Below are 1,052,608 nucleotides of genomic sequence, written 5' to 3' on the forward strand. Positions count from 1 at the left end.
AACGAAGGATATTGTTTGGGAGCCACGACGCAATTGTCAGTTAAAGCAACGCAGTGCCGAATCGCAAAAAGTGCTCTGGTCTTTGGCCAGCCAAATGGTCCGGGGCTGAAGTGGTTAAAATTATGGACAGTCTCAGGGCACCCTTTAAAATTAAGAACAGTCTCAAGGCACCCTTTAAAATTATGGAAAGTCACAAGGCACCCCATTCTAAAATGTAAAAAATGATTCTAATAGTTTTACATAATGCGGCAGCATTGACTCACGTAGGACACCCAAAGTTAGAGATGATTTATTCTTCCAAAGCAAATACACTTTTGCACACTAGTACCGACTAGTATTCCAGTGTTTGCCCACTCCCTTAGTTTCTCTTCATCACTAAGTGCTGACGGGGAGAGGCAAACAAGGATGCTGTGCAGACAATCAACACCCTTCTTATCAACACTGATGACATCACTGGTTGTTAGAATGCCAGTGGCTGTAAGGTTGAAATGGTGCACAATAAAAACTTGTGGCTTTGTGTAACTAAAAGGCATGCTTGATCCACCAGCTGGCTTGTATACAGTTTTGAAGAAACCTCAAAGCACCCCAGGGTACCTGAGCACCCTGGTTAAAAAAGGCTGGTCTAATGGAACATACAAATAACAAAGACCTTTGAGGGTCTTGTTCTTTTAGATAAATGTTGATGTAATGGGATAAAGTTTCTTCTTTTTTAGAAAGCCTTAGGTGTCCTGTTCATACCACAATGCTGGTGTGATGTTCGGTGCGGTGCAGAAAAATGCAGCATGTCTGCATTTTTCTGCACCGCACTAGATGGCACCACATGTCACAGCACAGTAGCGCAACACACTGTGCTGCGGTGCAGTGACATTTATGAAGTGCTACTATGCGATACTACAAATAAAGTTGGGAAAAAAAGAAAAAAAACAGTGAGATGCGCTAAAAGACACATTGCGCAGCTCTGAGCCATGGCCTAAATGACACTAGACTCCACGGTAACATGCAGCGTTTCACCGCGGACGCTAGTGTGAACTTAGCTATATGCTGTACATCTACAAAAGTGTTAAACCGAACAAGTAGAATGGAGAAACACATGTGATGGAACAATATTATTCTGTACAGTGTGTAATCTGGGCATACAGTCACTAAATAGGGATAAGTCCTGTTTAAATTTGAATTAAAACAAACAGAAAATTCATGGTATAAGTACATATATGTGAACTGTTTTTACCTAGTGAAGGATCCTCAATTCTGTTTAGCCAGTCTTGTGATCCAAACAGCCCTGCCAGACATCCAAACCAGGCCTGGACCCCTCTACGAACTACACTGCAATTAAGGAAAACTGTACTGGAAATATGAAAGTAGCCATTGCTGACTGCTCTCAAAATTGCTAGCTGTCTGGCTGTTATGATGATACAATGCCTATAGTGATTTTAGAGGAAATGTATGTAACGGGTATGCAGATGAGGATTTTTTATTTTACTCTTTCACTGCTTGCATTATGCTTTTTCTCAAAGTACTGAAGCCACAGACAGTCAGGGATCTAACATTTCAACGGGAGGTTGGATATGGTAAAAACAAGAGGACAGGGGAAAGAAGCAGAAAAGTGCCAGGCCACTCCTAGTGCAGCATCGCTTTAATAAAAAGTAGCAACATTAAAAACAATGTAAAATGCACTCACATAGTGCTCAATAGGTGAGGGCTTATCAGGTACAGCAGTTGAGGAAGCCACCAATGGATCCTTCATTGTTAGCCACGAGTGCCGTGTGTCAGCAGGAGCTGTAGCCTCGAGGATACTCTGGAAGATGCCAGCAGGGTCTCTCGGCGTGGAGGTGCTCCGGAGCTGTCAATCTGGGTGCCGCCTACCACTGTGTTGTCCAATCAGAACGCGTTTCGGAGGCAAGGCCACACCTCCTTCATCAGCAGTTGGCAATGGTAGACTGCCTGGGTATCCCTCTCAGTATAGATTTCCTTTGAAGCTGATGTTTAGGTATGGCAGTTTTTACATAGTTACACTGGTAACCGCATACTTGCAGGATTCTGGTGGAAGCTGGAAATCACTGTAGTAGGCAGGACTACTACACTAATTACTGCTAGCTTTTGAAGTCTGGTGCTTATGTAAAAATTGCCATATCTAAACTCTAGCTTTAAGCAATACAACTTGGTTCTGGCACCACTCCTGCCTGTAAGTAGACAATAAAGGAGCAGAAGCACACTGATGAGGTCCTGTTCTCACACCGGTAACAGCATCAGTTCTTTCAAAAGCAATTGAGCCCTTTTTGGTTCAGTATGCTGCACCTTCCTCTCATCCTCTAACTACTGCTCTTCGGGAAATTACATAAAGCTAATATAAAGTTAGATTCAAGCCCTTATGTTAGTTCTATATTAGTGTATTTAATAATTTTGTATAGATAAAAGGATTAAATATTTTTTATACCTGAATTTCAGTTTTAAAGAAAATCTGTGTCCAGACTATGCACACATTTACATATAAGCATCTTGGAGAAATTTATCTTCAAAGTTTACAACAGAGGCACTAAAATCACATCTCTTTTCCTACGGCTTCATCCAATGCTGAGCAGAGTGATTTTCAGATGCTTTCCATTGTATTTTTTGAGTGTTTTCACTCGGTTTTACTCAAGTATATAAGCATTTCGGAAGTGTTTTTTTAAATGTGTATTCAAGCTTCATATCTTTTTGTTTTAGCCTATGAAAAGCATTAAAAATGCACACAAATGCTCAATTTGTCATTTTTTAGAAATTTCCATTCAAGTCTGTGGGGCCAAAAATGCCCATTTCTCCCTCAAAAATAGCTCATGTAGCTTTCGGAGCATCAGATGCCTGAGCTCTCATAAGCTCTCATATGTGTGACCAGCCACCATAGAAATATAAGGGATTTTGGATGTTAACCAATTGACCACTGGGCACTTAAACACCCTTCCTAACCAGACCAATTTTCGGCTTTCAGTGCTCTCACACTTTGAATGACAATTACTCAGTCATGCAACACTGTACCCATATGACATTTTTGTCCCTTTTTCACACAAGTAGAGCTTTCTTTTGGTGGTATGTATTTACCGCTGAGTTTTTTATTTTTTGCGTTATAAATGAAAAAAGACAAATTCTGTAAAAAAAATAAATTTTTCTTTGTTTCTGTTATAAAATTTTGCAAATTAGTATTTTTTCTTCATAAATTTTGGCCAAAATTTATACTGCTACATATAATTGTTAAAATAATCCAAATTGGTGTATATTATTTGGTCTGTGTGAAAGTTATAGAGTCCACAAGTTATGGTGCCAATCTGCCAATATACTGAAAATTAATTACACTTGAAGTACTAGCTCATTTCTTGAGACCCTAACAAGCCAGGACAGTACAAATACCCCCCAAATAACCCCTTTTTGGAAAGGAGACATTCCAAGGTATTTGGAAGGAGGCATGGTGAGGTTTTTGAAGTTGTAATTTTTTCTCACACTTCTTTGCAAAATCAAGATTTTTTTTTAACAAAATTGTCATATTATCAGGTTATTTCTCACACACAGCATATGCATACCACAAATTACACCCAAAAATACATTCTGCTACTTCTGAGTATGGCAATACCACATGTGTGAGACTTTTACACAGCATGGCCACATACAGAGGCCCAACATGCAGGGAGCACCTTCAGGCGTTAATTACACATCTAATTTATTGACTACCTCTTGCACTTTTGAAGGCCCTGGAGCACCATGACAATGGAAACGCCCAAAACATTTGAAAAGAACACACCCCAATGTATAATCTATGAGGCATAATGAGTCTTTTGAACATGTCATTTTTTTCTACAAGTTTTTGGAAAATGTGGAAAGAAAATGAAAACACATTTTTTTTTTTTACACAAAGTTGTCTATTTTTACAACATTTCTAACACATAGCATGTACATAGCAAAGATTACACCCCAAAACATTGTCTGCTACTCCTCCTGAGTATGGTGATACCACATGTGTGAGACTTTTACACAGCCTGGCCACATACAGAGGCTCAACATGCAGGGAGCACCATCAGATGTTCTAGGGGCATACATTTCAAATCTAATTTGACTACCTATTGCAATTTGAGGAACTGTAGTGGCACTGATGGGCACTATAGTGGCATGGATGCGAACTGATGTGGCATGGATGAGCCGTGGATGGGGATGGCTAAGCATAGTTGAGCCATGAATGTGAATGGCTGAGTATGGCTGAATATGGCTGGGTATGATTGAGTATGGCTGAGTATGGATGGGATGGCTGAGTATGGCTGGATGGGTATTGCTGAGTATGGCTGGGTGGGTATGGCTGAGTGTGGATGGGATGGCTGGGTATGGATGAGTATGGCTGGGTATGGCTGAGTATGGCTGGGTGGGTATGACTGGATATGGTTGAGTGTGGAAGGGATGGGTGGGTATAGCTGAGTGTGGATGGGATTGCTGAGTATGGCTGAGTATGGATGGATGGGTGAGTATTGCTGAGCATGGATGGATGGATAAGTATTGCTGTGTATGAATGGCTGAGCATGGATGGATGGGTAAGTATTGCTGAATATGGATGGATGGATGAGTATTGCGTATAGTCACGGATATTCCCGGGTGTGTGCCCCAGGGGGTGTGCAGGAGCAAGATTCTGGGAGGACGTCCATGGACGCTGCAGCCGTCTTTTGGCTATGGCCCGGAGCTTTCTTTTGGTGGTATTTGATCACCTCTGCGTCTTTTATTTTTTGCGCTTTAAACAAAATAAGAGCAACAATTTTGAAAAAAGACACAATATTTTTTATATTTTGCTATAATAAATATCCCAAATTTAAAAAAAAAAACAAATTTTTTCCTGTTTAGGCCGATATGTATTCTTCTACATATTTTTGGTAAAAAAAAATAAGCGTATATTGATTGGTTTGAGCAAAAGTTTTAGCACCTACAAAATAGGGGATAGATTTATGGCATTTTTATTATAATTTTTATTTTTACTAGTAATGGCGGTGATCTGCGATTTTTATCATGACTGCAACACTGCGGTGGACACATCAGACACTTTTGACACTATTTTGGGACCAGTGACACTTATACAGCGATAAGTGCTATAAATATGCACTGATTACTGTATAAATGTCACTGGCAAGGAAGGAGTTAACACTAGGGGGCGATCAAGGGGTTAACTGTGTTACCTAGGGAGTGATTCTAACTGTGGGGGGAGGGGACTGACAAAGGGAGGAGACCGATTGGTGTTCCTATATACTAGGAACACACGATCTGCCTCCTCCCCCCTGACAGGATGTGGATCTGTGTGTTTGCTTTGTTTGTTCCTGTTCTGTCACCAGCAATTGCAGGTGCCCGGTGGACATCGTGGCCGCCGGGCAAGCGCATCGGCTCCAGAGTGACGCGGCGGGTGAAGCGCGCACACCCCCTATACCGCCGGGAAGCCAAGGACGTTGTGTGACGCTCGCCCGGAGGGACAGAGTGTTCCTGCGGACGCCATATGCCAATGGGCGGGTAGGGAAGTGGTTAAAGGGGTTCTATGGTCACAGCATACACTTTCATTTTATAACATCAGCATTGTAATAGAAATACAAACTAGTTATTTTGACAATACAGTATACATTTACTCCTTTCATGCTGCGAGTGCTGCCTGTCATTTGGCCATCTTTTTCCACAACTTCTTGGATTCCCTGCATTCTTTGCAGCTTATCCTCTGCTTTTTGCTTTCAATTTTCAATGACTACATATCCTATGGAACCTTGCTGCCTGCAAGAAGTGATTCCTGTACTGACTTTTTCCTAAAACTCTTCTTCTTGGCACCTCTGTAGTTCAGTAGGCAGACTCCGTAAACTTCAAGTTAATTCAGAGTAATAGGAGTAGGCTGGAAATAATTAAAATAAAATTTGGAAATAAATATATGATTTTACATTTTGACCAGATACACTTTAAAGCTGACCTGCAGGCACAAATACTTTCAGTTACATACATTTATACCTCAAAAGCTAATAAAGATATAACGTTATAACGATATAACTTTATGTGCACCAAATGCCTTTTGAAACCCAGATATTATCTTTAAAATAGCAGTGACATCATCATTGTGCTGTACATAGCTTGTGCTGAAAGCAGAGCTGTTGGAGAAGACCCAGCCCCTGAACAGACTCTGGTGTCCAAAACCTACAATTCTACTATATTATTTACCAAACGTTGCAGTACTTTTTATTTCATTTTAGTATAATGATATCTTTAGAGTGCATTCATCACAAAACGACATAATGCTGAAAATTGCAACGTTTAGATTTGAAATTACATACAATATACCTTAGCATTTAGAAATTGACTGCAAATAAATTGCTCGATCTACACCTGAAATCCATCAACTTCCATTACTGCTTTGAATAGATTTGTTTATTAACAATATCCCTAGATTAATTATCACCTTCATTAGATGATTGCTACTGAGAGCCAGACGATTAAGCTGTTAAGCAGTGCCCTGTTAGTTTTCATGTCATTGATTAGTGCTAAAGGAATCAGGGATTTGGGTAAAGGGGAAATCAGGATAAAGTCACCAGAATCCCTGTATAACGTAAGGATGTGGGATTGAGTGTAGCACCACCTAATTTTAAGCACCTTCCTTGGCTTAGAAGAACGTAGACTGGTTACTAGTGAAACCCATGGATGTAGGATGCTAGCTGAGCCGGGTTTCATTCCCTGCTACCATACCAAAACCTCATGGACATTATTTCTCTCTCTTATTGGATACATACATACATACAGTAACACAAAGCTCTTCACTTTACTACTTTAATTGCGGATAAAACTACGCACCAGGTACTGCACCTTTAAAAGTGTGCTGGCAATGGTTCAACATAAAGAACCCTGCCCCATGCCATGCACAGCCTTTTTTCGAAAAAAGGCTGTGTTGAGTTGAAGCCCCATGCATTCCTTTGGGTATCTGTAGTATGGTGCATTACAGCTCACCCATAGTAAAAAAGAGGAGCCAGCAGGGACATTTCTGGGAGAAAGACTGTGCAGCGCCAGGAATGCCACACAGTGAAAATCACTGAAATGTGGAAGAAGGTAGGTATTTAACATGGCACTCAGGGGTGTGGGGGAAATTATTAAAGCCCTCTGCACTGCTGTAAAATTCCTGTGCAGTAAACCAGCTCCCCCTTCCCGTGCTTTCACCGGGTTAAACATCCGATTTGACTTAGATTGATGAATAAGGCAAATGTATTTACCTTTTACATTGATCCTGCAGACTTTCTCAGGACTGGTCCCCAAAGCCATTTCTCTTCATCATTCAATCAATTACAGGCATTTCAACATCCTCACTTACAATGCAGGACCAGCAGTCCTGCGCTGTATATGAAAGTGTCAATGGCCTGTCCTTTTCCTGAGAGCATCGGAGGGAGGAGAAGAGTGCTGGCTTTTACGGGGAAAGAGAATCAAGGTGAGTAATTCAACCATATTCATCATCCCCTATCCAAAATGAGCATTTAACCCATTCAGTGCCGGGGGGGCACAATATGTATAAGGAAAAAGGGGAGGTAAAATGGAGCTGCCTAAATCTAATAAGTGGCTGTGTTAAAAAAGTTGGAAAAATAAAATAAACCGTCTCATAACGTGTCCTATCTCTTCAAATCACACAAACATTATTAGTGTTAAACCGTATGAGTGCTCAATATAACATTTGCAATCCTGGATGGCTCATAAAAAGTTCCATAAACCAATAAATACGCATATAAATTGTTCAGTGTGCTTATTGTGCAAAAAGGGTCAATACAAAATATTTGTCCATAAAAACTGGATTATACTCAGTATACAAATATATATATGCAAGAATCCACTGGTGTAAACTCAAAAAAATCACAGTTCAAAAAATAAAATTAACTTCCAAAGTGACTTGTTCCGGGGTAAACAATATCTCTTGGTGAAAAATTAAGTGAATTCCACACGTGGTCCCCTCTCGGTTCCACACTCACCAGAAAGCTGTACCCCTGCAAGGGTAAAGCGCATTAAAGCAGGGTCATCTCTGGTCTCTTGTCTGGTGGTACTTTCTCCTCCACAGTGGGTCTGGGCATTGGGTACACTTACCTATGGGTGGATGGAAAGAAATGCTCCTCATAGCGTGCATCCATAAAAATGAATTTTATTCAAATCAAAGTTTTAAAATCGCACTTTCAATAGTGTTGCAGGGTCAGAGACAGGAAGTAACGTGATGGCACTCCAAGCTCTGACTTACATGTTTCGTCATACAGACATCATAAGAAGCGGCCTTTTTTGAGGACTTTATATGTGTATTTTTTGTTTTTTTAGAACTTTTTATTAGCCATCCAGGATTGCAAATGTTATATTGAGCACGCATACGATTTAATACTAATAATGTTTGTGTGATTTGAAGAGATACACATTATTAGACGATTTATTTTTCCAACTTTTTTAACACAACCACTTATTAAATTTAGGCAGCGACATTTTACCTCCCCTTTCCTTATGTCTTTCTTACCAACTTTGGGGGTAGGCAGCAGCCACACCTGTTTTACCATAGCGCAGAAAATAACAACTTATTTCAGCCTATATTGTACAATAGCCAAAAGTTCAGTATTAAAGCACAAGTTCTCTAAAATTAAGCTTGTCCTTTTAACACTGCAGAAATAGTAAGAGATAGCCTGGCTGCCACACACCTCTCCCAGCCTGAGTGGTTAGCAGGTAAAAGCAGCCTTGGGTCGATTCATCCAGGCCATGTCCCTAACAAGTTTCGCCCCACCCCTGGGGCTTAATCATGGGGGCGGGGCGAAACATGTTGGGGACATGGCCTGGATGAATCGAGCTGAGGCTGCTTTTATCTCCTAACCAGGTCCAGGCCTGGCGAGGTGTATGGCGGCCAGGCTATCACTTCCTATTTCTGCTGTGTGCTTTGGGTCTGGATGGACCTCTTCTCAGCCTGCACCTTCACTAGTCAGCAACATCCAACTCATCAGACTTTGACAGCCTGAGCGGAGCCCCTTAAAGCTGAACTCCAACTTTTGTTACACTTCACATAGTTCCTTAGGGCTAAGCTGGCCTCACTGTGTGCTGTATAAATTGTAAGTAGCTGAAGCTATCTACAGTATACAGCACTGTGTTCCGAGTGTGAGCCGAGACCTTCCTGTCTCATACTCAGAATACAATTGAGTCTGTCTGAGCAATGTTTAGCCATTTATAGAAAGTGATGTATTCTAGCAATGAATACAAAGCTTCCTCCGAGTCAGAAAGGAGGGCTGATGAAGTCACAACCTCTTACTCAGCCAATCAGAGGAAGCTTTGTAGAATACATTGCTTTTGTATGAAAACACACTGTAAAGTGTAACAAAAGCTGGAGTTCATCTTTAAGCATTTATCGTTGTCCTTTTAACACATTTTTAAATGAAAGAACAAGGTACTGTAGTACTAAGGTTTATCAAAAGAAAAAAAAAAACAATTGTTGTTCCCCAAACACAAAGAGATGTGGCAATATATATATATATATATATATATATACAGTCGTGGCCAAAAGTTTCAAGAATGACATAAATATTAATTTTCGCAAATTCTGCTGCCTCAGTTTTTATGATGACAATTTGCATATATTCCAGAATGTTAGGAAGAGTGATCAGATCAATTGCAATTAATTGCAAAGTCCCTCTTTGCCATGAAAATGAACTTAATCCCATAAAAAACATTTTCACTGCATTTGTGAAGAAGGCTTCAGGGCACCCAAGAAAGTCAAGCAAGCACTAGGACCGTCTCCTACAGTTGATTCAGCTGCGGGGCACCACCAGTGCAGAGCTTGCTCTTGAATGGCAGCAGGCAGGTGTGAGTGCATCTGCACACACTGTGAGGAATAGACGTTTGGAGGATGGCATGGTGTCAAGAAGGGCAGTGAAGAAGCCACTTCTCTCCAGGAAAAACCTCAACGACAGACTGATATGCTGCAAAAGGTACAGTGTTTGGACTGCTGAGGACTGGGGTAATTTCATTTTCTCTGATGAATCCCCTTTCCGATTGTTTGGGGCATCCGGAAAAAACCTTGTCCAGAGAAGAAAAGGTGAGCGCTACCACCAGCCCTGTGTCATGCCAACAGTAAAGAATCCTGAGACCATTCATGTGTGGGGTTGCTTCTCAGCCAAATGAGTGGGCTCACTCCCAATATTGCCCAAAAAACAAAGCCATGAATAAAGAATGGTACAAAAACATCCTCCGAGAGCAACTTCTCCCAACCATCCAAGAACAGTTTGGTGACAATCAATGCCTTTTCCAGCCTGGTGGAGCACCTTGCCATAAGGCAAAAATGATAACTAAGTGGCCTGGGGAACAAAACATCAACATTTTTGGTCCATGGCCAGGAAACTCCCCAGACCTTAATCCAATTGAGAACTTGTGGTCAATCCTCAAGAGACGGGTGAACAGAAAACCCCCCACAAATTCTGACAAACTCCAAGCATTCATTATGCAAGAATGGGCTGCTATCCACCGTGATGTGGCCCAGTACTTGATTGCCAGCATGCCAGGGCGAATTTCAGATGTCAACACTGCAAATATTGACTCTTTGCATAAACTTAATGTATTTGTCAATAAAAGCCTTTGACACTTATGAAATGATAACAAAAAGATCTAAAAACATTGAAGCTGCAGACTTTCCGAAAATTAATATTTGTGTCATTCTCAAAACCTTTGGCTATATATATATATATATATATATTTATAGTGCTAATGTTATTTTAATCAAAATCATGAAATGTGATAAACAGATTGACTTACAATACACATACCAAAAACTTACAATACACATACTGAAAAAAAAAAAAAAACCACTGTCTTCTGTCCTGGACTCTGTATCTCAAATCCTGACCCTGAGATCTGTCCCCTGGTACCTGTTTCCAGTCCCCCTTTATCTGTTATTCCTGTTTGTTCCTTGCATTTGTGTATACTTACTTAGGTGTATTTAGGGGTTCCATGTTCTTGTGCTTTTGCACGTGTTTGTTGATGGTTTATTGATGTTGGTTGTTTAGTGTGTCTTTATCCTTAATAAATACATTTATTTCACTTATCCATCTGTTTCCTGATTCCTTTATGGTGCAGTCTGCTGATCTGATTACAAAGCAAGGAGAAAGAGGCGCCTCTGGGTGCAGACGTTTTAAAACAATTTATTATAAAATTACAGCAACAGCTGGTAATGCACTCACATTTTGGAAGAAGATTATAGGCAAAAAGAATGTCCCAAAGCAATCAAGGGGATCCGTGGGGTCATCTTCTCTCGGCTGATGGATGGTGGAAGCTCTGGGCAGTCTGTAGACGCTGGATGTTTTCCGGCCGAACAGCGGAGACAGGCTCCAGAGAGAGGCTTGGATTGCAGCCGATCAGGCGAGGGATGATGACGTCACTCTATATGCGACACGTTTCCTAAGCTGGCTCGCCGTGAGTGGTATGACAGCGGCGCTCCTTTGTCAAGCTGATTGGCTGGGAGCTGAAGAGGAAGTATAAATGGAGAGCGCTGATGGGAAAGGGGGCGGAATAAGGGATGGGCCTGAAACCTAGTGTATGGAAGGGTCAGCAGAGGAGGGAATCGAGGAAAAGCAACTAAGAGAAGGGATATATTGTGCTAATGGGAAAAAAACTGTTGGCTACGATGGGAAGGAAAGGGAACAAATGTGAAAAAGGGAAGGATAATATCATGATATACACAGATGTGATGAATAGGATAGGCGGGGGCAGAGGGCTGTAATGCAGTTAATGGGAAAAAAACTGGAAAAGAAAAATATATATATAAAAAAGTCATATATGTAAAAAAATATAAGTAAAAGCTGTAAGTCTTGTGATCGACACAGGGTGAGGACTGTAAAGAAACCAAACAAAAAAAAAAAAAAAAAAAAAAAAGAAAAAAGGAGATATCTATATGGGGGAATGAATGATGACCATATGTGTCATATATTAGACATAAGACAAGTATATTGGCAAGCATATGTGTGCGCATATATATGCGCAACAACAATATGATATATGCTGCATATAGATCAGTGGATTCAAACTCATATAAATAATAAAAAATAGTATTAAAGGAAAATAAACAGTCGCTACATGAAATGGGTGACATATAGAGGTATGTATATGTAATACATGCATGCAATATTGTGCATCCATATATAATATTGGTATTGATATATACGTATATATCTGTGGGGAGGGAGGAAGGGGGGGGAGGGAGGGGAAAAGAAAGATATGGGGAGGGGGGGGAATGAAAAAAAGGGGGGGGGAGAAGGGAAGGGGAAAATGACACCTATGCATGTTGTAACATACAAATTCTGAATAAAAATGGAACAAGGGTTGCATATCTACATTTTAACAACATATACATTACAAAATGCAACTAGATAAAAATCAAGTTAAGATTCAAAATCAATAAAACTATGAGTAAAAAAGTATTAAACTCAATGGGATGATGAAAATGAGTAAACATAAGAATATGGGTACCATATTGGCTTATATTCATGTCCGCCTTACAAGATAGTTGAGGTTTCGATGCATTCATTGATTCCTCCGGGCGAAAGGACATCTAAACGGTAGATCCAATAGGTCTCCCTCGCACACAATTTTTTAACCTTTCGGCAGGCGAGAGAGACCTAGGGATCTGTTCTATGACCCAGACTGAGAGTCCAAGGGTGGAGCCCTTGTGCGCTACAGCGAAATGTTTCGGTACACTATGGGGGTCTGTACCACCCTCAATGTATCTCCTGTGTTCCCCAAAACATTGTCTCAGGGGCCGAATAGTGCGGCCGACATAGATGAGGCCACATGGACAAGTCAAGCCATACACTACGTAGTCGGATGAACAGTTGTAGAAGTCTTTGAGGATGTATGTCTGGCCTGGTACAAAAGGATTTTTGGCCATGTTGGACAAAGCGGCAGGTCTTACATAGTTTTTTCCGACATTGGAACATCCCTACTAGAGGGATGAGTGGGGTAATAGGCGCGAAGGTCGGGGTGGTCTTAAGTTTACTGGGGGCAATTTTGTTTTTGAGGTTGGGAGCCCTTCGATAGGTAACCTGTGGGTGTGTGGGGAGAATGGATCTGAGGTAGGGGTCTTGTTGAAGGATATCCCAATGTTTTCGGAGCATCTTTTCCATTTTGTTATGTTGGGAATGAAAGGTAGTGATGAACCGGATGGGGCAATTCGTCGGGGGCGTATTACTGCGTGGAGGTTTTCCATAGAGATATAATTCATAAGCAGTCTCCACTAAGTCTTTCGGATATCCTTTCTCAGAAAACTTTTGTTTAAGATGGATACTGGCATCTATATAGTAAGCTTTTTTAGTACAATTCTGTCTCAAACGACAAAATTGGCCTTTGGGGATATTTTTTATCCATGGGGGATAATGGCAACTTTTGAAGTGAAGATACGAATTGCCACTAGTAGGTTTGGTATAATTCTCCTGATTGTCGTGTCTTAATTCTAGATCAAAAAAGGCTAAAGAAGTCTGATTACTATCATGTGTAAAAGATAATCCGTACTTGTTATTGTTACAGTGTGTAGTGAATAATGGAATGAGATCTAGAGGTCCATCCCAGATAATTATGATATCGTCGATATATCTTCCAAAAATGACGATATTAGCCGAGAAGGGGTTATTGTGATAAATGTACTGTTGTTCCCAAAACCCCATGGCCAAGTTCGCGTACGAGGGGGCAAAGTTCGCCCCCATCGCCGTCCCTTGTAACTGTAGGTAGAAGTCACCGTTGAATGTAAAGTAGTTGTGTGTTAAACAGAACTTGGTGGCTTCTATGATAAAGGTGGCCTGGCGGGGATTGATGAGTGGGTCTGTGGAGAGAAAGTACTCAAGGGCCATAATGCCAAAATCGTGGGGAATGGAAGTGTACAGGGAACTTACGTCTAAAGATAACCAAGAGTACGTAGGTTCCCAACTATATGGTGAAAGTTGTTCCACAAGGTGTGTCCCATCCCGTATATAGGACTGAAGTTGGTGGACTAGAGGTTGTAAGTATCTATCAACATATAGGCTGAAGCCTGAAGTAATGCTGTCCATGGAGGCCACGATAGGCCTACCTGGGGGATTCTGTTGGTTCTTGTGGATTTTGGGTAGATGGTAAAAATAAGGGATGGAATAAAATGGTTTGTGGAAAAAAAGACACTCCACCTTGGAGATGATATTATCACTGAGGGCAGTGGAAATCAGAAGCTCAGCTTCTGATGTGAAATCGTTGGTGGGATCTTTAGAAAGTTTCATGTAGGTGGTATGATCTGACAGGAGCCCTTCGGCCTCTGCAATGTAATCAGCTTTGTTTTGGAGAATGATACCGCCTCCTTTATCAGCAGGCTTGATAATGATATCTTCTGCCTGAATAAATTGTTGCAGGGATCTGGTTTCAGATGATGAGAGATTGTGTGATGTGGAGGTGGATGTGGTATTACAGAGTTTAGTCATGTCAGAGAAGACCACTCTGTAAAAACTCTCTATATAGGGCCCTTTCGAGTGTGTGGGAAAAAAGATGGATTTGGGCTTTAAACCGGAGTGTATGATGGGTGGGGATGTGGCAAGATGTTGTGTAAGTAGCCTAGATAGGTCCTCTTCTGTATATGGATGATTGTCCGTGGTGTATGAAATGTCTGAGCAATCATAGTCAAAGATGTCCGAGACATTGTCGACATCTACTGGTGGGGGTGAAGATGGAACGATATTAGTCTGTGAGATGGGGGTTTGTAGATCTTTCGCTTTTTGAATATTGAAATGTCTTTGGAGGGTTAGGTTCCTGATATAGCAATTCAGGTCTTTGAACAGCAAGAAAGGGTTTGGCTTATTGATAGGGGCGAAGTTCAAGCCTCGACTGAGAAGTGCCGTGTCGGAGGAGGACAGCATGTAGTTGGATAAATTGAAGATTTTTACCGTTTTTTTGGGTTCTGGGTGTAGCATTGCTCGTCTAGTTCGTCCCCCTCGACGGCCTCTTCTGTGAGTTTTCTTTTTCTGGATATAGTTGCCGGAGGGGGACTGGGAACTAAAAAAGTATCCTGGGAAGAGGCAATGAGGGGACCGACAGAGGTATGGCCTCCTATGGTATGTAAGACTGGGGTGGACGAGTCAGTCTGACAATTGGCCGTGTCTGCTATTGCGGTTTCTGAATGGGAGTGTATGGTGTCCGCATGCACAGTGAGTGAGTGTATAGGGCCACTGGCTTCATTATGAGTATCCACATTCGTGGTCTGGCTGGATGAAACTGTAGGAGTGTGACTTTGCCTATTGTAAAATAGGGTTAGAGAAGTGATTGATTCTCTATTTTTTTGTATGTACTTTCTAGGATATTTTTGGTTTGAATCATATCGTTGGTTGTTATTCTTCCGTGTAGGTGTGGGATGGTGGGTACCTGAAGGATGTGAACCATGTATGTGGGGAGGAGGTTGGGCTTTTTGGGATATAGGGAACGTTTTGGATCTCTGAGGTATATGGAGTTGTATACTCATAAGGGGGGGTGGATAAGGAGTGGGGACAGGTGATGGTAGACTCATAAGAGGTGGAGGGGCTGAAACAGAGGAATATGAGGAAGGAGGTACCATCTTTCTTGGGGCCTGGGTAGATGATATATTGGCGGAACTGGGTAGAGGTTTTTTATTCCACGTGAAAATTCTGTCAGAATTGTAATCATCTAAGTCTCTTTTGAATTTTCCCATTTTGGAACTGACAAGAGAATCTTCATCTCTTTTGGTGTTGCTCTGAAGTATATCAGACCATATTTGGGGAATGATGGTAGATGTAGTTTTTATATCATTTATAATAGAGAGTATTTGATCCTGCAGCTTGTCAAATCTATTTTTCCTATGTGATATTAAAATTCCCATCCATTTAGCCGTACAGAACTCGGCTAAACTGGCCCATTCTTTGGTGTGCTCAGCACTCAGAAAGGCAGGGCTTTCTTTCAGAACTCTGAGGCCTCTGGGTGAGATCCGAGTTTTGGTATACTGTTCAAGGAAGAATTGATCCCACCACTGTTGGTTGGCAGAATGTATCAATCTTTCCAATTGTTTGAACTTGCCACAAAGATGTGATCGAGTTTTACCTGTGAGTGTGGCCTCCTGGGAAAAAGTGACCTGAAGTAGACTGGAAAAGATTTGGTCTAGGAACTTATATCTATGGTCATCTATAATGGCTGGAAGATCCATGATTATTGGTTTAGATGAAATTACAAAAGGATGTACATGAAAAGATGAAGCTGGAATAAGAAAGGGGAGGGGGCGGGGGGGTTGTTATTACGAAAAAAAAAAAAAAAAAAAATGGGATAGCAAACGCACAATATTATATGTATTAGTGCGTATATGTGTGATAAGATTACAAGAAGTACACGTTTATGTGTGTATGGGAAAGAGGTGAATCTGGGATGGGGGGGAGGGAGCGGGGGGGGGTTCTTTGTACAAAAAATAGGTAATTAAAAAAAAAAAAAATGGATAATAAAATAAAATGGAATTACAAACACATAATATTTGTATTTATATGCGTATATCTATGCGTGTGTATAAGCTCACACGCACACATACATATGCACACATATAAGGATAATAGTCAGTATGCAGCACGAAAGGCATTCAAAGGCATCAATACAGCAAGTAGTCGGCGCAAAAAAAAGACAAACAGATCCTAGTTATACAATAATGTGCATAAACAATAGGGAAAAGGAAATTCCATGAAAAAGGTTAGTCCGTGTTGTAACACTGCAGATGAAGGAGGCAGGAATAGAGTGTAAAATCCACATTCAGGGCAGCCTTCCAATGGGAGTGAAAGCCATATCCCAGTAGCACTATAAAGCAAGGAGAAAGAGGCACCTCTGGGTGCAGACGTTTTAAAATAATTTATTATAAAATTACAGCAACAGCTGGTAATGCACTCACATTTTGGAAGAAGATTATAGGCAAAAAGAATGTCCCAAAGCAATCAAGGGGATCCGTGGGGTCATCTTCTCTCGGCTGATGGATGGTGGAAGCTCTGGGCAGTCTGTAGACGCTGGATGTTTTCCGGCCGAACAGCGGGGACAGGCTCCAGAGAGAGGCTTGGATTGCAGCCGATCAGGCGAGGGATGATGACGTCACTCGATATGCGACGCGTTTCCTAAGCTGGCTCGCCGTGAGTGGTATGACGGCGGCGCTCCTTTGTCAATGTGGATTTTACACTCTATTCCTGCCTCCTTCATCTGCAGTGTTACAACACGGACTAACCTTTTTCATGGAATTTCCTTTTCCCTATTGTTTATGGACATTATTGTATAACTAGGATCTGTTTGTCTTTTTTTGCGCCGACTACTTGCTGTATTGCTGATCTGATTACCGTGCTGATGCCTGTATATGGCATCCCTGACAGAATTCTGAAGCCATACAATCAGATCGGCTGCACCTAGGACTTAGGTCTGAGCACTTGCTCAATTACTGCAAGATGCATCTGGAAGAGATTTTGTATTTTTCACTCTTGGCAACAGATGACAGAGATTTTTGCTATCAGACTTTGACTGAGCACACTAGAGAGCAGTTGTTGGAATGTATCCGTCTGGCTCACGATTCCGTTGATCAGGGCAGTTTTCTGTTTGAGGATGTTCAGCCACTCATTCAGGTTTGTGCAGAGTTGGCCCTGTCTAATGCCTCTAGTGGAGGTGATGATTATATGCCCCCTTTTAGTGCAGTTCAGGTGAAATCTTTGGTTTGGCTATTGGAGGATGACTCAGCCTATTTCTTTGCGCAATACTCAGCTTGTCCTCAACAGGTGCTTGCAGAGTGTATTGATTCAGTGCAGTCTCTGGTCAGACAAGCAGTGTGCAAATCAGATTTTGTGCAATTATTATTACAGGCCTGGTCAAGTTTGTTGTACTCAACCTCTTTCAGCTCCCAACCACCCATTTCTGTGGCTAGATACAAGCTTACTCAAATGTCTTCCTCTCCTTCACCCACAGCAACCACAGTTGCCACCCAATATACCCTACTACCAGCTTAATACCAGTACCCTGTTTCCTCCTGCTGCACCTATCCTGCCTTTAACCCTTCTACTTCTTCTCTGCCTCCTGCAACAGTTCCACGAAATCTCTCCTCAACAATTGTTCCCTCTGTTTTACCACCCCTCTTTGCTTCCATCAGCTGCACCCACTACCTACAGCCCTGTATCCACATACAAGACTTCAGTGGCTCAACCCAATAAGAAACTGAAGTTTTTCATGACCCATACAATCCTGCCATTATCCAATCCTGCCTCCACACCAGCCAATCTGCTCCAGTCTGATTTTCCAGTGCCCGCTGTCCAGTCTGATGTTCCAGTGCCCGCTGTCCAGTCTGATGTTCCAGTGCCCGCTGTTCAGTCTGATGTTTCAGTGCCTGCTGTCCAGTCTGATGTTCCAGTGCCCTCTGTCCAGCCTGCTGTTCCAGTGCCTCTGCCTGCTGTAAAGCCTGATGGTTTGGTGCCCGCTGTCCAGTCTGATGTTACGGTGCCCGTTATCCAGCCTGCTTTTCCAGTGCCTCTGCCTGCTGTAAAGCCTGATGGTTTGGTGCCCGCTGTCCAGTCTGATGTTCCGGTGCCCGCTGTCCAGTCTGATGTTCCGTGTTTCAATGTTAATAAAACACCAACCCATACAATTAAGCCCTGCTGGCATCGTTCATACATGTTGTGTGGACAGCTGGAGGAGCATAGAGTGTGGATTTGTAAGGGACAGTTTTGTGTCTTTTAAAGTGATGTACTCCAATAAAGCCTCTGAGCAGTGCTTGGGTAACTTAAAGTGGTGTTCCGGCCGAAATTATACTTTTTAAATAAAAATACCCCTATAATACACAAGCTTAATGTATTCTAGTAAAGTTAGTCTGTAAACTAAGGTCTGTTTTGTTAGTTTATAGCAGTAGTTTGTTATTTTATAAACCTACAGCAGGCCGTGGCCATCTTAAGTGTGGGCATCTGAAGCCAGACTGTATTTCTTCCTGGATCTCATCCTTGAAGATCTCGCACATGCTCAGTGCAGCACAAGCAGTGTAATAGGTTTCAGGTCAGGTTTCCATAGCAACGGCAGTGTCAGAGGAAGTTGCCACCCCTTCCCAGAAGGCATTGCAAACAGGAAATGATGCGATGGGCCACGGCCAGGGAGGAGGAAGTGAAAAATGAATACAGCAGATATACAGTAGGTGCTGAGAAAAAAAATGTAAAAATATCCATTTCGTTTACAGTGCACAGTATATTTAAGGATGCTGAAGAGTTGTAAAAGTGGGTGGAACTCCACTTTAAAAACAGTATAGAGGAATCTAAAAGAAGATACTTTTGTTTCTTACATAATCTTTATTTCATATAGAATCAAGGAAAACAGTTAAACGGTAACTCCACTTTTGTTGAGAAAAAAACATCCCCCTCTGGTTGATCCATGTACATTACAAGGATTTTAACAATCTTTGTTACAGATTCCTACCTTTTGTTATTCTGAAGATATAGCTGTTTGTTTGTGTGTGTCCATGTGCATAGTTAATCTGTATGGGAGAGGTTTTGTAATTATCAATCAGCTGTTGCACCTGCAAATGCTATTTTTTTGTGGCAGAGGATGCTCAAAATTGAATTTGTATCTTGGTGCAGACTTCTGGGAAAATCATTGAGCCACAAGCAGGCAATGACATTTCTTGGGGGGGTTCTGTCCACCATCTTTGTACAGAGAGCCTCTAGGTAGCCATATTGCAATGAATTTTTTCAGAAAATTACAGCGCTGCAGATTGAAAAGGAAAGGTAATTTTTAATACCATTCAATTACAATATGACTTTTGTTGCAATTGCATGCACTATGGGGTTTATTTACTAAAGGCAAATAGACGGTGCACTTTGAAAAGTGTAGTTGCTCCAGAACTACAAATTAGGGAAATCTTCACTTTGTAAAGAGTACCCAATCACATGCAAGGAAAATAATAAAAAAACAGCATTGCTTGCACATGATTGGATGATTAAAGTCATCAGAGCGTCTACTATTTTACTAAGCTCTGGAGCAGCTGCTCTTGCAGAGTGCAACAGCATTTTTCAAAGTGCACTGTGTATTTGCCTTTAGTAAATCAACCCCTATATGTTTTTTATTTTATTTTTTTTGCCAATTTTTTTCCCACGAAAGTAAAGTTACCCTTTAATCTCTTTCTGTTGTACAGTAAATCAATATATTTAGAAATGTCATTTAGTACAAATTTTAATTGAAGTTTAGGCACAATATGTTCTTTGGGATAAAACTTTCAAAACCTTAACCTGCTGGCCTTGCCATAGATTATAGAAATACACTTTATTAAATGAATTGTCGTAAAAAATAACCTTTAAGATTCCTTAATGACCCTCTCTCTACATTGCATTTAAAGACTATTTCTATTCCCAGTTTCTTGTATGCATTGGCCTGTGACACATCTGCTGAACAGAATACTAGTCTTGAGGAGTCATTCAAAGTCTGAAAATCCCCAAATTTTAGACAACAAATTCTTCAGTCATTTTTTTTTCTGCAATGACTTCTAGTATAAAATATAGCAAAATGTTAAGAGTGAACAATTCCTCTATACAGGCTTCATGTACCGGTGACAATAATGAAAATCAGAGTTTCTCTCTAGAGATCTCTCAGATCATTTTTATTCTTGTGGAGAATGCGCTGTCAGAGACATTTCTCAGGTGTAATAGAAGAAGAAAAAGAATTTTCATGCACTGTTAACTTTAAACTTGAAGCAGGTGTACTGTGGGGGATACCACTGTATAGGCTAACCCATCTTGTTGCTGCCAAGTGCTTGCATTAATTCTGTTGACATGTCCTGGAGCATGTGGGGGGTGGCGTTCTGCATGTATTAACTTATATTACACTTCATTCCCTAGCGTAAGATCACTTCTGTTTGATAAAGGATACCTTACAATATTTTGTTGATTTAACATTTACAATAATTTTCTGTATGCTTGGAATTTAGACAAAATGTAGAAACTGAACTTACACAGGAGACTTGTAGCAAAATCAAGTCTATCAGATAAGGGAGTCTATGTTAGGCTATTCAAACATCTGTAGTATGTACTCTCTGACAACTTTATTAGTAACAGAAAATAAACCAACTGATTTTACTAACTAATAAACAAAAAAAGCCGCGCTAAAAAAATTTTATGTTGATAATCAATGAAATATTAGTGAAAAGGTATAGTCTTTGTGATAAATGTCCAACACCAATATATTGATTAAATAAATGGTGAAAAAATGGTGGTTGTTAATGATCAATAGCTAATCTCCAGGTATCACATTTCCTGTAGGATGGAATGCTTACCAGATAGCAAGCCAAATATGACAGGTGGCTATAAACCCAGCCTGGGCCTTTAAGGAACCTTTCCGGATACGTCCTGGACAGAAAACACTCACAAACCAGATCGGATCCACGAAGGTTAAACCCAGAAAAAATGTTTAAAATAACATAGCGTAATACTGACATGGATAGGTATTAATAAAAAATAAAATTCAAAAAAAGTAAAAATAAAAACTGACACTCCACCAGTGATAAATCATATAACTCATACAATATTTAGTGCCATAAGCCCAAAAAAGGGACAATGGGGTGAGTGACATCAAGTGGAAAAACTTTGTGTAAAAGGGCTAGTGCAAAAACATCCAAAAGAGCCTCTTACCAGAGATAACACCCAAAAGGAAAGAAGAAAAAAGAGAGCGCACCAGCCTAGTGCATTATCCTTGACAGATTTATTTGATTAAAAACAAGATAAAAACTACTCACAAAAGTTGAAGAAAAAATCGCATAGTGATCGCACAGAGGCAATTATTCCAGTGGTAGCAGTTTTCCAGGTCCCAGGAAGGAGGCATACGGACTACTGCTGGCTAACGCGTTTCGAAGGTTACCCTTCTTCATCAGAGCCTTAGTAGTGTTGGTCTCATGCTGGCTTTTTATACACATGCCAAACTAAACCAGACTGATCGGGTTGGTTCTAGGGCTCCTCCCTTAATTGATGGGCGGTCCTCTAGGGAGGGTGGGTCTTGGCTCGGTTAACATTATTAAAGGGCCATAGTATATTGATTAAATTATTTATTTAATTGATTGGCTTCCATTTTCATTATTATTATTATTGTTGATGAATTTTATCCAACCCATAACAAATAGGCTGAAAGGGTCATGCCAATGGTTATCTATAGACAAGCCAAGGCATCCCAGAGAATCTGCTCATCTCCCCTCTCATCAATAAATCACACAGATGACAGAGAGCGATGGACAATGTTCAGGGGTTTAAAAGTTTAAAATTAGGGATGTACCTTATTGTATGTGGATCAGATGGCATCTCCTCTGCTCGAGTGCGTTGTCTCTGTAGGGGCTGTGACTGTGTGGGCTAGCATTGCTGACAAGTCCTGGCTATTAGCACGTTCCTATGCCCTGTAGGACCGGGTGGAACGCACGCCGCTACGTTACTTCCGGGTTGCGGTCCACAGGGCGGAAGTGCGGTCATGATGTCATATCCCGTGCGCCCTTCGGCGCACGAGATTGACTCAATATGGTAAACAGAGGCCTCCATTTTGCCGTGGGCGCAGATAGAGGCCAAAGTCAGACAGAAAACGTCTGACTTTGGGCTAGAAGGAGATGGGCTGATTGAAATAAGTACATGTATACAATACATGAAAATAATATGTAATAATGATAGGGGAATTTTGAAGGGGACCAGGGGAGGAGAGGATAGACTAGATGGCCCAATGCTTAACAGGATAGTCTAGAAAGGGACTAAACATATGTGTTTAGAAGCCAGCAGGAGATACACTAAAATTGATAATAAAAAGTAGTAATATAAAATACATACAATATACATTCTATACAAATATATCTATACATATATAGAAAGAGAAAACCTTATACACATCCATCGCATATACATATATGTGCATACAGTGATTATTTAAAAAACGATATTGTTAAAATTAAATCCGTATAAAAGTACAAAGATCTGTGTACTTTGCCAGTATGATATAAAAAGAGAGGGGGGGGGGGGGGGGTTTGTTGTAACCTCACATATACATTAATATAGTGGTTTTGTACATTATTTCAGGTAGCCCAGAGGTTATTTGATAGACATCGGCGAACGAGATATTACAAAAAATATATATATATATGAAAATAAAGCATATGTTATTATATAGAAATAAGAATAAAAACAAAAACAAAAATACAAAAATTATAAAATAAAAAAAAAAAAAAAAAAAAATTATAATACAAAATGAAAGTACTAATGAAGATTGTATTTAAGATGTATAATATAGAATATTAGTGAGAAATGGAGATAACCTACACTTAGAAGGATAAAGGGTCGGTCGATAAGAATAATATAGTATATATTAGATAGAGTCACTGCCTGTAGACCACATACACATACAGCCCATAATTATACGTGTATGTACACATAAGTGTACACATATATAACACCCCATGGAGGACCTATATATGCTGTGATCTAGTCATAGGTTAAATGTATATTTTTACTTTCATTCTTATTCACATTTATATTTCTGTTTTCATTGCCATCTCCATTGTCACTTGTATTTGGAATATAAGATCTAAAAGAATATGTCTTGGACAATGAAAGTGTAATAATGGTACCTTAAAATCTCTACGAAAAAAGTGATATATAGGGCCAGGTAGTATATGACTGTCATAGGTTTACTCAATTGGATACACATAGAATAGAATAAATATTAATTAATTAATTAGTAAATATTAAAAATTAATTAAATAATTAAAAGATTAACCCTCCACAGTGGCTTGATGCCAGCATTATACTATTTTATGTACTTCTGGGTCCTCATTTAGGCCTCCTGGAGCGAGACTACCAAGGGTAAAGATCCAGAAGGCTTCTCTTTTGCAAAGCCTCTGGTATCTTCTTCCTGTATCCAGCTCCCTTCCAATCGACTCAATCCCAAATACTTTCATGCCTGCGGGGTCCCCTTGATGGGCTTCTACAAAGTGTCGAGGGACTGGGTATTTGTCTCTTAAGTTTATGATACCGCATTTATGCTCACCAATTCTAACTCGCATTGGGCGTTGTGTACGGCCTACGTATAGACGCCCACATGGACATACTATACCGTAGATCACATACTCTGTCCCACAGTTGATAAATTGCTTAATTGGGTGAATTCTCCCGTCTCTCCCTACTACCGTTTTTTTCCTATGCCACATGTACATGCATGTGCCACAGTCCTTGATACCGCATTTGTAGCAACCTTTTTGGTCAAAAATTGTTGCCCAGCTATTAGTTGGTTTGCTGGTTTCTCTTTCTATATATGTATAGATATATTTGTATAGAATGTATATTGTATGTATTTTATATTACTACTTTTTATTATCAATTTTAGTGTATCTCCTGCTGGCTTCTAAACACATATGTTTAGTCCCTTTCTAGACTATCCTGTTAAGCATTGGGCCATCTAGTCTATCCTCTCCTCCCCTGGTCCCCTTCAAAATTCCCCTATCATTATTACATATTATTTTCATGTATTGTATACATGTACTTATTTCAATCAGCCCATCTCCTTCTAGCCCAAAGTCAGACGTTTTCTGTCTGACTTTGGCCTCTATCTGCGCCCACGGCAAAATGGAGGCCTCTGTTTACCATATTGAGTCAATCTCGTGCGCCGAAGGGCGCACGGGATATGACATCATGACCGCACTTCCGCCCTGTGGACCGCAACCCGGAAGTAACGTAGCGGCGTGCGTTCCACCCGGTCCTAAAGGGCATAGGAACGTGCTAATAGCCAGGACTTGTCAGCAATGCTAGCCCACACAGTCACAGCCCCTACAGAGACAACGCACTCGAGCAGAGGAGATGCCATCTGATCCACATACAATAAGGTTCATCCCTAATTTTAAACTTTTAAACCCCTGAACATTGTCCATCGCTCTCTGTCATCTGTGTGATTTATTGATGAGAGGGGAGATGAGCAGATTCTCTGGGATGCCTTGGCTTGTCTATAGATAACCATTGGCATGACCCTTTCAGCCTATTTGTTATGGGTTGGATAAAATTCATCAACAATAATAATAATAATGAAAATGGAAGCCAATCAATTAAATAAATAATTTAATCAATATACTATGGCCCTTTAATAATGTTAACCGAGCCAAGACCCACCCTCCCTAGAGGACCGCCCATCAATTAAGGGAGGAGCCCTAGAACCAACCCGATCAGTCTGGTTTAGTTTGGCATGTGTATAAAAAGCCAGCATGAGACCAACACTACTAAGGCTCTGATGAAGAAGGGTAACCTTCGAAACGCGTTAGCCAGCAGTAGTCCGTATGCCTCCTTCCTGGGACCTGGAAAACTGCTACCACTGGAATAATTGCCTCTGTGCGATCACTATGCGATTTTTTCTTCAACTTTTGTGAGTAGTTTTTATCTTGTTTTTAATCAAATAAATCTGTCAAGGATAATGCACTAGGCTGGTGCGCTCTCTTTTTTCTTCTTTTCTTTTAACACTAGGACAATCCCATCCTTTGAGAGCAGCAAAGCCGAAATCCATAGTCCTTCTTGAACCCTTGGGACTTTTTGGCCAACACACTTGTGCGCAAGAGTATATTTTTTGCTTTGTCTTTTTAACACCCAAAAGGGCATGTGATAGAACACCAGATGATAGATGAAAAGGGATATGAAGCCATGTGCGCATGCGCGGGAGTTCAAATATGGCTGCTTGAGCCAGGAGCTCCGCTCCACCCCGGACCGCAGAGCCGCACTACAGCAGCCACAGCCATCAGCGCTGCTCACCGCTAACCCACCCGTGCCAGGGACCCTCGGGGGAGCCAGCGGAGATTAGGCATGTGCATTTCGTTTCGTTCCGAATCAAAATTCGGACGAATTTTTAATTATTCGGAAATTCGGATGCATCCGAATTTCCGAATGACAAAAGTAAAGAATTTAAACGAATCCGAAAAAAAACGAACGAATTCGAATCGAATTCGAATCAAATTCGAAAACATATTCGAATCGAATTCGAAAACATATTCGAATCGAATTCGAAAACATATTCGAAAACATATTCGAATCGAATTCGAAAACATAATCAAATTAAAAAAAAATAGAAAACGTTTTTCTAAAAAAAACAATAAGGTGGAATATAAAATAATAAAGCAATAAAATATGTATATATATATATATATATATATATATATATATATATATATATATATATATATATATATATATATATATACATATTCTATTGCTAAAAATATATATATTTTTTATGCTTTTCTTTTCTATTATTTTATATTCTATAAAAGTATTTTCAATTCAAATTCAAATTCATTCTATACGAAATTCGAATTTCGGAACATGGCTTCTGAAGTTTGAATTTCGTATAGAATGAATTCGAATTTGAACAGAAAAGATTAGAACAGAAAATAATAGAAAAGTATAGACTAGAAAAACAATAGAACAGAATAGAAGAAAATATAATATATATATTATATTTTCTTCTATTCTGTTCTATTGTTTTTCTAGTCTATTCTTTTCTATTATTTTCTATTCTATTCTAATCTTTTACATTCAAATTTGATTTCGGTCTATATGAAATTCGAATTTTGGAAGATGTTATATATATATATATATATATATATATATAATTTTCTATTCTGTTTCATTGTTTTTCTATGCTATTCTTTTCTATTCTATTCTAAACTTTTCTAATCGAATTTGAATTCATTCTATATGAAATTCTAATTTCGGAAGATGGCTTCTGAAAGTGGAATTTCGTATAGAATGAATTCGAATTTGAATAGAAAAGATTAGAATAGAAAATAATAGACTAGACAAACAATAGAACAGAACAGAATAAAATATATATATAATTTATTCTATTCTGTTCTATTGTTTTTCTAGTCTTTTCTCTTCTACTCTATTCTAATCTTTTCTATTCAAATTCGAATTCATATTATAAGAAATTCAAATTTCGGAAGATGGTTTTATATATATATATATATATATATATATATATATATATATATATATATATATATATATATATATATATATATATATATATATATATATATATGTGTGTGTATATGTATAATATATATATATATATATATATATATATATATATGTGTGTGTGTGTATGTGTATAATATATATATATATATATATATATATATATATATATATATATATATATATATATATATATATATATATAAAACCATCTTCCGAAATTTGAATTTCTTATAAAATGAATTCGAATTTGAATAGAAAAGATTAGAACAGAGTAGAAGAGAAAAGACTAGAAAAACAATAGAACAGAATACAAAAAATTATATATATTATATTTTATTCTGTTCTATTGTTTGTCTAGTCTATTATTTTCTATTCTAATCTTTTCTATTCAAATTCAAATTCATTCTATATGAAATTCCACTTTCAGAAGCCATCTTCCGAAATTCGAATTTCGTATAGAATGAATTCAAATTCGAATAGAAAAGTTTAGAATAGAATAGAAAAGAATAGCATAGAAAAACAATGAAACAGAATAGAAAATTTTATATATATATATATATATATATATATATATATATATATATATATATATATAAAACATCTTCCAAAATTCGAATTTCATATAGAATAGAAAATAATAGAAAAGAATAGACTAGAAAAACAATAGAACAGAATAGAAGAAAATATAATATATAATATATATATATATATTATATTTTCTTCTATTCTGTTCTATTGTTTTTCTAGTCTATTACTTTCTGTTCTAATTCGAATTCATTCTATAAGAAATTCAAACTTCAGAAGCCATGTTCCGAAATTTGAATTTCGTATAGAATGAATTTGAATTGAAAAGACTATTATAGAATATAAAATAATAGAAAAGAAAAGCATAAAAAAACAATAGAAGAGAATAATACAAAAAAATTACCGTATTTATCGGCGTATAACACGCACTGGCATATAACACGCACCCCAAGTTTAGGAGGGAATTTTAAGGAAAAAAAAACTTTTAGGAGGGAAGTTTAAGGGAAAAAAATTTACATTTAAATGCCCATCATTGCAGTCTTCTCAGTGCAGCCTTGCCCCAGTGCAGCCATGTCAGTGCAGCCTTGTCAGTGCAGCCTTGTCAGTGCAGCCTTCCCAGTGTCCATTGCAGCCTTATCCCAGTGCAGCCTTGCCCAGTGCAGCCTTGCCCCAGTGCAGCCTTGCAGCTCGCAGTTTGAAAATCCTGTGATCCCCTGCGATCCTGAGCTTCAAAATCGCCGACCGCGATTTGAAAATGGTGCCGCCGGAGCCAAAATACACAGAGCCGGTCCTCGTCTCTTCTCGGCGGCTCTCGTTCACTTTCGGCTCCACTCGTAGTCCTGCCCGGGATGGGCGTGACTGTGAGCGGAGCTATCCGAACCTAGCCGAGTACACGGCTAGGTTCGGGCGGCACTCGAGTGAAGCCGAAAGTGGCCGAGAAGAGCCGAGGACCGGCTCTGTGTATTTCGGCGCCATTTTCAAATCGCGGTCGGCGATTTTGAAGATCTGTCAGCTCAGGATCGCAAGGGATCGGCGTATAACACGCACCCATGATTTTCCCCTGTTTTTAAGGGGAAAAAAGTGCGTGTTATATGCCGATAAATACGGTATATATATTTATATATTTTTTTTTTATTTTTATTTTTTTTCTATGCTGGTCTATTGTTTTTCTATTCTTTTCTATTTTATTCTAATCTTTTCTATTTGAATGCGAAATCATTCTATACGAAATTTGAATTTCCGAAAATGGTTATACAGAAACAGAATGAAATAGAATGAAATCGAATTCTAATAGAAAAGACTAGAACAGAAAAACAATAGAACAGAATAGAAAAAAAAAAAAAAATATATATATATATATATATATATATATATATATATATATATATACACACACATCTTCCGAAATTGGAATTTGGTACAGAATGAATTCAAATAGAAAAGATTAGAATAGAACAGAAAATAATATAAAAGAATAGCATAGAAAAACAATAGAACAGAATAGAAAAAAATATAAAATATTCTATTCTAATCTTTTCTATTCGAATTCATTCTGTACCAAATTCCAATTTCGGAAGATGGTTTTATTTATTTTTATATATATATAAAATATTTCTTTCTATTCTGTTCTATTGTTTTTCTATTCTATTCTTTTCTATTAGAATTTGATTTCATTCTATTTCTATATAACTATTTTCTGAAATTCGAATTTTGTATAGAATGAATTTGAATTCAAATAGAAAAGATCAGAATATAATAGAAAATAATAGAAAAACAATAGAACAGAATAGAAAAAATATTTTATATATATATATATATATATATATATATATATATATATATATATATATATATAAAACCATCTTCCAAAATTCGAATTTCGTATAAAATTGATTTGAATAGAAAAGATTAAAATAGAGTAGAAAGAATAGACTAGAAAAACAATAGAACAGAATAGAATAAGATATAATATATATATTATATTTTATTCTGTTCTGTTCTATTGTTTTTCTAGTCTATTCTTTTCTATTCAAATTCATTCTATACGAAATTCGAATTTCAGAAGCCATCTTCCGAAATTCGAATTTCGTATAGAATGAATTCAAATTCGAACAGAAATGTTTAGAATAGAATAAAAAAGAATAGCATAGAAAAACAATGAAACAGAATAGAAAAAAATATATATATTATATTTTATTCTCTTCTGTTCTATTGTTTTTCTAGTCTATTCTATTTCTATTCTAATCTTTTCTATTCAAATTCGAATTCATTCTATACGAAATTCTAATTTTAGAAGCCATCTTCCGAAATTCGAATTTCGCATAGAATTAATTCAAATTCGAATAGAAAAGTTTAGAATAGAATAGAAAAGAATAGCATAGAAAAACAATGGAACAGAATAGAAAAAAAATATAATATATATATTTAACCATCTTCCAAAATTGGAATTTGGTACAGAATGAATTCAAATTCAAATAGAAAAGCTTAGAATACAATATATTATGTTTTTTTCTATTCTGATCTATTGTTTTTCTATGCTATTCTTTTATACTTTCTATTCTATCCTAATCTTTTCTATTGGAATTCGATTTCATTCTATACGAATTTCAAATTTCGCAAAATGGTTATATATAGTTTACTTTTTCAAATTCAGTTATTGTTTTTTTCGAATTTTATAGTTTTTTTCGAATGTGGTAGAAATTTTTCGAATTTGACAGTTTTTTTCGAATGTGGTCGAATTTTTTCGAATTTGACAGTTTTTTTCGAATGTGGTAGAATTTTTTCGAATTTGATAGTTTTTTTCGAATGTGGTAGAATTTTTTCGAATTTGACAGTTTTTTTCGAATGTGGTAGAATTTTTTCGAATTTGATAGTTTTTTTCGAATGTGGTAGAATTTTTTCGAATGCGGTCGAATTTTTTCGAATTCGAATACGAAACGAAACGGATTCCGAAAACGAATGTAATGAATGCAACGAATTTAACTAAACGAATTAAGTTAAATAACGAATCGAAACGAAACTAAACGAAACAAATTTTTTCATCCTGCACATGTCTAGCGGAGATGTCCGGTCCCCCGGTGAGGAGAGATCTCGGCCCGCTATTTGATACGGCGGGAGCGGACAGGAGTCCCAAGATGGCCACCAGCACGGACCTCTCACAGCCACATGCAGCCCAGCATTCCAAGGCTCCTGAACACAGGCCGGTATTAACCCCCCCGACACTCACTTATGCCCAGGCAGCACAGGGGCCCCCAGTCCTTCATCAGAACCCCCATCAAGGCTCCCAGAAGCCCCAGGCCTCTGCTAATGCCTCCACAGGCTCCTCAAGCCTGACACACCAGGAGATGTCTCCCCAGGCCCTATCGATACAGGCCCAGCTCCCAGGGGCAGCAAACCTATCCTCAGGCTTCTCAATCACTGACTTTACACAAATGCAAGAAGACATGTTTATCAAATTCTCCTCATTACTGGAGAAAGGTCTGGCCAGCACAGCACAACAGATCACCAATACGATCAAAGCTGACCTATCGAGTATAGGCTCAAGAATAGAAGCAATAGAGGAAAAAGTTGAGAACACGGTCTCTAGAACAAACCAAAATGCAGCCCACCTCCAGACTATTCAAGAACAACTCGATGTGGCCCTTTCCAGGATAGACGAACTCGAGAACAGGTCCAGGAGGTATAATTTCAGAATTAGAGGCCTCCCAGAAACCTTCACGGATATCCCCTCCACGGTACAGGACATTATCTCTGAACTCATACCTAATATCCCCGCCCAACGCCTCGAATTAGATAGGGCACACAGAGCTCTTGGACCCCCCAGACAAGACGGTTCACCCAGAGACATAATAGTGAAACCGCACTTTTTTGCGATCAAGGAGGAGGTCATGCGACAATCTCGTCAGAACCCCAAACTGCAACACAGGGGACATCAGATCCAGATTTTTGCGGATTTAGCTCCCTCCACTATTCAAAGACGCAGAACCCTAAAACCACTTCTCTCGGTCCTATCACAAAGTGACATTAAATACCGCTGGTCCTTTCCTTTTGCAGTAAAATTCACATCTCAGGGCAAAACCCACTCTTTCTCCAGTCTCCCAGAAGGTGAAAGACTGCTACTGTCTCTTAAATTTATTTCTCAGGAAGCACCAATGAACTTCTCTGCATCCTCATCAGGCTCGACCAAACGTCCTCCTCCGGGCAGCCCTGTGTCCCCCCTGTGGAATAAGAGCACTTCCAAGAGGAGCAAGGATGGAAGACTTCCATAAGATCCGGCTGGTTTCTTAACTTTTTTCTGTCCCCTCAGGGACTCTTTTTTGGGGCGGTGGTCCCAACAGTTGTCGGAGCTGGAGCTCCATACCCCCTTATGGTTCAAAGGCTGGTTAAGCCCATTACCCGAATTTCACCTCCCAACGCACCTTGTAGCTACAGTTCTCCCCAACGAAAAACCCCTCCATAGGGGGAGGGAAGCAACCCACATGGCCAGAACACCATCATCCCTCCCTATAGCGGAACTGTTCAACGGTCTCAGATGCCCTCCAGCAGTCGTTCGGTTCCTCACGAGAATAGTCCTCTCCGACTGTGAAAGTTTTTTCTTTTTTTTTTTTTTCTCTTCCCTCTCTTATTTAGGAGGTCTGAACTTGATCCAGACTTACTGGGACTTCGGTATCTAGCCCCACTCTAGTATAGGGCGAATTCTCCTGTAGGTCTAGCTACCAATGACCAAATGTATTCAAGATATGCTTAGATGGTAGGGGTATCTACACCGTTACAGTGTAGAGCCCGGATCGTTTAGGAAGCAACCAAGTCAGATTTGGGGTGGGGGGGGGGAGGGGGTGCTACAGCGGGTGGGGAGTTTTCGTTATTGTTTTCAGCATAACGGTGTCTAATTAGTTAACCTGGCACGCAGTGCCGTGAGTAAAGGGCTGTTTGAACCTTACTGTAATTTTTCTCTTACGTTAGTGTGTAAGTGTTAATGTTTTACCATGACATAAAAAGGGTCCGGGGTGGATCCCTTGTGCCTCCTCTTATTTCCAAAGAACCCTTAGTGTCCTTTGGATTTGGGACTTCAGTCGGCCTCCCAGGTGGACTGAAGGTTAAATTTGGGAATATTGCGGAAAATTCTCCACAATATCCCAAGGGTCACATTATGAGACCCATGTCGCTACTTTTGTTCCTGTATGTTTGTTTGTCCTTTTCTACTTTTTGTACCCGCTCATCTCTTTTCTTTTTTCCAGCCGTCCTGCGGGCAGGAGCTTCGCACCTCTCGGAGATAAACTTAGAAGACGCCCATTACTTTTCGTGCCAGGCAAGCTGCGGAAGACTTCAATTGGTGAGTGACTGCTTGGTCATGGTTCTCCCTCCCCTCTGCTCACATGACTGACACAAATATACTAGGAAACGATCTCAAGGTGGCCTCTCACAACGTTCAGGGCCTGAATTCCCCTAGAAAAAGGAGACTAGCCTTGGACCACTACAAATCTTTAAAACTTGATGTAGTGCTCCTTCAGGAGACTCACTTTCCCATCCGGTACACCCCCAAGTTCCTTCACTCTTATTACCCATCCTTCTTCTTAGCGAATGCCCCTAACAAGACTAAGGGGGTGGCAATTCTATTTTCCAAAAACAGCAAATTCTCCTATATTTCTGACTATAAAGATCCGGAGGGAAGATTTGTTGTGGTGAAGGGTACCCTGGAAGGAGTTTTATACATGATTACCTCATATTATGCCCCGAATAAGGGTCAAGCATCCTTTTTCCAGGGACTCCTCAGTACAATAGAACCCCTATTAGAAGGGAAGGTCATTATGGGAGGAGATTCAAACGTGGCGTTTGACCAGGGCTTGGACAAAACTAGGCCCCCCAAGGACCAGCTCACACGCCCCACGAAATTAAGCACCAGAATAGCTAAGCTTCTACATACCCATGGACTTATAGACATCTGGAGGGAACTAAACCCCAAAAGTAGGGACTACACACACTTCTCCTCCCCCCACCAATCTTACGCTAGGATTGACCACATACTTATTCCATCTTCACTTATACCCCTCACCAAAAAAGCTACAATATTGGATACAGCCTGGTCAGACCATTCACTGGTCCTCCTCACCCTGAGAAATGTCCTCTCGGGGCGAGGAGGTTCCTACTGGCGCCTTAATGAATCCCTGCTTTCTGACCCTTGCTATTGTAAGGAGATAGCAAACTCCATTAAAGAATACTTTACCCTGAATGACATTGATAATATCTCCCCAGAGACCCTTTGGGCCGCCCACAAGGCAACCATTAGAGGCATTCTAATCAGGGTCGGGACTCAGTATAAAAAGGAGCGCTTGATAGATATTCAACGCCTTGAAAAAACATTCCTCTCCTTAAAAGCTGAACACAAAAAACACCCGGATAGGACCATTTCAGAAAGGTTAGACGCGACTAGACTTGAGCTGAATCTTGCCTTAACGGCCAAAGCAGAGAAAAACATCAGGTGGAATGGAGCCAAATTTTACTGCCAGAAAGATAGATTCGGCTCAATGTTAGCCTCCAAACTCACCCCGAGGTTTCGATCCTCCTCCTTCCCTAAACTAAGGATCGCAGGACAACCCCCAGCAGCTAACCCGAACAACATAATGTCCGCCTTTCATGAATTTTATGAAAATCTCTACAAACCCCCCCAAACAGAGAAGGGCCCTGCAACCACTACCTTTCTGCACAATCTGCAGATCCCTTTGATCTCCAAAGACTGCAGGGATCCAATGGAAGGAGCCTTTTCAGCGGAGGAGGTCAGGGAGGTCATAAAAGGTTTGAAGCCTGGATCAGCCCCAGGGCCAGACGGCCTCTCGGTCCCCTACTACAAACAATTTGGAGAAATTTTAGCTCCTTACTTGGCTAAATTTTTTAATTCCATTAAATCTGGCACCCCCCTGGATTCACAACTGAATACTGCATTTATCTCTGTCATCCCCAAACCCAACAAAAATCACGAGGAAGTGGAAAATTACAGGCCGATCTCCCTGATCAATAATGACCTCAAAATTCTTACCAAAATCCTTGCCAATCGTCTGGCATCATTTATTAATCTTTACATACACAAGGACCAGGTTGGTTTTATACCAGGGAGACAAGGTCCGGACCAAATTAGGAGAGCAATAGACATTGTCTCCATTCTCCAATCAAATTGGGAAGGGGGCCCGAAACAGGAAGGATTTCTCCTCTCGTTGGACCTCCATAAGTCCTTCGATTCTATCGAATGGCCTTATCTTTTCTCCTTACTGGAGAAATGGGGTTTCGGACCTAGTTTTCTAGGGACCCTTAAATCCTTATACTCCACTCCAAAAGCAGTAATTCGCTTACAAGGTCATTACTCCAAACCTCTCTCTATTGCGAGAGGCACTAGACAGGGATGTCCTCTATCCCCTTTAATTTTTGCTATTGCGATCGAAACCCTAGCAATCGCAGTCAGATCGGACCCCAATATACTAGGAGTGAAATGCGGCGACCAAGTCCACAAATGCGGGCTATTTGCCGATGATATGCTCTTATTCATCACATCCCCAATCACTTCCCTCCCAAATCTGTGTAAACTCCTAAAGGAATTCTCACGGATCTCTGGTTTAAAGGTAAACTACTCAAAATCGTCGGCCTTGAACATTTCCCTCAAATCACATGTGGTCTCTTCCCTCCAGAATGCCTTTGAGTTTAGATGGAGCGATTCTTTTATTGACTATTTGGTAACCAAGCTCACTGCAAAAACGGAGCTACTTTATTCGGCCAACTTCCCTCACACATACCGCAAACTCGAGACAGACCTAGGCAACTGGGCAAAGGGTGGGATCTCTTGGTTAGGTAGAATTCATGCAGTCAAGATGACGTTGCTACCTAGACTCCTTTACCTTTTCAGGGCCCTCCCAATAAATATTGTAAAAGATCATCTATCTGCTTTCCAAAGAAAAGTCATCAAGTTTATCTGGGGGGGTAAGGGACACAGACTCCAGCAAAACACCTTATTCTTATCCAGATCACAGGGGGGCTTAGGTCTCCCTCAGCTCTTCTGGTACTATCAAGCTACCAGACTCGCCCAGTTATCGGTAGTGTATGTGAAGACAGAAAAGCCAGATTGGATCCAAATTGAGAGACAGGCTGTACCATCCCACACCCTAGATTTCCTATTGTGGGTCCCTCCTAGAAAGCGCCCCCCGATTCTCTCACCAACTCTCTCTCAATCCTTTAAATTATGGGACTCACTAAGAAACAATCGGGCCTTAATTTCAAATTGCCACCCACTTGCTCACATTTTCAATAACCCGGACTTTGTTCCGGGTCTACACATCAAAGCATTTCGATGGTGGCTGGATAAGGGGATGTACCGGATCGGACACTTCTATACGAATTTAGGCCCTATTACCCTGGCCTTTTGTGTGAGCCACTTGGAGATGCCTACCTCGTAGCGATTCGGATTTCAACAAATTCGTCATTTCCTCGCCCACATTGGGGAGGCAAAATCTACCCCCCACACATTCACGCCATACGAACTCTGGTGTGGGCGGTCTTCAGAGCAGAGGGGGGGCATCACCGTCATCTATCAGTCACTCGCCAATCAGTCAACCAAGACTCCTTACATGCTCGCATGGGAGTCGGACCTATCCATACAGTGGGACCTAGATAAATGGAGGATTACCTTTCTTAGGGCCTACAGGGGCATTAAGAATATCTCCATGATAGAGTCTAGTCTTAAGGTTATTACTAGGTGGTATCTATCTCCTGACAGATTAGCCAAAATGTTCCCCTCGGCTGACCCAAGGTGTTATAGAGGTTGTTTACTTAGGGGATCGCTCTCCCATATATTCTGGGAATGCCCAAGATTGAGGACATTCTGGAATAAGATTTTCCTCTTGATCAGGAAAATTACCAAGATCCATATCCCGAAAACCCCAGCTACGGCGCTCCTAAATGACAACTTGCCCAGGGTTCTGAAGCTTGCCCGCAAACTAATTCACTTTATCTTTCTGGGCGCTAAGCTCACCATCGCCAAGGCCTGGAAGAAACCCAAAGTGTCCCTTAAGGCGGCGATCCGGAAAATCTACTGGATTATGGCCCAGGAGAAGCTCGCTAGCATTCTCAACAACACAAAAGACCAATTTGAGGCTATATGGGAGCCCTGGGCAAGTTTCATTGGTATTTCCTTGATTCCGGGTATACAACCATAACTCAGCTGGATGTTGCGGGGGTGCGGGGTTTCTTCCCGCGGGATGGCTCTCTTCTCTCTCCTCTCTCTCCTTTCTCCCCCCCCTCTCCATTTCACATTCTTTTCTTTCTCTTTATATACTTTATGTCTTGAACTGCAGACAGTTCGATGGTTTTAGTGACACTTATGATCCCAGATGGTTACTATCCTAAGGGATTAATATACTCTGATAAGGTTTCCCTACTAGGATTATCTACATTTCAGCTATGATTGCTGGGGGGCTGGGGGGAGCTGATGGAGATTTTGCCGGTCACAGTGTGTTCCCTTTTGGGGTGCAGGCGGAATCCCTCAGGTCTCCTCCACCTACCCCTAGGCTAGTCTAGGGATTTACTTTTCTTTTTTTTTGTGTGTTTTCTTTAGGCCGATAGTATTGTTCTCTGGGATTATCTGTTATTACCATAGGCCGGGACCTAATCCCTAACATTTGTTCTTTTTTTTTAACTGCCTTACCCCATTGGGGTCTATCTGTATTTGATATGACTTATCTGCCGTTATGATTCATTTCTTGTACAACTTGTTTGTTGAAAAAAACAATAAATATTTTGAAAGTGAAAAGGGATATGAAGCCGCTTACCAGATTGAATTAAAAATAGAGCATATAACTATTGAGCAAAAGAAGTGAAGGGATGCCAAGGTGCAGATCTAAGGCCGCTTACCAGATACAATATAGATTGGAGCATATAATTGGTCAACAAAAACCAATTTTGTTGACCAATTATATGCTCCAATCTATATTGTATCTGGTAAGCGGCCTCAGATCTGCACCTTGGCATCCCTTCACTTCTTTTGCTCAATAGTTATATGCTCTATTTTTAATTCAATCTGGTAAGCGGCTTCATATCCCTTTTCATCTATCATCTGGTGTTCTATCACATGCCCTTTTGGGTGTTATCTCTGGTAAGAGGCTCTTTTGGATGTTTTTGCACTAGCCCTTTTACACAAAGTTTTTCCACTTGATGTCACTCACCCCATTGTCCCTTTTTTGGGCTTATGGCACTAAATATTGTATGAGTTATATGATTTATCACTGGTGGAGTGTCAGTTTTTATTTTTACTTTTTTTTAATTTTATTTTTTATTAATACCTATCCATGTCAGTATTACGCTATGTTATTTTAAAAAAAATTTCTGGGTTTAACCTTCGTGAATCCGATCTGGTTTGTGAGTGTTTTCTGTCCAGGACGTATCCGGAAAGGTTCCTTAAAGGCCCAGGCTGGGTTTATAGCCACCTGTCATATTTGGCTTGCTATCTGGTAAGCATTCCATCCTACAGGAAGTGTGGTACCTGGAGATTAGCTATTGATCATTAACAACCACCATTTTTTCACCATTTATTTATTCAATATATTGGTGTTGGACATTTATCACAAAGACTATACCTTTTCACTAATATTTTATTGATTATCAACATAAAATTTTTTTAGCGCAGCTTTTTTTGTTTATTTGCTTTATATGTGTAGTTCACTTATAGCTGCAGCTTCACGTTTAGACTTCTAGCGCAGTTTTTTCTTTCCAATTTGATTTTACTAACTAGATAGAAAAGAAAAAAAGGGACATTTTATTAGGCAGTCAATCTGCAGCTTGCTTATATTTTCCTACCTGCATTAAGTACATGCTCACGTGCAGGGCCGGGACAAGGGGTGGGCAGGAGGGGAAGGAGGGGCGGCTGCCCTGGGCACTGTGGTATCATGTGAGGTGGGGGAGGCCCCAGAAGGAGATGGGAGGGAGGGGATATGTGTTGGGAGGGGGAATTTGGGGGGCAAGAGCTGTTCTAGGAGGGAAAATTTTGGGGGGTGGGGGTGCTAGGAGTGGTGATTTAGGCAGATTTGGGTTGGAATTGGGGGGAGGTGATATGCTAGAGGGGGGAGAGGAATTGTTTTAAGAGGGGCATTTTTTTTTTTCGGGGGGGGTTCAACCTAGGAGGGAGCTGGGGGGATATGTGCTGGGAGGAGGGTTTTGGAGTGGGGGGAGAGGATAAGTATGCAAATTAGTGTGTATTTTTTTGGTCGTGGGGGTTTGCTGACACATAATACTCATAAATTTTGGGGAAGCACCCGATTTGGCATGTTCGCCCTTGGCTCTAGAAGACCTTGTCCTAGCACTGTTCGCGTGAATGTTGTTTCTGGCCTGTATTACATTTGTAGCAGGCACTAGTTGATGTAAAGTGAAAGAAAAGTTCAACTACATAAATTACCTCCATTGTTTTGAACAGTCTGTTGATAAAAATTATCCAAATTTTATGTCTTTTTTTTTTTTTTTTTGACAAGCCCCAATATTGATTAAAACCATTGGATTCTATTTCTCTTTGTAATGCTTCCTCAGAGTTCCATAAGTTCAATGCCTATCAGCTCCAGATACTTACTTCAGCCTCAACCCTATCAAATTATTTAAGGTCCAAACATGGGAAGGCAGACACCCCTACGATGGCCCAGACTCTGGAGGTGCTTGTATTTTTCCAAGCCTCACTCACAGCTGTTTTTTTTTTAATTCTATATTCCAGGAGATTAAACTAAACAATGGAGTATCACGGTTTGCGTGGAGGCAAATATGTAGTCAGAAATCACAGCATGGTTTAGGCAGGTGGAGATCAAACAAAGTCAAGGTTAAAGCTGAAATTTAAGCAGAAAAATAGGACACAAATTATTGCATCTCCATAATTATTAATACATGACTAATTTTTTTTTTTAATGCAAGCATTGTAAGTACCTGAATTTGGCCTGGTATTACTGCCCTACAGTCCCTGTAGAACAGGACTGGTGTGTGAGAAGAAGACGCATGGTACAAGTGGCCAATCAGTTCATGTGCTGACAAAAAGCATACTGACAGGAGGAGAGAGCAGAGTGACAGAGAGATGATTTCATTGCTGTGCTGCTTTTCATTTCACTTCAAAGTAACAGGCTCAGGTGGGTCCAGGACGACCTGGGCCCAGAGGAAGTGGGTAAATGATGCTGGCCATCATCTAGTGAGTTCACCTAGTGAGAGAAAAAAGTACTGGGTAGGAAACCTCTGGTTTAAAAGTGAATATTGTATCAAAAGCTGGTTTTGATATTTTATCTTTAAGACCCCTTTCACACTGGGGCGGGGGGGTTAGCGGTAAAGCACCGCTAGTTTTAGTGGTGCTTTACCGCTGTTATGGTGGCGCTATTTGGACGCTAGCAGGGCGCTTTTAACCCCTACAAGTGGCCGAGGAAAGAGTTAATAGTTCCTGAAAAGCACCACTGCCAAAATGCTTTGCAGGTGCTTCAGCAGCGATGCCCATTAATTCCGCTCCCCCACCCCCCTAAAAATGCTGCTTGCAGGGCTTTTTTTCCTGTCCTACAAGCACACCGCCCCAGTGTGGAAGCACTTGGGCTTTCACACTGGGGTTGCAGAAGAGGCAGTTTACAGGCAGTTTTCAGGTGCTATTTTTAGCGCAAAAACACCTGTAAAACGCCTCAGTGTGAAAGGGGTCCAAAGGGCTCTTCAAGGGGTGTCAAACTTGATGCCCAAGGGCCACATGCGGCCCCAGACAGCTATTGATGCAGCACTACACAGAATCGTAAACTTATGCCCCGTACACACGATCGGAAATTTCACCAGCAAAAGTCCGATGTGAGATTTTGGTCGGAAATTCCGACTGTGTGTATGCTCCATCGAACTTTTGCTGGCGGAATTTCCGCCAGCAAAAGATTGAGAGCAGGTTCCCTATTTTTCCATCGGAAAAAGTTCCTATTGGAAATTCCGTTTGTCTGTATGCAAGTCTGACGCGCAAAAAAACACGCATGCTCAGAATTAAGTACGAGACGGAAGCACTCGGTCTGGATTAGCAGAAGGAGCCCAAAGGGTGGCATGCTTCGTATGGAACTTCCCTTTTCTAGTGCCGTTGTAGTGTTGTACGTTACCGCGTTCTTGACGGTCGAAAGTTTAGAGAACTTTTGTGTGACCATGTGTATGCAAGCCAAGCTTGAGCGGAATTCCGTCGGAAAAACCATCCAAGGTTTTTCCGGCGGAAATTCCGATCGTGTGTACAGGGCATTACTTAAAAAGGTTGATTTTTTTGGAATTTTTTGTAAAAATGCGTTTACGCTTAGCAAAAACTTCTTGCCTAAGAAAAAGTTTGACAACGTCACACTAGTTTTATGTTTCCCTCTTTTACTTTTATAATAAAAAATATTAAAAAAATGAAGTTTTATTACTGAGATACTATAGGTACATTATCTATATCAGTGATTAACTTGTGATCTGCCTGATTTAAAAAAAACAAAAACAAATCTTTACATGTGCTTTAAGAACAAACCTACAGACCCTATCTTGTTTGTCACCTGGGGACCGCCTATATATATTATGTGTGACCAAGACAATTCCTCTTCTTCCAATTTGGCCCAGGAAGGTCAAAAGGTTGGACACCGGACTATTCTTTTTTATTTTGTTATTTTTGGCTGGAGTTCTGCTTTAACATAAGATAAACAGAGAGAGCTGTATACAGGAACTAGCAAAGTCTTTTATGTGGAACACGTTGCCCTCAAAACGGAGTTCCAGCCTGAATTTTTTTTTTTTACATTTTCCCAGTCCTTGATCAATAATGACAAACATTTGGAGTGAAAACATTTTTTTTACTTACCCGAAGTGCCCTGTTGCTAGGTGGTGGCTCCTAATCTGCCACTTTCAGGTATGCAGAGATCCGCATCACTTCCTCCCTCGCCTATGCTCCTGGGAAATGTGAGTCATCCTTTCCCAGGAGTCAGTGGGCAGGAGTGTGGCAAAAAATCGCGTTATTTCCCAACAGGAAATGGCGCGATTTAAGGCGGATCTATCTAGGTTGCCATAACAACAGGACGGGACCTTCCTCCGCCCGTTGTTATGGCAAATTGATAAACAATCGGCGCTAAGGCCGCGCATGCGCGTCATCTAGAGGTGCATGCTGGTTACCCAGCATGCACCTCTCATTATGTTATCCAGGAAGAGGTTGTGAGTGGGCTTCATATGCCCGCACTCATCATGGCAACGGCCAGAAGAGGATCAGATAAATCGTAAGTAAAAAAAAAAAAAAAAAATAGGATTACTATCCACTAACATATACACATATAGTTTATGTGTATTATTACCCCAGTGGGAGGGGATGCCTGTTAAAACAGAAAAAACTTCAGTGACCGGAACTCCGCTTTAAAAGCGAGCCAGATCAATAAAGACACAAACCTCTATTCACTAACATGCACATACTACACAATGCCCCATTAGGTAGACAGAGCCCCTGAGGGCATTATGGATAAGCAGATGTACACACCTGGAAACTGGGGGTAAATATGGATGTAGGAAGGACCCAACAAGAGGTAGTCAAAGACAACAGTAAAGAAGGAGCAGAGAAAGGATGTGGCAGGACCACATACTAGTGTATGGCAAGCTTTAGCTACAGTTGTAGATAGGGCTGGTTTACAGATTTAGGTTTCCTTCTTTAGAGAGGAGTTCGGTCCCCCCAGGAAAAAAATTAAAAGTCAGCAGCTGCACATACTGTAGCTGCTTACTTTTAATATTAGGACACTTACTTGCCCTGGAATCCAGTGATGTGGGCACCCCAGCCAATGTTTCCATCAGCTCTCAAGTGCTGCCGCCGCCATTTGTGGTTGCGGTTCTCTCAGCCGTATACTCTATTGCACATGCGGGAATCGCTTTCTGAATGGCCCGGCAGCGGGGGAAGGAGGAGGGGCGCCGAACTTCTGAGTAATCACGCCGTGTCGCGATCTCCCAGAAGTGGGGACAGGTACCTGTCAAAAACAGGTACCCGCTCCCCCCCCCGAAAGGTGCTAAATGTGGCACTGGAGGGGGTGAGGAGTCAGATAAGTGGAGCTTCCACTTTTGGGTGAAACTCCGCTTTAACTGTTTTCTCACAAACTTTCACATATCTTGTTATACAGTATTTGTCTTAAATTGCGTGAGAGTCTTCAGGTGTTACAAATCTTTATGAAGTGTAATATTGTTTCAATAGTAAACAAGGTGCTACGCTAATTAAAGATAATCCTGGATTAATTTTTTAGTGTGAATAAAGCAGGTAACAAAGACGGATTAGCTGCTAAGAATCAGCCAATGAATGCTACAGTTAAATGTAATTCCTTAGCATTGACAATATGTTTGTGTTTGTGATTTTTTTTATTTGCTATTTTTACCTTGCCTTATATGGAATTGAAAGTGGCAACCTATAAGCTCCTTCGAGGATTAGGGCATGCCTTACATGATAGGCAGCAAATATAAAGAATAATGATATACTCTAAGTTGTTGTCACATCAATATTAAACTACAAAATAAGGGGAGAAAGACATGAAACACTAAATGTATACATTAGCGGCTTCTATGGCAGCTGAGTTTACGAAATATGATTTCTGAACACATGACTTCTCCACGACTGATAAAATGTTGTCAATGTTTCACAGATGTAGTAAAATACTTTAGATGAGGATATTGAAAATGCTAGAAGAGCCTTCATATGTGACCCACCCAACAGAGCTTTTACTGTATGGAATTCAACAAGAACCATTGTAGGCAGCATGGAAAGTCTGGGTAAGTGAAAATACGATAGAGGTCAATGTAGCAAAATGCCCATTGATTACTTATTTTGTTAAATGTCCTTAAAGTGGTTGTAAACCCTCATATACTGTATACCCAGTGAAGCGAATAGCCTCAGACGATACACAGAGATGAAATAAATCCTCCTGGGTAGGTTTTACTTGTTTATCTGCAGTCTTTTCTTTCCTACACCCCCTTCAAAAGGGCAAAATTGTGTTAAAATCCTTCTTCATCTGTTAGTATCACAGAGGAGGGGGCGGAGAGGCTGCAGTTACAGTGTGTGAGAGCTGATTGGAGGAAAAGAACACGCCCCCTCCACACAGCAGAAGAACTTGTTGTGAATAGACAAGCTGTGCTGAGCTCCCTCCCCGACACAAATTTTATCTCATGTTTTGGGAAAACTTCTCAGAAGTGACTCATGCTGATAACAGAGGAATAAAGCACCAAAGAGAAACAACACTTAGGGCCAGTTCACACCACATGCAGGCCAGTGCATTTTTTTCTGCATCAAAAACGCTTGGAAAGTTCCAGGGCTTTGCAGTTCCAAAAGTAGAACATGCTGCATTTTTCCTGCAGTGGATTGTACTTGAAAGCAATAAAATGCACCGGAATGCACAACAAATGTATCAAAAACACACTGGACCCTAGAACAGTGAAAAAAAAAAAACAGGAAAAGAGAAAAAAAAAGCATCTGGAATGCATCTGAAAATGCATCAAAAACACGGAACGAGCCAAACATGCATTAAAAACACGCATGCAAAAACGCATCCAGAACGGATCTGGAGTGCGTTTCTGTGGTGGGAACCTTAGAGCTTTGGTGAAAAACAAGTAAACTCTACAGATATATGTGCTTTGCTCAGATTTCATGACTGAGGTTTACAACCACTTTAACCACTTCAATATCAGGCACTTTCACCCCTTCTTGCCCAGGACAATTTCAGCTTTTAGCGCTGTCGCACTTTGAATGACAATTGCGCGGTCATGCAACACTGTACCCAAACTAAATTTTTATCATTTTCTTCTTACAAATAGAGCTTTCTTTTGGTGGTATTTGATCACCACTGGGATTTTTATTTTTTGCTAAACAAACTAAAAAACAGCTAAATTTTTGAAAAAAAAAGTTTTTCTTTGTTTTTGGTTATAATTTTGTTTTCTCATTCACTGACGGGCACTGATGAGACGGAACTGATGGGCACTGATGAGGCGGCACTGATGGGTACTGATGAGTTGGCACCGATATGTAGAATTAATGGGCACTGATACGTGGCACTGATGGGCACTGATATATGATTGCGCAATCGACCTTCAACCTGGTGCCATACCCCCTCATGGCTGGGTTTACCCTTTGTCGGTCTCGGAGGATAAGGCAATGGAGGAGTATGTTGCAGACCCACTTTCTCGAGGATTTATCCGCAAGTCTTCGTCCACTGCTGGTGCTGGTTTCTTCCTTGTGAAGAGTAGTGAACTGAGACCTTGTATTGATTTGGATTTTTATTTGTAACTGTAACTGTTGCGGTTCCGGTCTCTCAAAATGCAATGGCATCTTTGGAGACACTGTGAAAGTGTGTCCTAGTCTGTGCAGTGCTGTACCCTATGCTAATACTCCACTAGTGTGTGGTAGCATTCAAAACATTCACCAATGCAAAGACCAGGTTGGTCAGGACAGGAGGGACAATAATAGCGGGTGTCACGCCTATATCAGTGCTTGCTACAGACACAACATCTTCTTTGGGGTGATCATTGGGTAGGGGTACCAGGGAGGACATACAAAAATGCCTCCCATGCAGCCGGCTTGCTGCATTTGCTTTGGGAAGTTGAGACACAGCACCGTCTGGAAACAGAAGGGCTATGACGATCTCTTCCTGGAATTTAAGGAAGGATCCAGTTTGTCCTGAAGCTTTGTATAGCACATAAGCGTTCAGCAGAGCTAATAATACAGATACTTTTTTATACCAGCGTCTGGCCTTACGGGCAATTAAGTACAGCGCCATCAACTGGTCGCTGAGGTCCATCCCTCCTATATTAAGGTTGTATTCTTGGACACAGAGTGGTTTGTCCACAACACCAGTCGACGTTTGAATTTGAACCGTTGTGTCTGCGTGAAGGGAGAACAGAACAAAAACATTCTGTGAATCCCTCTACTTCACTGCAAGCAAATTATTACTTCTCAAGCAGGCTCTCTCCCCCAGCCTATGACGGCAATCTACAAGCCGCTGGGGTAAGCCCTGGAGATTAGATCGCACGGTGCCACATGTGCCAATTCCATGATCAAACAAGTGACTAAAAAGTGGCACGCTTGTGTAATAATTGTCTACATACAAATGGTACCCCTTTCTGAATAAGGGTGACACCAAGTCCCACACAATCTTACCAGCGCTCCCTATGTAGTTTAGGCAGTTCTCCGGCTCCATGTGACTATCTTTTACCTCGTAAACCATAAAACTATATGTATAGCTTGTTGCCCTGTCACAGAGCTTATAGATCATGAGCCCATATCTGGCATGCTTGCTGGGAAGATACTGTTTGAAATGACAAACAGCCAGAAAACTTAATCAGGGACTCATAAATGCAGACAACTTGATCGGGAGTAAACAAGGCTGAAAACTGTTGGTTGAAGTGGTTTATGAGGGGCCGAATTTTGTGGAGCTGATCGTATCCAGGGTCACCACGAGGACAACAGAGTTCATTGTCGTTGAAGTGCATAAATCGCAAGATCTGCTTATATCTAGCCCTGGTCATGGGGGCAGAGAACACGGGCATATGGTAAACTGGGTCAGTGGACCAATATGACTGCAACTCACTTTTTTAGTTGTGCCCATGAGGAGGGATAGGCCCAGAAAGGTCCTAAATTCAGAGACCGTGATTGGTCTCCAATCTCTGGCAAGGGCCAACTGGGGATTAGCGGCGATGAAATGACCAGCATACAAATTGCTTTGGTCCACAATAGAGCTATAGAGATCTTCCGTGAAAAACAGCGAATAAAATTCAAGTGACGTAAAATCAAGTGTTTCTACCTGAATTCCGGGTTGGCCAGTGAATGGGGGAAGTACGAATGCTGCAGAAGTGGTGGGCTCCCAATTCTGTTTGGCAAATGCAGCAGGAAGGGCACCATGGGCTTGATGGGCCTGTTTTTGTCTTCTTGGTGGCTGCGGGACACTAGTTGTGCTAGCCACCTCACCAGCTTGAACTGCACTTATGGGACTCGCCACATCACCAAGTGATACTGCAGTGCTGGTTTGACTACCACCAGGGTGTAATAGGCCGCTGGTGCTTGCCAGTTCACCAGAAGGATGAGCAGCACTAGTACTGGCTCTCTGCTCCATACGAGAGCCCTGCAGTTCTTGCACCTCAACAACAGCAGAAGAAGGGGGTCGGGTACGCCTGACCTTGGCAGGGACCACTACTCCGTCGTCAGAGCTATCTGCCAGGGTGCCGCTGCTGTCTACAGGATCGTATTCTGAGCCTGAATCTGACAGATGGGTGACTTCCTCTTCACTCTCATCTGTCATGCTCAGAAACGTGTAGGCCTCTTCACTAGTGTATCTTCAGATGGACATTGGCCTCTAAATTTACTGGTACAACTAGTGAAACTCACAGGAAAAAAGAGCATCTGACTGTCAGCGACTGCTTCAAACGCTACCAAAAAAACTGTTAACGTTCGCTGGGATCAGGCCTGTCTCTGCGACTGCTGCAGTTATGTGTTTTGTGTTTTGTAAGTGACAGTAATTGATTGATACTGCACTTGGGTGGGCTGGGCTAACTAACTGGCTAACTAGCGTCACCCGTCACCCATGACACTAATACGGTGATCAGAAAAAAGATCTATTAGTGACACGGAGACAGGGGGTGAAAGGGTTAACTGGGGGGGGATCAAGGGGTAAAACCTTTATTAGGGGGGTTTGGGGGGTATCCCAGACCTAACGGGGCCTACTACTAATTGCCCTAACACTGATTAGAGTCACAAGTGACACCAATGCAGTGATCAGTGAAAAATCAGAAAACTGCAATTGGTGACACAGTGACAGGGAATGAAGGGGTTAACTGGGGGGGGGGTGATCGGGGGTGACAAGTGTATCTACGTGTACTGGTGTTAGTGTAGTGTTGTGCAATTGATGGTAAGATGTTCTCTCTCCTCTCTCTGGAATGGAAAAGAGTTCCACGAGGGGAGATGGCATCACTTCCCCCGTCTGTATTTACACTTACAGACAAGAGAAGTATTTTCATTCGCCAGAACCATACAGCAGGTCCAGGCCAGAAATGATTGGCCTGGACCTGAAGACTGATCAGTTCTGCTACGAATCCGATCACCGCAGGCATGGCTGGGGCACACACCTGCCCCCCGGACCGCGAGCGACATACTGGTACGTGATTATGCGCACCCGTGCAACTTTGCCAAGGTATATCGGCGTGAGCTGGGCGGCAAGTGGTTAAACTGTAAGCTCTGACAACTAGGGGCCCTCTGAACCCGCTTGTATTGAATTGTATTGTAGCTGTACTGTCTCCCCTTAATGTTGAAAAACACTGTGCTGTTCGTACTGTATAAATCCCGTATAATAATAGTGTCTTCAGTCCATGATAAAAACCTGTCATTTGCTATCAAAAAATGACTAACGCTCTAAACTATCATACAGTACATCTCCATCAGACACACATTTAATTGTTTTAGATGCATTTAGGGGTAAAGGATTCATTTTTGCTTTGTACAAGCTTACAAAATAAAGCTTCACCTAAAATATAGACTAATTATCATTGTATGTTCCTTCTATTAATGTAAAACAGGGTAGTAAATAAGCAGATTTGTAATAATATACTGACTGGTGAACATGTATTTTCCTGCATAGACTGTATTCATTTAAAGATTCAGATACAACTATATTAATCAAATTCTTTGATCAATTTGTTTATTCTTTAATGTGTTATACTTTTAATAGAAACATAGAAACATAGAAAAGTGACGGCAGAAAAAGACTGAGTAGTCCATCGAGTCTGCCCAGTAACTATTCCAAATAGGCTTTATATATCTGAATGAGAACTTGTTCTGTCGCTCGACCAAATATGATATCATGACAGTACATTTTGGTACAGTTTATTCGCCCACAATATGTAAAAGTATTTGCACTCATTGCATCTTTTTGTTCTAAAAAAACCTAAAAAGTGACAAAAGAAAAAAAAACATAGGCTATGGTATAACGATATAACGAAATGGTTGCCTAGATGCTGCTTTAAAAAAACAAAACACAACTGTTATTGTTTGGTTACATATGTTCACTGAACCAGGGTAGTGGTTGTCACATCCTTCATGTTTTTGCATTAACTCGTTGGTCGCCAAGTACTGGGTCACATGGAATGCCTACCCCGGGGTTCTTTTGGGCTATGTTAGGAACCTTGTGACAACATCTCTGTACTACACACACATGGGATACTTTTGCTTTGTTCCATCTTTATCAATGCCTTGGGGCCAGGCCGAGGCTGGCGTGGGGGCATACTGAATGAACATGAACCATGTCTACTTGCACTGCAACTGTAGTCCAGTTAACTCTTGGTTCCCCATGATAATGTACACCTCTGTAATGTGCATTTAGGAGGGACACTCTAAGCCAATGTCCACATCCACCTGTCCAGCGTTTTCCACTACTAATCCCCAGTAGCGGAGTAAGCCCCTCTGTGCACTCTACGCAGGGCACCAATTGTGTACTTAACTTGACTCTTGAACCTCCATGCCTCTGTACAGGATGGGAACCTCTGCGGTGCAATCCGCTCCCGTTGTCATGGAAGACAGACCACTGAAGGAAGGAGTGCCAACAACATCTCCCTCGCTGCTGTAGGCTGTGCCCCCTATAACAGGTACACGCTTGTTACACACCTGTTACTCTTGGCAACTACATATGTCTTTGCATTACTCTATTCCACAAGAATACCTTCATACCCCAATGTGTAAAGACCCACTTGTTACCTGTATATCTGTTGGTTACTTGCGATTAGGGATGGGCCGAACGACCCCCTGTTCGGTTTGCACCAGAACTTTTGAACATCGCGAAAGTTCAGAACCGAATAACAAACCCAAGCCTAAGGGACCGGAATGTGAAAAATCAAAACTGCCCATTTTTAAGGCTTATATGCAAGTAATTGGGTATACAATGGTTATGGGGGTCTGGGTACTGCCCTGGGAGACATGTATCAATGAAAAAAAGTTTGTAAAAAACATCATTTTTAAATGAGCAGTGATTTATTGATGCTTAAAGTGAAAGCATAAAAATTAAAAATTAATTGCAATATAGTGCTTGGGGGGTCCCCTTAGTCCACCTGTAAAGTGGCACATCTGTACTGTGTATAGAAAGCTGCTTTAGCAATAATTGCATTTATAAAGGCCAAAAAATGACATTTTCCCTGCAAGCTTTCTTTATTTTGTAAGCAACGGCTTGGGGAGCCAGTCTGTATGATGAAGCCACAATGTAGTGCACTGGGAACAAGATTAGAGATTTTTTTGGATAAATTCTGGTGTCTCTACCACAGACTTTGGATAGAAGTAACAGGTGCAGAAAAAATTGGTCTTTGGGTGTCGGTGGCGCCTTCACACCATAACCCTATAGAGGTACTCTTGATGAAAGCAAGAATTGGCCTTGCAGGCACAAATTGCAATAATATGCACCTGTCAAACAGGAGCGGAAAAATTTGTCTTTGGGTGTCGGTGGCGCCTTCACACCGTAAGCCTATAGAGGCACTCTTGATGAAAGCAAGAATTGGCTTTGCTATCAAAAATTGCAATGATATGCACCTGTCAAACAGGTGCGGAAAATTTGGTCTTTGGTGCCCATGAAACCTACACCAAAAACATTCTTTCAGATTAAATCAACACCCACAACACTAGGCAGCATAGAAGTCCTGCAGAGATTCCACATCCCCAAAACACTTAATCGGTGACATTGGCATCAGGGGATTTTCCGCAGACAAAACCTTGGACTTTTGTCTGAAGGCGTGTGCCTGGATTTTGTCTTGCATACAAACGGCAAGAAATTGTCAGCCAACAAACATGAACGTAGTGATGTGCTGCATGGTTTTTCAGCTCTTTAGCGCCACCCTTTGGGCTCCTTCTGCTAATTTTGTGTTATTAGAAGTTTGGCGAGTGTTGATTCGTGCTTTTCATTTCACACTTTTCATTTCGTACTTTTAATTTCGTGCTTTTCAGTTTGTTTATGAATGGCCATTCGTCAACCAGACATGTTGCGGAATCGGTGGAGATAACGTGTTATTTGTTATTGGCCTTGGAGTTATTGCTTTGAATTTCTTGGACCAAAAATTGGTTGCTTTATTAATTGTGACCAATTATGTCATATGCCTTTGCTGCGGGAGCTCCAGGAGAATAATCCGGATGATTTTCAGAATTATCTCCGGATGACGGACCCCTGCTTTCACCAACTCTTGGCATTGTTGACCCCCTATATTAAGAAGTAGGACACATGCATGAGGCTTTTATTTTATTTTTTGGTTAAATAATGATTTGATTTGGTATATTTTCTATATTTTTGGATGCATAGAATGCACTTTTTAGTTAATTTCTATTGGCACATAGCATGTCTAATTTTATTTGTTTCCTTTTTTAATGCACAATAAAAAAAATGTGGAGAATAATGTCCCGTACATACGGTCGGACTTTGTTCGGACATCCCGACAACAAAATCCTAGGATTTTTTCCGACGGATGTTGGCTCAAACTTGTCTTGCATACACATGGTCACACAAAGTTGTCGGAAAATCCGATCGTTCTGAACGCGGTGACGTAAAACACGTTGGGACTATAAACGGGGCAGTGGCCAATAGCTTTCATCTCTTTATTTATTCTGAGCATGCGTGGTACTTTGTCTGTCGGATTTGTGTACACACGATAGGAATTTCCGACAACGGATTTTGCATGTAACACACTGAAATATACAGCGTTAAACTTGCAGTAACGCACAGAACTATAAGACGTTAAACTTGCAGTAACACACAGAACTATATGGTGTCAAACTGGCAGTAACGCAATGAAATATATGGCGTTAAACTTGCAGTAATACAATGAAATATACAGTGTTAAACTTGCAGTAACGCACAGAACTATATGGCGTTAAAGTGATTGTAAAGGATCGCTAATTTTTATCCCCCGGCAGCTCTCGCAGCTCCTCCCTGCATCAGATAACCCCCTAGGAAAAGCACTCTCCCGAGGGGGTTACCTTGCGGGCGTGCTCCCGAGTCCAGCATTTGCGTCCACAGACACGAATGCTGGACTCTGCCCCGGGGGCCTGCATCATTGGATTTGATTAACAGCAGTGGGAGCCAGTGATAGCTGCGCTGCTATCAATCTAGCCAATCAGGACATGAGACACTAGCTAGAGCTGGTGTGCTCGTCCCCAGTGCGAGAAAAAGAAGCTTCAGGTAAGTAAAACGGGGGCACTGGGGGGCTGCTGCACTGCAAGAGGTTTTTCACCTCGATGCATAGAATGCATCGAGGTGAAAAACCATGAAAGTTTACAACCCCCTTAAACTTGCGGTAACGCAATGAAATATACAGTATTAAACTTGCAGTAACGCAATGAAATATATGGCGTTAATCTTGCAGTAACGCAATGAAATATACAGTGTTAAACTTGCAGTAACGCACAGAACTATATGGCGTTAAATTTGCAGTAACGCAATGAAACATACGGCATTAAACTTGCAGTAACACACAGAACTAGAAGACATTAAACTTGCAGTGCACTTTTATCGGCGATGGGAGAGGGCCCCATCCTCTCAGTGGCTGTGCATGGAGACAAGTGAGGGGAAGATGGCCCCCACCTGTCTCCATGACATTGCAGGGCGGAAGCTATGTCAAAACGTCACTTCTGCCCATAGCTCTTGAAGAGCCATTTTTTTAAAATAATTTTTTTAAATTACATTTTTTTTATTGCATTTTAGTGTACATATGAGATCTGAGGTATTTTTTATGTCCTGTCACGCTTTTTTTTCTATTACAAGGGATGTTTACATTCCTTGTAATAGGAATAAAAGTGACACAATTTTTTTTGTTTAAAACAGTGTAAAAATAAAAGGTAAAATAAATATGAAAAAAAAAAATAAACATTTAAATGCGCCCGTCCTGCCGAGCTCACATGCAGAAGCAAGCGCATACGTGAGTAGCACCCGCATAGGAAAACAGTGTTCAAAGCACACATTTGAGGTATCGCCGCGATCAGTAGAGCAAGAGCAATAATTCTAGCCCTAGAACTCCTCTGTAACTCAAAACATGCAACCTGTAGAATTTTTTAAACGTCGCCTATGGAGATTTTTAAGGGTAAAAGTTTGTCGCCATTCCACAAGCTGGCGCAATTTTGAAGCATGACATGTTGGGTATCAATTTACTTGGCGTAACATTATCTTTCACAATATAAAAAAAAATTGGGCTAAATTTACTGTTATTTTTTAATTAAAAAAAGTGTATTTTTTCCAAAAAAAAATGCGCTTGTAAGACCGCTACGCAAATACGGTGTGACAGAAAGTATTGCAACGACCGCCATTTTATTTTCTAGGGTGTTAAAAAAATGTATAATGTTTGGGGTTCTAAGTAATTTTCTAGCAAAAAAAAACAGTTTTTATCTTGTAAACAACACATCTAAAAAAGAGGCCCAGTCCTTAAGTGGCTAAGCGTGCAGTATAGCCCAGAAATGTACAGCGTTAAATGACATGTAACGCACTGAACTGTGCGGCATTAAACTTGCAGTAACACAATAAAATATACTGTGTTAAACGGTCACCACACTCACACTAACTGAACTATTCCTACATTCACACTAATGTAAAGATGAATGGTCACACTGAACTATACCTAGATGCACACTAAACTGATAATACTAAATACTATATAAATATAAATACTAAACTGATTCTACACTGACAATAGAATCAGAATAGAATACTATAGCACACTAAATAGGAAAGAATATCTCCGTGCTACCAGGACAACAATAAACAACGGAACACTAGCTGCAGCAGATACTGAATTGGTCAACCCCCACCAACAATAAGTAAATAAAAATCAATATATGGTGTTGCGCTCTAGTGAAAAAATTAGTACCATAAATAAAGTGCTAAATTAGTTAAAGTGCTATATAAAGTGACATCACATGTGCAAAATTGCATAGATAGTGACAACTTATGTGCAAATTTGCATAGAAACGCATAAAATTGCTAAATAATCACATAACCTACAAGTTGCAAAAAACCCATATAAAGTGACATTGCATGTGCAAAATTGCATAGAAGCGCATAGAATTGCTACATAACCTTCAAATTGCATAGGATAAAAAGGTGCTAATGCAGACAAAATCTGAGGTAGAGTCCAACAGTGCACATGAATAGAGAAAATTAAAAAATAAAATTGAAACGCATAAAATTGCTACATAATCCCATAACCTTCATATTGCATAGAATAAAAAGGTGCTAATACTGACAAAATATGAGGTAGAATCCAACAGTGCACATGGATAGAAAAAATGAGAAAATAAAATGAAAATAAGATGCGGTGAAGTGCTGTGCTCCAAGTGACAGTCAGTGAAAATACAGTCTTTCAGAGCATAGGTGATGTGAATCCTCTTCAGTGTATGAACACCTCAGGTTTGCAGTGGCTACCTTACCTTTCCGCTGTAAGATGACAGTTATGTTATAACAAATGGTGGTGGTCAGTAAATCCTCCAATGGCTCGCGTCCGATGTTCCTCTTGTGTGGTAGTGGCCAGAGGAAGCGTCAATGCTGATGTATAGCCTTCATATATAATGATAGGTTATCTCTATATGCCTCAGTGACAGTGGACAGCCTCCCAGGTCCGTGAACATAGAGTAAAAAGGAGAGGGGGGACCCAAAATCGTGAAGTATGTAATCACAGATATTTATTTGAGTTTAATCTTAAAAAAGTTCCAAAAAACATAAATTCTTGCTGTGAGAAGAAAAAAGCGTGCTTGCTCCACCACCGTGAAATCAGACTGGCCGCTTACCAGAAACTCATGATCCCCCGTTACAGAGGATCAGAGAAAGCTGTTTGTTAATACTGCTTCGAACCACGACCAATGGATCAGAGACCTTATACCGAGATGGGACATCAAGGACTGCAGGGTCAGGCTAAAGATGTTCACACTGACAGGTACTCAGACATCAGCCCACAGCATTGCAGATACGGTCATAGAAGGAAAAAAAGGCTCCATATAGTGTAAAATCATTGACTTTATTGGATAAGTAAAAAGTTAAACTCACATGTTAGTAGACAATAGTAGGCATGTAGTGTAGTCTGGAGCGCCAGCTGGAAGCTCACAGACAGCCCATCCTACTGGAAACAACAGCAGCAATGGGGGGTGACGAGAACACGTTGCTCTGCCCTACGCGGCGTTTCGTGATAGAGTCACATCATCCAGGGTGATTGGGTGATTTATTTTTATACATGGACTTTTTATTATCACTTTGAACATTTTATTTTTGGATTGATTATTCATTTGACATGTGTTTTGTAACTCTTCACTTAGTTCTAAATATTTGGTTTGGTGATGATGTGTATGATCACCAATCTGTTTTAGCGCAATTCAACCCTCCTTTTTTTCTTATTTAATTTCACTGTGTTTGTGTTACATAGATGAATCGCGGCTATAATTGTTATTGTTTATGTATTTCACTGTAGCACAGTTATTCCCCTCATTTTTCTTATTTATTTGAGTTTGCAGGTTTAAAAGTACTCACATAATGAAACAGGTAAAAACTGAAATAAAAACGGGCAGCGTTTCTATGCAAATTTGCACATACGTTGTCACTATATATGCAATTTTGCACATGCGATATCACTTTATATAGCACTTTAACTAATTTAGCACTTTATTTGTGGTACTAATTTTTTCACTAGAGCGCGACACCATATATTGATTTTTATTTACTATAGCACACTAACTGTCTAATAGCACTGAACAGAGCCCTGTTCTATCTCTCTCCACACCGCTATCACACTACAAATGGCCGCTATGGAAAGAATACTTTTATAGTGTGGGGCGGGATTTAGAGCAATGAGCCATGATTGGATACAGTCATCATGACAGTGTCCAATCATTGCTCTGACAGTACTCTGTGCCCTGATTGGGGGAAGCTTTCATTGCTTCAGCCAATAAGGGCTTTCAATGCACTGTGCGGCGGCGCAGTGCATTGTGGTCGTTCGGCGGGCCGAACAAATGGCGGAACAACCCGATAATTTGGTTGTTCGGCGAATGGCCAAACAGCCAGAGTTCGGCCCGGACTCATGCTTGGGCCAAACTGTTCGCCCATCCCTACTTGCAATACACCTCTTTAGGAACTTCAGACCAGGCAAGGACAATGTTTCAATACTTTACTTAAGAAAGGGCAAATTAAACATTCCTAAGTCCAACATGTAAGTGCAAGGTTATTTCTACATCCCTACTCCTGAGTCCTAATTACAGGCTTATGCTGCCCGGCATACCTGCTAAGGTGTAGTCCAGCAATCATAGTCCTTCAGAGGCACTCTCATGCAGATGCAAATCCTTTAAAGGTATACTCCAGTGCTGGTGTCTTCAGGATGAACCCCAAGTTAAATGTCTCTACATGTGAGCAGTGATGCCAGACATCCTTCTGCTGCTCTGGGTCTCATTCTCCGTCTTAATCCCTTATGGGTCTCGCAACCCACAGCTGTGCTAAAACTCTCTCCCAGTGCTCTGCTAGAGGGAAAAGACTGTCTGAGTCAGACCACTGACCCAATTCACGTATATGTCATAGGACAAGTGGGCTGGACCCAGACAAGAACCAGCCAAAAAAATGAAGAAACTGCGCATGGCATTAACTCCTACCATCCGGGCCAGGACAGCACCTAACTAACTGTTTCAACCTGCCCATAAGTGATAAGGATTAAATCATGTTTGAAAGATGAAAAAAAACAGAAAACCTGAAAAAATGACCTGTTGGGTGGAACAATTTTCAGAGATTTTATACATTGTATTGTGTTGATATAAATGTTGGATGAGTCAAATACAACATAAACCTTTGGATCTACATTGCCCTGTCCCTTATAATCCAAATACTGGCTTTTTTAAATTAACGGTATACACTAAATTAATAGCACACCAAATACTTGCCAGTCCCTTGCCTTCTTGCGGGTTTAAGACCATGCTAAAGCATCCCTTTATCTTCTAATTAGACCTACAGGATTTCCTGCTAATGCACAGTCTGACTGTACTTTCATAGTCAGCTTAGGTGATACTCCCCCTCTCAGCTTGACTGACAGCAGGAACTGGCTGGGTGCCTCCTTTCTAACCATGCCTCCTGCCATGTAAAAGAAGGATCTTAATGAAGCTGTTGCGGTCATGTGGCTGCTGTATAAAATTTATTTTTAAGCTAATTGACAGCATTTTACACTTTAAAGAGACTTGTTTTCCATATGCAGAGGTGCATATAAATTTAATAGCCTGCTTGGTAATTACGGACTGCACATAAGCTTTAACAATCAACATGTAACCTAGGATAGAAAATGTCCATTCTTTTCATACATTATTAGCTGTTCTATGTGCCATTCACGGTTATAAGTATGTTAAAGTGCCTGAAGCCTTGCGCTCTTCCCATCTGTATTTGTAACACTCAATAGGGTTGAGTAAAAAATGTGTACCTGGCCAATGAAGCTGTGTTCCCTATGAATGCCCAGTCATGTGCAGGGGAATATAACAAAATGGATTTTGCCTTGCGCATGATTCGATGTTACAAGCGAACACAACTCCACTTTGCCAAATGAACATTGTCTGTTCTTTTAGTAAATTAGCCCCGTTGCATTTTTTATTCTTGTTAAAATGCACATGACAAAGCACACAGTCTTCTTCCATGTAAGTGACATCAACGAGTAGTGTTCATTTGTATGGTGTGCAGAGGAGTGTGTACATGGCAAGAAATGTCAATGAAACTGCATAGTACAGTATTATTGATGGAAAGTGGCAGGCACACTTTTTGTCTTTTGGCTTGAAGGTGACTCACACGTCCTAGTTTTATACAGAACTTTGTGTAATACAGGTAATTGGGTGTAATTTTATCCACTGCGAAAGTATAAGGCAGGTGGCATGCCGCAGCTTGATATGACACAGCACACTGAGCAGGAAATGGAATCATAGATCAACAATTAGAATTGTAATCGGTACACACAGACAACAAAAAAAGAACAGGTTGCTTATGGGAAATCATGCTGATATTTAAAGTGGTTCTATGGTGCGTGATCTTGAAATTTGGTACTGATGCTAGAGTCTCATCAAAGCTGTATTACATTATATCATGACTATTTTCACTCATGGGAAATAAGTAAAATTCCACCCCTCCTTTTATTTCCAGCAGATGGGATTGCAGCTTTAAAAATATGGGTGGCAAACAAGACTACTAGAAATCAAAGCAGGTCTATGGGTTCCTCCAGAGGTTGCTAGGGGTTCCTCAATGGGCAATTTCTGCCTCTCATATAAGCTCCCACTGACACCATTGATCTTTTCAGCTATCTGTAAGGGGGTAATTCTTCCTAATGACGTATAAGGAGCATATCATGAGTTGTAGAGATAGTCATTTTTAGCAGGGGTTTCCCCTTGGACTGGGAGGTTATTTCAAGGGTTCCTCTGTGTTGAAAAGGTTGAGAAAGTCTGTTCTGAATGGTTAATTTTCAATTCATTAACCCAGAGCAACTAAAAAATAAAATCTTCAGAGTGAATTTTGTATTAAGAATAGGGAGAAGGATTATCAAAGTTTCAATTTATTTGCCTAACTATAACCTAGTGGTAAATAAAACAAAAAACCTGCGCTGGCAACTCACCATAAAAAATACCATATTTATCGGCGTATAACACGCACCGGTGTATAACACGCACCCCAATTTAGGAGGGAATTTTAAGGAAAAAAAACTTTTAAGAGGGAAGTTGAAGGGAAAAAAACTTACATTTAAATGCCCTTCATTGCAGCCTTGTCAGTGCAGCCTTGTCAGTGCAGCCTTGTCAGTGCAGCCTTCCCCAGTGCAGCCTTCCCCAGTGCAGCCTTCCCCAGTGCAGCCTTGTCAGTGCAGTCTTGTCAGTGCAGCCTTCCCCAGTGCAGCCTTGTCAGTGCAGCCTTGTCAGTGCAGCCTTCCCCAGTGCAGCCTTCCCCAGTGCAGCCTTGTCAGTGCAGCCTTCCCCAGTGCAGCCTTGTCAGTGCAGCCTTCCCCAGTGCAGCCTTGTCAGTGCAGCCTTCCCCAGTGCAGCCTTGCCAGTGCAGCCTTCCCCAGTGCAGCCTTGCCCCAGTGCAGCCTGGGATCCCCTGTCCCTGCTTCCAGGGCTTCAAAATCGCGGTCCGCGATTTGAAAATGGCGCCGCCGGCGCCGAAGTACACAGAGCCGGTCCTCGGCTCTTTCCGGCGGCTCTCGTTTACTTTCGGCTCCACTCGTAGTCCCGAGCGGAGCTATCCGAACCTACTCGGATAGCTCCGCTCGGGACTACGAGTGGAGCCGAAAGTAAACGAGAGCCGCCGGAAAGAGCCGAGGACCGGCTCTGTGTACTTCGGCGCCGGCGGCGCCATTTTCAAATCGCGGTCCGCGATTTTGAAAATGTGACAGCTCGGGATCGGCGGGGATCGGCGTATAACACGCACCTGCGACTTTCCCCTGATTTTAAGGGGAAAAAAGTGCGTGTTATACGCCGATAAATACGGTATATGTTAAATAAATATATATAATTCATGAAATGTGCACAAATGATGTGGACTGTGTAGGATTGGAGGAAGAGCCACTTAAGAGCTATGCGACTAGAAGAAAATTCAATGTTGCTACACTGGTGCAATTAAAAAATGTGACATATAGATTGACATTCGTGACCACAATTACGGGTGTAAGAACCTCTTATGAGATAGATGCCAAATGATATGTAAAGAAATAAATGAAAACATAAATTTCTATTAACGGAGAGTCCTTTACATCAAGGTGTTTCTTCACAAAAACATTCAACAGACTTCAAGCTTTTCCATCCACACACTAGGTCTGGGCATGAAGGTAGGCTAGTGCTGGTAGTGGTTATGAAGAGACTTTGGGAACCACAAATCTCACGTTCCACCAAAAAAAGAGGAGAAAGCATATAGTGTAAAAACCTATGACACCGTGAGATCACCTGCGCATATAAGCGCTACTCACAGAATCGATGTGCAGAGCAGGCATTCAGATATTCCGTCGGTGTTCGCTGCTGAACAGCGTGCGTTCCACCAACTCCAGGAAGTGATGTCACTGGTTCTCGGATTCACAGGCGTAAGCAGGATGTTGCGTCGACGCGTTTCGCCCCTCCCCCAGGGCGTTATCAAAGACTTAACATCCAGCTTACACAAGGTTTTACTTATACTACGCTCGGTGAGTGACAGCCATTTACGGCCAATGGGTAAGCATTACCCATTTCTTCCTAAAATCATCATATCCTGTTGCAATTGGAAACTTTAATCAGTGACCAGAGACACAACATCTCCTATCACCACAATAAGCAAATGTGTATACAAGACATCAAATTTAAGCGCTCATTGTTTTAAACCAAAAAAAAAGTGTATTACAACAGGATGTCTAAACAGATAAAATATTCATATATAATATATACTGAATGTCCTATTTTAATTAATATACTTATTTAAAAAATACTATTCTTTAATAGAAAAATAAAAATAGAAATAAAAAATATATATAAATAATTAGAATATATGAATAAAAATAAATAAAATAGAAAAATAGAAAAAATATAAAAATAAAAATAAAATTCCTTGTTGCTTGATGTATCTTGCAACAAGGAAAAATTATACGTATATATTTATATGCATGTATAAGATAAAACCTATTAGCATCCAAAAAGAAAATTTATATATCGATAAACTTTTATCCCTATATGTTCAACCCTCAAAGATATACAGTACGATTAATTGCAAAAGGAGGGGAAAATATTATATATTATATATACTACATATATTGATTATGTCTAACGAAGCCATAAAAGTATCTAGCTTATGGATTTAACAAAAATTAAACTAAAAATTACTTTTTAATAACAGTAAACGATAACAGTAAAAACTCATGGTTAAAAATTAATTGTTGAAGGTAGAGCTACCAATTGGATAAAAAACAATTCAGGTCAAGCTCAATAGTCAGACCCAAGGGATTCAACGTACGTAATCTGTGTATCCACTGGGTTTCATTCTGTGATATATCTTTCCTAAGATTGGAACCTCGCCAGTGTTCCTCAACCCTATCGATCCCACAGAAGGTGAGTACGCTCGGGTCTTTATTGTGGAACAACCTGAAATGGTTGGAAAGGCCATGATACCTATATCCCTTTTTGATCCTATTCACATGTTCTCTAAGCCTTACACCCAGTTGCCTGGTGGTTCTTCCTACGTACTGGAGATTGCAGGGACAAGACAAGAGGTAAGTGACATGTGTAGTGCTACATGTTATGAATTTTTTAATCTCATAGGATCTACCATCTACCAAAGAACTAAAGTGAGTAGTTTTCCGTCTACGAAATTTGGATGTCTTACACATCACACACCTGCCACAGCTGAAAAATCCAACACTATCCAAAAAGGTGCATACCTTTTTTGGAGGGTTGATGACATTATGTGCCAGCTGAAGCCTTAAAGTGGGTGGTTTGGTGGAAATAAATTTAGGCTGTGTTGGCAACAACTTTTTCAGATCATTGTCCTGAAGAAGAAGGGGCCAATGCCTCTTGACATTTTTCTCGAAGTCACAATATTGTCTGTTAAATCCAGTCATAAAGGCCAAGTTGAAATTTTGTTCCTTTTTCTCTCTCGATTTAAACAGATCTTCCCTATCCATCTCCCCAACCGTTTGTTTTATTCTCCCTAAATTTTCCAGACTATAGCCTTTTTCTTGAAACCGTTTTAAAATAACGTTGGCTTGTACGTTGTAATCCTCTAAGTTGCTACAGTTCCTTCTAATCCTGAGCAACTGGCTTTTTGGGATACCTGCTAGCCATCTAGGATCAGGGGGATGTAGCCATTTCTATCGACATCTTTAAAGAAGGTACAAGTGAGTAATTTATTTCCCTCTTTAAATAATGTCAGATCTAGAAAATTGATTTGATGGTAACTGAAACATTCAGAAAAAGAGATACCGAACCGATCGGTCCCTATTCTGGCTAGAGGCCAAGGCTTGTTTAACTCTTGCATGGCTTTTTGTATTTTTAGCTTTATTGTCCCATTTACTCTCTCCACTGATCCTGAACTCTGTGGGTGGTAAGGGGTGTGAAAACTTTGTTGAACCCCTAACATGGTCATTACATTCTGCATGATTTCTCCTGTAAAGTGTGTCCCCCTATCTGATTCCCCCTCTGACAACTCGCGGTCAGGGAAAGGACTCTGGGGAAAAACTGACTAGAACTTATTCATGAGGACCCAGGGGGAGGGAGAGGATGATGTCAAAGGGGGAAATTGATAGGGTTGAAAAAATGACTTAGAGTTCCACTTTAATTGTTTCTGCTTTTTCTTACCTGTGTACGTATCAATTGTTCTATTTAAATTATTTGTGCTTTTTCTCTTCTGTGTACGTATCAATTGTTCTATTTAAATTGTTTGTGCTTTTCTCTTCTGTGTACGTATCAATCTGTATCTAGATGGAATTTGGAACTGCTGAATAATCATTAAATGTTCGCTGATAAGAAACTCTTTGTACCTTAACCTCATTTGGTAATGCCGATAAGATTACTGCTTGTAGAGCTGCCTATAAAAGGCCTTTGAAAGAAGTAAAGGGAGCAGTTCTCTCTTGCTCCGGACTGTGACACAGACTAATCTGACTCTGTGTCATTATTCTTATAGAAGCAATAATTTGACAAAGCAATATAAACTTAAAGCAACTTATTTAAGAGTTGCCCCTAACACACCCGACCAGCTGCACCCAAAGGAGGAAGAAGGGTGAAGGATGGATGGATGACCCCCCTCCCTTCCCCCGGTATAATCACTGGGAGAAGCAGGCGGGCCGCACGTGATTGCTGCAGAGAAAGGAGGGTGAAGGATGGATGGACGGCTCCCCCTCTCTTCCCCCGACATAATCGCCGGGAGAAGCGGGCGGGCCGCACCTGATTGCTGCAGCCGAGGGGAAGGAGGGTGCGAGGAGGGTGGATAGATGGCTGTACGGCCCCCCTCCCTCCCCCCGACATAATCGCTGGGAGAAGCGGGCGGGCGCCCCCCCATGATGGCGGCTCCCCCCTGGAGCAAGCAGGTAAGGGGAGAGAGTAGTTAGCCAGCGAGTGGCTCCCTTGTGGAGCTGTATGACAGGGAGAAGAGACGGGGCGGGCGGGCGGGCGGCCGAGCACCCCCCTCAGTGAAACAACCGGAAGAAGCAGGGACCGTAATGTGGGTGCCAAGGGGAGACCAGATGGGTGGACCGGCGAACTCCCCAGTGAAGCACCGCCACCATGTTGCAGCCGACCCGGAAGTGCCCTGTAAGCCCCACCCCCTATTGAACCCAGAGACGCGGACGAGCCCTGGCCTGATGGAGGAGGAGGCTTAAGTAGCCCTCTCAGCCTGGATTCAGTAGCACTGCAAGAAACTACTGTGCAGCCTGCCAAATCTGTCTCCTGAATAACCCAGGACAGAAAGTGAAAACCCCACGAAAACACCAGGTCCGGGCCCAATACCCCTACCAGAGACTGCAAATTGATTACATACAAATGCCTAAGAGCGGCCCCTTTGAATTTGTCCTCGTGTGTATCGATTTATTCTCAGGTTGGCCCGAAAGTTATCCAGTAAAATCAGCTACAGCTAAAGCCACAGCTAAGAAACTGATCACTGAGTTAATACCTAGGTTTGGTCTTCCTGAAACCATAGAATCAGATAGGGGGACACACTTTACAGGAGAAATCATGCAGAATGTAATGACCATGTTAGGGGTTCAACAAAGTTTTCACACCCCTTACCACCCACAGAGTTCAGGATTAGTGGAGAGAGTAAATGGGACAATAAAGCTAAAAATACAAAAAGCCATGCAAGAGTTAAACAAGCCTTGGCCAGAATGCCTGCCTCTGGCTTTACTCTCTATAAGGTACACTCCAACAGGAAAAACAGGATTATCCCCATATGAAATACTTTTTGGGAATGCACCTAGATTAGGTTTATACTTTCCACAGAGTATGCAATTGCAATGTGATAGTTTGACTGCATATGTGATACAATTACAACAACGTCTAACTAAGATCCACAAAAGTGTGTATTCTTCTCTTCCAGACCCTAATTCAATAACAGGTACACATACGCTGCTACCAGGGGATTATGTATATGTAAAGAAACACACCAGAAAGACATTGGAACCCAGGTTTGAAGGTCCTTATCAAGTACTCTTGACCACGGCCACTTCAGTAAAGCTGGAAGGAAAACCTACCTGGATACACGCATCACATTGCAAGAAACAACCCGAGAAAACAACATGATGAAATATCTACTTACATATTTTTTGTTGAAGATTGTTGTTTTACAAATATATGCATGGACTCCTGGTATTAATGTACTTGAAGTAGAGGAAACAACAACTTTCGAATGGGCTATAGATGATCCTAAAGTAGCAAATGATTATTGACAAAGGTAGACTAGTACATCTTTCCTCACAGATACAACAGGATACTGCACCACATTGGTGGGATATATTTAGTGGAATGTCTTCTACAGCAACCAATACCTTTCACTGGTTGTTAAGTCCAATGGTAATTATTATTCTAATATTAATATCACTTACAATCACAAATATATGTGTATACAGGAAAATAAATAGGAAAATTAGGAGAATAGACAGGGCATACCGATAAATGTGTATTGACATCACCCTACTCCTATAAAAACTCCTCTTCTTGAATTTTAAGATGTTGGTAATACTTAGGGGGATGGGTTCTACCCCTCTGACAGAGGTTTTGTAAGCGGGGCGTCGGCTAAAATGCCATCATATCCAGTTATTAGTAAAGTGTCAGGTGATTTTTGGCCAGGGAGTAGTTCAGAGTCAGAAAGTAACGAGCGTGAAGCTCCTGTATCGACTAAACAAGAGATTTTCTTATTACCAACCGTTATATTTGTCTTAAGCATTGTTGTTTTGGATTTTTCTAAAACCGGGGCGAGTCATGCTCGTGGACCATCTCCCTGCTGCCTGATATGACTATTTTTGTTGTCCCTGGGCTGGTTCCTTCTCTGATTAACTGGAGAATCAACACCTTCCTCTCCTTCATCCCTTATTCTTTTCCTACAGTTGCGTCTGATGTGACCAATCTTGTTACAGTAGTGACAGGTAAGGGGTTTGCGAAAGGAACCTCTACCTTGCTCTTGGGAACCCCCGAGTGCGTTGATAGCATGAGATTTCCTCCCTTTGGTTTCTGCTAAGTCCGCCTCTATGCCTTGCGCTTTTTGTAACAACGTTCCTCTATCTCTAGTTGCCCTCCACTCTGGTGTGCAGGCTTTCAGTCTCTCACTTATCTGTGGAATTAATCCCTCCATAAATTGTCTATTGAAGGCTCGGATTGTGACTGGCAGGGCCAAGTCCAATTCCTCATCTGCCATCATACTTTCCATAGATAAGTAAAATTCCGATACAGTCTGTCCTGGCATTTGCTTCATGGGTGATATGGACCCCCTCTCCTGTTGTTTTGCTTGACAAAAAGCTTCTAATCTAGCAATAAAAGGGGCCCTTGAGTCTATATGTCTGACATGTCCTGCCTCCAGGTTGCCATCCCCATCAACTTGTCCTGCAGGTCTGTGTGAACCTATTTCTGTCATAAACTGGTTAAACAGGGTCAGAGTCATTTTGTGTCTGCATAGATCCTCCCCATCCTGCCAGGTCGCTTCATGTGTATTCATTAACTGTGTCACAAATCTACAGAAAGCAGCTGGCTTTGCTACCGGGTCTGGGGCGCTCTGTATTAATGCCATAAGGGTGTCTGCCGACCATGGTGCCCAAGTCCTTATTTGCATTCTACGAGTGACAGTAGGCGGGGCATTTGGATGGGCTGCTTGTCCAAATTCTGGATTGTTTACCTGAACAATGCGTGTATCAGTGCGTACGGGAGCTACAGTTTCTGGATGAGGTTTTTGTGCCCCACAATGCACACATTCTACTGCCCATTCTGGGTTTTGTGCTCCACAAACCTGACAAACCCATCCTCTCCCCTCAAGTACAGGATATATCTTGTGTGGTTTGCGTTCTACGTCAGTGTATGGGGGTGGGATGGCTGAGCTGGGAGCCTCAACATTTTTTGTTCTTCTATCTTTCATATCCCAACCATCACAATCTTGATTATATTTCCACCCCTCTTCTTTCGCTCTATTTGAGACCTTAATTAAGCATTGAACCTGACGCATCCATTGCTTCTCTAACACCTCTCCTTGTCTGTCCCTTTTTATTTCACTCCATACATCCGGGTCTAAGCCCGCTGCTCCTTTCACCTTAAATTTACGAAGGACATCCTTTAAGTCCTGTGCTTCGGTTTTCCCATAAATGTTCTTAATTATCTGTGGCACCGTATAGTGCGCCACAATTCCCTGACGGGGTTTTGTGTTCCTCTGGCCCATTCTAACAGTCCTGCCTAGGTAGCGTGTGGGACACTTAGTGTACAATATAAAACACTTAGCTAAGTTACACTAGTTCCTCGTTGCCTTCCTCCTAGGGTGCTAGAATACTAAAAACCTCTCCGGAATGAGATTTCTGAAATCGAATTACTTTATATGCTAGCCCAATAACAAATAATTACTTTATATGCTAGCCCAATAACAAACCAGAATGCGGCTACAACATATACAAGAATGCGGCTACAACATATACAAGCATTCCTTTAAGTGACCAGGTATCCGACTAGATCTCCGGACTTTATGGAGACCTTATTCCCTCCCCGTATCTGGGATCCCTCTCATGCACTCTTATCCCTGCTTTATGGAGCAGACAGGGCTTATACTCTCAACCCGTCTATGGTTTATGAACTAAATTGAATATTAAACTTAAGCGTCAGACCCCCCGGAAGGGCGCATTCCATTGCTCATTGGGATGATATTCTTTCAATTCATACCAACCTTGGCAAGGCTCATTCACTTTCTCAACAAGACAGACAGACAAACAAACAAATAATTCCAGCAATATAAACCAAAATATGCAGTAATTCTAGACTCACCACTACAGAGGCTGGTGTTTTAAAACCAGGAGAACCGTAACTGACAGAACGGATAGGCACAAATCAGGGGAGCACAGAATATAAGAAAAATAAAGCTTTTTCTTACCTGGCCAGGTTTTTGATCTGTGGTTCCTGGAATGCCTGTCCTTTCGTTCCGTCAGCGTAGCTCAGCCACCTCTTGTAGTATCATCGGTGGGTCCCTCGTTCGGGCGCCAAAATGTTAGGGGCAACTCTTAAATAAGTTGCTTTAAGTTTATATTGCTTTGTCAAATTATTGCTTCTATAAGAATAATGACACGGAGTCAGATTAGTCTGTGTCACAGTCCGGAGCAAGAGAGAACTGCTCCCTTTACTTCTTTCAAAGGCCTTTTATAGGCAGCTCTACAAGCAGTAATCTTATCGCCATTATCAAATGAGGTTAAGGTACAAAGAGTTTCTTATCAGCGAACATGTAATGATTATTCAGCAGTTCCAAATTCCATCTAGATACAGATTGATACGTACACAGAAGAGAAAAGCACAAACAATTTAAATAGAACAATTGATACGTACACAGAAGAGAAAAAGCACAAATAATTTAAATAGAACAATTGATACGTACACAGGTAAGAAAAAGCAGAAACAATTAAAGTGGAACTCTAAGTCATTATTTCAACCCTATCAGGTGCTGCCCACCCCACTTCTCCCGGTGCTCGTGGGGGGGGCGGGGGCGTCCGTCCATCAACGTAGCTGCCGCCCGCTTCTCCCTGTCATACAGGTGCCTGCCAGAGCTGTGGGTGCCGCCCGCTTCTCCCGGGGGGGGGCGTTCAGCCATCATCCACGGCTCCATCTGGTCAGCATGCTGCTTGCCCGCCGGCTTCTCCCGGCTCCCATGGGGGGGTCCATCCATCCGGGCACAATCACGCATAGTCGGGGGGGCCACCGCCCGCTTCTTCCTTCCATTCCTCTGTTCCGACAGCCCGCCCGCTTCTCCCGGCACTCACACCGCGGGGAGGGGGGGTTGGGCCTTCTGTCCGGTCATCCATCCTTCAACCACCCACTTTCCCCACAGCCCCATCTGTCCGGGGTGTTGCCCGCCCACTTTTCCCGGCTCTCATGCCGGGGGGAGGGGGGGCGCGTCTGTCCATTCTCCACCCACCCACCCACTTGCCACTCGCCTACCAATTCACCTCCCTGGTACCACGCCGCGCATCGTGGAGGGGACGCCCGCACGTCTCCCAGTTTTTCATGGCCCCCGCTCACCTCCCGGTATTCATGTGGGGGGGCACCCTCGCACGCCTCCCGGGCATCCACCGCTTCAGTCACAAGTGTTCATAGCGTGGCATTTCGGCCCCAGGATTTCTGTTATAGTGTTTCGGCACAGGCTTTTTGTCATAGCGTTTCTGTTTAGGCGTTTAGTCGCAGCACTTGTTTTTCCGTCATGGCGTTTTTCTGTCATTAACATTTCCTGCCTTAGCATTTCTGGCGTAACGTTCAGCATTTCTGTCTTAAACGTTCTGCCCAGCATTTTTGTCGTAGTGTTTCAGCATTTCTGTCGTAGCATTTCAGCATTTCTTTCGTAGCGCTTGGCATTTCTGTCGTAGCGTTTCAGCATTTCTGTTGTAGGGTTCAGCATTTCTGTCGTAGGGTTCAGCATTTCTGTCGTAGTGTCCAGCATTTCTGTCGTAGCGTCCAGCCCTTCTGTCGTAGCGTCCAGCATTTCTGTCGTAGCGTCCAGCATTTCTGTCGTAGCGTCCAGCATTTCTGTCACAACGTTCTGCCCAGCAAGTATTTAGCATTTCTGTCATAGCGGTCTGCCCAGCATTTACTGTCATAGCATTCAGCATTTCTGTCATAGCGTTCAGCATTTCTGGCTTACCGTCCTGCCCAGCATTTCTGTCATAGCATTCAGCATTTCCGTTGTCGCGTGTTGCCCGAGCATTCACGTCACAGCGTTTTGCACTAGCATTTCCATCTCAACGTTCTGCCCTAGCTTATCTGTCAGTGCATTCTGCCCTGGCATTTCTGTCTCGGCGTGCAGTCTCGGCATTTCTGTCATACCGGTTCTGCCCCAGGATTTCTGTATAGCATTCTGGCTCAGGATTTCTGTCATGGCATTTTTTCTTATTCGGTCATGGTGTTTTCTGTCCTAGTGTTCTGCCCCAGCATTTCTGGATCAGCGTTCAGGCTCAATTTCTTCTGTCTCGGCATTTCCGTCATAGCGTTTCTGCCCCAGGATTCTGTCCTTGCATTTCTGTCATCAGTATTTCAGTCTCAGCGTTTCTGTCATTGCGTTTCAGTCATGGCATTTCTGCCTCGGCGTTTCTGCCCCAGGATTTCTGTCATCGCGTTTCTGCCTCTGCGTTCTGTCAGAACGTTTTCTACCCCAGCTTTTTCTGTCGTTTCATTTCTGCCCCAGGGTTTCTGTCGTTTCATTTCTGCCCCAGGGTTTCGTCGTTTCATTTCTGCCCCAGGGTTTCTGTCATTTCATTTCTGCCCCAGGGTTTCTGTCGTTTCATTTCTGCCCCAGGGTTTCTGTCGTTTCATTTCTGCCCCAGGGTTTCTGTCGTTTCATTTCTGCCCCAGGGTTTCTGTTGTTTCATTTCTGCCCCAGGGTTTCTGTCGTTACATTTCTGCCCCAGGGTTTCTGTCGTTACATTTCTGCCCCAGGTTTTTTCTGTCATCACGTTTCTGTCTCAGCATTTGGTTCAGCATTTCTGTCAGAGCTTTTCTGTCATAGCGTTGTTGTCCTTGTGTTTCTGCCCCAAAGTTTCTGCTTCAGTGTTCAGCCTCAGCATTTCTCAGAGGGGCATTTGTTGTTCAGTCACGGCATATACTCTGGTAGCTGTTTCATCTTCGTTGTTTGTCATGTCTCATCGTTTTGTTCATGATTGTACCTGCGTCAGGTAGCTAGGGCTCACATGTCAGGATCTGTCACGTCTACAGATCCATATGGGCTGAGGTTTCGTTTGTTAATGATTGTTGACCACAATCTTCTCGCCCGTATAACATACGTCATACGATGCACGTTCATTCACCACACCTGTACGATTACCCACCACGGTCTGTGGGTACACCACCCCTGAGTTTTCAGTCCATTACCTCTCTCTGCGCGGCAGGTTACTCGGGCTCACTCTTTAATCACACAAGGGGGGGGTGTCTATCATCAGGTTCATTCACGCGCAGTGGTCTTGGCATTTCTGCTCATGTTCTCATACTTAGGTAGGCACAGAGGGGGGTTGTGGTTCTCATGTCTTGTCTGTCATTTCTCTTGTGCATGTTCTCAGGTTGGGCTGTATTGGCATTCGTCATCCCCTTGTTGGTCCTTAAGTGGTAGGTTTGGGCAAACGTCGTCATGATTCTGGGTTCCACGCTCGGCTCGGATCTCGTTTAGGATGTGGCCTGGAAGACTGCTCAGGGACATCAGTCCAGTCATCTTTTCCGTTCTCCAGCCGGTTCCAGGTAGGGGGGTTTCAGTCACTTTGGGGATAACTGTTTTCATGCCATGGGACGTATTTCCCTGGGGTGGAGTCTGGCCCTCCTTCCTTGGTTCTGTTTTAGACTCGGTTGTCGGGTCACAGGCTGAAGCAGGACCCGATCGCATCAGGTGGGACCAGTATTCTGTGTCTGGCATGGTTTCTCCATGTTGTCAATACTTATTGCCATAGTGCATGGGCCTCATCCACCTTCTCCATCACATCCTTCAGGTATTTAGCATTTTGAACTCCTACCAGTTGTTCTTTGGCACTCACCCTCGCACTTCCCCATACCAGTATGGCCAGGCCAGGGCTTGGGAGGGGTTTCACTGAGCACTTCTCTGGTGTCCGTTTGAAGTTTCGATCTTCTCGGCCATTCATTTTGCAGGGACTCCTCAGGGAAGCTATTGCTCCCCTTCCCCCACGCATCCTCATTCACAAGCAGTTCATTCTCATTTCTGGGTCATCTTGGACTTCAGGCTCTGTCCAATCGTTCACGGGATGTTTAGTTGGGTTCTGGGTAGCTTCGCAGGTCTGTAGGGGATTCTGTCTCATCACCAAGTCGGGGGGGTGTTTTCTCCGGTCAAAAGGGGACACTTTTCGGATATATACTGTTGCCATCCGGGCGCACGCTACTACTCTCAATGGATTGTTACCTTCCCTTCTTCACCTAAATTTGTGTCTTTTTGCCCTCTTTTCAGGCATACTGACCAGTCAGGCCAAGGCACACCTCAGGCCTTGATGCTTAGGAGTATCACTTTCTCACTCAAAGACTCTGATTACAAGTGTAAAGGCTAGCTGGAGGCTGGCCTGTATTTGTGGGAGGAGGCTGAGAGGGCTACTTAAGCCTCCTCCTCCATCAGGCCAGGGCTCGTCGGCGTCTCTGGGTTCCCACCCACCCGTTTCCCCCAATCTTCATACATACTCATATTACTTTTCTCACATTCAGGGTATGCCCTCTTTTCAGGCATACTGACCAGTCGGGCCAAGGCACACCTCAGGCCTTGATGCTTAGGAGTATCACTTTCTCACTCGAAGACTCTGACTACAAATAACATAACTCACATCCATTTGATTTTTTTTTTAATCTCCTCATCAGAGCTCCCTTTTCAGTTTTCCCCTGGCTGAGCTGGTATATTGCTGTTCCCTCTGTGTCTCCAGGGCTGCCAGGACTTATAGGGTCCCATGTGAGTCCCTGCAACATGTGTGCAATTACTTTCGCTCTTTCCTTGTGCAGGGTGGCTGGTGTTGTATCTGCCCCCTCCTGTAGTTTTTTTTTGCAGGCAGCCTGTAGTGGGTGGAGCTTTCTGGGTCCCTCCCAAAGCTCTGCTTTCTAGACAGGCTATGATGTCACTGCAACTTTTCAGTGGTGATATCTGGATTTGCAAAGGTGTTTGGTGCACACAAAGTGGTTTTGTATCTTTTGTGGCTATTAAAAATACTTTTAAATTCAGTTGTTTGTGCCTGGAGGGTCAGCTTTAAAGATAATGAGATGTAGTTTATATCTTCTAAAAAACTAGAATGTAGTGTATAAAATGTATTTTAAAACCCTGCAACTCCTTATTTAACCCGCAATACATTCAGCTGAACTTATAAGGGTTTTTTTTCTAGTGCGCATTGAGGGAACAATACTGACTAAATTCTTTTTTTAATAAAAAAAGATTCCTATCTAATGCCTTACAGAATGCAATCCCATAGCTGTAACAGCTGTACACGGCTCCTGCAATGTGACCTGGAAAACATCTCATTACGAATTGATTTTCCTTCTTTTCAAATGTTTCTATTTCTGTGCAAACCTGTAGTGATATTGGTTCACATATGTGTGCTAACCCCTCAAGTAAAAGTACCAGCTCTTTCCTGCTAAGGTTCAGTAGCAGAATTGCTAATGCCTTGTTTACACTTGTGACCATGTACTTCCCCTCTGAAAAACAATTGGGGGGATCAATTTTCAGAGGCATTTGACAGGCGGATTGGAGGCAATATGTTGCCTCCTGGATGCCTGTTTTAACCCTTGCAATGTCCAACTCCCGACACTGTAACTACATACATTACATGCACTTGCAGTGTGCCCCATTCATTTAAACAAGTCAAGTCTGCCAGTAGTACTGCCTGGCACACATGACCTGTGGTATAAATTTTCCCATGACACAACAAGTAACGTGAAGATTAGAATATTGTATTATGATATTAAAAGCTTATAGTGCCTTGAAAAAGTATTCATGTTACAGCCAAAAACATAAATGTATTTTATTGAGATTGTATGTGATAGACCAACACAAAGTGGTACATAATTGTGAAGTAGAAGGAAAACATTTTTTACAAATAAATATCTGAAAAGTGTGGCATGCATTTGTATTCAGCCCCCTTTATTCTGATACCCCTAACTAAAATCTAGTGGAACCAATCGCCTTCAGAAGTCACCTAATTAGTAAATAAAGTCCACCTGTGTGTAATTTAATCTTAGTATAAATACAGCTGTTCTGTGAAGCCCTCAGAGGTTTGTTAGAGAACCTTAGTGAACAAACAGCAACATAAAGGCCAAGGAAAAAAACATGCAGGTCAGGGATAAAGTTGTGGAGAAGTTTAAAGCAGGGTTAAGTTATAAAAAAATATCCCAAGCTTTGAACATCTCACCGAACACTATTCAATCCATCATCTGAAAATGGAAAGAGTATGGTACAACTGCAAACCTACCAAGAACATGGCCTTCCACCAAAACTAACAGAACAGAAGATTACAGTGCACACACATGCAAAAATTACATTTAAATCCTGCAATGCTATTTAAAACACCTGAACATACTCGGAACATGCAAACAAGCAAAAATAGTGGGATTTGGTCATGCCATATGGTGCTTAAGCCCACTACCGCGTCAAAGTACCCCATTATCAGTGGGTCCTACATTATTAATAGAATGAAAGATTCTGCTTCTCAACCATGGGAGAAATACACTCTTCTTTATGGGAGAACTAAGAGAACTCATTCTATAACACAGGTGGACACTAATTATGGGTAATGGTGGGGGGGGGGGGGTGCTCCAGCCCGAGGGATCTGGTCAGGACCCATACAATAAACAAATAAACAAAACAATAAACAAAGACTTGGGGGGCACACCCTAAAAATGCATTACATTAAAGATGGTGCAGCTATAAGACCATGCAAACAGAACAGAAGATTACAGCGCACACATACAAAAGTGACATTTAAATCCTGCAAGGCTATTTAAGATACCTGAACATATTCAATAAACAAGCAAAAATATGGGGATTTGGTCACGCCATATGGTGCTTAAGCCCACTACTGCTTCAAAGTACCCCATTATACACCCATTATACACCCATCACCATCACCCTACACCCTCTGATAGTAGTCGTAATCTAAGCAATTTTGTCTCCATTCCTCTTCTTCCCAACGCCAGCCTCCCTCTCTCCTGCGCCCTCTGGAACGCCCACTCTGTCTGCAACAAACTCACTGCTGTTCATGACCTCTTTGTCACTAATTCCTTTAATCTACTTGCTCTCACCGAACCCTGGCTCCATGAACATGACACCCCTTCTCCTGCTTCCCTATCCCAGGGTGGCCTTCACTGGACTCACTCCCCTAGGCCTAATGGACACAAGGGAGGTGGAGTGGGATTCCTCCTATCCCCCCAGAGCACCTTCCAGGTTATTCACTTTCCCCCCTCTTTTTCCCCTCTCATCATTTGAAGCCCACTGTATACGTCTATTCTCTCCTACTTCCCTAAGAATTGCTGTGATCTACCGGCCCCCTGGACCATTATTGATTTTCATTGATGAGTTTTCTGCCTGGCTACCCTACTTTCTCTCTTCGGAAATTCCCACAATCCTTCTCAGTGATTTCAACATCCCTGCTAATACAAACACACCTGCTACTTCTAAACTTCTTAGTCTAACCTCTTCATTTGACCTGAAGCAATGGGTACAGGCTTCTACTCACTCTGATGGCAACACCCTTGACCTTGTATTCTCCTACCTATGCACTCCATGCAACTTCTCAAACAATCCTTTTCCTCTCTCCGACCATCACCTTATTAGTTTCTTGCTCCCCCTGTCTTCCACCACCTTTCCCTCCAATCGCCTAACCATCACCCGTAGAAACTTTCGCAACTTCAACTCCTCTCTCCTCTATTCTGCTACTGACCACCTCTATGACAAAATCTCTCCCCTGTCCTGCCCCAACCAAGCCACGTCCATCTACAATAAATCCCTGTCCTCCACCCTGGACAAGCTCGCTCCCCTCACTACACGCAGAATCAGGCCTCGACCCCTACAACCCTGGCAAACAAATGACACTAAAATTCTCAAAAAACATAGTCGCGCTCTTGAGCGCCTGTGGCACAAGACTAAGTCTCTCAAAGACTTCAACCAATACAAATCTGTCCTCCAAAAATACTATTCTTTCCTCCACACTGCCAAGCAAACCTATTTTACAACTCTTATTAACACCTTCTCATCCAGTCCCCGTAAACTCTTCTCTACCTTCAACTCTCTACTTTCTCCTCCACCGCCTCCACCCACTGACTTAATCACTGCCCATGAGATTGCTAATCACTTCAAAAACAAGACTGATACAATCCGTGATGAAATCTCCACTCTACAGGTATCTCCCCTAGCTAAGACCCCATGTCAACAGGTACAACTGATACTCCCCCTATTCAAATCTGCTACTACAGATGAAGTTGCTAAACTCCTTTCTATCGCCCACCTAACCACCTGTCCCCTGGACCCTATTCCCTCTCAAATGCTACGGTCGACCTCTGACTCCATCCTACACTCTCTAACCCACATCTTCAATCTCTCCCTCACCTCTGGCATCTTCCCCAATGCTCTAAAAGATGCACTGGTCACTTCCATACTTAAAAAGCCATCCTTGGACCCTACCAATCTTAACAACCTACGCCCTATCTCCTTGCTCCCCTTTTCCTCTAAACTACTTGAGCGCCTGGTTTACAACCAACTGAGTGACCACTTCATTAAAAACAACCTTCTTGATCCCCTTCAATCTGGATTTCGCCCTGAACACTCCACAGAAACTGTTCTTTTAAAACTCACAAATGACCTACTAACTGCAAAAACCAACGGACACTATTCTGTACTCCTACTTCTGGACCTTTCAGCTGCCTTTGATACGGCTGACCACCCCCTCCTCCTCAAAAAACTTTACTCCCTCGGTCTCCGTGACTGTGCTCTTCAGTGGCTCTCATCCTACCTATCCCAACGCACCTTCGGCGTCACTTACAATTCTACTTCCTCCACTCCTCTTCCCTTCTCTGTCGGGGTCCCCCAAGGTTCTGTTCTTGGACCTCTTTTATTTTCAATCTACACCTCTTCCCTGGGTCAGCTGATAGCCTCTCACGGCTTTCAATACCATTTCTATGCTGACGAAACACAAATCTATCTCTCCATCCCTCACTCCATCAGTCTCCTCACCCATCACTAACTTACTAACCGACATATCTGTATGGATGTCACACCACTTCCTCAAACTCAACTTGTCCAAAACCGAGCTTATAATATTCCCTCCCCCACGTGCCTCTTCCCCTGACTTCTCTGTCAAGAGCAATGGCAAAATCATCCACCCGTCCCCACATGTCAGGGTGCTAGGTGTTATCCTGGACTCTGAACTCTCCTTTCGGCCCCACATCCAATCACTTTCCAAAGCTTGCCGCCTCAACCTCTGCAACATCTCTAAACTACGTCCCTTTCTAAGCAATGAAACCACAAAGCTCCTGATTCACTCCCTGGTTATCTCTCGCCTCGACTACTGCAACTCCCTCCTCATTGGCTTACCTTTAAATAGACTATCCCCCCTTCAGTCCATCATGAATGCTGCTGCCAGACTCATCCAGCTTACAAGCCGCTCAGTGTCTGCTACCCCTCTCTGCCAATCCCTCCATTGGCTACCACTCAGCCAACAAATTAAATTCAAAATACTAACAATAAGGTAGAAAGCCATCCACAACTCTGCCCCCAGCTACATCACTGACCTAGTCTCAAAATACCAACCTAATCGCCATCTCCGTTCCTCCCAAGACTTCCTGCTCTCTAGCTCCCTCATCACCTCCTCCCAGATTCGCCTCCAGGACTTCTCCCGAGCCTCGGCCATCCTCTGGAATTCCCTACCCCAATCCGTCAGACTGTCTCCAAATGTATCCACCTTTAGGCGATCCCTGAAAACTTTCCTCTTCAGAGAAGCCTATCCTGCTTCCATCTAACAACTGCACTATTTTCTCCATTAGCTCATCCCCACAGCTATTACCCTTTTGTATAACTTGACCCTCCCTCCTAGATTGTAAGCTCTAACGAGCAGGACCCTCTGATTCCTCCTGTATTGAATTGTATTGTACTTGTACTGTCTGCCCTAATGTTGTAAAGCGCTGCGTAAACTGTCGGCGCTATATAAATCCTGTATAATAATAATAATAATTATCCCCTAAACTGACAGGTTGGGCAAGGAGAGCATTAATCAGAGAAGCAGCCAAGAGATCCAAGGTAACCCTGGAGAAGCTGCTAAGATCCACAGCTCAGGTGGGAGAATCTGTCCACAGGACAACTATTAGTTATACACTCCACAAATCTGGCCTTTATGGAAGAGTGGCAAGAAGAATGCCACTGTTGAAAGACAGCCATAAGAAGTCCCATTTGCAGTTTGCGAGAAGCCATGTGAGGGACCCAGCAAACATGTGGAAGAAGGTGCTCTGGTCAGATGAGACCAAAATTTAACTTTTTGGCCTAAAAGCAAAACGATATATGTGGCAGAAAACTAACACTGCATATCACCCTAAACACACCATCCCCACAGTGAAACATTGTGGTGGCATTATCATGTTATGGGGATGCTTTCCTTCAGCAGGGACAGGGAAGCTGGTCAAAGTTGATGGGAAGATGCATGGAGCCAAACACAGGGCAAACTTAGAGAAGAAAACCTGTTAGTCTGCGAAAGACTTGAGACTGGGGCGGAGGTTCACCTTCCAGCAGGACAACGGCCCTAAACATACAGCCAGAGATAAAATGGAATGGTTTAGATGAAAGCATATTCATGTGTTAGAATGGCTCAGTCAAAGTCCAGACCTAAATCCAATTGGGAATCTGTGGCAAGACGTAAAAATTGTTGTTCACAGACACTCTCCATCCAATCTGACTGGGCAAAAATGTCACTCTAGATGTGCAAAGCTGGTAGAGACATACCCAAAAAAGTCTTGCAGCTGTAATTACAGTGAAAGGTGGTTCTACAAAGTATTGACTCAGAGGGGCTGAATACAAATGCACGCCAAATTAATACAAATGCACGCCCCACTTTTCACATATTTATTTGTAAAAAAAAATGAAAACCATTTATTATTTTCCTTCCACTTCACAATTATGTGCCACTTGGTGTTGGTCTATCACATAAAATCCCCCCCCCCCCAAAAAAATGTAAGTTTTTGGTTGTAACATGACAAAATGTGAAAAGTATGAATACTTTTTCAAGGCACTGTGTATATGAACATAGGGGATGTGCCAGTATAGTCAGAGCTGGCAAAGGTGAGGGGCTTCACTGGATTCAGTTGCCTAACTCATACTCTACTCTAATGTAGCTTAAAGTGCACTTGTGCTCAGACTATGGACAGTAAACTATTTGCATATTCTTATGTCTAGTACGCACAAAGAGAAAATCGGATGAAAAATATTAATTTCAGAGCGATCATCGAATAATCTGATCATTAGTATACAGCTTTTGAGAGCCGATCACGACAGTTCATGTGAAATTATCATGCGAAGGGACAAGCAGGATACCAGAACAAATGATTTTCATGTAATTAGTATAGTATTTGTACGAAAAAATTTTGTGTGACTAAGACCACGCATGCTCAGAAATGAAAGAATACATTACTATACGATACAATACAATAAATGACATCACTTAGGAAGCTCTATTTTGTCGTATGAGAATTTTCATAACTTTAGTAACTTATTTCTTTTCGATATGGGACTAAAAAGAAAAGAAAAAAGAAAGAAAAAAAAAGGACGATCATTCATCTGATACTCTTATCGTGTGTACTAGTCATTAACAAACAGCAAAAGAGCTTTGAAAAAAAGACCCTACTTGCCTCTCTGTCTAGGGCATGCACACTGGGTTCTGACAGGCATTTTAAAGTGGTATTGAACTGGCCAAAAAAAATAAATTGATGTTGCTGAACTGGCAAAGAAAATGTAGACTTCTAATCTTCTAAAAACATAGCTGCAACATGCCAACAATGCCAACTTTTCTCTATGGTGTTTATTCTTGTGAGGGGAAAAGACATTGGCCTATTGGTTGGCACTTCTGCCCTGCGACACTAGGATCATCAGTTTAAATCCCAACCAGGGCACTTCCTGGCTGTATATTATACAGCCAGGAAGCTGCGCTTTAGGCACCCACTGGGTAAGGTAGAGGTCAGTAATACTTTCCTAGACCGGAGGGACCCAAGGGGCCCAGTGCCTCCTATGTTGAGCGTTGCCACCCTGAGGGCTGGGAAGTCAAAGAACCTGCAGTGTTAAGAGCCTCCTAGGAGTGGTGAACTTGGGGGCTCTTGGTATCACTATGGGTTTGGAATGCCACTGTTAGAATAGGCACTAGGCCACAGCACCACTTGTTTTTTTTTCTGCACATCACCTCGTGGGCTAGGCCTTTTGGTCGAGACCACTACCAGGCTGCAAGGACAACAAAAGTTATAAACTGGAACTTTTTATGTTTCTTCATGTTTATCACTGCACTTCACATGTGTGTCTTTTTTCACTCGGTAAGGATGGTAGGATGTGGAGCTGGATGGAACGATGTGTGGCCCTTAAGTTTCTTCCTCCATTGTCTTGGCATCTGTCTTCAGGAGAGTCCAAACCTAGTACTTAGTGGTCAGCTTTGATTAGGCACAAGGAGAGGGATCTGCCAGGCTTTTTGGCAAAGTGGACAAGAGTGTCTTGCCCCATTATGAGTCTTGCACCTCAAGGGGTCAGGAAAGTCCTTCCTCTTCGGGAGCGGATCATTAATGCACCCTGTGCACTTTTTTGTTTGTGTTCAGATGCATTTTTTCGGTTGAATGGTGATTTGTTTTTGTGCACTGCACCACAGGCTTAACAAATGAGTGTACATATATACATGTGAGGGACAGATTTTAAGCTCCTTGAAGGCAGGTACTGATATGAATATACAATAAACATGGAAAGTGATCTAAATTATCACAGCTTTATAAATAAATCATTTTGTTAGACATCATACATGACAAATCTTAGGCTTAGAATGATATATTGCAAGCACTGTAATACGTTTATTGTTTTGTGTAACTTTTTAATACAGTAGTTTGTGTATTTTATGACAGGTCCACTTTAAATCAGGGTAATTCAAGGTTTACTGCAATATTTAACTGAGGAAATAACATTGCCTTTATGGATGTGGTGTGAATATGAAGCTTGAGTTTTTTTGTGAAAGCTGTTTTATGATGACAGGCTGCAATTATAGCTGAATGTGTCTGTTAGGAGGAAAACGATTAAATTGCACCAATTTAGATGCTTTTTTTTTTTTTTTTTTTTTGATAGAGATGTCTATTTCTCTTTATTATAGACTTTGAAAGTAGAACTTTATGTAGCCTTAAAATGTTTTATACATACTTAAAGATTACTAATACAAATGTTAAAAAAATAGGAAGAGTCTGCAGCTATTGTCTCACCATTGCAAAGTTGTCTCTTGTGCCAGGCAAACTTGGAATAAAAACAAGGTTTCTAGGTGGATCCACAGGTAGAAGTGAAGAAAACTGTTAATTAATGTGGTTAGTTATATTTAAAGTGGTGGTAAACCCTTAAATATACCTAGTTTAGTGACTGGCCTCAGGTGATACACAGAAATGAAACAAAATTATCCTAAATAAGTTGTACCTATTTATCTGCAGTCTTCATCTATGTTTGTTCAAAGTGCTGAATTTCTAAGCTTATCTAAGCGAGCGTTAGCGTTAAAGCGCCACTCTTTTTAGCAATGCTTTAGCGCTGTTTAAGTGGCGCTTTTTGGCCCTTAGCGGGGCGCTATTAACCCCCACTAGCGGCCTCAGAAGTAGTTAAAAGTGCCCATTTTGCGGTGCTTCGGAATCGCTTTTCAGGTGCTTCGGAAGCGCTGCCCATTTATTTCAATGAGCAGGGCGTTTTGGGAGCGCTCCCAGGGTGTATACAGCGCTCCCAAACTACTCCAAAGATGCAGGATTTTTCTAACGTCCCGCAAGCGCACCGCCCCAGTGTGAAAGCACTCGGGCTTTCACATTCGAGGCAGCGTGGGAGGCAGTTTTGAGGCGCTTTACAGGCGCTATTTCTAGTGCTAAAACGCCTGAAAACTGCTTCAGTGTGAAAGGTGTCTAAAGCCTCGTACACACGATGAGATTTTCTGACTGGAAATGTGTGATGACAGGCTGTTGGTGGAAAATCCGACCGTTTGTACGCTCCATCGGACAATTGTTGTCGGATTTTCTGTGGACAAATGTTGGATGGCAGGCTTTAAAATTTTCCGCGGACAAATGTCTGTTGTCAGATTTTCCGAGCGTGTGTACACAAGTCCGTTGGACAACAGTACAAACATGCATGCTCGGAAGCAAGGACGAGCTGGAAGCGGTCGGTCTTGTAATCTAGCGTTCATAATGGAGAATTAACATTCGTGACGTGGCAAATTATGAAATCTCGAAATGCATTCTCTTCTCCTTTAATGGGATAAAAATGAAGCTGCTTTGCTGGTGATATTCATGGAGTTAAGGCAAGAATGGCATACATTTTCAAAGGCTTTTTTTTTCTAGTGATATCAAGAATAATATTATTATGCTTGTTTTTTTTTTTGTTTTTGTTTTTTTTTTGGTGCAAGTTACCACAACACCATTATCCCATAGTTTTTAAGATCAAAGATACAACTATGTAGGTGTTCCTTGTTAATTAACAATTGTATTTATTACATTGTAATACAATTACAATGTATTTTTTAAAATCTAACTGTCTACTCCCAAACTGTCATTTGAAGTAAAACACATAGCCAAGTATTATTATACACAGTTTTTTTTTGTGCATTAAAAAAAAGAAAACAAATACAATTAGACATGCTATTTGCCAATAGAACTTAACCAAAAAGTGCATTATATGCATCCAAAAATATAGAAAATATACCAAATCAAATCATTATTCAACCAAAAAATAAAATAAAAGCCTCATGCATGTGTCCTGCTTCTTAATATAGGGGGTCAACAATGCCAAGAGTTGGTGAAAGCAGGGGTCCGTCATCCAGAGATAATTCTGAAAATCATCTAGATTATTCTCCTGGAGCTCCCACAGCAAAGGCATATGACATAATTGGTCACGATTAATAAAGCAAACAATTTTTGGTCCAAGAAATATTCCTCCTCCTGTTCCTGGACTGGACTTGGGTCAAAGCAATAACTCCAAGGCCAGTAATAAATAACACGTTGTCTCCTCCGATTCCGCAACATGGCTGGTTGACGAACGGCCGTTCAGAAACCAACTGAAAAGTGCGAAATGAAAAGTGTGAATCAACACTCACCAAACTTCTACTAACACGAAATTAGCAGAAGGAGCCCAAAGGGTGGCGCTAAAGAGCTGAAAAACCAGGTAGTACGTCACTACCTTCGTGTTTGTTGGCCGTCAATTCCTTGCCGTTTGCATGCAAGACAAGTTCCTGGCCCACGCCAGTCTGAGGTTTTATCTGCAGAAAAAACGATCGTGTGTACGAGGCTTTTGAGTTCTGAAAAGAAACGGAAGGAGATCTGAAGTTACATTTTGCAGAGCTCAGTGAGGAGGTGATTGGAGGGAAGAGATACACCTCAATCCACAAAGCACACAGGAACAGATCTGAGGCTGTCAATCTGCTGGAGATCCCTCCCCTGTCAGAAGTGCTTCGTGTTGATAGCAGAGGAACAAAGCAGCAGACAGAAAACATTTAGTGCTCTTAACTGAGACAAGTACACACTATAGAGGGATATGCTTTGTTCATATTTCATTGCCGAGGTTTATAACTACTTTAAAGAGTATTGGTACAGTATTTCCTTAAAGCTGAATTGCAAAAATATAGTAAAAAAACTTGCTGTTGGTATGTATATTTTAAACAATGTATTTTCACATTGAACTACCCAGTACTTAAAAGTTTACTAAACCCAGGAGCCTGCATTCACTATATCTGGTCTCCCACAGTACACAGAACATGGAAATGCAATTATTTTAGTAAATATAAACTGCTAAATACCTTTTCTCATCAGCAGTTAGATACGTCTTGTTACTTCTATCAGTGTCTGGTTAAAGCTTGTAGGAGGAGTTTTCATTCTCCACTGATTGTTCTTTGAGGCTGCATGAGCCCTGACCCTCTGCTGATTGGCCCTCTGCTGATCACATGCATTCTACCAAGAATAAAAAACTCTCTCTCGCAATACACACCAAACTGAGCATGTACAGCTTGCCCCAAGGCTTTGTCTATCAGGAGATGGATTGGGGACTGTGGAGGTGCAGGAGCCAGCATCTTCACTAAGAGAAACCGGCAGTGAAGCCTTGTGGCTTCACAGCCGGTTTTCTACTGCGCATGCGCAAGCCTCGCTGTGCTTTCTGAATGGTCTCGCCATCTTCTGGGACCCGTGTGTGTCCTAGAAGGCAGCGGGCAGAAGGGGGAGGAGCCAGAAATAATTGGAGATTGCCACAGCGATCTTACCCGAAAGTGGGAGGGAGAAGGTACCTGTCAAACCTAGGGAACCCGCCCCTCCTCAAAAGTGCCAAATGTGGCAGTAGAGGGAGGGAGGATGCAAACAAGCTAAGCTTCCCCTTTTGGGTGGAGCTCTGCTTTAAAGTGGTTGTAAACTCAGACATTAATAATGAACAAAGTATATCCCTCTATAGTGTGTGCTTTGTTCTTCTGCTATCAGCATGTGTAATTTCTGACACTTTTTCCTGACACCAAGAGAAATAAGTTAACAGGGGAGGGACCTCCAGCAGATTGACAGCCTCAGGACTGTTCCAGTATGCCATGTGATGAGGGGTGTGTCCCTTCCCTCCAGTCAGCTCTCAGAGCTCTCCTCACTGAGCTCTGCAGAGTGTAACTTCATCTCTCTGCCCCCTTTTTTTCTGAACTATCACACAAGCTAATAAAGTCAGCACTTTGAACAAACATAGAGAAGGCTGCGGATAGACAGGTACAACTTATGTAGGAGGGTTTGTTACATCTCTGTGTATCATCTGAGACCAGTCACTTCACTGGGTATTTAAAAGGGTTTACAACCACTTTAAAGGACTCTGGATGCAGATTACAGTTCAGGTTTTGTGCACAGCAACTGAGATCCTATGCAATATTCTTTACAAAGAAGAATAAAACAACATTCACTCAGACACTGTACATAAATAATCCGATTCGCAAAACCAGGGAGAACCTCTAAAACACTATTGATTGCCTTAAAGAAGAATTTCCCCTGAAAAGGGATGTTCTGTTTTATAACAGAACCTAGGCAATTCAGGATAAAGTTCGGCATCCTCGCTCCCCCCTCTGCCGGCAACCTCCTGGGACACGTCATAGGTGATCACAGTGATCACATAACTGGGTAGCCCATGTAATGCTTCTGCCATCCCCTGCCAGCTAAAAAGGGTTAAAGTATTGTTTAATATATCAAATACCATTCTTTATACTGTATATATTTCAGTCGCAGTTTTTTACACATTCTCAAACTTTTTTTATTGTGCGTTTTAGTTGAAAATTGGGAATTACAGAAAACTACCCTTAGAGCCCATTCACACAGGGGCAACACGACTTCCAGCACGACTTTGGGAGGCAACTTGGACACGACTTGAGTATGAATCACAGCGCAACTTACAACACAACTTGAAGTCGCCTCCAGGACAGGGAACTTTACAAGTGGCCAATCAGAGCTTATCAGCTGTGTGTGAGAAGGAGGGGGCTGACTGTTTAGTGGAGTAAATTACTTTCTGTTTCCTTTCTGCTTCCTGTAAAGTTGCCTCAGTATGAACAGTGATCAGACTTGGAGGCAACTTCCATTGAAATCAATGGGTACAAGTTGCCTTCAAGTCGGATTGAAGTAGTACAGGAACCTTTTCTGAAGTCGGAGCGACTGCAGTAGTGTGCATTAAGACAGATCCATTCACTTACATTGATTTTTTAATGTAGCGCGACTTGAGGCGACTAGGGGCGACTTGGGGCGACTTGAAGTCGGATCCAAAGTTGCCCCTGTGTGAATGGGCTCTTAAAGCGGAGTTCCAGTCATTTTTGTTACATAGTTACATAGTAGGCGAGGTTGAAAAAAGACACAAGTCCATCAAGTCCAACCTATGTGTTTGATTATATGTCAGTATTACATTATATATCCCTGTATGTTGTGGTCGTTCGGGTGCTTATCTAATAGTTTTTTGAATGTATCGATGATGCCTGCTGAAACCACTGCCTGTGGAAGAGAATTCCCCATCCTTTCCGCTCTTACAGTAAAGAACCCTCTACGTAGTTTAAGGTTAAACCGCTTTTCTTCTAATTTTAGTGAATGGCCGCATGTCATATTAAATTCCCTTTTGCGGAAAAGTTTTATCCCTATTGTGGGGTCACCAGTACGGTATTTGTAAATTGAAATCATATCCCCTCTCAAGCTTCTGTTCTCTAGAGAGAATAAGTTCAGTGCTCGCAACCTTTCCTCATAACTAAGATCCTTTAGTCCCTTTATTAGTTTTGTTGCGCTTCGCTGGACTCTCCTCAGTTCCAGTACATCCTTCCTGAGGACTGGAGCCCAGAACTGGACAGCATACTCTAGGTGCGGCCTGACCAGAGCCTTGTAGATTGGGAGAATTATTGTTTTATCTCTGGAGTTAAACTCCTTTATAATGCATGCCAATATTCTGTTTGCTTTGCTTGCAGCAGCTTGGCATTGCGTGCTATTGCTGAGACTATCATCTACTAGGACCCCCAGGTCCTTTTCCATCCTAGATTCTCCCAGAGGTTCTCCCCCCAGTGTATAGATTGCATTCATATTTTTGACACCCAAATGCATTATTTTACATTTTTCCACATTAAACCTCATTTGCCATGTAGTTGCCCACTCCATTAGTTTGTTCAGATCTTCTTGCAAGGTTTCCACATCCTGCGGAGAAGTTATTGCCCTGCATAGCTTAGTATCATCCGCAAATACAGAGATTAAGCTGTTTATTCCATCCTCCAGGTCGTTTATGAATGAATTAAATAGGATTGGTCCCAGCACAGAACCCTGTGGGACCCCACTACCCACCCCTGACCATTCCGAGTACTCCCCATTTATCACCACCCTCTGAACTCGCCCTTGTAGCCAGTTTTCACTCCATGTACACCCCCTATGGTCCATGCCAATGGATCTTACTTTGGCACAGTAAACGTTTATGGGGAACTGTACCAAATGCTTTTGCAAAATCCAGATACACCATGTCTACGAGCCTTCCTTTATCTAGAAGGTTTATCTCATAGAAGGTTAATAGATTGGTTTGGCAAGAACGATTCTTCATGAATCCATGCTGATTACTGCTAATGATACCGTTGTCATCACTAAAATCTTGTATATAGTCACTTATCATCCCCTCCAAGAGCTTGCATACTATTGATGTTAGGCTAACTGGTCTGTAATTCCCAGGAATGTATCTTGGCCCTTTTTTAAATATTGGTGCTACATTGGCTTTTCTCCAATCAGCTGGTACCATTCCAGTCAGTAGACTGTTCGCAAAAATTAGGAACAATGGTCTGGCAATTACTTGACTGAGTTCCTTAATGACCCTTGGGTTCAAGCCATCTGTTTGCACCTCCTCAATCGCTATGCAATCTTCTGGGATGTGTTACATGTCCCAGAAGATTGCAGGGAGGAAGGGGGAGAGGAGAACTTTCGCTCGAGTTGCCTAGACTGCCCGAGCAGAAGTGGGAGCAAGTACCTGTCAAAACTAGGTACCTGCTCCCCCCCTAAAAAATTACATCCCAAATGTGGCATAGAAGGGGGTGAGAAATGCTTAAAATGGAACTTCCACTTTTGGGTGGAACTCCGCTTTAAATGTTCATTAAATCTAAGGGTAGAGGAATAAGATGTAATATTTACCATATTTTTTGCTCCAGCAGGCATTGGTGCCTCTTCGCCTCACCGTGCGTGTAATGACATCAGCGTGTGACCATTCGCAAGAGCACCTTGGAAAACGACTTCAAGGGATCGATCGCACAGATGATGAGAGCCTTCCGGAGTGAGGAATAAATCATGTATTACACCTTATTCTTTTACCCCATAAGCATTTAACTCTTGCAGTGCAGGGGAGATGGGGCATTGTAAAGGTAGTTTTTGTGTAATTACTGGAGTTATGCTTTAAGCCACACTGAATTAACTTATTTAATGACACCGCATTCTAATTTCTTGAAACCCTGTAACATTTTTTCCCAGGTTAATATTTCTAAAGAACAGTACTGCATACACACAATTGTGGACAAGGAATAGATAGCAGATTCAGAAACTCCAGGATTTTTTAAATTTTTTATTGTTATATACACAGCTGTAGCTACTGAACCCCCTAGTGACCACTTTAAAATGGTTGTAAATCCTCACCTGTACCCAGTGCAGTGACTAGCCTCAGGTGATACACAGAGGTGACCCAAATCCTCCTACATAAGTTGTACCTGTTTATTTGCAGCAAATTGTCATTGTAAAACTCAGATGAAAATGATTTTTCACAGACTTACAAAGCAGAGGGTGGAGAGCTGCAGTTACAAACTGTACAAGAGCTCTGAGAGCTGTATGCAGGAACAGCACACAGGAACAGAGTGGAGGCTGTCAATCACAAGTTGTGTGCTAGAGATCCCTACCCTCACCTTTTTAGTTCTTAGTGTCAGGATAACTTGTCAGAGGTGACTCATGCTGATAACAGAGAACCTAGACAGTAGAGAGAAATGCCACTTTGTGCTCTGGAGAGAGGCAAGTAAACACTAAAGAAATTTGTGCGTTGTTCATGCCTGAGGTTTACAACCAATTTAAATAGAAAATATCTTGGCACCACAAAAATGTCTGTCTAAAATTAGAAGGAACAATTGGTGCTAAGCAGTGACACTGAAGAGGTTAAAAGGGAAAGCAAGAACTCAAGTCATCTTCTGTCACCGATACTTCTCTTTTTCCAATTAAAATAATTAAGTGGTTTTCTTTGTAATTAGATTACGGCAAGCATTGTCAAGCAGAAAAGAAAGGTTAACTCATGTGGAGCTCAAGGGACTTGCAGCGTTAGCAGAGAATGCTGGGTACTTAATATAGATAGTAGCAACTTTTTGAATTAATGGAGTACATCCAGGATAAAAACACTGAATTTTCTCCCCGAGGATGTTTGTTGCAAAAAGGTTAAAATGTATTAACTCTACATCATTATATATTGTAATGCATGCTGGTACCAGTGCTAATAATCACTCTATGTTTGAAAAGATTGGTTAATGATCCATTTTGCCTACCTACTGAAATGTCACCCACCAGTAAAAGGTTTAGAAGAGGTTCCGTGGTTTTTCTTAATTCAGGTTCCATTGTTGTCCATAATTCAGGTTCTGTCTGCAAGTTATTGTAAACCTATAATTATTTTATTTATTTTTTTAATCTAGAAGAAAAACATGTAAAATATTACAAAAAAATACTATAAATGTACCTTTATGTTAAATGGAATGTACAAGGACATGGTGGTAGATATCTTATATAGTATATAATGTATATGATGAGTGTCCATATTGTATTTGGATGCATTTTATCGACTTAGAAAACTAACTCATGTCTGGTTTTGGTTATTTTTAACTTAATTTAAATGTTACCAATTTTATATTGAGCCTTAAAGTCGTTGTAAAATCAGTGCTCACAACTACTGCAAGCCCCTCTGTTATAACACAATAATAACAATAATAACAATGCTAGGGTATTTAGCAGGAGAATTAAAAAAAAAAAACACATACACTGTGTCGTATATTGTGTTATAACAGAGGGACTTGCAGTAGTTGTGAGTAATAATTTTATAGTCAGTTGGAATAGCGGCAGGAGGGGAGGGGAGGGCAGAGGCGGATTTTGAGATGGGCTTACACACAGGAGCTGACAGGCAGGGAGGGAGGTGGAGAGGGGAGAGGGAGAACAGCGGGATGACGGAGGCATGTAAACTGATCACAGTTTCTTGGCCTTTTTTTAGGGTTACAACCTCTTTTACCCCGGATGATATCTTAGTGGACGAAAGGTTTGGACATATTGTGCTGGCTCCATGTTTTTGCGGTTCCTATTATCTTTCTTTGTGATCACATATATACAGTGTCTGTATCCATCTACATTGATATAAGTGTATTACTTTTTCAATAAACATATTTGGTTAAGGAATTTATGCTATATTGGCGTTTTTCCTTCCTCAATCTCTATATGCCTGGTTGAGCCTTGGATTTTTTGGACTCTAAGTTGGAGTGGCTGCATTCCCTTTGTGCTGGTTCCATGTATGCTGGTTCCTGTGGAGTCCAATCTCCTTTGGTTTCTCTGCGCATTTGTATTCTTGCTGATGGCAAGTAGCCCATTGCATCTGGTAAGAGTACCCGATCATTTTGTCTGGTGGTGTCTGCACATTCAATGTTAATTTCCACTCCTGGTGGTCCTTCACAAAAGCACATCGAACTTCTCCCCAGAAGCAGAAGTTTGAATTTGTATTGAACTGTTTTTTCACTCCAGTCACCTACTTCCTCTCCTGGAATCCATGTGTTTCCTCACATGCATTTTTATATGGACATTATGATGTATTGATGTTTATATTTTTTATATATTTATCAGTATTGTGTTTGGATGTTTTACACTTTTATCAGTTATTGTGTTAGTTATTTGTTTCAATTTTTGCACTCTCATTTGTTTACATCCCTTAGCGCTGCACTTCAAATTACAATCTCTTTTAAGGGTCTTGTGAATTTCGTTTAGCTTTAGAAGAACTTTTTTTTATCAAGTTACATATGAATGACTTTTAGTGCTTTTAAATCAATTTTCTGTTGCTTTTTTATGTAGTTCTAGTCTTGTGGAAATTGAGTTTTTCAATGTTATAGTTATAGGTGTTCCATTGTTAAAATAACAGGTGTTCATCAGACCTTTTCTTCTCTAAATATCCATAAAATGTATTCAAAATCAGGCTAATTGTGGACATATGTACTTAAAATTGTTTCTTCTATTTCTTTGTGGCTAATGTGCAAATCCAAATCCTGCATATAACACAAGCACAGTAAACTATTTAAACCCATGTCAACACTTGCATACAACTTTTTCTTGCTATTTAGTTTTACTGAGAGAAAAGTGCAAGACAATGGGGTTGATTTACTAAAACTGGAGAGTGCAATATCTGGTGCAACTGTGCATAGTAGCCAACCAGCTTCTAACTTCAACTTGTTCAATTAGGCTTTCATAAAACCATGGAAGTTGATTGGTTTCTATACAGAGCTACACCAGAGTTTGCACTTTCCGGTTTTAGTAAATCAACCCCGATGTTTTTACTGTTCTACTTCAGCCTTGTATACCTAGTAAAAGCCACTGGTTGTGCATGACTAATAACTAGATCTTTTCACAGTCAAATTGGTGCTAAAAAACAGGGAAGATAGTGCTGCAACTACAAGGCAGCTGGAAATTTCCACTATTGTCCATTTTGGGTATAGGATCTATCTATCTATTGATATTACAAGCTGTGGAACATAAAGGGCATGCAATGAAATTTACCTTGATCTATTCAGAGATGGTGTCGGTGCCCATACAATTAAAGAAGTGATCAGAACATTCTTTTCAATGAAGAAGGCATTCTCAGCTGAGGTGTAGGGGAAGGGACTGTTGGTCTACTCCAAGTACATTCACTGCATACACCTTATACTACCATACATTAAATAGATGGGATGCGCCTGTAGGGATCTGCTGCCCTCTACTGTCTGTAAGTGCCTGCAATGCTAACTGTTCACAGAGATTGCTTATGTACATCACCTCCTGCCTCTGTGGGTCTAAATAAAAAAAACACAGAAGAAGGAAGTGAAGAGAGAGATGAGGGAGAGAGCGATAGATATATAGAGAAAGAGAGACAGAGAGCTGAGCCACATGGCCTTATGCACACAGGGGCTGCTACTGCTGCTGTATTTTCACTCAGATCAGAAGCAGAGACTGCTATGCACGTATTCCTGTGTAATGAGCCCCTGCTCTCTCAATTCCACTCTCCCGACACTCCTCGGCTGCTATAGAATCAGATTGCAGATCGCAACATCTGATGGTTCGGTCATCCAATGCTCCGGGATTCGAACTACAGCTATGTGCCGATCGAATCCAGTTATGATAGCTCAGAACAAACACCAGGCAGGCTGTATGTAAGTTCAAACAGGAATCGCTTTTATTGAATGGAATACAGGCTCTTTTATACAGTAAAAGAGGAGGTGCATACCTCCTGCTCATATTACTCTGAACATACACCTGTGACCAGAAACTTAATTAACATGGGCTAATCAACTAATCCCTTTAGACAGCCTAGATGACTCAGTCACGACCTTTAGGCCAGACTGGCCGTCTTGTAGCTCAGAAAACCCAATCAACATTATCACAAATCAACACAGAACTCTTCTTCACACAATAGCAGAGTTTATTAACACAAACAACAATGGGGGTCTAATGACTCTTAGATCCCATACTAGACTTATTTACAATAAACACATTCTAGCAGGCAACAGACAGACAGGTGGCTGGAATTGACATCAGCATCCCCTAACAGTATTTGTCCCAGCATTATGAATCAGCCACTATTTCTAATATGGCAAATCCAGGGTCCCCAGAGTCTGTGTGTCCTGGGGGACCAGGACCCGAATCCACAGTAATACCACCTCAAGGGTCCCCAGGCATACAGCTCACAAAGAGCACCGTTCCCCCAAATGCCAGGGCCCATAATCGGTCGGCAAGAGGCTTGCATTCAGTCCCCTCCAAAAGCCTCTATCCCGGGTGAGTCTGTCACATCCTGTATTCTAATAGTTTAACTGCAACTGCCCATAGCTAATTGAGTGTGTATCTAAATCCTTGTGATGGACTTATCTTCTCTTGTTATTATTTCACATGCACAGTGCCAGATAGCTGTGAAGTGGTCACCTTGCTTTATGTTGGTCAATGAACCTGTTTACCGCAATAGAGTTATATTTTAGTTATCCCTGTCCCTTCTGGTCTGGGATTCTAAAGGTCCTTTTAGCTTAGGGCTCAATAATAAGCATAGACTAGAGCAAGGTTAGGCATCTGATGGCCACCTTTTGTAGTTAGAGGACCAGTTGCATGTTAGATTAGAAACTACTAGGGAGGGACTAAAGCGCTGAGTAGATGACTCTGAGTTCCAATGCCACATTATAGTTTTTGCATGTGAGAAGCTGCTTTCCAGGCTGGTTGGACAACAGTTGGAGGATCTCTCCATCGCTCCTGATCTTGTCTTCAGGTTTCTGACACAAAGACAGACACTACGTCATGATCATTCTCAGGGGCCCCCGCAGCTGCAACATTCTTCTACAGGTATCTCTATTATTAATTATATATACCCGGGTATATGTGCACAATTCTGTCAGGACTCTTGTAGGGTCCTTTGCTGATAATACCTGTTTGTATATTGGATGTATGTACTATTATTAACCACTTCAGTCCCGGAAGGATTTACCCCCTTAATGACCAGAGCATTCTTTACAATTTGGCACTTCATGCAATACTGTACCCAAACAAAATTTGCATCCTTTTTTTCCCACAATTAGAGCTTTCTTTTGGTGGTATTTGATCACCTCTGAGGTTTTTATTTTTTGCGATATAAACGAAAAAAGACCGAACATTTTGAAAAAAAAAAAATGATATTTCTACTTTTTGTTATTAAAAAATTCCAATAAACTCAATTTTAGTCATACATTTGGGCCAAAATGTATTCAGTCACATGTCTTGGGTAAAAAAAATTTCAATAAGCGTATATTTATTGGTTTGTGCAAAAGTTATAGAGTCTACAATTTACGGGAATTTACGCAGCTTTTAGTTTATGACTATCTATCTCATTTCTTGAGGTGCTAAAATGGCAGGGCAGTACAAAACCCCTCCAAATTACCCATTTTTGGAAATTAGACACCCCAGGAAATTTGCTAAGAGGCATGTTGAGCCCATTGAATATTTTATTTTTTGTCACAAGTGATTGAAAGAAGACAAAAAATAGATAAAAATTATATATTGCTCACACATGCCATGGGTATATGCGGAATTACACTCCAAAATACATTCTGCTGCTTCTCCTGAGTATACCACATGTGTGAGACTTTTTGGGAGCCTAGCCACGTACAGGACCCGGAAAATAAATCACCGCCTTCAGGATTTCTAAGGGCGTAAATTTTTTATTTCATTTTTGATTTTTCCTCACTACCTATCACAGTTTCGGAGGCCATGAAATGCCAAGATAGCACAATCCCCCCAAATAACCCCATTTTGGAAAGTAGACACCCCAAGCTATTTGCTGAGAGGCATGTTGAGTCCATAGAATATTTTTTATTTTGCCACAAGTTACCAGCGTATAAATTGCTTTGGTCCACAATCGATCCATACAGATCTTCCGTGACATACAGCTCAGAAAATTCTAGGGGCGTTATATCTGCTGTTTCCACCTGAATTCCGGTTGGCTAGTGAATGGGGGAAGTACGGGTGCTGCAGAATCTGTGGGCTGCCAATCAGGACTTGCAAGCGCAGTGGGAAGTGTACTATGGGCATTACCGGCCTGTGTTCAAACTCTTAGTGGCTGCGGGGCACTACTTGTGCTAGCCACCGCACCAGCTTGGACTGCACTTATGGGACTCGCCACATCACCAAGTGATACTGCAGTGCTGATTTGTCTACGACCATGGTGTACTAGGCTGCGGGTGCTTTCCAGTTCACCAGAAGGTTGAGCGGCACTAGTACTCACACTCTGCTGCATACGAGTAACATGCGGTTGTTGCACCTCAGCAACAGAAGAACGGGGTACACCTGACCTTAGCAGGGACCCATTCTCCCTCGTCAGAGCTATCTGTCGGGGTGCCGCTCGCTACAGGTTCAAATACTGAGAGTGAGGACACTCATCTGTCATGCTCAGCATCCTGTAGGCCTCTTCACTTGTGTACCTTTTGTTTGACATTTTGGCCAATAAATTTATAGGTAACTAGTGCGACTCACAGGTAAAAGAGCATCTGGTTGTCAGAGGACTATTTGTACCGCTACAAAAAATGTACTGTTAGTGCTAGCAGGGATCAGGCCTGACTCTGCTAACGTTGCAGTTTTGTGTGCTGTGTTTTGTAAGTGACAGTGATTTACTGATCCTGCACTTGGGTGGGCTGGGTGAAGGGGCTAAACGGTGGTCTGGGCTGATCCTGCTAACGCTGTGTTTTTGGGAACACTATACTCCTGGGGACGCTAGTATAGATCTGATCAGATCAAAGATATTGATCCATCCAGACACTATTCTAGTAAGGGAGGTGTATGCGTGTGTGTGTGTTTGTGATACTGGCAATCAAAGGGTTAAAATCTGACGCTGTCTGGGATTGTCGTTAACAAACGCTAACACCTAAACTGACGTTGACACTAACTGACACTAACTAGCTAACTATCGTCACACGTGACACTAATACAGTGATCAGAAAAAAAATCTGTACACTATACTAATGCCACTGTGACAGGGAGTGAAAGGGTTAACTGGGGGATGATCAAGGGGTTAAACCTTTATTAGGGGATATATTGGGGTACCTTAAACCACATGAGCCTACCACTAACTGCCCTAACGCTGATTCGTGTCACAAGTGACACCAGTAAAATGATCAATAAAAAAAGTGAAAACTGTACTTGGTGACACTGTGACAGAGAGTGACAGGGAGTGAAAGGGTTAACTGGGGGCGCGGCAATTAGGGAGTGAAAATATGTGCCTAAGTTTCGTGTTGTGTACTCACAGTAAGATGCTTCTCTCCCGCATGCTGAAACCGAGAGGGCTCCAGGACGGGAGATTGCATAACTTCCTCTGTCTGTGTTTACATCACAGAGGACGTTTGTCCATTGGTCAGAACCGATCAGCAGGTCCAGGCCATAAATCATTGGCCTGGACCTGTTAAGTGATCGTTTCTGAACCGAATCTGATCGCCGTGGTGACGGTGGGTGCGCACACACCCACGACCCGATGGCGCGAGTGACTTACATGACTTTGCGCATCTGGGCCGCCCTGCTGCAGTATATGTATGTGGTGCATCCCGTTTGGCTGAAAAAAAAAAAACAGTTTTTGCCCTTTCATTATTCTTTGTGGTACCTCAGTTTTTCTTATCTCAGATATCAGCATTCATTTTTTAAACTCTCCCTTAGTGAGGGGGCGGGACAGCGTGAGGGGTGGGAAGATCCCTTATGGGCAACATTTTTAAACCGGCTCATATGTGTGCTGCTTTTACTACCCAGGCTACACCATATAAATATCCATCTGTCTGCATCAGTTCTAGGTATGAGCTCTTCTTTTCAAATGGATTTGGGAAACGTGTTTTAACCTTGTGGGACTTCTATATATTAACAGCACTTCGATGCTTTAGGATCTTTCCTTGTCTGATGTCTCTGCTCTTTCACACATATCCTGGGGGGTCAGTTTGGATTTTACCACATATGAACTTTCTATCTATTATAAGATCATACTGTGGGGATCAGTGGTGGCTGGTGGTTTCTTTTTCTTTTGGGTGGGCCGGCAAACAACCCCCCCGGTCAGCGGCAACCTCCCCACATCAAAGCCCTGCGCTTGCCCCATCTAGGAAGTGGACGGGTGGGTATCGTGTCCAGTAAACGGCAGCTTTCTTTCTTCCTCCTCCTGTGCATTACGGCGGCTTCTGCCATGCATCTCCCTCCTCCTAGTCATCCAATGGGATCGCCTGTCCTTTCAGCCAAACGGGAAACAGGTATCAGACCAGTGCTTGATTGGCGGAGAGGCGATTCAGTCTTAGAATAGAGAATATTCATTCACTATTCTAACACACCTGGGTGGGCTCTGAGCACAATGCTCTGCGACCGGAGCCCACCCTATTTTGAAGCCTATTAGAGCCTCTGGCTCTAATCAGGTGCTTCAAGAAAACACCCGGCCGCTGTAATTCATGCACCCAGTGTCCTGAAAGGGGCCAGATGCATAAATAAAACTCGCTCATACATGTCTTTATGGACCTTGCTTTGTACACTGGTCCAAATAATTTGATGGAGGGGGATTATAGTGTGGGGTTGTTTTTCAGGGGTTGGGCTTGGCCCCTTAGTTCCAATTAATGGAATTCTTAAGGCGTCAGCATACCAAGACATTTTGGACAATTTCATGCTTTGTGGGAACAGTTTGGGGATGGCCCTTTCCTGTTAACATGACTGCGCACCAGTGCACAAAGCAAGGTCCATAAAGACATGGATGAGCGAGTTTTGAGGGGTTTCCTATCACTTCCTGTTTTTGAACAGAAAGTGAAGAGAAATCTCCCCAATGGGACATGCAGTATATGGCAAACATAAAACCGATAGGGATTATAACCCTACCTTACTCAAAATGAAAAAAGTTTTTCCTTTAGCTCTACTTTTGTCTGTTCTGTAATAAAAAGCCTTGCCGTTAGCAATTATTTTAGGGAGGGTTCCACTTTAAGGAAAAAGGGGTAGTGAATTAGGGTATAATACAGGGGATGTGTTTCCAAAAAAGGGACAGTTGGGAGCTGTGCACTAAAAGCTAAAGAAGCAAACACTTACCTCAGGTTTGGCTGAATATGACAACATTGTTAAAAAGCCTCTAGTATGCTTACAGAATTTTCTTGAATAAAGTGAATTATAGATTGCAGCCATTTTGGCTATGTAAGCAGAAATACTATGACCTAAATGTACATATTTCAGAGTGCTTCTTACAGACTACAAAATAAATAAAATAATGTTATATTTTTAAAACTTAATTCTGTGCCATTTCTTAAGGCTTGAGATAACAAAACCGTCCTTTGTTAGAAAGAGTTGCATTCCAGCATGAATATTGCCATGCTGGGAAGTAATTTGATTTAACAGCATCAGGATGATGATAATAAAAGTTATCTTTCTAAGCACACAATTCCTAGGTTTAGAAACTGCTGATTTGTCCTAAAGGATTGTGCTGTAAAATTGGGGAGTACATAGGACAGAACTCTGGCAAAAGTTATAACGACTCTCTAGTTTCTAATACTATTGTATATATAGTATACTTTCCAGTTCTATACAATACTTTGCAACTTGGGTTGGAAACTCTCAATTATTAATTATGCACATTTTCTCAGTAAAATCTGGTTGTTCCATTCCCCCAGTAATAAAAACAAAAAAAAAACACGGTTTTCCTTCTTGTTACTAATGTAAAAAGCATTCCTAACACTAAAGCAACCCCTAAAACCTAACCCTCCCCAGCCTAAACACTTTACCGAACACAGCTAGGGATTCAGACTTTAAAGGCAATTTAGACCACATACATTTTATAAAAATATATATTTTATTTGTACATGCATATTAACTTGCAAAAGCAAAACACAGAAGCTAAAAACAGGTAATCATATATGCATAGAATTTGGGTCACACCGGGCAAGTTTTCTGTAAGATGTTTGTTACACTGTATCAGATGAGTGAGCCCCTGTGTGTCAAAGCGTTTCACTGGTTCACTTCATCAGGACAAACAAAGCGATGATGTAAATAAAGACAGGTCTCACTTGCCTGAATGTGAATACACATGCATACAAAGTGGATCTCCCTGGGCGAGCGACAGGATAAGTCAGATGGTGTAAAACCTTATGTAGTTTAATATGAGCATAAAGTTGGTATTCCAAAAAAAAAAAAATATATATATATATATATATATATATATATATATATATATATATATATAATGTTTTGAGAAGTATGTGTGTATGTCTTTGTGGGGTTCTAAGTTATATGCCATCTGGATAGGTGGTGGAAGATTCTGCTTATATATAGAATTTTGGAATGCCAACTGTATCCTCATATTAAAATTCATGGGTTTTTAGACCATCTGGATTATCCTGTTTCTCTGGTGCCCGCCCAGGGAGATCTATTTTGTATTCACATTCAGGCAAGTGAGACCTGTCTTTACTTACATCATCTCTTCGTGTGGGTTCTAAAGAAAGCGAACCAGCGAAACGCGTTGACGCACAGGGGCTCACTCATCTGATATGGTGTAACAAGCATCTTACAGAATACTTGGCAGTTGTGGCCCAAATTCTATGCATATGTGATTACATGTTTTTAGCTGCTGTGTTTTGCTTTTGCAAGCTTTTATGTATGTATAAATAAAATATATATTTTTATAAAATGTATGTGGTCCAAATTGCCTTTTAAGTCCAAATCCCTAGTTGTTTTCTTTCTTCCCTCAAAATTACGGATGTGGCAATGGAGTGATTTCAATATTTATGACTTTACCGAACACCTAGCATAATGTCTAAACGCGGAACTCCAGGAAAACAGCTAAATGCACAAATGGAATGCACATTAGGAAATGGTTTTACCTGCCAAAAGATTAGTATTTATATCAGTCCTAAGCTTTAAATGGCTCTGCCACACAACACTGGTCTGTGTGGCAGAGGAGATTTCCCATTGTTTTCTGTTGCAAAAAAAAAAAAAAGCCTTAAAAAGTACAATAAAAATACCAGTCCCTTCATCAGGTAGAGAAATCTCCAGCTGCTGAAGACTACTAGAATGTATAGCTCTGCAAGATAATGATTATTTCTTTCATTGTACATTTAGGGGCTACCTTTTTTCGTTTGTCTATCAAAAGGGGGCTGTTTATTGAATGGGTTGAATATGGAAGTTTGGGTCAGATGCAATGGCAGTGAGTGCAAGAGTGCACATCAGGTTCAGTAGCCGTTATTGCAAGTGTGCATGTTACATGAAGGGTGGCAAGTTCCAGAGTGTGTCAGGTTCAGTGACGGCAAATAAAAGAGTGCGCATTGGATGCAGTGGTGGCTAGTGCAAGGGTGTACATCAGAAGCAAACAGTGCTATTGCAAGCATTTACATATGGTGTGGAGGTGGCTAGTGCACATTGCAGTGATAGCCAGTGCAAGAGTGCTCATGATGAGCAGCATGTCATACCTATACCACAGCGCTGTCATGAAATCCAACCAAATATAATCAAGTATTATTCAGTGCAGTGAATGTCTAAACTAAACAGTCCTAAATAATCAAAAGTCCATCACAAACTATATTCTTCCATTATAAAGTGCTTCATTGTGCAATTAAAGTGCTCTGTGCCCATATGGACTTCTTAGTGCTCCACAAAGTGCTCCATGCAAATGCTGTGTTTCCATACACTCACCAGATCAAATTGACTTTATGCTTGTTCAGCACCAAAGTCATAGCATGCTTATGGGGAGCAACCCTCCTGGGTATTCTGGCAGCAAGGTTCAAGGTTCAGCCTGTCCTTAATTCTCCTCTCCCGATGTTCTCATGTTCCTCCTTAGTACTTGTGTCCCAGGCATATCTGATCTAGGCATCTCCTGGCCTCCCTGCTCTGCTTCTGTTGCTTGAAGAAAAGCGGCATAATATTTGGCACCTCGATCCTTGCCTAGACAAAGTGCTTGCCTAGACAAAGTGCTGGGGGGGGGGCACAGGGACTCTCAGGGGCCCCTCACTTTGCTCCTTCTTCAACTTCAACTTCCTTCTTCAAGCTGAAGTTGGAAGATGATTTTCTACCATGCACAGGTGCACTAGATTTTGCACTCGTCAGTTTTAGTAAATCAACCCCACTGTCTTGGAACAAGAATTTAAGATGTAATTTCAGATTTGCTAGGTATCATCAGCTGAAAGTTTGTTCCAGGTTAAAGACAGCAGAACCAGTTCCCATATTTTATCCTCATTATAGAGAAAAACAAATTATTGAGTCACACAGATATTGATGTTAAGATTTGGGGTGTACAGCAAAAAAAACAAATATTGGCAGGCTTCTTTAAAGAAAAACTGTCAAGAGAGAAATATGGGGCTGCCAGACTTGATTTAAGATACTGGTGGCCCCAAAGCTAATATCTCATGGGTAGCCTTTTTTCATTCTTCCAATACAAAAAATATGCTATAATACCAAATACAAATCCTGGATGACAGCTGTGCTTTAAAGTAAACCTGTCACGAGAAAAAAATGACTCACTTGCCTACCATCTTCTGATCATTCAAAATTTCTCACCTCAACACTGACCCACTATCTTCAATACTTTCTGGTTGAAAGCAGAATTTCTACTGTTGAATGAAAATATAAGTGTACAACTACTCTAGGGGGTTCTCTGGGTAAAATCCAAAACATACAGACCAAATGGAGTTTATCCTGCTGTCAACTGTCAGACCTTCATGTTAACATTTATTTTTAATTTTAATATTTACCTGACCCCTTCTTCAGTCTCAGAGCATGGAAAGATGTCAGCCCCCTCAAGCCCTACTCTCTTTCCTGTATCTGCTAGCCCAGCAGAAGCACTGCCAATTCAACAGATACACAGGCAGCATTAAAACTGGGCAGAGATTCTAACCCTTTCCTAATCTATCCATTGGCAATAAGAAAAAAAAAAACATTTTGGCTGGAAGTCGACTGAAGAACCCCTAGTGATCAACCACTGTTACTATTTCTAGACACTGGCCAGTTCTGCAAAAAAAATGATTTTCATAGGAAGAAACCTGGTATTCCATTTATCTTAGTGATGAGATGAGTTATTTACATTTTACTTTAACCTTTACCTTCAGATTATCAGTTAAACTGGAATTATTATTTTTTCTTTGGATAGAATGGGGAGGGTTGTGTGTCATATTTAATTTCTGTCTGTGTACCCATTCTTGAGCTCAACAACCATGGAGGATGGATAATTTATTTTTAAATTAAATCAATCAGCTACATGTTGGAACAATTTAGTGCAGCTATTTTCAGAAAAATGTAATCTTTACAGGAAACAGTTTTAATATATCCTGGTTGTAATGCTACATATATGTTCATCATAAGGCAGCACAGCCCAATGAAGATATGCAGTAACCCCTAACAAAAATCAATTGTACCTTTGGTAAATTCATGAAACTTGCAGTTTTAAAAAATAAACTTAAAGCGGAGTTCGGACAAAAAAAAAAAATTAAGTCAGCAGCTACAAATACTGCAGTTGGTGACTTTTAATAACTGGACACTTACCTGTCCCAGGCCAGGGTCCTGCGATGCGGGGGAATGAAGCCCGCTCATCTCCCCCTCCTCTCTGTGACGGCAGCATTGTCACTGTGGTCACTGTGAAGCCACAGCCGTGAACTCACTGCGCATGCGCGAGCCTCGCTGCGTGCTGTGACTGGCTGGGCAATCATCTGGGACCTGTGACGTGTCCCAGATGATTGCCGAGAGGGAGGCGAGGTGAACTTACTTCCGGCGGGCGCCACGGTGCCCCGGGAGGAAGTGGGAGCTGGAACCCTCTAAAAAAAGGGTTTCCGCTCCCCCCCAAAAAAATGACATGCCAAATGTGGCATGTCAGGCGGTCACCTTTCCTTAAAGCGGAAGTTCCATTTTTGGGTGGAACTCCACTTTAATACTGGGAACTTGTTGATTGGTCTGTTGGTCCTAACGAAAATTCAAGCAAACGAAAGTGTCCATGGTGCTGAACCATATCCTGTGGGGTACAAATAAAAGGGGAGGAATAAAGGTGGGACTTTATATGAGGCGTGTATCCACTGATGAATACGGTACATACAGTATCTCACAAAAGTGAGTACACCCCTCACATTTTTGTAAATATTTTATTATATCTTTTCATGTGACGACACTGAAGAAATTAAACTTTGCTACAATGTAAAGTAGTGAGCGTACAGCTTGTATAACAGTGTAAATTTGCTGTCCCCTGAAAATAACTCAACACACAGCCATTAATGTCTAACCACTGGCAACAAAAGGGAGTACACCCCTAAGTGAAAATGTCAAAATTGGGCCCAAAGTGTCAATATTTGTGTGGCCACCAATATTTTCCAGCACTGCCTTAACCCTCTTGGGCATGGAGTTGACCAGAGCTTCACAGGTTGCCACTGGAGTTCTCTTCCACTCCTCCATGATGACATCGCAGAGCTGGTGGATGTTAGAGACCTTGCGTTCCTCCACCTTCCATTTGAGGATGCCCCGCAGATGCCCCGCAGATGCTCAATAGGGTTTAGGTCTGGAGACATACTTGGCCAGTCCATCACCTTTACCCTCAGCTTCTTTAACAAGGCAGTGGTCATCTTGGAGGTGTGTTTGGGGTCGTTATCATGTTGGAATACTGCCTTGCGGCCCAGTCTCTGAAGGGAGGGGATCATGCTGTGCTTCAGTATGTCACAGTACATGTTAGCATTCATGGTTCCCTCAATGAACTTTAGCTCCCCAGTGCCGGCAGCACTCATGCAGCCCCAGACCATGGCTTTCCCACCATCATGCTTGACTGTAGACAAAAAAAAAACTTGTCTTTGGTTGCTGCCACACACGCTTGACACCATCTGAACCAACTAAGTTTATCTTGGTCTCATCAGACCACAGGACATGGTTCCAGTAATCCATGTCCTTCCTTAGTCTGCTTGTCTTCAGAAAACTGTTTGCGGGCTTTCTTGTGCATCATCTTTAGAAGAGGGTTCCTTCTGGGACGACAGCCATGCAGACCAATATGATGCAGTGTGCAGCATATGATCTGAGCACTGATAGGCTGACCCCCACCCCTTCAACCTCTGCAGCAATGCTGTCAGCACTTATACATTTATTTCCCAAAGACAACCATTGGATATGACGCTGAGCACGTGCACTCAACTCAACTCAACCATGGCGAGGCCTGTTCTGAGTGGAACCTGTCCTGTTAAACCGCTGTATGGTCTTGGCCACTGTGCTGTAGCTCAGTTTCAAGGTCTTGGCAATCTTCTTATAGCCTAGGCCATCTTTACATAGAGCAACAATTCTTTTTTTCAGATCCTCAGAGAGTTCTTTGACATGAGGTGCCATGTTGAACTTCCAGTGACCAGTATGATAGAGTGAGAGCGATAACACCAAATTTAACATACCTGCTCCCCATTCACACCTGAAACCTTGTAATACTAATGGGTCACATAACACTGGAGAGGGACAATTAATAATTGGGCCCAATTTGGACATTTTCACTTAGGGTTGTACTCACTTATGTTTCCAGCAGTTTAGACATTAATGGCTGTGTGTTGAGTTTTTTTGAGGGGACAGCAAATTTACACTGTTATAGAAGCTGTACTCTCACTACTTTACATTGTAGCAAAGTGTAATTTCTTCAGTGTTGTCACGTGAAAAGATATAATAAAATATTTACAAAAATGTGAGGGGTGTACTCACTTTTGTGAGATACTGTATATATCTTTTGTGTAAGCCATAAATATATCCATTGGTAAGTATAGCACATATGTATCATGGGTATAACCATAAATAAGAAAAAGTATATAAGAAAGAACAAATGTTTATTTTAATAGTACATTCCAGCCAAAAATGGTACAGTATTAAAAACATAGGTCAAAAAATTGCACACAGCAGCATCACATGGGAATCAGACACAAAAATATGCAGACACAAAATACCAAAATAGGGGTAACTGTTAAACATATTAGAATTGATGACCAGTAATGGTTGGAAGTTGGATAATTCCATAAAAAAAAAGGTCAGGATTGCATCCTAATGCTCTACACGTTACGTTCCTCAGGAGCGGGTGCTTCGCCGATCAGGTGTTGATGCACCCCCCCCAGGGAACACCTGTGTGATGTTGGGTCAGGCTGAAAGGGTAGGTATGCATACAGACCTCCCCTCATCAGCATGGGAATTTGCGAGTCTCCTGATGGTTTTTCATATTACAGTCTATGATTACTGCCAAGTACACAAGATAAACCTATCAGTAATTTGATCTTTGCACCTTGTTTTTACCATACTTCATGCACCTGTTCACCCTTATAATTGCTATGTTATATTTTTAATTCATTCCATATTCCCAATGGTTGTTTTGGTTTCTTTGATTTTTCTCTTTTCTCTAGACCAGTGGTTCTCAACCTTCTAGTGCCGTTACCCCTTGATAAAATTTCCCAAGTTATGGGGACCCCTAACAGTAAAATTATTTTCATAGCGTGGGTTTTCAGCACCCAAGGTAAGACAAGTAACTTGCGCCCGTAACCCACAGACATTTAGCGCTCCCTGAGTCCCTTCCACTCGTACAGTATTAAAACCCCTTATGGTACATTTTAAGATGTACCACTCTTTCTCTTTGTGCTCCTTTCTTTCCCTTTTATCTCTATTCTAATTTCTTGTTTTTTTATTTTTTACCATCCCTCTCTCTAGCCCTCTTTCTTGTTCTTTCTCTTATTCTTTCTTTCTCTCTTTCTTTGTTCCTCCCTCTCTTTTCCTCTCCCTTCCATGTATTTTCTATTGTTATTCCTTCTCTTACTCTTACTCCTTGGTGGGGGCCTGGGGTGAATGGGATGAGTGGCAGTACTGGTGAGGGGTGGGATCAGTGGCAGTGCTGGGGGGAGTTCTGATGAGCCAACTTAGGTGCTCTTGATAAAGGTCATCTGCTGATCTGAGAACTGCAGTGGGGACTTTTAATGGCAACTCTAATGGCAGGTAGTGTTACTCACTGTATCTCAGGCTTCACTGTGTCTCCAGCTCTGTGGTGTCTCGCAGCACTGACCCCTATGCCAAAATCCGGAGATAGGGTCTCCACAAGCCCCTCCCACTTCATATTCCTCACCAGTCAACTGACCTCTATTCTCTGCCCCCACCAATGCCGTAAACTGAATGGGCGGCTGCGAAGAGGCTGAGTGGGCGGCTGTGGGCTCCAGGAACAGCCCAGCTAGGCAGCAACAGGCTCCAGGGACAGCCCCACTGGGTGACCATGAAAAGGCTGGGAGAACGGTGCAGGGTTTAGGAACAGCCCAAGATTCGGTGACCCCTGGCAAATCGTTATTTGACCCCCATGTTGAGAACCACTGTTCTAGACTTTTCTCCTTACCCTGCTATGAGGAATTCATATTCCCACTTTATCCCAGCATCGATTACACTTTCAGTGTTTATTTTTATGGTCTTGGGACTGATTGGTAGTCTGTCTGCATAAATATCACTTTATTTTCCATCATACTTGGATCAAGCTTTGCTGATCAGGTGTTGACGCACCCCCCCTATAATGAACACCTGCGTGATGTTATTATTATTATACAGGATTTATAGAGTGCCGACAGTTTATGCAGCACTTTACAACATTAGGACAGACAGTACAATTACAATACAATTCAATACAGGGGGAATCAGCCTTGCTCGTTAGAGCTTACAATCTAGGAGGGAGGGTCAAGTTATACAAAAGGGTAATAGCTGTGGGGAATGAGCTAATGGAGAAAATAGTGTAGTTGTTAGATGGAGGCAGGATAGGCTTCTCTGAATAGGAAAAGTGGGTAAATTGGAGACAGTCTGACAGATTGGGGTAGAGAATTCCAGAGGATGGGAGAGGCTCAGGAGAAGTCCTGGAGGCGGATATGGGAGGAGGTGATGAGGGAGCTAGAGAGCAGGAGGTCTTGGGAGGAATGAAGAGGGCGATTAGGTTGGTATTTTGAGACTAGGCTAGTGATGTAGCTGGGGGCAGAGTTGTGGATGGCTTTGTAACTTATTGTTAGTATTTTGAATTTAATTTGTTGGGCAAGTGGCAGCCAATGGGTGATGTTAGGGGTTATTCATTGGTCAAACTGAATGGGGTGGGTGTATATATAGACGTTCCCTCATCAGCATGTGAACATGTTAATCTTCTGACCACTGCTTATACTACAGACTATGATTACTGCCGAGTATATACTAAAGACTATGATTACTGCCGAGGTAAACCTATCAATAATTTGACCTCTGCACCTTATTCTTTCTACCATTCGCCTTCCTTCTTACCCTGTCCTAAGGAATTTATATTCCCACTTCATCCCATATATTCACTGCACCTTTAGTGTTTTTCTCTTGTAGTCTTGGGATTGACTGGTAGTCTGTCTGCACATATTTCACTTTATTTTACATCTTACTTGGATTAAGTTAATAGATACAATATTATTTACACTTTTAGAACCTTCCAAGGGCCATCTAGGACCCCCCCATTGGAGACTCACACTCCCATTGCAGCCTGCTGCATACCATCTGATCCATATGGATACAGCCCCCTCAGTTCCCAGGCGGGATGTTCATAGTCCATCCCTGGCTATTCACACTATTTGTGTACAGTTTTAACTGATCAGTTAACATTTTAAGGTTATCGTTTTTTTTTTTTTCTGTTTGTTTTTTAAGCAATATATAATTGTATTGATAACTGGTGACCATAATATTTTAATATTATATATTATATATAGTTATATATACCAGTGGACACTATTCTGTACTACTTCTTCTGGATCTCTCTGTTGCCTTTGACACAGTGGACCACCCACTCCTCCTCAATAAACTTCACTTCTTTGGTCTCCGTGACTGTACTCTTCGCTGGTTGTCATCCTACCTATCCCACCGCTCCTTCAGTGTCACTTACAACTCTACTTCCTCCTCTCCTCTTCATTTCTCCGTTGGGGTCCCCCAAGGTTCTGTTCTTGGACCTCTCCTTTTCTCAATCTACACCACCTCCCTGGGTCAGTTGATTGCCTCCCACGGCTTTAAATATCATCTCTAAGCTGATGACACCCAAATCTATCTCTCCACCCCCCAGCTCTCTCCATCTGTCTCCTCACGCATTACCAACTTACTAGCAGACATATCAGCCTGGATGTCACATCACTTCTTCAAACTCAACCTATCCAAAACCGAGCTCATGATATTTCCTCCCTCAGGTGCCGCTTCCCCTGACTTCTCTGTCAATATCAACGGCTCAACTATCAACTTGTCTCCCCACACCAAGGTCCTAGGTGTAATCCTGGACTCTGAACTAACCTTTCGGCCCCACATCCTATCGCTATCCAAAATTTGCCGCCTCAACCTCCGCAACATCTCCAAGATGCGCCCCTTCCTAACCAATGACACCACAAAGCTTCTAATCCACTCCCTGGTCATCTCCCTCCTCGATTACTGCAACTCCCTCCTCATTGGCTTACCTCTAAATAGGCTATCTCCACTTCAGACCATCATGAACACTGTTGCCAGTCTCATCCAACTCACAAACCGCTCAGCGTTTGCTATATCCCTCTGCCAATCCCTCCATTGGCTGCCACTCAGCCACCAAATTAAATTCAAGATACTAACTATAACTTACAAAGCCATCCACAACCTGCCCCCAGGTACATCACTAACCTAGTCTCAAAATACCAACCAAATCGTTCTCTTTGCTCCTCCCAAGACCTCCTGCTCTCAAACTCCCTTGTCACCTCATACCATGCTCACCTTCAGGACTTCTCCAGAGCCTCTTCCATCCTCTGGAATGCTCTACCCCAATCTGTCCGATTTTCTCCTACTTTATTCACTTTCAGACGATCCCTGAAAACTTATCTCTTCAGAGAAGAATATCTGGCCCCCACCTAACAACTGTACATTTATCTTCTCAATCAGCACATCGCCAACAGTTATTACCTCTTGTATCTCTTGACTTTCCCTCTTAGATTGTAAGCTCTAAGGAGCAGGGCCCTCTGATTCCTACTGTATTAAAGTGTATTGTATTTGTACTGTCTACCTTCAAGTTGTAAAGTGCTACGTAAATTGTTGGCGCTGTATAAATCCTGTATAATAATATATCTTACAGATATACGGATTGCACCCGCTCCTGAGGAAGTGAATTTTTTACCAAGTGAGTTCACATTTTTGTCAACGCACCACAGTTTCCCATGAAGAAGCCTACCTTGCACTGACTGCTAAATTCTTTAGGGTGCCGTAGTGATGAGGAGATTGCTATGCAACACATTAGTAGATATGAGTACATTGTGTGTTAGGGGGTTGAATGAACTAAGTTTCAATATGTTGCTAGGAAACATAAGCTCCAGAGGGGGATTGTGAGGTTAATTACTAACAGTAATCATAAGCATTTTCCAAGGATGTAAAAAAACAGTAGAAGTTCTGAGAAATAAGCTGCCCAGTAGCAATCAAGGCTTGGAAGTGCAGTGCTGATATACAACCAGCCTAGAGAACCTGTGCCATCGAGTGGCTTCTTCAACATGGGTAGCCTTGATCCTTCATACTTATCCTATGCAGAGGGGTAGAGGAGGAGTTTTATGAAGGGGAAGAGAAGTCAGGACTATATTAGGTTTTTGTGACTTTAGTGACCCTGAAAATCATAAATGAGTAGTGACAGCAACTCACAGCGTAATCTGCAGAACTGAGCTGTTAGTGTCTGTGTGACAGCTCAGTACTGAACAGTGCAGGAGACTGCTGGGGTGATGCACCCCCACCCCAAGCACAGCACCCATGGTGTGTGCCTCTTTTGCCTCTTTCAACCTTGATAGCAAAATTACCAACTGGATAGACCTTACTAGTTGGTGAAACAGTATTATCCCAATTTTCCAAAACCTGTTGTTGCAGAATAAAGGAAAATATCAATCATGCACGCAGTTGCTGCAGATTTGTCAGCTGCACATCCAGGATGTGGATCTCCCGTTCCATTACATCCCAACGGTGCTCTATTGGATTGAGATCTGGTGACTCTGGAGGCCATTGGAGTACAGTGAACTCATTGTCATGTTCAAGAAACCAGTTTGAGATGATTTGAGTTTTGTGACATGGCTCATTATCCTGCTGGAAAGAGCCATCAGAAGATAAGTACACTGTAGTCATAAAGGGATAGGCATGGTCAGCAACCATACTCAGGTAGACTGTGGCATTTAAACAATAGTTAATTGGTACTAAGGGGCCAAAAGTGTGCCAAGAAAGTATCCCCCACACCATTACACCACCAGCCTGAACCGTTGATACAAGGCAGGATGGATCCATGCTTTCATGTTGTTTACGCCAAATTCTGACCCACTCATCTGAATGTCGTAGCTGAAATCAGACCAGGCAACATTTTCCCAATCTTCTATTGTCCAATTTTGTGCGAATTGTAACCTCAGTTTTCTGGTCTTAGCTGACAGGAGTGGCACCCGGTGTGGTATTCTGCTTCTGTAGCCCATCTGCTTCAAGGTTCGATGTGTTATGTGTGCATACCTTGGTTGTAACGAGTGGATATTTGAGTTACTGTTGCCTTTCTATAATCTCAAACCAGTCTGCCCATTCTCCTCTGACCTCTGACATCAGTAAGGTATTTTCTCTTTTTCGGACCATAATCTTTAACCACTTCCATACAGGGCATTTTCACCCCCTTCCTGCTCAAGCCAATTTTCAGCTTTCAGCGCTGTCGCACTTTGAATAACATTTGCGCGGTCATACAACACTGTACCCAAATGAAATTTTTTCCCCACTAATAGAGCTTTCTTTTGGTGGTATTTGATCACCTCTGCGGTTTTTATTTCTTGTGCTATAAACAAAACAAGAGTGACAAGTTTGAAAAAAACACAATATTTTTTACTTTTTGGTATAATAAATATCCAAAATTTTTTTTTTTTTAAACAAATTTTTTCCTCAGTTTAGGCCGCTATATATTCTTCTACATATTTTTGGTAAAAAATATTGCAATAAGCATATATTTATTGGTTTGCGCAAAAGTTATAGCGTCTACAAAAAAAGGGGATAGATTTATAGCATTTTTATTATTATTTTTTTTTTTTATTAGTAATGGCGGCGATCTGCGATTTTTATCGTGACTGCGATATTGCGGCGGACATATCGGAAAATTTTGACACATTTTTGGGACCATTCACATTTATACAGCGATCCGTGCTATAAAAATGCATGATTACTGTATAAATGTGACTGGCAATGAAGGGGTTAATCAGGAGGGGCGCTGTAGGGTTAAATATGTTGCTAGGGAGTGATTCTAACTGTAGGGGGGAGGGGACTCACAAGGGGAGGAGACCGATCGGTGTTCCTCTGTACAAGGAACACACCATCGGTCTCCACCCATCTGACAGGACGTGGATCTGTGTGTTTACACTCACGGATCCACGGTCCTGCTCGGTTACCGGGCAATCGCGGGTGCCCCGCGGACATCGCGGCCGCGGGGCACGCGCACTGGGACCCGAGCGATGCGGTGGGCGCGCGTGCCCCCTGGGCTGCCTGGAAGGCTGCGCCGTCATATAACGGCGGCCCAGAACAACAGCTGCATCCTCCCGCTGTCATATGACGGCGGGCGGGCAGCAAGTGGTTAAACCCTAGAGATGGTTGTGCGTAAAAATCCCAGTAGATCAGCAGTTTTTGAAATACTCAGACCAGCCCGTCTGGCACCAACAACCATGCCATGTTCAAGGTGACTTAAACCCCTTTCTTCCCCATTCTGATGCTCAGTCATGTACTCCCATATACCAGGAAATAACAGGTATTGTCTTCTCTCCTGACAGTGACTGGAGAGGCAGAGGGATAGAGAAAGTGGGTATCTGGGAAGCTGTTTGAACTTTTTGTTTTCCCCTGCATAAGTAAAGAACAGGTACATGTTAACCACTTCTATACCAGGCCAATTCTGACACTTCTCACATACATGTAAAAATATACTTTTTGTGCTAGAAAATTACTTATAACCCCTAAACATTATATATGCAAATATAAGCAAATATGCATATAAGCAAAGGCCCTAGAGAATAAAATGGTGTCACACAGTATTTCAAACGCAATTTTTTTTTAGATAAAATACACATTAAAGAATTTTAGTGAACACAAAATTCCACTTTTTTTGTAAAATATAAAAGATGATGTTACACCGAGTAAATAGATACCAAATATATCACGCTTTAAAATTGCGAACGCTCAAGGAATGGCGATGGACTATGGTACTTTAAATTATTCATAGGTGTTGCTTTAAAAGCCTTTGCAGGTAACCAGTTTAGATTTACACAGGAGGTCTGGTGCTAGAATTATTGCTCTTGCTCTGATGTTCACGGTAATACCTCATATGTGTGGTGCAATCAGTGTTTACATGATGTGTGCAGGACTGACGTGTGGGTTCCCCACTGCGTGTGAGAACAGGGTGATGGGGGCGGTTACATTTTTTTTTTTATGATTTATGATTATTTATTTTATTCTTTTTCTATTTTTTAAAGAAAACATTCCTTTTGACAGTAATAGCACAATGACAGGTATTTTTTGTGGAGAGATGGGGGGTGTATTACACCCCCATCTCTCCTTTGGGCTCCAATGCAGCTGATCAGACACAGATCGGACTGACCAGCTGCTTTACGCGGCCAGTAAACAAAGAGCCGGAAGGGGAAGTAACGAAATAGTCATAGCTTCCTGGTTCTGACATCACAGCTTCAGTTCCTGTCAATGTAAGGCTGGACCTGGATGCCACTGGCCGCATCATTACCGGACTTCCTGATCGCTCGGAAGAGCCCAGTAACAGTGGTGGCGGCGCCACCTGTAAATGTATTTGAGTGGCTGCCCAGCCACTTGGGGATACTTTTACATGAAAGAGATTCGCTGGCCCTAAAAAAGTACACCGGGATCATGGTTGTAGCCTCAACCATGATCCTGTTACAACCGCTTCCCTACCGCGATGTATATATACTGTGGCCGGTAGTGATTGTAAATGATTTTTTTTTAAATAACAAATATGTTATACTTACCTGCTTTGTGTAATTCGATTGCACAGAGTGGCCCTGAACCTCCTTTTCTCAGGTCCCTCAATGGCACTCCTAGCTCCTCTTCTCAGTGTGCCGCCATAGGAAGCTGCTTCTAATCGTGGCACACCTATAGGCTCGATCTGGAGCCACACTACCTGAGTCCATAGACACAGACAGAGACGCTCGACCCCGATCCCTGCTCCCTTGTCACAGGATTTGACTGACAGAAGCGGCAGCCATGAGTTCAGTCTCTCTAGCAGCAGATAGTAAATTCCCACAGCAGCTGCCTGTTTCCATGTTGGAGGAATGCCATTTTTTGCCACAAATCTTCCATGAAGACCACTTCTGGACAGACTTCTCCGGACAGTAGATGGGTGTACCTGTGTCTTTCATCTGCTGCATTAAGTTTCCTTGGCCGACCACTGTGTCTATGGTCCTCAACTTTGCTTATTTCTCTCTGCTTCTACAAAAGATGCAGTATAACTACCTTGTGTCATGTGAATGAATGAATGAACGAATGATTTGTATAACGCTGCAAATGCGAACTGGATCACCTCAAAGCGCTAGATCCATTCTGTGTTGTCCAGCTTCTTAGAAGAGGTAGGTCTTGAGTTTTTTTCTGAAGGCCTGATGGTTTTTTTCCCACGCGGATGTAAGTCAGTAGAGATTTCCATAGCCGTGGTCCTTGGACTGCGAATCTTCGTTCTCCCTTTGTTTTGTAGCAGGGTTTGGGAATAAGGAGGAGGTTTTGGTTAGAAGATCGAAGACTGCAAATGTGTGTGTAGCATTTTATTTTCTCGCATAGGTATTGAGGAGCATTTCCTTGTATGCAGTTGTGGGTGAGGCAGAGGGTCTTGAAAGTGATTTGATTCTTTACGGTTAGCCAATGTAGGCTCCTCAGGGAAGAGGAGATGGATTCCCAGGGTTTTTTTTCCTGTTAACTGTCTTGCTGCCGTGTTTTAGATGAGTTGTAAGCGCGCAAGCTGATACTGGGGTAGTCCTATGTAGAGGGAATTTGCGTAGTCGAGTCTGGAATTAATGATTGTTCCAACTACTGCTGCTTTGTCCTCTCCTGGAACGAAGGGGATGTGTCTACGTAGCAGGCGGAGGAGATGGTGAGATCCACTGACTACTGATCATATTTGTGCATCCATTGACATTTCTGAGTCAAAAATGACTCTTGGCTTTGGTGCTTGGAGAGATGCTGTCCAAAGATGGTGGGAGGTGTCCATGGGGTCTTAGTTTTGGAATTTTGGTTTGCGTGTAGGAGAAGAAGCTCTGTTTTTGATCCGTTGAGTTTGAGGGAGCTAGTGGTCATCCAGTCGTCTATCAAAGTGAGGCATTTTTATAGTCGCTGATGATGGTCTTTTTGTCCGGTGATGCGAAAGTAGAGTTGAGTGTCATCAGCGTATGAGTGGAAGCAGAGGTCCGATTTTCTGATGATTTTGAGGAGTGGGCAGATATAGATGTTGAAGAGCACTGGTGACAAGGGTGAACCTTGAGGGACTCCACAAGAGATTGCATGGGTTTCAGAGGTGAATGCTCATAGTTTCACTGTCTGAGAACGATTTCCTAAGAATGAGGCGAACCATTGTAGATCTGAATCTGTGACTCCTGCTACTTCTGTGAGGCGGATGAGTAGAGTATTGTGGTCCACTGTATCGAACGCTGCACTGAGGTCCAACAGTACATCATCATCATCAGCTGCTTCGGGGGCGTCGTCCCATATTTTGAGAAGTGCCGTTTCTGTGCCATGGCCTGGGCGGAAGCCTGATTGCAGAGGGTCCAAGAGTTTGTGTGTGTCCAGGTGGTGTTGTAGCTGTTGTACTACTGCTTTCTCCATAATCTTGGAGATGGTGTTAAGGCTTGTTATCAGTCTGCGGTAGTTAGGGTCCTTAGGGTCGAGGTTGGGTTTCTTTAGCAGGGGTTTGATGATGCCATGCTTGAGGGTGATCGGAACAGTCCCTTCTTTGAACGACTAGTTTATGAGGTGTGTTATAGTAGGAGCCAGGATGTCGGAACATTCTTTCAGGAGTTTTGTGGGAATGATGTTGTTTGGTAATGTGCTGTCTCTGAGGCTTCTGATGATGTTTTTGGTGGTGTCAGTGGTGATTGGGATCAGCGAAAAATTTGGTGATTGTGTGACGTTCGAATTGATTTTTTCTTTTTGCTTTAGTTGAATGAGGTTGGTTGTTTTTTCTGTTGAATTGTTTTCCGGATGTTGTCGATTTTGTCGATAAAAAAATCTGATAACTCATTGTAGAATTCTTGGGTTTTGTTTCCTGGGGGCTCTAGGCAGGCAGGGTTCATAGTCTTGGCGACTATTTTGAAGAGTTCCTGAGTTACTGTACTCAGTCTTGCCATAGTGTATGACCTGTGAAATGAAACTGTCTTCCATAACCTCATCTTAGTAGCAGAATATAGCTCCCAACTGTCCCTGATTTGAAACAATATCTCTCTGTCCCTCATTCCTCCTCATTTGTCCCTCATTTTAGTCTGATCCATATATTGTATATAAAATGCACTATTTATCTTTCAAAAAGTGTTCCCCAGTGCTAAACCTTTCATCCAATTTCTAAATTGCTGTATTTGTAAATACCAAAAGCCAATATAAAGACTAGTACTGGTAAAAATCATTTGTGGGTTTAACCAATCGTTTTTTTTGTACAATTCTCCTTTAAGAGTGGCGTGGCAGCGGGTGTGTCCTATGCCTACATATTTTTGCTAATAGGTGTCCCTCATTTTAATTTCAAAAACTTGGGAGGTATGGAATTTGGCTAAGGAAAAGTAAAAAATCGCGCTACCCTTAAAAAATAGAAAATATAATATCGTGAAAATCTATATATAAACCCACGTGATAGTAATAACATTCAAGTGGTGAATTAAATTGGATAAGATGATATAAAGCGTGAACCATAAACAATGTCCATTGATCAAAAATCATCAAATTAACAAACGATCAGTAATCAATGAACATATAATGTGGTGAACACCAATTAAAATAACATAAATCAGTGACAACAATAACAAATGTCCAGTGATCGGTACACGATAATGGTAACCGATCAGTGATCCATAAACAATATAGTGTAGTGAGCACCAGTGAAAATAAATAAAGTCCAACTCAATAACATAAATCTGTGAATCGGTTCCTGTTTCCCAATAATGAGTGAGATCCACCACCACAGGTCAGCGAGAATGCGCCCTTACCGGAATACCGTGATCCCCCATCACAGAGGATCAGGGCAGGCATGTGTTGTACTAGATCCCGGCTCCATGGGACGGCAAACAAACACCAAATGGCAGGAAGTCGCCTAAGGTAGCTCGAACCAGCAAAGCAAGGTCGTGCTACATAGGAGAGAATAGATGCTCCAATAGTGTAAAACCAACTATATTTTATTATAAAAAAGAGATTATTGCACTTACAAGAAATTGGATGTAAAAAGCGAACGTCTGCTGCACCGGCCGGAGCACAGACAGACAGCCCGTTCCAACTGGATATACGAATACACGGATGGAGTGCGAGGTGACGTCAGCGCATCGCTCTGCCCTACGCATTTCATAATAACTTACGTCGTCCAGGGGCATGGGCGGCGCGCTGCGTCACCTCTAATATGTAAACAGAAAGCGTGCCAAGCCTTGTTCCGAGCCGTCACGCAAATACACGCATGTGCATCAGCGCAATAACAGTATTTCCCACGTGAGTGAAGTTAAACTTTCAGGTAAAGCAGAAGGCATCAACCGGAACGTACACATAGGACCAGTTGGTGAACACAATCCAAATGTGCATAATCAAATGTAAAATATATTAAAAAATGTGAGGGAGGGGCAAGTACATTATCAAATAATGCCCCCACCTGCCGGAACTAATTCCAGTGTGTCTAGAGGTGTCACATCCACAATTAACTTGGACAACCTCACACGACCTCTAGTGGTCAATTTAAAATTCAATAAATGCAATAAAAAAAAAAAAGGACTATAGGTAATTAAAAGAGCCCAGATTCATGAAAAAAAGGGGGAAAAAAGGGGGGCGATAATCTAAGTTACCTTAATATAAAAAGCTACAAAAACCCTGGTAAGAAGCACATCGATCAGATTGTATCATCCGAATTGGTCTCTGGTAATTTGGTAAGGCCACCCCAAATCGGTTCCCACTCATGGGGGCTCGCAACGAGGGTCGACAGCCAAACATATACATTAAAGGGCAAGTTCATAGTAGCCATAACCATCAATACAAACAACAACATACATAAAATTCAAATGAAAAATTATTGAAAAGTATTAATAAGTGCATATAAGTAATGACACAAACCAACAATTTAGGAGTTATTAATAAAAGCATTGACATCAACGCCTACGTTCAAGCCATAGGGTGCAAAGGTTTTTAAGCGATATACCCAAGACATTTCTAATTTAGAAATTTCCCTGACCAGTGAGCTGCCCCTCCAATGGGGTGTGTATTTGTCTATCCCCATATACAATGTCTTGGAGGGGTCCCTATGGTGCACCTCATCGTAATGCCGGGACTGAATGGTTCTTGAAACCCCTTCTGATGTTACCTATATGCTCATTCAGTCTAACCTGGAGGGCCCTTTTTGCCCTCCCCACATATTGTAGCCCGCAAGGGCATTGGATGAGGTACATGACTCCCTCAGAGGAGCAAGTAATAAATGGTTTAACTTGAAAGGACCGTGAAGTGCTGGTGGACACAAATTGACAAATCTTTCTGTCCCTGCAACTGTTGAGAGAGCAAACTTGGCATTTCTTACACCGGTAATGCTGGGAGCAATCCTGTTACCAAGAGAGGAGGTACCCTTGAACACCACCTGTGGTTTGTCTGGCAATAAGCCCTTCAAAACCTGGTCGTTGCCAAGTAGGTGCCAGTGTTTCTGGATTAATCTTTTAATTGTGTGTGATTGTACTGAATATGTGGTAATAAAGGGTAAAGAAACTTTGTTATCCATACACTGCTGTGGTTTGTCCACCAGAAGTGATGGCCTATCCATCCCTGTCACCCTATCTACCGTCTGGGCCAATATAACAGGATCATAGCCCTTTTCCACAAATCGGCTTGACAGAACAGCTGCCTGTCTGTCAAAAGCAGCAACTTCAGTAAAGTTGCGTCTTAGTCTTGTAAATTGCCCAAACAGAAGAGCTCTGAGCCAAGGCTCATAGTGGCAACTGTCTGAGGATATGTAAGAATTCCGATCTGTCGACTTAAAAAAAGTCGAGGTGCTGAAATTCCCCCCTTCACAGCAATTGTTAAATCCAGAAAATTAATCTCCTCCAGGCTTGCTTCAAAATTAAATCTAATGCCCCTATCATTGTTATTGAGGAGTGTCATGAACTCCTACAGGTCTGACTCAGTGCCATCCCAAAGGAGGAGGACGTCATCGATATACCTGGCCCACAAGACCACCTCCGGTCTATTCTGGGCCTCGATGACGTCCTCCTCCCACTTGGCCATAAATAAATTGGCCAAGCTGGGGGCATATTTAGCCCCCATGGCCACACCCCTATCCTGTCTGAAAAACTGTTGTTCAAACAAAAAATAATTATGCGTGGCAGCAAAGCTCAATAGCTCCATAATAAAATCAATCTGTGTAGGAACAAGATTCGAATCCCTCTCCAAGTATAACTTAACAGCCTCCAAACCTAAATGGTGAGGGATGATGGTGTAAAGCAACGTCATGTCAGCTGTTACTAACCATAATCCCTCCTTAGGAGTGATCCCTGACAACATGTTGATGACCTGTTTCGAGTCTCTGATGTAAGACGGGATCTTCTTCACCAGGGGCTGTAGATAGTAATCAATGTACTTGCCCACCCGGGACATGAATCAATTGAATCAATGCCACTCACTATAGGGCGCCCCGGGGGGCAAGACTGGCTTTTATGAATCTTGGGGAGGTAGTAAATAACAGGAGTACGCGGGGCACTAAGTACAAGGAATAGTTTCTCTTTTCTAGTAATAATACCATTGGGAAAACCTCTTTTGACAATGACCTCTAATTCCCTCTTATATTTGGATACAGGGTCCATATTGAGAGGGGTATAGGTTTCAATGTCTCCCAAGATACGGTGCATTTCTTTGGGATAGTCACAGCGATCTAGGATCAGAATCCCACCCCCCTTGTCGGCTGGGCGAATGACCAATGATTTATTTTGACATAATGAATTCAAACCCACCTCCAGATCTTTCTGCATCTTACCTTTTCTGACCTTGATATCATCTAGATCACGTAAGACTACATCCCTGAACACTCGAATAGAGGGTGCCATACCCCCAGGGGGGTTGAAAAGGGAGGCGTTTGAAAGACCAGAGTGTTGGAACTGGTAACTAACACCAGGATCATTTCTAACGGGGTTGGACACTAAGTAACGCTTGATATTTAATTTGCGTACAAACTTATGAATGTCCATATAGGTCTGGAATTTGCTCAAACTCCTAGGTGGAGCAAACTTCAGACCTTTGTCGAGCAGTTTTTTTCTCAGGGTCTGTTAATGTTTGCTTACTTAGATTAAAAATCCCTGCCCCTATGTTCTCTTTCTCTTTTGTTGACCGGAGGCGCCTCCCCCCTCTAGTCCCACTTTTTGTTCTATGGGCCTTTTGCGGCCCTGATTGTCTCTGGGAAAACCCCAGTTCTGATTGTGCTGGTTCCCAGGAGCTCTGGGGTGCTGACTGGTACTTGGCTGATTTCTAGATGGTTCAAATTGATAACCAGGACCTAAATGGTCATATCTTTGTCTTAAATCTGCCCCTCACCAAGTTTTAAAGTGGATGTAAACCCTCTCCTATACCCAGTGAAGTGAACAGCCCCAGATGGTACACAGAGATTAAACAAATCCTCCTACAGAATTTTTACATGTATATCTGCCGTCTTAAACTTTGTATACTGTTTAGAAAGTGCACATCGTGTTAGAATTTTCTCTTCCTGATTCACCTGTGGGTGTGGATTCTTGTCATAGACTGTGAGACAGCTGATTGGAGGAAAGGCACACACCCCCCCTTTCCACATGTGACTTGCAGAGCTGTGCTGTGAATAGACCAGCTCTCTGCTAATCTATTCATAGCAGCCACCCTGACACAAAATTCAGCCTGGTTTTATCTCAGTTGAGGGAGAACTTGTCAGAAGTTGTCATACTGATAACAGAAGAACGGGGCAAGAGAAAGCCACAAGACTTAGAGCTTTGAAGAGAGATAAGAAAACACTGCAGATATATGTGCCCAGCTCAAATTTCATGAATGGGTTTACATCCACTTTAATGCGGAGTTCCACCCAAAAGTGGAACTTCCACTTTAAGAACTCCTGACACCTTGACATGCCACATTTGGCATGTCATTTTTTGGGGGGGCTCCCACTTCCGCTCAGCCGCCTAGGTGACTCAAGTGGAAGCTCTCCTCTCCCCCTCCCTCCCTGCAATCTTCTGGGACACGTCACAGGTCTCAGAAGATTGCCCAGCCATTCAGGTAGCGCAGCGTGACTCGTTCATGCTCAGTGTGCACCCGGCTGTGAAGCCACAAGCTGTTACAACTTAGTGCCCACACTAGTGATGCTGGTGCCAGGAGAGGCGGGGGAGAGAATCAAAGCTTCAGGCGGCGGCATCGCTGGACCGAACAGGTGAGTGTGTGTTTATTAAAAGTCAGCAGCTACACTTTTTGTAGCTGCTGACTTTTAATAAACACAGAAACGGCTGGAACTCCACTTTAAGCATCCTACCAGCTGTTTCTGTTCCAGTTAATGACTGTGTTTCAACCTACATATAAAATCGGTGATCATTAGCACCTGCTTTTAAAAATTGGTTAATAATACACCTGACTCTAATTCTACAAAATCCCTGAATTTGTGCAAGTATACGAAAGTGTTCAAGTGTAAAGCTGTAAAGCTGGGTACACACTATTCGAATATCAGTTGGTTCAGCAGGAACTGGCCAACATTCGGACAGTGTGTAGAGCTGTCTGTCTGACAGACGCTGGTCTCACAATTGGCTTCTATTGTACAGTCTTGCTAGAAAACCAGCATTCGACCAGCAGCCAATCAGCGCTGGCAGCCAATGGCGGGGGGGGGGGGGGGGGCACATTGACAGGGAGGCACACAGGGGGAATCAGAAGCAGGCAGAACAGGGGGGGGTCGGAGAAAGTAATTACAGGAGCGATGCCCTGTGTCTCTCCCTGCAGCAGCTGAAAGCTGGCGGGAGGGAAACAAGCTTTCAGCTGCTACAGAGAGGCACACAGGGCATCCTTCTGTAATTGTCCCTCCCCCGCCTCACCAATTCCCTCTGCTGTTTGGACCCCACTGTGTGCCCCGGCCCCCTACAGGGGGACAGATGTTCTCCCCTTTCGGCAGCCCTGATATACTTACTAGCTAGATCACTAGGTGAAAATAAATATAAAAAAATCCTCAGAAATTAATGCAGCCACAATATTTTAAGAACTGGTAATGTGCAATATATTACATTTTTGTTTTGGGATTTAGTATTGCATTAGGCTTTACTGCAATGAACTTAGAATGCAAATTCTTCCGAAATTACTCATCAATCACATGTACCAACCCTTTTAAATAATTGGTTCTGTGGTTAATAGGGCCACTTCAACTGGTCTCACCTGACAGTCCTCAGCTTATTTTAAAGTTGGATGCAGATGTGTGTGTATCATCATAGGAAATCTGGATAAATAACTAAGTGGTTGAAGAGACTTTCAGTATTCAGCTACATAATTATCCATCCTGATAATCCATTATTCTCTACCTGCTTTTTCTGAATGCCACTTTTTTTTAAGAGATGGTGTCAAATAACACATTTCATCTGCTATAATAAGTTTGTGATGTAAGTCCACCCCCTGTTATTGAAAAGCTTCTATTGTTTTAGGACAGGTAAGCTTTGATCACAAAGGAAAACAGATGGCTTTGCAGCTATTACCATATCTTAGCGGTAGCAAAGCCTGGAATAAAAGAGCCTGTGTGAGATCAAACTTCATAATGCATAGGGCATGAGAATAGCTGTCCTCAATTTTTTACATTTTATATTTAAAGGACCAGGAGACCATTTCTGAGAAAAGCTACTAATAATATTTAGGCAAAGGTACTGTATATACATGCATGGCTAATGAGATTTCACGTTAAACTGGACCTCTCAGTAATTTTACCTGTCTGCATGAAAACAGTTATGATGCAAAATGTCACAAAAGTGAGTACACCCCTCACATTTTTGTAAATATTTTATTATATCTTTTCATATGACAACACTGAAGAAATGACACTTTGTTACAATGTAAAGTAGTGAGTGTACAGCTTGTATAACAGTGTAAATTTGCAGCACCCTCAAAATAACTCAGCACACAGCCATTAATGTGTAAACCGCTGGCATCAAAAGTGAGTACACCTCTAAGTGAAAATGTCCAAGTTGTTCCCAATTAGCCATCTTCCCACCACGGTGTCATGTGACTCGTTAGTGTTACAAGGTCTCAGGTGTGAATGGGGAGCAGGTGTGTTAAATTTGGTGTTATGACTCTCACTCTCTCATACTGGTCACTGGAAGTTCAACATGGCACCTCATGGCAAAGAACTCTCTGAGCATCTGAAAAAAAAGAATTGTTGCTCTACATTAAGATGGCCTAGACCCTGTAACTGAGCTGCATTATGGTATCCAAGACCATACAGCGGTTTAACAGGACAGGTTCTACTCAGAACAGACTTTGTCATGGTCGACCAAAGAAGGTTCTACTGATGAAGGCCAATGAGATGTCAACACGCATTTAGAGGGGAGGAGCCGAATCTGTCATGCATTGTGAGTGTAGATTTGCGGTGAATGAAGTGATGATTTGAGACATGTTGTTTTAAAGTTTTTATCTTGTAAGTGGATTTGTTTTGGGGGCTTTTAATAAACATGCAAACAGAGTACACTATGGCACTTTTGTTTGTTGTTTCATGTCTATAACCTATGGATGTAATAGCGTGATTGAGCACTTATGAGAAAGTGAAGGAAGGTTTGTTTGACGGCAATACAAATGCTGATTACCCACACAGAGGAGCAGTCTGGAGACTGTAGGCAGAGGCGGCTCTCTAATTAGGCAAATTAGGCGATGGCCTAAGGCCTCGCCCTCTCAGAGCCTAGTTTGCATAAAGAGCCGCCTCTGCTATCCTCCAGCATTAATCTAGTACAGTCAGTGCAGCGGAGCTTCGTGCCCGCCTCGTTCAGTTTACAAACAGTCCTCCTCCTCTCTGCTCTGTAACACCACGCCCCATCAGATCACTGCCCAGTCTCCACTTCTGTCAATAAAAGTCCATCGGAACAGCCGGCAGAGACACACACAGAGACCGACAACTGACCCGCCCCTCACCGCCCCACCAGCAAATGCTGTCCGTCCCTTGAGCCGATATCTTGTGCAAGGGCTGGGCACAGCTAGCACCTCAGTAGGATCGCGAGTCCACCCTCCTTCCAGGGCGGGGCTTCTGTGGTGGAGGCGGAGTCAATGCCAGTTCACTCGCTGTAGCCTGTCTGTGTGCAGCCGACTGACTGCTGAGCTGAGCTGTGAGGGGACAGAGACACTATGTGTGAGGTCAGGGACGTCTTTAATATTGATTGGACCCTGGGCAAAAATTTTCTTGGGGTCCTCCCCATGCAGTTTTGCTCTCCACCTGCTCTGAGACATACAATAAATAGCAGCTAGACTCAAAATTAGTTTACTGAATCAGATCAGACAGTGATTGCGATTGGTTGCCAGAGGTTACAGTGTATCATTACCGCTCACTGACTGGTTGCTAGAGGTTACAGCACACATTTTGGCTCACTGATCAGTTGCTAGAGGTTACAGCACATGATTTCTGCTTGATGATTGGTTGCTAGAGATTACTGTACATCAATACTGCTCACTGATTGGTTACTGCACATCATTACTGCTTACTCATTGGTTGCTAGAGGTTACAGCACATCATCTCCTCACTGGCTGCACACCATGGACTGGACCTTGCTCACCTGTGCACCCCAAACTGTAATTCCTTCTCTGCCTACCTCTGCACACCACACACTACCCTCCCCCCACTAATTTGCTTACCTTTGCACAACAGGCTGATGGTAGGCTTAATGACCACAGTTGTATGCAGGACTTTCAAGCATGCCCCTTTATCTCCCCAGTGGGTAGCATTCAGTATAGGTGATGGTGGATATGACCTCAAGGGGGCATGATATACATATGAATACCACCTCTGTTTACATAGAATGCTGCCAGTCTGCCACTATTTACATATGAATGCTGCTGCTATTTACATATCAATGCTGGTATTTACATGTAAACACAGGGTCTGCAAGTGAGTCATCTGTACACAACAAGACAGAGCTGGGCAGCATTAATAACAGAACTTCACACTGAGATATTAGGACACAGCATGAGACTAAAACCTCAAGGGACGAGGGAATTTAAACTGGGAATGTTGGCATGTATGAGGCAGCTGCTTTGGGCCCCACAACAATGACAGGGCCCAGGGCAGCTGCCCCTTTTGCCCCGCCTTAAAGACGGCCCTGTGTGAGGTACATGTGACTGGGGGTGTGTGTGCATGTCACTAGGGGGTTGAACATGTGATTAGGGGGTTGAACATGTGATTAGGGGGGTGTGCATGTCACTAGGGGGGTATGCATGTGATTAGGGGGGTGAACATGTGATTGGGGGGTGTGCATGTCACTGGGGGGGTGTGCATGTCACTAGGGGGGTGAACATGTGATTAGGGGGAGTGAACATGTGATTGGGGGGTGTGCATGTCACTAGGGGAAGTGAACACGTGATTGGGGGGTGTGCATGTTACTGGGGGGTGTGTGCATGTGACTGGTGGGGTACATGCGACTGGGGGGGTGTATGTGACTGGGGGGGTACATGCGACTGGGGGGTGTGTGCATGTGACGGGGGGTGTGCATGTGACTGGGGGGTACATGCGAGTAGGGAGGTACATGCGACTGGGGGGTGTGCATGTGACTGGGGGGTGTGGGCATGTGACTAGGGGGTACATGCGACTGAGGGGGTGTGTGCATGTGACTGGGGGGTGTGTTCATGTCACCAGGGGGGGTGTGCATGTCACCAGGGGGGGCGTGAATGTGACTGGGGGTGTGTGTATGTGACTGGGGGGGTGTGCATGTGACTGGGGGAGTGTGCATGTGACTGGGGGTGTGTGAGCATGTGACTGGGGGGGGGTACATGCGACTGGGGGTGTGTGTGCATGACACCGGGGGGTGTGTGCATGACTGGGGGGATGTGTGCATGTGACTGGGGGTGTGTGTGCATGTGACTGGGGGGGTGTGCATGTCACCGGGGGGTGTGTGAATGTGATTAGGGGTGTGTGCATGTGACTAGGGGGGTGTGTGCATGTGACTAGGGGGGTGTGTGCGTGTGACTAGGGGGGTGTGCATGCGATGGGGGGTGTGTATGTGACTGGGGGTGTGTGTGCATGTGACTGGGGGGGTGTGCATGTCACCGGGGGGTATGTGAATGTGACTGGGGGGGTGTGCATGTGACTAGGGGGGTGTGTGCATGTGACTAGGGGGGGTGTGCATGCGATGGGGGGTGCGTATGGGACTGGGGGGGTACATGCGGCTGGTGGTGTGTGCATGTGACTGAGGGTGTGTGCGTATGTAACGGGGGGTGTGCATGTGACGGGGGGTGTGTGCATGTTACTGGGGGACTGGGGGTGTGTGTGCATGTGACTGGGGGGCTGTGTGCATGTGACTAGGGGGGTGTGTGCATGTGACTAGGGGGGTGTGTGCATGTGACTAGGGTGGTGTGTGCATGTGACTAGGGTGGTGTGTGCATGTGACTAGGGGGGTGTGCATGCGATGGGGGGTGCATGCGATGGGGGGTGCGTATGTGACTGGGGGGGTACATGAGACTGGGGGTGTGTGCATGTGACTGAGGGTGTGTGTGCATGTGACGGGGTGTGTGTGCATGTGACTGGGGGTGTGTGTGCATGTGACTGAGGGGTGTGTGTGCATGTGACTGAGGGGGGTGTGTGCATGTGACTGAGGGGGGTGTGTGCATGTGACTGGGGGGGTGTGCATGTCACTGGGGGTGTGTGAATGTGACTAGGGGGGGTGTGCATGTGACTAGGGGGGTGTGCATGCGATGGGGGGTGCATATGTGACTGGGGGTGTGTGCATGTGACTGGGGGGTGTGCATGTCACCGGGGGGTGTGTGAATGTGACTGGGGGGTGTGTATGTGACTAGGGGGGTGTGTGCATGTGACTAGGGGGTGTGCATGTGATGGGAGGTGCGTATGTGACTGGGGGGGTACATGCGGCTGGTGGTGTGTGCATGTGACTGAGGGTGTGTGCGTATGTAACGGGGGTATGTGCATGTGACGGGGGGTGTGTGCATGTGACTGGGGGTGTGTGTGCATGTGACTGGGGGGGTGTGTGCATGTGACTAGGGTGGTGTGTGCATGTGACTAGGGGGGTGTGCATGCGATGGGGGGTGCGTATGTGACTGGGGGGGTACATGAGACTGGGGGTGTGTGCATGTGACTGAGGGTGTGTGTGCATGTGACGGGGGTGTGTGTGCATGTGACTGGGGGTGTGTGTGCATGTGACTGAGGGGTGTGTGTGCATGTGACTGAGGGGGGTGTGTGCATGTGACTGGGGGTGTGTGTGCATGTGACTGGGGGGTGTGCATGTGACTAGGGGGGTGTGTGCATGTGACTAGGGGGTGTGCATGCGATGGGGGGTGCATGCGATGGGGGGTGCGTATGTGACTGGGGGGGTACATGCGACTGGTGGTGTGTGCATGTGACTGAGGGTGTGTGCGTATGTAACGGGGGTGTATGTGCATGTGACTGGGGGTGTGTGTGCATGTGACTGGGGGTGTGTGTGCATGTGACTGGGGGGGTGTGTGCATGTGACTAGGGGGGGTGTGCATGTGACTAGGGTGGTGTGTGCATGTGACTAGGGGGGTGTGCATGCGATGGGGGGGTGCATGCGATGGGGGGTGCGTGTGTGACTGGGGGGTGCGTGTGTGACTGGGGGTGTGTGCATGTGACTGAGGGTGTGTGTGCATGTGACGGGGGTATGTGCATGTGACTGAGGGGGGTGTGTGCATGTGACTGAGGGGGGTGTGTGCATGTGACTGGGGGTGTGTGTGCATGTGACTGGGGGGGGTACATGCGACTGGGGGGGTGCATGTGACAGGGGTGTGCATATGCAACGGGGGGTTGAGCATGCAACGGGGGTGTGAATGTGACTGGGGGGTGTGTGTGCATGTGACTAGAGGGGTGTGCATGCGACAGGGGGGTGCGAATGTGACTGGGGAGTACATGTGACTGGGGTGTACATGTGACTGGGGTTTACAGTCAGGTCTGCTCAGCCCTCTGCCAGTGTCCCAGTGTGCCTGCCTGTGATTGACAACCTGGGTCCCCCTGACCTGACTCCACCCCACCCTCATCCCCAGCCACCCAGGGCTCCACTGCGGTGGTCGGGAGGTCCCAGCTCAGTCCAGTGCCGATCCTCAGCCATGGTGGGCAAGGTGCTCTTCATTCTGTGCTGGCACTGCTCATGATCGGCTATCTCCCACCAGGAGCTCTTCCACTATGAGGAGTCCGAGGGAACCTACTGCTGCCCAACAGGCAGAGGCGGCTCTCTAATTAGGCAAATTAGGCGGTCGTCTAAGGCCTCGCACTCACAGGGGCCTCGCGGCCGCCTAATTTGCCTGTTCTCAATCACTGAAGTTGACGCCGGCGGCTCCGTCTACCCCCACTGGGACTCTGTGGCTTAGGAGCTGACGGACACAACAGATACTGCCCGCAGCCTGAGGAATAGTGGCCTCATCACGAAGTGTTCCAGTCCGTGGGGCCTCATGTGTAAGTTTTGCCTAAGGCCTCACAAAGCCTAGAGCCGCCTCTGCCAACAGGGATGATGAGACCTCCGAGGTGGTGAAATTTTCGCACAGCCCCTCCACTTCTATGAGGCAGAGTTCAAGAAGCTCTATGTGAGTACAGCACAGAGAGAGACAGAGCACTGACACCAGCACTGAGAGAGACAGAGCACTGACACCAGCACTGAGAGAGACAGAGCACTGACACCAGCACCGAGAGAGACAGAGCACTGACACCAGCACCGAGAGAGACAGAGCACTGACACCAGCACCGAGAGAGACAGAGCACTGACACCAGCACCGAGAGAGACAGAGCACTGACACCAGCACCGAGATAGACAGAGCACTGACATCAGCGCTGAGATAGAGCACACTGCACTGAGATGGAGTGCCCCGACACCAGTACTGAGAGCATGCCAGCACTGACACCAGTACTCTTAATGCAATTCAATTGTATTGCTTGAATTATTTTTTTCCTTATGGACGTGAGTGGGGCCTCATGTCTAAGTTATGCCTAAGGCCTCACAAAGCCTAGAGCCGCCTCTGACTGTAGGATTACATTGGAGAGTGAAATTTGATCCATTGTGGTGGACACGAGAAGTGATTTTTCTATGCTTTTACATTCATCTTTGAGGTGAGCAGGCATTTTAGCTGGTGGAGGTTTGCACTGGAAAATGGTCCTTTTGAGGGCGAACACACACACAGCGGTGATTGTTTTGGAATCATTGACACAGATTAACTGTTTTTTTCTAATTTTTTTGTCATTTTCATTTTTTAATTTAAAATATTTTTTTCATCATGAAATGTTTAATATAAATTTTGTATGCACATTATTTAATGAGACACAGCGCTGCACTATTTAGAAAACAATATTGAATTTGGTGTGGTATATCACTGTAAGTGTTCAGCAGCTGTGCAGTCACATATATTGGTGATTTCACACATTTACCCTGTTATAGGAGGAAGTGATTTATTTTGGTGCTGATTGTTTTTTTTTCACAATGTACTGTAACATACTGAAGCAGAGCATGATCCCCTAGCCTATACATGGGGTACCTTTTGTTGAATTAAGCAATCACATTCAAACTAATGTTAAATAGGAGTCAATACACACCTGCCATCATTTAAAGTGCATCTGATTGACCCCAAATAAAGTTCAGCTGTTCTAGTAGGTCTTTCCTGACATTTTCCTCTAAAGTAGCGCATCTTTTCCATGTTTATAACAGTACCTCAAGCAAAGTTACATTTCTAAAGGAAAAAATGTAATTTAAAACTGCTCGCGGCTGTAAAGTATTGTCGGATCCCGGCAACATAGATAAAAATCATTGAAAAAGATGTTGTAGCCCCCCCCCTCCCCCCGCGGGTCTGGTATGAATACTAAGGGAACGCCACACCAAAAATACCAAAAAAATATGGTGTGGACGTCCCCCCAAAATCCATACCAGGCACTTCAGGAAGTGTACACACTGTATTAGATACTGTGTACACCACCAGAAAAGTAGTAGAAACTGTATATGCTGTATTAGATACTGTGTACACCACCTGCACTGCATTAGAAACAGTACAACGGCTGCACTGTATTGTATACTGTGTACACCTCCAGAAGTGTATTAGAAACTGTACACACTGACCTGGACATTTTATAGATAGGCAACTCCTATCCTCATATTGATTAGTGGTTCCAAATTAATAATAACTACTGCAGTAGGGAACAGACACAAAAGATACACTCCACATCTTTCCAAATAACTGTTCTGCTTTATTATGATGCAATTGAAGATTTTTATGCACATGATTACGTAGGTATCAAATTAATATTACAATTGTACGTTTATGGTAACAAGGGGCGTAACATAGGCAGACTAATTCTAATCAGGACTCGAAAGAATGCAAACATGTAATGAAAACATTATTAGTGCCATGTGCACAATGAGGGCAGTGTGCAATACATACACAATAGAATACAATTATATACAGAACTTACAAATTTCCTTTACAGTCTCCTATCTTTTGATCAGTATTTTGATCACTAACCATACCTGCTATCACCTTTAACCAGTAACCTCCACACGCTTAGGTGGAGGTAGTCCTGGCCAAAGAGGCAAAACTTAATTGTGGAGAATATAATAGCTGAGCTGAGAAACGTCTTTTCATTGTGAAAAACAAATGATTGATATATATATAATATATATATCTATCTATATCTATAGATAGATATATATATCTATATATCTATAGATAGATATATTTATCTATCTATAGATATATATATATATATCTATCTATATATATATCTAGATATATTTATATATCTATATATATCTATATAGATATATCTAGATATATAAGACGTATTTACAGAGTACTGGCTGTACAGTCCTGTGGCCAGAATGACCTTCTAGCTTAATCATTGACATGCTGACTTATCAGCATATGTAAACACACACAATTCTAAATAAAGATGTACAAAAGACAAATATGACTTCAACATGGCTAAACTACTTTTCAAATCACATTATACAGTAGGTGACCGCGATATTGTGTCAATCTCGCCGCTGTTATCGGTGAGATTTGACACCTGCAAGCCCCGTCGCGGGAGCCAGTGCCGAGCTGGCTCGCTCATCGGGAAAGGAAATATGTGTTTTTTCCTTTCCCGATGAGCGACACGCATTGCTGACAGGTGTCTGGTATGAATCATGAGGAGGAACGCCGCGCCAAATTTTAAATAAAAAACCGGCATGGGTTTCCCTCCAGGAGCATACCAGGCTCTTCGGTCTGGTATAGATTTTAAAAATCGTCGTGGGGGTCCCCCCAAAATCCATACCAGACCCTTATCCAAGCACGTAGCCCGGCCGGTCAGGAAAGGGGGTGGGGATGAGCGAGCGCCCCCCCTCCTGAACTTTACCAGACCGCATGCCGTCAACATAGGGGGTGGGTGCTTTGGGGGAAGGGGGGCGCCCTGCAGCCCCCCCACCCCAAAGCACCTTGTCCCCATGTTGATCTGCGGGCACGGAGCTTATCGGGATCCGGGACCCCACCCTATGTGAATGAGTATGGGGTACATCGTACCCCTTTACCTAGGGAAAAAAGTATCAATAAATAAAACACACTACACAGGTTTATTAAGCAGCTCTGGAGGTCTTCTTCTGACTTTGGGGGTCTTCTTCCGACTTCTCCGCTCTCTCTGGCCTCTTCTCCTGGTGTCCGCTTCTTCTCCCAGTGTTCGGCCTCTTCTCCAGGTGTCCGGTTCTTCTCCCGGTGTTCGGCCTCTTCTCCCGATGTCCGGTTCTTCTGCCGGGCTCCTCCGCTATCTTATGCCGCTCTTTTGCTAGCGGTGCCCCGGTCTTCTGTGCCGTCTTCTCCCCTCTTCTCTTGTTAACACGACACTCTCTCCTGCTGTAATGCTGTGTGAGCGCTCCGCAATGACTTATATGGTATGGATTTTGGGGGGACCCCCACGCCGATTTTTTGGCGTAGGGGGTTCCCCTTAAAATCCATACCAGACCGAAGGGCCTGGTATGCTCCTGGAGGGGAACCCATGCCGATTTTTTATTTAAAATGTAGCGTGGCGTTCCCCCTCATGATTCATACCAGACACCTGTCAGCAATGCGTGTCGCTCATCGGGAAAGGAAAAAACAAATTTTTCCTTTCCCGCTGGATCGCGCTGGAAACAGAATCTCACGGTCAGGTACTATATATATATATATATATATATATATATATATATATATATATATATATCCCATACAATTAAAGTAGTTGAATCAAACAATACCTTAGACTGGGATCACAAGAGGGAAACAAATCAAACACAGAGATTTCTTTAATGAAGTCATTTTTGCAGTGTCTGGTATGGATCCACGTGACTTTTCCTTCAAGTTTTGCACAACTGTACATGAAATAGATGCTGTATTGAGTCTCTAAACATTTCCTTATATATAAATGTCTCTTAACAATCCACAAGTCACCTGGCTTTTGTTTTAGATCCTTCCAAACTTTTAGGATCTGGAATTGGGGAGAAAACACATAAATGAGTTTGTTAAAAACCTTAAAAGATCAGCCAACATTCTCTGTGAGATCCAAATGGAGGACTTCAGCTGCTGAGACAAAATATAAGCAAGTGAGTAACACACTCCCAAACCAAACCCCATAGGGAGTCCAAAATCCCCTTAGGGGCTTGATAGAATATAAGAAAACATTCAGGCAAAAGTTTTCTAGTTTCTTACTCTACTTTTCGCTACATTGTAGACAGTAGGGAGTGTAAAAATAAAACCTCAAAACGTCTAGTAAGGACTCTCCTATAAAAATTATTTCCTCTGTTACTCTCTGTAGATTCTGCACTCTACTTACAAACTACTTCTGATAACACCTTTTACTGTGGCCTTTGCAGTAGCATTTGCCACTGCACATCCAGAAAACATGTCCATACAGACAAAATGCATACTCGTAAGATCCTGACTTGGGCATCTGGATATATCTTTTTGTAATCTCTGGAAGGGATGTTCAGCTTTTGGTAACACCTTTGGTAACAGGTAAAACAAGAAGTGGTATGTTATGAAAACAACTGTGGGGAACCCTGGCTCTATCCTACGCTCATTTACTAAGGCAGCCATAACTGCTTGTGACTGATGACACAGTCCATATGTCAAGCTGGAGGGAAAAGTGGCTGGCAGACATAGATGAATCTGTGAGTTGCACAGACCCAGCAAATGTCCGGGGCTGTAATGCAGCATCCTTAGTCCCCTGGTCTGCTTCCATATATATGAACCAAAGGTGCGGTTCCACCTATACCGAGCCCCTAGATTAATGGTTAAAGTGAACAGGGATCCACAATCCACTGGGTTACCACCAAAGTCCACAGGGACTAAGAATCATGCAGAGAAAACAGCTAGAGAAACAGCTATCTATGTGAGCAGGATGGATCAAGGGTGACAATTAACACTAGACAGAGTCATTGGATCCTTTTCCCCCAGCTCAAGAAGCAGAGCTCCATGTTTTAGCAAAGCATGTGAGCTATAAAAAGAGTGTATATATTCATATAGATAGTAGAGAATTAGAGAGCTTTGGTTCAATTTGAATGGCCAAAAGTTTGTTTTTACTTCGGCAGGTAAACCAATCAAGCATGCTAAGTTAATTTAATTGGCTATTTTCAGCCTTGCAGGTTCTTGCTGAGGTAGCCATACTAACATTAAAAATTCACACATGGAAGCAGACAAGGTGAATAAGGATGCTGCATTACAGCCCCAGACACTTACTGGGTCTGTGCAACTCACAGAATCCACCCTAGTTCTGACCCAGTATAGCTGGGATTAATAATTCAACTTTAAGGACCCCAGAATGAGAACAACAAGTGGTCCACAGGGGGCAACTTCTTATGAAACAGGAATTTGGAAAAGGTGATCATTTATGTCTGCCACCCACTCTTTTCCCTCCAGCTTGACACACATACACGAATATCTCTCTAAAATCGCTCACATTTTTCCCATTTGTACACAACACATGCATATCATTCTCTCACTTTCTTTTAACTCTCTTTAATATTACCCTGCTTAAATTCTGCTTTCCTTATTTTGTTCTGATATCCTTTGCATCCCATGTATTGTAATCCCATACTTCACATACTCTAGCTTCTAAGATTCTATGATCAGACGGGCAGCCATAGTACTCATCCCATCTTCCCTCTCTGACAACATATAAAGTATTCTGTCATTTCTCTGTTTTGACTTTACTAGTTGTAGTGCCTGACCCCAAATTCAACCCACAACGTAACATCAAAATGTCCCTTTCTGTATAGTGTTAATTGTCACCCTTGATCCATCCTGCTCACTAGGGATGAACTTTCTGTTCAAGTCAAACATGAGTTACAAAGAAAAGGCCTACAAAGAAAAGAACACAGTACCTACAGTGAAATATGGTGGAGGTTCAATGATGTTTTGGGGTTATTTTGCTGCCTCTGGCACTGGGTGCCTTGAATGTGTGCAAGGCATCATGAAATCTCAGGATTACCAAAGGATTTTGGGTCGCACTGTAGAGCCCAGTGTCAGAAAGCTGGGTTTGGGTCCGAGATCTTGGGTCTTCCAGCAGGACAATGACCCCAAACATACATCAAAAAGGACCCAGAAATGGATGGTAACAAAGCACTGGAGAGTTCTAAAGTGGCCAGCAATGAGTCCAGATCTAAATCCCATTGAACACCTGTGGAGAGATCTTAAAATTGCTGTTGGGAAAAGGCGCCCTTCCAATAAGAGAGACCTGGAGCAGTTTGCAAAGGAAGAGTGGACCAAAATTCCAGGTGAGAGGTGTAAGAAGCTTGATGGTTATAGGAAGCGACTGATTTCAGTTATTTTTTCCAAAGGGTGTGCAACCAAATATTAAGTTACGGGTGCCAAGAATTTTGACCAGCCCATTTTTGGAGTTTTGTGTGACATCATGTCCAATTTGCTTTTTTTCCTCCCTTTTTTTGTTTTGTTCCAATACACACAAAAGGAATAAACGTGTATAGCAAAACATGCAGATAGACAGTATATAAGACATACATATGATATTATAGATAGTCATATACTAAAACAGCGCTATGTTGAACATAAAACAGAAGTGTGGCCAACTACACACAAAAAAAGTCCATTAGACTAGTGCAATATCAGTTGTGATTCAGAGAGTGTTCAAGTAGATCCTAGAGCATGTCACAGCGTGCACCTTCCACCGATCATTCCAACTCCACCATATGTGAACACACTCCCCTTCGGGGGTCAAACTCACCAGAGCTTTAAAAAATCAAAGCATCCAATTAAGAGATATTCTGGACCACCTCAATACAGCACTTCTCTGGGCAATAGGGAGATGCAGGGGCTCCAAATCATTCAAAAAACGAGATAAGGCATATATAGCGTAATTCCGTTTTATTAATGAAAAGCACCCATAACATAAACACTTCCCCAATGTTAGCAACGTACCAGATTATAATAAAAACATAGCAGATTAAATTAATATCACCATGCACCGCACCGTGGCCGTTTGGAACCGGTCTCCGCAATAGACAAAGCGGTGATGACTTCCTCGTTCCGGGTCCGACCTCGATGGAGCGCAAGCGTCACTTCCTGCGTCGTGTAAGCCACGCTCTGACGCGTTTCGTCATATCCTGACCCCCGAAGGGGAGTGTGTTCACATATGGTGGAGTTGGAATGATCGGTGGAAGGTGCACACTGTGACATGCTCTAGGATCTACTTGAACACTCTCTGAATCACAACTGATATTGCACTAGTCTAATGGACGTTTTATGTGTGTAGTTGGCCACACTTCTGTTTTATGTTCAACATAGCGCTGTTTTAGTATATGACTATCTATAATATCATATGTATGTCTTATATACTGTCTATTTACATCTATTTGCTTTTTTAAACAGCTGCTTTTCTTTTGCTCCTTACCCTTGGTTTTTATATTTTTATTTCAGAGGGTCTGGTAGATAGCCTTTGTATGTCCTTTTATCTACTGAAGGATCTGGATGAATGTGGTTAGAGGTTCTGTGGCGCTGAGTGGTGTACTATAGGCCGAATTTTACACTGTTCTGTTATAGCAAAACATGCGTTACTGCAATACTTTTCTGTGAGAAATACTTGATTTTCTGGAAAAATTTCTGGGGTGCCAGCAATTTCGGCCATGAGTACATATATATATATATATATATATATATATATATATATATATATATATATATATATATATATACCGTATTTATCGGCGTATAACATGCACTTTTTTCCCCTTAAAATCAGGGGAAAATCGTGGGTGTGTGTTATACCCCGATCCTCGCCGATCTCCGCTGATTGTGAGCGGAGCGGAGTGATCGCCGCTGATACACATAGCCGAGTGTACTCGGCTCTTCTCGGCTCCGCTCACAGTCATGCCCAGTCCGGCCATTGGACCTGTGTTACACTCGGCTATATGTATTTCGGCTCTGCCCAGTCCCTGCGATCCCCGCGGTGCTCGCTCCACTCCGCCCAGTCCCTGAGATCTCGGCGGCAATTTTAAATCCATCCAAGGCTGCACTGGACACTGGGGGCAAGTGTGCACTGGACACTGGGGGCAAGGCTGCACTGGGGCAAGGCTGCACTGACAAGGCTGCACTGACAAGGCTGCAATGACAAGGCTGCAATGACAAAGCTGCAATGACGCTGATAAGGCTGCATTGATGGGCATTTAAATGTAAGTCTTTTTTCCTTAAACTTCCCTCCTAAAAGTTTTTTTCCTTAAAATTCCCTCCTAAACCTGGGGTGCATGTTATACGCCGTCGCATGTTATACGCCAATAAATACGGTATATATTAATACACTGCCTGCACTGACTGAATATCGAGTAAACACTGAATATATAGTCTATGCTAAATGCAGAATATATACAGTATCTCACAAAAGTGAGTACACCCCTCACATTTTTGTAAATATTTTATTATATCTTTGCATGTGACAACACTGAAGAAATTACAAGTTGCTACAATGTAAAGTAGTGAATGTACAGCTTGTATAACAGTGGAAATTTGCTGTCCCTTCAAAATAACTCAACATAAAGCCATTAATGTCTAAACTGCTGGCAACAAAAGTGAGTACACCCCTAAGTGAAAATGTTCAAATTGGGCCCAATTAGCCATTTTCCCTCCCCAGTGTCAAGTGACTCATTAGTGTTACAAGGTTTCAGGTGTGAATGGGGTGTGGGTGTTTTAAATTTGGTGTTATCGCTCTCAGTCTCTCATACTGGTCACAGGAAGTTCAACATGGCACCTCATGGCAAAGAACTCTCTGAGGATCTGAAAAAAAGAATTGTTGCTCTACATAAAGATGGCCTAGGCTATAAGAAGATTGCCAAGACCCTGAAACTGAGCTGCAGCATGGTGGCCAAGACCATACAGCGGTTTAACAGGACAGGTTCTACTCAGAACAGGCCTCGCCATGATCGACCAAAGAAGTTGAGTGCACGTGCTCAGCGTCATATCTAGAGGTTGTCTTTGGGAAATAGACATATGAGTGCTGCCAGCATTGCTGCAGAGGTTGAAGGGCTGGGGGGTCAGCCTGTCAGTGCTCAGACCATACACTGCACGCTGCATCAAATTGGTCTGCATGGCTGCTGTCCCACAAGAAAGCTTCTTCTAAAGATGATGCACAAGAAAGCCCGCAAACAGTTTGCTGAAGGCAAGCAGATTAAGGACATGGATTAATGGAATCATGTCCTGTGGTCTGGTTCAGAAGGTGTCAAGCTTGCGTGGAGGCAACCAGGTGAGAAGTACAAAGACAAGTGTGCCTTGCTTACAGTCAAGCATGGTGGTGGGAGTGTCATGGTCTGGGGCTGCATGAGTGCTGCCAGCACTATGGAGCTACAGTTCATTGAGGGAACCATGAATGCCAACGTGTACTGTGACATACTTAAGCAGAGCATGAACCCCCCCCTTCGGAGACTGGGCTGCAGGGCAGTATTCCAACATGATAACAACCCCAAACACAGCTGCAAGATGACCACTGCCTTGCTAAAGAAGCTGAGGGTAAAGGTGGTGGACTGGCCAAGCATGTCTCCAGACCTAAACCCTATTGAGCATCTGTGGGGCATCCTCAAATGGAAGGTGGAGGAGCGCAAGGTCTCTAACATCCACCAGCTCTGTGATGTCATCATGGAGGCGTGGAAGAGGACTCCAGTGGCAACCTGTGAAGCTCTGGTAAACTCCATGCCCAAGAGGGTTAAGGCAGTGCTGGAAAAGAATGGTGGCACAGAAAATATTGACACTTTGGGCTCAAATTGGACATTTTCACTTAGGGGTGTACTCACTTTTGTTGCCAGCGGTTTAGACATTATTGCCTGTATGTTGAGTTATTTTAAGGGGACAGAAAATTTACACTGTTATACAAGCTGTACACTCACTACTTTAAATTGTAGCAAAGTGTCATTTCTTCAGTGTTGTCACATAATCTAACTCATGCTAACTCTCTGTCCACGCCAACAACACTACACACGGCTGCTATGTAAGCAGCCTTATATAGTGTGGGGCATGAACTTAATCCCCCTGAGCCATGATTGGCCAAAGGCACCCTGCCTTTGGCCATTTATGGCTCTCTCACCAGAGCGCGCTGTGATTGACCAAACCATGCAGGTCAGGTGCATGCTTTGGCCAATCATCATACAGCAATGCACTGCGATCTCGCAGTGCAATATGGGGCACTCCGCAGTGCTCCAATTTCCCACGAATGCCCCATAATGTTCGCTGTTCTGCGAATGGGCGAACACTCGATGTTCAAGTCGAACTTATGTCCCGATGTTCGAGTCGAACTTATGTTTGACCCGAATATTGAGCTTATCCCTACTCACAGCTCTGAGGTCCTACACATCAAACAAGTTGTGAGGGTTGGCAAAACTCCAGACTACATCACCTCCCCTCATGGTGTAAATAATCATAGAGTCACACATTGCTTCTTTCTCCATATGTAAAACTTGATTGACAAGGCAGCAACACAGACATAGTATAGACATAGACCCAGTCCATGGTACCTGCCTGGCTACCATGACAATAGTACAATTTGTCCTGTCTGCCTTGCTATTATGGCTATACAGTAGTGCTATTTATCTTGGAACTCAATCCTTTCCTTACCATCCTCTATAGCAGGGGTCTCAAACTGGCGGCCCTCCAGCTGTTGCAAAACTACAAGTCCCATGAGGCATTGCAAGGCTGACAGTTACAAGCATGACTCCCAAAGGCAGAGGAATGATGGGACTTGTAGTTCCGCAACAGCTGGATGGCCACCAGTTTGAGATCCCTGCTCTATGGGCTTTGAGGAAATCTTTCAGGCACCATTAATTGTAGCTCCATTAACCTTTCAACTCTGCTGCTCTACATCACTGAAATGTCAGGAGAACCACAACCAGATTGATTCTTCAAGGAACCTTATTTAAAAAATTAACAGTTCTTTCCAGCTGCGTTCATTTTGAGTCCGATCAGATTTTGAAAATAACAGTCACATGTAGCACCCCCTCACCCCTGGAGGCATGGTGGTACCCCCAGAGACATTACCACTTTAAGACACTGATTAAATAAAAACTCATATTTCATTCAGAGTGGTCTAAAACGTGATCATTTGGTTATATAAAATATAGTAGCCACCTAAAGCCAAATATGAGCATCTAAGAAAGGCAAATACAATATCACAGAGATAATGAATTTGCAGTTTGCCCACATGTCCCACACCCTTCAGCATCATACACTTAGATGGCTTTCACACCGAGCCACCCCAGGCATCGGCGGTAAAGTGCTGCTATTTTTAGTGCCGCTTTACTGTCGTTTTAGCGGCGCTATTCGGCTGCTTGTTTTAACCCCCGCTAGTGGCCGAAAAAGGGTTAAAACCACCCGCAAAACACCGCCGGAGTGGAGTTTTTCCGGCGGTATTGCATCACTGCCCCATTTCAGTGGGGAGCAGCGGTGGAGGAGCAGTGAGTTCCCTGCTCCAAAGAAGCTGCTGGCAGGACATTTTGTGACGCCCTGCCAGCGCACCGCTCCAGTGTGAAAGGAGATGCTTTTTTCAGGTGCTACAGCGCTAGAAATAGTGCCTGTATAGCACCTGAAAAAAAGCTGGCAGTGTGAAAGGGGTCTTATGGTCCTACTTTGCATAAAATGTATAACTTATTATCTTGTGTGCTGGTCAAGTCATATTTCTGCGGTTCATAAACTCACTTCCTCAGGTTCTGTGAAACAGTAAAGGAAACTCCAACAGCTTCTCATCTAAATTTTAAAGAGATGTCAGCTGGGTAGGCCTTGTGGCATCTTATGCTGCGTACACATGGTTGGACTTTCTGGCAGGAAAGGTCAGACGGAATCTTTTCAGCGGACATTCCAATCGAGTGTGGGCCTCATCTGACTTTTTCTTTCAAAAATTCTGACGGACCTAGAAATAGAACATGTTTCAAATCTTTCTGAAGGAATCAGTTCCTATTGGGAAAACCGCTCGTCTGTATGCTGTTCCGACGGACCAAAAACGACGCATGCTCTGAAGCAAGTACGAGACGGCAGCTATTGGCTACTCGCTATTGAACTTCCTTTTTCTAGTCCCGCCATACGTGTTGTATGTCACAGCGTTCTAGACGGTCTGACTTTGGTGTGATCGTGTGTACGCATGACAGTTGACAGTCAGTGGAACTCCGTCAGGACTCCATCAGAAAAACCTTCAGAGTTCATTCCGACGGAAAAAACAGTCGTGTGTACACGGTATTAGAGACCAGACTGAGTGGAGATCCCCAGCAGACTGAGGTGCTCATGCCTTGGGATTTAGGGGGTCTGGTTTGAGAACATTGTGGATCTCAAAGAGAGTACAACTTCTGAGTTTGGTTTAAATGTTCTACTGAAAATAGAGCAAGCAGCATTTTTTTTTTTAAAGAGGAGGGAGCCGTTCATCCATCAGAAGGTTTATACTAGTGGAGATCCCACATAGGGGAGCAAACAGCACCTATCCCCACTGACTGGACCAAACAACCCCACGAAACAAAAGCATGTAAGATTGTGAAATTAAGTTTGCTAAAATCACTGTAATGGTATATAACTGACCAGGAGAGGGTATTTTTTTTTAACAAAGATGCTTTGCTCCAGGTAAACAATTGGTATTTTTTTATGGTATTACTGGAGGGGAAGGTAATGTTATTCATATACTGTATATGATCCCCTACTTTCCTTAAAGCGGAGTTCCAACCACATATATGATTTTTTTAAAAATCCATCTGTCACTATCATATTATGCTAATGTCTCATTTGTGAGACTGGTAACTAGTGCCGCTTTTGTTAGTATTTTATTAAAAAGCGTACCTTATATTCCCCCTGCTCGGGCATTCCCATCTTGCTTGTGGGCAAGCAAAGCCCACAAGCATAAACTTCCGGGTTTACGGGGCCGCTGAATAACCAGCATGCACCGCCCGTACTCGCGCATATGCAGTAAGCATACATCGCATCAATGAGAGCCCTCAGAACTGCCCACTGACTCCTGGGAAAGAATGACACACATCTCCCAGGAGCCCTAGCGAGCACAGGCGCCGAGGGAAATGACATAAATCACCACTGGAGAGGCAGAATATAGGAGACCCCATAGCAACAGTGAAGAAGGGGTGAGTAAAAAAAAAAAAAAATTCCAATTATTGTTGCTGAAGGATTATAATGTTTATTTCTGTAAAGTAAATTTTATGGGTGGAACTCCGCTTTAATAAAAAATAAATTCAGTACTAGCAATGTCACAAAGTGTGCACGTATTTATACATGAATGCTATTAAAAACTGTTTTCCACAAGCTAACTTTAAATTTATGTGGCCCTTTAACTACAAAACATTACTGAACTGGCTGAGTGGAAAAGAGGAGGCAGCTTGTTCAGATAGCATAATGCTGAGTCCTTTGAAGCAGTGCAGGCCCTGGCAGCTGGAAAACTTTGATAAACACATAGGATTTTTCCTTTTTCCATTTCACCTACAGCCACACAATGTCATTTGCATCACAGCAGGTAACACATTATCAGAAAAATGAGAGGGTGAGCAGACAACAAATGGGGGTTTTCTTTCCTTCAATTTACATTTTAATTCTTATAGTAATGTTAGAGGAAGCAAAGAGATCCTCAAAATTTTCATTTAAAAGGAACTTTCATATTTCTTCTTAAAATATTTAACCACTTAAAGTGGTTGTAATCCTAGTTACACCACTTGTACCTACAAATAAGCCTATAATAAGGCTTATCTGTAGGTACTGTAAATATCTCCTAAACCTCCGTGGTTTAGAAGATATTTACCACATACGCTTGCACCGATGTCATTGGCGCATGCGCTGTGAAGAAACGGCCCTCCGTGCTCTTTCTTCACTAGCAAGTGCCATGACTGACTGCTGAAACAAAGCTCAAACAAGCTCAAACTCCCTGATGGGTCCAATCAGAGCCTCCTGGATAGTTCAAGCACATATAACATCTCCTTTCGTAACCAGGGATGGGCCGAACGCACCAGAACTTTCGAACACCGCGAAAGTTTGGACCCGAATAACAAACCTCATTAAAGTCAATGGAACCTGAATGTCAAAAATCAAAAGTGCCTATTTTGAAGGCTTATATGCAAGTAATTGGGCATACAATGGTTATAGGGGTCCGGGTCCTGCCCTGGGGGACATGTATTAATAAAAAAAAGTTTGTGAAAAACATAATTTTTAAATGAGCAGTGATTTTTTGATTTTTAAAGTGAAAGCATAAAAATGAAAAATTCCTTCCAATATAGTGCCTGGGGGGTCCGCTTAGTCTACCTGTAAAGTGGAAGATCTGTACCATGTCTAGAATCTGCTGAAGCAATAATTGCATTTATAAAGCCCAAAAAAATGACATTTCCCTGCAAGCTGCCTTTATTTTGCTCAGCAGCAGCTAGGGAGCCAGTGTGTATGATGAAGCCACAATGTACAGTAGTGCACTGGGAACAAGATTAGAGATTTTTTGGAGATATTCTGGTGTCACTTTGACTTTGGATAGAAGTAACGGGTGCGTAAAAATTGGTCTTTGGGTGTTGTGGCGCCCTCCTACCGCAACCCTATAGAGGTAATCTCGATGCTGTAAAAAATTGCAATAATATGCACCTGTCAAACAGGTGCTGAAAAATTGGTCTTTGGGTGTTAATTTGTGCTCATGAAACCTATACCAAAAACATTCTTCCAGATGAAATGATTGAACACCCTCAAAGGTAGGCAGCCGCAAAGTCCTGCAGAGATTCCACACCCCAAAAAGACTTAATCAGTGACATCGGCATCAGGGACTTCATAGCTGGTAATCCGGGACTGATTAATTTTTTATAAAAGTCAAACGGTTCACAGAGTCTGTGGACAGACGCGTTCTATGATCAGTAACTAAACCTCCTGCAGCATTGAATGCCCGTTCTGAAAGCACGCTGCATGCAGGGCAGCCCAACAACTCAATAGTATACTGGGCAAGTTATGGCCAGTGGTCTATTCTCATGACACAGTAAGTTAATGGATTGTCAGCTGGAAAGCACTCCATCTCTGATTTGGCCACGAGATAATCATCCACCATGTGATGCAGACACTGCTGATGGGATGTGGAAGCCCTGGGCAGCGAGGACTAAAAAAATTCCGAAATGCCTCACTTAGACGGACGCATTCTCCAACGCTCCTCTCTTGACCAACAGAAGACTCAAAACAACGTTTTCCACGACACTGTAAGCTACTGGAGTCAGGAAAAAGGTTCATTAAAATTCTCTTTAACGTGTCCTCAAGAGATTTTATCTTCTGCACTCTCTGTGGGCACGTGATGAGTTCTGAGACCTTCCCCTTATAACGGTGGTCAAGGAGGGTTGCCAACCAGTAATCATCCTTCTCCTTTATGCCATATATTCTTGGGTCCTTTTGCAGGTTTTGAAGCATGAGGTTGCCCATGCGCCTCAAATTTTCCGAGGCTTGAAAAGCAGACTCCTCTGGGTCACTCAGGATGACAGCATCTGGAACTTCCTCCTTCCAGCCACGTACTACTCCCAAGGGTCCTAGGGTTTGAAAGCCATCGCTCACAGATTGACGAATGTCTTCCTCTTCTTCGAAGCCTATGAAAGTGCCAGAATCTTCATCCTCCTCCCCTCTCTCCTCCTGTGCGTTCTGTGACATAAGAATGATGGTGTCTGGATAAAGTGGGCCTTGAGAGGAAAAGAAGTCCCCCTCTTCCTCCGGCTGCTCTGCCTCCAGTGCCCTGTCCATAATACGACGCAGAATCTGCTCCAGCAGGAACACAACAGGGATTGCGTCACTGATGCATGCATTGTCACTGCTCACCATCCTTGTGGCCTCCTCAAATGGTGACAGTACAGTGCATGCATCCCTAATGATCAGCTATTGGTGTGGGGAAAAAAGCAGAGGCCGCTGCAGCATTCCCACAGTTGAGTTCCACCTGGTGGGCATATCACAAATCAGGCGGTTTACGGGCAGATGGAATTCCCGCTGAATTTCAACCAACCGAGCACTGGCTCTGTATGACTGCCTGAAATAGCTACAGACTCTTCTGGCCTGCTTTAGTACATCTTGCAACCCTGGGTACGTACTTAGGAAACGCTGCACCACCAAATTGAGGAAATGTGCCAGGCATGGCACGTGTCAACTTTTCCTGGCATGGTGTGGACCACCTCTGGGCCTGTCCCTGCAGAGCTGCAAGAATCTCTGCTCCGATGTGGTTCCTGTCCCCTAAACACACCAGCTGAAGCACTGTATGGCACCTTTTAGCCTGACTCTGGGAATAGCCCTTTGAACGCTTAGGGGGTACCTGATGTTCATAGGACAATTCTGCAGAGGAGGGCATGGAGGTGGCGGAGGAGGAGGGGGTAGAACTCAAAGATTTGGCATCATCACCACCAGCTGTATGCAGACATGGGGGCGCAACAAGTTGCAGCACCGAGCCCTGTCCTGCATCCTTTTAAGTTGCAAGCAGCATTACCCAGTGTGCTGTGAACAAAATATATTATCCCTGCCCATGCTTGCTGGACCACGTGTCAGCAGTAAGGTGGATTTTATGGCTGACTGCCTTGCCCAACGATGCCCGAACATTCCCTTCCACGTGATGGTAAAGAGATGGAACGGCCTTACGTCAAAAGTAGTAGCGACTGGGAATCTGCCATTGTGGTACAGCACATTGTGCAAATTCACAGAAGGAGGCAGAATCCACCAATCTGAAAGGCAGAAGTTGGAGAGCCAACAGCTTTGACAAGCTTGCATTCATGCTCTGGGCATGTGGGTGGCAGGGACTGTATTTCTTTTTCCCCTGTAGCAGATGGGGCAGAGAAATTTGCAGGCTACAGTCTACAGCTGGTGGTGTGCTGCTGGCAAATGTGCTGCTAGGACCTGGGACACCCTGTGCTATACCATCTTCCCTGCCAGTGGAGGCTGCTGAGAGGTGATGACTCGGTATTGCAGGGGCAGACTAAAGTGGGTAAAGAGGAGGAGGGACAGATTTGTGCCCCTTTTGTGTGGCTTTTAGGTGCTCTTGCCAACAGGCTGAGTGGTTGGACGTTAAATGCCTTGTTAAGCATGTGGTATCCAAATGGTTGGTGTTTTTGTCACGTTTGATGTGCCTGAGACACAGTTTGCAGATAGCAACAGTGTGATCTGCTGAAGATGTGCTGAAAAAGGCCCAGACAGCTGAGCTTTGGGGAGTGGGCCGGGAGATAACAGCTGCAGAATGTGATGGAATAGGGTGTCTGCTCTCTACTCTTTCTTGATGTTGGCCTCCTTGGGGTTTTGCCACCTCACCTTCCGTTTCCTCCTTTGCTCTATCTGGCACCCAAGTCGCATCAGTGACCTCATCATCATCATCATCATCTCCATCTCCTCCATCATCATCATTACCACTGGAGACAACTTGGCAATATGCTGGGGCTTGGAGAACATGAATGCCAATTTGTCTACCAGTGTAACTCCCTCTCTCTAGGCTCATGTTCCTGTCATCCTCAACCTCAGAACCAACATCTGAATCCAATAATGGCTGGGCATCATGAAGGAGCAAGTGGCTGACGTTGTGGTCAAATAACTCAGCTGACTCCTCAATGGCTGATGTTGGGGCTATGGCAGGAATAGATGTGGACAAGGAGGCAGGTTTATCCACTGGCAACTGCACACTTGTCTCTGCTTGCGTGACAGAGGATGAGGAGGATGAGGAAGGTTTAGTAAGCCAGTCCACCACCTCCTCTGCATGCTGTGGCTGGATAGCACAGGCAAACTCACTAAACAGAGGAAATGATGCCCTGCCTGAGGACTGACCACCACGTTCACCTTTGCCTGTGAACACATTTGTTGCTGGCTCCCTTACAGTGCCACGGAAAGATCTGCCTCTCCTTGCTGTCCTCCCAGACATTATTGGGAGGGAGGGGGTGGTGCTTATAAGCAAATGTAAAGAAGAAGTTGAAATCTGTAAGTAGATGCAATTTAATCAATGTAAATAGGTGTTTGGTGCACTCGCACTACACAGACACACTCCACGGATACACTATAATATACTGCAATATAATATGCCAAACGTACAGTGATGCAAAGAACTATATGGTATTAAACTGGCAGTAACACATGCAAAACAATATGGCGTTAAACTGGCAGTAATTCACACAAAATGATATGGCATTAAACTGACAGCAACACACACAGAATCATATGGCGTTAAACTGGTAGTAATGTACACAGAAGTAAATGGCGTTAAACTGGCAGTAACGCACACAGAACTATATGGTGTTAAACTGGCAGTAACGCAGGCAAAACTATATGGCGTGAAACTTGCAGTAATGCACACAGAACTATATGGCGTTAAACTGTCAGTAACGCAGGCAAAACTATATGGCGTTAAACTGGCAGTAACGCACACAAAATGATATGGCGTTAAACTGGCAGAAACACACTCAGAACTATATGGCGTTAAACTGGCAGTAACTCACACAAAACTATATGGCGTTAAACTGGCAGTAACGCACACAAAACGATATGGCGTTAAACTGGCAGTGACGCACGCAAAACAATATGGCGTTAAACTGGCAGTAATGCACACAAAACGATATGGCATTAAACTGGCAGTAACGCACACAGAACTATATGGCGTTAAACTGGCAGTAATGCAGGCAAAACTATATGGCGTGAAACTTGCAGTAATGCACACAGAACTATATAGCGTTAAACTGTCAGTAACGCAGGCAAAACTATATGGCGTTAAACTGGCAGTAACGCACACAAAATGATATGGCGTTAAACTGGCAGAAACACACACAGAACTATATGGCATTAAACTGGCAGTAACGCACACAGAAGTAAATGGCGTTAAACGGGCAGTAACGCACACAAAACGATATGGCGTTAAACTGGCAGTAATGCACACAGAACTATATGGGAGTAAACTGGCAGTAACACACGCAAAACTATATGGTGTTAAACTGGCAGTAATGCACACAGAACTATATGGCGTTAAAATGACAGTAACAAACGCAAAACTATATGGCATTAAACTGGCAGTAACACACACAGAAGTAAATGGTGTTAAACTGGCAGTAACGCACGCAAAACTATATGGTGTTAAACTGGCAGTAATGTATATATACAGTAGGTTACAAAAGTGAGTACACCCCTCACATTTTTGTAAATATTTTATTATATCTTTTCATGTGACAACACTGAAGAAATTACACTTTGCTACAATGTAAAGTAGTGATTGTACAGCTTGTATAACAGTGGAAATTTGCTGTCCCTCAAAATGACTCAACACACAGCCATTAATGTCTAAACCGCTGGCAACAAAAGTGAGTACACCCTTAAGTGAAAATGTCCAAATTGGGCCAAATTAGCCACTTTCCCTGTCATGTGACTCGTTAGTGTTACAAGGTCTCAGGTGTGGATGGAAAGCAGGTGTTTTAAATTTGGTGTTATCGCTCTCAGTCTCTCATACTGGTCACTGGAAGTTCAACATGGCACCTCATAGCAATGAACCCTCTGAGGATCTGAAAAAAAGAATTGTTGCTTTACATAAAGATGGTCTAGGCTATAAGAAGATTGCCAAGACCCTGAAACTGAGCTGCAGCACGGTGGCTAAGACCATAACAGGACAGGTTTCATTCAGAACAGGCCTCGCCATGGTCGACCAAAGAAGTTGTGTGCATATGCTCAGCATCATATCCAGAGGTTGTCCTTGGAAAATAGACGTATGAGTGCTGCCAGCATTGCTGCAGAGGTTGAAGGGGTGGGGGGTCAGCCTGTCAGTGCTCAGATCATTCGCCACACACTGCTTTAATTTGGTCTCATGGCTGTTGTCCCAGAAGAAAGCCTCTTCTAAAGATTATGCACAAGTAAGTCCACAAACAGTTTGCTGAAGACAAGCAGACTAAGGACATGGATTACTGGAACCATGTTCTGTAGTCTGATGAGACCAAGATAAACTTATTTGGTTCAGATGGTGTCAAGCGTGTGTGGCGACAACCAGGTGAGGATACAAAGACAAGTGTGTCTTGCCTACAGTCAAAAATGGTGGTGGGAGTGTCATGGTCTAGGGCTGCATGAGTGCTGCTGACACTGGGGAACTACCGTTAATTGAGGGAACCATGAATGCCAACATGTACTGTGACATACTGAAGCAGAGCATGATCCCCTCCCTTCAGAGACTGGGCCGCAGGGCAGTATTCCAACATGATAACAATGCCAAACACACCTCCAAGATGACCATTGCCTTGCTAAAGAAGCTGAGGGTAAAGGTGATGGACTGGCCAAGCATGTCTGCAGACCTAAACCCTATTGAGCATCTGTGGGGCATCCTCAAATGGAAGGTGGAGGAGTGCAAGGTCTCTAATATCCACCAGCTCCGTGATGTCATCATGGAGGAGTGCAAGAGGACTCAAGTGGCAATCTGTGAAGCTCTGGTGAACTTCATGCCCAAGAGGGTTAAGGCAGTACTGGAAAATAATGGTGACCACACAAAATATTGACACTTTGGGCCCAATTTGGATACTGTAACTCTGCTAATCAAAATAATATATAAAAAACAAAAGGGATACAGCGCTAAAAATATATGAGTGAACCCCAGAGAAATATCCGTGGATAAAAACCAAACTGTAGGGTGCTGTGTAAAGTGCTAAATACATATACAATCAAATAGTGAACTGAAAATAAAACAATAATGTTGTGAAACATTCAAAATATTATGACACTGTGCTATGTGCTGTGTTAAATACATATACGTTCAAGGGGTGATCCTGACTTCCGTCCATGCCTGTTTGACCCCACCTCTGGTGTGTGTGTCCACAGCTTAAGGTAAGAGTACTCATCCCTTTCCACTGGTGTTGGAGGCACATTCCCGGGTGTCATGTGCGCATATCACCCTGCTTGATCCAGCTTTATTATTACTTCCCACAAATTTTTAATACCCTGCGATCATGTTTAGAGGATTGAACATGACATTTTGAATTTTATTATACTCAAGTGACTTTCGTGTTGCTATTTATTTATTTTTTCAGAATAAGTTTTTTGAACATAGCAGGTCATCATATACGAAAATTTTCTGGCTAGGTCAGCATATCTTGTTTGGGTATCACACCATTCAGAATTGTTTATTTTATTACCAGGATCACCCCTTGAACGTATATGCATTTAACACGACACATAGCACAGTGTCATAATATTTTGAATGTTTCACAACATTATTGTTTTACTTTCAGTTCCCACTTTGATTGTATATGTATTTAGCACTTTACACAGCACCCTACAGTCTGATTTTTATCCCCAGATATTTCTCTGGGGTTCACTCATATATTTTTATCCCATTTGTTTTTTATATCTTATTGCAATTAGTCTTATTGCTGATGCTGGCAGCTGTTTGTTACTAGTAGCGCAAATTTCTTTCTTTCAATGATCAAAATAATATGACATTAGTGTGACTCTTATTTAAGGTAGCTGAAATGAACGAATGAGTTTTGCTCTTGGAGAGATTTATTCCCCTTTCTACACTGTGATTCATAAATTATTATCATTACCATAAGATACAATCAAGTTGGCCTGGTGAGGGCACACGTTAGCATGACAACTTCTTTTTCATAGGTTTGCGATTGCTAATAAATCCAAATGAATTTGTGTTCACTGACGTTAGCTTTTGACAGTAGATGCAAATGTTATCCAGATCATCCATAATCTTTATGGGGCATGGTCCTTTATCTGGGAAGATCATTTTCGCTGTGTGTATGTGTGTGTGTGTTTGTATGTATGTATATATATATATATATATATATATATATATATATATATATATATAAAATCACATACATACTTTTTTTATCTTTTCTTGCTCATTGGGGATCAGGATCTGGTCACGGGAGACCTCATACAGATACTCAAAGCAGCTGTGCAGCAACACAGGTCACTACTGCTGAAATCAACCAGCAATATATCACTATAGCAGCTAGGAATCTATTGTTGCATAGAGATGCCGCACAGAACCACACCAGCTTCTGTACTCAGATGAAGTGTAAAAATGCTGTAACATCACTTGTGATGTCACTGCATCCACACTGTAAACACAATACAGAAGCATTGTGTTTACCTTAATCTGCTTCAAGCACTCCTGTGGAGCACTGTGGAGCAGTATCAGAAGCCAAAGAACTAATTGTTTCAGCTGTTGAGCTTAGTGCTGGATGTTGGTTGTCACTAAACGAAACCACTAAAGTGCTACTAACCACCAATGATTGTGGGATTGTTTTGGGTGGGAAGTAGTGATGGGCTAGATGTTCAACTTAAACATCAGCTGGTCGTTTGTTAGTAGAACAAACAAACATATGGGGCGTTTTCAGGAAGTTTGCCAGCCGCGGAGCGCTCCATAATGCACTACGAGATTGCAGTGCATTGAAGGCTGCTGACTGGCCAAAGTATGCACCTGACCTGTATGCTTTGGCCAATCACAGTGTGAAGTGCTGTGAGAGCCATGATTGGCCAAAGGCAGGGTGGCTGAGGGGCTGAGTCCACGCCCCACACTATATAAGGCTGCTTACCTGCCGGCCGTGTATAGTGTGAGAATTAAGAGAGAAATTAGGCAGGTTATTTAGTGGATTGAGCATGCAGTCAGTGTAGTATAAATAATACAGTGCAGAGTATATAGTGCAGTTAGTGTAATATATATAATACAGTGCAGAGTATATAGTGCAGTAAGTGTAGTGTATATATGTATATATAATACAGTGCAGAGTATATAGTGCAGTTAGTGTAATATATATAATACAGTGCAGAGTATATAGTGCAGTAAGTGTAGTATATATAATACAGTGCAGAGTATATAGTGCAGTCAGTGTAGTGTATATAATACAGTGCCGAGTATATAGTGCAGTCAGTGTAGTGTATATGATAAAGTGCAGAGTATATAGTACAGTCAGTCTAGTATATATAATACAGTGCAGAGTATATAGTGCAGTTAGTGTAGCATATATTATACAGTGCAGAGTATATAGTGTAGTCCATGTAGTGTATATAACGCAGTGCAGAGTATATAGTGCAGTGCAGAGTATATAATACAGTGTATTGAAGTGGTTAAGTAGAACCCTATGACAGAATTAAGAAAAAAAATGGCGTGGGGTCCCCCCAAAATCCATACCAGACCCTTTGGGTCTGGTATAGATTTTAAGGGGAATGCCATGCCAAAATTTACAGAAAAAACGGCGTGGGCCCCCCACCCCAAATTCATACCAGGCCCTTTGGGTCTGGCATAGATGTTAAGGGAAACTCCATGCCAAAATAAAAAAAATGAAATTAAAAAAAAATGGCGTTGGGTCCCACCCAAAATCCATACCAGACCCTCATCCGAGCATGCAGCCTGACAGGCCAGGAGGGGGGGGGGGGGCGAGCCTATATAAGAGCTGTTAAAGCAAAGAGACAGCAGTCGGCGGGAGGCCTCCCATGGAGGCGGAGCATTTTGCATTTTTTTCTATTTTTTTGGGTCCGTCGGGCGGCATGATTGACGGTGGATTTACATTGCGGGACATTTTCTTTTTTTATTAAAGTGGGAAGATTAGTATACTGCTGTTGTCCACCCTGCCTCTTTAATCAGGGCCACTTGATGCTAGGAACCCCAAATTGGGATATGTTGTAGTGCTAGTTCCACTGTGTTTGCACATCAAATTTGGGGTTCCTAGCACCAAGTGGCCCCGAGATATGGGGCCCCAAATTCGGGTCATAAAATGTTCCTTTAAAAACACTTATAAACGCAAACGCGGCTAAATGCGGTAACTGCGTTTAGCCGCGTTTAGCGTCTGAAACGTGGAAAACTTTTGCGTCTGAACCCATTTTTTGGCTTCTGGAAAAACTAGGTTAAACGCAACTGCCTAAAAACGCCAAAAAACGAGACTGTGTACATGGACACATAGGATAACATTGAATGGGTTCAGGGGCAGTTGAAAAAAGTGTCCAACTGCCTCTGAACGCGCGTTTAACAGCGTCTTGTGTGCATGAGGCCTTAAACTAAAAAAAGGTATTTATAATAATATATATATATATGTATATATATATATATATATATATATATATATATATATATATATATATATATAGTATCTCACAAAAGTGAGTACACCCCTCACATTTTTGTAAATATTTTATTAAATCTTTTCATGTGACAACACTTAAGAAAAGACACTTTTCTGCAATGTAAAGTAGTGAGTGTACAGCTTGTATAACAGTGTCAATTTGCTGTCCCCTCAAAATAACTCAACATGCAGCCATTAATGTCTAAACCACTGGCAACAAAAGTGAGAACACCCCTAAGTGAAAATGTCCAAATTAGACCTAATTAGCCTTTTTCCCTCCCCAGTGTAACGTGACTCATTAGTGTTACAAGGTCTCAGGTGTGAATAGAAAGCAGGTGTGTTAAATTTGGTGTTATTGCTCTCTCTCAAACTGGTCACTGGAAGTTCAACATGACACCTCATGGCAAATAACTCTCTGAAGATCTGAGAAAAAAATTGTTGCTCTACACAAAGATGGCCTAGGCTATAAGAAGATTGCCAAGACTCTGAAACTGAGCTGCGGCACGGTGGCCAAGACCATACAGCGGTTTAACAGAATAGATTCCACTCAGAAAAGGCCTCGCCATGGTCGACCAAAGAAGTTGAGTGCACGTGCTCAGGGTCATATCCAGAGGTTGTCTTTGGGAAATAGACATATGAGTGCTGCCAGGCTGACACTCTCCCATGAGCAATGAGACACTTTGGTTCTTCCCCACATAGTTGAGATGGATAATAACACAATCTATGAGGAATAAAGATGTTACTTGCCACCTTCCCACGGAGCCAGACGAAATCCCGGTGTAGTTGCAGTCCATTGCTAGGGACGACCACTGCAGGAACAACACCTTTGCCCCACATTGGGCACCAAATGTAGTGACATCTTAGACCTCCAAAGGCTTAATGGTGACCTCCAGGGTCAGGGAGAGCTGACATCCTTCCTTATAGTGTGGGTTATTAGGCATGGTGGGTGTATTGCAAGTTGAAAACATGGGCGCCAGTCACTTTTTGGAATGCAAGAAAAAGACATTTAACAGAACTGGGGGAGAGAGGGTTAGGACCAGGACACACTTAGGCAGATACAATATTAATTGGCAGACTTTGAGACAAAAATAATAGGCAGACAACAATACAGGTAGAGGGCCTTTAAGCTGGATGCAGCAACTGTATTTGTAGAACTGCTGTCTTCTATGGCAACTGAACTTTGAACAGTCAATAGAGATATATACATGGAACTCACAATAACCCATTATAGATCTTCTCTCACATCTATCCTATTGTAGATCTTCACCCACTGAGCTCCCGTTCTCTCACTAGACTTCAAGATCCCAGACATCACTGGATACCTTGAGCTCTTCCACAGCTAACCCGCTGTATTCTCCTCAAGCTTCACCCCTACTAATCCACTGGGTCCCTGGCTTGGCACTCTGCTGAAACTTTCTCACTTGTTCACCTTCCCCGACTAGTGAATAAGGCTGCTCTGGTACTTCTTCAGTCTTCCATAACTGGCCTCTGATAATAGGAGTGGTTGTCCCTAATGGAAACTGTGTCTCCTTTATCTCTGACCTTGATCCTTACTTGCCTCTGGTAACAGGAGTGGTCATCCCATGTGGCAACTGCTTCTCCCTCACCACTGTCAATGATGCGGTTCCCCGTCCGGTTGAACTTCTGCAACTTGGTTGGGGTTCCCCGTCCGGTGGAACTTCTGCAACTTGGTTGGGCTACCGGCTGAAAGCCCCAACCCCACACTGCTTCTCTCAAACCTGGATAGGCCTCAGACAGCCTAATAGCCAGGTACTCCTGGGATAGGCCTCAGGTTTCTGGCCTAGCAATCCGGAGCCTTGTAACACACGTCCACCCAGACAGCCATCCAAGTGCTACAGAACCCTGATCACCTGACTCCTCTCGAATAAATAAGCTCTCCCAGTAGGCCAAGGGACTAAAGAAACCCCTGCGAATTGGCTGAGACAACCCATCCACTCCTAGTCTGAATTCACTATGCCCTGGTCATTCTAATGCCATGGGCAACAATACCACTTAGTGACAGAAGAGAGATGTACATCAGATCCAGAGTTAGGGAAAAGCCAGTGAATCCCTTATCAATCAGCCAGGCTAATTACCACCTAGCAAGCTAAATTTGTTAGCAACCCTGCCTACTACCAGGGTGCAACATCAAAGAACCTGAGGGTAAAGGTGATGGACTGACCAAGCATGTCTCCACACCTAAACCCTATTGAGCATCTGTGGGGCATCCTCAAACGAAAGGTGAAGGAGCGCAAGGTCTCTAACATCCACCAGCTCTGTGTTGTCGTCATGGAGGAGTATAAGAGGAGACCAGTGACAACCTGTGAAGCTCTGGTGAGCTCCATGCCCAAGAGGATTAAGGCAGTGTTGGAAAATAATGGTGGCCACACAAAATATTGACACTTTGGGCCTAATTTGGACATTTTCACTTAGGGGTGTACTCACTTCTGTTGCCAGTGGTTTAGACATTAATGGCTGTGTGTTGAGTTATTTTGAGGGGACAGCAAATTTACACTGTTATACAAGCTGTACACTCACTACTTTACATTGTAGCAAAGTGTCGTTTCTTCAGTGTTGTCACATGAAAAGATATCATAAAATATTTACAAAAATGTGAGGGGTGTACTTACTTTGGTAAGATACTGTGTGTGTGTATATATATATATATATATATATATATATATATATATATATATATATAATGTTTTGTCTTTAAAGCGGAGCGCCGCCGAAAAAAATTTTTTTAAAAGTCAGCAGCTACAAATACTGTAGCTGCTGACTTTTAAAACATGGACACTTACCTGTTCAGGGCGCCCGCGATGTCGGCACCCGAGGCCGAAGCGTCTCTCCGTCCTCGGGTGCTGCCGCCTCCATCTTCGGTAAGGGAATCAGGAAGTGAAGCCGTGCGGCTTCACTTCCCGGTTCCCTACTGCGCATGCACGAGTCGCGCCGCGCAATACGAATGCTCCCTGCTGCCTCTGGGACCCGTGTGTTTCCCAGCAGGCAGCGGGGAGGGAGCAGGAAGTGGCGTAAGTAACCGCAGATTCTGCGGCTATCTACGCCGGAAGTGGGTACAGATACCTGTAATATACATGTATCTGTACCCCCCTCCCCCCTGAAAGGTGCCAACTGTGTCACCGGAGGGGGGGAGGAATCTGATGAGTGGAAGTTCCACTTTTGGGTGGAACTCCACTTTAATTTATATGTTAAACTGAATTTGTTGTTTTACAAGGTAAGGGTTCACACAGGGCCGTTTTTAAGGCAGGGCAAAAGGGGCAGCTGCCCTGGGTCCTGTCATTGTTGTGAGGCCCAAAGCAGCTGCCCCATACTTGCCAACTATCCTGGTTTAAATTCCCTCGTCCCTTGAGGTTTTAGTCCCATACTGTGTCCCAATATCTCAGTGTGAAGTGCTGATACTAATGCTGCCCAGCTCTGCCCTATTGTTGTGTACAGATGACTCACCTGCAGACCCTGTGTTTACATGTAAATTACCAGCATTCATATGTAAATAGCGGCGGCCAGTGGCATTGATATGTATATCATGCCCCCCTGAGGTCATATCCACAGTAATCTCTAGCAATAGCTGCCTGATCTGATTCAGTAAACTGATTTTGAGTCTAGCTGCTACATATTTATTGTATGTCTCAGAGCAGGTGGAGAGCGAAAATGCATGGGGGGCCCAAAGAAAAGTTTTGCCCAGGGTCCAATCAATATTAAAGACGGCCCTGGGTTCACATATACTTTAATCAGTAATCTTCGGGAGCAGAAGAACTACTGCAACCAGCATATAATATTGACCATAAGTATATAGATGTACACCATTATATAAAAAATACAAACTGTATTTTAAACTGTATTTCATTTTAGGTGGACATCACAGCAGCAGCATAGATGCATAGTTTACCAGAACAACATTGAAAGCAGTCAGTTAGTACAGTTAGTATTCATCTTTAGATTTGAAACAGCAGCAGCATAGATGCATAGTTTACCATAAAGACATTGAAAGCAGTCAGTCAGTATTCAATTTTAGGTGGATGTGAAGCAACAGCAGCATAGATGTATAGTTTACCAGTGCCAAGTTTCTGTTCTTGGACCTCTCCTATTCTCGATCTATACCTCCTACCTGGGTCTCCCAGGGCTTTTAATATCATTTCTACATTGATGACGCACAAATATATCTCTCTACCCCTCGACTCACGCTATAGCTAATTTACTGACTGACATATCAGTCTGGATATCACACTAATTCCTCAAACTCAATCTATCCAAAACCAAGCTCATAATATTTTCTCCCCCACGTGCCCCTTCCACTGACTTCTCTGTCAAGATCAATGGAACAATCATCAACCGGTCCCCCCATGCCAAGGTGCTATGTGTAGTCCTGGACTCTGAACTCTCATTTATAGGTAAAGTTGATCCAGGGAATATCCTATTGCCTCTTGAAGGATCAGGAAGGAATTCTTTCCCCTGCTGGAGCAAATTGAATCATGCTTTGCTGTTTTTTTTTTTGTCTTTCTCTGGATCAACTGTGGGTATAGGATTGTGTATTTAACCGCTTCAGCCCCGGAAGATTTTACCCCCTTCCTGACTAGAGCACTTTTTGCGATTCGGCACTGCGTCGCTTTAACTGACAATTGCACGGTTGTGCAACGTGGCTCCCAAACAAAATTGACGTCCTTTTTTACCCACAAATAGAGCTTTCTTTTGGTGATATTTGATCACCTCTGCGATTTTTTATTTTTTGCGCTATAAACAAAATAAGAGCGACAATTTTGAAAAAAACGCATTATTTTTTATATTTTTGCTATAATAAATATCCCCCAAAAATATATAAAAAAAAATTTTTTTTCCTCAGTTTAGGCCGATCCGGATCCTTCTACATATTTTTGGTAAAAAAAAATCGCAATAAGCGTTTATTGATTGGTTTGCACAAAAGTTATATTGTTTACAAAATAAGGGATAGTTTTATGGCATTTTTATTAATAATTTTTTTTACTAGAAATGGCGGTGAACAGCGATTTTTTATCATGACTGTGACATTATGGCGGACACATCGGACATTTTTGGGACCATTGTCATTTATACAGCAATCAATGCTATAAAAATGCAATGATTCCTGTGTAAAGGACACTGGCAGTGAAGGGGTTAACCACTAGGGGGCGGGGAGGGGTTAAGTCAGTACTAGGGAGTGTTTCTAACTGTAGGGGGATGGGCTAGCTGTGACGTCACTGATCTCTGCTCCTGATGACAAGGAGCAGAGATCAGTGACACTGTCACTAGGCAGAACGGGGAGATGCTGTTTCCATCAGCATCTCCCTGTTCGTCCTCTCCGTGAGGCGATCGTGGGTATCCCCGCGACGATTGAGTCCGCGGGACCCTCGACCCGACTCACGGAGCTCCCAACCGGCGCGCACACGCCGTGCCATTCTGCCAACGTACATTGGCGTGCGCCGGTCGGGAAGTGGTTAAGATTGTATGTTTTTTTTTCCTTTTGTTGTTTGAACTAGATGGACTTGTGTCTTTTTTAATCCAGACTAACTAATGTAACTATGTCTCCCTTCGTCCCAACATCCAATCACTGTCCAAAGCTTCCTTCCTCAACCCCCACAACATCTTCAAAATACACTCCTTCCTAACCAATAACTCCACAGAGCTTCTTATTCACTTATCTTGTCATATCTTGGCTTGACTGTGGCAACTCCCTTCTCATTGGCTTACCCTTACATAGACTATCCCCCTTCAGTTCATCACGAATGTTGCTGCCAGGCTCATTTACCTTACTAACCGTTCAATGTCTGCTACCCTTCTCTGCCAATCCTTCCATTGGCTGCCACTCACCCAACTAATTAAATTCAAAATACTAACACTAACTTAAAAAGCCATCCACAACTTGGCCCCCAGCTACATCCCTAACTTTGTCTCAAAATACCAACCAAATTATTCTCTTTGTTTATCCCAAGACCCCCTGCTCTTTAGCCCTTGTCACCTCCTTCCATGCTCGCTTCCAGGACTTTTCTCGAGCCTCTCCCATCCTATAGAATGCGCTACCCCAATTTGTCTGGCTTTCTCCTTCTCTGTCAACTTTTAGGCAATACCTCAAAATTCTTCTCTTTAGAGAAGCCTATCCTGTCTCCACCTAACAACTGTATTTCCACATTCTCCATCAGCCTATCCCACACAGATTTTACCTTTTGTATCATTTGACCCTCCCTTTTATATTTTGAAAGCTGTAACGAGCAGGGCCTTTTTATCCCTCCTGTATTGAATAGTATTGTAACTGTACTGTCTGCCCCCATGTTGTAAAGCGCTGTGCAAACTGTTGGCACTATATAAACCCTGTTTAATAATAAAATTAAAAATAGTGTTTGTATAACACCACACATTCCCCAAATGTCAGTTTTTGAGCCACATTCAAATATATTTGTGGAAAGATAATTTGTATATTTTTAATTTATAATTTGTAAATTTTTGAAAATGTTTCAAACTGCTTTTGTTTGTTTGCTTCTAATTTTGAGCTTATGGAAACATGTACTATCAAATTGTGCAACAGACATTATTCATGTGTGCAGTTTAAAATAAGTTAATTAAATGATCATACAATTCCTTATAGGCCTGCGCTTATAATGCCTAGACAAAACAACGTGCAAAACACATTGTTTTCTATTTCCACCAACCATAATAATGTTGAATATGCTTATAGTAGAATAACAGAAATTCCACAGCTCAGTGTTTTTCATAGATAAATTGCCCCCGGCTGAATTGATATTCTAATCTGACATTTAATTTGAATCCCTTTCTAATCTAAATAACTCTCCGGTTTCTCTTTATCTGGCAGATTAAATTGTTGGCTTGCATTCAGAACAAATGTAATGTTCTAAGCCAACATGATCAATCCCATTCTGACTTAATAACAGTCACGTACTACTGCACTTAACAAAACGTTCAATTTTGTGCAGTGCTCAAAAATTCATGATAATAAAAATTCATATACAGTATCTCACAAAAGTTAGTACACCCCTCACATTTTTGTAGATATTTTATTATATCTTTTCATGTGACAACACTGAAGAAATTACACTTTGCTACATCGTGGAACACTTTTTTTTTTTCTTTTTTAATAAAGTGGGAAGATTAGTATACTACAGCTTGTCCACCCCGCCTCTTTAAGCCCCTATTGCAGCTGACAACAGAGGTTATACGATCATTTAAACTAAAAAAGGTATTTATAATGTTATATATATATATACAGTATCTCACAAAAGTGAGTACACCCCTCACATTTTTGTAAATATTTTATTAAATCTTTTTCATGTGACAACACTGAAGAAATTACACTTTGCTACATGTAAAGTAATGATTGTACAGCTTGTATAACAGTGTAAATTTACTGTCCCCTCAAAATGACTCAACACACAGCCATTAATGTCTAAACCGCTGGCAACAAAAGTGAGTACACCCCTAAGTAAAAATGTCCAAATTGGGCCCAATTAGCCACTTTCCCTCCATGGTGTCATGTGACTCTGTAGTGTTACATGGTCTCAGGTGTGGATGGGGAGCAGGTTTTTTTTTTTAAATTTGGTGTTATCGCTCTCAGTCTCTCGTACTGGTCACTGGAAGTTCAACATGGCAAAGAACTCTTTGAGTATCTGAAAAAAATAATTGTTGCTCTACATAAAGATGGCCTAGTCTATAAGAAGATTGCCAAGACCCTGAAACTGAGCTGCAGCATGGTGGCCAAGACCATGCAGTGGTTTACCAGGACAGGTTCCACTCAGAACAGGCCTCGCCATGGGCAGGCATGTACTGGCCATCGGGACTACCAGGAGTTTCCCGGTGGGCCAATGGCAGTCCTGGAGCCACTCCTCACTGACAGTGAGTGATCACGATTTCACTCCTGTCACCAAGGAGCAGCTGCCGACACTTGCTGAAAGGAGGATTAGGCTTTCTGCTCCCTCCAGCCTGCAGCGGGAGATAGACAGCTGGCAGACTTTCCTTCCTCTCTCCCCTTATCACTTGTCACTTATCACATGACATGAGAGAGGAATGAGAAGCTGCCTTCAGAACCGTGAGTACACGTGGGAGGGGGAGGAGAGGGGGACCACTTCGATGTAAAGGGTGCTGATGGGGAACACTCTGATGTAAGGGGGCTGCTGATGGGGACACTCTGATGGAAGGGGGCTGCTGATAGGGACACTCTGATGGAAGGGGGCTGCTGATGGGGACACTCTGATGGAAGGGGGCTGCTGATGGGGACACTCTGAAGGAAGGGGGCTGCTGATGAAGACACTCTGATGGAAGGGGGCTGCTGATGGGCACACTCTGATGTAAGGGGGTGCTTATGGGGACACTCTGATGTAAGGGTGTGCTGATGGGGACACTCTGATGTAAGGGGGTGCGGATGGGAACACTAAGATTAAAGTGGACCGGTCTGGATGAGGTCCAGGGCCAAATTTTTGTCCCAGTCCAACCCTGGCCATGGTTGACCAAAGAAGTTGAGTGCACATGCTCAGCATCAAATCCAGAGGTTGTCTTTGGGAAATAGAGGTATGAGGATGCTGCCAGCATTCCTGCAGAGTTTGAAGCGGCGGGGGTCAGCCTGTCAGTGACCCCGCCCTCCTCTGACACCATGGGGAAAGCCATAGGGAAGTCCCTGTGCATCAGAGGGGGGCGGGGTCACTGGGTGGCCACGCCCTCCGTTATATAAGAGTTGTCACTAGGACAGAAGCGCCACACAGCGGGAGACTCCCATTGAGGCGGATCGTCTAGAGGATGAAGCAGAGAAGAAGAAGCCGTAGGAAGATGAAGCCGGAGGAAGATGCTGGACGAGAAGACCAGAGGAAAAAGCGGAGGAAGATAGAGAAAGAAGTGGGGAAAGAACAAGATGGAGGAAGAAGAAGAACACCAAAGGAAGACCAGAAGAAGGTGGAAGAAGAAGCGGGGAAAGAAGAAGACTTTAACAAAGGAATTGTCAAAAACCGTCTATTGTCTTTTTTAACATTTTTGACACTTTTTTTGAGAAATGGTAGGGGTACATTCTTACCCCATTACCAATTCACATGGGGGGGCGGGATCTGGGGGTCCCCTTGTTAAAGGGGGCTTCCAGATTCCGATAAGCCCCCCACCCACAAACCCACACAACCACCGGGCAAGGGTTGTGGGGATAAGGCCCTTCTCCCCATCAACATGAGGACAAGGTGCTTTGGGGGGCTACCCCAAAGCACCCTCCCAATGTTGAGGGCATGTGGTCTGGTACGGTTCAGGAGGGTCTGTTGAGGGGCGCTCTCTCGTCCCCCCTCCTTTCCTGCGTCCTGCAAGGTTGCGTGCACGGATAAGGATCTGGTATGGATTTTTGGGGGGACCCTATGCCATTTTTTTTTACATTTTAGCGTGGGGATTCCCCTTAAAATCCATACCAGACCTGAAGGGTCTGGTATGGATTTTGAGGGGGACCTCACGCAATTTTTTTTTTTTTATTTTGGCGCGGGGGTTTCCCTTAATATCCATACCAGACCTGAAGGGCCTGGTATTTAATTTGGGTGGACCCCCACGCATTTTTTTTTTAAAATTTTGGTTCTGGGTTCCCTTATGGGGGAATACCATGGCGTTTTTATCAATAAACTTTTATGTGTATTGCCAGACCGACAATTCATTATAGCCGCGAGTAGTTTTAAATGACTTTTTTTCCTTTAGAAATGTCATTTTGCTGTCAGACTGTTCTAAACACGGGAAACATGTGCCACTTTACAGGCATACTATAGACATCCCCCAGGTACGAAAGTTAAAGGAATATTACACTTTTATTGTTTCACTTTAAGCATTATTAAAATCACTGCTCCCGAAAAAACGGCCGTTTTTAAAACTTTTTTTTGCATTGATACATGTCCCCTGGGGCAGGACCCAGGTCCCCAAAAACTTTTTAAGACAATACCATGCATATAAGCCTTTAAAATTAGCACTTTTGATTTGTCATGTTCGTGTCCCATAGACTTTGATGGTGTTCATGTGTTCGAACAAATTTTTTGCCTGTTCGCAGGTTCTGGTGCGAACCGAACTGGGGGGTGTTCGGCCCATCCCTACTCTTGACCAATTGGACTGTTATCCATCTTGATCTGGAGCCCAGACATGGAGGTCCCATACTTTTGTGTTACACCATATGCCTTGTTGACTCACTGAGCATATGCCCATTTGAGTCCTCTTACTTCTGTAAGCCTCCTCACTAACCGGTGGTGGTTCTATTGTCTGTGTCTTCACGTCAATACCAATTTCACGTGGAATCCCACTTCTGGTTACATAATCTGTTTTCACCATTTATCCAAGGACTGTTATATTTATGGTTTAAAAATCTTTATATGATGGCACATGGACTTTAGTTTGGGTATGAATTTCACATCACTTTTCACTGTTTTTTTGTGGTCATTGCACAGTGTATATTAGTTTGTATATATATGAATTTGTATCATCATGAATTTTTGAGCGCTGCAAAAAATTATACCTTTCACATATCCCTTGATTTACTGTTGTGCTGGCTGCTATTTGATATACATTTGGATGTCAGCGTGAAATACACCAATTTTTCTATTAACAAAACGTATAAAGAAAAAAAATGTAGAAAAACAATAATGCAAGCATTAAATGGATTGTTTTCTCTCTAGGGATCATGGTGAAACGTCATCCTCATTCACCATATAATCCAGAGACAGTATAAAGCTTAAGAGCAATATGTAACAATTACAATGACATGAAACAGATCATTACACCTACCCTAAGTCAATGGCAGTTGGTCTTAATAGAAGACACTTCTTGGAAGAAACACAGGCCTAGCATAGCTTGCCAGTATCCAAACCTGCTCCCATGCTGTCACTGTGATATTTCAAGACATTAGTCCCAGCTGGCAGATCCATCTATCATGATGTATAGCAATGGGTGCTTTTCACAGATCTATGGATTCTGATTTTCTACATCATCATTCCCTGTACAAATATGTAAGCACAAGAACAATGTCATCGTTAATGCATATAGAAAAGGACGAGACTTACCAGTGGAGAACAGGAAAAACATTTTTTTTACCAATTTTACATGGGAGGTTTGCATGACATACTGTATATACCACTTATTAGCAGTGTGACAAATAATTCCATTAATATAGCACCTATAATTTCCATATTGCCTAAAAAAAATAAAAGAAGGGCACAGGAAAATAATTAAAGTGCATCTAAGGCTTTAGTTTTTAGTGACAGCATAGTCAGTTTTTTTTATGGCTGTCTGTGTCCCTGTTAGGTTTGCCACAGGGACTGAAGATTAGCAAAAAGCTAAAACATTGATATATCACCAGAACAGAAACAGAGGGGACATCTTACAATGGGGGCCGTTACTGTCAGGTACTGACACAGAAGAGGGACGCTCCACATAGGATCTTCATATCCACAGGGCATATGAAACCAGGGACCTTTGGATATCTTCCGCTCACTAAGCAGCTACATTTGAAGCTCTAGCGACACCCTGTCCCGATTACCCTTCATACGCATGACTGTCTATGGGTGGAGTCCTTTCGCTACCAAGCACACATACTACCATACATATTTTGGAAACGCATTGTATTTCAAGCTTCCAGGTCTGGCGCCCATCTGTACCTGGTCTGGCGCCCATCTGTACTTTCATTTGAACAGTTGCCTCTTCTGCTTTTTGAACATGAAGTCATTCCAATTGACCTAAAATATATTTGATTATATTCCACTCTCTACCCCTGATGAAGGTGTAAAAAACTGGAAACGCGTCGGGTATCAGGGTATACTACCTATTGGAGAGCACTTATGTCACTTTGTATTTCATGATTTTTTCGGTGTTTTGTTTTTTTGCTTGATGCATGTATGTACTGTATAGACATTATACGTCTTTTTATCCATGATCATATTGTCTAGATTTACATTTAATAAATTAAAGATATTTATTCTTACATCAGAGTTGGTGGTCTTTCAAAGTCCCATTTAGGGGGTATTTCTCTTTGTTCCTTTTTTGCAAGCAAAGCTCAAGAAAAATGCAGTCTGCAGTCTCTAACCATCTCTTTTATCATGTCCTCAGTCTCTAACCATCTCTTGTATCATGTCCACAGTCTCTAACCATCTCTAGTATCATAATAATCAAAAAATCTTGCTAGCAACTAATAATAGTTTAAATGGTCTAATATCTTAGCCAGCAACTGGTAGCACACTCCCAATAAAAATGTGACAAATATTTAATAAATGAATAAATGAACATTTGTGCTAATTAATGCAATCCATGTGTAAAATCAAAATATAAAAACAGTGATAACAACATAATTGAAATTCATCCTTGAACCGTTAATCCAATGTGTAAAGTGAACTATATAAGCGCTAAATAGAGCTGATGAATATGAAAAATCAAGGCATTAATCAAATGCATTCATAAATCTCTAATTCATTGTATAATATGTGAATAATTGTGTATTAAAAATCAAAGTCCAATATATCTTCTGTGCAAAAAAATATTGTGACAATCTTCTCATTCATATAAATAATCAAACTTGTTCCCCAGTGCTCTCCCCTCGGGTATTGTGCTCACCTCAATTGATGTAACCTCACAACAAAGTTGTGGTCAATTTAGACCAGGGATATGCAATTAGGGACCTCCAGCTGTTGCAGAACTACAAATCCCATGAGGCATAGCAAGACTCTGACAGCCACAAGCATGACACCCAGAACCAGAGGCATGATGGGACTTGTAGTTTTGCAACAGCTGGAGGTCCGCTAATTGCATATCCTTGATTTAGACTATTTAGTCTCCCTGGACTAATAAGTTGTCTTTCCTCCTTTTGATTTATTTTATGTGTGTCTCCAAATGGCAGTAATTACCCAGTGCATGCAAGAGATAAAAAGCGCCACATAGTGCTTACACTGTTTTAAAACTAGTGGCTTTATTAAGATAAAATATTGCACTCATATGCATAAGGTGTTCCAGTGCACCAACTATGTACAGCGTTGTTTTAAAATCCACAGCTCTGTGACAACAGCTCCATGCTTAATCAATTGATATCTCAGAGTCTTGTTCCACCATGTGCCCCTCCCCTACACGTTATGCCACAAGGTCACGTGACTTCCTCAGGGGGATTATTTATATGAATGAGAAGATAAAAAAGAAGATTATTACAATATTTTTTTACACAGAAGATATATTGGACTTTAATTTTTAATACACGATTATTTACATATTATACAATGAATTAGAGGTTTATGAATGAATTTGATTTATGCTTTAAATTTTTCATACTCATCAGCGCTATTTAGCGCTTATAAAGTTCACTTTACACATTAGATTAATGGTTCAAGAATGAATTTCAATGATGTTATCACTGTTTTTATATTTTGATTTTACACATGGACTGCGTTAATTAGCACAACTGTTCATTTATTCATCTCATATTGTATTCATATTGTATCTTGTCCACAGTCTATAACCATCTGTTGTACCATGTCCTCAGTCTTTAACCATCTCTTGTATCATGCCCACAGTCTCTAACCATCTCTTGTATCATATCCTCAGTCTCTAACCATCTCTTGTATCATGTCCACAGTCTCTAACCATCTCTTGTATCATGTCCTCAGTCTCAAACCATCTCTTGTATCATGTCTGCAATCTCTTACTTAAGCTTAAACGCACTGCTAATAGTATTAGCAAAATTTCCATTTGGTGCACCTCTAGCAGACATGATACAGGAGATGGCCAGAGACTGCAGACATGATACAAGAGATCAATGCAGCCTCACCAGTGTCCATCAAATGCAGCCTACCAGTGCATTTCAGATGCAGCCTCCCAGTGCATGTCAGATGCAACCTGCCTGTGCCTGTCAGATGCAGCCTTGCCAGTGCCTGTCAGATGCAGCCTTGCTAGTGCCTGTCAGATGCAGCCTGCCAGTGCCTGTCATATGCAGCCTTGCCACTGCCTGTCAGATGCAGCCTGCCAGTGCCTGTCAGATGCAGCCTACCAGTGCCTGTCAGATACAGCCTACCAGTGCCTGTCAGATACAGCCTGGCAGTGCTTGTCAAATGCAGCCTCACCAGTGTCCGGATCCGAGTGGCGATCTCCCACTGTGTCACAGAGCTTAATTTAAATTTCCCGGCTGCAGTAACAATGTCCCACCTCCGATGATCACGTCACTCTGATTCAATATCCCCACATTGAATCAGTGTGCCATCTATAATAGGAGGTGGGACATTGTTACTATGGCCACCCGGACAATTCAGCTCTCTGACACAGGGAGATCGTCGCTCTGCGAGAAGAGGAGGAGAGAGGGGAGGACAAGACCTTGAGCCGCCAGGATGACACCCCACAATGGGCGGCACCCGGCGGGGCAGGCCACGCCCCCTATTATTAGCACTTTTTTTTCTTTTGGCCATATGCCGAAAACACCCTTTATCAGCCGTAATGTTTCGGCGGCTGAAATTTCGGTGAACCACTAGTTTCATTCATTAATTTTCTAATGAATTCCAACTTTTCAGAATGATTAGAATTCGGATCGGTCAAAAAACGATTGACTGATTTGAATTCTGCGCAAAGAAATAGCTGGTTGTTAAGCAGCAGGTTGGGAAGCCAGTGTTCTATCGAGAAGTAGCCGCTATCGAGAAGTGCCCGGGATGAACAGCGCATGCACCATGCATGTGCCGTACGGAACAGCACAACAGCTGAGTTTTCGATCAGCTGTTGTGTCGGAGAGATGGTGCCTGCGCACGATAGCCGACAGAAGAAATTTTTCTGTCAGATTGTGTCTTGTGCTGACAAGGAGTGTTCACGTCGGTGAGGGGCAGATTAGTACATGATGGGGGTGGATTTCTTCCATTGGCTAATGTGCGCTGGCGCCGTCTCGCCGACACAACAGCTGATCATAAACTCAGCTGTTGTGCTGTTCCATACGGCGCATGCTCAGTAAGTCCTGGGCACTTGATAGCGGACACTATCCGACAGAACACCGGCCGCCCACGTCCCTAACAACCATAAGTCATGATCTGTCAGCAGGTTTCCTCACTGAGGCCGGGTTCACACTAGTGCGACAAACGCTCCGACATTGGGAGCTCATGTCGCATGACGTGTGAAAATCAATGTTTCCCTATGAGAGCCGTCCTAACTGGTCCGACACAAGTTGGTCCGACTTTGAAAATGCTCCCTGTACTACTTTGGTCCGACTTTGATCCTACTTCAGCCCATTGACTATCATTGAAGTCAGATCAAAGTCGGATCGCCGTCTTGCATGATCCGACATTGGCATGCGACTTGTGCTCAGATGATCTTGAGAGGGGAACTCCGCGCCAAATTTTAATGTGACATTGGAGGGGGAACCCTCATGTCACATGATGTCATGTGACTTCAGAAGGGGGCGGTGCCACTGGGTGATGTAACCGGGTGGCCCCACCCCTTGCTTATATAAGAATTGTCAAAGCGTTTGCAATTTTTCTATTTTTCGGGTCGGCAGGCGTCGTGATGGACAAAGCATTTACATCGAGGGGCACTATTTTTTTCTTTTTTAACCGCCCCACGTACATAAACTGCAGCAGGGTGGCCCTTTAGTGCAAAATCATGTAACTGTACGTGATCTCTTCCATCGGCTCTAGGGGGGCGCGCTGCTGGAGCCGCACTACCACTGTGATTGGACACAGAGGGAGCCACTCAGCGGGTCCGGCTTCTGCTCTGTCAGGGAGAGAGAGATGTGTGATTTCTGCTAATCAGGAACACAAATGTGTCTCTCCCTCGAGTCAGTCCATCAGCCCACACAGTAAGAAAACACACCCAGGCAGGCAAATTTCTTTCCTTTGACCTATGACTGAAGAAAAGAAAATTGCATAATCTATGGCCAGCCTAAGAACATTTGGCCTAGGGGCAAACACAACTAACTAGCCCTTTTAATGGTAGGAACAGATTTCTGTGGAAGAAAGTATAGCTAACAAAGTATGCCAAGTTGATACATTGATTGAAGGCCATGGTGAAAAGTAGGTGTTCCTAAAGAACATGGTTATTGGGACACACTTTTTTACATCTTCCATCATCACCTTTCTTAGCAGCTCTCTGTATTTGATCACATGACATCTTGTATACTCAAAAGAAGTTGGTGCTGGAAGACTTTTGTCTGACAGATGCTGTGACTGTAGGTCTAAATGGGGAGCAGTCAGATCTGACTGTAGGTTTCACTCTGATTGATGTCTGCTTGATGAAGTACCTCCACTCAGAGGCACCAATCTATAAATCTATTATAGCTTGTTAGTACTGGCCTGGGGGTAAATGCACCAACCCCCCAAACCAGTCCTATTTAGAAATTAAGGTATATAGTTATTTTTTAATGTGAATTCTTATATTTTGCTTTAAGAGAATCTAACTCTAGTGTCACATACTGAAAATCAGGAATACTTAAACTCATTTCACGAGGGAATGAATAAACGGAAGCAGCAATTATTACCATAGAGACCTGGCAGTATGACAGGGAAATTAAAGAAGGAAGAACATTAATATTGTATTATTCACACTGTAGCTGGCAGTACAATGGTATAATTTACTGAAAAAGGGTTGTTTAAGAAGATAAGTCACTGCCGTTTTGGTATCCAGTTTGAAGCTCCTTTTTTCCCTTTGTGGGTTAAAAAATATGTTGCTTTCTAAATAGTCTGTGGCATGTAGGGCTTGTAAACTTAGGGGTTGATTTACTAAAATACAGGGTCAGTGACGGCTGGTGGTTTCCGTCGGTTGGCCGGCAGCAACCCCCCCGCTGTCAGTCAGTCGGTCGGGTCACCCGCAAACCTGCTCACCACCCCGGTCGGTCATCCAGCGCCGCACTTAACCCATCTAGGTTGCGCCGAGCAATGCTTCTACGGGCAACTGGCGGCAGGCAGCAGCTTCTATCGCGTCTCCTCTCCTCTGCATCATGGTGGCTTCGTAGATGTCCAAAAGGATCGCCTATCCTTTCAGCCAATCGGGTGTCAGGTCTCAGGACCCGCTTCCTGGCCAGAAGGAGGATCGGTGTGGCAATAGCCAATATTCATTGGCTATTGTCACACAACTGGATGGGCTCAGAGCACAGTGCTCTGCACCCCGAGCACACCCTTTTTTTTTGAGCCTATTAGATTACTCTAATCATGTGCTTAAAAAAACCCACCTCCCCCCATTGGAATCCATGGTCCACACCCTGCATATAGATCAGGGGGGTGGACGCATGGATGGGGGGGCAGCGCCCATGCACCCCTATTGGACAGACTACCACTGAACAGGGTGTTCAATTTATTAACTAGTGAACAAGGTGAAGCTCTGTTGACTTACATCATCCAATGATGTGCAAGTAAAATTAAAACATTTTTTTCTTTCCTTAAACCGGAGTTTCTGCCCGGGTAAAAAAAAATTAACAGTCAGTAGCGAAAAATGGGTGTGGTTTAATCTATGCTAAATATTGGGCGTGGCTTAAAGGGTGTGGTTATATAGAGTCTGAGGAGCAAGGAAAGAAAGGAATAAAGAAAGAAAGGAAAGAAAGATAGAGGTAGGGAGAGAGAATGAAAGAAAGGGAGAAAGAGGGATGAAGGGAGAGAAAGAAAGAAAAAAAAAAAGATAGGGAAGGAAGGAGAGAGAAGTAAGGAAAAAAAAAGGAAAGAAAGAGGGATGGAGGGACAGCAGGTCCAGATCACCACAACAGCAATATGTGTGTTCCAGAACATTTAACAATCCGCAGTTAAAGATACTCCAAACACCATCCCACCAGACAGATCCCATCAAACAGATACAGGTGATGGTCAGAAAGTGTGCAGACATGACACAAGAGACTGCTCCAATGACACATGAGAGTGATCACATGACACAAGAGACTGCTCCAATGACACATGAGAGTGATCACATGACACAAGAGACTGCTCCAATGACACATGAGAGTGATCACATGACACAAGAGACTGCTCCCATGACACAAGAGACTGCTCCCATGACACAAGAGACTGATCCCATGATACAAGAGACCAGTGGCGGCTGGTGCTCAAAATTTTTTGGAGGGCACAAACAAACTGAAAAATACTGAACCTCCCCATCAATTGCAGCCTTAAAGTGCCCATCAAATGCAGCCATTGTGCCCATCAAATGCAGCCATTGTGCCCAATGCCCATCATACGCAACCACCTGTGCCAATCAAATACAGCCACTTGTGTCCATCATATGCAGCCACTTGTGCCAATCAAATGCAGCCACTTGTGCCTGTCAAATGCAGCAACTTGTGCCCGCCAAATGCAGCCACTTGTGCCCGTCAAATGCAGCCAACTGTGCCCATCATATGCAGCCACCTGTCCCCATCAAATGCAGCCACCTGTGCCCATCTAATGCAGCCACCTAAGTCCATTTAAATGCAGCAACCTGTGCCCATTCAAATGCAGCCACCTGTGCGCATCTAATGCAGCCACCTGTGTCCATCTAATGCAGCCACTTGTGCCAATCAAATTCAGCTACTTGTGCCAATCATATGCAGCCACTTGTGCCCATCAAATGCAGCCACTTGTGCCAATTCAAATGCAGCCACTTGTGCCCATCATTTGCAGCCAACTGTGCCCATCATATGCAGCCACCTGTGCCCATTCAAATGCAGCCACCTATGTCCATCTAATGCAGCCACTTGTGCCCCATCAAATGCAGCAACCTGCGCCCATTCAAATTCAGCCACCTGTGCCCATCTAATGCAGCCACCTGTGCCCATCTAATGCAGCCACTTGTGCCCCATCAAATGCAGCCACCTGTGCCCATCTAATGCAGCCACTTGTGCCCCATCAAATTCAGCCACCTGTGCCCATCTAATGCAGCCACCTGTGCCCATTTAAATGCAGCCACCTGTGCCCATTCAAATGCAGCCACCTGTGCCCATCAAATGCAGCCACCTGTGCCCATTCAAATGCAGCCACTTGTGCCCATTCAAATGCAGCCACCTGTGCCCATCAAATGCACCCACTTGTGCCCATTCAAATGCAGCCACCTGTGTCCATCAAATGCAGCCACCTGTTCCCATTCAAATAAAGCCACCTGTGCCCATCTAATGCAGCCACCTGTGCCCATCTAATGCAGCCACTTGTGCCCCATCAAATGCAGCCACCTGTGCCCATCTAATGCAGCCACTTGTGCCCCATCAAATTCAGCCACCTGTGCCCATCTAATGCAGCCACCTGTGCCCATTCAAATGCAGCCACCTGTGCCCATCAAATGCAGCCACCTGTGTCCATCTAATGCAGCCACCTGTGCACATCTAACGCAGCCGCCTGTGTCCATCTAATGCAGCCACCTGTGCCCATTCAAATGCAGCCACCTATGTCCATTCAAATGCAGCCACCTGTGCCCATCTAATGCAGCCACCTGTGCCCATCTAATGCAGCCACCTGTGCCCATCAAATGCTGCCACTTGTCACTTCCCTAACCCACCCTGACCCCCCCCGGCACTTACCACCCCCTCCTGGAGTGATCGGGCTCTCCTCCTCTTCCTCTGTGGCTCCTCTCCTCGGCAGCTCTCTTGCTTGGCGGCTCTCCTCGGCGGGAAGTGGCGGCTGCGGCTCCTATGTCCGCTCATCTTCTCTTCCGCCAAAGTGTTAGGCATCCAGTAGGATTGCCTAATGCTTTGGCCAATCGGGAGACAGGTCTCACTGATCTGCCTGCTGATTGACAAGAAGGAACCTCAGTGTGAAAATAGCGAAAATTAATGAAAGTGCTCTGCTCCCCCGAGCCCACCCTGCTTTGAAGCCTATTAGAGCCTCTGGCTCTAATCACGTGCTTCAAAATACACCCCCCCTGCCATAGGAATTCATGTGTCAAGGGTCCTGAAAGGGACCAGGCACATGAATAGGGAGGGCGGCAGAGGTGTCGGGGGGGGCGGCGCCCCTGCACCCACAACTCACGGGCTGCCACTGCCAGGGGGGAAAATGGCTAATTGGGCCCAATTTGGACATTTTCACTTAGGGATTTATTCACTTTTGTTGAGAGTGGTTTAGACATTAATGGCTGTGTGTTGAGTTATTTTAGGGGACAGCAAATTTACACTGTTATACAAGCTGTACACTCACTACTTTACATTGTAGCAAAGTGTAATTTCTTCAGTATCTTCAATATCTTTCTTCAAAAGATATAATAAAATATTTACAAATATGTGAGGGGTGTACTCACTTTTTGTGAGATATTGCATAAAATTATACAATGCTGTGAAAAAGTATTTGCCCCCTTTCTGATTTTTTTTTTTTTTGCATATTTGTCACACTTAAATTACTCAGATCATCAAACAAATTTTATTATTACACAAAGATAACCAGAGAAAATACAAAATGCAGTTTATAAATGATGGTTTCATGTATTAAGGCAAAAAAGCTGTCCAAACTGGCCAGGCTTTATGTGAAAACGTAATTTCCCCCTAAACCTAATAACTGGTTGTGCCAATAACTGCAATAAAGCGTTTGCGATAACTGGCAATGAGTCTTTCACATTGGTGTGGAGCAATTTTGGCCCACTCTTCTTTGCAGAATTGTTTTAATTCAGCCATATTGGAGGGTTTTCCAGCATGAACAGCCTGTGTAAGGTCATAATACAGCATCTCAATTGGATTTAAGTCCGGGCTTTGACTAGGCCACTCCAAAACCTAAATTTTGCTTTGTTTGAACGATTTGGAGGTGAACTTGCTGTTGTGTTTCGGATCATTGTCCTGCTGCATAACCCAAGTGCACTTGAGCTTGAGGTCACAAACTGATGGCCGGACATTCTCCTTTAGGATTTTCTTGTAGCGCTCAGAATTCATGGTTCCATCAATTACTGTATGGTAAGTCGGACAGGTTCTGAAGCTGCAAAGCAGCCCCAGACCATTATGCTACCACCACCATGTCTGACTGTTGGTATGATATTCTTGTTATGAAGTGCTGTATTAGTTTTATGCCAGATCTAATGGGACACACACCTTCCAAAAAGATACATTTTTGTCTCATCAGTCCACAGAATATTTGCCTAAAAGTCTTGAGGATAATCAAGATGTTTTTTGGTAAATGTGAGATGAGCCTTTGTGTTCTTTTTGGTCAGCAGTGCCTTTTGGCCTTGGAACTCTCCTATGGATGCCATTTTTGCCCAGTCTCTTTCTTATTGTTGAATCATGAATACTGATCTTACCTGAGGCAAGTGAGGCCTGCAGTTCTTTAGATGTTGTTCTGGGTTCTTTTATGACCTCCTGGATGAGTCGTCGTTGTGCTCTTAGAGTCATTTTGGTTGACCGGCCACTCCTGGTAAGGTTCACCACTGTTCCAAGTTTTTCCCATTTGTGGATAATGACTTTTACCGTGGTTCGCTGGTGTCCCAAAGCCTTAGAAATGGCTTTGTAATCCTTTCCAGACTGATACATGTCAATGACTTTGTTTCTCATCTGTTCTTGAATTTCTTTAGACCACGGCATAATGCATTGCTTTTTGACAGCTTCTATTTAAGTGATTTTTTTGAATTAACAGGTCTGGCAGTAATCAGGCCTGGGTGTGGCAAGTGAAATTTAACTCAGCTTTCCAAAACATTGTGGTTAATCACAGTTCATTCATGATTCAAGAGGCAGGTTTGAACAGATTTTTCCCTTAATAAATGAAATAATAATTTAAAAACTGCATCTTGGATTTACTCTCGTTATCTTTGTGTAATTTAAAATTAGTTTGATGATCTAAACCATTTACTGTAAGTGAGAGAAATATGCAAAAAAATAAAAAATCAGGAAGGGGCAAATACTTTTTCACGGCACTGTATATACATTGTCCCCCTTTGTAGGTGATCAAATGACCCCTGTTCTCAGCTGAAAAAGGAGCTCAGAGAGCTGGATGGAGGGGAGACCACAGCACACTGGTCTTCCCAGTGAATAGCTGTGGGGGGGAGGGCGGGGTCAGTACAAGTATGATCATTGGAAGAGAGAAAGCTAAGTTCCCAGCACAGCTGGAAAAGTGACTAAGCTGTGCTCTCATGCCTAACATGGTCAGTCGTTAATAGGAGAGTAGAGGGACTGGCAGGAACACCAGGGATTTCACACAAAGGAAGCAATACAATGAGAACAGGAGACCTTTTCATACAAGTACATGGTACAACAGGTACATATCATGAATATGAAATGTTGGTTTTACATATTCTTTAAAAATTATAACTCTTAAGTGAATAGGGCCATAGCCCATGGTACTCAGTCCAGTGCCATGGCGGACTGACATTTGGGGTCTTGGAGAGTATTTAAAACTTGACACCTTATAATAAAAAAAATTAACATGTCTATTCTAGATAATAACCACATTACAATGGTGCTTCCACTGGTGTCATGAGAGGGAATATCACAAGCATTCTTCATTCACAGCTAGAGCTAAGTCCCGTAGGATCATGCTCCCTGTAGCAGATACATGCTGGACTGAAAATTTGTCCAACAAAAATAACATTAAGCTAGATCTAATGAAGACTGACAATACATACAGTAAATACAGTAGGACATTGAAGCAATTGATCATTGTGTTCCAAGGTAGCTAATAAACTGTATCTGAATGCTACAGGGAAATGGGAAAAACAGGAGGGAAAAAACATAGAACCAATCATTATAAATATTTACACATGTAGCCATGACTATGATTACCAAATTGCCTAGACAATTAACCAAGATTTTGACAAACTGAAGGCAACAATTGCAATTGTTTTTAAGCACTAATAGCTTTCCTCAGTAGAATACAGTACGTTAGAGGTTTGGCTATGATCATACTATCAGCCAAGTCACTCATGTGTTACTTTTCATTACTTGAGGCAATAGTATGTTATTATAAACCTGTCTAGTAGCGCCCCAGGTTACTGAGGTTCTGAATGCTCCATTGTCAATACTTGCATTCTGTTTGTGCAGTTTATTTGAAAAAAAAGCAAAGATATGGAGGTAAATAAATATTGGACATTACTCTGCATCAACAAATTATGTATCTTTGGCGCCTTTCATACTGAAAGAATAAAAGCATTTCTTAGATGGGATGATAACTCTTGTAGCTAGGCGAGACCGATTTACATGTATTACCCTCTTGAGCATAGTAAAGTCAGATATTCTAGCATAATAAACCGAATTTTAATGAAAATACCCTTCAGTGAAAAAGCCTTGAAGTTCTGTAACTTGAAAAGAGTAAGGCCAATTTTAGGGGCCTCTAAAAATGTGAGTGAAAGTTCACAAAGAGTGTATAATATTCTTGGGAATAACGCTGTTTAGGTTCTGGATCAATCACAATTTAGGAGGGCTTAAAACAGTCTTGTGATCTTACCAGGGTGATGCCCATTACGCAGGAAAAGCATCAGATCATTATTTACAATGGCAGCAGAGCTAGATACTGGTAACACTAGGCCAGTTTGAAATACTTTAAAGTTGACTTCTGCTGAGACATACTGTTCACATGGGTAGTCATTGTGGACCTCCTATCCAAAATGCTAATCTGTCTTTTGCTTTAATACATTAGGTCCTGATTTTGGAACAAAAATGCAGTAAATGAAGTCAGAACTCCTTTTTTGCATGGGCGTAGCATAAGGGGTTGCAGGGGTCACAATCGCAACCCCGCCCCTAGCTCCAGGGGGCCCCTGCAGCCTCCCTGTCATATTATCATATCCTCCACAAAATCCAGCTCCGATCTGCCCTAGGACCCCACAGCCACGCTCCAGTACTGGGCTTCTACTTTGCCTTCTACAGTCCACACCCCTCTGTTCCCTTTGGCTGGGGAGAAGCTATGAGCCATTTCCTGAATGGAGAGGAGCATGGGGTGAGAACAGCACAAGATGGGGAAGTGTCTGTGCTGTGTGCTGGCAACATGGAATGGTAACCAAGCTCAGCGAGGCAAGAGGAGGAGTGTGCCGTCCAGTAGCCACGATGGGACCGATGTCACTGGTGAGGTATGACACTGCTCAGTGTCTCCTATTCACCAGCTGGGATTCTCTGTACCCCCCCACCCGGAGACGTCTGCTTACCACACTTTCCTGACAACTGGGGAAAAGACACACACCTCCGGTAGGTGACCTTACTCCAACACCTGCCAACACTGACAGAGAAACCTTCAGAAATTGCTAAAACAAATCCCTTAACACCTCCTTGGGGGGCCCCTGAAGAGCTGCAGGCTCCAGATTTTGTGTCACATGGCTTTGCCCTCCCAGATCTAAGTTGCCCCCTCCCCAAAGCCCCCTGACCACCCCCTCCACCCTGCATGCTATGCCCGCCTGCTGAGCTCCTTTCCCATTACAGCACGCTATACTGTTCCTCCACCACAGGGCTGAAATCACATTCCTTTAGAACACAGCTAGTTAGCCACGATCTGCACAGGGTGTATCTGCCTACTGCAACTACACTGCCGTTCTGACCAGAGAATTTCACAGGTCAGAAGGGCAACATAAAAGCCAGATACACCCTGTGAAGGCTGATAGACTGTGTGTAAAGAAATGTGATTTCAGCCCTGTGTAGTGTGTGGGGAGGGAGGGAGCTGTATACAGTGCTGGGATGGGAAAGGAGCTCTGCCAAGTGACCTGCCAGGGGTCCCTGTCCTCCGATTCTCCAGTGGTGATCCCTGTCCTCTGATTCTCCAGCGGTGATCCCTGTCCTCTAATGTAAGGGGGAACTCTGGGAACTCAAAACTCTTAAGCCACTTTGAGTATCTTGGTGTGCGTTGGGTGTATCTGCAACCACATTGGAAGTAGTGGAGCGGGTCCAGGTCTACTTTGCATCTGGGCCCACAAGCTTCAAGCTACGCCTCTGCATATTTACATACAAGATCAGTGACTCCAGACACTACTGGGCATCAAGCTTTTTTAAATGGAGGCCAAAAATAGTAGTTCCTATAGTTCTGTCATGACAGGGTCACTTTAAAAGAACCCACCCTTCACACTGTCACTATTACCTGTTCAACAGGACAATACTTTTAATATTTCAGTACAAATGCATTTGTACTGAATGCATCTTCTGTCTGGTGACAAAATCAGAAGAATTGTAACACCCCTATATCACTGTGTACGTAAATACATAATAAATAGTTAAAAAAAAATAAAAATACAACACAAGCCTAGAAACTCAATACAATTCAGCTTTTCCTAGCATCAATGTGGAGAAATGTATTACCAGTTTATAATCACCTAACAAATAATTGCTGAACAGGGAAACATTCACAGTTAGAATTAGCAAATACACCAAGCATTAATTGGCAAATTGTTCAACATTAGAACAGATGTTTGTTGGGTAGACAGTGAGACTTGTTGCGGTCTTCAGTTTTTTCTGCAAAATTCTGTATTCCTAAGTGTCCCAAATTACAGTAAATTAGGTTTGTTATAGTTGACCAAAGTTCATTGGAGTGTAGTGCTTACCCCACCTCTGTGTGCAGGGAATCCTGGGTATTAAATTTCAAACCGCATAGCCTTTATTGTGCAGTGCTTCTAAGGGAACTATATATCCCATGGTCCTTTGCACAGTAGCATCATCAGGTCTCTTTTCCCTGTAAATATCATTGCCAACAGTTCCAAGTGGGTGGGGGAGATTTTACACAGCCTTCTCTGCTACCTGGCCACAGCCGCGGTGTCCATGGGCAGCGGCAGGAATGGGGGAAGAGCAGGCACAGAAACACAGCAGGAAGGGAAGTCTGACGCTCCTCACACACAGCTGCCAGCACACCCTGCTGGGGGGGGGGGAGCACCTGCCTACAGAAGCCTAGATACCCAGGCCAAATTTAGCAGCATCAACATCCATTGGTTAACTTGACTGTAACTCTATGACAAATTTGTCTACCTAAATAATTTTAATTTTAAGAAAATATAAGAAATTTAAAAATGTATAATGCTTTTGTTTGCTAAACAGCTTTATTGCAAACCCTGCTATGCTTTTATTATAGGTTGACAAATGCACAAAAATGTAAAATTGGAATTTTCTCAATATTGTAATTGTATTATAGGCTGACAAATGCACAAACATTTATTATTTGGATTTTTTTAATACTGTAATTGTACCTGATAATTACAGTATTAAACGGAGGCACCCTTAGATTGCAGGTGCATCTGCAGGCTGAAGGCTTATTTTGTAAATGAACCTCCAGCCTTCATGCAATCACAATATCATACCTGACATAGCGATTACATGATCATATACCACACTGAGTGATAGCTCGATCTGACAGGCCGCAGCCACACACAGTGTTGGCTGCTGCCAGTCAAAGGGAGGATGTAGGATACAAAATGATTGACCGCACTCAAAGGATAAGGAAAATTGCTTTATTGGTATGAAAACATCCAACATGAAAAACCATCAAGGTTACAGCATCATGACAGCACAGAGGGGAGCATGGTTGACACTTTTCACTAATTTCTTCGCTAAGTCCTAACCCATAAGCACTCGCAGTCACAAGTGATACTAATGGTTCCTTTTTTTTTTTTTCAATAACAAACATGTCATACTTACCTCCACTGTACAGCTCATTTTGCACAGAATGGCTCTGAACCTGGTCTTCTGGGGTCTCTCGGCGGCTCTCACGGTTCCCCCCTGCATTAGATAACCCCCTGGGAGCAGCGCTCTCCCGGGGGGTTACCTTGCAGACGCGCTCCTGAGTCCAGCATTCGGCATCCATAGACGCCGAATGCAGGACTTGGCCCTGCCCCCTGTCGGCCACGTCACTGGATTTGATTGACAGCAGTGGGAGCCAATGGCTGCGCTGCTATCAGTTTATCCAATCAACAGCCGAGAACCCCCTAGTTCAAGGGTTCAGGTAAGTAAAACGGGGGGGGGGGGCTGGGGGCCGGTCACTGCCAGGTGTTTTTTCACCTTAATGCATAGGATGCATTAAGGTGAAAAAACACTTACCTTTACAACCCCTTTAAGGACCGAGCCTCTTTCTGAGATTTGGTGTTTACAAGTTAAAAACAGGTTTTTTTTTGCTTGAAAACTACTTAGAACCCCCAAACATTATATATTTTTTTCTAACACCCTAGAGAATAAAATGGCGGTCGTGCAATACTTTCTGTCAAACCGTATTTGCGCAGCGGTCTTACAAGCACACTTTTTTTGGAAAAAAATCACTTTTTTAAATTAAAAAATAAGACAACAGTAAAGTTAGCCAATTTTTAAAAAATATTGTGAAAAATAATGTTACGCTGAGTAAATTGATACCCAACATGCCACATTTCAAAATTGCGCCTGCTTGTGGAATGGCGACAAACTTTTACCCTTAAAAGTCTCCATAGGCGATGTTTAAAAAATTCTACAGGTTGCATGTTTTGAGTTACAGAGAAGGTCTAGGGCTAGAATTATTGCTCTCACGCTAAAAATCACAGTGATACCTCACATGTGTGGTTTGAACACCGTTTATTAAGCGGGCGCTGCTCACGTATGCGTTCGCTTCTGCACGAGAGCTTGGCGGGGCTGGGCGCATTTTGTTCTTATTACTTTTACCTTTTATTTTTTATTTTTACACTGTTCTTTAAAAAAAAAAAAAGTGTCACTTTTATTCCTATTACAAGGACTGGACCTCTTGAATATGAGATCTGGGGTCAAAAAAGACCTCCGATCTCATATTTACTAAAATGCAATTAAAAAAAAAAGTCTCTTTAAGAGCTATGGGTGGAGGTAACGTTTTGACGTTGCTTTTGCCCTGCAATGGTATGGAGACGGGTGGGGGCCAGCTTCCCCCCACTCATCTCCATAGCTTACAGGCCACAGGACCCAATCACCTCCGCCGCTGCTGGGGGTCCGGTAAGCGGCGGAGGGCACCGGAGAGCGTTGGGGGCCCCCTCCCGCTGCTGATAAAAGTGATCTTGCGGCGAATCCACCGCAGAGACTACTTTTATCTGAAAGCGGACAGCCTGCTGAAGAAGAGGATACCAGGGTTATGGTAGCTAGCTGCTGCCATAACAATGATATCCCTCTTCAAAATACCGACGTATAACGATGACGCTCGGTCCGGTCCGTAAGTGGTTAAATAGTAATGACACAGCTGAATGACATGAAAACACAACACAAGTAAAATCAAAAAGTGAACAAATGTGTATATATATGTATATATATATATATATATATATATATATATATATATATATATATATAAAAAATAAAAAAAAGAATATAATGAAAAAAGTGCATATCTGGGGTGTTTATCATGAAATCGTGTTGTATCCGTTCCCGGTTCCACTTGAGGTATATATGTGTTTCTGCAGCGGATGTAGTATGGATAATAAATAGACCAAACACATCCACCTAAAATAGAAAATTGCCTCAAGGGACATGTAGAAAGCAGATAAAGCGACAAAGTAACATGAAAAGATGAAAAGATACATAATATATTTTATCAAATATATCTAATAGACCATTAGTTTCTGGCAATGGGTCCCTCAGCGAGCGGTTGGGAAAATGGATGGATGGACAACTCCAGCCATTGGTCCATGGTTTACCTAGCTATCTGAGGGACACCAATCATTTACTTTCAGTTATGGATACATTTGTTTGGTGTGAGGACTTTATATGGATTACGTGTGACGTGTTATTCTTCCATACCACATAGATTGGCACACATTTTGTTTTTCCTGCAACAATGCACTGATTTGTCAATAGAACTTCGTGCCTTAATTTTAGAGGCTCTAGATTTTTTATTGGGGTTACGATGGACGCAAAATTTTCGCCCTCACTTGCCAACCTATTCATGGGTTTGTGGGAGCGGTCCCACATCTTTAGAGACGGGAACCCCTTCAGGAGTTCTATTGTTTTGTATTTTTTTCGTTACATAGACAATCTCATCTTTGTTTGCAAGAGGGATGTGGATTTTACATCCTTCTTGCTATATTTGAATGGTAATCAGTACAATTTACAGTTTACAGGTATCAGTGATCCCAGGACTGTCCCCTTTTTGGATGTGCTTTTGAGTGGTGACATGCACAAAGTCACCACTCAACTGTACAGGAAACCATTAGCAGGAAACAGTCTCTTGTTGGCAGGATCTAGTCATCCCCATCACACCATGAAGGGCATTCCAGTGGGCCAATTTCTTAGACTACAGAGAATTTGTAGCACCCAATCAGATTTTGAAAAGGAGCCCTCTTTGATGTATGATAGGTTTTTGGTAAGGGGATACCCCAAGTGGTCCCTAGATGTCTCCGTTCCCAGTGGAAGCCTGTTTAGGGGAAACGCGTCGGGTGGAGCTAGAGGCTGGGACGCCATCACGTTGTTCTGTTTTTTCCCCATGCAGCTAGCCGGTTTGCTTCCGCTCTGCATGTATGCTGAATTTTAGCAGTTTTTATCTGGTTCCCGTTTTTATTTGGTTCCCGTTTGGTGTATACTTGGGAGTTTTTTGATCTGTGGTTCCCGATTTGCTATGTATGGAGCCCCTTCCGCTTTGTTCCCACTGAGGTGTCCTTTCTCTATGGATGAATAAAAGAGCTAATATCTTGAAATCGGACACACTGTACCGGTGAGGGTAGATCTGTTAAAGTGGATTGGAGCGAGGTGGATGAGGAAACCTCCCAGGAACGACACCCAGGTGGTAATCCAAGGAGCCGGCAGGCTAATGCAACATGTACATCTGATCTCACTAACCTGGGATCCATCTGATCCGGTAAGCGGCTTTTTCTACTATACCTGTGAGAAGGAGGATTATAGGTGTGTTTCTTCCCAAAAGAAGATTTGTGTTAACATCAACCTAATATATTTCTACAAAGGACTGATTACTATTCCTATATATAAGATATCCAGGGAGGATAAGCTTTCACTGATAATTCTTTTTTAGCACAAAGTGGTTGCTACATTGTTGCGGATTGAAATTTCTTAAGCAACATTGTGGCGAGTAGCACAATTTTTAGTAAAAAATTTTTTCACATGAGTTTGTTTCACAATAGAACACTTTAGTGTGTGGCTATAATAATAATTTTTACCATATAAATTTTATTACACTAATAGGAGGTATAATTTCACTATAAGTCATTTCCACTGAATTTTTTCAAAATGATTTTTGAGTAATTTCTCAAGTGGGTTTGTTTCACATCAGAATGTTTTTGAGTGTGTGGTCATGATTAATTTGTTATACTAATAGAAGCCAGATCTATTAGGATCACCTATGTTATATAATACACACTAATTTATGATGCACGCTTGTTACACTATATGCTAGGTCTCTAGATAGGGCTTATTCTATTGCTCTCAACAAAAATAGACATGCGTTATTACACAATAAGAAAATATATAAAAAGAGCAGCAGAGTGACCCCTAAAATACCTTCATTGGTACTTTCCTTCAACCTGGAGTTGCAACAAATTAAGCACATAATACAGAAATATTCACTGGTGCTATCCAATGATCTGGTATGTGCCCGAATACTAGATCAGGGCATTGACTTCGTAGCCAGAAAGGCAAAATCCTTGGGCAATTATTTGGCCCATAGTCTATTTCGATCCAGCAGTGCACAAACCCAATCATTTACCTGGTTGCACTTCAAAGGGAACTTCAGATGTGGTTCTTCAGAATGTCTCTGTTGTTCTCACATGCAATCAGGCCAATATGTTGTTTCAATGCAGCAATGGCAGAATTTTTTTAATTAATACATTTTTTAACTGTAACACTTCATATGTAGTATGTCATTACATGTGCTGCTTGCTGTAAACAATATGTGGGAAGGGCGATTGGAAGACTGTGGGATAGATTTATAGAACATCTGGGAGATATTAGGTTGAATAAATCTACAAATGTTGCAAGACACTTTAATAGTCTACATAATGGAGATTTGTCCCTAGTTAAGGTCCAGATTATAGAGAAAGTAACAATACCATTAAGGGGAGGAGATATTTTCCACCTCTTATGTAAATGAGAAGTATTCTGGATATTTAAATTACAAACTAGAATACCTAATGGATCAAATTATGAATGGGATGTGACTCACTATTATGATTAGTTTACATTATTTTGGATGAATTCTTTCCTGCATTTTGATTACGATAGTCATGTCTGTGTATATATATATATTTTTTTTCACATATATTCATATTTACATTTATATTCATATTCGATGAGATGTAATTTTGTTTTTTGTTTTTGTGAATAATATATAAATGCAATTTTTTTATCAGTGCTTTGTCTATACAGGGATTATTGTGTGCTATATATACCTCTGTAATATATATCATTCCCTCATCTTTCTTCCCCTGTTTTTTGATAAAATTTATTATGTATCTTTTCATGCGACTTTGTCGCTTTATCTGCTTTCTACATGTCCCTTGAGGCAATTTTCTATTTTAGGTGGATGTGTTTGGTCTATTTATTATCCATACTACATCAGCTGCAGAAACACATATATATACCTCAAGTGGAACCGGGAAAGGATACAATGCGATTTTATGATAAACACACAAGATATGCACTTTTTTCATTATATTCTCTTTTTTTATTTTATATATATATATATATATATATATATATATATATATATATATATATATATATATATATATATATACACATTTGTTCACTTTTTGATTTTACTTGTGTTGTGATTTTCTGTGATGTTTGGAGCAGAGCCAATTAAGCATTTCATGTCATTCAGCTGTGTCATTACTATTTAAAGCATGTGACTGCTTGTGCTTATGGGTTATGACTAAGCAAAGAAATTTGTGAAACGCGTCGACAATGCTCCCCTCTGTGCTGTCATGATGCTGTAACCTCAATGGTTTTTCATGTTGGATATTTTTATACCAATAAAGTAATTTTCTTTATCCTTGGAGTGTGGTCAATCACTTTGTCTCCTGCATCAGTTACCCAGATCACGGACTGGACCTGCACCTGATCATTAAGGAAGGTATTACCATCACCTGGAGCAGTGTTACTCCCTGTTTGTTGTTTGCTGCTCAAAGAGAGGATGTAGATTACCATATAAATTTTTGTGGTGATCCTGCCACTAACAAACTTTCTTTCTTAGGGTGACAGCGCTCACTCACAGTACTTTATCTAGGATAAAGAGCATTGCCACTCTGGAATAGTACTACAATAACCTCCCACCTCTTCCTCTTGGTGGGGCTTTGAAGACCTCTGTAGAGGTAGCTGGGAACATTGTAACTGATATGAATGCAGCACAATGAGAGAGCACAGGAAGTTATAAGCTGGCAAGTTTACATAAAGGATCAATCAATATTTTGGCACTGCAAATTGATATTACAAATGGCTTTCACTGGTAATTTATAAGAGACCAAAGGGGAGCAAATAAGAGAAGTTCCTTGTTAGGGTTTAAATAGCATTTAATTATTCTGGTCTATAGAAACCACTGATCCATCTACTGTACGTATGATGGTAATAGGGTGATGCAAGTTGCAATGATTATGTTTACCACTTCAGCCCCGGAAGGATTTACCCCCTTCCTGACCAAGCCCATTTTTGAGATACGGCACTGTGTCGCTTTAACTGACAATTGCATGGACGTTGTACCCAAACAAAATTGACGGCGTTTTTTTCACACAAATAGAGCTTTCTTTTGATGGTATTTGATCACCTCTGTGGTTTTTTTTTGCGCTATAAACAAAAAAAGAGTGACAATTTTGAAAAAAAAAGCAATATTTTTTACTTTTTGCTATAATAAATATCCCCCAAAAAATATTTAAAAAAATTTCTTCCACAGTTTAGGCCAATATGTATTTTTCTACTTATTTCTGGTAAAAAAATTGCAATAAGCGTATATTGATTGGTTTGCGCAAAAGTTATCGCGTCTACAAAATAAGGGATAGATTTACGGCATTTTTATTAATAATATTTTTTTATTAGTAATGGCGGCGATCTGTGATTTTTATCACGACTGCAACATTGCGGCGGACAGATCGGACACTTTTGACACAATTTTGGGACCATTGGCATTTTTACAGTGATCAGTGCTATAAAAATGCATTGATTACTGTGTAAATGTCACTGGCAAGGAAGGAGTTAAACACTAGGGGGCCATCAAGGGGTTAACCGTGTTCCCTCAGCATGTTCTAACTGTAGGAGGGATGAGATCACTGCTCCTGATCACTGGGAGCAGTAGATCCCTGTCATGTTGCTAGGCAGAACAGGGAAATGCCTTGTATACATAGGCATCTCCCCGTTCTGCCTCCCCATGCCACAATTACGTGCCATCGGTGAACATCGAGTCCGCGGGACCCGCGTGCATGCTTCCGCGGTGGGTGCGCGCCCGCTAGCCGCAGATGACGCAGCAACCTACGGGTACGTTGTTTTGCGCACCCGTGCCACTTTCCTGATGTATATTGGTGTGAGCCGGTCGGCAAGTGGCTAGAGTGCAGTAACCTGGTAGCCCATAAAAACCAGAAATCACTTAGATAAGTGAAAGATGAATTCTGAATGTCATCTATAGGAAATGTCCCTTTGAATATTGCTCTCTTTTCCCAACATGTGTATTTTCTTTTATCTCACAGTATAAAAACCCTGGTTGTTTAATTATTGGCTGACCTAGTTGGCCCTGCTTTACTTATCTGTGTAGCAGTTGCAGGAAAATTAAACTATAATCTTTACTGGAACAGTGACTTGGGTACATACATAAAATCTATAATTGCAGTGCTCTTCTGAATATGTTGGTGTCATCAGGGCCAGTTTTCAATTATGTGTCTCCCAAGGCCACTGTTATTGTGCTGCTCCTTAAGACCGTAAAACTTTAAAGTCACAAAATTCTTGAAATCAGAGTATTCCACATGCTTTTAAATATTACGTTTCTATTGAAAATCTCTGAATGATTAACCCAGTGTTTCTCAACTCCAGTCCTCAAGACGCCCCAACAGGTCATGTTTTCAGATTTCCCTCAGAGGTAACAGCTGTGGTAATTACTAAGGCAGTGAAACTGATCAAATCACCTGTGCAAAATAATGGTAAGCCTGAAAACATGACCTGTTGGGGCACCTTGAGGACTGGAGTTGAGAAACACTGGATTAACCTATTAGTTGGGTTTATCAACTATTCCAAGCATAAATTATAAATGTAAAAGATAATTATACCTAGTTTTATTTCTTGCTGATCTGTTACAAATTGAAGCATATACAGTTTCTGCAAGTGGTTTCATTATAGATTACGTGCTGGCATAGAGATTACATCCCAAAGCACTGCAGTGATGGCTGGAGTCTCTGAAGAAAGTTCTGATAGGGTGGGGTAGAGCCATTACAGGAACCTTATATGCCCTATTTAAAGGAACCTGTCAAAACAGCAATGTAAAATATATTTTTTTGTAAGGTCTATACTACTGTCAGATGTTTATACTAAAATATTAACAGTATTATATTTATGGAATTATGCAAAAATCTATCCATATACAAACTTGGTAATTTAACCAAGACTCATTTTTAAATAAAAATAAATTTAGAATGAATTTTTTTTCAAACACATATCACGACAAAACCATTGTACAGACTTTGGTATTAGCTTTTGGAGAGACATACAAAAATGTGTATTTCTCTTAATATTTGGAATATAATTATTTCATGCTGCAGGTAGAAATAACACAACTCCAATTGCTATGCCATATATTTAAATGTTTTTTTTTTTTTGTATATGCTAAAACAATTCAATTACCAAAAGGTAAAAATAAAAGATACCAGATATACTCAAGTATAAGCTGAGTTTTTCAGCACATTCTTTAGGCTGAAACCCCCCCACACGGCTTATACTCGAGTGAGGGTGGCCGTCCATTTTAACAAAGCCCTCCTCGTCCGTAATATACGGAACACTGATGCCCATCTGCTGTATCGGTGTTCTGTCTATCACGGACGAGGAGGAGGCAGGGCTTTGTTACAATGGACGGCCGTCAAACAGACTGCATGACACAGCGGGAGACACCCAGTGTTTTAGTTATCAAAGGTACAGCTGCAGATGGGCATGGCACAGCGGGAGACACCCGCTGTTTTAGTTATCACAGGTACAGCTGCAGATGAGCACAGTGAGGCTGTGGATGGGAACAATGAGGCTGCAAATGTGCACAGTGAGGCTGCAAATGGGCGCAGTGAGGCTGCAGATGGGCACAGTGAGGCAGCAGATGGGCACAGTGAGGCTGCAGTTGGGCACAGTGAGGCTGCAGTTGGGCACAGTGAGGCTGCAGATGGGCACAGTAAGGCTGCAAATGGGCACAGTGAGGCTGCAGATGGGCACAGTGAGGCTGCAGATGGGCACAATGAGGCTGCAGATGGGCACAGTGAGGCTGCAGATGGGCAAAAGGCAGCGCACAAACAAAATCGACACACATAAGCACACTTATGTTTGGAATTATCAGGAAGCTTCCTTTTCATCTAAACCATTACATAAACTAGATTAACATTAGCAGTTGTAAGTCTAACATGTAAGATTTAGAAGTAATTAGAACAAAATAAAGGTCTGCTAAGGCTCACAAACAATGAACACATGGTCATACTGGACAATGACACAATTTGGAAACCATGTCCACAAAAACACACTTTTGGGGTGTGCGATTCTGGGAGGACATCATAGTACACCCTCCCAGGGTTATCCAAGATTCAACTATGGCATGGTCAGGAACTGGTTAATGCAAAACCCCCCGCTGGCGGCCGAAGAAGGGTTAAAACCCCTCGTATAGCGCGGCTATAGCCGCGCTGTCCCATTGATTTCAATGGGCAGGAGCGGTTTAGGAGCGGTGAATACACCGCTCCTTCACCGCTCCAAAGAAGCGGCTGACAGGAGATTTTTTCTTCTCCTGCCAGCGCACCGCTTCAGTGTGAAAGCCCTCGGGCTTTCACACTGAACAAACAGCGGAGGCTGTTTAGGGGCGGTTTGCAGGCGCTATTTTTAGCGCAATAACGCCTGCAAACCGCCCCAGTGTGAAAGGGGTCTTAGGGCTGGTGGGGAATTCTTAAGGCTGATTATTGTCCTTGAAAAACATATGGCATGATTTGCAATGATGGTGGAACCCTCCTACACATAAATACTACATTTATGCATAATTTGTGTAAGGACATGAGTCAGGAGTAATGTTTAACAACATAGGGAGAACAGACCATGTCTCTTCGTGAAGTGCCATGTTTGGAATTTGAACCAACAACCCCAGCACTGCTAAGCAGAAGTGCTATCCCATTAGCCACTGTGTTGGAATTCGGATGGAGGCTGCATCTCTATAGTGTTAAATAGTGCTAAGTCCCGAGGGTGCAATAAGTTAATCAATGCAGATGTACTGTGGAAGGCAGGAGAGCAATTGAACAACCTGTTTCTGGCATATGCCATCTGTTTTGAAGGCTGCGTATGGCTGATTATTGTCAGCATGCTGCTAGACAACCATCTCTAATTTTGTTGCTTTTTGCTTGGTAAGAGGCTGCAATTAGTGCTGGTGGGGAATTCTTAAGGCTGATTATTGTCCTTGCTCATGGTAAACATATGGCATGTTTTGCAATGGTGGTGGAACCCTCCTACACTAAATACACATAAATACTGCATTTCATGGACATATACCTATAGGTGGTGGAATGACATTAGTCAGGAGTTATGCTTCTTCATTTATTCTGTGATATTTGGTGGTTCTTGGTGTGTGAGTGTAGAATAGTGGTGTTATCTTCTGAATTTTGGGAATGACATTTTGATTTCAGATGTTGGTAAACATATCACATTTTTTGGGGTCAAATTATGATCATTTGAAAATACTAAACAATGCACAAAACTGTGACTCATTTCAAAATTTGCATCAGCAATGGTATTGTTTGTGAAGACACTTGTGGGAGTTTCGGATTAGATTTTTGTGAGATGGAGAGCAGCAAGTGAGAGAGACAGAGAAAAATATATTTGACCAAAACATGGAAACATTACACATACTAGCATTCTTAAAAAAAATAAAAATATGAAGAACAAGCAACATAAAAACCCAGCAAGGACAACTTATTTTAGAAAAATAAACAGTTCATCTCAAAATTAAAATAATTTTTTTGTGAAAGTAACAATTGTACAATTATAATCAATGGCTGAAACTTGCATCTGGCTATATAACGCACATTTTCACGTTCACAAATGCTTTTTAGCCACATGCAAATTTGTGAATTTACTACAGCGCTCTTTAAAAAATGAATGGGAGTTAAATTGTGACTATTTTGCATGTCTGAGCATGCACAGTTGTGCTGGTATATGGTTGTAGAAAGAGGGGGAATTTATCTCTTCTTATGCCCCGTACACACGGTCGGATTTTCCAATGGAAAATGTCCGATCGGAGCGTGTTGTCGGAAATTCCGACCGTGTGTGGGCTCCATCGGACATTTTCCATCGGATTTTCCGACACACAAAGTTGGAGAGCAGGAGATAAAATTTTCCGACAACAAAATCCGATCGCGTCAATTCTGACCGTGTGTGGCCTGTTCCGACGCATGCTCAGAAGAAATTCCAAGACGGAACAGCTCGGTCTGGTAAACTTAGCGTTCGCAATGGATACAGCACTTTCGTCACGCTGCAATGTTAAAAATGGTTTAATACAGCGCACTCTCTTCTTCTTTATAATGTGACAAGAATTAAGTAGTTTTGCTGCTCATATTCACACACACTTCTCACAAAGTTTTATTTTTGTTTTTTTATTGGGAATCCCTGAATATATTGTTATTAGTTGTCACATCTGACAGTATTTTTATTTTTTATTTTTTATTTTTTTTGGGATTTTAAGCCTTTTTTTGGATTTAATGTTTGTATTTTTTCAAAGGCTGATCTTTGTTCAATGTTATTTTTATTTTTCCTCCAGAATATTTTTGTGTGTGTTTTGCGTGTCAAGTTACCCCAACACCATTGATATCTTTTATTATTTAATCTCAAGGAGATTGTTTGTTGTTGGTGTCCCTTGTTCATTTCACATTGTATATTTGAAATGTACCTGAATCCTCACAAAAAAACTGTCCTTTTTGAAGTAAAACACATAGGAGAGTATAATTCAAAGCAAAAATCCTTTATTAAGGGATCAGAACCAAACAAAGAGGAAGGCAACACTGGCTCAACATGAGAAATTAGCAAAGCCTGGGACCCCCACAGCAGACATCAATTCTTGAACATCAAAATTGGTGGCCTGAGGAGTCCTTATGTAAGGGAGGGCAGTCTGGTCCAGAATTCGCAGAGATCCGGATAGCAGCAGATTACATCTGTGTCCCCAGGCTGTGGTACCACAAGAGGCTGCATCTTTTGGCCGACCAGACTGGATCCAGGGTCCTCACTTTCTGGTCTTCCTTTCACGCTTCATTCCCGGCTGTGGCTGTGCAGTTGGAGATGTGGCAGGAGGAGGAGTAGGACCGTGAGGAGGACTGGAAGGACCTGGAGGAGAGGGAGGACAAGGAGGAGGACCTGCAGGAGGAGGAGGAGGACCATCACAAAGGTGTGTCTGAGCTGTCATTTGGCCCCTCATACCTTTGTTAAGAGCCTCCCAATATGAGCGCCTCACACATGACTTGTTGGCCCTCCTCCATCCTCTGCATTTTATAGGCAATGACTGCAGCAATGTCCTCCTCCACGGTCTGTCATGCTCCCAGGACCTCTGTAGCCCTCCAAAAGAGTCCTCTAGGGCACTCCTCCTACTGCCACTTTCTCTTTTCAGGGGGGGTGGAGGGACCTGCAGATCAGCCAGCCGGCTCAGCCCTGCCACCTCCTGGCTGAGACTTCAATGTGTATGAAAAAGGGACATGGTTGTAATGTTTTGCTTCATCAATCACAATCCTAAACTAACATCTAGTTAACATCATTGATTGGACAGGCAGAAATATTTCGAGGAATGCTATACCTGGCTTAATCTGGGCTCCTCCACATGTTGCCTGGAAGGCCCAGGTTGGGCATCAGAAGCCTCAGCCGGGGGGGAAGGAAGCGTGGAAGGAAGACTGGAGAGGGATGACCTGGGTTCAGTCTGGCCTGCCAGAAAATGCAGCCTGTCGTAGTACAACATCCTGGGGACATAGATGTCATCAGCAGCTCCTGATCTCTGTAAATCCAGGACTTTCTTGCGCTCCCTTACATATGTGCTCCTCAGGCCACCAATGAAGATCTTTAAATAGGTGATGTCTGCCATGGGGATCACCTGCTTCACAATTTCACACAATTGCACCAGTGCTGCCTTCCTCTTTGTTTGGTTCTTGAAATGGGGGTGGTTAATCTCCCACAGACAGGGCAGCTCCCTTAAGATATCTATGAATACTGACATGAAGTCATTGTCTTTCACTAAGATATCCATGTTCACTGCAAGACACAACACAAGACAAAGCCTAATGTCAGACAAAACTCTCCTAATCTTGTTACAATATAGGCTTCAATGTAGAAGCAGTATAGGCACAAGTTTGTCTCTTACCTTCATTCTTACGATCGGCGCATCCAATGCTCCTTCCTCCGCTCACAGATCGTACGTAATACGCACGCGTGTTACGCTTTATACACACTGCGCATGCGTGTAACTCCGCCCGCCCCTGACGTTCTTTCTAGTCTATCCCCCGCCCCTTTTCGTTCGGCGCAGTGGGTGAAGAGCACATGGCAGAGTTAGAGCAGGTGTGTGCTAATTAAAGCAACGAGGAGGAGGAGGAGGAAATCCAGAAGGAGACGTTTTAAGGCCACAAATATGTCCTTTGGGGAGATGTTGGAGATGGTGGACATCATGAAGAAGTCCGACTATGACGGAAAGTATGGGCCTTACCCCAACCCCAACACCAGAAAGGCAAAGATCATGGCGAAAGTGGTCAAAAGCCTTCACAAGAATTTCGGGGTACGAAGATCGAAAGATCAGCTCAGGAAGCGGTGGTCGGACCTGAAGTTAAGAGAGCCAGAGCAGTACCGAAAGATCCGGAGAGTGCTGCAAAAAAGTAAGTAGTTGTGCTGTGTTCCTATTCTTTCTGTCTTTATTGCATTCGTGCTGCTCCATATGCTTTTCTTAATTGTACAGTTTAAAAGGGCAACTTTAATGTTCATGGGCCCATTATTCGTTCGTATCAAACATTTTTCTTTCGGCCTCTAAAACACCATTGTTTAGGCCATATGCATTTTCCCACATTTTTTTTGGGCCTACTTGGATGCCAAATATTTGTTTGTGTAGATGGGTTTGTTACTAGAATGAAATGCCAACTAGATTCTGTGTAAGGAGAGGACACTGAGCAGCTGTTTTCACATCTGGACACTAGAGCACTAGTGTGGGACACCAGAACACCATTTTTATTAGGGGGCCACACAGGTGCTCCAGTGTATACTATGGGGGGGCTACATCTGTGAAGCTTGTACTAAACAGGTAAAGTATTGCAGCTTGACAAAGGCCAATAAAAAAAATACATCTTGGAACTCGGCTAAAATAGACAATTGTACCCCACTTCCAAGCAATGTTTCCTATTTCTAGTTCTGCCATCAAATATCTGTGTGCTAATTATACCATTTTTGTTTTACATAGGGGAGAAAAGACTCGGAGGACACCCCTCATCCGAGGAGACCAGAGACCCCCCACCTCTGGAAGAAGGTGAAATACCACCAACCCAAGCTGAGCAGGAGGAAGAAGAAGATGTGGTGGAGATTGGCACCACAACAGGTGAGTGTCTGCGACCACAGGCTCGGGTAAACGAGATGGATGGTGGCAGATTTTTGAAACCTGTTTTTGTTTTGTTTCTCTCTTTTTAGGTGATCGTGATCCGGATCCTTTCACATCAGAAAGTGCCCAGATCCTGATCGGGGAGATCATGGGGTGTAATGTCGAACTGCAAAACATACAACAAAAAATCAATGATGTTATTAAAAAAAATAATAACATCATTGATGTTTTGGGGCGAATTTAAAACCCCACAAAATCACTTTTTGGATTGTGGTCCAATCTTTTAAATTTTTTTGCAATGTTTTGAAAAGCCAAATTTGGAGGATGCACACAGTGTGCCAACATGTGCTATCTGCCATCACGGGAGATCAATGGACGCGTTTTGGGGGTGCAACCCCTTCCTCAATTATAAAGTAGCGTTGAGGAAGGGCTTGCTCCCCCAAAACACGTCCCTTGATCCCCCCTGATGGCAGCTAACACATGTTGACATTCGTAAATTGGTGTGCATCTTCCAAATTTGGCTTTTCCAGGGGTGATTTCCCCCCATCTGAACGCTATATCAAACACAGTTCCTAAATACTGATGTCTGATATAGCCTTCAGGTTTTACCTAATGTGAACTTTGTAAGTTCAAGTTTTTTGGCTTTCTTGTTGGTTTTACACAGGCCTGTTTTATCTGAAATGGACATTTCGATTTTTGATAATGTTACTGCAAAAATTGTTATACAACAAACATGTTGGTTTGTTTTAAAAACCTTTGGTAAATGCACATGTGATTGTGCAGGTATAAAAAAGTTGCTTACTCAAGAATGTGTGGATTATTGTCTCAACACTACAATACAACACTTTTGGGGTGATGTAATTGCTGTTTTCTGCAAAAATGGGTGTTATTTCCTAAGGGCAAATCCTCTTGGCACTACAAGTGCAGTTTCAGTGCAGTTGCAAGTGCACTTGTAGTGAAATGTGTTTTTGCATTTAGGAAATAGGAAACAGCCAACAGTGCTTTGTATAAGGTTACACAATCACGACATTTTCTGGACTCAACACATTTCTGTCAGGGTCAGCTAAAACAAACACAAGCAGTAAATGTCCACCAAGAATTTCTTTTTTTTTTTTATAATAAAAAAAAAGGCTTCACAGATTTGCTAGCATATTGATAGCCCCCCTACCCGCAAAGAACTCCAGGTAGCGTAACCGGACATCACGGGCACTCAGGGAGGGCAAGCCAGGAAGGCCACTTTCAAGCGCCGTCAGTGTGGTTTGATGTAGGATTCCGGCCTCAGGCCCAACTGAGCCAGCATAATTGGCCGAATGTTTCCTTAAAAAGTTATGGAGAACACAGCACGCCAGTATAATATGGTTCAATTTATACTCTGCCATATGGATGGGTGTCAGAAATAATCGGAACCGGCTGGCCAGGATTCCAAATGTGTTCTCCACCACTCTTCGGGCTCTGGCCAGCCGGTAATTAAAAACCCTCTGTTCCGGGGTGAGGGTCCTCATTGGGAATGGCCGCATCAGGTGGTCCCCCAGCGCAAACGCTTCATCAGCAACAAACACAAATGGGAGTCCTTCCACATTGTCCTCTGGAGCTGGCAAGTCCAAGCTGCCATTTTGGAGATGCCTGTAGAACTCTGTCTGGGCAATGACTCCACCATCGGACATCCGGCCATTCTTCCCCACGTCCACATACAAGAAGTCGTAATTAGCCGACACCACCGCCAACATCACTATACTATTAAACCCCTTGTAATTATAATAGTACGACCCCGAGTTGGGTGGTGGGACGATGTGGACGTGTTTCCCATCAATTGCCCCTCCGCAGTTAGGAAAGTCCCACCGCTCGGCAAAGTGGGAGGCCACAGTCTGCCATTCCTGTGGCGTGGAAGGAAACTGTTGATGAAAAAACAAAAACATTACTATTTTTACTCTGAAACATGGCAAGCAGATTATACACATACATTATGGGGCAACCTCCAGATAACATTTACTAAGGGGAATTTAACAACACCAAAGTATAAGGTACACCTATCATATCCCCCCCCCCTCCCATGGGCCATTTCTAACATTATAGGGGGTGTGTGTAAATCTTGGACAGGTAACTCTCTTCACTTCATTGAGAGCTGAATGCCTAAATAATGGGTATTACTTTGAACAGCCCCTCCTTAGTTACACTATTGGCAGACCACTGGACAGGTAAGAAGTGTCTAAATACAAAGATATAAATACACACTGTACACATTTGAGGACATTTGGACATTCTGCTATTACCTATCAAGATAATAATAGGATACAAAAACTTTAAACAGTACCATTGGAAAGTATACAGGCAGGCCCTTGCACTACATGCTTTGGGGAATTCATCCATAAATCTGACCACAAAAGAGATGGGTATAGTGTGTATGGGTTTGGCAAAGTCAGCAGATAGATGATTGAGGATACATAGAGAATTGGGATCAGCTGATTTAGCAGTTGGGGGAGGGAGGGTTACTAAAAATTATTTGGGGACACCACAAAAAAAAGCCTCTGGCACTCTGCCTGAATTTAAATCAAAAATAACATTTCCAAACATTTTAGGGGGTGTTTGGGGTAAAGCACTACTATGGAGCTGATAAAATACATTGTTAAGTGACTACATGAGGTGAATATAGGGCAGGAGACACCATGCTGGGGAGGTTAGTGAAGGGCAAATATGTATGAAGGACCTAAAATAATAATTACATAAAAATCCAGCATGCATGAGGACAAAGGGGACATTCACAGCATATTACAAGCATGGTAATTAGGGAATGAGGAAAGAAATACAAGATATTAGCAAACATTCAATACAATAAAATGTGATATAAAAGGCTAAAAATCTTACCTTCATATACTCCTTCTGCAGGACCTGGATGATGGCAGAACAGGTCTCTGGGATGATGATACCCAGAGCCTGGGGGGAGATGCCTGTCGAGAACTTCAAGTCCTGCAGGCTTCTCCCTGTCGCCAAATACCACAGGGTAGCGACCAACCTCTGCTCCGGAGTGATGGCTTGCCTCATGCAGGTATCCTGCCTGCTAATATAGGGGGTCAGCAAAGCCAACAAACGGTGAAACACGGGGTCCGTCATACTGAGATAGTTCCTGAAATCATCAGGATTATTCTCACGGATCTCACGGAGCAAAGGCATATGAGAGAACTGGTCACACTGAAGCAACCAATTCTTGGTCCATGAACTCCTCCCCACCCTGTTCATGGACTGGACTTGTGTCAAGGTCAGGACCCCAACACCAAGCCCCCGCACAGCACGAACTCTACGAGGAGTACGCATACGAAACATGGCTAGAAAACGGTCGGCTGCTCTGAACGAAGTAACAGAACGCACTGAAGAACAGCAAGGCCTGTGAAGAGCGCCCTGAAAAACAGCAACAAGCGGGCAAGATCACACAGAAAACTCCGATACGAACTGACTGCACGCACTCAAGAGCAGATACAAACCCACAAGCACAAACTGAACGGCAGAAAACGATCTGAAAGCCACGAGTCTGAAAAAGCGCGAATCGTCTCTCACCAAACTTTTACTAACACGAGATTAGCAAAAGGAGCCCAAAGGGTGCCGCGCTTGGTTCTGAACCGGCCTTTTCTAGTCTCGTTGTACGTGGTGTACGTGACCGCGTGGTTGGCGATCGGAAATTCCGACAACTTTGTGCGACCGTGTGTAGACAAAAAAAGTTTGAGCCAACATCCGTCGGAAAAAATCCTAGGATTTTGTTGTCGGAATGCCTGAACAAAGTTCGACCGTGTGTACGCCCTATTAGACTTTCAATGATATTTCAGTTCATACATACATTTTTTCAGCAGTTAAAAAGCAGATTATCTTTAAACAATATACCACATATTTAAGAACCACATCATGCTCTAAACATTATTAGGACCGTAAGCCACACCCGCCCACCAACTTATTCCCCAGATACAACCATGTAACAAAAACACTCACCACACCACATTTTGGCAGAATGACTGCAGCACTTTATTGGTTTACAATTCACATAAGAATCATTATATAGAATCAAATAATAACATAAACATCAAACAGGCTTTGCCCTATTGTCAGAACTCGAGCAGCTTAATCTTTATTCAACAAAGAATACACCCAACAACCCAAAATGCCTGTGATGGGATGGGAGGGAGGGAGCTCTTCTCTCTGTAGTACTGACCGCTTCAAAGGAAGACACAAACCCTCCGCAGTCCTTATATAACATCCCAAGGGAACACCAGAACTTTCCAGGAATTCCCATTGGACAATACCTGGGGTCCTTCCTTTGCATATTTAAAGGGACAGTGCCCCCACTCACTTATTACATAACATACAAAATACATAGCTATCATTATAATTAAATAACAGGGCCGGATGGCCACGGTCCCAAGAAAATGGGCCCAAATAGTGTGCCCCAGTTTGTACATGGGACCGTAGGCCACACGCGTCCACAAACTTATTCCCCAGATACAACCATGTAACAAAAACACTCACCACGTTTTGTCAGAAATGGCCATGGCACTTTATTGGTTTACAATTCACATAACAGCCATTATATAGAATCTAATACTTGTATAAGATAAACATCAAACAGGCTTTGCCCAGTTCAAAAACTTTGCACAGAGCAGGTAAGTATATGTGTGTTATTTAACCACTTGGCGTCCGCGCTATAGCCAAATGACGGCCACAGCGCGGACCTGAATTTCCGGGAGGCCGTCATATGATGTCCTCCCCTTTGCACGCTCCTGCGCGCCCTGCAGGGCCCGCGCGGCCCACGCTGTGATCACCGAGTCACTGAGACTCGGGTGATCACAGATCCGAGTAAGGGGCCGATTCCGGCCCCTTACCACGTGATCAGCTGTCAGCCAATGACAGCTGCTCACATGATGTAAACAAAAGCTTCGGTCCCGAAGAGGAAGGAGGCACGTCTGCCTCATGTGTGCCCACAATCACCGCCTGTCAGTGGCACCTATCAATGCCCATGAGTGCCACCTATCAATGCCCACAAGTGCCACTTATCAATGCCCACCAGTGGTGCCAATCAGTGCCTCATCAGTGCCACCTAGCAGTGCTGCCTATCAGTGTAAGCTACTAGTGTCGAACAGTGCCCATTATTGCCACCCATCCGTGCCCATCACTGCCACCTATCAGTGCCCATCACTGCCAGCTATCAGTGCCACCTATTAGTGCCACTTCTCAGTGCCCACCAGTGCCACCTATCATTGCCCTTCAGTGCCACCCATCAGTGCCACCTCTCAGTGCACACCAGTGCCTCCTATCAGTGCCCACCAGTACCACCTATCAGTGCCCACCAGTGCCGCCTTATCGGTGCCCATCAATTCAGCCCATCGGTGTCCATCAGTGTAGCCCATCAGTACCCATCAGTGCAGCCTATCGGTGCCCATCAGTGCAGCCTCATCAGCGTACATCAATGAAGGAGAAAAATTACCTGTTTGCAAAATTCTATAACAAAATATAAAAATATATAATTTTTTTTTTTTTTATTTGGTCTTTTTCAACAAAAAATAAAAACCACAGAGGTGATCAAATACCACCAAAAGAAAGCTCTATTTGTGGGGAAAAAAATTATAAAAATTTCATTTGGGTACAGTGTTGTTGCGCAATTGTCATTCAAAGTGCATCAGTGCTGAAAGCTGAAAATTGGTCTAGACAGGAGGGGGGTTTAAGTACCCAGTAAGCAAGTGGTTAAGTAAATAATTACGTTTACAATCACTTTATGGAGGGGGTGGGTGATCAACACTTGTTTAAAAGGGAAAACAGGGATAAAGGTAATTGTAACGCAAAGTGACATAGAAAAATATCAGGACCAGAAGGATGAGAAGGTGTCCTTCCTACCACCATCTATTGGGTATATACAGTATAGTACAATACAGTGATATGATATAGATGCACAAAACATCTCATTGTCATATTACCATCATAGAGCCATGTGCCGCCAATTATATGCTGTGAACTTAAACCATAGCACTCTGCGGAATGTAAGATCTCTTAAATTAATAATTGGGTCCACTGCACCTAATGGTCCTCCAGGAATGAGGAAGCTGTACTAAGTTTGAACTTTAGCAAGGCATGTATAGATATTACAGAGAAGTATTTTGTGGGCGGGACTTTGAGTGAAGCACACGGATGCAGTAAAGAAATTAATTAAAGAATGGTTTATTTAATGAGTCATTTTTTTAGAACATAGATTGGGAATTCATTGTGTATAATGATACATTTGTATTCAAAAATAAATCATCACATATAGACACATTGTCCAACCAGATTATAAAACAGTATTATACAGATACACAGGTCACGTAATAACATGGTCAATTGTATTGTAGGAATACTCATAAAAGTAGCTTGCGCATTAAAGCGTCAATGAAAATTTAGTAGAGATAAGATAAGTAGGAAAAATGATATTAAAAACAAGCATCTTGACTCTCATAGAAAATGTAAGGCAGTATTTTACAGTTGCACGGGTCACATAAGGGCGTGATTAATTGCAGTGTAGGTAATACTGAAACCAGTAAAAGGATGCATTAAAGCATCACATTGGGAAAAAAAGAAAAAGTACTTGGTGGGAAAGAACGGCCGTGATGGATTCATGAATGGGTGGTAGTAACGGCAGTTGTTAGCTCTACGCGTTTCGGGACCTTTAAGTCACTCGTCAGGAGCAAGACCGTAATAGTTCATCTAAAAAATGAAAAATATAATAAGGGAGTTGTGTTAATCTGGAAGAAGGGTTGGCAAATGCAGGGAGTGTGAAAAGCCCCCTCACACCCATACATTTGTCCAAAGTACTTACATGCATGTGGTAACGCAGAGGGGAAAGCACAACCGTGCGAATCAACCCGGCCAGAAATGCCTGTCCCGGAGCTGAGGGGACCTGTCCAGGCGGCACAAACCCCACAGCGGCAGCATCCCTAATTGGTGAAAGTGGAGAAATGAGGGAAAAGTGTGGATGAGGGGGAAGAGAGGGGAGAAGGTCCCATAGGGGGACTGGCTGAATGGAAAGGGGCTAGTGAAAGTGGTGCATGGGCAATAGTCCCGCCCACAAAATACTTCTCTGTTATAACTAACGGGATGGAGGATGGGATCTATACGGCCCCCCATTCTCATATAAAGTCCCACCCTTTCCACTCCTTTTTGCAACCTATAGGGATGGAAGCACACGGCTGCACTAATAGTATACATTTTAAACATTTGCTGTGGCTGCTCCTCAGCCGCTCAAAGTATTCCCCCATTCATTTCCTATTTTCTCTGTGCAGTGGGAGTGATCCCTTGCACATATCATGTGTACTGCCAACTTTATAGTTACACTACTCTGTCAATCCCTCCCTACTTGCATTTTAAATTATGTAGCCTTATGTTTGCACTGTGATTGCGCACAGGGGTCACCGGCCGCTGCAACTATCTTCCTGTGCCACCTCTGTCATGTCCTGGAGCTGTGACGAGCACTGTGGGCTTCCCCCCGCCCCCTCCTGCATTGGGTGGGCGGGGTTTCCCCAACTGCTCGTCAGCGTCATGTCTTGCATGTCAGCTGTCTGGCGCCTCTCAGACACCTATAAATCAGCTGGCGGCTTTACAATCACAGCTGTGGGGTCATTTGGTTGGCGCCTAGGGCTGGTGACGCTGGGGTTGGCGGCCAGACTCCCTGTGTGTCCCCCGCTCCCCGCCCTGTCACTGCATGACGTTGGGGGCTAGCCTAGGACGGTTCTCCCTGCTGGGGCTTCCCCCCCTATTTGTGATCAGCACCTGCCTTTCCGCCACTCCTTTCCTCACCACATCACCTTCCCTTTGGCTCTCTTGTCCAACCGAACCCACACCAGGTAACACTTATTTCACCTCCATGCTCTATCACTGTCCCCCCTATTTCTCACCCCCCCTTCTTCTTTTTTCCCTCTGCTTTTCTTCCCTTTTCTACCTTTTCCTTTCATGCCTCCCTTCAGCACTTTACCCTTTTCACTTCACTCTGCATCTCACCCCCTCATTTTGTGTCATCATATCATTTCATCACTTACCATACCCCCTCCTATTGCCCATGCACCACTTTCACTAGCCCCTTTCCATTCTGTGGGGTTTGTGCCGCCTGGACAGGTCCCCTCAGCTCCGGGACAGGCATTTCTGGCCGGGTCGATTCGCACGGTTGTGCTTTCCCCTCTGCGTTACCACATGCATGTAAGTACTTTGGACAAATGTATGGGTGTGAGGGGGCTTTTCACACTCCCTGCATTTGCCAACCCTTCTTCCAGATTAACACAACTCCCTTATTATATTTTTCATTTTTTAGATGAACTATTATGGTCTTGCTCCTGACGAGTGACTTAAAGGTCCCGAAACGCGTAGAGCTAACAACTGCCGTTACTACCACCCATTCATGAATCCATCACGGCCGTTCTTTCCCACCAAATACTTTTTCTTTTTTTCCCAATGTGATGCTTTAGTGCATCCTTTTACTGGTTTCAGTATTACCTACACTGCAATTAATCACGCCCTTATGTGACCCGTGCAACTGTAAAATACTGCCTTACATTTTCTATGAGAGTCAAGATGCTTGTTTTTAATATAATTTTCCTACTTATCTTATCTCTACTAAATTTTCATTGACGCTTTAATGCGCAAGCTACTTTTATGAGTATTCCTACAATACAATTAATCATGTTATTACGTGACCTGTATATCTGTATAATACTGTTTTATAATCTGGTTGGACAATGTGTCTATATGTGATGATTTATTTTTGAATACAAATGTATCATTATACACAATGAATTCCCAATCTATGTTCTAAAAAAATGACTCATTAAATAAACCATTCTTTAATTCATTTCTTTACTGCATCCGTGTGCTTCACTCAAAGTCCCGCCCACAAAATACTTCTCTGTTATAACTAACGGGATGGAGGATGGGATCTATACGGCCCCCTATTCTCATATAAAGTCCCACCCATTCTACTCCTTTTTGCATGTATAGATATTGTTTTATTTTGCATAAGGTCAAATGAGATGGCATATGTAATATTGGTCTCCATTCCGAAAGCGGTATCTTACCGCATCTGAGTATGTAGTAAGATACCACATAGCGTTTTTTCAAATTTTATGAAGTCATGCAGTATTTTAGTAGTGAAAGCTTGCAGTACCACAGGCTGTTACTAGCTGGTTGTAAAGGAGTGGCCATCTGCCAGTGTCCTTAACAACCAGTAACTATCATGGTTGTTAAGGAGCAGATGGTCGCCACATCCTTAACAACTGATGAGTCATCAGCTGTCAGCGGGCTTCCCCGCTGACAGCTGAATGTAAGAAAAAAAAATTCCGGCAATAAAAATTAATAAAAAAACAAAACTAAAAAAAAAAACAACGCTGTGGGGTCCCCCCCCCAATCCATGCCAGGCCCTTTGGGTCTGGTATGCTGGTATGGATTTTTAGGGGAACTCCACAGCAACATTTTTAAAAATCTACATATTTCATTTACAACATCTATATGTGTTTCAGGGGTGTGGTAGGCACACTGCAACCTGCCTAACCAGAACTAAATGTATGATTCTAGGAAAATCATCCAACCTATCCCTGTAAAGAGCAGAATCATTTACCAAAGAGTGAGCTTCCCAATCCTAATATTGGCACAATGACTATTCACCTGATAGAGAATAGGAAGGAATCTACATTTGTAAGAAGAATAAAAATGTCGCTAAACTGTACTAATTGTGAGGTATCTCTCGATGCTTCAGCCTGACTGGTTTTATTCACTATGAGAGTCCTCAGAGACTAGGTTACACCAGAGGCTGTGCCATTGCTCAGGATCAGGAGATCACTCTGCAACTAACTAACACAGTACACAGAGGACTGGACAGCACCACAATGTAGAGCTCGGTGCCTCTGGTCAGCAAGCCAGGAAAACGACACAGTTATCCCTGCCATGCACAACAATCGCACATCCAGTCTAAAATAGTCACATTTAGGACAAAGATGTCCCTGTGCAGATTGTAACCTTACTAGCTACAAGAGTCCATATGCAACTTGGACATACAGGTCCAATATAGGTCCCTACCACTGAGCTTGCTCAAAACAATTGAAGAAGATAGAAGACAGTAGGAAGTTGCAGAGGAAAATCAGAGGGCCCTGGCTGAAGGAATCAGGTGAGTGTCAGGCAAGCTCAGCTTTCAAAAGTCCTCAGATAAAGGAGTCAGTCAAGTGGCAGGCTAGCTCAGCTTTTAGAGGGCCCCAGAAGAAACTGCCAGGTGGATAATAGTCCACCTCAGTTCCTTTCAGCTAGTTTCCCATAAAATGTGATGCAAGAGAGAAGGGAAGGCCTGAACCTTCAAGATCCTCACCTGATACTACAAAGAGACAATTGAAAGAGGCCTGCTGCTGTATTGAGTCATGCTGTTCAAGTGAGAGATGTCCACTAAAATTCAAAACATGTTTTGCATGCTGTAGAAGAAGGGTAGGAATCCAGTCGGTAGGCCTGCTACTCCAAGTACTTCTACCAAAATTACTGTCAAATCTGTGCCAATGCAAGAAGGAATCCAAATGTCCACAGTCTACCAAGGAATAATGACTTAATGAGAAGATTACTAGTTCCTCTTGCCTTCAGTTGTGATTCTTCACCAGGGAGTGTGCACCCCATTCTGCAGTCAGTGTACAAGTGTCTGGCTTCAAGAGAGAAGAAGATTCCAGCAGACAAAATGTCTCAGCCAAAAGAAGTACTCTGCTGTAGACATGTGCACACTGAAATACTTTGTTTCGGAATTTTGTTTTTCGTCCGAAAAATGAATTTATTTAGTTACTCCCAAAAATCGTTTTTATTCAATTAGTTTTTCGTTAAAAATTGCATTAGTCCGAAAATCCAAATTAATTAAGGGCGAATCTGTCATTGAAGGCTTATGGTGTCTGTCGAATGTTCAAAGAAGATTCGACGGAGCAGCTAAACTGTACGACGCCGCAATCGTACATTTCCGGTCGAATTTTCCACCTACAAGCTAGCTGTAGTAGAATTCTAATGTTGTATGAATAGTAATAATTATATTTGTAAATTATTCTACTAGTCAACCAACATTAGAATTTTTCTATAGCTTATGGGTGGATGTATTTGACCGGAAATGTACAATTGCAGCGTCGTACAGTTTAGCTGCTCCGTCGAATCTTCTTAGGATTTTCGACAGACACCATAAGCCAAAGATTCAACGTTTGTATGTTTTTTGTTGCTTTGTCGAATCTTCGTCCTTCATGTTGAATGGTCTACTCTACCCCAACAGTCAGCAAACTTTCACATTAGTTTCTCAATCTCCAAGTGCAATGGCGGGCGCGGCATCCGACGTTGTGTCAGATATTGATATGGCATTATAATATAGAATCTATAATAATAAATCCCCCCCCACAACACGGGCAGTCTCTGAGGCTTTCACAACACTAGCAACACTAGTATCACTATCAAGTTCACAACACTAACACAATAGCAGCAGATTATTATGAAAAAGTTAAGTTGAACTGTAGCTTGCTTCACTATTGTTCTGCTGCTGTGCTTATGCTTAATTGCTAAATAATTCAGGTTCTCTGACAAACGGACCAGCTAAGATTGACTGTCTTCTGAAATGATTCAGTGTGTGTGTGTCTCTCTCTGCTAGCAAATCGTAAGTGAAAGTAAGTTGGCTGTACGTGTGTACTTAGTTATAGCTATTTTACTGCCCTTCCTCTTTGGTTACAAACGACCAATAACATTTATTATCATCATTATTTTACTTCCCCCACCCAATTCCAGCAGCAATCTTTTCTCTCTATGTCGAATCTTTTCTCTCCATGTCGAATCTTTTCTCTCTATGTAGAATAATCTTGGACTAATAGAGTTAAGGTTAAGTACATTCAACCACAGGTTCAATAGACACAGATTGTTATTGTCAGCGGCATGTCGAATCTCCTATCTATATCAAACTGTTGTCGCAATGAAAATGAAAATAAAGCATTTGTTTATGTCGGATCTTTCGTTTTTTGTATTCTGTGCTTTCGTTATCCTTTGTTAACAAGTTTTTTTTTGTTTCTGTTATGAAATTTTGTAAATAAGTAAGTTTTCTCCTTCACTGATGGGCACTGATGAGGCTGCACTGAAGGGCACTGATAAGGCGGCACTGATGAGGTGGCACCTATGAGGTGGCACTGATGAGGTGGCCCTGATGGGCACTGATAATGGGCACTACTATGTGGCACTTACGGGCACTGATAGGCGGCACTGATGGGCACTCATAGGTGGCACTGATATACAGCACTGATGGGCACTGATAGGCGGCACAGATGGGCACTGATAGGTGGCACTGATGGACACTGATGGGTGACACTGATAGATGGCACTGATATGGAGGCACTGGCAGGCATTGCTGATGGGCAATGATTGGCATGATATGTGGGCACTAATTGGCATCCCTAGTGGCCATGGGTGGCATACCTGGTGGTCATCAGTGGTGGGCATCCCTGGTGATCCTGGTGGCATCCCTTTTGGTCCTGGGTGGGCATCCTTGGGGGGGTTGCGCTGATAATCAATCAGCGCAGACCCCTGTTAGGAGAGCCTCCAATTGGCTCTCCTCTACTCACGTCTGTCAGAGGCTCTTTACCGAGATCAGTGTTGCGGTGTGTCAGACTGACACACAGCAGCACCACCGATCGCGCCGCCCTGCATGCCCCCGCATGCCCCCGCAGGCGCTCTCCAGCTTGTTATCCTGATTACGTCATATGACGTCCGGTCAGGATAACACAACACATTTGAGCATGCCATATTGCTATATGGCGGGCGGGAAGTGGTTAAACCCCATAGAGAATCTGTAGGATATTGTCAAGAGGAAGATGAGAGACACCAGACCCAACAATGCAGACAAGCTGAAGGCCACTATCAAAGTAACCTGGGCTTCCATAACACCTCAGCAGTGCCACAGGCTGATCACCTCCATGTCACGCCACATTGATGCAGTAATTCATCCAAAAGGAGCCGCCACCAAGTATTGTGTGCATACTATACTGTACATGGACATTTCAGTAAGACAACAGTTCTGTATTTTTATTGGTCTTATGTAATATTCAAATTTTCTGAGATACTGAATTTTGGGGTTTCACAAGCTGTAAGCCATAATCCTCAAAATGAAAATTAAAAAATGCTTGAAATATATAACTCTGTGTGTAATGAATAGTTTGTATATAATATATAAATAAATTAACTTTTTGATGATATTCTAATTTTTTGAGATGCACCTGTAATTGGAGTTATTATTTAGGTTTGCTTGCCCCTGCCTTGAATATAATAGGTTAACTTTAATAGCAAACTGCTAACTCAGCCTTTACAGCACTGAAAAAAATATTGTACTTACCGGATCTCTTACCCAGAGACCTTAGATTGATTTTTTTAAGCCTCAGGCACAAAATGATGGGATGGCTTTCCAAAGTTCCCATGACGATGAAAACTGCATATAAACTGTGGATTTGCCGGAGCTTCCTACAAATCTAACCCCGATGCTCATTTTATTATTACTTTTTTATTACCTGAACAAAGGCGTTCCAGATCTCTAACTATTCTTCTCATTACTGCAGGAACCCCCATGGACTGCAAGATATGCATTTTTCATGTCAGCACAGTAAATGTCTCCAGCAAATCGTCTTTTGGGTAAAGCACCCAAGCCTGGAAATTATATGTATTGCAAGCACTGGTGCATTCCTTTGTCATTGTTAGTGAATGGCACGATGACGAGAATCTTACAAATGGCCAGCTCTACTCCCAGCAGAGCAAGTACCAGAAATGGAACATCTGCTGAAAAGAAATATAGCGATTAAACTTATAAGTCGGTGAATTCTACCATGTCAATTACAAAGCAGAAGCAAGTGCATGTAAATAAGTAATCAGGTTGCAAATATTCTGTGAGTTTTACGGATTACTAATAAATGTAGAAAGTTTGCATAAAACTTTTATTTCTCTATTATAATAGAAATTGAGCTAGAGATTCTTCCACAGCTGTACATCTTCAAAGGCATATTTTAGATGACAGTTATGAAAGTTTCAAATGAATCTGTCACATTTGAAATAAGATCGTGATGTTTGGAGCAGTATAAAAGAGTTTTGCAACCGATGTTAGATCCCAGTTTAAACTGAAAACTAAAATATATGTCTGGGTAAAAGATAAAAATAAAAACAAATATTCAAAGGCACTGATTAATCAGGAAAAACCCAAAAATCTGGTTGTGCATTAGTAGACAGACTTGTGTACAACCATTCTGTCCATACTGTACATAGATCTAAATCCAGTTACTGCTGAACCGGCCGAATTTCGAACCATGTATGGCTGCCTTAAGTGAGTTGTGTCACCCTAGGAAGGAAGTATTTGGGAAAGTGCAGCATGATGTGGCGGCAGAAAACACACAGAGTCCAGGTGCAGAAACAGGAATATAGCAGAAGACCAGCAATCAGACTGGAAATTGTAATGGCAAAGCATTAGTAGAGTGCTGAACCAGAGGTGCAGCAAGCATCTTTCTTGAGGAGCAGAATGCGGCCTGGCCAGTCTGCACCTAAATGGGAAGGCTTCCAGGAAGAACAGCGTGTTCCTGCACTTTCACTACTCCTCCAGAACTAAACACTGTATCTGACAGACAGGTGACCTGTCCCTACTCTAGCCACTCACCAAACCTGGAAGCCAGGGTCTTAAGTAGTCTCTGCCTGTCTGTAACTGAGAAAAACCATAGAGGAACTAGGTTACTCTAGACTTCCTCCTCCAACAGGAACAGTCAAGATAGTGACCCTGTAGCTTGCCTTTAATCGGATGGTGTCAATATTTAAATACCTGAAAATAAAAATTCTACTGGAGCACCAAAACTTGCATGGGCTAAATTATCTTACATTGAATATGTTATTTTTAGGAAATGCACGCTATTATAAATAGCTATATATAGGGTTATACAGTCTCTAGGATTAAAAGGAAAATATTACAGGGAAAAGACAAGAGCAGTTTGCAAAGAGCAGTGGATCAGGCCTGCCTTAAAAGTACAAAACAGTGGGGCAGTATAGAACAAGAATATACACATGTATATACTGAACATGTGGGAAGAGGAGTATATTTACGATCGAAAAATCCCTCAAATTAAGATGTATAGGCGCTACATTGATGACTTGATCATCCTATGGGATGGAACACCGGATACCTTCGAGCAATTTCTTGGACAACTGAATGATAACAAATATGGAATTACGTTCACAGGGAAATGGGACCCCCCAGAAGATAGAGTATCTAGATTTAGAAATCTTCAAGTCCGGGGCATCCCTCTGCACCCGCACCTTTTTTAAGGATACAGACCGTAACGGGTATATACCCACTTCCAGCTGCCACCATCCAAGGTGGAAGGGGAATATCCCAAAGGGCCAACTAATGCGTCTCCGCAGGAATTGTGACCTAAAGGCGGATTTTGAAAAACAAGCAGATGTGCTTATCCAGAGGTTCCGAGAAAAAGGGTATGCAGCTAACACCTTGGAAAAACTAAAACTGGAGATAATGAAAGTGGACAGAAAGACTCTATTTAACAACAGCAAAAAGAGAAAGAATGAACAAGGAGAGATTCTGTTCATCACAGGGTATAACAACCAATATAAAGACGTTGAACGTATTATCAACAGGTACTAGCCAATTCTACAAGAGGATAGAGTACTATCAAAAATCTTACCCAGAAGACCAAAATTTGTGTACAGGAGAGCACCTAGCCTCCGAAATTACCTAGTACACAATGTCATAGACCCTCCGAAACAAGTGAAAATCAGTACTAGTTTGAAGGGATTCTATAAATGTCGTAGATGCCTACCATGTAGGGTCAGTAAACCACAACCTAGGAAGAAAGAAACATTCAAATCCACAGTAGACCACAAACAATATAAAATAAAAAAATTAATTACATGTCAGAGCACGCATGTTACGTACATTATAGAATGCCCTTGCCACCTCCAATATGTGGGGAGAACCACCCGGCCTCTAGCTGTCAGAATAAGGGAACACATCAATAACATTAGGAAAGGGTTCCCCAAACACCACCTATCCAGACACTTTGACGAGGTACATCAGAGGGACCCCACAGGGCTCGTGTTCTATGGCATAGATCATGTTGAAGATCACTGGAGAGGGAATAACAAACTTACACTCATCTCCCAAAACGAAACGGAGTGGATTTATCGTTTACAATCCTTAGCCCCAAAAGGGTTAAATCTGGATATAGACTTAAACTGTTTTATAGCCAACCCTTAGGCATGGGTCAGGGTGCCCACTTACCTAAACCTGTGGGAGTTTGTAGCTGGCCAGTGGGGTAATTACATGGAGGGCTTTGAGGACAGGGCCCCCTCCATCTGTTTCCCCCCCTAAGTGTTGGTAAGGGGTGGAATTTAAAAGGACAAGAAACAAGGGACTCTCTTCCTATACAAAATATTAGAAAGGGGGATCTTTCTTAGGTGGAATAAATAGGGGTCCCAATATATATCCTCTCCCTCGGTTAGGTGGTTTCTCTCCTGTGATCTGGATTATATTTTATATATTTTATATAGCACTTTATTTAAAATATCTGTATACCCACTTCCCCTTCTCGGAAGATATGTATATGGTCCCCCACCTGCTATGAACCCGGTAAGGGTGCATGGGGGATACTATATATATATACATGTTTATGATGGTCTCATTCCATTGAGGTTTACTTCCTCAAAATATAAAGGTTCCCTATATATATGAATGGTGATATATGGTGATACCAATTCCTTAGCCCAGTATGTATGTAGTCCATTTTTTGAGCTGGGGCATGGTAAAATTATGAGGTTGGAGTGCAAGGGTATATCTATTAATATTATTACCTTGCAATCATATATATACATCTATACAAACCATGTTAATGAAATAACAGTATTAAAAAGGATATGGAGCAGTAATACATAAATTTCACCCATAGGGGTCCTACCCTATGTTCTTTTATCGGTCCCCCCTATGTTTCTGTAATCCAAGTCTATGGACTGAAGAAATGGTATCTCCTAATTAATAGTTTAGATTGGTTAATAGAACAACACTGGATGGTTTAATTTTATTAATTTTATTATTCTTGTGTAAGAGCGGATTGCATAATAGATATGTCTGCCCCTTATGATGGCAAGCGGGGATATAAGGTTTCATATTAATACACATTGCTTGGAACAACCCTTTAGTTCACAATGATTCAATCCGATGGAAAAGGATGTTTAATATATGCAACAAGTATCCGCCCATGGGAGGAGCAATGCAGGAACTCAGTATGCCCGCTTGCCTACAAATAGTAGAGTATGAAGTACGCTAGCTACGCCTTTGACAACGTCGATGACAAAACGCGTAAGGCGGAGCTACGCAATTACATCACACGCGGAAGTCGGAGAGAGTGTGGAACGCAGCTGAGGCGCACGCCGCTCAGCTGATGGTCTGGGATCCACGAGCTCTCTCCGTGCATGCCACTTTACGCAGTGTGAACTTCTGGCTTCCTTTCTATAAGGAGCCTGGTCTTTTTAGTTATTCCTATTTTATTTAGCCTGATGTTTTGGGTTAATTAATTTTTAATAAAGTAATTTTAAACGTAATACACTACGGGAGCCCTGTTTCTTTCCTATGTTGATGACCAATCACGGACGAGTTATTACATCTGCAGCGGGAGCACCCAGGGACAGCGCTATTGGAATTTAGGACGCTACTCCACGACCTGGTACTACATGCCTATTACCCCTGTAGGGGTGTAGGGAGCTGGTGAGTGGGGATCCTTGAGGGGGAGCACCGCAAGTCACTGGATATCAGCTGTGGTTTTTTCACGAAAGTCACTAATCATAAGAACTTTGCTGGAACATTATACAACAATTTTTTGCTGGAACTATATGTTTTATATTTTTATATTTTTTTATATGTGTGTTTTCAGATTTTTTTCACATTTTTTCACATTTTTCTGATTTTTATTTATTTACATTTTTTGTCTATAACATATGATGAACTAATTTAAGATCTATAACACCTCTCATCATCTCTTTCTGGATTTTGGATGGGAGAGGGGTTCAATATGTGTTCTGGATCTATATGAGTTATCACCTTGCACGTATTGATCAATAATAATTTTTGTCACCACACCCCTTGCAGGGGGGATTTCTACTGGTTAGATTCCTTCTCATTCAATATGTGGGGGTGTGTGTTATATATTTGATTTTATTATACATTGCACTGGTTGGGAAGGTAACAATACCTCAGTTATCTATAAGCATTCTTTGTGGTTTATACACAATAGCACGGTTCATTTATTTTAGGAGCACAGTCACTAACTAAAGGTTTCCCTGCTGAGTGGTTTTTATTTTTTTGCACATACTAGCACAGAACAATAAATTCAATTAGGTACCCCAATACAGGAAGCGCCACTTACCCCTATCCTTAATCTTTCTAAGAATATACTGTAGCTTGACACGATTAGATACCCTAATCTGGTATGTCAAAAAACCTAGTAAACTTGGTCCGGCGCCACCTCACCCCCTGGTCTCAACGATCATTTGAGTTTTAGACCCTTTCTAGAAGGTTTCTCCTCTGGGGTTTGCGAGAAAGATCTATAAAATACTGAGACTGTCATGTCTATCCTTATTGCCCTCATGTATGTTTTTCCTTTTTTGAATTTTGTTCAATTTTGTTATTGTTTTTATTTTATTTCCTTCCCCCCTCTCCCTTTCCCCCCCCCTCTTTCCTTTGTCACGCACAGGCATGCCATGATTTGAGACACACTGTCGATCACTTTTGGGCTACATCTGTCAGCCGCAGCTCTGGCCCCCTCTTGTCCCGCCCGGCGCACGTGGGCCCCCCTGGAACCTTATGTCCTTCGGGGGCCTACTTATGGGTACCCGGAACATACTCGTGGTACGCCTGGCAGTTCTTTTTCTGCCAGACCATGCCCGCTATTTATGGTTCCCTTTTCTGCGTCGGTGGACGGTCTCTGCATGACCCCCCCCCACGGCCCCACGTTGGGGGGGGTGCCGTGCAGTCCCCGCCCAGGGTCCCTCTGCCCCTGCGATGTCCATGTGACGACCTTGGCGAACATTCCCCATTATATCTTTTTGTCTATACACCAACTACACACCTCCCCTTCAGGGGTGGTTTGTATTGTGTTGCCAGGCACACATTTATGCAGGTGCATCGGTGAAGTGGCTGGTTACCCTTGTTCGGGCCCCCCCCCCATTTTTGAAATTAGAGATGTCCTGTGTTTCTGTGCATCTCTCCGCTCCAGCGTTTTTGCTGGAGTGGTACTGCTTTCTGTACAGCCCCCTTTGGATAGCAGCGGGGAATGATGTGATCCTGAGTTGTGTCTGCTTATTGCCATGGTTTCCCTTTCTCAGCGTCTGTTGACGCTGTGGGAATCCCCTGGCATCTACAATTGATCGGAGTTGCGGTATGATTGGCCGAATCCCACGCCAATCATTGCCGCAGCCACTCCCCTTTCCTCCTCCTACACTACGTCACCACGGGTTCTCCCTTTCAGCGTCTGTCGACGCTGTAGGATTCCCCTGGCACCTGTGAATAATAGGAGCGGCATTATGGTTGGCGGGATCCCACGCCAATCATCGCCGCACCCACTTCCTCCTTCTCCTCTTATACCCCACCCCCTTACGCCCGTGCCGGTGTCATTGTCTGACACGGCGGCGGCGATGTAAGGCGGCCAGTAACCACCATACTTAGGTAAGGCTTCTCCTGCACTAGCCTCCAGGATCACCTTCATTTTATCTTACTCTCGTTACACGAATACGCCCTTCTATGTGCCTGCCATGAGACACCATGACTACACACACTGGCCTGCATTATACTCAACCACCACTTTCTCCACTCCTTTTCAGATTTCCCTAGATGAGGTCTTTACTCACCATTGCAACTGTAGCTGAGTTAGCGCTTTTAGTACACTGGCTTCTCTTACTTGCTACTGGATATATTTTCTACATACCAATATTGGGGTAAGTTATGTATGCTGAGATTATTTTCTGAACTGCTTTTTGTGAATATCCGCATACCGTGCAATTTGCATGCTTCTTAAAATATATGGTCATATTGCTGCTCCGACGCATGTCATTATGCGTCTTCTGCAGATATACATCCAATTACCTTATAAGCCCCCTTTTCTTAACATCTCAGCACATAAGGCCTCCTCTCCTCTCTTTTTTTGTATTTTCAGATAATCCCCTCTTCTCCCTCCTCTCTCTTCCTGATCCCCTGGTCGCTGGGACCTTTGAGGTAGCGTTGTCCCCCTTTTGTGGTGATACATTGGGACCAGTGTGGAGAAGGTGGGGCCAGAGACACGCCTGTTTCCCTATTTGGTTTTCTGGCGTTTGATGCATAGCTGCCCCTGAGAGTGTCTCCGACGGTTGGTCTCCTCTCCTGTTCATGCTTGGGTGTGTAGTTTTTTTTTTTTTTTTTTTTTCCCCTTCCTGGAATGATGTTAAGTGCAGTAAACATGTTCAATACAATTGTACCTAATTATGATATTTCATGTTTTACTAGTGTAAAGTCTGCTTACCATTTTGCCCCTGATGAAGGGACTCCAACAGTCCCGAAACGCGTAGGCCCAGGTAGAAGACTATATGAATACACCGTTTGTTCATTCACCAGCAGAACATTGTTTTTACTGTCAAATTGATTTACATGTTTGTATTTGGATTAACTCTTGTCAATATGTATAATTTTATATAATTGTAATAATAAAACCCGTTTTTTATTTATATTCTTATTTCCGTTGCCTTCAAAGTCCCACCACTCTTTGAGGGGTCTTTTTCTTTTCTCGTATGCTAGGGATGGTGGCAACTCTTGTGACACTGTTGGATGGTACCCTTTTTCTCTTGCTGATTCTAGAATCCGGGTAGCAAATACCCATACCCCTCTTTTCCATCCAGCTCTGCCACAAACTCTCTCTTTACCTAATCTAAATTATTATTACTGGCTAGTTACTTTGTGTTTTACATGTTATTCTTGTCATTTTTCATCTAGGAATTTCCTATTGTATATGTAAGTACTTCCTCCCATCGTTTTCAATCTTTAGTGCTCTCCCTTTATTCCACTCCAAGAGACGATATCAATATGTTTCAGGGTTCAAGTTGGACGGCCCTTATGGCAGATTATTCTAAAAACCATGAGGAAGGAGAAGCAGTTCAATCAGAATTGTCTTCCCTTTGCAACCAATTAAGCAAATATGTGGAGAAAAAAGCTGCATTTTTCTGGCACATTGACAATTTTGAAAGATATATCAGAGAGGATATCAATCCTTATGGATTGCGCATTCAAATCTTCCCCCTGATCGACAATATTAGCCCCGATTTTAAAAAACAGTGGGAGGATAACCTACAGGCGTGCACACGCAAGATGATGAGGATGCTTATAGAGGAATATAAGACCCGCAGTCTGGCCCTTGATAAAGAGATTGATAACATATACGTAAAGTTACAATCCTTTAAAAGTCTCCCCTCATTAAAGGAACATGAGGAAAGAATTAAGATTCATTTGGATCAAATTACCACCGAAACTCTCCGCAAAAAAGATAAAAAGTTCTGGCGCGACAAATTGTCCTTCCAGGAAGGGAGAGCATACAAGTGGACCCAAAATAACTACACCTCCAATTCCAAAAACAGAGGCCTAGCTAAATCCACTGTGGAATGCGGATCTGACTCCTCTATCAATTCCTCTGCTTCTGCCTCCTCCTTTTCTCGTAATCGGAACAGGAACAGGCACAATAAACCTAAACGCCCCTTGTCTGGGGAAGGGGGGAATGCACATAAGAAATATATTCCCGACCATCCTGTCGATAATGCTTCATCCACTTCACAAATACCAAGTAATAGCGGTGCATGCATTGAGGACCCCCACCCACCTACAGGAACCCCTAACAGCAACATCGCCCCCTCTGCACACACGACTGGTCAGCTCTCGCAATCTAGTGCGAGCGCAATATCCAGGAGGGAGGTGGGACAAAGTCGATTTTTTCCCCAGGGCGCTATTCCCAAACCAAAAACCTAACAAGGACTAAATCTAACATCATAGATGTCGATGATAGAAACATCATCAACCTTTCTGACTATACGCTATCTGATGATGAGAAATCTTTACTGTCCAGGGGTCTAAGTTTTTGCCCCAGCTCTAACCTTGATACTTTTGAAGTTATCAAAGACCTTAACTTGTTCGCTCGCAAATTGTTATTAAAGAGCATGTATTCTAAGGCTAAAACCAAACCCGAAACCATCAAGGAACAACACGACAGAGACTTAGATGTCCTTTTGTCGTTGTTGGAGGATGAGGACCCCCCTGATTTGATCGACACTATTGACTTAGATTCCCTCCTTGCCGATATACCTATGGAATCAACCATTCCATCTCTTGCCAACATAAAATTCAAGAACAAATCGGATAAATTCCCTCCCCTGAGCTCTAACCCCAATTTGTCGTCTTTCGTTACTATGGTTACATCTGAAATTCAAAAACTTAAAATACACAAAAGGATCGGGAACATATCCCCTTCCGAAATGCTCGCTCTAAATACTCTGAAAAAATGTCACTCCTTGGTCATTAAGCCCTCCGACAAGGGGGGCAATATTGTGATCATGACCAACGAGCAATACAAAAACATGTGCCAGAAAGTGTTGTCTAATCGGGACTGGTACAAACCTATACCCAGATCCAACATCACGAAATTTGAGACCCAATTTTATGCCCTGGTTGATGGTGCCTTTTCACAGGGCATCATCAATCAGGACACTTGGGAATTTTTACGAATAAAGTTTCCCAAAATTCCAACGTTCTATTGTCTACCCAAAGTTCATAAAAACTGTACAACTCCACCAGGTAGACCCATAGTCTCCGGTAACGGAGCTATTACTGAACACTTGAGTCTCTTTGTAGACTCTTACCTCAAACCTTTCGTGGAAAACTTGCCCTCTTACGTACGTGATACTATCCACCTGTTACAATCCCTGGAAGGCCTACATGTCTCAGCACAGTCACTACTGGTAGCCATCGACGTTGAGGCCCTTTATAGCTCAATTCCCCACCATTTAGGGCTGACTGTGGTCAGACATTTCATCACTCAAACTCACAGAGATGACAAAAAACTCTGTGAGTTTGTCATTATGGCCCTGGAGTTCATCCTTTATCATAACGTTTTTTCTTTTGATGGCTCCCACTTCCTCCAGGTACAGGGCGTGGCAATGGGGACCTCCTGTGCCCCATCCTACGCCAACCTGTACCTGGGGGAGTGGGAGCAGTCCTTTCTTTCTGATGAGGCCTTCAGATCGCACACTCAACACATAGTCGCATGGTATCGTTATATAGACGACATTTTGGTGTTATGGGAGGGTTCCGAAAACCAACTTAATGAATGCATCCATATGATGCAGTTCAACAATTTCAATTTAAAGTTTACCGTGACCCATAGTGCACACAATATTACATTCTTGGACACAACCATCAGCAAGAACCCTGATGGAACGCTCTCCAGCAGCCTTTTCCGAAAACCTACCGCTGGCAACACCATCTTACACGCCTCTAGTTCCCACCCCCAACCACTTATCCGAGCGATTCCCTACAGCCAATATTTGCGGCTGAGACGGAATTGCTCTGATCAACAATCTTATCTAAGTGAAGCTGCCGCTCTCAGAGAGAGACTACTTCTGAGGGGCTATTCATCTACACTCCTGAAAAAAGCGTTTAAACGTGCTAATAGACACACTGGGTGGGAACTCCTTTCTGGCTCTCAGAAGAAGGCCAATATGGACCCCACTACTAGGATCATCATGCGGTTCACAAACCAACATGAATCTATTAAATCCATCCTCAACAAACACTGGCATCTTTTGCACTCTGATAATAATCTACGCCCATACTTACCTGCCCGACCGGCAATCACCTACCGGCGTACCAGTTCCCTGCGTGACCATTTGGTCCGCAGTGAGTTTACTGGTGAAACACACGGGGACCCCTGTAAGAGGTTTGGGACTTTCACATGTGGAGGATGCTCCACATGTAGATTCATGAACACACAACAACATGTGACCCTCCCCAATGGACATCCATATAGACCACGCCATTTTGCTAACTGCAAAACAGAGGGCGTGATATATCTTTTAGTTTGCCAGTGCCTCCAATTCTATGTAGGTAAGACTAAACAAAAATTTTCATTGCGAGCCTCACGGCATATTTCTGCCATGAGGAAAGCGAATCCTGAACTCCCACTGGGGAGACATGTGGCGAATGTGCACCATGGTACCTTTCCCAACATCTATTTTCTAATCCTGGACAGAGTGCATCCGAGTCCGAGGGGTGGTGATTGGAACAAGGCCTTGCTGCAACGGGAGGCTCGTTGGATCGCAGACCTTGCCGCCACCTCACCCCCTGGTCTCAACGATCATTTGAGTTTTAGACCCTTTCTAGAAGGTTTCTCCTCTGGGGTTTGCGAGAAAGATCTATAAAATACTGAGACTGTCATGTCTATCCTTATTGCCCTCATGTATGTTTTTCCTTTTTTGAATTTTGTTCAATTTTGTTATTGTTTTTATTTTATTTCCTTCCCCCCTCTCCCTTTCCCCCCCCCCCTCTTTCCTTTGTCACGCACAGGCATGCCATGATTTGAGACACACTGTCGATCACTTTTGGGCTACATCTGTCAGCCGCAGCTCTGGCCCCCTCTTGTCCCGCCCGGCGCACGTGGGCCCCCCTGGAACCTTATGTCCTTCGGGGGGCCTACTTATGGGTACCCGGAACATACTCGTGGTACGCCTGGCAGTTCTTTTTCTGCCAGACCATGCCCGCTATTTATGGTTCCCTTTTCTGCGTCGGTGGACGGTCTCTGCATGACCCCCCCCCACGGCCCCACGTTGGGGGGGTTGCCGTGCAGTCCCCGCCCAGGGTCCCTCTGCCCCTGCGATGTCCATGTGACGACCTTGGCGAACATTCCCCATTATATCTTTTTGTCTATACACCAACTACACACCTCCCCTTCAGGGGTGGTTTGTATTGTGTTGCCAGGCACACATTTATGCAGGTGCATCGGTGAAGTGGCTGGTTACCCTTGTTCGGGCCCCCCCCCCATTTTTGAAATTAGAGATGTCCTGTGTTTCTGTGCATCTCTCCGCTCCAGCGTTTTTGCTGGAGTGGTACTGCTTTCTGTACAGCCCCCTTTGGATAGCAGCGGGGAATGATGTGATCCTGAGTTGTGTCTGCTTATTGCCATGGTTTCCCTTTCTCAGCGTCTGTTGACGCTGTGGGAATCCCCTGGCATCTACAATTGATCGGAGTTGCGGTATGATTGGCCGAATCCCACGCCAATCATTGCCGCAGCCACTCCCCTTTCCTCCTCCTACACTACGTCACCACGGGTTCTCCCTTTCAGCATCTGTCGACGCTGTAGGATTCCCCTGGCACCTGTGAATAATAGGAGCGGCATTATGGTTGGCGGGATCCCACGCCAATCATCGCCGCACCCACTTCCTCCTTCTCCTCTTATACCCCACCCCCTTACGCCCGTGCCGGTGTCATTGTCTGACACGGCGGCGGCGATGTAAGGCGGCCAGTAACCACCATACTTAGGTAAGGCTTCTCCTGCACTAGCCTCCAGGATCACCTTCATTTTATCTTACTCTCGTTACACGAATACGCCCTTCTATGTGCCTGCCATGAGACACCATGACTACACACACTGGCCTGCATTATACTCAACCACCACTTTCTCCACTCCTTTTCAGATTTCCCTAGATGAGGTCTTTACTCACCATTGCAACTGTAGCTGAGTTAGCGCTTTTAGTACACTGGCTTCTCTTACTTGCTACTGGATATATTTTCTACATACCAATATTGGGGTAAGTTATGTATGCTGAGATTATTTTCTGAACTGCTTTTTGTGAATATCCGCATACCGTGCAATTTGCATGCTTCTTAAAATATATGGTCATATTGCTGCTCCGACGCATGTCATTATGCGTCTTCTGCAGATATACATCCAATTACCTTATAAGCCCCCTTTTCTTAACATCTCAGCACATAAGGCCTCCTCTCCTCTCTTTTTTTGTATTTTCAGATAATCCCCTCTTCTCCCTCCTCTCTCTTCCTGATCCCCTGGTCGCTGGGACCTTTGAGGTAGCGTTGTCCCCCTTTTGTGGTGATACATTGGGACCAGTGTGGAGAAGGTGGGGCCAGAGACACGCCTGTTTCCCTATTTGGTTTTCTGGCGTTTGATGCGTAGCTGCCCCTGAGAGTGTCTCCGACGGTTGGTCTCCTCTCCTGTTCATGCTTGGGTGTGTAGTTTTTTTTTTTTTTTTCCCCTTCCTGGAATGATGTTAAGTGCAGTAAACATGTTCAATACAATTGTACCTAATTATGATATTTCATGTTTTACTAGTGTAAAGTCTGCTTACCATTTTGCCCCTGATGAAGGGACTCCAACAGTCCCGAAACGCGTAGGCCCAGGTAGAAGACTATATGAATACACCGTTTGTTCATTCACCAGCAGAACATTGTTTTTACTGTCAAATTGATTTACATGTTTGTATTTGGATTAACTCTTGTCAATATGTATAATTTTATATAATTGTAATAATAAAACCCGTTTTTTATTTATATTCTTATTTCCGTTGCCTTCAAAGTCCCACCACTCTTTGAGGGGTCTTTTTCTTTTCTCGTATGCTAGGGATGGTGGCAACTCTTGTGACACTGTTGGATGGTACCCTTTTTCTCTTGCTGATAATAGTAGAGTATGAAGTACGCTAGCTACGCCTTTGACAACGTCGATGACAAAACGCGTAAGGCGGAGCTACGCAATTACATCACACGCGGAAGTCGGAGAGAGTGTGGAACGCAGCTGAGGCGCACGCCGCTCAGCTGATGGTCTGGGATCCACGAGCTCTCTCCGTGCATGCCACTTTACGCAGTGTAAACTTCTGGCTTCCTTTCTATAAGGAGCCTGGTCTTTTTAGTTATTCCTATTTTATTTAGCCTGATGTTTTGGGTTAATTAATTTTTAATAAAGTAATTTTAAACGTAATACACTACGGGAGCCCTGTTTCTTTCCTATGTTGATGACCAATCACGGACGAGTTATTACATCTGCAGCGGGAGCACCCAGGGACAGCGCTATTGGAATTTAGGACGCTACTCCACGACCTGGTACTACATGCCTATTACCCCTGTAGGGGTGTAGGGAGCTGGTGAGTGGGGATCCTTGAGGGGGAGCACCGCAAGTCACTGGATATCAGCTGTGGTTTTTTCACGAAAGTCACTAATCATAAGAACTTTGCTGGAACATTATACAACAATTTTTTGCTGGAACTATATGTTTTATATTTTTATATTTTTTTATATGTGTGTTTTCAGATTTTTTTCACATTTTTTCACATTTTTCTGATTTTTATTTATTTACATTTTTTGTCTATAACATATGATGAACTAATTTAAGATCTATAACACCTCTCATCATCTCTTTCTGGATTTTGGATGGGAGAGGGGTTCAATATGTGTTCTGGATCTATATGAGTTATCACCTTGCACGTATTGATCAATAATAATTTTTGTCACCACACCCCTTGCAGGGGGGATTTCTACTGGTTAGATTCCTTCTCATTCAATATGTGGGGGTGTGTGTTATATATTTGATTTTATTATACATTGCACTGGTTGGGAAGGTAACAATACCTCAGTTATCTATAAGCATTCTTTGTGGTTTATACACAATAGCACGGTTCATTTATTTTAGGAGCACAGTCACTAACTAAAGGTTTCCCTGCTGAGTGGTTTTTATTTTTTTGCACATACTAGCACAGAACAATAAATTCAATTAGGTACCCCAATACAGGAAGCGCCACTTACCCCTATCCTTAATCTTTCTAAGAATATACTGTAGCTTGACACGATTAGATACCCTAATCTGGTATGTCAAAAAACCTAGTAAACTTGGTCCGGCGGACCAGACTCCGTCGTACAATTCGATCGTGTGTGGGCTCCAGCGGACTTTTTTTCCCCAAAAGTCCGACGGACCTAGAAATAAAACATGTTTCAAATCTTTCCGATGGCCTTGAGTCCTCGAGTCCGGTCCGACAGACTAAAACTGACGCTAGGGCAGCTATTGGCTACTGGCTATCAATTTCCTTATTTTAGTCCAGTCGTACGTCATCACATACGAATCTGTCGGACTTTGGTGTGATCGTGTGTAGGCAAGTCCGTTCCTTTGAAAGTCCGGCGGACCTACACTGCAAAGTCCGTCGGAAAGACTTTCGGACCTAGTCCGTCGAAAAGTCTGCTCGTGTATATGCGGCATTAGTCTTTCACCGTATCCCAATTTTAAATTCACTACAATTTTTATGAGTAGATGAGACTGAATAGGTTTATTTCCCCCTTGCTATCTTACTGCTATCATGTATGAATAATCCTGACTTTTTTCCAGAGTTCATATCTTTAAATGTTGGAAGCTTGAAAAAGACTAGTATCGCACAGGCTTTTCAACTACCTGACTTAGGAATTTGTATAACATTTACTGGTTTTCAGAAGACATATGGGTTGAATGAGACAGATTCCTGTGGATTCCTATAGTTGAGAAATTACTTTCATGGTCTCCCTAGTAGAGCTTTGAGATTTAACACCAATTGAACAAATATCTTCAAATGAGACTCCTGCAAAAGGCACCATCTCAAAAATATACAAATTGTAAATGACCCTTAAATGAATTATCAAGGTTTTGCTAGGAGTGGGATGATGAACTGAGCAGAATCAAGATATTTTTACTCATAAAACTTCTACTTCAGATAAATAAATGGAAAGTTATTTTAAAATAACATCACAATGATATTATACACCTCAAAAATGTAAAAAACAAATATTACCAAGGATAATCCCTCAAGTGCTAGAAATGTAAGGAAGCCATTGAATTGCTGACAGATACCGTAATTTCCAGTGTAAAGGGTGACCAGGCGTATAAGACAACAACCTAATTTTACTGTTTTTCTAGAGTTTTTGCCTGTACTCACTGTATAAGATGACCCCCCTTCCGAGGCTTTATATTTCCTGTATTTCCTTCTTGCTAGATCTGGAGCCATACCATGCTGAGCCAATCACGGCGAGAAATGTATTCTATTAATGAATACAAAACCTGCTCAGATTGGCAGAGGCTGTAACATCAGCAGCCTCCGCCTCTCTGACTCTCAAAGCCAATCCAAGCAGGCTACTGTATGTAGCCTGCTTGGATTGGTAAAGGTTGTTACTACAATATGAGCAGGCTCTGTATGCATTAATAGAATACATTGCTTGTCGGGATTTGCTCAGCGGTGTATACTGTATGTAGCCAAAGCTACATACATATTACCATACATCCGGCACACTGCCATACAGCGGGCTGCATTTTATACCCGGCGTATAAGACGACCCCCGCTTTTTGGATGTTTTTTCTTAAGTGTAAAAGGTCATCTTATACGCTGGAAAATACGGTACTATGTGGTCATGCCCTAAGTAACAACAATTTTGGACATTTATTGCAAGCACATTGTTGGAACTTTGGGGAAGTAATGTACCATTAGATGGAGCTACCTTGCTTCTCCATTTGAATAAGAGAAATGTGAAAATATTCCATTTCTAGGCTTAGCATACATGATCAATGCGACTCCAATAATGATCCATAGGCACTGGAAATGGAGTATCCCCCCTTCAGTTAGAGCAGACTGAATTGAATGAAATTGTGAAATGGAGGATCTTGCATTTTCATAGCATACTCGATTAATGTCTACATGAGATTATTGGATTTCAGGAAGCTAGAATATAATTATGAAGATCTTAAGGAATAGGAACATCAATGTAATACCCCATAAGGCACTGATCACGTTGGTAACAGCTACAAATTGAAGATGGAGTTTGCGATTATTGATAGCAAGATGTGGATAGGGTACAAGGATATGGAGGAATGGACAGGGTACAAGGATATGGAGGAATAGAGAAAATGATTTACCTTCCCCCTTTCCTTTTCCCTTTTTTCCTCTTTTATTGACATTGCTGTGAGTATTTTTTTTCTAGGGCTAAAAGAGAAGCAGATAGATATTAGTTAGCCCTAAAATATATATATTAGAGAGAGGACATTTTTTTTATTCTTAAAAGTTCACCTTATATGCTTTATTTCATCTTTTTCCATTAATTTTTGTAAAAATATTGAAAAAATATTTATTGAATAAAGAGCGGATGTATATAAAATAGACATGTGCACACTGAAATATTTAGTTTCGGAATTTCGTTTTTGCCTGAAGAATAAATTTATTTAGTTACTCCCGAAATTAGTTTTTATTTATTTTGTTTCGTTAAAAAATGCATTCATCCGAAAATCCAAAATAATTAAGGTTGAATCTGTCATTGAAGGCTTATGGTGTCTGTCGAATGTTCTAAGAAGATTCGACGGAGCAGCTAAATTGTACGACGCCGCAATCGTACATTTCCGGTCCAATGTCCGGCCTACAAGCTATAGTAGAATTCTAATGTTGTATGACACTAGTAATAATTATATTTATTAATTATTACTAGTCAACCAACATTTGAATTCTTCTATAGCCTATGGGCAGAGCATTTGACCATAAATGTCCGCTTGCGGTGACTGCTTCGTCGAATATTCATGTAGAATCTTTTCTCTCTATGTCGAATAATCTTGGAATAATAGAGTTAGATTAGGCACATTCGACCTTTTTTTGCTATTGTCTCTATAATGTTGAATCTTTTCTCTCTATGTAGAATAATCTTGGACTAATAGAGCTAAGGTTAGGCACATTCGACCACAGGTTTGATGGACACAGATCGCTATTGTCAGCGTCATGTCGAATCTCCTATCTATATCGAACTGTTGTCGCAACGAAAATGAAAATAAAGAATTTGTTTATGTTGGATCTTTCAGTTTTCAGATTCTGCACGTTCGTTATCGTTTGTTAAAACGATAACGAAAATACCCCGAAATTCGGACGAAAATGCATTCGGACGAAAACGAATGCACATGTCTAATATAAAATAACACCAAAAAGCAGAGAAAATGGCCCACTAGTTTTGTTTTCTTACTTATTTTTTTATGCACATTTTTGTAGCCTTAATTTCTGTTTCAAATATTTTTATTGAAAATGTTTCAAGAATGGGTCCACAACGCAGGTGAAGCATATCAAAACATTAAAAATAGGTATAAAAGGGGAATCAATTATTATACCACCAGTTATTTCCGACACAAAGGGATGCCATATAAAGTAAAAATTCAACATAAAGAAAAAAGATTCTTAGAGAGCAAACAGCAATCCCACTCAGAGAACCCCCCCGCTAGGGGAAATATAAGAACACATACCTTGCTTCCATCTGCCGGAGCGCCCGCATGGTCAGTGAGTATATATAATGTGCAACCACAAGTGGAAGCAACTAAACAAAAGAAGAGAAGGAGAGGAAGAAGAATAAAACAAAACAAAAGGAGAAAAAATGACTGTCCGAACGCCTGCCTCCACCGCCCACACTCCTCAGTCAGCTGGAAGCTGGAGATACTTACATAGTTACATAGTAGGCGAGGTTGAAAAAAAGATACAAGTCTATCAAGTCCAACCTATGTGTGTGATTTTATGTCAGTATTACATTGTATATCCCTGTATGTTGTGGTCATTCAGGTTCTTATCTAATAGTTTTTTTAAATTATCGATGCTCCCCGCTGAAGCCACTGCCTATGGAAGGGAATTCCACATCCTAACCACTCTTACAGTAAAGAACCATCTATGCAGTTTAAGGTTAAACTGCTTTTCTTCTAATTTTAGTGAATGGCCACATGTCTTATTAAATTCCCCTACGCGGAAAAGTTTTATCCCTACTGTGGTGTCACCACTACGGTATTTGTACATTGAAATCATATCCCCTCTCAAGCATCTCTTCTCCAGAGAGAACAAGTTCAGTGCTCGTAACCTTTCCTCATAACTAATGTCCTCCAGACCCTTTGTTCATTTTATTGACCTTCTCTAGACTCTCTCCAGTTCCAGCACATCCTTCCCGACGACTGGTGCCCAGAACTAGACAGCATACTCCAGGAGCGGCCGGACATACAGTACTTAATCCAAGGATTCCAAAACATGGTCAAACTTAGCAGTCTTATCGTTCAAGATACTGACCAGCTTTTTGTTGAGCATGATCCATGTCAGTTTATTTTTCATAATGGCTGGATCTACCACTGGTTTCTTCCAATCGGTTGCTATAGCGATTTTTGCTGCGAGAAACATAAAGTGGTTTAAAGTTTGAACATGCTTTTGAGCATAGACGACAGGCTCGTTAAGAAGAGCCACCTTAGGGTTTTTAACTATATTCATCATTGTCAAAGAATAGATCAGGGAGTAAACTCTAATCCAAAACTGGCGAACCTTGGCACAGGCCCACCATATGTGGAACATCTTACCAAGTTGACCACATTCCCAAAAACACAGAGAGGAAGCCCCCTGGTACATTTTCGAGAGGCGGTCTGGCACCGGGCACCAACTAGAAAGCACCTTATATCCTCCCTTCACCAGGGCTGTGTTCATGATACCCTTATATGTACAAGGAGACCACTTCCACCAGTCATTCAAATCGATCTCCTCCCCTAAGTCCCGCTCTACACCAGCATATAAAGCAATTTTGCAGACGGGTAAGCAAACAATTTGTACAGTATCAAGATGCCCCCCACCCTGGGCCTCCCCCGGAAACATCTAGACTCAAAAGCAGTGCGCGTAGTAATATCAGTTGTAGATCTCTGCAATGAGAGAAAAAAGTGCAGGATCTGCTGCAAACGGAAATGCTCAGATGGAGACACCTTCATTGCACAAAATAGGAGACTGGACAAATTCCTTTATGGTCAGGCCTTTATCAATCGACCACTGAAAATCCTGTCAATATAGATCTGGTGGAAACGCCAGATTGTGGAACAGAGGGGCCACCGGAGTGTGTGGGGACCGAAGAGGCACAGCCCTACAGGACGAATCCCGGACCTGCATAGAATGATACAAGGGCACAGGATCGACGGACACTGCCGAAATGGGATCCACATCAAAAGGTCAATGGGAAGAGGATGATATATTATTTTGGTGTAATGCCGCGTACACACGGTCGGACTTTTCGTCTACAAAAGTCCGACAGCCTGTCCGACAGACTTCCGACGTACCTTCGGCGGACTTGCGGCAGACTTTCTTACGAACGGACTTGCGCACACACGACCACACAAAAGTACGACAGCCTAGTACGCAGTGACGTACACCAAGTCCGACGAGACTATAAAACGGAAGTTCAATAGCCCGTACGACACCCTTTGGGCTCCTTCTGCTAATCTCGTGTTTATCTCGTGTTAGTAGAAGTTTGGTGAGAGACGATTCGCGCTTGTGAGACTCGTATTTTTCAGTTCGTTTTAACTGTTGTTCAGTCTGTGCTTGTGAGGTTTGTATCTGCTTTTCAGTGCGTTTGGTCAGTTGGCATTGAGAAATCTTTGTTTTATTGGCCGCTCGTTCCTGATTTTCAGGTCGTTCTTCACAGGCCTTGCTGTTCTTCAGTGCGTTCTGTTTAGTGCGTTCTGACCAGCCGACCGTTTTGAAGCCATGTTACCTGTACGTACTCGTCGTAGAGCTCGTGCATTGTATGTGCTTGGTGCTGTAGTTTATTCTTCAGCCCAAGACCAGTCCATGAACAGGGCGAGGAGGAGTTCATGGACCAAGAATTGGTTGCTTCAGCGTGACCAGTTCTGTCACATGCCTTTGCTCCGTGAGATCCGTGAGAATAATCCTGAGGATTTCAGGAACTTTCTCCGGATGACGGACCCCGTTTTTGACCGTTTGTTGGCTTTGCTGACCCCCTATATCAGCAGGCAGGATACCTGCATGAGGCAAGCCATCACTCCGGAGCAGAGGCTGGTCGCTACCTTGCGGTATTTGGCCACAGGGAGAAGCCTGCAGGACCTTAAGTTCTCGACAGGCATCTCCCCCCAGGCTCTGGGGATCATTATCCCAGAGACCTGTTCTGCCATCATACAGGTCCTGCAGAAGGACTATATTAAGGTAAGATATTTTTCTTTTATTAGTATCACATGTTCTTTTATGTAATCTTTGATAATGTGATGTATTTCTTGCTTCAAACACTACTTACCATCATTGCAATATAGTGTGAATGTCCCCTTTTTATCCTCACACATGCTGGAATTTTTTACTGTTATTTTTTGTCATGCATGTATATTTTCCTTCAATAACCTTCCCAGCATGAAGTGATGGGAACATATCCACCTAGTCTACTCATTTGGAATGTATTTTGTTTGAGTGTATTTAGTGTGCTGCTAATGAGCAATTATCTAGATTTCACAACCCCCCCCCCCCCCCCCACCACCTAAACTCACTCCAAATAGTGTGCTGCTAATGAGCAATTATCTAGATTTCACAACCCCCCCCCCCCCACCTAAACTCACTCCAAATAGTGTGCTGCTAATGAGCAATTATCTAGATTTCACAACCCCCCACCCCCCCACCTAAACTCACTCCAAATAGTGTGCTGCTAATGAGCAATTATCTAGATTTCACAACCCCCCCACCCCCCCCCCCCACCTAAACTCACTCCAAATAGTGTGCTGCTAATGAGCAATTATCTAGATTTCACAACCCCCCCACCCCCCCCCCACCTAAACTCACTCCAAATAGTGTGCTGCTAATGAGCAATTATCTAGATTTCACAACCCCCCCACCCCCCCCCCCCACCTAAACTCACTCCAAATAGTGTGCTGCTAATGAGCAATTATCTAGATTTCACAACCCCCCCACCCCCACCCTCCTTAAAATTTGCTGGAATGTTCTGTGGTGTTGATTTGTCTAAAGCAAATATATGTTGCACTTTGCAAAATGCATGTGCACTCTACAAGTGCATTTGTTCCAGTGCTTTAGTAAATGAGCAGAAGCTCTGCTGATTTCCATCATCAAATCATATGCAAGCCTCAAAGTGTTTTCATTAATTGCCCTTGCATGTGATTGTGTACTCCTTGCAACATGAATGCCTTTTTACATTACCTCATTTACTGTAAGCTGGTTAGCAACTGCACCTGCAGAGTGCGACAACTGCAGTCTTGTAGCCTTTTTAGTCCCTAAATTCCTGCGTGTCCTAAAAGTAATTTTTTTTAGGGATTTCACAACCCCCTAAAATGTAATCAATGTTCCATCAGAGGGGGTGAGCAATCTGATAAGTGTGCCTTTCCATATTAGTTATTCCAGAACAATTAAATTATTGAATGTTATACTGATGCTGGGGAATAATGTTTTTAATTGTCTAATTTTCTTGCAATGTTAGCTTCAAAATTAATTGATTTTGGTTTTCTTGTTTGATTTCCCAGTTTCCTTCAACGCCACAGGAATGGCAGACTGTGGCATCCCATTTTGCCAGCCGTTGGGACTTTCCCAATTGTGGAGGGGCTATAGATGGGAAACATGTCCACATTGTGCCACCACCCCATTCGGGGTCATATTATTTTAATTATAAGGGGTTCCACAGTATTGTTTTAATGGCGGTGGTGTCGGCACACTATGATTTTTTATATGTGGACGTGGGGAAGAATGGCCGGATGTCGGATGGAGGAGTATTTGCCCAGACGGAGTTCTGCCAGCGTCTCCAGAGTGGTGGCCTGGGATTGCCACCTGATGAGGATAACGTGGAAGGACTCCCCTTTGTCTTCATTGCCGATGAAGCCTTCGCTCTCAGCAAGCACCTCATGAGGCCATTCCCCCAAAGAACCCTCACCCCGGAGAGGAGGGTTTTTAATTACCGGCTGGCCAGAGCTAGAAGAGTGGTTGAGAATGCGTTTGGAATTCTGGCCAGCCGGTTCCGCCTGTTTCAAACAGCCATTAATTTGGCGGAATACAAACTTAATTTTATCGTTTTATCGTGCTGCATTCTGCACAACTTTTTAAATAAGCATTCTCCAAATTATATAGGCACAGTTGGGCCTGAGGCCGGACAAATAGAAGCCAACCTTACAGGCCTGGATACTGTCCGTACTGGCTTGGCCCCCCAAAGTGCCCGTCAAGTTAGACAGCAATATGTTAATTATTTTATGGGTAGGGGGGCCATTGCAATGGGCCAGGATATATAATTTTTGACAATAAAAAAATTATTGATGAAATCTTGCATTATATTTATTGCTTGCCTTTCTTTTGGGCTGTCTCCTAGGTTATGGTCGAGCAGTTGTAGTGCCAACTGTATTGTAATTTTAAATGTCTAAATAAGCTCCATTGCCACTGTAAACAACTTTTTTACAATTATAACTAAAATGATACTGAGCCTTGAAATAACAAACCACACATTTATTTAATTCCTATAAGGAGATGTTTTTATTAATGGTTGTTATGCATTCCGTTCTGCATTTAGTATAAAATGTTCATAGACAAAAATAGAATGATATCTTAATAATGTAGCAAAATATAATTATATCTAAATATTTATACCTAATCCACAAAAAAATATTTTTGGCTTTTTGATTTTCACAAACAGGCTTTTTTTTTTGTTTTGGGAAAATCAAGTTTTGTTTTTGTTTTTTTTTTTTTTTTTAAAGCAATTTTTTTGTTTATGTTTTTTTTTTTATCAAGTTATTTTTGTTTTTATTATTTTTTTTAATAAAGTTTGTATATTAATTTTTTTTTGTTTTTTAAAATCAAGTTTTTTATTTTTTTTGTTTTTTTAAAATCAAGTTTTTTATTTTTTTTGGTTTTTTAAAATCAAGTTTTTTATTTTTTTTGTTTTTGTAAAATCAAGTTTTTTATTTTTTTTGGTTTTTTAAAATCAAGTTTTTTATTTTTTTTGTTTTTTTAAAATCAAGTTTTTTATTTTTTTTGTTTTTGTAAAATCAAGTTTTTTATTTTTTTTGTTTTTGTAAAATCAAGTTTTTTATTTTTTTTGTTTTTTTAAAATCAAGTTTTTTATTTTTTTTGTTTTTGTAAAATCAAGTTTTTTATTTTTTTTGGTTTTTTAAAATCAAGTTTTTTTTTTTTTTTTTTTTTTTAAAATCAAGTTTTTTATTTTTTTTGTTTTTTTAAAATCAAGTTTTTTATTTTTTTTGGTTTTTTAAAATCAAGTTTTTTATTTTTTTTTTTTTGTGTTTTTTTGAAAATCAAGTTTTATTTTTTTGTGGATTTTTGAGGTATTTACGAGAAACAGCCCTCCTTTTTTACATTAGGTTAAACAGCCATTTATGTTCTGCCAAAAAAAAAAAAGAGAAGGCCCAGAATGGGGTCAGCAAAACAGGAAATGAAGGACATGATTGATGTTTTGGGGTTTAAAAAAGGGCATTTAGATTCGACCCAAAACATCAATCATGTCCTTCATTTCCTGCTGCATACGATCCAGCCGATTCCGCATTTGATCGATCTCCCCATTCCAGGCCATGATTTGAGCAATTAGCCGTTGGGCACTGTCTGTGGTGAAATAGTCACTTGGACCTAAAGTGGAATGAAAAAAAAAATATGTTTAGAAATATGCACACATAAGTTTACCTTACCATAAAGCTGGTGTCTCAAACACTGACCTGGTGGGGTGCCCATGTCGCATACTTCATGAACATCCTCGGGGGTGGCGCTGTTGCTTGACTCAAGCACAACCAGATCACCTAAAATAGAGTAGAAAAATTACATAAAATAAAAGGCAGCCATGCATAGATTACCGTAAGCTGGTGTGTCAGACACTCACCTGGTGGGGTGCCCATGTCGCCCACCTCTCCTTCCTCCACATCCTCAATGGGACTTGGGCTTATTTCCCAATCATGTTTTGCTTGGGGTGGACTGTCTTCTGGTTGTTGGCTGAGTGATTTTTCCCCTATGTGAAACAAAAAATTAATAATCTAATTAGCACACAGATATTTTAGTACATAGTAATTTTCCAACATTTGTAATGAAGTGGTTTGTGTAGAGTTCCTATTTTACCTCAATATTTAAAATTAGAAAGACATATCGGATAGATAGATATCAATATCTCAAAATATAGTTAATAATCTTTTGATCTCTCTCTATATCTGGAACAAAATCTCTAAATATCTAACTAAATGTAAAGCCAAAAAATTAAGATAACTTCAAATCTTCAAAAAGAATGTTTTACATTTCTATATCTATCTATCTACCTATCTCTATATTTCTCTCTCTCTCTATATATTTCTCTCTCTCTCTCTCTCTCTCTCTCTATATCTCTATATCTATATCTATATCTATCTCTCAATATATATATATATATATATATATATATATATATATGTATATATATATATATATATATATATCTCTCTCTATAGTTATATATATATATATATATATATAGTTATATATATATATATATATATATATATATATAGTTATATATATATATATATAGTTATATATATATATATAGTTATATATATATATATATAGTTATATATATATATATATAGTTATATATATATATATATATAGTTATATATATATATATATATAGTTATATATATATATAGTTATATATATATATAGTTATATATATATATATATATATCTAGTTATATATATATCTAGTTATATATATATCTAGTTATATATATATCTAGTTATATATATAACTAGATATATATATATAACTATATATATATGTGTATATATGTGTATATATGTGTATGTATATGTATATATATATGTATATATATATATATGTATATGTATATATATATGTATATATAGATATATATCTATAGATATGTAACGAGGTTTCTTAAAAGATCGTTTAAAACGATGAACAAAAAATCGGATAGGAAGGAAAAGCACATGGAGCAGTATACAAGGTAATAAACACAAGAGAAAAACACGACAAGTACTTACTTTTTTTAAGAACTTTCCGGATACGTCGGTATTGATCCGGCTCCCTGAGTTTCAGGTCAGACCATCTTTTTCGCAGTTGATCTTTGGAGCGCTGGACCCCAAAAGATGCCTGCAAAGTCTCCACGACCTTCGCCATTATTTTGGCCTTGCGCAAATTTGGCCGTGCGTACGGCCCATAATTGCCATCATAGTCGTCTTTGTGAAGAATGGCCACCATCTCCACCATCTCTTTAAAACTCATATTAGAGGCCTTAAATCTAGGCCTCATAGATTTCGCTGACGTTCCAGCCTCCGGGCTGTCTCCACTACCTGAGGTCGTCAACATTTCAGGTGTCTCCGCCATTCTTTAACTCCACTACGCGCCGTAACAAAAAATGGGCGGAGAACATGAGTTAAAATCGAACGTCAGGGGCGGGCGACGCAGGCGGAGTTTCACACATGCGTAGTGTATAAAGAGGGGCCTTGCGCACGTGTCGTACGTACGTTCTGTGCGTCGAATTAGGGGGCGGAGAACATGAGTTAATTTCGAACGTCAGGGGCGGGCGACGCAGGCGGAGTTGCACACATGCGTAGTGTATAAAGAGGGGCCTTGCGCACGTGTCGTACGTACGTTCTGTGCGTCGAATTAGGGGGCGGAGAACATGAGTTAATTTCGAACGTCAGGGGCGGGCGACGCAGGCGGAGTTTCACACATGCGTAGTGTATAAAGAGGGGCCTTGCGCACGTGTCGTACGTACGTTCTGTGCGTAGGTGATAGTGGACCAGGACGTTACAAAACGAAGGTAATTTTAAATATATTTTTTATGGGTTTTATGGTCATGACTTTGTAGCAAGCGGCCTATATGGCTTGATAGATTGATGAGTGTTTTAAAAGTGTTTTTTGTCTTGTGACTTCATCTTTTCCAGATATAATGAATCCCCTATTTAAGGATCCAGAGTTCCTTACATCTTTTATTTCCAAATATCGAGAGATGAGGAATTTGTGGGAGGTGAAACACCCTCAGTATTATGCTAAGCATGTGAGGAAGTCAACGCTGGAGAGACTTCTGGCCTTTGTCCAGGCGACCATCCCGGAAGCAACAATGGAGACATTGCTCAAGAAAATTGGGGTCTTGAGGAACATGTATAAGAGGGAGCATAAGAAGATCCAGGAATCAAGGAGATCAGGAGCATCAGCAGATGATGTTTATGTACCCAGGCTGTGGTACTATAATCAACTCCGTTTTCTGGATGACCAGAATGAAGCCAGGCCATCACTTTCAACCCTTCCCTCCACCCTTCCCTCCACCCCAGCAGAGGCTGATGAGGAGCAAGCTGGGTCTTCCATCCTGGATGAACCAGATATGACCATCTGGAGTCAGGTAAATTATTTTAACAAATATTTACTGTACTAATATTAATGATGTTAACTGGATGTTATAATTGTCTAAAATAATTTGGCACTCAAAATTGTGTATACATATCAATTGACAGTAGTGGCTAAATATGTTTGGCACCTGCTTGAAATAATTAGGGTGTCTGATTAGACTCTTTTATTAAAGAGAAGTATTCACATTGAATTTGCTATTCATGAGAAGCAAACTGTGTGTCATTGATGAACCCAAAAAAATATACTCAAACTATTGTCCTTTTTTTATACACAGGATGAGTCCATCCAGGAGGAATGTGGGGAAAGTGGCAGGCAGGAGGAGACCAGGCCCATGGACAGCCTGGAGGAGGCCGGATTCACCATCATCCTGGAGGAGGCTGGGCCCAGTGTCAGGCAGGAGGTGGCTGCTCCCAGTGAGGTGGCTGCTCCCAGTGAGGTGGCTGGGCCAAGTGAGGTGGCTGGGCCAAGTGAGGTGGCTGGGCCAAGTGAGGTGGCTGGGCCCAGTAGGAGCCTGACCGAATCCCAAGTGCCTCCCCTCCACCTTCCCAAAAAAAGGGCCAGGAAGGGGATGGTCACACAGGACGCATCCCTGCGCCTCATGCAAGAGGCCACCCGTTTTTTAAGGAGCCCCCCCGAAGCGGAAGAATCCTATGGCTGCTACTTAGCCAGCAGGCTTCTTCAGATGAATAGGGAGCAGCGCCTCATTTGTGAGCGCCTATTTGGGGAAACAATCCATAAGGGGCTGCAGGGCACGCTAACACAAAACACCCAACTACATGAGGCAGCCCCCCCTCCTCCTCCTCCTCCTCCTCCTCCTCCTCCTCCTGCCACAACTGAAACACCAGAGCCACAGCCTCAAAAGAAGGCTACAGGGAAGGCTGCAGGGCAGCGTGGAGGAAAGGCTGCAGGGAAGAGAAGAAAATGATGACCTGGGTTCAGTCTGGTCTGACAGAAGACGCAGGCTGTTGTAGGACCACAGTCTGGGGACATCTAGATCATCTGCTGGTGCTGTTGATCTCTGGGATTCTTGGACCAGATTGTGCTCCCTCTTATATGGACTCCGCAAGATCCCAATTTTCTGGTACACCGACTTTTTCCAGCGTTGACTTCCTCTTTATTTTATTTTGACCATGAATAAATGGATCATTTTTTGAGTTTAGCAAAAGACTTTTTATGTTTTTTCTTTGAAATCATTGATTTTACACACAATGTTAAATTAACAAGGGACAACAATCTCATTGAGTTAGAAAAAAAACACACCAAAAATACATTACTAATGTTAATAATGTTCAAGTGGTAAGTCTTGAAAATCCAAAAATTTACGTAACCAAAAACGGTGCTTTGGGTTAACTTTATCTAAAAACTAAAAAATAATCACTATAAAAAAAAAAAAAAAGAATAATGGGTTCTTTGTGGTAACTTTACAAACCTAAAAAAAAAAAGGGGAAAAAGTATTATTAGTATGGAAACATTGTTTTTAAAATGCATACTATATCATTCATGAGATCAAAGAGAAAAAGAATCCAGAAATCAGTTTGGGAGAACTCTGATTATGAACAGCAAAACACCTTCGTTCTTTATAGAGCCTTCGTAAAGAAGAAATAAAATGCGCTGCATTCAACGATCACAGATTTTGCAGCGTGATGAATGTGCTACCTACAATACGAACACTAGTTTTACTAGACCGAGTGCTTCCGTTTAGTTTTTGCTTATGAGCATGCGTCGTTTTTTTGTCCGTCGGACTAGCATACAGACGAGCGGACTTCGGGGTCCGTCGTACTTACGACGTAAAGATTTGAAGCATGCTTCAAATCTAAAGTCCGTCGGATTTGAGGCTAAAAAAGTCCGTTGAAAGTCCGGAGAAGCCCACACACGATCGGATTACCAGCCAGCTTTAGTCCGTCAGCGTCCGTTGGACTTTTGTAGACGAAAAGTCCGACCGTGTGTACGCGGCATAAGAGAAGAAGTGTGAGTCTAAAGCCACGTACTAAATGTATATGGTTGCATGTAATGATATTTGTTTTAATAATATATATTACATTGTATAGCTGGGATCCTGAATTTCAGTTCCACCAGGAATACTGTCTACTATATTTTCCCTGTGTTTACACAAGTTTCCCCCCAAAAATATACTAGTAGATTACAACCAAATATGCCCTTGTGTGTGTTGTAGGATATTGGATTGGTCTTCAGGGAAGGAACTAATGGTAATGGCTCAGTGTTCTCTGTAAAATGCTGCTGAATAAGGTAATTATGAATAAATGAGTACATAAAAAAATGTCAATAAGTATACATCTGGACCAACAAAGAGATTCATTATCCTTATTTTTATGTTAGATGGATATATTCATGTATGAATATGAAGATCTCAGAAATAAAACGGTAACTGCTAATGAGGCTGGCAATGAGCTGTGAACTGGCATATTGCCCCACAGCACATGCCATGAATTGCTCTGCAGGAAACGGTCCAGCGTGGCAGTTAATGTTAATGAGGGAACTTGTGGGTCAGAGGATTATTCTAGCCCCACATTGTATTTTCACATCTCTTTCTAGTTTATCCTGACACAGATGGATAACTGGAGGTGATTATCATCTATGGCCCAATTCACAATGTTTACAGATAGCCTATAGGCAGTAAGTGCTGTTTGGTTTCTGCCAACAGCATGATTTTAGGTGCTGGCAATCAGATCTGAGTACACACCAAGGAAACACAGTACAGCCATTGTTTTATAAGGGACAATTTAAAGCAAACCTTTTATAAACCTGGGTAATTCCAACTAGGAGGATAATGAAATGAAATAAACAAAGGTTACCTTTAGTGTACATCACAGTAAAATGCTCACAGATACAGGCAATATAAATTTTGTGCATATGCTGACATCATCTGGGAAAGTCTTGCTTGCTGTCCTATATACCTGAAATATCCCTAAATTCTCTGTTCATCAGTGAGTACCAGAAGTGTAATTATGCTGTCATTATAAAAGGGACACATTATAGGATAAAATACATACCTTGTTTTAATCTACAATAACACAGTTTTTTTTAAACTAACACTAATCAAATTAGAAAAAAGTGAATTTTTCCAATTTTAAAAGAATTGTGTCTATACATTGCATAGAAAATAAAACTATTTTAGCAAGACAATATGCCTAAAGGAAAGCCTTGCTTGTGCCAAAAATAATGTATTATATGAATGTAAAACAAATTGCTCTGGTCCATAAGGGGTATACTTAGCTGCAGTGATTAAAGATTCCCCTCACCCCCCCCCCCCCCCAATCAACGAGTGAGACCACCTAGTGTTACACTTACCTATGCTCACTTTCCAGTGATCTTCACTGTATGGTTCTGCCCGGAGCCTCACAGACTATCTCTAGAAACTATTCCTGCCTGGTCCTGGGCATTCATGAGTACGTACACAAGAGGAGAGAGAGGTACACCCACATGTGTACACTGGCAGCATTAATGTGAAAGTCAACATTATGGCGGTACCCCAGCTTAGAGATGAGCCCTACACCGTGTACAGTAGTGTGATATACAGAGTATCTCTGTGAAGTGTCTTGTCCCACGTCACTACACACCTTGCTTGATGAATAGGGACAATGTTGAGCCTATGCCTTCTCAAACAGTCTAGCGTACCTCTGCCACCTCACTCCCAGGGACAGAATGTGGTCCCGCATGCACCTAGCAAGGACCTCATGTGTGCACTCACTTAACTCTTTCAGTTCTCCTGCACAATGCAGCTAGGTATATTTGGTCTCCGTACCACTGGTTCAGTCCCCTGATGGCTTTTCAGGAACCAACCGCTAGGGAGGGAGCCAGAACACCGACCCCCTTTGCTACCGGAGGACCTGTAACCTTTGCCGGGTACCACACTTATGAATGGCTGCTATTCAGTTCCCACCAGTTCTTGATTACCCTCTCCTGCTCCAACTCTTCTGCTGAGTTAACCCTTTGTAGTGGCTTTCCTCCTGTACTCCATGTGTACTTTTCAGGCTCTGTTCTTCTCATACGCCATGTACCACCATGCACCCCATGCACTGACTTAAGACCAGGCTTGGAACGGTTAATAAAGCTTTACTAAGATGCTTTGGAACATTACAGGGTAACTTGCAACACAGTCCTCCTGACTATATACGCTTGTTAGGCACACACTTAACTCCTTCATTACCCCAAGATGTTAACCTCTTGCCAGCTAGTGTTATTAGTACAGTAACATTGTATAGTATTATCACTGATCACTGTATTAATGTCACTGGTGATGTCAGTGTCAGTTAGTCAGCTCCCCCCAGCATCAGTTATTGTCAGATTGCCTGCCGCACTATTACAGTCCCACTATATGTCGCTGATCACCGCCAAGTATTACAAATGAATTAAAATTCTAGTATTTACTGTATACCATAGTTTGTAGATGCTATAACTTCCCCACAAACCAATCAATATACACTTATTGGCATTTTTAACCAAAGACACGTAATAGAATAAATTTTGGCCTAAATTTATGAAGAAATTAAATTTTTTCATCTTTTTATTAAAAATACTCAGTCCTTTTTCGTGTATATAATAAAAAATAAGAAATCCAGTGGTGATCAAATACCACCAAAAGAAAGCTCTATTTGGGTGGAAAAACAAAATCTATTTTATTTGCATACAGCGTTGCATTGCTGCGCAATTACCAGTTAAAGTACCGCAGTGCTAAATAGCAAAAAAATGGCCTGGTCATAAGGGGGTAAAACCTTCCAAAGCTCAAGTGGTTAATGATAGTTTTAGATTTAAAAAGACAGAAAATTACATAGTTACATAGTAGGTGAGGTTGAAAAAAGACACAAGTCCATCAAGTCCAACCTATGTGTGTGATTATGTGTCAGTATTACATTACATATCCCTGTATATTGCGGTCATTCAGGTGATTATCTAATAGTTTCTTGAAGCTATCAATGCTCCCCGCTGAGACCACCGCCTGTGGAAGGGAATTCCACATCCTTGCCGCTCTTACAGTAAAGAACCCTCTACGTAGTTTAAGGTTAAACCTCTTTTCCTCTAATTGCAATGAGTGGCCACGAGTCTTATTAAACTCTCTTCTGCGAAAAAGTTTTATCCCTATTGTGTGGTCACCAGTACAGTATTTGTAAATTGAAATCATATCCCCTCTCAAGCGTCTCTTCTCCAGAGAGAATAAGTTCAGTGCTCGCAACCTTTCCTCATAACTAAGATCCTCCAGACCCTTTATTAGCTTTGTTGCCCTTCTTTGTACTCGCTCCATTTCCAGTACGTCCCTCCTGAGGACTGGTGCCCAGAACTGGACAGCATACTCCAGGTGCGGGCGGACCAGAGTCTTGTAGAGCGGGAGAATTATCGTTTTATCTCTGCAGTTGATCCCCCTTTTAATGCATGCCAATATTCTGTTTGCTTTATTAGCAGCAGCTTGGCATTGCATGCCGTTGCTGAGCCTATCATCCACTAGGACCCCCAAGTCCTTTTCCATCCTAGATTCCCCCAGAGGTTCTCCCCCCAGTGTATAGATTGCATTCATATTTTTGCCACCCAAATGCATTATTTTACATTTTTCTACATTGAACCTCATTTGCCATGTAGTCGCCCACCCCATTAATTTGTTCAGGTCTTTTTGCAAGATTTCCACATCCTGCGGAGAAGTTATTGCCCTGCTTAGCTTAGTATCGTCTGCAAATACAGAGATGGAACTGTTTATCCCATCCTCCAGGTCATTTATGAACAAATTAAATAGGATTGGTCCCAGCACAGAACCCTGGGGGACCCCACTACCCACCCCTGACCATTCTGAGTACTCCCCATTTATCACCACCCTCTGAACACGCCCTTGTAGCCAGTTTTCAATCCATGTACTCACCCTATGGTCCATGCCAACGCACCTTATTTTGTACAGTAAACGTTTATGGGGAACTGTGTCAAATGCTTTTGCAAAATCCAGATACACCACGTCTACGGGCCTTCCTTTATCTAGATGGCAACTCACCTCCTCATAGAAGGTTAATAGATTGGTTTGGCAAGAACGATTCTTCCTGAATCCATGCTGATTACTGCTAATGATATCATTCTTATTACTAAAATCTTGTATATAGTCCCTTATCATCCCCTCCAAGAGTTTACATACTATTGATGTTAGGCTAACTGGTCTGTAATTCCCAGGGATGTTTTTTGGGCCCTTTTTAAATATTGGTGCTACATTGGCTTTTCTCCAATCAGCTGGCACCATTCCAGTCAATAGACTGTCTGTAAAAATTAGGAACAACGGTCTGGCAATCACCTGACTGAGTTCCCTAAGTACCCTCGGATGCAAGCCATCTGGTCCCGGTGATTTATTAATGTTAAGTTTCTCAAGTCTAATTTTAATTCCGTCCTCTGTTAACCATGTAGGTGCTTCCTGTGTTGTGTCATGAGGATAAACACTGCAGTTTTGGTTACTGAAGCCCCCCGATTCACTCGTGAATACTGAGGAGAAGAATAAATTCAATACCTCTGCCATCTCCCCATCCTTTGTAACCAGATGTCCTTCCTCATTCTTTATGGGGCCAATATGGTCTGTCCTCCCTTTTTTACTGTTTACATACTTAAAGAATTTCTTGGGATTTTTTTTGCTCTCCTCCGCTATGTGTCTTTCATGTTCTATCTTAGCCATCCTAATTGCACCCTTACATTTCTTATTGCATTCTTTATAAATTCTGAATGCTGTGGATGATCCCTCAACCTTGTATTTTTTGAAGGCCTTCTCCTTTGCTTTTATATGCATTTTTACATTGGAGTTAAGCCATCCAGGATGTTTGTTCGCTCTTTTAAATTTATTACCCAATGGGATACATTGGCTAATGCCCTTATTTAATATGCTCTTAAAGCAAACCCATCTCTCCTCTGTATTCTTTGTTCCTAATATTTTATCCCAATTTATGCCTTTTAGCAAGGTTTGTAGTTTAGGGAAGTTGGCTCTTTTGAAATTCAGTGTCTTTGTGTTCCCTTCATGTCTCCTATTTGTGTGATTTATACTGAAACTAATTGACCTGTGATCGCTGTTACCTAAATTGCCCCGTATTTCCACATCTGTTATCAGGTCTGTATTGTTGGTAATCAGTAGATCTAGCAATGTTTTATTTCTAGTTGGTGCGTCTACCATCTGACCCATAAAATTGTCCTGCAAGACATTAAGGAACTGGCGAGCCTTAAATGAATGCGCGGTTCCCTCCGCCCAGTCTATGTCTGGATAATTAAAATCCCCCATTATGATAACACTTCCCATCCTTGCTGCTAATCCAATTTGTGATAGGAGATCCGTCTCCACTTCCTCCCTCAGGTTAGGGGGCCTATAGCATACTCCCAGTATTATTTTCCCCTTAGCTTCATCCCTTTGGAGCTCTACCCATAAAGATTCCACCTCCTCCCTAGCCCCCTCAGTGATGTCATCTCTCACATTCACTTGTACATTATTCTTGATATATAGGCATACCCCTCCCCCTTTTTTACCCTCTCTATCCTTGCGGTATAGGGTATACCCTTGAATGTTTGCCAGCCAATCATGAGAGCTGTTGAACCAGGTCTCTGAAATTCCCACAAAATCCAAATCCTCCTTGTACAACAGTATCTCTAGTTCACCCATCTTGTCCGCCAGGCTCCTGGCATTGGTGAACATGCCACATAGTTTAGACCGGTCGCATATTGTCCTCGTATTGGGTGTTTCAAGATTGCAACTTGGACTTGCTACTATACTCACCTTGTGTTTTTGTGCTTTGGTTAACCTACCACTAATGCCCCCAATACTACCCTCTGGAATATCTTCCGCGCTGGCTATCACTGTCTCTGGACCCTCCCCCCCATCGCCTAGTTTAAAAACCCCTCTAACTTTTTGGCCATCTTCATTCCCAGCAGATCTGCACCCTCCTCATTTAGGTGCAGTCCATCCCTTCTATAGTACCGGTTACCGACTGAGAAGTCGGCCCAGTCCTCCAGGAACCCAAACCCCTCCTTACTACACCAGCTCTTCAGCCACTTGTTTACTTCCCTTATCTCCTTCTGCCTCTCTGGTGTGGCTCGATGTACCGGTAGTATTCCTGAGAACACTACCTTGGAGGTCCTTTTCCTCAATTTAGCTCCTAAGTCCCTAAAATCGTTCTTTAGGACACTCCATCTGCCTCTGACTTTGTCATTGGTGCCAACGTGCACCATGACAGCCGGGTCTTCCCCAGCCCCTGCCAGTAATCTGTCCACAAGATCCGTGATGTGCCGAACCTGAGCGCCCGGTAGACAACATACTGTTCGGCGCTTCAGGTCTTGGTTACAGATTGCCCTCTCTGTCCTTCTAAGAATTGAGTCCCCTACCACCAGAATCTGTCTTTCCTTTCCCTTTGCTGCCCCCCCACTCTCACTGGAGGAGTTCTTCCCCTGGCAGCTAGGAGAGTCCCTCAACTCCAGCAGTGCTGGTCCCTGACTGGTTACACCAATGTCACTCAATGGAGCGTACTTATTGGGATGCTCCAGTCCTGGATCGGCCTCCCTGGCACTTCCCCCTCTACCCCTCCTGACTGTCACCCATCTACTCTTTGCTAGTGCCTGCACCTCTTTGTCTCCACCCGCCTCTGTGCTGGCCCCTGCCGGCACCTGCCGTGTACGTTCCTGGCTCACCTTTAGTATGGAGGGACTTCTCAGTGCTGACAGTTGCTTCCCCAGATTCAGAATCTGGGCTTCCAGGGAAACAATGTGCTTACATTTTGCACAGCAGTATTCGCCCTCGATCGGATGATCAAGGAACGCATACATGCGGCAAGATGTACAAAGAGTCGCCTCTCCACACCCGCCAGGCATCGTACCTATTAAATTTAGTGAGGATTTGGGGATTTTACCCTGTCCAAATTACCTAACAACTAGCTTCCTGGCACTAATACTCAAGACAATACACAGGTACACAATACACAAGTACTAACGATCCACACACATTACTCAGACAACACTCAGATACTCACACTACACAGGTACTATGACCCCTGTTATAACCTCCTGTTTTAAACTCTTGTTTATAACTCCCACTTAAAAAAGCTCCACTTACACCAAGCTCCACAGCTTCAAACTGAGCACGCTCAACTGAGTCCTACAACAAGTTAAATAGTCACCTGGGAGCAATTAACCACACCCTTAATTGATAGACTGATGAAACAAAAAAAAAAAAAAAAAAAAAAGAAAAGCTATTTAAAAAGTGACAGCAAAAGGCAAGATAAAAACTAAAAGGAAAAGTCCCCAAAATGCAACCCAGCAAACACCAACAGACAGCAGCAATACACACACCAACAGACAGCAGCAATACACACACCAACAGACAGCAGCAATACACACACCAACAGACAGCAGCAATACACACACCAACAGACAGCAGCAATACACACACCAACTGACAGCAAGACTTGTATACTCTAACTCTTGTTTATAACTCCCACTTAAAAAAGCTCCACTTACACCAAGCTCCACAGCTTCAAACTGAGCACGCTCAACTGAGTCCTACAACAAGTTAAATAGTCACCTGGGAGCAATTAACCACACCCTTAATTGATAGACTGATGAAACAAAAAAAAAAAAAAGAAAAGCTATTTAAAAAGTGACAGCAAAAGGCAAGATAAAAACTAAAAGGAAAAGTCCCCAAAATGCAACCCAGCAAACACCAACAGACAGCAGCAATACACACACCAACAGACAGCAGCAATACACACACCAACAGACAGCAGCAATACACACACCAACAGACAGCAGCAATACACACACCAACAGACAGCAGCAATACACACACCAACAGACAGCAGCAATACACACACCAGCAGACAGCAGCAATACACACACCAACAGACAGCAAGACTTGTATACTCTAACTCTTGTTTATAACTCCCACTTAAAAAAGCTCCACTTACACCAAGCTCCACAGCTTCAAACTGAGCACGCTCAACTGAGTCCTACAACAAGTTAAATAGTCACCTGGGAGCAATTAACCACACCCTTAATTGATAGACTGATGAAACAAAAAAAAAAAAAAAAAGAAAAGCTATTTAAAAAGTGACAGCAAAAGGCAAGATAAAAACTAAAAGGAAAAGTCCCCAAAATGCAACCCAGCAAACACCAACAGACAGCAGCAATACACACACCAGCAGACAGCAGCAATACACACACCAACAGACAGCAAGACTTGTATACTCTAACTCTTGTTTATAACTCCCACTTAAAAAAGCTCCACTTACACCAAGCTCCACAGCTTCAAACTGAGCACGCTCAACTGAGTCCTACAACAAGTTAAATAGTCACCTGGGAGCAATTAACCACACCCTTAATTGATAGACTGATGAAACAAAAAAAAAAAAAAAAGAAAAGCTATTTAAAAAGTGACAGCAAAAGGCAAGATAAAAACTAAAAGGAAAAGTCCCCAAAATGCAACCCAGCAAACACCAACAGACAGCAGCAATACACACACCAACAGACAGCAGCAATACACACACCAACAGACAGCAGCAATACACACACCAACAGACAGCAGCAATACACACACCAACAGACAGCAGCAATACACACACCAACAGACAGCAGCAATACACACACCAGCAGACAGCAGCAATACACACACCAGCAGACAGCAGCAATACACACACCAACAGACAGCAAGACTTGTATACTCTAACTCTTGTTTATAACTCCCACTTAAAAAAGCTCCACTTACACCAAGCTCCACAGCTTCAAACTGAGCACGCTCAACTGAGTCCTACAACAAGTTAAATAGTCACCTGGGAGCAATTAACCACACCCTTAATTGATAGACTGATGAAACAAAAAAAAAAAAAAAAAAAAAGAAAAGCTATTTAAAAAGTGACAGCAAAAGGCAAGATAAAAACTAAAAGGAAAAGTCCCCAAAATGCAACCCAGCAAACACCAACAGACAGCAGCAATACACACACCAACAGACAGCAGCAATACACACACCAACAGACAGCAGCAATACACACACCAACAGACAGCAGCAATACACACACCAACAGACAGCAGCAATACACACACCAACAGACAGCAGCAATACACACACCAACAGACAGCAGCAATACACACACCAACAGACAGCAGCAATACACACACCAGCAGACAGCAGCAATACACACACCAACAGACAGCAAGACTTGTATACTCTAACTCTTGTTTATAACTCCCACTTAAAAAAGCTCCACTTACACCAAGCTCCACAGCTTAAAACTGAGCACGCTCAACTGAGTCCTACAACAAGTTAAATAGTCACCTGGGAGCAATTAACCACACCCTTAATTGATAGACTGATGAAACAAAAAAAAAAAAAAAAAAAAAGAAAAGCTATTTAAAAAGTGACAGCAAAAGGCAAGATAAAAACTAAAAGGAAAAGTCCCCAAAATGCAACCCAGCAAACACCAACAGACAGCAGCAATACACACACCAGCAGACAGCAGCAATACACACACCAACAGACAGCAAGACTTGTATACTCTAACTCTTGTTTATAACTCCCACTTAAAAAAGCTCCACTTACACCAAGCTCCACAGCTTCAAACTGAGCACGCTCAACTGAGTCCTACAACAAGTTAAATAGTCACCTGGGAGCAATTAACCACACCCTTAATTGATAGACTGATGAAACAAAAAAAAAAAAAAAAAAAAAAGAAAAGCTATTTAAAAAGTGACAGTAAAAGGCAAGATAAAAACTAAAAGGAAAAGTCCCCAAAATGCAACCCAGCAAACACCAACAGACAGCAGCAATACACACACCAACAGACAGCAGCAATACACACACCAACAGACAGCAGCAATACACACACCAACAGACAGCAGCAATACACACACCAACAGACAGCAGCAATACACACACCAACAGACAGCAGCAATACACACACCAGCAGACAGCAGCAATACACACACCAACAGACAGCAAGACTTGTATACTCTAACTCTTGTTTATAACTCCCACTTAAAAAAGCTCCACTTACACCAAGCTCCACAGCTTCAAACTGAGCACGCTCAACTGAGTCCTACAACAAGTTAAATAGTCACCTGGGAGCAATTAACCACACCCTTAATTGATAGACTGATGAAACAAAAAAAAAAATGACTTCTTAAATAACCTTAACATGATAAATATTGTATGAAATTTTAGTGATTATGTTACATCAGCTGTAATGATGCTGTCATGAAAAGACAATGCTGAAAAACATCAGTGCTTCTAATTCTTTTTGCCAGTTTCCATATTGACGAGTGACACAACGCAATTTGTACATTAAAGGACTAATTGAATTTTCCACCTTTGACACCAATCTTGACCTGCAGTTCACTATATGCTCTCCTGAAATCCAAAGAAAGACTTGTATGGTTGTCAATTATAAATAAATAGTGAATTGATGTTTCCTACTATAATGAGAACTATGTAAAGAAAAAAATATTGTTTTATAGCATTTTCTCGTAATCATTAGTGTAAAATGTTTGTTAACTCAAGGGGGAATTCATGTAGCTATTGTAATAAGCCTGCATTTCACACTTCACAAGTAGGGATGAGCCGAACACCCCCCGGTTTGGTTCGCACCAGAACCTGCGAACGAACCGAAAGTTTGCGGGAACTTTAGAACCCCAATAAAGTCTATGGGACTCGAACGTTTAAAATCAAAAGTGCTAATTTTAAAGACTAATATGCAAGTTATTGTCCTAAAAAGGGATTGGGGACCTGGGTCCTGCCCCAGGGGACATGTATCAATACAAAAAAAAGTTTGAAAAAGGGACGTTTTTTCAGGAGCAGTGATTTTAATGATGCTTAAAATGAAAAAAAAGTGAAATATTCCTTTAAATATCGTACCTGGGGGGTGTCTATAGTATGCCTGTAAAGTGGCGCATGTTTCGCGTGCTTAGAACAGTCCCTGCACAAAATGACATTTTTAAAGGAATAAAAGTCATTTAAAGTTGCTTGTGGCTTTAATGTAATGTCGGGTCTCGGCAATATAGATGAAAATCAGTGAGACAAACGGCATGGGTACCCCTTGTCTTGTGTGGATATTAAGGGGAACCCCACACCTAAATTAAAAAAAGGAAAGGGCCCCCAGGCCCTATATACTCTGAACAGCAGTATACAGGCGGTGCAAATAATGCCTCGTACACACGAGCGGACTTTCCAGCAGACTTGGTCCGACGGTCTTTCCGGCAGACTACCTGAACGGACGGACTTGCCTACACACGACCGGACACGACCGGACTTTCGCCCGTCTTTCCGACGGACTTTCGCCGGAGTTACGGCAGACTTTCAGAATGAACGGACTTGCCCACACACATCCTTTGCACATGCTCAGATTGTAATTGAATTTTAGATGAAAACGAGGCTTGAGTGTGAGGAAGTATTATAAATGGCGATGGTACACTGCGTCGCCCGTGCCCCTTTGAAGACGTGAACACCACCAATTTTCTTCAGGTAGCTTTAGGTGCACACTGTGCAGAGGACACAGTACACTAACTGTAAATACTGTAGCTGGCTGCCTGTGGTACTAATAGGATCAGAAGAACACCACCAATTTTCTTCAGGTAGCTTTAGGTGCACACTGTGCAGAGGACACAGTACACTAACTGTAAATACTGTAGCTGCCTGCCTGTGGTACTATTAGGATCAGAAGAACACCACCAATTTACTTCAGGTAGCTTTAGGCGCGCACTGTGCAGAGGACACAGTACACTAACTGTAAATACTGCAGCTGCTTGCCTGTGGTACTAATAGGATCAGAAGAACACCACCAATTTTCTTCAGGTAGCTTTAGGTGCACACTGTGCAGAGAACACAGTACACTAACTGTAAATACTGTAGCTGCCTGCCTGTGGTACTAATAGGATCAGAAGAACACCAAAAATTTTCTTCAGGTAGCTTTAGGTGCACACTATGCAGAGGACACAGTACACTAACTGTAAATACTGTAGCTGCCTGCCTGTGGTATTAATAGGATCAGAACAACAGTGATTGTCTTCAGGTAGCTTTAGATGCACACTGTGCAGAGGACACAGTACACTAACTGTAAATACTGCAGCTGCCTGCCTGTGGTTCTAATAGGATCAGAAGAACACCACCAATTTTCTTCAGGTAGCTTTAGGTGCACACTGTGCAGAGGACACAGTACACTAACTGTAAATACTGTAGTTGTCTGCCTGTGGTACTAATAGGATCAGAAGAACACCAGCAATTTTCTTCAGGTAGCTTTAGGTGCACACTGTGCAAAGGACACAGTACACTAACTGTAAATACTGTAAATACACCTGCCTGCCTGTCAGTAGGAAGAGATTAACAGGAACGGATCTAGCTAAACTGAATACAGTGTATGTATATATATATATATATATATATATATATATATATATATATATATATACACACAACACCTAGGATGCATATATATATATATATATATATATATATATATATATATATATATATATATATATATATATATATATATGTATATATATACACAGTACACTGTAAGTGCAGCTAACTGACTTGCCTGCCTAATCTATCTAACTTAAATCAAATGACACTGTCTCTCTGTCTATCTCTCTCCGCCGCAACACACTACACAAGGCCACCATGCAGGCGGCCTTATATAGTGTGGGGCGTGCACTAAACCCCCTGAGCCATAATTGACCAAAGCCACCATGGCTTTGGCCAATTATGGCTCTCTGTACAGACGGCGCTGTGATTGGCCAAGCATGCGGGTCATAGTGCATGCTTGGCCAATCATCAGCCAGCAATGCACTGTGATGCCACAGTGAATTACGGCTGTGATGCGCCATTCAAATTTGGAGCGAACGGCCCATAATGTTCGCAATTCAACGAACGGTCGAACATGCGATGTTCGAGTCGAACATGGGTTCGACTCGAACTCGAAGCTCATCCCTATTCACAAGCATATAGCTATTTAAAATATCCGGTGACCCTAGTATTACATAGTCTGTAAACATCTATGAAGGGAATAATACCCATTTTTATTTTAAGGGGAACCTGTCTGGGTAGAATTTTGAGAGCTCCCGGGGCTGACCTCTGACCTCTTATCCTTGCTTGACTTACTAGTGAGTCTATGACCTAGGCCAAGCAAGTGCGGTATTGGGACACTTGATCTGCACATGTTTATTCTAGATCTAAGGAGTACACCTAGGATAGAATAGAAAATGTCATTCTGCCCTGTTTCGATTCGTGCAGTACATCCACAACAGTGTGGTCGGACAGCTCAACCCCCCATCCCCCCACCCTCCTCTGCACCTGCTGGCAATCATGTTCCTAGCAGGAAAACAAATACTTAATGATGTGTGATTGGCAGCACTTGTCTCTAGCAACAGCTGTGATCTGGAAAAAAGCAGGGGGTCATGTCAGAGTTAAATGATTTGTCCCAAATCCTCTAACTGCCACTTTTGTAGTACAGCTTGGCCTGTTACTGGAATTAGAAAATCAACAAATCTACTGGCAGGATCTACAGGTTATAAGTTTATGTTACAGGTAGGACTTACAAAAACAATAACAGCTGTCTTAAACTGTTACTAAACCCAGGACCCTGCATTTCACTATATTTGCACAGTACACAGTACATGGAAATGCAATTATTTTTGTAAATATAAACTGCTAAGTACGTTTTCTCATCAGCGGTATATAGCAGTCTTATGATTTCTATGAGTGTTTGGTTAAAGCTTGTAGAAGGAGCTTTTATTCTCCTCTGACTGTCCTATGAGGCTGCAGGACCCCTGACCCTCTGTCTGGACAGTACTGATTGGCCCTGTGATGATCACATCCACCCTCCCAAGAAAAAAACTCTCTAGCAATACACACCAAACTGAGCATGTGCAGAGTACCCCCAAGTCTCTGTGCTATCAGGAGTTGGATTTGGGACAGTGGAAGAAGGGGAGTATCAGAGAACTCTGGATCAAACAGCCTTTTTACACAATTAACCCCTTTGGTTCCATAGTGAGTATAACAAGCATACGTTACTGCATATGCAGACTGATTTTACTGTTGTGGGTTTAGTAACACTTTAACGCAAATGATAGACTGCAGCATATACTCTATGTACTTTTTGAACTGGGCTGTAGATTTTTCTAAAAAGTGAGAGTTATTTTAACTGAGCACAATGGCATTTACAAATTAGGATTAAATGGCTAAAATACTAACTCTTATCCTTGCATTAAAGCTTTATGAATTTAGACTATTGCAGGAACAAATTTTACATGCAGACCAATAACAGGAAATTATGAATCAGAATTTATTATACTGTTACTCTAGCTTGTTGCAAACTGTGATGTCTGATTGGTAACTATGGGTCACTCTTAATTAGTGGTTTTTGCACATGTTTACAGATAAAAAAGACTACATTATATGAATACACATGAAAGCAAAGACACATTCAGGCTTTTATTTCATACAGCATGCTAAATGTTGTTACTTCCTTGAGAACATAAATTGTACATACAAGCATATGTAAATCCTATTTCACTGAAATGTAAGAGAAAGCAAGCATTTTCATTATTACATTTACAAGAAACAATTGAGAAAAATGTCATCACAGAAATGTAACATTAACCCGAGAAATTGGGTTTGCAGACTTGGGATTATTGAAAATTAATTTTAATGTGCAATAAAGCTTTCATCTGTCACATACAGCAGAAAACACATTGATTTCCCAAAAGGAAGTCACTTTTAAAAGGGCACTCCACCCAAATATGACATTTCACATTATGGGAGGGAATAGGTGTGTTTAATGTTTACATTTGATTATTGAATCTCATGGAACTCCAGTGAGATAATCTGCCTAACAGAGCTTTCATTGTGTGTGGGGGGCTGTCATTAAATTTGTATGTGATGTTAATGATTTCTTTGGCTTTGTAACCCCTTAGATGTTAACTCTCACTCGGCGAACCCTGATGAAGGATTCTCTGAAACGCGTTGGTTCAGTGAGACTTACCATACTTTGACCCTTGGTCTTCTTTCCATTGTCATGCAATCTGTATCCATAACCACATGTACTTTGCTCTTAATGTATCCTTCTGTACATATTTTTTGTATTTGATTTGTATATATTTTGTCATTTTTTTGTTCTTTTCTGACGATGTAATAAAAGTATATTTTTATCTATACCCTATTGTTGTTTATGGTAGTGCCTCCAAAATCCCGCTACAGGGGAATCTTTGGTTTCTTTTAGATTTATGGGATGTGGCACACCCTCTTAATCTACTCTCTGTCAGACTCTCTTTTTTTGTCTAACAGAGCTTGGTTCTAAATCCATAACACCATGAAGCTTTACTCTTTAGTAGTAAAGATTACAGTATGTTTGCTGCCTTCTGCTTAGTGAACCATGAATTGGCTGCAGCCAGCAAGGTGCATAACCAAATACTCAGGTGAGAAAATTCCTTTACCAGCGACCATTAATCCTCCAACTCAGGTTTTCTTTTTCAGTATATTTCTTTCTATGTATTTCTAGAAATAGGTAAAATAGCCTTATTACAACTTTTTTGACATATCATGGACTCCTTGGGAGCTCTGTCGTCTGATCTAAACCAGGATCCTCCCTTCCTGAACTTCTCTTGATCAAGTAATTGCGGCAGTTTTTCTGTCTCTTCTGTCTTCCATTGAGCACTGCCTTCCTGTGCAACGGAATTGATAAATGCCCCTCATTATGTTTTCTGGAAGCATGTGCTCCTACTGGCTTCTAGTTCCTGGCTGCAAATTGATTTTTGAAGCACTATCCTAGATAGGTGCTTAATAGTAAGTAGATTTAGTTCTGGATCACTGTATTTAATGGAGCTGTATTTTTGTTGTTAGGTAAATTTAGCTTGTCTCACTGTAATCAGTGTGGCTGCAATTGCTGTGTTAGGTAAATTTAGTTGAACTTAGGCTTGCCATACATTATACAATGTTCTTATTCAATTTTCTTTAGATTTACCTTTCACTTTGTAGTGCAAGGACATGCCTGATTGAATACATATTGAAAGTGTTTAGGATTGACTTCATATTATATGGTTTTGGTAAATCTAAGGGAAAATTGTACAATAAAATTATATAATTTGTATGACCAGCCTTACTGTAATCAGTGCAGCTGCATTTGATTAGTTACAGTATCTCACAAAAGGGAGTACACCCCTCACATTTTTGTAAATATTTTATTATACCTTTTCATGAGACAACACTGAAGAAATGACACTTTGCTACAATGTAAAGTAGTGAGTGTACAGCTTGTATAACAGTGTAAATTTGCTGTCCCCTCAAAATAACTCAACACACAGCCATTAATGCCTAAACCACCGGCAACAAAAGTGAGTACACCCCTAAGTGAAAATGTCCAAATTGGGCCCAAAGTGTCAATATTTTGTGTCGCCACCATTATTTTCCAGCACTGCCTTAACCCTCTTGGGCATGGAGTTCACCAGAGCTTCACAGGTTGCCACTGGAGTCCTCTTCCACTCCTCCATGACGACATCACGGAGCTGGTGGATGTTAGAGACCTTGCGCTCCTCCACCTTCTCTGTTTTGCCGCCCACACTCTGGGCAGACCCGCCCACACTCCGGGCAGACCCGCCCACACTCCTGGCAGCCCGTGTGCTGTCTGTGAAGAGGATGTGTGGGGCGGGAAAGTTAAAATTGAGCAGTCGGCTGGAATCCACTGAGCGTCCATGTAAGTGAGCTCCTCCTCCCTCCCTGCTCTCTCTCCCAAATCCCTCTCCCTCCCCATCTGCAGCTAAAGAGTTTTCTTTCTAGCAGCCTGTGACAGTACCTTGCCCTCCTCGGTGGTATGAAGAGGTTCACACTGACACAGTGTATGCTGCAAAGCTGGTAGTCTTCCTGCATGGTGCCCCTAGTCCCATAGACTTCTTTTAGGTTGCATATTTTTACTGCATGTTCTGAAAGTGCACAAAAAAAGTCTTGCATGCTGCATCATTGGTGAGCTTTTAGAAAATGCAGCAAAAATGTGCAACCAAAAAGAAGTCTCGGGGACTGCCACTAAAGAAATCGGTACACCAACACTGCAGCCAAACACAGCACACCAGTGTGAGCCCAAAAGCTATTTACTTGTCGCAGGTACTACCACTCCACTGAAAAGCGATCCATGCTCGGGTCTCTTTCCTGGGGCATTTGACAGGCAGTGAGGAGGTATCATCACATTTCCTCCCTGCCTATTTTAACCTTTTAAATGCCAATCACTGCAGGGAATGGCATGGTTCACTTTGAACGCACCTTATTTTCATTACTCTCTGTATCTTACCTTATTGTTTGCACATCTTATACCTAAAGAGAATTCTGTATATAAGGTGTAATTCAAAGTTAATTTCTACACCTAAGTGGAGCACTCCTTTCAGAAGATTTGAGGATATTATTAAACCCAGAGACTGGTGGACTTAGGCCATCATAGACAGACTGAAATATTTGCTGAACAGCAGAATTTCAATCTATCTATGAGCAGACTGGTTGTACAGAATTCGATCTATCAATTGACTCCAGTACTACCAGCGTGTCATCTTTTTTTTTTCTTTATGTCAATCACTACTGGCTGCTATAGCTGCCAGCAGTGATCACTGTAGTCTGATGGCTGGGAAACTTTCACCTCACAGCATATACCCCCACACGGCTCTTACGGAAGCTTGGTAAATCAAATGCCAGGCCCCCTAGCATTACACCTGTGTGGCTGCGACCAAGTCTGGGCACAAGCCAGCACAGGCTCCTGGAAACACAGGTGGGTGGCCAGTAAGAGGGGAGCTGAGATATGGCGTTACTTACGCCATATCCCTGCCACTCCCAAACTTGCAGCACCAGGCCCACGATGCCCTTAATCTGGCCCTGGTGCTGCATATCATATTAGCACTGCCTCATTTTTTGCCCATCAGTGCTGCCTATCAGTGTAGTATCATCAGTGAAGAAGATAAATTACTTATGTGCAAAATGTTATAACAAACTAAGAAAAACATTTTTTTAGAAATGTCAGTATTTTTTTACGTTTAGCAAAAAAATAAAAAACTCAGTGGTGTTTAAATACCACCAAAAGAAAGTTTTATTTTTGTGAAAAAAATTAAATAAATGTCATATGGGTACACTGTTGAATGACCGCGCAATTGCCGTTCACAGTGTGACAGTGCTGAAAACTGTCTGGGCATTCCCATAAAAAGGCCCACCGAAATTCTCAGCACCAGGCCCATGATGCTCCTAATCCGGCCCTGGCAATGTAAAGCGGTCTCTCTCGCTCTCTTTCTCTCTCTCTCTCTGTGCAGGCAGTGTGAAGCGGTCTCTCTCTCTCTCTCTCTCTCTCTCTCTCTGTGCAGGCAGTGTGAAGCGGTCTCTCTCTCTCTGTGCAGGCAGTGTGAAGCGGTCTCTCTCTCTCTCTCTGTGCAGGCAGTGTGAAGCAGTCTCTCTCTCTTTGTGCAGGTAGTGTGAAGCGGTCTCTCTCTCTCTCTGTGCAGGCAGTGTGAAGTGGCCTCTCTCTATCTCTCTCTCTGTGCAGGCAGTGTGAAGCGGTCTCTCTCTCTGAGCAGGCAGTGTGAAGTGGTCTCTCTCTCTCTCTCTCTCTCTCTCTCTCTCTGGGCAGGCAGTGTGAAGCGGTCTCTCTCTCTCTCTCTCTGGGCAGGCAGTGTGAAGCGGCCTCTCTCTAGCTCTCTCTCTGTGCAGGCAGTGTGAAGCGGTCTCTCTCTCTCTCTCTGAGCAGGCAGTGTGAAGTGGTCTCTCTCTCTCTGTGCAGGCAGTGTGAAGCGGTCTCTCTCTCTCTCTGTGCAGGCAGTGTGAAGCGGTCTCTCTCTATCTCTCTGAGCAGGCAGTGTGAAGTGGTCTCTCTCTCTCTCTCTCTCTCTCTGTGCAGGCAGTGTGAAGCGGTCTCTCTCTCTCTGTGCAGGCAGTGTGAAGCGGTCTCTCTCTCTTTCTGTGCAGGCAGTGTGAAGCGGTCTCTCTCTCTCTCTCTCTCTCTCTGGGCAGGCAGTGTGAAGCGGTCTCTCTCTCTCTGTGCAGGCAGTGTGAAGCGGTCTCTCTCTCTCTCTCTGTGCAGGCAGTGTGAAGCAGTCTCTCTCTCTTTGTGCAGGTAGTGTGAAGCGGTCTCTCTCTCTCTCTGTGCAGGCAGTGTGAAGTGGCCTCTCTCTATCTCTCTCTCTGTGCAGGCAGTGTGAAGCGGTCTCTCTCTCTGAGCAGGCAGTGTGAAGTGGTCTCTCTCTCTCTCTCTCTCTCTCTCTCTCTCTCTCTCTGGGCAGGCAGTGTGAAGCGGTCTCTCTCTCTCTCTCTCTCTCTGGGCAGGCAGTGTGAAGCGGCCTCTCTCTAGCTCTCTCTCTGTGCAGGCAGTGTGAAGCGGTCTCTCTCTCTCTCTCTGAGCAGGCAGTGTGAAGTGGTCTCTCTCTCTCTGTGCAGGCAGTGTGAAGCGGTCTCTCTCTCTCTCTGTGCAGGCAGTGTGAAGAGGTCTCTCTCTATCTCTCTGTGCAGGCAGTGTGAAGTGGTCTCTCTCTCTCTCTCTCTCTGTGCAGGCAGTGTGAAGCGGTCTCTCTCTCTCTGTGCAGGCAGTGTGAAGCGGTCTCTCTCTCTTTCTGTGCAGGCAGTGTGAAGCGGTCTCTCTCTCTCTCTCTCTCTCTCTGGGCAGGCAGTGTGAAGCGGTCTCTCTCTCTCTCTGTGCAGGCAGTGTGAAGCGGTCTCTCTCTCTCTCTGTGCAGGCAGTGTGAAGCGGTCTCTCTCTATCTCTCTCTCTCTGGGCAGGCAGTGTGAAGCGGTCTCTCTCTCTGCAGGCAGTGTGAAGTGGTCTCTCTCTCTCTGTGCAGGCAGTGTGAAGCGGTCTCTCTCTCTCTGTGCAGGCAGTGTGAAGCAGTCTCTCTTTCTCTGTGCAGGCAGTGTGAAGCAGTCTCTCTCTCTCTCTGTGCAGGCAGTGTGAAGCGGTCTCTCTCTCTCTCTCTGTGCAGGCAGCATGAAGCGGTCTCTCTGTCTCTCTGTGCAGGCAGTGTGAAGCGCTCTCTCTCTCTGTGCAGGCAGTGTGAAGTGGTCTCTCTCTCTGTGCAGGCAGTGTGAAGCGGTCTCTCTCTCTCTGTGCAGGCAGTGTGAAGTGGTCTTTCTCTCTCTCTCTGTGCAGGCAGTGTGAAGAGGTCTCTCTCTACCTGTACAGGCAGTGTGAAGTGGTCTCTCTCTCTCTGTGCAGGCAGTGTGAAGCGGTCTCTCTCTCTCTCTGTGCAGGCAGTGTGAAGCTGTCTCTCTCTCTCTGTGCAGGCAGTGTGAAGCGGTCTCTCTCTCTCTGTGCAGGCACTGTGAAGTGGTCTCTCTCTCTCTGTGCAGGCACTGTGAGGCGGTCTCTCTCTCTTTCTGTGCAGGCAGTGTGAAGCGGTCCCTCTCTCTCTCTGTGCAGGCAGTGTGAAGCGGTCTCTCTCTTTCTGTTCAGGCAGTGTGAAGCGGTCTCTCTCTCTCTGTGCAGGCAGTGTGAAGTGGTCTCTCTCTGTGCAGGCAGTGTGAAGCGGTCTCTCTCTCTCTGTGCAGGCAGTGTGAAGCGTTCTCTCTCTCTCTCTTTCTGTGCAGGCAGTGTGAAGCGGTCCCTCTCTCTCTCTGTGCAGGCAGTGTGAAGCGGTCTCTCTCTCTCTCTCTTTCTGTTCAGGCAGTGTGAAGCGGTCTCTCTCTCTCTGTGCAGGCAGTGTGAAGTGGTCTCTCTCTGTGCAGGCAGTGTGAAGCAGTCTCTCTTTCTCTGTGCAGGCAGTGTGAAGCAGTCTCTCTCTCTCTCTGTGCAGGCAGTGTGAAGCGGTCTCTCTCTCTCTCTCTGTGCAGGCAGCATGAAGCGGCCTCTCTGTCTCTCTGTGCAGGCAGTGTGAAGTGCTCTCTCTCTCTGTGCAGGCAGTGTGAAGTGGTCTCTCTCTCTCTTTCTGTGCACGCAGTGTGAAGCGGTCTCCCTCTCTCTCTGTGCAGGCAGTGTGAAGAGGTCTCTCTCTACCTGTACAGGCAGTGTGAAGTGGTCTCTCTCTCTCTGTGCAGGCAGTGTGAAGCGGTCTCTCTCTCTCTCTGTGGAGGCAGTGTGAAGCTGTCTCTCTCTCTCTGTGCAGGCAGTGTGAAGCGGTCTCTCTCTCTCTGTGCAGGCACTGTGAAGTGGTCTCTCTCTCTCTGTGCAGGCACTGTGAGGCGGTCTCTCTCTCTCTTTCTGTGCAGGCAGTGTGAAGCGGTCCCTCTCTCTCTCTGTGCAGGCAGTGTGAAGCGGTCTCTCTCTCTCTTTCTGTTCAGGCAGTGTGAAGCGGTCTCTCTCTCTCTGTGCAGGCAGTGTGAAGTGGTCTCTCTCTGTGCAGGCAGTGTGAAGCGGTCTCTCTCTCTCTGTGCAGGCAGTGTGAAGCGGTCTCTCTCTATCTCTATGTGCAGGCAGTGTGAAGCGGTCTCTCTCTCTCTCTCTGTTCAGGCAGTGTGAAGCGGTCTCTCTCTCTCTCTCTGTTCAGGCAGTGTGAAGCGGTCTTTCTCTCTGTGCAGGCAGTGTGAAGTGGTCTCTCTCTGTGCAGGCAGTGTGAAGCGGTCTCTCTCTCTCTCTCTCTGTGCAGGCAGTGAGAAGCGGTCTCTCTCTCTGTGCAGGCAGTGTGAAGTGGTCTCTCTCTCTCTCTCTGTGCAGGCAGTGTGAAGCGGTCTCTCTCTATCTGTACAGGCAGTGTGAAGCGGTCTCTCTATCTGTACAGGCAGTGTGAAGCGGTCTCTCTATCTGTACAGGCAGTGTGAAGCGGTCTCTCTCCATCTGTGCAGGCAGTGTGAAGCGGTCTCTCTCTCTGTGCAGGCAGTGTGAAGTGGTCTCTCTCTCTCTCTGTGCAGGCAGTGTGAAGTGGTCTCTCTCTCTCTGTGCAGGCAGTGTGAAGCGGTCTCTCTCTCTCTCTCTCTCTCTGTGCAGGCAGTGTGAAGCGGTCTCTCTCTCTCTCTCTGTGCAGGCAGTGTGAAACGGTCTCTCTCTCTCTGTGCAGGCAGTGTGAAGCGGTCTCTCTCTCTCTCTTTCTGTTCAGGCAAGTGTGAAGCGGTCTCTCTCTCCTCTGTGCAGGCAGTGTGAAGCGGTCTCTCTCTCTCTGTGCAGGCAGTGTGAAGTGGTCTCTCTCTCTCTGTGCAGGCAGTGTGAAGCGGTCTCTCTCTCTCTGTGCATGCAGTGTGAAGCGGTCTCTCTCTCTCTCTCTGTGCAGGTAGTGTGAAGCGGTCTCTCTCTCTGTTCAGGCAGTGTGAAGCGGTTTCTCTCTCTGTGCAGGCAGTGTGAAGTGGTCTCTCTCTGTGCAGGCAGTGTGAAGCGGTCTCTCTCTCTCTGTGCAGGCAGTGAGGAGCGGTCTCTCTCTCTGTGCAGGCAGTGTGAAGTGGTCTCTCTCTCTCTCTGTGCAGGCAGTGTGAAGCGGTCTCTCTCTCTCTCTTTCTGTTCAGGCAGTGTGAAGCGGTCTCTCTCTCTCTGTGCAGGCAGTGTGAAGTGGTCTCTCTCTGTGCAGGCAGTGTGAAGCGGTCTCTCTCTCTCTGTGCAGGCAGTGTGAAGTGGTCTCTCTCTCTCTGTGCAGGCAGTGTGAAGCGGTCTCTCTCTCTCTGTGCAGGCAGTGTGAAGCGGTCTCTCTCTCTCTCTCTGTGCAGGCAGTGTGAAGCGGTCTCTCTCTCTGTTCAGGCAGTGTGAAGCGGTTTCTCTCTCTGTGCAGGCAGTGTGAAGTGGTCTCTCTCTGTGCAGGCAGTGTGAAGCGGTCTCTCTCTCTCTGTGCAGGCAGTGAGGAGCGGTCTCTCTCTCTGTGCAGGCAGTGTGAAGTGGTCTCTCTCTCTCTCTGTGCAGGCAGTGTGAAGCGGTCTCTCTATCTGTACAGGCAGTGTGAAGCGGTCCTTTCTCTCTGTACAGGCAGTGTGAAGCGGTCTCTCTCTATCTGTACAGGCAGTGTGTAGCGGTCTCTCTCTATCTGTACAGGCAGTGTGAAGTGGTCTCTCTCTCTCTGTGCAGGCAGTGTGAAGCGGTCTCTCTCTATCTGTACAGGCAGTGTGAAGCGGTCTCTCTCAAAATGGCCACTCCCAAACTTGCAGCACCAGGCCCACGATGCCCTTAATCTGGCCCTGGTGCTGCATATCATATTAGCACTGCCTCATTTTTTGCCCATCAGTGCTGCCTATCAGTGTAGTATCATCAGTGAAGAAGATAAATTACTTATGTGCAAAATGTTATAACAAACTAAGAAAAACATTTTTTTAGAAATGTCAGTATTTTTTTACGTTTAGCAAAAAAATAAAAAACTCAGTGGTGTTTAAATACCACCAAAAGAAAGTTTTATTTTTGTGAAAAAAATTAAATAAATGTCATATGGGTACACTGTTGAATGACCGCGCAATTGCCGTTCACAGTGTGACAGTGCTGAAAACTGTCTGGGCATTTCCATAAAAAGGCCCACCGAAATTCTCAGCACCAGGCCCATGATGCTCCTAATCCGGCCCTGGCAATGTAAAGCGGTCTCTCTCGCTCTCTTTCTCTCTCTCTCTCTGTGCAGGCAGTGTGAAGCGGTCTCTCTCTCTCTCTCTCTCTCTCTCTATGCAGGCAGTGTGAAGCGGTCTCTCTCTCTCTCTCTGTGCAGGCAGTGTGAAGTGGTCTCTCTCTCTCTGTGCAGGCAGTGTGAAGCAGTCTCTCTCTCTTTGTGCAGGTAGTGTGAAGCGGTCTCTCTCTCTCTCTGTGCAGGCAGTGTGAAGTGGCCTCTCTCTATCTCTCTCTCTGAGCAGGCAGTGTGAAGTGGTCTCTCTCTCTCTCTCTCTCTCTCTCTCTCTCTGGGCAGGCAGTGTGAAGCGGTCTCTCTCTCTCTCTCTCTGGGCAGGCAGTGTGAAGCGGCCTCTCTCTGTGCAGGCAGTGTGAAGCGGTCTCTCTCTCTCTCTCTGAGCAGGCAGTGTGAAGTGGTCTCTCTCTCTCTGTGCAGGCAGTGTGAAGCGGTCTCTCTCTCTCTCTGTGCAGGCAGTGTGAAGCGGTCTCTCTCTATCTCTCTGTGCAGGCAGTGTGAAGTGGTCTCTCTCTCTCTCTCTGTGCAGGCAGTGTGAAGCGGTCTCTCTCTCTCTCTCTCTGTGCAGGCAGTGTGAAGCGGTCTCTCTCTCTTTCTGTGCAGGCAGTGTGAAGCGGTCTCTCTCTCTCTCTGGGCAGGCAGTGTGAAGCGGTCTCTCTCTCTCTCTGTGCAGGCAGTGTGAAGCGGTCTCTCTCTCTCTGTGCAGGCAGTGTGAAGCGGTCTCTCTCTATCTCTCTCTCTCTGGGCAGGCAGTGTGAAGCGGTCTCTCTCTCTGCAGGCAGTGTGAAGTGGTCTCTCTCTCTCTGTGCAGGCAGTGTGAAGCGGTCTCTCTCTCTCTGTGCAGGCAGTGTGAAGCAGTCTCTCTTTCTCTGTGCAGGCAGTGTGAAGCAGTCTCTCTCTCTCTCTGTGCAGGCAGTGTGAAGCAGTCTCTCTCTCTCTCTCTGTGCAGGCAGCATGAAGCGGTCTCTCTGTCTCTCTGTGCAGGCAGTGTGAAGCGCTCTCTCTCTCTGTGCAGGCAGTGTGAAGTGGTCTCTCTCTCTGTGCAGGCAGTGTGAAGCGGTCTCTCTCTGTGCAGGCAGTGTGAAGTGGTCTCTCTCTCTCTTTCTGTGCAGGCAGTGTGAAGCGGTCTCTCTCTCTCTCTGTGCAGGCAGTGTGAAGAGGTCTCTCTCTACCTGTACAGGCAGTGTGAAGTGGTCTCTCTCTCTCTGTGCAGGCAGTGTGAAGCGGTCTCTCTCTCTCTCTGTGCAGGCAGTGTGAAGCTGTCTCTCTCTCTCTGTGCAGGCAGTGTGAAGCGGTCTCTCTCTCTCTGTGCAGGCACTGTGAAGTGGTCTCTCTCTCTCTGTGCAGGCACTGTGAGGCGGTCTCTCTCTCTCTCTTTCTGTGCAGGCAGTGTGAAGCGGTCCCCTCTCTCTCTCTGTGCAGGCAGTGTGAAGCGGTCTCTCTCTCTTTCTGTTCAGGCAGTGTGAAGCGGTCTCTCTCTCTCTGTGCAGGCAGTGTGAAGTGGTCTCTCTCTGTGCAGGCAGTGTGAAGCGGTCTCTCTCTCTCTGTGCAGGCAGTGTGAAGCGGTCTCTCTCTCTCTCTCTCTTTCTGTGCAGGCAGTGTGAAGCGGTCCCTCTCTCTCTCTGTGCAGGCAGTGTGAAGCGGTCTCTCTCTCTCTCTCTTTCTGTTCAGGCAGTGTGAAGCGGTCTCTCTCTCTCTGTGCAGGCAGTGTGAAGTGGTCTCTCTCTGTGCAGGCAGTGTGAAGCAGTCTCTCTTTCTCTGTGCAGGCAGTGTGAAGCAGTCTCTCTCTCTCTCTGTGCAGGCAGGGTGAAGCGGTCTCTCTCTCTCTCTCTCTGTGCAGGCAGCATGAAGCGGTCTCTCTGTCTCTCTGTGCAGGCAGTGTGAAGTGCTCTCTCTCTCTCTGTGCAGGCAGTGTGAAGTGGTCTCTCTCTCTGTGCAGGCAGTGTGAAGCGGTCTCTCTCTCTCTGTGCAGGCAGTGTGAAGTGGTCTCTCTCTTTCTGTGCAGGCAGTGTGAAGCGGTCTCTCTCTCTCTCTCTGTGCAGGCAGTGTGAAGAGGTCTCTCTCTACCTGTACAGGCAGTGTGAAGTGGTCTCTCTCTCTCTCTGTGCAGGCAGTGTGAAGCGGTCTCTCTCTCTCTCTGTGCAGGCAGTGTGAAGCTGTCTCTCTCTCTCTGTGCAGGCAGTGTGAAGCGGTCTCTCTCTCTCTGTGCAGGCACTGTGAAGTGGTCTCTCTCTCTCTGTGCAGGCACTGTGAGGCGGTCTCTTTCTCTCTTTCTGTGCAGGCAGTGTGAAGCGGTCCCTCTCTCTCTCTGTGCAGGCAGTGTGAAGCGGTCTCTCTCTCTCTCTTTCTGTTCAGGCAGTGTGAAGCGGTCTCTCTCTCTCTGTGCAGGCAGTGTGAAGTGGTCTCTCTCTGTGCAGGCAGTGTGAAGCGGTCTCTCTCTCTCTGTGCAGGCAGTGTGAAGCAGTCTCTCTCTCTCTCTCTCTCTCTCTATGTGCAGGCAGTGTGAAGCGGTCTCTCTCTCTCTCTCTCTGTTCAGGCAGTGTGAAGCGGTCTCTCTCTCTGTGCAGGCAGTGTGAAGTGGTCTCTCTCTGTTCAGGCAGTGTGAAGCGGTCTCTCTCTCTCTCTGTGCAGGCAGTGAGAAGCGGTCTCTCTCTCTGTGCAGGCAGTGTGAAGTGGTCTCTCTCTCTCTGTGCAGGCAGTGTGAAGCGGTCTCTCTCTGTCTGTACAGGCAGTGTGAAGCGGTCTCTCTATCTGTACAGGCAGTGTGAAGTGGTCTCTCTATCTGTACAGGCAGTGTGAAGCGGTCTCTCTCCATCTGTGCAGGCAGTGTGAAGCGGTCTCTCTCTCTGTGCAGGCAGTGTGAAGTGGTCTCTCTCTCTCTGTGCAGGCAGTGTGAAGTGGTCTCTCTCTCTCTGTGCAGGCAGTGTGAAGCGGTCTCTCTCTCTCTCTCTCTCTCTCTGTGCAGGCAGTGTGAAGCGGTCTCTCTCTCTCTCTGTGCAGGCAGTGTGAAACGGTCTCTCTCTCTCTGTGCAGGCAGTGTGAAGCGGTCTCTCTCTCTCTCTTTCTGTTCAGGCAGTGTGAAGCGGTCTCTCTCTCTCTGTGCAGGCAGTGTGAAGTGGTCTCTCTCTGTGCAGGCAGTGTGAAGCGGTCTCTCTCTCTCTGTGCAGGCAGTGTGAAGTGGTCTCTCTCTCTCTGTGCAGGCAGTGTGAAGCGGTCTCTCTCTCTGTGCAGGCAGTGTGAAGCGGTCTCTCTCTCTCTCTCTGTGCAGACAGTGTGAAGGTGTCTCTCTCTCTGTTCAGGCAGTGTGAAGCGGTTTCTCTCTCTGTGCAGGCAGTGTGAAGTGGTCTCTCTCTGTGCAGGCAGTGTGAAGCGGTCTCTCTCTCTCTGTGCAGGCAGTGAGGAGCGGTCTCTCTCTCTGTGCAGGCAGTGTGAAGTGGTCTCTCTCTCTATCTGTACAGGCAGTGTGAAGCGGTCTCTCTCTATCTGTACAGGCAGTGTGAAGCGGTCTCTCTATCTGTACAGGCAGTGTGTAGCGGTCTCTCTCTATCTGTACAGGCAGTGTGAAGTGGTCTCTCTCTCTCTGTGCAGGCAGTGTGAAGCGGTCTCTCTCTATCTGTACAGGCAGTGTGAAGCGGTCTCTCTATCTGTGCAGGCAGTGTGAAGCGGTCTCTCTCTATCTCTCTCTCTGTGCAGGCAGTGTGAAGCGGTCTCTCTCTCTCTCTCTCTGAGCAGGCAGTGTGAAGCGTTCTCTCTCTATCTGTACAGGCAGTGTGAAGCGGTCTCTCTCTCTGTGCAGGCAGTGTGAAGCGGTCTCTCTCTCTCTCCTTGCAGGCAGTGTGAAGTGGTCTCTCTCTCTCTCTCTGTGCAGGCAGTGTGAAGCGGTCAGTATGGTCTTGGCCACCGTGCTGCAGCTCAGTTTCAGGGTCTTGGCAATCTTCTTATAGCCTAGGCCATCTTTATGTAGAGCAACAATTATTTTTTTGAGATCCTCAGAGAGTTCTTTGCCATGAGGTGCCATGTTGAACTTCCAGTGACCTGCATATAACACCAAATCTAACACACCTGCTCCCCATTCAAACCTGAGACCTTGTAACACTAACGAGTCACATGACACCGGGGAGGGAAAATGGCTAATTGGGCCCAATTTGGACATTTTCACTTAGGGGTGTACTCACTTTTGTTGCCAGCGGTAAGCTGGTACAGCGGTCTCTTTCTCTCTCTCTCTCTCTGTGCAGGCAGTGTGAAGTGGTCTTTCTCTGTGCAGGCAGTGTGATGTGGTCTTTCTGTGTACACTCACTACTTTACATTGTAGCAAAGTGTAATTTCTTCAGTGTTGTCACATAAAAAGATATAATAAAATATTTACAAAAATGTGAGGGGTGTACTCACTTTTGTGAGATACTGTAGGTGTGTTCAGTGCAAGGACCGATCCAGAGTCTAGTCTCGGGAGGGGCACTGCCCAAAAATTAGGTGTTGTTTACAGAACTGAATTTAAAATATCATATAGTGTACAGAGGTCAATAGGATGTAGGGCAGTGTACAGAAGTCAGTAGTATGTTGGGCAGTGTACAGAGGTCAGTAGGATGTAGGGCAGTGTACAGAAGTCAGTAGTATGTTGGGCAGTGTACAGAGGTCAGTAGGATGTAGGGGAGTGTACAGAGGTCAGTAGGATGTAGGGCAGTGTACAGAGGTCAGTAGTATGTAGAGCAGTGCACAGCTGTTAGTAGTATGTAGGGCAGTGTACAGAGGTCAGTTGTATGTAGGGCAGTGTACAGAGGTCAGTATTATGTAGAGCAGTGTACAGAGGTCAGTATTATGTAGAGCAGTGTACAGAGGTCAGTTGTATGTAGGGCAGTGTACAGAGGTCAGTAGTATATAGAGCAGTGTACAGAGGTCAGTAGTATGTAGAGCAGTGTACAGAGGTCAGTAGGATGTAGGGCAGTGTACAGAGGTCAGTAGTATGTAGAGCAGTGTACAGCTGTTAGTAGTATGTAGGGCAGTGTACAGAGGTCAGTTGTATGTAGGGCAGTGTACAGAGGTCAGTATTATGTAGGGCAGTGTACAGAGGTCAGTATTATGTAGAGCAGTGTACAGAGGTCAGTAGTGTGTAGAGCAGTGTACCGAGGTCAGTAGTATATTGGGCAGTGTACAAAGGTCAGTAGTATGTAGGGCAGTGTACAGAGGTCAGTAGTAGGTAGAGCAGTGTACAGAGGTCAGTAGTTTGCAGGGCAGTGTACAGAGGTCAGTAGGATGTAGGGCAGTGTACAGAGGTCAGTAGGATGTAGGGCAGTGTACAGTGGTCAGTAGGATGGTGTACAAAGGTCTGAGGATAAGGGGTATATAGGGTGGAGGACATGTCGCAACAGGACAATGTACAGGGGTCAGTGGAATGAAGATCAGTGTACAGAGATCATTAGAATGTAGGACAGTTTACAGGGATCAGTAGAGCAAAGGACTAGATGTCACCAGGGGGGTCAGAATGGCACACACTGGGGGGGTCAGAAGGGCACAAACCAGGGGGCTGGGAGGGCACACACCGGGGGGGGGGGGTCAGAAGGACACACTTCTGGGGATCAGGAGGGCACACTAGGGAGGGTCAGGAGGGCGCGCACACCTAGTGCATTAGCAAAGATAATTTAATAATAAAAATGTTTTATATAAAAGTGGGTACTCACAAAATGCAACTGACAAAAGGGCCATAAAAACAATGCATGGACACGCATATGACACGATATACAACTAACGTGTTTAGGGAGCGCACCCCCTACCTCAGAGCTGTGCCTAGCTCTGAGGAAGGGGGTGTGCCCACGAAACGCGTTAGATATACCCCGTGTTCTGTGCATGTCCTCATGCATTGTATTTATGGCCTTTTGTGAGTACCCCACTTTTACATAAAACATTTTTATTATTAAATTATCTTTGGTAATACGCTAGGTGCCTTCCATTTCTGTTTTTCTTGTAGTTCCTTTTGGATTACCCACCATCATTTTATCTGACATCTGTTACTCCACACCTTGGAAGACCTATTAGCGCTGGAAGTGATTGTGTTTTTTGTATCTCTAGGGTCAGGAGGGCATACACTGGGGGAATTGGGAGGGCACGCACAGGAGGCTGGGAGAACATGCACCAGGGGGCTGGGGAGGCACGCACCAGGGGCTAGGAGGACAGGAGGACACACCAGGAGAGAGTCAAGGAGGGCATACACTGGGGGGATAGCAAGGACACACACCAGGGGGCTGGAGGACACACATCAAGGGGGCTGGGAGGGCACACATCAGGGGGGCTGGGAGGGCACACATCAGGGGGCTGGGAGGGCAGGAGGACACACCAGGGGAGGTTCAGTAGGACACACATCAGGGGGCCAGGAGGGCATACACTGGGGGATTGGGAGGGCCACACACCAGGGGGCTGGGAGGGCACACACTGGGCAGCTGGAGGCCAGAAGGACACACCAGGGGAGGGTCAGTAGGGCACACATCAGCGGGTCAGGGCATACACTGGGGTATCAGGAGGGCACATACCAGGAGACTGGGAGGGCACACACCAGGGGGCTGGGAGGGCAGGGAGACACACCAGGGGAGGGTCAGGAGGGCACACACTGCGGGGGCACGCACACCTAGGAGGGGCGCGCACACCTAGTGCATTAGCAAAAATAATTTAATAATAAAAATATTTTATACCCGTGTTCTGTGCATGTCCATGCATTGTATTTATGGCTTTTTGTCAGTTGCATTTTGTGAGTACCCACTTTATATAAAACATTTTTATTATTAAATTATCTTTGGTAATACGCTAGGTGTGCACGCCTTCCATTTCTGTTTTTCTTGTAGTTCCTTTCGGATTACCCACCATCATTTTATCTGACATCTGTTACTCCACACCTTGGAAGACCTATTAGCGCTGGAAGTGATTGTGTTTTTTGTATCTCTAGGGTCAGGAGGGCATACACTGGGGGAATTGGGAGGGCACGCACAGGAGGCTGGGAGAACATGCACCAGGGGGCTGGGGAGGCACGCACCAGGGGGCTAGGAGGACAGGAGGACACACCAGGAGAGAGTCAGGAGGGCATACACTGGGGGGGATAGCAAGGGCACACATCAGGGGGGCTGGGAGGGCACACATCAGGGGGGCTGGGAGGGCACACATCAGGGGGCTGGGAGGGCAGGAGGACACACCAGGGAGGTTCAGAAGGACACACATCAGGGGGCCAGGAGGGCATACACTGGGGGGATTGGGAGGGCACACACCAGGGGGCTGGGAGGGCACACACTGGGCAGCTGGGAGGGCAGAAGGACACACCAGGGGAGGGTCAGGAGGGCACACATCAGCGGGTCAGGGCATACACTGGGGGTATCAGGAGGGCACATACCAGGAGACTGGGAGGGCACACACCAGGGGGCTGGGAGGGCAGGAGGACACACCAGGGGAGGGTCAGGAGGGCACACACTGGGGGGGCACGCACACCTAGGAGGGGCGCGCACACCTAGTGCATTAGCAAAGATAATTTAATAATAAAAATATTTTATACCCCGTGTTCTGTGCGTGTCCATGCATTGTATTTATGGCTTTTTGTCAGTTGCATTTTGTGAGTACCCACTTTTATATAAAACATTTTTATTATTAAATTATCTTTGGTAATACGCTAGGTGTGCACGCCTTCCATTTCTGTTTTTCTTGTAGTTCCTTCGGATTACCCACCATCATTTTATCTGACATCTGTTACTCACACCTTGGAAGACCTATTAGCGCTGGAAGTGATTGTGTTTTTTGTATCTCTAGGGTCAGGAGGGCATACACTGGGGGAATTGGGAGGGCACGCACAGGAGGCTGGGAGAACATGCACCAGGGGCTGGGGAGGCACGCACCAGGGGTTAGGAGGACAGGAGGACACACCAGGAGAGAGTCAGGAGGGCACACACCAGGGGGCTGGGAGGGCACACATCAGGGGGGCTGGGAGGGCACACATCAGGGGGGCTGGGAGGGCACACATCAGGGGGCTGGGAGGGCAGGAGGTCACACAGGGAGGGTCAGGAGGGCATACACTGGGAGATCGGGGGGAATGCACCAGGGGGCTGGAGGGCACACACCAGGGGGCTGGGAGGCACACACCGGGGGAGTCAGAAGGACACACTTCAGGAGATTGGGAGGGCACACTTCAGGGGGCTGGAGGGCACACACCAGGGGCTGGGAGGGCACACACCAGGGGGCTGGGAGGACAGGAGGACACATCAGGGGAGGGTCAGGAGGTCATACACTGGGGGAATCAGGAGGGCATATACCAGGGGGATGGGAGGGCACACACCAGGGGGCTGGGAGGGCATACACTGGGGGGGATCGGGAGGGCACACACCAGGGGACTGGGAGGGCACACACCGGGGGCTGGCAGTGCACACATTGGGGGGCTGGGAGGGCACACACCAGGGGGGTCAGAAGGACACACTTCAGGGGATCGGGGCACACACCAGGGGGCTGGGAGGGCACACACCAGTGGGCTGGGAGGGGCAGGAGGACACACCAGGGAGGGTCAGGAGGGCATACACTGGGGGGATCGGGAGGGCGTGCCCTAGGGGGCTGGGAGGGCACACACCAGAGGGCTGGGATGGCAAACACCAGGGGGCTGGGAGGGCATACACTGGGGGGATTGGGAGGGCACACACCAGGGGACTGGGAGGCACACACCAGGGGGCTGGCAGTGCACACATCGGGGGCTGGGAGGGCACACACCAGGGGGGTCAGAAGGACACACTTCAGGGGATCGGGGGCACACACCAGGGGGCTGGGAGGGCAGGAGGACACACCAGGGAGGGTCAGGAGGGCATACACTGAGGGGATCGGGAGGGCATGCCCTAGGGGGCTGGGAGGGCACACACCAGAGGGCTGTGATGGCACACACAGGGGGCTGGGAGGGCAGCAGGACACACCAGGGGAGGGTCAGGAGGGCATATGTCAGGGATCAGGACGGCACACACCAGGGGGCTGGGAGGGCACACATCAGAGTGCTGGGAGGGCAGGAGGACACACCAGGGGAGGGTCAGGAGAGGACACATCAGGGGGTCAGGAGGGCATACACTGGGGGAATCAGGAGGGCACACACCAGAGGGCTGGGAGGGCACACATCAGGGGGCTGGGATGGCACACATCAGGGGGCTGGAAGGGCAGGAGGACACACCAGGGAGGGTCAGGAGGGCATACACTGGGGGGATTGGGAGGGCACACACCAGGGGGTAGTCACAATGCTTTAATGAGCCCAATTTCTCACTGTGCTAGGAGATGCAATCACATTTGTCAGCTAACAGCACCTATATGCTAAGCTGCAGTATCTCTCTGCCGACTTAGCATAGAGGTGCCTGTAAACGAATCCACAATATACTGCTAGATGATTTTTACCTTCAGGCAGGCACATTCGCTCAATCCCTCTGCTCAGCTGCTCACACCTCCCTCTTCCAGGCAGGCACGATCTCGGGAGTCCAAGCACATCCCCATCCTGCCCACTCAAGCAGCAGAAACCAGGAGGATCACGCCCACTCAAGCAGCAGTTTGCAGGAGAGATGCTGGAAAACTGGTTGGGGGAGGTACAGGGGGCGGGAGAATCCAGTGCCAATTTGTAATGGCTGTGAGTTGTCCCCGATCGGTCTCTGTCATTTCCCGCGGCGTGCTCGGCCTCGGAGACAGAGGTAATGTTTTCTCGGGGGGAGCAATTACCCCATTGCCCCCCCTGGATCCGCCCCTGGTTTAGTGTTTTAGCTGCTGCTGATTTGATTGCTTTCCTCTGCTTTCCAGAAACCTGTAGAACTGCCTGGAACATTGGCGTGGAAGCAATGGAAATAGCAGCATGAATATTTTTTTACAGCCCTGGCCAATCCCAAGGAGGGTGGCCCTGAAGACTCATGGGAGTCTGTATGAATACTCTGAAGCACAGAGCTGTTGTATCTTTTCCTAGAGAGGGAAAGTCCAGCCTGTAGGGCTCATTGCCCTTTGGCAGTGCTCCCATTTGCTTGCTTTTTTGAAGTCCTCAGCTGGGCTAGCTGAGGGGCCTGGATGTTAAAGTTATAGAGAGCTGACTGGGGGGCTGTCATCTGAAGATCTAATCTGGTATCACAGGTGAAAAGGTGTCACATGGATGTTGAAAGGAGGCAACCAACTTTCCAAGGACATTTGTGAATACAGACTGCTGTGAGAGATCTTAGGGACTTTTGGGCTGCTGCCACCCCTCTGGTGCTAGAGCGTCAGCTGTGTGTTTGTGTGAAGGGGACATCCGCTGGTGTCCTGAGGAGCTCAGGCTATCTAGTTCTTTGTGAAGAGACTCTACTCTGATTGCTTTAAAGAAAGAAACTTCTGTGCTTTTAGCTGCTTCTACTATAAGGCTGTCACCAAAAAGCTGTATCCCACTCAATTCCCCCATCTTTATCCAAGTTACCTCAGGAATAAAAACACCAAAAAGAACACCCCTTGATTTGTTATTGAGCTGAAGAGTGACTGTAATTGTGTGCCTGGCTGTGAGGCAATAACTAGGAAAATGAATCCAGGCAATTTCCAGTGGACCCATCGGGGGCAGCGCTACACCTTGAACTTTCTTACTTTTTTTGGACAAAAGGAATAACTTAGGCTCACAAACTGGAACTGTCACTAAACACAAACCTTAATTTGGCATTCCTATCAATTGTCGGTTCAGCAGGGGAGCAGAGTATACTGAAATGTCTTCAGACTTCTAAACATGTGGTTATGTTAGTAGCAGGGGACACCCAACATTACTTCCCAGATTGTAAAAGGGCTTAACGATATCATGATGTAAAAAGGGTTTGCTGTCTCTCAGGGTTCTCATCCATCCAGGTTAAGGGGCATGACGTGTATCTCATTAGGAGAAAACTGGCATTTCATTTTTTTCCCAGAATCAGTAAATTCCGGTATGGGTCCTGGAGCCTGGAGACTTTGTAGAATATTGGGTGGCATTAAGCTTCCAAATCTGGATCCTGATGATTGTGCAGGTGTGCAAGGGCTTTATGGTAAGGGAACTGAGTAGAAATCAGGGCTCCACCCTCCTGAGGTGACCACTGTGCTGCCTAAGAGCAACAGGTGGACAGACAATAGGCATATGTGTCTGTCTGCATTTACCAGGCCAACACCTGGAAATACAGTTGCTGCGTTGGCAGCATGTGAACATTGTCATGTTCTTGTCTAATAGGTTGCATTCTAATAGGCTGAGAGTCCGTGTACCACAAGTTGAAATGCTTTATAGCCAAGAGGTGGTAGTTTAGCATTGGGGACTGTGTGATGCTGCAACCACTGTGTGGGAGATCCATGTGTAAGGAAGTTTACTTTTTCATAAAAGTGGGCAAAGAAAGCCCTTGAATGTTGGCAGGTAGATTGTGTCTTTAAAAGTCCCTGATGTTAATCTACCCAAGATATACAGCTTTGAAAACTCCTTATGTTCAACAGATCAACCATCGGGTAAACTACTTTCAAGGCCCATTCACATCTCACTGCACAATACTACAACACTTAGTAATGCATGAACCATGCATCCACCAATGTAAGGTATGCTGAAAAGTGGAAGGTCCATTCCACATACAGCCCTTCCCTCCCTAGTACAAATGGCTTAAAAAACATTAAAAATATGGTTATACCATGAATTATAAAAAATCTGAAGCACTAAATCTCACTATCCCATAAAACGTGCATGTAGTATGTACTGTATGTATGTAATATTAAAATCAAATTTTAACTTTAAATGGCCTTCATTCCACATAATCTAGGTATATTACTACCTAAGAACATATCTTTGTTATACACACCTATTTTTTCTCTACTGCTATCTAAATTTTCCTGGATGGGCAAGTGTAATATTTTGAAACAGAATGTCCTTCCCAGGATTCTTTACCTCTCTCAAAGGAGTCTGACAAATATACCTGATGGCTTTTTTAAATCATTGCAATTTATATTCAACAAATTCATTTGGGCTTTCAAACCAGTCTTGATTAAACATACTATTCTTCGCAGACCGAAAACCCAAGGAGGCCTGGGACTCCCTAATATTAAACTCTATTATTTGGCAGTTCATCTCATTAGGGCAATAGATGGTGTTGACATTCTGATATTAAACAATTGCTTTCGATGGAACATTCTTTTTCTCCCCTACCTAGTTTCTTTTGGAGTCAAAAGCTTCCACATTCGACCCCACGGATTCATCTTACTATAGCAACTACTAGGAAACACTGTAAATACGCTTTTAATAAATGTAGGATCTCTTCCCTCACCTAAATTTGCAGAGGAGATAAAACTTTTCACACACTGATAGCTAAAGATAAATATTTTATGTTCTAATATATACAAAAATTGACTACCCATCAAATTTCATCTGGCCTCTCTTTTTCTTCAATTGGAGCATTACAGATGCTTTTATATTTCAGATTTTCTGAATTCCTTGTCAAGTGCTGATTAATTTGGACACTCACTTAATACATTTGAACATGTTTTTACGACCACGGGACCTTTTCATCATGCACTTTCATTCTCCTATAAGCTCTTGCTTTCATATACAATACAACCAGCCCCAGGATTTATAGATAAATGGGAATAAGATCTAGACACTAAATTTACAGATCAGGCTAGATCTAAAATATTCACATTATCTATTCGCTCATCTATAAGTAATCAATATCAAGAATCTGGATATAAATTACTTTCTCAATATTATTATACTTCTAAATTGTTACACTCAATTTACTCACATACTTGAGATTCTTGTTGGCGATGTGACAACCCACAGGCAAACCTATTACATATTTTCTGGACTTGTCCCCACCTTCACTATTTTTGGAATCAGGTTCATATCATTACTCAAAAATTCACTGATCATCCTATTCCTAAAGACCCATGTTTCTTCGTCCTACACCACAATGATATTCCTCTGAAAACGTACAAAAATGTGATTATTATCCACTTACCGACCGCCGCACGACGATGTACGTCCAAACTTTGAACGGGGATATCGTTGTTATGGCAGCAGGTAGCTGCCATAACCCCGGTATCCCCGTTGTCGCGCGGCGGCCGGCTTTCAGATAAAAGTGGTCCCTGTGCCGGATTCACCGCGAGATCACTTTTATCTGTTTGGGGGTTCTAAGTAATTTTCTAGCAAAAAAACCTGTTTTAAACATATAAACACCTAAAATCCAAAATGAGGCTGGTCCTTAAGTGGTTATCTATCTAGTTAATGAAGCCAAATCCTGCGTCATAGCTCTATGGAAGTCCTCTTCACCTCCCACTATATGACAGTGGTTTTGTAGATTTTATGATACAGAACATATGGAAAACCTTACCCGTTTTCTCAAAGGAACAAATAATACAATTCACGACATATGGTCCCACTGAAAGGACTTCTCCTGTTCTAAATAATATGTCCTTATCCTGGCTAACTCCTCCAACACGCCTTCGGGGAACCCTTAGCGTAGACTTAGGTTATGGCGATCAACAGCTATATAATTTGTTTTTATATATACAGTGCCTTGAAAAAGTATTCATACCCCTTGAAATTTTCCACATTTTGTCATTTTACAACCAAAAACGTAAATGGGTTTTATTGAGATTTTATGTAATAGACCAACACAAAGTGGCACAAAATTGTGAAGTAGAGGGAAAATGATAAATGGTTTTCAAAATGTTTTACAAATAAATATGTGAAAAGTGTGGCATGCATTTGTATTCAGCCCCCCTGAGTCAATACTTTGTAGAACCACCTTTCACTGCAATTACAGCTGCAAGTCTTTTTGTGTATGTCTCTGCCAGCTTTGCACATCTAGAGAGTGATATGTTTGCCCATTCTTCTTTATAAAATAGCTCAAGCTCTGGCAAATTGGATGGAGAGCATCTGTGAACAGCAATTTTCAAGTCTTGCAAACAGATTGTCAATTGGATTTAGGACTGGACTTTGACTGGGCCATTCTAACACATGAATATGCTTTGATCTAAACCATTCCATTGTAGCTCTGGCTGTATGTTTAAGGTTGTTGTCTTGCTGGAAGGTGAACCTCCACCCCAGTCTCAAGTCTTTTGCAGACTCTAACAGGTTTTCTTCTAAGATTGCACTGTATTTGGCTCCATCCAGCTTCCCATCAACTCTGACCAGCTTCCCCATCTCTGCTGAAGAAAAGCATCCCCACAACATGATGCTGCCACCACTATGTTTCACGGTGGGGATGGTGTGTTCAGGGTGATGTGCAGTGCTAGTTTTCCTCCACACATGGCATTTTGCTTTTAGGCCAAAAAGTTCAATTTTGGTCTCAAACAACCAGAGCACCTTCTTCTGCATGTTTGCTGTGTCCCCAACATGGCTTCTCGCAAACTGCAAATGAGACTTCTTATAGCTTTCTTTCAACAATGGCTTTCTTCTTGCCACTCTTCCATAAAGGCCAGATTTGTGGAGTGTACGACTAATAGTTGTCCTGTGGACAGATTCTCCCACCTGAGCTGTGGATATCTGAAGCTCCTCCAGAGTTACGATGGGCCTCTTGGCTGCTTCTCTGATTAATGCTTTCCTTGCCCGGCCTGTCAGTTTAGGTGGACGGCCATGTCTTGGTACGTTTGCAGTTGTGCCATACTCTTACCATTTTCGGATGATGGATTGAACAGTACTCCGTGAGGTGTTAAAAGCTTGGTATATATTTTTATAAGCAAGCCCTGCTTTAAACTTCTCCAAAACTTTATCCCGGACCTGTCTGGTGTGTTCCTTGGCTTTCTTGATGCTGTCTGTTCACTAGGGTTCTCTAACAAGATTTAATTACACACAGGTGGAATCTATTTACTAATTATGTGACTTCTTAAGGCAATTGGTTCCACTAATTTAAGGTTAGGAGGTTAGGGGGCTGAATACAAATGCACGCCACACTTTTCAGATATTTATTTGTACAAAATGTTGAAAAACATTTATCATTTTCCTTCCACTTAACAATTATGTGCCACTTTGTGTTGGTTCATCACATAAAATCCTAATAAAATACATTTACATTTTTGGTTGTAACATGACAAAATGTGGATAATTTCAAGGGGTAGGAAAACTTTTTCAAGGCACTGTATGGACCAATTTTCCTTCCGAGTTGGATCAGAGGGCACTTTTTTCCCTCCCCCCTCCTTTTATTCCTACTCCTCCCTTTATCAACCTCTCCCTCTCACTCTTATTTTTTTTTGGACTTATATTACATTTTATAAATATTTAAACATTATCACTATCCTACTTAAATGTTCCTTTCCTCGGTTATACATTTTATTACCTTACATTTTATTACCTTATCATTTTATTACCTTATCATTTGTGTAACCAGTTAAAAAAACATTACGTTATCTTTACGTAACATTACTTTATCTTTACATTATCATTAGATTATCTTATCTTCTTGTCCATACCATGTAACATTCTTATTTTTTTTATTGCTCAAATATTAGTTTATATATTCCTGTTATTAGTTGTAAGTGCTTTTTATATATGTTTTCCTCGTATTGTAATATTTCATAATTCTAAAAATAAAATAATACAATAAAATAAATACTTAACTTAGCCCCGCTTTCAGCACCTCCATGCGGCATGGGTGAGATCAATGTGCCTCACCACTGCCTCCCAGGAAAACGGGTCATTTACAGTCTCATGAAAATGTTCTTCAACTTTGCAAGATTGCAACCTTTTGGGATTTCAAGCACATAGTTGTTCCAGAAGGCTCGGTAATGTCACCCAGTTCTCCTAGAATCATCAGAACCCAGGCTGAGGTGTTTTTTTTTTGCTTTAGTTTTCATGTAGCTTTTTAAAGCCATTTGTATTTAGTGGGTGGGGGGCTGTAAGTAAGCCAACCTTCCAATTTGCATTGAAAGTCCACCTTAAGGTACACTGCCAACCCATGCAAAATAATGGTGCTTCAAGGCCTTTTTATTAGCATTGAGTGGCCATATCTGTGGGCCGTTCTTGAAGAATCTGGTCTTGCATCTGTCTTTGGTCTATGGGTCCGATTGTTGTACAAAGCTCCTAAAGCATCAGTTAGGGTTAATGGCCTCCAATCTTCCTCTTTCAAACTCAGTCGGGGCACTAGGCAGGGGTGCCCATTGTCTCCCCTGCTGTTTGCTATTGATATAAAGCCTTTGGCCTGTCTTCTGCAGACCTCTTCAGACATTACTGGTCTGGTTAGTGGTGCCGTAAAGGAAAAAATAGCGCTATACTCAGACAAAGTCCTTTTGTTCCTCTAATATCCGTTCATCTCTCCCAGCAGCAATGAAATACGTCGATAAATTTGGCAGGTTTTCAGGGCTTGGTATAAACTTGGAGAAATCTATGCTATTGCCTCTGGATCCTCTGCCAGACTCTTTACCACCTATTATGTCTCATCTTAGGGTAGTGTCCTCTCCCACTCAGAGCCTATTCTGTTCAGTGGTTGGCCACCACTGTATGTATTGGAGGGAGCTGCGGGGGGGTGTTTCAGTTACTGTCATGCCTACTCTGGTGTTAATGTGTAAAGTATGGGACGCTGTTAAGAAAATGACGGGTTTTTTTTATACTACTAGATATACCCCCACATGGGGTGATGATAGATTCCCTGAGCACTTTAGACCAGGCATGTACTGACCGGGAGTTTCCTGGTGGGCCGATGGCTCAGTCGGTTGGTTTCAGTGACAGCCAGTGGCGTCGCTAGGGTTGGCTTTTGGGGATATAGTCCCGAACCTGGGGCCCATAGCCCCGAGTCCCTAACCACAGGGCCGCTGCCCACTACTGGGCCATGGCCTCTCTGCAGCCATGTGATGGGCAGCACGAGAGAGCCGGAGAGCGGGCAGGCAGCATGGGAGAGCCGGGTGGGCTAGAGAGCAGAGAGATGACATCATCTCTCACCACCCTCCCTGCATCACCGCTGTTCCACCCTCACTGTGCAGCCACGGCAGCAGAGAGATTACATCATCTCCAACTGCCCCCCCTCTCTCTGGTGACCCTGTTGTAAGGAGTGGCTCTCTGGGGACTCTGAGGTAAGGAGGGGCTCTCTGGGGACCCTGATATAAGGGGGGCTCTCTGGGGACTCTGATGTAAGGGGGTGTTCTCTGCGGACCCTGATGTAAGGGGGAGGCTCTCTGAAGACCCTGATGTAAGGGGGAGGCTCTCTGGAGACCCTAATGTAAGGGGGGCTCTCTGGGGACTCTGACATAAGGGGGAGGCTCTCTAGGGACCCTGGTGTAAAGGGGAGGCTCTCTGGGGACCCTGATGCAAGACTGCAGGTTTTTTCAGTTTCTTCAACTGCACCATGCTCTACAAGCTCAATTTTCTCCAGCTGAAGTGTTTTTTCCCTGTTTTGGACAGAAGATTACAAGCAAGGTCAACTAAGGGACTTACCTCCGTGACATATAGGACGCTGCTAGACAGATTCTTATTAACCACTTATGGACTTATGGACCACCCACTGTCATTATACGGTGGTACCATAACCCCGGTATCCTCTTCTTCAGCGGGTGGTCTGCTTTCAGATAAAACTTGTCTCATCGGCGGATTCGCTCCGGTGCCCTCCACAGCTTACTGGAGCCATCGGCAGAGGCGGAGGCGATCAGATCCTGTGTCCTCTGTGGTATGGGGCTGAGTGAGGGGAAGATGGCCCCCACCCGGCTCCATACCAATGCAGGGCAGAAGCGACGTCAAAACGTCACTTCCGCCCATAGCTATTAAAGCAACATTTTTTTATTTTTCTTTCAAACAACATTTTTTTTTTTTTTTTTTGCATTTTAGTGTAAATATGAGATCTGAAGTCTTTTTGACCCCAGATCTCATATTTAAGAGGTCCTGTCATGCTTTTTTTCTATTACAAGGGATGTTTACATTCCTTGTAATAGGAATAAAAGTGACACAATTTTTTTTTAAAGAAATAAAAGGTAAAACAAATAAGAAATATAAGATAAGATAATAATAAGAACGGTCGAGGATGAGAGGATGTCCGTGATAGGCTGAACACTGACTGCTGGGAAATTGAGTGTTCTGCCTATCACAGACGAGGAGGAGGTGCGGCTTTTGAACACTGGAATGGCTGCCATATATTTTTATAACACGCTGGCCGCCGTCTGTCTGCATAACATGCTGATCAGGTAGGCAGATGGCGGTGACTCGAGTATAAGCCGAGGGGGCACTTTAAGCCTAAAAAAAAGGGCTGAAAATCTCGGCTTATACTTGAGTATATATGTTACACATTTCTAATCAAATGGATTATTTTTTCTTTATTATGTTATCTGCAAAATTAAGAGTTAATTTTTCAAAACTTGGTTAAATTCTCTTCTTTCTCCATATCAAATAAGACTTCAGGTACTCTTTAATGTCTACAGAGCCTACATTTGGGACGGTATTGATGGGAACCATATGTGTTCTTTTTTGTCCGACCTAGTGCTGGTGTGACAGTACTATGTTTTATACGCAAAATGTTTATTTTTGGATTCTAAATGACTTCAGTATAATGATCCAATTGGCTAGATGAGTATAAGTTTTGCAACTATCTATAATGAAAACATTAGAAATCAGACAGAGGTAATAGAGGTACATGTGACACTAGTACTGCTCTGTTTAATGCAATTTCATTGGTCACATGAATATTCAGGTTTAAAACCAGATGAATAGAGGTAAGGAGGGCTAAAATACATTTAGGGGTATTTTAGCAGAGGATGTAAAATGTTTAATAAATTTATCATCTGAGGATCAGCTCCTTCTGGGAGCAAGCTACACTAATACCTGCTCCTATTCACTTTATCAAAAAATTGCTGAAACTAGCAAGCCTAGGAATCTGCAAGCATCATTTACACCCCTCATCTTATATAGAATACTGTAGTCTATTCCACAATAAGGGTAACAGAAATGTAACCCATAAAAATGATCATAACTCTAACTATAAATCTTCCATTAGTCTTATTGCTGTAATAGTATCAACAGACCCCGCTAAGTTAATAAATATAAGAATATAAAGGAGCTTGACAAAAAATAGTGTGATACCAATTCCTGTTGTAAACATATACCAAAGCATCACTTTAAATCCGACAAATAATGTGTAGAAAGTGCAATTTGAAACAGCAAACAATTAAGCATGCATATTGGAATAAATCCTCACAAATAAAATAAAACAGCTGTGATGGTAGCAACCTAATAAAGGTGCAAAAAAGATAAAGCGCAGATATAAGTATCCATGTATCATATATAAAATTAAAAAAGCAGGTGTATAGTTCATTGTAAAAAGAAAACCATTAACATATGATCTTCCAACTCAAGTGCAAAGAAATCCACCACCAACTAGTAATTATCATCACGCCTCTTAACTGAGCAGGTCAGTCAAAGATTATAATGGCCAAAAACGTATGAGATGTTACCACAGGCTGGACAATCAGCGGGGGAGAAGATGGACGTCACTTCACAATCAGTATCAATGTAGTACCAAGAAAGAAATACAAATATCCATCGTGAAGTCCATAATAGATGTCAATGTTTATTGAAAGCTTACAGAATTCACTGACAAGCTTGTATTCACAGCAGGGTGGATCAGCAGGCTGATAGTTCCAAAGCAGAGAACACTGACAGTGCTCAATGACTATTGCAGACGGATGCTATTGTTGTAAATTGCAGATAATTTTTGCCCTTTGCGCTTGATTATTAAAGTGGCTCAGACAAGCAGCTAATAGAAAATATGTATCGCTACCTCGGTCCCAACATGAAACAATATTAATTAATACGTCCAAAGCAAAAATAGTAAAAAGGCTCCGTACAAGAGGGTGTGCATGTAAAGTGCAAAGTAAAGTACAAAAAAGTAATTCAATCTCACACCCAATATGATGGAGAATCCAACCTCACGTGGCAAAGTGTACCAAATAAATCATAAATAGTGTTTCCAAAATCGTCCAATCAATATTGTGCACATTGCACTTTGTTAAATTGTGTAAAATTGCATTTTTATTACATTTGTGAATCGCACACGTGTGAACCTGGATGCCATCATCATTATTTACTAGTATTTGGTTGTTTTTATGCTCAATATTGATTGGACAATTTTGGAAACACTATTTATGATTTATTTAGTACACTTTGCCACGTGAAGTTGGATTCTCCATATTGGGTGTGTGATTGAATTACTTTTTTGTACGTTACTTTGCACTTTACATGCACACACTGTTGTACGGAGCCTTTTTACTATTTTTGCTTTGGACGTATTCATTAATATTGTTTCATGTTGGGACCGAGGTAGCGCTACATATTTTCTATTATATGTTTAGTAAGGTTATGTGAGTATACCATTTATGTTGGCGGCTCCTTGTCTATTTTGTCCTATTGTGGTTTTTGCGCATTAGTTATTATCTCAATATACACAGACAAGCAGCTGTTTGTCCCATTTTAAAATGTCACACAGACTTATCGGCTCCTGTAAGTCCTGGCAGCTTCTAACACTTTAACTGCCAGCTGTCAGTGACAGCCAGGGTCCAGCAAAAAACACAGGAGCTGCAAGAATCAGCTCCCTGGCTTCCAATACTTTGATAGATATACACAATTGAAAAGCAGTGTTAGAAATTCTGTATATAGTCCTACATTACAGACATTGCACAGTCCACGTGTGCTTTGCTGCATAACTGCAGACAGGAAACAGGAAACTCAATTACAGAGATAAGACATAGAGCATACCATAGATGCAGCTACAAACTTATAAATACTGCCATCTAGAATATACAGTACCTCTACTAAATGTACAGTAGTTCCACAAAATACAATTCTGTATTCCAACACCCCACTCAACAACTACTCTTTATATTAATCCCATTCTATAAATCTGCTTCTTGTAAGTGGTTTTGTCAAAACATCTAATCCACTTTTGCTTCTCATGAGTTGAAAGTCCCATGAATCTGACTCTGGTTTTAATGCTATGCAAGCAACATAGGACAGACGTTTGGCTGAGATGCCTGTATTGCTTCTGGTGGATTTCCTTTTACGGCACTTAGATTGTCTGTGTTAATTTCTGTTTCTGTGCTAATTTATTGCCTATTTTCATGTGACACTGGAGTAGAATTTCGAACACACTGAAGTTTTATTGACAATTACACTTCTACTAATGGTTACCTTGGTTGTGTCTTGGTGTAGAATTTGGCACCCCTTTTGAGATTCACTGTACCCTACAAATACATCTTCCTTTGCACAAGCATCCCACGTTGTACATTTTTCCTTGTGCCTTATGCACATATGTTTTGCTTGCAAACATGTTTAGATGGTTCAAATTCGAGGCTTTGTCATTCCACAGTTCATATGGAGTTTTCTCAGTTGATTTTCCTGGTAGTAGATTTTTGTAAATAGTATGCGGTCATAACTGCCTTCCCCCAGTATGTGGTTGGCATATCTGCATATCTGCATCAAACAGCATGGTTCTTCCACTCTCACATAGAGTACGGTACATTATTTCTGTGACCCTGTTTTGTTATGGGTTGTATGGTCCAGTAGTTTGAAATATTATGCCATTCTTTCTGAGAATTGCCTGTGTGTTATCACTTGTATATTCAGTTCCATTGTCTGTGCGCTATACACTCAGCATTTTACCAAATTTGTTGCTTACTCGAGCCAAATACTGTTCAAGTTTCTCTGGTACTTCACTTTTATTGTGTAACAGATATAGGGGCTGATTTACTAAGAAGAATGCGTTGCGCCAGTTCATACCTTAATTGGTGCGCTGAAAAAGTCATTAATCGAACGTGCGAACCGGCGCATTTTGAAGCGCAAAACATGGATCATCCATAGAGAGACCACCACTATTAACATTTTGGGATCAATGGATTTTGTCCATCAACCCACTAAATGCACTACCACAATATCCAGGCATTTTGATATTAAACCAGTTGAAACCTCTTAAAACCCAATTGGACTATATAAAGGAAAAAAATTACTCTATGTACTGCTAAAGATTCAGATGTACAAATATTAGTCAAAAAAAGATAAACAAATCAATACATTTTTTTTAAAATCTTTCAGATTATTCAATACCCCTAGTAGTTGGGTGGGTACACCCTAATATGAAAAAATAGGTTTTGGGTAGTGAAAAACCAAAGACAGGCACCACATCCCTAGAAATAGAGAATTTCAAGGATACAGGAAGTGGGATTTTTAAGGTGCCAATTAAATAAGCATTTTTTTTAATAAAAATATACATTTTATAGAAACAACAATTTGTTTAAAAGAATATATTCAATGATCAATTTTATAAATTTCATACACCATTGCAGCCACTTCTACTCAACATGTTTCGCTCTAAAGGAGCTTCTTCAGGAATTTTATAGTGCTGCATGAAGTTTAATACTGCAAATAGAATACATAATATTAACATCAATGATAACAATAAAATATTATTGCAATATGGTTATAGTAATTATTTTACATTTTAAAACATCACATAGAAATTATTATCAGGCCGAGAGGAAAACCTACCAATCAATCAATCTAAAATCAATTCTTGAGACAATCAAATAAATCTTCCAAAATCTTGGTTAAGATCAAATGTGGCAACCATAGGGAGAGAAGGCTTCTTTAAAACAATATAAAAATAATTATTTTGAATACCGTTAGGTATAATATCACTATTATCTAATATAAACATATCCGATTCGTCCAAATGTAAGAAATTACCTTAGTCATCTGGATATTTAAATCTGACCAATGAATGTTCTCATTTCAAAAGAAAGGAAGTCAATGGATGCTGGAATTCATGAGAGCCAATCAGCAGTTGGATTTTTCCTGAAATTCAGGAAGCTGCCCGCAATAAGAGGGAAAAGTATCCAGCAGTGAAAAATCTCACTGTTGTATACATTTAAAGGCTCAGAGATGTCCTTCCAGCGAATCAGTCCTACTTACAAAGGAAGAGCAAAAAAGGGGTTGTATATAATATGTATATTATATAAATAGTTCCTAAGGCACAAGTAAACCACGGATTATTCAGCAAGAAGGGCCAAACACACCCCCTGCACACATGCATCCTCCTCCAGGAGCAACAAAGAACCTGTCCCCTCAAACTGACAACAGTGACTCACTTGTCCATAATTTAGTTCCTATAGCTAAGCAGTCAATTGTTCTGTACTTGCAAGTCCAAGAAAGCCCCAAGAAATAATCAGGAGGGAGAGAGGAGGCTAACAACCTCTCTCTCACATAACCTCCATCAGAAATGATTGTGAAATGCCATATGTTTTACCTCTCCCCGTCTTGCCAGCGCCTGACTTCATTGATGGGGCGCGGACGTATTGGCGGTGTCACTGTGCAAGCATGGATCCAAGACGGCGGATGTGACGTTGTACGCTCGTTGCGAAGACGCACATCACCATCTTGTAGAATCCTCTGTCCTTATGACACAGTGGGGGACAGACCGAAAGAACTCCAGCCCGCCCCTCAGTGTCACAAAGCAGGAAGGGAAAAGAAAAAATACGGAGAGTAAAATACAATCCGATCATCAAGATTGTGGCATGTCCCCATAGGCAAGCGCCAGATGACAACTAGGGCTCAGGTTTTGACAAAAGTGATTGGTCAAACACCCTGCAAACAAGTGCCCGGGGCGTCCGTATGGTTGCTAAAGTCAGAACCCTATAATGTGAACTCTTTTTGCATGTCATTTTTATATAGTTAGATGGGACTCCATACAGGGTCCAATCCCAGATTTATTAAAGGAAGGAATTTTCGTCTCGGTCTGAAATGTACAAAAAATGAAATTAAAGCCAGTACAGGAGTCAGTATATTTAAAGCACTACTTAAAATAGCACCAATTTTTTGATAGCTATGTTAGCCTAGATAGATAAAAATCTATCTATTGGAATGGATTTGAGCAAAGCGAACTAAGTGGAGACAAAAAGCTAAGCTATTTATAAAATTGGCTTATAACTAAAGGCGTCATTTAATCCTGGGGGTTTCAAAGCTGACAGGTTGTGAATCCAGCGAGCTTCCCGCTGGAGCAACAACCTGTCGTTATCCCCTCCTCTTTCATTTAGTGGTAAATATTCCAACATAAAAAAATGCATTTTAGACAAATTAAATTTATGGAATAAACCCATGTGTCTACTGATGGGTGTTTCCATCTTTGACTTAGAAACTAAGGAAACATGGTCACGTTTAGGATGGAAAAATGGCCTTTTCGTCTTTCCCAAATAAAATGCTCCACAGTCACATAGCATAATGTACACCACTTCTATTTGCCATCTCTCATTGACCTTGATTTTCTAAAGGTTATCTCGGGGAAGCTTTTTTAGATGTTTTGATACTGTCTCATCTCATTGGTTTATGTTGACCTGAAAAGCGGGTAATCTGAAGGAATGAACATGGCGATGCCACTCCGGTGCTGGAGATACTTGTCCCATATGTGTAAATGGAATAAAGCTGCAGAATCTAGTTTGATCCGAGAATCAGAGTCGGGGCTATGGGTAACAGTGCCAACAACCTAGAAATTAAGGGCCTGCCTGGGGGAATTATCCTCATGGCAAAGTTGAGCATACCTAGCAGTGGTTGCAGTTCCTTCCTGAAACAGGCTTGGGAGATCGTAAACGCATGGATACGATCTCTAATTCTCACTAATTTGTCTGCAGGCAGACTAGCTTGCATGGATTGGGTGTCTAACGTGATCCCCAGCAAGGTGAGTGCTGTAGCCGGGCCTTCAACTTTCTTCACTGCCACTGGGATGTTAAGTGCAGAAAAATCTGCCATGAGTTTCTGTAGATCATCAGGGGCTTGTTTAGGACTTTCGATAAGGAGGTAATTGTCTAGATAGTGGATGACTTTCTGACAGAGTTCTCTATGCATGAGAGTTCAATTTAGTGCCTGCATGAAAGTATCAAACAGTATACTTTTGGACCCAAAGGTAAGTTTAGTAGCAAAATAATACAGACCTCTCCACTTGATACCATGCCACTGCCAGAAAGAAGGCAGTATGGGGAGAAGCTTGAATACATCGGAAATGTCGGCCTTGGACAGCCAAGCATGCTGATGATGTGCTGTATCACCTGATCAACTGACGCATATTTGAGTGAAAATTCCTCAGATGGAACCAAGGAATTTAGACTCGGTACATGAGAAAAATTAGGTGACGACAAGTCGTAAATAACATGTAATTTTTTGAAAACTTTCCCTTAACCAGACCAAGGGGGTTAACTCTCTAGTTTTGGAAAGGCGGTATCGAGAACAGCCCTATAATAAAACCCTTCTCTAGTTTGATCCGGAGCAGAAAATCCACCGCCTCCTTGTCTGTGTCTGTCGACAGTAATTTTTTTCAATCAAAAGGGCATTGCAGTAGTAAAATAAACCCCGTGTGGAACCCTCGTGTGAAACCCTCTACCAAAAATTACTTAATGTGGGGGAACGATGAGTAGCCAAGCAGGCCTGCAAGTATAGGACATTGATGTGGCTTAGTCATGTGGTCTTCGCAAGTCTCAGCATGCAGACAGACTTGGGGTGAGCCCTGTAACAACTGGCACAAACATGCAGAAGGCAGCACTGGCTATAATTGCACGTGGCATGATTGAAATTATTGCAAATCGGCGTTTTACCTAAAAACTGAATTGTGCGGCCTAGCTTGTCTAATAGTGCCGTGTGAGCTGGGGTCGGGAGTAAACTTGTGGATGCCCTGGACGTACATGGTAGAATGGGGGGGGGTTACGCATTGGGGCACCAGAAGGTAGTGTGTGTGGATGACTGGCACATAGCACAAACTGGCAACCTTAGCCCAGCAAAATGGCGGCAAAATAGTTCTGTGTCTATGTTGCTCCAGTCTGTTACTACCTGGTGTTGAGCAAAAATAGCTGCGGCCTTGGCGGAAAAGGAGCGATGATAATCATAAAAAGCCGACCCCTGTATTTCTGACCAAACTCCACTATCGCGTAAAGGTAGAGATCAAGCTCCTTCCTCCTATGTGGGCTCACAGAGCAAATTACATCCCTGAATATACTGAACGCAAGGACAAAATCCAGGATGGAGAGTTTATGGTTAAGCTTGTGGTCCCTGGTCTCGACTACCACGGAGACATCACCACAAGCATATGATTTGTTGTCAGCTATATCATGGGCAGCTTTTAAAAGGGAAGCCAAATTGACATCTTTGCCATCTAAAATTTCTTTCTTAATATTCACTGGTATGAAATGTGCCGGGGTGACAGAGAGGGTACTTGCGCCCCTTACCTGAGGCTACAGGTTGAAACCGAGGGGGTCCTTGGAATTGCTGATGTCTGGGGAATGGTGGGTGCCCCAGGGGCTGGGGCTGGGTGGTTTTCCAAGACCTCGACTTTGGTTCGCAACTCATGACAGGAGATGACCAATAAGCTCAGGGTGGAGTGAATTTGTGAGAGGGATGTAGCGACCGTGCGTAGGGTGACCTTCTCAGCATTTGTGCCTGGTGCAATGGGGAATAAAAGTCTGAAAAGTTCAGCTTTGTGGGCCGAAGCTATATACGAGATACCCCTGCGCTGCAGTTCAGCTATGAGTTTGGGGGTCTCAGGGAGGGCGTGCTACCATGTTCTGAACCCATGGCAGGAGAAGGAGGGATGGAGGCAAATTCTTCAATATCCCCAGCCTGTGACATGACCTATGTAACTAAGAACAAATCTGTTGTGAGTATATATTATTTACAAAATATATATATTATTATTATTATTTTTATGGTGAACAAGTGAGTGAGTTTATGTGGTGCAATGAGGGGACTCACTATGGTAATAGTGGGTCAATTCAACCAAATTCATGTTGTACGGAACTGAAAACGTGTCAGTCCTTGAATGTGATAAGGCCGAGTTACCTGAGACGTAGCAGGCATATTAAAAACGTACACTCAGGCCGTGGGTGATTGAAAACGTGTCAGGCAAGAGATATGAGAGTTACGATATGTCATAACGTATGACGTATATGTAACGGATGAGGGGACTTGCCACCAAACGAGCCAATTACTGAACGATCATCCCAATCCGTTAGTACCCATAAACCTGATCGGTAACAACTGTAGCGGTGTAACGTCGTGAGAGACAGAATAAGTGATGTATTTACAACAAAAATTGACATGTATGTGATAACAAAACAAAATTGGTGACAAAATTATACCAACCTGTATTAACTGCACCGAAATTGAGCCATGTAAGTTGTGTTGATATGTAGCAACCAGAACTTTAGAAAAATAAGAAAACAAGAAGCTACCACCCGGTCAATGTTACGTGCACCCTGGGTAAGTAAGGAGACTTGCCCACAGTGTAACTTTAACAATCAGAAGTAAATGTAAAAGTAATGGTTATTGCTGATTTAACCAGAGTAATGTAACTGCTGGCTAGCATGTTTCTTATGCCACCAGATGCTATGGTTGAACTGAACAGCAACAACTAGATGAAACTGTAATAAAACATATCACCCTACCCTTGTATATATCTGTACCTCAATGTGACCTGTAACTAATGGAAACTACCTAAAACATGTGTGAACAATCTAATCAAGCTTATTGACATCATACATGAAAGATGTAACCTGAATTCATTTGAAAAACTATCCAACAAAAAAAAACCCCAATTAAGCCATTACAGTCGCAAAAGACATAAGTATAACATGAGAAATTATGTGAGTGTCCTGTATTCTGATACCTAAAACCACTTATATCACCAAATGTAAACATATGAACTGTGACACATATCGAATAGAACAAATGCGGCTACGAGTATACGACAACGTAAAGGATAAGTAAGCTGTAGATGCGAAATGTACGAATCATAAGCAATTAGAGAAATTAAATTGTACGAATATATCAATGTAGTGGCAAGGCTGAAACAGTATTTACGTGTAGACACCGATTCGTGTCGACTCATTCTAGTCATTCCGTCTCATACAATTCCATGCTCCACAGTCCGGTTAGTTGTCAGTCGCAATCGCGGCACACCGATTCGTGCCACTGTCATGGAAAACATTTAATACGTTACATTTCACATACCCTTCACCTCGTTTCAAATTCAGTCGCACCTGCGATGCACTAATTCACGTTGACTCGTGTTAGCCATCATTATTTCCTGTTCCATAGACAGGTTCGCTGTCAGTCGCTATCGCGACACACCAATTCATGCCTCTGTCATGGCAATCATTTCACTCATTTCATTTCATATACCCCACACGCCGATCCGAGTCCAGTCACTTTAGTAGCACTCCGATTCGTGTAGGCTTCATTTCGCTCATTTCATATACCCCACACGCCGATCCAAGTCCAGTCACTTTAGCAGCACTCCGTTTCGTGTTGGCTTCATTTCGCTCATTTCATTTCACCCTCGTTTCATCCCATATTCCACAGTTCGTTTCACTGTCAGTCACAGTTACGGCACCTCGATTCGTGTCACCATCAATTCAATCGTTCAATGGTATTATTTCATATGTTGTCTGTCATGTTCTCCTTAGGTTCAGCAGTCGCTTCGTGTCGGGTCATTCGTGCATTTTTCGTTTCTTTTATCCCATCATAGATCTACTGTCCTTCAATGTCAGTCGCTTCAGCGAGGCAATGGTTCACTTTTAAATTCAGATCACTGTTTGATCGCAACAAGCCACATAGCTCCAGAACGACTGTTCTCAAAGCAGTTTTCCTTCAAAGTCCATTTGTGGTTTCAATTCGTTTGTTTAACCATCGTTCGCCCCTGATAAGGCTCCCCTTGCAGTTACTATAAACGCATCTCAAAGTCACAGGACCCGGCCACTCATTCACCTCTTAATCGCATGTAATTAAGCCACTCACCATTGTCTGTTTGTCATTCCTCCTCTAGGTCAGTCGAGTTCAGCTAGTTCCATCCTGCACCAGGTTTGACGTGATTCCCCGAGGTAAAAAAAATTAAAAAAAATACATAGACAAGACACAAAAAAAAATGGACTTTCATATCACCCTCACTACAGGTTCCGGTCGACTGAGCTTTCGACCTCAAAGACCAGGACTTCGCAACTAGGGCACAAGTTAGCCAGAGCCATCTCACAGGCCGGCAGCGAAGACCTCACATCTGCCTCTCTGTCACCCTCTCCGGTTTCAGAGAGTGGCAGCATGCAGTTCCTCAGGGGATGGACCATCCCCAAGTTAACAGCGGAGCTAAGGTGCAGGGGTGTGCCCTTACACGCTACAGCCAGGAAAGCCAAGCTCTTCAGTCTCCTCTTCCCACCGCCAGTGACAGATGGGCCCAGCACCCAGCAGGCGTCTCTTCAGTCCATATCCTCGGTCATTTCTCAGCTTCACATCATGGTGTCATCATTGTCCACCGCAGTAACTGACGTTCATGCCAGAGTGACAGTCTTGGAGGGCTGCGCATCCTCGGCCATCCCTGACTCTGTCGCAGTCCTGGTCCCGACACCTCCTCCTACAGGTGCGACAGGGAAGAGTTCTACTATCTTCCCAGCCCACTTGGCCCCAGCCAGCATCAGGAAGGACATTGTGGACGGCAAGGACGCCAACCTTGTTTCCCTCCTCATTTCTGTTCACGATCTATCTAAATCTTATGCCTGGGGGACGTATCAGTGGTCCTCAAGGCCAAAGACCCCAGGCTCAACCGCAAATTAACTATTGCAGAGTTTGCATTGATCTTTGGGATGGTGAAGGATGTCCTGTGTTCAGCCAGCCCCAGCAGGAGGGAAGAGCTGGACTTATATCTCCACACTGTGGTGGACCTGGGCTATAAATATGGGGGGTTCTCATTTTATGATTACCATCACTCATTCTCGGCCAAAGCAGCAGCCAGGCTCACACAGTTCCAAGCAGGCACGGATTGGAGCCTCATGGACACAGAGTTGTTCTGCCGCCACTTTGCCAGTCCACACTCACCACTCTGTGCTATCTGCCAGTCCTCCACCCACACCGCTACCTGGTGCGCCAACATAGCAGTTAGACGCCCTCTTGATCTTCCCTCCGATACAGCTCAGGGCTTGTCGGCCCTAGTTCAGACGCTCCAGATGGACAAGTTTAGACGCCCCATTCTGTCAGTAGGGGGAGCATCCATCTGTAATAACTTTAATTTTGGATCATGCAACTACAGCCAAAGCCGGCTGCTCCATATCTGTACCATATGTCATAGAGAGCATCCTAAAGCCCTAAGCCAGATCAAGCAGCAGAAAACGTCCTGACTAGGCCAAGTAGACGTCCTATGGCTGAGGTTTTACCTCACCTCACACCCCACTCCCCCACTAGCCACCTTCCTTATCCAAGGATTTACAGCAGGATTCCATACCAGCCTCATCACATAGCCCCACATAACTCACGAGTGCAGGAACCTCCGCTCAGCAGCCACCCACAAACAGGCCATAAACCAGCTGTTACAGGCCGAACTTGACCGAGGCTTCAACATCGGCCCCTTCGCTCAGCTCCCTTTCAATATCTATTGGGCTTGTCAAGGGCAAGTTTTTGAATAAAATTTGTTTGGTGTACGACCTGTCTGTGCCTCATTCTTCCCACATCCCGAGTTTGAATTCCTTAATTCCTTCAGAGGAATTCTCCCTGAAATATGCTTCAGTTGACATGGCGATTCAGGCCATTATCAAAGTAGGCACATGCTCCTGGCTCTCTAAAGCCGACATATCAGACGCATTTAGGCTTCTACCCATCTAACCGTCCCTCTGGTGCTGACACGGCATTAAATAGAAAGAGTCATATTGCTTCGCCGCCAAACTGACCTTTGGCTCTAAAAGTAGCCCGTGGCTCTTTGACACTTTCGCACAGTCACTCACCTCGATCCTGTCGCACCAAGCCCAGTGCCAGAGGGTCATTCATTACCTGGATGACTTTCTGCTAATCGAACAGCCCGGCATGCCCCCAGTAGACCTAGATAGGTTAAGAGTGGATGGACTGGCCATCGGGACTACTGGGAGATTCCCGGTGGGCCGATGGCTCAGAGTGGGCCGGTTTCAGCTGCATCTGTTGTGCTCGGCGAGCTACCCGTCAACCGCCAACAGCTGGCGCCTGATGGGTAGATCGAGATTTAGCCAGTATTCAGAGTAGCGCAGTAGCGCAGGAAGCGTCTGTCTGTAGTAAGTTCTCTCTCATGTCACACAGCGCTGCTTGCTCCCCAGCGGCCCCTCCTCTCTTCTCGTCTGTCCCCATTGGCTTGTGACATCATCTGGGATAGACGAGAAGAGAGGAGGGGCCGCCGGGGAGTGAGCAGCGCTCTCTCTCTCATGAGAGAGAACTTACTACAGACAGACACTACCTGCACTACTGCGCTACTCTGCATACTGGCTAGTAAGATCCCGTGATGTGCCCCCTCATGTGCCTCCTGATGTGCCCTATAATGTGCCCCCTGATGTGCCCTATAATGTACCCCATCATGTGCCCTGATGTGCTATGTGTACCAATGTGCTCCATAATGTGCCCTGATGTGCTATGTGCACCAATGTGCCCCATTATGTGCCCCAATGTGCCCCATAATGTGCCCTGATGTGCTATGTGCTCCATAATGTGCCCTGATGTGCCCCATAATGTGCCATGTGCCCTGATGTGCCATGTGCCATAATGTGCCCTGATGTGCCCCGAGCCCTGATGTGCCCCGATGTGCCATGTGCCTTGTGCCCTGATGTGCCCCGTGCCCTGATGTGCTATGTGCCATGTGCCCCGATGTGCCCCATGCCCTGATGTGCCATGTGGCCTGATGTGCCCCATGCCCTGATGGGCCCCGTGCCCTGATGTGCTATGTGACCTGATGTGCTATGTCCCACAATGTGCCCCATAATGTGCCCTGATGTGCCCCATAATGTGCCATGTGCCCTGATGTGCCATAATGTGCCCTGATGTGCCCCGAGCCCTGATGTGCCCCGATGTGCCATGTGCCCCATGCCCTGATGTGCCCCGTGCCCTAATGTGCTATGTGCCATGTGCCCATGTCCTGATGTGCTATGTGCCCTGTGCCCTGATGTGCCATGTGGCCGCATGTGCCCCGTGCCCTGATGTGCCCTGTGCCTTGATGTGCCCCAATGTCCTTTGCCCTGATGTGCCCCGTGACCTGATGTGCTGTTCCCCGATGTCCTATGCCCTGATGTTCCCCGTGACCTGATGTGCCTTGTGCCCTGATGTGCCCCGTGCCCTGATGTGCCCCGTGCCCTGATGTGCCCCGTGCCCTGATGTGCCCCGATGTCCTGTGCAATGATGTCCTGTACCCTGATGTACTGTGCCCTGACGTGCCCTGATGTATTGTGCCCTGATATACTGTGACCTGTGCCCTGATGTCCTGTACCCTGATGTCCTGTACCCTGATGTGCTGGGCTCTGTACCCTGATGTCCTGTACCCTGATGTGCTGGGCTCTGTACCCTGATGTCCTATACCCTGATGTGTTGTGCCCTGATGTGCCCTGTACGCTGATGTGCTGGGCTCTGTACCCTGATGTGCTGTGCCCTGTACCCTGATGTGGCCTGATGTGTTGTACCCTGATGTGTTGCACCTTTATGTGCCTTGTGCCCTGTTGTGCTGGGCTCTGTACCCTGTTGTGCCTTGTGCCCTGATGTGCTGGGCTCTGTACCCTGATGTGCTGTGCCCTGATGTACCGTACCCTGATGTGTTGTGCCCTGGGCCGGTCTGGATGAAGTCCAGGGCCAAATTTTTGTCTCAGTCCAACCCTGCCCAACACACTCTAACACATTCCTCGGGGTCAACCTGGACACTCACTCCATACAGGCCAGCCCTCCCCCCGACAAACTGACCCACATCATTTGGGTTCTTCATGACTTTACCTGTGCACAGGGGTGTACTAAGAAGCAGCTTCAATCCCTCTTAGGGATGTTCAACTTTGCAATGAGAATCATTCCCCAGGGATGATCTTTTATTTCATGCCTCTTGGTCTTCCTCTCTCAGACACAGGACCTCGATCAAATCCTTAGATTAGATACAGCAGTGGTAGCGGATTTGTCTATGTGGGATGAGTTCCTTACTAGTTGGAATGGCATATCCATGTTCATGCCGTCAGTATCGCCTCTATCACCGCAGGTAGTAACGGATGCCGCAGCCTCCACAGGTTTCGCTGCAATTTTTGGCCATCATTGGTTGGCAGGACCATAACCTCCAGATATACTCCTAATCCCCGGATTCATCCAGTCTTCCTCATTGTTCGAGCTATACCCGACCGTGGTAGCCACTCAGGTCTGGGGCCATACTTGGACCGGACAAATTGTGGCCTTCGCCACCGACAACCAATCCATGGCCGATATCATTAATAAGGGCAGGTCCAAGTCACTCCCTATTATGTCCTTCCTACGCAGGTTGGTACAGTTATCCCTGCAGCATCAGTTCAATGTCCACTGCACATTCATTCTGGGCAAGTGCAACGTTGCAGCAGACGCACTGTCCCGTTTTAACTTCATTTAATTTTTCCAGCAGAAATCCGGAGCCGACCCAACATCATCTCTTATCCCACCTTGGTCTCAGCTGACATTGGATTAAAGCAGCACCTTCACAGCTCGACCCAGCTCATCAATCAATCCTTATCCCGCAACACACTCAAGGTCCACCACACAGCTTGGAACGCCTTCTGCAAGTTTCTGGCATCCTGCCCCATGGCAACGTCAACAGACACTAAGCACATACTAGCTTTCATTTCATATTGCCACACTCAATTGGCTCTATCACACAGCACCATCAGACTATACTTAGCCGGGATCCAACACTTCCTGGCCTTACAGGATCCCGCAAAGCCTCCTTGTTCGCAATCCATGCGATCCCAGCCATCCTGCCCGGCATTCAGAAGCAACAGCCCATAGCCAATTCCAAACGCTTGCCTATCACGGATACCATCTTCAGAGACATGTCGACCATCCTCTCTAGTTCCCCATTTGGCTTTCTTCCCAGCTTGATCATTCAAGCGGCCATCTACCTGGCCTACTACGTTTTTTGTGGCCTATCGAGTTTACCTGTAATAGCACTGCCGGACAGATACTGTGTAGACGCCACCTGGCTCGTTTCCAAGATCATTTCGTTCTCCACCTTGCAGTATCCAAAACCCAGCAATCTGGCTCCGGGGTCGACATCCATCTTTTCAAGACAAACATCTGGTGCCCAGTAGTGATAATCGACCGCCTACTGCCGTTCCTACCCAGCCAATCAAACTCTAGTCCCTTACTACCTTTCCTGACCAACCCCTTGAGTAGCTGCCAGTTCATCAAGCACGTCAGTATCCTCCTGCACAACCTAGGCCTCGACCCCAGTCGGTACTCTGGACACTCCTTTCCGAACTGGAGCAGTCTCGGCCGCATCCCAGCAGGGGGTTCCAGACCATATCATCAAGAGATTAGGCAGGTGGAAATCTGCCTGCTTTGCCCGGTACATCCCAAATCCTCAGGTAGAAATGTCACAAACATTTACCAAACTTGCTCAGTGAATAACACTAAACCAATAAAGAGCTTTCACCCCTACCTGAATGTTTTTGCCCCCTTTTTTGCTATACCGACCAGCAGACCAGGGCACACTTCAGGTACATTTTATGTTGTAAGTCTTATGGCGTGTTTATGTGTTTATGTGGTTCACATCCATCCCGGTTGAAGGGCTTCAACCATAAATATATATATATATATATATATATATATATATATATATATACAGTGGGGCAAAAAAGTATTTAGTCAGCCACCATCAACAAGGGCATTGAAGATGAAAACGTGACTGGGTCTTTCAGCATGACAATGATCCCAAACACACCACCCGGGCAACAAAGGAGTGGCTTCGTAAGAAGCATTTCAAGGTCCTGTAGTGGCCTAGCCAGTCTCCAGATCTCAACCCCATAGAAAACCTTTGGAGGGAGTTGAAAGTCCGTGTTGCCCAGCGACAGCCCCAAAACATCACTGCTCTAGTGGAGATCTGCATGGAGGAATGGGCCAACATACCAGCAACAGTGTGTGACAACCTTGTGAAGACTTACAGAAAACGTTTGACCTCTGTCATTGCCAACAAAGGATATATAACAAAGTATTGAGGTGAACTTTTGATATTGACCAAATACTTATTTTCCACCATAATTAGCTAATAAATTCTTTCAAAAATCAGACAATGTGATTGTCTGGATTTGTTTCCACATTTTGTCTCTCATAGTTGAGGTATAGCTATGATGACAATTACAGGCCTCTCTCATCTTTTTAAGTGGGAGAACTTGCACAATTGGTGGCTGACTAAATACTTTTTTGCCCCATTGTATATATATGTATACGCATGTGTGTTTGAGCTTTGGGGTGCACACCCTAATGCAATAGGCTGGCCATGCCTATGCAGCCAGGTAAAAGGGATTTAGAGAAGTCAATAACCTAAATACTTCTCTGTGAAAGGTTTCATCACATTTTGAAAATGAGTACTCCTTTGCAACAGGACCAGGATTGACCTCTCCACTTCTGTACCATGAGATTTCTCCCAAGCATCAGGAAATGCTGCATTGGTACTTTTTTTATAAATAAAATATATTAGAAAACATGTTGGAGAGCGACACTGTAACCAATGTTAAAAATGAGAAATAAGTTAAAAAAAAGTAGCAAGTGCTCACCTATAATACACTATATTGTCAAAAGTATCGGGACACCTACCTTTACATGCACGTGAACTTTAATGGCATCCCAGTCTTAAACTTCATACACGCGGTTCGATTTTTGTCAAAAGCGCATGTGCAGGATTTTGTCTAGCATACTAACTCTCTCATTGTCGTTCAATGAACACGAACGCAGTGACATACTACAGTATAAGAATATAAAGAGGAAGTTAATTTCTCAAGCGCCACCCTTTGGGCCTCTTCTGCTAATTTCATGTTAGTAGAAGTTTGAGCGTTGATTCACACTTTTTTGTTATGTTATTTTTATTTGGATGGCAGATAGCATCTCTAATTTAATTTCTGTTTTTATTTCTACACAATAAAAAAAATGTGTAGAAGAATAATTGTTTTTCTTCAAATGACAGTTTTGGGAGTAGGCAGTTACATTAAAAACAACACAATGGAAAATTAACAAGGGACACCAACATAGTTGTATCTTTGACCTTAAAAACTCAGGGATAATGGTGTTGTGGTAACTTCCCCAAAAAATCAAACAACAACCATAATATTAATATTATTTATATCACTACAAAACAAATTCCTTTTAACCACTTGCTTACTGGGCAATTAAACCCCTTTCCTGCCCAGACCAATTTTCAGCTTTCATGGCTGTCACTCTTTGAATGACAATTGCGCGGTCATGCTACAGTTTACCCAGATTAATTTATTATCATTTTTTTTAACACAGGTAGAGCTTTCTTTTGGTGGTATTTAATTGCTGCTTGATTTTTTATTTTTTGCTAAATAAAACAAAAAGGGACGGAACTTTTGAAAAAAAACAAAACTGTTTCATAGTTTGTTATAAAATTTTGAAAACAGGTAATTTTTCTCCTTCACTGATGGGCAGGCTGTGTTGATGGGCAGGGCACTGATAGGCGGCACTGGTGGGCACTGATAGGTGGCACTGATGGGCACTGATAAGGCGGCACTAAGGGGCACTACTAAGGGGCACTGATAAGCACTGATGAGGCGGCACTGATGGTTGGCACGGATGGGCACTGATGGTTGGCACTGATGGGTGGCACTGAAAGGCACTGATAGGTGGCACTGAAGGGCACTGATAGGTGGCACTGATAAGCGGCACTGATAGGTGGCACTGATGACCACTGATGGGTGGCACTGGTAGGCACTGGTAGGTGACACTGATAGGCAGCACTGATCTGTGGTACTGATTATTAGACAATGATGGGCATTGATTGACAGCACTGGTGGGCATTGAAGGCTGGCACTGTGGGCACTGGTAGATGGCACTGTGGGCACTGGTAGGTAGCACTGGTGGGTACTGATAGGTGGCGCTGATAGGTGGTACAGCAGGCACTGACAGGTAACACTGGTGGGCACAGCTGCGGCTTTCTGAGTGAGGGACCGATGTCCCTCTGACAGAAGCCGGTGATCGGCTTTTTTTCCCCCTCGCGCGCGAGGAACAGAAAAAATACCGATTACTGAGCTTCTGTTTACATCACATGATCAGCCATCATTGGCTGACAGCTGATCACATGGTAAGGGGCCAGGATCAACACCTTACTCGGATCTGTGATCAGCCGAGTCTCATAGATTCGGTGATCACAGAGCGCGCCGCGTGCAACCCGCAGTTAAAATACTTTTGGCATAACTGCATCAGCATCACCAGCAAAGCAGCTTCATTATCCCATTAAAGAAGATGAGAATGTGCGCTGCATTTTGACATTTCATCAATTGCCGCATCACGAATGTTAATTCTAGATATGAACGGTGGATTACAAAAATGTTAGAGTCTGCACATCCAGCTTTTGTCTGACGAAAAAGTGAAATTGGCTGTCGAAAGCACCGTACTAACGATCTGAAAATCCGCAGACAGCTCATCTTACGAATTCTCCCATATGATTTTCGTATCATGTGTATGAGGCCTTTAGTCTGTAGGGTTCAATATTGAGTTGGCCCATCCTTTGCAGCTATATCAGCTTTAACTCTTCTGGGAAAGCTGTCTACAGGGTTTAGGAGTGTGTCTGTGGGAATATTTGACCATTTTTCCAGAAGCGCATTTGTGAGGTCAGGCACTGATGTTGGACGAGAAGGCCTGGCTCATAGTCTCCGCTCTAATTCATCCCAAAGGTGTTCTATGGGGTTGAGGTCAGAACTCTGTGCAGGCCAGGCAAGTTCCTCCACCCCAAAATCATTCATGTCTTTATGGACCTTGCTTTGTGCACCGGTTCAAATCATTTGGTGGAGGGGGGATTATGGTGTGGAGTTGTTTTTCAGGGAGTTTGGGCTTGGCCCCTTAATTCAAGTGAATGGAACTCTTAAGGTGTCAGCATACCAAGACATTTTGGACAATTTCATGCTCCCAAACATTCATGTATACAATGTTAGTAAAAATAATATATTATTTTAGTTAAGATGGACTATTTTATTTATTTTTTATAATATACTGTAAAAAATAACAATTATTTTTCAAACTTTGTGGACTGTATATGTGTGGTACCCAAAAGTCTTAGGACTTGCTATGTATTAGAAGGTGTGATAGCATATGAATACTATCATGTACACTATAGATGACTCTTTCTAGTGCAGAAATGATTGATCAGTGCATCCTACCACCTGAATCTGTTTTCTCAGTTCAGATAGAAATGGTTAGGGGTCCATTCCAAAGCTGGTTGAAAATGATTAAAGCTGACTCACAATTTCTATTTGTATAGCTAGCATAAGGACCATGTCACAGGAGAATTTTTTTTTTATGTGTAAATGCAACAGACCTGCACACTTTTGGTGGCCATACATGCTTTGATAAATTATCAATTTATTTTCTAATTGTTCTCTCCTGAAAGGAATAATTAATCTGTAGCCAAGCACCCATTCAATCGATAAAAGAGGAAGTGGATTTTGATACATAGTTAAAAGATACAATCTTAAATTTACATCGTTGTTTTCACCATCCAATCTCATAATCTGATCAATCAAATTAATGACCAAAGCATCTTGGTGCTACTGAGCAATGCAAAAGAATTGTTGATTTTCCACCATGGCCAATTGACTTTGCTAAATTGTCTAAATTGATTGGAAGGGAAGTTATGCCAATTGGAACATTTTCATTGAACTGCACATTGATCAACTGTGAAGTGTATGGCAATGTTGTTGCTATAAAAAAAATGCAGTCAATGAAAGGTATATGTCACAGTTATTCCAGTCATTGACACTCTGCGGTGTTTGGATCTGGATAGTGAATGACCAGCTTCAGCTGTCACCCAATGCTGCATAGATCTGTATGAAGGACACCTACAGCTGCTATTTTATTGCCAAATAGTCATAGGAATTCATTTGTAGATGCAATAAAACTCCTGATGTGACATGATCCTAAGATATTATGTATTATATATATATATATATATATATATATATATATATATATATATATATATATATATGTATATATATATATATTGTATTTTTTGTTATGTTAACCTTGTTCAAGCGTGTGCATTACAATGCAAGTGAATATTTTGTCGGATAGTCTATAATATTAGCGCACCTGCTGCTCCTCGCCTCCCTGGGCACTCTGTTGTAGAAATGGGCTTTCTTGTCTCTGTCCCTCTATTTATTTCTCACTCTTCTTCCTTTCCTATTGTGTGATTGCCTCCTCTGCTGTCATCTCTCCGGTATCAGTGCTGATCCCCTCCTCTCCTCTTCTCCTCTCCCCTCCTCTCAAGTGATGTGAGTCGCGGTGCTCCCCTCTGCAGACACATACACAGCGTGCCAGGATCAGCAGGTTACACACCGGGACTCCGCTACTCACTACAGCACCATCCAAGGATACGGACAGGACACAGCCTCCCGATCATCAGGGACCACGGTGGACCCAGGGGACTAACAGCGGCACCGGGAGCTTCCCCCGGGATCTTCAGCAAGTCAAAGCGGAGGCGTACCTGTGCAGACATGTCCCAATCAGCGACACGGAGACTGCAGAGAGGAACTCCTATCCATCTCCATCCAGGTACAGGACTGCGCTCTTCTCCTCTGCTGCTGCCGCCTGCACATTGCACCATTCACTGACCTGATCCCACATTGTGGCCATCACAGACCTGATCCCACATAGTACCCATCACTGACCTGATCCCACATTGTACCCATCATTGACCTGATCCCACATTGTACCCATCACTGACCTGATCCCACATTGTACCCATCATTGACCTGATCCCACATTGTACCCATCGCTGACCTGATCCCACATTGTACCCATCGCTGACCTGATCCCACGTTGTACCCATCGCTGACCTGATCCCACATTGTACCCATCGCTGACCTGATCCCACATTGTACCCATCACTGACCTGATCCCACAATGTACCCATCACTGACCTGATCCCACACTGTACCCATCACTGACCTGATCCCACACTGTACCCATCACTGACCTGATCCCACACTGTACCCATCACTGACCTGATCCCACACTACCCGTTACTGACCTGAACCCACACTGTACCCTCACTGACCTGAACCCACACTGTACCCATCACTGACCTGACCCCACACTGTACCCGTCACTGACCTGATCCCACACTGTACCCGTCACTGACCTGAACCCACACTGTACCCATCACTGACCTGAACCCACACTGTACCCATCACTGACCCGAACCCACACTGTACCCATCACTGACCCGAGCCCACATTGTACCCATCACTGACCCGATCCCACATTGTACCCATCACTGACCTGATCCCACACTGTACCCATCACTGACCTGATCCCACACTGTACCCATCACTGACCTGATCCCCCACTGTACCCATCACTGACCTGATCCAACATTGTACCCATCACTGACCTGATCCCACATTGTACCCATCACTGACCTGATCCCACATTGTACCCATCACTGACCTGATCCCACACTGTACCCATCACTGACCTGAGCCCACAATGTACCCATCACTGACCTGATCCCACACTGTACCCATCACTGACCTGAGCCCACAATGTACCCATCACTGACCCGAGCCCACATTGTACCCATCACTGACCCGATCCCACATTGTACCCATCACTGACCTGATCCCACACTGTACCCATTACTGACCTGAACCCACACTGTACCCATCACTGACCTGAACCCACATTGTACCCTTCACTGACCTGATCCCACACTATACCCGTCACTGACCTGATCCCACATTGTACCCATCACTGACCTGATCCCACACTGTACCCATCACTGACTTGAACCCACACTGTACCCCTCACTGACCTGAACCCACACTGTACCCATCACTGACCTGAACCCACACTGTACCCATCACTGACCCAAGCCCACATTGTACCCATCACTGACAGAAGCGCACATTGTACCCATCACTGACCTGAACCCACATTGTACCCATCACTGACCTGATCCCACATTGTACCCATCACTGACCTGATCCCACATTGTACCCATCACTGACCTGATCCCACACTGTACCCATCACTGACCTGAGCCCACAATGCACCCATCACTGACCTGATCCCACACTGTACCCATCACTGACCCGATCCCACACTGTACCATCACTGACCTGAACCCACACTGTACCCATCACTGACCTGAACCCACATTGTACCCTTCATTGACCTGATCCCACACTGTACCCGTCACTGACCTGATCCCACATTGTACCCATCACTGACCTGATCCCACACTGTACCCATCACTGACCTGAACCCACACTGTACCCCTCACTGACCTGAACCCACACTGTACCCATCACTGACCTGAACCCACACTGTACCCATCACTGACCCAAGCCCACATTGTACCCATCACTGACAGAAGTGCACATTGTACCCATCACTGACCTGAACCCACATTGTACCCATCACTGACCTGAACCCACGTTGTACCCATCACTGCACTGAGCCCACATTGTACCCATCGCTGACCTGAGCCCATAGTGTACCCATCACTGACCTGAACCCACATTGTACCCATCACTGACCTGAACTCACATTGTACCCATCACTGACCTGAACCCATGCTGTACCCATCACTGACCTGATCCCACATTTTAATTAAGACTGTCCTGAACCCACATTGTACCTAACACTGACGTGAATCCACATAGTACCCATCACTGACCTGATCCCGCATTGTACCTAACACTGACCTGATCCCACATTTTACCCATCACTGACCTGATCCCACATTGTACCCATCATTGACCTGAGCCTACATTGTACCCATTACTGATCAGAGCCCACATTATACCCATCACTGACTTGAACCACGTTGTACCCATGACTAACCTGAGCCAACATTATACCCTTTACTAACCTGAGCCCACATTGTACCCGTCACTGCACTGAGCCAACATTGCACCCATCAATACATTGAGCCTACATTATACCCAACACTAACCTGAGCTCACATTGTACCCGTCACTGCATTGAGCCCACATTGTACCCATTAATGCCCTGAAGCAACATTTTATCCATCATTGCACTGAGCCCACGTTGTACCCGTTGCGACACAGAGCCCACATTGTATCCATCACTGCACTAAGCCCACATTGTATGAGTCACTGACCTGATCCCACGTTGTATCCATCACAGACCTGAGCCCACATTGTACGAGTCACTGACCTGAATCCACATTGTACCCATAACTGACCTGAACCCACATTGTACCCATCACTGCACTGAGCCCATATTGTACCCATAACTGCACTGAGCCCACATTGCACCAGTCACTGCACTGAGCCCACATTACCCCCATCACTGCACTGAGCCCACATTACTCTCATCACTGCACTGAGCCCACATTGTACTCATCACTACACTGAACCCATATTGACCCCGTCACTGGACTGACTTCACATTGCCCCGTCACTGGACTGATTCAGCATTGCTACTGTCATTGAACCTACATTGCCCCCATCACCGGATTGACCCCCACATTACCCCCATTACTGCACTGCTTCCACATTGCCTCCATCATTGGATTAACCTCACATTGCAACAATTACTGGACCAGCTTTACATTATCCCATCACTTGAGTCTACATTACCCCATCACAGGACTGACTCCACATTGCCCATGATGCTGGCTTGACCCCATGTTGCAACCATCACTAGACTGATTACATATTGTCCCCAACATTGAACCACCAAGTCCAAATTGACCTATCACTGGACTGACCTTATAATTTGCCGATCATTGAAGCAACTTCTCATTGTTTGGATCACAGGACTGACTCCGCACTGCTACCATAAGAAAACTGTTTTCACATTGCTCCATTACTGAATTGACTACTCATTACAACTCTAATGCCCTATACACACGATCAGAAATTCTGTCAGAAAAAACTTGAATGTTTTTTCCGATGGAATTCCGCTCAAGCTTGCCTTGCATACACATGGTCACACAAAAGTTCTCTGAACTTTCGACCATCAAGAACGCGGTGACGTACAACACTACGACGAGCCAAGAAAGTGAAGTTCAATGCTTCCGAGCATGCGTCGAATTGTTTCCGAGCATGCGTGATTTTTTGCGCTTCTGAATTGCATACAGACGAACGCATTCGGATAGGAACTTTTTCCGACCAAAAAATAGAGAACCTGCTCTCAATCTTTTGCTGGCTGGAATTCTGCCAGCAAAAGTCCGATGGAGCATACACACAGTCGGAATTTCTGACCAAAAGCTCACATCCGACTTTGGCGGAATTTGTGATCGTATGTACGGGGCATTAGCCTGCACTCAGCTTTTGGCTATAGCTTCTGGTACTGCATTCAACTTGTGTTCAGCTGGGTGCACTGCAAAGTGATTTAAAGGCAGAATCATTCATTAACCTGTAGCTGTCACTAATGTGCAATATGCATAGGAAATCAATTTATCACTCTGTCTAAACGACTAATACTTATGGGTGATTGGTTATGAGAGAAGATCAAATCGTTTAAATCAAAGACATATGTGTTTGTGTGTGTGTTTGTGTGTATGTGTATATATATATGTGTGTGTGTGTTAAAGACTGAAAAGGATACAAAAATGATTTGCTTATGTGATGTATTAGATTATGTGTATATGTCCATTGTGGTGAAATAACTATAAGAATATTAGTGCAAATAAAAAATATGCTACAACATGTATTATCTATAGAGATGAGAACTTTTCTTCTTTGGACTAAGCTTGTAGTCCATGTAGACCACGACTGACTGAACCTTAGTTCTCCATAAAAAGATCAGCACTATGCTAATACACAAATGGACCTATTTAATTAAATATTGCAAAGCGCAGTAAGTGCAACTGATCAAAAATAATTTCCTAAATGTACAGACTGAACCGAAGCCTGAATTTTATGGGTTACTGTACTTTGCATGGTAGTGCTTTAAAGAGCAGGACTGGACATCTTCTTGTAGAAGAATGTACATAAACATGGGAAACCATTAATACATCAGGACTTGCTATGCCCCTGTCCAGCTTGGTAGTGATGCAGGCAGTACGTCTGCAATGATACAAACAAGTGGCACCATTATTGTGTACTGACAATCTACAAATGCAAAGAGCAGTATGGCGCCAAATTGTTTTTGCATGGCATTCCTGGAATAGATGGGTTTAACTGTAAGAAACTGAGCCTCTATGACATTCTTAAGAATAGAAGCTTTTTCCATAGTTATATAAGCCTGTCTTCACAACTAATAAAACACAATAATATTTACAAATATTTAATAGAAAGGCTTTAAATGTTAAACACTGTAATTATAACAAAGTCAGCATTTCCCAGATACGCTAGAAAGCAGAATCATGTCTTTGATGCGATGTATTGTCTGGCCAAGTTCTTTATGCATGGTATGCTAGAGTGACTCGAACGTTGTCATAGCTGATTAAATGAGTGAACAGACTTGATAAATTTAGATACAGGAAAGAGTACCATGATACCATGCTGCTGATTAATAGAGATCTTAGAGTATGGGAATCCAAAGTGCTGTACTAGGCATACAATGCACTTTGCTAAAAGGACAGACCAAGAGCTTGGTCAAAAAAAAAAATCATTGTGAGTTTTGTTCTAATTATTCTTTTGCAAAATCAAAATGAAAATATACTGAGCATCAATGCCCACTGTTACCAAGATGTATTAGACATCACTCTGTACTGAATTCCAAAGCATGTTATATAACTAGATCACATTTACCAATTCAATTGTCATTTCAGCAAGGATATTCTGCGCAGTGCTATTTCAGACTCTTTTTATTATGTTGCAGATATGCTGCAGTTCTGTCCTAAAAAAGATCTAATGGCTGTAAAAAAAAATATGCTTATGGGAAGGGCATTGTTTAAAGTGTGATAAATCAAAGCACTCAATCCACACCCATATTTCATTATTCTTACAGCTGTAATCCAAAAAAGGTGGATTTTGGTTTACTTCAGTTTATTCCACACCTTTCCTATTTCTAGTACCTTTTAGAATAAGCCTACAGGTGATGGGGGCTTTAAACCGAATTTTCATAATAAAGTTTTTTGCTCCCTAAATTTTTACCTATAACATTTACTAAATTACTTTCTATTGGTGGAACATAATTATAGTCCCATACAGATATTACTCTGATAGGTAGGGCTCTGTTCTATACAGGGGCGTAGATAAGGGGGGAGTCAGGGGTGTTCAAACCCCCCCAGAGCATTCTGTCAAAATGCCCAGACAGTGCCCCTGCTGTTTAGCCTCAGCATAGTAGAAGCAATCAGAGTTTCGGAGTGCAGCAGCCAGCCTCCCCTGCAGTGCCCCATCCCCTCAGTTTAATAAGGGGTCCCCCTGAAAAGGATGAAGTTACTGCGAGGTCTCAGATGCCGGCAATTGACAGTGCACGGTTGAGGGAACTCCTCCTCAAGGTATCATATGGCACAGCCAAAGGGAGACTGGGGATGCAGAAGTTTTCCTACTTCTGTGTCGTGCTGAATCTGAGGTCTGGTAAGTGGGGAGGCATAAATTCTCTGTTTTGGGAAGGAGGAACTGAGAATTACAGCCTGGGGGAGTTTCTTTTGGTGGGGAGGGTTAAGGAAAGGGGGGTGGGTTTGCTTTTGGAGGAGGGGGGAGTTTCTTGTAGAGAAGTTTACAGAAGCTGGTTAATGGCAGGGCTTTGCTTCTAGGAGGGAGTTTGATTGGATGAAAGGAGATTTTCTTCATAATTAGGAATCTTTGCTGGGGGAGAGGGTGTTGACTGAGGGAGATATTTTTGCTTTGGGGGGTCCATTTAGAGACGGGGGGTTTAATTTTGGGGCAAAATTTGAGGGAGAGAGATATTTTACAGTGGGGAGAGAGGGTTCTTAGGAGGGAGAGGGGGATTTTTTTTTCGTTTAAAAGCGATTATTTTTTTTTTTCTATTATACTTACCTAGGTGGATGGAGCATTGATCCAATGTTGCATCTGTCCCCAGCTGCTTCTAAGACCAACAAGAGAGCGATTAAAGACCGCTGATCACTCAGTTCTCTGCCGTAGCTCACTGGAATGCCAGGCTGTGGAGGGGGCAGGAGCGGCTGGCTCAGGGTCTCTGCAGCTCACTGAAAGGCTGAGCGAGCTACTGGTCCAGGCATCTGGGTGCATACTGACTTTAAAGTTAGGATCTTTTCACAGCCTAGACCTGCTGAGCGATGTCAGCTGACAGCGGGCTATAGCTGGCTGTCGGCTAAAAATGGGTCACAAAAGTGCAGAACAAACTGCACTCCGCCCTAGGAGAAATACAACGAATCGGTATGCCGTCCCTTCAGAGTGCATACACCGGTGACATCACCGGATTCTTTCCATATGAATATCTCCTAAACACCACATGTTTAGGAGAAATTCACTGTACCTACAGGTAAGTGTTATTATAGGCTTACTTGTAGGTACAAGTTCAAAAGCTGGGTTTACTACATTAAGACTGAATAAAAGCCAACCATATTGACCAGGTGCACCATCCTGTGGTAGACAGTGCACAATATTTTTTTTTTCCATCTCTTAAAACATTTCATAACATTTCTTAGGACACAGTTTTTTATATAAATCACTGAATTTACTGCCTACCACAATATGTTGCCCCTTGCACTTGCTCAACTTGCATAGTAAGGTTAGCTAAAATCCAGTTTTGGGTCTCATTCATACATTCTACATGACCATGGTGCAGCAAGTATACTGCAAATACCTGCAGCCGGGATCAAATGTTCTAATCTCTGCTCAACCTGTACACCTGAGTGATGGGCTGAAAAGAGCCAAGGCTGTCTGCTGCTGTAAACATGTATCCACCTGTATCTGCACATCCAGTGGTTACCTGCAGGTAGGGATACATTTTTGCCCTTAGATAAAATTTCTCTGCATCCAGGGTCAGAAATTTGTCCCTAACAGCAGGTAACCACTGTGACCCACGGTTTGCTAGTGTGTCGCTCAGGCTCAGTCGATGTGGGGAGAAATGTAGATGATACCGAATGTGCTGCAGGAGTGCCGGTGTTCTGCCGAGAAAGTTCCCCTTGGCGGATAAGGACCCCTCCTGTACTGCGCAGTACGAGCCGCCGGAAATAGCCGAAGCTTAATAGTTGTAAATCAGCTGTACACGGTGCCTGTAACAGGGCCCCTCGCCACGCTTCGGACACGGCCTCGCTACGCTCGACACGCTTCGGGCATGGCCTCGCTACGCTCGCCATGCTTCGGGCACGGCCTCGCTTCGCTCGGCACTTTTTTATTCTACCTCTATGTCCACTTGGATGGTGGGGCTTGAACCTGGACTCAGGGCGCAGGCGCCGTGTACAGCTGACTCAAGATTTTCAGCTTCGGCTATTTTCGGCGTCTCCGTAGTCCTTCGTACTGCGCAAGCTCTGCGCCAGCGCAGTACAGGGGAGTCCTTATCCGCCAGGGGAACTTTCTCGGCAAGACACCGGCAAGGGATGGAGCTCATCCCAGCTCCTGTAGTCACTAAAGGGAAGAGGGAAAAAAAATCCCTGGTGCCGCACATCCACGGAGTCTTATGGTAATGTAGTAGTGATGGGAGAGACCTCAGCCTGGGTTCCCGCCAGGTCACACCCCAGCATGTTTTGCTTTGTCCCCCGGAGCATGGGGACCACTAGATGTGCAGATACATGTTAACAGCAGTGGCTCTTTTCAGCCTATCACTTAGGTGAACAGGCTGAGCAGCTGACAAAAATTGGAACATCTGGGATCCTGGCTGTAGGTATTCATGGTATATTTGCCATTCCATGGCCATTTAGAACATATGAATGAGATCTAAAGCCTGGTTCACACGGTAAGTTTTTTTTAGTTCAACCCAGTGGGCTGAAGGAAAAGAAAAACTAGGGAGCTTAGGAGGAGCTCGCTGTACTAATGAGTACACTACCGCACCACAACTGCGTGCTTTGCGCTCTATTCAGTTAAATGGGGATAATTTTTCCTGCACTGCATTGCAAAGCCTCATGGTCCTATTCTGCTGTCACATGTTTTTACCATACCTCCCCCAACATAAAAGTGTAAATGATGTCTTTATGTTTGAAAAACCTGAACCCCCCCCCCCCCCCCGGAAAAGAAATGATCTATGGCCCTGGTTCTATATACACTCACCGGCCAATTTATTAGGTATATCTTGCTATTACCTGGTTGCAACCCCTTTTGCCTTCAGAACTGTCTTAAAGGAGAAGTATAGCCAAAGCTTGTTTGGCTGTACTTCTCCTATGGATCACAGGAGGGCAAGTAGTTTTGGACTCCTGTGACCCGTTTTCTGAAGTCCACTCTCTGCTGACGTCACAGAAGTCAGTCCAGGCACCGCGTCATCCCGACAAAAAAATCTGGATCTGCCAGATGCCTGGACTGACACCCGGCTCAGGCTCTCAGCGAGTTACTGAGAGCCTGAGACGGCAGCCCCCTCCACAGCCCAGCGCTCCAGTGAGTGAGGAGGGAGCAGAGCAGAGAGCTGTGACTCCCAGGCACCAGCTCTCTGCTCAGGGAGCTGTCAGAACCGAACGATCAGCAGTGTTCGATCACTCGATTCTCAGTGCAGAGGCGCCGGGGGACAGATGCAGCGTTGGACCCATGCTGCATCCACCTAGGTAAGTATTAATATAAAAAAAAGCCCAAATTCATACTTCTCTTTTAATTCTCCATGGCATAGATTCAACAAGGTGTTGTAAACATTCCTCAGAGATTTTGGTCCATATTGACATGACATGATAGCATCACGCAGTTGCTGCAGATTTGCCGGCTGCACATCCATGTTGTGAATCTCCTGTTCCGCCACATCCCAAAGGTCCTCTATTGGATTGAGGTCTGGTGACTGTGGAGACCATTGGAGTGCAGTGACCTCATTGTCATGTTCAAGAAACCAGTGGTGAGATGATTTGAGCTTTGTCATTATCCTGCTGGAAGTAGCCATCAGAAGATGGGGACACTGTAGTCATAAAGGGATGGACATGGTCAGCAACAATACTCAGGTAGGCCATGGCATTTAAATGATGCTCAAATGTTACTATGGGACCCAAAGTGTGCCAAGAAAGTATCCCCCAACCATTACACCACCACCAGCCTGAACCGTTGATACAAGGCAGGATGGATCCATGCTTTCATGTTGTTTATGCTAAATTCTGAATATCGCAGCTGAAATAGAGACTCATCAGACCAGGCAATGTTTTTCCAATCTTCTATTGTCCAATTTTGATGAGCCTGTGCACATTTTAGCCTCAGTTTCCTGTTCTTAGCTGACAGGAGTGGCACCCGGGGTGGTCTTCTGCTGCTGTAGCCCATCTGTTTCAAGGTTCGATGCGTTGTGCATTCAGAGATGGTATTCTGCATACCTTGGTTGTAACGAGTGGTTATTTGAGTTACTATTGCCTTTCTATCATCTCAAACCAGTCTGCCCATTCTCCTCTGACCTCTGACATCAACAAGCCATTTTCCTCCTCACAACTGCCGCTCACTGGATATTTAAAAATGGAGCGACTGGGTCAATTGGAAGAATTGTAATACTTTCTAAAGGCATTTTAAAAGCATCTGGTGTAAGAAACTTTTTCTTGATTCAGTCCTAAGCCTGCCTACTTGAACATTTATTTCCCTTTTTTCTAGCTGATTCTGATCATTCCTGCAACATCAGTTTTTTTTCTGCATTGTTATGAATTAAAAAAAAACATAGAAAAGCATGTGTGGCCAGTTGGAGAAAGGAATCCTGCATCTGACTATCTCATGGGAACTCTGTAAAATCCAATAAAAAAAAAATCAATGCATGTATGGCTAGCATAATACAATAACACACAGTATAAAGAGCAGTAAATAGATCGACTATTATAGATGAAGAGTGCATATCTTTGAAACCAGACAGTTTTATTCAGTAAAGCAGTGGGATGAGCATTAATGATGTATAAAGTTCGGTAACCTGTAGGGATCAAGCATAATTACATTTACTGAAGATAGTTCAATGAAAAATTTAATTTGTTTGAATTAAGATTTTTGGTTCCTATGATTACTATACTTTTTTCTTACTGTACAAAGATAACATTGACATGAGATTAGAGTCCCACACTATGACTGTTTTCCTTTGGATCAGGTGGCAATCCCATGTCTGTAGGTACCCACGAACATCAATGACTGGTCCTTATGGGAAACGAATGATCTGATAAAGAAAAAAAACTTGTTCCACCAAATATTGTTAGACCTCCCCTTCCCTTTTATTCAGCATGGACAGCATACTCCCAGTACAGAGTATACAAAGCCAAGTGTTCATGATTACAGAGTGCTCAGAACGCAATTTAGCCTGAGGGTGGATGGATCATGCCTGGTTGTCCAAGTACCCGCTAAAGTCTATGGTCAGAATATGTTGCTGTTTTCCCAAAAGAAAGCACTGGCATTGCAGAATGACATAAATGAAAAATCACCTTGCTGGAGGCACTGACCTAAACAAGTTGTCATTGCTAACTAATTAATGAATGACTGGCATTTGTACTATTTGCATGACCAGCTTAATACTGTAAAACCCACAGCCTGCACCTGCCAATAAAAGGGGTCACGGAGTAATGGATTCCTTTACTTACAGCTGATCCCCGAGACAGATATAAGGATAAACATCTGAGCTGAACTGTCTACTCTGAAGCTCTGGTTGTGTTTTCTCCTGCAGATGACAGCAAGCATAGGCTGAGATTCCTCCACATACAATGCTTATGAATGATTAGACATGGCACAGAAAATGGAACCAAACTCCAAAATACTTTTGATCTTATAAATCCTGAAAGGTGCCTTTTTTGGTCTGGCAAGCTAGTCGCAGATAGTAGACTTCAGTCATATTACAAAACAATAGATTTTTTTCCCCTCAAATACTCATACTTGCAACACTCACGTCTTACAAATATGTACAGTATCTGACAAAAGTAAGTACACCCCTCATATTTTTTTATTATATATCTTTTCATGTGACAGCACTGAAGAAATGACACTTTGCTACAATGTAAAGTAGTGAGTGTACAGCTTGTATAACAGTGTAAATTTGCTGTCCCCTCAAAATAACTCAACACACAGCCATTAATGTCTTAACCGCTGGCAACAAAAGTGAGTACATCCCTAAGTGAAAATGTCCAAATTGGGCCCAAAGTGTCAATATTTTGTGTGGTCACCATTATTTTCCAGCATTGCCTTAACCCTCTTGGGCATGGAGTTCACCAGAGCTTCACAGGTTGCCATTGGAGTCCTCTTCCACTCCTTCATGACGACATCACAGAGCTGGTGCATGTTAGAGACCTTGAGCTCCTCCACTTTCCATTTGAGGATACACCACAGATGCTCAATAGTGTTTAGGTCTGGAGACATGCTTGGCCAGTCCATCACCTTTACCCTCAGCTTCTTTAGCAAGGCAGTGGTCATCTTTGATGTGTGTTTGGGATCATTATCATGTTGGATTACTGCCCTGCAGCCTGGTCTCCGAAGGGAGGGGATCATGCTCTGCTTCAGTATGTCACAGTACATGTTGGCATTCATGGTTCCCTCAGTGAACTGTAGCTCCCCTGTGTGGCAGTACTCATGCAGCCCCAGACCATGACACTCCCACCACCATGTTTGACTGTAGGCAAAACACACTTGTCTTTGTACTCCTCACCTGGTTGCCGCCACACATGCTTGACATCATCCGAACCAAATAAGTTTATCTAGGTCTCATCAGACCAAAAGGCATGGTTCCAGTAATCCATGTCCTTAGTCTGCTTGTCTTCAGCAAACTGTTTGTGTGCTTTCTTTTGCATCATCTCTAGAAGAAACTTCCTTCTGGGACGACGGTCATGCAGACCATTTTGATTGTTTGATGCAATGTGTGGCGTATGGTCTGAGCACTGACAGGCTGACCCCCCACCCCTTCAACCTCTGCAGCAATGCTGGCAGCACTCATACATCTATTTCCCAAAGACAACCTCTGAATATGACGTGAGCACACATACTCAACTTCTTTGGTCGACCATGGTGAGGCCTGTTCTGAGTGGAATCTGTCTTGTTAAACCGTTGTATGGTCTTGACCACCGTGCTGCAGCTCACTTTCAGAGTCTTGGCAATCTTCTTATAGCCTAGGCCATCTTTATGTAGAGCAACAATTCTTTTTTCAGATCCTCAGAAAGTTCTTTGCCATGAGGCGCCATGTTGAATCTCCAGTGACCAGCATGAGAGAGTGAGAGCGATAACACCAAATTTAACAAACCTGCTCCCCATTCATACCTGAAACCTTGTAACACTAATGAGTCACATGACCTCGGGTAGGGAAAATGGCTAATTGGGCCCAATTTGGACATTTTCACTTAGGGGTGTACTCAATTTTGTTGCCAGCAATTTAGACATTAATGGTTGTGTGTTGAGTTATTTTGAGGGGACAGCAAATTTACACTGTTATACAAGCTGTACACTCACTACTTTACATTGTAGCAAAGTGTAATTTCTTTAGTGTTGTCACAATAAACCATATAATAAAATATTTACAAAAATGTGAGGGATGTACTCACTTTTGTGAGATGCTGTATGCCTATGTAGATAATTTTAGTTATGATTTGGAGGAACAGTGAGCTATCAGAGGTATAGCAGTGTGAGGGTGTCTGCTGAGTTGTACAGCTCCATGCACAATCTCATCTTTAGTTGATCAGATTAAAAATATTGGTGCAGGGCAGTTTTGCATGTAATAGTTTTGTACCTTGCGCTGTTCTGTTTTTTCTTTTTTTGGAGAACAGGAAGACGACTTATTCATCCACCTGTGCACAACAGTAAAGGCTTTTGATTATATTTGTAAACCATACATACTGTATATACATACAACCATACATATTTGTAGACCATACATACGTACAACCATACATAGCCTCACTGTCTTATTTTGTTTCTGTTAAAAAAACGGATCGGATGAAAAACGGATGTAAACGGACAAACGGCATGAAAAAATGGCTCTAGGACTCAAGTGGTTAAGAAATTTAGCTGGAGGATGTAAAAAACTGATATAAAAACTGATTAAAAACTGATGTAAGGTTCATCCATTTTTTCTTTGAAATACCTTGCCTGAACTGTTGGAACGAACGGTCCGTATGTGTGAAAGGGGCCTTAAGGTCTAACTACAGCCAATAAAAATAATCCTCCAGCTCATGATGAATGTACTTTCTTTTCACCTTGGCTATGTAAATCTCCAAACTTTCTAAACAAAGGGCCAGTTTATTATCCTTCAGACTTTAGGGGGGCCGGTCTGTGGCCAGTAGGAGAAGAAATGTCCTGATGTTGGATAGAGGAAAGAAGAGTGCCCTTTCATTGGTGTCAGTGAGAGAAATAGTGCCCCATTATTGGTGTCAGTGGAAGGAATAGTGCCCTATCGTTGGTGTCCATGAGAGGAGTAGCGCCCCATCATTGGTGTCAGTAGGAGGAATAGTGCCCCATCGTTGGTGTCAGTGGGAGGAATAGTGCCCCATCACTGGTGTCAGTGGTTGGAATAGTGCTCCATCACTGATGTCAGTGGGAGGAATACTGTCCCATCATTGCTGTTAGGGGGAGGAATGGTGCGCCATCATTGCTGTCAGTGGGAGGAATAGTGTCCCATCATTGTTGTCAGTAGGAGGCCAGTAGGAGGAATAGTGTCTCATCATTGGTGTCAGTGGGAGGAATAGTGTCCCATCATTGGTGTCAGTGGCATGAATTATGCCTCATTGTAAATGTCAGTGGGAGGAATAAAGCCTAAGGGATGGATAAAGGCAAGCAAAGGGCCCCCGGGTCGCTGTTTGGAGACCACTGCTCTATATGTTCATATTGTTAGTTATAAAAGTGCTTAGGAACCTTTGCAATTTCCCTGAAATTGTGATGAAAATAGGAAGATTTTGATGTGTTTTACCATTGGGTGAAATGCTTTGGGCCTAAAGCAGTAACCCAAAAGGCAAACATTTTATTATATTGCAGCTTACCAATTCTTAGTTAAGATGGCTGCATTAGTTTCCCTTTTTAGGCTTTCTTTCTTGTATTTTCATCTGGTGAACCAAGCAGTAAGTCTGTAGTTCAATTGAACAAGCTCTCTTGCAGTTACAGGAATAAAACAAACCATTTATCATTGACAGGAGTGCTTAAAATGATCAGCTTTTATTTATTTATGTAAACCTTTACCCCAAAATGACAATGCTGCTGTCCAAATCTGCCCCCTTATACTTGTTCATCCAGAGTGGTGTCTGTTTAATACAGAAGGTGTATTAATGGCCAAATCACCAAGGGAAAACTAATGCAGGGACCACATTGGTAAGTTGCAATATATTAATTTTTTGGTTTTGAGATTAATACCACTTTAAAGAGGAAAATAAAATGAAAAATTTTTTTTAAGGTTGCAGTGGGTTTTAAATGGTTCCTTCCAACTACCCTTGACCTGTTCTTGTGCCAAAATTGGCTTCTCAATAGCTTTATTATTATTTATTTTTTTAACAGACAGTGAAACAGTGATAAACTAAAAAATATTAAAGCACAGCACTCAAATAATGACAAAATTCCCAAGTAGAAGAGAAAAATACAGATACAAAAGACACCAAGTTGAATAATCCTAACTACCCTAAATACCCCCCCCCCCCCCCCAAAAAAAAAACCCTTCTTCTGTAAATCAGCTTTTCTCAAATTGTTTAACATGGATAAATCATTGAAATAACATTATGGATGTATTAGGTAACCCCTGCTAATATTTATTGTATCTACAGCTCTTTGACACATTAGTGTGAACAGTAAGTTGTATATATACAAAGAAATAAAAGAGTAAGGAATGTGGCATAATTGCCATGTTTGTCACCCAGGGCTACTCTAAACAACAACATTATTTTCAGCAAATGAAACAAAAAACAATAATAGCCATAAAATAACCTCAGACAGTAAAAATTGTAGTACATCCTCACATTGATGGTCAGTGGAGAAGGTCCTCCTTACACTGCTAATCAGTGAAGGGCCCTAATACACTGGTTGTCAGTGGAAACAATACTCCTTCATTGGGGTCAATGGGAAGAATGCCCCCATAACAGCTAACTAAGTTCTAACTTATCTGAGAGGAAGTAATCGTTTATTGGTCAAGAAACCCTGATCAACCTCTGGCAAACCTTGGCACCCCAGATGTTTTGGAACTACATTTCCCATGATGCTCATGCACTCTGCAATGTAGTTGAACATCATGGGAAATGTAGTTCCAAAACATCTGGGGTGCCAAAATCCGCCATCACTGCTCTAGTGGAACCCTAACTGAGAAAAGCTGCTCTAAATAAATATTGAAAAGAATAGTCATTTTTTTAAAGCAAATTTCTCCCAAGCCACAAATTCCATGATATCCTCTGTGTTGCAAAAAGAGATTATGTATTCAGAAGGTATATGAAGGACAGTCTTCAATATGCAATCACATTGTTTATTTTATCATCTCACAGACACAGTTATTGCATCATTGGGTAAAAACATTAGAAAACTGTTTTGTATGGGGATCGCAACAGATGTGACTAGCTTTAGTGTTATTAAAATTAAATTAAAATAATGCCCATGCTGCCTAGAATAGAGCATATTTGCATCTGCTGTTTTTAGAAACTGAAGCAGACATTGAAGGATAAAGTCCCTTTTCAAGACTACAGTCTGAAAATAAAAGAGTTTACTACTGCACATTCAACTTCAAAGCACATCATTGAAGAGCTTTAGATCACTGCCACCTTGGAAATGTTTTTTTTTTTGACAAGTCTAGTTTTTAATGGCACTTTTTTTTCTGTCTACTGAGAGATCAATAATTACAGTCATACGTTGTCATTGGTTCTCAAAAATGTCATGTCACTTCAGGTGAGGAATCCAGAAGGTTTCAGATTTACAGACATCCCAAATCCATTATGGAAGTGCATTTGCAGATATGTGAGGTATACTGAGATAAATCACGAATCAAAAAACAAAAACTGATTAACAATTTTAGGTAAGGAAACTCTATAACCTCAGTGCTTCACACAATAATATACAAAAACAGAGAAATAATCGAATAACACCCAGTGTCCACACGTGATGTATGATAATTTATAATTTCCAAAACACTCTTCGCACCTCCAAACCTTCTCCATACGCCAACACCATAGGCATGCGTTCGGGGTACTTTGTGTGCTGGCAAGGAGATGGGAAATCTCTCCCTCTGACCGGCTCTGCCATAAGACTCCTTTCTCACTGCCAGCGGGCCACATTAGCCGTCGTTTTAGCAGCGTTTTTTCGGCTGATAGCCGAAGAAAGGATTAAATGCGCGTGAAATGCACCGCTGCCGAAGCGCTTTGCAGGTTCTTCGGCAGCGGTGCCCATTAATTTCAATGGGCAGGGGTGGTGGAGCAGCGGTGTATACACCGCTCCTAAACTGCTACAAAGATGCTGCTTGCAGGACTTTTTCTAACATCCTGCAAGCGCACCACTCCAGTGTGAAAGCACTCGGGCTTTCACACTGGGGCTGCAGGGGAGGCGTTTTTCAGGCGCTTTACAGGCGTTATTTGTAGCCCTTTAGCCTGAAAAATGCCTCAGTGTGAAAGGGGTCTAAGAGAAGTGCTTCCACACTGTGCCAGCAGGGAGATCAATGTGCTGGTACCTTAAATATACATAAATATATATATATATATGTGTGTGTATATATATAGATATATATTTCTATATTCAGTGCCTTGAAAAAGTATTCATACTCCTTGACATTTTCCACATTTTGTCATCTTACAACCAAAAATGTAAATGTATTTTATTGGGATTTTATGTGATAGGCCAACACAAAGTGGCACATAGTTGAGAAGTGGAAGGAAAATGATAAACAGTTTTCAAAAAGTTTTTACAAATAAATATGTGAACGTGTAGCGTGCATTTGTATTCAGTCCCCCTGGGTCAATACCACCTTTTGCTGCAATTACAGCTACAAATCTTTTTGGGGATGTCTCTAGCAGCTTTGCACATCTAGAGAGTGAAATTTTTGCTAATTTTTCTTTGCAAAATAGCTCAAGCTCTGTCAGATTGGATGGAGAGTGTCTGCGAACAGCAATTTTCAAGTCTTGCCACAGATTCTCAATTGCATTTAGGTCTGGACTTTGACTGGGCCATTCTAATGCCCCGTACACACGGTCGGACTTTGTTTGGACATTCCGACAACAAAATCCATGGATTTTTTCTGACGGATGTTGGCTCAAACTTGTCTTGCATACACACGGTCACACAAAGTTGTCGGAAAATCCAATCGTTCTAAACGCGATGACGTAAAACACGTACATCGGGACTATAAACGAGGCAGTGGCCAATAGCTTTCATCTCTTTATTTATTCTGAGCATGCGTGGCACTTTGTCCGTCGTATTTGTGTACACACGTTTGGAATTTCCGACAACGGATTTTGTTGTCGGAAAATTTTATATCCTGCTCTCAAACTTTGTGTGTCGGAAAATCCGATGGAAAATGTGTGATGGAGCCTACACACGGTCGGAATTTCCGACAACAAGGTCCTATCACACATTTTCCATCGGAAAATCCGACCGTGTGTACGGGGCATAACACATGAATATGCTTTGATCTAAACCATTCCATTGTAGCTCTGGCTGTATGTTTGGGGTCGTTGTCCTGCTGGAAGGTGAACCTCCGCCCCAGTCTCAAGTCTTTTGCAGACTCTTATAGCGCGTACACACGGTCAGAATTTCCGACGGGAAATGTTCTATGTGAGCTTGTTGTCGGAAAGTCTGATCGTGTGTACAGGGCATTACAGGTTTTCTTCTAAGATTGCCCTGTATTTGGCTCCATCCATCTTCCCATTAACTCTGACCAGCTTCCCTGTCCCTGCTGACGGTGGGAATGGTGTGTTCAGACTGATGTGCAGTGTTAGTTTTCCGCCACATGTTTGCTGTGTCCCCCACATGACTTCTCGCAAACTGAAAACAAGACTTCTTATGGCTTCCCTTTAACAATGGCTTTCTTCTTGCCACTTTAATAATAAAGGCCAGATTTGTGGAGAGCACGACTAATAGTTGTCCTGTGGACAGATTCTCCCACCTGAGCTGTGGATCTCTTCAGCTCCTCCTGAGTTACCATGGGCCTCTTGGTTGCTTCTCTGATTATTGCTCTCCTTGCCCGGCCTGTCAGTTTAGGTGGACGGCCATGTCTTGGTAGGTTTGCAGTTGTGCCATACTCTTTCCATTTTTGGATGGTGGATTGAACAGTGCTCCGTGAGATGTTCAAAGTTTGGGATATTTTTTTATAACCTAACCGTGCTTTAGGCTCAGTTCACACTGGAACCGGCTGCAGATCACACAGGAACGCTGTGCGTCCCCATTCTCCGGTTCAGGGACGAATCAGGAACGAATCTTTGCCTGAAATCGGCCCTGAAACTAAGCTAAAGACGCACAGCGTTTCTGTGCAGTGCACTCTGCAGCCACCCCGGAGATATGTGAACCGGCTCCATAGAGAGCCGGCCACATTCTCCTGCTATATGAATTGGATGCAGAGAAACCAGCATCCAATTCGCATAGGTGTGAACACAGCCTTAAACTTCTCCACAACTTTATCCCTGACCTGTCTGGTGTGGATCTCCATAGCTCCTTCAGAGTTACCATGGGCCTCTTGGCTGCTAATCTGATTAATGCTCTCCTTGCCCGATCTGTCAGTTCAGGTGGACGGCCATGTCTTGATAGGTTTGGAGTTGTGCCATACTCTCTCCTTTTTTGGATGATGGATTGAACAGTGCTCCGTGAGATGTTTAAAGCTTGGAATTTTTTTTAAAACCTAACCCTACTTTAAACTTCTCCACAACTTTATCCCTGACCTGTCTAGTGTGTTCCTTGGCCTTCATGATGCTGTTTGTTCACTAAGGTTCTCTAACAAACCTCTGAGGGCTTCACAGAACAGCTGCATTTAAATTACACACAGGTGAATTCTACTAATTAGGTGAATTCTGAAGGCAATTGGTACCACTAGATTTTAGTTAGGGCTACCAGAGTAAAGGGGGCTGAATACAAATGCATGCCACAATTTTCAGATATTTATTTAAAAATAAAATGTAAAAAAACAATTTATCATTTTCCTTCCACTTCACAATTATGTGCCACTTTGTGTTGGTCTATCACATAAAATTACAGTAAAATACATTTATGTTTTTAGTTGTAACATTTTAAAAAATCTGAAAAATTTCAAGGGGTATGAATACTTTTTCAAGCTACTGTGTATATATAGATATCTACATATCTATATCTTTGTAAGTATAAATGTTGTTTTTTTGTCATGCCCTATACAAATAAATGTATACACAAATTGCTGCCTTTTTCATTTCACTCCATTTATTTTTTATTTTGAGGATTTAGAGAAAAAATACCTTGCTACCAATGATCTTAGCAATATCATCCAGCATGGACCTGTCTAGACCTACTTTTGGCTTTCAAGTAGTAACAAACCCAAAAACAAAAAAACATGGTTACATTAGTTTTCTATTTTTAAGCTTTTTTCATCTTTTATTTTGCTGTCCATCCAGCCAGTAAGTCTGTTATTTTTCAACTTCATGATTTAGGCTGGGTTCATACTATTGCGAATTGGATACAGGATTCCCACATCCAATTTGCAATGGCAGGTGATTTTGAATGGCTCTTTATGGAGCTGGTTCACATACCTCCGTTGCGGCTCCCATGCAAATTTGCAGAGGAGCCCTGTGCGTCTTTTGGTCCATTTCAGGTGCGAATTCAGCCAAAAATTCGGGCTGAAATCGGACCTGAAACACTGAACGTGGACGCACCGGATCCCTGCTGTGAGCCGCATGCGAAGATAGTGTGAACCCAGCCTGAACAGAAAAAGCTGTCCATCAAAAATGGCATCTAGAGGGTTGAGACAAACCATTCACCACAGATAGTGGTGATCACAGTGGTCAGCTTCTATTCATTTATGTAAAAACTTTATCCCAAAAGGAGAAAAAAATAAAAGCTGTTGCTGTAACTGCTTAAAAAGTGTTATCTGGAGTTCTGCATTAATTTGTTAGTCAAGTCCTTCTAAATCTGCTAGTATATGTAACACTGCAGTGTCCCCAGATTGATAATATAATATTGCTGTCTATGGTGCTTCCATTGCTCCTCCAACCAGTTGGAGACACCCTAGAAAAGGAAGAGCCGCAAGATGGCCAGGTGAAAATAAAGAGAAAAAAAAAATATAAAATAAAATTAATGCAGCAACCACACTAAGGATTGATAAGCTGCACAATATAACATTTTTGTATTTGGGTTTATTATGTTGCGGTTGTTCAGGTGCTTATCTAACAGTTTTTTCAGACTATCGATGCCTCCCGCTGAGACCACCGCCTGTGGAAGGGAATTCCACATCCTTGCCGCTCTTACAGTAAAGAACCTTCTACGTAGTTTAAGGTTAAACCTCTTTTCTTCTAATTTTAATGAGTGGCCACATGTCTTGTTAGGGATAAAAGTTTTATCCCTATTGTGGGGTCACCAGTATGGTATTTGTAAATTGAAATCATATCTCAAGCGTCTCTTCTCCAGAGAGAAAAAGTTCAGTGCTCGCAATCTTTCTTCATAACTGTCCTCCAGACCATTTATTAGCTTTGTTGCCCTTCTTTGTACTCGCTCCATTTCCAGTACATCCTTCCTGAGGACTGGTGCCCAGAACTGAACAGCATACTCCAGGTGAGGCCGGACCAGAATTTTGTAGAGTGGGAGAATTATCACTTTATCCCTGGAGTTGATCCCTTTTTTAATGCATGCCAATATTCTGTTTGCTTTGTTAGCAGCAGCTTGGTATTGCATGCCATTGCTGAGCCTATAATCTACTAGGACCCCCAGGTCCTTTTCCATCCTAGATTCCCCCAGAGGTTCTCCCCCTAGTGTATAGATTGCTTTCATATTTTTGTCACCCAAATGCATTATTTTACATTTTTCTACATTAAACCTCATTTTCCATGTAGTCGCCCACCCCATTAATTTGTTCAGATCTTCTTGCAAGGTTTCCACTTCCTGCGGAGAATTATTGCCCTGCTTAGCTTAGTATCCTCCGCAAATACAGAGATTGAACTGTTTACCCCATCCTCCAGGTCGTTTATGAACAAATTAAATAGGATTGGTCCCAGCACAGAACTCTGTGGGACCCCACTACCCACCCCTGACCAATCTGAGTACTCCCTATTTATCACCACGCTCTGAACTCGCCCTTGTAGCCAGTTTTCAATCCATGTACTCACCCTATTTATGGGGAACTGTGTCAAATGCTTTTGCAAAATCCAGATACACCATGTCTACAGGCCTTCCTTTATGTAGATGGCAAACCTCGGGTGCAAGCCATCCGTTCCCGGCGATTTATTAATTTTAAGTTTTCCAGGTCTAATTCTAATTCTGTCCTCTGTTAACCATGGAGGTGCTTCCTGTGTTGTGTCATGAGGATAAACACTGTAGTTTTGGTTACTGAAGCCCCCGATTCACTCGTGAAGACTGAGGAGAAGAATAAATTCAATACCTTCGCCATCTCCCCATCCTTTGTAACCAGATGTCCTTCCTCATTCTTTATGGGGCCAATATGGTCTGTCCTCCCTTTTTTTACTGTTTACATACTTAAAGAATTTCTTGGGATTTTTCTTCTCTCCTCCGCTGTGTCTTTTGTGTTCTATCTTAGCCGCCCTAATTGCACCCTTACATTTCTTGTTGCATTCTTTATAAAGTTTGAATGCTGATGATGATCCCTCAACCTTGTATTTTTTAATTTTTATATGCATTTTTACATTGGAATTAAGCCATCCAGGACTTTTGTTTCCTCTTTTAAATGTATTACCCAATGGGATGCACTGGCTAATGCCCTTATTTAATATGCTCTTAAAGCGAACCCATCTCTCCACCGTGTTCTTTGTTCCTAAGATTTTTATGCCAATTTATATCTTCAAGCAAGGTTCGTAGTTTAGGGAAAGTTGGCTCTTTTGAAATTCAATGTCTTTGTATTTCCCTTATGTTTCCTATTTGTGTGATTTATACTGAAGCCAATTGACCTGTGATCACTGTTTCCTAAATTTCCCCATATTTCCACATCCGTGGAACAAGTATGATAATAATGGATAATGATCTTTTCACTGGCTTAAATTGCTAGTTTTGCCAACTGTCAGCTCACATCGTAATCTACCGAAGCAAAGCTGTTTCTTCAATTGTGAGGATTTAGAGTAAAGATTCCAAGTGCAGGTGATACAGAATTAGGTTTGTTCTGATGTTGGGTTAATTGAGGAGTAATGCTAGTCTTCGACACAGGAGCTAGGGGTTAAAGCCAAACACCAGCCTCAGCTTTTTTTCTTTCACATTTGGTGGACAACTGTGCTGTATTTTATTTGTTTCCCCAGCCTAGTGTGACTCTGCATTTCATTGAAGGACATTGCAGCAAACAAACGTCCTCTCGGCAGATGTCCAACATCCAACAAGACCTATAGACCATCTCCTTGAGTTACAGGGTGTGTCAATCCTTGCTGCTGTCTATCATGTGGTTCTTACAACTTCCACTGAGCCAGTTTCAACTGGTTTTGAAAGAGTTAGCTGCACTGCCCATCCCTTTTCTGTGCACACTGTATCTGGATTTTGCAAAAGCATTTGACACAGTTCCTCATAAACGTTTTCTGCACAAAATAAGTTCCCTTGGCATGGACCATAGGGTGAGTACATGGATTGAAAACTGGCTACAAGGGCGAGTTCAGAGGGTGGTGATAAATGGGGAGTACTTGGAATGGTCAGGGGTGGGTAGTGGGGTTCCCCAGGGTTCTGTGCTGGGACCAATCCTATTTAATTTGTTCATAAACGATCTGGAGGATGGGATAAACAGTTCAATCTCTGTGTTTGTGGACGATACTAAGCTAAGCAGGGCAATAACTTCTCCGCAGGATGTGGAAACCTTGCAAAAAGACCTGAACAAATTAATGGGGTGGGCGACTACATGGCAGATGAGGTTCAATGTAGAAAATGTAAAATAATGCATTTGGGTGGCAAAAATATGAATGCAATCTATACACTGGGGGGAGAACCTCTGGGGGAATCTAGGATGGAAAAGGACCTGGGGGTCCTAGTAGATGCTAGGCTCAGCAATGGCATGCAGTGCCAAACTGCTGCTAACAAAGCAAACAGAATATTGGCATGCATTAAAAAGGGGATCAACTCCAGAGATAAAATGATAATTCTTCCACTCTACAAGACTCTGGTCCGGCTGCACCTGGAGTATGCTGTCCAGTTCTGGGCACCAGTCCTCACGAAGGATGTACTGGAAATGGAGCGAGTACAAAGAAGGGCAACAAAGCTAATAAAGGGTCTGGAGGATCTTAGTTATGAGGAAAGGTTGCGAGCACTGAACTTATTCTCTCTGGAGAAGAGACGCTTGAGAGGGGATATGATTTCAATATACAAATACCGTACTGGTGACCCCACAATAAGGATAAAACTTTTTTGCAGAAGAGAGTTTGACAAGACTCGTGGCCACTCATTAAAATTAGAAGAAAAGAGGTTTAACCTTAAACTACGTAGAGGGTTCTTTACTGTAAGAGCGGCAAGGATGTGGAATTCCCTTCCACAGGCAGTGGTCTCAGCGAGGAGCATTGATAGCTTCAAGAAACTATTAGATAAGCACCTGAATGACCGCAACATACAGGGATATACAATGTAATACTGACATATAATCACACACATAGGTTGGACTTGATGGATTTGTGTCTTTTTTCAACCTCACCTACTATGTAACTATGTAATTATGTAACTATGTAAAAGACTCAGAGAATCCTCTGCAGCCAACAGACTCAGACTAGTCTGAGTGTGATCTTGCTGTTGTATTAAGGGCTGTTGCATGGGCACCCCTGGACATTGCCTAGGGGCCCCAGGTGCAGGGGGGGCCCCTGCGACCCCCCCCCCCCCAACCAGGGGAAATTGCATGTGGACACTAAATAGCATGGGCGATCCATGCGTCGGTGAGGGAAATGACTGGAACCAATCTTTTGTGTCTCTCCCTGCAGCAGCTGAAATTCAGAATCTCCTCCTCCCTTTGCTGGCTTTCAGTTACTGCAGGGAGAGCCACAAAAGATCAGTTCCAGTTATTTCTCCCACCCGCTGCACTGATCCCCCGTTCTTTCCACTATCGGATTCCCCCCTGTCTGGACCCCCCTGTGTACCCCCTGCAGAGCTGCTGGCCTGTCCTCCTCTCCCACCGACAGCTACCAGGATCTTTAGGGTGGAGAGTGGGGCCAGTAAATATGTCATTTATTCGCCCCTTCCTTTTCTGAATGAACACAGTAAGTGATCGCCACCAATCACTCACTGTGTTCTTTCGTAACTGAAGCATAGTAAAAATTTTTTAAAATGTGACTAAAAATTGTCATTTTTTACTGGCTGCCAGTAAAAATACTGATGTTGGCAACACTGATGGCACTGGTTGTATCAGGTAATATTGTGTGCCCTGTTGTCTACTTAAACAGGAGCAGTGAGGATATAGAAGAGTCTCTCAGACTGGTGTCTTATGCTTTGCTTTATAATCTGGAATGAAATGCTAAACTTCTGATTTGCTGCTTTTTACTGTTCACATTTAGGTAAAGCTGGGTATATTAGCTCACATGAGCATGATAACTGCAAGATGTCAGTCACTATTGCAGTGGATGCTACTGCAGGGATGTGCTACTTTACCTGATTCCTCCGACTGACCAGTGCAAAGCAAGATGAAAAGACTCCTAGTACACACGATCAGAAAATCGGGCGAAATATACTGTGTTTGAAGCAATCATACATTAATCTGATCATTAGTACACAGCTTTAGAAAGCACAACAGTTCATCAGATATTACCTGAAGGGACAAACATGAAAATGTTTCTCATACGATACCAGCCAGTTCACACCACATGCAGTCCAGTGTGTTTTTTTTTTGCATCAAAAACACATGGAAAGTAGACTATATGGTTTTCAATGGCATAGTTCACACCAGTGCGGTCAGTTCCAGGGCGTTCCAGTTCCAGAAAAAAAATTAGAACATGCTGCACATTTCCTGCACTGGACTGTACTGGAACACAGTAAAACGCATCAAAAACACACTCTCCTCATTTCCTTTTCATCTCCATAACTCTCCCTTGTGCACAAGTAAAGAACACAGAAAAAGAACACAGAAAGGTATTCGCTCCCATGATTTCTGGAAAAAATCAGCATTTTATTTTTTTTTTGCATTTTTATCGAACAGCTATAACACTTTCAATGGTATATTTAGCATACCAAAACAGAACAAATAAGAGAAGTCCATTGTTAAAAGAGAAGTTTGGGATTTTTTTTTTTTTTTTAAGAATCATACTTACCTAGGTGAATGCTGCATCTGTCCTCCGCTGGCTCTAAGACTGAGAACCGAGCGATCAAACACCACTGATCACTCAGTTCTCAGAGCACCGTGAGCAGAGAGCTGGTGATTATCAAGTGCACTACAAGTGCAAATTACAAGTGCAAAGTGCACTTGAAATTGCACTGAAAGTGCACTTGGAAGTGCATTCGCTGTAAATCTGAGGGGTAGATCTGAAATGAGGGGAAGCTCTGCTGAATTAATCATCCAATCATTTGCAAGCCAAAATGCTGTTTTTTATTTTCCTTGCATGTCCCCCTCGGATCTACAGCGACTGCATTTCCAAGTACACTTTCAGTGTAGTTTCAAGTGCACTTTGCACTTGTAGTGCAAAGTGGATTTGCCTTTAGTAAATAACCCCCCATGACTCAAAAACATATTTTTTCTGAATGACTGTGCATTTGAGAACTGGGAACACACTCAGTTGCACATTCCCAAATCTCTGTTGCAAGGTCAATTAACGTTCTCACAGTATCAGGGTCATTTTACATTTACAACATAAAGTTGAATTGTGCAGTTCTGCACTGCTAAATATTTAACACTTATCTGAACCTAACAAAAAAAATGCCTGAAATTAAAACTGTAGCCATGCTTACTTAATCCTAACAAGCAGTATATAAGCTTTAAAACAAGCCCTTTGTAGCATTGGGCACTGTCATGAAAATAACGCTATGGCTGTGTTCACACCTATGCGAATTGGATGCGGCTCACACAGCATCTAATTTGCTGAACATTTTAAAGTCTATTACTTTCAATCAGTCTGGTTCAAATATGTGCGTTGCATTCGCACTCCACGTTGCCCAAAAAACTTGTGCATTTTCTAGGCAGTGTGGTGCGAATTGCAGGCACATATTCTTCTATAGGAACACATCTGATTCGTAGATGCATTCCGTTGTGAACAGGCATTCTCTCCCCCTCCTCACTACACCTCCCCCTCTCCCTGCTCAGCTGATCCGCAGCTACAACGGAGAGGAAACGCTGAACTGCTGCTTTTTCTCTTCGCACAGAGAACAGAGCTGGAATTCGCACCGGACTGGTGTGAATCCAGCCTTAAAGTTTACCGAAAAAGGTTTTGAGTTTAGCTTTCACTATCAGCAGATCAGCTCCTCTTCCCAGGAGGGAGTTAGCAGCCTTTGGTAACACATAGCAGGCACACAGAAAGAGGAGAAAAAGCAGAGAGCCGGGACCCAATTTGAATGACTTCATTGCTTCTCTTTTGAACTTTGAGCATTAATTGCTCCACAGTGTCTGTAGTTACAGATGTAAGTTAGGGGTTATTATGAAGGGTTCTTTTTTTGTTGCTCCTTAAGTATATCAATATGTAAATGTCCATAGCTTGGCCACAGTGATACTTTAACTCCTAGCCTTCCTTACCGCTTAACATTTAAACTGACCCTAATGTTTAACCTTACCCCAAAAATGAACCTGTATGCTTAACCCTTTCATGACTACCCTGGTCAGTATTAGTAAATTAGAAGGTTTCAGTTAACTTGATGGCTAATTTGCATACCTAAATATTTTTTTATAAATCTTTTTAGTGGTTCTAAAGACAAAAGGTTTTTTTTACTTTAAAGAGGAACTGCAGTCTGCTCACATAATTTGTAATAAAAACATATTTCCCATTCTGAATCTTCCCTCCAACCACTTTGCATATTATTTTATATATACTGTGATTCTGTACTTGACAAATATGCTGCAGAAATCTCCCTCCACTTAGTCTGGCTGCAACCATTTTAACTGTGGGCAGCTGAAGTTGCTGCCTGTTCACTTCCTGGATTTACAAAGACACACATAGGCACACCTCCAGCTCTGGAGCTCTCACTTGCCCTCTTATGACTCACCCCCTCCCTTCCTGGCAAACTCTCAGGAGAGTGAGAGAGAGAGCTGTGCACGATGTCATAAGCCTAGGCTTTTTTACCAGACAAGTAACAGGAAGTGGGTTATATAAGGTATTTACTGGCAGAAAAAAAAAGTTTTACTATCCAAAGTTAAAACAACAAGGGGAGAAGATTTAATGGATCGAAAGTTGAAAAAATGACTGGAGGTCCGCTTTAATACCTTAATACTTTCCTGAGCCCCATCTCGATCCAGCGATGTTGCACAAGGGACTCTCCCTCCTCATTGGCTGAGACAGCAGCAGGCGCCATTGTCTCCTGCAGCTGTCAATCAAAGTCAGTAAACCAATGAGGAGAGAGAGGTGGCGGGGCCGAGCTGCAGCTCCATGTCGGAATGAATACACAGAGCAGCAGCTTGCGAGCAAGCCTGCTTGATTGCCCTCATATCAAGCTGCTTGCTGTGGGGGCACTTAGCAAGAGGGGGGTGGGCCAGGAGCATCAGCGAGGGAACAGAGAAGAGGAGAATCTGAGCTGCCCTGTGCAAAACCACTGCACAGAGCAGGTAAGTATAACATGTTTGTTTTTTATTTTTTTTTAAACAAAGACTTTAATATCACTTTAAACGAGAAGTATGTTTTTTTTTTTTTTTTTTTTTTAGATTCATACTTACCTAGGTGGTTGCAGTAGACAACCACCTATCCTGCTCTGTTCCTCCACGCTCACTGGAGCACTGAGCTGTGGAGGGACGGGGAGTGGCTATCTCAGAAGACGGGTAGACACGGTGCCTTGACTGATTGCAGTGATGTCAGCGGAGAGTGGACTTCAGACTGCTCTCCGCTGAAAATGGGTCACAGGAGTGCAAAACGAATTGCACTCCTGTGACTCAAAGGAAAAGCCCAGCCTAAAAAGCTCAGGCTGGGCTTCTCCTTTAAGTATAGACAAGGCTTTTATTGGGTACACTGTTTTAAAAACAAAAAACAAACAAAAACAAAACATTTTTTACAATAGGCAAATGCGTAAAATGTTTTACATTTTCTATTTCCTAATTTAATATTATTTTTTAATACTGTATTTGTATCTGACAATTACAACTATTAAACATAGTGCATTATAGACAGCTTGAAGGTGATAGTGTTTATTTGCTGGCTGAAAATTTTTATTTTCCAAATGAAGATTCCAGCCTGAATGTAATCACAATATCATAGATGACATAATGATTGCATAATCGGAAATCACTCTAATTGGTCCCCTATCATCAGTAAGGACTAAAGCTGTCAGTACCGCTAGCTGTGAAAAGTGTCAACTGGTGGCTCTCAACGGGGACATTTAAAAACATATTCCCAACACAGGACATCATGCTGGGGAGCATTTATATACATATTTGGTGCTAGAAAGGGTAAAGATCTTCCAGCACTTTACACTCATTTCCTAAATCCTAGCCATAAACTTGACCCTAATGCCCTGTACACACGGTTGGACATTGATCGGACATTCCGACAACAAAATCCTAGGATTTTTTCCGACGGATGTTGGCTCAAACTTGCCTTGCATACACATGGTCACACAAAGTTGTCGGAAAATCGGATCATTCTGAACGCGGTGACGTAAAACACGTACGTCGGGATTATAAACGGGGCAGTAGCCAATAGCTTTCATCTCTTTATTTATTCTGAGCATGCGTGGTACTTTGTCCATCGGATTTGTGTACACACGATTGGAAATTCCGACAACGGATTTTGTTGTCGGAAAATTTTATAGCCTGCTCTCAAACTTTGTGTGTCGGAAAATCCGATGGAAAATGTGTGATGGAGCCCACACACGGTCGGAATTTCCCACAACAAGGTCCTATCACACATTTTCCGTCGGAAAATCCGACCGTGTGTACAGGGCATTACAGTTAAAATACACCCCATAACGCTAACCTAGCCTAACTCTTAGGCCTCATGCACACTGAGTATTAAAAACGCTGCTTTTATGGGTGTCTGCCGGGTTTTTATCTGCCTCTAAATGGCCCTCCATGTTAGTATATTTGCCAATGCACACATAGGTGTTTAGAGTAGTTTAAGGGCAGAAAAAAACCCAAATGCCCCTAAAAGAGGCATTTCTAACACATGCCAGCGGTTCCAGGAGCAGCAGCATTTTTGCAGAAAAGATGCTTGATGCATGTATACGTGTCTAAATGCATCTAGGTGCGTCAAGTGCTTGAGCGTGAATTCATTTCAATGGCCAAAGTAAGTTATTTTGGCCACGAAACAAATTAATGTCCAAGCATTTGACACGCTTCAATTATTTTTTTCTGTCAAAACGCTGCTGCCAGGAGGAAAGGAATTTAGGAGAGTTGGGCAAATGCCCTGTCTGCAGGAGAAATATCACTGACACTAAAATAATACATTCTGTATAATAGATATCTTATCCTGTACTGAGAGCTAGTGTGTTGAACCCTCATAATACTTCACTGAACAATACCAGTACCAGTTTCCTGGCAATGAAAATTACTGATGTAAAATAGGTTGTACTAAAACCAGAATGTACTGTACTCATCAATTTTCCCTAATAAAGAAGCGAGTGAAAAATTAAAGGGTCTTTCAGCCTTAAAATCATTACTATACGTGTATGAGCTATTAAACAGTTTGTAAACCTTAAGAAAGAACCAGATTTGTTACAATGTACTTTAACCACTTCAATACCAGGCACTTAGACACCTTCCCGCCCAGGCCAATTTTGAGCTTTCAGCGCTGTCGCAATTTGAATGACAATTGCGCGGTCATCCATCACTGTACCCAAACAAATTGTTTATCATTTTGTTCCCACAAATAGAGCTTTCTTTTGGTGGTATTTGATCACCTCTGCGGTTTTTATTTTTTGCGCAACAAATAAAAAAAGACCAAAAATTTTCAAAAAAAACAAGTTTTTCTTTGTTTCTGTTAAATTTTTTTGTAAATAAGTACGTTTTCTCCTTCAGTGATGGGCACTGATATGGCTGCACTGACGGGCACTGATACAGCGGCACTGATGAGCAACGATGAGGTGGCACCAATGAGGTGGCACTGACGGGCACTTATGGGCGGCACTGATGGGCACTGATGGGCACTGATAGGTGGCACTGGTATGTGGCACTGATGGGCAGTCATAGGTGGCACCGATGGGCACTCATAGGCGGCACTGATGGGCACTCGTAGGCGGCACTGATGGGCACACATAGGTGGCATTGATTGGTACATATTGGTGGCACTGATGGGTACTTATGGGTGGCACTGATGTGTGGCACTGATGGGCACTGATAGGTGGGCACAGATGGGCACTGATGGGCAAAGATGGGCACTGACAGGTGGCACCGATGGGCAATGACAGGTGGCACCGATGGGCAATGACAGGTGGCACTGATAAAACATTGGGAGCATTGCTTGGCAGATCTTGGACATAATGGTGCCAATCAGTGCCCATTTGTGGGCACTGATTGGCACAGATTGGGCACATTGGACACATGTGGATGGCCATGGGGGACATACCTGGCCATCCACATGTTGCCCCTCTCCCTGGTGGTCCTAGTGGCGATCCCTGGTGGTCCAGTGTGGTGATCTGAGGGGGGGCTGCACTGATAAACAATCAGCGCAGACCCCCCCCGCCAGGAGAACCGCCATACGGCTCTCCTCTACTCGCGTCTGTCAGACGCGAGTGAGGAAGAGCCGATCAACGGCTCTTCCCATTGACAGCGTGATCAGCCGTGATTGGACACGGCTGATCACGTGGTAAAGAGCCTCCGCCAGAGGCTCTTTACCAAGATCGGTGGAGCGGTGTGTCAGGCTGACACACCGCTCCACCGATCGCTGCGATGCACGCCCCCGGGGGCGCGCGGCAACATGTTATCCTGCTGGACGTCATATGACGCCCAGTCAGGATAACAGAACCACTTCCCGGACATCAATCCGCTATGGGGCGGGCGGGAAGTGGTTAAAGGAATTCAGTAGGATTCCTTTACAGAATTATTGATGTAGCACCCTTGAGTTTAGGCAGGGATGCTCCTCACAAATTTACTTGCCAGCAGTAGTTATCCTGGTTGATTGTTAGAGATCAATTGATTCCTCCCTAAGTTTGGCCTTGTTGCACTTTTCTCTTCTACTAGGTGGCCGGGTACTTGATATCACTAGATATGAGAAGGGCAGCCCAAGGTCAGGTTATGGGTACTGTATTTATTGGCATATAACACTCACTTTTTCACCATGAAAATTGGGTGCAAATAATGTGTGCGTGTTATACGCCAATTTTAGCTGCCTCGGAGGGGACAGGGAGGGGGGCGGGACGAGCACCATCAAACTACATACAGTGAGAATCGCCTGTTTACTTGGCAGCCTCTGTAATAGAAAGTCCCGTCTCCTGGGCCGCCATTGGACCACTGTTCTGTCTATCATAGGAGAGTCTCACTGTATGTAATCTGCTGGCGCTCGTCTCGCCCCCCTCCCTGTCCCCTCTAGGCTGCAGATGGGCATCGATCAGGCTGCACTGATGGCAATGGTGAGGCTGCTGCATTGATGGCAATGGTAAGGCTGCTGCATTGATGGCAATGGTGAGGCTGCTGCATTGATGGCAATGGTGAGGCTGATGCATTGATGGCAATGGTGAGGCTGATGCATTGATGGCACTGGTGAGGCTGCTGCATTGATGGCACTGGTGAGGCTGCTGCATTGATGGCACTGGTGAGGCTGCTGCATTTATGTGGACTGGTGAGGCTGCTGCATTGATGTGGACTGGTGAGGCTGCTGCATTGATGTGGACTGGTGAGGCTGCTGCATTGATGTGGACTGGTGAGGCTGCTGCATTGATGTGGACTGGTGAGGCTGCCGCATTGATGTGGACTGGTGAGGCTGCTGCATTGATGGCACTTGTGAGGCTGCAGATGGGCATTGATCAGGCTGCAGATGGACACTGACCCTTATTTTGCTTCAAAGTTCCTTATTTAAAATTTTTTTTTTTTCCCTGAAACTTCCCTCTTAAAATGAATGTGCGTGTTATACGCCGATAAATACGGGGTATCTCAGCCAATGGGCAGGGGTTTTCTTGGATTCCTTGGCCCGCTGGGAGAACCTAAACTTTCAAGTGGAGTCAGGTGATCTGTGTTCAGTGCCACTTGGACGGCTGTCTGGGTGGACATGTGTCATGTGCCCCAGGCTGCTAGGCCGAATATTGGGCCTATCCCGAGGGTGTCTGGCTGCTAGGCTGTCTGAGGGCCTATCCAAAAGCAAGAGAGAAAGCAGTGCAGGGTTGGGATTGCGGCTTGCAGTCCAACCAAAAGTGACGGTTCTGCCAGCTGGAGAACCTGTCAGTGGTCAGAGGTAGAAGGGAAGCTATCGCCACTAAGGGACCAACCACCTTATTACCACGGACCACGGTGAGTAACTGAAGCAAGTACCGTAGTAGTATTCTCACTGAATGGGCACAGTGGAGAATTGGGAAACTTCAGGCGGTGATCAAGTCAGGGACCCAGCCATCGGAGGTGACGCTTGCAGAGCAGCCTTGTGTGTGAAGTCAGGGACCGAGCAGGCCAGTGGAGTGAAGCTTGAGAAGTATCGGGAGTGCCAAGCTAGGGACCCAGCAGAGAGGCGGGGGTGACGCTTGAGGAAGATACCACCGTGAAAATTAGAGGAGCTCAAGAGATTCAGTGGCAGTGAATCAGTGGGTCTAGTGAGAGACCAGGAGCTCAGCGGGCTGAAGAACTAAAAGGAGAAGTTGTAGTGAATGTGAAAGAACTGTTACGCTTTGTGTTAGGAACTGTTAAAGACTGTTGCCATAGGAGACAGCATTCCTGCACGTGCAGATGTTGCTTCTCGCTGGAGGCCTTTACCTGCAAAGCTATCCTCCAATTGAAGTCTTGGAGTCTACTAATTGAATTTGCAACTACTCAAGGGTGTCCTGGCCCTAATCTTCTTTCCCCCCAAAAAAAGATTGTTACGAGAAATAAACTTTCTTTTGCATTCAAGAAGTGTCTGGCACCCAATAACTTAACTACTCTGCACCCACCATGGCTCACAACCCACCACATACAGAAGGATGTCAGCTATCCCTGGCCCTAGAGGTTCTCATCGGACCAAAAGTTGGCCTGGAACCTTGCTACATTAACAAGAGGTTTTTATATGGCTCAGGAACTACAGAAATAAGAACTTAACCACATCATTGATGCCCTTTCCTATGAAGTCTTCCCCCTCTTGCTATCTTCCCAGTTATGTAAAATAAATGACAAGCCCAGCAGGGAGAGTGAGAGCCCCTTATAATAACAAGGACAAGTGAGCAGCCTTCAAATTCAGATGTAGAGATCCTTCAAGAGATGGAAAATACATTCAAGGATTCCTCTAGCCAACGCTGTATCCTGGCCTAGGCCAACAAGGCCCAGGCCTAGGGCAGCACTTTGCAGGGGGGCAGCACGGAAAGAGTCCACTGTTAGTGTAGCACCAGTCTTATGGGGCGGAATGGGCTGAGAGGCAAAATAGTCTAGTACCCCCATAAAGCGGCCTCACTGCTTTCGGTATGCGGGCGGCTGGCATTCCTCAACTGTGTGTTTGGGGGGGGGCACCACTTCTAATTTTGACTGTCCTCTCATCCTGGACCACAAACCTTCATCACTGTGCTATATGTTTTCTGCTGCACCATTGGCATGGTTATATCTTCTTAGTCCTCTCCATAAAATTATCAGAAATGTGTGCTTAAAGTAGAACTATAGGCAATACTTTTTTTTTCATTTTGGACAGAGTAAGGGAGGGTTATAACCCCTGTCAGTTTATTTTTTACCATCCCTGTCCCATTTCAGAGATTTCTCTTCGCTTCCTGCCCCATAGCCAAACAGGAAGTGAGAGGAAATCTATGCAAATTAAGGGAATCCATTAAACCGAACCCCCCCCGCCCTCAGAACTATTGTCCCCACTTGAAAATTTCAGGGCGGGTCTTGAACGGCAAGGGGTGTGGCCTTGACAGGAAGGGATGGGTCATATTTAAATTAGGGGGTGCAACTGCAAGGGTTTAGTCTTCCCTGCTGCTGCATACACACAGCCATAGTCAACAAAGAGTTTTTATTTACTAGACACAAGGATGATCATTCACTAAGAAGAGGGCACTGCACCAGTTCATACATTAATTGGTGCCCTGGAAAAGTCAATAATCGAACATACGAACCGGCGCACATTGAAGCGCAAATAGTGATAATAAATACCCGCATATGTAAACTGCAACTAGCGCTAGGGTAACTGCGGTTTTCTCATTGATAATAGCGCACGCCCAATACAAGTGGTTAATTTCATCTCATTGGATGTGTCTTGTTAGGCAATTAGTAGGTGTTCTCAGTTAATTAACCCCTTTGATGCTAATCTCATTCCTATCAATTCTAATATGTTTTTGAAATGTGTTTTTTCTTTTTTTACCCAAATCTTTCAATACATTACAAAGAACAGAGAAGAGTTTCTAAACCCAATAAAATAATATTTTCAGATCTTGATCTTTAAAGGTGACCATACACTGCAATCAGTTAGATCTTAAATAAATTAGATTTAGTGCAAGAGTTTGTTTGATTTCCTATAATTTGGATTAATTGTTCAAGTGAGTCTTCCTATTACCTATTTTGCCGAAATATCGAGTTGTACAGAGATTGGCCAATCGGATTGCATAGTGCATGACCATCTTAAGTGCTAAATTTGAAACGTAGATGTGCCATGACCCACTTGTATTTTCCAAATGATATTTCTTGGGCATTATACAAGGCACAGAAACCACCTTTTTTCAAGACAGGCTAGAGTGATCTAGCACAGGGGTCTTCAAACTACGGCTCTCCAGCTGTTGCGGAACTACACATCCCATGAGGCATTGTAAAACTCTGACATTCGCAGACATGACTAGGCATGATGGGAATTGTAGTTCCTGAACAACTGGAGGGCCGTAGTTTGAAGACCCCTGTGCTAGACCATTATTATGTCTCCAGAATTGGGAGTGTGGCATCTACCTAACTTCTCTCTGCTGGTGGAAACAAGAACCTACATCTATAGATATATATACAGTATCTCACAAAAGTGAGTACACCTCTCACATGGTCTTGACCACCGTGCTGCAGCCCAGTTTCAGAGTCTTGGTAATCTTCTTATAGCTGAATACATCTTTATGTAGAGCAACAATTCTTTTTTTCAGATCCTCAGAGAGTTCTTTGCCATGAGGTACCATGTTGAACTTTCAGTGACCAGTATGAGAGAGTGAGAGCGATAACACAAAATTTAACACACCTACTCCCCATTCACACTAGAGACCTTGTACCACTAACAAGTCACATGACATCGGGGAAGGAAAATGGCTAAATGGGCCAATTTGAACATTTTCACTTCAGTGTTGTCACATGAAGAGATATAATAAAATATTTACAAAAATGTGAGAGGTATACTCACTTTTGTGAGATACTGTATATAGATATATCTATATATACACACATACTAAAGCAGGAAGCAATATACATTGGCCCGGAAGTGAATCTGTACACAGGAAGTAGGTATGTGTTTTGAGGCCAAATCATTTAGGCATACACACATAACCCACACAAACACCACCCCATGTAAAAATAACTAAAAAATTATCCGAATTTGCAAATAGGGATCATCTCTTCCTCAGAGAACAGTGATCGGGGCATGGTGGTGGGAAGAAATTCACAGCAGGACAAGCAGCTTCGTGGAGGGGCGTGATGTCATTCTTCCGCTTCCGGAACCAGATATGTGTCACAGGTACATACCTCCGCGCACAGGGAAATATATCCCCCCCCCCAAAAAAAATAAAAATAAACAAAAGTAAAAAATACTTGCTCTAAAACACATCTGTTTTGCAAAAGACATAACAAACAAAATACATGTGTTATAAACTCTATAAGGACACCCACATGTACTCTCTTGACACAGACACACACAAAATCAAGCAATCTGGCCTCTTTTCAGGGCAAGGGAAAGAATGCTGTTTGCAAGCTTTATATAACATAGGTTTGTGTGCTAATGAGGCAATTGAAAACACATGCACAGTCAATGAAACACACAAAATGCAAATTCACCCAGTGTAGAGACAATACTTCATAGTGGGTACACCTGTTAAGGATGTCCTTAAATTACTAACCCAAGAAACACACTCTCTTAGCATTCCCAGAAAAATCTGTTCACACACAAAAAGCACAAAAAACCCCAAAGTCCCTGAGCATGCCCAGACCAACCCAAATGCAGCTAGCACAAAATAAGCCACCCCCCCTGTCCAAAATTATGCACTTCATCCAGCATGCTACAAAATTACAGATGGGACAAACACTCCCTGGTCCAGGGGGGCAAACAAAGAGCCTAACATGGGCAAAAGTTATACAACAAATCCCATTGCAGTCTATGGGAACTGACTTGTTAATTTTGCTAGTCCCCACTTAGCTGGCTTATATTCTAGTTATTGGCCTTAAAATGGGTATGGGGGCCCAAGTCCCACCCTGAGGGACATATATCAATGTCACCAATTTGGACAACTCCAAAAATGAAACAAGGAGAAATGCCTTTAAAATTGCAAAATTGCTTAAAAAATAGTAACTTGGGCGGGGGGGCTTACTCTGCCTGTAAAGTGGTGCATCTGTAGCATGTGTCCAAAATGCTGCTTCAAAGATGTACGGCTTTAGAGAAAACTTACAAATCTACATTGCAGCTGCAAGATTATAACCCCCCCCAAAAAATAGCCCCCCCCCCAATACATACAAGGCCATTTGGGTCTGTTAAGGCTTAAAATGAGAACCCCCCCACGTGAAAAATACCACCCCAAACTAAAAAAAATTGTGCCCCTCCCACGCACTAACAAACCCTTAGCCAAACACACAGCCAGCCCATGAAAGGGGGGTGGATGCTTGGGGGCAGGAGGGGCTCAGGCACTCCAAAAGTCAACCACCTTGTTCCCATATTCAGGGGGACAAGGGCCTCTTCCACACAACCCTAGGCTGGGGTTGTGGGGGGCTGCAGACAGGGGGCTTTACGGAATGTGGAAAGCCCCTTTAAAATAGTGGGTACAAGGTGCTTTGTGGTTGGTATTGGGCTGAGCCCAACTTGCCCCAAAGGCAGCCAGCTATGTTGCGTGCATGTGACCTTGTATGGTTCAGGAGGGGGTTGGGCGATTGCTCTTCTCACCCCTTTCCTAGCTGGCCCTGTTGTATGCTCTGAAAAAGGATGTGGTTTGGATTGGTGAAGACAGCTCACAGCCTTTTGAGAATGGAGTGCAGTGCGGAGTTCCCCTTTAAAAGCAAACGTTAGCCCATGGAAATCCAAGGGATTAGAGAGGGGAGACAAGAGTGATGGAGAATGGAGTGTGGAGTTCCCCTTTACATGCAAAGGCTAGCCCAAGGAAATCATATGCATTAGAGGGGGAAGGTTAAATGCCCTTTTAGGAGGAGCTAGAGGAGCGAGAGTCTTTTTACCGCCGGAGGCTTTTTACCGAGATCGGTGTAGCGATGTGTCAGAATGACACATCTGATCACCGCAATGCGCGCCCCCATGGGCTCGCGGCGGCTGTTATCCTGCAGGACGTCATACAACGCCCAGTCAGGATAACTGGACCACCGCCCGGCTGTCATTCTGCTATAGGCTGGACAGGAAGTGGTTAACATTTACTAAGATTTTGGCCGTACAGTGAACAAACTCATGTGAACGAGCGCGAGAGCCGTTTGCGCATGTGCACTGCTTACATTGATTGAAAAGTTATTTTCTCATTATATTTTGGGCATGTTTGTTACTTGGGCAGTTGTTAATAAACCTCCTCACATCACCCCATAATATTGGCACCTCCATCTTCTGTTAATATTGAATTGGAGATGCCGTGCACCATGTCCATAGTGGCGCACAGATTGCATTCTCCGTGCGCTGAGATCGCTATAGTAAATGAGGGATTCAAGCTCTGTTACCGGCGCAGCATGTCGTAAATATTGAAATGTGCATTGTGCTTTGCCGTGCGCCTCTACTGATGGCATACGGCTTTAGTAAATCACCCCATCTGTGTCTCTGTTTTGGCATACTCGTTGAAGGACAGCTGTACTTTTGTTCACAGTTCTTCACTGTGGGGCCCTATTTGTACTATGTCCCTTTTGTTTTGGTGGGAAAGCCGTACTCATGGCAGCCTTAAGACCCCTTTCACACTGAGGCAGTTTTCAGGCTTTTTAGCGCTAAAAATAATGCCTGAAAAGCACCTCTCAAGCCACCCCAGTGTGAAAGTCTGAGTGCTTTTTACACTGGGGCAGTGCGCTTGCAGGACAGGAAAAAAAAGTCCTGCAAGCAGCATCTTTGGGACGGTGCAAAGTGGTGTATACACCGCTCCTCCACTGCCCCTGCCCATTGGAATGAATGGGTAGTGCTGCCGAAGCACCTGCAAAGTGCTTCGGCAGCGCTGCAAAACGGGCGCTATTAACCCTTTCCTCAGCCGCTAGCGGGGGTTAAAAGCACCCCGCCAATGGCCGAAAAGCAACGCTAAAACTAGTGGTACCTTCCCTCCCCAGTGTGAAAGGGGTCTTAGTGATCACTGGGACTATGGCATAGAAATGAGTGGAGGCTCCATTGCTGCTCAATAACTGCTGCCAAGTTGTTACTTATGTGGAGAGTTGAATACAGGTTCTAACATAGATCTGGGAAGTCACTGTTTTTATATGACTATTTTACCAACAATTACATTTATCTTGGACTATCTCATCCAGTTTTGGTCTGGCACTCCTTTCTGTATTTCTATGATTTGCGGGAGAGGGCCCACACAGTGAAGATCACTGGTTTGAAGCTGAGGGTAACTACAATGCCGCATACACACGGTCGGATTTTCCGACGGGAAATGTTGAATGTGACCTTGTTGTGGGAAAGTCCGACTGTGTGTATGGGGCATTAAACTTTGCTTGATATTTCAATGCGGTATAGGCAGATCACTGCAGGAATTTAGGAGCTCACTGAATTTCTAGCATGATTAATAGGTATTTTCCTGGATCTTGCAAACTTTCAAGGCCAGAGCATGTGGCTCATTAGAAATAGCTTTGTGACTCTGGAGCAGCAACAGCTGTATAAGAAATATGGTTAGTCCCCATGAAGCCTTACTATAAACCTATAAACATTATATATATATATATATATATATATATATATATATATATATACAGTATCTCACAAAAGTGAGTACACCCCTCACATTTTTGTAAATATTTTATTATATCTTTTCATGTGACAATACTGCGAAAATGACACTTTGCTATAATGTAAAGTAGTGAGTGTACAGCTTGTATAACAGTGTAAGTTTGCTGTCCCCTCAAAATAACTCAACACACAGCCATTAATGTCTAAACTGCTGGCAACAAAAGTGAGTACACCTCTAAGTTAAAATGTCCAAATTGGGCCCAAAGTGTCAATATTTTGTGTGGCCACCATTATTTTCCAGCACTGCCTTAACCCTCTTGGGCACGGAGTTTACCAGAGCTTCACAGGTTGCCACTGGAGTCCTCTTCCATTCCTCCATGACGACATTACGGAGCTAATGGATGTTAGAGACCTTGCGCTCCTCCACCTTCCGTTACAGATGCTCAATAGGGCTTAGGTATGAAGACATGCTTGGCCAGTCCATCACCTTTACCCTCGGCTTCCTTAGCTAGGCAGTGGTCATCTTGGAGGTGTGTTTGGGGTCATTATCATGTTGGAATACTGCCCTGGGGTCCAGTCTCCGAAGGGAGGGGATGATTCTCTGCTTCAATATGTCACAGTACATGTTGGCATTCATTGTTTCCTCAATGAACTGTAGCTCCCCAGTGTCGGCAGCTCTCATGCAGCCCCAGACCATGACACTCCCACCACCATGCTTAATTGTAGGCAAGACACACTTGTCTTTGTATTCCTCACCTGGTTGCTGCCACACACGCTTGACACCATCTGAACCAAATACGTTTATCTTGGTCTCATCAGACCACAGGACATGGTTCCAGTAATCCATGTCCTAAGTTTGCTTGTCTTCAGCAAACTGCGGACTTTCTTGCATCATCTTTAGAAGAGGCATCCTTCTGGGAAGACAGCCATGCAGACCAATTTGATGCGGTGTGAGGCGTATGGTCTAAGCACTGACAGGCTGACCCCCCACCCCTTCAACCTCTGCAGCAATGCTGGCAGCACTCATACGTCTATTTCCCAAAGACAACCTCTGGATATGACGCTGAGCACGTGCACTCAACTTCTTTGGTCGACCATGGCGAGGCCTGTTCTGAGTGGAACCTGTCCTGTTAAACCACTGTATGGTCTTGGCCACCGTGCTGCAGCTCAGTTTCAGGGTCATCTTTATATAGAGCAACAATTCTTTTTTTCAGATCCTCAGAGAGTTCTTTGCCATGAGATGCCATGTTGAACTTCCAGTGACCAGTATGAGAGAGTCAGAGCGATAACAGCAAATTTAACACACCTTCTCCCCATTCACACCTGAGACCTTGTAACACTAACGAGTCACATGACACCGGGGAGGAAAAATAACTACTTGGACCCAATTTTCACTTAAGGTTGTACTCACTTTTGTTGACAGCAGTTTAGACATTAATGGCTGTGTGTTGAGTTAATTTGAGGGGACAGCAAATTTCCACTGTTATACAAGCTGTACAATCACTACTTTACATTGTAGCAAAGTGTCATTTCTTCAGAGTTGTCACATGAAAAGGTATAATAAAATATTTACAAAAATGTGAGGGGTGTAAAAACAGGGGGCCAGTTCACTGTCCCTTAGACTGTTGGGGGGCCGGATCAATGCTGCCTCACCAGTGCCCATCAGCACAGCCCAGCAAAGCAGCCTCACCAGTGCCCAGCAATGCAGCCAGCCTCCCCAGTGCCCAGACATAAAGCCTCATTAGTGGCCTGCAATGCAGTCTGACCAGTGCCCAGCAAGGCAGCCTCACCAATGCCAAGCAATGCAGCCTGACCAGTGCCCAGCAGCACAGCCAGCCTCTCCAGTGCCCAGAAATAAAGCCTCATTAGTGGCTTGCAATGCAGCCTGACCAGTGCCCAGCAATGTAGCCTCACCAGTGCCCAGCAACGCAGCCTCACCAGTGCCCAGCAATGCAGCCTCACCAGTGCCCAGCAATGCAGCCTCACCAGTGCCCAGCCAGCCTCACCAGTGCCCAGAAATGCAGCCTGACCAGTGCCCAGCAGCACAGCCAGCCTCTTCAGTGCCCAGCAATGCAGCTTCACTAGTGCCCAGCAATGCAGCCTGATCAGTACCCAGCAATGCAGCCTGACCAGTGCCCAGCAATGCAGCCTGACCAGTGCCCAGCAATGCAGCCTGATCAGTGCCCAGCAATGCAGTCTGACCGGTGCCCAGCAAAGCAGCATGATCCTGTGTCCAGCAAAGCAGCCTGACCTGTGCCCAGCAATGCAGCCTGACGTGTGCCCAGCAATGCAGCCTGACCTGTGCCCAACAATGCAGCCTGACCAGTGTCCAGCAATGCAGCCTGACCAGTGTCCAGCAATGCAGCCTTACCAGTGCCCATCCATGCAGCCTGACCAGTGCCCAGCAATGCAGCCTTACCAGTGCCCATCTATGCAGCCTGATCAGTGCCCATTTGTGCAGCTTGATCAGTGCTCAGCAATGCAGCCTCACCAGTGCCCATCTATGCTATATTATACATTATATCAATTAAATGTTGAAATGTCAGGTTTCTGCGATGTAATAAAATGAAACAAAGATAAATCATTTCAGATTTTTTTCCACCTTTAATGTGACCTATAAACTGTACAACTCAGTTGAACAACAAACTGAAATCTTTTAGGTGGAGGGAAGTAAAAATAAAAAAATAAAATAATATGGTTGCATAAGTGTTCACACAGTTACACTAATACTTTGTTAAAGCACCTTTTGATTTTATTGCAGCACTCAGTTTTTTTGGGTATGAGTCTATCAGCATGGCATATCTTGACTTGGCAATATTTGCCCACTTTTCTTTGCAAAAACACTCCAAATCTGTCAGATTGCGAGGGCATCTCCTGTTCACAGCCCTCTTCAGATCAGCCCACAGATTTTCAATCGGATTCAGGTCTGGGCTCTGGCTGGGCCATTCAAAACTTGAATATTCTTCTGGTGAAGCCATGCCTTTGTTGATTTGGATGTATGTTTTGGGTCATTCTAATGCTGAAAGGTGAAGTTCCCCTTCATGTTCAACTTTCTAGCAGAAGCCTAAAGGTTTTTTGCCAATATTGACTGGTATTTGAAACTGGTCATAATTCCCTCTACCTTGACTAAGGCCCCTGTTCCAGCTGAAGAAAAACAGTCCCAAAGCATGATGCTGCCACCACCATGCTGCACTGTGGGTATGGTGATGTGCAGTGTTGTTTTTGCTCCAATCCTGTCTTTTGGAATTATAGCCAAAAAAGTTCAACCTTGGTTTCATCAGACCATAACATATTTTCCCACATGCTTTTAGGAGACTTCATCCTGGCTTGGACGTTTTTCTTTGTAAGAAAAGGCTTCCGCCTTGCCATTCTACCCCATAGCCCATACATATGAAGAATACAGGAGATTGTTGTCACATGTACCACACAGCAAATACTTGCCAGATATTCCTGCAGCTCCTTTAATGTTTCTGTAGGCCTCTTGGCAGCCTCCCTGACCAGTTTTCTTATCATCTTTTTATCAATTTTGGAGGGACGTCCAGTTCTTTGTAATGTCATTGTTGTGCCATATTTTCTCAACATGATGATGACTGTCTTCACTGTGTTCAATGGTAAATCTAATGCCTTGGAAATTATTTTGTACCCTTCTCCTGACTGATACCTTTTAACAAAGAGATCCCTCTGATGCATTGGAAGCTCTCTGCAGACCATGGCTTTTGCTGTAGGATGTTACTAGGAAAAAGTTAGGAAAGTCCTACTATAAGGCCCCCTTCACACGGGACGGATCCGTGTTGATCCGACCCGTGAACATCCGCTGCTCAGCAGGGATCGCTCCGTTTTTCCCAGCTGAGTCGGCGGATGACAGGGCGGGACCCGCACATTGTGCAGGGACCGCCCTGTCAGATCTCCGCTCTCCCCTATGGGGGATCAGATGAACACGAACCGTCTGTCCATGTTCATCTGATCTGCTCTGCAGACGGATAGAAAAATAGGATTTTCCTCCGTCTGCAGAAGCGGACGAGGGCGGGGACGGATGATATCTGGTGTCAGCGGATATTCATCCGCTGACACCAGCTATCCCATAGGGATGCATGTATGTCCGTATTTCATCCGAAAACGGATGGATAAAATACGGACATATGGTCTGCACGTGTGAAAGGGGCCTAACTGTTGAACTTTATTTGGGGTTAATCAGAGGCAGTCAAAACAATGGCAGGTGTGTACTGACTCTGATTTAACATCAGTTTGAATGTGATTGCTTAATTCTGAACACAGCTATAACCCCAGTTATAAGAGGGTGTGCACACTTATGCAACCACATTATTTTTTTTTTACTTCCCCTCCCTAAAAGATTTAAGTTTGTTTTTCAATTGAGTTGTACAATTTATAGGTCACATTAAAAGGTGGAAATAGTTCTGAAATGATATATCCTTGTCTCAATTTTTTTACATCACAGAAATCTGACATTTTAACAGGGGTGTGTAGACTTTTTATATTCACTGCATCAATGACCCACTAATGTGTTTGTAAATAGTACTAGTAGTAGTAGTTAGATGGAGGACAAAACAATAATGAACCTATCCCACGTTTTGACAGTGCTTACTCTGAGGAAGCCTTTCTGTATATGGAGGTTAAATCTCTTTTTCTCCAGATTTAAAGAGTGCCCCCTAGTTCTCTGTAATGACCATAAAGTGAATAACTCTATACCAAGTTCACTATATGGACCACCTATGTATTTATACATGTTGATCATATCAAGAGAGCATAAATTTAGTTCAGTTAATCTATCCTCATAGCTAAGCTCCTCCATGCCTCTTATCAGTTTCTTTGCACTTTCTCCAGTTCTCCTCTATCCTTTTTATGAACTGGTGCCCAAACTGAATTGCATATTCCAGACGAGGTCTTTCTAATGAAGTGTACAAGAGCAAAATGATGTTTCTCTCTGAAGTCTATACCTCTTATACAAGAAAGTATTTTGCTTATAAACTGCAGCTTGGCATTATGTGCTGTTATTAAGTTTGTGATCTACCAGAACACTCAGATCCTTCTCGACCTCAGTTGTATTCCTCCTAGGATGTATGATGCATGCATGTTTTTCCCTCCCAGGTGCATAACTTTACATTTAAAACAATAAACCTAATTTGCCACATAGTCGCCCAATTAAATAATGCGTTAAGGTCTGCATGTAAGTTGGAGACATCCTGGGACGTTATTCCACTGCACAGCTTGGTGCCATCTGCAAACACAGAAATTGTATTTTTAATCCCAAATGCTATCCTGTATAATTAAAAAATGTTAAAAAATAGGGGTCCCAACCACTGAAACTTGGGGTACACAACTAGTAACCTTAGACTGTAAGAATCATTATTCACTATATTCTGAGTATGGTCTTTTAGCCAACTTTCTATCCATTTACAAAGTGAATTTTCTAAGCCTGTAGACTAACTTACACATGCAAAGTCCAAGTATACTATGTCCACAGCCACTCCTTTGTCTAAGTTTTTGCTTACCTCCTCATAAAGAGAGCAGATTTCTTCTTGTTTGACAACTTCAGTCTTTCATACAACCATGTTGTCAATTGCTCAAAATATTGTTTCCTAGGAAAAAATGTTCTGTGTGGTCTTTTATCAAAAACTCTTCCCACGTATAGAAGTTAAACTAACTGGTATGTAGTTACTTGGTAAAGACTTTGCTCCTTTTATAAATATATGCATCACATCAGCCTTGTGCCAATCTTTTGAGGAAGTAATTAAAGAGGCTCAAAACATTTGTAACAATGGCTTTATAATACCAAAACTTAGCTCTTTGAGGCCACTAGGGTGTAAGCCATCTGGTCCAGGTGCTTTATTTACTTTTTCTGGACCATATCAATTTTGACCCATTGTGATTCTGTTGGGGCTATGGTAATATTATCCGCATTATGAACTTAAGCTCCTCCATTTTGCTTAGTATACACAGAGCTGTAGATATTTTCTAATTATCCCCTGTCACCAACCCCAAATGATCTTGTAAAGCAGTGGTTCTCAACTCCTGTCCTCAGGACCCACTAACAGGCCATATTTTAAAGTGTTTGTTAACCCAAAATTTTAAATCACTGCCAGCCCCTCTATTATAGCCAGGCAGAGCACACTGTATATGTGTTATATTAAAACAAGGCATGTAAATACCTTTTTTAGAGCTATCTTCAGGCCAGTCACGTGACTCGCGGCCGCTTTACATTTCCGATACATGGCTACTGCAGGAGGGGTCCAGATCTCCCTCTGACGTCAGCCAGGGAGGTCACATGGCTACTCAGCCCCTCCCGCAGTAGCCCTGGATTGGAGATGTAAAGCGGCAGCCTGAAGATAGCTCTAAAAAAGGTATTTACATGCCTTATTTTAATATAACATACATACAGTGTGCTATGCCTAGCTATAATGGAGGGGCTGGAGAGTGAAAATCTCTAAATGTTATTTTTTACTAATAGCAGCAGGGGGTGGAGACAGAGACATAGACACATAGCTGACAGGCAGGGAGGAGGGGGAGAGAGGAGAGAAGAGAGGAAAGAAACTGACCATGGTGGTCAGAGCTCAGCAGCTCTGATTATCGTGGTCAGCACAGAGAGTGGGACACAGGAAGTGGCAGGTTCAGGCAGGTTTTTTACAGTTTAGAGAGCGTCAGATTAGACAGCACAAGCACTGTGCTATATAACATGCTTTAGGTAGTAGTTGGCTACCGCTGAATGTCCAACCTGTCAGTGCCCATGAATTAATTCACGGGCACCCGACCCGCAAAAGAGGACAGCGGTGAGCAGCCAGTATCAAAGGGCTGGATGGGGGCAGGAACTGCTGAAGTTAAATTTTTACATTAAACAGCAGGTGATTGGTTGGCGAGCCTTGCAAGCAATCACCAGCCTTTTAATGTGAAAAGTTGACTTCCGCAGTTTCCGCCCCCATCCAGCCCTGTGATGCCGATCTCTGCCGCTCTGCTTGCTGTACACCTGTGTAAGGTAGGAGAGTTCTACCTACACAGTGTGTGTTTATGGGGTGGGGTGCAGGTGACAGAGGACACTTTGGGGGTACAGAGGACACTGCAGTGAGGGGGTTGCAGGGGACAGAGGACACTACAGTGGGGGGTGCAGGGGACAGAGGACACTACAGCAGGGGGGTGCAGGGGGGCAGAGGGCACTATGGAGGTAAAGAGGACACTACAGTAGGGGGGTGCAGGGGACAGAAGACACAACAGTGGGGGGGTGCAGGGGAGGCAGAGGGCACTATGGGAGTGCAGAGGATACTACAGGGGGGGTGCAGGGGACAGAGGACACTTCAGTGGGGGGGGTGCAAGGGATAGGGGACACTGCTTTGGGGGACATAGGAAACTTGCTATGACGGAGGGGGGCAAAGGACACTATGGGAGTGATGTGAAGGGGCACAGAGGACACTGCTTTAGGGGTACAGAGGACACTGCAATATGGGGGACCATATTAGTGACCCCATCACCCCTTGGTACAAGGACCCCTTCTCACCTGGGGACACGGACCCCCTCTCACCTGGGGACAGGGACCCCATCTCCCCTGGGGACAGGGACCCTTCTCCCCTGGGGACAGGGACCCCATCTCCCCTGTGGACAGGGACCCCATCAACTCTGGGGACAGGGACCCCTTCTCCCCTGGGGACAGGGACCCCTTCTCACTTGGGGACAGGGACCCCTTCTCCCCTGGGGACGGGTCCCCCATCCTCCCTAGGGATTTTCTGTAGTGCAAATCTGCAAAATGCAAAAAGCACTAAAAAGGCATAGGTGTGAACCAGGCCTAAAGTGAGGTAAACCTGTGCTGTTATTATTACTATGTTAGGATTATTATTGTCGTGATTTATTATTAGGTGAATGTGGCCCTTCATGCATTCACATACATTAAATCTGGCCTTTAAGTACAAAAAGGTTGCTGACCCCTGCTTTAAGGAAACAGGATCTCTATTTTTTTTTTTTTTTAGGTTAACAAACACTTTAAGACCCCTTTCACGCTAAAGCACCGGTCATTTTTGCGGTGCTTTAGCAGCACTTTTGCAGCACTTTTCAGGCGCTAGCGGGGCATTTTTTTTAACCTTAAAGAGAATCCAAACAACACCTGTTTTGCAGCGCTTTCGAAGCACTGCCCGTTCATTTCAATGGGTAGAGGCATTTTTGAAACGCTTTTTACAGCGCTCCAAACCCGCCCTAAAGCTGCCGCTTGCAGGAATTTTTCTAACGTCCCGCAAAAATGCACCGTCCGAGTGTGAAAGTACTCATGCAAATGAATGGGAGGCAGTTTTCAGGCGCTTTTCAGAGGCTATTTCTAGCCTCAGTGTGAAACGGGTCTTAGTATTACCTTGGGGAGATGCAGAGATGCAGACTTAATTTCTATATTTATTATGAACCTTTCTTTATAGCTTTTTTTTTACTTTGAACATGAACCACATAGGTTTTGTTTTTAGCTTTTTAAACTTATTGCCCATGGAAATATATTTTGCAGAGTGTTTGCATACTGTTGATTTGAAACATTCCCATTTCTATTCTGTGTTTTTTTATGACAATAATCCTTCCCAGTCTAGAAGAGCAGCCCTCAACCTTGGAAAATGTATTGTCTCAAAATTAAGTGTATTTATCTTTCCAATATGTGTTTAAATGAAATGAAATCACGTTATGGTCACTGCTATGAAGTCAAGATTCAGCAAAACCAATCAAAGCAGAACTATACTTACCTTTAGTCCAGCGTTGTGGAGCTCTTTGTCGTCTGCTGACATCTTTGATCGGCCGGCTGCAAGTTATTGATCGCCGCCAGTTTCCATTGCCTGGGCCAGGCATGCATTTGCATGAGTTCAGTCAGCTTTGGCATTGCCAGATTTCACCGTACAGGAATGGATAGGCAAGGAGGTAACTTTGAAGCAAAAGAGACAATGCGTGTCTCTTCTGCATTAAAAATCCTGCCTGCTCACCCAGTTGCTGCTTTCCTGGCTGTTAGGGGTAGCAGTGACATCTAGGGCTGCCACCTGCACATCTTTACATAACTTGCCAAATTTTATGGGTGCTCAAACACAAGCGTGTGAGCGCCTACCGCCCCTTCTAACTACATTAACCCATCTTCCTATTTGATCATCCTGGCTTACCCCTCAACATCAACCCAATTAGATACCTGCTCAGTGAGCAGAAGACTCCTTTCAAAGTTGTTCAATCCTCCAAATCTCTAATGTGAACTTCCAGATGGGCAACCTGCTCACATCTGTCTCAGTGGTATTCATCCTGGAGCTGTTGCTCCATTTAGGTATACATATGACACACTGCGCACTTAGCAAAACTTTCAACCTTGCTAGCACACATTCTCACAGTTACAATATTAATATTACTTACAGGAAATTTTAAAATTGAATTGCAGGTTAGAAGGCTCCCTTTTTTTTAACTATTATTGTTTTTAATTTTGTTTTTGGTAAAATTCTATTATGTTCACAATGCCAAATGTGAGCAAGCTCAACGTGAGTTAAAGGAGTAGTTATATATCACCTATAAACAGGTAACTACTCCCATTAATTAGCACACTGATACATATTAAGCTGGGTGACAGAGTTCTAAATAGTTCCAGTTAAAGAAATTTTGGGTTTAAAAAAATGTATATATGTCAGTTATTTTACTCAAAGCGGTAGTAAACTGTATTTTTTTCTTTTAAACCTGCAAGGCAGGTGAAACTTACCTTAAAATGAAGCCCTCCAGTGGCGTGCTGTCACCGCTGACAGGTCTTTCATCTTCACCCGGTCTTCCTTTTGGGTTGGTGGGCTCCTGTCCTTAGATTGGACAAACCACTGTTTATGGTACAGGATTCTGAAAGAACGGCATCCCCAGCATGCCGTTCCTTCAGAGCGCATGCACCGGTGACATCACCGGCAGCTTCGCAAGTAAATATCTCCTAAATGGTGCAAGTTTAGGAGATATTTACTGGTAAGCCTTTATATAGGCTTATCTATAGGTAAATATCAAGCAATGGAGTTTACTTCCACTTTAAAATAGTTCAGATGAGCATAGTTATTTATTCCATGGGATTGTTTTTTTGCAGACCTTTATTTTTTTTACAATTTTTTAATGAGCTGTAATGGGCAAAATACACTTTTCCACTGCAGTGCGTTCTGTTACTGCAATGCACGTTAACACATGGTACGTGCGTTGGTGTGTTGCAGTGCCATTCATTTTAAATGGCACTCCAATGCACTAAGGCAATGCAGCTTCAATGCACTGGTGTTACGGCGCACCCCAATGAAGGGTAATGTATCGCATGTTACATGTGTTGGTACATTGTAGTGCCATTCATTTTGAATGAAGATCCAGCACACATGCATTGCAGTACTGTGCATTGTGGAGCACTGTGTTGCCTAAAATGGTGCATGCCCATTTTTTGGATGCTTGTGCATGTTACCAGCCTATACATTTAAATAGGCTGCCTTAATGCAATGCACGATAAAGGGTGAAAAAAAAAAAAAAAAAAAAAACACGTGTTAAAGCACATTTGTTAACACAGCACACCAGGATGCCAATGTCTGAATGAGTGCTAAGAGCTTTGCATTGATCAGCATGCAGTCTTGTATGTTTCTGGCAATTTTATAATTCCTCAATAGAATACAAATGCAAAGTATATTAGATGCCCTTCTCTTAAATGGTTGGACGTGTGTTTTCAGGCTGTTGCTTAGCAACCCATTGAAAGCCACATTGTTATCTGTGATTTAGAGACCTATATATACATACACATCGTGTACCTACACGTCATTTACCTTGTGTGCGCTGTGCAAATTATAAAAAACAAAACGCACAATTTTACGCAAATAATGTTATTGTCTGTTATACATACCAGTGTAGGTTATTAAGTGAATATCCTTCTTATATAACACATACCCATGATGTCAGTTGTGGACAACACAGTTTATTCTCTCTGTGGAGTGCAGTGGTCTTGGTGCAATGCAGGTTTATAGCGATCATCGTATTATCTGTTCTTATATGACATGTCACATTGCCATGACAGATGCACGGGGCACCCCTGAGGTTGGCGGCTCTGGTTGAAAAATCATATACAGATCCTGTTGCGAAGATGACTTATAGAGAGGTGGGAATAATCTGTGCACAATCAGTTAACCTGTTAGAGTCACTGGGGGAGGTTCTCGCTCAGCTTAGAGGTATAACACACTCTGTCTCTCGCTCACTTACACGCGTACAGATCCCTCTGCAGAAGGGGCAGGCGTCCTGCTTCATGCCATTGCCGCTGTTATTAGTCCCCCCCTCCCGCTGCCCACATTTAGACATAACGGCGCAAGGAGAATGGACTGATTTCCCTGAAGGACACAGGGACGACCACAGAAAATGTGAGAGGAAAGATAATTTACATGAACCCCTTCCTTGCTGGCACAGTCCTGACAGTTAGAGACTGATCCTGCTCCCTATGGTATGTTGTGTGTTGCCTGTAGTGTATTGTACATCCCTCTGTACCACTGAGGTGCCTATAGAAAGTATGCATCATTTCTGAGGCATGATTCTGCCTCCTCGTGTCCGTCAAATGTGTTTAATATCAGTTAAATGGAAGCACGGCCTCAGCTGAACAGATACTGTACGCAGACCATTACAGATAAAATCAATACTGTCATAGCTGAAGGGCTTGTCAGATTGGAGAATTGTTTAACCTCACAGTGTCCATTGAAGTTTCTTCCAGACCTGATCGATGTCATAAACGTTTGTCGTCTCACCAACATGTTTTTTTTTTCTTTTTTTTTTTTTTTACAGGCATAATGGAGGCCCCCAGTGTAGACAAAGATCTGCTGGAGGCATGCACGTCTCCCTTCGAGCTAAAATCGGCTCCCAGCAAGAAGATGTGGGTCAAACTACGAGCTCTGTGAGTAACCGGTGTATGAAGGGTTAAGGGACTTCCCCTCCCCACATGCGCAGACCACCCATAGGAATCCCATCTTTGCCGAGAGACCGTGATTTCCATTACGCCTGCAAAACAAAAGCGTTCAACGACAACAAAGCACTCATCACACTACAAAACAAAAAGGTTTACCCAGATATCCACAGGAGGTTCTCACCTGTAATGTTCCAGCAGTCTGCTGCGCTTAGCCAAATTTGTTTTTTGTGCCTTAGGAGGAAAGGGAACGCAGCAATGGCAGTGCATTAATGCTAACATTACCATGGCAACCTCCTGTGTGAGATTCTGATTAACCCCTACATTCAAATATGCAGCGTTCTCTCAGCAAACAATTATATGTCCATCCAAAACAATCAGTCTATCTATATATATATATATATATATATATATATATATATATATATATATATATATATATATATGTTACAGAGTATGTGTGCGTATATATATATGTATATATATATATATATATATATATATATATATATATTTGTGTGTATACTGTATTTATTACATTGTCTCTTAATTATTAGTTGATTAACATTAAAGTGTGTCTTTTTATTAGAGTGTTGAAGAGGGAGGGGAGTTGTTTAAATCTTTTTTGCACCAGGGACTGCTTCCATGGCAGCCAATTTACCAAGGGAGCGGGGGGGGGGGGGAGGTGTATTTGGTGGACGGGTTGGTGGATGGGATATTCACAGAGTCTGTCCTCGGCCCCCCTTCACACCACAACCACCCTTTACTGCACAGTCCCCCCTTTATATCAGTGTCCTCAGTTCCCCTTCACATCACAGCTCACCTTTACATTCCAGTTCCCTCTTTACAGAGCAGTCCCCTTTACATCACCCCCCCCCCCTTTACATTGCAGTGCAGTCCCCTTTACATCACAGTGCCTCGTTACATTAATGCAACGGGACTGCTCTGTAACTCTGTAAAAGGGGGCACTGTGATGTAAAGGGGACCGCTCTATAAAGGGAGAGCAAAAGAATGTCACCAGCACACGAAGGATTTTCAAAATGGGTCCTAAGCTTTAATCAGCGATCACATTGTTACAGCAGATTGCAACATTTCGGACCACGCGGGCCCCCTTCATCAGGCATGTGACCAAAAAAAAAAAAGTTATAGATAGTGCATTGGATGCTCTCTAAAGAGGAGCTGTGATGTAAAAGGGTCACTGTGGGGGACTGCATTATAATGATTACAGTGCCCCCTTTACAGTGCAGTCCCCTTTACATTACAGTGCCCCTGCAGTCTGTCCCCCCTTGCTCTCTCCCCATTGGAATCTCTGCCTCCCTTATTTAAGACTCCTACCATTGGCATGGCAGAGGCTGTTCTCAGTCCGTGTGTCCTCTCCCATCTCCCCCACTGGCCTGAAGATGTCATCCTATCAGCAGGGCAGGGGGCTGGAGGTACTCTCCATTCCAATCTGCAGCTCCTCCTACCCCGTTGCCCTGCTAATAGGATGACATCGTTGGCCGGGCGGGCAGAGGAGTCAGAGGAGGACACATGGACATGGTCACACAGCAGCTGGTGAGCAGGGACCACGGTCCGTGATAGCCTTGTGCAGACCGCAGTTACTGCTCACCCCTCACTGTGCAGCCCAGTCATCAACAGGGGACCCTTGGTTTAAAGGACAAGTTAATGATTTTAAAAAAAAACCTGCAGCCCAGCTAATAGAAATCTAGTTCTTGGCCACCTGCACACACATACTATAGACTTGAATAGAGCATACCCATATTGCAGGAGCAAGATTCTATGCAGGAGTATAGCAGGAGTATATGGAATTTAGTGCTAAAGTGTTTGCAGCTCAGGCTAAATTTCAAACCAGGGATGACCCTACTGGAACCACCTGGCTAAACAAAAGTCGATTTCAAAATCGACTGAATTGGGTGGAAATTATTAGCTAAACAGTGACAGTATCCTGCCAGATACAGTTACTCAAAGGCAGTGCTACTGTATTCAAGCAGTCGCGTGTACATTGATACAATAGTTAACAGTGGAGATTCCTCCACCCATGCTGTTTAGTATGCATTACTAACTGGGCTGCAGACAACGTGGGAGGCGAGTAAGGACCCATGGGGAGGTGGAGGATGTTACAGTTTATTCTATTATTAGGGCAACGGAAGGGGGTGGATGGTTTTTAAAAAAGTGAACTTGTTCTTCAAAACCCATTGCTCTGACAGTCCATACAGAGTTAGGTCTCATGCACACTGCTTGCATTCCTCCCTGGGCGCATACTGCCCTAAACTTGGTGCACCGTCCAGACACAGCAGCTTTCAGCCTCCGATAGAGTTTTATTGGCTGCCATCCATGTCTGCTCAGTTTCTGCAGATTGGACAAGTACAGAGCCTGCACTGCTCTATGGGCAGACTCCACTGTTTACATCAGACTACCCTCCAAACCGATCTGCCTTAAATGGGAGAGGACAGATCCCCTTCTGTTTTTTTTGTATTCTTTAGCAGACTAGTTCAGACCCAGAGGCAGGTGGGTGTAAAGGGGATACAAGTCCATGCACACCTGCCTGTTCATAGGAATGCATGGACCTTCTGATCAGGTACACCTATTAGTTTTTACAGCTGATGTCATCACCCATGTGAAAGGGACTTTGGAGGCATCACAGATCATCAGAGCACTGAGTACATTTACTTTCTCTGTTTTGCAACATTTGTTTCTAACTGCCAAAGAAAAACATTAGCACCAATAGACACTAATGTATCCATTTACAACACAGTAATATTAATGTTATTGGAATTTACACTTTGTATTCATTGTATTCTCCTGCTCATTTAATCTGTAATGAGAGTAAATGTTCTTTATATTCTTAAAGCCTAAGTGTATTCAAAATAAAAAACACAAAAATCAGCACAAGGGACACAACTTAATATTAATGTGCTGTGTCCCTTATGCTGCTGGATCCAGATTTTCTTGACATTTTCCATCAATCCCCCCCCACCCTCACGAAGGTGAGGGAGCTGTCATGTGGGCTCATCAGGAGGGTCTGACTATGCCCAGCATTTCGACCAGGTTCCAGTACTACAGCTTTTATGAAGGAAACAAGATTTATTGTTGAAGGGGGAAGACCTTTCAATCATTTGATCATCCTTCATTCATAGATCCTGTTTCATTCATAGAAATTGTAGTACAGCTTCTATAAATGGCAGAGCTGAGTTTAAAGAGAGTTCATAGTTGGGCACTCAAATGTCAGGGAAACCAGGAGCCAGCAGCATAAGAAACACACATTAATAGCATGGCATGTCCCTTTTGCTGATATTTGTGTTTTTTTAACCACACTCACATTTTGAAAACATTTATCCAGAAAAGACAATACCCTACAATTATTTGATCTTGCCTGATTCTCACAACAGCTGGTTAATTCACACAGGATCAATGTACATGCAGTTTTGGATTTCCCATCACTTTCTTTCCCAGTCACCTGGACAAAAAGGGTGTATAATTGCCTCCAGGCAGACCACAATATAAAAAAATGAACAGGTGTTCTAAGCCTCCCACCCCCCCTTTATCTAACAGTATACATATACCTTAAAGTGCACAGTGCACCTGGAAAGTATTCACAGCGCTTCACTTTTTTTCACATTTTGTAATGTTACAGCCTTCAAACAAAATGGATTAAATTAATTATTTTCCTCATAATTCTACAAACAATAGCGCATAATGACAACATGAAAGAAGTTTGTTTGAAATCTCTGCAAATTTACTAAAAAGAAAAAACGAAAAAAATCACAAGTATTCACAGCCTTTGCTCAAAGCACCTTTAGCACCAATTACAGCTTCAAGTCTTTTTAAATATGATGCTACGAGCTTGGCACACCTATGTGCAGTTTCTACCATTTTTCTTTGAGGGACCTCTCAAGCTCCATAAGGTTGGATGGGGAGCGTCGGTGCACAGCCATTTTCAGATCTCTCCAGAGATGTTCAATCGGGTTCAAGTCAGGGCTCTGGCTGGGCCACTCAAGAACATTCACAGAGTTGTCCCGTAGCCACTCCTTTTTTATCCTGGCTGTGCGCTTAGGGTCGTTGTCCTGTTGGAAGATGAACTTTCGCCCCAGTCTGAGGTCCAGAGTGCTCTGGAGCAGGTCCCTGCATTCATCTTTCCCTCAATCCAGACTAGTCTCCCAGTTCCTGATGCTGAAAAACATCCCCACAGCATGATGCTGCCACCACCATGCTTCACTGTAGAGATGGTATTGGCCAGGTGATAAGCGTTGCCTGGTTTCCTCCAGACATGACATTTGCCTTTCAGGCCAAAGAATCTTTGTTTCATCTGACGAGAGAATTTTGTTTCTCATGGTCTGAGAGTCCTTCAGGTGCCTTTTGCAAATTCCAGGTGGGCTGTCATGTGCCTTTTACTGGGGAGTGGCTTCCATCTGGCCACTCTAGCATACCGATTGCTCAGTTTGGCCGGGCGACCTGCTCTAGGAAGAGTCCTGGTGGTTCCAAGTTCCTTCCATTTTTACGGTGCTCATTGAGACCTTCAATGCTGCAGACGTTTTTCTGTACACTTCCCCAGATCTGTGCCTGTCTCTGAGGTCTACAGACAATTCCTTGGACTCCATGGCTTGGTTTGTGCTCTGACATGCACTGTTCACTGTGGAATCTTATATAGACAGGTTTGTGCCTTTCCAAATCATGTCCAGTCAACTGAATTTACCACAGGTGGACTCCAATCAAATTGTAGAAACATCTCACGGATGATCCAGGAAGCGGGATGCACCTAAGCTCAGTTTCGAGTGTCATGGCAAAGGCCGTGAATACTTATGTAGATGTGATATTTTTTTTTGTTTTTTATTTTTAATAAATTTGCAAAGATTTCAAACAGACTTCTTTCACGTTGTCAATATGGGGTGTTGTTTGTAGAATTTTAGGGGAAAATAATGAATTTAATCAATTTTTGGAATAAGGCTGTAACATAACAAAATGTAGAAAAAGTGCAGCGCTGTGAATACTTTCCAGATGCACTGTATCTAAAGTTAGGAACAAAAATGTAACATATTGCAGCTTACCAGTTTTCTTTTTTCAAGCATTTTCTGCAAGTATGGGAAATATCTCCTGATCTTACCAGAAATGCACAGTATTTGTACTTCCCTGTGAGATAAAATTAAATCTGAAACAATGTTATCTTCCTTTTATGTTATTTTCTGTAGTCTACAAATCCTTCTGCCCCCATGTAAGGGAGATGGAGAGGAGGATGTGTTTGTAGTCCAAATCAGGGGAGCAGCCTAGGGTGACAATACTGCTCCTTTATAGATAAAATGGAGTAAGTGAGCATTGCCACCCTAGAACATAAAGCCATCCATACATGGATCAACATTTGGCTGGTTCAGCAGGGACTGGCTGAATATCGATTCATGTATGGGCAGGCTGGTCAGGTTTTTTCTGAATGATCAGTGCTGCCAGCTATAGACGGCAAGCTTGATCATTGTATACTGACAGCAAAGAAGGCTCTTTGCTCTCAGAATAAAATACCACAGGGGGAAGGATTGCCCCATCCACATTAATTGTGTGGATGGGGTACTCAGATCATTTTTTTTGTTCAACTCTCTGGTTGAAAAAAAAAAATCAATGTATGGGCCCCCTAAGGGCTCATTCACATAGACAACATGCTCTACTACCCCTCTGAAAAGCAATCCATGGTGGTCTCTCTTTTTTAGAGGTGGTTTGGAGACAGTTACAGGCATTCAGGAGACAATACTATCATCTCCAAGCTGCCAGACTTTAATAAAAATCCCAGTGGAAATTTTACATTGACCCCATCCCTCCACCACCATAGCCGCATTTGGCACATCATTGCAGTGTGCTCCCATTGACTTCAGTGGGCGAGTATGACAGGCCCGTCAGACTCAAAATGCTGAGTTCAAATTGCCATATCGAGTAGCATCATAGCTGCAGTAACGGAACCTGAGCGGTCGTCATGGTTTGTTGGTAAAACATGGATCAACCACCTGTATTTTACCCCCCTCGGCTACTCATGTGAACCTAGGTGTGTTTCTGGCAGAGTCACCAGGTAAAAAGGAAAAAGACAAAAAAGAAAAGAAAACAATTCAGCCACCACATCTGAGAACTGGTATGCTACCTTATTAAAAATGTGTTTTTTTTTCAGGCTTAGATAGACTGTACGTTTGCTGCATACTGGCATATATAGTCACTGTTAGGTAGAAATTCCTTTACCATGTCTTTGAAAAATCCAATAAATCAGGATAATGCAGGTGGCAATGCTGACCTATGACTAAAGAAAGGGAAACATATGGCCATTATATCCAGCTTCCCTATCATGCTGGATATTAGATAGCTTTGCGAAACTGATTAAATATTGACCGACAGCATTGTATTTATAAACCACATACTCTGACTGAATATAAGAAGGTTGAATCCAAAATGGTTTAATGAATGACTGTAATGATCTGCAGTATATGTGTGCTGTTATGTGTAGCTTTGTAGGTGTATGCCTCCATGATCTGAATAATTATCCTATTTTTCCTACCTTTTTGCAAGGACCATAGTGTATTTATTTACTTACTTGCATTATAAAACTGTAATGCACCATTGTTTACTTTTAAAGCTCCTTTAATAGGTGAAATTTGTTTTCATTACTGGGGAATAACACTTTAGAAAAGTAATTTTCTCATAGTAATATGCTTTGTGATCTGTGCTGAAGGATACTGTATATTAAAGTAAATGCATTCAGGCATCTCTAAGGCAATGCAGAGTATGGTAACAGTGAAAAGCGAAGTTACCTATTATATCAATCAGAAATCAAACTGAAATCTAATTACTTTCCATATGTTATTATACTTTGCAAATATAGACTGCAGCTCTAAAAACTGTATTCCGAATGACCTAAAGCCTATTTTGAACTCAACATGTACTCAGTGGTTGCTGATGCTCAAAAGTTTTTTTTTGGGGGGGAGGGGGGTGCAAACGAACTGAAAAAATTCTGAAACAAAAACATAAACTGCAGCACTGTGCCATCGAATGCAGCCAGTGTGCCCATTATATGCAGCCACTGTGCTCATCATATGCAGCCAACTGTGCCCAGCAAATGCAGCTACTCTGCCCATCATATGCAGCCAGTCTGCCCATCGTATGCAGCCACTCTGCCTATCATATGCAGCCACTGCACCCATCATATGCAGCCACTCTGCCCATTATATGCAGCCTCTGTACCCAGCAAATGCAGCCAACTCTGCCCATCATATGCAGCCACTGTGCCCATCATATGCAGCCAGCTGTGCCCATCATATGCAGCCACTGTGTCCGTCACATGCAGCCTCTGTGCCCATCAAATGCAGCCAACGGTGCCCTATCAATTGCAGCCTCTGTGCCCATAATATGCAGCCACTTTGCCCAGCAAATGCAGCCAACTGTGCCCCATCAATGGCAGCCTCTGTGCCCATAATATGCAGCCACTGTGCCCAGCAAATGCAGCCAACTATACCCTATCAATTGCAGCCTCTGTGCCCATAATAGGCAGCCACTGTGCCCATCAATTGCAGCCTCCGTGCCCATAATATGCAGTCACTATGCCCAGCAAATGCAGCCAACTGTGCCCCATCAATTGCCGCCTCTGTGACAATAATATGCAGCCACTGTGTCCTCTCCCGCCCGCTCGCCCTCCCGCTGTCTGCCCGGCACTTACCCCATCGTGGTGGCGGGTCAAGGCGGCAAGCTGTGGGATGGGTAGCGCGTCGATGGCTCCTGTGTCCTTTGTGCGCATCTTCTTCCTGTTCTGCTAGGCGGTCAATAGGATCGCCTCTGCCTTCAGCCAATCAGGTGACTGGTATTACATCCACGCCTCCTGATTGGCTGAGAAGCAGTTCTGTGTTAGCAAAGCAAATATTCATTTGCTTTGCTAACACACCTGGGTGGACTGCGAGCGCAATGGTTTGTGCTCGCAGTTCACCTTTTTTGAAGCCTATTAGAGCCTATGGCTCTAATCAGGTGCTTCAAAATCACCCCACCGCTGCTGTAATTCAGGTGCCTGAATAAAAGGTGGCCACAGCCCCCATGAATAGATTCATGCAGTGCATAAATCTATCCATACTACACAGAGGGGGTGGCTGGAGAGAGGGGACCTTAATGGACGCACTGCCACTGCATGTACCATATTTTATCCCTTGTTGTTATATGTATTTAAACTCAAAACCAAAACATTTTTTTATATATTGCAGTTTATTAGTCCTTGGAGTGGTGGATGCATTTGTTTTCTTTTTTCAGTTTTTCCCCTTTATTTTGACCCAGTAATTCCACAGATAACACACTTCTAGTCCCTGGGTGGCCAGGTCACTCCTCTACTGTATCTATGGAGGGAGCCATTGTTGTCAACCTAGGATGCTCTCCTGATGTAAACTACAAACATGTCTGCATCTCTTGATCTCCATTACATGTGGGATTGGCAGTTTACTGAAGGTAACTAGGAAGGAAGATATTCTTCAGTGCAGCTCACAGGAAGTGACAAGGACACAGTATTTCAGGCAACATCAATAGGTATTTTCTGTGTTTGCTAAAAATATCCTTTGTGTAAAAAAAAAAAAAAAAAAGGAAACAAATGCAGCCACCACTGTAAGCTGCAGTATTTAGCTTTTTTGTTCTTAGGTTTAGTTATCCTTTAAAGGGTTAGTTCACCATTACCCAAAAACTGCTTATGCAGGTAAGGGGTGCCTGTAGTTAAAAACAAACTGTGCAGCTATGACTAAAATTGGACTAACATTATTAAATAGATAAGGGCTGTCCTCAAATGGTGGTACTGTCCCATAGGTTATCAAAAACAACCAACAAAAGAAAAAGGAATGGACTTTGTAGGCATGGTTAAAACACATTTGTGTACAAACTTTATTCTAGCAAAAGGTATTGACATAGACAAAATTAAAAACACATACATCAATAGTTGTGAGCTAAAATTATCACTGACCAGCAAGTGGTCTATAATCCTCTGAGACTAAACGAACATGTCTGTTTAGAGCCATAACATCCCTAGATTGGTAAGTGCCCCAATATGGTTACACAATAGGTGACCTGAACAGGTACAAAAGTAATAAGGGGTCAACAAAAGCCAACTCAGGGTATGTCAGTTCTGCTCGGTATTCGTTCAATCTGTGCTTGACTACTTTCGCTCACTGATGCACTTCTTCTGGAGCTAATCACATCTAATAAAAATGAAAAAAAAAAAAAAAAACACAAAATGACACATGTACATACAAAAATATGTGCAACAATATGATACATCCAGATAAACAGATGTAAGTGATGATACGCAGTTCATTAGGGATTATAGACCACTTGCTGGTCAGTGATCATTTTAGCTCACAGCCATTGATGTATGTGTTTTATACTTGTTTATGTCAATATCTTTTTCTATAATAAAGTTTGTACACAAAATGTTTTTTTATCATGCCTACAAAGTCCATTCCTTCTTCTTTTGTTGATTAAAGTTGGACTAAAGTTGTATAATGTTGCTATGGGCATAGTATGCTATGGGCATAGGCCATTCACATATCTCCCAAAACCTGACTGAAAAACTCCCAGAGATGACACCATCCTATTCTGCCTCATTGTTAGGATGTGGCTAAGACACTGCCAGCCATTATTGCTCATCCTCACCATCACCAGAGCCAAACTCTCAAACCCCCGCAGGGATGTAGAATACTGTGTCCTCAGAGCTACTGTGACAGGGGAGAGAGAGCACATGCAAAGGAGTTTTAATCGGCTGGGGGTGTCTTAGCAACTTTCTAGTAACAAGGCAGGATAAGAAGATGCCATATCCAGGAGTATTTCAGTCAGGCTTTGGGATGTACAAAAATGGCCTACACCTTTCAAGGGTATATCCAACTTTGATCAAACCTGCACAATTTGTTTCTATCTACAGACACCCATTAGCTGTATAGACATTTTTTATTTTTTTTTTTTGTAAAGGTGAACTATGCCTTTTAAGCTTGCTTGGACCTCGTTACTAGATGGCTACTTAGTGATTGTGGAACTGTGCATGCCACGTCTGTGGAGAACTTTATATAAAACTTGGATTGTTTATGAATGCATCATTCCTTTGAACACACTGTTGCTTTTCATCATATCTACAGCATATATTTCCTATTTATCATTTGTTGCTTGAAGAATGAACACAGCCAGGCTGTTTCTCTGCATCATTATCATGCTGTGCTTGACCAACCAGTTACAGCTTTCTATGGACCTTTGGTATCACATGTCCACTTATTGATTGTGCAAGATTTCATAACTTACTACCAGAAATATATCTCACCACGAATATGGTGGTACTGTGCGCTCTCTTTTCTACAGTTTGACTAATGCTCTTTCTGGGTCCACACCTGATTTGAGAAGAGATCTGTTTTCAACAGTACTATAGTTCATCTGGAGTTCTTATGCTGTTTGCTATTCTATGATTGCTGAATCACATAAAGTTTTTTTGCATCGTTTTCAGTTGCACTTACTGTATATAAAATAGCATGATATTGGTGGCTTGGAGGCTTGTAGATGCTTTAAGACTATTTGCTGACATTTGATATATTTTTTACTACGTCTTACTTATTGTTAAATGTGCTAAGGGCTCAGTGTGTTTGCTAAAATAATGTGCACAATTGCTTGATTTTAAGAGATTTATTAAAGGTGATAGTTTATTCTATTTCTATTCCCAGATCTCAGTTATTCATATCTTTGTTATTTAGTGTATTGAGCGCGTACATAGAAATGTATTCTTTGTGACCAGTCAGTAATAAATTTAAACTGTGTCAATTTATTCTCTTGTGAGAAGAAGAGATTAAGAAAGGATATGATTAACATGTATAAACACATAAGTGGTCTAGATAGTGAACTTGGTGTTGAGTTATTCACTTTAAGGTCATCACATAGGACAAGGGGGCACTCTCTACGTCTGGAGGAAAAGAGATTTCACCTCCAAATATGGAAAGGTTTCTTCACAGTAAGAGCTCTGAAAATGTGGACTAGCCTCCCTCATGAGCTAGTACTGTGACTGTCCAGCTCAGTAAATTGTTTTAAGAAAGGTCTAGATTATTTTCGTAAATACACATAATCTAACTGGGTACCAACATTTATAGTTGATTCAGGGAATATCCAATTGCCTCTTGGAGGATCAGGAAGGAATTTTTTCCCCTGCTGAAGCAAATTGGATCATGTTTTGCTGGTTTTTTTTTGCCTTCCTCTGGATCAACTGTGGGTATAGGATTGTGTATATAGGATTGTATTTTTTTTTTTTCATGTTATTGGTTGAACTAGTTGGAATTGTGTCTTTTTTTCAGCCAGACTAACTATGTAACTATGTGACTAGTACTTTTAGAAGTTGCATTTAAAAATACATTGAATGAGTTTCTGATAAATACAGATCATCCCTAGTTTTTGTCTTTATATCTACCTAGAATTTAGCAACTAAAGACCACTTAGGCCTCGTGCACACTGGGTGTTTTTTCTGCTGCTCCTAGGGATGTTTTGCTTTTTTATCTGCCTCTAGATGCCCCTGCGTGTTAGCCTATATGTCCATACACACATAGGTGTTTAGAGGAGTTTAGAGGCAGAGGGAGAAAAAAAAAACACTGCCAGTCAGTCCAAGAGCAGCTGCATTTTGGCAGAAAAAGTGCTTGACGTGTTTAAATGTGCAAAATCGCTAGGCATGTTTAGCGCTTAAGTGTTAATTCATTTCAGTGGCCAGAATAAATTATTATTCTGGGAGATGAAATGAACACCCAAGCGCTTACATGAGTTTACACGCATCAAGCATTTTTTTCTGCCAAAAATCTGCTGCCAGGGGGAAGGGAGTCTAGAACATCCAGTGTCCATGAGGCCAAAGTGAACCTGAACTCAAAAAGTGAAGATTTACTGTTTTTTTTCCAATAATTTTTATTGGTTTATCAAAAATTGCATGGAATAACAAACATTTGAAACAAAAAAATTAAAAACAAAATACGAAGTACAGAGTACAAAGAATTCCAGTTAATTGCCTAAGCTGTATCCTGGAGAATGTACCTTTTGTCTGTAATTCCTCTTGAAAAATAGCAGTGCACTTCCTAGTATGTCAGGGTGCTTAGGTACTCCTATGCCAACAGTCCCATAGCTGTATAATTGACATGTGAGATCCAAGGCTCTGCTGCCTCTGACTACTAGTCTCAGGAGGTTTGATCACGTCATTACTGTTCACTGTTCTCCTTGCTTTTGGCTCTGGCATGAGTAAGCAAAACCTTATCTCTACTAAGATTTCCACCGCTATATAAAGTCACAATACAGAACAAGGCACTGTAAATTAGTAATAGGCAAATACTGGCAGCCAGGGCTGGAACAAGGGGTGGGCAGGACAGGCGGCTGCCCTGGGCACTGTGGTTTCATGTGAGGTGGGAGGGCACTGCAAGGGGATTTGTGTTGGGAGGGGCAATTGGGGGGGGTAGGCAAGGGGTAAGAATTGCTAGGAGTGGTGATTTAGGGGATTTGTGTTGGGAGGGGATGGGGAAGATTTGCTAGGAGGGGGATTTGGGGGGTTGGTGTTAGAAGAGGTGATATGGCAAAGGGGGAGAAGAATTGTGCAAGGGGGGAAATTTAGGGGGTGGATTTGTGCTAGGAGGGGGAATTTGGAGTGGGGGGAGAGTATGTGTACTTGGAAGGGAAATTTGAGTGTTAGAGGATTTGTGCTGGGAGGGGGAGACTTTTTTGGGGGAGGAACATTTGTGTTTGGGGGAATTGGGGGATGGGGCAAAGATTTGTGCTGGGAAATGGGATTTCAGCAGGGGGTGGATTTGTACTGGGGGAATTTATGCTTAGGGGTAAGCATGCCGATTAGTGTTTTTTGAGGGAGGATTTTTCTGACACATAACGCTCATACATCTTGAGGGGGTGTGCAGTTCAGCATGTTCACCCTGGGCTCTAGATTATTATATTTTTTGGGGGGGGGGGCACAGCATCCAGAGTTCAGTTTCTCTTTAAACATGCAACAGGTAGATTCATGCTCAGTGTCACAATGTGCACACAATTACTTTTTATATGAGTTCCCATAGTATGTGTAATAAATGTTAATTGTTTTTTTCTAGTAGCTGCGTGGAGATATTCAGAGATTACATTCTAGCTATAACGGTGTCTGTCCATAGTTGAAACAAATTATATTGTGTCTAATAAGTAGGCAATTTCAAGAGCCACCCATCTGGGCAATGTTGCTGCAAGGCTATGGAGTTTTCTTCTGGGCAAAGATGTTTGAGAATGGCATTTTTTCTGCAAAGCAATGCATCTAAAAAAGTGGATAAAATTAAATACATGCTGACACAACATATGTATTATTTAAGGCTGACTAGTTATGTATTGAGAGGGCACTGTGGTGTTTAGCTTATAATGGAGAGGGACAAATTTGAGATTTGTCAAGGACTCTTTTTGTGAATCCAAAAGGTATGGCTGGTATTAGGATGTGATCATAGCTATTCTTGCATTCGCTACTAACTCACTAGTAACAGCGCAAATATTACAAACGGTAAAAAAATACAGGGTTGAGGTTGATTTACTAAAATCTGGTGCAGTTGTGTATGGTAGGCAATCAGCTTCTAACTCCAGCTTGTTCAGTTAGGCTTTGACAAAAATAACCTGTAAGCTGATTGGTTTCTATGCAGAGCTGTACCAGACTTGGCAGTTTTAGTAAATCTCCCCCAATAGGTTTGAATTTGGTAGTGAAGTTTCTACGATGCTTTTGCTGAAAATTGTTCCATGTATATATTACTGGAAGGAGGCCCTAGTGCAGACCTTCAAACACAGGATTAATCCAATATATCAGTGGGTCAAGGAATATCTTGGAATTGCAGGGTTCCTAGATTGAGAATACAGCAAATTGTACTGCTTTGGCGACATTACATTACACTGCAAGTACACACAAGAGCCTGTTTACTGTCCTATCCTGTGTTCATATATTGCTATAAATAGATTGCCTACTGTATGATCACTTAAAGGGTTAGTTCACTTTACCAAAAACTGTCTATGTGGATAAGGGGCGTCTGTGCATAAAAACGAGCAGTTCAGCTTTGGCCAAAGTTGAATAATGCCCTTGCTATAGGTGTAGGCCATTGACGTACCTCTTCAAACCTGGATGGAAACCTTCTAGGACATTGCTAAGAGAGGCCAAGTGTTACTGCTCACCTTCACCATCACAGGAGTGAGCTAGACATTCTTTCACACAGGGCAAAAAATCAGTTCAGCATCCCCCCGTAACGGGACAAGATTACTCAGGAAAGTGAGAAACTCCTACATTATAGCTGTTGAGTCAGCTGTCTTTCCCCTATGTTCATCTGTTCCCCCCTGCTCCTCTGGTGCCCCCCATGCTCCTCTGGTGCCCCCCATGCTCCTCTGGTCCCTCACATACTCCTCTGGTCCCCCATGCTCCTCTCCTCCCCCACATGCTCTTCTGGTCCCACCAGCGCTCCTCTGTTCCTCCCCTGCTCTTCTATTCCCCCCATGCTCTTCTGTGCCCCGAGCTCCTCTGGTCCCCCCATGCTCTTCTGTACCCCTGTGCTCCTCTGGTCCTCCACATGCTCCTCTGGTGCCCCGTGCTCCCCTGGTCCCCCACATGCTCCTCTGGTCCCCCATATGCTTCTCTGGTTCCCCACATGCTCCTCTGCTCCCCGTGCTTTTCTGGTCCCTCCTGCTGCTCTGTCCCCCCCCCATGCTCCTCTGGTCCCCCACATGCTCCTTTGGTCCCTCCGTGCTCCTCTGGCCCTCCACAGGCTCCTCTGGTCCCCCCTGTGCTCCTCTGGTCCTCATGTGCTCCTCTTCTCCCCCAGCTGCTCCTCTGGTCTCCCACATGCTCCTCTGGTCCCCAACATGCGTCTCTGGTCCCCTCTGTGCTCCTCTGGTCCCCCCTGAGCTCCTCTATTCCCCCATGCTCCTCTGGTCCCACAGATGCTCCTCTGGTCCCTTCTGTGCTCCTCTGGTCCCCTCTGTGCTCCTCTATTCCTCCGTGTTCCTCTGGTCCCCCCATGCTCCTCTGGTTCCCTATGCTCCTCTGTTCCCCCCATGCTCCTCTCCTCCCCCACATGCTCCTCTGTTTTCCCCTGCTCCTCTATTCCCCCCATGCTCCTCTGGTCCCCCCTACTCCTCTGTACCCCCGTGCTCCTCTGGTACCCCCCTGCTCCTCTGGTACACCCCCTGCTCCTCTGGTATCCGCTGCTATTCTGGTACCACACATGCTACTCTGGTCTCCCCCTGTGCTCCTCTGGTCCCCCACCTTCTCCTCTGTTCCAGCCCATGCTCCTCTGGTCCCCAACATGCTCCTCTGGTCCCCTCTGTGCTCTTCTGGTCCCCCCTGGGCTCCTCTATTTCCCCATGCTCTTCTGGTCCCACACATGCTTCTCTGGTCCCCTCTGTGCTCCTCTATTCCCCCGTGTTCCTCTGGTTCCCCCCATGCTCCTCTGGTCCCCCCATGCTTCTTTTCCCCTGTTCCTCTATCCCCCCCATGCTCCTCTGGTCCCTACTCCTCTTTACCCCCATGCTCCTCTGGTACCACCTGCTCCTCTGGTACGCCCCCTGATCCTCTGGTACCCGCTGTTCTTCTGGTACCACACATGCTCCTCTGGTCCCCCCCTGCTCCTCTGGTCCCCCACATGCTCCTCTGGTCCCTCCTGTGCTCCTCTGGTCCCCCACATGCCCCTCTGGTCCCCTCTGTGCTCCTCTATACCCCTGTGCTCCTCTGGTCCCCCACATGCTCCTCTGTTCCCCCCTTGCTCCTCTGGTTCCCCTCATGCTCCTTTTTTTCCCTCCCATGCTCCTCTGTCCCCCCCATGATCCTCTGGTTCCCCCATGCTCCTCTATTCCCCCCATGCTCCTCTGGTCCCCCACATGCTCCTCTTTTTCTCCCCATGCTCCTCTGTTCCCCCCCATGCTCCTCTGGTCCCCCACATGCTCCTCATGCTCCTCTGGTCCCCCCACAGCGCTCACCTCCTCTTCCTGGATAGCTGTGCAGTATGAAGACGGACGGGCTGAATACAGACATGATCCTCCTCACTGAGAAGCTCATCATATGATCCAGAAAGACAGGTAGCGGGAGGTAGAAGTGGGGAAGCAGGAGGATTGGTACCAGCTGTGGCACCCCCTCAATGCCGCGCTCAAGGCATGTGCCCCCCTGCTCCCCCCCCCCCTAGTTTCGGCCCTGCTCAGAGCTACTGCATAAGGGGAGAGCTTGCTCCTGTTTTGGTGAAGGTGAACATTAACACTAGGCTTCCCTTTGCAACACCCTTAGAAATTCCCTAGAGGTTTTCCAGTCAGGCTTTATGAGGTACATAAATGGCCTACACCTATAGCAAGGGGATATTTACCTTTGGTCAAAGCTGCACAGCTTGTTTGTATCTACAGATACTCCTTACCTGCACAAGCAGTATTTCAGTAAAGGTGAAATATGCCTTTAATAATTATATAACTGAATTTTGCATACAGCACAGTGAAACAGTTAAATATTATTGGAAGGATTGCAGCTCAACCAAGCAATCATGCCCACAATAATATAAGGTTTAAATATCCGTATGGAAGACTCAGCAAAACTGTCTACTGCAATTCACTCCTAATTCATCCGCAGAACTGATAAAAGGCAAATTATCTCTTGCTGCAGAGAAATTTATCATAGGACCTAGCAGTGGATGGGTTTAAATACAATTTCTTTTACTGCAGTGCTACTGCTGTGAATTTGGAATACTCTTATCTATGAGAAATGAGTTTTATGAACTGTTTTCTTTTTTTTTTTTTGTGTAAGTGATATAGACTGTTGTTTTGTCCATGGCAGAATTCTTGTAGTGTAAGGCTGGGTTCAGACTGCAGTACGCTACGGCTCACAGCAGGAGTGCGATGTATACCCATTCACTGTTTCAGGTATGATTTCAGCCCAAATGTTTTGGCTAAATTCGGACCTCAAACGGACCAAAAGATGCACAGGACTCCTGTGCATATCCACACCGGAGCTGCTGTGGAGATGTGTGAACCGGCTCCATAGAGAGCCAGTCACAATCTCCTGCTATGCGAACTGGATACGGGGAAACACGCATCCAATTTGCAACAGTGTGAACCCATCCTAAACCAAGCTGCTAGTATGCTAAAAACCTACCATGAAGGAGTGGGGTCAGAGGTCTGGAAATCTTCCTCCTCCATACCTGTTCGTCCCATGGCGTATGAAAGATGTACCTTGGCTCAGCTGTGCCCAGATGTGAAATGCTGCTGTCATCCCAAGTGTAACATGTGTTCCTGGGTCAAACCATGGCCACTCAAATCTCTGCAAGCATGGGATTCATTGAACTGGTCATCAAAATATGATATCACTGTTTTGTTTAAAGCAAGTATTATGTGCAAAGAGAGGAACACAATTAATGTGTATTCTTTCATCCATCATTAGGATTTTAGAGAACCTCAGATTTTACCCATGGTGCTAGAGAGTCCCTGCTACACCTACACCAATTGATGTTTTGCCACTTAAAACACAATGAATGCTATAATTATTAATATTGTCCTTCAATGCTGTCTATCATGATGTACAGCATATACACATTAAAGGAAACCTGCAAAAACAGCTGGTTGCTATTCAGCTTTTGAATACTGTCATTGCCTAGCTTGTAAAAATGGTGCTAGATCGGGGGCTGTCCTTTGAGTTAGCATACGTTCCAGGAGTCAGACTCCAGATCTAATGGCAGTTAATTGCAGCTTTTTTGACAAGTTTACTTACAGTTTGTTCAGACATGCAGCTAGGGGTGGTAAATGCAAGCAGTTAAGTGACAGTTTCACCACTCCCCAACTGCCTCCCTGAACCAGGGCATGCAGCTGCTCGGGGCTGTACTGTACCCATGCTGCGGCCGTGATGCTGTGCTTTGTAACAATGACAAAAATTTAACAATATGCCGCATTCGCAAGCCATTACTACCATTGTACATAATATAAGTCTATGAGTCTGTGCCGCAACCAACCGGCAACCCCATGCAATTGTGGTGTAGTGGTGTGTCATTTACAGGGTTAAATCGGATGATCAAGAGGAGACGTTTCTCTACAACAGGGGTCAATAGTAAGTGACACAGAGTGCAGACATAGGTAGTAAGGGACACAGAGTGCAGACATCAGTAGTAAGTGACACAGCGTGCAGACATCACTAGTAAGTAATTCAAAGTGCAGAGGCCAGTAGTAAGTGATGGAGAGCACTGTGGTGAGTAGTAAGGGGTACAAACGTCAGGAGTAAATAATGCAGAGTGCAGGAGTCAGAAGTGACGCAGAGGGCAGGGGTCAGTAGTAAGTGACGCAAAGTGCAGAGGTCAGTAATAAGTGACTCAGAGTGCAGGGGTCAATTGTAAGTGACACAGGGTTCAGGGGCCAGTGGTAAGTGATGCAGAATTCAGGAGTAAGTGATGCACAGTACAGAGGTCAGGAGAAGGTGACACAAAGTTCAGAGGTCAGAATTAAGTGATGCAGATTCTGGAGTCTGTAATGAGTGATGCAGCTTTCAGTGGTCAGTAATGATGCAAAGTGCAGAGATCAGTGGAAAGTGATGTAGAGCACAGAGGTCAGTAGTAAATATTGCAGAGTGCAGGGCTCAGTGGTAAGTGACGAATAGTGCAACTGCAAAGGCCAGAAGTAAATAAAACACAATGCAGAAGTCAGTAGTAGGCGATGGAACATGCAGAAGTCAGTAGTAAGTGATGCAGAGTGCAGGGGTCAGTAGAATGTGAAGTAGTGTGCAGAGGTCAATAGTTAGAGATGCAGAGTACAAGGGTCAATAGTAAGTGACCCTTTGTTTCACAGCACAGTTAAACAGCCTTCCCCTACAGAGGTTATCACCATTCTCCCTCTCCCATTACTCATTGTGGTTCTTCGGTCCCCAATGCGTGCTTTGTTCTTTTTGTCCATGGGTTCAGAGGGCAGAGCTAAAGTCCAGCCACAGCAGCAGTCCTGCATAGTGTGGAGGCCAGTAGTAAATGACACAGAGTGTAAAGGACAGCAGTAAGCAATGCAGGGGTCAGTAGAAAGTGATGCAGAGTACAAGGGCCAGTAGTAGGTGACCCTGTGCCTCACAGTACAGCCAAACAGTCCTCCCTTACACAGCTTACCACCATTTTCCCTCATCCTGTACTCATTGTGGGTTCTCTCTGTCCCCAATGCATGCTTTATTCCAGGGGTCTCCAAACTTTCTAAACAAAGGGCCAGTTTATAGTCCTTCAGACTTTTAGGGGGCTGGACTGTGGCCAGCAGGAGCGTAAATTTTTCTGGTATCAGCAGGAGTAAACATCGCCACATTTGGTATTAGGGGGAGGAATAGTGTCCTGTTGTTAGTATCATTGGGAGCCCCATTGTTAGTGGGAGAAATGGTGCCCCACTGTTGATTTCAGTTGGCAGAATAGTGTCTCATATCAATGGGAGGAATATGCCCCAAGTTCTGGATTAAGGTAAGCAAAAGGGCCACATCCAGCCCCCAGGCTGCAGTTTGGAGACCACAGCTCTATTCCTTTTTTCCATGGGTTCAGTGGGCAGAACTAAAGTTCAGCCACAGCAGCAGTCCTGTTACCCCAAAAAATTGGGATGAACGGTAACCTTATAGGCTCCCAGAATTATTCTGGCACCTGCCCTCATCTTTGCGCCAGTCCCCGCTCACCTCCCCAGCATACATAAATGCAGGGTGGACCTTCTTACACTCTATTTCCTTATATTTCTAATGTGTGGATGCCTATAAAAAGCAATAATTACCTGCCAAAAGTGTTGTATTTTATTAAACCTTTTACCCAACCTCTAAATGATTGCATCTGTTATTTTGAAGAGCCAGTATAAAGCAAAAGTAGAGATCAAAACATAACTTGTAGGTTTAACCAAACATTTTTATTTCTTTGTGGCTTGCATAACAGGCAGTGAGTCCTTTAACTACATACTGTATTTTGTTCTAGAAGGACTTCTCTCTTTAGATATTTTACTCACTTACTTTTTAAACATCCATATTAAAGCTGAAATTTAATCTGCTTATATTTTGCCCAACCTCATAAACATGTTAATGACATTTTTAAATAAAACCATCCCATTTTCATTTTAAACCTTTTTTTTTTTACCTTAGCAAAAAAATTCAGTGCTAGGGAACAAGAAAGGCAGTTAGCAACAAAAGGCCAATATCCCCTATCCTTCCCATGTAAATGTCTAATCAGTGCAGCACCAGAAATAATATAAATATCAAGTAAAAGACTGATCAATGTATCCCACAAGTGTCACTAATGCCCTGTACACATGGTCGGATATTCCGACGGAAAATGTGTGATAGGACCTTGTTGTCGGAAATTCCGACCGTGTGTGGGCTCCATCACACATTTTCCATCGGAATTTCTGACACACAAAGTTTGAGAGCAGGATATAAAATTTTCCGGCAACAAAATCCGTTGTCGGAAATTCCGATCGTGTGTACACAAATCCGATGCACAAAGTGCCACGCATGCTCAGAATAAATTAAGAGACGAAAGCTATTGGCTACTGCCCCGTTTACAGTCCCGACGTACGTGTTTTACATCACCGCGTTCAGAACGATCGGATTTTCCAACAACTTTGTGTGACCGTGTGTATGCAAGACAAGTTTGAGCCAACATCCATCGAAAAATCCATGGATTTTGTTGTCGGAATGTCCGATCAATGTCCGACCGTGTGTACAGGGCATAACAAATAAATAATGTGCTCGAATTCCGATGGTTTATACATATATAAATGAATAAAATAAATAGATAAATAAATAAAGCACAAATTTATAAATGTGAGTAAAATTTTAAAAAATCCTAAATTAATATTTGTGCATTAATAGTCCATCCACCTATAAATAAATAAATAAAAAAGTTCCAACAATTTATGTAATGTATGCGTGATTGATCCTTTCGCTAAATCCACAGTGAGGCTGGATTCACACCTATGCAGTTTTAGTGCTTTTTGCATTTTGCAGATTTGCTCTACAGTCTATTTAACATGGTTTCCTATGGAACACATTCTGTAGTGCAAATCTGCAAAATGCAAAAAGCACTAAAAATGCATAGGTGTGAATCCAACCTAACATAAATAATGCTTTTTGGCCGTGAGTATCACGGCACCACCACCATTATTATGTACTCACTGGACAATAAGCTGCATAACTAATAGCACCATACAGTGCTCTGTACAGTAAAATGGACAGGCTCTCTCTTCTGCACAGCAGATCTGGTCCCTTTGGGCAATAATGGCTTCTTTTATTCTTCTCCACTAGGAGGCACTGATGACTGTAGTTGCTATATTGGGGAAGAAGCTCACCAACTGGAGCCAAAGGAGTAAACCATAGGGCAGTCATTTATTTAAAATATCCAGCCAACAGACAGTGTGCAATAAGCTAAATTTGTCAGTCATATGAAAAAAACTATTGTAGCCGAACTCACATTAATGGTTGCTGATTTAGAACAAAGCATCCCCGTGACATCAGCACGTAAGTTCCACCCAAACCGTTTCGTGCGAGGGCACATCCTCAGGGGTCTCACCTACAGGAGAGATATTTTAAATAAATGACTATGTTATGATTTACTCTTTTGGCTCTGATTGGTGAGCTTCTTCTCCTGTATAGCATCTGCAGTTGTCATTGCCCCCTAGTGTAGAAGAATAAGAGAGACCATTGTTGCTTAAATGGACCCTGGCCATGTGATGACATACCTTACATATCAGAAGTGAATCTCACTTGATGACATCTCTGGGCACATGGATCTCATTGACAAGTGGGTTTTCTCTGTGATTGAAAGTGGTTCAGAGGGGCAGATGAGTGTTTTAAGGTGATGAGGTATGTGTGGGGCCCCTGTGCCCACCCTTTTGGCCACAAGGTTACACTGACAGTTCTGAGCTCTGTGTATGACAGAGGCAGAGAGAGGGAAAACATGCTGCTACACTTTGAGTTACTTATTACTGAGCCCCTACTCTCTGCAACAATACTCTAAACTCTGCCTTACTACTACTGACCCCTAAACTCAGTGTTCCTTTTTACTTACCCATGCACCATGCATTACTTAGTCCTGAACTCTGGACTCTGCATGGCTTACTACTAATCTCTGAATTTTAGTTAGTAATACAGAGTTTAGGGGTCAGTATTAAGTAACTGCTGATCCCTGAACTCTGTATTACTACTGACCCCTAAACTCTGTGTTACTTACTCCTCACCTCTGCATACTACCGACCACTGAACTCAGGAATACTTACTTATGGCCCCATGTATTCTTTGTTACATATTACTGATCTTTTAATTCTGCATTACTTACCACTGAACTCTGAACTTTGTGTTACATATATTGTCCCCTGAATTCTGTGTTGCTTGTGATCTCTTGGTCTTTTATCTCTTTCATATTGTTCAGGTAGATCTCTACCTCTCCAATGTTGCCTACCCCTAGTTTACAAGGAAAGTTTGACTTCCTGCTTACTTCTTGCTCCCTCCTTGTGTCCTAAACAGAGGACATGAATGAAGCTTTGTGGTGAGTTCTGTGGCGCAGGTGGTAGTAATAACAGTGCAAGGCTACATAACTGTTATCATTGCTATTTTCTCTTTGCCAAAGCAACTTAGCAAGGACAGCACAGTTAGAAAAAATATGCTTTTATTAAATCTGCAATATTTCGCTTTCCAAGCACACAGATGTTCTGGTTGTTGGATTCTGCTGGCATCAAACACACTAGCCCAAATGGGCTGTTAAGGAGACCGGTGATCAAATGAAAGCCTATAGAATTGAAATGCTTTTTGAAGAGGGGGATCCCACTGAGCCTACAGGGTTTCTCTTTCATGCTTCTTAAATATTGCACAAAGCAGACAGCTCCAGTCTACCTAGGCACAGTGCGTTCATTGTAGTCTGTCTGGGTGCACTGCATGCTTTTGGAGACAAAGAAAGAAACATAGCTTAGATGTAATGAATCTCTATAAGAGATATTATTAAGCCAGCTAAGGTGGAAAGGAATGGTACTAGAGAAAGGAGAGCATAGGTGATGACAGTGCCAGGACAGTGGAAGCACGTTGCAGGAATAATGGTTTTTCTGCATAAACACTAACATCTTCTGCAAGATTGTACAATTCCTGGTGCCTGCAGAGATATTTTGAGGGAAAGACTTACGTGGCTACACTGTTGTACCTAATGATTTTCTTTAATAAGCTACACTCACATATAGAGCAGAACAAATGCACTGCGGAAAAAACATTTTCCTTAGATTAGTATAACAATGGCAATAGGCAAATTGCTTCACTGTCATATGCAGTGGAACACTTTTGCGCAGCTTAAATTATATTGAATTTTGAACAGTCACCGAAGTATATGATGAACAAAAAAAATATCTGCCAGCAGTAAGGAGCACTTTTAACAATTGTTATCGTTCAGAAGGTCACCCCTACCCTGCCAGATTATTGCATGTTATCCCTAAATTGGCTGTGTTGCTAATGAAAATCAGAGCATGTCTGGCTCAAGGCTGTTCATATACTATTCAATATTTGCAAGCACTGAGACTGAATCAAAAATGTATTGCCTATAATTGCACAGAGTATGGTGGGGTAGACAATTCTGAGCATGCAGTTGACCAAAGAAATTTACACCATGTAGTTAATGCTCACTCTTCCCTATCACTGCACAAAAGTCAAACCTAAAATCAATCAAATCTAATGTGTAGTGTAGTCGCATCAAGTTATCTTGTAGCTATTGGGTCTGCTAGTCTTTGCATACTTCCCAGCATTCTGAGATGGAAAAGAGGGACACTTTATAGCACAAAGTATGAAGGTAAAAACACAAAAGCTAAAGCCCCCAGTTACACCAACAACAAAGGATTAACACATATTATAAAGTGGATGGTTAAACCCACAAGTGCTTTTATTCACTACTGATTCTCCTTTTTCAGAATAAAAAACATAATTTAAAAGTTGCATGAAAGGTTTACTGTAGTATAATCTTTTTGGTAATTAAATTCTAAAATGTTTATAATGAAGGTGTAGACAGCAGATGAAAAAGTGAGATAATTGTGGAGGAAAGAGGGGTTAAGATCTGGTTTCAAAACAATGACTATCCCTCCAAATGAGGGACAGTTGAGGACTATGATCAGTGCTGACCCTGACACTGACATTTGTACATATTTTAAAACTCTTAAATGCAGAATTCATTTGCCAAATTACATTATTTCAAAACAGCATAGTAAAATGTTCTGTATTTTAAGCAGTATTATACACCTCTGAATATTCAGAGTAAGGAAAACAGCAAAGACAGGAGAGAAAGGTCATTCCACAAGAAGATGTTAGTTTAAAGTAGGCATGAAACCTACTTCAGCAAACAAGCAGGGGCATTTGCAGGGCTGGACATTGGTGGAGTAAAGCTTTAGCTTTACATCTAGGATCAGGGACTACTCGGTCAAACAGTGCTAAAACTTTCAGACATTTGGCTGCCCATAGCTCCACTGTAAGACACACGAGAGGGTGACAATGCTACCACAGCGCTGGGGGCCTGGTGGTTTAGGATTGTCACCATGTAGCAGAAGTTGAAGAGAAGCAGAACCTGGCAGGATCAACAGGTAATTCTTATAACAATGTAAAATCAAGCATTTAAGCCTTTAGGCTTTGCAGGTGTACAGTTTATTTGGCAATTATATAACCAAGAGCAACTTGAGGGTTTACATAGTTTCTAACGCTATTGTTTTACCTGAAGTTTTTCAGCAGTGACATTTAACATACAATCTTTTCATCCAGGGTACACAACTTGCAAATAAGCCAACAGTTACCAAAAGTTTCTGGCTCCAGCAGGACACTTAGTTTGGTGTGAGCTACTTTGCTGCCTTCAGGCACCCAGTGGCTCCAAAATTTGCTAACCCAACCATGTTGTAATTTTTAAAATATTTCAGTTTACTAGAACTGCGGAAAATGTTTACATTTTTTAAACATTATTCTGTTTTGTATGTAGACTACCCATTTGACTGACATGGTTTTTCTGAATAATCCATAAAGTGATACTGGGGCTGCAACTTTTAATCACATTAGCATGATTAGGTGGTTTTAGGCAAAACCTTGTACTTAGTAGAACATAGGAACATAGAAAAGTGACAACAGAAAAAAAAAACAGTAGTCCATCAAGTCCGGCCTTTTTTTTTTCATTAAACTTTTTTGTCTGAGTATAGATCTATGTTTGTCCCAAGCATGTTTGAAGCCAATTACTGTTGACTGGCTCACTACCTCTGCTGGAAGCTCATTCCAAGCATCACCTAACACTTTCTAAGATTGGTCTTGAACTTTCCTCCAGTTAGTTTGCGGTCATGTCCCCGTGTTCTTGATTTTGGTTTCATATTGAACAAACTGCCCTCCTGAACCTCATTCACCCCCTTGATGTATTTAAAGGTTTCAATCCTGTCCCTTTTGGAAACCGATTACAATATCTACATCAGTAATTGCAGCACAAATGATGGTAACAATCTGCAATGACGTTAGCTGAAATAAGTAAAATGTATGTAGCTTATCAAGAAGGATTTTTTTTCTTTCAATAAAGCTGAAGTTTTATTTTATATTTGTAATGATAACTCTATTGATGAAATAGACAGAATCTCAAATTTTAAGAAACATTTATAGACTTGTTAGCTGTGCAAATTTGGTTAAAATCTGCAGTTTTGCTGATTCCATTCACCACTATTGACAAATACATGAAGATGTGTGATGGAGAAGGTGTGGCCATGAATTAAGGGAGAAGGCCATGACTGAAGAAAGTATACATTTTACGCCTGCTACTCTTACTATGGCTCATTAACTGCACACCTGATGGTGCCTGCTTCATTCCAGATCCAGCACCACTTGGCAGACTGTACAGCATGACACAGATGATTTCTTTAGCTGTCTGTAATCGTGGCATTCTTATCACCATTATAAGGGGGTATTCTTGCAACTGACCACCAATATAATCTTCCCCCCGACCCCAGTTATTTAATTTTAGAAGGGGTTTCTTGAGACCTGAATATTGTTTCAAGGGTCTCTCTGCAGTAAAATTGTTGAGAGAGCCTGCTGTAGAGTACTAAAAAAGCTTGACATCCACATACAATAAAAGTAGATTTTTCTTTAGGATGGGCAGACTAATACTTTAGAAAGCCCAGCCTATGAATTCTCTATTAACGAGTGACATCACCATGGATCACATGATGTGGTTATGGGATTGGTTCTGATGAATTTCAAGGCTGATTATTGGTCATCATCCTCTATTTGAATTTTTAGGGCAGATATAATTTGTATGGGTTTATAGTTTTTTTTTTTTAATCTTAAAACAAAACTGTTTGTTTTTTTTTCATGTTTGGAGTTCTATAGCTTCAGGCAGCATTTCCTTAAAGTGAGCAGCATATTTTAATTAAGGTAATAATGCTGAGACCTCTGGGGTGAAATCTATGGGGACATTAAAGCTTTTAATTAAGCAAGATAATACGCTTTGTTTTGTGTAACATACTGTTGGATGATTTAGCTGTTGGAAAGCAAAGATCTTACTGTTAGAGTCCCTGATATACATAAAATGCTGCAAGGTGATTGAGCCATTATAGTGCATCAATGCACAAATGTTCCTACACGTATCTAGGGTTAATGCACCTTTTTGTTCGTTTGGCATTTTTTCCATCCAAACAATCCTTTTTTTAGAACATGAAAGTGATTTTTTTATTTATTTTTTGCCTCCAAATGGCCCTGCCTCTAAAAGCCTGTAAACGCCTATGTGTGCGTGGACACATAGGCTAACATAAATGGGCATTTAGACACAGAAAATCACAAAATATATTCACCTGCCCATCAAATCTTACTGCAACCTGCTACTCTGCCTCCAGGGCCAGGTCTAGTACCAACATCTTCCATTCGTACTGTATGTCATCAGAAGCCAGCTGTCTCTTTCAGGTTCTTGTAGTTGTCCCCAATGACACGCCACTAGGCCAAATCTCCAGACACTGTGAAGTGGATTTACTAAAACTGGGAGAGTGCAAAATCTGGTGCAGCTGTGCATGATAGCCAATCAGTTTGTAACTTCACCTTGTTCAATTAAGTTTCAACAAAAATCCTGAAGCATACGTTCACATAGGCCCGATTTAGCATGCAATTTGACATGTCAAATCACATGCCAAATTGTCAGGTATTGCCGACAATGGCACCGTCCAAACCCTTTACCACTTTTAGCGATTTTGGAAGCAAATTGAATAGACGTCTGTGCATGAACCCACACAGATGTCTGTCAAATCGTCCCCGAAGTCGGACTGCATTGCCGGTTTGAAATCGTGCGAGTTCAGCTGAACTCGCACAATTTCTAACCCGCAGCAGTGTGAACTTGGTTGAAAACTAGGTTCAGCATAGGCTGGTTTTCTTTGCAGAGCGGCACCAGATTTTGCTCTCTCCAGTTTTAGTAAAACAACCCCACAGTGTCTGGAGAGTTGACCCAGTGGCATGTCATTGGAGACAGCTTGCTCCAATGACAACGGAATAGAAGACGGCGCAAGACCTGGCCCTGGTGGTAGAGCAGCAGGTTGCAGTAGGACAATGCAAGATATAATAATATAATAATATATTTTCTGATTTGAACCCTGCATAACCGGTATGGAGGGATTGGTAAATAAAATTTGGACGTGAAGTTCCCCTTTAAAAGTAGGATCCAATCAAACATTAACATTTTTATTGTAAACTGAAGTAGAAGGCAGGTTCTAATTTCCATCTTTTCATTCATCCCTCTCATCTCTCTAAGTTTCTAGCTAAATCCCTGTAAATAGCTGCCAATATGATCATGTTTAAATCATCCTCAGGTCGGGTTCACATGTGTGCGAACTGGATGCGGGTTTGCCCGAATTCAATAAGAATGACATTTGAGTGTAATCGGCTCTCAATGGAGCCAGTTCACACATGTCTGGGGAGGCCACGGTCCACATTCCAAAAGGTTCCTGTACATGTTTGGATCCAGTTTAGGTGCGAATTCAGGCAAAAATTCGGACCTGAATTGTACCTGAACTGGTGAACAGGAATGCACCGGACCCCATGCTGGGAACCGCAGCCACACATATGTGAACCCGGCCTTAAGTTAGTGTGTTCCATGATCTCTGCACTGCCCTTTCTGTAAACTCTCTATGGCCTCACACACTTACTGAAACATGAAAGGGAGGTTGTATAGAACAGAATCATATGACAAGAGATTGTAGACATACCTGTAAACAGTTGGAGAAGTTTGCTGAATCGGATGGCAAAGGTCTGTTCATTGCATTGATAAAGATTAATTAAATGGACTGTTTAACTTTAGCACCATATAGTGCATTTTAATAGAATTGGCATTTAAGGGGGTATTAAAACCAAAGACAAAAAAATGACATTTTGCAAATTACTAAACCTTACAGCATTTGTGGTGACTGCATTTTTTAAAGCTGTTTTTCTTTCATTTTATTTTCCCCTGATGGTCCAGCCAGTAACACACTTCCTGTCTTCCTGTCTGCATGGGAGGAGGCAGCTTGGGATAGAGGCATTGTCAGTCTGGTTAGTGGTGGTACTGTTAGATGCACTAGCAAATTTCGATGGACTTGACTAATGAATTAAAGCCAAACTTCAGCAAACGCTTTTTTAAGCAGTTACAGCAAACTGTTTTTTTTTATACTTTTTGGATAAAGGTAAAATGATAATTGAATCAAAGCTGACCATTATAATTACTCCTGTCAGTGTTCAATGGTTGATTTTAACCCTCTAACTACCACTTTTACTAGACAGCTTGGTCTATTAAAGGAAATTGAAAAATATTAGACTTAATGCCTGGATCACCAGCTGAAAATAAAAATGCCTAAAAAAAGGAAACAAATGCAGTCACCACATTAAAGAATTGTAAGCTGAAATATAATACATTTCTATTTTGGGTTTAGTTCTGCTTTACTGTTTTATATTACTTGTTGTTTGAAGTAGCTGTTTAAGGTGTAGCTGCTTAAGGTTGGTGGAGAAATATATGGGCTGACACTACAGTCTTCCTTCTCAAAATGCTAGTTGGTTGGCTGCGTTTGGTTATGCTACATACAGTATGATTCCCTGCCCCAGAACCAGTATGCAGCAAAAGAAAGCCATAGAAAAGTCAGAATTCATTATCTTTATACTTGTCCTGGGACAGAAGGCAATAAAGAGACTCTGTTACTTTAATGTTAAAAGCTGCTGACACGGATGAAGTGCAGACTTTATCTGAATGCTGGGCCGTTCTGATGGGGCAAAGCTCTGATTCATCTACATTAGCGGTAAGCCTCACTGTATACATTCCTATTGGCCCATCAGTATTATAGACTGCTTCACCTGCTACTAGGAATTTGTGGAAGGCAGGAAGAGATGGGCAGGTTCAACACTATGTGGAATAGCTGAATCAGAGAAAATCTCAATCATAATGACCTGTTGTCAGTGTGGGCAGAGAATACTAAATGTGCCTGCAGGTGTGTGCAGACACCTCCATAAAGCCAAAGCACCAGCATAACAACCAAACAAGTAATATTTTTGAATGCAGAGGACAACCTATGCAGCCCCATAGTTCCCTCATGATATTGCCTTGTCCGAATCTAATCTGGTTTACTTTAGTCATCTATAAAATCCTTCATCTAAATCAGAGATGAAAGTGAATTGTTGTACGGAGTCAAGTGGAAGGCTGGATAATCACTATCCAAAAATAATAACAGTTGAGCGATTCATGGTAGTGGGGCACCACCTGCTAAATTACAAGAACAGCCTGCTGTACAGAAGACGGTAGAAATGGGGAACCATGGTGATGCAGCAACTTTATCCTTCTATAGGATAAATATATTTCTGATTATTTTCTTCCTGAATTTTATTTTAGAAAGTACATACTTATACGTAATGTATAGTGTGCTTCCTTGTAAATTCACCTTCTTGTTTGCACAGGCAGTCCCCGAACAGCTGCCTCCCCCTCCTGTTTGCTGGTGTCTCTTTTGCTCCTGGGTAGAGGTCTTTGGATTTCAACTAGAACAGTAGCCACCAGCACAAATAAAAGTAATGTAAGTACCATACCTTGTGCTGATTAAAAAGCCTTGGTCCCTCTTACACGCCAGGTTGATAGAATACAAGAAAACACAATAAAAACACAGCAAATGATTCCCGTTATCCAAGGCTAGGGTTATCTTGAAAACCAGGCACCAAACAGTTGATAAGCATAAACTTGATGCATTATTCTTTAAGAAGTTGATAACCACGCTAGTATAAGCAATGTATTAATAGTGATAACCCAGTCCAGTACACAGAATGGCTAACAGTGAGAGCTAGTCATGAAAGGCATACCCCAGGATGTAATACCAGGCAGCAATAGACTTTAACAATAATAGGGTTATACTGCCAGTATGCAATAATAGTGGCTATGCTAGGCCTAGACCGACTGGGCAAAACAGTCAGAATTAAACAACATAAAGAGTGTAAACAACTTGTAAAATGGATGGTAGGGGCGGTCTCTAAGGTTAGCCTTCTGACAGCTACTGTGGGGGCCCTTTAGATGAGCGTTGGTGCACTTAGGGTAGTCCCTAGATCTGCATACAATTATGTGGCAAGAGTGCAATGTAGGTAGAGGTAGCAAATTGGCCCAGAGGTGGTGATGATGTAATACAGCTGCAGTTCATAGGAAGTCATGGAACGGCTAAGAAAATGAAAGTAATGGGATGCAGAATGGAGGGCTACTGAGAGTATTACAAAGGTCCTCTCAGTAATTTGGCTACTGCTGACAGTACAAAGCAGGCCAGAGGCCCTCTCACTGACTCCCCGAGATAGCGATAGGTGTTTGATGGTGAAAGGGGCCCCTTCAGTACAGTTCTAATGCAGCTGGAATCCACACGACAAAAGGGGAAAACTGCTGAACTCTCTGGTCTCTCAGCGGCAATCCTGTCAGGTCAGCGAGGCTGATGAATACGACTTGTCCCTTGGCCATGTCACTCCTTACCCTGGGCTCTGTAGGGCTGGCTCTGCCTCCTGTACCCATAGATAGGTCTAGGTCTGCTTACTCCCCATTGCTCCAAGAGAGCAAGCTTATCCCAGTCAAAAGAATATATAAGCCCCCCAGGATCCTCCTGCACCCCACAGTCTGATGGGAATTGTAGTTCAAAAAGTCAGTTGTTCCATTACATGGCTGACACCTCAAACTATACCTTCCAAGATTCTAGATGTCTTGCATAGAAGTCTATGGGTTGCATTGGGTCACATAGAAAGCCACTGCTGACCGATATCATGCAGCTACATGACATCAGGGGCAGAGACTTTAGTGTTGACGTCACGCTGCTGCATGATATCGATCAACAGCGGCTTTCTATGTGAGTTACAACTGTTTTTGCATTGATACATCAGTGTGTTTGTTTGGCATGCTATGTATGTGATCCTCATGGTGCAATAAATACTACACTATCACCATCATTGTTGGCTCTGGTATGAGCTTTATTTGCTGCAACTTGGATGGGTGCTAGAAAGAAACTGGAGAGGAGAGCACTGTGGACGGATGCAAAGGCTACCCTGGATGATACCTACCTATGATAACCTGCCAAGCTTGATACACATTTTTAGCACATTTTCTGGTGAGTGTTCATTTCATGAGGTGGTGGCTGGTGCTTCTTTACACTGGAAAGAGTCTGGCTACAATCTGGGTTGCTGGAGGAGGAATTATAATGTATAAGTTTTTTGGACTATACAGGACTTTTTTTGCACTATACATATATTCTTTATTTTTACTTTGATATTATACAGCACTTTTTTGGGGGAGCCTGGAGCTCCTCTTTAAGAGGATTGACATATTTATGTTGAATTTTACACTTTATATACTGTAGATATGTGACTAATTGTTGCACTTTGTAAATAATTGTTGCACTCTGATTGTGTGGAGCTGCAGGTGATCATCCTTATAGAGCAATGTCGTTGTCTCCATATTGTCATAGCCCAGTAGCTGGCTATATAGAGTACCTACTCATGCAGTCCCTAGATGTTTTGAAAAATAACATTTGGACCCCCTCCATACAAAATCCTGTGTCTACACCTGTCTTGCACATAATGCTTCCTGACTGTCATATGTTGCATTTGGTTAGGTTATGTAGCAAGAATCATTTTCCACTTGGCTTTGGGCTCCCACCTGTGAACACTATTTCTGTCTGATATGATCATATCTGACAGAGCGGAAGTAATTGAACATGTCCGTCTTGGTTGTCGTTTACCTCCAGGGCTTGAAGTTGTCTGGAAAGAAGATATTTTTAAAAACCAAATGAATAAAGATTATGATATTTTAAAATGAGGAGCGCTTAACCTCTCTAGATATATTCATATAATACTTTTGCCTACTTTATTGCCATGGGGGAACATCTTATATATGATTTACTACTTGACTCCCCCAAATGTTATGTCTGTCCTGCTTGTGGTAGATCATGATGTTCAACAGCATATGTGATCTATCAACAGCATATGTGATATAGAGCACATTTGGGAAGGGGGGGAGTCATCTTTTTTCCCCTGGGAGCAAAGCTTTATTTTCAGTTTTAGACTTGCTGTGCTACAAAATATTTAAATATTTGTTTATTTTTTAAATGTTCCTCTACAGTCTCTCTTTGCAGTGCAGCTTCCTATTGCAATTTACAGTGATTTCTCCTTTAGTACTTATATTTATGGCTGTATTGCATAATGTTTGACCATACATGTTAACATAGATGTACAGCAACTGCCATTTCATTTTTTTTTCATAAATTATTTGTTTTCCTCTTTCTGTCATATTTTTGCATAGCATTTTTAGGGCTTGTTTCCCGATGATGACAACAGTGGATATGACTGCATAATGTGTGTTAACATGGCCACTTGTAGTCTACATCAGAAGTCCTGTGACAGACTGATAATGCAAGAGGACATTCGGGGGATGGGGAAAGATAGTTGTCACCCTATAACAGGAAATGACTGAAAAAGAACTTTAAAGTAGCATTAAACCTTTTGCGTGTTGAGCACAATAAAATAAATGTTCTCCAGTAGACTATTTGTTAAAATTTCTACCCCAGCACTTTCAGTTTAAAACTTTCAGTGCTGCTGGCCCCTGCTCTCCCAGTGCTGCTTCCCCCAACTTCCTGTCTTAACAGGAAAGTGTTAAAGTGATACTAAAGTCTCTCTTTTTATTTTTTTTTATTTTTTAAAAAACAAACATCTTATACTTACCTGCACTGTGAAGTGGTTTTGCACAGAACAGCCCGGATCCTGCTCTTCTCGAGTCCCTCTTTGGCATTCCTGGCCCCTCCCACCTGTTGAGTGCCCCCACAGAAAGCTGCTTGCTATGGGGGCACCCAAGCTGAGCCTCAGCTCCCTGTGTCCATTCAGACATGGCCCCACCCCCTCTCTCTCCTCGCTGACTTTGACAGTAGCCAATGGTGCTTCACTGCTGTCTCAGCCACTGAGGAGGGACAGCTGAGTCTCTCATGCAACATCGCTGGATTGGAGGGAGCTCAGGTAAGTATTAGGGGGGCTGACAGGGGCTACTGCACACAGAATGCTTTTTATCTTAATGCATAGAATGCATTAGGATAAAAAAAAAAACTTCTGCCTTTACAACCACTTTAACAGTGGAGGAAGAAGTCTCCCTGAAATAGGGAACCTGCTGCTTCAGGGGATGTGGCCAGATAGGGACGTTCCTTCATATATGGTGGACTTGCCCTAAGGTGTGCCGCTTTTGGATGAGGGTACATTCTTTTATTCTTTCGGTAACGACTGTCAATATTACCAAAGATGCAAGTATTGCTCTACTGAATCAACCAGTTGAAAATGTCCCGAGACACACTCAGACCATAATATACTTCATGTTTCTGGGGGCCAAAATTGCCGTTCTATTTTTTCTTCTTCCTTCTTCTCATTTCCTTCTCTCTGTCTTCTTTTCTTCCTTATTCCTCTTTGTTATGCCAGTCCTGTGACCAATAGCTGTTCCCCCTCCCCCATCTCTGCACCTATGATTTCTAAAGGATCAGCAGTGGGAAGTAGTGTTTCCAACTAATGTCCTCATTGGGTTGGGATAGTGGAGAAAGTAATTGATGTTTATAATGCAAGTTCAATGCACTTTATTTCTGACATACAGTTGTGCTCATAAGTTTACATACCCTGGCAGAATTTTTGATTTCTTGGCCATTTTTCAGAGAATATGAATGATAACACAAACTTTTCTTTCACTCATGGTTAGTGTTTGGCTAAAGCCATTTATTATCAATCAACTGTGTTTACTCTTTTTAAATCATAATGGCAACAGAAACTACCCAAATAACCCTGATCAAAAGTTTACATACCCTGGTGATTTTGGCCTGATAACATGCACACAAGTTGACACAAAGGGGTTTGAATGGCTATTAAAAGGTAACCATCCTCACCTGGGATCTGTTTGCTTGTAATTCGTGTGTGTATGAAAGGTCAGTGGGTTTCTGGACTCCTGATAGACCCTTGAATCTTTCATCCAGTGCTGCACTGACGTTTCTGGATTCTGAATCATGGGGAAACCAAAAGAATTGTCAAAGGATCTGCATGAAAAGGTAGTTGAACTGTATAAAACAGGAAAGGGATATAAAAAGATATCCAAGGAATTGAGATTGCCAATCAGCAATGTTCAAACTCTAATCAAGACGTGGAAAATTAGGGGTTCTGTTGAAACCAAACCACGGTTAGGTAGACCAACTAAAATTTCATCCACAACTGCCAGGAAAATTGTTCGGGATGCAAAGAAAAACAAACAAATAACTTCAGGTGAAATACAGGACTCTCTGAAAACATGTGGTGTGGCTGTATCAAGATGCACAATAAGGAGGCACTTGAAGAAAGATGGGCTGCATTGGCAAGTCGGCAGAAGAAAGCCATTACTCCGCAAATGCCACAAAGTATCCCGCTTACAATACGCCAAACAGCACAGAGACGAGCCTCAAACCTTCTGGCACAAAGTCATTTGGAGTGATGAGACCAAAATTGAGCTTTTTGGCCACAACCATAAACACTACATTTGGAGAGGAGTCAACAAGGCCTATGATGAAAGGTGGATCGCTGATGTTTTGGGGATGTGTGAGCCACAAAGCCACAGGAAATTTGGTCAAAATTGTTGGCAAGATGAATGCAGTATGTTATCAAAAAATACTGGAGGAACATTTGCATTCATTAGCCAGGAAGCTGCGCACGGGACGTACTTGGACATTCCAACATGACAATGATCCAAAACACAAGGCCAAGTCGACCTGCCATTGACTACAGCAGAATAAAGTGAAGGTTCAGGAGTGGCCATCTCAGTCTCCTGACCTCGATGTCATTGAGCCACTCTGGGGAGATCTCAAACGTGCAGTTCATGCAAGACAGCCCAAGAATTTACAGGAACTGGAGGCTTTTTGCCAAGGGGAATGGGCAGCTTTACCATCTGAGAAGATAAAACGCCTCATCCACAAATACCACAAAAGACTTCAAGCTGTCATTGATGTTAAAGGTATGACACGATATTACGTTTCTGTTGCCATTATGATTTAAAAAGAGTAAACACAGTTGATTGATAATAAATAAATGGCTTCAGCCAAACACTAAACATGAGTGAAAAAAAAGTTTTTGTGTTATCATTTATATTCTCTGAAAAATGGCCAAGAAATCATAAATTCTGCCAGGGTATGTAAAGATATGAGCAAACTGTATAATCTCATAAAGGCTTCATATTATTGTTGTTTAAAGCCCTAGGACCTAGAAATGTGCCTTAGACAGGCCTGTGGATCGAACCCTGAGAAGACTCTCGGGTCTACAGGTCTCTATTATACAACCACCTTTTAATTTTGTGTTACTTTGTTATTGGTATGCGACTATAGAAGACACCAAAATTAGATGATCTTGCTAGGTTCTCCAAGAACTTTTATAACTCCCCCCTCTACCACCTGCCTTCCTGTATGTACGTCTTAAGTAGTTATATTGTTGAACAATCAGAGAGTGACAAAGAATGTTTGCCACTCTCCTTTCTAATGTTAATTTTTATTTTATAAAAAACTTCCAATAAAAATAATTGAAACAGAAATAGGGAACCTGGGGCAGTGGTCATGGCACCAGATTAAACTGAAACCTAGGCAAGGATTAAAAGATAAAGAAGCTGCAAAAATAAATCAGTTGCTGAAAATGCTAAAAGAAAACTCAGGGTTTAATATCACTTTAATGACAGGATCACCCGGTATTATTTTATTATAAACTGCAGATTTTTAAATATTGTAAATCATTTTTGAAATGATATTCACTTGATAAAGCATATATAAGATTTTAGTGATTGGATTTACATATATTTGAAAATTGTTATTCCATTTGACCTAAAGGTTGTGGATTATATCTTCTTGGTACTCTAAAACTGAGCACACAATGTTCTTCTATTTATTTGATGGTAATCTTCAGCAGAGATTGTTGTTTTATTTGCAGTATAGACCAGAGATTCAGCTTGTCTTTCTGCAAAAGCAAGCAAGTGCCAGAGTTCTAGCTTTTGTCAGCTGATAACTATTACTGCACACGTCCAACAGGGCATCATGCCCAGTCTTTCTAATACTTTAGAGATCTGTTTAAGGGACTGACAATGTTGCTAAAACAGATCACGTACACAGCACCATAAAGGTTAATGGATGTTTAGATTTATTACAAGGAAAAAGTGTAGCCTTGCTGCTGGAGTACTAATTGTTAAATTCTGCTACATTCTATATGCCACACCAACACAATTAATGGTTATTGTAATGTCTGATAGACCGGATCCAAATTTTCTGAGTGCCACCATGCTAGTAAAACTGCTGCACATCTGATATGCATAAATTCACATCCATGCATTACATAGAGTACTATAGAGATATCTGGGTAGATACACAAGGCCCATGTATGACGGTGGGCCCTTACTCAAAATCATTGTTCCAAACATAACCTTTACAAGAAGCAAAATATAGAAATAGATTTTCCTGTATTTAGGATGATATATATATATTTATTATTATTATTATTATCAGACGACAATGCAGACCTATCAGTGGATAGTAACTGACACATTCAGGAAAGCAGGGCTTTTTTTCTCAAACAATGGGTGCTGGAACTTAACCACGGCCCCACAAAACCCCTCCACCTACACACACCCTCCAAATCACATCAAATAGTGGGTGTGTTCAGTCATATTTCACAAAAACAGTAGGAGGGTCTTAAAGGGGCATTAAATAACAGGATTGCATTACATACAGAGTGCAGAGCTGTCACTTGTAAACACAGAAACCAGACTTCTGTGTTTACAAGTGATTGTGGTGAGCAGGCACCAAAGGGTCTGAGCCAGAGGTGGTGGAACTGAGTTCCACCAAGTTCCCCCTGAAAAAAAGCCCTGCAGGAAAGAATAGAAAAGATAACTTTTGTGTGTGTGTGTGTGTGTGTGTGTGTGTGTGTGTGTGTGTGTGTGTGTGTGTGTGTGTATATATATATATATATATATATATATATATATATTATGGGGTTTAGCTCAATGGGGATTGCCTTCCCTGGGAAAAAGGGTAGTCCAAATAGACAGGTTTTCCTGAAATCTGACTTATAGCCAGTTTTATTTTTAAAAGGTTGCATGAAAATCAAATAAACAAAATAGAAAATAAATCCTCGCAATGCAGGCACTAACTAAACAGTTCAGGATCCTAAAGGGCTCCTCGAAGGGCTTCTCGGTAGCTTTCTCTCAGGTATGGCTTCCCGAGTCCCAGGCCAAGAGCAATTCTTTGCTCCAGTCCTTCTTTATTTATACCACCTGTTGGTGGACACAAGTGGACCGCAAAATCTGGTCCGGAACCAACCCTGACAAGGTGGCTTGTAAAACCCGGACCAGATTCCACCTTAGTTCTCTGCAAATTAACGCATGCAAGGTGAAACATAACATCAATCTGAGCAACTGTCCCAACCAGACAATGGATATGGGAAAGGGCATCTGTATCTTCCCATCTCTAAGCTCCACTGTGAACTTAAATACTTGAAGGGCAAGGGACCACCTTGTCAACCAACTGTTTTTCTCCTTGTTATCACACATCTTTCTAAGAAGGGCATGATAAGTGACTAGTTTGAATGGTCTCCCCAACAGGTAATATTTCAGGGCATCTAAGGCCCATTTGATACCTAAACATTCCTTCTCAACAATGGCATAGTTTTTCTCGTGTCTGTTAAGCTTTCTGCTAAGGTAGACTACTGGGTGCTCCTCCCCGTCTCTGATTTGGGACAGTACAGCACCCAGTCCCACATCAAAGGCATCTGTCTGTACCACAAATTCCATTGTGAAAAATTGGAGTCACGAGCACAGGTTGTGCACAAAGAGCTTGCTTCAACATTTGAAATGCCTTCTCTGCCTCAGGATTCCACTTAATCATGACCGACCCTCTATCCTTCATCAGATCTGTCAGTGGGGCTGCAATGGTGAGATTCCCAATCTGGACTGTGGATGATGACATCGTCCAAATAGGCGGCTGCGTATTGGTGAAGTGGTCTCAATGTCTTGTCCATCATTCCCTGAAATGAGGCAGGAGCACCATGCAAACCAAAAGGCATCAGCTTATACTGGAATGACCCCTCAAGGGTAGAAAAGGCTGTCTTCTCTTTTGCAGATTCTGTTAGGGGTATCTGTCAATAACCTTTAGTCAGATCCAAAGTTGTTTTATACTGGGCACTTCCCAATCTGTCAACAAGCTCGTCGACCCGAGGCATTGGATGCACATCAAATTTGGACACGCTGTTCAACTTCCTGAAATCATTACAAAACCTTATGGTGCCATCTGTCTTTGAGACCAACACTATGGGGCTTGACCAATCACTGTGGGACTCCTATTTCACGTCCAACTCTAACATGTTCTTTATTTCATTTGCAACTGCTTCTCGCCTAGTCTTGTGTATTCTATAGGGCTTTACGCAGACCCCTGGTTCCATAATTATGTCATGCTGTATAACACTGGTCTGTCCGGGTAGGTGAGAGAAAAAGTCTCTATTCTTACTCTCAAACTCTTTAATGTCCTTCTTTTGGGCCACTGACAAGGTTTCAGTTATAGGTACCTCAGTTGTCATGAGGTCCATGTCCTTTTGGGGAGTTGACACTGCCAGTAAAGTCTCTCTGTCCTTCCAAGGTTTAAAGAGATTAACGTGATATATTTGCCCTGGTTTAATTTTCCCTGTCTGGTAAACTTTGTACTTTACATCCCCTACTCTTTCCATAATTTCAAAGGGACCTTGCCACTTTGCTGGGAATTTACTCTCAACTGTGGGGACTAGTACCAGCATTCTATCACCAGGGTTAAAGGTTCTGGTCTTCACACCCCGATTATAAACCCTTCTCTGAGCCTTCTGGGCTTGCTCCATATGTTCCCATACAAGCGGCATGACAGCAGCAAGTTATTTTTAAGAGCCATGCAGGGAAATTACCCCCCTACATTAGGTTCAACAGATTCGCCATCCATCATTTTAACATTTTCTCTGGCTCTATTGAGTTGTGGAGTCTCTTAGTTGTTCCGTACAAAAATCATCTTTCCTGACTTCTAAGTCAGGCACCACATTCTGTCCACTCTCACTATTTGAGTCAGAGATCATTTTTTGTTCATTAACCTCAAGCTGGGGGCTGGATTCCAGCTCCTCCTGCTCCCCAGCCATTACAGAAAAGGGAAACGGATCTACCCCTCTGTTGAACACACCACCAGTTTCCCTTTCAATTTTGCAATCAAAAGGGTTCGGAGTGAGTTCCAGTGTTTCCTCAGCAGGGGGAGCGCTTTTTTCCTGACTCCTTTTTGTTTTCCCATAAACTGCAAAAGTGTGGAAACTCTCTCCCCACTAGGGTTTCATGAAGTAGTAAGGGTACCACCCCTACTGAATGTGTCACAGTGCCCCAAGAGGTATCAATCTCAACCACAGCGGTCTGGTAGTCACGTGTGTCACCATGTATACAAAAAACCCCAACAGTGTTAGGGTGTAACTTTGCAGGATTTACAAAATCACCTTTGACTAATGTCACAACACTACCAGAATCTAGCAGAGCACTGACTGGCTTTCCATCAACTGAAATCATACACATTTGTTTTTCAATGCGTCTCTGATATGATGCAGTGCATGCCACCTGTGCAAAAAGAGACATGCGTTTTTTCAAATAAGCATTATCACATTGCATTGGTTCATCATTTAGGGAACAGTTAGCGGCAATATGACCTAACGCATGGCAGCAATAACATGTTATGTGTTCTGTACCCAGTCCTCTAAACAGCCTCAGAGACCTTCCTGACCTATTTGGTCAGTCTCCAGGTCCTGAGCCCATAGTCTCATTATCTGTGGCAACAGTCTTGTCATTTTTTCCCACGCCCTTGAACCCTGGAACAGTCTTACCAAATTCTCCAGGTGGTTTTTCACCCCTAGAGACATCAGGGTGGGGCATGGACAAGTCCTCAGCAGCAGTATATCTCTCCACCAGGTCCACCAGCTGGTTTGCAGTCTTAGGGTCCCCATGGCTGACCCACTTCCTCAAAGTGACAGGGAACGCATGTAAATAACGGTCCATGACCACACACTCCACAATCTTAGCTACTGACAAAGTCTCTGGTTGCAGCCACTTCTTAGTGAGGTGTGTTAACTGCTTCCCGACCGCCTCACACAGATATACTGCGGCAGAAAGGCACATACAGGCAGATTAATGTACCTGTACGTTGCCCTTTAAGAGGCCGCTTGCGGGTGCGCACGGCCGCCGGGAGCTCTGTGAGCGTGATCGCGGGTCCCGCGGACTCGATGTCCGCGGGGATACCCGCGATCGTCTCACGGTGAGGAAGAATGGGGAGTTGCTAATGTAAACAAGCATTTCCCCGTTCTGCCTAGTGACAGGACACTGATCACAGCTCCCTGTAATCGGGAGCGGTAATCAGTGTCATGTCACACATAGCCCATCCCCCTCACAGTTATAATCACTCCCTAAGACACACTTAACCCCTACAGCGCCACCTAGTGGTTAACTCCTTCACTGCCAGTCACATTTACACAGTAATCAATGCATTTTTAATCGCACTGATCGCTGTATAAATGTGAATGGTCCCAAAATAGCGCCAAAAGTGTCCAATCTGTCCGCCATAATGTCGCATTCATGATAAAAAATTGCTGATCGCTGCCATTACTAGTAAAAAAAAAAATTATTAATAAAAATGCCATAAACCCTCCCCTATTTTGTAGATGCTATAACTTTTGCGCAAACCAATCAATAAACGCTTAGTGTGATTTTTTTACCAAAAAAATGTAGAAGAATACGTATCGGCCTAAACTGAGGAAAACATTTTTTTTATATATTTTTTGGGGATATTTATTATAGCAAAAAGTAAAAAATAATGCGTTTTTTTCAAAATTGTCACTCTTTTTTTGTTTATAGCGCAAAAGATAAAAATCGCAGAGTTGATCAAATACCACCAAAAGAAAGCTCTATTTGTGGGAAAAAAAGGACGTCAATTTTGTTTGGGAACCACGTCGCACGACCGCGCAATTGTCAGTTAAAGCAATGCAGTGCCGAATCGCAAAAAGTACTCTGGTCTTTGGCCAGCCAAATGGTCCGGGCTTAAGTGGTTAAGTCAAACATTTTGGAGCGGGGTGGTTTGTCAGTACTGTATGACCACCGATCCACCCGTTGAGCCCGGGCCGCAATGGTGAGGCCTTTTGGGGTTCTCCTGTCAGAAAGGGCACTAGCAGTCCTGTCCATTGCTCTTTTTGCCATACTTCTCCAACAGAAACTTTCAAAAGTCGCTAGGTAATCTTCCACCTCATCTGCAGGTGTCATCTTCTGCGGGTAATAGCTGGCACGCACCGTATTCTGTTCCACTGGCAAAGGACCTGTGGACCCCTTCCTTAATTCCACCAGGGCCTCTGCATACTGGTGATTTGCCTCCTGCTGCACTGCAGTGGCCTCTGTGACCTGGCGGTTGGTTTCCTGCTGGGTTGCAGTGGCCTGCAGCAGGGCTTTTAACACATCCTCCATCTTTCCACTTGTTCAGGAAATCCACCATATGTGGGGGTTTAGCTCAATGGGGATCACCTACCCTGGGAAAACGGCAGGTTTTCTTAAAATTTGACTTAGAGCCAGTTTTATTTTTAAAAGGTTGCATGAAAATCAAATAAACAAAACAGAAAATAAATCCTCGCCATGCAGGCTCTAACTAAATAGTTCAGGATCCTACCTCACAGGTGAAGGGTTTCTCCCAATCACCCACAAAACAAAGACAATGCAAACCTTTTTTCTGTCTCTCACAAAGCAGACATCACATCAGTAGCTCTCTCTTAGGTATGGCTTCCTGAGTCCCAGGCCAAGAACAATTTTTTTCTCCAGTCCTGCGTTATTTATACCACCTGTTGGTAGACACAAGTGGACCCCAAAATCTGGTCCAGAGCCAACCCTGACAAGGTGGCTGGTAAAACCTGGACCCGATTCCACCTTAGTTTCCTGCAAATTAATGCATGCAAGGTGAAACATAACGTCCATCAATCACCTCGCCTTTCATAATGTTACAATAGATATACTGTATATAATCCAATACATTATAATAAAATATATATTTATATAAAAGTATGAAGATAGTTTAAAAATTCAAAGGCAACTTCACACAGTGATCTTTTCTTTTCTTTCCTGAATGTGTCAGCTACTATCCATTGCTAGGTCTGCATTGTTGTCTGACGCTTTGATGGGGAGTTTTCTTCCATCCCTTGCTACAGTCATGACATCAGAGGCCAAATCACAACTTTGCTTTGCAGTGTGCTGTGATAGTGCACGTGTAACTGCACTGCATGATACGTCCATTAATGTGTTGTGGTGCCACTCATTTGGAACACTACCCCAGGGTACTAAGGCGATGCAACTCCAACGCAAATCCGATGGTGCACATTAAAAATGCTATTTTTGTTACATAGTTACATAGTCGGTAAGGCTGAAAAAAGACTCCAGTTCATCCAGTTCAACCTATGTGGGTGTGTATGTATGTGTGTATATCAATAATAAATCGTATATCCCTGTATGTTGTGATCGTTAAGATGCCAATCTAACCTTTTTTTTTTAAACTATCGATGCTACCTGCTGATACCACTGCTTATGGAAGGAAATTCCACATCATTACCGCTCTGACAGTAAAGAATACTCTACGCAGATTAAAGAGAAACTGCAGTCCGCTCACATAGTTTGTAATAAAAACTTTTTTGCCATTCTGAAGCTTCCCTCCAACCACTTTACATATTATTTTATATATACTGTGATTCTGTACTTGCCAAATATGCTGCAGAAATCTCCCTCCACTGAGTCTGGCTGCAACCATTTCAACTGTGGGCAGCTGAAGCTTCTGCCTGTTCACTTCCTGGATTTACACAGAGACACACCTCCAGCTCTGCAGCTCTCATTGGCCCTCTTATGACTCATCCCCCCTCCCTTCCTGGCAAACTTTCACAAGAGTGAGAGAGCTGTGCATGATGTCATAAGCCTAGGCTTTTTACCAGACAAGAAACCAGAAGTGGGCTGTATAAGGTATTTACTGGCAGAAAAAAATGTTTTACTATCCAAAGTTAAAACAACAAGGGCAGAAGATTTAATAGATGAAAAGGCCGCTTGTCTTTTTAAACTCCTTTTCACTGAAAAGTTTTTTCCGATGCCAGGGTCACCAGTAAGATATTTGTATATCGCTATCATATCCCCTCTTGAGCGTCTTTTCTCCAGAGAGAATAAGTTCAATGCTTGTAGTCTTTCCTCATAGTTAAGATCCTCCAGTCCCTTTATTAGCTTTGTTGTCCTTCTCGGAACTCTTTCCAGTTCCAGCACATCCTTCTTGAGAACTGGTACCCAAAACTGGACGGCATACTGAAGATGCGGCCGAACCAGAGTCTTGGGAGAATTATCCTTTTATCTCTGGAGTAAATCCCCTTTTTAATGCATGCTAATATTCTGTTGGCATTGCTTGCTACAGCTTGGCATTGCATGGCATTGCTGAGCCTGTCATTTGCTAGGACCTCCAGATCCTTTTCCATCCTGAAGTTCTCCCCCCAGCGAGTAACTCGCAATCATATTTTTAGCACCCAAATGCGTTACCTTACATTTTTCTGTGCTGGCCCCTGCCAGTACCTGTGGGGTAAATTCCAAACTCGCTTTCAGGTTGGAGATGCTTTGCAGCGTTGCCAGCTGTTTTCCTAGATTCAGGACCTGGGCTTCCAAGGAAGCAACCTGTTCGTCTACTCACATTTTGTGCAGCAGTATTCCCCCTTGATCGGATGCTTGAGGAATGCATACCTGTCACAAGATGTGCACCAAGTCGCATTACCATACCTTTTGGACATCGTACCCACTAATTCGATAGGGATACTCCTACAGGATTAGGAATTTTACTCTGCCAGATTATCTGATAAACTCACTTCCTGACTTTAATTTATTCTATTCCTAATTTACACGACCCTTGGCGTCCTCTCCTCCTGATCCCCTATCTCACAGCCTGCGGAGTCCTTGTTTCCTTTGTTTCTCTGTTCTGGGAAAATTGACACATACAACTTAAAGTTTAGAGATGGGCCCTATAATTTTATCATTGTGATTTAAAAAACAACCTCTACTGAAGCTACATTGGTGAATTTTCCTTTTAAAAATTCTCATTATCTAGCTTATCTTGATATAAAGCTGGCAATAGATAGATCAAAATCAAATTCAAGATGGATCCCTGCTAAACGGCCAAATTTTGACCCTTCTATGGCCATTCCCTTTGAAAGGAGTTTACCTAGAGATCAAATCCTATCGTACGGGACTGTTGGAAAATTTGTGTTCAATTAGTGCATGCAGCCAATCCGCTGCAATGCTGATCAGTGTACTCTAGCAGGTGAGGAGCCTCACTGTCGGAATTCAATAGTGCAGTGGGGAAATTCCTGCATCCACCTTGAATGTGTGGATGGGAATTCTGTGTTTTTTGATCAGCTGGCTGGTTGATGAAGAAGAAAAAAAATCCATGTATGACCAGCTTATCACCAGCATTTTCCTTTGATAAAATGGGAAGAATTAAAATGTCTTTCTGTTTCTTTTATTTCTGTTTACTTACAGTATTTTTCGCTCCATAAGACGCACCTGACCATAAGACGCACCTAGGTTTTAGAGGAGGAAAACAAGAAAAAAAAATATTCTGAACCAAATGGTGTACTAAAATATTTTCCATTGCCCATGAAATGCAGCCTGACCATTTCCATAGAAAATGCAGAGTGACCATTACCATAGAAATGCAGAGTGACCATTACCATAGAAATGCAGAATGACCATTGCCATAGAAAATGTAGAGTGACCATTACCATAGAAAATGCAGAGTGACCATGCCATAGAAAATGTAGAGTGACTATTGCCATAGTAATGCAAAGTGACCATTACCATAGAAATGCAGAGTGACCATTGCCATAGAAATGCAGAGTCAACGTTGTCATAGAAATGCAGAGTGAGCATTGCCACAAACCTGATGTTATCTCTTCCACCTAACAGAAGACAGAGTGGCCGAATGCTCTGTTTTCTGTCTCAGGAACCAGCAGGAAGATCGCCCACGGCCAAAAGGGGTTTGGAAGTCTGTCCCTCGCTCTCCTGCCTCTCTTCTGGTGGTGGCGGCGGGAGGCGATGCGAGTGGTGGCAGGGGGCGGTGGCAGGGGGCGGTGGCAGGGGGCGGTGCCAGCGGTGGCAGGGGGATGGTGCCTGTCATATATTCGCACCATAAGACGCAGGGACATTTTCCCCCATATTTCTGGGGCAAAAAAGTGCGTCTTATAGTCTGAAAAATACGGTACTTCCAGTCCCTGTGATACCTGTACAAGAAATGAGGGGCATGGTCGACCCTAAGAGAAGAAGGTAAACTGAGCAATTCAAAAACTGTTAGAAGTTTTAACCTTTTGATCTACTAAAAGTGTGTTTTTGTATTTGTCTGTGTCCCTGTTGAGGAAATTTTACATGACAATAAAAGCCCCTTCTATATTAAAAACAAAATAATATGTTTTGGTTGGAGTTGAGTTTTCAGTATTTAGTCACAACCACAGAACATGCATGCTGAATAGTTCTGACTTTCCTGAGACTTTACTAGCTAAATGCTTCAAATGCCGTGTACACACGACCAGACTTTTCGTCGGGCTGAACACTGAAGGACTTTTCGATGGAGTTCAGACGGAGTTCCAATGAAACGGACTTGCCTACACACGATCACACCAAAGTCCGATCATTTCGAAGGTGATGACGTACGACCGGACTAGAATAAGGAAGTTCATAGCCAGTAGCCAATAGCTTCCCTTGCGTCCTTTTTTGTCCGTCGGACTAGCATACAGACGAACGGAGTTTTCGATTGGACTCATGTCCATCGGAAAGATTTGAAACATGTTCTATTTCTAAAGTCCGACAGATTTTTCAACAGAAACGGTCCGATGAAGCCCACACACGATCGAATTGTCCGACGGATTTGTTCCGTCAGACCTGTTCGGTCGAAAAGTCCCGTCGTGTGTACACGGCATAAGACAGTGACAAAGAGCACTGAGGCAATTATCATTTTCAGAAGGATTTTGACATGGGCATTAGTTTTACTCAGATACTTTTTAAAAAAATAATGGGGAGAAAAATCAAAAATACTGCTCTCTGACATGACTGTCAAAGTGTGCAAATCAAAACATGCTACGTTAAGTGTATATTGCTCACTCTAAGTGATACAGGCAGGTCTTGTCAATACAGGATAGGTACTGTAAATAGGCCCTGTAGTACAGACCTATCTTGTGAACCTATTTTACAGTAGAACAAGCAGTCCCAGCTGAGTTAGGTGGTTTGCTGTTTAATGGAGTGTGAGCATGAGCAATTCGTCTGCAGTGATGGACTGTTTTTTTTTTTTGTTTGCTTCAACATTTTATTTACATATTTAGATATGCAAAGCAAAAGATACAGAATGCAAAATGAGACAGCACTGAATAGCTTTTAAAATTATACACTGAGGCATGAGCGTCTAAGGATGCTTAGTGAAAAATTCGAGAAATGAAATGACCCTATTCAAATCAAGAATACACTGTATTTTTGTGTGTTATATTCAAAGTTTTTCATTATCATGGCTTTTCCAGGATTTCAGTCACTAGCAATGTATGAGGGCATTTTACTGACCACCAATGTATGTGGGAATTTCACTGGCCACTAATGTATGTGGGAATTTCACTGGCCACCAATGTATGTGGGAATTTCACTGGCCACTAATGTATGTGGGAATTTCACTGGCCACCAATGTATGTGGGAATTTCACTGGTCACCAATGTATGTGGGAATTTCACTGGCCACCAATATATGGGGGCATTTCACTGACCACCAATGTATGGGAGCATTTCACTGACCACCAATGTATAGGGGCCATTTCACTCAACACCAATGTACGGGGGCATTGATTAAAGTTAATTTGTGCGATATTCCAGTGCAAACAAAATTGGATTAAATTAAAGTGCAATGGATGTGTTTTGCATGACACAGTTTTTAATATTAAGTTGTTAATGTACAGGGGCATGTCACTCACTGCCAATGTATGGGGGCACTTTACACACCACCAATGTATGGGGGCATTTTAGTGATTTTGAAATTATCTGGACATTTTATTCTCCACCAGTGTATGGGGCATTTCACTCACCACCAAGATATGGGGGTGTTTCACTTACTGCCAATGTACGGAGGCACTTTACACACCACCAATGTATGGGGGCATTTCACTCGCTGCCAATGTATTGGGGCACTTTACACACCACCGATGAATGGGGACATTTTACGCATTGACCATTGGATGGACCAGAAGTCATTGTGGATTGTTGAATCCAGGTTTTGTAAATGATAGCTAGCTGAGCCTTTCCTAAGTGTACCTTAGCGGTGCATGGTGTGGGCCCCCCATGGGCCGGTGGAGCTTGTGTTTGACTGCCTTTTGATGCCTAGAGCCTCTTCTGAATTGGCGACCACGGGACAGGCTGAATCCTTCATTTCAGATTAGAGAAGTCCTGAAGAGGCGGGTTTGTTCCGCAAAATGCATAGACCTCTCATCTCTGTGCATTGTGTCAAAACAAAATGTCAAGATTCATCAATGTTGTTGTTGTTCAGTCGTTTAGTCGTGTCCGACTCTTCGTGACCTCATGGACTATAGCTCGCCAGGCTTTTCTGTCCTCCACTGCCTCCCGGAGCTTGCTTATTTTCATGTTCATTGTTTCGATGATGCTATCTATCCATCTTGTTTTCTGTCACCCTCTTCTCCTTTTTCCTCCCATGTTTTCCAGCATCAGGGTCTTTTCCAATGAGTCCTCTCTTCGCATTAGTTGGCCAAAGTATTCAAATTTCAGTATCTTTGAGTTTTCATCAATATATTTCTTGTATTAATCTATTCCAAATGTACTGTATACGATAAGATGTCATTTTAATGCCCTATGCGGTGGTATTTTATGATATTTTGCAATAATTTGATTTGGATTATTTTTCTGTACTAGACTACTATTGGAGGTATATAGCCTTTTATCTTTCTATTTTTTGGTGTATTACTTGGTTACGGGGATGATATCTCCTATAGTATTTTTTTTCTTAATTATGGTATACATCACCCCTCCTTTGACATATTGGTTCTTTGGCACTTTACACAACACCAATGTATGGAGGCATTTTATTGATCACCAATGTATGCAGAGATTTCACTGACCATAAATGTATGGGTGTGGGGGGGGGGGGGGGGGCATTGGAGTTATTTCCCTGACCACCAATATAAAAGGGCAACCCTCAACTGACCACAAGTATAAGCAGGTGTGTCTCCATTGAGCACCACTGTGAGGGAACACTAAAGCTTGCACCAATTGCTTTTCTTTTCAGTTCTGAACATGATTAGTATTAATTCCAATTTACTATTTCTGCTGAAAATAATTTTCTTGTAAAAAGCAGCATTGGGTGTCAAATACAATAAGTATGTCCCATTCTCCATTCTTTTATTTATTCTTATATCTCAACTCATTAATGAATTGTTATATCTTAACTTCAATAGATAGAGGTGTTTGCAGTACATTTTTCCAGTTCATTTCATAGGAATGCTTCATGATATGTCATAGCTGACAAAAGTCATCTGAGTATGTACAACTATTTTGCACGTATATATAAACGTAAAAAAAAAAATGGCTTTCCTGGTCCAGGATTAGCTTTTGCTATAAACAAGAACTGTTGCTGCAATTTAGTTTCATTTGAAGAGAATTAGTCACATGTGGGTATGCTCCATCTTCCTTTCACATCTTCCCCAATGCAGGTGGTCAGACACTATAGCTGGCTACTGTGTTCTTCACCTATAGCAGCCCCCTTTCCCATAAGGCAAGCAGGCCTACCGGTACTCGATTGCCCCCAGAACTTGTACACAATGTCTGGTCACCACACTAGGGCAGATGCGAACTGAGAAAAGCAAATAGATAATTGCGGTTAGCAGACAGATAAGGTGGTTCTATGACAGTCCAAGGCAGGTTGCGTTCAAGGAATAGTCCAATAATCTGGTCCAAAGTCATACACCGGAAAATCCACATAGCAAAGCAGGGCGGACAGACATGTAGCTTGATCAGGAACAACACATGTATCACTCTGTGTCACAAGCACCCAAATGAGGTTTGAGCTGGCTTATAACAGGCCTGGTTTCCACCCAGAGACTGATCACATTAATCAGCCTGCAGGTGGACAGACAGACAAGAAGAGTGCCATAGCCAAAACCCCAGATGCTGGAATGAAGAACAGGAGCACTAAGTGATCCTGACATTACCGCCCCACTCTGAGGAGGGGCCCCAAGACCCTTTAAGACAAGCTGGACATCCAGAACAGGACCATCAGACTTAGCAGAGGTCAGTGGATCCATGAGATCAGGTTGGTAAGCAGGTGACATGTGACAGGAGTCAAGCCAGATAGCTGAAACACAAGTAGAATGCAGAGAGCCCTGGAAAAAAGATTGAAAGCCCGACCTGGCCGAATGAGGCAGTCTATCCAAAGGATGGATTGAACTTCTTAAACAGGTTTGAATGAATGTAGTAGAAGTAGGGTGAGGCCAGGTTACAGAAAGTCATGAATAAGAAAAAGCAGGAGGCTCAATGGACGTGGACTGGCATAACTGGTGCAGAGGTCGACTGAATCGTATCGTCAGGTGTAGCGGCTATTTGAATTGCATCTCCAGGTGTAGCGACTTCTCAAATCGCATTGCCAGGTGTAGTGGCTACCTGAATCGCATTCGCCAGGTGTAAAGACTACCTGAATCGCATCACCAGGTGTAGCGAATACCTGAATCGCATCGCCAGGTGTAGCAACTGTGGAACTTGCGGACAAGTTAGCCTGGCTGTGCGTCCAAGGGAGTTTAGCGACAGGCAAACATAGGGGTAATCCAGAGGGCTTGACTTCTGAGGACTTACAGGAAGTTTCCAAACAGGGTTCAAGGCTGTGAGACATCGGATAAGTTTGGCTTCTAGGAGGAGAAGATTTAGGCTGTGCCAGTTGGCAGGAGAGGTGGCCTGTAGAGAATTCAATAGACTTAGTCAGCGTCTTTTGCTATAACAGAGTCATATAAAGGCACATGGTTATGCAAACAGGAGTTACACTCGGAAACATTGTCATGATCAGGATCTGAATAGGACTGTAATAAAGGTACGTGACTGGTACTGGCCACACAAGAGTTATAAATGGGCAACTGGTCAGCAGTTCTGGATGCAAGTCTGGGACCAGGACCTAATCTCCTCTGTAGCCCAGTCTATGTGCGGGTTATAAAGTTTAAGCCAGGGATACCCTAAGATAAGGGGATAAGCAGGGGATGAGATCAAGTAGAAGCTGATTGTCTCCCTATGAAATTCTCCAATGGTCAGGGTAATAAGTACAGTGCACAAGGTGACCGGGCCCATGAACAAGGGAGAGTTATCAACAGCTAAGACTGAAATGGGTCTGTGCACCTTAGTCACAGGAATCTGTAGACAGTGTGCTAGGTCCCTAACAATGAAGTTGCTAGCAGCACCAGAATCTATGAAAGCTGGGAGGTGATGAGAAAACTTGGCAGAGACAAGTTGTGCAGGCGTTTATCTCTGAGGGAAACTGACACAGTATAGTCTATAATAGTGGACCCCACCTGCATAAGACTCTTGGCGTTTCTCGACTTATTAGTGCAGCTGGCAACAAAGTGGCCGTGGTTGTCACAGTATAAGCAGAGTCCCTGAGATGTTCTTCTAGCCTTTTCCCCAAAGGATAAATGGGTAGCGCCAATTTGCATGGGCTCCTCCTCCAGGAGAGGCTGAGAGGGCTCAGGAAGGGTTGATGAAGAATAAGAAGTAGGCGGCGTACTGGGGGGCAAAGAAACAAACCTCTCTGTACGCCTTTCCCATGAACGCCTGTCTATATGGATGGCTACTTGCATGGCTTCATTCAATGACTTTGGTTCAGGGTAGTGCACTAAAGAGTCTGATAAGCCTAACCTGAACTGGCTTCTTAGAGCTGGGTCATTCCACCCTGAGTCAGGTGCCCAGAGGCGGAAATCAGATCAGTATTGTTCAGCGGTGCATTTATCCTGACGTAATGACCTAAGGTTAGCTTCAGCTGAATGGTCACTATCAGAATCATCATACAATAAACCTAAGGCCTTAAAAAAAGCTTCAAATGACCCTCTGGCTGGGTCACCTGTGGGAGACTAAACGCCCAAGACTGGGGATCCCCCTGCAACCATGAAATAATCAGATCAACCTGCTGTGCTTCAGAACCAGAGGAGTTTGGCTTAAGCTTAAAGTATAGCATACAACTATTTTTAAAGTTGTGAAAACACATAGGGGTCACCAGAAAAACGATCAGGCGGGTTAAGTTTGGGCTCTGGCTCCATCATTACTGCTGGAGGTGCGTTTACACGCAAAGACAATTCCTGGACTCGGTGTGTCAGTTTGCAAATTTCCTCAGCAAATAAGCGAGCCTGTGTAGAGTGCATCTTCACAGAATTCTTTTTTGTTGAAGGCTTGTGATAATGTCACGTCTACCCCAATACAGGTGGTCAGACACTATGGCTGGCTACTGTGTTCTTCACCTATAGCAGCCCCTTTCCCATAAGGCAAGCAGGCCTACCGTTACTTGGTTTCCCCCAGGACTTATACACAATGCTATAGTGCCTGGCCACCACACCAGGGCAGATGCGAACTGAGCAAAGCAAATACCGTATTTTTCGCTCCATAAGATGTGCCTGACCATAAGACGCACCCAGGTTTTAGAAGGGGAAAACAAGGAAAAAATATTCTGAACCACATGGTGTACTAAAATATTTACTATTAAATACTATTACTATAACTATTAATACTACTTAAATATTTACCATTGCCCATGAAATCCAACAGGACCAGTGCCAATTAAATGCAGCCTAACCTGTGCCATACAACGCAGCCTGAATGGGCCATACAATGCAGCCTGAACAGTGCCAATTAAATGCAGCCTGACCAGTGCCAATTAAATGCAGCCTGACCTGTGCCATACAATGCAGCCTGAATGGGCCATACAATGCAGCCTGACCTGTGCCAAACAATGCAGCCTGACCTGTGCCAAACAATGCAGCCTGTCTGTGCCATACAATGAAGCCTGCCTGTGCCATACAATGCAACCTGACCTGTGCCAAACAATGCAGCCTGCCTGTGTCATACAATGCAGCCTGTCTGTGCCATACAATGCAGCCCGCTTGTGCCATACAATGCAGCCTGCCTGTGCCATACAACACAGCCTGCCTGTGCCATACAATGCAACCTCACCTGTGCCTGGCGAGGAAGTCATCACATCCGACAGAGCAGCCCAAGTTGGCGCCGTGGCCGCACTCCATTCGGCCTGCAATGTCTTTTGTCTGTCACAGTCAAAGCTGAATTCAAGATGACAGGCTCAGGATGACAGGATCGCCCAGTATTCTAACATGGTGGCGGTGGCGGGGGGGCGGTCCTGGTCAGTATTTGCTCCATAAGACGCACAGGCATTTCCCCCCATTTTTTTGGGGGGGGGGGATGCGTCTTATGGAGCGAAAAATACAGTAGATACTTGCGGTTATCAGACAGATAACATGGTTCTATGACAGTCCAGGTAAAAGGCAGGCTAAGTTCAAGGAACAGTCTAATAATCCGGTCCAAAGTCATATACAGGGAAATCCAAACTAGCAAATCAGGGCAGATAGACAGGGAGCTTGATCAGGAACAACACACGTATCAATCTCTATCACAAACACCCAAATGAGGTTTGAGCTGGCTTATAACAGGCTTGGTTTCCACCCAGAGACTGATCACATTAATCAGCCTGCAGGTGGACAGACAGACAAGAAGAGTGCCATAGCTAAAACCCTGGATGCTGGAATGAAGAACAGGAGCACTAAGTGATCCTGACACCCCCACTGTATGTATGTAGGGAACCATGATGTGTCACACAGGTTGGACTTCAAACAGGATTGCCTTTGTTCATCTTGACTACAGTGGGGGTGGTGGATGAGTAGTTTACAGAAGGGAAATACCATTGTTTTTGCTTCCAGTTTAGCTCACCGAGAGTGACAGGGACACTGCATTTCTGGCAAGATCAATGGGTATTTTCTGTATTTGCTTAAAATTTTGAAAAATGAAAATGAATGTAGCCACCACATCTAAGGACTAGAGATATGTAATATATTACATTTTTGTTAATGAGCTTAATTATTCAAGTAATTTTTGACAATTACACTAAATTAAGAAAGAATGTTTGCATTCTTGCATAGATCCTATCATGACTGGTCATCCTGTATGATGACAGAGAGTGAATCAAGCACACCTCGGGTGTGCTACCAGACACATACAGGATGCTCCCATTTGGCTCTAAAAGAGGTAAATAAAGAGAGATAACATATTCTGTTTACAACATGTGAACTGAACTTTTCCACTTCTTCATGAGGAATATCATTTATTACACAGATATTCCCCGGGTGACGCAATACCTGATTTACACTAGTCCAGGTTTTTGTATCCATCTTTATTGTAAGCTCCAACCTGCGAGCTCCCCATTTCTCCCTGCATGGGATAAAAATGAGTGGCAACTCAGATATAAGATATATAAAAGCCATTTCAAAATGCTGCACACATTTCTTTAGAGGAAAAAACAGATTACGGGTGTATAGAGACATTCTCGCCTGCTGCCATTGAAAAACAGGCAATCAAAATAATTAGTATTTCCTCCATAATTGAGAACACCTTGATAGCTATTGCTATCAACACATAAAACTTGCAATTACATTATTTGCTTGTTTCATTTTATTTTACTATATTTGGCTTTCCAATAAACCGCAAGAGACATAATTGTATTTTTCACCTTGAATTAATGGGAAAAAGGTAAGGACAAAAGCTAAAGATGCAAAGCAAGAATTTACGGTAAACCTGTAGTAGGAAAACAATAATACATTTGGCCCAGCTAGTTAACTGTAGGTATCAGTTTGTCCATTTCTTGCTTCAAAGTTTAATCTGTGGCTATTTACCTCTACCATTTCAGTGGTGACTGAAGGCCTGTGACTGGGACATGAACTTCAAGTATGGTGGTATACAAAAGCATCTATATTGAGCTAAACTGAAAGCTAGCTTTTGCCATATCATTAAAATGTATGTATAGTATAAATCTTGTTTTAGTTTTGGATAGAATACGGAAGGGTTAAAACCCCTGACAGTTTATTTTAGCAGGTTGTGTTCCATTTGGGTGGTTTCCTTTCATTTCCTGTCCGAGTTACACAACAGGAAGTGATAGGAAACTTCTACAAAGTCAGTAGAATTCCACTCTTTGACATTTGTCACTAGAACAAGTGTCCTAAATGGAAGATTTACTCTCACCTCTTGTTCTGGTGACAATTCTAACATTTTGTTTTTTCCTCTACTCTCCTTATTGGTGATAATGATCACCAGGACAAATAGAGAGGGTTATTCTACAAAGCAAAGCCACAGCAATAGAAACTTGACTGGGGTCCTAATCCTTCCCTACTCTATCCAAACCAAAATGATTTGGGTAAACATTCACTATAAGGCCTGGTGCCCAACATACGGCCCGCTGAGTGTTGGGCACCAGGTAAACACAACTGGAACAGCTCCTGATGTGTGAGCCACATCCCGGCACTGTCACACCTAAAATGTAAACAAAGGCTGACGATTTTTACCTGCATACTGGCTGCTGAGGTGCCGGCCACATCCCAATAGCGGAGTTCAAACAGATAAGCAGCAGAGGCTGCCACTTCAAGCTTACAGCCAATGGTGAAGTCGGCCTCCTGTACAGCCTTGGTTACATGGGCTATTAAGAAGTGGTCTGCCTGCGTAGGGCCTTGACGTCTGTCCCTTCTGCCCTTCTGGAAATGCCATGTTGTAAAACTGATGAAAATTAAAATAGGATCTGAGTGAATGTGAGTTTCTTTACAGTTAATGTGAGTTAAATTGATGGTTGTAAATGCAAAACCGCTCTATGCACCTTCATGCGTTATCTTGCATTGCATTAAGGCAGCCCATTTAAGTAATCATAAAGCTATAATTTTTTAAAAAATAACAAACATGTCATACTTACCTGCAGCCCTGATCCTCTTCTTCTGGGGTCTCTCATTGGCACTTCTGGCTCCTCTTTAGCGAGTGCCCGCAATCAAATGGCTGACAGGCAGGGTATTTATGACAGAAGAGACCCTATTGGTCTCTTCTGCCACAAATGCATCCTTCTGTCCGTCAGCTGTCCTGTTCACTGATTTACAGCCCCGATCAAATGCATCCTTCTGTCCGTCAGCTGTCCTGTTCACTGATTTACAGCCCCGATCGGCCTCCGATCCGTGCCGCAGTGATGTGAATCCTTTGCGCATGTGTGGGGGTGGTGTCATTGCGGCATTGCCTTTTAAGTGGCCGAAGACACTGGACCCGGAAATTAAAAAATAAATACATTTATAGCGGACTTTACTTCCACTTTGAGATAAAAAATCTTAAGAGACATATAAACTATATAAAAATAATAGCCTATGTGTAGTCTCCACAGCTGTATAGGTTGCTGCTGTTTTTTTCTACTGACCGTAGTCTGGTGGATAGACTTGCATACACATTCCACCATACATAGGGAAATTGGTGGTCCGTGATCATTTACCTCATGATCTATGTGTTTGTTTTTTTTATAATATCAGGATTTGAGCATGAAGGAACTGATTATTATTGCTGTTAGTCATTACTTATAAGATATTCTGTTTGCATTTTTGATATGCTATACCTGAGTATGAAAGTAATGCCCAGCTGAAGTAAGCATTTGACTTGACTTTCATTTTAAAGCTGAACTTCAGGATCACCATAATAAATCTCTCCTTTCTCCCTTTTCAAAATCTCAAATGATTGATGACATCACAAATTGTGACCAAAAATCTTTGACAGTTTGGGTGCAGGGGGGGGGGAGTCCACATCTCTTCTGACATGGGTCTGTCACCACATTGTGCTAAATCTCCCATAAAGCATTACATTGAGGATTATCTCTTAATGTACCTGTTTGTTTAATGACAGCAGTGGCATAAAGAATAAACAGAAAAATCAGTGCTACTACCCATACAACAAATAGATAACAGAGCTCCCAGGTGCTCGATCCTCAGTCGCTTGCTGAATAGAGTAATGTAGAAAAGATGATCCCCACTCTAGTTGTTGCTCTTAAAAAATCTATCAAATGAAAACAGTTGACGCATTTCAGCCTGTAAGGCCTTATAGGCTGAAACGCACCAACTGTTTTCATTTGCGTTTTGCACTGTGTCTTTTCAATAAAATGCAGATCATCTTTCCTACAGTGGCATAAAGAATTATTGTAGAAAAAATGATCAGCACTCCGGTTGTTGCTCTTAAAATTTCTTCACTTTATTGAATAGCCACAGTGAACAAACACAGATTACGTCAGTTGACGCGTTTTAGCCTATAAGGCCTTAGTCATAAGAATTCTTGTCTGAGGGATAATGAGAAGCCAATCACATCATTTTCATATACATTTTTGACAGACTCCATAGAAAATAATGAACAAAAGTAATGTGATTCTTGTGTGTAAATCCTTTTCACCTGTCATTTACCAACCGTTGGTAGCTGTAGAGAAGCAAGGAATTAAATTGATCAAATGACTCAACAACACAGACATTTATTTGAAAATCTTGAAATCCATTGGAGCCAATAGGAAATCAAAATTAGGACATTTTGGTATTTTTTAAAGTAAAGCTGTCACAAGAGCATCTCTAAAGATGCTAGTTGCCTAGCTGTTATGCTTAAGGCATTGGCTTCAATGGTTCCCAAGTTACGGACCAGCAAATTATAACCATAAGGAACTCTTATGCTGCGTACACGCGATAGCACATTCCGATAACAAAATCCATGTTTTTTTTCCGACGGATGTTGGCTCAAACTTGACTTGCATACACGCGGTCACTCAAATCTTGTTGGAAATTCCCGAACCACAAGAACGCGGTGACGCACAACATGTACGACGAGCTGAGAAAAATTAAGTTCAATAGCCAGTGCAGCTCTTCTGCTTAATTCCGAGCATGCGTGGAACTTTGTGCGTTGGAATTGTATACACACAATCGGAATTTACGACAACAGATTTTGTTGTCGGAAAATTTGAGATCCAGATGTCAAATTTTGTTTGTTGGAAATTCCTATGGAAAATGTGTGATGGAGCCTACACACGGTCAGAATTTCCGACAACGATCTCCCATCGAACATTTCCCGTCGGAAAATCCGTCCGTGTGTACTCGGCATTACACTTTTCAATTGCTCATCTTATTGTTCTGGGGACTTGCACATGGACGCTAGTGATGAATTGCTAGTAGTAGCATTAAATCTCTAAACAAATACCGTGTAGTAGCAATTAATTGCTAATAATGGCACAATGCGATTTAATTACAGCTTAATTACAGCTTCACTCAATTACATGCTACTTGTACACCTTACTCTATAGGTGGCCATGTTTTCCATCTGAGTACAGGTTGAATACTACTACCAGTAACTAATATCTAGCAATTTTTAGTAGCATGATCGCGCCGTTACAAAATTGCCCGTGTGCTCTTAGCCTAAGGATGCAATGGGCTTTAAAAGGCCTATGTGGGTAATGGATGATCCATTACATACAGCATACTAGACCTGTTGTTGTGCCAAAAACTTCCTCTTTTTAGCCTCATAATTACACTTAAATAAATGAATTAAAAATTAAAGCAAGAGTACAAAAATATCAAGTACATACAAAAAAAATAACAAAAAAAAGCACTAAATGAAATAGGATAACAACCCTAAATACCTCCCAAAAATATTTAAATAGAGTCAAAGGGGTATTTTGCCTAATCAGAACAATTAGAGAAATTAAGCTTTCCACTTTGGCAAAATCTCATCGACAGCGGAATCAGTAATTACGGTGTGAAATTAATTTTGCAGAAATCGCTACGCTTATCCCTAGCAATGAAGTTAATTTATTGATTTTATTTACTTTTGCTGACTTCTGCAGATAATAATTAATGGTTATTTGAATGGCACACAATTCCCCTAATACTTATGCAGACAGGTTGCCATAGTCACAGTCCTCTCTGTGAATGGCACACTAAAGTGTACAGCTGCTTTGCATCTATTACAGAACACGTCTACAATGTGTCTGTGTCCTTGCGCCCCAGAAATGATTAACTGTTGTCCTAACGCATTGAACATCTAGCCATCTCCATTTAGGCTCTAGAGTGCCACACAGGGAAACGGTTAGATCAGAGACACTGGGAAAAAAATACATTTTAACAGCATTTCACCACTCATTGCCCTTGAGAGGAAAACCGCTTTGTCAAAGCGTGTGTTTAAAAGGAATGCTGGATAATTTCGTTTTCAGCACAACCCAATGCGCCTAATTGTCCAAAAAATATCGCTCTGCAGGTTTTAATGCTTCCAGTCTTCAGGAGTCTACAAATAAATATGGCAATTTAGGAATAGGGAACCAAAGATAAAGACTTTTAGAATTATGGTACACATTACTTCAGAGGAAGAAAAAGACATTATGACTGTAAAGTCTCTAAGACATGTTTGCTTGCTACCATTACAAGCAATCAAAATAATTAGAATTTCCTCAATAAATGAGAACACCTCGATCTATCGTTATCAACACGTAAAAAGTAAAATGTAGTTCTTTGTTTCATTTTATTTTATTTTACTTGAATTTCCAGTATGCAAGGGACTCATCTAAAGCCAAAAATGTGGTGCTGTTCCAGTGTGACCCCATAGAGCTGCATATAGTTGTGTTTGACAGCAGCACCACACACTGAAAATGACATGCTGTTTAAATTTGGTTGTGGCTGCATGCTAGTGTTTAAGCGAATGGTCAGGAGGCGGTAAAAACATAGGTCAACCATCTGCTTTTATCGCCCCCTGACCTCATGTGTGAACAAGCCCGAACAGACAGCAATAAAGACCTGAGAGTAGTTCTAACCTTTAGTTGATGTATAGTCATCACCTTGAATTTATATTTTCTCTATTAAATCTACTTCTTGCTTAAATTGACCTTGTCATTACAGGATCACTTGTGCACAATGCCCATGCTATATAAAAGACTGTATATTTACCTTTTCCGGCAGTCTACTTGTTAAAATGCTACTGCTTCACGGCTTCCCGAGCACAGCCAGTGATCGACCCCCCCATGTGTGTCAAATACCTGCTACCCCATCTGCACATTGTTGTTCTTTCTATTGGTTTATATATCTTTTTTGTGACGAATGAGCTGTCAAAAAAAATCACAGAGGGCTGTAGGGGAGCAGGTACTACACACCTGAAAGTGTGAAATTCATGCAGCCCCCGGGGAGCAGTGAAGTGGCAATGTTTCAACCCACAGGCTTCCAGAAAGGTAAATCTAGAGTCTGTTCTTTTATAGCTTGAACAAATGACCCTGTTTAAAAAGGTCAGTTTAACCACTTCAGTGCCAGCCTTAATCCTTCCTTACCGAAAAATATTCAGTTTTCAGTGATAGTTTGGCTGACAATTACTCCATCAAGCAATACTGTACACAATTGAATGTATCTTTTTTTTTTTTTTTGACAGATAATTTTTTTAATGATATTTAAAGGAGTTCTATAGTCACAACATATACACCAATTTTAGAACACCAGCAATGTAATAGCATACCTTCCAACTTTTGAATTTGACAAAGAGGGGCAATTTGGGGAGGGGCAATTTGGGGAGGGGAGGAAGTCAGCTGGTGTTGTGGGTGTGGCCAGTGGACGTGGGCTTGGCCATATGGTGTGGTTTAAAATACACTGACAAACCCAAAGGCTCTGGCAGAGAATACAGTGAAAAAACAACACACAGTAAACACATTTGAAATATTTGGAGAACCTTATTGGATACTGATTTTTCAACTGACTACTGTTCAGGAGAGTGCATAATGCATAGGTTTCAGGGCTCTGGATACTGCACAGAGTGCAGTGGTCTGGTTCTGCGTGGTGCACAATGTGCAGGGATGCAGGGTTCCATACAGACCACATCCTCAGTACAGACCCCCAGTACAGACCACCTCCTCTCCTCAATACAGACCACCTTCTTAGTACAGGCTACTAGAACAGACCCCCTCCTCTCCTCAGTACGGACCCCCTCCTCGGTACAGACCACATCCTCTGATCAGACCCCCAGTACAAATCACATTCTCAGTGCAGACCACCTCCTCAGTACAGAAGCCTAGTATTGACCCCCTCCTCAGTAAGACCCCCTCCTCAGTAAGACCCCTTCCTCAGTATAAACCCCCTCCTCAGTACAAACCACCTCCTCAGTAAGACCCCCAGTGCAGACCCCCTCCTCATTACAGATAACCAAAACAGACCACCTCCTTAATGCAAACCACTAGAACAGACCACCTCCTCAGTACAGACCACCACAACAGAACACCTCCTCTCCTCAGTAAAGGCCACCTTTTTAGTACAGACCTCCCAATAGACACCACCTCCTTAGTAAGACCTCCCATGCAGACCCCCTCCTCAGTACAGACCCCCTCTTCAGTACCGATCACCAGAACAGACAACCTTCTCAGTAGAGACCACTAGAACAGACCACCTCCTCTGTACAGACCACCAGAACAGACCACCTTCTCTCCTCAGTAAACGCCACCTTCTTAGTACAGACCCCCAAAACAGATCACCTCCTCTGTACAGATAACCTCCTTAGTGCAGACCACCTCCTCAGAATGGATCCTCAATACAGACCCCCAGACCACCCCACAGTACAGACCAACTCCAGCATAGGCCCTTTTTCCCTTAAACCCACTCACCAGTTGCTGGAGATCTTACAGTATGTGTAGTGGCAGTGATATGTGTATATGACAGGAATAGAGGAGTAGAATGAGCCAAAGATGGGTTTTGAACATGAAGGAGCCACTATAGCTGAAGTCATTTATATGCAAATAATATGCAGCTGATTGTATTCATATGCAAATTTCATGGTGATTTGTATATGAATGCATTGTCATTGTGAGTGCAATGTATAGGGGCAGAGACTTTTGTGGAACCCTGCACACGGGACCTCGGGACTCTGCTCAAAAGGCAGGACAGTCCCGCACAGTCTGGGACTGTTGGGAGGTATGTATTAGAAATACAAACAATGTTTATTTTTGACAACCCAATATAAGCTTTCTTGAAAAATCTCTATCATGTTGTGAGTGCTGCCTGTTTACTGGCCATCTCTTTCAACATCTTCCTGGCTTCCCTGCATGATTTTGTAGCTTCTCCTCTGCTGTTTACTTTCAGTTTCTAAAGACTATATATCCCATGGTACCTTGCTGCATGTATGATTCCTTTAAAGAACATGTTAAAGAACATTTAAAGTGATTGTAAAGTCTTGTTTAAAAAAAAAAATAACAAACATGTTATACTTACCTCCTCTGTGCAGTTGGTTTTGCACAGAGCAGCCTGGATCCTCCTCTTCTCGGGTCCCTCTTCGGTGCTCCTGGCCCCTCCCTCCTGTTGAGGGCCCCCACAGCAAGCAGCTTGCTATGGGGGCACTCGAGTCGAGTCACAGCTCCGTGTGTCCATTCAGACACGGAGCCCTGACCCGGCCGCCCCCTCTCCCCTGATTGGCTAATTGACTTTGACTGACAGCCGCGGGAGCCAATGGCGCTGCTGCTGTGTCTCAACCAATCAGGAGGAGAGTCCCGAACAGGCGAGGGATTTGTGGACATCGCTGGATGGAGATGGGGCACAGGTAAGTATAAGGGGTTGCTGGGGTGGCTCCTACACACAAAAGGTTTTTTATCTTAATGCATAGAATGCAGTATGATAAAAAACCTTCTGCCTTTACAACTCTTTTATCAGCATACCTAATTCTCTTTAATTTCTATTTAGATCTAAGATTTTTGGAATTTTCAGAAAGGAAAATCATATTTCCTGTTGGAAATTAACTCCTTCAAGAAAAAAAAATCATCCTGCTCCTTTTGTGGTAAAAAATGAACGTTGATTTGACCCCCATTAGTGATTAAAAATGTGAAAGAATGTTCTTAAAACAAACAATTTTTAATTAAATTCTGTATGACCATCTTGACTCAATAGATGTTGAACTAATTAATATTTGTAGATGCAAGAGGGGCCCAGGCTGCTTTAATTGCTATCATGCACAGTGGTTAGCTGTGCCCACACCACATGCAAAAGGTTGACTGGTTAACAAGTAGGTTTGTTTTTACCACAGTCCAAAATGGTGAAGAATTTTACCTTCTTTGTTAAAGCAGGAAACCAGCTCAATTGTATTATTGTGTACATAGTATGTTTATTACTGAGGGTTTTTTCTTGTTTTGTCTAGAGTTCTTATTTAACACATTTTAACTGTCTTCCAGCTGAGATGCCAAAGACAGATGTCTCCATGGTGGAGCTGTCAAGCTGCTCATCTTATGTGCTATGTTGCTATGTAACAACTAATTGCAGTACACAAGTGAGCCTTTACTAGTTAGCAGTACATCATGTGTATAAGAAGGTTCTGCCAATAACATAATATTCTTAGAATCACAATTCACATACTGTTATGATGTAGTCTTTCGAAGCCCTGCTGGGACAACGTGCCTTGGCTTATAAGGCACATATGCCAAACTGCAAAAGGTTTCCAGACTCCAAATGTTCATAAATAATTTACATTTTTAATCAAAAGACTTACACCATGTTAAACATGTAAATGTTTTATTTCAGGCAAAACAAATCAGTTCACAATTTAACTTTAAAAAAATGGTTAGCCATCCATATAAAGTACTATGACTGCAGGACCCTCTTTTTGACACAAAATTGACCCTGCGTCCTTTCCGGACTGCTTGTGGTACATTGCATTGTATTGAACTTTCATGTGCATCTGTTGTACCCCCCCCCCCCCCCCCCCCCCATAAGGGTAGGGTGTGCCTTCTAAATCTGCATACCTCCTGTCATTCTCTGTTCCTGTGTATATATTTAAAAACTCAATAAACTGTATTCTTAAAAAAAAAGGTTTTAAAGCGTTGCAGCAAGGGTGAGCAAATGGATTGATTTACTAAAGGCAAATAAGCTGTTCACTTTGCAAGGGAATTTGCCCAGAAATTAGTGAATGAGGTGAAACTATGCTGACTTCCATCATCCAATCATGTGCAAGCAAAAACATTTATTCATTTTCCTTGCACGTTATTTGGTATTCTATTAGACACATTTTTTAGACTCTGAGTCAAAATAATTTGCAAAGTGTAACTTCCCTTGCAGAGTGAACAACCTATTTGCCTTTAAGAAATCAACTCCAATAACTCAATTATAAAGAACGTACAGGAGATAGAGAAATGTTATAATATGTGTATTGTGCTCCCATGCTATTTTTTGGGTGCTGTGCTCCAAAAAGACTATTGAAAGCCGAAAAGCCCAAAAGTGCTTAGAAGAGGTCTGATTCTGGATATGCTTATGGATATGACTGGCCATTTAAAAGAAGCTAGTAAAACTCGTGTTTTGAAGATACTTTCTTTACTGAAGCCTTCAGAACAGAACAGAGATTATACAGAAAGCAGATGAACACAAGATGGCAAGAGTCAGTGCGCAAGCAAAATGATTTAAGAGTATTATATATACTCCATCTATGATTTATGCTTGTCTATGTAAAAAGTTGACACCATCATGCACTATGCTGTGCTGGTAGACAATAAGAAATAAAGAAACAATCAGCGCAAACGGTTATTAGGTATGAGAAAATTGCAAGCTGTACACTATAGGCTGATCACAACACCTCCAATGCATACTAAAAGATAAAATTAGTGCAGCACAATAAAACATGGTAAGTCCATAAATAAATATAAAGGGACCAATGGATTCCCAATAGTAGAAGACGAAGACACCTCGTGGGAAGAAAGATTCCAATCCACTGAATGTTCTGAGTGACAGACCCTCCACCAGCAAGTCAATATTCTTACCAGATATGGTGGACCTCTGAGCTAACAGAAGGTCAAATACGCTTGTATCCACAGTGGGATGGAGACGGTTGGCCGGTGCAGCAATGGAATCAGATCATCCAAGGGCGAGTATGTAGATAAAATAAACACGATCTAAGCACTCTCCGTCTAGTTCATTTATTCGAGTAATCCACAGTATAAAAGCTCTTGTAACAGTAAGCGTTATTTTATGTTACTGTTACAAAACCTTTTATACTGTGGATTACTCGAATAAATGAACTTGACAGAGAGCACTTAGATCGTGTTTATTTTATCTACATGCGCGCCCTAGTTGACTTGCTGGTGGAGGGTCTGTCACTCATAACATTCAGTGGATTCGAATCTTTCTTCCCACGAGGTGTCTCCGTCTTCTACTGGGAATCCATTGGTCCTTTATATTTATTTATGGACTTATATTATATTTTATTGCGCTGCACTAATTTTATCTTTTACTATGCTGTACTGCACCAGAATGATTTGCTCCTCCTCTTAACTCAAGTGCAAATTAACCTACGCCTGATCTGATTGTTAACCCACCACTGCTGCTTTCTAGTTCCACATGCTGTATAAAATGAACTTAATACTTACAAAACACATGTACAAAAATACTTAAAGCAGTATTATACCCCCCAAAAAATGCATTATACAGTATTGCAGCTTACAAATTCTTAGATATGATTGCTGTTTTAGTTTTCTTTTTTTGTGGCTTTTTTGCCTTACTTTTAACCTGGTGATCTGGTCACTAAGTCTATGGTTTTTCATCTCCAACAGACCAGCAAAAGTGACAGTTAGAGGGCTGAGACAAACCATTTAACATTGACAGGGGTGCTTACAATGGTCAGCTATTATTCATTTATGTAAAAACCTTTATCCCAAAAAGAAAAAGAAAACTATTGCTGTAACTCCAAATATAACAAAATTCCTGCTGAAGAAACTCATCAGAGAGCGTAACGCGTACAGGTGTGAGGTGTCGCAATTCAGGATGTTTTCTCCTCTCACATCATGATTGATGATATGCATGTTTTTCACATTTGTATGTGAGTATTTTATCCCTAAGTTACAGTTTTAATAAATGTTATTAGCAGAAAGCACTATGGTTTGCCTTTGTTTTTATGGCCACACATGACTGAATGAGATCCTGGGAGGAGGTCTGAGCTGTCTAGGTGCACTGTTATGAGGATTCGTGTTCCTGAAAAATCCTGAGAGATATTACACTAAATGTGTGTGACTCTGCAGTGGGGTCTATATAGTGAGAACCTGGGAGAAGGTCTGTCTTGTCCAGGAACACCAGGAGATGGAGTTCTTTTCCCAAGGCATTCTGAGAGATATAATTACAGGTGTGTGTGACTCTGTAGTGGGGGGGTACTTTCGTGGGTGAGCAGGCGTTCCAGCTAGAGGTGGTGGTCACTGAAGTCACTGGAAATCTATGAACTGTCACTGAAAGTTGCACAAGGGTGGAATTTTGTTATATTTGGACTTGTTTTATGTGTATATGTTTTTGGTTGCGCTACACTATATTTTGTTTTGTTTGATATATTGAGAGTCACATGTGGATACACTCTAAGTGGTGTGGGCAGCAATCGCGTTAAGTCTATTAGTAGGCTAATTACATTATATATTGATTTCACATTATTATATTGATTATTGCGCTGATTATATCTTTTTTCACTATTGCTGTAACTGCTTACAAAGAGTTGTCTGGAGTTTTGATTTAATTTGATACCCAACTCCATCTAAATTTTCTAGTGCTTCTAACATGACCCTTTCCCCAGATTGACAATGCTGCTGTCCAAAGGTGTCTCTATTGCTCCCCCATAGAGTGGGGACACCCTAAGACAGAAAGTGGGCTGCTGGCTGGCTCACTAGGTCAAAAAAATGGAAAAAAAGCCTAAAAAAAACTAACGCAGCTAACACATTTAAAGGAGTTGTAAAGACAGAGTTTTTTTTATCTTAATGCATTCTATGCATTAAGATAAGAAAACCTTCTGTATGTAGCAGCCTCCCGAGCACCCCCTAATTACTTACCTGAACCCCCTCTCTCTCCAGCAATGTCCGCGAATGTCTAAGCCGCCCAGGACACTCCTTCTGATTGGCTGAGACACAGCAACGGCGCCATTGGCTCCCGCAACTGTCAATCAAAGTCAGTCAGCCATTAAGGAGAAAAAGTGGGTGGGGCCACGGCGGGACCCGAGAAGAGGAGGATCCAGGCTGCTCTGTGCAGAACCAACTGCACAGAGGAGGTAAGTATAACATGTTTGTTATCTAAAAAAACAAAAAACTTTACAATCACTTTAAGTATTGCTATACTTCAACATTTTTCATTTTTGTCGAACTCTGGGCACAGGTACATTTAAGACATCTCTTTTTTCTGGCAGTGGATAAAGTGGATTACAGAAGACTGGTATGAAATTTAATTCAGGTACATATACTAGTTGAATTTAAAAATGCTTTGAATTTTTTAATGTGCACATACTGTAGGTGCATGCAATGGTGATTTCAAAATTTGCCTACCCAGATAGCAAGCTTTTGTGCTGCAAGTTTGAAAATGACTTGCCAAGCTTCACAAGTTTATTGCACAATTGCAGCAAGTCGGCATTGCATGACTCTAGATCAACTTTCTTTGCAAAAATTCTGCAAGTCTGCTGCAAGTTTTGGTTCAGTTATGTTGTGCAATAGTCATCCCACCACAGGGGTCACTGTGGCTGAATTTTCATGCTGTAGACTTGCAGAGCTCTTGCTGTAGACTCACCACTGCAACTTTGCTCTTGCTAGAGACTTGCCACGCAATTTTGCTACAAATTGGAAAAGTGTCAACTAGAACTTGTGCTTCAAGTGCTCTGCAAGTGTACAACTTGACAGTGAAAATGTGCAGCTAGTTAACAGACTTACAAATCAACACTGCCACAAATTTGTGGCAAGTTATCTTTGGTATCAGGGTAGCATTTGGTTTCAAATGAAAAAAATCTTTAATCTGCAAAGACAGTTCAATGCACTAAACTACCATCACTTAGCATACCCTGCCTGCAACCCTCTTCTCTATCCTGCCAGCCATCCAGTGATTGGTAAAGTCATCTCTGTCCTGTCTTCCACTCTCTGCCACTCAACGCTAAACCACAACCTACTCCAGAGGAAGACTAGACATGTATAAACCATTAAATCGTCTATATAAAAGTCACAGATGTATAGATGATGGGCAAATAATTGTAGGTCTTGTTCCTATTTCAGACATCTAGAGGATGTCATATAACTTGTTGGAAGCCATATTTGTTCAAACCTAAAATAAAAGGCGTCTGGATGTCTGAGGTTTGTCAGAAAGGAGTGCTTAAGGGCTTGGGCAGTTGAGATCTGTATATGGTAGTAGTAAGTCTTCATCAAACATTGAAGGGTTGCCAGGATAAGGTGAGGTCACTTTTCTTGTCTAGTGTGACGCAGTGATTTTGTCCATAGGATGATTTAAAATGAGGCTTTCTTTTAAGTGAGTCTCATTGGAGAGCCAACACTTATTATCATTTTTATTAAACCAATCAAGACCCCTAGTTTGTAATTCTGCCCTGTGGTACAATTAATTACCAATAAGTCCTATTCTTGTTATGTTTTTGAGTTTTTGAGGTTTTTTTTATTTAACCTGAGTTGTTTTGAGCCCCAAACACACTGGATTTATACAGTTTAGGCATTTCTTCTACTAAACCAAAATGGTTTCAGGATAGTTTTAAAAAAGTACCAACACAGCAAAGCCTAATATCTGGGTGGCCTGGCTATTAGAAAGATAATGTTTTTTTCTTCATTAGCATAGCTTTAATAGCACTGTATGTCAATAAATCAAGAGAAAATGGAGATGACAATGGGAACATATTCCTTGCTGGCTTTACCATACAAGGCCTGAAACATCAAATATAAAAAAAAATTCATGTTAGTTCTGCCCTCCCAACTCTTCAGCTTAAAGCGCATGATCTAGTTCTAAAGGATAGATGTGGCTCCACTCTGTTCCCTTTGTTGTGTGGCTGTGAACTCTCGCTGTAGAAAGGTCTCTCCACAGAATGCCTCTGGAGATTCAGTGGGAAGTAGAAGATGAGAGGATGCTCTGGTATCCCTGTGGCAACAGTGCAGGTGTAATCGCTGCAGTTTGTGCTGTGCAGCCTTGAATGTCTCAGATCATGTGGCCTATCAGCAGCCTGGTCAGTATGCAGCATATTTGCTCAGCACCACCAGGAATAGCCTAGCTGGACAGTCTCACAAAAACAGCTCCACTGCTTCTCCTTGCCCCAGTGTCTCTTGGAAATTACAGTGCAAAGGGTCCGTAAGCTACACAATATAGCTTACTTTCTGGACTTCAAATCCCATCATCCTTAACGTTCTGCATAGGAATCCATTGGCTTTTCTGGCTAACGTTCTCCCTCCACTGACTGGAGGGGATAGTGCAACAACATTCAGCATAACAGCAAAAAGTGAAAGTAAACTAATTGCAAAGTGAGAAATTTCTTCTTCCCTATGTTTCTGTAGTCCAGCCTCTGGCTACATTAAGAGCACTAATTTGAGGAGCTGTGAACCAGTGTTTGAGATTTAGTTGACATGCATGTTAAATTATCTATTTAATATTTTAAGTAATTATAAAGAAAATAGAACTTACATTTGAGGCACTCAAGATGTTTATTCCACTAATGGGTACTTGCAATGTACATTATATATTAATTAGTACTACAGCTTTAGTCACTCAAATAAAATAGATATGCTATGAAAACATGTTACTTTCTAGGTATTCATGAAAAATATGCATAATTTATGCAAAGCCATCTTGTATGTAAAACTCTACCATGCAGATTAGCAATTTTACTTTATTCTTTTCTCTCAGGCACTTAACGCAAGACCTTGAGTAATAATATGATCCACCAAAATGTGAAGAAGTTTTGCCAAAAGTTAAAAATCCTAGTTGAATGCCCCAGGGGGCCTAGTGCATACTGGTTCTGTTTATGTCTGTGCAGCAGTGATTGCTGAGCAGCATGATCAAACAATTGACCTCCCTTTTCTAAAGAGAGAAGTAGTAACTCTAGGTTTATGTGGTTGTGAATGACCATACTGGAGAGGAGCACTGTAGTTCACAAAAACGTAAAACCCTACAACAACACATGCCAGCTACTATACTAGTCTCTGTTCCTCAGTTGTCTAAGAAAGTAGTGTAGAAGCAGGCTTGTGTTGCTGTTGTTTTGTGTTTTTGCAAATGATGGTGTTCCTTTCCAGTACTGCCATTCACAACAACACAAGCTGGCAGTTACTGACTGTAAATCCCCATCAGAATGTCCATAAATTGGGCTTAACCTGGGGTGGAACTGCAGTCAGCACAGATAGAAATAAAACGGACCTTTTATTTCCAAGCCTCTGGAGAGATTTGAAAGGTATGTGCACTGGGTTCTGTGAAGATTCAACAATGATTTTCAGTTACTGATGATGATTCTTCCTCAACCTGTAGATTGAAAGCAATGGACAAGTGTCTTTTTTCAACCTATGTAACATTGCAAATAACTGTGCCAGCTCTTTTCCAGGTTTATTTAGATGCATGCCCTGGTAAATAGTAATGTTTTAATTTTACAATTCCAATACAATCATTTGATAATCTAGATATCAAGCTAAACCGATACATATGAAAATACACCAAAATATTTCTACTATTACTCTTATTAGCCAGAAACTTTTATGTGTCCCTCTCTGATTTAGTTTTAAATGTTATTACTGAATGCTGACTTTGCCGTCCCCTTTGTTTCACTTAATTACCCTTACAGGCTACTGAGAGGTATTCTAACTGGACAGTGGAATGGTAATTGGCAGGATTTAGTCATGAAGTCAGATGCCAGTAATTGTAGACATATTTCAGTATGTGCTCTTTGTTGTCCCTATAGTAAGTATTTTATGCAATAACATATCTGTAAATAAGTCAGCACTTAGATGCTGAGAAATCTGCTGAAGTCCAAAGGGAAACCAACACTTCTGAAAAGTCTGGATCTCCTGTGTCTCCACAATGTTCACTGGTCCAGCCGACTTCTGTGTCACTACTGAATCCTATAATGTGTGGACATCAGAGGGAGGAACCAGAGGGAGTGGTGTACGAAGTTGGTACACAGGACTTTTACATTTAAAAGTTTAAAATGGAGTACCAGATTCATTTAAAATGGAACTTTATCTGAATACCAGAAACCAAAAACGTAATTAATTTTTAATATTCAAAGCAAACTTACTCATCCATCCATGTCTTCATGCTTTATTTTGTTGATAAATTGGTGCCATACACTAAGGCTGGGTTCACACATGTGCGGTGCGAATTGAAGCTCTGTTTTCACAGCTAAATGACAAAGTACAGTGCCTTGAAAAAGTATTCATACCTCTTGAAATTTTCCACATTTTGTCATGTTACAACCAAAAACGTAAATGTGTTTTATTGGGATTTTAGGTTATAGACCAACACAAAATGGCACATAATTGTGAAGTGGAAGTAAAATGATAAATGGTTTTCATTTTTTTTTTACAAATAAATATCTAAAAAGTGTGGCGTGCATTTGTATTCACCCCCTCTTAGTCAATACTTTGTAGAACCACCGTTTGCATTAATTACAGCTGCAAGTCTTCTTTGAAAAATAGTTCAAGCTCTGTTGGATTAGATAGAGAGCGCCTGTGAACAGCAATTTTTAAGTCTTGCCACAGATTCTCAATTGGATTTAGGTCTGGACTTTGACTGGGCCATTCTAACACATAAATATGCTTTGATCTAAACCATTCCATTGAAGCTCTGGCTGTATGTTTCATTGTCCTGCTGGAATGTGAAACTCTGCCCCAGTCTCAAGTCTTTTGCAGACTCTAACAGGTTTTCTTCTAAGATTGCCCTGTATTGGGCTCCATCCATCTTCCCATCAACTCTGACCCGCTTCCCTGTCCCTGCTGAAGAAAAGCATCACCACAACATGATGCTACCGCCACCATGTTTCATGGTGGGGATGGTGTGTTCAGGGTGATGTGCAGTGTTAGTTTTCTGCCACACATAGCGTTTTGCTTTTAGGCCAAAAAGTTAAATTTTAGTCACATCTGAACAGAGCACCTTCTTCCACATGTTTGTTGTGTCCCTCACATGGGTTCTCACAAACTGCAAACAGGGCTTCTTATGCTTTCTTTCAACAATGGCTTTCTTCTTGCCACTCTCCAATAAAGGCCAGATTTGTGAGTACATGACTAATAGTTGTCCTGTGGACAGATTCCCCCACCTGAGCTGCGGATCTCCGCAGCTCCTCTGGAGTTACCATGGGCCTCTTGGTTGCTTCTCTGATGAATGCTATCCTCACCTGGCCTGTCAGTTTAGGTGGACAGCCATGTCTTGGAAAGTTTGCATTTGTGCCATACTCTTTCCATTTTAGGATGATGGATTGAACAATGTTCCGTGAGATGTTCAAAGCTTGGGATATGTTTCTATAACCTAAGCTTGCTATAAACTTCTCCACAACTTTATCCCTGACCTGTCGGTGAGTCCCTTGGCCTTCATGATGCTGTTTGTTCACTAAGGTTCTCTAACAAACCTCTGAGTGCTTCACAGAACAACAGAACAGATATGTATATATATATATATATATATATATATACCGAGATTAAATTACACAAAAGGGGAATCTATTTACTAATTAGGCAATCTCTGAAGGCAATTGGTTCCACTAAATTTTAGTTTAGGGGTATCAGAGTAAAGGGGGCTGAATACAAATGCACTCCAGACTTTTCAGATAATTATTTGTAAAAAATTGTGAAAACCACTTATCATCTTCCATCCACTTCACAATTACGTGCCACTTTGTGTTGGTCTATTGCATAAAATCCCAATAAAATACATTTACGTTTTTGGTTGTAACATGACAAAATGTGGAAAATGTAAAGGGGTATGAATACTTTTTCAAGGCACTGTAGTTCAGCATTTCAGGTCAATTTTTCATCAGGATCAGGACAGGTTTGCATCAGGATCAGGTCAGGATTTTATCCTGTTCACAACTGAATGACATGTGCGATTCAGAAGCATTCCCATAGATGTCAATGGGCCTGAATTCGCACCTGAGCCAGACTGCACTGCTTAGAAAACTAGCCTAATGCCAGGCTTTCATAATGGTGTGCTTCAATTCTGGTGCAGTAAAATGTATGTGCTTTTTATATATACGGTTTTAGGTGAACTTCCATGGACTTCTATTAGACCATGCATTTTCATGAACACAAGCACATCCTGCATGCTGCATCTTTGGAGTGCTTGCTGTAAAATGCAGATGCAGTCATCTGCACTGGTGTGAACCTGGTCTAAAACACGCTAAACACTTCCTGACACTAAACTGGTAAAATGTGTTGCGATTCATATCTGAATTCACACTATCACTTTGTGAAGCTCTGATTTCTCTGTGCAACACTGAAATAAGTGGAAGCTGCATTATATGTTGCATTGATGAGGAAGCTTTAATTTTCCCAGCAGCATACTATAGTAGTGTTAGCATAGCTCCCAACTGTCCTTGATTTCAAGGCACTGTCCCTGATTTGGAACAAAGTCTCTCTGTCTCGCTTTGCCCCTCATTTTTCCCTCATTTTGGTCTGATCTATATAGTTGTATATAAAATGCACTTTTTAACTTTCATAAAAGTGTTTCGCAGTGCTAAAAGTTCTAATTTGCGCGTTTGTAAATTTCAAAAGCCAGCATAGAAAAATAGCCAGTAAAGAACAATAGTGGTAAAAAAAAACACCTTATGGGTCTACCTTTTGTTTTTTTTATATATTTCTCCTTTATGGGGGGGTCTCCTATGCCTACATACTTTTGATAATAGGTGTCCCTCATTCCCATCTTAAAAAGTTGGGAGGTACTGTATGGTGTTAGTGAGTAAAAGGAAAATATGGGTGCACATGTATGCATGCAGCTGTAGGCAGTTCAGCATGGTTTCACTCTTCACAAAGCTTTATACAGCGTAAAGCAGCAAATATATGTTATGATTCCAATGAAGGGCCGTGGATCTTTATGTTATGGAGGCAACTGAGCATATGAGTTTAGGTAAAACTTATTTTTGTTCTTGCTGACTCTGACTTTCCAGTAGAAAGCACATTGTCCTAATTAGCATGATAATATTTAAACTGTGAATGTAGAAGCACTTTTGTCTGGAGTGCTTAGAAGATTAAATGATTTCCTTAGCAGTCTGTACACCAGAAGATGGGGAACATTTCTAATAGGCGGCGACAAGCCTGTGTAATTCATTAACTTCATTTGGTAATGAATCAATGGTTCTCACTCTGGCCATACCTAGAGTTACTTGATGTTGGACTGGATTAAATTATCAGAGTCTTGCAGAGATCATGGCAAAAGAGAGCTGCAATTTTTCAATGTTATGCATGACAGTGTTTGTAGCTAACATACAATACAAATCAAGATTTTACTTACATTGTGATTTTACTAGCACTTGTGTAACTTGTGTAATAACCAATGGGTCTGTAAGCTGGATGCTAGGTGCCATTTATAAACAGAAAACACTTTTGTATTCCTGGCACTAACTGTTGGCCTATGCATGCCTATGCTTTTTCATCCATGTTACATGTGCACAGGTTTGCTTTGGTTTTTAATGGTGCTAGTTTACACCTGTACAACACATTAATGTTTTGGAAGAAATAATTAATGTGGATTATCCTACCAAATATAATAGAAGCATGGTCATGGGAATGTTATGGCTTGGTGATAATCAGGATTTTACTTACATTGTGATTTTACTAGTAGTTATATAATAAAAAATGAGTCTGTAAACTGGATGCTAGGTGCCATTTATAAATAGACTTTATATATAATTCTTAGTATTCCTTACACTAATTGTTGGCCTATGCATGCCTATCCATTTAAACCCATGTTATCACATGTGCACAGGTTTGCTTTTGTTTTTAATGGTGCTAGTTTACACCTGTGCAGTACATTGATGTGTTGGAATAAAAAAATAATGTGGATTACCCTACCAAATATGATGGAAGCATGGTGGTGGGAATGCTATGGTTTAGTGGTGCTTTGCTGCTTCAGGGCTTGAGCAGCTCACAGTTATTGAGTCAACCATACCATCATATCAAAGGGTGCTTGATAAGAATGAGGTGCCATCTGTCCAAAAGCTGAAGTTGAACTGGAAATTAGGCTCCATGCACACAGGACGTTCAAAAAAAGGTTTTTAAAGTATTTTAATAAGGCAGCTCCGACATCCCTTCCGATTTCTTCTCCCCTCTCCGGCTCTTCTCCCTCCTCCAGCGATGTCTTCTCCCTCCTCAGGCGATGTCTTCTCCCTCTGCTGGTCCTTCTCCCTCTGCCGGTTCTTCTCCCTCTCCGGCTCTTCTCCCCTCTCTGGTTCTTCTCCCCTCTGCACTGTCTTCTCCTTCAGCTGTCTTCTCGTTTATTTGCCGGGTCTTCTCTGCTGTCTTCTCCCTCTGCTCTTCTTCTGATGTTGACTCTATGCGATCTCCCTGTATAATGCTGGGTCCGCCATGTGCAATGACTGTTATTGGCATGGGGCAGTGCCAACCCACCGACGTCAACCGGAGGCCTGCCCCCTTGTGATGTTATCGTCCCATCATACCCTGGGTGGTGACGTCATAAAGAGGTGGGGCCTCTGGATGATGTCAGCCAGTGGCCCCCGTCCCATGCCAATATAAGTAGTGGCACAGGGCACACCTAACAGAGCGGGAGAAAGCATTGAGTCAACATCAGAAGAAGAGCAGAGGGAGAAGACAGCAGAGAAGACCCGGCAGAGGCAGAAGACAGCGGACAGAGGGAGAAGAACCAAAGAGGGCTAGAAGACAACAGTGGAGAGCAGAGAAGAACCGGAGGGGGGAGAAGAACGGGCAGAGGCAGAAGAAATCACCGGAGGGAGAAGAGCCGGAGACGGGAGATGAAATCGGAAGGGATCCTGGAGCTGCCTTAATAAAATACTTTAAAAACCTGTGTACAGTGTTTATTTTTGAAACAATAATGTGTGGCGCTAATGAAAAGTGCTGGGAATCTACATTAGTGAATGTAGGATCACAGTAAGTGATAGTAACGCACAAGGAATGTGTAATCAAACCTATGTATAATGTGTAACCAAAAAGATAATGTGGTTCATATATCTGCAATCCAAGGACTATGTTGGTGACCAAAAAAGGTGAGAAGATCACACTAAATTTGACATCAAGGTTAAAAAGCAACAATATGTAAAACAAATCAGAAAAATAGAATCAACCAGAACGAAGTGAATGGTCCTAAAAAATCACATTAATATACTAATGCACACATAAGTGAATGAATGAGATGGACAATACCGCATGTCTATCATATCAAACTATAACAAAAACAGAAAATATATAATGCATGCCATATGGGTATAACGTTATATGTTTATAGTCCATATACAAAGTGGGGATAAATGGAAAAGCAGGTGTAACGCTGTTGTTGCTCTAAACTTTCGTAAATGCTTCTTACAGCAGTATTAGAGGCATACCAGCGTGCAGGATATTTTCTTCTCCAAACATAACTTCAAGCAAAATAAAATGCAATGCCCTTACCAGAGATGGTGGACTCAAAGGCCTTTGGCGGTGAGTCAGATAAGCCTGTACCGTCAAGCGAAGTAAATCCTGTTCCAATCGAGCAGATATACTTGGTAGGGAAGGAGAGCCTTAAAGCTAATACGCCCCTGGAGGAGATGAGTTAAGCCCGAACTTCCTGCTGACCCAGTACAGGGACCGGCTTGGATCATTCACCGAGTTCCACTCAATCTACGACAATCCTCCTTTAGCTGCATATGGCAGGTTTTTGTGTCTCTGATGTCACTCTTCCTCCTGGCTGAATTTCAAAGTTCTCTGACTTCCTGTTTCTTTCCTTTACCAGTGTTTATTTTTGACACTTTTTTAGGTGAATGGGTAGGGGTACAATGTACAGGATCTGGGGGCCCCCTTCATAAAGGGGGCTTCCAGATTCCAATAAGCCCCTGCCCGCAGACCGCGACAACCACTGGCCAGGCTCCTCATCAACATGGGGACAAGGTGCTTTGGGGTGGGGGCCCTCCTTCCCCAAAGCACCCACCCTCCATGTTGATGGCATGTGGCCTGGTATGGTCCAGGAGGGGGGGGCTTGCTCGCAATTATTTTTGGCGTGGGGGGTTCCCCTTAAAACCTATACCAGATCGAAGGGGAACCCCAAGCCAATTTTTTTTCATTTTGGCGGGGGATTCCCCTTCATCCTTAGCACACAAGTCGCACCGCAAGTCAAGTCATCATGATCCGACTTCTGGTGCGACTTCAATTCAAATCAATGGCCTTCCATAGGGAACCACTGATTTTGAATAGAGGCAGAGAAACGCCTGACGAGGCTTAACACTCTGTTTACAGCATCAAACCATGTTTAACAGCTTTTACCAGCGTCTGGCATTTTTAAGACTGCTCTTGAATGCGATTTTAGACAACAGCTCATAAACTCCCCTGCTGATAAATGTCCATCCAAAACATCCATGTGTGCATGGACACATAGGATAACATAGAGGGGAGTTTATGGGCTGTTAAAAAAATGCCCAAACTCCCAAAAACTTCCGTTTATGAGCTTCAGTGTGCATGGAGCCTTAGTCTTTCAACACAATATTGATCTGAAGTATGCTAACAAATCCACCAAGAAATTTCTCAAAATAAAGAAGCATAGGGCGAAGAACTGACCTAGCAAAAGACCTGATTGTATTACCATTGAAATGTTGTGATGGGGGGGGGGGGGGGGGGGTTGAAATGGACAGTTCATGAAAGAAAACCAACATGGAAAAGTGGTCAGACATTTCAGTCAATATCAGAGGATGGTGGGCAGCTATTCAGAATACCTACAAGAAGTAATACCTACTACAGGGGGTACTTACTTTTTCCACTGTATATCCATACGTGTATTGTTTTTTTATTTTATTTGTTTACTTTCAAAATTTTATTGAATTTTTCAGTATTAAACAGATATCAAATATAGTGGGCCATGTATACATAAGCATCAATCACATGTAGCTGAGTAAGAGAAAAGAAAGAAAGAAGGAAAGAATGAACAAAAAAAAAGAAGAAAAATCTATTCTGATTTAAACAAGATAAAGTGCTTTATATGAAGTAAAGATTATTTGAGTATTCTAGTATGTGTTAACATAATTTATCCAGGGGTCCCAGATGCTTTCAGATTGTTTTTGTTTATCTCTGATAATATTGGAAATGTAGGATTTAGTTAGAGACCTATTGATATTTTTGTTGAATAAATTATTGAAAGGGTAATTTCTTGTGTTTCTACTTAAGTATATCACCTTTATCTGTGGGCACTGTTTAAATTAAGATCTAATGTTTGTGTGTTCAAATAAGTTGAAAAGGTCAACAATTTCCATGGGGTATACATAAAGTAGTTGTAAACCCTTACATATACCTAATGAAGTGACTGGCCTCTGTTAGCGAAATTTGGTTGTACGCAAAGCACACAGCCAAATCTCCTGTTTCTAATCATAATAACAATTTTGTTTAAATGATATAATACCATCTCACCTTTCTGATCGTATCCATCCTCTGGTGTGTGCCCCATCCAGACAACTAGACAAAACACATGTTTACGGTTCCACTTCCAAAACCACACTGCTCGCCAGCCTCCCTTAGCTGTCTGCGTGAGCCACTTTATTAGCATATCAATAGGAGGTCCCAAAAGCTCGAGGGTTCCGCCTCCAACAGCCAAACACCTCTTACAAAGCTTGTGACCTCACAGGATATCAATGACCATATAAGGATTTAACAACACAGGAAAATGCAACAACCAATGAACAATGACTACAGGAGTCTCTTGGGTGTGTCTGAGCAGAGACAGGGTGCATGTATGTTTTTAGAAGCCACACGGCTTTCAAACATTAACCCTGTCTCCAACCAGAACCCAAAAGACTCCCGTATTTCCGTTGATAGAAATCCCTATTATACATTGTTCCAGAGAACAATGTATACCTGGGATTATTCTACTGTCTTTGTGGACGAGAGATTATCGGCAGGCGTACACTCATTGGGCCACAAATGTGTTGATCAGGCACACAGGGGCAACACGAGAGCACACTCGTTAAACCGACAATGTCTTTGCAGAGCGAACACATCCCCACCAGACGATCGTTCTGTGCATCGCACAGGGGCCCTTAGCTGGCGGACATGTCCCCACTCCACAAACATTTCTCTACGTCCCCAAAGAGCTTTTCACTACCAAACAGATCTCAACCAGGGTTGGCCTGCCCCAGTCAGCTATTAGAGCGGACTGTGATTGAACACACACACACTGGGAGACTTATGACAACACATTAATATAAAATTTTCCACAACACCTCAGGTGATACACAGAGATGAAACAAATCCTCCTATAAAATGCGTACCTGTTTAGCTGCCTTCTCTACATCTGTTCAAAGTACTAAATTTACAAAGCTTGTCTGAAAGTTCAGGAAAAAGGGGGTGTAGAGCTTAAATTAAACTCTGCAGAGCTCAGTGAGGAGAGCTATGAGAGCTGATTGGGACACTCCCCCCCCCCCCTTCACAGAGCTCACAGGAACACAGCTGAGGCTGTCAATCAGCTGGAGTTCCCTCTCCTGTCACCATTTTTCTCTTGGTGTCAGGAAAACTTGTAAGAATTGACAGAGGAAGATAGCAGAGGAACGAGGCAACAGGAATGACACTTAGTGCCTTTGATTGAGACATGTACAAACTCTAGAGGTTTACAACCACTTTAAGTTTTCACATGACTGTACATAGCAAATGGTTATCTGAAACCCCTGACCCAACTAAGGGAGGAATGGGTATAGTTCCCTTTGGATGCATGTCCAATTACAACATTTTTTTTCAAGCATTTGGTGAATCTTGCAGAGAGCTGGAAACATTCACAAAAATTTGGGAACATTTCTTTATCTCATAAGTATGATATCAAAACCTCTCTTGTGGTGTTATACATTTCTACTAGGCCTAGAAGTACAACATTACCTTTATTTTGTAAGGGAATGGGAGAGATACCTTGGTATTACATTGTCTGAATGTCAGAAAATAAAAATGACCAGACTGAGCCATGTTTCCTCTATATTCTCTAAGATGCAAGAGACGTGCTATAAGTTCTATTCTTTATGATATAGTGTCCCAGACAGGCTGGCCTTAACATATCCAAATGTATTGGTGGGTTTCTGGAGATGTTTTAGCTTGGAAGAGATATTTTTTCACTTTTGGTGGGAGTGTTCCTTAATTCAACCCTTTTGGTCCACAGTATGCAATATTATGAATCAACACTTACAGCTTTAGGTTCCAGATAATTCATTACCTGTACTATTTTTTGTATTTATATGTCCATTAAAGCATATAAAAAAGTCCTCAGTACCTTATCTTCTTAATGTAGCTAAGAGTCCCATACCTTTCTGGTGGAAGACTAGTAAGGTGCCCTCATTAGGAGTGGTTTAGTATAGTGAACACGATAATGGAGAATGAACAATGGACCTATAGGGATCAATGCAATATCTTTTATGCAACATGGGCAGAATTGATTTAATTTACTATTACTGAGGCATAAGTAGATACAGCACAGGGTCAGAGGGAGTTCATCAGGGGAAGAGACAGTTAATGGACAATGCAAATAATTATAAATGAGATGTAACATGTAAGATTTAGAAGTATATGTCTTCATGTTCTTTGACCTTGACATTTTTCCTTTAATGCTTTAGAACCATTGGAATCATTATATGGTTGTTTGTTTAATTGTGGCATGTGTACGCCATGTCATGTTGTGAAAAGTAAAAAATGGTACTGCCTTCCTGTACTTACAATGTTTAAAAAAGTATATATATATACTGTGTATATATACACGCTCATGGCTATTTTTTGATGTGTCAGTGTAAAGTCCTAATAATGGAAATGTCAGCATATTTCACAGATGCATGAATTTGACACCACATTACCACATTACTGTCAAATGTTGAGTGGCAGTTTGCATTCAGGAGTATTGCATTTGAATACAATGTCTCCAACCAACCTCATTCCTGATCCTGGGGTACCATTACATCTTTCATATTGTGTGCTGTACCCTCAAGGTTTAGGAATGGGCATGGTAGACATGCAGTTAGAGCCAGTGGTGACTTTACACTAAAACAACTAAAATAATAAGGTAAAAAATGGACAGACCATTAAAAGATAAAATACCAAAAAACAATTATTACAGTAATGTTTAACTTCAATTAAGATATTCTCTCCACGTTGCTTTTTTATGCCACTAGATGCCAGCAGTCTGATGGCTAGCATCATTCAGCCCCTCTCCTCTGAGCCTAGGTTGCTCTCCACCCACCGGAGCCTGTGATTGGACAGTAAGAGGAAAAGCAGTGCAATGGTGAGCTCATTTCTCTGTCACAGATTTCAGATAGCTGAACACACCAAACACTTGTCATCCACAAATATCTTTATTGCATGCAGAAGAGTTGCGGCAAATAGCATGATGCAGTAGATGTTGGCATTTGCAGTGTTTGAAGGTTAAAAGAAATATTTCTCTCCTCCTCCTCTTCAATGTGTATCTTGCAGGAACAATCACAGGAAGTTACAGTGAGGATGGAGGAAATTCATACTAAATGGAAGGATTACAGAAAAATAGTTAACACAGTGACCACAGGGTGGCAGCAAACCAGTGAACAATTAAAGTGATTGTAAAGTCAGAAAGTTTTTTTTATCTTAATGCACTCTATGCTTTAAGATAAAAAAGCCTTCTGTGTGCAGCAGCCCCCCTCAGCCCCATCTCTGTCCAGCGATGCCCACTACTGTTTTGGTCGTCCGAGACTCTCCCTCCTGATTGGCTGAGACAGAGCAGTGGAGCCATTTGCTCCAGCTGCTTTCAATCAAAGTCAGTTAGCCAATCAGGGGAGAGAGGGCGGGGCCGAACCAAAGCTCCATGTTTAAATGGACACACAGACTGCAGCTTGGCTTGGTTGACCCCATATCAAGCTGCTTGCTGGGCACTGAACAAGAGGGAGGGGCCAGGAGCACAGAAGAGCCACTCGAGAAGGGGAGGATCTGGGCTGCTCTATGAAAATCCACTGCACAGATAAGGTAAGTATAACATGTTTGTAATTTTTATAGAAAAAAAATACGAGACTTTACGATCACTTTAATTTAGTGAAACAGCATAATAAATAAACATAGATGCAATTGCATTGCTCATATACAGTAACTGCTGGAGGTAGCACGATAACCTCTCATTTAAAACTAAACTTATATTTTAGAAATATCTACAGGCGTGTGATTGCTCTGACTACAGTGTAGGCTTGCACCTGCCAACCAACAATCAAATAAGTGCTACACAATCTATTAGTAGATCTAGAAAAATGTATATATCATTCCATTACATTTATCATACCTTTAGTTAATTCTAGGGTGATATTAATTAAAAAGACGTTTATTGGATGTTCCTGGGTTAGGACACATTAAACAAAAAAGAATGACAATGTCCATCAATAGACATTTCTACAGAGTAAATCCTGGGCTTGGAGATGTGAAACTGATGATATTTGAGTGAAATTTTGAAATACAATGAGGGGATTATGCAAGTGATTAAATGTAAGGCTATCAACTGACACATTAAAAGGATGAATACATGTGTGCATTGTATTCTTATAACCTATCAATCTTATATCCCAAGCTTAGCTGTATAGAAAAATAATGTTATCTCACAATTTTAAAAGTATAGTCACCCATTTCCGGCATGGAAAAAGAATGACACAAATCTATAGATCTGTACCTTTTACTGAGCACATTTCAAGCTCCGTGTTTGTGAGTCTAGCATGTATATCTTACTGATGGATGAGTGGGAAAATAAAGGATTTTTTAAATAAGAAAAAAATAACTCAAATAATATGATAAACATATAGTTATACAGACGGTACATTATAGTAATCTATAATATAGTTTTATGTTCTATTAATTATACAAACCAGAGTAATCACTGCTTGTCTCAGGGCTGATGGCTTTTAACCACTTGCCCTTCAGAACATTTACCCCCCTTCTGGACCAGGCTATATTTTGCAATACGGCACTGCATTATTTTAACTGTACCCAAATAACATTTATGTCCTTTTTTCCCAACAAATAAAGCGTTATTTTGGTGGTATTTGATCACATCTGCGATTTTTATTTTTTGCTCTATAAACAAAAAAAGGCCGACAATTTTGAAAAAAAAAAAAAAAAACAATTTTACTTTCTGCTATAAAACATATCCAATAAAAAAAATTAAAAAAAATCGAATTTCTTCATCAATTTAGGCCAATATGTATTCTGCTACATATTTTTGGTAAAAAAAAATACCAATAAGTACCAATATTAATTGGTTTGTGCAAAAGTTATAGCGTCTACAAACTATGGTATATTTTTATTTATATATTTTTTTATTTACTAGTAATGGCAGAGATCAGCGACTTATAGTGGGACTGAGATATTGTGACTGACAAATTGGACACTAACTGACACTTTTTGGGGACCAGTGAAACTAATACAATGACCAGTGCTAAAATTATGCACTGTCACTGTACTAATGATGCTGGCTGGGAAGGGGTTAACATGGGCAATCAAAGGGTTAAATGTGTTCCTAGCCAGAGCTTGTGTACCGTGGGGGAGGTACTTTTACTAAGGGAAGGCATAGGTCTGTGTCCCTGTTTTTCAGGAACACAGGATCAATGCCTTCCCTACTGACAGAACGGCAATCTGCCTTGTTTACATAGGCAGATCGCTGTTCTGCCGGTGTACTGAACAATCATGGGTGTCGGCAGACATTAAGTCCATGGTACCTGTCGCTGGGCTCCCGCTGTGTGTGATCACAGCGGGGCGAACCGCCGGCAGCAAGCGTGCGTGCCCCAGGCCCGGCAGTGTCAGATGACGTTTTAGGTATGGGATCTGGCGCACAGCTGAGCGGCCACCCTGCCACAGTATATCTATGGTGGGCTGTCGTGAAGTGGTTAAGAGGAGCATTGATTCAAAATGCTGTGATGTTTTCAGGAAGCTATGCACTGCACACTAATGGCTCCTCTTGATAGCCATGCTATGCCTGCATTGCATAGGGAACCACAGATATGACGTTGTTGGGTCTAAGATGTCATAAAAATGATAAACAAAATTCTATTAAAAAATTCTATTAGCATGTTGACGATGGAGGAATAGAGGAATCAGGGAAGACAAAAATATCAGCAGATTAAATGTAATTCTTAAATACCTTTTATAAATATTTAACAGTTAAAATGAAGGTAAGGAATATAATTTATTTTACTGGACATTTATTGGTCAACAAAAATCATTGTATTGGCAGAAATACAGTAGCTTTATAATGGACTTTGAATATTTAGCAATGATCAGATTAAACCTTATCTGTTCTTGTACTATGCAAAAGACCTACACTTGGAAGCCATTCATTAAATACTGAGAAAATAAACATCAGTAGACTTTACAAAGGTACTAGAATAATGGTTGACAATATTCCTGATATACGTATATACACACTTACAATATATTTGGAATCCAGCATGGAGTCCTCTATCAAATGTATGAATACGTTGTTTAAGAGAATAATTAAATCTGATCCTCAGATGGTGCCAATTTCATTCCCATCCCATTACTGTCAGGAAAAGCCTGGTAGTGTGGCCTAGAATTGTCAAGTACTTGAAAGAAATCCACCAAATCCTTTAAAAAGTTCTATATGGCTTTATTTATAATTGATGTGTCAAGTGTTCACTGCATGAAAAATCACCCTGACAGAATGACAGCGTAGTATTGGTGTTTCAGCTGCTTAGACCATCCATTATATACTGTTGTGAATTCAGGGACTTCATGCATGATATGGTGTAAAGTCCCATGTTACAGTTGTAATTTACAGATTGGTTATAAAATGCAAACATTCATTTAGTAAATAAAATATTATGTTTTTTTTACCCCCTGATAAGAAGAATTATATTATATTACCACAAGTAATAGAAGGATCTTTATGTACTGTACCAGCCAAGCATGGTGCTACTAATTTCTGTTTATATGGACCTGATAATCAGACCTCTTTGTGGACATTGCTAGGAAGTCAGGTTCAAAAATCTGGGCACTAGAGTACCTAAGAAGACATCAAATCATTCATCCTCTGTGCATGTACCTTAAGGTGGCTGCTGCAACCAATGCAAAGAAGACAACGCTCAACCACACAGATTTTCAAAGACTGGAATTACCAGTGCTCAGACGCGAGTATCTCCACATTCTTCCTGGTAATCTTTTCAGCAAAGTAGGGCCAGCAACTCGGTATCATCTGTAAACATGATTCTTTATTAGCTACATGTAAGATCCATTAAACACAGTTTCGGCTATACAACTTTAGTCATAGCACAGCTAGTGGTTGCTGCTTTTCTCCTGTGTGGACGGTTGCAGTCAGCCATGCTGCGGGATGGATCCCCTTTTATTTTAGTGATTAAATGTTCCTGCTGCCCCAGGGGTCCTCTGTGTGCACCCGTGCCCCTTTTTCCTTTTGGGCCTTAGCATCACAGGATCACAGGGACTGGGTTGCGCATAAGAGTCTTAGACAGATGTTCAGGCTGTTTTTCTTTTTATTTATTTTTAATGCTATTATAATCAAGACTCATCATCAGCTTTTTATATAAATGGTTGTCTAAGTTGGGTGCCTTCAAACCCCACAAACCCATATTTACCCTGCTTTGTATATACATTTCTGGGATGCTAGAATTATATGTAGCCTCAGGTCACACTTAAGGTATTATATTTCTACCCTAAAGTGAAGTGTGTATTCATAATTACATAGTTACATAGTAGGTGAGGTCGAAAAAAGACACAAGTCCATCAAGTCTAACCTATGTGTGTGATTATGTGTCAGTATTACATTGTATATCCCTGTATGTTGCGGTCATTCAGGTGCTTATCTAATAGTTTATTGAAACTATCGATGCCCCCCGCTGAGACCACTGCCTGTGGAAGTGAATTCCACATCCTTGCCGCTCTTACAGTAAAGAACCCTCTGCGTAGTTTAAGGTTAAACCTCTTTAATGAGTGGCCACGTGTCTTATTAAACTCCCTTTTGCGAAAAAGTTTTCTCCCTACTGTGGGGTCACCAGTACCTTATTTGTAAATTGAAATCATATCCCCTCTCAAGTGTCTCTTCTCCAGAGAGAATAAGTTCAGTGCTCGTAACCTTTCCTCATAAGTAATATCTTCCAGACCATTTATTAGCTTTGTTGCCCTTCTTTGTACTCGCTCCATTTATAATATATAATTATAATGGATTTACCTGTCAATCTAACGCCTGTAATAATAATTATTTATTATTATTTATTATACTACAGGAAGATATGTGCTCACTGGATTTTTGACAGGTTTAACAAGTACGGTTGTTTTCTGCACCTGCAGCTTTTTGTGATGAGACAAAATACATTTGTTGCAGAGATGTACTGAGTATGTTTTTTCCTTTTATTTTTTCATTTTTATTTTTCCCAGACATTCATTGAAAGTCTAATAAAAAAATGGTGTCTCTCTCTGGTTTTCCATTTTGGCAGACACACACTTGGCTAGACAGAATTACACTTTGGCAGATAAATCAGTCTTTAAATGCAACTACTTTAAACAAATCATACAGAGGTTCTTCTCTGACCTTGCCCATCTCCACGACCAAGGCTGAAGATTTCCTTTACAAATGCATGTTCGTTACTGCCTATGCTTTGTGATTATAACTATCACTGTTCAGAGCATGCCCGAATCTAGGAGGGTGCTGGGGTGGGCTGTGCACCTACCTTTTTTGGAGGTGCCCCTCCAGGTCTGCATAACCACTGCATCCACTGATCCAAGTGGCATTCTGATGGGGCATTTAATGTAAGGGGACACTCTGATAGGGACCATTGATGTAAGGGGGCATTCTGATGGGGACCATTGATGTAAGGGGGCATTCTGAGGTGAACCGTTGATATAAAGAGGCATAGGTGTTGGCAGCCTATTGCATTAGGGTGTGCATCCCAAAGCTCAAATGTGTGTGTATATATATATATATATATATATATATATAATATATATATATATATATATATATATATATATATATATATATATATAAAGTAGAGCAGTGGACGGTGTCAGTATTTTTTTAACAATTTTTTAAATAATTCTTTTACAATATTTTTTTTACTAATTTTTTAATGGAAATATCAGGGGTCTAAAAACACCCATGATGTCATGCTTTTGAGACAGAGATAGGGACTGAGAACAGAGATTTCCCAGTTCCTTTCTCTGCAGTGTCGGCTGCACTGGACAGTGAATGAATGGGCTCTGAGTGCTCTGTGCTGAGCAGCTTCCTATTCATTCATAAACTGAAGCATAGTATACAGTTTACTGTGCTTAAATTATGCATGAACCTGGTGAGTAATTGGTATTAAATAAAAGAAGAGGAACAGGGACAGTAGGGACGATGGCATATACTAATACCAATCCACTGTATTTTCCTCCTCCAGCCGCTGAATGCCAGCAGGAGGGAGAGAAGGGGAAGCACGCTTTCAGTGGCTGCAGGAGGAATATACAGATCAGATGCAGTAAGCATCGCCCTCCCATTGCCCCTCCTGTCCAGGTTCTAGGAGTCAGCATAGGATTATAGTCTACCCATCACCTGCCGATTGGTACAGGCACCTGTACCAGTTGCCAGCCCCAGATTAGGGCGTGCCCAGGCACACCTGGCACACCCCCTGCGCACGCCTATGTAAAGAGGTACTCTGATTGATGCAAGTGGGAACTCTGATGGAGACAAATGATGTAAGGGAAAACGCTGGTGGAGAAAATTGATGTAAGGGGGCACTCTGCTGGGGAAAATTGATGTAAGGGATACTATGATAGCAACAGTTGATGTAAGGGGGACTCTAATGGGGCAGTTGATGTAAGGAGGTACATGGATGCAAGGTGGCACTCTGATGGGGGAACCTGATATATGGGGTTACTCTGATGGAGACACCTGATGCAAGGGGGCACACTGATGGGGACAACTGAAGTAAAAAGGGACTCTGATGAGGTCCTCTGATGTAAGAGAGAAACTTTGATAGGGATACTGGATATAAGGAGGCACAGGTTATGTATAATGATACTAATCTAAGAACAGCGTAATACATGCTAGTGCTCCCTGTTCCCTCCTGCACCACATCTGCACTACCTGTCAGATATTATTTATGGGTTGTAGTTCTTGGTACAGAAACATGCTGAGTGAACAGGGAATACAGGTTTCCTGCATCTCTGTTAAACTGTTGACATTACGCTCCCTGACTTTTTATACTGCACCCCAGATCAGATGGGCTAGATCCAGCCCTGGTTCAGAGAGTTCCCATGTGTAGCAGAAACCACATTATAGTGGTCTCGCCTGTTACCATAGTCACTCCATCCCTATTTCTCTGCCCATGCAATCATCTTCTTGTTTTTTTTTTTTTTTGCCTTTCTCGACTTATTCTGTGCATCCCATGGGAGAAGAATATATACATTTTGCAGAACAAAGTACTATTCTATTGCATTGTCTTCTGACAAGACAGTGGTTGATTTTGGAATATTTTCTGTGGATGACATGATGTTTGACAAGCAGCAGTGAATATACGCTGAATAATCTTTAGGCTGCCTGCAGATGGCAGAACATCATTTAGATTGATTTGTACAGGAAAGAAGTGAGGACAATAAGTATAAGCGTTTATCTCCCCTGTGATAAAAAATGCCTATAACATAACAGTGGCAAACCGTGGAGATGACTGTGAGCTTTTCCTGGAGTACAATATCATGTTTTTTTTTTTTGTTTTTTTAATCCCATCCAATAAAAAATACTTAAAGTACGGAGCAGGCCAGGCCCTCAGCAAGAGTTTTGCCGCTGTATACCTCTAGTTACTGAGTGACATTAACACAATATGCAAACCCAATGTTATATGTCTTTTGTCAGACAACACACTCCTCTACTGTCCATCTTGTGATACTTACTTATGTAATTATATCAATGTTGAAATAATGCTTTGATTTATTAATCTGAATTTGCTTTCAATAATGTTAAAAAAAATACTTAAAGTAAATTTACTATATGTATAATGTTCCACATTGGTATTTTTTTTCCCAACAGTAACACTTTGTTAGAAGTTTTCAAATTTAGACATGTACAAAAAATCATCACTACATCTCAGATACAGCATATTTATGTATTGAAAAAAAGAGTACAATACACCGTGAACACCGTGAAATTCACAAAGACTGGTGCAGTCAGAATTTGTAAAAGTATCTTGTGGGCATTCTAAAAGTCCAATTTCATGTACCTGTCTAGAACCTGTACTTGAATTTGATACAATGCTTTAACATCCATCTCAAGCAAGCATCTCTGAGGAGAACTGGTGGTCTAAATTTGCTGTTTTAGGTAACATCTTTTGTGGAGACTTATCAAATTACATTAAAATCCTTTTTTTAAGAATCTCCTGTTTTCTATTATTGCAGTGTAGGTGAAGTAGGGGTTCTATGCATAAAAAAACATTGCAGTTTAAAAAAAATAACACTGTGATGTTGTGTTTGAGGGATCTCCCATGCATTGTAATCTTTACAGGTTTGATTACATAGTTGTTTTTGACTTGACTTTTTTTTTTTTTTTTTAGATCACATTTCATCATTTTTAGGGTCCATAAATTACATTTCAAACAAATAACTCACATGACATACACACATTCAGAACCTGAAAAATAAAAAGTTAGTTTGTTTTATTTGATCATGGTTTAGTGTTTCTTGTGATAGAGATGAACATGTTTGCAATATTCTACACGAGATGTGTACGTTTTAACATTTGTTTAAGGCTAGATTTACTCTGCTGTATCTGATTATTTTCAGTGCAATTATGCACTGCAACTTGTATATAGTTTGCAGATTCTCTGGGGCCAAAATTGCAATGGAATCACGCCAAAGTAGCACAGGAACCTTTTTCAAAATCACACCGTGCTGAATTGCATTGATGTGAACAGGCACTACTGAAAACGGAAAATAATGTGAATTCCCTTGTCATATGTGATTATGTGTGATAACGCATCTGAATTGCACTTGTTTTAATGGAGCCTTAAACAACAAACACTACTTTTCTAGAAAATAAAGGTTTAGCAGTCAGAGTTGCCATCTAGATAAAGGAAGGCCCGTGGATGTGGTGTATATAGATTTTGCAAAAGCATTTGATACAGCCCCCCATAGATGCTTAATTTACAAACTGAGGTCTGTAAACATGGACCATAGGGTTTGTTCTTGGATAGAAAACTGGTTACAGGGAAGCGTCCAAAGGGTGGTGATAAATAACGTGTACCCACACTAGTCTGGAGTGGTACACCAAGGTTCTGTCCTGGGACCAATTGTGTTTAATTTATTCATAAATTACATAGAGGTTGGTATAAATAGCTTAATCGCAGTTGCTGGCAATACAAAAATATGCAGGGCAATAACTTCATAGCAGGATATAGACACTTTACAAGAAGACCTGAATAAAATAATGGGGTGGGCAACTACATGGCAAATGAGGTTTAGCCCGGGTTCACATTGATGCAATTTGGCATGCGATTTGACATGTCAAATCGCATGCCAAATCAGTGGCTATTGCCGGCAATGGCACCGTCTGAATCGGTGCAGCGCCAACTTTGCGGCGCCGCACCGATTCCCAAAAGTAGTTCCTGCACCTTCAGGTGTGATTTCAATAGACATCTGTGCAGGAACCCGCACAGATGTCTCTGAAATCGCCCCCGAAGTCGGACTGACATGCAGGTATGAAATTCTGCGAGTTCAGCTGAACTCACACGATTTCAATCCCGCAGCACTGTGAACCTAGGCTAAATGTTGAAAAATGTAAAGTAGAGCACTTGGGGGCTAAAAATTCTGAATGCAAGTTACTCGCTTATTGGAGAACCTTTTGGGGGAATCCAGGATGGAGAAAGATCTGGGGGTACTAGTAGAATACAGGCTGAGCAATAGCATGTAATATCAAGCTGCAGCAAGCAGACTATTAACATGCATTAAAAAGGGGATTTACTCCAGAGATAAAACTATAATCCTGCCATTTTTTCAAAACTCTGGTTCACCACATCTGGAGTATTCCACACAGTTCTGGTCACCAATCCTCAGGAAGGATGTACTGGAACTGGAGAGGGTCCAGAGAAGGGCAATAAAATTAATAAGAGGACTGGATGAACAACTACAAGCACTAAACATTCTCCCTGGAGAAGAGACGCTTGAGAGGAGATACGTTAGCGAAATACAAATACCTCAGTTGTGATTCCAGCTTAGGTAGAAAACTATTCAGTCTCAGGGAGTGTAGAAAAACATGGGGCCACCCATTGAAATTGGAGGAGAAGCGGTTTAACCCTAAGTTGCGTAGGGGCTTTTTCACTGTCAAGGTGGCAAGGATTTGGAACTCCCTTCCACAATTTGTGGTGTCAGCAGAAAGTATTGATAGTTCAAGGCCTCATTACTGCTGCTGGTAAACGGACACTTAGGAGCAGTTGGGCATTTTTTTCAGCTGCCCCTGAACTCTCCTCTATGTTATTTTATCAGTACATGTACGCAAGGTTGTTTATAGTCGTTTCTAGGCAGTTGAGTTTAGAAGCATTTTTTGGAATGCAAAAAAATGCGTTCAGGGCGGATGTTCAGAGGCATTTAAAACGCCAAATGCCTGTAACAGCTAGTAAATGCATGTAAACGAGGTAACTCGCGCTTAGCCGCATTTCGTTTACAGGCGTTTTTCATTTTTAGCTATTTGAAAAAAATATATATATATATTTTTTAAATCGCTTCTAAACGCAAACGTGGCAAAATTCCTCTAAAGTCAGCATGTAAACGCGGCAAAACGAACGTTTTAAATGTCAGTTATTATCTGTCAAGTAAAATCATACAGGAGAGGTTGTAAAAACGTCCCGTGTCCCATGAAGCCTTAAAAGACTGTTGGATGTGGCGTGCATCTTAGTCAACACAATATACAGGGTTATGGGAAATGATTATCATCATAAACACACACACACACACACCTACACAGGTTGAACTGGATGGACTAGTGTCTTTATTCATCTTTACCAACTATGGAACCAAAACTGTCACAGATGTTTCTTGAATTAGGCTAAACACATTAAAGCGGGGGTTCACCCACACCGCCAAAAAAAAAAAATATTAAAAGCCAGCAGCTACAAATACTGCAGCTGCTGACTTTTAATACATGGCCACTTACCTGTCCAGGAGTCCAGCAATGTCGGCAGGGGACGCCGAGAACCCGCTCGGTTCTCGGCAGCTGCCGCCGCCATCCTAGGTGAGGGAATCAGGAAGTGAAGCGTTACGGCTTCACTTCCCGGTTCCCTACTGCGCATGCGCGAGTCGCGCTGCACGTCCCTAGTGGTCCCCGCTCTCTCCTGGGAGCTGTGTGTTCCCAGGAGACAGCGCGGTGGGGACAGGAAGAGGCATAGACTCCCATGGGAGTCTATGCTGGAAGTGGGTGCAAATACCTGTCTTAGACAGGTATCTGCACCCCCCTCCCCCCTGCAAGGTGCCAAATGTGACACCGGAGGGGGGAGGGTCCCGAAAAGCGGAAGTTCCATTTTTGTGTGGAACTCCGCTTTAACAAAAGCAATTAATGCCATAAAAGTGACGCAGCAGCTTTATTGAATTTCCCCCCACAAAGCCTTCAGTTAGGTGTGTATCACAGCATTGATTGCAATGAAAGTGGTCATTAACAAAGATTAATTCCCATCCATAGGTTACCATAGCATATTAGTAAAGAAACATTTGAGGGGAGGAAGCACTAAGTCTGTAACTGCGTATGCAAAGATGTCCTGTCATGGAGACACTGGATAAATCATAGGTATAGAAGCACATTGGTATTATTTAAACCCCAAATTCAGCATCAATTTACATTTACAAAATAATAAGGCAGGAGCTAAGATGTCATTCATCTCTGGTCCTTTTCCCTGCCAATGTCCGTCAACTCACTTCTTGTAAGTGCAGGGCTTCACTTCCTGGAGGGGTGTCTTCACAGTGTCCTGCACTTGTGGGGATGTAATCACATCAGCCATACTTTCTGCATCGAGGGCCATCCAGTGCCAGAGAAGACCAGCCAGACATCATCTGAAAAAAGGTGAGCATAAAATAAAAAATATATATGCTGACGGAGAGCACTTGGAGAGAAGGAGAGGACTGAGGGTTTGTAATGTGACTTTACAGCTGGCCATAAACATCAACGATACTTCTTTTTGATGCAGTCATATTTAACCACTTGCTGCAGCAAGCTGTTATACCAGGATCAGCCATGATCCTGGTATCATTTTTTTTCAGATGGCGATTGGCTTTGTAGTAAAACTAATTCAAGCAGCTTCACAACTTACCGATAACTTTTGCAGTGCTCAGAAGGCCCCCCCCGCACGCTGCCACCTCCTGCAGTTTTCTGGCTCTCCCGTTCCAGTTGGAAGCCGGGGACCGCAATTAGTGGTCAGGTCGGCTGTGCACAGAAAAAGATGGAGGAACATCCATTCCCCCTTTTCCTCTGTGACTAATGAAGCCAGAAAAGCTGTGTTTCCCGTGGCCGGTACGGCCAGAGAAGCATCAAATTAAGCTGCCAAGCTGCATTTTTTTTCCGCAGATTTTCCATAAGTAGAATTTAGAATGTTTTAAGAAACCATTACTTTATCATCAGGTTTGCGCACAGCAAACTCTACAATAATAAACATAAACTGAGCAACGTGCATATGCAGAAAATACATTTACTAATTACACTTGTTATGTCTACCCACACAAACAGCGTAATTGTTCCTAATTATTGGATAATCAAAACTTTTAAATGAAAACAATATTTAAAAAAAAAAATCATTTTCAGTTTAGATGTATGAGCTGAGATGTTTTATATGACACCTGCACCAGTAATCATATTATTGAAAATGAGCACATTGTGAGCCAAAATAGTTCACTGTGTGGCCAGCAATCTAGGCATTCCAGCTCTTACTTTTTAACCACTTCAATACTAGGGCACTTATACACCTTCCTGCCCAGACCAATTTTCAGCTTTCAGTGCTGTTGCACTTTGAATGACAATTGTGCAGTCATACAACACTGTACCCAAACTAAATTTTTATCATTTTGCTCCCACAAATAGAGCTTTCTATTGGTGGTATTTGATCACCTCAACAAAAATTTGACCGCAACATACAGGGATATGTAATGTAATACTGACACATAATCACACACATAGGTTGGACTTGATGGACTTGTGTCTTTTTCCAACCTCACCTACTATATACTATATACTATATACTATATCACCTCTGGGATTTTTATTTTCTGCTAAACAAATAATAAAAAGACCAAAAATTTTGAAAAAAAAATTTTTTTTTTGTTTTTGTTACAAAACTTTGTAAATAAGTAAGTTTTCTCCTTCAGTGATGGGCTCTGATGGGGCTGCATTGACGGGCACTGATAAGGTGGCACTGATGGGCACCGATGAGGTGGCACCAATGAGGTGGCGCTGATGAGGTGGCACTGAAGGGCACTGATGATGGGCACTAATATGCGGCACTGATGGGGCACTAATATGCGGCACTGATGTGCACTGATAGGTGGCACTGGTGGGCACTGAAAGGCGGCACAGATGGGCACTGATAGGTGGCACGGATGGGCACTGATAGGTGGCACAGATTGGCACTGATAGGTGGTATGGATGGGCACTGATAGGTGGCACTGACGTACACCAATCAGTGCCAAACAATAATGCCTGCCAATCAGTGATGCCCATTGTGGGTACTGATTGGAATCCATTGTGGGCACTGATTGGCATCCATTGTGTACACTGATTGGCATCCCTGGTGGTCTAGGGTGGCATACCTGGTGGTGACATCCCTGGTGGTCCTAGTGGCATCCCTGGTGGTCCAGTGTGGGCATCCTCAGGGGGGCTGTACTGATAATCAATCAGCACAGACCCCCCCTGTCAGAGGAGCAGCCGATCGGCTCTCCTCTACTCATGTCTGACAGATGCGAGTGAGGAAAAGCCAATCAATCGCTCCTCCTGTTTACACTGGGATCAGCCATGATTGGACACGGCTGATCACGTGGTAAAGAGTCTCCGTCAGAGACTCTACCTAGATCGGAGTTGCGGTGTGTCAGACTGACACACCGCAACAACAATCGCAGCGATGCGTGCCCCCGGGGCGCAGAGCAGCTGAATATCCTGGCGACGTCATATGACGTCCGGTTAGGATATTGAAACCACTTTGCCACCGTCATTTTGCTATATGGCGGTGGTGGCAAGTGGTTAACTACTACCTGCTCAATAGCATTGTTGGCATCAAATTGGTAGGTTAGAAAGATGATTTCTCATTTGCAGCACTTTTACAAGTATGCATATAAGGGGATTTTACAACAGGGTGATTGGAGAGATTGGAGGGGTCCTATATCTTAGGCATGGGAGTGAGGGAATTGGGTATTCTTGCAGCATACTTGTAAAGGGAACTATACAAAGCAGTGATGACAGATGGAAAGAATTTTAAAACATAAAGCAGGGGGAGACATCATGCAGCACAATGAAAGGAGGAGAAGTACTAATCTATAGTAATGGCACAGGAGAGGAGGATGTGATCTGAAACACACTAAGGCTGGTGTGTTAGAACTACACTGCAAGGGAAGAGGTGCTTGGTACATGTGGGACAAGACCTACTGGTATTCGCGGAGCTGTGCTTTGTTAAGAAAGGGAATGCTGGGACACATGTATACAGTTGTGCTCATAAGTTTACATACCCTGGCAGAATTTAGGATTTCTTGGCTATTTTTCAGAGAATATGAATGATACCACAAAAACATTTCTTTCACTCATGGTTAGTGTTTGGCTGAAGCCATTTATTATCAATCAACTGTGTTTACTCTTTTTAGATCATAATGACAACAGAAACTACCCAAATGACCCTGATCAAAAGTTTACATACCCCAGTTCTCAGATGGTAAAGCTGCCCATTCCTCTTGGCAAAAAGCCTCCAGTTCCTGTAAATTCTTGGGCTGTCTTGCATGAACTGCATGTTTGAGATCTCCCCAGTGTGGCTCCATGATATTGAGGTCAGGAGACTGAGATGGCCACTCCAGAACCTTCACTTTATTCTGCTGTAGCCAATGACAGGTCGACTTTGCCTTGTGTTTTGGATCATTATCATGTTGGAATGTCCAAGTACGTCCCATGCACGGCTTCTTGGCTGATGAATGCAAATGTTCTGTTATGTAATGTTCTGTTATGTAAACTTATGAGCATAACTGTAAATTGCTTGCCAGTAAGAATACCCATTCTAGCCTTACAAATATTCACTTAATGACATATGAAAAAAAAAGGAGCATGGTTTCTGTATTTTCAGGAGACCGATAAATAGTTCTGCTACATAGTCTGGCTGAAAAAAGACACAAGTCCATCTAGTTCAACCAATAAAAGGAAATAAAATAAAAATGTATATATATATATATATATATATATATATATATATATATATATATATATATACAATAGTCCTATATATACAATCCTATACCCACAGTTGATCCAGAGGAAGGCAAAAATTAAACAATAAAGCATGATCCAATTTGCTCCAGCAGGGGAAAAAATTATTTCCTGATCCCACAAGAGGCAATCGGATATTCCCTGGATAAACTTTAACTATAAATGTTATTATCTAGTTATATAATGTATGTTTAGGAAAGAATCCAGGCCTTTCTTAAAACAATCTACTGAGCTGGCCAGAACCAGCTCTTGAGGGAGTTTATTCCACATTTTTACAGCTCTTACTGTGAAGAAACCTTTCAATATTTGGAGATGAATTCTCTTTTCCTCTAGACGTAAAGAGTGCCCATTTGTCTTCTGTGATGACCTGAATAATGCACCAAGTTAACTATGAACCACTTATGTATTTATACATGTTGATCATATCCCCCCTAAGGGCACTTTCACACTGGGGAGGGGGGGTGTCGGCGGTTCTCAGTTTTGGGGAGAAGCAAGTGATTGAAATAACCTTGCAGAAGGTCGTTTCACCCTCTCCTCATCATACAGTAAAAAGGATTGAATGCTCTTTGGTGCATGCATTTTTCATGCCGTTTTTATTCTGCCAGGCAATGCAGTGCGCTTTATATAAATATACATTTATATCTATAATGCTGTCAGCATTCATAATTGAGTTTTTCTTGAAGACTGAGCAGACAGGGACTGCCGCTGCTCTGGGCTATTCGCAGCCTTCTCACTATTCAAGGCAGGTTGGAATTCCAATTCTGGGAATGCTTACAGTTTTCAGCAAGAGAAGGCTTATTTTTTTTTTTCTTCTTCCTCTGCAGAAGCTTTTACAAGATCTGTAGCTGCTAAACTGCAGAGGGAAGAAAATATAAGAATGTGGGGGTGACAGGAAAAAAGTGGGAGAATGGAAAGTGCCGTTATTTGGAAGAGTATTCACAGCGCTTGCTTTCAAAACCTTTTAATTTGAGATCCCATTTCAGTTTTCAATCAGTGTTATATGGACAGATGATCTGAGGAGCCATGACAGAGCTGTTAGACCAGTCTACATGCTAAGGAGGGAATCACATCCAATGAAATGCTGTAGGATTAAAGCCATCACTGCTGCCATATGATGTAAGCCCTTGTCATTCTATATATCTCCTTCCATGAATTTAACCATTTGAACATGCATTCCTTATGAGCAAAGTCTCTCCTGGCACCAGGGAGAATGTATTATTACATTACTCTCATTAACTCATATCTTGTTTGCTGTGGGAAGCATGACTGAAAGATAATATAATTAGCTTGAAAAGGGGCCCACAGATTATGGTATGTGAACCAATTAGCATTGATTTCAGTGGTGTGTATTAGCGGACATGCCAGTGAGCACTGCTTTGGGTGTTTACAAGGCTGTGGCCAGTTTATTAATTAATGTATTTTTGCCTGGAAGAGTTATCATATTTAAATAAATAGCCAACTACATATTAATGAATCCCCTATGCATGATTTGCATTTAAAATGGTTCTGTATCATAATCCAATTTTAATTGAAAAATACCTACCTATACCTTTTCTTATTAATAGGACCTGTCAAGATTGGTCAGGGTAAAATGATAGGAGCTATTAAGACTCAAAGGTGTATGCTTTGGCTTAGGCGCAGTTTTGAAGCTCCTTTTCTCCTGCTGGGGAAAATGTTTAGGAGAGCCCCAGAATGTATGAGGCCTAAAGCCGTCAGATATTGGGCTGCAATTAGCGTTTTGTCCCAAAGCATGTAGGTAAAAGTAAAAGCAGTTGTATTTAACTCTCTAGAATGCTTTTTTGCACAACAGTAACTTTTTGGCAAGACCAGAGTTTACCAAGTAGGTCTTTATATAGGTGTTTATTTTTATATATGATAAATTTTTATAATATTGATTTAAAGAGAACTCAAGGCCCAAGTAATAAGTGCAATGAGGTTGGAGTTGTCAGTCTCTGCCTGTATTTTCTTGAACCCGGTGTAAGAGTCCAGAAGGTCCACATCCAATCAGAAAATAGTTGAAGAAGGTGTGACTGAGGAATCCATCCTCTTTAAAGAATCATATAACTATTTTAGGTTTGCCATTGCCTACTATTCCTTCTGAAAATGCAGGTTGTTAGGTTTCATTGTGATTCAATGGCTTCAGTAATTTTTGGATCAAATACTGGTTCTGAACAAATAGGGAATCAGAAATTCTGACTTTCTAATTAGAATGCTTGTCAGTGAGTCTCAGTGACCGAGAAAACAGAGGAAAGTGGAAGAGACAAGCAGATATTTGGCCTTCTTAAATGAGGTCAGCAATGGCAGCCCTTATATTTTTCAGTACAGGTTTACTTTAAAGTGAACCTGTTAGGAGAGAACTGTGGGAGCTACCATTGCTGATTTATTTTTGAAAGTTCATCTTTAAGGGCTTCCATCTTGATCCTGGTTTTACAGGAGACATTTACCCAGTGTGACCTGAAAAACATATGGGTTACCACTCAAGCTCCTGCGTCCAAATTTGATGGGCTCCACTGTGGGTGCTGGCTCATTGTAAAGAGCCTGTCTCGGCTCTGTATATTCAACAAAGAAAAGGGAGTACCGATCGCTGCACGCCAAACAAACCCAGCAGTTATGCAAGTATTAGCAGCCTCAGCCTAGCACCATCCAAGCCAGGACGCCAACGCATTTCGGCCACGCCTGCTTTCCTCAACAATTTTGTATAAGGCAGCAGTGATTGTAATTAGGCAGAGCAGTGTAGTGACAATTTACAGACTGCAGTGCAGGGCTTTTAATAATCTATCAAAATATGAAATAGTATTTGTTATTCATAGCTACAGCATTTTGTATGAACACAAGTGGAGTCCACAAATGAAGCAGAGCACCATCCTATTGCCATAACAAGTTGTTATGAGCTCACTGGATTTCTGGCAGATCAACAGGTATATTTCTATACTTGCAACTTTTTAAAAGGACAAAACATGGGGAATATAGTATGTAGTACAGAATTGTTTTGAAATTTTTATTTTTCATTTTGGCCAGACATATACTTCAAAAGCAAACATTTCAATTTGTTAAAGTATTTGGTACTTTTTATATGACTTTTTTTTTACAAATACTTAAAAAAGGCACAGCCATCACAAACATTGCATGGGGATTTACAGGTTTACTTAAGAGGGATCATAGAGCACATGCTCTTTGCCTTCAGACTTAGGTGAACATATGGAAAGGAGCCTAGAACTCTAAATGCTGGCTGTAAATATAATCATGAATTAGTCATATGCAATATTTAATTTATACCTGTTGAAAAATATCAAAACATATGTTTTTTTTATTTTATAAATAAGCAAATATGGTAAAAACATACAAAAACACTATATTTTCCATTTTGTGCCTAGTGGTGGTTAATGAATGGCTGCTATAGTAGAGGATTTGTTTTATTACAGCAGAGCACCTCTTCTACCATTCCTGTATTTTGTGACCATCAGTGTCCTTTTCATCCATCCTGAGAGGCATAAAGAGGGGACACATTCATTATGAGCATGCCTGGGTGTTTGTAAGGGTCTTCTTAAAGTGATTTTAAACCTTCAAAATATTTTTTTTGAATAACAAACATGTTATACTTATACAAAACCACTGCACAGAGCAACCACGGGTTGCAGGAAATAAGTTGGCTCGATTCCCTCATCGACACAGAAGTGTTGACAGGGGAACCCATCCTGCAGAGCCATTATATTCTCTTGGCGGTGGGACAGGGGAAGCTGCACCCGCCAGGAGAAGATCGTGATTATTGCTAGCAGCCACTAGTTATAATCACATGCAAATCCAGCAGGCTGGTTTTAACCAAGTTGATTGATCAATCAACTTGGTACATTCAGCCTGCCCAAACATGGTTGTGTTTTGCCTGTAGAAGCAGCTTAAAGTGGATGTAAACCCTCACATGTACCCAGCAAAGTAAACAGCCTCAGATGATACACAGAAATGAAACAAATCTCCCTATATAAGTTTTACATGCATATCTGCTGTCTTCAGCTGTATATATCCTTTAGAAAGTGCTCCTCGTGTTACAGATTTTATCTTCCTGTTCAGCACTGGGAGTGGATTATTGTCATACAAACAAGACAGCTGATTGGAGGAAAGGCACACACCCCCACTCCACATTGGCCAAGGAAGGATGTAATGTGCAGAGCTTTGCTGCGAGATGGCAAGCTGTCTGCTAATCAATGTATAGCATTCTCCCACGACACACACTTCAGGCTGCCATCTTGGAGAACTTGTCAGAAGTTATCAGGCTGATAACAGAGCTACTGAGCAGGAGAAAGCTATGGGACTAAAGCCTCGTACACACGATCAACGGGAATTGTGTGATGACAGGCTGTTGGAGGAAAATCCGACCGTTTGGACGCTCCGTGGACAATTGTTGTCGGATTTTCTGCAGACAAATGTATGTCGTCGGATTTTCCAATCGTGTGTACACAAGTCCGTCGGACAAAAGTCCAACGTACAAACACACATGCTCGGAAGCAAGGACGAGCCAGAAGCGGTTGGTCTTGTAAACTAGCGCTCGTAATGGAAAATTAACATTCATGACGTGGCAAATTATGAAATCTTGAAATGCAGCGCACAATCTCTTCTTTTTTAATGGGATAATAATGAAGCTGCTTTGCTGGTGATACTGATGGAGTTATTGAAAACTAATTTTCAAAGGCTTTTTTTTTTTTCAAATAATAATATTATTATGCTTGTTATTATTTTTGGTGCAGGTTACCACAACACCATTATTCCATGATTTTTAAGATCAGAGACACAACTATGTTGGTGTCCCTTGTTAATTTTACATTATATTTTTTAAAATGTAACTGCCTACTTCCAAATTGTCATTTGAAGTAAAACACATAGCCAAGTGTTATTTTCCACATTTTTTTTTATTGTGCATTAAAAAAAAAAAAAAAAAAAAAAAATAGACATGCTATCTGCCAGTAGAACTTAACCAAAAGGGGGATTCTATGCATCCAAAAATATGTAAAATATAACAAATCAAATCATTATTCAACCAAAACATAAAATAAAGCCTCATGCATGTGTCCTGCTTCTTAATATAGGGGGTCAACGATGCCAAGAGTTGGTGAAAGCAGGGGTCCGTCATCCGGAGATAATTCCGAAAATCATCTGGATTATTCTCCTGGAGCTCCCGCAGCAAAGGCATATGACATCATTGGTCACAATTAATAAAGCAACCAGTTCCACCTCCTGTTCCTGGACTGGACTTGGGTCAAAGCAATAACTCCAAGGCCAATAATAAATAACACTTTATCTCCTCCGATTCCGCAACACAGCTGGTTGATGAACGGCCGTTCAGAAACTAACTGAAAAGCGCAAAATGAAAAGCGGAAAATGAAAAGTACGAAACGAAAAGTGTGCAATGAAAAGCAGGAAATGAAAAGCGTAAATCAACACTCACCAAACTTCTACTAACACAAAATCAGCAGAAGGAGCCCAAAGGGTGGCGCTAAAGAGCTGAAAAACCACGTAGTACGTCACTACATTCGTGTTTGTTGGCCGACAATTCCTTGCCGTTTGTATGCAAGACAAGTTCCTGGCCAACGCCCTTCGGACAAAAGTCAGAGGTTTTGTCTGTGGAAAATCCGATCATGTGTACAAGGCTTTAGTGCTTTAAAGAGAGATAAGAAAACACTACAGATATATGTGTCCAGCTCAAATGTCATTAACTGTTTGCCGACCGCCGGCTGTCAATTGAGCAGCTCTCATTGCAGGAGGGCGTCATATGCCCTCGCTTTCCTGGCCCACCAGGGGGCGCGCCATGTCACTGGGCACCCGTTACGCGTGCCCGGCGGCCGCGATGTCCGCCGGGCACCCGTAATTGCCGGTAACACAGCAGGACCGTGGATCTGTGTGTGTAAACACACAGATCCACGGTCCTGTCAGAGGAGAGGAGACCGATGGTGTGTTCCCAGTACAGAGGAACACCGATTGGTCTCCTCCCCTTGTGAGTCCCCTCCCCCTACAGTTAGAAACACTCCCTAGCAAACACAGTTAACCCCTCGATCACCACCTAGTGTTAACCTCTTCCCTGCCAGTCACATTTATACAGTAATCAATGTATTTTTATAGCACGGATCGCTGTATAAATGTGAATGGTCCCAAAAATGTGTCAAAAGTGTCTAATATGTCTGCCGCAATATCGCAGTCACGATAAAAATCGCTGCCAATACTAGTAAAAAAAAAAAATTTATAAAAATGCTATAAATCTATCCCCTAGTTGTAGACGCTATAACTTTTGCGCAAACCAATCAATATACGCTTATTGCGATTTTTTTTTTACCAAAAATGTAGAAGAATACATATCAGCCTAAACTGAGGAAAAAATTGGTTTTAAAGAAAAAAAAATTGGATATTTATTATAGCAAAAAGTAAAAAATATTGTGTTTTTTTTCAAACGTGTCACTTTTCTTTTGTTTATAGTGCAAAAAATAAAAACTGCAGAGGCGATCAAATACCACCAAAAGAAAGCTCTATTTGTGGGGAAAACAATGATTTCATCTGTGTACAGTGTAGAGTGACCGCGCAATTGTCATTCAAAGTGTGACAGCACTAAAAGCTGAAAAATGGCCTGGGCAGGAAGGGGGTGAAAATGCCCTGTATTGAGGTGGTTAATCAGGTTTACATCCACTTTAATGTAATCCTATGTGTTTATGCACATTAGGACGTTTAGAGACATATTTTAAGCTCAGCGATTAGAGGCAGAAAAAAAACATTCTGGTTGGTTTTTATTGGAATTTTCTGGTAGAAAACTGCTAAAAACTCCTAAACACGCATAAACATGTACAAAAACGCTTTATATCAGCATTTTTTTCTGCCAGAGGAAATGGTGTTTTTTAAGCTCAGTGTGCATGGAGCGTAAACAACAGCAAGTCAGTATGACACAATTCTAATCCTCTGCAGCCTTAACCCATGCTGCAATAAAACTATGGTTTACAAATAAGGCATTAAATATAAGCTGATGTACATTTTATAGTATTTTAAGCATTACATGTATGCCAAAAGATCCTATTCCAGAATTTAAAGCCTATGTTTATCAAAAATAAAAAATCAGCACAAGGGACATCCCTTACCTTCAGTGAGATGTGTCCCTTGGGCTGCCGTGTCCTCCTTTCCCTGAAATTTTCCTCCGATGACCCCCCCACCCCCACTGCCATAATCTTCAGGTGTGGCGAGAGTTAATAGAATTGAGGAAGCTCTTTACTACAACTTTTTTGAATGAAGCTCGACCTATGAATAGCTTCCTAAAGTCATATGATCACCATATGAGTTATGGGATTTTTTTTTAAAGTTTTCCCTAAGTGGACTACACAGTGAAATTTTGAGGCAGATTTCAGATAAATTATGTTGAAGGAGAAATCAGACATTTTGCAATATCAGCTTTGCTTTGACCTCTGTAGAATGCTAACTCATAAAACGAGTAGCAATAGCAATAATAGTTTATTTTTCTCGTGAACTCTTAACATCTCCTAGAGACTTTTTACTGTAGTCCCTACCAGGAAAAATAATTTATTTCTTTACTGATTTGGAAGTTCTCTTGAAACGCTTTTGATTGAGCCATATTGCACTTTGACATTATTTTATGTATCATTTCACTTTACAAGATGTTCTAATTCTAAATGTTCTCATACGGTTTCCATCAGCATTTGTTTAAAACATTTACCCATATATGTTTGTTGTTGTTTTTATTATTCAAAGGTATTTTACTCTGATTTAACTTGAGATTAAATTCCATTTTAGACCACACCTGTATAAATATAGAGTTTTTTGATAGGTGCAAAGGCTTTCTTTTTCCAATGTCTCTGAAGAGAAGAGCAGTCATGGTTAAATCCTCCAACTGCCACAGACAGTGGGGGTATGGTGATAGAAGAAGAAAGGATTTACAATGCTCAATGTATGAGATGTCTGTGCTTCATACCCTACTGATTTTTTTTACTTGCCACTGTTTTTCTTTATTTTCTGTCAGCATAGAATGAAATATATTGCCATTAATTAGATGTGATGTTCACACTGAGATGGGCCTGTCAAAGGGTAAACATATAAACATAACCCCAGGCCAGGCAAATATAAAATGCACTTCTTAGTTTAAATATGCAGTTAATAAAAAACTAGCAAATACTCGTATGTGCTTGTTCATAAGCAGAGCAAATTTGTGTAAGTATAGCTAAAACTTTTTTTGTTTAGTTTTGGATAGCATAGAAAAGCATTAGAACCCCTGGCATGTTTTTATTGCTGTCTGTGTCCCCCTAGATTCACGCTCTTTGTGACCATTGTCAGAAGATTAGGGAAAATCCAAAATGTTAGAATAGTCACTAAAACAAGAGTTGAGGGTGAATCTTCCAACGAGGATACATGCTCTAGGGGGAAACTTGGGACTTTGAATGAGATGTGTGTTAGAGAAAAACAAATAAATAAATTACATGATCAAAAGAGGTTTATTCATAACAAAGTGCATAGGACATGGTACATAGCAGGTATGACGAGCTGATGGGCATATAATGCATAAAAAAATATAATAATACATTATTGCACAGGCTTAATAAAATCAAAGGAAAATTACAAACAGGATTGAATAAAAAACTGCATTAATAAGCTTGATGCGTTTCGTGGATACATTCCACTTCTTCAGAAGCAAATGAAGAATTCATGTCGAGGGACAACTGTCTAATGCCGTGTACACACGGGAAGACTTTTCAGCATGAAAGGTCCGACGGTCTTTGCGACGGACTTTCGACTGACTTTTGACGGACTTCCGAAGGACTTTCGAACAAACGGACTTGCCTACACAAGATCACACCAAAGTCTGACAGATTCGTACGTGATGACGTACGACCGGACTAAAATAAGGAAGTTGATAGCCAGTAGCCAATAGCTGCCCTAGTGTCGGTTTTCGCCCATCGAACTAGCATACAGACAAGCGGATTTTTCGACCAGACTCGAGTCCGTCGGAAAGATTAGAAACATGTTCCAAATCTAAAGTCCGTCTGATTTTCGATCGAAAAAGTCCGCTGCAGGTCCGATGAAGCCCACACACGGTCGGATTGTCCGACGGATTCATCCCGTCGGACCAGTCCGGTCGAAAAGTCCGCCCGTGTGTACACGGCATAAGAGGAGAATTCTCCTAACTTTGGAGAGATTTGCTCTCACTTCCTGTTGTTTCTTCAGGACAGGAAATTATTGTTATCACCAACAAGTCATAGACAGCAAAACAATAAACTGACAGAGGTTTTAACGTATCCTTATTCTATCCAAAACAGAAAAGGGTTTGGGCTAAACAAACACTTTGAAGGCTAACTGTGCTTTTTGCACCATGTTACGTGCTGCAAATGTTTTAATGGGACCCCCACCAAACCAGTTCTTCTCTCCCCCCCAGCAGCTGCTGTCACATTTGAAATTTGCGGGGCTCTACCCACACAGCTGCATCATTCATTAACAGAGATCTGTGAATTAATTACCTGAAGTCCCGTCTGCTACCACAAACTTGCAGTTCTCAATGGAACATAAGTCCCGTGATCACCATACTTTTTGTCCATTGACACTTCCTCCAAACTACAGTATGGACAGGAAGCTTAAGAAAGTCTGCAGAAGCCTGACATTGCACCCACAATCCACTGACCATGGTTGCAGTACTTTGCAGGCTAAAGAATAATAAATAAAGATTTATTTCCTGCAAATATAGGAGCATTTATTATTATTATTGTCTTTATTTTTTTTGTAAAAGGTGGCCTTTAAAGTGGTTGTAAACCCTTACAACACACGTCTTGCTACAGGTAAGCCTATAATAAGGCTTACCTGTAGCTACCCTGGATATTCAGGTTTAGGTTTAGGAGATATCCCCTGTGTTTACATGTGCCGACGTCATTGGCACATGCACACTGAAGCTGAGCGTGCCTTTAACGGCGGGAGTGACATCATCTCGGCTCTGGCCAATCACAGCGTTGGAGCCCGTGATACGCGGAAGTAACTCCGGGAGTGATGTTGGCCTCCGGAGCGGTGTACAAGGACGGCTGCAGGGTCTTCGATCTCAGGTAAGTAATTCATAATGAGCTAGTATGCTATGCATACTAGCTCATTATGCCTTTGACTTGCAGGGTTTTTTTTTTTGTCCTAGGGTTTACAACCACTTTGAAGCTGAAGTCTAGAGAAAAAAGTATATCCCTTTTCCTCCACTCAATGCAGTGATTTCCTATACTTTTCAAATGAGGATTTAATTTTCTACTAGCTTTGCTTGTGTTGTGCCCCATAAATGATAATATCTGACAGCCAGTCAGCGTGTTGTAAATCATATTGGGACAATGCTTGCTTGTGTGCTGTATCTAAAGCCTTTACATACTACTGTTTTTTTTTTGTTCAACCCAGCGGGCTGAAAGAAATAAAACTGACAGCTCAGGTCGGAGCTGCTGTACTAACTATGCAATGTTAGTACAGCGATATCCCCTGCAGTCCTATTGTGTGGGGACAGGGGACAGAGGACAGAGGACAGAGGACAGAGGATGACCCCCCCCTCCCCCACTCTCACTCCCACTCCCACTCCCACTCCCTTCCCCCGCCTGAGCACTCCAGTTAGCACTCTCAGCTATTGGCAGACCTTTTTCCGAATGGCTGGTTTCTGTTGGACCAGCTGCAGTACACACGGGGCGAATGTCGGACAGTTTCTATTGAACTGGCCAATGCCGCCCGAAATTCAGCCAGTGTGTACTAGGCTTAAAGTGGATGTAAACCCTTACATATACCCAGTGAAGTGAACAGCCTCAGAGGATACACAGGGATGAAACAATTCTCCCTACACAAGTTTTACATGTGTATCGGCTGTTTTCAGCTTTATATACTGTTTAGAAAGATCAGATCGTGTTAGGAGATTTTCTCTTCCTGGTTAGCACTGCAATGAAGCCTGGGCATACAGCCAAGACAGCTGATTGGAGGAAAGGCACAGCCCCCCCCCCCCCATAGGTAGAGACTTTCCGCTCTGTCCCTTCAATTGTTCAGGGCTCTGCTAATCAATTTATAACATCCTCCCCAACACAAAACTCAGGTTGCTTTTATCATATGTGACAGAGAACTTGTCAGGAGTTATCAGGCTGATAACAGAAGAACGCAGCAGGAGACCACTATGGGACTTAGTGCTTTGAAGAGAGATAAGAAAAACACTGCAGATATATGTGCCCAGCTCAAATTTCATGAATCGGGTTTACATCCACTTTAAGGAGAGGTGCACTGCTTTCACCGTTGGACAGGAAATGTTTATACTAAAGAACATCTGCCCCTCTCCTAATCTATATAACATAGGGATCAAGGTGTGTTGGTTTGACATTGTTTAAGATAAGACTGCAGCATGGACAGGACACAGGAGAACATCAGCAACCTTATCAGATATATATATATATATATAACAAAACAGCTTCAATTGTATATTTATCAGACCAAAGAGAGCAAATAAGAAAACCTTAGAGGCACTACAATATTTGACAGTTTTGCCATACAATGGAAAAAAACAATATGAATAAAAAAGGATCTTTAAAAGATGCCTGCTATTTGAAAGTAGAAAATGACACAATTAAATTAAAGATCAAATAAAGAAAATGTATGCCCGGTGGTGTTAACCAGTAGGGTGATTTAAGCCGTTTAGTTTATAAGGGCTTAATTCGTGTATTTCTTTGGATTGACCCTGTCAGGTTCTCACCCCGAGCTAAAATGTCTGAAATCAGCATGGAGCATTTCTAGTCAGCGTGCGTAAATCAAACAGTAAGCTTCATAGCAGAAACTCCCGGCAGGAGACAAAACTCCCAAGTTTCATGTCATAAGCTACTGCACAAAGCGAGGCAGCTAGAAAAATGGATGTAGTGAATTCCCTGTCAAAATGCCTTATAGCGTAACACTTTTCAGAAAGCAAAATCTCACCAGCAGACACACTGAATCACACAAATGCCTTTTTTCGACCATCTTGTGAAACGTGGGAATATATAGACCATTCAAGTTTAAAAAGTGGACAGCCATCAGCAGTTTAGCAGACCTCTTCAGCAAAATGTTTGGTTAAAGGTACATGAAACCCATCTCCCCAAGTTATTTTGGGGAGTTCCAGTGAATGGTAATGGCAATGCTATAACATAGAATCATGTTTTAGACAATGGTGCACATCGAACCTTGAGGCAACAGTTTGTGGAAGGACCTTATCTTTTCCATCATCATTGTGTCCCTTGTGCACTAAGCTGGGTCAATAAATACATAGTTTGATTAGATTGGTGTGGCAAAGCTTGAACAATCCTTAACCCTAATAAACACATTGGGATTGCGAGACAGATCTACTCAAACAACATCAACATCTGATCTTACAACTTTTCTTTTTTTTTTATTGTAACACCTGCTGGAGTTGGGCTTTAATAACATAGTATTTTGTAACTATATGAGTTAAACGCCAAGTGACTAGGTTCACATGAAACTGAGCTGTTTATAATATATTGCATAGTGCATTTTCAAAGATTCACTGATAACAGTATCATTAGTGAATGAAAAAAATATCCTTATGGATTTCTTTAAATGATTGCTTTATTTCCCTGACAAGGCATAATTACTTGCACACAAAATGCTGTTTTGAAAGCATCTTTTTCGGAACGCAATTTAATATTGATTTTGAACATTTGCACTCAGTTTGCTCATGCGTAAATGTGACGTTTATTTGCAGTGGCAACACATCTGAGGCATTTACCCTTCACGCATAAACCCAGATTTAAATGTCTGAGAAAGCATGTTGACATTGCTTCCTTGGATAAATGTCTTTTAGCAGTTCCAGTCTGACTCCTTGATAAGAGGGATGGAAATTTTAAATTGCACATTACATTCTGCTGTTGGAGCACTGAAGGAACATTCTCTTTGACTGTAAGATGACCTATGTCTCATGGCGTGCATGTTAATGTTCAGCTGTACAACATATACTGTGTATGAGGGCATCACAAAAACAGAAGTTCCAAAACGATCCAAATCCTTAGAGTAGAATATAAAAATAGACAACATTTTTTTTTGGTTTTCTTTCCAGTGATCTCTGGCCTGTTTCTTTGTTTCATTTTGAATTTTCTTTCATTTTTATAAGAGTTTAAAAAGGGGATTTTGTGACATAGTGTAAAATTATGGTAAAAAGTACACAGGCTGGGAAAAACTAGAACAGTCCAGTGAAAATGCAAATAAATAATGCCATCCTGCCTTTTAATGTGGCCTCAGGTTCATAGATTAGGGACCTTAAAGGGGTTGTAAACATAATTTTTTTTTCACATATTTCCACTGTTAATTGCATACTTAATCAAAAGAATTGTATGATTTCATGCCAAAATCTTTACTTACAAGTGCAATGTGTATCTAAAAATCGCCTCCGTCTATGCCACAGTGATTCTGGCTTCTCCTTCCTGGTTTGCGGTGCGCGTGCATTAAAGCAGCGTCACGGCAACCACGGAACTACATCTCACAGTGTGCATAGCAGCACCGCGTATGCGCAGTGCCGTTTTTATACATTTCTTGTAACGAGAACGAGCAATAGGCAGGCCAGTGAAGATTCGTCTATGGAGGCGTATCGCTGCAGCGTCGTAGACACGCCCACTAACCCCCAGCCCCTGTGTCTCTCTGATACGTAGAGAGCGTCTCCACGCAGGGCTGTAGTCCAAGGGAGGGGGCGAGCACAATCAGTCACACAACGGCTCGGATGACGGTGGCAAGCTCCATGAAGAAAAACAGGAAGTGAAGATTTCAAGGAAGGATTTCTGACATTTGGCAGAGAACCAGAAGGAACAGGTAAGTGAACTAGCACTGCATTAGCTTAAAGGAAGCTAATTAGCAAAGAAAAAATTTATGTTTACAACCCCTTTAAGCTGCAGATTGCATTCTTGGTTTATCATGAGAGTTTTAGATTTCCCCAAAAGTGGGCAACTTTATTGTGTAAATATCAATTAGAGGTGCCTTGGCAAAGCCCGTCCCACTATGTCCAGCCTGCTTCTTTTTATTTATCAGTCAGGCTGTCCCTTGCATTTTGTGCCCAGTTAGAGGACACAAGTGGTTGAAGAGGTTGGACAGAAGTCAATCACTAAAGCTAGGATTAATATTTGTATTAAAGTGCACTTGGGGGTTCTAAAGTTTCTGAAGATAAACGGAACCAGCAAACGGGCACCTGCAAATGACTGCTTTGAACCTGATGACCACGTAAAAGGAAAGGTAAGCCTACGTGTTAATTTAAAGGATTGCCCCATCTCCAGCTTTCCTGCACATAATGACATATGTTACGCTTAGAGTAGCATGAATGATCAGCAACACTTCCAGTGAAAATAGGACAGAGAATTTTTATGAATTAGAAAAAAATCTACATACATAATACGTTATTCTGAATTATTTTCGTTTTTGTTGAAATATGGTAAAAATGACTGGAAAAAGTAAAAAATGGATACAACTAATTTTGCTATTAATAAATGGCACAGTAAATATTTAATCCCTTATTACATATCCCCACATATATCACTGAGCATAGATCATATTAGCCTTGCTTCTGGTAAGATTAGAAAAACATTAGCAATAACATGGGAGTCTACAGAAATTCATAGCACCTGAAGTTTCAAAGCAGGTACTACAGGTGGCAGACAATAAAATATCAGCTGGAGTGAGAAGATCTAGGATGTTGCATACATGCAATATGTATGTTCTGAGTCTAGCTCCCTTTAGGAGAACTAGCAAAATTCACTGTAATATCAGGTAGAGTAGCAAATAAAAATATTTCTGTTTCTGCCAAGACTTCTATAAACTCAATGAGGTTGATTTACTAAAAACTAGAGAGCACACAGTCTGGTGCATGTACATGGTACCAATCAGCCTTCAGCTCGTTCAATTAAGCTTTGACAAAAAGACCTGGAAGCTGATTGGTTTCTTTGAAGAACTGCATCAGATTTTGCAATCTTCAGTTTTAGTATATCAACCCCAATATTTATTGTGTGTCTTTTTTCAGCTTCTTATATGATTCCCTGGATAAAAAATGTTGTCTTGATATTTAAGTTGGGAAAGACTGCCCCCTTACATTTGTGGTTGGTACGAAGATGAATGCTCCCTTACATCACTGGTCAGTATGAGGAAGAATTCTCCCTTACGTTGGTGGTCAGTAGGAGAAAAAATGCCTCCTTATGTTAAGAGGAAGAATTACATTGGTCAGTAGGTGTACAAGCGGGCCCTTATATAGATCAGTAGGAAAAAGAAAGCCTGCTTATGTTGGTGTTCAGTAGAAGAAAGCTTTATCGCCTATGTTGGTGGTCATTAGGAGTAACAATGCCTTTTTGAATGTATGTGCACTATTTTCTCTTAAAGTGGTTGTAAACCCACGGAAAAAACAAAAAAAACCCTGCAAGACAAAGGCATAATGAGTTAGTATGCATACTGCTGTGGCCGGCAACATGTCTCTCTGAGTTATTTTTGGGTATCGCGGGCTCCGGTGCTGTGATTGGCCGGAGCCGCGATGACATCACTCCTGCGCATGCGTGCGGGAGCCTCCGGGAACGACACAGCAGCTGAAGAAACGGCAAAAGCGAGCCGTTTCTTCAGTGCGCATGTGCCTATGATGTCGGCACATGCTGTTATAGTGAATATCTCCTAAACGGTGCAAGTTTAGGAGATATTCACAGTACCTACAGGTAAGCCTTATTATAGGCTTACCTGTAGGTAAAAGTGGTATGTAAGGGTTTACAACCACTTTAAGTTTTCAGTTGCCATACTACATCTCCACTTTGCTGTAATTGAAATTGAAGTCATACTATTTCAGGCCTAACACATTAGATATTCTGTCATTTGAAGTTTGTTGGATATGGTGGCTCCTTTTTCTGTATCTTTGTCTTCCACCCTGCGTGGCAATTTATTTTTGTGTTGTAAAGGCTATGAAAAATCTATTAAATTAAAATCTAAAAGAAAAAAAAAATCCTCATCAGTAAGAGAAGGAACACTCCCTTACACAGGTGAACAATAGGATGAAGAATGATCCTTTAAAGTGGTTGTTAACCCACTATACTATGATCATGCCATTCCCTCTGTTATATAATGATATGTGTCCCTGTGCCTGTGTTATATAACAAAATTCTGATTATACCATACATTAGAGCGGCTCCTGGAGCTCCCATGACTCCTCGGCTCTCTCCTCTGCCCGGCAGACAGCTATAGCTACCGCTGATGTCAGCCAGGGAGGAGAGAGGAGAGAGAGCCGAGGAGTCACGTGAGCTCTGGGAGCCACTCTGATATATGGTATAATCTGCATTTTGTTATATAACACAGACACAGGGACACATAGCATTATATAACAGAGGGGATGGCATGATCATAGTAAAGATATGTTTGCACCAGGTAGGGAGGATGGTGGAGTTAACAATGACTTTCTGCCAAGACTTCTATAAACTCAGTGAGGTTGATTTACTAAAAACTAGAGAGCACACAGTCTGGTGCAGCTGTACATGGTAGCCAATCAGCCTTCAGCTTGTTCAATTAAGCTTTGACAAAGAAACCTGGAAGCTGATTGGTTTCTTTGAAGAACTGCATCAGATTTTTCACTCTTCAGTTTTAGTAAATCAACCCCAATGTTTATTGTGCGTGCTTTTTCAGCTTCTTATATGGTTCCCTGTTTAAAAAATGGTGTCTTGATATTTGAGTTGGGAAAGAATGCCCCCTTACATTTGTGGTTGGTAGTATATCAACCCCAATATTTATTGTGTGTCTTTTTTCAGCTTCTTATATGATTCCCTGGATAAAAAATGTTGTCTTGATATTTAAGTTGGGAAAGACTGCCCCCTTACATTTGTGGTTGGTACGAAGATGAATGCTCCCTTACATCACTGGTCAGTATGAGGAAGAATTCTCCCTTACATTGGTGGCCAGTATGAGTAAGAATGCCCCCTTAATAATTACTATTCAGTACTGATCACTCTTGTGTTCATTCATAACTAAAAAATATAGTAAACATGAATGACATGATTTCTATTGCTTCTGTTTGTGAATGAATGCAGAAGAGCTGAGTGCCCTGCATTTCCTTGTTCAGTGTTAGTAAATGCAATAATGCAGAAGAAAAAGAGATTGAGGATTTTGTGTCCCCATGCTCTTAATCACAAAAATAAAATATATGGGCACTAGTATTTAGACCCCTGATATTTGTACAATATGTGCTTTTATCAAAAATATAGTTTTGATGAACATTTGCACAACCATCACTGAATCTACAAAATCAGTAGCACCATCTTTATTACTATTGATCCTGCGCTTTTAGAAACTATAAACTTTGGAAATTGTATGTGAAAAATAATCAAAAGCGGTTTGGCCACCTGGGGTTTAAAGTGGAGGACCTGAAAGGGTTAAAGTAGGCCATCTTTTTATATTTTTATAATTTAATATAATTATGTAGAGTTTCATTTTTTTTTCTGTAAATATGAAGACAGTTTACAAAATGGCAGCCTTTATGGAGTGTTGACAATGGACAAAGATTATACGCTATCATAAGTTGATTGTATGTGAAGGCAGACTTCAATTTTTCAGTGAGGCAGCTGAGGGAATCATTTGCTGTTTTCTGTTTTGTAACAAGAGTCGTGAGTGCAAACCCTCTGCCTTCCAGTAACATCAAAAGAATCAGTCTGCATGTCAGGTAAGGACCACTTTGTCTGCTTCTATTATTTATTTGCCTTTCAATGCCAGAGCGCTCTTTTTTCTTTTCTGTAGCTCGGGGGGGATTCTTGTCTTTAGTGGGAAGTATTTGGGGTTATACAGTTTTTACCTCACCTGGCAGGTTATTTCTATAAAGTGCCCACTGTTACTGTAAAGATTAGCAAGTCGAACAATGTAAATATTAAACTATTAACACTTTCTTCTTTGCTTTATTTTTGAGCAACAATACTTAACATCATAAAATATATACTATGAGGAGTTTTTATGTCAGGCAGTCAGTACAAATATTGTAGAGTAACAATGGATCCTACCTAACAAAGCATTCTGGTTTTTTTGGGCGCAGCAAAAGGCTTTGTTATTGTCCTCTTGCAATAAGGCCAATTTGCCCTGGTGTGTGAGATCACTTTTGTAAGGTTATGTTCACCTTTTTGGAGAGACTCAAATATATCCTCTGTGTCTGAGACTGCCTCTATGTTAAAAATTCTGTCACTTTATTATTTGTCTGCGGTCCCCTTGGGGAGATTTCCCCTCACTTCCTGGTCCTGTGACCTATGTACAATAAAGGTACCGTACCTCTGACCTCAGTGCAAAAAAGTTGCATAATGGGATGTAAGGTTTTTTAAGTTGGTGTCACTGCCTCTAGGTTGCTTGGAAACCTCTTCCTGCTGCCAATCCCACCACCCGGCACATAGTATATTAGTAATGGTGGATAGGGAAAAAGGGTTCTTTTTTGGCAGGCAGTGGAACCACAGAGGAATTTTTTTTGTCCAAGGCCCTAAACATAGGACAACATGTGAGTGCAGGTAGTGGTTGGTTTTGCGCTCCCCTTCGGGGGGGTGGGGGGGCATTTGGACTATTCCCCAATAAAGAAGAAGCAGGGCTGTACACCCTTAGTTAAAAAGAAGGTGTGAAAGGAAGCCAAGGGAACTGTTTGTACACTATATTGTCAAAAGTATTGGAACGCCTGCCGTTACATGCACATGAACTTTAATGTCAACCCATTCTTAGTCCGTATTGAAGCCAACTCAATATTGAGTTGGCCCACCCATTGCAGCCATAACAGCTTCAGCTCTTCTGGGGAGGCGTTCCACAAGCTTTAGGAGTGTGTCTATGGAAATTTTTGACTGTTCTTCCAGAAGTGCATTTGGGAGGTCATGCACTGATGTTAAATGAGAAGACCTGGCTCGCCGTCTCCACTGCAATAAATCCCAAAGGTGTTCTATCGGGTTGAGGTCAGGACTCTGTGCAGGACAGTCAAGTTCCTCCACCACAAACTCGCTCATTCATGTCTTTATGGACCTTGCTTTGTGCACTGGTCAAAATCATTTGGTGCAGGGGGGATTATGGTGTGGGGTTGTTTTTTAGGGGTCCCTTAGTTCCAATGAAAAGAACTCTTAAGGCATCAGCATACCAAGACATTTTGGACAATTTTATGCTCCCAACTTTGTGGGAACAGTTTGGGAATGGCCCCTTCCTGTTCCAACATGACTGTGCACCAGTGCACAAAGCAAGTTCCATAAAGACATGGATGAGGTAGTTTGGGGTGGAGGAACTTGACTGGCCTGCACAGAGTCCTGACCTCAACCCGATAGAACACCTTTGAGATGAATTAGAGCAAAGAATGCAAGCCAGGCCTTGTCATCAACATCAGTGGCTGACCTCACTAATGCGCTTCTGGAAGAATGGTCAAACATTCCCATAGACACACTCCTAAACCTTGTGGACAGCCTTCCCAGAAGAGTTGAAGCTGTTATAGCTGCAAAGGGTGGACCAACTCAATAGTGAACCCTACAGACTAAGACTGGAATGCCACTGAAGTTCATGTGCGTGTAAAGACAGGTGTCCCAATACTTTTGACAAAACAGCTCCACTTGGATCCCTCCATTGGAATTAAAGTAGTAACAAACCCCAGTGTATTTTAGCTTAGCACATTAGGGGACATATATCAATACTGTCGCAAGGCAAAGCAATGCTAAACAGGAGCAGTAAGATGTGATTTTGAGACAGATTTATTACAAGGCTAACACCTGAGTGTTTGGCTGCTCTAAAGTTTGTACGTGTGAATGAATGAAACCTGACCCTGACCAATTATATGCCTTATTAGACTGTAAATCTGTGTTATCTTAAAGTGATTGTAAAGCTTTGTTTTTTTTTTTTTTTTTTTTATTGTCAATAACAAACATGTCTATACTTACCTCCACTGTGCAGTGATTTTGCACAGATTTTCCCCGATCCTCCTCTTCTGGGGTCCCCCTGCGGTGCTCCTGGCTCCTCCTCTTTTCAAATGCCCCCAGAGAGAGCTGCTCCATTGACGCAGATAGCAGGACTCGACCCAGCCCCCCGGCTCCCATGTCTCTGGATTTGATTGACAGCAGCGGGAGCCAATGACAATCTAGCCAATGAGGACCCAAGGCAGTGGCTGGAGCTGCTGTGCTCGTCCCTGTCGCTGGAACGATCGGGTTCAGGTAAGTAAAAAGGGGGGGGGTCTGGGGGGCAGCTGCATTACAAAAGGTTTTTCACCTTAAAGTGGTAGTAAATTCTCTCAAAGATACAAGATTTAAACAATATTCAAATGTAAATATCAATTAACAAAAAAAAGGGGCACCAAGAGTATGCCCAAAAATCATTCTTACTGTCATTTTTCATTTATATTAGAAATGCTCATCCTCGATGTTAGCCGGCGCCATAGTAACTGTGGTCTTCCGCGTCTGGTTTCTAATTGACTTCCGCCCGCAGTAGCCTTTCCTCTCCATAATCCTGCATGCACAGTAATAGCAGTATCCAAGCCTCTTTACAATGCAGAAAAACTATAAGTAAGTATCGCGGGAAGTTGGGGCTGACGTCGACACTAATAAATGACGCAGCCCTGGCATAGACCTTGCATTTTTCCAGCAGGGTCTCTGCTTGCCGGAAAAATAGGATATACGGCGCATGCAATACAAGGCAAGCAGGTAAGAGGACATTCATATAGTGTAACTAGTTTAGAAACCTGCAATTGTCAATTTAAATAAAAGTAATCGGAATGGGTATACAACCACTTTAATGCATAGATGTATTAAAGTGGAGTTCCACCCAAAAGTGGAACTTCCACTCATCAGATTCCTCCCCCCCTCCGGTGACACAGTTGGCACCTTTCAGGGGGGAGGGGGGTACAGATACCTGTATATTACAGGTATCTGTACCCACTTCCGGCGTAGATAGCCGCAGAATCTGCGGTTATTTACGCCACTTCCTGCTCCCTCCCCGCTGCCTGCTGGGAAACACACGGGTCCCAGAGGCAGCAGGGAGCATTCGTATTGCGCGGCGCGACTCGCGCATGCGCAGTAGGGAACCGGGAAGTGAAGCCACACGGCTTCACTTCCTGATTCCCTTACCGAAGATGGAGGCGGCAGCACCCGAGGACGGAGAGACGCTTTGGCCTCGGGTGCCGACATCGCGGACGCCCTGGACAGGTAAGTGTCCATGTTTTAAAAGTCAGCAGCTGCAGTATTTGTAGCTGCTGACATTTAAAACATTTTTTTTCAGCGGCGCTCCGCTTTAAGGTGAAAAACCGTGAGGGTTTGAAACCCCTTTAAGTAATAAATCTGTCTTTGAATTGTGTACTGTCTCACTTGGTTGCCCAGAAATACAGACACACAGCTCTGTAAACCTGTCACAGGAACTTTGCTGAGGAATCACAGCCTGATTTGCAACTAATTGCGTCTTGCTTGTATTACTTGATAAAAGTCCCTTTTTAAGCACAGTAAAACAAATGGTCCCCAGTTAAAGCATAACTAAAGGCATAAGGATTCACCCTTTCTATATGTTCTGTTTAGTATTAAAGGAGAAGTGTGGGAATTAAAATAAACAAATATTTATACCCACCTACTGCACATGGGTGCAGTATAAAACCAATACTGCAGCTGTCCCCGCCAGCTCTAAATCCAAGAACTGAGCAGTCTCAGGACCACTGACCTCTAAGTTCTTGGTCTTCACTGAGCAGAGAGCGGTAACTGTCAATAACCGGGTCTCTGCTCTGATATTCCAACAATCACTAGATCACCGAGCTGTACAGGGGGTGGGAGCAGATGGCTTAGAGGCTCAGAGGCACACTAAGAGGCTGAGCCAGCTGCCAGTCAGGCATCTGGGTAGATCCCAACATTATTGTCGGGATACATCCAAAGACTAAAGCGGTTCTGTGACATCAGCCGACAGCGGGCCACTGTCAGCTGATTCTGGGTCAGAGGAGTGCAAAAGCAAGTGCACTTCTGTAACCCACAAGAGAAGTATGACCAAACAAGTTTTGGCCATACTATTCTTTTAACACCAAAAGCCAAAGTAAAATAAAATTCCAAATTTTTGGTTGTCACCAGATTAGAAATACATGAGTGGGGAAAATAATTCTGGTGACCCTGATGAAAACTATGGATCCCTTCTCTTTGGAGGGATTTCCTCTCATTTCCTGCTTTGGCTATGGGATATGAAGTAAAGGAAAATCTCCCCAATGGGACACAGATGACAAAAAAAAAATGGACTCTATCCACAATGGAAAAAAAAAATTGACTTTATTTCTACTTTAACTATTTGTTAAAATTCTTACCCCAGCATGTGCAGTTTACAACTTTCAGCGGTGTTGGCTCCTGCTTTCTCTATATTGCTTTCCAGTTTTCAATTTGTTTTGCTTCATAGGGATCACTTATCTCTCCTATGTTGGTTTCTCCTACAGTAATCATTAAAGCGGAACTTCAGTCATTTTTTCAACTTTCCATCTATTAAATCCTCTGCCTTTGTTGTTTTAACTTTGGATAGTAAAACATTTTTTTTCTGCCAGTAAATACTTTATAAAGCCCACTTCCTGTTTGTTCGTATAAAAAGACTAGGCTTTTGACACCTTGCACGGCTCCCTCTCTCACTCTTGTGAGAGTTTGCCAGGAAGGGGGGGGGCTGAGTCATAAGAGGGCCAATGAGAGTTGCAGAGCTAGAGGTGTGCCTCCTGTGTGTCTGTGTAAATCCAGGAAGTGAACAGGCAGCAGCTTCAGCTGCCTACATTAAAAATGGATTCAGCCAGACTCAGTGGAGGGAGATTTCTGCAGCATATTTGGCAAGTACAGAATCACAGTATATATAAAATAATCTGCAAAGTGGTTGGAGGGAAACTTCAGAATAGCAAAGATGTTTTTATTACAAATTACATGAGCTGACTGCAGTTCCTCTTTAAACATTAAGCCACTTTGTTGTAGTTCCACAGTAAAAAAAAATGTATTTACAAGATACACAGCTACATATATAAGGGTACTTTTACCACTTCTCACCACAAGGTGGCAGGTCGTTTATAAGCCGCCCTTGGAGTTAAACTGTAAACTAAAATATGTTAGTGACATTGTACGAGTGACATAAATTTAAAACAAATAAAAGGTGACTGGTTCCTTGAAAAGTTCTATCTTTAATCATCTTACTTCTGCTGTACATTATTACTTTGAAAGGGGAATACGTACTAGTGAACCAGTAGCAGGTATTATTTATCCATTTTCCTTTTTAGTCTGAATGTACTCGCAAGGCATATGTTGGCTGTGAAGACACTTGCCTGTGTTAAAGGGCATTTTAGGTTCTATATCTGAAAACAGTTATGCTAATTATTTTGTGAGAAATCTTTGGGTCACTCTTGCTATTTATACTTTGATGTGTGGCTGGATATATTTGCTTTGTAACATACCTCAAAGGATGAAAGATTCCTTTTGAGGTAGCACCATATACTGGTTTGAGTTGAAGAGGTTGACTGTTATCTGGATCTTATAATTATGGTTGTCCAACATTTTTCCATGTAGGCCGTATCATTAACAGATACAGGGTTGTAGAGGCTGATAGGAAAAAGAAAATGCATTTTTCAATGAAGACACAGCACAGTAAAGACTTTTTAAAACAGAAGTCATGCCATCTCATATTGCAAAAATAAGTGAATTATTCCTTATTTCAGGACAGTGGACAATGGCATGCAAATCATTGCTTTTTGCCCCACTGACCAACAGTTCATCCATGGCCTAATATTAAAGAGTTATTTTTACCAAACTGCTTACAGTTGTTTCTGTCTATTTGGCTATCATCAGTGTAGTCCAGTGATTCTCAACCAGGGTTCCTCCAGAGGTTGCTTGGGGTTCCTTCAGCATTGGGCAATTTCTGCCTCTCAGAAAAGTTCCCACTGACACATTGATCTTTTTAAAAAAATATTAAGAAAAGGTTGAGAAAGGCTGATGTAGTCCGTGAAAAGCATAGCTTCTATAGAGTACAGGTTATGGCGAGAAAGGAGTAATACAATCAAAAAACCACCACTCTCATCAGTGCACTATAAAGCCTTCTTAAGGTATTCACATGTCTTATTCCATCATTTATCCCAAAATTAAGAGGATTGTTCCTCATTCCAGGACAGTGGGCATAGTGGGCATAGCAATACATCACTTCCTGTCTTGCAGACACAACCAGAAAGGAAAGGAAAGCTCCCCAAAGTGAGGGCAATTCTCATCTTAGACAAATGTCACCAGAACATTTGTCCTGCTTGGAAGGTGTTCCCTCCTTGCCGTCTCCTCTCATGAAAATTCAAAATTTTAGGTAGGATGTTCCGTTCAGTGATGTATTTTGGAATATGATTAAGCGAACTTGATTCATGAAACACATCAATCTTTGCTGGTATATGTCTGTATCAATGTTACCTTGATGTTTTACTTGAAACCACACAATATCTTCTACACTTTGGAGTGTGGTGCTCTCCTGACTCCTACGAAGTGCATCTGTCACCTGGACTCAGGTGACCTGACAGTCATAGTGTAATTACAGATATGTTCATGAACCAGTGGCAAACAGATATAAATAACGCACCTAAAAGGATCATGCGCAGGTATTTCAAATCAAATGTACCACATTTATATGCAATAAACTTTATCAAAAAATCATTGTCAATAGACTTGAATAACTTTTCATATAGCTTACTGGAGTATAGCAAAAATGACAAATGAACCAAAAATATCCTTTTAAGGGGAAAAAAGGTATTAAGAAAAAAGATATAGAGAAAAGTATATATATTTTATAAACAAATAAACCAAAAGAATGCTTTTCTTCTTTTTTCTATTTGTATATTGTTTTTAAATATGTATGTTTTTTCTTCTTTGGTCCTGGCATGATTCATTGCAGGAGCCCCAGAGGAGGGTTAATCAGCATAATCAAGCACCCACTGATTTCAGCTGTGTATGTACTATTTTAAATGTTCCGTTCAGTGATGTATCTTGGATTATGATTAAGCAAACTTGATTTGTGAAACGCGTCAATCTTTGCTGGTATGGGTCTGTATCGTTGTTACCTTTATGTTTTACTTGGAATAAACCACACAATTTCTTCTACACTTTGGAGTGCGGTCAACAAGTTGTTTCCATTTCACTTGCCCAAACCGCAGACTGGACCAGCTCCCAATCAGTAGAGGAGGGATTGCTATCACATGGGGCAGTTTCTCTTGCTTTTCCTACTGAGTTGGTGCCAATGGGACAAGTAGAGGGGTGCATATTCCCAGTGGGGAATACAGACGACCAGAAAAACTTAGAATAGGGTCTAATACATCCCTATTCTATGCAAAACAGAAAAAAATGGTGCCTTCACATACATGTAAATAAAGCAGATTAACTCCTATCTCTCAGGTAAGTAGGAGTTCAGATATTTGCTTACTTTAGTTCTTGCTGCCAACCCCATTTCTCTTCCCACAATGTATGTCAGGGGGACATATTATGAAACTCATTAATGCATGGGGGGACACATGACAACTCACTAACGCGCATACACCATTTTTGGAAGTGCACCACAATGGACATTAGTGCAGTGCTTCACGCAGTGCTGCATCGGAAGGTGGGTTTGGGTACCATTTAGAGCACTTTGCACTTAGTGTTCACTGCCGTCCATTGCGGTAAAGTGCATAATAATCCCAATGGCATAGTGTAAATGGTCCCTAAAGATGTCACAGTAAATTTGACCAAGGTTGTACTCTTTCCCCACTCTTCCTAAAACTAAAAATAAAGATTTGGCTATAAACACACTTTAAACTTTGTCGGCGCAATGGGCAATTACCTTTGCAAAGACTACTCTGAGAATAAGTCTCCATGCTCATGTTCCTGTGACCTCTGTTTCCATTTGATACTCATCAAGCATTTTTGCCTGTTTTTCAATAATTCTCCTTATCTACCTTTCTTGACCAGGACCATGCCTACTAATTCTATACCTTGCTTCATTTCAGCTGTCAGCTGTTGCCATTCTGGCTGTATCCGAGGGCCGCAACTTCTTAGCCATCCGTAGCAAAACCCATCAATCCTTGCAGGGTGCTCTGATGAACATGGAGCAGTTCCTCAGACCTCGCACATCAGTCCTCATTAGGGCCTACATTCACCTTCCAACGCAGAGGGTCCATCATTTCCATGACAAAAAAAATCTTAGATTATCACTGATTACTAGTCATTTCTCATTGTTTAAGAATTGTTATCCATCAGTAAACAAGTTGCTTAGGGTCATTGTAAATGTTATTTTAAGAGGCCACAAATTGCTTAAAAACTAGACAGAAGGGATTTTACTGCTTGTCCTAATCATGTTATGGGAAACATATAGCACAGCTGGTGTGTAAAATATGTGATAACCACATTAAAGACATGCACAAATAGAGGTGCAGACAAATACCAGCAGAGGAATAGCAAAGTAGAAAAGTGACCTTTGACGAGTCTGGGAACTAAAGTCAAGATAAAACGGGAACGATCGCTGCCTGTGACAGATGTTTCATTGCAATGCAACCCACGCCTGAGAGGAGGCAAAGGTTCCACTGATGCCATCACTTCAAGGCAGGAATGAGTCCCCTGGGCTCACTACTTAAAAAATCAAGTGGAAGATTAGTATGGAAGCAGCTTGAAATAGGAGTTTAGCTGTGTCTAAATATTGCATTCAAGTCTACTGCTAACAACACTTAAGGGAGATATATTAATTTAGGCAAATCATATATAGCATGGTAATTTAGGAAGAAATCTTCATACTGTAGGAGGTGGGATGGAGGTGGATTACTATTCAAGGTAACTTTATTGAATTTTATTTAGAATTGCCTCTTTGGGCAAGAATTTAAATTATTATTTTTATATAGTTAAAGAAGAACTTGTTTATTTAGTAAGGTAATTCAAAATAATCAATGTCCATGCAATCAGTGCACTCATCTTTGGCAATCAACTTTCCATAATTAGGTAATTTCTGATTGGTTACTGTTGGTAACTACAGTTTTTCTTTTCTTTGTTACATAAGTTTAAAGCGGAAATTCACCTAAAAGGGAAAGTTCCACTTGTTTGTATCCCCCCTCCACTGCCATATTTGCTACTGGCTTTAACAGGTACCCACTCCCACTTCCAGTCAGATCACTGCGGTGATCTGTGTGGAAGTTTGCCCCCCTCTTCCTTCCCCCTGCAGCCTTTTGGGACACCTCAGAAGACTACTGGACCATTCACAAATCGCAGTACGGCTTGCGCAGTAGGAAACCGGCTGTGAATCCGGGGGGCTGGTTTGCTTTACCTAAGATGCCAGTGCTGCACCCAAAGCCGATTGAAGACTCAGCTCGGTGAGTACATCGCTGGTTTCCCGGACAGGTAAGTGTCCTTATATTAAAAGGCAGCAGCTACAGTATTTGTAGCTTCTGAATTTTAATTTTTCGTGGGGAGACTGGAGCTCCTCTTCAATTTTATTCTAGCTTTTAATAGGTGGAAACAAAGCATAAACAGCAAACACTCAAGAGAGATTTATGGGTCCCTAGCCTTATAATTGCAGAAGTTTCACAAAAAGGGTATAATTGGAAAAACATTACTGAGATATATACGGTATTTTAAAGATTAAAACATGTTGTTCATAGATTGCCTCATTAGCTCTGTCATTTAGTTTTAGTCTTTAATCCATGTCATCATTTTCTTCTATGTCTTACAAACTCAGCCGTCAGAATACTACTGCTGGTTATTGCAACCAACCCTCTGAGTATTAGAAGATGCACACATCTCAGCAAACACTGACCAGACCCTAAAGCAGCAACGCCACACCATAGCATTCCCTCCACCAAGCTTCCCAGTTGATATGAAGTTCTTCTACTGAAATGCCCAACATATATACTTTTATTGTAGCCAAGTAACTCTGTCTTTGATATATCAGTCCTGTGAACATTGTTCCAGAAGAACTGTTTTTTACCTGTATGTTCGATGGCAAACTGTAGTCTTGCTCTAGCATTCTTTTTGGACAGATATTTGCTGATACACCTCCGATGCAGGAGAAGATGATGCAATCTCTTTCTGATTGTGAATGCATGCACTTTGACAGCAACTGTTGCAAGTGTTACTGGCAGATTCTGCAATTAAATTTAGGTGTTCTTGAAGATTTTTTTAGGCATCAAGTGTTCAGCTCTTGGGCTGAATTTTTTTTCAGGCTAACTAGTTCTGGACAGATCAGCTGCCTAAGGCCTCTTTCACACTGGCAGAGCCCGCCTGCGGATCTGCCTGCTCATGCTGATGCAGAGCAGACACAGACACAGCCCACTGTCCTCTATGGGCTGTCAGGTGGAAACAGACCGCCTGTCCATTTCCATCCGACTGCCATCTGATCTGCCGGATGGATGGGGAATCTATCTGTTTTTACCAGGCAGGATCAAATCAGATGTCCATGAGTGTCAGTGGACACATGTCCAATGTCATCTGCAGCTCCATAAAGAGCAATGGCTGGTCTGATCAGGTCCGCCTGAAAAACTGACAAGCGGACCCGATTGGTCTGTCAGTGTGAAAGGCGCCTTAAAGCCATGCACATTCTTCTTTCTGGGGGCATTAGAGAGCTATTTTGATTTTGGCAGTATGACACCACCTGCTTTAAAGACAAGAGAAACACAGAGAACACTAGACTCTACTGTAGATATCTGAGGTTTGAATAGGATTCCACCTGCATACTTTCTAAGGAGGTTCCAGTCATTGGCACCTAATCTGGAATACCCTGTTATAATTTCATAGATTTAAAGTGGTGGTAGATATAGGGGTGTACTTACCTTTTCCATGTGACAAATCTGCATTTCCGTTAATTTAGATTATAAGAATGAATACACCAGGTCAATTTTACATGTCATTTGTTCCAGTATATCACCTATAGGGCTCATGCCCCTGGCCGAACAAAACAGTATTTTTCTCTCTTTTGTTATGGATTTGATAGCAGCTTTGCACACAGCTGTGAAAAATCACAAAACTTGCTCTGCGTCAAAATCTATAAAATCAAAATAGAAAACTCTGCATCCACCATCTTGCATATGAACTGTATTTTATGGTATAAACATGTAAACAAAACTTGTTCCTGTGTACAGCGTATAGTGCTAATGTACACTGGGTTGCAATAGCCTCCTACATCCTAGCAACGGACACTAGGCAGCAGGAGCCTTCTCCATTCTAGCAATGAGTCGACAGGCAGCAATAGCCATCGACATCGTAGCAGCCAAGGACAATAGGCAGCAACAGCCGCCTACATCCTAATAACTAAGGATGCTATGCATCCTAGCCACCAATAGGCTGCATCAACAGTGTCCCTTTGTACACATGTAAATGCATAAACCATTTAAACAACTTAAAACAACTTGCTGCCAGTAAGGTCAATTGTTTTGTGTGGTAAACCTCAATATACCCATGTACATGCACCTTTATCTCTATAGTACCTTGAAAAAGTATTCATACCTCTTGAAATTTTCCACATTTTGTCATGTTACAACCAAAAACGTAAATGTATTTTATTGGGATTTTATGTGATAGACCAACACAAAGTGGCACATAATTGTAAAGTGGAAGGAAAATGATAAATGGTTTTCAAATTTTTCTATAAATAAATATCTGCATTTGTACTCAGCCCCCCTGAGTCAATACTTTGTAGAACCACCTTTCACTGCAATTACAGCTGCAAGTCTTTTTTGGATGTCTCTACCAGCTTTGCACATCTAGAGAGTGACATTTTTGCCTTTACTTCCTTGCAAAATAGCTCAAGCTCTGTCAGATTGGATGAAGAGCGTCTGTGAACAGCAATTTTCAAGTCTTGCCACCGATTCTTAATTGGATTTAGGTCTGGACTTTGACTGGACCATTGTAAGACATGAATATGCTTTGATCTAAACCAGTGATGGGGAACCTTGGCACCCCAGATGTTTTGGAACTACATTTCCCATGATGCTCAACTACAATGCAGAGTGCATGAGCATCATGGGGATGTAGTTCCATAACATCTGGGGTGCCAAGGTTCGCCTTCACTGATCTAAACCATTCCATTGTAGCTCTAGCTCTATGTTTAGGGTCATTGTCCTGCTGGAAGGTGAACCTCTGCTCCGGTCTCAAATCTTTTGCAGACTCTACCAGTTTTTCTTCTAAGATTGACCTGTATTTGGCTCCATCCATCTACCCAACTCTGACCAGCTTCCCTGTCCCTGCTGAAGAAAAGCATCCCCACAACATGATGCTGCCACCACAATGTTTCACTGTGGGGATGGTGTGTTCAGGGTGATGTGCAGTGTTAGTTTTCTGCCACACATAGAGTTTGCTTTTAGGCCAAAAAGTTCAATTTTGGGTCTTATCTGACCAGAGCTTCTTCTTCCACATGTTTTCTGTGTTCCCCACATGGCTTCTCGCAAACTGCAAATGCAACTTCTTATGGCTTTCTTTAACAATGTCTTTCTTCTTGCCATTCTTCCATAAAGGCCAATTTGTGGAGTACATGGCTAATAGTTGTCCTGTGGACAGATCTCTCCAACCTGAGCTGTGGATCTCTGCAGCTCCTCCAGAGTTACCATGGGCCTTTTGGCTGCTTCTCTGATTAATGCTCTCCTTACCTGGCCTATCAGTTTAGGTGGACAGCCATGTCTTGGTAGGTTTGCAGTTGTGCCATACTCTTTCCATTTTCGGATGATGGATTGAACAGCGCTCCGTGAGATGTTCAAAGCTTGGGATATTTTTTCATAGCCTAACCCTGCTTTAAACTTTTCCACAACTTTATCTCTGACCTCTCTGATGTGTTCCTTGGCCTTCATGATGCCGTTTCTTCACTAAGGTTCTCTAACAAACCTCTGAGTGCTTCACAGAACAGCTGTATTTATACTGAGATTAAATTACACACAGGTGGACTCTATTTACTAATTAGGTGACTTCTGAAGGCAATTGGTTCCACTAGATTTTAGTTAGGGGTATCAGAGTAAAGAGACTAAATACAAATGCATGCAACACTTTTCAGATATTTATTTGTAAAAAAATTTGAAAACCATTTATCATTTTCCTTCCACTTCACAATTATGTGCCACTTTGCGTTGGTCTATCACATAAAATCCCAATAAAATACATTTACGTTTTGGTTGTAACATGACAAAATGTGGAAAATTTCACGGGGTATGCTTACTTTTTCAAGGCACTGTATATAGCGCCAAAATTTTACGCAGAGCTTTACAATATAAAAGAGAGACAGTACAGTTACAAAACAATAAAATACAAGAGGGTTAAGAGTGCCCTGCTTATAAGAGCTTACAATCTTATATGGTGGGGCAAGTGGTACAAAAGGTTGTAACTGTGGGGGATAAGCTGATGGAAGTGATGAATGATTTGTTGGAGGCAAGAAAGGCTTCCCTGAAGAGATGAGTTTTCAGGGATCACCTAAAGGCAGCATTTCCATTGCAGTGGCTCTAGGAAACTACATCACAAACAGACCTGCAGCTATCAAAAGCAAATGACGGAGTGGGCCACACCTAAAAAAGGGAAAAGCAAAACAGTCCATTTAAAGGCCACATACTGGTGATTGGTCCCCAGCTAGTCAGCAAATTAAGTGATTATTAATGTTAATATGAGAAATAAATTAAATAAATTCAAATATTAAAACTGATTCATGCATGAATATTAATAATTAATAGGGAACCAGAAAATGAAATAACATAATCTGTTTAATATATAACAAGCACTACTACAGTATATAATAATAAATACATTTAATCACACACACATGCTGTATGCAAGAAAATATTGCTGGCAAAGTTTAAAACTTCCTAATTTTAATGATGTAGGATAACATGATTTCAGAAATTGAGATTTCAAAGCATCAAAACAATGCTGAATGATTGCATCCTCACAATGCACCACAATCCAGGCAGTCCAAATCAATGCTAATAATAAGGCACGCATTGAGCTAATCTCTCCAACGCCACAACACCGTTCAGTTGATTGTATTCAGAGTTCATAATCCTAAAGCCTCCTGTACATAATTAGTTCCTCTTCAGTAAAACATGATTCAAGCAATGACGATCAATGGTTGGCATAAACCACACATGGAACAAGTCTTCACAGACTCACAATTTAGACAGATATATGGCAAGCACCAAAGCACACATCAGCAGCATGAATTTCTAATTGCATTAGAAAGAGATCCTAATAAAGCACTATTGTTAAAGGTGTATTGGTATTACAGGGCAACCACTTCATAAAAGAGGTTGGAGTGCTAACTGGTAAAGAACGGGAGTCATTACATTGCAGATTGCAATTTAATGCCAGGACAGATTTCTATTTTATATTTTGAAATAAACCATAGCTTGCTCTGTTTTGCTGATCTCATCCAATAAAGTAATTGTATGCTATAACACTGTTTACTCCTATTGTTTGCATACCATAGAGCCTTCTGCTAATATTGTGAGACATATCCTTAGTTTTATTTGAAAAATCTTCAACAGAGGTGCTCTCTCTTTACCTGTACCAACCCTTTTCACTCATTCTGAATGTCTTGAGTTAAAGCTGAACTCTGGGTTAAGTGAAAAAAGTGACCCTTGCGTGCCTCCTTCCCTGTCCCTCCTCCCATCCCCACAATGCAAGAGCTACATATTCATTTTGACTAGTAGGGGGTAGATGAATTAGCAGCTATACTTACCTTATTCATTGCTCTTTTATGCTTTCTCCATTGTAAATTACCAGTTCTCCTAACACCACATCCTTTCGCTGTTCTGCCGGTCGCAGATATTTTGAGATCCTGAATTGTTCCCTGTACCTGGATCCTGTACCTGGTGTTAATAGGAGGAGTCAAAAACAAAAGTACTTTGGGGTTGATCAACTAAAACTGGAGAGTGCAAAATATGGTGTAGCTCTGCATAGAAGCCAATCCGCTTCCAGTTTTTTTTGCAAAGTTTAAAGTAGTTGCAAAAAAGCACGTATATCTGTAGTTTTTACTTGTCTCTCTCCAAAGCTCTAAGTGTCATTTTCTCTCTGGTGCTTTAGTCCTCTGTTATCAGCATGAGTCACTTCTGAGAAGTTTTCCCCACCCATGACATAACATTTGTGTCAGGGAGGAGAGCTCAGCTTGTCTATTCAGAACACAGTTCTGCTGTGTGTGAAGGGGTGTGTGTTACTTTCCCCCAATCAGCTCTCACACAGACCTCTAACTGCAGCTCTCCACCCCCTCCTCTGTGATACTGAAAAATGCAGAAGGATTTTACCTAAAATCAGCACTTTTGAAGGGAGATCTGCAGATAAACAAGGGAAACTTCTATAGGAGGATTTGTTTAATCTCTGCGTATCATCTGAGGCTTATAATTTCACAGGGTATATGAGAGGATTTACAACTATTTTAATTGAACAAGATTAAGTTTGAAGGTGATTGGCTACCATGCACAGCTGCACCAAATTTTGCACTCTCCAGTTTTACTAAACTCCTTTGTGTTGAAAGAAATTAAACAAATTCTAAAATGAATTGATTATGAGATTGTTGAATAGCTATCATCCATCTCTTCCAAAAAATATTTGTACTGCTGACATCCATTGTGATTAGGAATACATATTAGTATGCCTGTCAAGGGCTCGAATAAAATATTAGGAATGGCCATTTTTTTTGTTAACTTTATAAAAAGTACATAAAAGTGTAAAGAAGTGAAGTTTCAGCTTGTAAACTGGTATGTCTTTAGAAGCAGAAGCAATAGGGTTGATATACTAAAACTGGAGAGTGCAAAATCTGGTGAAGCTTTGCATAGAAACCAATCAGCTTCCAGGTTTTTTTTTGTCCAAGCTTAATTGAACAAGCTGAATTTAGAAGCTGATTGGCTACCATGCACAAAAAGTGTGGAAAAGTGCAGCGCTAACAAATGAACGATTTCAGAGCTAAACTAAAATCAATATAATGAAAAAAATAACTATACTAATGACATAAACTCAATATACAAAAATAAAAGAAAGTGTCCATAAGTGAAATTTGGGGACCGAGAAAAGTCCTTGGAAGTGAAAAGAACAAATATATGGTCCAATAGGATTAGTGACAGTCAGTTTGATCATAAATGTGCATCAAAAATATTTATGTGAATTGATAAGAGATCCACCACCAGAAGCACCAATCGCTTACCAGAGGGATTGAACTCATATAGTTGTACACCTAATGAGTCAATCGAGCTTTGTGAAGTACCCGGGATGATTCAGGCTCACTGTATGGACACATCCTCCAGAGGAATGTTCAGGTCGGTGGATGTCAGCAGATTAAATAAAAATGGGCAATCAGCCCAATCATTTAGATAAACAAAGAGAAGAAGGAGGGCATATAGCGTAATTCCGAAAGGAATAATGGATATTTAATATATAAACAAGAGAAATACACTCACATTTCCATGGTTTAAAAAGCGCTTATAAGAGGACAGTAACAGTGGAATCAGTGTAGCATCCCAATGCGTTTCACCTCATAAGGCATCATCTGGGGTGCTGATCCACTGTAGTTAATGTCTATTTATAGGTAATGGATAACCCCTTGATGAACAGCAGCTCTGTCTGTCACACTGTATGATTCTAAAGTTCCGGTTTCGGTCAAGATGGCGCCGCTGCATGCTTCTCAAGCCTTGTTATGGTAAACCGGAAATGGAAGTGACGTAAAGTCAAATTAAACGGCCTCAGATAACCAACAAAATGGTGCCGTCGCTAGTGAGACACAAACCGGAAAGAGGTGAATTCCAGAGACTGTGTCAACATCAGCAGAGACTAAGATTAGCAAAATCCACATGTGTATGTCCATAGCCTTGTTTAAACAGGCAGGAAACATGAGTTGATTAAGGTCAAATATAAACGGCCTAAAAACAACCAGCAAGATGGCACCATTCATAAATGAGACAAGAATCTCGGAGATGGATCTAGGAAACGACGCCATCTACCGTAAGGAACTATGTTACCAGGCGTTTACATCTTAATGTTTCATGTGGAATAATTATAGACAGTGTGTTCGACATAATTTGGGGAAAAAAAATACATATATGATGTGTAAACATAAAAATCGTAAGACATAAAACATTTAAAAAAATTATAGAAGAAATATTTTTGAGGTATATCCCAGAGCTGATGTTCACAATAAGGTCCAATGTAATAACAAAAGACAATAAAAAGGAATTATTGTACTAAGGAATTTGTAGAAAAAAGAGTACAGAGACTCAGTTGATAAAAATATATGAAAATATATGATAGGGCATATAAACGACAAAAATATTCTAAATGTACCAATTGCACCCAGATAATTCAAAATTCTAAAATGTTATGCTTGATTAATAAAAGCATTGATATTCCACTCTGTGTTTAATCCAAAGGGGAAGTAAGTCTACAGCTGGTATATCCAGTACGTTTCTAAACGTGAGACGCCTCTGGTCATAGCCCCTCCTCTCCATGGAGGAATATACTTATCAATAATAAGGAATTGTGAACCCCTGGGATCTCGACCATGATGTTCTCTATAATGTCTCGGCACGTTATGTTTAATATCGCCTCCCTTAATCCTGGCGATATGTTCACCTACCCTCCCGGAAAATGCACGAATCGTGTGCCCCACATACTGTTTTCCACAGGGGCAGGTGATCATGTACACAATGTGTTTGGCAGCACAGGTGCAAAATGTTTTGATGGGATACACTCGATTGGTGACACTAGACCTAAATTCCAAACTTTTGCGTCTCCCACATGAGTTGTGCTGGCATACTACACATTTCTTGCAAGGAAAATAGCCCACCAAGTTATGAAAAAATGAAGGGCGTGTGGGAGGATTGATAGTGTTGGGAGCAATTTTGCTTCGTAGGGAGGGCGCACCCATAAATATGACTTTTGGTCCTTCCGGAAGCACAGTTCCCAGGATATGAGCGTTCTTGAGAATATCCCAATGACGATTGATGATGGTTTTAATCTCTCAATGCTGGACTGAAAACGCAGTGAGCATAGAGCATTTATAGGAATCGTCTGGTTCAAGAGGGGGTTTCTTTGTAAGTAAAGAGCTCCTATCTACCATTGCCACCTTACAATATGTAATTCTGAGGTTATTGACATCTGGTCATATCCCTTCTCTATAAATCTCTGTTTAAGAGTAGATGCTTGGGCAAGATAGGTGTCCACATCTGTACAGTTCCTACGCAGTCTTAAAAACTGACTCAGAGGAACAGATTGTAGCCATGACTGATGGTGACAGCTATCTGTAGATATGACGCTGTTTCGATCCGTACTTTTAAAATATGTCTGAAACTTAAATTGACCTGAACAAATCTCTATCTTGAGGTCCAAGAAATGAATTCTTGAAGAACTAAATTCATATGTCAATGAGATACCCGGTCATTATTATTAAGGAATGTTAAAAAATCTTTAAGAGATCCTCCCATAGGAGGAGGATGTCGTCTATATATCTGGCCCACAGATGAGTGACGGTCTGTGTTCAGAATAGACTACATCCTCCTCCCATTTGGCCATAAACAGATTGGCGAGGTCACTCTGTTGACTGGTAAGAGAGTCCTCACGTTTGAGAAAATGTCCACATTAGAGGTATTGAGGCAGTTACACATTTTCTCAAATGTGAGGACTCTCTTACCAGTGAACAGAGTGACTATGTGATTGAATTATTAGAATTCGCCACTAAACATAACTATTTTTGGTTTGACCAAAAATTCTTTTTACAGCAGAGGGGCGTGGCTATGGGGGCAAAATTTGCCCCCAGCTTCGCCAATCTGTTTATGGCCAAATGGGAGGAGGATGTTGTCTATTCTGAACACAGACCGTCACTCATACTGTGGGCCAGATATATAGACAACATCCTCCTCCTATGGGAGAGCACCCCCGAATCTCTCAAAGATTTTTTCACATTCCTTAATGATTATGACCAGAGTCTATATTTTCCTTTAATAGTCAAGATAATAATGGTTATAGTCCAAATGGCAGTGTGTGTAACAGCTACTATGTTCTTCAGATACAGCATAGACCTATCATACCCGATGAAGAAACCTAAAAAGTTATAATAATTTAAACATGTTTAGTCTACTGAGTTACCCAATACTTTGAATGATGTTATGGATGACTTACACAGTACTATACTTGAACGACACACCCAGAATTAAAAAGTTGACAATGTCAACAGTATAATTATTATTGGACTAACAAATCACTCGACCAGAAAGTGAGGGGTACTGTAAATAAAAAAGGTACTATAAGTCAATTACTAATTGTTCTCTGACTCTTATTACGTTTGGGTAGATGACAGAAAGATAACACTAGTGCATGTAGCCATTTGTAAGACTTTCATTGTTGTTTACTAGTAGATATTACTATTGCTTTAAGGCAGCTGTTAATATTTCAGTGTAAGCCATATTGAGGATAATTATGATCTTTTTCTTGATATTACTTGTAGTGCTAATTATGCTGAAGACTGACTCATCCTTATCCATAGCCAAAAAAATAATAATATAGAACTGCTGTTGGTAATAAAATATGACAAGCCCTGTACATTATGTATTTACTGAATGTCCTTTATGTAATGTTCTTTACTTCCCAAAACATAGTCATTATTATTTGCCAGTTATTAATTATTTGCTCTATCTAATAAGAAATGATTGTGCTGTCAGGGGAAACAGCTGGAGCTGAATTAAGTTGCCCATTATAAAGGCAATAGTATTATAAATTATTTCCAAAACAGTAAAAGTAAATACACTAAACAGCAAACATCCACTTTCCCTCAGTGCTCATGAAGCTGTTAAAAAAAACAGGTCACAGACCCTTCAGCTGCTGCTATTAAGTGAATCGAGCATGTAAACAATAGCTTGCCTGCCTGGTGTCACTCCACTCCTCCTAGTATTGAAAGGATAACAGCGATGCCCGGGTTGAGCTCCACGAGGGTAGACAAGCTGAGTGGCGGTGTAGCCTTACCCTAACGCATATCGTCGTAGCTACTGTTTACATTCTAGTTTTGAATCCTATATTTGTAAGTGCAATATGTAAGGGGGATTTGGGGTTTAATTAAAAACTGTTTAAAACGGAATTATGCTATGAGAGCTTCTTTATCCTTTGGGCATGATCACTGATGAGCTTTGGATCCAGTAGCAATCTATTGGAGTCTGGCATTCCAGGATAGAACACAGTGTGAACCCATACAGACCTAATACCGGTGAAATTATGTTAGAAGCTAAAGAGGTAGCCCGTACCATGTTCAGTTGACCAGAGGAGGAAGTCCACTTATTTGTGGAGTTTAAGGGTGATTTTCACCTGATTTCTGGTGAGTGTAAATTCTTAAGGGAGCGATGTGCCATGTGGTGTGGTGAAGGGATGAAGATTCTGAGGAATTAATTATAATTACAATTTTTTCAACACTCCCCCACTCACTGTTGGTTATTTTGTTACAGCTGATTACTTAAGAGAGACTTTTTATACTTTTTTATTCTTGTTTATAATGAGGACATTGTACTGGTTTTATATACTATTATGTGTTTAAAGTTAATATCTTTCTGAGATTGATACAAGAGTTTAGCGCTGCTAAAGCCTATATCTCCCTAGGGTGTGTAGACATATTTTAAATTATTAGTGGGGATTAATTACACTCATCCCTGTTTCCCAGAGTCCTTCAATCTGCTGTTTGAAAGTTCTTGTTTGACTGACTTCCTGTACAAAATAACATATTCTCGGTATTCAGTGGCGTAGGCAAAGCATGTACCTACCTTTTATTCTTTCCCTGCTGCTCTACTCCTCCCCTAGAACAATTTAGATTCTTGTTTGACTTTTGTAACTTTGTTAGCAATTTACACCAAGCTGAGCTTATTCTCACCCAATGCCTTGTGACAGTGCATGAGCCTAGTGATTAGCAAAGAGCTGCTTTGTGGACAGTCAAGGGGGAATGTCTTATATTCTCTCGGACCTCAGAAAGTAAATTTCCATTCATGTACAGTAATAATTGACAAAGCATCAATTATTCTTTAAGCTGCTGTATAACCTGTATTCTCCAAACCCTACCATGAAATTCCAATCCACATTTAGGTTCATAAAATCATAAACTTTTTCACTAGATTGTATCCTTTCAGCAAAGCTACATTTACTGAAATACAGGTAATATTTTTTTTTTGGAAAGTGGCTAGCAATGGCAACATCTGTGTTTGTATAATGAAAGATTTCCTTTAAAGTGGAGGTCCACCCACCTCTGCAAAACACATACTGCAGCTGCTGACTTTTAATAATAGGACACTTACCTGTCCTGGAGTTCAGCGATGTCGATGTTTCCATCAGCTATCGGCTGCTGCCGCCACAACTCCCAGTAACGGAAGCTGGTAGAGAAGCATTACGGATTCACGCCGGGTGCCTACTGTGCATGTGCGAGGCACCGCTGCGCTCCCCTACTGGCCTGGCGGCAGGGGAAGGAGAAGGGGGGAGGAGGAAAATGAGCTGCTGACATAATTCACCGCGGCCCGGTCTCCCGGAAGTGGGGACAGCGTACCTGTCAAAGACAGGTATCTGCTCCCCCCCCCCCAAAAGGTGCCAAATGTGGCACCAGAGGGGGGGAGGAGACAAATGAGCAGAAGTTCCACTTTTGGGTGGAACTCTGCTTTAAAGTACAGTGTGACTGACCCAACTGGGACAAGGGCTTTTGGAGGGGACTAGGGGCTGGCCTTCTATCCACTGATTATGGCCCATGTAGGAGACTGAGGATTTTGTCTGCTTCTCCCAATCAGAGCATGGAAAAGAGCTCAGTTAATTCTTTAATAATGGACAACAACGTGATGAACACTGAGAGCAAGGCTTAGATTAATTCTCTGAATAAAGACAATAAAGCTTCCCTTTTGGAGTGAATGGAAAGGTGTAATATTAATCTTGTACAGGTTAATTGTCAGAGGAAATAGGGGGGCCCTCCTGCAGACTGGGGTAGAGAAGCTCCTCCACTGGGACAGAAATATTTGTAAACAATCTCCTTCAAAAATATCTAAGACGATAAATAAATTCCACTTTTTTCAGATTGAAGGAATATTATATGAGTTTTACCTTATGATGACTTTTCTAGTGAACAGATTACAGAAGTGAAAGCCAAACACCTGAAAGACAGTATGTGTAATGTACTTGTTGCCGGCCTGTCTGGGTTGGGCTCCCTGACTAATAAAGGCTGTCTGGATGCCTGGCTGTTGATTAGCTGACTGTCAATTAGCTCACTGTTTAATTTGGTTACTGTTAGCTGCTAGCAGTCCATTAGATGTATTGTTAAATATACTGATGACATTATTATTTAAAGTTTGCATTGTTTAGGATAATGTGATTAAGCTCTTATCTGATTTTGTGTGGTATACAATATGTGTGAATTTTCAATAAAGAGAGTTCCTGTTTGCACCTAAGCTAGTGTCGTCTAGTTTTTGGGTGCAATTCTCAGCTATAGTACCTTGTTCCTGTATTCCAGCGGTGAGGAAGCAGCTCTTTGGCTGAGGCACCCAGTCCGTCACATATAGTATGTGAAAACCCTAACAATGAACTTCTCCTATTTGCTCCTTTATGGTATGTTTGATATATCATTGAACGTGTTTTGTTATATTTATCCGATAAGTGCAAAAAATACCAGTTGATCCTGCCAGAAATCATGTGAACTCCCTGTGCTCTATACGTTATGTGTAGTTCTGTTCCAAAGTGACAGTGTGGCTCCTCCATCAGTACAATATGTCAAATTAAAGTTTTCAATCTAAGAGAGAAATTGACAGGATCACCAGGTGAAAAAAAAGGAAAAAATACTTTAAAAATAATACAGCCTAAACATCTAAGGGCTTGTAAGCATGTAGTATACTGTATGCATTTTTCTTCTTGGACATAAAAATGCTGTATTGCCATACAAAATACAGTTTTATTTTATTCTTCAATCAGCTATGATCTATGACTGCAAAATTTGTAACGCCCAACAACCAGCAAGGTGTTTTTTTTGTTTAATAAGTTTTTTATTGAAAAGTATAATGCAAATTACAATAAAAAAAATGCAACCAGTAATAAAACAATGTTCCTGTATAACATATATCAATGTAACACCTCTTCCCTTATGGTAGCAGCCAATCTTGTAAATATCTTGAACCCACTTGCTTAGAAATGTAAATAAAAACCAGTCATTACTCTTGTGTCATTCACTATCCATGGCCAGTGATTAGTACACCCATAAACTACAAGTGTTATCTCTGAGGTTACATTTCTAAAGGTCCAAAAATCTCTAGTGGACAAACCATTAATAATATACCTTTAAACGGAGAGACAGAGAAGCAAAGGAAGTAGCAGGTTATAAAAAGGCAGAAAAGAGGGGGAAAGGGAAGAGGGGTAGTTGTCAAGCCATTGCAGTATACCTTTTAATCATGAGCATTTACTCCTTCCAATCTTTTTTATTGAGCCATGATTTCAGCATAGGTAGATGAAAACTTAAAGGCGAATCAACAAGACCATATTTTGGTTGCTAACTCAGATTTGTTTTTAAGCTTAAGAGTACTATCTTCCATATGATAGATTCGATCCACATCCACTAGTCAATGACGCAACGAGGGAATTTTCTGTTGTTTCCAAAATTTTGGGATAAGCGCCTTAGCTGCATTTAGCAGATGAGGTGTAATCGATTTTTTATATGATCCTGTTGGTTCATCTGTACAATGAAACAGTAACTTCAATGGGTCATTAGGAACCTTACTACCTTGAATCTTTTCAATCCAATATAATATAGTAGTCCAGTATGGGGGCAAGCCCACCAGATATGGGCATGAGTTCCCGTATATCCACAGTCCCTCCAACACAGTTCCGAGATAGATGGAAAGGATTTATGGAGTATTGCCGGGGTGTAATGCCACCTCGTTAGCATTTTATAATTTACCTCCGCTGCTTTCGAGGATATGGAGGAAATATGTGATAGATGAAGTATTGTAGTACGTTGGATGTCGGATAACGGACTTTGGAGCTCCTGCTCCCATTTAGCTAAAAATGATTGTTGAGTAATTGGTGACAAAGTTAACAGGGCTTGGTAAAAATTGGATATAGGTTTGTCAGGGGGTTGAACAGGCTCTCCACTGAGTTCAAGTCATTCTCCGACCGTAGAGGTTGAGGAAGGGATTTAACAAATTTCGAAAGCTGGTGGTATTTCCATTGACTCATAAATGGTATCGGTCCTGTTGGTATTATGGTGGATATAAGTAGAATGCCTGTGTCAGTTGCTACTTGATGTAACAAGACAGGTGTCTCAGAGATCCAATTGCTGAAACTAGAGTCCATATTCCCCGGTGGAAAATAGTTATGTCCTGTTAGCTGCATAAGCGGTGAGTTGTAAGGCCATTTCTGTGTTTTGCATAGAGAGTCCCATGATTCTAATGAAGATTTAGTGAGTGGAGAGACTGTCAGGGCCAACCTACGAAATTTGCTGGGTATCCAAACCAAGGGAAAGAGATCCACCCCACTCAGCTCCATTTCCAACTGCATCCATATCTTAGAGTCTTTGTGGTATTTCCAGTCTGATATCCCGTTAAGTATTGTGGCTAGGAAGTACTTTTTAAAATCCAGAAGTGCTAGCCCTCCTTCATGTTTGGGTCTAATTAACCATCTGTAGGCAATTCTTGTTTTTTTACGATTCCATATATATATTTACCTATTGTAGATTGTATAAACTTAAAAAAACCAAATGGGTATCTTATAGGGAATCATTTGAAATAGAAAGAGCAGCCTGGGTAATATATTAATTTTTACAATACTTATTTTCCCCAATCACGAATGAGCCATCTGTGTCCATTTTTGTAAATCTGTCCTGATTGTATTCAAAGGAATATAATTTCTATGAAATAAGGAGGCAGGGTTGGGGGTGAGGTAGATTCCTAGATACTTCAAAGCTATTGGTTGCCAATGAAAGGGGAAGGAGGGTTGTAATCTGAGCGCCGTCATATGTGGAATCGATATGTTTAATATTTCTGATTTAGATAAGTTGATTTTGAAATTAGATATTGCGCCAAATTCAGTAAAGGCTGACATAAGATTGGGTAGGGAGATAAGTGGTTGTTGTACATAAAAGAGGATGTCATCCGCGTACACCGCATATTTATGTTCCGACATTCCTATTTTAATACCATGTATGTTGGGATTGTTACGTATTGTTGCTAAAAAGGGTTCTAATGAGAGAGCAAAAATAATGGGGGATAGGGGGCATTAGCCGTGGATTTGAGTGCCCCTTTGAGTTCCACGGTGGTGAGATCTTCCTTCAGGGCCTCTAGAGCAACGGGAGAGAGTTTTGGTAGGTTAGGTTTTAAAAGGTATTCTTCAATGCGTGTTTTCCTAATTGTGTCCTCTGGGATAGCTTTAGTTACTTGGTAGAGTTGTTGGTAAAAAGTACGGCATTCCCTAGCTATGTCATTGGTTTTGTATAGCATATTGTCTGAGGTCGATTTAATTTTAGCAATAAAAGAGGCAGATCTTTTTTGTTGTAAGGACCTGGCTAGGATGCGGCTCGGTTTGTTCCCCCATTCATAAAACTGTTGGGAAACAATATGACGCCGGGAGATATTCTCCTCATGAAAGAGAGCTTTCAACTCTTCTCTTTTCTTTGTGAGGGAATATAAAATTGAGTGAGAGTTGGATGATTTGTGTTTTTTCTCAAGTTGGCCTATGTCTTTAGTAAGTTAGGACTGTAGGTGTGTTCTCTCTCTCTTCTTCCTGGTGCCCAACTCAATGAGTTTGCCCTGATATGGGCCTTATGGGCCTCCCATAGAGCCCCTGGGGATATTTCCACAGAAACATTGTCCCGGATGTAGAGGGAGAGTCTCAGACCAATCTCTTTAATGTCAATTTCCTTGGCTATGAGTGAGTCATTGAGCTTCCAATTTGTGGATTTCATAGGTAGAGATGGTACATGTAATAACAGACTAATCGGGGCATGGTTGGATATTGTCGAAATTTCAATACAAGATCAGCCCATGAGCTCCAGATAATGATGCTGTAGGAAGAAATAGTCTATCCGCGAATGGGAATTATATAGATGTGAGTAGTGTGTATAATCTTTTTCACGAGTTAAGTTGAGTGTCATGCAGTTGTTTACGAACATATGCAAGACGTCTGTGGGAAATGCATGATCTGCCCTGGGAGGTATCTAAGACGAGTTCTAGAGAGATGTTGAGGTCTCCCCCATGATAACACAACCCCGGGCAAATTCCTTCAATTTAGTCAAAGTGGCTGCTATGAAGTCAGCTTGACCTTGGTTTGGAGCGTACAGATTGGCGAGAGTACATGGTAGATCACCCAGGCTGCCCTTCAGAAATAAAAATCTCCCAAATGGGTCTGCTAAGAAATCATCTACACTAAATGAAGTTCCCCTTCGAAACCCGATGGCCACACCCTTTGCTTTTGAGACATCTGAAAGGCTATAGTGCCAATTTGGGATAATCATGGGCATACAATTTAACTGACATGGTGTGTATACGGTGAGTTTCTTACAGGAAGATTATGTCCCCCTGCATACGCTTAAGTTCTCTATAGAGCGTGTGTCTTTTACCTGCAGCATGTAGCCCTCTCACATTAAGTGAAATCAGCTTAGTTGTAGCCATCGGGTTCGTTGGGGAGTCCCATCTTGTTTGTATATTTTGCAAAGCTGGTAGATAGGCTGGAGAGGGGAGAAAAAAGGAGGCGGGGGAAGAGATACCAAGAGAAGAATCCAGGTAAAGGAAAAAAAAAGAGAAAAAAAAGGGAGAAAAAAACAAACTTTAACTGACATAGAAATATGCCACAGTTATGCACGCAAATCCTTGCGGTGCAATACCCGGGATGGCGTGAGGTCCACTCCAGCCGCACACGCTCCCCCAAAAGGGTCGCCCATACTACCGAAGCGGGCCCCCCGCCATCCCATGTGAAGGGGGGATCCCCGCCGTGGAATCCAGACCATGTTTAGCCATTTCAGGCATAAGCTGTCTGCATGGTCCGGCGCGGGCACACCTCTAAGATATAATGTATAACCCATAGTGCAATTAAGTATTACAGTACAACCACTGTCTAAAAAAGGTATACTGCAGAGATTATATTAAGTCTATTGCAAATTATCCGATAAGACAAAACAGTTATTAACTTTTAGTAACCGAATAGAACAGTTGAACAGGTTATTGGGCTTACTGCGTCCCCATAATACCGCTGGGGTTAAAACTTAGTGATCATATGGTGAATGATCAATCTGCTCCAGAAGAAGAACCCATGGTGGTTGAGCGACGTTTGCAGGAAACGTTCTGCCAATGAACATCCGACACATGAGGCATCTCAGGAATGCCGTCTTGCCAACCTGGGTGGGTTAATGCTGAGATACATGCAGAATGTGTGCAAATCTTCCGATAAACGGAGAATGGCCATCTTCCCATCCCTGTTTGCTATGAGGGCAGGCGGAAACCCCCATCTGTAATTAATGGAGGCCTGACGTAGTTTCTCTGTAAGGAGTTTTAAAGCTCTGCGTCTTTCCAGCGTCTCCCTAGCCAGATCCAGAAAAAAATCAATCGAAATCCAGTGTGGCTGCCTCTCTCGCTTTCTTCATGATTAGTTCCTTTTCCTCAAAGTAATGCACCCGGCAAATTACATCTCTGGGTGTTTCAGAGGATAGGTTGCGTGGATGGAGGGCCCGGTGAACCCTGTCTAGCTTTAGGGGGTGATCCGCTGGGTTTCCTAGGAGGCTGGTAAAAATGCAGCGGATAGAGGCAGCCAGGTCATCATCTCTTGTCGCCCCCGGCAGACTCCTAACGCGGATGTTGTTCCTCCTGTTCCTATTTTCTTGATCTTCAATTTTGTAAAGTGTCATTCTGTGGGCTATGGAGAGATTACGGGCAGAAGCTTGCAAATCTCTAATGGCTGCGGCGTGTCTGTCAAGGTGCTGCTCCGTCTCCTCCACACGTTCCAGTACTTGTGCTAAGTCTGTACGAACTGCCGAAAGTTCTTTTTTTATCACTTTCTCCAAGCTCGATAGCATCGATGCTAGGTCTGTTTTAGTAGGAAGTCCGCTTACCAGGTCCGCCACCCTCGAGTGCCTGCTCTGGCTTCTCTCCCCATCTGATCCGCCCGAAGAAACTGGAGACTGGTGTCCAGCCTCAGGCCTATGTCGGGGGGCGGAGCCCGCATTCGGCCCACGCGGCGAGCGGCCTAGTCCGTCCGACTCCGGCAAGTCTTCAGGCTCTGTAGGAACCACTTGATAGAGCTTGCAGGGTTATTCTTTTTCGGATGGGACTTACCCGCTCTTTTTCCTGTGCTCGCCATTGAGGTCGGGATGCAGAAGATTACCGCTTATATCAGGTAATATAGATGCCGGCGCCGGGGCTCACACGAGATGCGTTCTCACACGCTCATGTCCAAGCCACGCCCTCCACCAGTAAGGTGTTTTAAATAATTATCATCCTGCCCTGGCCAAAATTTTGCTTTATTGCTTTCAAAGCATTTAACAATCGTACACACACATAAAAGAAGTAAAAAAAATGCTGTTTTTAGTAACTATTCTTCTGGCTAGATCATAGCTGTCAATAGTGGGGATTTCCACAGATGCACTTAGCCTCCCATTGATTCTCAATTACCTCAAACTGTAACTAAATGTAACTAAATGTAACAATAAAAACTAATAAAACAGTAGACTACCCTAGGTTTGTTCCAGTATTAATTTTTTTTTTTCAAGTTTTTTACTTCATGAACCTACCAGTTCCCCTGCTTCTGGGTTTAGGAGTGACAATGCTACAATGCAGGAAAAGTGTTAAACTAGGATATGCACTCCCTGCAGACTTTAAGTTAACGTAATGATGCACAGTGCACCAGCATTTACAGTTTGATGACCATGTGAAACGTATGACATCTTGAGATGACAATGAGATGACAATGTAATCAGACGAAAGCGAGTTGAATGGAGATGTTACTGGACTTCGAAGGCCAAGAAGTTGAGTTTTGATAAATTAGAAATAAAAAAAATACTACCAAACATGAAGTAGGGACCTTCTGTAACAGGATAGATAAAGTTTGTTTTTTGTTTTAATTTATGCTTTAATGTAGGACTGGTGCAAATTAAAAATTATCTTATTTTTAGCAGTCTTCCCAGCTTTGAAAATGAGACTTAATAGTTATGTTTTATTTAGTGACTAAACAACTATTTTATTAGCAATTATAGAAAAAATGATTTCTTTAGAACAGTAGTTTAAACAGAATCAAATGATACAGGCATAGACAATGTTAAATAACTGATGTCATGCAAAATTAATAAAGGTCTACAGCCCTGTACTGCTCTAGTGCATTATATTACTTTTCTTGAATGATCTACTAAAACATTAAAAACATTGGAGGTTCTCAAATTCTACATGTTCATCTTCTTGTCAACGATGAATTGTTTAGGGGATGTCAAAGGAAACAAGCCAATATTAGGTATAGTGCATATGGGCATTTGTGCTTTGCTCATGACATGCATTTGTGAAGGGTTTTTGAAGGATCTAAAATGCAGTGTAGTTTACTTTTGAATTGGTTGGAATGGAGTAGTGTTTAGGTGCATTTATTGTTGTTTTTTTGTTGCGCAGTGTGCTGTTTTGTTCAATAACAATCATTGTGAACACATGGTAAATGCATCTCAATTTCTTCTGTTGATGTCAAATACATGTCATCTTCCCCTGATACTGCCTGATCGTGCACTGCGGTTGGTTTTCTTTTGAGTCTGATGTCTGTGTACACTAATCTTTGCACTAATTCTGCAAGGTAAAGCCAACTAAATGTAATAAAGACTAGTGTGTTGACTAAACAATAGCACAAAAATGTAAAATATCTCCAACAAAATATCTGCATCTTTTCTGAAAAATAAATGGTCTGCTACACAGTCAGTGCCCCTCCTCTCTATCTGAAATAGTCTGTAAAAAAATAAATTGAAAGTTTGAGTTTTCTTTTTTTTTTTTTTCAAAGGTGGTCTAAGCCTGAGAACTGAGTGACCAAAGACCACTGATCTCTCAGTTCTCAGTGCTCTGTGAGCAGAGAGCTGGTGACTGTCAGTTACCACTGTCTGCTCTGCCCCTCTAGCTCTCACTGGAGTGCTGGGCTGTGGAGCGCTGGGCTGTTCACTGTAGCGCTGGGCTGTTTACCGTCAACTGTGTAGTGCAAGGGCCTGCCTGACTGCAATTAAATAGAAAGTATTTAGGTTTGACCTCATATTATATGGTTTTGGTAAATCTAAAGGAAAAATGTACAAGAAGATTGTATAACGTATGGCCAGCCTAAGGCTCTCAGTAGATCACTGAGAGGCTGGGCCAGGTGCCAGTCCAGACTTCTGGGGGGATCCCGACCTTTCCCCAGCCTGGACCAGCACTGTGACATCACCTGACAGCAGGCTTCAGCCGGCTGTTGGCTTAAAATGGGTCACAAAAGTGCAGAACGAACTGCACTCCTGTGATCCACAGGAGAAGTACAGCCAAACAAGCTTTGGCTGTACTTCTTCTTTAAGATGATTTTAAAAACACCTTTTTCCTACCATCACTGTCCTTCTCCATTACCTCCTGGGAAAGCTGGATGCACAGAATTCCACAAGAATGCTTTCAATCCCATTGCAGCGCAGACACATTCCATGGATGTGTACTGAGGAGCGCCTGGTAAAAAGTTCATCTAACTTCAAGGACTTTTGAAATATTTTAATGGTTATGAGTATTAAATACAGCCAATGAGAAAAAACTGTCCCCCTTCATCGGGGCTTGAGCAGTCAATGTTAATAAAATCACAACAGAATTCACTAGAGATCCTGTGTTAAAGTGGAACTAAACCCTCCTCTCCTTTACAGCCAAGGAAGCTGTCATCTTAGCCTCTGTTTGATATTCAGTAGCCATAATGCTGCACATGTGATCAGTTACGACACCAGCCAAATGATGGCTTGACAGTTTGGTTGGCAGAAAAAGTAACTGTAAGTGCCGGTTCACACGGGGGCGACTTGTCAGGCGACCTAGCCGTTCTGTACAATGGAACCGTTCTAATCGGAGCGACGCAAGTTGCTCCGACTTAGAAAAAGGTTCCTGTACTACTTTGGGGGCGACTTGGGGCGACTTGCATAGACTTCTATACAGAAGTCGTTTTGCAAGTCGCCGTGGCAGTCGTGTGCAGGTCGCCTCGGTGAGGCGACCTGCAAGTCGTGCCGCCCCTAGTGTGAAACGAGCCTAACAGTTATAATTCACAGCATGCCATGAATTTAACTGCTTTGGGAAACCATTAAATCAATGAGTTTAGTTCCACTTTAGGGATTGAAGAAAACAAACATCTCCTGATGACACTAAGACCCCATTCACATATCACATAGTGGGAATGTGGGTTCCCACTCGCGATTCCCATGCGCATATGTGTGTTTGTCGCACCAAAGAAGCTCAGGGACCAAATCTTGACCCTGTGCCAGGCATGTTTTGCCTTGATTCTTGTGTGTTTTGATGCACTACAGTCGAAGAAAAATCGCACTGTTTTGAGTGCCATTCAAGATGAAGGGCGCCCAAATGTGCAGTGGACATTTTGCCACGATTTTCGAATTGTGGGCAGAATTGCACCTATTCTGCCTTCAATTCCTAATCACCCAAACTTGAACGGGGGCTAAAGGCGCCCTTCTTATATTTCAATCATGGATCTGCTTCTTTGAAATCACTTTACAATAGATCCATTGGAACCATCTTTCACTTCTATCTGTCCAGCACAAACACATCATACACACATTCTATGGCCAGTTAAGTCAGGAGTCAGCAAGTCTAAAATAGAAGGAATCTCGTTTAGCTTGGTAAAGCATTGGGTACAATAACAAAAATTGGTAAAGACATTCTTTTAAATACTTGATTTGCTCTTTTTAATTCCTTTGTTGTATCTGCGGCCACTTCCTATCTACATACATGCATTCCGGTGATTGCTGTATGGTATTTCTCAGAACAGATTTTTCTGAAGGTGACAACAGTTGACAATGTCTGCATTGTGCGTGTTGAAATGGTCACTTGTGGTCTCCATCAGAAGCCTGTGGGACAGGGTGACAATGCACAGGGGCAATTGGGAGACAGTGACATAGAGTTGATACTCCATAACAAGAAGTGGCTGAACAAGGACCTTCATGGCAGAATTACCAGGTATTATTTTAATGAAAGCTTTCGATTTAAAAATATTGAAATCACTTTAGAAATTATATCAGCATGTTAAAGCTTTTATAAGATTTTTTTGATTACATTTACATACATTTAACTATATCATTTTTGGTTTCTGTTATTTTATGTAAATTGGGGGAGGCAGCACAATATACAGTACTTTAAGATATGTACTAGGGATATGCAGAAATATGGCTACCAAAGCACCTTAGCATATAAATGTATGATAGATTGTATATAACAGACAGTCAGTGTCTCTTTTACATTTTATTATTGTAGCCAATGGATGTAATAAACTAGTTAGTTGCTATGAGCAACAAATAGTGTTTCTCTTTTGGACACTTTTGTACAAGTGAACTATAGTGTTTGCAAAGACCGCTTCTGATGTTGTAAATCATTTGTGTGCCCTCTGTAAGCTTAAGCTTGTTATACAGAAGTCATAGATGCCCTTGGGCGGCTCTATGGGACATGTTCCTGTAGGATACGTTGCAAAGAACAGCTCCCACAAGGCTAATTAGTGTATGTGAGGCAACTATGATGTTCATCAAAGAGATTTGTGAGCTGGAAAGTGTCATGCAAGTAACATTACAGTTTCCTTAATTTTTTTTTACAATTTAGTAATATGTCATAGAAAGGCTTGTTTACATGTACCTGCACCTGCTTGGTATGATGGGGACATGCAGGGAATGTCATGGTGATTGCTAGCAGCAATAAACTACTGGGATTAAATCCAGAAGTGCCAGCCCATCGTTCACTGGTAATTTTTGATGTTATGCTACATGCATTTGCTTTCAAAACCCACAGGACCTTTTTATCTACAGATCTAATGCCCTTGCTCCAAAGTCAATATCTAAACTTGGATGGTGTGTTTGTAGTTGTCAATTTTCCCTTATTTCCATATGAATGCTCCATTAATGAAAAGATAATTATTTTCTATTGCATGTTCATGCAGATTTCATATCTGCCTTGAATGGTTTAAAGAATCCAAATGAGTTGTAATTGGAAGTGGCAACAGAAGTAGAGATAATTGATTAAAAGCAATCTTTGGAATTTAGAAGTCAACTTGAAGGACCTAAAGTTCCATTGTTTGACGGTATAGCTTTTCTCACTACTTAGCACTTTTCAATAAACAGAAGCAAAATAAATTATTTTCAAACCAAGCTGATCTGTTACAGAGATTTTAAAGAAAAATGGATCAAGCACTAAATGTATTCAATATTTAGCCTAATATAGCATAGCACATAGCACAACATGCCCTAATGACGAAATACTTGCTTAAGGTATAACTCAAGCCAAAACTTTAGAGGAACAGATGATAGAGGGACATCTTCCAATGGAGACACTAGTTCTGGTGACAACCAGAAATTCTTTCACTTTGAAAAGATTTCCTATTCCCTTCTGTTTTGGCTATGAGTCAGGAAGTAAAGGGAACTCTCCCCAGTGGCACACAGATGGGAAAAAACCCTGACAGAGGTTATAACCCTCCCCTACTTTATCCAAATTAAAAAAAAAGATGTTTTGCCTTTTAGTTCTGCTTTAAAACATTGAACTGTCAGGAACATGGTTAGAAATTATATTTAGCTGCTATATATTCCCTTCTCTCCTTACTATGTCACAAGTTAGTAGGTCTGAACCAGCAGAAAAAAAAGTAGTCCCATGATTCAGTGAGGTTTTGCCAAACAACTTTGTGTATTTACCTTTTTAGTGACAGCAATATACTTTTAAATTCCTCACGGCTCAATGCCTTGTGCCGTGAAAAAACTAAAAATGTGCACCTGCGCACTTTTCTAGTTTCCAGATCTTATTCTCAAACTGACAAATCAGTCCTAAAGTAAACTGACACATATTGATGCTTCTAAATTTGGTCTTAGTATCAAAGCTTCATTGACCTCTAGTCAGAGCTGCTTGCTATAGATTTGACTATTAGATTTTTTTCACTGTTTAGGTTTTTTTTATTTTGAGCTGTAAGTTGAGTTATACTGTAATGTTCATGATTTTCCAGATTCCGACTTTCAGGAAAAGAGAGAAGAACTATACATACAGCATATACAATTGCAACACAAGTCATATTGCAAATGAATGTTATTAAACATAACCTTTTTCTTTCCAATCTGCAGTGCTGTAATTTTCTTTAAAATGCCATGCAAAATGGCTACTTGGAGGCGTTCTGTACATGGAAAGTGTACACAATGCCCTCCCCACCCCCAGAAATGTAATTTCCTGCTTGTGTGATTGGTTCACTAATTTTCCCAGAAGTCTGCACTAAGATACAAATCAGATTTTGAGCATCCCCTGCAACAAAAATGTAATTTTGGGTGAGGTTCCCTCAAAGGAATGCAGACCCTGACAATTTCCTCATTAGGGTCCTTTCACACTGGGGCGGTTTGCAGGCGCTATTGCGCTAATAATAGCGCCTGCAAACTGACCTGAAACAGCCCCTGCTTTAATTCCAGTGTGAAAGCCCTGAGGGCTTTCACACTGGAGTGATGCTCTGGCAGGACGGTAAAAAAAGTCCTGCCAGCAGCATCTTCAGAGCGGTGAAGGAGCGGGGTGTATACCGCTCCTTTACCGCTCCTGCCCATTGAAATCAATGGGACGGCGTGGCTATACCGCCGGCAAAGCGTCTCTGCAGAGGCGCTTTGCGGTGGTTTTAACCCTTTCTCGGCCGCTAGCAGGGGGGTAAAACCGCCCCGCTAGCGTCCGCATACCGACGGTAAAGCGCCGCTTACAATAGCGGCGTTGTCGGCTTTACTGCCGACAACGCCCCCGCCCCAGTGTGAAAGGGCCCTGCAGGCGCAGCAGCTGATTGATAATTATAAAACCACTTCCATACAGATTCACTCAGCACATGAACGCAAACAACTATTCCTTCAGAATAACAAAAGGTAGGAATCTGCAACAAAGTTTGCTAAAATCCCTGGAAAGTGCATAGATCACCCAGGGGGAATGTTTTTATAAAGAAAAGTGGAGTTATTCTTTAACTCTTATATATATATATATAGATCTATATATATATATAGATCTATATAGATCTATATATATATATAGATCTATATATATATATATATATATATATATAGATCTATATATATATATATATATATATATATATATATATATATATATAGTATATGAGAATCATGCTGTGCTTTACCAGTGGGTTGGTGCACTGTTTGGAAACCTGCTAAAGACAAACATGAGTTATGGTCATTACTAGTGTCTAAGTACAAAATACATTTTAAAAAAAACATTTTTAGGACAGATTAGCTTTAGGATACCGCTAAACAACAATAAATCACATTTTATGCGTTATGTGAAATGGCGACTAATTATTGAAAAACTTCCCCACATGTGCGGACATTTACATATTTTTGTAATTTTGCTGTGTGGGTTCTTGCTAGAATTTTAGCTTGGCAGCAAAAGAAGGCATCAAAATATAAAGTTTGTTGTTTTCCGATGTTTATATCTAGATAGGAGGTCAACTATATGATAACAAAAATTCCACTTCCATGATGCCACCTTGGTTTTGTACATATTTGTTTTTATTAATCCCCTGATACCTTTACATATTTAACTATGATAATATTAGAATCTATTTTACAGAAACCAGTTTATGAAAATATGACATTTAGTAATAGTGGCTTTTTAATAATGAGTACCTTGCACCCGCTTTAAGGAGAATTACTGGTGTCAAGTTTAATAGAATCTGTTCTATAATAAGACGATGCAGGGCATTCTGGAGCGTTCAGCAACATCCGCAGGTCTTGTAAGTTAACGTACCAGCTGGCACCATAATCAAATTATGTCTTAGCAGCACTGACAGAGGCACATCCTGGTTATGGTTTCAAAGATAAATCATCAGAAGTGCATCATGTTAGGTAAAGTTTATGAAATGTTATTTTCTAGTTGTAAACAAATTTGAAAATGTAAATTTGAAGCCATCACTTATTTGTAAGTTTGCAGAAAAGCTGCTTGTTGGGTGGGTAGCATAGGTCCTGACGTAAGAGCTAGAAAAGAAGAGGTATCATGGATTGGGTAGAAGTGTAGCATAGGATGGACAAGAAGAGGTATCACAGAATTTATACTGTAACTGATGCTATACAGATAACTGGTTGCTGGAGGCAATGGTTTGTACATGTTATCTTTTGTCTTTTTTGTCTATTACCACCTTATTTGCCCATTCATGCCATCTGATCTGCCTATGCCATTTTTCATTAATTCAAGTAATGCATGTACCAGAATTTGACTTAGTTTTAGCCTTTTAAAGCAGAAATGTTACATTTCTTCAGTTACTTCTTGATTTCTAGGCAAATGATGTCATACATCCCGGGAGTCTTCAGTAGGGGAGGAGGGGTCTTCCCAGCTAAGCACACCCTCCTTTCTGCATGCCTGAGCTAAGGGCAGATGGATTCCAGGAAGTAAATGCTACATGAATCATGTGCCTTAATCAAGATGGCCATGGCCACAAATGCTAGGGGGTGTTTTTCAAAGTGATTTCTCAACAAAATAAAGCATCGAGATGTGGATGGATGGGGAAGTTTGCTTTAAATAATAAAAAATAATGAAATAGTATTTTTGGTTTGTGGTGCTCAGATGCAGTGTAGTTCCATTTTAACCCCTTGCCGACCAGCCGCCGTCATTTTACTGCAGCAGGACGTCATGATCCCGTGAGCCGTCGTACCTATACATAGGCTCGCGGGATTGGGATAGCAGGCGCAAGCGCACCACTGGAGGCGCCCGCCCGCTGCACAGTGGGGGTGCCGATGCTTGTGGCCAACGGTCGCGATTACCGTCGGCCACGAGAGGCAGAACATGGAAGTGTGTGTAAACACACAAATCCCTGTTCTGTGAGGAGAGGCATGACAGATTGTGAGTTCCTATTAGCTAGGAACCACGATCCGTCACTTCCTCTAGGTCAGTCCCCTCCACCTACAGTTAGAAACACAAACAGGGAACACAGTTAACCCCTTAATCCCCCCTAGTGTTAACCCCTTCCCTGCCAGTGACATTTTTACAGTAATCTGTGCATTTTTATAGCACTGATCGCTGTATAAATGCCAGTGGTCCCAAAAATGTGTCAAAAATGTCCGATGTGTCCGCCAAAATGTCGCAGTCCTGATAAAAATCGCAGATCACCGCCATTACTAGTAAAAAAAAAAAAATAATAAAAATGCTATTAATCTATCCCCTATTTTGAAGACGTTATAACTTTTGCGCAAACCAATCAATATACGCTTATTGCGATTTTTTTTTTTTACCAAAAATATGTAGAAGAAAACATATCGGCCTAAACTGAGAAAAAATTTGCTTTTTTTAAAAAAAGATGGGGGTATTTATTATAGCAAAAAGTATAAAATATTGCGTTTTTTTCAAAATTGTCGCTATTCTTTTGTTTATAGCGCAAAAAATAAAAAACACAGAGGCGATCAAATACCACCTTCTCCGCAGGATGTGGAAACCTTGCAAAAAGATCTGAACAAATTAATGGGGTGGGCAACTACATGGCAAATGAGGTTCAATGTAGAAAAATGTAAAATAATGCATTTGGGTGGCAAAGATATGAATGCAATCTATACACTGGGGGGAGAACCTCTGGGGGAATCTAGGATGGAAAAGGACCTGGGGGTCCTAGTAGATGATAGGCTCAGCAATGGCATGCAATGCCAAGCTGCTGCTAACAAAGCAAACAGAATATTGGCATGCATTTTCTCCCGCTCTACAAGACTCTGGTCCGGCCGCACCTGGAGTATGCTGTCCAGTTCTGGGCACCAGTCCTCAGGAAGGATGTACTGGAAATGGAGCGAGTACAAAGAAGGGCAACAAAGCTAATAAAGGGTCTGGAAGATATTAGTTATGAGGAAAGGTTGCGAGCACTGAACTTATTCTCTCTGGAGAAGAGACGCTTGAGAGGGGATATGATTTCAATATACAAATACCATACTGGTGACCCCACAATAGGGATAAACCTTTTTCGCAGAAGAGAGTTTAACAAGACTCATGGCCAGTCATTAAAATTAGAAGAAAAGAGGTTTAACCTTAAACTACGTAGAGGGTTCTTTACTGTTATGCCCTGTACACACGGTCAGATTTTCCGACGGAAAATGTGTGATAGGACCTTGTTGTTGGAAATTCCGACCGTGTGTAGGCTCCATCACACATTTTCCATCGGATTTTCCGACACACAAAGTTTGAGAGCAGGCTATAAAATTTTCCGACAACAAAATCCGTTGTCGGAATTTCCGGTCGCGTGTACACAAATCCGACGCACAAAGTGCCATGCATGCTCAGAATAATTAAAGAGATGAAAGCTATTGGCTACTGCTCCGTTTATAGTCCCGACGTACGTGTTTTACGTCACCGCGTACAGAATGATCGGATTTTCCGACAACTTTGTGTGACCGTGTGTATGCAAGACAAGTTTGAGCCAACATCCGTCGGAAAAAATCCTAGGATTTTGTTGTCGGAATGTCCAATCAATGTCCGACCGTGTGTACGGGGCATAAGAGCGTCAAGGATGTGGAATACCCTTCCACAGGCGGTGGTCTCAGCGGGGGGCATCGATAGCTTCAAGAAACTATTAGATAAGCACCTGAACGACCACAACAAACAGGGATATACAATGTAATACTGACATATAATCACACCATTGGTTGGACTTGATGGACGTGTGTCTTTTTTCAACCTCACCTACCTATTATGTAAAAAATGTATTAATTAATTGGATTGAAAATTACAATTTAGGGGGAGTTAGGGGTGTTAGGGAGTGGGTGATTTCGGGAGGAGCAGACTGAGGTTTTTGGGGGAGGGAGGCTTTGTGAAAATAAAACACTTATCCTCAAAACAGCTCGAAAGAGCTCAATAAAAACATGAGAAAGAGCACAAAAAAACCCAAGGGTCATCAAGCTTAATAGGTAGAAATAAAAACACAAACGCCTGTGAAAAGCAGCTTTTTTTCTGAGCTGCTGTGTGCATGAGCCCTTCAACTCTTAGCAGCTGATTAGGTTTAAATGTGTTTTACTGTAAAATATATGAACCTTACACCTGTTTTGTTGCTTCTTCTCTGCCTATTAGAAATGCAGTGTGGCAGTAGGAAATAGATGCAATAAATGGCAGCCTTTATATTTCCAATTGGATTGGGTCTGCTATACTTGAAGTGAGGAACTGACAGCCCTGATCACCACAATTAATTTGATTTTGCTTTAATTTTCTACCTTGTACAACATTATAAACCTCTCCTCTTGTTTTAATAGAATAGTAAGGCGACACTAGTAAAGGCCACTTGTAACTTCTCATGATAATGTGAAAAAAAATGGAAATCATTAATTTGTTTATGTCCTGAAAACTACCTTGGGCTTGAACTAAAATGCACATATTTAATATTCTACACTCAGGGGGATTGGGCTAATACACTTCTGTATATCTCTTAAACTATTTGTGAGAAAATGGGGGAAAAGAAAACATATTGGGTTATGATATCTAAAATTATTCAATCTAATGACTAAAATGCAAATGCCTTTGCAGGATTTCTATTTCAGTGATGCAGCAACCAATCAGTTAATTTATTGTTCTTAGGGTATTTTCTCTTAAGATCAAATGCTCTTAGAATAAGTCGCATCCAGTACTGCTGATATTCGCCAGGGAAATGCATAAAATACTGTAATAACTGCTTATAATTAAATCTCCTTCCTGCCCAGGCCAATTTTCAGCTTTCAGCGCTGTCGCACTTTGAATGACAATTGCGCGGTCATGCCACACTGTACACATTAGAAATTTTTATAATTTTTTTCACACTAATATAATTTTTTTCACACTAATAATTTTTTTCAATTTTTTTATAATTTTTTTCACACTTTCTTTCTGTATTAATTAATCACAGCTGTTTTTTCTTTTTTTTTTGCAAAATAAAAAAAACAAAACTTGTTTTTCTTCATTTCTGTTATACAATTTTGCAAATAATCTTTCTTCATAAATTTAGGCCAAAATGTATTCTGCTACATTTTTTGGCAAACCCACCCCCACCCAAATCAGTGTATATTATTTAGTCTGTAGGAAAGTTATAGAGAGACCCCAAAATATGGTATAGATCTGAAAATTGATTAATCCCAATGTACTGACGGCCTATTTCATTTCATTTTTTTTCACAATTTTTTTTTCTTACATACTGTCACCAGTTCAGTGCAGTACAGCGTTATCATATAAATAGTGTGGTGGTGATCAGGAACACTGATTGGTGATAGTCTGTGAAAAAAAAAATCTTTTTTTACATTTTTTTTCATTTTTTTTTCCACAATTTTTTGTTTGACATACAGTGACCAGAGCAATACAGTGTGATTTGTTTTTCTTTTTTTTACACATTATGATTATGAATTTTACAGTTATAAGCAACCATTTTTTTCTGAATGAAAACTACTCATACAATGTTTACTATTGTGTCTAGCTGTGATTGGTCACAGCTATTCACATGGTACAGATGGGCTGTGATTGGCCCTGTCTGTACCATGTGATGACTGTGACCAATCACAGAGCTCATCACAATAGTACGCAATAACAGGCATGTAGCAAAGCCTTTCATGTGATCTGCTGTGATTGGCCACAGGGTACCGACTGTGGGCTGGTACGGTGATCTGTCATCGGCCGTGTTTGATGGACACAACGGGTGACAGATTGTGCCTCAGCGTGGCCTGATCTTGGGAGGATGTTATAGGGCATCCTCCCAGAACAACAGTGCTCCCGCCCAGCCATCATTTTACAATAGGCCGGACGGGAAGGGGTTAAAGTAGTGCTAAACCCTCCAACTTTTTTTCATTATTTCACTATCATAATACAGGGGAATATTTCTTGTTTTTAGCAATTTTTTTGTGCCAGATTTGCTGTTTCCACTTCTCAGAGAGCAGCATTGCCAGTCTGGGAGGAGGGTAGTGTTAGATGTACTAGAACATTTAGATACACTAAACAAATTGAAGCTGAACTTCAGTTAATACTTTTTAAGCAGTTACAGCAACAGTTTTTATTTCTTTTTGGAAAAAAAGGTTTTACAAATATAAATAAAAGCCGATCATTGTAAGCACCCCTGTCACTGGTAAATGGTTTGTTTCAGTCTGTTCGGGATTACTAAATAGGCAGAGTAGGCAATGGCCTATGGGCTCCACGCTGTTTTAGGGCCACGTGACAATAATATTGATTTGATCTTGAAAGAAAATGACAATGAAGCTTTCATAAATTGTTTACAAAAGAGAAAAAAAATGAATCATCTCAAAGAAACAAAAGATTTACATTAAATACTCTATAGAGAAAATACTGTATTAATGTAATGTACCCAATAACAACTTAAAATGCATAAACTATAGACATCAAGTTCACATTACAGTTTATCTCTTAAAAGTTCAACTTCTTTCAAGGATCAGTTTGTAAAAAATTTGTGCAACAACCTACCTTTGTATGTACAGTAGTAATGGTCATCTCCATCTGGCGGTCGACATGAATACCACTTAGTTCAATGTTATCCCTCTAGATGGTGCGCATGAGAAACCTCCAGAAACCTGTGATGGGAGCCCCAAGGTTTCGACTGCCTAGGGGCCTCTACAGAGTTTAATCCGGCACTGGTCTCAGCCCTCTTAATGCTACATCTGCAGGAGAGCTTGTTCTGTTGAAAAACAACAGACTTACTGGTAGGATCACAGGTGAAAATAAGGAAAGAAGGCCTAAAAAAAAAAGAAAAGAAAATGAACTGTTACATCTAAGATGTGGTAAGCTGCAATATAATAAATATTTTATTTTGGGTTTTAATACTGCTTTATTATGACTAAATTTCAAATAAGGACATTTCACACATTATTGTAAAAGTATAAATAGACCCATTAGGTTCCGTGTACCATTTATGTATAGATAATAGATCTGTTGTAAAAAAAACATTTCCAGTCTGTTCCCTAGCTAAGAACACTCTTGACCTTTCTGGTATACTTTCCTCTGTCGGTTTATTTTGAAAACCTATGTATGCCATTTACTCAGACACAGAGCAGATACCTTAGTGAAATGCGCCAGCCAGTAGCAGAAGTGTCTTAATGTAAGTAAACATTTACACATATGTCCTTATCTGGAAAATACCGAATACCTTCTGCACCAATAATATTGTATTTATACCTGGTATGCCAACAATAATATTTTGTCTGAAAAAAAAGATGAGAAACTGAATCTCCATTTAAATGCCAAATCTTATTAGGAAATGACAAATTTCAAGTACCATTTCTCTAAAAATAGAGACATTCCTAATAGGGGTCCTGACTCAGATTCATAATATATTGTCTGTAATTAACCTCATAATGCATTTTTTATAATCCTATATATTATTGATGCTCTCCTGGGTGTTGGGCTCTTGTTCTCTACCAATGGAAGCATCTTAAATAGAAAAAGCGTTAAGCAATGAAGCAGCATTTGTGAAGTTCTGTTCTGACATATACTTATTTCTCCAATATGTAGTGGCAGTATACAGTATTTCTCTGCACTGGACAGGGTAAAGTTTAACTTTTCACATCAGTCCCTACCACGGTAAAGCTCCTATCCTTATTCTTCTACCACACACTTACACAAGCACATGCATTTCTGGACGAGTTTTAGAAGAATCCTGGTAAAGAGGAACCCAACTGTGGAAAATGTATCCAAAGAAGGCAAGCAGAGGGCAAAGAGCTAGCCAGCCCTATTGTCTGTGGTCAGCGACTGATCTCTTCCCCATTTATGACTTATGCTGGCCATACACTATACGAAAAATCGGCCGAAATTCGGTAATTTAGACAGTTCGTTCGTTTTTCGACCAGTTAATGGGCACAAAATCGATAATCATTGTGATGTTTTTGAGCCAAAGAAACGAAGGACACGTTTGGAAATTTTCTGCCGAACGAACAATAAATTGGAAGGTTAATGTGTTTCCCGTCCAAACTGTCTGCACTAGGTATTTTTTAAAAAGCGAAGAAAAAAATTATTCATTTATGTCCACTGAATGATTTATCGGTCAAAACATGATGGCACTATCGTTTGCGCTCACGGCCGAATGATCGTTTTTCAAAAATAGGTTCGGCAGATTTTTCGTATAGTGTATGGCCAGCATTACAGTACCATGCCTTGTTCTGCACTGTGTACATGTTTGAAGGTGACCATCATGTCAGAGCCTTAAGAAACAAGAACAGTGGGCAATGGTTCCGTTGTGTTCTGACTTCACAGAATGCTGACGTTTAGTTACATTGCTCTGTCCCCACTACACGTTTCCCTCAACATGCAGCTAAACCCTCCTAATCTGCAATAAGCCAGACAGAGCGTCATTTTGAAGCTTTATTAACAAAACAGGGTGGGTGAAACTATTGAGAAAAAAACAAATACAGATACATATAATCAACATATGAAGTATACAGAAATACAATGAACAGACTAGGCTGTAGATGGTGATAAGTAATTCTCACCAACAATGCTGTGTTTAGAGAATGCAAACAGATGCAAGTTTCAGTCCAACGTGCTCAGATAGCTGGCTCCCTCTTTCAGTCTCTAAGATGGAGTCTGAGTTCCCAGGATGCACCTGTTTTTCTTCCTTAGACTGAAGAATGATGGGCATTTTTGTTAAAGGTGAACAGTTTCTAGTTTCTGCAAAAACAGTACATTTACCACTGGCTCTGATCTTGTGGTCAAATCTGATATTGCAGATAAACAACAGTTAAAGGAGTTGTAAAGACTCAAATTTTTTCACCTTAATGCATTTTATGCATTAAGGTGAAAGCCCTTCTGTGCTGCAGCTACCCCCCCAGAGCCTCCTTTTTCTTACCTGAACCCAATCATTCCATCGACGAGAATGAGCCCAGCAGCTCCAGTCGCTGCCTCAGGTCCTCATTGGACAGATTGATAGCAGTGGGAGCCACTAGCTCTCACTGCTGTCAGTTAAATCCAGTGATGCAGGAGCTTGGGTGCAGGGCCGAGTCCTGCTGTCTGTGTCAATGGATGCAGCAGCAGGACTTGGGAGAGCACCCACATGAGTGCCCCCATGGAAAGCGGCTCCCTGTGGGGGCACTCACTGAAGAGGAGAGAAAAAGGAGGATTGGGGCCGCTCTGTGCAAAACCCTTGCACAGAGCAGGTAAGTTTAACCACTTCAATACCAGGCACTTTCACCCCTTCCTGCCCAGGACAATTTTGAGCTTTCAGTGCTGTCGCAATTTGAATGACAATTGCGCGGTCATACAACACTGCACCCAAACGAAATTTTTATCATTTTCTTCCCACAAATAGAGCTTTCTTTTGGTCAAGAACGCGGTAACGTACAACACATACGAGGAGCCGAGAAAGATAAAGTGCAATAGCCTGTGCTGCTCTTCTGCTTGATTCAGAGCATGCGCGGCACTTTGTGCGTCGGAATTTTGTACACACGATCGGAATTTACGACAACGGATTTTGTTGTCGGAAAATTTGAGAACCAGCTCTCAAATTTTGTGTGACGGAAATTCTGATGGAAAATGTCCGATGGAGCCTACACACGGTCGGAATTTCCGACAACAAGCTCCTATCAAACATTTTCCGTCGGAAAATCCTATTGTGTGTACACAGCATAACAATCACTTTAATATCCTGCTGGAGGCAGAACACACCTCACTTACTTGGAATGATGGGTGTTCCATGTTGCTCAGACAGCTGGATGCTGGAGAAATCTTCACTGCAGAGATGCCTGTCCTCTTCCTGTCTCTGAACCTTTGGCACTGCAATGGGCAATAACAGCTTTGGACCTTCAGGCAAAGCAGCAGTATAGGTGATCCAACTGGGTCACACGCCCTCCACCCTCTTCCTTTATTGAGAAAAGTTATTTAATTGATTACACAGCTTGAAACATGATTTGTAAATAGGGTCTGATCACTCACAGCAGTTGCCCATTCACAGATCTTGTTACAAGCAGTGTAAACAATAAAAGCTTTTTCCAATGGAGGAAGAGGGAGGAGGGGGCATGTTCCCTTTGGAACAAATGTACTGTTCTGCCTGAAGACCCAAAGCTGTTAACCATTGCAGTGCCAGACGTTCTGAGACAGCTGCCTGCACACCTTCATTACAGGTAAGTGGTGTGACTAAAGCTGTAGGGATTACTTTTAGCTAAACTTCAGCGTTAAGAAAAAAAAAAGGAATACAGCACCCTGCGTTGTGCTCAGTGAAGCTAGAACACAAGGGAGCACCAACCCCCTGTTCTTGTTGCTGAAGGCTCAAGAACAGTGTTTTCTTCTGTGTTTATATATGGAGAGAAAGGGCATTTCATATTAAAGTATAACAGCAATAAAAGTGTATTCAGTAAGTCAAAGAACCATTTGCATTAGTCAGAATCTCTTTTTTGCTGCTTCACAACTGTATTCTAAAGCATAAAGGCTTATGAATGCATTTCTAAATGCATACAGCCCTAAACATGAGTATTACTTGGTGTAATGGTAAGCTGCTTACAACCGCTGCGTACTTCAGCCTGACTTTGCTTTTGACAGGCTGCTGGTATTGGGCTGTATGTTGCACCTGTGCTTCCTAAAAAGCCTTATTTATATGCAGTTTGGGTCATGAGCCCTAATAGTATATATTGTAAACCCTTTTAACTGCAAAGAAGATTGAAAACATGTTCACAAATGACAAACTGGAAAATGGGAGATATTCCTCTATATACAGTTGGGTTCAAAAGTTTGCATACCCTGGCAGAAATTGTGAAAGTTTGGCATTTATATAGAAAATATGACTAATCATGCCAAAAAATGTATTTTATTCAAGGATAGTGATCGCATGAAGCCATTTATTATCACATAGTTTTTTGGACCCTTTTTAAGTCGTAATGATAACAGAAATCACCCAAATGGCCCTGATGAAATGTTTACATACCCTGGAATGTTTGGCCTTGGTACAGACACAGAAGGTGGCACACACAGGTTAAAATGGCAATTAAAGGTTAATTTCTCACATTTGTGGCTTTTTAAATCACACTTAGTGTCTGTGTATAAATAGTCAATGAGTTTTTTAGCTCTCACTTGGATGCCCTAAGCAGGCTAGACGCTGAGCCATGAGGAGGTAGAAAAGAACAGTCAAAAGACCTGCGTAACAAAGTAATGGAACTTTATAAAGATGGAAAAGGATATAAAAAGTTACCCAAAGCCTTGAATATGCCAGTCAGTACTGTTTAATCCCTTATTAAGAAGTGGGAAATTCGTGGCTCTTTTGATACCAAGCCAAGGTCAGTTAGACCAAGAAAGATTGCAGCCACAACTGGTGGAAGAATTGCCCAGGATACAAAGAAAAACCCACAGGTATCTCCAGGATAAATACAGGCTGCTCTCCAAAAAGACGGTTTGGTTGTTTTTAAGGAGCACAATTCAACGATACTTGAACAAAAAAGAGCTGCATGGTTGAGCTGCCAGAAGGAAGCCTTTACTGCGCCAATGCCACAAAAAATCCAATGAGGCATGTCAAGGTGTCAAAGTATCATCATATTGTGCTCCATAGAAACAACCAGTATTTCGTATAAAGGAAGAAATAAAAAAAGAACAGGATATTTTTTATTAAAAGTACATGGGACAACAGACACATATCAGGAATATGAAATGTTGGGTTAACATATTCTTTAAGTACTTTTATTAAATGGATTTTAACAAAATACAAGAAAACATTCACTAAAAAACTGGTATACATAGCTATTTGACCCTTTTTAAAAAGTCTCCCTATATTCTTTCTTAAAGTGTATGTCTACAGACAGAAATAAAATGCTTTTTTGAGTAGGGAAAACTAAAACCCCTTTCAATTTTTTATAATGCCACACTGCATTGCCAGGCTTGTAACATTACTATTTCCAATTTCAGCCGTGCAGCTTTCTGCCTAACCTGCAAGCTTCGTCATGCTCTTTAGCACCATCACACTGCTAGCTTATGCCACTCAGGTTAGTAGAGATGTGTGAATCACAAAACTGACTGAACAGAATTAAAAAATCCTTTAGTAGGTAAAATAGCTTATTGGTGAAGTGTTGGCTTGCGTGCCAATCTTAATTATTCTGTCTCCAAACAGCTTCTGAAATAAGTTTTACTGTTCAGTGCGCAGTCAGAGCGTACACTCTGTACAAATACATGATGAGGATAGATAGAGGTACACACAAGGCTTATTATATTACTTGTTCTGTTTATTCATTCTTGCTGCACAGTTTGTACATCTCTGATCCATCTCCTGTGGAAATGTATTGCTGACTGCTGGAATATATTTTTCAGAGATGCAAGCAATTCATTTAATGGCTTTATAGCCTTCTGTTGTTAGAACAGAACTCTGCTCAATTACCAAAGAATAGACCTTCTGCAAAGATTTTATGTGCTGCAAGTGCCAATTTATGGGCAGGAAGACAACAGATCTCAAAGCAAAGGCCGATGCCGGTTTTGTTTTGTATTTTACTAGGACAGTTGAAGCCACATCAATCATTGTCGAGGGTAGTCACGTTCACAATAAAATAATTAATTGCAGCTCTCAGTTTAAGCCTGAAGATCAGCTGTAGGATTCTATAGGAAAGAATCATCACTTACACCCGAGGTAGAGAAATATGCTGGATGTCTAGACATAAGTGTTATATATTGCTTCTTGTTGGGGGTTTTAGCCTTTTGAAGGTGTGTATCAATATCTGTCATCATATGCAGGGTATGCGCATAGTTTTTTTCACTCAACCAGCGTGTTCAACCAACAAAACTGACAGATTCCTGCATCAACACAAGTATTGTGGATGCAGGGATCTCTCCTGCTTCACTATTGTATTCTGACTTTGGGGACTTCCCCCCTCCCCACCGTCAGAATACACAAATGAGCGCTGAAGCCATTGGCTACAAGTTCAGATCAAGTGTTGGTTTTCTAGTGGGACTGTTTCACAGAAGCCGGTCGTTAGACTGGCTTCTGTTGAACAGACAGCGGCGCACACATAGGCGCACACCATACCTGGTTGATGTCTCTGGAATGTAGAAATTACCAAAGTAGAAGCCGCTACTCCAGTGATCTCCACGTGCTTTTGGGTCCCATGCCAAGCAGCTGCCCTGCTCCATTCTGAACACAGGAGGTGAGCCTCTTGACGTGGTGCCATTGAGAGAATAAATGCAAAGCATTCTCTAATTGAATGAGGGGAAGAGTGTAGCATCACCTCTCCACCATCTTAAAGTTGTTGAAAATGGTATTGCACAGAGCTTCTCCAAACCTTCTCTTCTGCGGTCCCCCACCGGTGATCTTGGCTCCTCCTCTTCTGTGCCCCCATAGCAAGCTGATCCCAAGCATCTATAGATGCACACAGTGTGGCTCAGTCCTGCTCTCTACTCACTTTATTTTACTGACAGCAGCAGGAGCCAATGGCCTTCACTGTTCTCAGCAAAACCCGTCAGACTAGGAAGAGAGGGGGGCCTGCAGCTGGGCACCAAGCTGGATTCATACAGGAGTCAGGTAAGTGTTTAAGAGCATTGAAGTTTTTGTACCTTAATGCAGAGAAAAAACTTTTAGACTTTAGAATCACTTTAATATTTAGAGCTCAAAACAACCTCCCTCCAGATCCCAAATCAGCTCCCATTCAGAGCTCAGATTAGCCCCCTTTACATTTCTCTTAAAGCCCATACCCCCTTTAACTTTTCTTAAAACCCCAGATTTTTTTTAAATACAGTCATTTTTATTGAAATGTTTTTTCTTTCATCAATACATCTAATACATTTCACATTCATATTATCCAGATACAGTTAAAATACACATTGCATTTAATAACCCAGATTAGCACCCTCTTTACACTTCTTTTAAGATCCCAAATCAGCATCCCATTTACACTCCTCACATCCTGATCAGCCCCTCTTCAGATTTAAGATCGGCACCCTCCCTTCCCCCCTTTCCAACCCCTTCAGACCTCAGACCAGCAGGATGCCTCAGAGCACACTACAGAAGTCTATTCCTAGACTTTCCTTGCAGCTCTGTGTCATGTGACATTTTTGTCACATGACCAGAAATAGGAAGTGGATGGATTTCCCCACTCACCTGTACTGTTCCTGCGCTGGTCAAAGTCTTATACTGGCACCAGGTGCTGGAGAGAGCATTCCAGCATCCAACATGAGGACATGGGGACCCTGGGATTTAGTTCATATCCATTTGGGGGTTATACAAGATTCAAAAAGTAAACCAAAAAGTAGTTTACCTTCCGTGACTGAGCCATATGCTCCTTTATTGTGCTTCTTATGCCACAGAACACAGTGGGGGCACCCTGCAAATGTTTTCTTATCCCACTCTAGTAAGACAAGGCACAGCTTACAGTACATAAGAGCAGCTACACTTAAATGGAGTGAGGAGCAGTGCAGCATTGTTGCCACCCCATCACAAGAGGCCACGCTACGTGGACTTTATTGACAGGATAAGTGAAGGATATTTGTTCATTAAGTGCAAAAAATACCTGCTGATTGTGTAAGTAATTCAGTGCTGTCCGATGCACATTTCCTGTGTTATCTGCAGGAGTCCACCCAGTTCTTATCTTGTACTACAGAACAATTAGTCTATGTTGTGAAGAGTACGAGAATGAATGGGATTTAGAAGTTTTACAACAACTTGGCAGGGTTAATGCAAAGTCTTGCAATTTCAGTTTACAAAAAACATGCCGTGTAATTTCACAGAACATAGGAGCAGAGAAAAATTTTGGCAGATCAACAGGTATATTTTCACTACTTTCAGGGTTTATGGTGCATTTATTACAGAGAGGCCACTGCATTTTTTTACAGTGACATGCGGTTTAAGAATGCCTTAGTAAAAATTTTTGATTGTGTTTATATGAAATTTGAAAAAACTATTTTGCTCAGACAAATACAAATGTACTTAATTGCCTTTCATAACTGTTGTACTATTTTTATTCTCCCAAAAATTAAGTACAACTTATTTAGTCATTTCACTAGTCTAATATAACTTTTTTTGCTGTTTTAGGTTAGAGCAGTGGCCTTTTACATTGCTTGGTAAATTATGGCAGAACTAGAGCTAGTACATGGGACCAGCAGTACTTGGAAATAAGGTAGTAAGTGCTTGATTTGTTGACCCGCCACTGAACAAATTCTAAAGGTCCCTACTGTGCCCAGGGAGACAGTTTGCCCTGAAGGACATTACTTACTAATGCAATACACACAGACATGCGCATAGTAGTGCCAATTTTAAATGATGGCCATTAACCCACATTTATGATTTTGAATTGTGCTAGGAAACACAAGCAAAAATAGGACTGTTTGGCTTTGTCTCAGCACATGGCTTGTTCAAGTCCTTTCCCCTCCCACTCACGTCCTGCTTACATCATTCCCTGCCCTGAGCTTCATTTCCTGTCCTGATGATGAACCATGAATCATGAACCAGCCCAACAAGTTAATTTACACATGAATAGAGGAGGTCTAGCTTCTAAAATAATACATGGTCTTAAAACGTGTTTCCATATTTATGCTATAAAAATCACTAAACTAGCTGAAACAATGCTCACATGCATGCACATAGTATGGACAATTTTAAAAGATGGCCATTAAGCCGCATTTATGATTTTGGATTGTGATAGGAAACTCAATCAAAAACAGGAGGAATATGACAAACTGTTCAGATATAATTCTTGGTGGGGATGGAACTGGGTTCTAGGTTTACTGGGTCTCTAAGTTCCTAGCTGCCTTTAACTCCTTACCTTGACCCTGTTATTCCATATGCAAAATAAATTATAGTTACATCTTTAACAACCTATTATTTTCTTCAGCTAGCATACTTCTTTACTTTATTTCTTATGTGAGCTAATTCAGGTTTACAGGAGGTTGACATCTCAAGATTTAAATATGAATCCTTGAATGCAAAGGCACAGTGGCTTTTAATACATGTACAATCTACAGCAGGGCAAGCTATACATAGGCACAGCCAAACATACTGTATACTACAAAGTGCTGTCAAGTACAGTACATAATCATTCAGAAAATGCCTGCAGCTCTTGGATGATACAGTGATATGATAGTTATGGACAGCTGAGCGGAATGAGGTTGCTTTATGCATCTTGTCACCATAAAGAGTATAGACATTTGTCATTTCCTGAACTAGATCTCTTATGTCTGACCATTAAACATTTTGTCATTGGCCAAGAAAAGCACATTCCTATCTTTCTACACCCACAACCACCTGCTTTTTATCCTTCATATACCCTTTTCCATCTAGCTATTTTTAAAGTGATTATTAAGTCAGAAGATTTTTTACCTTAATGCAGATTTAATATCTTTAAAACACCTTTTGCATGCAGTTCCATGCCCCAGCCCCCCTTATACTTATCTGAGCCCGATCTCGATCCCAATGAAGTGGCTTGCTATGGGGGCACTAGGTGTAGGGAAGAGCCAGGAGTGGCAGTGGGAGACTTGAGAAGAGGAGGATCGGGGATGCTCTGTGCAAAACCAACAATGGTTTTGCACAGAGCAGGTAAGTATAAGCGTGTTTGTTATTTTGAAGAAAAAACATGTATGTTTACCCTTCACTGTGCTGAATGAATGAATCCTTCGTGAATCTTGGAGATATCATTTTGTACAGGGAAATGTAATGATGTGAAAAAACTGATGTTTTGAAAATATTTGTATGGATTTTTTTTCTCCTTGTACGATTGAAGTGACAGGTATTAATCCACCTGCTGTGGCTATGCAAACAAACACAGATGTGTCAACCTGTGACAGTAGAGCTGTTGCAATGTGCATTAGTCCTTTTCCTCGTACTGGCTACCAGGCTCAATATTGTATTTAGAATTCAATTGTCAGTAAACCCATGAACATTTAAACGGTGTAGGGAACACCTCTTTGTTGCCATATTGCATTGAATTTTACAGAAGAATGCAACACTGCAGATTTAAAATGAAAGGTAATATTTGAAGCAGTATTAAACCCCAAAGAAAACATTTATTATATTGCAGCTTACCAGTTCTTAGATGTGATGGCTGTATTCATTTCCTTTTTTTTTTACTTGTGTTTTCATTGGGTGAAATGGCCAGCAAGTCTGTTGTTTTTCAAAAGAATAGACCCTCCAGTAGAACGTACAGGGATAAGACAAACCATGGTGTAGGGGTGATTAAAATGATCAGCCTTTATTTATTCATGCAAAACCTTTATCCCAAAGGGAAAATGAGTGCTTGCTGTAACTGATTATAAAGTGTGAGCTGGAGTTTGGCTTCCATTTGTTAGTGTATTTAAATCTGCCAATACATTTAACACTCCACTCCCCTCCCCCCCAGACTGACAAAGGTGTTGTCTGCTCTTCCTCCTATGCTCATTCCTCCAGTGTTGTGTCTCAGTTGCTGGACAGATCATCAGGTGAAAACAGAGGGAAAAAATCCAAAGAAAAGAAAATGAATGCAGCCACCACATCCAATGATTAGAGACCTGTAGTATAATACATTTGTGGTTTTGCTTTTAATACCACTCTAATAACAACTACAATATGGCTTATGTGGCATCTGTATATGACATACTATTTTTTTATTTGCTATTTTCCCACGAAAAAGGAGTCACCCTTTAAAGTCATAGTTGGTTCCCTTCTTTTACATTAGCATCAGCCCTTCACCAACAGAGGCAAGACTTCTAAGAGCTCACTTTTTTACTGCATCACTACTATAACACAGAAAAAAACTTAGAAACATGCTGGATAATACATTTATTTGAAAAAAAATACATTTTGTTTCATTTCTGCTAATTCTTTGCTGTGGAACATGGGACCAGCAGGAACACTATTAGAAGGGGCACACGTGCACAGTACGATCAGCATGGATGGGATCATCGGACATGTAGTCCAGATATAGATCTCAGATTATTCATTGACATGCACAGCCCATGTTCTCTGCCTGGAAGGTCGGGGAATTGCTCAGAGGCTTATACAATGGAGGCAATGTGCTATAAGGTAAAATAAATGTTTTGGGCCAAAATAAAGAAAACTATGGTGCAAGTGCAGCTTATTACATGGTGCTAGGGAAGAAGCTCAACTATTAGATTAGGCATTTTACTACATAATTTAAATACACTTGTGCTATCCAGCTGCAATAAATCTCATCAGACCCCCATTATTGACAAGTCAAGGTTTTTAGGGGAAAGAATACTGGTGCCAGTTTAATCAGTTTTTAATGTTTTCCTTTTCAAGGTGAACCCTAAAGTGAACCTTCTTATATAAAGTGGACCTAGTTTAACAAATATTTTTCATGTTAAGAGCATAAAGGTACAGTTAAAAAATGTATTTTTACTGTATATTGTAATACTCTGGAAATCTTTTCATACAGACTTATAATGTTATTAATTTGCTAAAAACACATTTCTGGAACCAATACTGTTGTGTTGGGTTGAGTTAATTTTCTTGTTTTGTCTGTAAAACCAAAAAGAAAAAAAAAGTGCAATATAGAATCTCCAATATAAAAAAAAAAGTAAAAGTAAAGTAATTTTTATCTTTCAAGCCCAATTCTAGGAAATGGTGTCAGGAGGACTAAAAAAAGGGATTTGGTGGTAGGATTGTAGGGTCTTTCAAGACCGTCTTCTGGTAAAATGGGTAGTGACCCATGTTAGGTATGGAGTCCCTTCTGGTGTCCCTTGGTATGAGCCAGTTGCAGTAACCTGCAGGGACAGCAGGACTCGGCCCTGCCCCCTGGCGCCCAGGTCATTGATTAAGAGCAGCGGGAGCCAATGGCTGCGCTGCTATCAATCTATCAATCAGGACACGACACACCGGCCGGAGCTGGTGTGCTCGTTCCCATCATGGGAATTACGGGGCTCAGGTAAGTAAAAGGGGGGCGGGGGGGGGGGGGGGGGGCTGCTGCATGACAGGAGGTTTTTCACCTTAATGCATATTAACCTCCCTGGCGGTTTTCCTGAGTGTGGCTCAGGGTTAAATTTCGGTACCATTAGGGGTAACCCCCAAGCCACACTCAAGATGGGATTGCAGGATCCTGGTGCAGTGTACTTACCTTGTCCCCAGGATCCTGCGATGTCCTCCCGCTTTGTCTGCGGGCTCCGTCCTCCACCCGATGCCTCTGTGTGCCGGGTTCCAGGCTCCATTTCCTGCGAGCGTCGTGATGCACGGGGGGCGGAGCCTGGCGGCAAATTCAAAAAATTGAAAATTCATAATACATACAGTACACTGTAATCTTACAGATTACATTACTGTATGAAATCGTTTCACAACCCTTTTGTCCCTTTTTGTCCAGTGCCCTGCATGCAGTTTTATATGATATATACTGTTCTTTCTGCCTGGAAACTGGAGTTTGTCCATAGCAACCAAAAAGTGTCTCTTTACTTCAAAAGCGGTTTTAGACCAGCTAGAAAACTCCGATAGTAAATTAGAACACTTGCAGAATTGAGCAATAGTGAATCGTGGGGAAATTCATTTTATTATTTTTATATTATTATTTTTTATAATTATTTATAGTTATTTATTATATTATAATTTATGATTTTGTGTTTCAAACTTTATCATACCCGGGATATCTACTAGACTCTTGTTTGGACAGATATAAGTGTGTTATTGCTAAGAATTACAGGCCTACAATATAAAATGCCAAATTTCTATGCAAAACAATTGTACCGCTTTGAGATGCAAAAATCTGACATAATTATACTGCCAGGGAGGTTAAGGTGAAAAACCTTGAGGGTTTACAATCCCTTTAATCCCACTCATGTGTATTTTTTTCTTATTTATTTTTTAAGTTTTTGGGGGGTGGGTGGGTTCAAAAAGGGGGATTTTGGCCAGGTAGTGGGACAGCCAATTCTATCTTGGATACCCAAGTGATTTTTTTTTACTTGTTTTCAAGTGAGTTATTACAACTGTATAACTAGTCCTGCCAGATAACTTCAGGTTGGTCCCTTATAGATATAGGTATAGGTATAGCTATGTAAAACATTAAAAAAATAAGTGGTTATATTGTTTAAAATCCAGTAACACGCTGTGTCACCCTGCTCTGCACATGCTCGGTTGCTCTCTATTTTTAGGCACTGTGCAAAATTTGTAAAGGCCGATCTCCTGACAGCCTAAAGATTTACTGTTGTTCAGGGGCTCTGGGCTGCAGCAAAATGGCAGCTTACGGCAAGACGAAATAGGAGCATTGCTGGAGGCAATTTACAGCACACACTAATTTTTGTAGCGTAATTGTTATTGTGTAATGAATGTTTCCAGCTAAAGAACATTATTTTCATCAAGTTGGTATGGGTAACGTTCCGCTTTAACATCTTGAATGCACAAGGACAGATAGCACAAATGCTGGTTCTGTACCCCAGAACTAGCTATACTGATTTGAAAGTTCATTGCTAGTCATTGGATACTGCACTTTTGTGCTATGTTTGCATCCCCTACCAGCTTATTGGTTACGTTTACCCTATTCAATACAAGTGCAGTTAGGGGATGTGAAGTGCAAAAGTACAAATCAATATTTCATTGCTCTGACTTAAAAAAATTAAAATCTGATTGGTTCATAAGTTTCCCTTTGCACCTGTTACCATTCTTTACCCTGCTTTATTGAAGACACAGACATATATTCTGTATGGCAGTTAAAACTGCCGAAACTGCTGAATGTTCAGTAACTAATGAGACATGTTCAATTTACTGAAGCCAGATGAGTTAGAAGTGGGGGTTTCTATTTAATGAGCCCTTTGTCTTCAAAATCTCTTGTGGGATCCTAGGTAAAAAATTTACTGTCTTATAGATACTGTATGTATACTGTATGATGACTCTTAGGACCAAGCAAGTAGTTAATTTAAGGTTACAAACAGTGGTGTATTGAGAGTATATACACATTTAAACACTTAATTGTACAGGCATACCCCACTTTTAAGTACACATTGGGGCTTATTTACTAAAGCTGGAAAGTGCAAAATCAGGCTCACTTCTGCATAGAAACCAATGAGCTTCTAACCTCAGATTGTTCAATTAAAGGGGTTGTAAAGGTAAAAATTTTTTCACCTTAATGCATTCTATGCATTAAGGTGAAAAAACTTTTGACAATACCGCCGCCCCCAGCCCCCCCGTTTTACTTACCTGACGCCACAAATCTTCGCTGCTCGTTCTCGTCATCTTCATTGCAGCTCAGCCTGGTCGCTGATTGGCTGCAGTGGATGGATTGAAAGCAGCGCAGCCATTGGCTCGCGCTGCTGTCAATCACATCCGATGACGCGGCGCGCCGGGGGCGGGGCCGAGTGATACAGCGAGCGGCTATAGCCGCCGGCTGTATCACGGGAGCGCGCCCGCAAGCACTCACTAACATGCGAGGGAGCTCGCATTAAGGGGGTTAATGCTTGCGGGGAGGAGCTGAAACAGCCGCCGAGGGACCCCAGAAAACCAGGTTCGGGGCCACTCTGTGCAGAATGAGCTGCACAGTGAAGGTAAGTATAACATCTTTGTTATTTTAAAAAAAAAAAATTTTTACCTTTACAACCCCTTTAATTGAACAATCTGAGGTTAGAAGCTCATTGGTTTCTATGCAGATGTGAGCCTGATTTCGCACTTTCCAGCTTTAGTAAATAAGCCCCATTGTGTACTTAAAAGTGGGGTATGCCTGTAGTTTCTTGCATGATGCCACTTCATACACTTGTACATAATGTTTATCATATCCTTTACCTTTCAGTGTGAAAAAGTTGCTCAGCTATTTTGTTTTAAATGGGTTAAAGTAAAGAAAAAGCCCAGAACAACTGCAATTCCACTTGATAAGACATTGAATCAGAAATCCTTTCATTTGATGTGAACACAATGGATTCAATTTTGCATGTCTTCACGCTGCCTCTGTGGTCTATAATTATAATAATTTGGACTCATATCGAGCCTTTCATCCAATCATGATTGCAAAGTACTTTATAATTATTAGCCCCCATCTTGAAAGCGGTTGTGCTGCTGGGTGGAATGCCTGGTAGAACTGTGTATTTCCAGTCTTGGAACAACACAACGTTTATGTGATGATGTGTTCTTCTAATATTCAAGACGCATGCACACACTGGAGACTGGACTGCCATTGCATCAAGTTTACTTGGGCTTTGTACTCCATTTGCATTTCAGCGCGAGTCACTTTAGAATTAAATGAAGTTTTACCGCAAGCAAGCAAGCTCTCAAATACACATTTTCAAAACATGTAAGTGAACTGCTTTACCTGTCCAAAAGAATTCAAAAACCTCTGCAACACTGCTTAACCAGGGAGATATCTCTATGAGCCCTTGTTTGCAGTGCCGCAACTTTGAATCCGACATCCCTGCGCGACTTTGTCACAGCTTGCATACGACGTCTTTAACAGAAGTCAATGCAAGTCATGTTGAAGTTGTACCAAAGTAGTGCAGGAACCTTTTTCTCAGTCGGAGCTGCTTGAACCATTAATTGGGTGCCACTTGTCAAGCGACTTTGAACTCTCAAGTTGCATGACAAGTCGCGGCAGTGTGAACTGGGGCTAATAGTCTGGCTTCTGGCTGTACAGTGTTTGTGTGTCACTTGTCTTTTTATTGGATGATGAATCAGTGTGATGGTGCCAATTCATTGGGGGTTATTTACTAAAACTGGAGTGTGCAAAATCTGGTGCAGCTCTGCATAGAAACCAATCAGCTTCCAGGTTTTATTGTCAAAGCTTAACTGAACAAGCTGAAGTTAGAAGCTATAGGCTATCATGCACAATTGCACCAGATTCTGAGTGCACCAGTTTTAATAAGACCCCTTTCACACTGGGGGCTCTTTTCAGGTGTTTTAGCGCTAAAAATAGCACCTGTAAAGCGACTAAAATGTGCCTCTCAAACCACCCCAGTGTGAAAGTATGAGTGGTTTCATACTGGGGCGGTGCGCTTGCAGGACAGGAAAATAGTCCTGAAAGCAGCATCTGTGGGGGGTGCGGGAGCGGTATATACACCGCTCCTCCACCGCTCCTGCCCATAGAAATGAATGGGCAGCGCCGCAAAACAGGTGCCTTTTAACCCTTTCCTCAGCCACTAGCGGGGGTTAAAGCGCCACGCTAGTGGCAGAAAAACGCTGTTATAATAGTGGTAAAGCGCCGCTACAACTAGTGGGCATTTACCGCTAACGACCCCATCGCTCCACTGTGAAAGGGGTCTTAATCGACCCCATTGTCCAGCAAGCTAATTGATTGTGGAGGGAGGATGCAGGAATGTGCCACAAAGGGACTCTGAAAAAGGAGCATTGCTGGCTGGGCTGTGATCATGGGAATCACAAGAGTTAAAATTGAACTCCAAGAAGATATTAAAGAAAATAAATTATTTAGCTCTCTATTTTTTTAATACATCGCTAATGAGGAGATTTACTAAAAGCGGAGAAAGCTAAATCTGGTGTAGCTCTGCATGGTAGCCAATCAACTTCTAACTACAGCTTGTTCAGTTAAGCGTTGATAATAAAACCTGGAAGCGAACTGGTTTCTATGCAGAGCTGCACCAGATTTTGCACGCTCCAGTTTTAGTAATTCTTCCCCCATATATAATTTTTATGATGCAAGCAGTGTAAGTACCTGCATATGACTTGGTATGAGCCTCTTGTAACCTGTCCAGTTGAGTCCAGACTAGGAACGAATAAAGCAGAACAGGCATGCTGATAGAAGGAGAGAGCTGAGTAACAGAAAGATAAAATCAGTTTTTGCTTTTCCTTCACTGTCCAGTCACAGGCTGGGGGAGGGACAAGACCTGTGAGTGTTACTTACAGCTGAACTGTAACTACTGAAATGTAACATTACAATGTTATCCTGAGATAGGATGAGTAGGGGTTTCCTAACAAATTAAAACTGAATGCCCCAGATATTCAACAGCCATCAATGAATGAGGGGTCTTTAAAAAGTTTCTGCACTTTTATATTTTCGTTGAACATGGTGAGGGTGGGGGGAGTAGTAATTGGTCTTAGAGTGTCATGTGACTAGTCTGTCTGGCAAGCCTGCTGACCTTGCAGTTTAGTATAAGAGTTGTCATGCTGTGGTAAAGATGGATATAAAACTTATATAACAAAACTGTGGAAACTTTTTGAAGAATCCTTGTATTTGAAATCCAGCTAGTATAAATACCTGAATTTAATTTGATTTTAGTTTCTTGTAATCTCCTATACAACAGGCCTAGAATTGGAAGGGGCAGTACTTAGGGCCAAACGGGTCTACTGCATTGAAGCATTCACAAGGAACATACTGATGGGAGGAGAGAGCAGAAAGATGACCCCATCAGTCTTTTATTGTTCTTTCACTGTCCAATCAAAGACGAGTGTAAAGGTAACCATCTGTATTGCAAGAATATGTAAATAATTGTCCATAACCTGGCCACAGGTTCACTTTACTACCTACAGACTATAAAGCAGTAGTGAAACCAAAAACAAACATTTATTCAGATTTAGATTCACAATACTTTATTAAACCCAAGGGAAATGATTAATTAAATTGCAGCTTACCAATTCTTAGATGTGATGGCTGTATTCGTTTCCTTTTTTAGGCCACTTTTACACTAGCAGACTGATTGGGTCAGCCTGTCATTCTCCTCTATGTAGCTGTAGGTGTTAACAGACTTGTGTCCATTGACATCCATCGACACATCTGATCTGATCCTATCCGCTAAAAACAAACGGATGAGAATCTGTTCCCCATCTGTCTGGTGGATGGGATCAGATGGAAGTCTGATGTAAACCAACAGGCGGTCTGTTTACATCCGACCGTCCATGGAGAAGATGGGGCTGTGTCTGTGTCTGCTCTGTGTAAGTGGAGCAGACTCGGACCAGCTATCTGCCTGCTCAGCGGCGACCAGCGGACAGATTCCCTGCTGAGCAGGCAGACTCCAACAGAAGCCACCCCATGTGGAAGGGTCCATAGGCTTTCTTTCTTCTATTTCCATCTGGTGATCCAGCCAGCAAGTCTGTTCTTTTTCAAAAGTGCAAGCTCTCCAGCAGAGTATATCAGTTTATAGGGATGAAATAAACCATTTAAAATTGGCAGGGGTGATTACAATTGTAGCGCTGGTAGATTTCTAATCTACTGCTGATAGGTAAATCTTGTGGGTTACTTGTTAGGTGAAGTTAGATTTGCCTCTGTTCCAGCTTGGCTGAGTTGCGTGTAGTTCCACACTGTGCCGGTGGGTGTTGTCACCATGGGCTGGTGTTGGAAAGCCAACGTGTTGAAGCGTATGAGTGCTCCTCTGTCCCGGAGACAACTCGGTGGAGGTGGTCCTCCGAGTTGCATTCTGGGAGAGGGTATTTATGGGACAGACGCCATGTTCAGGGGTTCGTTTTCAGCCACCTGCTGGCCCTCCTGGCCGATAGGTATGTGTTAAGAGTACCACCTTGTGGTCCTCCGTTCCGGAGGCCCACGTCGCTGTGGCGTGTGGGTGGGCCCAGAAGCCTGTCTGGGGCCTACCACAGCAGCAGAGGAACGGTCCTGAGCTGTCTATCCTGAGTGAAGAAGCTGGACAACCGAGGAGATCCCAGGGGAGGACCCGTCATGGAAGGATCATGCAGAGTGCTGGTCTGGAGAGGGGCCTGGTGACTCGGTTGGAGGACGTATCCTGAAGTAGTCTTACTGCATAGTACTGCCGGGTTGGCTTAAAGGTTCAAGTACTGTGTCTGACATTCATCGCAAACCAATACATCCTGTGGCAGAGGATCGTATGGGTTTTATTCCAAACAAGTCTGTGGCAGAGACTTTTGTTCCTGCTAAGTACTGGCTGCTAGGCAAGTGAGAGAGGCCTATCCAGGCGGGCAAAGATTGAATCCCACAAGGGGAGTGCATTCAACTACAAGTGTTCAATTCCAAATAATGTTCTAAAGAATACTAAGGAAAGGTATTTGAGCTTCCCTGCAACGTTCCTTCTGCCTCTTTCCTGCTACTTCCTTTATTACTTGTTTATTAAAGCTTTGGAAAATATACTCAAGTGTTTGGTGCTTATATCATCCAGAGGTAAACTCAACGGGACCCTAGACCCTGAAACAGAGGTATCGAGAGTAAAGGTAACAGCTCGCTTTAAACCAGCAGCTTCACCGAGAGTTAGTGCTACACAATGATCAGATTTTATTTATTCGTGTAAAACCTTTACCCCATAAGGAAAACACTGTATAACGGCCTATAAAGTGTGAGCTGAAGCTTGGCTTCAATTTGTTAGTGTATCTAAATATGCTCATACATTTAAGACTACCCTCTACCCTCCTGCTGCTGTCTGCTATGCCTCCTGTGCTCATCACTCCAGAGTTGTGTCTCACTCATAAAGGAGGTGTGTTACTGGCCAGATCACCAGGTGAAAACAAAGGGAAAAAGTCAAAGAAAAGAAAACTGATGCAGCCACCACAACTAATGATTGATAAGCTGCAAAATAATATGTTTTTGGTTTTGGGTTTCATACCACTTTAACTGTAACAGAGAAAAGCCAGGTCACCAGACAGTTGGGAAAATCCTTTAACACCTACAATATGTATATTTCAATTTTAACCACTTGACCTCTGGAAGATTTACCCCCCCCCCTTCATGACCAGGCCTTTTTTTCAATACGGCACTGCGTTGCTGTGACTGACAATTGCGCTGTCATGTACCCAATAACATTTTCCCACAAAGCTTTTTTATGGTGGTATTTGATCACCACTGCGTGTTTTATTTTTTGTGCTATAAACAAAAAAAAAGAGTGACATTTTTGAAAAAAAAAAAAAAAAAAAACAATATTTTTTACTTTTTGCTATAAATCATATCCAATAAAAAAATGGGGAAAAAAATCAAATTTAGGCCAATATGTATTCTACTACATATTTTTGTTAAAAAAAATCTCAATACACGTATATTGATTGGTTTGTGCAAAAGTTATAGCGTCTACAAACTATGGGATATATACTGTCATTTTTATTTATTGTTTTTATGCTATTAATGGCGGCGATCAGCGACATATAGCGGGACTGCAATTTTGCTGTGGACAATCAGACATTAATTGACACTTTTGACACTTTCTGCCAGTGACACAAATTTAGTGATCAGTGCTAAAAATATGCAGTGTCACTGTACTAATGACGCTGGCTGGGAAGGGGTTAAACATCTAGGGCGATCAATGGGTTAACTGTGCCTAGCCAGTGTTTTTGTGTACTGTATGTGCTGCTTTTACTAAGGGAAAGTGATGGATTTTCTTTCCCTGCTTTGCAGGGAAAGAAAATCCATTTCCTCCCCTCGTCAGAACGGAGCTCTGCCTTGTTTACATAGACAGAGCTCCACTCTGTGTCTCTGCCCAATGATCAGCGGGTGTCGGCGGACATCCATTGCCCGGCACCCGCATATCAGCTTCTGCTGCGAGTTATCACAGCGGAAGCAGCACGCCCCCACCCCCTGGTCGGAAGTGCAGAATCATGTATATACATACCTCCCAACTTTTTGAGATGGGAATGAGGGACACCTATCAGCAAAATATGCAGGCATAGGACACACCCCTGGCCACACCCCCTTAAAGGAGAATTATACAAAAAAAACAAGATTCGTTAAATCCACAAGTGCTTTTTTTACCACTACTATTCCTTTATATTGGCTCTTGGAATTTATAAATGCAGCAATTTAGAAATCAGATGAAAGTTTTAGCACTGGAAAACATTTTTTGATAGATAAAAAGTGCATTTTATATACATCTATATAGATCAGACCAAAATTAGGGTCAAATGAGGAGGAATGAGGGACAGAGGGACAATATATATGTGTGATTCTGCACGGGAGGGTCATCCTGTAGCAGTATATCTGCTATAGGGCGGTTCTTAAGTGGTTAAATGCATATTTAGATGTTGGCCTGAAGTTCCTCTTTTAGGGGTCATTTACACCAGCTGAGGCAGGCTTGCACAGCGCAGTCCCACTCCAAGACACCCTACCCACCACAAGGTAAAATGCCTTGTTTCCTATGAGGGCAGTTCACACCACAGTATTGCTGACACTGACATTTCAATAAAGTTCTGTGAACAAAAAAGGTGAACAGTAAAATGGGCAGGGATTGACGCACAACAGTAGCCATGCATTCAACACAGCTCGTGGGTAAACGAGCCCTTACTCTTATAGTAGCCCCTTATTCTATTCTACAAGCAGTTTAGTTCCAGCGATGATATTGTGGCTCCATTATCAATGAAGCTGTTTTTTCAAAAAGTGCTGCATTTGACAAGTGGGAAATGAGCAGACTGGCAAAAACACAAAGCAATTGAAGCCAAATTTCCTAAATAAGAAGCACCTGGATTTTCATTCACAAGGTTCTTGATTTAGCTGATATCTTTATTGTGCACTGTAAAACCATACCTCCTAACTTTCTGAGATTGGAATAAGGGACAGCTATTAGCAAAAGTATGTAGGCATAGGACACACCCCCTGCCACGCCCTGCTTAAAGGAGAATGGTACAAAAAAATCATTGGTTAAACCCACAAGTGTTTTTTTATCACTACTATTCCTTTATCTTGGCTTTTGGACATTTACAATTGCAGCAATTTAGAAATTGGATGAATGGTTTAGCACTTTAAAACACTTTTTGATCGATAAGTAGTGCATTTTATATACAACTATATAGATTAGATCAAAATGAAGGACAAATGAGGAAGATGAGGGACAGAGGGACTTTGCTCTAAACCAGGGACAGTCCCTCGAAATCAGGGACAGTTGGGAGCTATGGTAAAACAGTGGGGGGGCCTTAGTGATGAATATGATATGAATTTGACTTCTGTTGTTAGCTTAGTACTGCATATGTTAGTTTACAACATTACTTATTGCCACTGGTTTACTTTGCCAACAGCAGTATCATCTTTAGACACGGTCCTGAGCCTGAGCTCTAATTACTGGAAAAGTTTGCTGATTTACTGCAGTTTTTTGGGCAACGGAAATGCCAAGTGAACGCCATCTGCTTCACCTCCCAGTAACTGCGTGAATATCCCTCATTTTACACAGTAGTTTTTATTGCCAGCACTGGTGCAATGAATGATGCATATAAGCCTCGTGGAGAGCAGAACATGCTTATGTGCCTGAAGGATAACGACTAATGATTTGGCATGCGTTTATTTAATCAGATCTGGCATAAAGGTCAGGAAAACATTGCCCAGTGGAGCAGGATAGGAAGGGGTGCAGGCTTCTGCTGACTGTTATATAACCCTGTCACCCTCCAGTGTTGATTCTCTGGCAGGAGCAGCACATGGCAATCCCTGTAGAAGGTTTCTCTCTGTGACAGTGCAGTGCTACAGGACTTTGCTTTAATAGAAATTTTATGCATCTCTTGTCTAACCAAAAGCATATGTCTAGCGCTGAGCAAACATGACTGTGCCAGCAGGGCTTACCCTTATAGGTCCCACTAGCTACATGGATGGGTAAGCCAACGTAATGGGAGATAATTGCACAGTGTTGTTAAAAAATGGTTGTTTGTCACCGGTTGTAGCATTATTCCAGTTCCTGGGATTAAAGACTACTGAAAAGTATTTGACTTTATAAAAATTAATTAGCATTATTCAATTATTTTTATTTTATTATTACTTAGAGCCGGTTCACACGGGGGCGACTTGTCAGGCGACCTAGCCGCCTGACAAGTCGCCTCCCGTTCTGTACAATGGAACCGTTCTAATCGGAGCGACGCAAGTCGCTCCGACTTGGAAGAAAGGTTCCTGTACTACTTTGGGGGCGACTTGCATAGACTTCTATACAGAAGTCGTCTTGCAAGTCGCCGCGGCAGTCGTGTGCAGGTTGCCTCGGTGAGGCGACCTGCAAGTCGTGCCGCTTCTAATGTGAACCGGCGCTTAAAGTATAACTCCAGTCAAAAATATCAATTTAGTGTGGAGAATAGATGAAAAAACAGTTGACTTCCTAGATTTGAAAATCAGTCTGGAAGGACAAAAAATAGTCACTAAAACTTTTTTTAAAAAATGTGGATGCCAACAGCTATCTATCTATTGATAGCTGTCACCACAAACTATGGCTATTTAATATTCCAAAGGGACAACTCATAAGAATAAAAAGAAACTGCACCAAGGAAGATGACTACCAAACTCAAAATTGATTGGAGAAAGGTTTAAGATGAAGGGATACAATGATCTATGGATAGACAAACAGATCCAACAGGTCAACGAAATGGACAGGACAACCATGCTCACCAATCGCCCTAGAAAGATATTCCAACAAGAAGCACCTTCCCTCCTATTGGATTACAATATACAACATAAGGATGTAGCTAAACTCATTCAAAAACATTGGCACATCCTGAAGAATGACAAAGACCTCAAGAAGATCCTGCCAGAAAGGGCCAATATAGTTTATAAAAGAGCACCAACCATTAGAGATCTTTTTTCTGGCAAAGGATTTTATCCTTGCCGAAATTGCTCTGCATGTCGACACTCACAGAAATTCCAAGGGAAACGAAAAGAATTCACAGCCACCAATATGGGACAAACTTTCACTATCAAAGACTTCATAGGATGCCACACTGAGGGAGTAGTTTATGTTTTACAGTGTAGCTGCAACCTCCAATATGTAGGCTGGACCAAAAGAGCACTTAAAACAAGAGTACAGGAACATGTCCAAAATATAAAATCAGGCTTCCCCAAACACAACGTTTCAAGACACTTCGCTCAGGTACATAATAAAGACCCCATACATCTCCAATTTTGGGGCATAGAAAAATATAAGTAGGCGTGGAGAGGAAGCCATATGGTCAGAACCATCAGCCAGAAAGAATCCAAGTGGATTCATACCATGCAGACTCTTGTACCTGGAGGCCTCAACGTGGAGTTCGACCTGAATTGTTTCTTGAGCAATTTTTAATTACGAGCTAAATACTAGCTCTACGTAGGTTTACTCCACCTATATACTGGATATTGCCCTCTATTTATTTTATTATCTGAGATCAATTTCTTATACCTATCAGTATATAACCTTAGATATACTATATAGGACATATATTAACACACCTTCCTTTAAAATAAGAATTTTAGAGGTTTTTATTTTTATCTGGTCTCCATTTTACAATTATCCTAAATATTACAATATTTTTGTTGTCAACTTTCATATTATTTTTTATAACATTTTTATTTTATGTTTTCTATATTGTCAAAATATTTTAAGGAATTTTTAATATTTGTATATATAGACACATCTCTAGGGCACTCTCAGATTCCCTCCACCTGTATGACTGAATTAGCCCATTTGAAAACATATGCAAGACCTATAGTAATATATTAAGCACTTACGCCATCCAGATTAATATGTAACAGGGGAATTTTCCTCCTGTTTTTTTCTATTATGCACATTTAATATTTTTAATAGGTAGCAGGATTCATTTTCATTTTTATTCTATTTTTTCTTACACAATACAATTTTCTTACCAATCCGTAAGACTACCTCCATATCCTGCTTTCATTTATATTCTTATTTGTATGTTTATCTCCTCATTCACCATTCACTGATATCTTTATTATTTATCTCATGCGGCTTATGTGAAATATATTCAAGTACATCCACATACATTTAGATGTTCCCTACCGAAAAGATGGCCGCATATATGAATTTACACATGTAGAGACAAATCAGACTTAAGCCAACATACACAACCTATTGGCCTATGGCAAAATGGCCGCCATGTAAACTTAACATTGACCACAGTTAAGATGGCCGCTACAACACTTCCGGTTTCTCGCTATATAGCACAGAATAGTACAACCAATCCAGTTCCTAGCACAGAATAGTACAACCAATCCGGTTCCCCAGATGTAGACACGTGACGGTGTCGTAATGTGTAGGGAGTGGCCGGAGCGAGACGTACACAGGAGAAGTGAGAGGGCGCTGAGAGCGCCACACTATCATTGTTTTTTCTATTTGCTTTTAACCTTGTGTCATAATGTAAGAGTCCACCTCATATATATTTAATAAATATCTCTATACTTTTAACATACTACACTAGTGGAGCCCCCTTTCTTCTCTCCTTTCTTCCCCCTTACCACTGTGCTGGTAACACCGAAGTTGTTTGGGAATTCCAGCAGAGGATCCTTAAGGAGATATCTACAATCCGCCTTATTGACATACAACAGTGGTAATACCTACAGACCCGAACTCACAGATGCTATAACTGACCAGCTTTGAGGTGAGAGTTCTGGGAGACCACATTTGTATGAAGTATATATGGGCAACCCCACTATATTTTACTATTAAGAAGTCACCTATTGAAATTATATTCTATCCCATATTCAGGACTTTTCAACTTTTCAACTTTTCAGCTCAACATCTCATGAGGACCTAGCTTTTCTATTCATTTTATTTTTGGACTATTCACTATGTATTGTACTAACTGTTTACTATTAGTACATCATATATCAGCATTTTTGGTATCATTCACCAGTTATTTGAATTTATTTATTTGTATCAGCTATGAATTTATTAATATACTTCTTTGATATTTATTTATTTTGGATGCACTTTATGCACTCTATGCACTAAATTAGTTCTGTTTTAATAGTTTTCACAATATCGTGCCTAGAGGAGTTTTCCCCAGGAAATTAGATCACTGCACGAAATCATTTCTTGTTTTTAGTTTTTATTTATCTGTGTCATTGTGCACATTTTAGATTTTGCTGCATCTAGTTTACTTTTCAGTTTTTGTTGCACATTATTGATAGCGCGAAGGACACCTACCACTTTAACTCCAGTCAAACCTGTTGTTATTTTTAATTGCATATCTATCTATCTATCTATCTATCTATCTATCTATCTATCTATCTATCTATCTATCTATCTCCCCCAATATGTTTTTTGAATTACCATTTTTGACTATTATTATTTTTTTGTTTGTGAGCCTACATAGGAAGTAAAGATGAATCCCATATATCTACAGCCAGTAATTTTTTTTTTTTTTTAATTGAAGAGTTCATTTTTTGACATATTCATGAGATTCATTGGTGTTGTTTTAATGTCAAATAATGAAGATATGATCATTAAAGTGGATGTAAACCCGATTCATGAAATTTGACCTAGGCATATATATCTGCAGTGTTTTCTTATCTCTCTCCAAAGCCCTAAGTCCTGTGACTTTCTGCTGCTCGATTCTTCTGTTATCAGCCTGACAACTTCTCCGACAACCGAGATAACACCAGCCTGAAATTTGTGTCAGGGTGGGTGCTATAAATAGATTAGTAAAGAGCTGTTCTATTCACAGCACATTCCTTCCTTCTTCTCCCTATGTGGAGGGGGTGTGCCTTTCCTCCAATCAGCTGCCACACAGTGTATGCCAAGACTACACTCCCAGTGCTAAACAGGAAGGGAACATTTCTAACACGATTTGCACTTTCTATAGAATATAGCAAGCTGAAGACAGAAGATATACATGTAAAACTTATGTAGAGGGATTTGTTCAATCTCTGTGTATCATCTGAGGCTGTTCACTTCACTGAGTATATGTGATGGTTTACATCGACTTTAATTTGAAATTTACTAAGGTTCATAAGCACCTTCCAGGTTGCATTCTGCGCACCCCAACATCCAGTTTTTTTTTTAACTGCGAAGGATTGTGGTTACCTGTGGGGTAAGGGCAGAAACAAGCACTTAGATATCTGCCCCTCAGACACTATGCACCAAAGAGCGTTGTTGGGAACTTTGAATGTCCTCTACATAGCATGGCATCCACAAAAACACATAGAAGTCCATATGTGTTAATCCTATATTGTCTGTCCAGCTATATTTGAGGAGTTCAGAGGGGCATGCACGCACAGGAATTGAGCTAAGAATGCTATATGCATTTAAGGCATTATCTGCCTTTTTTCATGTTACATTTATTAATAAAACAATGCTATATTGCTGGTGCCATTCTATCTGCTCTAGTAGTGTTATTGTATGTGCATGCATTTGCACAACATTTTTGTTCGCATTGCTGTGGAACAAGATAGATATCACTGATTGCTATACATGTAGAGCTGAAATATCATGCATCACTGTTTGAAGAGATTTACTCTGTACGAACACGCTGCTCAATGTGATGTGTGTGTGTGCGGGGACTATCTACAACCAAATATGTATATCAGCTGCTGGAAAGCTTTACTGAATGTAATAGATAATATGAAATTAGGGATCTCCAGCACAAGCTGGCCATACATTAGTATTTTTTTTTTTTTACGTTCAACCAGTAGGTTCAATGGAAAAAAGTGATCTGATTCCCCCATCCACATATTTGAGATGAATGGGGAAATCACCCTTCGCTGCACTTTTGTATTCTGACGACGGGAGACCTCCCCGCTGTCAGAATGCAAATATCAGTGCTATCGACTATAGCCGGTGGCACTGATCGTTCAGGAAATACCCGACAGGCTGATTGTACACAAGTCAGACGATAGATCAACTTGTGTACAACCAGCCTGCCCATACATGAATCAAAATTTAGTTCCATGTATGTTCGTCCTTACATTTGTTGATTGCTTTATCTACCGGAATGTTTTATGGTTAACTATCATCTATGTTGAAAACTACATGAAATCATGCATGGAAACTGTGTAATTTGTATGTATGATATCGTATGGGGGGATGCATATACCTGCAGTGGTTATGTATAGTCAATACATCTAAATGAGAACTGTTCTTGATACAACATCTGTATTATGTGGTTTAAAAAGGATTAACGTTCACAGCCACATATACCTAAAAATCTTGTATATCACTTGTGGTGTTACAGTTACAATTGCATTTTTCTGGGGTTATGTGCATGTTCTATAAGAGAACATATACACATCTGCAGTTATTTACAATCCACAGGAACAAGAACTATACAAAGGTTTCTGTTTATATATGATTTATAGTATATATCTCTCTAGGAGCCATATGGGTGTCTAGGTGCCTGAACTCATGGTTGTGAAGTTTAACCTGCTTTGTACAGATGTTTATGTTCCTATAAGTCTAAATCAATGTGAAGTGCGTATCTTGCTATATATAAGAAACACAAGAACATTAAATTCCTTTCAATACAATATTTTGGTAGATATTGATGCAGGGCCCTGCAGCACATGTTTTAAGGATTTTTTGGTTGGATGTTTTGGTGAATAAAGGGTGGTTTTAATAGATTCATAGTTGTATCTATCTATGTGTGTGTATGTATATATGTGTGTGTGTATGTGTGTATATATATATATATATATATATATATATATATATATCTATAGATATCTATAGATATCTATCTATAGATATCTATAGATATCTATAGATATCTATATCTATAGATATCTATAGATATCTATCTATAGATATCTATAGATAGATATCTATAGATATCTATAGATAGATATCTATATATATACATATACTCACCGGTCGCCACTTTATTAACTACACCTTGCTAGTACTTGTTTGGACTTTGTGGCATGGATTCAACAAGGTGTTGGAAACATTCCTCAGATATTTTGGTCCATATTGACATGATAGCATCACTCAGCTGCTGAAGATTTGTCGGCTGCACATCCATGATGCGAATCTCCCATTCCACCACAAACCCAAAGGTGTTCTATTGGATTTAGATCTGGTGACTGTGGAGACCATTGGATTACAGTGACCTCATTGTCATGTTCGAGAAACCAGTGGTGAGATAATTTGATCTTTGTGACATGGTGCATTATCCTGCTGGAAGGAGCCATCAGAAGATGGGTACACTGTAGTCATAAAAGGATGGACATGGTCAGCAACAATGCTTAGGTAGGCCGTGGCATTTATTCAATGCTATATTGCAGTGATGGTGAACCTTGGCACCCCAGATGTTTTGGAACTAAATTTCCATGATGCTCAACTACACTGCAGAGTGCATGTGCATCATGGCAAATGTAGTTCCAAAACATCTGGGGTGCCAAGGTTCGCCATCACTGCTCTATTGGTACCAAGGGGCCCAAAGTGTTCAAAGAAAATATCCCCCACACCATTACACCCCCATCACCAGCCTGAACTGTTGATACAAGGCAGGATGGATCCATGCTTTCATGTTCTGACCCTACCATCTGAATGTCACAGCTAAAATCAATACTCATCAGACCAGGCAACATTTTTACAATCTTCTATTGTCCAATTTTGGTGAGCCTGTGCAAACTATAGCCTCAGTTTCCTGTTCTTAGCTGACAGGAGTGGCACCCGGTGTGGTCTTCTGCTGTTGTAGCCCATCTGCTTCAAGGTTCAATGTCTTGTGCATTCTGCATACTTTGGTTGTAATGAATGGTTATTCGAGTTACTGTTTGAACTTCAACAGCAAGTTGTCTTCACCATGTTTAGATGCCTAAATGCATTGAGTTGCTGCTGGTGTGTGTATGTATATATATAAATATATATACACACACCCCTTTACTTTCACTGATAGTGTTGTGTATAGAACTAGGTTGTGCAATGATTTACTAATGGTTGAACTAAAGATAATACTGTGTTTTCAAGTGCTGGTACAAATGAAAATCTGAAGCAGGGAAGGGAAAGATCAACTCATACTTTGTCTACCCAGCAAATGAATCTCAAATCAATTCTGTTCTTTTTACCAAAAGAAAAAAAATCATCAATTTCAATTGTGATAATCCGCTTGAAAATCAATCCCATCTGAGCTTCTTGTTTAGACAATCTCTGGGAATCTTGCTTGCTTAATGACTTTGTTTTCCCTAATCAGCCAAGCTGAATAGGTTTCTTTCCTACATTGAAGAGAGCTGTATTCATTCAGTATCCTATCAAAGCTGTAAGATGTGCAGAGTGTGATAATGTGAGCAATTAACACTTTAACATATGTTACATTGGTCATCAGGAATTCCATATTTTTGGTTGCAAGGAAACTCCTGGTTTATCCTAACAATCCCTTCCTATCATCAATGTCATCTGTTCAGCTAGTTTTCAGACATTAGGCTTTTTGCTACTTGTATAATAATCATTTACACCAAGATGTATAGATCCCTTAGCCAAGGTGACGTGTGTGGTTTTCAGCATTAAGAAAAAAAGAATGAAATTGTCATGAATTATCAATAAAAATGGACACAATGGGGTTTATATACTAAAGGCAAATCCACTGTGCACTTGGAAGTGCACTTTCTGTAGATCTGAGGGGGACATGCAAGGAAAATAAAAAACAGCATTTTTGCTTGTACATGATTGGATGATAAAATCAGCAGAGCTTCCCCTAATTTCAGATCTTCCCCTCAGATTTACAGCGACTGCACTTCCAAGTGCACTTGTAGTGCAGAGTTTATTTGCCTTTTAGTAAATCAATCCCACTGCCCATATGAGAATAGCCAACTTGATGATCACCATTTCCCCTAGATTGTCCCCCATGGGCATCTGCATTGATGGTGACATTATCTTAGAAATAATCATTTAGGGCCGTTTCACACCTCAGTGTTGTGATGGGTTGCATTAGCACATTTTTGTTATGCATTAGCATATATTGTGTTTACGCAACCCATAATATCTAAATGGGCTGCCAACGCAACACAATACAGGTAAAACCCAACCTACAGCAACATTTGAATACAACACACCGCAGGTCCATCAGTCCCTACTGTATTTGTGTGTTGGGGTTTCCATTTGGAATGAATGGAACTGCAAGCAAGTTACAGGAAAGTTAACACAATGCATTAATGTGAAGGTAGATTTAAAGCATATCTAAATACAAGAACAAAAATGTGATATATTGCAGCTTATCAGTCTTTAGATGTAGTGACTTTATTAATTTCATTTTATCGGGCTTCATTTCCTATATTTTCACCTGATGATCCTGTGAGTAACACCCTGCCTGCCCTAGGATGATAACACTCACTGACCATATTGTATCTATAAAGAAGTAGCATTCTCATCCTAGGATAGGACTGCATCACTTTCCATCAAGGGGAGGGGTAGTTATCACAGATAGCTGGGAATTGATAAGAGGGTAAAAGCACCTGAAGTTATCAGCTGACAAGATTCTGGCAGGATCAACAGGTGTTTTTTTAACTTATCCTACAACTATAAAACTCTTTCAATGGTATTTTTAACATACCACAAGGGAGCAAATAAAAAAGTTCATTACATTTAGTACATACACTTAAAAGTATATCTAAATAGAAAACTCCACGGCAGCACAGAAACACCTAGAACTGGCGAGCTAAGTCATTTTTATGTTGCTGGCATTCATCCCCATCTTGAACTTGAGCTATAAACTTATAGCAGAACTGTTTAGCTGACTCTGATGAACAAAAGGATAGTCCAACTATTTACATAAAATGTGACCCCCCCCCCACGCCCGCTGCTGTTGTTGCTCTGCCCTATCTCCTCCCCCTAGATCCACGATCCCCTGCCACTGTATCATCTCCCCCCTGCTCCCCTGCAATATTGTCAGCTTCTCCTCCTCTCCCTCCTGCCACCTTCAGCTACTGCAGGGAAGCCACAGGGGATAGCTTCCCCACAACTGCTGGCTTGCTTCCTCTCCCTGCCCTCCCGCCGACTGTCAACTACTGCGCTAGACTTGACAAGGGACCGGTTTTAGGGTAGAGAGCAGGGTGGGTGGGTAAATGTTTAGCAGCCCTTTCCATAATGCCGATTAACACAGTGAGTGATTGGTATCAATGAAGCATAGTAAACATTGTCTACAATGTTTCCATTTGTGAATGAACAGGATCTACCTAGGCTTCCTTTACACTCAATTGCAGTGTAGTTGAGGCTGTAGAGAAAGGGACTGAGGACTGTACGCCCTCAGTCCCTTTCACTGTCTCAAAAAAAATACATCATGGGTCTGTTTAGTCCCCTGATATCTCACCAAAGCCCCACAAAAGTGCTGTAAACCGATAAAATACATAAAAAATGTACAAAATAAAGCCTCGTTCACATGGGGCATACTACAGCATATGCCCATGCTAGGACGTGTTTACCCACATGGGGATGCACAGATGTACCGTGCATCCCGGTGCAGACAGTCCTATTGATGTCAATTGGGGCTCAGTGGCTGCATGGACACAGCTGCTGCTTTTAATTTGACATTGGTGTATGCGGGTATGTGAGGGTGTGTGTGTCCCCAAACTCACACTATCTGCGTTCGAGCCTGTACACTCGCACAGATGTCAGTTTGGGAGCACTGACTGTGTCCCTGCTTCTGCATCCCAATTGACATCAATGGGACTGCCTGATCAGGGATACATGGTAGACCTGTGCATCCCCACGGGTAAACATGGCCCTCCATGTGCATACGCTGTAAGGAATGGCAATGCTTGGTTATGCTGTTTTTACTTATATGGACGTATATTAACACAGTGCTTGGTGTGACGAGGTTGTAATCCTCCCTCTGCAAGTTGTACCTATAGGTAAGTCTAGAATAAGGCTTACTTATAGGTACTGTAAATATCTCCTAAACGTGCACCGTTTAGGAAATATTTACTGTTTACTGCGCCAATGATATCATTGGCGCACCTGCTCTGAAGGAATGGCCACTTGTGCTGTTTCTTCCAGCGAGTGTGCCGTGACCGGCGGACCAGGGACATCACGCGGCTCCGGCCAGTCACAGAGTCCGCGGCCCTGGAAGGAAGACGGGCGAAGATGGATACAGCCTGTGGCGTGGACAACACCGGCTTCGTTTGTAGGTAAGTGTCACATAATGTGCTAGTATGCGATGCATACTAGCACATTATGCCTTTACTTTGCAGGGAAGAAGGAATGGTTTACCAGGGTTTACCAGGGTTTATGTCCTTTTTAAGGCTGCCTTAGAGTGTGCCTCTTATTATGGCTTTATACCTGTTGCATAACAAGTGAATGTGATGGATACTGTTTGCTGCCACCAGAGCTCTAACACTATTTGCACATGCATGTGAGGTGACACAGTGCTCCAAAAAATGGGTTATATTTGGGTGTGTACATGACATGAAAAAGTATCACCAGTTTTGGTGACTGAAGCAGGAGGGCCCATAAGTGATACCTTGCCTATGGCCCTATTTGGCCTTAATCCAACTCTGTGTAAGAAAACTATGTCCACTGAGTGACAATGCTGGTGTGTGATTTCACAAACATTAGTGTCACCCTGTTAAGGGAAGCTAAAAAAAAACTGATTTAATGACAGGATAATCAGGTACAAAATATTATTTCTAAACAATGGGACTTTAAAGGTGCTGCATCAAACATATGAACCGTACACATACATTTTTACCACATAGGAAGTTTTATATTATTTTTTTGTCCATTAAACATGATTATAACAACATTAAGAAGTAAGGTACTTGTTTTCTTTATAAGACATCATAAGGCCACTATATTCCAACAAATATTTACAACAAAGACCATCTGTATAAAACATGATCTATATAAAATCATTCATATAATGCCCTGGTCACCCACACATTTTTTTTTTTTTTTAACATAAAGTTTATTTAATTTTTCAGACAGACAGAGTATAAATCACATTACAATACCATTTAGCATAGTCATTTAACAAAGGAACAATCTGTTGTGCAAACACACAGTTATAGCAAGTGCACCAATTATTACAAAAGTAAATGATAACTTGGCATTTACAATATTACCCAAAGTAACAGTTAAGAATTTGGGGGCGAGGAAGAGGGGAGGGAGGAGGGGAGATGGGGGGGGGGAGACATGGGAAGGAAATGGGGTGGAGGGAAAGGATAGGAAGAGGAAAAAAAAAGGGGGGGGGGTCGGGTCTCTCCAAGTCCAGCTTTGCACTTGGTTCCTATGAGTGAATTGGAGTCTGAAAGTGATCGCACAGGAAGGTGGTGCTAGAGGGGAGGTGCCATGGGGATAGTATAGCTATCAGAAATTATTCTAGGGACAGATGTCTCGCCTTAACCCAACAGGCCCATATCTTATCGAATTTGTGTGGGCAGTTTCTTCCTAGGTACGTTAGTTTGTAGAGGGGCAGAGCGGAATTTACCAGGGACAGCCAGAGCTGTTTAGTGGGGGGCTGAGTCTGGTTCCATTGTAAAAGAATAGCTTTCCTCGCATAAAAGGACACATAGAAAACAAATAGTTTTTTCCTCTGGGGGGCTTCAAGGAAATCGCAAATGCCCAACAGGAGCGGAATAGGACTAAATGGAACCATGACCTTACCTATAGAATTAATCTCAGATAGGACTTCCCTCCAGTATCCCTCTACCGCAGGACAGGACCAAACCACATGGATGAAGTCTGCATCATCCGATCCACATTTAGGGCATATTGCCGATCTACCCAGGTAAATCGTTGCCAGGCGTGCAGGGGAATAGTAGGCCCGATGAAGAAATTTTAACTGGGTGTATCTGTCTCTGGCTGAAATCATTAGGGGTAGATATTGTTGAATCCCTTCCTCCCAGTCCTCGTCAGTTAGGCCCGGGATATCATTCTGCCATGTTGTGTATAAACGTGAGACCCTAGAGGTATCTAGCACGGCCAGTCTATTATAAATGTTAGAGAGTGCACCACCACTGTCTAAAGACTGCAGCATGTTTTCTATATCGGATAGTTGTAGATCTATCCCCGGGGGGAATTGGGACCGGTATGCGTGACGTAATTGAAGGTACCGAAAGAAGATGTGGTTCGGCAGGTCTCTGTTACGTTTTAGGGCATCAAAAGTAAGTAACTGTCTTTCGGAGACGATGTCACCTAGACTTATAATTCCATATCTGACCCATATGTTCGGATCAGGTATAGAAGCAAAGTGGGGCAAACGGGGGTTACCCCACAGCGGGGTCGAGGGGGACCACGTATTCGGTTTCCCCATCTTCAAGGCAACCGTGTCCCATACTCTAATTGTCGTCCTCATGAGCATAGTCACCCGGGGGTTAGATTTAGGGCCCTTGTGTATTAAGACATTGAGCTCCTCAAGGGAGCCCAACAGCGCCGCCTCCAATTTAGGCGCGGGGTTCGCCGGTGTTTTGGACAGCCACCATCGAACGGTAACCAGGACCGCTGCCCAGTAGTATTTTATAAAGCATGGTAGAGCCAGACCGCCCATCGTAACTGGTAATTGCAGCGTTGTTTTAGCTATCCTAGGCATTGCTCCCTTCCACACGAAAGAAGTAAGTATGCTGTCTAGCTTGTTAAAGAACGAGACTGGTATAGGTATAGGAGTATGCCTAAAAAGATAAGTGAACTTGGGCAGCACGGTCATCTTAACCAGATTGACCCTACCCACAGGTGTGAGCGGAAGGTTCTTCCAAACTGCACACCTATGGGACAGCTGGGAAACCACCGGGGTCAAATTTAGAGGAATAAATTGCTTTAGGTCCCTGTGTATCTCCACCTCCAGGTATCTGAACTGAGAAACCCTCTGGAGCTGCTCATCCGGGGGGGGGGGGGGGGGAATCAGTGCCGGGATGAAGTGGGAATAGTATGGATTTACCCCAGTTTATACACACCCCTGAGTACCTCCCAAATTCATTAATCACCGAGAGCGCAGTCCGCAAGGAAATGCCGTCATCTTTGAGATATAGGAGAGTGTCGTCAGCATATAATGATATCTTTTCGTGGAGGGGACCTATAGGAATACCCTGTATCACAGGGTCAGAACGAAGGAGGATTGCCATGAGCTCTATAGCAAGCGCAAAAAGCCCCGGGGATAAGGGGCATCCTTGTCTCGTACCCCTACTCAGAGAAAAGGGTGCAGAGAGGACAGTACCGGTGCGGACCCTTGCCGTCGGAGCCCTATACACGGCCCTGACCCAGGAGACGAAGACTGGACCAAATCCGAACCTGCGGAGGACCTTCCACAGATATTGCCACTTGACCGAGTCGAAAGCTTTCTCTGCATCCAGGGAGGCCACTACCGCAGGACAGCTGTCTCCAATCCCCGAGGCCAAGACCGAGTACAGTCTATGGAGATTGATATCCGTACCCTTTCCAGGCATGAAGCCCGACTGGTCTTCATGCACCAAGGTGAGAATCACCTCATTCAGACGCCTAGCAAGGATTTTTTGTCAATACTTTAGCATCCGAATTAAGGAGGGGTATTGGTCGATATGACGAGCAAAGCTGAGGGTCCTTACCCGCCTTGGGGATCACTATTATAATAGCTTGAGCCATGGAGGGAGGAAGGGCCCCCGCCTGCAATGTTTTGGTGATCATGTAATGTAGCCTGGGTGCCACTGCCTCTATGTTCTGTTTATAAAATTCTGATGGGAATCCATCTAACCCCGGGGTTTTACCCGACTGCATCGAGGCCAGTGCAATCTGTACCTCCTCCAGGGCAATCGGGGCCTCTAAACTTTCTCTCGCTGAAGAGGAAAGAACCGGGAATGATACTCTAGCTAGAAACTCAGATAGCTCTTCAACAGAGTAGTTTGCCCTAGAGGAATACAATTTAGAGTAGTACTCTACGAAACTGGCTTTGATTTCCACCGGGTCAGCCACCAAGGTCCCGTCCTCTTTCCTAAGCCGTGCTATAGTGGAAACTAGGGACTGCTCCTTAAAATCCAGGCCAGCAGTCTGCCTGTCCTATCCCCCTGCTCAAAAATTCGCTGGGTTTGAACTAGTTGGCACTTATTTACCTTGACCACCCTGAGTATCATCACCTCCCTATATGCCACCCTCATATCTTGACCTGTGATGGGATTGGCGGTCTGAGCATACCGAGCCTCTGGGAAGGCCTTTGCCTCCGCCTGTTCCAATGTAATCAGATCGTTTTTGCGTTCAGTGGCAATTGAGGAGATATAGCAACCTCTAATGTAGGCCTTAAATGCCTCCCAATCATTCCCCGGTGAGGTGGTGCCTGCATTTAGAGTCCAAAATTGTTTAATTAAACTATTTATTTCAAACTCAATAGTGGGATGTGTTATCCAAAATTTGGATAGGCGCCAGATCCTATCTGCTGTGGGCGTTGTAGTTTGGATGCAACAAAGTAAAGGTGAGTGGTCTGATATACCGCGTGGAAGCATACTGATATCCTATATTTTGGGGAACATACTGACACTTGCGTATAGGAGGTCTATACGGGATAGCGAGTTATGTGATGAGGAGTGACAGGTATACATGCGATCTGAGGGGTGCTTCCACCGCCAGACATCCACCAACCCGAACACCAGTGCCCATCTGGAAAGGGCAGATTCTGTTTGGGGATCCAATGACAGCTTATCTAAAGAAGGGTTGGGTGGGATATTAAAATCTCCAACTAGGAGAACGTTATCTGTGGGGAATTGTGACAACAAGGAGGCAATAGATTGGAGGAGGGACAGATTAGCAGGGGGTGGCAAGTATACACCAACGATCACCAATTCAATCATGTCAACCAGCACATGGAGCAGCACGTATCGTCCCTCCTGGTCCAGCTTTACCCCAAGGATCTCACAGCCCAGGGATTTGTGTATCAAAATACTAACCCCACGGGAGTAACTCGAGTGGGAGGCATGGTAATGATGTCCCACCCAGGGACGTTTAAGACTCATAATTTTGCTTCCCACTAAATGAGTTTCTTGAAATATACAAATTTGGGGATTATATTTTCTTATAAATTCGAAGACTAAGGAGCGTTTGATTTTATTATTGAGACCCCTGACATTCCACGATAGGATTTTCAATGAAGCCATACTATAGAGAAAAAGGGGGGGGGGGTAAGTAACAGGAGATCCTTGTAGCCAGGACCCGAAGAGTCTGACACATCCAGCAAGTCCAGAACCATGGAGAGCCTGCTGAACCATAGTATCCAGCTTAGTAGCTTAGAGCACCACAGATTATGCCTATTTACCATTATTACACTCTGTCCGATCAAATGTGAGCAAACTAAACAAAAATATAAAACTAAAAAGGAAAAGAAAAAAAAAGAAAAAATCGAAAAACCAAACAAGAAACATAAAACTCCACCCAACCCACCCCACACCCTGATAAACATATCTCAGGATGTCTGCGTACCCGAACCTATCCCAACAACACTTATATATCTATAATTTAGGAGAGATTCCTGTGGGGGGAGTGCGCAAGAAGGATCACACCCAGGACATCTTCCTGAAGGCGGGAACAGGACACTCCGCCAACCGTTATGTCTGGAGGCAACTTCTGATAGTAATCCACATATATAGGAACATATCTATCTAGAACACGTATTATGTTACACTTAGAACAAGCTAAGGGCACAAACTTAGTTACTATTTAACCTGTCATGACCGACTAAGTACTCTGCAAAAGAAACTGAAACCCAGAGTAAAAAGGATTAATAAGATCACCCTAAGTTCTCCATGTACACCCCCACCCCAAATCCCCGGAAAGCCACTGTGTGTGACAGTGAGTCCCGACATAGCCATAATTCTTGAGCATAGATTTAAGTATAGTTACATGTGAGTTCCGCAGCTGTAAAAGTAGTAGATCCAAAGTCCATCCCCCACCCCCTCGGTCTAACATCATGGGCAGGGGGTGGGGCATTGAAAGAAAATCCTTCCAGGAGATACAGAAGGATCCCCAGTTCCATCTTGGAGGGGAGACAGAGCACAGAAGTTGCCCAGCAAATCAGGTTACGACTGCCTGCCCACACCCCCTCTAGTCAGCCCATGAGAAACAGCACGGTATACGGGGGAAAGTGTGCCACAACCGCTTACCATAAGGGCCCCCTGTATCCTCGCAAGTGTCGGGTCAGAAGTCACCACTCGCCGGATAACATAAACCTCCGGACTCCGGGGGGGAGGCACGCCTCTCGCTGCAGAGTCTCACCAAACAGGGAGGGATTATATCCTCAAGAGATCATTGAGACTAATGACTTCTATGCGGGCAAAGACAGCATGTGACCGGGAAGGAGAAGTGGAGATGGACACAAGGCGGAGAACGAGATCAACGAGCTCCAGGGAGGGACTCCAGCCAGCGGGATGCCTCTTCAGGGGATGTAAAAAATTTAGATGACTCACCATCCACCACCTTAAGTTTGGCCGGGAATAACATATTGTACTTCAGCCCCTTTGCTCGCAACTGGGCTTTGACATGGTCAAAAGTGCGCCTTTGCCTCTGAGTTTCCATAGAATAATCTGGGAACATCATAATTTTAACATTCTCATAGCGCAGCTCCTCCAGTTTACGTGCTTCACGGAGCACCAGATCCTGGTCTCTGAAATTAAGTAGCCTGAAAATAAAGGTCCGAGGTGGAGCTCCCGGCGGGCCCCTCACAGACGGCATCCGATGCGCTCTCTCCACCGCAAAATAAGGGGAGAAAGGAGCCTGTGGCAGTAGCTCGCGCAAGAGGTTCTCCGTGTATGCAGCCGGGTCGCGGCCCTCGGCACCCTCAGAAAGGCCCACCAGGCAGAGGTTATTCCTCCGATTCCTATTCTCCTGATCTCCCGCTCGGGTCTCCACAGCTTTCATCTTAAGTTGCAGAGTGCGGAGGGAAGCACCATGCTCTCGGATTGTGTCTTCTGTGTCCCCAATCCTTCTCTCAGACTCAGATAGACTGTCACGGAACTTGTCCATGTCTCTCCTCACCAACCCCATCTCCATCTGGATCTACTCGATTTTCACCGTAAGCGTTGTCTGGCAGCCCGTGATGGCTTGCATTAGAGCACTAAACTGCTCACTCCCCAAAGCGGACGGGTCTGCCTGGTCAGTTTGAGACGCCATGTTGCTCTTGGCGAGAGCATGTGCACCCCGGGACAGCGGCGGGGAGTTAGAGGTAGGATTCCCCTTGCGATTTGATCCAGAATTTCCCTTTCTCATGCCCGAGGTCCGCCTGCACCTCTCAGTCAGGATAGAAAGCGATAGTCCTATGTAAAAAGGATAATTTAGCCTCTCTGATGCAGAGCGCCCGACACACACGTCCTCTCAGGTCTCCATCTTAACCACGCCCCCTCACCCACACCTTTTAGCATATTCTACAAATATAGTTACAACATTTTGCATCAATAATATTGTGCATGCTTAGCATATTGTGGGGTCCAAGCATAGTCCAACACATTTCAAGGGTTACTGTGCCCTCTTCAGGGATTGTGAAGGCTGTGTTATATAAAACAGAACAGTCACTATACTGAAGCACAACATTGTGTATACATCAAATAGCATGATGCCATACATATAACATTGTAATAAACACTTCCATATACAATTTAACTATTTATAATGCATCTAATTGGTTGCTTACATGTTATTATAGGTAGACAAAGCCTTCTACTGCGCATTGGAGGCCTCCACTGCACTAAACCTCCCCCCCCCGGGATGGGAGCAGATAAGAAAAAGTCTACAGGGGATCACAGAGTCTAGAGCAAACCAGACAACTCACATACCTAACCAGTCTGTCAGTTTGCCAAATTATCACCCAAGTTATAACCAATACTGCTCAATAATCTTATTCATCATTATGTGATGTGTTGATGTTTTGCCTTAGGCTTATGGGTAGCCTCCCTGGCGGTATGATTATGTCAGATTTTTGCGTCTGAAAGCGGTACAATTATTTTGCATAGAAATTTGGCGTTTTATATTGTAGGTCTGTAATTCTTAGTAATATCACACTTATATCTGTATAATATAAAACTGCATGCAGGGCATAGGACAAAGCACTAGGGACAAAAGGGATGTGAAATAATTTCATACAGTAATGTAATCTGTAAGATTACAGTGTACTGTATGTGCTATGAATTTTTACTTTTTTTAATTTGCCACCAGGCTCCGCCCCCATGCGTCGCGACGCTCACAGGGAAAGAAGCCCGGCACAGAGAGGCTTCGGGCGGAGGACAGAGCCCACGGACACAGCGGGGTGACATTGCAGGATACTGGGGACAAGGTAAGTACACCGCACCAGGATCCTGCAATAAAATACTGAGTGTGGCTCGGGGTTACCGCTAATGATGCTGAAATTTAACCCCGAACCACACTCGGGAAAACCGCCAGGGAGGTTAAATAAATGCAAAAAAAAGATAAAATTTGAGCCTAAGTGCCGGTTCACACAGGGGTACAAGTCGCGCTCAATGGACACATTCTAATAGGAGCGACTCAAGTCGTTCCGACCTAGAAAAAGATTCCTGAACTACTTTGTGGCAACTTCAGAGCGGCTTGCATTGACTTCTATACAGAAGTCGTTTTGCAAGCTGCACTGAAGTCACGCTGTACGGGGTGGCTTCAGAGTCAGACGAGAGTCGGGCGACTTTGAAGCTGCCCCTGTGTGAACCGGCACTTACAGTAGGGCCCATGTAGTATTTTAGTTTATTATTAATATTATTATTATACTATTCTTATACAGGATGTGAGATTTGAGTAGCATAAAATAAAGGAGCTGCTCGTGAGAGTTTACAATCTAAAAGGGAGAGTTAAGTGATACAAAAGGTAATAAATGAGGACTGAGCTGATGGAAAATAAAGTATAGTTTGTTAGGTGGAGGCGGGATAGAAATGAACTTTTAGGGAACATCTAAAGCTGGATGATGTAGGTGATAGCTGGACGGGTTAAATGAAATGCTGTTTTCAGAATATATACAGTATTTATGTATTTCCCCAGGAAATTCACAATAACTGGCTTTAGCTGGACAAACTGGACTGACTTAGTGCCTTCCAGTTCTGAGGTGCATGGTGTTTTCTTGTTGTCCAGGTACTCAGGTTTACTCCCATGAGCCTAGATATACTGGCAGGTTAATTGGCTCCTGTACAAATTGGCCCTAGTATGTGTATATTTGCATGTGAGGCTGAGACCTCAAATTGTAAGCTCTTCGAGGGCAGGGGTTGATGTGTATGCACAGTATGTAAAGCACTATGTAAATTGTTAGTTTTATATAAATCCCTGTAATAAATTAAATTACTTCTAAAATAATCAAGCATTGCAGAAAGACCCGTGAACATAAAACAGCAGGACAATTATGCTAAGAGCTGGATATTAGTGCATAGTACACAAAGATTATACAAGTTTGATTTATGTCAATGTCATTGTGAATATTAGATTTGAGTCAGTAATATAAAAAACAAAAACAAAATCTAAAAAACAAAAACAAAATATGACCCTGCAAGAATAATACATCAAATGCCAACTGTAGGTAGGACAGGATTGTTATCCTCAATAAGCAGTTTACATTGTTAGAGTTCTATTATTTTATATCTGAAAGAATAATATAGATTTGTGGTTTGCATGAAAGATCAATGTTGCTCACATACAGCATCACTCACACCTCATTGTTTTGTAGAAATGAAAAGGAAGATTGGCCAGACATCCCCTACTAATAGATGTATTGTTGTAAAAATGTCTTTAGTGCATAATTTTCTCCGGCATCTCATGCAAAATCAAACTGGGATTAGAGCTAAGCATGCATATTGTACGATGGGTGGAAGATTCCCACAGATACATTGGCTGGTCTCTAGAAGCACTCAAATATGGCACTATTAAGCCTCGTACACACGATTGGATTTTCCGCAGACAAAACCTCAGACTTTTGTCTAAAGGCGTGTTTTTTGGATTTTGTCTTGCATACAAAAGGAATTGTAGGCCAACAAACACAAACATAGTGACGTACTACGTGGTTTTTCAGCTCTTTAGCGCCACCCTTTGGGCTCCTTCTGCTAATTATTATTATTAATCATTATTATCTCATTAAACAAGAAGAGAATGTGCTCTGCATTTTGAGATTTCATAATTTGCCAAGTCACAAATGTTAATTCTCCAGTACGAACGCTAGTTTACAAGACCGACCGCTTCTGGCTAGTCCTTGCTTCCGAGCATGTGTGTTTGTACTTTGGACTTTTGTCCGACGGACTTGTGTACACACACTCAGAAAATCTGACAACAGACATTTGTCCGCGGAATATTTTAAAACCTGTGATCCAACATTTGTCTGCGGAAAATCCAACAACAATTGCACGATGGAGCATACAAACGGTCGGATTTTTCTGCCAACAGCCTGTCATCACACAACTCCCATCAGAAAATCCGATCGTGTGTACGAGGCTTTAAAGTCTATAAGGGACACAGTGGGGTTGATTTACTAAAGGCAACTAGACTGTGTACTTTGTAAGTTAATTTGCACTCATTTTCCACAGAGCTCTGTGAATGTGATGAAGCTTCACTTTGTAAAGAATATTCAATCAGGTGCAAGAAGAAAAAAATGCATTTTGCTTGCATATGATTGAGGAAGCTCTGGGGAAAATTGGTGCAACTGCATTTGCAAAGTGCACAGAATATTTGCCTTTGATAAATAAACCCCAATGTGTAGTAGGCCACAGCTGAAGGCCTCTTGAGCCCCCCTAGGGAAAGAGAGCCTTGACTGATGGGGGCATAGCCAGGTGCCGGGCAAAGGGGTGGGTGGTGATGATTGGTGGAAACTTGGGGGAAGGGATGGGCCTGAGCTCAGGGATCGTGTGCCCCAGGGAATTCTGGGTCTTTCGGAAGAATTGGATGGAAGAGCTGCCCACCCCCCTCCCCTTTTTTCCTCTGTTATGGTATGTCAGAGCTTGCTGCGGTTTCTTGACCTTGCCAGCATTTAAAGTTGCTGTAATGAGCTATGCCCTTGATGGAAAATTGGAAGTAGGCTGTCTGTCCAGCACTTTTGGTAAGGACAGGCCCCACTTTCCCCTTTTGGAATCGAGTGCTCACAGTATGACTGTGACTGGCACTGGTTAACCGCTTGCCGACTAGCCGCCGCCATTTTACTGTGGCAAGTCGGCACGATCCCGCGAACAGTCGTAGCTATACGTCGGCTCGTGGGATCTGCACAGCGGGGTGCCGATGCTCGTGGCCAACGGTCGCAATGACCGCTGGCCACAAGCGATCGTGAGCAGGAGACACAGAACAGGGACGAGGAGACACTTCCCTGTTCTGTTCTGAGAGGAGTGAAAAACCGTGTTCTCCTATTAGCTAGGAACCATGATCCGTCACTTCCTCTAGTCAGTCCCCTCCCCCTTCAGTTAGAATCACCTCCCAGGGAACACAGTTAACCCCTTGATTGCCCCCTAGTGTTAACCCCTTCACTGCCAGTGACATTTTTACAGTAATCTATCCATTTTTATAGCACTGATCGCTGTATAAATGCCAGTGATCCCAAAAATGTGTCAAAATTGTCCGATGTGTCCGCCATAATGACGCAGTCACGATAAAAATCGCAGATCGCCGCCATTACTAGTAAAAAAAAAAAAAAAATAATAAAAATGCTATAAATCTATCCCCTATTTTGTAGACGCTATAACTTTTATGCAAACTAATCAATATGCGCTTAATGCGATTTTTTTTTTTTTTACCAAAAATATGTAGCAGAATACATATCGGCCTAATCTGAGAAAAAATTTGCTTTTTTAAAAAAAAAAATGGGGATATTTATTATAGCAAAAAGTACAAAATATTGTGTTTTTTTCAAAATTGTCGCTCTTTTTTTGTTTATAGCACAAAAAATAAAAACCGCACAGGTGATCAAATACCACCAAAAGAAAACTCTGTTTGTGGGGAAAAAAGGACGTCAATTTTGTTTGGGTGCAGTATCGCACAACCGCGCAATTGTCAGTTAAAGCGACGCAGTGCCGAATAGCAAAAAATGTCCCGGTCATTCAGCAGCCATATCTTCTGGTACTGAAGTGGTTAAATGTGTTCACATGTTACATGTTGGAATTTAATAAAGCTGTGGCCTTGCCCTTTCCAACCTAATGGTTGTAAGTGTTTTATTTAATGGGGTAAAAGGGCAAGGGTGGTGGGGGATTTGATCCCATGGTATTACATTCATTTGTACCTAGGCCCATTGTGCCTCAGCAGTCATGTGTTAATGAGAAAAGTCAAGATTTTGTAACTTCCCTTCCAGCAGGTTCATCTAAGTCTCAGAATCCTGCAAGGTCAAGTTGAAGAAACTATAGATATAGAAGGGTTGGTAAACCCAGGCAATATCTATGACTCAGTATTACACAGTTCAATGTTATCAGGGGAACACTTTGACTCAAGAGGCCTTTTTATTCCTGATAGCTCCAGGCCTTTTACATGGGGCCGGCATTCCACCCAGGTCAGCGGGATAATATAGCTTACTTAAAATGGTTGTAAACACTTACAGATATCCAGTGAGATGACTAGCCTTGAGTGATACACAGAGATGAAGCAAATCCTCCTATATAAATTGTAGCTGTTTATCTGCAACCATTTCTGCTCCACAGCTGTTTAAAGTGCAGAAATCACACAGCATGTCTGACCCCTTTACATCATGGCAATTGTATTTACCTAATTTTTGAGTAGCTGAGAAAGAACGGTTTCTTAAATTCAGCTTTAGTAGTCACCATTCCTCTCCCAGACTTTTATTGGACATTAAATGATCAGCAAAACACTGATAAGGTTGTCTTTTTCTTCTAACTTCTAACAGTAATGTTCAGTATTACAGTAATAGACACAGTTGAAATCAATAAAGTCTTTTTGGAGTGCTGGCTGTTTTATTGATGCCACTCATGTGATTTCTTTTTTTCTCTTTTTTTTATTGGAACCAAATTAAAGACAATATATTTATCAAAAAACAATATATCAATACATTTTCTTTCAATTATTCTGTTTTGCTTGATGTAAAGAAAAAACTAAATCTATTGATTATGTCACCCTTGTCACCATTGAAAATAGCCAAAAAAAACCTTTAATTTGTCTAATCGCTTCCATTTTTGTTGTTTGACCTTAAAAAAATGAATTATTTTATTGCCAAAGGATCTGAGGAACATATGGGCATGAGTGGGGCTTCCCTTCACCTTATACTGCACTGAGGATATTTCAAAGTAATTGGAATTAATGGAATTGACCGTATCAATAATCAATAAGTCAGCCACAGAATAATGTAACTTCAATAATAATGAATTTTGAATTTACATCATTCTGTGGTTGATTTATTGATTATTGGTACGGTCAATTCCTTTAATTCCAATGACTTTAAAATACATTCTAAATCACTTCTCGCTAGCAGGTATCAGCATATGATAATATTATATTTTTCCGGTCCCATAATATATTCATATGTTTACTAATTAGGTTGTCATGATATGTCAGATAAAGTGAGCTTTGTTGTGTAATTATACATGATACCCAGGACACTGTTATTATCATCTATAATGTGTGACAGGGATATTTTTAAATAGCTTTCAGGTGAAAATAAATCAATACAAATTGATTAAATGATAATGTCGACTAGCCTTTGAAGCAAACAGTAATTAATATGTGTAAATTAAAGTGAAACTCTAGGCAGAATGTTAAATACACTGTTACGTTAAAGCAATACTAAAGGCATTTTTTAATTAAATTAAAAAAAGAGGAAATACTTGTCTGCTCTGTGCAACAATACTGCACATAAAGGTCACTTACCTCCTTTTCTGGAAGTCCCCCACCAGCGCTGTCAGCTCCTTTCTCCTCTGGGTGCCTTTTTAGCAAGCTGAGTGCTAAGGAAATTTAAAAAGTGGCACATTCAAAGCTGCCAATGCTAGACTGCCAGGCGGCATGAAAGTACAACTGGCACTGGGTCATTCAATAATTATAGAATTGACATGCTAAAATTGTGCCATGGGTCAGTTAAAGGAGTTGTAAAATCAGAATGTTTTATGCATTAAGATAAAAAACCTTCTGTGTGCAGCAGTCCCCCTCGCCCCCCCCTAATACTTACCCGAGCCCCATCTCTGTCCAGCAATGTGCACGAGTGTCTCAGCCGTCTGAGACTCTCCCTCCTGATTGGCTGAGACACAGCAGCAGCGCCATTGGCTCCCGCTGCTGTTAATCAAAGTCAATCAGCCAATCAGGAGAGAGATGGGGTGGGCCCGGGCCGCAGCTCCGTGTCTGAATGGACACAGGGAGCTGTGACTTGGCTAGGGTGACCCCATAGCAAGCTGTTGCTGTGGGGGCACTCAACAGGAGGGAGGGCCAGGAGCACAGAAGAGGGACCCAAGAAGGAGGATCCAGGCTGCTCTGTGCAAATCCACTGCAACAGAGCATGTAAGTATAACATTTTTGTTATTTTTATTGAAAAACAAAAAAAAAATTTTACAATCATTTTAAAGGAGCACAGGGGCATATTTATAAAGCAGTGAATGGCACATTCACAAAATTGGAGTGTGCAAAAATCTGATGCAGCTCTGCATAGAAACCGATCAGCTTCCAGGTTTTATTATCAAAGTTAAAATTGAACAAGCTGAAAGAAATTTAGAAGCTGATTGGCTACCATGCACAGCTGTACCAGATTCTGAATGCTCCAGTTTTAGTAAATCAACCCAGAACATGATGAAAGGAGAAGAGAGCAGACGAGGAGAAGAGAGAAATCAACCTTTGGACAGTAGCATTATCAATCAATGGAGAAGGTAGTGTTAGGTGGACTAAGACTGGCCATACACTATACAATTTTCTTGTTCAATTTCCTTTAGATTTACCTTAAACTATGTAGTGCAAGGGCCTGCCTGATAAAATACAAGTTGAAAGGATTTAGGTTTGACCTCATATTATATGGTTTTGGTAAATCTAAAGAAAAGTTGAACAAGTAAATTGTATAGTGTATGGCCAGCCTAAGACCCCATTCACATTGGGGCGGGCGTTGACAGTAAAACACTGCTCTTATTAGCGGCGCTTTACCATCATTTGGTGATGGTGCTTTTAACCCCCGCTAGTGGCCGAATAAAGGGTTAAATGCACAGCGGTGCCCATTCTTTTCAATGGGGTAGATTAAGACCCCTTTCACACTGGAGCGGTGGGTTCATTAGCGGTAAAGCACCGCTAGTTTTAACTGTGCTTTACCGCTGTTATAATGGCGCTTTTCGGCTGCTAGTGGGACGCTTTAACCCCCGCTAGTGGCCGAGAAAAGGGTTAAAAGGCGCCCATTTTGCGGCGCTGCCCATTCATTTCAATGGGCAGGGGCAATAGAGGAGCGGTGTATACATCACTCCTTCACCGCCCCAAAGATGCTGCATGCAGGGCATTTTTTAAAGTCCTGCCAGCGCAGCGCCCCCCCCAGTTTCAAAGCACTCGGGCTTTCACACTGGGACTGCAGCGGAGGCGTTTTTCATGCACTTTACAGATGCTATTTTTAGCCCAAAAGAGCCTGAAAAACGCCCCAGTGTGAAGGGGGTCTTGGACTTTACATACTGTAACTGGACAAACAATTTAAATCTGATGTCCAGCTGACACCTATTAAGCAGTTATGAATAAAAACTAATCATTGTAAGCCCACCTGCCAGTGTTGAATTGTTTTTCTCAACCCTTAAACTGTCACTTTTGCTGGACAGCTCGGTCTGTTAAAGGAAGTTTGAAAAACAAAACTTACGAAGTTGAATTACTAAAGGAACAGAAGTTGTTCACTTATCAAAGTAAAACCTGTAGATTTAGTGAACCTGTGTTCACTTTGAATACCCAATCATGTGTGGGGTAAATTAACAAAAAAAACAACCAAAAAACGGATTTTGATTGGTTGACTTAAAGCAGATGTGGTTAACGCACTTGACATAGGGCCCCTAAAGTGCAGCTCCTGACATCACCAAAGGGCCTCTCATAACATTCAGTAAATATAATGTTACTGAAAGCAGTCAAAGACTGCAGACATGTTACAAGAGATGGTCAGAGACTGCTGGCATGCTTCAGGAGGCAATCATAAGCCTCGTATACACGCTTAGATTTTCGGACGACCGAACATCCATTTTTTGTGGCATGCTAGTCTCGTGTCAAAAGTAAAGAGGTTACTCACAATACAGATTTTTTTTTGTACGACAGAATACAACTCAGAAGTGTGAATAGTTTTGTATGTATTCTTTAGTTTGTGAGCATGCATAGTCTTGCTCTTATGAATTTTTTCGTACGAAAACCGTACTAATGAAACAAAAATCTGACAGTGAGTTCACATCAGACAAAAATGTTATAGTCTGCATATCCAGCTTTTGTCTGACGAAAAAGTGAAAGCCGCTGTCGAAAGCACCGTACTAACAATCCGAAAATTGGCAGACAGCTCGTAGTATGAATTTTTCCATCCGATATTCGTATCATGTGTACGGGCCTTTAGACTGGATGAATGTGTGTTAGACAGCGCCTGCTCTAACTTGACTATGTACTAAATTTCAATATAAGTGACTGTGCCTTGTTACTATCCTACAAAACTACACATAGGTATAACATCTAAATATTATCACAAGGATATAATAGTGCTGTATCAAAAGTGGATAAACATCTGTCAATGTGAATTATAACAATTCCAAAAGTGAATAAGCATCTTATCAATACATTTTTCCAGTGACTATAATTAAATAAAGTACATGATATCAGTGCAAACAAAGCCTTTTCTTTGTGTTGTGCTCTGTGTACATCCACCTCCTGGGAATAGTGAACGATCCGCACTCACCAAATGTGTTGGACTCCTTCACCATACAGCAAGAGGAGTCTATCGTGCTTGTGGGTCATTAATGGGGACCACTTCCCAGTACGATATCCTCTGGTGGTTCCCTCTTTATTGGATGATCTCCAAGGCTCCAGGGACAAAAGAATATGCAACAGGCGATATATAAACATAAGAAGCTCTTCATAAAGTAAAATCCTCGTGTGATTTATTAGAAAACGGCAGCATACATAAAAAAAACTTTAAAAAACTGTCACAGAATTGGATGTCATCAAAATGAACCATCAGCCCTACTCTTGTGCGAGATGTGGACGCTGTATCAATTGCATATCTTGCGTTCCACTCTCTGGGCCAGAAGCTGACCCTCCCGCTCATCACTTCCAGCCCCGGAAATTGGAACGCACGCTATGCAACTGATACAGCGTCCACATCTGATTCCTTGAAGATGCAGGTAAACTTGTTCTATGCAAATGGAGCAAATTTGAATGTTTCTAGGTTATATTCTCTGCAATTTGAATGTGTGAATGTGGAAAATACTGCATTGTGGCCACTAGATGGTGCTGAGGAACATTATTATTTCTTAGCTTGTGCTGAAAATTCAACTGTTAGTGGAAATTAAAAAAGTATCATGGACAGTATTCAACTGTGCTGAACAGAATTAGATTTCCTTTGACCGAAAAAATATTTCAAATATGTATATTTCACTGGGGTGTATTTAGTGGTTTGCAGAATGTCAGCTGACGAATATTACATCCTAGTATTTCTAAGATAAAATATTGCTCTTTATAAACAGCACTTTTTTTTACCAATGTATATATGTATAAGAATCCTTGTTCACTCTTTAAACTGGAACTCTTTTTATCTCCATTTTCAGCTAGTGTGTATTAAAAGTGATTTACAGCATAAAATGATTTACTTTCCCAATTTGCTGTAGCAATTTATTTTCATTTTTGTTCTACTTTGTCTTCAGAAAAAAAAAACAATGAGCACTAAACACTGAGAAGATTGAACCCTGGAGTGTAGTCCAAAATGGTTTTATTTTAGCAATGTTTAAACAAAAAACTAAGTTTAGAAATGGATTTAAAAAAAAAAAATGGCGAGAGGCCACAAACGTCCAGAAAAGTGAGTTATCTTTCATCGAAGGTACACGCTTACAAAACAAAATGCTGACCCCTTTGGCGCAAGGAAATGGAATGAGAAAAAAGGTGCTTTATTTAAGCCTAGCATCTGGCCAAAGGCAGTTTAAAAGTAGCAAATCCTTCTCAGTGGCAGACAATCACTTTCACCAACCTCTAAATTAACAGTTAATCCCTTCTCTTGGGGCCATAATTGGCACAGAATTGAAAGTTAAATAGCTTTAACATCTTAGTTACTGGAGGAAGTTGCAGAACAACATCAGTCATGAATATCATCTGTGAAATAAAAAGGGGAAGCAGCACCAGGGAAGCTTATTCCTATGAGCCTGCACCTGTTACCCTATGTAACTACAGTCTTGCCAACCAAACTAAATCTAAATTAAATCATATAATTTGATTCCCTCCATCATTTCTGTGCAATATGATTCCCTAATTACCTGATGTCCAAGGTTTTCAAGGACTGATTCAAGGATTGATGTCCCTGGATTTCAATGCTGGCCATGTATTGGTTAAAGTAAACCAGTCATAATTTAGAATTACCTGTATGCCTATGGATGTCCTCTGCAGGTCCTTAGAAGCCTAAGGCTGCATTCACTAGACGTGCACACTGAAATATTTTGTTTCGGAATTTCGTTTTCGTCTGAAAAATACATTTATTTAGTTACTCCTGAAATTCGTTTTTATTTATTTCGTTTTTCGTTAAAAATTGCATTTGTCCGAAAATCCAAATTAAGGTCAAATCTGTCATTGAAGGCTTATGGTGTCTGTCGAATGTTCAAAGAAGATTCGACGGAGCAGCTAAACTGTATGACGCCGTAGTTTACCTGCTCTGTCGAATCTTCTTAGAACTTTCAACAGACACCATAAGCCAAAGTACGTGTGTACTTAGTTCTAGCTATTTTACTGCTCCTCCTCTTTGGTTAAAATCAGCCAATAACAGTCATCATTATCATTATTTTTATTTATCTTTTCTCCCCTACGTCGAATCTTTTCTCCCCTACGTCGAATCTTTTCTCCCCTACGTCGAATCTTTTCTCTCTATGTAGAATAATCTTAGACTAATAGAGTTAAGGTTAGGCACATTCGACCACAGGTTTGATGGACACAGATTGTTATTGTCATCATGTCGAATCTCCTATCTATATCGAACTGTTGTAGCAACGAAAACGAAAATAAAGCATTTGTTTATGTCGGATCTTTCGTTTTTCGGATTCTGCACTTTCGTTATCGTTTGTTAAAACGATAACAAAAATACCTGAAATTCGGACGAAAATGCATTCGGACGAAAATTAATGCACATGTCTAGCATTCACATCTGAGCGCATTCAGCTTGTAAAACGCACGTAAAACGCCAGAAAAAATGCCAGAAAAACGGCCAACAAGCAAAATCCCATTCATTTAAACGTCCCCTATTGACATCTAAGCATTTTGTAGCCTGAAGCAAAACGCTTGAAGCTCAAAAAAGTACATGAGCTTCTTTTTGGGCAGATTTCAGGCGTTTTTCTGCTTTTTACATTGGTGACATTTTGACCTGTGCAAAATCGCAGCAAAAAAAGCAGCGAAAACACAGCAAAATCACGACAAAATCACGGTAAAAACGCATGACTTTCTGCCTCAAAACTATATGTCAGGTGTGAATGCAGATTCAAATCTGGAAGCCTTTTATATTCAATCTTTGTCCCTTCCCCACAGTGCAAAAAACAGGCCTGTCATTTTAAGCTAAGACCTTCCTATTGATTTGGCAGTATGATGCTCAGCCTTGCTGGACAGTACATATGCAGGGGATAGGAGTGATGGGCTTCCGCTTGACACAACAACAATATTAGCTCTCTGGGATTTAGGGCTCTTGGAACGCTGTAAGATACATTTGAAGATATGTCCTCTCAGGTTAATGTTGCACAAATGTCATTCTATGTGTAGCGCAAATCCCTTATCTGGTCCCACTGATTTGTCCCAGGTTCCATTCCCTTCTGGGTCCCAAAGCAGCCAGGCACACGATACAGTGCCTTGAAAAAGTATTCAGACCCCTTGAAATGTTCCACATTTTGTCATGTTACAACCAAAAACAAACAAATAATTTTATTGGGATTTTATGTGATAGACCAACACAAAGTGGCATATAACTGTCAAGTGGAAGGAAAATAATTAATGGATTTCCAACATTTTTACAAAAAATTATGTGAAAAGTGTGGCGTGCATTTGTATTCAGCCCCCTTCACTAACCCTAACTAAAATCTAGTGGAATCAATTTCAAAAGTCACCTGATTAGTATATAGAGTCCACCCGAGTGTAATTTAATCTCAGTATACATACAGCTGTTCTGTGAAGCCCTCAGAGGTTTGTTAGAGAACCTTTGTGAAAAAACAGCATCATGAAGGCCAAGGAATACACCAGACAGGTCAGGGATAAAGTTGTGGAGAACAACATCTTACAGAGCACTGTTCAATCCATCATCCGAAAATGCAAAGAGTATGGCACAACTGCAAACCTACCAAGACACGGCCGTCTACCTAAACTGACAGGCCGGGCAAGGAGAGCAATAATCAGGGAAGCAGCCAAGAGGCCCATGGTAACCCTGGAGGAGCTGCAGAGATCCACAGCTCAGGTGGGAGAATCTGTCCACAGGACAACTATTAGTCATGCACTTCACAAATCTGGCCTTTATGGAAGAGCGGCAAGAAGAAAGCCATTGTTGAAAGAAAGCCATAAGAAGTCCCATTTGCAGTTTGCGAGAAGCCATGTGGGGGACACGGCAAACATGTGGAAGAAGGTGCTCTGGTCAGATGAGACCAAAATTGAACTTTTTGGCCTAAAAGTAAAACACTATGTGGGGTGGAAAACTAACGCTGCACATCACCCTGAACACACCATCCCCACTGTGAAACGTGGTGGTGGTGGCAGCATCATATTGTGGGGATCCTTTCTTTAGCAGGGACAGAGAAGCCGGTCAGAGTTGATGGGAAGATGGATGGAGCCAAATACAGGGCAATCTTAGAAGAAAACCTGTTAGAGTCTGCAAAGGACTTGAGACTGGGGCGGAGGTTCACCTTCCAGCAGGACAACGACCCTAAACATACAGCCAGAGCTAGAATGGAATGGTTTAGATCAAAGTATATTCACGTGTTACAATGGCCCATTCAAAGACCAGACCTAAATCCAATTGAGAATCTGTGGCAAGACTTGAAAATTGCTGTTCACAGACACTCTCCGTTCAATATGACAGAGCTTGAGCTACTTTGCAAAGAAGAATGGGCAAAAATTTCATTCTCTAGATGTGCCAAGCTGGTAGAGACATCCCCAAAAAGACTTGCAGCGAAAGGTGGTTCTACAAAGTATTGAGGGGGGCTGAATACAAATGCATGCAACACTTTTCACATATTGATTTGTAAAAAAAATTGAAAACCATTTATCAATTTCTTTCCACTTCACAATTATGTGCCACTTTGTGTTGGTCTATCACATAAAATCCCAATGAAATACATTTATATTTTTGGCTGTTACATGACAAAATGTGGAATATTTCAAGGGTTATGAATAATTTTTCAAGGCACTGTACTTGTACAGTCTCTCACAATAACCAGTCAGTGGCTGTCTTTTTTAGGTTTTATTACTGGTTAAACTTGAATGGGGTATGGGAAAGCTTTGAAATAGTGCACAAAACATTTGGATGATTCTTTCTATTCTGTCTACTCTCTTCAGGGGGGCACCTCCCCTCTTTGCAGAGACTAGGGACACAAGAACTTCTGGTACTCCCAGCCAGGCAAATCCCACTTTCGCAGAACTGACGCAATCACACGAGGGGTTAACAGCAAACTAGGATCCTACTTCTAGGCCTCTACACACTGTATCTCCCGATACTTGGATACCTCCTGTTCAATACTGACATGATACTGGTGAATCTCCAGGCCGGATCATTAGTGCACCTTCTTTACATGATTCTGTACCACTTCTAGAAAATTAGGCCCCCCAGCTCCACTGAGCTGGGACCTCTATTAACTCTCTGCAATAGGCCCCCTAGCTCAAGCATAGCTGGAACCTCACAATTCTCTGCAGGCTTTAGCTGACTTGTCCAGAAGGACAATAATCCTGCTGCTTTCTGTCCCAGACTATTTATGTTCTCTCAACCACCTACTGGGCACTCCCCCCCCCCTGGATTTTCTGAGAACTCATAAATATTCAGGCCCAGGCCTAGGGTCAGCCTCATCCAGCCCACTATATTCTAGAACTTACTAGAGTACAGGGGGAGGTAGCTGAACCTGCAGCCTGTGAGAACCAAAGCAGCCAAAACGAAACGAAACTAAAACTAAATCTAACACTGCTCCACTATTTAGAGGAGCCAAAAACTAAATTTGCCTAAACCTCTTTCTAGCAACCTATTCTAGGAGGGTGCTAGATTTGTATCAGATATTTAATTGAGCGTGGCTCCCCCCCCCGGTTTAGGATGATCCAATCTCTAAGTAGGGGTTTGTATGGGGCATGTGAAACTGAATGTAACTGAATTCAGGGCCTTGACTATAAAAACCTCCCACTGCAAGTCTTGGATTTGAGAAGTTGGTCATAAGGTGCCTCTAGAGATTTACATACGAACGTCTAGTGCAGCAGTACGATTGGAGTACTGGATCTAAATTTCAGAGGAAGAAGTTCACTGAAAATGGAAAGGAGAGAAAGAGCAAGGTGTTTAAAATCTGGTAGGAATACTGGCAGCAGAAGGAGAGTGCAAGTTCATTTGTTACAGAAATGGGTCCATTGCTTATTCCTCTGCTGTATCCAGCTGGTGATACTCAGCTTTCTATGAATGAAGAGGCCCTGGGAACTATGATGCCACAGGAATCATCTCAGTCAAATGATCTGATGGCAAAGTGTCTCCAGAGACAGAGATTTAATGTCTTTCTCAGGAAGTATGCTACAAGAAGAATCTTTAGTAGTCTTGTGGTTATTTATCTCACACATGTTACAAAATATTTGGTAGTAATAGAAGTGATTGCGAAAGAGATCCAGGCGATACAGTGTAGCTGCCTGCAAAACTAACCAACCATGCCCACCTATTTCTAATTTTAAGATTTGTGTTATTTTTAGTTTTTTTAGTTTAGTAAGCAGCAAGGGGTAAATTTCCTTATGAAAGATTTCTTTACATTTTTATACTAAAGGAACAAAGTACAGGAGCTTGATGAGTGGGCCCCTTGCAGGAGCTTGTCTAGTGGGCTTGTGATGGTTTATAAAAAAAGCGCACTTTTAAAAAGGTGTTATTGATATTGGTGGAGTCTTTGTTTTGCACGCTACTACTGGAATTTGTTCGTGATCTCCATAATTTTGTTCTCTGTATGTTCAAGCTATTGATGCGTAAAGTTGTAGAATCGTGTGACCAAGCAATGCCTAAAAACGTAAATGGCAATAAACTTTTTTTTGCAACATAAGTGCATGTATATACTGACCAAAGCTGCTTTAAAAATTCAACAATTTGACTGTGATAATAGACAAAATTGCATAAAAAGGCACACAAATATATCAGCATGCTTTTGACCACAGAATATTTGAAAAGTTTCTGGTCATAAATTTTAAGGTATCCAAGTTTACAAAAAAAAGGTAGTCATTAAAAAGTGATTTTTTTTTGTTTAATGTAAGTTACTGAAAATGGTGCTTATACATTGCACCTTCCCAGGGGCAAAGCCCCAGAGGAAAGATCCATCTGGTGCTTTAAAACATTTGTTATCTCCCCAGGCTATAATCCCATACAACTCCATCATGGTTTGACTGAGTCAGATAAATATTCATGATCTAGTGGGTAATCCTTCCCACACTGATTACTGGAACCTCTTTCTAGTAACAGGCTCAAGCAATCAAACCAACAGACTTAGAAAACCTACAGAGTCCAAAAAAGGTGAACATTATAATGATTAGAACCCAGCCAAAAACACACATATTTATTAGAGATACAACTGCAAAAGGCACTGTGGAAAAGCGTTATGCAGCTGTGAAGAAATGCTGTAAAGTAAGAATGCTATCAAAAGTATATATTTTAATTATTTTTTTTTTGGATAAATTTACGAAATATAAAGTGAATGAACAGAATAAAAATCAAAATCAAATCAATATTTGATGTGACTACCCTTTGGCTTCAAACCAACTTTAGTTCTTACACTTGCACAAAGTCAGGGATTTTGTAGGATTAGAGTTAGATGTATGATTAACCAAATATACCAAGCAGGTGCTAATGATCATCAATTTTATAAGTAGGCTGAAACACAGTAACTGAAGCAGAAACCACTGTGGAGGCTTAAAACTGAGTGAGGAACAACCAAACTGTGCTACTAAGGTTGAGCACAGCAAAACGACACAAGGTAGTTAAACTGCATAATCAAGATCTCTCCCAGGCAAAGATTTCAAAGCAGACTGGGGATTTAAAATGTGCTGTTCAAGCTCTTTTGAAGAAGCACAAAGAAGCGGGTAACGTTGAATACTGTAGACGTGATTAGCCAAGGAAACTTAATGCAGCAGATGAAAGACATATCATGCTTACTACATTTTGACATCAGAAGATGTCCAGCAGTGCCATCAGCACAGAGATGTCAAACACCAGTGGGACCCAGGCACACCCATCTTCTGTCTGGAGAAGTCTGGTCAGAAGTAATCTTCATGAAGGAATTGTAGCCAAAAAGCTATACCTCCGATATGGAATCAAGGTTAAGCGACTCAACTCTGTATGAAAACATAGAAATTGGGGTGCAGAAAAATGGCAGCATATTTGAAATATTTGGCTGTAGAAAAAGGCAGCTTGTTTACTGAATGGCGGTACAATAATGAGTGTCTGCAGGCGACAGTGAAACATGGTGGTGGTTCCTTGCAAGTTTGGGGCTGCATTTCTGCAAATGAAGTTGGAGATTTTGTCAGTATCAGTGGTGTCCTCAATGCTGAGAAATACAGGCAGATACTTATCCAGCATGTCATAACATGAGTGAGACCTGTGGCTGGCCCCAAATGTATTCTGCAGCAGGACAACAACCCCAAGCATATAGCCAATGTCAATGTTCTGGAAGTAATGGTTTGGCCTCCACAGAGCCCTGATCTATTGACGCTTCTATGCAAAAAGTATGCACAGTAATGTGTGTGTATACAGTATATAATTATATAATATATATATATATATATATATATATATATATATATATATATATTCACATTTTAATAATTTTATTTTGCATCAGGTTTTTGAAATCCTGGCAAAAAGAACAGCATATCCTTCTTTCTACAAATGTGCTTTTTCCCTTATTTTAATATTGGCATGGTTGGTTAGAAGCAATTATAGTATAGCAAGTGGATTGCCTGATGGTAACTCAACCTACTATCTTTCATATGTTCATTGCAGCTGCCAAAATGTATTATTTCCAAAGAGAAAGGCATGCTTTGCCAAGTTCGATCACATGAAAATCATGTAACAGATAAGACAGTATGGGTCAAGTGACTTATCAAAAAGTACAAAGTGCCATATGAAGAGGAATTTCTTACTGAACCACTTCAGTTGGCAGACATCTCTTGCCAGCCTCCAGCTTCTCCTTTTTCTGATAAGTAAACTTCGTTAGCAATCATGTTGTGAATTCTGCATTAAACAACTTGAGATTGTCTCCCACTCCCTGCCTGGAGAATCTCAACTTGCTTCTCTAAATAAAATGGAGTGTCTCCTTGCTGTAGGCACAATGAAACAAGCTCCCTTGTGATATCGCTACCTTTTATGCATAGAATTAAATGGAATGGGATTACTTTTTTTACCCCTTCAGGGAAAAAGAGCAAAGCCAACATTTACAATGTTCTGGCTATTTTAGGTTGCCACTGTGTCCACTCTCGGTAATCACCAACAGCAGGTATGCAATTTCCTCACCTTGATCTGTAGCTGTTAATAGCTCCACTATCAAAATGAGCTTAAAGCAAACCTGTAGTAAGAGGAATGTGCCATTGTTTGTTTTCTTCTAAGAGTTGACTGGTTGTCTCCAATACTCACCAAGTCACTGACCTTGAACAAGTATGTAGATCAGAAAATCAGGTAGAAGTCAGAACTCTTGGTCCATATACTTTGTTCAGGTCTGTGGAACAGAAAGTACTGAATAGTGAGTTCAGTAGTGAATAGAGAGATCATTAATGACAGCCTACATATTCTCTCAGCGCTGTTTTCTTCTAGTAGCAACCCCTTACCCCTGTGTGGTGGATGAGGTCCACCCAAGTGGCTCAATGAGCTAGCATTTTAATCTCAGGTCAGGTCCTTGGTGTACAGTGGGATGGACAACAAGCTGGGTGCCAGTCACCTTGGTCTTTTTTACCTCTAAACTCAAAACTCAAAAGAGAGAATGTGTAGGGGTGAAAGATACCCAAAAAGAGCACAAAAACAGGACATGTATTGTACAAATTGTAGTGATAGCAATAGGCCCTTTAAGAGTAGCCTCTTAGTAGATGACCCTGTGAGAGCAGCTAGGTAGATCATTCTTAAGTTGCATGAATCACTCTGTACTAAACTGGTTCTTCACCCTTTTAGAACAGTCAAAGGTGCCTTGATCTATGGGCAATGGGCAAGACCTAAGTCAAGAGAATCTTTAAACACTTCCTGTACAGGCAGAACCCAAGAGGAGAGAGAACACTCTGGAAATAAGACCCAAATATTTATAATCTTCCCAAACTATATCCCTAAACAAGAACCTCATGGATTGCTTGAATCAGATACATATTCATAACTCAGGAAGTGTCCTTCCCACTCTAATTACTGGAACCACCTTTACAGTAACAGGCAAAAGCAATCACCCCACTGAGCATAGGGACAACTTGCAGAACATAGAAAAAGAGCACACAAAAAATCAGGCTGGGTACAACCTAGTAACAATCCAAACTAAATGTATTAGGGAAGAAACAGCATAGGGCAAGGTCTCTACATTCTGCAAATTTGAAGGCATATTTAAACCCAAGTATGATGTTTTAGACACATAAATACTTTGAAGTCTGTAGTGAAAGATTACATGTCTTACTGTTAGTAGTTAGAAATAGGTCCCTGCAGCCATTCCAAACTTCACTCCCTGCACCAGCATGCTGTGGAGAAGAACCCTTTCTCTCTATGAAATTCTCCAACTAACAATTCTCGCAATCTCTGCTGACTGGAGAGTTTTAGCTGTGATTGAGCAAGAGACTTGTTGGACCGCTGCAGAGAACACTGATTCCACACAGATAACCACTGTCTTTCAATATAGCGAAAACCCCCCCATAAAAAAACAAAACAAGTGAAAGGAGTTTCAATTGCCTCACTTTGTCTGTAGTGAAGCTCTAAGGGGTCCTAAGTGGTGAGAACGTGATTAGCAGTTTGCTTTATTATGGGACGTATTGACAGTATTTATGTAGAGTAAACACTTTAACCTCCCTGACGGCAATCCCAAGTGTTGCTCTGGGTTAATTTTCCTTACAAACAGTGGCAACCTCGAGCCACACTTGGGATTGCATTGCAGAATCCTGGTACAGGTAACTTACCTTGTCTCCAGGATTCTGCAATGTCCCCCCCGCTGTATCCTTCACCGGATCCTCCGCCCAATGCTCTGTGTTGCGGGGCTTCGTTCCCTGCAAGCGTCGCAACGCATGGGGGCGGAGCCCGGTGGCAAATTCAAAAATGATGTAGTGTTTTAGACTTTATCATACCCGGGATGTCTACTAGACTCTTGTTTGGACAGATTTAAGTGAGTTATTCCTAAGATTTACAGGCTTACAATATAAAACGCCAAATTTCTATGCAAAACAATGTACCACTTTGAGATTCAAAAATCTGACATAATCATACCGCCAGGGAGGCTACACAACAAACTCAGTTATTTAACTAAGCACTTTCAAAATCTGCCTGCTTTTTATTAAAACCTGCTATAGTGGTCTGTTCCATTTACAAAAATGGGGGGTTATAAATACTCCCTGGTATTTCTTTACTGAGATGAAACAGAGTTTGCAATTGGCTTTAAAATATGTGAGATTATAGTGCTAAAAATACAAAACTGATTGGTCCCCTTGGGATTTAGACACCTTGGGATTCCTGACAATCAGCTGCTGAATAGTGTATACAATGATGATTACTTTTTGTTCTCATTAATTGTTTGCCATTTGATTTTCTTTGATTTTTATAAATGTATTTTTAACATTGTTACTCTAATTTGGAAGTGTTTAAACATAAAGATAATAAAGGTCTTAATACATATGAGTATCCCACCAAGTCAAAGAAGATTGTTTGAAGGGTAATTTTTATGGAATACAGATCAGGTTCTGAACATTTCAAAAATGTATCTCATACTAGCACAAAGATGACCCAGTATCCCACAGGGAGTCAGTACGACTGGTAAATATCCATACTGAGCACCCTAGTGATTTGGGTGCTTGGAGCAGACATATATGAACATATCATAGCAATGTAGTATATCACAATTTCTACTAGCTGTTCCCAATAGGATTCTGATTTGTAGATTCCAGATATGAGGAAGGAATAATTAGGTTAGTGGTGGTTGCACCTCAGAGGCTTCCCATAGAAACAAAATGTATGGAGCCCATTTGACAATCTTCACTTCTTCTTAATGTTATATGAATGTACTCTTGTCATGGTGCAGCCAACCTCAAAAAAGTCTGTCTCCATCAGGAACTTGCATGCCATGTTCAGTAATTCTCTTGCCAGCTAGGCCAACGCCTATAAGACCAACACCACTGGAATTATTTAATATGCCAACAGAACCAGCTCTATTTAACAGCATGACAGATAAACACCCTCCTGGAGGTCTGGTCTACATTCCAAGGTGATCAACAGTGAAAAGAAGGACTTTTTACCTTCTGGCTCTTCCAGTACCCACTTATATTTATTATAAGGATATTTATTATGAGGAAGGGCAAAAAAATATATATTTTGATCCTTGGTAGCGTGAACTCTTGCTGGTGATTCATTGATCTATCAGTTTGAGGGCCAGGGATGGCCTCTGTGAACCTTTTCAAATATACCACCAGGTCTGTCATATCTGGATCCTTTTTCTACATAAATATATGATGCTGTCTAACTACTGGATAACGATATCCTAATCACATCAGAAGATATTTTTATCTTTACACCCCCTTGTATTAGGGTGACCAGACGTCCTCGATTTCCGGGGACAGTCCCCGGACTGAGGACATTCTCCCCAAAACAAATCTGTCCCCGGATTTGTCCCCGGATTGCAGGGGCGGCATCAGGCAGTGCCACTTTTAAGCCAGTACAATACCCTTAATGAGCGGGCACCAGATCTATGGGGGGGGGCCTGCACCTTCCCTGTCCTTGCAGTTTGTAAAAAGTCGATTGGGATAGCAGAGAGTCCAGCGGTATGGGGGAGGCTGTCTGTAACACTCCCCTGTTGTCTAATAAGCTTAGGCTGTCCCTCGGGGATGTTCACTGTCTCCTGAGGCAGCTGGAGTTGGTGGGCGGGGTCAGGGTGTGGCTACCTCCTCCACTCCTCCTACAGACTCCTCCCCTCAGGCTGATCCTGCAGCTAAAGAAGAAAGAGGAGGAGAGAGCACAGCTGTCCGGGAATCTCCATCACCTGCCATGCTGTAAGTGACTGAGCACATTGTCACTACATACAGACCTAACATGTTACTATTTCACCCTACACTGCCCTAACCTGCCGTATACTGTCACTACATACTGAACTAGCCTGCCGTATACTGTCACTACATACTGAACTAGCCTGCCGTATACTGTCAGTACATACTGAACTAGCCTGCCTTATACTGTCACTACATACTGAACTAACCTGCCATATACTGTCACTGCATACTTAATGAGCCTGCCGTATACTGTCACTACATACTGAACTAGCCTGCCATATACTGTCACTACATACTGAACTAGCCTGCCGTATACTGTCAGTACATACTGAACTAGCCTGCCTTATACTGTCACTACATACTGAACTAACCTGCCGTATACTGTCACTGCATACTGAATGAGCCTGCCGTATACTGTCACTACATACTGAACTAACCTGCCGTATACTGTCACTACATACTGAACTAGCCTCCTGTATACTGTGACTACATACTGCACTAGCCTGCCGTATACTGTCTCTACATACTGAACTAGCCTGCCGTATACTGTCACTACATACTGAACTAGCCTGCCGTATACTGTCACTACATACTGCCCTAACCTGACGTATACTGTCACTGTACTGCCCTAACCTGCCGTATACTGTCACTGTACTTCCCTAACCTGCCGTATACTGTGACTGTTTTGCCCTAACCTGCCATATACTGTCACTGTACTGCCCTAACTTGCCGTATACTGTCACTGTACTGCCCTAACCTTTTTTTTTTTTTTTTTTTTTATCTAATGGACGAAATATGAGAAATAACGTATATATCATACAATCATTCCATAAACACTGCATATATCATTTGAGGAAAATATGCTTGTAAGATAGTTTACCATTTGTCAATAAAAAAAAACAAACATGTCCCCGGATTTCATTTTAAAAATCTGGTCACCTTATCTTGTTTGGGCCAGTAGGCGCAACCCTCTTTTGAGACTCTTTTATTTTATTCTGCTAATTTATCACCACTTGGTGCATGTGACAGTTATAGATCATCATTACAGTCAAGAGTGATATACCGATATGCTAAATGTGGTCCTGAAGAAGCGGGGGCTCCCGAAAAATGCATTGACCTACTTATCATTGAACATATACATGAACATCAATTCCTCTAGCAAATACTTATATTGTGAAGCTTTGTATTGTATATTATACAATTCTATGGTTTTATGCCTTTTGGTGCTTTTTTTAAAGAATATGTAAATTTAATACAATTTTGTACTTTTTTATACATTCTGCGTGCTGTGTTCTCAGAGGCATATTTAAAGTCCTGCCCTTATTTGGTTCTCCCTTTTTTCTTGATTTACACATGGGATGATGCCAATGAGAATATGATGTGAACTTTTGAATGGCATCCCACTCCCAACTGATATGTATAAATAAATGAGCAAAGCATATCCCACTATAGTGTGTACTTGTCTCAATTAAGAGCACTAACTGTAATTTCTGCCTGCTGATTCTTTCCTCTGATATCCGCATGAATCACTTCTGACAAGTTTTCCTGAAAACAGAGAAAAAAGGTGACAGGGGAGGGATCCCCAGCTGATTGACAGCCTCAACTCTGTTCCTGTGTGCTTTGAGAATGAGGGGGGGGGTGTTCCTTCCAATCAGCTCTCAGAGCTCTACTCACTGAGCTCTGCAGAGTGTAACTTCAGCTCTGACATCTCAGACATGCTGTATAAATTCTAGACTTTGAACGGATGTAGAGAAGAGTGGATGCAGATAAACACATACAGCTTATGCAGGATTATTTTTTTCATCCCTGTGCATCACCTGAGGCCAGTCATTTCACTGGGTGTATGTAAGGGTTTACAAACACTTTAAGTACACATAGATTATGTTTAAAAGGAACGTAAAAGGGATGCTTGGCAGGGTTCTGGCTCCTTTTAAGCATTCTCAAAATCTTAATCTAGTCTGTTAGAATGTATTTAGCCAAATCCATAAGTACACATGTTAATTATTCACTTCTGGGAGAACACTCCAAATGTAGGAACAACCCCTCACCAAGAACATTTGGTGCTGTTCTGCATCCTTTGCCTGTTTGAATATTGTTTTGCTGAAAAAAAGCACTCTTGTACTTTAGTACAGCCCTTTTAATAAGAAACATTATGGCAACCTCCCTTATTTCTGACTGCAGCAGGACAAATTACTTGGGCAGTATGTTCACTTCCTAATCTAATGCTTTCTAAATCTGTTCTCACGTTCCCCAACTAGTCATGTTTTGTGGATATACACAAAAATAGTACGTTTACATTATGGGTAACACTCAGCAACATAAAAAGGCCTGGACATCGATGGAAGACAACAGTGGTGGATGATTGCAGAATCCTCTCTATGGTAAAGAAAAACCCATTTACAAAATCCAGACAAGTGAAGGACACTCTCCACGAGGTGGGCGTATCACTGTCAAAGTCTACAATCAAGAGAAGACTTCACAAGAGCAAATACAAGGGGTTCACCACAAGGTGCAAACCATTCATAAGCCTGAAGAATAGAAAAGTCAGATTAGACTTTGCCAAAAAGAAATCTAAAAAAGCCAGACCAGTTCAGGAAAAGCATTATTTGAACGGATTAAACTAAGCGAAATCTGTACCAGAATGACGGGGAAAAAAAAGTGTGGAGAAGGCTTGGAACAGCTCATGATCTAAAGCACACAATATCATCTGTAAAACATGGTGGAGGCAGTGTGATGGCATGGGCATGCATGGATTCCAGCGGCACTGGGTCATTGGTGTTTATTGATGATGTGACAGAAGACAGAAGCAGCCCCATGAATTCAGCAGTGTTTAGAGATATACGGTCAGCCCAGATTCAGCCAAATGTAGCAAAGTTGATTGGATGGCACTTCACAATACAGATGGACAATGATCCAAAACACACTGCGAAAGCAACCAGGAGCTTTTGAAGAAAAAGAAGTGGAATATTCTGCAATGGCTGAGTCAATCACCCGATCTTAACCCAACTGAGTATGCATTTCACTTGCTAAAGGCAAAACTAAAGGCAGAAAGACCCACAAACAAAGAAAAACTGCAGTTAGGCAAAGCATCAGAAAGGAGGAAACAGAGTCTTTGGTAATGTCCATGGGTTCCAGACTTCAGGCAGTCATTGCCAGTAAAGGATTTGCAACAAAATATAAAAAAATTAACATTTTATTTATGATTGTATTCATTTGTCCAATTACATTTGAGCTCCTGAAAATGGGGGGACTGTGTATAAAAATGGTTGCAGTTCCTAAAATTTGTACTTGATATTAATGTTCAACCCCTTGAATTAAAGCTGAAAGTCTGCACTTCAAATTAATTTGGATTGTTTAGTCTTAATTTTATTCTGGTGGCATACAGAACCAAAAGTATGAAAATTGTGCCTGTGTCCAAATATATATGGACCCAACTATAGCTTCCTGCAAGGATCCATTTGTTGTTTGATCCTATCTGGTTCACTGTCAGTGAACTTTGTCTATTCTATTCATCAAAAAAATACTTGAACAAGAAAAGAATACAAGATTTTTCCTGAATGGAGAAACCACAAAGCTGCTGTGCTGTAGCGCTGACTGTCGGTTTCACTGCTGGAACTTCAGCAGATGCATGTATAAAAAAAATTCAAGAAAGAAGCAGCAGCTACCAGTATAGCACACATAATTTGAGGCATCTTATTGGTACCTAGCTAAAGCCTAGCTAATGCTAAAAAAGTTTTACCCACATGTCAGCCTCAAAGTGATACTAAAGTCTCCTCCTCTTCTCGGCCCCACACCGACGCTCCCGGCCCCTCTCTCCTGTTGAGTACCCCCACAGCAAGCAGCTTGCTATGGGGGCACCCGAGCCGAACCACTGCTCTGTGTGTCCATTTAGACATGGAGCTGTGCCCATAGCCCCGCCCGCTCTCTCTCCTCATTGGCTCACTGACTTTGATTGACAGAAGTGGGAGCCAATTGCTGTCTCAGCCAATGAGAGAGAGTCCCGGGCAGCCGACACTCTCCTGCAACATTGCTGGATTGAGATGGGCTCAGGTGGTAAGTATTAGGGGCTGAGGGGGCTGTTGCACACAGCAGTTTTTTTTTCTCTTAATGCATAGAATGCATTAAGAGAAAAAAAAAAAAACTTCTGACTTTAGAACTACTTTAATGATTACAGTGCTGAATTCATGTCTTTTATACCCGCCTAAAGTTCAACTTTAAACTCACTGGTCTCAAGTAAAACCTTAAAAGTTCCTAACAAACACAATGAAGAATCTGGTTTATTTTGTGTTTCAACTTGTGTGTGACTGACAGTCTGTTATTATTCCCATGTTGTTTTGTGCCCCCACATTAACTAACTACATTTACTTAGAATGTACATCTCAAACAGTTAATCCAGATTCTTGGACTAGCACATCTGTTTTCCTCCATTGTTGACGTACTGAGGGAAATAAATATATAAAGCCGCGTGAGGCTCTTTCTAAAACTGTATACTTTCCCCTCCTTTTCCCCTCCCATCTAAGACAAACATCTGGCTTTGTTCCGCACTCTCTTGCACATATATCCCTGACATTCAGTTTATAAAATATGCTGATGCCAACATGAACGGTCCTTAGTGACTTTTCATGAGCTATGTTGCCCTGTAACCTCCTGAAAACAAGCGATACAAAGCTAGCGACACAGTTGGAGTCCTGTCTGCAAGAAAAGACAGATGTTGGTGGCACTACTGAAAAGTTCATCCAAGTCCGAAGGAAACATCTTCAGGTCCCTGTTTTCAGGTAGGAAGCAGGACTTTGCAGACTTTTGAAAAAGTTAATGTAGTTATCGTTAACAACTACTTTGGAACCTATACTTGTATTTCTTTTTGATTTTCAAAACTGTCAATGCACAAGTAGATGTTTCATATATTAAACTAACTATGTGATTACTACCTGGTATTGGAGACCTTACTGAACACCTCTAGTGGTTACATTTTCTACTTCTGATCTAAATGAGACAAGCTGGCACATATGAAAACAGTGCTACTTATTTTCTTTGCTTGGCTCATTCACTAATCTGTAAACTATTGGTTATTTAAAGAAGCACTCAGATCTCCTGCTCCAAAAGCCACCATTAGAACCTTACTGGAAATGTAAGTGCCGGGACTGTAAATAATTGTCTTAGAGCTTGCTCATGTCAAAAGCAATTGAAAACGCATGCAGTATTTTGAGACTGTAGATAATTGTCTTAGGGCTTGCTCGTGCCAAAAGCAAGTAAAAACACATGCAGCATTGTGTGTGCTGTCATTTGTTTTTAGGCTCATTTAGGTGATTAGAATGCGCCCAAACTCACAACATGCAGATGTTTTCAAAATTCACTGCACCCTAAAACAAGTTTTGCATGATTCTGGTGAGAATGATCCCCACTGACAGTAATGTATCATGCAGTCTGTCTGCATTAGCTAATTGCAAGAAAATGCATTTGGTGTGAAATTCCTTATCTCATTTTTTTTTTCCAGATCGGAGCTTCAGAAAGCATTGAAGCCAAAGCATCAACATGACATCAAGGGAATTAATGTTCTTAAAGCATAGGAAAGCAATGGCAGCCCCATGCTTTTCTCATGAAAGCATCATATTAGGCAAAGGCAAGGGAAGTGTAGTGAAATTATTTCTGATTGGCTGATAAGGAATACTCCCATCCTTTTCTCCTTTTGTTATATTATTGCCTTTTTTTTTCTCTTGTAGGACTACACTAGCATTGAAAGGGTTACTGAATTCAGAGAGGTCAATCTTCATAGTTTCCATTGATTGCTTGTGCTAATGCTATTTATAGTTTATTCTCACTGGCATATTCTTTCACTAAATGTGCAGGCTAAATGAGAATGTGCATCCTTCATTGTCATGCTTCCTTCTTTGGCTGGTGTTTAAATATGAATATTTTGTGTATAAGTGCTGTCCTCCTCCAAATGAAACATGTATAGAGTCCTGCCACAGGAAGTTCCGTGAGTCCCTGCATGCCTAGTAAATGAGCTCAGCACACTTGGCAGTGACACTTGTTTATCTGTCTTGTTGTTGTTGTCTGAGATGAATCCCAGTGTTCTTGGGAATTTTAGGAGAATCAATTGTTATCAATATCATGAAAGTGCCAGTCTATCCATAACACTTTCGTTTTGAGTAGAGTCACCCAGAGGCCTCTGGGTTACTCTGGTCAAGTGACCCAGTGGCTTCTTACATCTATTGGCAGTGGGAATCTACACCTGACCCCCTAAACCCAGATGCTAAGCATTTTCACTGTTATTTCATTTATCCTCACAATATGGACAATGCAACAGAAGTGAGATTACACAGCTGCAGCTGGAAAAATGAGACTCAATGGGGATGGGGCAGATAGTTGTAGAACGCTAATGAGTGATTTCTCATGTAACCACAATTAAAGAGGACCAGCCACCTCTTATATTTTGCTTTTGTGTTCATTATGCCTAGTGTGCAGAGTGTCACATTTTTCAGCCCACCTTCTGCTGTGGAAGAGGTGTTGAAACTTTGTCCAATGTTTATGTAGATTGTGAATTCTGATGGGCCCCATACTGAGTGAGGAGATTGGGGATCCGTATTGAGCACAGTGGCACTCTCATTTCTCCAAAATTCACAAATCTGCAACAAAACTATTAGACTTAAATCTGCTATTTGTGCTGTAGAAAGGGAAGACATTTTTTTAAAAGCCACAGACAAGATCGAACACCCCACACTATTAAAAATCCAGCTCAAGCAGATCAGGTTGGATTGAATAAACAGTATTTAGAAGGGTCTGAAAATATTGAAAAGACTTCTAATTAAAGGAGAAGTATGGCCAAAGCTGTATTGGCCCCATTTCTCCTATGAATCACAGGAGTGCAGTTCGTTCTGCACTCCTGTGACCCATTTTCAGCTGACAGCAGGCTAAAGTCTGCTGTCGGCTGACAACACTCAGTCAGTCTAGGTTCTGGATCAATGCCGACTTTACTGTCAGGATCCACCCAGATGTTTGGACTGCAAGCTGGCTCATCATCTCAGCAAGCTGCTGGGAGAATGAGTCCCCGATGACTAATGGATAGATTCCTGCATAGCAAGAATCTATCCATGGCCGCCGCTGCCACCCCCTATTCAGGCATCCAGCCCCTTTTTGGATGCCGGGTGCCTGAATTCCAGCGGCAGGAGTGTTTTTTTGAAGCACCTGACTAGAACCATAGGCTCTAATAGGCTTTAAAAAAAGTGGACTTGGAGCAAAAAGCATTGTGGTCACAGTCCACCCAGATGTGTTAGAAAAGCAAATGAATATTTGCTTTTCTAACACTGAACCTCCTCTCTGCCAATCAGGTAGCATGGGTCTAATACCCGTCACCTGATTGGCTGAAGGCACAGGTGCCCCGATGGGACGCCTAGCAGACCAGAGAAGTGAGGAGGCTAGCAGACCGAAGAAGAGAGGAGGGGGAAGCATGGAGGACACAGGAGCTGTACCACAGCTCGCTGCCATCACCCGCTGCCTGACCTGCCACTAAGATGAGGTAAGTGCCAGGCAGACAGGCGGGGGTCACAGTGATGGCATTTGATGGGCACAAGTGGCTGCATATGATGGGCACAAGTGGCTGCATATGATAGGCACAAGTGGTTGCATTTGATTGGCACAAGTGGCTGCATTTGATGGGCAAGAGTGGCTGCATATGATGGGCACGTGTGGCTGCATATGATGGGCAAGAGTGGCTGCATATGATGGGCACAAGTGGCTGCATTTGATGGGCACAAGTGGCTGCATATGATGGGCACAAGTGGCTGAATATGATTGGGACAAGTGAAGTGGCTGCATATGATGGGCACAATGGCTGCAAACGATGGGCACAAGTGGCTGCATATGATGGGCACAAGTGGCTGCATTTGATGGCACAGTGGCTGCATTTGATGGGTACAAGTGGCTGCATATGATGGGCACAAGTGGCTGCATATGATGGGCACAAGTGGCTGCATATGACGGGCACAAGTGGCTGCATTTGATGGGCACATGTGGCTGCATATGATGGGCACAAGTGGCTGCATTTGATGGGCACAATGGCTGCATTTGATTGGCACATGTGGCTGCATATGATGGGCACAAGTGGCTGCATATGATGGGCACAATTGACTGCATTTGATGGGCACACGTGGCTGCATATGATGGGAACAGTGGCTGCATATTAGGGTTGTCCCAATACCGATACTAGTATCGGTATCGGCACCGATACCGAGCATTTGCCCAAGTACTTGTACTCGGGCAAATGCTCCCGATGCTTCCCCCAATACCTGGAAGACAGCTGTGATCGGCGCGTGGGGGAGTTACAAGATTCTCCCCCAGCGGCTTTCACCAGCTTTAGTGACATACAACGGTGATCGGTCACCGCTGACTGTCACTGCATCCTCCTCCATGCCCCCTCCGTTCCTCTGTGCCTCTCCGCTGTCCCCTGCATTCCTCTCTCCGTATCTGTCCCCCTCCGTTCCTCTCTCCTTATCTGTCCCCCTCCGTTCTCCCCCTCCGTTCCTTTCTCCTTATCTGTCCCCCTCCGTTCTCCCTCTCCGTTCCTCTCTCCTTATCTGTCCCCCTCCGTTCTCCCCCTCCGTTCCTCTCTCCTTATCTGTCCCCCTCCGTTCCTCTCTCCTTATCTGTCCCCTGCATTCCTCTTTCCTTATCTGTCCCCTCCGTTCTCCCCCTCAGTTCCTCCGTCCTCCCCCTCCTTCCTTTGTGTATGGATAGAGTCAGCTGACTCTGTCCATTCACATAACTGAAACATTGTAATCTCCTGTGATTACGATGTGTCAGTTTATGAATGGAGAGAAGCCGCTGTCTTCTCTCCATACATTCTCAGTGCAGCTGACGCTGCAGAGAAAGGGACTGGGGAATCTCTATCCTCTGTCTCTTTCTCTGTCTCAAGGGGGAGATATCAGAGGTCTGTTAAGATGTTAAGACCCCTGATATCTCACCAAAGCCCCCCAAAAGGGCTGATTAAAAAAAAAAAAAAAAAACAATAAAGAATAAAAAAAATTATTGTAAAAAATAAAAATTGTAAAAAAAACCAAAAAAACACACACACATACAACGTTCACCCCCCCCCCCCAAAAAAATAGCAAAAAAAAAACTGTCACGTGACATTAAAAAAAAAGTATCGGTAATCGGTATCAGCGAGTACTTGAAAAAAAGTATCGGTACTTGTACTCGGTCCTAAAAAAGTGGTATCGGGACAACCCTACTGCATATGATGGGCACAGTGTCTGCATTTGTTGGGGCACAAGTGGCTACATATGATGTGCACAAGTGGCTGAATATTATGGGCACAATGGCTGCATATGATGGACACATTGGCTACATTTAATGGGGCACAGCGGCTGCATTTGATGGGCACAATGGCTGCAATTGATGGCACAGTGGCTGCATTTGATGGGCACAATGGCTGCATTTGATGGGCACAGTGAGGCTGCAGCCAATGTTTTTTTTTTCAGTATTTTTCAGTTCGTTTGCACCCCCCCCCTTCCCTCCCAAGATTTTGAACACCAGCTACCACTGGATGTAAGGGTAACTTTCTTTAATGGTGCTCCAGCAAAAATCAGACACAAGTTCTAACCCTTACCCACGCTATTCAACACTAAGAAAAACATTCTGTAATTTCAAAAACTCTAAAATATTGTTTGACATGCCTTTTCTTGCTGATAGAGGCAGAGTACACCAGTTTTACAGTAACTTACTGATTAACAACAGTTGGGATAAGATATTGGCCACACAGTATACTCACTTTGCTCTTCTGTATTTTAACTTTGGATAGATACAATATATGTAGTTCTAGGCTGGGCATAAAAAGTGGAACTAGCTTTTAAAAGCTACCCATATTTGTGTCAATGTCAAAGTTTACCAAGTCTGTTGGAGCAACAATGAATATTTATTAGCACTCTAGCTTAGTCAATACCAATTTATAAACCAAAGCATAAAATGTTTGTAGGCTACAATTGACTATATACTAGAAGTAAAACAGTGCTGACAAAGGCAAACTGTAATCCAGGAGCTCATATAGGGTAAAATATGTTAATAGACAAGTCTGCTGAATTACTATTACTGACCTACATTCATCTGTGTAGGATTCTAAAATAGTCAAATAATAACTTTGGACAGCCACATCTGTCCTGTAAATACCAGCTGTGTAATAAAACAGGTATGTAAAGGTTTCTAACCTTGATAACTTGGAAGCCCGAGGTGTTTTCATAGTGCAGTGGTTAAGACATGTGGAGATTTTACCCTATGTTACTTTTCCTACATAAATATTCCTGCTGACTAGTTTGTCTCTTTTGTATTTATGTATTTATATTCTTGGATTTTTCCAAACCACAGAACGGGATTTCAGATTTAATGCAGGACACACATGGTTGTGCAATGATAATCAAAACTAAAATATGTCAGTTCTATGAGTTAAATGGAATGTGCAACCTTGATAAAATTTTATCTAAGCAATTACTACTGTAGATGCTATTGACTGCTGAGCTGGAAGACTGAAAAACCTGCAGGGAATAGAATACAGATGGCTCTGGTGACAATACATATTTTTGATAATATTAGATTCCAAAAAGCATTTCAGCTAAAATATTATCAATTATTATGCTTTCAAGGGCAGAAATTAAAAACCGTTTTGAAATCAAACTTCTGAGAAAGTACCAAGATTATGGTGGTTATATTCTGAAACTCATCTACCACCAAAGTGTAATTTCAGTTTTGCTTGGTACTAGGTTAAAACACTTGTTGGCCTTTTCTATCCTTCGGGACCTCCAGTACTGAAGATTCACAGCTCCATCCAACCACTGCAGACATAACAAAGTCAAATGTTGCTGTCACACTTTGTTAGTGGTGGACAGTCCAGCTGGAAGAGCATGGTGCCTTAATGGTGGCTTTGCTGTAAGCTAATATGACCATTGCAGCACACAGGAGACTCAACTTACCAGTGTCCATCCAACATTGAAATACAAATTGTACAATGGGGATAGGCTTAAAAAAATATATAATGAATATAGGGCACTGGACAGCTTGGCTTTTTTAAAAAAAAATAATTAAAAATAAATAATGGATCCCCTGTAAGAAAATAATGGATCTTGTGGAAGAAATACTCATTTCTGTGTAATGGATGTTTTCGTTGCACTAATTATTAGAAAAAGCTGTTTGCCTCCTTGTCTGCATTCTTGCCATGACCATGCAGAGATTTTGCACATATGGAATGGTTTTGGGATGATTGCAAATGGAGAGCTAAAGAATATATCAAAGAAGCATTTTAAGTATCATAAGGAACCAGCAGCTCTTTGGCACAGTGGGGGGAATTAGCACAGACTGGTGCATGCGGAAAAGTGCTCAAGTTTCCAAAATGAATATATTTATATGCAAAGGCACCAAATGAATAAACCTAATGTATGTAGATTGTTAATTTGACACACAGACAAATAAAAAATGTAGAATAGAGATTTAGAGGTAGTGGCGCACAAAAGGTTTGTTGGTACAAAAAGTAGTAAAAATAAATAATGATTTATCTTGCACCGAAATATATTTATATAATTTCAGTATTTCAGTCTGTACATAACTTTTTTCCTTCACGTTCACTCCTAAATTCAGCTTATCCATATAACTCTATCGTAATTTACATGTGACATTTGCATCCTTTTCATTATTATTTTCAACATTCAGACTGAGCATCTTTATTCAATAATTCTTTTTTTTTTTTCTTTTTATGAAAACCAAGAACATCTGAAATGATGAAAAAACACATCACTTTTTGAAATTGGCACACAGTCAAACTATTTCTCTCAAATTGGTTCACTGATTTATTACTTTGTTGCACACGGTTCCATCCTTGCTTCTACATATAAATTCTGACACGTATATGAATGTTAATTTCACCCACTTTATTTTATTGCTTCTGATAAAACAAAGATAAACACATGCTGGTCTAAACTGGCTCATAGTCATAGGCAGTGATGAAGGACTAGCCAAAATGTGCTACTGAATAGTTGATGAGTAGAGATGAGCTTGGGTGTCCTCCAAACTCATCTCTAACCTGAATGAGCCATGGGTCAGGACATTCCTTGCTCTACAGATCATGTGACCTGTGTGGCTGGGAATGACCTGGCCTACAGCTCAATGGAGTACAAAACAGTGGGAGTAAGGTTTGGAGGTGATGCCCAAGCCTATTTCTATTGATAACTCTAAGATGGGATTTCTCAAGGATTTAGATACTTGTTTCTGATCTGTTGGATTTTCTATACATGACCAGCTTGGCTTTTCCAAAACCTAATCTTCCCTAGTCTTATTTTTTTTATTTAAATATATATCTTTATTCTTTTTTATCAAAAAACACCTAGTGCATATAGCTTTATTCAAGATTGCTGGTGTCTTTTGTCTGAGGCACCTTTAGGATTTAAGATAATAACCCACAATGACAAACTGTTTGATTGTTCAGTCACAATCTGTATTTCTACATGTTTTTGGCATTTTTAGTGATTTTGATGGTTTTGTGTTTGCTAGTTATGGCTGGGATGCCAACCACAAAGTTATTGTTTCCACAAGTGTAGCCATGCTTGTAATCCAGATTGTAACCCCTGGCAGTCTTCTCTTGTGTGGAGTTTCTTATCTTGTGCCCTCAACCTGGTAGCAATTGTCCTCTACTATTCTCCACCTTGTCTTTGTGCAGTCAACACATTAGCTTTGCATTGATTTGCCGTTTCTGGCTGGAGTATGTTAGCCATCTGTGACTGTATGATTGTTCCACTGCAAATCTTTCCTTTTAATGTCATTCAGAGGAGTAAATTATATGGATTTCTATATTTCTGTACAAAATTTTTAACTTAGATATAAAAAAGTTTTTTTTTTTTGTTAGTTTGAACATTGATACTGGAGAAGAATTAGTCTGTTTCTTGAGCAACTATTATGCCAGTTTTTACAGAATTGTAGGCCTAATTCCAGCGCAGCAGGGCCCTTATTAAAGAGCCACTGTTAACTTGCCCATGCAGGACAAAGTGATAGTATTTTTGCAAAGGACCCCTCTTACCCCATTATAGTCATCTTACCCAGTGGTCACTTACCAGTCCTTCCTCCTCCTCCTCCTAACAAGGGTTAGTAATTAATGTAATGATGAAGGAAAATTGTAGTCATCCATAACAACAAATCAGATACTAGTTTGAGTGAAACCAGTGATGCTTTTTAATTAGTTACAAGCAGCATGGTTGTTTTGCTGAGTATATGCTGTATACATACGGTATATGGCAAAGCAACCTGAGTGCAGCCCAAGAAGGCAAGCATGTGTGGTCTCATAAAGGCCATCTACATGAGCCCTTACAATTCCATGTTATTGCTTTGTTATAGAAGAAATACTGCTCTTTATGTATGAGAAAAAGATAATCTTAAAGTGATTGTAAAGCTTTGTTTAAAAAAAAAACAAGAAAAAAAAAAAACAAACATGTTATACTTGCCTGCTCTGTGCAAGGGTTTTGCACAGAGCTTCCCCGATCATCCTTTTCTGGGGTCCCCCGACAGAGAGCCACATTCCATGGGGGCGCCCATGGGGGCGCCCATGTGGGCGCGCTCCTGAGTACTACTGCTGCGTCCATTGACACAGACAGCAGAACTCGTCCCCGCTCACCGGCTCCCGTATCAATGGATTTGATTGACAGCAGTGGGAGTCAGTGGCTCCTGCTGCTATCAATCTATCCAACGAGGACCAGATACAAGCGGCTGGAGCTGCTGTGCTCATCCCTGTCCCTGGAACGACTGGGCTCAGGTAAGAAAAAAGGGAGTCTGGGGGGGCAGTTGCAGCACAAAAAGTTTTTCACCTTAATGCATTAACTACTTCAATACAGGGCACTTACACCCCCTTCCTGCCCAGGCCATTTTTCAGCTTTCAGCGCTGTCACACTTTAAATGATCATTGCGCGGTCATGCTACACTGTAACTATGTGAAATTTTTATTATTTTCTTCACACAAATAGAGCTTTCTTTTGGTGGTATTTAATCACTTCTGGGTTTTTTATCTTTTCCTAAAAAAAAAAAAAAAATCCCTGAAAATTTTGAAAAAAATAAAAGTTTTTCTTATTTTGTAAATAAGTAATTTTTCTTCTTCACTGATGAGGCGCTCTGATGGGCAATGATAGGCTGCACTGATGGGCACAGATGAGGTGGCACTTATGGGCACTGATGAGGCGGCACTTATGGGCACTGAATAGGTGGCACTGATGAGGAGGCACGAATATGCCACACTTATGGGCACTGATAGGTGGCACTGATATGTGGCACTGATGAGCACTGATAGGCGGCACTGGTGGGCACTGATGGGTGGCACTGGTGGGTGGCACTGATGGGCACAGATAGGCGGTACTGGTCAGCACAGATAGGTGACACAGATAGGCGGCACTGATGGGCGGCACTGATAGTCACTGATGGGCATTGATGGGTGGCATTGATGGGCAGCAGTAATAGGTATTGATGGGTAGCAGTGATAGCCAGCACTGACTGGCATCACTAATGGGTACTGATTGCTGGCACTTGTGGGCACTGTTTGGTGGCACTGGTGGGCACTCACTGCTGGCACTGGTGGACACTCACTGCTGGCACTGGTGGGCACACTGCTGGCACTGGTGTGCACTCACTTCTGTCACTGTAGGCGCGGCTGTTTACAGAGATTGGGGTCGCGCCGTGTCCTAGCAACACAGTGTGGCCATTCCGGGCGCCGTCATATGACGTCCACACAGAACGAGAGCCGCACCGCCCAGCCGTCATTTGACGGTGGGCAGGCAGCAAGTGGTTAAGGAAAAAACCGTGAGGATTTACAACGCCTTTAAAATGATTGTAAAGGAAAAATGCTCCTGGCTCCTCCTCTGTGTCCAGTGCCCCATGGGAAGCAGCTTCCCATGGGGCACTCATGCGTGCTCGCTTCCGAGCCCCGCTCCCTCATCACTGGAGTTGATTGACAGGAGCAGGAGCTAATGACAGATTCAATGAGGAGGGAGACAGCTACTGCTCTCGTGCATGTCGCTGAATCAGATTGGGGTCAAGTAAGAATAAAGGTGGGGTTGGGGGATCCTGCAACAGAGAAGGTTTTTTTTACCTTAATGCATAAAATTCAAGGGCCATATCACCAGAAACGTGGTGCAAATACTTTATTGAATTTCCCCAAGAGTTACTTAAAGTGAAGTTCCACCCAAAAGTGGAACTTCCACTCATCGGATTCCTCCCCCCCTCCGGTGTCACAGTTGGCATCTTTCAGGGGGGAGGGGGGTGCAGATACCTGTATATTACAGGTATCTGTACCCACTTCAGGCATAGATAGCCGCAGAATCTGCGGTTATTTACGCCACTTCCTATTCCCCCCCTGCTGTCTGCTGGGAAACACACGGGTCCCAGAGACAGCAGGGACCATCCGTATTGCGCTGCGCGACTCGCGCATGAGCAGTAGGGAACCGGGAAGTGAAGCCGCAAGCCTTCACTTCGTGATTCCCTTACCGAAGATGGAGGCGGCAGCATCCGAGGACCGAGAGACGGTTCGGCCTCGGGTGCCGATATCGCGGGCGCCCAGGACAGATAAGTGTCCATGTTTTAAAAGTCAGCAGCTGCAGTATTTGTAGCTGCTGACTTTTAAAAAAAAAATTTTGGCGGAGCTCCGCTTTAAACAATAGACTTTCAGTAGTCTTTAAGATGGTAACGATTACCTGTTCACACAGTGAAATGCAGGAGCTTAGTTCAGGGGATCTCCCCCAGTATACACAGCTCACTGCTCAGTTTCCATGCCACAGATGAGATACTTCATTCCTCTCCAATACTTCCTTTGCTTTTAGTGCCCTATATACTTCTGTGTTATCTCCAGTGTGTTACACCTACATACTACATCCAGTTCTTTATATCTTCTATCTCTGTATTTCATTTTCTTCTATTTCTCCGTAATATGCTGTGCCTTTTTCCTACTTCTTTGCAGGCCATATCTCTTTATTAAAAACTGGTAGTTTTGACACGTTTATGTTTGAACAGAAAATGGAACACATTATGATTTTACATTAATCCTTGGTACTCAATGAAGAGTTTGCAAATTTACACTGATCCTAATTTCCAAAATTCCTGGGAATGGTATGATGTTAAATTAGGTCTCTAAAACCTTTAGGCTGGGTTCACACATGTGCAGTGCGAATTGAAGCTATGTTTTCGCAGCTAATCGACAAAGTAGTTGTTCAGCATTTCATGTCAGTTTTTGGTCAGGATCAGGTCAGGATTACATCAGTATCAGGTCAGGTTTACATCAGGATCAGGTCAGGATTTTATCTTGTTCACAACAGAATGCGTCTGCAAATTAGATGCATTCCCATAGAAGATAATGTGCTTGCAATTCCCACCACAATACCCAGAAAATGCACATTTTTTTGGGCAATGCGGAGTGTGAATGCAACGCACACATGTGAACCAGCCTCATTTAAAATGTCATGCAAATTGGATGCGGTGTAAGCCGCATCCAATTCGCATATGTGTGAACCGGGCTTCAAAATTTTCCTTAAACAAGCAAAGCTATTGGGCTTCCTGTTTTTTTTTCATACATACTGCATTTATTTTATTGGCAGCAGTTTGTTATTTTATTGTCTATAGAAAAGAAAAATGTTAGTACTATTTGACGATAAATGTTTTTTTTCAGAGAAGGGTGCAATATTTTTCTTAGACATGCTGTCATGCAGAGAGACGTAAGAGCAGGACTGAGTCCCGTAGAGAGACTAAGCTTCATTTATTTTCACCTGGGGGAAGAAAGTGATAAAGCGACTTTTATTAAAGAAATAGTTTATCCAGGGTATCATAGCTCAAAGGCAATATAAAGCTGATCTTTTTCTAAAGATTTTTTTCTTACTAGAGACAATTCTGTATTGGTAATAAATCTTCTTAACATTTATCATAGTTGTAGCTTCAAGGGGTTCCCCTGGTTAAACAAAGAGTACAGCCCCCAAATTATGCCCCTATTAATGATAGATGGTACTAATCCCTTTTCCTGCCACACAGATAACTCCAACGATTGTGTGGATTAGATTTACTGTTCACATCTCTATTCTGACACTAATGCCCCGTACACACGATCAGAAATTCTGCCAGCAAAAGTCAGATGTGAGCTTTTGGTCAGAAATTTTGACCGTGTGTATGCTCCATAGGACTTTTGCTGGCAGAATTCCAGCCAGGAAAAGATTGAGAGCAGGTTCTCTATTTTTCGGTCGGAAAAAGTTCCTATCCAAAAATGCGTTCTTCTGTATGCAATTCGGAGGCGCAAAAAATCATGCATGCTTGGAAACAATTTGGCGCATGCTCGGAAGCATTGAACTTCATTTTCTCGGCTCATCGTAGTGTTGTAAGTCACCTCGTTCTTGACGGTCGAAATTTCAGAGAACTTTTGTGTGACCGCGTGTATTCAAGGCAAGCTTGAGCGGAATTCCGTCGGAAAAACCATCGAAGTTTTTTCTGACGGAAATTCCGCTCGTGTGTATGCGGCATTACTGCTATAATTTTTTTGTTTTTTGTTTGTAAAGTAGTTTTTATTGATCTTTTATTTGTTGCCACATCCATATTTAAAAGGTCTTTGACCTACATAAAAGAACTCCAAGCATATGCGACCACTTCAGATTTCTACAGCTTAATAGCTTAAACCTTTTATGATTACGTAACGGATATATGTTTCGTTCAGGATGTGGGCTTTATCCCTGGGTACTGCATATGTGATTCTTCTTTGTACTGGATGAGTCAGCGCTCCCAGCTATGAGATCAAGCTGTCAGTGACAGCCCTAAGTCTCGTACTAATGACCGGGACACGGGGGAACCGTATCCTGATCAACTGATAGCTGTGACAGCCTGTGACTGGCTATCACAGTGATCATTCACTCTATGGCCTATCTGTGAAGAAAGGAGAAACAACAGACTTCTCCTCTAACAAGGAGGAAAAGATACAAAGAGGAGAAACCTGTACATAAACAAAGATTAGCTAGATCAGAGATTGATCCAATTTAGTGAGTGTCAGAGGCAGTGTTAGTGGCAGTGCCAGTTACTGTAAGTGTCAGTTGGTGTCAGTGTTAGTGGCAGTATCAGTGTCAACTAGTAGCAGTGTAATGCCGTTTACACACGGGCGGACTTCTCAGCATCAAAGGTTCAACAGTGTTTCCAACGGACTTTTGACTGACTTTTGACGAACTTCCGACGGACTTTCGAACGAACGGACTTGCCTACACACGATCACACCAAAGTACGATGGATTCGCACGTGATGACGTACGACCGGACAAAATAAGGAAGTTGATAGCCAGTAGCCAATAGCTGCCCTAGCGTTGGTTTTCGTCTGTCGGACTAGCATACAGACGAGCGGATTTTTCGACCGGACTCGAGTCCATCGGAAAGATTTGAAACATGTTTCAAATCTAAAGTTCGTCTGATTTTCACCCAAAAAAGTCTGCTGCAGGTCCGTTGAAGCCCACACATGGTCGGGTTGTCTGACAGATTTGTCCCATCGGACCAGTCCGGTCGCAAAGTGCGCCCGTGTGTACACGGCATTAGGGTCAGTGTATGTTTAGGTATGAAATAAGAGGTTTATATTAAGTGTCAGTATCAACTGTTAGTGTCAGTGTGTTTAAGTAGGACAAAAAAATGTGTACTACTGTCTCTTGGACCTACTAAGGGTACAAAGAACACATAACACATATACTGTAGGGTATCGCTGCAATAGTCAAAAGTAGGAGAATTTATTTTGCAGGTTTTTTATGATGGTAGGTCATGGTAATGGTATACAAATATACAGCTAAAGTTTAAAAAAATATATTTTATATTCATTGTGATGTGATGTTCAGGAGCTCCCTCACTAGCCCTGACATCTTCACCCACTCTTCCTCCAGATTTAGATTGGCCAGGACAACGTTATTTCCGCATGGAAATTCATCCTGGCTTGATGAAAATGTACATTAAGCTGCATTCGCACCAGCTCAGTGTATATTCCAAAGAGGAACACAAACAGGAAGGGAAGAAGGTTTTATTGTGTGTCTCTTCTGCAATAAAAAGCTTGCCCCATCGAAACATTTTTATTGTAAAGCATTGTTCCACTTTAATAAAAGTAACCTACAGTATAGTGCTCTTTTTTTTTAATAAGTATATATTTTCAGTTAATATAGTAATGTTTTATGTGACTACAGTCATTTATGCTGCCTGCTTTTCACAAAAACACAATAGTACACCAGTCAAATAGAGATACAGATAATTCACTTTATTTCTCAAACACCCCAAATGTTGAATTAGAATTTTTAAAATTTTGTTATAAGGATCCTTATTTTACTTATGCGACTGTAATTTTTTTAATCTCTTTGAACTCTGATAAAAATAACTTTTTAAAGAATTAAAATAATGATCCTTATCCTGTTTTTTAGCATTGTGAATTGAGCCAATAGTGTAGCATGGCCAGTAACGTAACTACTGCCATAGCAGCCCAATCAGCTCCTATGGGGCCTGGCGCAGAGGGGTGCCTGGTGGGCAACAGGAAGGGTTAACATTAGATAACAATAGTGAGTGCAGCGCAACAACAATAAAAGATACCAATCAAATTATATGTAAATCTATAAATACTATAATGTGATATTAAATACATTCATGGATCCAAATTTTGAAAACTAATTATCGGTGATATTAAGTCCATAAATTAATGTACATGAATTAAATGTACAGGAATAAAAACACAGTAGGCCTACTGAAGAAACCCGAACAGAGGGTGCAATGCAGTAGGAGGAGCTGAGCATGTGATGTCACGCCGCCACCATCTCAGTGTGGAGGGGTGAGCAGGTTGAGGACATGATTATATAAAGCGAATTGTGTTTTTATTCCTGCAAGTGTCCTGTATTGTCTGGGATTTTTTTTTTAAATAGAGAGCACTATGTTTGTTTGCCTTTCTGTTCCATGTGAATTTTGATGATATATGAGAGCACTTGGAATCGGAGGGTCAATCCACTTTGTATCCTGTATCTGATGAGAGGTGTGGAGAGTTTGTTCTGTGACTAAAGATGCTTGGATGATACAGACGAGCCTACAGTGCATCCGGAAAGTATTTACAGTGCTTTACTTTTACCACATTTTATGTTACAGCCTTATACTAAAATGAATTAAATTCATTATTTTCCTCAAAACTCTACAAAAAATACCCCATAATGACAACGTGAAAGAAGTTTGTTTGAAATATTTGCAAATTTATAATAAATAAAAAATGAAAAAAAAGTCACATGCACATAAGTATTCACAGCCTTTGCTCAATACTTTGTTGAAGCACTTTTGGCACCAATTACAGCCTAAAGTCTTTTTGAGTAATATGCTACAAGCTTGGCACACTTATTTTTGGGCAGTTTCTCCCATTCTTCTTTGCAGGACCTCTCAAGCTTCATCAGGTTGGATGGGGAGCATCGGTGCACAGCCATTTTCAGCTCTCTCCAGAGATATTCAATCGAGTTCAAGTCTGGGTTCTGGCTGGGCCACTCAAGGACATTCAGAGTTGTCCCATAGCCACTCCTTTGTTATCTTGGCTGTGTGCTTAGGGTCGTTGTCCTGTTGGAAGATGATCCTTAGCCCTAGTCTGAGGTCCAGAGCGCTCTGGAGCAGGTTCTCATCAAGGATGTCTCTGTACATTGCTGCATTCATCTTTACTTCGATCCTGACTTGTCTCCCAGTTCCTTCCACTGAAAAACAGACCCACTTCATGATGCTGCCATGCTGCCACTACCATGCTTCACTGTAAGGATGGTATTAGCCAGGTGATGAGTGATGCCTGGTTTCCTCTAGATATTACGCTTGCCATTCAGGCCAAAGAGTTCAAGCTTTTTCTTCACCAGACCAGATAATTTTGTTTCCCATTGTCTGGGGGTCTTTCAGGTCACATCCCTGACTTAGACCCTTCTTCCCCAATCGCTCAGTTTGGCCTGGCAGCCCACCCTAGGAAGAGTCATAGTATCGATAATGGAGGCTACTGTGCTCATTGGGACATTCAATGCTACAGACATTTTTCTGTACTCTTCCCCAGATCTGTGCCTCGATACAATCTTGTCTCATACATCTACAGATCATTCTTTGGACTTCATGGCTTGGTTTGTGCTCTCAAATGCACTGTCAACTGTGGAACCTTTTATAGACAGATGTGTGCCTTTACAAATCATGTTCAATCCACTGAATTTACCACAGTTTGACTCCAATCAAGCTGTAGAAACATCTCAAGGATGATCAGTGGAAACAGGATGCACTTGAGTTAAATTTTGAGTGTCATGGCAAAGGATGTGAATACCAATGTACATGTACGTGATCTTTTCGTTTTTTATTTTTAATAAATTTGCAAAGAGTTTAAACAAACTTCTTTCATGTTGTCATTATGGGGTATTGTTTGTAGAATTTTGAGGAAAATAATGAATTTAATCCTTTTTGGAATAAGGCTGTAACATAACAAAATGTGTAAAAAGTGAAGCGCTGTGAATACTTTTCGGATGCACTGTATTTTTAATGTATTTAAGGTAAGCAGGTTTTTCACCCATCTGGTGGAGGTGCACGAGTCACTGGAAGAAGTAAAGAAAGGTGGTCACTGATTGCACTAGGGTGCTGGACTGTGTATATACAGTATTTTTAATTTACTTTTTGCACATTAATTTATGGACTAAATATCACTGATAATCAGGTATAAGGCTGCCGGAGTCCGGCAGATAGAACTGACATTCAAGAATTTAAACCTGGTCTCAGGCAGCTCAAGGCCGAGGCCAGGCTACATACTAAGGAGAGTCTTCATCTCGTGTTTACTAGCATAACGGTAAACTGCAAACACAGAATATTATGTTTGCAAACACTCATAAACATTTAAAGGATGCATAGTGAGATGTTATTGTAATACATAACACTGCCTTAATAAAAAAAAAGAAAAAAAGGAACCAGAAATAAAATCAGATTAAATTGATTAACTTCAAAGAAGATAACATACCTTTGTATGGAATAACTTTTTTTTGTTACCTTAAATATCCAAACTCTGTAGACTGAAGCCCAAAGGCCTGAATAAGAAGAAGGAAAGAGAAATTGAAAGTGGGAGAAGAGGAGGGGTGGGAAAGGAGGGGAGGACCCTGGGATGGGGGGAACGGAGGCTCATTATAGGGAAAGAAGCGTTAGGTCAAATCTTGATGGAAGGTTATGGGTCACCCAGGGTTGCCATATCCTGAGGAACTTATCATGCGTGTCCAACAACATGGCCGTAAGTTTCTCGTTTACCATGATATCATTCACACAATTTTTAACTGCTTCAAAGCTAAGGTTCGGAGTTTTCCAGGCCCTTGCTATGGTAAATTTAGTTGCGGTAAAAATATGTGCTGCTAATTGGCGTTCAGGACGAAGAAGCTCTGCAATCGGTTTCCATAAAAGGGCCTCAAAAGGATCCCGCTTTATTGTGGTATTAAAAAGGTTGCGTAGTAGTGCGTATACTCTTACCCATAATCTGCAAACCCTGGGGCAGGTCAACCAGATATGCGACATCGTGCCCTCCTGTGAGCACCCTCGAAAACAGAGGGTCGAATAAAATGGGATGAAGCTTGCTAAACTAGCCGGGGTATAGTACCATCTATAAAAGACTTTATAAGCGTTCTCCAAAAAGAGAACATTCTTAGAGCATTTGGATAGCATAATAGTCATACCTTGCCAGTCCTCCGGGTCCAATTGTTTCCCGAGTTTGGCCTCCCATTGGAGATGGAGAGATACTTTCAATAGGAACCCATCTAAAGAGGTGCAGGCCCAGCAGATTTCCTCATTAGTGCCCTGCTGCTGCAACACCTGACAGTTAATTATGAAACCACTCCTATTAGACCCACTCAGAACAGAGGCACAGACAAACACACAGGGATTTCTTCAGAATAACAAAAGGTAGGAATCTGCAATAAAGTTTGTTATACTCTTTGCAATTTACAGAGATCACCCAGAGGGGAATGTTTTTTTCTCAACAAAAGTGGATTTACACTTTAAGAGGAGGGTGTTGTGAAATCACCTTTTAGTGTTCTAGCTTGCAGCAACATTGATACCCATTGGTTTAATATTTTATCTTTGTGGGATAGGCTGTGCTGATTGAGATCTAATTTAATTTTAGGAGGGGTAACATGTTTGTCCTGTTCTGCCCTGACAGAACCTGTACATCAGTTCTGTGGCTACCAGGGCTTGTTGAAAGAAAGTCCAAGTATCCACTAGCATCCATGGAAAGAGGCCACTGTCTTTTCCCCCTACACAAGTGTATGAGTGGTTGGAGGGGGGTGTTAGTGAGTGAGTGTGTGTAAGGAAACATACAGGATCTGTTTAGTGTATGTGGTATTATTGTGTTTGTTTATAACTTGTACGGTATGTGTTATTGTAGTGTATGTGTTATTGTGTGTGTTTATAGTTTGTTTCTTTTAGAGCCCTTGCACACTGGGGCGGTTTGCAGGCGCTATTGCGCTAATAATAGCGCCTGCAAACCGCCCCGAAAGTGCCGCTGCTTTCATTCCAGTGTGCAAGCCCCGAGGGCTTGCACACTGGAGCGATGCGCTGGCAGGACGGTAAAAAAAGTCCTGCCAGCAGCATCTTCGGAGCGGTGAAGGAGCGGTGTGTATACTGCTCCTTTACCGCTCCTGCCCATTGAAATCAATGGGACGGCGCGGCTATACCGCCGGCAAAGCGCCTCTGCAGAGGCGATTTGCGGTGGTATTTAACCCTTTCTCGGCCGCTAGCGGGGGGTAAAACCACCCCGCTAGCGGCCGCATACCGACGGTAAAACGCCGCTAATAATAGCGGCGTTTTACCGCCGACGCCGCCCCCCGCCCCAGTGTGCAAGGGCTCTTACTGACTGCTCATGTAAAGGGGCATTCTTCCATCTACTGACCCCTAACATAAAGGACATTGTTATTCACACCAACTATCAATGCAAGAGAGCATTCTTTGTCCTAAGGGCCACCAGTGTAAGAGGACATTGAAAACAAAATGTTTTATGGTAGAAAATAATATATGCTTTAGCTCAGGGCCTTTGTTACTATGATCATTCGGGTTTTGTTCACTGTTGTTTCTTTATTTTCTGTTTACAAGGGAGGCCTATAAACATTAGCTACGAGGCCCTGTGAGTTTGAGTTATGTCCTGGAGCACAGGCTTCACAGCTAGGCAGGAAGTAGAACCTACATATGTAACATGCTATAAGAATCTGACTTTAGCTTTTACCATCTTCTATGTATTGGTTTTCACTGCTACTTGGGTCTCTGTAGTGCACATCTGTCTGTCTCAATTAAAAATGCCAAAAAAGACTGCTAGACATGTAGCCTGTGTCTAATCAATGGTTAGTCTGTTTGCTCATGCCATGGATAGAAGCCTGTCTGTCTTTGACTGTCCATGCCCTAAATTACTCCTGAGAATAATTTGGACTGCAATTTTACTCAGCTTGTCTGTGCTTATTCTATTCTTCGGCCATTATTTTTGCTATTATTAGACATTGTTATGTTCACCTATGTGGAACCTGGATTCTATGAGGATAGGTTTGCCTGTGCCTGACCTTCAGCCTACTGACTCTGCTCTAGTATACTGTTTCTGCTGGTCATCAGTGTAAACAATTAAACAGCTCTAGCAAAACTGAGCGTTTTATTTATTAAGCAGATCAACTTCACATGTATAACCTTAAAAAACGTTGTAGTCATGCAGTCTTAGCTTTGAAAAGTTTATATTTTCCCCTTATCTTTGGCTTTTCTTACTTTGAGCATGACTTAAGGCTCTTACACTTAATATCTTGTCAACCTCCTGACTACATGTTGGCACTATACAGTTAATAGAATAAGATTAGGCAGTTCACAAGACAGCAGCTGTCAGAGTAGAGATGACCTCTTACCTCTAACACATGACCAAGTCACACTCAATGAAAATAAGTAAATAAAGCCAAATAAGTGGGGCAGATATAAATCTTTCATGGTAAGTAAACAGTTCTAATACTTTTAGACTGAATATATGCATTCTTGCCTGAGATCAACAGTGACAAATTCTTTTAGGCTGTCCTATGCATTAAGCAAATGTATTCCTTTATACAATTCTCATTATTCTTCTGTGCACCATCTAAAGTTGTAATTCGGGCTACAAGTGCAAATTTCTGCATTGACTGCCAAAAAAAGGAAATTATAGCCAGAACAAGAAATGAATGACAAAAACGACACAACTCACAAACCCTTTTTCTATTGTTTGGCTGTCATTTTCCTGATGTTGTGCATTATGGAGCTCATATAAGAATAATAAGATGCTTTTTTAGACAGATCTATAAGTTGTTATACCTGTACTAGTGGTATTATTACAATGTAAATATATTATGAAAAAAACAATGTGATAGTGAGTAAACAAAGATTACGACATAGGGTATCACTCCCTAAAAAAACCCTACCTTCATGCTGTGAGTTATAATAGGTGCATATTAAGAAAAATTAGTAACAAAAAGGAGCTATTCAAGGTAGGGATAGTACTTTGTGGTGTAAAGTCATTAATGAGAAAATAAGGCATTGAGCAATTAAAACCCGAACACTAAAACCAGGTACTTTTAAATAAGGAACGTGACTGGCCAGTGAATGGAACACTTAAGGCGTCAGCATAAAAAGACTTTTGGACAACTTCATGCTCCCAACTTCGTGGGCATAGTTTGGGGATGTCCCATTCCTGTTCCAACATGACTGAACACCAGTGCACAAAGCAAGGTCCATGAAGACATGGATGAGTGAGTTTGGGGTGGAGAAACTTGACTGGCCTGCACAGAGTCCTGACCTTAACCTGATAGAACACCTTTGGGATGAATTAAAATGGAGACTGTGAGCCAGGGCTTCTTGTCCACATGTGCTTGACCTCACAAATGCGCTTCTGGAAGAATGGTCAAACTTTCCTATAGACACTCCCAAACCTTGTGGACAGCCTTCCCAGAAGAGTTGAAGCTGTTATAGCTGCGAAGGGTGGGCCAACTCAATATTGGACCCTACGGACTAAGACTGGGATGCCATTAAAGTTCATGTGTGTGTAAAGGCAGGCGTCCCAATACTTTTGGTACTATAGTGTATATTAGTCTTTGAGATTGGGAGATTCTATCATCTGGGGAAAGCCAGTATATGTAAATAAAATTATATAGAAACTCAAAATATACAATGTAGGTAATGACCATTATGATTACTTCAATTAGTTTATTTCTTTTTTCATTTACATACTAACAGCTGCTACGAAAACTGCTGTGGTTCCATGTTTGACGTTCTACCACTGATTGTATCTGTAATATATATAAGATTCCCACTTGTCTGCCTGCATAACCATAATTTAATAGTAAATTACTCTGTAATATATATAAGATTCCCTATACTGCCTGCATAACCATGATTTAATAGTAAATTACTCTGAACATTTCAGAGTACAAAACAGTAGATCTGAAGTGGTCAATTTCTAGTATTTTAATTAGAAACCATAAATGAATCCTCTTCACAATAGTAATTTTCAGTTACTATCTTGCCTGCTTAGTGAATGTACATTTTTTTTCTTCAGAGAAATGAACTGCAGTTTGTAATCTAGGGATCTGTAATGAAATAAAAACGTTCTTTGATAGAGAAAATAGGCTATGAACATGAATCAGATACCATTTAGTGCATACAATCACTATGCTTAAATATGTTTATTCAAATGAATGTAATAAAATATTACATTTAGGGAACAGGGATCATTCATATTTGTTGGCTGAATCACTCACTGGTTTAAATCTTTAGAGGACAACTGGCAATTTTTAAACCTAAATACTCATTCTGAAGTTAAAAAGTGAAGATGTGCTATATTATAGGGAACGTTTAGAAATGTTAATTGTGCTTAGGCAGCATCAAGAAAAATGTATATTTTATCTTAAACTCCTCCTAGTATGCAAGGGTGCCTAGGCATTCCTGTGCCTACAACATTGCAGCTGCATATCTACAGTGTAAGATCGAGGGTACTGATGCCACTGACTGCTAGTTTCAAGAGATTTAGAGAGAAATTTAGTGGTGTCTATTCTGTTTTGGGGAATCACTGTTTGGAGGCTCTAATATTAGAAAGAAAAACCCTGCCTTTACCAAGATGGCCACCACCACACATAATGCAGAACAAGGAGTGGAAACTCAGTAGTGGGAGAAAGATCAACTGTAAGGAGACCACGTGCAATATCGTTGGCCAACCTTTTGCTCTCTGCCTGCTTTTCTTGGGCTCAACTTCCATAGTTTAGTTCCTCTTTACCTTACTAGCTACATAAACTGAAGACTATGACAAGACTGTTCCTCATGAATAATGTATTTAACAATAAAGATATGAAGCAGGAGATGTGAGGCACCATTCTATGAGGAATACATGCAACAGTTTTTCAGGAGGAAAGTAGTAGACCAATCAATTTGTGCCACCAGTTTCAATTTGTAATCAATCCAGACTATCTAAGCTCATACCTTTCCAATTTAAGACCAGTTCCCCAATCAGTTCACCTCTACAGGAAAGAAAATAAGGATGGATTGAAGTAATTGAATCATATTCAAATTACTTTGGGGATTTCATATTGGAATACAGCCTATAGTAAAATATTCTGTAGGTGGTTATGTATTAGTAATATACTGAGGCTAGTGTTGACCCTTGTATGCTCCTGGGGAAAATTCATGCACAGCAGAGCTAGAACCATGTAATCCTCAGAGGCAATCCAGAAAGACATTCCAGGGAGGTGCACATTAAAAATCTTGGAGTCCACTTATTGTAGTTATAACTACCATAGATAGACAGTACAGAATATATTGATAATATCTTCTGACTGTCTGAAATATACAATGAAAAAATATGTGAAAAAAAGAACTGGTGGTGTTCTCAGTACACAAATAGGTTTATTTACTAAGGCAACAAGCAAAATGCTGTAACCCAGAGCAACCAAAAGGAACTCATCTCTAACTCAGCTGACTTTATAACCGTTAAATTTGTGTGGTTGCCATTGATGAGTGCACTTTTAGTTACATAGTTAGTCTGGCTGAAAAAAGACACAAGTCCATCTAGTTCAACCAATAGAAGGAAAAAATATATATATATAAAATCCTATATATACACAATCCTATATCTACAGTTGATCCAAAGGATGGCAAAAGAAACAAAACAATGAAGCATAATCCAATTTGCTCCAGCGGGGGAAACAAAAAGCCCTTCCTGATCCCCCAGGAGGCAATCGGATGTTTCCTGGATCAACATTAACTATATATATTAGTATTCAGTTACATTGTATCTAAAAAAATCACTATATGGACCACTTACTGTATGTAGTTATACATGTTCAATATCATAGCACAGTTGTACTGAATGCTCCATGTGGAGTACAAATGGAAGAATGCTGCACTAGATTCGTCTAGTTCCCAAGCTCCAGAGCAGTGTCCTCTTTTTTAGCATTTGTGGTTTTCACATAAGTGACTCCTTCCCATCAAAAATAACTCATGGCACCCATCGCTCTTGAGACTTTAGCTTTATTTAATATACTTCCAGTTTAATTATTTTGTCATCTTTCAGCTAACGCAGTCAGGAACAAAAATGTCAATGTGCTCAGTGCAATATGGAAAGATTGTAGCACTTATGTCTCATTAAGTAAATGAAATGAAGTCCCTATTACCATGAGATTACATTAGTACATGCTAGAGCCATCAGTAGAAGCATAATACCGATGAATGTGATAAGAAATAAAATAGCAGGAGGTGCTTCAGGTCACAAGCAAATAACCGATGTTGTCTTATTGTTTCTAATCTTTACTGACACCAACCTTTTAACTGCACTGAGCACAGTAAGTAAATGAATTAAAGAGGTGTGAGCAGTGACCACACTGCAGCAGGTTTCCTTGTTCTCTCAATGTATGGCTCAAACCAAAGAGAAAGGACAGTGTGATGAATGGGAATCATTTTCAACACTGGCTAGGAATGTGAGGAGACCATGCAGCGCAACAGCAAATTATTTGTACGGTAGAAGACTACGATTGTTCTCACAGCTGCTTCACACATTGAGATACAAGATATCAAGACTAATTATTGATTATGTTGCAGGGCACCTAAAGAAACATGACAAAAGTGGCTTCTGAAGAATAGAAGAGTTTACATTAGAGGAGTGTGGTTATTGTACTAAACTCATAGGCTTATACTTCAGCCTTGGGTGGATATTAGTAAGTTGAATCATGTGCAGGCTGCCTGTATCTCTTTGAGAACTCCTTTGTACTGTAAAGATGTTTTCACATTGTTCTGTTTCAGCAAGGAAACAATAGTGTAGATTTTATTAGATTTGAAGCTGGGCTCCTCAACTACGTATTTATTTTGCATGTTAGAGATTACTCCAAAGCTTCAGCCAGAATGATATCATATTTTGATTTTAATAGCTATAGTAATTGGACGGAATTGAGAATTTTGGCAGCAACATCTCAAAAGTGAAATCCCCTAAGAGATAACATGTAGTGTAATGCCCCGTACACACGGTCGGATTTTCCGATGGAAAATGTCCGATCGGAGCGTGTTGTCGGAAATTCCGACCGTGTGTGGGCTCCATCGGACATTTTCCATCGGATTTTCCGACACACAAAGTTGGAGAGCAGGAGATAAAATTTTCCGACAACAAAATCCGTTGTCGGAAATTCCAATCGTGTGTACACAAATCCGACGGACAAAGTGCCACACATGCTCAGAATAAATAAAGAGATGAAAGCTATTGGCCACTGCCCCGTTTATAGTCCCGACGTACGTGTTTTACGTCACCGCGTTCAGAACGATCGGATTTTCCGACAACTTTGTGTGACCGTGTGTATGCAAGACAAGTTTGAGCCAACATCCGTAGGAAAAAATCCATGGATTTTGTTGTCGGAATGTCCGAACAAAGTCCGACCGTGTGTACGCCCTATAAGAGTGTGAGGTTCGGTCTTAGTGCTATCTAGGGTTTGGGGAGAATCCTGTGGGTTTCCAAATCCTGGTGAATTTATGTGCAAATTCACCTGGGAGAATATTTTTAAAACCATAATGCACTGCAGGCCCTTGAACTATGGCCAGCATACATAGCAGAGCCAATATGTATTTGTGTGTGTGTGATTGCTAGCTCGTTGGGCAATCAACCCTTTTCTGCCCTTTTTTTTAGTTGTTATTATTGGGGGGCATTTTTGTCTTTCATTTTATTTTGTAGTTAATTTAGCTGCTAACTTTTTTTTTGCTGCAAGGCTTCCCTTAAAATAGAGACACACTCCATGTGTGATTACATGCGTACTTTCATGGCTGTAGTTGGGCTGTAGATTTTTTAGAGTTAGATTTTAGCTGTGGCGCTTGATCTCAGAATATAATGATCAGAACTTAAAGTGGTTCTAAAGGCTGAAGGTTTTTTGCCTTCATGCATTTTAGCAGCCCCCCCCCCCGCCCCCCCCCCAATACTTACCTGAGCCCCATCTCAATCCAGTAATGTACACGAGAGCCTTAGCTTTCCAGGGACTCCCTCTCCTCATTAGCTGAGATGAGAGAGCAGCAGATGCCATTGGCACAGCCAATAAACCAATGAGGAGAGAGAGGGGGCAGGGCCATTCCATGTGAATGGACACACAGAGCAGAAACTCAGGAGCAAGCCTGCTTGGGTGCCCTCCTAGCAAGCTGCTTGCTCTGGAGGTACTCGGCCAGAGGGACCAGGAGTGCCAGCGAAGGACCTGAGATAAGAGGGATCTGAACTGTGCAAAACAAAGCAGAAAACAAATTCTGCCTTTATTATTGCTTTAAAGTGATCTAAAGTTGTTTGGCTTTGTTTATCTTAAGTTAATTTGCAATGACCCCAGGGAAACAAAAACTTTATATACAATTTAAGTCTCTTGATATACCAGTGAAAAACACAGACACAACAAAAAATAATGAAAAATAGCATTTACTTAAAGCAGTATTAAACCCAAAAGCAAACATTTATTATATTGCAGCTTACTAAATTTTAGATGTGATGGCTGCATTCGTTTTGTTTTTTAGGCTTTCTTTCTTCTATTTTCATCTGGCGATCCAGCCAGTAAGTAAGTTTTTCACTCTCTTGTATTTACAGGGTGAGACAAACCATTTAACACTGACAAGGGTGCTTAAAATGATCAGCTTTTATTTATGTAAAACCTATATCCCAAAATGAAAAAAACGGTTTACTGTAACTGATTATTATGTTTGAGCTGGAATTTAGCCCCAATTTGTTACTGTAATTAAAGTGGTTGTAAACCCTTACCGACCACTTTGTGCTACAGGTAAGCCTATAATATGGCTTACCTGTAGCTACCCAGGATATCTCTTAAACCTGCATGGTTTAGGAATATCCCCTGTATTTGCATGTGCCGATGTCTTTGGCACATGCGCACTGACACAAACTGAAGCATTGGCTTGTATGTGCTGTTGCTTCAGTGAGTGTGCCGTTACAGCGTACATGCATGGGAGTGACGTCATTGCAGCTCCGGCCAATCACAGCGTCGGAGGCGCGATACCCGGAAGTAACCCCCGGGAGTGATGTCGGCCGCCGGAGCTGTGTACGGGCACCGCAGCAAGGGCTTCAATCTCAGGTGAGTATTACATAATGAGCTAGTATGCTATACAGGTGTGTTACTGGCCTGATCGCTAGGGGAAACAGAGGGAAAAAATAAATAAATAAAACAGCCACTATAGCTAATGATTAGTAAGCTGCAATATATTACATTTTTGGTTTTGGGTTTAGTACAGTAACGGTTGATAGGTTACAGAAAATAGCTGTCTCAGATATTGTTGAAAGATGTATTTTTAGCACATAATAAACATGCTCTCTTGGAATGTCCAGAATTTTTATTTCTATGGAGGTGAAAAGGGAAGAGTAAACAGGAACTTGTAGGGTTGGCTGCATCTCAAGGGGAACCATAGTGATCAGCCAACAAATATCCAACATAGCTCATCACTATTTCTTCCAAAATTGGCCAGCCATAACTGTCTATTTTAGCCTTTGTTCTATCCATAAATAGAAGGATGGACAATTCAGCTAAAATCAGTCTGAATGGGCAGCAATCATTTTATATTGATGCATATATTTTCAATGTTAAAGAAGAGAAGAATAAAAATCATCACATACATAGAAAAATCCTTTTTGAATCCCCCAGGGGACTATGTGCATTAAGAACTTGGTCACGTTGTGGATTAAAAATACTTCTTTATTTCTGTTAAGGATGGCTGTAGCTCCACCCCAAGCTAAAGCCCAATTTGTGTGCATTCCTGTGGGGAGCTAGAGCCAGCACATTAGTTATATCGTTCTCTCTCAGTAGCCAACTAGCAGCCAGGATCAAGATAGGGGAAAATGTGTTTGGGCTGAAAGCAAGAATTGATTGAATAGAGATTGTGAGCATAGGAAGCCTGGAGCTGTGTGCTTTGTTAATGGCTTGTAGGAGAGGGAGGCAGAGACACCACTGCAGCACTGGGGTCTATGAGATCTGTAGTGTTTACATCTGAGTGGCCTGTTTGTACTCTGGAAGCTGAACTAATCCTGGCATGTAGAAAAAAGCTTTTGAGACAAAAAATGTATATGTGCTTTAACCCTGAAAATGTTTTTGTGCTTAGCCTTTAATGTCAGACTTATATTCTGATAGTTGACTTGTGCACAGCAGGTGTTAGAATCTATATATGCATTTTACTTGTGTCTTCAACTGGGAATTTTTGTTTAACATTTGGTACTGAGATAGAAGGTGAGCAGAAATTCAAGATCCTCCTTTTTTAAACCAAGATGTAGTGGTACCCTGAGATGCCTGCTGGGTTCTTCAGGGGTGCCTTGGAAAAATGCCTAAAATTTACCCAAATGTCGCAAAAATTTTCCACAAGCCAGCAAGTGGATCAAGTCTGCCGTCTTGTAACACAAAGCTACACGGTTTTATTGTGTAGCATTAAAACCAGCCACCAGAGTCCTAATAAACAATGAAGTCATAGATTGATAAGGTGTACATCAGGTGCCTCTTGTTTACTCCTCTCCATCAGGACTGGGTTCACCTTAGCTCAGTATGAGAGAAGAAGAAACTGAGGGAGAAGAAAAATGCTGGAATACTAGTACCAGTGTGCAAAGGTGTATTTACTTTATAGGAAAAATTGCCTCTAATGTTGGGTGTCCTACCTGTGTGGATGTTGCTGCAATATGTAAGACTATTCGTTTTGTTTTTTACAATTTAGAATGGGGTGCCTGTGAGAGACTGTGCTGAATTTTAAGGGGTGCTGTGACTAAAAAAAACGGTTGAAAAACACTGGTGTAGATGACAAAGTACGGTGACAAAAACAGCCAGTATTTTTTTAGTAGGATGATGAATACTGCTGTTTATGGTTCAACTTTAAATACTTCAACAATCTATAGATATAAACTTTGCCTTATTAACTGTTATTTGACCAATTACTTCTTATACGACTCCAGCTGTTTACATACAGTGCCTTGCAAAAGTATTTACCTCCCTTGGCTTTTTACCTATATTGTTGCATTACAGCCTTTAGTTGAATGTTTTTTAATCTGAATTATATGTGATGGATCAGAACACAAAAGTCTAAGTTGGTGAAGTAAAATTAGAAAAATATATACATAAAACTATTTTTCAGAAATAAAAAACTGATAATTGGCATTTGCGTATGTATTCACCCCTTTGTTATGAAGCCCATAAAAAGCTCTGGTGCAACCAATTACCTTCAGAAGTCACATAATTAGTGAAATGATGTCCACTTGTGTGCAATCTAAGTGTCACATGATCTGTAATTACATATACACACCTTTTTGAAAGACCCCAGAGGCTGCAACACCTATGCAAGAGGCACCACTAACGAAACACTGCCATGAAGACCATGGAACTCTCCAAACAAGTATGGGACAATGTTGTTGAGAAGTACAAGTCAGGGTTAGGTTATAAAAAAAAATATCCAAATCTTTGATGGTCCCTTGGAGCACCATCAAATCTATCATAACCAAATGGAAAGAACATGTCACAACAGCAAACCTGCCAAGAGATGGCCAGACACCAAAACTCACGGACCGGGCAAGGAGGGCATTAATCAGAGAGGCAGCACAGAGATCTAAGGTAACCCTGGAGGAGCTGCAGAGTTCCACAGCAGAGACTGGAGTATCTGTACATAGGACGACAATAAGCTGTACGCTCCATAGAGTTGGGCTTCATGGCAGAGTGGCCTGAAGAAAGCCATTACTTTCAGCAAAAAACAAAATGGCACGTTTTGAGTTTGTGAAAAGGCATGTGGGAGACTCCCAAAATGTATGGAAGAAGGTGCTCTGTCTGATGAGGCTAAAATTGAACTTTTTGGCCATCAAAGAAAACACTATGTCTGGCGCAAACCCAACACATCACATCACCCAAAGAACACCATCCCCACAGTGAAACATGGTGGTGGCAGCATCATGCTGTGGGGATGTTTTTCAGCAGTCAGGACTGGGAAACTGGTCAGAGTTGAGGGAAAGATGGATGGTGCTAAATACAAGGATATTCCTGAGCAAAACTTGTACCACGCTGTGTGTGATTTGAGGCTAGGACGGAGGTTCATCTTCCAGCAGGACAATGACCCCAAACACATTGCTAAAGCAACTCTTGAGTGGTTTAAAGGGATACATGTAAATGTGTTGGAATGGCCTAGTCAAAGCCCAGACCTCAATCAAATAGAAAATCTGTGGTCAGACTTAAACATTATTGTTCTCAAGCACAAACCATCCAACTTGAAGAAGCTGGAGCAGTTTTGCAAGGGGGAATGGGCAAAAATCCCAGTGGTAAGATGTGGCAAGCTCATAGAGACTTATCCAAAGCATCTTGGAGCTGCGATAGCCACAAAAAGTGGCTCTACAAAGTGTTGACTTTAGGGGGGTGGATAGTTATGACGTTTTCTGTTATTTTGTCCTTTTTGTTGTTTGCTTCACAATAAAAAAAAATCTTCAATGTTGTGGGCATGTTCTGTAAATTAAAACACAAAAAATGCCAAGGGGGGTGAAAACTTTTGCAAGGCACTGAATGTGAAGGAACAACATTATTTCCCCACATCTCTAAATCTGTCTTGCGTCTAGTCACATTTACTTTTTCTGTTATTTTGTTCTATTTGTTGTCTGCGTCACAATAACAAAAAAAACATCTTCAAAGTTGTCAGCATGTTCTGTAAATTAAATGATGCATATCCTCAAACAATCCATGTTAATTCCAGGTTGTGAGGCAACAAAACACAAAAAATGCCAAAGAGTGAAAACTTTTGCAAGGCACTGTATCTTTATAGAAATCCTTTCCCTCATTTCCCACTATTTGAAATGTATTGATGTAAGAGTGTTTGGAGAGAGGAAAAGGGTGCCTGAGTGACCTAAGCACCCGAACATTTTATACAATTGATCTTGCTCTATGTTTGGAATAGCAAAATAACCTTTAAGTGGCTGTTGGAGAAGTGAAACATTTTCTTGTGTGAATTTCCATCTCTCTTTAGATTTGGCAGCAAGCCGGGATCAGCAGGGCTTTCCAATTTTGAAAACCTGGCTGCTTTTCTCCGTGACCTTAACCAGCAGCAAATACCTTTGTATTTAACTGTTTCCATAATGATTCTTAGTATTCCTGAGAGTTCATTGTTTTCAAATGAAAGCAACCAGAAAAGAACAGGTATGAAATCAATGTATTGGCTCGTAGGAGGGTGTTGTGTATGCAGCCGCTGCTGCACTCAATGAACGATGGTTTAGCTCAGCCAGGTGACGGCACAGAGAGTGAGGAATTGATCTGCAGATTGCCCACACACTTCCCGGTTAGCTGCCAGAGGTAGATAAAACACTCACAAGATTGCTGCTTATCCCTGGCACTTTGGGGATCCTTGTAGAGGACTGGGATAGCTTGTGTTTGCTTGGACATAGTGCTCCCCCGAGACTTGGGCAGCCAGCCAACCCATATATAATATATCTAGTGACAGTGCGAGGCCCTGCCACTGTGGAAATGGATGTAGGAGAAACACAGGTCTTGCACTAAGGCAGAGTCCATGGCTCCAGATTGCTGTGTTTGAGCAGAGAAGACTGTGGTTTTGGTTTCTCCAGATTTTGTAATCGGGATTGGTGTCTGGAGCTTGATGGCTTCAAAGTGTCTTGGATGGGACAAAGTCCTAAATCCTGGGTCCAGGTCTTATTGAAGACCTGCAGGTTGTGTAAGCACACTTGTTAAAAGTGAGGCCTAGCCATAGCTCACAGCCCCCATCAGGAAGGAACTGTGTGCTCCAGCCTGGAAACTGTGATGAATCTGCAGTAATGTTTCATGCCCTGTCTGTTTGCTTACCTCTGGTCTGTGTATCAGCTTAGGAACTGTGCTCTCACACCTGCATGTTTAAGTAATCTCTTCTCAGCATGGCTTCACCCAAGCCTCTAACAGGAAACATTATTTATCACCGTGCACTGCAAGCCAGCTTTGCCCAAGCAATAGTGTGTTTATGTTGAAGAGATTCCTTGCCCGCAGGACTGGGAGATTGAGAATGAGGCCGAGTATGCGGTAAGATACCGCATAGTGTTTTTCAAAAAGTTTTTGGGCATTCACTAAACAAAAACTACTAAAATACCACATGAGTTATTTTATGAAGGCATGCAGTATTTTAGTAGTGAAAGCCTGTGGTAATTTATCACTGGCGGTAGTCAGCATCCTTAACACAGACTGTAAATAGCTGTCATGGTTGTTAAGGAGCGGACGGCCGCCCCCTTGTGACATCATCGAACCTGTATGCCCCTGGTCGGTGGTGTCACAAGAAGGCGGTATCCCTTATGCCGCGTACACACAAGCGGACTTTCTGGCAGACTTGGTCCGGCAGACCGGACTCCGTCAGACAATTGGATCGTGTGTGGGCTCCAGCGGACTTTTTTTTCCCAAAAGTCTGACGGACCTAGAAATAAAACATGTTTCAAATCTTTCCGACGGACTAGAGTCCGATCGAAAAATCCGCTCGTCTGTATGCTAGTCTGGACTAAAACCAATGCTAAGGCAGCTATTGGCTACTTGCTATCAACTTCCTTATTTTAGTCCGGTCGTTCGTCATCACGTACGAATCCGTCGGACTTTGGTGTGATCATGTATAGGCAAGTCCATTCATTAGGAAAGTCCGCCGAAAGTCCGTCGGATAGACCGTCGGACCAGTCCGGTCGAAAAGTCCGCTTGTGTGTACGCGGCATTAGTTATTTAAGAATTGTCACATGGCAGAGTTGTCAGACAGCGGGAGCCTTGGTGGTGACAGTTAGCATTATGGATGACAATGGAACTGCACTGGGGGACATTGGGTTTTTGGGGTTTTTTAAATCAATAAAGGCTTTGTCGAAAACTGCTTACTGTCTTTTAAAAATAAAAATGGGTAGTGGCGCTGCTAAATAGTATGAGATTTAATACATTCGTCCATCAATAAGTCCTTGAAGTGCATACTCAGTATATGTGTAGGGGGAGAGATGAAGAGGGGAGACCTGTATAGATTACTTTAGCAGTCCAAAACAACCTTGGCAGCCTTTGAGGGGGGAGTTGAAAGCAGACTCCAGATATGCAAATGAGAAGAGAAACACAGGCGCCTCTAGGTTAAAACTGTAAAAATTTTAATGAGATACAGGTGCATTATCCACTTACATGGAAGTTAAGGAAGTAAGGCACGAGTCCATCCACAGTGGCGTGGCGTTCACTGCAGAGCGGCGTTCTGAACAGATGATTTTTCTGCCTGTGGGGAGAAATCCTAGCCAGCAGGATCTCTGGGACCACAGGATCAGGCCGATGGTGAGGGCTGGAACGCAGTGCCGGGCGTCATGACATCACTGATGGGTTGAAACGGCATTTCGGAGCATGCGCACTGGTAGATGGGACTCAGGGTGCGCACCTTTGTCAAGCCAGAGCTCAAAGTTTAATATTCGCAACCTTTCTTCATAACTAATATCCTCCAGACCCTTTATTAGTTTTGTTGCCCTTCTTTGTACTCGCTCCATTTCCAGTACATCCTTCCTGAGTACTGGTGCCCAGAACTGGACAGCATACTCCAGGTGAGGCCGGGCCAAAGTCTTGTAGAGTGGGAGAATTATCGTTTTATCTCTTGAGTTGATCCCCTTTTTAATGCATGACAATATTCTGTTTGCTTTGTTAGCAGTAGCTTGGTATTGCATGCCATTGCTGAGCCTACTAGGACCCCCAGGTCCTTTTTCCATCCTAGATTCCCCCTGAGGTTCACCCCCTAGTGAGTATATTGCATTCATATTTTTGCAACCCAAATGCATTATTTTACATTTTTCTACATTAAACCTCATTTGCCATGTAGTTGCCCACCCCATTAATTTGTTCAGATCTTCTTGCAAGGTTTCCACATCCTGCAGAGAAGTTATTGCCCTGCTTAGCTTAGTATCGTCTGCAAATACAGAGATTGAACTGTTTACCCCATCCTCCAGGTCATTTATGAACAAATTAAACAGGATTGGTCCCAGTACAGAATCCTGGGGAGAAGAGACGCTTGAGAGGGGATATGATTTCAATTTACAAATACCATACTGGTGACCCCACAATAGGGATAAAACTTTTTAAGAGAGTTTTATAAAACATGTGGCCACTTATTAAAATTAGAAGAAAAGAGGTGTAACCTTAAACTACGTAGAGGGTTCTTTACTGTAAGAGCGGCAAGGATGTGGAATTCCCTTCCACAGGCGGTGGTCTCAGCAGGGAGCATCGATAGTTTCAAAAAACTATTAGATAAGCACCTGAATGACCACAACATACAGGGATATACAATGTAATACTGACACATAATCACACACATAGGTTGGACTTGATGGGCTTGTGTCTTTTTACAACCTCACCTACTATGTAACTATGTAACTATATGTGCAGGCTTAAGCTGGCCAGACTGATGAACCGGCCGAAATTTGATACATGTGTGTCCCTGTTGGCCCCATCTCACCCAATATCCTATTAGTGTGTATGGTCAGCTTAAAGGAGCTGTAGGGCCAAAGCTTTTTTGGCCATATTTCTCCTTTAGGTCACAGGAGTGCACTTCGTATTGCACTTCTGTGACCCAGTTTCAGCCAACAGCGGGGTGAAGTCCATTGTCTGCTGACATCATTGAGCCTGACTGGCAGAACCACATCCCTCGTTATGGACAACAGAAAATGGGTTCTGTTTCATTGAGCTATTTTATTTCTGTTGTTCTGATATAGAAGGACAAGAAAGTGTATTTATCCTAGAACTGAATGTACGTTATTGGTAGAATCACCAGGTGAAAATAAAGGATAAAAAGTTTGAAAAAAGAAAGCTAATGCAGCCCCACAATAAAGGGTAAGTTGTAATATATACAATGTTTGGTTTTGCTTTCAGATATGCTCTAACCCCTTCCTGACCAGCCGCCACAGTTGAACTGCAGCAGGTTGGTTCCCCTGGGCAAACTGACATAACTGTACGTTGACGCCGGAGCTGATGCGCAGGCCTGGCGGTCGCCATTGCTCCACACAGAGACAGAACGGAGATCTGTCAATGTAAACAGACAGATCTCTGTGCTGTCAGGGGTGAGGAGAGCGATCTGTTGTTCATACTAAGTATGAACAATGATCGCTCTCCTCACCCAGGCAGTCCCATCCCCCCACAGTTAGAATCACTCCCTAGGTAACACAGTTAACCCCTTGATCGCCAACTACTGTTAACCCTTTCCCTGCCAGTGACATTTACACAGTAATCAGTGCATTTTTATAGCACTGATCGCTGTATAAATGCCAATGGTCCCAAAAATGTGTCAAAAGTGTCCAATCTGTCCGCCATAATGTTGCAGTCCTGATAAAAATCACAGATCACCGCCATTATAAGTAAAAAAAAAATAAATAAAAATGCCATAAATCTATCCTTTATTTTGTCGCTGCCACCATTAATAGTATAAAAACATTAAATAAAAATGACAGTATATATCCCATAGCTTGTAGACACTATAACTTTTGCACAAACCAATCAATATACGCTTATTGCGATTTTTATCACCAAAAATATGTAGAAGAATACATATTGGCCCAAACTGAGGAAAAAAATTGCTTTTTAAAAAAAAATTGGGGGTATTTATTATAGCAAAAATCACAAAATATTGTGTTATTTTTCAAAATTGTCACTCTTTTTTTGTTTATAGCGCAAAAAATAAAAACCACAGAGATGATCAAATACCACCAAAAGAAAGCTCTATTTGTGGGGAAAAAAAAGACGTCAAATTTGTTTGGGTAAAACTTGGGTAAAACGACGCAGTGCCGTATCGCAAAAAATGGCCTGGTCATTGAGCAGCCAAATCTTCTGGGGCTGAAGTGGTTAAAGGCTAAGTTCACCTTTTTTTCCCTAAATTCTAGCTTCCCTGTGTACCAATACACCATTACTATACATCTGTTGCAGAAAAATAAAAACTTTCTTTGATTTGTAGAAAAAGGCATTACCTTAGCCCCTGCTGTGTTCATAGAAAACTTTATGACTTCCTGGTATGTAGATTTGGGACATGAGAGCCAGTAAGACACAGGAAGTAGTTCACCACCTGACCTCATTAGCACACGCACCATACACCCATCAACTCTGTTTGCACGACATCCTTGGAATCTCTCCAGGCGTGCATTTGTCTGGCTTGTCAATGTAAGCTTAGGCTCGATTCACACCTATGCATGTTACTTTTGAGCGTTTTTGGAGGTTTTTTTTTCATGCTTGCCACGTTTTTGAGCAGCGTTTTTGCGGCGTTTTTGCGGCGTTTTTGCCGCGATTTGCGGTTTTTTTTTTTTTACAGTCTAAAAATAAAAAACGGCAAAAACGCTGCAAAAACGCTGCACTTGCGTTTTTGATGCTTGTCCATTGAATTCTATTACATGCAAAACGCTGCATTTTGCATGAAAAAAAGTCCCTGACCCTTTCCAAAAATGCAGAGAAACAAAAAGGCATTGATGTGAACATGTTCCATAGGAACCCATGTTAAAAAATTCCCGTGCATTTCTGCAAAATGCAAAATGCATCAAAAAACGCGCTACTGTGAATGGAGCCTAAGGCTATATATATATATATATATATATATATATATATATATATATATATATATATAGCAGCTATGAATGCACATAGGGATATATATATATATATATATATATATATATATATATATATATATATATAAGCAAATTCCAGTTAAAAGTGGTAAAATTGATCTATCATCGAGGAGCACCCCAGGAACGTGGGGGGGAACCCGGTTTCCAAAGACCACCTTCCGCAGAATGGGGGGGTTACTGATATAAGGGGGAAACCTTTATATCAGTGCCCCCTTATATTATTGTATTCACTCCCCCCTTACATCAGTGTGCCCCCTCAGACTTGCCTGGCGGCGCTGTCACTGACCTCCTTTCAGGTGCACTGTGCAGGGCTCAGTTAGACGGCTCCAGGTTGGTGGCTCTGGTTTTATCCTATAGTCTCCTCTCCACAGTCCACACACATCTGACTTCTCCCATGACCCCCATCCTGGCGGCACTCCCACTCTTAACTCCTCTCCAGACTCCCCCTCGAGACTGCAGACATGATATAAGACAAGAGATGGTCAGAGGTTGCGGGCATGATACAAGGTATGTTTAAAGACTGAGGACAGAATACAAGAGATGGCTAGAGACTGAGGACATTATATAAGAGATGGTTAGAGACTGAGGACAGGATACAAGAGATGTGTAGAGACTGAGAACATGATACAAGAGATAGTCAGAGGCTGTGGACATGATACATTATATGGTCAGAGGCTGCAGGCATGATACAGTAGATGTCAGACGCTGCAGACATGATACAGGAGGTGTCAGAGGCTGCGGGCATGGTACAGGAGATGGTTAGAGACTGAGGACATCATACTAACGATGGTCAGAGACTGCAGACATGATACAAGAGATCAATGCAGCCTCATCAGTGCCCATCTAATGCAGCCTCACTGTGCCCATCGATGCAGCTTTGCGGTGCCCATCAATGCAGCCTCGCCATGCCCATCAATGCAGCCTCACCATGCCCATCAATGCAGTCTTGCCGTGCCCATCAATGCAGCTTTGCGGTGCCCATCAATGCAGTCTCGCCGTGCCCATCAATACAGCCTCGCGGTGCCCATCAGTGCAGCCTTGCCGTGCCCACCAATGCAGCCTCACTGTGCATGTGAATGCAGCCTCCCTGTGCCCATCAATGCAGCCTCCCTGTGCCCATCAATGCAGCCTCCCTGTGCCCATCAATGCAGCCTCCCTGTGCCCATCAATGCAGCCTCACTGTGCCAATCATTGCAGCCTCACTGTGTCCATCATTGTAGCTTCATGGTGCCCACCAATGCAGCCTCTCTGTGCCCACCAATGCAGCCTCCCTGTGCCCATCAATGCAGCCTCCCTGTGCCCATCAATGCAGCCTCACTGTGCCAATCATTGCAGCCTCACTGTGTCCAGCATTGTAGCTTCATGGTGCCCACCAATACAGCCTCTCTGTGCCCACCAATGCAGCCTCTCTGTGCCCACCAATGCAGCCTCTCTGTGCCCACCAATGCAGCCTCTCTGTGCCCACCAATGCAGCCTCACTGTGCCCACCAATGCAGCCTCACTGTGCCCACCAATGCAGCCTCACTGTGCCCACCAATGCAACCTCACTGTGCCCACCAATGCAACTTTGCTGTGCCCACCAATGCAGCTTCACTTCATTGCAGCCTCTCTGTGCCCACCAATGCAGCCTCTCTGTGCCCACCAATGCAGCCTCTGTGTGCCCACCAATGCAGCTTCTCTGTGCCCATGAATGCAGCCTCTGTGTGCCCACCACTGCAGCCTCTGTGTGCCCACCACTTGCAGCCTCTGTGTGCCCACCAATTGCAGCCTCTGTGTGCCCACCAATTGCAGCCTCTGTGTGCCCACCAATTGCAGCCTCTGTGTGCCCACCAATTGCAGCCTCTGTGTCCACCAATTGCAGCTTTTGTGTCCACCAATTGCAGCCTCTCTGCCCACCAATTGCAGCCTCTGTAATTGCAGCCTCTGTGTCCACCAATTGCAGCCTCTGTGTCCACCAATTGCAGCCTCTGTGTCCACCAATTGCAGCCTCTCTGCCCACCAATTGCAGCCTCACCATTTTCTGGATAACACAGCGCTCTCCTCCCTATGTCCTCCGGTGCTCGTATATCATGGTGCTGGGTCTGTGTGCAAGGTCCCGCCCCCCTAGACCGGCTAGTGTGATAGGCGGAACACTGATTTAATCAGTGTTCCATCTAGAAGACTATCACACAAGCTGGTCTAGGGGGGCGGGACCTTGCACACAGACCCAGCACCATGATATACGCGCGCCGGAGGACAGAGGGAGGAGAGCGCTGCAGTCGCCGCTCAAAGTGGCCCCAGGGCAGGCAGCCTACCGGGAAATTTCCTGGTAGTCCAGTCCGGCCCTGACTGCTGTATATCACATTTCACAAAGAGGGTTTAATAACTCTTTAACATACCCTTTGCCTGAGGGAGAACTAAAAAAGAAGGGAGTTTTTTGAGATGTGTTTGCCTGGCCTACATTCTCCAGCCCATATCCTTAAACCTGTAGAAAATTAGACACTTGTTTAAAACAAGACTTTGGTTTACCATTCACTGTAGCTAATACCATAAACTCGTCATCCTTGACTTGCTTAATGAATGGATTATCTGCTAAAACCAGATGATCTCTAAGTAACGCATAAATAAAGGATAATTAAACTATGCATCAAGTATGTCAAGAGCTAACATGAAACAAATTGTATTCTATTTAAAGATATATAACTAGCTCCTGTGTTAACTTCACATTTAGTCCAGATATCGAAATATTGGACATGACAACATACAAATAAAAATTCAAAAAGTCCCATCTTTGTCCAGCCATTTCCACGAGTGTCTTAGCCATCCGGGTCTCTCCCTCCTGATTGGCTGAGACACAGCAGCGGCACCGTTGGCTCCTGTTGCTGTCAATCAAAGTATGTTAGCCAATCAGGGGAGAGAGGGGGCGGGGCCAAACCACAGCTCCATGTCTGAATGGATACACGGAGCTGCAACTCGGTTTGGGTGCCCCCATAGCAAGCTGCTTGCTGTGGGGGCACTCAACAGGAGGGAGGGGCCAGGAGCACAGAAGAGGGACCCGAGAAGAGGAGGATCTGGGCTGCTCTGTGCAAATCCACTGCAACAGGGCAGGTAAGTATAATATGTTAGTTATTTTTTTAGAAAAAAAAACGAGACTTTACAATCACTTTAAAGCCCATCTCTAGGCAAATTAAAAAAATATTCCTTGGGCTGTGACTGCACTGAAAGGGTTAATTGCTCATTTTGGTCCTGGGCAACAATACAAGATTTACCTACCTGATCCTCCACTCCTCTATGCAGCTAGTGTCTGCACCCCCATGCTCCACTGGTCTAGGATCCTGACGTCATCAAGATCAGAGTTGGGTCCATAGCCCTGTAATGGACATGAGGATGCTGAGGGCCAGTCCACCATCGGATTGTGGGGGAGCGCCACCTGCCGGGGGAGCAGAGAATCAGGTAAGTAAAACTATTTCCCCCTTTCCTATAAAAAGGGCCCAAAATACATCCCTGGGAATTACAGACCAGTTAGCCTAACATCAATAGTATGTAAACTCTTGGAGGGGATGATAAGGGACTATATACAAGATTTTAGTAATGAGAACAGTATCATTAGCAGTAATCAGCATGGATTCATGAAGAATCATTCTTGCCAAACCAATCTACTAACCTTCTATGAGGAGGTGAGTTGCCATCTAGATAATGGAAGGCCCGTAGACGTGGTGTATCTGGATTTTGCAAAAGCCTTTGACACAGTTCCCCATAAATGTTTACTGTACGAAATAAGGTCCATTGGCATGGACCATAGGGTGAGTACATGGATTTAAAACTGGCTACAAGGGCGAGTTCAGAGGGTAGTGATAAATGGGGAGTACTCGGAATGGTCAGGGGTGGGCAGTGGGGTTCCCCAGGGTTCTGTGCTGGGACCAATCCTATTTAATTTGTTCATAAACGACCTGGAGGATGGGATAAACAGTTTAATCTCTGTATTTGCAGATGATACTAAGCTAAGCAGGGCAATAACTTCTCCGCGGGATGTGGAAACCTTGCAAAAAGATCTGAACAAATTAATGTGGTGGGCAACTACATGGCAAATGAGGTTTAATGTAGAAAAATGTAAAATAATGCATTTGGGGGGCAAAAATATGAATGCAATCTATACACTGGGGGGAGAACCTCTGGGGGAATCTAGAATGGAAAGGTACCTGGGGGTCCTAGTAGATGATAGGCTCAGCAATGGCATGCAATGCCAAGCTGCTGCTAACAAAGCAAAAGGAATACTAGCATGCATTAAAAAGGGGATCAACTTCAGAGATAAAACAATAGTTCTCCCACTCTACAAGACTCTGGTCCGGCCGCTCCTGGAGTATGCTGTCCAGTTCTGGGCACCAGTCCTCAGAAAGGATGTACTGGAAATGGAGCGAGTAAAAAGAAGGGCAACAAAGCTAATAAAGGGTCTGGAGTAGGGATGAGCTTCGAGTTCGAGTCGAACTCATGTTCAACTCGAACATTGGCTGTTCGCAAGTTCGCTGAACAGCGAACAATTTGGGGTGTTCGAAAAATATCCTAGGATAAACTTCTGCGCTACTAAATAAAGCCGTGTGGGAAATAACTGTGATGGTAAATAATATTGATGCTGCAAAATCAAATATAGCGAACACCCCTCACTATTGGTAAAACTGAAAATTGCACAATCGTGATAAATTGTGTACGTGATTTTGCACAACAATTGTTCAATACATAGTGCTACTGCATACAAACTGCACACCTTAAAAATGAAATTAAGGTCCCCAGTGAGGAACCACAATAAATACAAATGTGAATCAAAAGTGAATGTCCTTCAATAATAAAAAACAACATAAACCGTGAATTAAAGTGGCTAAGTGCTGTTCAATCACATAAATCACATGATAAAACCATAAAGCATAACAATTGTGACTGATAAGTGAACATGCGTTGCTGGGTGGTCTGGTGACTGTTCGTGGCAATGGATACCCACTCGGGGCTCCCAGAACTCTCACCTCAATGACACTATAAAAGTGCCTGTGTGCTTTCAGTAGGTCTGTACTCGTTCTGGTCCGGTGATGGTGGTGGCGTCCTCGTCAGTCTTAGAGGGGACGACACTTCCTCCGATGGGTAGGTTCCATATAAAGGTAATTAAAAGCAAAGGACTCCAATAGTGTAATATAATTAAGCCAAGGGATTTATTAAAATAAAGTAGCTGCTTACATTAAGGTAAACGACAAAGCGCCAAACAAGAGTGGAACCAGCGTGTTAGCGGTACTCGCTACGTCACTTCCGGTCCGCACTAACGTATTTCCGGTTGCGTCCTACGCGTTACGTCATATCACGTGACTTCTTCAGGGTACTTCTTCAGGGCACTGAAGAAGTCACGTGATATGACGTAACGGTGACTTGACGGGACTTCCCTGTGACGTCACGGGGAATGCCACAGGAAAGTCCCGTCATGTCCCGTACATCAGAGGGGGGCGGGGTCACCGGGTGGCCCCGCCCCCCGTTATTTAAGAACTGTCAGACGAGGAGAGCCGTCACACAGCAGGAGCCTCCCTCCATGCCAGCATGGGTGCGGAGCGGCCCGGAGAAGAAAATAAAGAAGAGAAGAAGAGAAGAAGGAAGAAGAGAAGAAGAGAAGAGTGGGAGCCTCCCCCCAATGCCATGGGTGCGGAGCGGCCCGAGGAGAAGATAGAAGACGCCGCAGAGGAGATGCTGGACGAGAACGCCGGAGGAAGAACCAGAAGAGCCAGAAGAACCAGAAGAACCAGAAGATGAAGGAAGATAGAAGAAAGAAGAAGCATTTAAATAAAGGAATTGTCAAAAACTGTCTCTTGTCATTTTTAACATTTTTGACAGTTTTTTAGTGAAATGGTAGGGGTAAGTACCCCCTTACCATTTCACACGGGGGGGGCCAGGATCTGGGGGTCCCCTTGTTAAAGGGGGCTTCCAGATTCCGATAAGCCCCCCGCCCGCAGACCCCCACAACCACCGGCCAGGGTTGTGGGGATGAGGCCCTTGTCCTCATCAACATGGGGACAAGGTGTTTTGGGGGGCTACCCCAAAGCACCCTCCCAATGTTGAGGGCATGTGGCCTGGTACGGTTCAGGAGGGGGGGGCCGCACTCTCGTCCCCCCCTCTTTTCCTGCGGCCTGCCAGGTTGCGTGCTCGGATAAGGGTCTGGTATGGATTTTTGGGGGGACCCCACGCCGTTTTTTTTTTTTTTTTTTGGCGCGGGGTTCCCCTTAAAATCCATACCAGACCTGAAGGGTCTGGTATGGAATTTAGGGGGAACCCCACGTCATTTTTTTTTTTTAATTTTGGCCGGGGTTCCCCTAATATCCATACCAGACCTGAAGGGCCTGGTATGGAATTTAGGGGGACTCCCACATCATTTTTTTTTTAAATTTTGGTTCGGGGTTCCCCTTTGGGGAATTCCCATGCCGTTTTTATCAATGAACTTCTATGTGTATTGTCGGCAATGCAATAGCCGCGGGTAGTTTTAAATTAGTTTTTTCCTTCAAAATGTCATTTTGCTGTCAGTCTGTTCTAAACACAGGAAACATGCGCCCCTTTACAGGCATACTATAGACACCCCCCAGGTACAAAATTTAAAGGGATATTACACTTTTATTGTTTGACTTTAAGCATTATTAAAATCACTGCTCCTGAAAAAATGGCCGTTTTTAAAACTTTTTTTTGCATTGATCCATGTCCCCTGGGGCAGGACCCGGGTCCCCAAACACTTTTTATGACAATAACTTGCATATTAGCCTTTAAAATTAGCACTTTTGATTATTCATGTTCGTGTCCCATAGACTTTAACGGTGTTCGCGTGTTCGAACGAACATTTTTCCTGTTCGCATGTTCTGGTGCGAACCGAACAGGGGGGTGTTCGGCTCATCCCTAGTCTGGAGGATCTTAGTTATGAGGAAAGGTTGCGAGCACTGAACTTATTCTCTCTGGAGAAGAGATGCTTGAGAGGGGATATGATTTCAATATACAAATACCGTACTGGTGACCCCACAATAGGAATAAAACTTTTTCGCAGAAGAGAGTTTAACAAGACTCGTGGCCAATCATTAAAATTAGAAGAAAAGAGGTTGAACCTTAAACTCCGTAGAGGGTTCTTTACTGTAAGAGCGGCAAGGATGTGGAATTCCCTTCCACAGGCGGTGATCTCAGCGGGGAGCATCGATAGCTTCAAGAAACTATTAGATAAGCACCTGAATGACTGCAACATACAGGGATATACAATGTAATACTGACACATAATCACACATAGGTTGGACTTGATGGACTTGTGTCTTTTTTCAACCTCACCTACTATGTAACTATGTAACTATATTCTCTAGATAAAACAAGCTATTAGCCCTTGCAGGGCAGGCACAGTCCTGCTGCAAGGAATATTTTTTTATTTACCCAGATTTGGGGTTTAAAGTAGATGTAAAATGTCATATAAATTTCTCTGAATCTCATGAAAGTTTTAATAGGTGTCAAATAATTACAAAAATGTTCCATTTTCTTTCTAAATCTTATGCTCTCATTAACAAAATCCCTTGTGATCCTGCCATAAACGAACTTCCTGTTACAGAGTGACAACTGACTCCCATATGAGCTTCTCTCAAAACTTTTGTTTACTAATTATTTAACATTTATGATGCACAATGCTTTAGCAAAATGAATCTTATCCACATAGGGTTTAGATTTACTTAATAATGGATTTATTGTTTATTGATCAATGTATACCATCTTAGAGCATTTTGTTTGGCAAACACTGCTGCTGTAGAAATTAATGGGCCACCATAGAAATAAATGGATGGACAGCTTGGGTCTTCAGCCATCAGTTCACTTCTAGGATGCAGACAGCTAGCCATGTTTGTCAGTTTGTCACCTGAGATAGGTGGATTCCCGGTTATACCTATTTTAAATGCCTGTATAAGCTATTTGGTATTTATCAAACCAGAGAAAGACGTACATTTACCCTGCTTTTATGCTAAGATAAGTTCCAATGGTTGTGTTGAGAAGTTTTCCACAGAGGTCATCCTAGAATAAGATACATGTAACAGCAATAAGCTATGTCAGCGATACAATCTTCTGCAGGGGTTCTTTCCGCTAAATCACAGTGACATGATATGCTGCCTCATTATTGCGCTAAGTTAATATGCTGGGCAATAAAATTAGCTGATTATTCAAATATACACAGCATAATTCATTATAAGCTTGGGGAGAGACTGATGATAGCTCACGAACCACTAAACCGTGGCTAACATGTTTTTTTTTTTTTTTTTTAGGTTTAAGTCATTGTTCGTTAAACTTTCTTTACTTCCAAAGTTTAGATGTTCTGCTATCTGATAGTCTAGATAGGCCCCACTGCATTTCATTTTGATTTCAATGCTGACAGGTTATGACCGCCAATCAATTTAATTACTATAAGTCATTTCCCAAGCATGACTCCTAATTTAGATAATCACATGCTATCTATCTTCTTTTTCCATAAGAACACTGAGCTTGCTCATTATGAAGAGCTTGGGAAATCTTGTTCCAGCTATTTGTCTTCTCTAAATATCTTGTGTGTTGTTAAAGGATATTAGGAGTAATCCATCTCCCTGCTGGAGGTTTTTAATGGCACGATCATCATGTTATCTGAGTAGGTGTGTCATTAACAAGCTTACTGTTATACTTTAGTGCCGCCATTTGAGTTAGATCTATCTGCAGTATTACAACAATTATACAAGTGGCCATGAAGTCCGTAAGATGTTAGGTTTCCTACAGTAAGTAATGCTAGCCAGACATTAGCAAACAACAAAATTGTGTTGGGTGTCACTTGAAGTAATCTGGTGTATACAAAGGCTGACTTTTTGTGAAAATTCCAACTGCCGGGCTGTCGTACTGATCCCATGACTTTGATGCTTTCCAAGTCACTGAACTGGGACATAAAGGTTGATCAGTGGTACTAAGTTGCCAAATGCTCCACTTGCTGGATGCTTGTTTCTAGGTTTGGTGACTCTGCAAGTATCAAGGCACGGCTTCCACATAATAGCCAGTCAATCAGCATTTTCTAAAGCAGTTCAGCAATGACAGCCCCCATGTTTACCTCACTACAGGATTCTTCAAGGAACATGCAAGAAAGCACATTCCCCTGCAATTGAAATCAGCAAACACACAGATACTTCAATAGTGCTAACATTTAGCAAACAACTATTTGGATTGTGATTTAGGCCGGGTTCACACTGGTACGACAAATGCCCCGACATTGGGAGCTCATGTCGCACGACGTGTGAAAATCAATGTTTTCCTATGGGAGCTGTCCTAACTTGTCCTACACAAGTCGGTCCGACTGAAAATACTCCCTGCACTACTTTGGTCCGACTTTGATCCTACTTCAGCCCATTGATTATCACTGAAGTCAGATCAAAATTGTATCGCTGCCTTAACTGACCCGACTTTGGCATGTGACTTGTGCTCTGGGGATCTTGTAGGGGAACACTCCAAATTAAAAAAAACAAAAACGGCATGGGTTCCCCCTCCAAGAGCATACCAGGCCCTTCGGGGGGGGGGCATGGGGCGCTCGCTCGTCCCCACCACCTTTCCTGACCGGCCGGGCTGCGTGCACGGATAAGGGTCTGGTATGGATTTTAGGGGTCCCCCACGCCATTTTTGCGGCGTAGGGGGCTCCCCTTAAAATCCATATCAGACCGAAGGACCTGGCATGCTCTTGGAGGGGAAAACCATGCCGTTTTTTTATTTAAAATTTAGCGTGGAGTTCCCCCTCAAGATCTTTAGAGCACAAGTCGCATGCCAAAGTCAGATCATGCAAGACGGCGACTTCAATTATAGTCAATGGGCTGAAGCAGGATCAAAGTCCGACCAAAGTAGTACAGGGAGCATTTTCAAAGTCGGACCGACTTGTGTCGGACCAGTTAAGATGGCTCCCATAGGGAAACATTTATTTTCACACGTCATGCGACATGAGCTCCCAATGTGGGAGCGTTTGTCGTTCTAGTGTGAACCCAGCCTTACACTGGTACAACACGACTGTTGTACAACTGTCACCCTACTTTGCCCTGCTACATCTGTCCTACATCGGTCCTACTTTGGTCCTACTTCCATCCGACTTGCATGAACAAGATAAGATTTTGCTCCGACTTTAAGAACACAGAAGAAGAAGACAAGTACGACTTGTCCTTTGACCAATCAAAACAATCCCAGTGTGACATAAATTCCTTTTCCTGCTGCTGTAATCACCATGTCGGATGTCACTAGTCGGATGATTAGGACGAGGATTTAACTTTGATCCGACTTCAGTGATATTCAGTGGGCTGAAAACAGACCAAAGTTGGACCAAAGTAGTGCAGGAACCTTTTCTAAATTCGGACCGACTTGTGCCTGACCAGTTAAGACGGCTTTCATAGGGAACCATTGATTTGTACATGTCATACGACATTGGCTCCCAAAGTCGGAGTGTATGTCGTACCAGTGGGATCTGGCCTAAGTCCCCTTTCACACTTATACGACTTGTTCCACGATTTTGTACTGCAAAATCGTATGACAAGTCATTCTCCATGATTTTCAATGACTACCATTCATATTGGCACGACTTTAAGTCGTGCCGACTTCAAAGTAGTCCTTGCACTACTTTGGTCAAACTTCAATGCGAGTTGTACTCCATAGACCTCAATGTTAAACCCTCAAGTAGCATGCAAATCGTACCTGAATATAATAGACATGATTTCAGTACGACTTTGTAAGCACAAGCTGTAAGCACAAGCCTCACACCATGTATGTTTTCATTTGTTAATGCCAAAGTTGTGGCAAAGTTGTACAAAGTAGTACTGATCCAAAATCGCGCAAATTTGCAGTAAAATCGTGCCCGTAAAATCGTGCGACTTTAAAGTCACACAAGTGTGAAAGGGGCCTTAGGCCCCTTTCACACTTGTGCGACTTCAAAGTCGTACGATTTTACCGCAATTTCACAGGCACTATTTTACCTCGATTTTAACGCGAATTTGCGCAATTTTTCCACGATTTGGGATCAATGCTACTTTGTACAACTTTGCCACAACTTTGGCATTAACAAATAAAAACATACATGGTGTGAGGCTTGTGCTTACAAAGTCGTACTGAAATCGTGTCTATTATATTCAGGTACGATTTGCATGCTACTTGAGGGTTTAACATTGAGGTCTATGGAGTACAACTCGCATTGAAGTTGGACCAAAGTAGTGCAGGGCCTACTTTGAAGTCGGCACGACTTAAAGTCGTGCCAATATGAATGGCAGTCATTGAAAATCATGGAGAATGACTTGTCATACGATTTTGCAGTACAAAAGCGTGGGACAAGTCGTATAAGTGTGAAAGGGGCCTTAATAAGATTGGACCCTGAAGTAGAACTAAAGGCAACACTTCACTCACGATCTGAATATCGTACAACTTTTTTCGCTTAATAGTCGCAAGTAGAAATTGATTAGGTTACTAAAGTTACGAAAATTCTCGCTCGACAGAAAAAAAAAATCTGAAGTGATGTTATGTGTTGTAATGTATTTGTATTGTATTTTCGGACGACAACTGTACTGACTAAATGAAAATCGTACGATCTGGTATTGTACAAGGAAAATTTTCGTGCTTGTCCGATCGAATAATATCAGATGAATTGTCGTGATTGGCTCTCAAAAGCTCTGTACTAACGATCCGATTATTGTGCGATCGCGTCGAAAGCGGAATTTTTCGGCCGATTTTCGGATTGTGTGTATGGGCCATAAGGGAAGGCTATAACTAGGGTTGCACCGATAACATTTTTTTTTTATCGGCGAGTATGAGTACCAATACTTCCAGTCAAGTACTTGCCGATACAGAGTACAGATACTTTGCTCTGCGATTTGCGTCAATACAAAAAATATTGGCGCAAATTGCACTGCAAAGAATCACATGCAATTTGAACAGGAATGCGGTGCGATTCCTGTCTGAATTCCATTTGATTTCCTCCACAGCTTGTGTGTGTGTGTGTGTGTGTGTGTATAGAAAGGGAAAAGCGCCATCTAGTGGGTAGTTTACAAAAATGTTAGAACTCACAGCACATATCTGGCCACATGCAAAATAATCTTCATAGGTGTCTCGGCCCGCTGATAACAGCAAATCAGGGCCACTGGAGGTGCTCATAGGGTTGGAGGAGAAGTTTTGGGACTCTGTGGGTATAGGGCTGAAGTGATGTTAGCTGGGGGCAGACCACCTATACATCTCCTCCAGCCCTGTGAGCACCTCCAGTGGCCCTGATTTGCTATCATGCTAGCATGTGGCACTGGCCAGATATGTATTGTGAGTTCTAACATTTTTTAAACTGCCCACTAGATGGCGCTTTAATTCCTTTCTATACACACACAGGAGCAGTGGGGGAAATCTCATGTGATTCTTTGCAGTGCGATTTATGCCCATTCATTTTGTATTTATGCAAATCACACCGCAAAGTATCGGTTTCGGTATCGGGAACATGTGAGTGATTATGGATACTCACACAAATGCTTGAAATCGGCACCGATACCGGTATTGGTGCATCCCTAGTTATAACCCCTGTGAGGTTTTTTTTTGCCATCTGTGTCCCATTGGGGAAATTTTCCTTTACTTTCTGTCCCATAGGCAAACTGGGAGAATCTCTTGTTGTCACCAGGATCACCAAAACTAGTGTTCCCATTGGAAGATTCCCCATCTATTCTTATTCTGGTGACAACCCAAAATTTGAGATATTTTTTCACGTTTACTCCCTGTGATAACGGTAAACAGGGCAAAATAGAGGGTGAATCTACCTTAAGGCTGCTTTCACGTGGGCGTTTAGCCACGCAATGAATCCCAGTCACAAGACTCTACCAATTCCTGTGGCTGAGATTGAAAGCTGTATGTGGATAGCTGTGGCTGCTGAGCCTGTGCACTGCAATGACAGGCTGTCCGCAACCACAGCTATTCTTTACTGTGCACAGTCAGCTATTATCTACAGTAATTGTGGCTGGATGCACACTGCTGTCAATCCCAGTCACCAGGGTTGGACTGGGACAAAAATTTGGCCCTGGACTTCATCCAGACTGGCCCACTTTAATTTTAGTGTCCCCATCAGCAGCCCCTTACATCAGAGTGTCCCCATCAGCAGCCCCTTACATCAGAGTTTCCCCATCAGCAGCCTCCTTACATCAGAGTGTCCCCATCAGCAGCCCCCTTACATCAGAGTGGTCCCCCTCTCCTCCCCCTCCCACGTGTACTCACAGTTCTGAAGGCAGCTTCTCGTTCCTCTCTCCAGTCATGTGATAACTGACAAGTGATAAGGGGAGAGAGGAAGGAAAGTCTGTTGGCTGTGGTCTGCAGGCTGGAGGGAGCAGAAAGCCTAATCCTCCCTCCAGCAAGTGTTGGCAGCTGCTCCTTGGTGACAGAAGTGAAATCGCAATGACTCACTGTCAGTGTGGAGTGGCTCCAGGACTATGCCTGACCAGCCCACTGAGCCATCGGTCCATCGGGAAACTCCCGGTAGTCCCGATGGCCAGTACATGCCTGCCAGTCACAGGAATCAGTTGAGGCCAATTCTCACAGCAGGACAGGAAGAAAAGGTAATTCTCTCTAACTGAGTCCTGGTTAGCAGTAGAAAGCTGACAGGTGTTCCAATTCTTCCCTATTCTGTCCAAAACTAGAAAACTCGATGTTCCAGCTTTCAAAGGCTCCAGGAGTTGAATAATTACTAAACGCTGAACATCAAAAGCAGTGTACAGCCAAGAAATTGTGATGACAGTCAGTACAGCTAAAGCATTATTTGTAATTCTGTAGGTGGATGATATTTATACTATCATTAAATGTGTAAGTAGAACCTGATGGCCTTATGATGGTGGTACATGAATCATAAGCGCCATTTAATTTTCATGCAGTAGATACAAACATCCTGCTGCCATTTACTTTGTCAAAGCCTAGTTCAGGTAGGCTGTAACCCTAGCTAGGATGTGTGCCATTGACTATCTTTGTTCATATAACTTGTCCAAAGCATACCATACAAGCTTATGTATCAAAAATGCCTTGGTTTGTCATCATTGCCCTCATCTTGAGTAGAATTTTAGCACCACTTTAACTTTCCTTGGAATATTCCAGAATTAAACTTTCCCAAGCACTTTTATGTGACACAGTTCTACATCTGTCATCCAAACAAATGACCCTTATAAAAATAGTTGACAGGCGATCAAAACCTCAGTTAGTCATTTATGAAGAATAATGGCAATGAACATTAATATTTTTCCATCATAGTCACCACTTTACGGAAAGGATCAAGAAAACATAAATAACACAGGAAATGAAATATATGGAATGTCCTTTTCCCATTATCAAGAAATTGCAATGTCACATAACATGAATAATACAACTTTGCACTATGAGCAACAAATTTTGGGCTTGTTTACACTAGGTTGGGGGGGGGGGTTGTAAACATATGGTTGAGCAGTATTTTTTTCTACCCTCCTACTGCTCCCTCTTAAGTTGCAAACGCAGTAGCCAGGGTGTAGCTGGAGCAGGAATTAAACCCCCTGCTCCAGCCACATCGCATGATCCAGTATAAATTGGTACATAGAGCATATATCACTCCACACAGACTTAAAGAGATAAATCCTACATGTTCTTCAGAGTGCTGGCGATGTGGAGCAATCCAGTGGGATTTTACATATATTTTTTTGGACCTGCCCATATATAGCTATTTTTTGGGTGGAAGTGGTGGATTTATTGAATTCTATCACCTCTGCTCCTTTACCAGTTTCTATGTCTGTCTGTTTACTGGGTTTGGTAGAGACTATTCTTCCTAAAGCGTCAGAGTGAGTGTTTGCTAACATAACATTATTTTAGGCAAGAAAAGCTATTGCGTTGCATTGGAAGAAACTTCGGTCCCCTACGCTTTTGTAGTGGAAACAATTGGTAAATAATAATCTTCCACTGTATAGAGATACTTGTATGAATAGGGGTTGTCCTAGTAAGTATGATAAAGTGTGGGAAAAGTGGCTGGACAAACCGTATACAGCATCGAATACCCATGGGAGCCATTGTTTATAATATGCGTGTTCCCAAATGAGAAATGTTTGGGGTCATCGGGGAAAGAATTCCCATTTGGATTAATAATTGTTATAGCGGATTTTGAAACTGTTTTATTTTATTTTTGGTTCAATGTGTATGATGTCTTGTGGTGTTTAGTTTTGTTTGTTTGTTAAGAAATGTAATAAAAAGATTTATAAAAAAAAAAACCCTGTCATGTCCCAGACAAATGAATGGAGCCACCCTGAAACTACCCTGCAACCGTGGTAGTGCAAAGTTTTCTCTGATTGGCCAAGGTGGAGAGGTGGGCAGGTATTTTGTGTTTTCCACCTTGTTCAGAGAACTCTTTGCATTAATTCTCTGAATGGTGACCGTGTCGAGTGGCCTACCTCCTCTGTTCAGAATGCAGCCTTTTTGTAGGGGACCAGAAAGTAAGTGGAGCTCATTGGTGTAGCGGTGTCTACCTTAGTGATTTCCAGGTTCCTGGGGTATCTGCCAGGTCGTGTATGTAGCGCTACCCCTGAAGGAGCTGCTGGGAATGGCCCAGGTTCTTTTCCCTGTAGACAGCCAGGCACACGATCACAGTCACTCTTTTCCTCAATAACCAGTCTAGGGGTGTACTCTTGTGTTGTTTTTTTTTTTTTTTTTTTTTTTTTTGGAGTAACTGGGATAGGATTGAGGGTATACATGTGTGGTTCGTTTCATTCCAATTCAATTCAATTGAAATTCAAACAAATTTTTGTTTTTTTTAGTTTTTAGAATTACAATAGTACCAAATTTAAACGAATCCGAAATAACGGAAAAAAAAAAATTTGGACGAAATTTGAATTGTTTTTGAATCATTTTCAAATTCGAATAGTTTTTTGAATTTGAATGGCAAATTTGAATAGTTTTTGAATTTCCAAAGAGAATAAAATAGAATATAAAATATAGGAATAGAATAGGAAAAAAATAGAATAGAAAAGAATATAACAGAAAATAAAGGAATAGAATATAATAGACTAAAACAAAACAAAATATAATAGAAAAAAAGAACAGAATATACTAGAATAGAAACAAATAGAATAGAATAACATAGAATATAAAGATCTTCTGAAATTCAAATTTTAAATAGAATACATTTGAATTCAAATACATAAGAAAAGAATGGAAAAGAAAAGAATAGAATCGAAAAAAAAAAGAATAGAATAGACTATAATAGAATAGAAAAGAAAAAAAAAAAATAGAATGCATATAACCATTTCCCAAAATTCAAATAGAATCAATTCAAATTTGAATAGAATAGAAAATAATAGATTAGAATAGAAAATAACAGAATAGTATAGAAAAAAGAACAGAATATAATAGAATATAAAGAATATAACCATTTTCCGAAATTTGAATTTCAAATAGAGTATATTTGAATAGAAAAGAATAGAATAGAAACTAAAATAATAGAATAGAATAAACAAATAGAAAAAGAATACAGTTAAAAAAACAATAGACTAGAATAGAAAGAATATAACCATTTCCCAAAACTCAAATAGAATTAATTTGAATTTGAATAGAATAGAAAGGAATAGATTAGACTAGGATAATGGTTATATTCATTCTATTCCTTCTAGTCTATTCAAATTGATTCTATTTGAATTTTGGAAAATGGTTATATTATTTCAATTCTATTCTATTGTTTTTTTAATGCTATTCTTTTCTCTTCTATTCGAATTTCAGAAGATGGTTATAATCTTTCTATTTAATTTGATTCCTTTTTTATTCTATTCTATAGCTTTCTTTTATATTCTATCCCATTCTATTCTGTTCTTTTATTTTCTATCCTGTTTTGTTCTGTTTTACTCTTTTATACCCTATTATTTTATTTCCTGTTTTATTCTTTTCTATCCTATTATATATTTTTCTATTCTCTTCCTTTATTTTCTATTCTGTTTTATTCTCTTTGGAAATTGGAAAACTATTTGAATTAGAAAACTTTTAGAAATCGATTCGAAAACTTTTTGAATCGATCAGAATTCAAATTTGAATTGATTCTAATACAAATAAATGAAACTAATTCCAAAAACGAATTAAATGGATTAAACTAATTTAACTAAACAAATTTATGTAAATAACGAAACAAAACAAAACTAATTTTTTAGTTCTGCACATGTCGAGTTGAGGAAATTTAGTCGGATACTCCAAAAAAGAGAACTATGTAGAGGTTGTGAATTCCTTTCTGAAAAGCTGAAGCAGAAGTCCTTGCAATAGCTGTCAAAAGCAGGCTTCTTTCTTTAGAGCAACCAGAGCAGAGTCCCTTCACAAAGAACTAGATAGACTAAGCTCTTCAGGACACCAACCGATGTCCCCTATGGTCAAACACACAGCTGACTCTCTAGCACAAGAGGGGTGGCAGCAGCGCAAAAGTCTCTAAGTTCTCTCACAGCAGTCTGTACTCACAAATGTCCAGGGAAAGTTGGTTGCCTCCTTCCAACATTAAAGTAACACCTTTCTCCTGTGATATCAGACTAGATCCTCAGAAGACAGCCCCTCAGTCAGCTCTCTGTAGCTTCAGCATCTGGGCCCTCAGGTCACCCACCTAAGGCTTTATGAACAGCAAGCATATGGCAGCACTGTGCTGGAGTGCAGCAAGCAGGCAAAGTCCCAGCAGCTCAGTGTCCCAGAATATTTATACAGGCTCCCAGCAGCCTTCAGGGCCATCCTTCCTGGGATTGGCCAGGGCTGTATAAATAGTCATGCTGCTATTTGAATTGCTTCACACCATGGGCATCCGCAGAACTTTTTTCAGGGGGGGGGGCATAATTTTATGGACACCCATGCTCGGTCCCTTTTCGACAATGTCATGAAGGGGAGGGGCTTAGTCATTATCACATAAAGCTCAGGCAGGCAGGCAAAGGTTTGAGAAACCTGATGGTGGTGGAGGAGGATAGAGGCGGGAGGGCGAGAGAGAGACCGTGACATAGATGGCATGGTGGAGCCACCCACGGAGGAGGCTGGGATGGGAGACAACGACTGGCACATAGAAAGCAGAAGTCGGCGGCGCAGGAACCCATTCGCGATGGACTAAGATCGTCAGGTTGCCGACCCCCGTTATAGTGAATACTGAAACATTTTCAGTCTTGTGGAGGAAACCTGGAGAATGGGCTGTAATAACAATTCTGACTTTTTAAAAACCACAAAAAAATTTCAAGTATAGGCTGTTTTCATCTTGATCAAAATATGGTCACAACAGATCATCATGTATTGCTATACATTGCAAATTTGCAACATAAAAAGATGTGCATTCTCTAGGCTATATTTATATGGACTGGTACGCCTGGCCTGAGCAACTTCCAATACAATGTGAAGCTGAATGATCTCTTATATAACACATATACCTTTCAAGCCTAGAGAATGTACATCTTTTTATATTGCAATACATCTGTTATGGCAGTGGTGGCTGGTGCTCAAAGTTTTTGGGGGGGTGCAAAAAATGTTGAAAAAAAATCATAAATTGCAGCCACTTTGCCATCAAACGCTGCCAGTGTGCCCATCATATGTTGCCAGTGTGCCCATCATATGTTGCCAGTGTGCCCATCATGATTGGCGGAGAGGCGGTTTAGTGTTAGGAAAGTGAATAGTCATTCGCTTTTCTAACACAGCTGAGTGACCTGCGAGCGCCCAGCATGGCGCTTGTAGATCACCATTTTTTACGCCTATTAGAGCCTATGGCTCTAATCAGGTGCTTAAAAAACACACTCCGCCGCTGTAATTCAGGCGTTCTGCGCCCGAGTAGGGGGTGGCAGCGGCGACCACAGATAGATTCATGCAATGCATGAATCTATCTATAGGTGATAGAGGGGTGGCAGGAGAGAGGGGGCGGCGCTCCCGTGCGCCCTTAATGCACGGGCCACCATTGTGTTCTGGCTATATTTTGATCTAGATGAAAACAGCTATACAGACCGTATAATACAGTCTGTATAGCTGTTTCCATCAAGATCAAAATATGGCCACAACAGTTGTATTGCAATACAAAAAGATGTACACAGTGGTGTCGTTGTAGAGGCACTGCTGTTACCTGTGGTTCTTCAGCGATAGTCCCAGGACAGGCACTGGCAGCCAGGCAGTGTATTCTCTGTCTTTTCGGCCACTGCACGCCACGCACCTGTGACCTGTGGGAGGAGCCGGCGCCGCGCCGGCCGGATCGGCATAGGCACAGCACAACCACAACATACATTTACACAGACAGAGGCAGGCTGAGGCAGCAGCCAATCACAGAACAGCCGGGTCAGTGTCACGTTGATGTTAAGCAGAGGCCCGAGCGGCAGAGCCAATCTGATGCTCTGGCCAGGGGTGAGGAGGGAGGGACGGATGCATGTGTAGTCGGAAAAGACTAAGAGCAGCCGCAGCCCCCAGGCCATCAGCAGACTTTGAAAAAAAGTCCACGGTGGCCATTGCAACACGGGGCAAGTCAAATGTCTTCACTCTGAAGGACACACTCTTACAATTCCGGGGGGGCTTCACACCTATGTTCCAAAGAGTTCTCCAGTTCTGGAAAGCAGAATAAACAGCCAAAACTAGCAGCAGATGAAACACTGAGCAGACCCAACTAATCCCATGTAGTTGAACTGATTACAGTGAGCACAATTAAATTTACCTAGTGAAAAAAATATTGCTCCACTGAACACAGTGAGTGAGCACTTAATCTAACTAATCCTAGCACCTATCTAGGAGGGTGCCACAGATACAGCAAATGCAGATGTGTACCGGTGATGAACGGCCTTGGACACGGATTGTATGTCAGCCTCCCATTGCGGGACTGCTTCCCACAACTAATCGCTGGGTCTCACGTATGTAATTGGTAAGGGCCCGTTCGCAAGTATAAATGGGGCATTAGGGGTGCATTCACACCCCTGCAGTTTGCATTGCTGGTGTGACACATTAAAAAATCTCTACATGTCATGTTAATTTTCTGGTTCTGGTACTGTTTGTGTCCCAGACAAGAACATAGATAAAGAGCACTGTTTTTATTGGATTTATATTTTTTTGTGGGTCATTGATTTACAAAGCATCGATTCAGCCAGTCGGCTTGCATTTTTTCAAAGGAGTTTAACAAATGGCAGCCTAAATAAAGTTTTTTTTCTTTGCACAACTTTTCTTTAATGATAAATATACTGTGTTCAGATTTGAAGATAATATCTATTAAAATGTTACGTGTGCACTGAAGGCAGACTGCGAGAGACAAGTAAAAGCCAGGTAGTGTAAGCGTGTCATATGTGACTCCTCACGCTTCAGAGTGAATCAGCTTCCTTACAAAGCACGTCTGAAATGATGTGTGCTGGTGAACTAACATGAATTTGTGATTTACAAGGATAAGCATGAAGTGTTTATGAAGCCTCCTGGTCTTCTCAGGGGTGAAGCTTAAGTCTGGAATGTCACACAGCCCCACTTGCCGTCAGTGACACGTGCCACTGCAGTGAAAGCTATCATTGTATCCAGGCAACGTGAAGAAAGTCTTCTGCCTGCGACTGCTCAGTGGCTTCCTTAGGCGACTTTTCTTTCTCCTTTGTGATGATAAATTTACCTGCGGTGATTACCCTATCTGTCCTACCAGAGCTTAAAATTACTTCTTCCAGTTACATCTAAAAGACTCATTTGAATATTTCAGACTAACAAGATGTTTAACACTTCGGTTGCCTTACAGGGCTGACACTGCACTGAAGGTGATATGTAGGGCTGTGCAGGATATGAGACTCGGTTAGGGCCATCAAATATTTTCAAGTGAAATTCAGGAATACAAAAATAGGCTTAGATGTCCAATGTTGCAGTACCTCTATGAAACTCATATCCAAACACGCACAGGTGTGACTCAATATACAAAACAACTTGTAGACAAGTTGGAGTTGATTTGCTAAAGACAAATAGGCTGTTCCCCAAGCTGTTCAATTTCCACCAGAGTTCAGTGAATGTGGTGAAATTTCACTTTGCAAAAAATACACAGTCACGAGCAAGGAAAAATTAAATGTTTTTTGCTTGTACATTATTGGATGAAGAAAGTCATTAGAGCATTCCCTCATTTATTAAGCTCTGGGCAAATTTTCTAGCAAAGTGTAACTTTCCTTGCAAAGTGAACAGCCTCTTTGCCTACAGTAAATCAACCCCTATATACTCATTTAGTCTCGTTGTATAAAGCTATGCCACTAGTACACAAACTCGTGTCTCTTATATGGTTGGACTGTGCCATGTGCCACCATATCATCTCCATGGTAGTGGAACGATGCTACAGTTTTGATTAGAGTTACACTTGTTGTACTATTATGGAAATACAGTACATCCTTAATTGGGCATATGGGGGGGGGGGGGGAGACCCCGCCTTATAATCTCTGATACCACCTGCCCACTACTGATTGGGGTCAGCTGCAAGGAATGAATTGCCACAGGTGACCTTGTTAAGAATGAAAAAGACCCTTTACTGGTTCAAAAATTAGGTTGATCTACCTTATGGAAAATCAGTGGTGCATGGCACATATTTGCTCACAAAGGATCACCCTGAACTTGTATGAGTCCCTGTTTAGTGAACTGGTCCACTTACTCTCTAGTGAAGCAGGCAAGGACTGGGTTAATTTTCAGCCAAGTAATCAGAAACATATTTCTATTTTAATACAAGAACCGTCCTGGAAAATCAAGACAAGTCTAGTGGTTACTCAACACAAGCTGGGATAAGTTTCAAATACAACTTAGACTTGGTTTAAAGGACAAATTCACTGTTAACAAAGTTGACCTTTAAAAATGTGCACCCTAGATCCCCTGAGAGGCAGCCAACTAGCAAACTAATTGTAAAATACAAACCCACTTCCAAGTTCTTCACTGTGGCCACATGTCCTGGCCACATTTAGATAACTAGGCCTGAGCATTCCACTTCCATTTATTGTATTTATTTCTAGGGCTGGTTTGTTCTCATGGCAGCCCCCCCAGGTGTATGGCCCCAATCATAGAAACTTTTCCCCATTGGAAGATTTCTTTTACCTTCTATTCCTGTGACAACTTAAAGATATTGGATTTCCCATCACTTTCTGCACTGGAAACTATGGTCATGGTCTCTTACCATAGAGAGGTATGAGTCTCCACAGTGGGGAAACATGAAGCAATAAAAGCCTGGCAGGACCTCTGTCCACATTTTATTCAAAACTAAAACAAAAAGTTTTTTGGCTTTACATACAGTTTAATTAAAAAAAAAAAAAACATTTGTATACATGGCCTCTTTCCTAAATATGCCACAATCTACACTGTACTACATTATGAATGACTAGGAGTTACAATCAGGTTAGGGGGTGTTCAGCTATTCTGTTGATGCATATAGCAACCATTACATTTTTTTAAAAAAGATAGGGTAAATGAGTAGACCAAACATGGTACAGACAGATAACGTTAGGAAAGTAAACTTGTGATCTGTGTTAAGCATTAAACAGTTATAAATGTGACAAGTCATTTTATAATAAAGAATTCTAGAATTTGAAAGGATGAAGCATTCATTTGTACTTGGAGTCATACAGTCAGAAAAGTATAGCAGAAGCTATTTTCTGGCTTAACCACTTGGGAATTTTGTATTGTTAGCCTCTGTCACTGTACCTCAAACAACCCTGGCTCTTTCCTGGAGATAAAACAATGTGCAGTGTCTTCATTTAATAAGACGGATAAGCTCTGCTCATTTATTAGACATAGTTTTCTGTACAGAAAGGATCTCTGGAACTGTTGGTTATGATTTATGCACTGTGTAATAGTCATGAAAGAACACCAGTGAAGCTGGAAAAAAAAAAAGAAGCAAATTTTATAAACTTCTTAAACCTACTGAGAAGTAGAATCTCCATCTGCTGTAATTATTTGGTATTGTATACCATACCATATGGTATGGTATTGCTGTATTGTATGGTTTGCATTGCAGGCTTGCATTACTGGTGCATTTAACTTGAATATGGGAATTGCCTTCTTTGTATTTTCCCTGTATTGTATATAAACCACACTTACATATTATAAACCAGAAGCACAGTTAGGGCATCATGAAGAATGCCTTAGGTTTCTCAGCTGACACATACTGTGAGTGAGCTGTATCCAAGCCTACGCAACAGCAGAAGGGAATCCCAACCCATGCACATCCAACATTAAAAGAAGTATGGATTTGTTTGTTTTTTCAGATTTATACTTTCCTAGGTAGATGCAGCATCGGTCCAATGCTACATCTGTCCCCTGGTGCCTTTACACTGAGAACCGAGTGACCGAACACCGCTGATCGCTCAGTTCTGACAGCTCCCCGAGCAGAGAGCTGCTGACTGTCACTCAGCGGCTCTCCGATCTGCCTCCTCCTCGCTCACTGGTGTGCTGGGCAGTGGAGGGGCGGGGAGCAGCCGGCTCAGGCTCTAAGCGGCCCTCAGAGAGGCTTAGCCAGGTGTCAGTCCAGGCACCTGACAGATCCCGACTTCCATTGTCACGATGACGTGGTGCCTAGACTGACTTCTGTGATGTTAAAACAGGTCACAGGAGTGCAAAACGAACTGCACTCCTGTGACCCATAAGAGAAGTAAAATAAGCTTTGGCTATACACCTCCTTTCAGTAAAAATAGGCCTAGAGATCTCTTATGTAGCTGCACAGTGGAGTTGATTTACTAAAACTAAAGAGTGCAAAATCTGGTGCAGCTCTGCATAGAAACTAATCAGTTTCCAGGTTTTATTATCAAAGCTTAATTGAATAAGCTGAAGTTAGAAGCTGGTTGGCTACCATGCACAGCTGCACCAGATTTTACACCCCCCAATTTTAGTAATTCAATCTCAGTGTGTGCCAATAGTCTTCCTGCCTCTGCTTCTTATTGTGCAACTTGACTGTCTGCCTTGCCTTTTATTCTTTATCCTTCTGGTCTCTTCTGGTCCTTATTCCCTTATTCATCATAGGCCCCATAAAGAACTGATGCCTTATAAAATTCCAGTTTTCTCAAAAACTGCATCAAAACAGAGTGCACCAGATCAGACAGAAAAAACACAAAAATAAATTACAGTTACCACATAGTGACTTGATATGATTGAGACATTACCTTCTATTAATGGGTATTATAGATGCACGATCCAGTGTGCTCTGTTTTGCCCCACTTTCCTCCTAGTTATATATGCTTTGGATACAGTATATGTGGTGCTTGCAAGGAAGAGCTTTGGTACCAGAAAAACATGTTATTTCTGAAGATTTCTCCAAAGCTGGCACTGCATCCCACAGAAGTCCAAGATTTTAATGCATAATAAAGTTACATATTAAACTTATTTTGAATTTTTGTAAGAATAGAAAAACTGCTGCAAGGTATGAGTGCTACTTTGCTTTGTAAGCAGTCCACACAGGTGTACATCAAGAGGAACAGAGCAAAGAAAATCATTCAGATAATAAAGGTATCACACTGGCACTTAGCAGGATTTAGGACACCTCCAAAAGTATGAGTGTTTTTGCAGTTTATTGTAGAAAACTTGTCAGCCATTTTTGACAGGTGTGTTGCACACCCTGTTCTTGTGAAATGACAGAAGAGTTAACAAGGCTGTTTATATGTCTAAAATAAGAACAGACCTGTCACAAGACAAAGATAAGAAAGGAGAACTCTGCTAAGCACAGTTGCCACCTATACTGGTCACACCACCTAAAGAGTATACAGCTTCAAAAAATAACCATTACATTAAGGAAAATGAAAAATTGAAAGTATATAGTTTTTTTGTTTTTTTTCATTTAGCCATTGAACTGAAAAAAAAAACAACTTTCTCCATCCACACAAACGAGGTAGATGGAGAAATTCCCCCTTACCGGGAAATTATATTTGGACAGTGGCTGCCTCTGCTGTCAGAATACCCTGATCTGCGACAGCAGCTTCTGATCAAGGACCATCTTCAAGTATGTCCCTACAACAGAAGTCAATCAACCAAGTGGGGATGGCCACACACCGATCAAAATGTGTCCGGTTCTTGCTGAACCGGACAAACTTTAAACAGTGTGTGGCTGTCCCTGCATGTTTGATTTACTTTTGTTGAAGGAACATGTTGGAAGATTTTCCCTGATCAGCGGCAGCAGCCAATCAGCTGTAGCCACAGATCACTGTATTGTGAGAGTGGTGGGTTCCTGCTGAAATTTTGATAAGTGTATGGCCAGCTTTAAGCCCATTTTTTTTGGATACAGTATGTAATGGTTAAAACCCCTGTCAAGTTTTTTTTGTCTGTGCCCAAGTTGAGATTCTCTTTCAGTTTTGGTCATAATAGTCACCAGGACAAATAATGAAAACCTGGCATTCACGCTACCTACTGTAGATCTAAAAAAAATGCCATCAATTATACTTTAACTGCCACTTGAGAGGAGGCATACCTTGGAGGTAGCTTCGTTCTTCAAAAGCCCCATACACACTATCAGATTTTCTGCTGATTTTTTTCCTTCAGATTTACCAAAACTATATAATATGAGGTCAAACCTTAAGAGTTTCAATTTGTATCCAATCAGGTAGGCCCTTGCACTACATGGTTTTGGTAAATCTGAAGACAAAAATCAGCAGAAAATCTGATAGTGTGTATGGGGCTTTAAAGTTACAAAACAGACCAGAAGCCCAAACGCTCTGAAGACAGCTAAAGACCCCCCTTGTGTGTCCAGGGCGGAAAGGAAGAAGACCAGAGCACTAGACCAGGACAGTGGATTAAGATAAGTATTACTCTTTATTAGATCACCCTAGACAAAACAAACATTTTATCCTGTATAAGCTGGGCAGAAGCCGACAACAATGCTTGAATAGCTTTGGCACGACTAGGCAGACTTTGATTTGTGCAACTGTACGTGAGATTGTGACTGCACATTTTCCACCCCAAAGCAACATTTTAAATTCACAATTCATTTTTGACTTCTTTTAAAAGTATTTTATATGGCATTTGTGTATGCACAGTGGCCCTTTCTGAGGATATTCTAGAAAAAATAGTTAATACAGGTAGGCTAAACTATATAAATAAATGAAAAGAATAGATGGCTTATTGAATACTCTTCTTTCACATAATAGTGTTCCTTTCTTTTATCAGCAATCACTATTTAGCACATAGTGCTTGCAATAACAGATGTAAACATAGGATAATACTTTAGCAATTTGGGTCATCTAAAACATTTTACAGGAATCTTCATTTTCACAGTTATTCGTTTCTTGTCTTCTGGGATATTTGGCATAGAATAGTACTTCATTTTTATTAGTTGAAGGTTTTAGCTTCTGGCTGCTTTTGTATGTTCATTGCATAGCGAATTTAGGACTATGCAGTCATTCCAACAACAGCTAATGACATTGTGATGCTCATTTAGTTTCATTTGATAAGTCAGAAAATCAAGACAGGCAGAATTTTAATGGTTGGTTGACCTCTGTGTATTACTGCTATAATCTGGTATTAGCAACAGTATGTCTGTGCTCTACTGCCCCCTGTCTGTTTATTCATGAATGTGGAGCTGTTTTTTTATATTGTCCTTCTGTAGAACATAAGAGTACAAAAATTGCTAAACAGGACTTTTCATTAGGCAAATCAAACACGAAGCCCCATGCTGAGTCCTTTATATGTAAAAATAAAAAAGTGGAGGTGCTGTATACTACATACCAACCAAACATTAGCATAAGCGTGCCTGTGCTACCAAAAAAAGAATGAATTTTTATGTTATTGATTCCTATCAACATTTTTGTAAAACATCCAAGTATTTCTGCAAGTCTTCCACACATCTGGTTTCTTAACTCTCTGGGGATTTAAAGTGGTTCTAAAGCCTCAAGTTTTTTTTGTTTTTTTTTTACCTTAATGCATTCTACAGTAAGTATTAAGATAAAAAACCTTCTGTGCTGCAGGAGCCCCCCAGCCCCCCTTATTGTTATCTGAGCCCAATCCAATCCAGGGATGTGCACGAGAGCAGCAGTTCTCACCGCTGTCTCCCTCCTCATAGGGCAGATTGATAGCAGTGACAGCTATTGGCTTCCGCTGCTGTCAATCAAATGCCATGACGAAAGGGCGGGGGACGGAGGAGGAGTAGCCTGGAGCTCCTGTGGGGGACTCCAGAAAAAGAGGATCGAGGCTGCTTTGTGCAAAACAATTGCACAGAGCAGGTAAATATAACATATTTTCTTATTTTTGTTAAAAAAAAAAAAGGGTTATAATCACTGCACTGGTCACTGATCACTTTAACGAGTAACTCCACTTTTCTTAAGAAAAAAACATTCACCTCGGGGTGGTCTATATACACTGCAGGGATTTTAACAAACTTTGTTGCAGAGTCCTACATTTTGTTATTCTGAAGAAATAGCTGTTTGTTTGTCTGTGTTCATGTGCAAACTGAAAATTAATGGGAGTGACGTGCTGATTTGTGATCAGTTTCACTTGCAGGGTACTAATGAGGAAAGTTGCAGGGTTTGAATCCCTTTAGATATGTTTAACTTTTTGGAGTCATCTTACCAAAACTGAAATAATTATTGCAGAGGATGCAAGGATGCCCAAAATTTGATTTGTGCAGACTTTTGTGAAAATCAATGAGCCAAGCACATAAGCAGGAAATTACATTTCTAGGGGGTGTTTTGTACACCATTTGTGTACAGAACACTTCCAAGTTGCCATATTGCATTGCATTTTAGAGAAAATTACAGCACTATAGATTTAAAAAGAAGGGTCATTTTAAAGCTGTTTTATTGCAATGTGGCTTGTGCCGCTTTTGTATATGATTTTTTATATATATATATATATATATATATATATTAATATTATCTCACAAAAGTGAGTACACCCCTCACATTTTTGTAAATATTTTATTATATCTTTTCATGTGACAACACTGAAGAAATGACACTTTGCTACAATGTAAAGTAGTGAGTGTACAGCTTGTATAAAAGTGTACATTTGCTGTCCCCTCAAAATAACTCAACACACAGCCATTAATGTCTAAACATAAGTGAGTACACCCCAAGTGAAAATGTCCAAATTGAGTCCAAAGTGTCAATATATTGTGTGGCTACCATTATTTACCAGCACTGCCTTAACCCTCTTGGGCATGGAGTTCACCAGAGCTTCACAGGTTGCCACTGGAGTCCTCTTCCTCTCCTCCATGACATCACAGAGCTGGTGGATGTTGGAGACCTTGCACTCCTCCACCTCCCGTTTGAGGATGCCCCACAGATGCTCAAAAGGTTTTAGGTCTGGAGACATGCTTGGCCAGTCCATCACCTTTTACCTTCAGCTTCTTTAGCAACGCGGTCGTCTTGGAGGTGTGTTTGGGGTCGTTATGTTGGAATACTGCACTGCGGCCCAGTCTCTGAAGGGAGGGGATCATGCTCTGCTTCAGTATGTCACAGTACATGTTGACATTCATGGTTCCCTCAATGAACTGTAGCTCCCCAGTGCCGGCAGCACTCATGCAGCCCCAGACCATGACACTCCCACCAACATGCTTGACTGTAGGTAAGACACACTTGTCTTTGTACTCCTCAACTGGTTGCCGCCACACATGCTTAACACCATCTGAACCAAATAAGTTTATTTTGGTTTCATCAGACCACAGGACATCGTTCCAGTAATCCATGTCCTTAGTCTGCTTGTTTTCAGCAAACTGTTTGCAGGCTTTCTTGTGCATCATCTTTAGAAGAGGCTTCCTTCTGGGATGACAGCCATGCAGACCAATTTGATGCAGTGTGCAGCATATGGTCTGAGCACTGACAGACTGACCCCCTACCCCTTCAACCTCTGCAGCAATGCTGGCAGCACTCATACCTCTATTTTCCAAAGACAACCTCTGTATATGACCCAGAGCATGTGCACTCAACTCCTTTGGTTGACCATGGCGAGGCCTGTTCTGAGTGGAACCTGTCCTGTTAAACCGCTGTATGGTCTTGGCCACCGCGCTGAAGCTCAGTTTCAGGGTCTTGGCAATCTTCTTATAGCCTAGGTCATCTTTACGTAGAGCAACAATTCTTCTCTTCAGATCCTCAGGGAGTTCTTTGCCATGAGGTGCCATGTTGAACTTCCAGTGACCAGTATGAGAGAGTGAGAGCGATAACGCCAAATTTAACACACCTGCTCCCCATTCACACCTGAGACCTTGTAACACTAACAAGTCACATGACACCGGGGAGGGAAAATGGCTAATTGGGCCCAATTTGGACATTTTCACTTAGGGGTGTACTCACTTATGTTGCCAGCGGTTTAGACATTAATGGCTGTGTGTTGAGTTATTTTGAGGGGACAGCAAATTTACACTTTTATACAAGCTGTACACTTACTACTTTACATTGTAGCAAAGTGTCATTTCTTCAGTGTTGTCACATGAAAAGATATAATAAAACATTTACAAAAAATGTGAGGGGTGTACTCACTTTTGTGAGATACTGTATATTATGTATAATATATATTTTAAATATTTGTGATATTTTTCCCATGAAAGTGGAGCTACCCTTTAATTCTCTAGTAGGTATAAGCAAAGTGATTTGGGCAAAATTTATTTTCCTACAAATTTACCAAGTTTGCCAAAGTGGAAACTCACATTTTAGTTTGTTAAAATTTGACAAAAAAAAAACAATTTTCTTTTTAATTTCTTTAAAGATTGTTTTTTTTTTTTTTTTTTTGCACAAGGAGTTGTATTGTAGGGTTGTTTCATTTATTTAATTGAGTTTTTTATATATATATATATATATGTGCTATTTCCATTGTATATTCGATTAGGACCTAATAGTACACTGCCACACCAATAGCAGTTTTCTAGAGTTTTTTAGCACAAGAACATCCCCCACAGATAAATAATAACAAGGACATAGTAGAAGTAAATACATTGAGAGTTTCATTTTGTTTGCCACTTATGGGACTTTGCCTCAAAGTACCAGGTGGATAGGGAACAACACTGTGAGTGCGAATAAAGCAGTTTTATTAAACAGTGTTTAGTGCACAGGTATAACCTGGTGTATGATCTGAATAGTTTAACTATCTACTGGGCCTAGTGACAATTAAAAAGCCCTCTGGATAACCACTGGCCAGTGGGTAAACTACTAGGTCTGCCAGCCTTGGGGTCCTTTGAACTCAACAGTGGAGCACTTGACCTTCAACTGAAGGTCCATCTAATCCAAAGATAAACGTGTCTTCAAAAATTGTCCCAATCTAACTATTAGCATAGTAGCAACAAAGTGATGATATCCCTCTAAATCAAGATCAGTGCCCTCAATTAGGCAGCGTTCAATACACAAAAGGTTCTCCCACCAATCCCCTATTCGATGTGGAAAGATAAGTTTCATCTGTACCCTGCAAATCCTTGCTGTGGGCTGAATGTGGGTGGATGAAGGTTTGGCCACAGTGCCTCTGGTAGATCGCTTCTGTAGCCTTCTTCTGTGTCTAATCTATTCTGCAGTAGATCTTGCATGGGGATGAGAGGGGGGTGGTGCATCAGACTGACCATGAACTATCACTTTTCCTGGTACCTAGTGGATCGTTCACTCTTCAGCAGTCTACTCACATCCTGCTTGTTCCTTTTCTCTTTCACCTGTGTCCTTCCATCGCTGGAGGATGGGCCTAAGTCCCCTTGCCAACTTTGCAGCCTATCACATCCTTCCCCCTTCCATGTCTGTCCATCACTATCACAGAATACATCAGCTGGGCTGCAGTTGTACTTTTTTTGCTATTTTATTATTCCAGTAAAAGTAATGAGGCTAATGAAGGACCATTTTGTTAGAAGAACAGTTCCAGGGTCATTTAAAGCAGTCTCTTGCAGCCCTCTGGAGCCATCTAAAACTTATGCACCCTTATAAGCCAGCTAACTTTCACCTTTCCTTGAGACTCCAACACATTTCACCAAAAATGGGAAAATTTCAAGAAAATATGATTTTCATCCAACATTTTGGGAGCAAGAAAACTGTTTTGTTAATCTCTGCTTCCCAGATCTATTTCTTCATCTGTTTCTTGATTGGTTCGCTTACTAGAGACTGAAGACAACACATACACAACTGGAACTGCAGCAACAAGATTTTTTTTAACTTACAATGGAAATGCTTATCAACAGATAAGTTACCCCTTTTCAGGGGTCAATTTGACTATAAGCAAGACAGATTTTATGCCCCGTACACACGGTCGGATTTTCCGATGGAAAATGTCCGATCGGAGTGTGTTGTCGGAAATTCCGACCGTGTGTAGGCTCCATTGGACATTTTCCATCAGATTTTCCGACACACAAAGTTGGAGAGCAGGAGATAAAATTTTCCGACAACAAAATCCGTTGTCGGAAATTCCGATCATGTGTACACAAATCCGACGGACAAAGTGCCACGCATGCTCAGAATAAATAAAGAGATGAAAGCTATTGGCCACTGCCCCGTTTATAGTCCCGACGTACGTGTTTTACGTCACAGCGTTTAGAACGATCGGATTTTCCGACAACTTTGTGCGACCGTGTGTAGACAAAACAAGTTTGAGCCAACATCCGTCGGAAAAAATCCTAGAATTTTGTTGTCGGAATGTCCGAACAAAGTCCGACCGTGTGTACGCCCTATTAGAGATGTGGGGAAATAATGTTGTTCCTTCACATATCTGATTTAGCTAAATGATTACGGTATGTTGCCGCATGTGGTTTACCTTGCTGGTACCAGTACAGTCCAATTAGTACTTTGTATCTTTACATGGCTTCTGCTCAGGTCTATGCCTTCTTCAGATTTGAAAGCTATAACTGCCAGAATAAATATAATCTGCACAGCTAGAACATAGCAACAGAAAAAGAGATTAATAGTTCAAAAGCAGCCTTTTGCACAAAGCTGCCTTCTTATCCCTTGTAATTATGTTAAAGTCTGGACCCCCCTGTACCTTGAAATACACTCAGGATACCACATCATTTACTTGCTGCTCACTTCTTCAAAAAAGTCATTAAGTGGAAGTCATTTAAAGCTTATCAAATAATAGTTAACATGTTCATTTCTCCTTATTCACATGACACAACACATCCATTGTAAGAGAAAGCTTAAGTTTTCTGAAGTGTATCTAAAATTATGGAAAAGCAATGTTTAGATGATTGCATTAATATAATAATACCATAATTTGCTCAATATTTATACAATGGTATTGAGTCATATCTGTTATAGTGAACAGTATATTAAGTAGTAAAGAATGCAGATCTATAATTATAACATAAAATGTTCTGGTTATGTTTTACTAATTGAAAACATGTCTCTGTATGAGATTATTTAATAAATATGGTGTATATGATCAGCTTTGTCTGAACTTGGCAAAGATACCCTGAAACATGCAGTTATAACAAGTTCAGTGGGCAATCTAGATGTCTGTAGATTACTAATTAGCAGGTAACATTGGCAGATGTCTACTGTGGGAATGGTTCTCATTGTGTTTGGAAATTTTCTGCCAGTTGACTATTTTTCTTCTTTTGTTAGTGCAGGGATAAGTTTGGTGAGGTAGCACTATAAAAAAGCATGGATAGATAAAGAGAAGGAGAGACCAAAACAGACAGATAGGCACCCCATAACCTTCAGCTAGTGGCCTACATAACACATGTCACGCAGGGGTCAGGTTGTTAGGCTAGTTACTGGCTCAGGTGTCCAATGGGGCACATTTTCTTGCAGGGCCCTGCATACTCTGCGGTTCAAGGTAGGGCTTTGAAGCTAGTCGAGCCCAATGTGATATGAGGGCCCAGGTCACCTGACCGTGACACTGTCAAGAAGGTAAACCTCATTCCAGTTGGCCAGCACCATCAATTAGGTCAATCAGTTTGCCCTCAACACTTAATACTCCAAAATCCTCTGGTATTGGCTGCACATCCCTCTCCCTAAATGCACATGATTCTCCTTGCCTTGCATTCACAGTTAGTAGCAAGGCTTGCAATGGTTCTTATGATTTTTCCTGGACAGCACTTCACTGTTCATATACATTAGTGGCATAAACTCCATTAGAGATATATATGATTGTCGATAACAAATCTTAAAGAAGATTGCATTACACCCAGATCCTAGTCCTAAATATGGTGTCATTGGTCCATTAGTACTACTCAGGAGGGGCTGTTGCAGTGCTCACTTGCTCACAAGTGTTATCTGTACATCTCCTGTTCAGGCCCCATGCCTTCCAGCAACTCTCCCAAGAAGAAGGGCTCTCCTTCTATAATCTGCTTCATGGCTGCCCCCTTTTCCTAGACATGTACAGATGAATTGACCCTATAATAGCTACTCCCTATGATTATATAGCCATTGGATAGGGCATTAAGGAATACATACCCTTTAAACAAGAAGTCTATTTGAATAAGGGAAGCCCCAGCCCCCCCCCCCTCCCCCAAATAGATAGATTTTTTTCATTTATTACTTCTCGTGTGGATTGGAGTAGCAAGAATGATTGCACCCCAATATGTAGAAATCCCAGTATAAATTTCTATCTCATAAGTTATTCACCAGACCTCTGGAGACAGAGTGGAACCTAGTTTTTGTTTGATGATTATGCACTGGCGCCATGTTTATAAGCTGCACAGTTCTGGCACTAGTTTCTGTAAATGATGGCAAAGAAAAGGGTTACTCAAATACTGCTGACCACTGCACACGTGATGGTGCGGGTAGGTCTGCTTAGAGACAGACCGGACTGACATGTCTCACTAAAAACGTATTTACAACATAAGCTAGCAATCACACCATATCACAATATATATATCACATACTGTAGTAGTGGATGTTACCACCTGACATGATGCCTAAGATGGCTTTTGATGCTACTGATGAAAGCATCAGCTCCGAGAAGTTTCTGGGTAAAGGGCGGTGCATGAAAGCAACATTTTGATCCCTAACTGTTATTAATTGACATAGTAACACATCTGTAATAAGTATAATATCTCAAAAACAAATACAACTTCACTGTTAGAATGATACCATTGGAATATTTAATAATGGATAACAAAATCCTTTGTGAATTGCTCCTGTAATTTACTTCTCTGTGTGGTAATCTATTCTTCTCTTTCCATTATTTATGAAGATTGTTTGTTTTTAGGTTTGCTTTGTGCATGTACTTACAACAGAGACAACATTAATAGTCAGACCATTAAATTAATTCTTTCCGAGATCATATTTCCTTTCTTCACACAGTGTGATGAAAACATGCCCATCTGAAAAACAAAAGGCAGTGCAGAATAACAAGACCAACTTGTTTATAATGCTGACCAAATTATTCAGCTGGAGGAGAAATATTAGATTACTTTTTCCTTTCCTTCTCTGCACCCTCATCCAAATACCACCTCACCTAGGTTTGGCATGGATGGCCCTCAAGGTCGTTGCTAGGTTAATTCTTTCCATGGACTTGGTAAACAGATTCATTTGTTACATAACATATTTGTGGAAAGGCACCACAGACTGTGGATATCGGTAACCAAATGTGTAGGGTTGAATTGAGTTTACTGTTATTTTATTATAACATTTCTTTCTTTGTCAAGTAATCATTAGTCTATAATATAATCCAAGGTTAACATCTCATTACAGTCAAAAAAGCACATATTTTATAAGTATCTTTAGGAAATCTCTTTAAACTAGCGATATCACCAAGGCTTTCATAGAGGGACTTCGCTGTAACCTAGTCAATAACTATGAAGGACAAACTTAGTGATATTGCTAAACTGATATACTGTAAGTAGTTTGATTAATTTTTATAAAACTCCCCCTTACCTCAGCTGGGATCAGATGCAAGGTGATATAATTTGAGATCTACCATTATTATGTCATCATATTGAACATACAACATTCTAAAAGGCAAGAAGAGGCATCATAATGTTATTGTGCATGGAGCGGTATTACAAAAACCTGTGAATGGCCTTTTACAGTCATCAGCTGTAAAACAGGTTTGCCCTCTGGGCTCTATTCTGATTTGAAGGATTGATTTAACAGTAGAGTCCCATGGTAGTGGTTCTAATTCATTGATCTGTGAAAAAGCTAATGGTCACCTTTTGTGCCAGACATGCCTTTGAATTACTTCCTGCCCAGTTGATACATCAGTATTGTATGAGAGCACCTGCTCAACCATGCCTTTTTTATACACTTAGGCGGACTGTCCCTGCCCACCAATTAGTGCATTCACAATCACATGCATCTGTGCAAAAAAAAAAAATACAGGACTTTGCATTCTGCTTTCTTGTTTATTTATTGGTAGCCACACCTTTAACATAACTCACCCACTCTCAGTAGTTGCCCAATATAGGGTATAGTTCCTCATTTGCAGGTTCAATGCTTGTTGTTGAACCTACAATTCTTGTCTGACCCTTTGGATTAGTTGTCTGATTGTTAGCTCTTCTGGTTTGACTCTAGTTCATTCTTTACCAATCTCTTTAATACTGACTTACATAGCTGTGCTTTTTTCCCTGGCCTAGTCTGCTGGCCTTTATTAACTGAGGTATAATATCAATCTTACAGTTGCTCACAGTTTCTTACCTGGAGATAGTGTGAGAAGCAGCCCTCCCTGCCCCAAACCCCCCCCTATGTTTAGGGGTATGCGGCCTGGTATGGTTCAGGAGAGGGGGGGGGGCATTTGCTTGTCCCCTCCTGTTCCTGACCTACTGAGCTGCATGCTCAGATAGGGGTCTGGTATGGATTTGGGGGGGACCCACTCCATTTTTTTTTTTTTTTTTTTAATAAAATTACATTTTTTATCCGGCAATTCTTTCTTTTACAGTCAGCTGTCAGTGGGGAACCCCACTGACAGCTGATGACTCATCTGTTTTTAAGGATGTGGCGGCTGGCTTCCTGGCCCGCTCCTTAGCAACCAGCTATATACAGTGTTTTTAAAGGGGGGGGGAAGTCCCCAACCCTTTCCAAAAACGCACCGGCTTAAAAACACATAGATGTGAATATGTACCATAGGAAACCATGTTAAATGGACTGTAGTGTGTTTCTGCAAAATGGAAAATGCACAAAAAAGTGCATAGGTGTAACCGTAGGGTTATAGACTTGCATGGGGCTGTCTCCTGAGAATTGAGTGCTTGCTTTTTAGGCACAATTCTGAAGTGGATTTTGTATTGAAAGGCTCTAATTGCAGGAAAAGGTCCAATGTGCTACAGCAGGAAGTTGGGTTGGGAGGATGTAGTGTAGATTAGTTATGGAGGGCAAGGGAGGGTGGGTTCCAGTAGTTTTTATTAAAGGTAAAGTTGTCCTTTAAAGAAAAAAGGCAAAGGCTTCTATACAAATAGAAGGGAACCTGTATTCAGCAGGGGAATAGTAACCTTTCGAAGCTGTTAACGTGACATTTGTAGCAATTATTATTATTTCATTCAGCTCTGCTTTGTCTAATAATTTCTGCCAAGAGCTGAATCTACAGCTTTACAGTTCCCATTTGTGGTTTCCAAATTCAGAAAGTGTATCAGATTTGCTAAGTGCCTCTCAGCATGTGGAAGGAAAGTTTAGCTGGGCATGCTGGGTAGTGCAGCATGTGTTAGGGCTCTAATCCGAAGACTCTGTGATAAACTTAGACCTGTTTTCATTGCGGTTTGTTACGGCTGCCACCTAAACTAATTAAAAAGGCAATTATCATGTGCTGCAGTGAGATAATTAGGCTGTTTGTTTTTGGAAATCTAGGACATTTCTACTGAAATAACTTTTTTTTATGTGGGGTTTTATGTAAAATGTTCATGTGCCCTCATCCGTGCTTATAGACGGCAGTAGGAAAGAAGAGACATATGAATATGTATTAACATGTCGGGTGCAAGATTACATAGGAGAGCTGTGGAAAGAATTTAGTGATTCTCCTAAAAGGGTTTTCCAAGTGTCATCTATTATAGCAAACACCTTAACAGGAGTATTTGCATGTGCATGTACATTATTGTTACTACTTTAGCTCATATATTCATATTTGGGCCTGTAGTAGACAGCAATACTATAGGCCCAAATAGATATGATTTTGTGGTATTGATTGATAGAAACATACAGAATTCTATAAAACTTATTCCCTAGTTATTGATGATGTATAACAGTGGTTCTCAACCTCAGTTTTCAAATACCCCCAAAAGACCATGTTTTGGGAATTTCTCTTAGCTAAAATAGCTGTCCAAAATACCAAGCCATTGACTCTGATTTAAAGTACCTGTGCAAGATAAAGGAAAACCTGCAAACATGGCCTGTTAATGACTGAGGTTGAGAACCAATGATGTATAACACAGCATTAGTATCAAGAAACTTCCCTCCCTTGGTGACAGGAGCATAATGGTGCTGTCCAAACCTGGCAAGGATCCAAAAAACTGCAAATCAGATCATCCTATATCCCTACTCACTAGAGATGGCAAACATTTGTTAAAATAATACAAACCTCAGCCATGATACAGTATATGCTCCCTCATACAGCCTAATCAAAAAATGTTATGTCTTGGAAAAATACTTCCATCAGTATTAAGAGGGTGTTTAGGTGCTTCAAAACATACAATGCCACCATGAAGAGGAAGAGGATCCTATTTTCATCAAACACCTAAGAGTTGTTTGATTTGGTTAAACGGCTGTATCCATATTCTGTCCTTGTCAAGCTTGGTATAGGACATGAATTCTTTGCATGCCTCAGGTGCTCAGGTTTCTTGCATGGTGCTTTGGGCTATTCATAGTAAAACAGATCCTAAAACGGTTGTAAACCCTTACTTATACTCAGTGAAGTGACTGGTCTCAAGTGATACACAGAGATAAAGGGAACCCTCCTACAACAGTTGAACCTTGTTAGCTGCTGTCTTTTCTTCCCTACATCCGTTCAAAGTCCAGAATGTATAACACTTGTCTGAGCTGTCAGAAAAAAAGGGGCGGAGAGCTGAAATTTACACACACTACAGAGCAAAGCTCTGAGAGCTGATTAGAGGGAAGGGACACACTCCCCCCCCCCCCCCCCCACACACACACACAGCACACAGGGACAGAACTGAGGCTATCAATTAGCTGGAGCTCCCTCCCCTGATTTTTCTCTTGGTATCAGAAAAACTTGTCAGATGTGATTCCTACAGATAGCAGAGGAATGAAGCAGCAGACAGAAATGACACTTAGTGCTCTTGATTGAGTCAAGTACACACTACAGAGCAGCCTATTTCAACTAGGGTGCCTTCTGTTTTCTTCAGGGGTGCCTTGGCAAAATGCCTAAAAATTGATCATAAATTGTATACAAGCCAGCAGGTGGATGAAGCCTGCCTATTAGTTACACAAAGCCACAGGTTTTCATTATGCACCATTATGACTTTCTAGACACTTGCATCCTAACAACCAATGATGTCATCAGTTGTTAAGGAGGATGTCTGTTGTCTCCACAGCATCCTTGTTTGACCCTCCTCTACCCCTCTCCCTCAGCACTGAGGTCACATTAGCTGACTGATGGAGAAACATTGAGAGAGAAGAGAAACATGGAAATACTAGTCAATATCAGTGTGCAAAAGTGTATTTGCTTTGGAAGAATAAATCACTCTAATGTTGGGTGCTATTAGAATCATTTTTTACATTTTAGAATGGGGAGCCTTGAGACTGTCCATAATTTTAAAGGGTGCCTTGAGATTGTCTATAATTTTAAGGGGGGCCTTAGCTGAAAAAGGGTTGAGAAACACTGCTATAGAGAGATCTGCTTTGTTCATATTTCTTGTCTACAACCACTTTACCTCAACTGGCTCAGGAGATACTCATACCCTATTCATACCCTTGCCACATAGTTGTTTTATTACCTAGTGGATTAAATCAGACAAAAGCAGCCAACACATCCACTACTGGACATAATTAGCCCTTGTAACACCCCTATCGGGGCTTTTTGCTTGTTGTGATTGCACCGGGAAAATTTCACACAACTTACCTTGTAGGCTTCAGGACAGGAATTGAGGGGATCTCTCCAGTGGGATACAATATTTAGTACTTTTGTATAGTAGACTAGTGCCCCAACAGGGACACCGACAACAATAAAACTTGACAAGGATTGTTATCCTTTCCTAATGAAAAATATTAGTTTGGGCTTGAATTGGGCTTTCATGATTATAACCCACTTTGTTAACTTAAAGCTGCGTTAAACAATAATAGTAAGATTGAAATGTTAATGTCCCATTACCTTAAAGCGGAGGTCCGCCCACCGCTGCAAAAATTAAAAGCCAGCAGCTGCACATTCTGCAGCTGCTGACTTTTAATAATTGGACACTTACTTGTCCTGGAGTCCAGCAATGTCGGCACCACAGCTAATGTTTCCATCAGCTGTCGGGTGCTGCCACCTCCATTGCGAGTAAGGGAACCCGGCAGTGAAGCCTTGCAGCTTCACGCTGGGAACCCTGCTGTGCATGCGCGAGGCTCCGCTCCTCTCTTCTACTGGCCTGGCAACTGGGGAAGGAGGAGGGAGCCTGGGTGGTGACATCAATACTACCTGCGACTGAGGCTCCCGGAAGTGGGAACAGGATACCTGTGAAAGAAAGGTATCCTGTCCCCCCTCCCCCCCAAAAGGTGCCAAATGTGGCACCGGTGAGAGGGAGGAGTACAATGAGCGGAAGTTTCACTTTTGGGTGGAACTCCGCTTTAACATCATCAGACAGCTCAAATGGCTATAATCTGTAAGCTGCATAAATACATTATTATATATCAATATTTAAACATTGTGTGTAACAGGAACAAAGTTTCTGCAAATGCAATTTTTTATAAATATTTTATTCAAACAAAGACAGAGTATTATTCACGGTTACACACAATATGGCGGGCTACAACTGGCATTACAAGCATATTTTATACATCAATGTTAAAAAATTGAATTAAGGTACAGTGGCTGTGGACAAACATTTGTCCTTTTATGCTTATTAGCACCTATGCACCTCCTGTAGATTCAGCAAGTGCCATTTAACTGCACAACATGCAGAAATCAAGCTGCTGTTTGAGTTAGGAAATAAAATATAAATATGTAAGCCCATGTCAGATTAAAGTTGAACTCCAGAAAAATGTCAATGCTCTTTTTTGCCAACTGTGCCATTAAAAAGCAGTTTTACTTACCTTATTCCTTCCCCATCCCAACAGCCAATGCTTTTCTCTTCTGTCTGATGCTGCAGGATGTGTGCGGGCTCACAGTGTCCTCCCTTACAATGCAGGGCTCTTGGTCCTGCATTGTACGTAATGATCTCAGAGTGCCTACAACCAATTGAGCACCAAAGAGAAGCAGCTTCTGAGGACCGATCACATAGAGAGGAAGAAGCCTTTATGAACGAGGGATAATATAAAAAGTATAAAAAGTATAGTAAAATTGCTCTTTGAGGGTACCCTAGACAAAAACAAGCATTTAACTCTTGCAGTGCAGGTGGGACCCCATTGGTAGTTTTGGATTTTCCCTGGGGTTTAGCTTTAATACTTTACCATGTGATAAGAACACAGTAGTTGGCTTGTATTCGGGTGCAAGGAAAAAGCAATGCATTCTATGAAAAATACTTTTTGGACAATTCTTATCAGTCTCATTTTTTTGTTTACCGACTTTCTGCAGAGCTGGTCTTTAGGATGAATGTGTACAGTGTATGTAGTAAGAAAACATGAATTGCCAACAATAGTACACCTGTCACATGTGGTGCTTTGGCTGCAGTGACTTACAGCTAACGTTTTGAGCTATTGAATCTTTTTTTAGTGTTGGAGCTAGTTACAGACTCACCAACTGTAGCATACTCATCTCATCCAATTCAGCTGTTGATGATCATGGTATCCCAGCAAACTGTAACTGTATAGATGACAATTGTATATAATAGGAAGTCTGTAAATTCCATGAATCCATACAAAAATTGCTCATATGACATTGCTTATTAAAGCAGTGAGTTTCCATGGCGAAAAAGATCTTGTGTATATACTTCATGAGACCCTCGAGGTTAGGCAAAGTCATTTCAGCCAAAGAAAATGTGTTTAGCAAGCCATCTGAACCTCATATTGTGAGATTTTCTGTTTGATCACTGTTTGAAAAAATGTTTTCAAACAGTGAGGCTGGGTTCACACTATCTTCTCATGCGGCTCAAAGCAGGGGTCCGGTGCGTCCCAGTTCACTGTTTCAGATCCGATTTCAGCTCAAATTTTTGGCTGAATTCGGACCTGAAATGGACCAAAAGATGCACTGGGCTCCTGTGCAAATTCACACTGGAGCAGCAGCGGATATATGTGAACCGGCTTCATAGAGAGCCAGTCAAAATCTCCTGATATGCTGGGAACCCTCATCCAATTCGCAATAGTGTGAACCCAGCCCGAAGGAGTGTTTTGTAGAGGGAAATGCAGAAGATTAAGACTTATGCCGCGTACACACGGCCGGATTTTCTGTTGGAAAATGTTCATGGGAGCCTTTTGTCGGAAATTTCGACCGCGTGTAGGCTCCATCAGACATTTTCCATCGGAATTTCCGTCACACAAAATTTGAGATCTGGTTCTCAAATTTTCCCACAACAAAATCCGTTGCCGGAAATTCCGATCGTGTGTACACGCATGCTCGGAATCAAGCAGAAGAGCCGCACTGGCTATTGTATGTCACCGCGTTCTTGACGTTCGCAATTTTCGACCAACTTTGTGTGACCGTGTGTATGCAAGACAAGTTTGCGCCAACATCCGTCGGAAAAAATGGATTTTGTTGTCGGAATGTCCGATCAATGTCTGATCGTGTGTACGGGGCAGAACATGCGCTGGCATACTTTGGCTTCTGGGCAGTTTCTGTCAAAAAAACAATAAAACAATGGCTTAAAGGATATCTGCAGCCTTTATTAAATATAAATGCTGTTTTGGAAGCAGCAGATCTTTAATGTGTGAAAGTATAACTAAAGGCAAAACTTTTCTTGGACTTGAATAGAGTGGTGAGTGGAACCCCTGTCAGAATTTTATTGCTGTGTGTGTCCCCTTTGGGGAGATTAACTCTCTCTAATTGCCTGGTAACCAATGTCACTGGGTAAAATTTAACAGTAAACGGTAAATCTAAAATTTTGAGTTGCCACTAGAACAGTAATACAGATGAAATCGTACAATGGGGACAATTGTTGCTGTGACAGCTGTCCAAGAGGCGATTTCCCTCAAATTGGACTATCCCCTCACTTCTTGCTAATTCTACAAAGCAGGAAGTGGGGAGAAAACAGACAGCAGTTTAACCCTCTCCTACTCTATGCCTTTAGATGTACTTTAAAGTGACACTAAAGGTTTCTTTTATTATTTTTTTTAATAACAAACATGTCATACTTACCTCCACTGTGCAGCTCGTTTTGCACAGAGTGGCCCCGGACCTTCTCTTCTGGGATCCCTCGGCGACTCCTCCCCACATCAGATAACCCCCTGGGAGAAGGGCTCTCCCGGGGGGGGTTACCTTGCAAGGGCACTCCCGAGTCCAGCATTTGGCGTCCATAGAGGCCGAATGCAGGACTCGGCCCCGCCCCCCCAGCGCCCACGTCATTGGATTTGATTGACAGCAGCGGGAGCCAATGGCTATCAATCTATCCAATCAAGAGCCGAGAACCTGCACATGCCCAGTTTGGTGTGTATTGCTAGAGAGTTTTTTTTCTTGGGAGAGTGCATGCAATCAGCACAGATCCAATCAGCACTGTCCAGACAGAGGGTCAGGGGTCCTGCAGCCTCCTAGGACAATTAGGGGAGAATGAAAGCTCCTCCTACAAGCTTTAACCAGACACAGACACTGGTAGAAGTCACAAGATTGCTATAACTGCTGATAAGAAAAGGTATTTAGCAGTTTAAATTTACTAAAATAATTGCATTTCTAAATTCTGTGTACTGTGAGAGACCAGCTATAGTGAATTCGGGGTCCTGGGTTTAGTAACACTTTAAGTAGTTTTTTGCCTGTGCGGGGTGGGGTGGCTTTTTCTTGGTTCGGGATTTTTTTTTTATGAAGTCAAGAGTTAAATGCCAACTCCAGAGTACATTTTTTTTATACTATTGTTTTATGGAGAACAAAGAAATGTTTGCCAATTCTAGAACTGCATGGCTTGCTTCAAAATGAAGTGGAAGTGACTAAAAGACACCGAGCTGACTACAAGAATGGTTGATGGTAGATCCCCTGATGGAGTCACCTCCTCTTTTTCTTTTTTCCTTACTTTCTCTTTTGTTCCCCTTTTTTCCTCGCCGGTCCTGTAACTGGTCTCTTCTCCCCTCTTTCCCCCTTTCTCACCTACGTTCATTAAGCTATCAGTCGGGGGGAGTTGTGTCCCCCATATATGACTAAAATTATATGACAATGAAGAGAACTTTTGAAATCTTGTCACACAAGCTAAATGTTTTTATCATTTTGGAGATCACTTTACAGAGGTTATGCATTATTGATGTCTTATACCTTAAGGCAGGGGAAGATCCAGAGTCTAGTCTCGGGAGGGGCACTGCCAGAAAATATATATATTTTTTTGCAGGCAATTTATCAGGAAAATGGCTGGTGTTGGCGCTTTAATCATCATGGCACCACGGTTGATATGGTGTCAGGATGATTGAAGCGCATTATTTCTATTGTTACATTGGAATATAAAAAAAAATAGTTCAACTCACCCTAATGCAGAATCAGTGGGAGCCCTGAGTGTGTCACTTGCCACGTCGCCTGCCACCAGATGCAGATTGTCACGTCAACTGTCACCAGATGCTGATTGTCACTTGCCACGTCACCTGCCACCAGATGCAGATTGTCACGTCACCTATCACCAGATGCTGATTGTCACTTGCCACATCACCTGCCACCAGATGCTGATTGTCAGGTCACCTGCCACCAGATGCTGATTGTCACTTGCCACATCACCTGCCACAAGTTGCGGATTGTCCCTTGCCACATCACCTGCAGATTGTCACTTGCTACGTTACCTGCCACAAGTTGCGGATTATCATTTGCTGTGTCACTTGCCTGCTACAAGGTGCGGCTTGTCACTAGCCATGTCACCTGCCACACGTTGCGGATTATCACTTGCCACGTCACCTGCCACACGTTGCAGATTATCACTTGTCACGTCACCTGCCACCAGATGCAGATTGTCACTTGCCATGTCACCTGCCACAAGTTGCGGATTGTCACTTTCCACTTCTCCTGCCACAAGTTGCGGATTGTCACTTGCCACTTCACCTGCCAAAAGTTGTGGATTGTCACTTGCCACGTCACTTGCCTGCTACATGGTGTGGATTGTCATTTGCCACGTCTCCTGCCACAAGTTGCGGATTGTCACTTGCCACGTCACTTGCCTTATACGGATTGCGGATTGTCACCTGCCACACGTTGCGGATTGTCACTTGCCACGTCACCTGCCACACGTTGCAGATTGTCACTTGCTGTGTCACTTGCCTGATACAAGTTGCAGATTGTCACTTGCCACATCATCTTGTCACCAGATGCAGATTGTCACTTGCTGTGTCACTTGCCTGCTACATGGTGCAGATTCAGATTGTGAGGACAGGAGAGTGGTGATGCAGGGCGGACGGTGAGAGATGATGTCATCTCTCTGCTCCCTCGCCCGCCCACTCACCTGCCAACTGGCCTGTTTGGCCGCTCATCCGCCGGCACGCTGACCGATCTGCCGGAACGCTAACTGACTTGCCGGTGTTCTGTCGAGAAAGTTCCCCTCGGCGGATAAGGACCCCCCCATTACTGCGCAGGCGCAACGCTTGCGCAGTAGGAACGACAAGGGAACCACCGAAAAGAGCCGAAGCTGAACACCTGAGTCAGCTATACACGGCGCCTGCGTGCCAAGACTAATTTAATAAAAAAGACTTTGTAACAGGCCCCTCGTGGGCTCGCTACGCTCACCACGCTTCGGGCACTGCCTCGCTGCGCTCGGCATATTATTATTCTAACTCTGTGTCCACTTGGATGGTGGGGCTTTAACGTGGACATAGGGTAGAATGTAGTGCGCAGGCTCCATGTACAGCTAACGATTAGCACTTCACCTTCGTCTATTTTTCGGCGGCTCCGTAGTCATTCATACTGCGCAAGCGCAGCGCATGCGCAGTACAGGGGGGTCCTTATCCGCCGGGGGAACTTTCTCGGCAAGACACCGGTTTACCCGCCAGCCTGCTAACTGATCCGCCTACTGGCCCGCTAACTGACCTGCCAGCTCACCCGCCAGCCCGCTAACTGATCCGCCCACCGGCCCGCTAACTGATCCGCCCTCTCACCCGCCGGCCTGCTAACTGATCCGCCCACGCACCCGACGGCCCGCTAACTGATCTGCCCGCTCACCCGCCGGCCCGCTGACTTATCCACCCGCCTGCCTGTCACAAATTTCGGGGGGGAAATTGCCCCATTGCCCCCCCCAGATCCGCCCCCGCACTCCTACAAGCAATAAAGGCTGGAGTTGTCATCTGGACAGAAAGGAAAGGTCAGACAGCCTAGACCAGAAGGCACAGTCAGAAGATCTAATCCTTCTCTACAATACTAAAAATGTGTTTTTGTCTGTGTCCCCACTGAGGAAACATCTTAATCATTGTTCTGCTCCCAAATCTGCTTCCCCCTCACTTCTGCTTCTTTGAAATGAGCAGTGCGCTAGTAGTGGTCATGTGCACTGCTCAAAGCAATCTACAAATCCTATAGTTTATCATGGGAGCGAGCAAGAGAGAGTGACTATATTCCCACATACAATGGAGAATGAATGTATCTACCCTCTGACAGGAAGCTGGATCACAGCAGCAAAAAAAAAAAAAAAAAATGAAATTTGGAAGAGACTGAGAGCAATAGAAGAATACAAACTTGAAATCATTTACTTTTAAAGCGGTGCATACTAGCTCATTATGAAATACTTACCTTAGAACGAGGCGTCGGTATCTTACCTGGTCCACGCCGAGATAGCTGACATGTTGCCTCGGCGTGTCTTCCGGGTATCGCGGCTCCAGCGCTGTGAGTGGCTGGAGCCGCAATGTAATCACTCCCGCGCATGGTCCGGCATCTTCCGGGCCTTCAGCCGAGAATCCCCTGTGCGCATGCGCTGCTGCAGTCAGCGGCTTATAGCAAGGGGAATATCTCCTAAACCATACAGGTTTAGGAGATATTTTTTTTACCTACAGGTAAGCCTTATTATAGGCTTACCTGTAGGTAAAAGTTAAAAAAATGACTATACAACCGCTTTAACCAGAGTTTAGTGTCACTTTAAAGGGATTGAACACTTTCAAAAGTTTTCATTCCTTTAACTAGGTATTAGTGTAGTTATATTCCCTGTTTCATTTATTTGCCTTACCTTGTAATGATGGACTTGTCATGTATAGCTGCAGCTAGCCTGTCCTTATTCGCTAAAGGGACAGGTAACTTCTTGTTCTCGATCACAAAGGGGGAGATTTACTAAGACTGGTGCACACAGAAGCTGGTGTAGCTGTGCATAATAACCAGTTTCTAGGTTTTAGCCCTCGTTCACATTGGAGTGACTTGTCATGCGATTTGACAGGTCAAATCGTATGACAATTTGTACCCTATTATCGGCAATGGCCATGTTCAAATTGATGCAACGCCAACTTTTGTGGTGCCACATCGATTTGAAAGAGTAGTTCCTGCACTACTTTTGGCGTTTTCGTATGCGACTTGCATGAAGCCGCACAGAATCTTTAGAATCACACCTGAAGTCGCATTAACATGCGGCTTTGAAATTGTGCAATTTCAGATGAAGTCTCACAAATTCAAAGCCGCATTCAATGTGAATGAGGGCTTATTGTCATAGCTTAATTGAACAAGCTGAAGTTAGAAGCCGATTGGTTACTATGCACAGCTACACTAGATACTGTGTTCACCAGTGCATGACTCGCAAGTTCTTCTGCATTGCATCCCAAATGTCAGAGTGCAAATAACATGAAGCACTGCATGTTGAGCTCTTAAGTTAATTGCTGTACCTGTTGGTGTCTGTTTCAGACCTTATTACTTTTTGGCTTTTACCTGAAGTTCACTAGACTGAGAGACACAGGGATTGTGGGATATTTTGTTTCTTCACAGAAAATGTTAGTTCCCAGACTAGACAGAATTCATACTTTAACCTGTGTAGTGCCATTCCACATGTTTGTAGTCCAACAGAAACTTCTGATACAGGAATATGAAAATATACTCTCCTTCCAAGCTATGCAGTGGATTAACATCTTTACAGGATATATCCAATTTACAATCCAACCTCAATGCACTGTTTATTTGGGCAACTATGTGGCAAATGAGGTTTAATGTTGATAAATGTAAAGTAATGCACTTGGGGGCTAAGAATATGCATGCATCATACATACTAGGGGGGTACAACTGGGGGAATCAATGGTGGAGAAGGATCTGGGTGTTCTGGTAGATCATAGCCTTAATAATAGCATGCAATGTCAAGCTGGAGTTTTCAAAGGGAGCAAAATCCTTTCTTGTATTATAGAGAGGTATAGACTTCAGAGAGTGAGATATAATTTTGTCCCTGTACAAATCATTAGTAAGACCTCATCTGCAATATGCAGTTCAGTTTTGGGCAAAAGGATATCCAGGAACTGGAGAAAGTGCAGAGAAGGGCAACCAAACTGATAAGAGACATGGAGGAGCTCAGCTATGAGGAAAGATTAGAGGAACTGAATTTATTCTCTTTTGAGAAGAGGAGATTAAGGGAGGATATGATCAATATGTATAAATACATAAGCAGTCCATATAGTGAACTTGGTGTTGAGTTGTTCACTTTAGGCTGGGTTCACACTATTGCGAATTGGATGTGGGTTTTCCAGCCTTAAAGTCATCACAGAGGACAAGGGGGCACTTTTTACGTCTGGAGGAAAGAAGGTTTAATCTCCAAACACTGAAAGGTTTCTTTACAGTAAGAGCTGTGAAAATGTGGTATAGATTCCTTCAAAAGCTGGGTCAGTAGATTGCTTAAAAAAAGCCTTGATTCTTTCCTAAAAGTACATAATATAACTGGATAATAACATTTATAGGTTAAGTTGATCCAGGGAACATCCGATTACCTCTTGGGGATCTGGAAAATATTTTTTCCTCTGCTGGAGCAAATTGGATCATGCTTTGCTGGGTTTTTTCCTTCCTCTGGATCAACTGTATGTATGGGATTATGTATATAGGATGGTATCCCCCCCCTTTTTTTATTGGTTCAACTAGATGGACTTGTGTCTTTTTTCAACCAGACTAACTATGTAACTATACATAGGTTGTGAGTCCAGGGCGACAAATGACACATTTAATGCAGGTGAAAAACACATGGTGCAGGTAGGAAGGTTTATAATATCTTTAACCTTTTTCTGTTCAATTCGAAATAAAATAAGACATTTTGGCTTGAGTTGGACTTTAAAGTTCACCTCTTGCTTTGCCATAAACTACACTTTTTCTTTATGATTCCACATGTGCCTGCTAATATTATATACAGAATAATTGAGAATCTCTGAAAATAAAGTTTTCTTTATTGAACAATCTGGTGACACAGGGATCCTAATCTCACTGCCAATTGAAATCCAAATGAATTGATATTTTTTCCTTCAGAAAGGCTGTTCTGTATGAACTGGGATTCAGTGATTGCCTGTTCACGAGACATAATGTTGAGTCCGAGGGCTGATAGAGAAGCCTTTCTTCTTCTTATTTCTAATCAAGACAAAGTGATAAATGTTCATGCTGTTCTGCCAAGTCGAAAATGCTTTCTACAAATGGGAAGTGAATTGAACATTCATTATAAGAGATTTTTCCATAAATGAATACAAAGTAAAATTTACTTAATTGATTTAAACAGATGTCCTATTTCTGGCTCTGTAGATGAGTATGATATTTTAAAGGGCCAGTTGCTAGTGTGCCTAATATTAAAATATTGAATGAGCTGAGCTATGTTCAATTTAATCATTTAGTCCTTTTCAGGCAAACAACTTCAACATTTTTTTAAGTTATCTTGCATATAACTGGGTATTCAGACTAAACACAGTTTCACCATGCTCACCAAGCTAAATGAACATGCTATATTGCTTTTATAAAGGACCCCCACTGGGATGTGACCCACTGGTCTTAGGTTGTGATCTGCCTGACTAGGGATGACTAGCTTCACTGAGTACCCCAGAGCAAAACTGGGTTGGGTTGTGTGTTGTGTCTCTTTAAGCTGAATATTTGGCCAGGGTATGACGATTCAGGTTTTTATATATTTCAAAACAATACAAAATTGCTAAATCAATTTTAGCACAAACCCCACAAGTATTATTTGGAATTTGTTTATGTATATATCTTTTTTGAGGGATTTCTTCTGACCAGTCACATGATGTGCAATGTCCTCTTGCTCCTCCCCTCTCCTCCAGCAATGGGCTATCTTCAGTAATACAGAAAGCTTTGCTATCCAGCATGACCACATGGTTACATGATGATGCTCCCCCAGGGGGCATGTTCATGATTCCCTGGGCCCACAGGAAATTGTTCAAATGATGCTGAGTGTCATTCAACTTGAAAGAACCATGGGGTATGAGTCTTCAGGGAACATTGCTGGGGAGAAGGTGATTACTGCAGTGAGAGCTGCTTTTTTTCACAATAGTTGGGCTATTTATTGGAAAAAAAAGGAATTGGGAACTTCAAAACTAACCATGTCCAACTTCTGTAGCTGCAGACACTGTGGAGTAATTCATTCTCAGCATAGCTAAAGAACTAAAGTCATCCAAGTTGTTTTCTGAGCAGCCAGCTCCCCCTGCTCCACTCTGAACTCTTCTTTTTGGGTCCTACGCTGGTGTTCCTGGCTTCTCCTGCTGAGTGCCCCCTAATAGCAAGTCTCTTGCTCCCGAGCCGAACTCCAGGGAATGGACACTATCCATTCACACACAGGCTCCACCCCACCCCTTGCTCTTGCCTCATTGGCTCACTGGCTGCGATTGACAGCAGCAACAGCCAATGGCTCCCTCTGCTGTATGAGCCAATGAGGAGAGAGAGACCCAGGAAAGCTGCTGGTCTCATGCACATTGCTGGATTGAGATCAGGCTCAGGTAAGTACAGCATACTTGTACATGATGGCACACCTGCCAAAGTACCCTCTTTCAGTTTTGTCAGGTCCAAAAGCCTGTCACTGCTTCATCTGATCCAGCCCCCATCTCCTCTACTGCTTTTTCTGAGTCCCTGAACGCTTTCCTTGCGCCTTTGGACAGCTAATGATGATGCAAACAGGAGTTAAATTGTCTCTGGCATTGTGGGTTTGCAGTTGAGGCAGTGTACAGAGAAGAGAAAAAAAATTGCCAGGGGCTAGCAGGGAAACATTTTTGTCATGTTTCTTCTGCCAAAAACAATTAGGGATTTCTTGTTGTAGAACTTTAGTTTTCTATTTTGAAGCTAATTTACTACTTAAGAATTGGTAAATACTTCCATAATCCATAGTCACATCTATAGCTTGACCAAATGCTCACTTTAAAGTGAATGTCTTTGTAAGCTACAGCTACAAGCCTTCTCTTTGTTTTTGAAGTGAAACCATTTAGAAATAATCTTCACTGCTGTTTTATTTAATAAACTGCATTGTCATTTTCCATGGCACTTTCAGCCCAGTCCTCATAGAGAAGACAGATTATGCCGCATCACCCTATTTAACTAGATTACATTGTTCAATGCAACTACTGCTGTTCAGCAGAAGGCTGCTGTTTTCCGGCCTGTTACTAGACTGCAGATGTGAGTATGCCTGCTGGTATCCAGCCTTCGGGACAACACTGTGTGTTCCCATCATCTTGTAATTGTCTGCACCATGAAAAGAACATGAAAAGAACAAAGCTGTGCAATTCATCTCCAAATGGACTGGACTACTCTGTGTTGTTTTCCAGCAACATTTCAACTCTGCAGGAATATTTGAGAATGTTAGAATTATCAAAGTACTCAATTTTGTCCTATGCCCAAAAACACTTAATGTAGTTAATCTATGAACACTTAAATGGTCCACCAACTGAGAATTTAAATATTGCCATGCATATATTATGTGGTTATGTTAAAAGAAAAGTAAGCTCCTGACATATTCCATATATTGCAACTGCACCTTTAACTGCTTCCAGCCCCCTATACTAGTCCTAGACTGGCCTGTCCTTAAATCAGCAATGAGGTCACAGATCGGCTTGTCAAACTCTTTTAAGCCAGCCCCACCCATGCTCTCTGCATTCCCCATTGCTAAGGCCCAGTTCAGAAAGTGACATCTGGAATCAGGGATAGGTGAGTATATGATCATCAAACATCTAAAAAATTCAAATGTATATATAAAGTTGTGTGCAGACACAGGGCTTTCTGCATACAGATCTTTATTAAAAAAGGCATCTCCAGCATTCCTGTTGGTGTGCATGGTTCATGACTTGCTCATGAATGGCTGTGGAAATAACAGGATACAGGCACATCTATGGCATGCATGTTTTCATATAACACCTGAAACATTCCCTGCCTGTTTCTTTCTCCTTATCCTTAGCACATTTCTTATGTATGTTTGTACTTTATGAGTTAATAATGACATTCATGGATGCTGGCAGTAACTCTTTAAAGAAGCAACAAAGCATTTAAAGTGCAACTATAGATAGCCCTTTTTTTGTTTTGGATAGGATGGAGAAAGGGTAGATGCACTGCCAGGTTTTACTGCTGTTCAGGATTTTCCTTCACTTTCTGTTGTTATGATGACCTTTTACCAAATACGAAGTCAGGGAAACTCTTTACAGGGAGACAGAACAGATTAGAAAAAACTGATAGGGGTCCTAGCATTCTCCTACTTCAAGTGTTTGTAAAGGTTGAAGGTGTTTTACCTTCATGCATTATATGCATGAAGGTAAAACACCTTCAGTGTGCAGCATCCTCCCCAGCCTAGTACTTACCTGAGCCTGATCTTCCTCAAGCGATGAGCACAAGAGCCTCGGCTCTCTCCGTGGACTCTCCCTCCTCATTGGCTAAGACAGTAGGGGAGCGCCCCCCTACTCCTAAACAATACCAGGCCACATGCCCTCAACACAGGGGGGTGCTTTGGGGCAGGGTGGCTCTGCCCCCCCACCACCCCAAAGCACCTTGTCCCCATGTTGATGGGGACAAGGGTCTCTTTCCCAGAACCGTGGGCTGTGGTTGTGGGGGTATGCGGGCAGGGGGCTTGTTGGAATCTGGAAGCCACCTTTTACAAGGGGGCCCCCAAGATCCCAGCCCCCCATGTGAATAAGTATGGTACCCATTCACCAAAAAAGTGTCAAAAAGTAAAAACACAGAGATAGTTTTTGACAATTCCTTTATTCAAAAATAAAAAAAACAGTGTCCCCCGATGTAAATCCATCGTCAATCACGCCGCCCGCCACACCCAAATAAGAGAAAAGAAAACTCTCTGCACTAACTGATGGCCGACCGCCAAATGCCTCCTCGCCATTTGACAGTTCTTATATAGGTAAGCGCAGGGCCATCTGGTGACGTCACCTGGTGGCACCGCCCCCCCTTGTGACATCACGGATTGGTGCATGCTGGATCAGTGATGTCACAAGGTGACATTGCCAGGTGGCCCCGCCCTTACAAATATAAGAACTGTCAAACAGCGGAGGAGGCATTCGGTGGTCAGCCGTCATTGAGTGCAGAATGTTTTTTTTTTTTTCTTTTTCAGGTGCTGCGGGTGGCATGATTGATGATGGATTTACATCGAGAAACTTTTTTTTTTTAATTTTTTGATAAAAACTTTTTAGAGGTCTTTGATCAAACTAATGTAGCATGAGCTTTGGGTATAATAATTTATTGTGGGGAAAGGTCCCTTATTTAAAGGGTTACTTAACCAAAATAAACCTGGTAGCAAAAGAACCACTTTGTGATTTTTGACTAGGTTGTAAGTGAGACAATGAAGCTCAGAGCAGCTTCTTTTTCTTCAATAGAGGTACTTTTTTACTTTAAGCTACAATGTTATTTGATCATTTGGAAAGTCCACATGAAGCATTATTGTTCATTGTTTTGGTAACTGTGGTATACATACTTAGTGACCCTTAAAGGCAAGACATGTCATGCTTGCCAATGACTAGAAGGAGACATGTCTTTAAATAGTTTACAGCCTACTCATAAGGTGGAATTAGACTAAAATTTGATTTCAAATTATTAAAAAAATAAAGATAGAATCACAATTGAGAAGTAGCAATATTTTCAAATAGTACAGGCCAAAATTGTTAAATTTATAAAAGGCAGGAAAAATCCTAACATGTAAACAGTTACACTATATTACCAAAAGTATTTGGACACCTGCCTTTACACGCACATGAACTACCCTTTGCAGCTATAACAGCTTCAACTCTTCTGAGAAGGCTGTCCACAAGGTTTAGGAGTGTGTCTATGGGAATGTTTGACCATTCTTCCAAAAGTGCATTTGTGAAGTCAGGCACTGATGTGGACGAGAAGGCCTGGCTCGCAGTCTCTGCTCTAATCATCCAAAAGGTGTTCTATCGGGTTGAGGCCAGTCAAGTTCCTCCACCTCAAACTTGCTCATCCATGTCTTTATGGACCTTGCTTTGTGCACTGGTCTAAATCATTTGGAGGATGGGGGTTATGATGTGGGTTTTTTTGAGGGGTTGGGCTTGGTCATTTAGTTCCAGTGAAGGAAATTCTTAAGGCATCAGCATACCAAGACATTTTGAACAGTTTCATGCTCCCAAATTTTTATGAACGGTTTGGGATGGGCCCTTCCTGGTCCAACATGACTGCACACCAGTGCACAAACAAGGTCCATAAAGACACGGATGAGCGAGTTTGGGGTGGAGGAATTTGACTGGCCTGCACAGAGTCCTGACCTTAACCTGATAGAACACCTTTGGGATGAATTAGATTAGAGACTGCGAGCCAGGCCTTCTCGTACACATCAGTGCCTGACCTCACAAATGCCCTTCTGGAATAACATTCCCATAGACACACTCCTAAACCTTGTGAACAGCCTTCCCAAAAGAGTTGAAGCTGTTATAGCTGCAAAGGGTGAGCTACCTCAAGATTGAACCCTACAGACTAAGATTGGGATGCCATTAAAGTTCATGTGAGTGTAAAGGCAGGCGTCCCAATACTTTTGTTAATATTATGTATATTAGTAAGTTTTATGATTTGTGTTTTTTGTGATGCTTTTTTATGTGAAGTTACACCTTGTTACAATATTTGTTGCATATACATACATTTGCATTCCTCTTTTTAGATGTCAGAAGGAAGTTATAGAGATTATATATTTTCATAAATATTCGAGAGAGTCAAGAACAATGCTTGAATTACTTCATAAGACTTGTTGTTTAGTGTAATAGCGGTTGTCACAGCGTTTCCTACATGGAAGATGTGGGTGGATATTTCAACCAATGTTTCTCATGAAACATATGAGTACATTCTGTGCAGTTTCATAATGCTTTTTTGTGTAGTTACAGATTTATATTTTTACTAAGAATTACACTTTTTATTATTATGGTATAGGCATTTTCTATGAAAGTTCTATGCAGACATGGCTGCTTTAGGCTTTCACTATAGGTTCCTGTGCAAATTATTACTATCACCCTATGATACATTTATTTCTGCTGTTTTTCTGTATAATGCAATGTTGTGATGTCCATGTGTCAACTGGTTGACATTCTCAAACATAATGTTGCTGAAGGGTTGACAGCTGGATATAGATGAGTAAACTGCATAGTATTTAAATAACATTGAATCCAGTTGATAAGTTTCCTGAGGTGATTTTTTCCCCCCAGTAAAACACTCAAATGTGTATTTGTTTAAGCCTAGAAAACCATTAATTCCTGGTTAGTAGATGATGAATTTGTGGTTTGGATAAATATCACTGATAGCAAATATTACAGTTTTGTTCCTATGCAAAAAAACATGCACTCTATAGGCTGGCCTTTGGAAGTAAAACTATGATTAAAACTGTGTTTCGTTTGTAGCCCTCTTTTGGGTGGTGTTATAACAAATGGCCCCCCCAAATAGGATATTGTGCCAAACTTGTAGGTAAATAAGAGAACCAGAACCTTTGCTAAATGGAAGAGTGGGATTAATAATAAAGCTGGTAGTGCTTCCATCCAGGGTACGGCCTCTGGGAACAGAGTGGATTCCCTTCCTGGGAAATTAACCAGTAATCTAATCAAAGTATTTTGAAGCAGAAGAACTACTGCAACTAACAAATAACATTAACCATAAGTATATAGATGCACACCAGTATATAAATAATACAAGCTTTATATAGAAGAAAAGATTAAGAACTGTACATGTATCAAATGTACAAACATGTGTTATCATCAAAAGGCCCGACAGGAGTCCTGCTGAATGGTGCACATATACCTGGTGTAACATCGGGGGTTGGTTTAGCTTAAAGGTAGAGCTTACCAGTGAGCCGAGTCCACGCCAGATACGCAGTTTTAAGGGCTTGTAGGCCCACTTTTATTAAAGAAAGAAAATGTCCAATAACAGAAGTGTTGCCCACACAGGGGTTTCAGCTTTCCACAGCAACAATGTAAGTTTAATCAAAAATACCAAGCCACCTGGCTCTCTTCAGCAGCACTGCTGCTCAGACTTATACTTCAGCCCTCTCGGCTCTATAACAGATTTCCTGTACACATGCTTCAGCCCTCTCGGCTCTATAACAGATTTCCTGTACACATGCTTCAGCCCTCTCGGCTCTATAACAGATTTCCTGTACACATGCTTCAGCCCTCTCGGCTCTATAACAGATTTCCTGTACACCCAGTACCTCAGCACTCTTTTCCAGCCCACAGGCTTAGACCCTCTGTCTGCTCTGACAGACAGACCTGTGCAGACATGCACACTTCTCCCTTGCTTGCCTGGACTCCTCGGGAGGGTGGAGCCCAGAACTATGGTCAGGTGTCTACAAATAGCCCAACACACACCTGACCAGTCAATCTGCTGGTGGATCTCAAAACCTGGAGAAAGCTGCAAAAGCAGTTTTCTCCAGTCCACATTTATGCTCTGAAGCCTTGCCTCAAGCAAATGTGCATAACCTATGTCCACTTTAACCCCATTTTTATAGCGACAGGGACTCTCACTATTACATATCCCCCCCCTTTGTTTCGATCCGGAGGGAGGAACACCAGCACCCGTCATGGTTGGGACACCTCTGCGCTGGCTGTCAGCCACGTAGGCCCAACCTTTTTTTCGGGTGCGCTTCCAGGTACGTCCCACCCTGGATCTTAACAGGGTCCTACATTTCCCTATACTCAGCCTATTCCCTCTGTCCTTGGGGTTCCTGAGCTCACATTTCTTTTCTGTTGGCCCCCTGCCTTTCCTGCTACTTCCTTCCAACTCAGTTTCCTGATTCTGTAGAGAACCTCCTCCAGACACTACGCCTGATGAGTAACCACCTTTTCCCTCACTGGTACCCGTTTTCCCCATCACAATAGGTCTCTTGGGTTTACCAACTCTTTTGCCTCCCTGCTTCAAGTTTCCTGGTTTCCCAAAACCTCTCTCAGCATTACTGTTCTGAGACTGTAGGGGGCCTATTTTTATGGTGTTTTTAACGGGACTCCTCCTCTTATTTCTGGTACCTGACTCAGCAGTCACTAATTGTTTACCAGGTTTACCTGTACCTTTGGACACCACATTATAATGTACCATTAACACATTACTTGATTCATCATTGACAGACATTTTCAAACCAACATTACACCTCTCAATGTTGCACATGTCACCAATGCCTTTTTTTTCAGCATTTGCTAGGGCAGAGTCTGCAGAGGGCACACATACCGGAGGGCCGCCATCACCCACAGGAACCTCACAGGATGTCACCTCCCCTGGGTTCACCCACTCTGCAGACAGCTGTCCTACCACTTGACCTTTAATACCACCTGGATTTCTATCCAAAACCGGAACAGGCGAGCTCTCGTCTGATCCGCGTACCAACCTTATTGCACTTTTTACCCATTTCCCTGTCTCAGGGACCATATCAGGTTTGTCACATAAACCTATTATTGGACTGGTGACCCCAGTCTCTTTAACCACCTCTGTCTGAGCCACGGTCAGGATTTCTGCTGTTTTCTGGTCCATGCTCGGCCCTTCCATCTCACGTGGTTTTTCCACCGGTGCAGTATACGCGCCCTTCACCGACAACTGACCAGCACCACCCTGGACCATAACCGCAGAAATGCTTCCCATCGGGCTGTTAGGAGGTGAAACCTCAGACATTGACTCATTTTTAGTTTCTCCAAAGCATCTCCCATATACCATTTTTTCAGGAATTAACCCAGCAGCATACCCAGAAGCAACTTTTAACAAGAGTAATACTTTCAAGAATAAACCATTCCTGTCTTGTTCTCCTTTGTTCTGTACAGCCTGCCATTTAGTGCTCCACCTAGTGGTACTCCACAGTACCAGGCCATCTGACTGTGGAGGAGACACCCCAATATAGATTGGCTGTACATCCCAAAGTTTAAGCAGCTCCTCTAATGCTTTGGTTACAGACCAGACCCTTAATCCCAGACCCAAGTCCGTTCTGGGGACTTTCATTACATTGGGAATGCAGAGAGACTCATTGGCTGAGACTTGAGAAGTTGCAATTGTCAAACCAACATCCTCCCAGCTGGAGGTAACCACAGCCGGGTGCTCACCCAGAGCGCTGCCAGGTGCTGGACTCATACCCAACTTCTCAGGTTCAGCATCAGTGAACGGCTCCAGAACATTACCAGTGACAACGTCACTTTGACACTCCATGACAACCTCAGTTTTGTGCATAAAAACCTCATCTATCAGGGAGATAAGATTTTTACTCCAACTATCCCAATCCATTGTTTGTGCGCTCCATTCACCTGTACTCCTCAGAACCGATCCATCCGCCCAAGGGGACACATAACAGATGAGCTCAGGCTCATTACACAAATCATTGTGAATCATGTCAGACTGTGGTAATACATGTTTTAACACAGAAGATTGCAATATACCATGTTCACCACCTTGCTCGGCTGGTGCTTCATAAACCTCACACACCTTTGCATTTTTCACAGGTTGTGTTAACCCACCATTTACCTGCACATTTTTAGTACTAGCAGTTTGCACTAACACATTACCATTACACGGTACAGTTCCACACTGTCCCACCAGAGTGACATCGCAGTTGTCCAGGGCAACCTCCGGCTCCAATAAATGAAGTTCCCTGGAGATGTCTAGGGACAACTGTGATGTCTTACTACCAGTTGCTATGGGCAATGGCCCATTTTTGACTACAGCTTTTGCTCTGCAAGAACCTGGGGGTTTCCCAACAGCAATACATTTTCCATAATCATCAACATTGACAGCATTTGTACCTCTTGCAGGCTGTCCTAGCCCACCGCCAACTTGAGACTGGCAGACATTAGACACATCACTATTTTCCTCTTGAGATGCACACACAGGTGCAGGTTTGACTTTAACCCCTGCCTCCCCACTGCACAGGGTACTGCACAGGGACAAGTCACCCTCAAGAACACATTCAGTGGCCCCACTAACTGGGGTCACTCTCACATCATCAGGGACAGTCTTGTAACCAGTCCTTTTATACCGGAAATCAACAGTTCCAGCCACCATTTCATTAAAGACAGTCTTACCCACCGCAGTAGTTGGGGTCACCATCTTCATTTGAGTACGTTGTCTTATGAACCAATCCTCTGCTGCACTTTTACTGGCCAACTCCCCCTGGTGGCCACGGGATGAAACTACAGCAGGCATCTCCCACTGTTTAGCACCACCTGCCGACACAACAGGAAACTCCTTCTTGTTGCTAGGGGTGACTGCAAACATATTTTCAGAGGAATCTGGGCCCGCAGATAAAGACCTTTTCTCAGCAATATTATCTCCAGCTGAATTCCAGAACCTAGGACAAGAAAACATGCCACGCCCCAGCTGGCCACATTCCAGGCATGGTACTGGACGACTTTTTCCCAGAGCGCTTCTCTCCTGGCGATTCCCAGCTGGCTGGAACGCACAAGCCTCTTTGCGGGGACGCTGAGCCAAATCTCCTCTGCAGCTTCTCCTGTCCGGCACCACTTTCACTCTCGTCGCCATGGGAGATCGCGCTCTCCCAGCAGAACTTTGCTGGCTCTCTCCAACATGATGTATCGGCTTCTCCTGAAGCCACTTGCCACGATCCTGGTTAGACATACCCCATGGTACACAGACAGCCCGACTGGCTTCCTCTCTGTTGCTACGGGCAACCACTCTTGGTCTCAGCCTTTGATCAGCCTCTCTCTTTGTAAATAGCATGGGCTTCTCTCTGCTGGATCCTGACACGTTGACATTTTTCACAATAGCTACTGTTTTAACTGCAGCAGCGTTACCAGGGGCAACAACACCCCTCTTCCAGTTATGGACATCCAGCCGCTCTCCCCTTACACTGAGGGTTGGCTTTCTTTCCTCTGTAGCTTTGTCCAGCGCTGCCAGGTGCCGTTTGCACCAGTCCACAGCCGATTCAAACACTGGTGGACTTTCCATATTCGCAGTCACTCCACTGCACTTTTGCGGCCTCCAGCAAAAAATGAAGTACTGTCACTTTAGAGCAAGTTGCTTTTCACTTCATGCAAGCTTTCCTCACCTGCACAGTGCACACACAGATTGTGCTGTCTCATGCACACAAACACAGTTCATAGCAGAGAAAAAAAAAATTTGACTTTTCATTCACAGGTACACCACCTGCAACACGCAATGCCTTTTGCCTGGCTGCACTTCCACACACAGCCAATAGTTTCTGACTTGAACTCACTGTGGAGCAAGGACCCGGATTCCTCCGTCTTCTGCCCGCATCCAACAACCACTTGTAACATCGGGGGTTGGTTTAGCTTAAAGGTAGAGCTTACCAGTGAGCCGAGTCCACGCCAGATACGCAGTTTTAAGGGCTTGTAGGCCCACTTTTATTAAAGAAAGAAAATGTCCAATAACAGAAGTGTTGCCCACACAGGGGTTTCAGCTTTCCACAGCAACAATGTAAGTTTAATCAAAAATACCAAGCCACCTGGCTCTCTTCAGCAGCACTGCTGCTCAGACTTATACTTCAGCCCTCTCGGCTCTATAACAGATTTCCTGTACACATGCTTCAGCCCTCTCGGCTCTATAACAGATTTCCTGTACACATGCTTCAGCCCTCTCGGCTCTATAACAGATTTCCTGTACACATGCTTCAGCCCTCTCGGCTCTATAACAGATTTCCTGTACACCCAGTACCTCAGCACTCTTTTCCAGCCCACAGGCTTAGACCCTCTGTCTGCTCTGACAGACAGACCTGTGCAGACATGCACACTTCTCCCTTGCTTGCCTGGACTCCTCGGGAGGGTGGAGCCCAGAACTATGGTCAGGTGTCTACAAATAGCCCAACACACACCTGACCAGTCAATCTGCTGGTGGATCTCAAAACCTGGAGAAAGCTGCAAAAGCAGTTTTCTCCAGTCCACATTTATGCTCTGAAGCCTTGCCTCAAGCAAATGTGCATACCCTATGTCCACTTTAACCCCATTTTTATAGCGACAGGGACTCTCACTATTACACTGGGTATATATAGTTATTTATGGAGATACCGCCAGATGAATTTTGCAGCAAAGTCCAGTTGCAGGGGCCCCTGAGCATGATGTGTCGTCTGTCTTTGCGCCAGAGACCTAAAGACAAAATCTGTGGTGATGAGGAGACCCTCCAGCTGTTGCCAAAACAGTTGTCCTAGTTACCCTGCAATTATTGTCTCTTCTGATCTGGTATTAGTAGCATGGATACCACATGTGGCTGAGACCTTCTCTCTCACCATTATGGAAATAATAGAAGCTTTTTATAAGATTAATAATAATGCATACATCCAATGTACAAATAGGTTTAATCAGCAAAGGGCCCAACAAGTGTCCTGGTGAAATTGTACACATATATCCAAGTATATACAGTATAAGGTTGATCATGCTGTGGCATCCGTCTTGGTGTCGCAGGACTGAAAACAAGATCAGAGGTGATAGGGAGATCCTCCAACCATTGTCAGTCATCTATTCTGAGTCTTAGTCCCTAAGAGTCTAATCTGTCATGCAACCAAACCTCTGACTACTAGAAGTGGCCGTCAGATGGTTACCTGGCTCTAGCCTATAATGGTTATGGAGCCCTGAGCTAAAACTAGCTACAGTATAGAATCCCAGACCAGAAGAAATAGGTTTAACTAATATAACAGGAGCTGCATATAAACTCTATTGCAATAAACAGGTTTACCTACTAATACAGCTGTGATAATTGTGATAATTAACCCTGTGATAATTAACCCTTACATATACCCACTGAAGTGACTAGACTCAGGTGATACACAGTGATGAAGCAAACTCTCCTCCATAAGCTGTACCTGTTTATCTATGGCCCTCTCTCCTTTACAGCCATTAAAAGTACAGCATGTAGACAGCATTTCTTAGCTTCTAGGAGGCAGGGGGAAGAGATCTATTGTCACACACTTCACAACACAGAGCTGAGTGTAATCTGAGACTTGAGTGGAAAGAAAAGACACACACCAACAGTTTCAGTCTCTAGGGAAGCATGCACAGCTGAGGTTTTCAATCACCTGTTGTGTGCTGGAAGGGGGCAGGGCCATCTCCATGGATTTCCTGGTGACTTATGCAGATAGCAGAGGAAGGAGAGAGCAGAGAGGAAACACAATACGTGTTATAGAATGAGACAAGTACACACTATATGTGCTGGGATCAATCCTATTTATTTTGTTCATAAACGACCTGGAGGATGGGGTAAACAGTTCAATCTCTGTATTTGCGGACATTACTAAGCTAAGCAGGGCAATAACTTCTCCGCAGGATGTGGAAACCTTGCTAAAAGATCTGTACAAATTAATGGGGTGGGCAACTACATGGCAAATGAGGTTTAATGTAGAAAAATGTAAAATAATGCATTTGGGTGGCAAAAATATGAATGCAATCTATACACTGGGGGGAGAACCTCTGGGGGAATCTAGGATGGAAAAGTACCTGGGGGTCCTAGTAGATGCTAGGCTCAGCAATGGCATGCAATGCCAAGCTGCTGCTAACAAAGCAAACAGAATATTGGCATGCATTACAAAGGGGATTAATTAGATTATTAATTAGATAAAACGATAATTCCCCCACTCTACAAGACTCTGGTCTGGCCACACCTAGAGTATGCTGTCCAGTTCTGGGCACCAGTCCTCAGAAAGGATGTACTGGAAATGGAGCGAGTACAAAGAAGGGCAACTAAGCTAATAAAGGATCTAAGAAAAGGTCTGGAGGATATTAGTTATGAGGAAAGGTTGAGAGCACTGAACTTATTCTCTCCGGAGAAGAGATGCTTGAGAGGGGATATGATTTCAATTTATAAATACAGTACTGGTGACCCCACAATAGGGATAAAACTTTTTTGCGGAAAGGAGTTTAACAAGACACGTGGCCATTAAAATTAGAAGAAAAGAGGTTTAACCTTAAACTACGTAGAGGGTTCTTTACTGTAAGAGTGGCAAGGATGTGGAATTCCCTTCCACATCAATGGTTTCAAAAAACTATTAGATAAGCACCTGAACGACCGTAACATATAGGGCTATACAATGTAATACTGACATATAATCACACACATAGGTTGGACTTGATGGACTTGCGTATTTTTTCAACCTCACCTACTATATGAGGATGTGTCTTGTTCATTTTTCATTTCAGGAGTTTACAACCAGTTCAATTTTTCTAACAAAGAGATTCTGTATGGAAATACTTACAGAACCCTCTCTGCATGGGGTTCATATGTTCTCTCTATGCTTCAAGGATCCCTCTCTGAGTTTGTTCCCAAAATGATATTGATAGTAGTGATGAGCTGAACTGCCCAGGGTTCAACGAACTTCAAAGAAGTTTGGATGCTGAACCTAAATACTTGTGAAATCAAAAGTAGCTGAATCTGTCAAATCAAATATGCCAATTTTCTTGGAAATAGGCAAGGGGTATCAAAAAATAGCACGGGGAAGAGGGGAAGGTTGGTGGGCACTGACCTGGGGAACATGTACCAATGCAGAAAAAAATGTTTAAAAGATTCTATTCAGCCAGGAGCAATTATTTTTTAAAATGCTTCTAGAGGAACATTAAAAATGCCCTACCTTTGTGAAAAGGGTAGTAGAAAGTACACAGGGTTTGCGAGTATGCAGAGGGCAGGGCTCTGGAATATCAATTGTAAATGAAGAAAAATGTTTTTTTGTTTTTTTTTTTCTGGAATTTGGTATCCCTGGTTTGGGTTCCAGATTTTGGAGATTTCAAAGAGTTTTGGGAGTTTTGGGATCTCCATCCCAGTGGCCAGGTCTTGCAAGAGACCACAGGCTGTGAGTGCAAGTGCACGCAGCCCTTATAATGAAGGACTTGGTCATAGTTCAGGGCACTCATTAGGACACAGGTATGCTCTGCTCAAGAGATAGCACTCCATGCTGGAGAAGAGATTCCTTGACTGAGGGAATCGAGAAGGCTAGGTGAATATGGAAAACTAGAAGAATCAAGAAAACTGGGCGAGTCCAGGAGACCAAGGTAATCTGGAGGTCTCAGAGGAGTGAGAGAGCCCAGGGTGTTAGGAGATCCCCTACTGAGAGGCCAGGGAATGGGCCAAGGCTGCACAGTGCTACAACTGAATTGGCCTGGAGAGGCAGGAGTGCTAAGAGAGCAAGGATAGTTGAGAGAGGGCTGCATCTGGAAACACAGAGGTATTGGTCTAGGGGCCAGAAGCCAAAGACCAACGTTTGGGGCCTAACCAATGGTGCTGCTAAAGAGGGAGACAAGTGGCTGTGTATTTTTGTTACCTGTTCTGATGGTGAAAATCCCCTGTGTGGGCAACTGTATTGCTGCTTGAATTTTTGCCTAATAAAAGTTGGCTATCAAGCCCTACACTTCAGTTTGGATTGGCATGGACTCACTAAAATTGCTTCTACCACTGAGCTAACAATCTCCCAATATCACAGCTGACATACATTAGTTAGACATTTCAGCCTACAGTTTCTTCCTTATTAAGTATTATTTAGCAGTGTTGAAATACCACCCCTCTTTTACCCCAGTGTATACCAGAGTGTTACAAGGTGTGTGGTCTTCCTGATGTCATCACCTTCTGGGCAGAGCCACCTTTTACAGATAAACGTTATGCATGAGGCTAAGATTGTCTAACCTTATTTATTGTGATGGGATATTTCTGTGTTTGGCACAGCAATCCTGTCCCATGGCTGATATAGCAGCCATGTCATAATCACAGGTACCATCTATTCAATTAGTTGCAAGCTGAAAGCATAAAAGGGAAAATCAATTTCTGAACGGCTGGTGGCTCAGGGCAAGGACACACTGAAGGAGACAACGTGCAGGGAAAACTTATGAAGCAGCACAGCATGCGAATAAACATGGCAACAGTTCTGAGGGGGCTGGACCAAAAGCTCGGTGTTTTCCAGATACGACTTTCAGACTGTTTGTTCTGGATGATGAGTATTTATTAGCTGTCATCCTCGCTTTATGTCACATATAAAGTATCTCTTTCCTGAGAAATAGTGTCAGAGAGGAAGAGAAAAACAATATCTTCTAAGCTTGCGTACCGGCCAACTCATTCTGAAAATTACTATCTTCTGTGTCATTATAGATTGTGTTTCTGTTTCTGAAAAATTATCTGTAAAATAAGATAAATTAAAACTTAAAATAGCACATCTCTGTAAAGCAGAATAATCCAGCAACATATAGTACTAAAATGAAACTCCAGGCAAAACAGCTAAACACATTTTACTGTTTTACATACCAAAGTATGTATGAATGTAAGGTTTTGCATGTGTGCTTATTTGATCAGCTTTAATTCTTCTTAACCAAGCCCACTGCTCATTGGACAAAGCTGATGATGATGATGTTTTACTGTCCAATGGAGAGTCTGCAGCAGGATGGTTTGGCTCACCCCTCCTAATACACAGGAATCTGGTCCAGATCACTTGGCTGTCTGCTGTCCTTAGGTACTCAGGACCCAGTGACTCAGTCCTCCGGAACAGGTCCTCACAAGGCTCAGTCTCACAGCTCTGGTTCTCACTGGTTATCCCTTTTTGTAGACACCCATGGCAACGGGTCCTTCCAGCATCAGGCTCAGTTCAGCAAACAATCAGTCCTCAAGCTCTAATGGATGCAGCAAGGGCACCCAATCTCTGCACAAGTCCATCTAAGGCCTCATGTCTGTATGGCTTGACTTCCTCATGCAAATACCCTGATCTCTCCAGAATTGCCAGGCAAAAAGTCCTCTCTCTCCTCTTCTGTTGTGCAAGAAATACAGGGTGGTGAAGTCCACAGCTCCATCAGCCTCCCTTCACTTGCATTGCACTATGCCCCTTTAAGAACTAAATTTTCCTAAATGAATGGCGGCCGCTGCATGGCAAGTCCTCGCCACTGGTTGGGTCAGATCTTTTATTTCCAGGAGGAGGAGGGGGGGGGGGGGCAGGAGTGAGTGGGAGATTTCACACAGAACCTGCTCTGCTGCTCACACAGCAGGAAAGCGAGCGGTGAGTTGTGGCTGCCGCACAGCACACAGAAGTCCCGACTCTGCATTGCTCACATTGGAGGACTGAGCGGGGGATCAAGCACACAGAGCTGCTCCAGCAGCATATCGGCAATGGGGAGAGAAAGGGGTGGAGGAGAACACAGCTGATGGTACCCTGTTATACGTGATTTGTACTTTTTTTTTTTCAATCCCAATGATTCTGAGGTTGGAATAAGAGACAAATCTTAGCACCCAAATATAAGTGCATTTATGGCCTAACTTAATAAAGGATTTTAACTGTTAAGGTATATTTAAAACCCCTTTTTTAATTTTGGATAGAGTGGTGCCCCATTTCTTAAATATTCCATACCTTTGAATACATTGCTTCAGCTAGCAATGGCCCTTCTCACATCTAAAGCAAACAGATGGGTCTGCAGTGTCCTATTTAAACATTTGTTTAAGTTTTTTTACTTACAATTTAAGTAATTGTTCAAACCACTGCTAGCTCTTTGTTGCCATCTCTGTCCCAGTCCTGTAATTTCCCATCACTTCTTGTCTTATGGAAACATCTGGAAGAGGAAGAAAATCTTCCCTTTGAGAGTTGGCATAGCACCCAGTGTCCCCATTAGAAGATTTTCCTTCTATTTTCGTTCCAGTGTTTTGGACTTTCCCTCTCTCCCAGTGACTGTGGTCACCAGGACAAATAGAGAGAGAGAAAACTCCCCAGTGATGACAAGGTCAAAAATAACTAAAAAAATAAACAGAATTCTAAAAGGGCTTATAATCCTGCCCTACTCTATCCAGAATGAAACAAATGTTTTGGTTTTACATACAACTTAAAGCAGAACTACTCTAAATGGGATATACAGCTTTTAAAAATCCTCTCTCCCACTTCTGCTGGAATTGCCTAAGTGATTCCACCAGAAGTTCAGCCGCCCCCCTTCCCCAGCCTGCAGACTCTTGGGACATGTCACAGATCCCAAGAGGCTGCTGGACCAATCACAAAGCACAACACAACTCATGCAGTAGGAAGCTGCAAGGAGTCACAGCCTGCTTCCCACACTGGACATGCTGGGGCAGGGGACTCAAAGACTGGTAAAGAACAGGCTCAGGTAATGACAGCACTGGATCCCTGGTCAGGTAATTGTCCTTATGAAAGTTAACTTTTATTTATTTATGCATATATTTATCCACTTGCTGACCACCTAACTATAAATAAACGTAATTACTTTGATGTTAAATACCGGGGTTATGGCAGCAGCTAGCCATAACCTCAGCATCATTATTTACAGAAGGTGGCCGGCTTTCATATATAAGTGGTCCCAGCAGTGGATTCAGTGCAAGATCGCTTTTCTAGGCCGCTGGAGAGGTGCCCCCCTCCCGCTGCTTCCCATTGGTTCCCGAGCTTACAGGACTCGTCAGTAACCCGGGAACCGGTCCAGTGCGGCCGCTTGCTAGGCAGGAAACCGTGTAAGGGCAAGATTGCCCCCACTCGGCTCTATGCCCTCGGAGGACCGGAGCAATGCCTGACGTCACTTCTGCCTCTGCTTTTAAAGGTAAATGAGAGATCTGGGATCTCTCAGTAAAGAAGACCTGACATGCTTATTTCTATTACAAGGGATTTTTACATTCCTTGTTATAGGAATGAAAGTGATTAGAAAAGAAAAAGTAAAGGGACAGTGTCAACTAAATAAATAAGAAAAAAAATTGAAAGCGAACCCTCCCTCCGAGCTCGCGCGCAGCAGTGAGTCACGACCACATATGTAAACGGTGTTCAAACTACACATGTGAGGTATCGCCGTGATCGTTAGTGCGAAAGCAATAATTCTAGTACTAGACCTCCTCTGCAAATCTAAACAGGTAACCTGTAAAAAGTTTTAAAATGTCGCCTATGGAGATTTTTAAGTACCGTAGTTTATTGCCATTCCACAAGCGTGTGCAATTTTAAATGACATGTTAGGTATCTATGTACTCAGCAGAACATCATTTTTCATATTATACAAAAAAATTGGGCTAACTTTAATTTTTTTTTTTCATTTAATTTTTTCATCTTTAATTCATTAAAATGTATTTTTTCACAAAAAATTGCATTTGAAAGACCGCTGCACAAATGCAGTGTGACATAAAATATTACAATGGCCGCCATTTTATTCTCTAGGGTCTATATTTGGGGGTTTTAAGTGATTTTCTAGCAAAAAATACAGATTTTTACTTGTAAACAACAAATGTCAGAAGTGGTTATTGATTTATGTATTTAATAGCTTTAAGTACTAATTATTAAGTGTATTAATCCAGAGCAACCAATTAGAATTCACTGAATTGCTGAAGCAAAGTACAAGATACAAGTACAAGATGGTGTGTGACTGGTTGCTCTAGATTACTGTACTTATGCCGTGTACACACTAGCGGAATTTCTGACAGAAAGAGTCTGATGGGAGCTTTTCATCGTATATTCCGACCGTGTGTATGCCCCATCGGACTTTTTCTGTGGAAAATTCAGATGGACTTAGATAGAGAACATGTTCTATATTTTTCCGACGGAACAAATTACTATCGGAAAAAACGCTCGTCTGTATGCTGTTCTGACGCACCAAAAACGACGCATGCTCTGAAGCAAGTACGAGACAGAAGCTATTGGCTACTGGCTGGAATTTGGTGTGACCGTGTGTATGCAAGACAGCTTGAGCGGAATTCCATCGGAACTCCATCATAAAAACCTTCAGAGTTTATTCCAACGGCAAAACCAGTCGTGTGTACAGGGCATTAGTAGCACCTAAAAAGACCCAATCACCTTGCCTATTCATGCAAAGTAATAGGGTCAATAGAATTTCCACCCTGGACCTCGTTATATTTTTTTATGGCTTTCCCCCACTGCTTCTGTTTCTGTAGCAGTAGACACAAAATATTAGGTGTTGGCTAGTGTTGGAGCTTACAGGGAGCGATTACATCATCTCCTCTGACATGTGACAGTGTTTGGTCATAGTGGTTGACTGCTATAACTGAACAGTGCATTCTGTGAGAAGGTTACATTTAATACTCTCTAGATGAGTATTATACTTACTGGGGAGAACTGTGAAAATGAGTATAAATGGTTTGGGGGATGGGCCCTAAAGAAACCTTTTAAATTTACCAGGCATGAAAAAGACAGGGTCTCTTTAAGAATAAAAACTCTTTATTAAACAAAGCTATAAGCCATGCTTTCCTCATTTCACATTAGAAAAAAATGGGAAACACTTGACCACTTTTGTGCAAAGGCATAATTTGCTATCAAGTAAAAAAATCAAACTGAGAAGGTCGCTGTAAAAAAAAAGATCTATTGCTTTTTTAATATGACAGTAAAATCATAGAAGATCAATATAAATATTCAGCTGTCAGCAGTGTGCAGTATCGTTATTATTGCGCTAGAGTGCTAGAAAACAGGCAACACTATGATTTACAAGGGGGTAGATCAAGTTAACAGCAATATAAACACTTTTGGTAGCTGAGAAATGAAATATTGTAATTTGTACACAGTTTAACATCCCACTTTTTGAGCTATAGTTGGAAAAGAATGCTACTGATAAAATCAATATCCATTTCACTGTGCCTATGTTCCTTTGGATTCAATACTTTGCAATATTATGCAAAGTTATATATCTTTATGTTTGCAGTGGGTTCTCCTTTTGGCAGTTTCCTAATTTTTAAAAAATATCATCTTTACAATTTCATTTGAAAAAAGAAAAGTTTTTTTTCCTGAATGATGTCAATTCCCCATTTTTTCTATAGCAAAAAATGAATTAAATTCAAGGTTTCATCCCCCTGAGAGCTTATTTTTCGCATTTCATTTTCTTCTTAGCTTTTCTCCCAGGATGCCTGAGGTTGGAAAACAAACTCAGGTAAAATGGAACATTTTTCGTCTTTGATGGCAAAGGCCTGTAGGAAACAGAGGGCAGATTAACTATCTGAGTCTATGTCTGATGCAGAATGTGTAAATCATTTTTAGGATCTGGAGCTGGTAGACTCCTATATCAACAAGCAAACATTAATTTTCTGTGAAGAGAGGACAGGTAGATCACTGATGTTTTATTAAAAATAAATAAAAAAACAAAAACAAAACAGCTTTTGCTGCAATACTGACCTTAAAGTGGTGTTCCGGCCGAAATTATACTTTTTAAACAAAAATACCCCTATAATACACAAGCTTAATGTATTCTAGTAAAGTTAGTCTGTAAACTAAGGTCTGTTTTGTTAGTTTATAGAAGTAGTTTGTTATTTTATAAAATTACAGCAGGCCGTGGCCATCTTAAGTGTGGGCATCTGAAGCCAGACTGTATTTCTTCCTGGATCTCATCCTTGCAGATCTCGCACATGCTCAGTGCAGCACAAGCAGTGTAATAGGTTTCAGGTCAGGTTTCCATAGCAACGGCAGTTTCAGAGGAAGTTGCCGCCCCTTCCCAGAAGGCATTGCAAATAAGAAATGATGCGATGGGCCGCGGCCAGGGAGGAGGAAGTAAAAAATGAATACAGCAGATATATAGTAGGTGCTGAGAAAAAAAAAAAAAATGTCCAATTTGTTTACAGTGCACAGTTTAGTGAGGGATGCTGAAGAGTTGTAAAAGTGGGTGGAACTCCACTTTAATCTATAGCTGCCCCTTGCAGTAATTCCTTTGTTGCCACTTTATGTCTCCAGTCTTCAAGGTTGAAGGGCTGCAAGCATCATTCAACCCAATCCCTCTGGGCCCATTCTTTTGTGGCCTTTAGCAGGTGCATCATCACAAAAGCTTGGATTCACTACTACTGCACTAAACAGTGCTAACAAGGCAATATATGAACACCGTTAAGTGCAACACTATGGAATGGACTCCTCTGCTGCAGGAGAAGAAGCAAAGGAACTGTGAAGTCATTGAACCAGCCAGAAGAATCTTGGCCCAGTTCCCTTACTTGATCTTGTGAGGCTTTTTTTGATATATTGAACAGAACTTACTATGTTTGAACACAGTAAAATATTAGTTGCTTGGATCAGGTTTTGTTGAATGATCGCTATTGTTTCCACAAGATAAACCTGCACCAGTTGTGTCAGCTCTATGTTTCAACATACAGTGCCTTGCAAAAGTATTCACCCCCCTTCGCTTTTTACCTATTTTGTTACATTACAACCGTTACTTCAATGGTTTTTTTAATCTGAATTATATGTGATGGATCAGAATACAATAGACTAAGTTGGTGAAGTATAATTAGAAAAATATATACATAAAACTATTTTTCAGAAATTAAAAACTGATAATTGGCACGTGCCTCTGTATTTACCCCCTTTGTCATGAAGCCCATAAAAAGCTCTGGTGCAACCAATTACCTTCAGCAGTCACATAATTAGTGAAATGATGTCCACCTGTGTGCAATCTAATGTCACATGATCTGTCATTACATATACACACCTTTTTGAAAGGCCCCAGAGGATGCAACACCTAAGCAAGAGGCACCATTAACCAAACACTGCCATGAAGACCAAGGAACTCTCCAAACAAGTAAGGGACAATGTTGTTGAGAAGTACAAGTCAGGGTTAGGTTATAAAAAAATATTCAAATCTTTGATGATCCCTAGGAGCACCATCAACTCTATATAACCAAATGGAAAGAACATGTCACAACAGCAAACCTGCCAAGAGACGGCCACACACCAAAACTCACGGACCGGGCAAGGAGGGCATTAATCAGAGAGACAGCACAGAGATCTATTGTAACCCTGGAGGAGCTGCAGAGTTCCACAGCAGAGACTGGAGTATCTGTACATAGGACGACAATAAGCCGTACGCTCCAAAGAGTTGGGCTTTATGGCAGAGTGGCCAGAAGAAAGCCATTACTTTCAGCAAAAAACAAAATGGCACATTTTGAGTTTGCGAAAAGGCATGTGGGAGACTCCCAAAATATATGGAGGAAGGTGCTCTGGTCTGATGAGACTAAAATTGGACTTTTTGGCCATCAAAGAAAACGCTATGTCTGGCACAAACCCAACAAATCACATCACCCAAAGAACACCATCACAGTGAAACATGGTGGTGGCAGCATCATGCTGTGGGGATGTTTTTCAGCAGTCGGGACTGGGAAATTTATCAGAGTTGAGGGAAAGATGGATGGTGCTAAATACAGGGATATTCTTAAGCAAAACCTGTACCACTCTGTGTGTGATTTGAGGCTAGGACGGAGGTTCACCTTCCAGAAGGACAATGACCCCAAAAACACTGCTAAAGCAATACTTGAGTGGTTTAAGGGGAAACATGTAAATGTGTTGGAATGGCCTAGTCAAAGCCCAGACCTCAATCCAATAGAAAATCTGTGGTCAGACTTAAATATTGCTGTTCACAAGCGCAAACCATCCAACTTGAAGGAGCTGGAGCAGTTTTGCAAGGAGGAATGGGCAAAAATCCCAGTAGTAAGATGTGGCAAGCTCATAGAGACTTATCCAAAGCGACTTGGAGCTGTGATAGCCACAAAAGGTGGCTCTACAAAATATTGACTTTAGGGGGTGAATAGTTATGCACATTGACTTTTTCTGTTATTTTGTCTTATTTGTTGTTTGCTTCACAATAAAAAAAAACATCTTCAAAGTTGTGGGCATGTTCTGTAAATTAAATGATGCAAATCCTCAAAAAATCCATGTTAATTCCAGGTTGTGAGGAAACAAAACACGAAAAATGCCAAGAGGGGTGAATACTTTGCAAGGCACTGTATTGCCAGCACAATCAAACTTAATTATGTAACAATTTGCATAAGAAAAGTCCAATGTTTTTGGCTAGCCTAAAACAAATTACATAATGTGAACCTGCACTATGGAAGCTCTGACAAAAAAAGGCAAGTAGAGAGCAAATGGCAAGACACTAGTATTACCATTTTGGTGGGAGAGCAGGGATTTTACCTCCTTATGTCAGAGATTTCCTATTATGACTGGCGGAAGAAATGATGAAGAAGCAGCAAGAGAGAGGAAGGAAGCATAGATCCACAGAATGAATGGAGCAGAAGCAGGAAGGTCCTTGCATTGCAGGTCCTCAGGTTTAGCTTCCTCTTCAATAGTACAAACAAATGGCCACGGCCCCCACCTATAACTGGCCCTTACGGCAAGGGGCACATGGAAGGGCGACGTATATCAAACAAAATCAAAGAAAGTTCCCAGCTCAGCTTAACACCCAACCTGCAACCAACTGAATTACCCTGTCTAACAGTATGCGTTAAAAACAGGGGTTTAGATTGCACACATTTGCAAATGCGTGAGTAAGCTGCAGAGCCTCTTCACGGCACCCGAGTATTATCTGCAGTCCTAACTCTAAATTTTGAGAGCGATTGCAGTTAATTCTGGGGTGCTGTGAAGAGACTCTGCTGCTTACACATGTATTTGTAAATGTATGCAAACGAAACCCCTGTTTTAAACTCATACTGTTAGACAGGATAATTCGGTTGGTTGCAGGCTTTGTTGGTAAGTTGAGCTGGGAATTTTCTTTGGTTTTGTTAGCTTTCTCTCCAGCCATCTATTGAGAAAATAGTGAACATCACTGAACCTCACTAGTAGTCACAGGCAGCAGTGCTTTAGATGATCTCACACTGTCGATATAAAGCTACTAGGCCACAAAAACAGTAGTGCATTAGCCCGGTTACATGGCAGGAAGTGCAGTGCTTTATAACAGGTGAGATTCAAAGAGAATAGCGTCCAACTGTTCCTTGATTTAGAGGGTCTGTCTCTCTTTTGGAACCCAACCTTTTTACTCTCATTCCCCCAGTTGTCTTTCTATTTGGTCATCTCTATAGACCTCTATATCAGTGGTCCCTAACCTCCCCGGCATCAGGGACTGGCTGCGTGGAAGTCAACCCTTCCATGTACCAGTTGGGGGTTGGGGGGTTGGTTGCAGTCTGTCCCCTGGGGGGGTTGTGGTGTTGGTGGTGCACCTCATAGGGGGGGTGCAGCCTGGATCTCACCAGCACTCTATGGGATCCTGTCCCCAAACCAGCTCTCCTTCCTCCCCTTCTCCTTCTTTGTGACCACAGAGAGGGAAGAGAGTAGTGGTGTTAGGAGAAAGGGAGAGAGGGCCATCTGGTGCTCTGAGGGTGGCAGTGCAGGTTGTGCTGGTTCACTCTGCCCGTCGCCAACCCCGACCGCAGGGCCTGGCTCCCAGCATGCCACGGACTGGCACCAACCATTTCGCAGCGCGGGGGCTGGTGACCCCTGCTCTAAATTTAAAGATCTATTTACCATCCAAAAGTGTTACACTACACTAAGCCATCCATTTAAACTCTAAATTATTGCATTTCTTATTTTAAAAATTCAGTGCAAAGGAAGAGTAGTGGTCAAAAACACAGTTGTGAGTACAGACAATCAAAAATATGCATATTAATTCTTAGTGGTATGCATAACTGGGGGAGTATATTTTGCCTACAAACTTTGCACTTAAGGAATAATCTCTTTCAAATTTCATAAAGTTGGGAGGTGTGGAAACTGTAAATATTTCAGGGTACTGTTTAAGTACAATTAATATTTCTATATGTCCCCTACAGGTTAACAAGTCTTAGCTTTTTGGACTCATACACACAGGATGTTTTTATAGCTGCTCCTAGGAGCGTTTGGCATTTTTTTTTCTGCCTCTAAACTCCCCTACATGTTAGCCTATGTGTCCATGCACACATAGTATTTTAGGAGAGTTTAAAGGCAGGAAAAAACCCACTGGCAGTGCATCTAGGAGCAGAAGAGTTTTGGCAGAAAAAAAGCCTGACACTGCTAAACGCACCTAAACACATTTATTTATTTCAAGAGCCAGAATAACTTAAAAACAATAACAAAAAAAAAAAAAACCTAACACTGCTAGAAAAAATGCAGCTTAGGTACATATTTAATGCTGATTTTTTACTGTCAGGAGAAACAGTGTTTTACAATAAACCAGTGTGCAAGAGAGGCCTTTGAGTTCAGGTCTAATTTACATAAGTTGAAACCTCGCTGTCTAATGAATTGACTTTATTTCAGAGAGGCAAGATTCTTTTTATGGCCTTAGTTTGGATAGGTTCAGCATTTCACATTTGTCTGATTTCTGTTAGCAAACGCTGCTTGTACTTGGTTTATATAGTTCCGATAGGACTAAACTTTGACCATTCCATTTTTTTTATCATCCAGCAATTTGGGGGTTGTTTTGGTGTACCAACAGTCATCAGAATATTGCAGTAAAATTCCAATAGTGTGCCTTTCATTCACAGAATTAGTTTTTACTATAACATGTCAAGGTAATGTGAAATGTCTTTCTCATTCCTCTACTCTCCCACCCTCATACATTAACTTCTAATTTAAACCTTACCAGTTTTTTTTTTTTACTTTCGTCATCCTAATTTGTTATATGAGTCTACATTACATAGTGTTCTCTGTTTCTGGTGTTATGTGGAGGGAGTTTAAAAAACTGTTGACTTTTTAGCAGCTACTGCCTATTTATATGTCTCGTAACTAGGGTTGAGTCTTTCAATACTGTCCCTTTTGGCTGGCATAAACTATATTAAACTTTTTTGTAATTTTAGACTATGAAATATTTAAAACCCCTAGCAGTTTTTTTTTACATCTGTGTCCATTTCAGGAGATTTCTTTTTGCTTCTATTCTATACATACAACAGAAAGCAAAAATGAAGCTGAGACAGTTGTCAACAAAATCAAGTGTCTCCATTGGGAGATTTCACCCCTGCTCCTGTCCTGGTGACAGGGTGGATGGGACCTCACCTCCAGGCCAGTGACATTGATCACAAGGACATAAAGAGGGACTAAATCTCTCTAATAGGAATACAGACAACAATAAGAATCTGGCAGAGGCTGTAATTTGTTACAGTTTTTCTAAAATTAAACAAAATAACCCGAAAAAAAAAAGAAAAAGAAAAAGAGTGTTGGCTTTAGATACACTTTAACCTTTTATAATAGCAATTTGAAAAGAAAAACTATTTGGTGGTTTGAATAACTGTAAAAACTTAAGGAAGGGTCTGTTTAAATTAAACACAGTTTCCTTTTCCGCAGATAGAGCATCAATAGTATTAAGCTATTGAAGCAATTTTGAATGTCCTCTAGTGTAGTGATCCAAGTGAGAACACCGAGGATTAATTTGATCTAAGTGCGAGCCGTAGATTTCATGTGATAAGTGCATGTACGGATTTGTACAAGGTGAACATTTTCTTGTATTTGTCCTCTGTGGACAAATGATTTGCAAGTCAAATGTGTATTACGAAAACTGTCAAATGCGTATTACGAAAACTGCTGGTGCTCATATATACCAATTAGATTTTCAGTCATTGTAATTACCGCTCATGTCTTTTCTTTATCTACAGCCTGAAGTACATGGTGAAGCAACTAGAGAATGGAGAGGTCAACATTGTGGAACTGAAAAAAAACTTGGAGTACACTGCCTCATTGCTGGAAGCTGTATATATTGATGAGACACGGTGAGGCCTAGAAATATTTATTATTGCTATGGTCAACTCAATAAAGCAAAACATATGCAGTAATTTTTATTACTGTGCGATCATTTCTAATTTTTATGATTATTTTTTTTTAAACTTACATCTGGTTTTATCGCGCAGATCATCTGAATTAATCAAGTGCACTTTGTATTATCAATGTTTGCAATATTTTTATGTAAAAGTCAATTTACAAAGATTATCAGATGGCTTCCTCTCAGTCACCACTTAAACTGCTGGCTGGTAATAATTGTGAGGTTCTATTAAATGTCTACAGTGAAGAGAGCAAAAAAAAGGAGTCATAAATTAATAGGCTCCAAAGTCGCGTGAATTTCAGTGCAATTTTGGAGTCCGACTTTGAGTCCAATTTTGATGTGACTTTTTAGACTCGGTTCTTGAAGTCGTATCAGGACCAAAGTAGTGCAGAAACCTTTTCTAAATTCGGACAGACTTGTGTAGCATTAATTAACCCCTTGCCGACCGGCTCACGCCGATATACGTCGGCAGAATGGCACGTACAGGCATATTAACGTATCTGTACATTGCCCTTTAGGACGCGGCAGTGTGGTCGCGGGTCCCGCGGACTCGATGGTCACGGGGATACCCGCGATCGTCTCACGGAGAGGAAGAACGGGGAAATGCTGATGTAAACAAACATTTCCCCATTCTTCCTAGTGACAGGACACTGATCACCGCTCCCTGTGATCAGTATTGTGACGCACGTAGCCCATCCCTCCACAGTTATAATCACTCCCTAGGACACACTTAACCCCTACAGCGCCCCCTGCTGGTTAACCCCTTCACTGCCAGTCACATTTACACAGTAATCAGTGCATTTTTAATCGCACTGATCGCTGTATAAATGTGAATAGTCCCAAAATAGCGCCAAAAGTGTCCAATCTGTCCGCCATAATGTCGTCATGATAAAAATCGCAGATCGCCGCCATTACTAGTAAAAAAAAAATTATTAATAAAAATGGCATAAAACTATCCCCTATTTTGTAGACGCTATAACTTTTGTGCAAACCAATCAATAAACGCTTATTGCAATTTTTTTTTTTACCAAAAATATGTAGAAGAATACGTATCAGCCTAAACTGATGAAAAAAACATTTTTTTATATATTTTTGGGGGATATTTATTATAGTAAAAAATATTGCGTTTTTTTTCAAAATTGTCGCTCTTTTTTTGTTTATAGCGCAAAAAATATAAAACTCAGAGGTGATTAAATACCACCAAAAGAAAGCTCTATTTGTGGGGAAAAAAGGACATCAATTTTGTTTGGGAGCCACGTCGCACGACCACGCAATTGTAGTTAAAACGACGCAGTGTAACAGAGGAAATAGGGAGTCCGCGCTAATGGGTGTAATTAGAAGCCTAGGTGGGAAGTATATTCCTAAATTGATAGACTGCTGCCCTCACATACGCTGACTCCACGGGGGGTGGAATGAGCGGAAAAAGTGAAAAAAGAAAAGTGTGTGAGTGTGGCGCTGTCCCAAAGTTGCAGAAGAAATGTCTGCATATATACAGTTTTATCAAAAGTGTCACGTGTGTATTCCTTTAAGTGAAATATGTATGGCAGTTATTACCACTCCTGTGGGTTAAAGTGACTGGTGATTTAAACATGAGAAGCATAATGAGTGCAATAAATCGCATCCAAGGTGTCTAGTGCTATATTCCCTCAAAAGGAAAAAACAGTATTAACCACTGCTAAGAGCATGAAGCGGTCTGTGTCTAAACACTAGAAAACACAAAGTTGCAATAAATACATCACACGTGACTTGCAAAAAATTCTAAAGTGTCTAGTGCTAAATAAATAAATATTAAAATGTTGTTCTACAAACGTTGCAAATAACAAAGTGACAAGTGCCCTATGAAGAGGTCACTCTGAAAAGTGCTAAACACACGTGCCATGCAAATGGTTCTATGATAGTAAACAGTTCATATGGGTAAGTCCCCGGTGCACTATAAGTGAAAAAAGGCGTCCTTTGTGGGATTCCTCAAAGCATACAACAGGTGTTAATCCAGTGCTGGTGTCTCGCGTTGTGATTGTGCAGAGACTCACCAGCTGTATATCCCCTGCAGGGGTAACGAGTAGTCACAGTATGTGCCACTGTGCAGCAGTGCTTGGCAAGACCAGGATGATATCATAAGGACATAAGAAGAAAGGATTCCATAGTGTGAAACCGTTTAAAACCACTATTTATTAGGTCAGATAAAAAGGGTACTCACATTGTAATGGAAAAAATGAGCGGTGTACAATGCTTACAAAGATGTTCCTAAGCGTCAGCTTTGCAGGGAGATGTCAGCAAGGCGTTCAGTCAAAGGCCACGCCCTACGTACGTTTCGTCACTCGGACTTGACGCTTAGGAACATCTTTGTAAGCATTGTACACCGCTCATTTTTTCCATTACAATGTGAGTACCCTTTTTATCTGACCTAATAAATAGTGGTTTTAAACGGTTTCACACTATGGAATCCTTTCTTCTTATGTCCTTATGATATCATTCTGGTCCTGGTCTTGCCAAGCACTGCTGCACAGTGGCACATACTGTGACTACTCGTTACCCCTGCAGGGGATATACAGCTGGTGAGTCTCTGCACAATCCCAACGCGAGACACCAGCACTGGATTAACACCTGTTGTATGCTTTGAGGAATCCCACAAAGGACGCCTTTTTTCACTTATAGTGCACCGGGGACTTACCCATATGAACTGTTTACTATCATAGAACCATTTGCATGGCATGTGTGTTTAGCACTTTTCAGAGTGACCTCTTCATAGGGCACTTGTCACTTTGTTATTTGCAACATTTGTAGAACAACATTTTAATATTTATTTATTTAGCACTAGACACTTTAGAATTTTTTGCATGTCACGTGTGATGTATTTATTGCAACTTTGTGTTTTCTAGTGTTTAGACACAGACCGCTTCATGCTCTTAGCAGTGGTTAATACTGTTTTTTCCTTTTGAGGGAATATAGCACTAGACACCTTGGATGCGATTTATTGTACTCATTATGCTTCTCATGTTTAAATCACCAGTCACTTTAACCCACAGGAGTGGTAATAACTGCCATACATATTTCACTTAAAGGAATACACACGTGACACTTTTGATAAAACTGTATATATGCAGACATTTCTTCTGCAACTTTGGGACAGCGCCACACTCACACACTTTTCTTTTTTCACATTAAAACGACGCAGTGCCGAATCTTTGGCCAGCCAAATGGTTCAGGACTGAAGTGGTTAAGTCGACTCTTATAGGGAAGCATTTAATTTCACATGTCATCTGACTTAAAGCGGGATTCCGGCTGTAAAAAAAAATAAATTAAAGTCAGCAGCTACAAACATTGTAGCTGCTGACTTTAAATAAGTACTTACCTGTCCTGGGTGCCTGCGATGTCGGCCGCCCGAGGCCGACCCATCCCTCGGCTCTCGGGTCCCGGCACCGCCATGCTAGGTAAGGGAAACAGGCAGTGGAGCCTTGTGGCTTCACTGCCAGTTTCCTACTACGCATGCGCGAGCAGCGCGTCGCTCTGTGAATGGCCCCCGCGGTGTTCTGGGAACACACACAGTTCCCAGAAGACAACGGGGCCGCTCACCGAGGAGCAGAAGACGCTGCGGAATAGGAAGAGGCAGATTAAGAAGACTGCCTAGCAACAAGGGTTTAGGTAAGTTTAAATTTTTTTTTTTCAAATGTTTTTTTTTAATTTTTTTTAGGATTTTTGGTGAATTTTTTTTTTTTTTCAGGGTTCCCCCCCCCCTTTAAGGCCTCACAAGTCAGATCCTATGTCGCATCAATGTGAACCAAGCCTAAAGGACAACTGTAACAGTGTATTTTTTTTTTTAATTTGCTGCTCCAAATTGCCTCTCTCCCTGTACATCCAGCATTTATCAGGTGCACACCCAGGAGCGCATCCACACTCAGCCGTTTCACTTGTCAAGTAGAAATGAATGGGCTGCAAACTGTGGTCTCCATGATTAAGCCCTTTGTTCTATGAAATGAGTTGGAGCGGTAGGTGGACAGGTGAGACTATGGGGTTGATTTACTAAAGGCAAATAGACTGTGTGCTTTTGCAAGTGCAGTTGCTCCAGAGCTTAGTAAATGAGGGAAAGCTCTGCTGACTTCCATCATCCAATCATGTGCAAGCAAAAAATGCTTTTTTTTCCTTGCATGTGATTGGGTGTTCTTTGTTAAGTGAAGCCTTACCTCATTTACTAAGCTTTGGCGCAACTCCACTTGCAAAAGTGCACAGTCTATTTGCCTTTAGTAAATCAACCCCTATACCAGGGATCTCCAAACTACGGCCCTCCAGCTGTTGTGGAACTACACATCCCATGAAGCATTGTAAAACTCTGACATTCACAGACATGACTAGGCATGATGTGAATTGTAGTTCCTGAACAACTAGAGGGCCGTAGATTAGAGACCCCTGCGGCCTATACAGTATGTTGTGAATACTCTACTTATTATATTAAAGCTGGTTTTAATATAATAAGGGCGCACTCACATGATGATCTTTCTCTCTTCTTTTTACTTTCTGGTGTCCTTCTTCAGGTAGCCACTGCCTGCTTGATATGCATACTTCCTATTGGTAGAGGCAATGCTTTCAGTGGCTAGGTCCTCTCCCATGGGCTCTAAAGTCAGGGGAACTCATGGGGGTGGTGAGGAGACCAGTGCCCAAGAAGATAACAAGCAGGGAAAAATATCTGGTCTCCAGAGCAGGATATTGGCTTGGCTCATAGAAGAAACTGGGACTTTGATACATTATACCGCAGGGTGGCTTAGGAAGAGGTGTTGGGATTCAAGACTGAGGAGTAAGGCCATTGATGCACAATGTACTATTTTCATTTGTGCCTGAAGTTGGGCTGTAAGGATTGGTAAGCTGTGATATAAATTACATTTTTGATTTTGGGTTCAGATATGCTTTACATTATTAGTAAAGAGCCTATTTTTTTCCTCCAGTTTCTGTTCCTCATGAAGGAGTGGATAGCTGTGCATCTAGATAAGCAGGAGCTTCATTATCCTGACTGGTGAACTGTGTGGTTTTTCTTTTGGTTGCTCCTTAATTGGATCCATTTTTTTGGAGCCCTGTGTAGTAGAGCAGGATTCAGCAGTGATGTTTCTACCCCTTATTTGGTAAATAACTCTAATAACTTCTTTTTATTTAAATAAGAAATAGTTTATTTATTTTGTATGTGATTTAAATCGTGGCCTAGCATATTTTCTTACATTCCTGAGTAGCCCTGGTTCAAAATGACATGATTTTTCTCTCAGCTTAGACGTATATGAGTGTTTATTTTGTTTTCCTCAGTTTATTATATTTTCTTTGGTATTTTCTCTTTGCAGACAAATCCTAGACACAGAAGATGAACTTCAAGAAATTCGCTCAGATGCTGTACCCTCTGAGGTCAGAGACTGGCTGGCTTCTACATTTACACAGCAAACGCGGTCCACAGGTCGGCGGTCTGAGGAAAAGCCAAGGTTCCGCAGCATTGTACATGCTGTACAGGCAGGCATTTTTGTGGAGAGGTAAGCAGCATTTTTATCATCTTATCACTTTTTATATGGTACTAGTATTCCACAGAACCTTTTCATTTGGGTAAGGGCTCATTATCACTATTTGCGGTGCCTGCATTTTTCTGCACTGGTTAATTGCAGATTACTGCTGGGGTTCACACTGGGACACTCTGATGTGCAGTGCGGTGCGATGCAGTGAGGAGAAATGCAGCATGTCTGCACTTTTTTGCACTGTGCTGGATGGTATTGCATGTAACAATGCACTTCACAGCTGTGCAGTGACATGAATAAATGGTCACTATATTACACTTCAAATAAAGTTGTAAAAAAAAGCTGTGTGAAGCACTGAGGCATACGTCGCACTGCTCCTTGCTGAAGCCAGCACTGTACTAGCCTGCACAGTAAAATGCTGCATATTACCATGTGTGAACATAGCCTAAATCAAAAGATTTGCACACACAGATTAAAGAAATGTAGCGCACAATGAAAAGATAAGAAAAGCCTGTTTGCAAAAGCTTACACAGTTCAATAATATGAAAAAAAAAAAACACAAATGAGCACAACTCCTTGGAAATCCAGAGGAAGGCCGACCTATATATACACTAGATTACCAATAGTATTGGGACACCTGTCTTTACATGCACATGAACTTTAATGACATCCTAGTCTTAGTCCGTAGGATTTAATATTGAGTTGGCCCACCCTTCACAGCTATAACAGCTTCAACTCTTCTGGGAAGACTGTCCACAAGGTTTAGGAGTGTGTCTATGGGAATGTGTGACCATTCTTCCAAAAGCCCATTTGTGAGGTCAGGCACTGACGTTGGACAAGAAGGCCTGGCTCGCAGTCTCCGCTCTAATTCATCCCAAAGGTGTTCTGTCGGGTTGAGGTCAGGACTCTGTGCAGGCCAGTCAAGTTCCTCCACCCCAAAGTCGCTCCTCCATGTCTTTATGGACCTTGCTTTGTGCAAAATGCCTCCTCATGATTAGCCAAAGCCGGTCAATAAGTACTGGGTGGGAGGCTCTCCCGAAGGGGGTTGCCTTTAAGGCAGGCGAGGAAGGAACCTGATGGCCACACATCCTCCCCCTAGACTTTAGAGGAGGCCTGCAGACCCACACCTTACCATCTGTGAGTATAGGAAAAAAAGACATAAAAAAGTGCAATAAGACACACATAGAAAGTGAATGAATAAAAATAAAATAAAAAAGCGGCAATGTTGTGCCCAGAGGCCAAGCATTGTGGCCCAGTAACAAAAATTGCCCCCGTCTCAGCCTGGCCCATGAGGCGTAGCATTGGTGCTGTGGCCTAGTGCAGTTTTACACAGTGGTTTCACCTATAGTGCTTCTCCAGCACCCGCGGGAAGCCACTCTCAGGAGGAACTTGATACCACGGGCTTTTCTGCCTTCCCAGCCCCTGGCCAGACCAAGTAGCACTGCCCATATCAGGAGGCGCTGGGCCCCTAGAAATCCTCCACACCAGAAAATTACTCCCAGGCCTCCTGCTTCACCCAGTGGGCATTCTGATTTCTGTTCCCACAGGGAAGATCCCGCAGGGCTCCCATCACACTAGCAGGGATACTATATATCCGGACATTTGAGGCAAAAGGCCAGAATGATGGCAGAGCACCCCTACTGGACACTGATAAGAACAGATACTACACTTGATCTTAGGTCAGTGCCGAAAGGTCAGTGCCAATCTTAGCTGTATTGACCATTGTCTGACACAGATCAGCCCTTGCTGCAGTCTCTTACCTTGTGACTTGTTACATAATTCCCATGCAGTCAGATCACTGGGTAAGAGGAAATGTAGGAATTCTACCCCCTATCTGCACAGGCTAATAACTTTATCTCAGCCTAGGCAAATGCACTGGAACATGTAAGGAATTTATTTATGCATACTTGTATAGTTACCCAGAATTTCACTTTAGAACTTGGTCCATTATGCTTTAACAAGTAAAAAGATTCCAGTGTGATTTTATTTTTTTTTTTTGCATTTCTTGTGTTCTTGGTAACTGCGATATTATGACAGTTCACCTTTAGATTTATATGTTGTATATTACTATTACTTTAACACTTTTTAACAATTATAAGAGTATATTTTAGAATGTTATCCTTGTTGCCCACAGGCAAAAAATTGTGCCATGACATAAAATAATTTGAAACACTCTCATACAGATTCTTTACCTTACATTTGCAATATTGAGCCCTAGTTTTTGTGGACAAAAACAGTCAGGGAAGGGGTGAATATTGGTATAAAGGACACATCATATCTAACAATAAAGCATAACTGTTTTATATTATGATGGAAATATTGCAGTTAAGGACAGATGGTGGTTAAAGAGGTATTGGCAGACAGAAATTCGATAAATAAAGCTGAACTGGCAGATACAAAAATGCAGATTAATGATGCCTTGCCCTCATCTGTCTACTGATGCTCTTTCACAGCCCAATCAGCAGGCTGGAGGTGGAAAGAAGACACCCCTGTATACTTTAACCCAGGGGTGCTCAACCATTTGAAGAGCATGGGACCCTTAAAGAGTAACTTTACCCATAACTAATTGATAAAAATGAATGTGTTTTAGCAAGGAACATACATTCCACATTAATAATTACACTACCAACTTTAGTGTGTGCTGTAAATTGTCCCCAGCATTGCTGATGTTTCTTCTTGCTGGAGGCTGACATTTTGCTGAAGCCCAGAGCCCCTGAACAGCAGTAAATCATAAAGTGGAACTAAACCCATCAATTTAACTGTTTCAAAAAACAGTTACATTCCTGGGATGCTGGCATTGCTAAGGCCCCTTTCACACTGGGGTGGTTTGCAGGCGCTATTGCGCTAAAAATAGCACCTGCAAACCAACCCGAAACAGCCGCTGCTGTCTCTCCAGTGTGAAAGCCCCGAGTGCTTTCACACTGGAGCGGTGCGCTAGCAGGACAGGAAAAAAAGTCCTGCTAGCAGCATCCGCGGAGCAGTGAAGGAGCGGTGTATACACAGCTCCTGCCCATTGAAATCAATGGGACAGCGTGACTATAACCCTTTCTCGGCCGCTAGCGGGGGGGTAAACCGCCCCTGCTATCGGCCGAATACCGATGGTAGAATGCCGCTAACGATAGCGGCGCTTTACCGCTGACACCGCCCCCGCCCCAGTGTGAAAGGGGCCCAACGTCACATTTGTTTGTATCCTCAACCAAACTGTCAACCCATCAAATGATTGGTGTTATCACATGTGCAGCACCATGGCAGCTGCAGATCAAACAGAAGTAGCTTCCTTGGCTGTAAAGGATAGGAGGGTTTAATTCCACTTTAACACTGTCAGCAGGTTGGCCTCTACAAACTCAGCAGTGCCTAAAAATAGAGAGCAACTGAGCATGTTGCAGAGTAGGGTGAGACTGTATTACTGGGTTTTAAACAGTATAGAGACTCATTTTTAATGTTTTAAAGCGGTCCCCAACCTTTTTGGTACTGGGGACCAGCTGTGTGTAAGAAAATTGTGCCAAGGACCTTGGGGTCGGTCGCACACGGGGTGAACGATTTTTCATGGGCAATGGCTGGTGTTCACCAAAATGCAGAATCACAGAATCAGTGGGAACCCTGAGCGTGTCACTTGCCACTGTAGCCTGCCACCAGATGCGGAATGTCAGTTGCCACGCTGCCTGACACCAGATGTGGATTGTTACTTGCCACGTCACCTGCCACGTTGCCTGCCACCAGATGTGGATTTCACTTGCCACGCTGCCTGCCACAAGATGTGGATTGTCACTTGTCACGTCACTTGCCTGTCACCAGATGCGGGAAATGTCACTTGCCACGTCCCCTGCCATGTTGCCTGTAACCAGATGCTGAATGTCACTTGCCACGTCACCTGCCACGCTGTCTGCTACAAGATGTGGATTATCACTTGCCACATCACCTGCCATGTTGCCGGTCACCAGATGCAGAATGTCACATGCAAAGCTGCCTGCCACCACTGCATTGGTGGCAGCACCAGTCCATTTAGCACAGAGGCAGGCCTCTGTGCAGTGGTGGGTTCCGAAGGAAGGTAGGAGAGTGGTGATGCGGGTTGGGTGGTGGGAGATGATGTCATCTCTCTGCTCCCTGCCACACCTCCGACATTGAGGCTGACAAAACACTGGCTGTGAGGGCGGAAGAACGGTGATGCGGGAGGGCAGAGAGAGATGATGTCATCTCTGCTTGTCTGCCAGCTCACTTCTTTCATCCACCCGGCTCTCATATGCTGGCCGCCTGGCTGTCTCATGCCGCCTGCGCACACCTGCGGCCCGGCTGCAGAAAGTCCACGGCCCGGTAGTGGGCCGTGGACCGGGGTTTGACAACCCCTGTTTTACATAGCTACACCTGGGCACACAGGGCACAATAAAATGAAATGGTTCAGAATTTCTAATTTTTTCATTTTGATTAGCAAAATAAAGATTTTAAACAATGATCAGGATCATCATTTTCTGTGGGACCAATCCCCATTGGATATTTACCCACTGTTTATTCACAATCACAAAAATCATATTTTTTATTACCCAGATCACTACTAATCCCACGTTCACGTTTAGATGTGACAAGCTAAAAAAGCTCAGAATTAGTGTCTCAGCCTTCACTGTATAAGGGTCTTTGCAGCCATCCTTTGAATTGCCAAAACAAGGACGGTGGACAATCTAAATAACAGACTAGGGAAGCACATACCCTAGTAGTACAATAAACTTCTTTATTAAGCAAAGATAAACATAATGACACATAATGCACTCACATGCTCCCAGAATGACACTAAGCTCATCACAGCTGTGAGAATCCACCTTCAGAACCCCTGTATGGATGCCACTAGATGTATACCACTCGACTAAAGGCTCCTGGCCCTGTGTCTGTGTGTTAGAAAAGACGACGGGTGGAGAGCTGGCTGCAATAACGGCTTGTGTATGACAGCCGCAGGGATTATGGAGGACCAGCAATCATTCAGTAGAGCATTATAAACTGGGTCCTTTCAGACAATCTTCCTAAATAGATTATTTGCTTGTGTTTATAGGTTCTCCTAGGAAAGGCTGCTACATATTCTTTGCTTAGAGAATATGTAATGATGCAGTTGAAAGCCACGGGGTCTTGATTTATACATGAACCAAGGGCCCTTTTCAGGCCCAGATTTTCAGTAAAATGGACTGCGCAGCTAGTGATCACTTTTATAGTGCCAAGAAGGTGCCACTGCCACCCGCAGTGGTTCCTGAGCTCTCCAGCTTCTCTGGGGAGCCTGAGACCACAATTTTGTTCTCAAATCTGCCTGCAAACAGTGAACCCAGAAACGCTCATCTCTGAGCACTTCTGGGTTGAGAGTTGTCAAGACCAGGCAGAAAAGTTGCTTAAACAGCCATTCAAGCATGTCTTATGCTTTATCGGCTGAAGTATAAAGCAGGGGAGACATTAGGGGTATAATTGACCCCTGATGTCTTCATTAAGAGAAACTATCACCTGACCATGCTATCACACAGAGGGCTTGTTTGCCACCTTGTGATATCAATAAAGGTACATGAAAAAAAGTGTTAAAGTTCAATTACACTACAGTAAATACAATAAATTTTAAAAAAATGTCACTCTGCACATCCATGCAAATACCAAATGTACGTGTATTGCGCACACATGTATGTAAACAGCAATTGCACCACACATGTTAGAGTGAGAGCTATACAGTAATTCTAGTGCCATCTGTTCACTTTTAAAGGATTGCCTATGGACAATTTTAGGTACAGTATTTTTTCACCCTTTCATGGGTGAACACAATTTTAAGGCTTAACATGTTTCGTATCTATGTGCTTAACACAAACCCTTGTTTTATATTTTACCAAAAAACGTAGGTATTATATTGTGTGTGTGTGTGTGTGTGCACTAAAGTTCATTTTAGTGTATTTTTTTTCCTGAAAAAATAGATTTGATAAACATTTGCGCAAAATATAAAATATTGTGCAACATAAAAAGTTGCATCTGCCACCATTTTATTCTACAGGGTCTCTTCTTTCAGAAAGCATATAATTGTTTGAGGGTTTTAAGTCATTTTCTAGCAAAAAATGCAGATTTAACAAGTGTGAAAATTGAAATATTGCCCAGGACACAAAGTGGTTAAATATGGTCACCCTTACACTTTATACAAAACTCTCTCTTCTCTTTTTCTCTCCCTCAATTCTCTGTCCCTTCAGCACTTTATCTCTCTCCTCTCCTCTCTATTTTTTCCCCCTTCTCTCTCACTCCCCTCTCCCTCTCTCTCTTTCTCTCCCTCTCTCTTTTTCTCCTTTCCCCCCTCTCTCCCCCCACCCTTACTTATTTCTTTCTCTCTCTCTCGCCCTCATTTGCTCCACTGTCTTTTCCATCTCTCTCTTCTCTCCCCCCTCTATCTCTCTCTCTCTCTCTCTCTCTCTCTCTCTCTCTCTCTCTCTCCCCCCACTCTCTCTGTCCCCTCACCCCTTTTATCTCTCTCTCCGCTCTCTCTTTTTCTCTTTTTCCTCCCCCTTCTCTCCTCTCTCTCCCTCTCTCCTTGCACTCCCCCCTTCTATCCTTTTCCCTCTCTCTCTCCCCCCACTCTCTCTGTCCCGTCACCCCTTTATCTCTCACCCCCCCTCTCTCTCTCTCTTTTTCTCCTTCCCCCCCTCTCTCCCCTCCACCCTTACTTATTTCTTTCTCTCTCTCTCACCCATTTGCTCCACTGTCTTTTCCCTCTCTCTCTTCTCTTTCTCCCCCCCTCTGTCTGTCCCCTCACCCCTTTATCTCTCACCCCCCCTCTCTCTCCCCCTCTCTCTTTTTCCTCCCCCTTCTCTCCTCTCTCTCTCTCTCTCTCTCTCTCTCTCTCTCTCTCTCTCCCTCTCTCCTTGCACTCCCCCCTCTCTATACTTTTCCCCCTCTCTCTTCTCTTTCTCCCCCCTCTCTCTCTATCCTTTTCCCTTTCTCTCTTCTCTTTCCCCCCCCCTCTCTCTCTCTATCCTTTTCCCTCTCTCTCTCTCTCTCTTTTTCTTAGCTCCCCCTTCTCTCTCTCCCCTTCTCTTCCCCTCTCTCCCCTCTCCTCTCTCCCTGTCTCCCCCCCCCCCCACACACACACTCTACACCTCTCTCTCCCTCTCTTTGTCTCTCCCCCCCACACACGCTATACCTCTCTCTCTCTCCCTCTCTTTGTCTCTCCCCCCCACACACTCTATACCTCTCTCTCTCTCCCTCTCTTTGTCACCCCTTTCTGCCCCCCGCCTCACTTTCTCTCTTTGTCTCCTCCTTTTCCCCTTAACTATGTACCCCTGTCTCTCTCCCTTTCTCCCCCTTCCTTTCGCTCTCTTCCTTATCTCTACCCCTCGCCCCATCTCTCTCTCATCCATTCCTCTCTTATTCCCCTTCTCTCCCCCTCACACTCTCTCTCCCCTCTTTTCCTTCATCCCTCTTTCTCCCCCTCTCTTCCTCTGTCTTACCCTCTCCTCTTGCACCTTTTGCACCCCCTTCACCACCTCCCAACTGCAGCATTCCATCTGATGTTGGCTGGTCATACCTTATGACATCCATACTAAGTCATCTCAGTATTTATTTAATCACACCCCTTTAAGCCACGTCCAATATTTAGCGTAGCATAAAACCTGCCCACTTTTTGGTGTGGCGTGCGTAGTGCCCCACATTTTATCCTCTAAGTCTAGGGCCCTATTTATGATCCTGCACACAGGCCCACTGATTTCATAAAACATCCCTGGTAGAGGCGTTTAAGAAATAGTTTCTTCTTTTAAAATCAACTAAGTTAAAAAGGTTTTCAGCACTCTATATTTCATTCTTTTTGTTTCCAGAATGTTTCGAAGGACGTATACAGCAGTTGGACCAAATTATTCTGCAGTTGTTGTTAACAGTTTAAAGGTAGGATAATATGTATTAAATATCAGCCAAGAACATTGGAGCATACTTTGATATACACCTCTTGCCGAGGGTGCATTTTTAATTTGTGAAACAAAAGGATGAAGAAAATGTTTTAAAAATAGTTTTCATTGTTAGAGGGTAATTAGACCTGGGTGAATCTGACCCTTCACACAGGTATCAGTACGCCCATGTGAATGAGGCTTTACAATCAATTGTTATGACGTCACAAGTAGATTTTTTTAGAAGCAAGTAAAAGTTAAAGCAGTATTAAACCCCACAAAAATTGTAATGTTATGAAGCTTACCAAGCTTTAGATATAGTGGCTGCATTCATTTTCCTTTTTTATGCTTTGTTTCCTTTATATTCACATGGTGATCCTGCCAGTAACACACTTCCTGTCTTAGGGTGGCACCTCTATCTATGGAGGAGCAACAGAGTCACCCTTGGGCACCAGCACTGTCTGGTGAGGATAGTATGGGATGGACTTTACATAAGTGACTAACAAATGAAAGCAAAACTCCAGCTAATACTTTGTAAGAAACAGTTTTTTTTTTCTTTTCAGATAAAGGTTTTAAATAAATAAATAAAAGCTGACTATTGTATGCACCCTGTCAGTGGTAAATGGTTTCTTTCAACCCTCCAACTGCCACTTTTGCTGGACAGCTCAGTCTGTTATAGGAGGCAAAAAAATGGCAGCGGGGTCAACAAAAAAGTTACAGGCTAGTAGCAGACTGCATCATATACACTATATTTTCAAAAGTATTGAGGCACCTGCATTTACTCGCACATGAACTTTAATGGCATCCCAGTCTTAGTCCATTGACCATTCTTCCAGAAGCGCTCAGGTGTGAATGCAGCCTTAGCGTCAGCATACCAAGACATTTTGGACAATTTCATGCTTCCAACTTTGTGGGAAGAGTTTGGGGATGGCCCCTTCCTTTTCCAACATGACTGCACACCAGTGCACAAAGCAAGGTCCATAAAGACATGGATGAGCGAGTTTGGGGTGAAGGAACTTGACCAGCTTGCACAGAGTCCTGACCTTTACTGTGATTTTACCGCAATTTTGTCACGTTTTTATTGTGTTTTACCGCAATTTTTACGTGTTTCTGCCACGATTTTGTTCAGGTCACCAATGTAAAAGGCAGAAAAACGCCTGTAATCTGCCATAAAGAAGATCATGTTGTTTTTTGAGCTTAGGGAGTTTTTCAGGCATTTTGCTTGAGGTGACAAAATGCCCAGATGTGAACAGGTGCCATTGAAATGAATGGGATTTTGCTTGTTGGGGGTTTTCAGGCGTTTTACAAGTGTTTTATGAGCTGAAAACGCTCAGGTGTGAATGCAGCCTAAGAATTCCCTTCACTGGAGCTAAGCTGCCAAGCCCAACCCTTGATAAACAACCCCACACCATAATCCCCCCTACATCAAATGATTTGGACCAGTACACAAAGCAAGATCCATAAAGACATGGATGCGCGAGTTTGGGGTGGAGGAACTTGACTGGCCTGCACAGAGTCCTGATCTCAACCCCATAGAACACCTTTGGGATGAATTAGAGCGGAGACTGTGAGCCAGGCCTTTTCATCCACATCAGTGCCTGACCTCACAAATGCGCTTCTGGAAGAATGGTCAAACATTCCCATAGACACACTCCTAAACCTTGTGGACAGCCTTCCCAGAAGAGTTGAAGCTGTAATAGCTGCGAAGGGTGAGCCAAGTCAATATAGAACCATACGGACTAAGACTGGGATGTCATTAAAGGTCATGTGTGTGTAAAGGCAGACATCCCAATACTTTCGACAATATAGTGTGTGCCATTTTTTATTGTTCTTGTAACTTCCTTTGCACTAAAATGAAATCTCTAATGATGACATTAGTTTTCCCAGGTATTGTTTGTGGACCACAGAACATCTCCCCCTATGCAATGAGATGAGGAAAGGGGGAAGCGTCCACATCAGCAGAGCAGATCCTACGATGGAAAAATTGCTCCCCCATACTATATACGCAGTATAATGAGTTAACATTGTTATCTTAGTGAGCGTATACTTGATATGATTATCAAGGGGAAATAAACAAAATAAAGTCTCAAAAAGAAAACTAATACAGCCACCACATTTAAGTTCTGGCAAGCTGCAACACATGTTACACAATGTTTGTTTTTGGTTTTAGATATACTTATCCTGAGACTTTATTTAACTACTGTAGATCTCCTATTTCTGCACCTCACTTTTTCTGTCTTGATTTATGTAGAAATTTGTCAGGGGTCTAAATAACTAAATGTTCAGTTTGGCCTTAGAGGTATAAGACCAAATCTCCAAGGAAAACAGGTGTATAAGTGCTGCAACCTTCCTACATAAAAGGCCAGCCCGGTGCTCAGACCTGGAGGCTGCTGACACCTCCAACGTACCAGAGTAAGGAAAGGGATGGTTGGCCCTCAGGATGACATTCAAAATGGTATTTCTTTATTATATACATGTACAACGCTGTAAAACAGCTACATTTTTTTTAATGAATTTAGTATCTAGGCAATATCATCTTTATGTAGTACCCACTATTTTTATGATGTTCCATTTTGGAAAAAATACAAACTAGGCATGCTATTGTGCGTTACTTTTTAAATGCCTGTTTTTTTCATATGTCTACATTTTGTGATGTGTTTCATTGCACGGAATCATGCCGTGTTTTCCCTTTTGCATTTTTAAATCACCTGTATTGGTTAATCATGTGACCTTTGTATATATTATTTAAGTGTTACTTATTTTGTTTTTTATCAGCCATGACTAAGGACTAACATCCGAAACGCGTAGGCTGTTTAACAGCTTCGTACATGCATTTAATAAAGAAATACCATTTTGGATGTCATCCTGAGTGCCGACCATCCCTTTCCTTACTATAAGACCAATTCCAATTGATTTGGCTCATGTGGCCAAATTTACATGCCAAGCTTCAGTTAATGGGTTTAAAAGGGGACTTCAAAAAAGGTTTGGTCCCTTTTTAAAGAAGAGGAAAAGCCCCCTAAGGTGGGACTTTTTATAAGGCACTACCATATAAACAGTGAGAAGTAAAAGAAAATTATTGAACATTTATTAGAAAACATATATTAAATATTGCACATAACCATGGATACAATGTATACAAAAATGCAAAGAAAGATACAACTTCCTGAATCCGACACGTTTCAGAGATGGATGCTGTCTCCTTCATCAGGGGTTTGACAGAAAGTATAGTATCTATAAAATTCAAATGAAAAATGATCAACAAAGATTTAACCCTTCCAAGTAATGCTGAATAATCATACACAAAACACTTTGAAAACTTACATCATAGTCATTTGCATGTACAAAAAAAGTATCCACATTTATTTAAAAAGAGAATGACATTGTCACGCAGAGTCCTCTGCGCATCCCATTGAGGGGATACTAAAAGCTGCACGTGACAATGTTTACATCAGGGGAACATCAGAAACAACAGCAAGCAGAAACTGGGACTATGTTACAGGTATAGCTGCAATTAACAATCTGAGAGGTTAGAAGGCTCAAAAAGCAAAAAGAGCAAAAGAGAGAAGAAAAAGACAAAACGGAAAGAAAAAGAGAAATAAGTTCAGAGATCAAATAGGCACGAAAACATAGCAGAATGAAGTGTGGAAGGTAAAGGACCCAAGGGAAAAAGAGCCATGGAATATACAGTGAGGACGGAAAGTATTCAGGCCCCCTTTAAATTTTTCTCTCTTTTTTATATTGCAGCCCTTTTCTAAAATCAATTAAGTTCATTTTTTCCCTCATTAATGTACACACAGCACCCCATATTGACAGAAAAACACAGGATTGTTGACATTTTTGCAGATTTAATAAAAAAGAAAAACTGAAATATCACATGGTCCTAAGTATTCAGACCCTTTGCTGTGACATTCATATATTTAACTCAGGTGCTGTCCATTTCTTCTGATCATCCTTGAGATGGTTCTACACCTTCATTTGAGTCCAGCTGTGTTTGATTATACTGATTGGACTTGGTTAGGAAAGCTACACATCTGTCTATATAAAACCTTACAGCTCACAGTGCATGTCAGAGCAAATGAGAATCATGAGATCAAAGGAACTGCCTAAAGAGCTCAGAGACAGAATTGTGGCAAGGCACAGATCTGGCCAAGGTTACAGAAACATTTCTGCTGCACTTAAGGTTACTAAGAGCACAGTGGTCTCCACAATAAGACGTTTGGGATGACCAGAACCCTTCCTAGAGCTGGCCGTCCAGCCAAACTGAGCTATTGGGGGAGAAGAGCCTTGGTGAGAGAGGTAAAGAAGAACCCAAAGATCACTGTGGCTGAACTTCAGAGATGCAGTCGGGAGATGGGAGGAAGTTGTAGAAAGTCAACCATCACTGCAGCCCTCCACCAGCCGGGGCTTTATGGCAGAGTGGCCCGACGGAAGCCTCTCCTCAGTGCAAGACACGTGAAAGCCCGCATGGAGTTTGCTAAAAAACACCTGAAGGACTCCAAGATGGTGAGAAATAAGATTCTCTGGTCTGATGAGACCAAGATAGAACTTTTTGGCCTTAATTCTAAGCGGTGTGTGTGGAGAAAACCAGGCACTGCTCATCCCCTGTCCAATACAGTCTCAACAGTGAAGCATGGTGGTGGCAGCATCATGCTGTGGGGGTGTTTTTCAGCTGCAGGGACAGGAAGACTGGTTGCAATCGAGGGAAAGATGAATGCGCCCAACTACAGGGAAATCCTGGACAAAAACCTTCTCTAGAGTGCTCAGGACCTCAGACTGGGCTGAAGGTTTACCTTCCAACAAGACAATGACCCTAAGCACACAGCTAAAATAACAAAGGACTGGCTTCACATCAACTCTGTGACTGTTCTTGAATGGCCCAGCCAGAGCCATGACATAAACCCAATTGAGCATCTCTGGAGAGACCTAAAAATGGCTGTCCACCAACGTTTACCATCCGACCTGACAGAACTGGAGAGGATCTGCAAGGAGGAATGGCAGAGGATCCCCAAATCCAGATGTGAAAAACTTGTTGCATCTTTCCCAAAAAGACTCATGGCTGTATTAGATCAAAAGGGTGCTTCTACTAAATACTGAGCAAAGGGCCTGAATACTTAGGACCATGTGATATTTCAGTTTTTCTTTTTTAATAAATCTGCAAAAATGTCAACAATTCTGTGTTTTTCTGTCAATATGGGGTGCTGCGTGTACATTAATGAGGAAAAAAATGAACTTAAATGATTTTAGCAAATGGCTGCAATATACCAAAGAGTGAAAAATTTAAGGGGGTCTGAATACTTTCCATCCCCACTGTATATCCCTATTTCTCCATCCCACCCAAATTGAAACCCTCCAAAAAGGGCTTAAAGCATACTGCATTGTTTAATTCTAGGGGTGTGTATCTTCTAATGTATAGATCCAGCGTAATTTGAGCTGGAGGAGACTTTTGTTCCAGTTGCCTCCCCTTGGACTGGGGTGGATGCGATCCAGGATCAAAATTTTTATCCTGGGAAACACGCCCCGATGGATCAAGGTGGTATGTCTTCCCAAGGGTAGATCAGGGTTACACGTCTGCATGCTTCTAATATGTCGGTAAGCTCTTTTCCAAAATTTGAGCTTGGTCTTTCCGACATAGAAGCAGCCGCAGTCACATTTAAGCATTTAAATGACACTAAATGTCCTACAGTTTGCAAAATGTCTGGGTTTGAAGGTACTCCCATCTGGTAAAGTGGATCTCTTGTTAGTATCCATATATTTACAATAGCCATAAGAACCTCACATAAAAGTTCCTTTATATTTGCAGTGTTCTAAATCTCCATCCCCTCTGAACTCAATTTTCACTAATTTGGAGGCAATGGATATAGCTTTCCTAAAAGTAAAAAGGGGTACCTCTGGAATTAATGGGCCCAAATTAGGGTCCATTGTCAGAACATGCCAAAATTTGGAAACAATTTTCCTAACTTCCACATGCTGATTGCAGTATTTGGTAATGATTCTCAGGGGATTATCTTGATTCAAAGGTTTTTGAGAATAAAGCAGGTCTTGCTGAGTGTGTGAGGTAGCACGTCTAAAAAAAAAAAAATTTAGCACGTTAAATAAATGTTGATACTTTTATGTACATGCAAATGACTATGATGTAAGTTTTCAATACCCTCAGAGTTTTGTGTATGATTATTTAGCATTACTTGGAAGGGTTAAATCATTGTTGATCATTTTGCATTTTAATTTTATAGATACTATATTTTCTGTCAAACCCCTGATGAAGGAGACAGCATCCATCTCTGAAACGCGTTGGTTCAGGAAGTTGTATCTTTCTTTGCATTTTTGTATACATTGGATCCATGGTTATGTGCAATATTTAATATATGTTTTCTAATAAATGTTCAATACTATTCTTCTACTTCTCACTGTTTATATGGTAGTGCCTTAAAAGTCCCACCTTAGGGGGATTTTCCTCTTCTTTGATACAGTTGGGATGTGGCACACCTTCTATAGTTTTCTTTATCAGAAACCCTTTTCATGGTCCCTTTTTAAAACCATTTAATCCCTCAAATAGTTTTTTTTCACCCGGGTCATGTTTGATTTTTACTACAAGTACATATTTATAGGGGAATTTCTGGCTCTAAGCTGGTTTAATATTAATATTATTGTAGTGTTTTATAGAAAACACAAAGATTTTTCAGTTGGGTTCAGATGAATGTCTATCAGTTTACTGTATTTGGAATGTTGAATTATAGAAGAGATTTTTTTTCATCTTGTTTTCTCTTTCTCTCTAGCATCTGGACTTGTGGGACTTTGATGTATTTGTGCTGAATAGAGTCAGTGAAGATCATGCATTGAAAACCATTGTGTTTGAACTTCTCACTAGACACAACCTGAACAGTCGCTTTAAGGTAACTTGTAAAACGTGCAAACAATTCAAAAAAGGCTATGGAAATATTACTCACAAGAGTCGATCAAAATTCTGTTTTCAGCTGCTTACTGACTGATTGTACCATATCGTATTTATTGTATGTTTTTATACTGATGATAATAATAATAATTATAGTTTATGTTGTAAAAACAAGAATGTGTGTTCACAAGGAGGGTTATTAACATTCTTTTATTAGAATGTCATGTTCTGTTAGAATGCAAGAGCTAAATCAGGCGGAGAGAGTAAGTGACACAATAACATATAACATTCTTAAAATAAATACTGCCATTGCTTTTCATTGCAGGAAGCAGTTTTTTACTTTTTTCCATGATTATGTCCTCTAATGTTTTTAGAACAGATCTATTTTCATTTTTCAATTCAACATATCCAAAAGCATAAATAGAACTCTTTCCATTCATTCCAGCGTTGTTAACTTAAGTCTAAGTTCACATTGATGCGGGTTAGAAATCATGCGAGTTCAGCTGAAATTGGCCCAATGGGAACATGGCCTAAGCAGAACAGTTTTTAGAAAAATCTCTGCTCTCCCAGTCCAGTCTATGTTGTATACATGTGTGAGATGGCCTAAGCCTTACACCACACCACAAGCCACGCCCTCTGACATGTTTCACCCCACCCACCGGGGCTTAGTCATAGAGGTCTAGACTGGGAGAGCAGCGATTTTTCTAAGTATACTATATACTATTGGATGGTGATATTTCATGCTAGCACCCCATTCCTGAGCAACAGCGGAACAATATACTTCTTCCTTTTTTTGCCTAAAAGTATAAGCAGGTAACCGTTAAATACATGATTGAATAAAAGCCTAAGGATGTCATGCGTAGTGTGTACAAGTAATGGTGTGCTGTTATTCCCATAAACTAGTTTACAGAAGTCATACAAAATGAAAAATAACTGTTAATTGGTAACTGTAGTTGAATGCCATGTCCACATTGCTGTTTGATGTAAAGTGTATGTAAAACGCTAACAATGCATTTTTCTTATTTGTTGGCTTTTGGTCGATTAAATACACCTTTAAACGTGTTTTGTTATATCTTTCCAATAAGTGCAAAAATACCTCCCGATCAGTGGCGGCTGGTGGTTTTTTGTTTGGGGGGGGCGGCAAACAACCAAACCCCTCCCCCCCGCTGTCTGCCGGTCGGTCCACAGGCACTTACCCCATCTAGGCAGCGGGCAGTGGGCATCGGGCATCAGCAGCCATCCGAGGAGCAGCGGCGGGGATCAGGCATCCGAGGAGTGGTGGTGGGAATCAGGCATCCAGGCATCGGTGGGGACCAGGCATCCGAGGAGCAGGGATCAGGTATTCAGGCATCAGCGAGGACCGGGCATCCAGGCATTGGCCAGTGGCTCTTTTCCTCCTCACTTCCGCTGTGCGTCTCTTCTCCTCCTCCTAGGTGTCCAATAGGATCACCTGTCCTTTCAGCCAATCGGGTGATGGGTATCCGACCCGCTTACTGATTGGCCGGGGGAAGGATCACTGTTGCAACAGTGAATATTCATTCGCTGTTGCAACACACCTGGGTGGGCTCCGGACGCATCCTCTGTGACTGAGCCCACCCTATTTTGAAGCCTATTAGAGCCTCTGGCTCTAATCGGGTGCTTAAAAAAAAAAACCTGGCCACTGTAATTATGCGCCCGGTGCCCCGAAAGGGGCCGGACACATGAATAGCGGGTGGCCGCAGTGGCCATGTATAGATTCATTAATGCTATGCTATGCATGAATCTATCCATTGCATATAGGGGGTGGCCTGGAAGAAGGGGTGGCGCCCGGGCGCCCCTAATGGACGGGCTCTGCCCCTGCTCCCGTTCCTGCCAAAAATCCAGTGAACTCCCAACATCCTGAAGTGAGCAGTCAATGTTGCACTGAAATCTCAGTAGGCATCAAAGAGACGGGAATTGAGAAAAAAAAAATCTCTCCAGTAAGTACAATAAATACCTGAAACATATGTTATCTCTACACTATGTCACACTATCCAAAACAAAAATGGCTTTCGTAGGTCTTTAACATTCCTAGATATAGCAAATAATTATGATCTACTGTCCTTCAGTATAAAGTAGCTAATATGCAAGCCATTCTCCTGTATTGTAAGGTCAACATGCTGCTTTTTATCTCAGTGCTTAACCTCCCTGGCGGTCAGATTTCTGCGTCTCAAATCGGTACAATTGTTTTGCATAGACATTTGGGGTTTTATATTGTAGGCCTGTAATTCTTAGTAATAACACACTTAAATCTGTCCAAACCAGAGTCTAGTAGATATCCCGGGTATGATAAAGTTTGAATCACTAAAACATAAATTATAATATAATAAATAACTATAAATAATTATAAAAAAATAATAATATAATAATAATTAAATAAATTTCCCCACGATTCACTATCTCTCAATTCTGCAAGTGCTCTAATTTACTATCGCTGTTTTCTAGCTGGTCTAAAACCACTTTTGACGTAAAGGGACACTTTTTGGTTGCTATGGACAATTTCCAGTTTCCAGGCAGAAAGAACAGTATATATAATATAAAACTGCATGCAGGGCACTGGAGAAAGCACTAGGGACAAAAGGGATGTGAAATGATTTGATACAGTAATGTAATCTATAAGATTACAGTGTACTGTATGTGTTATGAATTTTGTACTTTTTGAATTTGCTGCCGGGCTCCACCCCGTGCGTCACGACGCTCGCAGGGAACGGAGCCTGGCACACTGCATCGGGGCAGAGGACAGAGCCCGCAGACACAGCGGGAGACATTGCAGGATCCTGGTGACAAGGTAAGTACACTGCACCAGGATCCTGAGATGCAATCCCAAGTGTGGCTCAGGGTTGCCGCTAATGGTACTGAAATTGAACCCCCGAGCCAAACTTGGGAATACCGCCAGGGATGTTAACCCCTCATCATAATGGTAGTACAATGCGTGCCATACTATAGTAAGGAAAGTTTACACCATTACCAGTTCTCTGATCTGATGGAGATGCTCCAGACAGAACTAAAGTTCAGATTTGTGCATAGGGCATAAAAATACCATGAGCAGATTTCGTCTGTTTTTTCAGAAGATGTTAAAGCTTTCCTGTAAGTGCTTTGGGGGTTTTCCTGTAACTACTTTGTATTTGTATCTTACTATTACTGTTACTGTTACTATTACTGTTTTTCGTTGGAATAACGTGTATGAGAACTTTTAAGTGTTTTTGTATTCCTGTGAATCTTTTAACATTAATAGTCTCTGTTCCCAGGGAAGGCATTCAAATAATGTAAAGGATCTTGGGAAAAGACACATCATGCCTTAGAATTACAGTAATGTGGAAGATCTAAGGATTAAGATCAAATGGAAATGTATCAAATCCAAACATGTTCAACATATAAATCATATACATTTTTATAAATCATATGATATATTTGAAAAAAATAATTTATGGTGTGGTACTTCTAATTTAGTACGTGAAAAAAAGCCTTTTTGTATACAGTAAGTAGGGGTTTGAGATGATTGTTCAATATTCTAGCTAGAGAGTTTGTACTGGATGTTCCATGCAGCAGTTTTCAGAAACCACCTGGCTGCTATAGCAGCTCTACACCAGTAGGACAAATGGTCACTTACTAAAGTCAATGCAGGCACTGGAGTTTTTGTCAGAGTATTAGCAAACAAGAAACAACGACTCCTGCGCACAGGTGGATCACCATATAAAAGATGCGTCAACACAGGCCTTGCTGCCCTCAAGGATGGGAAGTCCTAGTGCAAACCGAAATAAAAGAAAAACAAGGGCGCACCAGCCTTGTGCATTAACTTTTTAAAAACATTTAATATAAAAAAAGGTAAAAAGAAACAACTCATAAGCAAATAGGTGGAGGAGGTACAGCATAAAGTGTATCGACAGCCAGCATGCGACTTAGGATGAGCAATGCCTTCCCAAAATCGTGGAGAGACGCACAAACATCACAATCAGCTACAATCAGCTAACGCATTTCGAAGGGAACGTCCCTTCTTCGTCAGAGCTTCATCAGTCAGAGGCCTTAGTTCTTACACTGCAGCTATACAGCCAAGAGGTTACAGGAGTGCCTAGGCAGAGGAAGTGATTCAAGATCATTTTAGCCTTAAAATTTTCCACAGACAAATGTGTGTTGTCGGATTTTCCAAGCGTGTGTACACAAGTCCGTCAGACAAAAGTCCAAAGTACAAACACGCATGCTTCGGAAGCAAGGACAAGCCAGAAGCGGTCAGTCTTGTAAACTAGTGTTTGTAATGGAGAATTAACATTCGTGACGTGGCAAATTATGAAATCTTGAAATGCAGCGCACATTCTCTTCTTCTTTAATGGGATAATAATGAAGCTGCTTTGCTTGTGATACTCATGGAGTTATTGCAAATGGATTTTCAAAGGCTTTTTCTTTCTAGTGATATCAAGAATAATATTATTATGCTTTTTTTTGGGGAGGGGGGGCAAGTTACCACAACACCATTATCCCATAGTTTTTAAGATCAAAGATACAACATTGTATTTTTTATAATGTAACTGCCTACTCCCTACCAAGTATTTTTTATTCTCCACATTTTTTTTATTGTGCATTTAAAAAAGAAAACAAATAAAATTAGACATGCTATCTGCCAATAGAACTTAACCAAAAAGTGCATTCTAGTCATCCAAAAATATAGAAAATATAACAAATCCAATCATATATTCAACCAAAAAATAAAATAAAAGCCTCATGCATGTTTTCCTGCTTCTTAATATTGGGGGTCAGCAATTTCAAGAGTTGGTGAAAGCAGGGGTCCATTATCCAGAGATAATTCCAAAAATCATCCGGATTATTCTCCTGGAGCTCCCGCAGCAAAGGCATATGACATAATTGGTCACGATTAATAAAGCAACCAATTTTTGGTCCAAGTAATCCTCCTGTTCCTGGAATGAACTTGAGTCAAAGCAATAACTCCAAGGCCAATAATAAATAACACGTTATCTCCTTCGATTCCGCAACATGTCTGGTTGACGAACGGCCGTTCAGATACAAACTGAAAAGCACAAAATGAAAAGCGAGAACTGAAAAGAGCTAAATAAAAAGCGCGAAATAAAAAGCGCAAAATGAAAAGCACGAATCAACACTCACAAACTTCTATTAACAGGAAATAGCAGAAGGAGCCCAAAGGGTGGCGCTAAAGAGCTGAAAAACCACGTAGTACGTCACTACGTTCATGTTTGTTGGCCGACAATTCCTTGCTGTTTGTATGCAAGACAAAATCCAGGCACACGCCTTCAGACAAAAGTCTGAGGTTTTGTCTGCGGAAAATCCGATTGTGTGTACAAGGCTTTAGGCTGCCATCACATCTAAGAATTGGTAAGCTGCAATATAATATTTGCTTTTGGGTTTTAATACCACTTGGAGCTCTTTGAGGACTGGGACTGATGTGAATGTTCAATAAGTGCCGCAAAAAAATTGTTGGTGCTAAACCTGTAATACAAAATAAATGTACTGTTGACAAGTGTACCTGAAACTTGAAGGCTTTTTTAATTTGTGCTTTTAGTTGTTTTAACTTGTAATGTTAACAAAGCATTTGTTGGCAGTCTATTTACAACATTCTTTTCTTCCTCTTAGATTCCCGTTGCGTTTCTAATGAGTTTTCTGGATTCCCTGGAGAGTGGCTATGGGAAGTATAAGAATCCTTACCACAACCAGATCCATGCAGCAGACGTGACACAGACAGTTCACTGCTTCCTTTTGCGTACAGGCATGGTGGTAAGCACTTTATTGCAAACTGCTCATAACTTTTAATTATGGTCTTGATCTAGTACCTCTATAATAGTGGTTTAATTCGATCTTATATACCACACATCTCAGGAATATTAGGAGTTTTGCATATAATGTTTCCAAAAATTATGTTGTATGCTGCTTTACATTTAAAAAACGCAATCCTGAGTAATAATTCTAAAATAAAAAAATAAATAATTCTACTTTTTATAATGGCTATATGACCTCACAAAAGAAAAGACTAAAGTATAGCTAAAGGCAAAACTTTTTTTTTTTTTTTAATTTTGGAGAGAGTACAGAGAGAGATTAGAACACCTGTGAGTTTTTATTGCTGTCTGAACCCCCATTGGTTCCCCCTCTCTATTTGTCCTGTTTACCATTATCATTGAAATTGAAAGTAAAAGCAAACCCCAAATTGTGGGTTGTCCCCAGAAAAGTAATAGAGGGGAAATCTTCCAATGGAGACACTGATTCTGGTGACCTGGGGGACCCCAAGGAATTCCCTTTCTTTAAGGGATTTCATACCTCCCAACTTTTGAACTTCCCAATGAGGGACACTTGAGTCAAGGGACAACCTGCGGCACACGCCACGGCAAAATGTGGGTGTGTAATGTACAGAGCGCAGGGGTCGGGAGGGTGTAATGCACAGAATGCAGGGGTCAGGAGTGTTTGGAGTCTGCATTTTTTTTACTACATGTACTGAGTGCAGGGTTGCTGGGTGTGCTATGTACAGAGTGCAGGGTTGAGGGGCGCGCTATGTACAGAGTGCAGGGTTGAGGGGCGCGCTATGTACTGAGTGCAGGGTTGCGTTATGTACTGAGTGCAGGGTTGCGCTATGTACTGAGTGCAGGGTTGTGGGGTGTGCTACATAAACAGTGCAGGGTTGTGGGGTGTGCTACGTACTGAGTGCAGGGTTGCGCTACTTACTGAGTGCAGGGTTGCGCTACTTACTGAGTGCAGGGTTGCGCTACATACTAAGTGCAGGGTTGCGCTACATACTGAGTGCAGGGTTGCGCTACATACTGAGTGCAGGGTTGCGCTACATACTGAGTGCAGGGTTGCGCTACATACTGAGTGCAGGGTTGCGCTACATACTGAGTGCAGGGTTGCGCTACATACTGAGTGCAGGGTTGCGCTACATACTGAGTGCAGAGTTGCGCTACATACTGAGTGCAGAGTTGTGCTACATACTGAGTGCAGGGTTGCGCTACATACTGAGTGCAGGGTTGCGCTACATACTGAGTGCAGGGTTGCGCTACATACTGAGTGCAGGGTTGCGCTACATACTGAGTGCAGGGTTGCGCTACATACTGAGTGCAGGGTTGCGCTACATACTGAGTGCAGGGTTGCGCTACATACTGAGTGCAGGGTTGCGGGGTGCGCTACATAAAGAGTGCAGGGTTGCGCTATGTACTGAGTGCAGGGTTGCGGGGTGCGCTACGTACTGAGTGCAGGGTTGCGCTACGTACTGAGTGCAGGGTTGCGCTACGTACTGAGTGCAGGGTTGCGCTACGTACTGAGTGCAGGGTTGAGCTACATACTGAGTGCAGGGTTGCGCTACATACTGAGTGCAGGGTTGCGCTATGTACTGAGTGCAGGGTTGCGGGGTGCGCTACATAAAGAGTGCAGGGTTGCGCTATGTACTGAGTGCAGGGTTGCGGGGTGCGCTACGTACTGAGTGCAGGGTTGCGCTACGTACTGAGTGCAGGGTTGCGCTACGTACTGAGTGCAGGGTTGCGCTACGTACTGAGTGCAGGGTTGCGCTACGTACTGAGTGCAGGGTTGCGCTACGTACTGAGTGCAGGGTTGCGCTACGTACTGAGTGCAGGGTTGCGCTACGTACTGAGTGCAGGGTTGCGCTACATACTGAGTGCAGGGCTGCACTACTTACTGAGTGCAGGGTTGCACTACTTACTGAGTGCAGGGTTGCACTACTTACTGAGTGCAGGGCTGCACTACATACTGAGTGCAGGGTTACGGGGGTGCGCTACATAAAGAGTGCAGGATTGTGCTACATAAAGAGTGCAGGGTTGCGCTATGTACTGAATGCAGGGTTGAGGGGTGCGCTACATAAAGAGTGCAGGGGTGGCTATGTACTTAGTGCAGGGTTGCGCTAGGTACTGAGTGCAGGGTTGCGCTAGCTACTGAGTGCAGGGTTGCGCTACGTACTGAGTGCAGGGTTGCGCTACATACTGAGTGCAGGGTTGCACTACATACCGAGTGCAGGGTTACCGTACATACCGAGTGCAGGGTTGCACTACATAAAGAGTGCAGGGTTGCGCTATGTACAGAGTGCAGGGTTGTGGGGTGTGCTACATAAAGAGTGCAGGGGTGTGCTATGTACTGAGTGCAGGGTTGCGCTATGTACTGAGTGCAGGGTTGTGGGGTGTGCTACATAAAGAGTGCAGGGGTGTGCTATGTACTGAGTGCAGGGTTGCGCTACATACTGAGTGCAGGGTTGCGCTACGTACTGAGTGCAGGGTTGCGCTACGTACTGAGTGCAGGGTTGCGCTTTGTACTGAGTGCAGGGTTGCGCTTTGTACTGAGTGCAGGGTTGCGCTTTGTACTGAGTGCAGGGCTGCGCTACGTACTGAGTGCAGGGTTGCAGGGTTGCGCTACGTACTGAGTGCAGGGTTGCGCTACGTACTGAGTGCAAGGTTGCGCTACATACTGAGTGCAGGGTTGCGCTACATACTGAGTGCAGGGTTGCGGGGTATGCTACATAAAGAGTGCAGGGTTGCGCTACATAAAGAGTGCAGGGTTGCCCTACATACTGAGTGCAGGGTTGCCCTACATACTGAGTGCAAGGTTGCCCTACATACTGAGTGCAGGGTTGCGCTACATACTGAGTGCAGGGTTGTGCTACATACTGAGTGCAGGGTTGCGCTACATACTGAGTGCAGGGTTGCGCTACATACTGAGTGCAGGGTTGCGCTACATAAAGAGTGCAGGATTGTGCTACATAAAGAGTGCAGGGTTGCCCTACATACTGAGTGCAGGGTTGTGCTACATACTGAGTGCAGGGTTGCCCTACATACTGAGTGCAGGGTTGTGCTACATAAAGAGTGCAGGGTTGCACTACATAAAGAGTGCAGGGTTGCGCTATGTACTGAGTGCAGGGTTGTGGGGTGTGCTACATAAAGAGTGCAGGGGTGTGCTATGTACTGAGTGCAGGTTTGCGCTATGTACTGAGTGCAGGGTTGTGGGGTGTGCTACATAAAGAGTGCAGGGTTGCGCTATGTACTGAGTGCAGGGTTGCGCTACTTACTGAGTGCAGGGTTGTGCTACGTACTGAGTGCAGGGTTGCGCTACGTACTGAGTGCAGGGTTGCGCTACGTACTGAGTGCAGGGTTGCGCTACGTACTGAGTGCAGGGTTGCGCTACGTAATGAGTGCAGGGTTGCGGGGTTTGCTACATAAAGAGTGCAGGGTTGCACTACGTACTGAGTGCAGGGTTGCGGGGTGCGCTACGTACTGAGTGCAGGGTTGCGGGGTGCGCTACATACTGAGTGCAGGGTTGCGCTACATACTGAGTGCAGGGTTGCGCTACATACTGAGTGCAGGGTTGCGCTACATACTGAGTGCAGGGTTGCGCTACATACTGAGTGCAGGGTTGCGGGGTGCGCTACATAAAGAGTGCAGGGTTGCGCTATGTACTGAGTGCAGGGTTGCGGGGTGCGCTACGTACTTAGTGCAGGGTTGCGCTACGTACTGAGTGCAGGGTTGCGCTACGTACTGAGTGCAGGGTTGCGCTACATACTGAGTGCAGGGTTGCGCTACATACGGAGTGCAGGGTTGCGCTATGTACTGAGTGCAGGGTTGCGGGGTGCGCTGCGTACTGAGTGCAGGGTTGCGCTACGTACTGAGTGCAGGGTTGCGCTACGTACTGAGTGCAGGGTTGCGCTACGTACTGAGTGCAGGGTTGCAGTACGTACTGAGTGCAGGGTTGCGCTACGTACTGAGTGCAGGGTTGCGCTACGTACTGAGTGCAGGGTTGCGCTACGTACTGAGTGCAGGGTTGCGCTACATACTGAGTGCAGGGTTGCGGGGTGCGCTACATAAAGAGTGCAGGGTTGCACTATGTACTGAGTGCAGGGTTGCGGGGTGCGCTACGTACTTAGTGCAGGGTTGCGCTACGTACTGAGTGCAGGGTTGCGCTACGTACTGAGTGCAGGGTTGCGCTACGTACTGAGTGCAGGGTTGCGCTACGTACTGAGTGCAGGGTTGCGCTACATACTGAGCGCAGGGTTGCGCTACATACTGAGCGCAGGGTTGCGCTATGTACTGAGTGCAGGGTTGCGGGGTGCGCTAGTACTTAGTGCAGGGTTGCGCTACGTACTGAGTGCAGGGTTGCGCTACGTACTGAGTGCAGGGTTGCGCTACGTACTGAGTGCAGGGTTGCGCTACATACTGAGTGCAGGGTTGCGCTACGTACTGAGTGCAGGGTTGCGCTACTTACTGAGTGCAGGGTTGCGCTACTTACTGAGTGCAGGGTTGCACTACTTACTGAGTGCAGGGCTGCACTACATACTGAGTGCAGGGTTACGGGGGTGCGCTACATAAAGAGTGCAGGATTGTGCTACATAAAGAGTGCAGGGTTGCGCTATGTACTGAATGCAGGGTTGCGGGGTGCGCTACATAAAGAGTGCAGGGGTGGCTATGTACTTAGTGCAGGGTTGCACTACGTACTGAGTGCAGGGTTGCGCTACGTACTGAGTGCAGGGTTGCGCTACGTACTGAGTGCAGGGTTGCGCTACGTACTGAGTGCAGGGTTGCGTTACGTACTGAGTGCAGGGTTGCGCTACGTACTGAGTGCAGGGTTGCGCTACGTACTGATTGCAGGGTTGCCGTACATACCGAGTGCAGGGTTGCACTACATAAAGAGTGCAGGGTTGCGCTATGTACAGAGTGCAGGGTTGTGGGGTGTGCTACATAAAGAGTGCAGGGGTGTGCTATGTACTGAGTGCAGGGTTGCGCTATGTACTGAGTGCAGGGTTGTGGGGTGTGCTACATAAAGAGTGCAGGGGTGTGCTATGTACTGAGTGCAGGGTTGCGCTACGTACTGAGTGCAGGGTTGCGCTACGTACTGAGTGCAGGGTTGCGCTACGTACTAAGTGCAGGGTTGCGCTTTGTACTGAGTGCAGGGTTGCGCTTTGTACTGAGTGCAGGGTTGCGCTTTGTACTGAGTGCAGGGCTGCGCTACGTACTGAGTGCAGGGTTGCAGGGTTGCGCTACGTACTGAGTGCAGGGTTGCGCTACGTACTGAGTGCAGGGTTGCGCTACATACTGAGTGCAGGGTTGCGCTACGTACTGAGTGCAGGGTTGCGGGGTATGCTACATAAAGAGTGCAGGGTTGCGCTACATAAAGAGTGCAGGGTTGCCCTACATACTGAGTGCAGGGTTGCCCTACATACTGAGTGCAGGGTTGCCCTACATACTGAGTGCAGGGTTGCCCTACATACTAAGTGCAGGGTTGCGCTACATACTGAGTGCAGGGTTGCAGGGTTGTGCTACGTACTGAGTGCAGGGTTGCGCTACGTACTGAGTGCAGGGTTGCGCTACGTACTGAGTGCAGGGTTGCGCTACGTACTGAGTGCAGGGTTGCGGGGTTTGCTACATAAAGAGTGCAGGGTTGCACTACGTACTGAGTGCAGGGTTGCGGGGTGCGCTACGTACTGAGTGCAGGGTTGCGGGGTGCTCTACATACTGAGTGCAGGGTTGCGCTACATACTGAGTGCAGGGTTGCGCTACATACTGAGTGCAGGGTTGCGCTACATACTGAGTGCAGGGTTGCGCTACATACTGAGTGCAGGGTTGCGCTACATACTGAGTGCAGGGTTGCGGGGTGCGCTACATAAAGAGTGCAGGGTTGCGCTATGTACTGAGTGCAGGGTTGCGGGGTGCGCTACGTACTTAGTGCAGGGTTGCGCTACGTACTGAGTGCAGGGTTGCGCTACGTACTGAGTGCAGGGTTGCGCTACATACTGAGTGCAGGGTTGCGCTACATACTGAGTGCAGGGTTGCGCTATGTACTGAGTGCAGGGTTGCGGGGTGCGCTGCGTACTTAGTGCAGGGTTGCGCTACGTACTGAGTGCAGGGTTGCGCTACGTACTGAGTGCAGGGTTGCGCTACGTACTGAGTGCAGGGTTGCGCTACGTACTGAGTGCAGGGTTGCGCTACGTACTGAGTGCAGGGTTGCGCTACGTACTGAGTGCAGGGTTGCGCTACGTACTGAGTGCAGGGTTGCGCTACGTACTGAGTGCAGGGTTGCGCTACGTACTGAGTGCAGGGTTGCGCTACGTACTGATTGCAGGGTTGCGCTACGTACTGATTGCAGGGTTGCGCTACGTACTGAGTGCAGGGTTGCGCTACGTACTGAGTGCAGGGTTGCCCTACTTACCGAGTGCAGGGTTGCCCTACATACCGAGTGCAGGGTTGCACTACATACCGAGTGCAGGGTTGCGCTACATACCGAGTGCAGGGTTGCGCTACATACCGAGTGCAGGGTTGCACTACATACCGAGTGCAGGGTTGCACTACATACCGAGTGCAGGGTTGCACTACATAAAGAGTGCAGGGTTGCACTACATAAAGAGTGCAGGGTTGCACTACATAAAGAGTGCAGGGTTGCGCTATGTACAGAGTGCAGGGTTGTGGGGTGTGCTACATAAAGAGTGCAGGGGTGTGCTATGTACTGAGTGCAGGGTTGCGCTATGTACTGAGTGCAGGGTTGTGGGGTGTGCTACATAAAGAGTGCAGGGGTGTGCTATGTACTGAGTGCAGGGTTGCGCTACGTACTGAGTGCAGGGTTGCGCTACGTACTGAGTGCAGAGTTGAGCTTTGTACTGAGTGCAGGGTTGCGCTTTGTACTGAGTGCAGGGTTGCGCTTTGTACTGAGTGCAGGGCTGCGCTAGGTACTGAGTGCAGGGCTGCGCTACGTACTGAGTGCAGGGCTGCGCTACGTACTGAGTGCAGGGCTGCGCTACGTACTGAGTGCAGGGTTGCGCTACGTACTGAGTGCAGGGTTGCGCTACGTACTGAGTGCAGGGTTGCGCTACATACTGAGTGCAGGGTTGCGCTACGTACTGAGTGCAGGGTTGCGGGGTATGCTACATAAAGAGTGCAGGGTTGCGCTATGTACTGAGTGCAGGGTTGCGCTACATAAAGAGTGCAGGGTTGCCCTACATACTGAGTGCAGGGTTGCCCTACATACTGAGTGCAGGGTTGCCCTACATACTGAGTGCAGGGTTGCGCTACATACTGAGTGCAGGGTTGCGCTACATACTGAGTGCAGGGTTGCGCTACATACTGAGTGCAGGGTTGCACTACATACTGAGTGCAGAGTTGTGCTACATACTGAGTGCAGGGTTGCCCTACATACCGAGTGCAGGGTTGTGCTACATAAAGAGTGCAGGGTTGCACTACATAAAGAGTGCAGGGTTGCGCTATGTACTGAGTGCAGGGTTGTGGGGTGTGCTACATAAAGAGTGCAGGGGTGTGCTATGTACTGAGTGCAGGGTTGCGCTATGTACTGAGTGCAGGGTTGTGGGGTGTGCTACATAAAGAGTGCAGGGTTGCGCTACGTACTGAGTGCAGGGTTGCGCTACTTACTGAGTGCAGGGCTGCGCTACGTACTGAGTGCAGGGCTGCTCTACGTACTGAGTGCAGGGCTGCGCTACGTACTGAGTGCAGGGCTGCGCTACGTACTGAGTGCAGGGCTGCGCTACGTACTGAGTGCAGGGTTGCGCTACGTACTGAGTGCAGGGTTGCGCTACATACTGAGTGCAGGGTTGCGCTACGTACTGAGTGCAGGGTTGCGGGGTATGCTACATAAAGAGTGCAGGGTTGCGCTATGTACTGAGTGCAGGGTTGCGCTACATAAAGAGTGCAGGGTTGCCCTACATACTGAGTGCAGGGTTGCCCTACATACTGAGTGCAGGGTTGCCCTACATACTGAGTGCAGGGTTGCCCTACATACTGAGTGCAGGGTTGCCCTACATACTGAGTGCAGGGTTGCCCTACATACTGAGTGCAGGGTTGCGCTACATACTGAGTGCAGGGTTGCGCTACATACTGAGTGCAGGGTTGCGCTACATACTGAGTGCAGGGTTGTGCTACATACTGAGTGCAGGGTTGCGCTACATAAAGAGTGCAGGATTGTGCTACATAAAGAGTGCAGGGTTGCCCTACATACTGAGTGCAGGGTTGTGCTACATACTGAGTGCAGGGTTGCCCTACATACCGAGTGCAGGGTTGTGCTACATAAAGAGTGCAGGGTTGCACTACATAAAGAGTGCAGGGTTGCGCTATGTACTGAGTGCAGGGTTGCGGGGTTTGTTACATAAAGAGTGCAGGGTTGCACTACGTACTGAGTGCAGGGTTGCGGGGTGCGCTACGTACTGAGTGCAGGGTTGCGGGGTGCGCTACATAAGGAGTGCAGGGGTGCGCTACGTACTGAGTGCAGGGTTGCGGGGTGCGCTACATAAGGAGTGCAGGGGTGCGCTACGTACTGAGTGCAGGGGTGACCTACGTACTGAGTGCAGGGGTGCGCTACGTACTGAGTGCAGGGGTGCGCTACGTACTGAGTGCAGGGGTGCGCTACGTACTGAGTGCAGGGGTGCGCTTTGTACTGAGTGCAGGGTTGCGCTTTGTACTGAGTGCAGGGTTGCGCTTTGTACTGAGTGCAGGGTTGCGCTTTGTACTGAGTGCAGGGTTGCGCTTTGTACTGAGTGCAGGGTTGCGCTTTGTACTGAGTGCAGGGTTGCGCTTTGTACTGAGTGCAGGGTTGCACTTTGTACTGAGTGCAGGGTTGCGGGGTATGCTACATAAAGAGTGCAGGGTTGCGCTATGTACTGAGTGCAGGGTTGCAGGGTGCTCTACATACTGAGTGCAGCATTGCGTGGTGCGCTACATACTGAGTGCAGCATTGCGGGGTGCACTACGTACTGAGTGCAGGGTTGCGGGGTGTGCTACATAAAGAGTGCAGGGTTGCACTACGTACTGAGTGCAGGGTTGCGGGGTGCGCTATGTACTGAGTGCAGGGTTGCGGGGTGTGCTACATAAAGAGTGCAGGGTTGCGCTACGTACTGAGTGCAGGGTTACGGGGTGCGCTATGTACTGAGTGCAGGGTTACGGGGTGCGCTATGTACTAAGTGCAGGGTTGTGGGGTAGGGTGGGGGAAGAGGGGGGTAGAGGAAGGAGGGGGGAAGAAGGGAGGAGGAAGAAGAAGGAAGGAGGGAGAAGAAGAAGGGGGGAGGAGGAGGGGGGAGGAGGGGGAAGAGGGAGGAGGGGGAAGGAAGGGGAGAGGAGGAGGAGAAGGAAGGGGAGAGAGGGGGGAGAAGGAAGGGGGGAGAAGATGTGGGGGGGGGAGAAGGAAGGGGGGAGAAGGAAGAAAAGGGGGAGAAGGAGGAAGTAGGGGGGAGAAGGAAGAAGGGGGAGAAGGATAAAAGGGGAGAGAAGGAAGAAAGGGGGGAGGAGAAGGAAGAAGGGGGGAGAAGGAAGAAGGAAGAAGGGGGGAAGTGAGAGAGATCCTAGCCCTCTCTGCAGTCCCTCCTGCGGGAAGGTGTGTGTGACACAGTATCTTTCATGCAGTAGGCAGAGCCCATTCTCATAGTGCGGTGGTCACGGAGCTGCTCCATCCAGCAGATCTCCTGCTTTCTCTGGCTGCACCTCCTGCCCGTCCCGTCAGCCTGTCCAGATCGGTCCTGGGCTGGGAGGTCTTCGGCGCTTTTCTCCCTGCTCCGGGGGCCAGTCAATCGGTTCTGGCCGCCCTCGTGGCTCTTTATCCCTGCCGCCTCCTGGAGTCCTCGGCCGGGTGCTGTCTCCCCGGACCTGCTGCCACTCTCAGTCTTCATGTTCACCCAGGGCAGCACCTGATTGCTCAGGCTGCCCCTGGGTCTTCAGAGTGCCGGAGGGGGAGGGGGAGGTGGAGGCAGTAGCGCTGACATAGAGATAACCATGCAGGGAGACGTAAGCACTGCTGGCTGAAGAAAAACCCTTGCCAGTAGTTTCAATGGAGCCAAGTGGTGGAACTTGTTCCGGCACTTGGCTCTGATCCGGGACATTACATTGATTGGCCGGGACCGCGGGACATAGATCCATTTCCGGGAAGGTCCCGGCCAATCCGGGACAGTTGGGAGGTATGGGATTCCTCTCACTTTCTGTTTGGCTATGGGACAGGAATGAAGGGAAATCTCCTCAATGAGACACAGATGGCGAAAAAAAATCTGACAGGGGTTATAATCCACCCTTGCTCTATCCAAAATGAAAAAAAAAAGTTTTGCCTATTTTTCTACTTTAACTATAATTAGTAAATATTTTCACTCCAATTGTTGTAATATAGCAAAGTCCCGAGCCTCCTTAGGCCTAATGGGTACCTCCAGAGTTAGGGAGAACTGACATTCTTCATTGTAGAGTGGGTTACAAGGCATTGTGGGTGTAATGCAAGATGAACAGGTGGGCGCCAGACACTTTTTGAATGCAAAGAGTTTTATTGTCTCTTAAACAGAAATGTGGGAGAGAGGGTTAGGTCCAGGACACCCTTAGGTAGACGCAAAGACAATTAGCAGACTCCGAGACTTCTATAGGTGGACAGCTATACAGCTGAAGGCTTCCAGCCAGACATCACTTCTGTATAGGTAGGATCGCTGTCTCCTATGGCAATCAATACAACACTCTTGTAACTGTTACTAACGGTAATGGTATTCAACTATTTGCAACTCAAACGGTTCTCCTTACCCCACACTCACTCACTGTGGGTCTTCACTCAATGAGCTCCCAGTCTCTCTCTCACTAGACTTCAGATCCACTAGCCATTGGATCCCCTGAGCTGTTCCACTTTAGCACTCAGTATCTTCCTCAAGCATCACCCCTGCTCTCTTGCTGGGTCCCTGGCTTGGCACTCACAGATACTCCTCAAGCTATGTGCCCCACTGACACGTTAGGTCACTGGCTTGACACCCACTGATGCTCCACAAGCGTCCCCTCTGCCCCGACTTGGCACTTGCTGAAGTTTTCCCACTTATTTGCCGTCCCCGGCTGGCAAGAAGTCTGCTTTGGTACTGGCTTCAGCTCACTCACCGTGGTCTCTGGTAGCAAGGTGGATGAACCCTTATTGGCGACAGCTTCCCTTCTAGCTCTGGCAAATGGTTCCCTGGACGGTGGAACCCTTGCTTCTGGTTGCACTACAAGTCCAAAGTCCCAATCAGGAGCTGCTCTCCTGCTTCTGGATAGGCCCTCAGACAGCCTAGCAGCCAGATGTCCTCAGGATAGGCCCAAGGCTTACAGCCTAGCAGACCAGGGCAATACAACACACGTCCACCCAGACAGCCGTCCAGGTGGCACAGAACCCCCAAACCCCGTAAATAGGCTCTCCCAGAAGGCCAAGGGACCCAAGAAAATCCCTGCCCATTGGCTGGGATACCCCATTCATTCATAATCTGTCCTTGCTATGCCCTTGTCTTATCCAATGTCACCAGATACCCAGCCACCTAGAGAAGAGAGAAGTGCAGCAATTCCATAAATAGGGGGAAATCAATTGATCTCCTAACAATTGGACAAACCAGCTATCGCCTGGCAACTAAATTTTAATAGCAGCCCTGCCTAAACATCAGGGTGCTACAGTAATATTGACTATCCCTTACAGAGACCTCTATGCCTGGACTGAATATAGCAGAGGCACTCACCGCAGACAGGATAGCTGAACTCACCAAACCCGTAAAATCCACAAATGTCTTTATTGCCTGTAGAACACTGAGGCAATAAAATAGGATGCTGTAGACTTCATATAGAAATGTTTAAGTCAGTCAAAAAAGGTATTGGCTTTGCTAAGTAAAATGTGTGTCCTGTAAGGGAGGACAGATTAAAGAAGTTCACAAAAAGGAAAAGGAAATTACCTCAAAAGAAGGGGAAGGAAATACAGAAAACAACATGCAATACAAAAATAGTCAAAAGGTGGCAACTTAATAAAAACAATTAAGCCCCTTACACATTGACTGGATTCTGTGCCAATCAGCAGGGGATCAGCTCACAGATCCCCTGTTAATCAGAGCAGAACATGCTGATGACACATCCGTATCCTCTCAGTTTCTGAGGAGCGGACATGGACAAAGCCCACTCTGCACTATGTGCAGCCAGGGGCAGGGCCGCTGTTAGAAATTATGGGGCCCCATACAGCCTACCTGATGGGGCCCCCTATGACATTGGCCCCACCTCTGATCCTGCCTCAAAAGTTGTGGGGGGTGGACATATGGTGCAGTGATTGTGGAAGTGATCGGGCAGTTTCAGAACTGCTGCCTTTACAAGTATACACATACTCCTGGCTGCTGTCTCCAGCCAAAAATGTGTGTGTGTTAAAAAAGACATGCTTGCAGCATGGCTTCAGCTCTGTTTTAAAACAGCGTGGTTAAAGGGGAGTGGTTGAGGGGCTGTAAAAACCACAGCTCAGCTGTGCGTGTTTACTCCCCCCCCCCCCCAACACAAGTGTACAGTAGCATCTCACAGTGCCTTGTGATCTTTAGGCCTCATCCACACAGGTGGGGGGGGGTTTTACTGATTCCAAACGCCCCTCCATGTTATCCTATGTGTCTAGGCACACATAGACTTTTAGAATCTTTTAGTGGCAGGGGCGTTTACAGGCAGGAAAAAAAAACACAGGCCAGTGTGTCCAGGAGCAGTAGTGTTTTGGCTGAAAAAACACTTGATGCGTGTAAACGTGCCTAAATGCATATTAACATTGGGGGCGTTTATCGCTTGAGCGTTAATTAATTTCAATGGCCAGAATTAATGATTGTTCTGGCCAAGGAAATTAATGCCCAAGTGCTTAATGTAAAGAATGCTGTAAAGAAGCCTAAATGCACGTACGGGCGTTAGACACTTTTACAAGCGTCACGGCGTTTGTGTTCTGGAAAAAGGCTGCTGCCAAGAGGAGGGGCGTTCTTAAAGCATCCTGTGTACATGAAGCCTTATAGCATTATGCTGTTTATTCACACAGCACAGTAGGTGCTCTATGGCTGTCACAGTGTGTCACATGCTGTTGGGTGCTGACTTTGCTGTGGCTGTACTGTGTGTTACAGTCTGTAACACACAGCACACCCATAAATGAACAAAGTCAGCACACAACAGCATGTGACACACTGTGGCAGAGCCATAGAGCACCTACTGTGCTGTGTGAATAAATATCTTAAGGCACTATCATAAGGATTTGGATGATTATGCTAAAATTACATGTAACACTTCACTCACTGTGTGCTGCCTAGTGCGTGCCTTGCTACCCTCCACTGCCGCCAGAATTCGTTTTGCCGTTCCCTCCCTGTCAGTTGTCTCGCATCAGTCCTTGAAAGAGCAGAGCAGGTAAATCACTGTATGGATCACTCCGCCAAGCACCAGGATAGAGGAACAGCAGGCGGAACTCTAGAGCATGCAGGTGATCTCAGGTTTGTGTACCTCCACCCAAAAAAAAAAAAATAGTCCCTCCTCAGCTCCCACCTCCTGAGCCCCTCTGTTCACCTGGAACAGGAAAATATATTTATACCCCCCAAGCCAGTAGGAGCGGGGGTGTCATTTATTCAGCCCTATTTTTTTTGTTTAAATGAAATGCACTATAAAGCTGCCCGGGCCCCCCTGGCCAGGAGTAAACGGACTCCACTGTCTGTTTATAACAGACTACCACCAATCTGCTCCACCTAAATGGAAGAGGAAGGACCCCCGCCTACCCGTAGGTAGGGGGGGTAAACAGACACAAGTCAGTTTACACCCACCTGTCCATAGGAATGCATAGACCTTCCGATCAAGTCCACCTGAAAAATTGATCGCCTGTGTGAAAGAGACCTAAACCAGAGAACTCTATAGGCTATAAATATAGATGGAACTGCATGTCGCACATACTGCAGAGGTAGCACACTGCCCATCTGGTATTGTCAAATACCACTATACATTAATAACATAATGGTAGTTATGAAAAAATAAACAAAGCGAAATTTGCAGCTGATGTTTTTGAACCTGAAAGACAACATGTGAACATACATATAATGCAACAAATACCTTAAACTATTAAGGAAAGAAGTGTTCTATTGTCCAACACATAATGGCTGAATGTTCTGAATACATTCTCCTGCTGGATGTCAGAAAATGTCTTTATCAAATGCAGGTAAAACAAAGTTCAGTTCCCAAAAGATAAGAGCAATAGGAGTTCAGTAGTAAGTCTGAGGAAGGTCTTTGCAGTACCCTGTCATGTGACCTTCACCTGTATACCGTGTACCCTGTCATCATCGCATAGGCCAGTCCATTCTTTCAGCTTGCCGGTTTTTAAGCAGGTAGTAGTGTCCATGTAGATTTGGATTCGGATAATTCTCTGGGTCCTTCCCAGGCTCTAAGAGGCTGAAAAAGTCAGCAGTTGTTTTATCCTCTACATGGTCCAGCAGGAACTTTGAACGTGTTGACAAAGATGAATTAGCAAAGTTGCTTTTGGACACTGGCCTTGTGGCAAGACCTGCAGGATTAATGTCCAGTGGAACATAATGCCAGTCTTCAGGCTTGAAAGATTTCCTAATCCTTTCAACTTTTTAATTGCTGACATACTATAGACATAGAAGTGTTGTGTCTGATTGCCTAGAACAACTTTGCTGTTTGTGTGGAATTTGACATCATCTACCTGAATGTCTAGCTCACACAGTATGAAGTCTGCTATTTCTAAAGCTTGCACAGACCCAAAAAGTTGAAGCCAAGGAATTGCATGCTCAGGCTTAGGTGCCAACATGTATGGCTTTGCCATACAGAAACCCAGCATGGTCTTGCTTGCAGGAATATATTACCCTGTGGTAGGCAACAGCTGCTATAGCCTAAGTGGATCTATCTGAGAAAATGTGAATCTCTTTTCTCTGCTTTGCAGCAAGGGAAATGGAAGTGTAGAAAAGTGGTATTTGAATCCCATCTAAGGCATGTAGAGATTGGTTCCAGGACTCCCATTTTGAGTGTTTATCAGTTGGTGGTAGAGAGTCCCCATCCTTAGTAGTCTCCAATATCTTAGTAAGGATTTTTCTTGTATGGTGGTAGGAACTGCAAACCCCAGTGGATCATATAAGCTGTTCACCACTGAGAGAACGCCATGTTTAGTAAATTGTTTGTCTGTAGAGCTAACTTGAAAGCCAAATGAGTATTTTAATAAGTTCCACTGTAAGCCCAGACATCTCTGCGCAGGTGGTTTATCCATTCCCTGATTTAAGTCTTTAAATCCAGTGGCTGAATGCTTGCATGACAGCAGCACTGTTTGAGGCATTTTTTGTGTAGTCTGTGATTGGCTTTAGAAAACATATCTTGTGTCCTTTGGACCACGTCGATTGCTTCCTTATCCATGGGTAAAGATTACATCATCAACATAGAAGTCTCTTTCAACAAAATGTCGATCATCTGCTCCATACTCACTTTCGCCATCAAGGGCAGTCTTCCATAAGCTATATGTTACAACAGCAGGTGAGGAACTGTTAACAAAGACATGCACCTTCATACGGTATTCAATGACTTAATTGTTTATTTCGTTGTCATGGTGCCTCATAATCCATATATAACAAAATAATAATTACAGTGCTGATTAAATAATATAACTTATTCTTTGTGAAAATTAATTCAGTCCACTTCAAGGCTTCATCTCCACTGCTGTCCTCTCCATATCCAGTGGTTAGATTTCATAGTCAGCATAAAAATAACAAAAAAAACAGGCTCCCATAGTGTAGTATCTTAAGCATCCAAATGTTTTTGACACAAGTAATCACGGTACTCATAAAAGCTTTTAAAGCATAAACTTAAAATCAAGCATATAGATGTGTTGGTAAAGATATACAGAGAGGCCACTGGGCACCAGCCACGCCAATCCTTCCCAGCTCACAGAAACAGCAAAAATAACAGGGCACAGTTCCTACTCACTCCCAGCATTAGGCACCTTGTTATATCACTTAGGGGGTTTATATTTATTTATAGCAGCTGATTATTGGTAGAAGAATAAATTATTTGGTTCACAGTTTTGTAATATAATTTTCTCACTGTTTTTTATATTCATCAGCACGGAAGGGTTTATACATTTACCCCTACAAGGCTGTTGATTTAGTTAGGACCAGTAAGAAGAGTGTCATTCAGTGCCAGGGGCAAACTGACAACACTCAGGGCCCCCAGACCATATAAAGCAAGGGCCCCCTGTCAGGCCCCACCCATGGCCTGCCCCTACGTTTTGCACAAAGTACAACTTCTGCCTTTTTTTAAATGGGAACAGGAGGGGTCTCTCTCTAACAGTGTCCGTTAGACAGTCTGTTAGAAAGCATCCCCTCCAAGCCCCATTAGAATCTACAACAGAGTCTAATGGAACCTGGAGGGGGGGTCTCTCTCTAATAGTGTCCAATAGAGAGTCTCTGTTAGCGAGAGATGCCCTTCAGGACCCATTAGAGACTACAAAGGAGTATAATAGGACCTGGAGGGGGCCTCTTTCTAACAGAGTGTACAGTGAACACCTTCATCCACTCTGGTCCTCATGGGACCCCCTCCCAGTGCCATGACTCTCACCCCTGCCCCAACCTCTCACAAAGTAGAAATAAAATTGGCACTGTGTAGCGCTCCTCTTAACTTAAGTATGGGTACTGTAGCTGTAGCTGGTTCCTACGTCCTCTGTGGCTGGCTGGCTTCCGCATCCTCTGTGGCTGGCTCCTGCATCCTCTGTGGCTGGCTCCTGTGGCTGGCTGGCACCCTGCTGTGGGTGGGTCACCGCGGGTGACTAGCTGTTTGGCACCCTGTCCCTGCTGTGGGTGGGTCATCATGGCTGGTTGGCTGGCACCCTGGCCCTTCTGTGGCTGGATGGTGTGTCCTCTTCTCTTCCGCCATTCAGAGTCTATGTTAGAAGTAGCTTCCCTCAGTGCCCATCAATGCAGCCTCATCAGTGTCCATCAATGCAGCCTCATCAGTGTCCATCAATGCAGCCTCACCAGTGCCCATCAACGGGGCAGCCTCATCAGTGCCCATCAATGCAACCTCACCAGTGCCTATCAGTGCAGCCTAATCAATGCCCATGCATGCAGCCTCATCAGTGCCCATCAATGCAGCCTCACCAGTGCCCATCAGCGCAGCCTCATCAGTGCCCATCAATGCAACCTCACCAGTGCCCATCAGCGCAGCCTGATCAATGCCCATGAATGCAGCCTCACCAGTGCCCATGAATGCAGCCTCACCAGTGCCCATGAATGCAGCCTCACCAGTGCCCATGAATGCAGCCTCACCAGTGCCCATCAATCCAGCCTCCCCAGTGCCCATCAATGCAGCCTCCCCAGTGCCCATTAATGAAGCCTGACTAGTGCCCATTAATGAAGCCTGACTAGTGCCCATTAATGCAGCCTCACCAGTGCCCATCAATGCAGCCTCAACAGTGCCCATCAATGCAGCTTCACCAGTGCATGGGGGTTAGAGAGGAGAGCTGCCAGGTCACACAGAGCGGGTATCTCCGGCTGTGACACCTGGCAACCATTGTCATCGGATGTCCCGCCTCCATCGGCACCATCGGCACCTTAGATAGATGTCACACGTCTCAGCATAAGACCAGTGTGACATCTATCAAAAGAGCCGGTGCAGGAGGCGGGACATCCAAAGACATCACTCACCGGCTAAGCGGGAGATCCCCACTCTGTGTGATCCAGTGGCGCTCCCCCTTTACCCTCCAAGGCAGAGCTGGGGCCCAGGTAGGCCCGAAATGATGGTTGCCGGGGGCCCACGGCCGCAAGTTTTTGTCCCTGGACCGGCCCTGAGAGTTCCAGCAAATGGCGCTGGCGGGCCCTTCAGCCCTCGGCCCACGGCAGAATGGACCGACCGGGCATTCCGCCCCTGTTCAGTGCTACACCTCGATACTTGGCTCTGGAGTTGAACACTACCCTGATTTGTGTCAGCTTATGTGGGTGATAAACTTCGAAGAAGGGGAGATACCAGCACTTGTGTCCTTGTAATGGTAGAGCTGGCTAAGCATGATCTTTGTTGAATATCTTCATAAAGGCAACAAAATGGTCTTTCATATCAGGCTTGTTCTTAAGTGTTCACTGCAGTGAGGCAAATCTGGACATGGCCTGCTCAGCATTGTTTGGAAGCTTGGGGTAGAGGTGCAACCCAGCTGTTGGAGTCATCCATGAAGAATTCATTTACTCTGATGAATGCTCTGTCCTCAACTGACAGGGCTATTTTATTGTCGTTGGTTGTATTACAAAACACTGTGCTCCATCAGAGAACATAAGAGTCAAATTAAGTACTTGGATGATGTCCATAGGCTTCTCCTTCACTTCATAATGGAAATGAGTGGTACATCTGTTTCCTAATTCATGAGTTTTGAAAGAGTTGACTTCAGATAGTTTGTGCATTTTGTCCAAACCCACATCACCCCCTGTTATGGTTACCCAGTCTAGATCACATCTTTGAGCATATGGGACTTTGCCAGGACTGTTGGCGCATCTTATGAACTCTGAGAATATCTCTTCCCAGCAAGAATAAGATTTCAGCATTCATGTCCATATCAGGAATTTAAATAGCTAGATGCCTTAAGTGGGGATGATAATATGCAGCCTCTGCACTAGGAATCTCTTCCCTGATGTTTGGTAACTGATCTCATTTGATTATTGCTGGCAAGGGTATGTGCATGTTTCTCTTGATCGAGGAGACCATGTCTCCTTTGGCCCTTCTACTGAAAGTCTCTACGCAACCAGAACATGTGTTAAGGGTATATGGTGTTTCATGTCTTTTTATGCCAACGATCTCTATTGCTTTTTGTCTATTATGGATATATATGGTTATATATATGGTAATTTTTTTATACTTTGCATATTAGAGCAATTGATTTTTCACATCCTCTTTATGTTTTTGATTCTCTCAATATTGTAGGTGATAGGTTTTTTCAGAGCTGCAATGTACTTATTGTTTGTTAATTCGGTATTACAAATTTTAGTGCTAGCAGCTTATTGGCATTGTACCTGAGCACAGTGATTTTCACTTTTATTTTGTTAATATCGAATACATCCTGGAAGCTTTCTCTGTTTGTCCCTCTGGGTATATCTTGACTAGACATACTTTGTAACCTCAATCGGAATTGAAGCCTTCCCCACAGGCTTTTGTGCATAAAGAGGAAACAAAAGATGCAGTTGGAATATGACTTTGTGGCTCTCCATCATGGATTGAGACAGGGCTGGATTATTAGTGGGTGGGGTAGGATGCATACAGTAACTGTAATATGCTTGTCACTGTTGGATCCTGTGCACATGATAATAACTGCACCATTATTAGCAAAATGGTCTGAGGAGGCACAGCACCTATAGCATACTCCATAATTCTGCAGAAACTCTCTGCACTTTTACAAAGTCTTTGACCTAAGCTCATGCCATTTTTTAAGAGGGTGAATTTTTTTGTGAATTGTGCATTGAAGATTAGAATCTTTAGATTTTGGGGTCAATTCACTAAGAGTTAAATAACCCTGAAAAAAATGCAGTAAAATAATTCATGCAGAAACAAATGTGTAAATGTTCCATTCACTAAGAATTGTGTGGTAAATAACAACTGCGGTAAAGTTTCGATATTGCGGTAATTACCGCATATTTTCATTTGGTAATTTATCGCATTGAGTTGGTTGCTAATGAGCGGTCTGGGAAGCCGGCCGCTGCATCCTTAACAACAGATGACTCATCAGCTGTCAGTGGATTACCTGCTGACAGCTGAATGTAAAGAAAACATGCCAGGAATTAAGAATTATGAAAAAAAAAAAAAACAGTGTGGGGTCCCCCCAATACATACCAGGCCCAAAATAAAAAAAATTTAAAAATGGCTTAGGGTCCCCCCCAGAATCTGTACCAAACCCTTATCCAAGCATGCACCCCATCAGGTCAGAAAAGGGTGGGGATGAGCGAGCACCACCCCTCCCTCCAAACCATAGTAGGCCACATGCCCTCAACATGAGGGGGTGCTTTGGGGCAGGGGGGCTCTGCCTACATAGGTCAGAGAAGAAAATACACTGTGAAATGATGGAGGTTTTGGCTCAAGTGTGTTGCACTTTCCAGTGGGTTTAGTCTACACCAGAGTATGGTTTCAGGGTTTGTTACATAGTTAGTCTGGCTGAAAAAAGACGCAATTTCATCTAGTTCAACATGTATAGTCCTATATATACAATCCTATACCCAGAGTTGATCCAGAGGAAGGCAAAAAAAACCCAATAAAGTATGATCCAATTTTCTCCAGCAGGGGAAAAAAATCCTTCCTGGTCCCCCAAGAGGTAATCAGATATTCCCTGGATCAACTTTACTTATAAATGTTAGTATCCAGTTATGTTATGTACATTTAGGAAAGAATCTAGGCCTTTCTTAACTACTTGCCGACTAGTCGCCGTCGTTATACGGCTGCAGGTTGGCTCCCCTGCGCGAATCACCGTAGCTGTACAGCGGTGGCTTTAAGGGGCATAGGGGGCGCATGCACGTGCACCCATGAAGCGACGTATGAGCCAATGCGCGTGGCCGCGATGTCGTTGGCCACCCGTGATTGCTCCTCAGAGTGCCAGAGTGGGGATCTGTCAATGTAAACAGACAGATCCACTGTTCTGACAGGGGAGGAGAGATAGAGATCTGCTGTTCCTAGTGATCAGGAACAGCGATCTCCCTCTACTCCGTCAGTACATTGCCCCCACAGTTAGAAACACCTCCCTAGGGAATACGTAACCCCTTGATTGCCCCATAGTGGTAACCCCTTCCCTGCCAGTGACATTTATACAGCAATCAGTGGCTATTTTTAGATTTGATAGTTGTATAAATGTCAATGGTCCCAAAAAAGTGTCAAAAGTGTCCGATCTGCCCGCCGCAATGTCACAGTCCCACTAAAAATCGCTGATCACCGCCATTACTAGCAAAAAAAAAAAATTAATAATAAAAATGCATAAATATATCCCCCTATTTTGTAGACGCTATAACTTTTTTGCAAACCAATCAATATACGCTTATTGCTATTTTTTACCAAAAATATTTCGAAGAATACATATTGGTCTAAACTGATGAAGACATTTTTTTTCTTTGGGATATTTATTATAGCAAAAAGTAAAAAATATTGTGTTTTTTTCAAAATTGTCAGTCTTTTTTTGTTTATAGCGCAAACAATTAAAAACGCAGAGGTGATCAAATACCACCAAAAGAAAGCTCTATTTGTGGGAAAAAAGGACGTCAATTTGTTTGGGTACAATGTCGCAATTGTCAGTTAAAGCGACGCAGTGGCGTATCACAAAAAATGGCCTGGTCATTAAGGGGCAAATCTTCTAGTCCTTAAGTGGTTTAAACAATCTACTGAGCTGGCCAGAACCAGCTCTTGAGGGAGTCTATTCCACATTTTCACAGCTCTTACTGTGAAGAAGCCTTTCCGTATTTGGAGATGAAATCTCCATTCCTCCAGAATGCCCCCTTGTCCTCTGTGATGACCTTAAAGTGAGTCACTAACCACCAAGTTCACTATATGAACCACTTATGTATTTATACATGGTGATCATATCCTCCTTAACCACTTCAGCCCCGGAAGGATTTACCCCCTTCCTGAACGGGCCATTTTTTGTGATATGGCACTGCGGCGTTTTAATTGATAATTGCACGGTCGTGCAACGCTGTACCCAAACAAAATTGACGTCCTTTTTTCCCAACAAATAGAGCTTTCTTTTGGTGGTATTTGATCAACTCTGCAGTTTTTTTTTTTTGCGCCATAAACAAAAAAAGGGCGACAATTTGAAAAAAACATAATATTTTTTACTTTTTGCTATAATAAATATCCCCAAATTAAAAAAAAAATGTATTCCTTAGTTTAGGCTGATTTATATTCTTCTACATATTTTTGGTAAAAAAAATCGCAATAAGGGTATATTGATTGGCTTGCGCAAAAGTTATAGCGTCTACAAAATAGGGAATAGATTTATGGCAGTTTATTATTATAATTTTTTTTTTAGTAGCAATGGAGGCGATCTGCAATTTTTATTGGGACTGGGACATTGCGGTGGACAGATCGGACACTTTTGACACTTTTTTTGGGACCACTGACATTTATACAGTGATCAGAGCTAAAAAAGCCACTGATTACTGTATAAACAGATCTGTAACTACAGAGAGAATAAATTCAGTTCAGCTAATCTTTCCTCATAGCTGAGCTCCTCCATGCCTCTTATCAGTTTGGTTGCCCTTATCTGCACTTTCTTCAGTTCCCTGATATCCTTTTTATGAACTGGTGCCCAAAACTGAACTGTATATTCCAGATGAGGTCTTGCTAATGATTTGTACAGGGGCAAAATGGATATCTCTCTCACAAAAGGTTGGACTTGATGGACTTCAACCTCACCAACTATGTAACTATGTAATAGAATAGAATATAAAGAATATAACCATTTCCCAAAATTCAAATAGAATCAATTAAAATAGAATAGAATAGAAAAGACTAGATTAGAATAGAATAGAAAATAACAGAATAGTATAGGAAAAAAAAAACAGAATAGAATACAAAGAATATAACCATCTTCTGAAATTCAGATTGTGAATTGAATACATTTGAAATTGAATAGAAAATAATAGAATAGAATAGAAAATAATAGAATAGAAAATAAAAGAATAGAATAAACAAATAAAAAACATAATAAAAAAAAAAAAAATAGAATAGTATAGATTAGAAGGAATCTAACCATTTCCCAAAATTCAAATAGAATCAATTCATATTTGAATAGAATAGAAAAGAATAGATTAGAATAGGAAGATGGTTATATTAATTCTATTCTATTCTGTTGTTTTTTTTCTATACTATTGTGTTATTTTCTATTCTATTCTACTCTATTCTTTTCTATTCTATTCAAGTTCAAATTGATTCTATTTGAATTTTGGAAAATGGTTATAGTATTTCTATTCTATTCTATTCTATTCTATTGTTTTTTTTAATTATATTCTTTTCTATTCTATTTGAATTTCAGAAGATGGTTATAATCTTTCTATTTTATTCTATTCTTTTTTTATTCTATCCTATGCCTTTCTATTCTATTCCATTCTATTCTGTTCTTTTATTCTCTATCCTAATTTGTTCTGTTTTACTCTATTATTTATATTTTTTATTTTCTGTTATATGCTTTTCTATACTATTCTATTTTTTCTATTCTATTCCTCTATTTTCTATTTTATTTTATTCTCTTTGGAAATTGGAAAACTATTCGAATTCGAAAAATATCGAATCGAAAAGAATCGATTTGAAAATGAATAAATTAAACGAATTCCGAAAACTGATTAAATGAATGAAACAAATTTAACTAAACAAATATATGCAAATAACTAATTGAAACTAAATAAACTTTTTCGTTCTGCACATGTCTACTTTGATCCCTTTTTGGCTCTCTTTTATTCAAAACGAAAGAAAAAGTTCCATAGAACAAAAATGTACCTGCTCAGTGGTTTCCACAATCGCTTCAATAATTAAAAAAGAAAATGATAATCAGCCTCCAGGCTTTCTCTCTCAACACCACTTCTCAGGCCTTAGACTTACACCTTGGGTATAGTCCCTTAGACCTCCCTACAGCACCCCCCTTTAAAGCTTGTTTCTGCACACTTGCAACTCCCTGCTGGTTTGGCCCTCTAGCCTAAGGCCTCGGTCTCTTCCCTCGTAGACTACACCTGACTGGCGGTGTCTCTGGTTGCTCCTTTGCAACAATCCAAACTCCTCGGGAGGTTGGAGCCCCAAACCACTGTCAGGTCCTAGATTGTAACATGTGTGCACACCTGCACACTCAGCCTGCTGGTCTCCGGAAAGACCTTGACACAGGATTGGAGGCCTTTTCCCACCCCCTTTTGAGCCCCAGACCCTGAATTACAAAACCGGGATTAAACCCAAAATGTCTGGATCCCCTCAACCTGCATTCTTGAGAATCCTGTGTAAATTTTAGCTCTTTTTCCACAGTAGCACAGCCCAGCACTTTCACAAAACATACAAAAAGAGAACAGACAGCACAGATAAAGTAAAAAAGTATGCAAGAAATCAAACCATTTTAGCTTATAAGAACCAGTTTAAACACTTCAATACCAGGCACTTTCGCCCCTTCCTGCCCAGGACAATCTTCACCTTTCAGCGCTGTCGCACTTTGAATGACAATTGCGCGGTCATGCAACACTGTACCCAAACTAAATTTTTTAAATGTTCTTCCCACAAATAGAGCTTTCTTTTGGTGGAATTTGATCGCTATAGGCTGGGTGGGAAGTGGTTAATTACCATTTTCCTTCAATGTCTCTAAGTAATCACTGAGACAAGGAAAACACTCACTACTGGCAGCTGGGGTCCAAGGCCCACACAGTCCAAAAGGCTGGTAAGGCTGTAGATGCCCTGTGTATGAATATTCTAGATATATTTGCATAGTGGCAACTTCCAACTGTTAAATGATTGCTTTCTGCGCTGCGCAAATGACCTGTTTTCTGTCCCTAATTGCATTAATCATGCTCACAAACATCTTTGCAATAATCAAACAAAATCAATTAAAAGCATAATCTACACTGAATTTTAGTGTTCCTATGTAGATATAGGAGTGTTAACTTTCTTTAAGTGATCATAAAATTACATCAGTTTGAAAAGCAGGCTCTATTTTATTACTTAATTAGCGGCAGAATAAAAAATAGTTTAATTTGTGCTGTGCCAGCAGCTGTGTACCATCATTTACTGTAATAAATGGTGCTGTATATAATGAAGGAGCTAGCCATAAATTACCGGTATAAAAGTCATTAAAACCATGCCTTTGTAACAAAATAAACTTGCTATCATTTCAGTTCCACATGTGGCAACAAGTGTGGGATAGGTATTTGCTATAAGTCTCTTATGAGACTTATGCAAGACCAAAAGGGCCACTTAAGTTTCTATATATATTGCCAAGTTATTATTAAATCATATATACTGTATGTATTCACAGTGCTTCACTTTTTCCACATTTTGTTATGTTACAGCCTTATTCCAAAATGGATTAAATTCTTCATTTACCTCAAAAGTCTGCAAACAATACCCCATAATGACAACGTGAAAGCAGTTTGTTTGAAATCTTTGCAAATTTATTAAAAATAAAAAACAAAAAAATAAATATTCACAACCTTTGCTCAATACTTGGCTGAGCCACTCAAAGACATTCACAGAGTTGTCCTGTAGCCACTCCTTTTTTATCTTGGCTGTACGCTTAGGGTCTTTGTCCTGTTGGAAGATGATCCTTCGCCCCAGTCTAGAGGTCAAGAGCACTCTGGAGCAGGTTTTCATCAGGGATGTCTCTGTACATTACCACATTAATCTTTCCCTAAATCCCGACTAGTCGACCACTTCCTGCCGCTGAAAAAAAAAATGGTTTTGGCCAGGTGATGAGCAGTGCCTGGTTTCCTCCAGACATGATGCTTGTCATTCAGGCCAAAGAGTTCAACCTTTGTTTCATCAGACCAGAGAATTTTGTTACTTGTGGTCTGAGAGTCTTTCAGGTGCCTTTTGGCAAATTCCAGGCGGGCTGTCATGTGCCTTTTACTGAGGTGTGACTTCCGTCTGGACACTTTACTATACAGGCCTGATTGGTGGAGTGCTGCAGAGATGGTTGTTCTTCTGGAAGGTTCTCCTCTAACCACAGAGAAACGCTGGACCTCTGTCAGAGTGACCATCTGGTTTTTTGTCACCTCCCTGACTAAGGTCTTTCTCTTCTGATCGCTCAGTTTGGTCAGGCAGGCCACTCTAGAAAGAGTCCTGGTGGTTCCAAACTTCTTCCAGTTAGGGATGATGGAGGCCACTGTGCTCATTGGGACCTTGAATGCTGCAGACATTTTTCTGTACCCTTCCCCATATCTGTGCCTCGATACAATCCTGTCTTGGAGGGCTACAGACAATTCATTGGACTTCATGGCTTGGTTTGTGCTCTGCCATGCATTGTTAACTGTAGGACCTTATATAGGCAGATGTGTGCCTTTCCAAATCATGTCCAATCAACTGAATTTACCACAGGTGGACTCCAATCAAGTTGTACAAACATCTCAAGGATGATCAGTGGAAACAGGATGCACCTGAGCTCAATTTTGAGTGTCATAGCAATGGCTGTATATACTTATGTACATGTGATCTTTTCATTTTTTTTATTTTTAATCAATTTGCAAAGATTTCAAACAAACTTATTTCACAATGTCATTATGGGGTATTGTTTGTAGAATTTTGAGAAAAATAATTAATTTAATCAATTTTGGAATAACGCTGTAACATAACAAAATGTGGAAAAGGTGAAGCGCTGTGAATACTTTCCGGATGCACTATATATATTTATATATATATATATATATATATATATATATATATATATATATATATATATATATATAATATATACTGTGTGCTCAATTATTAGGCAAGTGAGTATTTTGACAAAATCATCATTTTTTTGCATATTGTCCAACTCCAAGCTGTATAAACTTAAATGCTTATTGGATCTAAGCATATCAGATGATGTGTGTTTGTGTAATGAGGGAGGGTTTGGCCTAAGGAGATCAACACCCTATATCAAGGTATGCATAAATATTAGGCAGCTCATTTTCCTAAAGCAAAAAGGGGCAAAACATTTTTTTTAACTGACTCTGAAAAGCAAAAAATTGTAAAAAGTCTCTCAGAGGGAGGCAGCACTTATGAAATTGCTAGGATATCGGGGTGTGATCACAGAACCATCAAAGTTTTTTTCTTGCAAATAGTCAAGAGACTTGTTGAGAAATAAGACGCAAATTAACTGCTAAAGATTTGATAAGAATCAAACATGAAGCTACCAGGAACCCATTATCCTCCAGTGCTGTCATATTCCAGAACTGCGACCTACCTGGAGTGCCCAGAAGTAGAAGGTGTTCAGTACTCAGAGACATGGCCAAGGTAAGGGAGGCTGAAACCCGACCACCACTGAACAAGACACATAAGTTGAAATGTCAAGACTGGGCCAAGAAATATCTGAAGACAGATTTTTGTAAGGTTTTATGGACTGATGAAATGAGAGTGACTCTTGACAGGCCAAATGAATGAGCCTGTGGCTGGATCAGTAACGGGCACACAGATCCATTTCCACTCAGATGCCAGCAAGGTAGAGGTAGAGTACTGGTATGGGCTGTTATTAAAGATGAGCTAGTCAGACATTTTAAGGTTAAAGATGGACTCAAAATAAACTCCCAAACCTACTGGCAGTTTTTAGAAGACACTTTCTTCAAGCAGTGGTATAGGAAAAAGTCCGCATCTTTTAAGAAGACAGTGATATTTATGCAGGACAATGTTCCATTGCATGCATTGGAGTACTCCACTGCATGACTAGCCAGTAAAGACCTTAAAGATGAAAGAATAATGACATGGCCCTGTTCCTTACCTGACCTAAACCCTATTGAGAACTTGTGGGCCCCTTTTAATTGAGAGATTTACAGTAATGGAAAACAGTACACCTCTCTGAACAGTGTCTGGGAGGCTGTGGTTGCTGCTGCACAAAAAGTTGATCGTAAACAGATCAAGAAACTGACAGACTCTGTGAATGGACAACTTATGACCATTATTGAAAAGAAGGTTGGCAATTTTGGCCACTGATTTTTTTGAAATATCAGAAATTTTTATTGTAAATTTTAAGGTGTTTGTTTATTATTCTCACTTTAACAGATGAAAATAAACAAGTGAGAAGGGAAATTTTTCATTTTTTATTTTTGCATAATAATTGTGCACACTAATAGTTGCCCAATAATTGCGCACACATAGATATTCTCCTAAGAAAGCCAACAGCTCACTTTTACTTTCTTAAATATTCAGGTTTGAGGTTTATTAACATTTTGGATTGACCGAGAGCACTGTAGTTGTTCAATAATGAAATTCAGTGAATGAATAATGGATAGAGTCATGCATGCAATGACTCTATCCATGGCCACCGCTGCCACTCCTATTCAGGCGTCCAGCCCCTTTTCGGATGCTGGGCGCCTGAATTACAGCGGTGGGGGTGTTTTTTTTTTTAAGCACCTGATTAGAGCCATAGGCTCTAATAGGCTTCAAAAAAGGTGAACTGCGAGTGCAAAGCATTGCGCTCCCAGTCCTCCCAGGTGTGTTAGAGAAGTGAATGAATATTCGCTTTCCTAACACTAAACCGCTTCTCCACCAATCAGGTGTGCGGGTCTGTTACCCGTCACCTGTTTGGCTGAAAGGACAGGTGCTACGATTGGACGCCTATCAGGAGAAGAGGAGGAGACACACGGAGGACACAGGAGCTGCAGTCTGACCCGCTGCAAGGTCCCACCGCTCGCTGCCGTCACTCGCATGCCTGACCTGCCACCGTGACAGGCTAAGTGCCAGGCAGACGGCGAGCGTGGTCACAACTTTTGATGGGCACAGTGGCAGCATTTGATGAGGCACAGTGGCACTATTTGATGGGCACAGTGGCAGCATTTGATGGGCACAGTGGCAGAATTTGATGGGGCACAGTGGCATTATTTGATGGGCACAGTGGCAGCATTTGATGGGCACAGTGGCAGCATTTGATGGGCACAGTGGCAGAATTTGATGGGGCACAGTGGCACTATTTGATGGGCACAGTGGCAGCATTTGATGGGGCACAGTGGCACTAGTTGATGGGCAAATCCCAAAAACATTCTTTATTTTGAAGTGGAAATGTAACAGACGACAAACACTTTGATCATACTCCCCTTCCTGCCAGGCCAATTTGCATAGATGATGCCTTCCATCACTTTCTTTTCACTTAATCTTGAAACTATGATCAGCCCTCAATTATTAAGTCCACCAAAACATGTATGCAATATATAGTTTCTGTCGGGTTTTTTTTTAGACTTTTTGGTACAACTTTTCCATATGCACCATATAACAACAACCTTTTTCTCTTTAGTTTAAAAAATGTTTAGTCCTTTATTTTTTATGTTTTATGTTTAACCACTTGCCTACAGGACACTTATACCCCCTTCCTGCCCAGGCCAATTTTCAGCTTTCAGTGCTCTCACACTTTGAATGACAATTATTCAGTCATGCAACACTGTACCCAAATTAAATTTGCGTCCTTTTTTTCACACATATATAGCTTTCTTTTTGTGGTATTTAATCACTAGTGGGTGTTCTATTTTTTGTGCTATAAATAAAAAAAAGACGGAAAATTTTGTGAAAAAATGCTTTTTACTTTGTTCCTGTCATAAAATTTTGCAAATTAGTAATTTTTCTTCATAAATTTAGTCCAAAATTTATAGGGCTACATATCTTTGGTAAAATAACCCTAATTAGTGTATATTATTTGGTCTTTGTGAAAGCTATAGAGTCTACAAGCTATGGTGCCAATCATTGAAAATTGATCACACCTGATGTACTGAAGGTCTATCTCAATTCTTGAGACACTAACAAGCCAGGAAAGTACAAATACCCCCCAAATTACCCCTTTTTGGAAAGTAGACATCCCAACATTGAAGTAGCACCTTCAGGCGTTCTACAAGCATAAATTCCACACCTCATTTCTCAACCACCTATTACACTTTTGAAGGCCCTGGAGCACAAAGACAATGGAAATGCCCATAAAGCAACCCCATTTTGGAAAGCAAACACCCCAATGTATAATCTTTGAGGCATAATGAGTCTTACCCCAAAATACATTCTGCTACTCCTCCTGAGTATGGCAATACCACATGTGTGAGACTTTTACACATGCCGGCCATATACAGAGGCCCAACATTCAAGTAGAACCGCCAGGCGTTCTAGGAGCACAAGTTATCTAATTTCCTGACAACCTGTCATTTTTGAAGGCCCTTCAAATTTCTAACACATAGCATGTACTTACCAAGAATTACACTCCAAAATAAAATCTATTAAGGAAAGGGTAAAAAAAAGTATTACCTGTGGTTTTAGTAGTGTCCACAGAGGAGAGAATTGGTCCAGGCAACAGGCAGGGATGTGCTTAGCGACAACAATAGTAATTTGTCCAGGCAGCAGGCAGAAATATTGTCTATAGTCAGCACACAGATATTGTCAGCACTGCCAAAGCATTTGTCCATAGGAATTGTCCAGACAGAGACAGCCAGCACAGCCATAATATTGGTCCTGGTACACTGTTACTTGCAGACACTCATTATTGTACCACTCTCCAGCCCTTCATAAACATTCTGCCTCTTGCTACAGCTAATTATTTCCATAGTCCAGGTAGCAGGCAGAGGTGTGGTCAGTTCATGCGGCAGGCAGAGGCATGATGGCAGTAAGTCAGCAGCAGTCTGAGGGCCTCAATCAGGTAAGACCTTGTCAGAATGTTTATACTGAAATATTAAAACAATATATTTATGGAATTATGCAAAATCAGTGTTTTAGGAGATTTTCAAATTTTTCCACAATACAGCCAATTAATTAAAGTTTGTTTATTTGTGCTATTGTGAAGACAAGTGAGTACAACAATATGCTAAAAATATATATATTTATTATTATATAAAAAATCAGTGTAAAATAATATCAGATATAATTGGTGATAATACAAAAAGATAATATTCAAATATCAAATATATATTGGAAATACAGATGATAATACAATTTTATCACAAGCTCTTGTCAACATGTCATATTTCAACACTTAGTAAACTTATACTTAGTAACACTTAGTAAATAGTTTTCCGTGGCTCTACGGACTTGTGTAAACAAACTAGGTGTTGACTTTAACGCTTATGATTCTTCTCAAAACAAATAGACCTTCAAGCTTAAATTTATTTTACAGTATATGGACAATTTTGTTAACCATATACAAACTTGGTAATTTAGCAAAGACTCATTTACGGTAAAATTAATTCTCAAATGAATTTTATATTTAAACATATAATATCATTACAAACCCATTGAAAAGACTATTAAAGTCAGTTTTTGTTGAGATATACAACCATGTGTATTTCTCTATATTTGAAAAAGAATCATTTCGTACTGCAGTTAGAAACAAAACAATTCCAAATATATTTCAAAGTTTAAATGGTTTTAGTATATGCAAAATCATTCAAATATCAATAGATAGAATAAAAAATTAATACTTTACCGGTGGTCTAAGAAACTTTTTTTTTTGAGAAGTATGCGTTGGGTGTCCAAAGGACTTCTTTCCCCACTCCTTCCTCTCTCTGTCTCAAGATCTCAACATCCTCTCGCCTTTCTCAAGATACCTTCCCCACTTAAGATCTCAACATCCTCTCACCTTCCAAGATTCTGTCCGTCTCCAAAGTTCTTTCAATCTCTCTCCCAGCTATGTGTAACCAGTCTATCTTGCCCTTAGAATGTGGGTGTGGAAATGCCTTTCACATCATGAGAGACCTCAAAACACACGTCATTTCCTGGAGAACCCTTCTAGGGAAATTGTAGTTTCCTACACATAGTTTCCAGTTGGGGCGATATAGGATAAGAAATTGATATTATTTAATGTTATTTTTCCTGTTCAATTCAATTTATGAATGACCCTTGACTTAGGCTTAACAGAAACTATTAAATATTTAGAACTGTCTAAATTCTGTAATTCTCTCTAGACATAGTGGCGATTCCTAAGAGCTATTACTTTAAGAAAATATATCCACACTAATTACCTTATCGCTAAATTCCTTAGACTAGGTAATGTGGAATTTAACCCCGTGTATTATTTCACAAGTACAGCTTTTATATTTTTAAACTTTTCATAGGATTCCATATTTCTAACCCTTATTATGACAATATATATGTATTAATGGTTTATGAATACCAAAACAATACATTATGAATATATTATAAAAGAAAAAATATTATTAAAATACATAAACCAGCTTATGTAAAATTATTCACTTAATCATGCATATAATTACTTAAATATTATGAACTTATATATATTGGGGATTATTGTTAATATGATTGCTATGCAATACATAATACAACATGTTTCATATGATCGTTTTTTAATAATCCCCTTCTCTCATTCATAAAAAGGAAAAAATATGTGTATATTAAACCTTGGAATCACATTCTTCTTCTGGCTAGTATAAACATCCGCCTTCTAGCCTATGTCTTATCTGCATTTGCTGTCAATTTGACCCCTCAAGACCCCTCAAAATTTATAGCCTGGAGAATGCGTACTAATTCATTCAAAAGAGAGAGAAGAAAAAAACTCTTGAACAAGTTTCTATTCATTAGTCATGGACTTAGTTTCAACTTTAGAGAGAGTAGAAAAAAAATATATAAAATGGCTTTTCTCATGTTCACAAAAATAGGGGTAAAAATAATATGATATGCATAGGCCTTCTATATTCTTTTAACCTCAATAGTTCTGACAACCTGTGCACAGGGGCACAGGGGTAGAGGCTTCGCCGACACCCAAATCTATATGAAGCCTCCGGACTCCAAACCATAATCCAGAAAAACAATTCTGGCGCCCCTCACATATGTGAGACCCCTGTGTACTACAGTAGCAGGGCAACAGATCAGTTCAAGCGGTAGGCAAAAGCAGAGTCAGTAAAACAGGCCAGGGTCAGTTCACGTGGAAGGCAGTGGCATGGTTATTTGAGGAAGAATGGAAAATGGTCAGCAAAGATGATGAAAATGGGGAAATGGTTAAAAATATGAGCTAATATTTTAGAGATGTGTGAAAAAGTCGGAAGCATTCACCAATGCAAAGGCCGGGTTGGGAGGGACACCGAGGACAATGGTAGCTGGTATCTCTTCTCTCTTTGAAATCCTCTTTTGTTGCATACGCGTCATCTTTTTTGTCGTCTTCGACCTGCTTCAGATGGTGGAATGTTGTCCGGGAAGTGGGGCTCATGCAGTCGGCTAACAGCATCAGAGCGAATGTTTTCTCGGGGGGGTGTCTTTGTTGGTAGATGAGGGACGCGACAACTTCTTTGATGAATTTTAAGAAGTGGGAGGAGCTTTCTGTGGATTTAGTGTAAATTATGTATGCATTATAGATGGGCAAATTAATTAGATAAATTGCTACTTTCTTGTACCAGAAATAGGACTTCCTTATTGACAAATAGAGCTGAAGCATTTGGTCATTAAAATCAACCCCCCACCCCACCCCATGTAGAGACTGTATTCTTGGACACATGTTGGCTTTTCAATGGGACCTCTTCTTTGAACCTCAACTGTAGTGTTATCATGGATGGTGGCCATCATGTACACATTCCTGTTATCCTTCCACCCAGCACTTTGTTGCATCTCAAAGTTACTCTTTCCCCCCATAGCAGTTTTTTATTCACTATGGATTGTGGGAAGCCCTTCCTATTCTTACAACATTTTGCTATGGGGCCCTGTGATTTCTAGTTACGCCCCTAAGTCCCTTTGCATTCTGCAAAAAGATGTTTTCTCAATGAACGAGGTGTCAAGCAAGCAACCTGCTATGGTCAGTGTCAGGCCCGGCTCTACCATGGGTTCCGCTGGGTCCATTGACGCCCAAGAAGATTTTTTTCCAGCAGTTTGGTGTGCACCGCCAGCACCAGATCAGATGTACAGCTTTCCTCCACCTGACCCAGCAGGCGAGGTCTGTCCTTTCCATAACATTGTAGCACTCCTCCTCCCCTCCCCTACCTTATTTACACAAGACGGGAAGCATGGCAGGTCCAGACAAAGGGCGGGATTCTTCAAGTTAAGAAGCGGGTGATTGGTTACTAGACAGCGTGGCGTGTCCCAGCAATTAATCACCTGCCTTTCACATGAAAAGTCTCGTCCAGACCTGCCTTGCTTCCCGTCTTGTGTAACTAAGGTAGGGGAGGGGAGTGCTGCGATCTTATGGAAGGGGCAATCTGTAATATTGATGCAGGTCTGTGATTGTGATGGGGGGTCTGTGATGTGGGGGGTCTGGGGTGGGGTGGGAATCTGTGATGAAGAGGAATCTGAGATGGGGGGATCTGTGATGGGGCAGGGGTCTGTGATGAGGAGGAGTCTGTGATGAGGGGGGATCTGTGATGAGGTGGAATCTGTGATGAGGGGGGATCTGTGATGAGGGGGGATCTGTGATGAGGGGGGATCTGTGATGAGGGGGGGATTTGTGATGAGGGGGGATCTGTGATGAGTGGGGGATCTGTGATGAGAGAGGAGTCTGATGGGGGGGACCTGTGATGGAGGAAATCTGTGATGGAGGGGGGGGATCTGTGTTGGGGTGGTCTGTGATGAGGGGAGTCTGATATGGAGTTTGTGGTTTAGAATTGAACATAATGGCATGTCATATAATTTTGCATATAGACAAGGTGCTATTTATTGCATGTAAATCTGACTTCCTGATAAATGTAATATTAGTTTTAATTATCATGATATAAAATAGTGGATGTGGAGGCCTTTTGGTGGGCGTGTTTTTTTTTGGGGGGGAGGGCAGCGTTTTATTCCTGGACCCAGGGCAGCACAATGTCTGGGGCCACCCCTGGTCAGTGTACACCTATTGGAACTGTTAGCCTCAGTTCCAGTTCTTCTGTCCTTCCTATGCTGTAAGGGCTGAAGTGTATTGCACTGCCACTGTACTGTAAGCTGGCTGGAGTTCAGCTTTAATGTTCACATGTGAGCACTGCAAGTCCAAATCAATATCCATCAGGGTTAATTCAAATCCTGCTATGACTGTGGATCTCCTGCTGTTCAACCCATGATACTGTACCTTTATGCAAAGGCACAAATTGTATTTATACTGTATTTCCTCTTAACACAAAGCTGACACTATTTCTCTTTGCTGAGAGTAAGACGACACATGTCTAGTTCACATTGGAACTAAGAAAGCAGCAGAAGCAAACTCTCAAGACACTAATATGACAAATCCTGCATTTGTCAGGCTGAATGCTGTAGCAGTAATAAAAAAATAAAAAAAACTTTGGAAGAAAGCACTAGTGAAATACATTTTAATTTCTATACTATTTAAGCAAGCGCTAAAATGGAATATGTAAATATTTAAACTCCATGTAATAACTGCAGAGGTCAGTCACTTGGAGAACACAGAAGTGCTGAGGCGAAAACTATCTTTGAAGAGGAGTTTTTGCTCCTTTTAACTCTAATGTAACCTCATTAAATATTCACCATTTTAACAATATTTAAAACAATGCACTTTGAATATTTCAGTTACTTAAAGAGGTAAATTCTTGTCGTTTGATTTTCCAGTGAATTTAGCTGTCCTGTTACTCCCTCTGCTGGTCACCTGGTAAAATGAAATTTTATTTTTTTGTTTCTTGTATAGCACTGCCTCAATGAGATAGAGATCCTGGCCATTATTTTTGCCGCTGCCATTCATGATTTTGAGCACACAGGTACAACAAACAGCTTCCACATCCAGACAAAGTAAGTGCATTTCTAATCAGTTTTATGAACATAAACAGATCACTAGTTACAGTAAATCCCAATTTCATTTTTTTGTCTTTCGCTATCTACAGTATCTCACAAAAGTGAGTACACCCCTCAAATTTTTGTAAATATTTTATTATATCTTTTCATGTGACAACACTGAAGAAATGACAATTTGCTGCAATGTAAAGTAGTAAGTGTACAGCTTGTATAACAGTGTCAATTTGCTGTCCCCTCAAAAAAACTCAACACACAGCCATTAATGTCCAAACCGCTGGCAACAAAAGTGAGTACACCCCTAAGTAAAAATGTCCAAATTGGGCACAATTAGCCATTTTCCCTCCCCGGTGTCATGTGACTCGTTAGTGTTACAAGGTCTCAGGGGTGAATGGGGAGCAGGTGTGAAAAATTTGGTGTTATTGCTCTCACTCTCTCATACAGGTCACTGGAAGTTCAACATGGCACCTCATGGCAAAGAACTCTCTGAGGATCTGAAAAAAAGAATTGTTGCTCTACATAAAGATGGCCTAGGCTATAAGAAGATTGCCAAGAACCTGAAACTGAGCTGCAGCACAGTGGCCAAGACCATACAGCGGTTTAACAGGACAGATTCCACTCAGAACAGGCCTCGCCATGGTCGAACACAGAAGTTGAGTGCACGTGCTCAGCGTCATATCCAGAGGTTGTCTTTGGGAAATAGACGTATGAGTGCTGCCAGCATTGCTGCAGAGATTGAAGGGGTGGGGGGTCAGCCTGTCAGTGCTCAGACCATACGCCGCACACTGCATCAAATTGGTCTGCATGGCTGTCGTCCCATTAGGAAGCCTCTTCTAAAAATGATGCACAAGAAACAGTTTGCTGAAGACAAACAGACTAAGGACATGGAACCATGTCCTGTGGTCTGATGGGACCAAGATAAACTTATTTGGTTCAGATGGTGCCAAGCATGTGTGGCGGCAACCAGGTGAAGAGTACAAAGACAATTGTGTCTTGCCTACAGCCGCAGGGCAGTACAGTATTCCTACATGATAATGACCCCAAACACACCTCCAAGATGACCACTGCCTTGCTAAAGAAGCTGAGGGTAAAGCTGATGGACTGATCAAGCATGTCTCCAGACCTGTACCCTATTGAGCATCTGTGGGGCATCCTCAAACGGAAGGTGGAGGAGTGCAAGGTGTCTAACATCCACCAGCTCTGTGATGTCATCATGGAGGAGTGGAAGAGGACACCAGTGCCAAACTGTGAAGCTCTGGTGAACTCCATGCCCAAGAGGGTTAAGGCAGTGCTGAAAAATAATGGTGGCCACACAAAATATTGACACTTTGGGCCCAATTTGGACATTTTCACTTAGGGATGTACTCGCTTTTGTTGCCAGCGGTTTAGACATCAATGGCTGTCTGTTGAGTTATTTTGAGGGGACAGCAAATTTACACTGTTATACAAGCTATACACTGTCACTACTTTACATTGTAGCAAAGTGTCATTTCTTGTTGTCGCATGAAAAGATATAATACAATATTTACAAAAATGTGAGGGGTGTACTTACTTTTGTGAGATACTGTATATATTATATTTTGCTGTGTTCTCTTTATTTTCTCTGTTACATTGCATTACCTTTCTGTTCCATTTTTCATTCTATTTGGTTTGTTTTTGCTGTATCCCCCTGACCTGTCCAGATTTCAAATGTTGATACTCACTATGAGTTATCTCACCATGGGGGTTACTGTTAAGGCAGTACAGCCAGCCCTTCTGTACTGGGCCCGGGCCTTAATGGTTCAGGAGGGCAAGCTGTACTGCCTTTTTGCTGACACTTGTGGATCCAGTGCAACTGTGGCTGCTGAGGAAGGGACTGATTAATTTCTGTCCTCGGTCCCTTTCTCTGTCTCAAATGTGAGAGCCACAACTCTAAAAAAAAAAAAAATGTAAAAAATTATAAAATTCTAAAAACTAATTTGAAAAAAGGGCTTTGTTCAAATGTTATGTATTGCTCCACACCGCCTGTTTTAACTCCACACTAGCACACCACAACTGCATGCTTTGCACACGGATGCAGCTCTATTCAATTGAATGGGTATTTATCGATGAGGGTATAGTTTCTGCCATGGCTGCGAAACATAGCATTGCAGCCATGGCATTTTAGCAAAAATATAGTTTGATATTTTTGGAGGTGGGGGGCTGTCAGGTGGGCTGTATGGGGCCCCGTGATTTCTAACAGCAGTCCTGTTCACCATACATGCAGTCTTTGACTCTGATTTACTAAAGTATGTTCACTTTCAAAGTCATTTTTCATTCTTCACTTCATTGGTGAATGAGGTGAAACAAGGTGAAGATTCACTTTGCAAAGGATACCCAATCATGTGCAAGGAAAAGATTTTTTCTTGCACGTTATTGGGTGTCTGAAGTCAGCACACCTTCACCTTATTCACTAAGCTAAGTAAAAATTCACTTTGCAAATAGAAAATTCACTTTGCAACAGGACATTTCCCTAATCTTAATATTGAAGTTGTACAGACTTTAATCATCCAGTCACATGGCAGAAAAAGTCTTGTTTTTTATTCCCCTAGCCCGTCACTTTATAAATGTTTTACAGGACAACTTCATGTCCCAAATGGTGTAGAGAAACGTGATAACTTGGGATCTAGCGACCATAGGATGATCGCGTTTACCATAAATCACAGGAAAAGGAGGCATAGGGTTAGTACAAAAAATTTCTCACACTAAATTTCAAACAAGCCAATTTTCCGGAGTTACGGTCATAGCTACGTGACATTAATTGGGACCAAATTTTGGAATCATTGAGCATAGAAGAGAAATGGGAATGCTTTAGGGACATATTAAACAAAGGTATCAAACAGTGAATTCCATTCACAATAAATATAGTAAAGCGAAAATTAGACCTGGGTGGTTAAACCGGTTAAACCGTAATGTGAGTAGCCTCTTTAAGGAAAAAAGTATGGCCTTTAAAAAATATAAAGGGAATGGGTCACCACCAGCTTTCCTGCACTACAAGGAATGCAATAAGAAATGTAAAATCTCAATCAGGGTGGCTAAAAAAGATTGAGAGACACATAGCGGAAGAAAGTAAAAATAACCCAAAATCTTTTTTTAGCTATATTAACAGTAAATATACTAAATCGGAGCACATTGCACAATTAAAAGATGAGGGTGGGAGGATGGTTACAGATGACCCAAAGAAGGCAACTGTACTAAATGCCTTCTTCTCCACAGTTTTTTTGCAGGAAAAAGAAGGCTTTACCCACATCGACTGTAGTGTTAGTGACACAACACGTGACATATCCATGTGGCTAACAGAGGCCGGAGTCAACGAAAGACTCAATAAACTTAACACAAATAAATCACCAGGACCAGGTGGCTTACACCCGCAAGTCCTCAAAGAACTCAGTCAAGTTATAGCCCGGCCATTGTTCCTAATCTTTGTGGACAGCATACTGACAGGATTGTTACCAGTTGATTGGAGAAAAGCCAACGTGGTACCAATATTCAAAAAAGGGCAGAGACATATTCCTGGAAATTATAGGCCAGTCAGCCTAACATCAATAGTGGGTAAAATATTGGAGGGGATGATTAGGGATTATATCCAAAGCTTTACTGAGGAGAAGAATATAATTAGTGGTAATCAGCATGAGTTTATGAGAGAACATTCCTGCCAGACCAATCTAACATTCTACAAGGAAGTAAGCAGCCATATAGATAGAGGGAGGCCTGTGGATGTGGTGTATCTGGAATTTGCAAAAGCATTTGATACAGTCCCTCATAAACGCTTAATGTACAAGCTGAGGTCCGCAGGCTTGGACCATAGGGTTTGTGCTTTGGTAAAAATCTTGTTACAGGGACGGGTCCAAAGGGTGGTGATAAATAACATGTACTCAGATTGGTCTGGAGTGGTGAGTGGGGTACCCCAAGGTTCTGTTTTGGGACCAATTCTATTCAACATATTCATAAATGATATAGAGCAGTGATGCCGAACCTTGGCACCCCAGATGTTTTGGAATTACATTTCCCATGATGCTCATGCCCTCTGCAGTGTAGATGAGCATCATGGGAAATGTAGTTCCAAAACATCTGGAGTGCCAAGGTTCGCCATCACTGATATAGAGTATGGAATGGCTAGTTCAGTCTCAGTCTTTGTGGATGACACAAAGATAAGCAGAGTAATAAACTCACATCAAGACATAGAAATTTTGCAGAACTACCTGAACATAATAAAAGCAGGGCTTTTTTTCAGTGGGAACTTGGTGGAACCCAGTTCCACCACCTCTGGCTCAGACCCTTTGGTGCCTGCTCACCACAATCACTTGTAAACACAGAAGTCTGGTTTCTGTGTTTAAAAGTGACAGCTCTGCACTCTGTATGTAAAGCAATCCTGATATTTAATGCCCCTTTAAGACCATCCTACTGTTTTCGTGAAATTTGACTGAACACACCCACTATTTGATGTGATTTGGAGGGTGTGTGTAGGGGGAGGGGTTTTGTGGGGCCATGGTTAAGTTCCAGCACCTATTGTTTGAGAAAAAAAAGCCCTGAATAAAAGAGTGGGCAGACAAATGGCAAATGAGGTTTAATGTGGAGAAATGTAAAGTAATGCACTTGGGGTCAAAAAGCATTAATGAAAAACACTCACTAGTTGGAGAACAGCTGGGAGAATCAAGGATGGAGAAGGATCTAGGGGTGCTAATAGATAACAGATTGTGCCAACAGCATGCAGTGCCAAGCTGCAGCTACCAAAGTAGGCAGAATATTAGCATGCATAAAAAAGGGGAAATACTCCAGGGATAAAACTATAATTCTGCCACTTTATAAAGCTCTGGTCAGACCTCATCTGGAGTTTTTCGTTCAATTCTGGTCACCAGTCCTCCGAAGGTATGTGCTGGAGCTGGAGAGAGTCCAAAGGACAGCAATAAAACTAATAAGGGGACTGGAGGACCTCAAATACAAACACTAAATTTATTCTCGCTGGAGAAAAAACGCTTGAGAGAGGACATGATAGCGTTCTACAAATATCTCAATGGGGATTCCAGCATAGAAAATAAATTATTCAGTCCTAGGGAGTGTAAAAGGACACGGGGCCACATAATAAGACTGGAGGAGAATTGGTTTAACCTTAAACTGCGTAGAGGGTTCTTCTCTGTTGGGCAATAAGGATGTGGAAATCTCTCCCACAATTGGTGGTGGATGCAGGGAGTATGGATATCTTTAAAAGACTCTTAGATATACATCTTAAAGGACACAAAATACAGGTATATGGAAAATCATTGTAGACACTGGTACGTGCACCGCCACCTACACAGGTTGAACTGGATGGACTATTGTCTTTTTTCAGCCTTACCGACTATGTAACTATGTAACTGTGATAGGCTATACTTTTCCAAGTGAATTTTCACCATATTCAATTTGCCTTGTGAAAATTTACATTAAAAGTGAATATACTTTACTCCTTTAGTTAATCAACCCCCATACATCATATGACTGGGACTGATTTACTAACAAAAGAACAGGAATATATTGTTAAAATATAACTAAAGACAAAACATTTTTTTGGAGAGGGATTAGAACACGTCAGTTTTTATTGCAGTTTGTGACCCTGTTAGAGAGATTTACCTTCTTTATTTGTTCTGTTTATCATTATCATTGAAAATAAATCCCAGATTTTTGGGTTGTCCCCAGAAAAGTAATAGAGGGGAAATCTTCCAAAGGGCACACTAGTTCTGGTGACCTGGGGGTCCACAAGGAATTCCTTTAATTTGTAGAGATTTGCTCTTGCTTCCTGTTTGGCTATGGGACAGGACAAGAAGGGAAATCTCTACAATGGGACACATATTGTGGGGGGGGGGGGATCTCACAGGGGTTTTAACTGTCCCTTACTCTATCCAAAATGAAAAAAATAAGTTTTGCCTATGGTTATACTTTAAGGAACATACACATTGTGGGGCTGCATGACCATGTGGATGTGTGTCTGCACAGTCATCACAACTCTGAACATATCTGCCTTATAGTACATTCATTTTGAGAACATACAGTGTGATCCTAGTTTACCATGTATCTAAGCCTTCCTAAAAATGCTAACTTTATGTATTCTGTTAGAAAAAAACTTTGTGATTAGCTTACAAAGCAATGAGCGTACATTCAGTAGCACTAAACCCATCAATTTAACCGTTTCCTAAAACAGATACATTTCGGGCATGCTGCAAATGATAACTATCACAGTTTTTTGGCCTCTCATCCTAACTGTGAAGCCATCAAATGACTTGTGTCATAACTGATCACATGTGCAGCACCATGACAACTGCAGATTAAATAGAGGCCAAGATGGCCTTCCTTTGCTGAAAAGTAGATGAAGGTCTAGATACGTTTTAATGTGACTGTTTTGAGAAACAGTAAATCAGTAGGTTTAGTTCTGCTTTAAAAAGTGGAAGCTGGAGTTCAGCTTTAGGCTAAGTTCACACTGACATTAAAAGCAGGCGTTTGAGGTTAAAAACGTCCCTCATACTCCTGTGCAAATGATACAATGGACAGCATATAGTGCTGTTCACATTATAAAAACAGTAAACTGTTAGCGAAGATTTGCTTCAAAATTGAAGCCTCATGTCGAGTCAGGAGGCATTTGAAGACTTTCAACGCCTCCCATTCAAGTCTATTGTAACGCTTCGCAAATTCCCTGGCAGGCATTTTTAGTGCGGTTGTGGGGCGTTACAAAGAGTTAATTTCCCGTAATATCCCATTTGTGGAGTGGTTTTAACACTCCTTAATGCTCATCAAACGCTTCAAAACTGCACATAGGGCGAACCCATACTAACGCTATAGGAGTATTTGTTAGGCATTAGAAATTTAGTCAAGTGTGAACAAGCCCTTAACTTGTTATTTAGGTCCATTTAAATCTGCTAGTGGATCTAACGCTGCCCTCTCCCCAAGTTGACAATATTGCTGTATAAGGCTCTGTTGCTCCTCCATAAGAGCCACCCTAAAGTGGAACTAAACCCTCCTATCCTTTACAGATACGAAAGCCTAAAATCTTGGCCTCTATTTGATCTGTAATTGTCATTATGCTGCACATGTGATCAGTTAAGACACCAGCCATTTGGCTGAGAACACAAGCAAATGTGACAGTTAGCACTCCCGGCATGCTGGGAATGTAACAGTTTTTGAATGGTTTAGTTCCACTTTGAAACAAATAGTGTGTTGCTGCCTGGACCACCAGGTAAAAATAAAGGGAAAAAAGCCTAAACGCAGCCACCACATTAAGGGCACTTTCACACTGGGGCGTTGGGGGCGTCGGTGGTAAAGTGGAGCTTTACCGTCGCTTTAGCAGTGCTTTTTTGGGCGCTAGCGGGGCACTTTTAACCCCCCGCGAGCGGCTAAAGGGGGTTAAAAGCACCCGCAAAGCGCTGCTGCTGAGGCCATTAATTTCAATGGGTAGGAGCGATGTATACGCCGCTCCTAAAGCGCTGCAAAGATACTGCTCGCTCCACTGTGAAAGCCCACGGGTTTTCACACTGGATTAACAGGAGAGGCACTTTACAGGCACTTTGCAGGTGCTATTTTTAGCGCTATGGTGCCTGTAAAGCGCCTCATTATGAAAGTGGACTTAAGAATTGCTAAGTTGCAATATATTACTTTTGGGTTTAATACCACTTTAAGCATGTGTCATTTAAAAACATAAGATGTACGAAATGATGCATATATCTTAATGAAATGTATTGGAACATATTTTTATTTTTGAACTGCGGAAATAAATTTACACTTCAGTTACAAGTTAAAGATTCAATTTTATTTTAATTATCAAGTGTCAGAAGTGATTTTAAATAGTATTAAAATCATATATTTATGTCCTCTTATTCTCAGGATTGAATTGCCTGCATCAGAAACTCCCATGTGTCAAGTATAAGAGCTGTCACACATTAAAACTCTGCACCATTTCCATAGTAACAGTGTGACAGTCATATGTCTTCTGTGAATTACCAATGTCCCTGTTCTTTAAGCAGTGTAGAGGCATATCTGCCAATATGTTATACAGCTTGATCAGTGGCTATTATATGAGCTATTGGTGGACATTGTGGAAAGCTGTCAGCTGCTTATTCCTCACACAATATAAGTACATTAGTTTCAGGGGTTGAAGGATTATCTGGGAAATTTGCCTGACATTCGCCTGAGTGGGATTCAATGGCATTTGCCTGGCATTCCACAGTCACATTGACCTTGTTTACTATAGGATGGACAGGCTAGATGAATGCAGCAGCCGGTGAACAGCCATCAAATTTCACTTCTACACAAAGCCAGATCTAGCCTGTCTGGTCTGGGTGTGCATTAAAACAATTTAGTCCCTGAGTCTTTGCATTGCTGTGACAAGAAAAGGTATGTATTAAGTCAGCATTTCTCCACCATGCTTTAAAAGTATGTAAAATCATGAGGCACCCTTGTCCCAAACTGTATTTATTGGACTGAAGGAAACTGTTCTGGGAGATGATTTCACACTCTTGTTGTCGCCACATAGGGGATTCCCCCTTTACATAAGTGTTTCCCCTTTACATCAGCGTACCGTCATCACATCAGAGTAACCCCCTTTTCACATCACAGTCCTCTCATCAAATTAGAGCCTTTCCATTATGTTACAGCCCCCTCCCATCACATCGGAGCCCCCCTTTTACAATAGAGTCTCCTCATCACATCGGGGTCCCTTCATGAGATTAGAGCCCTTCCAATGTGTCAGAGCTCCCCAGTCACATTATAGCCCCGCTTATCTACGGAGTCCCCCCCTTCCCATTTTAGTCCCCCATCACATAAGTGTCCCACCCTTTACATTAAAATCCCCTCATCCCAAAAGTGTCCCTTCTTTACATTAGCGTACCCCCATTACATCAGAGTCACCTTATCACATTAGAGTCCTCCTATTACATCAGAGCCCCCTATCACATCAGAGACCCCAATTATATTAAAGCTTACCTTCACAATAGAGTTCCTCCTTTATGTCCCACGCATCTCATCACATCAAAGTCAGCCTCCATCACATCAGAGTCAGTCCCCTTAACAACAAAGTTCTCAGTCCTCCTTTCACATATAGACTCCTACCTTCAAATCTTCACTGCAGTGGCAGCATCATGGCAGGGGGCAGGAAGCAGAGCAGATCTAGACATAAGCAGGACTTCCATCCTCTTCTGAGTCCTTCCCTGGATCAACATCATCATTTCCATGGTGCCAGCACCAAACCAACTAATAATGCAGTGTCTCCTGGTTCCTCCACCTGCACCATAGAAACAAAGGATGTGGTATGGTTTACAGGGGCAGGGCACTGTGCAGCAATGCCAACACAGCTCTGCCAAGCTTGCACACTGCCCCTGGCCATTCCACTTCCTGATGCCAGCATCACTGGTTCTGGGGGGCAGGACTGAAATCTGGTGGGACAGAACAAAAAACATTTCTGAAAATTAGCTTTGCTTGTGTTGTGCCCACCTTCCCTGCTTTTCTCTTTATAGTGAACTATAAGTGAACTGTCACACCTGTACAGATATCTTGGGGTAGTCAAGTTGCACCTACACATCCAACCACTCTCTGATGTCTATGGATGGCTTAAGCCCTAAACAATGCTTCACATTGGCAATTACCAGCATGCAACAGATTCCAGTGGCAAGAATCAGTGGATTTTTTTGTGGGTGAGATGAGAGGTGTATGCAAATAGTGGCAGTACTCAAAAAGGTACAGCTGTCGCTATTTACATGTATCTGCACACCAAGCAATTACCTTTGCTCAGGGATAGATGTCCCAGCCTGGACGCAGTCACGTGTATGCAGATAATTGCCAATGTAAAGCAGGACTTATACTCTTTCTAAATTTAACCCTTAACCAAAGTTATGACTTATCATTTGAACTCAAACTTTAACCTAATGCTTAAAGAGCACTTAAACCCATTAACAAAAATGTTGTATATTGCATCTTACCAATCCAAATATGGTGGCTGCATGTCTGACCAGGTCAGATAAATTGCAATGTCAAACTCTGCTGTCTCTTCGTATGTGCAGTCTGTGCAGGTTCCCTGGAATTGAGCTTTATGCTTTATAAATGATACTGTGTCTGATTCTGATATATATTCTGTATATAAATTGTCAGATGGTGTGTCTCATTATTCAATTTTATCTTCACAGGTCAGACTGTGCTATCTTATACAATGACCGATCGGTACTTGAAAACCACCATGTCAGTGCAGTATATCGAATCATGCAAGAAGATGAAATGAACATATTTGTGAATCTAACCAAGGATGAGTTCACGTACGTTTGTTGTTCTTTCTAACTAATTAATATCACTTTGTTCCCTAAAGTAGCAAAGCGTGAAGGGAGAATTTAAAAAAAAATGGACATGTTCAAAATGGCAAGCTTGTTTACTCTTAACAGTACAAAACATTATTAACATAATTAGGTGCTTATGGACATCCGATGCATTTTATTACCACCGGTATTAATGAATTGATAATCAGGCCTGTTCTGGAGAGGAACGAACAGATGTCTACTTGTTTCTACTTTGTTTTTTTATTATCAACAGATTCCAAGCTACTTACACATCTTGAGCTAAAGCTAAAAGGAACACATTAAAGTATGATTACATCAATCTGGTGATTGTAACTGTACTAAGCAAATAATAGCATATGAATGTAAGATGAAATACCTGTAGAAACTACTTACAGGAAAACTTCCTGCAATGCTAGAGCAAATCCTAAGCTGACTGTGCCCCAGTAGATTGAATGTGTGTGCAAAATTTCATATAAAAATGCATACAAAAATTCTAAGTACATTTGATGGTGTGACAAATGTTGTTTGAAGTGCTTGAAGTTTTGTTTGCTTTTAACAGGCTGTATATGCTGCCGCTGGGCAGGTAAGCTTTAATGCCAAGAGGCCGTGTATATGCATCCATGAGGAACGGCTTTCTACACTGAGAGTTCTCTCACTGCATGCTCCCAGCACAGTGACTAAAGCTGCGTACACACGAGCGGAATGTCCGACAGAAAAAGTCAGATGGAAGCTTTTAATCGTCTATTCCGATCGTGTGTAGGCCTCATCAGACTTTTTTTTTTGGAAAATTCTGATGGACCTAGAAATGGAACATGTTCTAAATATTTCCGACGGAACCAATTCCTATTGGGAAAACCAATCGTCTGTATACTGTACCGACGGACCAAAAACGATGCATGCTCTGAAGCAAGTACGAGACGGAAGCTATTAGCTAATGAACTTCCTTTTTCTAGTCCCGTAGTAAGTGTTGTACGTCATCGCGTTCTTGGCGGTCGGACTTTGGTCAGACTTTGGGTTGACCACGTGTAGGCAAGACCGCTTGAATGGAATTCCGTCGGAGTTCCGTCGGAGAAACCTCCGGAGTTTTTTTCCGACGGCAAAACCCGTCGTGTGTAAGATGTCATGGGCCATTCCTAATGCATACTTATAATCGGGACTTCCGATCATGTGACCACTGTGACAGCTAATCATGACAGTCACATGATAGGAGTACCTGCCTTAAAGAGCTGGGTGGCAGTGTCAGGAAGGGGTTAACATTTGATTTTGGAATGAATGTACTTTAACAAACAAAAATCACATACACTGTTAGAAATTCATTAGGAAAAAATGTCCACCTTGCTCCTTCAAATGTTCTTGTCACTGTGGTCAAAAACGAGCATCGATTTGACCCCAGTAACAATTAGAAAACTGAGTGAACATTCTTAAAGTTAAAAATTAGCAAATTAAATTCTACTAGTATATGGCCAGCTTTACTTCTTTTAGGTCATCTGTCTGGTAGGCGCCAGTGAAACAGCTGTAAAAAAGAGAAAGGGCAGGGACATCACTAGTCAGCGGATTTATGAACATTTACCATAGAAGAGCTCATGGAGTTCACTGTCATGTCAATAATGTGTTGGAATGGCTTTCCTGTAAGAATCCAAGCTGTAAGATTCAATGTCATGTGTGAGGCATTTGCTTAGCTGCCCATATCTTTTGTGAAGCACTGAGAGCTGAACTATCACACATTACAGAATAACAAAAATTTGAGTTGCCCTTTATCCTATACATTGGTGAAGTTACCAATGAGAAGCTCTTTTGTCCAACATTCCCTGTTTTTCATTCAACTTTTTCAGGGAATTAAGGTCTCTCGTTATTGAGATGGTCTTGGCCACAGACATGTCTTGCCACTTCCAACAAGTGAAAACCATGAAAAGTTCCCTACAGTCCCTGGAGAAGTAAGTACATACATACATTTTTAATTTCAAAAAATAGAAATGTGTTAGAGAATAGTCTGCCTACAAGCTCAGAGACACAATTTCTAAGTTGTAAACTCCATAATGCAAAATTACAATAGAGCTGATTTGAGTGCTGCTGTGGCTAGCAGTCATTCTTAGCTAACACTATTGAAGAAGGTGCTCTTTTTTTATGTCACAAAAAAAGAGCATATAGTCACTGTCAGAATAGCCCCCCCTAGCCACACTTTCTGTGGTAAGCTGTTCTTACAACTCTCCGATTTATTCCCTAGAAGAGGGTGCTCACTGCACCAGACTTTCAGTGTGGGGTAGCACTAAAATTACCGGAATTTGTAAACCTAAGTGATTTGTTCATGAATAGTCTAACTGCAGTATAAAATATATAATTAAGTGACTTAGCTTCTATCATGCGTAGTTTAAATTAAGGTACTAATTAAGGTATTACTTTAAGATATTTTGTAATATAATGTAAAAGATGGATCTCAAACTACTGAGTTATCAACCAATATTGAAAAACTGATTCGTCCAGCTGAACAGGGTACCTCCACAACTATAGGACGTCCCACACTCCGCTTGAGTGCTTCCGTCATATACCACTTCCTCCCAGTCTGTATACAGATATTCCAACCTCTCTGAGCACAAAACAAGGCGACACTTGCTTGTTGCTAACATGAACTCACTTTATTTAGAATCAAAATTACAAGACTTTATATGCCGTTGGAACCTCCTCTAACAATACAACTGTAACCTAATTAACATGAGCTAATTAACTACAAAATTTACCCAGACCAGATGACTCAGAGACATGACCTGTAGGACAGACTTGTGGGCACCGAGCTTCTCACACAGTAGTATAAACACAATAGCTGGAGCTAATTACAATTAATAATACAAACAACAATCTCCCCCCCTCCTCAGCCTATTCATCAACAGTTCATCTCCCAGCCAGTCCTGGAGGCCAATGCGATCAGCCCATCCAACCAACAGGCCGAGTTCAGAATCAACCAAACCAATAATAGTCTCCACACACATCCTGGGAGACACCGTGGACAAACACCACTGTCCCATTCCAAGTAGTCCAAGATATATTTTCACACTCACCCTGTGCCAGGATGGCACAGGGTGACTTAGACATAAGATGTATTCTGAGTTCCACAGGCCCTCCCGTCACATCTCTCCCCTTTCGGCAGAAGACTAACACAGGAGGAGACCCCAGACGGGTTGACTCCGAAGTTAGTAAGTAGCTCCAGTCCTCTAATGCCTGTACCCACACAGTACCCCAAATAAATTGTTCCAAACAAAGCATTACTCACCCAGCCAACCTCTGCCTCTCTCAGAGAACATATCTGCTGCTGGGGAGAGGCCTGGACTGGCCCTTCTCCCTGGAGTCCTTTCTGCCGCTGGAGAGAAGACAGGGTGACTGGGCTCACTCTGTCATGCTGTTGGGCATCTGGGCCCACTGCCCAGCATCCCTGGGGTATACAGGTGGAGACTGAAGTCCCATCCACCTTCACAGGAAATCCATCCTCTGTTAGTTGAGGGCAGAGTCCAGCAGTCCTCGGCTCTGTTGCCAGCCCTTCTGCTGGAAACCCCACACCATCTGTTTCGGCTAACTGTTGGGGAGGGACAACACACACCTCCTCTCCCTTCTCCCTCTGTATCTGCTGCTGGTAAGTGATTGCCATCTTCTCACCCTGAGCCTCCGAAACTGCCACAGGTGTGGGGCAGAGGTCTTGGACCCTCTGTCCGGTTGCCAGCACTTCTGCTGGGGGTTTGCTAGTTGGTTCCTCCTCTACAGAAACGTCTATTAAATCCCCAGTCTCTGGAATTGGTAAAAGTGTGGGACAGAGGTCTTGGACCCTCTGTTCAGTTACCAGATCTTCAGCTGGAGAAGTTTGTTTTAACTCCATAGATGCTGCTGGCAGAAAATCACATGTCCCTGTCAGTGTTGTGGGAGAAAGGCCGACTACCTCTTCTCTCAAGAAGGCCGAAGCCACTGTTGGTGCTGGGCAGAACACAGTGAACTTTGGCCCTGATAGCAGCTCTTCTGCTGGAGGCTCATCAGGTTGTTCTTGCTCAGCAGAAAAGTCTATCAAATCCCATGTCTCTGCAACTGATGTCTGGGGATAGAGGTTCACCATCTCCTGTCCATGGAACCCAGAAGATACTATCATTTCTGGGCAGAGGTTAGCAGAGCTCTGCCCTGTTGTCAGCACTTCAGGTTTGGGGACGGCAATCTCCGGATTTTCCACTGCCGATTCTCTGGCATGCTGCTGAACTTGTTCTAGCAGTTTCCTGTATGCCCTTTCCAGATGCTGTTCCTTCCTTAGCAAATGGTCCAGATCAGGTTTGAGCTCTGAGACCCCTGCAAGACCGAGCATAGCCTCTCTATATTCTCTCAGGTCCTCAAGGTCAGGTTCCCCTTCATCGCCAAACCTAAAATTATCTGTAAGGCTCTCCCACAGCAATCCAGGGCCGCCAAAGTCATATCCCTCTGGGGAGCATTCTGTTGTCTCCCCTAAATATCCCTCCTCTGCGTGCCATTGCAGAGCCCGATAACGATTGTCCAGCTCTATCTCCTGCTGGACCAGCCTGTCCAACTCAGTCACCCATTGCTCCTGGGGCCGCTCTCCCAGGAATGCCATCCGCAATGCCCGTTGGTCACTGGCCCGTTGCTCTTGGGTTGGAAAGCACTTGCCCTGTTTTATACCAGCAAGCTGGAGGGCTCCGATCCAGAGCCCCACCCGAATCTGCTGCCTGAGCTCCAGGTGTTCATCCTTAGACACAGTCCTGGTGTATGTTGAAAGGATGATCGGCAGCAGCCCCGGGAACTCTGATGCCAGGTCCATATTTCCGCTGGGGTGACTGAAGTCTGCTATGCTGATCTTGGATCCAGTTGGAGGTTTGGATGTCCCAGACTGCAGGAAGCTTTCCCGCTGCTTGCCACCAACGTCACGGAACGTCCCACACTCAGCTTGAGTGCTTCCGTCATATACCACTTCCTCCCAGTCTGTATACAGATATTCCAACCTCTCTGAGTGCAAAACAAGGTGACACTTGCTTGTTGCTAACATGAACTCACTTTATTTAGAATCAAAATTACAAGACTTTATATGCCGTTGGAACCTCCTCTAACAATACAACTGTAACCTAATTAACATGAGCTAATTAACTACAAAATTTACCCAGACCAGATGACTCAGAGACATGACCTGTAGGACAGACTTGTGGGCACCAAGCTTCTCACACAGTAGTATAAACACAATAGCTGGAGCTAATTACAATTAACAATACAAACAACAATCTCCCCCCCTCCTCAGCCTATTCATCAACAGTTCGTCTCCCAGCCAGTCCTGGAGGCCAATGCGATCAGCCCACCCAACCAACAGACCGAGTTCAGAATCAACCAAACCAATAATAGTCTCCACACACATCCTGGGAGACACCGTGGACAAACACCACTGTCCCATTCCAAGTAGTCCAAGATATATTTTCTCACTCACCCTGTGCCAGGATGGCACAGGGTGACTTAGACATAAGATGTATTCTGAGTTCCACGGGGCCTCCCGTCACAGGGGGACATAGGACAAAATGAGTTGTAAAGGAGGACCAGCCACTGTGTATATAATTGGTGATGTAAACTATATTAATACAAAAAGGCATATCATTTAGACAAGGGCACAATGCCCCACCCCTCCAAACACCATTAAAATTGGATTAAAGAAAGAGACAACGTTGTCACTTCAAACAAAACAAACAGGATGTCACTCACATGCGCAATCAAACCACAGTCAACCTAAGTGGGAAGCTTCCAGGTATCTAAGCCTAATGCCCTGTACACACGATAGGATTTTCCGATGGAAAATGTGTGATAGGACCTTGTTGTCAGAAATTCCGACCGTGTGTAGGCTCCATCACAAATTTTCCATAGGAATTTCTGACACACAAAGTTTGAGAGCTTGCTATAAAATTTTCCGACAACAAAATCCGTTGTCGGAAATTCAGATCGTGTGTACACAAATCCGACGCACAAAGTGCCACGCATGCGCAGAATAAATTAGGAGATGAAAGCTATTGGCTACTGCCCCGTTTATAGTCCCGACATACGTGTTTTACGTTCAGAACGATCGGATTTTCCGACAACTTTGTGTGACCGTGTGTATGCAAGACAACTTTGAGCCAACAGCTGTCGGAAAAAATCCATGGAGTTTGTTGTCGGAATGTCTGATCAATGTCCGACCATGTGTACAGGGCATAAGAGGTCTAGGTATGAGGTGATCAGACACAAAGCAATACTTGTCCCTTTTGGGGCTTGTTGTATGCTGTAGGTGTCATTAACCCTATATAACCTAGACCTGACCATTATGACACGGTCCTCAGGCATAGCGATACATTTGGAAATTGACCCACACTGCATTTGAAAACTTGATAATGAGGTAGCAGCTAGATGAGTGGCCAAAATCACTATCGGGCAATTTCGGACAGTCTTGAAGTATTTCTCGCAAAAGGTGGATTGAATGGACTGGCTAGGATGGTAAGTAGTCCATAGTTAAATGTGGATCTGTGACAGTGCTGAATAGAAATCCATGGTACTTCCCCCTTATTACCACTTGTCACCGTGTGGCATCCATTTACCGATCAAAGTCCAGAGATAAATGTCCCAGTAGCAGTTATAAACTGATGTATGGACTGATCAGTATTGGGTGTGGGGAGGTGATTACCAGGTGTATGTCTTCATTAACAAGCCGTATTCCCTACAGTGGGAGGTAAAGCACCGATATTGATAATCCAAGATTGCATTAGCAGCAAAAGTCACAGGAGACAACATCAGCTGTACATACAGCTTTTATGAAGGATGGGTGGAGGATTCTGGTGGCAAGTCACGGGAGACCTCAACAGCTCCTCAGTAGTGGTGACCGGAGCACAGCCTTCCTTCTGACATTACTGTCTCCCCATAGTTCACGGCATGTCAGGTACCTCTTGATTAACTTCCTGGAAGTCAGACTGTCCCATCTAGAAGGCACTAACCAAGAACAGCAGTGGCAGGATGTAGGGACTGTGTATCAGCGTAACACTGGCCCAGCGGAGCACAGCATGCAGCTCGGCATCCTGTGATTGAGCTCACTTCAATGCATTTCCCATACCTAGCGTATGCTTCGCCAGGATGTTGAGACACTCACTGGATGTGTCTTTTAAAGCGTGGAAAATCCTATCTTCGTCTGAGAGTGTCCTTTTGGAGCCATCTAGTGGCCATTTGACATATTGCCAATAAAATGTTGGAACATTCTAAACACCTTGCATCGGTCATTCAAGCATAAAACTTGACATATCTTTGAAATTTGATAATAATAATTTCAATCACACCGCCAAAATCTTATGACAATTGATTTAAATGATAGATAAATATATAAGTCAAGAAAATAAATAAATAAAGAACTCTATGCTGCGAACAATGCCATAACCTATCCTTGAAGTCTAAAGTACTGATGTCTCAGAGGATAATCAGGGCTCAAGAAAACACTTTGAGGCTAAGTTCATTGTTTAGCCTCTTAGGTGTCATGGACCCTAATCTAAAGATCCAGACCTTTTCTTTCCTTAGGAAGGACTGTGTTAAAGTCACCCCTCCCGGTTTACAGATTGAGGGCAAAGAAGCCCTTCAATGTAAGACCCCCTGGTTGTCAATTGTGATACCTTGTGAAATGCTGTCCAACAGGATTTTCCTCCTTTTAGTCTTGCCAACATAAAGTTTATTGCTGGGGCACTCCAAAAGATAAAGTACCCTGGTAGTAGTGCAATTAATAAAATGCTTAATGTTGTATTTATTAATGCCATCAGAGTCGTGAACACACCAGAACGCGCCACATATTTGCAGATCGCACAGTGACCACAAGGGTACATCCCCTTCAACTCTGGAAAATCGGTTAGCCAATTTCTATTGGTAGTTCTAATAAATTCCAATTGAACCAGAGTATCATTCAATTTGCTTGCTCATTTGGCAACAAGGTGGGGTCTCGAGCCTACTATATCTTTCGGCTCATTGGATCATGTCAGTGCATGCCAGTGGTCACCAAGAATTTTATTTAGGTCATTCCACTGCTCACCGAATTTAGTGATGAGCCTTACTGGGCCCTCAGGGGTCTCAGACTCAGTGCCCCAGGGCCTAAGTAGATCAGCTCTCTGTTGTCTACTGGCTATCTTTTTTGCTTTTCTCAGATCGCGATATGAATATCCTCTTTCCCTGAATCTCCTGTACATTTCATCAGCTTCCCACTATAGTCAGTCTCATTGGAGCAGTTTCGCCTTAGTCTCTGAAACTGACCCACTGGTATCCCCCTGAATTACAGATTTTGGATGATGACTGCTCACATAGAGCAGGGTATTGGTGGCCTAAATGTCTTGTTAGTGAGGTTGCCATTCTCCAACCTGATTGACAAATCCAGGAAAGAGATTTCCCGTGTATCTGCTACATATGTCAAATGGATGTTCCTATTATTGCAATTCAGCTCATTTACGAACAGTGACAGGTCCTCTCCTTAACCTTCCCATAGCATAAGCACGTCGTCGATGTACCTTAGCCACAGATGAACATGGCCAAGGTACATCGACGAGGCATATACTATATACTACCTCCTCCTCCCACCAGCACAGGTGCAGACACATGTATGCCGGTGCCCATGGAGCTCCCATCGCCGTGCCCCTTATTTGTTGGTAATAAGAGCCTGTAAACTGAAAGAAATTGTTCTTAAGTGCTAATTTCAGAAGCTCAATAATAAGTTCATTTTGGGTACCCAGAGTTGGAAAACTGGAGCTCAAGAAATGAAAGACTGCTGCTATATCCCATTCCTGTGGTATAGACATGTAAAGTGATTCCACGTCTATAGTGGAAAGAACAGGCCTGCAATCTTGTTTAGAATGTCCCCGGTATCCTTAATGTAAAGATGGTAGTTCGATCACCAAATCCTTGATGAGAGAGTTAATGTATTTACCGATCCTCTCCATGGGCCCCCTTATTGCGGAAACGGGTCTACCCAAGGAGTTACGTTCATTCTTATGTATCTTGGGGATGATATAGAAAGTAGGGATGTTAAAGCCCTCGACCCTTAAATATCCAAGTTCTTTTTTGGTGACTAGATCCGCCTCAGAGGTGAAAAACAGCTTGTCATTATCAGAGCCACAAGGTGGGGGAATGGATTGAAATCTAGTTTTTTATAGGTCTGCTCATCTGTGAGTCGGCATCTTGCCTCCCTCTCATAGATTCCCTCCCTTGTCGCTCTTCTTAAAGTGGAAGTAAACCCTTCCATAAAATAGTTTCATTTACGGCACGTGCCGGAAATGTAACACTCCCATTGGTTGTGCTCTCAACCAAACTGTCAAACCTACCAATGGCTGGTGTCATAACTGATCACATGTGCAGCATCATGGCAGTTGTAGATTAAACAGAAGCAAAGATGGCAGCTTCCTTGGCTGAAACGATAGGAGGGTTTAATAACTTTAATAACAAGTCTCTCTGCATCCTGTAGTTCACACAGAGTATTTCTTTCCTCGGGAGAAAGATTATCTGGGATCTCACCTTGCCATTGTAGCTTGTTGAGGTGGTCCTATACTAAGTCCAGAAAAAAACCCAGCCATTTGTTCTCCCTGAACTGGGGCATTGATGTAGATCTTATTGGGAGATTAGATTTCCTTTTCCATTTATTAGTCACTGATGTTTCTTCATCAGTAATGTTCCTACTTCACCTTTGTAATTGAGTTTGCCTTTCGTGAATATTAGTTTGTAATACACCCTCCTAAGGAAAAGACTAAGATCCTTATAGATCTCAAAATGATCCATCTATTTCATTGGTGAGAAGGACAAACCTTTACCCAGGAGTGCAACATGTCTGTCTTCCAGATTAAAATCTGAAAGATTGATTACCTTTCTATCACTCATGTTGATGGTCTCAGATATCTCAATATTCAGTGGGTCATTCAAAGTCCCTGTGCTTAATATTTCTGACTCCTGGTCCTTGTTCGTTTGTCCCTCTTTGGTTTCCTGGCTTCTTTGAACTTTCTCTTTCCTTTTCCTCCTTCTATTTCTTCTACTTTGTTTCCTTTTAGGATTCCTCTGGGCATCTGGGGAGATTCCTGATCTAAAAAACCTACTGTTCTTTGATCCTCTTCCTCACACCCTGATGTTGCCTGGCCAACACTGAATCCTGCTCGGGAAGAATTTCTTCACCTTCTTGACCTACTTCTCCCACCCCTGGGTGTGAGGTCAATTTCTCCCTTTGCACTGTCCTCTAAATCTGAATTTGGAATGTTTAGTGGTTTTTAGATTCTGCTGTACTCTATTAATTTCTTTTTTGCATAGTTCATTAAATTTAATGAACTCCACTTTATCTTTGAAGAGTTCAAGGTTATCTTTCCTATCGGTTATCTGATCTTGGAGTATGGATAATCCTTTCCTCCTCAACAATGAGTTTCATAACTTCAGTGCTTCAATGCCATGTTCTATGCATTGTTTTTTCCACTTTTCCAAAAATCTGGAGATAAGTAACCAGAATGACACGTTACCTTAGTCCTCTCAGGATAATTTTATTGTAATATAAGATTCCAGAGAGAGGATGTCCCATTTCTTATTTAGGGACTTCACTATGAGTTTTTTTATGTTTCTTGAACAGGACCTTTTACTGTCCTTATCGTCGCAATTAAAAGTAGCCCTTATTTCATAATCTAGTTCATCTCCCAGCACAAAAGCCATTCCCACAATATGTAGAATCCAAGATATTTTGGTGATACATAGAATCCCAACAAAAAAGGTGCTTGAAGGGTAAGCATCAGCAGTAGGAGATGACATCAAGAATAGATCCATAGGGATCTAGTGGGAACATTTTGTAATTTATTGTAAAAGATGGATCTCAAACTACTGAGTTATCGACCAATATTGAAAAAACGATTCATCCAGCTGAATGGAATACCTCCACAACTATAGGACTGTATCTGAATGGGGGACATAGGACAAAATGAGTTTTGTCTTTGACCTTACAAATTTTGTAGGGTCAAAATAGGCTCTTGTCCCCTTTAAATGGACATAAAGTATACTGCAATGTTCCTCTGGCGATCCTCTATTGATGTTATGCCTCCTTCTGCAACCGGCCACAAATAGGGATCTTCCTAAATTAAGATGACTTCTCCAGCACTCTCTCTCCTCTCTTGCATTCAGCCATATATAAAGAAAAAACACTAAAGAGTGATTTATCCTATAGTTTTTTTTTTTTTTTAATTCACTCACTCTCTCATCAAAAAACAGCACACACATTGTTCGGGTGCTCACATGCACCAGGATAGAATCAGCTGTATACAGTTAAAACCACTCCTGTGCATGTATTTGTGGTTTCAATACACAAATACCAGAGTTTCCTGTCTCCTGTACTTCCTGAACATGATGGCATCATTAAGTTTTGTAAAACTCAATAAAAACCTATTGTAACAGATAAACCTGACAGAGTTTTAAACCCTTCTCCACACCAATAAGAGTTTTTCCTGACAACCTTTTATTAAACGATCCAGTGGAATTGGGTAAAAACAGTTTTAACCAGTTACGGACCACCCACCGTCATTATACGATGGCAGTTTGAAGTTGAATATTGTTGTTATGGCAGCAGCTAGCTGCCATAACCCCGGTATCCACTTCTTCAGTGGGCGGTCTGCTTTCAGATAAAAGTGGTCTCAGCGGAGGATTCGCCGCAAGATCACTTTTATTGGTGGTGGGAGAGCCCCCCCCCTCCCGCCGCAATCCGGTGCCCTCTGTCGCTTACCAGCAGCGGAGCCAATCGGATGCTGTCCCCTCTGTGGTATGGAGGAAGATGGCCCCCACCCGGCTCCATACCATTGCAGGGCGGAAGTGACGTCAAAACGTTACTTCCACCCATAGCTCTTAAAGGGACATTTTTTTTTTATTGCATTTTAGTGTAAATATGAGATCTGAGGTCTTTTTGACCCCAGATCTCATATTTAAGAGGTCATGTCATGCTTTTTTTTTCTATTACAGGGGATGTTTACATTCTTTGTAAAAGGAATAAAAATGGCACAATTTTTAAAGGAACAGTGCCAAAATAAAAAATAAAGAGTAAAATAAATAAGAAAAAAAAATAACATTTTTAATGTGCCCTGTCCCACCGAGCTCGCGTGCAGAAGCAAACGCATTCATGAGTTAGTGAGAGCAATAATTCTAGCCCTAGACCTCTGTAACTCAAAACATGCAACCTGTAAAATGTTTTAAATGTCGCATATGGAGATTTTTAAGGATAAAAGTTTGTCGCCATTCCTTGAGTGGGCGCAATTTTGAAGCGTAACATGTTGGGTATCAATTTACTCGGCGTAACATCATCTTTCACAATATAAAAACTAATTGGGCTAACTTCACTGTTGTCTTATCTTTTAATTCAAAAAAGTGTATTTTTTCCCAAAAAAGGGCACTTGTAAGGCCGCTGCGCAAATACGGTGTGACAGAAAGTATTTCAACGTCCGCCATTTTATTCTCTAGGATGCTAGTAAAAAATAATATATAATGTTTGGGGGTTCTAGGTCATTTTCTAGCAAAAAAAAAAAAAATTTTAACTTGTAAACAACAAGCTTGAAAAATAGGCCCGGTCTTAAAGTGGTTAAACATTCTAGTCTTCTGACAATTGTCCAACGGTGGACCAGCTGTCTTGGTGGTTAAGGTGGCCTTGGACTGTGCAGTTCATGCAGTAACTGCACCTACTGCCTTCACCTACGAAACAGACTATGATAGATTTTTTTTAGTACATGCCTAGGTCTACTTACAAGGTCTGTCTTGGTTCTTATTGCAGCATTGACAAATCAAAAGCACTATCTTTACTACTTCATGCAGCTGACATTAGCCACCCTACAAAGCAGTGGAAAGTGCATGCACGATGGACCAAAGCTCTAATGGAGGAATTCTTTCGACAGGTAACAAACACCAATATAGATCAGCATGATTGATGTTTTTTTTATTGAGACTTAAGTAGCAGGTTTAGTATTTTTTCCTTGTGACTGGAAAACCATCTCAAAATACATAGATAACTAATGATATCTTGCGCTAGTACTATGTTGGTTACCATGCAAATAAGTAATCTAATCCTAATTCCATGAGATTCTATATATGATCACATGTAGGTGCTTATATTATAATTTTCTTTATTAGCCTCTTTGGGAAAGAAGCTTTTCTGAAAAGGTACTAAAAAGTGCTTATTGAGTAGAGTCATTGAAAGAGGAGGGTTCAGTGAAGGAGCGGGTTTTCTGCCCGAGTACTTGTTTTAATTTGATAAGACCAACTGTAATCTCGAACCCGGGTTTCCATCTATGATTATTTAAATTAATAAGAAGCAATAAATGAGCCAGTTTAACCTCCTTAGCGGTATTCCCGACTGTGGCTCGGGGTGAATCTTTAGTACCAAAAGCGGTAACTCCGAACCACACTCACGGATCGCATTGCAGGATCCAGGTACAGTTACTTACCTTGGCCCCAGGATCCTGCGATGTCTCCCCGCTGTGTGTGTGCGATGTATCCGCTCCGCTTGATGTATCACAGCGCCAGGCTCCGTTCCCTGCAAGCGTTGCTTATGACGCACGGGGACGGAGCATGGCGCCAAATTCAAAAAGTTAAAAAGACACAATACATACAGTACACTGTAATCTTACAGATTACATTACTGTATCAAATTATTTCACATCCCTTTTGTCCCTAGTGGTTTGTCCATTGCCCTGCATGCAGTTTTATATTATAAATACTGTTCTTTCTGCCTGGAAACTGGAGATTGTCTATAGCAACCAAAACCCTCCCTTTACATCAAAAGCGGTTTTAGACCAGCTAGAAAACAGCGATAATAAATTAGAATCACTTGCAGAATTGAGCGATAGTGATTTGTGGGGAAATCCGTCATCAAATACGGAAAATAATGACATGAACAATTCTGCAACTCAGCAAATTTCAGTGTTTTTGATTTGATTACATTATTGAATATTTTTTTATTATTATTATTTGTTATAATTATTTATAGTTATTTATTATATTATAATTTATGATTTCGTGTTTCAAACTTTATCAGGTGTCTGATAGACAGGATGTCTACTAGACTCTTGTTTGGACAGATTTAAGTGTGCTATTCCTAAGAATTACAGGCCTACAATATAAAACGCCAAATTTCCAGGCAAAACATTGTGGCGCTTTGAGCATCAAAAATCTGAAATAATCATACCACCAGGGAGGTTAAAATTGATAACATATTCAGTAACTTTGCTGTGTATAATAAATGCAAAGTTTGTGGTACTTAAGGGCCAGTTCACACTGGTGCGATGCCAGACATTGCATGTGATTCGCACCGCATTGCTGTGCTGTTCACATGCGATGTTTGTGCGATGCAAATTCAGCCATACAATCTGTACGGCTGAATTTGCATCACATTCGAACCAAATTCGTGCAGGACCCTGTTTTTGTCTGCACCAGAATCAGATCACATGGGTGTTCACACCCATACAATTCGATTTCTGTCTGAATTCAAAGTTTGCTTTGCGATCAGCGAACTGATCTGCGGTTATCATTACCTTTGTATTGACACCCGCAGCGGTTCGCAAAGGGCAGTATGAACCGCCTGCAATTCAGGTGCGATGTGGGAACCTGCACTGGATTCGCAGGGATTCCTGCACCAGTGTGAACCAAGCCTAAATGAGTGTTACACAGGGGTTGATTTACTAAAACTGTAGAGAGCAAAATTTGGTACAACTGTGTATGGTAGCCAATCAACTTCTAACTTCATTCAGCTTGTTTAACCTCCCTGGCGGTAATCCCGAGTGTCGCTTGGGGTTAAAGTTCAGTACCATTAGCGGTAACTCCAAGCCACACTCGGGATTTTGTTGCAGGATCCTGGTGCAGGTTACTTACCTTGTTCCCAGGATCCTGCGATGCCCCCCTGCTTTGTGTGCGGGCTGTGTCCTGTGCCCAATGCCTCTGTGTGCCGGGCTCCGTTCCCTGCAAGCGTTGCGAAGCACAGGCGCGGAGCCCAACGTCAATTTCAAACAGTACAAAATTCATAACACATACAGTACACTGTAATCTTAGAGATTACATTACTGTGAGAAATAATTTCACTTCCCTTTTGTCCCTAGTGCTTTGTCCAGTGCCATGCATGCACGTTTATATTATATATACTGTTCTTTCTGCCTGGAAATTTGAGATTGTCCATGGCAACCAAAAAGTGTCCCTTTATGTCAAAAGTGGTTTTAGACCAGCTAGAAAACAGCGATAGTAAATTAGAATCACTTGCAGAATTGAGCGATAGTGAATCGTGGGGAAATTCATTTTAATAATATTATATTATTATTTTTTATAATTATTTATAGTTATTTATTATATTATAATTTATGATTTCGTGATTCATCTTCATCTACTAGACTCTTGTTTGGATAAATTTAAGTATGTTATTACTAAGAATTACAGGCCTACAATATAAAACGCCAAATTTCTATGCAAAACAATTATATCGCTTTGAGACGCAAAAATCTGAGATAATTATACCGCACAGGGTGGTTAATATAGCTTTGACAAAAAAAAAGCTGGAAGTTGATAGGTTTCTATGCAGAGCTGCCTCAGATTTTGCACCCTCCCTCTTTAGTAAAACAATCCCATAGTTACATAGTTAGACAATTTGAAAAAAAGACACAAGTTCAACCAATGGTGTGTATTATCTTTTTCTTTAAGATGCTATAGTCTTCAAATGTGAATAGTATGTTAACAACATTATGTGACATTAAAAATGCTATTGAAATTAATGAAAATTATATAGAGTTACTTCTGCCAATCAAGAACCATGCATGCTTATGGATTTAATTAGAGGTTTTTCAGAAAGTCTGTATTTGTGTAATGAGTATATAATAATTATGCCCAACTTTTGGTAGCAGAGGTACAGTATATTTGTCAAATTTTCAATGGCATTTAAAATGTTCAACATTAGTCCAAAAAAAACATAAACCTCTACAGTACTTCATATATTTTGCTAACAATTGATTTGCTCTTTAGCCTCCACATTATACATAGAGCAAATATAATCAGAAATTAGTGGGCAAATCCCATCCTATGATACTTGGGCACATAGCTGTTAATGATTTACTGGGCAAATGTCCAATTGAATCATTGATGACTATATCCTATAGTCCAATTTCTTGGATCAATGAAAAGACTGGATTATGCAGAATGGAAGTGGTTTGCTCAAATATGGCAAGGCTAGAAGTTAGTGGGTAGAGAAAATATTGTGCTCAGAGATATTTTGGAATAAGTAACAGAAAGTAAACAGCTGTGTACAGTGGGGAAAATAATGATTTGGTCCCCTGCAGATTTTGTAAGTTTGCCCACTTACAAAGAAATGTCTATACTTTTATCATAGGTATATTTTAAATGACAGAATATCAACCAAAAATCTAGAAAAACCCATAAAACAAATGCTATAAATTAAGTTTCAGTTCAGAGCGTAAAATAAGTATTTGATCCCCAAGCAAAACATGACTTAGTACTTGGTGGAGAAACCCTTGTTGGCAAGCACAGAAGTAAGACATTTCTTGTAGTTGGTGACCAGATTTGCACACATCTCAAGAGAGATTTTGGTCCACTCTTTTTTACAGATCTTCTCTAAATCCTTAAGGTTTTTAGTCTCTTAGCAACTTGAAGTTTCAGCTACCTCCATAAATGTTCTATAGCATTAAGATCTGGAGACTGACTAGGCAACTCTATTACCTTAATGTGCTTCTTCTTGAGTCACTCATTTGTTGCCTTAGCGGTATGTTTTCGGTCATTGTCATGCTGGAAGACCCATCCGCGACTCATCTTTAGTGTTCTGGCTGAGGGAAAAAGGTTCTCATCCAAGATTTTACAATACATGGCCCTGTCCATTGGCCCCTCAATGCGGAAAGTTGGCCTGTACCTTTAGCAGAGAAACAGCCCCAAAGCATAATGTTTCCACCTCCATACATGACTGTAGGGACTGTGTTCTTAGGGTCATAGTCAGCATTTTTCTTCTTCGAAACACGGTGAGGCAAGTTAATGCCAAAGAGCTCAATTTTGGTTTCATCTGACCGCAGCACTTTCTCCCAACCCTTCTCTGAATCATTTAGATGTTCATTGGCCTTCTTGAGGAGGGGGACTGGACATGTTTGGAGGAAGAAAAATGCATGCAAATCTGGTCACCAACTACAAGAAATGTCTTACCTCTGTGCTTGCCAACAAGGGTTTCTCCACCAAGTACTAAGTCATGTTTTGCTTGGGGATCAAATGCTTATTTTACTCACTGAACTGCAACTCAATTTATAACATTTGTATCGTGTTTTTTTTCTAGATTTTTGTTTGATATTCTGTCTCTATCATTTAAAATACACATATGATAAAAAAATTTTAGACCCTTCCTTTCTTTGTAAGTGGGCAAAATCTGCAGGGGATCAAATAATTATTTTCCCCACTGTAGGTGCTGTTCTAGCATTTAGAACTTTTATAGATACTATTAATAGGTATACTTTGTTAATACTTTGTAATTACGAATGATGAGTCCTTTGGGCATTGTGTGCATTGGATCCTATGTTCTCTGTGGGAAGGAAATTTGTTGTCTCTACTGTATTATTAAAAGGTAACATTGTCATTAAGTAGAAATTTCTTTAATACAGCAACCCAGTTTTGCTGTTTGGATACTCATCTCTTTCAATTATTATTTTCACAGCATTCCATCATCTAGAATAACTCCAACAATAATATATCAGTTGACTTTATGAGTCTAATAACAGACCGCATCACAAGTCTTTCTGGGAATATTATTGCATATTAAACTACTGTTCAGGCATTTTAAATTAACAATATAAATCTGAAGGTTCCATAATTGTGGAAGACAGCATGTTGTGCCATAGTAATTTCACAGCTAAACAACACAGAAGCAAAAACTTATATAGCTAACTGAAGTGCATCATTTCCTCTGCCATAGGAAGAATATAGGAGGCAGGGTTACAAAACTTTTTTGTGATAATGCTTGTATGTAATTATTAAAAAAATAAATAGTAACAACTTGGTTACTACATTAATTAAAATTTGGTTACTACATTAATTAAAGTCCAATCGCAGGCTGGGACCCATTCAAGACGTAGTTGCAGCAGAAAAAAAAATCAAGTCTCTAGGGTTGCTGTGTTGTGTGACAGGGTTGTGTAAATCTCAGGAATGAATGGACAGAAATACAATTCTCAGGATTGAATGAAAATAAATACAAGTCCTTTGACAGGTAAACAGCTTTAAAGCAAGATGTTAAACAGGAAAGTCAGGCAATGTGCATTTTCAGAAAAAGAGGTCATCTCCATGTTTCACCTGTGACAATGTTCCACTAATATACGATCACCTAAAACTGACATTTGGAGTAGATACAGTTGGTTAAATCAGGTGACAATTGGAGTGGATACAGGTGGATAAATCACCCCTTGATAATGCTGGGAACTGTGGCAGGGACATTTTGTGACTAGTGTCCCTGAGAGGTTGTCTACATGCCAGTTATAATTTTATATCAAGCTTTCCAAATAGAAATCATTGCAAAGTGTTTGTATATAAATACCATCTGTGTTTGCCATTTGTAATTACAACCTGAAATATGTGACCGATAAAGACATGCATACATAGGATGCAGTGAATATGTCTGACCGTCTTGTCACAGTTGATGTCAATATTTCCATGTGTGACAAGTCTAGGTAGCATGTACTGGTAATTTATAATACATCTTCTTCACAGGTTTTGTTATTGAATTACTACTGACAGGTTCATTTTAGATGTCAGTGAGTAAGTCAACCACCAGTTTCTACTCACGATTGGGGGAGCATAATTCTTTCTACAACATGCTCCCCCAATGTATGCTGTATGAGAAAGACGTTGTGATTGATACCTTTCTTATTGCTTAGTACAGAAGCTGAGTTACTGTACTAGTCTTTCCTTTAATTATGTTTGCTATTTCCTCCAGGGTGACAAAGAGGCTGAAATGGGGTTGCCATTCTCTCCACTTTGTGATCGCAAGTCCACATTGGTAGCTCAGTCTCAAATAGGTATGTTGCATTTTCCTTTATCACATAGTAAGTAGAAATTTGAATCTGAAAGTCTAAGATAAGACTGAAAATGTCCTTGAACATTGCCAAGGTCAACAGAGGTCACTCTATGATTTCTGGAATTACAGCCTATCAGTGATTTGTCATCTGCTTCTTTACAGGCTTCATTGAGTTTATTGTCGACCCAACATTTTCAGTGTTGACTGATGTGGCTGAAAAGATTGTTCTTCCATTAGTAGAAGAGGGCACCAAAACTAAACAAGCTGCTCCTGTCAACCAGTCCAGGTCTGTTCATAATTGTACTTCTAAAAGTGTGATTTAACTTAAACTGAATTCTTGCTTGTGAAAAAAGAAAGAACTTTTGAGGACAGTCATCAAAGACATTGGTGTATGTGGACATGAGTGTAACGCTATAGATTAAATGTGCAGTAATCTATATAGGTGCAACTAAAAAGTACACTTTTATTGCAAAGTAAACAAATAAGAACAATTTGTTACATCATATGTGATGTCATACGTGATGCAATTAGGGGCTCAGGATGCACAGTCTTCGTATATAAAGAAGCTGGAAAGGCGGATTGGTTGGGATTGGGATTGGTTGGGATTAGTTGCAAAATAGATCTACGTAAAGACCAATTACAATGAAGTAATGTTCCACTAGTGGCAAAACGTAGAATGGGCAAGTAACATACATCAATACACAATCCCAGAATAAACCGTAAAAAGTTCCTCTGGCGGTCAAAAGAGGGAAAAGCAAATACAGTATATCAACCCCTTATTCTATAAACAAATCAAAATAGGGAGATTCTCCATAAACAATGATATGAGAAACAGATTGTTCCTAAATAGGAAGGTCCCGATCAGTTTCCATGCACAAACTTCTTAAAAACTACTACAAAAATGATCTAAAAGGAGTGCTGGATTGTGGTTATAGAGATGGGATTTTGAAAAAAGTCTGGGATTTTAAAGAAAGTCTGGGTCTTTCTGGTCCCTTTGGCCTCTAGAGTGCCAGTCATGTATTGTCTACCTAAAATCCACAAGATCTTAGTACAGCATAAATCCACCAGGGCATCCCATCATGAATAGCATCTGTCACATTGAGGATTGGGAAATATATTGATTGCTACTTGCAGCCACTAGTGATGCAGACCCCCTCTTTTCTGAAGATTAGGCAGCACACTATTAATGTCCTTAAGGATATACAATCTTAGTATGGCCAACTTATTCATGGCCAAGTGGGAGGAGAATGTAATGTTGACCACTAGGAGATTGATTATGGCTATGGAAGAGGTACATCAACGATATTATCCTCATTTGGGACAGGGACTCAAGTTAATTGGAATCATTGGATTCATTCATATGAGAAGTTGCCATCATCCTTCCTGGTTAGCCTCTGCCCCTAGAAGTCAGTTTCTTTGACTCAAACATAATTGTACTGAAGTCAAGGATTATTCTGAACAAACTCAGACTCTGAGGTCAAGACTCTTGGAAAAGAGATATGATAGTGTGTACCAAGGGGTTAAATTCTGTGTTACATTTATTCATAGATTCATTTATATATTTACCCTTTTAGATATGTGGTCAGTAAATGCAATGATTAAAACACACAAAACAAAGAATGTAATAAAAGAGATTTACTTAGCTTCGATTAAAGATGTATTACAGATGTTACAATACAGGATAAATTCAGCATTCAATCCTGGGAACCCCTCAACTTCTGAATATTCAGATAGTTCTGGAAGCCGACAGCCTGTTCAAGATCTAGGACCTCTTACGTCCTCAGCGAAGTTCACCGGCCTGCTCTATTGTCTGACCTTTTAAAGGCTAGATGGAAGGCGAGAAAAAGCTGGTTTTATCTGGTACTAACAAAGCCTATCCCAAGACAATGTGACCATCTGTGAATGACCGTCTGTGAGCTCAGAAACATACATTATACATATACAGAAATATATATATATATATATATATATATATATATATATATATATATATATATATATATATGTAATCACCTTAAAACTATTACTAAGTTTCTTGTAATTCAATAACTAAAGTTATATATGAATATAGACCCATACTACATAGTGGTGTACTGGATAAAACTATTCTGCAGGTAAAACATCAAGGCCGTGATCTACTACTTAAGGAGAATAGTAGATTTTCATCTGGTTCAGACAGATTTAACTGGTCCATGATTACCATGCATTACTTGGTTAAAACACCATCAAGAAATATTGGTCTGTGCTAAAAAATTATAACATTTCAATCAATCCAAACAATATGGCATTCCTTCCTTTATGTCACTTGTGGCTCTAAGAATGTGGTCTAGTGCCCTTGCAGTCTGCAATATGTGGGACAGACCACATGGGAGTTACAAGTTTGCCTTAAAGAACACATCGCAAACATAATAATGGGGTTTCAAGGGGCACAGTGTGTCAAAACACTATGCCATGCATCATAAAAAGAACCCAGCTGGAACTCTGTTTATAGGAATATATAAATATCTATACATTGGAGTGGGGGTAACATCAAAAGGGAAATTTCAAAATTGGAGACTAAATGGATCTAAAGTATAAGAACTTTTACGCCTTGTGGTCTCAATATTGAATGAGACATCAATTTGTTGTATATGTTGTAATATGTTCACCGATTTATGTGGAACATTATATTATTATATGTATGTACACATACAGTCAATATTGACCAGGCCAGAATTCAATTGACAATGGTTAATTTGTCCGAGCCAACTGAATTTTAACATAGCAAGGGGACAGCTGAAGACCTTATGCAGATCTTATGGAAGTCTATTTGAACATTTCAAAGGGTGTTCAGGTGGTATCTGTTATTCTAATCTAATTACAGATAACTAAGGGGACTTGTTGATGCTGATATGCGGGAGTGCAAATTGGGGCAGTTTATGACTGCAGCTGTTCACGGCTGGGGTTTGTTGTCTGTCTGAAAGACTAAAGTATATCAAAGGCCTGAATGGAGACCGCCAATCAAATTGCTCAGCCATTCAATGTCTAGTGAATATAACATGGTGTTCAGCCTATAGTCAGTATAGGCTTGTCTATGTATGAAGGCACAGACCTAGGAAAATGGGACTCTGAATTATATCTACTCTGTCGTATTTTTTTGTCATCTGTGGAATTTGTTCTGTGTTGGAAGTCAATAAAGTGCATCTCTCTGGAAGAATTGGGTTGCTGCGGAAGAGTACTTACTAATTTATTATCATACCCACGATACTACTATACTACTACACATATTATTATATCACTACATTGGTGCTGTTCAAGTGACCAGAAGAGCATTTTCGAACTTACCCTGTTTCCCCAAAAATAAGACCTAGCGTGATTGTCGGTAATGGCTGCAATATAAGCCCTACCCCTCAAATAAGCCCTAGTTAAAGTCCTTGTAGGTCTTATTTTCAGGGTAGGGCTTATTTTCGGGGAAACAGGGTAGGGCTTATTTGGGGGGTAGGGCTTATATTGCAGCCATCACCGACAATCATGCTAGATCTTATTTTCGGGGAAACAGGGTAGTAACAGAAGTCGGTGGTGACAACAATCCTGTGAGGTGGACAGAAGTCTGATGAAGAACCAAGAGCTGTGCTGTGACTCTAATGTCTGGTTGTGACATTAGAGAGTCTGATCTACAAAATTAAACAAGTTGGGAACCCCAGAATTATTCTCTGGAGACTGGAAACAACAAAAAAAGGACTGTGTCGTGTACCAGAAGACATGAACTGGAAGCTGAAGGAGTAACTAATGCAGTGAGTAAAAATTTTCCTTTTTTTTAAATTATTAATAATATAGTCAAAATGCTTACTCAGTGTGAAGCTAGTGTCAGTTCTGATAAAGTTAACAGATGGGTATTAAAATGTATTAAGTGCCATGGCGGTCCTTATGAAATTCCAGAAAAATGTAAGCAGACGTGGACAATGATGAAGGAATTTTTAGAGAAAAATGTTTTTGATAGCAAAATTTCAGAAAGTAAAGAAAAGGTTGTATTATACAGGGCTTGTTATCTTGCTGTTTAACAATGGAAAGTTCTTTGAAGGGTAAGGTTGAGGAAATTACCCAGTTACAGAAGGCAGTTGATAATAGCAACAATGTTTGTGAGAGGTTACAAAACCAGACACCGAGACAGTAAATTTAAAATTGCATGCAGTTACCATTGGGGGAGCTTCGCTTGAGAAATCTAAACGTTGTGATGAATTATCGAAGGAAAATGAGAGATTACAATTAAGAATTAAGGAATTAGAGAAGAGATCTCAAGTACGCAGATATGCACCAAATCTTGGATTTCGCAATCTGCAGCAAAATACAGACACAATCTTTCTATCAAAGAAAACAGAACCTCATATTAAATCTGATAATTCATTACCAGCAGCACCCACTGTGACCACCACAGTTTATAACAATAATAATAATACAGGTGAAGTTCAGCTTGTAATGAAGCCTTTGAAACCAAAAGAATTAGACGAATGGTTCCCTACCATGATTTGAACAGATTTTTAAAATGGTTTTGTGACGTGCAGCAGGTCAGAGATATGTGCAATCTCAACCCATCTGACTTAGAAAGAGTTTTGCAACATTCTTTAGGAAGTGGTCTTTGGATGAGAATTAAACAGATCTGTATTCAGCCTCTGAGGACAAGGGACATATTACTGGAATTATTATGTGTTTTGTATGGTGTACGTTCTGATGTTACTATTCATGGGAAGACCCAACAAATGCAAAATGAATCTCCCTATGAATTGTCACACAGGATAGCAACTATTATGGAATTATTGGTCGGTAATAATCTTGCATTTGAGCGTGGTGGCTTGATACATATGAGTATGTTTCTAGATGCATTGCATGAAGATATCAAACAAAATATTTTATTAGTTACCCCAAATCCTCATGATTTAAAAGACATATTGTTGAGAGCAGACCATTTATGGAGAAAGTCAAATGAGCAGGCTGTCAAAATTGATGTAGCCTCATTGTTTAGGACAAATATTGAACATAAAGATCAGAAAATAATATCTTATGATAACACCCAGAGAGGAGACACCGGGTCAAATATAGGTGATAATTATTTGAAAAACAGAGCTGACCAAAATAATAATAAGAAAAGGTCAAAGAACTGGATACCTTTTTCTCAGTTAAAACAGAAATATGACCACCTGAAGATTGAGTATGACAAGATGAGAGGGGAACGTGATAAATTATTAGAGCAGTTGAAGGGCGTACAAGATGTACATTCTCCAGATCTGTTTTTGAATGCAAATGACACTTCTCTAGCAGTGGGGGTGAATTAGCTCCAAACTGTAAACGTGCAAATAGTGTTTTGTTTTAACTTCAAACAACGTTTAAGGACCTTGCTAATTAGTTTTGTTGGAGAGTTCTTTTGTCTTTCAGATATGGCCGGAGATACTTGCTTGCATGTGAATAGCAGAGGCACAGTCTGAAATTGCTGGCTAGTGGGGGAGAAATGCTAAATAGACAATATATCACTCTACAAGGAATTATAAAGAATTCATGGACTCTCAATATTCATCAAGCAATGGACTTTTTTCTTTTTTCTTCAACGCCCTAATTTTTAATTTTTCTCCCTTTTGCAGATATATTTTGCTTTTAATTTTGTATTTTCATTATGTTTTATTTCTTGAACTTTATCTTAAAACCAAAGAGAAGCATTTAAACCTAGAATAATTTTCATAACATCTGTACATATTACATAATACGTATTGATCAATATATTTGACATTTAAGGTGAGATGCTGCACAATGGCTTGGCATAGCATAAATTATAGTATGTTGGGTGGTTTTCCTAAATTTATAAGAGCGGTGAGTGAAATTCATCACTCTAGTCATGATTTAAAACTTTGTTGATTCAGTTGTTTATAATATGCTAAAGGCTATGACATATATGGGTGAAAAAGACCTTTCTACCTTTCATAGTGAGGATACTGGCAAGAATTTCCATTGCCGCTTTGTCTGGATAGAAGATCTGATAAACACTGATGTCAAGCTGACTCTATCTGAACCATCGTGTGGGGGTATATGTATATGTTGGTATACCATTCAGGTGTAATTGTGGACTGAATGATCCAAGTAACTGCTTTATTGAAGGCAATGAGGGGTCGGCCTACAGCAAATTACAAAAGCAAATTGTGGCTGGCAATCAACAAAGATGGACTCATGAATGTCAAGTGCAAGGAAATAGTTTGCAGCACAGTTTTTACTGCCATATCCAAACCTTTTCACCTTGAAAGTGAGTGCTGGTACATTGATGGTTCTTCTTACTATAAAGATGTAAGTAGAATGTTTGTGTAAAAGCATCTTTAAAAATGAAAAGCTTCAGCCTGGAGATGAGAGAATCCTGGACTTATGTGGATTGGAGCTCCAAGAGCATACCAAGTTTACTTTCAGTGAGATGGTGAGAGATGTGATGAAGTCAGACCGAAGAATGGACTGAGACATCAGCTCGTCTTTGTGCAATATTCAAGATCTTGATGTGATATAATAAGGCCTAACAGCTATATGGGCCACTGATGTTTACCAAATCCTATTCCAGTCATGGTCTAAAAGTTATATTATCTAATAACTGTTTCATGGGGATATTTTAGAGGCTGGCGAAGAGAGAGTTTCAACTTCATATTTTATATGAGCCATTGTAAAGCATCCAGTATCTTAAATCAAAATGATATTTTTTGTTGTTTGATTTATGGGTCAGTTCTAGTAGTTAGAACCGACCCAAGTGGGGGTATATGTTGTATATGTTGTAATATGTTCACCGATTTATGTGGAACATTATATTATTATATGTATGTACACATACAGTCAATATTGACCAGGCCAGAATTCAATTGACAATGGTTGATTTGTCCGAGCCAACTGAATTTTAACATAGCAAGGGAACAGCTGAAGACCCTTTGATGTGTTAATCTTATGCAAGTCTATTTGAACATTTCAAAGGGTGTTCAGGTGGTATCTGTTAATCTAATTACACATATCTAAGGGGACTTGTTGATGCTGATATGCGGGAGTGCAAATTGGGGCGGTTTATGACTGCAGCTGTTCACGGCTGGGGGTTGTTGTCTGTCTGAAAGACTAAAGTATACCAAAGGCCTGAATGGAGATGGCCAATCAAATTGCTCAGCCATTCAATGTCTAGTGAATATAACATGGTGTTCAGTCTATAGTCAGTATAGGCTTGTCTGTGTATGAAGGCACAGACCTAGGAAAATGGGACTCTGAATTATATCTACTCTGTCGGATTTTTTTGTCATCTGTGGACTTTGGACTTTGTTCTGTGTTGGAAGTCAATAAAGTGCATCTCTCTGGAAGAATTGGGTTGCTGCGGAAGAGTACTTACTAATTAATTATCATACCCACGATACTACTATACTACTACACATATTATTATATCACTACACAATTGTTTTATAAACAATAGTTAATCCCATTCTGTAGTAAGACTATTACTTATAGGGTGGTGCCAACAAAGGTAGAATATATCTGCCGTTACTTAGGTTACGTTAGGTTTACAGAGTGAACCTGTGTATCTAATGGTAAATTAGTTTGGGCCCTTTATGATTTACTAATTTTAATTTCAATTTCATTGGTTAATGTACAAGTTTGTATCATTTTTGGGGGAGTTTGCGAATGGAAAGACTGATCGCGACCTTTCTATTTAGAAATAACCCATTACTCATAACATTGTTTATGAAGAATCTCCCCATTTTGATTTGTTATTGAATAAGTGGTTAATATACTTTATTTGCTTTTCCCTCTTTTGACCACTAGAGGGACTCTTCCAAGTTTATTCTGGGATTGTGTATGTATGTCACTAGCCCGTTCTTTTTCGCCAATAGGAGGACATTACTACATTGTAATCAGCCTTTGTGGATATATTTGCATAATTGCCAACCTATCCACCTTTCCTGTTCCTCTATACAGTATATGTAATGTGGTGCTGAAAGTGCGTCTTAAACCCCTGATGACATCACGTATGACAAAATGTGAAGGGCAGAGCCAGGATGTACATCACCATGCGTGTCAACCAGCTGGCAGCCACCTTGTATTCTAGCATATAGCGGACTTAATATATCAAAGCACTGTGGATGTTTTTTTTTTTTTACCTGTGAGTGAATACATTTTATTTAATGAAGATTTTATATATGGTTTCACACTATGGAGAGTGCTTTCCTTGTCTTATATTGTTATATGCAACATTGATCCTTCTGATGTTTGGAGCTAAGATAGGTTTGCATGTTTGCACATAGGTTGCATATTTAAGCCCATTGCCTGCTGTGCTTTTTGGATGTGAGGAAGCTGGAGGATCTTTACGTTGTACTCTACCCTGAATTAGGTTCATAACTTTCTGGTAAGCCTTGTGTGCACAGCATGGGGAGTACAGCAAATTATCCATCAGCAGGATTTCCCTGGCACCAGAGGGAGAGTGATTGCAGGATTTTTACCCAAATTGAAAATCTCTGTATGGAGATCCAATTTGAATGGACTTCATGTTTGCACTTTATTTGCATATTATCACTTTTTATGCTTGGTACATAGTCATTTTGCACATTGTCTGTTTTTAACAAACATCAAATTGTTCTTATTTGCTTACTTTGCAATAAGAGTGTACTTTTTAGTTACACCTGTATATATAACTGCACATTTGTTCTATAGCACCACATTTCGTATTTGTTTATTGGCATATCTTGTATCAGGATATAGTGCTTTGCTACATGCTGGAGTTCTTTAGACCTTATATTTAAAAATGAGAAGTGGCCATGAGTAGTTCAGAGTGCAGTTCCCATGAAAAGTTTACTGCGGGAAAATGGTTGTCTTTGTAAGAACAACTATTATAGTAATCTCTTGCCCTTTATAGCGGACCTATACTTAAAATGTAAAGTCTGTCTGTCTAACTTGGGATTCATTAGCAAAGTTTAAAGCAAAACATCTCCTCAGTAAAAACCATTACCTTTAACAGATCATTTTCATGTAGAAGCAGCAAAGGACTTCCACATTTTGTGGCAGACTTACATAACTTTGCCTCACTGTTGCATAGGCATATCCCACAAATTGCTGACTCTAATTACTGGATTACGTTGATTGTGTCATCAGGAGACAAAATACAGGAAGGGCTTTCCAGTGATACATTGTGAGGTTGATTTTCCAAAGGCAAATGGGCAGTTCACTTGCCAGGAGATGTTTCCCTTAGCTTAGTAAATAAGGTAAAGCTCTGCTGACTTCTATCATTCAATCATGTGTAAGCAAAAATGCTTTTTTTATGTTCCTTATACATGATTGGGCATTCTTTTCAAAATGAAATTTCACCACCTCGAAGCCCTGGGGATATTTGCCTTGCAAAGTGCAACTTCCCCTGCAAAGTGGACAGCCTATTTGCCTTTAGTAAATAAACCCCTATATCCATTTGAAGACCAGGCTTTTTCTGGCACCTTTTTTTTACATGTAACAATCTTTTTTGTTGTTTTTGTTTTTTTGCTAGAAAATTACTTAGAACCCCCAAACATTATTTATTTATTTTTTTAAAGCAGAGGCCCCAGAGAATACATTGGTGGGTTTTGCAATGTTTTTTATGTCACGCAGTATTTGTGCAGCAGCTTTTTAAATGCAATTTTTGGGAAAACATACACTTTTTAGAATTTTAATGCAAAAAAAAAAATACAATACATAACCTATTTTTTTTGTAAAATATGAAAGATGATGTTACACCAAGTAAATAGATACCAAACATGTCATGCTTTAAAAATAAGCATGCCCGTGCAACAGCAACAAACAACGTAAATGTCACGTTCCATATGCAATGCTTAAAAAGCCTTTACAGGTTTCCACTTTAGATTTACAGAGGTATGTTAGTGCTAGAATTACTACCCATATGCTGATGTTAGCAGCGATACCTCACATGTGTGTGACGATCGCTGTTTGCATGTGTGTGGGACCAATGAAAGCTTTCGCCTTTGGCATGCTAGCTTTTGATCATATATTACTGTCACAAGGAATATAAACATCCTCTGTGACAGCAATAGGTACTTGACAGGTACTCTTTATGGGGAGATCTGGGGTCTACATGACCCCTAATCACTCCTCTGTCCTTAAAGGGGTTGTAAACCTATGTGTTTTTTCACCTTAATGCATTCAGGCAGTGACCGGCCCCCTAGCCCCCCCCCCCGTTTTACTTACCTGAGCCCTAGAACTTGACCCACGAGAATGCACTGTCTCTCTGTCCAGGGTTCTGGGCTCTTTATTAGATAGATTGATAGCAGCGCAACCATTGGCTCCCGCTGATGTCAATCAAATCCAATAATGGGGGCGCCGGGGGCGGGGCTGATTCCTGCATTCGGCCTCTATGGACGCCGAATGCTGGACTCGGGAGCACGCCCGCAAGGTAACCCCCTGGGAGAGCGCTTCTCCCAGGGGGTTATCTGATATGGGGAGGAGCTGTGAGAGCCGCCGAGGGACCCCAGAAGATCAGGTTCGGGGCCACTCTGTGCAAAACGAGCTGCACAGTGGAGGTAAGTATATATTTGTTATTTATTTATTTTTTAAAACGAACCCTTATAATCACTTTAAAAGCATTCAAAACACCCAGATCAGTGTTTTCAATATTTTCTATTTTTAAAAAAATAGCACAGTTGCCATCTGGGTAAACCGGAAGTGAAGTCATGTCATAATTGCTGGGTTACTATAGCGAACAGCCGATCCTAGCTTCTTTCGGCTGTCCACTGGCTGGTCACTTGGGTGTCCCAGTGGGACAGAAAAGCCAGAGCAAGCCTCGGAAGGCAGGGAGGGGGAACATCCCCTCCCTCTGCTTATAATAGCAATCGAGCGGTTAGTTAGCCGCTCTGATTGCTATCACAAGGGAGCTGGCCACCGTCTCTATAAAATGGCACCAGGCTGATGCCTACAGCTGCACTTGAAGTACAATGACGTACCAGGTATGTGATTTGGCAGTATGGACATCTAAGCCATCACATCTACCGCTAACATATGTAAAAAACGCCTCCAAATTATTGAATATTGATTTTTCCAGTGAAGGGTACTTATAATGTTACAGTATGCAAAGACATTTTAGATAATGGTGCACTTCCAGCCTCATGGCAACAGTTTTGGAAAGATCCTGTTTCAGCATGACTACATGACAAAATGCAAAATCCATAGGGACATGGTTTAGACCCCTTTCATACTGATGCAGTTTTCAGGCGTTTTAGCGCTAGAAATAACGCCTGTAAAGCGTCTGAAAACTTCCTCCCATGCCACCCGAATGTGAAAGCCCGAGTGCTTTCACACCCGGGCAGTGCACTTGTGGGTTGTTAGAAAAAGTACTGCAAGCAGCCTCTTTGGGGCGGTTTGGGAGAGCTGTATACATTGCTCCTACACTGCCCCTGCCCTTTGCAATGAATGGGCAGCGATTCTGATGCGCCTGAAAAGTGATTTGGAAGCGCCGCAACATGTGTATTTTTAACCCCCCTTCTTTGGCCGCTAGCGGGGGTAAAAGCGCTGAAAACTGCTGAAAAGCGCCGCTTAAACAGCAGTAAAGCACAGCTAAAACGAGCTGTGCTTTACCGCTAATGCATGGGCGACCCCAGTGTGTAGGGGTCCTAATGAATTTGGTGTGGAGGGACTAGCACAGTTATGCCTGCATAGAGCCCTGGATTCATCCCTATTAAAGTGAAACTTCACTCTCTGAATCAACATTGACTATTTTTGATCCTTATAAGGTATATAATATGTACTTGTTTTAAACTTTCTTTAGTTACTTCCTGGTTTCCATGCCTAGGCAAATGATGTCATACATCCCTGGAGACTTCAGGAGGGGAGCAGGGGTTTTCTCAGCTAAGAACATCCTCCTGCCTTCATGGCTGATCTAAGATCAGATGGATTCCTGAAGTAAATGCTACATGAATCCTCTGCCCTTACTCAAGATGGCCACAGTCAGAGATGCTAGGGAGTGTTTCTAAGCAAAATAAAGCATGGAGCCATGGATGAATGGGGAGTTTGCTTTGCATTTTAAAACTTAAGTAAATAGTCTTTTGGTTTGTGGTGTTCAGATGCAGTGTAGTTTCTCTTTAAGAACCTTTGGACTGCTTTTGTTCAACATCAGTACATGACCTTACAAATGCTCTTTTAAAATCTTGTTGAATGCCTTCACTGAAGCGTAGAGACTGTTTAGCTTCAAATGGAAAGCCAAGTCAATGCCTATGGTTTTTGAACAGGATGCCCAAAAGCTCATATAGGTGTTATAGTCAGGTGTCCACAAACTATTGGCCATAAAGTTTATGGTGCATTTCCACTAATATGAAGACCTCTTCACAGTCACGCATTACTGTGGAACAAATAGAAATTAGGAAAAAAGCAGAAGCAGGATGCTGTCGGAAAATGCTATATGATTCACAACAATCTTGTCTCACACTATTTGATGGAAAAGGTTACTTGACTCTAGGGTCATTTTGCAGTTGATTATATTATAATTTGAGTCATGTAATATGCAACATGTCTTGGTCAAATCATAATTCTGTAAAGCAAACAGACCTACACCTGTTAAAATACAGAGGTATCTACAGTTGTTGTGCCCATTGTAGGTTTGGTAGTTGACAGCCGGGGGAATCTACTATTATGAGTGGAGGTTATTATTGCTGGTTACTGGGGGGGGGGGGGGCGGTCTGTTGTTGCTTTGGGGATCTACTGTTTCAGGGTGAGGTTTGTTGTTGCTGACTGCTGGAGGGTCTATTGATGCTGGCTGTTGGGAGATTTATTGTTGGTGGCAAGGATATATTGTTGCTGGGGTGAATCTATGCTTGCTGGTGGGGAATCCATTGTTACTGGGGGGATCTATTGTTGTTGGGGGCAGTCTAGTGATACTGGGGGTATCCATTGTTGCTGGAGAGGTCTATTATTGATGGAGAGGTCTATTGTTACTGGAGAGGTCATTTGTTGCTGAGGGCAGTCTAGTGGTGCTAGGGGTATCTATGTTGCTGGGGATCTATTCTTGTTGCCTGCTATTTTACTGCCTTTCTTGTTATCTGCACCAAAAGTAGTGCATGCACTACTTTTTGTAACGCACGGCAACTGCATCGCATGGTACTTTTGTACCATGAAATCTGGTACTGGCAAACGTACTGCGTTTGCGACCTGCGTTTGAGGTGTTGTTAGCTTTGCGCTCACCCCCTCAGCAGATCACAAGGGCTGTGCGATTGGACTGCATTCTAGTGTGAACAGGCACTAAATTATAGTATGATTCAAAAAATGTACTGTTTATAATGGGTATTCCAATATACTAGTGAAGGGGTGCTGATGTAAAAGGTCACTGAGCCAATGGGGAGGTCTCTGTCAGCACCCCCCCTTAGAGACCCCCCATTAGTTTAGAGTCTCCTTATATCAGTCCCCCCCTTAAAGACCCACTATTACAACAGAGTCACCTTATATCAGCACTCCCCATTACAGATCCCCATTAGATCAGAGTCCCTTTATAATAGCACCCCCTTTAGAGCCCCCCCCCCCCCATTAGATCAGAGTCCCCAGCAGTTGGTCTCTAAGAGGGGTCCTTCATATAAGCGGACATATATCTAAAAAAAAAAGAAAAATCTCAGTAAATAAACTTGGGTTGTGTTCCCATAACTCCAAAAAACTAAAAATGTAAAAAATGCAGTGCAACCTCCCCTTATAATTCTATTTATTCATATGTGAAAAAATAATTGTGATGATGGTGAAAACCCTCAATTGTAATCCAAGTATTAATACGCTCCAATCTTATTCAGCTATATACTGTGCAATTTTGATACACATAATAGTATATGAATAGTATTGGAAATCTCTGATCCATTCCAAAATGTGTTGTGCTAATATCCAACTTATAAAGTCCTCTTGAGTTGGATAAGTTGGATATTAGCACAACACATTTTGGAATGGATCGGAGATTTCCACCACTATTCATATAGTATTATGTGTATTAAGATTGTACAGTATATATATCTGAAAAAGATTGGAGTGTACCAATATTCGGATTACAATTGGGGGTTTCCACCATCATCACAATTTTTTTTTCACATATGAAATAATAGAATTATAATAAGAGGTTGGACTGCATTTTTTTTTCTTTTTTTTTGGGGGGGGGGGGGTCTCTAAGGGGAGCACTGATATAAGAGGACTCTGATGTAATGGGGGATCTCTAAGGGGGGCACTGATATAAGGGGGCTCTGATATAATGGGGTGTCTCTAAGGGAGGGCTACTGACATAAGGAGGCTCTGATGTAATGGGGGATCTCTAAGGGGGGCACTGACATAAGGGGATTCTGATGTAATGGGGAGTCTGTAAGGGGGGGCACTCATATAAGGGGACTCTGATCTAATGAGGGTCTCAATGGGGGGCCCCTGTGTTATGAAGGGGTTGACACTGACCCCTGTATTATGAAGAGGGGGGGATGACACTGAAAAAAAATTTGCCATGTTCCGCTAAAGTGTTTGGGATTGGCTTGAAGAAAAGGTGGCAACACTGTGTGTGTGTGTGTGTGTGTGTGTGTGTGTGTGTGTGTGTGTGGGGGGGGGTATCTGCACCTATTCTTTCAGAAAAAAAAGCCCAGATAATAACTATTTCATACTTTCTGTCAATTTATTGAATACAGCTGTAAATGGTATGTGTACAGGGTGTGATTGCTGTTACATAAGAAAGATTGATCCAAGGTATTCACTAAAAGCATTTTTCATCTGCGCTGTTGGTGTTTTCCTGCTTTTTGGTTCAGGAAAAGGGATGATGTGCGGGTAGGGGACACATGGTAAGCCACTTAAAATGCCAGCTTAAAGGACCACTTATGCAAAAATAAATATTTTATCATAATAACTGTATAATTAATGCGCTGATATATATGCCTTGCTTTTTTTTATTTAACATACACAAAGGCATGTGAAATAATAAAGGTAATTACATACTGAATACTATAATTTTACTGTATGTTTTAACCAGAGTTACCAATGTACAATATATTTCATGACAATGTGAAGATGAAAGCTACAACTTTTGGAGGGACTTGAGGTGACTGACCAAGAATTTTTGTTTCTATTTTTGTAGCTCTCAGTGGAGACAACCATCGTTAGATGAACAGTCTGAACTGGGTGATATTAATGCTGACATAAACAGCTTCCGATCAACATGGACCAAGTATATCCAGGAGAATAAGCAGAAGTGGAAAGAAAGAGCAGCAAGTGGTGAGCATGCATTTTATTATGTGAAAGGGCAGATGGGGTAGATGCACTAAGGGGGTATAGGCAATGAAACAGAGGAGATGCAGTGATGTGGGATACAAGCAGTAAGCTGGGGTAAATGCAGAGAGATGGGGTACAGACAGTGAAGTGGGATAGATGCAGTGAGATGGGATAAATGTGGGTAAATGCGGTGAGATCAGGTCAATGTAGTGAAATGGAGAAGATGCAGTGAGATCACTAAATAAATATAATGAAATAGGGTAGATGCAGTGGCATGGGGTAGATAAAGTGAGATGGGATACGTGTAATAAAATAGGATATATGCCATGAAATGTGGTACATGCAGTGGAATTTAGTAGATGCAATGTACATGGTAGGTATAATCCTTTCTCCTAACTGTCACAATGCAATTACAATTCTTGAACTCTAGTTCTTAACTGTTGTTATGCATAATATGGGCTCACTTCAAAATTAAAATTTTGGTTTACTGAAAAAAGAAAAGATTTTATTTTACACTGAAGAGCAGCAAATACCATTAACTATCACGTTTGCTAAATTTTCTTGCACTCAGAAAGTACCAAATATACAGACCCGTATAGTTGGTAAAATATATACTGCACTGAAAGCCAATATTGCATCATAGGAGTTTACCTTGTCGGTAGGGATGAGCCGAACACCCCTCTGTTCGGTTCGCACCAGAACATGCAAACAAGCAAAGAAATGTGTTCAAACACGCGAACACCGTTAAAGTCTATGGGACACGAACATGAATAATCAAAAGTGCTAATTTTAAAGGCTTATATGCAAGTTATTGTCATAAAAAGTGTTTGGGGACCTGGGTCCTGCCCCAGGGGACATGGATCAATGCAAAAAAAGTTTTAAAAACGTCGGGAGCAGTGATTTTAATAATACTTAAAGTGAAAAAATAAAAGTGTAATATTCCTTTAAGTTTCGTACCTGGGGGGTGTCTATAGTATGCCTGTAAAGGGGCGCATGTTTCCCGTGTTTAGAACAGTCTGACAGCAAAATGACATTTCAAAGGAAAAAAAGTAATTTAAAACTACTCGCCGCTATTAATGAATTGCTGGTCCGACAATACACATAAAAGTTCATTGATAAAAACGGCATAGGAATTCCCCACAGGGGAACCCCGAACCAAAATTAAAAAAAAAAAAAATGACGTGGGGGGTCCCCCTAAATTCCATACCAGGCCCTTCAGGTCTGGTATGGATATTAAGGGGAACCCCGGCCAAAATTAAAAAAAAAAATGGTGTGGGGTCCCCCTCAAAATCTATACCAGACCCTTCAGGTCAGAGGGGGCATAGGTCAGAGGGGGGGTGGGGTCACCCTTTACGTAACGGATGACCCCGCCCCCCTCTGACATCACGGAGAATGCCACAGGGAAGTCCCCGTCAAGTCCCCGTGCGTCAGAGGGGGCGGGGTCACCAGGTGGCCCCGCCCTCCGTTATATAAGAACTGTCAGAAGAGGAGAAGCGTCACACAGCGGGAGCCTCCCATCATGCTTGATGCGGAGCGGCCCAGAAGACGAAGGGAAGAAGACGCCGGTGCTGTGGAGGAAGATGCCGGATGAGAACACCGGAGGAAGAGCCAGAAGAACCAGAAGAAGAAGAAGATGGAGGAAGAAACCGAAGGAAGATAGAAGATAGAAGAAAGAAGATAAATAAATAAATAAATAAATAAATAAAGGAATTGTCAAAAACTCTGTCTCTTGTCATTTTTAACATTTTTGACACTTTTTTTGTGAAATGGTAGGGGTACTTTTGTAGCCCCTTACCATTTCACACAGGGGGGAGGGCCGGGATCTGGGGGTCCCCTTGTTAAAGGGGGCTTCCAGATTCCGATAAGCCCCCCGCCGCAGACCCCCACAACCACCAGGCAAGGGTTCTGGGGATGAGGCCCTTGTCCCCATCAGCATGGGGACAAGGAGTTTTGGGGGGCTACCCCAAAGCACCCTCCCAATGTCGAGGGCATGTGGCCTGGTATGGTTCAGGGGGGGCGCTCTCTCGTCCCCCCTCTTTTCCTGCGGCCTGCCAGGTTGCGTGCTCGGATAAGGGTCTGGTATTTAATTTTGGCACGGGGTTCCCCTTAAAATCCATACCAGACCTGAAGGGTCTGGTATAGATTTTGAGGGGGACCCCACGCCATTTTTTTTTTAAATTTTGGCCGGGGTTCCCCTTAATATCCATACCAGACCTGAAGGGCCTGGTATGGAATTTAGGGGGACCCCCCACGTCCTTTTTTTTTTTTTTAATTTTGGTTCAGGGTTCCCCTGTGGGGAATTCCCATGTCGTTTTTATCAATGAACTTTTATGTGTATTGTCGGACCGGCAATTCATTATTAGCCGCGAGTAGTTTTAAATGACTTTTTTTCCTTTGAAATGTCATTTTGCTGTCAGACTGTTCTAAACACGGGAAACATGCGCCCCTTTACAGGCATACTATAGACACCCCCCAGGTACGAAACTTAAAGGAATATTACACTGTTATTGTGTCACTTTAAGCATTATTAAAATCACTGCTCCTGAAAAAACGGCAAAAAAAAAAGTTTTAAAAACGGACGTTTTTTCAGGAGCAGTGATTTTAATAATGCTTAAAGTCAAACAATAAAAGTGTAATATCCCTTTAAATTTTGTAGGTGGGGGGTGTCTATAGTATGCCTGTAAAGGGGCGCATGTTTCCCGTGTTTAGAACAGTCTGACAGCAAAAATTCCAAAGGAAAAAAGTCATTTAAAACTACTCGCGGCTATTGCATTGCCGGTCCGACAATACACATAAAAGTTCACTGATAAAAATGGCATGGGAATTCCCCACAGGGGAATCCCGAACCAAAATTAAAAAAAAAAATGACATTGGGTTCCCCCTAAATTCCATACCAGGCCCTTCAGGTCTGGTATGGATATTAAGGGGAACCCCGGCCAAAATTTTTTTAAAAAATGACGTGGGGGTCCCCCTAAATTCCATACCAGACCCTTCAGGTCTGGTATGGGTTTTAAGGGGAACCCCGTGCCAAAATAATAAAAAAAAAACGACGTGGGGTCCCCCCAAAAATCCATACCAGACCCTTATCTGAGCACGCAACCTGGCAGGCCGCAGGAAAAGAGGGGGGGACGAGAGAGCGCCCCCCCCTCCTGAACCGTACCAGGCCACATGCCCTCAACATTGGGAGGGTGCTTTGGGGTAGCCCCCCCAAAACACCTTGTCCCCATGTTGATGAGGACAAGGGCCTCATCCCCACAACCCTGGTTGGTGGTTGTGGGGGTCTGCGGGCGGGGGGGTTTATCAGAATCTGGAAGCCCCCTTTAACAAGGGGACCCCCAGATCCCGCCCCCCCCTGTGTGAAATGGTAAGGGACTACCATTTCACTAAAAAACTGTCAAAAATGTAAAAAATGACAAGAGACAGAGTTTTTGACAATTCCTTTATTTAAATGCTTCTTCTTTCTTCTATCTTCCTTCTTCTTCTGGTTCTTCTGGCTCTTCTGGTTCTTCCTCCGGTGTTCTCGTCCAGCATCTCCTCCGCGGCGTCTTCTATCTTCTTCTCCTCGGGCCGCTCTGCACCCATGGCATGGGGGGAGGCTCCTGCTCTTCTCTTCATCTTCTTCTCTTCTTCATCTTCTTCTTCATCTTCTTCTCTTCTTCATTTTCTTCTCCGGGCCGCTCCGCACCCATGCTGGCATGGAGGGAGGCTCCCGCTGTGTGACGCGTCTCCTCTTCTGACGGTTCTTAAATAACGGGGGCAACCCAGTGACCCCGCCCCCCTCTGACGCACGGTGACTTGATGGGACTTCCCTGTGACGTCACGGGGAATGCCACAGAGAAGTCCCGTCATGTCCCGTGCGTCAGAGGGGGGCCCCGCCCCCCGTTATTTAAGAACCGGAGAATAAAATGAAGAGAAGAAGATGAAGAAGAAGATGAAGAAGAGAAGAAGATGAAGAGAAGAGCGGGAGCCTCCCCCCATGCCATGGGTGTGGAGCGGCCCGAGGAGAAGAAGATAGAAGAGGCCGCGGAGGAGATGCTGGGCGAGAAAACCGGAGGAAGAACCAGAAGAGCCAGAAGAACCAGAAGAAGAAGATGAAGGAAGATAGAAGAAAGAAGAAAGAAAAAGCATTTAAATAAAGGAATTGTCAAAAACTGGGATATTACACTTTTATTGTTTGACTTTTTTAGTGAAATGGTAGGGGTACTTTTGTACCCCCTTACCATTTCACACAGGGGGGGGGCAGGATCTGGGGGTCCCCTTGTTAAAGGGGGCTTCCAGATTCCGATAAGCCCCCCGCCCGCAGACCCCCACAACCACCGGCCAGGGTTGTGGGGATGAGGCCCTTGTCCTCATCAACATGGGGACAAGGTGTTTTGGGGGGCTACCCCAAAGCACCCTCCCAATGTTGAGGGCATGTGGCCCGGTACGGTTCAGGAGGGGGGGGCCGCTCTCTCATCCCCCCCTCTTTTCCTGCAGCCTGCCAGGTTGCGTGCTCGGATAAGGGTCTGGTATGGATTTTTGGGGGGACCCAACACCGTTTTTTTTTTCAATTTTGGCGCGGGGTTCCCCTTAAAATTTCAGGTCTGGTATGGAATTTAGGGGGACCCCCACATCATTTTTTTTTTAATTCTGGCCGGGGTTCCCCTTAATATCCATACCAGACCTGAAGGGCCTGGTATGGAATTTAGGGGGACCCCCACGTCATTTTTTTTTTAAAATTCTGGTTCGGGGTTCCCCTGTGGGGAATTCCCATGCCGTTTTTATCAATGAACTTTTATGTGTATTGTCGGACCGGCAATGCAATAACCGCGAGTAGTTTTAAATGACTTTTTTCCTTTGAAATGTCAATTTGCTGTCAGACTGTTCTAAACACGGGAAACATGCGCCCCTTTACAGGCATACTATAGGCACCCTCCAGCTATGAAATTTAAAGGGATATTACACTTTTATTGTTTGACTTTAAGCATTATTAAAATCACTGCTCCTGAAAAAACGTCAGTTTTTAAAACTTTTTTTTTGCATTGATCCATGTCCCCTGGGGCAGGACCCAGGTCCCCAAACACTTTTTATGACAATAACTTGCATATAAGTCTTTAAAATTAGCACTTTTGATTTCTCCCATAGACTTTTAAAGGGTGTTCCGCGGCATTCGAATTTGCCACGAACACCCCAAATTGTTCGCTGTTCGGCGAACTTGCGAACAGCCAATGTTTGAGTCGAACATGAGTTTGACTCGAACTCGAAGCTCATCCCTAGTGTTCTGTGACATAGGAATGATGGTGTCTGGATAAAGTGGGCCTTGAGAGGAAAGGAAGTCCTCCTCTTCCTCCTGCTGCTCTGCCTCCAGTGCCCTGTCCATAATGCCACGCAGAGTCTGCTCCAGCAGGAACACAACAGGGATTGTGTAAATGATGCATGCACTGTCATGGTTCACCATCTTCGTGGCCTCCTCAAATGGTGACAATACAGTGCATGCATCCTTAATGATCAGCCATTGGCGTGGGAAAAAAAAGCCGAGGCGGCCTGAGCCTGTCATTGTGCCGTACTGGCACAGGTACTCGTTGATGACCCTCTGCTGCATGTATAGCCTCTGCAGCATTCCCAAAGTTGAGTTCCACCTGATGGGCATGTCACAAATCAGGTGGCTTACGGACAGGTGGAATTCCCACTGAATTTCAGCCAACTGAGCACTGGCTGTGTATGACCACCTGAAATGGCTACAGGCTCTTCTGGCCTGCTTTAGTACATCTTGCAACCCTGGGTACGTACTTAGAAACGCTGAACCACCATATTGAGGATATGTGCCAGGCATGGTGTGAACCACCTCTGGGCCTGTCCCTGCAGAACTGCAAAAATCTCTGCTCCGGTGTTGTTCCTGTCCCCTAAACACACCAGCTGAAGCACTGCATGGCACCTTTAAGCCTGACTCTGGGAACAGAACATCAGGTACCCCCCTTTGAACGCTTAGGGGGTACCTGATGTTCATAGGACAATTCTGTAGAGGAGGGCGTGGAGGTGGAGGAGGAGGAGGTAGAGCTCACAGGTCTGGCATCATCACCACCAGCTGTATGGAGACGTGGGGGCACAAAAGCTGCAGCACCTAGCTCTGTCCTGCATCCTTTCGCGTTGCAAGCAGCATTACCCAGTGTGCTATGAACAAAATATATCCTCCCTGCCCATGCTTGCTGGACCACGTGTCAGCAATAAGGTGGATTTTGCGGCTGACTGCCTTGCCCAATGATGCCAGAACATTCCCTACCACGTGATGGTAGAGAGATGGAACGGCCTTATATGAAAAGTAGTAGCGACTGGGAACCTGCCATTGTGGTACAGCACAATGCAAATTCACGGAAGGGGCAGAATCCTCCAGGCTGAAAGGCAGAAGTTGGAGAGCCAACAGCTTTGACAAGCTTGCATTCCGACATTGGGCATGTGGGTGCCAGGGACTGTGTTTTTTTTTTCGCTGCAGCAGATGTGGCAGGGAAATTTGCTGTCTGCAGCTGGTGGTGTGTTGCTGGCAGATGTGTTTCTAGGACCTGGGGCACCCTGTGCTATACCATCATCCCTGTCAGTGGAGGCTCCTGAGAGACAATGACTCGGTATTGCAGGGGCAGACTGAAGTGGGTAGGGAGGAGGGACAAATTTTTGCCCCTTTTGTGTGGCTTTTAGGTGCTCTTCCCAACGGGCTGAGTGGTTGGACGTTAAATGCCTTGTTATACATGTGGTACCCAAATTGTTGGTGTTTTTGCCATGTTTGATGTACCTGAGACACAGATTGCAGATCGCAACAGTGCGATCTGCTGCAGATGTTATGAAAAAGGCCCAGACAGCTGAGTTTTGGGGAGTGGGCTGGGAAATAACAGCTGCAGAATGTGATGGCATAGGGTGGCTGCTCTCTACTCTTTCTTGATGTCGGCCTCCTTGGGGTTGTGCCGCCTTGCCTTTCAGTTTCCTCATCTGCTCTATCTGGCACCCAAGTCGCATCAGTAACCTCATCATCATCTCCATCTCTTCCATCTTCATCATTACCACTGGAGACAACTTGGCAATACGCTGCGGCTTGGGGAACATGAATGCCAATTTGTTTACCAGTGTTCCTCCCTCTCTCTAGGCTCATGTTCCTGTCTTCCTCAACCTCAGAGTCAACATCTGAATCCAGTAAAGGCTGGGCATCACCAAGGAGCAGTGGTTAACGCTGTGGTCAAATAACTCAGCTCACTCCTCAATGGCTGATGTTGGGGCTATGGCAGGAATAGATGTGGACAAGGAGGCAGGTTTATCCACTCTGGCAACTGCAAGGGACTGCACACTTGTCTTTGCTTGCGTGACAGAGGATGAGGAAGGTTTAGTAAGCCAGACCACCACCTCCTCTGCATGCTGTGGCTGGATAGCACGGGCAAACTAACTAAACAGAGGAAACGATGCCCTGCCTGAGGACTGACCACCACATCCACCTTTGCCTGTGGACACATTTGTTGCTGGCCCCTTAAAGTGCCAAGGGAACGTCTGCCTCTCCTTGTTGTCCTCCCAGACATTATTGGGAGGGAGAGGGCGGTGCTTGTAAGCAAATGTGAAGAAGAAGTTGAAATCTGTACGTAGATGCACTTTGATCAGTGTAAAGAGGTGTTTGGTGCACTTTAATTTGAGTACTCACACTACACAGACACACTCCACGGATACACTATAATATACTGCAATATAATGCGCCAAATGTACAGAGACGAACAGAACTATATGGCGTTAAACTGGCAGTAACGCACACAGAACTATATGGCGTTAAACTGGCAGTAACACACAGAGAAGTAAATGGTGTTAAACTGGCAGTAACGCACAAAACTATATGGCATTAAACTGGCAGTAACGCACACAAAACGATATGGCGTTAAACTGGCAGTAATGCACAGAGAAGTAAATGGCGTTAAACTGGCAGTAATGCCCAAAACTATATGGCGTTAAACTGGCAGTAACGCACACAGAACTATATGGAATTAAGCTGCCAGTAGCGCACACAGAATTAAATGGCGTTAAACTGGCAGTAACGCACACAGAACTATATGGCGTTAAACTGGCAGTAATGCACAGAGAAGTAAATGGCGTTAAACTGGCAGTAACGCACGCAAAACTATATGGTGTTAAACTGGCAGTAATGCACAGAGAAGTAAATGGCGTTAAACTGGCAGTAACGTACACAGATGTAAATGGCGTTAAACTGGCAGTAAACTAATCAAATAGAAGGTGTTCAACCGTCACTACACTGACCCAAGCAGCAAACAAGCATAGTCAGTCAAATACAAGCTGAAGTCGGTAACCAAAGGAACTCAGGAACTTGCATAATACCAATGATGGGGCACTATTCCTCCTCCTACTGATCACAGGCACTATTTTAATTCATTTCCACTGACCACGATACCTAATACATTGTCTACTCATACTGATGCTGGGGCATTTTCTACTCCCACTGCCCAGAGTCCAGTACCCCTAAAGTCTAAACTGGCCCTTTGTTTAGAAAGGTTGGAGACCCCTTGACTAGAGAAATAAAAATGAGTGTCATTCACCTATAATACCAAATGACTACTATTTTCAAACTTTCTAGTGAATCCAGCTTCATGTCCCTTAAAATATTTACCTAATGTTACCATCTTCCTTGATTTATACATTAATACTTATTCATTTTGTTTGTTTTTTAGGAATCACGAACCAAACATCTGTGGATGAGCTTTCGCCCTGTGGGGAAGAGCATAGCACAGAGGAAAATGGTAACCTGGACTAGTGCACAGTTTCCATGGAGAACAGGTAGGGAAGTACACAGAGAGATAGGTCAGGTCAGGACTGGGAAGGCACACCAGATAAGGCTGTGAATATATAAATGTGCATGCTCCACCTGTAGGAGCAAGCAGGTTTATGTTACTGATCAATCTAAAGAACAGACCTTCTATAGTCACACTCATGGAACATCATCAAGTTCATGATGGCCCTAAGATTTTGCACTGAAACTAGAATTCATACATTGATATCTTCTGGGCCCCAGATTATGTTTTTTGTAAAGCTAAACAGCAGGAAAACATCAGTTTTAACATTATCTTATCTGTCAAAGCATTTGCTTGCTTTGTCTTGTTATGCTTGTATCAGGAGTACTTAAAGCTGAATTGTAGTATTTTCTTGCATAGTTACATTGGTCCAGCTTGGACCAATGTAGGTATGCATTTGCCATACACAATGGGACAACTGGGGAAATGGAAAATCACTGTAGTGATCTCTGCTTCCAGGTCCAATGCCAAGCAACTGTCCTGCTACATATTGAGCACAGGGGGGTTGCTCATTTGGCTTGGATGCCCTTTATGCATTTTTGTTTTATTTATTTTTATTCATTTTAGAAACAGGTTACATAAACAATACAACGCAATAAAGAGACCATTTATGCATTGTTGTCTTGTTCAAATACTTTATTGATGAATAACAATAAAAAGGATACAAAGAGGAACAAGTGCAGATTGCTACAGAGACAATACATGGTATGCAGCAAAACATATCACTTAGTGGGGTGAGTGCATCAGTAGGGCTGGTAACTGGAGAATACATCATAAAGTACAAACTATACATGGAGAAGGCAGAGTATCAGCTGCACTACAGGTGGTAAAGATCCGGGCGGCCGAAGCAGCAAACTTGAAGGGATGTGCATCCAGATATCAGAAGGATTTATTAAATCATCACAAGTAGAGACACAAATAACCCCTATAAAACCATGGAACAGGGTGGCAGAAAAATAGCAGGACAATGGGTCCAAAACCAATAAGGGAAATGTCTTGACTCAGCTATTATAAAGACTGTATAAAAAATCCCTACCCAATCTTACCAGGCAGGCCCAGACTAGGACCCGCTGTTGTGTCAAAACAGCAAAGTCTTGGTGTACCGGAGTGTACACGCTTGCCGGTGTTGTGTCAAAATGGCAAGTCATCGAAATCTCCCATTATTGATGGTTTACAGTAGTGACATAAATGGAGAGCTTGAATTGGCTATTTTGACAGAACCCCAGCCGCTTCAGAGAGGCCGGGTGATCAGCATGGGCTCAAAGAACAGCCCACCTGTCTTGGGACCCACAATAATATGTGGCATCAGCCCACCAGGCAAGTGCCTGGTGTGTTCTATGGCCAGTCTGTGCCTGCTACCAGGTCTGCAATTTTTTATTTTTATTAATTATTTTTATTCCACATTTTATAACAGTGCAGACAATTACAAAAACAACTCTTAAAACCTCCCCCACACCTTCCCCCCTTTTCTCCCTCCCCCCTTACCCCATATTGCAATGTTCCATAAAGTACAGGAGCACCGGTAGGACTAGTATGCCTATTGGCTAAATTCTAGTAAATTGAACAAATATTGACCGAATACCAACATAGACAAGCAAGAGTACTAGTTGCATTAGATCATGTTAGTCTCCATACAGATGGTAATACAACATCAACACATTCACATCTCTTAATTCAAAGTCTCATTGGCTGAAAGCCAGTATTGCCAAACCTTTTAAAACTTCTTTGGGCAACCTATACTCAAGTACGTGGCCGTATAGAACGGCAATGCCTTATTGACTATGCAGTTCAAGTAAGCTAAAGAGGGAGCCTTAGGCTTCTTCCAGCATATTAAAATGGCCTTACGCTCATAGAACAGGGAAAGGGTTATCAGGGTTCTTTGAGCCCTGCGTGGTGCAACTCCTTCCACCAAACCCAGTAAACATACTGACATTGTCAGGGGAATAGGTAATGACAGTAAGTCTTTATTAGGCCTAGTGACACCCATCCAGAACTCCTGTATCGGCTGGCAATGCCAGAATATATGATCAAAATCAGCAGGACTGGTGGTGCAGCACCAACATTCTGCATCTCCCATACCATATATACCTGCAATTCTCACAGTAGTATAATAAACCCTATGAAGGATTTTAAATTGAATATATCGAGTTTCTGGTGACCAGTCCGGAGTCTCAGAATGCATCATCAACACTTTCACCCTGTCCCACGCACAAATAGTGGCGCGCATCGACCCAGTCAAAGGCGATAATACCTTCAATCCCCTATATACCAGGTAGTGAAGGATCTCGTATGATCCCATTAGGGCGGCTTCAAGTACCGTTGCTGCGTCTCCATCATCGTGGAGCAGCCAGCACCTGACGATGACCCCTGTCCTAGGGGTTCCTGCAATGTATGTAGGCTTATTCTAGGATGACCTGAAGACCACAGAAAGGAGCTTAACAGACTGTTTGCACGTCTAAAGAGCGAACATGGGATCCAAATTGGAGAATTGCGCAAAAAATACAAAAAGGCCGGTAATATTTTCATCTTAAGGAGGTTTACCCTGCCAATCAAGGAAAGCGGTAAATGTTTCCAGGCATCCAGCTGAGTCTTAACTTTAGTGAGGAGTGGTAATAGGTTAAGTGACAGATAATCTCCTACCTTGGAGGATACCTGAGACCCGAGATATTTGAATTCAGATACCCAAGCTGTGGGGGCTAGTTGTGATTAGGGATGAGCCGAACACCCCCCCCGGTTCGCACCAGAACTTGCGAACGGACCAAAACTGCACGAACGTTAGAACCCCATTGAAGTCTATGGGACTCAAATGTTCAAAATTAAAAGTGCTAATTTTAAAGGCTAATTTGCATGGTATTGTCCTAAAAAGGGTTTGGGGTCTCGGGTCCTGCCCCAGGGGACATGGATCAATGCAAAAAAAAGTTTTAAAAACGTCCGTTTTTTCGGGAGCAGTGATTTTAATAATGCTTAAAGTGAAACAATAAAAGTGTAATATTCCTTTAAATTTTGTACTTGGGGGGGTGTCTATAGTATGCCTGTAAAGGGGGCATGTTTCCCGTGTTTAGAGCAGTCTGATAGCAAAATGACGTTTCAAAGGAAAAAAGTCATTTAAAACTACTTGCGGCTATTAATGAATTGCTGGTTCGACAATACACATAAAAGTTCATTGATAAAAATGGCATGGGATTTCCCCACAGGGAACCCCGAACCAAAATTTAAAAAAAAAATGGCGTGGGGGTTCCCCTAAATTCCATACCAGGCCCTTCAGGTCTGGTATGGATATTAAGGGGAACCCCGCGCCAAAATGTTAAAAAAAAATGGCACGGGGGTCCCCTTCAAAATCCATACCAGACTCTTCAGGTCAGGTATGGATTTTAAGGGGAACCCCGAACCAACATTAAAAAAAAAATGGTGTGGGGTCCCCCCAAAAATTCATACCAGACCCTTATTCTGAGCATGCAACCTGGCAGGCCGCAGAAAAAGAGGGGGGGGACGAGAGAGTGCCCCCCCTCCTGAACCGTACCAGGCCACATGCCCTCAACATTGGGAGGGTGCTTTGTGATCCCCCCAAAGCACCTTGTCCCCATCCCCACAACCCTTGCCCGGTGGTTGTGGGGGTCTGCGGGCAGGGGGCTTATCGGAATCTGGAAGCTCCCTTTAACAAGAGGACCCCCAGATCCCGGCCCCCCCATGTGAAATGGTAAGGGGGTACAAAAGTACCCCTACCATTTCACAAAAAAAAGACCCCGCCCCCTCTGACGTCATGGGGAATGCCACAGGGAAGTCCCCGTCAAGTCCCCGTGCATCAGAGGGGGCGGTGTCACCAGGTAGCCCTGCCCTCCATTATTTAAGAAGTGTCAGAAGACGAGAAGCGTCACACAGCGGAAGCATCCCATCATAGATGCGGAGTGGCCCGAGAAGGAAGAAGGGAATAAGACGCCGCGGAGGAAGATGCCAGATGAGAACACTGGAGCAAGAAGCAGAGGATCGGAGGAAGAACCAGAGGAAGAAGAAGATGAAGGAAGAAACCGAAGGAAGATAGAAGAAAGAAGATAGAAGAAAGAAGATGGAAAAGAAGAAGACTTTAAAGCGGGGGTCCACCTATCTATCGTTTTTTTTTTTTAGTTCATTCACAAACTTTTCTTCTCAGCATTACATACTCACATATTGTGTGTAATATGTCCGCCTGTGTCAGATTTCGTCGGAAAGAATAACTTATATTATTCACTGCAGGCGGTTTCCATCTTCATTGTGGGCATTTGAAGCCCACAAGCATTTATTTCCTGGATGCAGTGAATGCTGTGCTCCCAGCATTCACTGCTCGTTCCCGCACATGCTCAGTGGCATCCTGGGAAGCCTGAGACTAGCTCCCAGGAGACTGTGCGGAGTCTGGGAGAGGCTAGAAACACGCCTACTCCCACGGGAGGAGAACCAGGAAGTGCAAAGAAGAATAGAAAAATAAAAGGTAATTACGGCGATTTAAATTTTTTAAAATGTCAGCATCTAGGCAAGGAAGAGAATACATACAGATATTGTTCAAAATTTGGGCAGAACCCCGCTTTAAATAAAGGGATTGTCAAAAACTGTCACTTTTTTTGTGAAATGGTAGGGGTACTTTTGTACCCCCTTACCATTTCACACGTGGGGGCCAGGATCTGGGGGTCCCCTTGTTAAAGGGGGCTTCCAGATTCCAATAAGCCCCCCGCCCGCAGACCCCCACAACCACCGGGCAAGGGTTGTGGGGATGAGGCCCTTGTCCCCATCAACATGGGGACAAGGTGCTTTGGGGGCTACTCCAAAGCACCCTCCCAATGTTGAGGGCATGTGGCCTGGTACGGTTCAGGAGGGGGGGTGCTCTCTCGTCCCCCCCTCTTTTCCTGAGGCCTGCCAGGTTGCGTGCTCGGTTAAGGGTCTGGTATGGATTTTTGGGGGGACCCCATGCCATTTTTTTTTTAACATTTTGGCGCGGGGTTCCCCTTAATATCCATACCAGACCTGAAGGGCCTGGTATGGAATTTAGGGGAACCCACACGCCATTTTTTTTTAAATTCTGGTTTGGGGTTCCCCTGTGGGGAAATCCCATGCCGTTTTTATCAATGAACTTTTATGTGTATTACCGGCAATTCATTAATAGTCGCGAGTAGTTTTAAATTACTTTTTTTCCTTTGAAATGTCATTTTGCTGTCAGACTGTTCTAAACACGGGAAACATGCGCCCCTTTACAGGCCTACTATAGACACCCCCCAGGCACAAAATTTAAAGGAATATTACACTTTTATTGTTTCACTTTAAGCATTATTAAAATCACTGCTCTCGAAAAAACGGCCATTTTTAAAACTTTTTTTTGCATTGATCTATGTCCCCTGGGGCAGGACCCAGGTCCCCAAACACTTTTTATGACAATACCATGCATATAAGCCTTTAAAATTAGCACTTTTGATTTCTCCCATAGACTTTTAAAGGGTGTTCCGCGGCTTTCGAATTTGCCGCGAACACCCCAAATTGTTCGCTGTTTGGCAAACTGGCGAACAGCCGATGTTTGAGTCAAACATGAGTTCGACTCGAACTCGAAGCTCATCCCTAGTTGTGATGCCTGGGTTCTACCCCCGTCATCAGTGGCCAGAATATTAGATTTTTCCCAATTCACTCGTAGACCCAAAAAAGTGTAAAGGTACCCAAAATCTCGAATACCGCCTCCAGAGATGATCCAGGATCTGCTAAAAAAATAGGGCAGTGCATTCACGTATACAGTGGGGCAAAAAAGTATTTAGTCAACCACCAATTGTGCAAGTTCTCCCACTTAAAAAGATGAGAGAGGCCTGTAATTGTCATCATAGGTATACCTCAACTATAAGAGACAAAATGTGGAAACAAATCCAGACAATCACATTGTCTGATTTTTGAAAGAATTTATTTGCAAATTATGGTGGAAAATAAGTGTTTGGTCACCTACAAACAAGCAAGATTTCTGCCTCTCACAGACCTGTATCTTCTTCTTTAAGAGGCTCCTTTGTCCTCCACTCATTACCTGTATTAATAGCACCTGTTTGAACTTGTTATCAGTATAAAAGACACCTGTCCACAACCTAAAACAGTCACACTCCAAACTCCACTATGGTGAAGACCAAAGAGCTGTCGAAGGACACCAGAAACAAAATTGTAGACCTGCACCAGCCTGGGAAGACTGAATCTGCAATAGGCAAGCAGCTTGGTGTGAAGAAATCAACTGTGGGAGCAATAATTAGAAAATGGAAGACATACAAGATCACTGATAATCTCCCTTGATCTGGGGCTCCACGCAAGATCTCACCCCGTGGGGTCAAAATGATCACATGAACGGTGAGCAAAAATTCCAGAACCACACGGGGGGACCTAGTAAATAACCTGCAGAGAGCTGGGACCAACATAACAAAGGCTACCATCAGTAACACATTATGCCGCCAGGGTCTCAGATCCTGCAGTGCCAGACATGTCCTCTTGCTTAAGCCAGTACATGTCCGGGCCCGTCTGAGGTTTGCTAGAGAGCTTTTGGATGATCCAGAAGAGGATTGGGAGAATGTCATATGGTCAGATGAAACCAAAGTAGAACTGTTTGGTAGAAACACAGCTCGTCGTGTTTGGAGTAGAGAGAATGCTGAGTTGCAACCAAAGAACACCATACCTACTGTGAAGCATGGGGGTGGCAACATCATGCTTTGGGGCTGTTTCTCTGCAAAGGGAACAGGACGACTGATCCGTGCACATGAAAGAATGAATGGGGCCATGTATCGTGAGATTTTGAGTGCAAACTTCCTCCCATCAGCAAGGGCATTGAAGATGAAACGTGGCTGGGTCTTTCAGCATGACAATGATCCCAAACACACCACCCGGGCAACGAAGGAGTGGCTTCGTAAGAAGCATTTCAAGGTCCTGGAGTGACCTAGCCAGTCTCCAGACCTCAACCCCATGGAAAACCTTTGGAGGGAGTTAAAAGTCAGTGTTGCCCAGCGACAACCCCAAAACATCACTGCTCTAGAGGAGATCTGCATGGAGGAATGGGCCAACATACCAGCAACAGTGTGTGATAACCTTGTGAAGACTTACAGAAAACGTTTGACCTCTGTCATTGCCAACAAAGGATATATAACAAAGTATTGAGATGAACTTTTGATATTGACCAAATACTTATTTTCCACCATAATTTGCAAATAAATTCTTTCAAAAATCAGACAATGTGATTGTCTGGATTTGTTTCCACATTTTGTCTCTCATAGTTGAGGTATACGTATGATGACAATTACAGGCCTCTCTCATCTTTTTAAGTGGGAGAACTTGCACAATTGGTGGCTGACTAAATACTTTTTTGCCCCACTGTAGTTCCTACCTTACCACTGCAGATGTTCGCAGAGCGATAGCTATGGGTTCAATTGCAAGAGCAAATAGGGATGGGGAGAGCAGACACCCCTGACGTGTCCCCCTACCTACTTCCAACCGAGCAGAAACTGACATGCCAACTTTGATCGTCGCCTTGGGTCTACTATACAGCAAGGAGATCCAGGTAAGAAACACATCTCCAAATCCCATGTGCTGTAAGACCGCTGACATATAGTGCTAGTCTACAGAGTCAAAGGCTTTTGCCATATCAAGTGACACTACCACCCTGGCCCGGATTTGGCGTGATCAATCTGCAAATGTACAAACAGTCTGTGAAGATTCATATCCGTGGACTTCTGGGGAATGAAACCCGTTTGGTCAATGTCTACCAACGTAGTAATAATCAGGGACAACCTAGTTGCTAGTATTTTTGTTAAAATCTTAAGATCTTGGTTTAGTAGAGCTATCGGCCTATAAGAAGAGCAACTCAGAGGGTCCTTGCCCGGTTTGGGTAACAGAATTACCTGAGCCTCCAGAAGTGAATCTGGAAGAAGTTTTTGTTCTAGACAGTAATGAAACAGAACCCTAAGTCTCGGGACAAGAGCTTCTATATGTAGTCTATACCATTCTATGCAGAATCCGGACCTGGAGATTTGTGGGAGGAGGGGGGAATGCTCTAACAGCAGCCTCAATTTCCTTTTCCGTAATCTCAGCCTCTAAAATGCTTTTGTCCGCCTCAGAAAGAACAGGTATATTAAGGGAGGAAAGTAAAGATTTCTGTTCACTGTAAGGCGGAATAGGTGCATATAGTGCTTTATAATATTCCACAAAGGTGTCTAAGATGGAGTTTTGGATCTGTGAGCAGGGTCCCCTGTGAGTTGGCAATATAAGGAATGTTAGTCTGAACTCTCTGTTCGGCAGCCAGAATAGCCAGTAACTTCCCATTTTTATTCCCTGTGTAGCACTGGTAGATTTTCATCTACCGCTTATAGGTAAATTTAGGGGGTTATCTGTTTCATACATAGTCAGATTTAGCCTCTGTTCCAGTTTGGCTGTGTTGCATGTAGTTTCACACTGTGCCTGTGGGTGTCGTTGTCACCATGGGTCGGTGTTGGAAAGGCAACGCGCTGAAGTATATGGATGCTCTTCTGTCCCAGAGATAACTCGGTGGAGGTGGTCCTCCGAGTTGCATTCTGGGAGAGGGTATTTATGGGACAGACGCCATGTTTTAGGGTTCGTTTCGTTCCACCTGCTGGCCCCCCTGGCCGACAGATATGTGTTAGGAGTACTACCACGTGGAGGACCACGTTGCTGCAGCGTGTGGGTGGGCCCAGAAGCCTGTCTGGGGCCTACCACATCGGGGAGGGAATGGTCCTATGCTGTCTGTCCTACGGGAAGAAGCTGGACAACTGAGAAGATCCCAGGGGAGGACCAGTCATGGAAGGATCATGCAGAGTGCTGGTCTGGAGAGGGGCCTGGTGACTCAATTGGAGGATGTATCCTAAAGTTAACCTACCGCATAGTACTGCCGGGTTGGCTTAAAGGTTCTAGTGCTGTGTGTGCTGTTCATCGTAAACCATTACATCCTGTGGCAGAGGATCGTACGGGTTTCTATTCCATTCAAGTCTGTGGCAGGGACTTTTGTTCGTGCTGCGTACCGGTTGCTAGGTTAGTGAGAGAAATCTATCCGGGCGGGCAAAGATTCAACTCTAAAAAGAGAGTACATCCACCTACAAGATTACAATTCATAATACTACATCAAGAAAAGGTATTTGAACTTCCCTGCAACTCTTCTTCTACCTCTTTCCTGCTACTTCCTTCAGTTACTCGTTATTAAAGCATTGGAAAATATACTCAAGTGTCTGGTGTCTACACTGTCTGGCATTAAACTCAATGGGACCCTAGACCCGGTTCTGGTGAAATTGAGGTAACAAAGGTGACGGTAACAACCCACTTAAAACCAGCAGCTCCACCGTGAGTTAGTGCTACACCTGTTCAAACAGAGATTTAGCCCTTTTCGTCCAAGAAGTGTGCGTCATCTCAGTATACTGTAATGTCAGAAGACGGCAGGCTTCTAGCAATTCCATATACGTGACATCTGACTGGTTAGTGGCATGAGTCAGCTCACATGCTCTTTCCCTGTCTTGAAGTTCCTGTGTCTTGACATTAAATTCTTTACGTGCTTGCTTAATAGACATGTGCATTAGTTTTCGTCCAAATGCATTTTCGTCCGAATTTCAGGTATTTTCGTTATCGTTTTAACAAATGATAACGAAAGCGCAGAATCCGAAAACCGAAAGATCCGACATAAACAAATGCTTTATTTTCGTTTTCGTTGCCACAACAGTTCGATATAGATAGGAGATTCAACATGACGCTGACAATAACAATCTGTGTCTATCGAACCTGTGGTCGAATGTACCTAACCTTAACTCTATTAGTCCAAGATTATTCTACATAGAGAGAAAAGATTCGACATAGAGAGAAAAGATTCGACATAGAGAGAAAAGATCGCTGCTGGAATTGGGTGGGGGAAGTAAAATAAAAATAATGATGATAATGAATGTTATTGGCCGATTGTAACCAAAGAGGAGAGGCAGTAAAATAGCTAGAACTAAGTACACATGTACAGCCAACTTACTTTCACTTATGATTTGCTAGCAGAGAGAGACACACACACTGAATCATTTCAGAAGACAGTCAATCTTAGCTGGTCCGTTTGTCAGAGAATCTGAATTATTTAGCAATTAAGCATAAGCACAGCAGCAGAACAATAGTGAAGCAAGCAACAGTGCAACTTAACTTTTTCATAATAATCTGCTGCTATTGTGTTAGTGTTGTGAACTAGATAGTGATACTAGTGTTGCTAATGTTGTGATAGCCTCAGAGGCTGCCCGTGTTGTGGGGGGATTTATTATTATAGATTCTATATTATAATGCCATATCAATATTTGACACAACGTCGGATGCCGCGCCTGCCATTGCACTTGGAGATTGAGAAACGAATGTGAAAATTGGCTGACTGTTGGGGTAGAGTAGACCATTCAACAAGAACGACGAAGATTTGACAAAGCAACGAAAAACATACAAACGTCGAATCTTTGGCTTATGGTGTCTGTCGAAAGTTCTAAGAAGATTCGACGGAGCAGCTAAACTGTACGACGCTGCAATCGTACATTTACGGTCCAATGCATCCGCCCATACGCTATAGAAAAAATTCTAATGTTGGTTGACTAGTAAAATAATTAATAAATATAATTATTACTAGTCATACAACATTAGAATTCTACTACAGCTAGCTTGTAGGTGGAAAATTCGACCGGAAATGTACGATTGCGGCGTCGTACAGTTTAGCTGCTCCGTCGAATCTTCTTTGAACTTTCGACAGACACCATAAGCCTTTAATGACAGATTCGACCTGAATTAATTTGGATTTTCGTACGAATACAATTTTTAACAAAAAACGAAATAAATAAAAACGAATTTCGGGAGTAACTAAATAAATGTATTTTTCGGACGAAAATGAAATTCCGAAACAAAATATTTCATTGTGCACATGTCTAATAGCTGAGTAATAATAACCTTGCATACAGGCTTTGAATGCGTCCCATACAATAGGCAGAGGAGCCAAGGCTGAGTTATCCTCCCAGTAACCAGAAAAAGCTGGAGCCACCTGAGAGGCCACTGACTCCACCTCTGACCAACCTGGATGCAACCTCCATGCACCCCCCGATCTGCATAGGCAAACCAATGTGCACCGACAAAGGTACGTGATCAGACAGGCACCTGCAAGATAATTAACCCCCCTCGCCAGCTGCAGCATTGAGGCATTGGCAAATGCTAGATCAATCCTAAAGGAGGATCTATGTGTTTTAGATAGGTGTGAAAAACTCCTAGTGGTGGGGTTCTTTCACCTCCACAACTCCGTTTAGGAAGCTATCTCCATCCAGGCCACCAGTACCACAGACCCGGCTCTTGTCACGTTAGGAGAGTCTAGTGTGGCACTCAAGATGGCATTAAAATCTCCTGCTACATTGAGAGGTAGATGCATAAAAGGGACCAATTTAGATATTCAGACATATAACACCTATACCTGAAATGGGGGAGGCACATAAAGGTTGACCAGAACCATTCTTTGCATATAAATATCAGCAACAACAATTACATAACGGCCACCCGGGTCTATGATTACCTGATGGATGGTACAAGGGACCGCTTTGCTGATCAAGATTGCAATGTCCCTGGCATACGTGGAATACGTAGCATGCAATGCAAGCTGGATCCAGGAGCATCGCAAAGTCAGAACCCTGTTCCCTTCCAAATGATTCTCCTGCGGGAATACTATATGAGGCTTAAGTGGTTTAAGGTATTGGAACATGAAGGCTCTACGGAATCGCTCAAGCCTCCGACGTTCCAAGACACCAGGTTAAACGTAGACCCTGCCATACAAAGACATTATAAAAATATAGAGCATAGAACATAACACAATTTGAATTTTAAGCGACTAATAACTCCTTAAGGCCTCCTGTGGGCTATAGCTCATGTGTAACTAAGGGCCCAGCATGAAACATTGCACAAACCATTGAACATTTGTCCCCAGTCCCATGTAACTCCCTGCTGCTGTGTAAAACTCTGGAACAACAAATACAAGCAGTGTATTCCACAAAAATTTCCAAAAATAACAGAAAAAGCGTGACCGAAACAAAAAATAGGTCTATAACATTGTAGAAAAATAGGAAAACAAAAAAGTTCTTCCTCTGGAGTCTGGTAGTCTAAAAAATAAAATGTGTTGTTGTAGTGGTTTCTCAATACTCCAATAACCATATATGTTCCACAGACTGTGCACAAGGGTATATCCTCCGTTAAGGACCGGGTCTTCCATCAGCATAGGCATACAGGAAGAGGCAGAGAGTAATTAATACATTCTGTTAACCTGCAACAGGAACATCAGCACTAGATCTGAATAAAACATGAACTCCCGAGTTGCATAAACGAAATGAGACCCCATTTCAGGCCAACCGGCCCAGGTTTCACATCTACCCAGTCGGTCGCCTCCATAGGTGTATCAAAAAACCAGACCATGCCCCGATGGGGAACTCGTAGGCGGCTGGGGTAGAGCATACTATATTTGATGTTTTTGTCGCAAAGCCGACGTCTTACGTCATTGAAGGACCTGCGGCGTTTCTGGACTTCCGCCGAGAAATGCGGGAATAGCATTGCCCTGGTATTTTCATAGGGCAATTCAGAATGTTTCCTTGACTCCGCCAGAATCATATCCCTATCCTGGAAATTTAAGAACCGCACCAGTAATGGTCACAGAGGTGCACCCTCCGGGCAAGTTCCAGTAGGCACCCTGTGTGCCCTTTCAACAACATACGTAGGCGGCATCTCAGGTAGGTTAAGTAGTTATTTGAACAAGGTTTCAGCAAATATAGCAGGGCAATCGCCCTCTGCACCTTCTGGCAGGCCCATGACAAGTGCCTCTGCCTGTTCTCTGTGTCATCCACTTTGAGCACCAGCAATTGTAGATCTGTGACTCGGTAAGCCTGAGTGCCTTGCTGGCCCTCCACCGTACCTATCCAATCCCCAGCTTCTGTGAGTCTCCCCCTGATTTTATCGAGATCATGGCAGATCAGGGTGCACTTAGATGCTAGGTGGTCAATGCGAACCATCATTGTGGCTTTAAAGCTCTCTATAGCTGCCAGAATCAGCTTTGTGATAGTGTCCAGTGCTGCTTCCAGGAGTTTGGTAGAGAGCGGAGCCTCTAGTGCAGAGGAGGAGGACGCCGTGTCTGGAGAACACACCGCTGGGCTCTGCGCCATCCCTTGCCCACGCTGTGTTCCCAGAAACCAGGGCTAAGATGGTGCCTGTTAAACAAGTGACCCGCCCCTTCCCTGAGGCTTCAGGCCTTTTCAGGGCTTCCTTCTACCTTTATCCACCTTAATCGACATCGCAGGGGGATCCTAGGCGCTGAGAGGAGCAGATAGAGGTCTGGATGTCATATAAATCGGGTCAGTAATCGGGGTGAATTGACAGGATTTGCACGGAGCTCTGGAGTCACACCTCCGTTCTGACTCTCATCCCGGCCACGCCCCCTAGGTCTGCAATTGTTAACATAAGCCATGTGAGGGAGCACGACACAAAATTCAATATAATACAGACAAAAAAGAAAAGGCTCTACCTTCCCCCTAGACCTCAAAGTAATAAAAAGAGGTTTCAAAAATATTTAAAAACACATCAACCATACATTGTGATGGCACTCAATTGATTAGAACCACATACAATACCTTTATTAGACTCAATTAAAAATCACATACATTAGACAGCAAACAAAATCAGGTAAAAAAAACCTGTTAACCACCCAATCACCATCCAATGTAATAAATATGATATTCTTATTGTATATATAACTTATTTATTATAAAGGTGGCCACCTGTGATACCAGCTGTACATATACTATTGAGCTAGCTGCTGAGTCTTCAACAAGATGGTATTTGGGAGTGGGACAGTAAATCCTTCCCACTGAAACTGTCACTATGCCATATTATTGCCAAAAAGTATATAGATACTATACTATTGATAAATGGATCCCTCCACATATATGATGCAATTTGGGAGTGGGACAGTAAATCCTTCCCACTGAAACTGTCACTATGCCATATTATTGCCAAAAAGTATATAGATACTATACTATTGATAAATGGATCCCTCCACATATATGATGCAATATAGTATAACAATGCAGTAAATAATAACTCTAATGATAGCATCTGAAACAGTATAATAGTAAAAAGGTAAAAAAGGAAGGTGGGGGCTGTGTCTGGATTGAACTGTTCCTCATGTGTAGATGGTAGTTTTAATGTCTTGCTCCTTATTAGACTTAGTTCTGACCGTACAGTATATAGCTGTTAGTGATCTGTCCACACTATTTCTGAAAGCAAAACACTCCCATAGAGCAAAAAACTAAGGAATGTCAAAGGAGTCCCACCCTAGTAAGTTTGTAAGAGTGCAAAATAATCAATAATGAAAAATAGCACTTCCACGGCCCAGAAACAAAAACCATTCACCTAAATATGTACAAATTAATGTGTTCCTCTGAATCAAATGAGCATATTGAAAAAGGAGGGGAGAAAGGACCAAAGGCCCAAAAAGGATTCTTCAAAAAGCAACAAACTGGTAATAGCAAAAAATAAATAGTAATCTTTATTAAAAACAATTTCACCAAAATATTATTCAAAAAAGGAGAAAACACTCTAATAGAGCCTGTGGTCTGGAAGAGATAATAATATAATGCTTGTATATGATGCCAGTGTCTTAATTGCCTCCCTCTTACGGATAGCATTTCATATCGCATGCGGCCATTAGTTCCTAATCGCACCCCTCTCTTGTAAAATCTGTGGTCTAGAGGAGACAATGATCTGTATATAGATTGTCTATGAATTCAAGATTCCTAAGTTGCTTCCCTTTCATTTCACAATTAATGTGGCGTGAAAATGCTGATGGTGTGTAATTGCTAAATAGTCTGATTGTCTCCCTTTCACAGATAAATCCTGCAGTGTAGGAATGCTATTTTATACAGAATCCTTTGAAACCAAAGTCTACTAGGCTTCAAACCATAAAGATGGATTATTCAGATGTGGTCTAGAGGAGGAAATTAGAACCATATTTCAACATATCTTCTCTCTATGGCACTTGACCGTCTCACTCTCACAGACACCCATATTGCTAGAGTGTCTGTTTGTATTATGTTATAAAGACTGCTTGTAAAGATGTAAGAGGAAAGGAGTAAAGAAAGTATGTAAAAACAATAAGAAATATAAGTAAAAGGCTAAAAAAAAGGAGGATGGGAAAGGAAGAATAAAAAGGAAAGGAGTCATCTGGGAGCGGGACAGGAAAAGGAAAGAAAAGGTCCCAGGGGTAGATTGGAGAGAAAGTGACGCAGTATCAAAATCTAAGTGTTTGCATATAAAGGGAGCAACAAAGACCCATCAAAGTTTGATAGTAGATAATGGATCACCCAAGGACTCCAGAGTTTTTCATATTTACTTACTCTGTCCAGCAGGGCTGCCTCTATCTTCACATGGATAGATCTGTGTGATCCTATGTTTAATGGCAAGGACATGGAGGGTGGGAGATTTTCAGGCTTTTACTATAGTTTGCTTGGCCGTAGTGGTGATCTGCAGGAGTAATTTGAATTGACGATGAGTTAAGTCAGGAGGTTTTTTTTATTAAGGAGCGCTACAGTGGGATCTAGGGCTATTGGAGTATCAAAGAATGTAGAAAAATTGGCAAAAATGTCAAACTCTTTATGCGCTTTGAATGCATAGCATTCCCAGTCAACATGGCACACAGAAGACAGTGGCTACTACAGTGATTCTCTGCTTCCACCCCAGTCCCACATGTATGGCATATTTGCATTGATCCAAGCTGGACCAATGTAACTATGCAAGAAAATCCATACCTGGAGTTCAGCTTTAAGGCGCATCAGAAATCAAACTGACAGAATGCCAGTACTGCAAGCCATTCAAACTCTGTTGCGCTGTACATGGCTGCCAGTCTAACATTAAAAACTGGCTGCTGAAAGAGCAAGTGTTTACCAGGGCTTATTAAAGAAAAGGCAGGTCATTACTAGCATGGTGATATTCTTTCATAGTTGACTGAACAACTGGAAGAGGGACAAAATGCTTAGGGAAAAGGGGTTTATGAGAATAGAGTGACTGCCCTTTAAACTTTGAACAGTTACATTTCTTATAAAATAATGGGTTATACAATAGGTATATTTCCTTCTTATATCAATATTTCCCAAACATTGTTCAGTGATGTACCACCATCCCAGGGTCTGTCAGCTTTTAGGAAGATATAGGTTACTAGAGTGCCCTTGAAACTATTAAAGTCAACATAGACAATGTAAACTGAGCACACTTAGAAATGTTTAACAACAGTTGCTATGTTGAGTGACAACCTAGTGACATTTTGACAGAGTAACAATTATGGATGAAACAATCTTGATCCCTTAGTGTGGGATTCTGGCCTGGTTTCACCTTTATTTCTATCCAAAGATGGCTAATGATATGCTCTATAGAAGAGCTAGCATTCATGCCATTGCTATAATAAAATATCACCCAGGATCTATAGAAGTAGACAATCTTGATTTCATCAATTCCATCAATTGATTTAATCTTGATTTCATTATTGTTCACCATGTACCTACCATCTGCAGCTGCTATAAGGGTGAGCATATTGCCTCATATTATGGCCCTGTGTAAGTCCTAAGCCTGTCAGTATAAAACCTACAGTGAGGAAACATGTCATCTGTAGTCCATTCTTTGGTAAGTACTGTTTAATGCTATAATATATTTACATGCCTCTCTCTCTCTTCATTTAACAGGCGCTACTCCATCTGCATAGAGGTTCAGATCCCCTCCCTGCAGTACAGAAGGACTAGGGCACAGGGAATAAAGAGATTGGATCTAAAGTTACAGGTCACTTGACACGCACAGAACATCTGGCATTCAGGGAACTTGACTGTCCTCAGAATCCCCTGTCTGTGACACTGTGTGGGCTGACCCACAGATCATTGCACAGCTCTTTGTCTCTGTCCACCTGTCTCTGCTTTGTGGGTCTGTCTCTTTTTTGTGGATCATTAGGATGCCACCATATGGAACTGCCTTTGCTCTGTTCAGCCTCTGGAACAGAGCTGTCTTTTTCCTTTTGTGTGTCTCCTAGATTAGGACACTTTTTTTAAATTTACTTTTTCTGTATGCAGTCACCAACGTACAATCATCTACATCTTATATTGTTTGCCTCTCACGGCTCTATCAAGGCTCTGCATGATTTAGTTCTTGTTTTTCCAGAGTGATGCAAAAAACACTTCACTTATGCACAGTGACATGAAGAACAGGATATAGAACTCTGGCTCTTCACCTCACCTCAAGAAGGAAACAAGGAGTGGCTCAAACTACAGTAAATGTCATTTTGTAACTTAGGAAAATGCAATATAACAAAACACTGAACAATGTTTACCAAAAAAAAGTTACAAATAGACAACTGCATCCAGAGTTCAGAGTTGTGGTCCTCAAATCAGCACTCAGGCCCCACTATGTATGGGTTACACTACAATGACATCTGAATTCCACCAATAGTAAATGATTTGAGACTCATTGATTCTGAGCCATCTAGAAGAATAAAGAAATCGGACCAGTTCAGAAGGATCATGGGACCATGCCTTCCACTTCATTATAATGTAGTTACTCCGAAGGGGACCAAAGCATGTTAGTACTTACAGTAGTTTAATTAGGTGAATGCAATGTTTTGGACTTTTTGACTTAGTATTGCAACATTTCCACCTAGCACATTGTTGATAGATTCCTCCCTGTTAAACACCACTACACATATGTTCTCTAGCTAATTAAGATGTGCAGAACCTAATCCTGTTTCTTCCTCTAAGACCCGCCAAGCAGGAGGACATCAGACATCTTTCGAGAAGATTAACAATGCTCTGCAAACTTCTCTTCTCAGAGTATGCAGAGCATTGATTAGTTGACCATTCCCAAAAACAAATTTCCAAGCCAAGCACCTGTAGATCATTGTATGTTCTTCATTCCCTGTGATGGAATAACAAGAATTTCTTGTCTGTTGTGTCCTGTCTGTGTCCTGGGTTTTAGTGTTGTGTTTTTGTGCCTTGTTTTGAAGTGCTGTACAAAGTCTATCTGAAACGACTGTGTGTTCATCAACCTTTCCAGTACCTTAGTAATAACACAAAAACTTTTAGTTAATTTACAGAGCCTGGCTCGGTTTAAACTATCAATTGCTTACTGGTTAGAGATTAACTGTTGATTCTTTTTTTTTTGGACAAATAATTTTTGTGTAACATTTTGAGTTGGAACTTCATCATCACATCTCAGGTTAAAGATTTTCAGGGAGCTACATTACCATTACCTATTTTGCAGACAATGGGGTTCAGATGGGTTGGCGTCAAACTGAAGCTGTATAGCCTCAGTTCTGCTTGTATGATCTTACTTCCAAAATATTAAAACATATAAAGGTCAAGGAATATTTTAAACTGTTTAACTATGGATTGTGGTCTCATTTTTGCTGATGTGACAGCTTATCAGATAGATCTGATAGTTCCCATTAGGAATCCTAATGAGACCAATTTGACATTTAAATCTGTTTAGCCATCTGTGGAAACTGCAAAGATTTGGGAGGAAGAATTTATCATATTGAAAGAAACTGAAAATACATTATGTACAGTATAAAGAGTTCAGCTTAGGAAGATTTCAGCATATTTGTAAGTACAGCAATAGCAGACTATGTTAGTGCTATGGACCTCAGCAGAATAGAGGGTACACTACATGTAAAGCTAGAACAGTGGTATAGGGGGCCTTACCAGTTGCTAACATCACAAAATCACTACACATAATGTTCACTATATGTAATTGTAGTACTTACCTCCAAAGGGGGCGCCGAGAATATGCCCAAGTTCTCTCAACTAGTCTAGTGGATGCCTTTTTAGTATGTATTTCTGAAGAACTACGACAGGAGAGGGGTTTAAGGTCACAGGATACTCCAAAACAATCAGTAACAACAATAGGAAAGCAAAGTTCTCTCTAATCGTCCAAAAGTAGCTTTTCTGGAGGTAGCAGAGAATGGCCAATATATCTAGGGCCCTACCACAGAAGTCAATATAGCAACTGCTGGCTAATAGTTCCCTTCTGGCACTTGCATTACTAACAGTCACCAGCAAGGTCTTTACTCACAGAGTCAATGTCTGCCAACCAACATACACAGGTAGATTCTAAGTGAGGGAGGATAACTAGATCCTTCACGAGACCCAGGACTTCAGCGCAATGCCGTTTAGCAAAATGTAATACTTAGGCAATCTCCCCCAGGCTCTTAGTCTAGCGGCTGCTGAGGAATAGACTGCAGCTTCTTGTCTTTAGAGGAGCTGCCTCCAGGGGCAGCAGCCCCAAGAGACCTGGATCCCTCCCTTGAGGGAAAAGAACACTGTGTTCAGGCCTCCTGCTCATTTATCACTTCCTCACCTTCTGGGTGCCTTCTTCAAGGGTCTGGCTGGGGCAAGATAAATATTCAACTAATCATTTAAGTCTCCCAACTCTATGCTCTGGAAATGTCTTTCAGAGGCAAGGGGTAGTAAAAAAATCTCTGCTCAGGAAACCCTGAACAGACCAACACAATTAATCACTGCTTTTTTCATTACAATGGAGCCAAAAACTAAATTTACCTAGCAGCCTAACTAGAAGAAGGCTATATAATGCTACAGAAGACTGTTTGAAACTGCACAGAGAGGAAATAACCAGGTACTTTGGACATGCTACAGGTGTGGTTGGAGACTGGAAATATGCTGCAGACAAGAGTCAGACAGTATGGAAATGTTGCATTAAACTGGTAGAAATCATGAGCATTACAGCATATTTACTAACTCTACTAACGAATTCTACTAAATCTTGAGCCCAACAAGTATCAAAGTTCCACAGACTGGGCACTAGGGTGCTAAAACATTTAAGCTAACTCGAAGGTTAAACAAATGTATTGATTTTTGATAGCTCAGAAAGGCATTTACTGATATATAGGCTTGGCATGCTCAAATCCATGGGATCACCAAGAGTTGGATTTGAATGAAACACTATGTACACATTTACACTAAGATTGAGGTTAGAAAGCCTGTTAGTTCTTAAAGGATTACTGTTTAAACCTATAAAAACATAGAATAATAGACTTAATAATGTTTACAGTACCAGTGAAAAAACACTAGAGATTGGAAAAGAATGAGAAAGGAAAACAGCCCCGCATTAGGCTAAGTGAAATTTGTAAAATTCTATGTTATTATATTGCATAGTTTCGGGCAGTTTTGGCTCAGTTTCACTGTAATAAATTCTATTACAGTGTTTTATATTAAATAACCAATCCATGGTAGTCCATGACACAACAGAGAATTATATTTCACACTGTTTAAACATATAGAAAAACAATGCCTTCCAAAATATGTTTCTCTGGGGGAGTGGGCAGTGTGATCGCCTTCTGGATCATCACAGCTGTAAGGGTCCCGTGTATAGATATCCCTCACAAGCACGTGTCTGTAAGCCAAGGTGCTATTGTCCCTTGTCTGATTGAATACTACTCTGGTGAGATCAGTAGAAGGTAGAGAGATCAATAAATGAACTGTAGTGCGACTCCAGAGGATCATTCGCAGAACTCAGTGGCTAATGGCACAAGTAACTCAGCATTCAACCACTTTCATTCTTTCACAACCATGGTGGGGAATGGGTGGATCTGTCTGGTGAGATCCATGATAGTTGTGACTGCTGGTCATTTTACTCAAAACTGAGTAATCAGTTTTAAGTGGCATTTACAAGGCCAGTTAATTGCTGGCTTCCTATCACATTATTCTAATGATGCACCCCTTGATTGGTTTTAGTAGAGTTACTTTTATATTGGAAGAAATTAAGTGATTATCATTAAATTATTATAAGAAACAGAGGTGCAAATAAATGTAATATACTGCAACTTAACAGTTCTTAGATGTGGTGACTACATTAATTTTTATTTTTCAGGCTAAGAACATGTTCAGCAAGTACACTAAATGCATAATGATTTTGCCAGAAATGCATTGCCCTTCTTGCCTCCTGTAAATTGACCTGAAAACACAAACAATGTTATTTTCCATCCAAGCTATCTTCTGTAGGGTACAACCCCCCCCCCCCCCCCCCTAACAAATCTAACACAAGGGAAATATTTTTGTAGTCCAAATTAAGAGAGCTGCCTGGCTCCCTCCACAGATACAGTGGACTGAGTGAGCATAGCCACATAGGACTGTAAAAGTGTTATTCACAAAATTACCAGGCAAACATACAGGAAATACAGTATCCCACGAAAGTGAGTACACCCCTCACATTTTTGTAAATATTTTATTATATCTTTTCATGCGACAACAGAAGAAATTACACTTTGCTACAATGTAAAGTAGTGAGCGTACAGCTTGTATAACAGTGTAAATTTTCTGTCCCCTCAAAATAACACAACACACAGCCATTAATGTCTAAACCACTGGCAACAAAAGTGAGTACACCCCTAAGTGAAAATGTCCAAATTGGGCCCAAAGTGTCAATATTTTGTGTGGCCACCATTATTTTCCAGCACTGCCTTAACCCTCTTGGGCATGGGGTTCACCAGAGCTTCACAGGTTGCCACCCGGAGTCCTCTTCCACTCCTCCATGACGACATTACGGAGCTGGTGGATGTTAGAAACCTTGCGCTCCTCCACCTTCCATTTGAGGATGCCCCACAGATGCTCAATAGGGTTTAGGTCTGGAGACATGCTTGGCCAGTCCATCAGCTTTACCCTCAGCTTCTTTAGCAAGGCAGTGGTCATCTTGGAGGTGTGTTTGGGGTCATTATCATGTTGGAATACTGCTCCGTGGCCCAGTCTCCGAAGGGAGGGGATCATGCTCTGCTTCAGTATGTCACAGTACATGTTGGCATTCATGGTTCCCTCAATGAACTGTAGTTCCCCAGTGCCAGCAGCACTCATGCAGCCCCAGACCATGACACTCCCACCACCATGCTTGACTGTAGGCAAGACACACTTGTCTTTGTACTCCTCACCTGGTTGCCGCCACACACACTTGGCACCATCTGAATAAAAAATAAGTTTATCTTGGTCCCATCAGACCACATGACATTGTTCCAGTAATCCATGTCCTTAATCTGCTTGTCTTCAGAAAACTGTTTGCGGGCTTTTTTGTGCATCATCTTTAGAAGAAGCCTCCTTTTGGGACAACAGCCATGCAGACCAATTTAATGCAGTGTGTGGTGTATGGTATGAACACTGACAGGCTGACCCCCCCACCCCTTCAACCTCTGCAGCAATGCTGGCAGCACTCATACGTCTATTTCCCAAAGACAACCTCTGGATATGACGCTGAGCACGTGCACTCAACTTCTTTGGTCGACCATGGCAAGGCCTGTTCTGAGTGGAACCTGTCCTGTTAAACCGCTGTATGGTCTTGGCCACCGTGCTGCAGCTTAGTTTAGTTTCAGGGTCTTGGCAATCTTCTTATAGCCTAGGCCATCTTTATGTAGTGCAACAATATTTTTTTTAAGATCCTCAGAGAGTACTTTGCCATGAGGTGCCATGTTGAACTTCCAGTGACCAGTATGAGAGAGTGAGGGCGATAACACCAAATTCAACACACCTGCTCCTCATTCACACCTGAGACCTTGTAATACTAATGAGTCACATGACACTGGGAAGGTAAATGGCTAATTGGACCCAATTTCAAGATTTTCACTTAGGGGTGTACTCACTTTTGTTGCCAGCGGTTTAGACATTAATGGCTGTGTGTTGAGTTACTTTGAGGGGACAGCAAATTTACACTGTAAGACCCCTTTCACACTGAGGCACTTTTCAGGCGCTTTTAAGCTAAAAAAAGCGCCTGAAAAGCTCACGAAAACCTATTTCCATTAAAATCAATGAATGCTTTCACACTGGGGCAGTGCGGTGAAAAAACGTCCCTCTCCATTGAAATGAATGGAAAGCTCTTCAAAAGCGCCTGAAAAGCTCTTCAAAAGCGCTCAAATGTTTTACTGGCAGTTTAGAAGCGCTTCAGTGTGAAAGGGGCCTTATACAAGCTGTACACTCACTACTTTACAAAAGTGTAATTTCTTCAATGTTGTCACATGAAAATATATAATAAAATATTTACAAAAATTTGAGGGGTGTACTCACTTTTGTGAGATACTGTATAAACCTATTATATTCATCAAACATATGAACTGGAGTCCTAAGGAAAAATAAAGAATCAAAGGGCCAGCTTGACTAGGTCACTGAAATACTGAGTTGCAGTAAAACTAAAATCCATCAATATAAAACAATTTATTAGGGCATTGTTTAATAAGCTGACTGACAATTTAACATACATGACTGGTGCAGTGGTCATCTTTACTCCCCCAATAACCACAACCCTTTCCCAATTACTTTATGCCCTCGATAACAAACAACACATAAACAGTTTTTTCTTAGGAATGATATATATTTTATGTAAATGTATATATCGGCCAAAGCTTCAAAAATAATACACCATAGTCATTAATGTCCAAAATATACAGATACCAAAACCAATCCCTTTTTGGACGATCTGAGATGTTACCAACAATCGCTCGATTCTACCAAAACCACCTAAACATATTAATGCCTGAAGCCAATACTGCTCCCAACCGCTTATTCTGGTTCGAGAGCTTACCAGGGCTTCAGCCATTCCAAAACCTGCAATAAATGTAAAAAACATAACTGACATATCTAAAAAGACGACATGTTTTTATTCCCTTGGTGTTAGTGGGACTGATATGCTGACCAGTTTTTGCACCGCTTCTACCCCTCATCAATAACCTCCAAGCTGGGCCCACTCCACCAGACTTTTTATTGCCATCTCAGTCAGCCAAGGGACAATGCTTGCTGTGACAATGATACCAACTACAGGTGAAAGATACACACAGTGCACCTACAAGGAAAAAAAAAACAAAAAAAACAAGATCATACAAACAAATAGAAAATCAGAAGGCAAATAGAAGATATTTTTTTTTTTGTCATTAAATAACATACATTCCAGCAGAAAAACATGTACGAATACAAATGCATATACAAAAGCAAATGATACATCAAACAGAACAAGTGAAGAGAAAGAAGAGGAGGGTGGGGACCTTTTGCATGCTGCTCCAATAAGGTACTGATGTAATTTCCGTTGGTTTTCAGTGCGATCACAGCTGTGACCCGTCCCCTGCCTTATAGGATGCAATGGTACGTTTGCTCCCCCCACCGTCATGTCACACTGTGCTTAAAATGCGCAGCATGATCCTGTATGTTCATAATGCTGTGGCCATTTTACATTTTCACCTCCTGCATTAGTACTTCCCTTGCTGCTGTACAGAAAAGCACTTTAGAACACAGTGAAATTTATGGCACATCTTCTTGCCAGTTATATAACATTCTCCTGACTGATCATTTAAATTGGTGAAATGGAGGCCTTCACCTTAACCGGTGTACTTTTTTCCATGCAAGTTTATTTCATCATTCCAACTGAAAAGACTGAATCCTGCAACTTTGCTCCTGTGTTCCCATTAACTGAATTCGCCATGGCAACAAGACCCTGAATTTTTTTTTATACCACAAACTTATCTGTCCTACTAGATCCCCCATATGCTGGATCTGTTGCACCTATGACAGATACATAAAGAAAATACAGTATATAGTAATATTATAACACAGATAGAAATATATATAGATATATATTTGTATTTCACAAAGTGAGATATATTGTTGGTAGTAACAGAGCACTTTAGAACAGAAGCTCTCCCATCTATTTCACAAATTGTGTTTATTTCATCTTGTACGATAACAGTGTCCTTTTTGTGCTCACACTATGTGCAAATCAATGCATTAATATGTGGAACAAATATTTTATATAGTGATTATGCCTTTCTTTTTTCTTTACAATCAAATTGCATTGTCGTCATGCCTTCGTCTGTTTTTACTGTTAAAATATATTTTTAAAGTAACATTCTATCTGCTTACTTTAAAATGGAATATGCAGTACTGCTAAACCTTGAAAGAAAATTTGCAGCTCTCCAACTGTTGTTAACTACCGTAGGCAGACATGCAGCTTCTGCTGCCCGGGGCCCAAAGAGCCAAGGAAGCAATAAGAGAGATATATGGGGGGGCAACATGAAAGAGCTGAGAGGTGGGAGACGGTCAGGATTGAGAAGAATTCTCTTTTGGCTGGATACTTGAAAAAGCCCTTATTAGGTTGCTTAATTGTTTATCTGATATGTCATGACCTAGCATCTTTCTTAAAGTAGAACTATAGGCAAAACTTTTTTTTTCATTTGGGATAGAGTAAGGGAGGGTTATAATCTCTGTATGGTTTATTTTTGCCATCTTTGTACCATTGGGGAGTTTTATCCTCGCTTTCTGTCCCATAGCCAAAACAGGAAGTGAGAGGAAATCCCTACTAATTAAGAGAATCTCTTGGGGACCCCCAGGTCACCAGAACTAGTGTCCCCACTGTAACATTTCCCCTTCATTACTTTTCTGGGGGACAACCCAAAACTTTGGATTTTCTTTTACTTTCACTTCAATGATAATGGTAAACAGGACAAATAGAGAGGGTGAATCTCCCTGACGGGAACACAGACAGCAGTAAAAACTGACAGGTGTTTTAATCCCTCTCCCCACTATCCAAAACTTAAAAAAAATGCCTTTAGTTATATTTTAACAACAAAGGAAGTGGTGACAGTGGTTCTGATAATGCTATTGAGCAAGCAACTGGACAAGAAGGAAAAGTATATGATGAGATGTGGGAGGGAGGAGAAAAAAAATGAACAGTTACATTTGCAGAAATTTACAGAAGACACCCGATGTGTGATTGGCTATGACTGTCTCTGGGGGTATGTGCATACATGAAAGAAAAAAAATGAGTGGTAAAGCCCGGCCTCTACCGTACTTTTTTATATGTCTGCAACTGAAAGTGCAATAGTCACCTGATTAGCAGACATGTAGCCCTACAACAGTTGCAGAACTACAAACAACTAAGGGCTTAAGTACACAGTCCTGTACTTCTAGTTGAATTGTAATGCAACCTCTTACCATTCAGGATAGCTCATTGCAATTTAAAGTGGTTGTAAACCCAAGAAACAAAAAAAAAAAAAAGAAAAGAAAAACAACCTGCAAGACAAAGGCATAATGAGCTAGTATGCACAGCATACTAGCTCATTATGAATTACTTACCTGAGATCGAAGCCCCCGCAGCCGTCCTCGTACACTGCTCCGGCAGCCGACATCGCTCCCGGAGTTACTTCCGGGTATCGCAGGCTGCAGCGCTGTGATTGGCCGGAGCCGCGATGATGTCACTCCCGAGCAACCGCGCGGGAGCTGCCGGTAACGGCACAGTCTAACTGAAGCAATGGCACGTATGTGCCGTTACTTCAGTTTGCTTAGGTGTGCATGTGCCAATGACGTCGGCACATGTAAATACGGGGATATCTCCTAAACCGTTCAGGTTTAGGAGATATCCAGGGTAGCTACAGGTAAGCCTTATTATAGGCTTACCTGTAGCAAAAAGTGTGTTGTAAGGGTTTACAACCACTTTAACTGGACGTGAAGTGAGAGAATATTGTTCTCTCCAATGACTGTGTCATTAGAGTCTTTGCAGGGAAAATACTTTGTTGCATAGCTGCCAAGAAACTCCATTTAGATTGTGTACCCCATTCTGAATGAATATATCCTCATTTCTGGTCTCTTTGATTTACCATTTTACTGCCATGTAGTCGGAGTGTCTTTTCTGGGGTAGAAAAGACAGAAAAGATGACCTGCTTTTCTTGTCTCTTAGTACAACCAGTTCTTGAGATACTTCCTTCCCCTTTTGATGTGCATAAATCTCAAATGGTAGAAGATGTGGGTGGGGATAGTTTCAAGAAGCAGAAGAGCAAGAAAAGGTCCACATAAGATGTCTGGGTGAAAGCGTACTCAATACATGATTAGACTGCGTCAGTGCGTTCCTTATATCACATATGCTTGAGCTCCACTGAATGCAAAGAAAGCACTACAACTCAGCAAGAAAGAAAACAGGGCACTCAAGGCCTGAGTGCTAAGCCCTGATATGGTATCTTGTTAGTCTTCCTTAACAGTTAGTATAAACATCCAGATTCAGGGCATATCTCAAAATAATTTATTGAAACCGCACATTTTATAAAAAAATGTAAATCCAAATAAGAGTTAATTTGCTCTGTATTTGTCCAGTGACCTCATGTGTCTAATAACCTCACTGGTGGTTCCTTGGTTGAATATTATAATACAATAGACGTTAGATTTGTGAAGATAAAGGAAACAGGTTTGCTTGCTTTTTAACCTGTATTCTAATACTTTCCTCATCGCTTTTTTTATAAACTTGTTGAGTACTTTATAACAATCTACACCATCATATAAGTAAGATCATGTATGGATTTAAAAAGGGCATCACTACCTGTTATCTTGGTGGTGAGGCTCCATGTATAGGAGATACACATTTAAACTTCAGCAAACCAAGTTAACTTATTAGGGTTATGGGTTTATTTAGGGTTGTATCTTATATTTTTAACTGTACATTTGAAGTGATTCATACTCATTATAAATGAGTACTACACAGTTCTAAAAATGTTTGTCAATATCAATGCATCTTTGGGTTTGACTTTTTTATTAACTGGGTTGAAGAACCTGGCCCTCTCCGAGTACAAAATTATTTCAGTAGTAGAGAGCCACTGGGTTTCCAAAACAAGAGGGATAGAGGAAACTTGTCATAAGAGAAACATGGGAGCGCCACTACTTTTGAAAATGCTAGCTGCCTGGCTGCCATGATGAACCTCTAGTTTATACTTTCAGAGTCACAGATCCTGAGCAAGTATGCATTTAAAACAACAATGGATACAGAAGAAGAATGAAGAGTCTGATGTGTAACATAACCTTTTATCAAGTAAAAGGTAATAATCTTCACAGACAAAATCTCAGACATTACATGTGGCAATGTAACTTACTTTCCAACAAAATTAAAAATCCAGTGCCTGCAAATCACTCATGTTCACGCAAAAATAATTTGCATGAATTTAACAACAAACCTGACAATGCAAATAGTAAAAATTGCAGACAGGAACAATTGGCAGGTGTGGCGGCTGCCTATGTGACATTTTTTCATTAGAAAATTAATATTATATTTGGCGGCTGAATGTGTTGTATGTGGAGGATGCCTGAAATCCAATGCTTCTTGGCAACCTTGTCAAGCTAAGAATTGGTAAATTACTTAGAGCACTTGCCTTTCTTAACTGTTGGTTCCTTGCTTGCATTAGTAAGTCCTGGTTTGCCAGTGCAATATGGGAAGTAAAGATCTTGAAGCAGGACCTTCCCAAACAATCCCTATCAAGTTGGGGTACTCCCCTTAGCTTTTCATCACAGGGATCAACAATTGAGAGCTGCATCACACCCTTTTTATATTTATTCAGAACTAAGATGTCTGCCTGAGTCACATCAGAGAGGTAAGTTTCATTGTAATTCAGGCTCTCCCAAAATGGCCATTAAAGTACTTATAGAATAAGGCTTTGTTGCCTAGTGCAGTGCTTCTCAACTCCAGTCCTCAAGGCGCACCAACAGGTCATGTTTTCAGGATTTCCATTATTTTGCACAGGTGATTTGATCAGTTTCACTGCCTTAGTAATTACCACAGCCGTTTCATCTGAGGGAAATCCTGAAAACATGACCTGTTGGTGCGCCTTGAGGACTGGAGTTGAGAAACACTGGCCTAGTGTGCTCACTTAGAGCAAACATGCAGGAACCAAAAGAAGCAGCACCAGTGGTCAGGCATCCACAGTCCCACCTCCATTATATCACTCCTGTGCCAGTGTGCCAACCAAGACAGCTGCCGCATCCCTCAACAGTGAGCTGTGAGGGCCTCTGCCCCCTTCCGACAGCACGCAACAGGAAGGGACAAAGAGGCACAGAAGCATAGCTTACACCGATACATGTCAGCTAGTGTTTTGACTTTTCTCTGATTTTCCTAATGTGCATACTTGTTCTGTCTCAGTGACTCGGATTGAAAAAAGCATAAACGGTCAGGCAATATGCACCTTCACAATGGCAGCCACCAAATTCCTTTCATGACATGTTTGCTTAAAACCTCAGTAGAGATTTGTAAATATCTTGCTTCCGATGTACCTGAGTGGTACACAGTTTGTATTTATTTCAGATCTTATTTTGTAACACTCCAAATGCTATGCTTATTGGCAGTGCAAACCTTTTCATCAAGAAAGAGGTGGTGCGATGAATGAGGTGTAAACCAGCTTGAAATGTTGACCAGAAACGTTTACCAGATGTCATGGACTTCCTGCTGCCTGACCCTTCCCATTCCCTCACCTCCCTTTTGGATAGGGTAAGATAGGTAAGGGTTGGACCACACCTTTCCCCAGTCATGATAAATTTCGCTGGCAGCAGACTATTTTCTGACAGTCGTTACTAATGATCAGTGCAGACATAGGTTTGCTTTAAAGCTGAAATACAGACAGAAAACCATAAGTTATGCCTTCACAACACGAACTTAGCAGAAGGGTTACATCAGCTGAATGGGATTGAAATGTTTATTTTTTTTCAAAAAAAAATTATTTTTCCTTAAAATGTCACTGGATTACCCCCAATTCTCTCCATACTTTGTAGAATGTACTGTGCTCTGTATGGGCTTTTATATGCATATACAGGAAATAAAAATAATGCAGTTTCCTTTTAATTAAATAATGAAATGATAGCTCTTTAAGGAAAAACAATATATCTATAAATAGATAGATATCTATATACAGATATCTATATATAGATATCGATATCTATATATAGATATCTATATATAGATATATAGCTATCTATATATATAGATATATAGATATATATATCTATATATAAGAGCTTCCATAATGTGATAGAATTCTCTTTGAATAGAAAAGTGTTTATGGAAACCATATCATTATAATTTATTTGGGCATTTTATAAATAGTTCATTTGATCTAGACTTTTAGTTGTAAACTCTTTCAAAATGCGTTACTTTAAAAAGGAAAAAAAACACTTCAAAACACTGTGCAATGAACAGTATTATGGCTACATAAAGATTTCTAGTTATCATAGTTTAAAAGAACTCATATAAGTTAGATCACCAAGATGTATTCGGCAGGATCAAGCAACAATCATACTCTCTATACTGTACAGAAGGCAGAATCAGTTATCTGGGCCATCACTATTGGTGGAAATGGTTCTAAACTTGGTTGAATATTTTTCTTTAGTAGCCTGATGTTGCCATTTTTAGAGCTGAGATAAGTATGGTGCCATGGTTTTCTTACTGTCGCATAAAACAGCATTGAAACATGCATGTTTATGTGGTTCTTGAAGGAAAAGGTCCAGACTGATATTCCCCAATGCTCTTTAAGGACCACTTTAAAAGACAAGTCTAAAACTAAAAAATGAAATAATAGGAAAGAGCAACGTGTAAGAGTGGTATACAACTAGCCATACTTACAGAAAAAAGATGTTACATTTCTCCAGCTATTGCCTTGGGTTAGTTGCCATGTTATTGATGTTGATACTGGTAATTAATAACTTTGATTGGATTACTCATCAGGAAATTCACTTTCATTAATACATTGCTCATAGTTAACCCCCTTCATTCTTCCTTGATTATCTCTAACATAGCTATCAATGAATTCACAATGAGACCTGCACTGTACACTATAACATAAGACATCAGGCCAGCAGCAGATTGGTCTTAAGTTTTATTAGTACCTCAGTTTTGGCCAGGACTGTTGGATGACTACTTAAAGCAGTAAGTGTGCCATTACAACAGAGACATATTAGGGCAGAATAGGCCAAAAGCAAGATGGCAGCTTTGACCCCACCCCTCATCTCTTCAATTGATCTTGATAAGGATTGCAAAAAGCACAGGGATGCCATTTTCTGTACAGGCATGACCAGCCACATAAGACACCAACTGCCTAGCATTGGAAGTGACAGGCAAGAGCACAGTTTTAACCATTTGTTTTATTCCCCATGGGTTACTGCAGAAGCATGAAAATTGTGACTGAGAATCTTGGACATCCATGATGCCCTAGGCCCCTGCCTATATAGCTCTACATTACAAGGAAGAGTAACTGGCGTTGTGGCCTGGTCTTCAGTCACTAAGATTTGCTCAGTGCATAACTGCACACAGCATACGTTACATTACAAAAATAATAAAAATACTTTTTTATAAAGTTGATTACCAAGAAAAAAAGGTTAACTAGAATGTCCATGTGCATGGGTTATTTGTGGATTCTGTCAGGTACACAAGTTCCTTTTCTTTCTTGAGATGTTGAAAACTTTTGCACTGCTATAACTGATGCAAAAAACACCCCACAAAACTACATTGTCAGATTTAAACTATGCGCATGTAAAATAATAATAAGGGGAAATGACCTCTTAGAATGTACATCTGTCTTTAATTCCTATAATAATAGTATTAATAAAGCATCTCTCAAATATAACCTGTGTTGTGTGCTTCCATGGTGTTTGTAATCAAAAATGATCTATGTATATATGCATAATATATACAGTACTTTACAGCAACAAAACTCCACCATATATAGCAGTGGTGTATAATGACTAGGGGAAATTCAGTCCCCCTTTATGATCTAACACTTTTCTTTCCTAGAAAATAAAAAGCTGCTTGCTTGGAGACAGTCCCAAATAGTTGAGAGCATCTTCGAAAGGGTTTAAGAAGGGCAGCATGTTGGCTGTGTGGCTCAGCCTTTGCTGAGGTCCTAGGTTATAGAGATACTAACTGCATAGAATATTATGCTTTACCACTGTTTGTGTGGGTTTCCTCAATATGCCCCTGTGATTTTTCTGCACAACCCAAAGCATACAATAACTGTCATCTAATAACATAGACCACGGCCTAAATTTTCTAGCCAGGACAAAGCTATCTAATTCAGATGGGGAAACTGTCAAGAGAGAAAGGCACAGACAACACTTAAAAACATAACAAAGTTGCGCACTCTTCTCCACTATATTAAAATAAAGAGGAAATATGTTTTGTTTCTCTGTCACCATTGGAGAGATTGTCCATTACGCTCTACTTTAGAAGAACGAGACGGCGTGATCCTCTGTCACCAGGACAAGATGTTCCCAATGAGACCACAGATCACAATGAGGACCCCAACAGACGTTCTAACATTTGCATCCCAAAAAAAAAAAAAAAACTGTCCGGAGTTAAGCTATAACATTTGTTCTAGGCTTTCTACTCATTAGTTATGTCTCTGAGAACTGAGTGGGTGCAGAGTTCCCAGTCTGAACCCATGGCTCTACAGTGGCAGTATCTGAAAATGCAGTTGTGTAAAATAATAAAAATGAAAAACAGATGCAGCACTCACTTCAGCGTCCGAGAATAGACATGTGAGGAATCTGAATAGTCGATGCTCTGGCTCCGAGTGTCCTCCAAACACCCGACCAGAATGCCGATAGATAAGGAGAGCCAGCAAATCGCACATCCGTATCAAAGTCTTTATGAGATAAGAACGGCTTATGTTTCAAGAAATAGGCAAGATATAGGTTGTAAAAGTGAATAAAGACTACAGCATCAGTGTCCATAGGATCCAATATGACCTAACGCAAAGGAAATTCTATCCATTGTGGTTGTCTCTACAGAGCTATCTACCTCAATGAAAAGCTCTTTTGCCACTACAGGAGTACCAGGAACATGCATGGGGTTCTTTTACATTTTAAGGTTTTATACCAGTAAGTAGACTTGTGCACAACGGAAAATTTTGTTTCGTTGTCATTCGTAAAATACATAATTTCATTCTGTTATATTTGTTATGTTACGTTAATATGTTTTCAGATAATTCGTTATTTCTGTAGTGTCGATATAAGTTATACTGAATCTCGAATCATATCGAATTCATTCATTATATGCGCTATAATTTTGTTCGTATTAGTTGAAATTCAATATTTATGTATGTATATATATTCGTGATAATGATTCGTAGTTTGGAAAGTCGTTTGTTTATTGAATCTTTTAACACACCCAATGAAAATATCTATTCTCCTCTGTTCAAATACAATACAACAACCTTCTCATTCAGTTCTCAGGAATGCACTTTGCCAGTAATCCAACCTTCAGCACAAAATGAATCATCTGATTGGACTGTAATGCTGCGTACACACGAGCGGACTTTTCGAAGGGACTGGTCAGATGGACTATCCGACGGACTTTCGGCGGACTTCCAACGAACTTTCCCAACGAACGGACTTGCCTACACACGATCACACCAAAGTCCAACGGATTCGTACGTGATGACATATGACCGGACTAAAATAAGGAAGTTGATAGACAGTAGCCAATAGCTGCCCTAGCATCTGTTTTCATTCATCGAACTAGCATACAGACGAGCGGACTTTTCGATAGGAACTGGGTCTGGCGGAGTTCCGACGTAAAGATTTGAAACATGTTCCAAATCTAAAGTCTGTCAGATTTTCGATCGAAAAAGTCCGCTGCAGGTCCGATGAAGCCCACACACGGTCGAATTGTCCGCCGGACTCGGTCCGTCGGACCAGTCCAGACGAAAAGTCCACTTGTGTGTATGCGGCATAAGATTTACTTTGAGTTGACCTTTTGTTTTATTAGATCTTTAACGAATTACCGAATCATGTCGAATTCATTCATTATATCCGCTATAATTTCTTTAGTTGAAATTCGTTATTTTTTTATTCGGACATTTGAATGCACCCGAATGTTCGAAAGATGCAAAATTCGGCAGAATTTTGATTCGTTACAAAACAAATTGCACAAGCCTACCAGTAAGTACCAAAGTCATTTTGTCACAATAGGTTGTGTGGAGGTGATACACAGCAGGTAGGCTCCCACAATGACTTTTTTGGGGATCTCATGTTTGATAAAATTACTGGTAATTTAGGGAGATCCAAATGACAAGGGTAAATCAAGGTTTATGATAATGCCATACTGGCTCTTGGGCCACAGCATGAAAAAAAGGTTTTCATAGTAATTTTGATTTGAGCACAAGATTTAGTTGTTTGGATAGTGCTACACTATTTTATTTATTCCATCTTCCCTAAGCCATTGCATATGTATCATTTCGGGCCTGAAGACACTGCATCCACACATAATATTTCCTTTAAAAATTATTCTTTTTTTATCAATTTCTTGACAATGATCTGTCTACGCCTTAACAAACAACAATGATATGATTTGTGACTGCAGCAGAGAGTGTGATAATCTTCACAAGTTATTTCTCAGGGTGCCTGGAATCTAGAGATGAAGGCCCAAAGGGAAGACATAAAACATGCAGCAATATAAAAACATAGATGGGAAAAAAGACAGTTATGAGGAATCATATCAATCTGTTTGTCACATTTATTCCTTAGAGTATATATACCTGTGCAAAGCTGATAATGAATCAGCTCTGCCACATTTTTTGTACATTTTAGTTATCCTATTTTCTTTAATAATGCACTGGGTTGCATGGCCATCATGGGTTTACATCATAGCAATGTAAGTAACCTAGATTGAAACTGACATTTTAGACCTCATTTAAACTTGCAGTTGAGGGGGTTGAGCCATGGTTTTTATTGCCACCCCCCCCCCCCCCAACTGCTCCCCCTTACAAAGGTAGCCACAGCCGGAATGCTATGCACCCAAAGCTCCACAACTGTGTTTTAGGGGTAAAAATAGGCGATGAGGAGGCAACATGTACCAGCTGTCTAACACCCTCTGTGAAAGTTAAGAATGGCAAAGCAACAGGGTCATGTTAAGGGTTAATTTTGAAGAACGCTTTTGTCACATGCTTTGGTCTTTATTTGAGTGCATGCAGCTGCATTCAAATAAAAATCATTGGGGTTAATTTACTAAATGCAACTAGACTGTGCACTTTGCAAAGTGCAGTTGCACTCTACAAGAGCTGTTGCTTCAGGGCTAAGTAAATGTGCTGACTTCCATCATCCAATCATGTGCAAGCAAAAATTTTTTTTTTTTTTAATTTCCTTGCATGTGATTGGGTATTATTTGCAAAGTTAAGCTTAAGCTCATTTACTAGGCTCTGGAGCAACTGTTCTTGCAGAGTGCAGCTGCACTTTGCAAAATGCATAGTCTATTTGTCTTTAGTAAATCAACTCCAATGTGTTTGACAAGAAAAGGCCTGCTTTGTCTGCAGATCAAATGCACCTCAGAAGGACATGCTATGTCTAAAAAAAAATGCAGCACAATGAAAAGCAGGTCACCTAATGCTCTCCCACTTATCCATTCATTTGCCAAGAGTAAGGAAAAGTATTTGGTAGTTCGTGATAGGGCTGGTGCTTTCTGAAAGCTGCTCAGGCTGTCACATGGGGGCTGGGGGAAAGTTCTTTAGTCTTCCTCTCTTGGCCACCAGTTGCTAAACATAGCGGTGGGAAATGAAAAAAGAAGGTTATGCAACTGAACTAGTTGCTTTGTCATGCATGTGTGTAGCCAGGTACTTGGCTACGAATGGAAAGTGAGAGAAACATTGACTGCAGCTGCTCCCTTTAGCTGCTGCCCTGTGTGGTGCTGAACTGGTTATGTTAGAAAGAGGAGGGAGCTGCTGAGCAGGAAGAGTTCAATAGGGTAGGTCGGGCGGCACTGCCCTATGGGAACTTAAGTCCAGAGGAGTGAGACTCTACTATAATCAAGAGCTTTTATTTATTTATTTTATGGCAAAGTTCCGTGCAACAGAACAAGTCAAGTCATTTTCTTACATATAAGTACAATTGGCCAACAAATTCCATGAGACAAAAGATATAACCATACGTACAATAAACTTCGTAGACATTTTGAATGTTTCCTTGCCAATATTATATCACTTATATAGAAGAAAACCAGGGGGCCTAAAAGAGCCTCCCTGTATGGGTATCAATCTAGTCAAAAAACATGAGGCGTCAAACTGTGAAATGAAATGGTCAAATAAAATAAAGAATATATTGCTAGCATTAATTTCTTACTCGAAGTGTAACTTCCAGTCACTATGATTGAATTACAGCCGTCTCTATGGCTATCGTAACAAGCAAGTTTTACAGAGGATACACGAGGTAGAGAGAGAAAAGGCAGAGGAGAAGAAGGAGAGGGGAAAGCAGAGGCGGAAAGTAAGAAAACAGAAGAAGAGAAGAGGGGGATGAGAGAGGGAAGAGGGGGAACAGAGAAACAACAGTGCCCCCTCCTGAAAGGCCATAACACCCACTCCCAGATAATGTACAGGGGGGCGTCTCACAATGATAATCAATAAATGATTGCATTATGTCTCTTGAGTATGAGCGTGTGCGATCTCCTGCAGGTACGTATTGGTACCCGTGATATGTCTCCAGGGCCTCCGCTTGTCTCGGAATTGTTCCTCCGTGTTGTGTAAAGTAGCAGTTAATTCCTCCATACGGAGGATACAGTTGATTTTAGAATACCACAGGGCCTTGGTTGGTGTAAGGGGTTGCTGCCACAACGTGGGGAAACATGCCCTCGCCGCATTGAGGAGTTGCATTGTCAAGGTCTTTTTGTACTTTCGTATGGGTCTCTCCGTCAGGAGCAGAAGGCACGCAGCCGGGTTACCCCTCAGTTCAACTGAGGTCAAGCTTCGGATGGTTGTTGCCACCCCCTCCCAGAACAGCTTCAGAGCCGGGCATGCTTGGTCCATCTTGTGGAGTAAGTAAGGGACTCTATACCATCGCATCACAATTTTGTACCCGGATTCTTGGTAATGGTTCGCAATAGAGGATTTATTGTACTAGAAGAAGGATTTTTTCCGTTTGTTGTGGGGAAAACAGAGTTCCCAAGTCCTTTTCCCATTTATGTATAAATGCCGGGGTCAGTTCCTCACCCTGGGATGTCTAAAGGCTGTATAATAGCGAAAGTGTTTGTCGCGTTGGTTCCCCAGTTTTACATAGTGACTCAAAGGGGGTGAGATCACGTGGGGTGTATGAAGTTTTCTGCAAAGTGCTAAGGTTGTCTAACAGAGGTTCTGTGAGTCTAGAGATGATTGACAGTGAGGGGAGCTCCCCCCGCGGCCAAAAATCCCCCAGGCAGTGTTTCCCGTATGCGGTCAACTGTCTCAGCCTCCTGCTCGTGAGACCTGGAGCGAAGTCGGGGTTTCCTATGACCGGTGTCATAGGAGAAGGTAGTGTTGACAGATCTGTGCTGCGAAAAATCCTTTTCGCTATCATGAGCGTGGTGCCTATCAGAGGGTGGACTTTCAAGTCTTCCAGTGGTGGGGTGGTAAGCCACGGAGACGTCAGCAGAGGGATAGAGGCATCCTCAATTTCCATCCTCACCCACTAATCAAGAGCTTTTGAACTACATTTCCCAGAGGGAGGTTTCCAGAAGGAAGAGAAAGTGCTGCATTTTCTCAAGCTGTACATTAATCTGCTTCCTCTTGCCATGAGGGGGCCATGGAGCACATATCGTTGTCCAGTGTGCACCATCACTGCTGCATAATGTGAGCAGGATCTAAAGTGTTGAGTCCAGATGTGCCAACAGCCAAAGTCACCTCGGTGCAGAACAGAAAGTGGACTTATCGCTGTGTGTGACCAGAGGGTGAGCTGCAACATCGCTTGAAATGGTGATGGTAAGCTGCTGCTGTGAGGATTTACTATCTGCTGCTAGAGAGACTGCTAGAGAGACTGAGCCCTTTAGGAACTGGCCATATAGCCATCTAGTAGCTTTTTTGATGCCCACAGACTTGACTGGGCTAACCTCAAGTGCGTGGTACAACTGGGCCCCAGTTGAAGAGTTAGGACTATAGACTATCCCTTTACAGATGCTACACACAGACCTTTGCCTATTGCTAGTGCATTCTGGACTACTTATAGTATTATTATTCAAACTGTAGTTAATGCTTATATGCTGACTTTGCTGAGTTATGACTTAAAGTGTTACTAAACCCAGTAATATGAAAATAGTCCACCCCCCCCCCCAGTGTCCACAGCTTATAAATCCTCTCTCTACATTAAAATACTGCCACTATATACTTTTTTTGGCTAATCCGTATGCCACGGTCACATGATAAACTGTAGGGTCTGCCTGAGTGCTGTGTGTTCAGGTAGGAGGAGATTTCCACTACAGCCTGTGTCCTCATGCTGTTTTGGGAGGTGGATCATCCTTGAATCAAGATGTGACATCCCACCCACTGTGTTCTTTTTTAGTTACTGGGCATGGAGGAGGAGGGAGGGACTGGTCTGTCATTTAGGATCTGTATACACGCCCACATGTGTGATGTCAATATCATGTGACCTGAAAAGCTCAGCTCAACAAGGAATTGTTCTCTCCAGCAATAGAGACCAAACTGAGCATGTGCAGCCTACTACTGACTGTGTTTTATCTGGCCTTGCCAAGAGTGGCCCTGCAGGAGGGGGAGGATCTGTCCATACAGGATCAAAGAGCCTTTTTACACAATACAGAGGATTAACCCCTTAAGTTCCACAGTGAGTATAACAAGAATGCTATTCTGCATATACAGACAAATTTCACTGTTGTGGGTTTAGTAGCACTTTATTCCCAGTCTAATGGTACAGAACTCTTTCCTACGTTACCTTTGCCTAGTAATTATAGCAGACTGTGTCTAAACCTACCTTCCATGTTTTCATTTGTGCTCAAACTATCATTTATTCTAATATGTACAATACATTGACTTAATTTACCACTAAAGGGTCTTGTGTCTTTTTCCTGGTGCTAATTCACAGCCAAGTTAAAGGCATCTATACTCATGTTCTTATAAGTGCTTGCAGTAACTTTCATTTAACCAGGTGTGTCAGAGGGGCTGAGGTTGTTCTTGGAGTTGAGGCGCAGAATAGAGAACCCAAATTACCAAGCGGCTCCTTCAGGGGCGGCACTACATGAGCAAAGCGCAGATAAGCTGTCACAAAGCTGAACAAAGTCTTTGATATAAGTTGTTATCGTCTGACTCACAAGCTACATGCTTGTTCCAGTGCACTGAAGCATCACTTTGACATTTTTGTAAATAAAGTAATTGCTCCAGAACACATATTATTATTATTATTATTATACAATATTTATATAGCGCCAACAGTTTACGTAGCGCTTTACAACTTGAGGGTAGACAGTACAAATACAATACAATTTGATACAGTAGGAATCAGAGGGCCCTGCTCATTTAGAGCTTACAATCTAAGAGGGAAGGTTAAGAGGTACAAGAGGTAATAGCTGTGGGTGATGTGCTGATTGAGAAGATAAATGTACAGTTGTTAGGTGGGGGCCAGATAGGCTTCTCTGAAGAGATGAGTTTTCAGGGATCGTCTGAAAGTGGATAAGGTAGGAGAAAATCGGACGGATTGGGGAAGAGCATTCCAGAGGATGGGGGAGGCTCTGGAGAAGTCCTGAAGGCGAGCATGGGATGAGGTGACAAGGGAGTTTGAGAGCAGGAGGTCTTGGGAGGAGCGAAGAGAACGATTAGGTTGGTATTTTGTGACTAGGTTAGAGATGTAGCTAGGGGCCAGGTTGTGGATGGCTTTGTAAGTTATAGTTAGTATCTTGAATTTAATTCGGTGACTGAGTGGCAGCCAATGGAGGGATTGGCAGAGGGGTGTAGCAGACGCTGAGCGGTTTGTGTGGTGGATGAGCCTGGCCGCAGCGTTCATGATGGACTGAAGTGGGGATAGCCTATTTAGAGGTAAACCAATGAGGAGGGAGTTGCAGTAGTCAAGGCGGGAGATGACCAGGGAGTGGATTAGAAGCTTTGTGGTGTCATTGGTTAGGAAGGGGCGTATCTTGGAGATGTTGCGAAGACAGAGGCGGCAAGCTTTGGATAGTGATAGAATGTGGGGTCGAAAGGTTAGTTCAGAGTCCAGGATTACACCTAGGACCTTGGCGTGGGGAGATGGGTTGATAGTTGAGCCGTTGATCTTGACAGGGAGATCAGGGGAAGTGGCACCTGAGGGAGGAAATATCATGAGCTCGGTTTTGGATAGGTTGAGTTTGAGAAAGTGATGTGACATCCAGGCTGATATGTCTGCTAATAAGTTGGTAATGCGTGAGGAGACAGATGGAGAGAGCTGGGGGGTGGAGAGATAGATTTGGGTGTCATCAGCGTAGAGATGATATTTAAAGCCGTGGGAGGCAATCAATTGACCCAGGGAGGTGGTGTAGATTGAGAAAAGGAGAGGTCCGAGAACAGAACCTTGGGGGACCCCGACGGAAAAAGGAAGAGGAGAAGAGGAAGTAGAGTTGTAAGTGACACTGAAGGAGCGGTGGGATAGGTAGGATGAGAACCAGCGAAGAGTACAGTCACGGAGACCAAAGGAGTGGAGTTTTTTGAGGAGGAGGGGGTGGTCCACTGTGTCAAAGGCAGCAGAGAGGTCCAGGAGAAGTAGTACAGAATAGTGTCCATTGGCTTTAGCCATTAGTAGGTCATTTGAGAGTTTAAGGAGAGCAGTTTCCGTGGAGTGTTGAGGGCGAAAACCGGACTGAAGGGGATCAAGAAGTTTATTCATGGTCAGATGGTCGCTTAATCGGTTATAGACCAGTCTTTCAAGAAGTTTGGAGGAGAAGGAGAGTAAGGAGATGGGACGTAAGTTGTTGAGATTGGTGGGATCCAGTGAGGGCTTTTTTAGTATGGGGGTGACTAGCGCATGTTTTAGAGAGTTTGGGAAGATGCCACAAGAGAGGGAGAGGTTGAAAATGTGAGTTAGAGAGCGTAGAATCGAGTCAGAGGGTGAGCGTAGCATTTGCGAGGGAACAGGATCCAGGGGGCAAGTGGTTAGATGAGTGCTAGATAAAAGTTTAGCAACCTCAGTAGTAGTAGCAGGGTTGAATGAGGGAAGTAATGATTGTATCTGTGGACATGGAGTGTTGCATGGGGGAGGTTTTTGCGCATTGGCGATCTCCTCATGAATTGTATCAATCTTAGTTTTGAAGTGATTGGCAATCTCCTGGGCAGTGAGTGAGTTGGTGGGTGGAGGCAGTGGAGGACAGAGTAGAGTGTTGAAGGTAGAGAAGAGTTGATGTGGACTGGATGAGAAGGTGTTGATGAGTGTGATAAAGTAGGTCTGTTTGGCAGTGTGAAGGCAGGAGTAGTATTTTAGGAGGGCAGATTTATATTGTGTGAAGTCTTCCTGGGTCTTAGTCTTATGCCACAGGCGCTCAAGAGCGCGGCTACGTTTTCTGAGACTTCTGGTGTCATCTGTTTGCCAGGGTTGTAGCAGTCGGGGCCTAATTCTGCGTGTAGTGAGGGGGGCCAGCTTGTCTAGGGAGGAAGACAGTGAGCTGTTGTAAACGAAAGTAGCTAGGTTGGGACAGGACAGGGGGGAGATTTTGTCATAGAGGTGATCAGTAGCAGAGTAGAGAAGAGAAGGGTTGAGGTGGCGAAGGTTTCTGCGTGTAACTGTTAGGCGGTTGGAGGGAGAAGAGGTGGAAGACAAGGAGAGAGCAAAACTAATAAGGTGGTGATCAGAGAGTGGGAGTGGATTGTTGGAAAGGTTGCATGGAGTGCACAGATAGGAGAAGGCAAGGTCAAGGGTGTTGCCATTGGAGTGGGTAGGAGCCTGTATCCATTGCTTCAGGTCAAGCGATGAGGTTAGACTGAGAAGTTTAGAAGTAATAGTAGTGTTAGTGTTGACAGGGATGTTGAAGTCCCCAAGAATAATTGTGGGGATTTCAGAAGAGAGAAAGTAGGGTAGCCAGGCAGAGAAGTCATCAAGAAAGGCTGATACCGGTCCAGGGGGCCGGTAGATGACAGCAATTCTTAGAGAAATGGGAGAGAAAAGACGAATGCAGTGTGCCTCAAAAGAGGAGAGTATCAGAGAGGGAGGTGGGTGAAGAACCTGATAGGTGCTGCATGGAGCTAGAAGGATTCCCACTCCACCTCCCTTCCGTCCACTTGGTCTGGGGGAGTGAGTCCAGAGAAGGCCCCCATGGGAGAGGGAAGCAGGAGAAATAGTATCCGCATTATATAGTCTGGCATTAAGACAGTGGCAGTTTTCTATAAAAGGCTTCCCAGACAGGTGTTAATTAGATGAGAGTTTCCTTGTGAAGAGTGAAGAGATGTAGTATACTTGCTAAATTCCTTTTTGTCATTTTTTTTTTCAGTTCACAGTTTTTCTGTACCTCAGCAAGAGAGAGAGATCTCTAAGCATAAAATGTCACTGACACTTGTTTGATCTTACTCCAGCAGGGTGTGCTAGATAGATATCACCTTCACTTTAACTAGCTTGTTTAGCTAGTTTGTTTGGGCCAAGCTGGCCCATACAAACCTTTTACTTTACTAATTGATGCAGCTGCTGTCAGCTCTATATAAACGGTTTGCAGTATCAGCTATATACAGTATACAGCACTGTGTTCCAGCAGCGGTATGGGGACTTCCCCCATAATCAAGTCAAGCTGAATGTTTCTCACTCACAGGAAGCCTTGTATTGTTAACAATGAATACAAAGCTTCCTCTGAATAGGCGAGGTGGAGATCTTGCTGTCATCCACATACCTCTCCACCTCAGCCAATCAGAGGAAGCCTTGTATTCCTATGAGGTGAGTTGCCATCTAGACAAAGGAAGGCCCGTAGACGTGGTGTATCTGGATTTTGCAAAAGCATTTGACACAGTTCCCCATAAACGTTTACTGTACAAAATAAGGTCCATTGGCATGGACCATAGGGTGAGTACATGGATTGAAAACTGGCTACAAGGACTAGTTCAGAGTTCACAGGGTGGTGATAAATGGGGAGTACTCGAAATGGTCAGGGGTGGGTAGTGGGGTCCCCCAGGGTTCTGTGCTGGGACCAATCCTGTTTAATTTGTTCATAAATGACCTGGAGCATGGGGTAAACAGTTCAATCTCTGTATTTGCAGACAATACGAAGCTAAGCAGGGCAATAAATTCTCCGCAGGATGTGGAAACCTTGCAAAAAGATCTGAACAAATTAATGGGGTGGGCAACTACATGGCAAATGAGGTTCAATGTAGAAAAATGTAAGAAAATGCATTTGGGTGGCAAAAATATGAATGCAATCTATACACTGGGGGGGGGAGAAATTCTGGGGGAATCTAAGATGGAAAAGGACCTGGGGGTCCTAGGAGATGATAAGCTCAGCAATGGCATGCAATGCCAAGCTGCTGCTAACAAAGCAAACAGAATATTGGCATGCATTAAAAAGGGGATCAACTCCAGAGATAAAATGATAATTCTTCTGCTCTACAAGACTCTGGTCCGGCTGCACCTGGAGTATGCTGTCCAGTTCTGGGCACCAGTCCTCAGGAAGGATGTACTGGAAATGGAGCAAGTACAAAGAAGGGCAACAAAGCTAATAAAGGGTCTGGAGGATCTTAGTTATGAGGAAAGGTTGCGAGCACTGAACTTATTCTCTCTGGAGAAGAGACGCTTGAGAGGGGATATGATTTCAATATACAAATACCATACTGGTGACCCCACAATAGGGATAAAACTTTTTTGCAGAAGGGAGTTTAACAAGACTTGTGGCCACTCATTAAAATTAGAAGAAAAGAGGTTTAACCTTAAACTACGTAGAGAGTTCTTTACTGTAAGAGTGGCAAGGATGTGGAATTCCCCTCCACAGGCAGTGGTCTCAGCAGGGGGCATTGATAGTTTCAAGAGACTATTAGATAAGCACCTGAACGACCACAACATACAGGGATACAATGTAATACTGACATATAATCACACACATAGGTTGGACTTGATGGACTTGTGTCTTTTTTCAACCTCACCAACTATGTAACTATGTAACATTCATAAAATTACAATGGTTCCTGTGAGTAGTGAAGCACTGAGACCAACATGATTTTATTCCGGCAGCAAATGGCGTATCACTGCCAGAACACAGCGCTGAACCTACCTCCCAAGTTTTGAACTTCAGAATGGGGGACGCTGGAGGGAGGAAATACAGCAAAAAGTATAACCAAACTCTTAACAGTGGGAGGGGCTTAAGAGGCATGGCAAAACAAAAAGCAGGTTTCGGTGTACCTATAAAGTATGCTTTGATTGCTGTGCCACAAGCAAAAATAGCACATATAAACCCCAACAGAATCATTAAAAAAAAGAAAGAATAAAAAGCTTCCATTGCATATAGTTTTGCACAAACTGAAAATATACAGAGAGCTAAAACTTTGTCCGAGCCTACCTTGAAGCTGGGTTCACACCTATGCGAATTGGATGTAGGTTTCCCCGCATCCAATTTGCATAGCAGGAGAATGTGACCGGCTCTCTATGGAGTCGGTTTACATGTCTCCAGAGCGCCTGCGGAGCGCACTGCACAGAAACGCTGTGGGTCTTTGCCTCCGTTTCAGGGCCAAATTCAGGCAAAGATTCTGCCTTGATTAATCCCTGAAACTGAGAACAAGGATGGACAGCGTTGCTGTGCGATCCGTGGCCGATTTAAAGTGTGAACCGAGCCTAAAAAAGTACTTCATTAAAATGGTCAGGGATTGCTTAGCAACCAGCAACTCTTAATACAATGAACACTTTGGAGAGAAGTATACAGGGGCGGACTGACAACACTCAGGGCCCCGGAACCAAATAAAGAAAGGGCCCCCTGTCAGGCCCCACCCATGGCCCACCCCTGACCCTGCCCATGGCCCACCCCTGGCCCCTCCCCTATGTTTTGCACAAAGTACTTCTGCCATTTTTTTAAAATGGGACCTGGAGGAGGGGTCTCTCTCTAACAGTGTCTGTTAGACAGTCTGTTAGAAAGCATCCCCTCCAAGACCCATTAAAGTCTACAACAGAGTTTAATGGGTCCTGGAGGGGGGGTCTCTCTGTGTCCATTAGAGTGTCTCTGTTAGGGAGAGTCCCCCCTCCAGGACCCATTAGAGACTACAAAGGGGTATAATGGAACCTGGAGGGGGGCCTCTTTCTAACAGAGTGTACAGTGAACCCCTTCATTCACTTTGGTCTTCCCAGGACCCCCTTCTTGTGCCATGAATCTGACCCCTGCCCCAACTTCTCACAAAGTAGAAATAAAATTGGCACTGTGTAGAGCTCTTCTTACCTAAAGTATGGATACTGTAGCTGTGGCTGGTTCCCACGTCCTCTGTGGATGGCTTCCGCATACTTTGTGTCTGGCTGGCTCCCACATCCTCTGTGGCCGGCTGGCACCCGTGTCCTCTGTGGCTAGCTGGCTCACGCGTCATCTGTGGTGGCTTCTGTTGGTGGCTGGCTGGCACCCTGCTGTGGGTGGGTCACTGTGGGTGGCTGGCTGACTGGCACCCTGGTCCTGCTGTGGGTGGGTCACCATGGGTGGCTGGCTATCTGGCACCCTGTCCCTGCTGTGGGTGGGTCACCGGTGTGGGTGGCAGGCACCCTGGGTCTGCTGTGGCTGGCTGGTGTGTCCTCTCCTCTTCTGCCATTCCGGGCACTGTTTGCTGAGGCGAGGGAGGAACTTGGAGGGAGGGGGGCGGCCTTTGCCCTATCCAGGATGGTAGAACTAGAAGGTTTGCAACAGGCCCAGTGTGTGGAGGCGTGCGTTGCAACACAAAATGACCTCGTGTGCGTGTCCTCTCTGTGTCTATTTGAGAGTCTATGTTAGAAAAAGCCCCCCTCAGTGTCCATTAATGCAGCCTCATCAGTGCCCATCAATGCAGCCTCATCAGTGCCCATTAATGCAGCCCATCAAGGCAGCCTCATCAGTGCCTATCAATGCAACCTCACCAGTGCCCATCAATGCAGCCTCACCAGTGCCCATCAATGCAGCCTGATCAGTGCCCATCAGCGCAGCCTCACCAGTGCCAATTAGCGCAGCCTCACCAATGCCCCTCAATGCAGCATCACCAGTGCCCCTCACTGCAGCTTTATCAGTGCCTATCAATTCAGCCTCACCAGTGCCCATCAGCGCAGCCTCACCAGTGCCCATCAATGCAGCCTGATCAATGCCAATCAGCGCAGCCTCACCAGCTTTACCAGTGCCCATCAGTGCAGCCTGATCAATACCCATCAATGCCGCCTCACCATTGCCCTTTAATGCAGCCTCACCAGTGCCCATTAATGTAGCCTCACTAATGTCCATCAAGGCAGCCTCACCAGTGTCCCTCAATGCAGTCTCACCAGTGCCCCTCAATGCAGCCTTACCAGTGCCACTCAATGCAGCTTTAACAGTGCCCATCAATGCAGGATCCAAGATGGTAGAACTAAAAGGTTTGCAGCAGGCCTATTGCATGGAGGCATGCAGTGCAACACATAATGATGTTGCGTGCATGTTCTCTCTGTGTCTATTTGAGAGTCTGTGTTAGAAGTAGCCCCCCTCAGTGCCCATCAATACAGCCTCATCAGTGCCCCTCAATCCAGCCTCACCAGTGCCCCTCAGTGCAGCCTTACCAGTGCTCATCAATGCAGCTTTAACAGTGTCCATCAATGCAACCTCACCAGTGTGCATCAGTGCAGCCTGAACAATGCCCATCAATGCAGCCTCACCAGTGCCCCTTAATGCAGCCTGACCAGTGCCCATCAATGCAGCATCACCAGTGCCCATCAATGCAGCCTCACCAGTGCCCATCAATGCAGCCTCACCAGTGCCCATCAGCGCAGCCTCACCAGTGCCCATCAGCGCAGCTTCACCAGTGCCCATCAATGCAGCCTGATCAATGCCAATCAGCGCAGCCTCACCAGCTTTACCAGTGCCCATCAATGCAACCTCACCAGTGCCCATCAGTGCAGCCTGATCAATACCCATCAATGCCGCCTCACCAGTGCCCATCAATACTGCCTTTTACTGAAGCCTCACTAGTGCCCATTAAAGCAGCCTCACTAGTGCCCATCAGAGCAGCCTCACCAGTGTCCCTCAATGCAGTCTCACCAGTGCCCCTCAATGCAGCCTTAGCAGTGCCCCTCAATGCAGCTTTAACAGTGCCCATCAATGCAGGATCCAAGATGGTAGAACTAAAAGGTTTGCAGCAGGCCTATTGCGTGGAGGCATGCAGTGCAACACATAATGATGTCACGTGCATGTTCTCTCTGTGTCTATTTGAGAGTCTATGTTAGAAGTAGCCCCCCTCAGTGCCCATCAATACAGCCTCATCAGTGCCCCTCAATGCAGCCTCACCAGTGCCCCTCAATGCAGCCTTACCAGTGCCCATCAATGCAGCTTTAACAGTGCCCATCAATGCAGGATCCAACATGGTAGAACTAAAAGGTTTGCAGCCGGCCTATTGTGTGGAGGCATGCAGCGCAACACATAATGATGTCACGTGCATGTTCTCTCTGTGTCTATTTGAGAGCCTATGTTAGAAGTAGCCCCCCTCAGTGCTAATCAATGCAGCCTCATCAGTGCCCATCAATGAAGCCTCACCAGTGCCCATCAATGCAGCCTCACCAGTGCCCATCAGCGCAGCCTCATCCATGCCCATCAATGCAACCTCACCAGTGTGCATCAGTGCAGCCTGATCGATGCCCATCAATGCAGCCTCACCAGTGCTCCTTAATGCAGCCTCACCAGTGCCCATCAATGCATCCTCACCAGTGCGCCTCTATGCAGCCTCACCAGTGCCCATCAATGCAGCCTCACCAGTGCCCTTCAATGCAGCCTGACCAGTACCCATCAATGCAGCCTCACCATTTCCCCTCACTGCAGCTTTACAAGTGCCCATCAATGCAGCCTCACCAGTGCCCATTAATGCAGCCTTACCAGTGCCCATCAGTGCAACCTCACCAGTGCCCCTCAATACAGCCTCACCAGTGCCCATCAATGCAGCTTCACCATTGCCCATCAATGCAGCCTGATCAATGCCCATCAGCGCAGCCTGATCAATGCCCATCAGGGCAGCCTCACCAGTGCCCATCAATGCAGATTTACCAGTGCCCATGAATGCAGGATCTAAGATGGTAGAACTAAAAGGTTTGCAGCAGGCCTATTGCACGGAGGCGTGCAGTGCAACACATAATGATGTCGCATGCATGTTCTCTCTGTGTCTATTTGAGAGTATGTTAGAAGTAGCCCCCCTCAGTGCCCATCAATTCAGCCTCACCAGTACCCATCAATGAAGCCTCACCAGTGCCTATCAATGCAGCCTGATCAGTGCCAATCAGCGCAGCCTCACCAGTGCCCATCAATGCAGCCTCACCATTTCTCCTCAATGGAGCTTTACCAGTGCCCATCAATGCAGTCTCACCAGTGCCCATTAATGCAGCCTCACCAGTGCCCATCAATGCAGCCTCACCATTGCCCATCAATGCAGCCTGATCAATGCCCATCAGTGCAGTCTGATCAATTCCCATCAGCACAGCCTCACCAGTGCCCATCAATGCAGCCTCACCAGTGCCCATCAATGCAGGATCTGGGATGGTAGAACTAGAAGGTTTGAAGCAGGCCCAGTGCACGGAGCTGCACAGCGCAACACATAATGACATCGCGTGCATGTCCTCACCAGTGCCCATCAGCGCAGCCTCATCAATGCAACACCACTGCCCCTCAATGCAGCCTCACCAGTGTCCATCAATGCAGCCTGATCAATGCCCTTCAGCACAGCCTCACCAGTGCCAATCAGCGCAGCCTCACCAGTGCCCATCAGTGCAGCCTCATCAGTCCCCCTCAATGCAGCTTTACCAGTGGCCATCAATGCAGCCTCACCAGTGCCCATTAATGCAGCCTCACCAGTGCCCATCATTAAATGAACTGTAGTGTGTTTCTGCAAAACTAAAAATGCACTAAAAAATCACTTGTACATTGGTAATCAGTTGTAAGATCAATGTCCTCTTAAATTGATGATCAGTGGGATGAAAAAATGCATCTATGCGGCTGCACTTGATGCATTTTTTTAGGCATGTTTTGAAGTGCGTTTTTACTTTTTTTTCTCTTTAAACGCACTATAAACACACTGTATATAGCTGGTTGCTAAGGAAGGGGCCCGGAAGCCAGCCGCCGCGTCCTTAACAACCGATGAGTCATCGGCTGTCAGTGGGCTTCCCTGCTGAAAGCTGAATGTAAAAACAAAAAAATTGCCGGAAAAAAAAATTGTGAAATTTGTGAAAATGGCGTGGGGTCCTCCCTAGGTCTATACCAGGCCCTTCGGGTCTAGTATGGATTCGGAGGGGACCCGCCCCCCCACTCCAAAAGGTTTTTTTAAAATGGCATGGGGACCCCCCAAAATCCATACCAGACCCGTATCCAAGCATGCCGCCCGGCAGGTCAGGAAAGGGAAGGGACAAGCAAATGTCCCCCCCTCCTGAAGCATAAAAGGCCCCATGCCCTCAACATGGGGGGTGGTTGCTTTGGGGTAGGGGGGGCTCTGCGCCCCCCCAAAGCACCTTGCCCCCATGTTGATGAGGACAAGGGCCTCTCCCCGACAACCCTGGCCGGTGGGTGTCGGAGTCTGCGGGTGGAGGGCTTATCGGGATCTGGAAGCCCCCATTAACAAGGGGGCCCCCCTACCCATTCACCAAAAAAACTGTGACATGTTAACAAACTACAAGAGTCGGTTATTGACAAGTCCTTTATTAAATAAGAAGCCGTCATCTCCCGGAACCGTCATCTCCCGGTGATGTCATCTTCTTGTGTTGTCTTCTCCCGTGGAGCTGTCTTCTTCCTCGCCGCTGCTGTGTCACCGCCGCCACATGCATAGATGTGAATTGAACCCTAAACCTCACCCACCCACAACTTTTCCTCTGGGAGTGTGTTCATTGGTACCTTAAAGGAGAAGTCCAGCCAAAGCTTGTTTGGCTGGACTTCTCTTATGGATCACAGGAGTGGAGTTAGTTTTGAACTCCTGTGACCTGTTTTCAACAGAGAGTGGGCTGAAATCTGCTCTCTGCTGACGTCACAAAAGTCAGTCCAGGCACTACGTTATCCCGACAATAAAGTCTGGATCCGCCAGGTGCCTGGACCCACACCTTGCTCAGCCTCTCTGCGAGCCACTAAGAGCCTAAGCCAGCCGCCCCTACCTCCTTAACAGCTCAGCACTCCAATGAGTGAGGGAGCAGAGCAGAGAGCTGTGACTGACAGTCTACAGCTCTCTTCTCAGGGAGCTCTGAAAACCGATCGATCTGCAGTATTCAATCGCTCGGTTCTCAGTGCAGAGGCGCCGGAGGGACCAATGCAGCATCAGAACGATGATGCATCCACCTAGGTATGATTCCTAAAAAAAAAACTTTACTTCTCTTTTAAGTCATTATTATTATAGCTAAAGGGCCTGTGGCCACAAACTCAAATTGAAATTAGTTCTTTATGACTGTAGGTTTGTTAAAATATTAATTTCTCTCCAAAAAAGCAGCAGTATACTTTGCCAAAATTATGCCTGGTGTCAAAGTCACTATCCTTAGAGCATCTTAATCTTGGGCATCTTTATCATACATTACAGGACACTTAGGCATCTTAGACCATGTGTTAGGGAGCTCCCTTTAGGTGATTGGACACTGGAAAAAACAAAGCAAGGACAGCCCTAATATTACCCCTCCCACATCTAGTAAGCCTCAGCTTTTTTCCTAGTATCCTTAGATGAACGGAAGTCTTGTCTCTGCTCTGAGAAAAGCAAAATTTCTTTTTTCTTTTCACCATACTTCTTACAAGCTTTGGGGACAGAACCCAGACCTCACTATCATAGCTCTCAACTGTCCCTGATTTCGAGGGGCTGTCCCTGATTTGAAACAAAGTCCCTCTTTGCTCCTCATCCACATTCTAAATTGCTGCATTTGTAAATTTCAAAAAAATGGAAGCCAGTTCCTTAGAAGTTGGCAACTTCTTAAAGGAATACAATGACACATCTTTAAGAACCAGTCAACCACCATAAGGATAACTGTGTTGCCCTGGGAGTTGGGCAATTCCACAATGAAATCCATAGACAGGTGGGTCCAGGGCCTCTCTCAATTGGGCATGGGTTGTAGGAGGCCCACTGAAACATGTCGTGGAGTCTTACTCTGAGCACACACGGAACAGGCAGCTACAAAGGCAGTTACATCAGCATGTAGACTAGGCCACCAGAATTGTTGGGAAATCCCCCAAAAGAGTTGATTCTTCCCAGGGTGGCCAACAGCCTTGGGAGAATGGTAAGTCTGGAGCACGGCAGTACCGAGACTCCCTGGGACAAAGCAGCGGTCACAAGGTTTCTCAGGAGGAGCATGGACCTGAGCAGCAAGAATTTTGTTACCCAAAGGAGAAGTGAGACTGGTGCGAACCGTAGCCAAAGGAATAGTAGTGGTAAAAAAAGAACTTGTTAATTTAACTAATAATTTTTTTTTGCATAATTCCCTCTCCTTTAAGGGGGCATGGGAGGGGTGTTTCCTACGCCTACATATGTTTGCTAATAGGTGTCCCTCATTCCCATATAAAAAAGTTGGAAGGTATGTTCACTATGTGGAAAATGTGGGAAGATGTGGGTCAGGTCTGTAATGTTGTTTTGAGCATTGATCTCTGCGTGGCCAGTATTCAAGTATACTTTTACATTGATGTCTTTTATGTATGGCTATCAGACTCCAAAATAAGACCAGGGACCAGTGGCAGGGCGAGGGGGTGGCTTTTGGGGCTATAGCCCCGAATCTCTGGCCCATAGCCCCTGATGTAAGGGGGGGCTCTCTGGGGATATATACACACACGTATATTTTAGACTTGTGTATGCACGCCCAAGCGTATGACTTTCTTCACTACGTTGCTATGGGCTGTAGCCCTAGATCTTTTGTAGACCTAGCAACGGACTTTTTCTTTTGAAAATTCTGACGGACCTAGAAATAGAACATGTTTTAAATCTTTCCGACTAAATCAATTCCTATCGGGAAAACCGTTCGTCTGTATGCTATTCCGACGGACCAAAAACGACACAAGGGCAGCTATTGGCTACTGGCTATTTAACTTCCTTTTTCTAGTCCCATCGTACGTGTTGTACGTCACCACATTCTGATTCTGCAGTCTGTTTCAGCGGAACTCCGTCGGTACTCCGTCAGAGAAAACCGTCAGAGTTTATTCTGACGGAATAAACGGTCGTGTGTACGCGGCATAAGGCCTCCTTTCTTCTCAAAATGGTTTTCTGTTCCCACACTTACCAGGACATTGTTCTTCCCTCTCTCTGTCCTGCTGCAAAACATTCTTGGCAAACTTCCCCCTGGATGTGGTATGCCCTGTGTGAGTCTACCTCTCGCTCTACTTATGCTAGGTCAATTAGACAACTGATTATTCAAACCTGTAGCCTATCACACCTGATTCTGGCTTAAGCAGAATTCTACGTTTTGGCCTTGACTGCCATGAGCATCCCAGGCATTAAAACTGGCAGAAGGACTTCCTCAGATGTGATGTCTGGATTTCAGGGAATATTCCCTTCATCCAGAGGGGTTCCAAACTCCTTGTCACAGGTGCCGGACACCAAATCTGGACCGCCTGGTGTCCTGGTACAATGACAAACTCAACAGGTTCATCACCAGAACATTCTAGGGAGATTTCTTTCCACTCTCTGGATGTGGTAGGCACTGTTTGAGTCTACCTCTCACTCTAAATATGCTAGGTCAATTAGACAACTCATTATTCAAACCTGTAGTCTGAAGCATAGGGTTCTTCTCTTTCTTGTAAAAGCACACTCAGCCAGATCTATTAGTGCTTCATGGGTGTTCCCGCTTCAAGGCATCTGTTTCCAAGATTTGTAAGGCTGCCACCTTATCTTCTGTTCAGGCTTCATCTGATGCCAGTATTGGTTGTAAGGTAAACCTTTTAATTGACCTATTTGTGCATCTTATAGTCTATGACATGTCGCCAACCACTCAGTTGGAATGCTTTTGAATATCCCATAGTATAAGACTTTGATCCTGTGTCCTGCAATGTACTATTAAGAAAAAAGGATTATTGATATACCTGTAAAATCCTTTTCATTGAGACTGCCCATTATGCCCACCCTTTCCGCCCCCCCTCCTCCATTTGTAGAAGCTGTACTATGGCTTCCATCAATGAATGAATGAGGAGGTGGACCTTTCATTCATCCGCCTGTCCTCATTCGATGTAGTGTAAGTATAGATATACTGTATAGAACAGCTTCTATGAATAGAGGAGTGGGGCTCTTAACAAGTGCTTGTGGCAGGTTCAGCAGCTGTAATAACCCCTGCAGCACTTGAAGATCACAACTGCAAGTAAGTCTGTTATTTTTCAACTTCCTTTAACAGACCAGCAAAAGTGGCAGTTAAATGGGTTGTCACAACCTTCTAACACTGACAGGGGTGTTTACAATGGTCATCTTTTTTTTTTATTTGTGTAAAATCTTTATCATAAAAGGAAATAAAAATGTTGCTGTAACTGATTGAAAGGTGTTACCTGGAGTTCTTTTATCATTTAGAAGCCAAGTCCAACTAAATCTGCTATTGTCTCTATCCTGATCAGCAAGTGACAATAAAGAAAAGAATCCTAATGAAGAAAACGAATGCAGACACCGCATTTAAAGATTTGTAAACTTCATTATATTAGATTTTTGTTTTTGTGTTTAATACCGCTTTGAGCAATAGACTGGACCCATTCATTTTCAGTGCACTGGGTATCTGAGTCTTTTTAAAAAAATGCAGTTTTTAGGAATTAGCAGCTGCCTAAACTTGCAGTAAAAGGGTCTCTATTTAGGTGTATAACATCAGAAATGACTTAGTTATGTAGCTAGGGTGTTTAAGGTGGTCATTTCACTCCCTCTAGTGTCCATATAGAATAAAACATATAACCTGGAAACACAATATTCTTAAAGAAAATATTGCGGCTGTCATTGCTGATCTCTTCGACCTGGAAATGCTACTACCCTGACTGTGATGCAAATTGAATGCCTTTAATACTACTTACCTGGAACAAATATGCAAAATAGTTCTGACCTGAATGATTTTAGCATGCTTGTTCCAGGTTAGTGAATAGGAAAGCAGTGAAGACACAATAAGCTGGGTTAGATACTTACAAAGATCTCAGGAGTTATAGCCCCTGTAGTTCTCTCTGTACAGGTTTCCTATAAAGGGTATCTGTCAGGAATGGGAGCTACCATTGCTGACCTCTATTGGAATATACTAATAATCCATGACTCAAGGTCATGACCCATGACTTTTATCTTTACATGGTGAGTCCCTGAACTAGAACAAATATGTTTGTATCAGATGTCTGACATAAGCCTATCTCTCAACTTTCTGATATGGGAACAAGGGACACCTATTACCAAAAGTATATAGGCATGGGACATGCTAAGACCCCTTAAGGGCCCTTTCACACTGAGGCGGTGGGTGCGTCAGTGGTAAAGCGCCGCTAAAGCTTAGCTTAGCGGCGCTTTACCGTCAATTTCACAGCGCTATTCGGCCGCAAGCGGGGCGCTTTTACCCCCCCCGCTAGCGGCCGGGAAAGGGTTAAAAAAACAGTCAAGAAAGGGTTAAAACCACCGCAAAGCGGTATAGCTCTGCTGCCCCATTGATTTCAATGGGCAGGAGCGGTGAAAGAGCGGTGTATACACCGCTCCTTCACCGCTCCAAAGATGCTGCTAGCAGGACTTTTTTTAGAGTCTTGACAGCGCACCGCTCCAGTGTGAAAGCCTTCGGGGCTTTCACACTGGAGAGACAGCAGCGGCTCTTTCAGGGCGATTTGCAAGTGCTATTTTTAGCGCTGTAGCGCCTGCAAAGTGCCCCAGTGTGAAAGGGGTCACTAGAGAATTGTACAAAAAGAAAATGATTAGTTAAACCCGCAAATTTTTACCACTACCATTCGTTTATACTGGCTTTTTAAAATGTATAAATGCAGCAATTTCAAAACTGAATGAAAGATTTAGCACTGTAAAACACTTTTTTGATATGTAGTCCATTTTATAAACAACTATCTATATATAAAAATCAATCAGCGCCACTCTACAAAGTGCTACGTGCAAATTAAATAAATAAATAATTAAATCAATGTAATATTGCAAATTGCAATTACTGTATTTATTGGCGTATAACACTCACTTTTTCACCATGAAAATCGGGTGCAAATAGCGTGTGCGTGTTATACGCCAATACTTCAATTTTAGCTGCCTCGGAGGGGACAGGGAGTGGGGCGGGATGAGCGCTCTCAGACTATATTCAGTAAGGATCTCCTGTTTACTTGGCGGCCTTTGTAATAGAAAGCCCCGTCTCCTGGGCGGCCATTGGACCACTGTTCTGTTCGATCAGGCTGCACTGATGGCAATGGTGAGGCTGCTGCATTGAAAGCAATGGTGAGACTGCTGCACTGATGGCAATGGTGAGGCTGCTGCACTGATGGCAATGGTGAGGCTGCTGCACTGATGGCAATGGTGAGGCTGCTGCACTGATGGCAATGGTGAGGCTGCTGCATTGATGGCAATGGTCAGGCTGCATTGATGGCACTTGTGAGGCTGCAGATGGGCATTGATCAGGCTGCATTGATGGCAATGGTCAGGCTGCAGATGGGCACTGACCCTTATTTTGCTTTAACCGCCTGCCGACCGCTGGCCGTCAATTGACGGCCAGGCGGCGCAGCTCTCGTTGCGGGCGGACGTCATATGACGTCCTCGCTTTCTTAGGCCACCAGGGGGCGCGCGCGCGCTGCCGCCGGCGATCGCGCACGCGCACCGTGTCACTAAGCACCCGGTGCGCGTGCCCGGCGGCCGCGATGTCCGCCGGGCACCCGCGATTACCGGTAACACAGCAGGACCGTGGATCTGTGTGTGTAAACACACAGATCCACGGTCCTATCAGAGGAGAGGAGACCGATGGTGTGTTCCCAGTACAGGGGAACACCGATCGGTCTCCTCCCCTAGTGAGTCCCCGCCCCCTACAGTTAGAATCACTCCCCTAGCAACACAGTTAACCCCTCCATCACCACCCAGTGTTAACCCCTTCACTGCCTGTCACATTTATACAGTAATCAATGCATTTTTATAGCACGGATCGCTGTATAAATGTGAATGGTCCTAAATATGTGTCAAAAGTGTCCGATGTGTCCGCCGCAATATCGCAGTCACAATAAAAATCGCAGATCGCCGCTATTACTAGTAAAAAAATAAAAAAAAATAAAAATGTTATAAAACTATCCCCTATTTTGTAGACACTATAACTTTTGCGCAAACCAATCTATATACGCTTATTGCGATTTTTTTTTTACCAAAAATATGTACAAGAATACATATCGGCCTAAACTGAGAAAAAATTTGTTTTAAAGAAAAAAAAAATTGGATATTTATTATCGCAAAAGGTAAAAATTATTGTGTTTTTTTTAAAAACTTGTCACTCTTCTTTTGTTTATAGCGCAAAAAATAAAAACCGCAGAGGTGATCAAATACCACTAAAAGAAAGCTCTATTTGTGGGAAAAAAATGATAACAATTTCATTTGGGTCGAGTGTTGTATGACCGCGAAATTGTCATTTAAATTGCGACAGCGCTGAAAGCTGAAAAATGGCTTGGGCAGGAAGGGGGCGAAAATGCACAGTATTGAGTTGGTTAAAGTTCCTTATTTAAAATGTAGGTTTTTTTTTTTACTGAAACTTCCCTCTTAAAATGAATGTGCGTGTTATACGCCTGTGCATATTATACGCTGATAAATACGGTAATTAACTATCTGCAGCCGTTAATCACTCATAGTGTATCACCTCACCATCAAGTATTGTGTATAAATAGTGCAGCGCTGCCAACTCGCATGAAACTAGAAAAAAAAAAAAATTGTGAATTAAATATCAACACAGTACAAAAATAAATAAAAAATCCACCACTGTGCTTTTACTGTGCTCTGTAGATAATGTTAAACTGTGCACACTTTGGCCCATCCCTACTCGGGACCCTGCATTCACTATATCTGGTCACAGTACACAGAACATGGAAATGCAATCATTTTAGTAAATATAAACTGCTAAATACCTTTTATCATCAGCAGTATATAGAAGTCTTGTGACTTCTATCAGAGTCTGGCCGAGCACTGGTTAAAGCTTGTAAGAGGAGTTTTTATTCTCCTTTGACTTCCCTATGAGGCGGTATGACCCTGACAGTCTGTCTGGACAGTGCTGATTGGCCCTGTGCTGATCACATGCACCCTCCCAAAAAAAAAAAAACCTCTCCAGCAATACACACCAAACTGAGTATGTGCAGCTTGCCCCTAGGCTCCATTCTATCAGCAGATGGATTGGGGACAGTAAAAGAAGGTGGGAATCAGAGAAGACAGGATCAACCAGCCTTTTTACACAATGCGGAGGATTATCCCCTTAGGTGCCACATTGAGTATAACAAGCATGCTTTACTGCATATCAGGGGCTTTTTTAAGGCAGGGCAAAAGGGGCAGTTGCCCTGGGCCCTGTCATTGTTGTGGTGCCCAAAGCAGCTGCCTCATACTTGCCAACTATCCCAGTTTAAATTCCCTCGTCCCTTGAGATTTTAGTCCCATGCTGTGTCCTGATATCTCAGTGTGAAGTTCTGTTACTAATGCCGCCCAGCTCTGCCCTATTGTTGTGTAGAGATAACTCACCTGCAGACCCTGTGTTTACATGTAAATACTGACATTGATATGTAAATAGCAGCAACATTCATATGTAAATATTCATAAATAGCGGAGGGCGGTAGCATTCATATGTAAATAGAGGCGGTATTCATGTGTATATCATGCTCCCCTGATTTCATATCCACCATCACCTATACTAAATGCTGCCCACTGGGGAGATAAAGGAGCATGCTTGAATGTCCTGCCTACTACTGTGGTCATTAAGACTACCATCAGCCTGTTCTGCAAAGGTAAGCAAATTAGGGGGGAGGGTAGTGTGGGGTGTGCAGAGGTAGACAGAGGAGGAATTACAGTTTAGGGTGCACAGGTGAGCGAGGCGATATGTAGCGGTAAGGAAGGTGGGTGCAAAGATGAGCAGAGGAGGCAGGTAGAGTTAAAGGGGAGGGGGATTGGAGTGGAGAGAATGGGGGAGGTTTGGGGTGCAGAGGTTAGCATGGGTTTTAGGATGCAAAGATGTACTGACAGGGTGTATAAAGATGTAGGTCACGTGTAGGGCAGCCCATTCATTTCAATGGACTGCTCTATGCGCTACAAATGTGGAAGCAAGTCCCAAACCCTTTTTCAAAATCACACGGTGCCAAGACACATGGCATTGCTGTGTATCTGCTAAAGGGAAGCACGTTTCTGTAGTGTCAGGAAAGCAATTTTGCATGCATTCCCGACACACACAAATGTGAACGCAGGCTAAATGTCTCAGTTACATTGGTGGTCAGTGTAAATCTTCTCATTACATTAGGGCTTGGTGTAGAATCCTTTCATTCACGCTAGTGGCCAGTGTGAATGTTGCCCTCACATTGATGGTTAGTGTAAATCCCTCCATACATTGGTGATTACTGTGAATGCTTCCTTTTACATTAGTGGTCAGTGTAAACCCCTATTACCTTAATGGTCAGTGTAAAACCATATTACATTGATGGCCAGTGTTGAAACTCCTCTTTATATTGGTAGTTGGTAAAAAAATAAATCAGCATTGCCACTGATCACACCCTCCCCTCCCCCAGCACTGCCACTGATCCCAGGAGTCCTAGAATCCCTAGGAGTTTTCTGTCTATTAATGGGTCCCCTCACCTCCGCAGTCCATGGTGTGCAGGCAGTGAGGATATGATGTGCTGTAACCTCTAGCAACCAATCAGTAAGCAGTAATGATGTGCAGTAACCTCTAGCAACCAGTGAGCAGTGTTGATGTACAGTAATCTCTAACAACCAATAAACAAGCAGAAATCATGTGCTGTAACCTCTAGCAACTAATCAGTGAGCCGTAATGTGTGCTGTAACCTCTAGCAACCAGTCAGTGAGCGGTAATGATACACTGTAACCTCTGGCAACCAATCGCAATCGCTACCTGATCTGATTCAGTAAATGGATTTTGAGTCTAGCTGCTATTTATCGTATGTCTCAGAGCAGGTAGAGAGCAAAACTGCATGTGGGGGGGGGGGGGGACATTTTTGCCCAGAGTCAATATTAAAGACGGTCCTACCGCAAATAGAGACTGATTTTTCTGTTGTGGGTTTAGTAACACTTTAAGCTCCAACATTAAGCCTTTAGCTATGTGATTTTATATTTTTTAAGTTGTGTAACCACTGGACTGTATCCAGTCCTCTTTCTAGGTCATACAGTAGACTTGCTAATATGTCTGGGCTGGCGGTTGTTTGGCAGCAAAGTACCTTTCAACCAGACAATCCTTTTAGGTTAAATAAATGCTCACTTGGAGAGTCATACATAGAGTTCTATACATACAGGTACTTCCCATAATAATTATTTTAAGCATTTTTAGTCCACTTAAGCCATTTTTAATTAGGGGTGGGGGGCTGTTAGTAAAATGAACCTTAAACATGACACATTTGATGGGGCATTAACATTTGGAATTAGTAATGTAAACATATATGATAGCTAAGAAAAAAAAACTTATGAAGATACTGAAGCGCATATACGGATTAAACTCAAAATGTGAAAAAAATTGAAAAACTTTATATATATATATATATATATATAGATGGGGAACAGCTGCAACTATTCAAACTGTGTTCTGACACCACAAATAATGATAGTATATCAAATAATAGTGCGCTAAACCTCACATATATAATTAGTTAATAAACTCCAGTGAATAAATTTATATAATAGTGACCAATTATAAATATAAAAATATACAAAAATCCACATGCATACAATTTATATTGAATGCTGAGAAAAACGTGATTAGAAATCACTCCATTATTCGTGACAGTCTCTCCAGGATATGTGCTGAAAATATTCACTACCACCTCAGTGTGCAATGCCTGCTCACCAAAAAAAAAAAATTCAGCACATATATCCTGTTATATTCATTTATTGACTGAAGTTTATTAACTAATTATATATGTCAGGTTTAGCACACTATTATTTGTTATACTAAGAAAAAAAACTGATTTGTAATTTTATGTGTAATGTATGCGAACCTAACCATTGCTTTTTATGCTTAATTCCATGTTTAATTTTATTATCAGACTTGATACAAAGCATTCAACCTGTAGTAGCTTCCTGAAACCACAAATGGTCGCACATCATTCAAATGCATAAACAGACTGTTACATAATTAACACACAATACATCTAGTAAAACCAATTAAAGGTATTTTATTTTATATTCATGAATAAATTGGATTTATAGTACATTGTATAAGACAAAGAGAAGGAAAATCTAACTTGGTGCCCCAGTTCCCTAGTCTATGGACAACTCCCCAGCAGGGAGAGTGCATCTAGTGTATAGGTGAGACTCTGTTATATTTCTATTATTGTGTGATTTGTGCAGAAGTGTTGTGTTTTCTGAAGATTAAGTAAAAAACCTTACAGGTTTGACCAATATTGAGACCGATGTTCATAAAGATCTCAACATAGAAAAGTCTAAGTGTACCAAAAAATGTATTGTTGAGTGATTTTCTTACAGAATGGAAATAAATGTCCTTATGATGTTGGGCCTAGCACCTTTTAGATATGTAAAGAGAAGACAGAGTCAAACAGACAGAGGTAATATGTCAAACAATGCTGGGTTTCTTTGCTTCTAGAGGGGCCTCCAATTTATTGCTGTAGACTCAGTGCAGACATAGACCTCCCAAGCAGCAGAGATGTGACATAGAACATTATTTCCAAAACAAAGGCTTTCTGAATCCTTTATGTGCCTGGTTCCATCTGCATTGAAGAGGGTGATGTCCTTTCCTGGCTCCAGGTACATTTGAAGTACAACTGAAAAACAAAACCTAGTTTAGCACTATTCTTTCCATCAAAGCAGCATCTCTTCTGGAATACCAATATAGTCTATTGTCCTACAGTGTCTCTAAAGCCAAAACTTTTTTTTCCGTTTTGGTGTAGTGTGGGGAACTGTTAAAATCATTGTCAGGCCTTTATTGCTATTGGTGTCTCCACTGGGAAAATTACCCATGTCTATATGTTCTGCTGACCTCTATCACCAGCACATAAAGTAAGGGGGAGAACCACAATGTTTTAGCTGTCACTGAGAAAGAAAATAGAGGAGAAATCTCCTAATTCTCTCTACTTTGGAGAGATTTCCTCTCACATATGTTTTATTTCTAGACAGAAAGCGAAGAGAAATCTGCTCAACGATACGCAAACAGCAAAAAATAAGTCTGGCAGAAGTTAACTATTCTCTACTCCATCCCAAAATTAAGAAGTACATCCCTCAAGTATCAGGAACATCCTAGACACTCCTTCCTCAGTATATTTCCTCCTCGGGCCACTTCAACTGTCACACTGACAGACACATTGTCGAGGAGTACTAGTAGTGGGTGAAGCCTGAAACACTAGTTCTCTATCAAGTCCACTTTACTTTTGATTGACAGCACACGGCAGTGGGGGGGATAGCTGCTATTAAGTCCAATATCGGGTTTTGAATCTGCCTACTGCTGTGCTCTGTCGAATCACATGCAAGGTGGACCTCATGGAGAACTAGTCTCAGAGCTCTCCATCAGGCTTTGACCATCAACAAATTCAGCAGCCATGGATTTGAGTTGTTGGGTGGATGGATCCTGATAGGAAACTGTAAGAATAGTTGCCCATTAGGTCCACCTTGCCTGTGATTGACAATGAGTAGAGTTGAAAACTCTAATTGGACTAAATAGCAGTTATCAATCTGCTCACTGTCGTGCGTTGTCAATCACAGGCAAAGTGGACCTGATGGGGAACACAACGCTCCCACTCCCCCCTGTACATCAACTTTAAGTTTGTCTTAATTACCATGAGTTTGCTTATCTACAAACTGGATATAATTCTTTTAGAATCTTTCACAACCATAGTGACAAATTCTAATAGTGGCATTGGTAAGAACTACCTGAGTCTGGCGCACGTGTCAGTACTATGGATGAGCCGAAACCCCCCCCGGTTCGGTTTGCACCAGAACTTGCAAACAAACAAAAAAATTTTGCGAACATGCAAACACCGTTAAAGTCTATTGGACTCGAATGTGAGAAATCAAAAGTGCTCATTTTAAAGGCTTATATGCATGTTCTTGCCATAAAAAGTGTTTAGGAACCCGGATACTGCCCCAGGTGACATGTATCAATGCAAAAAAAAGTTTTTAAAACGGCCGTTTTTTCAGGAGCAGTGATTTTAAGAATGCTTAAAGTGAAATAATAAAAATGAAATATTCCTTTAACCACTTCAGCCTCGGAAGATTTGGCTGCTCAATGACCAGAGCACTTTTTGCGATACGGCACTGCGTTGCTTTAACTGACAATTGCGCGGTCGTGCGACGTTGTACTTTTTGCTATAAAAAATATCCCCAATTTTTTTTAAAAAAAGCTAATTTTTTTCTCGGTTTAGGACGATATGTTCTACATATTTTTGACAAAAAAAAACAAAAACGCAACAAGCGTATATTGATTGGTTTGCGCAAAAGTTTTAGCATCTACAAAATAGGGGATAGATTTTTTTTTTTACTAGTAATAGCGGCGATATGTGATTTTTATCATGACTGTGACATTATGGCGGACACATTGGAAACTTTTGACACATTTTTGGGACCATTGACAACTATACAGCAATCAATGCTATAAAAATGCACTGATTACTGTATAAATGTCACTCGCAGGGAAGGGGTTAACACTAGGGGGCGATCAAGGGGTTAACTGTGTTCCCTGACTGTGTGTTCTGTTCAATAGTCCTATCGCACATGTTCCTGGTAAAATGGCTCATAAAATGGTGGGTGCTGCAGCGATTACCAGTTGGGTCCTGGAAGCATCAAACATACGTACATCTTCACCAGCACACCTTGGACCAGCAATAAGTCATCCAAAAAGGTTTTAATGAAAGGAAGTCACATCACAAAGGAAGGTGCAACGTTTCGGGACCGCGCAGGACCCCTTCGTCAGGCATGTAATGACTGTGTGTTCTAATTGTAGGGGGAGGGGACTAACTATAGGAGATCGTGGTTTCTAGCTATTAGGAACTCACGATCTGCATCTCCTCTCAGAACAGAACAGGGATTTGTGTGTTTAATTACACACGTCTCTGTTCTGCTTCTCGTGCCCGCAATCGCTCGTGGCCTGCAGTCATCGTGACAGCCAGTCACGAGCATCGGCACCCCCCGAGTGCAGCGGGTGCATGCATTCGCGCGCTTCCGGCGGCACGCGCGCCTGCTATCCTGCTTAAAGGAGCCGACATATAGCTACGACGGCTCGCGGGATTGTGCCGACCTGCTGCTGTATAATGACGGCGGCTGGTCGGCAAGTGGTTAAATATAGTGCCTGGGATTTCTTCTTAGTATGCATGTTTAGAAAACTACTGCAGTAAAATTACATTTCTAAAGGAAAAAATTTAATTGAAATTGCTCACGGCTATAATGTATTGCCAGATCCCTGCAATATACGTAAGAAAATAATTTATAAAAACAGCGTGGGTCCCCCCTCTGTCCATTCCAGGCCCTTCAGGTCTGGTATGGATATTAAGGTGAACTCCATGCCAATTGTTTTTTAAAAAATGGCGTGTGGGTCCCCCCCCCAAAATCCATACCAGACCCAAAGGGCCTGGTATGGATGGGAGGGGAAACCCATGCCGTTTTTTTTCTTAATTCTGTCATAGGGCTCCCCTTAACCACTTCAATACCCTATATTATATATTGTACACTGCACTATACACCCTGTACTGTATTATATATACTACACTGAGGGACCTATATACTCTCAACTGCAGTATATATACTGTAAGGACTGCACTATATACTCTGCGGAAAAATTGTAGCTGAGCTCCAGGGATGCAGTCGGGAGATGGGAGAAAGTTGTAGAAAGTCAACCATCACTGCAGCCCTCCACCAGTCGGGGCTTTATGGCAAAGTGGCCCGATGGAAGCCTCTCCTCAGTGCACGACTCAGTGCAAGATGGTGAGAAAGAAGATTCTTTGGTCTGATGAGACCAAGATAGAACTTTTTGGCCTTAATTCTAAGTGGTATGTGTGGAGAAAACCAGGCACTGCTCATCACCTGTCCAATACAGTCCCAACAGTGAAGCATGGTGGTGGCAGCATCATGCTGTGGGGGTGTTTTTCAGCTGCAGGGACAGAACAACTGGTTGCAATCGAGGGAAAGATGAATGCGGCCAAGTACAGGGATATCCTGGACGAAAACCTTCTCCAGAGTGCTCAGGACCTCAGACTGGGCCGAAGGTTTACCTTCCAACAAGACAATGACCCTAAGCACACAGCTAAAATAACGAAGGAGTGGCATCACAACAACTCCGTGACTGTTCTTGAATGGCCCAGCCAGAGCCCTGACTTAAACCCAATTGAGCATCTCTGGAGAGACCTAAAAATGTCTGTCCACCAACGTTTACCATGCAACCTGACAGAACTGGAGAGGATCTGCAAGGAGGAATGGCAGAGGATCCCCAAATCTAGGTGTGAAAAACTTGTTGCATCTTTCCCAAAAAGACTCATGGCTGTATTAGATCAAAAGGGTGCTTCTACTAAATACTGAGCAAAGGGTCTGAATACTTAGGACCATGTGATATTTCAGTTTTTCTTTTTTAATAAATCTGCAAAAATGTCAACAATTCTGTGTTCTTCTGTCAATATGGGGTGCTGTGTGTACATTAATGAGGAAAAAAAATGAACTTAAATGATTTTATCAAATGGCTGCAATATAACAAAGAGTGAAAAATTGAAGGGGGTCTGAATACTTTGCGTCCCCACTATATATATATATATATATATATATATATATATATATATATATATATATATATATATATCAAATACACTGCCACTAACTAACCTATAATAATGGGGCACTCAGATTTACCACGAACGCCCCACTCAAAGCTCATCCCTAGTCGGTACTTGTTGTACCGAAACTGGAGCACGGCTTTCATCAATTAGGCGCAGGTCATGTTAAAGAGACCATACTGCCGGAAAAGTGCCATTACTGTTATATCAAATTCCCTGCTGTCATATCCTCCACACTGCTCCTACATACGCTGCACCCAGTCATACCCTCTGCATTGTTTTTAACATGCTGCCCTGTCATACCCACAGCACTCCTTTACTGTACATACTCTCTGTGCACATACCCTCTGCACTACTCCTACATAGTGTTGGGCGAACAGTTCAGCCCGAGCATGAGTTCAAGCAAACATTGGCTGTTTGCCCCCCCCCCCAAATTTTCAGGGTGTTCGGCGGGTGTTCTCCCACCCTGCAACACACTGCTCTCTGCACAGTGCATTCTGCGCCAACCAGACAAAAACAGAATGGCGCACAAGAGGGTACCGAAACACACTAATAACACAACTAAAAGTTCAAATAATCCAGTAAGTATACAGTCAGGTCCATAAATATTGGGACATCGACACAATTGTAATCTTTTTGGCTCTATACACCACCACAATGGGTTTGAAATTAAACGAACAAGATGTGCTTTAACTGCAGACTTTCAGCTTTAATTTGAGGGTATTTGCATCCAAATCAGGTAAACGGTGTAGGAATTACAACAGTTTGTATATGTGCCTCCCACTTTTTAAGGGACCAAAATTAATGGGACAATTGGCTACTCAGCTGTTCCATGGCCAGGTGTGTGTTATTCCCTCATTATCCCATTTACAAGGAGCAGATAAAAGGCCCAGAGTTCATTTCAAGTGTGCTATTTGCATTTGGAATCTGTTACTGTCAACTCTCAATATGAGATCCAAAGAACTGTCACTATCAGTGAAGCAAGCCATCATTAGGCTGAAAAAACAAAAAAAAAACATCAGAGAGATAGCAAAAACATTAGGTGTGGCCAAATCAACTGTTTGGAACATCCTTAAAAAGAAAGAACGCACCGGTGAGCTCAGCAACACCAAAAGACCCGGAAGACCGTGGAAAACAACTGTGGTGGATGACCGAAGAATTCTTTCCCTGGTGAAGAAAACACCCTTCACAACAGTTGGTCAGATCAAGAACACTCTCCAGGAGGTAGGTGTATGTGTGTCAAAGTCAACAATCAAGAGAAGACTTCATCAGAGTGAATACAGAGGGTTCACCACAAGATGTAAACCATTAGAGAGCCTCAAAAACAGGAAGGCCAGATTAGAGTTTGCCAAACAACATCTAAAAAAGCCTTCAGAGTTCTGGAACAACATCCTATGGACAGATGAGATCAAGATCTACTTGTACCAGAGTGATGGGAAGAGAAGAGTATGGAGAAGGAAAGGAACTGCTCATGATCCAAAGCATACCACTTCATCAGTGAAGCATGGTGGTGGTAGTGTCATGGCGTGGGCATGTATGGCTGCCAATGGAACTGGTTCTCTTGTATTTATTGATGATGTGACTGCTGACAAAAGCAGCAGGATGAATGCTGAAGTGTTTTGGGCAATATTATCTGCTCATATTCAGCAAAATGCTTCAGAACTCATTGGACGGCGATTCACAGTGCAGATGGACAATGACCCGAAGCATACTGCGAAAGCAACCAAAGAGTTTTTTAAGGTAAAGAAGTGGAATGTTATGCAATGGCCAATTCAATCACCTGACCTGAATCCGATTGAGCATGCATTTCACTTGCTGAAGACAAAACTGAAGGGAAAATGCCCCAAGAACAAGCAGGAACTGAAGACAGTTGCAGTAGAGGCCTGGCAGAGCATCACCAGTGATGAAACCCAGCGTCTGGTGATGTCTATGCGTTCCAGACTTCAGCCTGCAATTGACTGCAAAGGATTTGCAACCAAGTATTAAAAAGTTAAAGTTTGATGGATGATTGTTAATCTGTCCCATTACTTTTGGTCCCTTAAAAAGTGGGAGGCACATATACAAACTGCTGTAATTCCTACACCGTTCACCTGATTTTGGATGTAAATACCCTAAAATTAAAGCTGAAAGTCTGCAGTTAAAGCACAGCTTGTTCATTTCATTTCAAATCCATTGTAATGGTGTATAGAGCCAAAAAGATTAGAATTGTGTCGATGTCCCAATATTTATGGACCTGACTGTATGTATGCAGCATTAGTGGCAGCTCCCTTGAGAGCGAAGCAGTCTCTGGAAGAACAATGGGAGAAAAACAAGGTGCGCTAACACAGCAGAATCTGCAAGGAATGGTATATTTAATTAAAATCAGCCAAATGGCTACTCACACTAATATAAAGAGCAATAGGCATATAACAGTATAATACTGTGGTCACTCAGCGGGTCCCCAGTGGATGGTGGTGTGTAGATGTTAACACGAGAGGAGAGGAACAACCGGCCTGACATCCATCTTGTCTCCTAGGAACCAGCATGGAACACATTCGAGTTGCATCAGAAGTGACGTCAGAACATGGAGATAACGTTTCAAAGCATCCGCTTCTTTGTCAGATCTAAATGGCTATGTATGGCATATAAGCCTTCAAAATGAGCACTTTGGATTTCTCATATTCGGCTCCCATAGACTTCAATGGAGTTCGCTGTTTCGGGCAGAACTTTTCCCCTGTTCGGGAGTTCTGCTGCAAAACAAAAAGGGGGGTGTTCGGCCCATCTCTACTCCTACACATACTGCACCCTGTTATACCCATTGCACTCCTCTACTGCACATACTGTCTGCTGTCATACCCTCCACACTGCTGGTACACATATTGCCCCCTGTCATACCCATCACAATCCTCTCCTGCACATATTGTCTACTGTCATACCCTCGTCACTGCTCCTAAACATACTGCCCCTGTCATACCCATTGCACTCCTCCCCTGCACATTTTGTTTGTTGCCATACCCTCCTCACTGCTGCTATACATACTGCTCCTGTCATACTCTCTGCACTGCTCCTACACATACTGCCCCTGTCATACCCACTGCACTGCTCTCCTGCAAATATTGTATATTGTTGTACCCTTCGCACTGTTCCTAAACATACTGCCCCTGTCATATCCATCGCACTCCTCCGGCATATACTACCTGATGTCATACCCTCCGCACTGCTCCTACACATACTGTCCCCATCATACCCATCACATTCCTCTCCTGCAAATATTGTATATTGTCATACCCTTTGCACTGTTCCTACACATACTGCCCCTGTCATACCAATCACACTCCTCTCCGGCACATACTATCTGCTGTCATACCCTTCGCACTGCTCCTAAACATACTGCCCCCTTTCATACCCTCTGCACTGCTTCTACACATACTGGGGTCAATTTAATAAAAATTAAAAAGTTAAAAAGTTAAAAAAAAGAGGTATTTATTTCAAAAGTAGTCAATTCACTTAAAAACATGCATTATTTACCGAATGCGTTACTTATGTTTAGCGATGTTTATTACTTAAATTTAGCTTTATTTTTGACGTTGTTTCTTTTTTTTTTTATGCTAACACTGCACCAGAGGAAGATAGTTCAATAAATAAATTCACACAGAAATATTATGAAACTGTAAAAACATTCTAGTGTGCTTTCACTCACAGAAACATCTCTCGCTGGTGAAAAGTTACAATTTATTTCCATTCCAGAGGTTAGGGCAGAACATTTTCACACTGATACTTACTGGCCAGTGCAGGGTTCTCCTCATTGTTGTTTTGTAAAATTATCAACTGCCAGGTGATAAATAACAAATGTGTTCTTTAGTGAATTGACTTTAACCAGTTAAGGCCCTCCTGTGCAGAATCACAGATGTATGTGTGATTCTGCACTTCTGCTGGCAGGCCACTTCTGCCGTGATTACTCACAGCAGAAGCCAATCTGTGGGTGCCGGGCACTGGATGTCCGCCGGCCCCCGCCGATTGTCGGGCAGAGACACAAAACAGGGCTCTACTTATGTAAACAAGACAGATCTCTGTTCTGATGGGGGAAGAGGGAATAAAAAAAACACCACAACCCTTAGTAAGAGCACCACACATCGTACACACAAACACTGGTAAGGCGCACATTTAACCCCTTGATCACCCTAGATGTTTAACCCCCTTCCCAGCCAGTGTCATTAGTAGAGTGACACCGCATTTTTTTTCTAGCACTGATCACTGTATTAGTGTCACTGGTTGCCACAAAGTGTCGAAAGTGTCAGTTAGTGTCTGACTGTCCGCTGCAATATCACAGTTCCACTATAAGTCACTGATTGCCACCATTACTAGCATTTAAAAAAAAAAAAACTCTGTATATATAGTATACCATAGTTTGTAGAGGCTATAAGTTTTGCACAAAGAAATCAAAATACGCTTTTTGGGTTTTTCTTTTACCAAAAATATGTAGCAGCATACATATTGGCCTGAATTGAAGAAGAACCTAAGATTTTTTTTCAATAATCTTATTGGGTATGTTTTATCGCAAAAAAAAAAAAAAAGTTTGTTTTTATTTCAAAATTGTTGTTTTTTTTTTGTTTATAGCACAAAAAATAAAAACTCAGTGGTGCTCAAATACCACCAAAAGCTCTATTTGTTAGAAAAAAATTAAATAAAGGTTATCTGGGTACAGAGTTGCATGACAGCGCAATTGTCAGTTAAAGTAATGCAGTGCCGTATGGCAAAAAAATGGCCTGGTCATGAAGGGGGGGTGGTTAATGAGTCTTTTTTTTTTTTTTTGCGGTGTTTACCTTACATTCTATATTTTTACTTTGATTAATTGACTCTCTTATCTCATTTGATGTCATGTGACCTTCATATCGCATGTGGAATTTAGAGATTTGACCCCATTGTGTGCTGCCCTCCGCACTGCTCCTACACACACTGCCCCGTCACGCCCACTGCACTTCTCTCCTGCATATACTGAACACTAAGACACTTTCTCAGCTGAGCCTTTATCAATTTGCCTAGAGCTCTTAATGCTGCTTTTTTTAATTTAGAAATATCAAATCCTGTTTTTATGTGTCCAGTGAGTCGAAATAAAAGACAATGGCAAGCTAGGTCTGACAACAACCTCAGTGGTATCACCTCACATTTAGGTAACTTCCAACAGAGAGAACAGAGCTAGCTAACCAACATGTTGTAGTATGTTTGTCCTGCCCAATATTGTGAAAACAGTTTTCTTTTATTTTATATTTTACTAGGAAAAGTGTGTCCATTCCAGAATGGGAAAGGTTAAGATTATAGCAAATCATAGTAGAAAAAAATATATTTTACCTGCCAGATAATTTGAATACTTTCTATCCAGTCTGAAGTTTTAGACATTAGACAGAGTGACCTAACTTTTCTCTGTTGCTGGTCAACTACCAGTCCCCAGCCTATGATTAGACAGTGAAAGAGTAGTGACAGATTAATGATCTCATGCCTTATTCTCATCTCTTCTCCTGTCTAGTACAAATTGGCCAAACGTCTGGTGACATCAGCCGGTTCAATAAAAAACGTCCGACATTCAGGCCGCGTGTATGGCAGCAGGCCTTCTTCTGTTGGACATACATGCTGGAAAACCAACAGCTGACTGGCTCCCAATCAGCGCTCTCAGCCAATGGTGGTGAGGGGTGGGGGGGGGTGAACCTCCAGAACACAACAGCTCAGCCAGGGAGATCGCTGTACTAACATCAGATAGTTAGTACAGCGGCTCTGACCAGAGCTGTCAGTTTTTTTTTTGTTCAGCCTGCTGGGTTGAATGAAAAAAAAAAAAAAAACTAATGGTGTGTACTAGCCTTTAGGCTTTGGTTCTACATTACTAGGGATTATAATAGGCTGATACTAAGCCAAATTCATGTACTTACACTAACTGCATTTAAAAAATCATATATTTTTTATTAATTTATAGCTGCATGAATGTGTGCCCTTTTAAAGCTTTAGAAATAAACAGTTTTATGATCATTTCTATGTAGAAACACTTACTAAATCTTTAATCTTCTTTTGTTTTGGGACCTATTTGTCTTCTAGAAAGGTTATGCAGCTGCTGTGCTTTTTCTCTCTTGACTCTTTTATGTCTGTACTTGATAGCCTTGCAGATATTCCTAAAAATAAAGAGAATGCACATGATTTCAGTCCTCTGGATAAGCATACAATATTTTATTATAGAAATTAGTTAGTTACCCGCTCAACATAGTCATTTGAAAGTAGGTAGACCTGTTTTTCAACACATTTAAACAGGCAAACTTTAGAACCTTATACAAACAGTCCCTACAAATAAAGGTAATATATACTTGAATAAAGAGAATGTGGCTTTTAAATCATTTATTCAACAAAAATATCAGAAGGTGTGATGTAATGTAGGAAAAATGCTGATAATAGATATCTCCTAATTTCTTTTTTATCAAAGCAAAACTGGCCCAAAATAGTAAAAACATTTTTTTTTAAATTTAGTGGTATATTTCTTGCCATTACCATGACCCACACCAGGGTTGCTAACTGTTTGCACATTAACAGACAGTTTGTAAAAATCGTCCAATTTACCAGCTGTCCGTTATGGATGGCAGCTGCCCGTAAAAATATGGCCGCAGGCTGGCTTCGGAATTGTGCATGAGGCTTCAATGAGGCTTCAATGAGGCTTCAGTGGGGCTTCAATGAGGCTTTGCTGGAGCTTCGATGAGGCTTTGGTGGGGCTTCGGTAAAGCTTCGATGAGGCTTTGGTGGAGCTTCAAACGAGCTTTGCCATAGACTTCTTTGGAGGCTTTGAAGACGCTTTGAAGCACCACTAAAGCTACATGGGGTATACTTTTTGAAGCAAAGCAAAAGCAAAGTGTAAACGGGACTGTAAGCTAACCATTTTATTTAGTGACAGGGGCTTTGACTAGGGTTCAGAGAGCTTTAACAAAGCCTGTTCAAAGCCTTGTTTTGAAGCAAGTGTAAACTAGCCGTTATTGGGTGTTGAAGCCAAAGCAAGTGTAAATGAGAACTTTAGAAATGTTGTATCTTTTTTTTTTTTTTAAAGCAAACTGAGAATAAATGTTTATAATTATTATTTCAAATATTAATCAAAATGAAACTACTGTAATTTTATATTCACAAAACATTTGCAACTACATGTGGCGTTTATTGGCATTTGAAAGCCTGCTATGCAGAGAAAAGATCGGTATACTTTACCTTCTGAAGAGTCTAGCTGACTATCCTGCTGCCTCCCCGGTGAGTTATTCTCTTGTTGGCCATCCTGCATAAAACAGCGACATGAGCTCATCTGCTGAGACGCGTGAATCGGAGCTGTGTTACCATGGCAACAACACCCCAAGTTGGGCCTGTTAGCCACGCTGTTCTGGCTCTGTGGGGTACTTTCATCTTCCGAGCCTTGTTTACAAAAGTGATGATCTGCTAATAGCTGCAGTTCTGAAAAGGAAGAGTAATGGTCAGACAAAATGTAACAACAAGGCCAAAAAAAACTTCATGTATGATCACAGGCAAACAATGTTTGTAGGGCGTGTGATCACTACTCACTAGTTTCTCAAATTACCACTAGATGTCACTATATTCAAACATATTTAACTAAGAAGACGAATGTTAATTATTTAAGAATATCGTTGACCTAAATGTTAAATGATTCTTTGCCTTTCGCAAGTATGTCAAAGCTGCATAATAGAGGAGGCATGCATGCTGAGAGCTAAACTACATGGAAATGTTTAAACTTGTACTACATTTATCCGGTAGAATTTGCAGACACCGGAGCTATATACAGCTAGTCCCCTGTCAGGTGCCCCAGGTCTTGGATCTGGAACCGTCTCCCCCTTAACCGCTTAAGTCTGTAGACCTTCTTCTCCCTAAATCCCCTCGAGTTCCAGAGGTTTTTTTATTTTTGGCAAAGTCTCAGTTCGGCACATTATGTTGCTTCTAGTCTTCCCTAATAAATTACACATCATTTTCTGAGGGACAGAGAGGGTTTTAATTTGGAAGAAGATTTGGACGCATATATTTTTTTCTTGGCTGTTATTGGGAATATACATTTAAAAGATCAGAAAAAAAAAGCATCTTCCGGTGATTTTTGTCACACACAGTGCTTATGTAATATGCACAATCCCATATAGTTACATACAAATTTATATATATCTACATGCAAAATAAAATCAATAAAAATCTGCTGATTAAAATGATATGTCATTAATGTGATTTTTTTTAACGTAGCAGAATGGGATGCATGCATTTTTTTTTCAAGTAGAGCTATAGTTATACCTGTGAATGTACAATGTATATGTGAAGCGCTGCGTAAACTGACGGCGCTATATAAGTACCTAAAATAAATAAATAAATAAATAACTCTTTTGATGTTACATTGTGAAAAACAAAGGTTTGATAAATTGTTAGTGTAATATTCAGATAAGTTTAAGTTGGCCTGACAAAAGTGCAAATTAGCACAATAACGACTTATTCATTGGTTTGGTGATCACTAAATATATCGAATGACATTGCACTCATTGCTTATGCTGTGAATGCAAATGAAAACGTCATAATATATATATATATATATATTCATCTCCAAATACGGAAAGGCTTCTTCACAGTAAAAGCTGTGAAAATGTAGAATAGACTCCCTCAAGAGCTGGTTCTGTCCAGCTCAGTAGATTACTTAAACAAATGCCTGGATTCTTTCCTAAATGCACATATTATAACTGGATACAAATATTTATAGGCAAAGTTGATCCAGGGAATATCCCATTGCCTCCTGAGGGATAAGATAGGATTTTTTTTCCCCTGCTGGAACAAATTGGATCATGCTTTGCTGGTTTTTTTTTTTTTTTTGCCTTCCTCTGGATTAACTGTGGGTATAGGATTGTATGTATAGTGTTGTTTTTTTCTTCCCTTTTATTGGTTGAACTAGATGCACTTGTGTCTTATTTTAACGAGACTAACTATGTAACTATATATATGCAGGTATTTTAGATATATATTGTACATTCACATTAATCCCTAGGAACTTACAATGCAATATACACTATAATACCAAAATTTATTTGCACAATAACTTTAATGGCATCCCAGTCTTAGTCCATGGGTTCAATACTGAGTTGGCCCACCCTTTGCAGCTATAACTGCTTCAACACTTCTGGGAAGGCTGCTCACAATGTTTAGGAGTGTGTCTATGGGAATGTTTGACCATTTTTCCAGAAGCGCATTTGTGAGGTCAGGCACTGATGTTGGATGAGAAGACCTGGCTCGCAGTCTCCGCTCTAATTCATCCCAAAGGTATTCTATTGGGTTGAATTCAGGACTTTGTGCAGGCCAGTCAAGTCCACCCCAAACTCGCTCATCCATGACTTTATGGACCTTGCTTTGTGCATTGGTGCGCAGTCATGTTGGAACAGGAAGGGGCCATCCCCAAACTGTTCCCACAAAGTTGAGAGCATGAAATTGCCCAAAATGTCTTGGTATGCTAGCTTGGTGCACTGGTCCAAATCATTTGGTGGAGGGGGGATTATGGTGTGGGATTGTTTTTTCAGGGGTTGGGCTTGGCCCCTTAGTTCTAGTGAAACAAACTCTTAAGGAATCCGCATACCAAAGCATTATGGAGAATTTCATGCTCCCAACTTTGTGGGAACAGTTTGGGGATGGTCCCTTCCTGCTCCAACATGACTGACGCACCAATGCACAAAGCAAGGTCCATAAAAACATGGCTGAGCGAGTTTGGAGTGGAGGAACTGGACTGGTCTGCACAGAGTCTTGAATTCAACCCGACAGAACACCTTTGGGATGAATTAGAGCGGAGACTGTGAGCCTGGCCTTCTCGTCCACATCAGTACCTGACCTCACAAATGCACTTCTGGAAGAATGGTCAAACATTCCCATAGACACACTCCTAAACCTTGTGAACAGCCTTCCCAGAAGAGTTGAAGCTGTTATAGCTGCAAAAGGTGGACCAACTCAATATTGAACCCTATGGACTAAGACTGGGATGCCATTAAAGTTCATGGGCATGTAAAGGCAGTCATCCCAATAGTTTTGATAATATAGTGTAGATATACTGTATATATAGTATCTCACAAAAGTGAGTACACCCCTCACATTTTTGTAAATATTTTATTATATCTTTTTAAGTGACAAGACTGAAGAAATTACACTTTGCTACAATGTAAAGTAGTGAGTGTACAGCTTGTACAAATTTGCTGTCCCCTTAAAATAACTCAACACAGCCATTAATGTCTAAACCGCTGGCAACAAAAGTGAGTACACCCCTAAGTGAAAATTTCCAAATTGGTTCCAAAGTGTCAATATTTTGTGTGGCCACCATTATTTTTCAGCACTGCTTTAACCCTCTTGGGCATGGAGTTCACCAGAGCTTCACAGGTTGCCACTGGAGTCCTCTTCCACTCCTCCATGATGACATCTCGGAGCTGGTGGATGTTAGAGACCTTGCGCTCCTCCACCTTCTGTTTGAGGATGCCCCACAGATGCTCAGTAGGGTTTAGGTCTGCAGACATGCTTGGCCAGTCCATCACCTTTACCCTCAGCTTCTTTAGCAAGGCAGTGGTCATCTTAGAGGTGTGTTTGGGGTCGTTATCATATTGGCATACTGCCCTGCGGTCCAGTCTCCGAAGGGAGGTGATCATGCTCTGCTTCAGTATGTCACAGTACATATTGGCATTCATGGTTCCCTCAATGAACTGTATCTCCCAGCAGCACTCATGAAGCCACAGACCATGACAATCCCACCACCATGCTTGACTGTAGGCACTTTGTCTTTGTACTCCTCACCTGGTTGCCGCCACACACGCTTGACACCATCTGAACCAAATAAGTTTATCTTGATCTGTATCTATCATCAGACCACAGGACATGGTTCCAGTAATCTATGTCCATAGTCTGCTTGTCTTCAGCAAACTGTTTGCGGGCTTTCTAGTGCATCATCTTTAGAAGAGGCTTCCTTCTGGGATGACAGCCATGCAGACCAATTTGATGCAGTGTGCAGCATATGGTCTGAGCACTGACAGGCTGACCCCCCCCCACCCCTTCAACCTCTGCAGCAATGCTGGCAGCACTCATACATCTATTTCCCAAACACAACCTCTGGATATGACACTGAGCATGTGCACTCTTTAGTCGACCATGGCGAGGCTTGTTCTGAGTGGAAGGAACCTGTCCTGTTAAACCACTGTATGGTCTTGGCTACCGTGCTGCAGCTCAGTTTCAGGGTCTTGGCAATCGTCTTATAGCCTAGGTCATCTTTATGTAGAGCAACAATTCTTTTTTTCAGATCCTCAGAGAGTTCTTTGCCATGAGGTGCCATGTTGAACTTCCAGTGACCAATATGAGAGAATAAGAGTGACAACACCAAATTTAATGTTAGTTGTCCTACGTGTGTTTATGTTGCTGCATTATGTAAAACTATTAGTTTACTTTTATATATTTTAGAATGGGGTACCTCCAGATTGTGCAGAATTTTAAAGGGTGCCCTGACTGGAAAAAGGTTGAGAACATAGGTGTGCACAGTCTGTTGTATTAGGGTGTGCACACCAAAGCTCAAACACACGTGCTGCACTGGACAGTGAATGAATGAGAAGTGTTCTGTGCTATGCTTCCTGTTCCTTCACACAACAACAACACAGTTTACTATGCTTCCGTTATAAATGAAGACAGTGAATGGTAGTACTGATCACTCATTGTGTTCATTTAGGAAGGAAGGGACCCAGAAAATGATATATTTGCTGGCCCCTTCCCTGCTCTCTATCCTGAAACGATCCCTCACAGCAGCTGGCGGAAGAGGAGAGGAAGGGAAGCTGGCAGAGCTGTGGGGGGAGGGGGGGACCAGGGGAGCACACCTGGGGCTGGCCAGCAGAAACAAGAGGGACATAAGGGGCAGAGGGGTTAGCATTTACTACTACCAATCCCCTATATTTTCCTCCTGTAGCAGCTGAATGCTGGTGCGAGGGAGAGGAGCAGAAGCCTACTTTCAGCTGTTTGCAGGAGACAAATAGAGAGCGATCCACCGAATTAGGATTTGCCTAGGCACATCCGGCACACCCTGTGCGCACGCCTATGGTTGAGAGACACTGCCCTGTGTGATAGCATGGGCAGGTTACAGGTTCACTTTATGAAAACATCAGTGACCTATTAGACGCCCAATGCTTCCCCAATGAAATACATTATATTTTCAAAGGAAAACATGCTCTGTAAAATTGAAAGATAGCATCTTTTTTCTGCAGTATAGGGAAAAAGACTGCCACTTTGATCTAGGACTTCAATAACATGATCTGCAGAATACCAAAATTTTAACAGTGTTTCATTTTCTTTGTTCCTTTTTCCCATATACCTAAAGTAAACCCTGCAGAACATCTAGTGTCCTAAAGCAGTGGTCATCAATCCTGTCCCCAGGGCCCAATAACAGGCCGAGTTATATGTATTACCTTGAGAAGATGCAGACTAGAATACTGCAATCACTGAGCAGCAAATGATATCACCTGTGATGTTTTTCAGTTATCTTGCAAACCTGGCCTGTTATTGGGCCCTGAGGACAGGGTTGATGACCACTGGCTTAAAGAACTGCCTATCATCAGCAATTGCCATTTTTTTCCATTACAAAACCTCCTAATTCCGTTTTTTCATCTTGTGCTGCTATTCACCCCCAGGCTTTTCCAGCCATTCCTGTCTGCATGCACATGCTCGAGTGTTGGCTGCGCATCATTGTTTCTCTGCAACAACTTCCTGATAGTGACCACAGAGGACCATGCCCGCGCAATGTATGTGGGTAGTCTCTAACAAGGCTGCATGTGACTGTGTTAATGCCCTAAACAGCTCTAGCCTTATGTCGGGATTATTGAATAATGCATTACATGCCTTAAGGTCATCAACACCAAGCTTGGGATATCCAGGGGTACCTCAGTGTATAGGAGACTCAATCGCAGCTAAGTTGAGTTTTTTTGAATTACCTTTTTGCTTAAAGAATATACAGGTTGCACAAAACATATAGCGTTCAACCATAAACAGCATTACTCTTTACAGATGTCATTAAATGAGCAAAGTTGGACAGTTTGAGAATAGCTTATAAGACATTTCCACAACTATCCACAAATGTACGCACTTCAGGAAAGCACAGGAAAGAAGGACAGTGTAATATATGTACTCAATAGCCATAGTTCACTAACACTTCTCAACATAGGAAGAAATTTCAGTGCTTGACATCCCATCATAACCCCGATGTAGGGCTGCTACAAAGGGGACAGTTGTGCTACCAAGAGAGGACAACCATCATTGGAGACATATGTAACTTTTTACAACTAGAGAAGGCAAAATCTGGTGCAGCTGTACATGGTAGCCAATCGGCTTCTAACTTCAGCTTGTTTAAATAAGCTTCGACAAAAAAAAAAACAAAAAAACAAAACAAAACTGGAGGCTGATTGATTTCTATGCAGAGCTGCAGCCGTTTTTGCATCTTCAGTTTTAGTAAATCAACCCCTATTGCCCCGTACACACGGTCGGACTTTGTTCGGACATTCCGACAACGAAATCCTAGGATTTTTTCCGACGGATGTTGGCTCAAACTTGTCTTGCATACACACGGTCACACAAAGTTGTTGGAAAATCCGATCGTTCTAAACGTGGTGACGTAAAACATGTACGTCAGGACTATAAACGGGGCAGTAGCCAATAGCTTTCATCTCTTTATTTATTCTGAGCATGCGTGGCACTTTGTCCGTCGGATTTGTGTACACATGATCGGAATTTCCGACAACGGATTTTGTTGTCGGAAAATTTTATATCCTGCTCTCAAACTTTGTGTGTCGGAAAATCCGATGGAAAATGTGTGATGGAGCCTACACACGGTCAGAATTTCCGACAACAAGGTCCTATCATACATTTTCCATCTGAAAATCCGACCGTGTGTATGGGGCATAAGTCTATTGCTCTTTCCACACACTGCTATAAGGTTTAAAACAGGAAGGACCTTCATGGCAGGATAAAAAGATAACATTTGAATGAAAGCTGCAGATATAAATAGACTGAAAACAGCTTTTGGAATTACAATAACATGTTAATGTTAAAGCAGCACTACACCTATCGATTGAACTGTTTCCCAAAAAAGATATGCTGTGAACCATACCGCCACAGTTGCTTGTGCCTTCAACCGAACCCAAGGGCTGGTGTCATAACTGATTAAATGTGCAGCACCATGGCAACTCCATGGTGCATAAGATAGCAATTTCCTTCATTGTAAATGATGGTGGGTGGGGGGTTTCTCTTTAAAGCTTATTTATTATAGCTTAGATGTGATTTTAGAGATTGGATTTACATAAACATCCAGCAATTTACTGATTATTCCAGAGCTTTATGCTGGACAGTCAAAATCAGCTGAAGAAGAAAAGACTGTTTGCTACAAAGTCAACAAAGATTTGAAAAACCACTTTAGCTTATTTTGACTCAGCTTTGGTACACTAGGATAAATGATTCAGGTTTGACATCATGTCCCCTTTCAAACACTTGCATGTCAGATTGTTTTATTTGTATACAAAATGGCAATGACAGCAGCATTTGTGACCTTTCCTGTTCTAGTACCTTAAATTGGCCCAAAGGCAAAATGAAAAAAGACAGATATGATGCAGTCTGTCACTAGCATTAATAAAAGAAGTCTTTGTTTTTGTTTTTTTAGTCACCTTGTAACTTTTTAAATCTGGTGATCCTGCTGTTACTTTTCAACTGGAACTTAAATCTAAAATGAAACAACCGTGAGCAGGCAGGCTCTTTATTGTAGAAGAGACATGCAATGACTAGCACCTAGAAGAAGCCAGGGAGGAAATGCCGACACCAGCGAGGGACCATGTGGGTATTGGATTGTTGAAGCAAAGGTAATTATTGCAGACTTTAGTTCCACTTTAACAGACCAAGGTGTGCAGCAAAAGTGACAGTTAAGGGGTTTGAGACAAACCATTTAACTCTGACAGGGGTGCTTACAATGGTCAACTTTTATTCATAGGGGTAAAACCTAAATCCCAAAAGAAAAACAAAAACTCTGTAACTGGTTAAAATGTGTTAGATGACATTAGGCTTTATTTGCTTAGTCGCTTATGTAAATTCCACGTAAATCTACTAGTCTGACCAACGCTACCCTCGATAGACAGTGCTGCTGTCCAAGAGTGGCTCCATTGCTCCTTTAGGAGCTCCACAGGAGCCACCATAAGACAGAAAGGGATTGATTTACTAAAGGCAAAAAGCCTATGCACTTTGCAAGTGCAGTTGCCCCAGAGCTTAGTGAATGAGGTGGAGCTCTGCTGATTTCATCATCCAATCATGTACAAGCAAAAATGTGTTTTTTTAATTTCCCTTGCATGTGATTGGGTATTCACCTCATTTACTAAACTCTGGAGTACCTGCACTTGCAGAGTGCACAGTCTATTTGTCTTTAGTAAATCAACCCCTAAGTGTGTTTCTGGACAGGTGAAACCAGGTGAAAATAAAGGAAAAAAAATCCAAAAGAGAAAACTAATACAGCAACCACATTTAAGTATTGGCAAACTGTAATATATTAAAAAAAATGTGTTTAATACTGCTTGAATATATAGTATAAAGAACACCAAGCTATCTCATTGACTGAAAACAGTGCAGGCCATTCTAGCTTTTCCATGTAGCAATATGATTGCTGAACCTGTTTTCATTGCAATAGGTATCTTGTGGATGGACACAAAACAGATAAAGGAGAAAGACTGGAAAAACAGAACTGTGGAATCAATAAAATTTATTTTACGCATATCCTGAATTTTATGTCATGGCAATAAAAGACAGTTAGCTGCTTACAGCAGACAAAATCTAAACGTGCCTTTAAGAGGTGCAACTCAATAGTGGGAACTTGCCAGTCTGCAAAATACAGATCTGCTTGGGGAATAAGTACGTGTGATCCTAAAATTCTTCTTTTTATATGCCAAGCACACAAGCACTAATGTATGATTTAGGGGGAATTTACACATAATCTATTGGTAAGTTTTTATAATATAGAAGGAGCCCAAAGTACCTACAAACATTGAGGGAGGTTTGCAATGCAGACTTTGGTAGAATCTAAAATCTGCTAATAAACACTGTACTACCATGCTCTACAAACTCTGCAGTAATTCTGAGACATCGGCACAACATGAGATGAAGAAAAATCAATTATTCTGCCAAATGACGAGCATGCTAATCATGTTCCTTATCCTGATCCATCACAATGAGATTTTTTTATCTTTTCCTATTATAATGTATAGTCATGAACAACATTTTTAAAATGAATTGTTATTTAAGATGCTTTTTACCTTACACCAAATTGCAAAATTATGCTTCATTTCTGATAAATGTAATTAATGCTTGTTATGTTATGCTATGCTTTACCTTGCCTTGCTGAAGGGTAGCTCAGTCATTTGAATGGGCTGGCCAATGTACAAATTCAGCCGTTTGAATCTGGTGCAATTCAGGTACAAATTTTTCCCTGAATTCGCACCTGAACTGGACCCAAAAATGTACAGGACCCTTTTCAAAACTGCAATGCAACTTCCCTGGACATGTGTGAATCGGCTTTTGAAAGCCGGTCACACTCACGTTATGCAAATTGGATGCAGTTAAAAACATTCCCAATTCGCATATATTTGAACCCTACAAAATTTCAAAAATAAATGGACTAAGTTGTACAACCTCCCTGTTAGTAAACTGCAAAGCAACAAAGTATTAGCTATTGAGAATAAATCTCTGCAATACTTCAATACTATACAGTATTTAATTTCACTTCCATAGATGTCAGTCAAAAATGTTTACCAACATTAATCTGCATGGAATGAATATATGAAAATGAAGAATGTTAATTACTGTTTAGTTAATGACATAATCACAAGTGACTATTTTAATATACTTTTTATTTAAATGAAAATATTCTTTGGTGATTTAAAAAAAAAAAAATACAAAGAAAAGTTTACAAGATATTGAACTAAAGCTAGAACATTCAAGGTCATTATTCTATGGGGAAAAAAAGAACAAACAAGTAATTAACTTGAAATGTACTGATTGGTTCTATGTTATATTAATGAGCTATTTTAATTATTGCCATTTATTTAAATGCTGCATTTTTGCATGTGTCTGCCAGTCTACACCATGACAGCGAACAGAGGGTGAATATGATGACTTAATAAGCCTTTGTAGCCTTAAAGGGCAAATACTTATATACCATTTCTCAAAGAAAATTCCAGCACTAGGAGTGAGGCTATAACTTCCACCAAGAAGAAAAAAAACACAGTAACCTTCCAATATCATGACCAGGCTCCGACAATCACTGCAACTGCCACCATAACTCATTGCCTGCTGCCAGTCTTATCCCTCTTTATATTGCACTTCTCAATCTGATCCTAGCCATCCTGGGTATTGCTCTGTGCTAAAAAAAACTTTGATATCTTCTGTTGATTACATTGTTGATGTATAATGGCGTTCCTACCTCTGAGTTTTACCTTCTGATGTTTTTTCTTAGCCTTGACCTTATGCTATACTAAAGCCTACCAGTTTTGTACCTTGATGAGCATTGATGATGAAAAATTGAACCATAAAAGAAGTCACTATCCAGCGTCCCTAAGCTGGAGCTGCCACTAGTGGTAGGAATACTGTTGCTGAATGTTTCAACTTTTTTTTTTTTTTGTGAATTGACTTTAATGTAACATCGCAATTGTTTGCTATAGTTACCACAGGTAATTAACCCATTTGCGATATTTACCACAAGAGCGACATTTAAACTGTAGTAAATTTGTACTTTACATATCACATATAATACTTTGTATAAAGCACAAATATTGCATACAATAAAAGTTAGTGAATTGAGCCCTGTATTCCTTATTGCTCGTGTATGTAAATATGTATGATTGCACTTCACACATATGCGAATTGGATGCGCGTTTCTCCGCATCCAATTCGCATGACAGACAAGTGTGACAGTCTCTCAATGGAGCCGGTTCAAACATGTTTGGGGCAGCCGCGGTCTGGATTGAAAAGGGGGGCGGTGCGTGTTTGGGTACGGTTCAGGTGCGAATTCGGGCATAAATTCGGACCTGAATCACGCCTGAACTGGTGAACAGACATGCACCAGACCCCAGGCACAAACCTGTGCCTGCACATGTGTGAACCCAGTAAGTACAATCTCTTGCCAGGCAGTTGTTCCTTGAAAGTAAGATTATAAGTGCTCAGGGCCCCAGCAGAAGGCTTGTGATCTGTGCAGTAGGGTGTCTCTTTGTTTTGCAAACTGGTACACTTCTGAATTTGAAACTACAGATAATTATTCAAGATGGCCAGAGTAGAGTTAACAAAACACTATAAAACTAATTCAGATGCTGAAAGACTCTGTGAAAACAAGCTTTAAAGTTTTAAAGCTTAAAGTTCAGCTTTGCTTGGTGACAGGAATGCAGTAAAGAGCCATTCATGCCTGGGCGGTTTGTAGTTTGAGGCGCCAAAACTCTCAACAAACAAAACCTCATGTAATTAAATAGTTGCCGTTCATAAATAAATGCTCACATACCTGTAGCTGGATGCCTAATCCTCCAAAAGCTACATGAGCTACTTTTGAGGCAGATTTGGGTGTTTTTGGTCTCAGTGAGAATGCCTCTAAACCCTCAAATAAAGTGTTTTTGAGCATTTTTTGAGTCATATTTTAGGCATTTTTTAGACTGTAAGAACTAGTCTCCATCTATTTTAACCGATGATTGTCTGTTCATCAAAAGTGATATGGGTGGTGAAAAGGGCCACACCTTCAATCCCGCCATCCCCTCCCCCTCTGCCGCTGGCCATGGAGGTTCCTAGACTCTCCAGTTCCACCGGGAAGCCTGGGACCGTGGTAAATAGCAGTAACTTTCAGAGCAGGAGGTGATCAGGGAACATCTGTTTTCTGATCTCCCTTGAGACTAATGATCCTGGAAGCATTGTGTATTACCTGTACATCACTTCATTGTTTACAGCTGTCATTCCTCAGCTACTGTAGCAATAGATGCAGCTAATCATGCACAATCTGTACTTGATTAGCTGCACTAGAGGGCAGGGGAGACATTAGAGGTATTATAGACCTCTGATGTCTCCATAAAGAGTACACCAGTCACCTGCCCATGCTATCACATAGTTATCACATACGGAAACAATGTTTCCCCCTTAAAGAGATATGACTTTAAAGGCACATAGATTTAAACAACAATAGTATAAAAGTTATAAAGTTTAATTGTATTAAAATTTACATGAAGTATAGACGTATATGCTAGAAAAATACTGAAGTAAAAAGCTGGCTTGCAAAGAGTAAGGTTAAAATTACCTCACCATATCAAACATGATATAACAGCAATATTGATAGGTTTACATAAAAATTGACAATACCAATGCATTTCCGAGTAGTCTTGACTCCTTCCTCAGGGAAAGTCCTTTCTGCAATTAATGTAAGTATAATCTATAAAGTAAAGCGCAAATTACTAACACATTCCTCAAATTATACAGAGGCTTGCTGCCTAAATGGCAGTAAACGGGACATTGGATATAATACTCACAGTGCCTTGAATCCACAGCTCTACATTGGTCAGCACATAAAAACACAGGTGATGAAAGAGGACCTGAGTTTTTATGCGCTGACCAATGTAGAGCTGTGGATTCAAGGCACTGTGAGTATTATATCCAATGTCCCGTTCACTGCCATTTAGGCAGCCAGTCACTGTATAATTTGAGGAATGTGTTAGTAGTTTGCTCTTTACTGTACAGATTATACTTACATCGATTGCAAAAAGGACTTTCCCTGAGGAAGTGAGGAAGGAGTCAAGACTACTCTGAAACGCGTTGGAATGGTCAATGCATTTTTTTAATGTGAACCTATCAATATTGCCGTTATATCATGTTTGATATAGTCTGGTAATTTGTACCTTACTCTTTGCAAGTCAATACTTTTTACTTTAGTATTTTTCTCATATATACATCTCTAGTCATGTTAATTTTGATACAACGAAACTTTATAACTTTTTTACTATTCTTTTTGAAATCTCTGTGCCTTTAAAGTTCCATTCCTTAAGGGAGAAACATTGTTTCCATATCTTTCTGGGATGTTGGCCTATGAAAGCAAATAATATTACCTTCAATTGTTCTATAGTTATCACATAGTGTGCTTGTAAAGCCCTTGTCATAGAAATAAAGTTAAAGTGGTTGTAAAGATAAAAGTTTTTTTTTTTTACCTTAATGCATTCTCTGCATTAAGGTAAAATACCTTTTAATAATAGCTCCCCCTGACCCCCCCCACCAAAAAGAAACAAAAAACACTCAGCCGGATTTCAGTCCAGCGCTCTGCACATCTGTAGCAGCTCTTCTCCCCAGTCTCACAGGCTTGGCTGAGAGCTTGCTGTCAGTTAAAACCTGTTAGCTCGAGATCGAGCATGCGTGAGTGCCCCCATAGGAAGTGGCTTCTTATGGTGGCACTCTGCAGTGGAGTGGAGAGCCAGGAGTGCTGGCAGGGGATCTAAGAAGAGGAGGATCGGGGGAAAACCATTACACAGAACAGGTAAGTATAACATGTTTAATATTTTAATGCAAACAATTTGTTAAAGTGATAATAAAGGCAATAAAAAAATAACAGACAGGTCATACTTACCTGCTCTGTGTTTATGGTTTTGCACAGAGCGACCCCGATCCTCCACTTCCCGTGTCCCCTGCTGGTGCTCTTGGCACCTCCCTCCTGCACACAGAGCAAGCAACATGTCCATTCACACACAGTGCTGCGGCTCAGTCCCGCCCCCTCTCTCTCCTCATTGGCTCACTGCCGATAGCTCCCGCTGCTGTTTCAGCCAATGAGGATGGAGAGTCCGTGGAGAGCCAAGGCTCTCCTGCACGCTGGATTGCGATGGGGCTCAGGTAAGCATAAAATGCATTAAGGTAAAAAACCTTGAGCCTTTAGAACCACTTTAAGCTTTATAATCCCATTAGATGAAAAATGAATTAAAAGTGTGAAAAAATGAATTCTAAAAAAATAAACAAAAATATATATAAAAAAAAAAAATTAAAAGCACCTCCGCTCCCCCAACACATACATGTGGCTTAGGTCCCCCATGTGTATGTAAACAGGAATTGCGCCACATATGTGAGGTATTGCTGTGGAGATTGGCATGAAAGCAATCATTTTAGGGCCATTGTTAATGGTTAAGCTGATAACTTGTAAAGGCGTTTAAAGTATCAGACACTTCCAGGGCTAAAGTAAAAAAACTGAAGTACAGATTCTCAAAACTTGGGACTTTCCCTTAAAATCAGAAACAATTGTGTTTGCTACTAAAGTTCTATCATAATAAATCTATTAGCACACACTTCGCCTACTCCTACAAGGATCGCTTGGTTATAACACCCTCTCAATAGCTGCTTTAAAACAATAACTCAACACTTTATAATAACTATTTCACAGAGATTTCTCTCCTCTGCAGTGATTATTGTCACATACTTAAAAAAAACAAAAAAAAAACTGTGTAAAATGGGATTACGTAAGCAAATTACATCCTTGATAAACGCATGCAGCCAAGCATCGCATAGTAGATAAGCAAGGGTAATTTAAAGTAGCTTTGTCTAAATGATGACTGTGATATACATTAGACATGCAATGGCTCATTAAACCAATTGCTGCGGGAAGATACCTTGTGTAAACAGCTGACGTCCTTCCACGATGTGAGAAGAGCACTGCAATACGCAGACTTGATGCTTCTCCGTGGGCGGTTGTGTATGTTCTACTCTGCAATACATCACACACAATAATGTCTTGTTTCTCAGTGGGCGGTGGTGTAAAACTACAGATCTAATATGCTGAAGCACAGCTTATCAACTTTTTTAATCAACCAGAAGAAAATGGCTTTATATACTGTATATATACAGTATGTTATAAGTAGAGATGAGTTTAAGTATCAGGTTGAATATGAGTTTGACCCAAAACCAACCCGTTCACAGTTCAGTGAATAAACTGTCCATATTTGGCCAGTTCACCCATTTACATTCTGGCTAATGATCTGTCATTTGTGACAGGAGTAGTGGTGGTTTAATATTGTCAAGCAGTGGGTTGTTGCAACGGGGGTTGTAATTCACATGAATTAACATAAATAACTTTGGATTCACATTTGGTCAGTTCACCCGTTTAAACCCCTGGCTAATGTTTGTTTGCCGTAGGATCTGTCATTTGTGACGGGAGTAGTGGTGGTTGAATATTGTCAGGCAGCAGAGGGTTGTGATTCACATGAAATAACAAGGGTGACTTTGGATTTACATTTGGTGGCATTGTTTATTTTTTTATCGAATAAAGGTTTTTCTTTCATGTTGTGGGTTATTTACTATTTACTGAGTAACAACAAGCGGTACTATTATTCTAAAGTACCCCCCCACACACACAGACCTCCCTTTTGGGGGACAGGATTTGGGGATGAGACCTTTATCTCCACAATCCCTCCTGAACCAGTCCACATGCCTCCAAGAGTAGGAGGGTACCTTGCCCTCAGATATCTGCCCCTTGCAGGTGAAAGACTACGGGGTACATAGTAGCCCTTGTCACTCTTTAAAAAAAAAATACTAAAATAAAAACACCTACACCATGAAAAATGTCCTTCATTAGATTTAAAACAAAATAAAAAATAAACAAATAATCATGTCCCACTATGTTAATCCAACGTCGGTCATGTTGTCCAGGTATGTAGATCCATGTCAATCACATTGACCTGCCAAAATAATGATGCTATTTCCATCACAAATAACAGATCCCTGGCCAACTTTGATGGGTGACATCATGGACCCAATCATCACTCATGACCATATTGAGTCAAAGCTGTCACCCAGGATTCCCAGTCTTTTTCTTTACAAACAGAAGTGAGAATCTCTCATTTAGCAGCATTAGTGCTACAGCTGCTAATTGACAGAATTGACACCTGGTTAAGTGGCAATTCCTCGACCACTGTTTTTAAACAATGTCACTTTTAAAGGAGTGCCTAATACTGATAAACAACTTCTACATTTACGGCACCCCCAAAACATGTTAATAAAAGGTGTAGCGCTAGAAATATTATGTGAAAAAAAAGTGACTGAAGAAAACTAAGGCAAAGTCTCATAAACATAACAGCATGTGATCAATGGTGAAAATTCATGTGAGACATAATATGATAAACAATAGTACAAAAACATATATAAAACTTAGCAAGTGAAAAATGCAAACAGGAAAAGTCCCATCAAATATCAGTCCATGAGTGAACAGGAAAAAAAATAACACCCATCCGTGGGGATGAAAGAAACCAGGAAAAAGAAGGCGTAATCTTCCATGTAGTTTCATACCCCAGGTGAGTAATAAAATCCGCTTACCAGATGGCGATGACTGCTGTTACGGCAGTCTCGCCCAGCTCAGGGAAATCGGTCTCCCCAAAACCAAAGGCACAACACTGGAACAGCAGCTTAGCAGCGGATAGTGCTCGAGAATATGAAACAAAAAATTTTTCTCCCTTGATGTGTGCTCTTCTGTAGGACTTGTTCTGCTGACAGCTTCCTATCTCTGTCATCACATCACCCAGTCTGCCATCATTTCTGGAGGCTCCAACAGCTTTGTGCACATTTAATTAAAACCGGAGTGTGGTCGGTGTCTCCTGTGTGACACAGGAGACACCGACCACACTCCGGTTTTAATTAAATGTGCACAAAGCTGTTGGATTTCCTCCTCAACACACAAACTTCTACCAAGCTCACACTTCCATGCCTCCTACACTTTCTGAGCTTATTCACAGACAGACTACCCTGAAGGACCCCACAGATACCACTTATAATGCTCAGGTCTGCTCTATAACGCATACCACTCTGAACCCTCATTATCCTCATTACACTTATTACAAAGATTGGAAACACAAGATCCGTGCCTACTCAACTCAGATATTGTCCACCCACGTGAACGCCAAGACTGGTCTCTGGAAAGATCTTGCATCAATGTCACTCCATGGATACCCCTCATACTACTTAATCTTGCCTTTAGTCAACTGATTTTACAGCCAGAGAACGATCATAAGCTGAGTCAACACTTACAAACCTTCCCTATACCCAAAACCCGCTTATACAATTTAAGAGGAAATTACTAACTTTAAAGTGACTTAGCCTTCTTGACACCTCTATAATCCCCTACCTCTCCCTCTCCTCTCTTTTTCCCCATCCCCTCTTTCCTTTCTTTTTCCCTCTCCTCTCAATTTCTTTTCCTTTCCCCCCATGTTTCTAACACCACCTTCTCCCTCCTCTCACTCTATTGAAAGCTGATGTTATACTAATTTTACAACATACCATTTTACTTGTGTTCTTTCTCCCATTACAGATCGAAATGCTTAAGCCTTTAATGTCTCAAGGTTCCACTTGTGTCTGAATGATCTGAGTTCCAAGAGGGCCATGCACAGGTAAGGGTCCCACCACACCTCAAACGTCCACAGGATCTTTCCACCTAAACAAACAGACACATTTCTCCACACACTTCCCACCTTACAATTGAACATGTGTACAATGCTCACATGTGCTATATTTGATTGATGCAACTGCTCCAAATTGTGGGACCATAGGGATGCATGCCCCCCTCGGAACATACAGATATAGACTAATGTAATTTTTCTAGGGCTGCGAAAATTAACAATTAATTCCTCGATTAATCCTTAATTTTTTTTGATCAAAATTCTTTTGATCGGTACTCACCTCTCTGTCGGCTTCCAGGTCTTCAGGGAGTTCCTTCGGAGATCCGGTGATGTCACGGACATCGACGTCACCGGACTCCTCCCCCCTTCCCCAAGTGCCTCCATCTGCTAATGAAGGGAAGGGGGGGGAGTCCGGAGACGTCGATGTCCGTGACGTCACCGGACAGCCTGGACAGTGATGGTAAATATGAATGTGGTTAACTGGGATCATTCAGTGAGCTAAGTGTAGGCAAATTTGATAACCTCCGTTTTTAACATTGTTGTCCTTAGAGGCTGATAAGCTGTGATATTTTTGCCGTGTGGATCGGCTTCTGCTGTTGCCATGATGGCGGGACTTTTGATTGACATGTGACATCGTAGCCATGCCCCACTATGTCCGGCTTCGGCCGTTGTCATAACAACGTAGCTATTTAAATAGACTGTAGGGTGACGCCGTAGCCCCACCCCGCTGAGGAGGTTCTGATTGAAAGTAACGCGTACGGGGGAGGAGCTACTCCTGACATCACCCGCTGCTGCCCTACGGAACTAACACGATTGTAATTACTTACGTCAGTGCTACAGTTTGAATTTAAACCGTATTTGTGTGAACTGTCATGGATTGTGGAAACTAACTAGTGTCGGGTGATTGTATATAGTGTATACCACATTTACCACTGACTAATGGAGAGTTGCAATGCAAGGAGATCAGCTAAAAGTAGTTGGATCTGTATGTGCGTTATAATTAATCAAAATTAGTCGATTAATTGATTGAAAAAAAAAACGATTAATCGAACACAAAAATTTTAATCAGTAACAGTCCTAAAATTTTCCTAACAAACTGTCAATTTTACCCTTGTTAATATAGTTAATATGGTTAAGATTCTGTTTTTCAACCAGCTGCCATGTAAATCTTCACTCCATGGTTACAAATGACCAAGCTACACTTAAACCTATTTTGCTGTATTCATTTTTAGTTGTGTTGTTGATTAGCAGGTTAGCTAACACATTGTTTCTGACAAACTGTGCTTCTGATTATACTTACTAACATTAAGCCAAACATCCTATATGAAAACAATACACTGATTGTTTATCTCCCCCACAATCTCTACAAACCCTCCTCCCATGCCCAGCCATCCTTCACTTGTTATTACAGGAGACCAGAGAGGGAGTGAGACTTCTCTTCTCTCTGTCTGGCCCCAGATCATAATCATAGTAAGCACCACATCTAACTTTATTGACCTCGTGGAGACGTACATCCTGTCTCCCTAGTCAAACGACACCTACCACACCCTCACACAGCAGTCTTGGGTAGTAACCGCTGACTCTAACCGTATCTTCCCCTAATATTTTAAGTGGGCATGTAAACACATACCCACATCCGGTTATACACACCTCCCCACAACCTCCATATAGAAATCCATTTCCCCACCCCCCTCCCCTGACCCTCGTTTGAACCCACATCCCATCCACCTCCAACTCCCCAGCTCTGCTCCCTCTCTGACTTCCCTACCTCAGGACTACTCTACCACTCCTAAGCCCTCTAACACCCTCAATATGTCACCATCAAAATCCAAAACATCAGACATATCCTTGAAGATACTATCCCTCAACGACCTCAATATCCCAGAGAAACATTCGCAACTACTATCCACCACAGAGCATGAAAGCAGACATAATTTACCTTCAGGAGACCCACTTCCATACCAATTTGGCACCAAAACTTTCTAATCACTTCTTTCCCCACAGTTTCCATGCCACCTCTCCGATATCGAAATCCAAAGGGGTCTCTATATTACTTTCAAAAAATGTACCCATCAAAATTACTGATTCCCTCTTTGATGAACAGGGTAGGTATATTTTTCTCAAGGGCACATATAGAAATACACCAATCACATTGGCAAATATATATAGCCCCAGCTCTTTCCAGATCCCCTTCTTTCGCAAGATCACTCGCCTTCTTTCTACCTTCCAAGAAGGGATTCTGATACTAGGGGGGGACTTCAATATTCCACTCGATCCTCTATTAGACACCTCCTCAGGCAAATCCCATCCACCCTATAAGGCGATCAAACAAATTAAGCGCTGCCTTCAAGACTTACTACTCCACGACACCTGGCGCACCCTACATCCAAAAGACAAGGACTATACCTTCTTTTCGGCCCCCCACAACAAATTCTCCCGTCTAGACTATCTTTCTCACGCAACATGATCTTCCAACACTAACTAAAGCAACCATAGAACCGATGACACTATCAGACCATCACCCTATCTCAAGTACTCTTGTTTTTCCAGAAAAGACCACTCACACCCACATATGGCGATTAGATCCATCTATCCTAACAGATAAAGCAAAAGAAATGGAGGTGCGCACGTGTCTAATCAACTACTTTGCTGAAAATGATACACCAGACACTTCTAAATTGACGCATTGGGAAGCTCATAATGCGTAGCAAGAGGTAGACTGATTGCCATCTCAGCGGCAAAAAAAGAGAAAAAAAAAAAAAAGTACTATCGGATTTATTTTCCAAACTCAAAAAGCTAGAAGCCTCACACAAAAGAGATTTAGCTCAACAGACGTACCTAGAACTTATCGAAGTTTCATACACGTAACCAGGAAGAGCTAGGTCTTAAACTTAAGAAACAATTTACACTCTTACAGAAACTTTTCTATGAGTTCGGAAATAAATATACCCACCTCCTTGCTCAGGCACTACGCACAAAGAGAGCCAACAACACAGTACACCAAATACATTCTCCTGCAGGTACAGCAATCACAAAAAATTGTGAAATAGCGAAAGAGTTTGAAAACTATTACTCCTCGCTGTATGACTTAAACACATTAGATCCCTCGTCCACACATCCCTCTAAGAGAACCAACGACATTAAAGCCCTCCTAGAAGAATTTTCTCCAGAGAAAATACCATAGGAGGTCTCCGCATCCTTAGAATCCCCAATCACCATTGAAGAATGGGAACAAGCAATTAACCACTTGCTTACAGGGCACTTAAACCCCCCTCCTATCCAGACCAATTTTCAGCTTTCAGCGCTGGCGCACTTTGAATGACAATTGCGCGGTCATACAACACTGTACCCAAATGAAATTTTTATCATTTTTTCACCACAAATAGAGCTTTCTTTTGGTGGTATTTGATCACCTCTGCAGTTTTTACTTTTTGTTAAAAAATTGTAAAAAACTGAATTTTAAAAAAAAAAAGTGTTTTATTTTTTTATATTTTGTTATAAAAAATTTAAAATGGGTCATTTTTCTCCTTCATTGATGTACGCTGATGAGGCGGCAGTGATGGGCACTGATAGGTGGCAGTGATGGGCACTGATGGGTGGCGGTGATGGGCACTGATGGGTGGCAGTGATGGGCAGCACTGCCAGGTGGCACTGATTGGCACTACAGGTGGGCATTGATAGGTGGCATTTGTTGGCATTGATAGGTGGCACTTGTGGGCACTGTTAGGTGGCACTGTGGGCACTGTTAGGTGGCTCTGTGGGCACTGTTAGGTGGCTCTGTGGGCAGTGTTAGGTGGCACTTATAGGTGGCACTGATGAGGCAGATGTGCCTCTTCCACTTGGGGACCGATGTCCCTGGCATCCGAGCCGGTGATCGGCTTTTTTTTCTACTCGCGCTGTCAGCGCGAGTAAAAAAAAGAAAACGATTACCGATCTTTTGTTTACATCATGTGATCAGCTGTCATTGGCTGACAGCTGATCACATGGTAAGGGGCCGGGACCCTGCAGGGCGCGCGCAGGGAGCGTGCACAGGGGAGGCCTTCATATGACGGTCTCCCGGGAATGCAGGTCCGCGCTGTGGCCGTCATTCGGCCATAGCACGGATAGCAGGTGGTTAAACAACTGAAACCCAGTAAGAGCCCGAGCCCAGATAGTCTGTCTGCAGTTTACTACAGGATATTTGCAGATATGCTTCAAACTCCATTTCTAAACGCATTTAAATCCCTATCTCCATCAAACCCACTTACACATGGAATGCTAGAAGCCCATATCACAGTTATTCCCAAGGACGGTAAGGATCCCACACATACAGGAAACCACAGGCCGATTTCACTATTGAACGTAGACATTAAAATATTCTCTAAAATATTGGCAAACAGACTGACCCCGCTCCTCCCTTCTCTCATTTCCAAAGACCAAGTAGGCTTTGTCACAGGTAGGGAAGCTAGAGATAACACCATTAAAGCAATACATTTACACCACATAATGACTCAATCCAAACAGAAAGGTTTCTTCCTATCCCTAGATGCAGAGAAGGCATTTGACAGAGTGGCATGGGACTACATGGTGGCGGTCATGCAGGCTATAGGCATAGGACCTTATTTTTCCGGTCTGATCCTGTCCCTATATGCGAACCCTTCAGCCAAAGTGAGGGTCAACAACACTCTGTCGGATGCCTTCCCCATACGCAACGGGACGAGACAAGGATGTCCGCTATCCCCTATCCTTTTTGTCCTTATACTTGAACCATTTCTCCTGAAGCTGAGACTCAACCCAGACATCCATGGCGTGCACACACCCAACAAGGAATATAAATACGCCGCCTTCGCGGATGATATACTATTGTTCCTGACGCAACCATTGATTACCTTACCTGTCTTACTATCAGAATTCAAACAGTTCCAAATCATCTCCAATCTCAAAATCAATTTTTCTAAATCCTTTGCACTCAACATTTCCCTGCCCCAACACCTAGTTGACCAATGTAAAGATAACTTTCCCTTTTACTGGAAGCATGACTCAATTACCTATCTAGGCATACAGCTCCCTTCCAAGCTCCCAGACCTATACGCAAGTAACTACATACCCCTCCTAAACAAACTAATCTCTGATTTCAAACTCTGGAATAACTCAACTATCTCATGGTTTGGTAGGGCAGCGATATTGAAGATGAATGCCCTACCGAGACTTTTGTATATCCTCTAGACAATCCCTATTCTAATTTCTCCATCCTTCTTTAAAACATACAAATCGGCCTGCTCCAGATTCTTATGTGGGACTCATAAACCCAGAATTAACTTTAAACAACTCACCATGCCAAAACACCTAGGAGGCATAGGACTCCCGGGCATCCACAATTACTACATCGCTACCCATCTCATCAGAATAGTGGATTGGAATATCCACTCACAGCGCAAAGACTGAGTTGCTCTGGAAGCGTCCCTCACAATACTACCCCTGGCTTTACTACCCTGGACGAATCCACACCACATACCTTTGACACTCCATACCCACCCGTTAATAGGACCTACTCTTAATTGCTTTCACAAAACTTGTTCTCAAACTAACTTATCTTCCATCCCAAGCCCATTAACTTCAGTGAGACTAAACCCGGACTTCCCCCCAGGAATGCACAACCACTTCCTTGCTGACAATTTCCCGCAAGACAATATCAGAACCCACCAATTCTTCCACCAGGGGAAAATTCTCACTGCCTCCCAAATTTCTACCCAAATGGGAAAACCGCCTATTTCACCATGGACATACATACTGCCTGCCCACTATCTGCAATCCCTAGACAAAGACTCCAAATGCTCGAGACCACTCACCCCTTTCGAAACACTCTGCAGTCAAGTAAATCCCCAACCTCACCTATTATCTGCCACACACAACCTTCTATTCACAGATAATCAAGCTAACCAGAATTTAGCCTGCCGAAAATGGGAAAAGGACCTTTCCATCTAACCCTCAGCAATGCAATGGGAACAATCATTTCTGAACATACATAAAGGGTCGACAAATGTTACTACACAAGAAAATGGATACAAAATTGCGTCCCGGTGGTATAGCACACCAACCCTTTTACATAAAATTAACCCCACTGTATCTGCAATTTGCTGGAGATGCCATGTGGATGAAGGTACCCTATTGCACATTTGGTGGTCTTGCACCTCTATACAAACTTTTTGGACAGAGGTACAACGAATCATGTCTCAAGTCACCTCATATGATCTAGAATTCTCCCCAGCCCAGTTCCTACTCCACCTCTCTCCTTTATCACACAGGATATACCACAAATCATTAGCAATGCACATGATTAACGCAGCAAAACAATCCATCCCCGTACACTGGAACGCGACACATACCCCCACAATTCGAGAATGGTTTGCTAGAATCCGAAAAGTATCAGAAATTGAAGAATTAATTCACATTGCTCATGATAACCCTACCAAATTCAACAGAAAATGGAGCTGCTGGTTGCACTTCCAGACGACACCTGAATATCTTAATCTCAACAATCCACCTAACTAAAACAGTCAAACACATATACTTGAAGCCCTATCCTACATGTATGAACCGCAAATTCCCTACCAAATCTGGTTTTTAACCTATCATCCCACTCCCCTTATGACAAGCACCTCCAATTGTGCCCCAAAATACACAAACAAAACTGAGGAGGGAAGTCAGAGATGGCCCTGCACTTTCCCCCCTCCTCCCTTTTTTTTTTTTTTGTTCTCACCCCCTCCACTCCCCCTCTCCCTCCCTATTCCACCCCCTTCCACTTCTCTCCTATCCCCATCCCCTTCCACTCTCGAGATACTTGGCCCAATTACCCACCTCCCATTTACGCATTGCCCACCCTGGTACACCCATTACCATCTACTACTTCAACCGAGCTTACACCTAGCACACAACAAACACCCTACATTTACCACTCCTCCTCTTCCTAGAGTGGAAGATACCAGGTCTGAAAAAGATACCTACTAAACCCACCCTTTTCTTTACAACACAAATAGCTCCTGGTAATTCTTGTTCCTCCTATCAGCGCCCCGCTGGGAATTAGGTGCCTGGGACATACAAGCACAAATTGAAGCACGAAATGGGTCCAGGAACTTCATACTTAGGAATTTCAACCGAACTGTCTAAGTCTTTCAATTTGTAATATATTGGTGCCGCATGTATTCTCATTGTTTATTTGTCTATAGAGCTTTCTGTAAATGCTATTTTTGCATATAAATAAAAGAAATTGTTGGGAAATAAAAATAAAAGGATTTGTGTACTTTTATTCTTCTCATTTAGGCTGCATTAAAAGGACCTCTCCTTACTTAAGTAATACTTAATTGTAGATTTTTGTATGGGTATATAACCCCTATGGCGGTACCCAGCTACTGGCACCCTTTTATATTAACAAAATCTTGCAAATTAGCCTTAAAAAAGGTCAGAAAAAAATAACAAGGTTTCAATGAGGTTAAACACTATGAATCAACTGGGATCATCAAATGTCAAGTGAACCAACCTTGCCTGATTCACTCATCACTAGTCATAAACTATGTACAGTAAATCCCCTACTTATGAATGAATTCTGTCTCGGGAACTCGTTTGTAAGTTCAACTTGTTCAGAAGTCCAGCAAATATCAGTGCATGCAGACAAAGGCTGAGAGCACTGATTAGTGTGTTCTGCCCCCCCCCCCCCCATCAGAACACAAAGGCACAGTATGGAAAATTGATGCACCAACATTGCTTGTGTTGGTACAGAGCCTGCTGGGTTGAACAAAAAAAAACAGAGTGTGTGTGCTCAGCTTTACAGTATTGGACATGCAAACACTTATTAGCATCTTTGAAAGTTTGCAAGCTGAATGTTCTTATGTAGAGGACTTAATTTATATGTATAGTGATATTGGGGGATGCTTAGCTCAGTGGTAATGGGCACTTTCAAGTTAGGTGTGCCAGTCCAAACTTATTTTAGGGCAAAGGAAAAACGAAACGTTAAATTTCAGACATAACGATTCTCACGCAGGTGATTTTCAACAGTGAACAGTCAATGGCACTCTTGTAAGCTGTACTGCTGTTAGCACCCAGTTTTCTGTCTCTTCAGGCTCACTCAGCCTTTAGTTGCAGCTCCTCACCTCATCCCCCCAACATGGTGTACAGTCTCCTGGCAGGAACACATGGCCCTCCTGTACTGGCTGATACAAAAGCTCTGTCTCCAAAACGGGAGCTCTGTACAATATTCAGGCTTGGCTTACAATGAGTCTGCACATCTGCATACTAACACAACCTGCAGGCCTCCAGTAGGACCTGGACACAGGATTTGAGACTTCTTACCACCCGAATTGCTTTAAAATCTTTAAGCTCCAAACCCTGACTCAGGACTGTCGCATACCTAGTAGAGTTTGAGCTGGAGAGGGGGTTTCTCTTGCACCTCTTGTGTAACACCCCTGGTAGTGATGACAGGAGGTGCCAGGACACAGAGTGGCACAAGGGTTGGTGTAGTGGGCTGCGCCAGCTGGTGTCTACAGGATGTAGATGACTGTGGATCACCAGACAGTAACCCTTCCATTACAGTTATGATAAATATTAAAGCTGCAATTCTAAGTATATAAAATCACATATTTCAAAGACATGATGAATTTCATGAATTTTAAAGCAGAAGCATAGCCAAAGCTTTTTTAGCTGTGCTTCTCCTATGGATCACAGGAGTGCAGTTCGTTCTGCACTCCTGTGACCCATTTTTAGCAAACAGCGGGCTAAAGCCCACTGTTGACTGAGGTCAGAGAGCTGGTCCAGGTTCTGAAAAAATCCTGACCATATGGTCCACCCAGAAACCTGGACCGGCACCAGGCTCAGCCTCTCAGTGATACACAGAGAGCCTTAGCCAGCCCCTCTCCACAGCCCAACACTCCATTGAACGCAGGAGGGGCAGAGCAGAGACCCAGAGTCTGAAAGTCTTGGCTCTCTGCTCAGAGGGGAGGGGAGATCTGAGTGATCAGCTGTGTTTGATCACTCAGTTCTACTTTTTTTTTAAACACTACTCCAAAACTTAAATGCAGTCAGTTCCTAAATAAACACATTATGAAATACCAGAGACTTGGTTTTGAGGTTGCTGTGTAGGGATCTACTGTCTGTAAGTGATTGTTCTGCTTGATGTTCACAGAATTATTTACATCACTTCCTGTCTCTGTGAGTTTGGATTGAAAACCCCAGAAGGAGAAATTGAAGAGAGAGACACACACAGAACTGAGCCACGTGGTTTTATACACATAGGGGCTACTACTGCTGTTGTATTTTCACCCAGACCAGAAGCAGAGATTATTCGCCAAGTATTGCTATGTTCGATTAGTTATACTGCAGATGTCCATAGCTTCTTAAGTGTGTATCTAAATCCTTGTGACAGACTTTTTTCTCTCCTATTGTTATTATTGCACATGTACAATGCCAGATAGCTAGATCTGTGCTACTCTATGTGGTCATCTTCCAGTATATTAGTAGATGAACCTGTTGATTGCAATAGAGTTTATATACAGCTCCTGTTATTTTAGTAAACCCTGTCCCTTCTGGTCTGGGATTCTATAACTTTTTTTGAGCTTAGGGCTCAATAACTAGCATAGGCTAGAGCCAGGCTAGGCATATGACTGCCACTTCTAGCAGGTGGAGGTCCGGTTGCATGACAGATTAAAAAGTATTAATGACTAAAGGCAGAGTAGATAGGCTGACTCTGAGTTCCAGTGCCACACCATAGTTTATGCCAGTGAGAAGCTGCTTTCCAGACTGGTGGCTCAGTTTGGAACATGTGTACTTCTTGGATGAAATAAAGAGACATTTTATTCATCCTCACCTTGGTGCCAACTTTATTTAAATTGAAAGTGTTCCAGGCTGGTTGGACAACAGTTGGAGAATCTTCCCATCATCACTAATCTTGTTTTCATGTCTCCAACACAAAAAAATACATCGCATTGCGGTCATGAAAAACAATTGATCAGCATGGGAAATAGCCTAATAACAATCAGTTCTCTGCCCCATTTGCACAGATTAAATTCACATACACTTTCACTGGCGAATTGTGATTTTTTTTTTTTAAATAAAGTTTGGTGCTGGCAGGATTACCAGGTAAAAATAAAGAAGGCCTGAAAAAATACTAATGCGGCCACCACAAAGGACCAGTGAGCTGCAATGTATTCATTTTTGTTAATTACAAGTGGTGCTATTCACTTAGCTGTGCTGTGTGATAAAGCTGTGTAAATGCCTGGACTGGATGAACATAAATACAAGTCCTTTGGAAGATAAAAGAGTTGTGATATATGTATTTCATTATATTACGAAATACATTTAATTCTTTTTTTTTCATATTTATAGCTAGCACTGTTTAATTTATTTTCGGTTTTATTGTGGGTCTGTATTTCTAACAACTCAAGAAATGCAATCCAAATCACTGTGGAGAAGGCTCGGTAAGAAAAGCACCCTAAAAGCATCATACCTGGCAAAGCAAATGCAAAATAAAATAACAGTAACAATAAACATTAGGAAAAATACATTCAACAATGGAAGCTAGTAAAGAACTAAAATAAGAGCATACCTTTAAAACTCCCTTTTTATTTCCATATGACAAAAGCCACAACACATTAAATATTAACATTAAGCATCAGGGAGAATGATGTACCCGGGTATTGTTCTGCTTCTACTATGTTTACTAGCAGTCACATCTATCATCCATTTTCTAAGCCTTCATTTTTGTAATGCTCAGCTGAGCGGTGGAGAGAGGCTGTGACTCAGTACCTGGAAACTTTTTTCTTTTCAGCTTTCATACATTTGAGATTGCTTCTTATGTCACAAAAAGGGGGACTCGAATGGACCAGTACAATGGAATGTAAATATAGAAATTACAAAGTTGCTCCAAGCCTCATGTACTTTTGCGGCACTTAATTGCAGACTTATTTTACCATATTGAGAAAGGAATGCTTGACTGGTTAGCCTCCCCGGAGACAGACATTCACAATCATTTTCTATTCCAAAAAAAGATGCTGTCTGCTTACTGGATATTTTTGACAGTGCGGGTTTTAAAACAAAATTTCAGACTTTCCAGAGGATGCATGATGCACATGTAGTTGCCTTTGTTACTGCTTATCATTCAGAAAGTGACAGCTACTATATGAGAAGCTTAATTAGAACTGGAACTGTGGAAGCTGTGCCCCCCCACCAAAAAAAAGCAAGTAGAGTGCAAATCAGTAGTCACCATTATTGCCTGTGGTCTGCCTGCAGATGATCTTTTCCCCTATTACTCACCTACCATGCTTTGTTCTGCACAGTGCTGGGGTCAGGTCATCCAGCACCCAGCTGCACTTCCACTATACAGAGTGCAGAGTGTGATCATTCAGTCAAAAATTCTCACTAAGCAAAAATATTTCCTGTACCTCCCCTAAACAAAAATCCCATATTCAAGCAAACCCTCTGCTCAACAAACACAAAAAACCTTACACAGTAAACCATCCAAAAATAACTCTTCTCAAGCAGATCTCCTCCCCAGCAAAAACTATCCCCACAAGAAAAAATGTTCCTCCTTTCTCTGCTCACCTCTGCATCTCAAACAAATCTCTCTGCCCAGAAACATCCCCTCTTTACTCACATTTGCACCGCCCTGTCTGTTCATAGCTGCATGCCAAAGCCCCCCACCCCCTCCCTCTAATCTCTGACCCCCAAACTTCCCAATATCTGCATTACAATGCCTCCCTCTCTACTAACTTCAGTTCCTCAAGCCCCACCTCCTTTCGGCTCACCTTTACACCCAAACCCCCTTCTGCACTAAACTCTGCACCCCAAACCTCTACCCCTCTGTTCCCCAAACCCCCTATCTGATTATCTCTGCACCCCAAATCCACCTACCCACTTACCTCTACACTCACCTTTGCACCTAATATCCCTTTCTGTTCATGTTTGCACACTGTCCCATCTATTCTAACCTTTGCACCCAAACTTCACCTATTTACTACTTTCTGCATAACAACCACCTCCCTGTAATAACCTGTGTTCTCCTCTCTGTACCCTACTCTCTCTGCTACCCTCATAAAAAAACAATTCCACCCTGGTGACCTTTGCACTCCAAAACCCCTTGTGCTCCACCCCTGCACCCCAAATCCCCCTTGTGGTCATCCACACCCCAAAGCCCCCTCTTGGTTCACCTTTGTACCCCACTATTTTTGCTAGCTTCTGCATTCCAACAGCAACACCCCCTTTCCCCCGCTGTGATCCCCTCTGTGCCCTCCTTTCCTTACCAGAGCCTCAGAGAAGGACCTCTCTGCTGTAAGAATCCACAAGGCTGTGGGCGGTGCTGGCCTGGGGAGGCAGCAATGTTGAATGAACTGTAGGCTAACAGCCACTGGGTGAAGCTCTGCACCGGCAGCCAGCGAATAAGCTTGTAAGCAGTGCTCACAGCATTGCAACCCAGGGGGTTGCTAGGATGTATGAGGTACATGCCCTGGGTTCCCGGCGCCCCACCTCTTACACATTGAAACACTGCGCCCAGGGCATGTATCCGTCTGCCTCCCCACCCCCCTTGTCCCGGCCCTAGTTCTGCACTATGCCTCTGTGAGGCAGCCATCTTGGTAGAGACTTTGTCATGTCAGAGTTGCTCCAATGACTAGTGATCTGATGACTGGTGGAAGTAATGATCAGAAGAGGTGAAGGAAGCACAGAATAAATGAAAAAAAATCAGCGATATGCTTGCACTGCGGGTCCCCAGGTACAGCTTTCTCTCCAGCAGGGACCACATTGAGCAGCTGACATTAAAACTCTCACTCCATACTAGTGACTACTATTTTTCATGAGAATACAAGACAAAAAGTACATTTTTCAGGGTATTGCTTAGGCAAAGTAACATTTTTGTATGATCCCTATAATATAGCAAATCTTCACCTTTAAAGTTCAGGTACACTTAATGAAAAATTATGAAAGCATTTGAAAAATAACTATCATCATTTTTAATGTACAAATACTGTCCCTGTTCAGCCTTTTCAATCTAAGCAGTGAAGTGTGATCTCTATAACTAACCTAGTTGTGGCAATATAGCTGTAACTTGCAGTCTCAGTAGAATTAGCAGACAGTGACAAATGTACAAATTGTACAGCTCATAGAAAGCTTTAATCAAAAATGTTTGCACACACAGGTTTTTTGTATTGTGCAGCATTACACCCAGCCAATAACGTACTAACAACCGTTTACATCATTGGCTGATAAGGAGCATGGCGGGTGCTCCCTGTTTTCACATTAGCTGAGTGAGGAAGAAACATTTGAGGGAGAAGAGAAATACTGAAATAATTGTCAGTACCAGTGTGCAAAGGTGTATTTGCTCTGTTAGAATAAACGGCCTCTAATGTTGGGTGACTTAAAGTGGTTGTATACCCCTTTTTCACATTCTTACCTACAGATAAGCCTATAATAAGGCTTACCTGCAGGTAAAATGAATATCTCCTAAACCTATACAGTTTAGGAGATATTCACCCTGCATGCAGCCGCTGACATCAGCGGTGCATGCGCAGTGAAGGTCCGGCGAAGGTACGTCGTATCGTGCCGGAACTTGCCCTAACGGAGGACTACCGCACGCACAGCCACGAACCCGGAAGAAACGCAGCCGGAAAAATGTCAGCTCCCTCGGTGGTGAAGAGGATGCGATGCGACGCTTCGTTCTAAAGTAAGTATTTCATAATGAGCTAGTATGTGGTGCATACTAGCTCATTATGCCTTTGCCTTACAGTTTTTTGTTTTTTTTTTGTTTGCGGGTATACAACCACTTTAAGTGTGTGGACTTTGCTGTGTTGTAATAATGTAAAATTATTTGTTTTGTATTTCTATATTTTGGAATTGGGTGCCTTGAGGTTGTACAGGTTTTTAAAGGATGCCACGGCTGAAAAAAGTTGTGAAACACTGAAGTAGGGAAAGGTTTAACCCATGTTAGGTTCTATTTTTGCAATCTGTGTCCCATGTGTAAGATTTTCCACCACTTCCTGTCCTATAGACTCAACAGGAAGTGAGAAGAAATCTTGAAATAGCAGCAAAATGCCCTGTAAAGAGGTTCCACTGAGACAAGGGTCCCCATTGGAAGGCTTCTCCTCTATTCCTGTCCTGGTAATAACTCATCATTTTGGATTTTGCATTATTTTGGACAGTGGTCACCAGGACAAAAGAGAGAGCTTCCATTTTTCTAATGGGTTCACTGATGGTAAAAAGCATGTTTTTCTAGATACACTTAAAAGGACAAGTTCACCTTTAAAAAATATATACTGTATATAAATGTGCATGGGTTATTTTTTTTTTTTTTTTTTAGGAGCCTGCAGAGCATTGCACCCACGATCAGCAGATGGTGGGTTCAATGTCAGGCTCCAGCAGACTGTCTGTGTAGCTGTCTGCCTGTACCCCCAATACAGACGGGCAGTTACTGAATGACAGGAAGAACAATGAACTACCTAGAGCGCTCATCAGCCCCTTGGTAGTTCATTGAGGACTACAAGCTGTCAGCTGCAAAGGCTGATGGTACTTGTAGATCATTAATTCACAGAACCCTGTAAATGAATGGCGCAGGCACGGGGAGAAGATCCCCGGCCCACTGTCACAGGGAGGACGGAACCCTAAATATGGGTGTAACATTTAAGATGCATTCACACCTCAGTGTTTTGAATCGTGGGAAGATTTGTTGCCATTCTGCCCATGATTTCAAAAGCTCCTGAACTTTTTTGGGCGACAAGCTTCACGTGATGCGATTTGTTGCGATTGCAGTGCAATTTATAGCATGACAATCATGGCAGAACCACACCGTGATTTTAGGTGCCATTCAAATGAATGGCATCTCAAATGTGCATTCTGAGCTTTGTCATTCACACCTGGGCACTTTGAAGTCACGGGCAGAATAGCAGAAAATCAAAATGCTGAGGTGTGAATGCAGCCCTAAATTTAAAGGTATGAAAACAAGCTTACAGAATTGTCTTTATGAAAACATTTGTACAACACATGTTAGGCTTCAAAAATCTGTGAAAACAACTGAAAAAAACTATAATAACAGGACAGCTGAGCAAGCACAGGTTTTTGTTGTTACCTTCTGTGGATTTCTATAAGAGGTAAAATTGTCACTTTATGACAATGTGGGATGTACTGGATTTTTTCTTCATGTAAAAAAAGGTGTTAATTTTTTGGGACAACTGTAACTTTTATTTTGGAACATTTAAAATGTAAAAAAAGAAAATCTTTATTTCTTTTTGGCTATAAGAAAACAAATGTGGGTGGCACAGTGGTGTAGTGGGTATCATTCTCAGCAGTAAGAAGGGTCGCTGGTTCGAATCCCAACCACGACACTACCTGCCTGGAGTTTGCATGTTCTCCCTGTGCCTGCGTGGGTTTCCTCCGGGTACTCCGGTTTCCTCCCACACTCCAAAGACATGCTGGTAGGTTAATTGGATCCTGTCTAAATTGTCTCTAGTATGTACAAATGTGAGTTAGGGACCTTAGATTGTAAGCTCCTTGAGGGTAGGGACTGATGTGAATGTACAATGCATGTGTAAAGCGATGGGTAAATTGACGGTGCTATATAAGTACCTGAAATAAATAAAAATAAAATAAAATAAATGAAATGCCAGAAATGCCTCCCTCTTTGTAATACACCAGATACAGAGAGTATTAGGCCCTTTTAACCAGGCCTGGATTGGCTATAGGGCAAACCGGGCACTTGCCCGGTGGGCCTCGGCCGCCAGGCTGCAAGACCTTGCAGGGCCCAAGGCAGCTGGGCCTGCACCACTAATCCAGCCTCTCCGTGGCCACCCGTTAAGCTCAGCCATCGGCGCCGGGGGGAGGAGCTAGATAAGACGCCTTCGGCCTCTCCACAGCCGCACGGCACCCGTATAGGTCAGCCATTGGTGCCGGGGGGGCGTGACTGCGAAGGAGGGAGGAGCCAGAGCAGAGACCTGTGACCTGCTGCAGACACCTTGGGGCCGGATAACAGGAAACGTGAGTGCCCCCCTGTAACCTGGATAGGAGGAGCAGTGGGGGGCAGCTGCATATAGAACAATCATTCTCTTCATCTTCCTCCTGCAGTATCGGAATGCCTGCGAGAGGTAGAAAAGAGGCAGGCATCCTGGGACTGCAAAAGGAAGATGGAGAGAATGATTGTTCTATATGCAGCCGCCCCCACTGCTCCTCCTATTCTGCTTCTCTCTGCTGCCCCCCTGGGCTCTCCACATCACCCCCACGCTCTGTGCCCTCCATTCTCTCTGCCATGCTCTCCGCTGCCCCCCTGTGCTCTCCTCTTCCTCCCTGTGTTCTCTGCCTCTCCCCTGTGCTCTCGCCCCACCCCATGTTCTCAAGGTTCTCCCCTGTGCTCTCCATCCCCCCATGCTCTTTCCTGGTCCCACCTTACCCCCCCCCACACCTCTGCTGGGTTCCCCCCTCCCCTCTCAACATGTCAATGACGTCATGGGCTGCTCAATCCAAAATGCCCAGGCTTATTTTTTGTCCCAGTCCGGGCCTGCTTTTAACCCCCACTTGCTTTAAAGTGACTATTTGTGACTATAAAAAATTTAAACTAAAGTATCTCTTGCAAATAGTGGAAAGACTCACCTCTCCTGCAGTTCCCTACTGTAATGCAGAGGAACTGCTATTCTAGGAAACCTCAGCATCTGACACTTCCAGGAGTGTCATTTTCTGGACTTTTATGGCACTCAATGGCTCCATCCACCAGCTCGTAAGTCACTAACATGGCCTGTAGTGAGAGGGGCTGGCAGAAAAAACTACTGAGTGCAGTGGGAGATCAGGAATCTAATACACCCAAAAGTGTCAGATTCTAAATCTAGTGGGTTCTTTTCATTACAGTGGAAAACTAAGAGAAAAGCTGCTCTTTACAAAATCATATATGTAATCTTAAACTTGTTAAATTCAAATGGTCCGCTCTTAAAAAAAAAAATTAAAAGCCAGCAGCTACACATACTGCATGGCTTTTAACAATAGGACACTTAACTGTCCTGGAGTCCAGCGATGTTGGCACCGCAGCTGATGTTTCCATCAGCTGTCGCGTGCTGCCACCGCCATTGCAGGTAAGGGTACCTGGCAGCGTAGCCTTACGGCTTCACGCCGGGAAACCTACTGCACATGCGCGGACCCCGCTCCTCTCTCCTACTAGCCCGGCAACAGGGAGAGGAGGAGGGAGCCCCGCAGTGATGGCACGGGCTGCGGCCCGGACTCCCAGAAGTGGGAACAGGATACCTGTCAAAGACAGGTATCCTGTCCCCCCTCCCCCCCAAAAGGTGCCAATTGTGGCACCGGAGGGGGAGAGGAGGCAAATGAGTAGAAGTTCCACTTTTGGGTGGAACTCCGCTTTAACTGCCACCATTGATTTTTTTCTTATTATTTACTTATATTTTTACTTATTCTACCATTTAAGCAAATATTGATATTCAAAGGAAAAATATTTGCGTAATTGATTTTCACACAAACAATTCATTATTGACTATGTGCAGATAATACTGCTGGGGGTGTACTAACAGTAATAACTCACATGGGGCATTCAAATCCACCCACTTGCAGTTTGGCACCTTGTACCAGGATTGTTCCAAAGACTGATGGATTGTATTCTTTCAGGTCCTCCAGTTTTAGTGCTGTATTTTGACACCATTATATTTGGAACAGAATCTACTGAAACATTACCCGAATGGCTCAAAAAACATCTGCAAAGATTAGCTGATGCTGGGCTTTATATGGTATTTGTAAAACAATGAAATTAAATCAACAGCTTTCATTAAAATAATATCTAGTTATTCCATCATGAAAGTCTTTGTTCAGGCACTTCCCGTTATAACGTGACAATGCTCTGAACCCTCTCTTAGATGTGCTTCTAAGTTGTTACCCTGTCATGTGGGCTTCGAAAGAAACTCAAGTGGCCATTTAAACACGCATTAAGCATTGTCCACTGTTGTCACCATCAGGAAAACTGCCCTGAGAAATGACCTGCAGCCATTGCTGGAGCACATGCATTTAAGAAGGAAGGGGTTGCAAGGAGGCTGGAGGAGATCAGCAGCACTGAGATGCAAAATGACGAAAAAAAAGTTGAAAAATATTATTTAAAAAGTTGCAAATAATGATGATACACAGCGCTTTAGAAAACTAAATGTTATTCAATTAGGGTTTACATTGTTAAACTGCACTTTTTAGGGCCCCCCAATGCTGAGTTCTTAGAGTATAAAATTGATGATGAAATCCATTAAATGGATGCAAAACTGAAATCTGCTCTCAACAATAACCAAGATCTGCAGGCATCCATACTACTTCTTAAAGCAGAACTAAATCAATCGAAACTGTCAAATCATCAAATGGCTGGTGTCATAACTGATCATATGTGCAGCACCATGGCATCAGCAGATCAAACGGAAGCTAAATGGCAGCTTCCTTGGCTGCAAAGAAAAGGAGGGTTTAGTTCTGCTTTAACTTGCATCATTCTTTCCTGAAAGTCAAGTCACTTTTACTTAGCCTTTTTAAACTGTTACAAAGTAACCTGAAATGGCAGGAGGTTGGTGCAGAAGTGTTTAATGCTTCTCGGTTTGGGAGTTCAACACAAAATATGCTCAAATCAACAAAGAAAACTTGGTTGTTAGGATTCCTGCCTTTGCCCGCAAAGTAAAAGCATACTGTGCTAGTATGCATCGCAAATAATGTAGAACTTACCTGCAAACAATGTCCGCCCTGTCCCTGCTGCATCCATGTTCGTACCTCTTCCTTCCGGGACTGTGGATTCCGGCTCTGTGACAGAGCCAGAGCCACGTGACGTCACATGCGCGCGGGAGCCGCCAGTCATGGCACTCGCTTGTGAAGAAACGGCTCTGGGGGCAGTTTCTTCACAGCCCATGCGCCGATGACAGCAACACATAGTAAATGTTTCCTAAACAGCACACGTTTAGGAGATATTTACAGTGCCTATAGGTAAGCCTTATTCTAGGCCTACCTATAGGAACAACTTCCACAGAGAGGTTTACAACCTCTTTAAGAGCTATTATTACTGACTAAACCATTGTTGGGACTATTTCAAAAGAATGTCCCAAGTAGTGTCACCATGCAAACTTGGTGGGGGGGGATGATTGCATTTCCATGTTCTGTGTACTGTGGGAGACCAGATATAGTGAATGCAGGGTCCTGGGTTTAGTAACAATTTAACATAACTAACGATTATACAAATTGGCAGGGGGATCAATAAAATTGAGGCTGATCATGAAAAACCTGTCTTTTAATAAGATTCCAAATGGATTAGAACACTTTACAGGATAACTAGAAAACCTATTTAGGATAAAGCAAGTTTTCTTTTCTTAAGGAATCCAGATGTATTTTTTGGCCAAATATTACGTTTCTTTTTTTGAGTAAATTTGACAATTAGAAACACTTGTGATTTACATATAATCATGTTGATATGAAATGACCAATATAAAAAAAACTAATTAACCTCAAATTAGAATATCATGCAGAAAATGACTTAGTACCTTTCATTGTAGGTGTTGTACGTGACACTTTTTTCCTCTGATGTGGGGACATTGATAATGTGGTCTGTAAGAAGAGACAGGATGGATTCTTACTGTCACATTTTACTCGTGGCAGCCCAAAACAGAATATAGAATAAACACATAGCATACATAGATGTCATTCCTCTCCACCAAAAGACTACATTCTAATAATGACCTAGTATCCAATATGTCTTCTGTGCTCCTTTAGATTTCTGTTTAGAAATCTGTTACAATGCTATTTTCATCACTGGTAAACTAGCATTACCACACATATATATGCTGCATTATATATATGTGTACATTATATAAGTATGGCAAATGTAAAATTACTAAAAAAAAATACACAACAAAGTCAGCAAGTCAAAGGGTGGGTTGTCAAAGTTGCTAGTAGTGTATGGCCATCACTTAAAAATGCTTTTTTTGTTTTGTTAAAACAAATTTATCATTGTCCTTAGCCTAAGAAAAAAATACCTAGGCATGCAACATCCAGTTTCTGGTGGGCAACAGCATTGTCCCTCCCTCATCTGTCTCCTGTACAGATCTTCAGCATCTCATCAAGCTACTGGGGAGGCAGCATAAATACATCTGCCACAGCCTGCTAGTTAATGAATAAAAAAAAAAGTGATACTGATCTCGGTCTTTTAGATTTATCAACTAAGATGTCAGTAGTTTGTACCGTGCCAAGTGTGTTCATTCTTCCTAACTAGAAGAACCTCATGCACATTAAAAGTGGTCGGACCTTGGAATAGACAGGCAGCAAGGGAAGTAGTTAAACAGGGTTGCAAGTAAATGGGCACAACATGACCTTGCAGGCTTCTTAGAAATTATATGTGAATCATATTTAAAGGAAAAGTTATTTTAACCACTTGACAACTGGGCACTTAAACCCCCTTCCTAACCAGACCAATTTTCAGCTTTCGGTGCTCTCACATTTTGAATGACAATTACTCAGTCATGCAACACTGTACCCATTAGCGGCCGTTCACCGTGATCCGTGATGCGCCAGGTCCTCTGGACCCGGCGGTCACGGAAGTTCTCGGGTGCACGCCCCAGGGGGCGCGCGAGAGCAGTATTCTGGGAGGACGTCCATGGACGTCCTCCCAGGATAAGCCGACCGCGCTGTGGCCGTCTTTCGGCTATGGCCCGGTCGGTATGTGGTTAAAACTCATATCTTGGCTTTAGGAAGATGCATATGATTTAAATCAGCCTCCAATTTCATGGAAAAAAAATACATAAGATAAGAACAAGATCTCTGCTCCAGTGACCAGCTTCACTCAACTACCAAACCAAGGGTCAATATTGGTATTATAATTATTAGTATTCAATTTGTAATATTCTTGCACTATAGAAATAGCCACAGAAGTAGGCTCAAAATGAATAATATCATTGATAAATGGACTGATGATTTTATTTAATAACAATGACTTCCATATTTGATTGTATTGAAAAGTCTGTCACTCACAAACATAATGGGGGTTATTTGCGAAAGGCAAATCCACTTTGCACTACAAGTGCACTGCAAGTGCACTTGGAAGTGCAGTCACTGTAAATCCGAGGGGGACATGCAAGAAGAGTAAAAAACAGCATTTTAGCTTGCACATGATTGGATGATAAAATCCGCAGAGCTTCCCCTCATTTCAGATCTACCCCTCAGATTTACAGTGACTGCACTTCCAAGTGCACTTATAGTGCACTTGTAGTGCAAAGTGGATTTGCCTTTCGTAAATAACCCCCAATGTGTTGAAGGATTTCCATACCAGAAAAAATATTCTGGCTAAGTGTTTAAAGTGTAATCAATGTAAGGGTCAGTTTCCAGGTAGGCACAAATACATTTGGCATAAAAAGCATTATAGAGATAATTATATATCCCTTGATTTTAATTAACAATATATTAAAGATTTAATTGTACATTAGAAGTAATTGTTGATTAAACCTATGCAATGGACCTTTTTAATATGGAAAATCAAGCAATGATGTGCAATGTACAGCATGGCCTAGCATTACTCATCACTTAGGGGTTGATTTACTAAAGGCAAAAAGACTGTGCACTTTGCAAAATGCTGTTGCTCTAGAGCTTAGTAAATGAGATAAGGCTTCACCTTGCAAAGAGTACCCAATCACGTGCAAGGAAAATTAAAAAAACAGAATTTTTGCTTGAACATGATTGGATAGTGGACGTCAGCAGAGCTTCTACTCATTTACTAAGCTCTGGAGCAAGTGCACTTGCAGAGTGCAACTGCACTCTGGAAAGTACACAGTCTTTTTCCCTTTAGTAAATCAACCCGACAGTGTTGCACCGATACCAGTATCAGTGCTGATACTAAGTATTTGCATGAGTATGTGTACTCATGCAAATGCTCTGATACTAAAACTGATACTTTCAAGTCCGCGGACTGTAAGACCAGGTTCACATATGTGCAGGGCCAGTTTCAGTGGGATTTCTAAAAAGTGTCCGGTGCAATTTTGTTCTGTGGTTCAGGTGCGGTTCAGGTGAGAATTTTTAAAGTGTCTGACACTGGAAACCACACCTAAACCAAACTGAAAATTGTACCTAACTCTTTTTAAAATTGCACTGCAGCCGGCCCACACATATCTGAACGAGCTCCATAAAATAAAAATAGGTATCGGTAATTGGTATCGGCGAGTACTTGAGAAAAAGTATTGGTACTCGTACTCAGTTTTAAAATACTGGTATCGGTGCATCCCTACTTCTTAGCATGATCAATCAGCTTTGCCTTTGTCAACAATCCAGGCAATCCTTTACAGACAGGTTTAATAATGGAACCAGCACTCATTGGTACAGGCTCCTGAAAATGCTCCAATGTATCTACTTGGAGAGTTAAAGGTATTTGAAACATGTTAATTATAGTCTGACATCTCATTTCTTGACCACCAGTGACAGGAAGCCGTTGGAAATTCATAAGCTATTATGCTGATATATTAGGATAATACTATTTTTCAGCTTGCAGAAGAGTAATTCTCCTGGGCACTTCCCTGGTGTTAAATTCGAAATCTCAGAAGCACGTAAATCAGTAAATTGTCATTTTATCCTGCACAGAATACAAATTATTCTATGCACTGTTATTCTCTAGAGTACAGTTGCTAGGCTGTGGGTTTTTCTGCAGGCTGTGATATATTGTTTCACACAGTAATATAGCATGCAGCAATTTTATTCCATGTAATGTCATGTGACCAGACTTAGGGAATACACCTTAGGGAATACACCTTAGGAGTTAATAAATCCTTTTAGCATACGGTCGTGACTTGGATAGGTAAACAAGCATTTCACGTAATTTTGTCCTATCAGTCATGTGTGTGGCAAAGCACCATAATGGACAGCTCCATGTGGCTTGCATTTTTAATGTAAGAGTGATAATACTGTAGTAGCAGCTGACCCTGAAGTTTGTTGTCGTGTTTGGTGGGAGAATATGGTCAGCAAACAATGACTTCGGGTTTTTAAAAATGGCCTTGGGCCCTTAGATACATAGCTAGACCGCTGCATTGAAGATAGTGAGTGACTTTAGGAAATGCTGCTTGCAGGATTTTTGCAGTGCAAAGGGAGTTAAAGTACCCCAAGTCATTTCTCATAAGACTAATTAATGTTAGGATGACCCTTAGTGACTTACTGTAAATATCATTTTATTTCTTGCCTTTTCTATCCTTAACACTATTGTTCACTAATAATCATACCTTTTGTAAAGGCTTTGGGCTCTGTTCTTCATCGATTTCTGTTGGTGAAATAAATAAAAGGGTCATTAAAATATATCTTCTAAATGTTAATATGCACATTAAAATAGTTATATTTAAAATCTGACATTTTTGGTGTTAATATTCTTGGCATAATTAGAGAGCAAATGATTGTGTCAGTTTACTGTGGTAGGCTGGATTTCCCTAAACATACTGAATAGTAGATGTAGAGGCCAAAGGAAGAGAAGATCCATTAAGAGTCATCATCGGCAAAAAGCACATTTTCATGTTTTGGATATCGTTATGTATATGTAGCACCCTCCTAGTATGGGTGCTAGGATGTAAATGGTTTGGTTAGTGTAATTTGCTCCTCCGCCTAATGGGGGAGCTAGAGGCAAAGTTATCTTTAGCATTCTGCCTAACAGAGTGCTGCAATTTACAAGTCAGGAATGCTCGTGATGTTTTGGTGCTGTTAAGCTTGCATGGGCTGCTCCTGCATTCTGGAAACTAATAGAGCTTTCCAGAACATAGGCTGGAGCTAGGCAAATGGGCAGCATGAATATGTATGCAGCTCTGGCCAGTTACAGGGGAGGGTGCCCCTGAGCATGCTGGGGCTGGCATGTATATTCAGGGAACACATAAGCTCTGGGTTCTTCCCATTGCGGATTGCACCAGCCAGGGTGGAGGCAGCACTAGCTGTCATGCCGTCTCAGGTGGGCGACCTGAGGGCCTGAAACTGGAATGGAAGAGTGGCCCTGGTTCTTCTAAGCTGTCTGAGGGGGAAGTTCTCTGAGGATCTGTCTGGTATCACTAAGAGAGGCTCTGTGGGATCTCAGGGACTAGTGCTGTTAACCTCCCCCTGCTGTTCTCTAAGGGCCCAGCTAAGGGCCCAGCTAAAGAGATCACTGGCTTGTGATCTGATGAGCTCTGTCTACCTGCTTACTGACTTGCTCAAGCTTCTTAACTTCTACACTGCTAAATCAGGAGAAGTCTGCCATCGGCTCCCAGTAAGGGACTTCACCTACTTCTCCATCTTAGAATAGCTAGATTCCTCAAGTTGTGCATAGTTTTGTTTTGGAGTATCCTACTGCAAACCTCTTACTCTATCCATGTTCCTCCAAAATAAAACTAGAAAACAACACCCCTAGACCTAGCCTTTGACCCCAAAAGCTGAAGTGAGTGTGCACCTGGCCTTGTGCTTGGCTGTCAGTACAGAAGTGGGGAATACCTGGGCAATACTCTAGCAGCTCCTACTTGGGTAGTGCCACAAATTGATACTTTTTAAGAAGGGCTTTGGATTGATGTGAGGTTAGTGTAATTATGTATGTAGTTATGTATGTTCCAGAACTTCCTACTCAACCATAATGTGGAGGCAGGTAAGACTGACTCCACCCTGGGTGGATCATACATAAGACACTTTGGACCATTGTAATGTATGGTCACATGAGCTCTACTGTGTGACAGAAGGCAGTATAGCATCCACTGTTCAAAAGAGCATATCAGCAAAAACCTTTATACACTTATCACACTTAGGTATCCCAATAAATACGGTGTATACAATGCCCTCCTTCAGGCTTAAATCCTTTGCAGCTTTCCCTCAGACCATACACAAGGGGATGCAGGTAACTTTAAATGACAAGACAATTACAAAAGCAAGTTTAAGGACTTGTGCAATTATTTACTTTATTTGAATGTTAAACATAAAATACAAATAATCCACCCACGTGTTCCAAATGAATAGTGTGCATGTAGCAGCCTCAAACGTGATCCACTGGTAGCCTGGCCAGATGCAGCTCAGTGTCACACTAAGCTTCTCCTTTTACTCATAGTGCTGTGCTGACAGACCATAGAAAGAAGCTGCACTCACTTCCAGCTTCAGTCTGTTAGATGTGCAGAGCTTATGGAGGAGCTGTCAGTGTAAGCATAAACAAAATGTTTCTGGGGTGTGCTTCCTCTTTCTCAAGTCACTTGAGACTTGAGAGACTTGAAAATGGGGTTCACACCTTCGAAACATGTCATTGCCATGGCAAGCAGCCACAGCTATCCAGGAAGTGCATTGTGAGCAACCACAGCCACTTATAGAAGATAAACTAACCTACCAGTGGATCATGTGAGAGGCTGTTTCAGGCTCATTATTCATTTGGAAAATTTTTAATTGCTCTAGTCTGTGCACTTCCCTTTGTTGTTGTTTTTTTTTGTCTTAATGTTCAAAAGAGTTCTTTAATTACAATTTCATCATACAGGTGATAGTATCAAATAATGTGTTTCAGACCTAATGTCCTAATCCAAAGCTGTATCATATTCTTTCAGAAGAATTCCATTAGGGGGGAGAGACCCTAAAGCTATGCAACTTAAGTGGAATTCGGTAAAATGGCAAAATAAGAAGGCAACATATGCTTCCAACTGAAACGGTTGGTCTTTGATCTTTACCAAAATATAGTGTGATCTCCAAAAAGTGCTTTTCCAAGAAAGACAGATTCTTAATTCCCAAATTTGGCTGTACTGTTTTTCCCTCAAGGGACTGTACAATACCCATTGTGTGCAGCTGTTTGCCTGTTTTAAGGATCATTACTGAGCAATTAAAGTAAAGTTCTGAAAAAATGGCCAACTGTTCTTTATAAAGTACTGATTTGTCAAGATCTGTGTAAATACTACTACCAAATCCCACTAGCACTGATTGGAACTGTTTATTGATTATGTCTAGTAAAGCTACCAATGTGATTACACGGGGCATGTTTCTTGCATTCAATGTGCATTTCAAACACAAGTCAAACACAAAACAGCATATTGCCAGTTTACTTGGGTGTAGTATAGAAGACAGTTCTGAGGCTGTATTTGACCTAATTTGTCAATCAGGAAGTCCTACTGAGATGTATTCGCATTGCAGGCAGCAGGTCAAATGTAGCTTTTTCTGCATTTTGCATATAAATTTGAGCAGCGCTGCACTGAAATTTAAAAAGACAGTGTTTGACAACATTATTATGAGTAAGGCCTTATAGGCTGAAATGCGACAACTGATTTTATCTGTGTTTACACTGTGGCTTTTCAATAAAACGATTGAAAAGATTTTTTAAGAGCAATAACCAGAGTGCGGATCATCTTTCCTACAGTGTCTGACAACACCCATCAACACAAGTCCATACAATTACCATTAGTTCCACTTGTACTATACTATCAACAAAAAGCAACTGCCAAATACACTGTGTTCAGGTGCATCTATCCCCATAGACTGCATTCTATTAGAATGTAACACAATGCTAAAATAAAATACTCAATATAGATTCAATATTTGTAGAAAACTGTCTAATCGAAAATTTACCTACAAATGCACAAATGTACAAATGCACACGCAACAGTTTGAATGAGACCATTTTGACAGAACATCCCCATCGCTATAAACAATCAGCGCTGGAGCAGTTGGTTTGAGCTAGATCTAAGGATATCAGACTGCGATTAATCTAATCCCTTTATAGGAGAAATCCCACTTTTCACTGAATACAAAGCTCCATCTGTAGCAGTAAGATGCCAAGTATATTAAGCCCATCACAACAACAGAGGCATCAAGACTTAGGGGCACATCAATCTATCAAAGGGAACAGCATGATGTGCCAGTGCAAAGAACATCTTATGTACAGTGCATTCGCTGGTGGACAGCAAAAATAAATAAATAAATAAATAAATAAATTATTATAATTGCAGTACTTTAAAAGTTATATTACAGATCAAAGAAAAGTGTTATGAGAGAAATGTGTAGGCTGACAACATTGCTGACCTCCTTCTAAAAGATTTAGCTGCTTGGCTATCATGCTGGTCTGCTGATATCAGGCAGGATTTTCAGAACTGCTAATCCAGAACAACCAAGGTAAAACTCTTGCATACTTGTTCCAGGTTAGCATCAGCTGGCAGGCAAGCAAGTCAAATTTTATGTAGGTCTGTAGTAGAAATCCACTTATTTCTAAGCTGCCAAATTACGATTTGAATTGCCAGAATCATGTTGCCAGAATGAAAAATCCATAATCCGTTAGCATAACTACTTTACCAAATAGAGACAGTAAGATGTCACCATGAATTTAATGTACTAAAGGCCCCTGTATGACAGTCTTGTAGGCAGGTGCAGTCTGCTTTCTCCACTGTAGGTGGCTCCAAACATGAGCGTCATTACAGCCTGAAGAGAAAGTCAGGGGAAAGTCAGTTTCTCTGTGGTTTCCTGGTGGCAGCATTCTGGTTGGCTACTCTGTGTCCAGGTGACCCTTAGTGGCCATCTTGGGTAAGCAGAGCCTTTTTAAGTCCCTATGGGTAGTGTAGGGAGAGGTTACCCATCTGCCAGGGACAGCCAGGGACAGCACTAGTGGCAGGGAAGTGTTCCAGTCGAGGAGGGAAAACTTAGGGGTTCTCTCTGGTAGGGATGAGCTTCGCTGAACAGCGAACAATTTGGGGTGTTCACTGCAAATTCGAAAGCCGCAGAACACCCTTTAAAAGTCTATGGGAGAAATCAAAAGTGCTAATTTTAAAGGCTTATATGCATGGTATTGTCATAAAAAGTGTTTGGGGACCTGGGTCCTGCCCCAGGGGACATGGATCAATGCAAAAAAAAGTTTTAAAAACGGACGTTTTTTCGGGAGCAGTGATATTAATAATGCTTAAAGTGAAACAATAAAAGTGTAATATTCCTTTAAATTTCGTACCTGAGGGGTGTCTATAGTATGCCTGTAAAGGGGCGCATGTTTCCCGTGTTTAGAACAGTCTGACAGCAAAATGACATTTCAAAGGAAAAAAAGTCATTTAAAACTACTTGCGGCTATTAAGGAATTGCCGGTCCGACAATACACATAAAAGTTCATTGATAAAAACGGCATGGGAGTTCCCCACAGGGGAACCCTGAACCAAAATTTTAAAAAAAATGGCGTGGGGGGTCCCCCTAAATTCCATACCAAGCCCTTTAGGTCTGGTATGGATATTAAGGGGAACCCTGGCCAAATTTTTTTTTTAAAAATGGCATGGGGTCCCCCTCAAAATCTATACCAGACCCTTCAGGTCTGGTATGGATTTTAAGGGGAACCCCGTGCCAAAATGTAAAAAAAAATGGCGTGGGGTCCCCCCAAAAATCCATACCAGACCCTTATCCGAGCACGCCGGGCACCTGCGATCACTCGTGACAGAGCGAAAACCGGGATCTGTGTGTGTCCTCCCCTCCCACTACCTTCCGCACTCTGCCCAGGCCTCCCGTCCCATCGGGAGACCCGATCCGGAAATGGCTTTGCTCCAGTCTCCTATGTAAATACACGGAAGCAATGTCACAACGTCACTTCCGGTTTACTTGGCTACCAATTAAAAAAAAAATTACAGTATTCAAAATCGCCACTTTTGGCGATTTGAATACTTTGAAGTGCAAAGGAGGGATTTGGGATATTTTAGACCCCCGATCCGTCCATAAAGAGTACCTGTCACCAGATATTACTGTCACAAGGGATGTTTACATTCCTTGTGACAGCAATAAAAGTGATCAGAATATTTTTTGGTAAGTGACAATGTAAAAAATAAATAAATAAATAAATAAGAAAAAAAATGTTTTAAAGCGCCCCCATCCCCGCAAGCTTGCACAGCAAAGAAACCACATGCGTAAGTCGCAGCCGCAAATGTAAACAGTTTTCAAATCACACATGTGAGATATCGCCACGATCGTTAGAGCGAGAGCAATAATTCTAGCAAAAGACCTCCTCTGTAACTCTAACCTGGTAACCGTTACATTGTTTTAAAGCGCCTATGGAGATTTTTAGGTATTCATTCCATGAGTGTGCACAATTTCAAAGCATGACATGTTAGGTATAACATGGCATAGCATCATCTTTCACATTATACAAAAAAAAATTCGGCTAACTTTACTGTTTAGTTGTTTTTTTTTTCTTGAAAGTGTATTTTTTCCCAAAAAATTGCATTAGAAAGACTGCTGCGCAAATTCCGTGTGACATAAAATATTGCAATGATCACCATTTTATTCTCTAGGGTCTCTGCTAAAATATATATATAACTTTAACTTTACTATTTAACTTGTAAGCAACAAATGTCGGAAATAGGCTTAGGCATTACATACTGTAATGAATGTGACTTATTGCTCCTTTAAGCACAGTCTGTTTTCTGAATAGTATTAGTAGGCCACTTGTTGTAAGGATTGTCTCTTCAATAATACTTGTTGTGTATTGTTAAATAAAAGATTTTATTAGAAGAGGTTTTGTTGTGCGCTCTCTAGAGAGGAATAGTCTGATTAGCTATGAGTTGTTTTTTTTTTTTTTTTTTTTAGTAACTGATAATGAATGCAATGTTTTTCCCATGAATCTGCTGTAATAAGATGTTATGTTTTGTGTTTTGGTAGGTGAATAGAACACATATAGAGCCAAAAATACTTGTCACTTCAGGAAAGTCTGCAAAGGCAGTACGAGCCAAAGATTTCATTTCAAGCAATGGGGGTTATTTACTAAAGGTAAATCCACTTTGCGATACAAGTGCACTGCAAGTGCACTTGGAAGTGCAGTCACTGTAGATCTGAGGGGGACATGCAAGGAAAATAAAAAAACAGCATTTTTGCCTGTACATGATTGGATGATAAAATCAGCAGAGCTTCACCTCATTTCAGAGCTTCCCCTCAGATCTACAGCAACTGCACTTCCAAGTGCACTTTCAGTGCACTTGTAGTGCAAAGTGGACTTGCCTTTAGTAAATCAACCCCCTTGTGTCATCCTGCAATTCAACACTGTTATAAGATAGATAACCACGCACTTGTTAAAAAAAAGAAAAAAAAAAAAAAGATTATAGCTGCAAACGCATAAGAGAAAGTATCCCTCTCAGCGGACCTATATATAAAATAGTGTTGCTCTATAACCAAATAAATGAAAGAACAGTGAACTGAGACAAAATTAATGTATTAAACACATAAAAAATAAAAGATTTTTTATTTTTATTTTTTATGTGTTCAATATATTAATTTTCTCACAGTTCACTGTTATTTAATGTATTTGGTTATAGCACAACAACAGTTCAAAACTGTGATTTTGCTTTACAAATATTTTACGTCTTATCATCTTTTTTTTTTTAAGACTGGTATGTACAGTAAAAAGGACACAGGTGCAATGCAGATGACAGCCAAATTTGATTGGCTGCCTTCCTGTAAAGGGCCCAGTAATTAGCCACGATTAGTCTCAGCATAAATTGCCCTTGATCGCTGAAGGCTACACGACGTGCAGGTGCAATGTTCTTGGGCCAGCTTTCTATCTCATGTGTATTTCTGACATGTGGTACTGCCAATATCAGCTACTTATAGACAGTACGATATTCCGGTTGTAATTGGCAGTGAGGTAGGAAAAGTTTTATGATTGAGGTGAACAAAAAAGGAGAATAAAATTGTTGAAATATTTTGGTGGAGAAAGCAGACAGCACATCGCTCTACGGATTTTTCCCTTGCTGTGTAATTAGAATGAATTGCTGAAAACTATGAAGATGAACCCAAACATCTCCAGCCAGATAAAGAGAAGAAGACAATAAAAGGTCAGGCAAGGGTGTTGTCTGCATTTATTGTTTAACAGTATATGCATATGCATTGATTAGTGATTACAGGGCCGTCTTTAATACTGATTGGACCCTGGGCAAACGTTTTCTTGGGCCCCCCTCCAATGCAATTTCGCTCTCCACCTGCTCTGAGACATACAATAAATAGCAGCTAGACTTAAAATCAGTTTACTGAATCAGATCAGGCAGCGATTGCGATTGGTTGCCAGAGGTTACAGTGTATCATTACCGCTCACTGACTGGTTCCTAGAGGTTACAGCACACATAACGGCTCACTGATTAGTTGCTAGATGTTACAGCACAAGATTTCTGCTTGTTGATTGGTTGCTAGAGATTACTGTAATGTAATACTGCTCACTGATTGGTTGCTAGAGGTTACAGCACATCATCTCCTCACTGTAGGGGGCATATGAATGCCGCCTTTATTTACATATCTATGCCGCCGGATGCAGCTATTTATATATGAATGCCACCACCATTTACATATGATTGCCGGTAAACACAGGGTCTGCAGATGAGTCATTTGTACAAAACAATAGGGCATAGCTGGGCATCATTAGTAGCAGCACTTCACACTGAGATATCAGGACACAGCATGGGACTAAAACTTCAAGGGGCAAGAGAATTTAAACTGGGATAGTTGGCAAGTATGAGGCAGCTGCTTTGGGCCCCACTACAATGGCAGGGCCCAGGGCAGCTGCCCCTTTTGCCCTGCCTTAAAAACGACCCTGAGTGATTATGCTTTACGCTGTGCAGATTTTATATGAATGCGCTGACTATGATTGTTGTATCTTGCAATATGAGTATAGACAGACGAAGTGCTGGCTGTATTGTGGTTGCGGGGACACGCTGTTAGCACATTTCATGTGGGTGTCTCTCATTTAATTAACAAAGCACTATAAAAGGGAGAGTTGCCATGCTGTACAGCCAATCCCATGAGTAAGTCGTTTTGATGAAACGTTGGGATGTGACTCTACAGCAACCAGTTTTTACGCTTGACGCTATACCGTAAGTGACGCTCAGAGGATCACGATCGTTCGCTGGTGAGATTCAGTTCACCTATGCTGTGTCCGCTGAGACCACATTACACCAGTACTTGCTGCTGCAAGTGGATATCTCTAGGCTTCTTTGTTTTGAGCTTATGTGAGTGCAATGTTTGAAGCTGTTTTAATAGAATAAACTCTTTACAATTATACTGCACTATTGGAGCACTTTGTTTCATTATATATGGAGAGTCTATGATATCGGGTGTCACGTCTGGATATTGGTGGATATTTAACCCTGTACGGGTTGATGCTGTGTTGCCGAGCATGAGAGTGAAGGCATCGCCATTCGGTGAGTGTTTACCCAAAGGGTAGTGGAAACACTGAGTACACGTGGTGTGTTTTGAAGATATCAGGATATCTTCAGCTTTCCTTGTTTGAGACAATCCAGTCTTATGTATGGATTATTTTTGCACAAACTTTATTATTAATTGTTTATTTATGTATTAGTGTTGATCACTATCACCTGTCACTGGGTTTATTTATACTGTTTAGTGCTACTATTTAATTTCGTTTATACTGCAAATGCTTGTCTGGCGCAAACAGCAGACAAGGAGCAGAACACTCAGCAATTAAATGGCCAAAAAGCCTGAAAAAATGTAGTCCTTGCTGAGGGGGAAAATAACTAAGCTCAAAGTATGAACTTGACACAATGCCAACATCTGGACACTTGAGTGGTGATGAGAATAGCCACTTAAAATGCATTGCATTTGCAAAAAATTAAAATGGAAAGTACTTTCTCGCTCAGTTGTGAGCGATGGGGTCGCATTATCACCCCACCATGGCTGAACACACGTTCAACAGGTGCGCGATGCAGGGACTGACATAACTCTTACCGCTACCCTGAACAAAGAGGGGAGCATATGCCTGTTCATGGCCCAAAACTGAAGGCAGCTCTGTCCATCACAAATGTTTGGGCACCAGTGACACCAATACTGTGACCAGTGCTAAAGAAAATGCACTGTTACTGTATAAATGACACTGGCAGGGAAGGGGTTCCAAAAGTTAAAAAAACTACAGTTTTAAGTGCAAATTTCAGTATTTAGGCAACAATCAAGTAACATGTGCAATTATTAATGAACTCACCATTCAGTTGCTAGGGGTTGCTATACATTACTGCTCACCATTCGGTTGCTAGGGGTTACTGCACAGTGATTGCCTGCCACTCAGTGTCCCCCTCTGTAAATTGCTCAGTCCTGCTGCTTTATTAATCCCCACCCCCGCTGCTGGCAGAAATTCTTAATCCTCAACCCTCTTCTGCCAGCAGCGGGGGGTGGGGATTAATAAAGCAGCAGGATTGAGCAATTTACAGAGGGGGACACTGAGTGGCAGGCAATCACTGTGCAGTAACCCCTAGCAACTGAATGGTGAGCACTGCAGTAATGTATCTTAATAAGAATGCACCGGTCTCCGGTCCCGAGAACAAGCGGGGGTGATGGTCCATCACCCCCTTACCAGGCATCCATCACTGATGGATGCTTGGTAATGTAAACAAACCGCAGGGAACAGAGCAGACTCCCGCCCGCCTCAATACACTACACAGTCAGCCACACTCACTTTATCGGTTTATCCTCGTCTTCTGTATCCTCTCGAGTCTCGTCACATGTGGCGGGCTGCAGGAGGAGGGCGGGTGCTGATTGGCTCAGAGGCGGTGGTGGGCGGAGTGTGTGGGTAATATTTTCGGGGGGGTGGTGCCAAGTCATTGCAAGTCAAATATCCCAAGTCAAAGTCAAGTCGCAAGTCATTAGTGACAAGTCAAAGTCAAGTCGAGTCATTTATTTAATTTTGTCAAGCAGGTGACTTGAGTCCTCAAACAGGTGACTCGAGTCTGACTCGAGTCAAGTCATGTGACTTGAGTCCCCCACCCCTGGGTATTGGCAGGTGATGGGTAGAGCGGAGACATTTATGTTGTGTGGGCCTTTAAAAGACATACCTCTCAGTGTGTAAAGCCATGAAGATTTTAAATTGGTTTTCTGAGTCAGTAATTATCCTAGCTGTAATAGTAGACTTGAATGTTCTCCACGATAGCATCAATTTAAAAAACTTCATAAAGGTCTATTACACAAGCAGACTCTTCATTAATGAAATATCTGAATCCAGCAAAACTGAACAATGAGGATATAGAAGGTTTAAAAAGATTTTTTTTTTCTCAAGGCCAAGCATAACATTTAGTAAATTATAGTTTCTAAGCATTTTTTATAGATCTTCCTGGCAGGATTTTACAACACAAACATCAGAAATTGCATGTTGAAAAAGATATACAGTATCTCACAAAACTGAGTACATTCCTCACTAGACAGACATTAATGGCTGTGTGTTAAGTTATTTTGAGGGGACAGCAAATTTACACTGTTATACAAACTGTACACTCACTACTTTACATTGTAGCAAAGTGTCATTTCTTCAGAGTTGTCATATGAAAAGATATAATAAAATATTTACAAAAATGTGAGGGGTGTACCCACTTTTGTGAGATACATACAGAACAACATTAACTTTAGTAAAATCAACAGACAATATTGGTCTCTTATAAGGTATAAACAGACTGCTATAACTTGTGTCCTCTTTCATTTGGCTATGGGTTGTCACTTGGGTAGCTTGGGTAACAGCAAACTGAAGTAGCACGCACTGCATGCTGCTGCTAATTGTGAGGTAGTGACTGAGCGTTGTCAGCCTGTAACAGGAAATGCTAAGGTTTTAACCTCTCCTGACGGGCCCACTCCGCTCTTAACAGCAAGTTAACATGTACACACTGCCACAGTCATGTGCAACTTTAACAGGTCACTTTTAGTAGACAATATCATCTCCAAAGGCAACCCATTGAAAGTATCGGGCAGGAGTGTTTGTACCGTGGTTCAACAAAATCGATCCCCACTGTCACATTCAATGGGCAGTACAGTCTGCTGAATGTGACCCATTCAAGTGAATGGGGGTGCCCAAATGCTAGGGTTGCCACCTCATCCCTTTAAAACTGAACACATATTAATTACACAGGTTCTGTGGCTGATTAAAGTGGTAATTAAACTCACTTGGTGCCTTATCTGCATTAAATTAGCCTCAGAACCTGTGTAATACATATGTGTTTTGGGTTTAAAGGGATGAGGTGGCAACCCTACCAAGCGTGCCTGTGCAGGGTTCAAGGGGTTAAAGCAGTTGGTGAGGAGGCAATACAGCACCTCCTCACCACCCGTCAAATGCTCTCTGAAGAGTGGTCGGAACACGGATCTCTCTTCAGAGACCATCCCTAGTGTAAATTAGGTCTTGAAGGCATATTTATAAAGCAGTGAGTGTGACATTTATCAAATATTCACTGCAGGTGAATCCTTCTGGTGCATATGTTTTAAATTACAGAAAATAATTAGCCACCTGTGAATGTTTGGTGAATCGCATATTCACTGACTTATTAATATGTTCTAAGAAAGAGGGCTAGCTACTGCATAGATAAACTACAAAATGTATTACATGCATCTAAAAAAAAAAGTTACAGCAACATGCATTCCTATTAGTTTAGTAATAATCTTCACAATTGTCAAATACAAAACGTTTCAAGGCTGGCAGTCTCAAATAATTGGTATATCTTCATTTTTTAATTTGTTTTAATGTCTTGCAATGCCAGTGCACACAATACCATTACAGCATGTATAAATTTATCGCAATAGGTGTTTTAGTTAAAGCAGGATTAGCAACGGGAACTTGGATAGGATTTTCTGCATAAATAATTGTCTATTTCAAGATCAGTTCATATGGAGAGTGCAGGGCCTGAGGGATGTCTCACACTCTCTGGGGCTTTTTCATGCTCTAGGCCTAGGGTAATAGCATACTTTCTCCAAGGTAATCTCTAAAATTTCTAAGCAATTTAAAGCTAAACTCCTGTTTATCAAATTTAAATAAAGAGGCAGGTGTGATATTACTTGACTCCTGGTGTCCCTTGTGTATTTACACCAATCAGCCATAACTGACTGGTAACGTGAATTGATTATCTTGTGATTATCTTGATTATCTTGTTAGAATGGCACTTGAAAGTCTGGGTATATTAGGCAGCAAGTGAACATGTTCTCCCTGAAGCTGATGTGTTGAAATCATAAGAAATGGGCATCACAGTTTTTTGTAGCCGCAGACCAATCAGGGTGCTCATGGTGACCCTTGTCCACAGCCAAGCGAGCCTACAATGGTGTCAGAAACCATGAAATCAGACCTAGACAGAAGTACAGTTAAATCACACTTGTTTAATAATAAAAGTAAAAGGAACAAACGTAGTCAAAACATAGACAAAGTTCAGTAACCGTACCTTAGATTGTAAGCTCCTTGAGGGCAGGGACTGATGTGAATGTACAATGTATATGTAAAGCGCTGCGTAAATTGACGGCGCTATATAAGTACCTGAAATAAAATAAAATTAAAAGAATAGCCGAAACGGATAGTTAGCCAAGCCAGAAGTCAGGGATCAATGTAGTGGAACAGCAAGCAGGATCTGGAGCCAGAAGTGATGTCAGCAAAGCAAGTCTTTAAACAGGAGCGCAGGAGATAGGCTCTGTGATGTTGACCAAGGCGAAGGCAGAGATCCTTTGGGATGGACGGCTTAAGTAGGCAGGACTGACGAGCAGGATATCATCAACAGCTGAGTAACTGTGGAGAGATAGGAGCTGGCAATTAGCCAACAGGTGAGCGTCCAGCCCTGAGAAGGAAGGGCTGAGCCCAGCCCTGACAAATGGGCACATGAACATCAGAACTGGACTATGGAGCAATGGAAGAAGGTGGCCTGGTCTGCTGAATCATGTTTTTCTTTTACATCATGTGGATGTTGGGTGCGGGTGCTGGTGCATTGCTTGCATGGAGAAGAGATGACCCCAGGATGAACTATGGGTAGAAGGAAAGCCAGTAGAAGCATTCTGATGGTTTAGGCAATGTTCTGCTGTGGAAACCTTGGGTTCTGCCATTCATTTGGATGTTACTTGACAATATACCACCTACTTAAACAATGTTGCTGACCAAGTACACCCCTTTATGGAAATAATATTCCCTGAGGGCAGTGACCTCTTTCGGCAGGATAATTTACCCTGCCACGCTGCAAAAATGGTTCAAGAAGGGTTTGTGGAACACAACAACGAGTTTGAGGTATTGACTTGGCCTCCTGTGATTGCATGTGAGCAGCCCATACATTCTTCTAGTCCACAGCTGATATAAAACACCTGGCTGTACCTGTCACAGAAATATGCTGGTCTGGGTGGTGAATGAGCCCTAAACTGACTGTCCACAAACCTAAAATGCCAAAAACGCTCTCCTTGTAGGGAGTAAATGTTTACTTATCCTACCTCTCATGCCACTGTACACCGCTAAATTGAAAATGAACCACCTTGGGAAGTTCTTCAGAACAAGCCAAATCGACTAAGGCTCGATTCACATCTATGCATGTTGCTTTTGAGCGTTACTGCCATGCTTTTTGCTGTGCTTTCTGCATTTTTGTAACCATTTTTAACGTGGTTTTGCCGCAATTTGCATTTTTTTTACATTCACTGTATATAGGTGGTTGTTAAGGAGCGGGTTGGGAAGCTGGCTGCCGCATCCTTATCAGCTGTTATCAGCTGTCAGCGGGCTTCCCCGCTGACAGCTGAATGTATAAAAAAAAAATTGCCGGCTAAAATAAAATTCACAAAAAAAAAAAAAATGGCGTGGGGTCCCCCACAAAATCCATACCAGACCCTCATCCGAGCATGCAGGTCAGGAAAGGGAGGTGGTGAGCGAGCGCCCCCCCCCCCCCAAACCATACCAGACCACATGCCCTCAGCATGAGGGGGCAAGGTGCTTTGGGTCAGGGGGGGCTCTGCGCCCCCACTCCAAAGCACCTTGCCCCCATGTTGATGGCCAGGGTTGTCGGGGTCTGTGGGCGGGGGGCTTATCAGAATCTGGAAGCCCGCTTTAACAAGGGGGCCCCCAGATCCTGCCCCCCCACCCACCTATGTGAATGGGTATCGGGTACATCGTACCCCTACCCATTCACCAAAAAAGCAGTGAAATGTAAAAAAAAAAAAAAAAAAAAAACAAGAGCCGGTTTTTGATGAGTCCATTATTTTAAAAAAATAGCTCTGTCCTCTCCCACCGCCGTCTCTCCCGCCACCGTCTTCTCCCAGATCTCTCTTCTCCCACACCGCTGTCTTCTACTTCGTCGCCGCTGTCTTCTTCCTCTCCACCGGTTACCCGCTAAAAACAAAAAAGTCCGCTCTTGTCCTGATGCTGTCTTCCTCCGTTGTGACGTCCCCCACTGTCTGACATAAATTAGGTAGCTATGGTTCACCCAAGTATATTAACTGGGATTACTGGGAAAGTGCAGGCTCATTGTGCTGTTTATCTCCAAACACTAATCTTTTTGCCTGGGGAGTACCCTGTTTCTCAAGCCCAGAGCATTATATGATGGGCAGGACATATTTACTTAAAGTGGAACTTCACTCTTTCAATCAGCATTGACTATTTTTAATCCTACTACTATTTGTAAATGGATAAGAAAGTATACCATATTTATTTGTGTTAAACTTTTTTTTACATTTTTTCAGTTACTTCCTGGTTTCCATGCCTAGGCAAATGATATCATACATCCCAGGAGTCTTCCGTAGGGGAGGAGGGGCTTTCTCAGCTAAGCACGCCCTCTGCTGCTTGCATGCCTGAGCTAAGGGCAGGTGGATCTCAGAAAGTAAATGCTACATGAATCTTCTGCCCTTACTCAAGATGGCCATACTAGGGGGTGTTTTTCAAAATGATTTCTCAACACAATAAACTGTAGAAACATTGATGGATGGGTGAGTTAGCCTTGGATATTAAAATTAAATAGCATTTTTGGTTTGTGGTGCGCGGATGCAACATTTGTTTCTGAGCCCCCTTCGTGTAACCTGCCTTAACCTGACCTCTCGTGAACTGATCTCTTGCGTACCAACTCAGCTTGTTCTGATTATGTTGTCTGCAGCCCGCCCTGACCTTGGCTCGCCATCCGGCTCTCCTTTGCTTCATCCATCCATCCTTGTCTGACAGTGTCTTCTGGTACTTCCCTAGCGAGCGGGGTGAACCCGGGGGTCGTGACCTGGGGTCAGCACAAAGCTAAGCCCAAACCCTCGTGAGGGGGTCCCTGGCAGAATACCGGGTGGCCCTTCGACTCTACGCCCTGGGGGATCCCGTGTCACCTGCTCGCCTGTGGGCTCACTGTAAGTAGTACCGTGACAATTTGCTCAAGCCATGAGCGCCTCTGAGAATCAGCCACTGACCGAGGATCAAATGCAACATCTAGTTCAGAGACTTAACTCCCAGCAAGCAAATCAAGAGCAAGTAATGCTGGTCCTTCAGGATCTTGCCTTCCGTCTGGATCGTCTGCAACTCGCTGCAACTTCAGCTCCTCCCGTTCCTGCTTCTGCTTCAGCTTCTCCCGTGTTGCCTGCTACACCTGGCAATCCCTGCCTGCATCTGCCGCCGCCACCTTGTTTTTCTGGCGACCCTAAGGCTTGTCGGGGCTTCATTAATCAGTGTTCCATCCACTTTGAACTTTCCAGCCACTATTTTCCAACTGATCGCACCAAAGTCGCATATATCATCTCTCTCCTCTCCGGTGATGCTTTAGCTTGGGCCTCCCCACTCTGGGAATCACACGATTCTATCACCTCCGACCTCGGCCAATACATCAGCCAATATGCAGTTCAATTCCGTACGCTGGCTGCTGAACTCAAATGGAATAATGAGGCCCTTACTGTTACCTTCTGGCAATGCCTATCTGAGCGTGTCAAGGATGAACTCGCTGGACGCACCATTCCTACCCCTTTGGATTATTTAATTGCATTGAGCATTCAAATAGACATTCGCTTCCAGGAGCGGGCCCTGGAGAAATCCAGATCCAGTCACCCCCCTTCTGGCCGTCCAGTGCAGATAGTCCAAAGACCTGTGGAACCCTCTCCGTCTTCAACCTCTCACACGTTGGAAGAACCTATGCAGCTTGGGCGAACTCGCCTCACTCCCGAGGAACGAGCCCGACGCATGGGATTGGGCTTGTGCTTTTATTGTGGTGATAAAAGACATCTTTTGAACTCCTTTCCAGTCGGTCCGGGAAACTCCAGGGTCTAGGTGACTCGGAGGGAGGTGATCTAGACCGATCCTTTAATTTTGTCTGCTTCCCTCCTTTCACCCTTCCTGTGGCTATCCATTGGGCTCAAAATGCCTATCAACTCTCTGCATACGTGGACTCTGGTGCTGCTGGGCCTTCCATGGTTGCAGAAACACTCCCCGCATCTTGACTGGAATTCTGGAAAAGTATTGGCTTGGGGTCCTCCGTGTCAGCAACGATGTATTTCCAAGGTGCTACCTCCTCCTTCCATTCCTCTGGCTGAGACCTCCACTACTCCCATGTTGCCTTCCCAATATCAATCTTTCCAAAATGTTTTCTGCTAAAAGTCCGCTGATTGTCTTCCTCCTCACAGAAACTATGACTGCTCCATTGATCTGTTACCTGGGACCTCTCCTCCCCGAGGCTGAGTTTACCCTCTATCTATCCCTGAGACACAAGCCATGTCTGAATATATTCAGGAAAACCTGCAGAAGGGTTTCATCAGGAAATCAAACTCACCTGCTGGAGCCGGGTTCTTCTTTGTAGCGAAAAAAGATGGTTCACTCCGTCCATGCATCGACTACAGGGGCCTTAATGCCATCACCGTGACGAACCGATACCCTCTTCCTTTAATTTTGGAACGCTTGGACAGACTGCGAGGCTATCATGTTTTTACCAAACTGGATCTTAGAGGGGCCTACAATTTAATAGGAATCCGGGAAGGAGACGAATGGATGACCGCCTTTAACACCAGGGACGGACATTATGAATATCTTGTGATGCCCTATGGCTTATGCAATGCCCCAGCGGTCTTCCAAAATTTGGTTAATGAGATCTTCCGTGATCTTCTGTATGTCTGTGTTATTGTATATCTGGATGATATTCTTATTTTCTCACCAGACCTACTTACCCATCGTCTTCATGTGCAAGCTGTGCTACAGCGTATACGGGACAATTGTCTATATGCAAAATTGGAGAAATGTCTATTTGAACAAACACAAGTTCCATTTCTGGGCTACATAATCTCGTCACAGGGCCTCCTCATGGACCCAGCCAAACTTCGGGCCATCTCTGAGTGGCCCCAGCCCTCTGGTCTTAAAGCCACCCAACACTTTTTGGGCTTCGCCAATTACTATCGCCAATTCTTTAGTAACTACTCCACCTTGGTGGCCCCTATTACATCTCTTACTCGCAAGGGTGTCAATGCCTGTCTCTGGTCCCCTGAAGCCATAGATGCTTTCCTCAAACTCAAGGCAGCCTTACTCTCTGCCCCAATTCTCCTACGTCCGGACATTACTAAACCCTTTTCTTTGGAGGTTGATGCCTCTTCAGTAGGAGTCGGTGCCGTCCTACTCCAAGCTCAGAAGGGCAAGCCTCAGCCTTGCGGATTCTTTTCCAAGAAGTTTTCTGATGCGGAGAAGAACTATCCCATTGGGGAATGTGAGCTACTCACTATTAAACTAGTTCTTCAAGAATGACGACATCTTCTAGAGGGTTCTCCCCATTGTATTACCATCTATACTGATCATAAAAATCTGCAGTATTTACAATCTGCAAAACGCTTGAACCCACGTCAAGCTCGCTGGGCCCCCTTTTTCGCCCATTTCAACTTTAAGATTACTTTTCGTCCAGGTGCCAAAAACCTTTGTGCCGATGCCTTGTCCAGGTCGTTTGATGTCAACGATTCTGAAAATCACCTAGATCCTGGTCCCATCATCCCTCCGCATCGTATTCTAGCCACTACTCAGCTCCGGTCTACGTAGCCTTCTCCAGGTAAAACTTTTGTAGTTCCCACACTTCATCCCAAACTCCTTGCTTGGGTGCATGACTCGAAGTTCTCTGGAAATCCTGGCATACCTCGTACTTGTGACCTTCTTCTGCGTCATTACTGGTGGCCTTCTCTTCGTAAAAATGTCAAGGAATAAGTTCAAGCTTGTACAGCTTATGTACTATCCAAATCTTCCACATCTGCCCCTGCTGGGTTGCTTTTGCCCTTACCAGTTTCCGATATACCTTGGCGTTGTATTTCCATGGACTTTATCTCAGATCTGCCCCCCTCAACAGGTTCTACAATCATCTGGGTAGTGGTGGATCGGTTCTCCAAAATGTGTCACTTGATTCCTCTCCCAGGCCTACCTTCTGCTCCCAGTCTTGCCACAACTTTCATTAAGGAGATCTTTCATCTTCATGGGATGCCTTCACATATCGTCTCTGACAGAGGAGTTCAATTTACTGCTCGGTTTTGGAGAGCCTTGGCCAGCTCCTTTGGGATTAAATTGGATTTTTCATCTGCCTTTCATCCCCAGTCCAATGGGCAGAGTTTGCCTTAACCTCCCTGGCGGTATGATTATTTCGGATTTTAGGTGCTGAAAGCGGTACAATTATTTTGCATGGAAATTTGGCGTTTTATATTGTAGGTCTGTAAATCTTAACAATAACACACTTAAATCTGTCCAAACCAGAGTCTAGTAGATATCCCGGGTATGATAAAGTTTGAAACACAAAAACATAAATTATAATATAATAAATAAAAATAAATAATTAAAAATAAAAATAAAAAATAGTAATAAAATAAATTTCCCCACAATTCACTATCGCTCAATTCTGCAAGTGTTCTAATTTACTATCGCTGTTTTCTAGCTGGTCTAAAGCCACTTTTGACGTAAAGGGACACTTTTTGGTTGCTATGGACAATCTCCAGTTTCCAGGCAGAAAGAACAGTGTATATCATGTAAAACTGCATGCAGGGCATGGGCCAAAGCACTGGGGACAAAAGGGATGTGAAATCATTTTATACAGTACTGTATTCTGTAAGATTACAGTACTGTATGTGTTATGAGTTTTACTTTTTTTTTAATTTGCCGCCAGGCTCCGCCCCCGTGCGTCGCGCCGCTCGCAGGGAACGGAGCCTGGCACGGAGAGGCTTCAGAGGAGGACGGAGCCCTCGGACACTGCGGGTGACATCGCAGGATCCCGGGGACAAGGTAAGTAAAGCCGCCCCAGGATCCTGCAATGCGATCCCGAGTGTGGCTCGGGGTTACCGCTAATGGTACTGAATTTTAACCCCGAGCCACACTCGGGAATACCGCCAGGGAGGCTACACCATCACTCCAATGCCAGTTCTGGAAAATCTCCCTTCTTCACTGTTTATGGGCAGCATCCATCTATCCCTTTTCCTGTTCCCATTTCTCCTCTTGTACCAGCAGCAGCTGAAACTCAAAGGTCCTTCAACTCAATCTGGAAAGAAGCCTCTGAGAATCTTCATCTAGCTGCTTCCAGGCATAAAACGGTAGCAGATCGTCATTGCCGTCCGGCTCCTAAGTTCCTGCCTGGCAATAGAGTTTGGCTCTCTACCAAGCACATCCGACTCCGGGTACCCTCTATGAAATTTGCCCCTCGCTTCATTGGTCCATTTCCTATTCTCCATGAGATCAATCCAGTTGCTTTCAAGCTCTGTCTACCCTCTCATCTCAGGATACCCAACGCCTTCCATGTCTCCATGCCCAGGCCACTGGTCCCCAATCACTTCTCTTTCCCTTCTTCTCACCCTGCTCCTGTGGCTGATACCATGGATCAGTATGAGATTAAAGAAATATTGGACTCCAAGTACTCCCGAGGGAGGCTACTCTATCTGATTAATTGGAAGGGCTATGGTCAGGAGGAGAGGTCTTGGGTTCCTGCCACCAATGTCTCAGCCCCACGTTTGGTAACCAGATTCCATTGGAAATTTCCCTCCAAGCCAGCCTTCAGACGTGTAGGGGGACCTCGTAAGAGGGGGGGTACTGTCACAAATCAGCTGTGGAGCTGATCTGTTTCTCACCTTTACTGCTGTAGGCCGGCTGGCACCTGTCATTCCACTAGCTTGTGTTCAGCTCTGCTGCTCTCTGCAGCTATAGGTGTTGCCGCCATCACCTGTTGCTTAATATATGATTCCTTCCTGCTACTTCCTGTCCAGCCTCTCATGTGCTTCTCTATTTAAATCCCTCTCTGAGCTTTGAGCAACATTTGTTTCTGAGCCCCCTTCGTGTAACCTGCCTTAACCTGACCTCTCGTGAACTGATCTCTTGTGTACCGACTCAGCTTGTTTTGATTACGTTGTCTGCAGCCTGCCTTGACCTTGGCTCGCCATCTGGCTCTCCTTTGCTTTATCCATCCATCCTGGTCTGACAGTGTCTTCTGGTACTTCCCTAGCGAGCGGGGTTAACCCAGGGGTCGTGACCTGGGGTCAGCACGCAGCTAAGCCCAAACCCTCATGAGGGGGTCCCTGGCAGAATGCCGGCTGGCCCTTAGACTCCTTGGGGGATCCCGTGTCACCTGCTCGCCTATGGGCTCACTGTAAGTAGTACCGTGACATTTACACTTATATAGTTAATATAGTTACATAGTTAATAAGGTTGAAAAAAGACTAACATCCATCAACTCAGCCTCACATTTCACTGTCTTTAGATTGATAAAGATGATGCAAAGTAAAGTTCAATATTAATTAAGAGAATGACATCTGATTTTTTTTTGGAGCCACACAGTAAGTTTCTTAAAATCCCAAAGACATTATTATTAATTAATGATCCTACTGATATATTTCAATGAAGTAATGGAATCTTCAATTAGTAATGAGCCCAGTTAAATTAATCTTTAGATGGTGATAGTAATTAATTGACGAGATACATGTATTTTCAGAGATTCATATAAATAGATATACTAAAAGATTACTTCCTCAATATTAAGAGCCATTTACAATTTAAAAATGAAGCCTTTAATCAGCTATTCGGTGATGGATTTCCAGATCATATCATAGATAATAAGATCATTATAAGCTGAAGGTTAAAACTAGTCATTTTTGATTAAATGAAAAGTAGAGGAAAGGGCACTTAATTTTACCATTCTGGGGATATTTGGCATTAGCTACTTTATTAGAAATTAAAGACCACAATTATGAAAAATGATCTGGTTCAATAACTTTCTTACTAGGTCATGTGCCTTTTTTTACATTTTCTTCAGATTTGCATATCAAGCTTGAGCAAAAGTGGCAGGAGTTCGAAGAAATTATATGACTCCTGTGGGGGTGAGAAGTTGCAGCAAAAGAACAAATCCCCTCTGGAAATGTAAAGAATACAGTGGGGTTAAATTCAGAGTTTTTTCTTATGTACAGTTGTTGATTCCTTGGTACCACACCTTATGTACTTCAAATCTTTAAAATGTTGAAAGCTCATTTACACAGCAACGGTCAGTGACACATATAACAGCATTGCTGGGTTGCATTTGCAATAAGGCAACACACCTGTGTTGTAGCATGCCCCAACACATGGAAATTCATGGCTGTGTGTTGCTGAGCATTTGGTTTCAAAAAAGGGTACGTGCAATTTTAGGTAAATTATGGTGCATTGGTAGAGCCTGGGTGTCTGATTCTCTTATGGACAGATAATCCTACAACTGTTCCTTCATGATACATAACGTAATTTCCACCTGAATGAAGTTGAAAGTATTGGTTTGAGTAGTTTGGTTGTCCAGTTGTTCTTCAGATCCTCTTACCCCTACAGTCCTCCCTTCTTTTCTGAAAACGCACTCTCCAGTGTGTGTGTCCTACAGTGAGTGCACAGGAGGTTGATTTACCTTATCATTAAAACTGAATTTCAGGTACGGTAACCTGTACATAGTCATATTGTTCTAGCTTGGACCATTGTAAGTATGTATGTGCCATACCTATGGGATCCCCTTGGAAGCTGGAAATCACTGTAGTAAGCACCGCTAGTACAGTGTTCTCCACTAGCTTTTGGGTCCTATGCCAGATGGCTACCCTGCTGCTTTGTGAACACAGGATGTTGCTTGCTCGGCATGGGCACCATTTAGGTAACACATTGCATTTTCCTATTAAATGCAAAGTGTCTCCTATTGAACGAGGTGAAGAGGCAGGGTGGTGACGTCATGATCTCCACTTCATCCAATCAAAGAATACTTTGCATGCATTGAGAAAATGCAGAAGTGTTCTCTAAAAGGCACTTGTGCAGAGTGAAAATTAAAAAAAAAAGAAGTCCGGCTGAAAAAGTCCTACCGGGCACAACGCGTACTGGGGGGGGGGGAGGGGCAGAGCCTAAAGCCAATGACGTCATCACACATTTAGAGACCAGGATTGCTGTGTGGTGAGACCGGCACAGTTTTCGCCTGGAGCTTATGTAAAGTGCTGATTATAGCACATGGTTGTGCTGTTTGTTTTGTAAGTGGTTCAAGCTGGGTTCACACTTCCACACGAAGCAGCTTACAGCAGGGGTCTGATGCGTCCCTATTCATAGTTTCAGGTCCGATTTTAGTCTGAATTTTTGGCTGAATTCAGACCTGAAACCGACCAGAAGACGCACAGGACTCCTGTGCAATTCGCTCCGGAGCCCCTGCAAGGATGTGTGAACTAGCTCTGGTTGGACGAGGAGGCGGTCGCAATCTCCTGACATGCGAATTGGATGCAGGGAAATGATGATACTCAAATATGGATGAACTGGATGGGAGGTATAGTTTGTATGATGATACTTAAATATGGATGAGCTGGATGGGAGGTATACAGAGAGCAGTATATGAAGGCGGATTTAAAGGGGAAATACATCTAATTTGGTAAAGAGAGATTTGTGTGATATTTGACCTCAGAGATTGATAAATCACATGGTGTAGAGCATGGGTGTCTCAATTTTTCTATGGAGAATATATGAGAGCACATGGGATGCTGGACTTTTATATTTATTTATTTATTTATTTTATTTATTTATTTCAGGTACTTATATAGCGCCGTCAATTTACGCAGCGCTTTACATATATATTATACATTCACATCAGTCCCTATACCCTCAAGGAGCTTACAATCTAAGGTCCCTAACTCACATTCATACCTATACTAGGGCCAATTTAGACAGGATACAATTAACCTACCAGCACGTCTTTGGAGTGTGGGAGGAAACCGGAGTACCCGGAGGAAACCCATAAATGATAACACAAGCTTTTCTTTCACTCATGGCTAGTGTTTGGCTAAAGCCATTTATTATAAATCAACTGTGTTTGCTCTTTTTAAATCAGAATGACAACAGAAACTACCAAATGACCCTGATCAAAAGTTTACATACCCTGGTGATTTTGGCCTGATAACATGCACACAAGTTGAAACAAAGGGGTTTGAATGGCTATTAGTTAAGTAGTTGAACTGTATAAAACAGGAAAGGGATATAAAAAGATAACCAAGGAATTGAGAATGCCAATCAGCAGTGTTCAAACTCCAATTAGGAAGTGGAAATTAAGGGTTTCTGTTGAAACCAAACCACTGTCAGGTAGACCAACTAAAATTTCAGCCACAGCTGCCAGGAAAATTGTTCGGGACGCAAAGAAAAAAACACAAATAACTTCAGGTGAAATACAGGACTCTCTGAAAACATGTGGTGTGGCTGTTTCAAGAAGCACAATAAGGAGGCACTTGAGGAAAGATGGGCTGCATGGTCAAGTCGCCAGAAGAAAGCCATTACTACGCAAATGCCACAAAGGATCCCACTTACAATACACCAAACAGCACAGAGACAAGCCTCAAACCTTTTGGCACAAAGTCATTTGGAGTGATGAGACGAAAATTGAGCTTTTTGGCCACAACCATAAACGCTACATTTGGAGAGGAGTCAACAAGACCTATGATTAAAGGTACACAATTCTTACTGTGAAACACCTCAATATCATTGAGCCACTCTGGGGAGATCTCAAAAGTGCAGTTCATGTAAAACAGCCCAATAATTTACAGGAACTGGAGGCTTTTTGCCAAGAGGAATGAGAGGATAAAGAGCCTCATTCACAAATACCACAAAAGACTTCAAGCTGTCATTGATGTTAAAGGGGGCAAAACACGGTATTAAGAACTGGGGTATGTAAACTTTTGATCAGGGTAATTTGGCTAGTTTCTGTTGCCATTATGATCTAAAAAGAGTAAACACAGTTGATTGATAATAAAGGGCTTCAGCCAAACACTAACCATGAGTGAAAGAAAAGTTTTTTGTGTTATCATTCATAGGCCCTGAAAAATGGCCAAGAAATCATAAATTCTGCCAGGGTATGTAAACTAATGAGCACAACTGTATATGTAGCGGTACCCTAGTAGGGACTGTTGGATATTGTGGTCCACCTGTCACCGTGCCCAGCCCAACATTCACTTTCCAGTCACTCTTGAGACGATGAACAGTCCATATGTTTGTTTTGTATTTTATTGAGGGATATTGAACCTGGATAAGGTAAGGGAAATTATGGGATGCCCAACGTTAATAGTAGAATCGATTGGATGATTAGTTGAAACCCCTATTTATACTTCTAGAGCTTCAGTCTCCTCCAGCACAATGCTTATTTGCAGACTGTCCCTTCCTCTTCTGTACAAGATGTGGTTCCTGGTACAGTTATCACATGGTAGGCCCAACTCTAACTCTGTCAGGCCTCAGCAACTGCTATTTGCAGGCAGGGACCACAGGCCCCTTTAGTGTAGCAACAAAAATAGAAAATTCTTTAGTGCTAGATGACGTTTTGGTGGACTACTGCTCCCCGTCAGTCCTCTTCAGGCCTCGCCAGCCCTCCTGGCTGTAGCTGCCCGACTCTACAGCCCATGACATCACAGTCTCTCCTGCTGGCTCTACATCCATCTCAGACTGCACTCTCCCAGTCTGTTCGGACATGCCTCCCCAGCATTCCCAACTGTGCCTGTCACTCACCAGCCCTCCTGGCTGCACTCCAGTGGATCCCTCCTGAAAACTTGCCTGGCAACACTAGTTTCTGTTGGCTTTCTCGGTTCCTCTCTGGGCCTCCTGTCCAGATCCTTCTTTAGTTCTCAGCAAGGCTCTGACTTGCACCCGAACCCCTCAGGCCCAAAGTCACACCCCCCTCAGACTGGGGAGGGCCTCAAAGGCCCTGAAAACCTAGTGCTCCATCTTCAGCTTCTTCCACCCGACAACTCCTCCCCAGCTGGTCTGGCCCTGGGTATATCAAGGAGGCCTGACCTCTGCTAATCCTAGTTGGGGATTGGTCAGGGCTCCCTAAGACACCCCAGACAGCTCCACCTCTCTTCCCCTTCTTCCTTCTAGAATTGTCAGAAACCATGAAATCAGACCGAGACAGAAGTACAGTTAAATCACACTTGTTTAATAATAAAAGTAAAAAGAACAAACATAGCCAAAACATAGCCAGAGTTCAGTAACCAGAACGGATAGTCAGCCATGCCAGAATTCAGGGATCAAAGTAGTGGAACAGCAAGCAGGGTCTGGAGCCAGAAGGGAAGTCAGCAAAGCCAGTCTTTAAACAGAAATGCAGGAGATGTTTCTTGTGATGTTGACCAAGGTGAAGGCAGAGACCCTCTGGACTGGACGGCTTAAGTAGGCAGGACTGACGAGCAGGATATTAACAACAGCTGAGTAACTGTGGAGAGAGATGGGAGCTGGCAATTAGCCGACAGCTGAGCGGCCAGCTCAGAGAAGGAAGGGCTGAGCCCAGCCCTGACAAGAATCCTCTAGAAGCAGAATAGAGGTAACCGAAAGATGATGCTATCTGTGAGTCACCAGCCTACACTGAGCCACTCCCAGCTGACACAGATCAAAACAAACAGGCCTAGCTTACAGCTAGGCCTGATTAAATTGATTAAATTTACCTGCAATTACAAAAATCTTACTTCTAACACCTACCTAAAGTGGAGGGTAATATATTATGAAATGAAATGAAAATGTCCAAATTGGGCCCAATTAGCCATTTTCCCTCCCCGGTGTCATGTGACTAGTTAGTGTTAGAAGGTCTCAGGTGTGTTCAATTTGATGTTATCGCTCTCATTGTCTCATACTGGTCCCTGGAAGTTCAACATGGCACCTCATGGCAAAGAACTCTCTGAGGATCTGAAAAAAAATTGTTGCTCTACATAAAGATGGCCTAGGCTATAAGAATATTGCCAAGACCCTGAAACTGAGCTGCAGCACTGTGGCCAAGACCATATAGCTGTTTAACAGGACAGGTTCTACTCAGAACAGGCCTCATCATGGTCGACCAAAGAAGTTGAGTGCACGTGCTCAGCATCATATCCAGAAGTTGTCTCTGGGAAATAAGCGTATGAGTGCTGCCAGCATTGTTGCAAAGGTTGAAGGGGTGGGAGGTTAGCCTGTCAGTGCTCAGAACATACGCCGCACACTGCATCATATTGGTCTACATGGCTGTCGTCCCAGAATTGATCCCCTTCTAAAGATGATGCACAAGAAAGCCCACAAACAGTTTGCTGAAGACAAGCAGAATAAGGACATGGATTACTGGAACCCTGTCCTGTGGTCTGATGAGACCAAGATAAACTTATTTGGTTCAGATGGTGTCAAGCGTGTGTAGCGATAAATAGGTGAGAAATACAAAGATAAGTGTGTCTTGCCTACAGTCAAGCATGGTGGTGGGAGTGTCATGGTCTGGGGCTGCATGAGTGCTGCCGGCACTGGGGAGCTACAGTTCATTGAGGGAACCATGAATGCCAACATGTACTGTGACATACTGAAGCTGAGCATGATCCTCTCCCTTAGGAGACTGGGCCGCAGGGCAGTATTCCAACATGATAACGACTCCAAACACACCTCCAAGACGACCACTGTCTTGCTAACGAAGCTGAGGGTAAAGGTGATGAACTGGCCAAGCATGACCTAAACCCTATTGAGTATCTGTGGGGCATCCTCAGATGGAAGATGGAGGAGTGCAAGGTCTCTAACATCCACAAGCTCAGTGATGTCATCATGGAGGAGTGGAAGAGAACTTCAGTGGCAACCTGTGAAGCTCTCGTGAACTCCATGCCCAAGAGGGTTAAGGCAGTGCTGGAAAATAATGGTGGCCACACAAAATATTGAAATTTGGGCCCAATTTGAATATTTTCACTTAGGGGTGTACTCACTTTTGTTGCCAGCGGTTTAGACATTAATGGCTGTGTGTTAAGTTATTTTGAGGGGACAGCAAATTTACACTGTTATACAAGCTGTACACTCACTACTTTACATTGTAGCAAAGTGTCATTTCTTCAGTGTCGTCACATGAAAAGATATAATAAAATATTTACAAAAATGTGAGGTGTACTCACATTTGTGAGATACTGTGTGTGTGTGTGTGTGTGTGTGTGTGTCTGCATATGTGTGTATGTATATATATATATTTATGTATTTTTGATGTCTACATAGGGAGTGTTGTGGGTCCACTCTAATGGTCTTATAGCTGCAACTTGGTTTATTTGTATTATTGCATGCATAGGTGTGCGCAGCTTGTTGCATTAGGGTGTGCACCCCAAAGCTCAAACACACATGCTCGTGTATGTATGTATGTATGTGTATATGTATATTACACATACTCTTATGGCAGAGCCGATGCAGTGAAAGAGAGGTATGGTAGCACTTTATTAATGGCAGAGCTGGTCAGAGGGAGATATTTCCTATAATGCTAATGATAATGCTAATGCGCTTGGGGTGATTAGGGTGTGCACCCCCTGCGCACGCCTATGATTGCATGTTATTTTGACTGTGCAGATTGATTTTTATTTATATTTGTCACATACCTACTTACAAAGATCCAAGCTAGAAGAATATAATTATGTTAAAATGATCTTGATTGGAATTCATTTTTAAATAATACAGGAAAAAGGGGATTTATATGAAAATGATATATTTTATATATAAGATACAGTATGGGATTTATACAATTCATATATATTTTATAATTCTATTTAATTATGTCTATGTATCAGTAACAGTAATATTCATTAAATATTTTAGAGGGGGACAGAGGTGTTCATTTTAGAGGATAAATGAATTATGTGACATTTAGCTTTTTATATATCACCTCTTTCACCTCCAGCCATGTATCAGAGGGTTCTACTGACAGATGTATCTGTATTCTACACACCCAGGATGGAAAGGGCACCTTTTGTTTTCCCGACATGACACCACACCAGTCTAAACTCAAATAAACTGGGGTATTAACATGGAAAGGATAAGGTTCTAATATCTAAGCAGGATCTCATGAGTGAGAAAGATCATTTTAGAGAAAACATTTCTCTGATCTGCACATTGATTTCTGCCCCATCCAACCAGGTCAAGCAGAATGAGATATTACATCCTTTCCCACAGGCTCTCTCTGCAACCATCTCCATGAAGAATAGTTTTTTTATGTTATTAGATCAAACAGCTGCTGCAATTAACCCTCCTCTTCACCAGCACTCTAATTAGTCACTCGTATAGAGCTGAACGCTCCCAGCCCAGCACACCTTTGCATAGAATATTTAGAAAGCCATTCTTTTTTCAAGGTGTGGAGATCTTCATAAGAAGGAAATTAATTTGATTTAAAAAAAATTGTATTATATGACTGCCAAATACTCAAGCATCCCTAAGCAAAAGACATGCAGACAGATGGTCTCATTAGTGAAGGATAAAAGAAGGCATAATTAGTACAATTGAACAAGCAGGTACATTTGCTAGAGGTAACCCCAAAAGAAAGATATCTTCTCATTAACCATATAACCTTATTGATGCGGGCTATACGTGGGTGTCACTTTATCTGTTAGGTAATGTATTTTAACTATATTTTTCCAAGTACTACCGCCATAATGTAGAACAGAAAAACAGAACCATTGAGGATCATTAAGGGCTCATTTATACTAGCTTCGCCCCCTGAACAGCAAACCGTGGTGATCACTTTTCAGAAAGTGTTTGACAGGTGGTGAGGAGGCGTTATGTCGCTTCTTCGCTGCCTGTTTTAACCTCTAAAAGCCTGCGCCACCATGCAGCAACCACCTCCAACCACAATGCACACAGGTGTGGCGTGATGGTGCAGGCTTTTAGGGTAAACAGACAGTGACAGGAGGTGAGGGGAAGTATTGCTCCCCCACTCCCCCACTCCCTCACTCCCCCACTAATTGCAACAGCAGGGATTATTTGCAAAGCATGTGTATACATCTTTTTGGCTGCCTTTACAGCTTAGGGGAAGTGGTGGGGACAGCGCAAACGTGGATTTACTGGATGATATTACACATCCCCATCCACAAATATAAACTAGGCATTACAACAAATAAAGCAAGGTTTTTCTGATGCAGCTTTTGGTGCACTATTGTAACAGATCTGTTTTTAAAGGGAATTGTCGTCGTCCCCCCCCAACACAAAAATCTCAGGTATATGCAGCTTAAACATTTTTAAAATATAAAAAAAAGAATGAAAGCTTTATTTGTCACCTCACATGTTATGTATATCCTGGTATGCAGTAGGCATTGGTGACATAGCCAGAACCTCACAGCTGCCTCCTGGAAAGGCTATATCCCCAGCGCTTGCTCCTGTAGTTAATCTGTGAGATCTCGGAAGGAAAAAAAAAAAGAATGTACTATTTCCCAAGATATCAGGAAATAACATGTTCATTGTTTCTGCACAGATTAGGTATATGTCAGCAGTGGGCAGGCACAGAGAATTACCTCATTCACGAAGCTACATTCTCTATTTCTTTAGTAAATCGAACCCTATGAGTAAGTCAGCCTATTGAAAACAATGCATTCCCTATGTAACTGATATCTTACTCCAAGTGTTAAGAGATACAGAGTATCTGGGTTGAGTTCCCTTCAGTGGCTAAGCTATAAATCTCTATATTTTAGGGGTAGTTCGCAACACGTGTAGTGACCACAAATTTTGGCACTGAATCAACATTGGTCACTCTAAGTGCACATAGAAAACTACGATTAACAACCAGTAATAGTGGGGGGGGGGGGGAATGTATTGGCAGAACACATGTTGCCCTGCTACACAGCATATAGAGACATGCTCTCCACCTGTCTCTGTATGCCATCTTAGAATTGGTCTTAAAGAGGTTGTAAACCTCCATTTTCAAGTTGTACCTATAGGTAAGCCTATAATAAGGCTTACCTATTGGTACAGTACATATCTCCTAAACGTGCACCATTTAGGAGATATTTACTTTGTACTGCGCCGATGATGTCACTAGCGAGTGCCGTGACTGGTGGCTCCTGCGCGCTCGCGAGGAACGTCACGCCACTCTGGCCAGTCACAGAGCCTGAGTCCGCGGCCCTGGAAAGAAGAGGGGTGAACATGGATGCGGCCTCCAGCAGGGACAGCGCGTTCTTCGTTTGCAGGTAAGTGTCACATAATGTGCTAGTATGCAATGCAACTGTCAACTGATTTGTCAAGCTGTCAAATGACTGGTGTCATAGCTGATCACATGTGCAGCATCATGTCAACTACAGATCAAACAGAGGCAAAGATGGCAACTTCTTTTCGTTTTAACGTAAATCTGTGTCAAAGAGAAAAGTTAGTAAGGCCATACATTTATATACAATTTTCTTATTCAATTTCCTTTAGCTTTAACTTAAACTATGTAGTGCAAGGAAAATATAGTACAAGAAAAAAATGCTCCTGCACTCAGAAGGTTGCTGTGGGTTTGACTTGAGAAGTGGGGGGACTCTTCAAAAACCACACCTCTGCATCGGTCGTGCTGCCACTCTCAACAGGTCAGGGAAAACCCAGGTGTATTCCTCCCTCAAAACTCTGAGGAAGAGGGGACATGGGGACAAAATGAGCGTCAGCTCATTTTGGACTTTCATCATCCCACCCTGGTTCTACTGGCCAGCGGATCCTTGTAGGACGGGGCCTGGATTTTTTATATTTCGTGCTTGATGTTACCATTGCATTTGTGAGTATAATACTTATATAATAAATATATTCTATGTCACAAAGGTAATGCGCAAAGCTGTTGCGCCTTCTGTCCTTATTTTCTTTTATGTAGTGCAAGGGCCTGTCTGATTGAATACAAATTTAAAGTGTTTAGGTTTGACCTCATATTATATGGTTTTGGTAAATCTAAAGGAAATTTGTACAAGAAAATTGTATAATATATGGCCAGCCTTATTAAATGAACTTATTGAACACAAGCAGACATCATAAGCTGGCAAAACATACCTGTTGTATGATATCTGAACAACTTTCTCATTATTGCTATTTGCATTTCCATAAGCCAGTCCCCCTGCCCCCCTCTTGACAATACTCGAACATTGATTACTGAGCCATTAGTGTGAAATGCTTTTCCTAAAACTAATTACATGCTCCACCCCTAACAGACACTACATACAGCACTTCAAATCATTTATTCCATAGTAAAGATGCCTAAACAGGCAGGTGCATTGCATGGCCTCTGGTCAGGATCTAGGCCCAGTCCAAGTCATTATTCCTACTTCCTTCAAAACATCAATATTTACTCAGACCACCCATAACTATTCGATTTTGCAATCACTATCAAAATAAAATCTGGACAGGCCAGTCCACAACTGATAAAAAGAAAACTTTTTTAGGGTGCCCACATGCTTAATAATTCTAAAAATTTAAAATTCTGTTGGTTGCTGTTGGGTAACACACATTGGAATTGACTTAATATCTTAATATCTAATCATGTGCAAGGTGAATGAAAAAACAGGATTTTTTTTTCTTTTAAAAGATTGGGTGATCAAAGTGAACAAAGCTTCAACCTATTTACTAATCTTAGAAAAACATTCACTTTCCAAACTTACAGTCCCTAGTTCTTTAGTAAATCAAACCCACTATCTTTAATAAATAATTGTGTGTGAACTTCCTCTAATAACAGCAAGAAATCATATTCTGATCTGAAATAGAAATGAATGATGACTCTTATACAGGTTTATACATAGCACAGTGAACCTGACAGCACAGGAAATGATCTGCCAGTTTTAAAGCCTAGATTTCTTTTTTTTTTCATAATTCTGTTAAAACACTTATGCCATGCCGCTATCAAGCACCAAGGAGGCATGCCAATAGACAATGTGAATAAACCTATTCAGACACAGGCCTGTAGTGTTCATGACAGGTTTTTATTGTAAATCACTCAATAGGGATAACAGGCTGACCTCCCAATTACCATTCAGGAAAGGGCTAGAATCCATTTGTCAGTTTCAACTTAACAGTAGACAGGGAGAAGCATGTAATATACAGTATAAAGATGTTCCATAGAGCAATGGTTATTATCAGGGATCCCTCTTAAAGTGGATCTTCACCCCAAAATACAAGTTATTTGCATCTGGCTCCAGCAGCCTCACTCTCTCACAATTAGATAACAAGGGCGTTTGACTTTATTGTGCTGCTCCTTTTTCACCTAGGCAAGAATAATGTTGCACTCAATTTCACGCATGCGTTGATGTGCCAAAAGGCTCTACCCAGCCTTCAGGACCCAAGCAGAGACCTTCAGCACATCTGTGCATGTGTAGTGTCTTCCATGTGCATATGCGAGGACGCCATTAAGTCGACTGCACATTAGTGGGGAAACTCATGTGCAGGTGTGCCACACATCCCTGCCAGATCCCAAAGGCTGGGTAACGCCTTTCAGCAGATATTCGCATGTGCCAGATTTTCAAAGATGGCGGTGCAGGTGGGGATAATTACGGGGGCAGCATTATGGGAACTGAAAGTCCTCTTTCAACAGTAGAATATTTACTAATAAAAATTTAGTAAATTAACCGAGCACCTGCGCAAAAAATTAATAAATCATATGGTAATAACAATACATATTAATAAATACTATGTCTGTGAATGAGAGCTGCATGTTATAAAGCATAAAGCTTGACAAGGAATAAACTGAAAAATTATTAATTAACCGCGTTTAAAATGAATAAAGTGCATGTGCATTCATAGAAACAATAAAGTGATGTAGTGTTATAAACTTCCAAGGAAGTCTCAAAAAAATGTAGTCCCATAAACATATGGATTGTGCAAAACCACTTCTGTGATCAAAACACCCGTGACTCAGTGTGTCTTCTTTTCACCAACATTCATATGTGCATCCTACTCACCAGAGCGTATTGACCCCCATTACAGGTAGTCAAAAACAGTATAATTGATCATGTCCTCTGGAGAAAGAGGCAGCCTGGGGAAGGTACCGCTGATGTTACTCCTAGGTTCCTGGATGCTCGTGCTGGCTCACATAGAGGTAAAAAGGAGACCTCTCATGGTGTAGTACACAGGCATGTATGTAAAACGAAAATGTAAGTAAAGTGAAGCAATACATTTTTTCTCCTCTGGAGGGTCAGGGACTGTAGTGGGGGGGGCAGGGGCGGTAATGGGGGGATCAGGGCCTATAGTGGAGCGCCATGGGCTGTAGTGGGGGGGTCAGGGAATTAAGTTAATAGTACTGTACAGTAATCCACTTATGTTTAGGCAGTAACTCTGGGCTGGCTGGCGGGCAACTCTGGGTTGGGTGGCAGGTAACTCTGGGTTGGCAGGTAACTCTGGGCTGGCTGGCAGGTAACTCTGGGCTGGCTGGCGGGTAACTCTGGGCTGGCTGGCGGGCAACTCTGGGCTAGCTGGTGGGCCACTCTGGGCTGGCTGGCAGGTAACTCTGGGCTGGCTGGCGGAAACTTTGCCTCTTCACTTGCAGCCTCTTCACTGGCGACAACTCTGGGTGGCAGCTCCGCCTCTTCCAGGCCATACGGCGGCTGCGCAGCATGGGATGTCTGTACTTGCGAGGTACTTTATGCACACTCGCGGGTATGTCCGTACTTGTGAGTGTATGTAAAGTGAGTGTACTTAAAGCGGAGTATGCCTGTATCCAGAATATTTATTTTATTAAAATCACACTAAACAGCGTGTGAACAAGAAAATCAAAGTCACATAATGTGACCCCTGATGACATCAGATGCACACTGACGAAACGCGTTGAATTGGATCAAGCGTAACACGTCACTTTCACTTTCTGGAACACAGGTGGAGCACAATACGGCGTCCCCTGTTTTATTGTTTCTTTTTAAAAACCTCCACACGCTGTTTAGTGTGATTTTAACTAAATAAAATTCTGGATATATACTACACCATGAGAGGTCTCCTTTTTACCTCTATGTGAGCTGGCATGAGCATCCAGGAACCTAGGAGTAACATCAGCGATACCTTCCCCAGGCTGTCTCTTTCTCCAGAGGACATGATCAATTATACTGTTTTTGACTACCTGTAATGGGGGTCAATACGCTCTGGTGAGTAGGATGCACATATGAATGTTGGTGAAAAGAAGACACACTGAGTCACGGGTGTTTTGATCACAGAAGTGTTTTTGGACAATACATAGAGTTTATGGGACTACATTTTTTGAGACTTCTTTGGAACTTTATAACACTATATTTCACATACCACCTTATTGTTTCTATGAATGCACATGCACTGCAAAGTAGTGATAAATCTAAATGATTGCTGCAAAACCGTATTCACAATAACACAAAGCAAATATTAAATGTATAAAGTGATACATTTAACATATGATGACTGACCTGTGTAAGAAGGATCTGTATGCTTACTATTTTCAAGTTGCTCTGGACTGATCATGTGATCCAGCTCCCCTGTGTCAACCAGCGGTGGCTGCAGGGGAGAAGAGCAGGCATTTGAAAACAGCTGGTAATTCCTGGGAGCAGTGACATCCATTGTTGGCACTAACTCCTCTCCCCTGCACCTGCCGCTGGCTGACATAGGGGAGTCGGATCACGTGACCGGACCAGAGCAACCTGAAAATAAGTATATACATTTTTGTGAACCAAAGAAACCTTGTGTGTGATCCACTCAGGCTTAGGAAAGGGTACTAGTCCTCAGTCCACTGCTGTGATTGCTGGCTCTGGAAGGAGCTCGTCCCAGCTCCAGACGTCGGTGTGTGTTGAAGTAGATGCCCCTGTAGCCGCACATCGAAGAGGACAACCTCAAGCTGGGCTCCAGCCAGGCCACAGCCCAAACACATTTTCCTTCGCTCCTCTGAGTTTAATCATGGGGTTCCTCATGATTAAGTTCCCAACGCGTCTCGCCTCACCCCTTATTCATGGGGTTCCCCGTGAATAAGCTCTGAGGGGTGGAGTGAAATGCGTTGGAAGTGTGGCCTGGCTGGAGCCCAGGCTGATGTTGCCACATACCATCACTAGTAGGTTTATATTGTAAAGCGCTGCGTAAACTGTTGGCGCTATATAAATCCTGAATAATAATAATAATAATAATAGTAGGTCTGCTTTGATGTGCAGCTACAGGGACATCTACTTCAATATACACCTTTCTTACACAGGTTAGTTAGTATAGGTGTTAGGAGGGGGAGGAAGAATTTTTAGGATTAGTTAGGTATAGCCTGGAATACTTTAACCGCTTGACAACCGCAGTTATGCGGCGGCAGAGCAGCTCACCTTTGCGGGATCACATACTTAGTAAGTGGTCTGGCACTTCCAGGTAGCTGTCCCAACTGTGATTTGACACAGCACACGCCGATCAGTGGGTGCTGGCCAATTGATGTCCACTGGTATCCGCGATCGGCAAGGAGAGACACAGAACGGAGCTCTGCCGTATGTAATCTATCTAATCTGTCTATCTATCTATCTGATCTAATGTATCTATATAATCAAGGCAGAGCACTGTTCTGACCTGGGGAATGTGATGGATTTTGTGTCCCTGCAAAGCATGGAATAAAAATGTTGCACTTTCCTTAGTAAAATCAGCACACATAGTAAACATAAACACTGGTTAGGCACACATTTAACCCTTTGATCGCCCTAGATGTTTAACCCCTTCCCAGCCAGTGTCATTAGTACAGTGACAGTGCATATTTTTAGCACTGATCAGTGTATTAGTGTTACTGGTTCCCACAAAGTGTCAGCTAGTGTCAGTTAGTGTCTGACTGTGCACCGCAATATCACAGTCCCACTATAAGTCGCTGATTGTCGCCATTACTAGTACAAAAAAAAAATTCTAGTGTATATACCATAGTTTGTAGACGCTATAACTTTTTGCGCAAACCAATCAATATATGCTCATTGGGATTTTTTTTATCAAAAATATGTAGCAGAATACATATTGGCCTAAATTTATGAAGAAATTAAAATGTTTACATTATTTATGGTATTTTTTATAGCAGAAAGTAAAAAGTAATGTTTTTTTTCAAAATTTTCGGTTAGTTTTAGTTTTAAGTGCAAAAAATGAAAAAACCCAGTGGTAATTAAAAAAAAAAGAGACAGCTCTATTTGTGAGGAAAAATGACACAAATTTCATTTGGGTACAGCTTTGCATGACCGCACAGTTGTTAGTTAAAGTAAAGCAGTGCCGTATCGCAAAAAATGCCCTAGTCATGAAGGGGGTTAAATCTTCCGGAGGTCAAATGGTTATCTGTTTTATACGAGGGATGGAAATATCGTATTTCTTCTTTCAGGTCTTATTAAGACCTTATGTATGTGTATACCTAAAACAATAACAGTAATTGCACAGTTAATCACTATAAAGAAGTAGGAAGTGCTAAAATTTACCTGGAGATGACTGGTCACTGCTGAGGACCAATGTTGCGGGTGTTGGTCTTCGTCTTCGAATCTATTTAAAAATAAAAAAATAGATTTACTATTATCATAACATATATTTTTTTTTTTTTTTTTTTATATTCATATTGTTATAACTTTAAAGAGACCCTGTCTCCATTCAGTTTAAAATAGAAATGAAAGGCAAAACATCTGTGTATGGATATAAATACTTTTCCCCCCTTTTACAGCTGCTTTTTTGAGCTTTTTTTGCAGCTTAAAAAGGCCTGTCTATGTTAGTCTATGGCTTCATGCCCACCTAGGCGTTTTTGAGCTGCAAGTGGCATAGGCGTTTTTAAGCTGTAAAAAAAACCCAGGACCAGTGGGTTCTGAAAGACGTTTTTCAGCTGTAAAAACGCTCTAACGCTGAAAAACGCTCAAAAACGCTCAAAAACGTCATTCACCAACGTTTTTTAGCGTTTTTGATCCATTGAAAAAAAAAAAAAAAAAAAAATTTTGAAAAAAAAAAAAAACGCTCAAAAACGCTAACGCGGAAAAACGCTCAAAAACGCTAAAAAACGCTAAAAAACGCTATTGCAAAAACGCTGAAAAAAGTTAAAAAAAATCACTGCAAAGATACTGGCGTTTTCATAACGTTTTTTTAACAGCCTGTGTGCATGAGGGCTAAGTGATCACATCCCCTCTGTTCTCAGCTGCATAAGAGCTGGGGGAGGAAAAACAGCAGCACACTGAGCTTCCCAATGAATGGCTGCACAGGGGAGGGGGGCATGCCAGGGCAAGTCTGACCATGGTGTGCTCTCTTGCTTAGTGTAGTCAGTTTTGAATAGGAAAGCAAAAGGACTGGCAGGAATACTAGCGATTTCACACAAAGGAAGCAATACAAAGAAAACAGGATACTTTCTCATACAAGTACATGGTACAGCAGGCACATATCAGGAATATGAACTGGTGGGGTAACAAACACCTTGAGCCTATAATTCTGCTAGTTGCTATCACTCCCAATCCCTGCAAAATAAGGAATACTAGGCAAAGGTCTGCTCAGATATCCCCACTGGATGAAATATAATCTTGCATGCACTAATTTCTAGTAGACTGTGTTACCAGCTGAGAAATAGGACATGGTTTTAGCCAGAGAGATCAATAATGTAAATGCATGACAAGTTTCTAAAGTTTATTAATAATGCATCTTATTTTAGAATGCAGCTACTGCTAGCACTTACTGTACTCTAGTCAGCCTCCTGAGCAGTTCTATATAGTTTGGGGAAGGTAAAAAAAATATGGCCTTTTTCGTGTTTGAAATTTTTGCAATAATGCTGCGGGCCAGCTGAGGAAAGTCTGTGACCACTCAGTGAAGAGTGAGTTAGAACAGCGCAGTCACGGCCACACCCCCATCGCTCATTCAGAGCAATTTTACAATAACTCCAGACTTTCTGAGAACTTACCATGGCCCCAGTTACACAGACCATAAACATCTAATATGAAGAAAATGGTTGGCTAAACCACACAAGGGATCTTTTGACCTCTGTTTTTTCTTTATATTGGTTTGTCAAAAAAAAACAAACATATGCAGCAATCTAGAAGTTGAATAAAGTTTATTGCAGCATAACACATTTGGTAGTAAAATAATACATTTTGTGTAGCGATGTACTGTACACATCAGATGCACAAGGGACAGAGCATATATGGCTGCATTTGACTCTGCGGTGTTGGAGCACTGGAAGTATAGTAATAGCTATGCTCCCCGAGCCCTGTAAAAATGTAAACTGTAAATTAGAGAAAGAGATGAGTCCACAAGGTGGCGTGCACCTCTTTGGACTTAACCCCTGGTTATCCAGAACATTTTACAAGGTGGCTGAATTCCCGAAGTTCAGCTTTAATCTTTCACAAATCCATAGGTGTGTGCAGCCGATTGCATTAGGGTGTGCACTCAAATAAAGCTCAAACACACGTGTGTGCGTGTCTACTCATATATGACCCTGGTACATTGATCTCTCTGCTGCTTCTCTTGTGGCAGAGCCAGTAAGAGGGAGATGTTTCCCATCTTCCCACCGGAACACAGAGCAATAATGCTAATGCGCATGGGTGATTAGAGCGTGCCCAGCACACGCTGTGTGCAAGTCTATGTACAAATCCATGTGTAAAACACAGTAATTAAAATATAAAAACAACAAGCAAATAAACTGCAAAATGTTATCATTTATATAAAATGAATTTTGCCTAAATGGTAAAATAACAGAAAAAATGTACAGAAAATACATTATAGTTTCTGCATAAAAACTATGGATATATACATTCAACACCACAACGTGCTCTGTACTTTATGAAAATGCTATATATATATATATATATATATATATATATATATATATATATATATATATATATATATATTCCTAAAATAATATAAATTGCTCAGTTCTAGAAACGCTTTCAGCATCCTGTGAATATTAATACTATTATTGAAGGAAAATGGTCTTCAGTGATCTTTAAATAAACCCAGTTGTCAGGCAAGCCGATCCGTGTATCAGCTATTACCATGGCTAAAAGCCCAGCCATGCAGATAAACACACTGGGCAACAGAACTGAAGCTTATTACCCTGCCAAGATAACATGAAAATATCAATTCTGCACTAAACTGGGACAGGCATGTGCTGCCATATTGTCTAGTACGAGGACACAGCATATGTTTCCACATATCGCTTTTTGGAATCAGGAATAGAATCCAGATTTCCAAGTAATCCACTCGCAGCACACTTTTTTATGTTTCCAATTTGTTATCAGCAATTTTTCTTCCATAAAATGAATTACAAAGCAAATTTTAGGTTGTTGTCTGGAGTGGGACTTTAGGATGTGGTCAGGCGCATGTTTTGGACACAGCGCAGTATTACAATGGGGGGGGGGGGATCCAATGGGTCATGGATGAGTATTCCAGCATGACAATGACCCAAAACACATGGCCAAGGCGACAAAGGTGTGGCTCAAGAAGCAGCACATTAAGTTCCTGGAGTGGCCTAGCCAGTCTCCAGACCTTAATCCTATAGAAAATATGTGGAGGGAGCTGAAGGTTCGAGTTACCAAACATCAGCCTCAAAACCTTAATGACTTGGAGAGGATCTGCAAAGAGAAGTGGGACAAACCCCCCCCCTGAGATGTGTACAAACCTAGTGGTCAACTTCAAGAAACGTCATACCTCTGATTGCCAACAACGGTTTTGCCACCAAGTACTAAGTCATGTTTTGCGAAGGGGTCAAATACTTATTTCACTCATTAAAATGCAAATTAATGTATAACTTTTTTTAAATGTGTTTTTCTGGATATTTTTGTTGTTATTCTGTCTCTCGCTGTTAAAATAAACCTACCATTAAAAAATATAGACTGATCATTTCTTTGTCAGTGGGCAAACATACAAAATCAGCAGGGGATCAAATACCTTTTTCCCTCACTGTATGCAAATGAACAAATCTAAAGCCTTACAACAAATGTACCAGTATTTTCAGCAGCCTATTCTAATTGGTAGTAGTTATTTTTTAATATAAATTACTTTGCATTACATAAGAGCTTTTAATTTCCATTTGGTCCACCTCACCATAATCTGACTAGCTATCCTAAGTTTCATGCAGCAATTTGTTTGGCATAGAAAAGGGACAAACATGAGCAGTATTATTCCTATGGAATCCCCAGAGGGCTTCGTGCGACATAGCGCAGAGTCATCACAGATGTGACAAATAGAAAAGTGTGACATGACATTACCTCAGTAATCCCACACTGCCTTCAGTCTTGTAAACAGTTTAATATTACACAGTCTCTGACAATTGTGCGGTCAATCTTTTCAAATATTGTGATCATAAAATAACATATTTTTTTACTATGTATTGTATCTGGTGATTTTACATCATTTATATTTTTAACACATTGTTTAACAATATGTATTTGCAAAATTTTTGTACAACTTCTGGTAAACTGACATCGGATTTATAAGGCCCCAAGGACACTAGGCATTTAGCTCCAGTGTGTAAGAAGAGGTTAGTACCCCTTTTGGTGAGGTCCCTCCCCTGGGTAGGTATGGTGGGTGAGTTAGTCATCCTATATAAGCTGAAGCAGAAAGTGTCTTGGGCAGAGGATGATGGGAAAAAGACTACCCTTGGTATACAGTATGTAAGCCTATAGCCTGAGGGAGAGAACCCTTCAGGGTAGGCCTGTGCAGACTCAAGAGGAGGACCCACCTATGGGGAACCTGTAGTGAGGGTATGGAAGAGTTGGGTGGCCATCTTTTTTTAACCACAGTGTGGTGAATTTGCTGTTGCTGGATCTGAAGTGATGGAGGGGAAAGTCGAGATATACTGTAAGAAACTGTAATGTGATGTTTTTGCCATGGTAAAAGAAAATCGTTAAAAGGCTGAATATGTGGACATAACTATTTTCTAGTAGTGGGTCTCAGGCCATGAGAATTAGAGAATTGCAGTAAAATGTCAGAATTATTATTATTATCAATGAAAATGTATTAAAAAGTAAATAAATAAAATAGTAGAGTCTCTCCCTGTATCTCAGTTCTTGAGCCTTGAATCAAGGCTGCCAACAAGTGCACGAGACTTACATTTTGGTGCATACAGAAGGCACAGGTGTACCACCCAGCCCTACTGCCGTAAGCCTGTTAAACTCTCTGTGGCTGAAAGCTACTGTGGCTGGACGGTGCACTGAGTGCAGTATGTACCCACTGACAAATGTCTGAAATTCAAGCCTTGGGGAAGGGGCTAGATTACCCTGGATGTCCTCTAGCCCAGAAATGAGGTGGGCTCTCTCTAATTGCTGCCACTTCTAATGCACATTTTGAGAAACATACAATGTGCAGTGAAAATAAACTGCCTGTACAAATGAGCAAGATTGAAGGGAATGCTGAAGTTCAGCTTCAAAACTGAACAAAAGCCAAAATTAGTGGGAGAAAGTGGAATGGAGAACTGGCAGTTCGCTCTTCTGAATAAATTACTTTATTATAGCAGGCAAAGTGTATAAGTGATTTCTCTTAAATTCCCATCCTTGTGACCACACAGAAAATAAAAGGAATCTCCCCAGTGGTCATACAGACAGCAGTGGAAAAAAACCTGTTCAATTTTCAACCCTTCTGGACTATAAGAAATTGTGTTTATTGTATGTGTCTCTTTTGGAGAGACTCTGCTTGCTATTCTAACTGGTAACTACATAGGAAATGAGGAGAGATCTCCCCAACTGGCATACAGATAGCATTTACAGACTTTAGAGGTTCTCCCCATTCTGAGTTCTATTTTTATATCGGTAAGTTAAGCAGGTTATACAAGTCACATGACCATTAACCAGTGTGGTACTGTAACTTATGTAAAGAATACTAGTAGCTGCAATACAGCATGTATTTCAGAATTCTGCAATGAGGAGCATATATAACTTGCCATGATGGAAGCCAGAATTTTGCCCACTTGTAACCAATAAGGCGTATAATGAGAAACCCAGAAATGGACTTGCCTGCTCAGCATTATGTGCAGCTAGCCTGCCAGATGCTGCTGAAATTCCAGACTGATGGAGTATCTACCACTGGCCCTGAGCAGATGAGTTCTGCTATTAAGGATATCTCTTGTCAAAGTCCATTACATGTGCTTCCAAAGTATTGTAATATTTCAGGCCTGCATAGATGTTACCTATGCAGACCTGAAATCTCATGATATTTTGGCATTTAATGATCTGCGGCCTCTTGGGATGTGTGACATGATCATTCCAGTATGCTGCAAATGGCTGAAGATATGTCACCAGCAGAAATTAGGAAGTTGGGGGTGGAGGAGCTAAACGAATCTATATGCAGTTCATACAATATGAACATTATAAGTGAATGTGGAATAAAAAGAAGGGATGGGGGATTCAGAAAGTGCAGTGAATGGAGAAAGGTCCACTTTAAGTTCACTAAACATGGCCTTATTGCATACTGTTTTCATCCCTTTATGTGATCAATAAAGCCACGTTCAGTAGACTTATGTTGAGTGCTGTAATCTTTTAAGCTGTTATGTCCATGTAGTACTGGCAATTTTGTGTACAGACTACTCTACAGAATCACTCTCTTTATTATTTTTGTACCTAAGAAAAAATGAATTGAAGTCAATGTAGGGTTTGTCTCACTGACATACCAAACAATGTAGTTTTGCAGCTTTTGGAGCTAGCAAAGGACTGGAAAACATTAAGGGATGTTCATGGTATCTAATACAGTTGCTAATGAGCAAGGCAATAATTTCTCTGCAGGATGTGGAAACCTTGCAAAAAGATCTGAACAAACTAATGGGGTGGGCAACTACATGGCAAATGAGGTTCAATGTAGAAAAATGTAAAATAATGCATTTGGGTGGCAAAAATATGAATGCAATCTATACACTGGGGGGAGAACCTCTGGGGGAAGGATGTGCTGCAAATGGAGCAAGTACAAAGAAGGGCAACAAAGCTAATAAAGGATCTGGAGGATATTAGTTATGAGGAAAGGTTGCGAGCACTAAACTTATTCTCTCTGGAGAAGAGAGGCTTGAGAGGGGATATGATTTCAATATACAAATACCGTACTGGTGACCCCACAATAGGGATAAAACGTTTTCGCAGAAGGGAGTTTGACAAGACTCGTGGCCACTCATTAAAATTAGAAAAAAAGAGGTTTAAACTACGTAGAGGGTTCCTTACTGTAAGAGTGGCCAGGATGTGGAATTCACTTCCACAGGCGATGGTCTAAGCAGGGGGCATCAATAGTTTCAAGAAACTATTAGATAAGCACCTGAATGACCACAACATACAGGGATATACAATGTAATACTGACATATAATCACACACATAGGTTGGACTTGATGGACTTGTGTCTTTTTCAATCTCACCTACTATGTAACTATGTAGTGATCATAGCACACCAGCAATTTGTAGCTGCCTAGAAAAACATTGGAGTCTGCAATGGATGCTACAGCAACAAATCTGTATTCAGCTACAAATCACCAGGGAAAATGTATTTATTTATTTATTTTTGGTACTTATATAGCGCCGTCAATTTCCGCAGCTCTTTACATATACATTGTAGATTCACATCAGTCCCTGCCTTCAAGGAGCTTACAACCTAAGGTCCCTAACACACATACTAATCAGAAAGATCAGTAGCTGCTACAAATCTCTGCTACAAATTGTTATTATGACATGAGCCTAATGCCCCGTACACACGATCGGACATTGATCGGACATTCCGAAAACAAAATCCATGGATTTTTTCTGACGGATTTTGGCTCAAACTTGTCTTGCATACACACGGTCGCACAAAGTTGTCGGAAAAGCCGATGGTTCTGAACGCGGTGACATAAAACACGTATGTCGGGACTATAAACAGGGCAAAAGCCAATTGATTTTGTCTCTTAATTTATTCTGAGCATGCGTGGTACTTTGTCCATCGGATTTGTCTACACACGATCGGAATTTAAATGATTGGATTTTGTTGTCGGAAAATTTTATAGCATGCTCTCAAACTTTGTGTGTAGGAAAATCCGATGGAAAAAGTCTGATGGAGCCCACACATGGTCGGAATTTCAGACAACACGCTCCAATCGCACATTTTCCGTCGGATAATCCGACCGTGTGTACGGGGCATTAAGCTAACCAGGAGAGCCTTCCCCCTATCTTTATGGAATCACTCCCTTGCTAGTCTGGAATGTGTCTGAATCTCTCTTGCAAGCAAACATTTCACTGGTACAAGTAGGTGGTAAGCTACCCAGATAGCAAGGATAACTTACCACAAATTTGTTGCAGTATTGAATTGTATGTCTGTTAACTTGCTGCACATTTTCACTGGCATGTTGTACACTTGCAGAGCACTTGAAAAAAGTTCCAGTTAACACTTTTCCAATTTGTAGCAAATTTGTGTGGCAAGTCTCTAGCAAGACCAAAGGTTCAGTGGTGAGTCTACAGAATGTGCTCTGCAAGTCTACAGCATGAAAATTCAGCCACAGTGACCCCTGTGGTGGGATGACTATTGCACAACATAACTGAACCAGAACTTGCAGCAGACTTGCAGAATGTTTGAAAGTTAATCTGGAGTCATGCAATGCGGACTTGCTGCAATTAAAAATGAAATATTCCTTTAAATATCATGCCTGGGGGGTGTCTATAGTATGCCTGTAAAGTGGCGCATTTTTCTCGTGTTTAAAACAGTACCACAGCAAAATTACATTTCTAAAGGAAAAATTGTCATTTAAAACTGATCGCGGCTGTAATGAATTGTCGGGTCTCGGCAATATAGATAAAACTAATTGAAAAAAAGAGTATGGGATCCCCCCCAGTCCATTACCAGGCCCTTTGGGTTTGGTATGAATATTAAGGGGAACCCCGAACCAAAGTTTTTTTTAAAAAATGCGTGGGGGTCCCCCTAAAATCCATACCAGGCCCTTCGGGTCTGATATGGAAATTAAAGGGAACCCTTAATCTCCCCAAAATCCATACCAGACCCTTATCTGAGCACACAACCTGGCAGGCCTGAGGAAAAGAGGGGGGACGAGAGAGCACCCCCCCTCCTGAACCGTACCAGGCCACATGCCCTCAACATGGGGAGGGTGCTTTGGGGTAGCTCCCCAAAGCACCTTGTCCCCATGTTGATGGAGACAAGGGCCTCATCCCCACAACCCTTGCCCGGTAAATGTGGGGGGTCTGTGGGCGGGGGGCTTATCAGAATCTGGAAGCTCCATTTAACAAGGGGACCCCCAGATCCCGGCCCCCCCGTGTGAAATGGTAACGGGTACAAATGTAACCCCCAATTAAACATAAAAATGGTTAAAATGTTAAAAATTAGAAGACACAGCTTGGGACGAGTCCTTTATTAAAAAATAAAAATGTACTACGATGTCCATTCATCTTCTTCTATCACGCCGCAACAGACTGAAAAAGTAATAAAAGATCCGGAACTAACCTGCCTCCATGGGAGGCTCCCGCCGTTTGATGCTTCTTCGCTTGTGACAGTTCTTATATAACTGAGGGCGGGGCCCGGTGACATAAACGGGTGACCCCACCCCCTCTGATGCCACGGGGAAGCCATAGGGAAGTCCCTGCGGTGTCAGAGGGGGCAGGGTCACCCGGTGACGTAAACGGAAGACTCCGCCCCCTCTGACGCCATGGAAGCCATAGGGAAGTCCCCGTGGCATCAGAGGGGGTGGGGTCACCCGGTTACGTCACCGGGTGGCCCCGTCCTCAGTTAAATAAAAACTGTCACAAGCAAAAAAGCGTCACACAGCGGGAGCCTCCCATGGAGGCGGGTCGGTTACAGATTTTTTTTCTTTTTCGGTCTGTCACGGCGTGATAGAAGAAGATGAATGGACATCGTGGGACATTTTTATTTTTTAATTTTTTTAATAAAGGACTAGTCCCCAAGCTGTGTCTTGTCGTTTTTAACATTTTGACACTTTTTTTGTGAAATGGTAGGGGTACATTTGTACCCGTTACCATTTCACACAGGGAGGGAGGCCGAGATCTGGGGGTCCCCTTGTTAAAGGGGGCTTCCAGATTCCGATAAGCCCCCTGTCCGCAGACCCCCACAACCACCGGCAAAGGTTGTGGGGGTGAGGCCCTTGTCCCCATCAACATGGGGACAGGGTACTTTGGGGGTCTACCCCAAAGCACCCTTCCCATGTTGAGGGCATGTGGCCTGGTATGGTTCAGGAGGGAGGGTGCTCTCACCCCCCCTCTTTTCCTGCAGCCTGCTAGGTTGCATGCTCAGATAAGGGTCTGGTATGGATTTTGGGGGGGACCCCACGCCATTTTTAAAAAAAATTTGGTGCAGGGTTCCCCTTAATTTCCATATCAGACCCAAAGGGCCTGGTATGGATTTTAGGGGGACTCCCACGCATTTTTTAAAAAAATTTTGGTTTGGGGTTCCCCTTAATATTCATACCAGACCCAAAGGGCCTGGCAATGGACTGGGGGGATCCCATGCTCTTTTTTTCAATGAGTTTTATCCATATTGCAGAGACCCAACAATTCATTACAGCCGCAATCAGTTTTAAATGACAATTTTTCCTTTAGAAATGTCATTTTGCTGTGGCACTGTTCTAAACATGGGAAAAATGCGTCACTTTACAGGCATACTATAGACAACCCCAGGCACGATATTTAAAGGAATATTTCATTTTTATTGTTTCACTTTAAGCATTAAAAAAATCACTGCTCCCAAAAAAACGTCCGTTTTAAAAAACATTTTTTTCATTGATACATTTCCCCTGGGGCAGGACCCGGGTACCCAAACACTTTTTACGACAATAACTTGCATATAAGCCTTTAAAATTAATACTTTTGATTTTTCATGTTAGTGTCCCATAGACTTTAAAGGTGTTCTGGCGGCTTTCGAATTTGCCCCAAACACTGCATATTGTTCGGCGTTCGCAGAACATCCGAACAACCAAAGTTCTGGCCGAACTTATGCTTGGGCCAAACCATTCGCCCATCCCTAATTGTCAGTTTGTTATACAGTTCATGTGGCTGTTCCGTAAGTGAGGAAGCGGAAAAGTTGTGTACAGTTAAGTGACTTTCCTGTAGATTAAGCTGTAGGTGATTGTTATGGAGCAGACTGTAATTTGTAATGTCCTCATCACACAACAATTGCAGATTAATGCTTTAGTAAATCAATGACACACATGAATTATGCAAATGAGGTGAGTTAATTTTATCGACGACCTTAAAAGTCTTTGAAGAAATTAGTAGTAGCTAAGTCACTAAGTAGTTTTTGGGCAGGTGCAGCGTGATGCGGTGGAAAGAAAACGCAGGGGTCCAAGTGCAGCAACAAGACTATATTGTAACAGAAGTCTAACAATACAAAGCAAATCCAGCAGGAAGGCCACCCAACCGGAAGCACTCACAAGTTGTAATGGCAATGTGACAACAGACTGATGATTGAGAGGTGCCAACAGCATTTGTCTCAGAGAGTGGAATGTGGCCTGGCTGATCTGTACCCAAATGGGGAGGCTTCCAGGAAGGATGGCGTTTCCCTGCACTTTCCCTATTCCTTCAGAACCTTATCTTGGTACCAAGCACTGTCCCTGACAGACGCGTGACCTGTCCCTACTCTAACCACTTGCAAAATGTGCACCAAACCCAGGAGCCAGGGTCTTAAATAGACTCTGCATGATCCAAGGTGGCCACCAATGTCACATGGGGTGCCAGCATCCAATAGGATAGCTGCCTCCCTGTGACCAAAGAAACTATGAGGAAATTTGTTTCTCTCGACTTCCTCCCTCATCTGCATTGTCGCTGCTGATGAGTGCCACCTGCAGGGGAGAAAATAGACTGCACTTGCCTACATGTTAACTGCACTAAATGCAAAGCTACTATTAAGTCATTTTCTTGCATTATTTGTCACAGGGTTGATACAGGCAAGCTATAAAGGACCTAATTTATAGCTGGAACATATATGGAAAGGTTTTTATTAGCCATACCTGCTTGCAATAAATGTACTTTGAAAAGCAGAGCAGAGAATCCCTCAAATTTTAAAATTTTAACACCATGTCTAAATATTCCAAAGGTTGCAATCTGTATTTACTACTGTCTTTAGATTTCCAAACGGCTATGTAGTGTGAGGTCCTGCTTGAATGAATATGCATTGACCGGATTGCCTTCTAACAACATAGTTATGGCAAAGAAAAGGAAGATTGTGCAATCAGACTGTAACATGTATAGCTTGCCTTAGAGAAGCCCAGTATAGTCTTACTTAGTTCTAGTCAGCTAAAGAGAACATAGAGGACTGATTCAATTTAACTTCTACAGACTGTTCAGCTGAGCACATTTCACCATGCAATCAGTTGTGTTTTTGGCAGAATATTCTCTTAAACTGATCACAACTTATACCACATTGTTTTAAAACAATACAGCATTGTCAAATTCCCTTCTACTGAGTAAAGGGAAATTTTAATTTATACCACATTGCTTTCAAACAATGCAAAATTGCTAGAATGAAAACACTATAATAGCCATAAGAAGACATACAGAGACTTATCCACAAGGGTTTTATTTTTTGTTATCTGCAGTTTTGGATCATTATCTGACTGCACTGCCCCCATTTACAGCGTGTCATCCCCTCTTATCGGGATATGTTGTAAGATTACAAAGTGTGCACAGGCACTGATAAATTGATTTCCAGTGAATGCTCACAGTCAGAAAAAGCTTTCTGTTTTTTGTCTAAAGCTGCCCAGCCACAGGAACGATGGGGCCTTACAAGTGACAACATGAAAACCCAAATCCTACACGAACAGGCTTCTTCATCTTTTAATGAATATTAAGCTCTCTGAATAAATTTCAGTTACTTATTTAGTTAGTGAAGTCTCCTTCATACCTATCAATGTGAATGTTTCAAAATAATCTAGTTGTTTTATGACAAACGTCACCTGTCTTTCTACAGCTTTATGTCTAAGTAACGTTGTCCTTTAAGTCATTTGCTCATCACATTTTATATCCAATGTGCCGTAACTCTTATTCCTATTCTTGTTAATAACATCCATTTTTACTACCCACAAGCTAAGTATTTGGACATGTATAATCCAGTGGCAGCGGCTCTACTAGGGGTGCAGGGGCGCCACCCTCCTAATCCATACGCCCGGCCCCTAATCTACATGCAGGGCGCCAGACACATGGATTTCAATAGGGTTTTTTTATTTTGAAGCACATGATTGGACCCTGAGGCTCTAATTGGCTTAAAAAAGAGTGGGCTCGGGGCACAGAGCACTGCGTCCTGAGCCCACCCAGTTGTGTGACAATAGTGAATTAATATTCGCTATTGTTTTCATGCTTCTTCTCCAGAATCAGGAAGCGGGTCTTAAGACCTGATTGGCTGAGAGGAGAAGCAACGGTAGCAATTGGCCGCCGAGGAGGAAGCTGCTGAGGAGGAGGAGATGCAGGGGGAAGCCGAAGCTGCCCGCGACCTATATGGGGTAAGTTCGGAGCTGGTGGACGGACAGCAAGTAATGTGAGGGATGGTGTTTGGGGTTTGACTGACAGACCGACCGGGGGGGGATTTGTTTGCCACCCCCCCCAAAAAAATGGAGCACCAGCCACCACAGGTATAATCCCTAAATTAGGATTTGCAAATCTTCTCCTGACCAGACAGAACACACCAATGTTACGAGGTGGGCGCAAAATGTACCATACTTTTCTGTCCCCCACTATTGCTAGACGTCCATGTGTCAAATTTTACTATAAAGCCATGTGTTCTAATGACGGCTGGCAGGAGGGGGACGTGGCCGGCTGTGGGTCTACATGGAAGCAGAGTGAGAGAGCTCCGGTATAAAGGCTCTGTTAGGGACCATACACAGCGACAAGAGTGACCCCTTTGTCACACATCCTCACCACCACATTGCCCCAATACCTGGCCAACATGTTCAAGCGGCTAACCAACTTCTATCCGCCGGCTCCACCAACATGGTGGCGGCAGTTTCTCCCAGGAGGCACACAGGATCATTCCAGCTGCAGCAAGCAGACGTGCAGCGGCAACCCAGCACAGCGCTGACACCTAATTTCAGCCCAGCTGAATGGTGAGTCTACTCCTCCTGATTCCCCCACCACACACAGCTCTAACAAGCTTAAGAAATCCAGACAGGAGCAGGTGGAAGGGGGCCAGCGGCTCCCAGACAGTTCCCATGCTTCCTCACAGTTAATGTGGCCACTTGAGGAATATCCTTCCTCTTTTCAACCTGCCACCATTGCAGATCTCAAGGACATGCTACTGTCTCTTAAAGAGTCTCTACATAAAGATATGTCAGCCATGCTTACAAATGTTACCACAACTGTCCAGGACCTATTCTTCGGAAAGTCCCATGCTGAGGAAAAGATCGGGGATATATGTCATGCTCATAATGACATTATTGATGCCTTTAATGACCATGAGGAAGAAATCAAAACAATGTCTGCCAAATTAGCAGACCTTGAAGATTGCTCACGCCGCAATAACATCAAAATATTGCCCATGGAGCTCAGTTCTTATTTCAAGCAGTTTTTTCCTTTTTTCTTTCTCTTCCTTTCTTTACCATCCGGATGTTCTGCACCCAACCCTTCATTTCCTTGATACGGCATATCTATACTGCAATCAATCTATTTGCTACATCTCATAAAAATATCCACCATCTCTTTGGGAAATACCTTCCTTTACTCTTGACAACTTCTCATTCAAGCTGGAGCCTACTGATACTTTCAGTTGAATGACAATCATCGAGTCAACCTTTCATCTGCCACATTCTCCGTGACTATGGGCCCTAAAATTGTTTCACTCAATGTGAAAGGCCTTAATAGCCCACACAAAAGAAGGGCTTTACAGAAAGACATTCTTTCCCTCCAAGGTGACATTGTCTTTTTACAGGAGACTCACTTCCTCAAACGTTCCCCCCCAAAACTCTCACTAAAACATTTCTCACAGGTTTTCACAGCCAATGAAGATAAGAAGAAGGCAGGCAGGCATTCTAATTGATATTAGGGACTCAATTCAATTCAGACTTAAATCCTCTTTATTGAACAACAATGGCAGATTTATTGTTCTGGTTTGTGATATTGATGATATAACCTACACCCTGGTTAATGTGTATACTCCTAACGTAAAACAGACCATTTTCCTAAACAAATTACTAAATGCCGTCAGGGGCACTTAATATTAGGAGGAGACTTCAATGCTGTAGCAGATCCCTTAATTGACACTACAGCCAGACCCAGAAGACCATCAGCCTGTCTAAACTAATTTCTTTTCAAAAATGGTCTGTTTGACATCTGGAGATGCCATTCGGGGAGAGAGGGACTACTCCTTCTTTTCCACCTCTCATCGCTCCTATTCAAGAATAGACATGTTTGTAGTTGAACGATGGACCCTTCTAACTGTTGCCTCTTCGTCTATTGAAACTATCACATGGTCAGATCATGCACCTATCACCATGCACCTCTCTGGCCCAGGACCACCCAAGAGCTCCCCCTTATGGAAACTTAACACATGCCTTATTTCTAACCCTGACCACAGTCAAATGCTTGAAAAGGAATTAAAATCCTATTTTGAACTTAATGACACAAATTATATCAAATTTACGCTCTGGACTGCCCATAAGGCTTATCTCAGAGGAATACTGATAAAATTAGGTGCCCGGGAAAAGAGGCGTAAATCCTAACAATTTGACCTCCTGAATTCAATTTGCGAAACCAAAGAGGCTAACAAGCGGGACCCCTCCTCTGCCAACTCTACCAAGCTCCTCCTCCGTCGTAATGCCCTAAGAGAATTATTACTTTATAACCAGGAAAAATATGATAAATCCCTTAACGATAATAGATATGCTTTAAGCAACAAGTCCGGCTCCTATCTAGCTAGATGCATCAAGCGTAGAACAGTGTTTGCCAGAATACCCTTCCTTAAAAATCCCAAAGATAATACGAAAGTCTATGACCCCTCCCACATGGTTGAGATCTTTAAAGATTTTTACTCTGATATATACAACCTCCAAAATGACCCATGCACCCCACAACCAACTGATGATCAAATCAACCAATTCCTTAATAACCCTTCCCTGCCCACCCTATCTAATGAACTGAGCCTTAACATCTCCTGACCCTTTACAACCACAGAATTGTTAAAGGTTATTCAGGCCTTCCCAAATCTAAAGCTCCTGGCATAGATGGCTTCCCTAATGACTACTACAAAAAGTTTGCAATTACCCTTGCCCCTCACTGAATACCTTTAATGAGATTCTGAAAGGCAGTCAATTCCCAAAAGAGATGCTACAAGCAGTAATAGCCACTATTCCCAAACCAGATAAAGACTCTTCCATACCTGGTAACTATAGATCAATTTCACTTCTAAATTCTGATTCAAAGATTTACGCAAAGGCACTAGCGCTCTGACTACTAGACCTACCCTACCCAGACCAAGTGGGTTTCATGAAAGGACGCCAAGCACCAGATGCTACTATACACATGCTTCACATCCTTAAACACATCGAAATTCATAAAACACCAGTGGTTTACCTGGCATTGTACGATGAAAAGGAATTTGACCGAGTGCACTGGTGGTACCTCAGTGCTGTACCACACAAATTTGGGTTCCAAGGTCCCTTACTCGCTGCTATTATGGGACTTTAAATGCACCCCTCCACCAAAGTCTATTGATCTGAAGCATTATCAACAGCATTTGCTATTACCAATGGCACTAGACAGGGGTGCCCATTATCACCACTCATATTTGCCCTTGTCATGGAGCCCCTAGCGCACTCAGTCAGATCATCCCCAAATATTATAGGAGTTCAAATAGGCCATGTCAATAATAGAATAGGCCTATTTGCAGATGATGTGATCCTTATTTTAACTCCCTCTGGGAGGTTCAACTGCTTTTGGCACGGTTTGGAGCGATATCTTACTATAAAGTTAACGACACAAAGTCGCAAATTTTAGGCCTGCATATCTCCCCCCCCCTTCAACAGCATATACAATGAGATGTGTTTTATGAATGGGCACCTTACCATATTAAATATCTAGGCATCCTTATTCCCTCAGTGTCCACACAAATATTTACTGTACTTTAAATTACCAACATTTCTGGATAATCTACCCAAAGAATTATCTTAACTGATGATCAAAGAACTATCAGAAATAGGGAGAATAGCAGCCTTCAAGATAGTAATCTTCCATAAATTACTCTACCTCTTCCGCACCATACCCATACCCCACACATTCTTCATTAAACTACAAGCGGCACTCACAAAGTTTATCTGGAAAGGCACTAAGCCTTGAGTTGCCCTTTCCATTATGATAAACACACCTTCCGTTCCCTGACTTTATCAATACTATTTAGCCTTATTGCTATGCCAATCCCATTACTGGTGGAAAAATGACACCAACAAAACCCGGTCCCCATTAGAGGCCGAGTCTCTATTGGTTCCGAGCACTAAAGCCATCCTACTAGCCACACTAGCTGGGCATAAAACCCTAGAATCCCCATTGCCGTCCATCCAAGCCTCATTTCAGGTTATTCATGCTTGCTCCAATGATCTTTGCTCAGGGAAAGCAAATCAAAATATCCATCTACCAATTCAATGCCTACAAATCCACATTCCTCATCTTAATCTATCCTCATGGGAGAGGGCAGGCATACACCATTTGAAAGACCTATTGGAGGACAACTCTTTCCCCCCTTTTTCTGTACTCAATGCAAATATAATCTCCCCGCCACTGAATACTACCGATACATCCAACTTTACCACCTCTTCAAAAAAAACTTTGCTCCCACTGGAAATAGCCTTCCTCAATCAATGATTGCATTCTATGAGAGAGAAACCACACACGTAAAAGGCATTTCTTTATTCTATAGAAACATTAGTGGATCTCAGGAATTCCAAAAAACTACAACTATTAGGAAGTGGGAAAACAAAATAGGACTCACTTTTTCTAGCATTGTCTGGCACAAAGCTATTAAAGAGACCTACACTCTGTACTGATCAACACTCTGCACTGACCACTGGCAGCTATACCATAAACTACTCCATAACTGGTACTTAACACCATATAAACTCTCAAAAATATATCCTAATACACCAGCCACATGTTGGTGCCAATGCAGCGCAACAGGCTCCTTGATACACATAATGTGGTTTTGTCCATCTGTCACCTCCTACTGGAACCACATTTTTAAACTGATTTCTGAATTTACTCCATCACCCGTATCTCCCAACATATCCTTAGCACTATTACATCTGAATATAGAATCTATTTCTAAAGAAACCAGAACTCTTGGTATATACACACTGTTATCTGCAAAGCAGTGGCGGCTGGTGCTCAAAATTTTTGGGGGGGCGCAAACTGAAAAAAAAAATTAATTGCAGCCTCTCTGTGCCCATCATACGCAGCTACTGTGCCCATCAATTGCCGCCACTGTGCCCATCAAACGCAGTCACTGTGCCATCAAACGCAGCCACTGTGCCCATATATTGCCACCACTGTGCCCATTAAACGCAGCCACTGTGCCATCAAGCGCAGCCACTGTGCCCATCAATTGCCGCCAGTATGCCCCATCAATTGCCGCCAGTTTGCCCCATCAATTGCCATCAGTGTGCCCCATCAAATGCTGCCAGTGTCCCCCCCGCCCGGCACTTACCTGTCTCAGGTCAGCGCATTCCTCCATGCTCCATCCGAGTCCTCGATGTCTTCTCCCGTCCTCTTCTGCTATAATTGGATGCCAGATAAGCATCCAATCACATCGCCTGTCACTTCAGCCAATCAGGTGACAGGTAACCAGACCCGGTGCATCTGATTGGCTGAGAGGCTGTTCAGTGTTAGGGAAGTGATTTATTCGATTCCCTAACGCAGCACTGTGTAAGCACGAACGCACAGCAGTGCGCCTGCTGTTTATCAATTTGGAAGCCTATTAGAGCCCACGGCTCTAATCGGGACGCCTATTAGAGCCGACAGCTCTAATCAGGCACTTCCAAAAACACCCCCGCAGCTGTAATTCAGATGCCCGGCGTCCCACAAGGGGCCAGACACCTGAATAGGGGGCGGCAGCGGCGACAATAGATAGATTCATGCAATGCATAAATCTATCTATTGAAGATTGAAGGGTGCAGTGGCACGGCCACTGTGCAAAGTTAAATTAAACAGGAAACTGGAAATCTTTTGCAGCTCCCAATGTATTAGATGTATTATCTGACCTAAACCAACCAGGCTCTTAATAATAATCATACCCATCCTTGACTTACAGTGGGGCAAAAAAAGTATTTAGTCAGCCACCAATTGTGCAAGTTCTCCCACTTAAAAAGATGAGAGAGGCCTGTAATTGTCATCATAGGTATACCTCAACTATGAGTGACAAAATGTGGAAACAAATCCAGACAATCACATTGTCTAATTTTTGAAAGAATTTACTTGCAAATAATGGTGGAAAATAAGTATTTGGTCAATATCAAAAGTTCATCTCAATACTTTGTTATATATCCTTTGTTGGCAATGACAGAGGTCAAACGTTTTCTGTAAGTCTTCACAAGGTTGTCACACACTGTTGCTGGTATGTTGGCCCATTCCCCCATGAAGATCTCCTCTAGAGCAGTGATGTTTTAGGGCTGTGCAACATGGACTTTCAACTCACTCCAAAGGTTTTCTATGGGGTTGAGATCTGGAGACTGGCTAGGCCTTGAAATGCTTCTTACAAAGCCACTCCTTCGTTGCCCGGGCAGTGTGTTTGGGATCATTGTCATGCTGAAAGATCCAGCCAGGTTTCATCTTCAATGCCCTTGCTGATGGGAGGAGGTTTGCACTCAAAATCCCACGATACATGGTCCCATTCATTCTTTCATGTACACGGATCAGTCGTCCTGTTCCCTTTGCAAAAAAAAATCCCCAAAGCATGATGTTGCCACCCCCATGCTTCACAGTAGGTATGGTGTTCTTTGGTTGCAACTCAGTATTCTCTCTCCTCCAAACACGACAAGTTGTGTTTCTACCAAACAGTTCTACTTTGGTTTCATCTGACCATATGACATTCTCCCAATCCTCTTCTGGATCATCCAAATGCTCTCTAGCAAACCTCAGACGTTCCCAGACATCTACTGGCTTAAGCAGGGGGACACGTCTGGCACTGCAGGATCTGAGTCCCTGGCGGCGTAGTGTGTTACTGATGGTAGCCTTTGTTATGTTGGTCCCAGCTCTCTGCAGGTCATTCACTAGGTCCCCCTGCATGGTTCTGGGATTTTTGCTCACCGTTCTTGTGATCATTTTGACCCCACGGGGTGAGATCTTGCGTGGAGCCCCAGATGGAGGGAGATTATCAGGGGTCTTGTATGTCTTCCATTTTCTAATTATTGCTCCCACAGTTGATTTCTTCACACCAAGCTGCTTGCCTATTGCAGATTCAGTCTTCCCAGCCTGGTGCAGGTCTACAATTTTGTTTCTGGTGTCCTTCGACAGCTCTTTGGTCTTCACCATAGTGGAGTTTGGAGTGTGACTGTTTGAGGTTGTGGACAGGTGTCTTTTATACTGATAACAAGTTCAAACAGGTGCCATTAATACAGGTAATAAGTGGAGGACAGAGGAGCCTCATAAAGAAGAAGATACAAGTCTGTGAAAGCCAGAAATCTTGCTTGTTTGTAGGTGACCAAATACTTATTTTCCACGATAATTTGCAAATAAATTCTTTTAACAATCAGACAATGTGATTGTCTGGATTTGTTTCCACATTTTGTCTCTCATAGTTGAGGTATACCTATGATGACAATTACAGGCCACTCTCATCTTTTTAAGTGGGAGAACTTGCACAATTGGTGGCTGACTAAATACTTTTTTGCCCCACTGTACTTGTCTCTTATGCTTAACTATAAAATATCTCCATGCCCATCCGTGCCAATGATGCTGACACACCGCTTGACTGATGTATTGCTCCTGACTACAATATAAACTGTTTGACAGATGTTAGCCTTGTTATACACTCTAGTATTCTCAATTGGTGACTTGATTGCTGATCTCATATGCCGTGCTTCATTTTCTCTGTTTCTATGTTCATCTGCCTACCTGTTTACTTGTGTTTTTTTTTTTTTTTTGTTTTGGTATGCGCTATTAGACTGGAAGGATCGCAATAGACAAAATGGTATGAGGAAAGAACTTCCCCCACTCTGGTCCATTGACCCCTAGGGAGATATGTTTATCCCTTGTTATTTTCCAATACAGCAAGCCCCCCTAACCAATGAGAGAGATTAGGAGAGGCCCTGATACCTATATATTTAAAAGGTATAACATATGCTTCCTAATTCAATATCGATCCTCTTCTTGTCATTATAGGAAGTGTTATAGTGCCAATATGTCTATTGTGCATGTAATGCTTGACTATGCTTTGTTGTTATATTTTCTACATAAAAATTCAATAAAAATGATTGAAACATAATGACGGCTGGCAGGCTGGGCATGCACCTTGTGATACAGTGGAGCAGTAATCTTCTAAGCCAATGAGCAGCAGTCTGGAACGGTGCAGAGTTTATTTGAACACACCTTTGATGTTTGTATATTTATTCTTTAGTGGTTATTCATTAGGCTGGTCATTTTAGATTTTTGTTCAAACGTTCGCAGAAAAATGTTTGGCAGAACATTTTTCTTTCATCATTGAGTCAACTAATTCTGTTTGAGAAATTTACATTTCATCCAGACCAGCTACTTGAATGTAATCCCAGACATATAAAACAGGCTTTATTACAATATTTACAATTTTTCCTGAAAGAAAATCACATTCACAGTTACCATTTCATTTGTTCAAGAAAAAGTTCCCATCCTGCTGCTTAAAATTTTGACGTCACTGCGGTCGAAAACAAATGTTGGTTTAACCTCACGACCCATTAGTAAATCAACCAAATGTTCTGAAATTTCACTGGTGCATAGCCATCTTTAGGGAGAAGAAAGAGGTTATCCCTAATGTTGCACATCCTTGCAGTCCTACAATGGTGATGAGAGTGACAGCCTCAGCCTGGACTCCAAACAGACCACGCCCTCAATGTGTTTCGCTCCACCCCCCAGAGCTTAATAATGGGGTCGGAGATCCCATGCATGTAGGTAGTATTTAAACATCATCGGCAATCACTCAATTATGTAAAGGGCTGGCAGGTGTGTGCAAACACTTGTTCTTATTGTTTGACTGGAAGTGAATAAAGGCAATTTGAAATGTAAAGAAAAAGAGGGGAAAAAAAATCTGAGCGGCACACAAAGCAACACCAGGGGTTGCCAGCTTTGGTGATGTTGGCAAGCTAGACCACTCTGGTAGACTAAAATCTTAATTGTTTCACTGAAATTAGCATAGGTAGGTAGAAGTTATGCCAGTGGTTAGGGTTATCTAGTTTCAAATCAATATATGAGGTTGTGTATACCAACATGCTAAAGAGATCTTTGATCCAGCAAACAATAAAACAAATTGGTCCAAAAACTTATAAAAAGAGGATATCCCCATAAAAGTATTGTTCTAACATGCATATGCAAGGATTTTGTTCAGGATGAAAAAACTCATAACCCTCCATAAACAATGATTTATGATTGGTTCTTATGAGTTTCTGGAATACACACCATTGGTACTCTTTACTTATTCAATAAACCCATTTATACTTTGTATGATCGCACAGAGACAATTTATATTTATACACTTAGCACCACATTTTTCTATGATACACATGATATAATTAGACTATTAAACCTTTTTCTGAAATATGTTATATTCTCTAAACATATGACTAATTACAATAATTGAGGGCAAAAAAAATCATATTTGAGCCTAGATATAATTAGAAATGTATGGAATAATTATAATTTTGAAATTATTATAACTTTCATGTTTTTTTCTAGGGCAACCAATAAGGCATTGCTTTTTCTACCTGAAAATAAGAGGTGGTTTTTGATGGCTTTTACAGGAAACACTTGTTTTGTAATGTATGCTGGTTATTATGAAAGACCCCAAAGTTGTTATGCCGTATATATCAGATTATAACACATTTTCTCACAAACTGTCAGTGCCCTTCTCTTATTATGTTATCAGATTGTTTTGATTAACAGTAAAGTACATCCAAGTGGCAAGCACAGATATTCCAAATCACCTACAGTACAGAAAGTGGACCATTTAATAAAACACTTGACACAAATCATCAAAGCTCATGTTATTTTCAAATTGCTCTATCATTTTGAGTAAAAAGTACCTCTTTCTTGGCATCAACTGAAAAAACTCCCGACTTGCAAGGCCACTGAGTCACCAGAGGATGTAGAAAACTTCAAATAGTTATCTTTTAGGTGGCAAAAAAAAAAATTCTACACAAATGTTTTTAGGCTAAACCCCCATTACTACAATTATTCTTAAGTAATTTCATTTATATATTTCAAATTGAATAGAAGGAGATGTCTTTGTAGAAGGATATGTAAAAATTTAATTTTTGCATTTTACCAACCCTGACAAAACAAAAAGTGGTCCAATGCTTTAGACACGCACATTTGTATCTAATGAGAATATCAGCTAATATTGATTCCCAGCTATAGTGAACCTGAAGGGTAACAACTAGTATAAATAAATGTGCCTTGTCTTTTTTTATATAACAAAAGATTGGTCTCTACACCAAGTAACCATGCATACAAGTGCAACTGTGACAAAATGATGAGTCTTGTGAACTATTTGTGCTAAAGTTTTACACTATGAACTGCATAGCTGTATCAGTGTACTTTTCATAAAATATTCTAGCGCTTTTGAGCTCCCTCATGTTATCCAAAGCCAAGGCAATCAACTCATTCTCCCTGGCTAGCAAGAATATTGTGTTTATTATACTGTACATTTATTATACTGTACATTTTAAGATACTGAAAATTAAATTGTAAGATTATTGGATGGGATTTTTAGGCATTATGTACATACCAACATGAACAAATATTAAATAAAAGTACGGTACACTTTCTATTTATACAGCTTTGGCACCCTCCCTCCCTGTACTTTTGAATCATCAAATACACATGTTTGCTTTTTGCTCCTTGTTGCTTGTTTTCCTTTACTTTACTTTATTCTATTTTTTACTTTTCCTATTGTTGTAGTAACAAATGGCCATTGGGCAATATACTTATTATTAGATATAATTATACTTATATTTTATTTTAGACTGTGAAGCTGTCTGAAGTGCCTGAAGACTATATTGTTTATGTGTTATAGCTACATTTTGCAGAATGAGCGTCAATTTTGTAAATCTCAGGTTTGTATTGTTTGGTCTCTATCTAGTTAGGATATCTATATTGGAATCTTCTGTGCCTCTTTGAACCTACATCGTGAGACCACCCACACTGGGGAATGCACTGACTCTCGTAACTTTTCTGATGATTGTGAGTGTCCTCATGCAATGTAGCTTTTGATATTAATATTTTTGTTTTCATGATTATGATTTCTATATGTATCCATATTTCAGAGGCAACCACCTTATTGACCCGCTGACGAAGATCTTTATATTTGAGAATCAAAATGCGTTGGGGTTTACTTACTATATGATGGCATCTATCATTGCCTGTATATTACTCTGTACGGTCGCCTAATTTTGTTGGATATGTCATCATCAGATTTCTTGTTTTTATCTGGTCTATCGTGACTATGTTCTTTAATTATGTATAAATAAAATGTATAATTTTATTTCATATTTTTCATGTTGGCATGTATACAGTGCTCAAAAAATTCCATCCAATAATCTTACAATTTTCATTATTAGTAGGGATGTGGCACTATTAATCTAACCTGGCTGAATTATATTTGTATACTGGAAATAAACTATTATTTTCAATCATTGCCTGTCTGCTAAACTTAAAGCAGACTTCCCCCCACTTTGAAATCATCTTAAATGTATTGTTAAAAAAAATGGTTTTGCTTTTTCTTACATTACATTTAGGGATACCTATAGTTGTCAGCTAAATTTGAATATCAGCCAGGTGGTGCCTATACATGTAGAGGGAATAGATTGTAGCACATGCTGATTGCATTAGCATTATGTATGTAATGCATTTACATGTTTTAATCCTTAGAGGAGGACACACCATGTGCAGAGTGCACCTCTTTCAGATTCATGCTTTTGCCTCATACTACTTGTTTTTTAACATTTTACCTTGCAATCTTCTTGAATAATCCAATATGTTTAAAACGTCATTTGGTAGTATTTTAGTTATTAAAAAAAATGATGCATTTCTGATTACAGCAAAATATGTGTCTCAGAGCAGACCTCAATAAAAGGATTCTGACATTTGGCATTATATTCTTGTGATATTCAGGTACTGCTGCTCTCTTGGAGATAACAAAAGGCCATCTAGTAAGCAGATCATCTGTTTACTACCCTGCACAATTTTACCAGTGTTCCATTTGGAAAGCAACTAAATGGGGCGAATGTGCAAATTGGTCTAATTTACTAGAGTGCATTGTTGGAGACAACATTATCAGGAAGTGAGAAAAAAATCCCCCCAGTTGGGCCACAGACAGCAAAAAAACTTAAGGAAGATTGTCATCCTTCTCTACTGTAGACAAGCCTAAAAAATAGCTTTCACTGGATATAATTTAAGAGCTAATTCAGAACTTTGTGGTGCATTGCATTGCATGTTAATGTGTTGCATTATGGCTACCTAATCATTTGGAATTGGCTGCTAGCATATGGAAATGGAAGCAATACAGAACTTCCACATTATTTCATAATGCTTTGCACTATAGTGCATGTGTGTTTTGGTGTGTTGCAGGTGTGTTACCCTATATTATATTGTGTACTGGGGTGTCATTCATGTGCAGTGGATTTATGGGCATGTGTTACTGCAATGTAACTGCAATGTAAGCCTTGATGTCTTGAGTGGAGTGTGAACCTTATTCATCTCAAAGTTTGCTACTGCATAAATGCATTTATAAATGTTTCCATAGTAAAGCAGTATAAGGTTACCTTGCCATGCTCTCTCTCCTCGTGTCTGCTATCAATACTCTTGTCTGTGTGAGCATATTTCTGGAAGAGTCTTAGATGAATATATGCAGGCATAGTGGATTGTGGAATGTTCAACCAAGAGCCGTTGACTTGGCCCTCTACAACTAAGACTAGGGCAGTAAAGTAAGTTTGGTTCTGTTTTCCCTTCTCTCTATTACCTAAATGGTTTAGGTAAAGTTCTGCTTAACAAAACATATTACACTAAATAGAAATGTCCTACTGAATTGGGGCCTGCCTTGAAGTAACATAGAGGGGTCCTTTCTTCCAACAGCCTCATAGTAAACAACATCATGACAGACATGTCCACTCACAAACATGCAGTGTTTGCCATACAGAATGCAATACCAGATTTCACTGCCAGGTAATTGCAGACCTCTGTAAGTGGGATAGGTCCCCAACAGAGAGAAAAGACCTGTCTTCTGGAAATTCCCTTTTATTCATTTTTGCAATATATAATGGTGTTGATAAAAGAAACATTAAAAAACATAAGACTTTAGTTACACTCATAACTTCACAATGACATTAAAATTACACATGTCCAGACAATTTTTTCTTTAGTTTTGGATAACTGAGGAAAGGTTAGAACACCTGTCATGTTTTTACTGCTTTCAGGGCTTACACCTCGCAAGAGCTTGCTCGCTTTTTTGTGAGTTTCTGCGCATTCTTGCATGCAGTGTTTAGGATAGCCAATTAATATCAATGGGCTGCCCTACGCACTAGAGATATGCAAAAGAAACCCATGTAGGTGGGGTGCAGCGTAGGGAGGCGGCAATAACACACACAGTCCAAATGTGACGTAAGAACTCGTATTGAAGTAATGCAAAGACAGTTGACAATAAATCTGGTTTGAAGACCAACCGGGAGCACTCACAGGTCCAACAGCATGTTGTGAAGCAGGTTTCAGCTGAACTGACAGCTCCTGTTAGAAGGGGCAGAATGCAGCGGCCAGCTGGTTCTCGTGCCCAAGCTGGAAGATGTCCAGAGAAGTTGCAAGCCTTACGCTCTTCCTCCTTTTTAGGAGCCTTTCCCTGACACTAGTTCTGTCCCTATCAGACGGGGTACCTGTCCCTGCTTTACCCACTCAAGAAATGTGTGCCAAGCCTGGGAGCCAAGGTCTTAAATAGGCTCTGCCTGACCCAAGATGGCAGCTAAAGTCACATAGGATAGCTTCCCCAGTGACCCAGGAAGCCATAGAGTAGCCATGTTCCCCTTAACACATGGAGAGAACCCTCATAGTGGGACTTTTTAGGCACTAAGTCAAAGAGTACATTAGTTGAAAGAAAAGATTGGAAAGGTTATTAAAAGTTTACAGATTCTTTATTGTTACACAAAAATTATAAAAAACTGACAATAACAATTAAAAATAGGTTGGGTCCTAGGACTAGATACAGTATATTAGCAAAAAGTCACCGAACAAAGAATAAAGATGGAAAATGGATGGGTGTTTTCCATCATCATTCTTTGTTCGGTGACTTTTTGCCAATATACTGTATCTAGTCCAACCTATTTTTAATATGTATTGTCCGTTTTTTTTGTAATTTTTGTGTAACAATAAAGAATCTTTAAACTTTTAATAAACTTTCCAATCTTTTCTTTTTACTAATGTAGGGATAATGGCACACCATCAGCTACTCTCGTCATTTTCATGTTCCCCTTGACTTCCTCTCTAACTGTGCTGCCACTGCAGGTGAGTGCCACCTACAGTGGAGAAAGTGGACTGCACCCGCCTACATGTCTAACCCATTTTAAAACTTGTGCCGCACCAAAACGCTTGGTACTGCGGTACCAGACGTTTTGGTGCACATGAACACACATGCATTAGCAGGATGCATGGGGGTGCCATTAAGAATGAATGGCACTGCTGCAAGTCTGCAAAAGGCCAGTGCATTTTTGTGCATGGCAGGAAAGTGCAAGATTTTGTGGATGTTCCCACAAGGCAAAGGTGTGAACAAAGCCTTTGAGAGAGTAACCTTATTTCCTATCCTGCTGACAATGTTTCTCCAGACAAAAATTGAGGGGAACTCTTCCATAGTGGGTAGTAGAGTAGGGTAAGGCCAGGACCCCTGTCAGGTTTTTACTTCTGTCTGTGTCCCTGTTGTAGATATGAATTGACAGGAGTTTTAATCCTTCTCCAATCTATACCTGAGATAATATCTGGCTTGACATGCACTTTAAGAGTCCTCTAGATCCGAACAGTTTGTATACTATTACAATAGGGGAGATACTGTAGGCTCACAGTTACAAATACATCTTAATTCTTTCCATGGGGATTACATGATGTGCAATCATTCATGCTGCCTCAGACACACACTGCACCAAAAATAGGTCTGAATGATTTATATAATATACCATGGACATTGCCACAGCTGCTTCATAACATGGCATTCAATAGTCACTTTATGTAACAGTAATGCACAGTGTCAGTATGCCAATTGTGCAGTATTATAGAAGCCACAGCTGCTTTGTTATATGCTCTAAGGTATACATCTATATAAAGAACTAGAATATATAAGTAGATGCCTTGCTGTTTTAAGATGCAAACATGCACAAAATCCTTATCTGTGAATTTATATTTTCAGCTTTGGCCCAATTCGTAGTAGCACAATCTGGCTGTAGTGGTTATAACTTGTATACTTCCCATACACAAGGCACTTTGAATTGCAATAACAAGGCAACAAAGGCAATGTAAGTTACTATCAACCTTTTGTCTTGTAACATTATAAAACATTTGTTTGGTTTTGCAAACTGAAAGCTGGGTGAAATTGGTGAAAACTACCTGCCCCTGTGGCCAACATTAGAGCTTGTGCCAATTGATACTGGGGAGCTTTAAGAGTCACTGGAAATGGCAAGCAGTCCACCATTGGTATAAGAGACCCTTGCTAAGTGGAGGCACGTCATATTAGCTTGTATCAGCCTCTTTTTGGCGGAGCCTATCTAGTGGTATGCAGTATCAGATCTGTTTGGGGTTTGGGTATTCTGTCAGCCAATATGTTTTCAAGCCCTTGAACAGTAACTGGAAAGTAGATAGACAGAATGTGTACATGACAAGATTTGTCAGTTTGCTAAAAAAAACAAAAAAAAACCTTGCTCTGTTGGTACTCATGGGACAGTCAGTCCTGACAAGTAACGCTTGATGAGCACAAAAAAACATCTTCTCAGCAGTCCTTTCTGTATATGACCAGCCATGTTTTCACCTCTTAAAAGAGAAGTATGGGTTTGGCTTTTTTTGGCTATTTATACTTACCTAGGTGGATGCAGCATCAATCTGATGCTACAGCTGTCCCCTGCCGCCTCTGCACTGAGAACCGAGCCGCTGAACACCACCGATGGCTCGGTTCTCATTCCTCCCCGAGCAGAGCGATGCTGACTGTCAGTCAGCATTGCTCCTGCTCTGCTCCTCCACACTGATTGGAGCACTGAGCTGTGAAGTGGTGGGGAGCGGCCATCGCAGCCTCTCAGCATCTCGCTGAGAAAGCCATCAGTCAAGGCAGCTGGCGGATCCAGACTTCGGAAGTCGTGATGACGTGGTGCCTGTGCTGGTATTGGTGACGTCAGTGGAGAACGGACTTCAGACCGCTCTCCACTGAAAACGGGTCACAGGAGGCAAAACTAATTGCACCCTGTGACCCATCGGAGAAGCCAGCCAAACAAGCTCAGGCTGGACTTCTCCTTTAACCACTTGCCGACCGCCTAACGACGATATACGTCGGCAGAATGGCACGGGCAGGCAAAATCACGTACCTGGTACGTGATTGCCTTCCCGCGGGCGGGGGGTCCGATCGGACCCCCCCGGTGCCATAGGCGGTCGGCTCTTGTTCGCGGGCGATGAGAGGTGAGGGGGAGGCCATCCATTGATGGCCACCTCCTCCCGATCGCTCCCAGCGAATGAAATGCTTCCTCTCCCTCTGTAATGTAAACAGAGGGAGAGGAAGTGATGTCATACCTCCTCGAGCCGGTCTTTTCGATCCGGCGCCGAGGAGAGAAGACATCCGAGTAAGTTGCACCAACACTACACGGTCAGTAGAACACTCCAGGCACACTTGTCACCCCTCCCCCCGATCACCCCCCGATCACCCCCCTGTACCCCCTGTCACACTGACACCAATAGCAGTTTTTTTTTTTTTGCATTGGTGTCAGTTTGTGACAGTTATAAGTGTTAGGGCAGTTAGGTTAGCCCCCTTTAGGTCTAGGGTACCCCCCTTTAGGTCCAGGGTACCCCCCTAACCCCCCCTAATAAAGGTTAACCCCTTGATCACCCCCCGTCACCAGTGTCGCTAAGCGATCGTTTTTCTGATAGCTGTATTAGTGACACAGGTGACGCTAGTTAGGGAGGTAAGTATATAGGTTCGCTGTCAGTGTTTTATAGCGACAGGGACCCCCATATACTACCTGCTAAAGGTTTTAACCCCCTGATTGCCCCCTAGTTAACCCTTTCACCAGCGATCACCATATAAGTGTTACGGGTGACGCTGGTTAGTTGGTTTGTTTATTATAGTTTATTATAGTTTTAGGGCACCCGCCCTTTATTACCTTATAAAGGTTTAACCCCCTAATTGCCCGGCGGTGATATAAGTTACGTTTTTAGGATCAGATAAGGTCTGCGTCGCCCCAGGCAGCGTCAGGTTAGCGCCAGTACTGCTAACTCCCCCGCATGCAGCATACACCTCCCTTAGTGCTATAGTATCTGAACGGATCGATATCTGATCCGATCAGATCTATACTCCCCAGTAGTTTAGGGTTCCCAAAAACGCAGTGTTAGTGGGATCAGCCCAGATACCTGCTAGCACCTGCGTTTTGCTCCTCGGCCCAGCCCAGCCCCCCAAGTGCAGTATCGATCGATCACTGACACTTACAAAACACTAAACACACATAACTGCAGCGTTCGCAGAGTCAGGCCTGATCCCTGCGATCGCTAACAGTTTTTTGGTAGCGTTTTGAATCAGTCGCTAACAGTCAGGAGCTTTTTTGCCTGTGAGTCTCACTAGTGTACCCCTAAATTTAGAGCCCAAAATGGCAAATCGAAGGTACACTAGTGAAGAGGCCTACAGGTTTCTGAGCATGACAGATAGTGAAGAGGAAGTCACTCATCTGTCAGATTCAGGCTCAGAATACGATCCTGTAGAGGACAGCGGCTCCATGACAGATAGCTCTGAACGACGGAGTTGTGGTCCCTGCTAAGGCCAGGCGTACCAGACCCCAATCTTCTTCTGTCCTTGAAGTGCAAGAACCTCAGGTCCCTCGTATGGAGCAGAGAAGTACTAGTGCTGCTATTCCTTCTGGTGAACTGGCAAGCACCAGCGGCCTAGTACACCCTGGTCGTACATCCAGCACTGCAGTATCACGTGGTGACGTGGCGAGTCCCATAAGTGCAGTTCAAGCTGGTGAGGTGGCAAGCACTAGTAGTGTCCCGCTGCCACCAAGAAGACGAACACAGGCCCGTCATGCCCATAGTGCCCTTCCTGCTGTCTTCGCCAATCCGAATTGGGTACCCACAACTTCTGCAGCACCCGTACTGCCCCCATTCACTGGCCAACCCGGAATTCAGGTGGAAACAGTTGACTTTACGCCACTGGATTTTTATTTGCTGTTTTTCACCGAAGATCTCTACAGATCTATTGTGGACCAAAGCAATTTGTACGCTGGTCACCACATCGCCGCTAATCCCCAGTCCTCCCTTGCCAGAGCAAACCAATTACGGTTTCCAAATTTAAGATCTTTCTGGGCCTTTCCCTCCTCATGGGCTTGAATAAAAAGAGTAAGTTGCGGTCATATTGGTCCACTGACCCAATTTACCATTCGCCCTTGTTCTCTGCTTCCATGGCCAGGGCACGATACGAGCAGATTTTGCGGTTCATGCACTTCAACGACAATGAACTCTGTCGTCCTTGTGGAGACCCTGGATACGATCGGCTCTACAAAAGTCGGCCCCTCGTAAACCACTTCAACCAAAGTTTTGCAGACTTGTTTACCCCCCATCAAGTTGTCTGCATTGATGAGTCCCTGATTAAATTTTCTGGCCGCTTATCATTCAAACAGTACCTTCCCAGCAAGCGTGCCAGATACGGGGTCAAGATGTATAAGCTCTGTGACAGGGCCACAGGCTATACATGTAGTTTTATGGTTTACAAGGGCAAAGATAGTCACGTATAGCCGACAAACTGCCCTGACTACATAGGAAGCGCTGGCAAGATGCGGGACTTGGTGTCACCCTTATTCGGAAAGGGGTACCACTTGTATGTAGACAATTATTACACGAGCGTGCCACTTTTTAGCCACCTTTTTGATCATCAGATTGGAGCATGTGGCACCGTGCGACCTAATCGCTGGGGCTTTCCCCAGCGGCTTATAGATTCCCATCTTAGGCTGGGGGAGAGAGCCTGCTTGCAGTGTAATAACTTGCTCGCTATGAAGTGGAGGGACAATAAGAATGTTTTCGTTCTTACCTCCCTTCATGCAGACACGACGGTCCAAATTACTATGGCGACTGGTGTCCCCTCTGTGTCCACGAATATAACCAAAATATGGGAGGGGTGGACCTCAACGAACAGTTGTTGGCGCCGTACCTAATTACCCATAAGGCCAGACGCTGGTACAAAAAAGTGTCTGTTTATTTCAATTGGCTTTGCTGAACGCTCATGTGCTATACAGAGCTTCAGGACAGACTGGATCCTTCCTTAAATTCCAGGAAGAGATCGTCAGAGCTCTTCTGTATCCAGACGGTGCTCCACCTCACCAACCCCAACCAAATGCAGTAAGCCGGCTGCATGAGAGGCATTTTATTTATGTCCTCCCGAGTACCCCTACCCAGCGAGCCCCCCAAAAAAAGATGTCGTGTCTGCAGCAAGCGTGGATTTAGGTGTGACACCCGGTATTATTGTCCCTTCTGTCCTGGCAATCCTGGTCTTTGCATTGGTGAATGTTTTTAACGCTACCATACACTAGTGGAGTATTAGCGTAGGGTACAGCACTGCACAGACTAGGACACACTTTCACAGGGTCTCCCAAGATGCTGTCGCATTTTGAGAGACCCAAACCTGGTACCAGTTAAAAAAGTTAAAGTTACAAAAAAAAGTGTAAAAAAACACAAAAAGGTAAAAAAAAAGAAAAAAACACAAAAAAATATATAAAATAAAAAAACAAAAATAGTTGTTGTTTTATTGTTCTCTCTCTATTCTCTCTCTATTGTTCTGCTCTTTTTTATTGTATTCTATACTGCAATGTTTTATTGTTATGTTTTTATCATGTTTGCTTTATAGGTATGCAATTTTTTTATACTTTGTTTTTTTATTGTTAACCACTTTTTTGTTTTCAGGTACGCCATTCAGCTGCAGAGCGGATTTATTCATCTTGACAGCAACACGTTTGCTCCCACGATACATAAAGCCGTGACTCCAGCGCTGTCGGAGGTGATTTCACTACCACAGTTACATACTTCAGCATATATGCCGAAGCGTGGGGGCAGCAGTGGGTGGAGGAGCGATTTGCTCCTGCCTTTTGCGGGAGGATGCCCCCATGCTTCGGCATATATATATTTTAGGTAGGCACAGGTTGCGTTAAATGTTTTATTTTTTACTATGTTTTTTTTTGTATTTGCTTTGCAGGTATGGTAAGTATTACTGTTATACTGTAATGTTACTTTGTTTTTCTGTTAACCATCATTTGCTTAGCAGGTACGCCATTCAGTTGCAGCGCGGATTTATTTATCTTGACAGCAACAGCGTTTGCTCCCACGATACATAAAGCCGTGACTCCAGCACTGTGGTGGTGATTTCACCACCACAGTTACATACTTCAGCATATATGCCGAAGCGTGGGGGCAGCAGTGGGTGGAGGAGCGATTTGCTCCTGCCTTTTGCGGGAGGATGCCCCCATGCTTCGGCATATATATATTTTAGGTAGGCACAGGTTGCGTTAAATGTTTTATTTTTTACTATGTTTTTTTTTGTATTTGCTTTGCAGGTATGGTAAGTATTACTGTTATACTGTAATGTTACTTTGTTTTTTGTTAACCATCATTTGCTTAGCAGGTACACCATTCAGTTGCAGCACGGATTTATTTATCTTGACAGCAACAGCGTTTGCTCCCACGATACATAAAGCCGTGACTCCAGCGCTGTCGGAGGTGATTTCACCACCACAGTTACATACTTCAGCATATATGCTGAAGCGTGGGGGCAGCAGAGGGCGGAGGAGCGATTTGCTCCTAACTCTTGTGGGAGGATGCCCCCATGCTTCGGCATATATATACGGTGCATGTATGCCCATCATTAGAAGTGGGTAGATGAAGGGAGGTATTCTAATGGTGGGCATACCCACCGATCAATATCTTTTTTTCGTTCAGCCCACAGGCTGCATGAAAAAAAAGTTTACAATATATGCCCAACAAGGACCAGCAACGTACTGGTATGTTGCTGGACTTTGAGTGGTTATACCAGAATGATGCCTGCAGGTTTAGCTATCATCTTGGTATCATTCTTTTCAGCCAGTGGTCGGCTTTCATGTAAAAGCAATCCTAGCAGCTAATTAGCCTCTAGACTGCTTTTACAAGCAGTGGGAGGGAATGCACCCCCTCCCCATCGTCTTCCATGTTTTTCTCTGGCTCTCCTGTCTCAACAGGGAACCTAAGAATGCAGCCGGTGATTCAGCCAGCTGACCATAGAGCTGATCAGAGACCAGAATTGCTCCAAACATCTCTATGGCCTAAGAAACCTGAAGCTACGAGCATTTCATGACTTAGATTTCGCCGGATGTAAACAGCGCCATTGGGAAATTGGGAAAGCATTTTATCACACCGATCTTGGTGTGTTCAGATGCTTTGAGGGCAGAGGAGAGATCTAGGGTCTAATAGACCCCAATTTTTTCAAAAAAGAATACCTGTCACTACCTATTGCTATCATAGGGGATATTTACATTCCCTGAGATAACAATAAAAATGATAAAAAAAAAAAAAAAAAAAATGAAAGGAACAGTTTAAACATAAGATAAAAAAGCAAAAAAATAATAAAGAAAAAAAAAAAAAAAAAAAAAAAAGCACCCCTGTCCCCCCCTGCTCTCGCACAAAGGCAAACACAAGCGTCGGTCTGGCGTCAAATGTAAACAGCAATTGCACCATGCATGTGAGTTATCACCGCGAAGGTCAGATCAAGGGCAGTAATTTTAGCAGTAGACCTCCTCTGTAAATCTAAAGTGGTAACCTGTAAAGGCTTTTAAAGGCTTTTAAAAATGTATTTAGTTTGTCGCCACTGCACGTTTGTGCGCAATTTTAAAGCATGTCATGTTTGGTATCCATGTACTCGGCCTAAGATCATCTTTTTTATTTCATCAAACATTTGGGCAATATAGTGTGTTTTAGTGCATTAAAATTTTAAAAAGTGTGTTTTTTCCCCAAAAAATGCGTTTGAAAAATCGCTGCGCAAATACTGTGTGAAAAAAAAATGAAACACCCACCATTTTAATCTGTAGGGCATTTGCTTTAAAAAAATATATAATGTTTGGGGGTTCAAAGTAATTTTCTTGCAAAAAAAAATAATTTTTTCATGTAAACAAAAAGTGTCAGAAAGGGCTTTGTCTTCAAGTGGTTAGAAGAGTGGGTGATGTGTGACATAAGCTTTTAAATGTTGTGCATAAAATGCCAGGACAGTTCAAACCCCCCCAAATGACCCCATTTTGGAAAGTAGAGACCCCAAACTATTTGCTGAGAGGCATGTCGAGTCCATGGAATATTTTATATTGTGACACAAGTTGCGGGAAAGAGACAAATATTTTTTTTTTTTTTTGCACAAAGTTGTCACTAAATGATATATTGCTCAAACATGCCATGGGAATATGTGAAATTACACCCCAAAATACATTCTGTTGCTTCTCCTGAGTACGGGGATACCACATGTGTGAGACTTTTTGGGAGCCTACCCGCGTACGGGACCCCGAAAACCAAGCACCGCCTTCAGGCTTTCTAAGGGCGTAAATTTTTGATTTCACTCTTCACTGCCTATCACAGTTTTGGAGGCCATGGAATGCCCAGATGGCACAACCCCCCCCCCCCAAATGACCCCATTTTGGAAAATAGACACCCAAAGCTATTTGCTGAGAGGTATAGTGAGTATTTTGCAGACCTCACTTTTTGTCACAAACTTTTGAAAATTGAAAAAAGAAAAAAAAAAAAACCTTTTTCTTGTCTTTCTTCATTTTCAAAAACAAATGAGAGCTGCAAAATACTCACCATGCCTCTCAGCAAATAGCTTGGGGTGTCTACTTTCCAAAATGGGGTCATTTTGGGGGGTTTTGTGCTATCTTGGCATTTTATGGCCTTCGAAACTGTGATGGTTAGTGAGGAGTGAAATCAAAAATTTACGCCCTTAGAAATCCTGAAGGCGGTGATTGGATTTCGGGGCCCCGTATGAAGCTAGGCTCCCAAAAAGTGCCACTCATGTGTTATCCCTGTACTCAGGAGAAGCAGCAGAATGTATTTTGGGGTGTAATTCCACATATGCCCATGGCATGTTTGAGCAATATATCATTTAGTGACAACTTTGTGCAAAAAAAAAAAAAAATTGTCACTTTCCCGCAACTTGTGTCAAAATATAAAATATTCCATGGACTCAACATGCCTCTCAGCAAATGGTTTGGGGTGTCTACTTTCCAAAATGGGGTCATTCGGGGAGGGTTTGTGCCATCTGGGCATTTTATGGCCTTCAAAACTGTGATAGGTAGTGAGGAGTGAAATCAAAAATTTATGTCCTTAGAAATCCTGAAGGCGGTGCTTGGTTTTCGGGGCCCCGTACGCGGCTAGGCTCCCAAAAAGTCCCACACATGTGGTATTCCCATACTCAGGAGAAGCAGCAGAACGTATTTTGGGGTGCAATTCCACATATGCCCATGGCCTGTGTGAGCAATATATCATTTAGTGACAACTTTGTGCAAAAAAAAAAAATTTGTCACATTCCCGCAACTTGTGTCAAAAAATAAAATATTCCATGGACTCAACATGCCTCTCAGCAAATAGCTTGGGGTGTCTACTTTCAAAATGGGGTCATTTTGGGGGGGGGGGGTTTGTGCCATCTTGGCATTTTATGGCCTTCAAAACTGTGATAGGTAGTGAGGAGTGAAATCAAAAATTTATGCCCTTAGAAATCCTGAAGGCGGTGCTTGGTTTTCGGGGCCCCGTACGCGGCTAGGCTCCCAAAAAGTCCCACACATGTGGTATCTCCGTACTCAGGAGAAGCAGCTGAATGTATTTTGGGGTGCAATTCCACATATGCCCATGGCCTGTGTGAGCAATATATCATTTAGTGACAACTTTTTGTAAATTTTTTTTTTTTTTTTGTCATTATTCAATCACTTGGGACAAAAAAATAAATATTCAATGGGCTCAACATGCCTCTTAGCAATTTCCTTGGGGTGTCTACTTTCCAAAATGGGGTCATTTGGGGGGTTTTGTACTGCCCTGCCATTTTAGCACCTCAAGAAATGACATAGGCAGTCATAAACTAAAAGCTGTGTAAATTCCAGAAAATGTACCCTAGTTTGTAGACGCTATAACTTTTGCGCAAACCAATAAATATACACTTATTGACATTTTTTTTACGAAAGACATGTGGCCGAATACATTTTGGCCTAAACGTATGACTAAAATTGAGTTTATTGGATTTTTATTATAACAAAAATTAGAAAATATCATTTTTTTTCAAAATTTTTCCGTTTATAGCGCAAGGAATAAAAACGGCAGAGGTGATCAAATACCATCAAAAGAAAGCTCTATTTGTGGGAAGAAAAGGACGCAAATTTTGTTTGGGTACAGCATTGCATGACCGCGCAATTAGCAGTTTAAGCGACGCAGTGCCAAATTGTAAAAAGTGCTCTGGTCAGGAAGGGGTTAAATCCTTCCGGGGCTGAAGTGGTTAAAGAACATTTTTAAATCTCAGCTATGTGCAAGGTTGCCAACCATCAGTAAATTTATGAACAGTTTGTAAAATTCTATATTTTTTTACAACCATTTGTAAATATTAGGGGTTGATAATTTGTTATGTTGTGTTGACTTTTTCAGTGTAAACCAGGCAAATTACTTGTTATGGGTATTGTCAGTGTTTCCATATTGCGTTTATACTGTTTAACCTCTTCAGCCTTGGAAGGATTTACCCACTTCTTGTCCAGGCCATTTTTTGCGATATGGCACTGTGTTACGTACAGCCGTGCGGCATTGCACCCAAACAAAATTGACGCCTTTTTTTTCCCCACAAATAGAGCTTTCTTTTGGTGGTATTTTATCACCTCTGCGGTTTTTATTTTTTGCACTATAAACAAAAAAAGAGCGACAATTTTGAAAAAACAGCAATATTTTTTACTTTTTGCTATAATAAAAATCCCCAAAAAATATATAAAAAAACAAATTTCTTCCTCAGTTTTAGGCCGATATGTATTCTTCTACATATTTTTGGCAAAAAAATTTGCGCAAAAGGGATATATCTATGTCATTTTTATTACTCATTTCTTTTTTACTAGTAATGACAGTGATCTGCAATTTTTATGGGGACTTCGACATTGTGGCAGACAGATCAGGCACTTTTGACACTATTTTGGGACCCTTGACATTTATACAGCGATCAGAGATAAAAATAGCTACTGATTACTGTATAAATGGCAGGGAAGGGGTTAACACTAGGGGGCGATCAAGGGGTTAAGTGTGTTCCCTCAGTGTGTTTACTAACTGTGAGGGGATGAGACTGACTGGGGGAAGAGACCGATTGCTGCTCCTAAGTACTAGGAGCAGACGATCTGTCTCCACTTCCCTGACAGTCAATGTAAACAGGCAGATCTCCATTCTGTCCTTCTCAGGAGCAATCATGGGTAGACTCCGGCCATGCACATTGGCTCCTATGTCACATGGTGGGCGCGCTCCCCCTATACTGAAAGCGCCCGCCATACAGCTATGGCAATTCGCGCAGGAGTGCCATACTGCTGCTGTCAAACGACGGCAGGCTGTGGACAAGTAGTTAAATATTTATTGTCTTCATTTTTAACAGGAGTTCTGTCATTTTCCAGGTTGTCAGTAAAAACCGTGCTCTGTCAGTTAAAAAGTGCTACGGGAGGTTGGCAACACTGGGATATGTGCCTATTCATTTAGCAATTATTTTGGCATAATTTACATTTTAGGTAATACATTTATCAATATGGGGGACAATTAGTAGTATTATGAAAACATTATTTTATTTCCTATTTATTCTAAATACAAAAATATATAACACAATTTACCATCTGTTTTCTACAGAATTTTCCCATCTTTTTCTAAAAAGAATTTGCTTAAGTGTTATGTAGCGCCTGATGGGTGAAACTTGTTTTTTGCTGGAATGTTTCTATTATGTTGTATGCAGCTGCTGATGGGCAAATCTTGATGAATTTAAATGTGATGGGTGAATTGTGTTTGGTATTATCACTAGAATAAAAAAGAATGTACCCAGTGGGGATCCTTGCACCATTAACAGTTTCCTTCCAAATAACCCTCCTAAGAGAGCAGCCCCACAGATCTGTAATTATTGTTTTCTGTAAACAATGAAGACATTTTTATGATAGATAGATAGATAGATAGATAGATAGATAGATAGATAGATAGATAGATAGATAGATAGATAGATAGATAGATAGATAGATAGATAGATAGATAGGAAGGCTAGGCAAATTTACTTGGCTTGGCTCCTTTGTAATCAGCGGAGCAGCTCTTGTGATTGCTTTGGGCTGTTTTGGGCTTCACTGACTACAGGGTTGACTGCTTACCCCCTGCCTTCTGGAGGATCCTAGAAAGTAGTGGGTTGGAAGAGGCAAATCGACCGGCTGAATATTTATGTTGTTTCAATCAATCCCTGGGGGAGGGTGCTTAGTATGTGGTTGAGGAGTACAGAAATTGGCTGGGGCCTGACCTGTTCTTGTCCAGGGGGAGAAGTTTGCAACCTGAAGAGCTGCTGCCCTTCCAAGAAGTCCAGCTGAAGTTCTACATGTACTAAATGAGGCTCCAGCTATGTTAAAGCTGGGGGCCTGTTTGCTGAAAGTCTCCAGCTAATAATCAAGGGATTTCTAAGGGAAAACTAATCAAGGGATTTCACTGAGGATCTGGTCTGGAGAGTTTACTGGAGAAATGTCTGTCTGATATTTGAAGGAGGCATCCAAGTATTCAGTTACATTGTGAGTACAATCGTGAGTGCTGAATCCTATCTCTTGTGTATTAGTACTAGTGCTTGCCTGGCCTGGGATATCTGACAGTGTCTCAGTGCAGTCCATTTTATGAGCCAATTTTAAAGGCGCGCTCAGCACAGAGCACTTCCCATTCATTCACTGTCCAGTGAAGCTGAGGCTGCAGATAAAGGGACTGGGGAATCTCTGTCCTCAGTCCCTTTCTCTGTCTCAAAAGTGAAACATCAGGGCAGGGGTCTGTTTAGACCCCTGATATTTCACCAGAGCCCCACAATGGAGCTTCTAAAAATGTAAATAACAATCTTGTAAAAAAATAATTTAAGGAATAAAATAGTAAAAAATAATAAAAATAAAAAAAACTACTTACACCCAGCCCTTACTAACGCCAATCTCTGCCCCACCAATACCGTCCACTGCTCTACTGACTAACACCATCCACTGTCCTACTGCCATCAAGCTTTTCCCTACTGAGATGTCTACTGCTCTCATTACTGTTCAGTGCTAAAGGAGTATCCCACAGCTCCACATACCCCATCCAAATTTGTTCAGCAATATATATCAAAAAAGGTAAACCCTAGACTGTGCATTGAGCCAGAAGACTGTCACTGTATGCCTGGCTGTTGTTGCACTAATCTAGAAAAGGAACCTGCGAAAAATCATAAGTGCTTGCTCTCTCTCTCTCTCTCTCTCTCTCTCTCTCTCTCTGTGTGTATATATATATATATATATATATATATATACAGTATATATTAGGGGTGCGCATCTTCACTGTCCTCACGATTCGATTCGATTACGATTATCAGGTCCACGATTCACGATGCATCACGATTACTGCGCGCGGTTTTCATCCAAAAAATTTAAGTAGTCAGAAGAACTCCATTTTTTAAATTTTATCTGTTCTTAAAAAAAAGACAACACTCCTTGCATGTAGCAAAGTGTAAACAGTGCAGACAACTTAAAGAGGAGCTCCAGACTGCCCCCAAATGACTACAGAAGATGGTCAGAGACTGCAGACATGATACAGGAGATGGTCAGAGACTGCAGACATGGTACAGGAGATGGTCAGAGACTGGGGACATGGTACAGGAGATGGTCAGAGACTGCAGACATGGTACAGGAGATGGTCAGAGACTGCAGACATGGTACAGGAGATGGTCAGAGACTGCAGACATGGTACAGGAGATGGTCAGAGACTGCAGACATGGTACAGGAGATGGTCAGAGACTGCAGACATAGTATAGGAGATGGTCAGAGACTGCAGACATGGTACAGGAGATGGTCAGAGACTGCAGACATGGTACAGGAGATGGTCAGAGACTGCAGACATGGTACAGGAGATGGTCAGAGACTGCAGACATGGTACAGGAGATGTCAGAGACTGCAGACATGGTAAAGGAGATGGTCAGAGACTGCAGACATGGTACAGGAGATGGTCAGAGACTGCAGACATGGTACAGGAGATGGTCAGAGACTGCAGACATGGTAAAGGAGATGGTCAGAGACTGCAGACATGGTACAGGAGATGGTCAGAGACTGCAGACATGGTACAGGAGATGGTCAGAGACTGCAGACATGGTACAGGAGATGATCAGAGACTGCAGACATGGTACAGGAGATGGTTAGAGACTGCAGACATGGTACAGGAGATGGTCAGAGACTGCAGACATAGTACAGGAGATGGTCAGAGACTGCAGACATAGTACAGGAGATGGTCAGAGACTGCAGACATGGTAAAGGAGATGGTCAGAGACTGCAGACATGGTACAGGAGATGGTCAGAGACTGCAGACATGGTACAGGAGATGATCAGAGACTGCAGACATGGTACAGGAGATGGTTAGAGACTGCAGACATGGTACAGGAGATGGTTAGAGACTGCAGACATAGTACAGGAGATGGTCAGAGACTGCAGACCTGCTGGACATGGTAAGGGAGATGCCAGACTGTCCTATCCAAGATGAATAATACCCCGCCCCCCTCACCACTAACCTGTCCCCATATAATACTATTACCATAGCGCTCCCCTGCCCAGTGTCACCACAGACCAATTCCCATCCTTCTTCCCCCACCTCTACACAGTGAACATGCAAATAGGGCAATACATCAAAAAATTGTGTGCAGAGCTTTGTGGTGATAATAAATGCACAAAAAAGTCTTACTTATTCAAAGTAATTCCAGTGCTGAGTGTTCTCTGCTGTGTTCAAATCATTCACCAGAAATCAGGAATGGCACAGCAAAGAACACTCAGCACTGGAATTACTTTGAATAAGTAAGACTTTTTTGTGCATTTATTATCACCACAAAGCTCTGCACACAATTTTTTGATTTATTGCCCTATTTGCATGTTCACTGTGTAGAGGTGGGGGAAGAGCAGGGGTGTCCTCCATGCGGCCCCCTTACCTGGCTTGACATGCCGCGGCTCCACTCTCCTCGGAGCTCCGTGCTCCACAAGCCGGCCGCCGCCACTCTTAGCAGCAGCAGCTCCAGCCACCGGCGCTCCATGTACCCGTGAACATGCATACAGTGTCGCTCCTCGCAGGGCAGCAGGGGGATGACATAAGTCAGAGGCAGCATGAAGGAAAAGCCGGCGCGGCTTACTTCCGCGGCTCTTCGGCGGCTTTCGGCTCCCTTCGGTCGCGGAGGCGGGGCATAACGCGGCGCGAGGATGACGTCATCCTCAATCGATGCCTTAAAGCTATAGCATCGATGCCGCATCGTGGACGGTCGGATGCCGATGCATCGATTCGGCGATTAATTTCAACAGCCCTAGTATATATATATATACACACACAGTACATATATTATATAATCTTTGCTTTATAGTAAACATTTTATTCCTAGAGTGCAATGGTTTAGTGTTGCTTGCTTTTCAGCTCCCTTTGTCTGATAGTAACTCACAATGTATAAGACATAGCTAGACATGCTCATGATGATGTAAAAAAGGAAGCTAGAACTCCACAGGGTGGCTAGATAGAAGACTGCATAATTTTAATATGGACTATTTCATATTAACTTGACCAAAAAAGTAACTTTTTTATCATTTAAAAACAAATACAAATAAATAAATAAAATAACAAAGTTATTTCCAAAGCCACCATATATATTTTTCAACTGACAATTTCCAGATACAGGGCTCAGATCATCAAGAATGTGGAAGGTCATCATTATAGGTGGATCCGCAGCGCCGGCATGCTTGACTCTGATCCAGACACTGTGATTTTGATAAAATGGGACAGATATTACACAACACTGTCCTTACTGTCTTCAGTTAACAATGTAGGTCATTCTGCCTTGTGTGATTTGAGAACCTGAGGGTTTCCACATGCAGGTAGAGCCAGTGACATTTTCAGAGAAATAAAGAATATTGAAGTACATGCTTTTTCCATTTTTATCTGCCGTGTAAAGAGGGATTAAAGCACAATGAATCAAATCTCTCATCAGCCTCCCTTTGGTGTGCTTGTAAAGTCAAATTTAAATTTGTGTTTCATTGCGTTGCTTCACAGAATAAAGAAAAACGTTTTTGCCAGCTAAAATGAATGCTGTTATGATTGTAAGGATCCAGATACAATGTACAGTGTATCAAATCATGAGTCTTTTTTCAGAATGATCTTCTCATTTTGCAAAATGCTTTATTCCTCAAATATTACTCTCTATTATATAAATGGCACAGCTGAAGTACGATATCCTGAACATCTTTACAAGACGCTCTCCAGGACGAGCTAAAGAAGATGTAAACCCCCATCTACGAAGTATTTATATGTGTAAAGCACTATTTATAATAAACAATTACAATGGAGACAGCAAAAAATAACCAAGTGTTACATTGAGTATGCCCCTTTTTTTATTTATATGTATTTTTGTCTTATATTGAGTATAGATCTATGTTTGAATACACTTACTCTTGACTTACTCACTACTTATGCTGGAAGTCTATTCCAGGCATCAACTACTCTTTCGGTAAAATAATACTTTCCATTATTGGTTTTGAACTTTCCTCCTGCTAGTTTGAGGTCATGTCCCCTTGTTCTTGACCTTGGCTTCATATTGAAAATACTGCCCTCCTGAACTTTATTCACCATCCTTAATGCATTTAAAGATTCAACTGTGTTTCCCCTTTCCCTTCTTTCCTCCGGACTGTACATATAAAGTTACTGAAGTCTCTACAGATATGTTTTAAGCTTCAGACCTTTCACCAGTTTTGTTGCCCGACTCTGGACTAGTTCTACTTAATCAATATCCTTTTGTAAGTTAGAACTGGACATAATATTTTAAATGGAGTCTAACTGAAGATCTGTATAGAAGAATCAGTACCTTCTCTATCCTGCTGGTGATCCTTCTAATGATGCATCCTAGAATTCTATTCACATTCCCCACTGCATGGCCACAGTATATTTCAAAACAAAATATTTGTTTTCCCCATTTTTATCCTTTGTTAGATCTCAGTGTTGTTGATCTCCTGCAGTCTATTTTGCAGCTACTTCCTGTCTACATGCATTGACCCCAACAATGTCTACATGAAATTTCTTAGGGTGGGTTTCCTGATGATGATAACAGTGGACAGACCTGCGTAATTACTGTTGAAATGGACACCTGTAGTCTCCACTGGAAGCCTGTGTGACAGAGTGAAAATGCAGAACACCCAGAGGACAGAGACAACCTGCTGTCACTCTGTAAAAAAAAAAAAAAAGTGCCTCAATGGGGACTTAAATGGTAGGATAACTAGATTTTAATTTGATGAAAGCTGCAGATTTATAAAATATTGAAAGCTACTTTTCAAATTTAAAAACATGTTAATGTTTAAATGAGAGTTTAATAATTGGGTTCGCATATAGAGTGCTTAAAGTGGAGGTTTCAGCAGCTCCAAATCCTGCAGGTGCTGACTTTTAATAAAAGGACATTTTCCTGTCCAGGGATCTAGTGCCGTCTTCACCTGGGATAGTTCTTCACTAGCCTTTGGGTCCCTAACTGTGGGCAGCCAGCTATGCTGCTTTCGGCTACACAACTGGCTGCCCACTGCGTATGCGTGAGGCAGGCAGTGCTTGTGAGTGGACCTGCAGTCTTCTGGGAACTGGTATGTGTCCCAGAAGACTGTGGGGAAGGAGGGGAAGAGGAGAACTAGGCAATCCAAGCAAAAGTAGGAGTGGGTACCTGTCAAAAATATGCACCCACTCCCCCCCCAGAAAAATGACATGCCTTTTGGGTGGAGTTTCACTTTAAAGCTTGGTATTATGGCTAGAGAGGTGGCAGTATTACAATGTTGCACAATCACTGGGTAGGGGTTGCAAGTATTGTGCAGTACATGGATAGCAATGAGTCATAAAAAGGACAGTACTGTACTGTTATGGCACGCACCTTGTACATTCTGTGTTTATCTCTCATCCAGAGTTCTTTAGAAAAACCCAGAATATGGTTATAACTACAAAAAACTGAAATCTCATTGGTTGCGGAGGACTATATGGGCAAAAAATAAAAACAATACACTCTCTTATTAAAGGGGTCAAAAATGTATCCCTTGTAAGGACAAAAATATGTTGGTACATTATATTATAACATGTCCAAATTATCAATTCAAATGAGTGCTTTGTAGATCAGTGAGAACATAGATTTTTAATAAAACTGTAATCCATGAATGTGTTAATATTATGGTAAAATTTTTTAGACTAAAGTCATGTGTTAACCATTGATGTGACCTGATCCATGACTGAAATCTTACATGAGATATTGGATATTCCGAACACATTGCACTGTGTAATTTGAGAATGCCAGAATGTGTCTGCCAAAGGGAACTGAATGTTTTAAAGGACATTTACACACATCAGGTCATCTTTTAGTAACTATCCTACTTACTCAAAAAGGAAAGTGTCTTTCAGGCATAGTACTACCACAATTTTACTAGAATTGAGGTCAGTTTTTTTGTTTTTTTTACATTTCAATATTCTCACTAAAGTTTAAATTATATAAAAGTATGGCTACAGGTAAGTGTCAGAGTCTACAATCAAACTTGAGCAATATCCAGTACATCAGAAAATAGTTGTCAGAGGAAAGATAGTACAGGTACTATATAAGAGTTAGACGATATAGAAGTACAACCAATATCCAACTTACACTCACAAAATAAGGAATGTGTACACCCCATTTGCACTTTCCCCATCAAAGGCATTGGGTGGATAGCACCAGCAGCTTAATAGAAATGAAACTATGTAAAAATTAACAATGAACCTCAACATGATAAATTGTCATCATATGTAGGTGAGGTAAAAAGGGAAATAAGAGGAAAAGGGAGAAAGTCAAAGAAGAACAAAGTGTGAAAAGGAGCTTAAGGAAGGATTTTTTTTTCAAAGAAAGACTGCCCAGAAAGGCTGGGGAGGCCTCACTTTTTTAGTGCAATGCATGATCAATGTATATTGCACATGTTGTATATAACTGTATATAACGTTTTTCTTTTTTTCACAATACCAGGGGTCTCCAAACTTTCTAAACAAAGGGCCAGTTTACTGTCCTTCAGACTTTAGTTGGGGCCGGACTGTGTACAGTTGGAATAGAACATTTTCCAGGCATCAGTGGGAGTAAACAGTGCCCCATCTTTGATATTAAGGGGAGGAATAGTGCCCCATTGTTGATGCCAGTGGCACTAATTATGCCCCCTTTTCTGGTGTAAGAAGGCAGAATATTGTCTCATATCAGTGGGATGAATCGTGCTAGATAAAGGCAGGCAAAGGGCCATAGTTTGGAGACCCCTGCATTAGACCATATTAGCAATCATTGCAAATTCTTTTCTAGGGAAGAAGAAACCACATTTCTGTTCATCTACAGACAGCATTACTTGAATAAGCAGGCTGCCATACACACGAGACCCAAGTTTTTCCTGCATGTTCAGATACACTGTGCTGTGACTTGAATACCTTTTCACAGCATATATCTTCTACTAAGGCACTGGGTAAGGTAAAGTACCCATGTTGCAGGCCTAGTTGTAGTGTAAGCTGCTCAATAACAGTTATCTTTTGGACCAATGGTAACCATATCATTATTAGTGATGGGCTTGGGTTCAGTCTAAATCCAAGTTAATCTGTCAGCTTAATTTCTGGGCCGATGAGCTGCATGCTGGAGATTACCCGCCCCGCAGCTGACGCACCCAAAAGCATGAGCCCAAACTCAGCCATGCTCAGCATCAACCATGACTATATATACAGATAACGTTGCGTCAGTGATTGGTAGTGGTACTGTAAACCATTACAGGAGCTTTTGCTTCTCCAAAAAAAGTTGGTGCAATTTTGGTTTAGGCATATCCAAGACCGGCATCTGATTGGAAGGCTAAGATACTGGTCCATAGATGACACAGTCATGTATATCCTTGTGTCTGCGTAGTAGCCTGTATATTCTTAGTGTGACATAAAGTGCCAATGTAAAGTCTGTGTGATGTCAGAGGACTGATGATATCATTTTCCTAGATTGCACCTCTCACCTTAGGCATAGGCATTTACCAAAAGGGGTAATTTAATTAATATGAGGTAGCTATAGTATCTAAATGCTACTGTTACCATATATTTTGATTTGTCAGGAATGTATACATGTACACTAATAACTTTACTAATAGGTCTGTTTTCAGTTTCAGGATTAAGCTTTGTTAGGTCACCAGTAGCTGGATTTTTGAGGGGTTACAAGTGAAGACCCAACCAATCTGATGGCCTGCCAATAACTGCATTTTTCATTTTAATTATCAATAAAGATAACCAATATTTATTACCAATAAAATAGTGGACAGTATTAATTATATTATATGGTAAGGTACATTTACTTTTATATTTTAGAGTGCACTGGGCACAAACTACAGCAACGGAGTAGAATTCATCTAGCTAATGTAAACTGAAGTGATTGCTTTGGCTTACTGCCCTTAACACATAACCACTGCACTTTGCACTGCCTCATTAAATAAGCCGGCAAATATAGTCCTCTAGAGACTTCTTGTGGTAGTTCTGCTCACCATGCTTTGCTTAAAATAGCACTCCAGGCAAACAGCTACAGTAAATACAGAGTGAAAATACATATATGTGAACACATCAAACACTTTGTAACTCCATTCAGCCAATATTGTATTCTAGGCACCCCTATCAGATAGCTCAACCAGCCCAGAAACTCTCTACAAACATCACTACAAATAAAGTAGAACTATAGGTGTATTAGGGACCATGGGGATCTGATACATCTTTTGTGGTTATGCCAAAAGCTGCATGTATACTGGAAGGAGGTTATTAATACTATTAACTGGGTCTTTCAAGTACAGATTCAAAAGAATCCCAAACAATGTTTATTAGGTATAATAGATGGCATTCCTGTTGAGGACGCCCCTAATCAAGCAATAGCTTGAGCTCTTTTCCAAAAAATGCAGAGGTGATCAAATACCACCAAAAGATAGTTCTATTTGTGGGAAAAAAGGACAGAAATTTTGTTTGGGTTCAGCATTGCACGACCGCGCAATTGTCAGTTAAAGCGACACAATGCCGTTTTGCAAAAAATGGACTGGTCATTAAGGGAGTAAATCCTTCTGGGGCTGAAGTGCTTAAAGCTAAAGTTTAGGTATGCATATTTTTGCTTGGACCAATTTAAGTAAATATATTCCATAACTGGCCAATCCCAATGGAAACCACTATTACAGTGGTCACCACTAGCTTCCCAGTTCTCTGGTAGGACAAGGGGGAGAAGTAGGGCAGTGATGGCACATGACCCGGAACCAAGCAGCAATCACTTTGGTAGTGGTGCCTACAGTGATATCCAGTTTCTACTGGGATCAGCCAGGTATGGAACATGGATACTTACATTGGTTCAAGTTGGACGCCAATATACAGTAACTGTGCAAACATATTCATATCCAAACTTCAGCTTTAAGCAATTCAGCTTGGTTTAGGTCCCAATCCTGGCTGTCATAAGACAACAAAGGAGCAGCAGTAAGCCAATGAGGTCTGTTCTGTTCTGTTCGCTAATGTAATCATATTCACAGAGAACTCTATGCAAAATATAAAGCCCTGAGTCCTGCCTGAGTGCTGCTGTATGAAGATTACATTAGGCTAATATCAAGAAATATTCACATACATATGCCTGTGCTAATGTAAAATACATTTATTGTTTTTCTAATGAATATATAACTGGATTTTAATTTTTTTCTGTTCAATAAATTTTTACCAAGTGCATTTTTATATCTGTCCGGAGTTTAGCGATAATCCTATAAAACATCTCATAAAAAAACAAGGCACGAAGCTCACTGTGTGAAAATCTAAACTGAACATGAGCTGTCCAAATCTTTTCTTCTCAAGCTTGTCTTTTTTCCCTTTCAATGCGAATGTGGGCCTTTACCTAATTCTGCTCTGAAATGCATCTACCTGTTCTGCTCTAATGACTGAGGGCATCTAAACTAACACATTATCACTTCCCAAACTCATTATCATTTACTTTACTCCCATTTTATTACTTTTAATTGTAAAGAGAAGCAAAGCATACATTGAAAATTCAAGAAAATCATTAAAAGCAATTGTTTACCATTCCCATTCAGTATTTTTAAATATCCACTAAACAAAAGGCGGTTTTTATAAAATAATTTTTAAAATATGTCATGAATAAATATTTAAAGGTTTTATGAAATTACAAAAATAAAATATATTTAGCATTTATAAATGTAAAATAAATTATACATTTAAAAAAAATAGCATTGTGAAAAGTTATATTCCATAAACTTATGTTGTTTATAAACCCCTGAAACACCAGCTAAAATACAAAAATAAGTCATCTAATATACACAAATATGAAATACATCAGGGCAAGTGTAAGTCATTTACTTTTTTTGTATGAATGTTATTAGTATCTCTTTTACATGCAATACCCACTTTTGATTTAAACACATTTTAAGTTTAAAATGTTATATTATAACATTTTCATACCTTTTAGTAAATTTATCATTTTCTTGTACAATAAGTGTGTCTCTGCTCCTCCCTATAGACAACACAACATCAAAGCAGTCCCCCAAGCTATACCAAAATCTACACAGCCGTACAATCTGTTCTATAATGTACCTTCCACATCAAAGGATCATACTGAAACAGCTGCTGATTATTTGCTGAAGGCATCCTTGTGGCTGTTTAGACATATTTGTTAATATTAACAGTATTTTTGCTAGAGATAAAAACAGTTTCTCTTAAGAGATTCAAAATATAATTTTCTCTTGACTGCCTTATGACGCCACATTTTATATGATTACATGCTTGGAACTTAGTACAGGACCATCACAGTGATGTTGCAGTAAGTGTAATCAACCATGACAAGCAATACGATTTCAGCTACTGAAGTCAGCTCAGTAAAACAAAATAGGTATTAAATGGCTCTGTCTTAAAATACCAGTGCTTAAACAGTGTTAAATTCACAAACTGCTTCCCTCCTACCTAAAAACTGCAAATTAGGGGTCCTGTGTGACCCTATTCCCCTATTGTTAGGGATCTGTGATGCATTAGAAGCTTCTCAGTTCTCAGTCTTCTATGCAGCCTTCTATGCTAGAAAGGTGATCCTCTTCCAATGGAACCAACTTCTACCACCAACTACACAGCTCTGGAAGTCTTTAGTGATTGTAGCTCTACTGCTATATAAATTAACGTATTTGAGACGCAATTGCTCCAAAAAATTTGACAAGATTTAGGCTGCAAAAAAAAACAAAGAAAGCAAAACATTTCATACTTACCTCCTCTGTGCAGTTGGTTATGCACAGAGTGGCCCCGATCCTCCTCTTCTGGGGTCCCTCAGCGGTGCTCCTGGCTCCTCCTCTTCTCGAGTGCCCCACTGAAGAGCCACTCTCCCTCGAGTGCCCAAATGGAATGCCCCCTATCCATACATCTGGCCCCCATGCAGGATGAATGGCTTCCAATGGGGGGGGGGTTAAGTACCTGATTAGAGATAGAGGCTCTAGTAGGCTTCAAAATAGGGTGGGCTCGGGGTGCAGAGAATGTGAACCGAGCCTACCCAGGTGTGGTACAATAGCAAATAAATATTTGCTATTGTAACACTGATCCCCCTCCCGGTCAATCAGGAAGCCGTCACCTGATTGGCTGAAAGGACAGGCGATTCTGGAAGCCTAGGAGGAGGGAAGGAGACGCACGGCAGCCTTGATGGAGGAAAGGACACAGGAGCTGCTGCCTGACGCCTGCTGCCCACTGCCCGATGCCCGCCACCTGCCACCTAGAAGTGCCGGACTGACCAGCAGACAGTGAGCGGGCGGGGGGTTGAGGTGCCCCCACTGCTCTCCATGGGGGCACTCGATAAAGAGGCGGAGCCAGGAGCACCTCCGGGGACTCCAGAAAAGGAGGATCGGGGCCACTCTGTTCAAAACCCTTGCACAGAACAGGTAAGTATGACTTGTTTGTTATTTAAAAAAAAAAAACAACTAACCTTTACAATCACTTTAAAGTGGTTAAACGTCATTTTTAAAACATTGCTGACAGGCAGAGTATTTATGACAGAAGAGACCCCACCGGTGTCTTCTGTCATACGCGCTTCCTCCTGTCTGGCAGTGGTCATGTACAGTGAGCCGTGCATGTGCAGCTCAGTGGACATTTATGGCTCCAGATCTGTGCCGCGGTGATGTAACTCCCGTGCTCATGAGCTGGAGTAATGGTATCGCAGCCCGTTTATCCAAATAGCTAAAGGCATTGAAGTCTGAAGGAACACTGGGCAAACATTGAAGTGTTGGGGGCCCATTGGGTCGACCACACTGCTGAGCTGGAGGGCACCATTTGTCTGCCATAATGTGCTAATATGCTGTACATTCTAGCACATTATGGTATAACCCACCTGGGGACCCCTAAAAAGAAAAATAATATAGCGGACTTACTGTAACTACCGCTTTAAAGACAGTAAGTAGTTAAGGTTGAGGGAGGGGTACCTAAAGCCAGTGTCTGTATACATGCAAAATAGTTTTATAAAGCATATCATTTTTTTATAGTCAGAAGAGCGCATTATATATGACTCATGGTAGACAGATAAACACATAAATAAATATAAATGAATCACCCAGCCTGTTCATAGAATGTCAGCAAATTCTCGTTTTCTGATTCTGTAATTGACTGGAGCTGTGCTAACAGACCTCAGGACATTGCTATATTTAGGTACTATAGATTCCAATTTTAAAGGGTTTATATGATGAAGAATAGAGTAGAACAGATAGTATTATTTCTGTATAGCAGAGACCACTATGACTATAGCTTGGGGACCAATTACCGCTACCGTTCAGACATTTGATTATTTGTCCAACTTCTACTCCATCGATCACAGCTAATTAGTTACCGGTACAAATCATACAACATTCCACTCTGCTGGAAAATAACTTAAGAAATAATAAATGTCCCAAGAATTAAAGAATATATTTGGGTAAAAAAGCCACTTGTAATATGGAACCTTTTTGATAGCTAATAATAGCAATACCAATTGAAAACAAACAGTCAGCGCAAAACTCAATGTCTATTCACAGCAGCTGAACACTAAAGGCAAATATATAAACCCTTCAGAACTATGTAAATTAATCAGTGCAGCGCTAAATTGATAACTAAAAACGATTAATGAATCAAAATTCAATAGATAAAAAGTTCATATGTTCGTATGTTGAAACACACATGTAGATAGAGAGGCACACAGACGTCAATGGTGGTAAAGGGTGCTTCATGCAAAAGTTTGGGGTGCTCCTTGATCCGTGCTCACACCATATGTTTAGCCAAACTGCTCACCTTGCTTATTAGACCCCTGAGCTAACAGGAAGGTCATAAGAGCTTTCACCACCTCTGGTGGTAATGGTAAACTTGTGGATGGAAGCTGGGCACCTCTCGAACTCCGCAGATAAGCCTTGTAACTCTCCCGTAGCAACATATAATACAAGAGCACTAGATTTTTTCTTTGTATTATATGTTGCTACAGGAGAGTTACAAGGCTTATCTGCGGAGTTCGAGAGGTGCCCAGCTTCCATCCACAAGTTTACCATTACCACCAGAGGTGGTGAAAGCTCTTATGACCTTCCTGTTAGCTCAGGGGTCTAATAAGCAAGGTGAGCAGTTTGGCTAAACATATGGTGTGAGCACGGATCAAGGAGCACCCCAAACTTTTGCATGAAGCACCCTTTACCACCATTGACGTCTGTGTGCCTCTCTATCTACATGTGTGTTTCAACATACGAACATATGAACTTTTTATCTATTGAATTTTGATTCATTAATAATAGCAATACGACTTATAATACTACAAGTACCACTATGGACAGAAATATCTTTTTAAAAGTTTGGTAAAATTTGCATCTCTAAGTACATCTTGCTATTTTAGATGAAGACAATGTGACATTGGGAACCACAAACACATAGAATTGGATAGTTTTTAAGCATTAAATAAGGGCAGGTAACAACTTTCCCTATTTTAATGAAAGCAAGCCATTGGTCCATTGGGATTGTAAATTACAATCCCAATTGTATTATTAGTATTCTAAAGATATAAATCACATAGGAAAATAAGAATAGGACACAGTGCTGCTAAAGCCAAAAAAATGAAAAGATCAAAACTTAGATTAAAGAATGCTTATTATTTCTGGTAAAGGGTCAGTCTATCTAAAAAGCGATATTTCAATTACCAATGGAGTCTGGGGGGGCGGAGTCATGCTGGCTCTTTATACCTTTTGGGACTCTATCTACTCTGAGAATACTTGATGGCTCTGTGCCACCCTTGTGCGTTCTTGCTCACCTTTGGCGATCCCCAGGATGGGTTCTGGGGGCAAATGCAACGGCAAATAACAATGGCTATATAATAATAAGAAGAAAGAACTCCCGAAAAACAGGAAAACAGTAAATGTGTTTGTTTTCATTTGAGTAACTTTTTTTTTGCATTTGTAAAGAAGAAAAGTGAAAAGCCAACATAAAGTTCGAAATAAAATTCAAAACAGAGAACACATTCCTGAGCATCATTTCAATTTAAATTCTCATACATATACAAAAAAAATGATTGAAAGGAGAACTGCAGGTAGATATAAAGGACAGAGTAAAGCAGCTCATTATTCAGAATACACATACGTTTTTCAGGGCCATGGGCCCACACAGATGTCACATTGGGATCAGTGGCGGTGTCTGTGCAGCTGCTGCATCCCAATTGACAGCTATGGGCTTGTCTGCATGGGGATGCATGGAAGACCTGTGTAGCTTTGTGTACGCCCAATGTGAATGATTAAATTCCCTAAATTTGAACTGGTATTAGCCTAGAGCTTAGACTTTGTCTCTGCAATTTCCTCCACCCACCACCTCTCAGGCTATATCACTGGCCCCTATTTCACTGATTTTGCACTTGGACAAACTAGGTACCCAGTCTAGTGACAACCCATTACAAAACACGCCTACAAACTCAATTTGGGTGCCAAGCCATAGTTTAAAAAACACTCATCCCTAGTCTGTATGCTTAATTCTCCACAATATAAGAAACATATAAGAAGACAACTTGGGGAAAGCGATTACCCATATTAGCTGTGTCATATGGTCAATCCTTAGATTTCAAAGATGTCACTTTCAGAATGCCCAGGAAATATAAGAAACCATGAACGTGTTTAAGCCAAACTCCAGCCTTGCCACAGTTGTACAGACTCCTTTCTTGTACAGACATTGCTTACTCTGGTTGGTTTCACTACAAACTGTGAGTGTCTTACAGTGTACATCAGAAGCTGCAACTAGGAAGACAGAGCCCATCTCATTTCTGCCTGGAAGACATCCAGCATTCTATAGCCCAGCCGTTCTCAACCATTTTAACACAGAGGAGCCCTTTAAAAAAACGTTCTGGTCTCGGGGAACCCCTGTTAATATTTACTATATTCACAGCTCATGGTACATCAGTGTGATGGTCAGTGGGAAGAATGCTCCTTACATTTGTAGTCACTGGGAAAAATCTGCCCTTACAGAGAGCTAAAAAGATCATTGTTATCAGTGGTTATCCATCTCAGAGGCAGAAACTGCTCATTGCTCAAGTGACTCCTAACAACCTCTAGAGGAACTCTGGTTGAGAAAGGCTGATCTAGCCCTTTCATTGATGGTTTGACTGTCCCTAGCCTGCCCCCTTATGCCGTGTACACACGGGCGGACTTTTCGGCATCAAAGGTCCGAAGGTCTTTCCGATGGACTTTCAACTGACTTTTGACGGACTTCCGACGGACTTTCGAACAAACGGACTTGCCTATACACGATCACACCAAAGTCCGACGGATTCGTACGTGATCGCATACGACCGGACTAAAATAAGGAAGTTGATAGCCAGTAGCCAATAGCTGCCCTAGCATTGATTTTCGTCCGTCGAATTCCCAGTCCTCCAGACTGACATCCACCCCTTAACTGCTTGCTGACCGCCACATGTGCAGCGATGGAGCGGCTCTCCTGTACTGGATCACATATCTAGTATGTGATCCAGCACATCCGGGTAGGAAGCGCGCATTCAGTCAGCGTGCCAGATGTGCTGTGATTAGTCACAGCACAAGCTAATCAGCGGGTGCCAGGGAATGATCGGCGAAGAGGATGACAGTAAAGAGCTCTGTCAATGTAAACAATACAGAGCTCTCCTGTCAGCGGGGATGTGCCAGTTCTTGTTTCCCTGCAAAGCAGGGAGTAAAAGCCGACACATCCCTTAGTAAAAACAGCACACCAGTGCACCAATGCACTAAGTACTGTTGAGCACACATTTAACTCTTTGATCGCCCCTAGATGTTAACCCCTTTCCAACCAGTGTCATCAGTACAGTGACAGTGTATATTTTATTAGTGTCACTGGTTCCCACAAACTGTCAGATTGCCTGCCATACTACCGCAGTCCTGTTATAAGTCACTGATCACCACCATCACTAGTAAAACAAATACATAATTGAATAAATACAAATTTCAGTACAGATACTATAGTTTGCGCAAACCAATCAATATATGCATATTGGGATCCTTTTAAGCAAATAATATGTCGCAGAATATATGTTGGCCTAAATTTAGGAAGACATTTTTAGTGCTTGTGCTGCCTAATCTGTCCCTCTCTATGCTGTAAAAAACCTTGTTGATCCTTCCTGTTCCTGTGTCCTCCCCTAGGTTAACTGACAACGATAATCATGGCTGCTGATCCATGATACCGTGGTCAGTTTACGTGCCTCCATCATCCTGCTGTGTTAGAGTCTCTCCTCTCTCCCCCTCGCTCCCTGCCTGTCAGCTTCTAGTGTGTGAGTAATCTGCTTCCCTCCCCTCCTGCCACTATTAGTAGCTGGCAGAAAAGTCAGAGAGTAGGATTACTGCCAGCCCCTCTGTTCTAATAAGGTATACTGCACAGTGTAAATGTTAAAATGATGCTTCTAAATATCTTTTTTCAGATCGCCTCTGTGCGTTCACGTGACCTTCCGCCGCTCCCTCCCCCTGATCTAAGGACTACAGCGGGAGGGGCTGAGCAGGCAGCACAACGGTCACGTGACCTCCCAGCTGATGTCAGAGGAGAATCTCAGCCCCTCCAGTTGTAGCCCTTAGATCGGGGGAGGAGAGTGGTGGGGGGGGTCACATGACAGCACAGAGGCGATCTGAAATAAGGTATTTAGCGGCATACTTTTTAAAAAAACCTTTACACTGTGTAGTATACCTTATTAGAACAGAGTGATTGGCAGTAATCCTACTCTCTGACTTTACAACCACTTTAAAGAATGTTGATATTTACATAGTTCCTCCAGTAATTTTATCAGAGGAGAGGACTCTTAGGAGGAGTACTTAGGCAGGGTTCTATGGTCTATATAGCAGTGGCAGGGTGTTATGCACAGCACCCTGCTGGCCTATCCCACTAACCATGATCTCCCTGCATTGCATAGAGAAGCACAGAGATTCGGTGATGAAATCCCTGGGTATAACTTAGCTACTTGCCTCCAAATCACGTACAGTGGAACCTCGGATTATGAGCATAATCTATTCCAGGAGTATGCTCATAATCGAAAGTACTCGCATATCAAAGCAAGTTTTCCCTTTGAAGTCAATGGAAATTAAAATAATTTGTTCGAAATCGACTTCAATGGGATGCAATACCGCATGTGGCCAGGGGCGGGGGGAGCCTCAGAAACAGCCGAAAAGGCCCGAGCACACTTCGGCTGACCTCGGCAAACCTCGGAAAGACTCCGTTCACAAGTCTTTCCGAGGTTTGCCGAGGTCAACCAACTGTCCTCCTGCCTTTCCGTGCATTTCTGAACGCCGCCGATCAGCGCTGTTCAGCTCCGGCGCCCCCCACCTCAGGCCAAGAGCGGTACTGCACACCGCTTTTGGCCTGAATCCTGCTAGTTTTGCGACACAACACTCACACACAGAGTTAGGATTTTTAGAAATACAGTGCTCGTTTTGCGAAGCGCTCGTTAACCACGTTACTCGCAAACCGATGTTCCACTGTACATGTATGTCATTTTGAGGAAGTGGTTGTACCAGGGTGAAGCCTGCAGCTAGAGGCATCACCCCGGTACTGTTTTTAGAGGCTTTCATTTGATAACAACAGATGCGGCTAAGCAGCCGCTTGACCCTTATCACAAGCAGTGGGAGGGGACGTTCCCTCCCTTGCCACCACCTTCCACCACTCTTCCCGGGCCTCCCGTCCCACCTGAAGACCTGAGCGACCAGCTGGCACGTCCGCTGGCTGGCTGGAGATCCAAACAAAGCCGGAATCGGCTTCGATCGGGTCTCCAATGTAGTAACTCGCAAGCGACGTCATGACATATCTTCCAGTTTACTCGGCAGCCAATGGTGCCAATTTTAAAAAATCCAAAGTATTTAAAAATGCAGATTTTGGCATTTTGAATACTTTGAAGCGCAGAGGAGAGGTTTGGGTTCTTTTAGAGCCCTCCATAAAGTATACCTGTCACTGCCGATTACTGTCATAAGGGATGTTTACATTCCTTGTGACAGCAATAAAAGTGATCTGAATTTTTTTTTAAAGGTACAGTGTAAAACAAAAAAAAATACTAATTAAGAAAAAAAAAATCTTTAAAGCGTCCCTGTCCCTGCATGCTGGCTTGCCAAAAAAAAAAAACACATACATAAGTCGCGCCCACAAATGTAAATAGTGTCCAAATCACACATGTGTGGTATCACCGCGAGCGAGAGCAATAATTCTAGCAAAAGCCCTCTTCTGTAACTCTAAACAGGTAACCGTTTATAAAATTTTAAAACGTCGCCTATGGAGATTTTTAAGTACTGTAGTTTGTCGCCATTCCTCGAGTGTGCACAATTTTAAAGCATAACATGTTAGGTATCTATTTACTCGGCGTAACATCATCTTTCACAATATACAAAAAAATTGGGCTAACTTTACTGTTTAGGTTTTTTTTAATTCAGTGAAGTGTATTTAAAAAAAAATTGTATTTAAAAGACCGCTGTGCAAATACTGTGTGACATAAAATTTTGCAACGACCGCCATTTTATCCTCCAGAGTTTCTGCTAAAAAAATATATAGAATGTTTGGAGGTTCTAAGTAATTTCCTAGCAAAAAATACTGATTTTAACTTGTAAACAACACGTGTCAGAAATAGACTTGGTCTTGAAGTGGATAAGATATGTAATGAAAACGGAAAGGTTTTATCAAAAAATTTCATTAGCATGTTGAAGAGAGAGGAAAGGGGGAACCAGGGAAGTAAAGCATATGTAGATTAAACTTTCATTTTCACACACCAGATTCTACCAAAACACTGAAATATCACTTCTGAGCAAACTCACCCTTTAAAATAAATGTCAATAGTCATAAATAAGGTAGAACATGACAGCAGCACAGTCAAGGTGAAGACTGTAACCTTGCAACCTGCAAGAAATGATTTTGGGATCCGCACATATGTGGCCCCAGGGAAAACATTGATCTACCATATATCGCAAGTGAAAAGCCAGGCAATGCTTATGTGGTAAATGAGTCATTTATTACACTGAGGGAGAAAGATTACTCACAAAAAAATGAGAAATGTCTTCAGGTAGCTGTATCACTGAAGTGTCCTAATTCAATCAATAGCCAGAGGTGCCACACGATGAACAGAATACTGGTAGAATAGACACAGTCTGCAAATGTGGTATGATTCTCCTGAATGCAGAGATTACAAATGGCAAGCCATTACCAAATTCTTTTGACAATATATATATCATGCATCTTTTCATGCGACTTAGTTGCTTTATCTGTTCTCTACATGTCCCTTGAGCTAATTTTCTATGTAGGTGAATGTGTTTAGTTCATTTTTTATCTATACATCCGTTTTAGAAACAAACACACGAGTTATACACTTTTTTCATTATAATAATTTATTTTCCTTTTTTTATTTCTATTTTTTGTGTATATATATATATATATATATATATATATATATATATATATATATATATATATATACACTCGTTCACTTTAGGTTTTACTTGTGTTGTGTTTTTTCCCTGTGATATTTGTTTGGAGCAGAGCCAATTAAGCACTTTCATGTCATTCAGCTGTGTTACTTCTATTTAAGGCCGGGTTCACACTGGTACGACACGACAGTCGTACGTCTGTGGATCCGACTTTGCCCTGCGACATGAAGTCACACGTTTGCCAATCAGTGGAATGTATCGTAGCTCCGCCCTAACCGAACCGTACCATTTTTTATGGCCCCACATCTGAAGTAGGACCCAGAATGGTGCGGTTCGGTTCGGTTGTATTGGCCGCTTTCGTAATGAAAACACTCAAAATAGTGTACCGTACCCAACCGAACCGATCCGCTCAGTGGAAACGAGGCATTTGTGTCTTGTATGAATCTTTAGGGGGAACTCCACGCCAAATAAAAAAAAAAAATGGCATTGGTTCCCCCATCAAGAGCATACCAGGCCCTTCGGTCTGGCATGGATTTTAAGGGGAATCCCCCGCGCTGAAAAAGCGGCATGGAGTTCCCCCAAAATCCATATCAGACCCTTATCCGAGCACGCTGCCTGGCAGATCAGGAAAACGGGTGGGGACAAGCAAGCACGCCCCCATGAACCGTACCAGGCCGCATGCCCTCAAAATGGGGGGGGGCTGCTGCGGGGCAGGGGGGGCCTTGTGCCCCGCCCACCCCAAAGCACCTTGTCCCCATGTTGATGAGGACAAAGGCCTCTTCCCGACAACCCTGGCCGTTGGTTGTCGGGGTCTGCGGGCAGAGGGCTTATCGGCATCTGGAACACGCAGCTCAAAGATGCAAACACAGTAAAACGTAGCTCTGCACAGATGACAAGCCTCATGCTCATGGACTTTTTCAGGCATTATGTATGGCTTTCATTTTTTTTTTCAAATTCCCTGTATTTTCCTGCACCAAGAGGAAGCAGCTGGTGTACTTGTATGCACCTGCCATAAAAGTGAAAGGCTGGATAAATGGCTAAATTCATGCTTCTATGCAATGGTGTTTACCTGCCAATGCACATACAATGTATTTCCCCAACATAACCCTCCACGTTCAGTAACTATGTTGTACACATGCATAAAGGTCTATGCACAGAATAATTGGTGGAAAATCACCAGGAATTTTATGCTAGGTATATAAAATGTCTACAAAAGTCTGTATGGAGGCCATTCAAGGCAATATGAAGGTTTGCAAGGTTTACTTACCCATCTATGTTCTCTTGCTTCCTTTTTGAATAGGGGTAGTTACATCATAATGCATATGGGTCAGTATAAAGCTCACTTGCCTATTAGAACATGTACTCAGTCATGGACAGGGGATCTAGTCTTTGCAAGGCAGCGTCAGTAGTAGATCCACTGTTCAATCTGCATATGGGATCTGAACTGCTAAGGGGGTCCAAAGTATCTCCATACATAAGCCAATTAGTTTGCCCTGTGGACTGCTGATGATGAAATTGTATATTTGGCTCATATTGTTGGCTCACAATATCTAATATTTTTTTCTAAACCTGGTTAAGGGGTATACAAGACAAGGATAGTCACTTTAGTTGACTCCAACCTAAGGAATGTTACTGCAAACTGACCAAGTCCTTATAAGGTCATAGTGTTGCTTGCAGTGGAAAATTGACCATTTTCTTACACAAGTTCTATATAACACACACACACAGCTTGTACTAACTGTCTAGTCTTCAATCATGCATGTGTCTGTGGTTATGCCATTGCAATTAGAGGGACCCATGGCAGAAACAACATCTTTAGTTAAGTATTATTGTTAAATTTTCTAATATTTTCTTTATCTGTAGCTGCCATTATCTTTAAATGTTATACTTATAAGTATTTGTGTGATCTCTCTTTGCACACATTGAATAAAAAACCCTAAAAAACCATAAACTATCATGTGATGGTGATACAACAACTGCATACACAATCCATTTGGTTCATCCAAGCTTGGGATGCAGGCTGTCCTAATTTCTTCTATCCTAAATACGGTTTGGCTTACAACTAATAGTAAATGTGGCAAAGGCTATTCAAATGTACACAGAAATATGGCTGAGTTGCCTTTTTTTACCCTTTTCTAAAATGTTATTAGTAAGCAGAAGTTGTCATGCTATTCCCCTGGTATTACCACTTAGCAAGTAACTGTAATTGACCTGAAACAAGAATGCTGAGAAGCATAGTAATGAAAATTAGTGAATCTAGGTACATATGCTTGTTGGGATACACTGACCATCTGCTTGCTTTTGACTCTGCTATGCCAATATATGCAAATTACTATATACATTTATTTAATCATTTTGGTTCAAAGTGCCACTTAAGTCTTTTTGTACAGAGTAGAGAATAGCTACAGCTTGTCAGGTTTTTCTTGTTAAACCGAGAAGTTCAGGATTAATAAAAAAAAAAAATTAAACAATTATACTCACCTAGGTGAATGAAGCATCGATCTGATGCTGCACTCGTCCCCTGCCGTCTCTGCAGGGAGAACTGAGTGATCAAACACCACTGAACGCTCAGTTCCCCCCCTCTGCTCTGAGCAGAGAGCCAGAACTGTCAGTCAGCGGCTCTTTGTTCTCCCATCCAGCTCTCACTGGAGCACTGGGCTGTGGATGGGGCAGTAGGGGCTGGCTCAGGCTCTCAGCGGATCGCTGAAAGGCTGAGCCAGGTGTAAATCCAGGCTTCTCAGTGGATACCAACCATATGGTTGGGATCTTTTTTGTACCTGGACTGGCTCTGTGATGTTAGCCGACAGTGGGCTTCAACCTGCTGTCAGCTGAAAACGGATCACAGAAGTGCAGTATGGTCTGCACTCCTGTGATCCATAGGAGAAGTATGGCCAAAAAAGCTTTGGCCATACTTCTCCTTTAAAGTAGAAATAAAGGTAATTTTCTAAGTCTATTTTTATTTTGGATAGTGTAATGCCGCGTACAGACGATCGGACATTCCAACAACAAAACCGTGGATTTTTTTCAGACGGATGTTGGCTCAAACTTGTCTTGCATACACAAATGTCACACAAATGTTGTTGGAAATTCCGAACGTCAAGAACGCGGTGATGTACACGTACGACGAGCTGAGAAAAATTAAGTTCAATAGCCAGTGTGGCTCTTCTGCTTGATTCCGAGCATGCGTGGAACTTTGTGCATCGGAATTGTGTACACACGCTCGGAATGTCGGAAAATTTGAGAACCAGCTCTCAAACATTTGTTGTCGGAAATTCTGACAGCAAATGTCCGATAGAGCCTACACACGGTCGGAATTTCCAACAAGCTCACATCGAACATTTGTTTTAGGAAATTCCGACCGTGTGTACGGGGCATAAGAGTTCTAACCCCATGCCATTTTTGTCCCATTGGGGAGATTTCCCTTCACTTCCTATCCCGTAGCCAAAACAGAAAGTGGAAGGAAATCCCTCCAAAGTGAGAGAATCCCTGGGTGTCTTCAGGGTCACCAGAACTAGTGTCCCTACTGGAAGATTTCCCCTCTTTTACTGTTCTGGTGTTAACCCAAAATTTGGGACTTTTCATTTGCTGGCACTTTTGATAATAACAGTAAATAGGACAAATAGAGAGGGTGAATCTCCATACTAGGGGCACAGACAGCAAAAAAAAACAACAGGCATTCTAATCCCTCTCCACTCTGTCCAAAACTAAAAAAAAGTCTTGCCTTTAGTTATACTTTAAAGCTAGAGTTTACTCCTTGCAGCTTTAGTGATATCTCTTACCTGTAAAAAAGTTTGCCCCAGGTTGGGCAGGCAGCTGGATCCTGGAGAAATCTTCACTGCAGAGATGCCTGTCCTCTTCCTGTCTTTGATGGGGACAACCCCCCTCCCTCCTCCACTGAGAACGGTTCTTCCCGTGATTACCCTGCTTGTAACAGGATCTGTGAACCAGGGACAGAATTCTGTGATCCTGATCAGACTGCCCCCATTCAAAAACCAAACCTGGTCACCATTGCAATGCTGGACGTAAAGAGACGAGAAAAGGACAGACATCTAGAAAGATTTCTCCAGGATCCAGCTTCCTGTACAACAATGGACATCCTTCATTACAGGTAAGGATGTGACTAAAACTGTAATGCCTCGTACACACGGTCGGATTTTCCGATGGAAAATGTCCGATCGGAGCGTGTTGTCGGAAATTTCGACCGTGTGTGGGCTCCATCAGACATTTTCCATCGGATTTTCCGACACACAAAGTTTGAGAGCAGGAGATAAAATTTTCCGACAACAAAATCCGTTGTCGGAAATTCCGATCGTGTGTATACAAATCCGACGGACAAAGTGCCACGCATGCTCAGAATAAATTAAGAGATGAAAGCTATTGGCTACTGACCCGTTTATAGTCCCGTCGTACGTGTTTTACGTCACCGCGTTCAGAACGATCGGATTTTCCGACAACTTTGTGTGACCGTGTGTATGCAAGACAAGTTTGAGCCAACATCCGTCGGAGAAAATCCTAGGATTTTGTTGTCAGAATGTCCAAACAAAGTCCGACCGTGTGTACGCCCTATAAGTTGTGTTTTTTTTTCTTTTAGTTAAAATTTAGCATTAACAAATAATCAAACCATCAACGCTGTATCCTGGCCTAGGCCAACAAGGCCCAGGCCTAAGGCAGCACTTTGCAGGGGGGCAGCACGGAAAGAGTCCCCGCCGGCTTGCGCTACACTGTTATGCCCTGTACACACGGTCTGATTTTGTGACGGAAAATGTGCGATCGGAGCTTCTTGACGGAAATTCCGATCGTGTGTGGGCTCCATCGGACTTTTTCCGTCTGAATTTCTGACATACAAAGTTTGAGAGCAGGCTTTAAAATTTTCCAACAACAAAATCCGATCGGTTAAATTCCGATCGTGTGTACACAAATCCGACACACAAAGTGCCATGCATGCTCAGAATAAATTAAGAGATGAAAGCTATTGGCTACTGCCCCGTTTATAGTCCTGACGTACGTGTTTTACGTCACCGCGTTCAGAATGATCGGATTTTCCAACAACTTTGTGCGGCCGTGTGTATGCAAGACAATTTTGAGCCAACATCCGTTGGAAAAAATCCATGGATTTTGATGTCGGAATGTCCGATCAATGTCCGATCGCGTGTACAGGGCATTAGTGTAGCGCCAGTCTTTTGGGGCGGACTGGGCTGAGAGGCAGATTAGTCTAAAAAGGCCGCACTGCTTCTGGTATGCGGGCGGCCGGCATTCCGCAACTGTGGGGGGGGGGGGGGGCGCTTCGAATTTTGACTGTCCTATCATCCTGGACCACAAACCTTCCTCACTGTGCTATGTTTTCTGCTGCACCATTGGCATGGTTGTATCTTCTTAGTCCTCTCCATAACATTATCAGAAATTTGTGCTTAAAGTTGAACTATAGGCAACACTTTTTTTTTCATTTTGGATAGAATAAGGGAGGGTTATAGCCCCTGTCAGTTTATTTTTTTACCATCCCTGTCCCATTGCAGAGATTTCCCTTCACTTCTTGCCCCATAGCCAAACAGGAAGTCAGAGGAAATCTATGCAAATTAAGGGAATCCATTGCCTCCCTCCCAGGCCCTTTAGAACTAGTGTCCCCGCTTGAAAATTTCAGTCTTAAACAGCAAGGGGTGTGGCCTTGACTGGAAGGGGTGGGTCATATTTGAATTAGAGGGTGCATGAGTTTAGTCAGGCCTAGGGCAGCACAAAACCTAAATACACTACTGCAAACCATATTGCACAGACATCCATAGGTAACCCCACAGGGTGGGTGCATGGCTTTACTGGGGTACCTTACAGAATTTCCTAATGAGGAGAAAATCAGAATATTGAGAAGTAGATTGCTTATATGGGATTTGCCCTTATTTCTCGTCTCACTCACAGTTTACATTCTCTAGGAGTTCCAGACATTATTTTGACATTCACTGCTAGATAAAATATCCACCAGTGGTATATTAAGCATTTTGAATCAATATAAAAAATGACTGCTGATTTTATTTAGAAGCATTTTACATAAAGCTTGTTAAGGTGAAGCTGTACTGTAGCTTTCTGAATCTTTGAGGCTACAGGTGCCAGGCTTAGTAATACAGCACTCTATGACTACACCATCACATGACGTCTTATTTATAGACTCTCAGGCTGGAGAAGTACTATTCCCGTCATTGTCACATTGTCATGTCGTCTCTGAATACCTCTCTGTTCTTTGCGTCTACACACCCACCTGTGTATATACATAGCAAACATATTATAAAGCGCTGCATAAACTGTTGGCGCTGTATAAATCCTGTATAATAATTATAGCTCATGTAGCAATAAGGATGTTCATAAAGTGACAGAGTGCTTGCGTCCTATTTTTTTCTATTATACTTTATTTAGTTTTAGTAGATGCTAAAGCCTTGCATATCATAGACCAGTGGTATCCAAACTGTGACCCATAGGTCGAATGTGGCCCTTTGGATGCCTGTATGCGGCCCTTGGGGGACTGTTATCTAAACTGATATAAGGCACTATTCCTTCCACTGACACCAATGATGGAGCATTTTTCCTTCCCCTGAGACCAACGATGGGGCATTTATCCTTCCACTATCACAATGATGGGTCACTAGCCCCCCCCCCCAGATTGAGCACTGATCTTCCCACCGACACTAATGATGGGGCACCATTCCTCCCACTGAAATTAATAATGGGGCTCTGTTCCTCCTCCTACTGACCAGGCGCCATATAATTTTTTACTCCCACTGACCACCGAGCCTGTGACGTTGTTTTTTTCCACTGACGCTGGGGCATTTTCAACTCTAACTGGCCACTGCCCGGCCCTCCTAAAGTCTGATGGACAGTAAACCAGCCTTTTGTTTAGAAAGTTTGGAGACCCCTGCCATAGACTATTGGCTTATCATTTTTAATCAGTGCTGCTTTCGGTTACTGTCTGGATGCACTCACTACATTATTGTTTGTACATCGGTCCACGCTGACTTCTAAATAGTGAAAACTAAGGATGAGCTCAGGCATGTTTGGATCCTAGTCTGAACACACCTGCGCTATCCCACCAGGAAGGTGTCACTGCAGAAAGCCAACTATAATTGGTTGAGGTATTCCACACCCCACAGCCACACATATACATGAGGTGTATATACATGCGGCTGCGGGGCAGAGGATGCCTCGGCCACTAATGATTGGCTTTGTGCAGTGACAGCTTCTTGGCGGGACAGCTCAGGTAGGTTCAGACTAGGATACGAACATGCTCGAGCTCAACCCCAGTGACAACCAAAGACCATGCCTTTACATTGTGTGTCAGCACAGCCACTTGTAGTCTCCACCATGGGAACATGTAATAGGGTCATAACACAGTAGCAAAGATGGGTGACAGCTGTCACCCTATAACAGGAAGTACATGAACAAGAATGTACAAAGATGGCAGGATCACCAAGTATTCTTTCAATGAATGCTGCAGCTTTAAAAAGCTTAAAAACAACTTTTGAAACTACAGTATATTTACATGCCAAAATGTATATGAGATTTTAGTGATTGGGTTTACATCTACTTTACTGCACATCAAGTATTTCCCTAGTCAGAGTGATGTATGGGCACTTGTTGAAATGTAGTCTGCTTTTTTTGCGACATTGCCAAACTCCATGTGAGGTGACATCACAGAAGAACATTAAAAATAGGAATTTTCATTTCCACCAGCTTTTATTTAGATAGTAAAGTGAGATGAAATCCTCTAGTCAACCACAGCCCTAGCCAGTCTGCAGAGCCCGATGAAGCCACAACTGATCATATGCCAGATTATGGTGCCAGATAGTGGTTGATGATGCCTTTATTTTAATAATATAAATCGGTGTAAGCTGAGCTTTACAAATTGAAGTCCTGGTGCTTTAAGCTTAATGTATTTATCACTGAGAAACATGAACTCAAAGCTTCAAAAGTAAATAACACTGTGGGTTGGCGCCAAACCACAATGATAAAATTATACTGTTGGAAAGTAAGAAAACATGTAATGTGCCTATCAACTAAGCCCAAACTGTATTACATAATAGTTCTAGTAACAACTGCTCTTATAAAATAAACGACAGTTGATTTATAAACGGGAGGTCATTTAGACATGCTTCTATGACCTCAGGTTGAACTCTAGGTGGATATAAAAGACACAAATTAATGCAACTCAGTAATCATCAAAGTAGAACTATAGGCAAATGTTTTTATTTTTATTTTTCATTTAGGAAAGGCTATAACACTTGTAAGGTTTATTTTTGCAATCTGCTTCCCATTGTGGAAATCTCCTTTCACTTCCGGTCCCATAGCCAAACAGGAAGTAAAAGAAAATCCCTCTAAAGTGAGGGAATTCCTGGTTGTCACCAGGGATACCAAAACTAGTGTCCCCGTTGGAAGATACCACCACAATTTCTGTTTTGGGGACAACCAAAAATGTTTGATTTTCTTTCACTTTCAATGATAACAGTAAACAAGACAAATGGAGAGAGTAACTCTGCCTAACAAGGACACAGACAAAAAACCTGACAGGTATTCTAATCCTTCTCCACTCTATTGAAAAAGAAAAAAAACATTGCTGTTAGTTATACTTTAATACATCCTTAATGTACTCTTTAAATGCAAGCAGTGTGAGTCAGAGCTCCCAACTGTCCCTGATTTCGAGGGACTGTCCCTCATTCAGAACAAAGTTCCTCTATCCCTCTTTCTTGCTCATTTGTCCCTCATTTTGGTCTGATCTATATAGTTGTATATAAAATGCACTACTTATCTATCAAAAAGAGTTTCTACAGTGCTAAAGCTTTTACCCAGTTTCTAAATTGCTGCATTTGTAAATTTCAGAAGGCAATATAAAGGAATAGTAGTGGGAAAAAAGCACTAGTGGGTTTAAGCAATCTTTTTTTTTTCTACATTTCTCCTTTTAGGGGGCGTGGCAAGGGGTGTGTCCTATGCCTACATACTTTTGCTAATATGTGTCCCTCATTCCCATCTCAGAAAGTTGGGAGGTATAGTGTAAGTATCTGAATTTGACTTTGTTTCAGCCTCTTACAGTACCTGTACAGCAGAACTCAAAGAGCAGGGAAAAGCAGGAAGGATCCCATCAGGTGTTTTGCAATGCAAGAAGAATGATGATAGCAGTAGAGAGCAGGGTGACAGAGAGGTAAGCTCATCGGTGTGCTACTTCTACCCGCATAGTCCAGTCTTCTGGGGGTGGGGAGGAGACCTGCACATGAAAGTGAAATTGCAGCAGAAAAAGAGTAGGTCTCCTTTAGTGCCATGCAGCTTTGTGATGTAAATCTCAGGACTGGATGGATATTATTACAGCTGTTTGTCTAGGGTTCTGCTTTTAAGGGGAGCTCCAGGCTCCTTCAGAAAAAAAAATTCAAAGTCAGCAGCTACAAATACTGTAGCTGCTGACTTTTAATATAAGGACACTTACCTGTCCAGGGATCCCGCAATGTCCTTACCTGAGCCGATTGTTCAATCGGCTTCAGGTGCAGGCCCTGACATCTGTAGTAAGTGAAACAGGAAGTGAAGCCTTCTTGTTACATAGCTAGTCAAGTTGAAAAAAGACACAAGTCCATCTAGTTCAACCATTAGTTCAGTGCAGCTTGTGAAAGGTCCCGTAGTCGTCTGGGCCTTTTGATGTGTCCCAGAAGACTGCGGGGGAAGGGGGGCTGAACTTCTGGCTCAGTTTGCTGTGGTAATCTGAGCCAGAAGTGGGAGCAGGTACCTGTCAAAACAAAGTACCCCCTCCCCCCTAAAAAGTGCCAAATGTGGCAGTGGAGGGGGGAGGGTGAAAACAAGCAGAGCTTCACCTTTTGGGTGGAGCTCTGCTTTAATAAAGTCTGTACATTGTATTAAATGAATGAGTTAAACAATAGAGATTGCATATTACACATAAAAGGATGCGGTCAATTTACTGAAGTCAAATAGGCTGTTCACTTTGCAAGAGAATTTTCCCCAGAGCGTAGTGAATGTGGCGACCTTTCACTTTGCAAAAAATATCCCATTATTTGCAGGGAAAATAAAAAAATATAGTGTTTTTGCTTACGCATGATTTGATGATGGGAATCAGCAGAACTTCACTTTATTCACTAACACTGGGCAAATTCCCTTGCAAAAGTGCAACTTCCCCTGCAAAGTGAATAGTCTTATTACCTTTAATAAAAACTCCCATTTCAACAAAAGAATACATGATCGACCTATGGGAGCCAAAGGGGATGTAGCCACACTCTGGCCTAAGACTGGATCCCTACTCTCTGCCATGTATAGCTATTTGAAACCTTCCTTATGCTCTAGATCAGGGTTTCTCAACCAGGGTTCCCTGGAGTCCTAGGGTTCCTCCAGAGGTTGCTAGGGGTTCCTTGAGCAATAAGCAATTTCTGCCTCTCAGATAAGTTCCCACTGACGCCACTGATCTTTTTAGCAATCTGTAAGGGGGTAATTCTTCCCAATGACACAAGTCTAATGCCGCGTACACACGGTCGGACTTTTCAGCTACAAAAGTCCAACGGACGCTGACGGACTAAAGCTGGCTGGTAATCCGATCGTGTGTGGGCTTCTCCGGACTTTCAACGTACTTTTTTAGCCTCAAATCCGACGTACTTTAGATTTGAAACATGCTTCAAATCTTTACGTCGTAACTACGCCGGACCCAGAAATCCGCTCGTCTGTGTGCTAGTCCGACGGACAAAAACCCACGCTATGGCAGCTATTGGCTACTGGCTATCAACTTCCTTATTTTAGTCCGGTGTGCGTCATCACGTACGAATCCATCGGACTTTTGTGTGATCGTATGTAGGCAAATCCGTTCGTAAGAAAGTCTGCCGCAAGTCCGCCAAAAGTCCGCCAAAAGTCCGTCGAAAGTCTGTCGGACAGGCTGTCAGACTTTTGTAGACGAAAAGTCTGATTGTGTGTACGCGGCATAAGAAGCATTCTTCCCACTAACCATCACACTAATGTATTATGAGTTGTAGAAAGAGTCATTTTTTAGAAGGGGTTCCCTGAGACCGGAAAGTCATTACAAGGGTTCCTCTGTGTTGAAAAGTTTGAGAAAGGCTGCTCTAGATTGCACACAAGGATTTTGGTTCCCAGGGTCATTCTCCATGGGAGAGGAAAATGGAGCAAACAACAGGTCATGGTGCCGCAGTAATAGCTTAAAAACACCCTTCTAGTATACCCATAATAAACCAACTGACACTAGTGTAGGCAAAGCAGAATATTCTTTATCTTGTCTCTATGAGAAAAATATATCTCCCTATGGTCCTGACAATTGGATTCGTCACCAGAAGCACAGTATACTGCCATTTGTCTTCTAGGTAAAGCTGCATAACATGCATGATGAAAAAAATAGAACACCTTAGCATGAACTTCACTGAATTGATTCTTCAAACAAGAACAAATCATCTGATGAATAATTCAAGCAGAGCGGTATTACTAGGTCACTGACATGAATGAATTCATTCTATGATGCCTGAGAATTTTCTTCATATCTAGTGACAACATGATGACAGTTGCAACGCTCTAGAGAGGGAACTCCATGATGATGTATTTCCCTGTTCTACAATGAAACACAAGTTAACGCCAATTTACAATTCGTAGAGGACACTGAAGAGTTAATAGAACAGTGAACAGGTTATTTTTTTCTCAGCACTTACATGTTTCTGTCTGACCTAAATCACGCTATGTGCTGCAGCTGCAGTCCTTTTAAATATTTATTGGACCATTCAAGCAGATTAAAAAGCAATGCAGCCATTTTAGGGTATCAGACTAACCCTGGAGTTGCCAAAAGCAGTGTTACCAGAATAGAGAACTTCAAGAATTCACTCAAATCACTAGGGACTTCATAAAGAGGTTTCTACTTTCAGAATAAATGAATTCACACAAAGGGGATGTAATATTCAGAAGAAAATCGCAGGAGTTACTTATCCAAGTGTCTGTAGAAAGAAGTATGCATCCAATCATATTCTCCCAGCACAGTAGGAAAGAATAGGAAGCTTTGTGTGATTTTAAAGCAGAAATTCATGATAAACAGCTACACCTATGAACTTTTTGTTTTCTTTATTCTCCTGAAAACTCGACTTGGTACACAGTAGCAGTTTTTGTTCGTTCAACACAGTGGGCTAAATGAAAAAAAAAAACCTGAAGAGCTCGGGAAGAGCCAGTGTACTAACAATTCGATGTTAGCACAGCGATCTCCCCCCTCTGAGCTATTGTATTCTGACACCCCCCGCCAGAACACTCAGGTCAGCGCTCATAGCCATTGGCTGAGAGCGCTCATCTGATGCTGATTGGCAGACCTTTTTTCACCCATGCCTCTTCAACAGAAGCTGGACGTTCAGCCAGACTGGCTGCCATACACATGGGCCATATGCCCAGGTCAGTTTCTAAAGAACTGGCCTATACTGCCCAATATTCGGCTTGTGTGTATGGGGTTTAAGGAGTAATGTAGGATTTTGATGACTGTGTCAGCTTGCATTGAGCTGGCACAAGGATCTTATGTTGAACCCCATACTTATGATGTCCATACATGGGTGCACATTTTAGTATGACCCACAAAGTTCTAATGCAACCCTTTGACAGTCTACCCATTCAATAGGCCAAAACTATTTTAACAATTGGTAAAGATCATGATATCATGTGGATGGATAAGATATTGTTCTTTCCTGAGTAACCATAAAAAAGCTAGAACTGTGAATACTCATCTAGTGGGAGCTCATACAACATTCACTATCCAGCCAATGTCGCTGCTGAAAGGATAAAGTAATACTCAAACGTCTGATGGAACAATCAGTAGCTATTGTGTACTAGAACATTCCCAAATCCACATGGATTCTATCCTAGGCATCTTGACATAGATGGCAAGGAGAATTTCTATGATATGATATGATATGATACAGTTGTGCTCATAAGTTTACATACCCTGGCAGAATTAATTTCTTGGCCATTTTTCAGAGAATATGAACGATAACACAAAAACATTTCTTTCACTCATGGTTAGTGTTTGGCTGAAGCCATTTATTATCAATCAACTGTGTTTATTCTTTTAAAATCATAATGGCAACAGAAACTACCTAAATGACCCTGATCAAAAGTTTACATACCCCGGTGATTTTGGCCTGATAACATGCACTCAAGTTAACACAAAGGGGTTTGAATGGCTATTAAAGGTAGCCATCCTCACTCTGATCTGTTTGCTTGTAATTAGTATGTGTGTGTAAAAGGGTCAATGAGTTTCTGGACTCCTGGCAGACCCTTGCATCTTTCATCCAGTGCTGCACTGACATTTCTGGATTCTGAGTCATGGGGAAAGCAAAAGAATTGTCAAAGGATTTGCAGGGAAAGGTAGTTGAACTGTATAAAACAGGAAAGGGATATAAAAAGATATCCAAGGAATTTAGAATGCCAATCAGCAGTGTTCAAACCCTAATCAAGGAGTGGAAAATGAGGGGTTCTGTTGAAACCAAACCACAGTCAGGTAGACCAACTAAGAATTCAGCCACAACTGCCAGGAAAATTGTTCGGGATGCAAAGAAAAACCCACAAATAACTTCAGGTGAATAAATGCACAATAAGGAGACACTTGAAGAAAGATGGGCTGCATGGTCGAGTCGTCAGAAGAAAGCCATTACTATGCAAATGCCACAAAGTATTCCGCTTACAATATGCCAAACAGTACAGGGACAAGCCTCAAACCTTCTGGCACAAAGTCATTTGGAGCGATGAGACCACAATTGAGCTTTTTGGCCACAACCATAAACGCTACATTTGGAGAGGAGTCAACAAGGCCTATGATGAAAGGTACACCATTCCTACTGGGAAACACGGAGGTGGATTGCTGAAGTTTCAGGGATGTGTGAGCTACAAACACACAGGAAATTTGGTCAAAATTGATGGCAAGATGAATGCAGTATGTTATCAAAAAATACTGGGGGAACATTTGCATTCATGAGCCAGTACTTGGACATTCCAACATGACAATGATCCAAAACACAAGGCTAAGTCGACCTGTCATTGGCTACAGCGGAATAAAGTGAAGGTTCTGAAATTACCATCTCAGTCTCCTGACCTCAAAACTATTGAGCCACTCTGGGGAGATCTCGAAACGTGCAGTTCAGACAAGCATTTACAGGAACTGGAGGCTTTTTGCCAAGAGGAATGGGCAGCTTTTTATCTGAGAAGATAAAGAGACTCATCCACAAATACCACAAAAGACTTCAAGCTGTCATTGATCTTAAAGTGGGCAATACATGGTATTAAGAACTGGGGTGTGTATTTTTTGATTAGGGTCATTTGGGTAGTTTCTGTTGCCATTATTATTTAAAAATGAGTAAATAGATGATTGATAATAAATGGCTTCAGCCAAACACTAACCACAAGTGAAAGACAAGTTTTTGTGTTATCATTAATATTCTCTAAAATATGGCCAAGAAATCATAAATTCTGCTAGGGTATGTAAACGTATGAGCACATCTGTATGTTGCAAAATGATAGCCCAGCTTGAGTGTGGGCTTCTTGTATTTTCTCAGCAACCAGAATGGAACCAGAAAGAGAGCAAACATCCTATGATAAAAAAGACTTTCAAAAGTGGTCATCAAAGTCCATGATCACAGATGAGTCTGCCTCAGTGGTTTTCATAGGTCCCTTTTGTAGCTAGTAAATCTAGTGTGTAGTGTGCATGTCCCTTCTTGGGAGTAGCCACCAAAAAGCCTTGTTGGCTTTAGGCCAAAGGCAACTGCCTTTGGTTGTCCTAAACTTGAGGTGGCCACTTACTACAAATAATGCAAATACAAACTTTTTGTAAAAGCATTTGATACAGTTCTCCATAAACGTTTACTGTACAAAGTAAGGTCTGTCGGCATGGTCCATAGGGTGACTACATGGATTGAAAACTGGCTACAGGGACAAGTTCAGAGGGTAGTGATAAATGGGGATTACTCAGAATGGTCCGGTGTGGAAAGTGGGGTCCCCCAGGGTTCTGTCCTGGGACCAATCCTATTTAATTTAATCATTAACAACCTGGAAGATGGGATAAACAGCTCAATCTCAGCATTTGCGGACGATACTAAGCTAAGCAGGGCAATAACCTCTCTGCAGGATGTGGAAACCTTGCAAGAAGATCTGAACAAGTTAATAGGGTGGGCAACTACATAGCATATGAGGTTTAATGTAGAAAAAATTTAGATAATGCATTTGGGTGACAAAAATATGAATGCAACTACTCATGGGGGTGGGGGATTGGCGTTGGGGGAATCTAGGATGGAAAAGGACATGGGGGTCATAGTAGATGACAGGCTCAGCAATGGCATGCAATGCCAAGCTGCTGCAATCAAAGCAACAGAATATTGGCATGCATTAAAAAAGAGATTAACTCCAGAGATAAAATGATAATTCTCCCACTCTACGAGACTCTGGTCCAACTGCACCTGGAATATGCTGTCCAGTTCTGGGCACCAGTCCTTAGGAAGGATGTGCTTGAGCTGGAGAGAGTCCAGAGAAGGGCAACAAAACAAATAAAGGGACTGGAGGACATTAGTGATGAGGAAAGGTTTTGAGCACTGAACTTGTTCTCTCTGGAGAAGAGACTCTCCCGAGGGGATATGATTTCAATGTACAAATACCGTACTGGTGACCCCACAATAGGGATAAAACTTTTCCACAAAAGGGAATTCAATAAGACACGCGGCCATTCACTAAAATTAGAAGAAAAGTGGTTTAAACTTAAACTGCATAGAGGGTTCTTTACTGTTAGAGCGGTAAGCATGTGGAATTCTCTTCCACAGGCAGTGGTTTTCAGCAGGGAGCATTGATAATTAAAAAAAACTATTATATAAGCACCTGAATGACCACAACATACATGGATATACAATGTAATATCGACATAAAATCACACACATAGGTTAGACTTGATGGACTTGTGTCTTTTTTCAACCTCGCCTACTATGTAACTATGTCCTCCCCCCTCTCCTCCCCTTCTTTCACATGTCCTTCCCCTTCGCCTACTATGTAATGATCTTTTGCCAATTAACCTGTAAATAAAATGTAATGCTTTTTACACTTCTTGTACAGCATTTACATTAGTAGAGGTCATGCACATGGTGTAAAGTAGACATAAAGCATAAATGTATACTGCTGCTGGTAAACGGATGTTTAGGAGCAGTTGGGTGTTTTTTCAGCTGCCCCTGAACTCTCCTCTGTTATCTTATCAGTACATGTACACAGGATGGCTGTCTTAATGAGTGGGCACGCCTGGGCACTGCCCAGGGGCCCCAGCTGCATGGGGGGTCCCTGCACTTTCACCAAAGCAGCTGGTCCTTGAGCCCACGCTGCCCCGAAATTGGGGGCCCCATGATGGCACTGAGAGTGATGGATACACAGGGGAGACAGGCTGGCAGCAGTGCGCCAAGCTGTGCAGAACGATACCTATAATTTCACAGCCAACAGGGAGGGGCAGGGCTGGAGTGCCATTGATGCTCTGAACCTGCCCCATGCAGCTTGAATGCTCGGGACTCGAAGGCTGCGGGGTAGGAGCTGGAGTGGGAGCAGCTGAGTTGGCAGCACTGAGAGCCCACCTGCAGAAGTAGCATTTTGGATGGTGTCATGGTGAGCCCAGTTGTCCAGCACTGTTTGCACCAAAGGGCTTGGAATGCCCGGAGGGATGCTCCCTCCTCCCCCCTCCTTCTGCCTGCTTGATTGGTATAGGTGAGTCCAGTGCTGGAGGTGGGAAAAATAGCCGAAAGTTTACATGCACTGTATCTCCACTGGAAAAGGGGGTACTATATGGATGGAATAATGTGCTGGGGGGATATCAAGGGTGTATGGGGGAAAACAATGCTGAGGGGAGATCTGGGGTGTATAGAGGGTAGCAATGCTTGGGGTAGCTTGGGTGGCTATAGTGATAGAGGTATCAGGGATGTAGAGAGGCCACAGTGTAGGGGGTATCAGGGATGTAGTGGGGTCACAATACAAGGGGTATCCTATGGTATATGGTAACAGTGCTGGGTGTAGAGGGGTCAGAGTGCTGGGGGGATATCTAGGGTGTAGAGGGGTCAGAGTGCTGGGCGATATCTAGGGTGTAGAGGGTTCAGAGTGCAGGGGGGATATCTGGGGTGTAGAGGGGTCAGAGTGCTGGGGGGATATCTGGGGGGTAGAGTGGTCAGAGTACTGGGGGAATATCTGGGGTGTAGAGGGGACATAGTGCTGGAAGATATATTATATGCACAGGACAGCTTTGTTACTTTATGTATGTAGTATTTTCCCACTGTTTCTTTGCTGTAAAGAATGATTGTTCATGTAGTTAATGCAGAGCTCCACCCAAAAGGGGAAGCTCCGCTTGTCTGCCTCCTACCTACTTGATGTCTGTTCACCTGCGCTGTTTCCATTGTAGGGGCCCCAGAGCATTACTTTGCCCAGGGGCCCATGATGCTATTAAGACGGCCCTGTACACAGGGTCATTTATAGTCATTTCTAAGCAGTTGAGTTTAGAAGCATTTTTTGGAAGGCAAAAAAATGCCTTCAGGACGGATGTTCGGAGGCATTTGAAACGCCAAACACCTGTAACAGCTTGTAAACGCGTGTAAACGTGGTAACTCACGTTTAGCTGTGTCTCGTTTACGGATGTTTTAAATTTTTGACTATTTAAAAAAAAACTAAAAAATGCTTTTAAGCGCAAACGCAGCAAAACGGACATTTTTAAACGTTGGTCAAGTCAAATCATTCAGGAGAGGTTGTAAAACGTCCTGTGTACATTAAGCCTTAAAGGAGCAGCTAAAATGGTTTTGTTATACTGATATAGTATTTGTGGTATTGTTTTTGTGTAGTTGGAGCACAATGGCGAAGGCCAAAAGGAGATGCCTACTATTTATTGTTCTCATCTTTGAATCGATGTCTATAGGTGGCTGTGGAAGCAGTGATGGGTTCTGGGAAAGTGTTTATGCATGCTCACAACGTTGTACAGACCCCTTACAGCCATGTGCATGAGCCCTTAATGTTAAAAACACATTTAACATGAATTAAATCAACCTTGGTTACAGCAGCCATGAGAAGAAGAATGGTTCTCGGTGCATACAAACCACTGTTTATGGAAGAGCTTTTCAGTGGGAGTTGATGAGATCTCATATATTATGTTTACTTGCTTGGCTAACTTGTATAAAAGATCTTTGATCTCTGTTTTAATGCACGACAAAGAGACAAAAAGCAGAAAAGATCAACTCAGCCAAGCTCACATTTCCTATATAGCAGGTTCCCCGAAATGGGATCATCACTAGTAAAGCATGACGTCAGTGGGTAACATAATCCATCTGTGCCTGGTGGTGACTCATTCATTCAGCCAAGACATCATTTCATTTAATCAGCTCAGAACATTACTAGTGAAAATGTATTTCCATCCCAATCTGTCTATTTAACACAGTTTAAAATTATCTTGAAATGCACGTCACTCCTTCCAAATTGCAATTAACCTGTTGCATCATTTAGAGAGATTTAGAACAGGTACTGTAAGTATTCTCAGTTATCCGTAAGTCCTAGGCTAAAAAAATATGTTTGCAGGAAACGCACATGGTAAAGACCGTCTTAACTGCGTTAAGAAATCTTGGATCCAGCGATTCTGTCATTCTTGTCATACATCTTATTCGAGGGGTGTTTCACTAATGGTGCATCAGACTGTGTCATGGGAAGGTATTTGAGTTAAATGTGACGTTATGGTTCCTAATAAGCACACTGTATTAGCTTATAATTGGTGTTTGTGATAAGCTATATTCCCTGATCTTGCCACAGAATCAGGGACAGGTCTTCCAAATGTAACTGTTCTATGATATTGTAATACCCATCTAAGTGCAGTGGCTCCAGAGACACACGTACAATGAAAATATTACAGCCATTTTTATGACATCATCATTCATTATTGTTGTACTGGGATTTATCACAACAAAGTATCCTTTTGACTCGGAAATCGCATAGGGAAGAATGGTTGGGGAAAATGTGTCATAACAATTCAAGAATACAAAGTAAGAACAGCTTGTGTTGCTCCATAGAAAACAATTAGATTGCAACTGCAAGATCAAGTGAAACATTGATAAACAGATAGCAATCGAATTGGTCACTACAGGGTTAATGCAGACAGTTCCCTAAATTATCTTAGTGGTCAATGTATTGAAGCGGCCTTTCTCATAATTTTTATCCCAATGGAACCCCACTCAAGGAACCCGTTAAAACTAATCAATTGTAGGTCAATGGGAAAAATGCTCCATATATTCGTGGACCGTTGGAAGAATGCAACCCTTACAGACAGCTAAAAAGATCTCTGATGTCACTCTGCCAAGTGGCTTTGGCTCTGGAACTATGCATGCATCATTAAATGAGAAGTCAGTCAATGGCAGCTCAGGGGGATGCTTGGCAACCTATGAAGAAATCCTAGGGTTCAGTGAAACCCTGACTGAGAATGGCTGTATTATAGAGTCAGGATTTTTCCAGAGTCTAGCTTTTAGAACATCCAGACCACAGCCTCAGTCAGTCCACAGAGCAAGCTTTGGCTAGGAGCTGGATCATGGCCTTTTTTAATGCATGATTATAAGATTTAAAATCACTGACCTGGGAAAGGATACCACCCAGCAGTTCTTATGCCGCGTACACACAATCGGAAATTAGGCCAGCAAAAGACCAATGAGAGCTTTAGGTTGGAAAATGCGACCATGTGTATGCTCCATCGGACTTTTGCTGGCCGAATTCCAGCCAGCAAAGATTGAGAGCATGTTCTCAATTTTTCGGTCGGAAAAAGTTCCTATCCGAAAATGCGATCGTCTGTAGCAATTCCGATGCGCAAAATTCCTGCACAAGCTCGGAAACAATTCGACGCATGCTCGGAAGCATTGAACTTCATTTTCTCGGCTCGTCATAGTGTTGTACGTCACCGCGTTCTTGACGGTCTAAAGTTCAGCAAACTTTTGTGTGACCGTATGTATGCAAGGCAAGCTTGAGCGGAATCCCGTTGGAAAAGCCATCATATCTTTTTCTGACCAAAATCCTGATCATGTGTACGCGGCATAACTCTGACTTTCATTGTGCACAGTTGTAAATTAAAATGACTAATACAGTTGGATCAGCAAGACATCTAGGCAACTTATATCTTCAGTGGAACATCAGGAATCTTTGTATTGTAGTTCCCTCTAAGGGCAAATTCACACCTGTTCACACACAATAGCTCTGCTCTACAATAACGCACACTGTTATGAGTTTACATATGTGTTCATGTGCCTTCCATTCCCATTGTAAAGAAAAAAAAAAACCTATACATAGTGAAGTGGTAAAAGGGGTAAAGCAATAATTTCAACCTGTCTAACACATTCCTAGGTAGGCCAGCCAGCTAAGCTAAACAGAGGTTGTCCCACAGCTACAAAGTTTTATTCCAGCCTATTAGTAACTGATCCAATCACAGATGGCTTGGGCACAGGAATCGCACACCACAGTTCAATAGGGTTCCAATTAAACCAATGTGTAGCAATCATTTCTTTTATAGGCAGATGTTGGAGAGTGTGCAGTATAAAACCTGCCCTTGTTTTTCATTAAAGACATGGTATAACATCCAATAATAAACTTAGGAGTCCTTTGGACTTCTTTACCAGTTTACATTTTGGCGTAACATGATTCTTATTTTAACAAGCAGATATTACATTAAAAAAGGTGTAAATTCTACTGGCTTTTCTGCCCCCGACAGCAGTCAGAGGGGTAACTGGGGCAGCCCAACTTTATTACACCTACAATGTCCTAATGACGTCACAAGGGAGTCCAAGAAATTCCCTTACTACAGAGGAAGGCAAACTGCTTTTTTTTTTAACATGCAACATGTCACATGCCAGTAACACATTTTGCTGCAAGAAGAAAAAAATAGAAAGTTAAATTTTTCTTTTCTCTGGGCTCAAGGTAATCAACTACATTTCAAATATTCCTGCAACTTCCTGCGATAAACTCCATCTGGGGACTTCATAAAGGATGTCATAGACACCCTTTAGAATTGTGTTGGGGTGCAGCACAGAGAGTGATAGGGCCTTCCCCTGATTCATATACCTGTCTTCAGGCGCATTAATCCATACCTCCCAACTTTTGAACTTGAGAACGAGGGACATATCAGGGAGATAGTGACCTGCGGCAGGTTGCAGCAAAAAGCAGGCGTGTCCAAACATGATAGGGAGGGGCTTAACTCCATGGTTAAATAACCTTGTGCCTTTAAAATATGCTTTGATTGCTGTGCCACAAACTAGAGTCTCGGGGATACATATAAAACTCAACACAATCATTTAGAAAAATATTTCCAATACATCTGGTTTTGTATACACTAAAAACAGACAGAGAGCTTTAAATAGAGGATTATGAAGGACCTGAGGACCCTGGGATGGAGCCAAAAAATAAATACTGCAGTACGTGCAGCACAGTAGCAAATGATGGTCATGGTCAAGTTGCCCCTAACAGTGGGAGTGGCTTAAAGAAGAATGATTAAACAGAAACTGAGCCTAGTTGCTGTATAAAGTGCAGTATTATTTGAACAAATGAATATCAGAAGTAAATCTCATCTCAAATGTCAGAAATATGCAACATAACACTTAGGGCTCATTCACACTACTGGTTGTAGAGGTGCTAAAACCGTGGCTCAACCACAGGGTTTTACGCCCTAGTCAAGTGCTCCCCCTTTAGCTGCAGAGGCAGCATCTGGGGTTGTATATATGCTGCAGCCGCAATGCTTTGCTTCGTGGCTGTGGCCGGAATTCTATCCCCTGACGCATTGGCGGGCATTACTGCCCACCAACCCTGACCCACTTGTATTGGGACACTCTGCAAAGCACTACTTTTTCAAATTGTACCACATCAAACCACATAATAATGCAGTACCATGTGGTTTGGTGGCCACAAACACGCTGCCACTAACAATTAATGGCACCCGTGTGCCTCTCACAATGGCAGCATAGTTTTGTGCAGTGGAATGTGCCTTTCCTGGACTGTGTTCCAGAGTGAACCAACCGTTAGGGAGAGAGATTTGAGAAAAGGAAGGATTACTATGGTATATAGAATGAAGGATCACTATGGTATAATAAAGACAGGAACGAAAGAATCATTATGGTACATGGAAGGCAGGAAGAAAGGATCAATATAGTACATGGAAGGCATGAAGGAAGGCTTACTATGGTATTTGGAAGAAAGGAAGGAAAGGTCACTATGGTACATGGAAGGCAGGAATAATTACTATGGTATATGGAAGGCAGGAAGAATCACCATGGCACATGGAAGGGAGGAAGGATCACAATGGTACACTGAAAACAGGAAGGATCACTATGACACATGGAAGAGAGGAAGGATCACTATGGTACATGGAAGGCAGGAAGGAAGGGTCCCTATGGAATATGGAAGGCAGAAAGGATCACTAGTATATGGAAGGCAGACAGGATCACTAGAGTATATGGAAGACAGGAAGAATCATTATGGTACATGGAAGGTAGGATGGATGGATCACTATGGTACATGGAAGGCAGGAAGGATCACTATGACACCTGGAAGGCAGGAAGGATTGCTATGGTATATGGAAGACAGGATGGATCACTATGGCATATGGAAGGCAGGAAGGATCACTATGGCACATCAAAGACAGGAAGGATCACTATGACAACTGGAAGGCAGGAAGGACCACTATGGTACATGGAAGACAGGAAGGATTACTATGGTATATGGAAGGCAGGAAAGATCCCTATGGCACATGGAAGGCAGGAAGGATCACTATAGTACATAGAAGGCAGGAAGGAAGGATCCCTATGGCACATGAGAGGCAGAGAAGAAGAATCACTATGGCACATGGAAGGCAGGAAGGTTCACATTGGTACATGGAAGGCTGGAAGGATCACTATGGTATATGGAAGGATCACTATGGTACATGGAAGGCAGGAAGGAAGGATCACTATGGCACATGGAAGGCAGGAATGAAGGACCACTATGGCACATGGAAAGCAGGAGGGATCACTATGGTACAGGCAAGGATCACTATATTATGTGGACGGAAGAAAGAGAGAAAGGGGTGAGTTCAATCACAGGTTGGCTGGTCTCCAGAGCACTGCTTCAAAATTTCCACCCACACAACCCCGATGTGCAGACAATCTGTACCTGTGAAGGGGTTGTATGGGTGGAAGTTTTGAAGCAGTGCTCTGGAGACCAGCTAGCAGACACATGGGGACATGGGGAGGAGGTGGTGTGGCGCCCACCTGACAGGGGGATTAGTGGAGTAAAGTGCCAGAATTGCAGGATTCAGCCCAGATTTTTGGGACACCAGGATTTACGTCTAATCCCGGGGGGGTAGCAGCGAATCCGGGATGGTTGGAAGGTATGTGAATCTGTCTATACCAGCAATAAAGTCAGTGTCCATACTAGACCCTCCTTCCTCAGTACACTCCCACTTTCCTTCTTCAGCCAAAGTGCCCATCACACTGACAGGAACATGGCCGTGGAGTTTTGTACTAAGGGTGGGTGTAGCATGATGAGACTAGTTCCCCATCAGGTCCCCTTTGGATTTGATGCATTGCACGGCAGTGGGCAGATCATAGCTGCTCTTCCAGTGGCAGCTTTTAAAACTGCCCACTGCTTTGCACCATTAATCACAGGTAAGGTAGACCTGATGGGAAGCTAGTATCAAAGTTCCCCCTCCAGGCTCCACCCATTCAAGTGTAGTGGCCATGAATTTGACTTGATTTTGAGACTCATTTTCTAACAAGTCTGCCTTGCCTGTGACTATCAATGGATGACAGAGGGCAGTTTCCAAAGTGTATTGGACTGCATAGTGATCATGGAATCCACCCACTTCTCTGCCCACTGTCAATTTAATGCCACCTTCCTCCTTGGTTGCTAGAACGCTGGCAGCCTTCATCCTAGCAACCAAAGAAGTACATGTAAAACAGATTCAAATATATTAATAGAGCAATAAACATACTTTGGTTACCTCCACTTCGCAGCTAAGCAAACTGGCAGTAGTTTTTAGAATCTGTTAAAGCCGTAGTGACATATTCTGAAAGTGGCAGTAGTTAGAGCTACCAGGATTTAGAGCATCTGCTGATACTTGTACCAAAACTAGAGTGAGGCTTTCATAAATTAGCCATGTTAAAGCCGTACGACCAAAAAAGTGACTTTACTGCTTTATTAAATTTTCCTGCATGTGTTTTTTGAAATTTTTTGAAAAGCAATGGTAGCAATGTGAAGGGGCCCTAAAGGACTAAGAAGAGATCAGTTATAAGCTGGCTATTGATAGGTTTTTAGGTACACAAAAGCGGTATTAAATCCAAAACCAAAAATGTATATTGCAGCTTACCAGTCATTAGAGGTGGTGGCTGCATCAACTTTTCTTTTCTGTGGCTTTTTTCTAGGGTTTACACCTCATACCTTTAAAACTGAACACATATTTATTACACAGGTTCTATGGCTGATGGTGGTAATTAAACTCACTTAGTGCCTTATCTGCATTAAATTAGCCACAAAACCACTACAATGTAATTAATGTGTTCCATTTTAAAGGGATGAGATATCAACCCTACTTTTTTCCCTCTGTTTTCACCTGGTGATCTGGACACTAACACATCTCCTACCCTGTTTCCCCGAAAATAAGACCCAGCCGGTGATGGCTGCAATATAAGCGCTACCCCCACAAAGAAGCCCTAGTTAAAGTCCTTGTAGGTCTTATTTTCAGAGTAGGGCTTATTTTCAGGGAAACTGGGTAGGGCTTATTTGGGGGGTAGGGCTTATATTGCAGCCATCACCGACAATCACGCTAGGTCTTATTTTCAGGTATATTAGTAAGACACCACTCTGGAGGAATGATCACAGGGGGCAGAGCAGACGGCACCATTGTCAGTCTTTGTTGTGGGTGGTCCATTGTTGTTTTGTGTGTGGGGGGGGTCTATTGTTGCGTGGGGGAACTATTGCTGCTGGGGTGGGGTTTATTGTTTCTAGGGTGGGGTCTATTGTGGCTGAGGGGAGTACATTGTTTGTGGGGGAGTCCATTGTTGTGTGGGGGGACCTATTGTTGCTGGGGTGGGGTCTATTGTTGCTGGCTGCAGGGGATCTATCTTACTGCTTTTATTGTTATCATTAACAAATTCCATACAAACTATTTAGCACCACAAAATGATACTTGGGTCTGTATTCTCTGAAAGGGGGAGTACTGGGAGGGGGTGGAACCAAGATATGGCGCTCAGAGGAGGGTAGAGGGCGGAGACAAGGACTCAGAAGGGGGGAGTTCCTGCACCTATTCTCTGAGGAAAAAAAGCCCTGCTTAAGGTTTTGAGATAATAGGTTTTGCATAAACAAATAAAAGCTGATCATTTTAATCACCCCCTGCCAGTGTTAAGTGGTTTCTCTCATCTATGTAAATTGATACATTCTGCTGGAAAGCTTGTGCTTTTAAAAAACAACAGAATTGCTGGCTGGATTATGAGATGAAAATAGAAGAAAGGAAGCCTAAAAAAGAAAACGAATGCAGCCATCACATATAAGAATTGGTAAGCTGCAATATAATAAATGTTTGCTTTTGGGTATAATACTGCTTTAAGCCTATGATGAGCAGGTTTTGATCTGCCAAAATTAGCATGGGAAGAAGCAGACAGACACACATGGATTATAGGACATTGCTTAGGGGTCTAGACAAAAAACTGCAGTTGTATTTTTTAGCTCAGTGAGAGTAACGCTTGCGGCAATTTTCAGTTAGGGTGAAATAAAAAAAGTGATTAGTTCATCTAAGTTCATTACAAAAACATAACACGCATTTTAAATACAACATAATTAACTTTCATATCTTCATATCATCTCCCCAAATAACCTACAAACCAGAAATCAGGCAGAGAAAGGGATAAGAAGCACTGTTAGACAATCAGGATCTAATTAAACTCATAATGAGCAGACATCGGTTATCAGGTGTCTGGAGTTAGAAAATCATGTAAATGCTCTTTCAGATGGGTGGCCAGGGAGGGAGGAGTGCTCACCCGAACTGTCCCTATACAGCCGGACAGAGCTGTACAGATCCTGTGGCCCGGGATGCCTTATTTGTGGCCACGGCATTTTTAGCTTGGGGTGCAGAGTTTGACAGGTGGTACCGCCAGTCCAACTCGCCTACTGAATTTAATCGGGCTGCGATGCAATCAGGGCCGGGACAAGGGGTGGGCAGGAGGGCCAATTTGGGGGGATGCAGGGGATAACTATTGTTCTAGGAGGGGAACTTTGGGGTGGGGGTGCTAAGAGTGATTTATGCAAGGTGTGAGGATTTGGAGGCAATTTGTACTGGGAGGGGAGGACACATAACGCTCATAAATCTTGTGGGTGGGCACACTGTTTGGCATGTTTGCCCTGGGCTCTAGATGACCTTGTCCTGGCACTGGATGCAATGCATGCCATTGTGATTTGGTAGTTGCCCATTATAGGGTTAAAGTTTGTCAGCCAAAAGAAGCTCCTGCTCCTATTTGAGCAAACTTTGCGCAATGCGATTGCAGCACGATTTAACATGTGACAATCTCAGCAGAACCACTCCCGTGTTTAGGTGCCATTGAAATTGAATGACACCTGAACAAGCATGGTGTGATTTGTCAGTTTTGCAGAGCTTTTTGGGATCGCAGGCAGAATCGCAGCGATTTTGCCCACGATCACAAACGTCCAGATGTGAACGGAGCCTAAAAGTATGGATGAATGAATTCTAGGTATGGATATTTTTATACACAGTTACATTTGTCCAGCTAAGACAATGTACCTAAGTATATACCATATCTGGCCAATCTCCCTTGAAGCTGGAAATCACTGAAGTAGACACCATTACTGCAGTGATCATAGCTCCCAACTGTCCCTGATTTTGAGGGACTGTCCCTGATTTGGAAAAATGTCCCTTTGTCCCTCATTCCTCCTCATTTGTCCCTCATTTTGGTCTGATCTATATATTGTATATAAAATGCACTATTTATCTTTCAAAAAGTGTTTCCCAGTGCTAAACTTTTCATCCAATTTCTAAATTTCTGCATTTGTAAATACCAAAAGCCAATATAAAGGAATAGTAGTGGCAAAAAGCACTTTTGAGTTTAACCAATCTATTTTTTTTATACAATTCTCCTTTAGGGGGGTGTGGCAAGGGGTGTGTCCTATGCCTACATACTTTTTCTAATAGGTGTCCCTCATTCCCATTTCAGAAAGTTGGGAGGTATGGCAGTGATCCCCACTTGCCTCCAGGTTCCGTGCTGATTGGCTGCCCTGCTGCATGGTAAACACAGGAGGTCGACTGTTTAGCAAAAGTGCCATTCAGAAAATGCTTGATATTTAATGGATAAATGCAAAGCATTCTCTGATTGGACAAGGTGGGGAGTGTGACTCATCTCCACCTCATCCAGTCAGAGAACGCTTTGCACTTATTCAGAAAATGCAAAGAATTATTTTAATGGTGCCTGTGTCATGCAGTTGATCTCCTTTGTTCACAATGCAGCAGGGCAGCTGTTCAGCATGGGACCCAGAAGCAAGAGGAAAGTACTGGAGTAGTGGTGTCTACTTCAGTGATTTCCAGCTTCCAGGGGCATCAGCCAGGTATTGTCTATATTGTACATAGAATCCAGAATCCATAGCAAGTACAAGCCGGTGACTTGACAGCTTCTTCATTGAAAAACTTTTGAGCACTATAGCAGTAACACAATCCAAGAATGCTGACACGTTTCGGCCTAAGCTTTCGTCATAGTAACACGGCCGAATTCTTTAATTCTGTTACTGCCATAATGCTCAAATAAAAGTTTTTCAATGAAGAAGCTGTTGCGTCGCCGGCTTGTACTTGCTATGGATTCACTGTGAACTTCATTAGCCAGCACCCTGACACTCTGTACACACACCTGTACCATATAGCGGTAGAGCTTGGGTGAGTTCTCTTGTTTTATGGTAAATACATAGTTACATTTGTCCAAACTGGACTGATGTAGCTATGTGTAAAATATCCATACCTGGAATTTATCTTTAGGTAAAAAAAAAAAAAAAAAAAAAAGCATCATTATTAGGTGGTCTGTATTTGCCAGCAATACTAGCTATTGCTATTTTCCTTTTACCTGCAATTTTATACAATGTTGAATATACTGGAACTCTAATGCTTCTTTAAAGAGCATAAATCCTGCAAGTGCTGACATGAACTGAGCACCGGTAATTTGATTCTCTGTCAACAATTAGATTTATCCCATAAAACAACTATACCCATCCGTTATAGTTACCAGTAATTTTTCTGCCAGTACTGATGTCCCCTTCCTCTGTTGTGTCTTTCTTCTCATGGCTACATTGTATTTCATTCTATTAATAAAATTCTACTTTTCGCGTTCCTGGCTCAAAAAATGCGTATCAGTCTGTTTACAGAGGTTTCTTCCTGGACACACTAACAGCCTCCATTAGGAAACTGCATTTAAAGGTGTTTCCTACTGCCATTTTTTATGTTCTAATTCTCATTCAGTTTTTGGATCTTTATATCTTATTTAATGGGTTAGTCAACCTTTAATGACATTTGCCAAAAATATCCCTTTGCATTACAGCTTCCTCAGTACAATAATATGCAGTGCTGTTTTGTAAAAGAATACTTACTTCTTAAAGAAGACTTCGTCCTCACCCGGGTCTGTTCTTCGCTAGGTTTCAGGTACCCGGTGCCACCATCTTGGATGTGGGAAGCCAGCTGTGACTTCCTGGCACTTCACAGCTGGCTTCCCCCTGTGTATGCTTGCTTAAGGCTACACTTTCTCAATGGACCCGCAGCCCCCTGGGACTTGGTCTATGTCCCAGGAGGTTGCAAGAGTGACAGGGGGAGTTGAAGTGGAGCAGGTAGTCCTGTCAGAAATAGGTAGAAGAAAAGAAAACATCCATAGTGGAGGAGGGAGAGATAAAAAGTGGGCCTTCCTTTTTTATTTGAAGTTCCACTTTAAGCTGCTTGTTCCATTACCTTCCCCTCCCTGTCCTGCAGATGAAGGTATGGCCCCAGAAACTCATGAACATGCAACAGGCTTTGTTCCTTTCTCTTGCAGATCAGCATTCCGCGAGAGGGAAGGAGAGAGAACTGTAAATGTGTGGGTAGGCAAAGAGGCCAACAGCACACTCAGATTTCAAGGAAGTTTCACAATATTGTATTTGGTTTACCAAAGTTCCCAAAATAACACTTACACTAGCAGAGCGCAGAAATTAGCATTAGCAGCTTTGTCTTAGGCAGGTGCAGTATCTCTAGTGATAACAGGCCTGGAAGCACTCAGTAACAGGTTCAGTAATACTCAGTAACAGGTTCAGTATTACTCGGTAATGGGTACAGCAACACTCACTAATGGGTGCAGTAATACTCAGTAACAGGTTCAGTAATACTCAACAACAGGTGCAGTAACTCTCAATAACCGATAGAGGAAACACTCCATTCAGGCACAATGCGGTTCCCAGCCAAATGCTACACAGGACTGGCAGAGCAATATATAGAAAGGTTCTTCAAAAAGCTTTCACACTTTTTTATATTTAATACAGTTAAAAAACTTTTTGAAGACCCCTCCCTCACTAATACCGGAAGGTTGTGGTCTAGTTCAGTTGTACAGCGGTGTGTCCTCAAGAACAGTGGCTCTCAACAGAGACTGAGTTGGTCTTACCAGGGCAGCATTTGCAAGAGGGATGGCAGGTGGCTGATACAGGCAGCAGATCCAAGAGGACAAAAGCAAGTGGCAGTAGCGGTACTAGAGTTCTGCGCTAGCTGCAGCACACAGCACTGGCCCTTACTTTGTCCCTCGTCACAGAGGAACCTTTCCCTGTCTCTAATTCTTTGTCCCTGCCAGACAGGGTCCTCTCCATACACGACCCTCTCCATACACTACCCATTCACCAATGCGTGCCAAAAACAATGGGGCATGGCTAATTATTAGCACTGCCCTAACTAAGAACTAAGATAAGGTCACTGAGGAGCCTGATATGTGATTCTTCTACGGAGGCGCTTTAAAATTTACAGTTAGGACTGCAGTTCATACAGTGCCCCCTTGGCAAGGGCACTGCAGCGTATGCATATATTTGCAAATGTGTGCAAACAAAACCCTCTGTTTTTAACGTTTACTGTTAGACATGGCCAGTTTGGTTGTTTTGCAGGCTGGTCAGTAAGTGTGCTGAGAAATCTTTTGTTTGTTTGTGATGTGTATTGCCCTTCCATGTGCACCTTGTTTCAAAGGGTAGTTATAGGTTGGGGTGGTTGCCACGTTTTTGTACGGTTGGATCAATTGGGTGCAGGGAAGCATTGGGTGCTTTTGCTGCCATTGAGTACAGCCCGTAGCAAAAAAATACATAAAAATAAGCGCAGGGCTGCATGAATAGGTGCACAGGGGTGTCGGGCTAGTGGGAGTTAAAACTTTATGTAGGAAACTAGAGGCTGTGGGGAGATTGGTTAACGGCAGGTAGGGGGAGGTATTGCAAGCTGACTGAGTGAGGTCAGGGGTGACCGGACATCCGGCCAGCACACACGAGGAGGAGAAAAGTTCCCGCCCACCCTATATGGTTTGGGTATTTTTTATGTATTTTGTTTTGTTTGTTTTTTCTTTTACAGGGTGGGTTTGCGGTTGGGTCTTTGGAGGCATTTGTAAATAAACTGCTGTAATCAGATGATTGGGATAAGTCAAAAGTATGGGTCCCCGGTAGAATGCCAGTTATAGTGGATTAACTGGGAGTTACTATGGTGTATCTACAGAGTGAGGTTTGTCCCCGAGTCAGTGCAGTGTGGCAGGGACCTTGGAAATAGTTTAGGCAGATACTTTGATAAATATTTTGAGATCTAGTGCCTCCAAGGATCCGCAACCAAAAGATTATGTTTTTTTCTTTGGTTTTTGTATTATTGTTTACATAATTGTTCATTTTAACCATTTAAGGACCGAGCCTCTTTTTGAGAATTGTTGTTTACAAGTTAAAAACAGTTTTTTTTGCTAGAAAATTACTTAGAACCCTCAAACATTATACATTTTTTTTTCTAACACCCTAGAGAAAACAAAAGGCGGTCGTTGCAATACTTTCTGTCGGACCGTATTTGCGCAGCAGTCTTACAAGTACACTTTTTTTTAATTAAAAAGTAAGACAACAGTAAAGTTAGCCCATTTTTTTTTTATATAGTGAAAGATAATGTTACACCGAGTAAATTGATACCCAACATGTCACGCTTCAAAATTTCACCCGCTCGTGGAATGGCGACAAACTTTTACCTTTAAAAATCTCCATAGGCGACATTTAAAAAATTCTACAGGTCGCATGTTTTGAGTTACAGAGGAGGTCTAGGGCTAGAATTATTACTCTCTCTCTAACAGTCGTGGCGATACCTCACATGTGGGGTTTGAACACCGTTTTCATATGCGGGCGCTACTCACATATGCGCTCGCTTCAGCACGCGTGCTAGGCGGGACAGGGCGCGTTTAAAATTTTTTTTTTCTTTATTATTTTTTATAATTAAATTATATTTATTTTAATTTTTTTTTTTTTTTTTACACTGTTCTTTTTAAAAAAAATGGTGTCACTTTTATTCCTATTACAAGGAATGTAAACATCCCTTGTAATAGAAAAAAAGCATGACAGGACCTCTTAAATATGAGATCTGGGGTCAAAAAGACCTCCAATGTCATATTTACACTAAAATGCAATAAAAAAAAAAAAAAAAGTTCATACTATAAAAAAAGATTGCTGTGCATGGCTAAAGTGTTCAGGTTTGACTTGAAGAAAAGGTGGCAACCCTAAATCCTGTCCTATGGTGACAACATTGCTCCTCAATAGATACATGATAGTAAGTGAATTTTGTCAATACAGGAAAGGAATTGTGTTGCGTACACCTCCATAGATACACGATAGTAAGTGAGTGTTGTCATTGCAGGAATGAAGGCCTCTTGAGCCACCTCCCTAGGGAAAGAGAGCCTCGACTGATGGGGGCATAGCTAGGTGCCAGGACAAGGAGAACGATTGGTTAAAATATGGGGGATGGGATGGGTCTGAGCACAGGGAACGTATGCCCCAGGGAATTCTGGGTCTTTCACAGAAGTCATTTGAAGAGCTGCCCACCCTCCCGCCCCTCTTTACCTTGTTATGGTATGTCACAGCTTGCTGCAGTTTTCTTGACCTTGCCAGAAGTTAATGTTGCTGTAATGGGCTATGCCCTTGATGAAAAATTGGAAGTAGGCTGTCTGTCCAGCACTTATGGTTAGGACAGGCCTCTTTTGGTTGAGTGCTCACAGTACGACTGACTGGCACTGGTTAACTATGTTTACGTGTTAGGCCTCATGCACACAAGACGCTGTTAAACTCGCGTTCAGAGGCAGTTGGACACTTTTTTCAAATGCCCCTGAACCCATTCAATGTTATCCTATGTGTCCATGTACACAGTCTCGTTTGGCATTTTTAGGCAGTTGTGTTTAACCTCGTTTTTCCAGAAGCAAAAAAATGGGGTCAGACGCAAAAGTTTTCCACGTTTCAGACGCCAAATGCGGATAAACGCCGGTACCCGCGTTTAGCCGCGTTTGCGTTTATAAGTGTTTTTTACAACCCGACTTTGGGGCCACATATCTCGGGGCCACTTTGAGCTAGGAACTCCAAATTTGATGTGTTGACACAGTTGGAGTAGCATAGCACTAACATATCCAAATTTGGGGTTCCTAGCACCAAGTGGCCCCGAGATATGGGGCCCCAAATTCGGGTCACAAAATGTCATTCTCTGCTGCAGAAAAGTGCTTGACATTTTGCGACCCAATTTTGGGGCCCCATATCTCGGGGCCACTTGGTGCTAGGAACCCCAAATTTGGTGTGCTAACACTATAACATATCCAAATTTGGGGTTCCTATCACCAAGTGGCCCTGAGATATGGGGCCCCAAATTCGGGTTGTAAAATGTCATTCTCTGCTGCAGAAAAGTGCTTGACATTTTGCAACCCGACTTTGGGGCAGCTTAGAGCTAGGAACCCCAAATTTGGATATGTTATGGTGCTAGGTCTACTGTGTTAGCACACCAAATTTGGGGTTTCTAGCACCAAGTGGCCCTGAGATATTCGGCCCCAAAGTTGGGTCATAAAATGTTATTTTCTGCTCTGCAGACGCTTCTAGACGTAAACGCGGCTAAACGCGGCTTGCAAACGTGGCAAAACGGGCATTTCTAAACGTCGGTTTCAGCTTTTAAAAACATGTGTTCAGCAGAGTTTGCAATGGTGTCTCGTGTGCATGAGGCCTTATGTGTTGGAGTTAATAAAGCTGTGGCCTTGCCCTTTCCAACCTAATGGTTGTAAGTGTCTTATTTAATGGGTTGAAGGGCAAGGGGGATTTGATCCCATTGTGTTAAGTTAATTGGGACCTAGGCCCATTGCGCCTCAGCAGTCAAGGTGCTATTTTCAGCCCTTTAGCGCCTGAAAAACGCCCCAGTGTGAAAATAGCCTTAAGAATCATACTTGAATAGAAATGTTTTTAAACTAGAGTTTAGCGTGACTTTAATGATCAAGCAGCATTATACTTAAGCATACATTAGAATCAGAGCTACTGTAATGATTATTTTCCTTGCCAAACATCTTTGAAGGGAAAAGGGTGTTTGTATTATCTCCAGGTTGGATAATAGTATTTAGCAGAGTTGTTCTTCAGAGTAATGTGAAGTGCTAAAGAAGACTTTAATTTTGTGGCTGAAATTATTTTATTTACAATATCTTGGTTGTTATATAATTTGGAGTGGGATCATGAACCTGCTTGCCATGAGAAATTTTTATTCGAAAATGAACAAAATAATTGGATAAGGAACAAAGTTCAGAGTAAATCAAAGAATTACTGTGAATTAAACAAGCTAGTGAGCTAAAAGAGTGAAAAATACAATGTCCTCGGAATGAAGCATCACTGCATTCATTTTTACTACTCAATTACTCATCCTGACAATCTACAGTCTATCCGCATATTACAAGTTCAATCACCATTAACCTTTGTGTTTCGGTTATAACATAATTCTTCACACATATAGAAACGTATTTGATGGACATGGATTCTGGGTAATCTTATTCTTGGCTACATAACATAAAAGTCTGGTTGTAGGTCGGATTGTTTTGTTTCCATTTAACAGTGAAGCTTTTGAATACAGGTTGACAGTTTTCACATTATTCTCAAGGTTATACAGTATTTAGAATAGCATTGGAATGTTGTATTATATATATGTAGCACCCTGGTGTTTAGGCAGGGTTGTTCCTCACAAATTTACTTGCCAGAAATAATTATCCTGGTTGATTGTGAGAGATCTATTGATTTCTCCCTAAGTTTGGCCTTGTTGCACTTTTCTCTTCTACCACTAGGTGGCTGGGTACTTGGTGGTACTAGATACGAGAAGGGCAACGCAAGGTCGGGTTATGGGTATATGGGGTATCTCAGCCAATGGGCAGGGGTTTTCTTGAATTCCTTTACCTGCTGGGAGAGCCTATATATTTGGGTGGAGCCAGGTGATCAGTGTTCTGTGCCACCTGGACGGCTGTCTGGGTGGACGTGTGTTGTATTGCCCGGGCTGCTAGGCTGGAGATTGGGCCTATCCTGGGCACATCTGGCTACTAGGCTGTCTGAGGAGCAGGAGAGCAGAAGCAGGAGCGCAGTGCAGGGTTGGGATTGCGGCTTGCAGTCCAACCAAATGAGACGGTTCTGCCGGCCAGAGAACCTGTCGTGGTCGGAGGTAGAATGGAAGCTGTTGCCATTAAGGGCCCAACCACCTTATTATCAGGGGCCACAGTGAGTAACTGAACCAAGTACCGGAGCCGCATTCTCACCAACCGGTGATGGTGAAGATTCGGGAAACTTCAGTGGGTATCAAGCCAAGGACCCAGCCAGCGGAGGTGACGCTTGCAGAGCAGCCTTGCGTGTCAAGCCAGGGACTGAGCAGGCCAGTGGGGTGATGCTTGAGAGGTATCTTAAGTGCCAAGCTAGGGACCCAGCAGAGAGGCGGGGGTGACACTTGAGGAATATACCACCATGAAGATTGGAGGAGCTCAAGGGATTCAGTGTCAGTGAATCAGAGGGTCTATTGAGAGACCGGGAGCTCAGTGGGCTGACGAACTTCAAGGAGAGATTGTAGTGGAAGTGAAAGGAACTGTTAAACTTTGTGTTAGGAACTGTTAAAGAATGCCATAGGAGACAGCATTCCCGCACATGCAGATGTGGCATCTTGTTGAATGCCTTTTCCTGCATGGCTGGCCTCCTATTGAAGTCTTGGAGTCTGCCAATTGAACTTCCAACTACTTAAAGCAGAACTCCGGGCAAAAACTTTTTTCCATGTCTTCGTTTCTGATCTCCTACCTTCACCAACAATGTCAGCCATGTTCTTATGAGCTCTGTAGATCCTCTGCAATAGCCTGCTGAACTTGCTGAAAAACCGTTATTGCCTGGTGATTTCCTGTTTGCAAGACCGCTGGCTGCTATCCCTCCAGTAACCTTAGCCAGCAGTCTGACACATCCTCTTGTAGTCCTCTGCAGTACTTCTGCCTGGCTTGCTGTAGTGGGCGGAGGGGGTCTCACAGTCCCTGGTCTGTGCTGCCCATAGAGGTGGTGTCCTCCTCCTCTGCTCCCTCCTCCTCCCTGCCAGCACTCCAACCCCGTCCTCCTCGCCACCACCTCCAGCCCGCCATCCCGCCATCTCTCTCTCCAGTGCGGGGAGAAGTACAGATAATCGGGACAGATCGGGTCTCGGGCTGACAGATCTATATGTGCAAACACCGCTCGTTGTACAGCCTCGCCTCCCTGCACATTAGAACAGTGCGCTCTGCGCTGTCTGTCACAATTCCGGTGCAGGGAGGCGGGGCTGTACCACGGGTGGTGTTCTTGCATACAGACCTGTCAGCCCGAGATCTGCTCTGTCATATGGAGGATCTGTAACTATCCCCGCTCCGAATTGATGGGCACAGATAAGGCACTGGTAACACTGCAATGATGGGCACAGATAAGGCACTGTTGTCACTGCACTGATGGGCACTGATGATCTGCACTGGTGACTAATAATCAGCATGGTGGTCCCTGACATGTGGCATTGGTGGTCCCTGACATTCGGCACTTGTGGTCCCTCACATTTGGCACTTGTGGTCCCTGACATTGGGCACTTGTGGTCCCTGACATTGGGCACTTGTGGTCCCTGACATTGGGCACTTGTGGTGCCTGACATTCGGCACTGGTGGTCTCTGACATTCGATACTGGTGGTCTCTGACATTCGGCACTTGTGGTCCCTGACATTCGGCACTTGTGGTCCCTGACATTCGGCACTGGGGGTCCCTGACATTCGGCACTGGTGGTCCCTGACATTGGGCACTTGTGGTCTCTGACATTGGGCACTTGTGGTCCCTAACATTGGGCACTTGTGGTCCCTGACATTGGGCACTTGTGGTGCCTGACATTGGTACTGGTGGTCTCTGACTTTCGACACTGGTGGTCCCTGACACTTGGCACTTGTGGTCCCTGACATTTGGCACTTGTGGTCCCTGATAAACTGCACTGGTTTGCATTTTTATGAAATGCATTAAATATTATATTAATATGCATTTATATTAAAATGCTTTTTATTTATAAGGCTGTAACCTATCATACTGTGTGTTATGTATGGCTTGCTGGCTGCAGAATGAGGGGTGTGATTTATGTTGAAGTGGGCGAGTTCACATTTACATGTACAAGCCTAGTGTGCCTCCCACATTTACTCCAATCCCAAGTATTCATGGGAAATGTAGGCTGATTACAGTTAGAGAGAGAGAGGAGGATATGATGCAATCACTGTTCTAACACCTCCTACCTGTCAGAATACAGGCTGCATTTTTCGAATCACAAAGCTGACTTCCTGAAAATTCAATCAGACATATTTCTTAAACAGTAAGAAATTTCACAAGTGTAATAACTGTTTAGTGTTTTGTGTGGGGGTGTACTAATGGGGGATTTTTTGAAAATCCCGGAGTTCTGCTTTAAGGGTGTCCTGGCCGTAACCCTCTTTCCCCAAGAAAGTTTGTTAAGAGAAAAAAATCTCTTTTGCATTCAAGAAGTGTCTGACGCCCAATGACTTTAATCATCTTGCACCCACCATACCTCACAACCCACCATATACAGAAGGATGTCAGCTATCTCTGGCTCTGGAGGTTCTTATTAGACCGAAGGATGCCTGTGACCTTGCTACATATAGAGGTTAGTTAGTAGGATTCTTAAGTCTTCCTTCTTATCTATTGATGGTAAACCAGTTGGATTTTGGGGCCTCATATGCAGCCCTCAGCTCTGAATGGATAGATTTTGTTTCTTAGTTTACATGGTAATCAAGAAAATGTGAAACAATATATCCTCACTTTAACTTGCAGTTGATGCAGGATTATAATGTGTGCTTAAAATACAGGCATTTTTAAATTGCCAATTGCCTGGCTGTGTCTGACATTAAAGCTAAAATGTACACTCACTGGCCACTTTATTAGGTACACCTGTTCAATTGCTTGGCAACACAAATTGCTAATCAGCCAATCACATGGCAGCAACTCAATACATTTAGGCATCTAAAGACGACTTGCTGAAGTTCAAACCGAGCATCAGAATGGGGAAAAAAGGGGATTTAAAGTGGATGTAAACCCTCTCCTATACCCAGTGAAGTGAACAGCCTCAGATGATACACAGTGTTGAAACAAATCTCCCTATATACCTATATATTTTTCACATATATATCTGCCTTCTTCAGCTTTATATACTGTTTAGAAAGTATACACCGTGTTATATTTTTTTCTTCCCGTTTCAGCAGTGGGGGTGGAGTCTTGGCATACACTGTGTGACAGCTGATTGGAGGAAAGGAATGTGCAGAGCTGTGCCGTAAAAAAAAACAACTCTCTGCTAATCTTTTTATAGCACCCACCCCTACACAAATTTCCAGTTGCTTTTATCTTGTCAGAAGTTATCATGCTGATAACAGAACAACTGAGGGCTTTGGAGAGAGATAAATAGACATTACAGATATGTGCCCAGGTCAAATTTCATGAATCGTGTTTACATACACTTTAAGTAACTTTGAACGTGGCATGGTTGTTGGTGCCAGGCGGGCTGGTCTGAGTATTTCAAAACTGCTGATCTACTGGGATTTTCATGCCCAACCATCTCTAGGGTTTACAGAGAATGGTCCGAAAAAGAGAAAATATTCAGTGAAGTTGTGTGGAGGAAAATGCCTTGTTGATGTCAGAGGTCAGAGGAGAATGGGCAGACTGGTTTGAGATGATAGAAAAGTTACAGTAATGCCGTGTACACACGAGCGGACTTTCCACAGACTGAACTCCGAAGGACTTTTTGATGGACTTTCGACGGATTTCCGATGGAGTTCCGACGCAACGGACTTGCCTACACACGATCACACCAAAGTCCAACTGATTTGAACGTGATGACGTACGACCGGACTAGAATAAGGAAGTTCATAGCCAGTAGCCAATAGCTGCCCTAGCGTCCCTTTTTGTCCGTCGGACTAGCATACAGACAAACGGATTTTTCAACTGGATTTGAGTCTGTCGGAAAGATTTGAAACATGTTATATTTCTAAAGTCCATCTCATTTTTCTACAGCAAAGGTCCGATGAAGCCCACACACGATTGAATTGTCCGGCGGATTCGTTCTGTCGGACCTTTGCTGTTGAAAAGTCCGCACGTGTGTACACGGTATAACTCATATAACCACTCGTTACAACCAAGGTATGTAGAATACCTTTTCTGAATGCACAACACATCTTGAAGAAGATGGGCTACAGTAGCAGAAGATCACATCGGTTGCCACACCTGTCAGCTAAGGACAGGAAACTGAGGCTACAATTCACACAGGCTCACCAAAATTGGACAATAGAAGATTGGAAAAATGTTGCCTGGTCTGATGAGTCTCGATGTCAGCTGCGACATTCCGATGGGTGGGTCAGAATTTGGCATAAATAACATGAAAGCATGGATCCATCCTAGCGGCTTGTAGAAACAGTTCAGGCTGGTGGTGTTGGTGTAATGGTGTGGGGGATATTTTCTTGGCACACTTTGGGCCCCTTACTACCAATTGAGCATTGTTTAAATGCCATGGTCCACCTGAGTATTGTTGCTGACCATGTCCATCCCTTTATGACTACAGTGTACCCATCTTCTGATGGCTCCTTCCAGCAGGATAATACACCATGTCACAAAGATCAAATCATCTCACCACTGGTTTCTTGAACATGACAATGAGTTCGCGGTACTCCACTGGTCTCCACAGTCATCAGATCTCAATCCAATAGAGCACCTTTGGGATGTGGTGGAACAGCAGATTCGCATCATGGATGTGCAGCCGACAAATCTGCAGAAACTGCGTGATGTTATCATGTCAATATGGACCAAAATCTCTGAGGAATGTTACCAACACCTTGTTGAATATATGCCGCAAAGAATTAAGGCAGTTCTGAATAAAAAAGGGGGTCCAACTCGGTACTAGCAAGGTGTACCTAATAAAGCGGCTGGTGAGTGCATATAACTCATTATATTACGTAAATAACCTATATAACATATTATATTGTGGCTTACCCAGTAGGAATGATCTATAACATCTTTTGAGAGTTGACTGTAAGACCTGCTTCTCTGTTGTCCCTTTTTTAAGGCACTTTTGTAAAAAAAAAAAAAAATAAATGGTCCTAGTCTAATGAAGGTTTGATACAGTACTTTTCCTGCTTGAAATCTATCTTGCTTGACAGCAGCAGTTGTTGTGTTGGGAAAAACAAGTACATACATAGTGTCTTTTATCACCTCCATGACAGGTTCCCTTTTATGTTTTAATTGTTTCTGGGTGCTCCCTACAAATGAGACTCTGTGTGGCAGATAACGGATGAGTTAAAAATGATTCTGCAAACTCCCATTATCACATTAGTATAATGTCCCACAAAGGAGATAAATTATATGACGACACTTCAATTTATTAACACAATAGCAGATTGGCATTCTGATTAGCACCACAGGATTCTGCAAAGAACATAAAATATTCGAATTTTACCCAGAGAAAAATGTAAGTTTTGCAGACTGTTCCCTCATTAAATGGAGAGAGCTGAACTGTACAATCTATTTCAGAATAATGACACTGGATTGTTAAAAGCCTTCGTACCCGCTAATCATTAGTCAGTTCCTTTCTAGTACATCTGAACCTGAAAAACTGGCATAGATGTTAAAGAGGAGAAAGGCTCCAAGTACTGTTGACACGTGTTGAACCATAGATTTTTTTTGAGGCCGTCTGTTAAGTAAAACATTTAAGCCTTTTTTTAGCAAAATATAGACTATTATCAGTTCTCCTTTTTCCTTTTGAGAATCTCAATAAAGGTGAAACATGCCAGATAAAATTTCTGAATGGTGCAGCTGTAGAGAAATAAATTACTTCTTTTCTTTGTAAAGGTTTTCAAAGTCAAACATCCGTCTCTGTGTTAGTGTAAATGAACAGTCTGCTAGCATTTAATACACATAAAAAAGCAGATTATAAACATACGGCACAAAACATTGCGTGATATAAGGAAGGAAGTGGATCAAACAGGTTCCAATAGCTTGCTAATCCAACCTTTGTAATCTTCCGACTAAGCAATGACTTCTGTAATTGCACCAACTTCCAAATGGAATAAAACATTCCCGCCTTAAATATTTTTGTATCACGTTCTTTATTACAGTTTTTACAATTTTAAAGTATACCTAAAAGTAGCCAGGTACTTGGCTAGAGGCAGAGAGTGATTTAAGACACCGTGCTACACTGCTCTCCGAGCTCCCAATGGACTGCAGCTGAATGGGTTAACTCCATCTGGCCTCCATCCACCAAGGGGAGTTGACAAGCAGAAGGAGCTCAAGAAACTTGATGGCTGGCAGCATTGAATCATGGGAGATGAAGTTTGGGAAAGAAATTTTACTATGACAGTCTACGGACTGCACAGCAACTTGCCATAAATCTGTGGCCGTATGATAAGGACCACAGTCACTCCAGGCAGATCCAGAAGTGAGCTGACATCTGAACAGTGAGACCCCTGTTGCTGTATCACTTGGACTGGTGGACACTGCTGCCATTAACCTCTGGCTGCTAACAGAGACTGAGCACATAGGGACTGGCCATCCAACTAGCAGCATTATGTACTGCATGCAGAATTTACTGGGACTGTTCTCATGTGCACCACCCTAAAGACTGGGCCCCAACACTTTCCTATTGAAGAACTAGGGCTAAAGACTGTTCACTCAGATAGCTGCTTCACAAGAACTTTGCCTCTTGTCCATAGTAAGATGCACATATTTAGGTTGTTTTAAATGTCATTGATGCTATTCATATAGCATGCATACTAAAGTGGATATAGCCCACTGTGTACAGAGGAGTTATCGCAGTATTGAATATCATGGATGTAACTGTTTTCTAATGCCATTGTTTGTTGCTGATTTTGTGTTTTACTAGGTTTACTCTGATTTAGCTGCATAGAACTTCATTCTATGGCCCTATATAAGGGCAATGTTTGTTTAAGTATTGGATAAAGTGAAGAGGGGTTTCAATACCTGTCAGGATTGTTATTGCTGATATGTAATATCATCCATCTCACACCTTTACTTTCTTGAATGATCCCAGAAGCACGTCCAACAGACACCACACCAACCCATGGGCAAAAATGGCCAGCACACCACAAAAGAGAATCTCAAAACATGCAGTAAATTTATGCGTTGGGAACTCATAGGTCCCCTTTCTCTGTCACCTTGAGAAATGGGACTTGCAAGCCCCACGAAATGTAGGTTTTTATTATATGATTTGTTATTAAAGTGGTATTCCTGGCAAAACCTACCTCCTCTTAAAAATGCCTTTCCCCTCTCCTATTCTGACTAACCTGTGTAAGAAAGTGTTGTATTCTTACCTATTTTCAGGCTGCTTCAGTCTGGTCATGTGATCTCTCCAGAAAGGTAGAAGGGGAGATGAAAAAGCGCTCTGACAATAGCTGGTAATGCCTGTGGCATCACCCATAGGCTTCGTCTAGAATTAAGATCTCAGTAAACATTTGAAATTCTCTTTTGTGGTGTGCTGGCCATTTTTGTCCATGGGTTCTTTAGGTCCAGGAGTCTTTGCCTCTCGGCCTGCTATCTGTAGAGGGTATATATTCAGAGAGAGAAATCCATTTCATGCTTCTCAGGCCTTCTGCCTGGGAAGGAAGTCAAATTTGAAGAAGAGTTCTGCTTAGCCAATTGCCAGTCCTGGCCTAAATGTCCACTACTGGTCTCAAAATACTTAAAGATAGCTGTGCCTGTGGACTTCAAAATTCACCTATGGTGGAGCTTAAAGATGCTACAAGAATCATCTGAGCAGAGAGAATTGTTCTGTTGATTCTTGGTTAACTCACATTGAAGGTGTGAATGTGAACAGGCCCTAACTCTCTTTAAGAAATGTACCCTGGATATAGCTATAGCATCTTTTACCCCAAAAACTGGTACTAGAGCCAGTTTTCTAAACAGACAATATTTTCCTGCAAATGTGTTTTCTGCTGCAATATGTGTGCAGAAAAAAAACAAGTAACCCACTCACTTTAAGTGGAAATCTGGATAAAGCAACAGTATAAATTATACATAGCTCCTAACTATGCAGCTGTGACTAAAAATTTCAAAGTTCCACATGGCTTTTGCACAAAATAAAGGTTTCTGCATAGCTTAGTGAATGCGGTGAAGTTTTACTTCGCTAATCATGTGCACAATCATGTGCAAGACAAAATTAAAAGAAATAATTATTTTTGATTGCACATAATTGAATGATGGAAGTCAGCAAAGCTTTAACTCATTCACTAGGCTCTGGGGAAAATTCCCTTGCAAAGTCCAACTTCCTTTGCAAAGTGAACAGTCTATTTGGCAATCAACATCATGGTGTTTCTATAGGTGAAAACACATGGTGAAAGCAATAACTTTAATGATATTTCCAGTAGATTTGTATTTAGAATCCTCTGATATGTTTTCAGAGTGACCTAGTGAATGCAACTCCTTTAAAAAGGGATCACAAATTTTGTAACTTCTTTCAAATTTTGGTTTATGCAATATTATAAGAAACTTTTAATAAGAGGGAAAATTATTAGAGACATTTATCAGGAAATTCAGTGATAAAAACAGACACAAAACAGGCTGCATTTCATTTAGTAAAGTCCCTGCTCCTGGAATCCTGAGCAGCCAACTGAGACAAATTTTCAAAGGTCTGAGACAGATTTAGCACTAAAGATGACCTTCCCCTAGGATTCTGACTGCCACTGGAGTGCACAAGCCCGGCTGTTTTTAAATTTGGCATAGGCTGATTATGTACAGTATACCTCTTATCAGTGGTGTAAGTTTAAATATCAATATCTGATTTTGTAGATACACAACTGTATATGTTCTATTTTTAATATAAAGTTTAAATTTTGCCTCGGAAGAAGAAGTCTAATTATCAACCACTGAATTATGATATGATATTGACACCAGTATACTGTATGTACAACTATGAGAGGAAATATGTAACGGTAGGTGTGACAGTCAGATACAACTGGGACAGGGGCTTTTGGAGGGGACTGCAGGGTAGTCTCTTGCCAACTGACTATGGGCCTTGACATTTGAGGGAGCTACAAGCATTCAGGAAGATGTCCTATTATATACCGTATTTATCGGCGTATAACACGCACTTTTTTCCCCTTAAAATCAGGGCAAAATCGCGGGTGCGTGTTATACGCCAATCCCCTGCGATCCTGAGCTTCAAAATCGCCGACCGCGATTTGAAAATGGCGCCGCTGGCGCCGAAATACACAGAGCTGGTCCTCGGCTCTTCTCGGCCACTTTCGGCTTTACTCGAGCGCCGCCCGAACCTAGCCGAGTACACTCCGTCCCATCCCGGGCGGGACTACGAGTGGAGCCGAAAGGGAACGAGAGCCGCCGAGAAGAGCCGAGGACAGCTCTGTGTATTTTGGCGCCAGCGGCGCCATTTTCAAATCGCGGTCGGCGATTTTGAAGCTCAGGATCGCAGGGGATCACAGGATCGCAGGGGAGCGGCGCCATTTTCAAACTGTGAGCGGCAAGGCTGCACTGGGATAAGGCTGCAATGGACACTGGGGAAGGCTGCACTGACAAGGCTGCACTGACATGGCTGCACTGGGGCAAGGCTGCACTGATATGGCTGCACTGGGGCAAGGCTGCACTGATATGGCTGCACTGGGGCAAGGCTGCACTGAGAAGGCTGCAATGATGGGCATTTAAATGTAAGTTTTTTTTCCCTTAAACTTCCCTCCTAAAAGTTTTTTTTCCTTAAAATTCCCTCCTAAACTTGGGGTGCGTGTTATACGATAAATACGGTAATTCAAGATGACATGTTATGACCACAATTAACAGTCAAGGTAGCCATGACGGTCTCTGCCAATACGAAAATCAGTGGGAAGATGTATGTCAGAAGAAATCTGGTTAATAGGATCCGTTGCCGGACTGTCTGGGGTGGGCACTCCCTGACTAATCAAGGCTTGTCTATGGAGCCTAGCTGTTAATTAGCTTACTGGTTAATTAGATCACTGTTTAAGTAGGTTACTGTTAGCTGCTAGCTGTTCATTATATGTACTATTAGATGTACTAATGATATTACTGTTTAAAATTTGCATTGTTTAGGATAATGGGATCAAGCTCTTATCTGATTTTGTGTGCTATCAATTATGTGTGAATTTACAATAAAGTTAGTTCCAGTTTGCACCTAAGCTAGTGTAGTCTAGTTCTTGGGTGCAATTCTGAGCTATAATACCTGGTTCCTGGTTCCAGAGTGGAGGAAGCTGTATGTTGGCTGAGGCACCCAGGTGGGGTTCCAGGTTGTCCGTCACAGTAGGTATTTAGCCTATTTTTAGTGTTGTTATAATAAAATGTGCTTTTTATTATATATAATTTAGGAGTTTATGTTGGTGCTCCAAAAGTCCCATACACCCACTATAATTTTTATTTTGATATTAGCATTGAAAATGAGACAGAAGATTTTTATTGTAAACAGTCTCCCAGTTAAGAAGTGGTCAGGCAGATTTTTCCTTTTGTAAGTGGAGTGATGAGATATATCCCTGGCTGGCTGGAAACGGTCTACCTGAAGGCAACAAAGCATGGGATAGGCTGAACTAAATTTAAATATATCAAAAGCTAGAGGATGTAGAAGAAGAAGCCAAATCACAAACAATACCAAGTAGCAAAAGGCAGGCTTCCTGTGGAAGTACGTTGATAAATTGAAATTCCAGCCAAAACCTTTTACAGTTTTGGATTGATCTCAAAAGTATTAAAACTTTCTTTCAGGTGGACACACATCACCTCTTTGGATTTCCCTATATATCTGTGTAAAATAAATCAGAACCAATAATACAGAAATCATTAGGTGATGCAGATAAGGAATGTACAGTGTCAATTTTGACATAAAAGTTTGATTTTGTGTTAGTCATAGTCTTTTGACTAAAATGTCATATTAGTCATATTTTAGTCACCTGCATTGTTTTGGTTTTAGTCGTATTTTAGTCTAGTAAAACCTCCAACACATTTTAGTTGACTAAAATCTCCAGTACCATTTTTTGTCGACTAAAATCGAATGGGTTTAGTTAAATTTTAATGCATTATTTAAGCATTTCTCAAAAAATACAGAAATCCTTAGATGATGCAGATAAGAAATATACAGTGTACATTTTTACATCAAATTTCCATTTAGTTTTAGTCATAGACTTTTGACTAAAATGCCATATTAGTTTTAGTCGTATTTTTGTCTTCTGAATTGTCTTCGTTTTAGTCATAATTTAGTAGACTAAAATCAGGTTAATTTTGCTGACGAAAATATTTTTGAAATTAGCACTGGAAATGTAACAAAATAATAAGGTTGATGTACCCTTTTGGGTGAAGTTCTGCTTTTCCGCCTCCATTCCCCCCTCTATCACCTTTTTCAGAAAAAAGTCAATCAGCAATCACACCCCTATCTTTTTCTAAGCAGTTTTTCTTTAGCCATAACATGGTGGTTTGCCTGCCTCACATCTCTCTTAGAAGTCTGCAAAATAAAATATTTCAAATTGGTCGGTGCAAATGTCTTATTATTTTTACTGGTATTTGCAGTGCATTAAATTAACAACGTTAATGAACTGAACTGTGACAATATATGCTGCCCACCGCAGATCACCCGGTTGGAGCTAATTACACAGAGACTAGGTGCTGCATGGAGCGAACAGGAGCTTTGGTGTTTTGCTGTAGTTGCACAATTTTAAGAACTGTTTATAAACCTTTTCCAAGCAAACAAGCTGCTTACTGTGTATAAACACCGTTATTTATGACTTCCTATTGGACTGGTTGGTACATCACCAAGGAGATTAGCATTTTGTGTATCACAGTGCAAGGTTTTAATCAATATGGCATTTGCTTTACTAGCGTACAGAGTTCCTCCATGGAGCAAAGGACCTTGTTTATAACTATTTATAATCTAGAATAAAACAATGTAAATCAGAATTATAGTCAGTAGACTGGTTTTCCAAACCTCTAGCTGCACAAACTCAAAGTATCTGGTCTTGTATAATCTGCTTAAAGCAGAGTTCCACCCGTTTTTTAGTTTATTAAAAGTCAGCAGCTAGAAAAATGTAGCTAATGACTTTTAATAAACAGACACTTACCTGTCCCACGGTCCAGCGATGCGGGCACCCGGAGCCTCGCTCCTCTCCCCCTCCTCTCTGCGGCGCTGTCATAGCAATTGTGGGCACCCGGCTGTGACAGCTTATGGCTTCACAGCCAGTCGCAATGCACTCTGCTATTGGCCAGGCAATCTTCTGGGACCTGTGATGTGTCCCAGAAGATTGCTGGCAGGAAGGGGCCACCTAGGGCGTGAGGAGGAGTCGCCTAGGTGGCCGAGAAGAGGAAGGAGGAAGTGGGACAGGAAGTCCCACTAAAAAGAAGGTATGTGGTTTGTAGGAGTGAGGAGTGCTTAAAGCGGAAGTTCTACTTTTAGGTGGAACTCCGCTTTAAGTATGCTGGACATGGCTCCAAGAGCATTTACCCCATGTGCCCTTCCTGTAGTAATGTCTTGGATGTGTAGTATAAATTAGATATTGCATTACATGGTTTGAACTTCATGAAAGCAGAGGGTACTACTGGAGAAACAAAAGTGTCCAAGCAAATACAGGGATTGATTTAGTAAAACTGGAGAGTCAGCTTCCAGTTTTTTTTGTCAAAGCCCAATTGAACAGGCTGAATGTTAGAAGGTGATTGGCTACCATGCACAGCTGCACAGATTTTGTCCCCTCCAGTTTTAATAAATCAACCCCACATTCGAAGCTGAATGGCACTAAGAACCTTACTTAATTTTGAGGGGCAGTCCCTACTGGAACCAAACTCCTCTGTTTCTTTTTCTGTCTCAGATCTCTTTTAGAATCGATTTACTGACCTGTAAACATAACATTTTATTTCAAATAGAGCAGGAACGGTCACAACCTTTATATGTTTTTATCACTATTTGTGCCCCTGTTGGGTAGATTTCTCCCCTACTACTTTCCAGGACAGGCAATGACGGGAAATCTCTCCAACGGAGAAAAAAAATAAACAAACTTAGTAGAGTTTCAAATGAGTTCAGTGGTTTTATTGCCAATGGTCTTCCTGTTCCAGTGAAAATAGTACCACCTATTTTTGTACAGATGTCACAGGGACAGAAAGTGATGGAAAATCTCAATACATATCCCTAATGTGGTCCTAGGAAGCAGAGGCGGCTCTAGACTTTGTGAGGCCTTAGGCAAAACTTAAACATGAGGCCCCACTCACTCCCATAATGGGAAAAATAATTCAAGGGATGAAAATGAACTGTATTAGGAGTGAACAGTATAGGGGAGTGGACAGTACAGGGGGTAAGTAAGTGGGCATAATAAAGATATATTTTCCTCAAGCAGAGCTGCACAGGGAAGCTGCTCTCACAGATCCTACCTATTCTGGTAGGCTGTCTCAAAGAGAGAAATAAAGGGGGATGGGTGGAGAAGGAAGGAAGGAAGGAAGGAAGGAAGGAAGGAAGGAAGGAAGGAAGGAAGGAAGGAAGGAAGGAAGGAAGGAAGGAAGGAAGGAAGGAAGGAAGGAAGGAAGGAAGGAAGGAAGGAAGGAAGGAAGGAAGGAAAAAGAAAAAGAGAGAAAGAAAGATGGAAGGAAAGAAAGAAAGAGAAAGAAAGATGGATGGAAGGAAAGAAAGAAAGAGAAATAAAGATGAATGGAAGGAAAGAAAGAAAGAGAAATAAAGATGAATGGAAGGAA

The 1,052,608-nt window shown here is 42.3% G+C and overlaps 2 protein-coding genes across 6 annotated transcripts in view; one reads left to right on the forward strand and one right to left on the reverse strand.

The window, feature by feature from the left end:
* The first annotated feature begins 294,823 nt into the window (after window positions 1-294,823).
* PDE1B (phosphodiesterase 1B) lies at window positions 294,824-814,587 on the forward strand. 4 transcript variants are annotated; one of them, XM_073613640.1, is made up of 16 exons: window positions 294,824-295,173; window positions 346,697-346,805; window positions 681,316-681,429; window positions 686,801-686,983; window positions 694,774-694,840; window positions 701,613-701,729; window positions 707,348-707,488; window positions 742,688-742,788; window positions 752,949-753,074; window positions 754,925-755,026; window positions 765,877-765,997; window positions 772,060-772,141; window positions 772,303-772,426; window positions 787,226-787,362; window positions 796,047-796,115; window positions 812,906-814,587. In XM_073613640.1, exons 1-16 carry the CDS (start codon window positions 295,116-295,118, stop codon window positions 812,923-812,925), a joined length of 1,671 nt encoding a protein of 556 aa, XP_073469741.1. In that variant the 5' UTR covers window positions 294,824-295,115; the 3' UTR covers window positions 812,926-814,587. The 4 variants fall into 4 exon arrangements, with proteins under 4 accessions (XP_073469741.1, XP_073469742.1, XP_073469744.1 ...); XM_073613641.1 differs by having other exon boundaries at window positions 294,826-295,173; window positions 796,047-796,152; XM_073613643.1 differs by lacking the exon at window positions 294,824-295,173 and adding an exon at window positions 346,088-346,361.
* A 41,500-nt stretch (window positions 814,588-856,087) lies between these two features.
* Window positions 856,088-1,052,608, reverse strand: part of PPP1R1A (protein phosphatase 1 regulatory inhibitor subunit 1A) — a 242,199-nt gene continuing 45,678 nt past the window's right edge. The window contains exons 2-7 of one of the 2 annotated variants that reach the window (XM_073613644.1): window positions 945,353-945,413; window positions 908,362-908,399; window positions 904,651-904,714; window positions 867,912-868,148; window positions 866,724-866,842; window positions 856,088-856,718 (exon numbers count right to left, since the gene is read on the reverse strand). In XM_073613644.1, coding sequence (XP_073469745.1) covers window positions 866,754-866,842; window positions 867,912-868,148; window positions 904,651-904,714; window positions 908,362-908,399; window positions 945,353-945,413 — 489 coding nt within the window. In that variant the 3' untranslated portion in view covers window positions 856,088-856,718; window positions 866,724-866,753. The remainder of the gene's footprint in view (window positions 856,719-866,723; window positions 866,843-867,911; window positions 868,149-904,650; window positions 904,715-908,361; window positions 908,400-945,352; window positions 945,414-1,052,608) is intronic. The other variant, XM_073613645.1, reaches the window with a different exon arrangement.

The sequence above is a fragment of the Aquarana catesbeiana genome, linkage group LG02, assembly GCF_042186555.1.
Source record: "Aquarana catesbeiana isolate 2022-GZ linkage group LG02, ASM4218655v1, whole genome shotgun sequence".
In the NCBI taxonomy this organism is placed as follows: domain Eukaryota; kingdom Metazoa; phylum Chordata; class Amphibia; order Anura; family Ranidae; genus Aquarana; species Aquarana catesbeiana.

Bases quoted from the DNA above. Each gene is read 5' to 3' on its own strand.
- PDE1B (XM_073613640.1), top strand. From the start codon at position 295,116: ATGTCCCAATCAGCGACACGGAGACTGCAGAGAGGAACTCCTATCCAT. The intron at 295,174-346,696 runs GTACAGGACTGC...TTTTTTTTACAG, and splicing joins TCCTATCCATCTCCATCCAG to GCATAATGGAGGCCCCCAGT. The intron at 755,027-765,876 runs GTAAGTACATAC...TTCTTATTGCAG, and splicing joins TCCCTACAGTCCCTGGAGAA to CATTGACAAATCAAAAGCAC.